The sequence below is a fragment of the Colossoma macropomum genome, unplaced genomic scaffold (genome assembly GCF_904425465.1).
Source record: "Colossoma macropomum unplaced genomic scaffold, Colossoma_macropomum, whole genome shotgun sequence".
Lineage (NCBI taxonomy): Eukaryota > Metazoa > Chordata > Actinopteri > Characiformes > Serrasalmidae > Colossoma > Colossoma macropomum.
The window spans coordinates 10728181-11838700 of NW_023494800.1; the positions used below are offsets into that span (position 1 = coordinate 10728181).

Consider the following 1110520-nt stretch of genomic DNA (forward strand, 5'->3'; position numbering starts at 1 on the left):
TTTATCCTGAACTAGTCTTCTACAGTATACAGTTTACAGTCCTTGTACAAAAGGACATTTTACTGACCAGGAAATATTGTTACTTTGGAAACAAGTGAAAGGTGAGCATTAGTTTTGAGCTTTCAAGGAATTTTACCATGGATTTCTAAATGGCTGTGAGGTTTGTTCATGAATTTAAACAAAATTTAGCCATCTGACTGTATATTGTGGACACTGTTCTGAGCACATAATCATGTCAAAAACTCCTGATTATGCTTCGTCAAGGCCATCAAGTCTTCTCATGATAAAAAAAGAAATCAAACAGTCCACTTTTTCAGGACAGCCACTCAGAAAGAGTTGAAATGAGTCATGATATTCCTCTGGCTATTTATGGTAAACTAGGTAAACCTAATTTACAGGACACTTTAGAGGAACAGATTTGTAAAACAAACAAACAAAAAAATATAATGACTCACTGTGAACTGCAAAATGAAAAAAAAAACTTCATATAGCTAAAAGAAGGACCAGCCATTTTGGATAACTGGAATCATTTCTTCCCTAAGCGGAAGAATTAACAACACAGAAGCACTGTTGTGTAATATAAGGAAGGTAAGTGAGAGATTAAGTGTATATTCAGGTTCAAACTCTTAAAGTAAGGCATCAGTTGAATGCTGGACCCACTGGCATTATAGTAAGTGAGCACAACAAAGAATAACCGTTGCACAATGTAAAGTTAATGATCTTTGCCAATCCAAGGATTCTACCAAGAATTTTTACATTATGTGGAGGTTCATTTTAATTTTTAAAAAGTTCTTCACACTTAAACGTCTCACAAAGTTCTTTCATATAGCTTGCTATTCTACATAGTGCATGTGAGTATGATTTAGCAGTGCAAACCAATGAAGTGTTTCGGGAAAACTATTTTTTGAAAACACAAAAAAAAGTTGTAGAAATGGAATTATGACATAACTGAAGTTTGAGGAAAGATCATGCCTAAAACTCCTCCTTCTCAACTCCAGCTTCCTATAAATGCCAATTCTTCACTCTTCCTACTTGTGACAAAATTTCGCACTCCACCTCCTCCACCTTGTCCACGCCTGCACTTAAACTTTAATATATGGGGGGTCGGCCTTCTCGTGACCCACTGAAGCCGTATTGAACTCCAGCCCAAACTTCCTCAGAGTTCTCCTCCTCTCATTATCTCATTTACCAAGGCGTGGTCTGCATTCACAAATTATTCTCATTCTTTATAAAGTAGGTTCAAATATTAGTTAGCATGTTTACTCTGTGTCTGTGTATGTTTTTGTTCATGGGCTCTGGGTTCTTGCTGGGATAGGCTCCAGCACCCCCACGACCCCCACGACCCAGGAGGATAAGTGGCTTAGATAATGTGTGTGTGTGTGTGTGTGTGTGTGTGTGTGTGTGTGTGTGTGTGTGTGTGGTTCGTATATCCTTCTTTACCCTACATTCACTTTTTTAAACTGGGTAAATTTTAATGTGTGTTTGCACTGTACTCTGAATTCAATGAGTTTTTTGTAGATGGTTCTTGGGCTTGTGCTTAAGTTTAGTGGCTTTTGAAGTCATTATAGTTTAATTAGGTTTATGTTTAAGTAGTATTATGTAACAGTGGCAGACAAAACCAGCTTACAGACAAGGCTAGAGTTAAAAGCTCTAATGCCAAAAGAATGATCCAAAACCACAGTTGTAAAACAGAAACCTTTCGGTGCACACAAGGTGACGATACTTTACAGAGTGAAGGTACAAACAGGCCGGTGTATATACACAGGTGAAAAGGTGAAAGTGATTAGAGGTCCGAAGAAGCTGAGCATTGATAGGTGGTTCTGGATGAGTCCTGAGTCATGTGAGTAAGTGAGGGGTTCTGGAAATTGTAGTCTGAGGCAGCCGAGTTGGCCATAGTTTCAGCCAGGATGGAGGGAGGCGTGACATATCATTCCATTAGTCTGTTTAAGGTGATGTATCACTATTGAATATTCCTTCTCAGTTTTCAATTCCTTCATTTTTTTACAGATTTTTTTTTTTTAGATTATAGATTTATTTTTTTTTTATTTTTATTTTTTGCAGTGGTTAAACTGAAAATGGTAAACAATTGACTTTAAAAAGCTGGACAGTATTATTTTGGAAAAGAGAATTTCTATTTACGATAATTTAATGACAGCTGTGGACCAATTTTCAAATTATTTAATTTGTTTTGAGATCTATGTGAAGTGATTTTGCAAGTTTGTCACTTTAGTATACTGTTGTTTTTGTGTTGTGGTATGTTGTTTTGTCTTGTTCTCATGATGTCACAATAAATAAAAATAAAAATAGGAAAATTAAAATCAATGAATAAATGATTGATGAGTGAATAAATAATTGAAACAGAAGTGTACTCACCACTGTAACAGAGAAAAGGCAGAGTGTGAGAACAGTTTTCATCTGTCCATTGTCCAGAGTCACTGAATGACACAGCTGTACAGTATTCACTCTGTCCAGCATTATCTGGTTGTCCTGCTTTCCAGTAGCTGAAAGAAGAGTTGCTCTTATCTGACCAGGACCTGGTTCTGTACAGGCCGATCCATGCAGTGTAATAATCATAATGATAATTATAATAATTACTTAGCAATGATATTATCTTCTGGTTCTCCGATTCGTTCCTCACACTGGTCAGGTCTGTGTGATGCTCTCTGCAGTATCTCTGAGCTTCAGTCCAGTTCATATACTGATTGACAAAAACATATCTTGCAGTGGCATTCGCTCTTCCTAGAAGAAACAAAAGCAATGGATAACATTTTTAAAGGAGGAGATGTTGAAATTTAGAGCTACGTTATGTCAGATTACAGTTGTGCTCACCATCATAGCAAATGAATGGGAATGTGTAAGAACAAAAACCAGGCCACCATGATGTAATAAAACCGGACAAGTACACACAGAGAGACTTTCCATCCCAGTTTATAGGTTTCCTTCTATACCAGTTCCTGAAGTTTCTCTCATTCTCCTTGTAGAAGTGATCATCATCCAGAGACCATCTCCAGCTGTTCACATCATCATTCAGTCCAATCCAGGTGGATCTGCTGTTCCTGATGTCCATTAAGTTAATAATTTCCCGTGTTTCTTCACTGTTATCAATGCTGGCTAAATCAACATAATGTTCTCTGCAGTAACTCTGAGCTTCAGCCCAGGTTTTACTCTCATTCACAAACTGATACTGACGAGGAAGACAAACACTGAGAGTGCAGAGCCCTGTTTAAGACAATTTAACTTTATATAAACACAGTTTGATATACATTGTTTAAACAAGGAAATAATGTATGTTTAAGTCTAGTCTCATGTGCATGTCATTTATAAAGTTAAAATATGATACATTAACAATGACTGACCTAAAATCAGCACGAGCTGAAACATGGCTCTGGAAAAAATACAGAAAAAATTGCTGATAAGAATACATGCATTACAGAAGTACATACATTTTGCTATCTGTCACAAAAATGCTTGGGGATTCCCCTCCTCACCTCCGAAATCTTGATCTCCAAATTTTTTTTTATGTGTGTGTGTGTGTATATATATATATATATATATATATATTATATATATATATATTATTTTATGTGTAAGGACGTGTTTTGGTCTTTTTTGTGTTTGTGTCTCTCTCTCTCCTTGTCTCTCCCTTAACAGGTGTACATGCCCTGCAGTCAGTCATTTGGAGGATCTCTAACCTATCAGAGACCTGGCTGTTGTAGATGGGGGCAGAAAAGAGGCTTTCAAGACTTAAAAGAGGCCTTCAAGATGTACTGTTTTAGTTTGTGTTTTTAATCTCCTGTGTTTGGAGTGTGCTTTTATTTTAGGAATTTTACCAGCACTTTTGTTACTTTTGTACTTTTGAGTTTGTATTGAGCTAGTATTTTACCTGCATACTTTTAACTTTGTTTTCCAAGAGACTGAGTATTCGTACCACCTGGGGTTTCAAACAGGTAAGAGGTGTGTGCCTATACATTCACACCACGTAGAAGTCTACTCTGTCTAGTTCCCTAGGTCAGAGGGTGGGGACCACCATATGTACTTTTGATTACTGGCCGGGGAGGTGTAGAGTAGTAAGCTTTCATTTCCTTTTTTTATAGGTTAGTTAAGTACCTTCTGTTTCAGAGTAGACAAGTGTGGTTAGGTTTTGGTTTTAATTAAAAAAAACAAAGGCTTTATTGGCCTGTTCCTCCAACTTTTAATCCATCATCACCAGTTCAGTCTTTTAATGCCACAAGGGATTACAACATGCCAGATGAGCCCCCAAATGTTACAATCTTTTATAAAGCTTGACCATGGGTTTACAGGCGAATTCTATCGATTTGATTCATTATAGAGGAATTTACCAGCTTGGATTTCTTTACTCTGATGATAATAGGAACTGGAGGTTGCGATTTCCACAACACAAATATGGTCATTTTTATTTACTGTCCAAATTTTATTTGTAATAATTATTCAAAAAAAGTGGGTAATCGGAAAATCTAAGCTTTCTTTGGCGTACAACAGTCTTCATGCACCTTTCTGCCATTAATTTAAAAAATTACTAAGGGCTAAACTATTCTCAAAACTATAATGAAACAATTTCTCAGGCATCAAGTAGCACGTTTTGTGTAACAAACATTTTGTGCCTTAACTTTCTACAAGGAAACTTTGAGACCTCAAACTCTCTGGTTCCAATCACCACCACTGTGAACAATTCTGACTCAGTATGTTTCTCCAGAAAGGTACAGTTTATATTAAACCTCACTGAATAACTTTAACAACCTCACTAAAGAATTATGCAGAAATTTTGAAAAATCAGTGGAATTCCTGATTGTCTAGTACATACACTCTTTAAATTAAACAATGCAAAGCCAAACAAACAGGTTAAATTAACAAAACTATCATGTTACATCAATTCAAAACACTTCATATCACCTCCTGAGCTGTATCAGTTGTACAGTGTAGTTTGATAAGCTTCTATTGAAAACATTTACCTCAGATTTCAGATCTGGTCTCTTCTCCTCTTCTCTGCTTTCTGACAGCTGTAAACATGTATAAGAATGCTCAACTGTGGGAGGAGATTACTAGAGAGTGGTGTGATCACTTCTGGTAACACTTTCCACAAAATTATTTTATGGGAAATATTATACTATTTTTTATATGAGAACTGTATTCCTTATCTTAATTAAATAGTTTCTTATTTCTCCCTCATTTCTTGGTATACATGGTCTTTTGTTAGTCATATTTAACTATTTCACCCACTGTTTAAAATCCAGTACTCTAAATACACTACATTCAGCTTGTTACCCTGGTATAATCAAACTGTTTTTCAAAAAATGACAAAACTTGGACTATGGAAGGGGCGGTGAGGGAGTCTCTCAGCAAGCAATGACAAACTAACATAGGATTCTAGGAGAAGACTGCAGTGTAGGCTATAGTTCATTTTTATATAAAATTTGTTGGGTGAGGCACAAATTAAATGTCATTACAAGAAAATTCAAAATATGTTTCTCACAATGAGATTGCTAGGATGTGGGAGGGGACTGCTAGGTGTGGTCATAAATAGTTCATAACTGATCATCAGATATAATCCTGTTAGACCAGATATTCATCTCAGCAAAACTCACGCTACAAGGAAGTTATCGTCTTATTTATGAACACCAGAATTGGGAAATCAACTCTGGCGTGACACTCACTGTGTTTCATCAAACACTTGATGGTGCTCTAGTTTGTTAAAGTTATGTCATATATGATTAAACATTTTACTTCATAGTAAATTAATAGAATATCACAGGGGGGAGGGGGAATACCTCTGCAAGTAGTCAGGCAATTACAGTATTCTGGGAGCAGATGAAACAGGCTCTTTTGTCTTGATAGGAAGGACAAATAATGAAGAGATGTAAAACAATAACCAGTATCTTCCAATCAAACAGCTGTGGCATCTGCATGGTCTATTTTATACATTCAATAAGGTAAAATAAGCATTGTATGTTGTTGATAGTGCTGATGGTGCTGGTTGTGATGTGAGTGGGGTCTTTGGTGGGAGTGGGGAGAGGGGTCATTTTTGTACAGGACTGTTTGCCAGTAATGATGAAAATAAAATATAGTCCCCTCCACAATTATTGGCACCCCTGCTATAGATAAGTTTAAAGTGTTACACCAAATTCACCTTGTGGTCAGTTAGCTAAATCTCTGACTGCAAAATTAGGAAAAATCCAACTATTAACTGAAGTAAACATATTCTGAGATTTAAAAAAAAAATTATAAACCCCTCATCGAGTATTTTTTCAATAAAACCATGTGACACAATTATTGACAACCCTAGAAAACACATGATTCAAATAAGGGGAAAGTGTGTTGACCTTCATGAGTCGGGAAAAGGCTATAAAAGAGAGCTATCTGTAGTTAGGGCAATAATTAAATAAATATTATGTTCCAATCAACTGAAACTGTAACAAACCTGCCTTGACGAGGACACAAGTTTCTTTGGATCCCATGCACAGTAAGGAGGATGGTAAGAGCAGCAAAAAAAAAAAATCCCTAAGGATCACTGTTGGAGAGTTACAGAAAAAAAGTATCATCTTGAAGTCACCAAGTCTCCAAAACTACCATCAGACTTCACCTCCGTGACAACAAACTATTTGAAAAGCATGGCAGGAAAAAGCTTTACCTGTCATCTAACCTCAAACATAAGTGCCTGGATTTGGGACTTTGATTGAACTGAACTGTGTTCTGTGGCCAGATGAAAGGAAAATGTAGCTTTTAGCATCATACACTCAAGGTGGGTTTGGTATAATAAGAAGGATGACTACACTAAAAAGAACCTGATGCCCACTGTTAAGTATGTTGGAGGGTCTGTGATGTTGTGTTGTTGTTTTTCCTCTAAAGGCCTACGGAGCCTGGTCAGGGGACATGGCATCATGGCCTCACATGACCATGTCTCAACAGCAGTGTGGGTTACAGTGACTGCTTCGAAACAAAAACAGTAAAGTATAAAATGACAGACGATTGTTTATCTTATATACATCTTTTCTTATGTATGTTTAAATAAGTATTAGCTGTTGTTTTTGTTATTGTTGTTGTCAGTGGTAGAGGTGTTATGACAATTAAAAGGCTTACAATGAGGAATTTGCATGAAAAGTAAAAAAAAACATAATAACATAGTGAAAAGAGAGAGAAAATATTCACAAATAATTAAATACACAAACTAGCCACTTGTTCAAATACTCAAAGTGATAAGTTCTCCATCCAGATTAAAGCTTGCCAGAAGAAAAGAAGAAAAAAAGAGTGTGATTTCAAGGAACAAAGAACAATGAAGGAGGCCAAAGGGCCTGTGTTTAAGAAAGAGAGTTGTTTTCCTGAGATCATTGTACTGTTTATGTCTGAACCATAAAATATTTTTTCTTGTATTTTTCTTGTATTTTTTCTTGTACAAAATTTATTTGTTATTATTATTATATTTGAAAATATTTACAAATGAAAACATTTATGCTTTAATTGTTAATATATACTATTTTTATGATCATCTGTTATACTTGGGGTGTTCCAGCAAAATGTATTAATGCTCAACTTTTGTGTGTGTGTGGACTTTTTACTGGAGTTAATGTATATTCATATTCCACAGATTTGTAAGGCATTAAATTAATTTCTCAGTAATTTCTTTCAGACCTATATTTTCTAATTAGTTAGGGACCTCTTCTTGGGAAAAAAAGGGCATTTCAGTAATCCAGGCACCAAAATGTCTCACTACCAGCTAATGAAAGAGTATTGCAGATCTCCTAATGTGATAAAATGTTATTTTTCAGACATTACTTATGTGGTTCTTAAAGCTAAGGTCACTATCAAAAGTGACTCCCAGGTTTTTGACACTGTTTTGAGTCTTCATAGATGGGGATTCTAAATGTGCAAGGCCTCGGTTCTCAGATCGTGATTTCCAAAAACGTGAATCATCTAAGGGTCCCTGAGGACCAGTTTTGGAATCACTGTCTGAAAAAGACATGTTTGAAAAAGAGATCTGTGAGAGTGAAGAACATTTTGAAAGTTACATAAATCTAGAGTTACTGTATTGTAGATCTATTGTTAGATATACAAAACATATGCGCTCACCATCACCAACTCCTTTAGACACTATCATTATCCAGAGACCATTTGCAACTAATCAGATCATCCTACAGTCCGATTCAGGTTGATCTCATGTTCCTGATATTTACTATGTTTATAAGCTCCCATTTTTGCATAAAAACATAACACGTCAAAACGAAAGAAGTGCAAAGCAAGAACACCAATCAGAGACAGCGCACACTTTGTTTTGAGTTTGTTTTGACCTGTTGGACATGCCGACCAAGTGCAACCATACGGTTCAATGTCAGTGCAGCAGCGTACAATTTTGGGTGTGCCTATTCTAACATAAATGATGGAAATAACCTAACTTTGTGTAAATAGACCACAACATAGAAATATGTAAACATATGCAGTTGTGAGAGACCTACAGATGCAGTATAATGAAAAACTCATTTGTGAACCTGAGTTTAAAGCAAGTTTTTATTAAACTTAAACTTGTAACTAAGTTGCAAATAAATCTTAAAACTTTGCTTGTTTGTAAAAAGTTACCTGCAGTAACTCTGACTTTCAGCCCACACTGTCAGAAATAAAGGTTCCCTGCAGGTACATTTTTTGTTCATCAAGGCACAAACAATGTAAATGTTCCCTCAAAGGTACAACAGTGGATTTAAGGTGCATTTGTGTATCTTCAATACGTTTTTCCTAGTGGAGAAATATATATTTGTACCTTTTCATAACCTAATGTTATAAAACAGAACAATAAAATAAAAAGCCTGGAGATGAGACGGGGTGTGTGGAGTCAGTACATACTTAGAAAATATAATTTCAATGGATTATGGCACAATTATGTTCCCTGACTAAAGGTTCCAAGATGTACCCTTGAGGGTACCACCCCAGTGACAAGAGGGGTACTGCCCCACTGACAGTTTAGTACTGTTTTTTCTGAGAGTGCAGGTTTTATTCTCATTCACAAATACTGTTTAGACACAAGTTTAGAGTGCGCAAAACCTTATGTAAGACACTTACAGCATGTAGCACACTTAATTTTGCACATTGAACACAGCTTGAAATACACTGCTCAAAAGTGTTACAGTTAAAATACACCAACAAGAAGACTGAGCTAAGATCAGTTGCACCATGGCTCTGGAAAAATGAAAGAACTGAAGGTTAACATAAACATGTCAAAACAATAAGAATGTTGGTGGTGGGAGGGGATTGCTGGAGAATGAGGTGATCATTTCTGGTATTCATCAGTAAGAATCCTATAAAACCAGATGCTAACCTCATTAAAACTCACTACAGTCAGCTGTCTTATTATCTAGAAGAAGTAGCACAGGTGTCAAGCAGTTAAGCCTGTAACCTTTATGCTGCATTTACATGTTGGTGGTACGGACAGACAAGGGCAACCCGGATATTCTATATTTTTTAAGGGAGCTGCGACAAACACTTCTGCCACTGTCATTGAAAGTAGTCCGCTGACCAGAACGGTCCACCAACATTCTATCAAGAGTTCAATTTTTTCCAACTTTTGCTGTGAACCACAGCAGTAAAGTAAACCAGAGGTTGATTTTTTAGGGGACACAAACACTGAACATCTCATTACTGAAGTGCAGGATCACCCAGATCACAGAGCATCTTCATGCCCTTTCCATTTTCCATTTCTCTATTCCACTGTCGGTCATGTTTCACTGTGAACAACAGTATTTGCAATGCCAATCGTATTCAAAGCTTCCAAACTCACTGATATCTGTACAGAGCATTTGTACCATTCAAACATTTAGCAATTACACCAATTTATCAGTTGTGATTTTCTTTACTGTGATATATTGACTCCGATAGTCATAGTAATTTCTTCATACAGAATCAGAAACTTTATTTACTTTATTTGAACATTAAACAGCTAAACTTTTTTCCACCCACAGTTACATAAATATACAAACACAGGCAGAGAGGCTGAGACAGGGTGTCAGGTTATTTTGGTGGTACTCCACTGTTACTGTCACAGGACAGTCAGGGAGTGGACCCAAGTGCAGAGAGGAAAACCCCGTGAGAATGGGTCTTAAAACTGATAAGTGAAAATAATATATAAAATATAGACTTATTTATTCACCTTCTTGATATTTCTACAGTAAGACAGGGTGTAATAAACAATGACGCGGAGACTGCGTTGTGCACGGTTGGAGGGAAGTAACTCCCAGCTGGATTCCAACTAGTGACCCTGGTTCTGCAAGCCCAGTGCCCATCCACTGTGCCACTGGGGAGCTTCCTTGTCTTAAAGCAAAACAATGTTTCTCTCATTTTTTCCTTCTTCTCTTTTCTTCTCTGTCAACTAGCTTTGTTTTTTCTTTTTATACTTTTCTCTTCTTTCTTTTCTCATTCCTCTTTCTTTCTCTCTCTTTTTCTTTTTTATTTATTGATTTGGAAGATACAAACCACTGAGTGCCGTACCTGTCACCCCTCTACAAAGGTGTGACAAGGGTGTGCTGTTTGCCACACTTTTAAATGCCGGTACCAACAGGTGTGGCTTGTTAGCACTGATTACCCCTTGGTATTCTGGGATTTTGAGCCTCCTGGAGTAACAGTGCCTCATTGCGTTTCGTTACAGGAAGAGCGACAATTCCAGTCAAGCGATGATTTTGTTTTCGCAGAACTGTGGACGTTTGGCGAGCATTTGTGAGAAAGTATTTTGTTGTGATTTGCTGCTCTAAAATGTGAGTGTCTGAACATGAAAGCGATGCCAAAGACACATTGACAACTTTTATCGCTAATTAGGCTAGGCTGTTGTTAGGTCCAGAAACAGTTGATACCAGTTAACTCTAGCTTTAGCTCATCAGCTCATCTTAGGCAGTTTCCGTTATGTTACTAATCCATCACGAAAATCTGACAATTTACTTATTTTTTGGCTATTTTCAAAAAACACAGCAAGATGAAATATATTCCTTGGTGGGATGCAACATTTAACAATACTAGTGCTGCCACCTAAAAGCTTACTATCACAGAGCAACGAATTATTTTACATCTTACATAGATTCAATTAATTACTGTATGTTTTAGGGTTTTTTGTGATTGTTGCTATTGGCGGAGGGGATTGGGGGATTGGGGGTTCAATTCTTGTGAAGGACAGTTTGCTAGTCATGCTTTAAATATAATATGCATACAATGAGTATTTTGCATAAAGCGTGGAATATTATTCACATCTTCAAACAGAGATTGTACAGCAGTGAAAATAGTAGTAATGCAATGTACAAAACATTAAAAACAACTAACCATTTGCTCATATATTCAAAATTTTCTAAATATATTTTATGTTCTAACTTCTATATCCACATTAAAGCTTGCTAAAATGAAAATCTGAAAAAAAAGAAAGAAAATACCAGTAATAACTAAGAATTAACCAGTAATAATAGCTGCAGCACTGTGGCTATGGGGCAGTAAATGACAGTGACAGTGATTTATGCTGCACTGTTTATGCAGTTGTTATACTACAGTGTAAACTACTAGTTTCTTGCAGCTGACACTTAGTAAGAAAGGATTATTAAACTTTAATCTAAATTCTGAAGCCCATTCATCACCTCCTATTCGCCCCAAACCAACCGAAATTTGTTATCGTGTCACTCTTAGTTTTGTTACTTCTACTGTATTGTCTGTTTTATATTCTACTGTATTGTAAAGCACTTTCAGCATGTTTTCGGTATGTTTTGCTTCTATTGTTTTGAACCTAAAATATAAGCTTCAATGACCAGGGCACTGTGGGGTCAGTGTATCTTACATTAAATGTACATTACAACAAAATCCCACCTCTTGTGCTGATATGTTGAACATTTTCTCTCCATCTTTCTTTTCAAGGTTGTAAATCAAACTCTGGCTGAATTTTGTGATATGGAGAGCAAGGAAAAAGTGTTCATCACATGCTTGATGATCATATCTAAGATCTCTAATATCATTAAAACAAGCAGCTCTCAAGTTACATCCCAGCAATATTTCAATAAATTCAAAATGCAGTTGCTGAAAAGAGTAGCCCCTAAATCATTGGTTAATAAAACTTCCCAATAACCCAAATAAAGTAAATTTTCTATAAGAATTACAGTTATAGAATAATGTATGATTAATATGCATTATGAAAATAATTCTGGAAACTACTGTTAACTACTAACTACTAAAGAAGAACAACTAATCCCAGGTACTGGTGAAGAACAAAGATGTGCTGTCTCCATCAGGGAGTGGTCTTACGGATGTTTCTCACTTTCAGAGTGAAGTTGCTGGGAAGTCCCAACCTGATGAGCTCATCTTGAAGCTGAAAACAAAAGCTCAGTTACATTAAACTTGCTTTACCTTATCAAACTCTAACATAGAGGCAGATGTTTCAACATGATAATCACAACAGCATAATATCTACAGTGGTTTTAATGAAAATTACAGTGTGTTGCAAGTATGTGTTTGTTAGAAAAAAAGGTTATTGTCAATGACTAGTTTTATAAGTCTTTTCACATGTTTTCTTAATAATCTACAGAATTAGGGACAGGGTCTTTACTGGGTCTTTGTTACATCAGGTTGGAACGAACAGCTTATCAGTTTAGATAAAGACAGTGAGGAAAGGAAAGCTGCTCACCTGCATTAAAACCAGTCCTTCAATCTGAGATCCAGAGCGATTCTTCTCATCTTTAACTTTCACTCTCAGTCCCATAACATGACCTGTTATGGTAGTGGTGAGTTATAATCACTGTAATATATACATGCTTGTGCATATATATGCACATATATGTAAACAAAGAAATGCAGTGTTGCTTGTGTGACTAAGAATTCATGAAAACATTTTGTTAATGACGTCTATTACTCAGAAACATATTTTCACCAGGTGTAACTAGAGGGGGTGTTAGAGTGGACATTCACACTGAGGCCTGTGGAGAAGGGCCCTATCAGGAGTACCGGGACATTGCCTGGCCAGTAGCCTGAGCTGTCACTAGTTGGCTAAATATGAACTAAACTAGAGCTCAGCACAGACACATCCATTACTCCATGTTAACCTGTGTTCTTCTAAGTGTATTAATCTAACATTCATAATAAATAATTTCACTGCCAAACAACAGTATTTTTACTGCATTTGTGTTTATTTGTATTTATTCCAATGTTATTTATCAAGGAAAATACATTTGATGCTAATGGGTGGGAGCCTTAATCCGTTTGAGACTTAACAATACTGAATAAACACACATATTACATTGTCATGTTTATTAATTGAGTAATTTTCATATGGGGGTCATTAATTGTTTTGCACATTGTACCATAAGATGCTAGTTTCACCAGTGATTTTACTGTTGATCATTCATTACATATTAAAATTAATAATTATGAGTTGAATGGTAAAGGAACAAAGACTGAGCTCAAGAACTGTGTAAAGAGCTGTCTACTGTAGACTTTAAGGAAGGCTAAGAGGAATGTACTTTTCTCACCTGGTGGAGGTGCAACTGGACAGGACCCACAGCACATGATCAGCAGTTAGCATTAGAAAAACAGTTTAAAGGTTAGCATTTAAAATAGTTTGTGGTATTGCAACACTGGTAATATAACCAATCAACTAATAAACACTAGGAACGGAAGACATTCATTTTAAAAACATTTTACAAAACTACACGACTCACCACTGTAGCAGAGGAATGGGAAACTGGCAAAGCAGTCTTCATCTGTCCAGTAGCCTGAATGATCCACAGCTGTACAGTGTTGATTTCCATATTGTCCAGATGAGTACAAACCATTATCAGGTTCTGATGGTGCAAATTGGACCGCTGGTCTCCAATAAGTGAAAGTGGAGTTGCTCTGATCTGACCACAGTCGGTTTCTATACAGACCAATCCAAACTGTATTGCCATTTGAAATCCTCAGTATTTGCTGCAGCTCAGTCTGGTTCCTCACACTGGCCAGGTCTGTGTAATTGTTTCTACAGTAACTCTGAGCTTCTGCCCAAGTCTTTCTTTCAGAAACCCACACATATGTGCTGTCATTACCTAAAAAACAGAGCAGTGAAATGTACATATCTTCATTTAAAATCACTAAATACCAAAATGGTCTGACAGATTTCAATGCCTGTTAAAGATGACAGCTGTTCAATACTGAATTCTTTCAACTTAACAATCATTCAAATCTCATGCTTGCGCTGCCGCCTCCACAGATCAATAAAAAGGGATGCCTCGAAGTGCAGTTTTATTATGCTATGATTCTTTTTTGTTGATCTGTAATCAAAGAAGCATGTACAAAACAGTGGGTTTAGTGGTTTTACCCAAATAAATGGAGCCCCATAGCTGAAACTACTCATATACACTGATCAGGCATAACATTATGACCACCTCCTTGTTTCTACACTCATTGTCCATTTTATCAGCTCCACTTACTATATAGGTGCACTTTGTAGTTCTACAATTACAGACTGTAGTCCTTCTGTTTCTCTGCATACTTTGTTAGCCCCCTTTTACCCTGTTCTTCAGTGGTCAGGACCCCCATGGACCCTCAAAAAGCAGGTACTATTTGGGTGGTGGATCATTCTCAGCACTGCAGCAACACTGATGTGGTGGTGGTGTGTTAGTGGGTGTTGTGCTGGTCAGAGTGGATCAGACACAGCAGTGCTGCTGGAGTTTTTAAACACTGTGTCCACTCACTGTCCACTCTATTAGACACTCCTACCTTGTCAGTCCACCTTGTAGATGTAAAGTCAGAGAAGATAGCTCATCTCGTCACAGGATGCTGTTGGCTGGATATTTTTGGTTGGTGGACTATACTCAGTCCAGCAGTGACATTGAGGTGTTTAAAAACTCCAGCAGCACTGCTGTGTCTGATCCACTCAGACCAGCGCAACACACACTAACACACCACCACCACCACCACCACCACCACCAGCACCACATCAGTGTTACTGCTCTGCTGAGAATGATCCACCACCCAAATAGTACCTGCTCTGTGAGTGGTCAAACTCACTGTGCTGCTCACAGAATCTTTAAATCTTTGGAAACATCCAGTTGTAAAGTGCTATATAAATAAAACAATCAAAATGTACTACTACTACTACTACTACTACTACTACTACTACTACTACTAATAATAATAATAAGTTGTTAATACCTAGACTGGGCTTTGAATCCCAGTCATCAGCATGCAAAGTTGCATCATTACTCACTACACAGTACTTAATATGAACTCTATTGAAGAGCTTTGTTACAACCCCATTTCCAAAAAAAGTTGGGCGCTGTCAGTATTTTTTTTTATATGTATATTTGTACAAAATAAGCACATTATGGAATATGATGGTTTCTACAGGAGATTTTCATATTAGGGTTTTTAAAAATATTACTGTATTATATCTTATAAATTATAATACGTTTTCTAGGTTGTAGAAAGGCAGTGATCTTCCACCATTGGGAAATTATCACACGCTTCTCTTAAGTAGACTGAGAGGAGATGATCTGATTGGCTGTTGCTGTAGCACACCAAACCATGCTTTTTTTACGTATTCACTCTAATTCCTCCCTGCGCTGCCCTGTGCTGGGTTACAGCCTGCACTGCTGCACAGGAAAATGTATATACCACACCCAAAAAAGCACAGCTTTATGCTTAATAGCATGGGGTCATCAATAGAAGTCCAGAAAGGCGTCCAGCACAAGATGGTGATTTTGCACAAGCATTTATCATTTACCAGCTTTAATGGGTGTATTTGGAACAGACTAATCAACAAAGTGAAAAATAATTTCACTGCCTTGCTAAAATAAATAAACATAAAATAAATATGGCCTTTATTTAATAACATTTATATTGAATAGAACTTTAGAAAAAAAAATCATTTGATGAAAAAATTGAAAGTTTGTAATCAATATAAAAACTATTATAACTAATGACTACTAAATTATTTTGACATTTGCAGTACTCACTGTTATAGCAAACAAATCCCAATATATTATCAGTACAGGAAGCATCAAACCATTCCCCTGCAGACATGTAAACACACAGTTCTTTCCCAATGAAGTTATCTGGTTGATGGTACCACCCTCTGAAATCTCTCTCTCCCTCCTTGTAGAAACTCTCATCATCCAGAGACCATCTCCAGCTGTCCAGATCATCATACAGTCCAATCCAGGCTAAACCAGAGTAGCTGCCATTTACTGTGTTAATGAGTCTGTTCATTTCCTCCATGTTATCAATAGTGGCCAGGTCAGTGTAATTCTCTCTGCAGTATCTCTGAGCTTCAGTCCAGCTCTTACTCTCATTAACAAAGTGATACTGACGGGATGGTACTGCTAGAGAAGCATTAAAAATATCAGAACTGATTTCTGCACATATAATATCGAAAAAGTTAAATTACACAGTTTACACTCAATATTTAAGTAATAAAGAAACATGAACAAAGGTGGATTGTGGAGAGTTTGGATTTGAAAAATGCACTACCCATTTTCAACCAGAAAACAGAAGTATACTCACCACTGTAGCAGAAGAAAGGAAAAGCTTGATGACAGTTTTCATCTGTCCATTGTCCAGAGTCACTGAATGACACAGCTGTACAGTATTCACTCAGTCCAGCATTATCAGGTTGTCCTGCTTTCCAGTAGCTGAAAGAAGAGTTGCTCTTATCTGACCAGGACCTGGTCCTGTACAGGCCGATCCATGCAGCGTAATAATAATAATAAGAATTTACCAATGATCTTAACATCTGGTTCTCAGTTTCATTCCTCACACTGGCCAGATCTGTGTAGTGTTCTCTGCAGTATCTCTGAGCTTCAGTCCAGTTCATATATTGATCAACAAAAATATACGTTGCACTGGCATTCGCTCTTCCTAAGAGAAACAAATGTGATATTAGAAATTTTAAAAGTAAATATGGGTTTTGAGAGCTGTTTTCAGATGTACAGTATTCACCAGCTGTACTCACCATCATAACAAATGAATGGGATCCTTTCAGAACAAGAGTTTTCCCACCATGTTGTGAGAAACTGTATATACAATGCACACATAAGGTTTCCTCCACTGTTACCAGGTTTCTGTATATACCAGCTTCTGAAGTTTGTCTTATTCTCCTTGTGTAAACTCTCATCATCCAGAGACCATTTCCAGCTGTCCAGATCATCATACAGTCCAATCCAGGCTAAACCAGAGTAGCTGCCATTTACTGTGTTAATGAGTCTGTTCATTTCCTCCATGTTATCAATGGTGGCCAGGTCAGTGTAATTCTCTCTGCAGTATCTCTGAGCTTCAGTCCAGCTTTTACTCTCATTAACAAAGTGATATTGAGGGACACATGAGAGCCCTGTGCACAACTCTTTATTTGAAAGGGAAAATAAGAAAAACAACATTACAAACTTAAAATCAGTCTAGATTGTATGCTTCATATAGAAATATCAAATAAAAGGGCTTAAGTATTTTTACACAAAAGACAGATGCATCTTTCTAATCATAAGAAGAAAACATAAGTCAAAAAAGACTCCTGATAAGTAAACAGTCTCCTTGTTTACAGAGCACTGCAGAACCGTACATCTAAATCTAAGAACTATTTAGTATCATTTAAAAAACAAGCAAAAATTCAGTGTTTTCACCAACAGAAGCAAAATATTAATCAGGTGTTAAGTTATTCATTCTTAAAAAAAACTGGATGTGTACTAATTTGAAAACAAAAGAATAGAGAAAAATAAACTCACTGCTGTAACAGATAAAGGGAAGTGTGGCTAAGCAGTTCTCATCTGTCCACAGGCCTGAATCACTGAATGTCACAGCAGTGCAGTGCTGGTTACCAAATTCTCCTAAAACACCTGCACCATTGTCTGGTTGGTCAGGTGACGAAGAGATGCCTGGTCTCCAGTTCTCATAAGTGGAAATGTGCTGGTCTGACCAGAGTCTGGTCCTGTAGAGACCAATCCAAACACCAGAGCCACCTGTAATGTTGACAATTCTCTGATTCTCAGTTAAGTTCCTCACACTGGCCAGGTCCGTGTAAAACTGTCTGCAGTAACGCTGAGCTTCTGCCCATGTGTTGCGCTGGTTTATCGAGATGTAGTTGTCAGCTCCATTTTTGCCTGAAATATATTAATAATTTGATCCATTATGTCTACAAATGAACAACCAACATATCCTAGATAATAAGTAAAATATTCATACCATTATAGCAAACAAATTTGCGGTATGTTTCACATGGGCCATCAGACCATGTTCCATCAGAGTTAATAAAAACACACAGCTCCGTCCCATAGTAATTATCTGGTTGATGGCGCCACCCTCTGAAATCTCTCTCTCCCTCCTTGTAGAAACTCTCATCATCCAGAGACCATCTCCAGCTGTCCAGATCATCATACAGTCCAATCCAGGCTAAACCAGAGTAGCTGCCATTTACTGTGTTAATGAGTCTGTTCATTTCCTCCATGTTATCAATGGTGGCCAGGTCAGTGTAATTCTCTCTGCAGTATCTCTGAGCTTCAGTCCAGCTCTTAGTCTCATTAACATAGTGATACTGACAATATGTTGACATTGCTAGAGAGACACAAAACAAATGGTAGAAATTATGTTCAGCTTTTTATCCTGAACTAGTCTTCTACAGTATACAGTTTACAGACCTTGTACAAAAGGACATTTTACTGACCAGGAAATATTGTTACTTTGGAAACACAAGTGAGAAATGAGCATGAGTGTTGAGTTTCCAAATAATTTTAGCTCATATTTCTGAATAGCAGTGAGGTTTGTTCATGAATTTTAAGGTGCATCAGCATCTGACTGTATATTGTGGTCACTGTACAGGAGTAGCCAAGCAACCTGAATATTTCATTCATTGCTATTCTGAGCAAATCATCATGTAAACATCTCCAGATAATGCCTCATCAAGGCCATCAAATCTGATTCTGATGAAAGAAAAAACAATCTGCTTTTTCACTTATCCCAAAATGTAGTCCGCCAACCAAATCATGTTCGGTGTTCAAATTTTGTATATTTAGTTCAGAACTGGAGCTGCGAGGCTAATGTTGTTAACAAGCACTGGAAGTTAATAATCACCTATTTTTTTCCACAAACACTGTTTGTGATCAAACTAAGCAAGTGATCAAGAATTTAAGAACCAGATTTCTTGCTCAAGTGAGCCTCAAGTGTATGCATTTGACCTAAATACACTAATAAAGAAAGGCATCAGTTGGAAGCTGGACCCACCAGCACTACAGTAAGTGAGCACAACAAAGAATAACATTCGCATAATGTTAATGTTCTTTGCCAATGTAAGGGTTCTTCCAAGAGCCTTTACATTATTGAGAGGTTCTTTTAACTTTAATAAGTTTCTTCATGCTCACACATCTCACAAAGTTCTTTCAAATAGCTTGTGTGCGAACTAATGAACCATTTTGGAAAAGTATTTTTCATGGTATCTGGCCTTGTATGTCAGTTTAGTGACTTAAGTCAGTATAGTTGAATTATGTTTCTGTATTATTCCATTATTCCCTTTAACCTGATTTATCACTATCGAATATTCCTTCTTAGTTTTCAGTTCCTTTACCCCCTTTTTTTGGAGTGGTGAAAAATAATATTTCAAAACTGAGAACAGGGAAATATTTGGTATGAAAAATTTTGGAACAGAGAATATCTATTTATGATCATTTAATGAGAGCCATAGACCATTTTTCAAATTTAACTTGTTTCGAGAATTATTCAAAGCAATTTGGCAAACTTGACACTCTTGTTTAATATTGTTTTGTGTAGCAGTACATTAATTGTTTTGTTCTGATAACATGACAAAAAATAAAATAGGAATAGAAACAAAAAATAGTAAAATCAATTAATAAGTAAATGAAATTTTAAAAGGTAATATCTTTTCTTCAACAGAAATCTACTCACCACTGTAACAGAGAAAAGGCAGAGTGTAAGCACAGTTTTCATCTGTCCACTTTCCAGAGTCCCTGAATGACACAGCTGTACAGTATTCACTCAGTCCAGCATTATCTGGTTGTCCTGCTTTCCAGTAGCTGAAAGAAGAGTTGCTCTTATCTGACCAGGACCTGGTTCTGTACAGGCCGATCCATGTAGCGTAACTATTAGATAATGATCTTAACTTCTGGTTCTCAGTTTCATTCCTCACACTGGTCAGATCTGTGTAATGTTCTCTGCAGTATCTCTGAGCTTCAGTCCAGCTCATGTATTGATTAACAAAAACATATCTTGCAGTGGCATTCACTCTTCCTAAAAGAAACAAATTGAATTCATGGCATTTTAAAGGGATACTTACTAAAATTTAGAGCTATTGTTTTAAGATATGACAGTTGTGCTCACCGTCATAGCAAATGAATGGGCGTATGGAAGAACAAGAGTAAGCTGACCATGATGCGTCATAACTTGAAAAATACACACAGTAAAAGTTTCCACCCCGGTTCTGAGGTTTCTCTATATACCAGTTCCTGAAGTTTCTCTCATTCTCCTTGTAGAAGTGATCATCCAGAGACCATCTCCAGCTGTTCAGATCATCATACAGTCCAATCAAGGTTAAGCTGCTGTTCCTGATGTCCACTAAGTTTTTAATCTCCCGTGTTTCTTCACTGTTATCAATGCTGGCTAAATCAACATAATGTTTTCTGCAGTAACTCTGAGCTTCAGCCCAGGTTTTACTTTCATTCACAAAGTGATACTGATGAGGAAGACAAACACTGAGAGTGCAGAGCCCTGTTTAAGACAATTTAACTTTATATAAACACAGCTTTAAATACATTGTTTAAACAAGGAAATAATGTATGTTTAAATTTAGTCTCACATGCATGTCATGTATAAAGTTAAAATATGATACACTAACAAGATGACTGACCTAAGATCAGCACGAGCTGAAACATGGCTCTGAAAGAAATACAGAAAAAAAAATGTTGTTAAGCATAAACACTGCAAGAATACATGAATTATATGAGTGCATAAATTATGAAATGTAGTATATCATATTTTTAAAATAATCTGTTACAAATATGTATGGGGATTCCCTCTCCACACCTCTGGAAGTCTCAATCTCCAACACTTTTAGAATATATATATTTTTTTTAATAGGCTGTGTTTGAAATAGCATACTGGATCAGTATGTACTTTATCCCCCATTCTGCTCTTTATCAGTAGTATGCAGTTTAGTATCCATCATACAGAAAAATCTGTGTGCAGTACTACAGTGCAGAGGCGCGACTAGACTGTCAGCTTCAGAGACTGAGCCAGTCAGACCATCTCAAGACCTGTCCCATTTTCCTCAGCCCTTCAATCACTACTTAACAAACACTGCTAGCTACTTTTCAGGTCTTTATCAACGTATGTGGACTTGGCCAAGTCGTGTTCCTGCTAAGGTTTAAAATATACAATGACAGAGTGGAGGGTGTTGTTTTCTGTTGTTCTCCAAAGAAAAAAATACATTTTGGATTGATACATTTGTGTGGTTTCTTGAGACTTGTGTTTTCCTATATTTGCAAAAAGGTATGTTATTTATTTTCATTACATTTGGAGTTGGTAATGCAATGAACTGCAAATGTAATTTGGCGTTCAGTACATTTGTATTTGGTAAAGGACTGAATAATGAACAGTCACACTGCTTATTATTCATTCCAATTCAGGTAGTTGGACTGAATAATGAGCAGTGTGACTCCACACTGGAGTCTAAAAAGCCAATACAGAGCAAATTGTTTGGTAGAGACCAACTTTATTAAGTTACTGTCTTAACCATGTTATCCAAGCAGTAACCCACCTCAAGACCAGCAGAGAAACTGAAACTGAGTGCAGCAGCAGGACAAATTAGTTCCTTTCATTTCATTTTTGAACCCATTAAAGACTGAATCCAGGGCTGTTCAATTGTCTGGAGCAAACCAAGCAGTTATGTCACTGATTATGTCCTCCCAATACAGCGGTGGTGCATTTTGGGATGCAGTATGTCATGAACATAGGTCTGTTTACTGGAATACTTGGCCAAAGCAGTACGTCATCAGTACGGGTATCTTTGGCATATTGGAGAAATTCATATTGGTCACATGCTGCTTACTACTGACTATGTTTGGACACAATCAGTATGCGAGCTGTATGTAGTAAACTATTTCAAACACAGCCATAGTCTTACTGGTTTGTCTCTTTTTTTGTCTTGTACATCTGTTCTAACTACAATTTATAGTCTTTTTAACCTTTCTGAGTGATTAGTCTTTCTTTCTGTGATGATTTGTCTCAATATTCAACCTGGACTGGTGTTTCCAACTGTATTTTTGGATTATGACTAGGATTTCTTTATATGGACTTGAATTTAACTGTTTGTTTAACATAGCAACTTCAGTTTTGCTATTAAACCTGCACTCAGATCCCATTTGAGTCTGTCTTTCACACAATGGGCTTCAATCACCGACCATTCTTAAAACTTGATATTGGTGCATGAGGCCCGGTCTCAGTAGAGTGCTCGTACACTAAAACGAACAGTTTGTCAGTTCAACTTTTGAAAAATTCTAAACTTAAAAAAAAAAGTTTTAAGGTGAATTCTATCAATTTTTCAAAATTGTGTTACATGATGCAATTATTGAGATGTAAACTAAAAGATTTGAAGTGTTTGTGTGAAATGGTTCATTATAGAGGAACTTACCAGCTATGATTTCTTTACAATGGGGACAATAGGAACAAGGAGTAGCAATGTCTACAACACAAATATAGCCATTTTATTTACTGTCTAGATCCACCAGAGAACCTACATGTGCCTTCTTAGTTTTTGTCTGTAATGTTGATCATCATAAAATAGTGGGTAATCTGAAAATCTAAGCTTTCTTTGTGGACTACTTTGCCCTACAACACCTTTCATGCAGATTTCTGCCATGAATAAAAAAAGTACATTTTAGGCTAAACTCTTGTCTGAAAACTATGATAAAACAATGTCTCAGTATGTTCTACCATTTCATGTAATTAGTTTCTCTGAGTGACTTTAAGAGCCATTAAACTCTGGTACCTGTCACCACCACTGTGAACAATTCGGACTCTGTGCGTTTCTCCAGAAAGGTACACATTAAACCACACTGAATAACTTTGACATCCTGACTATAGAATTACACAGAAATTTTGAAAAACAATGTAATTATCCATTAAAGATAAAGCCAAACAAGCAGGTTAGATCTACAAAACTATTATGTTACTTCAAAGCACTTTATACGACCTCCTGAACTGTATCAGTTGTACAGTGTAGTTTGATAAGCTTCTATTGAAAACATTTACCTCAGATTTCAGATCTGGTCTCTTCTCCTCTTCTCTGCTTTCTGACTGTTTGATGCTGTAAACATGTATAAGAATGCTCGACTGTGGGAGGAGATTACTAGAATGTAGTATGATTACTTTTGGTAATCAGGAAGAATCCAGAAACTTATCTTCTAAAAGCACATAAAGATATGGTATGAGATAAGAATAGAAGAACTGGAAATCTCTGCGAGTAAAAAAGAAATATCACAACTATAGAAAGGAACTGAGACACTGACATGAAATATGAGGAAGAAGGTCATGCATGACATGCGTTTGCGAGACATGTTGACATTTTTTTTTTTCCTCCTTTCAAGCAGCCCTGATTTTTTGAGTTATTTGGTATAATAAATCCAATAATCCAATTATAAATACATACAATATTTTACTCTGAATACATTCCAGCAAAAGAAACTGGATTACTAAAATATATTCAATATTTAAATCTCTGCATTATTTAAATATTATCACAATAAATATCTACTGCAAAAATGCTCATTTGATTTTTTTAGATGGACAGAATTGCACAGTCATATTCCAAACTCTAAAGCTGAAAGTCAACATGTGAAATGCAGAACAGCAGACATGTAGTCGCATCATATCACATTACTTTAAAACTTTGATATGTAGAAATGTCGTTGAAAGTGCTTCACAAAAAACAAAGTAATAAAACGAAAGAACTAAAATATAAAAGCTTTTACAAAAAGAATATCATGAAAAATGAATGATATTTTATACACACACACACACACACACACACACACACACACACACACACACACACACACACACGCAGCTCAAAACAATAAATAACCATGGACACGACAACACACTGAAAACAATGTAACCACTGAAATAAAACAACTGCACACAAAAGGCTGCTTAACCAGTTTGCTCACATTTTTCTTGTGAAACTTTCAGCAAGATAGCATTTCACCTTAAGATCCAGTTATGAAAATATTTCTATACAAACATTAATTTAAGTTTTATTAAAACTGAGTCATTAAGGTTAATCTGAGAATCACCTTTAATGACTCTGGGTCTTGATTCAGTTTCAAAGCAAGCACAGAGTAAAAACTGCAGAAACTTTAAAATCCACACAAGAACAAAACTTTGAGGCAGATACTCTGCTTTCATTTTATAGAATAGACTATAGTGCATGAGCCTTTTGGTATATTTGGGTGCAAGACATAAAGCCTGAACGAAGTGAAAGTTACAGAAAATTAGCTAAAATTGTCACTTCTGAAACAATTATTGCTAAAACATTTAGCAAAATTTGTTACTATTGTTTTGTTAGAGACAAAATAGAATGTTCAATCATTTGTTTTCATAAAATAATAAGATATTAGAATGATAAGAATGATTCATATACATATTTATTTACTTAATTTGGTAACACTTTTTACTGCATGGCTTGACATGAACGCTTGTTGGCTTGTCCGCTCATCTGTGACAAGAGAAAATTTGTATTGGATAAGGTGATGATAAATTTACTTCAACCTAACATCTAAAGTGTATGCTGAAATTAAGATTTTCAGGCAGAGTAGCCTTCCAAGGCATGAGCGTAGAGGTAAATAAAAGTGAATACCTTTACATCTTCATCAGACCTGAGTGCTTGTTTAGTGGCAGCATCTAAGCAAATCATTTAGAGTGGTTCTAGATATGTCCTGATTAAGTCTGGGGTACAGTCTCCAAAGTCCCACGTAATTATTTTGAGTACAGGTGATGATAGGTATCAAGACAGTCTGACTAAATTACACTACAATGACTAACAGGTTCTAATTATTAAATTAATAAACTGACATCTCAAACATTTAGAGTAACAAGGTGGTAAGAACAAACATACTCACATTACATTTCACTGTAGTGTACATGTTTAAACAAGAATATAAATCAGAAACACCAAGTAGCCAGTAAGTTATATGGTATAAAATACGAAGATTCAGATTTAGTTTCATTTTTAGGGAAATAAATAATACATACTACACTCAAAAAGATGGTTCTTCAATGGTTCCTAAGCGAAGAAAATGGTTCTTTATAGAACCCTGAACACTCAAAGAAACCTTTGCATGCTTGAAGGGTGCTTCAGATGGATGGAGAATGTGTTGTAGATGGTTCTATATAGCACCAAAAAGGTTCTTCTATTGTTACAAGCTTGACATTGTAACATTGGTGCTATATAGAACCTTTTTTAAAAGGGTGCTATATAGCATTGTACTATGAGGCAAACCTTTTTCTGCTTTACTCTTTAAATTCCTAGTGGAGCCACATCTAAGAAAAAAAAAAGTATGCTCTAGGCATTCGGTTACAATATCTAATTTGGAAGTTCAGCTGGACAGCTAATAGAAGTAGATCTGGGAGGTTTGGAATGAAGCTACAAGCTGTGGAGGATGTTAAAGTAGACTTGACACGATAGCATGGCTAATGAATACAGACATAGTAGTAACTATCTGGCTTTTTGATAATTTCCTCCCACCTTCAAGATGCATCATCTGAAGGGGTTTTCCTAGTGTTCAAACATGAAAAAAATTCACTCTTAGGACATTTGTGGCACCACTGTAGGGGGCTACAACTTCACCACTTCAGGGCTGTATGTACACTGTAAAAAATATGAGTTTTATTTGACAGATAATACCTCTACATACTCTCTAGCTACTTTAAATTAAATGTGTTTATAACAAATGTAACATCATGACAATATTCGGTATTAATTGTAATTGTAACATGTTTACAGTATTGAACATTAGCCAAAAGGTTTTTACAGCAATGTTAAGCACTTTAATAAGTGACTGCATTTACAGGGACTTAATAATCTGACAGTTTCAGAAAACCAGATTGTCAGTGATCTGTTTACTGTGTTTATATGCACTCGAGTAACTAGAAAATGACAAAACTCCACATCTACATGCGTAATCAAATTTCTGCTTTGCAACCAGCCAATAAACTCACAGGAGACGTGATGTAAAAAATAAGGTAAAACTCAAACTTCATGCCGCAGCTTTTAAAAAAAAAAAAACATTGAGCAGCTTAACCTGAAAATATGAGCATCTAGAAAATGAATAATATTAAAATCCTTCATTTCATCAAGCATGCTGCTTGCTTATTTCCAGTACCACAGTCTGTTTTTGGATGTGCACAGACTGAAAGAAAGCAGAGTAAGAGTTTGCATGCACTGAGAAATCCAATTACTGAGCTAAAAATCCAGCTCTCCTCATCAGGTTTTTTTTAAATCAGATTTCTAGACCTTACTCTGATCTAAGAAATTGGAGGATGATGTTTACATGACCATTCGAATAAGCAGATGTTTATAGAAATCTGATTGTGATCAGATTCGTAAGTGAAATGTAAAAGCAGCCAAGTCAGCATGTGCTACAGTTGCCCAAAAATGTTAATGTTTGTTTTGCCCATAAACTAGACATGAGAGCAGTTCAAGTGTATGAAAGCCAGCTAGCTAAGTTAGCTACTGTTAAATAACAGTGGATAGTTAGCCTCACTGATAAATATTGAACATTTCCTGTTAAAGGAGCAGAATGCTTTAAAAAACATGGTGGATATGTTGGGCCAAATGCTGAAATGAAACACTATCACGTCGCTGAGACTCTTTTTTTACTTCTTATTTTGCACACAAACAGAAAGTGGCCTTCGGCTCATGCCTGCGACCATATCACAGCCGTGATGTCATTTTGCAATAACACACTCCCTCTTGTGTTCTCGTGCTCAAATACAAAAGTGTACTATTAAATATCATTTTTTTTTATTTGCCTTCGTTAACTTTTCCTTGAAACTTCTTACTGTTCCCCTGCCTTTTGTGTTAATCTTGTTTTCATTTTGTATGTCTCTATTGGGTGATATGTGGGGGCTGTGGAGAGTAGTCCCTTTGTCATGTAACAACCTCCAATGGTTAGCCAGTTTTACAACTGGTTACCTATAGCTCCCCAATCTAGCAATGCCGTTGTTGTGGAGATCTCAGACATCCTGGCTCCTAGATGGGGAAGACTGTAGGTTCCTTGGGTGGGCCACAACACCTCTATTTTAATTACAAAGGTAGAGGCAGTCACCCATTGAGTAGGAGGTTTTGGGTTGTTTAGACAAAGGGACAACAGGAAGGTGTGGTTTTACTTGCTGGGTAAGAGACCTGTGCACAATCAAGAATACTTCTCGACCTGTCAAGTCTCCGCTCCTATCTTCAAGAAATCAACATTTTGCCAGCAAAAGCCAACAGATTTTTTGGTGGCCCTGTACAGGGGACCTCAGCTCTGTGAAGATTTCCAGCTCTTCAGACGTCCGATGCTGTAAACATCTGCTGCAGTCAGATGGAAAACAAGAATCCGGTGACGATCTGCTCGTGGCTGATCCGGTGCTGTAAAGACGCTGAACCTTCACCTTATACAATATGGGTGAGTGAAAGAAAACTCAAAACACAGTACATACAGCCAGAGTAGGAGTGTTGTCTGTCTTATATGTGGTTTCCTCCATATGACATATATGGAGAGGTTTGCAGGACTTCCTGTTTGTCGGCCACGTATCCAATAGAAGGGTGTTTTTTTTTTACCAAGGGGCAGTCTTAGAGATTCTGTTCTGGTTGTGGATTTTCTCTTCCTTTATCTAGAAAAGGTGCAGAAAAATACAGAAATATTTTCTAGTCTTCACACAAGCAACGGTGTTTGCTTTGAATTAGGTGTGTCCTAGTTCCTTAGTTCCTGATTTAGAGATCCAGGTGGTGTACTGTCTCAGGGAAGAGTTCTGATCTACTTCATTGTTTTGTGTTATTGCTTGAAATTGTGCAAGTTTGAAATATTAGCACTTACAGTGCAGAAAGGAAGCTGAATGAGGTGTGGCTTGTTCCACTCCAGATACTACAGAATGAGCATCTCCACAATATGCAGACAGAAGATGCTAGACAGGTTTTGTCAACAAAGGAAGGCTAAGCTGTGTAAAAAGTTTGACATTCCTGAAAGCTCAGAGTGGAATCAAGAGCAGTGTTTCACAGTTCTAGCTAAATGTGTAAAAAAAGAGGGTGTGTTCAGGTTTTCAGGCTGTGGCATGCTGTGCTCGTGGGAGAAGAACATTCTGAAATTGACCAATTATAAGAAGAAATGTTCTAATCATAGACATGCTGCTGTTAAATGTACAGAAAACCTGTGAAAGTACTCACTTGTTCTTTTTGAGGCAAAAATTAAGATTCTAGAAAAAGAGAGAGATAAGTGAGCAAAAACACCAGTTAAAGATAAGACAGGGCAATCCACAGTGTCTTCCAGTGACAGTGAGGGACAACACATTTGACCTCTCTGTACTGGAGGCTGCTTCTGTGGTAATAAAACATATAAAGTCAAAAGATAGCCAGGAAAAAGTAACAGTTAAACACAAGCTGCTTTCTCCTGAGCAACCGATCGCATTGCCAAAGAGTTCAGCCATCTGAAAGTGATAAGGCAGTCAAAGAATGTAATGCAGGGCTGTTAAGGGTTTTGAATACCATCATGGGTTCTTTGTTGGCAAAAGGTAATAGATTGTCATCAGAAGAAGGGTGAACCTGTGAAATCAGTACACACAGCGCTTTGCACAAACATTTATGTTACACGGTGACCATGATGAGTGTAGTTCTGTTGAGGAGGTGGTTACTTCTAAGATTCCTGTTGCACAGTGGGCTGATGGGCTGACCTCAGATATGAGGAAGGTTTTGCCTTTGTTGAAGGCAACCTGGCGGACCACTACTGTAGGGGAGTTGTCTGAGAGTCTAGTAGCATATGAAAAGGGATTCAAGTGTGAAATTGCGTATCTCTTCTGTTTTGCAAAATGTCTCCCAGCAATCCAGGAAGACTCCAAGTAGAAATGATAATACATGTCACTATTGTGGGAAAAGGGGACACTGGGAAAAACACTGCAAACAGAAGTGTTATGATTCCCAGCATAAAGAGAAGTCAAGTGAGTGTCAGGACAGTTCAGGGGGTGTACCTTTATCACCTGAAGTGGCAGGACAGTTGCTTAAGTTTATTCAGCAAGCTACTCAGAAGTCTGCTGGTCACATGGTAACTGAATATCTCCACTGTGAGATCTTTTTTACAGCCAGATACACATGACCAGGACAACAGATTGTATGTGAAAACCACTGTGAATGATAGAGAATGCGATTTTTTGGTTGATATTGGAGCACAGGCCTCATTAATGCCTACATCTATAGCTAAAGCTTTTGGTTTTTACTTTAATTACTCTCTCCCTACTTTGCGCCCCCTCTTCTGCCCCCCACACACAAAGTTCAGACCAAAACACAGGTTCTTGACCCCCACTCCCCAATACTAAACTCTGACATTCCCAGGGACTGTTACGCACCCATCACTTTCTGTTATGCACTCATCACTTTAACTGCTCCATAAGCCTATTCCAATTTGCACTACTGTTTATATTTGCACTATTTATACCCACAGACCTAAAGCTGTATGTGCCTTATGTCACTTTCTCTTATGTCACTTACTCTCACAGGAGAGTAGTCCCTTCATCATGTAATGACCTCCAATAGTTAACTAATGATTTTCCTTGCCCATTTTCTGGATCGTGAAAAGTACTGGAGGATGTAAAAATACCAATGATTTTTTCAGCTGACATCTGTTTGTTGCAGTCTTTTCCTATCCTGTGGAGCAGTGCTGATAGGTGTTTCAAAAAGCCATGTCCACAGTCCTGAGCGTATTCAGCTCTGAATTGTTCTCACTGTACCAGAACACCAGCTGTTATGACCGTAGTGTCACCTGCAAACAGTGGGAGTTTAACAGATGGGTCTTGAGAGATGCAGTCATTGGTGTAGAGAGAGAAGAGCAGTGGGGAGAGTGTACATCCTTGAGAAGCACCAGTGCTGACTGTCTGTATATTTACCTCAGATGCAACTTTTGTTTCCTCTCTGTCAGGAAACTGGTGATCCACTTACAGATGGTCAGGGATACAGTGAGCTATGAGAGTTGAGGAGAGATGATAGTGTTGAACTCTGAAGTCCACAACAGTATCCTTGCATATGTCAGGGCATTGCAGGATGCAGTGCAGTCCCCAATTGACTGCATCATTCACTGACCTGTTTGCTCAGTAGGCAAACTGCAGGGGGTCCAGCAGGTGTCCTGTGACATTCTTCAGGTGAGCCAACACCAGTTGTTTAAAAGGACCACATGACCACAGACGTTGGCCTGTAGTCACTCAGTCCTGTGATGGAGTGTTTCAGCCTTTCTCCTGGTGATGATTCTCCAAGGATCTGTTAAAGATCTATGTGAAGACTGGAGCCAGTTGGTCAGCCCAGGCTTTAAGACAGGAGGGGGAAACACTGTCTGGACCTGGTGCTTTTATGATCTTCTGTCTCTGGAAGAGCCAGCTCACATCCACTGTACTGTAAAATTATGGAATATTCAGTGTATAAAGTGAAAGAATTGTCCTGTATATATGTACTGTAATTTAAATGAAATGACAGTTGTCTGTTAATTATACAGGAAATGTGCCTGTAATTTTCTACTGTGTAATTTTTAGAACATTTAGCACTGGTGAATATAGCACTAGTAAAGTTGCAAGTGTTGTAGCACAAACTAAAATGTTTTAGTGCTAGTGTCATGAAAACTGAATAATTTTGTAGCTGGACAAGGCTACTGAAACCACCTAATTTCCCACTTACCGTAAAACAGATATTTTGATTCATCTCAGGTTAGGGTTTACCCGCAGCCTGGGGATCAAATTTGACCGAACTGTGGTATTTACATGCACATAATCACCAGTGATGACTTTATTAAAAGGGTTCTTTATTGATAGAAGTATATAAGCACTAAATGGATCACAAAAAGGTATATAGACACTAATTAGAGTACCAGTTATGAAGAGAATTCAAGAGTCTAGCAGTTGCCAACACTTTTCACAATTACTGAGTAAATGGAAAAAAACAGAACAAAGACGAAACAGACACAAAACAAATCAGCAGACTTAGTGCAAAAAGAGAAGGAGAGCGGCCTATTTGTCATTTCTTCGTGCTTACATATTGGCTGTCTTGCTCTCTCTTGACCAACTGACTAAAACTGTTTTCATTTTAAAAAGAGGAACTTTGAGAGATGGAGTTAAGGCGGGGCTAAGGCAGGGAAAAAGGTTTTGTGCTTAACGTCTGATGAATATGCAAATTTTGCTAGCTGTATTGTATTTTTACAAAAACTGAGCATCGTTACACTTAAGTAAAAGAACATAAACATGCAATTTTATATGTAAAACATTGCTGTTTTGATAGCACCTACTACAAATAACTAGGAAACTTACAGCTTATTATCTCTAAAGTTATTACATAAGGCTGCTTGTAAAAGACATGATTACTAAGGAAAGGAAATGATTTTCAAAATAATAGTTCAAATTAGTTGTCACGCTTCCTGGTTCTCAGTCGGACTCCCAGACCACCAAGAACTCCACCTCCCAGAATCCTTCAGTCAGTCACGAGACTCTTCCAACCAATCACCAACCCCCTAACAGATCACAGTCACCGGAATACTAATCATCATCACCTGTTGTACTCTGTATTTATACCGGTTTGTTTGTAACGTATCTTTGCGAAGTATTGCCCTTACCTAGTCTGTGCATACCGAGCCGTTTGTTTTTTCTGATTGCTACTCCGTGTTTGACCTCGCTTGTTTTTTCGTTTTCGATTCTCGTCTCTGTCTTGGCTTTGTTGTTTTGGTTTATGTGCTTTTTCTGGTTACGACCCTCGCCTGTTTTTTCGACTTCGCTTTCGCCTATGCCCCTGTATTTTGTCTGCTTGTTCTGGTTATTGGCCTGGTCTGGTGTTAACCCTGTTTACTCCCGTCAGAATAAATCTTCCGGATTAACTTTTATCCGCGTGTGTCTGATTTGCAAACCCTGCGTTACATTAGTATTAAATCAACACCAACATTTCTACGTAATGCTTAGATGAAAAGTTGTAGGTTAAGTCAGTAAAATAAATGAGAACACTACCAATATTTCTGTAGATATGCTGGCAGAAACTATGCTTAAAGTACACACACACACACACACACACACACACACACACACACACACACACACACACTACAAACCTTATAATCCTACTTCTAATAAAAACTACATGAAGGCTTTAAAAGAATGTAGATATATATGATTAAAACCAGGAATTAAAGAAACCTATGAATTGTGTATGTCTAAAACAAAAAATATGTATTATATATGCACACAATGAAAAATGAAATGAACAGTTACAAATGATCAAAGATCAACACAATAACCTAGTTTAATGAAATTGGGTTACAATTCATAAATCAAAATAACTATTAAGTGCAGAGAGTTTATTAATTCACCTTTGGCAAGGATTGATTAAATAATTCCTGACAATGTGGCATTTAACAGTCACAGTCTCACAAGATGGTCTGGGAGCACACATAAGCACAGAGAGAAAACCTTAGAATAGATAAGTAAAAATAACATAACAAACAGACTTATTCACTTTCATGGTAGTTTTATAGTGTGATAATGATTTCATGACAGTAAGTGTGTTGTGTGGGAGGAGTAACTCCCAGCTGGATTCAAACCAGTGACTCTGTCCTTGCAAATCCAGCACCCTACCGCGGCGCCACCAGGGAGTAGTAGCAAAAAGCGGAATAACACCCCTTCGAAGGGAGGGGATAAAAAGGCGGGAAAATCAAACAAAGAAGATGCTCAAAATGGCCTTACACAAACAAAGGATAAACTCAAGAAAACATATAAATGACCAAACCAAAATACCCCTCAAAGGAGAGATGGGGAGCTGGCTATATTTCAACTTTTTCTTTTCTCTCTCCTCTTTCTTTTTTTTTCTTGTCTTAAATCAACACAACATTTTCTTTTTCCTTCTTTCCTTTTTCTCTTTTCTTCTCAGCCAACTGACCTAGAGCAGTGCTCTGTTTTCTCCTCTTTGTTTGGTTTCTCTTTTTACACTTTTCCTCTCCTTCTTTTTGTCTAAATACCCACCTAGGCTAGGTACCATACCGGTCACCCCTCTACAAAGGTGTGACAAGGATGTGCTGTCTGCCACAGCCTTAAATGCCGGTACCAACAGGTGCGCCTGGTTGGCACTGATTACCCCTTTGTATTCTGGGATTTTGAGTCTCCCAGAGTAACAGTGCCTTGCCACCGTCGCCCTCTCCTGGCACTCAGCAGCACAGCCTGACCCTTTTCACACAGAGGTAGTTTTCACAGTTTGATTAAAGAGTCATTTGATTTAACTTTCGATCAAAGACTGATATTTTATAGTTTGCTAGAGACCACAGAATGAAGCAGAGTTTAAAGTTCAGTCTCTAGCAAAGTCCTAAAGGAATTTACAATGCTAAAAGAATTTCTAAAGTGTCTGCTAAGGGACTTGTGAGGTCTCAACAGTCCCTCAACCCAGCTTGATTAGTGGTGCCATTTTGGCCTTTCTCATCTGTTCTGAGACCAGGTGTCTCTCTCTTTGTGGGGGAAGATGAGATGTGTGTATAGAAAAGTGGGAAAGGAATTTCCCAAAACTCTAGTGAGGTCTGAAAGTCTCCTTAGGATGTCTTAAAAAAGCTGGCATGAGATTCCATCAACGTTGCAAATGTTAGTCAGAAAGGTGACCTATGGGTCAAAAGTAGGATTGTTCTTAAGGTGAGAGCAGAGGGGGTTTGGATAGTGTTTACGGACAGGGCCATAAACTTTATTAGTTGGTTTTCTCCAGACACCCCAACAACTGCAGATGGCCCTTTGTATGCAAAGTCAAAGATTTCACTTTGTCCACCAAGTTCTGAGTGGTATATGAATTAAAAATAGCCAAGTACGCTACAAACGTATTAATTAAAAACTGAATGTCCAAAACATTTTTAATTTCAGCATTCATTTTATGAAATATCCAAGATGGCAGTGCATTTAAAATGCAGTGGCTACTTCGAGTCCTGAACATATGTTTCTTGACAGTTTTCCCCAAGAAATGCATCAGAAATGATCATCAGCCTTCTTGGTATCAGAAAACAGAGTACAGCTGTAATAAATTATGGACTGTTCAAGGTGCTGCACAACCTCAGGCTACTTCACGAACCAGGCCCCAGGAACCATGAGAATGCATGATGCTGCAGGCCGGGAGACGAAGCATCGAAAATGGTGTGGCAGAAAGTGGAATTGCGGTAAAATGCTCAGGGATTTGAACTGGGCTAAAAGCTAACCCTAGCCATCCGGCACTACCATCTCTTTGTGTGTTTACACTAAGAAGGAACGGTGCAGAAATGCTGTAGTAATATTAAGTCACTGCTCAGCCCTGGTGGAGTTTATGATTGTAAAGACCCAGCCATTCTACCTGCCCAGAGAATCTACCACCATGCTCATTTTCATGGGGTATAGGTGAGAACCTGTTCTGAGAGAGCCTTCTCAACACTTCAGGCCTGTTGTAAGCATATATATACATATAATGAGTCAAAGATTCCGTAAGTAACTACACTGTCAAGTGCAAAGATGATGTGAATTCCTTCATGACCACCTCACGCCATTGATTACAGTAAAGAGGTACATATTGCTGAAAACCTGGAATGCTGCCTTCAAGTAAGATGACATGGCTGGTCTCAGCAAAGTAAGAAAGAGCCAACCTGGCTATCAAAGAGGTAAAGCACAACTACACACTGAGAATCCACTGACACTTTGTAGATACCAGAGACACATATGTGGCAGAGCACTCAGGCCATCACTGACTACAGAGTGACATTACATGTCTGTGATGGTGATGCCTCACTCCCAGATGCACTAAATGATTTCTATGTATGTTTTAAAGCACAGAAAAACCAGCCAGCAAGGAAGACCCTCCCTCCTCCCACCGAGCCAAATACTTAGTTAATCCACAGTAGAATTCATTTAAGTTTTTGGCAACGGTGGCCCCGGCAACATACCTGGCTGGGTGGTCAGGGGATGTGCTGACCAGCTTGCCGATGTGCAATCTAGCATCTTCAACATTTCTCTGAGCCAGGCAGTTGTGGTTTGTTTTTCATGGTGGGGGGGTGGGTTGAATTTTTGTACAGGACAGTTTTGAATAATTTTGCATAAAATGTGGACTATTTTATTCATAATGTGAAACAGAGATCGTATAAAGGTATATGTAGCAGTAATACAATGTACAAATACCAAATAAAATGAACTAGACATCTGGTAATGTATTCAAAATTCTTTAAAAATATTTTTATGCTGTAATTTCTGATACATCCACATTAAAAGGTTGCTAAAATATAGCTATTAATAACAGCTGCAGCACTGTAGCTATTGGGTAGTAGCTTGGCTGTTTGTGCACTTGTTACACTACATTGTAAAGTATTTACTTTATTTCTTGAAACTGTTTACATAGGAAGAGAGGTCTATTAAACCTTATCTACATATCTAAATTCTGAAGCGCATATTTCAGTTTTTTTTTTCCAAACCAAACCAGTTTTATGGTGATGCTCTTAGTTTTATTATTTCCACAGTGTTTTCTACTTTACATTCTACTTGTGTTTGTATGTAATATAAAACAACTCAATTCTTTAGGAATGTTTTGAGTACTTTAGGTACGTTTTGATTTCATTCTATCAATTTCAGCATAATAGATCAGCTCCAGTGAACAGCTAACAGACTAAATGTTCCCTCCAACAAAAATACCAACGTTTGCATTCGACATGTTGAATATTACCTCTCTGTCTCTCTTTTTCTAGCTGTAAATTAAACTCTGATTGTAGCAGCTGAAGGCTGCTTTGATATAATATAAAATAATCCTTTATTAGTCCCACCACAGTTTACAGTGCTACAGCAGCAAAGGTAAAATAGCTTTCAGTGATACAAGCACTGATTCCCTTATATCATTAAAACAAGCAGCACTTGAGTTACATTTAAGCAATATTTAGATTCATTCATAATGCAGTTGCTGAAAAGAGTGACCTTCAATCCCTGGAAAATAAAACTTCTCAATAACAATAACACTCATACAGTAGTTATATAATTATGTCTGATGAATCTGTATTATGTAAATCATTCTGGAAACTATGTTTACTAACTACTAAATAATAATAACTAAGCCCAAGTACTGGTGAAGAACAAAGACGTGCTGTGTCCATCAGGGAGTGGTCTTACGGAGGTTTCTCACTGTCAGAGTGAAGTTGCTGGGAAGTCCCAACCTGATGAGCTCATCTTGAAGCTGAAAACAAAAGCTCAGTTACATTAAACTTGCTTTACCTTATCAAACTCTAACATAGAGGCAGATGTTTTAATAGCAAAATACTAACAGTGGTTTAGTGATGTGTATACTAAAACTTACAATGTGTTGCAATTATGTATTATATGGGGAAAAATATTATATATTATATACAAATAATTAGTGAGGAAAGAAAAGCTGTTCACCTGCATTAAAACCAGTCCTTCAATCTGAGATCCAGAGCAACTCTTCTCATCTTCAACTTTCACTCTCAGTCCCATAACATGACCTGTGAAAAATGCAGTGAGTTACAATCATTATAGTACATACATACTTGCCTGATAACACTCAACGTTGTCACAATTCTTGTAATTTTGCCTCTGTACACCACCAGAATGGATTTGAAATGAAGCAGTCAAGATGTGATTGAAATGTAGACTTTACGCGTTAATTCAAGGGATTTCGCAAAAATACTGCAGTAACCGTTTAGGGATTACAGCCATTTTTAACATAATAATAATAATAACAATAATAATAATAATAATAATAATAATAATAATAATACAACCCCATTTCCAAAAAGTTGGGACGCTGTGCGGAAATGAAATAAAAACAGAATGCAATGATGTGCAAATCATGTGAACCCTATATTTAAATGACAATACTACAAAGACAACATGTCAATGTTGAAACTGAGAAATTTTATTGTTTTTTGAAAGATATATGCCCATTTTGAATTTGATGCCAACAACACATTCCAAAAAAGTTGGGACGGGGGCATGTTTACCACTGTGTTTCATCACCTCTTCTTTTAACATCACTCTGTAAGTGTTTGGGAACTGAGGAGACACTGCTGTAGTTTTGAAAGTGAAATGTTTTCCCATTCTTACTTAATATAGGATTTCAGCTGCTCAACAGTTCAGGGTCTCTTTTGTCATATTTTTCATTTAATAATGTGCTGAATGTTATCAGTGGGTGAAGGATCTGGACCACAGACAGGTCAGTTTAGCACCCGGACACTTTTAATACAGAGCAATGCTGTTGTAATACATGCAGAATGTGGTTTGGCATTGCCTTGCTGAAATAACCATAAGAAAGCATGTGTTGCCAAAACATGAACATATCATTCAGCATTAATGGTGCCTTCACAGATGTGTAAGTCACCCATGCCATGTGTACTAATGCTCTCCTATACCATCATGAATACTGAAACATTATTCTTGCATTGTTGTCCATGCAGTCTTTCACAGAGTGGTGAACCCCTCCCCATCTTTACTTCTGAAAGAATCAGCCTCTCTGTGATGCTCTTTTATACCAAATTATCTTACTGACATGTTGCCAATCTACCACCAGGTATTTTGGTAGCATTACATAACTTTACCTGCCCTTTGTTGCCCCTGTCCCAACTTTTTTGGAACGTGTTGTTGGCATCAAATTCAAAATGGGCATATTTTTTCAAAAAACAATAAAATGTCTCAGTTTCAACATTTGATATGTTGTTTTTGTACTATTTTCAATAAAATATAGGGTTTAAATCATTTCCATATCATTGCATTTTGTTTTTATTTACATTTTGCGCAGCGTCCCAACTTTTTTGGAAATGGGGTTGTAATAATAATAATAATATTAATAATAATACTAATAATAATAATAATAATAATAATGTCAGTGGCAGCTCAAAGTGCTTTACAGACAGGTGATAAAGTTTAACAGTTATACAAGAAATCAAAATTATTCATTTAAAATTATATAAGAAAAAGAAACGGATGAAATTAAAAGATAAATACCAAGAGAAGTAGAGTTTTAATTAAATGCTAAGTTAAAGAGATACTTTTTTAGATGTTTCTTAAAAGTGAGCACTGAGCTTGACTGTCTAATAAAAGGTGGAATTGAGCTCCACAGTTTAGCAGAATAACTGAAACAGGCCTCTCCATGTTTTTTGTATTTTATGGAAGGTATTTGTAAAAGGTCAGTATCTGCAGATCCAAGATTATGTGCTGGAACATAAACAGACAGACATTCTGTGATGTAAGCAGGTCATTTAAAGCCTGAAAAAGTAGTAGCAGAACTTTAAAATCTATCCTGGAAGATACAGGTGGCCAGTGCAGTTCTTTTAAAATGGGAGTGATATATATTATATCTCTCTTCGTGTTTTTGTTAGGATGCATGCTACTGCATTTTGTACAAATTGTAGAGAATGTATTATTTTCTTAGTCTCTCCATTTTCACAGGCACAAAAGTAATTGGACATACAATAATTATAAATACAATGATTATTTTTAATATGTGGATGTAAATCCTTTGCAGTCAATGACTGCCTAAAGCCTGGAACCCATGGACATCACCAAATGCTTAGTTTCTCCCTTGCTTTGCCAGGCCTTTACTGCAGCCGCCTTCAGTTACTGCTTGATTGTGGATCTTTCTGCCCTCAGTTTTGTCTTCAGTAAGTGAAAAGCATACTCCAACTAGGTAGAGGTCAGGTGACTGACTCTGCCTTATAGAAGCATTCCATTTCTTTGCCTTAAGAAACTCTTGTTGCTTTCGCAGTATGTTTTGGGTCATTATCCATCTGTACTGTGAAGCCCAATCAGTTTTGCAGCAGTTGACCAAATGTGAGCAGAAAGTGCAGCTCTATATACTTTAGAATTCATCCTGCTACTTCTCTCAGCAGTCACATCATCAGTAAACACCAGTGAACCAGTTTCATTGGCAGCCATTCATGACTATGCCATAACTCTACTTCCACCATGTTTGACAGATGATGTGGCATGCTTCAGGTCAAGAGCCCTTCCTTTCTTTCCCCGAACTCTTCTCTTTCCATTATTCTGGTAGAAGTTATTCTTGGTTTCATCTGTCCAAAGAATCGTGTTCCAGAATTGGACAGGCTTTTCAGATGTTTTCTAGCAAAGTCTAATCTGGCCTGTTATTGAGTCTTGCTTGTGGTTTGCATCTTGAGGTAAACCATCTGTGTTTACTTTTATGAAAGCGTCTCTTTATTGTAGGGATTTGATAATGATCCACCAACCTCCTCTGAATGTCTTTGACTTTGACTAGATGTTGTGCAGGAGTTTTTCTTCACCACAGAAAGAATTCTACGATCATCCACTTTAGTTGTCTTCAAATGATCTTTGAGGCCTTTTGGTGTTGCTGAGCTCCCCAGTGACTTCCTTCTTTTTAAGAATGTACCAGATTGTTGATTTGGCCACTATTAAAGTTTCTGCTATCTCTCTGATAGGTTTGTTTTGTTTTTTCAGACTAATGATGGCACGCTTCACTTGCATTAGCACCTTTTTGCAACACATATTGAGAGTTCCCATGAACAGATACCAAATGCGTATTAAACACTTTGAATCAACTCCAGACCTTTTATCTCCTTAATTTGTCATGAAATAATGAGGGAACAGGCCACTCTGGCCATGAAACTGCTTATCAGTCAACTGTCCAATTATTTTTGATCCTGTGAAAATGGAGGGACGATGTAAAAAATAGGTGTAATTCCTAAACAATTAACCCTTTGAATAAAAGCTGAACATCTACACTTCAAATGCATCTTCCGTGCTTCATTTCAAGTCAATTGTGGTGGTGTACAGAGCTAACAGCTAAGATTTTGTCACTGTCCAAATACTTATGGACCTGACTGTATGCAAATTTATGTACATAAATATTCAGTGTTTCACAGTGTGTCACTCTAACAATTCATAAAAAATGTTTTGTTAATAATGTCTTTTAATCAGAAATTCATTGTCACAGTTGATCATTTATATTAATATTAAAACGTATATCATCTCAAGAAAAAAATTCTATTGTAGAGTTTAAAGAGGGAAGAAGAATGTGCCTTTCTCACCTACTGCAATGAGACAGGATCCAAAGCACAGATAGCATTAGGAAACAGTTAAAAAGTTAGCATTTAATACTTTTTGTGGTTTTGCAACATTGGTGTTATCACATTATTTATTCACCACTAGCAGCAAAAAACTTCCATTTAAAAAATAATTTTAAAAATTACACAGAAAGGAGATTTACCACTGTAGCAGATGAATGGGAAGCTGTCCAAGCAGTCTTCATCCGTCCATTTCCCTGAATGTTTTAGATCTGCAGCTGTGCAGTGCTGATTTCCATATTGTCCAGGTGAGAACAAACCATTATTAGGTTCTTCGGATGTATATTGGACCGCTGGTCTCCAGTATGTGAAAGTGGAGTTGCTCTGATCTGACCAGAGTCGGTTTCTATACAGACCAATCCAAACTGTAGAGCCATTTGTAATATCAGTATTTGCTGCAGCTCAGTCTGGTTCCTCACACTGGCCAGGTCTGTGTAATTCTTTCTACAGAAACTCTGAGCTTCTGCAAAAGTCTTTCCTCCAGAAACCAACACATATGTGCTGTCATTACCTTAAAAACAGAGCAGTGAAATGTACATATCTTTAAGATCACTAAATACCAAAATGATCTGATAGAATTTAATGCCTGTCAAAATAATCAAAGCATGCAACACTACTGATATGTTTGAACAAACAGTACAAAAGTACCATTCTGTTTAGACATTTTTATTGCGCTATGATTCATTTTTTTATTTGTCATCATAGATGCATGTACAAAACTGTGAGTTTTGTGGGCCATGAATGGGTTGAATATTGCCCAAATAAATGGAGCCCTAATGCTGGAGCTACACATATATGATCACACAAGTGAACTGAATTCTGCATTAATGAACCAAGTTATTAAAACTCACTGTGTTGTTCATACAATTTATTAAAATATGCAGGTGTAAAGTAAAAGATAAATCAACATTTTACTTTAAAAAAACAATGGTAACACTTTATTTGGAGGATCCACTGCAGATGCTTTGTAAATGCTCAGTCTGTTTATAAGTAACATTCAACTAAATATCTATTAAATGCAACTGAACTACAAGTTCAGTGTGAAAGAGTTTATTAAATCCATCCCTACTCCTAACCCTAACCCTCGATAATAATCAACTGAACACTCTCGGAAAGTTTGTTAATGATTTAAGTATCTGTAGAGCTTCTATGTGGGGGCCATCCAAATAAAGTGTGACCAAAACAATTATTAAAAATAATCATAGAAATATACAAATATAATAATGTTCATTAGTACTATATAATATTCAAGCAGAAAAAACACATGAACATTATTTAAATTTAATTTAATTTACTGTATATTGCAATTGCTCTTATAAAGAAAGATCATGTTTCAGAAAACAAGTTTCGAAAAAAAAAGAAAGGCAGTGTTTTGCCAAAGGCAGTACGGGGAGTAAAAGTTTATATCTACGCTGCGATTTGAACCTCCAGCATAAAGTCACCAGCAAGCATTACTCTCTACATTACTCGCTACGCTGTACTTAGATTTAACTCAATTTAAGAGCTCTGCAGAAGTTGTGTGAAATAAACACATTATTGAACGTGACACTTTATGCAATTTTATACCTTATTTTTCTGCTTGCGCTTTAGAATACAGCCTTATGATTTAAAGCAGGGGTCATCAATTGATGTCCTTAAAGGTATCCAATGCAGGATGGTGATTTTGCTAAACATAGTTAATTTATTGAACGGCTTTAGAGGGTATATTTGAGCTGGCTACTCCAAAACTGAAATTGATTTCCCCAACTTAATCAATATTATAAGCATAAAAGAAATAAAAACATGCAGCACTTACTGTTATAGCAAACAAATCCCAATATATTATCAGTACAGGAAGCATCAAACCATTCTCCTGCAGACATGTAAACACACAGTTCTTTCCCAATGAAGTTATCTGGTTGATGGTACCACCCTCTGAAATCTCTCTCTCCCTCCTTATAGAAACTCTCATCATCCAGAGACCATCTCCAGCTGTCCAGATCATCATACAGTCCAATCCATCCTAAACCAGAGTAGTTGCCATTTACTGTGTTGATGAGTCTGTTCATTTCCTCCATGTTATCAATGGTGGCCAGGTCAGTGTAATTCTCTCTGCAGTATCTCTGAGCTTCAGTCCAGCTCTTACTCTCATTAACAAAGTGATACTGACGATATGGCATTCCTAGAGAAGCATAAAAAAGAACTGATGTCTGTGCATTTAATTTTGAAAAAGTTCAATTATGTAGCTTATTACGCTCATTATTTGAGTAATAAAGCAATACAAAAAAATAAAAATGCATTACTCACCACTGTAGCAGAAGAAGGGAAAAGCTTGACCACAGTTTTCATCTGTCCATTGTCCAGAGTCAGTGAATGACACAGCTGTACAGTACTCACTCTGTACAGCATTATCTGGTTGTCCTGCTCCCCAGTAGCTGAAAGAAGAGTTGCTCTTTACTCACCATCATAACAAACAAACGGGAATGAACTAGAGCAAAAGGTGTCCAACCATGTGGTATAATACTGTGAAAACAACACACAGACTTTTTCCTCCCAAATTAACAGGTTTCTGTATATACCAGCTTCTGAAGTTTGTTATATTCTCCATGTAGAAAATCCCATTATCCAGAGACCATCTCCAGCTGTCCAGATCATCATACAGCTAATGATTCCCACATGGCTCATTCACCTTGACAGAGCCGGGACCCAGTGCTGCCCCCAGAAGTTTTTATATAGGGTTGGCCCGAAGGGACCACTATAATTCTTGGGGTGGCACAACAAAACCAAAAGTCATAAGTGAAGTTCAGGAATTCGATTATATTGTTGTAGTAAATAAACTAGTTTTAAACTATGTCAATATGAGAGTTAAGGAATTGCTTAGGTTGACATTGACATACTCTGGTTTCTTATTTTACAGTTAATGTTACTAATTATTGACAACAAGCGCAACATCACTACAAAGCTGAAGCTGACATTTTATTCACCAGCTTAATATTCAAATTCTCTATTGCCAATGGTTAGAGCAGTTAGATGCCTGGAATGTAAAAAATGTAAATAAGAAGCTGGTGAATAAAAAGTCTTCAGCTTCATACATTCACCATCATTTTGCTGTCTTTTCCGTAAATTGTGTTCAGCTCAGTTATTTTGGTTTCTGTAGTCTGAATTCAGTTCACATTAAGCAGCTAGTTTTAGTTTGTTGAGCTAGCTTTAGTGCTGATCTAGTTTTTATTTTAATCCTATGTGCCCAATGTTCCAAAAAATCATCAACAATTATTATCTTAAAAAATTTTAAATTATTTTTAGTTAAATTTTATAGTACTTTGAAAACTCCTCATGTGTAGTTGCACTTTGTGTATGCCATTATCTGTATTAGAGGTAAAATATTTATATACAGCCACATGCTACTAACATGCTATCATTAAAAGGCTATATTACTGTTACCATCATTTTTGGTGTTCAGTGTTGAAATGGCCTTAAATTAACCGAAGAATGCATACTGACTTGTTTAGGACTTGATGATTAGGGCTACGTTTACATTACAAGCCTAACTGCTCAAATCCTATTTTTTGCTCAGATCTGATCTCTCTGACACGATGGTTCACATTCATTTATGTAAGTAATTCAAATTTGTAATTAATGTGAATGAACCGGTGTAAAAAAGCAAAAAAAGGGGGAAAAAGCACATGAATTCCGATCTGAGCGTTCACATTATGGTTGCATGGCCACAAATGTTATACATATCCAATTTAGGACCACAAATGAAAGTGGCTCAGGTCGGATTCGAAAAGATCAAATTGGCGTGTCCACATGACTCTGAAAACATTATATCTGAGTCACATTAGGGCAAAAAATCTGATTTGTGACACTTCAACCTGGTAATGTGAACGTAGACTAGAACTTGGGACTTGACTCGAGACTCGACTGTCTTATATGTATGTAAAGAGCCTATAGTCCCTAAGGTTTCCCCCTACAAGCATAAAACAGAACTACACATGTAACCTTTTGTGGTTACATTGTCATGCATATACGACTTGCCAGGAGGGCCACTGGGGGGCAGTGATTGTATCAGGGTGGCCATGCCATGCCCCTTGATGGCGCCATTGCTAGCACCATAAAAATGGTTACAGATGCTCAGTCAGGTGAGTGATTTCAAGTTTTCCACATGCCTTCAGAACTAATTCCAGGTGTTTTTCTCTTGCTGGAGACCTGCTGACAATGCTGCCTGGAGTCTTGTCTGCCTGCTCCTGAAACCATCCTTCAGTCCAGAGAAGCATCATATCTTCAAAGAACATTTTAATTTCTTTTTTGCTTATATTAATTTTTGAGAGACTGTGAATAAATCTGACCCAGGGCCATATTTGAACTAAACTTTCTATGTCTCCCTCTACTGCAAGCTCTCCCGGTGTGGTGGAGCAAGTAGGGAGGGCTCTCTGAAGATGTCCACATGAACTGAACAAAAAATCCTTTTTTTTGTAAAATCTTTTTGCTGGTTGTGTTTCAGAAGCGGGCATGGAACAAATCATCCAACACCTCTTCAAGACAAGTCTCCAGCAGCAGACAGTGTCCAAAGAACTGGCGAGGGAAATGAAGAACATCACAGAGGATCTGCTGGCCTTAAGTAGACCAGAAGCAGCATCTCCCCTCATCTGAGTCCCAAACAAGCAGCTCAATATCTCCTCATAAAGCTCTGACAATGACACAGAGGCCTTTATACACACCTTTGAGACTATCATGGAGCATGAGATGTGGGACAAAGAGGAATGGATAGAACTGCTGGCCATTTTTCTGACAGGTGAGGCATAGCTGGCTTATTACTGTTTCCTCATAAACTAAGTGGCTATGATGAACTCAAGGTTGAAAATCCTAGCTTGGATGGTTCTGAGCTCTGTGGCTGCTGTGGAGTACCATCAATGGGGATATGAGCCAGGCCAGACACCCCACTGGCAGATGCTCCAGCTCCTATGGCTCACAAAGTGGTGGCTCAAGCCGTAGTCATGGGTCTTCGAGGAAATAGTGGTGGAACAGGTGTAACGGGTTTTGCAATTTTTAATATTATTATTGCTAGAACCTTATGTGAGGGTGTGAGGTAACCCGGATTTATTTGAAGTCTACAGACCAGGGCAAGAGAGAGAAACGATGCTTCAGAAAAGGGAATTTATTGGCTAAATATCAAACTACTTTTGGACTACATTCAATGATAAACAATAGAAAATAAAACCAGAAAACAAAACAAAACAAAGTGATAGTAATGAAAGACCAATTAGCTCGAGTAAGTTAGAGTGATTCACGGCTAAATGGTATGAGGCTCTAGAGAATTAACCTAAGCATGGATGGGAATAACTATATGGCTGGATGTACCTATAAAAGTTCTCTTATTAAATAAATTGGCGTCGGGGCTCTGACTGCAAATTGATGGAACCAGCTTACGTTGGAGTCGGGGGCTGACTTCAGGAGGGGTCATCTCAGGACAGACTTGATCGAAGGCTGGAGCTCATGCGATGGTTCCTCTCCTCGCTGGCCGTGGATGCTGCATCTCCGTGCGGGCACGCGGCTCCCTGTCAGTGATTGGGCGGAGGCGTTTTGTGGCCGTCTGACGGTGGAGCTTGGGCAGCCTTTCGATGGTCGATCTGTTCACAGATCAGTGCGTGGCTCTGGGTGCGATGCTGGGTCTCCATGGCGTCAGAACCGCTCCCACTCCGCTGGCGAGGTTCAGGTTGCAATCAGGGTTCTGAGGCTGGTGATACTAATTTAACTAACTACCCCTCTTTAGCAGAATCGAAAGTTATGGATATATTCTCCCTGGCCAGACAAGAAATATCCACCTTCCTTCTCTGAGGGTGGTTTAAACTTAAGGTGTGTAGACAGACAGGCAACTTACAAAACAAACAAAGGTTTCAGATCTGAAAATTTAGCGTTCTAATACTTCTCACCTGTCTTTCTGACCAAGGCTGGCACAAACTTAGAAACTTAGCTATCCTTTTGTTGCAATGTAGGAATCTGCACTGAATTTTGCGGTGCACTCTGGTTTTGCTCGGCTGGAGGCCCTACCCTTTGGAGGTGGAGCCAGAGTGCTGATAGGTTCTCCTCACCTGAGGTTACTAGCTACTCATTGTTTCCAACTCTGATTGGTTGTGCATAATTTTAGGAATGCCTTCCCCAGAATCACTGCCTCCTTTGTTTCAGCTAGTTTAAACAAAGAAAAAGAAACATTTCTATCTCATCAAATTGGTTTAACTTTCAAAATCAAAGAATGAACAATTAGGATATTCAGGCATGTTTCTAAGAGTTTAGCCCTTGTTACCTGATACACAACACGTCAAAGAACACAGGTACTATTTGCCTATCATATCTGAACATGACCCATTGCATGAAAAATAAAATCGACAATAAAAGGAAAGGAACAAAGGAAGAAAAGAAAGAAAACCACATTCAGGATACATATTGGTCAATGGTCTAAACTCACAGCAATTAAATGGTTGGGTCTGACTGTTATCAAAGTTATACTGTACGTATTTCTAGCACTTAATAGTAGAAAAAGATACAGGTAATATTTAGGCACTACCCAACAACAAGATTAATACAACAAGTAGTATTGCTTACAGATTATATAAATGTTGATAATCAAACAGTCAAGCAAGAAGTTTCTTGGGTTCCTTATAAGCACAAGTCCTTACGGTGGTGATGTGGTAATTCGCGGTTTCATCCCTTGGGGGTGCTGTGGGTCCATGCTTGAGATCCCTAGAGAATTTAGGAAGTTACAACTTTGCCGTCCAAAGTCGTAAGATTTCCGCTTTTGGTATGTCTAGTTTAGTTAAAAAGAGTTCTAACGAATGGTTGCAGTTTGGAGTGGACATATACCTTAGAAATGTACTTTCTGTTACTTAAAGATAAGGTTGTCCACAGGACTTTGGAGGGCCATGTGGCCAATATTCCAGGGAGGCATTGTCCTGTTGCCCTCTAGGTCAAGGGAAAGGGGTGCTGGTTCTTGATTCAGCTGTAAATCTGACTGAGTCTGGGGTTGGGGGGTGTTAAGACAGATTTACACCTCAATTCCAGACTTGCTGGAGCCAAAAGGCCCTTAACTTTGGGTTGTTGATATGTTAGAAACACTAACCTAGGGGTAAAGTTTCAGCCAGTGTTTGTTACACAGGTCACCATAGAAAGATTTTTGCTGGCCCTACCATCAGTGATAAGAAAGGCCTTGAATCGTCCCAAGTGACATAACCCTCCCATGCCCTTTTGGCAGGAACAGACCCAGCCTGGGTGATCTGAATAGAGAGATCCACTGCCTTGAGATGAACCAGCTCCCATGCCACACTGTCCAACACTGCCCCATCAACAAACCCATGCCCCCTGAGCTCAATCCCAGCTCTTGCCTGACCTCTGCCAGGGTTCTCCAGGTAAAGCACCTACCCATCTCTGTGTATCATCCGAGACAGACAGCTTGATGGAGAGCTTCAATCAAACTCTCAAGAGCATGATGAAAAAACTTGCAACTTAGTGACTTGATGGATGTGACTGGGACTTGTTGATCCTTTATGTCCTCTTTACTATTTGGGAAGTACTGCAGGCCTTTACTGGCTTTTCTCCATTCGAATTGATATATGGGCGCAGGCTGTGGAGACTTAATGTGGTCAAAGAGGCTTGGGAACAGCCACCCTCCCCATTCTCCCCATTCTACTCATTTAATATGTGCAAGAAATGCAACACAGGATAGATGCTATTTCACCCATCATGCAGAACATATGGAGGAAGCCCAGTGAGACTATTGGCAGACAAACAACTTCCCAGCCCAACCCCAGAGAGTTTCAGCCAGGAGACCATGTCTTGGTTATGATCTCCACAGCCATTTGTAAGTTTCTGGCAACGTGGAAGGGGACATGTATGGTGAAAGAAAAGCTGGGTCCCATGAATTACCACCTCAAAGAGCACAGGAAGAAAAAACTTGAACACGACTTAACATATCATCCCCCTGAAAAAAATGTACTGAACCTGTCCCTTTGCTCTCAGGTTTTGCTTCCACACCAAAAACCCCTGTCAGGTCCCTCCTGCAGTATTGAAATCTCACACCACCTCAGCACCAGGAGCAGGCAGCGTTGGCAGAATAGTTCCAGGATGTCTTTTCAACTGCCCCTGACTGCACGCATCATCCAATATGATATCCAGAACCCCCAGCATTGTTATTAGAAGAAGTTCTTTGATTGGTCATCGCATATTACTCACAATAAATTACAACTATAAGGTTTTGGAGGCTATTTTTTCTCTCATGAGACACATATGGAAAGTACATAAATCAGCCGATGAATCAACATAAGGATCAGAATGGCAGACAGTGAGCTCTTGCATTACTCTGAGTGCAACATGTTTAGCTATTCCTCTTTCTCCATCTCTAGTGATAGTAGCGTTACTAACTATGTTGGATGTAAGTTAGTTTCTTGCTTGACAGAGATTTAGTTAGCGGTGATAACAGTTAGCAGTGTGTGTCCAGAATTTAGAAAAGAGCAGGGTGAGTAAGCAGGGCTCAAACTTGCTGTAGAAGCTCTGGGTGCCTCGAGGAGAGCTAGCATGCCCTCAATTCTGGTAGCAGAGGCCTCACAGCAGGGTGAACAAGTGGTGTCTCAACAGCATAGTCACAAAGCTCAAGCTAATGCTAAGGCTGCCTCACATGAACACCACTCCTTTTCCATTCACTTGTCCAACAGGTTTGTCCCACCCAGTGAGATACCCACCGAGATGCCTGTTCAAAGAGCTCTGTTTGAGTTTCAGGTGATTCTGTTTTACAGCTGTTTAGACTCTGTTGGTTTTACTCAAAAAATAATGGTCCTCACTCATTACTGCAACCACAACTTAGATTTCATTTTGAACTTTGATGAAAATATAGATCATTTAGCTGTTCTCCCTCAGAGCACAGCAGTTTCAGACCATTACCTGATCTCTAAATGTAATTTAAAATGCACAGTTGACCACTACAAATCTGCTGCCCTTCAAAGCCATTCTAGATTTCAAGTTACAGTGTACCTACTGCAGAGAAGCTGGAATCCTTTATCTTAGTTTAACAAAGCTAGTTAAAATTCTTGCCTACTCAAAACCTTCTATTTGCATGTTAGATCCAATTCCTACAAGTTTACTCAAAGAAATGTTACCATATATATCCAAGCAACTTCTATCAATAAACTCCTCTAACAGCCTTGGCTATATACCAAAAACTCTTAAACTAGCAGTAATTAAGCCTCTGATTAAGAAACTGAATCTTGACTCCTACAAATTAAAGACATATCTCAAATCTTCCCTTTATGCCAAAGATTTTAGGGAAAGTTGTGGCACAACAACTAAGTTTCTATTTGCATAGAAATCACATACATGAAAGATTTAATTCTGGATTTAGGCCTCATGATAGTACAGAGATAGCAATACTGAAAATTGTACACAATTCTATTTCTTATTGCATATTTTTGTATTTTTGTATATTTCTATTTGTATAAATGCCTGTAGATAGGTTTTTTATATATTCTTTCTTTATCTATCTATCAATCTCCTACTATTTTCTGACCAAGGAAACATATCGTTTCTTTCTTCTTAGACAGTGTAGAAAACCTTGTAGGAGTAACAGGAATAGTTCTTTCCTGGTTCAGATCTTACCTGACTGATCACTATCAGTTTGGAAATGTAAATGTTGAGTCTTCTGTCTGTACAAAAGTAAAGTATGGTGTTTCACAAGGCTCTGTTTTAGGACGTCTTTTATTCGTATTCTATATGCAACCACCTGGTACCATTGTCAAGAGACATGGTATGAATTTCCACTGCTATGCTGATGACAGACAATTGTATATTTTGACCAAACCAGATGGTAAAGGTACTGTATAAAAGACTGTATAAAAGACATAAAAGACTGGATGTCAAGTAACTTCCCCCCTACTCAACTCAGCCAAAACAGAGATTCTTCTTCTTGGTACTAAAGCTGCTAGAAACAAACTATCTGAATCAACACTAAATCAGTTGCATCAGGTACATCTGACATCACTCAAGTTTGTTGACAGTGGAGCAGAGGGGTGCTGACATCTCAAGGAGCTCTCATGTCTCTGTTACCTTCTGGCTGTCTCTTAAAAGCTAGGCCTGCCAGAGTCGCTAACTGCACTCTAATAATACTATATACTGTTCTCAGTCAGTCCTAATAGAACTAACTCTCTGTGTGTTTCTTTGCCAAGCTGAACTGTCTATCCTGTGCAGTCTGATGCTGTTGCTTCATCTGCCTTGATCAGGTGCCCCTGCTTGCCCACTTTCTGGACCAGAGTGACCACCATGGAGCTTCTTGCTGTCCAATGTTGTGCAGAAAGCCTCACCTGCATGCCACTCACCCTCCTGATGGTACTGCTGCCTGCACAGGCTCAAAGTATTTAATCATTGACATTGCTTCATCTCCCTCTCAAATTATGTAATTATAGTACCCTAGGCCCACTGAGCAGCCATTAAAGTTATCAGACCCTCTAACAGCCCTTGATCCAGCCCCATAGTCCCCAAGCCTAAACTAAGTCTCATAGTTTAAGTCATACCCTTTTCCCCAGGTGGATGACCTCATTGACAATCTAGGTAGGGCGTGCTTCATTAAGGGGAACTGGCAGGTAGCTCTCTCTTTCCCAGGGCCAGACCAACAACCACCTTTTCCACCGCACCTGTCATTGGCACTACCAGGTCCTCTAATTCAGTTTGCATGGGACACAAGCCACCTAGCATTGCATGGATGTGGTCCTACACCCACATCAAGCTTTCTCTGCCGCCTACCTGGATGATGTCATGTGCACATGTGGGGAACACATGCAGCATTTAAAGAGGGTACTGAGTCACCTCTGTGAAGCTGGACTCACAGCCAGCCCCAAAAAGTGCCAACTTGAGCTTACAGAGTTACTGGATCAGGAGGGGACTGTTGTGGCCCCAAGAAAAGAAAGTAGCAGCTATCTTCAACTGCCTGTGGCCAAGGACCAAAACAAAGGTGCATGCCTTTTTGGGGTTGGCAGGGTATTATCAGTGGTTTGTTCTTAACTTCTTCTCTGTAGACTCCCCCCTATCAGACATCACCAAAATGGGAAAACCTGACACTCTGAAATGGACCCTGGAGGCTGAAACTCTTTCTCCCAGTTAAAATACCTCCTGACCACCAAACCCATTCTACGGAACCCAGAATTTGACAAATCTTTCACGGTCCAGACAAACGTTTTGGAGCATGGTATCAGCGCTGTCCTGGCCCAGGGCATTGGTGGAGAGGAGCATCCAGTGCTATACATCAGCTGCAAACTCACCCAAGAAGCCCTCACTATCATTGGTTGGCTAAGGCTAACCATCGATAATGAGAGATTAAAACGATTATGTTACTCACTGGTTTCTTTTGCTTCAGGGCTTCTCGTTCCAGGTGCAGTGTAAAGCAGGGGTCCTGAACTCATGGCCAACTCCAAGAAGTGCGACCTTGGGCTTATAGAGGATAGCCACAACATGCCCTCTCCCATCCGCCAGCCTATTGGGCATTGACCTTCCCTCAACAGGGACTGGCTCTAAGGGGCAGGGGTGTTGCCAGTGGCAGGCTCACAATATCTGCTGGACCTCTTTTCCTGAGCTGTCACAGTCAGAGGCAGCTCTCCAAGGTGCTGACAGGAGCTTTCAAAGTTTAGCACCTCTTATTTTGGAAAGCCAGTGGCTGCATGGTCTCAGGGGCAGAGCCCTGAACCCCCCATGTCTGGCCACTGCTAATGACTCCAGCTGGGCTCAATCACCTAGAAAGAGTTGGCACCAGAAAATATGATTTTTCTCTTTTCTCTCTCCCTCTCTCTCTTTCTCTCTCTCTATTTCTCTCTCTCTCTCTATTTCTCTCTCTCTCTCTCTCTTTCTACAAACCCAGCAGGCTGAGCCAAGCCCTGCTGACTGGACCACACTGCCTCAGCCTGACATCTTATCTGCCTTCTTCTAAAAGCATCCTTCCTGCCTCACAGAGAGGAGCCTCTAGTCCAAGGAGGCATTATATTTTTAAAGGATATTTATTTATTTATTTATTTGCTTATGATTATTTTTGAGAGACTGTGAATAAATCTGGCCCAGAGCAATACTTGAATGAATGAATTTCCCATGTCTGTGGTCTCCCTCTACTGCAAGTGCTTACACACTTGTAGAAGAATAAAAATAAAGGTGTAAGTATTTCTATGCAAAAGAAGGATGCATTTCTCTGATCATGAGAAGAAAAGGTTAAAACAAGCAATACATATAATAGGTAAACAGCTTCTATGTTTAGACTGTACTGCAGAACCGTACATCCACCCTAAGAACCATTTAGGAACCTTAATTATTAAAAGTGAATCTAATATTTGGTTGCTATGCAACAGAAAAGTAAAAAAAAAAGTCTGTGTTTTCACCAACAAAAGTAAAAGATTTATCAGTTGTTATCTAATTATTTAGTCTTAAAAATGAATGTGTACTAATTTAAAAAACAATACACAAAGTACAATGTGAAAGTATCTGCAGTAACTCTGAGCATCTGCCCATTTCAAGCCCTGGTTTATCCAAATGTAGTTCCATTTTTGCCTGAAATAGATTGATGACATGATCAACACACTTAAAAGATGAAAACTCTGAAATGTTAATTTTGGTTTCATACGAAATATTCTTACGATTATAACAGATGAATGTGAAATATGCGTGACAATTTTGATCAAACCATGTTTCATCAAATCGCATTATAATACAGCTCTTTTCCATTGTAGTTATCTGGTTGATGGGGCCACGCTCTGAAATCTCTCTCTCCCTCCTTGTAGAAACTCTCATCATCCAGAGACCATCTCCAGCTGTCCAGATCATCATACAGTCCAATCCGAGCTAAACCAGAGTAGCTGCCATTTACTGTGTTAATGAGTCTGTTCATTTCCTCCATGTTATCAATGGTGGCCAGGGCAGTATAATTCTCTCTGCAGTATCTCTGAGCTTCAGTCCAGCTCTTAGTCTCATTAACAACGTGATACTGATGAGAGAATGTAGATGACATTGCTAGAGAAACACAAAACAAATGACAGAAATTATGTTTTATCCTGCAACAGTTATCTACAGTATACAATGTACACTCCTTGTACAAAATTACTGATCGGGAAATATTGTTACTTTGGAAACACAATTTGGACTTTGGCACAGTAATATAGTGAGACATGTGCAAGTATTTCAAGTCTTTTTAGGAAGAAATGGACGATGTGCTCCAGACAGAAGAAGAAAAGGACCATCCAGACTGTAACCAGTGCAAAAAGCCAGGGTCTGTCATAGTGGGGGTTCTGTCAGTGCTATTGGCAAAGGTAACTTAGACTTCTGTGATGGTACCATTAATGCAAAAAAGTACGTAAAGATTTTGGAGCAACATATGTTGCCTTCAAAATAACATCTTCCATCTTCCAGGGACACCATGCATATTTTCACAAGACAGAGCAAAACTAGATTCTGCACATACTACAAACGCATGGCTATGGAAGAAGAGAGTGTGGGTGCTGGACCTGCCTGCCTGCATTCCCAGCCTGGCCCCAACAGTGCATTTTAAAAGGCAAAATGTGACAACAATGACCTTGTACTGTTGCACACCTGTCTTTCTGTTTGCAGAAAGAATTGGACAAAATTACACCTCAAACTCTTCATCACTTGGTGTTGTCATTCCCTAAAGCTCTTATGTTATGAAAAGGACTGACAACATTACAAATTGGTAAATGCTTTACTATCCCAACATTTTTCATGTTGCAAGAATCAAAATTGAAGTGTTCATTCTGAAAAAAATAAAGAATAAAATTCATTAGACAAAATATTTAGCACACCATATCTCAACGTTTTCTGATTGAGATTGTACCTAAAAGAAGGATCAGCCATTTTGAATAACTAGAATCACTTCTTCACTTAGCACAAATTCACAAGATGATGAAAAACGGGCCTGAGGGAATTCATCAAACGTATGTAGGGTAACAAAGAGTAAGAAGCTAAGCAAGTGATTAAGCATTTGAGAACCTTGACATACTGTAAAGATTCTTTGCCAATTGAAGGGTCTGTCTAAAAACGCTTACATTATTTGGAGATTCTTTTAACTTTAGAAAGGTTCTTCATGCTCATTTGTCTCACAAGTTCTTGCAGCTATTTCTTCTGTTCAATGGGAGTAGAATTTCGGTGTCCAAACCAATGGACCATTTTGAGAAGGTATTTTTGTAAACATACAAAAAAGTTGGAAAATTATATTTATTTAGTAGGAAATGGTTCATAGATCCTACTTTTTTCTTCTTTTTTCAGTGTTGAAAAAAATAATTGTTCCAAACTGGAAACAGGGAAAAACTCACATTAAGAAAATTGATCTTTACAGTGAATGACTGTATTATTTTGGAACAGGGAATTCCTAATAATGACAATTTAATTGGTTAATTTAAAAGCTGGGGAAAATTTTTAATGTAAACTTTGAGATCCAGTGAAGCAATTTGGCATATTTGTCACCTTTGTGTAATGTGGTTTTGAAGTATTTTTGTTCTGATGATGTTGCAATAGATTTAGAGGAAAATAGGCAAATAAAATAAATAAAGAGAGAAATAAATTTTTAAAATGTATTGTTTTTTTTTCAATAGAAATTTACTCACCACTGTAGCAGAGAAAAGGCAGAGTGTGAGCACAGTTTTCATCTGTCCACTTTCCAGAGTCCCTGAATGACACAGCTGTACAGTATTCACTCTATCCAGCATTATCTGGTTGATCTGCTTTCCAGTAGCTGAAAGAAGAGTTGCTCTTATCTGACCAGGACCTGGTTCTGTACAGGCCAATCCATGGAGCATGATAAATAACATTTAACAATGGTCTTAACTTCTGGTTCTCAGTTTCGTTCCTAACACTGGTCAGATCTGTGTGATGTTCTCTGCAGTGTCTCTCCAGTTCACATACTGATCAACAAAAACATATCTTGTACTGGCATTTGCTCTTCCTAAAAGAAACAAATGTAAAAAGTGACATTTTTAAGGAACAGTTACTGAAATTTAGAGCTACTGTTAAGAGATAATTTACAGTTGTGCTCACCGTCATAGCAAATGAATGGAAGTGTGGCAGAACAAGGGAATTCCTGCCATGATGCATCATAACTTGCAAATCGCACACAGTGAGAGTTTCCACACAGTTCTGAGGTTTCTCTATATACCAGTTCCTGAAGTTTCTCTCATTCTCCTTGTAGAAGTGATCATCATCCAGAGACCATCTCCAGCTGTTTAGATCATCATTCAGTCCAATCCAGGTTGATCTGCTATTCCTGGTGTCCACTAAGTTTATAATCTCCTGTGTTTCTTCACTGTTATCAATGCTGGCTAAATCAACATAATGTTCTCTGCAGTAACTCAAAGCTTCAGCCCAGGTTTTACTCTCATTCACAAAGTGATACTGATGAGGGAGACAAGCACTGAGAGTGCAGAGCCCTGTTTAAGACAATTCATTTTTCACAAACACAGCTTTAAAAACATTGTTTGAAACAGTGAAATGTATGTTTAAGTTTAGTCTCACATGCATGTCATTTAAAAAGTTGATAAAAAAATATGATACAGTAACAAGATGACTGACCTAAGATCACCATGAGCTGAAACATGGCTCTGGAAAAAATGCAGAAAAAAATTGTTGTTAAGCATAAACACTGCAAGAATGCATGCATTACAATAATATATAAATTGTAAAATGTAGTATTTCTTGTTATATTTATAAAACACCTTTTCACAAATTAGCCTAATGATATCTCCCCACAGTGTGCTGGAAATAGTACACTAGAGTGGTATATGTAGCCTGATTGTGTTTTTGGATTATGACTTGGATTACTTTGTATTGACTTGTATTGTCCTGTTTTCTGAACATAGAAACTTTTTAAAAATTCTAAACATCTTTTGAAAAAGCTAAACAAGGGGTTTAGATGTGAATTCTATTAATTTTTCATAATGTTTACATAATTCCATTATTGAAACGTAACCAAATTCAAAGTGTTGTGGTGTGAAATAGTCAATTACGGAGGAACTCACCAGCATGCACCTTACCAAATTTGAATAACAAATGCATTTTAGGCTAAACTCTCATCTCAGACATCAGACAGTATGTTCCTAACATTTCATGTTATCATTCATGTTTTCATGTAATAAGTGTCTCTGGGTGACTTTAAGAGGCATTAAACTCTTTAAATGTCTGGTTCCTATCACCACCATTGTGAACAATTCTGACCAATTCTGTGTTTCTCCTGAAAGGTACAGTTCACATCGGAATTACGCAGAATATTTTAAAAAACAGTGTAGTTATCCATTAAATGCAAAGCCAAACAAACATTACATTGACAAAACTATTAAATTACATCAACTCAAACCACTTCATATCACCTCCCCAACTGTTCCAGTTGTACAGTGTAGTTTGATAAGCTTAAGTCTTTTGAAAACATTTACCTCTGATTTCTGATCTGGTCTCTTCTTCTCTCCTCTGCTTTCTGACTGTCTGACACTGTAAACATGTGTAAGAATGCTCGACTGTGGGCGGAGATTACTAGAGAGTGGTGTGCTCACAATCAGGAAGAATCCAGAAACAAATCTCACCAAAACCCATGGTAAAGATGTGGTATGAAATAAGAATAAAAGAATTGAAAGCATCTATGTGTAAAAACATCCTTTCCTTCAGCCAAACATAACACTTTTCACAACATAATTTTTCAGTGAAACGTTATAGTATTTTTCTTTATACGTAAAACTAATTTCTCATGTTTCCTCTTTTCTTGGTATGCGTGGTCTTTTGTTTATTAGGCTTATGTTCTTCTTTCTGGTATAACTATGTCACCCACTGTTTAAAATCCAGTACTCTAAATAAACTGGGGTACTCCATCAAGCTTGTTACACTGACAGAATCATACTGTCTTTCATAAATGACAAAATTTCGACTGTGGATGGGGCCAGGGGGAAGGGGAGGGTCTCGACAAGTAATGACAAACTATCATGGGATTCTGGGAGCAGACTGTGATGTAGGTTACAGTTCATTTTTGTACAAGAATTTGCTAGAAAACATGCAAATTAAAAGTAATTACAAGGAGATTACCTATAACCACCTCACAACAACTGAGCTCTGTATTTCTGCACCATGTCATGAAAAACCCTTGTGTTGTTAGCTAATGGAATAACTCTAATGCTGCATACATGGACCACTGAGTGTATGAATGAAGTAAGCAACTTGTTTTATGTTTAAACCGAGGGGCTGACAACTTATTTTCTTAACTAGAACTAGGCTGGTCTGCTTGCTAACAGGCTAAAAAATAGCTAAATAGTGGTGCAGGAGCCAGTATCTAAATTTCTCATAGTGCACTATGTAGGAAGCAAGGAGTCATTTGAGATTGAGCCTCAGCACGGGAAAAGGGGCGTCTTTGGAGTGGTGCTATATAAGACTCACGGTGGTAATGCGGTGACCAAAACATTCTTATAAAGCAAAAGTTTTTGCATCAAACAGTGTTGTTCATTGTTATATTACATAAAGCAGTGATGGGAGACCGAAAGTTCTTCTCCTCATTTAGCAGTTCATGATTGCTTGGCAATGTCAGAACACTCTGGAACTGCATTTCTTAGTGGAATACATTTATGTTGATTAATATTAATAATAGCAAATTTGTTTCTGAAACTACATCTTTTGTTGGTGTCACATCGTGCCTAACAACACCCTTCCCTGTGATAAAATTACAGTAATGCACAAACTCTCATGGCTTATTGCTTTATTATTTAAATATACTCACAACATAAAAATCTACTGCAAAAATCATCATCTGATTGGTAGTTTCAGTCTACAGAATCTACACAGTCACATTCCAAATTCTAAAGAACTAAAGCTTGTTAAAGTCAACATGTAAAATGCAGAACAGCACACGTGTAGTCACATCCTAGTCGCATTTGTTTAAAATGTTTGATGCATATAAATGCAGCTGAAAGTGCTTCACAAAAAAAAACAATAAAATGAAAGAATAAAAATATAAAAGCTTTTAGATAAAAACATACATAAAATAATATTTTTTTCACAAAAAATATTTGTTGACAAACAACCAGCTCACAAACAAAAAAAAATGATAATAGAGATAAAAACACAAATGGTAGGAAACTCACTGAAACTAATCTACCCCTGAAACAAAACAATTGCAAACAAACGGCTGCTTGACCAGCTATCTTTTAATCTTCAAACGTTCATCTGGATTTTTAACTTCAAGATTCCGTTTCGACTATATCACTGTATAAAGTCAAAGCAGTAAAACTGATTCATGAATTATGAATGAAACTCTTTAATGACATTAGGTCTTGGTTCAGCTTTGGTTGATTTTAAAGAAAACAGAGTGAAAATTGCAGTAACTTCTAAATCTACACAACAACAGAACTACAAGGCTGTTTGTCAGCTGCTGTGGGGAGTTACTGCTCTTTCACCTTGAACAATAGACAACAGAGACAATAGAGCAGGGGAAGAGTTTGAGAGGCCAAACAGGTTCTAGATATTAGCTGATTAGGTGTGAGGTACAAACTCCACAGTACTCTGCAATTATTTTAGGTAAAACTGTGGTAACTACAAGAGACTCTCACAGACAAGTTCATCTTAAACACCTCCAAGAAATACAATAATAGTTTTTTGAAGTAAATGTTAAGGACTCAGTAAAACCACAGTAGGAGTCACTACATTCTTTCACAGGCCAGATTCAGTTTAGTTTACAGGAAATACAACGATCAGGCATAAAATTATGACCACCTCCTTGTTTCTACGCTCATTGTCCATTTTATCAGCTCCACTTACTATATAGGTGCACTTTGTAGTTCTACAATTACAGACTGTAGTCCATCTGTTTCTCTGCATACTTTGTTAGCCCCCCTTCTCCCTGTTCTTTAATAGTCAGGACCCTCACAGAGCAGGTACTATTTGGGTGGTGGATCAGTCTCAGCACTGCAGTGACACTGATGTGGTGATGGTGTGTTGGTGTGTGTTGTGCTGGTACGAGTGGATCAGACACAGCAGTGTTGCTGAAGTTTTTAAACACTGTGTCCACTCACTGTCCACTCTATTAGACTCTCCTACCTTGTCAGTCCACCTTGTAGATGTGAAGTCAGAGACGATAGCTCATCTGCTGCTGCACAGTTTGTGTTGGTCATCCTCTAGTCCTTCATCAGTGGTCACAGGACGCTGCCCACAGGACGCTGTTGGCTGGATCTTTTTGGTTGGTTGACTATTCTCAGTCCAGCAGTGACACTGAGGTGTTTAAAAACTCCAGCAGCACTGCTGTGTCTGATCCACTCAGACCAGCGCAACACACACTAACACACCACCACCACGTCAGTGTCACTGCAGTGCTGAGAATGATCCACCACCCAAATAATACCTGCTCTGTGAGGGTCCATGGGGGTCTTGACCAAAGTATGCGGAGAAACAGATGGACTACAGTCTGTAATTGTAGAACTACAAAGTGCACCTATATAGTAAGTGGAGCTGATATAATGGACAATGAGCATAGAAACAAGGAGGTGGTCATAATGTTATGCCTGATCAGTGTATAGTGTGAGACTCTTTTTTCATCACATAACTAAATGGTATTAATGATGACACCATACTGTGGAGTTTCTATCACATACCTACACAGTTCATATCTGGGCCCTGGTGGGAATTTCAGTGTAATTTAGTTAGGTTGCCATGAAATTTACCATCACGATACCCAAAATAATCCTTTAATAATTTTAGCTTCTAATAAACACTTACGGATTAACAGCTAGAATTTAAAAAACTGTAAAATAAAGCATTACCTTGTAGAATTGATCCAATGTTACAACATCAAGAGAAGAATAAGTGTTAATGTGTTTATTTCATTAGCACTATATATAACAAGCAGCATCATGTGACTGGAGGAGACCGAGCCAGTGGGTGGAATTGGCAATGACTAAACTGGGGAGGAAAGTGGATTTAAAAACAAAAATTACATTTTTCAGGGGTGCAAAGTATGCTCTCAGAATAAAAACCTTATATCTCCGAAACGTTAAATTTACAGGAAAGGTATAGTATTTCCTACACTTAATGCCCATATATTATTTGTATTTATAAAACCAAGTTATAATTACTTGTTTTCTTGCAATTTGTTTGTATCATTTATACTGCCTGGTCGAAAATTAAAGTGTATTTATGTTTGTGAGAAGAACAAACTCAAAAAGACAAGCGGTTAAAAAAGTATGGGCCGGAGTCACTCAGTATTCCAAGTGAGTTCATTGATATCTGTTTATTAGCTCTAGTAGTTTTTCTTTTGATGTTGTTTTCAAGCAAACAGCGCATTGGCATGTTATATGTAACATCCTGTCACTCTTTGTCACTGTGCCTCTGTTTTCTTGTTTCCCTGTGTCATGTGCTTTTGTTTACATCTACCATGCGCATTTGTTTTGTAGTGACATGTGCTTTTGTTGTTGTGTTAGCTCCTTCCCGACCTGCCCTGACCATAGCCTTCACCTGTTCCTTGTTTCCTAGCCCCGCCCTCTCACGAGTCTCGAGAGAGGTGTTCCTTGTCTTCTGTGTTAGTATTTATACCCCTGTGTTTCCTTTGTTCCCCAGCCAGCATTGTTTGATATTTGAGGTTAATGTTTCATGGTCCTGGTTTAGATTTTGATCTTGTTGAGCTCTTGTTTTCCCTCATCATGTTTTCTTTGTGTTAGTCTAAACTTTGTGTTTTATATGTTATCTAGTCCAGGGGTTGGCAACCCAAATGTTAAGTAGAGCCATTTTGTCAAGTTTCAACAAAAATCTAACCACCTTGGGAGCCACAATGTTTCATGTCCATTATATTGAAGAAACATTTCACCATCTAGGCTGTAAATGTGTTTCAGTATGTGCTAATGTCCTAGTATATGCTAAAAAATATAATATAAACAAAAAGACAGACATACTTCACTCCGCTTTAGCTCAGTTATAGCCACTTTTCTCACATCTCTGCCAAGAAGCCAGTTTCTTGTAAAATGTCTCTTAACGTTTGACTTTTTTATGAAGCTAAAGTTAGCTTCTCATTCGCCAGCTACTTGCTCGAATGTAACACCAGAATGTAGCTCACTATGTAGCAAACTTTTGCACCATTTAAGGTGGAACCTGAAATTTTGAACAAGCTAGTGAACAAGAAGCTAACTTTAGCTTCCTGACTTTTTAGTGTTTGACAGTTTCTCGTTGCAGATCAAATGTATCAGGAAACTGGCTGGAGTGATTATAAATGCAAATAAGTCCATTTGTCTCCAAATGATCTCTTTTCCTTTTTTTAATTAGCTAATAGCTAGGTGAGATTGTTGTCTGTGTTGCTATGGTGACCAGCAGTCTGTGTGCCAACCTTCACGGTTAAAGGATGAATAAGCAGTTGTTATTGTTAAAACTGTGTTAGAATGATCAGCAGAGATTTACTTTACTGCAAAGGAGAATTATTTTATTTTTACCTAAAAATCTAACTGTGGAGCCACAACAGGGCAGTAAAAGAGATGCATTTTGCCGACCCCTGATCTAGTAAGTAAATATTCTTAGCAGTTCCCTTTATTACCTTGTTTTGGTGTTTCCTCCCGGGATCCTAGTTCTGTTTATCTGCCTGTTTTGTGGATTTTCCATGTAAGGACTGCACTCGCACTTGTACCCCACTTCCTTGTCTGCCCCATCTGCCCATTCATAACACTATATTAAAAGTTAAATATGTGTTTATGCACTTTACTTGTTTAGAAATCACCACCATAAATGTGTTTAGTGTTTCTGCTTAGTCAGTTTGGTTGTAACAAAACATACAAAATTACTGCCAACAGTTTTTGGTGTTTTCAAGTCAAGTAAAAAAATGAGAAAAATGGATATTGTTCCAACAGCAGTGATATACAATATACACTGATTAAGAAGGAAAGGACATTAAGGGCAGGCAGAGTGAGGTGAGTACATTAGCTGGAGAAGTGGACACAGCAGCTGTTTGTTATCAAAGACAGATAATTTTGTTCTTTTGATTGAGAATAAAACAAAACTGTCCTGACAAATACTGTTTGACCATTTAAACATTTAACCCTGTTTACTCCTCCTGAGGAGCCTCTGGACAGGAGCTGAACAGTGAGACTCTCTGAGCAGTAAAACAGTGGAAGATCATTTTCTCTCCACTGCTTCTCAGATCTCTCCCCGTTTGTCCCATCAGGCATTACATCACTGCAGGTCTAAACAGCAGTAATAACAGCTGCAGCATGGTGGCTGCTGGGTAGTACAGACAGACAGTGATTTATGCTGGACTGTTAATTCACAGCTTCAATGTAGACAGTAATTTAAACTTGTTTATTGAAGCTAAATACTCTCAAATTTTATGTTCAATTTTTCTTTTATCTGGTTTAACATGTTTGTGTTAAAAATTCCACAAACGTGTTATCTTCAACTGAATGCATAAAAATGTCTATTTAAGGATTCAATATTTTGAGAGTGAAATAAATGAGCATTACTGAACTTTGGTCTAAATTTTTAATTTACAGTACTGTGCAAAAATTTGAGATCACTCTTTGAGATCAGTCAAAATGTCCATTAAGTACACTTCATTCATTTTCCACATCTGGACAAAAATTTAAAAAACTTTTCACAAAAGGTTACACAGAAGCCTCAACAATGAAATGTATGATTTTTTCAGTATTTCATGTGTCCAATCTTTGCCAATATTACAGCTTCCATTCTTTTCAATAGACAAATAGGTACAATATGAAACAAAACTTTGGAGCAAATAGCTCTTTACTACTTCATAGATTTACTTAAAATAGCGGATCTACTTTAACCCTTGTGTGGTGTTGATGTTTTTGTTACTCAGTGGTCTGGTGGACCCACTACATTATTGATTTTTTAAAATCAATACAGCCATAACAAATTATGTAAAAATTTCAGATGTTTAAAATATCACAAGTGGCCAATGTAGGGTTCTCTTTTAGCAGCTGTAGCCAGTCAGCAGCCTGTCCCGTTGTTCACCCCCACACACACAGATACACACACACTAACAGGAGGCCATGTAGGAGGAGAACAGAGTGAAGGACACAGCACCTCCACACTTTTATTCCCTGCGGGTTCACCCCAACACCACATGTGTAATATAAATGTGTACGGGGTGAACAGTGTGAAGACACTGAAAATGTGTTATTTTATATGTTCTTTACAGAAAATGCCAAGAAATCTGAGGTTAAAATAATAATAATAAATCATCATTTTTCTCCTTTGGTCAACATTGATTCAAGTTGCATTGTGTTTCATTGGAATTAAACTTCATGAAGTTTTCATTAATTGAAATGTACTTTCATTATTTTTTTTTCCATTTTACATAATATGGTTATTGAAGACAACACAGTTCATTTATTTAATGTCCACATATTTTCAGTTTAAGTCAAACTACTCCTTTGATTTATTTTATTACCATTAGACTGTGCTCTGATTGACAAAGTACTCTGGTTATAAGAACACGTTTATTTTGAGACGTTTCTGCAGTGATTTTATAGCTTTATAGCATTTTGAGGATGAAATTCTCTTGTTTCAGGCTAAATGCTTCGTTAGCCTTTACATGGGCTAAGTAACGTACATTTTCCATTTAATACAGACATAGGCTAATTCCGTGGCCACAAAACTACACCTTAAGGTTTTAGGTTTAGCAGTTAAAGTGCTCCCTCTCTCTTTCCATCCTTTCTCTTTGTGAGGTTAATTAGCAACATGGTGAATAAAAGCCAGGAGCTAATTAACAGTCACTGATACAGTTGTTTAGGTAAATCAGTAAAATGAGCTCACAGCCTCTATGAGTGTGATTAACATACTCATTTTTCTCTAAGTAAACAGAACGAAAACATTAGGACAGCTTCAGCGTCCTGTAGGTCCAGAATGTAACAAGCAGCCAAAGCCCGGCTGTACTGTCATTTCATTATTCATCCAGCGTTCATTTCATTACATTACATCTCATATCCTGCAGTATGTTTAGACCTGGCCTTGCGTTCATCGCATCGTATGTAATACTTAAAGGGCCATTCCATCCTAAAACTAGCATTTAACATGTTACATGTTAAAGGCTAAATGCATAGCAAGGTGGGCTTCAGCCTCTAATTCCAACGTTTTGGGCTGATGAATTATTTTCTGCAGGCCAACAATAATAACTTAAATCAAAACCACCTTTACATATGACAGTACAGCCCTGAACTAAACAACATTTGTCCATTTTGTACGTAGCGAGCCACTTTGTTTACAAACACCTGATTCCTTCTATAAGTGTTCAAACTACCCGATGGACTACACCTATCATAAACACTAGAACTGAACCTTGTCACAGCTTGCTTGACTACTGTGGGATTTTGATAAAAGTGTTTCCTTGAGTTATTATTATTTTCATTAAATAAATTATAATAATACACCTAAAGTTGATTAACAAAGTATATTAATACTCTCACTAAGACTAGGCCTTGCTATGTGTAAGTTAGGGGGGTTTTGGCATTGGAGAGTCCCTGAAATTCAGAAGCATCTAGAAGTCAGTGAACATTGTTGAAAGGGCAAGCCGACCCTCAAAGAGTGAGCTAAGCTGATAAGGAACCTGTCAAAAGCAGTTTTTGGAGCCAGACAATTCAGCAAGAGTTAAATTGATAGACTTGAGAGGATGAACGTTTTTAAAAAACTAATGTTATGGACGGTTGGAAATAAGGGTTTCCAAAGAAATGGCAAAATCAGGATATAATGGGGACTGAAATGATATGTGACAATGTAAGAGGGAGGGGGCGATTACTTCATCGCCCCCAAACAGGATATAAAAATGGATGTTTTGTGATGTTCATTGCATTGTGGTTGCCCGGAGACCATCTTGCCACCTGAAGCTCAATAAAGAAGAAGGCCTTTTCCTTCCTTCCACAAGAACTCAGCGGCTGAAGACTTTTATTTCACCTACTTTTCTTTTTAGTTGAACTTAGTGTATGTATTTAGATTATCCTTAAAACAAAAAAACCATTGCATAGAATAGTCTAATTTTAACCTCATATGTCTGGGGCCTTGGGCAACGAGAGAATAGCTCTTGGTCCTGACACTAACCTGAGGAAATGGTTTAGGCAGTGGGGAAAGGTTTGGTATCTCACACACCACATGGTAACAATTGGTCAATAGTTCCATAAGTACCTAACTGACCTCGTTTAGTATGAGCAAGACTTAACTAAATATTTGACCAGACAAAAGTACACTAGACATTCTTTTACTTCTAGCACAGTACTGTCACATTGTATAGCCCTGGATTTAGAGATATTTAAATATTTCATATTGGCCACGGTGTCCCTTTAAACATTCTTCATCCTTTAGCTAGTACTTAACTTGTTTGCTATGCCACCCACATGCAGTCATGGAAATAAAGGTTGTTTCTTGTTGAATATGATCTGCCACACTGTGCTAATCTTCCTGTTTTGTTTCCCAAGTGGCCATGGACAGGTGTGTTCCAAGAGGTCTGGTTAATGCTGTGAAGGGAACGCTCTATCTCAAGCATTAGGGTGTCTCTTTTGAAATATGTTCACTGCAAACTTCTGGGTCTCGCTCTATTCTGTTTTCCTGTCTTTTCATCCATCTGCTCTATTTTCCTCATCTCCGTGCCTGGTAATCAACCGTGCTGCTTACTTTTGTACAATCCCACTGAGTACTTACCACGCTTGGAATGGTTGCAAGGTTATTTTCTTTTTTCCTTCTTGATTGTGGACGCACTTTTCTTCTATCAAGGCTCTAGGCTTGAAGGCCTTCTTAATGAACCCTTGATTAGACTGAAATGAAAGAAATGGAGGGATGAAGGATGATTGTGTGTGATGTTAGAGACCGTGTGAATTACACAGAAAACAACAGACTGGACTCCTAAGGAGAACAAACCAAAGTTGGTAAAATGAAGTACAACTAAGTGTTCTTGTCACACTAATAAGGGTGCAGTTAAATTACTTGTTGCTTCTGACTCTGAGTGTTTCATCAAAGGCAGCGTCACATCATTTGACACTGTTTCTGATCTCCACTACATGAGTCTTGTAAATCAAAGCTATTGGGCCAGGTTTCTTGAAGCAAATTAGGCCATCTTTTGGACAAAATCAAGCTGTTAATGTTTCTCATTCCAAATAGTCTTGGGTTAAGATTTGTCTGTGTGTCCAAGCACAAAACTTGTAATTCCTTTAACATCTCAGTAGATAAAGACATTCAATTAAGTATTTAAGTATCAGTATTTGGTAGTCACCCCCAAGAAAGGCCTAAGAGTCTAAGCTTTGTTTATGGCAAAAATGAAAGGCTTTAGAACATAATCTCTAGCGCCTCCTGTGGTGAACAGAAAGTTCTGAATCATTTTATTCTATGTATGTTTTTCCTCTAGTCTTTTTTGAACTACTCCTTAAGTCGTCAAAATAAAAATATTGCTATATTCATTCAGCTTTACAGAAAAATCTGGGTCCAAGCCCCCATGAGCGTCGCCAATGGCCACAGTGGTCAGGAAAAACTCCCCAGCAAGAGGAAGAAACCTTGAGAGGAACCAAGACTCAAAAGGGCAACCCATCCTCCTCTGGTCAACACTGGACAGCAAACAATAACGAAAGAGCAATGTGAGCAAAGAATAAGGTTTTAATAATAGTATAACATATTAAAATACAGAAAAGAGGAAAGCAGGTGAAGCAATGGCTATATTAAACAGTTTGAGTCTGTGCAGCAGCAGCAGCATTAGGAGGGTCAGTTCATAGAGGTGAAGTTTGCACAGTGTTGTACAGCGTGAAGCGCCATGGTGGTCAAACTGGTCCAGAAAGCTGGTGAGCAGTGGGCACCTGATCAAGGCTGAAGAAGCTGAAGATGTTCAATGGACCTACAATTGCCAAAGCCATCTAATTATTTATTTTAATGATTTCATTTTGGTAAAGTTACCAGTCATATGTGATTTAAATGTGTAGAAGTGTTAGCTTGCATTAAAACTTTATGAACCTGAATACAGTCCGAGAACTTTCTTTCTGAGCCCGACCTGATATGAACCACATCAAGAAGTTTTGAGTCCAAACTTGACCCAAACCCAAGAAAGTTTAGTCCGAAACTGACCCAAACCCGCCCATCATCACCCAAAGTGCAGAACAGAAACTGATAGGATAGCACCAGTTAAATTACAGAGTAGCAACAGTATCAATTGATCACGGGATACATCCACATATATATATATATGTGTGGTCTATATATATATACATATATATACACACCAAATTCTGACCCTACCATCTGTGCTCTTCAGCAAAAATCAAGATTTGCCAGACCAGGCTATGTTTTTCCAGCCTTCAGCTGTCCAGTTTTGGTGAGTCACCAAATATATATAGATATATATATATATATACATATATATATATAGAGAGAGAGAGAGAGAGAGAGAGAGAGAGAGAGAGCAGTTTCAGGTAATGTTCACATCAACCATCAGAATGGGGTCTCAGTGATTTTGAAGTGATCTCAGGGATTTTGACCATGTCAGATGGGATGGTTTTAGTATTTCTACAACTGCAGATCTCCTGGGATTTTCACACACAACAGTCTCAAACGTGTACTCAGAATGGTGCAGTAAAGAAAAAAAAAACATCCATTCAGTTTTTTGCAGACAAAAACCTCTTATTGAAGAAACATGTCAACAGAGAGTGACTAGACTGGTTCAAACTAACTGAAAGGCTACAACAACTCAGATAAACACTTTGTACAATGGGCTACAACAGCAGAGGATCATGTCAGATTCCACTTCTGTGAGCCAAGATCAGAAAGCTGAGGCTGCAGTGGGCACTGACTCACCAAAACTGGACAGCTGAAGGCTGGAAAAACATAGCCTGGTCTGGCAAATCTTGATTTTTGCTGAAGAGCACAGATGGTAGGGTCAGAATTTGGCATCAACAGCGTGAATCCATGGAACCAACCTGCCTTGTATTAACAGCCCAGGCTGGTGCAGGTGGTGTAATGGTGTGATGAATTTTTTCTAGGCACACTGTCCCGCTACTGACTGCGTGGGAGGCATGGCCATGTAGAGTGACCACACACAGAGGCTATCAAAAGGTGCCGCACTTGTAGTAAGAGAGACTTTTATTGTAAATAAGAAGTTGTTGTTAGCTTAACATGTGTGCATGTTGTTTGTGCTACTCTGTGCTGGGCTGTGGGATAGTGGAGTGTAAATGCCTACCCTGAGGAGAAAGTGTATGGTTAGAAGAGACCTGCTTGCTTACTGTTATGGCCATGTTAGCGCTGAGCAGTGGCTCTCCCTTGCTACCTGTTCAACAAAAAGAGCATTTGCCTATAAGGCGCTGAGTTTCCCGTGTCTTATTTGGCGCTAACACCACACTTAACACAACACTTCTAACCTCACCTGAAAAATCTACAGGAATTGCATAACGCAGTCATGTCAACAGTCAACACTGACCAAAATCTCAAAGGAAAGCTTCCAACATCTTGTGGAATCAATGGTATATGTATATAAATCGTATATAAAACTCTTTAGACATATAGAAACCCCATTTCCAAAAAAAGTCGGGATGCTGTGCAAATTGTAAATAAAAGCAAAATGCAATGATGTGCAAATCACCCTATATTTCATTGGAAATGCTTCAAAGACAACATACCAAATGTTGAAACTGAGAAATTGTATTATTTATTGAAAAATATTTGCCCACTCTGGAATTGATGCCAGAACACGTTCCAAAAAAGTTGGGATGGGGGCAACAAAAGGCTGGTAAAGTTGTGTAATGCTAAAAAAAAACACCTGGTGGTTAATTGGCAACAGGTCAATAACATGATTGAGTATAAAAAAGCATCTCAGAGAGGAGAGCAAATAGTGCAACAATTCAAGAATAAAGTTTCTCAACATAAAATTGCAAAGAATTTTTGCTTTTCATCATATACGGTACATAATAACATTAAAAGATTCAGAGAATCTGGAGAAATCTCTGTATGCAAGGAATAAGGCCAAAAAACAGTATTTGCTGGCCATGATCTTTGAGCCTCGGATGGCACTGCGTTAAAAACGGACATGATACTGTAGTGGAAATCACTGCATGGGCTCAGAAACACTTCTGAAAACCACTGTCTGTGAAAACGGTTTGGCGCTGCATCCACAAATGCTAATTAAAACTCTTAAACACAAAGAAGAAACCACATATAAACAGGATCCAGGAATGTTGCTGCCTTCTCTGGGCCCTAGTTCATTTAAAATGGACTGAGGGGAAGTGGAAAAGCGTCCCGTGGTCTGACGAATCAACAGTTGAAATTCTTTATGGAAATCATGGACATTGTGTCCTCCAGGCTAAAGACCACTCAGCTTGTTATCAGGGCACAGTTCAAAAGCCAGTATTCATAATGGTGTAGGGGTGCATTAGTGCACATGGCATGGGTGACTGGCACATCTGTGAAGGTACCATTAATGCTGAATGATATATACATGTTTTGGCAACATATGCTGCCATCCAGACAACGTCAAACCACATTCTGCATGTATTACAGCAGCATTGCTCCATATTAAAAGAGTCCAGGCACTAAACTGGCCTGTCTGCTGTCCAGACCTGTCACCACTGAAAACATTTGGTGCATTATAAAATGAAAAATATGACAAAGGAAACCCTGAACTGTTGAGCAGCTGAAACCCTACGTTAAGCAAAAATGGGAAAACATTTCATTTTCAAAACTACAGCAATTGGTCTCCTCAGTTCCCAAACGTTTACAGAGTGTTGTTAAAAGAAGAGGTGATGAAAAACTGTGGTAAACATGCCCCTGTCCCAACTTTTTTGGGATGTGTTGTTGGCATCAAATTCAAAATGGGCATATAGTTTTCAAAAAACAATACAATTGCTCAGTTTCAACATTCGATTTGTTGTCTTTGTACCATGATCAATGAAATATAGAGTTTAAATGATTTGCACATCATTGAATTTTGTTTTTATTTACATTTTGCACAGCATCTCAACTTTTTTGGAAATGGGGTTGTATTTTAGTCTGGATAAACTTTTCATAATATTCCATTTTATTTCCCTTACAAAAATGTTCTCATAAGTTTGGGCATTGTGATCACATCTTAATTCATAAGTGCATGTGCAAGTGGCATGGCAGAGTACAATTTATTTTAAGCTAATAAAAGTAGCGAGAAAGAATAAAGGAAGGAGTAACTAAAGTGGGGAGAAATGCCTCAGAACAGTGTTTCTCAACCTGTGGTCTGTACCGTGTAGTGGTTTGGGGGCCTTAACTCTGGGGAGGCAGTAGTTCATAGTGGGCCAGTAACATCACTTTAAGTCATTAAAATATAAGTGGAAGAAAGTTAAACTTAATGATTATGAATCAAGAAGTGAACATCAAATTGTAACCAATATATTTACAAATAGAAACACTGCACGTCATCAGTTTGAGACAACGCAGCCACGGGCACACGATGCAGAGAGTTAGTGAGCCAGATATGGTGAAGTTTTTCTGGACGCTTTCACACCTGCCTTGTTTAGTGTAGAACTACCAGATTTTTTCTTTAGTTCACTCCATTTTGACATCTGTGAATACTCTGTTATATGCTCTGGCAAAAACCACTGTGGTCACTGTGGACCAATTCCAAATGAACCCTGGCTGCTGGTGGCAAGCAGTTCATGATAAAATGAGGGAGTTCATCAACAGAGCCCGCTTTCCTCATCTAGCAGCACGTCTGAGCTGTACTTTTCAGCATAATCTGCCTGTTTTAACATCTCACACTTTATAGGTCCTCATTTGTTCTTGTTTCTGCACCACAAATTGCTGTAAAATAAAATAATAGTGAAGAGATGCATTTGACTTTGGCTCACAGATCGGACCTTATATTTGGCCAAGCATGAGTGGTTAAACTCAAATCAATAAACCAATGACAAAGAAGCAGACATAAAGTAAGGTTTATGATTATTGTTGATTGTGACAACGTTAATCCAAAGGCCCGGTGAGTGGAGTGAGGTTTGGCTATTTCAAATTAACCCTCTATTGCATGAATTATTATTTAAACATGATAAAAATGTTTTAATGTGTTTTTGTTATTTAAAATTGCTTAAATAATTTAAATATTTGAAAAAAAAATTTTTAAGTGGGGTATTTGGTAAATTGTTGCCATATGGCAACAATGTGCAATCGTAGCACAGCACCATAAAATCTAAAAAAACAAACACCATAAAATCAAAGTTTTCTCTGAAAGAAGGTTGATCACAAATACCCTCAAACCTGAAGAGGAATCTCGAGACCAAAGGCAGTGGAATATTTTCAGTGATAACCACAGCTCCAGCTCTCAATGTACTGCAGCTCCAAATCACAGTCCACATCCACCTCATACATTTCTTTTCTTTTTGCGCTTCTCTCCTTTCTAACATCTCTGCAAATAATTTTTTTTACATAACTGCAAATTTTGGGACCTGTGCTTGAATCAAAATGGATGATCTGATATTTTTCAGGCCCTGATTCTCAGGTTTTCAGTGTTAGCACTCAAGAAAAGAAAAAGAAAATTGTGTTTAAGAAGTTTATTTTAGTTTTGCCTGTGAGCTGCTATGCTTTGTAGTTATAAACAGGTGGGCCTTGGGGTGGAAAAAGTTGAGAACCCCTGCCTTAGAGGCCGCTATTAACCTACAGTCTGAGGAGCCTCTCAGCCTCTCAGTTGTTTTTAACAACTTTGATGGAAAGAGTTAGAGCAGTGTTTTGCAGAGGAAAAATATTCAGTGCGTGGAAGGCTGCTGCCGGCTTTAACTGACTAGCAGGCATGACCACAGTAAAAAAGAAAAAGTAAGCTGCTGATTTAGAGCAACATGTAAGGATATTGGTCATAGACTGCAAATCAAAAAGAAAAGAAATAGATTACAGCACACATAAGCTTTTCTTTTATGCATCTTAAAGTGACTGACGGTGTGTTTTCTGACATGTAAGTCATCCAACTTGATATATGATTCCCAACACTATCAAGCCCAACGCATACTCAGGAAATGACCCGTCAAGTTTGGACAGTTATTTCAAGCTTTAATTCGCATGTCGCGTGTATGTAGCAATATTCTAAATTTGACCAATGAATGAATAATAAAAATCATTACTATAGCAGTTATAACACATTAATAAGCATGAAGAGTGAGCTGTCATTTCTGATGAATATGAATATGTGATGAAGCTGGCAGGTTTAATGCTCACTGATGAAGACAAAGTAAGATGAGTAAACATCAACATCCGTTTAACTCTATAAATGAATCTGGTTTCACTATTAGGCAAACAATAGATCACTGTTGCCCTTTTTATTTATGTGATATCACTGCTTATTCATGATTTTAGGGTCTTTGTGATCTAAGTAAGAACTATTAATAAACTCATTTTCAATTCATTTTACATTCATGAACCCTTTATAAGCGAAGTCTTATTTTAAAGTGGTACTGAAAAACAGAAAGTTTCAGTGATCTTGTGATAAAATACTCAGATTGTGTGTATCTTTACATATTCACAGCTTGACAAACTCAATGCTCTAATTTGCTGTAAATTAAATTCTATATTTAAATGCCTCTTCTTAGGTCAATAACTCAGGTCGGTAATAATAAACTAGCCACATATTTCATTGCAGTGTTAAATGCTATAATGCTACAATAATGCCTATTAATGCCTTAATGAGAATAACAGTGTTACAAAGCGTCGATCTAAAGGTGCTGTTGTTACATTCACTTTTCCTCACTGGGTTTAAAGCTACTCATAGCGGCTCTACCAGCTTTTGAAAGCTAGAAAAATTAGAAAAACACAATAGTTTTACCAATATTTGGGTTCAGTCTGTTCTGTTTGTATTTACCTCTACTTAAAATGAGCTACTTCTACTCCTGACTGGATGCAAGTTATTCACTAGGAAGTACTGTGCAAAAGAACACCTTTCATTTGTTTAATTTCCAGCATATTTAATATAAATGACCCAAATGGCCATTTTGACTGGAAAATGAATAAGTGAGGCAAAATTGAATTAGTACTGAACCACACAATGAAAACTTGACTTCAGATCTATGGCAATGTCACGGTATAGGCCGTGGGCTAATGCTGTTACTGTAGCCTCCTTCACTTTTACTTTACTATTTCTCTTCCAGGGTGCCACAAAACTCTTCATGCGGCATTAACACAACCATTTGGGGTAATTCCTTTAGCACTGAGGAGGTGAAGAAGCAGCACTAGGGGTTGATCAGATCTCAGAATCACTGAGCGGCAACTAAAAGGTGTGAAAGAGGACCAAAAGACAGAGTTTGCTACATCTCAGGCTTAGTTGGAGGGTGAAATGGGGTGGTTATTTATCATCTGAGGCCTTATCGCTCTGTCTCTCCAAATGAGATGCTATCAGAGACGGCTTAATCTGGTGTCCAGTCACACTGTTTAACGCCCTTGGGAGGAGAGAGCTCTGTCGCCTGTCAGGACTCATTGTTCCAGTAGAGGAGACAAGGTGAGGCCACATTCATGAGGTGGAAAAAGAGAGATAGAGAGTGCGGGGGAAAATGAAAAGGAACTAAAGGGCAGAAGGGGCAAAGAAAGGAGTGCCAAGATAAATTTGGGGTGTAAAAGGAAAGGGCGAGAAGAAGGGGGAAAAAAATGATGGAAAGACAGAGTTGGGATGAAAGCAGCACGTAGTAAATGAGTCAGCGTCAGAGAGGGGTGTTTTATGGATAAGACAAAGCCCCTAAGGGCTGCTACAGGCCGTGCTGTGAACTGAAGCTGTCTGCAAGGTTTAATCCACTGCAGGCTCTGCTTCTGTATTTGTCACAGTCTGACTGTTCATCCAGCACCATAGTCATGAGTGAAACCCTTCCAGCCACATGCAGGGCGGTGGCATTTAAGCAGGTACCTTCAGGGCTTAGAGGCCGTTAACGTTTGACATGGTTCACTAATGAACCTATTTTGCACATTAAACAATACAGAGGATTTTCCATGTGTGTACTTTTCTTTTTTATTGTGTTCCCTATGATTTGTTATTGTAGGTTATTAAAGGCAATTTCAAATGTATTTATGGAGAGAAAAAAAAAACATACAAATCGACTGGGTAAAAAAAAAACAAAAATCATTTTATTAACACTTCCCATGGTTTCCTCCACAGTGGCTCACTTTGACCTTTGGGTCCAACTGTTACGCATAATTCTAATCACTGGAGAATAACTGTGTTGATATGTCAGGCAGGCAAATTATTAAGTCTTCTCAAAATGCGTTGTAACAAAACAAGCCTCACTGGAGTCTGAATACATGAATATTTCACTTGTAAAATCAAAAGGATGCTATAAAAAAAGCAAAATGATTCTTCTCACTTGAAAACTAATCGAGATATTTCTATTCTATTATACTCTCCATGTCACTATTTAATATTGATACTGTGATATGTAGTTATCATTCTCATGGTTGCACTCTGTAGCCATTAATAAGAAGCTGGTCCCCTTATTTCTTTGGTGATGGTTTAAATCAATTTCCAAATGAAGCTGTAACAGTAAGACTTCCTTAACATGTTTTTCCTGATATAAAGCATACAGTATTTACTGACTGTATCAGTGCTTCCAGAAGATTGAGATGGTGAATGGTTCTTTTCCTTTATTTGGATACATCTACACTTATGTGTGTACAGTAGATTTTAGAGTAGATTTTGGGTTAGAGGGAATTTCACAGATTTCTCAAAATTTTAAAGATGTAAACAGTCACGTCTGGAGGCTTGATGTAAAATTTGCCATTCTAAAGTAACTGTTCCCAGCAGTGGTGCACAAACTGCCCTAAATACTCCACTATGTTACTGATTAAAGGGGGAATTTCGACAAATCATAACTTGTGGTTTAACATTAAGAACTCCTGATACATTCAGGGCAACTTAATGTGTAAATCTCAAATATGGAAGTAAAATATCATTAATAGGCACCTGAAGTGACATCATATTACAGTATTTAATCCAAAAGGGATGGTAAAGCAGTTTTACAAAGGGGACGATTTTGTCTTTTATCAAGCCTGGGCTGTAATGAATTTTTACTAAGCATTTTCCAATCTCTCTTTATCCTTTAGATTACACAGACAGTTTTCGTTACAGTGGCTTTAAGACTGATATATGTAAATGACCTTTGTTCTGATTGGCTGCCCTTTACTGCGCTTTATTCCAAAAGCAGTCCATGCAGCTGAAACACTCTTTATAACTACAATGTGATTGGAAGGTAGACATACATAGATACAGTTGGTTGTCCTCACATCACAAAAGCAATGAAATCAAAATGGTCTGTGGTTTTCTCAGCTCAGATTTCTAGAAAATGTGGTCTGTGCAAAAGTTAGGGCACATTTTATATTTTCCATTTTTTTGTTTGTTTTTGTTTTGATTTTTTAACATGTTAAACTGTGCACTTGTGCTCTAAAATTTGCTGAAAATGTTTTGAAATGCATATAAATGTGTTTTCCTTAGAGGATGTGCACTTCTTTTCACTTAGAAAATTGTGCAACTGTATACATAATATATAAATAAATCTACTTACTTACCTAAAAATATTTCTTTGCTTCATTGCATCTCTCATTATTTGCATGACTGTAATCCGCAACAAATGCTTTTTTTTTTTGCAACCCAAAGGATCTCTAGTAGGTAAGGCTATGAATTCGATGTGGAAAAATGTGCAGAATAAGGCATCTATAGCTATTTGTCATATGCAATGCTGGCGTCTTTTTTGCTGTGAAAGCTAAAGTAGTGGTAAATGGTTGTGACTGGCAGGTTTATGCTGAGGTGCGTGAGTGAGGAGACAGCAATGATGAATAAGAGAAACAGGAAGAAATACTGCAGCAGGCTATTCTGTTTATGCGTTTGTCTAAAAAATACAGTTTATGCTGTATTAGTCGTTGCTACTGAAGCACACTGCATCCTGACTGGAACACAGTCATCGCCCTGGAATACCGTTATCAGGGGGAGGAAAGAGTGCTGAAAATCCTTCCTAAAGTAAAACCACTGTTCCTGTAGTGATCATTTACTTGAGTACAAGTAAAAGCATAAATATAGGAATCTTTCTGAGAGCTGTGTAAGAAGCAATGTTTACAGTTAACTACATGCATTTTCATGGTTAGATGATTATATGAGGCTTCCTAGCTGATCTGTTTCCAATAAAGTAGTTAAGAATCCCTGATAGACTCTACAGAGTTTATTACTGTTTCATGAAGTCTATATTTAAAAAATAAAAAACTAATACATTTTTTGTTAAATCAAATAAATTGATTAAGAATCAAAATAACATCTAGATTACTCATTAATAATATAGTTTTTAATGAAAGCCCAACTGCCCATTAGCTTCCTGAATCTTAGCTTACATGAACTCATAGGTGTGAATCTCTACAGACAGTAAACATCATATTCACGGCCTTCAAATTACGTAAATTCACTGATACCTGTACAGAGCATTTCTACCACTAAAATCTTTAACAACAACAGCAATTTATCCACTGTTGGTTTTCTTTACTGTGATATATTCCTCTGGTAATCATCTTAATTACTTCATACAGAATCAGACATTTATTTTTACTTTACTGGACAGTTAAAGGGAAACAGCTACATAGCTTCTCACATTGTTAAACACAAAGGCAGAGAGAGAGAGAGAGGCTGCATTTTATAATGAACCGACTGGATAAAGTCTCTGATGATGTAGATTTATCTGTAAAGTGAGATCGAGGAGTGTATTTTTTGTTAATGCATTTTAAGGTAAGTGACAGGTGGGATAACTTTACAGTTTTTTTTGTAAAATCAGAGCAAACAATGATCTGAATATTGCAGCACAGCAGTTGTAAACTGTTCCTGAGTGATGCTCTGTTGTGTCTAATCTCTTGCTCTTGATTTGAGGTGAGTTTATGCACAGTGACAAATAAACTTCATACTGTACTACTTGCAGTCTGATCAGATTACTGTTTAGACCGTTAAAGGCAAGATTTCAATCCAACACACTTTAAGTCAAATTCAGTGAATGTCTCCTCATGGTCTGCTAGCTGGTGTTTGGCACAGCTCTGGTGCTGTAAATGAGGAAAAACAAAGTGTCTCAAGTCACACAACACTATTCCAGCCAATCAGCAACAAGGGGCATTTGTGCTGTAGCACAGGGCAGGGAGAAGAGAAGGGCCGCAAGAATGTAACTGCTGCACCATTTAAGGCTGTACGGGGAAAATTCAGTTTTACTGAGAGATAAAAGGCCTGAAAAGGGATGAGGAGGTTGCTTGACAGGTGGGTAACATTAACTTATTTTTGCTGTTTCACAGAACCAACAGGTCAGTACTGTTTTGTCCCATATAGTAATGTTTATGACAGCAACTAGTTAGCTTCACAGCAGCAATTGTAGTGACAGACTAGTAACTACAACTTAGCTAACATTTTATTCGAAAACAGCAGAGGAAACTAGTAGGCAGTATGCAGATTTACCAGTTGATCATAACACTGTTTTCTTTAGTTCATTTGAAAATGAATGAAGATGACCGCTTGGATAAAGTATGTTTCTCGTATGTGCTGGTAAAGTTCTGCTCTTTCTTGCTGTTCTAAACAAGCAGTCTCTCTGTAGTGTTTTTGCAGTTTGGAGCAGAAACTCTTAAAACCAAATTGCAATGTAGTGTAATTACTTATTACCAGCATATTGTTGATGTCCAAAAAAAACTTTACAGGAGAAGGCAAACATTTTCTTAATTTTTGATGTATGTTAATGTAAAGACATTTTGTTCAAAGTACAACCCCACTTCCAAAAAAGTTGGGACGCTGTGCAACATGTAAATAAAAACAAAATGCAAATGATGTACAAATCATTTAAACCCTATATTTAATTTAAAATAGTACAAAGACAACAAATCAACTGAGAAATTTAAATTGTTTATTGAAAAATATTTGCCCATTTTGAATTTGATGCCAACAACACATTCCAAAAAAGTTGGGACAACAAAAGGCTGGTAAAGTTGTGTAATGCTAAAATAAACACCTGGTGGATGATTGGCAACAGGTCAGTAACATGACTGGGTATAAAAAGAGCATCACAGAGAGACTGAGCCTTTCAGAAGTAAAGATGAGGAGGGGTTCACCACTCTGAAAGACTGCACAATCAACTAGTGCAACAATTCAAGAATAACGTTTCTTAACATAAAATAACAAAGAACTTTTGGTTTTCCTCGTCTACAGTAAATAATGTCATCAAAAGATTCAGAGAATCTGGAGAAATCTCTTTATGCAAGGGACAAGGCCAAAAATCAGTATTTGCTGGCCATGATCTTTGGGCCCTCAGGTGGCACTGCATTAAAAACAGACATGATTCTGTAGTGGAAATCACTGCATGGGTTTAGAAAAACTTCTGAAAACCACTGTCTGTGAAAACAGTTCACCACTGCATCCACAAATACAAGTTAAAACTGTATATAAACAGGATCCAGAAATGCTGCCACCTTCTCTGAGCTCTTTTGAAATGGACTGAGGTGAAATGGAGAAGTGTCCTGTGGTGTGACAAGTCAACATTTGAAATTCTTTTTGGAAATCATGGACACTGTGTCCTCTGTGCTAAAGGCCACCCAGCTTGTTATCAGTGCTCAGTTCAAAAGCCAGTATTCATGATGGTATAGGGGTGTATTAGTGCACATAGCATGGGTGACTGGCACATCTGTGAAGGTACCATTAATGCTGAACAATAAATACACGTTTTGGCAACATATGCTGCCATCCAGATGATGTCTTTTTCAGGGAAGGCCTTGCTTATTTCAGCAAGACAATGCTAAACCACATTTCATTATGAAATGAAAAATATGTCAAAGGAGACCCTGAACTGTTCAGCAGCTGAAATCCTGTATCAAACAAGAATGTGAAAATATTTCACTTTCAAAACTACAGCACTTCTCAGTTCTGAAACACTTACAGAGTGTTGTTAAAAGAAACACAGTGGTAAACGTGCCCCCGTCCCAACTTTTTTGGAACGTGTTGTTGGCATCAAATTCAAAATGGGCGTATATTTTTCAAAAACAATAACATTTCTCAGTTTCAACATGTGATATGTTATCTTTATAGTATTTTCCTAAAAAGTAAGTTTATTGCATTTATATTTGTCCATTCATTAGGAAATCTTCACACAGTGTAAAAGGCAGCTACTGTGTTCAAATGATGTATTGTAGCATCCTGCTTCTGGCTCACACTGCCATAGAGGCTCTGGAGGCGTGACCATGCAGAAGGCCATGCAAAATAGACTTGAAGTTTTATGTTGTCGCCCTTGGTTTAACTTGCGTACATGTGTTGTTTGTGTTATTGTGTCGGGGTGTGGGGTTAGTTAGAGGAATTGAACGGCTACCATAAAAGGGAAGCCTATGGCCAATGGGGACCTCCCCTGTGAGTTCTGTGTTATGTGTCTTTCTGCTGTGTATTTCAACAAAAAAGCCCTACTTGCAGCAGAATCATGGCCTCTTTCATGACTTCTTCTGTGCCACATTGGTGTCAGAAGTGGGACAGTGTCCCCAGCAGTCTTAAGTAGAACAGCACTACAAAGAATTTCAAGGCAGACAATGAGAAAGACAGAACCCTGTGAAAAATTGCAGTAGCGGGTACAGCTCGGCGAGGTTCGACATAGGAAATAGTATAGCAGGGCTCGACAGCAGAGCGAGTGTGGGAAGACTTGACAACGGTGCCGGTGCGCAAAGGCTCGATGCTGGGGCCGGCGCTGCAAGGCTTAACAAGGGAGACCAGTCAAAGGCCTCAGCGTGGGAGCGCCATGGCAAGCAGCAGAGTGGTTGATGAGCCAATGTTGCAGAGAGAGAGGACACCATTCCAGACGATGCCACAAGCCTGGGCCGGCATGTAAACGGAGGCCAGACGGAAGGTTTGGTGGGAGCCACAGGCTGTGGGTCGAGTGCAGCGTGGATGGCAGACGGCACATGGCAGACACATGCTTCAATGAGGAGGTGCATATGCCATCGAGGAGCGAGTGCCTTTCAGTGTTTGTGCTGGTTGGGACTGCAAGCATCTCAGCTCAAGTTGGTGGGCCACCTGGATGATCTACTTTGGAAAGGGTGGCTAGGCAGCATCCCGCTACTGGCTTGCACTGAGGTAGGTGGCCATGCAAAGAGGCTCATGGTAGGTACATGCTCTTATTTTTTTTTTTTTGTGTGTGTGTGTGCACACGCGCATGTCCTTTGGGGTGGCACCGAGGTGCAGTGTGCAGTTGATTCCCTGGATCTATGTTCGACACCTATATTTTGGTTACCAGTATGTCCAGGCTGGGTGACCAGCTAACCAGCATAAACCAGCTTTGATTTGCCCATTATGAGTTTTTTTTTTTCCAACAGGCTTTGCTTTGGTACCGCTTTTCCATTTAATTTAAATCCCAGATGGTATTCATTCTATTAATTAATGAATTTATTGATTGATTGACGTTTCACATTACAATTCGGCTTGACTTCTAATGTATCCCATGTAAGTAAGTAAGTAAGTAAGTAAATAAATAAATAAAAAGGCTGAGTCGCGACTTTAAAACGAAAGACTTCTTTGGGTCCTGAAATGATTGCATCTTCAGTTTCCCGTTCGCACTTTCGTCAAGCCTGCGAGCGACCTATTTCGCACTTTTCTCATAAGCGGGAAAAACAACAAGCAACAACAGTTAACAACTCATATTTATAATCACATTCATAAATCCAGATATATAGTCGCTGCCTCTTTTTAAAAGATATTTATATAAAACAGCGCAAAGTATAAAGATTATTCAACGAATCTACGAACGAGAACTCTAGAGCAAATATGCTCAAGCGGACATGTTGATTACAGCAGTGTTTTGATACGTTTAGTTTGAGTGCGACTCGTTTTGTAACTGTTTGTTTAAAAATACAGGGAGACGGAAATCAGCTCTTGGCTCTCGTCTTTAAGCGAGCTGCTCCGGCCGCGTCTCCTGCTTTGGGAATGTACCGGAGAGGGGCGAGTCAGAAGGAGCGGAGCGGAGCGGAGAGCGGCCCCCGCGCAGAGCTGCTCGTGTTCGGCTACGCGTGTAAACTGTTCCGCGACGACGAGCGGGCGAGCGAGCATGAACGCGGAGCACAGCTCATCCCGTGGATGGGGGACAAGAGCCTCATGATCGATAGGTCGGTTGAACACACCCGAAAGGAAAACATTCCTTAACCAACTCTTAAATGTCTTCCCAAGACTCTTTTGGAGCTTTGTTTTTAGCTGCAGCTGCAGGACGAGGCCCTGCTCCCAGTGTTGTTACAGAGAATAAGGAATAAAAACTCACTCGTGGCAAACGAAACCTAACCTTGCTTGGCTGTTGTGTTTTTAAAGTCGAAGATCGGGAACGTACCCTGCAGATTTTGTGGTGGTGCGCCGATGCAGAGACCCTCCTTCTGCACAAGGCTGTGTGCTAAACGTTACAAGCCAGTTTAATGCGAGAAAAGCTGTGAAAGTTCTGCTCACCTTTTGTTCCCTTACAAAAAAGCTCTGTAGTAATGCTTGAAGAAACTAATTCCTATAGTGCTGCATAATACTAGTGCAGTGTTCCTGTAGTGCTGTCTATAGAAAGGTGTAGTAGTACTAATAGCAATTGTTTAAATATTAATTTTCTATAAAATTGTTGCAGAAATTTCTGTAGCGTTGTACTTCTTTCTTGTAAGGGTTACGAATGGAGAGGATTTTGTGCCACATTGAAAAGCAACCACTACAGTGAAAACACATGAAATACATTGTGCACATGACACTATTTTACATAGTGACACGCAGAACACATGCCACAGTGAAAAAACAAAACCTGTATTACCTTGTTTTCACTTCGCTTGACCTCTTTACTGAAAGACACTATATGTGGATGTGCATTTTGTTGTCAAACTCAATACAAACCACGTTGAAATGCAATGGCACACATTGCTTTCCACCTTGCAGTACCTCAAACAATGTTAAATCAGTGTTGCTGATTTTTTCCTTTTCATTTTGGCGTGTTTTCTGCACGTTGGTGTTTAAATGCAGGCTCATTGCGTTTCACTGTTTACATTTCAATGAGGTAAATACGTCCAAAGAAAAAGAGAGGACAAGCCACGTAAAAACATTGTGGTGGAGGTTTTGCTTTTCATTTTGGCGCGTATTCTGCATGTCACCAATGGAAAAATAATGTTGTGTGTATTGTATTTCACTGTTTTCATTGTTATGATTGCACTTCGAGGAGGCAAATCCGTTTAAAGTACTGCACAGTGGAAAGCAGTAGCTGTGTCTTCATTACATTTCAAGGTGGATTGTATTCTGTTTGGACACAAAGTCAGCATTTAATTTATTACATGCAAATCCTCATGTATTGTTTTTCAGTAAAGAGGTTAAGCGAAGTGAAAACAACGTGAAAGAGTTTTTGTTTTTCATTTTGGCACATATTCTGCATGGCGTTAGTCATGTCATGTGTGCATTGTATTTCGTGTTATTCCATTGTTGGGACTGCTTTTCAGATTGGCACAAATTCCTCTCCATAGGCATGTTTTGAGCTGGCAGTAGACCTTGAAGGAGAATTCCATTGATTTTTCTAAATATTTTTTCAGATTATTTTTCTGAGACATTGTTTTATGATAGTTTGGAGATGATGTTTTGACCCAGAACATACTTATACAGTTGTACTTATAAACGTGACACATTTTAGTGCACAATTTCTGTTAATTGGCTGAGTGAAACATAAAATGTAAAATGTGCTATAGCCTTTGCACAGGCCAAATTTATTGGACCAGTATGTTAAATTCAGCAAATAAAGAGTAGTTGTGCATTAAAATGTGCAGAAATGCGTTCTTAGAAAATCGACAAAACGTGTAATTTGATTGAGGTGCTTAAACTTTTTCATACAGCTGTATGCTCAGATACCCAAAGAGAAGACATATTTGTTTTCAGGTTTCCCACTATTAGTCGATATACAAATACTCAGGAGCCACATGCAGATTCACTCACCATTTGGATATTTTTTCACAAGTAATTGTGTACATTGTCATCATCGTGACTTATGGTTTCTTTCACCACCACTGTAAAGAAATTTGAGTCAGCAAGTTTCTCTGTCATGTACTGTTTATATCACTCCAAATGACTGTTTTCATCTTGGTATCAAAATAATAATGCAGACAAACCGAAAAATCAGTGGAATTCCTGTTTAAGTTCAGTGCTTGAACGTCCGCTTAGCTCTTTTACTATGAGCAGAAAAAATCCAACTAAATCATTGTAGAGCCCTTGCCAGTCCCTGCATCAGTGTTATAGTTGCATCCCATAAGAGAACGCTGCCCTGAAGAAGGGGGTCTCTGTATCAAGCCACAGGTGGAATTTGCTTTGGCACACTTGAGCTCCAGACCACAGCCGTATTTCTGAATAATGAATGAATTTAACTGTGGTGAATTCTTTGAGCTGAAGTGCAAGCCTCGGCAAATTCATGTCACAACTATATAACTGCAACTATATACCAGTCTGTGAATTAAGGTGGTTCTTGTGAAATGACATGTTGATGGTTTTCTGAAAAGACAGCATGTTCTTGTTCTTTTGCTCAGCTCTCTAACAAGGTTTTCTTACAGGATGTGGAGCTTTGCCAAGTGGACAGTGCCCATTAGGCCTTCGTGAAAGTTTTTTTTTTTTTCTTTCTTTCTCTTTCAGTTCAGCATCAATCTTGTTGAAAAATGAAATGTACATGTATTGAAAGTCGCTAAGTACCATGCGGGAGTTGAAACGAAGCGCTCAACTCTCGATGGTTGCAATGAGCCACCTTAATATGCATGGATCTGTTTCCTGTTTCCAATGTGTATGTGTGTGTCTCTCTATCACGTAACCCAGACCTTATTTTCTCAGCAATTAAGGCTAAGGGGTCCTGCCAGGCCCCGATTGCCAACTCCACGCCCGCTTCTCTCTCTTTCGGCGAGGAAACTGGAACTGAGAAGTGGAATAGAGGAGCGAGCGCAGGAAAAAATCCTCCGTATGGGTTCTTGCGGATAGGTATTTATGTGCTCGGGCTTGTGTGGATGTACCATTTTCAGTAAAAGTAGGAATGATGATGTGAGTTGTCTCAGTTGTGTGACATGGGTACAGTTTTGAACCATGTAAGGTAAGAGGAAAGTTGTTCTTTTGTTTCATTTTTTTTTCTTTGACTCAGGGCTCTTGCGCCTTTCCAAAGGCTTAGTGAAGAATGTTATGAAGTCAGGTAGTAAGTTTATAGAAAGAAAAATGAACATTTGTTGCCATATATACCTGGAGTGTTGCGATAGGGCTGTCTGTTTCTTTTGCCTCCCAGGACCTGTGCAGTTCATGCACTTCATCTTGAACAGCTTGTAAGAGAAATAGTTTTGTTAAAAAAAGGAAAAAGAAGAAGAAAAGAAAGAAAACCTTTACCTTTAGGGTTTCCCAGTGCGGTGAGTATTTGTTCTGTGTATCTCGCAGTTGTTTTCCTGTCTAATCCCATTATTTGTTTTTCAGGTACGATGGCCGTGGTCATTTACATGACCTTTCGGAGTATGATGCAGGCTCGTGGAACCAGAACTACCAGCTGTCTGAAGAAGAGGCCAGGATAGAAGCTCTGTGCGATGAGGAGAGATACCTGGCCCTGCACACTGACCTGCTGGAGGAGGAGGCCAGACAAGGTACAGAGTCAAGGCAAAACATATCTGCGATACAATTAACTAAAAGTGACAACTAATCGTAGCCTAGTATTTGCTCATTCTCAGACAGCTGCTTTCATTCACTTCCAGCAGCAGTTCCCTGCTGATTTTGATTCTGACCACAGCTATACTGACAGGATTAAGCATTAGAGACGCATTAAAAGAATGCATTATGAAATTTGACATTAAGCTTGAGAATGCTAATGACCTCTGAATATAAAAGTCTAAATTCATTCTGAACATCTAAACTGCGTATGCAAATTATTTAAAAAGGTTATATTTAAAATGCTTCCTTACCCTTTCCATATCCTACATTTTATTGTGTTTTTTTCTTTTTAAGGTCACTTTATGATGTTCATGTTATTTTGTGTACCAGAAACAGTCAAAATTCATTAAACAGGCTGTTTTTGTTTTGTGCCTTTATGGCTGTGTAATTGAGCTTTGTTCTGGTAGGAAAGCCAATACTGTGTCTCATTCAGAGGGCAATCTGGGCTGGGAAACACTTCTTTATAACTCCATAATGAATGGGTGGGCTAAACTGCTGTAGGTTGAATATCAGTGGATATATCTAAATTAGTTTTTTTTTAGTTTTTAAAAACATTGAATTCAGAAAGAGCTGATTTTGCATCTTAGTTTCCAGATAAGGACACAGAATTGAGTATTTAACAACATTTACGTGCTACAGCACACTCATATTTTAAAATACCAAATGACATTTAGTTTTCCATGGTATTGGCCCTTTAATATCTTTGTGAATGCTTGATGTACATGACAACATGACAGACACCGTAGTTGCGTTGTAGAAATTGCTATTAGCTTTAGATTTCCATTCCTGACTGTGCTTTTGATATTTCATATATTTTAATTTTTCATATTTCAGGCTCTTTACTGTTGCATATTCAAATTGTTTTTCTTTACTTGTGCAGAAGAGGAATATAAGAGGCTAAGTGAGGCTTTGGCTGATGAAGGATCCTACAACGCAGTGGCTTTCCGCTACAGTGCTGACTACTACGACCCCTCCCAACCTACTGAAGAGGAGGATGCCAGCAAAGACAACGGTGGGCAATCGCGAGCACACCCACGCTCTCTTTAAACTGGTCTGTAGGAAGTTTCTCTGACAAGCGGAAAAGGAGCCTCTAGGTATTCACTAAGTACTAGAGCAAGCTCATGAAAACGTAACCGTATTTGCCCACATACACACACAGAGTATTGTGTAAAAGTCAGAGACCAGCCTTTTGTTTATTTAACTTCCAGTCAGAACAGCCATGAAGTACAAGTTATTCAATTTTCAGTGTCAGGAAAAAAGCAGTATATATATATATATATATATATATATATATATAAAAAATGGAAAATTACACAGAAGCCTTGAAAACTAAATCAAATCTGACAGTATTCAATTTGTTCATTCTTTACTTTTGTGCACTCTACTGCCAGTTTAACTCTTCTATCCTTCCAGTCTTAAAACCCAATTTACAGCTGTGTCCTCGCAACAAAAGCTCTTCCCAAAAGAGTCACTGACATTATATTCCTCTTGAAAGAGACACTAACATTCACAAACAGCTAACCAAACTCAGCTGCCTTGCAGATTTCTTTTTCATGAGCATCTAAAGGAGGTTTTTCTGTGGAGATTAGATACAAGAGAATTCAGAAAAAAATAGGAGTTTTCAGAACTGGAGTTCTGAAAAATTTTAAAAGCCATATAGAAAATGAGACTCCAAACAAGCATACAAGAACTGGTAGACCACCAAAAAAAGCTTACATCTTTGAGAGAAAAATCAAGCTCCACTCTTGGTTCAGATTTCTGAAAAAAAACACAGTTGTTTTTGCCCATCCGTCCACTGTGAGAAGACAGTTCAACTCTGTGGGTCTGAGAGGATGTGTAGCTGTCAAGTTGAGAAAAGGAAACAGACAAAAAAGAAGAAAAATTGCACTAAAACATTTGAGATGTGGCATAATGTTTTATGAACTGATTAGTCCACATTCGTATTTGGGATTTCTAGGATTGTGAGAAGCAGAATAATGCAACCAACTCATAAGACTGAACTTTAAAGGTGTGGAAAGTTATCCCTTTTTGTGAAAAACTGAAACCAAGTCTCATGAAAAGAATGGAAACTTTAATAAAGATAATAAAGTTAAGTTGGACACACTGAATAGTGAAAAAAGGCTTCTGTGTAGTTTTCTGTTTAAATATGTTATTTCTGATCATTTTTTCTGATTTTGAAAAATGAATAAATTGTATGTATTGGCTGTTTTGATGGGAAATTAGATGACTTTACTGATGGGCTCTGACTTTTGTGCAGTACAGTAGGTGCTTTAGCTTTATGAATTCCTTTCCAGTATACTCAAATAAAATACCACTTTAAAGGTTAATTCTTGGTCTGTGGCTTTCAGTGACTGCTGTGAAAGGGGTTGACAAGAATGAAAGGGCTGTTAATCACCAGTGTGTCCAGCATGGGCCTGGGCGATATCTAAAAATAATTCGCATGATGTTTCTGTAATTATGTGATTAATGACCTCCCCCCCACACTCTATTATTTATTCTGTTTTTGGTTTAAAGGTTCCAAGTTGGAGCTTAGTGCTCTGTGGTAATACCCAGTCACTTTAGCTTGGTTGTTTTACTGCTGCGAGTCACACCGAAGCAAGCAGAAGTTCTGTTTCGGTTCCATGCCCTCAAGCTAAACTTATGTAGGTAAAGCACGCATTATACTGTGCAGCAGCAAGAACTAACAGGGAGCTTCTTAAAATCTCTCTCTCTCTCTCTCTCTCTCTCTCTCTCTCTCTCTCTCTCTCTTTCCCAACACGGTAATTATCGCCTTTAACGCATCGCCATTGGGTTATTTGTCAGTCTGTTGACAATCTGTTTACATTGCCCTATTGTCCTGGGGATTTTGATTCACAACACTTGTCCTCCACCCACCACACTCCACCATTCAAGCGGAAATTCTATACATATTGAGGGTAGCTTGATTCTGAGATAAACAAAAAAGGCCTCACTGTTTCATGATTATTCATAAGCACCTGTCCTCACTTTCACTCATTGGATATTTACAACACATGGCCAAGGTGCTCTCCAATATTGCTTCCAGCAATTCAGCTACTAACAGTGTCTCTGTTTCAGAACCCACAGACACTGCCAAATTTTACTTTGCTTGGCTTTGCTGTGATGTCCAGACTTACAGGTAGCTGTTTTGTGGTCTTCTTTATAGTCCAATTACGAAGTGGTCAGCTATGACTGAGCTCCTGTCTTCCCGAGGGAAAGGCCGACGGTGCTTGGCCAAGGTTTGAGGACAGGCCTGTTCATCTGCAAATGACTCTATATTGGCAACGCTTGTAACTTCTACCTGTACCGGAGCCATTGTAGACGGAGTTGTTCTTGTTATCTGCCAGAATTGGCAACAGTAGAATGGACTGCCTTACTGCGATCTTAAATAATTGATAAAAGAGCTGGCAGGAATGAGTCACCGCTCAGCCAACACACAAGCGTCCCTCAGCAGATGGCTCTGTTGTTGGGTCACCTCATGTCACCATCTTTCTGCAGAATTTTTAACATTCTCTGTGCTATCTTACTTTGTTTTGGTCTCTCATGTCAAGTTGGCAAGAGAAGCAAGTCAATTTGATAGACAGCGGAACCAGCAAGGCGTAAGTAGTTAGATGCTTTGGGAACCAAGTCTAGGACACACCTCAGGCACTTTGTAATTCTCTGATTTAATCAGCTCAAACGGCGCTCCATTAACCCATAAAAAGGTACAGGAGCAGTAGGTGCACTTGGCGAAAAGTCGGCAGGTTTGGAGCTAATGTGCCAGCCACGTGCATGTAGCTCCAGCTCCCCTACAGTGAATGCTGCATAAAATTTTCATTTCATTTCCAGATGACCTGTCCGCTTGTTATCTCAGGCACAGGGGGGTAGATGGGGTAACCTCGGTAAACAGAGCTGATGGGACCTGAGGCTCCTCAAAAAGTCTGAGTAACTAAAAGTGAAACTTAAAGTGCCTTTGGTACTTTAGCCCCAGTAAAGGTTTTCTTCATGGAGTGTTGTCTTGGCAAGTTGAGCATTATGATCTCGCTCGCTCTTTCTCTCTTTTTACTCTCATTCTCTCTCTCTTTTTACTCTCGCTGTCTCTCTTTTTTAACTCTCACTCTGCCATGCTCTGTTCTCTCGACTTCTTAACCTTTTAGACCCTGAACCTCAAGAGGAAGACTGTGAAGAGCCATTTGTTGCACCTCCTGGCCTGATCATACCCCCTGATGTGGAATTGGTAAGATTAAAAAAAAAAGTGTCGGTAAAGTACTTTAACACTTGAATATTAATTATGACCCACGTTTTATCTTTCAGTTGTTTTTACATTAAAGAATTCTACTACCTTTTTTGATTTTCTGCATAATTCAGCGGTTTAGATGTAAACAAAGTTTGCTGTGAAAAAGTTTCTTGTAGAGCAACTGATTTCTTTACAGTGGTGTTGATAGGAACCAGGGGTCACGATATCTACAGCACAAATATACCCCTTTTATTTACTCTCCAAAACCACCAGTGAGTATACATGTCAGTTTGCCTGTTTAACGTTGATAATGGTAAAATAGTGGTAAATCTAAAAATAAAAGTTTTTTAGGGCCTGTTTTGCCTCAGAATGCCCTAAATGTACCTCTACGATGAATATTTTTAAAAACATTTTAAGCCAAAACCACATAAAACAATGTCTCAGGCATGAGGCAGCAGATACATAATCTTTCATGTAATAGTTTTCTGTGAGGAAGCTTTTAAAGGCAGTAAACTCTTCAGATGTCTGGTTCCTATTACCATAACTGTGACCAGAGAAAGCTGACTTGCTAAGTTACTCTAGACAGAGCATTGCACATCAAACCACACTGAATGGCTTTTTTACATCTTAACCATGCAGTTATGTAGAATGTGTGAGAATTCTGTGGAATTCCCCCTTTAGGGTCAAGTTAAAGTAATGCATTTATGGTTTTCTGGCAAACTCTCATATTTTTAGACTTTAGCTCTCAACTAAGTGATCTTTTTTTGGATGATGTTTCAGGAGAGTAAGTATATTATGTAAGTAAAACAGAAATACCATCACGAAGTGGCTGCTAAGGGTGGAAAATGAAGGGCTAAATATGATCTGGAGGATGCATGAATTATTTTTAATTATTAAACACTGATTACAACTAAAGCACATTCAAGGTTAAACCAAATATTTCAGTAGGGCACAGATGGCAGTAGACCTGTAGACAGTTTTATGTCAAACGATTTAAGTGTGTAAGTACTTAAGTTTACAGTAAATCAATTGGTCCACTGCTTTCTGGAGGGAAGAAAGTGTTTCTCCACACTCCCAGAAACCTTGTCAGGTGTAGTAAAATATATCTGTTGAAATCTTTTGAAGATCGGACACTACACCTCTTATGTTTAAACACCTTTTGTTGTTTGATTGGGTTTAGTGCTCAGGACGGTTTTACTGCTCAAGCCCAATGTAAAGCTAGTTTAATGATCTTGACATACTTTAATATGGCTACATGCAGTATGTTTACTGAAAAAATACACAAAACCTTCAGAGTTTTGGAAGATAAAGCATTATAAAATAGCTCTGCACATGCATTATGATTTTGATGTGCGAGGCCGACCTTCATTTATTTACTTTCCAGTTAAATTGTCATTAAGTACAAGGTTTTGTACTTTCAATAGAAAATTACGCAGAAACGTCAATAACTCAATGTTATATACACTTTTCAGTATTTTAGTGCCCACTCTTTTCCAGCTTCTGTTTTCTTCAGAAGACTTGCTTTCAGTTTGTTAAAGAAATCTGCAGGGATATTTTTCCACACCTCCAAAGTTCAGTCTTAGAAGTTGGTTGCATTTTCTCCTTTACACAATCCATGTAATCCTAACACATTCAGTGATGAGGTCTGGGCTCTGGGGTGGGCAGTCTGTTCTGAGAACAAGAGCAGCTTCATTGTTTGATTTGAATGTTGTCTTCTTTTTTTCCTTAGTGAAAGCTTTTGACAGCTACACAGTGTTAAATTCAGACTTATTGCACCAAGTTGTCTTTTTGCAGTCGAAGGATGGACAAAAACACCTGAAACACTTTTTTAAGATCTGAATCAAGAGTGTAGCTTGATTTACTCTGACAGATAAAAGCTTTAAGTACTGCTTATCTGACAGTGACGGTTGTGCTGGTCTACCACGTCTTGAATGGTTGTCGAAAGAAGTCTTTTTACAGCCATATTTGGTTTTCTTTCGTTTAGACTTTCCTCTTCCCTACTCATTTGGAAATCCAGTCTTGTCAGAAATATCTCCTGAAAAAATGAATCACTTAGGAGTACTTAATACTCATTTTGACTAGAAATTAGATGAATGAAGAGTGGTCCCTGACTTCCCACAGTGCTGTTTAAAATGTTTACAGGGAAAATGGTTCTACATAATATGCAAGATTCTCCGTCTGGCCCATTCAGGGTGTGGAAACTTACCCAAGACGTTTTTTTTATGTTTTCCTAACTGTATCATGCTGCATGCTAATGATACAGCTGTAGTTTGAAGATTTTCTTGTGATTTTACATGTTCACTTTTTAAGCTATGTTTAGGAGGTAATGTATTACAAAGTAACTGAAATACTAGAGGGATGTAGCAGCTGTTTTAAGCTGCCATCTGGGTTCAACCTCATGCCTAAAGTCATTTGAGCCTCCTATTTTGGGAAGTCGATATGGAATCCCAGGTTACGCAGTGTGAGGTTGTGAGGAGGTGAACTACTTTGTTAAATGTCTGAAGGTCAATGTTTGTCTTTGACCTCTGAGGAGCTCCAAGTGTCATAGCTATCCAGGGAAAGAGGTAGCATTCTAACCTTGTCTGCTTTCCCTCCAAGCCTTCCCCCTTTCATCTATAAGCGGTGCGCACTGAGCTGACTTGCTTTCATCTCTCCGTGTTCATCATTTGGGAAAGATGCCGAGCTGTAAGGTTCACCAGCAGTGCATATGACCTCTGAGCGGAGATGAATGCTCCCCTAACACGTCTCTCTTAAGCCCAGATGTTCCGATCACACCCTTTATACTTCACGTTTGCAAACGTTGATCCCATGAAAAGGCGAGGGCTTTTGCCTCCATCCGTACCTGCACGTTTTTATCAAGTTCTCACCTAATGGGATTTTGATAGGCGCAGCAGTGAAACCTTCAATCGCTCTGCCTTGAAACACCCAATTAGTTTTAAGCTGGTGAGGTTCTTTGAACGTCTCTGCTGAATTATTAATCTGCAGCTGCTCTCTTTACCCTCTTTATTTTGCGGCGGGCTTCACAGCCTGCCTGCACAACAACTGCCGGGGAAGGATGTATTCTCTCTCTGCATGAGGACTCCAGGAAGCACGTTGGGTTGTTTATCTTCATAATTGCAAGGTTGCTGCTGAGAAGTATTTGGCGTTCTTGGCCTCCGAGGTTTTGAAAGCAATAAGTTGCTCTCTGTTTAACTGGACGCTGAGGAGTTCAAGTGCAGTCTTTTAATAAGTTCTTTTAGTTTCTAGTTATTCTGGCTTCAGTTGTGAAGAGAGATTCTTTTAGTTATTATGTTTTATATTATTGTACAACTCAATGATTTATCATTTAAAAGACGTAACCAGTATTTCTTTGATAGGCATTTTGAATTGTTTGTAAAGAAGTGCTTTTGGAACAAGTGAAATTTATGAAGTCTTTACCTAAATTGGAATTGTAATGATTTTCGGAAGTTCTGAATAGTCATTCAGAGTTGTTTAGTGTGAACTGGTTCATAGTAGAAAAACATACTGACTGAGAGTTCTTTACCGTGATGGTGAATGGAACCAGGGGTTGTGACATCTACAACAAAAATATAACCTTTTTATTTTTATCCAAAACAACCAGTGAACCTACAGATGTCTTCTGAGTTTTTATATGTAATGTTGGTAAAATAGTAAAATAGCGATGTTTTCTTTGCATACTATTTTGTCTTACAACACCTCTCCACAATGAGTGGATTTTAAAAATATATATTATTCGGCCAAGACTTTGTGTTTAAACTATCTTAAGACAATGTCTCAGTCATCAGACAGAGTATTCAGAACCATTTCTTGTAGTATTTTCCTGTGAGGAAGCTTTTACAGGCATTAAACGCCTTGGATGTCTGGCTCCCGTCACCACCACTATGAACAAGTCTGGCTCTTGGTTTCTCTACAGTGGAGCATTTAACATTAAACCGCTCTGAATGACTTTGTTTACATCTTAACAATATAATTATGCAGAATTGTTTTTAAAAATTGGTGGAATTCTGCTTTAAATTCAACAATCTTTTATCACATTCAAAGAATCTGTTGGTGTCTGATCAGTAGGCATAAGGAGCATCTTACATTAAACCTGTGCTCATGAATTTTTGATTTCACTTTTATGAATTTGAAAGTTAATGTATGCACAAATCTCTGCTGCCTGCAATGTTCTCAGGTGGCAATGAGAAAATCTAACCTCACCTCTCGTTTCAACATTTGTCTTGCAGCCCGCGACCGTCAAGACTCATGCCATCATTGAGCGTACTGCAAACTTTGTATGCAAACAAGGAGCCCAGTTTGAGATTGTGCTCAAGGCAAAGCAGGCTGGAAACTCTCAGTTTGACTTCCTGCGCTTCGACCATTACCTGAACCCCTACTATAAACATATTCTTCGAGCCATGAAGGAGGGACGGTACACGCCTGCCAGTGACAGCAAGCAGGACCAGGCACAGGGCAAGTTCTTTCAAACATCATTCAGTTTAGACAGAATTAACAATGCTAATAATGCATACAGTGGCCTCAAAATGTATTTGGACATTTGACCATACTTTTAATATGTGGAGTTCATTGTAACCAAGTGGCATTTATTTAAAATAGGCCATTCCAAGACTATGATTGTCTTTTAGTTTTGTTCTGTCTTCTAAGGTCAGATAAAATAAATGACAAAACTTTGTTACTTTTTAATTTATAAGTTAGTGGCTATAGTTATTTTTCTTATGCAACATCATTTTGTGTTACTTACATCACTTATCCAACATTGTGTTATCTTGTGTCCAGCATACATTTAATTAGTCTGTTTCCCATTTTTGTGACTGTTCTTGATTTAGAGTGGTGCACATCTGCCTGGTGTGACATCTGATGCATCATTAGCTAAAGATTTTTGCATTAAACTTCTTGAATGCAACAGATTTGGCATCATCCTGTGTACTATTTTTATCCTCCCTTAAAGTTCTGTGCTGCAAGTGAGTTTTTCTTATGGTACAGTGAAACTGCGAAGCCATATTGCCCCATGTGTATAAAGTACAGATGTTATGGTTAATCCACTTCCTCTTCTTCATTTTAGTCGTCTTAGTCTTTTTCTTCTCTAACGCAGTGAATTGATCTTTTGCCTTTGTTATTACTTGAGCACAGTCAGAGGTAGGAGAGCGTTTGGCACCAAATATTGAAGGAAGTGTTGGCTGTGATGCTGGTACCCTGTTCAGTCTGTGTTGATATACAGAGCAGCGCCCACTCTCATGGCGAGACAAAAAAAAAAAAATACCATAGACTGCCAAATCATGAATTTCAGATTTGGTTCTGAAGTGTTACACCACTTTTGTGTTGTGCGTTTGTGTATTTGTATTGTAAATTTCTGGACTTAAAGCAGATTGGAATATAATGCACTTTCACACGTCGACGGTAAAAAATCCGCATTGACGATTTGTGTAGTTGACATCGTTAACTCATTGTAGCAGCCCTAGTTTGAGCAGCTTAGTAGAAGACTTCTGCAGATTTGCAGTCAAAATGCTTTTGTACACTTCTGAGTTAATGATCTCATCTCTGTGCTTTACAGTACACTTAGTGCAGTCTGGTTGGAACTCTTCGCCAGGGTTTCTCCACACAAAAAAAGCTGCCTTCAGTTTGATGTTGTACTAAAAGTGTTTCTTTCTGAAACAAATATCATTTTGTTAAACATTTTATGAAGTGACCTAAATAACTTCATTAAAGTTTTACCAATGGTTAAAGTGTCCAGATACTTTTGAAGGACAAGGTATATCTGGACTGTGTATGTTATTATACTGCAAGAACAGATGAATAGACGTTTTGCTAAGAAAGAATACAAATGGCATTCGTGAAAATTTTCTACAGAATCCAAAGCAGGAAATTCTGATGATGATGATGATGACGATGACGATGATGGTGATGGCAGCTATCTCCACCCCAGTCTATTTGCAACCAAGAAGAGTTCTTGTCTGGAGGAGAAAATAAAGGTAATAAGAGTCTCCAGCATCATGCACCACCTTTCAGAAGCCTCTCTAGAGTTTGTTTCCTAAAGATATTCTGTTAACAATTGGCTGTTGAAAGAATGCACTACTGTACTCATTCTTCATGTGTCTCTTCTCCTCCTTATGTATACAAAAACGAGACTTCTTTATAATGTACATTGTGTGTTGCACTTTATTTTTATTTTAGGTGTTTTTTATAATCACTTGCATGACTCTGTTCCAGTGTTCAAGCCACATACTTTGAAATTAACAGAGATTTCTGTTAGGTTGTTATATTTCCTGGCGGAATTGGCCCTGCTATCAAAGCATCTGACATCAAAGTGCTTTAGATTATTTTATTTATTTGTTATAGATGAGTGTAAATCATTTTAAAGCTCTGTCTTCTTGATTTCATATTCTGTATGTTTTTAGTCCATGTCGCAGTGTGTCGTTTGTGATGAGCGCCACAAAATAAATGAAAAGATAAAAGACTGTTAAATAAGTCATTATGTTATCAGGTTTTCAGTTTTAACGCAAAAGACCACTTCATAGCACAGCTTTGAGGCTTGCTTTTCAGCTTTAAATTGTCATGAGCTTGTCGTGACTGTAGTTTTGTGGAAACAGTGCCACAATTAGTCTGTTACTGCTTGACAAGTATTTCCAGAAAGAGTGAGATTTTTACTGCTGAGAATGCAGATCCACTGCTCCATAGGCCAGTGGTGGGGGGCTTTATATTTCTCTAGCCACCGCTTGACGTTGTCATGGTGACCTTATGCCAGGGTTATCATTGGTTGGTACAGACTGGCACTTGGCTGTTTGAAAACTCTGCAAGACTAGTATATTATAATCCTGCCACACACAGTATCCAGTAAAATATTCACCCAAAATCCATGTAAAATTTACAGAAATTCAATCCTGTGATGAACGTTCCTCTGCTGTTCTGCATACAGGGAAAACTTCACAAGTGCTGGAAGAGACGTTTTTTAGGAAATACTTAATAACTTAGAAATTTCAGACACATTTGACTTTAAGGAGCAGATGTACTAAGAGTGACACTATTTAGATATTTTGTGCCAGTAAGGTTGGCCAATTTCATGGGTCTTCCAAGCAATTGATCACCAGCACAACTTCTTTGTTAACATGGTCAATGCAGTATAACCACCCCATATTTGGCTCAGATACTTTTTGTATGTAAGCTGTCAGGTGCAAAGATTGACTCATCAGTTTGAAATAAAGCCTTATTTTCTCAGTATTTTCTCTTATTTTGTCAGTTTTCTCTTTTGGCTTACTAAGTCAGAATTAAGACTAACCTGAAAAAAATGTATCCTTATTCCTTGAGAAAGTGTGTGATTATATCAACGTAATTATTTTTTGAGGAAATAAGTTGTTAATTCAACATAACACAACAGAAATTCAGTATATTTTTTTTATTAATTTAATAAGTAATTCATAGAATAAGTAGTTATTTTTTCTTTTTTTCTTTCTTTTTTGAACCATGTTTATTTTCCCAGCCTCTTAGCTATGTGAAGTACATTAAAGATTGGCAGTGCAATTCTTCATGTCGTACAGATGCAGAAGCCTGCAGGAGTAACCGAAGTAAGGAGTAGTTAGTAAAGCAGGGATTGCGGAGATGAAAACATGGTGATTACTTGTATGATTACACTTAAACAACATATATGCAGCTTTAATGATGTCAGATAAATTGTGCAGATTTAAAGAGTTTTTAATTTTGAGAAGAAGCAGGGGAGGAGGGTCCTGCAACCAGGACCAATTTCTGAAGAATTCTCGTTCTGTAACGGCTCTTTTATTCAGTCAATCTATATAAATTTGTCTAGGTAATGTATTTTTATTGTCAGAAATGAGATCTGTGGTGTTTTTCCCAAAGATATATTAGAATTATTAATTTATCCTGGTTGTGAGAATAGCCTCTGTTTATAATTGTGGTTGTCTCGAGATTTCTAGCCGATTGATCTTTTGACATACGTGTGATAAGCAACAGATTTTTCACAAATAAGGCAAAATTAAGGAAGGGCGGTATATTTTATATATGCACCGTGTTTGCATACTTGTTAAACTCAGTAAACTGTAATTTGTCATCTTTAGTCTTGAAATATTTATGTACATTGTTTTGTCAGCTGCTTATGTCCCATCTTCACTGTAGTCCTGCATCATACCTTATTTGAACATATCATTTCTGAATAACTCAAAAGTGCAGACAGTTGAGTCACCTATAATCTGTCATTTGTTTCATAAAACAAGTTTTCCTGTTTTATAAAACGGTGCTGTTTGCTTTGTGATACGGTAAATTGTTGTTGAAGTTATTTTCCTCTTGTGTTTTATTTGATTATACCACTTTAAAATGAGAAGTAATACAAAAGTACCAAAGTAATCAGACTGTGTTACTTTTATATAGTAATCCTTTGGATTAGGCTACAGTTACATTTTTTAACAGGTAATCTGGAACAGAATAACCTTCCCAACCCTGCCAGTTCACTAATTAGAAGGCATATCTGCATACTTTTGGAAATACATGTTCAATATGTGTTGGCTCATTCACTGCACTGCAGAAAGGCCAATGAAGCTGTGTCTTTGTGCCCCAGCCCCTACAGGTCATGGACCCAGATCACCCTTTGGCAGCACTAGTTCGCAAAGCCAAGCAAGAGAGGAATGGGACCATAGCCTTGACAGCTAAGCCAGAGGAAGAGGTTGCACCACCAGTGCAGCCCACACCAGCGGATTACACCACTGATCGTGAGTATGATATCTCATCCACACAGCAGGCAGCAGGTAGATATTTAAACTGACAAATTATCTAATAAAAACCTTTGTACCGGAATAGTGTTTTCAGAGGTGTAGGCGGCAGGGCTTCCCCACCGTTTTCCCCCTGTGGCTTTACCGCTGCATTGCGGTGCATCATTAAAGAATATTATGTTGGCTTATGTGCACAAGTGTTCTCAATAAAGAACTTTAGAATACCATTCACAGATTAATGAAGTATTATAACCCCATTTCCAAAAGTTGGCACGCTGTGCAAAATGTAATTAAAAACAAATGGCAATGATGTGCAAATCATTTATACCCTAGATTTTATTGTACAAAGACAACATATTAAATGTTAAAACTGAGAAATTGTTTTTGTGATATTTGTTTTTTGAAAAATATTTGCCCATTTTGAATTTGTTGCCAGCAACACAGTCCAAAAAAGTTGGGACGGGGGCAGCAAAAGGCTGGTAAAGTTGTGTAATGCTACACCTGGTGGTGTATTGGCAACAGGTCAGTAACATGATTGGGTATAAAAAAGCATCCCAGAGAGGCTGAGTCTTTCAGAAGTAAAGATGAGGAGGGGCTCACCGCTCTGTGAAAGACTGCACAATCAAAGAAAAACGTTTCTCAACATAAAATAGTAAAGAACTTTTGCTTTTCTTCATCTACAGTACATAATAGCATTAAAAGATTCAGAGATCTTCCGGCCCTTAGACGGCACTGCATTAGAAACAGACATGGTTCTCTAGTAGAAATCACTTCATGGGCTCATGAACACTTCTGAAAACCACTGCCTGTGAAAACAGTTTGTCGCTGCATCCACGAATGCAAGTTAACACTCCAAACCATATATAAACAGGATCCAGGAATGCTGCCGCCTTCTCTGGGCCCAAGCTCATTTAAAATGGACTGAGGTGAAGTGGAAAAGTGTTCTGTAGTCCGACAAGTCAACATTTGAAATTCTTTTTGGAAATCATGGACACTGTCCTCCTGGTCTAAAGACCACTCGGCTTGTTATCAGTGCACAGTTCAAAAGCCAATATTCATGATGGTACAGGGGTGCGTTAGTGCACATGGCATGGGTGACTGGCACATCTGTGAAGGCACCATTAATGCTGAATGATATATACATGTTTTGGCAACATATGCTGCCATCCAGACGGTGTCTTTTTCAGGGAAGGCCTTGCTTATTTCAGCAAGACAATGCCAAACCACATTCTGCATGTATTACAGCAGCATTGCTCCATATTAAGAGTGTCCAGGTGCTAAACTGGCCTGCCTGCAGTCCAGACCTGTCACCCACTGATAACATTTGGAGGGGTATAAAATGAAAAATATGACACAGGAGACCCTGAACTGTTGAGCAGCTGAAATCCTATATCAAACAAGAACAGGAAAACATTTCACTTTCAAAACTACAGCAGTTGGTCTACTCAGTTCCCAAACGCTTACAGAGTGTTGTTAAAGAAGAGGTGATGAAACACAGTGGCAAACACACCCCCGTCCCAACTTTTTTGGAACGTGTTGTTGGCATCAAATTTAATATGGGCATATATTTTTTTAAAAACAATAAAATTTCTCAGTTTCAACATTTGGTATGTTGTTTTTGTACTATTTTCCTTTAAAAATATGGTTCACATAATTTGCACATCATTGCATCCTATTTTTATTTACATTCTGCACAGCGTCCCAACTTTTTTGGAAATGAGGTTGTATTTCCTTTTAAACAAACCTCTTGTTCAGAGATACTCATCGTTGTAGCACCAAATATTTGAGACTCCAGTAAATGATGGACTGATTACGAGTGACACTTGAGAATGTCCTTGAATAGAGTGGCAGTGATATAAAGCCTGCTCAGAAATGAATGACACTTTCAAGGGAGGCAGTCACTTAAAACTTGAGCAAAGTGTTTCATTAAATTAAGCTCAGTGTCTGGTACACTGGAGTGCTGCTCTTGTGTTCTGTTTCTCCCTCACCTTTGATTTGTAATGGCACCATTTCTTGGGTTCAGTCTTCAGAAATGTTCTTTAATTTAGTTTTTGACCAGAAAGTTTGAATTATGACTTTGTACATCAGTGAAATCCTTGCTGTCCTCGCTGAAAAAGCAGTACAGTACTTAAACTGCTGCAGACACAGCAGTCATTATTGCATTTTCGCAGTAATTGAAATAATTACAGGATTCATTGTTCTCTGTCCCAGGAGGTTGAATTTCTAATTGTGTAGCTTTTTTTAGTCTTTGTAATAGGTGGTGTTTTCACAGGTTGTACAAGATGAGTTATTTTTATGCTCTTTCCCCTGCAGTGGAAATTGAAAGACAGGTTACTGGTTAGGGAAACAGACCACTTTTGCGCTATTAGCTCAAGTGGTTTTATGAAGAAAGGTTGGGTTGCTATGGGTAACAAGGTCAGCATCCATTTTCAAAACAGTAAACTTTTTAAACTATTGTTACATGCCCGTATTTACTATTATCAAAGGCATCCTCGAGAGCTCTTGTGAGCTTTTCCGCAGATGCACTCATCCAGACCCAAATAAGAGATTTTATTTTTTTGAGTTGCTCATCCAAATCCAAATAACAGATTTATTTATTGTTTTTAAATCTTTGGCTGCCACTTGTGGTGGGGTGTGTCTTTTATGGCAGTAGTGCGGTTAAGTGCTGCTCTCCAAATCTTGGCCTGTGGTTTCCATTTTCATGGAATTGTTTACACACCTAAATAAAAACATACAAAGTCATAAAAACATAGAATGACCTCAAACATGACATCTGTCATGATAATTACCAATGATGGTAACATGACAGTTGTATATTACAAGTCATAACAGCTTAGGACCTCTGCCCTGACATGTTTATGGCATGGTTATGACAACGTTGTGTAGCCTCATTCAGATCAGCAACTCAGTGAATTTGTTTATGAAAAGAATTTGTTTAAAAAGAACTAAAATCTTTGGATCAGCACTGCTATAGGCCTACTAAGAAGAGTTTTTATGCCAGACTTCTAATGATGTTTTTTGCCTGCCATTATGTCATTCGCCTACCTTTTAAATGTAGGCAGGCGGTGTTAGCAAACAATATGTCAAAGAGCTAACCTTACATTTACACAGTCGACAGTGAGAGGAGCGTTGGTAATTACCCTGCTCACTCGCTGAATTGTCCTTCATGTATCTCAATACCTAATAATATCACTTTTTTTCATTATTTAGGGTGTCAGCTCTTTTCCTTTTGTACAGCTTCCATTCTTTTCTGGAGACTTGCTTTCAGTTTCTAAAAGAAATCTTCAGGGATTTTTTCCACACCTCATAAGTTCAGTCTTAGAAGTTGGTTGCATTTACTGCTTCTCGTGATCCAAGTGACCTTATATACATTCAGTGATGTTGAGGTCTGGACTCTGTGGTGGCCAGTCCATTGTTCTGAGAACAACAGCAGCTTCTTTACCTGCTTCTTGACAGCTACACATCCTTTCAGACCCATAGTGTTAAATTGTCTTTTCACAATAAAAGGATGAACAGAAACATCTCCGGGTTTTTTTGTAGATCTGAGCAGGAGTGGAGCTTGACTTTTCTCCTTTCTGTCAAAGATGAAAGCTTTAGCTACTGTTTATCTGATGATGGTAGTTCTTGCATGGGTTTTACGCTCTTAAAGAAGATGGTTCTTTAAGGGTTCTTTGGTGAAGAAAAAGGTTCCATAAAGAGCCATGAACACTCAAATCATTAAAGTGTTCTTCAAAATGTGTTGTAGATGGTTCTATATAGGACAATTTCGAAAAGGGTTCTCTGTAGCCCTCAGAAGGGTTCTTCTATTGTTACGATGTCAAAGTCTGTAATGATAGAAGAACCCTTTTGGGTGCCTTATGCAATCTTTTTCAAAAAAGAGTTCTTATGCCAGACTTCCAATGCTGAACCCTTTCATAATGCAAAAACTCTTTAATCATGCAAAGGGTTCTTTGAATGTTCATGGTTGTTTATGGAAGTTTTTTACTAAAGAACCCTTTAAGAGCCATCTTTTTTAAGAGTGTAGGAGTACCATTTTCTCTGTATCCTTTAATGTTTTTTTTATTTTTTTATAACTCCAGTTTTGGAACCGCTTTTTTTCCTCTTATTTTTCTTTGTCTTTCCTTTCCTTAAGCGAGCAGATTGTTTTATATTTCAGAAATATCTCCCAGCTTCCAAACCTGTGAAGTAGTTTTTGTGGTTGAGAAACATTCTTAGATCATATCTTCATATGTAAGTTACTGGGTGTGAGGGATTGCTTCATAGATCAAAGGGCCACAAGAAGTGCGCACTTAGCTGCTGCTGTACGGGATTTCCTCTTCAGAGGCAAAGGGCCTTAGCTAAAACTGACCCAGGCTTTGTTATGTTAAAATAGCCTTGCTGCTCCTTCATCCCAGCATGCAGTGCTCATCACCAGTGATTCACCTTTTTCACCACTCCGCATGCCCCACCGACCCGCTCGGCTCAGCGAGCGCCTCTCTGCTAAAAGATGCAGGCTTTTAGCCATTTCACACTGCAAGAACAATCACTGCCTCATTTGGCAGGGTTCAGTTGTTCCGAGTACATTTAGTTCTTTATTAATGCAATTTATTTATTGTGACGACAGTCAGGAGAGGCCACCTTTGATCTGTGCTCTGTTACTGGAGAAAGCTGCTGCCAAGGCTGCAGTCCCATCTGAATGAGCTGTGGAATTTTATTTTTTGATATTAAAATGTAAGGTATTGTAAAATGGGCCATTTAGTTTCTAACACAGCCTTCTACAGGGCGGCTTTTGCATTGAGAGTTGCTGTCCCAGTTAAAATTCTAGAACAGCAGGACTGCACCTGGTCCTCTATTTATTTATTTATTTATTTATTTAGTTAGTTATTTATTTTAAAGTTATTATTTATTTTATTTTATTTATTTTTTTGTTGTTCCGTTATCTCCTGCCTCCCAGTTGGGGTGGGCAAAATTAACTCATTGATATCACAGTATTTTCTGCTGTTCAGACAATAATGATATCATCTCACGATCAGAAATATCATGGTTTTTATTATATTGACAATGCATAATAGGAACAATGCTAATATCAATAAAACACACTAATAATAGTGATTACTATTGTTAATAGCAGCAATAATATTAACATTACCATTTTTATTTTATAAGCCCTTCAAAGTGAATTAAATACTAGATTCATTTTCATTTCTTAAGTAATAATAAATAAAAACAAACACTGTGATGTGGGTCGTTTCAGGACACAGGTTCATTCACGTTAAATACAGATTTAAGACACTCACAGGGATTTAATTATTCTGAAACTGAGGGAAAAACCGTGGTACTAACTTCCATGGTCTCAAGTCACCTACCTCCACTCCTGCCAAACCCCAGCCTGCTGCAACCACAGCTGGTGTGTTGGTGCAGCCTGTTGAGCTCTCGTTGCATTACAAATGTCACAAAACTCGTTTTTTTATTTCACAATTAACACTATCTAGTGATCTAGTAGTGGGCGATATACATGTTCATCTGGTATACCAGCTGAATTTCTTTTCAAGATTTAAATTTTTATATTGCTGTTATACCAGTATGTCTATAAATGTAGATAATTAACGTACAGACAGTGCAAAAACACACTTATTCCCTCACCTCTCATGTAGTAGGTTGTAGCCAGAGGTACGTTAGTGGAGTTCATTGTCAAAGGAGCAGGCATCAGATTGTAATGAGTTAACCAGGGAAAAGAAAATGGAAGAAAAAGCCAGTCTCTTGGAGTTAGCTATTAGCCTAACTATTAGCCAACCACGTTCAGCGCCGAGTTATAAGCCTGAATTCAGCTTTATTTATTGCCAGTTTTGTAGATTTGGAGGATCATTACACCTCTAGTTACTTAGCTATGCAGATGTTGACCATCATTAACCAAGTTAAAAAGAGGATCTGATCTGGTTAATGCAGCTTTTAGCCTTTTCACAGTATTTACGATATGGAAAAATGCATATCCTCAGATAGCCTTATACCTGTATTCACTTCCATACTGGTGTACCTTCCACCTGTACCTCCCACTCACCCTGTATGAGTCACCTCCTCTCTGTCGTGTTTGTCAAATTTCAGCTCCATTAGGTACTGATGAGCTTAGTGTTCGAATAGAAGGTTGGACTTGACTTTCCACCTAATTAAACCAGCCGCGCTCATTCTTACCATTGCGCGAGGTTCAGCCTTTGCCTGCTACAGGTTTTTGCGAGGTGTCCTTGAGTGTGTTCTGGCATGTTACTGTATTCTCCTGGCTAATCTTTTTGAAGCAGCTCTCTCATCAAATCCAGCAGCACACGCTGAGAGCTCAGCTCCGTTTGGTGTCCTAGTCTCTCTACAGGAAGACAATTGGATAGATTTGCTTCCATCACTGAAACAGAAAGCTTTTCCAGGAAAGATTTGGAATCAGGACCAGGCCATAATTGGATGATTTTGTCCCCCTCCCCACCTTCTCTCTGTTTTCTCTCCAGTAGAGCAGTGATGTCATATGGCTTTAATGATATCATTTGTGGTTTGTGCTTCCTTGTTTTGGAGGTGTCTGGCTTCACTGTGTCATGTCTCATTTAGCCTTTGCGGTACCGTGAGCACAGTTAAACGTGCTCCCAAATAGGGCTGAAAGGTGAAAGGTGCTGAAAGGGCTGAAAGGTGCTCCCTCGCAGAGGTCTCTCCAAGACTGATTTTACCACTCCTGCACGCTCCCAATAAAATTTCATTCAACTCCCCCCTCTTCTGCTAGGTTGAATTTCACTCCTGTCTGCTCCGTTACTGCATTTGCTTCAGCTCACCGCTGTGGCTCACCTGTTGCCATTGTTCAGAATAGGCCTATTCAGGCTGTGCTCAATAGTGATTTAGGCTAAATCTCAAATCAGCCCCTAGCTCTGAAGGAAGTGGCCTGGCTAGGTAATCAACTGAGGAACCATTCAGTCGTAACGGCCCATTTTTGAGTAATGCCACTATCTCAAGTCCGGGAGTAAATCTGAAATTTAGTTGTAGTCCATGTGATGTGCACACTGTCTGCTTTTCTTCTGCTGCTTCTTTTTCTGCTGCTGCTTCTGCTGCTTTTTACTTCCCTGGCTGCTTTTGCTTCTTCAGCTGCTTCTTCCTCTTCTGCTGCTTTTTTTCCTTTTCTCCTTTCTCTTCTGGTTCTTCTGCGACTTTTTTGCTTATTCAATTCTGCTGCTTCTTCAGCTGCTTCTTCCTTATTGGTTACTTCTGCTTCTTGCGCTACTTCAGCTGCTTCTTCCTCGTTGGTTCTTCTGCTGCTTCTTCTGCATCTGCTTCTTCTTTTGCTTTTTCTTCTTCATCTGCTTCAGCTGCTTCGTTTATTTTTTCTGTTTTGGCTGCTTCTTTTTCTTCTACCGGTTCTTTTTTTGCTTCTTCTGTTTTTTCATTGCAGAACACATGCGAGAGCCTTTACAATGAAACAGTATTAGATTTAAGTTACATTTACACAGCAGGTAAAAGTGGCCCAAATCTGATTTTTCTCACCAAATCCGTTTTTTTTCTTTGGCTGTTCACAATATCTTTTAAGTGTGAACTACATGCGACATTATTCTGAACAGATCACGCTCCTGAATCGACCCGCATGCACAAAAGAGCAATGCTTCACGTTGCCTTTACGTGGCTCATCCAGAGGTAAACAATCATGACTGAACGAACGCCCATCCGTTCCTGGAGGGTTCGGTTTACATTTCAGCAGCATCACAGGACCGATCATGAAGCTTCATTGACTGACAGCTGGGCTCATCACCTAGATTTGCATCTCTCCATCAAAAGTGCGCAGCCACTTCTTTGGTTCATGTCCTCGGATTCTTTCAACTTTGCTTTCAGACTTTTAACTGTTTATTGACGCTGCAGCCTCGTTCTCCTACAGCCGCGTTCGGCCTCATCTTACACGGAGCTGTTGCGATAAGTGCCTTCTAGTTTTTTGATACAGAAACATCAGCCTACATGTTTGAGGTCTCAGCAGCATGAAATGATGACGACTGTCAAGTTGGACTGATGTAGAAGTCACATGAATTCCGATCTTGCTGTTCAGATTGAGTCGCATTGCTGCATATCGGATTCAGATCGGATTTCGGTACCAAATATGAAAGCGTCTCAAATCAGAATTGAAAATGTCAGATTCTGTGTGTTCAGTTTGTTGTTCACACTGACACACAGATAACACATCTGACACATATGAATAAAAAGATTGGATTTGTGCTACTTTTACCTGCGGTGTTAAAATAGTAAAAAATTAAAAACTGTTTCGTCAAACAAGCTGTTTTCTCGCCAGCTGATCTACTGTAACCATGTGTGCTCAAAGCCTTTCAAAAGCTTCAGTCGGGTCCTGCCAGAGTCCTCAGCTCTCATGCTCCCAGAACAAAGGGAAGTACAGTTCAGGATAGAGCTACATGATGTATGTTTTTTTTAATCATTGTTACAGTATGAATTTCCACAAGGAGTACATTGTAAAGAGATGTGAGAGGCACAGAGCAGAGGAGCAGCCCTACTCTAATTACACTACCCACTCAGCTCCACAAGACTGGCTCACTTCAGCAGCGCTTTGGTGTTCAGATCAGTGCCCATATTCATAAATATCTCTCACATTTACATTTATTCATTTAGCAGACTCTCTAATCCAGAGTGACTTAATGTGCAAACAGCAGCCACAGATCAGTGGTGGCCTCGTGCATGTGAAGTGTTTTTTCCGCCTTGACTTTTCCCAGCTCACGCAAGCAGTTCTGTTCTGGATTTGACATGGAATGTATACATGAATAGGCTATTTGTTCAATAAATAAGTAATATTTAGTGATAAATAGTTTATGGTATCCTAGTGTGTGGTAATATGGGAGTCTATTTCTGCTGTCAGAAATAACTAAAACCATGGAATAGTGCGAACTGTTGTAGGGCAAATGTTTGTATTTGCACTAATGCTTTAAATTACATGATATTTGTTTAATTAAGGAAATCTGCAGAAAAAGCTGTTGAGGTAGTGTTGCTGTTTTTCCAAGCGAAAAGTCAGTTTGCAGTTGTACTATAATTATTTCATTGCTGTTTTCTTGCTCGTATTTAATTTTTTGCTAAGTGAGTTCAGAGTTCAACTGCTTTTGTAGGAATTGTGTTGTTTCCTTTAATATGTGGCAGTAATGCTTAATTTTTTTAAACCACAATATTATTTTGTTCATATTGGGTATGCGGAATATATTGTCATAATGTTAAATCTAATTAATGGTGTTAAATAAACTTGGAAAAACAGTTTACACATTGGTTCCATTGCATAATCATAAACGTTTCAGGTTCAGCAGGGCTCCAGAAAAAAAAATTTGCTTAGGGAAAAAAAAAAAAATAGGTGCCAATAGCTTTTTAAGTGCCAAATAACAATATGCAATAAAATATAACTTATCCACGCACCTCAGGTCAGCTCTGTGATTTAAGTGTCTCTGTTAGCACACGTCTTTGACACATCCAGTCCATTTTTCTCCTTAGCAACATTTGGGAGGTGAATTTGGTGAAGGGTGGGCCATCACTTGCTTCGCGTAGGCTGTGTTGAGTTTAATTTTAAGCTCTTTGAGTTCTTTCTTGGCTGTTATTTTTTTTTTTTTGCATGCACAAGACACTGCGCGGGCTAAGGAGCTCATTGCGATAATGAAATCGCGTGCATTTTTATGTGTTCGACTCTCACCATGTTTTTTCAGTCTCTTTTTGAAATTTCTTGTTAAGAAATCCATTTTTCCGGCTGTATCTTTGCTTCTTTTAAACAGAATTCACAATATAGTCTGCTTTATATTATCATACATGAGCCACACAAATTCCTGAAGCTAAGAAGTTCTGAAATCTTTCTGTGGTTGTACTTTTGCATGAAATGTTTGAAGTGGACGGTTGTTCAAGTTTATCTTCGTGTGTGTCTTTCACTAGCTTACTGGTCCTAACTGAGTCAGACTGGGGTTGAGCAGATGACCTCTGAAGGTCCGACAGAGACGTAGACTGTGTGGAAAAAATCTTAGGCTTCACCATTTTCTGCACGCCGACTTTCACTGCAAAAAGCTCAGCTCAGCTTGTCTGCTTTGTTTGTTAAGATTTGCCACCCGGTTGAAATCCTGCGAGCATGCAGGTGTTTTTTGATAGGCTGACGTGTCCATGTGACGCTATGGGCTATCAGTTACTTTTTAAGATGGAAAATCCCAAAAGAAAATATATAAAAAGGTCTCAGTAAATATAGAAAAGTAATAAATAGTTACTCAAGGAAAATAATAATAATACAAAGTTGCTACCTGTTGCCACTGGAGAGTTTATTAATGTTATTACTCGCAAATTAGTAATTGTGGTCGCAATTGTGACTGTTTTAGTTGCAGTCTGGAGCCCTGTTCAGTACATGTAGCATAGACAATGACACTGAAATGTTACACTTTGTATATCTTTATTATATCTTGTATCACAGGTCTGTAATATCCAACATATTTGTTCTACAGTACTGTGCAAAAATCTGAGACCGCTCTTCATTTATTTCATTTTCATTAAATTTTAAGTTAGGCTATTAAGTACAGGTCATTCATTTGTCCACAGAAACCTCAACAACTAAATATAATAGTTTCCACCCTTTGCAAAGGACTCTGCTGAGATGTTTGTCCTCTAAAGTTTAGTTTTAGATATTGGTTGTATTGTCAACTTTTCACAATCCAAGTAATCCCAGACATTTTAGTGATGTTGCGTTCTGGATTCTGGGGTGACCTGCATCTTTGTTTGTTCTGAATACGTTCTTCTGTGTCTGTGTGCTTGTCTCAGTAAGGGCCTCTTGACAGCTACACATCCTTTCAGACCCATAGTGTTGAGTTGTCTTCTCACAGTGATAGGATGGACAGAAACACCTGTGTTTTTTTTGTTTTTTTTTGTTTTTTTTTGTCAGATCTGAAGCAAGAATGGAGCTTGATTTTCTCCGCCCTATCTAAGATAAAGCTTTAAGTGCTGTTTATCTGATGGTGAGAGATTTAGTGATCTGCATGGTCTTAAATATTTAGAACTTTTGGAAACTCCTGTTTTTTTCTGCTTTCTCCTTCCTTATATCTTATCTTGGAAAAATGAAAAACATGTATTGAAAATTCATTTTGACCAGACACAGTGGTTTTTGACTGTTGCATTGTGCTATATAGCACGCCTTTTCTCCATATTATGCAGCTTTAGTTCAGGAGTCTGTGTTCAGGAGATTCAGATGCCAATGTTTTATTAAATCTGAATTCCCAGGCAACAGGCAGCATTACAGAGAGCTGTAGAGTTACAGTAAACACACTCACACACGGTTCAGATGTGTGGTAAATGCAGCCGTGTCCAGAGCCTGATGCTCCTTTCCTCCCACCCGCGCTGCTCTGTTACAGCTGTCTTTGATGTGAGGCTGCAATCAAACGGAAAGCTAAACTGGCATGAATGAGCAGGCGAAGACTAGTGGCCTGGCTCTGGCGTGGGGTTAGAAAAGCTTTGGCTCAGAGACACACTGTGAAGATATCATTACTGCCACTGCGGGGCCATTTGAATTTAATTTTGTTTGTGCCTTTTAAACTGTGTGAATGTTTTAGGCTCTGTCCTGTGCCTACAGTTCATTTACATGTGCATTGCATGTGCAATGGGTTAGATACCCTAGTTCGTAGGACTGTCTCTAGTGTTACGCACGAACTGTGCTGTAATTTGAACTACTTGTTCCTATTAATAGACCATGAATGTAGGATTGTATTGAAGTAGGTTTTTAATGAAGGTCTTGTAATGAAATGTTTCCCCTTTGACCTTGGAGAGAATATGAATACACATTTTGGAATGAGTTTTTCCAACACAAAAACATCTGTTACATGAGATCCATGAGCTCAACATGAGCTGAAGATGACCCTAATTATTCTTGGTATTGCAGAAGAAAAGATTTTTTTTTTTTTTGCCCCTTTCTCCCTTTTCTTTCTATCAACTCCTGACAAAGTAAATTTAATTACTACTAGCGTGATCTGGACATAGATTATTTTAATTTTTAATTTGTATCAATGTCAGATTTCCCTCTGTGTTTTCCTGCCTTTCCACTTGAGGCAGCAAATTTGATTAGTGCGGAGAGGTCAGTCCTGGGTGGAGATGTTCTCCTCAGCATACTTAGCAGAACTGTCACATACAGTCCTGTGCAGTGTGACGGACCTACAGCTCTTTAAAAGTTAGAAATCACCTTCGTTTATTTCTTTTCCAGTCAAAATGGCCATTAAGTTACTCTTTTTACGTATATAGTACAGTGTTGGTCTTGAGCACCTAGGCACGTCATTTAAAACCACTTATCTTGACACAGTGTATCTTTGCCTATAAAAACCCCTTTGTATCATTAGCATCAAATTCAAATGCACATAAATCTGGTAAAAAGTCGCAAGAATTAAAAAGAAAAAGGTTGCAATTAAATTCTAAGACTAAACTTGGGAGGAGTGGAAAAATATTTGAAAAACTAAATCAAATCTTCCAAAAAATAAGTTATGTTTGGTTATTGATGCTTCTGTGCAATTTTCTGTTAAATGTACATCAGTGAGCCAAAACATTATGACCACTCACAGTTCACAGTGGCGCACCTTAAGGTCTGGAATGGATTAGACCGTAAGCCAACACTCAGTCGACGGCAAGGACTGGCGGATGCTCCCGGTCAGCAGTGAAGAGTACCGACCAACAGTGGTCTGACCTTGAAATCCCCCAGATCTCAGTCTGATTGAGCTTCTGTGGGAAGTGCTGGAACAACTAGTTCAATCTGTAGAAGTGCAAACTTACAAGACTCAAAGGATCTGTTGCTAAGGTCTTTGTGCCAGAGACCACAGGGCATTTTCATAGGTCTTGTAGAGTCTGTGACTTGGCAGGTCAGAGCTGTTTTGGCACACAGTGTACCAAAAGCAAATTAGTCAGGTAGTCATAGTGTTTTGGCTCATCTGTGTATTATATGTATTAATTTATTTACTTTTGCTCATTTGCTGATTCTAGAAAATTAACTTGTACTAAATGGCCATGTTGCCTGGAAATTAAACAAATGAAGGGTGGTCTCAGACTGTTGTACAGCATTTTAATGCCAGGCCAAAAGCTTCCTGATTAAAAGGCAGGCTGAGCATTAAGCACACATTTGTATTTATATAAATTTCATGTGCTGGCTTAAACCTCATTTATTTCATTTGTTTGTTTGTTTTCACAGCTAACGTGGCTGCAATGTATTATGGGTACTGTATGCTCCCGGATGGAACATATTGCCTGGCCCCACCACCACCTGGGATTGATGCCAGCGCCTACTACAGCACGATGCCTGCTGGCATGATGCCAGCACACTCAGCGTCCGGAGCGCCTCCACCACCAGGCACCACTCCTCCTCCTCCTGACCCCTTGGCTGCTGTCCCGTCAGCCCCTGCTGCTGCTGCTGCTGCTGCTGCCGCCGCTGCCCCTGCCCCAGCCCCAGCCCCAGCCCCAGCCCTGGCCCCGGTGTCTGCTGCAGTCTCTCACTCTGCCCCTGCTGGTCTTCCCAGCACCAGGTGTGTATCTGACAGCATCCCACCTCACTCCAAGATAGCAGCTGGTCTCTACTGATAAAAGGTCCCATTCTACTAATGGCTTCTTTTACTTTCTCTTACCCTTTAGCTCCAACCTTCCTCAGGCGAGCGTGTGTCAGCCAGTTGCAGCTCCGGCTGCAGCCATCATCCCCCCACCGCCAGACATCCAGCCCGTTATTGACAAACTGGCTGAGTATGTGGCTCGAAATGGAGTTAAGTTTGAGAGCAGCGTGCGTGCTAAGAATGACCCACGGTAAGTTGCCAGCATCTGCGCCAACTACAGCCTGAAGTACTTGTTGTGCCTGGGTCAGGTTCAAATTTCACATCAGGGTTTCTCACAGTCTGTTGGGGTTTCTCTCCCCTTAAACAGATTTTGACCTGCATTTACCCCTCCTTTAGTGTTTCTCCTTACTTTTTTCTTCCACTCTTTTTATTACCTTAAGCAGTTTTTAGTCTGGCACGTTGGAGTCACTCATGTTGTTGGCAGCCAGGTCCACTAAAGTCCCAGAGGTTAGCATAAGAACAAGGCGTTATGTAACATTAACCAGACTTGGGATGTTGATTAAAGGCACTGACTGATGAATAACTTAGCTGAAGTAGAATTTTGGATGGCTAATAATCGCACTATTAAATTTTTTGTTTGTTTTCTTTATTGTTAATCTAAAGACAGCTGTTAATGTTGTTGAGGTAACTTAACATGTCATTTAGAAGGTGGAGTTTTATTTGGTCTCCAATTGGTGAATGTTGAGTTCAGACAGAATTTTGTGGGGGTACAGTCTGGTTTGGATAAATATTCCAGGCCCTGTTAAAACACTAGTACCAACTTAATGTGGAATTCCACCGTTTTCAAAGTTTCTGCATAATTAAATGGTTAAGATGTGAAGAAAGTCATTCAGAATGGTTTGATGTTAAATGCACCCTTCTAGAGATACGTATGTAGATAGAATTATTTACAGCAGTGATGATAGGAACCAGACGTCCTGGGCGTTTACTGCCTCTAAAAGCTACCTCACAGAAAGCTATTATATGAAATGGTTATAAATGTGTTGCCTGATGCATGAGACATTGTTTTGTTATAGCTTTGGCCTAAAACCTATTTTAACATGTTTTCTATGATCTTATTCAGATTTGCCACTTTTTTACTATTATTAACATTTACATACAATACATACAGATGTAGGTTTATGGGTCTTTTTGGATAGTATATAAGATGTCTGTATTCGAGTTATAGACATCATACCAGTGGTTCCACTACTGTAAAGAAATCCAAGTCAGTACTTTTCTGTACAGTGCACCATTTTACATGAAACTACTCTAAATGAATTTGTTTGTATCTAAGCAGAAGTGGCAGAATTTCCTTTTAAGTCCTCTCTCAGAGCTTAGAGTAACTCTATTATAATAACATTCATAAGTCTAATAATTCTAAGTTTGATTTTGTATCCCAAAGGTTCGACTTCCTGCAGTCTTGGCACCAGTACAACACTTACTACGAGTTCAAAAAGCACTACTTCATGCAGAAAGAAGGCCTAAGCCTGCCAGAGGTATTGTCAGTCCCAGAGCCTTTATCCTACTTTTTTTTTTCGCTTACTCAATTGCTTCTTACCCATTTCTTGCCTGTCCTCCCGCTCCTCCTCCATTACTCCTTTTCCATTCAGGTTGATAACTGGATATGGATAGGTATCGTCGTGTCCTGGTCTGTCAGATATGATTGTTTTGTTGAGAAATCAGCTCTTTTGTTCGCGCAGCAGATACTTAGGATTCCATTAGTGCCGTGGAGCTTTCATTGTGGCACCATTTCGCCGGTTCGTTTATCTCTACTGTGTGAACAGCTCCTATCTTGAACACACTAGAACACGTAGTGTGCTCATGCATACTATCAAGGCTTTTGTACTCTCACTTACCTGCTGCAATATCTCAAGGCTGCTCTGCTGGCCCTTTCTGATCCAAGGCCATAGTAAAGTGTTGATCTAAGCCCAGTGTCAGCTTTTTATGCTTTTTTTATTTTTTAAATAAGAGAACCTTATTGTGTGTTTTGCATGTGTGCATCACAGTGATGTGCATTTTTAAAATTCTTCATCTTCCACCAGTTTAAATTAATTAGGATCTCTGGATATGTAGAGTAGATCCAGACCAATATGAAAATGTGGTGACTGACTCTGATTTTAAAGGGTTAAATTATATAATTACCAGTATTGGCAGATATAGTTTTATATTTTGAATTTTAATTTGCACTCCAGTAGTTTTAACAGCTATATTTTAGTTATTTTAACAATATCGATATCTTGAGTAGAGCTGAATATTATTCCGATACCTTGACTTGAGATTATTGAGCAGTACTTTTTTTTTTTCCAATCCGAAAATGGGTGTGGCTTAAACCAGAAACGAGTGTGATGTGGTGTAAGTGAGTTTCTTAATAGCATAAATATTAAAAGTAATTTAAAAGTCTAGCCTGCAAAAGCTGCGTTCCAAAAGCTGGGCTGCAGACGGGAAAGGTGGACCCTTGATAGCACTGTCTTATGAAGGGTGCTTGTTTGTGTTACATCATGCAGAACGGAATGCTCTACCAAGGCTCTACTTTGCCAAGTCAGAATGGCGTTGTCGCACAATATTTGCTGGAGAAAATACTGTTGATCCAGATCATAGGCTGGGAAGCAAAATGTTGGTGTGAATGATTTGTTTGTAATTAAATGCTGTCCTGTAAGCTAGAAACTGTTAAACTCACTAAAAGCAGGTGCATTTCACACCTCGCCTTCAGTTTACAACCTCTTGCACAGATTCACAGCTAAAGAAATAGTGTGCTGTATATGTTAGTGTGTATTTTACTGGCCTTTTTAAACAGCTTGCGGTAGATGGTTTAATCTGCCAGTATTTCCCTTGAACTTTCATCAGGTCAAATGTGTGTGCAGAAGATAATGGGCGACAGAAGAGCGAGGATACCTTACTAGTGTCCTCGAATGTGGGCTGGATTTCTCAGCTGTATTAGAAAGATCTTTCTGATTGGAAGAGCCTTGGAGGATTGGAAGTTTAGAAATCTTTTGGAACGCAGCTTAAGACTGACTACTTGAGTAGTGAAATGTGGTATTGAATGACAGAATGTTTTGCTACTCTGAAGTAATGAAGTAATTTGTTTGGTGCTATAAAGGTATTGAATTTCGATACCCAGTCTTAGTTTTATATTTACCAGTACGGCATGTATTGCTAAGATGCAAACAGATGAACTGTCTCTATAAACACATCATTAGTCTTCAGATACATACCTTGAATCCAGTTCATGCTTCTGAATATTGTCATTGCTGCATAGAATTAGGCATGGGCATTTTAGTCAAATTTGATATTTTAACTAAACTATTCAGAGAACAACCCCTCGGCCCAAACACCCACCTGCCAACCAAAAAAATAAAATAAAAAAAAAGTAAATAAAGATGATCTTTAGGCTAAAGGCTACCACACACCGGACATGACTCTGACCCATATCAAACCCATGCCACAAATCTTTAATGGGTGATGTGGTTTGATATTTTCACCAAGAATGGAATCAATCTAAAACCTTGGATATAAACACACAAATTCTAAATGTTTGTTTTCACCTCAGCTACCATTATAAGTCAGATTGAATTTTATCTCACATATTTTAGCTCCAAAACTCTTTTGTGACGAGTTAGTTAGCTGATAACAAACATAACAAACTCACTAAATGATGTTAAAAGTTATATTTCATTGTATCTGTGTGAGTAAAGTGTAAAATGAGCTTACACTTGATGTTATCAGCACTTTTCTACAACACTTCTTATGTACTATAGCTTTCCTCTTTACTCTTTGCTGGCTGGCACCAGCGACCCTGTGCAAACAAGGCATGGAGCTTATCATCTGGTGTGCGGTAACTTTTAGCCAGCTTTAATAGTCTTTCTGTGGTTCCCTCTTTGAAGTTACTCTAAGAAACCAAAACATAGGGCACATGCTCTTCATTTCCCTCTGGTGGTGTATGGAGTCTGGAGACGTCTACCCAGGTTCTATATATGATGTTAGAAACAAGCTCATTTTCGAAAATCCTGATTTACTATTAATTTTTTTGAACTTTCATCACCATTCAGATGTTCAAAAACTCAACTCTAGTAGGTATAACACCATGTGGCCAATCAGTTCCATGAACTACAAATCAGAACAAAATCTAGGAATGAAAACTGGGGTTAAGGTCTAGATCTCTGCCTTAGATCTTTGGTAGTGAACAATATGAAAGAAGCCACTGATTATCAGAGCTTTGTTGGTGGGAAATTTACAGATACTGATAAAACAGGACCTCAATATCAGCTAACATTAGCAGCCAGCTGACATTGGCGGGCAACCAGTGTATCGACTGGGCCCTGTTGTAGAGCACTGCTAACCTTTGAACTGTGTTGCTGAGGCTGTAACCCTTTGTTCTGACCTGTAGCTAAACTTGAGGTGTCAAAATGTGTAAGGCATGCATGTGTTCATGTTCTGTTTTACACCTGCTAACAGTATTCAGATCCCCTTTATGGCACTGCAAACAGGTCACTGGTTGGTTTCTGACAAGAGTTTATCAATCACAAGTCTCCAGTGTGTGTACAATCTACTGACCTAACAAATCACTCACCAGTGGTCTGAGATGTTGACTTTGGATTGCCCTTGCACACAGAAATATACTCTTTTCCATCAGTCTGTTGGCAGGCGTGTTTGTCCAAGGGAAAACAGTCCTATTCGGACAGGATTCATTTTTCATGAGGTGGCAAGGTTTACCACAGGACGTCTATAATGTTTATGACCGATTAAAATAAGTTGGTATAAGTGACTGAGATAAGATATCATTCCAGAAACAAGCAAAACATGTTAAACTGTTTGATTTAGCCATTATTTTGTTCACCTTAAGCATCTGTCTTGCTGTCCTAAGTGAATGCACTGTCACTAGCATTGCCATTTAGCTTGGGAATTCACAGCCAACAATCAACTTCACTGCATAAAATCAAACTATACTTCTGTATGTTTACGTGTTCTCAGTACATGTGAGAACACACATCAGCTTGGTTTTAACCAAAGACAATACAAGTGAGTTTCTTCAAGTGCTTCCATACTTGAGAAACTCCTTTTCCACAGGATATCATAATGTTTTTATCAACATGTTAGTTCACACATTTTCAGTATAACATGTACGGTTATTTCTTGTGCTCGTTTTATCAAAGGAATCTTTACTGACAAGGTAGCAGTAAAAATGAGTGACATTGCACGTTTGGAAGGGACTAAAATTACTGAGAAACTCCAGTAAAAAATGACATTGCCCCACCTCCTCAGGTAAAACTAATGCCATCCGAATAGAGCTTTAGGGAGGAAAATAGACTCTACTGCAGAAGCTGTGCTCTTTAGTAGGTTCAGTTCCAGTTTGAATTGTAAGTGAAGCATTATCTGCGTTATGAGTTGACATTTAAGTGACAACAATACTTACATCTATATTTGTGTTTTATCTTTTAGTCATGCTGGAGCAGTTACATGATTTACCCAAAGGAGATAGTAGGACTACTGGAAACCTTCCTTAAAGAGAGAGGCTAATACACATTTCCTGGTGCTTTGAGTCCAGCTGATAGATTAACTTTGAAATAGGGGCTATTTGAAACCAGGAAATCGCACCACTCTGCTGCATATTCTGTGTTTTTCTGCATTTATATTCTGCATCTGTTTATTTATTAGATGTTAGCATTATGCGTAATGGCGAGTATGACATTATAAATCCATTATACTCCGTCTACTGGTCATTTTCCTTTCATTAGCGACTATCAGCTCACCAGTCATTCTTAATGGAGAGGGAAGATGGACTTAACTGCGTGGCACCACATTATAAAACCAAATATTAAGGGTTAAGTGACACAGAAGGAGAGAGATTTATAAAGCCGTTTGCTTTAAGTGCGCTAAGTGCTCCATTTGTATTCCTCATGAGCGTTAGCCAGAGCAAATAACATTATGGTGAACATATGATATAAGCAAACTGGAAGGGCGTTGCTTTTCCTGTTTTTTTGGAGTGTTCATTTGGTCTTCTGATGTTTGTTTTTGAAGACTTACCTTATATAATTGATTGTGCATGGAGCCTGCAATTGAGTTTGGCCCAATGTGGCCCTTCATGGGTCTACATCGATTTTCTGTTAGTAGAGTCGGAAATGTTTATGGCTACTGAATTGACAGCAAACAAAGAATGTCCTTTTTATAATAGGAAGCAATGGGTCAGTATTTATTGACATGTATGGTTTTAAAGTGTTTGCTTTGCTGTGTGTTTGAGAGAGAGAATATGGGCTGAAGTATCCATATGCCTTGAGGCTGTAATGTCAGTCTTGTCTTTGAGTGTGTTGGTGTGTTCATGTCTGAGATGTGGAGCTTGGCCTAGGGGGCATTGAGCACACCTTCCTTTTCATCCCAGGCTAAAGACGGGCTTAGCGGGGCTGAGTTCAAATAGAATCCTTTTCTCGCAGCAGCAGTAATCTCAGTCCTGCTAGCTCTGGCTGTCTAAGGCTGCTGTGCCACTCTGAAGCAGATGCTCAAGTGTTTAGCGAGTGTCTCCATCCCTGCTCCCAGAATGGACACCTTTTGCTTATCAGTCCACTCTCAGAGCTGTTGGCTTGTGACTATGAGGTATGGGCAGATGCAACCCATTTACATTAATCTCAGGCCAGTTTGACAGTGAGGCCCAAGATTAGGATTAGGGCTGGGGCAGGTATTTGCTAAAATTCAGTCATAGAAATTCAGTCATAGAAATATTTGAAAAAGTAAAGCTGTTTGAAGAAAAACCTCTATCTTCTACACAGGCATGCAGTTCAGTGCACTGTTTTCCATTAGTCCAACAGGAACTTTTGTCAAGCTAAATGCTAACTAGTCACCAGTTGCAATCAGTTGTCTGCACTGTCTGCGCCCTGAAACTATGAGCTTTTCTCGCAAAAACAATGTCGTCTGTCAGTCAAATAGCCTCATTCTGTCAAAGTAGATGGTTCTTGGACAAGTTAAGCAATGAAAACCGACACAGCCTCTGGCCATAGTCAGAAGAAGGCCTTATAGAGTTCTAATTTGAGGCAACAGTATTTAATACTGGGTGCATTCCAAATAAGTTTGCCATTGCTATGCACTGTCGTGTGCTCTCTTGTCTTTATTTCCTGGAATATGTGATAGCATGCAAACTAGATAGCTGACAAACAGTGGGAAATGTATTCAGGCTGCACCTGCTGGCATTGCGCACTAGAAATTAGTATTTGAACGGGGTCTGCTCTCCCGCACGACTCGTTATGGTCACATTCAAACAGCACAGCAAGTGTTGCTAGATTGGTTGTAGTTTTGTGAAGCCAGATGTGATCTCGTAACAAAAACATCTGGGGACAAACATGAGAAACTTCAATGTTTAATGTCCATTTACAGCAAGAAAATCTTATTAAACAAATAAAAAAAAATCTAAGTCTGAGCTAAAACTAACACCACTCACTCACTGCAGGGGCTTGTTTGAGGAGTAGACTCTCTGTAGTTATATAGGTGGGACTTTCTGCTGGCAGTCTTAAGAGTGGAATCTGATTCGAACTGATGGGAGCTGTCACACACAATCCCATACCAGTCTATTCAATTCCAAGTCCAAATTTCCTGTTACAAGACATAACTGCTAAACTGAAGGAGTCTGGTCCACAGACTAGAATTTGGGTAAAGTTACCTGATCCTGGATCAGTGTAGAATGAGAGGCATCTGGATCATTGGAGCCTAAAAGCAGGACTGCTCTCAGATCTTTCAGCAGGCCAGCTCTACCTCCTGCTGCTCTGTAATCCTCAGAGCACAAAGGTGGGGATAAGTCTTCCTAGATGTAGCTTTTACCTTCAGCCCGCCTGAGGAGACATGAGACCTGCAGCCTGCAACTCCCCAAATAAAAAGAGAGTGGAAGAAAGTGAGAGTGAAGAGATTAACCTGAGAAAATCAGGAGTTATGGAGGTGGAGAAAAGGAAATGAAGAATAAAGGAGAGGGGGAACGAAACTTAGGAGTATTAGAGAGAGAATTGGAAGAAATGGGCCGTTCTTCCTGGCGCAGCAGTGAAGGAGCAGCAGCTATGTCTGGTTTTATTTGTTGGCCATCCCTGTAATTTCTCTTTTAGACTTGTTGCATTGTCTCCCCAGCGCTACTGTTTTGGCTAATTTCCTCACCTGTCCAGGGAACTTAATCTGGCAGTTGGCTGAATGATTTTCTGTGCCTCCTAACCTTAATTAGACATCCAGCATGATTAAGCACTGTGTTAACAGAGAGGTGAACATATTCACTGCCTAATCCTCCAGAGTACGTTATAAGTTTGAAGCGTCCACATTGGCAGCAGACCCTGCCCTGAAATCATTGGGACCTGATGCGTTTCCCTTTTCAAACATGAAAAAATGTCACAGATGTTTACTAAAAAACAAAAAAACACAATTTTCAACCTGTAGAGACAGTAAGCCTGATGTTTACAGCTTCCAAACGGGATACATTAATTGATACCCATTTAGTACATTTCTAAAGCATCCTTAGCAACAGCAGTGTATCCAGTTTTAATTACTGTTGTATATTCTTCTGGTAATCATCCTAATTCATAGAAAATCAGAATGTATTGTACTTAATTTGAAATTTGAACAGCTTAAACAGTCTGTCTTACACAGTTAAAGCCACACACACAAACAATAAGCTGAAAGAATTAAATGTCTTTGTAGAATAAACTGCAAAGTAAGAGAATGTAATATATATGTATAATGCATCTTCATGGTCACAAGGGACACAGCAACTACGCTTCGGTCCACGTGACAACCCTCGCCCCTCTACATTTTTTCATTTCTGTGAGACATACTTCAAAGGCTTGTTTTTTTCTCGTGTGGGAATATCCATTTTGTTTTTGTCTTTGAACACTCTGCTCATGACTGCATATTCCATATGAATCAATACTCCACCACCCACAGTCTGAAAACATCACTTGATAAGTGCAAAACAAAAAGTGACACATCTGAATGTGACAGAAGCACTGGTGCAAATTTGGGGTCTCTCTTACTATCCCTCTCTTACATATCTCTCTCTTACATATCCAGAACTGTCAGATATCAGTTGCTATATATAGCTGTGAATTACAGTTTGAGTCTCTAATCAAAGCAGAAATAGATTATGTACAGTAGTGGTTAACTGTAATTAAAGTACCACAAAAAAACACACTAACCTGCTCTGGAATCGTTTTCAACACTTCAGCGTTGTGTTGTGATTGTTGATTTATGCCATTACAGTTATTAAAAGTCCTTCCTTTTTCTTTTTAATTATCATCATTGTCATTATTGGGGTGTTTTGCTGAAATATTTATAAAAACCTGCAGTTCAGACGAAGAATTTTGGTGACAGTGGAAAGAAAAAAATGCAGCAAAACTGAATCTCTATACAGAATGTGCATATTTTTAATTCTGTTCATAATATTAGTTGCTTTTAGCATTGGCATATAAAGCATGAGATCAATATAAGTGTAATTGTAGATATCGTTTTATACGGTTTTATGTTTGGATTTCTGTATGTGAACTTTAGCCTTTAACTTCTCAGACCAAATTTGCACACCTTGACAGAAGTATTGATGTTAATTATCCAAAGTGTATGGGCAAATCCCTATTAGGCTAGATTCCCTGTACCCCAGCCTCATACAGCCGTGTACCTCAAAACTCTGTCAAACCAAATGATTGTGTTCATTCTATCAGTGTAAGCCTCTCTACAGTCTCTGTGCATTGTGGTCTTCTGTATGCATGTGAAGCAGCTTTAAAGTACTATCGGTTCTCTCCTCAGGCTCTGCATGATCGGAGTGGAGGCAGAAAAATCATTCATGCTGTTTGACCGTTTAACAGGGCTTTTGTCAGCGATGTTCAGCTCTCCTGCTGAGCCTGAGTCGGTCCGGGCCAGTTTTGAGTTTGAGTTTGATAAAGGGAGAGCTGCAAGTTCAGAGAAAGGACACAGAGAGCCCTGAGCTGACAGCAATCAATTAGTTCTCTATGCGCTTCAAGCACACTCCTGTCTCAGAATGCAGCTCAAGAACGGGTGCGTGTTGTCAACACACTGCTTGCCAAGCACGACAGTCTACTCCTCCATTAATCCTCCATCTTCCTGTCTCATAGCTGTCATCCATTACAGCTGTGAAGTCTTGATGTAAAATGAATGAGCATGCTGGATTTCCTGACTTGGCACTTGACTTGCTTAAAAAGTCTCATTTCAGTCTGTGTCACGGTTCGGGAGGTCCTATTTTGACAATATTCCTTCTGCGTTAGGTGCTTGTCTGAGTCTTTCCACCAACTTACGATCATCAAAGAACACTTGGCTTATTTAGAGTTCAGCATATGTGTGTTCATTTGTCTGGGTGTTTAAAGCGTCAGTGCTCTGGGTGCCATTCCAGAGAAAAAGACATTTGGTTCAGATTTCACTTTGTCTCAACTAAGCCTGTCAGCTCCAGCTGAACCTCATTTTTATTTTTGTTGAGTGTGTATTTTTTCCGTCACCCCCCCCACCGTAAAGTCTTTTACAGGGTGGCATTAGCGTGCACCCTTTTACAGGGTGCAGTGGCCTCGGGGTGGATTGATTTTTTTCAATAAGATTTAGGCTTACCTTGCGAGTTGAAAATCAATTTTATTTGAACTTATTATGGTGACCTGAAAGTTAAGTAGGCTGTAAAACTTTGCACTTGCTTTTAATTGCAGTCCAGCCACTTTATCACAGACTCACCTGCTTTCACTAAGGGGAGGTTGAGTCATTTAAAGTGATAGTTTGGCAAAAAATCAAATTTAGACATTTTTATCCATACACCTAATGTAGTCAGTCAGGGAAGACATATTAGGTGTTCCAAGTTTCTCAGTTTTGCACTGCAGCTAAAATATAGACATCATAGGGGTTTCTGACACTGCATGACATACTGTTAACTATAAAAATGCGCAAAAGTTAATTGCATAGCTAAAACAGTAGTAGTAGTAGTAGTAGTAGTAGTAGCAGTGGTGCCTGGTGTGGCCATTTATCTCATGATTAGATTAAGGTTACTGACTGTTTCAGTTTATTACGTGATACAGTGTATTGTTTAACAAAAAAACACATTTAAATGCTTAACTAAACTATTTTATATGGACAATTATCCCAAGCAAGGAGTTATAATTTTTTTGTTGTAGTTTGCACTTTTTTATGGAAAAACTATGGCTGCAGATGGCTACAGCATCCTAGCAGGGACTTCCCTTCTGCTGTGTTGTGTGTATTTGTTTGCTGTATTCTATGTGGTTAGCAGAATGTCGTGTTTTCAAGTGCTATCAAACCTGTTGTGGAAATTCTTGAACGTTGAACCCCCTACTGACTCTTGGTATGAGCAGAGATTCGCTTGTCCAGTGTGCCTCATACAAACTGTTAGGAAGAGCCTGTGCTGACCAGTACTGAAAAGAAAAGGGAACATACAGCATTTTTATCACTATTTTTAATTTTCTTTACTAACACTGTTATTTGTTGAGTTTTAGATACTTCGCTGTAGGCTTTGTATTTTCTACCTTTTTTCTCTTTGGGTTGCTAAAATTTAGTTGTGTCTATAATTACTGCAGTGCTAATTGGTGATGTATATGCCATTACTTGTTAGCTACATTAGTCTTGTAGCTCCAGCGTAAAACTAAAGATCTTGCAGCATTCACCATGTCTTGGTTCATTGACTACTTTTGAGGTACAGGGAAAATTGTGAAGATTAGATTTTTACTTCACTTGTTCTGAAGTGCCCATTAGGAGCTATTATGGAATCACAAACTGAGAAAATGTGCTCTTTCTAATAATGTCTTAGAAAGTTATAAAGACTTTTGTCAAATCCTTTTCTTTTCATTTCTTCTCTTTTCAGTTTATTTGCTTTTTTGTGTACTTTACAACTTTACAAACCAGTTTACAAGCGCCAAGCTGATGGCCTAGTTTATGAATAGTGTTATTTTTTATTATGTCTATGGGAGGTGGGGGAGTTTGGCTTGAAATTGTTCAGTGAAAGCTTTAAAGCTTCAAAGCTTGCATCTGGATCTATTTTGGAATTGATTTTTTTTTATTTTATTATTATTTATTATTTATTTATTTATTCCGGCTGGTCAACTTTCTATTATTTCTGATGCTATTTGTGACAGATGGATAAGTTGAATCACAGTCTCTGGCACAGCAGTTCTTCTTGATTTGCTAGCTGTGGATAATCTGAAAAGACAAGTGAACCAAAGTTTAATTAGCTTTTATTTCTAATCAGCATGATTAGACTTACGAATTAATGAATTATGGCTGAAATAGAGCTCTGAGCTTCAAGTAACGTCTCATCTGAGTTGATGGATAGAGAAACATTCATGTTAACAGGGATAGGTGTGTTGCTCCGCTTTGTGATCTCATCCGATATTAAGGTCGTTATATACCATATCGCTCTTTTCAGCCAAGTAAATTTACTCATAAAGCCCAGTCATAGCAGCATTTGAATGCCATAGCATAAAATCAGTGGTCTAAGCGCTCAAGCTTTTCTCTGCTTCAGCTCCAGAGGACTGTTTATATTATTTTTTTCATTCTGGAATGGCTAAGCAGTAGAGTGGCTCTATTCATAGCAACACTCAGTAATCACCCGGAAAACAATCAGGTTGTGGATTCTGGCGTGATGTCAAGCCTAGAGCTGAGAGAAGAGACATTTGCTTTTTATCTTTATTTGCCATTCTTGATAACTTTGAGTTATTTTGAAATGCGAGAATAGCGTTTCTTGTGTGTTCCACTCATAAAGTTTTGTGAAGAGGGCTCCGTCTTCGGTTTCCTCGGCTGTGCCGTTGTTGATCTTCTTTGCATCATATAATCAAGCTGTCTGGCAAACCCCCCGCTCTCAATAAATCATCAATATGGTTTTTGCACTGCGGCTTTTTGGATCTCAGGGTTAGGAATAAATTCCTGTGCTTGAAGGCTGATAGTTTCAGCTTTGGGGTTTGGCATGTATGTTAAAATGAAATGTTTGGCATAGTCACATTTAATGGAAAGTGGAATTGCATTTTTGTAAGTTTTCTCAGATTTTTTCTCATTTATTCTTTTTACTCTTCCACATAACATTCTTCCGTTTAATCACATGTTTTTTCTATCATGGCCACCATATTTAGGACCTGGTTTCTGACATTACACTATGAATGTACAGTACTTCTCACTATTTATTTTAGAGACTTCTCACTATTTATTTTTAATTTCCACTTAAAACAGCCATGAAATACAAGTTATTTATTTTTTAGGAGATATACATAATAAAATATAATATATATTACTCTGATATACAGAGCAAATTGGAGCAACTGTGCAAGACCTGATAGACCACAAAAACTGTCACCTCCTGATAAACAACACTTAAAGCTTTGATCTTTGAGAGAGAGGAAAAAAAAATCAAGCTCCACTCTTGTCTCAGGTCTGAAAAAGCCACAGGTGTTTCTGTCTATCCTTCCACTGTGAGAAGACAACTCAACACTATGAGTCTAAATGGATGTATAGCTGTCAAGAAGCCTCACTGAGAAAAGGAAGCAGACAAAAAGAACATTTGAAAATCAAACAAGAAGCTGGTGTTCTCAGAACAGTGGAGTGGCCTCCCCAGAGTCCCAGAGTGGGTAGCGCTGTCACCTCAGAGCAAGTTTGATTCCCAACCTGGTAACCAGGGTCCTTTCTGTGTGGAGTTTGCATGTTCTCCCTGTGTCTGTGTGGGTTTCCTCCCACAGTCCAAAGACATGCGGTCAGGCCCATTGGACATGCTAAATTGCCCCTAGGTATGAGTGTGTGTGTGTGTGTGTGTGTGGGGATGTATATGTCTGTCTGTCTGTCTGTCCGTCCTGCATTGGGCTGGCGACCTGTCCAGGGTGTTTCCTGCCTTCTGCCCTATGACTGCTGGGATAGGCTCCAGCACCCCCCGCGACCCAGAAGAATAAGCGGTTTAAATGCATGTGCGTGTCTGCGTGCGTGTCTGCGTGCGTGTCTGCATGCGTGCGTGCGTGTCTGCGTGCGTGTCTGCGTTGTGTGTGTATCAGAAAATGCAACCAACTTCTAAGACTGAACTGTAGAAAAATATCCCTGCAGAATTCCTCGAAAAACTGAAAGCAAGTTTTCTGAAAAGATTGGAAGCTGGAATAAAGGCCAAGTGTGGGCACGCTGCATACTGGCAAATTTGCTGTTGTATTTACTTGTTGAGGCTTCTGTCAGTTTTTTTTGTTAAATATATTTTCATTTTTTATCAGTACTGAAAAATGAATGGCATAGGTGTTTTGACTGAAAATTGGGTAGTCCCTGACTTTAGATGTGAAAAATACAAAAATTGAAAAAGTTAAAATACTTTGCAAGAGGAAAAAACTGAAGTTAAGCAAAGTCAATAAAATAAGCTGTCCTTTCCTGTGGGTGGAAAATCTGTGGACTTTTGAAAGGAATGACATTTAGTGTGCTGCAGTGAAATGTGCCAGTAAGGAATAGAATATGCCAATCACAAGTAGAGCCTCATTGATTTTCCTCATATAAATTATTAATATAATGAGTAATGTTGAAGTCGTGTAAAACATAACACATTAAAAAATCATATTTAACACGCTGACTGTTGCCGGAGGCTATGAGTGAAGTACATGTTGTGTAAGAGGATGTATTTTGTAAACTCTGAAGTATACATACACTCTGTACTTAATTAGCTCACATGTTTTGTTTAGCAAGTTAATAGCTTTCTGTGTTCACTACAAGGCCTAGGTCAGGACTTCTTAAGGTGTGGTCCCACCACAAACGTTGTGTTTTGACCCCCAAGATAAGCAGACCCTGATCCTGGTAACTTGCTTAAATACTTAGCCAGATATATTAATATGAAGAAAAATTATTTGTGGCAGGAAGATTCTGTGGAAAAACATGTGGCATTTACCACTGGCACATGCCAGCTTGAGTGGGATATGCCAATAAAGAGTGCAGCCAGTCACTGATTTCTGCAACCTGCTGGTGAGTCATTGCCGCCGGCATGTGGTTATTTATTTATTTGTTTATTTGTTTGTTTATTTATTTTGGTAGAAAATGCTGTTTATATGAAAATACTGTTTATATGAAAATGCTGTTTATGTATTTTAAAGACATTTAAGTTTGGTTAGGTCTGATCACACCAGCCAGGAATGAAGGAGGCTTATTGTGGTCAGCTAGATTGTTCTGATCTTGGAATTACTTAAGGTTTATTCTGAATCTATTTTGCCGTTAAATCCATGAGAAAAAGCAACAGAATTCATGAAAAGTTAGAATCCTTCACTCCGTTCATGGTTATTGTAACCAACAGCGGCACAAATAGAAAGGCATTTCATCAGCCAGTGCAGTCAGAAGCCTTTTCAGTGCTCAGAGTGGCAGCGTTTGTACTGTGTGACATCACATGAAGTGCAAGGAATGTTTTTATCTTCCGGCAAGTGTAAACTAATGATAAATTCAGCTTTCTCTTTCCTCACGTAACTCATTTCCATAAGAGGATATGGTGAGATGAGTTTGACTGGTCTTACTTGTTCAGATAAATGTGATAAAATATTTCTTTTATCTCTTTATCTTGGCACTGCTTTTGTCCTGGCAGGCTTCCAATCACTTACATAGCTGTGTATAGGAATCAGAAATATGCTCTAATTATTCTGTGTTCTCACCCAGTTTGGGGAGGAGGGCAAAGAAAAATAAGGGAATTATTAAGAGAAATGCTTTCTCCATCTTACAAATGACTGTCATCGTTTCTCATTATCACTCTATACTTTATGCCAAGTACCGTTAAGTAATATCCTTGTTTTTACATGTTTTGTCAAGATCTAATGGAGAATTCAGATTGGCAGACCTTTCAAATCAGGTCAGAGCCCTTAACGTAGTTAACGCGTAACTTTTAAATGTTAATACTCATTTTTAGATTCTGTCCTTCTTCAGTCTGTGTCTGTGGAGGCTACTGAGTCTACTGCCTTTTTGCTTCATCTCAAGCCAGTGTTGTCTTTGCTCTGCCTTTCTTTAATGCACTTCTTTAGCTTTTGGAAATTAAAACTGTCATTTTAGAACTGTTTGTTTTCCACCCTCAGGTGTGGTTGCCTCATTCTTTCTAATCCTGAGGATTGGCATAAACATGAAAGGAAGGAGACGGGCACTGACTTTTAAAGTTCTTTTATAATTAGTATATTTTCCTATTTGTTGTCAAATTTATTCACATGCCTTATATTCCTTTCTGTCAGTAATAATAGTCCATGATGGCCTGTATCCCGAGAGCTGTGCACTTTGTTCCCTCTAGCCTAGAATTAAACTGCTCTTGGGCAGTAATTATCAGCAAGGGGCAAATCCATGTGTTTATTAATGTTTCTGTCCTTACAGATTTATTTTGGTCTGACTGAAATCAAGAGAAATGCTGTACACACACAACATGCATGTAGATGAATATGTACGTTTGCCATTTCTGTAAATATATACATTAGTGTTCAAAATGGAATCACATTTCAAAAGTTAGGGATCACTGTGAATTTAATAAAAGGCAATTAAATGTATGCAATGATTTTATTATGATGGCACGATTTTACAACGTAACAGATTCCAACTTATTTATCTGAAGAAGGAATGTTAGATATACAGAATGATAAACAGAGCTGTAGACAATTCCTTGATAAGTGAGAAAGCTGTTTAACCTTGAGAATGAAGAAATAATAGATATAACATCCAGAACGCCTCGTATTTGAAAAGCCATAATTAAATTAATTAAATGTCTTACAGATTATCAGGCTTATCAGGTAATGACTATTAATAAGTAATTGCAGTGAAATAGTTATAATTTACTAAGTTTTTTTGCTCCTAAAAAAAATAATGTTGAACACCTCAAAATATCTTTTGATTCCTAGTATTTCAGAGCACACCGCATAGGTTAAAATTAATAACAATAAAAATAAAATAACAGCAACCCTTAAAATGACAGGTGACAACAAAAAATGTGAGAAGGTGTGTGCTTCATGATAACATTACTTTTTTTGTATTTGGATGCACACCAGCTGTGTGTGTGGAGGGCACTGAGAGATGACATTATGAGGCAGGTATGTGTGGGCACAGCAACGCTGCAAGGCTTTAGACTCATTTTCACAGGAATATTATTAGACTGACTCCTTAAGAGCACTTTTTCCGTAGGTCAGGCACACACACACACACACACACACACACACACACACACACACATACATATATAGCCGTTCAGTACAAGCTATTAATTTTTCAGCGTTAGAGAGGATAAAAACAGAGCACATATATTTTGTAAACACTTTATTTATAGACTGTGTTCATTTTTTAGACAAGACATTTATTTGAAATATCTCAAGGGACAGCTGTGTATAGAAGATTAAGGAACATCAAAAACCGATCAACAAAACCAACATCAACAACCGATCACAGCAGAAACGGATCACAAAAAAAGTACCAAAACCCTGTGCATCGTAGTGTATTTAAGTATAGATAGGACACGTCACCAGTAGAGATGTGTGTTAATAGTTTCAGGACAGGTGTACTGTTACCGTAGTTTATCAGTGGGTCCCAGGTTTTGTAAAATCTCTTAATGGAGCCGTTAAGGATCTGATTGTCTCCAGCTTCATGGTTTGCATCACATTTTTGATCCATTGGTTGTGTGATGGAGGGTTTACATCTTTCCATTTAAATAAAATCGAGCATCTAGCTAATAGAGAGGAAAAATCAGTGACCTTTTATAAGTGAGCTGGGAGATTGGAATCATCTGGAACCGAGAATATACCAAAATAGCAGTTGTTGGAGAGGGCATGATATTATAGCCATAGGTCTTAAAAATAGTATCAACAAAGGATGTCCAGAAAGAGGCAAGTTTTGGGGAAGACCACAGCATAGGGTAGATGGTCACTGGGGTCTGTTAGCACCTGTCACAAAAAGGGCTTGGGTTTGGGAATATTCTCTCAAGTATGTATGTATTTAAAAGCAAATCACACAGAAGTCTCAACAACTGAATACATCAAACTTTTTAGTATACAGTATGTCTGCGATCTGGACTCCGAGAACACCATCATCTTCTTTATTTGATTTTTCTTCTTCGTTTGTCTGTTTTCTTTTGCTTCTTGACAGCTACACATCCTTTCAAACCTGTAGTGTTGAGTTGTCTTCTCACAATGGAAAGGATGGACAGAAAGTCCTGTGGGTTTTTTCAGACCTGAAGTAAGAGTGGAGCTTGATTTTCTTCTCTCTCTCAAAGGTGAAAAGTATAAGTACTGTTTATCAGATGAGAGATCATCTTCCTAGCCTACAGATAGAAAGAAAACATGAGCACAGGCTTCTGTCGTTTCTGATTACACTTACTGGAATACCTAGTGTGATAATCAATAATCAAATAAACAGTTCATTAGAAATTATCTGGCTGCTAAATAAAGTAAAGCCATGACCAGAAAACCTGTGTCTGTGCACCAAGCGTCTGAGACAGTGGTGACTTGAGTTAGAATATTTCTGCCTTTTAAGTCCCACAACTGCTCTGCCAGATGAAGGCCCATGCATGCTAACAGATACACACATTATGATGCATGGCTGCTTGAAGATTGACAAGCCTTTCCCCGGGGCTCGACACAGTGTGTCAGTCCTTGGGCCTAGCCTCAAAGATGTTCTGTAAATATATGCACAGGCACACACACACTGCGGAAGCGTCTCCGTTCTGGCCAGTTGCTGGCCTGCGGGGCTGTGTCTGGTGTCTTTCAAGGCTGGAAACGTGGCTGTAGTGGTTCACCTCAGGGCCAACACATTGCAATGACTGCTCTAGCTTCTCTCAGCCCTAATGCTGCGTACTTTCTTACTCTCTAGCATCTGTTGTCAGGATTGGACGTTCACTGACATATTAGCATTGTTAATTGAATCTGTTTGTTAACACAGCTCGGGTTCATTATAACGTTAGAACATTCATATTTTTGTTTGCACTGCGGTTATGCAGCTGGTCTGCCTGTCAGTAGTGCACCTGTTCTTCAGTCTTGGACTCTAGAACCTCTCAGCTCTGTCCTTGTAGTGTTCTCTAAAACCTTCCAGTAGGCCTGGATGCGATGAAATTGGGGATGAGTGACATGTAACCTGATGGTGAGGCTTAGAAGGTTGTGTTGGGAAAGAGAATTGATAGAGAGCTAGAGAGAATTTTAAAGCGGCTTTCTAAAAATTAAATTCTATATGTTTACGCGTAATGTTTTATTCCCTTTAACTGTTAAAAGGGGCATTATTCCCCTTTATTTTTAGGCTGTGGTAGAGAGAGTACCATCTAAGGAAGTTTCTGAACTTTTTTTGTATAGCATACGTGTACTGATGGTTCTGATTGTAAAGTTATGAAAAATAATATTTCATGATTTCCCTCAGGCATTTATAGTTGACTTTCCAGAGCATCTCCACTATACTGATGCCATATTTACTTATTTATTTATTTAAAAAAATGTATTGCATGTGCACATGGCTTTGGAGCTCATTCACTCACTCGCACATGTTTAGCACTCTAATAATGTCTCTCCACAAGAGGGAGCAATTAGCACACAAGTGGCTTTTTTGTGTATCATTTAAAGGGAGCATAGGTCTAGCAGGATCTTATGAATGTTTGTTTGCAGTTACAGCCTTTGAAACAAGAGGCAAAATTGATTTTATTAAAAAGTATAATGTGACCCAGTTTTATGTTATATAATGTGAGAGTTTTGTTAAATATTTAATGAAATCAGTTAATGCTACAAAAAATATAACCCTCAAAATAGCATCTGTAGTAGAACTGGAGTGGGGGGTGCATTAATTGATTTAGCAAGAAAATAACGTTTAGTTTTAGTTTAGATATTGATGCCCACTTTAATTCTACACCATTGCAGTTATTGCAGGCAGTGACAAATCATATACTTTTTTACTTTTTATATCTCTAATTTTGTTAATTTGACTAATTATTTCTCACCTGTAGCTCATTCAAGCAAGCGAATGTCTGGATTCTAAACATTCAGTCAAGACCACATTGAGATTTGTAAGTAGAACAGGAGATATTTTATTATATTATTATATGAAAGTGTATCTTATTATGATTTGAATTTAATAAAGCTGCTCATCTAGCAATACAGCCCAGGCTGGTGTTCTTTGAATCTGCATTTTTGTGCATCACTATGCAGTACCTGAGTGTACTTTTGAAGAAGTGAAGGAAGCAGAGAATGCTGTTTTTTTCTGGGTCCTTGAACATGGTTGTGTTTGTCGTCTCTCATTGTGTTTGTTCCTCATGAGAGGCACCAAAACCTCCTTCACGTTTAACTCCTCTCTGTTCGGAGTCTGTTCTTGTTATGCCTCTCTCTCACTGCCTCTCCTTGCCTTTTTTTTCATTCTTCTTTTTTCCTGTCTTTCTGCTTTGCGGCTTTGCCTTCTGTTCCCTTTCTCTCTCCTCTCCATCTTCATCTCCTATCCTGTCCTTCTCCTTGTCGCTATGTTTTCTTCCTTTATCTATTCTCCTCTACCTCTTCTTTCCTTTTCACTTCAGTTATCACTTTCTTCTGATTTTATACTTTGGCATTCTCTTTACAACATCACATCCACTCCTCCTCCAGCTGCTTGCTTATGGCCGCTCTGGATTATTTTGTCCCGGGAGTAAAGATGTGAAATATAGACAGAAATAACATCCTGCATATAATAAAAACATCAGTGAACCCTTGATGGGATGTGGTTAAAGATTAGCCTTTATTACTTAAATCAAAATTTTTTACATTTGTTCGTTAAAGTGAAAACCTTAATTCTTCAAGGCATCTAAGCGACGAGGATGCTTGCAGCTTTAGATATCGTTATCATTAGTTATCAATACTGTTACCCTTATCAATACTGCTTATCATGCTTGATCATCATTACTTGGTGATTTGTTGATAACTGACAAGCCTAAAATCAAGGATGCAGCCCATCAAAATATCAGTTAGAAAACAATGGCTGACCCGCTTTCAAAGCCATTGTAAAATACAGCTGTGTGCAAAAGGTCAGTTCAGATATCTGGCAGTATTTGCGCTGTTTTCTAAAGTTTTCTGCTGCACTGTGACGCTGAGAGGCTGTGAGGGGGGTCAGCTTGTGAAGGAGTGATGTGGATAGACACACACAGTCCATATCATGCTCAAAAACTAGGTAATTTTTTATTTTAAATAATAGTTTTGCCTCGTCTGTGGCTTAAAAAGTAAAAAAATACATATAAATACATACTAAAATCAAGCTTTCAACAATTAGTGATTTGTATTTCAGAAGCTACAGAAAAAAGCACATCAAAATATTGATACGAAATACGAAATCTGGTTATTTTATGTGTTGATTTCCTTCTGACTCTGTGTTCGTTTAGGAGCACCCACTTTTTGCGATCCAGTCAAATCCGAAGGATAAAATCATGTACCACCCACAATTTTGTCCTGCTCTAGTAGCCTGTTTCACTCAGAAATATGTCACATTGAGGCATTTTGATTTGATTTCCCAGTTCATGTTAATTTAATCGGTTGATCGGTTACTCATTTACATGAAACAGAAGAGGTGTAGGGGGAGGGAGAGAGAGAGTGACCAGCTTGCAGTGTTAACAAAAATTCCAGTTTCTCCACTGCTGATCACGCAATAGTTTACATTGATACTCTGGTATTTACCAATCTAGAACTGGTTCTCATTCATAACTGTGGGTTGATTGCATTGCTGCTCAAAGCCCAACATCTTATTGACTTAATAAATGGCTCATTTGCATATTGCAGCCTCTTGTGACGACAGTTTTTCTAAGGACATTGTCCTTATATCAGAACAATATATTACGTAGTCCTAGCCAGGAGGAATTGGGCACTCTTACTGTGGCATGTTCCTCTCCTCCGGCTGCCTCACCGTGCTGTGTGTGGGCGAGGGTGGCCCCGGGAGGATGGCAGAGCCGCTTTTTTAGGGAGCAGGGCTGAACAAACCGCCTCATGTAGCGAGCAGCCATGGGCCACCGCTCTGATGACTTGATTAGTGTAAATAATCACACTGTACACAAGGCCTCCAGCAACTCATTTAGAGTTATTAGTTACAGAAACATGGGCGGAATAGCAAAGTCACCAAGTCTCTCTCTCTCTCTCTCTCTCTCTCTCTCTCTCTCTCTCTCTCTCTCTCTCATACACATGCTAATGTTGTTTCCCTCACAGACTAGTACTCCACTGACTTTCATCTCACATGACAGGGACCGTCTCCATTCTTTCGGCTTTTCTTATTTTTTCTCCTTTTGTTGAATTTCACTCATTGTGCCCACTTACCCTCTCTGCCACATGAACAATCTGGGAGAGAAATTCTTCTGCCTCAGAATCGTCATCTGGATCATCTCGCTCCGCAGCCTGCTGGGTCACAGTCACTTTGAAACCAAGGAGTCTTCCATGTTTCGAAATTGATAGAAATGCTGATATTTTTGCGTAGTCACCAAAGATTAGGCTTTCCAAGGAATTATCCAAGGAAATGTAATGAAGGAATGACATGTAGAGATGACATCGGAGCTTAGTCTTTTGCGGTATAGTGGACCATGTTCCCAGCAATAAAGGACAGTTATAGGTGTGCCTGTATTTCAACTTGTGTGGGGGGTCAATGAAAAATAAAGCTTTTAAAATTGAAAGTTTAATACGTTGTTTTCTTATACTAATAAAAAAAAATAAAAATTGAATTCTTCTTAAAAAGGATATGTGCATTTTGTGTCTGCAAGAATCTGGTCAAGGTATTGATACTTGTTTACGAGATTTTATAATGGTAGAAATTCATTTTTTAAACAGTATAATCAATTTTTCCAGCCAGAAAATGTCAGCTGGTGCAACCACACATTTATTAATATTTACAACTACTGATGGTGTCTACAAGATAGTCCTTGTACATGGACACCCGTATAAACCTCTGTCTTCTATGTTATACTTTTTTTTTCTTTAGATAAACAGTATTATAATGATAACATATTTCATGGTTTTACTGTGGTCACACCAGCTGGCAGGTAAACAGCCTAACAGTGAATCTAAAAAGCTTGTCCCCCACCCAAAATATTTAGGAGTGTAAGAGTCACTTGAGGTTTTTCTTTATGATATAATGCCTCGCCAGCTCTTTCTTTAATGTCAGAATAAAAGTACTCTGTTGTCGGTTGTGCCACAGGAAATTGGTTTTTAAGGTTTTAATTTGAATCTGCATATATAGTTGGAGGGTCGCACCACCTGACATTTTAGACTAAATGCCTTTATTTTTTGATGCACCGAAAATGCATTTACATAAAGGAAGTGTTGTAGAATGATGTACTACTACTTTGTATATGTATTAGATTATTCATTTCCTGGGAATATAATGGACTTGGACACCCAAACATGCATGTCATTGACCCCTGTATAAAAAGGGCATGAGTCTTCGTGTCTGAGAGGCGCTTACGTCAAGCTTAGCTAACCTGCTGCACTGAGAAAACTAGTCTTTACCGAAATCCCCTCGAGTGGCCTCTGCCCTCACTTCCGTGTATTCTTCAGGCTAAGTCTCCTTATTCCCTTGCTTTGATCCGGCTTAGCTGGACTCATGCATGAGATGCTGTACATGTTGACCGTGCACCACTTTCTTATGGAAAATCTCTTAAAGCTGCATTTGGACTTTACAGAACCGCTTCCACGTCATGCTCCATCTGTGTTTTTTTTTCTTCTGTTGGCACTCCCCACATAAACAGGATTTACAAGATTTCTGCTTCTTTATGCTGCATTCCAGCATATAAATTAACTGGACTCCACTATGCAGGAAGAGATGCTCATGAGCAAAGCTATAGAAGAGCCCCACTCTGATATTAATGTGCATTTGATATTAATGCACAAATGTAGGATGACACAACGGCTGTGTGCCTGGAGAATCAACCGACAACCAGAATGAATTGAAACATTAATGAAAACGCTTGTCCATACAGGGCCAAGCAACACAGCAGAAACAAACAGCGAGCAGCTGTGAAGAGTTTTCATAATTTAGAGCAGCAGGATAGCGCTTTGTTTAAGGTGTTGGAACACGTAGTTAAGCACTTTCCTATCTGGCCTGGTTTTCTTTTTTTTTCCCCCTCTATTCCTCACTATATCTAGTGAGTTGGCCTGTCCCAGATCTCATCTCTTTTGGCTTCTCTCCCATCAGCTCTCCCATCATCTTTCACCTCTGCTGGGAGAGAGATTTTTAGGCAGGCTAATGGCCTCGTGACCTCTCATCTTACACCGGGCTTTGCAGACAAGTCACCGACACTTCCTTAATAGAACTGTAAAATATTGAAAAACTTCTATTAGTGACATAACTTTAGCTCCACTTTCCATCACCTTTGTGCCGTCCTCACTTTCTACTCTCTCTCCTTTCTGTTCTTTCTCCATCTCCCTCTCCTTTTTGAATCTGTCGCTTTCTCTGCCTTCTCTCTGCAGCACATATGTTTTGGAATGACAGTGCAGTATTTCTTAGGCTGTGTAATTTAACTCTAATTTGACATTTAAGCTGGACTCTTAGTGCTCAGAGCCTAAGCTATTCAGCCAGATGTGTTCAAGGCTTTATACTTTACTATCCTTTTAAGACCAATTTACACCAAGTCTGACTTGTATGGGTGGGAAAAAAAATGGAAGTTAGTTTATGAAAATGGCTATGAAAGTCTCCCAATTGATGAATGGTGATGGTTGTTCAAAATCTGTAATCTGAGCAAGCTCAATTATTTGGATGCTTTTAAAATCAGGCTGTCCAATCAGAGCTCCATTGTCATGGTTGCAGTCCCAGCAAATGTGCGTCAATATGGCTAAAGGAAGGCTGAACTTGCTTGTGGCAAAGCACAAAAGCTTATGCGGCTAGCAACACATTGATTTTAAAAATGCAGAGTTTAAACGAATGCTTTGGTGAAATTTTCCACTTACCCCAAATGTAGTCAGTCAGCCAAGACATGATTGGAGTCCAAATCTTCCTGTAGCTTAGAACAGAAGCAGTAAGGCTAATGTTGCCAACAAACAATTGAAATCAATAATCGCTCAAATAGCACTAAAGCATTTCTGTAAAAATACATCTACAAAACTTCTTTCAAGCTGCATCCGGGCCTTCATTAAGGCCTCGCAGGCTTGTTAATGTGGTTTAGGACAGAGTATGACTTAATATGAATTTCAAAAAAAAAAAAAAAATGTGAACAATGCTTGACCACTGTGGAGAGGCTTGATCTTGGATCTGATTCCTCTCTAATGATCATGGTCATGGTCACAAAAACTGATTTTAGATCAGCACTCCTACTCCCTGAAGGCTGATTTCTGTTTCTGCTTCCTTGTCTACGTATCTGTGAACTTGTGCGGGAATAGTGCACAGATGTTCCCACCGTCTCATGTAACATAAACGTGTACACTAAGGGGCAATCCAAACCAGGTCTGATATTTTTGCTCTCTTTCCAAGAATGACTACTCACTCCACTGTTTTTGTAATGTTTTTAAAATGAATTGTTTTAAACACCCATAACATCGCTTCCCTTCGGCCGACTGCTACGTGCACATAACTTTGTGGTAGTTCTGGTTCAAGTATTGTTTGAGTCTCTTTCTTCCCTCAATGCTACTGGAGAGCCAGTCAACATTTACTTTGACACACAGCTCCACAGATTCGCACAACATGTAGTTGAGGTTTTGGAGGTGTGGACGTTGTGGCTTCTGTCAGCCTCTGCGAATTACTCTTCACTATATCCCTTCTTTTCATCTCGATGCGGATATTTTCTGTGCATCTTCACACAAATATAAGTCATATAAAAAAGGCTGCCCGCAGCATTCGGCTGTCCTGTGAAGTTTTTTTTTTGTATAGCTTGCAGTAGGTCATGCTGTATTATAAACTACATTGACAAGTCTGCACACCCCTAATGAAGACCTGAATGTGGTTTGAGAGAAGTTTTGAAGATGTAATTTTACAGGAAAGGACTGGGTAATTTAGGTATGTATTAACTTCTAGCGTTAACAACATTAACCTTTAAAATTTGGACTCCAAACTTGTCTTGGCTGATTGACTACATCTGGGCTAAGTGGAAATTACTTTTTCAGAACTTCCATTTTTTTTTGTTTTTGTTTTTCTACGTGTATCTTGTCTGTTCCCCCCCCTGGAAAAGAGTGGCAGACTGTTAGCCTTTTTTCGTTGAAGTGCTTAGAAGAAAAATGAGATATGGACTATCGCTGTTACTCAAGGAATCCATATCTTCTTCCTCCTCTGTCTTCTTCCTGCATTCTCAGAATGAACAAAAAAGTGCATTGGACTGGATGTGAAGGTTCCGCTGCATTAACATATTGTTCTCTTTCTGTCCCAGTTGGCCTTTACGTGCTCTTTTTGCAGTACCACTTAGGTTGCTCGGAAAATTCATCATAGCTTACATTAGCCAAAAGCAGAAACAGTACCGTAAAGGGCAGGTGTACACAGGAGTCATTCAGACTTTTTCAAAAGATGTGCATCATGCAGCACTCCTCATTTCCTGTCCTTCTGGCTTGCTTACCTATTATTTGATGTCCATTTGTCTTGCACATTACTCTTTCAATCTCTCGTTCTCTTTCAGGGCTCTGGGGTGCGGAGCAGTGATGGAGGCAGCACAGCTAACTGTTCCTCAGACAAACAGAGTAACGAGGGCAAACTCATTAAAGGTAAGATTGGGACACACGCCTCAACAGAACTGCCCTCCAGAGCCAGACCACCAGTCTGGCTCAAATTACCAAAAAACTCCTCCTGCCCAGCCGCAGTTAGGCTCTCCCTCTTTCTGTTAATTGGGGTTGTTGTCCTGAATATTCCCAAATTTAATACTGCTACTCGGAGAGCGGAGTGTCATTGCGAGGTTGTCACTGTGTTAACACTCATTCTGGTGAGATATGAGCCAGGCTGTAATGATCCTGTCTTTGGTCCTAATGGCCATCAGTGCTGGGCCCATTTTCAGCCCAGCGAGGAAGGTTAATGGCCATGCCTAAATGAGACAGATTTAGCAATAATACTGTACCTCTGTGTCTCGCTTCCCAGCGTCCTTTGCGCCCATCTGTTTTGCAATAAAGTCCAAAGAGAACGACATGCTGCCTCTGGAGAAGAACCGGGTGCGGCTAGACGACGACTCCGACGAGGATAGGGAAAAAGAGGAGGAGCAGGAGGGGGCGGAGCAGGTCATGCCGGGAATGGAGGTGCAGAGAGAGGTTCCGCCTCCCCCACAGCCTGAGGAGAAGAAGCCCACGCTATCTCTGGAGGAGCTGGAGGCTAAGCAAGGTAGAGCATGCCCCTCTCACACATGCGCTCGTTGGTGGGTAACCTCAAACTGATACTGAGGTAACATCATGTAGAAGAAAATGTGAAATGTTACACTTTCCACTTTGAATCGATTGTTCTATAAAAGCGCTCGGCCTAACACTTGCGCGGTACCTTAGCTGGCTTCTAGCTAAGGTCTTGGTGAATACCAGCCAGTGCGCCTTCATTCAGGTGCCAGTTACTGCCTTTCATATTTCCACCGTGCACATAGAATACAAAAAAGTCAACCCAGGAGTTACATAATCATCTCCTCATTTATTTAATCACACCTTATTGAGGAACTACAAGGCTATTCTCAGCAAACTGCTATGAAGCGCTGTGTAGGCTGAAAGGGACAAGAAGCAATTTGTTGAACGTTATGAAAATCACTGAGTGATGAATTACTTTGCTAAAGAATTATCTAGAATTAGCCGCAGTTGCAGCTTTTTGCGACTAAAAGTAGGTGCTTGCAAGCATATTGTCATACAAAACCAGGTCATTGATGGAAAAAGCATGTGAACTAAGATAATAATGTATTTTTAAAAAATAAATAAAAACAGTAATTGGAGTCAGGTGTTCCAGGCTCTTCAGATTTCGGTTTGACCTGCTCTTCCATAAAAAAATACCAAATTTTGTTCTGTGCTGCTCAACAGAACATATTTCTGCTCAAGCCCCTAATCAAACAAGAAAAGCTGTAGAGACTAGAAAGGGTTACAAAAGGATTTTAACTGACTTGGAAGAAATTCACCACTGTTGAAATTCTCCTTAGGAGTGGGCGTCCTACAAGGATCAGTGCAAGGGCATACTGAAGTAAGCGTAAACAAGTGATAAAGAGCCTTAGGGTCACAGCTAAGGATCTGCAGGCATCTCTTACGCTTGATCATGAGTCTGCTTTAAGAAAAACACGGAATGAAAGTGGTGTTCAGGGGAGAATACCACAGAGGAAACTACTGCCCTCCAAAAGAAAGAAAAAACATTCAAATACATTTTGATAAAATTTAGATAAAAAAACATGAATCACTCATCACTCTGCAAAAACATTTACTTAAATATGTTACACTTTAGGCAACTTTTAACAGTTGAAAATTGAAATATTCTAAAAGTGATGCAAGTGCAGCAGAATACAATCATTAAATTGAAATGAATAGAATTTACTACACATTTTTTGTCTTTGTTGTTTATTCGCTTGATCTTACAGTGAAAATATGACAGAGCTTTTCATGAGGTTTAGATGAGGGGACTTCGGTTGTCCTGCAAAAGCCTGAGTATGTGGTCAGTGAACTATTTATTCTGAGGTATGCTTCAGATCATTGGCCTGCTATAACTTACAGCACAACTCAATCTTTGCTTTTTTTGGTGAAATCGTTAGTTCTATGCATCAATCCTTGATTCCATGTATCCTGATAAGATGGGGTTTTTGGAATTAAAATAGCGTGGCAACATGACTGATCCACCACCGTACTTCACATTGGGATTAGGTTATTTTCTACATGACCTTGACACTTTTACAAGTCCAGCACTGTGGTTTGTTGCCAAAAGGCTCATTTGTCTCATCTGACCACAGTACCCACTTCCAATCAGAGCCCTGGGCAGTTAGCGCCAGGTGCTTACGCGTGTTGTTTTGACAATACCAATATTGTGGCAACTGTTCCAGATAGTTTATTGAGATTGAGGTGGCTTTTTTTTTTAGTCGTAGTTTTGGAGACTTGGTGCCTCCAGGATGCAATCAGCACCTATTACTCAACATTATAACAAAGACAATTTAATAAATAATTATAATAAATAACTAGATTACAATTTTGTTAAAGTTTTGCCTCCTTCTTTTTGTGTGGGGGGAAATGCACTTGTGTCCACTTGCAGGGTCCCACAGCTCCAGTAGTTTGAAATTGACCTTTTGTCGTGTAGATTGGTTTCAAACCTGAAACTACCTTTCTTTTATACTCACTGCCTGATTCATTAAATGCAGCAACCTTTTGTCTCACTTCATTTGTGCATCCCGCATGTTGATTGATGACCAGTGGTGTTTGGTCTGCGACATTTCGCATTTATACCTTGGAGAGACAAGAATTTCCAGGGGGCCAAATAATTAATATGCTTTTGTGGATTTCATATAATGAGGTATTTGTTATTCGTCTTAAGTCACTGAAATGTTCTAGTGCTTTCAGTTTTTCTTTGTAAGATCAAACTGATAAATAACACAGGAACACTTTTTTTTTGCAGTCTTTCTTGCTCATATTTACCAGGGTGCTACTAATACTGGAGGGCACTGTAAACTAATTAATTCTGTTTTAAACACAAATAATTGGAGGTAGGGTTATTCTGCATCTTTGTGTCTGTTTAAAAATAGAACAGTGACTTTATTTGCATTATTTCAAAGTGCATTTGTTATTTATTTCTTTTTTTCCTGCAGGTGCATAAAATGGGCCTATTAGGTAAACCCTGATGGCCATAGCAGAATAAAGAATTCTGAGCCTATTGTCACTGTGGCCAAATGTTTGTGGACACCTGCTCATTAAGTGTTTCTTCCAAAATCAAGTAAAAACGAGTTTGTCCCCCTCTGCTGAAGTAACTGTCTCTACTTTTTGGACAAGGCTTTATGCTAAATGTTGGAGGATTTGATTGCATTCAGCAGCAGGAGGGTTAGGGTTAGGGTTAACTCATCCCAATAGTATTGGTTGGTGCTCCATCACACTAGAGAATGCAGTTTTACTTCTTCACAGTGCAATGTTGGGGGGCTTTGTACCCCTCTGTTCTACACTTGGCTTTGGACATTGTGACCTTAGACTTGTGCGACTGCTTCAGACCATCAGACCGTGTGTGTGTGTGTGAGAGAAAATGCCAGCTGCCCTTTAAGCTGTGTAAATATTTTATGATGAATGGACCAGAAGAAATAGTCCGGAATGACTTGGAATAAAATGTTCGTAAAAAGCCTGTACTGTAACAGAATCCCCTTAATCAGCCAAGTATGTGGAAAATAACCATGGTAAACAGAGCTGTTTTTGTTTGGTTGGTTGGTTGTTTTTTCACCCCTCCCCCTTACTTTATCTTTTCGTCTGGTAATTTTGTGACTGCCTCTAACACTAAAGTGGACGCAGGACCAAGCGCAGTGATGACACGAGGATGATAACACAGTTCAGTAAATGTTCTGATTGTGTTGTGATATTTTTTTAAATTTGGCCACAAAACTGTAAATAATCTAGTACGAAAGATTCAAGTTGCCAGTGACACACAAACTTGACTGTCTAATAGTTTGTGACCGCTTAGCTTAGTCTTCTGCTTTGCTTCACAGTTAGTAGCCATCTCAAAATGACTACTAGAATAATACAATAAAATAAGTTTCTAGTATTATTATTGTCATCTCTCTGTATTATCTCTGTATCGCTAAGAATGTGTCCACATCAACAAACAGACCTACTAGGTACTATTACCACTACTGCTACTACTACTAATGATAATAATAGTAGCAACACTTTCTGGTTGATAAGTTTGAGGCTTATGATTTGAAACTGAATATGTATCGAATAAAAGGACATAATAGTGCAGTTCTGTATTTGTAATCTTTAATTTGATCATGAAGCTGTGATTTATCTAATAAGAAAAAACAGTACACTGCCATGGTATTTGTGTCTTCTTATCTTAATCTGATTGAGCTGAGATTACAATGTTTTTTTCCCAGCATTTGAAGCCATTTCTTGATGTCTGAAGCCTGACACTGTGGCCTCAGGATGTCTTAAAAACTACACTGCACCGTGGGTGACTTTTTGTAGGCATGATTTCTGCCTTGATATAACTTAGCGCTTTCAACCAGTGTAGCCCAAAAGTCACGTTTCTACAGTAATTTCATCTGTGTTAGCTACTTTAAATGTGATGTAAATGTAGGTTATCAACTAACGTGTAAAAGTCGTTATGTTCATGTGTGGTGATACTAGTATCTTGCTATGGTTTTCATTAAATAAAGAAATGAGCAGTGCAGTTTTCAAATCGCAAGAGCTGCAGTTTTTATTGTAGCCCACAGTACCTGCAGCAACGTTACCTCCACAAATTTCAGGTGAGGTTATTTAGCCTAATAATGTGGAGCTTATGAACTTCATGTAGATGAGTTGGACCAATCATTAACACCCAATCACCCATGATCTGTGAACATGGCAATATAGTCAGAATTTTCGGGCAGTCTGATGCACTACATTCAGTGTTCAGGCCTGATCCTTTATTTTTATATAAAACATTCAATATTTAAATTACAGTCGCAATATTAGTCAATTAGTAAAAATTACAATTAGATATTTTCCTTGACTCGTTCAGTCCTAGTTTTTACCACAGGGCTGTTTTTACGGTAACTCTGAAGTGCTAATAACAATCACATGAACTAAAGAAGCATCAGCACATCTCAGTGTACAGTTTATTAATTATTCTTCAGTGAAGAGGTCAACCTGCTCACCGTCATGTCATAGTGACTGTAAATGCATTAAGTTATATGCATTAGAAGAGTGAGCTGTGTGATCTAGCTAAATGCCATCCTCACCAGCGGCGCTAACTGTCCTCTTTAATCGAGTGGGAGTTTGTTGTGGGGTTCACGTGAGAGAAGGACACCTCTCAGTCAAACACATGCATGCGCGCTGCATCCCTGGAGAATGAGCCTTGCTTCCAGCTCATCCTTTACCACAGTTCAGTCTGGGGACAAAAGCCCACATGAGCTCTGATATGCTACACTTTTAATGCCTAGCATGCAGATCCTGTTATTTTCCATAATGAATTAGGCGTTTTAAAGTTGATCTTATCTGACTAATTCTATAACCCACCGGCGCAGAGCGTGCCATCCGTTCCAGACTCCAAAATGTTCCATCATGCAGTTTAGACTGGATCAGTCTGACAGCGACTGCAGCAAAAGATCCGTTAAGCAGCGGAACGTTGGGCTTATTAGCATAATAAGACCAGCGCCACGGAGGGGCCGAAAGTAGCTTGGAGAAAGTGAAACAAATGGCACTGCAGTAAGGCAGCCCTCAGTCAGTGGCACATTGGGTTAGACTGCAGGGCTATTGATTGGCCTGGAGCTGCCTAATCTGTATCGATGGACTGTAAAAGGATCACAGTCGCATGCTGTGATTACCAATGCCCGGATTCAGCTACCAATCCCCCCCTGCTCTTGTATCTTCTTTCTGGGGTTTTGCACTGTTTACCAAACACAGAGCATGCTGGGGGCGGACTAGGAGTCTGTAATTTAGGCTTATCTGCCTTTTTTTTAACTTTACAAAGACATTTAATTTCATTAATTGGAGTTTTTGAACCCCAAAAAAAACTAAAATCAGTAACTTTTTAATGTTTCAATAATGTACGCAGCATGTAATTATGCAGTCTCTTCAAGACTCAGTTATATTTTTCATTTCATAATGTAAGACCAAATTACATTTCTTTTTTAAAATTACACTTTTGTTGGGCTGCCGGCACAAGAGAATTAAACATATTTCTCTCAGAGAATATTAGCTGATTAGCTGATGCTGGTGATCATGTCTCAGATGATTAACATTGTGGTGCGGTTTTAGATTTTTATTTTTTTTAATCCTGCATTAAAATCTAGACAGTATTGGCTGCGCTGCTGAGCCTGTGGCACTGTACTGTCACATGAAGACAGATGCGGTGGTATGAAATTTGCATAGAATCCTGCCATAAGCCTTATTTCCAGGACAGAGATGGTCACAAGTCGCTTTATTTCCAAGTTGAGTCTAAAGTGTTTCGAGTCTTTAGTAGAGAATTTTACTGTCGTCTTGTTATTAAGCTGCATGCATTGCATTGTACCAAAGTTAACCCCATTGAAAACCTGCCAGGTTCAACACTGCTTCAAATAATGAGCCTTACATTATAGAAAAACCTTCAGTTTGAATGACAAAACCGAAGCGCTACACTCAGAAAAGGCAGTGCTGTAGTAGCACATAAGCTAGTTAGCTAGCACAATAGCTAGTTGAAGTTGTAGTAGGTTTTAACATTTAGGTTTGCAAATAAAAGTTGTCATTCATTTACCACATTAAGGTTCTGCTTCAATCAGTTCTGCTGAAATTTCATGAGTCAGAAGTCTCTGATTTAAGTCAGTCAATATGCGACTCAAGTGCATCTCGAGTCCAGAAGTGACTGTAAATAGTCTTTTGGCAAATCACCACTGAACTTGCTATGTGAATCTATAGAATATCGAAGTGATTTTCTGGCAACATGATAAGCCACTCCCCTGAGATGGGACACAAGTGTTGTGTGGTCTGGCTCCTTCCAAAAAACCTCTTTTAGCTCTGCAGCAGGATCTAACCCTAGGCAGCTCTGCTGCTGCTCTAATTCAGTTCATTTATCAAAAATAGTGGTTACAGTGCAGATTATTGCACATTTTGCTGGCTGTGACTTTGTTATGACTTTGCATTTGGTTCTGTCTGACTGAACAGAGGAGTAAATGTCCCTCTCCTATCTCAGCTTATGTTCAGAGTCAAAGCCCCAACTACATCACACACTTTGAGGCTTTAAACCCAGCTGGCCGAGCAGCGCGCAAAGAGCGAAAATAGTACCTTTTAACATTGGTACCATTTTTTACCTGGAGTGTGTGAATTGCTGGTACAAGCCCTTTCCATTAGCAAAGAAAGTGTTGTTTTGGAATGAACAAAGACATTTATAAGAGAATGCCATGCAGAGCTGCGCCCTACAGAAAAGTCGCATTATGAAACAAGACAAAAAGTCATGCACTTTACAGTCTTTTACAGCTGTATGCAAAAGTTTGGATACCTTAGGCCAAATGACATGTTTTGTTGATTTTTGAAAAGAAACAGTCTGGTAAGAGAAGCAAAGCAAAACCCCCCATGTGAAAGTGAAAATAGGTCATCTTTTATAGCATGACAGTAATTCAAAGCACGCTTCAAAACCATTGATCAATACTTCAAGAAAAGCAAGCTGAAGCTTTTGGAATGGCCATCATAATGACACTTAAACATCATCGAAAGTCTGTAGGTACATCTTAAACGTGTTGCAGAGAAGATAGCTCAAGAATATTGCAGAACTAGAAGAAACAAGAATAGAAGGAATGATGTTTGGTTACAAAATGAATGTGAGGTGCTGGAGTGGATATATCTGCAAACCGTAACGGATTGCAGACTAATCGAGAAGTGCAGAAATTAATAACATGCATGCAGAATGTAATTTAGACAGCCAATCAGCAGTGTAGATTTTGGGACGAGCGTGCTTATTGGCTCACGGATGCTGATAAAACAATAAAATAGGCAAAGAATGCATCCAAACTTTTGCATACAACTCTATTTACTTGTTTGTTTAACCTTTAGTAGTACCTGCAGTTGAAATATGTTGTTCTCAATTGATATTTGCTCTATGTACACAGGGGTTTCATGCAGTACCTGACCATTATAATTCATTTCATGCAGCGCTGTAGAAAGCAGCACAGTATTTGTTGTAGTCTGTCAGAGAGGAGATGAATCTTAGAGGAGTTGAAAGGAAGAGTTCTGGTTCAGGAACTGGCTAGGTAGAGTATCAGACACTGTGTAGGACACTTTGTTTTCAGGAAATCTTTGAAAGTCAGCAAGGCTGAGCATACACCAGAGGACATTCAGTATCCTTGCAAGGGAGAGCATCTCATGCTTTTTAACTCTCTTTCTGTTTTAGTAGGGCACTTGCAACACAATTTAGGAAGGACGGGTGATCTCGAGGGACTGCCTATTTTGGGATTCTTTCACAGTTCTCAGTTATTGCATGCGTTAAAGGGGCTATTGTGTTTTATTTTGTGTTTTATTTTCCTCTCTGGGATTATGTACTACAGACCGTAATAATAAATTATTATATGACTTTTTCTTTACTCCTTTCTACGAAACAAGCTGTTACTGTGCCATTAGGACTGATACGTTAATGACCTCTTCTGATTGACTGCTCTGTTTTGTGTCTAATTCAAAAAGTAGTCCAGGCCAAACCGCTCCTTGTAATTTCAGCATGAATAGGCGGAGCTGAACTGTTGTAGGCCGAATAGGTGGGTATACGTACACGACTGTTTTTGTGATGACAAGACACAGGAAAAAAACAAAAACTGTGCATTTAAAATGGGCTTAATTGCTGTATATGAGTCACAAGAATTGGGGAGTTTTATGTTAAATCCTGAAACTAAAAAGCCTTCGTGCTACTTTAAATTTTATTTCAAAATAAAAAGTGAAGGGAAGGGATGCACGTCTGACAGTGTTCATTCATTTGTATTCATTGGTATTGAAAACAGTAGGTGCTGCAGTGTGAGCAGCCTTCAGAAAGAGCTGGAGGTGGGATTGAGTGCTTGTGAGCTAGAAGGACTTACTTCCTATGAAAGGATAAAGTATGTACATGAGAAAAAATGCAGGTGCACTTTCCCTTGAGTCTGTTTTCTCCAGTGGCTGCTGGAAGTTTCATAAGAAAAAGTGCATCATCACCATGCAGCCAAAGGTCAATGTGGAGCACCCACTACCGCCAAGACTGTAGACTCTAGATAAAATCTAACCAATAATCCAGACTATGAGCACAAAAGTCTGCTCAGGTCTCTTTATATAAATGTTGGTGAAAAGGGTGCACTAAAAGCAGTCTTGAAAATTTGAGCCAAGCTTAGCTAAATTTTCTTTGGTGTGGCTTAGCCTAATGTAGTACCATATGTTGTACTATAGAAATTAGGGATGTATGATGTATCGGTGGCAGATATATTGTTTGCTGATCAATTATAAAACTTTGTATCATTGGTTCAACATTACAGTTACGGCCAATGATTGTAACTGATAGTTTTGTGTTCTCTTTTTAGCCTGTGCACACACTAAAGCGTGTGTAGAAGCATGTGTAGTCATCAGTGGTGGGAATTTCCCTTTTCTAGACTCCACAACCGCTCCCTATAACAACCGCCGACGACCACCTTTTATGACGAATTCTTCAAAAAGGCTGAAACATACAGTATTTCAGGTGTACAGTCCTGTACAAAAATTTGGGCAGCTCTGGTCAGATAACACGTTTTATTGATCTTCTAAGTAAAAATAAGTTAGCACATCAATACAGAAGGCACATGTATGCACAATAAATGCAGAACAATTACTTTTTATTTGCTGAATTTAACATATTAAGGAAAAATAAAACACACAATGTGGCATGTGCAAAAGTTATGGCACTTAATATTTCATGTTCTATTTTTTCTGCTATGTTAAACTCAGCAAATAAACAGAAGTTGTACTCTAACATTGGCAGGAAATGCCATATTTAAGTTGCTTTCTTATAGAGAATGTGTTAATTTTACTTATTTTCACTTAGAAAATCAACAAAGCATGTAACTTGACTGGTTAATTCTATAAGCTGCTTATTTCAGATATTATTTTTCAGTATAGTCAGATATAAAGTTTCAGTATATTTCAGCAAATATATGGAGGTTTAATATGTAAATATTTGTACATTTCTGGCAAAATGAGTCACTGGGGACACTCAGCTTCATTTTGAATGTTGTTCTGCAGAAGGACTATTATATTTTTATTAAGATATATCGTTTTTATATTTTTCCACTAACTTCACTCTTTTACAATACAAAATGATGTTAGAAGTCTTAGCTGTAAAGGTTTCTATTGTGCAGCCTTGGCTACATGGGTATAACTTTTTTGTTATTATTATTGTTAATGTTTGATTTTGTTTTGATAAATGGCATCATGTCAGGTTCATCATTGGTAATGATGATTTTTTTATTGTTATCTAACTTTGTTGGTTGTTGTAGTGAGTCCAATCCATATTCCTGTTCTTTATATTTAGATAAGAGGTTTACTTACTGATGCAAAATATCTACATAAAATAATGTAAAACATTAAAAAATGAATTAAATTTAAATAAATAATTTAAATTACTGGTTTATGGTATCAGTGTTGGCCCTAATAAGGTGTTACTGATTATTGTATTGGCCCAGAAATTCCCTATCAGTCCATCTCAAGCAGAAGTAGTGTCCCATTCTCAGCTCCTGTGTTGGAGATCGTGCTTGTTTATGTTTTTTGTCGTCTAGATTTCTCATATGAAACGAAGGTGAGGGTGCTTCAGAGAAACAGAGAGACCGAGGGAGGTGCAGTGCTGGTGGCTGTACTCCTGTGTGTATTGTAGACTTAACTGCTGAGAGGTTTTAGCGGTGCTGATGTTGAATGAGCCCATTGCTTTAATTGAATGAATCAGGGCCATTTAGTGAAGTGCATATGTGTGCTCTCTTCATTAGCTTATTTGACCAGGGACCATATGTGTTTGATCATGGGCCAAGCTGTGACTCTTGATTTGTTAAGGAAATCAGTATCACCCTAAGAACTGTTCCTTCTTGTTTGTGGACGGCTTCATTAAGGCGAGTGCATAGCTATGTTAGCTATGCATAAGTAAGCATTCAGTTCAGTTTTAAGCTGGACAGCCAGCTTACAGTTCAATTTGTTTTACATTACTGAGTTCATGATTTCATATTTTTCCAAATGTTTGAACAAAATGGAATGAAGAATAATGTTGAGTCTATCGTATCATAGAGACTAGAGCTGGGAATGTGTTGACTGCAGCCTTTGGTGTTCCCACTTTACAGTTGCGCTCCTGAAGAGGCACTCTGGCCAAAATGAAAAACATGACCGTGGCTATGACCATCTATGACATGCCTCTTCCATTAGAACCACAGTAGTACTGAGAGTGAGATTTTCTAGTTTAAAGACAAAAAGACCAAAAAAAAAAGAAAGAAAAACCCATGTGATCATGCTTCTTGAAGATGTGAGGAGCGACATGTTCTTTGGGGCGAAGGCACAAGGCCAAGCCAACATTACTGCTTGGGTCATGTCTGTTAGGTAGCCTGTACTTTAGTGCATGTTTAATTTTTGTGGAGAGGATTCCCAGGACTTGTATGCTGTATTTGGACAATGCATGTTGGGTATTGTAGTTAGAGAACATTGATGGATTGAAAATGCAAAAACTGATGATGCTGAGAGATGCAGTGCTGCACTACAGAATAGTGTTTAAGTGCTGGAGTCCGGTCTTGCTCTTCAGAGCAAATTAATGGTCTCGACTTTGTCTCGCTCTCAACGTCATTTTGACTCATGCTTTTCTCTGTATCTGGTTAAGGAGGACTCAGACATTGTTTTCGGGACCAGTCAAGTGCACTGCCTCAATTTGAGATGACTGTATTATTTGTTTGTCGATGTTTATTAGCTCCAAAATTCAAACATACCCAGAGGGCAGATCGGAGTGCTTTTATTGCTGCTTTCATTTAATAATAAAAATGAGTGTATGCTGTTGACTTTAGGTTCTGATTCTGAATGTTTTAGAGAAGAAGAGGCAGAAAATAATCTCAGAATCACTTACTTCCAAAAGTTACAATGCAAAGTTGCATACTAATGATAAAAGATATTTTATTTTGTTATATTGTACGTTAACATTTTTTTATTAATATATAGCATGTATAATTCATTCTTATGAATCTAAGATGAACTACAAACAAATATCCGTTTATTCCACCGTTTTCTTTTTATTCTTATATTCTGAAAAAGTCTGTCATGAGTTAGCATGACAGATTTTATTCAATAATATAACAGCATTTTATTACTGTAATCAGTAAGTGTCATGACAGCTTATGTTACGTGTTATTTTTTGCTGAACGTGCTCTATTTAGCAGTCATGACCTTCAAGGTTATAACGTCATGACAAACAATGGTAACATAAAACTTTTATTACTGGACAAAATCTGTTATTACAACTCTGCAGCATATACCATTACAGTTTTATGTGGCAGGGTTCAAGTAACGTATTATAGAAAGACTTTTTTTTTTTTTAAATAGTTTTTCCTAGAGCCAAGCATCCAACTCAAGAGCTATTCATGAACCTTTATTTTTAAGACTGAATTAGCATAATTAATACAATGTAGATGATTATCGCAACAATTTGCACATTTTTGCATAGTGATATGTCATCATGCTGCATCATTACTCTCTTGGTAACCAGTTATGGCTACTATAGACTTGATTTTGTTTCAAAGCCATTTAGTTTTTTCCTTTAAGAACAGTTGTGCAGACATTGTAGTGCTGAATGGGGCGTGTCTGAACACGTCTTTTTTCCTTTATATCCTTTTTCTCATTTTCTTCTGTTTCTCCGCTCTGTTTCCTTTCTCCCAACTCCTCTCCTCCTTCTTGCCCTTTTCCTCGTCGAGTGCGAGTGAGCACTGAGCCTGTTCTCTCACCCGTAGTATTCACACAGTGTTTCATATGATGCTGCGTGGCAGGGGGCCTATTTTTAGTAAGAAGGATAGGGACCGTGTTCTCCTTTGCTTGCGTAATGTAGTGACTTATTTTCTCTTGACGTGCACTTCCGTCGAACAAACTGCAGAAACACATGAGCTCTCTGCCCACTCATGCTTAGCTAAGCTGAGCCATTGTCAAATTCAAGTTCCACCTAGAGCCCATCTTTGCTTAGCTAGATGGCTTTTACAGGCCCAGTCAGGAAGCGCCGCAGCTGCCATGCCAGCTTTAGTACTGCAGCGGCCGAGGCTTTTAAATATCAACACCCGCTGTGCGTTTTCCATGCTAATAAACTCCGAGCAGGTCACCAACCGGCCATTGCACTCTTTCTGCAGTTCCTGGTTGAGAGGTTATTAAAAAGAAATGAAACCTCAAACTTTGTCATTTTCTTTTTTCATCATTGCAGCATTGCTGTACTTTCTATTCGTTTTGAGTTTTTGAAGAGTTGGATGTTTTTAAGGCTGTTATACCTCAGCCTGGGCAACCGTTCAGCACCATAAGCAACTTAATGAAGCCCAAACAAACTAAAAAGCTGCTGCCACTAGAAAACATATAGCCCTCAGCACTAACAGGAGCTGCTGCTGAATTGTGCCAGAGTTAATGCTATAAATGGGTCAATTTTATTGTTTCAAAGCATAATGGACAGTAATATGTTCTTTAGCATAGGCTTTGACTTTAACTGCAACTGTTTAAAATAAAACGTCTGGAGTTTTATTTTAACCACTTGCAGTTGTTTTAAACCGACTGCATGGCTGGACAAATATAACCAAGTGTAATCACTGATATGTCGAAATATAGCCACAAATTCCAGGCAAGACAACATCACCAGATTGTATAGAACCACCCCTGTGGAATTAGCCCTCCTTTTGAAGGACACAGTCCAATTTTGAAGGACATTGCTGGCAAGGCAAAGAGCATGACTGAAAAATAAGTTTGGATTTCAAGGGATTTTTATGTGCCAGATGCCTCCCAGTTCCACAGTTGTTTAGTCCAAACGAGAGATGTAAATGATAAAACGAATAGCCATTAACCAACAAATAAACAGTTGTTCGACCAATGCTGTTGGTTAAAACAACCTTAAAGGTAAAAAAACCTCAAAAGCTAGTGAGGTACACTGAACCAAAGCTAGCCCCAGTCATGGTGTGTTCGTGTTAACGTGGACGAGTAATGAGTGAAAAATAACTGTGTAACTTCAAGATATAGAATTTTCAAGCAGCACGTTATGTATTCCTTTTTTTTTTTTGATATATAGTCATCAACAGTTTCCCTTCAGTTTAAATAAAAACTGAAACTGACACTACCGATCAGTACCGCTTTCAAAGATCTATACACAGAAACTTTTGTACTGTCTTGGCTCATTAAGACAGAATTCAGTGTGCACTCATAAGTGTGCAAAATAATCACATATTTTACATCGAATTTAAATATGGCTCAGCCAATCAGATTTCAGAATTGTTTGATAATTGATGTTTTGATGGGTTGCATCCTTGATTTTAGGCTTGATGATTATTCGCTGTTTAATGATGGTCTAAAGTATTAGCAAAAATTTGCATCCCTAGCCTGACCACAACAGTGTGCGTAGGCCATTTCAGTCTTTTGGTAAACATTTGAAAACAGCCTTAAACAAAACACAACCACAACACAGCTGAGGACTATTCAACATGGAAACCAGCTGAAAACAAACAAAAAAAAACACTGATTTTTCTTTTTTTTTCTCTTTTTTTTTTCTTTTTTTTATTCCGTTGTCTCAATCAAGAGTTCGCATGCTGTCCCCCGTGTCTGTGTGGGTTTCCTCTGGGTGCTCCAGGTTTGCTTCCACAGTCTGAAGATATGCAGTCGGGACCAATTGGACATGCTAAATTGCCCCTAGGTGTGAATATGTGTGTGAATGTGTATGGCTGTCTGTCTGCCCTGTGATGGACTAGCAACCTGTCCTGGGTGGTTCCTGCCTTCCGCCCAATGACCGCTGGAATAGGCTCTAGATAAGCGGTTTAGTTAGAGTGTGTGTGTGTGTGTGTGTGTGTGTGTGTGTGTGTGTGTGTGTGCACCAATCAAATGAATACTTCACAGTTTGGAAAAAACAGATTCAATTTTGTCCTTTAATGTCCAGTATTTATATTGAAATTTTATTATTTTTTTATTTAGTTTATATAGACTGGGCTTTCTGCTGACGAGGGATAGAATATTTTGGAACACCAACAAAACGTTTTTTTTTGTTGATTTGGTTCTTGACAAAGAAGTTTTGAAACTTTAAAAAAAGCACTTCTTACTTTTATAGTTTTGGACCGTGCGTGTCTAACCCTACTGCCTGTTTCCCCCTGCAGCCAAGCAGAAGCTGGAGGACCGCTTGGCGGCAGCTGCGAGGGAGAAGCTGGCTCAGGCTTCCAAAGAGTCGAAGGAGAAGCAGCTCCAGGCCGAGCGCAAGAGGAAAGCAGCCCTGTTCCTGCAGACCCTGCGTGGCCCTGAGGCTGAGATCAAACGAGCCGATGAGCCCTCTGCTCCCACTGAGGTGAGTGTGGTTGCGTGCCCTGCCCTAACCCCTTGCTCCTGTATAACACTGTTTTGTTTCAGTTGCGTTCAGCTACGTCCCTCCGCGTACATATGTGTAAAAAATGTACGAGCACTTCACTCACATTTCCAAGTGCTGAATATTTCATTCAGTGGATTTTCTGAGAACTTGGCTGTTCTGCATAGTGTTTAGTTGTTAGCGTTTGGCCTATTATTTTATTGATTGTTGTGCCAGACAAGCCTTTTAAAGGCTTAATCACGTTTTCACATAGACTCTGAGGATTATGTGGTTACATCCTCTGTAAAAGAACTGTTTAAAATTATATTATCGATCTGGGGAAAAAAAATAATCATTACTGTAATACAGTACTCATCATGCATTGTTATATTCTTTTTTTTGTATTCGTCCCCCGAGCAGGTGATTGCACTTCCCTTTTCGACAGTGCAGTTGAGATGTGTAAAAGCATTGTGCATAGTGTATCCCCTCTGTGCTGCTGAGGCCCTTTTATGAACTTAACAGAGAAGCGGGCGGTATGTGATTTAGCTTTTCTGACAGCAGTGGAGTCTCTGAGGCTGCGTATGAGTGAGTATGTGTATGTTTGTGTCTCAGTTTACCACCCGGCAAGATCTCTGCTGGAGGCTAAACAAGAAATGTTAAAAATAAGAAAGGCTCCAAACCAAAAAAAAAAAATCTAAACAAAATGAAGATTCAGATTTACTTAGAGCTTCAGTTTCACATCTTGAAGAAGCCGGGATATTAAAGGATTGCTTCAGCGACACATTTTTCCAATTACATCAGATGTAATTGATCAGTAGAGACATGTTTGGTGCCAAATTTTGTTTCCTTGGTTTTAAACTGGAGCCATGAGGATACCACTACTAACAAACACTAGAAGTCATTATAAACTATGTCCAGGTTTTCAGTAAGGGTGAGCAGACTTGTCTCTGAGGCTGCGTAAGAGCGAGTATGTGTATGTTTGTGTGTGATTTAATAGCCGATGTGTTTTAGGACACAGTATGACTAGGGATGGATACTGCTTATCGATACAGATACGTAGCGATACACTTATTGAAACTACTTTTCGTAATTTTGTGCGAAAAACATGAACATGACTTGAAAAGATGTGAAAAGGCTGTGGTCATCTCCCTCCTATTAAAAATATCAACAACCATAAGCAGTACAAAACTGGTTACCCCTTGTTGTCAGAACAGCTTACACTAAGTTGAAACGATTTATGCTATGCTAGCTACCAAATTTTAATTCAGTACAGACTCAGCTCTGAAAATATCCTAACAATAATTATTATTATTTTAATGCTGAAAACATTTTCTGATGAGGACAGTTAGACTATCAAACTATCCTACCTGTGTTTACATGAGGCTGAAGTTGGCTTCCAGTCCGCCAGCTTCTGGTTCGAATTTTCCCGTTCCACCTTAAATGGTGCAGCAGTTACATTCTGACATCTCAGGCATTATAATAATAGCTGCTGTAAATTTAGACAAGAAGGCGTGTAGGAAGCTGACTTCAGCTTTGCAGTTTTAATGCTGGTAGCACTTTTGATTAGGTCATTTAAGCAAAATGTCCTACCTTGAGTTTTATGTAGGGAACTACCTAAAAACATGCACGATAATAGGACATTTCGACAAGGTAGCACAATTCATCACAACACCAGGATCACTGAGGACATAGGTGCAGCTGCCGCTTTGCTAAAGCAAATATGTTGCACTGCTTCAGGTTTATAGAATGTTGTATTCATGTTTCATGAGGTTGCTGGTGTTACCCCCTTTACAAGCAGCTACGGCTTTACATATATTGCATTTTGCTGCATTATCATTAAATTTAGTGAAGTGAGCTCACGCTTTTGAGCGTCCCGCCCTTTCAGCCAGCAGAATGACACTCAGCATCCGAAATGGTTAAGGTAGTCGGAGGCATGTGAATGCTTTCATCTCACAGAGCCAAGCGACCCTCCCTCTGATCCGAACGAGCACTAACCATTTGAAAATGTCTGCTGTGTAGAATGAATAAACGTTACATAAATGCAAATAGCAGTACTGTTTGTCCAGAAGCTTATAGATATTTCAGCACTGACCAGTCAGGAACCGATCCAATTAAGTATCGGTTTTTGATACTCCTCCCTAAGTGTGACTTACTGTGGACTCTATTGACCGAAACTTCACCGTGTAGCTGATCACTGCAGGCAGTCATTATAGGCAACAGGGGTGTTGTGTTGAATTCCTACTTGATCACCACGTTATAGAGGCACAAAGGCACTGCATCTAAATTTTGGGCATTTTTATAGCTCCCAATAAGTCATGCTGCTGTGTCCTAAACCTCATTGACAAATCTGTGCGAACTATAAACAGAAATTCTACTGATTTTTCAAACTTTCGGCATTTTTCAAACTATCTGAAAGTTATTGCATGAAATGGTTATGAGTATGCTTCCTAATGTTTGAGACATTGTTCTGCAGTAGTTTTGAAGTAAGATTTTGGCCTGAATCATATATTTTTTAAAACACATTCATGGTGGAGAGGTACATGAAGGTCACCGAAAGGCAAAACAGTCTGCAAAGAAAACTTTTTTTTTTTTTCCAGATTTACCACCATTTTACCATTATCTCCATTACATAAACTTAGACACAGGCAGGTTCGCTGGTGGTTTTGAATCATAAATAAAATGGTCTCTTCTTGTCCACACCACAGTAAAGAAACAGTAAGTTTCTCTACAATGATGCATTTCACATCAAACTGTTCTCTATGACTTTTAACCATCAAATTAGAACCATAGGATTCCCATTTAATAAAGCCCTGGATGCAGATTGACAGAAGTTTTAGGAATGTATTTGCAGAGAAGCTTTGAGTCACTGTTACTTTCTAGTGTTGGCCTTAGCCTTGTAGCTCCAGCGGTAAACTAAAGAAGCAAAACCTGGATGCCAAGCATGTCTCGGCTGATGGACTACATCTGGGGTAAGTGGAAAATTCTGTACATTTGATTTTTCTCCGATCCGTTCCTTCAAGAACTCGCAGACATGTTACCAGAATTTCTAACTGCTCTTGTGGCCAGCTCAGGGACTCTGAATATGTGTTTTTTAGTGTGAGTGGAAGTTTCTGCTGAGTCTGGTGGGATTGAGATGGTGGTTGGTGCTGGTACTCTATCTTTAATGGCGACAGCATCCGTGTGCAGCTCAGATTTCCCCTGGCAGTGTCTACAGGCTCATAACACTGCTCTTCTTCCAGCTGGAAGTTTGCAGCATTGTGTCCAGGGATGCCTACATGTGAGAGAAGAGAAGAAAAGTAGAGCAGTGAAAGTACTCATGTTGCTCCCCTCCAAAGGCACCCAGTTCTCTGCTGTATTAACATGCTCAACGGAGCGGCAAATCAGCAGCTGCAGCTGGTCATTGCAGCCCAGCATCCTCGGGGCCTTTACCTGAGTCACACACACTTCACACCCACGAGCTTGACCCCGCTCCTCTTACACTTGCATCATCTTTAGCTTTCACCACCCATTTCATTGCCTTCACACCCTCAAACACAACCTGCGACCCACTTTTCAGCACATGCTGTGTCTGTTCCCTCACTCTTTGCTCTGACGCACAAATGCTTGTATTGTCGATGTTCAGAAGTTGCTTCACATGAGTCCGAGTCGAGTCTCGAGTAGGCATGTGCTTGAGTGCTCGAGTACTTTGTTAACCATTTGAGATGCCTGTATTCAAATACTGGAATCACTGTTCAGATACTTGTTCCTTTCCAGCACAAGAAGGAGAAGAAAATGTACAGACTAACAATTTTCACAGGACTGTAAAATGTTATGATTTTGCTCATAATTGTGAGAATATTAGGCACATCCCTATTCCTGGTTTGAGTCTGAAGTCTCAAGTCTTTAAGAGATTTTATTTTGTCTTGTTATTAGCTGCAGGAATTGTGTTGTACAAAAGTAAACCCCACTAAAAACCTGTCAGGTTCTGCAGGGCTTCAAATAAGTCTTTATAGAAAAAACCTTCAGTCTGAACCATACAAAAGAAGTGCTTCATGCAGTCAATCCTGTGTTTAAAGGACAAAGCAAAACAACTTGGTTTGTGGTAGGTAGACCTGCACAAGTCATTATTAAATAACAAAATCACAATTTGAAGGAGAGCAGTATTCAAGTCATAAGTTGCAATATTAATTATACCTGGCATTATTCAATACGGTCTCCACAGGTTTTAAGAGGGGAAGTTCAACCTAATAATGCAGAGCCCTTGAGCTGGCAGTCTAATACACGTCTTTCAGCGTCCCCATCTAGACCCGTCCTGAAAAAAATGGATATGCTGATGTTTGTGAGGGGGGAAAAAGTTTAATTTATAGAAACTAACCATATTTAAATTACAGTTGCAGTGCTGGTCAGAAAAATTGCAACTAGATTTTTTTTTCTCCAAATCATTCAGCCGTAGTGGGTTAGTCTGTAGTTTGTATAGCAAGTATGCAAGCTACGTTTTTAGTAAGGTTTAAAGGAAGCACCACTTTTACTACAGTTAGCACAAGTTTTTTTAGGTTGAAAGGCTCGTTTTTTGAAATCCTATTGAACCTGAAGGCCACTGCACAATGAACTCTGAGAATAAACAGTACAAAAAGGCAAAATATTCAGAACCAATTTTTTGCACTTTATTGTGAGGAATATGCGTCGTTTTTTGGAGCTTCAACAAAAAAAGGGCAGAATGTTTTTAAGAGTGAAGATATTCTTTGCTCCTGACAAGAAGGGCAAATGGTGCCAAGCTGTTTTCTATTTTGCTCCTCAGCAAGTACTTTTAAGCACTTTTGCATATAGCTCAGATGTCCAGAGCCCAGTTTGAGCTGCTTTTGTACATGTTAATACCATAAGGAACAAAGCAGCAGACCAAGTAATTCTTTTGACATTTATCAAAAAAGTTCAGGTTGCTGGGACACAACTGTCCTACAAAAATGACCTCTCTCCTTCAAAAAGCAGGACTGATTCTGCATGGTGCTACATAACCTGGCGATAATGTATTGCCTGGAATCTGGATCTACATTTCACCATGCTGTGATTACATTTTTGTCCTGTATGAAAAACAAAAACATATCTTCTCAGTCTCTCCGTATTGTTTTTCCAGCCATGCAGTTTGTTTGCTTATGGGATTACCATCAGATATAAACCAGTCCCGTCTAACTTCACTCATTGCACTCACTCATCTGAGTGAGTGAGTGCGGTCCTGGCTGGCACTGACAGCACTGCGGGTGAGTGAGCTGTGTCAGTGTCAACCACTGCAGTCTCCTAAAGGCCTGATTTATGCCACCTTATTTGCCTGCCTGTAAATATGGATGTCTGGTGCTTTTATCTGCTAAGTGGATTGCGCTGCGCATGTTGTGTCGCTTCAAGGCTTCTCCACGTCTCCAATGTAAATCTTCTCCTTAGAGCGATCAGTCTTCCTTTAAGGCTCCCTCACGACTACTGCATCTCTTTTCCCATCTCTCACTCTCCCTCCATCTCCTCCCTCTGAGTCAGTGGCAGTAATGATTCCAGCTTTTCAAGTCTGCCACTGCTGCTGGTTTGCCCTCATTAGAAGAATCTCAGCTTTCTCCACACTGTCTCCGTTCCCAAGGTGCTCAGATCAGAGATGCAGGTGGTAGGGACAAGACACACACAAAGTGTGTACTAGAGCTTCTAGAGTGGCTTTGAATGCTTCACCACCCTGACCACTCGCTAGGGGTGTACGTTTTCATGTTTGAGACGGTTTCTGATTCTGAGGTTATGTGTTAAATGTCTTGATTGTTCAGAGCGGCAATAAAATATTGATTTGGCTTTTGGCTAAGTTTGGCTAAGTTTTTAATGCCTGCAGCAAGAGCCTTCTATCAAAATCAGCCCCCAAAACTGCTACAATAAGAATTTACAAGCCACTTTAGGAAAAATCCACCCAGGCATGTATATAGCAAAAACTCTGCCCTCTGACATCCCACTTTACTCCCATGAGATGCTGCCTTATGCCTTGTTCTGATCAATGAGAGTGTTTTCTACAAAAAAAAAAACAGCAACTGAGAACTCTTACAAGATGCAAAAGAGCATATTTCTGATATAGTTTAAAATTATAGCTTGAGACGAGTCCGAGTTCTAATGTTTAAATAGTCGTGAAGGCTTAAAAAGTTGAAGTTGAATACTAAATTAGATTTTTCATATGCGTATGTTCTCATATTTATGAAGTATGCAGTGTCTGAACTTAATTCTCCACCAGTGTTAAGTGAAGAGACTGAGTCTTACATCAGAATTTCTTATCTGTTTACTGCAAAGAAGGATGCATAGAAATTCTACTGCATACCTGCTAAAGGCTGCCGCACCCCGGAAAAGATCAGCAATCCGGCCAGCAGAGGGTCTTGCTAGTACAGAGCATAGCTATAGAACATAAAAGTTATTTTTAACAACTCGTATCGACATCATTTAGAGAATTAATCAGGTGTCACCATAACTAACTCTTCACCAACTTGCTGTTTCCCTGCTGAAAGCTATGAGATGAAATGCAGTGTGTCTAGACTAGTAATGTTACTTAGGTGAAAACAAATGATTATTTTAAAGACCTTAGATTGGCTACATTCCTCAGTGTAAATTTCAGGATGCTTTTGTGTATTATTTTATTTATTTATTTATTTATTTTTCTGGGAGTATTATTCGAATTTCCAAAAATGCCATACATATTTGAATAAAATTGCAAAATTGACTGAAGTACCCATCACTAGTTTCAGTACACTGTTTTGAACTTCAATTTTTTTATATATGGTACGCAAAGTCACACCCTTACCCTCACCTTAGAAACAAAATCAGAATGTTTACAACTCAGATCCGTGTCAGATCATGTCGTTCCTTTAGCCATTTACGCTTGACTAGCTGAGCTTGAGCTACAAGCCTTATTGATCCATTATACAACAATTGACAGTGGTGTATAGGCCATTTTACACCAACAAGCTGGGCATTGGACCCTCAACCCTGGGAAGCCTCCTCAAAGCCTGCAGGGAGCAGCTTAATAATGGAAGGAGAGCTGTGCTTCCTCACTCTGGAAGCTGTATGTTTTTGCACAGCGTGCTCTCAGAATTGTGTGGGGGGATGTTTGGAGTGACTCATCGCTTGTTCTGAGTAGTTTACGGGGTGCCTTGGGGTAGCTGAAATCGAGGGAGGCTCAAAGGACTCAAAACCCAGGTTTAAAAGGACCAAAGTTCCTCAGCTAAAGCCTCAATTTCAGGCTTCCCATACACTTTCAAGTGGAAATACAACACTTCTAAGTGTTTGATGTTTGGCAGCAGCCTGGCTTCTTACTAAATGGTTTTTGGCACATCTCTAATGGAAGTCGCCAAGCCCGATAGAAGGAAGGTTTGGAGTCATCTGGATAGCCAGGTGGTGTTCTGTAGACAGCGCCGGCAGTGAAGATACACCTGCAGCCCTGAGGGACCAGGTGTGGGAGAGAGAGTGTTTTTTTTGTTTTGTTTTTTTTTTACTTTCGTATGCAAGCACTTAATACTAAGATTTTTTGGTAGCGCTTTACTGTAGGTAAGTTCCCATAAGGCTGTATGACACCTACATGAGCCCTTCAACTGACAGACCTACATAAACCTATGTATCATAAAGGTTGCAATTTCCAGTTTTGATGTCAGGTAGACATAACCTCAGTGTCAGGTGACTTTTTTTTATCTTGACATTAGTTGTGTCATGACACTCTCTGGGGTGAACTGATATAGACATCCCTCCTTCAGACTTTACTGTTTGCACTATGCATCCCAGTAGATAATGTTCTCCTGGCATCTGCCAAACCCAGATTAGTCCATCAGACTGCCAGATATTAAAGCATGATTCATCTACTGCTCCAGAGTCCAGTGGCAGTGTGCTTTACACCACTCCAGCCGACAATTGGCCTCGCGCATAGTAATCTTAGGCCTGTGTGCAGCTCCTCTGTCATTGAAACCCATTTGATGAAGTTCTAGACACGCAGTTCTTCTGCTGATGTTGCTTTTAGAGGCAGTTTGAAATTCTGTAGCGAGTCATGCAACAGATAATAGACACGCGCTCCGTGCTTCATAACTCAACAGCCCTGCTCTGTGAGTTTGAGTGGCCTACCTCTTTGTGGCTGAGCTGTTGTTACTCCTTCCATTTCACACTAATAGCACTTACAGTTGACCAGGGAAAATCTAGCAGCAGAAAGTTCGCAAACTGACTTGTGGTAAAGGCAGGCATCGTATTACATTCACTTAGCTTTTCAGTACAACCCATTCTAGCTTTGGCCATATAATGTGCCTTATCAGCATTATGTCACGCAATATGCACCGTGCTGCAAAGCTAGTTGTTATAGTCTTCTGTCATTTCACACAAAAAAGGGTCATGACACAACCCAGTGTCAGCTTATTTTTAAAAGCAGCTTTCATGACGGACGATGGCTTCAAAAAAATAAGCCTTTTTTTAAATGTAATTTTTGTGTCGTGAGCTTTTGTAGACGTTGTGTAGCCTTATAAACACTCCAGATGTATTGAAAAAAAATCTCCTCTTTTGTGAACCTGAAGATAAGTATGTCAGCGTGTCCTTTTGCAGAAGGGAGGGGAAGGAAAGGTTTAAATGAGAAAAAGATGGATGATATAGACCGACCAGTCATAACATTAAAACCACCTCCTTGTTTAACACTTTGTCCATTTTTTTTCAGCTCCACTTACCATAGAAGTGTAGACTGTAGTCCATCTGTTTCTCCGCATACTTTGTTAGCCCCACTTTCACTCTGTTCTTCAATGGTCAGGATGGTCAGCGGCCCCACAGGACCACCACGGAGCAGGTATTGCTTGGGTGGTGGATCAGCACTGCAGTGACACTTACATAGACTACATTTTAAACACCTCAGTGACACTGCTGGACTGTGAATAGTCCACCAACCAAAAATATCTGGCCAGCAGCATCCTGTGGGCAGCATCCTTTGACCACTTATGAAGGACTAAAGGATGATTAAGGTGGACCAACAAGGTTGGTGTGTCTAATAGAGTGGACAGTGAGTGGACACAGTGTTTAAAAACTCCAGCAGCACTGCTGTATGTGATCGACTTGTACCAGCACAGCAGACACTAACACACCACCACTTCACTGTCGCTGCAGTGCTGAGAATGATCCACCACCCAAATAGTACCTGCTCTGTGAGGGTCCTGACCATTGAAGAACAGGGTAAAAGGGGGCTAACGAAGTTTGCAGGGAAACAGATGGACTACAGTCTGTAATTGTAGAACTACGAAGTGCTCCTGTATGGTAAGTGGAGCTGATAAAGTGGACAATGAGTGTAGATACGAGGAGGTGGTTTTAATGTTATGGCTGATCGGTGTATATAGCAGCTCCTCTAAGCAGGCATTAGGATGGCATGTTCTTCCATGACTGTGATAATAGGTGTCCTTTGTGGAGGGCTGCATAGCTTTTTTTAGCGATGTGCAGAGTGCTCTCTGCTGTCATTTCCTCTGCCGTGCCCATTGTGGCATACTGAATGCGGGCGCTACGTGAGAACAGAGGAGACTGTGACGCAGGCGTGTGGCGAACCTTTGTGGAAATGCACTTATCCCCGCAGCGAGGGTTAACGGTCAGCTCGGCCTGAGCGCAGTAATGACAGAAGAAAAGGCTTTACATCACTTTTTATAGCCTTTGTACTTAGTTAAATATGAGTGTCACAGTGCAACTCCTTTTATGCCGAAGAAGGATACGTTAACCTGAGACTCAGTCAGCAGCGTAATAAAAGAATGAGTCACCGCAGGAGGAGACGCACTTCAGGATTGAATCCTCAGAAGAGTATGTGTGATTTAAGTTAGGCACGAAGAATAAAGGGAAGAACCTGTGAGTCACTCATTTGTTAAAGGGACCCAAGGTCATAGGCTTGGATGTTAAAGAAGCAGAAGAAAGCGAGAACACTTGAACGCCTACATTAAGCCCAGAGGTTCAATTGTAATCACCCGTATTAAAGATATTCATTCATACTTGTCATATCATGTCAACCTCAATATTTCAAAAACTTTTTTGTTGCTCTTAGAAAAGTAGTAAATTTGAGGTGGAAAGTCACAGGAAATTGTAAAGAAAGAAGCCTAATGTGTTTTTCAAGAATGTCGCCCATGGAGATTTATGATGAGTGGACCTGGCAGTCGTGTTGTTTTTAAAATGAATGGATCAGAAGCACAGAAATGTGTTTCAGCATATGGTGATATACGCGTCTCTCCAAACAGTGCATGACAGAATTGCCCTTCTGGAGAAATCTGTTTTCGCGTGAGCTTTGAAACAGATGCACGGTGTTTAAGATGCTGTTCAGAATTCATCCGGCGATATAACCATTTCATTTACATCAGCCTCATAAGCATTCTGCGTGTTATTGAAGTAGGGCTGGATGAGATTGTTAAAAATGTATGATCATGAGATTTCACAGACTTTCAACAATAAATGCTTTATCTTGATATTCATGCATTTTTTCTAAAATGGCTTGAAATTGATTTTTTTCAATTGGTAAGGCGATACATTTGGATTAAATTGCCTTTATTAAATGCGGTGAAACATGGAAGCAAACAAGTTATTCAAAAGTAGATTCAAAATAAATTACTAAATATTTCCTTTGCACTATGGTGATGCTGATTGAGGTCTCTCAGAGTACATCTACTCTCATCCAGAGTAGCTTAATATGGTGGTCAAATTCAATATTATGAATCTTGCCTGTATTCCCTCTTGAACTGGGAACTGAAACTCATTCTCTTTGTCCCCCAGTGTGCAGGTTGATTCTGTTATCCACTATGCTGTCCATTAGATTCATATTATTGCTTCCCTCTTGCTAATGAATAGAGTCTAACACGCTTACTCCAGAGATAAGAAGTGCATAAAATGCACGTTAGGAGGTAAAATTTAAGGGGTGTTCCAGCAGTATGTTTTTAAATTTCAGTTGTAAACAAAATCATTCCATCAATAGTGGTTTGATGTGAAATGGTTTCTTATAGAGAAACATACCAACTAGTGTTTACAATAGTGATGGGAACCATTGGTCATGATGAACGAAAAAAAAAGTAACTTTATTTTTTGTAATTTAAAAATTAAAATTTTATTTATTAAACAAAAGAACTAGTGAACCTACATGTGTCTTCTGAGTTTTAATATGTAATGTTGATGATGGTAAATAATGATAAACCTGGAAAAAAAAAAGTTTTGCCTTACAACACCCTGCATGTATCCCTTCGCCATTCATAAATTTAAAACATATGTTTTAGGGACAAAATGTTTTCTCAAAATGATCATAAAACTATGTTCCAGACATCAAGCACCATGTTCATAACCATTTCATGTAGTAGTTTTCAGTGAGGGAGCTTTGACGTATTAAACACTTGAGACACAATGAACTTACTGACTTACTAAGTTTCTCAAGAATGAAGCCTTTCACATCAAACCATTCTGAATGTCTTTGTTTTTATCTTAATGATTGAATTACGCAAAGATAAATTGCAATTCCCTCTGCAAATCCACAGTGTTGCCTCAAAAAGAAAAGGTCATTGCAAATATATCATAAATATTCAGTACATTGCCCAGTCCTAGCCTTAAGTCATCCAGCGAGAATATCGTATCTGGCTGAGTTTTTTATGTGTTTTTTCATTGTCTAACTGAAAATCTTCTGTCAGGTGTGCAAGGAAGAAAAACATGTAGGCAGCTTTTGTCATTACTTCTCATTCATTACTTGTCATTACCATTTATTCTAGCTGTGTAATTAAAGCAACAGTGATGTGCAGGGTCACACACACTTGTGAGTGACTGGCTTTTTATTAACAGTTAAAGTTTAAAGAAAAGGGTTATATTAAATGCAATCATAAATCATAATTACAAGCAATATAATCAAATCTCACACTTTTGTGGTTTTATGATGGGTTTGAGCCATGTTCTCAATTAGATTTTCACATTATTAGACAAGTCACGTAAGTGGAGGTCTATTTCTCCAAACTTGAAAAGAAAAAGCTGTAATATACAGTACTGTACTGTGATGTGTTTGTGCTTGAAAAAAGACCATAGATCTTCAGAATAAATGCAAACAAGCATTAATGCAGTAACAATAATTTCTTGCTTTTAAAAAAGTAGTTGAAATCTGGTGAGCTGGTTAAAAGAGCACAGGTTTGGGCCCAGATTTCTTCTCTATGCCACTAGTCATCGCATGGATTTGTGCAAAATTACCACCATCTAAGCCGATTTAAATTAAAGAAGTAGTTATTATCCATACCGGGTATTGGATGATAGCTACAAAAAATACCAGGCTGCTTTAGAGATTGTGGGGTCAAGGTTCAATTTGATTTTAGTAACAAAATAAATACTAAAAATTTAAAAGTTAAAGGTTTATATAAAAAAATAAAAAATAGCCCTGTCCGATGCTTACATAGTATAAGCTCCGCCCTGCCTCTCACACATTGCTTTGATGGCACGCGTACCTAGGATCGTTAACAGTGGTTTCCACAGAAGACGGTAAATGAGGAGCTCTAAGGTCATAAACATACTCAGTGCAAGTATGCAAATGAAAATAACAGCGTCCGTCCAGCAACCCTCCAAACTCTTTTTCTTATATTACTGTGGCAGTTAAAACACCCAGATTCAAGGGGGGTGATAGAAGACACATCACGGCATCTGTGAACAGGATCTCCTGCTATTCTAATAACAACAACTAAACATGTGGACAGTAGAGGAGTTTGAGCTGCTTTACTTGTTCAGGCTTGGCTGTCGCTGAGTTCTCCTTGCTGAAATGCTCAGCATGCAGCTGTGCTTGTGTTGCATTATGTATTGCATCATGACGCATTTTAGAACGCAGTGATGCTCGGAGCCATGTTTGCGTAACTCAAAGCGTATGTATTTGCATATTTGCGTGAAGTGTGGCGTGGGAGTCTGAGGGTTGTATCGTCGATACCATGTTTCGAATGTTCCGTTTTTTTATTTGTTTTTTTTGTTTGGTTGGGTGTTTTTTTGCTTTTTTTTTAAGATTTTGATGCTGTATTGAGATCATTACACCTTCTAATGTTAATATTTCCCCTCCTCTAGCAGCCGTGATTCATATCATCAGATACATGTCAGACCATCTGAATTGAGCAGATGAACACAAAAATGTGCAGCACACAGAACTTGATTTAATGCCTCTGGTTTTCATTGGCTAGTTAACGGCACATGCACCCAAAGTTCACAGACAAGAACTGAAGTGTCACTGTGTGACATGTTTACACGAACTCCAAGGAGCAGATGTGTTAGTCCTGATAAATGCTGATAAATGTGCACCCATGCATCCGGTTTAGTTGATGGCTCAGTCACACAGACAGAGCAGAGCAGCTTGCTGCTAAGTGTGCATGCCCACGCTGAGCTCTGCGCTTCTCTGCTCCGCTCTGTAACGTAATCTACCCGTTACGACCAACACATCAGCGTAGCTTAACAGATGGAGGGGCTCGAGCTGATTACTATTTTTTAAAAAGTAGACTTTTTGACTGCCACTCTAGTTTTAACCACTCACATCCACCTCTGATGACTGGCTCCAAAAAGCTGTCCATATGGCTGTGTGGGCCATGGACCAAAAAAACCAGCACGTCCCCAGATGTTCTCAATCCAAAATCTGGTTTGAGTAAGGCCATTTCAGACCCCAATAGCCAAAGACGCCTGTGAAATCACTTGGTATTTTTTTGTGTCTGCATGTTTTATTGTGGGATTTGACTTTTATAACCAGGCCAAAAGCTAATAAAGGCAAGCAGAGCCATGCATGCCAGGCTGCAGAAATAAAAATGATGTGAAATGGCGGGTGTGTTTTCTGTTAACTTTTATTTTTTATTAGAAAAGGATTTTTTCCCCTTCATCTCCGAGCAGTGAAATGGAACAGTAGTGGAGAATAGAATGGATCAGCCCTGAGGAAATGGGACTCAGACTGTTTGGGGTGCTCAGTCACGTGCCCGCCCATGCTGCCTCTAATTAGTTTATACATAAAGCCGTGCAAAAGCTTTAAGAGCACTCTATAACTCTTATCCTGACCTCAGTAGAATAAATTGGGAAAGGATTAGTTCTCAGCCAGAAGCAGGATTCGACCTCAGCCCAGGAATTATTTTCACCAGGGACCGTTTATAATGAGAGGAACGAGTCCTATGTGTCATGCAGAAAACAAGGAATTCTCCTAATAGCAGTGGATATTAGTATTAGATTATTTCTTTTCTTTTTTTTTATGAAAGAGGTTTTTTAATATACTCTCATTCCACCATTGTATTATGTTTGTGATTAGGGAACGTGTCTCTTTGTCCTGTGTGTATGTATTTTCCTTCTCTGCTGGTAATTGTGCGCTTTAGGAGATGTGTACACTGATGAGCCGATGATTATCTTGTAAGAACAGCACATAAAGTTCTGGAATACATAAATATAAATAACGTTAAACAGTCAGCTCGACGTGTTGGCTGTGGGAGAAATGTGCAGGCATAAAGACCTGAGTGACTTTCACAAGAGCCAAACCATTTTGGTCAGATGACTGGGTCAGAGCATCTCCTAAACAACAAGGCTTATAAGGTGGTCCCAGTCAGCAGTGGCAAGTATCTACTGACAGTGGTCCAAGGAAGGACAAACCACAAACCAGCAACAGGGGGTTGGACAGCAAAGGCTCGTTGATTTAGGAGGATAACCAAACAGATGTGCTACTGTGTCACACACAATTTTAATGATGTTTACAAGAGGAATGTGACAATGCACAGTGCATCCTGCTGTGTATGGGGCTACGTAGCTGCATGCCAGTCAGGTAGCACATACAAACCCCTGTCTGCTGTCAGAAAATAACAACTACCGTAGGCATGCAAGTGTCAGAATTGGACCTTGGAGCAATGGAAGAAAGATGTCTGGTCCCACAAGTTCAGTTTTCTGTAACACTACGTGGACAGCTGGGGTACATGGGTGCCATTTACCTGAGGAAGTGATGCCAGTGGAGGGAGCATGATGTTCTGTGCAGTGTTCTGCTGGGAAACACTGGGTCCAGACAGTGACTTGGATGGCAATTTGACACGTACCATCTACCTAAAAATTGTTGCGAACCAGGTACACCCCTTCTTGGCCTCTTTTAGCAGGATAGTGCGCCCTGCCACACTGCACACATTGTTCAGGAATGGTTTGAGGAACATGACGCAGATCTGGCCTCCAAATTCCCTAGATCTCAATCCAATTGAGCATCTGTGGGATGTGCTGGAACGAGAAGTCTGATTTGCTGCAGCTCCAACTGACTCCAACTTGCAGGAGTTTGCTGCTAAGGTCGTGGTGCCACATGTCACAGGGCACCTTCAGAGGTCTTGTAGAGTCTATGCCTCGGTGCATTGGGACTGTTTTGGCAGCACATGGAGGAGAAACTGCATATTAAGATCGCGAGTGAGAGAGAGATCTAGATTGCTGATGACGTAACAATGTACACAGCACAGTGAAGCCATTTGGTGATCATATTGATATAACAAAAATGCTAATGTGTACTTCATTTTCCTGCCACGGTACCCAAATTATGAGCAAGACATGTCGCATGTAAAAATCCATGTGAAAGTTTTCTTCATGACTAACATAATCTGAGTCATTATTTTATAGAGATGGATGTAGCCTTTACTGTGCAGCGGTCAAGTTAAAAAAAAAATTGTCAGGGAAATTGTCGTCAGTTGGCATCAGGGTGAGTCGCAATGTCTGTCAGACTCTAAACTCTTTTTTGTGTTTTCTGACAAAATGCACAGCTGTCTAAAATTCATCTTCCATCCTGAAGAAAACTGTAAAACATGAGCTGCTCAGTACTGCCCTCTATATGGAATGCTAGAAAATGTATTGGTGACTCTCAGTGGTTAGAAGTAGTCTTGATCTGTGGTGTACTGATATTTGAACAGCTAGCTGTTTCCTCTGCGTTATCTGCATGCGTGCGTGCGCGTGTCTTCATGCATCCCAGCAAGGATGAAAATCATTGGTATGCATCACAGCAGCGGCCGTATTTTGCAGCGTTTCCTCTGGCTGATTAACTGAAATGAACATTTAGATGCGGCTCAGGCTTCCACTCAGTCTGTTGACACAAATAATGCTGGGATCTGAATAAACAAACAGTATGTAATCATTAAAGTTATATTTTTCACCTTGAGTGTACTCAGTCTAATTAAAGGAAAGTGTGTGCCTGCAGAAATGGTTGTGCCAGCTGGCTGCCTTGTGGTCTCTGGTTTGATGACTAAAGGCATAAATTGTTCACAGTGGACGGCCGGCCCTCCAGCTGCCCTTGCGTCCTGGGTATCGATATACCCCGGTCATCAATCTCAACCAAGTCCTTTATTGATACGGCCTTTGCTTTCGTCTCGTTTCTCATTATGAGCTTTCCGTTATTAACTTAAATACGTAGAGGCCATTACTCTCAGCGGACTCGTCTTCCTCCTCCTCCTCCCCCACACCCCTGTCCGCGCTGAAGAAAGGCTTGTTAAAAGCAGAAATCTCAGAAGTGACCGACACTCTTCACTCAGCGCCTTTCTTTCTGCCTCCCTTTCTGACCTGTGACTCCACTGCTCACTGGCTTTTGTGTTCTTTCAGTCTTAGAAATAAAGGCTCCTGAATGCTTCATGGCTTGAATGTACGGTTTAGTTTACTTGTATGGAGTCTTTACATGATCTGAAGGTTCTTTTAACTTGAAAAGGCCCATAGAATGAAAAAGGCTTTTAGTGTTTTGAAGTAAGAGTTTAATGTAGTTTGTAAACATTGACTCACTCCCCAGTTCATACAGTGCGTATAAGGAAACTAAGCTGCAGAAACAACCCATTTTGAATTAGTTGTTTTTGTGATGTCACATATCTGCCTATTCAGCCTACAACAGTTTAGCTCTACCGACTCACTCCACTGAAGTTATAAGGGGTGTTTCAGCCCAGACTGCTTTTTGGATAAGGCACAGTAACAAAAACAACCTGTTTAGCTCTAAGTGATAAAGAGAGGTTAGAAAATAGTCATGTAAAAATGTATTATGACTTATTTGATGCCTAAACTCATACAAACGTCATAACTGGACCTCAAGGAAAACAGTAAAATACAAAGAAAATGTACACTTTCAAAGAGATTCTACACACTTCATCTCATTTACAAAAAAAAACCATCCATCAAAAAGTTCTTAAGGGAACCAAAAGTGCTTCTACAGCAGGGATCTAATACCGAAATTATCTCTGGGCCACTAGCCAGGTGGTCTTCTCCAAAAGGGAGCCAGCTCCTTCTTTTTTTTTTCCTCAAGTATAAATTTATCTACACAACATACACTTATTTAAGTACATCTTGGTCAGTGTCTTAGTAGCAATTCATCTGTCACCACAAACCACTATTACTACCTCTAGTATTATGTAAATTATTGTTGATATTAGTATTAATAGTGCTGGTAGCAGTAAATACAGTGTTTAATACTAAGTTAAGGGCACCAAGTTAAGTACTTATTGAAATGTATTGTATTGCGCTTTAATGCTATTTCTTTTTCTCTTGTTATCAACATCAGCTTTTGTTTCTAGCAATATCTGAGCTCAGGACTAGTTTTCTCTCTAATCTATTTATAGCTAGCTGAGTTGCTCTGGATAAGAGTGTCTGCTAAATGCTGTAAATGAAAAATGTAAATATTTTAGTGTTCAGTTAAATCAAGTAAACTTATGTTTTGCAGTACGATTATGAGAACGTTGGCGTTCCTGCTGGACACAGATGAAGTTTTTCTTAGTCGTCACTCTGTGTTGACAATGCATTCCATTCATTACTTTATTCTGACATGCTATGTCTACTGCTGTGTCAGAACCCGAGTGACTCCACAAAGGCAGATTTAACTATCGGTTTAAATTAGAACAGGTTTTTCAGTGTGCCGCGTTCATGCTGCGTCAGGTTTTCTTTTGAATGGTTCCTCTTGCATGCGTTGGCTTTTAACAGCAAACACATCAGCCTATGCTGATTTTTTTATAGCTTATGGTAGATAACCAGCCACAGTCTGGTGGGTGAAGCGAATCCATCCATAGGATGAAAATATTTAGCCGCAGAGAATTAAATTTTTTATTCGTGGCCGGATTTAGGGATAGTTTATGACCCCTGTTCTACATTGTCACTCCAAGCAACCTTTTTGTTACCTTTATTTTTAAGAATGTTGTTCACCTTTGTCCTCTTTGTTTCCTTGTCTTTAAACAGTGTTGCTTTGTTTGTTGCCTTTGAGCTCAAGTATTGCTGTGTCTACTGTTTTTTAATGCATAGACTGTCTTCTGATGCCTGTGAGTTTCGCTGAGCTCTCTGCCGTCTGTTCCTTTGAGGCCAGTTGTGGCGACGTGGTCCGCTTTGAGCTCAGGAGCCTTATGTATGTGTCGCTCCCAGCTTAAGTGGGATGGTTTATGACCAGGGTACCCCCTAGTGTCTTCCATTAGTGCTCCTGCACTCAAGTGCCATGGTGTTTGAACCTGTATGTGCTGTTTGATGTGTCTGTGACTCAGACGGGAGTGCGTGAGCACATGTGTTCATACACACACTGTCCTGGTTACACACTTTTGCCCCTGGGCTGTGCTGCCTCTCCTCCTCTGATGTGTACTTTGCTCTCTAATTGATTGGGCTCTTTGTCTCCGAGCTGACATGTTCTGTTCAAAAGCGCCTTTCTCCTGGGAGAGGTGTCTCCAGCAGGGTCTGCTTTAACAAGACAGGCCACACTCTGGGGATGCATCCTACCGATTAGGGACAAAAGCAGAGTGCAGAGGTGAGAGCCTGCACTCTCCCTCATTCTTTCATTCATCCTGCTTGAGATTGCAGCAGCTTATTGCAGGGCCAGTTAAGCTATTGACTTCTGAGGGATTCCTAGACCTCAGCTTTAGTCACCTCTTCTGAACTGACATGCAGTTTTTTAAATTAATGTTATTTATTTATTTAGTTCTATTTTTTAAACACAGGGCTTTAATTCCTCTCTAGCTGAGCGATCAAACAAAGCAAGAGCCTCAATCAACTTCTTTTGTTCACACAAATAAAGCTGCTACTGATTTTACTGTTCGCCCACATAATTTCATGTAATTGCACTTTTAAGCCTTTGAATTGAAATGGCTCACCAGCTCACTTTTTTTTTTTGTTTGTTTTCGCCCCCTTACTAATTGGCTTTCCAGCTAAATTCTGATTATGGCTTCCATGATTACCCGGCAGTTAAATAATCAATGCTCTGCTCTCTGAGATCCGTTTCCTGCCTTTATCACCATGGGAGCCTTCCACATTTTCTGGGTGCCCTCTCGTGGCCCTGTCAGAGTTCCACGAAAGTAGCCCAACGGGGCGTTTATTGACGAAATTGGTCCACTGCTACAAAAGATTCTGGTAATTATACTGCAAAGCATTGCTATGTGAGCGCTGGAGCTTCACCATAAGCATAAAAGCATAAAGACTGGCTCTCTCCTCATCCTTCTGCCCTCTCACTCCCTTTTTCTCACTCCCACTCACTCTGCCGCTATCCAATGGCTGCAGGGTCGGCGGAGGCTACCCGACCATATGCGTTTAAGGGCGAGCTTTAACACGACAGATTTCACAAACTCTCAAATCCCGTCATCATCTGCTGACCCCAATCAGCAGAGCATGTGGGAGTTGGAGGCAGGGATAGAGAGAGGGAGAGAGACAGAGAGAATGAAGAAAGCGGCCTAATGTGTGATACTAAGGCAGAGCATATACCAGTGGTCTTGCAAAGCCTAGCAGCAGAGCACATCACTTATAACAACTTTTTTTTTTTTTTTCGTTTCCAATTCTGGTGATGCACACTTTACAGTTTACAGGGGATAGATAATCACTAGGGTTGGCCTGTGCAGCATTTTACAGGCCTCAGAGACTCGTTGATATTTCTGAACATGTACTCAAATACTCATGCTCAAAATCACCCTTAAAAACTGCATTTTAAAATGGAGGGTGATTCAAGAAGATTAATCCCATTTTAAACCACCACATTTTTTACAAACGTAAGGCGCCTAGGAACCAATCACATACCAATTGAAAGAGGGGGTTCATAGAGTTTCACCAGAAGATGGCTCACTCCAGTCTGCGATGAGAGAGACCCCTGAGCAGAAAGCGTTCTCCACTTCAATAAGAGTGAATTAGTCATAACTGTGCAACGTGATTTTCATCGGCAGTGAACCTCCAACAGCTCAGAGCATTCGTTGCTGATTCCACAACACTGGATGATCTCCGAATTCGCTTAGGTTGAGCTTTAAAGAAATCACTTAGACGTTAATGGTGTAACAAATTAGAATGATTGTTTTTTTTATTTTTCACCATCATAGTTATAGTTAGTTATTTAGTTACTTTGATTTTATTTTATCAAGTTATTTTTTTGGCTAGTTCACTGTTTTTACAAGCAGCTATGAGATCGACAAGTTTGGTTGAGCTCCGTCATAGCTGAGTTACAAAGAGTGGATGGAGGGTCGAGGATGTTTTGATGCTACAGGCTCAGTTGAACAACCACCCTAGAAGCGGCTTGACTGCTGCAGCCTGTACTGAACCCAAAGTACATAGGCTGTAAGGCAGCAAGACCACAGAAACTGAGTACACTTCCACTCCGCAGAATGCGCCTGTCTGTACACAGCCTAAAGGGTCTGGCTGGAGTGTACTTCACCCCCTGCCAGACACCTCTGCCTGGGAGCACCCACCACAGCAGCAGTGTTGGTGTTCTCCTCCTGATCCACAGCCATAGCTCCCCACAGTAAACAGGTTTGAGGCTTTTAGTGTCAACCTTGCCAGCGATTTGCGGAGCTCAAATAAATATTACTATACTTCCATATTTGAGATGATTCATCAAACATGTTGTGCCTCTGTGACTCTTATCATAAATTTTGCACTTAATTTTCTTCTCATCATCTGGTGATGATGGTCCCACATGCGAGTGTGTCTCTGTTAGCTTCAATGGCCTTTGTTTATCAAAGTTGCGTATGGTCAAATCTGATCGTTAAATGAGCTCACACACATTTCAGCAACAGTTTTGTTATTCATCATTTTCATCTTTGGCATATCTGTATGATCCAACTCACATCTGGTAGGGGTGTGTGTAAATTTGAGCCTAATAGTTTAACAAAGAAGATCCATTTGCAGTTGACTAACCTAATAATAAAACTATTATCAGTATCTATCTATCTATAATACCAATAATAAGAATACAAATAGAAAAACACACAAACAAATGCTGCAGCTATTCCATGTTCCATTTAGACATATTACTCTGTGCTTTTCTTTTGAACTGCTGAGACTGAGCACCATACAAAAAGTAAAACAATATCAAACTAGTGCTGAAGCATCTCGTACACTGCGATAATGCAGCTTTTCAGTATTTAATTGTAGTAAATAATCACATCATTCTGCCGTGTTAGAAAACTAGACATTTTGTTCATTATATATTTTATTCTTTCCAGTTGACGTAATTTTAACACTATAAAGTTTGTGTTCAGTGGTCAGTAGGGGGAGCAGTGCACTTACTGTGTAGGCTTAAGCACCTCCTTTGGATTATGAGCTGCTGAATGCTATCGTTTTATTTTCCCAACTCAGAATCACAAGAGTCTCCGACCATCTCACACAAAATGATTTTCTGTGACAATGTGCGCTTTAAAGGCAAGAGATTTCTTTACAATCTTGAAAATGTGCCTAGGACTGGACATTTCAGGCTAAAATCCTTTGGTGTGAGCATCGCCTAAAGCTACAGTAGATTAAAGCTTTCTTACAGTATTGAACACCAGTGGTTCAGTGGTCAGTAGTACCAACAATATCAACAATAACAGCTCTTTTCAAACACCTTTACTGATGAAATGTATTGTAATTTACACTACAGTTTTTGTGGCTTGAATAAAAGACAAGCTTTCTAAATGCTAAATGGAGGATTGAATACCACTGTAACAAATAGTTACTTGACTATTCAGATTGTTCAAGACAGCCCTATGAATCACTGTGGATCACACTTTTTTGGTTCTTTCCCCTGTTCTCAGGCATTGAACCCATTAAATCCAGAATCTGGTGTTGTGTGCTGTGTTACTGCAAGAACAGAAGTGCATGCATCATTACCAGCATGGAAGAAGGTGAAGCACAGCTGGCAGTGGCTCTTCTGTGTGCATTCATTTGTGGGCAAAAACAGAAATAGATAGGAAAAAAAAGGGTCTGAACAAGAGGCTGGTTATTGAGAGGAGATTCATTGGTGGAAGTAAGCACTTGTAAGCAAGACAGGATTTCGTTTCAATGAAAAAAATAAATATGTTACTTTAGAAAAGCATGCTTGGGCACTTTAGCTGGAGGCTGTTTTGCCAAGTGTCAAGAGTGAGAAAAACTAATGTGAAAGACACCCTGTGAAGGACCTGAAGTTTGTAAGTTTTCCCACATGATTTTTGTGTTGAGAGCACACTGGCAGTTTCAAATGGAATGCTCTATCATCATGATGCATTCTAAGGTTACCGTGCTGTACCCACTACAGTAGCCAAGACCAGAGTCCAGACTCAGAATCACAAGAGTCTCTGACCGTCTCACACGAAATGATTTTCTGTGACAATGTGTGCTTTAAAGGCATGATATTTCTTTTTTACGATCTTGAAAATGTGCCTAGTACTGGACATTTCAGGCTAAAATCCTTTGGTGTGAGCATCGCCTAAAGCTACAATAGATTAAAGCTTTCCTACAGTATTGAACACCAGCCCTGCCATGGCACTGTGGTCTCTGATTAGAGAGAGGGCATGAGGGCATGCTCAAACATTGAGTAGTGATTTCAGGTCTGTGACACATTAGAGGGAAAAAGACATTTTATATGTTCTTTTAATATATATCCTATCAACCGTGCAAGACCTGGTACACTACTAAAACTGTCACAGTCAGATAGTGTGTTTAAAGCTTTATCTTTGAAGAAAATCAAGCTCAATTCTTGCTTCAGGTCTGAAAACATCCACAAGTGTTTCTGTCCATCCTTCCACTATGAGAACACAGGGAAACGCGGTCTGTCTGAAAGGATGTGTCACTGTCAAGAAGCTGTTACTGAGATAACGAAACAGACAATGAAGAAAATTTGCGAATCAAATAAAGAAACTACTTGTGTTCTCAAGAATGGGCTTTCAACCCCTGAGCCCAGACATCAACATCATGAGTTTCTGAAGGTGTGAAAAAATTTCCCTGCACATTCCTTTATAAAACTGAAAGCAAGTCTCGCAAAAAGAATGGAAGCTGTCGGAAAGACAAATGGATATTTATTTAGTTGTTGAAACTTCTGTGCAATTTTCCTTCATATTTTCTAGTTTTTTCCTGGTGCTGGAAAATAAATGACTTTGATTACTCTTCTGCCTATTTAGGCTTGACTTCTGAAAACAATGGCTAATTTTTCCACTTTTTGAATTAACATTTCAAAGCATTCTTTATGAACCTAGAGTATGCCTTAAGAGCTGCCCTTTGTTTTGTGAGGTAGAATATAACTCTTTTTCCTGCAGATAGGATTCACCAAGCCCATGCTAATTAATGTGGCTCCAAGTGTCAGCTCAGCTTCCGCTGTAGCAGCTGCTGTGTCCCTGAGTGCAGCGAACCTCCAGAGAACGTCAGTAATGCTGGCAAGGATCAAAGAGCCGTGAGTCGAGGCGTCATTCAGTAGAAGAGGGCTTCGTGAAGCTTCTTAACGAACAGAACGGGAACAGTGACAGAGCCTCAGTGGCCAGCACCCACACCCATGCCTTACAATGACTCCCATAGACTGATCCCCAAACGCGATTTTAACACAATAAATGATGAGGCAGATATAATGTAACTTAAGTTTGATGTTTCTGCTGGGGATGGTTTACGATTTCTTACAGGGCTGCAAGCGTGCACTGATGTTGATGGATCGTTTCGATAATTGCCAGTGGCTGTAATAGCGAGCCAACACCTGGGGTCCCCCCTCCTGCTCTTGCTGCTGGCCAGGAGTCCAAATGCTTAATATAAAGTTATTCATAAAACTTAACTTTCATCATAAACTTTCTGGGAATTCCTCCAGAGAACAGTTCACTTTCATAACCGTGATTTACCCTCATCCATTCACCTTCTTTTTATAGTTATGAAAAATAGATGGATCAAATATGTTCTCTTTGCTTTGATTTTAAAGGCTAAAGTTGGTGTAGACCTTAAACAGAGGTCCAAATTGGTCCTAAGCCTAAGAAATCCATCTTTTTTCCCAAAGTGGCCTCCAAAAACCATGGCTCAAGATATCACAAATATCAATACTGGGCTATTACTACCTTCTCTATACACTTACAAGCAGTGCTGAAGCCTGCAAAACTCTGTGTGTATTGTTGGCAGCAGTTGCTGCTGAAATGAAGCAAAAAGGGGTCCGTTGGGACCATGACTCTGTGTTATTAAGCTTCTGTTTAGTGCTAAAAATCTGTTCTCATTGTGACAAAGAATGTCTAAAACAGAATTTCAGAGAGGCACTGATGGTTTCCCTGCTGTTGCTCTAGAATCTACCAGAACCCTTCAAGGGAATCCTCATAGTAAACCTCATGGTAACATATATATGCATGAGTTATTCGTTGCTACTGTCAGTCATTGGCAGTGTGGAACTTGATTGATTGATTGATTGATCTCCCATGCTACCTTCTCTTTTGGTTCACTTCTCTAAACCTTGTAGTTGTCAGGACCAGCATGAGTCCTGTACTGTGTACTGTACTGTGTACAGTACTATGCAAAAGTGTACCTGCACAGTACCTTTTTTTAACTGTGCAAGACCTGGTAGATCACCAAAAGTCAACATCAGATAAACAGTACTTGAAGCTCTCATCTTTGAGAGAGAGGAGAAAATCAAGCTCCACTCTTGCTTCAGGTCCACAAGTGTGTCTCTCCATCCTTCCACTATGAGAAGACAAGTCAACGCTATGGGTCTGAAAAGATGTGTTACTGTCAAGAAACCCTTACTGAGAAAAGGAAAGAACAAAAAAGAAGAAAATATGTTGATGTTCTCAGATCAACGGACTGACCTACCCAGAGTCCACACCTCAACATCATTGAATGTGTTTGACTGGATTGTGTGAAGCAGAGAGTGCAATCAACTTCTGCGACTGAACTTTGGGTGTGGAAAAAATATCCCTGCAGATTTCACTGTAAATGTACCCTCAAAGATACAACAGTGGTTTTAAGGTCCAGTTGTACACCTTAAATAGGCTTTTTCCAGGTGCAAAGTATATATTTGTACCTTTTCATAATTCTGTTTTTAAAACAGAACAATAAAATAAAAAGCCTGGAGACAAGACGGGGTGTGTGGAGTCAATACAACTTAGAAAATATCATTTCAATGGATTATGGCACTATTATGTACCCTGACTTAAGGTACTGAGATGTACCCTTGAGGGTACCCACCCCATCGACGAGGGGTACTGCCCCACTGCCAGTTTCATACCTTTATTTCTGAGAGTGCACAGTAATACTGAAATAAACTGATATATATTGTTTAGCTGTTGAGGCTTCTTTGTAATTTTCTGTTAAATATGTAATATTTGCTTCTTTGTGTACTTGATGACGTTTTGTAAAGGGGGCTCTGACTTTTAGATAGTAGTGCATCTTTAAAAAGAGTCACTCTGTTTAGACTCATCTTGACTGTGAATGCTCCAACCTCACAATTGTCTGCTCCCCTCTGAGTCACAGGCTTTTCAAATCAGTTTATTCTGTCCAATTTTCCTGTCTAACAGTCGATTAGAAGTATGAGCTGTTTATTGATGAGTAGCGCACAAACCTCAATTTCAGGTGTGATTTTCATCCTATTCTGTGATGAGTGAGATGTGTAAGATGGGGCTAAATAAGGATCAGAGATCAGGCAGTCCCAGACAGCTTAGGTTCAGCCTCCCTCTCGCAGCAGCCATTCAGTTTATGGCCTAACTGATATATCTGTTGGCCAAGGTCCCACAGGTTTATTGACGTAGGCAAAAACCCTGCTGAGAAAGTATCAATACTTACTGCTGTGTCTTATATCATAGTAAATAGACCCCTCATGAGCTCTTCTGAGCCTTTAATAATTTCAAGCTTGTGTACCTGTTTTCATAGAGATAGTCACCACCTGCATATTTTTATTATAATAATAAACTTTATTTATAGAGCACTTAATACAGGTAGCAGCTCAGTGTGCTTTGCAGACAAGTAATGAAGTTCAGTAATGAAAGAAAATTTTAAAAATAACTGCAGAAAAGTGTATCTTTAATTAAAATTAGACCTGTCAGATGTTTTATTTTTTTAAAGTGTTATAGAGCTTGTCTGTCTAAATAAACATGGGAATGAGTTCCACAGTTTGGAAGCATAGAACGAGTTCGCTCCACTTTTTCTGTGATTGATGCAGGACATTTACAGAAGGCCAGTATCTTTAGTTCTAGGAGAATATTTTGGAACATAAACAGACACATATTCAGTAAGGTACGCAGGTGCTTTAAGGCCATGCAGAGCTTTATAAATAAGTAAAATAACTTAAAAAAAAAGATGCAGTTAACCAGTGCATTTCTTTCAAAACAGAGTTTGAATGAATAAAAATGTAAAAAGAAAAATAATAATCCAGGCTTTAGCAGGAGGATAACACGTTCAGAAAGACCTATGTGAGCTTATTTAGAGAAACCAACAAAACCATGAAGCATGCTTGGAAGCTTTGCCGCCTTCACTGTAATATATACATTATTTAAGACTTAAATTTAAGAAATGTAACAATTTAGAGCTGACAGTCGTGATGGTAACCAGTATTAGTGATTAGAGATGCAAACTTCTTCAACTCATACTTGACAATCATTTATCACCAAGCCTAAAATCAACAATGTGACCCATCAAAATTAGTAAATGGAGAGTTATATTTCTAAAATCTGATCCGCTGAGCCACATTTGAAGCTATTGTAAACACGTCATGCATGCACACTTGAGCCCATGCTTCGACTGGATTAAAGCACCAAGATATTAAAAAGTGTTCCTTGCATTGACTGTAAAACACAGCACTGTTTAGATATAAAAGTAGGCCAGGTATAAACGTCTATATGAAGTTAACAACCCAACACTGTGTTAAATATACTGTGCATAACCCTGTTTTGTTTAAACTGAAGGGCTGACAACTATATATTGATGATTAAATGACTAAAAACTAAAAAGTGGACCAGTGACTGGAATATACAGTGGTGACCTTCTGAAAGTTCTGAAGTTCATTACTAGCATCATCCATTACTAGCTCAGGTTAAAGCAAACATATGTGCCATGTCTGGGCCTTCGGCTCTGTATATAGCTCTGGAAAGCACCGTCCAGTGTGTCCTTCTCTATTATTTTGTACGCCATGTGTGATTTCCTCACACCGCTATGCATCACGCTTTCTCTCTGAGAACATGGACAAATAGTTGTGTGTTTTTGCTGTTTTTTAGCTAGTTTGTATTTGATATGGTGTATTGTTGTAGTTGTGCTGTCATCCTCTCAAAAGTCCCAAATGCTTCATTTTTATTAAGCCCATCTAGTAGAACCAATTGCCTGTTGTGCCCTAATGCACAGAATTAACGTTTTTTTCCCCCTGATATTGTTGGCCAAACAATTATTTGTTGGTTAACAGTTAATCGGGTTAATCGTTTATATCGCTATTAGTGACACATTTCTCAGATCAGTGTCCTAGTTTAGCTGTGAAAGTACTTCAGCAGGCAGCGTGAGTGGAGACGGGCAAGATGGGAGTAGACGCTGTTTTATTTTGAGGCCGCTAAGTTGAACTCCAGGGTGACCTAAGCTCTGCAGCACTGCTGACCTTGCGTTCCTGGCCGGTTTCCCCCTCCTCTCTTGCATGTATATGGTTGGGTGGGGGTGTGTGTGTGTGTGTTTGGTGTGACTGTGTGGACTCTATGTGACTGGTGGGTCTCTCTGGTAAATGTGTGATTTTTAGAGGGCGCTTTTCTCCCTATCTCACGAGAGCAGGTGTGAGAGACTGGCCACTCTCTCTGCACTTTCCCTGTGGGATTAGCCTCCCAAATGTCATCCTATTTTTAACCTGAAGCCTTTGAAATCAAACCAGGCCTGGCCTCTCATTATCTGCCCTCGGCCACTGTGAAATATTCAGAGAGAGAAGTTATCAGACTGAATATGCTAGCTCATCTTCATCTCCCTTTCTGTCTCTCCTCTCTCTCTCTCCCTGCTGTATCCCTCTTTTGCGCTCTCTCACGTGTGCACAAACAAGAGGTTTAATTTAAGCTAAAGGAACGGTTCGGCAAAAAAAATCAAATACACTATTTTCCACTTAGCCCAGATGGTCAGTAGAGACATGTTTGGTGTCCAGCTTTGCATCTTTGGTTTAGTGCTGGAGCTATGAGGCTAACATTTGTACAAACACTAGACGTCAGTAAGTCGCCCAAATCTTTTCTGTAAATACATCCCTAAATCTCTCAACTCGCTCAAACAACGTCGATCACTAAGGTCGGGTGGATTTGTACACCACAAGACTTGCTGTGAGCTATAAAATTAATAAAATTTCACTGTGTAGCTGAATGCACCAAGAGAATGGTACAGGCCTGAATGTTTGACCCCTACCGAGTATGAGGGGGTCCGGTGGCGCTGTGGGGTCATTTTGCTGGCATGGTTTGGATCCATTTTTCCTTTTAGAAGGAAAGGGTCACTGCAAATAAATACGAAGCTATTCTGGTCGCATTTATATTATGATGAAACAGTTCCATTCTGATGGGAGTGGTCGCTTCCGGGCGTCCATCCATAGGGGTCACTGAATGATTGATGATTATGAAATGTTTTCATGTGCTGTGACTTTTGCAGTCACTAGATCTCAGCCCAGGGGAACAGCTGTGGAAGCTTTTGGACCAATTGGACCATCAAAACACCAACTGAGGGAATATCATTTGGAAGAATAATGTTCACTCTTTCCAGTACAGTTACAGGGACTGTAGAATCTATGCCAGGGCGTATTGAAGCTGTTCTAGTGGTTCCTGGTGGCCTTATGCTGTCTTAGAATCCTCCTTGGAAGTTCCTACTTATGACTGTAGAGGTCATTAGTACGACTTGAGTTGTGTTCAAGTGGATTTGGTTGGAAATAAGATACACTGGAAATAACGTTTCATTCATCTCGTAAATCTGATATTTCCAACAGGACTTGAATAGCTCGAAAAGGGTTCTACTGTGGTTGCGATGTCAAGCTTGTAACTATAGAAGAACCCTTTTTGATGCTACATAGAACCCTTTTCAAAAAGGTGCTGTATAGAACTATGCAGCACTTTGTCCATCAATCTAGAAAACACTTTCACCCTGCGAAGCACCGTTTAATCATGCAAAGGATTCTTTGAGTGTTCATGGTTCTATATAGAACCAGTTTCTTTACTAAAGATCCATTGAAAAACCATCTTTTTTTAAGTGTGTAGTGAAAAAGAGAAATATATCCAGCCAGTTATCTGTTTCTGCTTTTCAGTGAATATAATTGGATTGGATCGATTTTTTAGTCTAGAGTAGTTATACTGACTTTTGTAATGTCATTCTCTTGCTCTCCTTTTGTGTTCTCCTTCCCAACTTCTTTCACTCCCTCTCTCATTGTCTTTTTTTTTCTCTTCTTCCCTCTTTTCCTCTCTATCTCTCCGCTTCCCCTAGTTCCCTCGGAGAGCCATCGCTATCTGTTTCAGAGCAGATGCGTGTGCTGTTTCCATGTTAGCTGGAGGAAGTTTCACACTGTGTTGTAAAATTAATTGGGCCACATATATAAAGACTCAGTAAAGCCGTAGTGTCCTGGTTAAGTACAGGCAGGTGGGAGCTGCATGTGACCTCTTATCTCTCTGCATCCCTGCATTTCAGGCACTATTGCGGCAGCAGGACTTGGCATGCTCAGAACCTTCCACGGTGCTCTCATGCAGACCTCACAGGGCTGGGGGAGGTTGCCTTTGCCTGCCTGTTTTTCTGCCTCAAAACAAAATGGATTTTCTCACATTTACATCAAACTGAAATACAGAGATGCTATTTGACAGGCCGGGCTGGATCATTGATTGATGAAAGCTCATTTTTGATGTGAATCCAAAGTTACAGGCATTTCATTAAATCGGACGCACGCATATTGAAGCAATTAGAGCTGGAGGAGAAGGGCCAATTATATTGTGCCAGGCCCGCATTGTGTTGAGCAACATCCAGTATCGCTTAATTAGAGGCTTAAAAAAGTCTTCGCAAAAGAACAAAGATGAGTAATCATGACCCACGCGATGACATAGATACAAAGCTCCCAGCTTTTCCTCTGCTGGGGCCAGCATGTGTGCATCTTATGTGTTTTTTATTTTTTCTTTTATCTCTTATAAATTGTATGAATGTGTATGTGCACGTGTCCACATGCATATGCAACTCCTGCTCATGCATGCAGACATAAACACTGATTAAAAGTGTACAGTAAATTAGAAACTCTCCGCTCCAAACCAGTCACAGCACTATTGATTTTAGAAGATCACAAATCCGGAAAGCGTTTGAAGGATTCTTTTATCTCGTCCACTCCTTAATGTTGTCAGATCAAAGCCCCTGATTGGATCTTGCCGATTACTACACGTTTTCTTCTTCTTCTTTTTTTTTTTTGTTCTTCTGGAGTGCAGGCCGAGGGTAGGCTCTCATGTCTCTCTATTGTGTGTTTCTACAGCCAGAAGTGCCCCTCCTGTCCATGGGGACCATCCCTCCCCACACAGTCCAGATACCAGGCTTAGACCACCCAGCCCAAGAAGCAGCCCCGCTGAGAAGCACTGACCCTCCAGCCTCTCTCCTGCCCATCTCCTCATCATCATCTTCCTCTGCCTCTCGAGGCCTTGACAGAGAAAGAGAAAGAGACAGAGATCGAGACAGAGACAGAGATCGAGATAGAGATAGAGATAGAGACAGAGACAGAGACAGAGACAGAGATAGAGACAGAGATAGAGACAGAGACAGAGACAAGAAGAAGAAGAAACACAAAAGAAGATCTCGCTCCAGGTCCCGCTCCAGGTCCAAAACCAAGCACTCTTTACCCAGCGCATACCGCTCCTACAGGAGGTCCAGGTACGAACCAGTTTTCATTGTTTCTACTTGATTCCAGGAACTAATTCACTCTTTGAATAATGGTGTTTACTGCAGATACCCAAAGGCAATTCATACTGACAGGTTATTGTTTATTAGAGCTTTCTTGTCCATCTGTTTGTTTACTTATGTGCTCTTTCTAAAAAAGATTGATTATCAAAGTGTTCAGCGGGTTTTAATGTTAGAATCCCTCACTTAAATATTTCCTTTGTTGAACTTATTGGAAATAATCGCTCAGTGCTGTAGATAACACAGGGATGCAGTGGTTGCCAGATTGTGCACAGTACTGTGCTATAAACTGCTTTAATTATCACTGGCTGCCACCAAAGATTTACATTACTCTTTGAGGGAGCACAGATATGCATCGCTGGGACAACGGAGCAGTGAGTTAAAACTGACTTGGTTTTTTATGTATTTCCTAGCCGTGTCAATATTAATGCGTTAATAACAAGTTAACATGATAAATGTTTAATGGCACTACTTTTTATGCCGTTACAATTTTTCCTATTTTTCTGTCTCTGCAACTGTACCCCTCTCATTCAAAGACAGCTTTCAAATAGAAAGTTTCATTAATTGCTGCTGCTGCACTGTGAGTTAGCCTATCACCAAAGTAAATCAAGTCTGAAATGTTATTTCGAAGCAATACTCAGTGCTGATGTGGCAGTATAAGTAATTTGGCAGACTACACTGGACAGTGCTTGCAGGAGACCAAAGGATAAATCAGCAACCAGCAAATTAGCAAAAGTAACAGCGAAGTGGAAAACTCCATTTCCCATGAACACAAGATGTAATGCAGAAGTATGCAGCCACTATTACTCTCACTGGAAACTGGGATTGGAAACTGCTCACTCAGTGTGGAAATCACAAGATTTTCATGTTCATTTTCTTTCGTTCTTTAGGGTTAAATTTGAGCATATAAGACAAATGTGGTAAATTGTGATTACGCAAAAATGTGATTAATCACGATTCTTCATTTTAATCGTTTGACAGCTTGTTTGATATGATGACTTTAGATATTTGGAGTTTGATTAGTAAGGTGTTATAAATGATTGCATTGCAGTGACATGAGTCCAGTGCAAAGATGACCCCTTAAGGTCAAAGAGGACAAACAAAGCTACCTGTAAACAGTTTGGGTAGCTGTTTTTTTTTATTTATGCTGTGCCACACAGTATAATGTACAGTCCAACAAGATATGAAAGTAACCAATACCTATTTTTATACATTTACAGATATTAAATCTTCATTTACACATATAATCTCTGCCACTCTCTGTATCTGTCACTGAGCAGAGTTCTCTGAGAGGGGATTTATTAGAGAATAAATCTGTTGAACCTCCCTACATCGCCCTCCTCGTCCCTCAAAATCAGGGCCAATTTGTCATTATCAGCTGCTGAAGTTGCAGTAATTACACTCGTCTCATCATGTCGTTTTGACATGCCTTAATATAATTTCTGTAGATTGAATCATTTCTGCCCCAGGTTTGAAATCACTTACAGTGAAAATTAAAGGCTGAAATTGTGGTTTCACTCACTTTCTCTGCTCCCACCCACCTCACTTTGCTCACTCCCCCCACACGCTCTCCCTCACTCATGCCTGTGTTGGAGATTATATTTCTGCAAAGTGCAAGCTAGCCAAATTCAGGGTTTGGCGGTAACAATGGGAAAGGGAGCAAGTCAAATGAACTTGCTGAAGTGAAATATCGGGGGGCTAGAATGCTTCCTCTAATGCCAGATTAGGAGCATCTGAGAATCCGGCTTTCAGAGTTTTTTGTTTGCTAGCGTAAGCCTTGTCTCTGTGTGACTGAGATGGAACCTGTTCTTTGGGGAAATGCTTCTTAGGGTACTAATCTGGTTCAGTCAAGCCTCTGTGGGACTTTAGAGATAGAGGCTTGGCTTCACCAGCCTTACTCAAGTCCTGCTGCAAAGTTGTATAAAAAAATTTGTCTATTCCTTGTGGCCATCTTATAGCAGCACAATGGAAGTACGAGTCTTCAGCTTACCTCCTATCTCTCTGTGAGCTTGTCTTACTCTTGTATTCTGGCTGCTGTCTTCACTCAGAGATGGTAACTACACTTTCTATATACACAGCCAAGTACAAGACTGAGCAAGCTCCTGCAGTTAACACATAGCTGGTGTGAATGCACTTACATCCTTAAGATGATTTATTGAAAGATACGGATATCCATCTTAATATCCGTTTACTCAGTCGGGTATTTGAATAAGCCATCTGTAGTTTGGAGCAATTGTTTAAATTATTAATGAGTTGTTTTTTTATTTGGTAATTTTTAGTTCTTTTTGATTGAATATGAGGTCACAGGCAGCTGATATTGCATCTCACGTTAAGTGAGATGCCAACAACAAGCAGAATTTGGAAACAATCCAAAGGAATATATGAAGAAGTTGTACAGTGACCCTTAGGACCCAACCTAAACACAAAATCAACCAATCATTTACACATCACCTCTTAAGGTAACTGAAACCAGTGTTAAACAAACGTTAAATCTCCACATTCTCTTTTTTTATATTTATAATAATATAGAATATTCTCATATTATTGCTTATCTCATATTATTATTATTATCCATCAACAAGAAATTAATTAAAATTTATTGAATCACCAATTAATATTTGGCAAATTACACGATACTGCACATGTATCATGCAATATGCATGACGCATATTTTAAATTGTCCTTATGCTCTCTCTTATAATACGAAAGCATGATGGATATCCCTGTTTTTGTGCATTTTTCAGATTGTTTATTATTTTTAATGGAGTCCTTTTAAAGGCTTTAAAGCAGTTTTGGAATCGTTGAAAAGCTGCTGTACTCTGCTAAAGTCAGCAGTACTGGGCAAAGTTCAAAACAACCGTTATGTACCAGTTATTCATTTTCCATTATCAGAAAATTACAAAACTATCTGCCTTGCAGATTTATTTCCCCTTTACATCTAAGCTGGCTAAGGGGATATTTCTGAGGAGATTACATGTCTGAATATCCACTTGCATAAGATAGTGGAAAGTCAAAAGAAAGTGAATGGGGGGGGGGGTTTCAAAAATTCTGAGAGAGGAGAAAATCAAGCTCCACTCTTGATTCAGATCTGAAAAAAATCCACAGGTGTTTCTGTTCATCCTTCCACTGTAAGACGACAGCTCAGTGCTATAGGTCTGAAAGGATGTGTAGCTGTCTAGAAGCCCCTACTGAGAAAAGAAAGTGAATGAAAGTGTGTTGGAACACTGAAACTGGGTTTGTGAGATTTAGAGTAAGATTTTATGGACTGGTGAGTCTAAGTCTTTGGAAGTAACAGAAGGCAGTGCGAATGCTGCCGAAGTGGTGAAAGACTGTTCTAACCATGTCTGTGACCATCAATCAAGTGTGGTTGGAGACGTAAAACATCTGGAGTTGGTGATTTGTTTTTGATTTAAGGCTTCATGAATGATAAGTCTAAACAAATTTTGATTTTTTATTTGGGGCTTTGGAGATGTGGAAAAATGTCCCTGCAGATTTCTGTGAAAAACTAAAAGCAAGAATGAAAAGAATTGAACCTGAAATAGAGACAAAGGTTGGATATAGTGGATTCAGAAAAATGTATTATATATTATATTTAGTTATTGAGGCTTCTCTGTGCTTTTCTGTTTTCTCATCTGATACTGAAATATGAATAACTTGTACCTAATGGCCATTTGGACTGGGAATTAAATAAATGAAAAGGGGGTCTCTGACACTTGCACATTACTGTGGTTTGATTTTCAAAGTCCATTTTATTGTTTGGCCTCTTTTAAAACACGGATTACTTAATTAATCATCTTAATTCATTACTTTATTAATTAGTAACAGCCCTATATGAGATTTTAATAGATTTGTAGATTTTAATAGATTTGTTTAAAAATGTGTATATTCAAATAGCAAAAATTCTTAAAAAAAAACCCGTCCGTAGTTGTGCGTTCCCCAGCCTTGGACACTTCAGTGCCCTGACTGAGCCGTTCCTCCTATCTCTCCTCATCTGACCTGCCTTAATGAGGCTTGGGGCTGTGGCACTATCCTAATTCAACAGCTCCCCCACCAGCGCCCTCACCCAACCCCACTGCCTCATCTACATCAGCCCCACCTTTGCCCATGTCAATCCAGCACAGTCATTAGCAGGCCTTGCCATGCACTGCTCTTATCAGGCCTGCCGCACTACATGCTAGTTAATGGTGCCCTCACGCCCTTGACCACACTGTGTGATTACTGCAGAGATGCAGAGAGAATGCAGGCCGCCAGGTGACCAGCATGGGCTGCACCTCTTGTATCAGAATGCCAGTAATAGATTGCTTCGAATGAGACAAAAATCCATTCGGGCACAGGTGCTTCATCCTAGCGGAGACGTTCATGAATTTGAGTTCAAGTGGTCAGATTTTAAATCCTGACCCTTACGACTAGATGACTTGAATACATATGAAGCGCCACAGTTAGCTGTTTGCGTTAATTTCCCAGAGCAGCTTGGCTTTCAGGCTTAGAGGCATTTGGCAGTTAGCTCGTGCTGTGTTTGCCGTGTCGTGTTGTGTATTACGTACATTTGGGAGTGATTTACGTCTTTTTCTGATCCTCGCAAACACTGTTTTTCCTGACTACTTGCAGTCTGATTGTTTTATAGATCAAGGGGAGTGTGTGACTGATTAGATGTTAAATTCCCACTTGAGTGCGCAGACTGCACAGGAGATTTCCTCTCTGTATGTGGGTGTTCGCTTGTTACGCAGGAATGTTCATTTGTTGCCCGAATGACTTCTGCGCAGGGAAAAATTAGATTGAGTTTGCAGAGTTTAACAAGGGTCATTTCATAGTGTTATTGCCCTTGAAATGTGTAACGGAAAAAAGACTTAGTCACCATTAGAAAATGCAGTATTAAGAGAAACCATGGCCTGGAGGGACAGCAGCAAAAACGGATCGTTCTCAGCATGCCATCCCACAGTCAAGATAGAGCCGATTGATGGGAAATGTGAAGGATCATTCTGCTCTAAATCATATACCTGCACTGAATGATGTGGATGGGCCATTTAGTTAAACTAAGATGTTGCTGAGCGCTGGGGGGAAATTTCATTATCATCTAAACACTGTGTGTAAAGTCTTAACTTATCCTCTGCTGTTCAAATGGGGGTCAGGTTGGAAACAGTGAGATGGGGCAAAAAAGAGTAAGCTTACCATATGGGTTTTGTGCCACACCACCCATGAGTCAGGGAAAGGCAAGCAGGCTTGAGGCATATGCATACTTTGTTTTAATAATGTAGAGGTAAGGATGGAAGCACTTTATCTTTAATACAGTGCTGTGAGCCACCAACTGTAATCTGTCTCTCTCAAAGCTGGGTAATATATTTCCACTCTCCCTTTTGCCAATTCTCCGTTTCCTTTAAATAATTACAGAGAGTAAGGAAAAAATTTTATCATTACTGAGGCCAAACGAACACTGTCAAGATAAGGCAAAGAATAAATCATGTTATCCTTAATTAGGGAACTGCAAAGTAGCACTAAACAGCTGTGGTGGGATTTAGACCTTCTGTTTCCGCTGCTGTAAATTATTATCTGATGGCCTGTCCTGTTCTGTTTCCCCCCTGCCCCTCTTTCAGGTCCCAGTCTCGCTCTCCCAACAGGAGAGAGCGCCATGCTCACTCTTCAGAGAGACGCCGAGAGGAAAGAGAGCGCGAGCGCTACGGAAGTAATGCTTACCGCATTGGCAACAGTCCAGGACTGGGCAGGAAGCGCTCAAGGTCCAGATCCAGGTATAGACACACAGAGCATTTAGTGTAGGAGTAGAGGATCATTGAAAGGGAAGACAGTTGAAGTATTTATAGCTGCATCCACAATGTTCTGTTCCAAGTCTCTGAAGAGGGAGTGCGAGTTTGTTTGTAATTCAGTCAAGGGCAAGTCCGCGTCAAGCTGCGAATCAGTCTAGTGCAAGTGTGAGTTGAGTTGTGCGTCAGTCTAGTGTAAGTCCAAGTCGAGCTGCGAGTCAGTCTAGGGCAAGTCAGAGTTGAGTTGCGAGTCAGTCTAGGGCATATCCGAGTTGAGTTGCAAGTCAGTCTAGGGCATATGCGAGTCAGCCAAAGGCAAGTCCAAGTTGAGTTGCAAGTCAGTCTATAGCAAATCCGAGTTGAGTTGTGAGTCAGCCAAGGGCAAGTCCGAATCAAGTTGCGTTTCAATCAAGAGCAAGTCCATGTCGAGTTACGAGTCAGTCTAGGGCAAGTCAGAGTCAAGCTGCGAGTCAGTTAAGGGCAATTCCAGTCAAGTTGCGAGTCAATCAGTTGCGAGTCAGTCCATTAAAAGTCACTTGCAAATCAGTCAAGCTTAAGTCCCATCAAATGCAACTTGAGTCGATTTCTTTGATATCTACTAAAAATTTACGGTGGTGATGATAAGTAAAGCAATCACAGCTGGTCTGTCAACTTGTGTGCAGAAACATCTTTGCATGTTAATGAGGTCATTGCTGATTTGTGGGTTTTAGCATGCCTGACTTCATTCATTTGCATTTTAAGGAGTGGCACTGTTGAAGTGCGAAACAGGGGAGGAGATAACCTGAAGCAAATTACTAACCTGAGCTGCTTCCATGAACTCAGAAAATAAATTGTTTTTAGGACCAAGAAGAAGCGAAGGGGCCATAATTGCTTTGAAAATGGCCACAGCACTGTTTGGGAGAAGACACGCTAGAATTACACCCATTAATAACTTTCATAACTTGGAACTTTCTCATATTTTTGCACCTCTTCCATAAAAACCTCAAGTTCTTCTTCAAGAGAGACTTTCCTTTTTCTCTTTCTGCTTTCCGGCAAAACGCACTATGAGTCCGTCTGCTAGTGATGCCACAGTTTTAATTAGACTAGCAGGTCGCAGTAAATCCGAAGGGAAACTAAGGCCGGTTGCAGTTGTTAAATTTTAGCATGCACTGAAGGTTTTGCACACTCCTTAGTAGATGTGAATAATTAAAAGATGTGGCCTCCTCTTTTGATGTTTGTGTAACTCAACATTAAAAAAAATAAATTGAGTTCATGTTTGTTGATTAGCCTTTTGTAGTTTGGTACAGAAGTGTTTCAGTTCTCTTCTAGACCCCTTGTGTTCATTCAGACATAACAGCACAATTAGTACAATAGTTCTGAATAATTAACACACAGACATTAAGTGAACATAAGTGTTTGTCACAAGCATGCCCATTAGCTCTTATCACGACACGCCAGTGCTGCATAATAAACAGAATGGTTCGTACAGTCTGTTCTTAATTGGAAAATATGTAAAATAATTGTTACTGATCTCAGCTGTTCGAGTGTTAGAAACAGATATGCAGACCACTCATACTCACAGCAATAGACGTATTTATCTCTTTCCTGCTGAGGAGGCACCATGCATCTTGCTCGCCTGTCAGACTGGGGTCATAGTAGGACTGAGTGTGCAGTGGGGAGTTTTAATGGAGACTCGATGAATGTTGACTCTAGAACTGATAAGACTTTCTCATTGCGGAGTCCTGCAGCCAAGCATTATCATAAAGTCTGCTTGCAGTTTGGCTATTTTTCTGGGTAGTCTGAACTGTGCAGTTCGCTGTGGAGGGGAAAAAAATACTATCCTGATTCTTCTCCACAGCATGCACCAGCCCTTTCATTCTGCCTAATCCACCTGAAAGAGCCTGTGGGATTTTGCCTGATGCCAGCATCAATTGATTGCCTCCCCATGACTCTTCCCTCACCTCCTCACCAGGAGCCTATTTCACTATTGACACAAAAGCAATTCTCAAGTGTGAAAGAACGACAGGGAGAAACAGTCATGATAACTTCCCAACGCTCAATGCCCCGTCTGCATTTCTACCACCTTTAATAGAACTGTTATTGTCCTGTGAGTGGATCGTTCTGGAAGGCTCTTCATAACCCGTCTCCAGTTTAAGCTGGAGGTTCTGTAGCAGTGCATTCTAAAGAACGGCAGCTGTTTTCAAGCGCTCTTCATTTTAAAAAGCTTCATTACATTTCATTATACACTAGACTTCCTCTCTGCTCTGGAGGATCCATTTCTATGCGTGTGCATGTGTGTAGTGAGAGTGAGGGTAGGATTAGCAGTATAGTTGAGCCAAGCACTTGCATCCCATGTTACTGGTTGGTATGGTGAGGCTGAGAAACATGCTCAGAGGGGCATGCCTGTCCATGTACACAGGGCTGGTCAGCAAGAAGCTTCATCATGGAGATGATCCTGCAGGATCTAGAATCTAACCATAAGACTGTTGCTATGTGAACTTATTACTGGTTGTTTCTGCTGAGAGTTATTGTCACATACTTAATATTATCTCATATCTTTTATTCCTTTTAGAAACTCGCTATGTTCAATATGGTTACAGATAGATATACAGCATTTTGGAATACAACTCTTCATATATTAGTGCAAAAAATCATAATTGGTAACATGTACCTAATTTCATGTCTAATTTACATACATTTACATACATAGTTCGTCACTTTCAGGACAAAATCTCCATTTGTGTTTTTGTTTTCTGTTAGCTTTTTTGTTTGTTTGTTTGTTTGTTTGTTTTGCCTAATTTGAAAACGTCACCTGCCTTTTATATTGTGTTAAAATTTCATAATGAATAGAAATAGTTTAAAAATCTCCTTACATTAAGGTTAAAGACTAACAGTGTTTTTTTTCCCTTCTGCTGTGAATTTACATCCAGGGCAGTGGTTCCAAACCCTCATCCTGGAAGACCCCCTGCCCTGCTCGTTTCAGTGTTTACCCTGCTTTCAACACACCTGATCCAACTAATCCACTAATTAACGAACGCTCCTTGAGTTGAAGTGGGTGCGTTTTGGCAGGAAAACACACAAATGTGCAGGCTAGGAGGTTCTCCAGAATCAGGCTTGGGAACCACCGATCTACGGATGCACTGAAAATTTCACCCGTTGAAAAAATATTACCAGAAGACCAAAAATGCCATTTCATAAACCAAGTGCCAGTGTGCCTACAGGTTTTCATTTCAGCCAAGCAGGAGCACTTGATCACTTATTTAAAGACTGAGACGAATTGATTTAACAAGTGGAATCAGGTGTGGACCATTTAGTTTAGAATGAAGACCTGCAGCCATACCAGCCTGGATAAATTTGGACATCCCTGTTATAGATTGTTTTTGTCGATAACTTTTGGATGCATCCCTATATAAAAGAGGAAAAAAAGTTTGTTTTGGAATAATAAGATAAATTTCGTTAGACAGTAGATTCATAATCACTGTTCATGCCAAGTATCAGGAGGGGTTGCAACACCCAAGAACTTCTCCACTACAGGTTTGATACTACATGACAGGTGAAAACATGTTGTGAAAACACCACATCCTGCTTGATACACAGAATACAAAACAAAAGCAGAAGGAAATGCCCACTGCTAACGCATCAATGCAGTTGGTAGCCACAGTTTTTTAAAATTATGAAAAAAAATGTGCAAAGTACAGTGCCAAAGAGTGAAAGTAAAGAAAAAAAAAGTTAAATAAATAAATAAATAAACTAAAAAATAATGGAATTAATTGTGTTGGATGACCAGAAGTTCTCTGTTGTTGAGGACACTGGATTTCGTAGGTTTGTTTTGATTTCAAAAAATGACTGCAAAAATGTGACTGCTGGTATTTTTTTCTGGCTGAATAAAAAAATGTACACACAGTAACTTCATCAAATTCAAATCATAATACAGTATCTAATTTACTTATAAGCCCAAATGCATTACTGAGTGAAAGTTTAGAATCTGCACATTTGGCAGAATTTCTCCACTTGTTTCAATGTGCTGTGAGCGGGAAATAATCCATTGCACACAGGCCATAGGGGACGGATAAAACCTGTTGAAACCGTGGAACAAAGATGCTGCCAAGAGCTGCTTACATTTCCCTCTCTTCTCTGTCCGTTGCAGTTCATTTCTACCTGTGCTGATTAGGCTCTAAGATATTCAGCAGCACTAATTGTGTTATTGCCATGGACGGTTTGCTGCCAAAGTATACTTAAGTCATTCGAGTATCGTTAGCCATGTTTCTCGATTGGAACTCCAAACTGGATAACCCAGAAATTAAGCTTGTTGGTCGGAAATCCTGTCAATATGTTACACTTCAACCCACTGGCATGTGTTTTTGGCAGCGATTAATTGTTCATACATTTTCTGTGCTGTATCTCCTCCATAGAGATTCTTGTGGATATTTCATAACACGGTTGAGTCAGAAAGAGTGGAGATGGTGTTTGAGAATCTTCTGCTTTCATACCTTTCAACCAAAACATGTGTAGGTGCCTATTTTGAAACACCTCCATTAGCATATAGACAGATTAGGAGGTTTTGTTTGGTTTCCAATAGTGGCGTCTTGACCAGAGTCAGAGAATGAGGATTTTAATGTACACTTAGGACTTTAACCTCCCACTCTATTTTAAATTACTTCTCGCTTTTCCACAGGTAATTACAGATCAGTTCAGATGGCTTGACATGTCGATCTTTAAAAAGCGTGCAACTTGACCAAGGCGTTTCAGTGAATCACGTCCATTAGCGTCATGCTCGGAAATGAAAGGTTCTTGACAGGGCCTGTATTTCTGCAGCTTGAGTCCGTCTTGGCAGCTGTGGTTCAGATCTACTGGAGTGAGTGCAGTCTGGCACTGCATGTCTCCATGCTGATTGCACAGCGCTGCAGTGCATGTCACACACTCACAGTAGCTCAGGCTTTGCTGTCCCCGGAGCCACAAGTCCCCCTTCCTGGAAAGGAGCAGAGCGGACAGCTTTTCACAGTTCCTTGCCTTTGTGCCTTTCGACTTGCTCTTATTTTTTGCACTGATGCGAGCGTTGCCTTTTTGCCTAGCTCTGAGTCTTGGGCTGATGGCCATCAATCCTATCCGAACGGGATGTCTGTCATAAATGTTTAGTAGAAAAAGGGAAAAGAACAGTAGGTTATGCAAATATGGTCCTACCATGGAGCACATGACTTCATACATGTTATGAAAGTATAATGTTGATATTTCAGTGAAAATAATAAAGAGTCTTAGCTCACAACATCAGAAATGGTGTCTCATTGAGCAGTCTAGTTTTAAAAGGCATAATCAGACCCCATTTTCTCCTGGTCTTTTTGTGCCACTACTATCTGGATAACTTTAGATTTTAACCACTTACATTTACACTTGGTAGTTAAATGCATCTTTGGTTAGTCAGATTGGAATCTGATTACTGTGTGGTGCATAAAATGCAAATTAGCCTGAATACAACTACAGTTGCTTGTGCTGTTTCTTGTTTTTCTGTTCTATTCAAAAGAAAATAACAGTTTTGCATGGCACTGTTCATGACGTTACGCCAGCAGTCGATATTTAGAGGTATTGTGTGGTATTGTAAAGAGATGAGATGGTGAAAAATGTTGAGATGAAGTAAAAGATAATCAAGTAGGTTCTTTATTTAAGCTGCCTAGCTCACCTGAAGGCCTGAGAAAGTAGCCTACCAAATAAAACTCAGAAGAACCTCACAATCAAGAGCTGAAATAAAGAAGCAGGGATGCCCCATAAACAGAACATCAGAAAGAGGCACTATTACAGTACGGGGAAGGGTTTTGGTTGTCAAATGTGGCTTGAAGAGACCAGATGCATGTACACTTGTATAACATCTGGCTGAAATGTGTCTCGGACCACCTGCTGAAGTAGTTTGATCGATCAGATTTAAATTTGTATTAAATTGCATCCTAGGATGCATTTACACCTGCATTTTCATATGGGTCAGCACTATCCAGATATAATCCTGAAATAATCAGATAGAGGTGGGCGATATGGCCAAGATATTATATCATGATACTAGAGATATTTTCAAAATGCATGATATGTATGATGATATTTAGTTTTTCTGAGATTTAGTAAGTTAGAACAGACAAAATAGATCCTGTAGTGCCACATATTAAGAAGTACTATAATAATAATAAACTTACTACAGTGAGTTTTATTTAATGTTCCTCAAACTGCACTTGACTAAATCCAATTAAACAGGCTTAATTATACTCACTTTTTAATTAAAAATGTAGTGTCAGTGTGACGATCCAACAAACTGTTCATAAAAGCATATTATGGCAATTTATCTCAATGACGATAAAATACTGTCACCTTTTAAACAATGTCATAGATCAATAGATTGATTGATTGAAAGCATTCAGCCCATGTTGTTATACAGAGTAAATCTGATACACCATGCTTGTATCATTCTGCTGATCAGTTACTAGCACAGGTTGCTTTACTCTAAGCTGCTCCTGACCATGGTTACGTTGTAAAAAATACAAAAATGACTTGCAGCCTTTGTTGTAAAGTAGTGTACTGTAGAGTATTTGTAACGGTGGTGATGGTAGCTCAAAGTTGTGATACCAGCAACATAAATATGGCTATTTTGTTTAATATCCAAAATGACCAGTGAACCTACACATCATATAAGATGGTGGTAAGTCTAGAAAAAATGTTTTCTTTCTCTACTACTTGGCTCTGCATGACTGTAATTTAATATACAGAACTATCATAGAAAGTTCACATCACATTTCTTTAGAACAGAGCTTCTCACATCTAATCACTCTAAATGATTTTGTTGACATCTTAGTGATTGATTAATTAATGCTGACATATTCATCATGGGTGGAATTGCCCTGTGAGGTTTGAGCCAGGGTAATTAACCATAGCATGAAGGGGTAATTTCTACCCGCAGAATCGGTTCACAGAGTGTTTCCCATCTCGGTCTCTCCTGTAATTTCATTCTTTGCAGGTATCCTCTTCACACACACTGTTTGTTTCTGTTAGGTCTCCGCATGAAAAGAGGAAAAAGAAGAGCTCGAAATCTCGGCAGGCTTCTTCCTGTTCACCTTCAGCTTCACCAAAAGGCTCCAGATTTGGCACAAGCCCCTCCCCTGCCACTAGCCCTGCCTCCAGCAGGTCCAGGTAAGGTCCACCTCAGATTTGTCGAATCAAATGCTAATAAATGTTAGCCTGAAGCTCAGCTAGAAAGCACTAGGCTGTGCTTGGCGAGAGCTTAAACAAGAATTGTATATTGCTGTGCTTCTAGCAAATGTGTTTTTTATTCTGCATGACTCACAACCAACGTCCCACAGTGTTCTTAGCGAATCTCAAATTACCATCACAACAAAGACAGCGCTTTCAGCAGCTTTTCCTTTAAACTTACCCGCACTTTTGGCATGATTTGACAACTAGACTAATGACCTGTTGAATGAAACATGAAAGCTTTGGAGGTACAGAATCACCCACAGTGACTTTTGATTTAGAATGTGTTTTGACACTCATGAGCACGGAGGAAGGAAGGAATCCAGAAACACAGCGCTCCACAGTACTGATTGTTATTTGAATATAAGCATATGCTCTCCGAGCTCATCAGGCTTCAGCAAAAAAGTTCATACTCCAGATCTATGGACTTCTATTTCTCTTTTTTTTTCCTTTCTTTTTATTTTATTTGTGCGCTTGTTGTCTGTTCTGGGGATGGATGAATATTTCATGGGTCCATTCTCTGGTCATCCAGTTTCTGGTCTGAGATCTGGACATTCTCCTTTCCTGCCTGTCCTCACAGCTTTAAATACACACCAGCTGCCATGAATACTGTATTAGCCGCTGCCTATTGATGACTAACCTACCCCCCCCCTCACTGTCTCTCTCTCTCTCTCTCTCACTCTCACTTTCTCCCTCTCTCTCTCTGTCTCTCTCTTGCTCACTCTCCCTCTCCCTCTTTCTCCATGTCTCTCGCTCTCTGTTTCTCTCTCTCTCTTGCTGGTTCTCTTCTCTGTCTCTGCGTCTTTTTCTCTCTTGATCTTTTTTCTCTCTCCCATTCTTTTTTTTTTCTCTCTCGTTCAATGTCTGCCTGTCTCTCTTTCTCACAATCACTCTCCTCTCTCCTTCTCTCCCTTTCTGTCACTACCTCTCTCTCTCACCTCCCATCCCTCCATCCCTCTGTCACTCCCAACCCGCCAACCCTTTCTCTCTGTCTTTCTCTCCTTCTCTTGCTCACTCACTTGCGCTCTCTCTCTCTCTCTCTCTCTCGTGCACACTCTCCCTCTCTATCTCCCTCTCTCTCTCTTGCTGGCGCTCTCTCTGTCTCTTTCTCTCTTGCTCTTTTTCTCTCTCTCTCTTACTCACCGTCTCTCTCTTTCTCTCGCTTATACTCTCCTTCTCTCTCATTCTTTCCCTTTGTGTCACTACCTCTCTCTCACTCTCTCCCAACCCACCCCGTCTCTCTCTCTCTCTCTCTCTCCTCTCTCTCTCTCTCTCTCTCTCTCACGCACTCTCTCGCTCTTACTGGCTCTCTATCTTTCTCACTTGCTCTTTTTCTATTACTCACTGTCTCCCTATCTCTCTCTGTGTCGCTCACTCACTCTCTCTCGTTCTCTCCCTTTCTGTCACTACCTCTCTACCCCATTACTCCTCATCTGCCCCCTTCTCTCTCTCTCTCTTTCTCTCTCTCTATCTCTCTCTCTCTTTCTCAGGGATGGTTCACAGGAAAAAGACAAGCAAGTCTCTTCCACCATCGTTTCTTCAGTGCAAACCAAAATCACTCAGGTACGCTGCCAAAACACCACCAACACTTTATTGTCTGTTCATAAACTGCACCATTTAAAGCTGGGAAACAATTATGTAGAACACAAATATTTATCAGAATTTGTAAGCAGCATTTCTGCGCTTCGTTCACTGTAGATTATGTTGTATGTCAGTCTCACCAGAGTGAAGCTGACAGAATGTGAAGCGTCAGTATGTGCTGTGACTGCCTCTTGATCCTGTCCCTGTATCTGTGATAGTGTGTGTGCATGAGGGATGTCTGTCTTTGTAAGAGAGTATCATTTCAGCAGGCTGATGCAACGCAGCTGTCACTCTAGACGGCTTTCTCCTGATCTCTGGCCTCGTCTGTGTTGTAAATGAAATGGCGTGTTTGCATGTGTGGTTATCTATTTCTCTTCAACTAATACTGTGAAGATTCTAATGCTGTGCTTCTCTGACGAGTGAGCAGACCGGTCTGTCAAAGAGATACTGAGAAAGTGATGAAAAGCAGTATAAATAAACACCAAACGTATGTTATGATGCAATGTTTGCGTCTGTAAATTATGCTGCCAGATGATGAGCCATCTCTGTCCATTATTCGGCTGCCAATAGTGGAGCTTATCGCCATCTGATCTCTTGCATGAGAGGGAATTGACTCCACTGAAGACTGCTTTATTCCATCTGCAGTAATATCCTGCTGTTGACGTCGTTTCCGTGCCTCTGGAGCTCTTTGCACTTTCTTTCCTGCCATGTTCCAAATCGATGCCAATGCCGATGCCTCTGAACCCAGACAGGTCCTTCCTGTAGCCAATGTCTGTCAGGGGAAGAAAGCTTATTATTAACACTAACAGCTGGCGTCCACTGCTCACCTGGACAAATAACCAACCATCCAGTCAGGAAATCCTGAGTACTCAGCATGATGCGTATGTGCGTGCATCTTTGCATGCGTGGAAGTTGCTGGGGGGGGTAGAGCTAAACGATTCTTTAGGAAATGATTCAATACATCATGAATCTTAAATGTACCACCATTCATTTAATTTCACAGTGGAAAATATTTCTTTGACAAATAACATGTTGCCACATTTTCCACTGAGAAGAAAACACCTCACGCAAGACAACAAGTTCTCAGCAGCATCCAATGTTGTACCAGTTAGCTGTAGTTTTAGCTCATCTGAAGAAGCGGTCTACATTACTCATCCAACATGAGAACGACTGATTTCTGTATGGTGCTGTTTTTGTGCTGCTGATTTTTTTTTAAGGCCCTTAACACAGGTACTGTTACCTAGAAGGGTAATCCTCAAAGCCCCATGTAATTTTGGCCGAGGTCTCTTTTTGTCTGGTTGCATTTTTTCCTTCCCCATTCATATTTGTTCGTTAACTTGGATATTTATATATACTTGATTTTATATACTTGAATATTTAGTTGGAATCCACATGCCTACTGTTTTCACAGTAGCATAATCCACTGACAGTAAAAGCGTGGTTCCAGCCTTTTGTGTCCCACTGACATTACATTTACAAATATGCATGTAAAGTAAAGGTAAAGACATTTTAAACACAGGGTAAATGTCCTTTACAACAACCTATGTGCATGCTTTAAATAAGTAGCTTAAAACATTAATAAAGCCTCTAAAATCTAAAACACTATATTTTGGTGTCACAGACCACTTTAACTACACTTTTAACTCGAAATATAATCAGTAAGTGCTTCAAAAATATTATTTGTTCTTTAATGCGTAAATCCATTTAACATCTCTTGCTTGGAACATTCCTTTTTCATTCACTCAACTCTGTTACCTGAACCAACCCAGCTGTATGAAACATTTGAATTATTCAGAAAATTACATCATCCAGATTTTCTGAAGATCATGAGAAGAAAAGAACATTTTCTCATTCTTTATTCTTTATTTTCAGTGATGGTAATTTTGACTAACAAGGTCATTTTGAAGGTATGACGCTGTTACCCAAAGTTTAAAAATGATAATAAGTAAATAATAAAAAATATTCTTAAGGTCATCTGGCCCCATACAACTGTATTCTCTAAAAGCAACTGCAAAGAAGCCTTTGCACATTGAGCACAACCACTGAAAAGCTTGTTTTCTGTAGAATATAAATAGAATATCCAAATATGTTTATTTTGTTTATACTAATTACAATATTCACACAAAGAATGTTTTCTATAAATCAGCTTTTCTCTACATTTGAAACCAAACATCTCAGCTTCTCAAATGCTAGAATACCTGCATTCATGAAATCTTCCATTTTCATTCCTTCATTCACTATTTAGAAGGATGTCGCAGAATTATTTCCTATTATAAAACGGATAGTTCTGGTCCTAAAATCTGATTGGCTGAGCCGCATCCTAAGCCATTGTAAAATCCCTGATATACACACACCTATGACCCCCTAACAGCAGCAGCATTTCTTAGCTATATTTTGCACTGTTGAGGTGCAGGATCCATTAGTGCACTATGTAGGGAGCAGGGAGCCATTTGAGATTCAGCCCCAGTGTGAAAAGAGGGGCGCTGTTGGTTTGTTGCTAAATAAGACTCGCGGTGGTAATTTGGCAACCAAAAAGTACTTATACAGCAAAGGTGTTTGCGTTTTCGATCGCATTAAACAGTGCTGTGTTATCGTATGTTCATTGTTATACACGAAAAAAGTTTTGCATTATGCCTAAGAACACACTTCCCATGATACAATCGCAGTAACACACAGCCACTGGTGGCTGATTGCTGTAGTATATCGCTCATGGCTGCGTTTATGCTAGATTTTGTGCTATGGAATGAGGAAAAAAGGGGTTTGGAATTATGATGCATAGTGTTTTCTTAAGTAAAATAAACCCATCTAATCTGCTCTTTCCCTGAAGAAAGTCTTTACAAGGAAACAAACATTTTAATCATCTGAAGACTAGATTTTTGATTTTAGAAATGTGCAAGTGTATGCGTATTTAAGTAGATAATGTCTTATCTGAATATCTAAATATATATTTTTTGACAAAATATAAGTAATGAAATGGCAAAATATCATTGTGAAATGGATCATTTTTAACCTGTAGTGTCTCGTCTAAAATGTGCCTTGATCTGAACATCCCTAGCTCAGGCCAGTGTTTCTCAACCCAGCTTTTTAAGACCAGATGGTAGACTTTTTTGCTCTAACCCCAGGTATTGATTGTGCGTAATGCCTTGGTTCAGGTGTGTTCGGAGCTGTAATACAGCACAAATGTGGTGCGTTTGGTTTGGGAAACACTGGTTTAGGGATATAAACACAGCTTGGTGAAAAGGCTGACCATGCAGGGCAGCTGCAGCATGCAGTGCGTGTTTACGTTGTGTGCAGCGGCCCGCAGCTCACAGGGGGATTTTATGAACTTTAAAACTGCCTGTCAGCCAGACGTGCTAGGCGTGTGTGTCTGCCGCCGTGACGTTATGGACTGTTTTTTTCACACTCCTTTGCACACTGAAATTGAGTGGATATTTTTTATGTTTCATTTGGGCTTATTTTACATGGATGGGGTGCAGTGTGTGGCAGGTGACTGATGGTTTGATTAGAGGGAGTTTATGGGCGAGCGTGGAACATGCCCCAGCAGGTTATTAATTTGTCATTAGTTTACTCAGTGCAGACTGGGGGGGATGAGAGTGAGTGAGAGCAGGCGCAGAAGAGCAAGAGTTTTACAGTGGCACTGGAGTGGCTCATCCTCTGTCATACAGCATTGAGGTAGACAGGACCGTGTTCTCTGCCTGAGTAGGTCATAAGGCTTTACACAAATACTGGAGTTTTGGGAAGCAGAGTAAAATTGCGTTTGTGTCTTTTCGGATAGTGTTTGAACCACAGATAAGATGGATCAAATGGATTTTCCTAAGCACAATAAATTTAAATTGTACTTGAACCATAACCACTCATGTTTGAGTGCAGTGTTTGCAATTCAGAGACAAATCTCGCCACTTATATTGAGAGAGCATCAGAAAATATGGTAATGCCTTATGTGGTCATGGAGTGCTGTATTTCCTAGAAGCAGTAAAGCCGGGCAAAAACTTAGAAAATCCTAACAAATCTCAAAAAGTGCTTGTCACAGTTTAAGCCACAGTTTTTCGCAGGATTTCTTGTCTTTTTGTTGAAATGGAGCGCACACTAAGACCAGTGGTTCTCAGTCCTGATCCAAGAGTACCACTGGGCTGCATGTTTGTGTTCTCACTGTACTAATGCACCCAGTTCACCTAAGGCAGGGCTTATAAAAGAGGCTACAGCCTTCATTTTTCTTGTGTTTTCCCCTTAATTCCCCTTTTTCGTTTTAACATGGTCATTTTTCCAACATCTCTTGATTTCTTAGAATTAAACAAGCTGTTGCTGTGCCTTTGATTGGCTGCAGTGTATGGTACCTAAATAAAAAGCAGTCTATGCTGGAACACTCTTTATAACTTCAGCATCAGTGGGCAGAGGTAAACTGCTGATGGCTAAATGGGAGGATATATGTAAATGCATTGGTTTTAATGATGTCATGAAAACAGTGGCATCAAACCAAGTTATTTTTGCAGCTTAGTTTCCATATGTGGACTGGGGAGTGAACAGTACGTTTTGAAACTGTTTAAAAAGCGAGGAGTATTTTGGGTTTTTTTTGGGTTTCAACAATATGAGTCCTTTTAATTAGTTCATTGGTTAATTAGCATCTGGTGTGTTGGGCAAACATGGGGTATCGCGCACACACAAGTTTCATTGTGGTGTATAAGTTATGACACAAGCAAAGATGGAACTGGACAGATACAGTGCCCTCCATAAATATTGGCACTACTAATAATCTTGAGTAAAATGAGCTGTAAAAATATTCTTAATTATTTACCCTTTTGATCTTTCATTGAAAACATTCCCAAAAATCTAACCTGTATTAAAGATATAGTGACTGAAATAAAAAACTAAATTTTGTCATGAAAGAAATTTTTTCTTAAATCTATTTCTGCCACAATTGTTGGCACCCCTAGAAATTCTTAAGAGTGAAATCTGACTGACGTATATCCCCATTCATATTTAATGTTTTAAAGTTCACCTGAGTGATTAGGAACCCTTAAAGGGTGAGTCATGACTTTCTGTTTCAATGGGGAATATATGAGATGAAACAGGCCAAATTCCCTCAGTCATCCATCTCTATGAGAAAGACCAGAGAAAACAGCAATGATGTGCGACAAAAGGTTGTTGAGCTGCACAAACCAGGAAATGGCTGCAAGAAAACCTAAACAGTTGAAAATACCATTTCCACTATCAGAGCAATAATTAAGAAGTTCAAAACAAATGGAGACGTTAAGGGTCTGCCAGGAAAAGGATGCATGTCTATACTGACCCCACGCACAGTGAGGAGGATGGTTTGAGTGGACAAGCTTCACAGATGAGAAAATTCGTTAGGTCTTGGGATTAGAATGTCTCCCAAACTACAAACACCACCTTTGTAACCACAAGTTGTTTTGGGGGGTTGCCAGAAAGTCTCTGTTGTTAAGGACCAACAAACTCCTTCAGCTTCAGTGGGACCATGTTCTATGGTCAGATGAGAACAAAACACAGGTTTTTGTGGATTTGAGAGGTGGATTTGGCATGGACACAAAGATAGCCATGCAGAAAAAACCTCATTCCTACTGTAAAGTATGATGGTGGACCTATCATGTTGTGGGGCTGTTTTTCTTCCAAAGGCCCTGGACAGTTCGGATACATGGTATCACAGACTACATACGTACCAGCAGAGATAAAATGAAAAACCTGACTGCCTGTGTCAATATTTGTGGAGGGCACTGTACATCATCAGAACTACCATCCTCTTTTTCAGCCCTGTTATGATCATTTTCATTTGATACATCATAAACACCGTTGTGTGTTTGCCGGAGGTCAAAGTTTGGTCCAGTGCACACTTGGAGTGCTTGCAGTACTGTGCAAAACAGTACTTAAAGCTTTCGTTTTTGAGAGAGAGGAGTAAATCAAGCTACACTCTTGCATCAGATCTGAAAAAATCTGCAGGTGTTTTTGTCCATCCTTCCACTGTGAGAAGACGACTCAACACTATGGGTCTAAAAGATGTTTAGCTGTCCAGATGCATTACTGAGAAAAGCAAACAGACAAAAAGAAGAAAAATTGCAAATCGGATGGAGAAGCTGCTCATGGTCTAAGAACAATGGACTGACCACCCCAGAGTCAAGACCTCAACATCACTGAATGTGTTTGGGATTGCTTGGATCATGAGAAGCACAATCTACAGTCAATTTTTAAGACTGAACATTGGAGGTGTGGAAAAATTGATTTGAAAAACTGGAAACAAGTCTCCTGAAAAGAATGGAAACTTTACCAAAGGAAGAAATTAAACATTTAAGGGGTGAAGGGTGGCCTCTGACTTTTGCCCAGTACCGTATATGTCTTGTCTACCTTTTTCTATGTTTTTCCACCTAGCTTAGTCACTGACTGTTGCCTGTAGGTCAGGCAGCTTGCTTCCATTTTGTATGTATTCCAGCCTCCCTCTTGACCTGAATCAAGGCTTACAGCTGACTCATTTTACCCTCTCGCACCACCAGATCAGCTGTGCTGACACTCAGCAACTGTCAAGCTCTTGACTTTGACTCTCCGGTCTCACTTTTGAGTTTGCAGACACATTAAGGATAGCATCCAGTACCATATATAGAGCTAAACAATTTTGCCAAAATAGTAAATTGCAATTGTTTTGACCAGTATTGCGATTACAATTAAAATTGCAGTTGCTTTCTATTGATTAAAGCCTGGGCCTTATTTTTTTGTGGGTGGGCGAAAAAGATCAACAAATCCATTTTTTCTGCCTTGAGGTTTGAATGCTGAACACGGTGTGTAGCCTGCAAGTTAGTTGTGGTTGTCACTGCACACGGATGTTTGGTTGCTTCTGATTGGTCAAATTCATCTTAAGGTAGTTCACAAGCTCCATGTTATTAGATTTCCCCACTTTGAACTTGCAGTGTGTCATTGTAGTTGATAATTGATTCTAAGACTATAATAAAAATTGCAGCTTATGCAATTTCAATATTGCAGTCCTTCAAATTGCGATTACAATATAAGAACGATTAATCTTTCAGCCTCAGCGGTGTGTAGTAGTATGCCCAGCACAAGAGCGATGAGTGAGAATTCCAGCCTTATCATGACTGCATCTGCGTTTGTTTGCCAGTCTTAACAACCTCAAACAACTGGAGCACATCCACCGACGTGTGAAGAGATTTCTGCGTCCTCTGACCATCTCGAGCTGTGCTGGCCTGTGCTGTGGCCAGCTGTGCTTTTGTAATGCAGTGCAATCACAGTGAAGATTTCCTCAGCTCATTGCGGTAATCTGCTCTGGTCAGTCTTGATGACTGACTGTAGCGCGGGGAGCCCTTTATCCGGGCTTAGTGTTGTCGCGTTAATGCATGGGATCAAGGTGCTGTGATTGTGGCTCTCCATCACCAGCCATAGGCTTTTAACTCACTGACGCATTACATGCCTCCTTATGTGGAGCTGATTGCAGTTTGTTTTTGTTTGTTTACGTCACATTCTCTCCCTCCTCTCTCGCTCTCTGTCTCATATATCAGAGCCTTTTTCTCTTAATTGTTTGGCAAATGCTAACCATGCAAATTTGCCATGCAGTCAGTAGCCAAAGGACATCCTTGCTCGTCCAGCGAGCCTCCACGCCAGGCAGTATTAGCTCTTGGACGCGAGTCAGATGTTTATCATGCCTCCTCTCGCATGGCTGGTGCACTGATTGCCTGTGAGTGCTGTGGGGCTGATGGGGGACCGCAGTTAAAGCATTTACAGGGACGTAGCGCACTGTGCGAAACAGCAGCAAGCCAGGCCACAATGATAGGGAAGGAGAACTTTGCTCCTTTAGTCCATTAGGAGTCTTATTATTGGGAGACCAGTGTAGGGGAACCTAACTAGCAGCCCACACTGAGTTTGTGGCTCTCTGTGGACCCGCTTCTTATGCTTGTTTTTGTCTTTCTGTTTTATTTCATCTTATTGTCTCCATATGGGCCACCGTGGTCTGCCTGCTCTTACAGTTTTACTGCAACTTTTGCTGCAGTGCTTAGGTTTAATGCCTGGTTCCACTGCCCTCCCCCACAGAGCTCTCATATTCATCCACCTCCTCACTGCCTTTTTATATGAGCGGGCAGACATGCGTGTGTGTGTGTGAGAGAGATGTTTGCATTTGCTCGCTCATTTGTTTGTTTTATGATTATTTTTTGCCGGGGCTTTATCGGAATTTCTTGATCAATATCTCCATATCCAGACGAGCAGACCAGAGGCAATAGCTTAACTCAGAGACACGGCAGCGCAAAGCTCAGGTCCTATGACAGCTGTGCAGTGGGGCCACCCGCTCTGAGAGATTGACTATCTTACCAATTTGATGTGTAATCTCCAGGTTGGACTGTTTTCAAACTGCGAGCGGCAGGACTAATGAGTGTCGGCCGCCGGCAAGCCGGCGAAAAAAGCTGGAGGTTCCTCTCTCACAGACAGGCAGGGGATGAATTAAGCTGTCATCAGCCAAACATAACCCATCAGCTTGTGAGTGAAGAGGAATCTTTGTGGTGTATTTGTTAGCAGTGTAGCAATAGACAAATCTCTTAATATGGAATGTATTTTAGTGTTTTTATACATTTTGAATGCACAAGTAAACAAGAAAAACAGTATTCATTTTGCTTTTATTATTTCAGAGAAAATCCGAAACAAGACCGCAGCACCTTATGAAAGTATAATTAACAAAAACAAGTAATTTTCTTGGAAGATAAACAGATACTCTCAGAGTATAAACGGTTTTGCAGCAGATTATTTTTTGTTTGTTTTTCTTTGGGGTTTTTTTTGGGGGGGGGTTGTCTCTTTTAGGCTGGCTTTACATGGTGAAACCTTCATGCAACTAGTTGTGTGCAACATACTTTTTGTGCAACTTGACACGCACAACTCATTCACTTGCTCCATTAGTTGGCTAAATTAGCAGCTCATATTTCTTGATGCATCAAATTAAGAAATATTTTGCAGCATCTTTGTGTATTTTTCTTTTATATCTGTCTGTTTATCTATCTGTCTGGGGTTCTTTACTATATGTTTGAATTTTTTAATCTGAGCATGTTAAACCTTTAAACAATAGTGTTTAAGTGGCTCAAGAAATCTTCACTTTGTAAGATTTGTGGGCATCAAGAGAGGAGAAAAAGAATAACTGCATAGATGACAACAGCAGACCAACAAAGAAGAATACACAGGAGCACAAGCAGCCATTTCAACAGCTGTTACTATTTATGCCAGCTGGTTATAGAATGTTAGCTTCAAGAAACTTATCGGCTTGTTATCATGGCACACATAATGAATGAAATGAAAAACTGCCAATTTTACATAGAAGGATCTCGTTTTTCAGTTGTCCAACAAATCTTCTCCTGTTTTACTTTCTTGTTCCTATAATAATTTGAAATTATGTAATTCAACATGGTGTCATAATGTTATCTGCATTTTGATCAGCGCTTTCAACTTGTTTCATGAAGTTGAAACGGTGGCAACTTGTGCAGCTGATTGCAATTGAGTTGTAGGATATCTTATGCAACTTGAAACTGCTATAGTTGCATGAATGTTTCGCATGTAAAGCCAGCTCTAGGAATGGAGACTGGAGAGTTTTTTAACCAGTCTGATTTATGTCAGTATGTCTGATATTTTTATACTTTTAAAACATTAAATCTAACAGCATATTATCTTGCAACCCACATGTTAGAGAACATTAATATATGTATCGTAACATCCTTAGTGCTTGTGGGGTCAAGTGTGTGAACAGGCCTGTCTTCAGAGCGCTGCGCATCACCAATGAACCAGTAATGCGTGTATTAAAGTATGCTGACTGTCCTCGTATAGCATCATATAATGATAGTATGCTGATATGCGTGTCCACTAGCCGGAACTGGAACTTAATATGTGTGCTGCGTACATGAATATGACAGATAAGTGAATAAACAAGTAGTGAAATCATCGCCTGAGTGGTGCTTTGAAAGATTGTCTAGGAACAGCTGTGGTGCCCTATGGCCTGGAGTATGCATTCAGAGGCTGGATTTAGACTGGGTGGTCTGCAGGCTGGGGGAGGTTATGGGAATCCACACCTGACCTGTTGAAAGAGCCTCTGTGCTATGTATGCTTTCAGCCATAACATCACCACCCGGCTGCATATAGAGCCAGGGATTATCATACACATCCAACTCTGGAATCCCAAACATGTTTCTGTGGATTTTTTTAGTGTACACTGCCAGTCAAAAGTTTATGGATGGCTAGCTTTTCACAATCTTGTAGTACAGGTGGAGAAGTTTTCTTCACTGGTTTGCAGTAACTGAATATATTAAAGGCTACTCAGGTTTTCTCTGAGGAAAACAGTATCATAATTGTGAGAGTGCTGCATTGAGAACAATGCCATACACCCCTAAACTGGTATTATACTTAAAATAATATACATAAAAATGTTTCAAAGCAAAGGGTGTCTTTTTGGCCAAAATGACAGTGATTTCATATTTTAGTGTGCATTGGCTGCTTACAGAGCTCATCACCTCATTGTTTCTTCTGAGACCTCCTACAGATTGGTGGTGATCATTGTGTAGTTTGTTCTAAAGCCCTGACTGTGATTAGTCTTAAATTCAGCATTGTTTGTTTTGAGACCTCCCCTGACTGCGATTGGTCTAGATGTCACATGGTTTCCTACATCACCTTATGGGGCTGTATACTTACGCCGATCAGCATGAAAACATGCATAATGCTCATTGTCCATTTAATCAGCTCCACTTACTATATAGGTGCACGTTGTAGTTCTACAGTTACAGACTGTAGTCCATCTGTTTCTCTGCATACTTTGTTAGCCCCCTTTCACCCTGTTCTTCAGTGGTCAGGACCCCCATGGACCCTCACAGAGCAGGTACTATTTGGGTGGTGGATCATTCTCAGCACTGCAATAACACTGACGTGGTGGTGGTGTGTTAGTGTGTGTTGTGCCGGTCTGAGTGGATCAGACACAGCAGTGCTGCTGACTTTACATCTACAAGGTGGGCTGGCAAGGTAGGAGTGTCTAATAGAGTGGACAGTGAGTGGACACAGTGTTTAAAAACTCCAGCAGCACTGCTGTGTCTGATCCACTCAGACCAGCGCAACACACACTAACACACCACCACCTCGTCAGTGTTACTGCAGTGCTGAGAATGATCCACCACCCAAATAATACCTGATCTGTGAGGGTCCATGAGGGTCCTAACCACTGAAGAACAGGGTAAAAGGGGGCTAAGAAAGTATACAGAGAAACAGATGGACTACAGTCTGTAATTGTAGAACTACAACGTGCACCTATATAGTAAGTGGAGCTGATTAAATGGACAATGAGTGCAGAAACAAGGAGGTGGTCATAATGTTATGCCTGATCGCTGTATGACTATGTTTAGCAGTAGTTTGGTTTTGTTTAGTTTGCTGCCAGCTTAAAAAATAGATAAAAATAGTTCCTAAAACAGAACATTTCAGTGGATGGTTCTTCTAGGGCTGGGTGATAAAACAACAATAATTATCATGATAACTTCTAAATAGAAATATAAAAAACGTTCAATCAGCGTTCCATATAACAGACCATTCTCATGCTTCCACATTCTAGTGACACCTCTCTGTTGTCGCCAAGAGAGGACAAACTTCTGAGTTTTTCGCCATGATTCCACGAGAGAGTGGATGGGGACTAAACGAAAGCAAACTGAAGATGCTGGTGGCGTGGGAGAGGGGGAGAACGCTAGCTTCCCTGGCTAGCTGTTTTTAGCAGCTGACTAACTTGAAGCAGCGCTCTCTCAAACACACAGCACAGCCGAATTGATGTTACTGTAGAGAACTAACATTAACGTGATCAAACGACAAAAAAGATGTTTACTGCTCATACTAACCCATACTAAGCTGAAGTTGTTGAGTTTAGCACCTGTAATCAGCCTTTGTCACCAGATGGCTAAAAGTAATGTTTCTTTTTTAATTTATGAAGATTATAAACATTGCAGCCGTGCTGTGTGAGAGTGCTGCTTTAACCAGCTGGTAAAAAGCTGGGAAACTTTCTCCCACTATCCCAGGACAGATTTACAACATGTTTCTCTGCTTGACAAGTATTTATCATGTTCTGATGATAAAGAATAGTTTAAAACCACAGTTAACCGTCTGATTTCTTCAACTTTAACTCAGGGGAAAAAATCAGCCTTTAAACTTGAAAGACATAATGATTTGACATTTTATCATCATAATTATCGATACTCACTAATATGAACATTTTTATCACGATAACATTTTTGGCCATATCGTCCAGCCCTAGGTTCTTCTTTATAAGTTTGATGTTAGCATGTGAAGAATTAATTATTTGGGAAGCAACGAGAAGGAACCTGCTCCTTTACCCTTTGATGTACTTGAAGAGTGTTAAAGCAAAACGTAATAAATGACTGTTTTATTTTACCAAAAACTTGTTGGGATTTTATTCTCAATTTAAAAGTAGCAAGAAAATTTCAAATCAAGGTAAGGTCTGCAAACTTTTCATGCGCACAACATCTATCCTTGTCTTCTTTCTGTCTGCCCTTTTTTCTCCCTCTTGTCTATCCTTTTCTTTCTTCTTTGTCTTTTTCTGCTCTCCCTGCTCCACAGGCTTTCATGCTCAAGCTCATCCCGTGTAATTCACCTTTCTTCTCCTTTTCCCCTTAAAGGACCTGATGGCTAAAGTGAGGGCGATGCTGGCTGCTTCCAAGGGTCTGCAGTCCAACCCGTCCTGAGAGGCGCAGAGTGACCGAAGTGAACAGACGCTGCAAAATGTTCCTGCCCCACCGCAAACTTGACCGTTCAGGAGCACCTTCTGTCCTTCACGAATGCAGGGCTGGACTGCTGTGCTTTTATCCCTTTATGTATGGCGATTTGAATCTTATGTTTCCAAGTTGTTTATTTTTTGCAAACCAGATGAGCGTTAGCCACGGAGAGTCGCATTGTTGTAAGAGCAAAGCTGGAGGACATGCTGGAGCCCAAACAGGTGTACGACGAGCCAGGCAGCAGACTGTGGGATTATTCATCCTTCTGCTCCAAAAAACTGTTTGTTTGTCTTCTTTTTTTCTTTTCTGCCAGAAGGTGCCACCATAAAGAAATCTCAGAGACAGGAAATAATTTATTAAGCACCGTGCGTTCTACAAAAACAAATTCGAACTTTCACCCAAATTGATGACAGAGCTCCTTCTTGTGTGATAATGCTTCTGCCAGAGGGGCAGTGTTATATCCTTCTGTGAAGGATAATGTTGTTTATTTTCTCCCTCTCTCCTCTTTCTCTCCAGTCTGAGCTCTCCCTTCCAGCAAGGTTCATTTTCTGCAGCCTTTGGCTGCCCTACATTTTCCTCTGTTATTTAGTTTTAAATGATGTGGCCTTCATGTTCTGAGTTTGTACAGGGGATTACTTTGCATCTGCTTTGTAAAACACTGAACAGTAATAAATTCTGAGTTATGAACTCCACGTGTCACCAGACTCCCTGCACTTTATGTAAGCATCCGGTTTGGGTTTCTTCAGCCTTCCATGCTTTTCATTTGTTACTCATTTCCTGCACCTGTGAAATCTGTGGCTTCTGGACGGTCCACCCGCATGCGGTACCTCGCCCTAATTTCCACAGGCCTGTCTGTTCTGTGTCTTGCTGAGAGAAACTTAGGCTTGTGTCCTCTAGTGAGGAAGACTATGAATAGAACTTTCTTGCTTTGTGGGTTTGTTGAGTCTCCTGACAGGTTGGACCTGCTTGCAGAGCCTTGTGGTATACATCACACAATCCAGTGGGATTCTGGAAGAGGCAGCATGAGTTTCCCACGAGCCCTGTGCTCCCCAGGAGTGCAGATCACACCCACAAGGGGACCCAGTGTAATCCACGCTCCACTTGGCCAGTATTACTTTATTCCCTTACGGAGTTTTGTTTTTCTATACTCTGCGGAGCTGATGGAGTTACTTGACTCTAGTGTTACTTGGCTGCGAAAATTCTGCGGACTGCGAAAAGCTTAGAATAAATTTCCAGTAATTCTGCTCGAAGCAAACAATGTTTATAGTCCATCTGGTTTACTGACAGAACAATGGGGCTTTGTGCAGAGCCGAAAGCTTTTTCTTGATCAGGGGTTTTCGCTCCTACCCATTTGTTTTCACGCAGTTTCTCTAACTTGCGCAGGGCGGCGTAATAAACGTTTAACCTCAGGTCCTCGAAAGCGATCATTCATTTATGTCATTGCAGAATGCCCTGGTCTGTGATTTTCTGTTTATTTGTACTGTAATTGCACAAAAACACAACTTTCGGACCACAGTTAACAAACAGAACTTTCATTATACTTTCACATCTGAATGTCATTAATCCTCATGACACATTTATTTCAAATTCTGTGGAGTCTGCGCAGTTCCTCACCGATTTTTCTTTAATTCTGTTTTTTTGTCCAGGCCGACAGCTGCAGCACGTTTGATAACACAAAGGAATGTTGTGTCCAGCAGCGCTTTTGTTTGTGTAGTTGTTACCACGGAGAGTGGGACCGCAGTGGAGTTGCAAGGCTTTCAGTGGATGTGGGAAATCAGTGAGGAGGGACTTCTTAAGGAGGGACCCATACTTTACAAAGCTCTCTTTGTGGGGATTGTAGTGTGCATGAGCACCCGTGCTAAAGAGTGTGCCTCTCTCATAATCCTCCCGAATTAATCGCTAATGACTTTAAGCTTGTGTACTTACTCATTTCTGCGAGATAAACGGTTTTCACAGGAAGAAATAAATGACTTTGTCTGAGCGGATGGCACTGGTAAACAACTTTTATTTCCCTCATGTAAAATATTTTACTGGCGAAGGGTCGTTGGCAGTTTCACGGAAATGGCATATATGCCTAATTAGCTAATTGTCAATTAAGTGAAAGGGTTTTACTTGGGCTTAAGTCCAAGAAGGCAGTCTCTAGAGAGCTGTTGGGTGCTTGTGCATCATCAGTGCTGACCTGGTGGAGCTCGTTTAGGGGAGGAAATTGGACAGGTTTGAGGATCCCTAGAGGCTCAGTCTTCCTCTAGAGACCCAGCCACTCTCGCCCAGATATCTACTCAGCCATGCTGAACAGATCATTTTTGGGGAAAGCTTTACTCAAATTTGTGTCATAATGCCTCTGATGGACCCTGCAATGATGAGTGCCTGACATTGCGTTAACTCTAAGATTTATATGCAATTAAACGTGTTTCGTAACACCTGCATTGATTCCGTTCCCAGCAGCTGCCCGGCACACTAAAGATCATTGCCTCATGTTGGCTGAATCTTTGCCAGTAACGCGATTTGCCTGTGCCGTGTTGGAGGAGTCTCTCAGGAAAGTAATTGAGAAGAAGAACATGGAGAACGTTAAGGTGATTTGTTCATTTTTTGGGCCTTGCAAGTCCCCCGGTCCCCATCTGACCGCAGAGGAAAATGAAGCGTTAGCTGGAACAGCCTCTGATCATGGCCTTCCCCGCGCAACAGGCTCAGCGATCCCTCTGAGAGGTGATTCATCGCTCGCTTTATTTACCTCTGTCATCTGCAGGCGCTCGTCCGAAGAAAAGCATCCATGCGCACGGATGATGTACCCTGTCGATGCCACATGACAGTAGTCAGTCATGAGGAGAAGAGGAATCCTCAAAAGAACTCTGGGTGGCACGCGATTGCTCTTTGTTGTGGCTTTTCTCCAACCTCTCTTTCTATACCCCTCCGCCCAATGCCATCGGAGGAACTGAGCTAGACGGAAAGCTCCAAAGTGGTAGAGTTCAAGTCTGGCGTCAGTTCAAAGAGCAAATGAAAGGGCTGGAGACGACATGTGCTGTAGAACTTTGCTTCTCTTGATGTGGTTCTTAGATGGAGACTTTTCCAACTTGTGGCCAAAACCAGTTCTTCTGTTTGAAGTTCCCACGAGGGAGGAGAGTCTCAACTGTAGATGTGCTTTGGATCTTAAACTGTGCTGAGTATCACTGTGTAATGAAAATGTGCAGGAATTGTGTGCGTGCATGCATTAAGAGCTACAAACAGTTGATGAAGGTCAGCAGTCTTATTGCTCAGTTTATTGCTCTTCTCCGGTTGCAGTGTTTCCGAGTGCTTGGTAAATTACAAGCCTCTTTTATCTTAATTACACCATTTTGTTTGTGTCGATTTTCAAGGTGCCCTGATTTAAGAGATGCAGCCCCTGAGCTCACTTACACATCAGCACTTGTTCAAGTCGGCATCAAAGCTCTCCCACCCAGCCTTATGGAAATGTGCCGTTTTATCTCCTAACCAGCAAGACTGATGTGATCACACAAAACAGCTGTCTTCAGACTGATGATGGTGCACATGTGAGCGATTTGCATAACCGATGTCAGGATCCCAGTTTAAGGCTGCTGTTTCCTTTGATTGTTAAAGCTGTCACTCTTGGCCAGGTGACTCTTCCTGTGGCTCTCATTGAAATTAATTGAACGATGAATTGTTTAGAGATAATCTAGAGATGATCTTTTTGATTTCTTTTAAAGTGAAGTTGAAAGATGTAGATTTTTCATGAGTTGCAAAAATTTTATTCAAGAAATGCTGTCTCACATTTTCATGTCACTACCGAAACAAATTTTATATATATATATATATATAGCTAAAGCCTTATTTTAGCCACACCCCTCCGTTTTAGAGCAGAAAGTGAGACTGCATCCCGGTCCTTTATGGCCACAAGGTGAGCAGTTAGATCCCATTATTGTAAAGTAAATGTCCTGAAGTCTCAAAATCAGTGCGTAAACTTTTTGTGTTTTAATAAAAAAATATTATTCCATTCATTCATTTATTCATTCATCTTCTTAAACTGCTTGAACCAGATAGGGTTGCAGTAGCTACAGGGAAAGTAGAGAATCCCAGACGACCCCTGTCCCCCGCAACTTCCTCCAGCTCATTCTGAGAGATCCCAAGCCGCTTCCAGGCCACCTTATTATTTCAATATTTCAATAAATTAAACATAAGTCATAAAGTCAATCAAAGCTAAAGGGCTTTATGTCCAAGTTAGTTATAAGTCCAAAATGTGTTCTCAACCCAATTGGCAGAATGGTCCATATATGTAAATTAGCTCTGTTCTGACTGGCTGCCCTGTATTGTGCCTCATGCAAAAAGCAGCCCATGCTGAAACACTTCTTATGACTTCAGCATCAATGGGCAGAGCTAATGAGCTGTGTGCTTATGGGCAGATATGTGTTGGTTTTTGTGACATCATCAATAGGGTTATCATGATACCACAATTGGGGCAACTTGTCACACTTGTAGTGCTAGCAGTTTCTCCTCTGAGAAGGGTACGCTCCCTCCCCCAAATTACTGTAGTTCATTCTCTATTAACTTCCGTAGTACAATCAATCACATGAGCAAAACAAGCTATCGACAGCTGACAGAATTTGCAAGAGGTGATGTTTTTACTTCATATAATCTAAATCTGTCAATATATACATCTATATATTTAATTGGAGGTTTTTGGGTGGACTTTTTACCAGTGTTAACACTGCCTTGATTGGGTGCCTACTGCTCACCATCCCTCTGGACCAGTCTGACCACCATGGAGCTTCCTGCTGTACAACGCTGTGCAAACTCCATCTGCACGCCACTGACCCTCCTGATGATACTGCTGCATCTTTTAATCATAGACATGTCTTCTCCTGCTTTTTCATTTTTACGTATCTTGTACTAATGGTCAAATCACATTCTCTGCTGCTGTTGTTTGCTGTCCAGTGTCGACCAGAGGAGGATGGGTTCCCATTTTGAGTCTTGGTTCCTCTCAAGGTTTCTTTCTCTTGCTCTTAGGGAGTTTTTCCTTGCCACTGTCGCCATTGGCTTGCTCACGGGGGGCTTTGGACCCGGATTTTTCTATAAAGCTGCTTTGAGACAATGTTGTAAAAAGCACTATATAAATAACTTTGACTTTACTCATGTTATATCCATGGCCTGACCTCAGTTAACTTATAAAAATAGAGGTTCTAAATGGTTCTTGGCTGGGACATTAAGTTCTATAGGCAGCATATAATGTCAGCTGGTGCTAGCTTAGTTAATAAATAGCTGAAATTATCAACACTATTGAATTGCAGAAAGAATTTTCAGTACATTGTGCAGCTCTTATGACCATAAACAATGAATTCAAAATAGGCTGTTTTTGCAGCTTAGTTTCCATATATATATGGTCTGTATATTGTCCCTCTTCTAGCCTTATTTTTCTGCCCGTCCTCTCTGAGACAATGTCAAGGCCTTTCCTCCCTACACCGGCTTGTCTTGTGCAGCTCGGCGGCTTCTGGTTTGGGGCAGCAGAGAGAGACAGAGAAGGAATATTTTATCAAAGCCGTCGAAAAGGCCGCTTCTTCGATCATTTGCAAGTCAAATGTGGAGTGGGGCCAGGGGACCTGAAGGGTGTGAGAGGCTGGAGAGATGTTTAAGTGCGCTAGTCTGGAGCCTCGTCCCTCTCTTCTTATCTCATTCCAGCACCGCACATCAACTTAGGTGTGGTGGCGCTGTTAGATGCAGCAGATTAGACGTGCGAAAATAAACAAAAGGAATTGGGGGCTTACATCTTGCACATTCTCAGAGATGAAGTGTCTGCACTGGCTTATCTCTGAGGACATGTTGCCTTATAAAAGACTGTCTTCATCGCTCCCTGCCAAACCTAGCGCACTTTGTTTTGCAGCCGTAATACCTGAACGAGTTTAATTGCAAGTGCTAGATGAAGTAGGACTCCCCCAAGCAGGCTATCAGGTTGACTTCGTTCTCTCTCCCTCTTCTCCCTCTCTGGCTTTGTTTACCACTTGCATTGTTTGTCAGGATTGAAACCGAGTTTGTGTTTATTGTGCTGGAAACAGAGCGAACACCTGATCTATTACACTGCTGTTTTTCAAATCTTGGAGTGGTTTGCAATTGTCGCCAAAATCTTTGAGATCAAAGAACAGGCGATACCGGTGTCTGCTGTATATTAGGTTGTATATCGTACGCACAAATAGAATGCAGCTTTGCTGAAAACAGCTTATTGACTCCCTGTATCTTTGTAGACCTTCTATACTTTCAAGTTTTAGTACATACAAATAGATCTGAGACTCCAAAGAGCAATGATCAAGAGGGCAGTGCTGGAGCAAACCAGCCAATATATTTTTGCTGTCCAAAACAAATCTCCAATTTTGTTTTTTTATCTATTTTTCATTTATTTACTAATCAATGTAGCCTTTCTTACTGTAACGCTTGAAGCACAAAACATACACTTTGGGTCTATTTTTGATGCATGCTATATGTGGCATGCTAGCAGTTTCTAGGCAGGAACAGTAAAGAAATATTGTTTATGCTACACCGATCAGGCATAACATTATGACCACCTCCTTGTTTCTACGCTCATTGTCCATTTTATCAGCTCCACTTACTATATAGGTGCAGTTTGTAGCTCTACAATTACAGACTGTAGTCCATCTGTTTCTCTGCATGCTTTCTTAGCCCCCTTTTACCCTGTTCTTCAGTGGTTAGGACCCTCATGGACCCTCACAGATCAGGTATTATTTGGGTGGTGGATCATTCTCAGCACTGCAGTAACACTGACGAGGTGGTGGTGTGTTAGTGTGTGTTGCGCTGGACAATGAGTGTAGAAACAAGGAGTTGGTCATAATGTTATGCCTGATCAGTGTATAGTATACAATCTAGGCTATTACAAAAGTCAACAAATGTAGTTTTAACTCTTCGATAAGGTGAAGAAATTCCTTATGTAGGTTAAAGGCGGAGTATATGATTCTGGAGAGCTCAAAAGCCAAACAAATACACCCTCAAAATTTAAGGACGCATATTGCCCAGGTGACCATTATGGCCATAAAATCATTTGCAAATGTTGTACAGACAAATACCATGACATAACATTAGAGCGACGACACAGCTAGCGATGTAACTAACATTAGCTAGGTTGTTGGTTAGCAAACTGTCAATGCTGTGAAGCTAACCAGTTGCTATCACAAACATTAGCAAATGGGGCAAAACTAAACTGATTTATTGGTTCTGTGAAATAGCGAAAATATGTTAATGTTGCCCTCCTGTCAAGCTGAAACAGAGCAACCTCCTCATCCCTTTTCAAGCCGTTCAGCTCCCAATGTAGCTGAATTTTCCCGTTCCACCTTAAATGGTGCAGCAGTTACATTCCGGCGCCTCAGCTTTTTGTTCAGATTTTCCCGTTCCACTTTCAATTGTGCAGCAGTTCTTTTGAAGCGACAGAATTGAACCGCTGCATGATTTAAGGTGGAACTGTGACAAAGCCAACTTCGGCTTTGTCAAGTTTCGGAGATCTCTCCACCGCTGAGACGCCTCACCATCAGCCTTTGGAGGTCTCCACTGTTGAAACGGCCTTGCCTGATCTAAGAACGTCCTTCTCAGTCTTTGTTCTGCAGATCTCCTCTTTGGCAGTATCTCAGCCAACTCTGCTTCTTGACGATGCATGCTGTTCAGCGCGCAGCCCCTCCCCTTCCCCTGTCCTGTGCACAAGCATAAACGTCTCCTGTTGCAGACTGGCTGGAATAGTGTTGTGTAATTTGTCCCAAACCACTTTGTGTCCTGTTTACAGAGCCAGCGCTGTGTATAAACACTGTTTTTTTTTCCAGCACACACACAGAACAGATAGCTATCGTACTGTGAGGAGATATTTGCTGAATTTGACAAAAATGTGTTAGACTCAAATCGCATAGTGCGCCTTTAATGTTGTGAAGCCACATGCATCTCCTCCTCATATAGCTACACATCACACGGAGCCTAGTTCCAAAATTTGCCACACCTGCTCCACCTCTTCACAAGACCCTGATTGGCTGGATCTGATTTATTAGAGTTAAGGAAGGGGCAGGACAGCTTATTGGGACTAAACTCTGCAGTAAGGCAGTTCTCCAGTACAAGGGTTGGAGACCAATGATTTAAACAATAATAAAAGCAATAAATGGACAATAAAGACAATTGTATGATGTGAAAATGCAACCCAAACAGAAACCGCTTTGTTCTTGTGATGCGTGTCGTGTCTGGTGTGAAATAAGTGTTGCGGAGTGGTTCTGCGCCACGTCCCATCTGGTGTGAAATGGGCTTTATGATTATTTGTAAATTGTCCCCCTCTAAAGTTACAGTTTAAGAGATACATGTTTTTCTTTGGACAGTGATGGTATGAGCCAGTATGGATTCTTACATTGAAATGGCAAGTAATCGGAATAATAAGCTATATCTGTACAAGTTATAAAACATATCACATACACACAGAATGCAATCTTGAGATTATGGATTATATTACAATTTCAAGATTTTAGATAGTTTCCCGGCATCATAATTGCTCAGAATTATGACTATTACACGCCAAACACAACACGAATAAATGGCAAAAAGTGTAGACTTTTCATCCACCATTTTAAACACCATCTTAGAAAACTCAGTTAAAACTTAGTGAACATGACGTCTGAGGATGTAAGTCAACTATCTACTATTTTCACTATCTACTATCTTTATTGGTATAATGTTGATTTTGCATCTCCACATGCAACAAAATAGAAACAAATCATTTTGATGTTTGTCAGAAAGTTCTTCTTGTTTGGACACAGCCCATCTGTCAGCTTGGTTGTTGCCATGCCAACAACAGAAACAACTGTGAATGGTCAGAAGGTGCATAAAATAATGACAAATCACCATCCCATGAATAATTTACATGGTAACATTTTAGCATAAAGGTTTAGAGATAATGTTAATATCACCAAGAAATCAAGTAAAAATTGGGCAAAAGTAATGATCAGTAAGACGGGCAGGAGTTAATCAGCTAAGATGTGAGGATATTCAGTAAAAAGGCAGGTAGGCTGAAGTGAGCATATTTATATACTGTACATACAAATAGGAGACAAACTGCAGAGAACAGTTCACCAGCTGCATTGGCCACTCTACAGTGAAATGAAGTTTGTTGATTTTTCTAAGTGAAAATAAGTTAACACATTCTCTACAGAGAACACACTTAAATGTGCCTTTTTCTGCTAATTTTACTGCACAATTTATATATTTGCTATACATAAGAATTAACATATAGGGGAAAAAATAAAGTATAACGTCACATAACTTTTGCACAGGCCACGTTTTATATTTTGTTTTTTTTTCCAGTATATTTAATTCAGTAAATAAACAGTAATTGTGCATTAAAAGGTGCAAAAAGTGTTCTCTGTAGAGGATGTGTTAACTTATTTTCATTTACAATTTAACCAGTTACCAAACTTTTACAAACAACGGTGGGTAAAATAGCTAGCTGCTATCCTTTTAGCATGGAAAGTTTTGAGTGCTATCTTGTGATTGAAACACTGAATCTAGTCAACAGCGAGCAAAGAGAGCCCCGAGAGGGCAGCACTGAAGCTAACAGGCCAAGATGTTGTGAAAAATCTCACTTAAAAAATGTGCTTCCTAAAAAAGGTTTAAGAACCCACAGAGAGTGAAGACGATTGATGTGGAGACGGATAGCTCAAGCAGTGTGGCTGCAGGAGGTCAGTCCAGGCCCAGCTCCTTGCGGCACATTAGTGGCGCATCCCTCGTGCACCCAGACTGGACCCTGTCGCGCCTGTCAGACACCACGCAGAGACCGGCCGCCGCTTGAAGGTTAATGATGGCCACCGGCTCTGTCCTGCACTCTCTGAGGACTCAATCAAAACAGGCGCTGATGGGCGTCTTGTACCCAGCCTTCCCCCCTCGTCCGCGCTCCACTCATAAATCCTGCAGCGCCACACTTTAATAGCCGCTCGTGTTGTGACTCCGGGGTGAAAGACGTTGAAATGAGAGGAGAGGAGAGCGTAGAGGGGGGGGGGTGCAATCACCTGTGGAAGAAGAAGCCCTCTTGCCGTCCTCTAAATAGTCAATCAAAATGAGAAAGTTTGTGTTGATACTTGTGTAATTGGGTTCTTATGAATGTGAGCAAACACTTATGGCTCCTCTGAGCAATCAGTGCGGTGAAATATCCACTTTTCATTCGATGGGTTTGTTTGTCAGTGACCTCCCGCTGCGTCCTGAGAGGACCTTTTTCAATTTAGTCTGTTTTGTGTTGCTTATGTAACGAGAGCGAGGTAGAGCGAGAAAGAAAGAGAAGGTTCAGGAGGCTCCAATCACACACTTTCGTTTGCAGCTCCTCTCCCTCTGCAGCTCTGCTCGTCTGCAGCAATTAAGTAAGCGAGAGTGAAATGCTGTCTTTGATGCCCATCTTTCCATAGCCCTCCAGGCAGATATCGACTCGGAGCAGGCGAGCCTCAGGATTACCTTTTCCTCCTTCTTTCTGAAACCAGGCCCACGCAAGCTGTCCTGCTCTTCACCTCGCCTCAGACCCCACGAGCACTTTCAGGCAGCAATAACGGGCACTGTTTAGTGGCGTGCAGAGTGACGGAAGGCTGTAGGGAGGGGAGCTTGAGGGGATGGGGGGAACAGAGTGGAGCTCAGCTGTGAGGGATGGATATGATTATTGCTGAATCCAGCGTCTCGGCGCAAGCCCCTCTGAGGATCTGCCTCTCAGCATAATGCAATTGCGGGAAACAAATGCATTTGTTTACGTTTCCCCCTACTGCATTTCACGGTTGTCATGAGATAACCTTATATCTCCACAGCAGTAACTTTCAGGGAATGAGGAGACACGGCACTGTCACGGTGTAATCATCACAAACCTTCCAGGTACTTTGGGTTTTATTGCTCTCAGTGCTATAGAACAGCAAGAGTGGGGTCGGGTTTGATGTAATGCTGTAGTTATACACACATACTGTAGGCCAAATGTGGAAGCAGGTAAGGATTCTTTTCCAGAAATATTTTGCAATTAAGTCAGTATGCTATCAAACAAGTTTCACATCAAGAGTAACCCTTAGAACAGGGGTTCCCAACATTTTGGAACTTCCGGCCCACGTAACTGACTGCTTCTGCGGCCCACAAGAATATAGAACACAATCAGTGTAGCCTTTCAAATTTCACTTTTTGCAGCTTATAAAAAAACACCAAAGAAATCCTAAAATGTTCTGTTTGCAGCCATACATTAAAGGTGGCTGAATTCCAGATGATCAAGAAGACAAACCGCTTTTCATTGACTTGCACTGAACATACACTCTTAGAAATAAAGGTGCTGTGCAGGTACATTTTTCAATCGTCAGAGGGTACGAACAATGTAAATGTACCTCAAAGGTACAACAGCAATTTTAAGGTCAAATTGTCTACCTTAAAGTTTTTTCCAGGTGAAAAGTACGTATTTGTACCTTTTCAAAACCTAATGCTTTAAAACAGAACAATAAAATAAAAAGCCTGGAGACGAGACGGGGTGTGTGGAGTCAATGCAACTTAGAAAATATTTTTTAATGGATTATGGTACAATTATGTTCCCTGACTAAAGGTACTGAGATGTACCCTTGAGGGTCCCACTCCAGTGACAAGAGGGCTACTGCCCCAGTGACAGTATTACCTTTCTGAGAGTGTATAAATATACCTAGCTAGCTATGTTGGTACCCTCAGGGGTACACCTCAGTACCATAAATGTCCTATAATCCATTGAAATTATATTTTCTAAGTTGTATTGACTCCACACACCCTGTCTCGTCTCCAGGCTTTTTATTTTATTGTTCTGTTTTAAAACATTCGCTTATGAAGAGGTACAAAGATGTACTTTTAACCTGGAAAAACTTATTTAGGTACACAGTTGGACCTTAAAACCACTGTTGTACATTTACATTGTTTGTACCTTGATGAAGGAAAAATGTTCCTGCACAGAACCTTCTAACAGTGTAGGAAACCACTGCCTTAGATGTTGTACACATGTTGTTATTAAGCAATAGAATGCAAGATGTTCTAACATGACGGCTACGATTTGGCCAAAGGCATGAGCTGGAGGCGAGTATTGAAAATCATCGCAGCCATGTTATTCATAATAACACATGATCTTGAGTGCTTTTTTGCTTTTATGCCACAGTTCTACAAAATAAAGAAGACAGTGAATCAAAGAAGACAGTTGTATTGAATGTGATATAATACATGCAATACCTTCCACTAAAAGAGTAGCAGCCTTTTGCGTTACGATAGAGCTATTCTCAGGTTCAGCTCAGCTTTTTCAGTGTTTTCTAGAATAACCTGAATGTCATTTTGTTCCAGTCAGTCTTTGAAGTGTTTCACAGCCCATCTTTGTTTTCTGCTACTTTCTAATTCCATCTTAGTTCTGGCACGTTCAGAATTTGATGTAATCCTGCTCTCCCACTTTTCTACAAAATCTGACCAAAACAGATTGCAAGTTAAATGATATCTTAGAAGTTATCCAAAGTGTCCATTTTCTGTTTTTGTATGTGCTGAAGTAGAAACTTAGCAAGTTTGTGCTGCAGCGTGAGTTGTTTCTTAGCAACCAGTGCTCAGCAGGATGATAGTTATTGTGACCAAAAACATGTTATCACAGGTAGAGCGCTTCGTTACCAATCAGATTGTGATGTTGGAGCTGTTGTATAATTTTATATTTGTTATTTTTAACTCGTAGCAGAAATTTTATCAAAGGTTCAGATACTATACCAGACATGTCAAACTGGGGACCCTCTGAGCCAAAGTGCTGCGGAGATTAGTGTTTACCCTCATCTAACACACTGTATTCAGTTCATGAGGGCCTTGCTAATTATCTGATGAGCTGAAGCAGGTGTGTTTAATGAGGCTGAAGTCTGCCGTGTTTTGGCCCGCAAGGACTATAGCCTGACACATGTACTGTACTGTGAATCATCACCAAATTTGTGTTTGTAAGTAGATGAGGAGATTAAGTAGATAGGAATTACATTTATTTATTTTTATTTTTTTTTTCCATACAATTGTCCTTCTCTGATAACTGCCATGGTAATTATTATGTAATTACATTTAAATTATTATGTTATAAAAATCAAATGTAGAGCAGAATGACAATAATAAAACTGCAGAATTTAAAAGTTAACCGAATATGCTTTTCTGAAATTGTCTGTTGGTTTTCGTTGCTGTTTTCTTACTCTAATGTATTATATGGCAAAAGATTTCAACCTTACATTGTCTGGTTTTAAATGATTTGCAAACTCAGGTTACCAATCCTGATTCAGTTCATAGAGCCTTCAAGAGCTTCAGAATGGAGGTGGATGTGATTAGAGCAACAATAAAACTCTGCAGGAGAATCAGTTGTACATTACTTCTGCAATGTTGTTTTAATAATAGACCATAATTGTCTCTTATCTCTTGAAGAAGAAAATACAGTTGTCATTTATTTCTACAAAGTTGGTGTTGCTTCTGTCATTTTGGGCCTGAAATAAAGCTGCTGGGTGTCTGCACTGTGTATAGTGAATGAGTGTGTGGTTCATTGGGGTCATGTCTGGGGAAACGCTGACCTCTCCCTCTCCACGGCATCTGGTTTTGATCTGCTTCGGCCTGCTTTCTTAAAGTTGTGTCTCATTTTGGTGAAGTGAGGGAAATACAGTGGAGGTTACCCAGCTCTGGCCCTTGCACTGGATCAAAGGCATCGCCGAAATTTCTCCCACAAATCACCCGTGCTCATAATGCACCAATCCTGCCATTAAAGAAGGGTCAGAGAAAGGAGCTCCATGTGGGATTGGTGAGAGTGATCACACCGCTGGGAGTGGCAATCTGAGGCGGCCGTGATTGCAACATGATTACGAAGCAGCGTGTGGCATAATTTACCTGCAAAGTGTGCCATTGTGTTTGTCCTGTGCCACACACCTTCCTTTTATCGGAGAGAAGAATGGCCTCATCAATTCCGGTCGGCGCTGCGCCATCGAGTTAGCAGCTCCACAGGCCTCATTCTGCTGCGCCTGAGCACAGCGGGAAGGGAATCGTTTCGGCTCCGGCGTGCTCTCCCTCTCTTTCTCTCTTTCTCTCAGAGGAATTGGCTACGGTGAAGGATTGTGTGGCATGTTCAGTGCCTGAGGAACATGGAGCTTTCTCTTCTCAGCCTCAAAGGTTGCTCAGCGTGGAGTCTGGCATCAAGCGTGTCCGAACGCAAATATTATTTCTTCTTCTCCTTCTAATCTCAATTATTGCAATGTTCAAACTAAATCCACTTAGAAACCTTCATGGCAAACACCGTTTCTGGGAGCCACACCTAATTATCCTGCACCGGATTCTAGCTGAGGGGCATATTATTAAACAAGTAATCCCACCGCAAGAGAAGAAGAATTCCTTTCCTCTTTTTTCTCGTACTCATTCTCTCGCCGCCTTCTGCGCTCCCGCCTTCTTTCTTTTTCTCGCTCTCGTACATGCGGCCGCACAGTAGAGTCAGACTTCAGCTGCTCTCTGACTTTGAGCGCGTTCCCCGAGGACAGCGGTGTCCATATGGCTCAGCGTTCGTCCCCACAGAGCAGGGGGAGAGAGAGAGCCAGTGGCCAGCGTGCACTAATCTTCTCTGCTTAATTGGCCATTGTGTTCCGTTTGGAGTGTGCCACTGTTTGTTTGAGAGCAAAATTCCCTCAAGGTCTCAGCTGGACTCTTCTAGCTTTTTTTTGTTTCCCATTGTTGCTGGGTTTTTGCTCATTTCTTTTATTTTTTTGATGAGGTGATATTGAGGGGGAGGGAGGGTCATGAAGGCTTTGTCAGAATAAACAGTGGGGGTGGTGTTTAAGCATGCCTAACTCTGCAGCTGTGCTAACACACACTGGGCCTTTGGAAAAAAAAGGTTAGATTGTGTTGACTGCATCATTAGAGAGGAGACAGCTGCAAATAGAATCTGTATTCCTGTTATTTTCCTTGATTGTTTGTTTAACACCTTTTCTTCCTTTTTATAGTCTAATCACTCTGAGTATAATTCTCTTAAATTGCAAATTGAGTTTGTTTATACCATCCATGAACAGTAATCAGCTTCTCTGATGTAAACCAGAGGAGGCCTGGGGAGGGATGCACACAGCTGAGCTGATGTTTGTTTAGGAGGAATAAGGTGAAAAGTGGCAGGACGTCTGTAATGAATATTCTTGTGTTAGCCATTTGAAGGCATTGAAAGCAAATCTTGCCTGAATAACATGCCTGACATACAGCCAAGGTTGGGATGTAATGAAATACAAGTATTGGGAATATGTATTCAGAATTCAAAAATTAAATATCTGTATTCAATCCAAGTTACATTTCGTAAAGGCAGCATTCAGAATACAGTTTCTTTTTTATCTGAAAGTACTTTTGGAATGCTTACCCACTAAATAAAAATTATGAAGAGAAATATCATAAACGATTGTTTAGGAACTATTTTAGAATCATCGCCTCAATTAATGCCTTCTTTACAAACACGTTCCTGTCAAAGCCTGAGTAGACTGATAAATCAATGTGCTAAACTACATGACTGATAAATCAATGTGATGATCAGTTATTAATCTGTGTTACTGAGCTCTGCTAAAACCTGAGTGGACTGACTGACAGTCTACTCAGACTTTAGAGCTCAATAACACTGAGATTGATCAATGTGAATGTAAATCAATGTGATGAACAACTTAATATTCTCATGGTTACTGAGCTCTGCTAAAGCCTGAGTGGACTGATAAATCAATATGATAGTTATTAATTGGTGTTACTGAGCTCTGCTAAAGCCTGAGTAGACTGATAAATCAATGTGATGATCAGTTATTAATCTGAGAGAAGAAAAAAAGTTGTAATTTTTAACAGAATAATTACACACAGAAAGCTGTGAACCAGTAAAAACAAGGAACAGTATGAAGTTAAAGAAAAAAAAGTTTTTCTATCAGACTTACCAAGATGCACTGTATTTTAAATGTACTCTGAATACGTTACTGAACACATTTAGGACAGTGTATTCAGTATTTAGCCATCGCAACAGTTTTTTTTTTTGCCCAGCCCTGCATACAGCATGTATCAAACAGTCTTCACATTAATCAGACTTTTATCTGCCTTGCCCAGGCAGGAGTGGCACTGCTGCACTGTTAACAGTGGTTCTCTATACACTGGAGTCCCACTGTCCTGTACATTTTAGAGTTAAACACAACAAAATGCAGGGCAGTGGAACCCGAATGGAGAACCACTGCCTGAAAGAAAGGAGGGGGATCTTTAAGCGTTCTGTAGAAAAGTTTAGTTAATGGATGTACTAGAACCATTTGAAAGCTTAAGTGGTTCTTTGCAGTTCAGAAAATGGTTCTTTATATGTGTGCCATTCTTATAATGCTGCAGTTGCCACGTGTTGCCACATTTATATGAAACCTTCCGTTCCAACACTGTAATTTTCCTTTTGGCAAAATTTTCTTTCAAAAGGCAGCTGGTGTTTCAGATCATGATCATTTGAGCAGTTCCTTTGCAGGCGTCTGCAGGTTTGCCTCCAGAATGCTTTTGCACACTTCTGAGTTCATGATCCCAATAATGAACACAGGCTGACTGACAGCACTGTAAGAAAAACAACCCCAGACTTTCCACCTCTGTGCTACGGCCCAAATATGACTCACTGCCCAAATCTGAGTTTGTTGTTTAGTAGTTCACATCATGTTCTTAATGCGGCCTTCACTCTGAACAGAGCATGCTCTTGAACTGACTGCATGCGCAAAAGAACACCCATCACACTCGTCCAACAAACACAGCTGTCCTCTGTCTTTCCTTAAGATTAATAACCTACTTTCAAGCGACATCAAAATGAGCTGTGTGAACTGCGAACTTGGAGAACAGACACTTAATCTGTGTGAATGTCCTTTGCTTTCTTCTTTTTCACAATATCCTTGAAATGAACATTGAATTGCTGTTAGTTTTCTTTCATTATAAAGCTTATTTTTTTATACTGCCTGCACTTGTCTCTTTTCTCCAGCACATACGTAAGCGTAACCATAGTAATAGACGTTTTGATGATGTTGCCGTGAGGTGTCTTATTGGCTGAAGTCACGACTTTTGATCTGACTGTTCAGGCAGAGGTCGCGGTGGTGCATCAGATACATTTCTGATTTCAGTGCCACATATGAAAGAGGCCCAAATCGAAACTGAAGTGCTGTTCACACTGTTCACACTTTCACCCCAAAAACAACACACACGACACATATGACAAGAAAGATCAGATTTGGGCCACTTTTACCTGCTGTATGAATGAATCCTTAATGCAGTTCCATTGGAATTCTTTTCCAGGCTTTCTCCACATAGAGTCTACCATCAGTTTGATGTTGTGCTTCTGAAACAAATATCATTTTGTTAAACATTTTATGAAGTACCTAAAAGAATGTCATTAAAGTGTACCGGGTTAAAGTATCCAAGTACTTTTTGGGGCCATCTGTGGACTACGGAAGGTATCATGATATCTCTGTAAAAATGACATCAAAATAAAAAAGGAAAAGTCATTTTGATGGGAAATTGAAAAACACGGTTATTTGTAGGACCTAAGGTTCTAGAGAACGTGTTATATATAATTCTTTAAAGAACCTTTTAGAAATGCTTCTAAAACTGTCTCAAAGCTGAGGATGCAGTTGAGGAAGGCTGTTATATCACTGAAAGGCTGTTATATCACTGGGACGTCTCTCAAGACCTTGTCGCATTGCCATAGCATGTTGGTACAAATGTGCATGACTGAGCACTGAGGAGAAGCCTTTGTATACCAGCGTAGTTGTCTTACCTCGACTACAGCCGTGCCTTTGAGACATGACTTATGTTACACCAAAATAAATAAAACTACCTTGATAAGATAAACCAGTTCCTATAACCTTCCTGATAAACCACCTACATCAGTAATGACATCTTTGTGTTATCAATTATTTGGAGCTTACAACTGTTAAGTTAGTCCATGTGGGATCTTGAACGTGTTCCTACTTCACTCCTAAAGACGGTTTTTATTGTGTTTAAATGATGTTTTTACTAATATAAACAGTTTTCTGTCAGCAGGTGCTTTTCCTGGTGCTTTTAAAACTGCCTTGGTGAACCCTAAAAAACAGAATAGCATGGGTCCTTCCAAACAAAATCATTTTAGACCAATTTAATTTCAAACCTTCCTTTTTTAGGTAAAGTCTTAGAAAAATGTGTTTTCAAACAATTAAATGTGTATCTAAGATCAAACAAGATATTTGAGAAATTTAAAGAATTTGTTATAACCGTTTTACTGAGACACCATTGGTTAGTGTGGCAAATGACCTCAGGCTCAGCGCTGATGCACAAAATCCTTCAATTTTGGATTTTAGTGCAGCTTTTTGGTACCTTTGGTCACAAGAGTCTAATCCACTTGAATCCAGTCTTGAATACTGGGTAGGCCTCTCACGTACAGTTTTAGAATGGTTTAAATCATATTAAATGAATTGTTCTTGGTTTCACTGGAAAATCGTTCATCAAAAAAATTTACATACAAGGTTCAGTTTCAGGGCCTTTGCTTTTCTCTTTGTACATGCTACCTCTAGGTGATGTCATTAGGAAACATGGTATCAATTTTCCTTGCTATGCTGGCAGCACACAATTATGCATTTTCATTTCATTTTCCAATCAAGACTCTGTTGACAGGCTTACCAACTATGTCCAGTGATATTATTATTATTTTTTTATTGGACCCCTCTAGGCTTGGACTGCCCATCACGTGTAACAGAAGATTTTCTGACTGGTAGCCTGACCTGTCAGTTTGACCCTCCAGGCCAGTAGTGCAAAAGGTGAACTGAACTGGAGCACAGCACAGCCACATCTATTAAAATTTGAGAAATCCCCTCTTCCGCCCCTTTGCTCCCAGAGCCTAGCCAACAGTGTCACAGTTCAGGCTCACAACAACGCAAAATGGATAAGAGGAGAGGAGAGGCAAAGAGAGTGTGTCCTCAGAATAACTAATTCAGCAACAGCAACAGCAACAGGTCAGTCTGTAGCCTCTTCTACTCACCTGACCACTTAGCTAGCTGCTACCACTGCAGCCTGTTTCCCTCCATCAGGAAATATCACATTAATCCACCACCAACCAAGATAATTGATGTTCAGACTCCACGACAACACGTTCAGCGTTGCTTACAAAAATAGTCCCGGTTCTGCTTCCTAGCGTATTTATCTGACAACTGATTTCACACAAACAGAAACTCACAGAACAGCTTTCAAGCATGTACATACACACATACTGTTCCATTTAAAGGATTAAAGGCACTGAGCTTTAACTTCATGTGTCCAAGTATTTAAAATATCATATGGAATGGAGCATTATTTACACTGGAGTGTTTACGTGCCTGAGCTGGTTATGGTTCTGTCATACTTCATGGATGGGTGTCATACTAAACAGGCTATTTAGTATCACATGATATACAGTTTAAGTCTGGAATCACTTCTTAATGTAAACAAAATATTGCAAGCATTTTAGAAAATAATAAATAAAGTTATTTATCTGGGCAGTAAGTGTTTATTTGTTCCTGAAACACTACCATTAGAATAAGTACAAATAATGTAACAAATATATAATCCATTGTGATTTAATGTGTGATAGCTGGACCATTTTCTAAACCTCCCCTGGACAAAGTCTAGTATTTACAGTTACTATACAACACCTACTTTATCTAATCCATCCTTCATTAAATTAAATCAGGTGCTGCTAATGGAACTGAACAAGTCTCTGCAATGGCTGCAGTACAGTGAGAAGTCAGGAATTAAACCTGTCTTCTTCTAACTGTATTCATTCAACCTTCATAATAAATCATTTCACTGCCAAACAACACATTATATTTACTATATTTGTATATATATTTGTATTTAGTCCAGTGTTACATAGCAACTGGGTGGAGTGGCATGCATTGAGAGCATCAAATCCTTATGAGACATAACAATATTGTCTTAGCATGCATATTACATAGTCTTTGCTTTATTAATTGAAAGTAATGTTTGTATGAAGGGGGAGGGGGGCATTAACTGTTAACTGGGGCCTTTAAGATCACCTGGGTGTGATCTTGGACTCTTAGCTCTGTTGTATTTCTGCCTTTTCTCTCTCAGACCGATGCAGAGAAACTTGTTCATGCATTTGTTACAAGCAGAGTTGGTTACTATAATGCTTTTTCTACTGGGCCTCCTAAGAAAACAATATATCCTCTACAGCTCATACAAAATGCAGCAGCAAGGATCCTAACAAAGAAAACAGAGCTCATATCACTCCTGTTGTGAAAGAACTGCACTGTCTGTATCTTTTAGGATACATGGGATAAAGTTTTAAGAACTTTAGAACTTTTTAAAAGTTCTGTTAGGAGTTTTTAAAGCTCTAAATGACCTCAAATCACCGCTTACATCAAAATGTCTTGTCTGTTTATGTTCCAGCATGTGATCTTAGATCTGCAGATACTGACCTTCTGCAAAAACCTTACAGAAAACGTGGAGAGGCCTTGTTCAGTTATTCTGCTCCTAAACTGTGGAATTCCACCTTTTATTAGACAGTCAAGCCCAGCGCACAATTTTAAGAAATATTTGAGAACATCGCTTTGATTTAGCGTTTAATTAAAATTCTATGTCTCTATGTCTTTTTAATTTGATCTATGTCACTGCCTTAGATGATTTTAAATTAATATACATAGCTTCATAATAAGCTTGCACACCTGATTCAACTCAAACTAATTAACAAGCTCAGGTGTGTGGAATAGGGAAAATGCAAAAAAGTGCAGGACATGGGATCCCCAGGAAGCTTGAGAGAACCTGGAGTAATGGGTAATGCTTAGACATGCCGGTATTCTGTAATTTGGTATACCGTGATGTTAAACACGCGCAGCAAGGTCATCATGGATACTGTGACATGCCACTACTGCAATTTAGTCAAACAAGTTGCAATTTCTCAGTCTGAAGAATGCACGTATGAAGTTTGCATACCTTAACCTTACATAAGAGCCTGGTTTTGGTTAACCAGCTGCTCAGCAGACTGATAATGCACTAAGAGGAGAATCTCATAATATTCAGAGTCAGGCTTTAATAATATTGAAACATTAAAACGTTACCTGAATGTCTGCGAGAAGCTTTGTTTGTCCTAAGTCTGTGTGTAGACTCAATCCATGTAGTATTGAACCCAGTGTGAAAAAAACCTTCATCTTCTTAGCATTTTCATTGTAAGTTTTTTTGTTTGTTTGTTTATTGTTTGTTTGGGTTTTTTTTAGTGTACTTATAAAGTAAAGGGTACTAAAGTAAAGGATTCCACATTAAGCACTGTTATTTAATGGCTAGCATGGCATGTACATGATGATCATAAAATACAGCACATTATATGCCATTTTATGTTCATACTAGTAGTAATTCCTATGCTGTATTTTATGTCGGAGCAGCTTCACAACTCCAATAGCAACTGCCCTGTTTGATAGTGATACAAAGTCAGCCTCATCATGTGGGTAGTTTGTTTTTAATTATTATTTTATTGTAAATATAACACATGTATACTACTATTTAAATGATTTAGAAGGTTAATTAATTTTTAAGGGCAGCGTTGTGTGAGAACTGGTATTTTTTGCTCTTTAGGAACAGTTGTCATGTGTATTTCACTTTTACACCACTGTAGTAAATACAAATCGCGCTTCGAGTCCCCCTCATGAACAGCTCTACACATGCATTCGTTGACAAGCTGAAGCATACAGAATCTGACTCCCCTTTGCATGCATGCGCATCATGCAAGCATATGGACGCTACAGATTGCATTTGCAATTTCAGTTGTTTCAATGTGTAAATAACTGAAGTCATAAGTATAATCTAGTATCCATATGCCTGCGTGATGCATGCACGTGAAGAGGAGTCCGATTCTGCTTGGGAGTCAGAATTTAGCACAACATTAGCAAAGAACATCAGAAGAGAACGAACCATGTCTTACAAGATAGAGTAATATTACAGGATTCTATCACAAGAGGTTGTAAACTTTCAGGCTTATTTGGCGTGAGATTGACAAACACTGACAAACCCAAGATTAATATATTTCTGTGCATGCTGGCCTGAAACAATGACTTTTGGCATCATGAAACACTACAAAACTCGGTGAGACAGCGATAATGCAGATAAGATTACAGCTTACATCACAGCCTTTCATAACATTGGCAGGGATGTACACTCTGTCGGGTTTTCGTTGTTTTCTTGTTAGCTGTGAGACAGATCACTACAGCGTACATGTTGCCATAAAGCGTTATGCAGTTCTCACAAGTGATCTCGTGCCCACTCCTCCAAAGTTACATAGTGCTATAGCAGGCATTCCAGGCCTGTAGTGGCAATGACAAGACACTGTTCTACCTAATGTAAGTCTGTGTACCATCAAAATAATTTTGAAGCTGTTATTTTAAGATAAAATTGTACATAAAGTTGCATTAAATGCAATATTGTGGTATTGTACACTGTGATAAATGTTTAGGTAATTATCATGATGTTTTTTTATACAGGCACATGCCTAGTAATGCTGCTGCCCTGTATAGCAGACTGTGATTCAGTTCCCCACCTGGGCAAGCACATCACTCTATACCAGCGAGCGTACTTGGTCAAGACTGCTACATTTGCCAATCTCTGTAACAGGATGAAACTGTAAGTTGCTCTAGATCTAAATACATAATTGTAAATGTAATGTAATGTAAATGCTTTGTGCCCCACTGAACTGGATTTCTCTGATTTTGGAGTGGTAATTATAGTAGCAGAGCAAGGGTATAGAAATAGTGTAAAGAGAGGATATTTCTCAAGCTCCCAACCAGATGTAGAAGCCAGGTGTAATATTTCCTGAGAGGTTTCTGGGAGACGATGAAGGGATTTATGTGAAAAGGTATACCTGCCCTTGAATGAAAGACAGAATCCAGGCCCATTTAAGTGGATTACACTGCCTTAGTGCAGGTGAATCTAATTTTAACAGTAGAGGAGAATGCTCGTGGTCGGCTCCCTCAGAAAAATGAGCGTCGGACTGGCTCATTATGTAGAGTTATATCGTAACTTTGACATTATGGGAGTGCAGGGAGTCTGGAACAAGCATGTATTATTGGATGAGGTTCCTTGCTGACCTCTGGCCTCGGATCTCTGCTCTCTTTCCCTCAGGCGAGGAGCTTGTCTAAAGCAGTGCGTGTCTGCGAGACCCTTTTTAACAGAATTTCATCCGCTCACTGTCAAACGCCTGCTGTTCTAGGCCCGATTCACCTCCCACCCCTCGCCCACTGCCCATTACCCTCTGTGGTTGTGCTCTTCCATGTAGGCGCTCGCCTCATTTTAAATAAATAAACACCAGAGGTCAAGACCTGTCTGCACACGGCACCGGCCGGCGGGGCCTAATCAGCCGAGCTGCCACCCCGCCACTCATGTTCACACCAAAAAAACATATGGAGGGTTTGAAATAGTATGACCTATTACAGCTACCCACACACAGGGCTCGGAATAACAGGAACAGTTTGGAATGCTTGCGAATGGCAAATGCAAAAACCAGCTCCATGATCTTAGTGAGGAGTCCTTCTTTTAGTGCTATTAAGCAAGTAGTAGAAATTGACTTTTTAAGCATTTTTGCTGTTTAAATATCTGTATTCTTAAAGACACACTATGTAACATATTTTGGTGAAACTAAAGAGACAGGAGGAAAAATAACACACTAAACTATGGTGTGCGTTTGCTGCTGCAGGTCACTCTGTAAAGCCTGAAGTAATATTTTAAAATGCAGAGGCACTAGGTTTTCTCAGGAGTTTTTTGGACCACATCATACATCTCTACGTCACACACTCAGGCTCAAAAAGAAGCTCTGGCTCTATGTTTAGGTTTCAAATGGGAAATTAACATTATACTGATGATGATTATGATAATTCACTCACATCCTAAAGTTTTGACTGACTTCTCTTTGAATAGTCTTTCATTACGCTCACTGTCATCAGATTCATCCTCTCAGGGACGGGGTCCAAAGCACAACCTATGTTACAAAATGTACGTCCAAACATTGTGTGCAATTACACATTCCCACCAGAGACACACATAGTGTAGCTTAAAGTGAATCGTATTCCAATATCCTATTGAGAAAATGCAGCTAGCATATAAGGTGATCTATACATGATCGTTTGGTTGATTTCATGATCTGTGCATTTTAGATGTATGTCATATACACTTTACAAACAAGACCAATGTCCTGTAGGAGCATGTTAGAACCCCTATTATAAAAAAAAGTTAATATAATATTCTATCTCAAGCTATACATGCCTTATATATATATATATATATACCTAATTAAGTGAACGGGTGCCAAGAGGAGTTCAGATATGCATTTATTTGGATAGCCCTGCCCGTCTCTATTAGCAAGTGTCATTAATAGGTTTACCCTATTCATATAGATGTATACAAAACAGTGTTACTCCAGGGCCTAAGTGCAACATACACACATGGCCTGTGTTCATCATACAGTACAAGTCAACAACGTACAAACACATTAAACAAGACAGTAAACAGTGCAAGACAACACAGTGAATTACAAGGCCAAACTAAACTCAAATCTACAGAGCTATTACAATACAATACAATAAATACTCCGAAAGTGGAATGTTTCTGCAATGCTTTTATTCTACCATAGATATACAACCACCTCCATCATAAGCCACTGTTTGTTACATATTTTGCATTTTACCATTTTTCCACTTTTCCCAAAGTAAAATACAGCTATCTATCAATTTATGTCTTGTGGAAGGATGCACTTTTCAGACAGGCTGTCTACACAGTGGCAGCGGAATTTGAGTATCACTCTGTGGAATCAAGTCCAAGGCTTTGGAGTCGACTCTCCATTTCCAAAATACCTAGAATGTGAGAAACAGCTACCAGCCCTGATAATCTCAAACAAGCTCCTCAAAGGGTCTAAATGTGGTGACTGGGTAGCCATGTCATTTTTTATGGTTTTCCTCTTTAAACAGGAGGGACAGATCCCTTTAAACACATTACAGTCAGTTGTTAAACATAAGTGTCGAGCATACGTGCGTCTGAACAATAAATGTTTTTGTGTATAATGACAGTACATTGTAGTAAAAAGAAGTAATAACTGAACAAGGCGAGATGTACCTTTGAGCGCAGGCAAAGTGCAAAATGTGCTTTAATGCAAGAGCCACATGCACCAATCATGTGACTGAATTTAATTTAACTCCAAGTCAGTTGGCATATTAATGGTATATTAAATAAAGATTAAAACTGAAAGCAGTGATTTGTTTATTATTTTTGATCTTTATTACATTGAAAACAGTACAACAACCCACTCTTTGATGTTTTTCCTCATCTAATTCTTGCAAATATTTGAAAAGAAGTTGGGACAGTAAAGCATTTACCACTTTGTAATGTTGCAATTCCTTTTCACAACACTTAAAATATGTTTAGGGACTGAAGACACTAACTGGTGAAGCGTTTCAGGTGGAATTTTGTGCCATTCTTCCTCCAAACAGGTTTTGAGGTGTGCAACAGTGCAGGGTCATTGTTGCCACATTTTGCATTTTAAAATATGCTGCACATTCTCTATTAGAGACAGGTCAGGACTGCTCGTAGGCCAGTCCAGCACCTGCACCCTCTTCTTCTGCAGCCGTGCCTTTGTAATGTGTGCAGAAAGTGGTTTTGCATTGTCTTGTTGAAATATGTGAGGGCGTCCCTGGAAAAGATGTCTTGAAGGCAGCATATCATCACTGTTGGGACAAAGCCTCATATCTTCAAAAAGGTAACTTAACAGAAGAAAAAACCTTTTTAACTTTGAATGGGAGTTAATGGGAAGCAGATTTTTTTCCCAGTTAATTTGGACCTTTCATCATGAAATGTTAATACAATGTAAAGTACAGCTGGTATTTTCAAGTTCTGTCAAGGTTTTGTTCCGACAGTGATAGTATGTTGTTCCAAAATCTCTATGTACTCTATGTTACCAGTGCCTTTGCCAAGGGCACTGACACAATCCCCTACCATGACAGACCCTGGCTTTTGGACTTGTCTGGATGGTCCTTTTCCTCTTTTGTCCACAGCACACGGCGTCCATTTCTTCCAAAAATATCTGAAAAATCTGAAAAAAATCTACACATTTCCACTGTGTATTGGTCGATCCCTGGTGCCTCCGAGCCCAAAGAAGTTGATGCTGTTTCTGGATATGATGAACGTAACCCTTCCTTTTGGAACCATGCAGTCTTAACTGGCATTTGTATATGTATTTACGCATTGTAGTGCTTGACAAAGGTTTGCCAAAGTAATCCTGAGCCTGTGTGGTTATATCACTTATAGATGATAGATCATCCATAAGGGATCGTCTAGAGGACTCGGAGAGCAGTTATTCAGCTCAGACTTGCGCCATTCCCCTTTACACACTGAAATTCCTCTGGATTCCTCAAATGTTTTGATCATGTTATGCACCATAGCGGGTGAAATATCCAACCCCTTTGTATCTTTCCTTGAGTAATTGTTTTTAAATGTTTCAATAATTTTCTTATGCAAACTTGGAAAACTTGCAATCTTTGGCCTTTCCTAGATGCTGCTTTTGTGCCAAATCATGATCACAATCACCTGTTGGCATCACTGGTTTCAAATCACATCATTTTTAAATTATTTATATTAATTATTCTAAATGAAATGAACACTGACCAGACAAAACATGATCTTGCATTCATGCTGTCTGTAATGAAATACAAGTCAAAATAAATTTTAGAAATCACTGCTTTCTTTTTTTATTTGCATTTTCCATACTGTCCCAACATTTCCTGATTTGGGGTTGTAAGACTTATTACACAAGCTATGTGTAGCCCTTCCTGCTAACTGTTTGATCATAAGCTGCAGGGTTTGAAAAGAGACAGTGAAGTAATGGGGCTGTCAACAAGATGAAGACCAAGCAGAAAATGAAAGAAACAAAGAGATGGCGACATTAATACATTTTAAAAGAAAAATTCCCCAACTAAACACTCTACAGTGGTGTCATTTTACTGCAAACATAGCTAAAAAAAATAGAGTGAAACAATAACATGAACTACACATATTGTGGCTGCATCACAGCGTATTTTGTGTTGCGCCTCTCACTAAAGTACACTGGGTCCCACTGGGTATAAACAGTGTTATTCTGATGGTAAGCATTCTTTCAGCACATGCTCGAGGCTCATGCCTTAGTCTAGCCACTATATCTGCTGCCATTGTTAAAGCAAGTGTTTTGAGACCTCAATACAAATTTACACCTGTAAATTTTGTAGTAACACAGGTATTAATCATAATATACCATTGATATTCCTTGTATTTGTAAAACCAATTCCCAACAATGTATATCATGGGGGGAAAAAACATTTTTGAAACTGGTCTATAATGTATTTTGGAATGAAACCCTTCATATATAATTATTATCTCTCCTACAGCTTTACATTCTCGTCTCATACTACAACTGTGTGTTGAAAAACTTGCAAACATATATAATAATTCCCTCCCATTATGCGACGTGGCTGTAGAAACATGCTCTTCCACTGGCTGCAGCACATAGAATAGAGAGAAGCCACTTGAGGGCCTGCATATATGTAGCGGATGGAGACTGAAATTAACTCTGCCCCAAGCCATGTCGGGGCAGCTGGGCTGCACCATTAAACGGGCCCAACCTGTTTAATTAGAGGGCAGACATTCATGAACGGTTCATGTTCCTGGACAAACACGCTGGCAGCAGTCGCGTGTGTGCGTCCAGCGCTGTCGTGAGCCTTTTCTGTGGCTTGTGTGAAAGAGGTACTGTTCCTGTGGCGTGTCTGGCGTGTGTTTTTCAGAGCTGGGTTGAGCCCACATGGGCGAAAGAACTATAGACGGGAAACTCTACTGAAGCATGTTTCACACAGCCATGAATTTTGCACACCTGTCTAGCAACTAGGCCACAAGACTCCCAGCAGATCCGATGGGACTGATTCAGAACTAAGGGAGGTAGAATGACATGCTGATGTGTGTTCTGAACAGCGTCTGTCATTTCCTGTAAACTCTTTTCCTTTAAGGATCTAACGGTCCCAGCTCCCCAGCACTGTTACATTATATTTAAATTAGAGCCAGCGTGGGGAAAACAGTCTATAAAAGATGAATGCGCTTTGAAGTGTTGTTTAGATCTAAATTTGTATCGTTCTTAGCACCTATTTTGTGTGCTTATAATAAGTGGCTGTTGTCTTCTATTATGTTTCGTACTATTGACGTCGGCTAAAAATAGCTTTTAAGACAAAGAAACATGTCTGCTCAGTATGTCTGCTAGTACTGCACACAGTTTTACCCTGTCATTCAGAAAGGTGCGTGGGGGGGTTGTCCTCCCTTTAGTGTTGTGATGACGTAAGCCCATTGTGCGCTTATTGTTGTTTTCAAAGAAAACAATCTGCACATCACGCAAGTTCCTGAATAACCCTCAAATGAATTCCGATGTTTTTTAAATGTTATTTTCTAGGGAAGCGAGTTGCGTTTCCATGTGCCCTACATTTAACTCGCAGAGCTCTGTGAGCCGAGTACTTCTACAGCTCAGCCCTTTTCAGGGCTTTTGTTCACACTGGCATGTCCAAGCGGTAGGGTCCCCATTAGACAGAGAAATGGATCTATTTTTCCTTCCCTCATAAAGCAGGCCCTTGGAGATGCTTTGCGAGTTTTTGCTGACCATTGTTTAACGGCTTTTACAGAGCGGCCTGTGAGCTGCTTTGAAGCTCCGCTGCCCAGCCGTTGCGGGGAGGAAACACTCCAGCCACCTCGTTGCACCCAGCAGCCCACAAAAACAGCACCATTGTTCGGAAATTCTAAACCTGTCCATCTTCCACATAGGAGATGCTTATTTGGCACTCCGGGTGAAGCTTTAATTCCAGGCTCAGACAGATCAGCTCACTCTGCAAAAGGACACCAGCTAGTGGGAAATGGTTTGTGTGTTTTCATCTAGGTTTTTGTAGAGGTTTCTACCTGTCTGGCTCTGCCATACGTATTGAATCGTTTCAAAAAAAAAAGCTCTGAAATGCTGTCAGATGGCACTGATCAAAACGTTCTCGTCCAGCAGAAACATGTTCTGATTCCCAAAGCTTATTTTGTAGTTTGTAGTTTGTCTGTAGCAGGTATCTTAGAACCCTTTTCACTTGAAACTTAAGAAATTTGCTTCTGTGCAGACAATTTGGCCTGTTTTTATTCGCTTTGCAACTCCCACAACAAAGGTTCTTCATGCTTTTTATAGCACAATGCTGTAAACGTATTTATTGGGTGGAGTGGCTAATTAGTGAAGAGGAAGAAAGATTCACTGTTGGCATTTTGTGGGTTAGCATAGGCTTTGAAAGCCCTCCAGCCCTCATTTATATGGGGCTGTTGTGCTGAGGTACTTGTTTAAGCGTGATGAACTCTCTGCTGTAATGCTTCTTCCTACTGTAGCTGAAACTTGTGAGATAAAGCGAGCTGCCAAGATTGGTGTACAGACATAACTGTTGTCAGTGGACAAAGCTTTGCGGCCAAATTCCCCAGGTACAAGAGAATTCTCACCGGTGCTATCTGTCAGCCATCTCGCGCCTCTGTCTCACAGCTTACAAAGGAAAACTTTCAGATTTCTGTTCCCCAAAGAGGCAGGCAAAGGGAGGGAGCGAGCGAGTCAAGTGATGCACCGTCACCGCTCACAGAATGGCCCAATTACTGCCTCCCATGAGACTGCCGTCTTGTGTTCGGCTCCCCTGGGGATTCGGTTTGAGCGTCTCAAGACACGAATACATTTGTCGTCTGCATTTCAGAACCAAGGCTGTTTATGCTGAGTTTGTGCATCAACACAAAATGGCTCTGTTCCATCTCAGAATCACAAGGGGGAGAGTAGTAATGACACAAAAATGCACCAATTATTACATCCCTACTGGAGCGCCGAGTAGAGAAATGACTCATGGGATTAGACCCAAGTTCCTTTAATAGCGGAATTCGGAGGCTTCAGTGAATAGCTGGATTGTTGATTGTTCGCGTATAAACACAATGGGCATGATGGTGGTTAGCCATCAAACTTTAATTATTTTGGAAGGCAGTCAACTAGGTTTGATCAGCTTCCACTACGCTTGCCTGGAATTGGTTCCAATACAATAAAGTTACTCCAACACGGCCATACTAGCTAATCATTGTATTCCGATGATTTAAAGTTTGGCAGTTAGTTTAAGCCTCAGTAATACATGTTATAAGAAATAGCAGCCAATATTAATAAACTTCCTTGCTAATACTGCAGGTAAGCCGAGGCACTCTGTTTTTATCCTCAGGTCGTTGTGCATGTGGGTCGATACCATGACATCAGCCAGAGTCTGCTTTGATGGAGGCTGCAAACCAGAAAGGTTATGACTCAGTGTGCACAGTCTTCTAGGGCAGATTGTGCTGAAAGTCCAGAAGATTGCAAGCACTGACGTCTTGTAATGGAGAAGACTGACTCAGATCAAGAGATTAGGTCAAGTTTGGCGTCAGAAATTCAACTCAGAAACGATTTTCAACTGGAAGATCCAGACATAATTTAACCAGTGCATGACATGGTTACTGAGCGAATCCAGTTTGCAGTTAGAGAGATTACAGCTCTGGTCCTGGAGGGCTGGTGTCCAGAGCTGTTTGGAGATTTTCTTGTGTAAACACACCTGATTCAAATCATCATTTAATTACCAGGTTTTAGAGTATGGAAATTGCCCAACTGTACTGAACACCCCTGGATTGCACATTCATACAGTTATCATCATCAGTTTAAACCATTACTTGTGTCCTTCCCAACTGTCAAAACTATATTTTGTAACCCCCTTTCCTCCTCCAGCTCTTTGGTTGCTTCTGTTTTTGTTACCCATCAGTAACAATATATCTGTACGTAAATCAATATTTTTGTTTTTGTTTTCAGAAATTAACATTATGTTGTTTTTTTCAAAATGTTCTTCTCAGGAAACCCTTAAAATCTTACTATTCTAGTATTTAATTATATTGTTATTCAAGACTTATTATTCCAAAATGAAGTGTGGGACCACAGAAAGAGTTTAACAGCCAATTCACACCAGACATGTTTCTGAAGTGTTTGGTTGTTCATCTGACAGAACAGATACGCTTCCACTGTAATCAGTGTTTCAGTGATCATCGGCTGTGCTAGACGTGCGCCCTTCTAACTGACACGTTTATGTGTAGATCCTGTTTTTTATTTAATTCCATAGAGATACTACTCAAAACTTTCCTTTCTACAGTGTTCTAAACTATTTTTAAGATGGTAATTTACTAAAATTTGATAATCTTGTTGGCCTAAAAACTGCTGAGCAGCTCCTGTACTGTACTAACAGAGTGAGGTGGCTATTGTGCTGACAAAGCTTTTATCTGACAAGAACAAATTGGAGTTGATACTCCCACCTAAAGTGTGGATTGGACGCATGGATTGTGGTGCTTAATATACGCTATGCTTACATGACGCTAACGGGTGACATCTGATGTGAATTCAGTGTAATGAGTAATGTTTCTGCCTGGTTGCCAGATCACTCCTATGTGCTTGAACATATATGTTCCCCAAGATGGTCTGACAGTTATATTTACATTGATGGCATTCAACAGATGCTTTTGTCCGGATTAACTTTCAAAAGGGCTTTGTTGTCCATGAATTAGAGTCCAAAAATACCCTTGAGCTAAGATATGGCTAGAAACAAGAGTCTGTTCTGTTACCTATATAGTCAGATAGGCAGTATAGAAATAAGATATTTAATAAGTGCAAATACAAGATGTTTTTAGAAGTGCAAGATTATTCATTTAAAGCTTTTTAAAGAGGTGGTCTGTGTTTGAAGACAGCGAGGGACTCTGCTGTTCGGACAGCCAGTGAAAGTTCATTCCACCACCCAGGTGCCAGGACAGAGAAGAGTCTTGATGCTTATCTTCCATCCATCTTGAAGGATGGAGCATGAAGCCGAGCCACACCTGAGGCTTGAAGCTTAGGTCCATTTTTCAGTGGGAAACCCTGATAGCCTTCTACACTGATAACCTCTATAATAATACTCTTAATTTGTTATCATTTGTGATTTGAACCAATAAGGTTGGATTGTTGAAACATTCAACAGAAAATGATCCATTCAACATATTTTTCTCTGTGATGTCTTTTTAGATACAGCCAAGCAAGCTCTTCAATTAGTTAGTACTTCAGCAGCTGAAGTCAAGGCCTAAATTGTCAAATTAACTGCTAGCATAATTAGGAACTGACTGACAAACCAACTAATCATATTTGGATGTCCAATGACTAATTTGTTGAGAGAAAATGTTACTCTAGGTGTTCTGGACATCCTAGATAGACTGCGGGTATGAGTGGTAGCCTAACCAATGTGTTTCAGTCAGTTGTCAGAAATAGATACAGTGGCAGCCAGGAATGTTTACTGAAACCGTTGCTGTAAAATTACTACAACTTAAAACACGTGTTATGTCTGTTAAAAGCTTCATAAAACATATGGAATGTCTTTTACAAGCTCCAAATGTTAAGCTTCAAACAGCCAAAAAAACCTTAATGTGATTTGCTAATACTCTCACCTAAAGTGTTTACGCAGTAGAGATGAGTTAGAGGCAGTTTGGGCTGGACGCACAGATGCTGGCACTTCACATATGCTTATGATCCTTATCTAACATAATAATAGAATCCCATAGACAAGCTAGCTTCCTAGATGCTTAAGAAGTTGGAAGACAAGTCGTGCTGCTTCATTCTGGATCTTTGCAAGGGCCTGATGTCTCACACTGGAAGACCAATCAGGAGAGAGCTGCAAGCGTTGCATGAGTGTAACATATTAGAGGAAAGTGCTGTTTGGGTTATTATTCTAGCTTAATCACTACTGAGAACTGACCCAATATATTAAAATCCCTCAATTCACAATACTTTGGCTCGGTCACACGGAAAGTGTTGTAAAAATCTGACAAAAACAGCACCACACTGTTTTGCCAAATGTAAATCAGTGGCTCTTAACAGTTCCCACTTTGCCGGTAGCTGAATGAGCAGAAGGGATCAGCATGCCAAAGACGTAACAAATAGCTATGGGCCATGTATCAGCTCCACAGATAACCACGAGGAAGAAAAGTTCTGGGTAATTTACACAGAGGCTGCAGCACTGGGTCAGCTCGTACGGCTTTATGGCATTTCAAGTTGGAGGAATGAATTACAAGCTGACCTTTGTTACTTCAGCTTGACTTGTACTGCTATAAATGCAAGAGCGTTGAATATGAATATGCAGTTTGGCTGGTCGGCGCTTTCTTTTTTGAATAGACCCTTAACTACCTTCAGCTACCCGACTTTCTTGCTTTCCAACCTCTGAACCAGGATTTTTCACAAGGGATTAAAAGGGAGTCTGTTTTGAAGAAAGCAGAGATTCCGGCCTGCGTTTTGAAATATCTGACTGTAGCAATTTTCACAAACACAGTTATATCCTGCGAAGTGGTTTAAATGGATAAACTTATAAAGAGCACTGCCTTGTTATATTAATGGTTGGGCATTTATAACATTAATAGCAATCATCAACTTTGCTGTAAGGCATGAGCAGCATAGAGAGCTGGAAGTAATGAGTTAATGAAATCCTGGAAAAGGACACGTTTGTTCTGCACCCTCCTTCTCTTCCTCCCACTCGACACAGCGTGGAGGCATTCAAGCTCAGCTTGGAGAATCTGAGACAAAAAGCATCCAACTGATAGTGATTATCATTAAGTACTATTGTCACACATGCTGCTGCATGCTGGGATCAGGTATATCACATACAGTGCTGCTGCATTTCGTGGCGCTAAGCAGGGAGCTTGTTAGCCTTGGAACTCTTTTTGTTTCAAATGCTAATGCAATCGAACCCTAATGAACAGAACCAGAGGATCAGAATGAGCATATTTCCTCTTTCATTCCTGAGAGAACAAAATCTATGAAACCATTAGGTTTGAGAGGCTGATCTTGTAATGTAGGAAGTTCACTAAACCTTGTCTATAATGATTAATCCCCACAGGGGAACTGCTAGTGGATATTATAGCGGGAGCTTTGTCACCAAAGCTATTTTGATGTACTTCAGCTATTAATGTTCTAAACGATGGACCAGGATTTAACATTTAAAACAAGTGTAGCCATTAGATCACCTCTTGATTAGCTAATATTCCGTCTTTTGCTGCTGCTCAACATGAGAAGACTGCAAGAAAGCTACTTGGTGACAGTGACCTTGCTACTTCACATAAGAACAAATCAAATTGCTCTCTCTCTCTCTTTCTCACTCACTCACTTACTCTCTCTCATGCTCTCTTCTGTCTCGTTCTCCGTTGCTTTGTGTCTCTGTTGATTTCTATTGCTGTCTCTCTCTCTCATGCTCTTTCTCTACTCGCTCACTGTCTTTGTCTTTCTACCTCTCTTTCTTGCACTCCTTGCATTCGTTCTCCTTCTTGCACTCTGCCGATCTGTTTCTTTCACACTCTGTTCCCTCTGTGTCTTTGTTTGCCTTCTGTTTCTCTCTTCTTTTTTTCATGCACTCTCTCTCCGTTTCTCTGCTCTCGCTCTCTGTTGCTCTCTCTATATTTCGCTCCCTCTCGCCTTCTCTTCTCTATTTTGCTTTTCCATTGCTTTGTGTCTTTTGCTCTCTATTACTCTGTCTTTCTCAATCTTTTTCTCTCCCTTACTTCCTCTCTTTCTTGCACTCCCTCTATTGCACTTCATTGCTCTCTTTCTCTCTCTTTCACTCTATTGCAGGCACTCTTTGCCTTCTCTTTCTATTTCTCTCTCTTGCTTTATCTTGCTCGTCCTCTTCTTATTGCTCTCTCTCTTTTACTCCACTGTCTGTTGTTCTCTGTCTCTCTCTCCCTTCCTCCCTCCTCCACCCTCACTCTCTCCACATCCCTGTCTCTCTCATCTTCCCACTCTCCCCATCCCTATCTCTCTCACCCTCCCCACCTACCCTACCCTCCATCTGTCCTCCTCACCCTCCCTCTCTCCATCACTCCCCCCCTACCTGCCACCCTCCATCCCTTACTCCCTCCCCATCTCCCTTACTCCCTTCCCACCTCCCTTACTTCCTCTTCTACCTCCTTTTCCCTCCTCCTCCCTCTCACCCCCTCACTCCCACCCTACCTCCCTTGCTCCTTCCCTTACTCATTCCCACCCTACCTCCCTTACCACCCCTCTCCCTCTCCCTCCATTACCACCCTTTCCCTCCCCTACCATCCTCTCTCCTTACCTCCCCTGCCCAACCTACCTCTCTCTCCCCCTACCACCCTCCCTCCCTACCTCCCTCCCCACCTCCCTTACTTCCTCTCCTGCCTCCCTTTCCCTCCCCCTCCCTCTCACCCCACTCACTCCCTCCCCTACCACCCTCCCTCCCTACCTCCCTCTTCATCCCTTACCACCCTTTCCCTCCCCTACGACCCTCCCTCCCTACCTCCCTTTCCTTCCCTTACCACCCTCTTCCTCCCCTCCCCTACCATCCTCTCTCCTTACCTCCCCCTGTCCAACCTTCCTCTCTCTCCCCTACCACCCTCCCTCCCCACCTCCTTACTCCCTCCCCACCTCCTTACTCCTTCCCCTACCACCTTTGTTGCTTTCCTCCCTTACTCCCTCCCTGTTACCCCTATCTCTCACTCTCCCTACCTCCCTTGTAACAATTGTCTTTTTGTTGCATAATAAACTCAAGGACTCATTTTTTTCTTGCTGCTAACAACTCTTAAGATAAACCAAGTGGGCGAACGAGTGAGATGCAGCCCGAGTGCATTGTCCTTTTCGTCTCCTCCCCAATTCAAGGACCATTGTTTAAGCAAATTCACACAAGAGATTTGTTGTAGGGGCATCATGAATGCATCATGAGGACTGGGACTTTGTTTACTACACCAGTAAGTGCATTGTTTTATTACTGTACACCAGTTGACATTCAGTCCTGTTTGCCGATAAGCTGAGCGAGATGAAGATGAGTGAGGCTTTTCATATTTAGATGAAGAGCCCTCCAGGTCACATGACCACACTTCAAGAGCTATTTAGACTCTTTACTGCAAATCCGCAGTCAGAAAGCGTCCGTCAATTGAGTAAACATTGTTTCCGTGCTAATAAATTGCACCGAATCTGAAAACCTTCACATTTCATCATTTCACATATTGATTTATGGTGCTTTATGCTCTCCAGCAGTGGACTGATAATTGCAAGTATTGAACTGAATTATGACTTTGGCTGCATTTCTCTTGAGGTAGGTGGCATTTCACAATGAGGCAGAAGTTGGTCTTCTATACTTGTCACTTCTTCTCAGTTCATGCAAGGTTATGTAAAGCCACTCCTGAGACAGCTGCCAGCCTAATCCTATCCAGCGTCCCCAAGTCTTGCTCTCACGTTGTCCGTCATTAATTTGCTGGATACAGCTCAGTGGCTCTTGTCTTTGCGTGCAGATAAAAAGATGTCTGTCTGACAAAATTGCAGGAGCTTCTCTTTTTGATTTAGGTGAGAGGCGCTGATTCTCCTCACAGGCAGAAATGCGGCCTGTCCATTTCACTTGGTAAGCAAAGGTCAATTTGCTCTTATGGGCTAGTAGTATACTGTTTAAATATGATTTTTATCAGCAGAAGTTGTGTATTAGAGAGCTGCACTAGAATGAGGATAGCACTAACATAGTGAGATAGGACTTCTGTGGGTATGAGGACAAAATGTATTTTTTCTTGCAGTGACAACAGGAATGATGATAAACCTTAGAGTATTCCTGTGTGAACAGCAATGAAATGCATTTCAGCACCTCACAAATAGTAATGAAAGGATCATTGTTTGTTTTTTACAGCAGCTAAGGTCATTTCATATGCTCTATCTGCTGTTCTTTCTTTGACAGATCCATCTCATTTCATACCGATCTCATACATTATTTTCTCAGTTCTTCAATTACTGCCTAGCAACCGTTGCTGTCAACTGCTTACCTTGAAGTTTTGGTTCTGTGCATATGCACTGTATGGCCAAATGTTTATGGACCCCAGTAACTATCAGATCTATGAGAGCTTGTTTTTGGGCACTCCACTCCAAAAATGTGCATCAAATACAGAGTTGCCTCCTCTTGCTTGCTGCTATAACTGTCTCCACTCTTCTACGAAAACTTCCCACAAGATTTTGGAGTGTGTCTGTGGGAGTTTGTACCCATTCCGTCAAAAGTGCATTTCTGAGGTCAGGCACTGAAGTCTGAACAGACAAGAAGACCTGACTCCTAATCCACAATCCAGTTAAAGTTAAAGGTGTTCAGTGGAGTTGAGGTCAGGGCTCTGTGGAGGCCACTAGACTTCCTTCACACCAAACTTGTCAAACCATGTCTTTATGGACCTCGCTTTGTGCACAGGGGCACAGTCATACTGGAACAGGAAAGTGGTTTCACCAGACTATTGGTACAAAGTTGAAAGCGTATACTTGTGTAAAATGTCTTTTTTATGATGTAGCATTAACTTTAGCCTTGGTGGAAGTGATCTCACCCAAACCCTGAAAAACAGCCCCAGCCCCATTATCCCTCCTCCACCAAACTTCACTCTCAGACTGCCAGTGAGTGAAATGTGATTCATCACTCCAGTGAACATGTTTCCAATGCTTCAGAATGCAGTGGTGGCATGCTTTACACCAGGGTTTCTCAATCTTTGGGCTGCAGACCACCAGTGGGCCATGAATCACTGTCTAGTGGTCTGCGGGCCTGTACTCAGGGGTAGGTGGTAGTTTGTAGGGGGCTGGTAACATCAAGTTGTAAAAACATAAGTAGAAAAAAGATTAACTAAATAATTAATAATTGAACAAAGAAACGTTTTTAAATTATAACCTGTATAAATATTTGCAGGCTAATTAAACATCATCAGTTTGAGGCAGGCATGGAGCGCAATGCAGACAGTTAGCTAGTCATTGAAGGAGTGCAGTTGTTTCTCAGGGTGCTTTTACACCTGCCTTGTTTGGTGTGGACCTGTCACACCACTCTTTAGTTCGCTCTGTTTTAACGTGTGAACACTCAACCTGTATTCAGGTCTGCAACAAACAGCAGAACAGTGGTCTGAAAAAACGCAGTCTGCTTCCATGCAAACTCTGGTTCAGTTCACCGCTAACAGGAATGTATTTTATTATCAAAAGATGGAATTCATCAATAGATCTTGCTTTCCTCTTCTTCTAGCAGTAACTCAGCGCTGTACTGTCAGCATAATCTGCAAGTTTTAATGTTTGACTCTTTACAGATTCTCATTGTCTCTCATATCATTCCTGCAGCATGAGGTGCTGTCAAAAACGACAGATGAGCCGTAAAAAAACTTTGGTTTTGGCTCATGGATCGCGGAACGTGAAGTGTATTTTTGGCTAAGCATTAGTGACCGGAGTAGTTAAACTCAATTTGCTAAGCCAATCACAGGGAAGCAGATGTCTGATTTATACCAAGTAAGGTTTAATATTGTTGCTTGCGATGATGATAATCCAAAAGCCCAGTGAGTGGAGTGTGGTTTGTTTATTTCAAATGAAGCACAGTGAAAACCCTTAAAACTAAAGACATCCTGAGACCAAACAATTATTCCAGTGTAGTATTTTAGACTTATTTTCTGTGAAAACACGAAGAACAGCAGCTCCAAATCACAGTCCACATCTACCTCGTACATTTAAATATATTTTTTCTTTTCCTTCTTTTTTAACATCGCTGCAAACGTATGTTTTTAACATTTTATATTTTTTAACATAACTGAAATTTTTGGTTTCTGTGAAGGAACTGAAATGGATCTGATCTTTTTCAGGCCCCAATTCTCAGATTTTCAGTGTCCGCACTTAAGAAAACTAAAAGAAAAATAAAAGAAATTTGTTTTCACAAAAAGTTAGTATTTAAAAAATGGTTGTATTGAAGAAATATTAGTTTTCCTGTGGGCCACTATGCTGTGTAGTTATAAATAGGTGGGCTTTGGGGTGGAAAAGGCAGAGAACCCCTGCTCTCCAGCCAACATTTGGCATTGTGCATAGTGATCTTGTGCACAGCTGTTTAGCCTTGGAAACCCATTTCATGAAGCTCCTATTTCTGATGTTGCTTCCAGAGGCAGTTTGGAAATCTGTAATAAGTGATGCAACAGAAAATAGGCAATTTTTATATGATCCATGCTTTAGCCCTCGGCAACCCTGCTCTAAAAATGTATGTGATCTGCCGCTTTATGGCTGAGCTGTTGTTGCTCCTAGACACTTCCATTTCACAATAACAGTAGTTAGAGTTGACCAGAGAAGATCTAGCAGAGCAGAAATTTCACAAACTGACCTGTGACAAAGGTGACACTCTATAACAGTGCTGCTTTTTTCACTGAGCCCTTCAGTACATCCTATTCTACTGCTAGTGTTTGTGCAAGACTGTGTTTGATTTTATACACCTGTTCATAATAGGTGTGGCTGAAACACTTCAACTCAATAATTAGGACTTCTGTTGTTCACAGACTTTTGGACATATAGGGTGTTTGAATGTAAAGCTCCAGATACCCATTTCAAATGGCAAAAATAATTTTAAACGTCAGGTTTGAGTTAGTCTGCGAAGTAAATGTCACCATCAGCTGAACACAGACAGCAGAATAAACATGTTATAGGTGTTTTAGACTTATGTACAGGTCACTATCCATTTAAAATGCATTATAATTATTAGTGGCACTTGTGTTGTTACATGTTTGTGAGTCACCAAAAAAACAATTATAGTTCATTAAAAGTGCCTTGTGAAAGATTATTAGAATTTATAAACAAAGCACATTACAAGGGCATTTATAATGGCTTGTGAATACAACATTATAGAAAGTGTTATCAAAAATAATTTATAAGATTTCTGCATATATGGACAGTAGAAAGATATGTTGGGATCATGATATGGGAATGGTGTTTTGTAATGCATGTATGGGGTGATGAGGGGGTTTAGTGATGCAGGTAAAGGTTGGGGACGGTGTTGAGTGTTGGGGATTCAGGCAGGGGATGGTGAGCAAAGCTGGTATTAGGATGCTGATGGGGACAGAGACATCAGGGACGGTTGAGGCACATGGGGACAGTGTTGGGTAACGCAGGTATGAGGTGATGAAGTTGTGTAATGCGCGTATGGGTTTGGGGACAGTGTTGGGTAATGCAGGTATGCGGTGGGGATGGTTTTGGGTAATGCAGGTATGCGGTGGGGGTGGTTTTGGGTAATGCAGGTATGCGGTGGGGATGGTTTTGGGTAATGCAGGTATGCGGTGGGGGTGGTTTTGGGTAATGCAGGTATGCGGTGGGGATGGTTTTGGGTAATGCGGTGGGGATGGTTTTGGGTAATGCAGGTATGCGGTGGGGGTCGTTTTGGGTAACGCGGGTATACGGTGGGGACAGTTTTGGGTAATGCAGGTATGCGGTGGGGGTGGTTTTGGGTAATGCGGGTATACGGTGGGGATGGTTTTGGGTAATGCAGGTATGCAGTGGGGATTGTTTTGGGTAATGCAGGTATACGGTGGGGATGGTTTTGGGTAATGCAGGTATGCGGTAGGGATGGTTTTGGGTAATGCAGGTATGCGGTGGGGATGGTTTTGGGTAATGCAGGTATGCGGTGGGGATGGTTTTGGGTAATGCGGTGGGGATGGTTTTGGGTAATGCAGGTATGCAGTGGGGATGGTTTTGGGTAATGCAGGTATGCAGTGGGGATGGTTTTGGGTAATGCAGGTATGCGGTGGGGATGGTTTTGGGTAATGCAGGTATGCGGTGGGGATGGTTTTGGGTAATGCAGGTATGCGGTGGGGATGGTTTCGGGTAATGCAGGTATGCGGTGGGGATGGTTTTGGGTAATGCGGTGGGGATAGTTTTGGGTAATGCAGGTATGCGGTGGGGATGGTTTTGGGTAATGCAGGTATGCGGTGGGGATAGTTTTGGGTAATGCGGGTATGCGGTGGGGATGGTTTTGGGTAATGCGGTGGGGGTGGTTTTGGGTAATGCAGGTATGCGGTGGGGATGGTTTTGGGTAATGCAGGTATGCGGTGGGGATGGTTTTGGGTAATGCAGGTATGCGGTGGGGATGGTTTTGGGTAATGCGGTGGGGGTGGTTTTGGGTAATGCAGGTATGCGGTGGGGATGGTTTTGGGTAATGCGGGTATGCGGTAAGGATGGTTTTGGGTAATGCGGGTATGCGGTGGGGGTGGTTTTGGGTAATGCAGGTATGCGGTGGGGGTGGTTTTGGGTAATGCAGGTATGCGGTAGGGATGGTTTTGGGTAATGCGGGTATGCGGTAAGGATGGTTTTGGGTAATGCGGGTATGCGGTAAGGATGGTTTTGGGTAATGCAGGTATGCGGTAAGGATGGTTTTGGGTAATGCAGGTATGCGGTAGGGATGGTTTTGGGTAATGCAGGTATGCGGTGGGGATGGTTTTGGGTAATGCGGGTATACGGTGGGGGTGGTTTTGGGTAATGCAGGTATGCGGTGGGGGTGGTTTTGGGTAATGCAGGTATGCAGTAGGGATGGTTTTGGGTAATGCGGGTATGCGGTAAGGATGGTTTTGGGTAATGCAGGTATGCGGTAGGGATGGTTTTGGGTAATGCGGGTATGCGGTAAGGATGGTTTTGGGTAATGCAGGTATGCGGTAAGGATGGTTTTGGGTAATGCAGGTATGCGGTAGGGATGGTTTTGGGTAATGCAGGTATGCGGTAAGGATGGTTTTGGGTAATGCAGGTATGCGGTAAGGATGGTTTTGGGTAATGCAGGTATGCGGTAAGGATGGTTTTGGGTAATGCAGGTATGCGGTAAGGATGGTTTTGGGTAATGCAGGTATGCGGTAGGGATGGTTTTGGGTAATGCAGGTATGCGGTAGGGATGGTTTTGGGTAATGCAGGTATGCGGTAAGGATGGTTTTGGGTAATGCGGGTATGCGGTAAGGATGGTTTTGGGTAATGCAGGTTTGCGGTAGGGATGGTTTTGGGTAATGCAGGTATGCGGTAAGGATGGTTTTGGGTAATGCAGGTATGCGGTAGGGATGGTTTTGGGTAATGCGGGTATGCGGTAAGGATGGTTTTGGGTAATGCGGGTATGCGGTAGGGATGGTTTTGGGTAATGCGGGTATGCGGTAAGGATGGTTTTGGGTAATGCAGGTATGCAGTGGGGACGGTTTTGGGTAATGCGGGTATGCGGTGGGGACGGTTTTGGGTAATGCAGGTATGCGGTGGGGATGGTTTTGGGTAATGCAGGTATGCGGTGGGGACAGTTTTGGGTAATTCGGGTATGCGGTAGGGACGGTGTTGTGTAATGTGGGTATGGGGTGGGGTCCGAGATGTCAGTAATGGTAGGGGTGAGGACAGACTTTCATCCCCATTTCATCCCCACGAAACTCTCTGTTATGGATGTTATCCCCCACCTCTCTTTCTCTCCATCCTTTCTTTCTCTTCAGGCTTTCCAATTTATTTTCTCATTGTATATTGGCTCAATTAAATGTATCTGTCGCTCATTTGTTTTCCCTCTCTTGCCTCCCTTTTTCTTTTTCTCATTGTCAGCTCAGTGTTGTTTTAATTGGCCTGCTGCTCAAGGAAGCAGGATTAGTTAAATCCACATTAACTTTGTCATCGGAACCATCTGTTTTTCATCCCATGCCAAACTGATGAAAATGGACTAATTAGAGTTCAGCGAGTAACAACGCTGGCATAAATGACTCACTTCAGTGGTTGCGCCAGGCGCTAGCGTGAGCAGTCATTTTCCACACGAGCCTTAAGGAAACTTCATTTCAAGGAAATAAATGAATACTCAGATAGACAAACAGGAGCGGTTCAGCGCTCGAATGCCGCCGTCCCATTGGATGAGTGGCGCCAGTAAGGCTGCGGGGCATTGTGGGAAGGGGGTGATGTTACAAAGAAGAGAGGTTTTCAGGCAGTACACACACACTGTACTTCTGTGCTTGTTTAGTTTGCCACATACATTATTCTTTAGTATATGAAATGTAACTGTATATAACTTTCATTGTACGCCTGTTATGTTCGATTATGTACAGTGCTGTGAAAAAGTACTTGCCTCCTTTTGATTTTGTCTATTTTTGTGCATTTGTCACATTAAATAGTTCGGATTCTCATTTAAAATGTAATATAAGGCAAGAAGAACAAGAGGGAAACAAGCCATAGTTTTAAATTATCATTTCATTTATTAAAGTTAAAAAGTTTGTAACACCCATATCAGCAATGTTAAAAAGTAACACCCCTAAAATTAAGAATTGTTTGTGCCACCTATTACACCAACAGCTGTAAGCAAGTTCTTAGTATAACACATCAGTCTTTTACATCACTTGGGAGGAAATAAATTCACCCACTGTTCTTAATTCAGCCACAGTGAATGGGTTTAAGATATCTCAGTGGGTTTAAGGTAAAGACTTAGTCTCAGTCACTCCAAAATCTTAATCTTATTTCCATCAAGCTATTTAAAAATAGTTGCTTGTGTGCTTTGGATCACTGTCTTGCTGCATAACTCAACTGCATTTGATCTTCAGATCACAGACTGATGACCTAACAATCTCCTGTAAAGCATCCCCACGGCATCACACTACCACCACCATGTTTGGCTGTTGGTATGATGTTCTTCTTGTGGAATGTTTTGTTAGCTTTACATAAGGTTTCATGGGACCCCTGTCTCACACAAAGTTCTATTTTTGACCCCTCAGTCCGGAAAACCTAATTCCAAAAGGCTGGGGGGCTGTCAAGATGTTTTTAGCAAGTCTGAGATGAGTCTTTATGTTTCTCTTGGTTAATAGTGGTCTAAGCTGTGCAACTCTGCTATGGATGCCATTGTTGCCCAGTCTTTTTCTAATGGTGGAATTGCGAATGCTGACCTTATCTGAGGTGAGCGTGGCTTGTAGTTCATTAGATGTTCACCTGGGTTCTTCTGTGACTTCCTTAGTGGGTCTTTGCTGTGTTTGTAGAGGAATTTTTTAATTCATACTATCAATTTTTTCTTGGAGAACTGGAGCTGACTTTGTGCTGCCATGTTTCTACCACTGTGTAGAAGATTCCAAGGAATCTGTTGAATGGTCTGTGTTTTTTCAGAGCTCAATTTGGGTCAGTAAGCACGTATTATTGTATTGTTTAATCAGAGTAACAATAAAGTTTGACTGTTTTGTGACATAATACTATCCACACATTTTCTTGTTGAAAAAAAAAGATTTTTACATATAAAACAACTGTCTGAGAAATTATGTGATTGGCGCAGAAGTGTAGACTAAATTGGAGAAACAGTCCTTTTTTGGTGTTGGCTTTAAGTGGTTAATGGTTGCTAGGCACTAACCATTGCTACATTTAAAATGCAGCTTCAAATTTATGTATGTGTTTATTTATTTATAGACAAAAATCTATAAATGCCATTTTTTTAAAAGTTTAGATTTTTATCCTGGAGTCTTTACCCTTCCATTGAAGCATGTTTTCAGATGACTGTCAGGTCGACTGGAGGCTGTGGACAAACTTGTGAGGTTCATGCCCGCTCAAGTGCATACTGTCATTAATTAGACTGCACCGAATTTTCTACATTTTTGCATAAGCAAATTTAGATGTAAGCAAAGTAATTCAGTGTGGTTTGATGTGAAATTTTCTTTTCTTCCTAAGTCAAAATTTTTCACAGTGTTGGTAATAGGAACCAGACATCTAAAGCCAATTACTCTAAAAGCTGCCCTACAGACAAGTATTGCATAAAAAGGTAAAAAAATATGTTGCCTGATGCCTGATACATTATTTTACAGTAGTTTTGAGTCTTTGTTCTTATTTTCAAACATCCAGTTTCTCTTATACTTATGGCAGAGAGGTACATGGGTGTTGTAAGGCACAATAGTCCCCGATTAAATTTTTTCTGATTTACCACTATTTTACCATTGTCAGAATTACACTTAAAAACTCAGAAGCCACCTGTAGGTTCACTGGCCATTCTGATAAATAAAGAGACTGCAACCTCTGGTAAGGTAGACACTGCAACCCCTGGTTCCTATCACCACCACTGTAAAGAAATCTGAACTGGTAAGTTTCTGTACAATTAATTATTTCACACCAAACCACTCTGAATGACTTTGTTTCTCAGTCTCATGGATTGAATTTTGCAGAAATTTTGAAAAATAAGTGGAATTCCCCTTTAAAGCAGAAAGGGGACATACTAAATACTATAAATTTTTAAAATAAACTTAAAATAATGAAGATTCTACCTAATTGTTTAATTATTATTTTATTTTTGTACAATTTTTATATTTTAATGTTTTGTTTTTTTAACTCTTCTTTTAATAATATAAATATTATAAATATATTATTGTCATCAGTTTTCAATTTTATGCTGTTTTTTGTGGGCACTGTTTTTACATTGTTTCACTATTTTATTTAAGCACACTGTGTTGCATTTTCATATATGAAAGTTTCTCTGTTTTCCTCCTCCTTCTCCTCCTCCTTCTCCTCCTTCTTCTCCTCCTTCTTCTTCTTCTTCTTCTTCTTCTTCTTATTACTACAGTTGCCATGGATGTGTAAATTCATGTTGGTATCTGCACCAAGAGGAATTCCTTGTGCATCTTGTACATGGCGAAGTTAAAAAAGATTCTGATTCTGTTTCTGACCTCATGATCACCAGATGGATAGCATATTTTCCTCCCTATACAGCCAATCATAAGATCACAGTCCGAGTGGTGAAGGAAGCCTTGCGTTAAGCTTTGCTTCATGACTTCTGAATCACACTCATACTAAAGGAACATAGCATAAAATCATTCCCTTTCACCCCTCTCTTCTTTTATCGGCCCCAATCGCTTCTGACCAGGGGCGCCTCATCCGAGAGCTGATGGTTGCAGCCGGCTGGCGAGGGAATATCTGTATCTGCGTTCCTTTCATGTGGAAAATTACATGCCATCTCAAAGCGAAGTGTCTAGGGTCTGGGGGAGAAACTGGCTCACAGCAAGGCGGCTTCTGGGATACTCCTCCGGCTGTTCTCTGCTGTTCTGAATGTGGGACGGAACCAAACGCCACATGATGCATGTTTTATTCAGGGCGGCCATGTGTTTGCGGCTGGGAGCCGCTCATTAGAGCGCAAGAACAGTGGCTCCAGCAACTGCGACTAAAGAACATAGGACATTATTAAGGAGGAGAGAACTGGAAGCCACTTGCGTTCCGTCCTCCCTCCTTTTGTATCTTCCTGGTGAAGACTGAAGCTCAGTAATCAAGGGAAAAGCCTTCCAGCTGACTTTCCGTGCTAATCCAGTGGCTAATTAATGGAGCGCTTTGAAAGGGTTACAAGGCCCGTCCGTTGGGATCCATAAATCAGGCCTGTCTCTCTCGCTTATCTGCTCCCTGTAGACATAGCATTTGGGTGGGTGTGGCTAGTCAGATACGCCCTGGACCATGTCAGTCATCCATAAGAGAGGTGAGGTGGAGACTGTGCTGCATCTGAGCCCAGGCCTATTAGCTAAATGAATTTTGGGGGTAGAGTCTAGGACAAGAGGGCATAAGGAACCAAGAGGCTTATGGCATCTGTACACTGCAACAAATAATATTTTGCCAAGTGAAATCATCCTAAATTATTCAACCTATAAATTATTTATCCATTTAATTGTTTTACCATGGAATAAGATCATTTCGCTAGACAAAAAGTACTTAAGTAAACATGTCTAGAATAATTTTATAATATGCTTACATATATCATTAGAAAACATAGATATACAGACCACACATAAGAAGACTTGACAGGATGTCGTGTTTTAGATGGGAAGCACGTGTGCTAGCAGACAATAAAAAAGATTATTTAAAAAAACAGTCCTTTCACAAACATGCTTTATTAGCCAAAAATATATTACTTTACAAAGTGATTATCAGAGATTTGGGAGTGTTGGCCAATTACATTCTAGAAACCACAAATCAAATTTTTTAGCCATTGCGAGTTAAAGCACCAGGTTTTCAGGAGGATGAGTGATGGAGGCTACTCCTTCCCTTCAGAGGAGCTACTGCTATAACAATAAAGCAAACACTTCAGGTGTTAGACGTTGTAAGAGGACTTGTCTTCTACATGAGGTCTTCAAACAAACCTCAGTGATCACAATGCAATACAGTGCTTTTATTTTTTATCTATTTTTTGTCAAATTTACATTTTATACATATGTTTGCATGCTGAATAAATATGCAATCAGTTTATGAAAAATATATTTCTTTTATTTGTCTTTCATTTTAACTTGTTCCATTAACTCCCATTCAAAACAGAAAGTTTTTATCTTTCTCCTGTAAAGTTACGAGGTTTTGTTGAGACAGAGACGATACATACACTGACCGTCCACTTCATTAATCACACCTCCTTGTATCTACATTCATTGTTCGTTTTAGCTCCACGCACTATATAGGTGCACATTGTGTTCATTCACTGTCCACTGTATTAGGCACATCTACCTTGTTGGTCCACCTTGTAGATGTCAAGTTCATGTTGGTCATCTTTAGTGTCCTTCATCAGTGGTCTGGATGTTTTTGGTTGGTGGACTATTCTCAGTCCAGCAGTGACACTGAGGTGTGTGTGTGTGTATGTGTATATATATATATATATATATATATAGCCACAGTATGCTTGTTGACTACTGTTGGATCCTTGAAAGAGATGTTCCAGATTTATTTATGCTTTCTATTTCAATTTAAATGTATGTTTTCCTGAAATTTTCATTTGTGTCACCAAATTACTAAAGCAAAAAAAAATATTAGAATCACCTTCTTCAGTTTATGTGACAAAAACATTTTTAATGACCCAGCGGTATTATTATTACTGCATATTATTATTATTTGCAATACAAATGTGAGCAAAACGGTCCCATTGTACAGCCTATAAATGTAGCATCTGGTTGGGTGTGGCTAGCTAGGCACACCCTGCACCCTTTCAGTCATCCATAAAAGACATAGGGGGAAGAAACTGCTGCATTTGAGCCTGGCTCTATTAGCCAAATGGATTTTAGGGGTAGAGTGGAGGACAAGAGGGCACTAGGAAGTGGAGGCTTATAGGAGGGGCAAGTCAGGCAGGACAGTAATGCTCCCTCACGCTTCCATTACTCAGTGAAGGGCAGCAGAGTGTTTTGGACCCCAGATTGAAGCGAGGGGGGTGGTGAAAAGGAAGGAAAAATCCAATGGCCTGAACCGCAGCGAATGGACAGTCACAAGCAAGTCACTGAGGCATCAAGAAAAGCTAATTCAGTTAGAATGAGAAATGTAAATGTCAATGGATCTCCATTTGTCTACATTAATTCATCCGAAGATTCATGCACGCTAATGGTTAAAGAGATTAGAATTGATATTCTTCCTGCTTCAGTAAGGGCCACATATGCACTTGAGAATATTGACAGGCTGTTTTGTCGCTTCGCAGATCCAGCCACTCTCCGGAAAGTCTTTTTATATATAGAAAGGGCTGTAAACGTGCACTGGGCTATGTATAGATATGTATTTCGGAGAAGGCGCAGGGTCTCTGGGGTGTCTGATGGGAGCAGCTCACGGATGTGTGGTGATGTGCGGCCTTCGTCAGATTTCACATACATGCTGGAGGTGAAGGCATGTTGAAAGCAGCCACACACAAAGGGAACCCTGACCGTCAGCTCGACTTACCACCCACACCAAGATGCCTACAGATATAGCACAGCTGCAGCTACACTGACCTGTCCATTAACTGTACTCAAGGCTCTCTCAAATAAAGGTGGGTGATATGAGACGGTTTCATGGTACATGGTATGCATTGCAATATTTTGCAAACATCTTGGAGTGGCCAAAAAGCACCAGCAAAAAACAGTCCTTTCACAAACATGCTTTATTAGCCAAAAATATATTGCTTTACAAAGTGATTATCAGAGATTTGGGAGTGTTGGCCAATTAAAAAAAAAAATTCTAGAAACCACAAATCAAATTTTTTAGCCATTGCGAGTTAAAGCACCAGGTTTTCAGGAGGATGAGTGATGGAGGCTACTTCCCTTCAGAGGAGCTACTGCTATAACAATAAAGCAAACACTTCAGGTGTTAGATGTTGTAATTGGACTTGTCTTCTACATGAGGTCTTCAAACAAACCTCAGTGATCACAATGCAATAGAGTGCTTTTATTTTTTATCTATTTTTTGTCACATTTACATTTTATACATATGTTTGCATGCTGAATGAATATGCAGTCAGTTTATGAAAAATATATTTCTTTTAATTGTCTTTAATTTTAACTTTTCCATTAACTCCCATTCAAAACAAAGTTTTTATCTTTCTCCTGTAAAGTTACGAGGTTTTGTTGAGACAGAGACGATACATACACTGACCGTCCACTTCATTAATCACACCTCCTTGTATCTACATTCATTGGTCGTTTAGCTCCACGCACGTACGTGGTATGCATTGCAATATTTTGCAAACATCTTGGAGTGGCCAAAAAGCACCAGCAAAACACTAATACTTCATAGTCAAATGATTACGAAAAATTGCTTTTTTATTGCTGGTTGCAAAAATACACCATTTAAGGAAGGCTACTAAGACACTACAGGTAAACAGGGCCACATGAATAAATTAACTGCTGAATATGTGTATTATACCAACTGTCAATTTAAAACCAGTTAATTACTTCCTTTTTTACCCATCCATAGATGTTTTGCATCTTTCCTTACATTTGTTAATTTACCATCTCCTCATTGACTCAGATTACCCTGTTTAATTTTATTTAGATAATATTTTAATTATTTACTCACTTATTTATTTTCAGTTGAAATTTTAACCCCCCTCCCCACCCAGAATAAAATAAAAGTATTTATTTTAAAAGCATTTCTACTTCACTTGTTGACACAAGTATGTTTTGATGAGTGTTATTTAGGTGTACGTAACTATGACATTGAGAATTTATGTTTGAGTGGATAATATGTAAAATCATGCAAATGACTTATTTAATATCATATACACCGATTAGGCATAACATTATGACCACCTCCTTGTTTCTACGCTCATTGTCCATTTTATCAGCTCCACTTACTATATAGGTGCACTTTGTAGTTCTACAGTTACAGACTGTAGTCCATCTGTTTCTCTGCATACTTTGTTAGCCCCCTTTTACCCTGTTCTTCAGTGGTCAGGACCCCCATGGACCCTCACAGAGCAGCTACTATTTGGGTGGTGGATCATTCTCAGCACTGCAATAACACTGACGTGGTGGTGGTGTGTTAGTGTGTGTTGTGCTGATACGAGTGGATCAGACACAGCAGTGCTGCTGGAGTTTTTAAACACTCACTGTCCACTCTATTAGACACTCCTACCTTGTCAGCCCACCTTGTAGATGTAAAGTCAGAGATGATAGCTCATCTGCTGCTGCACAGTTTGTGTTGGTCATCCTCTAGTCCTTCATCAGTGGTCACAGGACGCTGCCCACAGGACGCTGTTGGCTGGATATTTTTGGTTGGTGGACTATTCACAGTCCAGCAGTGACACTGAGGTGTTTTAAAACTCCAGCAGCACTGCTGGTCTCACATTCTCTTCAGGCACTCTCTGGTATGAAGGAGAATCATAGTCTGTCCATGATTGCATGTTGGTCAGGCCCTGAGGCAGCAGAGCTGCCCCAAACAATAACATTTCCACCACCTTGGTTTACAGCTGGTGTGAGGTTCTTCTGATCAAATGCAGTCTTAGGGTTTGGCCAAACATGGTTTCTGGTACTGTGGTCAAACAACTCTAGCTTTGACTTGCCTGACAACAGCACACTGTTCCAGAAATCCTTGTCTAGATATTGATTAGCAAACTTTAGTCTTATTCTAATATATATATATATATATATATATATATATATATATATATATATATAGTTTGTATTGTATTTCTGTTTATTTCAATTATATAAAGGATACCAAAAATGTTATTTTAGATGTCACTTGTTTAATTACTTCAGCTTTATCTATCAACATTGTTTACATGAGAACCAGATATCTGTATCTCCAAATATGCTAAAAAAAAAGTCTAAACTTTTCACAGCGTATTCTTACTTCTTCACATTCTGTATATGCAATGGCTTTCTTGCCTTATGAAGAATCAGGACATAACAATCAGCTACTTATTACTATGCAGTATATGAAGTTACTACACAATGGTTGTTGTTTGCAGGCTCTCTGTACTTGGTCTAATTACTGATGATACCCCTGCTACTGAGAAAAGTGCATCATGATCACAATAACGATAGCATATTATCATATTGCCCACCTGCAGTCTCAAAATGTAGCAGACAGGCCCTGGCTGTGAATTAAACAGTGGCAGTTTCCTACTTGTGCTGCAGAATTTAACAACTCCAGCGTGCATTGTGTGACCTGCTGGGTGCCACAGCACTGCTGGGCTCCCTAAATTGTGGGTGTCATGGCTGACAGTGCGGGTGATTAAAACGTGGCCCTGATTTGCAGGGTTATTTATCTCTCTGTGCTGCTCGGTTGCGGTGCAGCAGAAGCACTAAAAGCTCAGGTTGGAGTCGGCAGTAAATCTGCCCCACTCACATTCCGGCCTGCCGCAGGGCATCATTCTAATTATAAAAGTGCGCAACGGCCCTGTCGTCTTACAGGGGAACGTGTAGACGTCGTAGCAACACGCAATTCTGATAAATAACTTTGGCAGACAAACGGCTCACTGAGGTTACCAGTCCGAGGAAAAAAACTCACACCACCCTCTTCATTTCATCCATTTACCCCTTCATCTGTTCTCCAAAGTGCCTCTCCGTCTCTGTTTCTCTGTCTGTCTCTTACTCTCAATACATCTCCCTCTTCTGCTTTTGCATTCTCTCTCTGTCTGTATCTCTCTGTCTTCTCTCTCATACTCACTCACTCTCCCTGTCTCTCTCTCTTTCTGTCTCTCTTTTTCTCACACACTCTCTTTCTCACTGCCTCTGACTCTTTTCCTCTCTGTTTCTCCCTCTTTCTCACTTTTTATCTTTCTCTCTCTTTCTCTGTTTCTCTCTTCCTTTGTTTTTGTCTCATTCTGCCTCTCATTCTCTCACTTTTTGTTTCTGTCTCTCTCTTTCTGTCTCACTCTCTCTCTCTCTTTCTGTCTTTCTCTTTCATTATCTCTGTCCTCCCTATTTCTCTCGCTGTCTTTGTCTCTCCCTGTGTCTATCTTTCTTCTCTCTCACACACACTCACTCTCTGCCTATCTCTCTGCCTCTTTCTCTCTCGTTCTGTTTCTCTCTATATATCTCTCCCTGTCTTTCTCTCTCTCACTCTGTTTCCCTCTCTCTGTCTTTCTCTCTCATTGTTTCTGTTTTTCTTTCTCTCTGTCTTCACTCTTTCCCTCTCTTCCCATCTTTCTTCTCTGTCATATACACTCACTCTCCCTTTCTCTCTATCTTTCTATCTTTATCTCTCTGTCTCTTTCCATCTTTCACTGCTCTCTCTGTATTTGTTTCGCTTTCTCTCTCTCTCTCTGCCGATCTCTCTCTCTCTCTTTCTCTCTCTTTCCGTCATTTTAAACATTAAAATTACAGAAATGTACTTTTTTTCTTATTTTTTCTGCGATTGTAGTATGACAGATGTCTAATTTTTAATGCCAAAAGATTTGCCATATGCTTATACTTTTTTTTTTTTTTTTCCTACAGCCAAGTCTTTTTGGGAATTGTACAAAGTGAAATAGTGAAGAGTTTTGCTCTGGCACTGTCTCACAAAGCTTTTGTTTGAAAACCTTGAGTCTAAGCATTTGAGAAGCGTGCGCAATTTGAAGTTAAAAGGTTATTAAGCTTTATGAATAATGATTTATGAATAATGCTCAGTGAATAATGATCTTTTTATTATAAACTTTCTTTGGGTCTGTGTGTGTGCAAAAAAGGAAAGTGCTGCAGTACTAAATCCACCTTTCAGGCTGCCAGTGGACTTGACATTTGAGTATAGACACTGGCTTATGTAGAATTCCTCTCAAACTGATTAAGTAAAACCACAGTATTGATTTTGTTCTCTCAGCCATCCCTCACTCTCACCATGCCCTTCACCGTGGCTACCCTGATGGAGAAAGAGATGTCATAGAGTAATGGTTTGTGTTTATTAAAAGAAATGGCATGTCAAAATGGGGTCCCTTTCCAAATCCAATAGGACTCCAAAGCTTTCTCCCTGGCTCTGTGTGACTGTATAGAGTGGCCTTAGCATTAGCGACAGAGCCGTAGCAGGCTATAAATAAAACGGAATGGAAAGACCCAGATATAGATCCACATAGCATACTATAAAAACATATTCAGGTCTGACTTCCACAACAGTACCGTTCAAACCAGCTGAATTACAGGACAGCGTCGTTTTCCTTTTCTGAGGTACAGCCTTGTTTATTCAGCCTGTCACTGAGGCGAACCTAAAAAGGAACTTATGGTTCGGGTGTGTTTATGCATAGTCTTCATCAGTAAGAAACTGAAGCCAGACTATGACATCACTATAAACACAGGAGACTGTAGGCCCGTCTGAATTGACCCAGATATAACTGGCTGGAATTTCAACCCCTTTGCAAGTGCCAGAGACAGTTTTACGCCTCTAATGAGATTTTACCATCCGTGGTGTCTATAACGTCTCTGAAGGATTGGTTCTGTGACATTGTAATTGTTTGCTTAAACAAACTGCCCATGTGTAAGGCCAAGAAACTCCGCGTGTCTGCGTCTGGGGGGTTTGATCTATCTGTGGTACAGAATCGGCGCTCAGAGGGGACTGGCAGAACCTCGCTCTGTAGGAGAGCCGCTCTTTTCATCGGTCCATCAGCATATGCAGGCAGGCCTGCAAAATCTGGGGAAGATTTCAACATTCTGCTCATATGGCCAGATGCCATCAGGCTCACATGGCAATGGTGCATTAATGCTTCTGATGGACTTTAATGAGCATCTTGCTCCATAAAAAAATGGAACAGGAAGCTATAAGTGGCCAAAACAGCAATGCATGCAGGCTATGGCCTGGTTGCTCTAATAAGTGCATTATCAATCAGAACATTTCAAGTTCAGCAAACCCCTTGGCGGTCTAATGGATTGCTGTATGTTTCAAGGAAAACAAGGTGCTCTTTCTGCAAATCTCATAGACTTGAAATGATCACCAGGCCAGGCAGGATTAGTGAATTTCTTTATTGTAAGATTCTTGAATGCTTACCATTGATGGACATAGCAGGCCATTGTCTACCGGATGACAGATCTCCATAATATCTCTGCAGTTTCCTCTAGACAGAAATGAGATCATAAGGAAAGACAAAGGAGAATTTTGAGTCTCCTACTGCTTGGATATTTCAAACAAGCCTACTCACGTGTGTCTCCTCTAGAGTTTTAGTAGAGATCCCACACAAAGTCACACATGGCACTCAGATGTTCACCTGCAATTAAAATAAAGACAGTAATCTCAGTATTAACTCAACCATATCCAAGACTAAGCTGCTGTCAATAACTATTATAATTTATATCCGAGTTAGAAGTATCTTGTCTTCTTTTTCTTCTAAGGAATTTTAAGAGAATCACTGTCAAGTCTCCTGAACCAGCAGACAGCAACATTCAAGCAAATAAAATGCTCCTCTGGGTAAGTGCAGAGGTCCTCGAACCTGGAGTACCCCCGGCCCTGCGTGTTTTAGCCTTTCCCTGCCATGACACCCCAAATCAATTCATCAGCTAACAAGCATTTCCTGAGTTGAAGTACGCTGCATACTTCAAAACCAGAATTGAGAACCACTGGTTTTCGATAGTAATAATAATAATAATAATAATAATAATAATACCACCAACAAAAACAACAATAATTATAGTAATTTATTCATAAGGGCCTTTCTAGATACCCAAGGTCACTGTACAAAGAAATAACAAAAAGGCATACAAACACTGCTGCATATCAAATATGAAGAAAAGTGAAAGGAGATAAACAGTAATTAAGACTCTAAATGGTAAAAAGCACAAGAACATAAGCTTTATCCCTTTTAGTGCTTTATTATAACAATGAAACTTTTATTTATATTGTGCTTTTCTTTGATCAAATCTTTTTTTTCAATTAAAAAATACAATAAAATACACCATAGTTCAGGAATTAAATACAATACAGAGACAAACAATGAATGACATTATGTAAATTAACTTGGAATTCTGAGATGACAGTTAGTGAGACATAAAATATAGAATCAAGGAGTATGTGTACAGGAGTTATCAGGGCTGGAGTGGGACTTTTCAAATCGAGAGTTACATGATGCAAACCAACCCACCCTAAACTTACCCATCGTCAATGTCTACACACAATACTGTCATTTTTCAAAATAATAGAAAGAAAAAAGTTGACAGTAAATTTTAAATAATACTACTAGCTAACAGAGAATTATAATGCAATTATGTATTTGCCATAAAATGAAATCTGGCAAAGGTTTTTAGCTTAAATGTGATCTAATCATGACATTTAAAATGCTACAGAATAATGCTAGCCTACCAAGATCCTGCCAGCATTTCTAACTGCCCACCTGCTCTGATATATATCAATATTTCTAAGCATTTGACTGCATCCTCAAGTGCTTTTTTATTTGTACCTTCTCTGCGTCACATTGTTTTTCACTTTTTTGCCACTGCTGTCCATGTTTATTTAATTCCTATATTAAAATCGCTATATTGGTAAACAATGTACTCTGTAGAACACTGCTGTGTCAACCAGTACCAGGTTCACACTAAATGTGAAGCTAATCTCTACCCACTCTGTGAGACTCATTAGCTGACCAATTACAATCAGCAACCTGGGACTGTACCCTTTCGGAGGGAGCCTCTGATTTAGCCCAAATTGCTACTAATACAGACTTTGTGATAATGTTTAAAGTTTGTCTGTGCAGCCTTGTGTTTATATGTGCAGGTTTATATGTGTTAGCCCACAGTAACTGGCCCAAATTGTTTCCAGCGCAATTCTCCAGAGTGTCCGATTACCCAATGGGGATTCTTATGTTTGTGGTATAGGAGTTACTGGATACAGTGGGATCACTTTTTATATGTGTGTGGTATTGCTGAGTCAAAACATATGTCTTATGTTTAATCTAAAAAGAAGAGTGGCACACAGACAGAAATGTTGAGGAAGGGTGTTGGCACAGTAGCCACGTTTACATGCAGCCTAATAATCCGTTAATAATCCGACTCATAGCTCAATCGGAATGGAATATGTCCATGTATACACTTCATTCAGAATAGTCTAGTCTGATCGCCATTCGGAATACAATTTCTATCTCATTGAATGAGGTGGGTAATCCTGTAAATAACCTGTTAAATAGAAAAATAATAATCATGTAAATGCCTGTATCTGATTACATTCCTAATCAGAAAGTTAAAGTACATTCTGCGCATGTGCGTCACATCATACCAAAAGTTTATACTGTTCAACATGGCAGGAGCAGAAACTGGTCTGCAGAGGAGATGAAGTTTATGCTCTGACCTTTAAAAGACGGTGGTGGGACGGACGTCCAGCTTATGTGTCTCAGAACACGACGTCTTCCTCTCGGCCTTCTTTAATAAGCACGTGAAGTACATTTTCCTGAATTTGACATCATTTTAAAGTTATTAAAAACACAAGCACTGCTCACTGCTGCTTATCTCACTCTGACTGGACTCACGTGATGCCCGTTGCCATGGTAATGTCTACACTAAGTGGTACTCTACGAATGTGCGCAGATTACTTGTAGTGTGCATGTAAACAGAGATTTTCCATCAGATAGAGTAGAGTGAGCATATAAACACCTCAGTTTTAATCTATAATCAGAATGTATTCAATCGGACTGGAAAAAATCTTTGCATGTAAACACAGCCAGTGACATTAAATGAACTTGCTTTCATGGTGGACAAGTGAATATAAGCAAAGGAAAGCAGTGCTAGAGAAGTGAATTCAAGTGAATAAAAGGTTTTGTAGTAATGAAGCAGTTCAGAAAGGTAAGAATGAGCAAGATCGCTCAGTGTTTTGCATGTAGTGACGAGGAGTTTCAAGTGAATACGGGCAGTTACAGAAGTTCAGTGTAATTGGAGGAACAGAATTTTGCTCCACACGCCTCGGAAGTTGTACATTTTTTAGATACGAGGTTTGAATAAATTATTGAAATCTGTCTTAATCAAGGACCTGGGCTCTTTTTACAGTCTCGTAATGAAGCTAGCTGTGTTTCTCACTGATCTCCGTCATTACGAAGAGTGTGATCCAAGGTGCGCCTATTCTGTTAAACTTTTACTTTGAGTATGAGATGTTTTAATTAATACTCATGGGCCTCGCGGGCAATTACTGTATGTGGTAATCAGAAGAGCATCGGAACCGGGCCCTGCTCTTTTGTTTCCGCCAATTTAAAAAGCTGGAGTGCGGACAAGGGAGGCTTCTGCAGACGACGTTGATCAGACGCAATCGTTTTTGCATTCCTCTTGATAAATTCAGCAGGGAAGCTCTGATTTAATTAAAGCCATTAAGTATTGCAGTTTTAATTAGATGGCCGGAATGAGCAGCGGTCTAAAACTGAGCTCCAGCCACTAGTTCATTACGGCAAATAATTGTGTCATTCGCAGAGGGCCTCGGCCAACAGTGGCAGAGCTATATTGAGAGCAGAACAGAACGATCCACTGCAGGAAAAAAAGGCTAACAAAGTGAGGTTGTGTGTGCCAGGACAGCAACAAACAGCACAAAGCCTCATGAATAGGCCTCCGGAGCTTCTGCTGCCGTCCAGAGAGCTTTCAGAGCCAGCCCTGTGGAGCCTGCCTGGACTTAACAGAGGCAACAAAGCTGTCACACTCACACCTCGCTCCCTATGAACTTGTTTTATACAGGTAACGGACTGTGCTCCTGTTTTTTTTTTACTTTCAGTAGGAGGTTGATGACAAAAGGTTTGAAAGAAACTGTAAAAAGCCAATGGGAAGAGGAAATAATGGTGGGAAATTAGTGGAAACTATCCTCTATCCAGCCTCACGTTCTGTGCCAAAACCCAGAATGTTGACATAATTAGGCTGCTTTTTTTAACCATACCTCAGGCCTGAGCTCTGTAGCACTCTAAGGAGGACTATACGCCAGTAATTAGCTGACTAACTAAAAAGCTATTAACCCTACAATTTTTTTTTTCCTTTTTCAATGTTCATGCCTAATATTAGCCTGGCTTAATTGGCCTCAGTGGTCGACTCAATGGCCTCATTCCATGCCTGTGCCATGATGTATGCTGGGACGCCAGTAATTGTCTGTTTTTTGGACTCCTGCATTATTCAGCGTGTTGTAAATAACAAGTTGTCGATACGGTGCGTGCCGCTCCACCATTGGCATTTTATTTACTCCCGCAGGCAGACTGAAAACTGAATTCTGTTCAGTTTGCAAAAGGTGGCTTTTACTTCAAGCCTGAAACAAAGTCTGCTATTTGTTAAAGATTGATCCATCATGTTGACTGAAAAAGCAAAGCTTGATTGGTATCGGGTAGGGAGGTATTGAGGATACACTTATGCATCAGCTTCTTCACATGTACACCTATGAATCAGATGAGATTGATCTTTTTTCTTTGCCTTTTTTATTGTTTTGTTTTTGGGAACCTATTTGGATCTTGGTGCAAATCGAATACAGGAATAGTAAGTTGTTTGTATTGCCTTGTTTTTTATTTATTTAGTTTTTTTTTGTTTTCGACTCCACTTGTCCTGCAGTGCTGATGAATCCTGATAACGATGAGGACGTTGGCGGGAGGAATTGTGGGATGCGGCAGGAGGGATCGGAGGATGCGGTGGGAGGGCGGGGGCTTCGGCATCAATTCCCAAGATGCATTAGTTTCTCACATCCTTTGTGGCATGGCTGTTTGTTATCTGTCAAGCCGCTAACGCCATTTCCCTGCTGTTGACGCCAAGCAATGCTAAACAGCAAATGTAACCAAAGACATGCATGCACAGAAAAACACCTAGTAAATCTAAGCAAACACATAGATCTCTCATTGTAGAAAATGGAACCAGAAGGCAATCTGTTCTGCGCACCGACTTGCTTTTTATCCTACCAGGAGAAGCCCATGAGGTATTGTAGCATGCCCCCCAATCTGATTACACTCCGAGTGATAGATACACATGGGTGTCACACACAGCAGAGCACGGCATCCAATCTCCAAGATGGGTCTGGCTCGAATGTGTAGCGGCCAAGTAAAGATAATATATTGGACTGGGTCTGCATAGGCGGATGAGAAAGGGCATCTTCATAGCGCATCTGAATCTGTGTCCCACCACAGCACTGTTTTTAATATCCCTAGGCTGCATTTCCATCTGATCATAAAGATATGATACAAGAGGCAAATCATTAGTGTCATAAAATTAAATCTGCCTCCATAAAGTGCTAACGTTATCTCAAGTCAGTGTAGAGAATCCATCAGATTTCATTATGCAAGGTCTTCAGTAGCACAGACTGCTGATTTAATCAGACAACAAATCATTTCGTGGCTGCCTATGATAAGAAGGCAGCTAGTGGTCAACATCCTCCAAGATATCTGGTGCACAAAGGACATCTTTTTTTGGCCTTCCAGAACTAATGAATGTCCAAAATGATAACTTTAAAGAAACAAACAACTTAAATTCGAATAGAAGTTAATGGAACAAGACTTTTTTCAAGATTTTTAACCAAATCTATTGGTGCTGGTAGTTTGAAATTATGTCAAAAATTTAAAACCAACAAAAATGCAGATACAAGGTTTTATCCTGACAGCGAAGCTATACTGTAGATTAATAAAGAAATCAAACAGAGAGAAGAAATTTTCCAGCCTCTGCATTCATCATTCTAAATCTGCAAATGGAACAAATTTGCCTGCATCTCAATTATCTTAATTTGACAAATTAGAGTATTAATTGCCAGCAAATACAGCAAGATTAATACTGCTTGGAGTTCTTGTATTGTTTTGCTGTGCATATCTGCATGTGCATCATTCAAAATCTGTTATTAGAGCAGCTTATATAACAAAGAATTAAGTACTGTACATATTTGAGTATAGGGGGTAGACAGATATACAGATTTGCATTGCCCACTTGGGCCTCTATGTCAATGAATATTGTAACCAAAACTAAGAATTTGTTGCCACACTAATAGACAAATATGTATTGTACATGCATTGTGTTAATAAGCATGTTTCAGTATCAAAACATCAGGTAGTATGTGATATACGTACGTACATCATCTAAACCGCTTATCCTTCTGGGTCGCGGTGAGGTGCTGGAGCCTATCCCAGCTGTCATTGGGCAGGATACACCCTGGACAGGTCGCCAGTCCATCGCAGTGCAGACAGACAGACGTACACAGTCACACACACACTCACACCTAGGGGCAATTTAGCGTGTCCAATCAGCCTGACTGCATGCTTTTGGACCGTGGGAGGAAACCGGAGCACCCGCAGGAAACCCACGCAGACACGGGGAGAACATGCAAACTCCACACAGAAAGGACCCTAGCCGCCCGGCCAGGAATCAAACCCAGGCCATTCTTGCTGTGAGGCGACAGCGCTACCCACTGCACCACCCTGCCGCCCAGTATGTGACATGTAATATTAAAAATTTAACATTAATACATTTTTCCCCTTTTCTGTATTTTAATATTTTACACTAATGTTAAAACTTTATTTTCTGTACATATTGCTATTTTGTTATTGTTTGTTATTTGGTGTTGACCAGAGGAGGATGGGTTCCCCTTTTGAGTCTTGGTTCCTCTCAAGATTTCTTTTTTTTTGTTCCTAGGGAGTTTTTCCTTACCACTGTCGCCATTGGAGACGCTCATGAGGGCTTGAACCCTAATTTTTCTGTAAAGCTGCTTTGCGACAATGCCTGCTGTGAAAAGCTCTATATAAATAAATAAAATAAATAAACATTGACTTGACTTGACTTGACGTTGCCATTGTGGTCTCCCCTGCTGAGCTTATCCACCTTCATGTCTTCCAATCTAGGTTATGTCATTAGGTACTGTTTAGCTACTGCAGTGATTGCAAGGCCTGTGTACAGACATATTGAGGGGTATGGGCTACAGGGGAAAATGGAGGCAATATGAATTTGAAACTTAATTCAATTTACTGTGTATTGCAGTCACTCTTATTAAGGCAGACAGCGTCATCATGTTTCATTTCAGATGAATGTGTGAAGAGTTTTTTCCAGTAAACCAAGAGCACTAATATTACAATCTGTCAAGTGGTTTGAACCTCAGTCACCAGCACGCAAAGCTGTGGCTTTACTCACAACTCTGTTCAATACAATCACCTTGTAATGTTTAATTACAAATCTATTTAAGAGCTCCACAGAGTCCCGTATAAACCCCTACTTTTTACAATAATGAAAACTTGGCGTCTCAAGTTATTAACACCCCTTTTTGCTGATATTATGTTTCATTGTTGTTCCATAATGTGACACTTGCTGAAAGATATTATCAATGCTGTATTGGTGAAAATATGGTAGAAATATGAATCTTCACACACGGATGTGCACCACTAACTGTATAATCTTCTCCGTCAAGCAAGAAACTAATTTACAGTGTTCACACTGTTCTCACAGGACATTAGTAATGCTACGATCACTAATGACAGAGAAAGATGAATAGCTAGACATGTTGCACTCAGAGCAAAGCTAAAGTTCAGGGTCTGCTATATTGATACTTACGATGCTTCGTCGGCTGATTTGAGTCTTCCAAATGTGTCTTGAGAATCTGATGAAGAAAAAATAGCTTTGGAAAGCTTGGTCATTTTTGAGTAATATGAAACAACTACTTAAAAATGTAAAAAAGAGACAGGATTAGAGTGCAGAAAACAGCAACACTCTTGCCAAGCGATTTTAAAAAGCAGAAACTATGTCACAGGAACTTTGTGCCTGTGTCAATGTTTCTTGCTCTTGCTCTTTAGGAGTTTCTCCTTGCTGCTGTCACCCTTGGCTTGCTCACTGGGGCTTGTACTCAGATTTTCTGTAAAGCTGTTTTGTGACAACACCTGTTGTAAATAGCACTCTAATACGTTTTGATTTGACGATTGGTACTGCCTAATAGCAGCGAATCTTATAGAACTTAAGCTGACCCATGACCTCTTTTCCTGGGGTGATTCCGAGCCTTATTTTGCTAAAACAGATCTTAAAGGATGATAAAGGCAACATAAAATAGTTATTAACAGTTATTATACACATCAACTAATAGGGCACTTGTACCATCTGAGGGCAAAAGGGCCCCCACTGGGGCCTGTCTGTGCATGTACCTGAGTGATAGCCTTTTTAGTGCAATGCCAGCTCATTTAACATGTTATTTTATTTAAGACCTTATTTCATTGAGTGACATTAGCAAACTTCAGCCAGTGGAACAGCATCTGCGACGCCAGGCAGGCCAGCTCAGCAGGGGGGACCGCCACACCATCATGTTAGCCATCTCAGTGGTTACAGTTAATGAATTTTGACAAAATCTGATTTGATGCAATTAGTTACGCATCCCAACAAAAAAAAGTTAAAGGGAAAAAACAGTGCAAAAATAGGGCTCTGTATTTTGAGTGGCCAAAATGTGAAATATTCCACCCCTGGGGAACCAGGGATTACACACTGCCTACTCCTGCTTGAACACAGCTCAATTTACTAGTTAGTCTTGTTCCTGGAAAGCAGGCAGATGTAGTCTGAATGCCCGTGTGTATATGTGTCTGTACCGAAAGCCGACTGCCTTTTACAGCCCTTCATTGAGAGCAGCACCTGAGCCTGAATGAAGCGAGAGAGGATGTGTCGTGTTGACTGAAATGGCTTGTGACACTCTCATGATCTAGAGATCAGACTTTTCCTGTCCAGACACAGAAATATGCCTCTGTTTAAATACGCCACATTAACTCAAAGCCCTGTAATGTCAGAGGCTGGAGATGACCCTTACACTTCATCACTTCGCCTGCTGCTGCACGAGGGTTATCAAAGCAGATAGACGCCAGCACCTAAAAGTATTGATTGTACAGTCAGTCTGAATGGCAGCTCCACTGTGCTGAAGCATGACTCTGGACTCATGTCTGCTCCTTCCGCATTAGCTACTGGCATGTTATCAGAAGCAGGAGAAAGCGTGACACTGAGGAGAATGGCTGAGGTGAACACGCCGCAGCCATAAATCAAGGCCTGTCCAGCCTGGTGCTCACACACCTCCCACCTCCCAACCTCTGCTTCACAATGACTGACACGTCTGATCCAATCTTCTGGATACCAACATACAGAAGCTCTTTAATTTCCTTTCTTTGATTGCCATACACCGAAATCTCATCTGGGAAAAAGGCGCTCTGGAGAGCTTTTAAATTAAGGCAATTAGGGATAAAAGCATCGTACACAAAGGACGTGAACATAGGCCCGGCCCTTTCTCCATCTGGACACATGCTTCTGGCTTCTTCGCGGCTGTTGTTAGTGCTTTAGTGCTCATAGAGTTTATGATTCACTGTGTAACTAACAGTAGACATTTTGAATATTTAATGCATCACAATGTTTGGTTACATTGTGTAACAACTAGTAGACATTCCGAATATTTATTACATCACAAAGTTTGGTTATATTGTATAACTAACAGCAGACATTCTGAATATATATTACATCACAATGGGCCTTATTTACCAATATCTTGCTAAGTTTTTTCTTAAATTTGTTCTTCAGAAGGTTCTAAGAAAAAGTCTACATCCTATTCATTACAAGTTCTTGAACTGCAGATTGTTTGCACCTCTGTGCTCTTGAGTGTGTGTAGATACTGTTCTTCCCTTAAGAACAAATACCAAATAAAAAAAAACATCGGTGAATGTCAGAATCTTCTTGAAAACTATGTAAGTGGTTTTTAAGAAGAAATTTCTTCTTGGTGAATGAGGCCCAATGTTTGGTTACATTGTATAACTGATAGCAGACATTCAGAATATTCCTTATCACAAAGTTTTGTTACACTGTATAACTAATAACAGACATTTTGGATATTTATTATGTCACAATGTTTGGTTACATTGTATGATTAATAACAAACATTTTGAATGTTAATTACATCACTGCATTTATATATGGTTTATAAATGATAGCAGACTTTTTTTTATTAATAGCAGACGTTTTGAATATTTACCACACCATAATTTTTGGTTACATTGTATAACTAATATTAGTTATTATTAGTTATTATTGGAATATTATATTCCAAAATACTCCATATTCCATAGATATTAGATATTGCATATTTGTTATATCACAATATTTACAATAGTTACATTGTACAAATATTAGTGGACATTCTGAATATTTATTGCATCACAATGTTTAGTTACATAAATAATAGTGGACAATCTGAATATTCATTACATCACAATTTTTGGTTACACTGTGTAAATTATAGCAAACATTCTGCTATAATATATAGTTTATTATGTCACAATGCACAGTTACATTGTATTATTAATATTAGTAAACATGCTGAATATTTATCACATTATAATGTTTGGTTACATTGTATAATTAATAACAAACATTCTGAATATTTCTTACATTGCCATACTTGGTTAGATTTCATAACTGATAGTAGACATTTTTTTAATATTTATTACAACACAATGTTCGGTTACATTGTTTACCTAATATCAGACATTCCGAATATTTATTACATCACAATGTTTGGTTAAGTTGTGTAACTTATAGTAGACATTCTGAATATTTATTACATCAAAATCTTTGGTTACATTGTATAATTAATAGCAAACATTCAGGATATTTATCATGTCACAATGTTTGGTTACGTTGTTTAATTAATTGTGGTAAACATTCCAAATATTCCTTACATCCCAATGTTTGGTTACATTGTATAACTAACAGCAGAAATTCTGAATATTTAGCATGCCATGACAAATATTCGACACTCCAAATTGTTTTTAATTAATGCCGTTTGATTACACAGATACAACAGTTATCATCAGAAGATGCTTAGTCTCAATTGGTATTCAACAGGGGTCGACAGCTGTTTGGCACATCAACAACATCCTCTTCAAGGTGTTTCTAGCCTGAGCGGTAATCGCTTAACACTCTGGCTGCAGGTGAGGAACGGGTCCTTGACCACGGAGGCATTCTGCAGAATCGCTCTCACTGCCATTATTCCATCCGGAGTGCCAGTTCTTGCCGTGCTCTCTGTGATACTGTGTGGGTAAACTAAATGGAAGCCTGACAGGTTGATAACAATAGCTCCTTTTCAAACTGCGGTGGTATGTCCGAAAAAATCGAAGCCAATGGTTTGAGAGCCAGGTGCTTTAAGATAAAGTGTCTTTTTCTCCCACAACACCAGACTGAATGTGAATGGCGGGAGGCAGGCTGTTCTGAATGAAAACAGAGGGACAGTTTTAATGGCAGAAGCTGCTGCAGCGTGGATGTTCACAGATATCTGCAGCAGCTTCCCTACTTCAGGCCTTTCACAGCCAACTGTTTAATATTAGCCGAGATCTAGTCACCACCGGAGAAGAACGAATGGGCCCCAATATGGCTTTAACAGCCCTCATTAGCTGCAGACCTGGCTTCGCTTTCGAGGGACTCGTGTTTTGATTTATTTCTCATGTCACAAACTGTGCCTCTGTCCTTGAGCTGTTTGCTTTCCACCTCAGTTCATTTTCACAGACAAGTGCACAGCCATGAGACCTGGAGTTAGACCAACCTTTAATTAATGCCCAGTTGGCATTTCTGCCTGTTTGCGAATTTGCGCGCGTGTTTTAGAACTATAATCTTAACCTGTCTGATGGGAATCTCCCCTTTAGGGCACAGCAGTGCTGATGATTTAAAGTTCTACCATTTTTGGAGGGGAAAAAGAGGAAAACAACACAGCATAGTAAACAAAATCACACAGGATGTCGAGAAAACAACGACCCTGAACCTCAAACATGGCGCACCATAAAAACTAGCCTGCATTAGAAATTCAGATTAGAGCTCGTTCAGATCTGATTTAAGCATGTAAGTTGAATCCCAGGAGGTTGTCCCCAGAGACAGAGTGAGGCAGCTTTAAAAGGATAGTACTGCTGTGTCATTGATTTATTGCCTAGTCTAGTTGGATTTAATATAAGAGGTATGGGGATCTACAAGACAGCTCTTACTGTTTGGGGTCAACCCTAGCATCTGTTTAAATGATAATTAATTTGTGCGCTTAATGTTTTTCATATTTTTCACCAGCACTTTTTTTCCTTATGCATGGGCCTAGATTAAAAACAGGATTTCTCTTCCTCCTTTGCCAAGTCTCCAGTGGTGCATAACATTAAGGATCTTTCTATAGTGTTCCAGCAAGGTCTCGGATTGAGTTTTAAGGCCAAAATAATACCTGCTTACTCTGATGATTTAATATTCAGAATAAAGAAAGAGGAGCATCTTTCCAATCTTTCCACTCAAGGCTTCAGATGAGTGGCAGCCTTTCTTAAAACTTGTGCTCATTTGAATGGAAATCGAGGGTCCTTTTTCACACATTCTGTCATGTGCCATGTTTTTTCCATTCCCGCTGTTTGGAATCTGATGTTCCTTTGATTGATGCGGCCATGTTAGCAGTTGCTGAAAATCAAGCGCTGAGTACTTTGTTTTAGCTCAATCATCAACTCCGACCAGCGCCAACGGACGGAATAATTGATAGTCGTCTGCTGCTCGGTGACACACTTCTGCGTTGAGCAAGCAGGAGGCTCTGGACTTGGAGCTGTTGCGTGACATTTATTAATCATAGCTATAACCGAGCTCTATTATCAACCCCCAACCACTCCCTGCAACATAACTCCAGCATCATGGAATTATTCATTTGCTTACTATTTGCACAGCAACAAAGTTTACAGTAAATACAGCGTTTTTATATTTAAAAAAGGGAGAAAAATGCCACTCTACTTAATTGTGAGTGCTCTATATTTTGGTAATTGTGCTGATCATGCCTTTGAAACAGAGCTATCCTTCTCTGTGATGTCTTTTGAAATGCCACAGTAATGAGGGCTAAAAAATAAAGCAGCTCTGTATTTCACAAGCATACGCGGTCTTTTCAGTCGAAGGAGTTTGCTTCTGGCAATATATGTATATTTAATTGGGTGTCAGTTCACTCTCCCTGAATGCTCACTTGTATACTCTGAGCCTCTTGGTCTTTACAGATGAAAAGTGCTAACACCTATCACTGGAGTGCTAAATACCTCAACCTTTTAAAATAATTATGCTCTATATTTCCTTTCTTCCTCAGGTTCGCTCCCAGGAGACTTAACTTGCCTTTTTCACCTTCAGTTTTTGTTTGTTTTGTTTTTTTTTTCCTTTCCTTTTCAGTCCTGAGTTGCCGAGGTTTGTGGAATCATTAAGGGTTGCGCTTCCTTTGTGTGATGATAAAACATTCCACAGAGCTAAAGTGGACAACCCCCTGTTCTGATAAAGTATAAATACCTTTTTTTTTTTTTTTGCAAAATACAACTCTTCATTCATGTTTATCACACAATATCATCTTCCTCTTTCATGAAGCAGGGAAGAGCATGCATCATGAATTTTAATAGCCCTCTCTGACAGCAGGAAAATGCAAAGGAACTTGAAGTGCCGACCTGCCGGTCCGTTTAGCCTTGAGAAACCCGGAGAACCCAACAGTTATTAATTTTGGCGCTGAATATTTGTCCCATAGCCTCACCCCAGCCGGCAGTAACGTGGGCACACTTTGATATTTTAGCATATTGATAAGATGTTTTCAAGTGTGAAGAAATATAAAATTTTCCACAGCCTGGAAATAACATTATGAATTATTCCCACTCTTCGAGCATGCGGAATCAGCTATGTATGCCGCTATGTTTCCATCACCATAAAGAGACATAAGATGAAAGTTGGCCTGCTCAAACATTCTATGAAAAGATGATGTTGCCTAAATTAATTCCCATCAGTGCCTGCTTCCTCTGTTGCGGTCACAGAGGAGCTTCTCTAAACTGTGTTTACTTCGCTGGCATCCAAGCAGTGTTGCAGTGCATCAAATCTGAAGCCTCTAATGATGAGGAAGCACAGCGAAAGGGTATAATCAGTTTGAATTAGGACTATAAACATAATAGTGATATCGCTGCACTTTCTTGATAGATGTTTTGCTCATGCATGAGCATGCATTGATTAGGTACCCGTCTTTACCAGCAAAGCAGTAAATGGTGCGCCCCTGTCACTCCTCACTCATGCCTCGCCTGACCTGCACTGCCCCCAGCCTCCATTACTGGCCCTCGCTCCCTTTACAGCAGTTTCGCTTAGACATTAATCTCCTTTCCTTCTCTGCACCATATCTCCAGAACCACTACACGTTCCTTAACGCTGATCTTCATTATGTGAGTTTGAAGTCAGAGCTTTGGCCCATCGCCTCTCGGTCATCCGGGTGCAATTTTGCATCCTGCCATGTCAGGCGGTCATTTTTCATCGTCTGCAGTGACTGCTCCAGCTTTGCTGTCCTCGCTGCCTGGAGTTAATTCTGGGAGGCTGTCACTGCATACAGTAGATAACCGTCAGGACTGCAGAGTAATGCTGAACTCTCTTAATACTTTAATGTGTTGAAAAATGAGGAATGATTGCAGACCTACACCTCATCCCACGTACTCGCTATTTGTTATCTCCGACTCTTGCTAAATTTGCAGTACCTCTAGTTCTGCAGTACATTCAAACAGTCATTTTCACAGCGTTAGCGTGCTGTTTATATCATCAAATAGTGAAGCCGTCATTATCCCTGTAGGAACAGACTAGTAGGTGCTTGGTCATTATGTGCTGCACGGCCCAAAAAGGCTCTCTAAAACCCAACCCCATATTTGGTCCTTTGATGTCATTATGTCAAGGCAGAGATTAATGCCCTCCACACTGCTATAATGTCAGTGCAGTGGATAGAGGAGGGTTATGGATGGTTACGAGAATCTGCAGATCTGTGTCAGTCTTATTTCATTGGGGCATCAGGTGGGAATAAACTGCAGCTAGGGGCTGTGGGAGGGATTTTATCTCTTTTATCAGCCTCATTCAGAAGCTTCCACGAGGCACAGTTAGACCCTGCTACTTTTTTTATTGTCATTTTATTGGCATGGTTCCTTCAGGCTGCAGGAGACAGAAGTTATTTTCTTGTTTACACTGCTGCCATCCCATTATTCCATTAAAAACTCTGTATATTAATCAGTTTAAATATACATATATTGACAAGCTGTTGGTTATATAAAAGGATCCACTACCAAAAACTCAAATTATATTTCTGAAGCAAGATTATAGCATTCTTCACTAATATTGACTTAAAACGTCTCACTGTTTATATATGACCTTCATTTGCCTCAAAGAATAATTTTATCCCTTTTTCAACATTTCTGCAAAATTAAACCGTTAGAATGTACACAGTCATACAGTCACACAGAGCGGTTTGATGTCAAATATGCTGCTCTAAACAAACTTCTAGCATTTTTCACAGTGGTGGTTAAAGGAACCAGACATCTGAAGAGTTTAAGAGCCTGGAAAATGTACCTCACGGACAGGTATTGGATAAAATGGTTAAGGTTATGTTGTCTGATGCCTGAGAAATTGGTTTATGATAGATCTGAGATAATGTTTTGGTCTGAAATGTATTTCAAAAACACATGCAGGGCATTAATGCAAAATATCTTTTACCTTTTTTATTCATTATCAACACTACATATAAAAGCTGGAAAGACAGGTGTAAGTTCACTAGTAGTTTCAGATAGCAAATAAAATGCTTATATTTATAGTTATATATTGTATACATTGTGACCACCGGTTCCTATCACCACCACTGTTAAGAAAACTGAGTATAGTTTCTCTACAATGCATTGTTTCACAACAAACCGCTCTGAATGACTTTGTTTACATCTACAATACAGAATTGTGGAGAAATTTTGAAAAACCGGTGGAATTCCCCTTTAATCACAACTTGGTAAGGATTCTGCTTACCATCAAATTCATACGTTTGTGCAGAATTGTGCGACAGTTCTTGATAGTCCCTTACAGACTTACCCTACTGTATCCTACTGATTTGCAGCAACTTCATTATTTATAAACACAAGCATTTGTTTTATATTTTACAGGATGTGGCGTCTGAAATGCGCAAGACTCGCGTTATTAATTCTGTAGTGGTGCTTTCTTCGTGTCATTTATTCCCACCCGTTTTCCGACGAGTCCCGCCTTCTTGCGCTATGATAGGCTAGTTGTATCTGCGGGCCGCGTGTGAGTTAGAACTATTAACCAATCATAATGTAGGAGAGGGTTTACGGTTAGCCAATCGTAGCGCAGGAAGACGGGACTCGCCGGAAAACAGGTGGGAAACAAAAAATAACGGTTCTTTCTGCACTCCCTCCTCCCAACCGACAACTAAGTTCCTCTCATCTCCCTCACAGCTCGTCACTCGGAGACCGCCGTGCTGAGAGGAAGGCATCGCTGCATCTCCGCTGCTCAACCTGGCACGAATTTAAACGGGGCGACCGTTAAACCGAAGCTCGCGTGCGTGGAAAACCAACGGCATAACTTATGTAGCGTTAGAGTCGTTCAGCATGCCTCACGAGACCTGTTTTTCTGCCAGACTGTTCAATATGCGGCGGCCGATATAACGAAATTAATATTTTTCGTTTTGAAGACATTTTTACTCTCCTGCGGAGATTAACGTTATTTTCTGTGTGCTCTCATTGACATTCCCCCTTTAGGCGGGTTTCTTTAACGTAAGGCGAACGGTACTCGCTATGTGTTTAACGGTGAGGTAACCTAGGTTAGTTAGCGTTAGTTCGTTAGCAACGGTTGAGTCCAAAAAAGTGCACATAAATGTCACTGTTTCGGATTTTGAGTGATATAAACGGTGGATGCGGCGAGGAAGCCCCCTGTGTGTGACCACAGCGGGCTCCGGGAGCGGGGGGCATGAAGTCTGTCAGCGGTTTAAAGTGGAATTTGTCGCCGAGCTTTTGGATTATTTATCCCGAGATGGTTCTGGTTCCAGTGCTGTGGTTTCTATCGCAGGCTCGAGCGGCGCCCTCGCTAACGGCCGAGCAGATGGACATGGGGGTGGTGAGTGCCTTCTTTTTTGTCTTTCTTTCTTTCCATCTCTCCGCTCGTAACTAGTTCTTCAGCAGCTGCTGAGAGACAAATGCGTCTCGGTGAAAGCCTGTTGTATGTCGGTGGCTGGTATAGACAGCGGCCGAAGCTCAAACAATGAGCCAGTGCTTCTCTTTCAAACGGTCGTGAACTGGTTTCTTCAAAACAGCGCCCAAGTTTACTGTCACTCCACCAACGGATCTTTGTAACTAACATACCCGAGCCTATGTGGGGGGTCTGTGTGAGCTTGCTTCTACATTAGCTACATAAAACAGTTACAAAGCTTTTTATTGACCGAGACGACACTACATTCACTAACAACGAGGACGCAGCAGCAGGTAATGTTATATTCCCGCCACTCTCTCCTGTTGCCGTGTCCGTCCAGGGCTTTGGTCAGTAGACTGGCGCTGTTAGCCTGCGAGAAACTTGCTGCATCTTCAGCCACATGTGCTCCCAGTCTGAACGCTGTGTGGCTCTGCTTCTAACCAGCACACCCCTCGGTATTATCCAGTAGTGTTAGCATTTTGCATGAGATTTGGCAAGAGAGGGAAAATGTCTGCTCGTGTGCGGTTGCCATATCCACTCAGGGGGAAAATGAAAGAAATCGAATTAGATCAGCTGTGCTGTGGCAACCAGGAGTGCTGGGTTTGAGGTGAACGCTTTCACAGTTCTGCAATTCCGTTGGTTATAAACCAAGGTTTTTATGAGGGTTTTTTCCCCATGCTTGGTACAGAACGATTAAGCCAGTATTTGATCATTCAGCAGCACAGAAAAGCTTTCTTATAATTAGTCTGGTCCAGCGTGTAAAGAAGCTCGGCTCACATGGAGATTGCCTTATCCTCACCTGAACCTAGAGGGAGTTATTACAGATAGATATGGATATACTTTATTGATCCCCAGGGGAAAACTGAGGCCTTACGTGTTTTGTTTGAAGAGCTGATGCTGTAGTACTTTTTCAGTGTAGAAATGAGTCATGCTTTAGTTCAGCACTTTATATGCGATTTAATCATTTCAAACGAGAACACCTCCCTCTGTCTTCATTTCAAGTACAGATAGCATCAATTTGTAACGTGTTCCACCTGGACTGTTTATAACCTGTTTGTGGATCTGTTCTTCCTCAAAACCTATCATTTTGTAATGACTCTCATACTGTTTCATTTGAAGACTCTCATCAGTCCCCTCACTTGTCTGAACTGCTGGGTCAAAGGTAGGCTGTTTAGCCTGATTCATCACAGGCCACCCAGGTATTCCTTCCAGCTATGTACAACACCTGGGCTAATGAGCACCACCACACCTGATTTCACTAATGAGCCCCTCTTTAAGCCCTATTCAGGAACTGCCAGGACATCACGATGGCCACCCCAGGCGGGGCGCTGAGTTTACTCACAGCACAAGAACCTGGTCTGATTAGAATGTTTTAAAAGGTATTTTGGTCAGTGTGAACTGTCTAGTTTTAGGACATTGGATGACAGTAGTTGGGGTTTTTAAAAACGGGACAATTTCATGTTCAATTGTAGAATGTTATGTTCTTTATTTTCCGTTTGGCCAATGAGCATAGAGCAAACTTATTATTACAACATATTTAAAAATGTTGGACAGAGTGGAAAGTATTTTTTTTCCACTTTGGTTTGGTTTGGTTTTAGTGATGGCTAGGGCTACAGCGATTATTTGTTGACGGACTGAATGATCATCGAACGGTAGAATGTTGAGAACATCACAGATATAATGGCATTTTTTCCCCATGACAGCACATCTATGTTAAATGAAGTGCGTTTTAAACCATGATGTGCAAGCCTGTCCTAATTTATGCTTTTCATATGTAAAAAATACATTATCATGATACTTGAAGACATTTTTATGGTACTTGATATCACAATATTTATCACAGTATTAAATTGGTGATCTTTAAGTTCTGACATTCTCCACAATATGCTCAGAACAGCTTATTGGCTAATTATCACATGATTTATCACGATTCAATAAAGCACCGTTGTATTGCACACCCCAAGCTGTTGATTTTTTTATGTTCAACGCATCATGTCACTTATAATGTATTGTTCTGCTTGTAAGGGACATTGGTCATTTTGCCTTCTAACTGGTAGCAGCACAGCCTGGGGCAATAAGAGATTAAGTGCCTTGTCCAGGGACAGAACAAGGATTACCCAGTCATGGGATTTGAATCCACAACCTCATGGTTGTTGGCTCAGCTCTCTTACTGCAGCTAGCAGTAAATGTGAGATGAAAAGTTAAATTACTTTAATTGTCCTAATGCATCAGAATGAAAGGCCTATTCTCCTTTAATATTTCAGTTTTGTAAGTTAGCCTAACAATTCTTCTTCTTCTTCTTCTTCTTCTTCTTCTTCTCTTTGCTTTTGGTGGTGGTACCGTCTAGGGTCCTAAACATTGCGGTGTTGAAAATTTGTCATTGCAGCAGCCCTAGTAGTAGTATTCTTTAAAAATAGTGGATACAGAGTTGTCTCATGCTGTTGGATGAGTGTCAGCTGAGCTTTACATGGTATGGGGTACACAACTCTGGTCCTGGAGGGCTGATGACCAGCACGGTTTGGTAGTTTCCCTTTTCGGACACATGCACTAAACCTGGCAGTCAACAAATGAGTTAAATCAGATGTGTTTGAGCAGGTAAAAACTGTGCTGTACACTGGCCCTCCAAGACCAGAACTGTGCATCCTGTTGTAGCACTGCCCATTGCAGTGATTACTAATTGGAGCTTTCACAAAGAAGCAAGCCTAATTTGTGAAATCAGTTGCTGTGATGCATGGGTGGATAGAGTTCTCTTTAGTTGAGGGCTAGAGGGTAACGCACATCAAACCTAGTCACTTGTGTAGTTGCCTCGTCTGTGTGATTTTGGACTCTGCTTTGTTCCTGTGATGTGATCCAACTCCCAATGACAGCAAACGTTAATAACTAGACACGCTACCCATTTGTCAGCATTGTTTTTGTAATCATACAGTACTGTGCAAAATGTCCTAAACCATTTGTTTACTCTCCTGTCAAAACGGCCATTAAGTACAAGTTATTCATTTTTCAGTAATTAATGTGTCCACTCTTTACCTTTGTGGCATCTTCCCGTCTTTTCAGGAGACCCGCTTTCAGTTTTTTAAATAATTTTGCAGGGATATTTTTCCAGGCTTCTTGTAAATACCTGCAAAGTTCAGTCTTAGAAATTTCCTGCTTCTCACCATCTAAGTAATCCCAATTACAAAATTAGATTCCCGTCCATAAAACCTCCACATCCGAGATGTCCAATTTTATTTTCTTCTGTTCTCAGTAACTGCTTCTTGACAGCTGCGCATTCATTCAGATCCATATCATTTAGTTGTCTTTTCACAGTGGAAGAATGAACAGAAAAGATTTTCTCCCATCTCTCAAAGAAACTGTTTATCTAATGTTGACAGTTTTGGTGGTCTGCCAGGTCTTGTGCAGTTGCTGGGGGTCCCATTTTCTTTATAGCTTTTAATAATATTTTGACCTCTGGTTTTGGAAAGTTCTGTGTTTTTCACTTATTTTCCTTTGACTTTTCCCTCCCTTGTGTAATTAGATTTTCTTATATCTAATCTGATCAGCAATATATCCTGAAAAATGGCTAGGAATTAAATAAATGGAAGGTGGTCTCTGATCTTAATACTGTACTGCATATCTATACACATTAGGACTAGGAAAGTTAATGCGTTAATAAGACACTGTTAACGCCATTATTTTTAAAATGCTGTTATCACATTATTTCATTGGACCCTTCAAATCATCCACAATTCTAGGCTAAAGCCCAGCTGCTTGAGCTCTGTAACTTGCTATGATTGAGTCTGCAACTGTAAATCTGCCTAAATACAGCTTTTCTTTCCACTCATTTGGCTATATTGAAATGCACTGCTTTTTAAATGAAAAGATGTTACAAGGCAAGTTTAAACAAATAAAATTGCAATTAACTTCACAAAACAATGTGAAAAAAGACTTCCTAGTTTATAATATTTACTAGTTCAATATTTTGTTGTCTTTGAAAGGCTATACATAGTTTGTTTATGTTAAGCCAGTTTTTAGTGTCTAGCCATTTATTTCAAACTCTGACTACTCGATTAATTGTCAGTGTAATCAGTAGATTTCCCGTTTACTTATATAATCAGTAGTGACAGCCCTAATCAGGATACTTGGTGGGGATTTGGCATGGTGGCACCTGGTAGTCTCAGGTGGCCAGTGGGGCTCAAAGGACAGGAGGCTGCGAAGGCAGAGACAGATGGTGCGAGTATCTGTGGGCCAAACTGTTGGGTATTGACTGCTGGAGAAACACAGGGGAAGCAGGTGGGTGTTAGGCGTGCTGATGGGGCTTTTAAGGCCAATCTCCTGGCTGCAGGAGGACAGACTGCGCTGGGACAGTAGCACTGAGTAACAGCACCTGTGGCACTGGGGAATCTGTTGGTAGCCCTTTCCCTTGTCCTGTCTTTGCACTCCTGCCTTCCGCTCAGCGGCTCAAACACTGCTGTAACAGTGTCTCTAAACATGAATAAATCATTGTAGAGTAAAGAGGATGCTGGAAATGCCTATTACATGTTTGTCGCTTGTAATGCAGATAATATGTGGAGTTTTTTCTTCTCTCTTTTAAAGTATATTGCAATCTTAAAAAGCTATGTACGGTTCATTATTGTTCAGTTAAGTCCATTGTTATTGTTTGGCCTTTTTTATGCGATTAATCACCCAAATAATCTTATTTGATTAAGTTGATTAAGTAAATAAGTTATTTGATTACTAATGTAATAATGTGACAGGTCTACATAAAATACATGTTTATTTACATTTATTCTTCTCTTATGGTCAGTTTGCATTATAAAATCATTTATAAAGTCATGTTTTTATTATTTAAATCTTCACGTAAATGTACTGCTCGTGTACATGTAGTTGAAATGAGCTGAATATTTCTGCACACTAAGTACTGCAACAAGGGCTGCATGTTCCTCTGGATGCCTGACATGACATAATGATTGTAGATCATGACTTGCTTTCTGTGTTGAAGCGAAGGAATCAGCCTTTATTGTAATTTCTGAGCACCATCTGCACTCATCAGCAGTGGGGCAGAGCAGAGCAAAGCTCATTGTCACAAAAAGATTCTGAAATCACTCACTCTGCCTGCCACACACAGCGGTGACACTCTCATTACAGTGCGTATGCCAGTCAGTACACTAGTCTGTGTTCACACTCGGGCCAGTGGCGCCAATATGCTAGTCTCTTTTGCTGCCATGCGCCTGCCTTTCTCTCTCATCCTATTCATGCTGATGCATCCACTTGCGCTAGCTTTTGCTTCTAATTACTCAGAGCTATAGTGGGATGGGGAGGGGGACAGTGATTGACAGTTAAAGGGAAGTGGGCAAGAGTTAGCGTGGGTGCTGAGCAAAGTAATCAAAGAGAAAGGAAAAGAGTAGGAATAGAAGGGGGAAAGCACACCGAAGACAAAAAGGGTTGTGCGATTCAGACAAGTGGCTAACATGAAATCAATAGCATTTTTCTCAGCCTGGGATAGACCTGTCTCTCAGGGATAATGTAGTGGGGAGAGGCTTGCTGTTGCGGGTGGACGGAGAAAGCGTTTTTTTTCTAATGTCGGAAGTAGTGAGGTCTCTGCCGCAGATCCCCAGTAAGGGGAAAAAGATGTAACAGTGTAGCTGTTTGGGGTTAATCATTCTCCTTTTTGTTCGAATAGTAGACTTTAAAACTTGCCCTACTTTCAGCACATACTCTGGGTTCTTGTGACCTCACGTCTGTCGCCAAGCATCTTGGGGTTTCAAATTTAGGACGAGGAGATTATTTCAGGAACAATGTCTGTGGGGAGGTGGCCATAAAATTACACAGAAAGATAAAAGAGTGCATGCAGTAAACAGAACTGCACCTCCAGGAAGTCCGGGAGAAGGTGGAAAATGAGCACATCATCCTACTTCCTACTTTCCATGCTTTTCTTGCCCTTAAAGGGCAGAAATAGGCCTGCTTCATAATTCTGTGTCTGGCAGAAGTCTGCAAGGCTGTCAGATAGATAAGACCTTTTTTGCAGTTCTGATGCCATTTCATAGAGCGCTCAGATACATGACATCTCATTGTCAATCAGAGCATCCCTCTTCAGTGCTGCAGGAGCCCCCACACGTCCCTGATCCTGTTGAGTGACAGGCCTGTCCAGTTTCGGATGCAGAGTCAGTTGAGAATGGCTGGCTGAGACAGTGATTAAGGTCTTATGTCCATAAGTAGCACGCTTGTTATTATAATGACAACCATCCCTATACTCCTGTGGAAGAAGCCCTGTACAACGTCTCATACATACTTAAAATCTTTGTCTGCTTCTTTGTGCACAGTGATGGCATAATTTTGAGCTACTTTTACAGAACTAGTAGGCCAAGGCATGGATTAGCCTGAAAGCTTTAGTAGATCAACCGCAGGAAGCTAAGCAGCATTTCATAATAAGTTAAATATATCAAGGAATGAAAAAGCACAGACCCCTTTCCAGGAGGAAGCTTCCAGCAGTAATAGATCAAATTCTGTGGTCAAGCAAGAAAGAATGACCCCTTCCCACACAGAAGCGGCACGCAATGTTGCGCGCATTTCAATTGGTTCGGACTGATTTGAGCAGTTAGAGGAGGTTCAAACTGAAGCTTTTCCACTCTGCGTCCTGCCAAAGAAAACCTCAAATCAATTCCATGTGCACCCCACTCTTATTTTAGATTTTCTTCTTCTATTTAGGCTGAAATCAAGGGCACCCCTGGTATTGCTGTCCAAACGACCAACAGGCGCTTGTAATTACTGTGGTTTTGGTGTTGGGCTGGCTTGCTTCTGGCAGCTCAAAATAACCCATGAAGCAGAGCGCCTATCTGGCAGCCATGAAGTGCCATCAAGTAAACCCAAAAAGCAACTACACACAGCTTCCCTTAAATTGCTTGCAGAATTGTTTAAACAGTTGCAGAAATGTTTGGAAGAGAGAGCGTGTTTCACGTTCACTGCCATTTTTATTTTAAATGCCTGCGGTGTGGGCCAAATGATTTTGAAGAAAGGCACCATGTTGCTGATTTCAGTGACAGCCATCTTTCAGTTTTAATAAGTTTGTTCATTCTGCAGGTCGTTCGGAGGCACACAGCAGGTGCTCCCGAGGTTTGTCTCTCATTTGCATTTGTCAGTTCCTAACAAGACGAAGGAGAGCGGCAAAGAGAGGTAGAAGAAAAAGCTTTGTCAGATGCAAGGCATGCCAAAGAATCCATTTTGGGAAAGCGGAGGCTTTTGATGTGTAGCAAAGAATCAACTTCAAGCCCCTGCATAATGTTTAAATGACATGGCTGTTTCTCTGTCTGGTCCTGCTGAGGGCAGGCGTGAGTGGGAACACAGGAAGAGCCAGCAGCAGTGTGTTTTCAGCCATGATTGTTTGATTCAATCATGACATTAGCTTTCATTAAAAGTGCAAGGATGCAGACAGAACCGTGTAGCTAAGTTGAGCTGAGCTTCCATAATAGGGAAATCTGTCCTCAAGACAAATCTGATTTGACTTCTTGCAGAGTAATGCTAGACTACATGATGTTAACCTTTCTTGTGGTGTTTAGTTACCGTTAGATTCCAGAGATTCCAGAGATATATATATATATATATATATTTTTTTTTTAAAGAATAATCTAGTAAAGTCACTTTGTAAAAACAGGTATTTCTTTAAACAGGGGCTGAGCAAAACGGCATCGTTTTTAAAAAGGCTGTTATCTTCTGCTGTGCACTTGTTCAGCATGGTTAAAATAGATTCAATAAATGGATTAGTGTGTATGTGTGTGTGTGTTTTTTTTGTGTGAGAGAGAGAGAGAGGGAGAGAGAGTGTGCAACACAACCAAAAAAAAAATTTTACTCGCACTGAAAAATACAGCCAGTTAATAGAATAAATAGATTGTGGAATTTTTTCATATGTTTTGTTTTGTTTTTCTTGGTTGCCTCCCTTGGGTACAGTGTCAACCGCTGATCTCTGAAGTTTAATAAGGTTTCACATTCATGGATGTCATGTAATGCAGTCTTGCAGGCATAAAGTTTGAATATTAGAGAAGCTTTTAACATTGTTTTTCTCTTCACGTCTGTGGGGTGAATCATTGGAAGAGGGCTAGTTTTAAGCATGGCCTTGCAACAATGGTGAGAACAACTTGTTCGTTTGGGAGATAAGTGCACAATGCATTAAGAGCAGTATGTATATTAATATTCACAGCGTAGGTCCAGTAAGGAACCTCACATCACTTATGTCCCTGTCTCCTGTTTTGTACCCTGCTTTCCCATCATATCCCTTTATGATTTTGGAAATTTTAGCTTGGCTGGGCTTGCAGTCTTGCAGAAACAGCACTGACATGAGCAGTAGACAATGTGGAGTTCCTAATCTTTCATCATTAATTTAGTTATGTACAGCATCATCAGTTCCAGTAATGTTCTTGATCATTATTATTTCAGGAGGTTGGATTTGATGAGTGGTTATTGGCATGGCTAGGTCATTGTGAAATGACCCATACATTGATTAAGTGGGTGTTTATAAAGTAAGCCCGTGAGATTACTCTCTGCTTAGCTTTTTAATTAGAACTGTTCATTTTAGTAAATGTATTGACCAAATTATGATGCTATACCTTGATTGTTTCTGGCATGTGTGTGTGAGATTTAGTGGTGTCCTACATTATATTTCCAAAAGGATCAAGACCCCCCGTCTAATTAGTGAATCCAGCTACTTTCAGGTGCACCCACTGCGCAGACACAGCTTGTATAATCTCCATTGAAAAACATTGTCTGCAGAATTGGATGCTCTGAGCCTAAAGTCATGATGCCCAGTGCCATACGTCCACTACAGGGGCATAAAGCTCCCTTGCAGTTGGCTGGGGAGCAGTCAAACTTGAGTTTTGTGTTTAATTGTAGTGGTGGTTTTGATCCAGAACTAATCATCCAAGATCAGTACCTGTTCTCACTAAGGCTGTGTTCACAGAGCAGGTAGAAGTGGCCCAAATCCGATCTTTTTCTTTATATGTGACACAGGTGTGTTATCTGTGTGGCACTGTGTACAGCAAAAAACACATTGAATCGGAATTTTCAATTCCGATTTGAGACGCTTTTATAAGTGGTACTGAAATCCGATACGTGTCTGATATGCAGCAATGCGACTCTCTGAAAAGCCAGATCAGAATTCATGCGACTTATCCAAAACTCGAAGAGATTTCGAAAGAGCAGCCACAGGAGAACGAAGCTGCAGCGTCAAAGAACAGTTAAAAGTCTGAAAGCAAAGATTAAAGAATCTGAGGACACAAACCAAAGAAGTGACGGTGCCCTTTTTACGGCGAGCTCAAACACATTCTGGGTGATGAGCCCAGCTGTCAGTCAATGAAGCTTCGTGATCGTTCCTGTGACGCTGATGAAGATGAAACTGAAACCTCCCGGAGCGGAGTGGACCTGCATTCGTTGGCAGTCATGATTGTTTACCTCTGCGTGCGCGCCCCAAGTGAAGGAATGTTCGTTTGCACATGTGGGTCGGTTTAGCAGCATCATCTGTTCAGACTAATGTCACATACAGGTCATATTTAAAAGATATTGTGAACAGCCAAACAAAAAAATCTGATTTGGTGTGAAAATCAGATTTGGGCCACTTGAAGGTAGCCTAATACTCTTGTGGCTGAATGCAGTCAATTCCTCACAGCAGTGTTCCAACATCTCGTGTAAATTCTTCCCAAAGGAGTAGAGGTTGTTACAAAGGAGGACAAACTCCCTATAAATGCCCTTGATTTCACAAGAAATGTTGGATGAGCAGGTGTCTGCATTTTTCCGTTTTTTTGGGGTTGTTTTTTTGTTTTTTTGTTTTTTTTTTGTTTTATCATTTTTGATACAGAATTAGAAAAGAAATGGCTAACATAACTTCAGCATTTATTTTTGTATTTATTTATTTATTGGTAATTTCCAAAACTATTTTTGGTACAAGTTTATTTACAAAGGAGATTTTCTAACATGACTCTCCCAGCAAACTGTGCCATCCACAGCCAAATAAAGATGGACTCTGCAACCAAATAGAGGTGGACTCTACAGCCAAATAGAGGTGCAGGTTGGTGGCTATTAACATACAGAGTGAGTTATTTGTATTGTCTGTTCAGAATTGGCACTTAGCACCTGCTTGAATTCAGTGGGGAAAGTAGCTGCTGAGATTTGTATTTTCAAGGCTAAAGTTGGCTTCCTATTTGCCAGCTTCTTATTAAAATTGTCAGCAGTTGCATGTTACTGCTGCTCCATTTAAGGCGGAGCACAACATTTTTATATGAGGTTGACTAACTTTAGCTTTACGTTTTTGCCTTGGTCTGGTAACAAACAGTTTGGTGATTTCACAAATGAGTTAGCATATTTGATGTATTAATTAGGGTATTTGCTCCTCGCGTTAAACAATGTTGTCACTCTGTCAACGTTCAGTCTACTACTCTTTGACTTTTTTGGTCTTTCTGGCAAAAAAAGGACTGGAGCTTAATTTATAGAAAATACTTGCATTTAAACTGCGCTGGCAGTGTTAGTCAGAAAAATCCTAATTAGATATTTTTCCCAAATTTACTAGCCCTGCTCAATTGGTTGATCAGTAATGTTCAACCCTGTATGCTGTATATGCTTGCATCCTTGAATGGATGTGTGAGTATGCGACCTGTGTCGTAACTACTTTAGTGAAACAGTACCAGTGTCGTGTCTCAGCAATGTTAATGTGGGCTACAGACTGTGTGACAAGATGACATCTTACCCTATTCACAGGAACAGCTGTTGTAGATCTATACATCTGCCAAAGTTGCTCCTGCACGCAAGCCCTGTGGAAAGCAGAAATATTACCCTTAGTCATTATGGACTGCTACTGTCTTCTGGGCCTAATCCCAATTTGCTGTGTTACATTAAGATAATAGGGTGGAAGCACACTCTGTTGTCACTGTGTTATTATCAATTTACCAGGATCAATTGTCTTCTTCATTTCCATTTGCACTGCATTCTACAGTCCTAATATGCTTTCTCACCCCTCACACTACAGTGTATTAATGAGACTCTGCTTTTCTCTGGGAATTAAATGGTTCTGTTTCAGTAAGTGCCAGTACGCAATACTATGAATAAATTAGTTTGAGGAAGTCCACAAGTCTCTTAAGGCTTCTCAGAAAATCAAAATGTGCGCTGGCTTATGAATTGATTTTTGATGCATTACAATAATTTCATACACTGTTAGGCTTGTTGCTTCATCCTTCATCATCATTTTACACATGGGCTGAGCACAGAGAAAAGAAATTCTGCAGAAGTGAATTCAAACTTTTAAAAATCTTAAAACATAATACTCATTACAACAGCTATTCATAATATCAGTTCATCCTACCTTCTGAGTTAACTACACATTAATAAAAAGTCATGGATGACTCACAATCAATAGTGCTATCAGTGCTTTGCAGAGCCAGTGTCAGACGTAGGTGTAACTGGGGTGATCAATAGTCCATTTCAGAGTATGCCAAACACAAGATAAATGAGAAAGGTATGGCTTATATGTATATAAAAGCAGTATAGATATCGGGGTTAGCTGCCTACTACATTTCAGGTACTTTGCACCTTCCCTTTTTTGTGGCTTTTGCTGGCGGTAGGATTGTAGGCCTAAGTGCTGTGAAATATGCATTCACTGTGCACTCTAACAGTCCTCTAGTTGTCGCACTACATTCCTGTGTGCTCTCTTTGACATCTAAACCTAATCTCTCAAACAAAGGTGACTGTGGTGGTGACCTCATCTAGTCCAGTCTTGTCTGGGAAATGCGGTGTAAGAGAGCCTTATTTTTTCTCTCGCCTGGTCTTGCTGCTGGAGTATTGTTTCCTGGTTCCCAGTCTCTGCTTTTGATGCTTCAAAGCAAGCGTCTGGGGTTATGATTTGTTAACATGCTCTGCGGCAAGGCTGGCCTGTTGTTCATGCCACTGTTGTCACGTGACTCATCACTTTAGCCTCGAAGGGGAAAGAATTAGGGGATAATTAGCGGCCATTACAAGAGGCATCCAGGATCACGAGCAACATCAGTGGAGCTCAGACACCCTCACTGTAGTGGTCTGGGTGATTACGTGACAGTGCAGGCTCTCTGCCGGCAGCATGTCCATAGCAGCACTGCTGCTGTTGGAAAATGGAGATCTAATTTAGCCCAAGTGGAGAAGTGAGCGTAGAGGATGGAGGACGAATTGATTCATTGATTCAGAGGGCAGGAAGAGTGGAGGCTAGTTTCATGCCTAAGGTTCTTTTTATTAGGCAGATATTGGTTTGGTTTGAGAATAGAAAGTTGTCCAACAGCTGGTTTTAGGTCTATGGTTGTTGCCCTGTTTTGTCAGTGTAAATGTACTTTCAGTAATGCAATTTCCCCAGTAAAATTCTGCCCCATTCTACAGTGCTTCATCAAATTAGTACTGAATTGACTGGCTGATATGTTGCTTAGGGCGTTTTCACACTAGGGCCATTTCAGCCATTTCACACCGCTGAGTCTTGGTTTTCTGTGCATATGTGAACACGCCAAACAAACTCAGACCCCTCTGAACAGCCCCAAAAACGAACTGAACTGAGACCACCTCTCGAGGTCTCAGTTTGGTTTGTTTGTAGTTCGTTTTGTGGTTTGATTGATTTGTGCATTGTGAAAACAAAACGGCCCCAGTCCGCTGTTTGCTTTTTGCCAGTCTGCAGTTTGTTTTATGGTGAAGACCTTGAAGCTCAACGTACGCACACAGCCACAGTCTTCCAGCACTTCACCAGGTGAAAACAGACCACCAAATATCATTTATGATGTTCCACTCAGGATAAAGTCTGTCCGTGATCTGCAACAAGACAGCTGCGCTGACATATTAAGGCAATAATATATAACATATTACCGTGTTAAAGTCTCATGTTGTAAATGCACGCAATGCTGAGTTTTAGCTGCTTTCCTTCTGAATGCTGAATGCAAACGGATTTTCGCCAGGTGGAGCTCAGTGACAAGCACAGCCGAAAACGAGGCCCACCGTGCAGACACACAGGGTCATTTTCATGCACGTTGGGCAATCGTTTCAGTGCGGCTAATAGGAAAACAGCAGGTGTGTCTGGTGGTTCCTCTCGACACCTGAAACGTTAGGTTTATCAGAGAATGCTGCCCACTTTGCGAGCACTGCGCACACTGTGAGTGGTGTGAAAGGGGTCTGAGTTTTATTGGAGTTGTGGTCTGAACAAAACATGGTCTGAGACCTCATCTGTGCTAAAAGGACCAGAAAGATAACCAAGTCCTGTTTATAGTTCACTTACAATGTGAACACAAAAAGAGCTGAGGTCATTTGCAGTTGGTTCCCTTTCAGGTTCACTTTGAAAAGAACTATATGTGAAAACACCCAGTGAGCAGGCCATGCTTCCTGTACTTAGCATGTGATCAGTGGTTTGCTAAATGTTCACTCATAAAATTCTTTCTGCATTGTTTCCGAACATGGACATATGAGGCTTTCTCTGTTGCAATGTAAGTAGCATACATATTGTAATTGTAAAAGTTGATAGCAGCTTTTTAGACCTTGCTCATAGCCATGGTGGCCTTGTACTTTCTCCTGTCAACATTCTATATCTCCAGGGCTTTCAGGGCCAGTTGCCAGCATACTTCAGCTCTGTCAGAGGAGCTCTGGACTGAGACAGTTTGTAAATCATCTCCATGACAATGGCTGTGCAGGACAGCTGGCTCTTGGTTAAAATTCAGGGGATGGACATCAGAGACCCTGTAGACATCATGCTTGCATTCAAATGGGAGCTGTTTCAGTATAAAAAAAATAAGACTGAAAACACCAACCAAATCTACAGTCCCAGCATTTCATGCTGAATAGATCATCATCTGTGTGCACTCGCAGTCACACTCACGCTTCTGTCATTTGTATGTAATTTTCTGCATTGCATGTTTCCGGAGCTTTCTCTGAGCACAACAGTATTGGACAGAAGGTGGTATGCGTCAGCTGCGTGCTTCATTCACTCTCTGTGCATTTTGTGGCATATGTAATAAATATCACAGTAGGGGCACCTTCTAGACTTATTCTATTCCGTGGTTTGAGGGCTTTGGCTCATTGCCATTTCAGTCTGGTGCCAAAGAGACCCAGCAGCAAACGATTACAGAGGTTTGGGCTCAGTGTGGCAGTTAAATTTAACTACTCTAATAGAACGTCTGAAAATTGCTGTCGACATCAGGGTTTGTTTATTTTTAAAACTTGAGCTGACTCTTGTTTACTGTTCATGCTACCCAGTGGGTAAAACCCCAGAAGCACACACACACACACACATGAAAAGTCACCGCAAGTGGCTCTGATGTGGAGTTTTTGCTATTTGATCCGAGGGTTATTTTGAAACTCCATACGTCGGAGTTGGAAATACCTCTATGGTAAGAAAGGTGCCAACGGTAGCACGGATCAAAAGAGCCTAAGTTAGGTGCACATTTCCTTGCGGATATCTAGAAATATGCAAGTGAATTTGAACTTTGCAAGCTCTGTTCAGCAGAGTGAGCTGGATCTCACTTGCACTCTCTCTGTGATTAAGCGAGAGAGAGAATGAGGGGGCAATGTCGAGAGACTATAATAGAAACGAAAGCAATACTGCATAATATACAATAGAGTGCCTGACTATACTGAATGCCTGCTTTACTCAATTGAATTTCAATTGATTTTAGAGCCTTTATGTACCAGTGTTTCAGCCATTGTAGTCTGCCCATTTGTTTGCATGAGAAGGACTGAACTGCATTGTGAGGATTCTTGACTGAGATATGTTTCCGTACCAGGCCACAGAAGGCATCTAACCGTAAAAGTGCCCTGCTCCAGTGAACCAGCCGCAGGAGCTTTAACACTGATCTTTGGCGAGTTCTGCTGTTGACAGGCAGTTGCGTCTCCTCTGTTACACACACCTCGCTTCAGCAGCCTCCCTCTGGACTCCTCGCCGCTGCCTATGCAGATCAGCCCTCATTAGCTGCCAGAAGATGGAATTAACCCAGGCCTGTTAGAATGACACTGAAGGTGCCTGTTTAAAGGGTCTGGCATATTGATCCCCTTGATGGATTTAATGAATCACATTGCATGTGTCCACCAGGGGTGACCGCTCACGTTTAATAGAGTGTGATGCCCATTATCTCCTACCAGCTTCTGATGATTTTGATGAGCAATATTTGACACTTTGTTCTTGGAGGTTTTTCTTTCTTTCTCACTGTTTGATTCTTCTCCATATTGTTCTCTATTTGTGTGTGTGTACTAGATTCAACCCAGGAGAGGTGTCTACTGTTAGCAGGGTCTCAGTAGAAGCCCAGGTAGAAGCTACAGCTTTGTGTCCCCCAGCAGTCCTGACCACTCAGTTAGAAACAAATAGGCCCCATATCACCAGAGCTGCACAAGCACTCAGGATGGGGGATTAAAAGTAGAACTTTTTTGGCCAGGTTTTAAATCCTGTGAGGATGGTTGTGTGCTTAGGGCTGAAAACAGATTTTCTTTAAGGGCCAATTTTTGCCGTCACTGACTGAATTTAGGGGTGTTTTATTCACAAATGAGGATGTTTTTGCAGAATGCTCAAAATAACATGCTTTAACTTAATTAAAATGCTAACCCATAATCTTTTGCTCTGGAATTGAGACTGTTGCAGCAGTTTCTCGTTTAACATAGCTGTTCATTTTATATATGGATGGGCATGTTCAAGATCAGCAGGCAAAGTATTAGCTATTTTGTTTGCAGCAGGGACATTTATTCTCATTGACTTAGTGCATTTTAAACTAGTTCATGTTTATTTATTACAATTATACCTTAAACGAAGTTATGAAATAGTTTGGGATTAGGACCATGCCTAAAGCTCCACCTCCTTCCAAACCAACGTCCCCCCTCCACCCCATGTCCTTCTTGTTTTTCAGTCTTATCTCTGTTCTTCATGGGGAGACCAGCCTTCAAGCTCTGTGAAGTTTGGACCATTCCTTGAACATATGGTCCAAATCCACAAAATGCAATATACCGTGACAGGCCACTTCATTAATTACACCTACCTTTTTTCTACACTAATTTATAATTTTATTAGGTCCACTTACCATATAGGAACGCTTTGTAGTTCCACAATTGCAGACTGTATTCCATCTGTTTCCCTGTATACCTTGTTAGCCCCCTTTCACCCTGTTCTTTAATGGTCAGGACCTTCACAGGACCACCACAGAGCAGGTATTATTTGATTGGTGGATCATTCTCAGCACTGCAGTGACACTGACATGGTGGTGGTGCGTTAGTGTGTGTTGCTCCAGTGCTCATACTGCAGTTTTTAAATACCTGAGTGCTGGACTGAGAATATTGCACCAACCAAAAATATCCAGCCAACAGCGTCCTGTGGGCAGCGTCCTGTGGCCACTGATGAAGGACTAGAGGATGACCAACACAAACTGCTCAGCAACAAATGAGCTCCTGTCTCTGACTTTACATCCAAAAGGTGGACCAACAAGGTAGGAGTATCTAGTAGAGTGGAAAGTGAGTAGATACAGGGTTTAAAAACTGAGTGTAGTGCAATGCAAAAAAAGCAGTGAGTGTCTAATCCACTCATACCAGCTCAACACACATTAACACACCACCACCTCGTCAGTGTCCTGACCATCAGTGTCCTGACCATTGAAGAACAGGGTGAAACGGGGCTAACAAGATATGCAGTTGTAGAACTACAAAGTGTTGCTATATGAAGTGGCCGCTTGGTGTAAGTTATAGGCTTGTTTTTAAAGGGGAAGAATTTAAAATGTGGGCAGGGATGCGTGAAGTGGTCGTGCCAAGGGGTGCTGTAGGAACTGTTGAATATGATTGTCAATTCTCAATTGTTACACCTCTTAAACTCAAATAAACAGCAGAAACTCACAGTATAAATAGTGTTGTAATGTTAGAGCAGACTGTCCTAGAACTGTTAGCAGTTTTGTTGGCTTCTGCTAATTAGATATTATTTTTCTATTTTGTCCACGTTGGCTCTTTGACTCTGTTTTTTTCTGACAAGTTGCAGAAGATGTGGACCAAGAGAAAAGAATCCTGTCTTGCACTCAAAAACAAACATCAAACACCCCTTCCCTGACTTTCTCTGACATGCATAAAAAATGTATGAAAACACTTGAAAGAACACATTGCGCACATTCAGACCAAATGCTTCACAGTGTTATACATAAACATTTACAGACATGCATATCCATACATACACATACGAGTACACACACATACACACGTTCTGTACACAGTCAGCTGTGCCCTGCATGAGAGTTCACATTTGGTAGTTCACATTTTAGATATACAGAATGACCACATATGCTCTATTGATCACCCACCTCCTGCATACACTCACATTGATCATCCAGGACCAGGCAGTCAGGCAGATAAGTGTATGTGTGTTCAACCATAGCCATAAACCTTTAGGGAGAGTGATTATGTCACGCCAGACTGTAAGTGTCAGCCTGAGAGAGTGTGCGTGAATGCCTTCTTCTGCTTTTCTCCTTTGGGTTATGTCTAGCTGTAGTGCTAACCGAGCTGACTGCATGTCTAACCTGCGTGTGAACATGTTAAATACACTGCGCTTTTCTTTATGCCTGCAGCACAGCATCTGCCACCGTAGCACAGATGCTGGATGCTGGGATATGCCTCTTACTTTCAAGTGTATGTCTGTCTATAAAGATGAATCCTCCTTGAAACACCTGGAAGGTCTGTCAGTATTTACTAATTGCGTGCTTCTCCAAGACAGGGCTGCAGAGGTTATTAAAGAAAGTAGGAATGTATTGTTTACTGGTACAGATGCACATGTATGATGAACTGATGGGTGTCTGTGGTGTAAACGGACTGTGTATTCATTATCGTCAAGCACAATATAGAACAGTGTCTAAGCTATAGCAGTGAATTAATATAAAGTATTCCAGTGTTCCAGTTGTAGCTGTTATATAGTTCACTGAGGCAATTATATAAAGTTGATCACATGTTTGGACCAGCCTGACCGTTATGAAGATTTTTGTGACTGATACTGATTTTTCTTATTTTATTAATTTATTATGTACGTACAGTGTAGTGCAAAATGTAGAGTATTCAGTATTTAAAATGTCCACCCTTTGCCTTTATTACAGCTTCCATTCTTCTAGGGAGACTTGGCTTCAGTTTTTCAAAGAAATCTGCAGGGATATTTTTTCGCACCTTCAAGTTAAACCAATATACATTCAAAGATGAGGTCTGGACTGAGAACATCAGCAACTTTTTTATTTAATTTTCAATATTTCTTCTTTTTTATCTGTTTCCTTTTCTCAGTGACATCTTTTTGATAGCTGTAGACATGTTTTTTGTTTTTTGTTTTTTTTTTATGTAGCCATAGCATTAAGTTGTCATCTCACACTGGAAGGATGGACAAAAACACCTGATTTTTCCTGATCTGAAACAAGAGTGGAGCTTGATTTTCTCCCATCATAGATCTTCATGGCCATAAAACCCATTCGTTGTATGAACAAATGCCATGATATAACGAGCAAACAGCAACACAGGGAGTAATATAACTAACATTAACTAGCTAGATTTTGGGTTTGCCTGCTGTCTCTACAGTTGTTACAGTGAAGCTAACCTCAAACATTAGCAAACAGGACAAAACAATACTGCCACACCGATTCTGTTGAACAGCAAAAATAAGTTAATGTTACACGCTGTCAAGCAGAAACAGAGCAACTGTTTACTTTTAATTCCCTTTTCATGCCTTCAACTCTGCCTTCAATCCATAGATCATGAAGCAAGCTAAACTAACTAATATTGGCACATGGATGCTAATATGCTAACAGAAAATGAATCCTTAAAGTTTTGAGGTTAAAACGCGTTAATTACAGCTCTACACGTTCACAAAGTGAGTTTACAGCTTGATAGAAGCCAAATATGTAATACACTTTAGGAAAAATGTTTTTCATTAGGAAAAAAGATATGACGAGGCTGACGTTGCCTTCCTATTTGCCACCTTCTTGTTCAAATTTTCCCATTCCACCTTAAGTGGTGTAGCAGTTTCCCTGCATTCACACCGGCAGCGACACAATGCGACAAAGCGGCCGGAGGTCATTAATTTTCAAAGAGAGCTGGCGATTTCTGGCGACAGAAGCCGGTGTCAACGTTGGCGACGTGAAGTGGGCGGAGTCAGCGACGTGACAAATTTGAGCAGAATTTAACTTTATGCAAATAAGAAGTGAAGCGATGTGGTGATTACCAATAGAAACTGAGCATTGAGCTTTATCTCCGCCGTTGTGAAACGGTACGCTATGGGTGTGTCTCAAAACCTAGTGAGTTCTCTACATAGACAGCATTTTACGTCACAATATGCGCGCTCCCGTCAAGAAGGCTGTCCCAATTCTTAGATATCTCAAATATGCTGCCTACTGAGGTCTCTCATTTTGGCCGAATATCAAGAGAGCATCGGATGTTTCCTCAGCCGCTGAGGCAATCCCGCGATGCAGTGCGGCGCAACTTTTGTTTGAAGATGGCGGGCAGAAGCGCTTCACCGAGCAGCGACGTCATCTTCAAATGTAAGTTATTCTGATTTTCTGGGGTATTTATCTGTTTTCTTGTTTTCTAGTCATAACGGTGCACAAATAGCCTATACTTTCCGCGTATGACCACAACTATTGTCTATTTTGCTGTTTCATTCAGAGCAAATACAATTAAAATCGCTATATAAACTGCCAGAGCAGGATCCATGTTGGCTAACTGTGATTCTGACGGCTGAGGTAAGTAAACGCCGGTCTCGTGCAGTGGGCGGGAACAAGCGGCGACGTCACTGCTGTCTAGAGCGTCTCATTCATCTTATAAGGATAGATGACGGTTGGAACGCTGCCTACTTAGACAGCTGTCCGCTCGAGTTCAGAAACACCCACAGGCGATCAGCGATCTGGGTGACGAGGTGAAAAGTTGCTGCCGGTGTGAACGTAGGGTTACATTTTGGCGCCTGTGGCAAAATACAGCTCATATGTTTTACATCTCTGATCAGCTCTCAGGATCAGCTAAGTTAGACAAATATTGGTTGATGGCCAATCACAGAAAATCGTCCGATACCGATACATAGCCGATCATCAATCCTTTCATCTCTAGTTGTTAGTCCCATTTTCTCTACATCTGTTAATAATTTTTTGAACTCCAATTTTTGAAATTTGCTGATATCAATAATGTATATGGGATAGTAATATCAACCAACTACTATGAATGTTCTTTCTTCTTCAACTGTGTTGACTGAAACTTCATGCTTCATCTTTCACATCCATACACACAGCTGTTTTAATGTATTGCTGAAGAAGTTTGTATGAGCTTGTATAGACTGGGACATGCCCAGTAAGACTTGCATTTTAAACAGTGTATTTTATGATCTGTGAGCTTTTTTTTTTGTTACTTTTAACATGACCAACTGTGTCTGAGTTACACACTGGCTACCTCAGCTTTATCACTGAAATTTGCTTTTTCTTTTGTTTTGGAGGTGCCTGTCCGTCCCTGCTCTGCTGTACTGTAATGAATGTGGCAGGATGCATGAGCTTGTGTGCTGCGGTTGGCTTTGGGGCTGAAGATGAGTGATCAGCGCCCGTCTTAGTTGTGTTGTGGAGTGGTAAATGCTTAAAGGTGTTATTGTATCGATCGAGCTTGCTTGTTGTTTGTGGTGCCTCTGTCTGATGAATATGCATGTCGGGGGAATGAGAGACAGCTTCACTTTATCTCTCGCTGATCTTTTTCTCTCCTGCTCTCTCTTTTCTTTTTCCCCTCTCTCTCGCTCTCTCTCTCTCTCTTTCCCTCCCTCCTTCACTCTGTCTCTCTCTCCCATTCCATTACTTTATGTACATAGGATAAATGCACCTTTTAAGCCTTCCTAAATCGATTTGCAGACATTTTCAAAATGGATACATCAATACTGGAGTTGTAGGCCGATGCTGGCATTATATTTTTCACATACATGCCTGCCAACACCAATCCACAAATATTTATAAAATGTAGAAATTGATACTAAATGTACCTGTATTAGAGAAATGATAGAGAAATGTAACACTTATTTGTATAATGTCATGATTGCAGTAAAATGAATAAAATGCAGATAGTTTAGCGCAGCAGCCTAGCATCATCTAAACCCTCTCCTTCTCCAGAGTAATAAATACGTCATCATCAAATGTCTGAATGAAATATCAGTGAAATCTAAACATCAGTCCATTGCAAATATCTGCTGATATATTATTCCGATGAATCCCTATTTTGCAATATATATCACCCTGATATAGTTTTGTATGGCTTTAAAATGGTTTAAAACAACAACAAAAACATTTCTTCACATGTAAAAATATTTTCACTGTTAAAAAAAAAAGTTTATTTGTTACAAATAGTGGCATATTGGCTAAAATAAAGGTCGCAAAACATTTCTTTTTTAATTTAACCTAAAAATTGAAAGTGGGCTTAAAGGATTCATGAGCTGACGTCAAGTCAAAGTATCTCTCTAGACATTTAAAGACTTGCCTAGTCATGTAAATTCATAGACTCTGAATATTCTCCACTTTTATAATTACAACTGACCTGATTTTACCTCTATCTCCATTTCATTCTCTCTTTCGTTCACCTCTGACTGCTCGTTTACAAACTCAGCATCTTCTCTCGGACAGAGTGTACAGGCATGTGGATTGCTGGCTGGCTGACTTTCTATTCCCTTCTTCATTTATTCCAGTGTTTAAATCCCCTGTGTGCCCTCACACAAGCATCACAGCGCTGTCCCTAGTGGCCATTTAGCAAATTACCTACTCTGCTTTAAAAAAGCTGCATCAGCAATAAAGCAGAAAAGTGAGTTGTTACGATGATAGTTTGAACATGGAAGGGCAGCTGTTTATTATGTTGTGGCTTGTTGCTTTTTTCACACCTTTTACTGGGCCATTTGGCCGAATTTAAGGAACGTTCGTGATCCTGAGACACAGTAAATGAATCTCTCTGACGAACAAAACTTGCTCCATTTTTATCTGAGTGTGTGTGTGTGTATGCGGCTGCTGAAGTAATCTGTGCCTTCCAGATGGTGGCATGTGGATGTTAGTCCCGGGGGGGATGTGCTTCTGAAAGCGTTCTTTGATATAGAAACTTTTGATTAATGATGGCATGGGACAGGAGGCTTTACAGCTCTCATCTCGCCTCTCACAAGCGAAGCTGTGCGTTTGTTTAGGGAGGAAAATGGCATGGAGAAACGTGGACAGTATCACGTCAGAGATTAATTCTCTTTCCTCTCCTCACAAAACCCAGCAGAAATCTCATGTGGGATGAAGAGGTGCCGGCGATGAAAACAGCAGCATGCTGACGCACTCTCTCCTCTTCTCTTTCAGACAGCAGATTCATCCCTCTTTCAAATCTGTTTATTCTCATAAACAAACAATGTTTGTTTGTCTTGAGCTGTTTAAATAGTGTCATGGAAATCCCGTACATCTCGTCAAGGTTTAAGGATATGATTTCTAGAGGATTACAGTCAGCAAGATGCTACCTCTCAGCCTGATAAGGAATGTCCAGCTGTTGAGGTCATGAAATGGTGCCTCTGAAGTTTTTCAGCCAGCTTTGTGAAAGATTTATCCTTAAATCTGTGTGTGTGTGTGTGTGTGTGTGTGTGTGTGTGTGTGTGTGTGTGTGTGTGTTTGCGCAAGTGAGAGAAAAGACAGAAAGAGTGAGAAAGCAAATGGTATTAAAGCATGTATGTGTTCCTTTTGTAGCATGGATATGTGTCTTCGCATCACTAATCGCATATTACATCTCTGACTTATGACTCCTCTCTTCTCTCTGCAGCACTTAACCCTCACCCTGCGTTCACATTAGCAGGAGACAGAGCGACAGGCAACCAGTCATTTCTTATGGAAGTAGGCAATTTGTAGCAATGACGAGCCACAAATCGAACTGAGATATTCTCAGCTTTATACATATGAAGTACAGCATGGTGAAGCGACAGCCAAAATGATAGGCTGCAGTGAATTTCATGGGTGTCTGAGGTCCCCAACCTTTATTCTTTGAACGTTTTGTTTCTATGGGCATTCCAATCCTATTTCCAATAGTATCATTTAATAAATAAAAGAGAAACTTACTAGCTCATAAACTTAGAACTACAGTTTATAAACAAAACAGCGATACACACATAGTAGAGACTTTTTACATTTTCTTTACAGAAGCTAGACAGTGTACGTGCCCATAGGTGCCAAAAAGGGTTGCTTCAAACACACTCAAAAGAAAAAACTTGGGGCAGCATTAGCTGCTTGATTGTGATGTTAAAATTATAGTATAAGTGATTTGATTGTGTGGTTAAAAGTCACAGATGTCATTGTATCACACGAAAGCATGGTGTGATTTTATACTGAACCGTAGCTCATTTAAGCAAACGAGTACTTATATCCAAAGTGTGCATTCTAAAAATTAAATCAATGCCACTTTGAAAATAAGATATTTTAATTATTGATTTGAATTTCATAAAAAAGTATGTAAAGTTTCTCAAAAAGAAAAAAACAATCTCTACATTTTTTGCCATGGTTTTGTCATGTTCTTTCACATACATTTAAATAGCAAAATGACTAAATACTCTAGAGTGTATTAAGAACTCCAGACCTATAAGTAGGGATGCCAAGATTGGAACCTGCTGATTTTTGCTGCATTTGAAAAAAAAAATGAATTTGAAAATAATGAATTCAATGTAAAATTTGTTATCTTTATTTACTGGTATCGGGTATCGGGCAGATACCATGCTCATTTATTCATATTCATAAAATTCATCAATATCAACATTCTGATACCCACTGCCATGTGACGTAAGCCGAGTGTGCTCTGCCATGCTGGTGAACAAATGACTCAAGCAGGCTCTGAAAGAGGATCTGCTCACACAGAGATGTGTTCCTGACTCTGTGACCGTCATTAAAACTACAGCGCAACCTGCCAAACAAAATATTTCAGACATAAAACTCCACAAGTGAGCTCATCGGATGCTACAGAGAATGATGTTGAAAGATATACAGATCGGGATTCAAACCTATGAATCGTACTTTACTTAGATCTGTGCAGAAACGCTTTTCTGACGAAGAACAAAACCTACTTCTCCACTGCACCAAAGGTAACTAATGTAGCATTGCTAGATAATTCACATACGTTAAAATCAGCTACATTCAATAATTTGTTAAGATACATTGCCCTCACTTACACTTACAACTAATCAATTCAATTAATAAGTTGGTTACTCAGTATATTATTGGGATTGGTGAGTACAAAAAAACGTGTACTTGTACTCAGACTCTGTCTGAAAATAATGGTATCGATGTATCCCTAGTAATTATTCACGACTCACTGTGCTGAACAGCCAGTTGCCTCTTACTTTCAGTGTAGCACTTTGTCATTTATGTTATTTAAATAGGCAACTGATTTTTCGTTTAAGAAAATGCCAGTTTGGCCCCTTAACCCTATCAAACTTGCCAGTGATCAATTTTCAGAATTTGGCAAAGACCCCTTAACTATTTTCTATCATTGTGTAAAAGGTGCACAAGGCTTTCTTTGTTGTTGCATACGCTATGAATATTTCCAGGGAAGCATTTAGGCTCCTTTAGACGCTACTCATATGGGTAATTCATGTGTTTTCTTGTTCTCGACACAAACTAAATAAAAAAAAAAAATGGCTTTGTTTGATCACATTATGTACAACAACAGTGTTAAGAAATCTTATGACAAACAGAAAGCATCAGATTAAATTGCAGAAATTGACAGTTTTGCGTCAGCCTTAAAGGATTAAAGATTGAGTAGCTTTATGTGTGTTGTACCGTTGCCTAATAGAAAGTCCTTAAAATGTATGTTCATGTTCATTTAGCCTATGCAGTGTGAGCTTTGGGTTAAAAAGGCTAATAAAATTGGTGCAAAAAAATCAGTCGACCAAGTTGGCTGTAAAAGAAAATTAGAATTTATGATAAATCATACTCAGTGCATTCTTTTCTAAATGGTTTAATATTTATTTGTTTGTGTGCATCGGCATGCATCTAGAGAAGAGTGTATAGGTTGACTGCAAAGCTTCATCACTCCCTCACCCCCATCTCTCTCTGACATTTAGCCGTGTAAACACTCTTTAATTCACTCCAGTCATGAAGGGATATGAAGAGAAGCCAGACAGGGCTTTGGGTCACCAGGGAACTAATGACTCACTTCCTCTCAGTGTGGCGTATGTAGGAGCACTGTCAGGCAGCTCCTTCAGGCAAACACACGGCCCAGAGCAGAGCCCAACAGGACTGCACTGGGTTTGGATGGAACCAACCTGACAGGAACAATCAAACTCTTCACAGCACGAAGGCCGCAGATGCCTGACCACGCTGACTTGCTCCATGGGAGAAGGCTCGGAGGAAGAGGAAGTGTTGTGCCATTTGACTTTTCTCTGTGACCTTTCACTGCCCAGAGTGAAAGCTCTCTCTCTCTTTTTTTTGCCAATCTGACCCGGTCGCATGTCATCCGGTATGGATATTCCACAAAGCCTCTCTGGTGAAAGGACTAGGAAGAAAGAGAGGAAGAAAATAAGAATCTGTTTTAGAAAATACTTTTTCTTTCTTTCCATTTCTCTCACACTCTCTACTGAGATGGTGAATGACGCCATCACTCTTGTTTATTACAACGTGCCAATATGCATGAGCTTTTGCTAAAATTGTGCAGGAGGAATACTGATCATTTGTGTTTGCACACTATCATACTCTTGTACATGTTTTCTGGCGTTTAGGATTAGAACAGCTGCAATCAGGATTACAGGAGAAAGAGCCATGGAGTTTTAACCTCCAATAAGAAGTAACTTACAAAGTGCGAAGATGAGATTTGCTGGAGTCTGAGCTTATGGAGCTCGGATTAGGGGATGGAGAGAGAGCAAGAGCCAGATAGGGTGATAGGTGCTCACTATTTGTGCTGCCTGTTTCCTGCAACATTGGAGTCTTTTGTGTTTGTTGTTGGCTCAGCGCTCAAGGTCAGGGGCCAAAAATGGCAACAAAAACCTGAGTAAGCGTCAAAAAAATGAAAAAGCAGAGCATACTGCCAAACATCCGCCACTCATTATTACCAGCAATTCACTGACATTGAAATTTTTGGCCAAAACTGAAATTCAGGACTAGGTCTGGGTAATAGGGTGATGTAAATGGGTATCTTTGATGATAGACTAGTAACTCAATGGTGATGTTTTAGTCGCTGTTTTAGTTAAAAGAACTGAGAAAGAATTGGAGAGGACTGATTTACTGTTAAAAAGCCTTAAAAATGCATTGGTAAACTGGGGTTTACATTTAAGAAGTGTGCGGGCACGTGCACCAGTGAGAGAGAGTGACAGAAAGAGAAAGAGGTTTGTTAAGAAACTCCCTGGGTTATTTCTCTTTGCTGCGCACTGTAATGCTAGCTTTACCGCACGGATTCCCCTTAATTTGCTATACTTGAATGGAATCGAAAATGAATGCTGATGCGCTTTGGAACTTCAGCTCTCCTCAAAGTGACTCGCTTCGGTAAAAAAACTTGGAGTTCCTTTGATCCTCGTCTATGTCCAGCGTGCAGTATTTTCTGTACAGATGAAGTGTTCTGATGTTTAGTGGAAATGCCACTGTAACGATGTAAAATGCATTGTTTTTAATGTGGAAGCCAAATGGACATGGCTTTGGAAATCACGTGCAGTCTGGGGCTTGATTTTTGATATCAGTTTTTTTAAACTAGAAGATATTGTGCTAATTATTTTTAGATATCGCCCAGGCCTGAAAACCGAAACCGAAAAAAGCTGACAAACTTACAAAGTTTTTAACAGCATGTAGAATATAGTATTTGCCATGAAATCAAATGACCTTGACAACAGAATTCTTTTTTATTATTTTAGTAACTGAGGCTACAGATGGTGTTGGAGGACTTTCTTTCTGCTTCTGCTGTTTTGCTATATTCTGCCTATTGAGTGAGATGTTGTATTCTAGTGGTATCAGTGGTATCAGACCTTTAGTGGAGAAGTCCTTGGGAAGTCGCTAATGTCCCTTGTTGAAACCATTAAATAGTTCCACACAACTGACATGTTCACTATTTATTTGCTGCTGGTCAAATTGTTGAACATGTCTGCGCTAAACAGCACAGGACAGCAAATGGAACAAAGAGTTTTAAATAGCCATTTTTTATTTTCATTACCATTGAAACTATTTAGTAAGTGTTGGATTTTGAGATTGTTTTTGAGACTGTTGTTGACCTATTTAATCTTTTTAAGTTTTTTTTTAAGTCAAAATGTTCAGCTTTTTTTCTCAACAACTGAAATTATGCATTATGCTGTACATTATGCTAGTACAACTGTTTATTTAGCCTCTTGAATTCCAGTGTTTGTTACTTCATAAGGCCTTTTATTCAGTAATCACATTTAAAACAATTTATACAGTCTCAGTTATTCTTAAATCATAAAAGTGAGGTATAAAAGCTTAGACCCGCCAGTGGTCTTTGTCTTGGTCTTGCTTATCTTTTCACTGTGTGTGTGGAAGTATCTGTCTATCTGTGTACGTGGTTGTGTGGTCACATCTGTATTTGGTCGATTGATTAGACTCATCTACAGACAGTTCACATTTTTATTGGTTTTAATCTGCACTCCTAAAAGTTGGTCAGACAGCATTACAGCAGTAATGGCAGGGTAATATTTGTCTTATACCTTGAAATCAATACTGAGATCAAAATAATACTTTTTATATACCTTTTTTTATTGTGACAAACAAGATACATAAGAAAGAATTTTTGTATATGATCTTCCCTGATTCTTCGCCCTCCACATGAATCGCTTCACCTTATTCTTTTTCACAGTTAAAAAAAATATATATTTTTGAATGAAAAATTGGGGGTAAAAATCTGGTATTTACTGTGGTGAGATATAGTTTTAATAATTATCACTGATTTGATTAATGACCTGACTGTAAAATGTGATGACATTTAACCGTTAAATATAGTCATGCAATAGAGGAAAAAAATACCTCTCCAGCTAGTTAGCCTACTTAAACCAGAGAGCTTACAAAGTTAAGAAAAAGCTGTAATCGTTGTTAACAATAAACTTGGTTACTGCTCTGCAACATTCATCCGCTCTCTCAGTTGACATACTTTACTTTTTGCTATGATGAAAGTTGTTTCTCTCTGGATGACCACATTAAATTGAGAAGAACTGGCCCTAGCACAGACAAAGCTCTCACCTACAACATGAAAATGAAACATCATAGTTAATAGTGCTCGTTTATGAAACCCTCAGTAAATGATTTTCAATGCAGTTAAATCCATCAGCAAATGGCAGCCATTTATAATAGCAGCTAATAAATGCTAGCTGAGTCTAAATGTATTCACCACACTGACAAACACCATAGTTATTAACATTCTCTTGCAAAAGTCAGAAGCTGCCCATTAAACTGCTACCTTTCCTGTTGATGTCCTCACTGAAGATGTTTGTATGTGTTTGGTTATGATGTGTTTATTCCAAGTTTCCCATCTTCTGCAGCAATGGAGTAGTTCTGCTCTTCATGCAGTTTTCTCGATGGAGGTTAATCCTGTTTTTAATGACATTTGATGCATCACATGACTTGGCAACTACTAGTTTAAACCCTATTGACAGTAGCCATACAATGCAATTCAATCAATAATTAATTGATTAATTAAAGTCAAAGTTATTGAGATTTAAAAATTCACGCTTTGAAATTGCGTTTTTTGCTGTTGCAATTAATCGTTCATCCATTGCCATCATCGCAGAGAATGTTTTGTGTAAATTGTTGGCTCGGTTCTCAAAGCTAGGGCCCACCCATGTCACCGAAAACCTGAGCGCAGGGTAATCCCCCCCAATGGTGGCCTGTGGTTTGACCTGAAAGCTTGAGAGTTACAGGGGTGAGGATTTGTCGTTTAGTTTAGTGCTCAACTCTTCCACTCTCATTCTGTGTGCTGTGGTCAGACGTGAGTGGGGAGCAGAGAGCCATCCGCTCCAGCGAGCAAAACAGTCCTGTCACTGTGTTTAATGGCAGTGCTGTCTGTCTCTTAGGTACACCACTCTGTCTTACTCCCTCGGGTATTGTAGCATGAACACCGAAATGGCCAAAACAAACCTGCAGCCCCGAGGCACACGCCAAGAAGCGCATGTTCGCGCACTCTAGCGGAAATGTAGAGGATGAGTTGTTCCGAAAGAGTGAGAAAGAGTGGAAAACAGCAGCACTGGCCTTTTACTGTCACCCACCCTGTGGTGTTCTCTTGCTCTGCTTAAGATGAGCTCAAGCTGAATCTGCAGGCTGGTGGATGGCAACTGACTGATGGCTCCATGGGTAAGTGCTGAGACCTGGCTTGGAGTCTGGCAGAACTGCCAGTGTGAAAGAATATGAGAGAAAGAAGAGCAAGACAAGAAAAAGAGGGAGATGAATAGACAGGAGCCTTTTTCTTCTGCCTCTGTCATCACGGTCCATGCAGAATGCTGCCTGGCTCTTGTTCTCCACAGCATTACTGCATACATCATTCATTTTCATGCATCCCATGAAGCAGGCAAACAGAAAAACAAAGATTTTTTTTTACTGTCTCTATTTCAAAGTTGGGCACAGTGGCGCAGTGGGTAGCGCTGTCGCCTCACAGCAAGAAGGGCCTGGGTTCGATTCCCGGCTGGGCGACCAGGGTCCTTTCTGCTTGGAGTTTGCATGTTCTCCCCGTGTCTGCGTGAGTTTCCTCCCACAGTCCAAAGACATGCAGTTAGGCCAGTTGGACATGCTGAATTGCCTCTAGGTGTGATTGTGTATGTCTGTCTGCCCTGCGATGGACTGGTGACCTGTCCAGGGTGTATCCTGCCTTCCGCCCAATGACAGCTGGGATAGGCTCCAGCACCCCACCGCGACCCAGAAGGATAAGCACTTTATTTCAAAGTTGTGCTTCAGAGGTGATGCTTTTGTTTACGAAGCAAGCAAGTCTCACAGGTGTACTACTCAAGCCCTCTCACCTTCTACACAACACACTTTGAATGAGCCTTTTCATTCCGGCTACTGTTGATTGATGTCCCTGACTATTAATCCTCTTTTATGTAAACCTGTTAGTCTCCCTGTAAAGTGTAACAACACATAGTACGACATGGGAGGTGATGAGGGACACAATGAAATGTGTGGATACAGAGCACAGTAGTGATTCCTGTCTCTCATAGTCAGTTCAAGGCTGTAAATTAGTGTAACAAGTTCCATTTAGTCGTGGCTGGGGCTGGACAAAGTATCCAGTACATACAGTATATTTACAGTCACTTTTTGGAGAGAGAAATTTATGCACATCATAAACATTTAACATTGTAAACATTTGAGTAATGTGCTTTTTATGCAGGCAAAGATTCCTGAAGACTGAGAGAGTTGTATTAGTCTTGCAACCCTTCCTTGTCTCATGAATGTGAATTTGTTAAGCCTCATTAGCAAAATGGAAACCTAAAGTGCGTAGCGTTCTGGATGACACCATTGCTCTGCACAAACTAAATTTGGAAACAGACCTTCTAAATAGATTTTGTTTTTTACTGTATTTAAATTCTTATTGTAGTAAACACCACAATTTGTTTGTTTGCAAGCAGGTTTACATGTCACTACAAGACTAGTTCAAATTATGGTTCTTCTGATTGAAAAATCCCCCTTTTAAAACGTTTCTGAGAGAATGCTTGAATGATGATACAGGGATAATATGCCACCAAAAGGTATTTGGACATTGTGCCATATTTAAAATGTATTAGGTTCATTGTGTTAGGAAACAAAATATCAAACCAAGTGGCATTTATTTTGAACAGACTATTCCTTTTTTTGGCAAAGTATTCTCGTGTTTCAGATCGTTATCCTGCTATATACTTCCACTTCTGTTGTTTGAGTAGTTTCTTTGCAGGATTCACAGGTTTACGTCCAGAATGCGTTGTAGTTCATGATCCTATCAGTGAGCACAAGCTCACCAACACCATTGTAAGAAAAACAGGCCCAGGCTAACATTTCCACTTCTGTGCTTAGAGTAAACTTGGTGCAGTCTGGTTGTAATTCCTCTCCAGGCTTTCTCCACAAAGAGCTGTAAGCACTGCAATTTTTTTTTAAGCACATACCAAACTTCATGAAAGTATACCAATGGTTAAAATGGCTAAAGCAGGGGTGCACAACCCTGGTCCTGGAGGGCCAGTGTCCAGCACAGTTTGGTGATTTTCCTGCTCAAACACACCTGATTCACTTCATCTGTTAACTGCCAGGTTTAGTGGGTGTGTTTGAGTAGGGGAACTACAGAACTTCGCTGGACCCTTCCGGACCAGAGTGGTGCACCCCCAGGCTAAAGTGTCCAAATATCTTTTGATGCCCTGTATGTATTTTGAATAGCAAAACCTGAAAAACAGTGAGAGAGTTCTCAAAACCATATCTTCCAGCTCTAGTCATGGCACTTGCTGCATTCTTGTCCCTGTGTAAATTTCTGGTTTCCTTCAGTACTACAGGTTATCAAAGGAGTCCTTCACTCCCCTACCTGTGACATGAGGTGAAAGTCTAATATTCTCTTCTCCCTAGTCTGGAGTCACAATAGAAACTTTTATGTTTGTTGGGAAAGTTACAGCCATCTCTCCCTACTAGCTTTCTCATTGGAAGGAGGAACGTATTTGGAGTGAGATAGATGCTGTGCTTCTGGATTTCTGACAGTGCAGAGGACTGACCCACTTATCACAGCAGGAGTGTCGCCTGGCCCCACCCAGCCTCCAAGCTGAGAGAGTGAGAGCAATGAGCAGCGTCCTTGGACAAAGCCAGTGACCCTGGTGGAGTTGATCTTTTGGAAAATGTTTTCTCAGGGAAGCACTAACAAGCTCTAAGGCGGAGCATACTTTTAGCTCTCCCAGTGGCCATAAAATTGTCTGTGATAACTGGGTTTACTAAAGTACAGCAGTAAATTGCTCTTTAAAGATTTTCTAAGATTAAACAAAGCAGTATGGTGATGCTGATGTGAAGTGCTGTATTAGTATATTATGATGGTATTGAAGTTAGTGATACTACAGTTAACAGTAAAATGTTTTAGTGATGCAGTATAACATTAGGTTTTAAATGCGTACCTTGGGATGATAATAAGCTGTGTCATTTCATAGGATGCAACGATTTCAGTACAGTATTAATACAGTATTATTTGGCCTCCTAGCATCTCTTGGTATTCATGTTCTCCTGCCCAAATTACTGGGCTTTTTGTATTTTAAAGTTGCTTATTATGGAGGCTTATTTCGCTAGAAGTCTAGAACAGCAATCTTTGAAAATATTTTGTTGGAGAGCTTTTATTTTTCTGAGCCAAATCAGCTTGTGTAGTGTATGTAATTAGAGCACTGTAGAATCAAGACTTTCTACCACACAAAATATCAAAAATCTAATTATAACCTCAGAACTGAAAATTGTATTGAACCTGAAAATCATTTCTGCCCTACTCACACACCTCTCCAACCCCACCCCCCCTCCGGCCCACTTAATTGTCTTTTTGGATAAATGACACCCATGTTATAAAGTAAGTATTACAATATTTTTGTTTACTTCCAATAAAATTATTTGACAGTTTTCTGCTGTTATGGCAGGCTGTAGATCAATTTGTATTAGACATTAGTGCCAGATCGCTAAGAACCTGAAGTATGTGCAGATGTCAGACGTGCTTTCAAGGGTTAATAGTAACACTAGTGAAGTCAAACTTGTTCTTTTTGTCCAGTAGTGCAGTGAATTAATAACAGAGCTGTGGTGTGTGTGAATGGAAGGGTGGGTGTGTTGTGTATGTGTATGTGTAACTTTGTGTGTGCGAGTGAGATGAGGGAGGCGCTAGGTGAGAAACAGTGACTTGTCATGCATCGATTTTTGAGGCAGCGGGTGGAGAGCTCACACAAACAGAGTAAGCCCTTTCTCCACACTCTGACACAGCTGGACAGTTTGTCAACACACAAATTGTGCCAGCTGGGAGCTGGGAGTGAAATGCTGTAGCCCACAGCATTGGGCCACATTACACCATCAAAACTACAATATTATATTATTTGATTATATTGTATTATGTTAATATACTGTGTTGTAAAGTATTTATTTTCATTTATGCTGTATAGTATTTTCATTTATTTTGTTTCCAAAATGGCAGTGATGGTAATGCTAACAAGTAGGACCATGCCAGAATAAAAAAAAAATGACATCAAGTTCTCATTGCCAGCCACAACTGAAAAAGAAGGTAATTTAATTTAATTTATATTTGCAGCATGCAGAGTAACATTATCACTTTTAGTATTCTGTTTTAGGAAAATGGCTAACTGCAGCTGTGTGGACCTCGTCAGAGATGTTTTCATCTGCAGAGTGCAGAGAAGGTTTTTCGGTGTAGTTTGAACACTTTGGAAGGCCTTTAACTCATTTTGGTACATTGTATAAACACTAGCCAAGCTAGTAGCCAAGCTAGTTAAAGTGCTTAGAGCAATGTGAGTGTCATTGATCTGTACTCAGCAATCATTAATGTCTGTCATCATGTGTTTATGGTGGGTGCAGGGATGCACATGCTAGGATTACACAATGCATGACTCAGGGCATCTCGTGTTTTTCACCCTTCATGAGTTTGTTGAGCCTTGACTTTTTGGTCAGTATAAATAACCCTATAGGTAGAGAATTTCAGTGCAGACCTGCTGTGTTGACTGTTGAAACGTTTTTTCTTTCTATAGTCACCACTTCAAGGAGGACATTGTGATCCATGCACAAGAAATTGCACCCACTCACTTGTGTTCCTACTCAGGTGACACAACCATCATTGTTACTGTAGCCTCACTGCTTTCTGATCTGCCTGTAGCTTCTGTTCAGCTCAAGGTCTTGAAAACCTGAGTCCTGTCAAAGGTATAACAGTTCTGTTGAAACAAGACTGCAATTGGATCCTGTAACCTGTCTTGACCTCTCCGTATGCTTACTTGCGAAGACCTTGAGTGGAAGTAAGACTTACAGGAGCAGGAGAGTGAAGTCTAAAACTTAACTTCAGCTCTCCAGTTAAGTTCTGCAACTCTGCCAAGACTGAAATATTGATCAGTTGTTTTTGTCCACAGCAACTGCTGTTGTTTTTTGCTGTTCTGACCTTTTTTAGTAACGTTTATCTCACAAGTGGCCTTTGCAGTTGCATTACACTGACGTCACAAGGGCAGTTTGCAGACCCTCCTGTCTTTACCAGGTTTCTTGGTCTAGATTGCCTTTGTAAGTGGCCGCACAGCATGAACACTAACTTCCAGGATTAGGTTTCAAAGCAAATCCTCCTTCCTTGCTGTGGCAACTGAGGGCAAGCACGTGTCATCAATCTTCTTGAGGTCAGCCACCACCTGTACTGATAACAAGACCGATTAGTGTCGTCATGGCAATGTACTTAGGCAATTGTAGATGATGGAGGTGTCTAGATTAATCAGGTGGAGGTTCCCTCTGAAGACCGTGCATTTTAATAAGCCGAATTAGCCTGAAGGTGTACTTTAACATGGCCTTAAGAAGTTGATTGAGAGATGACACTAAGCCCAACTAGACAAAAGGCTAAGTCAGGGACTTAAGACTAAGCCTAGACAAGGATGGAGAACCTACATTAATAGTGACATTCAGACCACAGTTAGGCTTGATCTGTGACCAGATAAGGTCTTAAATCTGTTGGATTGGAAGTGGAGCCTTCACTCTTTTAGAGCTTCACTGTTTACTGAGATTGCTGTGTAAACACAAAGCAATTTTATTAATGGAGAGTGTTGAGTCTTTGTCAGTTAAGATGGGCTGTGTTATTGATCTAAGTAATTCGTCACCCATACACATTTGTTAAATTACTATTTGAATTCAAGCCACTATAACTTGAAGCACATCAGCAGTGGAGGCCAAATCAGATGGTTAACACAAGCTTGAATTGTTATTATCAGTGTCAAGTATACATATATGCTGTGTACCTGAGTGCACTCAAAGCAACAGAGGGGAAACCAGAGCCTGTCGAGCAGATGGTTGTCACTTAAATAACACGAGTGAGAGAATAAGGTTGGTACTGCACCTGTCTATGTGCCATGAGCTTGCTCTGAAGCTCTGTGACAACAGCACCCCTAAACGATGATAACCAGAGGCTCCTAAGAACTTAAATATTTTCTGAAGGTTACTTAAGTTTTTTTATACAAGCTAATCTATAGTCACTTTAATATAATATGCCTTTTCATGCCGAGTACACTAGTTGAATGTTCAAATTGTGCAGGAATGAAGGAAGTAGCCCATAACAACCCCTGTTTTTCTTCTTTTCCCAGGATTGGCTGAGTAAGTTCGGCTACCTCCCACCAGCTGACCCTGTTACTGGGCAGCTGCAGACCAAGGAGGCACTGACCAAGGCCATTAAAGCCATGCAGCGGTTTGGAGGGTTGGAGGAGACCGGTGTGCTTGGTGGGTGTGCCAGCTTGCACTGTAACATGTATTGTCCTTGCATTTCAGCCAAGTGATTTTTTTTTGTTGTAGTAGCCATGGGACTGAATTTCTGGGATCACAGGTGTATATGCCTCTAGTATATGTCTGTCTCCAATGGTCCATGCCGATGAGGAATAGAATATGCTGAATTTTTTTCCATATCTCAATTAAAATATTAATGTAGTGATTGATGTTTAAGTAATTTCTAAAACATCACATGTTAAGGAATCACGATTAATATGCCTCTGACTCTTGCCAGTTTAAAGTGATAATATATGCCGGTAGTGAGTGGAACTTGCCACTGGCATCAGATTTTTTTGTGCTTTTCTCACATTTTATTTAAATTATGAAAGCAATACATGTCTTTCTTGTGTTATACTTAATTAGCTCATAGGTTTTGTTCAGCAGCTTGAAAATGATGATTGGCAGATGAAGTTGATGGATTCTTTTTAGGTAGTTTAAACACAAAAAGTTGGTTTGGTTTGATCACAACAAAAGGGAATGTAAGAGACTTGTCCTGGTCTGCCAGATTATTCTGACTGATCTTGGTTTATTTCAAATATATTTTGCAGTTGAATACATGAGAGACAGCAACAGAATTCATGTTAGTTATAATCCCTCACTTACTGTATAGTTGTTGTAACCAACAGCGCAGCAAATAGAAAGACATCCTTTTAGCTGGCACAGTCAGTCGCCTATTTGGTCCTCAAAATGGCAGTGATTGTACAGTGAGATGTCAAGTGAAATGCAAGGAATCTGGTGAATGTAAATGTAGTCAAAATAATTGGTTGAATATTCTGAAATAAAGAGTGCCAATCCATGTGTTTTTGTATTTCCCCTACAGACCAGGCCACCCTTGGCCTAATGAAGACACCACGTTGTTCACTGCCAGACGTATCAGCACCAGAGACTGCTACTGGCAGGAGGAGACGGGCACTGGCTCCTCAGAACAAATGGAACAAGAGACACCTGTCCTGGAGGTATAGTAACGCCATCCTACACCTGTGACATCGTTCAGTGACTACGCTTGGGTGCAAGAGCCAATAGACACCTCATATCAGTCTCACTATATGTAGTGATGCAGATTTAACTGGGGTAGACAGTGACATGAGTTTATGTCCTCATGCTGTCATAAATAAAAGCTTATTAGAACACACTGAGCAACATATGGATTCCATCTCAAGGTAGTACCACAGCACAGATGGATACAGAGTGCACTAGTGATATGAATAGTGCGTGTACCGTAGAGAGAGAGTGTGTGCGTGTCTTTGCCTGCATGCGCACGTGTGTGTGTTGAGTTTCACGCATCCTTTCCTTTCTCTCATTACCAGATCCTGCTGAGATCTCCCATGCTCAGCTGTGCCAATCATACAGTCTCAGTCCTGTCTCCTCCAACATTCTCCATTCCTGCTTTTCGTGTGAAACAGACTCGGGCACAGTGTGAATCAAATTACATATGTGTAGATTGGCAGGAGGCTACTGCAGTTTGTTTGCTAGTCCATATTTCACTGCTTTTTGTGTTTGGAGATTATTTGGCCTTACAGTTCTGTGCAAAAATAGCCCCTTGAACTAAATGGTAATGTTAGCATTTAATTACAGTTACGCACTGAGTGCAAACTGACCTTGCTAGGAGCACAAATTGTGATTATTTTAATAAAACATTGATGACTGCATTTGTCCTAACAGACAAATAAAAACAAGAACTGCAATACTGTGCAGAAGACTACCTTATATTTATTAATGTCCAGTCAAAATAGTAATTAAGTTATTTTTTCAGTGTCAAGAAAAAAACTGAAAAAATGTTGGTAATGGAAATTTACCCAGATGTCTTCACAGCTTTTTCAGTATTTAGAGTGTTTTGTCTATATTTTGTCTATTTGTGCTGAGTTGTCTTCTCTCAGTAGAAGGATGGACAGAAACTATGGACTGGATGTGAAAGCCTGTTTATCTGATGGTGACAGTTTTGGTGGTCTGCCAGGTCTTGGATGGTTGGGTTTTTTTGTTTTCACTGACATCTCCCTTGCTTATGCAAGTGGATTATCTTATATCTAATATATCTTGAAAAATAAAAAAGGTGTTCTTAATGGCTGTTTTGACTGGACAATTAAGAAACAGAGGGTGGTCTCTGACTTTCGCACAGTAGTGTAGTTCTTGATTTTTAATCTGTAACAGCAAATGCAGTCATGCATATTTCATTACAATGATCACAGTTTGCAGATGTACTCCTAGCAAGGTTGATTTTTTTTCTCAGTATATAATTGTAATTAAGTGGTAACATTAACATTTAGCTTAAGGTTTTAAGCCATTAGGTTGCTAATCAAACTGTTTATATTGAATTTTTGTACTTGTTCAAAATCAGGCAAGCAAATAAATATTGTACAATGCACCAGTGGAATGACTGTAGCTTATAAACTGTTCATCAGCAGAGATCAAATCCTGTTGAGCATTAGCCTACCTTATCATTCACCTAACATTGTATGTGAGGAGTAGACGAGGTGGTGGAGAAGCATCTGTGAGCCAGGTTAGAGGCCAGACGAGGTAATAACCCTCATAATGGCTTGTTTTAGGGGCAGTGATAAAAAGCCTTGCTTGATCCCAGGGTAATGGAGCAGGGATAGAGGGAGAGAGCAAGAGAGAAAGAGAGAGAAACAGACTGACTGCTGCCAAACTCCTTGAAATGCTGTTATACAGGTTGCTGTGAGGGGAGCTTTTTTATAGCAGACCCTGGAGAACCGGATCAATATCACAGAGCAGAGTTGCAAGCAGCCCAAACACAGTGCTCTGATCATCTGTAGCTGACTTTTTCTTTGATGTGCATGCTATGAGTCCTTAGGGAAGTATATACGCATTATTAAAGTTACTTCTGTCTCACTTCTCTTCCTTGTTTATCACTGCCAACATTTCTCCTTCTGTTGCGGGATCAACCACACTTGCAAATGTATAGTAGTAAGTGATAATAACTAAACGAGTGTCATTAGCATTTCCCCAACTAGGATAGCTTTGGTCTACACCACTTCAGTAGCCAAAAAGATAAAGCTTCAAATCCCATAAATGCCTCTTGGATTTGAGTATTGGCCACTCTGATCAGAAAAATGTTTCTGCAGACAGTGTCTGGAGCCTCAGACAGCTCTCAGGCGCTCAGTGGGCACTGAGGGAGAGGTGATTGATTGTCTGGTAGAAAGCCCAAATTCAGAGCCTCAGCTACACAGGACTCCTGGGCACACAGTGCATCGGGAAGAGCCTGGCAGAGACAGACCCTCACTATGGGTTCATCACTCCACATTAGAGCATTACCACACAGGAGATCAGCCTCCCACTCGTTAACACCCTCCCCTTAATTACCCAAATAGATTAGGAGCGATTACGTAGGGGTGAATCTGTTTTCCTCTACAGAGACATATTGCGATATCTTGATTTCCCATGCTGATTACTGGGAAGCAGAGCGAAATGCTGTTATGATAAGTATCTTTCTGTTCGCCACCCTCCATTACTCTCTATCGCATTCACATCTTTCAGCATCTTGTCACATTTAACTCTTACCTTATCTTAGCATAAGGTAGAGTACCTCAGACACAGGGCCCCTTGACTATAGTATATTAGTGAGCATTAGTGACTGTTATTCAGCCACAGTTTGATTATATTGCAATTTTTAAAGATATGCTAAGTATAATTATGAGTGAGTAAAACGTCATATGCTAGGTAATTTGATATATTGTCTTATCTAAGCTTATTTTTTGTGCATCTCACAACAGTTTTATACAGTTTCACAGTTTTTTTTCCTGAAGAAGACACAGCAAAGCAAAAGAAAACAATTAAACTTTTAGGATCAAGCTTCTTCTGGTGCAGATATATGGTGACGTGTGCTATTAGTGCTTCCTGCTGGAGAAACTTCAGACTGCAAGCCGTTTCCAAAGCCATATTCACGCGCTATAACATATTTCTTAAAAAAAAAAACAAGGCGTTCTCTGTCATTACAGTGGCATTTTAATAATATAACTAGCCACCGGGATACTTAAGTAGTAAAGAAAATACTGTAAATTTTACTCTCAGCAAAGAGTGAAAAGTTTACTCTACTGTCTTACTACTAGCTTTTAAAGGCCACTTTATAAACACTGACTTTTGTAAATAAAAAACTTCATGTGTACATATTATTTAATAATATTTATTCCTTTTTTCTGATCCCGTCTCCTGGTCGTAAACCTAGCTGCTGTGTGGTAAAACGCAATCGCTTTACCTTGGTTGTTTCATTGCAAGTCACACTAAAGCAAGTTAAAATTTGAAAGCACATCCGCATTTATTGTCAGATCTACTCACTTAAGCTAATCCCAATTTTCCAATTTTCCAAATATTTACAAGCTGTTAAATGGTAAGATAGTCCTCTCCAAGTCTCTCTTAGTTCTTTTCCCAAAACGGCCTAAATAACAAAATGTTCATATACACCTCTTTATAGTGACACTGCATTTTCACTCAAAAGATTAAAGGAACCATGAATTTTGTTCTGTATCAGAGTTATTTTTTAGGAGAGAGAAGGCTGTTTGTCCTTCTAGCCATTAGCTGAAGATGACACATAAGCGGGTTATGCAACAAGACAATGATCCAAAACAGAAATTACAAAAAGATGTGGAGGCAGACTCAAGCGAGTAGTTCTTGCTCAAAAACCTACCATTCCATCTGAATTATATCAGTTCTGCAAAACAGAGTGGGCTCCTCCACAACAATGTGCAAAAATGCAATATCAAATAAATAGGAAATGGTTGCTGTTATTGCTGCTAAAGGTCATGAAACAGGTTATTAATTTTAGGGATCAATTACTGTTTCACACAGGTGATTCATGCATTGGATATCTTTGCTTCTTAATAAATTAAATAAGTTTAAAAAAAAATTGTTTTGTGTTTGATGAGGTTCTCTTTGTTTATATTACAGTTTGTTTAAAGATCTAAAAACTTTTACTTTGACATTTGCAGTAGTAGAGAAAATCAGGAAGGGAGAAATACTTTTGGAGGAATGTGAGTAGGTTGCAGTCATCTTTATTCGTCAGGTACATTACATGTAGCAAGAATTTGGTCCAGTTTGCTAAAACGTGCAGATGGTGTGCATCACAAATGAAAGACCAAGTAAGCATCCATTGTATACACAGTGCACAGTAGTGTAGACTGAGGTTAACTGTAATTCAGGTTAGCAGTGCTGCAATATTTGCAGTTATTTCCCTTCAGTCTAGAATTGTACAGATCAGTGGATGTCATTTGGCAGCCAGTGACCTTCTCCAGAGAATAGAAGGTTTATCATTGGATCTGCTGATGTGTTGCTAAGTCAAACAGTTCTATGGGCTGTGAGCATACTCTTTATGATTGCTCCGTAAAACTGAGTCAGAATGGCCTCGGGCTACGTTTCCCAATTTCGCCTTCAGAGAACCCACAGACAGTTTTTTGTTGTATCCCAGATCTCAGCACACCTGAACTAGATATTCAGGTCTTGATTGCCTACAGTCTTAAAAAAGATGGTTCTTCAGGGGTTCTTTAGTAAAGAAAATGGATCTGTAAAGAACCATAAACACCCAAAGAAGCCTTTGCATGATTGAAGGGTTCTTTGCATCCTGAAATGGTTTATCAGATTGATGGAGAATGTGCGGTAGATGATTCTATATAGAACCTTTTTGGAAAAGGTTCTATATAGCACCCAAAAGTGTTGTTATAATAGAATAGAAGAACCCTTTTGGGTGCTATAGAGAACACTTTTCAAAAGGGTTCTATATAGAACCCTCCACAGCGCATTCTTAAGAACTCCTTCATGATGCAAATAACCCTATAATTATGCAAAGAGTTCTTTGAGTGTTTGTGGCTCTTCACTAAAGAACCCTTGAAGAACCATCTTTTTCAGTGTAGTTCAGGTGTGTTGGGAAATGGGATAGAGCAAAAATGTGGACTGTCTGGGGATCTTCAAAGACTGGATTGGAAAACACTGGCGTAGGAGACATTGAAGAGTTGGAGAGGTCTGTCATATATATATATATATATTATTATTATTATTATTATTATTATTATTATTTTATTTTTTTTTTTTTAATTCCATGGAAGGTATTGGCGATGGTGGCACACTCATGCTTAAAGATCTCCACCATTTCTCTTGACATTTATGAATCTCTGTCCTTGTTTTGAAAATGTTTAGTACCAAGACTTTGTTTGCTCACTGAAACGGAATGATGTTTGTGATAACTATTGTTAAATTGTAAACAAAAAGAAGTCAGTGTTTGCCCAGATAAGCTGTTCCTCTGCACGATAAACAAAATGCAATGATTATGTTGTAGCAATTATACTGCTACTGCATCTGGATTTGCATTATACATTGCCATATATTAAAACACATGGTTAACCCAGTGGTTCTCAAATACAGTTTTGAGGAGCTTATGCTCTGCACAATACTGTGTTTTCTCTACTCTTAATGCACATCACCCAGTACATGAGGAGCTTGTTAAGTACGTAATGAGTTGAATTAAGCTTGCTAGATGAAGGAAAGCAACAAAAAAAATGTGCAACGAGTGGGATCTCCTGGTCAACCTCTGATGACATAAAGAATTTTCAGCTTTATTTAGAATAAAGCTATTTGTGTTGGATCACATAAATGCCTTGGCTCATCAAAACATATTCAGAAATTCATGTGGTACATCTGAAATCAGTCAGAATGTTCATGCAGAAAAAAAACCCCTACCCTTATAAAAGGACCCATTACCTTCTGCGATATAAGTATTGCAAAAGCCAGTATTGGGGTAAGGTTAAAAAAGTAAAACATTTTGCATCCCTGCTGCACATCATGAATCCAAACTGTCAACTTTGGGATGCAGAAGTGGTCTGTGTCCGTGTGTGGTTGATGTCTCACCCGATTCTGACATATTTTCATCACGGCGCATGTCTAAGAGGGGTGAACAAAGTGGGATACTGTAGAAATGAATAGAATCATCCTACCTCACGCAAGTACTGTAGGCAAGTGCTGTGTTTCTCCCAATGCCCGCATGTGGGTTAGATTGATTGTGTTGGGCAATTAAAACACCATACAGTAAATTTCCCTTCAGAGGCAGGGAGCTGCAGGAGGTCAACCCTGCTGTGCGATTTAGATGAGAGAGAGGAGGAAATGAGTTCCTTTGAGTCCGTTCCCTTGCTTTTTCTGCTTGTCATTTTCTCTTGTTTCCCCCCGCACTCTCTCCTGTCTGCTTAATCTGGCTCGTATCACTCGGAGGCAAAATACAGGCTGCGTGTGGAAATTAAAAGCCAGCGTTTTAGGGTTGATGTGTGAATGGTGGGACAGAAAGCCTCTAGAGAATGCTTACGCACCAGGTTGCCCTCTGTCTCAGGTTAGCCTCCACCGTTGCTCATTCAAGGGCTGAGTAATAGCGAGACCAATGGCCATCAAACAAAACCCTGCTGAGGGCACATTATAGAAAAAATGGATGAGAAAATTGAGCTTGAAATGAACTCTCCAGCTCCTCCCCCTCTTTCACAGCTGACCTCTCCAACCTTACTGCACCTTGTGCGGAAGCCATTCGCAGTTTACTTCAAATGAGCTCCTGTTTTGACATCATGATAAATAGATACAGGCTACAATGCAAGAGGAAATCGAAGGAGTGCGAAAACTAAGTCATTTTAAAGGAGTTCCCACTGCTGGTCAATGCAGCTGTCTAGATGTACTGTGAAAAAGCAAGGTCAATAAATGACCCATAGAAAAGACAAAGTACAATAGCTCATGTGAATGTAAATACCAACAGAAATCCGTAGTCCTGCTTGTGCACCCACACCTACAGTACAGTAATTTACTTCATTTCTCGATGTTTAGAAAGTGTTTTGAATACAGCTCATTGAGTTCTTTACATGCGTTAACAAAGACACCAATTACATTGTCACAGGAACAGAGACACCAGATATCTGTCACCATAACGGGTGGCAGTATCAAAATTCTTATACCTCAGTACTGAGATAATACTCCAGTGTATAGTATACTATTACTGAGATTGGGTCTTTGAGGTGGAAAAACTATATGATGCATCACATATATTGAGGAAAGGTGTCATTTCATATCAGCCATTGCTGTTTCTCCACCAAAAAGAAACAATTTGAGAGCAGTGACGTGCAAACTATAAGACAGAGGCGTGGTGTTACACTGCTATCAATTTCACTTTCCTAGGATATCATGTTTCTGTGCCACAGTCTCACTCCTTTATTGTTTTATTCAAATCATAGAGCTATGATATGTGATATAACCCACATCCATGTGTGGGCCAATCTGTATGCCAATCACACACCAGGCTCAAGTCATGTGGAAAAGTGACAGGGTGAGGCAGGTGAATGCAGTATCCATGTAGCGGATCAGTTAGACACTGTTAAAACAGTTAACAGGAAGATTGCTTAGCTCATCTCTAATGCAGTGCAGGCTGATGCTGACCTTGGCTTGGTGCTAATGTGCATCATGCCTGCACCCACAGTAGCCCTTGTACCTTTCTGCATTAACACTCCTTAAGTCACCGTCTGAGAACATTTACATACTGCCCTTGATCACTTGTTAACATGTGGCAGGTTGCTACGTTACCAGCACCTAAGCAGCCATGATCACTTCATCTGACTCTTGTAAAGTCTAAGAACATAGTGGAATCTATTAGCCTAGTCTTAGCATTGTGAGGACAAGTGTATTCCATTCAGAGGGTGCCATTCCTCCCTAGTACTTGCAGAGCAGGCACCGGAAATTAATTTCCCATCGATCTCTGCTCTGCCTGGACGCGAGGCTCAAATTGCCCTTGGTGGAAGAGATTACCGTGTTTGTGAGTGGCGCTCAGCCTCCAACTCGCCCTTTCTTGTGTTTGAACAAACCTGACTTATGCTGTGTAGGACAGAAAGAGAAAGAAAACTCCAGGGACAGTTGTTTACACAAATCTTGCTCTCAACTAATTCAGGTTCAGGAGTTGGGGGGTCAGATTGAGAGAGCCTCAAGAAGTCTTTTAGGAGGAAGCTATGCTTTTGAGTGTTTCTCAGTATTTGCACTAGCTTTAATTCTCTTTGAATGCAAATGCCAAAACAGTCTGTTTCTGTTGCTGGAGTTTTTCTTATGTGAAAATGAGAATAATACTTAGCCTCAAGAAAAGAGTAGAACCTACACTTAAGCATTGTTGCATATCATTGTCTTTTCAGAGTGCGGACATTTCCTAAGGAGTCTGCTCTGCTGGGGAGGGACACAGTTAGAGCTCTCATGTACTACGCGCTGAAGGTGTGGAGTGACATTGCACCATTAAACTTCCATGAGGTGGCGGGAAACGAGGCAGACATCCAGATCGACTTCACCAAAGCCGACCATAACGATGGCTACCCCTTTGATGGCCCTGGTGGCACCGTGGCCCACGCCTTCTTCCCAGGAGAGCGTTTCACGGCTGGGGACACACACTTCGATGATGATGAGGCCTGGACCTTCAGGTCTCCAGGTGAGGCTGTAAGAGTAGGGTGTCCTGAGTTTGAGTTTGAGCTGAGTTTGCGACCTCACTCTGCTCTTATGTAATATGTCTAGAGCAGGCCTCTGGAGCTAAGGCCAGTCTGAGAGCAGCAGATGCACTTCTGCATCATCTGATTGCCCTGGCCCTCTATTTAGGGCCTCCTCTGAACCCTTTCAGAAGTCTGCAGCCTGTGCGAGACATGGCAGTGCAAAAGGGGGAGGAAGGGGTGAGGGTTCCTTGTTATACAAAGCTGCCCAGCCAGTGAACTCCCCGCTGGGTTCAAGGCGTGCCCTCCTCTCCCTCCCTTCAACCCTCTCTGGGGGCTGGGGCCATATGCTCCTGGACAGCAGTGGAGCATGCACCAATTAGGCCTCCCATCAGGCCAGCAGATGTTTGCATGGGGGCTTGGCAGGTGTGTGTATAATGATGGAAAGAGAGAGAGTGAGTAAGGGAGAACACTTCAGAAAGTCTTAAGACTTCGCTCAGCCTCTCAGTAGGCATGGCACAGCGTACATCATCTACTAGGCTGCAGTTAACATTTTACACCCTTCTGAGTAACTGGCACTAATGTTACTAATGCTAATGTCTGACTCCTACAGAGCTCGTTTTTTTCTGTCAGAGTGAGATTCTCTTGAACCAAACTTTTTAATTTAGCGCTAGAGACTTGCTGAATTTTTTCATTTTGTAGGTTTTCATGTCCCTGCAGTAGCATTGTCATCTCATCTTCACGTTCACACTTTTTTAGCTATCCTACCATCTTGCGATTAATGAATACATCACCTGCCACTGGCCCTCCTACATGCTCTTCAGACCATCCCCGTTCTGCTCTACTTTACCTTTATACATCACTGCCACAAGGCATTGTTCAGCCATCACTTTAAATCCTTTTTTTTTAGGGTGCCTTCACACTAACGTTATGCCAGAAAAGTTGCCTTGTCTTGAGTCAAGCCTCATTACAAGTTCCCCACCTTTCTTCTGCCAAGTATGCTTCTCAGTTAATGCATTTAATGATCACCAAAAATAGCATGTAGCTCTGTTCTCAGATTCACTCTGGAAGCACAAGTTTTTCATTGTGTTTTATTTTTTATTTTATTTTTTTTTGGGGGGCTTTGGCACATAAATTTCGTTTACTTTTAATTTCTTATTGCGTCATTAAAAAATGGCTTCACAGTCCAGCAGACAGACTGCTTTGGTCGGTTCCTCTAGAGCTTGGTTCTGAGAGGCTCAACAAGGATGCATGTCTTGTCCCAGTATGTTGAACGCATGTTACAATTCAGCCATGAGGTGATGTAAAGTTAGGAGAAGAAGGTAACCCTTTGAGGTTCAGCAGATTCAGACCTCCTTAAGATGGATGGACCTCATCATAGGAACAAGAACTTGAGTAATTGCATTTTCTCCACTACCCACTCCTCCACCTCCTCCACAGTCTGGGGAAACATCTTTGAGTGTATTGTTCTTGGCAGGACCTAAGAACTTTCCCCTTTGAGGACAGTCTGCTAATGTGTCTAATTAGCTCTAAACCAAAATGGGGCACAAGGAGAAGCGCCTGTCTTGCAGAATGCTAAATGCTCCATATAAGCTGGTGGGCGGTGCCTTACTGGTTGAGAGGCAGCTAACGCGTCCTGTGGTGCGGGTTTGGGATGCTCCCTTGGGTCAGCTAAGTGGAGTCGAGGGAGTGCTGCTTTGTTTTGACAGCATGCGGATTGCTTTTATTAATTCTCTCTCCTCTGGTTACTTGCTAATGCAGACAGATTATTGTGGCCAGAATAGAAGCCTCGTTAAGCAGGTGTGTTTTTGATGACTTTTGCAATTTGGCACTAGCTTCCGATTTGTGTGTGTGTGCGTGTGCTCTGTGTGTGTGAGGTACATTGAACCAGACAGTGAGTATAAAAAATGACCATGGTCCATTATCACCTGTATTACCTAGCTGTCATTCATTAGTACTGGGAACTGGCCACTTTTCTTAACACACTGAAAATGGATGGGAGTTACATGTGCCCTTGTGTGATTTCTTGTTAGATAAGAAGCACACTGACCTGGCTTATAGCTCGCTCATTCATTTTGGCAGCCTGAAGATTTTTGACACAGGGGAGCTGAAGAGGGTGAAGTAACACTCAAATAGCCTTTCTGAATGTGCATAATTGAAAGAGAAAGGAAACTGGAACCCACACTATCAGGACCTATCAGAACAAATGCACATTTGTTTGCAGTTACAAATTGCGTGTGTTAGTAAAACAAGGCCCAAATAAAGCCTAAGTACGCAAGCCTTTGTAGTATGACAGCAACTGCTTACTAATATAAGAAACAAAATCATGGAGATGATGCCAGGCAAAAAAATGGTGTTTGCATATTTTTTTAAGCGAACATAAAAGGAAATGAAATCAAGTATAAATGGAATTAAACTAAATTACAATTACTCAGGTTTAATTGCAAAAATAAACTCAAATTGCTTAAATCAACTAAAGCAGTCAAGTTGTCTTATAAAAGAAAGGTGAATAACAAAATGATACATTCAAAAGTATAACACGCAGAGAAAACTCAAATAGACAGGCACGCAGCTCCTGGCCTCTGTGTGCAAGCAGAAGAATCTTTATCTGGCATGCTGTATGTCTGCTTCCTCAGAGCAGCCTAGACATAGCTAGATTCATCTGAAAGAGTTTGTTACCACTGCCAAACGATCATTGCAAAGCACCGCAGGCCTCTGACAGACACAAATAAATGCAGCAGTGTTTGAATGAGAGCACCATTAAAATGGAACTCTGTGGAGTCGCTGCATTTTTCAGGCTCACGTTCGCCTTTCAGAACATGTGCACCTGCAGATTAGAGTGTGCATTATGCCCGTAAGTCATCCAGGTAACTTCCACAACCCTGGAAAAGTTGCCTTTTGTGTCGTGGAATCTTTAATGTGTGTTGACGCTCATGCAAACCGTGGAACCTGCAGGGGAGGCTAAGGACTCGTTTCGAGACGCACATCCTAATCTTTAAGTCTTAATCTTAATCAGCGAATCGCAGCTTTAATTCTTGGCTTCCAACGAACCAGACTAGCTGAGTTCTGCTTTTTCCAGATTTACAGAGGAGGACAACCAGAGCATCTTTCAGTAGTTTTACCCAGCTGCAAAGCTTGGGGCTCTGACTAAATATTTGATTGACAGCTTCCTGGCTCTGACTATATTGCTATCTCTCAGGGCCATTTAACGGGAAGGTGTGAAAGCCTTTGTGTCTGAGTGAACCTCTTAAAACCGTCTGTCTGTGTAGATGAATGCAGGAATAAGAACACCCCAAAAATGAAAAAGATTAGAAGCATTTTAGAGTGACATCAAATCCCCATCAAATCAAAGAGCACTGCGTTCATAATTACAGTGTTATGCAACTCTGTGTCCTGGCTTCTATTTTTCTGGGAGGTGATCATTAAGTGCTGTAGTCTAAGATGTCTTAATCTTTGCACGAATATGTTCTTAAGGCTTTCTGTTTGTCTGCAGATTCTCATGGGATGGACTTATTTGCTGTGGCGGTACATGAATTTGGCCATGCCATAGGGCTTGCCCATACGTCTGCCATTGAGTCCATCATGCGACCGTACTACCAGGGCCCTGTAGGCGACCCGCTCAAATACGATCTCCCTTATGAAGACAAGGTCAGAGTCTGGCAGCTATATGGTAAGAATAAACACTTTCTAAACATTTTATCTTCCATCATACTCTCTCCCTGTTACTCTCTCTAATTCATACGTTACATTTCTTTCTGCTGCATTACTGTCTGTCGTAGTGTAAAAGTAATAGTCGCTTCTGAAGTTTGCTTCTTTGGTTTTGCATCAAAGTTATCGGGCTGCATTAGCTTTCTCATAGCTCCTGCCCAAAATTAAAGAACAGACTTCAGGCACCAGTCTTAGCTGGATGACTGCATTTGATGTGAGAAATGTGATTTTTTTTTTTGCCAAACTATTGCTTTAAGGAGAGTAATGCAGTGGTGATGTTAAGTCATTTGCTTCCTATTTTCTCTCTCCTGCATTCTTCTCTTCTACATTACTTTTTCTGTCTCCTACATTGCAGTCCTCCACACTACATTTCTCTCTCTCAGTCTGTCTTGTGCATTTCTCTTCCCTTCTCTCCTGCATGTCTGCATACTTTGCTTCTTCCTCTCAGTCACTTAAAATAAAGACAGGGTGGCAGTCTGTCAGTCAATGTGAGACAAGCACCACATTGCAGAAAATCTTGGAAAGTAGGGCTGAACGATTAATCGTCTCTACAACTAAATTGCAATCTGAAAGAGAGTAATTTTCAAATCATAAGACCTGCAGATTTAAATATATCCTGCAATATTCAGCATCATCTCAACAAGTTTTAAATGGGAAAATTTAACCTAATAATTCATGGTCTGAAGAGCTTGTGAACTGGCAGTCTGGTACACTAATTACTTGGTAGCAAGTAATTGAGCTAGTTTTATTCAACTCAAATAAATACTTTTATTGAAACAATGGTTGTAGTTATAAGATTATTTAGCATATTGCTAGACATATTTCATTGTTAAGTATTTTTATGTAGTGAAATATCTTATAATAATATTCATTCAACACACTGTAGATTTTAGATGATTTCTCTTTCCAGGATAACATCTATTGCAGTGCACAGGGACAGACGCTCGCCTACCTTTGCCTCTGCATAGTAGTTGTGAAAGCAGAGCAGAGCGATGAGAGGAGGCGAGGTGAAGGAACTGAGCTTGTGCCCAGACTGACAGACAAACAGATGCCCCAATCTGTTCACAAAAGGCAGCGACTGCTGTGCATCTCTCTCTCACTCTCTCTTTCTTCATCTCTCTGTCTTTCTTTCTCTCCATCTCTCTCCCTTCTATTCCTCTCCTTTTTCGCGCAGCAGCACAGGCGCTCACCATAATTAGCAGGGATTGTAGGTGGGTCTGTGGCGCTGTGTGCCCCCTCAGCAGGCACCTCTGTATGATCCTGTGGTGCAGAGACGTGAGCCTCAAAATAGGGGCACAGGAAGGAGAATTGATTTGTTTAAATTGGGGGATTATTGATTTAATTACACGGCGGTCCTGGAGACAGATGGAGAATGCGGGGTTTAATTGGCCGTCTCGGTGGCTCAGACCGAGCTTATCACAGCACAGCATGCCACAGACTACCCAGCCTCTACGCAAAATGCCCAGGACCAACCCAGAGAGAGAAAAACAGGGGGAGAGTGGGAGAGAGATGACGGGGGAGGAGAGAGATGTAGATAGTGAGTGAAAGGGAGATGAAGCATTAATGTCAAATACCAAGGATAAGAGAGAGTTATGGCAGAGACAGGAGAACTATGGTGAAGAATGCTGTAGATGGACCAGGATTTGTGAGATCCTGTTACAAAGACAGAATTAGGAAGGGAGCTAGGTTTGACTGACTTTGACAGTGTGCAGAGTTTGACCTACTCAGGCTTGTTTGAATCTAGTCAAGTCATTAACACTTCCACCTGTGACTGAATTTCTGCTCTGTTTTTCTTAGAAGTTGGAATGAAGGATATTTGTTCTAGGGTAGTTGCTATTGATTTTATAAGTAAATAAGTGATTTATTTTTGTCAAAATGGCCAAACAAAAATAACTGAACAATAACAGCGCGTAGCCTAAAACTAGAGCCTTTCACATTTCATTAACATGCGTCATGTCTGGATCAACTGTAGATATACAGAGTGATTCAGAAAGATTCATCCGAAGTGCCGTACTTGTACAACCGTGAGGCGCCTAGGAACCAATTACATACCAGTTGAAAGAGAACATCATCGAGTTCCTGACGGTCAGTACGGAAGTGAACCTCCAACAGCTCAGAGCATTTGTCGTTAGCACCAACAGTCCAAGAAAAAGGTCACCAGCATCACCAGATCTCACGCCGTGTGACTTTTTTTGTGGGGGAGCGTTAAGGATTCTGTTTATGTGCCACCACTCCCAACAGCACTGCATGATCTCCGAATTCACATTAAAAGAGCTGTGAGTACAGTGACACCCGACATGCTCAATCAAGTATGGGATGAATTTGACTCTCGTGTTGATGTTGTCCTACAGCTGGAGAAGGTTCATATTGAGCACTTGTAAAACTACATAATAAACTTTATGCTCAGTTAAACCATTTACAATTTACTGCATTGTTCTGTAATGATTTATAAGTGAAATAAATAATTTTGAAATTGGATGAATCTTTTTGGATCACCCTGTACTTTGGCTGAATTCCATTTACACTTTTCACTAAAACGAGCCCACAAGCACGAATTGACAAGCTCGTGGTTTGAAGGAAACTTCAGACTTGTGTGACCTCTGTTGTGCATTTCTCTGTTCATTCTCTCACCCGCTGTCAGCACTTGGCAGACCCATTTCCATTTATTGTATGCAGATATAGAAAACTCATTCCATTTACACCTGTGTTGAATGTGGTCGAGATCCATCTCTGACAACTAAATGCGGTTTAAGTGACACAATCACAGTTCCATCATACTGCGTCTGATTGTGATCAGAAAATGCACATTGATAGGTTAAAACAACCTCATTCTTTAAAAGAAATGGGCAAAAAATGGTGTGTCCTTCAGGCTCAGGTTGTTACTGTAAGAGAGACCAGGAGCCAAATCTTCTCTCTCATTATGATGGTTTACTTTTTACCAGACTACATCACCATGGGAATCTTATGCTACACACCTAACCTGCTCCAGGGCTGGTTAAGGTCAAGAGTTTGGATCATAAACAGCTTTTAGACCAATTGCGACAGAGCTCCTGACCATTTAGGGATTGAAGGAGACACCTCTGGCCACTTTCTTATTTCATGAAGTTTGGCATCAGTTACAAGAAAATTGTTGCTTTTTCAGCTGAGGCACCATCATACTACAAATCATACCATCATAACTGGTTTTCTTTCTACATATTTACGTAGCACTTGACTTCTCATGTTTCACACAGCTGGCTATTCATCATAAACATCATACTTTCATATGCATGTGCACAAGGATTAATCACAGCCTGATTATCTAAACCAGGCCTAGCAGAGAATGTTAGTTGCTCAAATGAGTCGCCGCTGTGTTTGTTAGGTTTTGTGAAGCTGAAATTTAGTCAGGATGTTGAAAGTACTGTGTGAAACAGGCCCCAGTAGGAGAATTTAAAATATGCATCATCATCAAGCAAACTGGCAACTAATCATCGCCAATTCATCAAGGAGGTAAATTTTAATTGATTATTTTTTTACTCTAGCAGACGAGTTTAATCAAGTAATTGTGACAGCTGTAATTCGTTCAGTAAATTAAAAGTGGCAGCAGACTTTAAAAAAATAAATATATGTAAATAAATATATTTAAAAAAAGTCATTTGTGATGGCACACTGATTAAAAGAAAGTCTCTCAAAATACTGATGTAGCTAACAATTAAGGAAAACTAGTGGTGATCAGTTAGCATGATTGCATTTACATAATGCTACCCAGTTTCATTCATTCTGAAAAGCTTTAGCATTTTCGCGTTGCAAAAATACAGTCTGCCCAAAACCAAATTTCTTTATTCTTGCAACATGCAGAATGGCTAAATAATATGCTTCAAGCAAAAATTTCAGGACTGTCTCACTCTAAATGTGGTTTTAAAAGTGTGCTGGAAAATGTATTTGAATGTGCTGGTACATGCTGTTTTGTTGTTCTGATATGACGTGTGAGGTTTTTGGGTCTTTCGTCAGGTGTACGGGACTCGGTCTCTCACACCATCCGTCCAGATGACCCCTCACGTACTGCCGACCCACCTGTTCTGCTGGACCTGCCCGAGAATAGATCCACCGTGCCGTGAGTAGACCTCCACACATACACAGACCCCAGATCAGTGTGCCCTGAACATGTTGTGCTGATGCTGAGACAATAACACCCAGCCCTTATAAAGCAAATGTCAGAATCAAACAAATAACGGTATTTGTCTCCTCATAAGTGGACATTTTGTGTCTGCAAGCAGCCTGTACCTTTTCATTTTTCTCTTACTCCGTCTTCACAGATGACAGGTGGAAAAGGTGGATTTAGTCCGACAAAGGTCATTAATGCGTTCTTCTCTGAGAGCTTTCTTAATAGGCTGTGAATGAAGATCTTTGTTAATAAGCTGCAGGGCGAGTTCTAGCTCACAAAAGAAGCACTGTCACTATAATTGCTGCTTCGTTAGCAACCCGAACACGACAAACCCCTAAATCAGTCATTAGCCAAGGGATAATGCATGCAAAGGCCCCTCCTGCAAGCGAGTGATAAGATCTCCCTTGATGTTTGGCCAGTTTTAATTGAAATACCTAACAAGTTTACGTAAACATGTTCGTGGTGTCTACGCAAATATTGCAAGCCAAGAATGAAAACATACAGGACTGCATAATTACATAAGCACACACGCACACAGTCTTGTCTCTTTGTAATACAATAGATCAATAGTGTGATAGGTTATGTGTTCTTCACCGTCCTCTGTTACCGAGCTGTGCCTTCAGTCTTTTTTTTCTCATTTGTTTTTCTCTCTCTCTCTCTACTTTTTCTTTATATCTTTCAGACCAGCGCGAGATGCCCCTGACAGATGCACTGGTCACTTTGATGCAGTGGCCCAGATCCGAGGCGAGGCCTTCTTTTTTAAAGGTACAGACACATTTGGAGAGGAGGACCAGGCTGAAATCAATGCAACCTAGCAGTCACTGTACACACAGCAGCCCTCCAAGGAGATCAGTGGCCTATTCCGATGCTTTAAATCAGGAAAACGCTTTTAGAAACTTGCAAGCTCTGAATGTTTGATCACAGACCTTTGACTTGATTGCAAGTGGTCTTTTGTTTTGACTGTGATGGAAAAAGAGATGCGGTTTGCATCACCATGCATGTTCATCCCCACAGCTGAAATAAAAAAGGCCTTTCTTTGTTTGCTTGACTAGTTCAGACAGCTGAGCACTTGGGTATCCACTGCCCCAGGGTATGTGCACATGTTTTCCCTTTGGTTAGGCACAGTTTCCTGTACAGCTATGCAATAGCACAACATAACAGCTTGAGTAACACACAGAAGCAAACATATACACACATACACATGTAGTCGAATGTATTCTAACTCTCAGTACTCCTCTTAGGAAAGTACTTTTGGCGTCTGACGCGAGAGAGGCACCTGGTGTCCTTGAGACCAGCTCAGATTCACCGTTTTTGGAGGGGTCTGCCAGCCAACCTGGACAGCATAGATGCCATATATGAGAGACCTGGAGACCATAAAATTGTCTTCTTCAAAGGTATGCTTGGGATGTTCTCATCAGTAGACACAGCCTTCTGTATAATTTCACAGACTGACTGTAAAGGCTGTCTTAGTTTAGATATTCATCCCAAACAAACATATGGTGTCACCCAAGAGTAATATCGGTTTAAATATTCATCCACAAAAATAATAGCATATTATTAATTCGATGCACAGTGTAATATAAAACACACATTATGCTATTTTTTACAAACAAATTATCAAATTAACAAACTGATAGCCATTTATAATGGTAAATAGAAACAGAATGCAATGATGTGCAAATCATTAAACCCTGTATTTCATTGAAAATAATATTAAATATTGAAACTGAGAAATTTTATTATTCTTAAAAAAAATACATGCCCATTTTGAATTTGGTACCAGCAACACGTTTCAAAAAAAGTTGGGACGGGCATGTTTACCACTGTATTGCATCACGTCTTCCTTTACAGCACTCTGTAAGTGTTTAGGAACTAAGGAGAGCAATTTCTATAGTTTTGAAAGCTGAAAAATAGGATTTCAGCTGCTCAACAGTCGGAGCCTCCTTTTTCATATTTTTTGCTTTTACTCTGGAGCCTTGCTGTTGTAACACATGCAGAATGTGGTTTTGCTGGCTTTTGAAATGTGCACAGATGACAAGCCGGGTGATCTTTAGCCCAGAGGATGCAGTGACACTTGTCCATTTAGTCTCAGTCCATCTTAAATGAGCTCTGGCCCAGAGAAGGCAGCAGCATTTCTGAATCCTGTTTATATATGGTTACTTCTTTGCATGGTAGAGTTTTAACGTGCATTTCTGGATGCAGCAATGAACTGTGTTCACAGAAAGTGTTTTTTTATAAATGTTCCTGAGCCCATGCAGTGATTTCCACTACAAAATCTTGTCTGTTTTGTAATGCAGTACTGCCTGAAGGCCCGAAGATCACGGCCATCCAGTATTGGTTTTCAGCTTTGTCCCTTTCATACAGAGATTTCTTTGGATTCTCTGAATTTTGTAATGGTATTATGTGCAGTCAATGATGAAATCCCCAAGTTCTTTCGCTATTTTACATTGAGACACGTTATTCTTGGATTGTTTCACTATTTGCCCACGCAGTCTTTCACAGAAATGGTGAACCCCTCCCTATCTTTGCTCTTAAAGGCCCAGCCTCTCTTTTTTTATACCCAGTCATGTTACTGACCTGTTGCCAATTAACCCAATTAGTTGTGAGTTGTTCTACCAGGTGGTTTTTTAGCATAACACAACTTTACCAGTCTTTCGTTGCCCCATCCCAACGTTTTTGAAATGTGTTGCTGGCATCAAATTCAAAATGGGCATACATTTAAAACAATATTTCTCAGTTTCAACATGTGATATGTTGTCTTTGTACTATCTTCCTTTAAATATAGGGCTTAAATGATTTGCACATCATTGCATTCTGTTCATATTTATATTTTGCACAGTGTCCCAACTTTTTTGGAAATGGGGTTATAAATTACATTTAAATAATGATCATATTACAAAATATTTGTACATATTATATTTAAAGATGTCAGAGTTAATGCATTAATAACATGTTAAAGCGCTAAATTATGTACTCCACAAATTTTTTTAACTCTGTTTTAACTGCATTTTTCTGGTTTGTCCCTTTCAACCATCCATAGTTCCACCCTGAAGCTCAGCTGATCGCACACTGTGTTTTTTTCTGGACGCTGTCACTATGACTCTTCTCATGTAGTCTCGCACTCCTCTCATTCAAATACAGCTTTTAAATATCAAGTTCCATTATTACTGCCTTAATTAAACCGAAGGTATTCCCAGCTACTGCAGTGCTATGTTTATCACTGAGGTTGAGACTGAAATATTATTTACAAGCAAACACAGCACATCAAAGTGGAAAGCTACAGTTTCCCTCAAAACAAAAGGTAACGTTGCAGTGCAAGAGGCCCAGAGGAGTTGGAACACACAGCCACTGTGGCTCTCAGTAGACGTTGGTGATGAACATAGAAAACTGCATTTATCTTAGGTTATTTTTATGACCTTTATGTTTAGTTCATGTGAAGCCAGACAGAGTTCACAAATTCACAAGTTCACAAATAATGCTATTGAGTCATAACAAGTAATACAAACATTCTGTTGAAGCATACTTGGTCCAATCTTTAAATCAAAGAAAATCTTTCTTTGTGTTCAATTTGCGCAAATAAAACAGATGTGATTATTTTAATAATAGCTATTCGTTATTTTAATCGTTTGGCAGTTCTTATTATATATATTTTTTAATAAACTTTTTTTTTACACCCAACAAAGATGTGTACTTAGCTGACTTACGTTATTTACATCATAAAATCTCAGCATAGATCAGCCAAAATGAAAATAAATCATCTGATTACTGATAGAGTATTAGGAGCAAATATTGACTGATTTCAGTCATCATCATCATCACTTTAATTTATGTAGCGCCTTTCCCATGCTCAAGGTCGCTTTACAGTCAAGGAACATCAACACATTAAACAATTAACAGCAAAAGGGCAATACAGGTAAACATTCAAGTATAAGCGGAACAACGATAACACAGTGAAAACAAGCAAGTTTTTAACAGAGGTTTGAATGAAGATAGAGAGCTGGTATCCCAAATAAACTGGGGGAGAGTATTCCATAATTTGGGAGCTACTGCACTAAATGATTGACCACCCATAGAAGTCAATTTAAATCTTGGAACCTGAAGAAGGCCTAAATTTTGTCATCTTAAAGTACAGGATGGGACGTATAGATGAAGAAGCTCTGCCAAATATTGAGGAGCCAGACCATGCAAAGCTTTATATGTAATAAGAAGAGCCTTATACTGAACACAGAATGTAATGGGTAGCCAGTGAAGACTCTGAAGGACCAGGGTGATATGATTATTCTTTGAAAAGGTGAAGATCCTGGCAGCGACATTTTGAACATACTATAACCTAGTAACCAGTCCTAGTTAGTTACAGTCGTGCACCCCTAGTTTTTATTTTGAACTTTTTTCTCAGCTCATGGTAACTGACTAAAAATTCTCCTCTTTCTCGCTTTAGGAGTGAAATACTGGGTGTTCAAGGACAACATTGTGGAGGAAGGCTATCCACGGCCGATCAGTGATTTTGGACTGCCCATGGAGGGTGTGGATGCTGTCTTTGTCTGGCTGCATAATGACAAGACCTATTTTTTCAAGGACAACCGTTACTGGCGCTATGACGACCATCTGCGGCACATGGACCCGGGCTACCCTAAAGACACTACATTATGGAAAGGGATTCCCGCTCAGCTCGATGATGCCATGCGCTGGTCTGATAGTGAGTGCTGATATTCCAGCTCTTTCTTTCATAGTCCTTGCTCTCTATGTTTCTTTGAAATGCACAGCAGCTTTATTCTTCTATCTCTTTTGTCCGTGTAGGAATCACACATGGTTCTGCTTACGTCCCTTTATTAGAAAATATATCCAAATATGTGATCAAAGCATTTTGACAGGCCAGAACAACAAGCCTGTATATCCTGTCTTGTATATCCTTGCTAGTATGTTTTGTTTAGAACAACACATCTGTCACATTCACTGTCTTATCTTTGGTGAAGGTGTCAAGATGATACAGTACATATATACAATTGTGTATATATATTTTGTGTTATACTTTCTGAATTGGCAGAAATGGCTGTCTTGTTTGGGTTATGAAAGAACTGCTGACAGATGTTTTTAATTGTATGGTTGTCATAGCAGCAGCTGAGGAGTCTGTCTGAGCTAAAGGCAGCGGGGGCATCATGTCCTGTCTAATGCGCACTATTGTGTGTGTGCATGTTGCTTCGATGGTATTAGTCTTTACCTCACTTAAGACTGGAGAGCATGCCTTTGAAACATCCTTCTGTGAATAAAATTGAAAAGCCTTTGGAGACATGAGAGAATGTAGATGTAGACACATACATTCTTTTCATTTTGCTTGTAAATTAAGGATTAAATTGGTTTCAATGAGGAGATGAAAAAGCCATTTTCCTTGAAGGTTTGCTTGTAAGCTATTCATTTGAAAACGCATCATATGCTGTATTGAAAGTATTAAAATACATTTAATCAGTTAATAAAAATGTCTGCAGTGGAATGCATGTGTCTAGATCTACTGTAGCTTAGATGCCAACAACTTCATGAACCTTGATGCTATTGAGAGTAGGTTATATAACAGTGTGTGTATAATATGCTATTGTTATGACACACACAGCTTTTATTTTTCCATATAATAACAACATATTACACTAAAAGGATGATGGTGGTTTGTGTGTTCCTGGAGGACGCTCTAGGGATGACAAAGCAAAGAATTTCAAATATTTGACGATTTTAATGGAAAAAATGCACATTTGAATGTCAAAAGCTGTCTGCAGTGGCTCTCAGTGCAGTGGCACTCTCAACCACTGGTGTGATTACATACCTTTTCCGTTGTTACACTCGGCTTGCTTGTGCTTTCACTCTCACAGCCACTCAGTTTTACCTTATAATGACAATATGATATCACTATGGAAGCCCATTCCTGCCAGGAAGAGAACAAAGTATTGACTTAGTGTTTCAAAATAATTACTTATTGTCTCAAGAGATTGGCTTAATATGTCAAAATAAAAAAATATTTTCTCAAAATATTAACTTACTGTGTCAGAATAATGCATAACGACTACAAGTGTCTTAATAGTTACCAAATTATCTTATCTTAATTATCTTTTTAAAATTTACTCATAACTCCGACATTTCAAAATCTCAAAAAATAAGTCATTATTTTGAGATACAAGTTAAACATTTTGAGAAAATAAGTCATTAGTTTAAAATACAAAAAGTCAATATTTTGACCAACTGCTGCCAGAAGCAGAAGGAGAAAAAAAGGCATTTTTTTTCTCCACTACCTGGTGGGTATGGGCTTCCATGTATCATTGATGTGAGAGAGTTTGTAGAATAGTACTTTCTCAAAGATATTCAAAGATATGCAATAGACCTATGTGCCATTTTTCTAGAATCATTCTGTGCCCACCAGGAATCATTTGTTTGCTTGAGCTTCATATTTATGTAGTATGATGTTTATTGCAGTTAGGCATCCTGCTTATTTTCTTTGCATCTACCAAAGTAATGTATTATATATAATGTCAATATTTGACAGAAAGATTAGGAGAAAGTTCTAATTTCTTTGCGAAATTTCAGAACCATCAGAACTGTGTAAAATTATAGTGATGCCTCAAAAATACAAGAAAAAGAACTACTAGGAGTCATGCTCTCACAGACACCACTCAATCATGATGCCAATCAATGCAGCACTGTAGTGAGCCAGACCATACCACAGTGTTCATCACAGCATAAATGCTCTCCCACGGGCTGTGTCTTTCTCTTTTTCTTTCTCTTCACCCATCTTACTCCCACTCCCAGTTTTCAATAACATGCCATTTCCTCATTTTTCATTTTTCTGTTCAGAAAAGAAAAACTCAATATTCTCAGACCACACACACACACACACAGACAAATATCCCATTATAATCTATACAATCTTTTAGGCCCTGTTCACTTTCTCACCTTTCTTTGAATCTGTCTGGCTCCCTGTATCTTGTAAGAGTGTAAAATTCAATAGTATTTGAAGTATCAGAACATTTGAAAAAATGAATGTTGAAATTGTAAAACTACATCGCTGATATGCCCTTTGGTCTTTTCTTAGTGTCTAGCTCTTGTGGAAACCTGTGTCCTAGACATCTGGATGCATTCTATCAGAGAAAAGGGTGGGGTTTATGTTATGGACATAGACACGCTCAAATGCCTGAGCTTGTTGTTTGAAATTTCTTATATATTCTAGGGGTTGTGATTTTTGGGTTATTTTGTTAGAGGGCTGGCTCTCTAACAAAAAATTTCTAATCGAGAGCTTTAATTTATCTTTATCAAAGAAATCTGTGTAGTATATATTTACAGCTCTGTAGAATCAGCATTGTAAACCCTTAAAATATCAAAAATTGAATCAAATCTTGACCTCAGAATCAAAAATCATATCAAACCTGTAAAATGTAGTTTTGTTTCACCCCCAGTATCTCTCTAACTCTCACTCACACACAAAGGCACAGCATTAGGCTCAGTGTGAGCAGTGTAAATGTTCCTCCCTGCAGCCGCTCTGGCAGCCGGATGTGTGTGGAGGGAAGTGTGTTAGCATGTCAGGTGTGTGGTTTTTTGAGATGCTGCCAACTCCAGAGGTTCTGCTCACAGCTGTTTGAAGTGTGTGTGAGCACAGGCCAAGCTAAAAAGCGACAGTTCTCAGCCCAGCCAGCCCCCAAGGGGGAACCTCTATCTGAGACCTGGGGGCTTGGCAGATGGAGCCTCTTCAGAGAGATAGCACCACAGGCCCTTTCCACCAGCAGAGAGAGACATAGAGAGGAGGAAAACATGACGAGAGTGAGAAAAAGTCCCAGTGATACGGCAGAAAAGCTATATACGCTACACTTAAAAATCACCATACAGATCTTTGGAATCACTGTTTTAAATGATATAAGCAAATATTGTTGCAGATACATGTAGAAAATGATTGTAACATGAATTTAATTTTCATGTATTTCACACATTTTGTAAGAATATCCTGAAAACTCCCTTTTAGCATGTTTAAACCGCATCCACGTTTTTTATTAAGTTTGCTCAGACTAAAATTAATATCCAGAATGCCTCATATTTAAAAGGTGATGACCACATCTTACTGATCAAATAGCTATTCATAGTAATTTAGTGACAAGAAATTACTGTATATAGATAAATATATAGATAACAGGAAATATATATAAAATAACAGTTTTGCTCTTTATCATGTCAGAACGAATTGTTGTTTGCAAAATATTTTTTATTTGTGAATAAACCATCAGTTTATGTTTAGTTTATAACATTGTGATTTACACCATATAAGATTTAATTGAATAACAGTTATTAATATGACAAGTGATTACAAACATTTTGAACTATAGTGTTTACACTACCACTGAAAAGTTTGTATTTCATATTAATATTCATTGTTATTTTATTCAAAAGGACAATATACAGTATAAACTAAAATAAACAAGGAACATTTTATTCACTGTTTAAGTTGTTTAATGTTGAATGATTTTGTCTAATTATCTATTTGTAGTAATTTTGTGTCAAGTTATCAGTCTAAAGATTTTAGCGTTTTTCAAATGTAGGCACTCTGAATGTTTTGAATGAATTCTTTATTTTGTGCTGGATTTTTACAGGTTTCTCAATTATTGAGTCATCTATAGCTCTTTTCAGGACACATCTAAGATTCTGTTACAGCTTCTTACGAATGAATTAAAACCTATGAAGTTCCATAGCATCATATTACAGTAATTTTCAACATGTCTCTTCACCAAAATTGTTCTTACATTTTTGAAAACAGAGATTCTGAACTTTTGACCAGTGATTCTAAACTTTTTAAATGGTTGTGTGCATTTGGGAAATATGATAAATCATATCTCTTTCTCATTCTGTCGCATTTGTGTGTCTTTCTCCTTGCAGGTGCCTCATACTTCTTTAAAGGGAAGGAGTACTGGCGGGTTGCTGGCAGTGATATGGAGGTAGAGGCTAGTTACCCGCGTCCCATTGGTAAAGACTGGCTGGTGTGTGCAGACATGCAGTCGGACTCTCCAGAAACACAGAATAATGGGACAGGCGTGCGGCTGCCCGGTCAGCACCCTGTGGACCATGCAGAGAATGGCTACGAGGTGTGCTCCTGTACATCAGACTCAGGCTCGCCTGCTGGGCCGCGACTACAGCTCTCGCCCACCTGGCTGCTTGCGCCACTCTGGACGCTGGCATGGACGCTCTCATCTGTCTCGCTCTGATGAGGGCCATGCCACAGGCCTGTGCTGACACGGACACACACACACACAGACTGGACACACAGCAGCCTGTGGACTTGGACAGCAGCGAGGAATGCTGGCCACTGGCCTGAATGGAATTGATACTTCAGTCAGTGAAGGATTTACCTGCTTACACAGCTTTTTGTTCTGTTTTTTTTGTTTTGTTTTGTTTCTTTTTTTACTAAAACTGGAACTGTTTATCATTATTATTATTACTGGTACTATTATTATTATTCCCATCATTGTTGTGTATTGAAATTATTTTGTGTGCCTCAAAACAGGTTCATTTCAAGCACTTTGCGTGTTGAGTATAATATACTTTAAGATTTAATACCTTGAACATATTCACCATATGAAGTTTGAAGTTTTATTAAAACTTGTAACGAAGCTGATTAATAATGATGGTTATGGTGATAGTGATAGTAGTAATATTACAATAGCTCAGGAGGAAAGGCAAAAAATCTCTGAATGGGGCTCCCTGCTGTCTGCAGTGTCGAAGTGAGAGGCATCATGGGACACCATGCATCAGTGGCCTCTCATCACTCTCATCACTTCAAGTGCTTTAACTACCCAATCACTTGGTGTCCATCACCACTGACCCAGGCCTTTATCCTCTGGAAGCATTGACTTTCACTTCTTACTCTGTCCTTCTACTCATCTTGTAACTCAATTCTCTTTATTGTCACTGACTCTCAGAGAACACAGGGCCTCCACCTCATCGGTACTACACTGTAAAAAAAAAAGTCATCTCACCTTAAAATTGTCAGGTAACTGATTATGCAGCTTTTCTTGAATTAACTTAACTTGACGACACTTGTCAACCAGCTCAAATGGTGTTTTACCTCCAGGCAGTACGGTACAGCATGGTCTGGTTAAAAATCCAAACCCAGAAGTACTCGCACCCTGCTTCAGTACACATGTCCGAACTGTGAAAGTAAGCAAAGATCTCTTTAGCTTTTGTGGTCACATAAATTCAGTGAACACAGCAGTAGCAACAGTGGAGGAGATTTCTCTAGTTTGTTTTTTACTTGCTGTTTGCCTTATTTGAGAATCATAGACTGGCAATTTTAGTGTTTTTTTTTTTTTAAAGCAGTCATCTAACAACGTGTGACAATTGTGTTTGATCAGTCAATACTTTGCACCATTACTAGCTCTACCCAGCAAGAAAATGCAGCACAGGTGCTCAAGGGCCATATGGTTAATTTGTAAATGAGTAATGTAATGGAAATGGAAAATACATGATCACAGATTTATAATTGTACCATACCCCAAAGCTTGGCGAGGAAAGGCCAAAATTTCTTGTTTAGTCATAAATAATTCTCCCATTTTTTAGTTCTGCATCTCACTTAAAGGTGAACAGTATAGAATTTGTTTTTTGCTCAGTTTCTAGCTAGCTGGGACACAATCCCACCAGGCAGTTTCTTGTATTGGACTCACAGTTACGGGTGGCTGTGGCATCGCTGGGGTTAAAGCATGTGATCTCTTGCTGTTTGTGGTTTGCACCACAAAGGAGCCTCTGAAGTACACATTTAAAAAAGTAACATAGCTGATCTAATTTCATTCATTTATTCATTATTCAACATGAGATAATAGGTTTACATAATAATGCAAGACACATATTACTGTTCTGTTAACTTACTGTATGATGTTCAATTCAAATTTCAGATCAGCCATAAATAATTGAAGAGTAAATTTAAGATTTATAGATGCCACAGCCTCTATAACTGGCAGCTCAGGCAGAGGAACTGCCTGGAGGAACTGTGGGATGGAAACCAAGTGGAGAACATATTCTGTTTTGTTTACCTGCCTGAGAAAACTTTTGACAAGACTATGAGTTGGGTGAACTCAGGTTGAGTTAACTCAAGAACAGCTGTGTAATTATTAACCTTGTAATGTAAAGTTCAGCTGACTTTTCAATGTTTACAGTTTAGTTACTGATAAATATTCATTTATGAATTGTGTATTTTTGTAAGAAGCAGTATTTTGGAGCTGAGTCATTGCAGGCATGCATGATCTTGGATTCACAATGCCTTGGTTACCACAGCTATAAATGTTTTCCAGCTTTGTTTATGAAGGGAATCGAGATTTTTTTTTTTCTGGTTCCAGTCTTTCTAACTTGTATTCAGGCAAGAAGACATTTTTTAGTAAAACAGTTCTGTATCCTGGAGCGACTAGGAGGATGTTTGATTCAGGCACCATGGGCCTGCTGAGAGTGCACTCACCTCACACTTGGACTTGTTATGATTGCTAAAAATATTTACTTATATACAGTATATATATATAAATATACAGATATATTTAAGGTGAAAGGTTCCGTGGCAGTTGCAAAAAAAGCAATGTAAATCCCAAACTGTCTTTTTTTATGGGGCAAATATTTTTGTAGAAAAATAAAGAGGAAAAGAAGAGTGAGTGGTGATATTGATTGACTGTGTGCAGTTTTTTTTGTTTTGTTTTGTTTTTTTTTGGAGGGGGGGTGGAATGAAAAGTGAGAGGACTAAGAAGTTATTTTCTCCACCATTATGACAGATGCTTTCAGCGACTGGCAGCTGCTGAGCGTTTCTCCCACCAAAAACTGAAAACAGCAGCAATCAAAGTTGTCTACCTGCTCCGAACTGTTAGTTTTGGCTTGGTGCTTTTTGTGGTATTGTACGCCAAGCATTAGGCTGGAAGTCCTGCATTTTTTGAAAGCCGGACACCTTGTTTGCATGCCACTTTCAAGGGCAGTCGGTGATGAAACGTTACGCTGGCATGGTGGCGGCACACACAGAATACATATCTGACAATAGGTATGGAAACTATCTGTCGCCTTGGTAACGGGCCTCCTCTTTTGCCTCATACGAGAGACGTGGACGAAAGCAAGCCGTAGGCGGTGTATGTGCGCGAGAGTGTGTGTGCTTTTTGCCTTGCTATTATGCACACTGCCTGCAGAATCAGATCCAGTGGGTCTGAACAGGGTTCATTTGATTTTGTGGAAATGGCTCTAGCATCTTCTGCTTAGAGCAGCAATATTATCCATGATATACTCCAGCGCTCCTAATTAACTTGCATGACAAAGAGGTGAGGCTACCCAGAAAGTAGCAGCGTCTGTTGGTATGAAGGCTGATCACGTTCCTGTAGCTTCCATGAAGCGAAGGCGCAACAGAAACGGCCTGGTCCAGGCTTTTGCTCTTCCTTGGCAGGATTAGCTGTAAAAGACCGTCAAAGACTCTGACTCCTAGCTTAAGCAAAAACAAGTGAATCAAGTGTGCCAACAGCAGAATTAGCCTAAGTCCATCAACCTGGCTCTGAATGGCAATCGAATATTTAAGGACCTGCTGGGCTCTACAGCTAATCCAGTCAGCGAGGTTTCTTCAAAGCTGTGTTGTACTTGGTTCCCAGTGGGTGCTCGGGCCTGTTGGCCGTGTATGTGACTGCGGGTCCTTGCTTTTTCTGATCTAACCAGCGGGGGCTGGAGTTTTGCTCATGCTCTGAGCGCTGGTGCTGCAAAGCGTGGAGGCATCAGCAGGGGATCCTCCAGATGGTTCGACCAGAACCAATCCGTCCCCTCCAGGCCATCGGCATTCTCTTCTGCTCCTGCAGGCTGTGCCAAATGCTCACAGAGCGCCGAAGCTGCGCTGGTACTGATACTGGTGGCAGGCGGCTGATGGGCAGTCTTTAGCTGGCAACCGACACCGCTCACAGTCTTTCTGACAGCTTCTGATAACCTGTAACCTCTGATGGAGCTGGGAAGTTGGCTCTGAGACGTGTTACTGATGGTGCCGCTCACATCCAGCCACTTCATTTTCCCCTGCGATTCATTCGGAATGCTTTCAGTCTCCCTGTTCATGTGGGACTTGTGTGAGAGAATACCTATCTCAGGCTGTGGCGCTGATTTTTTTTCCCACCAGCCCAGTACCCCCCCCAAAGGGCCACTGAAGGAATAGCACTGTTCAGCTTTTACACTGCTTGTCAAAAAATTTGAGGACAACAAGCTTTTCAAAATGTTTGCAAGACAAAGGAGCATGTTTTCTTTGTGATAATTGTGCACAACTATTTCACAAAGCAAGTTCTTAGGAAACTCAGTATTTTAAGACCAACATGACACTTGTCCAGTTTTGACTTAGGCCCAATTTCAAATTTTACCCCTTGTTTTGGAGTGTCACCTTACCCCTTGGAGCTAAGTTACAAGGGGTAGTGGTTGAAATGTTCCCCTACGAAATGAGACAAGCCTCAAACAAAAAAGAGCATAGCGGTGCTCTGTAGGCAACCCTGCCAGAATGTAACTGCTTTAAGGTGGAAGGGGAAATTTAGCTAGCTAGCTACCAAGACATCAGCACACTACTAGCGAAAAGGACCGTGATACCTTAAAAATATAGTAAACTAAGACAATACAATGGTTATCGTAGTTTTTAACAGAGAACATACATATGTGGATTTCTTCGGTCGCTTGCACAGCCATCTTGCCGCTTCTTTTTTCTTGTAACACTGCTTGGAGAGGGCCTTGTAGCCCTAACACTTCGCCCTACCCCTCTATCTCAACAAAAAATTGGGACACCCTACCTCTAGGCGTGATCAAAACAGAGGAGTAAGGGCTAAGTGGTAGGGGCGAGGAATGGGACCGGGCCTTAGTATATCTTGGTTTTATTCTAGAAATCTTTGTGAAGTACCCCCTTGTATTTTAAGGAAAATAGTATCACACATGCACAGTACTGTCAGAGACCACCCTTCATTTTGAAAACATATATTTAACAGATGATTACACAGAAGCCTCAACAGCCCAATATATTTTTTCAGTATTTAGTGGGTCCACCCTTTGCACCATTTGTATTACCTCATCATTCATTTCAGGAGACTCACTTTCAGTTTTTCAAAGAAATCCGCAGAAATATTTTTACACACCTCCAAAATTCATTCCTGAAAGTTGATTGAGGTCTGGACTCTGGGGTGGCCAGTGTACTGTTCTATTGTTGACAACACCAGCTTCTTCTGGATTTGATTTATAGATTTTATTTTTTTGTCTATATAATTTCCATAGCATTGAGTTGTCTTCTAACAGTGGAAGGATGGACAGAAACTATGTGGATTTTTTCAGATCTAAAATAAAAGTGGAGCTTGATTTTCTCCTCTCTCTCAAAGATGAAAGCTTTATGTACTGTTAATCTGATGGTAACAGTGTTAGTGATCTACCAGATCTTGCGCAGTTGTTAGGAGAAGCATTTTCTCTATAGCTTAAGAGTATTTTGATCTCCAGTTTTAGAATCTCCTGTTTATTTTGTTGTTTGTTTTTTGCTTAATTTCCTTGGACTTTCGCTTCCCCTATACAAGAGGATTGTCTTATATCTAATTTCTGACATATCTCCTGAAAATTTACTGGGAAGTGAAATAAATGAGGGGTGGTCTCTGACTTTTAAACAGTACTGTAAATATTTGTGACAGCACACTTTCCAAATAATGGCATAAAAAAGCGTTTATTCACCTTGGTTTGATCTCAGCACTGTTTAAATTACCTTTGACCAAAAACAGTTTTAATATGTGTTTTTAACAATAGCTTAGAAAAGATAGCTCAAAACATTATTGAATCAAAACCTGCTCTTCCAATGAATACCAATGAAGACACTTTGATGAACATAGAGTGCTCCAAAATATATAAATAAGTAAATGGCTGTTTCATGGTAATAAACCTCTTTTTTTATTATTTAGCTATAAAGTAATGGTGAAAATCAAGCAGTACTCTGAGCATTTCATAAGAGAGCAAGATGTCTCCAAACTTTTGATGAGCAGTGTGAATCAGCTCCCTCTGACTCATGAACGACCCACAGGGAAGAAAGTCCTGTGGAGCAAGAGTCTAGGTGTGAAAATGACTTAGCTGGTTTAACCCTTGGAAGTCTAAGGTTTGTCATTTTGCTATAGGCTACATTCATTTTTCATTACATAATTATTTAAATGTAATTACATAGGTAGTTTTGTAATGAGTTACACATAGCCTACTTTTGATTTACACTCTGTACATCTTTGAGGTTCCTTTTATGCCTTTCTCTGCTACAAATAAAAAAAATAGAAAAAAGCTGCAAAAATGTAAAGAATTATTTTTTCTTTCTGCAAACAAAACCTAACGCAGTAGTATTTATAGTATTTTCCCCTGCCTGCCGGTTCACAGTGACGTAATCAAACCTGACAAGCCGTTTTTGAGGCAGGCAAAAGTCACCACCATTTAATCATAGATTACTGGAAAACAAGAAGTCTTTTAAACCATATAGTGTAATGAATAGTGCTTATTATGACCAGTGACATGAATCAACAATGTCAAAAAAGGTCAATTTTACTTTCAGTTTGACTTTAAATGAAGCGAGAAATTATTTATGCAAAATTGCAACGTTCATTTTTTCTTTTCTCTGATGATACTTTTGACTTCAAAGGGCTATTTTGCAGCCCCCTGCGTCTATTTTGGTTTAGAACAAAAGCCTGGTCCTAGTACCTGTGGCTCTGAGTGGTGTGGAGCGATCTGAAGCAGAGCAGGATGGAGGGATGCGGGAAGGCTGAGACACTGGGGAAAGAACGGGGCTGTTAGAGGCGCCATCAAGAGCGTGATGGGATTGCCAATGCGCTCTTTCAGAGGGTAGGAGGGACTCGGCTTGCACAAAGGAGCAGTTTGATGGCTTTCATCATCATCTTCATACCCCCCCCCTTAACCTCAGCTACCTCCCACTCCTCATACCCCTCTCCGAGGGCCAGTGGCCGAGCAGCCTCGCCACGCACAGCAGGGGAATGAGAAGTGGCTCTGCTGGTGCAGTAAGTGGCTCATAAAGCAGGAGTGTAACTACTCTCTGTTGGATGCCCCAAATGCCTTGTGCCCTCTCCTTATTTCAATAGGAACAAAAATGCACATCAATTACCCCTCTTTTGCTAAGACACCACTGTTCTGCAGAAATGTAGCACCCCCTTGTGGTGGCAAAAAGTAGACTGTTCTCATGACCTAAAAATCCTCATGTGGGATGATTTTAAGCTTCATTTGCCTGGTTTATGAGAAATAACCCTCATCAGTATAAGGGGGAGGAATGTAATGATGTAGCGATTTCAGTACAATATTGAAAAAAAAAATGAAACAGCATATCGAAATGGAAAACTATTGCTGATACGCCCCACTGTCTCTTTTGAGGGTCCCTCATTTACCATCTTTTGTCAGTGATCAAACCTAACATCCTATCAGAGTAAAGTGTGCAGGAAGGGCGCTTGTGCTCTGTGTGTACTGACACTCAGATGACTGTGGAAAGTCGTGTACAATTTTTTGAGAATTATTACTTTCTGGGGCTTATTTTGTTAGAAGTAGTAAGTTCTTTTGAGTTTGAGAATTTTCATTTGGGCCAAACCAATCTGTGTAGTATATAATTACTCTGTGGAGTTAAGACACATATATAAATGGTTCTGGAACAATAACAAAGACATATCACAGATATAAACACACTTTATGGACAAAAGTATTGGGACAACTACACATGACGCCAACAGGAGCTTTTATGACATCCCATTCTAAATCCATAGGCATTAATATGGAGTTGGTCCCTCTTTGCAGCTATAACAGTTTCATCTCTTCTCAGAAGCTTTCCACACGACTGTGCAGTGTGTCTGTAAGGGAATTTTTGTCCATTCATCCAGGAAAGCATTTGTGAGGTCAGACACTGATGTTGGACGAGAGGGCCTGGCTCGCAATCTCTGTTCTAGTTCATCCCAAAGGTGTTGGATGGGGTTGAGGTCAGGGCTCCGTGTGGGCCAGTCAAGTTCTTCTGCACCAAACTCACCCAGCCATGCCTCTATGGACCTTGCTTTGTGCACTGGGGCTCAGTCATGCTGGAACAGAAAAGGGTTCTTCCCCAAACTGTTCCCACAAAGTTGGAAGCATAGAATTGTCCAAAACGTCTTGGTCTGTTGAAGCATTAAGATTTCCCTTCACTGGATCTAAGGGTTCTAGGCCAGTCCCTGAAAAACAACATATATACGCACCAATATGAACAAACAGAAACAGCACTGTGAAATATACTTAGTTGCCAGTAAAGTACTGTAAATATACAGAACTGGACTATAAAACATTTTACTCTAATGTTTCATTAAAATCTCAGTAACTACAGTAAACACACTGTATGCTCCCGTATGTCTACGGTAATACTGAACGCTTTTACAGCTTGTCACATTTGGTCAGGGAGAAGTTACGATGTAAATGCAAACTGGATCCTATTGATGATGAAAATGTCAAGCTTGTAACAATAGAAGAACCCTTTTTGGTGCTATGCAGAACCCTTTTCAAAAAGGTTCAATATAGAACCAATGAACAGCACAATCTCCATTAATCTGAAGCTTTTAGTCATGCCAAGGATTCATGGGTCTATATAGAACCATTTTCTTTACTAAAGAACCCTTGAAGAACCATCCTTTTTAAGTGTGTACATATAAATACAGCACTATCTGCAAAGCCTATCAACTCCACCTCTTATACATAGGCTAGAGCTGGGGTGCTCAGTCCTGGTCCTGGAGATGTACCAACCTGGAGAGTTCAGATCCATCACACCTGGCCTTCAGGGCCTAAATTTGTGTTAGAGCTAAACTCTGCAGGGTGGTAAAGGTAGATCTTCAGGACCACCCCTGGAGTAGAGGTCTTAAAATCCACATCTTGAATCCACTTGTGGTCTTAGATTTTATAATGGCTATTAGGTAGTAAGCTGCGCTAGGTAAGATTTTTGAAAGACGAAGCATTACTGATTCATTAGAGAAAAAAAACAAAAATATGGTGTGCGTGCACTGCTGTGAGTCACCCTGTGAAGCCTGAAATAATCATTTAAAAGTCAAAGGCGTCGGGTCAGATTTGGTGGGAGTTGTTCAGACCACTTCATACGTCTTTATGTATTAATGTCACATGCAAAGACTGAAAAAATAAGGTCTGATTCAATGTTTGGGTCTCGATGATGAAGATATGACAGTATAGATAATTCACTCACATCCTCGGAAGACACTTCCTTAAGTATTGACTGAGTTATCTTTGAATACATGCTTGCAATGCAATACCGTCTCCACCAGAGAGTTCTCAAAATCCACAAAACTTACACAGTTGATGTAACTGATTTGCCACTTAAAGTCAAACCTACCAGTAATTACAAAATCCAGCACCAGAAACTGGATTCAAGGTCCAGATTTCAAAAAACTTCTGATATAGACAATCAAAGCCATACTACCTCTGCTTCAAGGTTCTGATCCCCCTTTGCCTTTGGCATTTAAACTTTGCATATATATTAAATCTTTTCCTGAAAGGATATTTTGTGTTAATCTTGTAGAATGAAACAATGGGCCTCATTCACCAACCGTTCTAAAGAAGAAATTTCTTCTTAAAACCCACTTACACAGTTTTCTCAAAGGTTCTGACATTCATCAGTGTTTTCTTATTGGGTAAGAACAGAATCTACACACACTCAAGAGCAACAACTCTGTGGTTTAAGAACACGTCATGAATCTGACGCAGACTTTTCTTAGGACATTTCTCAAGAACACATTTAAGAAAAACCTTAGGAAGATATTGGTGAATGGTTTAGTTTTAAAACAGATATCAGCTCTCAGAATGTATAGCAAATAATAAAGGAAAACAGTGTTATTTTAAAATATTTACTGTAAAATGACTGTTGCTTAGAGTGAATGGCTGTACACAGGAATGTATAATCACTCTACTGTATATCCTGTATGATCTCTCCTCCAGTGTATACAGTTCACTGAAACTGTACTTTTTACTCTTTCAGAATCTCAGAAAAACACAATTTGTTCGCCTCAAAGTCCACAAAGTCAGTTTTCGTTAGGCTTTTTTTTTCTGTCTCTGTGATTCAATACTGTTGATTTATAATGGCCGACTCAAAAGCAATTTTTCATTTTTCTACAATAATACAAGAGAACAAATGACTTGAGCAACTGAAAAGAAAATCATTTGCACTTTCTTGTGTTGTTATCCACATTCGGAAGAGACAGAGCAATGAATTAACAATTACCCTGAGCATATCAGACCTTGAGTGTTTGCAGCTTTTCTGCCGAAGCTTCCAACAGGGCATCGGTTCTTGAATGTATCTGTTATTGGAAGTAGATGTTTTTTACCAAGAAAATGAATAAAATATAAATAGGCATCTAGTCTTCCGCCCAATGACAGCTGGGATAGCACCCCACAGAGACCCAGAAGGATAAGCGGTTTAGATGATGGATGGATGGATAGGCATCTAGTCTTAGTGCACTATTTGAACAACAAATGGTTTTATGATGTACAGTTTTCAGCAGAGAATCCCTCAATTTAAAGTGTGACTTAATCTGAATGACCCATGTCCTTGGATGTTTAGGAAAGAGTCATATTTTATAAAATCCCTGCAAATTCCCATTGAAATCTCTGATCTTTCTCCATTTCACAGTACAGTGCAAACAGTGTCAGGCCTGTTGACAATAAAGGAGCTTGTACTTCTTCAGCTTTTCTGGTAGAATAATGTAGTATCATCTTGTTTTTAAGCTTCAATGCACAAATTTCACGGATTAGCAAATATTCTTAATAGTTGCAATGAGCTGTAAATACAGAAAAAGCCAAACTGCAGAACCATTCTTGTTGTTTTGACACTGTTCTCTGATACTTTCTATTTGAAAAGACAAAGTGATTTAGTGGATAAATGTCCTGTCAAGTTTATTTTTAAAGTTTTTCATTTTTCCCTTCACCCGTACAAGACGAAGCACATCAGCATGTCAGCTGATTTGTCGGTGAAGTCCAAACCCTGCCGACATGTCTGAAAGCAGTTAGATAATTGGCTTTATAATTGGCTCTTATGGACTGATCTCACATGCAAACATGTGCGAAAGTGTGGGTCAGGGCTGAATAGATGGATGTAAGTGCTGCATTTTTAAGTGTGATTTTGGTTAATTAGCCAAGTGGTTTTCAAAAAGCAGCATTTCTTTGGGAATCTAAATGCAGAAGTTGTGTTTCTCTAATAGAAAGATAAAATAATCCTTTATTAGTCCCACAACAGGGAAGTTTACAGTGCTGCAGCAGCAAAGGGATAGCAAGGCAATGTATATGGCTGTTGTCAGAACAAAATTGTGTATCTCCAAAATGGTAACGTTACAGGAGAAGGAAAAACCATACTTAATTTTACTGTAAGTCAATGGAACCAGACGTTTTTCCAAGCCATTTTGGACCATTTGTTGTAAAATTTATACACAATGTAAAGACCAAAAGGCATTTTCAAATTATGTCAAAAACTGAAAAACGAAAGATGCAAGGTTTTGTTCCGTCAGCAGTGATATATATATATATATATAATATAAACATTATAAATAGAAAAGCAAAAAAAAATTGCACGTGTGATATTGATTATACTGCACACAGGTATGGTGATGAATTCACATGTAGGTATGTGAGGTCTAATAGGGTGTGGGGGAGTCTACTGGGATCAATGCTGGTTGTGCAGTCTAACAGCAGCAGGAAGCAGTACATTTTCCCCTCATCTGATGACATGGGGACCAAAAAAAGGGTGCATTAAAATCTATAGTGCTAAATATACATATACATTCGCTGGGCACTTTATTAGGAAAAGCTGTCTTGTGTCTACACTCACTGTCCATTTTATCAGGTGCATTTCCCATATAGATGCACTTCGTAGTTCTACAATTACAGATTTTAGTCCATCCGCTTCTCTGCACACTTTGTTAAAGTGTAAACCTCATTTATCAGTAGTCACGACCCTTACAGGACCACCACTGAGCAGGTATTTTTTGGTTGGTGGATCATTCCCAGCACTGCAGCAAATGCTGTTAGGCATGCACTGTATATTGGGAAAAGATAAATTTCCTAAATGGATAGAGCTTTGGGGATTTGTTGGAAATGTAGTTTTCCTCTTGATTCTCTCTTGAATGTGTAGCTCCTTTGGACAGATGTTTTTGTGTGTGTGTGTGTGTCTCACATGGATATGCTGCACCACCCTCCCATCCCCAGCTCCTCTGTGGTTTTTGGAAGCCCCACTCATCATTTTGTTCTGCTGCTGGGTCTGTGGGTCCACTACCCACATAATACCCACTCAGTGGTGGTCCTGACCTTTGTTGAACAGACTAAAGAGGGGGAGTAACGAATCTTGCAGAGAAACCGATAGACTATAGTTTGCATTTGCAAGACTACAAAAAGGACCTATATTGTAAGTGGAGCTGATAAAATGGAGAATGAGTGTAGATACAGGGTAGGTGTACTCAAAGTGGCCAGCTGTACTCTATGCTCCACCTGAGGGCAGTCAAGAACCTGCACCTTAAATAGACTACTGCGGCCAGCTAAAGGCTTGGAAGCTTTGCAGAAAAGCACAATTGAACAAGAAGTTAAAGCTAATTTTATACCTCACAATCAGATTTAACTGAACAAATCTCTGTGTTATTCTGACTCCACATATTTTCTAGGGTGCTGAGATCAATGACATGGTATTAAAATATTAAAAGACTAAAGAGGAAAAAGGTGTGAGGAACAGACAAACATGCTTTTGAAACTATTAAAACAAAACAACATATTCAAAAGAAAAACACTGCTATGATGTCTAGTACCGCTCTGGGAGAATTAAACTGTGGGCAGCACCAAAGAAAAGAACACAATCATACTTACTCACTATGAAACAAATGTACTTAGTTACTAAACCAAAAATGAAACAAAAAGCTAATGACACTAAACTCCCTTGAGCAATAATAAGTCGCAGGTGTAGCAGTTGCCCTCTGACCTAGGGAACTGGACAGAGTGGAATGCTATGTGGTGCGAATGTATGAGCGCACCCCTCTCAGCTGTTCGAAACTCCAGGTGGTACAAAAAAACCAAGCAAGTCTAATGAAGTGAAGTTAAGGAGTGCTGGCAAGATTTACCAAACATAAACACACCCTTAACACAAGAGAGTCTTCTATAAACAAAGTTCAGGAGAATGCTGGTAAATAGGGATGTCCAGAGAGGCCATGAGGTAGTTAGAAAGTAATTTTCTGGATTGTTATCTTGGGATCACTTAATTATCTTGTGCACTCAATATAACTTTTGTTACAATAATAATAATAACAAAAAATAACAATAATAATCACAACACAGTTAAGTCATGATCTCAAGATATGAATCCAGAAAATTATTGCCACAGCTCATGGCCTCTCCAGACTTCCATAGACACACCTCCAACACAAGAGCTGCTATGCCTTGTAAAAACAGCTCAACTAAAGCGCTTTCCTAACACAAGAGATTTAAAACAACCACTCAAACACAACACACAGTGTGTTGGCAGCCCAGCTTGAAGGCAGCTTTTTAAAGATTAGGCTCCTCCCCCAATTACATAAGCCATTGGTCAGAGGTCTTCTTACATAATTGATGACAGAAAGCAGTTAGGCCTGTGAAGAGAGAGAGAGAGAGAGAGAGAGAGAGAGAGAGAGAGAGACCCAAAAAAAATTAAATTGATCAGATTTTTTCAACTTCACAAACTCACTGTTGTCCAGCTAAAATCAGCTAATGACTTCAGCTGAAGTGAAAACAAACTCTTAACATGTGTCTGTTTATCTTAAAGACTTTAGGTTAGTGGTCACTGATTTTTTCCCAGAGATCTGCCTTTCTTGGAGACCTGGGGTGCCCAATCTTATATGCAAAGGGCCGGTGTGGTTGCAAGCTTTTGTTCCAAGCAGGTGTAAGTACATCTGAATCTACTTGCTAAACCAATTGGTCTCAGTCAAACAATTGACCTGGGTGCTCCTGCTTTGTTGGATTGAAAACCTGCTGCCACACTGGCCCTTTGTGAATAAGATTGGACACCCCTGGTCTAGGATCTAATTCCCACCACAATGTGCTGCACCTGCTCCAGCTAATTAACCTCCTCCCAGGTCCCTGATTGGCTGAATCATCATGTGTTAAATAAAGGGCGGGGCAGCTTATTAGATATGGGTTGGAACTAAACTGACTGCTTTAGACTGACACCTTTTTTCAGTGTTAATTGCAAGCCAGATGTCACTTACTATAGATTTGGGTTTAATGTGGTACATTAATAGAAAAATGCAGAGTGGCAGTGCGGCATGATGTATTTTGACCACCTGATGTGTCCAGCATGCAATAACCTGTAGCTTTAAAGTGAAAAGACTGAAATGGCCATCTCTAAAATGGAGCAAAGACCACAATTCACAAAAATGTACATTTGCAAAACCCCTGAGGCTGCACCCCATTATACATACTCTTAGTGACTTTTAAGAGCCAAATGAACGACAGCAGGCTGTAAAAGCGGGACGTAAGTAGCTAGAACGTTAAGAGACTCTGAAATAAAGTGTTGCAGACAAAAAAGACTAAGATTAACCTCAACCACGGTAATGGAAAGCAGAGCTGAAGACAGAGGACTAAATTAATATTCAAGTCAAAGTGCTATTACTTAAGGAATCTATGTGTGGGCAGTTGAGAAGCTACTTGAGTAATGTGTGAAAAGTCCTGCTCAGCTTAAAGTACATTCGTGTTGCTACCTAAGTGCACTCTTTTTTGCGGTGCTGATTATTTTCTTCAATTGCTAATAGATCTGGAATCCATGTACAACCCTTAAACGGTAACTAACTGTTGGAATACAGTAAATGTCAAAAAGAATTTTTGCTTCTGAAATCATGTGTGAAACAGTCCGTATTTACAGGGCTCCTTTCCACACAGTAGACACTAATGAAATGTCAGCAAAGCTGGAGAGTTTGAGGAAAAGGAGGAAAGTAAGAAAGAAAAAAAAAAGAAATAATTCAAAGTGCACTCAAGGAGAAGCAAAAGTGCTGACATTTAAAATATTTATAAAAAAAAGTACAAATCATGAAAAAAAGACCCTTTCAAAGTACTGTAACTATTACCTTCCAACAACGAGCCAGACAATAACGCCGAACACATTGCTAACTGGCAAAGAAGAACTTTTTGAAGGCCAAAAACGTGCAAAATACATGACTGGCCAGTCAGTCATCCCATAAAAACCCAGCAGAGCATGCATTTTACATGCTGTAGACCTGGCAGAGCATCAGTGGGGATGACAGCCAAAGTCTGCTGTAAATGTCTGGATGTCATTGCAGGCAACGTCAAAAAAAATACACCTAATTAAACATCATCTTTGATTTCCAAATACTTTTGGCACCTCCAAACAGGTATCATATCTGCAAAATGCTCCATAATTCCCAAAACAGTTCATCCCAGATGGCTGAAAGCACTTTAAATTTGCTGTTAACAGTCTGCACTTTAAACCCTTTAATGCCTGTGCCAAATCCACAGTGCTGGTGTTCAGAGCCAAAATAACAAATAAAAGTTTTACCACTCAAATATTTTGGAGCTCACCTTCAAACTCTGTGCTATTTGGATAATGAGTAAAGTGTTCAGTTCAGCAAGTTTTCTGCTTCTCCTGACTGAGATGGAGTGACATCATCGCCTACAGACAAAGCAGCTCTCTCTAAATTCAGTCTGGATCGGACTGAAACAAATACGTCTGACCTCCTCGGCCGATAGGCTGATCACTCTCTATTGTCTAAAACTTTCAGAACCATTTCACATCTGAATAAATCCACGAAGCATAAAGGCCTGATGATCGAACACAGACGATAGGATGACTGTGAGATTTGGGGTTTTGTGTCAGAAAGATTTTTTAGGAAATAAAAGAGACAATTTTGAATTTAATTAACCAATTTTTCAAACCTGCTGCATAAGTCAGTCGATAAGAGTTAAACAAAGTCATTCAGAGTGGTTTGTGTGAAACAGTGCACTGAATCTCAGATTTCTTTACCTTGGTGGAGACCATAATGTCCACAATGCGACCATAGGCATTTTATTTACTATCCAAAACAACAACTGAGCCTGCATGTGTCTTTGTTAGTTCTTATTTGTAAAGTTTATCATTTTAAAATACGGGCAAATCTGAAAGAGTAAGTTTTCTTTGGCTACTACTTTGCCTTACAACATCCTGCTTGTGCCACTCTGACATGAATAGATTTAAAAATACATTTTGGGCCAAAATCTCATCTTAAAACTGTCATAAAGAAACATCAGGCAGTGTATTTGTAACCATTTAATCTCATAACTTTCTGTAAGCTTTAGAGGCATAAGACTCTTTGGACATTTGGTTCTTATTACCACCACTGTGAAAAGTACTGACTTGATAAGTTTCTCTAGAACAGGGCATCTCAAACCACGTTGAATGACTTTTCTTACATCTTAAATATTTACAAAGTAGAAAATTTGAAACATCAGTGTAATTCCCCTTTAAAGGGTCTGTTATCATGGAAAATCAACAATCTGCTTTTTTTTAAATATAGTAGTTTGATGTACTGTGTCAACATAGTTAACGTTTCAAAACATACTGTTTACTTCCCAGTCAGTACAGTTCATGTATGGAAAATATGCTGCAAAAGCAGCTTTTTTGAAAACACACATTTACATATATCCACCTATTTAGCCTACAGGAGCTCAGCTCCACCCATTCACACTGAAGTTATAAGGAGTGTTTCACTCCAGATTGATTTTTAAATGAATGCACAATACAGGACATCCAGTCAGAACCAAGCTCATTTACATATGTCCATCCTAAAGATACAGTAACAAAACAGTCCTTTTAAAGCTGCACTCTGTGAGATTTTTTTGTTAAAATTGAAAGAAGTAGTCTTACTGAATCAGGAGAGACAAAACATGCTAAAATATTTTGTGGGTGTGCTGCTGTGAATTGTCCTGTAATTCCCCTGGTGTCAGGTTGGATTTTGTGTCTTTACGTTTCGGCCTGAAATGCATAATCAACATTATTCTGATAAAGATATGATGTTAATAGAAGATAATTCACTCACAAGGCATGTCTTTTACCAAGTTTTGGCTGGGCTCTCTTTGAATACTGTTTCAACATAGGCATAATTATCAGATTCATTCACTTGGGGAAGGGATCTCAAGCACAACTGACAAAATGTTGCTTGTAATTACTCATTTCCACCAGAGAGGTCTCCAAATCCCCAAATCTTGCATAGTATAGCTTTAATTCCAAAAGATGACATGACCATTTTCCAAATAAGTTGGAAAATGGTTATGTAAAAATGACTTACAAGTGGTTTTGATAAATGAAATAGCTAATCATCTAAAATGGACCTCAAGGGAAGAAAACTGCAAGCTATGGGCCCTTTAAAATAATCCAAGCAAAGAGTCATATTCAGAAAGTGACACAATACTAGTTGTGAGTTGAGGTTTCTACTAGTATTGGTAATAAATACTATTTATATCTAATTGATATCACATATAAAATATTATATTTGACTGATATAATGTAATATATATAGAGTTACATATATTTATATATGTATGTGTACATATATATATATATATATATTTATATATGTATGTGTACATATATATATATATATGTAACCCTATGTTCAAAATGAATGAGGGCTGGTTTGACTTTAAGGGCTGGTTTAGTCCAAGTTAAAGCTTAATTCGTGCCCACAAAACCTCCTTTGAGTGTATAATTAGCTCAGCCCTTTAAAGCACTCTGCTCTGCTCTATCCTAGGACAGGCCTGCAGTCTGTAGGAAAGTGTTTTTGTCCTCTCTACATGCTGAGCTCAGCCTCCTCTCTGCTGTTCACTGAGAGCCAAGCTAGACTGCAGTTCCCCAAAGCTCCACTAGGGCGCATTATTAAACACTTGACCACTGGACTGCATACCGGACAAAATGAAACTGTTAAAGAAACTGTTTGTCTGTGTGTTTAGTCTGTATTTTTACGTGTGTGTATATATATATATATATATATATATATATATATATATATATATATATATATATATATTGTCTTGTAGTCATTTTCTTGAATACTGTTTGAAGTAAAAATGGACAGGAAAGATCAATAAATTCAAGAACGCAAGAACATATCGACTGTTCTGGACTTGTTTACCTTATGCATATGCATCAAACTGTAACCTTAAAGGGAAATTCCACCAATAGTTCAAATTTCTGCATAATTAAGTGGGTTAAGCTGTAAAAGGCTACGCCACAGAAGATTATTAGATGAAATGTCACAAGATGGATATGAAAACATTGCTTGAGGTCTGATTTTCAAAAGTTCTGATATGAGATTTTGGTCTAAAACGTATTTTAAAAAGTCCATTCATGGCGGAGAAGTACATGCAGAGCATTGTAAGCAAAATAGTACCAAAGTCCCTAAAACGTCTCTGAAAGTATTTTACCATATTTTACCAGATTTACCATAAAAAACATTATATGTAAAACTCAAAAAATATAAGAGTAGGTTATGCCCTTAAAAACAATTAGATGTCGAATACAAAGCAATAATAGAAAGATATGTCAACTGTTATTTGGTCGTTTCACCTCGTGAATATTCATAAGACACCTAATGTCGGTTCCCTCTACGTCACAGTGGAGACGGTTAGCGCATGCGCCGTTGATGAGCTCTAGGCTACAGCTGGGTCTTTGTTACCACAAACAGAAAAATCTGCTTCAAGTTTTGAGATTTTTTTTTTAAGGAAAATAAATTAAACGAAACGTTTCTGGTGGTTGTTGCTGTTTTCCGTCGCGGATGTAGGTCGCTGTCGCTGTAGATTACCCGAGAAAACGCGCTGACGTAAAGCTGGGCTGACAATATCAGATGTACACAAACAAACCCAGCGCTCTTCTTTTAAGGTGGTACTGAGGGGATGGACTGATAGACCGGAGAACAGAGGACCGTCGTTTTGGACTGAAAGCCGAAGCTGCTCGGGTTGTCATTTGTTTTGTTGGAAGCTGAAAACGTGTGTCAGTGAAACAACACGAAACGAGAAGCATGAGGCTCCTCCAGAGCTGAAAGGAGCTCGGCTCCGTTTCTTTCCCCAGCGACCATGAGAGGCGAGCGGGGGGATTGTTGGAAAAGGCAGCCCATGGCACACGAAGGTGGGCTTCGATTTTCAGGCTGCCTCGTCGAAATAGCGGAGAAGAAGTGGACGGAGGGAGGGATTCCGTGGTCCAAAACCATCCCCAGTTTTCTCATAAACTAATCCGAAGCGTTGACAGACATCGGGGAGATGGAGACGGTCGGAAAGTTCGAGTTCAGCAGGAAGGACCTTATAGGACACGGGGCTTTCGCCGTGGTGTTCAAAGGCAGGCATCGTGAGGTGAGGACACTTCAGGTCAACGCCTCAGTCGTGTTTTAATTCCAGACACTTCAGTTTCTTTCTGCTGTCCTGAAATCGTGACTTAAACTATGCATATACATGGGGCCCTGCAAGAACTGTGCCGGTCCACCTTAAGAACAGGCCTCAGCGACAGCAGATGGAGGCGCAGTGTTTATATCCACAGTGCTGCATTTTGCTCTGTAGTTTATGATGGAGCGTTATTTATTATGCGCCCTTTGGATTTAAACCATTGCTGTATTGTGTTTATTTACATTGCCATGTTACAAAGTACTGAATAGGCTACATGCAGCACATGACCCTGCATACTGTTACTAAAATAGGGTTCTTTAGTAAAACCACTGGTTCTATTTAGAACCACGAGTTCTATGTGTTGTATATGGTTCTATATAGAACCTTTTTTTAAAAAAAAAAAAATGGTTCTGTATAGCACTAGAAGTGGTTCTGCTGTTGTTACAATGGCAAGCTTGTAACAATAGAACAACCCTTTTTAGTGCTATGTAGAACCATTTTCAAAAAGCCTATATATAGAACCATATGCAACACATTCTCTATTAATCTGAAGAACCATTTCACCATCCAAAGAACCATTTAAGCATGCATATGGTTCTGTTCAGAACTCATGGTTCTAAACATAGCTATTCCCTTTAATACAGCCCCATTAAAGAGCCATGTTTTCTATGACTGTATTTTAGCTGTAGAAGATGCTATTATACCAATACATATATAACGCATTATATAATGTATTCACTTTAATCAGCTCACACTGGGAAATGTTGGGATTTTTTTCCTCCTTTTTCCTTGGACATGTCCGGACATGTTCGACCTATAGTAGACTAATAAGTTCATATTCATTTAATGTGAACCCAAATAGCCACAGTTTATATTTGCTACTTGCTTTTGCCAACAGAAGCATGACTGGGAAGTTGCAGTTAAATGCATAAATAAGAAGAACTTGGCAAAGTCTCAGACTCTCTTAGGGAAAGAGATCAAAATATTAAAGGTAAGATATAACACCAGCAGTGTTTTTGTCTGGATAAAAGATAATTGTTAAAATGCATGTTTGCATTAAAAAATTAATGTATGCTTTTTTTTTCTTTTTTTCTTTTTTTTGCAGGAATTGAAGCATGAAAACATCGTCGCATTGCACGACTTCCAGGTAAGCAAAACACACATAATGCCAAGCTGAAGTTTATGAGACTTTCATTGTGGACAGTACTCACTTTGGGCTTGAGTTAAACTTAGAAATCTTTCTTTCTGTAATACAGCTTACATGATATAGTGTAGCACAAGTAGGTTTAGGGGCTGCTTCTAAAACTCCGCCCACTTGTTTATATATTATCCAGGTCACAGTGTAAACGGCTTTACATTGGTGCATTACTGTCACATGCTTTTGTGTTGACATGACATGTGGTGGATGTGCACACTTTTGCATAAAGGGGAATTCATGTGTAGCATATTTACATGTGGTCCACTTACATTATTAGTGTAGAGATCACATATTCAACTTAGTCCTAAATGTGTTTTAAAAAAGTCTTCTTTTTTAAATTTTTAGGAAAATGGTTGCCACATTGTGATTTGGGTATATGTTAAACATCTCATACAGACATCTCATACATAGTTATTTGTAAGCGGGTAAATAGCTTGTTAACCCCATTATATGGCAGCTTTGCTATTAAAGAAAGGAAGTTTTTGCTCTTGGAAAAAAAAAAAAACTAACTCAGCACTCCTGAACAGATTTCAACAGAGCAGCACTATATATAGTTGGTTAATTGTTATCAATATATTGGCTTTTGCAGTACTGATCTCGCAGAAGGCTGCAGTATGCAAATTAGCTCTCTCATAAAACTGCATGATATGGACAGGAAAATTAAACTGTTGGACATCACAGTGATAATATGAGAAGTGATGCATTGTTTTATTTTCTGTGTAAACACAAATCTATGTTACCTCTTCTTTATGCAAACAGCAAAAAATACAAAATTACAAGTTTCACTGCTGTGCAAAATATAAGTAGTGCAAAACTAATAGCTACTCACATCAGAACAAGTAGTTAGGGCTACAGTAAACAATTAATTTCTTGAAAATGTATTTATGGTGATGCAGATTTATTGTGAGGATATCCATTACTGCTTTATTCATTTTATACACACCACTGAGAGTAAGAGTAGTTATCATGTTTGAAGCATGTAAGGACAGATTTTGAGCTAAGGACTTTGTTTTGAACTGTACACGTGTGTGTTTTTCATTTGGCTGTTTATACTTGCTCTCCATTTGTGAGATCAGGGTTCATGTCCAGCACAGGAAAGCACTTGTTTTGGCTTCTGAAGCTACATTCTGCCAATGTAATTGCATCATCATGCTGTTTGTGTGTGTTTATATGATCCCTTCTGCCATCATAGCCCTTAACATTGTGTTTATCATAGACAGCATGTATCACGATAATGATAAAAGCACTATTTGTCATGCAGCCCTACTCTGTAACCAATCACATCATTTTTTTACTCTGTGCTGTGAGAATCTTGACCAGTCACAGTTACAGATGAGTGTTTCTGTGGGTGTTTTGTGAATAAAGGTGATGTAATCCAACAAAAGCTAATTATTGTAAAAATAGTGAAGGCTAATCTTGAACCATTTCATGTTATTGGTCACCCAATGCATTTTTAAAGGGCCCACAGCTTACGTTTTCCACTCATGATATTTGTTTGGGTTTATGTACCAAAAAATGTAATTCATTTTTACATGTACATTTTCCCTCCTCTTGTTATCCCTTAGAAATGAATAGGCTTTTTTTGTTACTGTGATTTTAAGACTGATATATGTAAATAAGCTATGTTCTGATAGGCAGCTCTGTATTGTGCCTCATTCAAAAAGCAGGCCGTGCTTAAACACTCCTTATGACTTCACTGTGAATGGGTGGAGCTAAACTGTTTTAGGCTGAGTCGGCAGACGTAGACACGGATGCAAAAGTTTGGGCACTCCAGTCCGATGATGTGTTTTGTTGATATTCTGTGTGAAAATTTCTGTATGTGTTAATGCACCTGTACTGTTTATATGTTAAATTTAGCATATTGTTTAAAACAAAACAAAAAAAAACAAAGAGAATATAGAACATAGAAATTGTGCACTAAAATCTGCAGAAACACACTACACTTAAAGTTGTTCGCTGTAGAGGATGTTGTTTGTATTGTGCAACCCTGATGTGGAACAGAATTTTGCTTCTGTTGAGCCCTGTTTGCACACTTTCAGCAATAGTATTTTCCTCCATATGTTAATGGCATTGAAGAGAGCACAGTAAAGGTATGACTCTCTGGTCCAACCAGTCCTACATGTTTTGGACAGTAGTAATGCCACTTTCTGCTGCTGGCTGTCATGCATGGTTTTTATTCAAATGTGATTAATGTGAGAGTAACTGACTTTCACCCCGAGGAAAAATATACTTGCAGATCCGGTCTGGTATCTGCATGTGAGTGTGTATGTGACAGCGTGAGCTGCGGTATGTGCCCCGCTTGGCACCAAGCCACATGTGATTTTGTGTGTGTTTAGGGCCAGGCGGCGTTAGTCTCTGGGTCACGACTTCAAAAGCAAGCAAAGGCATTTCAAACATAGCTGCGTTTGCTCATCTTTGTTTGGTGTCAGAGCTGCTCTCTGTAGCTTATTTAGCCTCCGTTCCACAGCACCACCAGCCAGTGATCTCTAATGGAGCCAGCAGGTCATAGAGAGTTTGATAATTAGGCCTCACTGTGAGATTCAGGTGCCTGTGTGTGTTTGTGCTGCAGTGTCATTGATCTGACCCCATTACATGATTGAAAATGAAAGAGAAGTTTCCATTTTCTCTGGCCCTGCGTAGAGAATGGAATACATTTACTTGAATTACATAATGGATGAAGGGATATCATATCTCTGTGTTATATATGGGGGCAAGCAACAGTGACTGCTTATCTCTCTGTGTCATTTATCATGGCCAGTGTTGTGTTCCAGGAACTAGAGTTTGGGCAGGGCTAAAAGGACTTAAAACTGAGGAAAGGAGATTAAAAGTGGTTCAGACAGTTTTGCAGAAGATATTTGACAAAGAATTTGACATTACCTTGTTTATACCGCTTAATATTCCTGCATATACATACAGGCTCAGCTGACGAGGGATACTTCTGGCTAGGATCAGACGATCGGAAATACACTGCCCTTCAGCAGTTTGGAATTTGGAATCACAGTTAGTTCAGGCTTTGCAGTGCCATTCTCTGAGAGGCATCGTATGAGTGCCGGTATCTCCCGATAATGGCGCTCTGAATGAATTTTTTTTAATTATCACGTTGCCTTATTCACCTGTAATGTAGCAACAGCAACCAGCCATTAAAAGTAATAGCCATAGCTTTATTATGAGTAATAAGCCTGCTGAAAAGAACTGTAGTGATAGCAAGCGACCCAAGCAAGCAGCATGACGAAACCAAAACACTCCCACTGTAATGAGCAAAGCTGTCATATTAATACCTGCTATTCTGTAATAACTTAGACAGTGTGGATTGAAATATTATAAACACGACACAGAAACATTTTTTTCTTGTTTTGGGAACAACTGAGAGTGACTGTAGCAAAAAGTAATGAATATTACTGCAATTAAGTGTGGTTATCTTTAACTGCAATTATTTTTGTCATAAAATTATTATGAACAGCTAATTGATCAGTGAGTTTTGGTCAGTGTATTCAGAATATTAAAGGAATGGTTCAGCAAAGGTCAGATTTACACATTTTTCCACTTACCCCAGTTGTAGTCAGTCAGTCCAGACATGTTTGAGGTACAAATTTGCTGCTTTAGTTTTTCATCTTTGAGCCAGAGCTTCAATGCTAACATAGCTAACAAACTGTAGAAGTTAATCTTTTCCAGAAGTACATCCCCAACACATTCAGCTATATGGTGAAGATTTTTTTTCCACGTCTGTAGTTCACAGTCAGTCCTACTGTGTCCTTAACTTCATTGATGAGTCTGCGAGGCCTTAACCAAGACTTTCATGTGGTTTGAGCAGATTCCTTTATTTTTATGATGGGTTTATTCTCAGTTCTATACAGCTTTCTCAATTATCAACAAATCATCCACAGTTCATCATATAAAAATTGTGAATGTTTACAGCTCACAAGTACCTGCATCACTATTTTTAGAGAAAATAATGTATTTGTTTCATAAAAGGAAAAAAAAAAGATTCAAATTTTGGATCTGAACCTTTCTACTGTTATGTTTGTTAAAAACGATGTGAACTGTGTAGTTGGTGCTGTTGTTTGATGACTTAAACATTGCCCCCTTTATATAATGTTTTTTTTCTTTCCTGTTTCTGAACAGTGGTTTTATTGTAACCCTGTGGGGGAAAGAACAAGAAAAAAGGATTTAGTATAGTAAGGAAAATGTTTCTGGTAGTAGGTTGCATGATTGCTTTTTGGGGAAAAAGGACAACAAAGTTTGTGCTCATGTCTGACTCTGTTATCATTGATGACTTGCTGTCTTCATTAGCTGCACTGGCTTATCATACAGATGACTCCTACCCATTCAGTCACCCGCTAGCCAGTCTGTGACGCAGGCGTGCATGTTTTCGCCAGATGAATCACCAAGCTCAGCCCGGCTTAATCAGAAGGCAGACTGTTTATGCCTAGCTATCATAAAAGATATGCTTTTAGATATGTGATATGTGACCATTACAAGCAATCATTACTGTTGGGCCTTGCCTGGAGCTGGACAACAATAGAAGGGAAATGGCTAGCTGTCTTGTTTCTCATTGCCTTTTATCTCTACCATGGTAGAAAGAAAAACTTTGGCTTTGCTGAGTCAGCACAACTGCTTTCTCATGGATCAGTCCATCAGGCTCAGCTGATTGGCTGCGGAGAAAGACGGTGGGAGAGGTCAGCTGTTGCTAGGTGCTGTGAATGTGTTGTAAATGGGCTGGCTTGACTTTGTTTCTATGAAAGGCCTTGTTTGCCCTGGGCTTGTGGAGAGTAACAGCATTAAGGGCTTTGAAAAGTTGACCTGAAACAGTGGCGTTTCTTTTTACTGGTTTCTGAGAAGTGGTAATAGCAATAAAGGTTTTGTCTGGAATTCTTTCTGAGGAGTGCCAGCTTGATAGTTATATCTGCTGATTTCGTGCAGTTTAATCATGATATGAAATACAAGGAAACTTTTTCCTGTTTCTTATCAGAGTGTTGAACAATGTTTTTTTCCCCGTTTGTTCTCTTTCATTTCCCAACTTTGTGTTTTCTCTCAGAGTTTTGGGATCTGGATGGATGCTTTCAGAAACTGCTATTGATAGATCTGTCTCGCAGGCACTTCCTCTGTAGTGCCTTGTGCTTTTCTCTTAACCATGGCTGATCGGGCCTGCATGAGAGTCACGCTGCTGCTTGCTTTAGAATTGGTAAAGCAGGCATTTTAAACAAGCTTATCTGTGGTCTACATTGGGCTCATGTTAACCCTCTATAAGCCTGTACCCAGTACAGACAGGCTATATGTGACGCTAAATAAACACCCCATCTCCAACCAACCCATTACACAAAGCAGTTGGCACACTGAACTTTTAATGCTGAAACTGTTCTGATCATATTTGCTATAATCATTGTCGTAAAATGCCAGGTTTCATCAAATAATGAAAGAACTAAACAAACAACAAGTACAAGCAATGTAGCGATTAGGAGTTTTGGCCAAGATGATATTGTTTTTGTTTAAAATATCTTTCTGCTTTATGTTTTGGTAGGGATACAAAATCGATTATATTATATTAAATTATATTTTGGTATGGAAATTGTAGGCTGATGTCTACATATTTACCAGTGCTGATATATGTACTACGGCAGGGGTGTACAACTCCGGTCCTGGAGACCCAGTGTCCAGCAGAGTTTGGCAGTTTCCCTATTTAAACACACCCACTAAACCTGGCAATTAACAGATGAGGGTAATCAGGTGTGTCTGAGCAGGTAAATCACCAAACTCTGCTGGACACTGGCCCTCCAGACCCGGAGTTGTGCATCCCTGTGCTAGGGTGACCATACGTCCCTTTTTTCCAGGACATCCTCTTTTTGGGGCCTAAAGATTGACCTGGAGTTGTGCATCCCTGTGCTAGGGTGACCATACGTCCCTTTTTTCCAGGACATCCTCTTTTTGCGGCCTAAAGATTGACCCGGAGTTGTGCATCCCTGTGCTAGGGTGACCATACGTCCCTTTTTTCCAGGACATCCTCTTTTTGGGGCCTAAAGATTGACCTTGCTGCCTTTCTTGCCTCTTTTTTTGCAAACAAAAATATGGTCACCTTAACATAAATCTTCATAAAATGTAGAAATTGGGACTAAATCAGTCTGGGTTAGTATTACACAGAAATGTAATATTAATTTGTATGGAGTTATAAATGTAGAAAATGTAATAGAATATTGTGATTTTAACAGTTTTTCACAGTAGCCCTGCATCATCTAAACATTCTGTTTGAAATCAGTTTGAAATATCACTCAAATCTAATCATCTGCATGATGCTGAGGCCTGTGCTCAGTGACAGTTGAGTTACTGTTATAACAGCCCTTAGGTAAAAGCTAATTTTCTACCACAGTGTACTATTACCACAACTTTTACTGAACTGCACTTTGTTTTCCTTAAAAAAAAAGAGATTAAGACTTAACCCGTGTGGTATCACTGTTTTCTCCCATGTCCACTTCAGCATTGAGGACTGTCAGAAAACCTTTTTTATTTTAAGCTTTTTCTTATTTTTCCGCACAATTACCTGAATAAGACGGCTCTGTTGCCAGAACAAGCCTCCTGATGTTGATCATTTTAATAAGTAAATATCTACCAGTACTGACACGATTCCAATATCGTTATGCATTGCTAGATTTCAGTTATGTGGTTTCATTTGTGATGAGTAGGATTGTTATGATTCACAATATTCATAATCTGGTTCGATGCATATAGTGGTGTCTCAAGTCAATACATTGCTTCAGCACAGCAGTTGAAATGTGAAGTATGTTAATGTAAAGCTGTTATAAATTTCAGATTATTAGAGCATTCAGCATTATAAAAGTAATATATTTGAGGCTTTAGAAAGGAAAAGGGGAGTTTTGTGTGATGAAACACAAAAACTGTGCTTTATTGAGTCTTGACCTAATGTGCTAGCCATGAGCGAAGATGTTAGCCCTCAGCTAAAATACTAACCACAGGGTAACATGCTAGCTGCCATGTAGTGGTACAATTCAGCACAATACGATACATTATGATAAAATATGGTAGGTTTTTATCTTTACGTTTCTAGTGATTTTACTGTTACTTTGGAAAGTGCAAATCAACAAAAGGTATAAATCAGTTTTTGTTGTTTATGTCTCGTTCAAGGAAACCGCAAGCTCCGTGTACTTGGTAATGGAGGTAAGTTTAGCCTGTCTTTCTTCATTGTTTAGTTTATTACCCTGCCATTAGTCTAACCTCACCTCAGTTCCTGAGAATGACTGCACTTAGCTCAGTCTTTAGGCCTTAGGCTACAGAGTCACAGCTGTGCATAGCATTGGCTACTTCTAAACTATACATAAATAGAGCATGTTTGAATGTTTAATACTGTACCGTGAGCTTCCAAATACTTTGAGCTGAGTTTGGAAGCTTTTGATTTTAGAAGCTCTTGGTTAACTACCCCTAAGAAAACCCACATGTTTTCTCCCACAGTCCAAAGACATGCAGTCAGGCCAATTGGACGCGCTAAATTGCCCCTAGGTGTGTGTGTGTATGTGATAGTGTATGTCTGGGTGTCTGCCCTGCGATGGACTGGCGACCTGTCCAGGGTGTATCCTGCCTTCCGTCCATGACTTCTGGGATAGGCTCCAGCACCCCCCCAACCCCCTCCCCATAAGGATAAACAGTTAGAAAATGTGTGTGTGGGTGGGTGTGTGGGGTTAACTACCCCAGCTTGACACCATCAGAGCCATCAGAGGTCACTGGCTGGTCAGTTCCTTTTTAGAAAAAATGCATGGTGGGTTGGGGAAGGGGGTTAGAATTCAGTACTTCACAAAAGAATTGGAAAACAGCGGAGGTCTGGTCCAATAAGCATTTCAATGTCTCATCACAGTCCTTGATTCAGGCCTCTTCTTAATCTTCTGAAATTGTTTATTGCTTAGTAGTGGGCCATTGTCTTTGTTCAGTGATTCACACCTTGAGATAATGCTGTTTCTTTCCATTTGTAATCTACTAACAGTACTGTAATGGAGGAGACCTGGCTGACTACCTGCACTGTAAGTGTCATTAAGCAAAGTAAATAAGTGTGATTTGTGTTTTTCTTTCTTAACCTATAACTGCAAATATGCTTGGTTTAGATCTGATTCTAACATATTATAACTACTCAAATACATAGTCAAACTTAAACTTTGTTTTTGTACAAGAAACCACACCAATAAACAAGTTTCTCAGACTAATTGTTATAAATTTTCAGTTTTCTAAGTGTGGTGTTTTTTCAGTGGTCGTTCAAAGTGTTTTTCAGGACATCTGAAAGTGTCACAGCAGTATTTCTGCTAGCTTGAAGATGAAAACAGTGATATTACAGTTTGTTTTAGATGCAGCAGAACAGGCCCAGAGTTCGACTCAGGAAGTGAAGTAGGGAGGGGTGTATGTTTTGCTTAGAGTTGCAGGCTGGAGGAAGTTTTCTGTTGAGGCTGAGACACAGCAGCATGCTTTCAGAGGAAGCGCAGAGAGGCATGCTGTCTGGCATTCCACAAACAGTGAGGGAGCGAAACAGCGAAGCATTTGTTACCTCAGTAAAGATTGCTTGTGGAAGTGCACTGAAAAAGAGAGCAAGTAAAAAGACACAAAAGATCATAACTTTGCTTATAATGTGTCCTGAAGTGTCCAGTAGGACTCCAGCTATAGTACTCTTTTGAATAGGCTGAAGCAAAGAATGAAGTCTGTATGTGTGCTAAATTGTAGTAATGCACCAGAAAGCATGAGGGCAGTAATTGTTTGGAATCACTTGCTTCCCTCCCCCACCATAGCTAAAGGCACTCTGAGTGAGGACACCATCCGTGTGTTCCTGCAGCAGATAGCAGGTGCTATGAGAGTTCTGCAGGCCAAAGGCATCATCCACAGAGACCTGAAACCCCAGAACATCCTGCTCTCTCACCCGGCCGGCCGCAAATCACACTCCAACAACACGTGCATCAAGATAGGTAGGGAGTGTTTTTGATATAGTAAGGAGTCTATCCATTAATCTCTCTTTGTTCCTTTTCTTGTTGTAATATTTTGGCGCCTGGAAGCAAAGACTTCTACAAAAATATAAAGAAGGGTAGAGCAGTGGTTCCCAGCCCTGGTCCTGGAGTCCCACTGCCCTACATATACACCTGATCCAACTAATCAGCTCATTAAAAACCCATTACTGAGGTAAAGTGGGCACATTAAAGCAAGGAGGGCTAAAATGTTCAGGTCAGTGGGCCCCCAGGACCAAGGCTGGAAAACACTGGGATAGAGTATTTCTACACTGTCTTCAGAAGAAAAAAAAAGCAGTAGCGCCATAATAATGATGAATAAGTACGTAGTTTGTGGGTTACAGCACTGCCGTGACTGGTATTCAATTCCCCGCCTGGGCAGGCACACCATGCCATGCTAATAAGAGTCCTTGAGCAAGATTCCTAATGCTGTATTTGCCTACCAGGCTCGTATGTTATTATCATGCTGTCTGGAAAGAGGGTTATCTTATTTGCTATCCTTAGCACCTGTCTCCACTAACCAGTTTCAAGACAGCAGGTTGTAGTAACACCATATTACCTGCCGTGCCTACTTAAAGTGAAGTCAAAAACTTTGTTCTTTGTCAGAAGCTAATCTTGTTCTTGGTAGTTTGGTAGTTTTTGCTTTAAGTCTAATGAATTAAGTGCTTACAGTCTATAAAACTGTTGTGTAACCATGTGAAGTAGCCTAAAGGCCACCATAACTGTAGAAAACTGCATTGTCTCTTTAGTTTTTAATAGCTGTTGTAATCATTACATCAAAATCATTTGAGCTCCCGTTCATGTTTGCTGAAGGAAGCCATTCTGTGCCTAGAATGCTGCAGCGCAGCTTTATCAGTTTAACACGCACAACATTGGGTGGTAGAATAAAAGATCTACCTCGTGCATATTTTAAAGTTAGAAAACTTATTTGGGCTGATTCAGGACATGGACTAACGTTACACATTAAAAGAAAACTTGTTAAAAGATGCTCTGATAAGAGAGTTTGCCAAGTGCCATTAATGTGAATAAAAATATCCAGACTGTGTACCACACCATAGAACTGTTTTCGTTATGTTCTGAAAATGTAGGTGGAATAAACCAGGAATTCTTATTGCATTATGCTTTTTTTGGATATGCTACTGTAGTTAGTATATACTAAATTATTGCTGTTATACTGTGATCTAACTCCTAAATGTACACCATATGTGATGAGACTGACTGTTCTTCCTCTGCATAGTGGTATAAGTATGCATTTCAGCTTATTTCATTATTATTGCATTCATTATTATTGCATGATATACTGTCAGTACAAAAGTGCAAGATGGTTTAGTGTAGATGAGAAGTAATTAGACAAAGGCTATTGAAAGCTTTAGGTTGTGTTTCATTATTTTACTGTTGTATGATAGATTTTAGTAGAAAATGCTGCTTTCAGTTTGGAAGTTACTGATTAGTTCAGTACGCACTTATGTCCTGTTATTTGCAACCTGGCAGGTTTTGCATTCCTCATTCCCATTGAGAAAGCAGTCTTCAGTTTAGTGACCTGGCATGAATGTCAATAAATATTTTTTTGCTAATTGCTTTGTTTGTCGTTTTGAAATGTCCTGCCTTTCTGCTACCGTATCATTGCACATCAACAGGATGTGTTTAACAGGTTGTGTTTTTGGTTTGATCTGCATCTGCAGAGCTGTCACATTGTGCTTTCTCATTCAGTGAATGGAGGCCACTTTAACCCAGAACTGAAAATGCAACTGGTGCATACTGTGGTAGTTAATTTAGATGAACTGTTCGTCACTGTGAAACTTTCTGTTGCTGTTTAAAAGCACTGATTCACTGTAAATTTACTGAGATGTTGCGTCTTTCCTCTCAGCTGACTTTGGATTTGCACGACACCTGCAGAACAACATGATGGCTGCAACACTCTGTGGCTCCCCCATGTACATGGCAAGTATCCCCTGTGTCCCTTCTGTTGATTCTCATCAGCATCAGTGTTTCTGATGTGCATATAGTAACACTGGAATGCCCCATTGTCACACTAGGCTCCAGAGGTCATTATGTCTCAGAACTATGATGCCAAGGCTGACCTGTGGAGTATAGGAACCATTGTGTTTCAGTGCCTGACTGGGAAGGCCCCTTTCCAGGTGAGCACCGCTCCTTCTTTTTTAAGGCCAAAGCACAAAAATTCCAAACAGTTGTTTTTAAAGGGTCTATATAGGACATTTGTAGTCTTGTATGTGGACCAAAGTCGTCAAAAATATAATACAACATTTTATGTGCCGAAAACAGGCATGATTAATCAATAATTCTTACATAATTGTTATCCTTCAGATATAAACAGGCTGTTATTGTTACTGTGGCTTTAGGCTTAGAGGTGTATGTAAATGAGCTCTGTTCTGATTGGTTGTCCTGTGCCTGTTCAAAGCAGTTTGGGCTGAGAAACAGTAGGCGGGTATAAGTAATTGCTTTGGCTTTCATGACATAGAAACAGTAAATTCAAAAATTTTTTTTTTTTTCCAGCTTGGTTTATGTATATGGACTGTATGGACAGGGGAGTTAATGTTGCATTTTGAAACTTCACATACTGCGTCAAACTCTTTAATTTCAAGACTGTGAGGACAATGCAGTTTTCTGTGATACAGGGTCTTTTAATGAAGGTACAAATACTGTCGCCAACATTCAGCATTGACTCATGCCACTGTGTTGCAACTTCCTGCATTGCTGGGTATGAGTGCCACAGCCCATTACTCAGCATTTCAGTATTACTATATTAAATTAAACCCAGCCAAACCACAGAAATTGCTGGTAGATGACATGTGGCTTCGAAATTTACACCAAGAAAGGTGGCCAATCTAAAGTCTTTCAAATAATCATGCAAATGCTAATGGTCCTTTACCTCAGCTAACATTACTAGCCTAGCCTTTTGATTCTAATGGTTTGTAGCTTATAACAGCTAGTTTGTAAAGAGCAAGTATTTGATACCAAATGTGACAAATTCACTAAATGATATTAAAAGGATATTCAAAAACTTTGTTTATCATAGCTCTCACTGTAATATGTTCTGTGTAGTATAACTCCACTATGTGCTGCATGATGCTAGGATGTGCAGTAAGCTTTTGACCCCAAAGAAAAAACATTTAAATATTAATTAAATAACTTTGTGCTTATCTTATCACTTTCTTTAAGCGGTGTAAAAAATGCATGAATGCTATCCTGAATTAGTTAGAATAATATTCAGGAAGGTAAAAGCATAGCTGGCATTTGATGTAGCATAGAGGGTAACGCTTCCCACCCAGGCAAGCACACCATCCTGTGTATTCCTAACTCTACATTTGCCTAACATGATTAAATTGTAGGTCCTATGAGTAAATTTATACCCCAGTTTCTACTAGATTATTGTGTCAGTTTGAGTGTATCATAGGTTTTACATTTGCTATTCACAGTCTAAGTACCTGAGGTCAGCCTGCATTGTTGGTAGCATGAGAACCTTCAAAGAGGGCTGTGCTTCACATGAGGTCATGAACAGAACAGAACAAGTTCTTTTTATTCCTCTCCATCTGCCTTTATGCAATCACACTTCAGTCAGCTGAGTTGATAATCAGGAGTGCTTAGCTCAAACAGTCTTTTTCAGTCTGAGGTTGGGCCTATTTCTGCACCGGAGCTTTTGATTTAAAGGGCCAATATCAGGGCAAAAGACATTTTACTCATCTTTTTAAAAAATCATTTTTCATGGAGTGTTAAAGTTTCAAACCATACAGTTCACTTCTCCGTCCATGTGATGTGTTAATGGAAACTACTGGACAAACCGCTTGTTTTGAATGAACTGTTTTTGTGACATCACAAAAACCTACAGATTTATGCATAACTGCCTGTTCAGCCTATATCTGCCTATTCTGCCTATTGAGCTCCACCCATTCATGCTAAAGGTGTGAGTTTTTTAAGGCCAGACTGCTTTTTGAATACAAGGCCAATTTGACCCGAATGTCGTTTACAGATATCAGTCTTAAAGGCAGAGTAATAAAAACAGTCTGTTCTATTTTGGGATAAAGAAAGTTTGGAAAATTATAAATTATCATATAAAAATATATATTATGATGTTTTTGGTACATTCAAGTGTCAAAAGTGGACCCATATATATATATATATATAATGTACTATTACGTTTTGTATTATGTGTTCTGTCTTTGTGAGAGCACTCGCCAGATTTCTTTTTATGTGAAAACATTCTTGACTAATAAATGGTCCTGGTTCTGATTATATACCTGACTCTGTTATTTGGTTTCCATTTTAGGCAAGCAGTCCTCAGGACCTCCGCTTGTTTTATGAGAAAAACAAAAATCTCAGCCCAAAGTAAGTATGCGTTGCTGTGTATGCTGAAAGTTGTTGTTTTCCAGCAGAGTGGGCTCCTCTCTGCTCTTTCCTCATCTTGTTCATTTCATGCATTCTCTCTCTGTATCTGCAGCATTCCCAGAGAAACCTCCAGCCATCTGAGGCACCTGCTGCTGGGTCTGCTGCAGCGGAACCATAAGGACCGGATGGACTTTGGTCAGTTCCAATGCACTTCACCCTCAGCTGTTTTCTGTTTGCTCAAACAGTCCTGCTGTTGAAGTGTCTTTCCATGTAACTGAATATTTTGGTGAAAAATGGCTGCAGTTTTCCCCCTAGGTCAAATCTAGCCAATCAGCTAAGACAGATTTCATGCCCAAAGTTTACTTCTTTAATTTTGCACAAGAGCTACAAGCTAATGTTGCTAACTGATGAAAGACTTTCAGACAACTTATTTACCCCAGAAAAGAAAATCAACAAAGCAGGTCATTTGGCCAGGGGTTTTCAAACTTTTGCGTACTAATGTAAGCTTCCATTACTTCTTAGTTACATTAGCCTCATAGTTCCAGTGTCAAACTAAAGAAGCAAACTTGAGGCAGTAAACATCTTGGCTGACTAATTTGGGGTAAGAGGAAAACTGTGTGAATTAGATTTTTCGCCGAACTGTTGCTTTAATCAGGGTCTATTAATCCATTACTAAGTGGAATCTGTAGCAGATTTGTATGGTTTTCTGCCCATTATTGTATCAGAACAAACATTGTAAGATCTCTCTTTCAAGACCTTTTCAGTGCCTTCTTTTATCCTTATGACTTGGTGTGATTAGCACATGATGTATAACATGCAATCTTATCTCTTCACGTTATTAGATGAGTTCTTCAAACACCCTTTCCTTGAGGCAAGTTCCACCATGAAGAAGTGTAAGTTTCTTTCCTGTCCGTGCAGAGTTATGTCCTTTATCCTTTTTTTGTCCATATTTTCATTATGTTGTGTGTTCAGCGAGCAGGAGTCTGTCTCACAAAGCAGGATTTTTTGCATAGCCAGCAAACGTTAAGCTTAGTTCAGTCTAACTCTGCTGATTCACAAACAAGTCTTGGACCAGTCAGGGCTGAGCTCTTGACCAACCAGGGCAGACTTCTTGCTGCATATTCGCTAATTATGATTTTATCATTTTACCTTTTAGGGAAAATAAGCTGGTCGACTCCTAATGTTTCATGAGATTAGCTGATTATCATATGTCACATTTTCATGTGCACAAGGATTAATCAAAGCTATAGTGTCTAAACCTGAGTTAACAGGGAAAGTTGTTCACTGCTGTTGTATAACATGTTAACCACATTCGCCTTTGTTGGGTTTTGCGAAACTGAAACTTCACAAATCCACACTAAGCTAAACATGCTCTGTGAGACAGCGCCCAGATCTTTTGACTCTAATCTTATTACATTATTCCCTTACTGCCCTGCACAGATTCAGGTATTCTCTGCCCTCAAAACACCTGATTGAGCTCACAAAGAGCTTGAGGATGACCTGATGAGCAGGGAGTAGTTGAAACTGTGCAGGGCAGTAGATCCCCAAGACTTGGAGCTAAAAACCAATATATTAGTGTGTTTGTTTTCCACCTGCTTCACCAGATCATAATGGTGTTTTATGTTTGTTTACAGCGGCCCCTGTGACCCTGACATGTTTTCCCAGTTCAGCTTCTGCAAGTTCGTGTAGCAGCTCCTCCACCTCGCATCTTGCTTCTCCTCCCGTAAGTGCATGAGTACATCTCATTTACACTGCTGACTGGATGTTCTCTTTATGCCGCCTGATAAATGGCACATAGGGTCAGAGGTTTATCATTGTTAGCATAGCAAACAGTTCAGGCCTGCTGCCTCAGAGTATAGATTTTAAAGTTAATGCTTAACACTGTGCTCCACCTGGCAGAGGTAGATGAACATCTGGAGAGGAAACTTGCATATGCAGCACGTGAAAGTGTCATGATGAAACATTAGAGTGTGCAGATGCAGCTATGAATTTTAACTTTATGGTATAAATTAGTTGTCATTGTCCTGTTTGAGCTGGATTAGTTTTACCTTGGAAGACACTGCAGTTTAACAGATTTCTAGTCCTGTGATTTTAATGCAGTACTAATATGCAGTGTCTGTAATATTTACGGGTCTGATAGTAAGTGTGGAGCGAATAGCCTTCTTTAAGTGACTGAACCTTGAGCTCCTTCAGTAACAGCAGTCCTGTTCCAGTCCACCACACGCTAACGGAATAGCAAGACCTGCTAATAGACACAAGGTTGCAGTGTGTTGTTACTGTTACTGAGTTTCTGATTCTGAAAACGCTAATTCAGCTTAAGTAGTGAATGTTGTACTTTTCAGTTATATATGAAATAACTTAAATTGTCAAAGTCAATCTGATACATCCAAAAGTGTGTAGACACCTGCTCATGTTTCTTTCAAAGTCAAAAATGTAACTATGGAGTTTGTTCCCCTTTTGCTGATGTTGTGCTGATGTTGTGCTGATGTTGTGTTCAGCCACAAGAGCATTACGGATGTCAGGTACTGATGTTGGATGATTAGTTCTGGATCACAAATGCAACTCCAACTTATCCCAACGCCTCTAGTCAGTGCATAACATTGGGCATGGTGACCAAGGCTTATGTTGGTAGTGCTTTTCTATGCAAGTTGTTTGTGCACAATCGAACACCTGTGTCAGCAATGGGTGCACCTTAAAGTAGCTGAATGTATGAATTAAAAGGGTGTCTCAGTTCCTCTGTACATGTAATGTATTCATCTGTCCCTCTCTCTCTCCATCTGCAGCAGTCTCTTGGTGAGATCCAGCAGAATCGAGCGAAAGCTTTAGCTTCCCCTACCCAGGATTCCCCAGGCTATCTGCTGAAGGATTCAGGCGGCGGTGGCGGCAGCAGTAAGAATTCGTCCTGCGACACGGATGATTTTGTCATGGTTCCGGCTCATTTCCCCAGTAAGCCTAACTCTCTATTCGTCTCCCCTCTAGACCATATGCAGAGGACTGTTCCACAATCACACTCAGTCACTAGATGGCAAGTGACAGTCTATTAGTGTAGGATTCAGACCATTTGTCATTTTCTCACATCTCACTCTTCCACTCCTCCCTCCTTTTCCCCTCTGTCTTCTCTCTAGGTGAGCTCACATGTGAAATGCCCTCAGGGAAGGTGCTCCAGGATAGTCTGATGTATAGCGGGTGAGAAACCTACTCTTCTTTATCTCTCCACTGGAGCTTAACGGAGCACCTTGTGGTTGAAATTACTCTTTGTAGTGTACACAAAAACGCTTTACAGTCTCATCCTTCACCAAGGTGCTCTTTCGCCTGAGTCAGTAAAACGCCCTGCGCTGCAGTGGTACAATGAGAGTGTTTTGTTTCTCCTCTGCAATAGGAGTTCTTTCCTGGCGTCTGGAAGTCAGGGCGGTCAGGTCAAAACCCCACCACGTTCACCCTCATACAGCAGCTCTCCAGGACCAGCAGGGTAAGAGCAGAACAGTCAGATATACAGGGCTGCGGGGCCTGTCCACCCTTAACAGTCACATCCATTCTCGGTCACGTTCTCCCAGGGATCAGTGTCAAATCAAGGCGTAATGAGTTTTCACATCCCATTTCAATCCATTTCATTTTCAACTCAGTATTGAATATAAACAGCATCTTAAAGTCCAATTTGTCTGTAAATTGCGAAGAGTTCTAGTCACAGTGCAAATGCAAATTGCTGGTATATGACATAATAGGACACATTGTTAAAGTACCTTATATTTCAGTTTCATTTAAAATAAAAAGGGTTGTACACTAAGCTAACAATGAGCATTGTAGGAGAAGTGGGACTCCATTTGGTTTCGATTTTCCTGTTATAGAAAATATGGAAGGAGGCCTTCAGGAAGCTCTCTTAGGATAGATTTTCTGCAGATTGTAGTCTGCACATTCTTATGTGCACAATCTTTGAGCTGCAACAGATGTAGACTGTAGGATGCTGGTCCTGGATTTTAATTGTGGGTTACACCAAGAATCACACATTAGCAACGTTTACAATTAATGTACAGTATACAAACTTTTATGCTATTTAACTTTTGCATTTAACAGTGTAAGTCAAAAACCACCCTTTTGAAGTGAAAACCGTTAAGTACAAGATATTCATTTTTCAGCATCAGGAAAAAAATCGGGAAACATTTAACAGAAGCCTCAATGACTAAATCTAAAATAAAATCTTTTAGTATTTTGCGTTCCTCCCCTTTTTCTTTATTACTTCTTTTATTCTTTTTGGAAACTTACTTTCAGTTTTTCAGAGAGATTTGCAGAGACATTTTTCCACACCTCCATATGTCACTCCTAGAAGGTGTTTGCATTTTCTGCTTCTCACAATCCAAGTTATTCCGAACACCAGCAGCTTCTTTGTTTTATTTGCAAATTTTCATTTGTTTTTGTCTGTTTTTTCTTTTCTCAGTAACAGCTTCTTGATCCTTTCAGACCCATAGTGTTGTTGTGTTCTCACAGTGAAAGGATGGACACAAACACCTGTGCATTTTTTTTAGATCTGAAGCAAGAGTGGAGCTTGATTTTCAAGACCTTTAAGTATTTCTCTTTTGATGGGGGCAGATTGTTGGTCTACCAGACCTTACATGGTTGTTAGGAGTCCCATTTTTTTCTGTATCTTTAAATTGTCTTTTGAATTTCAGTTTGGGAAACTCCTGTTTTCACTTATTTGGTTCCTGACTTTTGCACAGTATCGTATGTACACAACCATTCAAAAGTTTTAATCACTTTTCATATTACTTGCTGTCATTAAATATCTCCTGCAGTCTAGATTGAAATTTTATAAACTAGACACCGAAACATATACCAATGATTTATTCACAATTTAAAGTGTTTTGGGGAAAATAACAGTTATAAATAGCAAAATGTTATTAAATAATACCCTCTGATTATTTACTTATTGTGAATTTTGTCACGAAATACCTATGAATAGCTTTTTGATCTGCAAGTTCCCCACATTTGGAATATGAGGCATTGTGGATATTCATTTTATTACAGGTTCATTCTCGATGCTATACAGCTTTCCGAAGTGGAATCATCTGTAGCTCCTATAGAATATTGGCATCATATTAGAATCGTTTTATACAAGTATCTACAACAAATTTGGGTTTATGTTAATGAAAATGAAGACTCCAGACTTTTGAACAGTGGTTCAAACTTTTCAATGGTGGTGCATTATCCACAGATTATCAACTGAACAGCAGACATGTTCAGTCAGTAATGCACAGTATATAACAATACACTGCCGTGACACTGTGTCGATACAGAGTTTCACACAGAAATGAAAGTGTTGCAGCATTAGACTTTGCTTCTGGCAGGATTCGTGTGTGCACGTGGCTGTCAGTGTCGGCTGTTTGTTCAGTGTGCTGTCTGGGAATAGGAACTGTTTCTCGGGGTTGTTAGTGAGTGTTTCAATATTGCAGCACCCTTTGAACATCATGCCCCTCAGTGTCTGTAGTTTTGTTTCATAGCCGTCAATGATTAGCATCAGTCTCGTCTGATAGATGGCGGATCAGATCAGCTGTATGAAAATCACACCCTCTGTGGGAATATTCTCCATAGTGCTGTGTTAGAAGTTCACATCCATTTGTTTAGGCTTGCCACTAGTGCTTACGCAGCACAGAGAGGAGCTGAACTACTGCAGTGCCTTTTTTCAAACTCTATTTTTGAACCTTAACAGCATTTTGTGACCGAACAGCTTGAGGAATCAGTAACATCTACCAACTTCTGCAGCTGCACCATCAATACTGATCAGTTTGTGGCTCCTTTTGTGTCTGCTGAAGTCAGCAATGAGCTGTTTTGTTTTGACATTCAGTGGCCAAGTGCAACCTCAGCGTTGGGCAGCAGGTTATGTGGGCAGTTCTCTTAATGATGGTAGAAAATTGCAGCAAATAGAAGATTCGTAGTTTTATCATGAAAGTATCCAAGAAAATGGTGCCATCAGAATCATTCATTGTCCCTCTAGAAGAAGATTTTTTGGACACTGGAAATTGGTCCCTGTAGTATTCAGCATAAAATAAATTGTGCACCATATAAGAAAGAAAAGAAGTTGAAGGGTTAGACTGAAGTGTTAGCATTTAGTTTAGGATGTTTAGGTTTAGTGTGTTGCTTCAAGTAGTGCACAGGCTATTCAGCCCAAATTCTAACATTAACCATTTTAAACTGTAAAATTGGTCACTGGCCAGTAACAATGGGCAACATCCACCAGCAGTGTGTTTAACGCTGGCCGTAAAGCTCACAGCAGCACTGCTGGTTTCTGCCACTCAATACTTACTGGAAATCTAATGAAAGAAATGTTCTTCCTTTTGATAGTGGTTCCTGTCTTCTGAAAGTTTTTTGTAAGTTATTTCTAGGGCAGTGTAATTGACAAAACATTAAAAATAAAGCAATGCAGGCCCTGAATGCCCTTCATTTGTTTAATTTCCAGTTAAAATGGCCTTTAAGTATCTTATCTATTCTTCTGAGAAAAATAGATAAGATAGAGAAAAGTAAAGAGAAAAATGAAGAAAAAAAAACAGGAAGAACTGCAAAAAAGTATTAAAAGATATTGAGAAAATGGGACTCTTAACAACCGTACAAGACCTGGTAGACCACTAAAACTGTCACCATCAGATAAACAGTACTTAAAGCTTTTATCTTTGAGAGGGAGGAAAGAATCAAGCTCCACTCTTACTTCAGGTCTGAAACAATCCACAGGTGTTTCTGTGCAACCTTCCACTGTCAACATATAACTCATGCTATGGCTCTGAGAGGATGTGTAGGTGACAAGCAGCCCTTACTAAGAAAAATGTAATAGATGTCAAATAAGCTGCTGCTGTTTTCAGAACAAACAAAAGTCCAGACCTCAACATCACTGAATGTTTGAGATTACTTGCATCTTGAAAGGCAGAAAATGCAACCGATGTCTGAACTCTGTAGGTGTGGAAATATATCCCTGCAGATTTCTTTGCCTCATGAAATGAATGGAAGCTGTAATAAAGGCAAAGCATTGACAGCCTAAATACTGAAAAAAGGCTGTTAAATGTTATTATTGAGGCTACTGTGTAATGCTCAGTATATATTTTCTGCTTTTTTCCTGATGCTGAAAGGTGAATAGCTTGTTCTTAAAGGCTGTTTTGAGTGGAAATTAGATAAATGGCAGGTAGTCTTGGACCTTTGCATAATCCTGTGTGTTCCTCTGTGCCCTTTCTGTTTCATCTCTCTTTGTCTACTTTATATCTTCCTCATCTCTCGTTCCCCCCTTTCTTCTCTCGTTCTCAGCAGGCCCACTGAATACTCTGTGAGTAACTATGGCAACTATGGTCAGTCTGTACCCATTCCCGTGCCCACTCAGATTCACAACTACCAGCGAATGGAGCAGAACCTGCACTCTCCCAGCCAGGACAGCTCCCCACGGTCAGCACACACACATTTGCACATGTGCACACGCACACACTTTCACACTGATTTCTTCACACTACACACATTTTGACTGCATAACCTCCCCTACGAATGTGGTCTACCAAAGGCCTTGACTCATAGAGTGTCTCATGCTTGTCTCATGCAGAACATGCTTAAACTCTTCAAAGGTTTAGAATCATTTGTCCAGTTAATAGATGTTGTGTTTTATTAAATAATAGCTTATACACTGTAGACTAAACTAGGCACCAGAGAGCTTTGTATGTGTTGTATACAGAAAAATGTATTACAAAATATAGAAAAATGTACTACCTAAAAATAGCGTTCTGTAATTATATGTTTATAGTAATTTCTTGTACATTCATCTCTTCAAGATTTGATCATCACTTCAAATATGAGACATTCTGAATATTAATGTTGTTATAACTTAATTCCAATAGCTATAACAGCTCTATTTATAAAATGATAATTTAGGAATCATATCAGTGTCACCTGGTAATTGCTTAAGAAAGCTAATAAGCATCAGACAAATGTTTCAGTTTTACCGCTATTTAAAGAAGATAATTTGTGCATTAAAATGTGCAGAAGTGTATTCTCTTTAGAGGACATGTTAACTTATTCACTTAGAAAATTAATAAATCATGGAGCGCCCAATATTTTGCATGCGACTGTATAAACAGTGAGGTCCAAAAGTCTGAGACCACATTGACAATGTGAGATTTTTTTTCATTTAAACCTAAAAACAAGCAACAGGTCAATATTTCTAGGTCACTATTCCAATTTAAGCAAATTTATAAATTAGAAAATGTTAAAGCCTTGTAAAAGGTCTTCATCACTTCCACTGAGGCATGTGTTTAGACTCTCAGGTGGGTTTGATGTACTTATCAGAAGCAATACAACAATACAACTTTAACAACAAATTTTGTTTTTAAATTAGAAAAAAATGCAAAATAGAAACCTAGAACTTGAACTGTCTCTAGTGGTCTCAGGGTTTTGGACCCCACTGTACATGAAAAATATCAGATATCAGCTTTGGCCCAAGAATCCCATTTTGGTGCATCCCTAAAAATGGCATTAAAAATCACCCTATGAAGTTGTAGGGTGCTGGCATCATATTGCAATAATTTGTTGACTGTATTTGCCACAAAGTTGTTTTCATATTATTGAAAACAATGATTCAGAACACGGTATTGCATTATGTCTTCCATGTCCACATATGAGAGAATCATGTGATAATATTCTGTGGTCTTGAATGACTCGGGGCTTTACTGCTCGACTCTGTGTATGTAATGTAGATGCGGCCCAATGCGGCGGTGCAGCAGTGGCAGTCCTCTGGGCTGTGGCAGGACAGGCCCCTCTCCCCCTCACCAAGGAGGCCTCCCCTCCCGCAGACTGTCTATGGGGGGCTCCAGACCCTTCCAGCTCTCCCCACAAGGTGAGCACTGCATTATACTCTTCATCAGCTCTCACAGCTAGGGATGGGCATGGTTACTTGACTAAATGGGTATCCAAACACATCTAGGTATTTGTTTGGAACGAGGTATGTGTCGTTTGGAATTTAAATAAATAAAGATTAAGAAAAAAATGAAAGAAAAGCACGCTCAAAGTTTTAATAAAGTGTTTGGAGACTCAAGAAGCAGACGTTCTGCTAAGTGAAATGGCAGCTTGTACGCAGAGCCAAATATATATGGGAATATTTCAAATAAAAAGATGACAAATGTATACAGTGTAAGCTGTGCAAATTATTCTTCTGTAAATCAACTGGTAGAGTGTTAAATCGTATATTCACCTAAAATATGTCACTAAATGTACCAAACAATCAGATGCCTATTACCATTTTATGCTAGCTTCACTCAATAAATACATTTTAAACCTTCAGTATGTTTTTAATATGACAATACGAATATGCTGATTAGGATTTTTGAATACTATTAATTTTAAAAAGCAGACGATTTAATAGCAAAAATGGTAATATGCCCATCTCTAGTCAGCACTGTATCTGTCGATGTAGACTGTGTTTCTTAAACAACTGTTTCCTCTCCTCTTTGTCTCAAAAGTGGGCACCATCCCTGAGCTGCCAGGCCAGGCTGGCCTGCAGGGCACAGAGACGGGCCACAGGGGCTCTTGGGGTGGAGGTGAGAACGCCCTCCCTCCATGTCCTCCCTGCAGGCACACACTTTAGTTAAGGCAACCCCAGTTGTAGTGTTTTGAGCTAGATCTTAGCTAAGTGGTTTTAGATTATATGAATGAGTTGCTTTAAATGCAGTCCCTGAGGACTCCCAGCTGTTCCACGTAATTATGTAATCAAGTTCCACTCGAGCGCAGAACGCTGGGTTCAGGTGTGCTGTAAGTGGAACAGAGTAAACATGAGGAATAGTGAGTGTTCTTGTGGGACTGAAGTGAGAAGGTTTGCAGATATAAATATTGGTACCTTCTTTATACCAGTGGTTTTCCTTCATGACCATAGAGGTTTATTGTTAAAGGTGGGCAATGTGGGCACAACACAGTGTCACATTACATTTCTATGGTGAAAAACAGCACTGCCACATTTAAAAACCACAGTATTTTTTTTAATTCAACATTTACAGTAATAAACAATTTAGTATTATTAAGTATTATTTGGATGGCTTTATTTTTACATGCAGGTTTGAGGCAGTGCATTTCTGTCAATAGATGTCAGTAATGTGTATAATTGATTTGCTGTATAAATTACAGACAAAGGAGTGGCTTCACAATTTCCACGTTGTCATCACACCAGAAAAAGTTCCATACACAATATGTTCAGCTGCTCACAAGTAGAAAACATGTCCAAACATCCAGTTTAATTGTAATTTTGTTTACCCTAACCATCTGTCTCGCAGTCTTAAGTAAAAGCAATGCATCGTTAGCATTGCCATTATCTTGCGAATTTACAGTCAGTATGCACTTATTAAAACCTTTTATATTCGGAGAGCTACACTGGAGGTAGGACAATACATATCGCTTAGTTTTGGCAACAGAGAATACAAATCAATGCTTTAAATGCCTCCATATTTGTGAAAAAATGCAAGACCTCTTTTTCACGGGATATGATGTGTAGTCAGTTAAACTTGGTGACATTTGGATGGGACTACAAACACTGAGAAGCACTGGTAATAATTACTGCAGCTTCCCATATAAAACTAATCCCATCCGAATAATAGCTAAAGAGGAATTCTACCAATTAAATATTTCAGCATAATTACATGGTTAAGACATAATCAATGGCATTTAGGGTGGGTTGACGTGAAATGGTCCATTCTAGAGAAACTTGAGTCAGAATCGTTCACAGTGGAGGTGTTAGGAACCAGACATCCTAAATGTTGTGCCTCTAAAGCTGCCTTTCAAGATGTAATTATATTAAGTGGTTACGAATGACCTGCCTAATCCCTGAAAACATTGTTTTTTGTGATAATTTTAAGATAGAATTTTGGCCTGAAATGTATTTTTAAAATACATTTTTGGCAGAGAAGTACATGCAGGATGGTGCAAGACAAAACAGTTCCCAAAGAATAGTTTTTTTTGGATTTATCACTATTTTACCAATATCAGCATTACATGTACAAGCTCAGGAGACAAATGGAGACAGTTGTGGAATTCTCATTTAAGACTGGAATAATGGGCTGACATCCCAGCTCTTTGTTACTTTTGTTGTTGTTCACAGGATCTTTGTAATTAGTCTAAAACTTTATTTAACAATGCCTTCAGTTATTCACTGTTCTACAAGTACTGTGATGCCTATGAAGTACTCAGAAAAGCAGATCACCTTGTAATGCGTCACAACGTTTTGTCATATTGCCCACCCTGATTGTTATTTGATACAGTGTATTGTATTTTGACAGAATCGTTCAAACAGTTACGCGTAATTCGTGCAACATTTTCAGATCTGTCACACTTCTTGCCAGTGCTGTTTTGGAGCATCTGTTATGAATATTAACATCTTGCTGAGACAAGCTGGGATGCGACATTGCATCTCTGCACTCACACTGTATCCCGAATGCCTGCTTGCTCTGTCACCATATTTTTATTTGTAGTCTGCATTGCTGAGCACAAACAGAAGGTCCACAGTGCCCACAGCTCCCCCAGCCTCTTGTTTTATAATTTATCTGCCCTCTGGTCTGTGTCATGCTGTTATTTACGTCAGCACAGTTCACCCAGGACCTTTCTCTGCTCTATTTGTTCCAGCTTTCCAGATTCCAGAGGCCAAGGCCCGTCCGCAGCAGCAGCAGGGGCTCGGCTCACGCCTACACAGCGCCCCCTGTCTACTGGAGGCTGCTGGTGGCTGCAGGCAGACGATCAGGAAGCAGCACTCGGACCCTGTGGTGGCCCCTCAAGGGGGCATGGTGGCCCTCAGGCCTCTGCATTCCTCTCCTAGACTCAGTGAGCTGATGCAGCGTAGCCCTCTGCCCACCATCCTTGGATCCCCATCAAGAGTAAGTGGCCCTGGTTTGTGATTTGTGTGTGTATGTGGGTTTTTTTTTTGTTTTTGTAAATGAAAATGATCAACAGAAAAAAATAACATAAGAAGAAAGTCCAAATCAACCAATTAAACTTTAAAACCTGTACCTCTTATTTTTTATGTATCTGTTTTACTCACTTGCACACTACTGACCAAAAGTCAGAGGCCACCTTATTGTTTACTTAATTTCCAGGCAGAGTGGACATGAAATAAAAATTATTCATTTTTCAGTGTCAGAAAAAAGCAGGAAAAAACTGAAGAAACATAATTTACAAGTATAAAATCAAATCTATTAGTATTTAGTTCATCCCCTCTTTACTTTTGTGTATGTACCACTTTAACTCTTCCATTTTTCCAGTCTTAAAAACAAACATACAACTGTCCTCCTAACAAAAGTTCCCAAAGGAGTCACTGACATTATATTCCCCTTTGAAGAGACACTAACATTCACCCAAGCAGCTACCCAGACTCACTGTAGCTGCCTTGCATATTTCTTTCATCTCAAATAGCTAAAGGAGATCTTTCTGATGAGATTAGATAAAAGACAATCCACTTGGAGAATGTCAACGGAAAGTAAGTGAAAAACAGGAGTTTCCAAAACTTGACTAATGATTAAAAGATGTAGAGAAAATGAAAGTCCTAACAACTTTGCAAGACCTGGTAGACCCTGAAAACTGTCCCCATCAGATAAACAGCACTTAAAGCATTCAACTTTAAGAGAGAGGAGAAAATCAAGCTCCACTCTTACTTCAGATCTGATCCACATGTGTTTCTGTCCATCCTTCCACTGTGAGAAGACTCAACGCTTTGGATCTGAAAGGATGTGTAGCTGTCAAGATGTTACTGAGAGGAGAAAATGGACAACAACGAAAAAAAATTGCATCAGAATTTGCATTTGACGTCTGAGGTTTTATAGACTGATGAGTTTAAATTTGTAATTGAGGTTGCTTAGATTGTGAGAAGCAGAAAATGTAACTTCTAAGACTGAACTTTGGAGGTATTTACAAGAAGCTGGAAAAGTATCCCTGCAGATTACTCTGAAACTGAAAGGGAGTCTCCTGAAAAGAACAAGCTGTAACAAAGTCAAAGGGTGGATGTGGACACACTAAAATTTTGATATGATATTTAGTTGCTGGGACTTCTGTGTAGTTTTCTGTTAAATGTTTTGTGCTTTTTTCCTGATGCTGAAAATGAATAACTTGTATTTGATGTATGCTGTGACTGTTTCATCTGTTAATATTAAATTGCTTTTTTATATTATGAAAAATTGCTTCTTGAAGTACCAAAGGCACCATATAAACAGTAGTGAGTTGACTTGGGGCTACACCCAAAGTAAATAAACTGTCAAGACCTAAGCATTTAATTCTTTTCTTGTTTTTCTTCTCAGGCTATGCCCCCATTTGAGTTCCCAAAACCACCCAGCTCCCCCAACATGGTCACTTTTTTGACCCAGCAGGGCTTAGTTTTCCCATCATCTGCCAGCAGGCCATCCCAGGGAGAGGCAGGCCTGCCTGCTGCCTGCCAGCCTGAGGAAGCCAAGGCTTTTGGCAGGTATGAGCTGTGGGAGGAGGTGACTTTTGTGAGGCGTTTTTGGCAGATAGATAGTTTTTTTGTGAAAAGAAGTCGCAAGATGATATACAAGAGTCACACCCTCCTCATTCTTCACGGTCACCCTTTAATTATTTGTGTCTTTCTCATCCCTCTTTCACATGTTCACTGGACACGCTCTGTTGTTCCTCCAGGTCCCAGAGCGCTGGCCGCCTGTCGGACATGCTGCTGATGGCAGCGTTTGGGGGACAGCTGGGAGACAGAGGGAGCACGGAGAACCTCAGTGCTGACAGAGACATAGATATAACAGGTTAACTCCTTGCACTCTCTTTTTGATTCTCCCTCACAATCATATAAACACACACCTATTCAAATCCCTGTTAGTGAGAACAGCTCTAGCAAAGACTATAACACACTATTTTGATTGGCTTATGTGGTAAACAAGATAAGAAACAGTTACATCACTGGAGTGAAGTGAGTGACGTGTGTTATTATATCTGGTTGAGTCAGTATGAGATTAATGATTGAGAAGGTCAGTATAGTCTTATGAGAAGTCTATTTTACCAGGAAAGCAGTTGTCTTCAGTTGAGCCCTTCTTAACCTCGGCCAAGATTACACAAGGCACACTGCTGGAGATAAATACTTGACATTTGCCTCATTATTTACTGTACTTGTTGGTTCTCAGAAGTTCCACATTGCAGTAGCAGATTTTATGACTTAAAAGGTTCAATGGTCTCATAAATTGTGCTTTAGTTATCTTAGTAGGTCAGTGAGCATTTCACGCAGACAGAATGTGTACATGTCCTATAGAAAGTAGGACAAAAAATGTCAAACGTGATAAGCTGCATCTAATAGAAACTGATATTTGAATTTTAGAGAGATCAGCATCATTTATCAGAGAGATTTAATGTTCAACATGTAGTCATATGCCTATAAAGGAAAAGGTTCCCATTTTTTAATGGTAGAGTGGCTCAGGGTATATGTGTACATGAAGTTTTGCTTTTTTCATTTAATTTTTTTTCTTAAATATTTCTTCAGTTCATGTTGCTTAATGGAATTATTAGATTAAAAGGCCCATAACCTATTTTATACCCTATTTTTCTCGTTTTTTTAGTTTTTCCCCTTGGAGTCCACTTATAACGTTTGTGTGCTTTTATGTATCAAAATGGTCATAATTCATATTTACATGACCAGTTCCCAACCTCTCTTTATCACTTTTATCACTCACACTGTTTTTGTTGCTGCATCTTCAAGCTTCATTCAGAAAGCACTTAGAGCTAAAACATTTGTTAGAACTTCAATATGAATGAGTGGAGCTAAACTGCTGTAGGCTGAGTAGGTGGATGTTTGTAAATGAGTTGGTTCTCATAACATCACAGATTCATTCATTCAAAACGGGCTTTTTTGGAGCGTGGTTTTCATATATGGACTGTATGAAATGGGGAGTGAAAGGTTGATCTCGAAACTGACAGTGTTTCCGTTATTAGATCCAACCAGAAAACCAGAATTTTAGATGAAAACATTTTTTGTTAAATGAAAGTAAAATCATTGTATCAAACACTAAAATACACTGTACTGCATTGTATTATGACTACTGAATGTAAGGTTGAAATTAAAATTAAAAGTCAGCATGAACATGAAATACTTGAACATGAAATATTTATTTTAAAAATAGAACTAATCAAAATAATAATAACAATAATAATAATAAAACTGATAGAAACTGATTTTCACAGAAAAGCAGAGAATAGTATACAAATAAAGTCATTGCTGTAGTAAAATACAGAATTGTTGCCTTTGTCTTTGTTGCTGCAAGTGTCTTCTGTCCGCACTATAATTTTCTCTTGTGTAAATGTTTTTGCTTGTATGAATGTTTTTGCTCCACAGCGCCTTCTGGTGGTGGTACCATGGTGGTAGGCTCAGGCAGTCCAGCACGTGTGGTGTTCACTGTGGGCTCACCGCCCACTGGAGGCACCCCACCACAGACATCTCGCTCCAGGAAGTTTTCAGGTTCTTTAAAGCCCTTTTCAACTCTGTTCGTGTGTTGCTGATTCACAATATTATTTTTCTGCAGGCTTTTATGCATTTCAGTCCCATATGCAAGGGAATCGAAAATGGATATTGGATGTTGGAGGTTGTTGTATAACTTAGAACTTATTTCAACTTAGAAAATCATTAGTAATATGAACAGCGGTGTTCAGACTTTTGCATACGCTTGTACATAATTGATAGTAGGTTTATTTTATTTTTTTACATTTTAATGTGAGAAAGTCAATAGCATACATTCCAAATGAGATCTTTCAATTAGATTGTGCCTCATTTATAACCTCATATAATTTGCTTTTTCTTTCTTAATTCTTCCTCATTTTATTATCTTATGATCTGACGGTGCACAGGTGAACTCCGTATTTAAAGAGGACATGCTGAGACGCTGAATCACTTGTGCTGTATTTCTGTGGATACTTAAGAGATTGCTGCTTTCATGATCCCAGAACACAGGACTTGGGCAAAAGACCATGTGCAATTTATTAATATGGCCATGGTTAAAATAGTGCTGATGTGTGGCATTGTCTGCTTTCTGTCTGCTTGATGTTGTCAGTAAGCAGGTTAGAAAAGCAACATTTTTGCCTATTGTTGAAGCCCTATAGTGATTTTTGATCTCTCAGCAGGCTCTTCAAGCTCCATTAGCCCCGTGGGTTCCCTCACCAGCCGCTACCCCCATTCAGGAATGTGCTTGGACGGCTATGAGAGTCCCCGTTATGGTCTTACTGACCCCATCTCTGCCAACCTAGAGGGAGGTATAACCTTTGAGGCCCCTGAGCTCCCAGAGGAGACACTAATGGAGGTTTGTATGTGTGTGTCTGTTAATTTGGTGTTTCTCTCATCATCTGAATAGCCTTGTCCTGTGTGTGATGTCAGTAAACTGAGTAACGCGGTTTATGCTCTTTTGACGGCAAAGATCATAAACCACTGGTTAAAAAGATGCTGTTAATTGACTTTGTGCAAAACCACAAGAAGACTAATGTAGGCTGTTCCCATTTGACACAAAATTGGGGTTTAAACCATTTTGGGTGTTACTTTCAAAGGACTCTAATATGCTTGTACTGTGCAATTTTGCAGCTTTCATGAAATTAGTAGGACACTAGGAAGCTGTAAATAAAAACTAATTTGCTATGTCCAGGGTGATGAACGGAGAAAGCTATATAGCATCAAGAATTAAGTTATAATAAAATAAATATCCAAAATTAATCATATTTTAAAAAGTTGAGATCAAATATCAAGACAGATAACTTGACTACTTTAAATTAAATTGATGTTATTTGATAATTACAGTACATTCATTATCATTTTATTTACTTCTTGTTCACAAAATGCTTTAGTCAAAACATCTGAAAATACTTTTTGGTGGATAGTTATGTAAAATTTCATGTAATATATGTAATTTCATGTTATATATGTCATATTTAAACTCATTGTAATAGTTATTATTGTGTACAAACTAAAAATAGCTAATATGGCGAGTGAGTCCATGTTTTTTTGTACTGTAGCGTTTGCTGGTGCCAGTAGATTGTTTGGAGCATTTCTATCGGACCATTCATCATGAAATCAAAAGAGATCTTTTAAAATAGTGTTAAAATATAATAAACAACAATCAAAACATTACAAGATTTGATGACTGTGATAAAATCATGGTGAGGCCAGTGATTCTCAGCTCAGAAATGGTGAATCTGGGTCAAGGTGTTTCTTGGTTTAAATACAGCAGAACCCACGCCCACGTTCTCCGGTTCCACTGCAGCGCATTTTTATAGTTAAATTACCATGAAAGTTGTGTTACCAGCAGAGCCCTAGTGTGCACTGCTGTATGTGATCATGTTGGTTTGTGTTCAGCATTTTGTCTGTGTGGTGGATCTCTCTGCAGCAAGAGCACACAGAGACTCTGCGCAGGCTTCGCTTCACGCTGGACTTTGCCCGATGTATGGTGGAGGTGGCGGCAGCGAGGGGTGGAGAGGCTGAGCGGATAGAGCCGGTGTCCACCTGCCTGCACGAGCAACAGAGCATGGTGGCCGACCAGATCAGCTCTCTGAGCCGAGAGTGGAGGTGAGAAGTCCAACAATGCACACGCATACTTGCTGCATCCTGCATCTTAACCCTACAGGATTTCTGCATGAAGCTCTTCATTCTGTACGCAGGATGATTGTATAAATGATGTGGTAGCTGTGAAGTAAGTTGTTATTGAGTTTATAGTTTATGAGTTTGTGATTGTGTTTTAATAGTGTGAGGTTCAGTAGTGCTAAAGTGTAGTATATGTGTATGTTGCAGTTATGCTGAGCAGTTGGTGCTGTATATGAAGACTGCAGAGCTCCTGTCGTCTGCACTGCACTCAGCCATGGAGGGCATCAAACAGGGCAAACTGTATCCCTCCACCACTGTCAAACAAGGTCAGCAGGCCACACAGTTTAATTTCTTCATTGAAATAGTCTTCCATCATCTGAACTAGTTATCTTTGATGGTTTCACTTGCTTTCAGTAATAACCACAATACAACATGCCATTGTATCGTTCAGTACGAACCTCTTGATTTAATTTACATGGATATCGAACAAAACATTCAACAGACTAGAACAAATTATTATTCTGTACAAAGTTATAATAAAAATGAAACTTTTTTACATTAAAAGATGTTGGTTACTGTTTGGCAGATGTTAATTTCTTAAGACTGCAGTATTATAATGTTTCTGACTGAGGAGGTGGTTCAATCTTGTATCTTCCAGTGGTCAGGAGGCTGAATGACCTGTACAAGTCGAGTGTGATATCATGTCGCTCTCTTAGTGCACGTCTGGAGCGGTTCTTTTCCCGCAAGCACCGTCTGATGGACCACATCAACAGCATCACTGCAGAGAGGCTCATATTCAGCCACACTGTGCAAATGGTACGAGGAAACTGTGACTCACAGATCACCCTGACTCTGTGTAATGATGGGCAGGCAAAACATGCATTTCTCACCAGACGGCCATGATCTGTTGATTTCACCAACAGAATCTGATTGCAATATGTGTTGTAATTTGAATTGGCTTCTGTGTGTGTACATAGGTGCAGGCTGCAGCGCTGGACGAGATGTTCCACCAGGGTGAGGCTTCAGTGCAGCGCTATCATAAGGCCCTGCTGCTGATGGAGGGTTTGTCTCTGCTCCTCACAGAGCAGGCTGATATCCTCAGTGTCAGCAAATGTGAGTTTGACCACACAACTCCTTATCCTTTTCACATGTGTTAGGACAGTTTGTACCATTAAAGGCTGATTTGTACTTCTGCGCAAAAGTATCTGCATTGAGACACAGAGAAGTGGTTTATAGGAAAGACTAGCTCACACTAGTCATGACATGCATGCTTCCAAAATCTCAACTACACATCATGCGAATCTGTGAAGCTGTGCGGCCAGTGAATGCTGATTGGCTATCCGGTAGTGTTGGTGGCGAGATTAGACCCAAAAAGTAGCCTGAGCCAGAACTAGCACAAAATCTCGACCTGTTTGAGAAACTTCTTTAAAAGACAGTAAACACATTCTAGTTTGGACATCGCCCCTCCAAGTGCACACATTCACGTTACGTTTAAGTATGTTGGCAGAATGTCTGCGCACAATGCAGAGATGCAGACACAAATCAGCCGTAGCTGTGATTAACCATATTAATCTCCAACCACAACCTCTCCAACCATCTGATTCAAGTACTATTTTCAGGAAACAATTCAAATTCATTGTGAATGTCGGAATTAAAAAAAAATACACGGAATACGCAAATGTGAATGTACTCTTAACACAGTAGTGGTAGATAATAAAAGGATTTATACATTTGAAAATATCCTGAAAATTCTGTTTTGGTTAAAAAAAAAAAAAGATTGCTTACTTTATTGAGAATTGTTAGAATCAGTTATCATCAGTTCTAATTTCATCGAAAATGTATTGGCATAAACATATACATGTTACAGTATTACCAAAGCAGATCTGTTCATCATACAGTAGCATAGAGAGGTTTGAGAGGTCATAGTACATGTTTTGTTGATATTCTAAGTTAAAATAAGTCAACATCCTCTACAGGAAACAAACTTGCATATGGCATTTGTCTGCCACTATCCACCATAACTTCTTGCACAGTGCACATTTTATGTTGAATTTTTATGTTAAATTCATCAAATAAACAGTAATTGTGCAGTAAAATGTGCAGAAGTGTGCTCTCTGTAGAGGATGTGTTCACTTATTTTCACTTAACAGTAACTCAACAAAAAATGTCACTTGAACAGGGACACCTAAACTTTAACGACTGTCCATCAGTCTACTAAGCGGTCAATACACAGACACACCAAATGCAGCTGAATGCAGCAATGCAATATTTTTTTCTGCCTGTACAGGTAAGCAGTGTATTGAGCGTCGTCTTAATGCCCTGCAGTCTGGCCTGTGCGTCTAGAGCCCTGGTTTGGTTCTCTGCTGTTCTGCTGCTAAACCTGCCAAGTTCCCTACATTCCTCTGAAGCACCCCAGCTCTCTTTCCACCTCTCCGGCCGGCCTTCACCTCCGGGTCTGCCTGGAAATGCAGGTTGAGAGGACTGAGCTCTTGCTGATACGGACTCCACAGCTGAGTGCGTGTAGTGATGCCTGCAGTAAAGCTGGGGACTTTGTAATGGAGAGCGGCTGAGCTGTGCCTGCTTTGGGCAACCGATCCCCAGCACCACGCACGCATCAGATATCAGGCCAGTTCACCCAAAGGGCCAATCATCTGCAGGCAATCACTTCAGCCATCCACGATAAGCAGGCTCTCACTGATTCCTTCACATTGTCTCTGCAAAGGCTGTGGATCTGTCTCCACTCTACTTATACAATAAGCTGCACTGTGTAAACGTCTTTATTTTCTCACAGACATGATGATTTCACTTTATAATGGGAATGTGCAATCACAGTCAGTTGACAGGTCTGCGCCTGTGTACTCATCAGCAGTCGGATTGATTTAGTCATGAGTTGGAACTGTCGAAAGGCAATTTCACAAATCTGTTCAGGTGTCTCCCCAGCCACTTCAAGACACGTTGAATGCTTTTATCTTTTAAAAAAAAAGCATCCTGATTTTTGAGTTTGTGTTTTTGTTTTTGTTTTTTCCTTTCTGATTCCAGTTTTCAGTTTGAGGAAGGCACACTCACTGGATGAATGTTTTTGGACCAGAAAATGAGACTGTGTTCTTTAGGCACTTGCTGCCAGGTTAGTGGGTAGTGCATAACCTGCGGTTTAGTAAACATTGTCAAAGGCTACAATCAGGCAGCATTATTTCGCCTGTGCCACTGAAACCATCCCATTTAGTTTAAGCCGTCGTTTTGCTCCGATTACCAGTGAGGCCATGTGTAGCACTTTAGTGAATGTTGACCAATCTAATGAGAGATTGTCCAGTTCCTCTTTGTCTCCAAATCATACAGACAACAAAAAACTGTCTGATATATGGACATCTCTTGATCACTTCTTTTGTATTGGGTTTTTTTTTCTTTTGTTTCTTTTATTCAGTGTTTTTGTTGTGTTTGGCAATCATGCATTTGTATATGTGTCTGCATCTTAAGTGCATGTGTATGAATGGAATAGGCCAAGGTAACATGCTACAAACACAAAGCGAAAAGAGCCCGAACCCTTGTTGCATTATTTAAAATGATGTGGTTGCAGGTTCGTCTGTTTAATAGAAACAGCTGAGAATCTAGGCCAAAGTATAAAATTAAATCATTCACTTCTATTTAACCGACATTTTTGGGTGGGATTTTAACCTGCCAGTTTCTTTAGACTTACAATAATATATACACTCCTAAAAATAGCCATAACTTTGTTTATTTGTAATGCCTGTGGTGAATCAGAAAACAAAAGGGCAAATCTTGGCCTAATACCAATACCTTCTGTAGGTTTACTGCGCTGTATGAGGGCTCATCAGTACTGTACGTCAGGGAGGGAGCATTTTAATGCAACTTAAGTTTCTTTTTAGAGTGTGTCCAGTGAGTGCTTTTAAGCTTTAGATATATTAATGTGTGCCGTCTTTGAGTAGTTTTGTGTGTCAGATATAAGTTTAAGCTATTTAAAATATTGAAAAATGTGCCTTTCAAGAAAAAAAAAGCAAAAATGGAAACACTGAAAAAAGTTTTTGTTCTTTTGTCACGTGCTATTTTAACGTTTTTTCTCATTATTTCCTAATACTCGAATGAAGTGATGCTTGTGTTTTGATGTTTGATTATATTGGACTAAGTTGAGATGGATATTGGCTTCAGCTTTGCGAAATGTAGTTAGTGTGTTTGGACTGACTTGTGTGTAAAAAGGTGTAAGATGGTAAGTATATGCCGTATTTTAATCGTAAGAAGATTTAGTTTTGAAAGAGTGATGCGTTATTGCTTGATGGTGCCAGTTACAGTGTGAATTGAACTGAAGATGTTGCATGTGTTATGACTCTCACCATTTTTGTGTAAATGTGTTTCTGCGTTATCAAGGCATTCCTATGTGTTCTCTGTTTGCTTTCCATTGTTAAAACCATCCCAAGCACACTGGGCAGGTTTTCACTTGTTCAGTGATTTGTGTTCAGACTTTTATGTTTAGTTCTTTATACATAAAATATGCACCATCTTTGAGCTAATACTAGTATCTAAAGTTTTGTAATGTCAGATTCAGATCAATTACACCAGTGTTCCCCAACTCCAAAAATCAGTTATTTTTTGCTTTTTTTTTCCTTTTCCATTTCTTGCAGCAGTTTGTGAAATTATTGACTTATATTGACAAAATAATGACTTACTAAGTCAAATTTGAGAAATTATCTTGGAAAAAATAACTTGGTATGCTGGAATAATGACTTAGTGTGTCAAAGTAATTACTTATTTTCTTGAAAGAAGTACTTATTTTTTGCAAAATAATAACTCATTGTTATTTTGTCTCAAAATAATGACGTGTTATTGAACTTTTGACTTAGTACCTGGAGAAAATTAATATATTGGAATAATTACTTACTATGTCAAAATAATGACTTATCTTCCTGAATTTTTTAATGTACTAAAGTAATCACTGAGGTAAAATAATAATGGCTTATTCATTTATTTTAAGATACTAAACCAACATTTTGAGAAAAGTCTTTATTTTCAGATACTAAATCAAGCCTTTAAGAAAACAAGTCATTATTCCAACATAGTAATTCATTATTTTGAGATACTAGGTCAAAATCCTGGGATACTAAGTGACAGTTTTGAGATAGTAAGTCGTTAATTTGAGATGCTAAGTCAATAATTTCAGAAAACAAGTCATTACTTCATGTTGCTGCCATCAGAATTTTACATAGAGAAGGCTGTTTTTTTCCTCTTCTTCCTGGCAGGAATGGACATCCATAGTAAGGACTTGTTAATGAGCATATGATTTTCGTACAAGCCAGGAAAACCCTAAAATGTGCAGAGTAGAATGCCTCCAGGACCAGAGCTGGGAAACACTGAGTCAGACCATTAAAAATTATATATGCTGCATCTAAATCTTCTGAAATGTCTCAAGAGAATATGTCTCGGATGGCAGGTCGCTGGTTCCATGGCGCTAACTGAACTGATAAACTGGTTTGTTCAGCTAGAGTCTGATACTGATACTCATGAGTGACACTAATCACGCATTACCTGAACTCACCATTCGGGTGTATTTTGAGTGCAACCGTGAAGGTTTGCTTCTGTGCTTCTGCATATGTACCAGGAAGCTGATGTGTTTTCTCTTAATACCACTTGTAAATAAGGATTGTAAATTAAGTTATTGCGCCAAACATGTATATACAACGAGCAAACGCATGATGTGCTTTCCATTCCCTTCACCCCACCAAAGAGAGGACTGCTACATCTCCCAGTTGTTGCTAGACTGTTGTTAAGCATTTCTTATAGTCGACTCTGTAGTGACTTAAGGAACTGTACACACTATTTCCATGTCCATATACCAGATGTAACTTTTTTGCTTTAAAAGGTACAACACAAATAAAAAGACTATTACAATCTGTCCTCTTTGTGTTTTTTTTAATTGTTCACTCAGTTCAGATACTGCATGTTTTATCAAAATGTCTGATAGTAAACAAAGCTAATAGTCAGAGCAGAGCTAGAGCAGAATGCAGTCATTTGTAGTCAGCACGATGATTAAAATATTAGCTTCAGCACAGGACCAGTACTTTGATTTGCCGAATAATTTGAACCAATTTTTCATGAAGAATTTTTTGTATTCCAGAACGACCCTAGGGGTGATACTGGGCTGCAGTGCTGTACATTCTGTTATACTAGTGCAAGTAGATCTAGTTCCAGATTTTCTGTATTGGCAACAGATGCCCTATACAGCCAAAAGTATGTGGACACTCCTCCTAATCATGGAGTTCTGGTGTTTCAGCCACAGCCATTGCTTAAAGGTGCATAAAATCAAGCACGTAGCCCTTCAGTCTCCATAGACAAACACTGGCAGCAGAACGGGTCGTATAGAAGATCACACTGACTTTAAACTTGGCACTGTCATAGATTGCCACCTCTGCCACAAGTCAGTTTAGTCCTGCTAGATCTGCCCCGGTCAACTGTAAGTGCTATTATTATGAAGTAGAAGTATCCAAGTGCAACAACAGCTCTGCCACAAAGCAGTAGACCACACAAACTCGCAGACTGGTGCTGACAACCACTGAAGCACACAGCACATAAAAATCATCTATCGTCTTTTGCCTCACTCAATACAGAGCAGCTGCTCACAAACCTAAGATCACTATGTGCAATGCTAAGTGTCAACTGGAGTGGTGTAAAGCATGCTGCCACTGAACTCTGGAGACACGTTCTCTGGAGTGATGAATCAAGCTGTACTATCTGGCAGTCTGAGGGACGAATTTGAGTTTGGCGGATGCCAGGAGAACATTACCTACCAGAATGCATAGTACGAACAGTAAAGTTTGGTGGAGGAGGGATAATGGTCTGGGGATGGTTTTTCAGGGTTGGACCCCTTGGTTCCAGTGTATGGTAATGTTAATGCTACAGCATATGAAGACAATTTAGACAATGATATGCTTCCAACTTCATAGCAGCAGTTTGGGGATGCAGTTTGACTCTTTTTCGTTCCAGCATCACTGAGCCCCTGTGAGGTCCATAAAGACATGGTTTAATGAGTTCCTTGTGGAGGAACTCCAGTGGCCTGCATAGCGCCCTGACCTCAGCCCCACTGAACACCTTTTGGGTGAATGGGAAAGTCAATTGTGAGCCAGGCCTTCTCATCCATAATCAGTGCCTGACCTCACAAATGCTTTTTTGACTGAATGGGCACAAATTCCTACAGACACACTCCAAAATCCTGGAAATAATGCACAGAAGAGTCAAGGCCATTATAGCCATAAAGGTGGAGGAGGCATCTCCATATAAATGCCCATGGTTTTGGAATGGGATGTCCAACAAGCTCTTGTAGGTGTGATGATCAGGGGTCCATATTCTGTATGTATATATGTATGTGCATAAAAATAGCACAGAAATTGGTTTTGTCCCAGAATTCTCATATAAACACATCCCTAAGGTCCAGTGTAGAAGAGAGTGGAGCTGTCATTACATTTAGTTAAAGCTGATGTATCAATCATCCTGAAAGATCTCAGTTCTCAGCTGCCAGCCTGCAGGATCTACTACTGAATATTACTAATGTGACTAAATACGTGTCGGCACTGTTGCATCTCCAGCTTGTTAAGCAGATAGCCTCATTAACATGTGACCCATAATTGTTTAAACTCAAAATGTTTTTTTTTTCCCTTCAGACTGTTAAGAAATAACAGTACTGAACGTGCCAGATGGTTCTAGCTCACCCTACTGCACTAAGAAGATTAAATTTTACCATCGGTTTTTTCCATCAGTGTCACCCCCAGACACAATAAAGCACAAATAACACACAACACACCCTTTATCTAATAAAGGATGACATAAACCAACTTTTCTGTCCCCTTTTACGGGGAGCGTGCACCTCCTATGGGCCTCTTCACACAGCCCTCAGCATGGCCTCAAATGACAATATAATTGTCAATACAATATATGACAATATGTAACATAAGAGTTACTTTCTTTCATTTTTTTTTTACTTTATTGATGTAATGCAAATGGCTACACTCAGTGGTTGTTTTCTGCAACTGCCAGTATAAAAAACAAATCAATTTATGCATAAATTACTCATAAATAAATAAATTGCTTATTAATTTTTAACCTTTAATTAAAACAAAATGAATGCAAAAATATATACATAAATAAACAAAGGGCATAAAATCTGACAAACAATAAATTCTGTATTTATCATTATTTCATGTATATATAATTTATTTCCCCTCGCTACCATTACTTTTTCATTTTTTCCATTGTTTACATTTAGCTATAAATACACAAATTAATGAGCTAGGATTACATGATACAGAAAACAATTTAAAATTCACAAACAAACCAAAAGAAATCTTACATATCCAATTCAGTTTTGTAAATATTTTTATTTAGCAAATGTTTAATTTATTTTTATGTTTAGACATTTTATTTATTCGATTTTTCTCGTGGCCTTCGTTGTTTTCATACTGTAAAATGAGAAAATGTAATAAACTGTAAAACCGCTTTGACTGTTTATATTATGGGGAAATGCAATGCGGGGATTTTTTCCCATGGTACTGGCAACCCCGCTCTGTCCGCTTCCTCGCGATGTTTTGCGAGAGTTCCGAGTTCACAGCTCCATGTGGATATTTTCATGGCCAGAAGAGAAGCGGCTGAAACTCAGAGAGACGCTGCTTTAACATCACTCCAGCGTTTAAAGCTCGCCCGTTTACGCGGTGTCGCTGAACGCGGTCCATATGGTGTTTATAAGAGAGTAGCGATAGTTCAGTCAGGCAGGCGCTGAGCAGGACATGCTGAGGTTTCCTCCTCAGCTGCTTCCAGTCTTAAACAGTCAGTGCTTTAAATCAGCTCGAGCAGCCAAAGGTGAGTCTGAACTGCTGCTTTCAACGTGAAGGGCCACTGAATAGTCTGATCTTTCTACGAGGATAACGTTGGTCTCCTGTTCCTCAGCTTCTTCTTCGATTTTCCCCGTTCCACCTTAAATGATGCAGCAGTTCCGTTTAACTATTTCTTGTGTTACATGTTAACTGCTGCACCATTTAAGGTGGAACGGGGAAATCCGAACAGAAAGCTGACTTCAGGTCTGTTTCTTCTTTCTTGCTGTGCTCATGAAGGTCGTTGTCAGTTAGAAAGGCTCCGTGGCCTCTTTGTGAGGAGCAGAATGATGGCAGAGGAGCAGAAACCCCCTCAGATCACTGTGCTGAAAAGAGCATCAGACAGCTCTGCTGTGGAGAACGATCACCAGGTCAAGAAGCTGAAAGCAGATGACGACCAGACAGCTGATGAGAAGAGATTTCCCAAGAGGAAGGTGGTCCTTCTCATGGCGTATTCAGGCAAAGGCTATTATGGAATGCAGGTAAGTGGTGAAAGGTGAAAGTGACAGGATTGGTTTTCCTGTTTGTTTGCTTGCTTAATGTGAATCCTCCTGTTCCTTTTAGAGAAATCCTGGAAATTCCCAGTTTAAAACCATAGAAGATGAACTTGTCACTGCGCTTATCAAAGCTGGGTGTATTCCAGAGAACCATGGAGAGGATATGAAAAAGATGTCTTTTCAAAGATGTGCAAGGACCGACAAGGTGAGGATTTGAAATAACACTTTCTTCACCCAGGCAGTCGCTGTTCGTATGTCTAGAAATGGCACCATTCCCCTTTTTACTGATGCTGATATTAAAATCTTGAATATTGATCTGATATGGATATAGGAATGGGATTAATTGGATGGGATTAATATTACATGGGGTCCTAGGTAATTTCCTCTTTTACAGGTGCTACTCTGTGATTTTATTTCCATACAAGCAGCAATGTCTGAGTTTTTCTCCCTCCTCCCCTGTAAAAATTGTAGCTACTTTTCACCAAACTCATCATTTTAGCCAGATGTCACCTTGAGTTAGAAAAAAAAGTTTTTTTTTGAGTGCTGCTACTCGCCATAGGCAGTCTCCCAGCCTGTATATTCACATTAAACACACATCAAAAAATTATGGATGCTTTGGAAGAGTCTCAACCACTTACTTAGCCTGGGTGCTAGAACTTTGCCTCTACCCTCTCTACGCTGGAAAAACATTAGCAGGTGGAGAAAGACAATAAAGTCGATTAGAAAAATGAGGTCCCTCAGGCTGATGAAAGGGACAAAATGCATTCTCTCTGTGTTCTTTGATTGTATGATCATGTGTGATGCAAACATCCAGATTTATAGAAAATACAACCCACTGGAAACTCATTTATCCTGCAGTATTGTTGTTGCCATCTGAATATGAGAGTTTTATCACGAGGAGATGTGTAAAAAATCATTACAGACTTGCTCCTGACAAACTCTGTTTGGGCTGAATTAGTTTATCATGTTCAAACTACTCGTATACTCTACTGCCCCACAGGAAGAAATACACAGCTAGCATTACATCATTCACTGTCTGATATCGATACACTTACACTACAATATCTCATCTTTAGGTCTTATAAATTGTTTACTGTATGCCTAGAAGTAGCCAATATGCTTAAGGTGCACCCACTGTGGTGTTCAATTGTGCACACATAGCTTATATGGTATAATCTCTATAGAAGAGCATTGGCAATAGAATGGGATGGTCTGGAGCTGCTGCACATGAGCATGAGGTCACCGTGCCTAGTGCCAAGCATGGGCTAGACAGATATAAAGCTCCTCAGTATTGGGCTGCGGAGCAGTGGAATTGGGCTGGAGCAGCACTGAATACCTTTGAAATGAGTTTGTGATATAGAACTCAGCATCCAACATTATCAGGGTCTAACCTTACTAATATTCTTGTGGATAAATGCAATCAAATCATCATAGCAATGTTCCATAAATCCTTCTCAGAAGGGTAGTGGCCGTTACTGCATCAAACTTGTTGGGGGGGTGTAACTGCCTATTAGTACCCTTATTTTCAGAAGAAATGTTAGTCTGTGTCTACACACATTTAAACATACAGTGTTTACTTTTTGCAGGGTGTTTCTGCAGCAGGCCAGGTTGTATCTCTAAAGCTGTGGCTGATTGAAGACATTCTGGAAAAGATAAACACCCATCTCCCAGCACAGATAAGAGTTTTAGGTAACACCATAAAGCATTGTCTCTGTTTTTTGATCTTTGTGTGCCAAGATTACTAGACAGATGTTCTCATCATCTGGCAGGTTATAAGAGAGTCACGGGTGGCTTCAACTCCAAAAACAACTGTGACGCCAGGACCTATTCCTATACACTTCCGACCGTGGCCTTCTCTCCAAAAGACAGTGACCAAGAGGACACGTCATTCCGCCTGGATACAGAAACGCTTCAGAAGGTTAACAGGCTGTTTGCCCTCTACAAAGGCACCCACAACTTCCACAACTTTACCTCACAGAAGGGTCCCCGGGACCCAAGTGCCAAACGCTACATCACCCACATGTCCTGCGGGGAGCCCTTCGTCAGGCAAGGAGCCGAGTTTGCGGTCATTACGGTGAGAGGGCAGAGCTTCATGATGCACCAGATCCGGAAGATGATTGGGCTGGTGATCGCAGTGGTGAAGGGCTATGCAAGAGATGAGGTCATTGAGAGAAGTTTGGGAGAAGAGAAGGTCGATGTGCCAAAAGCTCCTGGGCTCGGTCTAGTGCTGGAGAGGGTGCACTTTGACCGGTACAACAAGCGTTTCGGGGGAGATGGTCTTCACGAGACACTTGAGTGGACCCAAGAGGAAGATGCTATTGCTGCCTTTAAGGAAGCGCACATATACCCCAGTATAGTGGAAACTGAGGGCCAGGAGAAATCTATGGTTAGCTGGATGGCAACACTGCCCATTCATGACTTCGAGGCTACTGCAACAGGCAAACAGGAACACAAGGTGAGTAAACATGCAGATTTTTTCTATGTTTATTCCTTAGTCATATTTTTTGTTTAACAGCACTATTTTAAAAACACAAAAATGGGCAAATATGATTGCAGCAAACCTGCAGCTATCATTAAGTATAGTAGTCCAAAGTGATCTGAATAATTAAAATGCAATATGTGTTGTATTCCACTACAGAGAAATGTGATGCAACATTTCTTTTAATTCTTTAATTTTTTTTTTCAGGATGAAGATGGAAATACATCTGACTGACTTATTAGAATTTTCTTCCTAAACTTGTTTTATTTTTGCTGTGTAAATGATTTAGTTCCACTGTTTGCCATGTTCATCTTTTGAAATAAACTTTTTATTTTGACTTTTATTTCGACTTTTTGGTTTTGAATATTTGATGAAAGAGTAATGCATTAGACGTTATTACACTTTAGATTATGCAAAGTTATATATACCTACACTCAAAGATGGTTCTTCAAAGGTTCTTTAGTAAAGTGGGTTGGTTATAACTATGGTTAGAACTATTTCCTGCCTACATGGTTCCTTGCATGCTGAAATGTTTCTTCAGATGAATGGAGAACGTGTTTTATATGGTCCTTTTTCAAAGTGGTTCTATATAGCACCAAAAGGGTTCTGCTACTCTTACAATGCCAAGTGTAGTAACAGTAGAAGATCCCTTTTTGGTGCTATATAGACCCAACCATTTTACCATGTGAGGGACCATTTAAGCATGAAATGGTTCTATATAGAAATCATGGTTCTAAATGGAGCCATTGCCTTACTAAGGAGCCTTGAAGAACCATCTTTTTTAAGTGTGTAGCTTAAAAACTTAAGTAGTTTCTGGAAAAAGGGCTGAAAGAATAGAAGCTGACTTGCTTTGTGAATTCTATGAAATCTTATATTATCTTACTAATATATCTTATTTAAGCATTAAAAATCCTTAGTACTATGCTGATGTCTCGGTAGCTAGCTAGCTAAATTGATGATGCCCTAAATGTAACTAAAGACCTATTAACTAAATATATATTTATAACTATATATATATTTCTTTGGTTTGTAGCTTTAATTAAAAAAAAGCTGTTGAGGTAATACTGACCGTTTCTCAGCCCTCAAAAAATGTGCCTGCATTTCTGATGTAAGCAGTTTGTATCACTTTATTTCTCTGTATTTTGCAGAATAGTAAATGGTGCTTTTGTTATTTTGTCTTTTTGCTATTTTACATTAACAAATTGTGCTACAACAGATTTGCCAAGTTGCGCCACACTGTCCACAGGCGGTCTACAGACAGTTTTACGAAGAGAAAGTGTTTTCTATTTTCAGTCAAACGGACCAAAGTCGGTAAATACGGACGTTGGTGCCGCCTCCGTGTAGGAGCGGTGGTTGTGACCGTGTGTGGTTTTCGGTGCCAGGTTGAGAAAACGGTTCGTGAGGCTGTTACAAACTCAAAAAGCGAGCTTAAATCTCACGGTGTGTCTGTCTTAAATCACTCAATCAATCCTCCCATCACATGGGGGCGCTGTTGTCCGGGCTAATCAGTAGCTCGTGCATCTTTTCTCTCCAGCGCTGGTAAACATGGCGCCGTCCAGAGAGAACAGCGTGAAAAAGAGCGAGGCAGAAAACAGCAAAACCTCATCCAAAAACCTGATAAACACCAAAACAGAGCTCATACTGCAGAGCAGGAGACATGCTAACGATGTATTCGACGTTCTGGAGCACCTTCAGGTGAGAGTGTAGCAGCAGAGGACTGTAGGAAAGAAGCTGAAGTCTTCTTCTTCTTCGACAGCTTCTTCAGTTTTTCCCGTTCCACCGTAAATTAATGTAACTGCTGCACCATTTAAGGTGGAACGGGAAAATTCGAACAAGAAGCTGGCGAATAGGAAGCCAACTTCAGCCTCGTAGGAAAAGCTTTAAAGAGCCCAACCAGAGCCCAGCTGACTTAAGGGCCATGTGACCATCATAACTGCCTTGTTTGTTGTTTTTTATTGTTATTGGAGGATAAACTGTTGATAAAAGGTTAAAGAGTTGGTCTCATTTTCAGTCTGAAAAAGAGAAAGAAGTCATTTTTGCCATCAACGCCTGTCAGAAGATCTTTTGTGCTTTGCTGGAGAGAGGAGACCTGTATGTTGGTCAGCTGCCCAGCGAAGAAGAAGTAGTGGAAGGTAAGAGTTAGTAAGCTGTTCTCTAAGACGTTTAGACATGCAGCTTTCACCTGTGTGGTGATGGGGTCCAACTGGATCCATTATTGTTGACAATTTAGGAAAGTCTTTCTGTGTTCACGTGGGTGCTTTACAATACCATATTTTAGCACTGCTTGTAAAAACACGCAGGTTCTTCACAGAACAAGCAAGGAACAGCTTATGCGCCTTGCTGCTTCTCTAAAGAACCAGAGTGTTTTATAAGCAGTGTGAAATTTTGGTCTTGTGTAGCATCCACACTGCCACAGAGAGGTTGGGACAATAGGTCAAATACAAATAAAAGCAAAAAAAAAAAGATTAATAAATCTAGTTTGATGTGTAATTTAATGAAAACAGTAGAAAACACAAGATATGTAGTGTTTTATCTCATCAACTTTGCTTTTTTTTTGTAAATTTACATTCATTCTGATATTGATACCTGCAGCACATTCCAAAAAAGTCAGGACAGGGTCAGTGTAAGACTAAGAACACTAAGATATTTAAATGACATCTTAAACAGGTGATGCAGTCATGCTTGGGTATAAAAGGAGCATCTAGAAAGGCCTGGTCCTTCATGAGCAAGGATGGGTCGAGGCTCTCAGCTGTTGACAAAAATGCATCAAAAAATATCATTTAAGTCATTTAATTATTCAGAAATTTTGAAAAAGTTATCTTTAAAGACTGAGGAATATATGGAACAGTATCATTTAGCACTCCTCAGAAAGACTGTATACAAAATACTTTGAAAAAGTAGTGATGGCTGAATACACTGTCTGAGATGTATTCAGTAATGTATTCTGTTACAATACACAAAAAGTAACATTCAGGATTATGTTTCATAAAAAAAAAAAAAATTATTCAAATGAAAACCAACATGAATACAAAATTCTCCACATTATTTTGACTCTTATCGTCAGGAAAAATCATGCTTCCTTGCTGCTCCCATAATCCCACTACCCTTTCATGATCTAATCTTAAAATTTGCCATATCCTGATAACAAAACCTCACAAATTTGACTACGAAGTGAGTAGTTTTATGATTTTGATGTAATGGCATGTGTGGAATTCTCCACGGAACACATGCAAAGGTCCTGTACAGTACCAAAGATTATTACTTGTGAACGTGTCCACTACTCAAAACATTTTACTAAAACGCAGATTAATAACTGATCATCACAGCCTTCAGTGTTTGAAAAGAAGAGACTTTCTGAGTTTCTCTTTTGAGTAGGTCTTTACAAGCTTTGTGGTGATTTTTAAAATGACTTAACATGCAGTGATGGTGTTTCTTTGCAAAATGGGATATAAATTTACATTTATGGGTAAGTATTCTAAAGATATTCTCTTAAAAATGTAAAAAGTAACTGCATTCTGAATACTACCTTTACAAAATGTAACTTAGACTGAATACAGATTGTTAATTTCTGTTTTCTGAATATGTATTCCCCACATGTGTATTCCATTACATCTCATCCCTGGTATCAAATCTATGCAGTAATAGTTACTGTAAGTTAGACCCAACCCTGACTGTATAGCCCTATAGCACTATATCCAGTAAAATGTAAAGTGTACTAATTTGCTGAGCTCTCTGACAGTAAATCTTTTGAGCAGTCATGGTGGTTTTTGGCTTTAAAGCATGATGCATCGAGACACAGTACATTGGTATTTTTAACTTGGTGTACTTTGTTTGGTAAGAATACATACGTATCATTATTGATTGGCTGTTTCAAACTCTGCTTTAAAAGGGAATGAACTATTTACACATGGTAGACAAGGCTGTGTGTTTACAGTTGTTAGAAGCTTTCCTCGAGCGGTAATACTTTATACCCAGATATCAGACATTTTGGAAATCATTTTGTCCTGCCAGGTGATCGCGATGCAGATGAAAAGTATCACATATTTATAAGGCACCGTTACAACAACTGTGTGGAGCTGCTGCTGGATAACATTGGCCATGAAGCGTTCCAAGTGAAGGTGAATGAACTGAGCTGCAGTGATGAGCATATACACACACGCATACATATATATTCATATATATACAGCATAATAAGTAACGGTACAGTGTAAGAGTATGTCAAGCTAGATATACTCTTGCTAGATAGATATACTAGGTTTATTCTTACATTGCGCTTTTACTTAGTTTGCTGTGTAGACTTTGTTCTCCATAGACACTGTCTTATATATCTTTGATTTCAAGATAAACATTCTGTTGGTTTCACTGTAGGAGGCAGCTCTTCTTGCCCTAATGAAATTTGCCGCAGCTGAGGGGCAGCACCCTCTGCAGAAGCTGGAATTGAGCAACCACTACAACTTCCCTTTAGAGCTTATTTTGGTGAGTCCTCTGAAGGACAGCAAAACAAGGCGATTCCATGTATGGTGTGCATATGGAGTTGTATGTGTGGGCTAGTTCTGAATATTAAATTGTGTCTTTATCTGCAGGCAGTTGTGCGGTGTCTGCTCTCTGAGACGGAGGACATGGCTCTACTCATCTCCAGGTTCCAGGAGTTCCTAGAAATGGATGATGTGCGCTACTATGTCATGAGCTCCATCCGTGACACCGTAACCAGAGTCATGGACAGAAACAAGCGGGTATGTTCATGAAAGTGGATGGAGGTTTATAAATATTTTTGTTTCTTAGAGAAGCCTGTGATGGTTTATGTGGATGGATTAGACCAGAGATCACCAGTTCTGGTTGTGGAGGGCCGGAGTCCAAAGCAGTTTGAGATGGACTGATAGGTTTGAACTCCTTTTTCATATTTTTGTTATTTAAATCATGATGGTATTTTGCTTACCGATTCACCAGTTCTGCACGTACTGTTGTGATAAGGTTAAACGAGGTGCCTCATGTTGGGTTCCCCGACAGGACAACTGTCTGATGATTTGCCGTTTCGTCAGATGATTGCAAGATAGATTCTTGGTGATACTGTGACTGAAAAAAGGCTGTAATTATCAGCAAAATTTATGTTGATGCCGATACAATGTGTTGTCATTATTGGCCGTCTGATATATTTGCTGGGATCTAATTACCAGGCTTAGTTGGGGTATCACAGCAGAGTAGTCATCAAAGTGTGCAGGACTCTGGCCCTCCAGGACTGGAGATGATCACCCCTTGTTTAAGTATCTCCACCTCGTCACATTTATTTTATATGGCTTCTAGACCAATACTGCTTTGCTCTTTGATAGGCTGTGATGCCCGTATTCCAGAACAATGTTTTCACGCTGCTCACGAACATCACTATACCAAGCCAGAGTGCAGAGATCAACAACTTCCTCATCAAGCAAGAAGGTAAGTCCCCACTTTTGTGAAGCTCTAATACTTTACAGAATTGTGACTTCCTTCTGACCAGTGCCTTTCTCATTGTAAACACCATCTATATTAGGTAAATATGAGGACTGGAAAGCAGCCAAATTGAAAGTAAGTGGAAGCTCTTAAAACTGACATTGTTAACTGTATTGGTTTGAAGACAAAAAGTGAAATAACTGGCTTTCGTCTATTTCCACTCCATCATGAAGGAGCAGAAGCGAGCATTTGAGCAGACGTGGCTGATATTTCTGAAGTACAAGGTACAGTAAAAGTAACATAGCTCATTGTTACATCAGAATCCTGGCTGCTAAGGTTTGAGGACGAATGCTCTTAACTAGGCTTTATGCTTTCCTGCAGTTGCCTGGTAACATGTATAAAAAGGTGCTAGTCATCCTGCACGACTCTATTCTGCCCCATATGAACGACCCCACATTGATGATTGACTTTCTGAGTGCAGCGTACAGTGTTGGTGAGTCCATAGTGCTAGCAAGGCCCTAGTCGTTTCATTAAAGAATACCATGGTACCATGTGAAAGCCTTATCTAAATAAATAAAGATTTAATGTGTGTTTGATTCTCTGTTAGTACTGTGTTAGTACTGTAATAGGCCTCTTTTTCTGGATAATGTAAAAGCCTTACTGCGGTGTCTGTGTTGGACATTAGGTGGAGCGGTCAGTTTGCTGGCTCTGAATGGGCTGTTTGTCCTCATCCATGAGCACAATCTGTGAGTACTTAACGCAGACAAAGTGAACATTGATTTTACAATCTCTGCTCTGAATTTGTTTTTAAATTATTTTATTACTTTGATAATTTTATTCCTCTAAAACAGAGATTATCCTGATTTTTATAAGAAGTTATACAACCTACTGGACCCTTCAGTGTTCCATGTTAAGTACAGAGCACGGTTCTTTCATCTGGCCAACATCTTCCTCTCCTCAAGGTAAATCTGCTCGTTCAACCACTTCAAAGAGACTGACTGCAGTTAATTGTATTACACTTGATCTAATAACAGCTGCATGATCACTGTTTGCCCTGAAATACTTTTTGTCTGGCCTTTTGTCTACAGTCATCTACCTGTCTACCTTGTGGCAGCGTTTGTCAAGCGACTGTCACGTCTGGCCCTGACCGCACCTCCGACTGGTCTGCTCATAGTACTGCCCTTTATTTACAACCTCATTCGCAGACACCCCTCTTGCAGAGTGCTCATCCACAGACCCAGTGCAGCTGATGGTATGGCACTAAAGTCACTGCTCTATGTACCTAACTATGGCACACAGTCAGAATAAATGGCAGGATGCTAGTTTTGCTTGACCTAGCAATTAGTGAAAAAAGTGAAAGTTAAGCTGAAGGTGTCGAGTTTTGAGAATGAATATCTTTGTGGTTTGTTTCTTAGAGCTCTGTAATGACCCATACGTGATGGATGAGGAGGACCCTGCCAAGTGTCATGCTCTAGAGAGCAGTGTATGGGAACTTAAGGTGAATTTAATTTGAAATGTATACAGTCCTGTTTTTGACTGTCTCCTATTTTCCTGTGCTCATCTGTCATTTTCGGTCTGTTTATGTATGGAGAGAAAAACAAAGAAAAGAAAAACAAACTGGTCTTTATCTTGTGTAAATGATTTTGTTTGAGGAAATATTTTTTTAACTGGTGAAGGCAGAAGGCAGGCAGATAGCTAGCATCAGTGCTGACTGTCTTATTGCAGCCATAAAGCTGTATTCCCTTTCTTTAAATCGTCAATACAATGGAAAGAAACGATTACATAACTTGCCAGATGAAGAGAACAACAAGCCAAAAGTAAAGATTATATCGCAGTTTTCTTTGCGGATTTGTTTAACAGCCAACGTGAGTTACAGTAACGCTAGCTTAATTGTTATTCTTAAGTGTTGTCCTGGCGACTATATGGATAGTGTTTCTCCAGAATACCCTGTCTTCTGCTTGGGTCGTCAGGCTTCTGAATGGCTGGTTCATGATTCCTCTAATTGAATCTATCCATCTTGTAGCTGATCATCCTTTTCCTCTTTTACCTTCAACTCTTCCAAGCATTATCGTCTTTTCCAACTAGTTGGTTCTTCCCAGAATGTGTCCAAAATAAGATAGCTTCAGTTTGGGTATCTGGGCTTCAAGTGAGAGGTGAGGCTTAATTTTAACCATTTCCACAAGGCTTAATTATAACCATTTCCACAACTTCTCCATCAGTGGTAAAGTTAGCGATCTTCCCTGTTGTCACAACCATAGTCTTCTTCATATTGAGTTGTAGTCCCATCTTTTCACTCTGGTCTTTAACCTTCCTTGTAAAGACCTTCAGGTCTTCCTGTGATGTATCATCTGCATACATGTGAAAGCTTTCTTGGTTGTGTTTGTTAGCCTATAGATCATAGCTAGGCTATCTCAGGATTGATTGACCCCACAGTGACTAAGATTCGCATAATGCATGCTGGTTATTATAGTGAGAGAACCTTGTTAAAGGAAAACATGAAAACGATATTGAATCCTCAGTTTTGTCAAGCTGATGAGGCTGAGGGATACAACACTGCACTGCATAATATTGTACAAAATACTGCACAACAGGAGAAATAACATACTAAACCATGTTATTTTAGGCTGGAATACCTCTTTAACTTGGTTGATCTGACAGCAGGTATATTGTTTTTGGTTACTGAATGTGAATACAGATGTGGATACAAGCTAAAGATCCAGTTCACACTGGTGGGGGAAAAATTCTTCCTAAGGAAAGGAGCTTTATTCATCCTTAACTTCATTTCCTCTTTTAGACCCTACAGAGTCATTACCATCCAGATGTGGCCAAGGCAGCCAAAGCGATAAACCAGCCTTTACCAGTGATGGAGGTTGATATCAGCGAGCTGCTAGAGTTAACCACATTCGAGGTGTGTATGAGAATGAATTGATGGTACATGGAGTAGTGACCTCAATACACCAAAAACAGTAAACTAATCTAATATCGCATCAAATAATGTCTTTGTTTGTACAGCTGATGGAGCGAGACCTGAAGAGCCAAAGTCATTCGGTGCCACTTGAGTTTGACCCAGCCAGTGGCCTGCTTAAGAGTGCCAAAGAGGTGCTGGGTGTGCACTTCTCTCTGGAGTAGTCACCATGCCTGCAATGCCTCATTTGCTCTCTGTTTGACTCTGTTTATCTTATTGTAATATTATTTTCTTTTGGCTAATGTTTCAGCTTGTTTTGTACATGAACATGTGAATAAATCACTATTTGGGAACATGTGTTTACTGAATAATGAGATGATCTGTACAGTCTGGATATCTTCTTGTTCAGGTCATTTTGCATAAACACAGTCAAATTGTGAGAACAATAATATGCTTTACTGCATCAGTGATTTTCCCAGCTTGTCCTCAATTTATGTCCGCTTGGTAGAATCGGATGTAAATTGACCATCTGCTCAGAAAAGATTTCCCACTCTGCTAGAGTAGGACTGCAGCTCTAACAGGTGTTCAGCTGTTGGACTACTCTCACTTAAAAGAACAGTATAAAGTAAGCCTTCAGACTGAACATCCTGGCTAACTATATATTTTACTGACTTGCTGCTGAAGACTTCATAATGTCTCCCAGCTCTGTCTGATAGCGGAGCTGAGACAGTTCCTCCAATGGGGAGGACTGTGTTTTAGACAGAAAAAACATAAACAAGCAAGATTTGTGAGACTTGAGAAATTAAGGATCAGTTTCCTGGATAGGGATTAAACCTAGTCCTGGATTACACAGCATTCTGAATGGAGATTCTATACTGAAAGGAAAATATGGTCCAGAATAAGGCTTAATCTCTATTGGATACCCAACTTAATCTGTTATGTTCGTAATTTTATCAACATAAACTTCACATATAGATGTAAGGCAAGCTGATTTTATTATTATTATTATTATTATTATTATTATTTTTACTTGTAAAACTGAATTGGCTCATTTTAAAATATAATTGCTACTAATAAACATCATTTTTCCAACTCAATTAGAAAAAAACATTTACTACTAGTGAGAACTGACGTTTTATAGCTTGCATAATTCCTACTGGATTTCATGTTACAAATAAACAGAATTTCTGATATTAAATATTGTGGAATAAAAGCTAAATATTGGAGTATATGTATGAAACTTCTGAGCCTCCTTAAGCCTAGTGACTAAATTGCCATACCAATGATGAATCAACATTGAAAACTATTTGTAGACTAGGCTTGGGCTGAAAGACCTCATAACATGGAAAACCACCCATTCAGTCTACAGCAGTTTAGCCCTGCCCATTCACACTAAAGCTATGGGAAGTGTTTCAGTCTGGACTGCTTCTCTGAATGGGATTTGATACAGAGCACCCATTTACACATGTTGGTTTTACAGGCAGGGTAACAAAATCAGACTGTGCAATACTAAAGGATAGATGTTGGTCATGAATTACATCTGGTTTTGGTGTATAAAACCACACAGATGTAATGTGTGAACCTCAGACGGGAAAAAGTAAATAAAACATCGGCCCTTTAAGAAAGCTAGATGATCTCCGCTCCGGCAGGTGGCGCTAATGAGACACCGGCGTCCCAACCACTGCCTGATGACACGAGGGACAGTGTGAGAGCAGCGTATAAGGCTGTTTTATTTATTTGAGAGCTGTAGTTATTGTAGTTACTGTAGTTTGTTCTTCAGAATGGCTGCTGAGCGACTCTCCAAAATCCCTGAAGCTGATATTGACCCGAACGGCGTGTTTAAATACGTCCTCATACGAGTTCACAGCAAAGAAGACGAGTCGTATGTTGACATAGTGCGAGGCTACAGCTGGGCGGAGTATCACGGTATTTAACCGAACTTCACTACGTTTATTAATCAAATAGCGCTGAATTTTAACCACACGATCAGAATGATGAACAGGACTCGCAGCGTATGATCCATCTGACCACACTTCATCAGTTTAGTGACAAACTGCGTTAAACAGTCTTCATCAGATTATTGATCAGGTATCACTGATGAAGGTGCACGACACTGCATGTGTGCCTTGTCTTTTACTTACAGCCGAGTATCTGTTAAAAGGGGCATTCCACCGATTTTTTTTAAATTTCTCTATAATTCTGTTGTTAAAATGTAAACAAAGCGGTTTGATGTGAAATGGTTCATTGTAGAGAGACCTTGCAGAGTTGGACCTCTTTACAGTGGTGATGATAGGAACCTGGGGGTGTTTCGGAAGCAGGATTTATCAGTTTACTACGGAGCCCCGCTGGTGACATCCCGTACAAATAAAAATAATGCGTGGCCACGACTTAGTAAGGCGTGGGAATGAGATGATTAAGCCGTGGCCACGACTTAGTAAAGCGTGGGAACGAGATCCTAATGTGTGGCCACGACTTAGTAAGCCGTGATCTCGTTCCTACGCCCTACTAAGTCGTGGCCACGACCTAATCATCTCATTCCCATGCCTTACTAAGTCGTGGCCACGCATTAGGATCTCGTTCCCACGCCTTACTAAGTCGTAGCCACGCATTATTTTTATTTATACAGGATGTCACCAGCGGGGCTCCGTAGTTTACTGAGTTTACCCTGATATTTTAAGCCTAAAGTCAAGTCTGTCCAATAGGAAAAGAGCAGAGGGACATTCCTACTGGACAATGTTCAGCTTGGGCCTAAATTATCTGGCCAGCTCATAAATGCTGCTCTGTGAAATAAACAGTGTAGATAGATATGTTGATGTTTACTGTCCAAATCACACAGTGAATCTACATGTGTCTTCTGAGTTTTGGGGGGCAGTTTTATCTTGCAGTTCTCTGTGTGTGGCTCTCTGGCATGAATGAATTTAAAAAAAAAATCTGTCCTCAAAACTATCATGAAGCAGGGTTTCTGGAATCAGGTGTTCGTAACCATTTAATGTAATGACTTTCTGTGAGGGAGCTTTTAATATTGATTGCTTCAGACATCTGGTTCCCACAGCTGTGGACAATTCTGGCTCTGTAAGTTTCTCTAGAACGAAGCATTTCACACCAAACTACTCTGAATGACTTTTACATTTGATCTGTGAAAAATCAGTCGATGCCCCCCTGAACGTCTTAACCTTCCCCTAACCATCAACGTAACAAGCACAGTCTAACTCTGACCTTAACCTCAACCCAAAGCCTAATTCTAACCCTAACATTGTTGAGAATGAAAGTTGAGGTATATGGTCTGTAGACCATATGGTCTGTTAATAAATTGAGGATCTGTTGATAAACTCTCTAATGTCAGAACTAGAGCCCGACCAATAAATTGGCATGCCGATATCACTGGCTGATGTGAACTAATTGCAGATAAATCGGTATCTGTGTTTATAACAGCCGATAAATGTCAAAAAGGAAATATGGAAGTGGAAGACAAATCCATCAGCCATTATATGACTGTTGTCATTGCATAGCTTGGCCTTCAGAGGGCGCTCTGCAACTCCCCTGTTTGGAACGCCACAATCACAACAATCAGCTCACCAACAGAGTAGAGCAGAGTAACTTCATCCCACAACAAAAATAATCTGTGCGATACGTGTCACGTGAAATACATTGGCTACTTAAATAATAATAACAATAACCACATCACATCTCCTCTTAGCCTAAATAAGCCTGGCAATGTTCGTGTCAGCCAGCTGCAGAAGGCCAGTACTGTCAGGCAAATATCAAAAATAGCCTATGTCTGATGTTACTGTAGTTGAGTGGTGTAGGCTAAGCTGTTGATGAATCTTATTTATGAAACAGTGTGGTAGTTCTAGCGAGTAAACAGTCTATATTTTCTCCCTGACTTGTCGCTTCTATAAATTCTCTGGCACCATTGCTTACAGCAGCCCATAAATACCCATAAACCTAGCTAATGCTGTGTTCATCAGTGGAAACAACTGATGTTAATGAGGGGTTAAACCATAGCGTTTAACTTTTTCCGCCTGAATTACGAAGCTGAAGTCAGCTTCTTATACACCAGGTTCTTGTTCGAATTTTCCCGCCCACCTTCAGTGGTGCAGCCGTTACATTCTGGCGCCTCAGACTACATTCACTTTTCCAAAATGTACAGTAGCTGTGTCACTGTTTGTTTGAACTGTGAGGAATGAAGGAGATTTTACTGCACGTGAAGACAGTCAGCCTGTTTGTGCTCCATCTCGTGTGGAGCTGCGTCTCCAAAATCACCTGCGTTGCGGAGATCCGCGCTCTGAAGGAAAGTTTTAGCTCTTGAATTGAGGTGGAGAAACTCTCCGTTCTCCTTTTGCTATTTTAAAGTACACAAACTTCAGTTTGTACATTTCGTGAGAAGAACCTTTTCATTGATATTCCCGAAATTCCCCCAAAAACTCGTATCGTCTCCGACGAGTTTAGATTTATTATTAGAATTTTTTTTTGCATATTTTGCATTCTCGTGTCATTTTTTTCGTATTGCGTTCATGTGTAACAGCCTTAACATGACGTTCAGATGCTTCTAAAGATTCTATAAACAATGATATAACAAATGTCTATTTGTGTTCATAACACTGCTGTGTGAAATCCCAAAGTGCCTTATGTCAGATTATCTTGGTGAGGACTCGTAAACAATACATACAAATGTTGGGGAAAAATCTTTGTCTATGTTATGAAAAAAGAATATCTGGTGATATATCAGATATTTAAATCCTCAAATTTTGAAATCGATATTGGTCTTAATCCTAAGGGCTCTAATCAGAAGTAACATCAAGTGTAAGGCCAAGTTCCAGATAGCTTGTGGCGTTCTATTCATTATCTGTTTTATTTGTGTCTATTTTATCATATTTTATCATCACATTTATTATATTTGTACTGTCATATTTGTATCCTGCTCTGTTGGCTACTCTTCCTAACTGCATAACTTATTACATTCCTCTGTGTCCTCGTTAGCTGATATCTATGATAAGGTTTCTGGGGATCTGGAGAGAGCCGGTGATGTGGACTGTGAGTGTATAGGAGGTGGAAGGATCAAACATGACAGTGCAGAGAAAAAAATCCATGTCTATGGCTACTCCATGGTAAGTGACACTCCTAAACTGTCACTAGAATGCTGGGAATTCCAGTTTCTTACAGTCTGTAGTAGCTTTATTAATATATTGTGCCGCTAAAAGTAGATGATCTGCTGACTGAATTTTTCTCTGTTTTCAGGGCTTTGGGAGAGCAAATCACTCCGTTTCTACAGAAAAACTGAAGGCACAATATCCAGACTATGAGATTACTTGGGCAAATGAAGGCTACTGATTAGTTGACCAAGTCTTCTATCATTCTGGTCAGTCCAAGGACCTCCTGTCTTCTGCTGAGCTGTTCATACAGAAACAGAGCTGTTCTCAGCATAAGAAGGAGCAGAAAAGTACTCACTATGTCTAAAATCATCCACTTGCTGAATCATGGGGTGGATCTTCAGCAGCTTTAACTCATTGTACTGATTTTGTATGTTATTTAAACTCACTGTAAAGGTCAGTTCACCCAAAAAATACTTCATGTAATAACAAGCAATTGAACTAGTTTTATTCAGCTCAAAAAAAAAAAAACTTTGGTCGAAAAGAGTCATTCAAGTATTTACGTAGGTTGAATAAAACTAGTTAAATTACTTGTTACCACAAAGTAATTTTTTAGGTTGAATTGGCAAGATTTTTTTTTGTTTACAGTGTTCTTATCTGTAAGTTTGTTTACAACTAAACTGCCTATTTGTTTTGACAGTGAGCTTATGCACAACTTGAGAAGTCAAGTGGCATAATCTGAATAGGGATTTTCAGTGCATTGCACCATTGACATTGGAATATAGTCCAAACACTCTGATCTTATGTGTGTATGGGCAGTGAGTTTTCAGACTTTTCAACGTTTTCATAAGTCAGTCTCTGACATGTAAACACAGTTATTCAGAGAGGTTTGATGTGAAATGGTGCAGTAGAGAAAAATGTACTTTCTCAGATTTATTTACAGTGGTGGTGATAAGAGCCGAGGGTCATGGCAACACAAATATTGTCATTTTATTTACTGTACGAAATGACCAGTTTACCTACACGTCTTTAGAGCTCTCTTCAGACGTCTGGTTCCTATCACCACCACTGTGAACGAATCTGACTGTGTAGGTTTCTCTACAATGGAATATTTCACACCAGACCACTGAATGACTTTGTTTACATCTTAATGCTTTAATTATGCTGAAATCTTTCAGATAAATCCCCCTTAACACTCTTATTCTTTTCCGACTTTGAAAAACAAAGGAGGAAACTAATGCACTCGAGGTCAAGGCCACTGGCTAATACACATTGTCAATTAAACTAGTGCTGAAGCATGAATACATTACTTCCAAGAATTGTAAATGTTCTGAAGGTTGTAAACTCAAATGAGTTGCTGAATGAATTTGATGGTTTATGTCCGTTCTGTCAGCAGTTTCAGTAGGAAGTCTTATCACGTTCATCAGAACCATATTACATCTTAAAGTTAAGTTTGAATTACTAACAGTAGAAATTTAAATTTGCCTAGGAATTCAATACTTTAATACAGTTATTTCAATAGATGACCCATTCATAATTTGGATTTATTCTCAAAGTGCAACTTTGCAGTAGAATATATTTTGCATTTGCATCTTTTCAATAAAGATTTATTTTGCTTTCCTCATGACTGCGTCCTCCTGCCTCCCTCCAGCTCCAAATGCCTTCCCTCTACTTACCGAGAACATCTTGCCTTGGTAGCAATTTACATTGTTGCTATTGGTACTGATAGTTACAGAGTAAGTCACTGCACATTGCTCAGGTAGCGAAGGGTCATTGGTGTTTTTTAGTTGGAGATTTATAGCAGTTTTATAGCAGGAGAGCCAATGCAGCTGTGTGTGTAAGGGTATCAAGTCCAGGTGTTATCTGTGTGGAGAAGCTGGAAGAGCAGGTGAATGTGGCCTGCAGAGCACACACGCTGTCTACGAGATGAAGGGGGACTCCATTCAGCTACTGACTCTGCTGCTGGTGGTCCAACAAGGTGAGAGAGTTATTGTTCCGAGTGGGGTTCTTTAGCAATCTGTGTGTGCTTTTTAGGAAAAATATACCCATTTAGAGGACAAACATTATTTGTTGGATGTTTTTTTTAGGTAGTCTTATGTAATATTTAAGATAAAGGTATTTTCTAAGTGTCTGTCCCTTAGTTGAGTACAGATTGTTCCAGGACCCAGATTAGGCCATAAATAAGAAGGTTTTTCAGTGGGTAATCACTATTAGCATTGCAGTTTAGTCCAAGACTAGACTTAATTTCTCAATGGGAAACTAGCTTAAAGAGTTGACGGTACAAAATTTTCCTTAAGGCATTAATATTATTTTTATTAAGCTTTGAATGAGAGCTGACCTCTTACATACAAATCTTGCAATGTAGTGCTTTACTGTTGACCTTGTCTGTTTAAGCACCACTGATATCTGCTGTTCTTCTATCAGAGAACTTTGACTGGAGCTTTTTTTTTTAGTTGCGGGTAACTGTGATATGAACTTTGAAGCAGCCTGACTGGAAGCCTTTTGAAAGCCTAATAAGCTTCTTCCCCTGCAGAAACAAAGACTAGTCTTTCCCTAAAGCGTATTCAATAGAGAACGTTCAGTGGTTCTGAGTCATTACATAACTGTGGGCATGTTTAATGTCTGTAAGGTGTATCTTTGATGCATTTTTATCAGTATATAATTTTAATTCTTATTAGCTTAACACTTGTGTGGTGTTTGTGTCTGTGGGGCCCATTTTCAAGGTTTACCAAAAGAAAAAAATGATGATTTATTATTATTTCAACCTCAGATTTCTTGGCCTTTGCTTATTTTCTGTGAAGAACATATAAAATAACACATTTTCAGTGTCTTCACACTGTTCACCCCCAACACATTTATATTACACATGTGGTGTTGGGGTGAACCTGCGGGGAATAAAAGTGTGGAGGTGCTGTGTCCTTCACTCTGTTCTCCTCCTACATGGCCTCCTGTTAGTGTGTGTGTGTGTCTGTGTATGTGTTTGTAGATGTGTGCGTGTGTGGTGTGTGAGGGTGGACAACATGGACAGGCTGCTGACTGGCTGTAGCTGCTAAACAAGAACCATATGCTGACCGCTAGTGATATTTTAAACATCTGGTATTTTTACCATAATTTGTTATGGCTGTATTGATTTTAAAAACCAATAATGTGGTGGGTCAACTAGACCACTGAGTAACAAAAACATCAGCACCACACAAGGGATAATTTCATACAAAAATAAGATGATGTAAAATAACAATAAACGACAATCAAACAAATTAACATTTCTTTAAATCATTAAATTATTTTTGTAATTGTCTCAAATATAATGATAAGTACTCATTGTGAAATTTTGTGCAAAAAATTGTCAACTAATTGCGAATTACAACTATTTACAAATTACAGGCTTCCAAAATATTAACAGTGCCAACTATATCTCTCTGCACAGGTAACACAGAGGACTTTGAAGGAAATATGTTCTCTTTTTGCCTCTTCATCTGCTCTTCAACTTGTTTAAAAAAATGCATTAAAGATATATCTCATGGACATGAGTGCCCACAATATAGAAAGACCATGGTGTAATTTAGTCCCTCTTTCAAACCAAATATGTTTTTTAAGAAACGCTGTAGAACTGAAACTGCACAGCAAAATGAAGCAAGAACATGACCTAAAGTTATACAGCAATGTGCAACTGGAAAATGGGCCCTAAAAGTAATAAATGCAGATAAGACATGTTAAATCATCTTGGATATCTTAGATACAACAGAGTGATTAGTGGAAGACACAATGACTCTCAACTAATGATCTCACTGAGTGGCTGTGATTGCTTTGCAAAATGACTAACAGGACAGGAACATGAAAGAAACACTTTTCTAAAACACTTCTCATTCCTTAATGAAATACAGGAATGTTAATGTGTTTATGGAATATGTATACAGAGAGTGAGTTGTGATCTACATTTGAATATAATAATAATAATAGACTGGAAGTAGTTCTCAAAGCAGGATTTTCCAGTTAGCCTGACAGCTGAGGCCTAAAACCTGAGGCCCAAGGCTGCTAAATAGGTGAAAAGCTAAGGTACACTCCTATTAAGCAATCCTCCTTTTACCTTAAGCTACCCCCCCACCCCCGATCACATCTGATAAGTCTTATCTACAAAATGTGTCATAATTTTTGCACAGGCCACATTTTATGTCTTATTCTTTCCCCAGTATATCAGATTCAGCAAATAAACAGCAACTGTGTATTAAAATGTGCAGAAGTGTGTTCAGTGTAGATGTGTTAACTTCTTTCATATAGAAAATCAACAACACATTATTTGACCAGGGGCGCTCAAACTTTTGCTTATGACTATGTATTTTTGCATGAATTCCTTCATTTGTAGCTGTTACTCAGGAGAGCAGAACGTGTGTTGGGCCGAGATGTGACTTTGTGTGTGACTGTACAGACTGCAGTGATGAGCAGGATTGTGGTGAGATACAAATACATCTTATATTATCCAAAACAAACCGAGCTGAGATGCTGTGACTCCTAAATTCAAATTAGGCTCTGCTGGGTTGTAACAGGTTATCAGGGGGAGAGATTTTGTGTGTGATTTTGAGGATGCTGGCATGTGTGGCTGGACAGACACATCGTCACATGGAGGCTACGTGTGGGAGAGGCGTCAAAGGGGTAACCCTCTGCCCAACAGTGGGCCCTCCTCTGACTACACCATTGGCACCTCTACAGGTACATACATCTGGCACAGCGCACTTAATTTACTGTTTGTTTGCTTTGTCTGGAGGTCATATTATTTAAAATGTATATGGAAATAATATTGAATTAATAAATTATTTATAGTATCTTGAAAAAAATATATATATGTGTGTGTATATATATATATATATATATATATATATATATTTTATTTATTTAATTGTACTCCTTATAACACACCTACACTCTCCAGTTCATGTATGGAAACTAAGCTGCCAAAACAGTATTTGTCTGCCCATATAAGTGATAAGGAATGTTGTGGCAGAGTTACTGGAGAGGAAGCAGTTAAATACTGTGCTGCTTCTAGATGAAGCAAGTGTTTCATTTCAGTCTTCCAAAGGATCCAGACATCTGAAAGTCTGAAGTTTGTAATTTCCAACATTCAGTCTAAAAATTAACAGATTGTACCACTTTTCATCCCAGGTTACACAATACAGCAGCTGATCAGAACCAATCAGGTTGTTTACATACATAAGTCTTACAATGAAACTTTCATGCAACTAGTTTCAGTCTTTTATCTATCTATGGTTCTTTACTATGCATTTGACTTCGCTGTAGATTTTATAGAATCTTTTCTGTGTTTGTTAAGCCATTGAAAATAAATGTTTGATTAGGGGTTGTATCTGATGCCTCGCTCATCCTGTCCAGAAGCACTGCTAGTTCATCGTTGTCTCCTCATCTGTAATGTCTTTTCATCATTTGGATTACAAAATTGGACTACAAGAGAAGAAAACAATTAATCTAACCACATAGATCAGGATAACAGCAAGCTAAAGAAGAATAAGTGGTGTTATAGGCAGCTGTTTGAACAGCTGTTACCATTAGCTGGCTAGTTAAACAAATTATAGAGCAAGTTACAGAAACAGTTTGAGAAACTCTTGTTTGTTTGTTGTTGTGGCTCAGATAAATAAGCTGAAAAACTACCAACCCTGCATGAAGTCAGTCAGGAGGATCTCATTTTCAGTCGTCCAATAAACTATCTTCTCTTTCAACCATCTTCTGTTCTTTTCTATAAAATCAATACTTTGAAATGATGTCGTTTGATGTGGTCATGTGACGCATTATCGGCATTTTGATTGACTGTTTCTTGCAACTGTTGCAGCTGAGTTTCAAGTGAGTTGCAGGATGCTTTACATTATGCAACACAAGTGCAATTGAGTTTCATGTAGGTTTCAAGCCAACCAAAGTCACAGAAACAAAACAACCCTGTTTGAAGGATAAAGAGAAAAATGAATTACATTGTAAGTTTGTGTGGTTTCATGTACGAGACCAATATGGCCCCTTTAAAGTTGCTTTGTAGCTGAAAATGAAATTCCTGTACTGAAGCATGAGTGCCTTATGCTCATGTGTGTGTGTTGTTCTGTAGGCTGGTTCATGGCAGTGACTGCAGTGATGGCAGATTCTCCCAGTACCGCTATCCTGATGTCTCCCATGATTAGCCAGTCCGCCCCCACCTGTCGCCTTCGCCTCCGCTACTTTATATGGGACTCAGGTACACATGCAAACATTTAGCACTGTTCTCACTACTCATATAGTGTAAGTGAACTATTTACATTAGCAGGCACTTGTTTGGAAACTAGATTATGGAAAAATGGAATTATGAGTATAATTCCACTGTCCAATGGTACATATGGGTTTTATTTTCATACCGTCTTAGGAAGTATATACACAGACGGCTGACAAACTAAAGGAAAAACCAAAGTGTCTTAGTAAGGTTTTGGGCCGAAATAAGCTGCCAAAACAGCTTCAATTCACCTTGGCATACATTCTCTACAAGTCTCTAGAACTGTACTGGAGGGATGGAACATTATTCTTCCAAAACAATATTCTCTCAGTGTTTTGATGATAGTGGAGGGAACACTGTCTAACACATTGGTCAAAAATCTCCTGTATGCGTTTAATTGGGTTGAGATCTGGTGACTGTGAAGGCCATAGCATTTTCACAATTTTCATACTCATAAAACCATTCAGTGACCCCTCCTGCCCTGTGGATGGAGGCATTAGAAGAGACCGCTCCAAACAGGTTAGAAATGCTTCATAATAGGGTAAAGGTGATCAGTCAGAAAAGTATTGGATTGATTTACAGTGGCCCTTCACTTTAAGGGGACAAGTGAACCCAAAGCATACCAGAATAACAGAGCCACTATACCCCTTCACAGTCAAGCTTTTAGGCCTGTGCTGTTCTCTTGGTGTATGCTGCACATGCACTCGCCCACTTCTGGAGAATACGGTAAAGGGTGACTCATCTGACTGTGTCATTTTTGAAAAATGCATAAGAATATTCTTTATTCTTGAGATTGAACAAGTGTTTCCACCATCTAAAATAAGCCATTGATGATGCTGTCTACACCAGGGGGCTAATGAGAATGTTTCGTATTGTTAAATGCTTATTGTGTACATTGCTTGTCCATCCTTTATAATATGTCTGTCCCAGGTTACACAGGTCTAGGAAACAGCTCTCTCTGGGGGTCAGTGTGGCAGCCTGATGGGCAGAATGCGGTGGTGTGGAGACCAGAGAACACGAGTGTTCGTGCATGGAGAGAGGCCACCATCTTCCTGGGTCGCATCTCCAGCCCCTTCCATATACAGCTTCACTCACACCGCCAAGAAGGGAGGAGAGGAGACATAGCCATCGATCAGCTAGAGTTTCTGGACTGTGCTCTACCAGGTGAAGCAGGAGGGAGGAAGAAGATGGCAGTGTTTTTTTTTTTTTTTATTTTAAATGTAGTGTGATTGAGTGAAAGATCAGAGTTAAACAGTTCTTTCTTTATGTAGTTAAACAGCCAAGACACGCTTCTTTAGGTCTTTATTACACTAGAGCTACAAGGCTAATATTACTAACAACTAATGGAAGCTTACAATTCACCACTTTGCACACCTAAATCATCTCTTATATACCTTGAGATATTAAGAAGCCTTAAAAAGATAAAAAAGACCTACTTATGTCATTTTTGACAGTTTAGTAGTATGGCAAAAATGTACGTCACAATATTTTATTACATAACACGGTATAGTGTTTTATTATATAACACGGTATAGTGTGTATGCGGTATGGTACAAAGCTGAAATCAGCTTCCTGTTCGCCAGGCTCTTTTTTTAAATTTCCCATCACACCTTAAATGGTGCAGCAGTTATATTCAGATGCTATACTGTAACTGCTGCACCATTTAAGGTGGAGTGGAAAAAATTTTAAAAAGCAGCTGGCGAATAGGAAACGTCAGCCCTGTAAAAACAGTGCTTGCTTGTTTTGCATCTAATATCATTTGTCTTATATGTCCTTCTCCTACAAGCTTTATTTGGCTGGTATTAAATATTACAAGTCGTTCACACTATCGGTTTTAGCTAAAATGCTGCAGAGCTTCTTGGCTTGTAGGCCAAGATTGCAGTAATGCCGGAAGCAGCTGGCTGACAGAGCACTGCACATGGAAAGCTGGCTATTCACTGTGCTAGGATAATGGCTAACAGCTAACCCGCAAGAGACTGGCTTTTCCTTGCACTCTCCTTTTCCCTATTAACTCATTAACTCATCACAATCTGATGTCTGCTCCTTTTACAATAAACTGGACTAACTTACCTCAGGCTGCAATTCACTACATGAGAGGTGAGGGAATCAACGTGTTTTGCACTGTTTGTACGGCATCTTATCTGCATTTAGTTGCATACCAGTGTAACGGTAATGACAAGACTAATATGATAAGAAACAGGTACACCGGTATAACTGTGCTCACTCACATTGTCTCTCTCTGTTTCTCAGTTCCTTCAGGTAGTGGGGGGTGTGAGGAAGGCTATTTGGAGTGTAAACAGGGAGGCTGTGTGGAGGAACGTGCAGTGTGTGATGGCACAGATGACTGTGGAGATGGAACAGATGAACAGAACTGCGGTCAGTGCCTGGCTCTCAGACTGATTCTGTGTCAGTGTGGACTCAGTGAATCACTTGAGTTATTGGCAAGGTGGATTGCTCTCTGTTCAGGAGCCTTATGCGACACGTCTTGTGAGGACTTTAGAGAAAGCCAATGCTATTCCTGGAGATCTGCTACCCTGCAGACTTTAGTCGCAAATCCTCTTTCATGCCACCTAGTTCTCCTTTAGAGCAGGATGGGGCAGAATGGAAAAAAATGATTTGTTTTGAATTTGTTTAATTTAAACATATTAATCATTTTCATATGTATAAAATACATCAACATGATTTTGTCTGCCAGTGTACAAACTTTTGGAAGTGTTTGCATTGATGTAATTTTATCCATGTGGAAATGCTGCATGTGAATCAATCAAGTTCAGTGCCGAATATTTTTCAGTGTAATTTTTCTATTTAAAGATTTTTATCCTCTGTTGATTTGAATCTCTGGTTTCTGGTTTCAGGACAGTACATGAGCTGTGACTTTGAGGATGACCTGTGTGGGTGGGACCTAAGAACACTGTCATCACTGACGTGGATAAGGACCTCTCAGATAAACATTTCAATGTCTGAGCCTCTGAGAGGACCTGGAAGGGACCACTCTATCAATTCCGCCTCAGGTGCATGCAGGCCTGTCGTAGACTTACAGTGTAAAGTTAAAATGCTTCAATACCTTTTGGAACAATGCAACATTTCATTTTATTTTCTGTTATGTTTTTACTCGTAGGTCATTTCCTCTATGTTACCAAGCCAGATGTGTGGAAGAATGATTGGACATCTTTTCAAAGCCCTCGTCTGGAGCCAACCAATAGCACACATCCATGTCGTGTACGTTGAACGGTAGAGCGAGCATCACATTAAAGACTCTCTCCAGTAGTCAGGATGATCTTAATCCTAAAAAGCCTTTCAGAAACTGAGCCCAGATGTGGCATTTTAAAGCTTCTATATTCTGCATTTTCTTAATTCCACATTTGTGCGGTTTATTCATAAATTCATTTTTACATTATCTTTTTAAAATCTCTCATTATCTCCTAAAATTAAACCGTTAGACTGTTTTGTTACTGTGCCTTCAAGGTTCACATATGTAAATGAGCTGTGTTCTGATTGGCTGTCTTGTATTGCTCCTCTTTCAAAAAGCAGTCCAGGGTGAAACACACCTTATAACTTCAGCATGAATGAGTGGGGTTAAACTGCTGTAGGCTGAATATGTAAATGCATCAGATTTTTAACAAAAGTATGTATTCAAAACAGGCCATTTGTACAGCTTGATTTCAATATATGGACTGTATGGATTTGGGAGTGTATGGATGATGTTGAATCTAAATAATGTCTACATATTACATCAAATTCTAATTAAAAAAATAATAATAACAATGAAAATGCAAGCCCTTTAAACTGTAACTCAGACATTTCACACAAGCTTGCACATTCACAGTAAACAGCGTTTTTAAGCCAGTTTGACATGTTTGTGTATTAAGTAGTCATCAAGGTGTAATAATTAATTTTATAAGTGGTATTTTTTGCGCCTGTGTTTCTGTGGCTCATATTCTTATATGTACAAAATAAGCCACTCTGATCTGGTGCCACTGCATCGTAATCAGCAGCTGGTGTTTTTATTGGCAGATGGTGATGTACACGCACCAGTTTGGTGGCGTGTCTGGGGGTCTGTCGGTGCTGGTGGCAGAGAGAGAAATCTACCCAGTGTGGGAGCGAGGAGGCTCACTGGGTGACCTGTGGGTGAAGGCAGAGATTGAATTTGTCGTGAACAGCACATTTCAGGTATAACTTGCTACTATTTCACTATTAGACTAATTTAGTATATTGTTACTATCATTCAACTTCATAATGCCAGGGTTTTTTTTTTGACACCAGATGCCCTTTTTATAGTGTCATCATTTCACAGTAGAATTGGTCCTAAATTGTATGTAACTTAATCTTAATGCATTTCAATATTTCCCATTTCTCTGAAGTGTTGTATGTCTATACTGTACTATCTGCCATTGTTTTACTTAAATAGTGGTAAAAGTAAGCAGATTTAAAATAATAGCAGTTGATCAAAGTGCAGTACATGAACAGCAATACATGAAATATAAACTGTGTCAAAATACAGAGTAAATAAAAAGCAAAATAACCTAAAAGTAAAGTGAATCGATCAGCATAACCCTGTCCAAACCAAAACCAAAAAAAAGGATTTCACAAAAATATTTTTAAAAAATCCAATTTTTAAACAAAGATGAGAGGAAGGCAACATTGTTCCAAATGAAGCTAAATCAGACCCCTGAGTTCATATGTCAGTAAAGGGATAGACTGTGTCAGAGGGTCCCAAGCAGGAGGACTATGACATACATACTGGCCATTCAGTAACTAAAATTTCCAATTGTATTTGGGTAACAGTTACAGACCATGTCGTCAATCAAAGCTGGTGCAGAACAGAAGGTGCAAGGAGGTCCAACCCAAATTTAAGCTGACACTCTGTAGCATCCATACAATGTTTTGTAATTTATATAGGTAAATCCGCCATTGTTTAAAATGTTTTTATAAAATAACAGACATCCCTCATAGCACATCACTCTAGTGATCAGCACTTGTTTCTGGCCTCCTGTTTGTCATAATTTGAGACAGTGTTGCCTTCCATTGCTCTTACAGTTTGTCCTGAGTATGGAAAAAGCAAAAAGCAGAAAAGATGCCTATGGATGAATTTATTATTTTGAGTGGCCCTTTTAAATGAATCAAACACTCAACGCACTTTCAGTAACATGTCAAAAGCATATGAGGGTTAGGATTAGGTTTTGGGTTGAGGTAAGGTTAGGGTTAGGATTAGGGCCAGGATTAGGATTAGGATTAGGTTAGGTTTTGGGTAAGGTTAGGTTTTGCGTAATGAAAGTAACATATTATCAATACATCTACTGAATGTAAGTAATGTATCAATAGTACATCTTCAAGATATTTACTTCAATGTATTCAGATGCTTCACTACTGAATCTTCACTGGTATGTTGTTGATGTTTTACTGATAATCTGATAAGAGTTTATTAATCATCTACAAAGAACCACTCCAAATAAAATGCTACCCTTTTTTATTCTTGAAGTGGGAGTGTGGAGGGAGGTCTGCACTAAACTGCCTGAAATGTATAGTCATAGAATCTGTAGTTTTCCTAATTTTTTGGCAAGTCTGTCATTGTAAAAATCATTTTCATATATTGATAGTCTTACACATTACCCATCACTCTCCTGATAAATACTGAGAGATTAGAGATGTCCGCAGCATCTATGATGCATGCTTACTGTCAGCAACTGATGATGACTGGTTACTGATTTAACTGTTTACATGCTGAAGATGTTTATGATTGAGAGTGTTTTCTGTCACTAAACACTGTCATTCAGTTATTCAGTGGACTTTGTGTTTTTCTGTGAGATCTGTGTTACGTTTTTTGAGTGATAGCAAAGAAGATGTAATAACTCATTTGAAAAAGGACACTTCATATTGGTTCATCTTGTCGTTCTGTCTTACCCTCTGTATTTTCTTTTTTTGTTTTTTTCTCTCCCTTTCTTGGTCTCTTGCTGCATCTATCCTGCAGATATTATTTGTTGCTGCCATTAGGGACCAGGCATACGGAGGCATTGCTGTTGATGACATCATACTGTCCCCTGAATGCCGCATTACCAATGGTAAGATGTTCTCTCTCTCTTTAATGTTGTTGATATGGAATCATAATCCTAACCAGTTAACTTTATCTTAAGCCTGACTTTTTTGTGTAGTGTAGACTAAGCTGACATAAAAATAAGCACTCAGAATAACTATAAAGTCCAGTTTACTCTTACAGGGTTAAGCATAAGTGGCTATTCCAGTGAAGAACTGACAGTTAAGTCCAGAAAAAAGCTTTGTCTCTTAGAAACCCTGTATTTGTGTTATTGCTCATTCTCAGGTGATGTTCTCTGCCTCCTGCGTATTTAGCTTATCATTATATCTCTGCTACCAGAATCAATGCCAAGACCATCCTTTCCCAGCCCCCCCAAACACCCCTGCACAGAGGACAGCAAGATCTGTGACTTTCAGAGTGACTGCAAAGATGGAGAGGATGAAGCACAATGTGGTGAGTGACTGCATGTGTGTATGTGTATATGATAGTGTATATATGTGTGTGTGTGTGTGTGTGGTGTGTGGTGTGTGTGTGTGTGTGAGCGCATGCGTGTGTGTTTGTCGTGAATGGATGGGAATATGATTTGTGTTTCATGATGCCCGTAGGTGACTTTTCCTTTGAGCAGGGTAGTACAGGCTGGACAGATACGAGTATTGGAAGCCAAGGCTGGAAGCTAAAACAAGAAAACAGTGTAAACAACTTTACAGGTAAGTGTTACACAAATAAAATACTGTAAAAATACTGTAACTCAGTAGCCAGTAATGTATTGCAAATGTACATATGAACGCACACACATTTTACATACATTTTAACTTTACAGCCCAGCAACCTCACAGTAGTTTGCTGTGGTATTACAGAAAACATCTTAAGATGAATTGATTTCACAAAAAATGATGAATATAGTATTTTATTGTGGAACATTAGTGTTAAATATTGTGAAATTAACAGTGTGCAGTCTGTTTACCCTGGAAAAAAGTTTGTATGTATACACTACCATTCAAAAGTTTGGCATCAAAACTTGTATAAATATTGGATGTGTCCAAAGTGATGAATAGAGCTGTAGATGATTCCATAATAACAGAGAAAGCTGTGGAACATTGAGAATGTTGTAGGAAAGTTAACGCCCAGAAGTCCTCGTATGTTGAAAGTGGTGATCAAAACTTCAGGCAGAGAACTTGACGTAAATAAAGAACAGCGGTATTATTTATTATTTAATAACTTCTTGATGTGCACAAAGTACAGTGTTATATACTTTATATATTTTAAATATACAATAATAAAATAATGATAAAATAATAAAAATTAATAATAAAAATTGTGAATATAACGAGTGATTCCACACTTTAAGCAGTATATAATGTAAGTCTATGTTTATGTGTCAATATGGTGTTTGTGTTGTTAGAGGTGTTCCTGTATGTGACTGATGCCCCTGGTCAACAGCTGACTGAAGCTCAGACCCGCACTCCATTGCTGGGACCCTCAGGCCCGAGCTGCACCCTGCAGTTCTCCTATAGCCTCTCAGGAAGCAACCCACACATAGGTACTCTAAACTCTACACCTCTGCACTACAGCAACCCACACACAGGTACTCTAAACTCTACACCTCTACACTACAGCAACCCACACACAGGTACTCTAAACTCTACACCTCTACACTACACCTACCCACACATAGGTACTCTAAACTCTACACCTCCGCACTACAGCAACCCACACACAGGTACTCTAAACTCTACACCTCCACACTACAGCAACCCACACACAGGTACTCTAAACTCTACACCTCCACACTACAGCAACCCACACACAGGTACTCTAAATTCTACACCTCTACACTACAGCAACCCACACACAGGTACTCTAAACTCTACACCTCTACACTACAGCAACCCACACACAGGTACTCTAAACTCTACACCTCTACACTACAGCAACCCACACACAGGTACTCTAAATTCTACACCTCTACACTACAGCAACCCATACACAGGTACTCTAAACTCTACACCTCTACACTACAGCAACCCACACACAGGTACTCTAAACTCTACACCTCTACACTACAGCAACCCACACACAGGTACTCTAAACTCTACACCTCTACACTACAGCAACCCACACACAGGTACTCTAAACTCTACACCTCTACACTACAGCAACCCACACATAGGTACTCTAAACTCAACACCTGTTATTTTCTCTCCTGATTGAACAGTGGGGCTAAATCTAATCTGACACATTTACGGAATGGCTCAACTTGACCTTATTCTGATATTTAATTTTGATGAGTGCATTCATAAGATTTATTTCCATGGAAACATTTTTGGGTCAGTTGATCTATTTTTTGTCATCAGATAGCGACCTCTGCATTTCACTCACAAGAGACTCTCTCACTTACTTTTCATAATTTATTACTTACATTAAAAATGCCTACTATTAGCATAATTTATTTAGATTTCATTAGGTTTCATGATCTGTCATATCCAAGAATCATTTGCGCTCACCAGTGAAAAGTTGAATACTATTGTTTTGTTTAAATTGTAATTATTATTCTTATTGCAATACTACTATTACTACCACTACTACTAGTACTGATACTAATAATATTAGTAAGGAGTTATACTCATACATTACCACTGTATTAGTCAGATGATCACAACAACTATGTAATTAATTAATTGATTAATTAATTTCACTCACAATTATTTAATTACTTTTGTCATACTGTAAAATAAAGTAGAGTCATTATGGCATAAATTGAAAGAGGCCTCAAATTTACTTTAAAGCATGATAATTCTAGTGTTGCACTTTAATTAAATAGACAATTTAGAAAAATGCAAAGACTAGATGTGGTTTGACACTGACATAAGTTATGCGATCGGTAAAACAAATTGATGCAAAGTTTGCCAGGGGGGCTTCTTCCCTAGGTAGTAAGGGGCTTCTTGCCCCGATAATGTGTAAGATGCTCCTTTTCATTTCCCTTTTTTGTGCTATAAAAATGAAATGTGCTGTTTATTTCCCAAAATTGTGCATAAGGTTATGATTCATCATCCTGTACTTGCTAAACTCACTGCACATACTGTTCTCTGAAAACAGAAAACACATATATTACATTTTTAAATGAGTGTGTGATGATCTTTGGGAGGCTGGGAGCGGTGAGGACACGGGGAGCAGGGCGTGGAGACACAGAGTTTTCTTTTTTATTCTGACAACAACACAAATGCTCAGCTTTTCAGCCAGCGTACAAAATTACAGAGCACATTCGTGGGGACTTTTCAGTCTTGAGTCTTTCTTTCTCCTGTGTCTCCACTGATCTCCTTCTCTCTCTGGGCTCTGCCACCTACTGAGAAAAGACGTGGCTATAAGTAGGCAGCAGCAACACACAGGTGAATCTTATCAGCTACTTAGGCCGTTAGTTCGGCATGACTGGCTCTCTGTCTTGCATGCGACGCTCGACCACGCTCCCTCCTCCACATAGTAGTAGCAGCTGTCTTGACTAAATTATGTATACCGTCCATTATCCATACTTTAACTTTTCCATTTTTAAAGACATAATTTATTAGTTACATTAACCTTATTTCCTTCAGTGCAAAACTAAAGAACCAAATGCCAGGTATCAAACGTTTCGGTGGGCTCACTAATTTGGGCTAAGGGGACCATGAAATACATATGATTTGTTTCTGAACTGTTGTTTGAAGTGTACACAGGTGTAATAAACAGTCTGTGTACTCTCTCGCTGTAGGTGAACTGTCTGTAGTTGTAGTGGACAGTGTGTTGGGCACTCTGCCTCGACTGTGGGAGTTCAGTGGGCAGACAGGGCAGGACAACGCATCTTGGGTAAAAGAGGAGCTCTATATCGGAGCCAGAGATCATCGATTCCAGGTGTGTTTCATAATTTACAGTTTATTGTCATGGATCTTTCTCTTTCTCTCAAGAGTATGATGAGTTTATATTTTAGTAGTTTGTATGTTATACCTCAGTCTTTTGTTTTGCAATCTTGAAAATAAAGGTGTCAAAAGGGTTTTTTTGAGTGATGCCATAAAGGAGCCATGTTTGGTTTCCTTGAAGAACCTTACAGTGGATGGTTCTTTAAAGGAATATGTCCGCATTTTTCAATGTTTATCTGCTATATGGACAATAATTCACAAAAATAAAACAGAAAACCCACTGACTGAAACCACACTGTTCATTATGTTCTATTAATTTCTTTTCATTCATTAATTAATGTCCATGGCAAGTGACCGCGAACTTCATAGGCAGCGAATAGAGATCAGGTTGAAAAAGGCTGGAGTATTGCTTTAAATACCCATCCACTGAAAGGTTCTTTAGGAAACTAAAGGTGGTTCTTCAATGGTATCGCTCCAAAGAACCCTTTTGGCATCTTTACTTTTAAGAGTGTAGTCATCAGCTTGAAGAACGCAGCATTTTCTGCTCTCTGTGAAAGTGATATAATTACCATGACTCACCTTCTCTGCCCTTTTTCTCTGTAAGCTGGAGTTCAGAGCTCGTGCTCAAGAGCTGAACCTGGGCACCAGAATAGCAGTGAGGGATGTTTATTATGTGAACTGCCACCCACAGTATATCCCCTCTACTTCTGATGGTGAGGGCCAAACTCATATATATATAAATATACAATATTCATCCTTGTTGCAGGAAAAACCTTGTTCTTCCAAAACAGCAGCTCCGTAGGGGGAAAGAAGTGTTTGTGTGCCTCATCATCATTAAACTGTTAATAGTGATTGTTAAATTTGTGTAAAAAATAGGGATGCAGGATGATTTAGGAATCATATCAGTATCAACAGATAATTGTTTAAAAGAAACGTTACCGTCATCGGACCAATGATTAGATCTGACTGATAAATAAAACTTGTATCTTATGATACTTTGACAGATACAGTACTGTAGAAAACCCAGAGACCACCCTTCTTTTATTTAGTTTCCATCTCAAATGGCCATTAATTACAAGTTTTTTAGGCGATATTTCTGAATAGATTAAATATAAGAAGCATAAGGAATAGAGCGACCACCCCAGAATCTGACCTCGTTGTCACTGAATGTGTTTGGGATTACTTGGATTCTTAGAAGCAGAAAATGCAACCAGCTTCTAAGACTGAACTTTGAAGGTGTGGAAAAATATCCCTGTAGATTTTGCGAGTCTCCAAGCTGTAATAACGGCAAAGCCTGGACACACTATTATATTTAGTTGTCAAGGCTCTTGTGTAATTTTCTGTTAAATATGTTTTCTAGATTTTTTTTCCTGATGCTTGATTTTGACTGGAAATAAATGAAAGGCATCTCTCTGCATGTACATGAAAAATAACAGCTATATTGTCCCAGAATTCCCATTTCGGAGCATCCATCCCTGATAGAAATATCAGAGCATTGTGTGAATTTGTGAAAAATAATCTGAGATTTTTGGGGTCATGTAATATTCCACTGAATACAAAGGCAAATGTCAATTTCTAACAGTTAAAGCCCACTTAGAGGTGTTTTATAGCTTTGCGTAATAATTGCATAACAACGACTTTGGGTTGGACTGAATTTAATTCAGGAAGGGTTAAAAAACAAAAGATCTTTGTTTAAATGAACAGCATATGATGTAATTTCTTTATCAATGACCTTATTACAAGCCTCATTTTTCTAAACTATAGATATTTACAGACATGACAGTTTATTTTGCAAACTGAATTTACTGACCATTAGTAAATTAGGTTTACATTTTTGTGAGTAAAAGTGTGAATACCCTTGTACTGTAAAAATGTGTAGAGGTTTTGTGTGTAAAACGTATTTTGCTCTATCCTTTAAACAGGGCCATCATGTAACTTTGAGACTGACTTATGTGGGTGGTACCAAGATCAGACAGACAACTATGACTGGAGTATTAAGAATGGAAGTGACCACACTATTGGCAGTGGTATGGACCATATTTTGTAATACTTCTTTAAATAGTTTCTTGTTGTATTATTTGTACTTTACTGAGTATTTCCTTTAAGAAATCATTTGAGGGATGATAATCCACTATTTTTACACTTGGAGTGTGTATGCGTTTCCCAGATGTATCACATGAAAAATCCTATCTTACTTAAGTAAGCTTCTTCATGCCTGGCTGTATGTAATAACACCTCTCAGGGAGAAGTCTGGTGGTGGACATGTGGAGCACAACTCTGCGTGGCCTTTCTGGTCGTCTTCTTTCACACCGCCAGAGTTCTCTGACTGAACACTGTCTCCTTTTCTTCTACAAACTCTACGGCCCCCAGACAGGTAACAGGCAGAGAAACATCACTTGTATCTGTGCCTTGTATCTGTGAAATCTTAACTTTATGTGAAAGTTGTTTTGATTGTATGCACATGTAACAGGATTTTATTTTCAGTTTTGCACCATTTCAATTAGTCCTTGTGAAATTTTCACACACATTTCACATTTAAAGTGCAGCTGGGGTTTTCAAATAACAGTGACAATATGCCACATATGTTTTTATGCAAAGCAAAGCTAAATGTGGATCTTTTAGAATGAAGCTCTTTTTTTTCAAAATAGAAAAATTACAGCACACAAAACAAGCTTTATTCAGAAGTTGAGATAACTAGCCTGAGAGAAATGCTATGAACTTTTACAGGTGCTCTCAATGTTAAGGTGCTACACTCAGATGGCTCAGAGCAGCTGTTATGGACTCGTGTGGGCGCCCATGGAAACCTTTGGCAGGAAGGTCACTGTCCAGTGCCCAGTCAACTTACTACCTACCAGGTACAGCTAAACAAACTAAATATGTGCAGTCTATTTATTTATTCTCCCAAACTAAATCTTCAATATTTAATATTTATTGCAGTTAATAATATTTAAAATATTTCATAATTTATTACGATGAATTTACCCCATTTGCAATATTTATCAATCTGTATGTACTGTCTGCCTATAGACACAGATGGATAGACACTTTGTATAGTTTAAAAGAATTTTTCAAATTGATTTCTTCAAATAATTCAGTACTTGTACTATTTTGATTTTATTCGATTAGTGTTTTTTGGTGTATTATTTTCAACTAGCTTTTCCCTGGATAGATTTCTTGTGAATGATCTCCTACATGGAAAATAAAACCGTTGATTATGAGTATGACCTTGGTTAGCATATGACTAACAGACATAGCAAATTTATGCCAAACAACCCAAATAGCTTTTACATCTTAATTGCTTTCTTGATTTATTTGCATTTTTCTGTATTACCTTTCAAAAGGTCCTGTTTAGCATTCTTCTCTGTCTCTCTCTCTCTCTCTCTATCTCCCTCCCTCTCTCTCTCTCTCTCTCTCTCTGTCTCTCTATCTCTCTCTCTCTCTCTCTCTCTCAGTTGGTGTTTGAGGCAGTGCGCTCAGGTTTTGATGGTCAGGTGGCTATAGATGATGTGGCATTTGTAGAAGGATCGTGCTCTCTGCCCACTATGTGCTCTTTTGAGGGCCACACGTGTGGCTACAGCAGCAGTGGAGCCGCAGCATGGGTCCACCAGAACTGGGACTCCACCAGAACCGGCCCAAAGACCGACCACAGTCTCGAGACAGAGATGGGTGAGAGTTAGCACTGGATATAGATAGATAAATGAATGGATGGAAGGGTGGATGGATGAATGGAAAGGTACATTATAAACGCATAATAAACTGGCACATGTATCTAACAGAAAGACAGATAGATTCGTTGATGAACGGATGGACAGATACACGATAAACAAAGAATAAACAGACACAAGTAACAGAAAAATGGATGGATGGATCTCTAAAGCAAAATTTGGGTGCAAAACACAGTAATATAAACTCAGGACTATGTAAACAGAGAGAATAAACAGAAACAATGTTTCCTTTGAAATGTGAAATAAATGAGGGAGAAACAAGACACATTTATGTTTTGTGTGCTCTTACTGCCAATGTCTCCTCAGGCTACTACATGCTCGCCCACAGTGGTATGGAGGTCCTGCCTCAAGGCAGGGTAATGACCCTGAGCTCTCCTGTGCGTCGCGGTGTGGCGCATACTGAGTGTGTCCGTTTCTGGTACCACACCGGGGGAGATAACCCAGGTTAAACAGCGAAGTCACAGACATGTGCTTTGTGTTACGGCAGCACTTTCCTCAAGAGCCTCTGCTTACATGTGTGTGTGTTTTATATGTATGTCATGAAGGCACTCTGACTGTGTATATAAAGCCTGTGAAGGGGGACATAACCAAGCTGTTCACCAGCAGCCTGAGTCAGGGCCATGTGTGGCGCCTTGGCATGAGCAACATCAGCTGGAATGGAGACTGGCAGGTAGGCTCCAAATAACCTGTAACCTGACATTGATATAGCGCGGTCAATGCACTGAAACCCTTTTATCTCTTATACTTTGATTGGCCTCTTTTTTTAGAAACCCCTACCTTGCTGGTGTACAGTTACAGACTGTAGCTCATCTGTTGATGTATAGCTTGTGTTAGCCATTATCTAGCCATTCATCAGTGGTCCTATTCTGATCTCAGAGCTGCTCTTTGCTGGATATTTTTGAATGGTGGTCCACTTTCAACGTAACAGTGACACTCACAATACAGTGCCAGTGTCACTACTGTGCTGAGAAATGTCCACCACCCAGTTAAAATCTGATCAACAGTGGTCCTGTGGTCAGAAACTGACCAGTGTTGAATGTGGTAGAGGAAGGCTGATGTATTATATATAGTGGTAGGTTCACCTCACAGAGTGGCCAGAGAGTGGACAAACAGCAGTTTAAATAAAGTGAATGGTGAGTGTATAACATGCATGTTAATGATGTGAGATATTGACTGTGTGGATGGTTTATCAGTTGCAGTTTGAGGTGCAGGGAGCCGGAGGCAAAGACACTTACATCGCCATTGATGATGTCATCTTCTCAAGCCACAGTTGTCCCACTTCAGGTTTTTATTTGAAATCTACACAAAACGTTGCAGAGAAATGAAAGCACAACTATCCAGTATAAACATAAAAATGCTAAGTTGATCACTTGCGATGTGAATTTTTCAGGTGACGTGTGTGATCTGGAGCGAGGTCTGTGTGGATGGAGCAACACTCAGAACCCCCATGTAGACCATTTAGATTGGGAGCTGAGCAGCCTGCTGTTTGAAACTCATTACCCTTCACCACCATATGACCACACACTGGGCAATGAGAGAGGTAAGCCTTGATTTTTAAATTATTTTACCCAAGCTATGTATAACAGAATGTATGTCTGTGTCCATTTATTGTACATCTGTGCTATAACATTGCACCACTGCACATACATTTTCTACTGTTTCTCATTGATAAAAAGCTATTTTTCATTGTTATTAATCATAGTACAAATTTCGTTTGTACAACCGGTTTTGTGCAGTTTTACTCTATTCTTCAAACAGGTAACTTTGTGATTATTGTAATGTTTCTGTCGTAACACTGCTAAGTTCTAACTGGTCTGTTCTACTTGACTTACCAGGTCACTTTCTGTTCCTTCCAAATACTCCACGGGACACTGCTGGCCAGAATGCCTGGCTGCTGAGCCCTCATTTGCCACCCACCAAAGGCACTTGCTTGCACTTTTGGGTTTATCAGCCTGTTGCTGGTAAGGTCATAGCTACACTATATGTGGACAGTATGTGGAAACCTGACCATCACACCTACATGAGCACACCTGTATTGTTGGACATCCCATTTCAAAACAATAGGCATTAATATGGAGTTGCCTCCCCTTTGCAACCATAACAGCCTCCACAACCTCCTCTCTTCATCCTAAAGGTATTCAGTGGGGTTGAGGTCAAGCCACTGGAGTTCCTCCACACCAAACTCATCAAACTGTGTCTTTATAGACCTCACTTTGTGCACAGGGGAACAGTTATGCTGGATCAGAAAATGGCCCCAAACTGTTGCTATGAAGTTGGAAGTGTATAATTGTCTAAAATGTCTCTTAATGCTGTAGCATTAGCATTACACTTCACTGCAACTGAGGGGCCCAAACCCTGAAAAACAGCCCCAGACCATTATTCCTCCTCCAAACCCAGATTCATCCATTCAACTGCCAGAAGTGAAGTGTGAGGTCACGTTTCCACTGCTCTAGTGGTGGCATGCTTTACACCACTCCAGTCAGAGCTTGGCATGGTGCATAGCAATCTTAGGCTTGTGTGAAGCTGCTCAGTCCTGGAAACCGAATTCATGAAACTCATAGCGCACAGTTCTTATGCTGATGTTGCTTCCAGAGGCAGTTTGGCACAATGTAGTAAGTAATTCAACTGAGGATAGGTGATTTTTACACATTACATACTTCAGCACTTGGTCACCCCTCTCTGTGAGTTTGTTTTTCTTGCTCTTAGATGCTTCCATTTCACAATAATAGCACTTACCGTTGACTGGGGCAGATCTAGCAGGACAGAAATTTCACCAACCAGCTTCTTGCAAAGGTGGCATCCTATGATAGTGCCACATTTAAACTCACTGAGCTCTTCAGTACGACCCATTCTCCTGCCAGTGTTTGTGTATGGAGATTGCATGTCTATGTGTGAGTTTATACACCTGTTAGTAATGAGTGTGGCTAAAAGAACTGAACTTAACAATTAGGATGGGTGTCTATATACTTTTGGCCTTATAGTCCTTATTGTAATAAGTCTTCTATTTTACTTTTACATTAATGTAAGAACATCACCCACTAACTATTAATCAACTCATTAATCCTTCACCACACTGTTTGACAAGTTTTGTACTCTTTGAACCATATGCTTATTACTCAAGTATTATTTTAATAATTTGTATTCAGGAACTGCTTTACATTATTTAGAAACTATTAAGACACTAATCTATGTTATGTAATTATGTGTGTGAGCTCAACAGATTAACACATTTGTTAATGTAAAATAACAAAGTAATAGTGGCTGTTCCTTCCCCTAGTAAACACTATTAATGCAAGAATGTGCTTTGAGATATGATTAACAATAATATTAAGTACTTATGATCCCAACTGTGGCTCTGTATTAAACATTGTCCAAGTGTCAGTAAGACTAGTTTACTTGTTCTCCTTCTCCTGCAGATGACAGCAGGTTGGTGGTAGGGAGCCTGTCTGAAGGGGCCACACATGAGCTCCTGAGACTTTCTCATGCTGGAGGAAACTGGAGATCCTTCCGCATTAATATCACATCAGAGAAGGAGTACCAGGTGAGACATTTGTCCAACTAAAAGCTTAATGCGGTTAGTTTTCCAATTAGGCAGTTACACAAATAATGCATTACATTAATTACAATGAAATTCTAGGTGTGAAATGTTCACAGATGTATAATATAGATGTAACGTCGACTTTGCCTTCTCTTACTCTATGTAATTAAATACATTTTGACACACATATATACACTAATCAGCCATAACATTTATCAGCTCCACTTAACATATAGGTGCACTTTGTAAATCTACAATTACAGACTGTAGTCCATCTGTTTCTGTGCATACTTTGTTAGTCCCCTTTTACCTTGTTCTTCAATGGTCAGGACCCCCACAGGACCACCACAGAGCAGGTATTATCTGGGTGGTGGATAATTTTCAGCACTGCAGTAACACTGATGTGATGGTGGCATATTAGTTTGTGTCGTGCTTGTATGAGTGGATCAGACACAGCAGTGCTGCTGGAGTTTTTAAACACCTCGATGTCACTGCTGGACTGAGAATAGTCCACCAACCAAAAATATCCAGCCAACAGCATCCTGTGGGCAGCGTCCTGTGGCCACTGATGAAGGACTAGAGGATGACCAACACAAACTGCTCAGCAACAGATGATCAACTGTCTCTGACTTTACATCCACAAGGTGGACCGACAAGGTAGGTGTGTCTAATACAGTGGAAAGTGAGTGGACACAGTGTTTACAAACTCCAGCAGCACTGCTGTGTCTGATCCACTCACACCAGTGCAACACACACTAATGTGCCACCACCACATCAGTGTCACTGCAGTGCTGAGACTGATCCACCACCCAAATAGTACCTGCTCTGTGAGGGTCCTGACTATTAAAGAACAGGGAGAAGGGGGGCTAACAAAGTATGCAGAGAAACAGATGGACTACAGTCTGTAATTGTAGAACTACAAAGTGCACCTATATAGTAAGTGGCACTGATAAAATGGACAACGACTGTAGAAACAAGGACATGGTTTGAATGTTATGGCTGATCGGTGTATGTGCGTTTGTGGATGCCTATATATGCAGGTTGTGTTTGAGGGAATTAAAGGAGCAAAAGGTGTCCTTGCTCTGGATGACTTTGGCTACACAGTTGGGGTCGACTGTAATGGAGTGCAGACAGACCAGACCAGTAAGTGTCCAGCTTTATGTATATCTACCCCACTACCCAACTGTCATATTTTAGAAAAATGTTTATAAAAATAATAAAAATAACACAACAGCTTCTCTTTAGTTCTTGAAATCAGTACTTTTCTTTTTTGCAGCATCGCCATCACGTGACCACACAGGAGAAACAGTTGCGATTGTCATAGTAACCATTCTGCTGGTTGTGGCAGTGTGTGGTTTACTGGTGTACTACCTGAAAATGAAGGCCAAGGCTCAGAATTCAAGCAGTTCTGCAGATAATACAGGCTTCACAAATGAAATGTATGACTCCAGCCTTGTGGTAAGTGTCTGCCCAACCTGCTTCCCCTGTGCACTAAATAGACTTTACAGTAAATTACATACGTTATGTGGTAATAAAATAAAATAGTAGTAATCTCCGGACCCTAACAGTTTTACATTTGTACAGACTTTATTATGGTGTGACTCACCCCGGTAGGCAACAGGCTTGCTATCAAACTTTTTACTAAGACATTTAAGTTAAGAAAACAGGATGATAGACATATGAAGCCTGTATTAATTACCTTATCAACCACTGGTTAATTTCTACCCCCAGGAGGATCGTGTGACTGTTCCGTCCATGTCTGAGCGGGTGAGCGATCAGGTTTTCTGTTATATGCTTTTGCACATACTTGACTGGAAGGATGTGCTTTTCTGTAAATAGTAAGAGGGTGAATTTACAGTTCTGTTCAGAAGTCAGAGATCACTGTTTTGTTTATTCAGTTTACTGTCAAAATGCCCGTTCAGTGCAAGGTTTTAATTTTCCAGGAAAAAAACAAGGAACATACACTCACTGAGCTTATTATTAGGAACAGCTGTACACCAACTCATTCATGCAATCATCTAATTATTATCTACAGTGTATAAAAGCATGCAGATACTGACTATCAATGTCAGGTAATGTTCACATTGACCATCAGAATGGGGAAAAGATGTAATCTCAGTGATGTTGACTGTAGCATGATTGTTTGTGCCAGATGGGCTAGTTTCTGTATTTCTGTAATTGCTGATCTTCTGGGATTTTCATGCACAACAGTCTCTAGTCTCTAGAATATACTCAGAATGGTGCAATAAAGAAAAAGTATCCAGTGAACGGCAGTTTTACGGAAGCTACAACAACAGAAGGCCATGTCAGGTTCCATTTCTGTCAGCCAAGAACAGAAAGCTGAGGCTGCAGTAGGCACAGGCTCACCAAAACTACACAGTTCAAGACTGAAAAAACGTAACCTGGTCTGATGAATCTTGATTTCTGCTGAGGCACAAAGATGGTAGGGTCAGAATTTGGCACCAACAGAATGAATCCATGAACCCCACCTGCCTTGTGTCAGTAGGCCAGGCTGGTGGAGGTGGTGTAATGGCGTGGGGAATCTTTTCTTGGCACACTTTGGGCCTGTTAATACCAATCAATTATTGCTGGAATGCCAAAGCCTATTTGAGTACTTTTGTTGACTGTGTGCTTCCCTTCATAGCCAATTTTACCTCCTAATTTATTTTCTAAAGGCTACTTCCAGCATGATAATGCACCATGTCACAAAGCAAAACATGACCATGAGTTCAGTGTTCTTCAGTGGCCTTCCCAGTCACCGGATCTGAATCCAATAGAACATGTTTGGGATGTGGTAAAGCAGGAGATTCACAGCAAGAAAATGCACCTGAAAAATCGTCAGCAACTGCATGTCAACGTGAACCAGAATCTTAGAGGAATGTTTTTAATATCTTGAAGAATCTGTGCCATAAAGACTTGAGGCTGTTTTGAGAGTAAAGGGAGGCCCTACCCAGTATTATTGTACTGTTCTTAATAAAATGCTCAGTGAGTGTACATGTAACAGAAAATTAGAAGCTCCTGAGAAAAGGAAATAGAGAATAAAGCAGACATTTTCCACCAACATACCAAACTTAATGGCCATTTATACTGGACAATACATAAATAAAAGGGTGATCCCTGACTTGCACAGTACTATACTGAATCTCTGACAGGTTTGATGTGCTTGTCTGTAGGTACAGGAGGAGCTGCCCTAGGTTGTCCTGGTGATGGTGCCACCTGCTAGAGGGGCTAGTGGCCTTCATGCAAATCACATAATATCACAGCTGGAGAACTGATTATGTTTCTCTGTAGGGTCATGCTAATCAGCAGCTGACACACACACACACACACACACAGTCTCACACCTAGCAAGAGGGTCGTTAAGATGCACATTTTATGAGACTATATATATATATATATATATATATATATATATATATATATGACAAAATGCGCTGTGAATTGAATACAGCTAGATTGTATGCTATATAAATGTATGTGATATTAGAAATACCAATGTACATTGGAATGGTTTCCATTGTTTGGTTAAATACACTGTTTTGTTAACTTTTTCAATGCAGCCCTATAATCTAGAGCAGGCTTTTCCTCAGGGGTTGCAGACTCATAGGGGTCTGTGGTAGCACTGTAGGGGGGGTTGTGAGACTGTGATGAAAATGTCACTGTCAAATAACTTTATTTTTTACAAGTCAAAAATCAGAACATAACATTTCGTTGTACTTACCTCATAAGTACAAAAACTGAAGTTAATATATTAATTAAATAATGCTAGTAATTAATATTCTCATTAAATAATGATATTTAATCATAATTAAATGGATCATGTAATTTGATAAATGCTAACACATGACAGTTTAATGTAGATTACAGTTGATAGCTAGCTAGATATCAATCATTCCTTGTGGCTGTAACACCATTTTAGAACTCTAAATTTACTCAAAATAGACAGGTAGGTTTGTTGGTAAAAGAAATTACTGAATAATGAAGTTAGACATGGATATAGCCACAGGCATTTAAAATACAGATTTACATGTACAGTCAGTGACAAGACCAAACCTCTCCCTACATGTACGATTTATTTGGAGCAACTTTCTAATCAAAATGTGAAGCCAACTTTTTTAAAAAGATATTTGAAAACTAAAAATGCAAACATGACCACAAGGTTAGCCTGTACAAAATCTCAAAGTATACTTAAGGCAGATAAGATCATTTAGGTTAAAGCAACATGTCATTTATTTTGGTTTGTTCATTCATACTTACATGTTGCACTTCGTGTGTATGTGAACTGTCTTCTTACTTGTTTGTGTTTTCACCAGTCACTGTGGTCTTGATTTGGAATGTGAACTAAAGACAAAAGCAAAATAAACATTTGCATTTCTTTTTTACATATCAATGTCGGATGTTTTGTGTTGTGGTGCAAAAATCACAAATTGTGTATCAGTATTACCCTACCTAGCAAGCAGCTTTTGCATTGAAGTCCCTGTAGTTACTGAATAATAAGCTTTAATATATAATAAGCCTGGGGTTTAAGGGGTTAATTGTGTGCTGCTTAAAGGTAATTCTACTCATTTTATGAAATTTTTGCATAATTCAATTGTTGAGTAGCAGTATAAATTGAATACTAAGCTTAGCACTGGTGAACATATCCACTACTGAAGAGACTGTTCAGTTCCATCATCCCTCAAAAGAGTCCAGTAATGCTGAGATTAATAACTGGCTCATCAGTTTGGTTTATTGGTCTACTCAGGCTTTAGCAGGAACTTTAGTGTTTGTAAAGAAGCCATTTTTGAGTTTCTCTTTGGAGCTGGTCTTTACATGTTGTATTCTGGTTTTAAAATAGTTAATAAAGAAGTGTTTGTAGTATTTCTTTTAAAAGATACATATCTTTTTTTTAATTTAGTGGGTAAGCATTTTAAAAGTATTCTTCTAAAATGTCAAAGGTAACTATTCTGCCTTTACAAAATGTAACTTGGACTGTATACAGATATGTCATTTCTGCACTTTGAATATGTATTTTCAATACTTGTATTTCTTTACCTGGTAACAAATCTATGCTGTAATAGTTACTGAATAATAAGCCTTAAGATTAATGACATGATAATAAGCCTAGGGCTCAATGAGTTAAGTAGTGTGCCTTACTATTATGCATAATAATAGATTTGTTGACTGTAAAACATTGTATTCCTTACATCATTCCCTCTCTGCAGACTTATATAGTTGAAATCACTCATAAAGTGAAGTCCATAGCGAGCTCCCTGTTACAGCCTGTGTTTCCCTGAAATAATAATGGATTTTGAGCGCATCTCTAATACTGCTGAGAATTCTGAGAAAGGCATTTATGTCATGCTGCCATGTAGTAAATGAAATGTTTCACATGCAGTTCAAACAGAAGATGCTCAAACACAGACTGCATGACGACATCCTGCCATAGCAACGGTCTCCATAGCAACGTCTCATCATTCCGTTTGCCCGGTACCTCACAGACAGCGCTGACTGCAATGTGTTCACAATGAACAGCAGCTGATCTTTTGGGCAAGATTAATGAACTAAAACCACCAAAATCGTGGATGTCCATCTTCACGCCGTTTAGAGTGAGCTCGGCTTTGCCTTCACATGGGAATGTTCATCTGTAAGAGAAGCAGACTGCGCGCTTTGGATGGGCAAAGCAGGCTTGGAGAGCTGGTAAACACAGTTTTGCTTTGTATTTCCCCCCACCCGTTTTCAGACATGCCCCACCCCCCAGAGCTGGGACTGCTGTGAAAGAGATTTGCATCGGTTTTTCAAAATGTGTGAATTTTGAATGTGCCATAGAATCCGTTTACTCAATATTTTAGATTGTTCTTGTCTACATAGAAGGTATGTGACTTTGGTCGGGGTGAAAAAACCCAGAAGCAGTTTTAGATGCCAATTTATGATTTGGCCCTAGAATGAAACAAGCTACTTTTTTGGGGGTCTCATGAATGATTTGATGAGCTCTGCTCCGGTTTGCTGGTTTATGCAAACAAAACACCACAATGGCTCAGCCAGAAGCAACATATCAAGATAGACACAGGCAGGAAAATAAAATTAACCTCCATGTAAATAAATGAGGCCATCATACTGTTTAGTTAGCTGTGCTAGTTACTGTAGCCTACTAGTAGCTAACCTTACTTATAGCTACTAGCTAGCTACTTGCTTTTGATCTCAACAACAACACAAAGTAAAGTTGTTATCTCAGTGTGAGACTTTCAGTTGGACATGGTCAGGGGTGTGTACATTTTAGAGGTGTAAATATTAATGAGTCACTGTTACGTAACTTTAAGATTTTGGAATTGGCCCATTTTACCGTTGTCCTCTTTTGCAAATACAGATTTTCATTTGAAGGAGGAGACAGCAGTGTTTGAGGATCACAGTGTGTCAGTTCTATGTACCAAACATATTCAACTATGCCACTGTAAATACAGTTTTCCATTCTATGGCCCCTTTAATCGGTTAAGATGTAAACAAAGTCATTCAGAGTAGTCTGAATGGCTAGACGTCGGAGATGTTTAATATCTCTGTAAGTTACCTCACATAAAGCTATTAGAACAAATGGTTAGGAATATGCCGCTTGATGTCTGACACATTGTTTTACAAGAGTTTTAAGAGAAAGTTTTGGCCTAAAATGTATTTTCTTTAAAACTTTTAATGGTAGAAATGTGCTTTTTTATTATTTTTGCATTTACAACTATTTAACAAATCATTAAATTCCACAGATTTTTTAAAATGTCTGCATAAATCAGTGGTTGAGAGATAAACAAAGTCATTCAGAGTGGTTTGATGTGAAATGGTTCATTTGTAGGGAAACTCAGATTTCTTTACAGTGGTGGTGATAGGAACACGTGATAGGTCACGATGCCTACAACACAAACATATTTACTATGAATAGTGAAACTACATGTGTCTTCTGGGTGTTTATTTGTAATTTTGATGATGGTAAAACAGTGGTAAATATGAAAAAAATATGTTTTCTTTGGGGACTATTTTGCCTTTATGTATCCCTCCACCATGAATAGATTAAAATACATTTTAGGGTAAAAAAACATAACCATTTCATGTAATAACTTTCTGTGAGGGAGCTTTTAGAGGTGGTCATCTGGTTCCTACCACCGCCACTGTGAACAATTCTGACTCTGAGTTTCTCTAGAACGAAGCATTTCACACCAAACCACTCTGAATGACTCTGTTCACATCTTAACCTTTTAATAATGCAGACATTTTGAAAAATAGATGGAGTTCCCCTTTAACATTATGTTTAAAAACTCAGAAGAGGTGTAGGTCACTATTAACTGGGATAGTAAATAAATTAGCTAAGTTTGTGCTGTGGATTATAACCTCTGAATGGCCACCACTGTAAAGACAATCTTTTGGTTCTCTATAAATCAAAACACTGACTAACTTTTTACGTCTTAATGACTGAATTTTGCAGACATTTTGAAAATTCACTGGAATTTCCCTTTAAGTAGTTAATATCTATTAGCTGATCCAGCCAATCCCGCTGTCGGTGGTGAACACTTTCTGGCCAATCACAGCGCAGGAGGGCGGGGTTTGTCGGAATACGGGTGGGAAAAAAACCAGCTCCACCGTCTTTCTCCCTCCAGAGTGTGAGTGAGAGACCCTCTGCTGCAGCATGGACCCCGCCGTGCTCATTTTCCTGCTTTACTTGATGATCGCGCACGAGCTCGTGTGCGGCCTCGTGCAGTATCGGAGACAAGCGGCACGGCCACGCAAGCGCGCGCCTCCTCTGACTTGGTGCTCCAGGTAAGGAGGGGTGGGGGCAGATGTGTGCGCGTGCGTGATTGCTGTGTAGTCAGTTTATCAGTAGAGCGCTTCAGAGCCTCGAGTCACATCAGCTTCATTTAAGTTGGTTCTTTTTTCAGCGTTTATCTGAATGTGCTGGTCTAGTTAAAGAGTCACCTGTAGGAATTCCTCCTCCTGTCTGGTGGGTGACTTTCTGCTAGAGTGGGACAGTTGGAGAGATGAAGGGGGCACAACTTCCACTTTAAAATAAATAATAGCCCACTGATAAAGAGAATGTAAATGCTTTACAATTATGCCAGTAAATACCATTTCATTCATTTTAGGTAATAAACATGTGATTACATACAGCTCTGACACTGTAGAATAGGATATAGTATGCAAGCATGCATAATAAAAATGCAGCCAAATCCACAAAGATGATCATGACCCTCAAAAACAGGATAATTCCACCAATTTTTCTCAATTTCAATCATTGAGAAAACAAAGCCATTCAGAATGGTTTGAAGTGAAGTGGTTCATTAAAGAGGAACTTGCCAGCTCAGATTTCTTTACAGTGGTGGTGATAGGACCCAGGGATTGCACTGTTTGCAACATAGATGTAGCCATTTTATTTGCTTTCCAAAATAACCAATGAAAATACACGTCGTGTTTTTTAATTGGAAAACTAGTGGTAAATATGATAAAACAACCTTTATAGAAGGTGACATATATTTATATACTATGTAAATATATATTTTACATATATATATAGTAATCACACATTTTTCACATGATCATATATTTTTTCACATGCCTTTTTTAAATGTGATAGCACATTGTTTAATGTGCAAAGTGTACAAAAAACACATTTATTCATGTGACTTTTCTGTGAGGGAGGTTTTCTTTGAGTGTGACTTTGCCTTGCACCGCCCTGCATTTCCCTCTTTACCAAATTAAAAAAAAATGTTTTAGGCCAAAACCTTCTCAAAACTATCAAACAATATATCAGATGTCAGGCAGCGAATTCATAACCATATTGTATAATAACTCTAGAATGGACCATTTCACATCAATGAATGACTTTGTTTATGCAGAAATTTACAAATCAGACCAATCGGTGGAGTTTCCCTTTAAGAGTTCCACTGAACTTACCTTATTGTACAGTGGTGCATGTGCGTGCTTGTTCTTGATCAGTCCATGCCTGTCTCCCCTCAGTGCTCGCGTGTGCCATGGCACGTGGAGGGTCAGCAGCAAGTCAGTGAGGGCAGATGGACGAGACTGGAAGAAAAGTGGCCGCATTGTCAGAAAGGCATGAGAAAGCAGGAGCACTGTGGATGGACCTGAGTTCTCAGAGTGAGAATATGATTATACTATGCTACGCGCTGCCTTATACTGTACCTTATGGACAATGACTGCAACTGTGTTCTGTGTCAACAGGGTGAAGTTTACATGCTGTTATAATTGCATGCACATTGTTATATGTGTTGTATTATGTCCGTTTGGACCAGTGTTTGTCGTATGTGACCAGACAGCTGCTATTTTTCTGTGTGGAAAAGATGGATTGCTGTGGGTCGTCAGTTCCTGGGTTTCCACAAATGTATCTGCTCCGTTTGAAAAGGAACAGTAACTGTGTTTTTGTGGAAGCTCACCAACTCCTGTGTTGCTCAAGAAAGCATCGAGGTACAGAGTATGTAATATTTAATAAAGTGAAATCTCACTCTGACAGTGATGTTCTTAGACTGAAGGACGAATGTTGTGTTTTGCTTGTGCATGATGGAATCATGTTAGTGCTGTGCTGAGAATGGTCAATGGTTTAAGATCCACTCAAATGATATCTGGTCAGCAGAGGTCCTGGTGGCCCCTTTCCATTGATGGACAGAGTAGAAGGTGCCTCATAAATTGTGCAGCAAAAGACAGGCTCCAGGTTGTACCTGTAACCCTACAAAGTGCAACTGTGTGGTGTTTCTGATAAAACGGCCAATTAATGTAGGTACAAGGTAGGAGTACCTAATAAACAGGCAACTGAATTACCAGTGATAACCTGCTGAATCCTGGTCTGCACTTTTAAAATAAGGTTCCAAGATGGGTTCTTTCCATCTATTTAAATGAGATTAGTGAGTGTGAAGAACCTTTTTAAAGAGCCCATATCCTACATATTCCTTGTACTCAGCAGGTCGTCACTTGTCATTACCAATGAGGTTCACTTGTGTGGTTTTATGTACCAAACAGTCATAATTCATATTTATATGACTGTTTTCCTAACTCTCTTTATAACTCCCTTATAATAAAACATGCTGTTTTGTTACTGTGCCTTTAAGACTGACATATGTAAATGAGCTCTGTTCTGATTGGCTGCTCTGTGTCCCAATTAAAAAAGCAGTCAAGTCTGAACTTCTTCAGTGTAAACAGACATGGCTAAACTGCTGTAAGCTAAATAGGTGAATATATGTAAATGTGTTGGTTCTTGTGACATCACAAAAACAATGTAAAATGGTTTTTAATGTCCATATATGGACTGGGGACAGAACAGTTTTTTCAAAATTAACAGTATGATACATTTAAGAAAAGTTCAGTTTTCCATGATACGAGCTCTTTAAAGTTTAAAGAACCCCTCATAATGTAAAGGTTATGTATGAAGAACCACACATCCAAGTCAAGATCCTTTATTTTTAAGAGTGTAGAAGCTCAAGCCACAGAACCAATGCATCTTGTCATTGACGACTAGGACCCTATATAGGGTTCACTCTCATGTCCTTATACACAATAATTCTTCTTATGGCTGACATTTTGATCACCGTCTACTGCTCTACTTTCATTAAGCCACTAGTGCGTCACTGTGGAAGAAACCCATGGCTCCATGCCTAAGTGTCTGCCACCCACTCACTTCTGTTTTAGGAAGAGCTAGCCTGATGACGCCTCACATCCACGACACCATTTCCATGGAGTTAATGAACGTATCTGTGGATGCCACTGTATCTTTAGTCCTGTCCTCTGACTGCACATGGATGCTGTAAATGGGCAATTAGACCTCATCCCTTCTCATCCTGAGGGCTGGTGCTTCCCAAAGCTGCTGCCGTAGCTTGATCCTGTCCTCATTGCGTTCGTCTGCAACAGCACTGCAAAGCACAGCAGCAAATAGCCTCATCATCAAACTCAGTGATGGCACCATAGTAACAGAGACGAATAACAGCGATGATGAGAAATGAGATGCCCAGTGAGGTGAGCTGACAGACTAGTTCCATTTGAAAGAACTGGTCCTGAATGTCAACAAAGCAGCTACTGAAGACTTTGTGAGTCATGCACTAATCAGTACTCACGGGGCTCTGAGAAGCTGACCGGTATCCTCAACTGGCCTTAAAAACAAATAAGCAGACACCTGCAACCAGCTACAGCATGACAGAGACTGTTCTCACTGGACTCTTAAAAACAAAAGGTTCTGGGAGAGGCTCTTTTGAGTGATACCACAGAATAAGCACTTTTGGGTCCATAAAGAGCCTTTGAATGGGTTCGTTTAGAGACCCATATCCTACACATTTCTTCTATTTTTTTCCACCTATGGCATTTGTGTAGGTTTATGTACCAAAAACGACCATAATTAATTATTTTTACATGACAATTTTCCAACCTCTCTTCAACCCTTAGAATTGAGCAGGCTATTTTTTGTTACTGTGCCTTTAAGACTGTTATATGTAAATAAGCTTTGTTCTGATTGGCTGCCTCATTCAAAAAACGGTCCAGGCTGAAACATTCTTTAAAGCTTCACTGTAAATGGGTGGGATTAAACTGCTGTAGGCTGAATAAGTGTATATATGTAAATGAGTGAGCTTTAATGACATCACAAATCAATTAATTCAAAACAGGCCATTCATAACTGGGGAGTGAACAGTATATTTTGAAATAATGTTTGCACACTACATTAAACAGTTGTTTCAAAAAAGTGAAGACGTTATGAGTGAGATATACAGATATGAAGAACCTTCTTGAGGTTCAGAGCCTTAACTTCCCAGGCTTATTACGTGGCTTATTATTCAGTAGCTACATGGAAAGCAGTACTGACTGGCTGAATTATTCTTAAGTTACAACAGTGAGGATTATAACCCTGGCTTCTGTCAATTTAAAGGGTGATACAATCTCCCCGTAATGTACAGATTCTGTTCCAGTGAAAGAACTGTATGTCAGCCAAGAACAATTTAGGGACCTTTATTCATACGGCTGCGTTAAAGTGTTCAATACGAGTTGTTTATCTGGAGGATTCTGCAGATGTTGTTGCTCTGCAGGATGCTAATGCATTGTAATGTGCAGTGTCTTCCAGTTTATACTCTATTCAGAAATTCCTGTTGTGCACTTTCACACACTTACCAATTTATGAAGACCACCGACTTTGTAAGTCTACATAGGTGTACAGTTACAGACTGTAGTCCATCTGCATGTGCTGCTCATCTTTACCACATTCAGCAGTGGCTAGTTTCTGACTACAGACATGTTGATGACAAGATACTAACCGGGTGCTGAACTATTCTCCGCATAACAGTGAGACTGACACATGGTAATGTGTGTGGTGCTGTACTGAGTGTATCAGGCAGCGTTGCTAGGATTTTTGCATAAAGTATCTGGCCAAGAGTAGTTCTGTGGTCAGAAACTGATTGAGGAAGGGCTAGGAGATGACTAACACCAGCTGTATACCAGCAAAGAAGTTTATCAGGTCAATATTTTAGCATTTTTGCATCTGAAAGAATGTATTCAAAGTGTTGATGTTCATTTAATAGATTTTGGTATTTTGTTAATGGTTTCAATTAATTTTTAAAAAGGATAATCAATTTTACCACCCAAAAAGATTATTTGGCATCTCCAGTTTGCCTGGCAGCACAACTTTGGACTGGAAACTGGAGTACTCAAAGGAAACTGTGTGAAGAGAACATGCAAACTCCACCTACAAAGGAGCCTGGTTACCCAGCCAGGGAATTGAACCCAGGCCCTTCTTGCTGTGAGGCAACAGCACTACAAACCACACCAATTATTTATTTATTGTTGTTTGTTTTATTTCCTGATGTCAGAGCACTCAATTTTGTAAATTAAAGCACTCTAACCATGACTGAAAAACGTGACATTTTTTATTCAATATTGTAAAAGGGCTACTGATACGGCAGTTGAGGACATCAGAATTTATGGACCAAAGTTTAGCAACTAATATTCTTAACTTTTGCAACATATTTTTATTTTAAATGTTTCAAACATAAGATCATGCCCAACTATTTCATTTAGAATTTAATATAGCTAAATGATGTAATCTGTGCATAGGGTTGGCACCACCTGATGTTTTAGACTTGAAAATGATTTTCATTTCAATGCACTGAAAATGTATTTGCATAAAATCATTTATAAAATGATTTTAGAGGAAAATAATGGACTTCATGTCATTGACCCATACATAGTAATTCAATTTCTACTTGACAGTTTCTATTTAGACTGATGTTGCTCATAGCAAGTGAAGCGTGATGAGTGTACACTGATAACACAAATACAATTCTAAATGACTGATAAAATGTATAGTCCTTTTAATACTACCTGTTCTTATCAGTGTTTAGAGGCAACCATGTTCTGTCAGACTGGGCGTGTATCGCCAAAATCATGTCTGGAGAACAAACATGCTATTGTACACATATATACAGACCTTCAACTATGTTTAGTTTTTTATCTACTAGCTTAGATTCTGAACTATAATATCAGCAGAAGGAAGTGATGCCAGTTCAGCAGAGCCAATACCACTGCCTCCAGCAAGGCTCAGTCCTCAGTCAGCATTTCCTACACTTTACTGCCATGCTTATTTGTAAAGTAAGGATGGACTTAATGAAGAGTTCTGACCCTCTGCGCTCCCTCTGTGTGTTTCAGTGCCTCCCTCTGCAAGGAGAATGACTTAGAAAGAGCCCTCTCATCAGTCTCTGTGAGTCCCAGTACAGTATGTAATTGTGTGCTGAACAACTGGGGTGGATAACTGGCCTCAGCAAATTAGAGTAATTTGTAGTTCAGCTGACAGTCATGCATCAGTGAGTGCTTTTCCCAAAAGAATTCATGTGCACTGTGGAGCCTGGTAAGGGTTTCTTTTTGACTGCGGATTTGTATGCAGTTCTGTACATCTTTATGGAAACATCATTAAATTAAATATGAGTTTTTAGGGCATTTTTCTGAGCTTAACATATTGGAAAAAATAAAACATAAAACTTAAAATGTACCGTAACTTTCGCACAGATAAAATTTTCATTTTATTTTTTCCCAAATATTTAATTAATTAAATAATTAGAGTTGGATATGATATTTATGTTATGCAGTATTCTGTAGTGCACCATTATAACCCTTAGCCTTATTAGTTTGACAGAATTCATGATTTTATGTATTGTTCCTGTTTTTGTTGACTACATTAGCCAGCATGTATTATACAAATGTGTCAAAGTAAATCGTAAAAAACCTGTGCTTCTGTCTTTCTCAGCCAGAGAAAGGATACCAAACTGAAGTGAGGTATCCAGATAGCCAGACGGCTACTGTGCTAATGATAGGTTTTAGCTTGTTGTCCTCTTTATCTGCAAGCCACTCCATTGTAATTGTGATTTGAAGATAGTTATCACAGTTAAATGGCTGTAAAAATATATTCAGCTTCCAAATGTTAGCGAGCTGCCTTCCTTACATGTTCACCATTTCAAAAAAACTGCCCTGAAAAATCCATCTCATAGTTTTTCAAAAGGTCCTCCACCCTTCACGATACATTAGATGATGGTTTTCCAGTCTTTAAACTTTATTCTACTTTACAGATGTACAAAGGGTTAAATTTTAAATTTTGGCTGGAGTGTCCTATTAATATTGTTAGTGTACCGTTCACTCCTGAGCCCATACAGTCCTTATGGGAACTAAGCTGTCTATTTAGAATTAATTGTTTTTGTGATATCATGAAAACCAGTACATTTACATATCACACTGAAGTTATAAGGAGTGTTTCAGTCCAGACTGCCTTTTAAATAGGCCCAATACGTGGCAGTCAATCAGCACAGCAACACAAATAGCCTGTTTAATTCTAACAATAAACAGAAGTTGATCATCTGGAGTAATTTATAGCGGCTTTTGTTATATTACATGAACCTCAAGGGAAAAATTAAATGTAGAAAATTGTAAGAAATATGCAGGGTATGAAATAAAGTTTAAGCAATGTAACATTTATTTTAATTAATATAACACACAAAGCACAGGAAAGATGTTATATGCGCATAATTACACCAGACAAGTGTCCATTTAGTCCTGCAAAATGTGGTATAGGATTCAGAAAGGGGTTGTTGCAGTGGAAGGTAATATTAGAGGGTGTTATTCCATGAGTTGTACCTTGCATCTAATTCACTCAAGTAAGCTCTAATTAACCTACAGTAGGTGTTACCTTTGCGTCATGGAACATTTAACCTACAGTAGGTGTTCCCTTTGCGTCATGGGACATATAAAAGTAGTATTCAGCATCTCAAACAGGTTTTAAGAATTGATTGGAGTAGATGACAACAACAGGAAGGACAAGCACATCTCATTCTCTCTGAGTAAGTATGCATTTAAAAGGCTTCATGATCTGATATGTATTTCAGAATGTTCCACATTTTCAAAGAAAATGTTTTTGTGTGTTCTAGATATTTGTACGTCCTCTATTCTTCAGTGCTTTTAATGCCTGTGCATTACAACTGAAAATGCATTGTTTTAGTTTTTCATTTAAAGTACACAAACAGAAAGTGAAAGACCTGCATAACAGCATCATGAACATCTTGACTTATTCAGTGTGCAGTTATACAGGTTATACGCATTCTACTTGCATACTTGACAGATAAAGCAAAACAATGCATTCCGTTCCATAATTCCAGAGAAGTTATTGCCTTCTTTGACTCTTTTCAGATATTTTCAGAACAGATATTTTCTGCTCATTACTTCAGATTTCAGTCCTCTCAGGTGCTGCAATGTCGTCCTCCATGTCCTCCATGTCTGCCAGCTCTCAGTTGAATAAGACCCTGCGCTCCCACTACCTCAGCCTACCTCAAGGTGGGCTGTGTCAAGTCACTTATGTCTGGATTGATGGATCTGGCGAGGGTCTGCGCAGCAAGACTCGAACCATGGAGTCTGAACCCAGTGATATAGACGGTACTGCAAGAACTTCTGATTAAACTTCCCCTCCCTACTTTTTATGGCTTCAGTGCTCAAATTGCTCATATAGGCCTGCAACGGCATTGTGTGCCATAACTTTTGCACAGGCTACATTTTGTGTTTTATTTTTTTCCAAATATGTGAACTTTAGTAAATGAACAGTAATTGTGCACTTAATGGGAAGATGTGTAGAGGATGTGTAGAGGATGTGCACTCTTAAAAAATCAACAGAACATATACTTTGACTAGGGGTGCCAAAACTTTTGCACTCAATTGTATTTATACAAATTCACTTTTTTTTTAGTCATGTCCCATAGATTTGACAAAAAATTACATTATAACAGCTGTAATATAACTTTGAAATATAACCTTGTTATCAGAGTTTTGTTGATTTTCTAAGTGAAAATAAGTTAAATTTTTATTTTAATGCAAATATTATTTATAATTATTTAGGACAAAATATTGGGGGAAAAATAAAACATAAAATGTGGCCCGTACAAAAGATATAGCGCATTTTTATGTTTTGTTTTTTCCAATATGTTAAACTCAAATGAATGTACACTGAAATGAGCAGAAAAATGCCATATTTAAGTTATTTAAGTGTTTGCTGTAGAGAATGGGGAGGCAAACTGTGGTTTTGGAAGGTCGGGGTCCAGCAAAGATGGGTGATTTTTAGGGTTCTTGTCAGTTGATTCAGGTGTGTTTAAGTAGGAAAATCAACACACTGTGCTGGACTCTGGTCTTCCATGACTGGAGTTCATCACACCTGCTGTAGAGGATGAACTTATTTTTACTTGGAAAATCAACCAAACATGTAACAAGTTTTTTGTAATAGTTTAGTATGTTATGTCGTAGATATTCCAGAGTGGATCTTCGATGGTTCGAGCACGAGCCAGGCAGAGAGTACAAAGAGTGACATGCTCCTGGTTCCGGTGTGCATGTTCAGAGACCCTTTCGCTCTGGACCCCAACAAGTTGGTGCTGTGCGAGGTGCTCAAATATGACCGCAAACCTGCAGGTACGAAGGGCCACATCTGTACTCTGTGATAGTCTAAAATAAAGTGCCTGTTTAACGATTTTCAGCCAAATCTTTATCTGTAGCATCTGTAGCATACAGTCTGTTACAATGGACTCTTTAGAAAAGAGCAAAAAGCAATAATATTATTATGCATAGAAGCCAATGGGCAGCTTCAGCCTCATCCCAAAGGCTTCTACTACAGATATGTCTGAAGTCAGTGGGTTTATGTTCTTTTCTAAATACAGTGAAACACATCAAAATGATTGTCTGCAATATCCAACTGTGTGAGATAGAGATGTGATAGATATATAAGGTTGAAAAATGATGAAATATTACTTCAAACTCTAGAAATTCCACATATCAATTCCTCACTTTCACAAATACATAACTTACATATTAGTTTTCATACACACTTAAAAATGATGGTTCTTCAAGGGTTCTTCAGTAAAGAAAATGGTTCTCTATAGAATCGTAAACACTCAAAGAACTCTATGCATGATTAAAGTTCTTCAGATTGATGGAGAATGTGCTGTAGATGGCTCTATGCAGACCCTTTTTGAAAAGGGTTCTATACAGCACCAAAAAGCGTTCTTCTATTGTTACAATGACAAGCTTGTAATAATAGAAGAACTCTTTTTGGTGCTGTATAGAACCCTTTCATTATGCAAAGAACGCTTTAATCATGCAAAGGGTTCTTTGAGTATTCATGGTTCTATATAGAATACTGTATAGAACCACACTGAATAATTTATATGATCTGCTAAGATTATATAAATTAAGACTCCAGAGGCTGGGGTACTTCTTGAATAATGAGCCTTAATGGGCCCATATCTTATATTTTCCTTGCATTTCATTTTTCCCTTCACTTATAATGTATGTGTGGTTTAATTTACCGAAAACAGTCATAAGTGATTTTTGCATGACCATTTTTCAACCTCTCTTCATTCCTTACAGTTAAACAAGCTGTTTTTGTTACTGTACTTTCAATGAGTGAATGTAATCTCACCTTACAGTTTAAGCATGAATGGGTGGGGCTAAATAGCTGGATAGGTGGATGTATGTAAATGTGTGTTTTCATGACATCATGAAAACTGGGAAGTGAATGGTATGTTTTAAAATTCTTAGTTCAAAATGATAAGGAAAACTTAGTAGGCCTTGATAATGAGCCCTTTAAGGTCAATAGACTGGGGTTTAAGGGGTTGTTGCTTAATCTTGTTACTTATTATGGTCTGCACCTGGATTCTTATTCATACGTAGACACTAATCTCCGACACGCCTGTAATAAGATCATGGAGAAGGTGAAGGAGTTTCGCCCGTGGTTCGGTATGGAGCAGGAATACACTCTGCTGGGTGTGGATGGACATCCATATGCCTGGCCCACAAAGGGCTACCCTAAACCACAGGGTGAGAGACAAAACATGCATATTACAAAAGATCATTTGTATTTTTTTGGAAGAGGCATTGCCATGCCTATTTCTGTTGATACAGATACTGTTCTTTAGACTCTGATAACAGTCAAGTTGAATCAAGTCAATATTTCTTTTTATAGCAATACCCTCTATCACATATCAACTACACTGCACAATGCAATACACACAGTCAGACAATCCAGCATAAGAATAAATAGTCACAGCAACAGTATGTTTACTATTGCATGAACCTCTATTGCACCTTTGTCCTTGTACAAAATAATTCCTATTGCACTTCTCAGCATAATTCTTAAAAAAAAAGAAGATTCCTCATAACACAGTGTGGCATAGTGCTTGTCTTCAACAGCAGCTACTCAGCGTTAACAGTTTACATATACCTCCATTTTTACATTATTATTGCCCTTAAAAAGTGTAGAAATGCTACAGAACGTCAAAATTTCTGACAACGGTAACAATATTCTAGTGTGTTTAGTGGAAAAGCTAAGACAAGTATATAGTGTATAAAATACTGCCATAGCTTTAAACATTGAAGCTTCACCCTAATGTTTTATATGTTCCATATTTTCTCTCTGTCTGTAACTTCAGGTCCGTATTACTGTGGTGTGGGAGCAGACAGAGCCTTCGGCAGAGACATAGTGGACTGTCACTATAAAGCCTGCTTGTACGCAGGGATCAAAATCAGTGGCTCCAATGCAGAGGTCATGCCCTCTCAGGTAAGCTCCTAGTCTTGTCTATGTATAACGAACAAATACATACGTATACAGCACTGTGCAAAAGTCTTAGGTGTCTCAGAAAATGATATGTACAGTCATTTATCTGGACATTAAGCATTCATTTGTTAAAGTAAAAAAATACTAGAAGAAATACGAATGCATTGTAATTCTACGTGTCAATGTGTTTGCTTAAACAGAATGTCCAGTATTTACATTTACCATACAATACATAGGTTTTCTAATGCTTAATTAAATTAAATCAGTAGTGCTGCTAATGTAATTAAACAAATTCATATCATGACTGGAGTGCAGCGAGTCAGCCACTTCTATTCTTGTAACCAACATATTAATTACTTAAAAAAATTGTAAGTGGAGTTGTAAACTTACAGGTATGATAGATGGTCCACATAGTGCAAATGTGTACACTGTATCCACTCCTCTTGGGGAAAGAGGTCCTTGATGGTACCACCTCAGTCACCGTGATTGTAACCAGTAAGGTATTTTTGTCTGTGTGTTCTCCGATGCCTAAGACTTTGCACAGTACTATAAATATTTGGCAAGGATGTGGATTCCAAATCAAAGCGGAGTTTGGTTGGATGCTGTTCATGGAATAATCTTTGACTGTTATGTTGCTTGGGAATCACAGTCTGCTTTTGTAACTATATTGCTTAGAGGAAGAATTGTGTCTAGTGCTTATTACTATTTAAAGCAATAAGACACCAGAGGCTATGCATTACTGTTATTTTATTGCATGTACTTGGTGTTGTTAGGCATGGATCAACACCTAAAATTCCCTTGCCTGTAGTAATATCACTGAATGCACTGGTGCTTTTTTTAAATGGTGGCAATAAACAACACAAATCCAAAAGAGGACCATTCTACAAAAAGTAAAAACAAGTAGATGTGCTCTCACAGTAAAAAAGAAAAAAATAATTAAAAAAAAACAATTAGATATTCAGACCTTAGATATTTACAAGGATTATATTATGTATTTAAGCCCAAGGCTTTAATTGAGATAGTAATAATCTAAATGTACACAAAATCATCATTTATAAGGCACTTTCTGTTGGGAGGTGACTGCCCCAAACTCTAACCCCTAAATTTACACCTGTGTTAATGTTACTTGTAAGATTTAGATTTATCAGGAGTTTTTTTTTTAAACAAAAAATTTGTTTAAAAGATACTGTCCCATGTTTTCGTGTCACTGCCGAAACACAAAGAGTTTTAGTCCATGGGCAGAGCCTTATAGGGCCCCACCCCTGCATTTCAGAGCTGGAAGTGAGACTGCATCCCTGTCCTTCTTGGCCACATGGTGAGCAGTTAGATCACATTGTTTTGAAGTAAGTGTGTCCCAAAGTCTGAAAATGAGTTTCTAGTAGTAAGAATTGTCACTACTGAAACATATTTTCTGCAATTAAATAAATATTTTTGTGTTTTAATAAAAATATTATGATGTTATGTATGTACAACTGTTCAAAGTTTGCCAGTCATGTGCTGGCTAGTGTTTTTGAGTTCAAAATTAGCCAAAATGGTCACTAATGAAGCAGTCACTACCAAGACATTTGGTTTTTGGATGCATTATTACTGTAGTGGTAATGACAAAATGAAATGTTCAGTTGTGAGGCAACCACAGGTGTAGATATAGAGCATTTTAAAATAGCTGTGAACATGATTCAGACAATCATTTTAGGACAGAATCATCCATTTTACAAAAGAAGATATGTATTTTTTATATTGTCGTCATTGCAAACCATGTTCTCTTATGGATTATTACTTTATTAGATTGTAAAACAACTATAAAAACTACAAACATAAAAGATTCGTTCGCTTCAAAGGTTTTGTTTTTTGTCCGAATGGTTCTCAGCCCATCCAGTTCCACTCTGGGCTACAGCAGAAGCACATTTGGTACTGTATAAAAAGCTAAATATGAATGCAGGACGCACTATGTGAGGTTCAATGACACACATCACTGAACATCTCCGTGCTCTGTTTGCTGAATGCTGAATGCTCTCTGAGCTCTGTACGGTTGGTTAAGTGTGTTTGGCTGTGTGTGTGCACAGTGGGAGTTCCAGGTGGGTCCGTGTGAGGGGATTGAGATAGCAGACCACCTGTGGATGGCACGCTTCCTGCTGCACAGAGTGTGCGAGGACTTTGGTGTGATCGCCACATTGGACCCCAAACCTGTGGCAGGGAACTGGAATGGGGCAGGCTGCCACACTAACTTCAGCACCGAGACCACCCGAGCCGAGGGGGGGCTTGAGTGAGTACTGCTGAAGCTTTCTACATGAATACAATATATGACCTCTACACATTTCAGATTATTTTTATATTACACCACCGTTCAAAAGTTTGGAATCACTTGTCATCTTAGTGGTTGTTGTTATTTTAATCAATAACATATGCAATGTCAATTTAAATATTATAAACCAGACACCTGGAGGTACTTGTAGATGTTTGATTCAATTTTTCAAGTTTTTTTTGGAAGAACCTATTAAATGATCAATAATGTACAATAATTATCTATTTACAAAAATTCTTGTCTGCCTCAAGATTTTCCACATACTCTTCAAACGCTTAATTCTCATCATAATCCATCTTTGATCTTATTATGGAATTATCTACAGCTCTGTTCATCATTGTACAGCTAACATTTCACAGATTTACAGCTTCCTGATGTCACAGTTTCCACAGTCATCTCCGCTACTCTCCCTCCCTGCCCCAGCTTTACCACCTGTTCCACATAGCTCCGCCCCTTTGTTATCTAATTCACTAGCATCTTGTGTGTAACCCCACCTAGCAATTGTTCTCAGGTGTTTCTTGTTTCTTCACCCTGCCTCCTTACCTCCCTCATCTACATCTTTCTCACACCTACTAATGAACTGAAACTTGTAAAGTCTGGGACCGTTTTATACATGTATTGGCAACAAAATTGGTTTTGTATACTGTGCAAAAGTCACCCTTCATTCATTCAATTTCAAGCCAAAGTGGTCATTAAATACAAGTTATTCATTTTTTAGCATTAGGAAAAAGCAACGAAACATACATTTAACAGTAAGTGATGCAGATGCTTCAATAACCGAATATAATTTTGAAATTTTCCAGTATTTACTTTGGCCACCTTTTGCCTTTATCACAGCTTATGAGACTTGCTTTCAGTTTTTCAAAGAAATCTGCAGTGGCATTTTTCCACATCTCGAAAGCTCAGTCTTTGAAATTGGTTGCATTTTCTGCTTCTCGTGACCCAAGAAATCTCAAACACATTCAGTGTTTCTGAGTAAAGGCTTCTTGACAGCTACACATTCTTTCAGACAGCTTTCAGACGGTTGTCATTCAGAAGACAGTTGTCTTCTCACAGTGAAAGGATGGACAGAAACACCTGTGGATTTTTTCAGATCTGAAGCAGGAGTGGAGCTTGATTTTCTCCTCTATGTTCTGCTTATCTGATGGTGACAGTTTTGGTGGTCTACCAGGTCTTGCATGGTTGTTTTTAAACCTTTATTTTCTCTAAAGGTTTAAATAATTTTCTGAACTCTTTTGGAAATTCCAGTTTTGTCATTTATTTTCCTTTGACTTTCCCTTCCCTACACAAGTGGCTTATCTAATATCTAAGCTCCTCATTTAAAATTCTTGAAAAATGAATAACGTTACTGGCTTAATTGTCGTTGTGACTGGAAAAGAAATAAATGAAGGGTGTTATTTGAACTTTGCACAGTGCTGTAATTGAAAACCTAACTTGTTGGGTAGTTGATTCCAAACATTTGAACAGTGATTTCTTTTGAACAACAGTGTTTATTATATATATATATATATATATATATATATATATAAATATATATATACACAACTGCTGATCTGGGATTTTCATGCACAACAATCTCTAGAATTTACTTAGAATGGAGTTTACTTGGAATGCAATAAAGAAAAAAACATCCAGTGAGTAGCAGTTTTGCGGACAGAAAGCCTCGTCAGCACAGGGCACAGGCTCACCAGAACTGGACAGCTGAAAACTGGGACAAACATACCTGGTCTGATGAATCTAGATTTCAGCTGAGACACACAGATGGTAGAGTCCGAATTTGGTGCCAACAGCATGAATCCATGGACCCCACCTGCCTTGTGTCAACAGTACAGGCTTGTGGAGGTTGTGAAAGTGGGGAATGTTTTCTTGGCACATTTTAGGCCTGTTAATATCTATAAATCATCACTTAAATGCCACAGCCTATTTGAGTACTGTCGCTGACCATGTGTGTCCATCTTCTCATGACTTCTTCCAGCAAGATAAAGCACCATGTCGCAAAGCATAAGTCGTCTCAAATTAATTTATCGAACATGACACTGTTCTTCATTGGCCTACCCAGTCATTGGATCTGAATCCATCTTTGGGATGTGGTAGAATGGGAGATTCACAGCATGACAATGCACCTGAAAGATTTGCAGGAATTGTATGATGCAATCATGCCAACATGGACCAGAATCTCAAAGGAATGTTTCCAACATCTTGTAGAATCCATACTACGAAGGACTGTGAGAGCAAAGAGAGGGACGAGTCCTAAAATGCCTGGCCAGTGTACATACTGTTGCATACAAATACACATCAAATCATAACTCCATTATAAATCAATGGTAAAACCTGTTTGAGATTCTGCATATTGAGCAATAGTGCACATTATACGTATTTCTTGTTTTTTTCTGTTTCTCCCTGATTCCTCACCACCTCAGTCACATTGAGATGGCCATAGAAAAACTACGCCCGCATCATGCTGAACACATACGGGTCTCTGACCCTCACGGTGGACAGGACAACCAGCGACGACTCACAGGCCTCCATGAGACCTCCAAGATCCATGAGTTTTCAGCAGGAGTGTCTAACCGAACGGCCAGCATCCGCATCCCCCTTCAGGTGGACCTGGACAAGCGTGGCTATTTAGAGGACCGCCGCCCGGCCGCCAACTGTGACCCATATGCTGTGACTGCAGCTATAGCTCGGACCTGCCTACTGAAGGAAGAGGAGGAGGCAGATATTCTGAGTGATTCGGAAATTAATGAACTGGAATAAAATGTTTCAGCTGAAATAGCATACATGCACAACAGTTACATTCCTGATCATGATGTTTACCTGTTAGATTTTACCTCTGTGGTCTGTGTCTATTCTCTGCTTCTTTTGTTTGACAATAAAGAAGCACAGAATCAGAATATAACAAAAAATTGCGATTTCAGCAATGATCATTAATGGCACTGTTATTGTAGTCTTCATTTTTCTGTCTGTATTTATATTTCAGGATTTTTATATTGAGTGACATAAGCTGTCTTTAATATTTAGATTTTGCAGTAAAGAAAAACACAAAACATAGTTTATATTAATAGTATATTTTATTATACATGCACTGAGCCCATTGTTTGGCTACACCTACCTTATATCTACACTCACTGTCCATTTTATCAGCTCCACTTGCCATATTGGTACACTTTGCGGTTCTACAATTACAGACTGTAGTCCATCTGTTCCTCTTCATACTTTGTTAGCCCCCTTTTACCCTGTTCTTCCATGGTCAGGACCACCACAGAGCAGGTATTATTTTGGTGGTGGATTATTCTCAGCACTGCAGTAACACTGATGTGGTGGTGGTGGTGTGTTAGTGTGTGTTGTGCTGGTACGAGTGGATCAGACACAGCAGTGCTGCTGGAGTTTTTAAAGACTGTCCACTCACTGTCCACTATTAGACACACCTACCTTGTTGGTCCACCTTGTGGATGTAAAGTCAGAGACGATAGCTCATCTGCTGCTGCACAGTTTGTGTTGGTCATCCTCTAGTCCTTCATCAGTGGTCACAGGACGCTGCCCACAGGACGCGGTTGGCTGGATATTTTTGGTTGGTGGACTATTCTCACTGAGGTGTTTAAAAACTCCAGCAGCACTGCTGTGTCTGATCCACTCAGACCAGCGCAACACACACTAACACACCACCACCACGTCAATGTTACTGCAGTGATAAGAATGATTCACCACTCAAATAATACCTGCTCTGTGGTGGTCCTGTGGGGGTCCTGATCATTTATGAATGGGGTAAAGGTGGGATAGCAAAGAATGTAGAGAAACAGGTGGACTACAGTCTGTAATTGTGGAACTACAAATTGCCCCTATATGGTAAATGGAGCTGATAAAATGGACAATGAGTTTAAATTAAAGGTAGGTGTACCTAATAAAGTGCTCAGTTAGTGTATATGCAATAACCTTAGATGAATATCAAGCTAATCTTCAGGTGAAGATTAAATTAATAAATGTATATTATATATTGTTATGTATTTATTTATAAAATTAAGATATTGCAACAGTTTAAAAACATAATATGCTTGTGCTTGTCTGAAGTTTTAAGGGCCCATGTTCTATAGATTCATGTATTTTATTGTATTTTTCCCAGAGGCCCCTTTTGTGTGTTTTTATGTACTAAAAACAGCCATAATTCATTTTTACATGACAATTTTCCAACCTCTCTTCACCTCTTTGAATTAAACAGGCTGTGATTGTTACTGTTCCTTTAAGACTGATCTATGTAAATGGGCTCTGTTCTGTTTAACTCCTCCTGTTGTATCTCATTCAAAAAGCAGTCCTCAAAAAGCAGTAAGCACTCCTTATAACTTCAGTATTATTGGGTGAAGCTAAAGTCCAGTAAGGTGAAGAGGAGGATACAGGTAAATGAGTTGGCTTTTGTGGCATCACAAAAACAGTAAATTCTAGTTTCCACGGTTTCCTTATTTTGAAACTTTGAAACTTGGCACATTTTGAAACTTTAACATGTTTACATTCTACATCAAACTCTTTTATTTTTTAAATTAGTGGGAATTTTTGTTTTTGCATGGTATGGGTTCTTTAAGGCACAAAGTCAGATACAGTGGAATTCTTATCACAGCCAGAGTGCTCAAGCAGTTAGTGTAGAGTCCACCAGGGGGCAGCAAATGCAAGCACTGAATTTGGTTCATCAGTAGTATGGTAAAAAAAAATCTATAAAAAATATTTCTATGTATGACATCTAATTCTTATTTTTATCATTTAGCAATTAAATAGGTGAATCAGGTCAAAACATGTAAACATTGTGTGTATATACGTGCATGAATGTTGTAGCTTACTTCACATCCATTACAGGCCCAAAGTATGGAGACAGGCAGTGACTATTTTAATGTTTCTAGCATATTTTACATTTAAAACAATTTGCTGAAAACCAACACAATATTTTTATTGACATCGAGGTCACCCAAGGAGTTTTCCCCAAATATTCCTTTAGTTTGCAGTGATGTAGGCCCATTCTTACTCTTTACAAACCCATAATTTAACACTCCTGATTCAATTCAGCAAGCCTTCAGGAGCCTCTGAATGATCTGATTAGAGCTGCAATAAAACTCTTCAGGAGAATCAGCAAAGCTAAACTAATGAAGAATCAGTTGGACGCTATTGCTACTGACATTTAGTCAAACACTTCTGTTCTACTAAACATTGCAATTCATTAGGCTTTGAAAGCATAAACGTTTTCATCATTATTTTTACAAAGTTAGTGCAACTTCCAAACCTTTGGCCTGTAGAGTATTTCAGTCACATTTCAGCCACTGTATAATCAGCAATATTTATTTAGTCGCAACCCTATAGCATTTCAAGGTTATATTACAGCTGTTATAGTGTGGCTTTTTATCAAAGCTCTGGCACATAACTGCAAAAATCTAACTGTAACCATATAATCACAGTCATATGCAAAGTTTGGGTGCCCTGTTCTGTTGATTTTCTAAGACCACACATCCTCTACACTTCTGCACATTAATATGCAATTGCTGTTGCTGGGGGGGGGACGGCCTTAAGCCTTTGTGTACAGCTGTATAACTGTACAAACACAAAGGCATTTCTCTGTCATAACTGCCGCAGACTGGCACTGTATAAGCATTCCTCTTGTACAGCCAGGAATGCTAAACAGGCCCTGAGTGAGTCATCTTATTGTAATGTGTGCTTTTCCTACGCATAGACTTACTGTATTTATGAACGTCTAGCCATGTCTAATGAGTTTTGTAACCTTAGGATGCTTTTTTACCATGAGCCTCTTACATAACATATTGGTTTATCTGATTTTGTAGTTAATGTCTGGATGAGGATAAAAACCTGCTGGCTCTCTGGGTGACAGATCAAATCAACCATTGACCTCGGGTAACATCGACCCCTCTCTCTCTCTCACTTTCTCTCTATCTCTCTCTGTCTGAATGTTTGGTAGAGCAAGTACTCGTCTTTCAGCACTGTAATGCCTGTGGATGACATGAATAAAATGTCATCTTGTGTCACATTCTGTCCTCCGTTAGTTCCTAACTGAATGCAGAGGGCCAGGCCTTCTGGAGACAAACTGCTGCTGTGAGCGTGCCCAGGGGAAAGGGAGGGTGTTAGTGTTTTCAGGAAAGAGGGGTGGTGGAGGTTTGAACTCTATTGTGTATTAAGTTAATGTATTTTCCCATAACTGCAGCATGAGCTTGCTCTGCTGTCTCACAGTGTATTGCTCAATCACTGTATCCCCTAACAGATAACATGAAGAGTAAAAATAAGAGAGGAGCAGTACTACATGCTGTAGACCTCTGAAGTGGTATCGTCATTGTCACGCCCTTATTAGGAACTCTGGGTCCAGGCTGGTTTCCTCTATGAAAAAGGTAATGGTGTTTTTGAAAACCACAGGAGTCTCATGTCCTCAGATAACCCCCAGTTTCTGCATAGTCTTTAGTTCTCTGGCTAACCACCAAGCACTAAGAGCTGCTATAAGTGGTAGCAACACCAATAAAGTGCATTTCTGTTCCAAAATGCTTTCTTGGCATCAACTTCCTTGCCAGCATCCCAACGTTAATGATTTTTATTTTATCTATAAGAACAATTTTATGCAATACACTTTTAAATAATCTAAGCTAGAGAATGAAAGGTATGTTTAGATGTGATATTCAATATTTAAAGTATACTGAAAGTAGCAAAAAGTCATTCAACGACTGTAATTGTTAAATTATGATGATTTTTTTCAAGTTATCAGCCTCAAGCTGTGATTGTCACTTATCATTATTATTATTAGTAGTAGTAGTAGTAGTATTAGTATTCATAGAATTATTTGTAACTACATTAACCTATTATCATTAACAACCTACTCCAGAGCGTCTTACGTGACTGATTATGGGAAACAAAATATTTAGTATAATTTATAAATATAAAATAACGAGTTGTTAAAGGTTCTAACAGTGAAAAGTAATTATTTTTAAGGCTCTTTATCCCAATATGAATATCCCGAGCACCTATGTCGTATAACTTAAGAACAAACAAAAGAAAGAAACAAACAAACAAATAAACACCCCTCTGCTATCCCCCCACCCCCTAAACCATGTTCCTAGCTGTGATAGTGAAGCGCCTCCCTGATTGGACGCTGAGCCGATGACGTCAGTGCGCCGTGCCCGCGCCGCTGAGTGCTTGTGAGCGCAGCTCGCGCTACCGCTCCCGATCCCGGAGCGATGGGAAAACTGCAGGAGTTCAGCATCGCCTTCACCAACAACAAAGTGGTGTACAGCCCCGGAGAGTCCATCTCAGGAAGCGTGAGAGTGACCACCGCGAGCGCGCTACAGTTCAAGGGTGAGACACGAGCGGCACGCGCCGAACAGCTGGAGCTTCACTCTCTAATAACGCGCGAGGCTGAGGTTGGCTTCTCTGCCGAATTTCCCCGTTCCACCTTAAATGGTGCAGGCGCCAGAATGTAACTGCTGCACCATTTAAGGTAGAACGGAGAAATTCGAACAAGACGCCAAGTTAAGCCTCGTTAATAACGCTTATCCGAGCTGTGTGTGTGTGTGTGTGTGTGTGTGTGTGTGTGTGTGTGTGTGTGTGTGTGTCTGGTCCCTTCCCTCATCCGTTGTATCATTACTGCGAGTGAAAATGCTGAGGTAGTGAAGTAGTGTGAGCGGTTGTGCTGCCCCGTTCATTTATGTACTGTAGATCTCTACCATGACAGACACACTCAGCTCTGAGGGACAATGGACAGTGTATTGAAGACTGTACTACAGCTGGACCCTGTCAGTCGTTTTGGTGCATGTTAAAGCCCTCCACCCCATTCTGTGCGTTTACTGTCACGCCTTCTACTTGGTTTCACATGATTCTGATGCACTGATGCATAAAAACATGTCGGGACGTTTCAACAGGTGGGGCATCTGGAACTGGCACTCTGTTGGGGGGTTGCTGTGGTGTTTTTTTATCAGCTGGTTTGCATAAACTCTCTCAAAAGCGTGGCTCCATGAAGCAGGTCCGAATGACAAATTGGTTTTGTATCAAAATCGCGATTTGAAAAAATTCAAGAGCTGCACTTTTATTCATATGCCTACATTACAAACTGCCTTCCTGTGTAGTTGGACCAATCAGAAGCCATGTGCTTTGACATCACAAGTAAAACTAATCCTTGAGTGTTCAAGTCAAAAGCCAGAAAAAGTGGATATGCTAGTTAGGGCTAAATGATTATTTACATTCTACACTGTTATTGCCTTAACAGCTGTTAAGTAGGAAAATATTAGCCTAATAACATAAAGCTTGTGAACCCGCAGTCTGACACACTACATTCGGTATTCAGGCCGAAAACCCGGAAAAATGGATGTGCTGGGCTTTGTAAGGCACAAAAAAGCCTGGAGTTTAATAGCAATTTAATATTGCTCAGACAAATCACAATTTCAAAAAAACAAACACAAAAAGTTTTGTTTTTTTTCTAACTTTGATTTTTCTACGTCGTCTGAGCACAGCAGCTGCCCTTCACACTGTGCGAGAGTTTCTTGACGAATGGACCAGTAGAAATGGTCCAAATTGACTTGAAATGAAACCTCTTTACATTAACTTGCCTTATCAGTCAGGAATATTCATGCTTTTTCCTTCAAAGTAACTGTTTTTGAGATATAACCCTTGTTTTTTAGTACATACTGCACTGCACTCATTTCAGTTAAACAGGACTATTAATGCTCTGTTCGTAATGAAACGATGTAATTTATCACAATGCAATGAATATTGTCATATTGTCCACCCCTACAAGCTGCAAAGAAAAAAGTTTGGATTTTTTTTTTTTTACTTTAAAAAGTTTCTTCAGACCATTGAACATGCTGAAAATAAACCCTGTTTGGCACTTCTCTTTTAAAGAGTGGACACCCAGATGAGAGGGGCTGAAACAGCTATCTCAACCTAACACGTTTCACTAAGCAGACAATGAGATAAGGAAGAAGAGATGTTTTTTTTAAACAGTGACAGTATTTTACCCGAGTTATTCAGCCCTGATGTTGATCTTCTTTGCCAAAAAATGCTTCTATTATGATAGAAAATAAGCACAATGTAAACCGCAGTCACAATATTGGTCAGAAAAATCACAATTAGACATTTTCCCTAAATTGTTCTGTCCAAGGCATGAAGTAGTTAATCCTTCTAATTACACTTTCTGTCTAAATATGCTGAATTGAATTTTGTGCAGAAAAATATGGTATATTGTCTGAAATTGCCCATGTAGTGCCATCATTCACAAGTAACAAGTAAAAAAACCAAAGCAAAAAACAACCTACTAGACGATATGGCAAAAACATAACATTGCGATATTTCTCATGACACACGGTATGATCAGAATACTTTTTTCACGGTACATTTTTCTGAGGTTTGATATGTTGGAACTGACAAAAAAGTGCCACATTTTAAAAATATCACCAAAAAACTATGAGGGCAATAAGTTTTATTTAACATTCATTTCACATACTGCACTGCACTAAATGCAACTAACAGAACTAATTATGCTCTCTTTGTAATGAAACATGCAGTTTTGTCAGTGTTCTTTAAGACGATTTCCACAAGATGCTCTGAAAAGTGTGGTGTAATTTATCACAATAACAATAAATATCACCATACTCTGTGTCTGTACAGACTACAGAGAACAAAATGAGAATACAGTCTTCAAAATAAAGGTTCTAAATGGTTCTTGACTTGGTTATATGGCTCTATAGGAAAAAAAAATAGTTGGTATAGAACCTTTACATTATTTGGTGGTTCTTTTACCTTTTACCTCTAAACCATTGGACCTGTTGAAAGCGAGTCTTCAAAGAACCCCTTTTCGGCACTTCTTTTTTAAAGAGAGTACACCTGGATGTGAGGGCTGAAACAGGCTATCTCAACCTAACACATTTCACCGAGCAGACACTGAGATAAGGAAGTAGGTTAGCAAAGGTAGTGGAGCCTTTCAGGCCACAGAGAATGCATTGTGTTGTGTCTAAATGGACCAAATTACATGAGAAGTTTAGAGAAAGCGGGAAGTCACAGTGTAGGCTATTGATCCAGGTGAACTAGAGAATGGATCCAAATAAAACTACCTGAGTGCTCTCATACATGTGTGCAACTCATTGGGTATAATCTGATTATTTTTATGGTGTATGTAATGCATAAATGCACACCTTATCTACCGCACCCCTTTGCCCCAGATGATAGCTTTGTGAATCATCTTGCCTGTGAAATGGTACCACCCTGAGATCATTCAGGCATGTTTCTTCCCTCTTTTGTTGTTCCTGTCCGCTGGGGGAGAGTTCAGCTTGTGTTTAGAGGAGACATTATGTTGTCATATCTCAATACGTTTCGTTTTTCATTTCATTTTTACCCACTGGACCAATGGAAATGATCTAAAATTACTCTGAATAAATGCTTATTATGTTAAAGGTCCCAGATTTGTAAATTTATATGAATTTACACACATACACACACACACACACACACACACACACATATATATATATGTATATATATATATATATGTGTATATATTGCTGCTGTCGGAACAAATCCTCTCCATTTTTCAGTTTTGGTATAATTTGAAATTGCCTGTTGCCCTTTACATTGTCTGTAAATATCATGAATGGACCAAAAGAAACAGCCTAGAATGACTTGGAAATAAAGTCTTGTTCCACTGGCTTTAAAAGTAAAGTATGTTTTTTCCTTCCCCTGTTAAGTTACCATTTTGGAGATAGGTTTTGTTCCGACAGTAGCAATATATATGTGTGTGTGTGTGTGTATGGGTTTGGTGTCATATATTAGCATTACTACAGTTTCAAAATGTTCACTCCCCAGTCCATATATGAAAAAAATTAGCTGTAAAAATTTTTTCAAAATGTGAATTTATCAATTTTGTGACATCACCAAAACCAGTACATTTACATATATCTGCCTTTTCAATCTACAGCAGTTTAGCCTGACCATTCACATTGAAGTAATAAATAGTATTTCAGCCCGACTGCTTTTTGAATATTGCACAATTAGGGCTGGGCGATAAAACAATAACGATAATTATCACGATATATAACTTTTCCTCGATAGAGCGATAAGACAGGTTCGATAAATGTTCGATATAATACACCATTCTCACACTTCCACGTTCAGCGAAAGCCTTGGTGGCGTTTTCCACTGCAAGGAAAGCGACACTACTCTGCTGTCACCAGGAGAGGGCGCACTTCCGAATTTTTTGACTTGATTAGAGAGGGAGGGGGCCACGAGTAAAAAAAAGGGTCGCCAAATATACTTTAGCAATGGCTGAAACGCGGAGTTATACAGTCCCTGTTTGAGTGGAGCGACCGGCGATCTGTTCTCCTGTGACCAAGTGTGAGTGACGAGGTCAGTGGCGTAACTGTACTGTCCTACAGCGAACTCACCTCTTTCCGTGCCTCCTAACAACTTTAGCGGTGTTAAATCACGTCTACAGCGCCGTGTTACAGCGCCAAACCGTCATATTTTAGTATTGGTGCATTCTCGAGCAACGAGAGTGAAAGAAAGAAGTGGGTTCATGTTTGAAAGTAAACTGAGGAAGCTGTGTGGCATTGGAGAGCGGGAGAGCGCTATCTTTCCGGGCTAGCTGTTTTTAGCTGCTGGCTAACTTGAAGCAGCGCTCCGGCACAACACAGTGAATTGATGATACGGTAGATCAAACAAGACACAAAATCACCGCTTTCAGTTTAAACATGCCTAAAAGGAGGACTCTGTGATTGGTGTGAGAGATTCACACTGCAGATAATGCTTTTACACAGCGAACGTCAGATATACTGCGGTTCACCCCTTAAACTACTACGATAGTATAGAGAAACCCAGTCGTCGCTAGCTGGTGTCTGAATACTGTGATCTGCTCTGACATGGATGTGGTAGGAGTGACAGCAGTGACCTCCCGAACCGAGTTGACGTCGTTGAGAAACTAAAGAGTTTAGCACTGTTGTTGGCCACTTGTTTAGCATTTGTAACGGGGTAGCCGAGCGCTAAAAATAATCTGTTTTCTTTCTTAAATCATGACTATTACAAAAATTGCAGCTGTGCTTTTCCAGCTGATAAAAACAGCTCAGAAACTTTCTCCCACTCTTCCATGACAGATTAGTGAAATATTCCACTGTTTGCAGAGTGTTTGTCATGATCGGACCATAAGTGATAGTTTAAAACCACAATTAACCACCCAGGAGCAAAATCAGCCTTCAAACGTGAAAGAAATCATGATTTGACATTTATCGCGATATGTATCGATATCGAACGATATGAATTTTGTTTATCATGATAACGTTTTTGGCCATATCGCCCAGCTCTATGCACAATACTGGGCAGCCAATCAGAACAGAGCTTATTTACGTATCAATCTTAAATGTACAGTAACAAAAACAGTTTAATCCTAACGAATAAAGAGAGGTAAGAAAACTGTCATGTGAAACTGATCATTTGGTACACAACCCCCCCCAGATATCATAAGTTGACCCCAGGTGAAAAATAAAATGTAAGAAAACTGTAAGATATTGGCCCTTTAACTTACAGTAAGTCAGGAATATTTCTCCACTCTCCCATGACTTTACCGTTTCAGAGATATGAAGATTTGGTAAGACAGCGATGATACGTAAATGACATTCCAGTGGAGAACCTTCTGTAAAACCAGCAGCAGTTTCAAACATGGGCCCTGAGATTAAATCTGGCGCTTGAGATTAACTCTAACCTTTGGCGTGTTGTGGCGCATTAGAGGTGGCTATGTGGCTGATGATGTCACCCTTTAAAGGGAGTGCCAGCAGCATGCGACTGTTGTGGTTATTCTTTTTCCTGCAGCCCTTCTGCCCATCCGTGTGCAGTTTCGCTGGTGCACAGATTGACTTTCAGCCCTTCTCACCTTCACGACTCCCAACACGTCTCTCTAATATGACTGTCATTGCCTCAGGCAGACGCTGTACATCAACAAGTCAACACAGAGACCTGAACTGAATTACCTGCTCTGTATTCACTCTGCACTGCCTTCATTAATAAGCACAAACCCTCATGACACTTATTCTCTAACCTTTGTCTGGGATGGGCAATGACAGTACGTTATCGTTATAGTGATAAAGTACGTCACGGTGCGCTTTTCCGAGGGCATCATTTGTACTTTCAGAACACAGAGCAGCTACTAGGGATGCTAATGGGAACTGTGGGCCGATGATGATATCTGATACCTTTCATGTACATGGCTGCCAATGCAGATGCATAAACGTTAATAAAAGGTGGAGACTAGATCTTCCTGGATCAGCATTACAAACAAATCTAACATTTATTTATGTAGAGTTACAAATGCAGTAAAATGAAGAAAATAGAGACATTTTAGTGCGGTAATCCTGCATCACCTAAACATTTGAGAAGTTATCAAATATTTGGTTTTAAAGGGCCCGTATCCTAGATTTTTCCCTTGAGGTCCACTTATAACATCTGTGTTGTCATAATTAATTTAACATGAACATTTTTCAACTTCTATCTATGATTTAGCATTAAACAGGCTGAATTACTCCTTACAACTTACGGGTGGAGCTAAACTGCTGTAGGCTGAATAGCTGAATGTATGTAAATGAGTTGGTTCTTATGACATCACAGAAACAATGACTTCAAAACAGGTAGTTTTTGCAGCGTGTTTTTTTTATGTACAGACTGGGTAGTGAATGGCACATTTTGAAACTTTGACATATTATTCCAAATAAACTCCTTTATTTAAAAAAAGAAAGAGAAATTTAGTTTTCCATGATATATATTTGATATATCGGCCAAATCTGAACATCTGTCTGATACGATATATATATTTTTAAGCAATTATCTTCCAATACCGATATGATTGATGCATTTCTGATGACTATGATATCATTAAAAAAGTTGTGGAGTTTGTAAACACCAACTACCAGTGTATCTGCATAACCTGCATAGTAACAGCTGTTAGCCCACTATGCTGTATTCTCGCAAACATTGAATAAAATAATTGTACCTGTAGTTTTTTTATAGCCTTTTTAAATGTAATATTAGTACTGGTGCGTTTGGTCCAATTCTACTCATTCGCAATCCTCAGACAAATAAAATATTGTGATACGTATTATGTACCATGAACAAAAGCATAGTGACGTTATATTTTGATCACCCACCCTTTACAACACCCTTTTTAACTGCGGCTAACAAACCCTGATGTGGTAGATTAGAGAGTGAAAGACAGCACCATGTTTCTTCTTCCAGACTTTCAAATCCAGTCTGTCACTCTCGTCCTCTCAGGATTAACTCCTCTCTGGGACATGCAAAAGACGCAGAACTGAATTTCTTCCAAAAAGAAAAGCTGATCTGCAATCCAACGTGATGTTGCCCCTCCCGAGAGCCGTGTGTCCTCTCATCTGCTAGATGTTATTTCAGCTAAATGGTTTCTTCAGCCCACCAGGGAGGCTTCTTAAAAATGCGACAATGGCAATGCGCCCTGGAATAGCAAGCGTCTCATTTTTCCCTCTCAGATCCCCATCAGTGTGTGTGTGGTAAATGATTAGTAGGCATTTTTTTCTTCTTTGTCGCCTAAAGGCAGGCCTGCTCTGACTGTCTCACACCCTGCACTGCCGCACAGTCAGAAAGAGAAAGAGAAAACAGGAAGTGAAAAATTACTGTCCTCTCCTGTTGTCTCGTCTACATTATTAACACTTTGTTCATGGAGTAGCGTAACTCTAACTTGTCATCTATAATCTTGATAGTAAAGGTTCCTGTATGCTTCCTGGCTTGAATGTAGTTCTTGGAAAACCTATATTTAATATTTTTCATTTTGAGATTGATCGTTATGAGTAAGATCATTATAAGGTTATTTAATGTATTTCTAGACATTTTTACTAGTTTCAAGTATTTTTTTACTAAATTGTCTAATTTAATTGAAAGATTAGCAAACGTATCTGCAAATAGACAAGCACATTTATCTGCAAATAGAATAAGATAGTTTCTTTATATAAAATTACCTAATATTCTTCATTTTTCATGTGCTCCACTTATAACATCTGTGTGTCTTAATGTACCAAAAATGGTAATAATTAATTTTTTCCTTTAACTGGGCCCAGATATGGCATTTTAAAGGTGTTGTATCCTATATTTTTATTATTGTTTCCTAAGGTCCAGGATGTGTGGTTTGTGTGTTTGGTTATTCATGAATTCATTTTTACATGACTGTTTTAAACGTCTCTTTATTCCTTAGAATTAAGCAGGCAGTTTTGGTTACTGTGCCTTTACGACTGCTAAAAGATAAATGAGCTCTATTCTGATTGGTTGTCCTCTGATGCGCCTCATTGAAAAAGCACTCAGAGCTGAAACACTCCTTATAACTTCAATATGAATGAGTGGAGCTAAACTGCTGTAGGCTGAATTGTGAATGTATGTAAATGAGTTGGTTCTCGTGACATGACAGAAACAGTCAATTCAAAACAGGCTGCTTTTGCAGCGTAATTTCCGCATATACTGGGTGGTGAATGGTATGTTTTGAAACTTTAACATTGTTAACATACTACTTCAAATTCCTTTATTTAAAACAAAGTGAGGGTAATTTGGTTTTCCATGAGATATACCTTTAAAAACAAGTAGAAATATCTAGAGTAATCTCATAATATTATTACAATAATATTATTACAACAGTCTCAAAATGAGAAATATTACATATATATTGACTAGATTTAAGATGATTTCATTTACAAACATTTGCGGCGTTTATTAAAAAATCAATTCACTGATTCTTTTGGGAAAGGAAGAAGTTTTTTTCTATGGGGTCACCTCATATAACCCTTTTGGCACCTTTATTTTTTAAGACAGTAACTCCTTCCTATATTATACAGCCAAATGAATATTGCCCTGAAGAAACATTCATGTCCAAAATCAAGACAAGACCTCAAATTGCCTTTATAAGTACATTCAGCACTTCTCTTTTACTCACCCTAACTTTAACTTTCACCCTAACTTTGCAACAGCTGTTCAGACTGTGGTGGAGAGGAAGGGTTTTTATTGTGCTTAGTCTGTCAAACATTTTCACTTACTATGCTTTGCTCCACTGAGCAGGACTCATTTTTTATGTTGTCAGTGTCGGCATTTGATCACGCTTTAACTGTCTTACTCCTCTTCTGTAGTCAGCATACTTTATCCCATAGAGACAAGGGCAGTCGTTGTTTTTCAGCTTATTATATTTTAGCATAGGTCTGTGCTTTTACACTAAACTACGGGTCTGACAATAGCAAAGGCTCTCAGTCCTAAGTAGTTTTAATTTCACTTGGCATGCAAAGACACTTCTGGGCCTGAGGGAATTTCACAGTGGATGTGGTTAGAGTTAAATCTGGTTCAAACCACAAACAAATCCATGAATACTAACAGGACACTGTGAAAATCTTACTCTCTCTTTGGCTGTGATCACTTATATTTGTCCCTCAAATACTCTCCACTAAGTAGCGGCACAGTTAGCTTGGGTTTTGAGTGGCAAGATTGTGAGTGTGTTAGTTACTTTCACTGGTTTTAATAATTGTGATTGGAAATAAATGCTTAAGTGACCCTGGAAGGTAGAGTATATTCTATTTTATTGCCACAGAGTATCAATAGGTAGAGCTGGTCACAGCTGAAATCACAGCTGAAATGACCTCTTAAAGGGGCCTAAATCTAAATCTAGTGAGTCTTATGTTATTTGTCACATTATGCCATGTTCTATAGTGCAGCATTGTATCGCTGAGCCTCATTGTCTTGATAGAATTCAAAATTTTATATTGTTTCTTGTTTTCATTCATCAATGTTCTCTCACTACAATACCCAGAATGCATTACACAAATACTTAGTACAACAGAGAACCCCCGTGGTGTCATCCAGTCTGACTAAAGGCTAATAAATACAACCCAGATAGCCTTAATGTAACTCAAACACTGAACAAAATTTTGAAGAAAAGAATGATTCTGTCTTTATTCAGCACAAAATCCGTGCCGACTGAGAGTTTTACCCTCAGAGAAAAGAAGCCAAACTGAAGGTATGCATGTAGCCATGTTGTTATCTTGCTAACTTTAACTTCTAGTTTATTGTCCTCCTTATCTGACAAGTCATTTTTATCATTTTTAAGAAATCCATTCTCTCGGTCATAACGTAGTTTTAAAAACAGTTACTATAGTTATATGGCTGCAACCTTCTGCAGTTACCAGATAGAAAAAACATTCAAACAGCTTGCCCCCCAAAAATCCACCCCTAAGTAGTTACAGTTTTTCACGTTCCTCCCACCTTCAAGACGCATCATCAGAAGGGTGTTTTCCTGGAAACACTTTAACTGGAAAATCTTACTCTTGAATTTACTGCAGCACTGCTGTAGAATGTGAGTAGGCCTGTTTCCAACTGATGCAGTGATGCTCTATTTTTTATTTTTTCCAGAATGTCTCTTTAAGAAGGTTTATTGATCTCCTGTCTCTTTTGTTGAAAGTATGTCAGGATGTCTTTCTCTGTATGCACGCGTGTTCCTTCAGCATCTGATCCTGGCCGTATATGGTGACACTCCTTTGTTGAAAGAAGCTCCTGTGTTTACAGGACATTGGACATGCACTGTATAGAATTACCAACCGAGTAACCCAGGTCAGTGTGTAGAGTGAAATGAAGGCAGGTGGACACCCAGTCAGACGTCCGTGGTGTGGTCAGGCTTTTGAGCTCAGCCGTGGCGACCTTAGAGAAACAGTATGTTTTTGCATTATAGATGAGGAAGTACCTTTGTTTTTTAACTCAGTTGAAAAGTGCAGTTCCCACAGTTGGCCTATCGATGCCCTGCCCACAAGTGCATTCTTTCATAGTAACTGTGCCAAGATTTACAGAACACTGGCAAACAATACATCCAACATAATGAGAAATCATAGCACATTTTGTTTAGATTTGCTACATAAAGTCGTGGTTTCAGTTTAAAATGCTTCTCTACTGAGCTGGACTAGTTGTTATAGATTATCGAATCAAGGCAGATTTGAAACAACAAATGTGCCATAATGCTAATTATCAATGTGAGACTCAAGGCACCTCACGATTTGATTAATGATTTAGTGTGCTAGGGTATGATTATAAAACATCCCTCCATTTTTGATTTCTATAATATACATTATGATTTGTAATAATTTTAACATGGTTTCACTGTACTTTTTGAAAATTGACATTGTATATGTGTGCATTTGAGGCTGTTTCTTCTCCTTACATATTTAAAAATGACTTGCATGATAGTAGCACCAGCTGGAGAGACTTTAGACTACCACATGTGCTTATGTAAATGAAAGCTACATCCAGCGTGCTTTACATATATATAAAAACGTGCCATTTTCTGTTGTTATAGCAGAGTTGCTCTGAAATTCAGCTTATGTTTATTATGGTTTTGGGACTTTTAGTTCATATACTTAAAATTTGTGAGCTGTTGGTGACTGCAAACAATAACGCATTACTGAGATCCTGCATTTCTTTCCCCTCCTTCCAGCTGGACTGTTCCAAATTATCGCACCTTGTAAAGTCTCTGGCTGTGTGTGAGTTTATTTTACAGTAAGGGAAAAAGCAGAGCCCATATAAAAATGGGGATTGTTGAATATCTAAGCATCAAAGCTTGTGATTAAGCTCCTGTGTAATACCCAAGGGCTTGTTGTCTGTCATCTCCATAGTGGAGCCCCTCTATTCATTAGCCTCTAGGCCAGGCAGATTGATCCTGTAAGGCAACACCGCTCTTACTGTAGCCAGACACGTCCTTCAGCCCTGCACTGACTCTGTGTGTGGCTCTGGGAATCAGCTTTTTTCCTGCCTCTCTTTCTAACGAGTATTTCTACTATACACTTGAATAGATGAATAAGAGGCAAAGGTGTTTTTTTTTAATTATCAAATATATTTACTGATCTTGATTATTGAATGGGAGCAAACATATACAAATAGTTCAATTTTGCAGTAGTTTATCAGACTGTGTCCAGCTTAAACAGAGAAAGCAATACATAAAATACTGTGCACACCTTTTATGCATCTGAGAAAATGATCTTTAAAGCTGATTATCTTGGCATTAAGTGTTTTTTTTTTTGTTCAGAAACACAAACAGAGTACATACAAATAAACAAAATATTGTGATTTTATGTGTATGAATGTGCTACCTCAGTCTGTGTGCTAGCTTAATTATGTGTGGCTTAATTTTTGTGTGTGTGCGCTAGCTTAATCAAAGCCCCCTCCTAAACTCTAGCTGTAAGCAGAGAAAGCCCACTATTTACAGTTAGTGTCCAATACCTAGTTTGTCTAATCAATCCTTCATTAAATTTAATCAGGTGTGCTGCTGAAGGAGTTGAACAAATCCATGCACAGTGTTCTTTTAACCAAGATATTAAGAATATTTTTTTAAAAGCAACAAAAAAGTCTTAAGTTTTACTTTATTTGTGTTTATTTGTATCTATTCTAATGTTATACAGTGTTCTTACCCAGGCTAAACACACTTACTGCCAAAATGACTAGTTTTAAACAGTTTTCATGGCTGAGACTTTTGCACAATTATGGATATTTAGTCTCTAAATCTTCTCTCGTCCGTGTACCACCACCTGATATGTTATAATAGTTCGTGACGGTCAGCTACATGTTATTGCTGTTGGAAACAAAATCTTCTATTTCCAAAAAAGTAACTTTCAAAAAACACTGTTAACTTTCAATGTAAGTTAATGTAAATGCATTTAGTCTAAGCCTTTTCAGAACACAAGATCTATTTGTCATGAAATTTTGGCACAAAATAAATGGCAGCCTGGTATTTTAAGACAAAGTGAAAGGTTTTGTTCCAACAGCGTTGATATCTACATTGCAGTCAGTGACAACGGTATGATATCAGGGCTCATAGACATACCTGAACAAACAAACAGCATGTTTTACATCCTATTGTATAACATTACACTATAAGCGTATTTCAAAAATAAGTATTTAAAAAGCTAAAAATGAGAAGGTATACAAATGCATGCTCTCTCATTGGCTGAGCAAGTTTCTGGACAACTTTCTGGTGGGCCAAATTGGTCAGCCCTGCTGTAGACAGGAGTATTGAGGAGCACCAAAGCAAACAGACCATATGCTGTTTATTTATTTAGATGTTTTAACACTCTTTTAAACAGTCTGTATATTTGAATAGGAAAATAAACACCCATCCCAAATACATCTTGCTACTATTTTCCTTTTGGGCTTTGCTGCATTTGAGTTTAGTATTGACTGTTCAATAATTGAATCAGAAATGTTTTAATAGAGCATCACTGAAAATAAAACCAGTCGCTTTCAGGTTGTTATACCAATGTATTCACATTTGCAGATTCCCCGTGGGAGCAGTAAGTGCTTACCTCTACCATGTAACCATGCAAATGCCTGTCTGGCTTGTGTGCTGTCCTCCCTCTCAGTGAGAGAGTGACCAGGTGTAGGAGCCTTCATAATGGACAGCAAATCGCACAGCTGAGATCTGAACCTGAATCTGCAGGGCAGGGGTCACTAATCTAATCCAGAAAGGGCCGCACAGCTGCTAGTTCTCATTCCAATCGAGCAGAATCACACCTGATTCCACTTGTTTAATCAGTAGTTTTCAGTCTTCAGACAGTTGATTAGTTCTATGAGGTGTGCTCCTGCTTGGTTGGAACGAGTGGCCCTTTGAGGTTGAGATTTGTGACCCCTGCTGTAGGGCGCCCCTCTGCTCTGTCGAGCAATAAGAAGTGCTTCTGTAAGGGCACCCTCCGGGGTGTTCTCTCTCTCTCTCAAGAATTATTTTAGTACAAGTCTGAAACCAGTGCTGAAACCAGATTACCCTGCAGCAAGATCTGGAGTGCTGTCTAATTAAGTATGCTCGCGATGTAACATTAGCACAGAGCTTCTTTTTCTGTATAATGGCTTAAAGCTCAGCAGTCATATAGCTCTCACTCATTGTTTAAATAATCCTGTGAAAAGATAATTCCCTAAGGCTGTATACAAGGTATCTTAGGAAAAATGGTTCTGTATAGTATCAAAAAAGGTTCTTTGACTTATTAAAGGGCCTTATCTAAGACACCATTGATTATATTTGGAAGTCATTGATTTAATCTATGTATTATTTTGATGAATAACTGAGTAGTCAGATGTTTTAAAAATGAACAGTAACAGACGCGACTGCAGCTATTGAAAATTTTCATTTTCGAATGTTCTGTCGAATATTTGAATACTTTAAGAATAATGACAGCTCCAGACATGTGTTTCACTTTTATAAGTAAATGAAAAGTGACTTTTTAAACATATCATTATTTATTGTTAATATGACTGTTATTATTTTCATTTATGTATTTGCTTATTCATGAAACTTAAAATGCTAGAAGGTAATGGAAAACATCACTTATAAACAAATATTGTCATAAGAAGTGGCTTAAAGTGCTGTTCTGGGGTATCCTGCCCAATCTGGCAACCTGGCCCAGATTGCTGAGATTGTTTAATGTGCAGAGGAAGATTTTTTGGCTCTTTTTTTTTCTTTTGGTCAGCGCTTTTTTAATGATGCATGTAAGGGCTTTGTCTACTCTTACTGGTTGTTAAAATAATCCTGTGAAAATCTAATTCCCTAGGGCCGTATACAAGGTATCTTAGGAAAAATGGTTCTGTATAGTTTCAAAAATGTTTCTTTCCATGTAAGGGCTTTATCTAAGGCAGATTGCTGAGACTGTTTAAACATGCAGAGGAAACAGCGTCTTTTTAACCACATTGTACTAAAAGACTGAACACAGCCTTTTGGTCAGCTCTTGTCAGCGAGTGACGGGGTGACCATGTTTTACACATTATACATGACCATTACATTCTATATGAGCCACTCAAAAACCAAGTTATACCCAAACACATGCAAAACTCAGCTGATTTAGTGTTCCTCCAGGCCCAGTCTGAGTATGTTTCCTTATGCTCCAGACAGACAGCTCGCTGTAGTTTATTCTCGGAAATAAATGCAGTGGAGAGCATGTTAGCTGGTAATTCAGAGCTGCAGGAAAGACATTTGAACTGCACTGGGTGATTAAAACCGACATTATCGCCTCAAATTAGAGCTCTAATACAGCCAGACTCTGAATACGGCTGAGACATCACTGCTGCTGTGAAAGGCTATCCATACATCACTGTGTTTGCATGACATGTAGGTGGATTATCTTGCTCTCTTTAGATGTGATGCTAGTGCTCTACTGGTGTCTCGCTAGCATTTGCCTTCATAAACAAAACTTTTTTTCCTGTCAAACTGATAAAAACCGATGCATAGAAGCATGTGCTTACACAAAATCAGGTAAAAGTTCTAGTTGATCGAATGGCTTTTCCGTTTTAATTATCTGATCAAATTTCATCAAATATTCATTTCAGCCCTAATTAAAAACCTGCATAACCTTTTAAAGATACTAAAATACTTAATGCTAAAGAAATAAATAGGGAAGACAAAACAGATCAAGGCACTGTGTTAAATGGAAAAGGTCATGATGACATATATTCAGCTTGTCAAGCTTATTCACATTAAATCCCTTCAATTCTCAGACTTATTACATCCTGAGTCTTATTATATAGTAATTATATGGAAATAACATTCTTATAACTTGTTCTTGAGTTATAAGAGTAAGGAAATGAAAGCCTGGACCCACCAGCAGGTCCTGGGCATTAAATGAGTTAATGCTTAAATTATTAAGTTATTTCCTAAATGTGAACACAAGACCAATTTGAAAAGCTCAGTCCACAGCTATAAAGTTTTATATCTGAATAAAGTCTGTTGTGTTTTGTGGCGTTTTGGAATGAATCATAGATGAGTGTCATGGTGAATACCAAGCCTCACTAGTCACAATAGCATACGTAATGTTTTAGGCTGAAGAGTCAAAGTGAAACATAGTTTTTGTGCGACTTGACGGTTTCCTAACCCTGATCTGTCTAGACACAGGCTGAATAATGTGAATTTTCACAAACCCCACACTAATTAGCGCACTCCTTTTTCCACTGTGGAAAGCGACACTATTAACACTTACATTACACACTGTGTAAATACATGCTGTACACTGGAGATCACATTCACACTGTAGATGTTAATAATTTAGCCTTAAACTGCTGTAGATTGAATAGGTGGACAAAGATAAATGTTTCGGTTTTGTCACATCCCAAAAGCGATGAATGCAAAACAGGCTGTTGATGTAGTTCAGTTTCCAGTATATGAACTGAAGAGTGTCGCAGTGTTTACATACTACCCCGATATTTCAATAAAACGAAGAAGTTTTCCATAATCTGGGCCCTTTGAGGCTTATAAACTGGGGAACTCAGTTTCACTTATTTGGGAGTCAGGCTCAGTACATTAGTTAAGCTGTTTTTTATTTAAGGATCGTTCGTTTAAGGATCTTTGTAGCCTTTGTTTGTGATTGTTGCAGCTGCAATGCTTAATTTTGCACCAGCTTTTCTCAGTTTTTGCCACAATATTTGGACTTTGTTAGATTTTTTGGGTTGCGAGGGGATGAGAGTTTACAATAAAACTGTAGATCTTGGTGATGCTTGCAAGCCTAATGTATTGCTTCAATTTTTTTGAATGTAGCCTTTTTTAAGTGTACCCCTGAGAAAAGAGAACATACAGACATACAGACACACTTTTAAAAATAATTAAAAACTGTTTGAAATGCGCAAAGAAAAGAGTTTGTAGTGTTTCATACTGAAATAATGTAATCAAACTACACACCATGTTTCTACGGTCAAATATTCAGGAAAAATGAGGAAGAAAAATGCATTCTTATTATTGTCAGAAACTTTCTGTACACCATTTTGCTAAAGGTGTGTGTATCATCACGTTTGACCTCTAATCCTGCCTTCACTGCCCTCTGCCTCCTGGCAGCCCTGTCCGTCTACCAGCTGCCCTCTGCAGGGGATTTCATCATAACTCCACAGGCCTGGGGAAATGCCCAGCCTCCTCCTGCGTGCTTTTCCTGCACTCACTCTCTCTTTGGCTTTCTTCTTTGTCTCTGCACTCCTCTCTGTCGCTGAATGAAAGTGGCTGTATCAGCTCTGTGGTGGTGCAGACTGAGGGGGTCTGTGGGTTAATGTGTAATACAATTCTGAAGCTCACTCTCTGAGTCAGTATGAGTAACAGCAGTACATTGAGACAGGACTGAGTAAAAGATTCGTCTCACGATCTTATCCTGCGGAACTTTTTGAAGACTGAGCAAAGATGGTCATAGCGAGTACCAACAGAGATTTGGCTAACGCAACAGTTTTAATGTGATAATTGCTGTAATATGCTGAATCTGGTTTCATGGGCAGCCAATAGGAGTGTAAAAGTGTTTGTGAAGATCCTGGAATGTAAGAATCAATTATAATTCATTAAAATCACATTCCATAAAGCGCAGCATGTCTGCAATGTTGCATATAAAATCTGTATTGCCAGTGTTTTGAGGAGAGGCACTAGTAGTGGATGATACACTGATTGAAATTCTTCCTAAGGAATTACCCACAAATAAGTGACATTCAAACAGTGCAAAACATGCTAACCTGAATGGCTGAGTCAAGGATCTTTGGGATCTCGATATATATATATATATATATATATATATACATACATATATATATATATATATGTAGACAGCGCCGTGGTCTCATGGCCTGGTGCTGCCAAGGTCAGAAATCCACAACTCAACAGCTGCCACTGATAGCTTGAATAACTGTAATATTTACTAAACTTCAGCAGAGTCTGACACTTGGCGATGTGATGAAGAGTGTTTGGGATGCACATATAAGACAAATAACTTGAGAAATTTAGATGTGAAACAACATTTAGCACAGTTTTTGCTGGACTCATAGAAGCTGCATCACAGATTTATCTATAAATTGTTCAGTTCATTCAGTAAACCTACCTTGTATCTACACTCTTTATCTATTTTATCACCTCCACTTACTGTGTAGGCACACTTTGTAGTTCTACAATTACAGACTGTAGTCCATCTGTTTCTCTGCATACTTTGTTAGGCCCCTTTTACCCTGTTCTTCAATTTTTAGGAACCCCACAGGACAGAGCAGGTACTATTTGGGTGGTGGACCATTCTCAGCACTGCAGTGACACTGATATGGTGGTGGTGTGTTAGTGTGTGTCCACTCGCTGTCCACTCTTAGACACACCTACCTTGTTGGTCCTCCTTGTACATAAAAAGATGAAACACATGCTCTACAATCCGTAACTGCAGAACTACAAATTGCACTTATATGGTAAGAGGTAAGTGTAGATACAAGGAGGAGTACTTAATGTATTTCCTGAAGTGGCATGTGAGATTTCATGGTGCAACGACTCATTTCTTGAAGATTTTCCTGAGTTGAATTATTATGAGGTCAGGGATTTACACCCTGAGTGGCGATTGTATGATGTTGTGTTTGTGTGAGTGCCTTGAGAGAGTGGGTGTTGAATGTTGGTGTTGCTAATGTGGATCATGTATAATTGATGATCGCACATAAAGGCCCTGTGTTGGATCTGTCAATGGTCAAATGAAAGCCTTTTGTGTTTTATTGCCCAGCTCTTTAATGTAAACTCCTAATTATTTACACAGTAGTGGCATAAATAATAATAATATGAAAACAATATGGCTTTTTTTGGATTATTACATTTAAAAGTACTCCAAGAATTTTATTTTGGCTAAAATATGAGCACATACTTTACATACCAAAATTGGGGCAGATGCCTTTTTACCATTTTATCTGCCAGTAAAGCCAGATTCAGCCTACTTCAGTTGTTGCCGTAGGCAATAATATATTTCTTTTAATCAGCCCAAACTCTGCACTAGTATTTTCTATCACTATAACAGTCTTCAATGCTTTTTCTTCACGTTTTTTGTTAATTTGAACTCTCAAGGTGAGAAATCTTGAAGATGGTGTGGTCGTCTTCATAATATCTTGCTGATTTAAGCTGAAGTTTAGACCCAGTGGTGCTATCGGGTCAAGGCTAGGGAGGAGGGGGGGAGGCTGGAATGTTTCACATTCCTCAGTTCACCACCCTCACTGTCGCCAGCAAACATTGGGACAGGAGAACGTGAATAATCACACGTTTATGTAAGCCTCATAAACTGAGCCTAACTGTTTATTACACAATCAGATCTGATTAGATATTCAGTTCAGGATGGGATGGTTGCTGGTTTTACTGATGTACCATAATGTATAATCACACTGTCTAAAATTGTCATAATTTCAATAACAGTGTACAATTATTGTCTTTTTAAAGAGCCAGTGGAAGTAAATACAGCCACATATCAGGCCAACATATTGTTACTACTGAAACAAAACCTTGTATGGTAACATTACTAGAGAAGGAAAAGTTATTCTTAACTTCAAATGTATCAGTGGATATAAGAAGTGGATATAAGAAGATTCTATACCAGGCAGTTTGAAATCATTGGTCTAATTAACGAGTAATGTTCACACAATGTAAAGGGAAGCTGCTGTGCTTAAATGATGCAGAAAAATAAAAATAAATGTTCTGGTTTTGATATGACAGCTATGATTTGTTTTCAAAGTTGTACACTGAACAGTAACCAATAGTGGTGCTCGTGATAGTTTCATATTTAATAACTGTGGTTGATATTTTGTTTGATTTATTTATTTGATGTTATAAAGAAATATTAGAGTTGAATGTAACCTTAGCAGTGTTGCACCTGTGATATAAAATGATTTCAGCTTTTTAACCCCTTGAACTCCCAGGCTTATTACATACTAATGCTTATTATTCAGGAACTACAGGGACCTCATTGCAAACTGGCTGACCTATTCTTATTTTATAGAAGTGTGTAGTAAAACTTTGGGACCACCAATGGACCTGGCCATTTAAGGGGTTAAACATTTCTGTACATTTTACACTATTGTGTAATATAGCATTATTTATGGTCAGTCATTATGATAGGGAATTTTATACTGTCCCATCCAAACTTTCAGTGGTCACTGGACTTGGCTATTTATGTACAATTCATTGAATTGTATTGATCTAGACAAACAGAAATGCAAAAACAGAGAAGAGAAACTGTGTGAGAAAGAGAGAGAGACTGGATTAGTTGTTACCTGGCAGTACGTTAAAGAGGCGGTTTCGTTGGAATGTGGTTGCCAGGCCACACAGTCATGGCCACAACAGATGTATAGGGTTTTTCCCAGCCTTGATAGCCTTTGTGTGCAGGTGCCCTCTCACACGTGCTCCTCCAGTTAGAACAAAGAGTCCATTGCCTTCACAAGCAGCTGAGACTGTAGAAGGTTGTAACCTTGAATGTTTCTGTGAAGTATTGATAATCAAGTGGGGGTGTTTGTTGCTGAAGTGGGGCCGGACTAATGACTAGAATGAGGATCATGATTACTTAGCTTAGTATTAAAATCACAATTATTTGTCACAATTATTTTGTTGCACTTTATGTTGAATCATCAGAAAATCATTTTCTTTATAAATTTCTTCAAACATGTAAATATTTACATCAAAAAAGGATTTTGGTCACATGAGAGTGCATCTTTTAAATGCTAAATCACAACAAAATTAGACTCAAAATAAAAATAAACATTCTGACACAGAAAAACGCAGCCACATAAAAAGGATTTATGCCTAGTATAAGTATTTAAATTTAAAAATTTACAAAACGCTACATAACGAATACCCATGTTTGGGTATTTATTATGTAGCCTCAGTGAAAGTTACTGTAAAAATTCCTGTAAATTTACAGTATCTATTTTACAGTAAAAGACTGCTTTGTTATTTTACAGGATCAAACTTAAAAGACTAGGCATTTAGAGTGATGCATTAGTTTACAGTAACATACTAGATAATGCAATTAACAGTAATTTGCTGGCAGAAGAGTAGAATACAGTAAAGTACTGTAAAACATTTACCATGAATATACAGTACTTTACTAGTAACTCTGCTGCCAGTAAATTATGATTCATTTATGGTACAGTGTAGAGCAGTGTAGAATAAGTGAAAGGCCATAAATACTGAGCTGTAAAGAGCAACATTTTGTACACATTTGCAATTAATATTAATAATAATTAATAATTAATAATATATTATGCTTTGAAACAACGAAAGTACATAACGTAGCGTGTTTTAATGTGAACAAGTTGCCAAAGGACAAGTTGTTAAGGACGTGATTGAGAAGGCACAGACAGCGCTGTGGTTACCAGGCTAACTTGGCTACCCTAACTGCTGTTAGCTAGTGTTAGCATTAGTTCATTGGCTCATCTGAAGAGGCAGCCTCTGTTATTCAGGCCTTATCTGAAATGAAAACCTTCCGGCTTTACCAGTAGTGACCAAAAGATCCCTTTGCCATTTTGAATAAATTTTTAATGTTATCAAGTGAACAGCTCCGTTTGCTGCAAACTTTTTCTTCAGGCTATTGCTTGTTTTAGCCTGCTAGCACCAGTGCACCACTTTACCCTGTTTGTGTATTGTTAAGAACTTCAGTGCATTCTGATTCCCCTCCGGTTGACCGAATGTCTGCTTATTGACTGTTATGGATGATGAACTATCAAAGTTAGAGCACATTGTTAATAAGCTCACAGATTTTTTAGCTAGAAACACAAGCCTGTCAGCATGATATGACTTAATACAGCATATTTCATGCATTGGAATAAAATGGGATACCTAACGTTAGCCAAATAGCTAACTTTAGCTATTCACCAGTATTTCAGTTGATGCAGTGAATGCTTTAAAATGTCAAAAAAGCCTAAAATTAATTCAGATGAATTCGGAATGAAAATATAGTCAGCTTGTCCGATTATCCAGTGGAAGTTGTTAGAATAAAAGGAGCAAACTCTTTCCATCGTGCTCTCTGAGAATGCCATTACTGACTGTGCTGAAATTCATCATTATGCATGATGTGTGGCATTATAATGATTCATGAGAATTCCTGCACTGTTCAGTAAGAGTTTGCAGCAATTTTAAATATTTGAAAGGACAAAAGGGAAAAGATTGTTTTCATGGCCTGCATTCTTTTTCAGTCGCTCATAAAACATCTTTTTTTTTTTAACATTCTCACATCATGAAGAATGTTACACTCAGTAATCAAGCAAGAATGTTTAATGGTAGCCGTGTAACCACAGCTGGAGCTTAAAACCATAATCCAGTAAAAGTGTTGTTACGTTAACCCTTTAAGGGGCCAGGACATTGCAGTTTGTCAAGCATGCAGTCGGTCAGTGTTCTTAAGCATGATGATGGCAATACCCATGATATGCTTAGAAAAGCTTACTGTGATGTAATGTGGCATAATTTATCATGATAAATATGATAAATCCACGCTAGTGGATCCAAATTTTTATTTCACACTCCTATAACTTAATAATAACTCTGCCAGTTTGCACTGTAGTCCAGTTCATTCAATGAAATACTGACTCAAGTAGAAGTAAAAGTATAAAAGTGAAGTAGAAAAACTCTTTAAGTACTGAGTAACTTATAGAACTGCAGTGGAACTTATTATCGATTAGCACTGGAACTGATGTTAGATGTAGTTCTTCTTTTTTCAGATCCATTGGTCTAAAAACATGGCCTGTCTGTATAGTGCAGTGTAAAATAGAACTGGCCTGGCCTGAGTTAGTAAGACTTTTCAGATAATGACCCATAGAAATTTAGCTTGTCTTAGATTTTAATATTCTGTGACTGTCTGATCCATTTAGTCATAACAACTGTGTTTTACAGGCTGAGCAGTTCTAGTCTCACACTGGAAACAGCTTCTCTCAAAGCAGGTCTGAGTGATTAGCATGCATAATATTAACCACAAGCAGAGTCGTAATCCAAATGATGCGATAATGAAAGCCAGAAAACTGGGCCTACTAAATTACTGATTGGGCCTCTCTGTGGAAAGATAAATTGATTCATTTATAAATAGCTTTTATGGTGATTTCTTTTCAGGAGGACATGATTTTGCACAAGGTGCAGTCATCCATAAATATGAGGGAGAGAGAGAGAGAGAGAGAGAGAGAGAGAGAAGGAGACAGATTAAAGAAGAGAGAGGGAGGAAGACAGATAGAGAAGAGAGAGAGAGAGAGAGAGATTAAAGGAGAGAGAAGGAGACAGGTTGAAGGAGAGTGGAAGAGAGAAGGAGACAGATTGAAGGAGAGAGAGGGAGGAAGACAGATAGAGGAGAGATAAAGAGAGAAGGAGACAGACTGAGGGAGAGAGAGAGAGAGAGGGATATATATGGAGGAGAGGAAGAGAGAGCGAGAGAGAGGAGACAGATAGAGGAGAGAAAGAAAGAGAGAGAGAAGGAGACGGATTGAAGGAAAGAGAGGGAGGAAGAGAGTTAGAGGAGAGAGAGAAGGAGAGGAGGCAGATCTGAAGGAGAAGGGAAGGAAGACAGGTGGAGGAGAGAGAAGGAGAGAGATTGAAGGAGAGTGGAAGAGAGAAGGAGACAGATTGAACGAGAGAGAGGGAGGAAGACAGATAGACGAGAGAGAGATAAAGGGAGAAAGAGACAGACTGAAGGAGAGAGAGAGAGAGAGAGAGAGACAAAGAGGGATATATATGGAGGAGAGGAAGAGAGAGTGAGAGAGAGGAGACAGATTGAAGGAGAAAAAGAGGGATACAGAGGAGAGAGAAAGAAAGAGAGACCCATTGAAAGAGAGAGAGGGAGAGAGAGACAAATTTTAGGATGGCAGGACCGAGAGAGAGAGAGAGAGAGATAGAGAGATAGAGAGATCGAAGCCAAGGTCACTTTTTGGGTGCATAACTCATTTTGCTCCTGCTAATCTCACTGAGCTCAATCAAAGCAGATGTGCTGGTCGTGTTGTATGAATAAATCCCCTCTACATGGTGAGCTCAGTCATGGCCCATCGGCCTTTTCTGCTATCACAGTTGAAAGTGTGTGGAGGAGGTTGTGTTTAAGGTCTAGACATTTCCATCTCAGTTCCTCCAGCTGTGTGAGTAATGCCAGCCTTACACTAAACAACAACAAGCGATTTCACTGTCGCAGACAAACTTCCAGTATTAGAGTTTGTTCCCCCCCTTAGTTGCAGTAACAGTCTCTACACTTTTGAGAAGGCTCTACGCAAGATGTTGAAACATTTGATTGTATTCAGCCACAAGAGCATTAGTTCTGTCTACTCAAACCCATCCCAGCTGTGTGGCCTGTGTAGTCCTGTGTAATATGCTGCTGGTGGCTGACGCACCAATTATATTGAGAAATGACAACAATCACTTGACTTGACAAGCTTTGGATAGATGTAGCTCAGTCACTCCAGAAAGCACAGTTCCACTGCTCCACAGCCCAGTGCTGGGGGCGAGTTGACCCATTCAGTGTGCTTTTCTATAGAGAATGTATAAACGGTATCGCATGTAGCTTTGAGTCCACCATAAAGTAGCTGAATTAACTAAATAGAAGACTGTCTGGATACTTTTGAACATGCCATGCATAAATCTCTGTTGTAGAGCTTCAGCAGATGATTGTTGAGCACTGAAGGTTGCTGTCGTAATACTGTAGTGGTTTGACTGAGGCCTTGAGTAGAGTTCTCGTATTATTCAGTCATTAGTAGCTGAATAAACAGATTTGTATTTGAAACATTTCCAGATAACGTAACATGGCTCCACTAACGATTCTAAGAATCTAAGTGGTCTGGTATGCGACATTTTGTTTTAGTTTCATTTCACGAAACTTATGATCAGCCCTATTATTGTGATGATTGGTGGTTTAATGTTCTGTTTTTCACTTCTGCGTTTTTGGTGAATAAACTGGTGATTGAGATGATTCCAGCTAAAGTGACTCAGTGTCTGTGTACTTTTTTGTACTTTGGTCAGACTTTCGATTTAAATGGTAACAGCATAAAGCTCGAGTCTTCTAGCTGTGGTTTTGTTTTGTAAAGCTGGTAGAAGGTCAGAAATCCCTGAATGGCACATGGCAGATGATGGAAGAGGCTTGACCTGTGTGGTTTTTTGGGTCTCTGAATGGAGCTGATGACTGAGGCTAAGTGACAGCACTGCACGGTTGAACACTGTTAGGCACTGTTCTCCCGTAATAAGCTTCTTATGCTTATTAAGATTCTTATGATTCAGTTGATGATCTTTTTTGTACATAGCAGGCGACACTTAAAGTACGAGCCTAAAGTGGCCACATTGGCTGATTAGCTATCTTTCTAGATAGCTTTTTTGCAGTTTCAATAAATGTGTTTTCTTCTTTCTTTTAAAATGAATAAAGAAAACAATCGTAGTTAGCTTAAATGATTGCCATCAGGGCTTTATGTAATAATTCTGACATGCCTAGATACTTTGACTAGCCTGAAAATGCTACATTACAAACAGCTAACAGCTTTTAGTTATTATGAACTTTAACTTTTTAACTTTTTAAAAAGTAAGCAACTGAAAATGTATTGAACTTATAATAGTGAGTTGACAGAACAGCAATCAGCGCATTACAATCCGTCAATGAGTGTGTTTACATGCACTTAAAAAGACGAGAACTGCAGAAAATCAGATTTTGTCTGTAATTTCTTAAAGGCAGTTAAATGCATTTACATACGCTTGAGTAATCAGATAATGGTCTAACATGAGTCAGGCAATAATCTGATTTCTGCTTTGCAACCTGACAATAAACTCACTCAAGATGTGACGTGAACATAATGTAAAACTAAAACGGCTGCTGCTTTTTTTAAACATCGAGTCACTTCTGCGGAAAATACGAACATGCATCATTTAGAAAATGAAGAATATTAAAATCCTTAATTTCATCAAGCATGTAGTTGGTTTCATTGTCACTCCAGAAGTATTTTGTGGCCACCTTGTGGGTGCTGTGTTAAATGCTGCTTGCGGTTTCTGGAAACAGTCCACTGTTTCCCACATGTGCAAACAGAAAAATGAAAGAAATCAGAGTAAGGGGATACATGTGCAGAAAGACTCGATTGCTGAGCTAAAAATCAGTTCTCTTAAATGGATTTCTAGAAATCCAATAATGGCCTTAATCTGATTTAAGAAATCGGAGTAAGCTGTTTACATGACCATTTGAATAATTAGAAAACAATTAAATATGATAATGATTGAATTATTGGTGTACAACACCCTCAACGTGTTATTTGAGACATTTAAACATTAAATCATGTATTTACAGTGTTGAATTCTTCTTCTTATTCTTCTTAATATTATTATTTTGTTTGTTGTAATACTATATTATTTTGTCGAGTTACTGGAAGATACCAGGACATTAATTTGAGTCCATATTGCTCACCTCTAGCTGTAATCATGCTGCTTGTTGAACAATGTTCATAAACAGCCTGAACGTAACCAAAGCCTGAGTTTATCACCCTTTATATGATTTTGTTTTATGGCTCACTTTTGTTTCACTGTGCTTCAGTTTCATTCTCATTTCCGATCAGGTATCCAGAGCTTATTTTGACAGTCGGCTTGTGTTCCTTTCGACTTTGATGTTTGTGAGAAAGCGGGAGCTCTTCACCTCAGATGATGTTAAATACGTAGTCTAGTCATGATTATACTCAAGAGAGAGTAGGAGCAGATCAGTCAGTACTAATCATCACAGAGAGCACACATTTACCATAGCAGGATGTCCCTGCCATTGTGGTCAGTCATTTCTGTTCCTTTTTTACTGAGTCATTAACACTGCATTTACTGGTTGTCCTGTGACCTTAAAGGAACTTCCTGTCAAACAATGCAGCATCCTCCAGTAACTCCCATTGAAATGGTCAACAATAAAAGCCAAATTGTGAAACGGATGACAACACATATCCACTGAATGCTGAATCAGTTCTCCACGTTATTTAAAAAAAAATGTGTTGCTTGGCAACAGTTTGTCACAGTTACGCATGTATGGTGGATTGTTTGATATGTAAAGAATGTGATCTAACAAAGCTGAAGAGTATAGGTTTTTATTTCATCTGAACAACACATGAATAGGATGAATATACACCGATCAGGCATAACATTATGACCACCTCCTTGTTGCTGTGCTCATTGTCCATTTTATCAGCTCCACTTACTACATAGGTGCACTTTGTAGTTCTACAATTACAGACTGTAGTCCATCTGTTTCTCTGTGTACTTTGTTAGCCCCCTTTTACCCTGTTCTTCAGTGGTAAGGACCCCCATGGACCCTCACAGAGCAGGTACTGTTTGGGTGGTGAATTATTCTCAGCACTGCAGTAACACTGATGTGGTAGTGGTGTGTTAGTGTGTGTTGCGATGGTATGACAACCTGCATTGTTGGTTTACCCTGTAGATGTAAAGCCAGAGATGATAGCTTGTCTCTTTCTGTTGAGTATGAGCTAATCATCCTCTAGTCCTTCATCAGTGGTCACAGGACGCTGCCCACAGGACGCTGTTGACTGGATATTTTTGGTTGTTGGACTATTTTCAGTCCAGCAGTGACACTGAGGTGTTTAAAAACTCCAGCAGCACTGCTGTGTCTGATGCCACTCAGACCAGCACAACACACACTAACACACCACCACCACGTCAGTGTTACTGCAGTGCTGAGAATGATCCACCACCCAAATAGTACCTGCTCTGTGAGGGTCCATGGGGGTCCTGATCACTGAAGAACAGGGTAAAAGAGGGCTAACAAAGCATGCAGAGAAACAGATGGACTACAGTCTGTAACTGTAGAACTACAAAGTGCACCTATATAGTAAGTGGAGCTGATAAAATGGATAATGAGTGTAGAAATAAGGAGGTGGTCGTAATGTTATGCCTGATCATTGTAAGTCACACATGTATTGATGGCACTTTGATTAAACAAATCAATAAGTGCTTATTTCCATAGGCTTAATAATGATAGTAAAGATTTTTAATAGTTATTGAACATGTATTTTATAATAAAGCATATATTTTACCATAATGTAGCATAGATAAAATAGAGAACGCCCCTAACAGTGGGAAAATCACTGTAAAGCAAGCCCTTCATGTTTTATTGTTTTATTTTGCCTTTCGGATTAATCTAGGTTGTTGACATTACTCAGGTAGCTTATTTAAATTGATTGTCTTGACTTATGAGTCAATCAATCTCAAGGCAACCAGTTTCCATAAACCTGTCATGTTTTACAATACCCTTCGTTTAAACCTTTACGTGAGAAACAGTAGTAAAAAGGTCACGACACAATGATCTTTAGCCATGTGGTGAACTACAGTAGATAGAAGTTCAGCATTTTAGGAATTATTACCCTTATTTTAGTGTAGAACACTCCTAGGCGTGCCTCATTGGTGCACCACCCTCAGATGAGGCCTGTATTGATTGGTAGTATAAAAGCCACTCTGTTCTGAGCCCTGTCTGGAGCTCTGGCGATCTATGACGGCATTCGTTTCTGTAGTGTAATAAGCTGAAAACAGGAGCTCTCATGTGAAACTGCAAGAGCGGCTGAGTGATGGAGAAAGCGCACTGTTCTAATTGCTTCTTTAAACTTTAATGCTGACAAGAGAATGCAGGCTTCCATTACAGGGCTGTCTGATGTGTCTGAGGGCTCCTCTGTCTCTGCTGCATGGTCGTATTCAGACTTGCCCTGCACTTTCATGTAGTGTCTTGTGATAATATTGCCACTGGCAGGTATAGGAAGACAAAAAATGCACTTACAATTATCGTATCACTGTCGGACAGATATTAGATGTTAGTGCTTCTAATGATGTATTATTTGATGCATTAATCAGCTCATGTTCCATTTGAGTAAAGCAGTAATTAAACTAGCACGCTGTTCAAACTTAAGACGATATAGAGGAAGTCTGTTATATTTGTTTTCATAGCTACTGATTCTGTTTTAATTTGATTCAGATGCTTAATTGTAATACATCTAATATGCTCCTAAAGGCAATCGGAGCTTTCTAAAGTTTTTTCTTAAATTTGATCTTGAGAGGTACTAAGAAAAAGTTTACGTCAGATTCGTGAGGTGTTCTTAAACTGCAGAACTGTTCGCACCTTTGAGCTTTTGAGAACAAATCCCAAATAAATGAATGGTTGATGAATGTCAGAATCTTTGTAAAAACTGCGTAAGTGGCTTTTAAGAAGAAATTTTTTCTTAAGAACCGTTCGTGAGTGAGGCCTGTTGTTAGTACTTTCTAGGGATGTAAGAGTATAAGATATTTTATTGTATTGAATTGTATCACAGCGTATTGCATGTGGCCAATGTATTAACTTGGGGCTGATAGCATTAGTTTGGGACACTATAAAGCACAACTTTTCTTTGAAGTATTGTACTTATATGAGGTTCAACGCTCTAATGAACTCAAAGGGGACATATTAACATATTAACACAAGGCAGATTTTCAGCCACTTCTTATTTTTGCTATAGTGAAAAGAGTATCAAATCGAGACACCACCATGTCGTATCAAATTAAATAATGAATTTTGTGATTCGTTACACCCCTGGCATTCTCATATATTTCATTTTAATGAACTTCAGTGTATTCTGTAAATAAATATAGCTTATGATCAGTGTTGATCAGCAGGTTCTGAGATGTAAAATGGATTCATTTGAACCTTTCTGAGGGGAAGAACACAAAATACACACAGTAGGTCAGTGTTAAATTACTGAAATCAGTAGTTCAGAGCGAAATGTTGGGAAGTCCCTTTTTGCTAACTCTGCCGTTTCAGGTTTTCAGGCTTACAATGGAATGCATTGGAATCTTATATTGCACTGCGTCACTGCATGCTTTTATGATGAATGCACTTTTAATGTGGAAATTCCTCATCCTCTGCCTTTGACTAATATACTGACCTTTTTTTCCCCATAGTACTCTTGATCGCCCTGCGCTGAAACACTGTCCTTGACATGATACAATCTCTCTATTGTTTTATTGTCTCTTTGCTCTGCTCCCTGTTTTGGCTTGAGGATAAAAGGCTGTCCGTATTGACCGGAGATAGGCCCCACCTTAAACAAACACACCGTAGCCCCTCTCTGTTTCGGGCTGGCCTTCCAAAACTCTACTCAGCCGTCCGATAAACAAGGAAATATTATTATCACCCAAAACTGAGCCAACGGTCTCCATGCCAGCGGATCCTGCTCCGCCTCCGCGCTGAATCATTGTTGCATGGCTGTGATGTCATAGGGGTCAAATTCTGTCTGAATGGCTTCACAACTGTTCACTGATTGGTTGCAGGGTGGCTGCCAGTTGCCAGGGAGATTCTCTCCCCTCTGTTTTCAGTAATTTGCATTTGCCTCATGGGAACGCAAGGGTACATATTAACCTTTTTATATGACACCCAACTCCCTCAGTGGCTCTTCTATTTATTATTTGCTCTTGTTTACATTAGTAACACATACTGTCATTGTCATATCAAAACGTCGTAACTCTTTTTTTGTTGTTGTTTTTGTTTTTATTTGGAAAGAAAGCCAGCTGTGAACATTTTGTGACCACCAATAGAAATTATTCTAAATGAATAGCAGTTGTAGTCAGAGTTTGGTTAATGTAGACTGTCTCATACAGTTTTAGCCATTTTCAATGGACTGAGAATGCCCTTCTTTGGCTGGTCAGTCTTGGGAATTGTTCTTTTTGAGTGCAGAGTTTACTGCGTATAACTCGAGTGTTTACTGAGCATTTTAGAGCCAGCGGGAGCGTGTACCTGAAGCTCTTTTACTGAGGAATGACACAATGGGCCATAAAGCCTTGCCCTGAGGAGGGAAATATTTCAAGGCAGCAGGAGGGAGTTCAGCAGGATGCAATGTCTTCACTTTTGTTTTGACCTGACCTGTTCGTTTCCTTCTTGTTAGAGTTCAGTGTGTGAATGAGATGGTAAATGGGTGTCATCCTTATATAGTCTCCTGTGGTCACTGTATGACCACGTCACCATTTCCGCGACCAGGAGAATCTATTCTGTATGCTGTGCAGTTTGATGTGAGAACAGCCGTCAGGAAACAGAGCTCAAAAGTTTTACTCTATTTGAATGTTAGATGACTGACATGGCAATGTTGAAGTATTTTTTTACTTTCCAAGAAATATCACTAATGGTAACATTTACTACACAAAAGTCATCAAAATGAGTCATACTGATCAGTCACCACACAGAACTCTATGACTGGTCAACACAACTCACTGATGACTCTTCCTAACATTAGCAAACTATAGTAACAGCACCACTTTTATTAAATTTTTTTATAGCTAATATCACATATGATCACTTTTCTACACCATTTGAACATGACAGCTGTCCTTTACATTATGTAAGAATTTCATGACAAATGGACCAATAGAAATGCACCAAAATCAATCGAATAAAACTCCTTTACATTGACTTACATTAAAAGTTAAGACACCTTTTGCCCTCGTCTGGAAAGTTATTTTTTTAGGGACTTTTTTGTTTTTTGTGGACAGCGACAATATTCTGTATCCTATTTACAGACAGCTTTTACTTCCTTAAATCCCTACTGTTTTTCCATCAGACTCTGCTGCCTACTTTTAGTGATTTTCAGCCTTTCACCAGAGCATGCAGGGGAAGAACTGTGTGCTAAATATACAATAAATATCTGTAAACATGAACATTTGTAGCAAACGCCCTTATCCACAGTGATTTACTATGGCAGGTGAGAATAACATGACAAGTACTTTAAATCAGTAGCTACAGTGAACTACATATGAATCAAAAAACCAAAACCATTTTTTTTGTTGTTTTTTTTTGACCATGTCGCTGTTTTTTCAGGACTTTCTTTTTATTCTTATTATTATTATGGCCAGCACAAGAAAAAGGACACATGACTGAACATATAAAATCAGTGTAGTATGACAATGCATGTGTTCATGACAGTCACTGTATCTGAGACTCATTCTCTCGGTTGGCTTCTGGCTTGCTCCTGTGTTTATACTGCGTTAGTGAGGAAGCAGGTTAAGCCCACTCTGTCTGCCCATGCGGAAGAGTTGTAATAAACCCAGCAGACACCATGGACACCCGCACTGCACTAACACTGAATCACTGAAGAGAGAAGCTGTGAAGAGACTTGGGCCAGGTCCAAAAGGCTCCAAAATGTAAACGCTCATGATTCAGAGGTAAACCCTCCACCACACTGTCCTGCTGGTAAATGGATGATGTTAGCTGTGGAATTTGTCTTTTCCTGTAGCTGTTCTTTATACTGGGGATGCACTGATCCAGTGTTTTTTCTCCCGATTCTACTTCCGATATCTGGGTATCGAGTACTGATTGGTGCACACTCTTATTAGTTACATTTAAAAAAGATATAAAGTATGGAATCAGTGAGTAACCTATGTTTTATATGATTCCTCAGCCTTCAGCACTCTTATGTTTTTGTTATTTCTTTTACCAGTCTAGCATTTTTTATGTTGGGAATACAATATTCAAATATTATTTGTTCAAAAATTCAAACCTAGCAATAAAACATTGCTAATTGCCCTGGCATTAAAACAATCAGTGTCCCCTTTTGAGCATGTCAATTGCTTGCTTTTCTCTCTTTGGTTTCTTTTCTCATGCGCTCATTCTGAACTCTCTTGTGACCAACTGCTGACTCCAATTCACCCTGCTCAATCAGCTAAAACAGTGCTGATGAGAGCCCATGATGTGGCACAAACCACACGAACAACTGGCAACGACCATTGGTGCAAATTCACCTTTTAAAATTACGCGAGATCATTTTTGTAGGGTAGGAAAATGGCTGTTGAAAAAATGTACTTAAATTATTGATCATATTTTTTTTACACGATAGACTCTCAATCTTGGTCCACCTTCATTGGCAGAGCAAATTTGCAGCTCTGGTCAGGGCCCTAAAGTACCGTAGTGGAATCGTACACCTTTTTTTAGGCTTATGCATATTTTTAATTATCATTACTGTCAGAACAAAACCTCCCATCTACAAAATAGTAGCTTATTTGTTGACAAATTATATAAGAAAATGGAAAACAACAGAAATGGAGATACAATGTTTTGTCCAAACAGCAACTTTATGTTTTTGGTTATTGAAGGTTTAAAAAATTGCACAGGGATAGTCTCATAACGACCATGACTAAGTAACTGTATCAAATGTAGCTCAGTTACGTCTGCTCAGTATCTGATCTGATGCTAATAAAGTACATCAGATCGGTGCATCACTACTTTATTTATATGCACTTGGATCAGCCCATGAGAACTCCAAGAAGGCATTTTTTGGGTTAGATCTCCATGAAGGCTAATGGCTGAAGTGATGACAGCATTTGATGCACTGTGTGCTTCTCTTTACTGTCTTACAAACACTCTGCCATGTTTATATTCATATCCATAAGGACTTAAGACATGTACACAAGCGGTCCATCTCATTCTCCATGCCTTTTCTGTTTATCTCTTTCCCTTTCTTAACTTACAAGGCTAGATGTTTTTTCTTATCTGAAATGAAAGCAACTATTACCACATCTTGATAGGCCTAACCTGTTACTGCTGGTATATTATAGAATTTCCCAGAATAAGGTGTGTGTGTTTACATTTTTGTTGGCAGGTGCTGTAATGACGTATCAGTCACATGCATGCCTTTTCTTTTCAATAATAAACTCATAAATGATTGCAAAAGCACTCTGAGGTTATAACACTATCTGATAGCAAACATTCAGCTAAAAGAAGACAGTGTGACAGAACTACAGAGCTACATCATTTACAGTTCATTATTCAATCCTACAAGCTAAGGGAAAAACTAATGTTCCTACTGAAGGTGGATGACACAGCAAAGATATCACAATACTTGAAAACATATTCAGGATACTCAATATCTATCAGGATATTTATTTTTTACAAACCAGGTAGAATGAACAATGCAAGGAGTGTCATATTTAACTAGGACATACAGTGTCATTGATTCAGGCATAACTTTTTTGAAGCACTGAAATCTACTACAGTACTCATAGTTCTCCCTTGTGAAAAATCTTCAGCCTGCTAAACATGAGCGAGTGAGTGAGAGTTAGTTAGGTAGGTAGGTAGGTAACTAGTTACTTACGTAGTTACAAGCCAGATTCATGAGGTGCATTGCATCTAAAATGCCCATGAAAAACTGAATAAAATGGTTTAATCCAAGATGTGTAAACGTAAACAATTTAAGAAGGAACAAGTAGAAAAATCAATGAACTGGTAAAAATAAATAAATATTAGCGTAATGATCTGACATCCAGTGACCATGCTTGTTACTACACAGGCTTGTTACTATCCACTGGTTGTTGTTACATACAGACTGTGTTTGATTAGTCTATAAAAAGACTTTGAATAGTCTTTCTAGGATACATGCAGTTGTTCAGTGTTGTGGAAACACTGACATATTCATCATTTTTGCCCACTTCTAGAGCCCAAATATAGAAGTTAGGCATGCACTAAAATTTCAGATTTGTCATTTTTTGGGCTAAAGAGAACAAATGGCTGAAACTGTTGGCTGAAAAAGTAAACAATTAAATAGGCCAACAATAAACTGTCAAAACCTAACACTTAACAATCACTTGAATTAAATTGGATAAAAATGAGACATGTTGAATAAAACGCCGTTTGTGTGCTTCGCTCTCTTGCGCCAGTCAGTGCAGAAGCAGTTTGAGCTGCAGATAAACAGTGAAATGCACACCTTGTTCTCTGTAGCTGTTTTCAGTACGGTTGTTATCTTACATGCTTTATAGCATTATTTGGTTTAATGAAATTCGTTAATGCAAATCATGTAAATAATACTGCGTAACTCAATATCTTTTGTTAATACAATTCTTAACCTCTCGTTTTGAAAGTTGTTACTGCAAACATGCACATTTGTTACATCCTGCTGAGGTTTAAGGCTGTTCCTTTTCTAAATGATGAACACTAAAGCGACTTGTTCTACTAGCACCTCCTGCTTTGGACTGCTAGGTCAGAGTTTTAGAGGACTAAATTAAATTAGTCCTCGAACTCTGTCAGTTCTTTTTTGCAGCATGGTGATCACTGCCTTTGAAGCATTGTGAGCATTATTATGGTTATTAAAATACCCATTACTAGCACAAATAAAACACCAAATTATATGTTATGGAACGCTTTCTCTCAGTTTTTAGCTGAATGTGGCCTGAATTCCACTCTTCAGTGGAAAGTATCACTAATATAAGTGTACACTATATACATTTACATATATTACATAAACTACAGGTGAATTTGCATATATTACTGGCATAGAGTAAGCACATTGAGTATTTTCCTGGGTGGTAACAATGGTGCCCAGATGGCAAACAGCAGATGGTACTACTGGTGGCATAATGCTGAATGCGCTCTGAATCGGCTGAAACTCCGAGGACCCTCTCCTGCCTCTCTCCTTTAGAGCTTTGTGTTATTCCTGCTGCAGAGATGCAGAGGCCTTTGTGCCAGCCAGCCATAGTGGGTAGCTGCCTGGGCAGTGAACTGGTGCCATCTGCCACTTGTGTTTGTGTGTGGTGTCAACAGGGTGCTGCTTTAGAGCGTGTGCCAAGGGCTGACCACACAGCAAGCTTTAAAATCTCAAAGCCGTGTGTGTCCGATCAAAACACCCCCCCTATTCTTCACCCTCCTCTGTTCTTCTCTCAGTTATGGCATGAAAGCTGTATCACTTTTAAATGCATAGTATCATCTATGGCAGTTAATATCAATTATCAATTAGCAATCAAGTAATCTACCAATTATTTGGATGATTAATTGAGTAATCTGTGGTTTAAATAAGGCTGCACAAAAAAAACAGACTTAAATCAACAAAAACAAACCAATGCAATGCATCAAAGATCAGTCGAGTTATTGTCACAGCCCTTGTATTTTCTCTGGCTGTTATTGATTTTTCATTCTCATTAAATTGAACACGTCATTAACTGGGTTTCCATCCATGTATCTTTATGCTTATTTAGATATATCAAATAAAAATGACGATGAAAAATATCAAATTATATAGGTAAAAATCAAATAACATCTTCAAAGTCACATCGATTTTTTTGCAGATTAAAAAAGAAATGTGGTAAATTATGATGGAAATAGAATAATGCAAGTGTGAATAAAATAAACTCTAAATATGACTGATCAGGTGTTTGTGTTATGCCTGGCCATGGCTACACACTCAGAAGAAAAGGTATGAAACTGTCACTGGGGCAGTACCCCTCTTATCACTGGGGTACCCTCAAGGTACACATCTCAGTTCCTTTAGTCAGGGAACATAACTGTCCCAAAATCCACTGAAATTATATTTTCTAAGTTGTGTTGACTCCACACACCCCGTCTCGTCTCCAGCCTTTTATTTTTTTTGTTCTGTTTTAAAAGGTTAGGTTATGAAAAGGTTCAAATATGTACTTTTACAATTGGTAAAAAACTGGACCTTAAAACCACTGTTGTACCTTTTGAGGGTACATTTGCATTGTTTGTACCTTGATGACCAAAACTGTAACTATGCAGAATCTTGTGTAGGAAACATGACAGAAGGCGATGTGTATCAGCAGACAAATAAAGAAATTTAAATGTACCTTTATCTTATTAAAGAAATCATGATAGCAGTTTTAAACAGTAATCAGATATAAAGTGCCTTCAGCTGATCCTGAGTCATTTGATTGTCAGTGTGTTTTGTCTTTGCACTCTTAGAATGGAAAATGTAGCCAAAAAATGAAACAAAACAGCAACGTTTGACCTGCTAGTTGCCTAACATTAAATGCTTCTTTGTAAACTTACACCATATTTCTCAGAGGTGTTCTTATGATTGAGACAGTGAGTTTTGTTCTGTTCTTCAGACCTGAGGGGAACGCAGCAATATTTGCATATGTTTTTTGTGACGTTTCAGTTATTCACTTGAATTTTATTCAAAAGCCGTATGGAAACCTGTCTGTTTTCACTGAGAGAGTGCTTTAGGCTCAGTGATGTGTGTTTGTGCTGTAGACTGCACTGTCAAAGCTTAGGACAGTTAAAGGGCCCAGTGAAAAGCACCTAAGATACTGGCACCTCTTTCATTTAGTCATTTCTCTCTCTCTCCTTTTCTCTTTTTGTCCACTGGATAATACAGTGCTTCTTTGTGGCTGTGGATGAGAAACATGATGCTGTGGGAATGCAGTGTGTCAATGAGAGCTGAGCCTTCCTAGGTGTTTGTGTGTGTGTGTGTGTGTGTGTGTGTGTATGTGTGTAGACACTTGGCCAGAGCTGTGTGCCCTCATCATCATGCGGTCACTGAGTTTGAGCTCATCCTCACAGTGTGGTCAGCAGGCAGGCCAGCAGGTCTGTCTCTATCTCTCTCTCCCTACTGCTGCTGATGCTCTGAGTTCTGCTGGTCTGCTCTGCTTCATACTGGCTAAAATCCCCGGGCTTACTCGGCTCTGCCTGACTATTACGTAATCAGATCAACATGTGGCCACATAACCAGTGGCTGGGGGTTTTTTCGGATTTTTCTGTTGCAACATCCTCATTTGTGTTATTGAAGCACAAATCCATACATGCACTGTACACTGGCATGTTCGATTGAGCCAACATTAGCAAACTATTTTGTCCAGTGTTTCCCAGACTATTTTTCAGAACCCACCCCTTCTCCCCTGACATCTGTCTGTTATGTGACAGTCCACAATGCAGCTCTTTTTTCAGCTTCCAGCACTGTAGACAGTGTCCAGTGTTGATTGCTTGGTTCATGTTTGTTTTAGAAGTAAGGCTTCACTTGATTGTTTTTCCATTTCGTACAGCACAGTGCACAGTGATGTTTTGATTCGATACATTTTTTTCTATACTTTTTTGATACATCAAAAATAAGTAGTTCTTTAGTGTAGAAGGAGAATTCCACTGATTTTTTCAAAATTCGCAAATAATTTAGTAGTTGAGATATAAACAAAATCCCTCAGAGTGGTGTGATGTGAGATGGTTTGTTGTAGGGACCTAATGCCTCGGGTTTCTTTACAGTGGTGGTCATAGGAACCAGAGTTCACAATGTCTAAAACGCAAAAATAGCTATATTTGGGCACTATGCTGCCTTGCAACATCTTGCATGTACCCCTCCACCATGAGTGAATTTTAAAAAATTTGCTTTTCAAAACTGTTGTACAACAATGTGTCAGATATCAGGTAGTATATCTGTAACAATTTAATGTAATAGCTTTCTGTGAGGGAGCTTTTAGATTCATGTCTGGTTCCTATCACCACCGCAGTGAATAATTCTGACTCATCAAACCACTCTGAATGACTTTGCTTTACAAATCAACCACTTAAATATGCAATGATTTTGAAACTTTGGTGGAATTCCCCTTTAATATCTTATTTTTTGATTCTCAGTTTCATTTAGAGCATTTAACATTATAACAAATTGCCCTTTTATAATAATATGCTAGCTATGAGCTTATATGTTAGACCCAAGCTAGTATATGCTTACCAGGAGTGTGCTTTACCTCTCTGCTTTCAGAGAGTGTTTGATACTGATATGAAGTGTAGGATCACTCTGCTCGATGCCAACAGTGACACTAAGTGGCTGAAAACCCACTGTTTACAGAACATGGAACAAGGACCCACAGTGTGAGACACACTGCCCTGTGAAACACCTAAGTGCTAATAGCACCCCCTTGTGGAGAATTGTCCACCTGATAAATGTGAGTGAGTTAGAAGCCAGTTCCATGAGGTTCTTTGCATCTTAATTAACATATTATGTTAAAGAAATCACTTAAGTAACTTAATATTTTTAACATGGCTTATTCAACATGCCATGAAGGAATGAGTGACAACGACCTGAGGAAATGCTATATAGTTAATACAATAACATTCACCACACTGTGTGTTTAAAACAAATACGGAATGTGTTATATCTTAAGTTGATTATTTCTAGGAGCAGAAAAGTCACGCATGTTATGGAATAAAGCGTTTCACCTGTATGTTTTATGTTTTAGGCAGAATACGATGACAACATAGTATTATTTAAATAATGAATAGTAGGTATAGAGAGTTGAAGTACTGTTTACCACATGGTAGTATTGAAAAAGCATTGACTTTTTAGAGTCTCTCAGGACTGTGTTGGGAAACAGTCATTTAGTAAATAAGCAAGCTTGTGATTTATCATCATACTGTAATCCACTGTGAGGTATTCATTCTGTAGCTTTGAGTGTAGGTCTTTTGTATCTGTTATACACAGCGTTTCAATCCGTCTGCTCAGTGTTGCTGCTCCAACAGTTGATGATTGCTAGGGAAACAAAAATGGCTTGTGGAGAAACAAAATAGCCTCCCTGACCAAATCAAGCCATTGTTGAGAGCTTGGCCTTTTATCAATTATGATGCAAATAAGGGTGGCTGGTGCTTCCTTTTAAAAACAGTAAAGCAGAGCAAAGCTTTTTAGACAGAGTTGCCATTTTATGTTGCTGTTGTTTGGAGTATCTGAAGAACATAGTCAGGTTTTTCATGAGCCTGAATGAAAAAATTGATTATTTATTTACTGTAAATTAACTCAAGACTTTCTCAGACACAAAGTGGATGTAACCAGTACCAGACATCTGGCAATTTGTGCATTTTAATGCTGAGCAGTGGCCAGAAGCAGGACTGAAAAGTACTATTAGCCTGCTAGGCTATTAAATGCTAAAAAGTGTGGCTATTATCCACCCCAGTTTGGTTTTCATATACGGTAGAAGTTCAGTCTTGGTTGAAAAATATTGTCTGGCAACATTTTAAAGAGTTTTTTAGGTTCTGTTGGATTAGAGGCAGCTAGCTATGTAATATTAATTAGCTAGTCTTAACCCAATAAGCCAGTGTATCTTGACTACCTTGCTAATAATACAACTCTAAAGTGTAACATATAATGTTAATCACATGATATAGTATTTTCTTTAGTTTGCCTCTATGACTACTTTCTTTGAGCACCAACGCTGTTCCTCACCGTTGCATCACTAATCATTTTGGGAAGATGTTAAAATATTCAGTACTGTAATATGAAACCTTGTCATATACCTGAAACCCATCATGGCAACAGTACATTTATAATACAAAGTAAAAAGACAAAAAAATGTAATGGTTGTTACAATATGGAATGACATGCTCACTAGCCGAGTAAATAACTCAAGCTCTTTTCTCTGCAGCCATCAAGGTAAACTGTGTGGGATCATGTGGCATCTCCAGCAAAATGAACGACGCGTCGTGGATGGCGGAGGAGCAGTATGTCAGCAGCATGCTCTCCGTGGCAGACAAAGGTGAGGAGATGAACCCATTTTCAGCAAGTGCTTTTGCTCTTTCAGTTCCTCACTGTGCTTAAACATTCACTGTCTCCCATTCGTCCACTGGTTCAGCTTTAGTTGAGATATAGATAGAAGACATATTGCTGGTATTCGGGTTACAGATTAAGTCTTGTGTTGGAATAAAAGTTTTGTGTAGTTTTAATTTTTGGTTTGGTTGAATCAAGTCAAATTTATTTACGAAGCACGTCTGAAATCAACTGGTTTGGGCCGAAGTGGTTCACTTCAAATAAAATCTATTAGAAAAAATGATATTAAAATTTAATTAAATTAAATTTAATTTAATTTAAAAATCTATTTAGAAATTTTATCTTTGTGTCAGATAAAAGCTATTAAAAAATACACATTTAGCATTTAATTAAAGGATCAAGGATACTAAAATAGTGCCAAAATACATACAATAAAAACACTTTTCATTATCTTGAGCCAAAACAAAGAAAACAGGATAAAGTAAGTCTGATTTAGGATTTGTGTCCTATTTATCCTACTACTTAACTTTAGCCACAGAATAGATCATAGGATTTGTTCATCTATTCTGATCCCATACCATCTCTGATATCTGTATTTTTGAAGACATCATACATATAAACATAAATTCTTATTATTATGCTACTTATTCTACTTATAAATTCAAAACGTCTGCATAATAAGATGGTTAAGATGTAAACAAAGTCATTCAGAGTGGTTTGACGTGAAATGTTCTGTTCTAGAGAAACATACCAGGTCACAGTGGTGGTGATGGGAACCAGACGTCTGAAGAGTTTAATGCCTCTAAAATATACCTTATATAATACCTGTTATAGTTATGAAATAGCTGTGAATTGGAGTGCCTGATCCCTGCAACATTGTTTTATGATAGTTTGCAGATAAGCTTTTGGCATAAAGTGTATTTCTTAAAATTCAGTCAGGGCAGAGAGGTGCAGGCATGGTGTTTTAAGGTTCACTGGTCATTCTGGATAGTAAATAAACTGGCTGCTTTTTCTTTATAGACCTCTCGATCTCCACTTCCTATCACCACCATTGTAAATAAATCAGTCAGTAGTTTCCTCTACTGTGCTCCATTTCACATCAGACCACTCTGAATGACTTTGTTTCAAAATTATGCAAAAATTATGCAGAAACTTAGAAGAATCAGTGACCAGTGGTTTGCATGCTTGTGGTTCCAGGTTGGATTTTAAAGGCAGTTTTCTGTCCCATTTTGCATGTGCTCTACAGAACAGTGTCTTCACATGTGGCTTACTGTGAGCCTTTTGTTTGTTTGTTTCCTTCCTGTCTGTCTGCTCTGAGTGTGTCACGTCACAAACGAGTTTTAGGTTCTCTGATAGAATGATTAGACTGTTTCTAAGAAGGATATGACTCGCTTTTCTCCATGTCGCCTGTGCAGGCGCTGGGAAACCTGTAGGTGTTTATGGCATGTATTTTGCATGTGTGGTGTTGTTGCAGAGCTTGTTGAAAGTGATGATTTCAGTGGAAATTAGGCAGTGGTGCACAAACAGGCTTGTGTGTGCTCTGGACCAGATCATCCATGCTTAAAAACTCACGTCTAAGTTTAATGTTTAATACTGGGTCCATAGGGAGGTCTTCTATGGGCCTCTTTGTTTATTTACTGTTTGCTCATGATTTATTGATGCGCAGTATATCGTTAATCATTAGCACTGTGTTGGCTTTTGCAATACAGAAAGCTGCAATATGCAAATGAGCTGTTTAATCAATCACAATGTTTTGCTGTAAGCTGTGAGCATCCTGGCCAATTGCAGTTCAAGATAAGTGTTTCTCTTGGTGTTTTATTGAACTAGGTATTCATGTGATCCAACAAATGGAAATTATATAAAATAATGCAGCTGATCTTTAACTATGTTATTTATCTATCAGTGCATTGTAGTATATTATAAGGCCTAAGTCAATCACAATATTTAGCGACATAATTGCAAAACTAGTATATTGTCCATATGGTGCATAGGCCTCTCCAGGCCCAGTTCAAGAACAAAATCACTGAGTGTGCATCAGAAATTAATGTGAGTACACATTAGGAATGTGCATGATTATTTAAAAATATAACAGAATGCTCACTTGTTCATGAAATTAAAAAATTTATGAATTTATAGAAATATCCCATGGTAGGGGTACTAGCAAAGAGCTTTGCATGAATACAGCAATATTATAGTATGATTTTTATTTGTGATATTTGATTATACTTTTGTTTAAAAAAACAATGCATGACCTTGACAGCAAGCTTTATTGCAAGCTACGTATGATTTCCTCGACATCAGCAAACGCTCAGTATTCTAACAACAAACAATGCTAACTGCAACACAATACACCACTTCCAGTGATCACACAAACGTTTCAGGCTTTATCAGACATATATGTTATATAGATTAATTATAGTCTTCATAGTGCAACACCAGAGTTGTTGTACCTACCCAAAAAGTTATTTGTTTGGGGTCTTCCTAAGCAGCCATAGTTTTTTGTAAGGCCATCTAAATGCATTTTCTTAAAAGCTCAGCTGTGGGAGCAAAAATTCAACATACAAAAGGCTCCTAGCTAGCTAGCGTTACCGTAGTCTTCACAAGGGTGCAGTGAAAAAACATTACCAGGTTAGCTAAATTCTGTTTCTGTAAGTCTGTTAGCTTCAGCAAGTGTTAGCACATGCTCTAATAAACAAGTATTATTTTCTGCTTTCTGTTTCACTTTCTGTTTGTTGCGACATATGATTACAAAATCTAATGGTGTGGAACCCTCACGGCATTCTAGGCCTTCAGAGAAGACTTAATGATTTCTGTCAGATAGCAAAATACATGTCTGAGTTTTTTAGCTCATTTTGTTTAATATAATCATCATGCCTATTATATTTATACTCTGCAATCATTTTAGTAACACCCTTATTTGTTTTGGTTCAAAAACAAAAGGGTTATAATCTCGAAAGGGCCAACATAAAATTGTCCAATTCTTCAGGAGCTGGACAGAAGGCATGTTAGATAAACTAACTACCAACTTAATTAGGAAGTGCCCGAGGAATCAAGTAGTCATATTTTGATTTGGACCAAAAAAATATACTAGACCTTCTGTATTAGATATGTCACTATGTGTGAATAGAAGCAGGAATGTTTTCTTACAATTGTTAGAAATGGAAAACAGCAGCAGCAGCTCCATGTGAGGGCTTTTAAATGATGAAGTCAGAGTAAAACTGCATTATACAAGGTAAAATATATGCTAGTGCCTGTTTCAAGCTTCATATAAAACATATGGAATGTCTTTTACAAGCTTCAAATGTCTGTGTTTAATCTAGCTGAAAATGGTTATATAGCGCTAACATATTACAGAGCTGCTAGCAGAAATGAATTAGATGAGGTTATTATATACGTGTTTTTTTACTAGTTTTTTGATCTATAGTCTTGGTTTGTCACTGAAATTGGTGGAAATTATTGTGATCAGAATAAAGACTTGCAGGCTGCTCAGGTATCTATGGTCAGATGATTGTGTTGCTGGCGCAATCGTGACAGGCCCAATCATGTAGCTCTAATTTACGTAACATATATTCGCCCTCAGTACAGAAATATAAGATTTTCTTTACTGTAGTGTAAGAGCTTTGGTAAGTTATCAATGCACTAATGAAAAGTATCAGTAGTGGAATCTCTCTATATCTGTATGTATCTCTCTCTCTCATTGAGACTGTATAGACTCTGTGTTCTCACCTTTGTGTAAGTGTGAGCTCTTGGCTGATGCGCTCTGACACAGCACTGGTAGTGAGAGTGCTTGTTAGTGTACATGCTGTGGCTTGTCTTACCACCACTCTCCAGCAGACCTTTCAGCACGAGGAGCTTTTCGAGGCAGTGCTGGGACAGATGTGCTGCCTAATAACTCCTCCAAGCCCGCAGCCCAACAAAGGCAGCAAGTGTATTCCTGCACGATGCCAGCAGCTAATGCTGTGCACCCATTAAAGGTTTGGGTTGCATGCTCCAGAGCACAGCAGTATGTATCTAGCCTGCAGCAGCAGAGTGCTGAAGGGGCCTTTGCTTCTGCTCACTGCAGTGAGTTGGGCAGGGTTGGAGTGGACAGCACTGTAGCCAGTGTCTGGTTGCAGGAGCTAAGTGCTGTCTCATGTTCTTTGTGCTTACTGGTGTGATATATTTTGTTCTACATGTGTTATAGTGGCAAGGAATATGCAGTAGCAAGAAGAGGAGCAACCAAAAAGTAACCGTTAATTATTACTATCATTTTATTGTGTGTTTAATTACATAGCCAGTTGCGCAACGAGTTACGTTTAAATTTAGATTGCATTCTGCATCAGCAGAATCTTAAAGGTGCCACTATGGGTTATTTAAAAGTTATCATAGATGGACCACTTAAGAGCCACGTCTGAAAAGGAGAAATAAGTGTGAAGAACCTTTTAAAAGTGTAAAGAGCCTTCAGAGAATATAATGGTTCTATACCCATTTAGGGCTTTTCGTAGAACCTTTATATTATGACTTTCAAAGATTCTTCACACTTCCGAATATCTTTCTCAGAATTTTTTAACAAAAAAAAAGGTCCTTTGCAAGGTTCTTTAAGGAACCAAATGTTATTCTTCTAAAGCATGTAAAGAACCCCTTTTTCGCAGTTTAGTCAAAACAACATTATGTACAAGTTATGAATTTTTCAGGAGATTCTGAAGAGATTAGGTATAAGATAATCCACTTGCATAAAGAAGTGGAAAATCGAAGGAAAATAAATGGGAAAATAAACGGAGTCCTAAAAATTATTAAAAGATACAGAGAAACTGGATTTCCTAACAACCATGCAAGACGTGCTAGACCACCAAAACTGTAGTCATCAGATAAACAGCACTTAAAGCTTTCATCTTTCAGAGAAAATAAGCTTCCGTTCTTCACTGTGAGAAGATGTCTCGCCTCCCGCCGGCTTAGCACAGACTAACGCTCCTCACTCAGTTCAGAAGTCCAACTCCCAGAACCCTCTGGGGATCACATGATCACAGACTCAATCATCGACCCATCAATCCACAAAAAGCATGTATGCACAACAATAACTTTTTTTTTTTTTAATTCAAATTCAAAATATCTCTTAATTTGAAATTTACTGCCATTTTCTTCTGCTGTATTCGTAAGAGGGAATCAATAATCCTATTTGGATTAGTTATGGTTATCAGGGGGACATCTGTAATGTACACATCTCAGTTATAAGATTCACACATCCAGACAGCAATGAAATTACTACAGGAGACGTGCATTTTGGGCTGTAATTTCTGCAAACCTGGATGTTTGCGTCACACGTGGTCATATGATCACGCTGTATTTATGTGAATAGTTGATATTGTGATATTGATGATAGTGTATATATAAATAAATGATTTGATGATATTGTGTAGCTGTATGTGAATATAAAGTGTTTTATATATGGTTCTACCACCCAGACCAAGTAAATGGTTGAAAGTCGTCCAAAGCATCCACCATTTTGTGATTTGGGAAACGTGTAATATGGATGCATGTGCTAGAAGACTAAACAAAGCGAGTAGCAGTGGTTAAAGAATTATTTTTTCCAAGGTGGTGCGACATCTGCCTGGAAAATCCACCAGAATCACAGAGATATGTATCTGGACGAGGCTAAATTTATCAGACATCTGCTGACAGTAGATAATTTGGTCTGTAATTTTCTCAGGGGAGGAGAGAGAGGACCAGGCCGGTCCGGATGGAAATAAAATCACAGTAGCACTCGTAAAAGAGGGAATTACCCCAGGACTCCACAAACATTTCATCCTGTCTGAATAGGGCTAAAGAGAGAAAGGAGGAGGGAGAAAAAAAGTCATGAAGTGCACTTTTGGGTCCTTTTCAGTGTGAAATAACACAACCCTACCTTTATGTTCTAAATTATTAACTCAGGTATTGATTAAACTAGTCCTCTTACGCACATTCTCTGTGCCTCTCGTGGTTTCTGGTGCTTGCTTTCTTATTTGCATTCTCTCTCTCTCTCTCTCTCTCACTCTCTCTCTCTCTCTCTCTCTCTCTCTCTCATTGTGCTTCTCTTTTTGAGGCTGAATAGTAATGTGGTATGCAAGCTACTGGATTGATTTCGGCGTTGAGGATATTAGAACGGTGGCCCCCTGTTGACCTCACTGAGATGGAGCTGTTTCTGTGTGTTCCAGCAGGCCTCCCAGGCTGTTTAGGCCAGTGTGCTGTGGATAGTTAAGCAAGTTAACTAGGTTGAGCAGGTTGTCGATACAGCCATCAGGACCTCCTCTTTCTACCCACTCTAGCCCTCAAATTCATTTTCTACTTCTCATTGACTTCCCCTTCACCCTCCTGAACTTCATATGCACAGAACATGAGTGCTCGCTTGCTGAAGAAGTGTGTGGTGTAGTGTAAATTTGACCCTGTCAAACCTTACGTCTCATCTGTGATACATTCACAGACTTCGGCTTGTCCATGTCAGACATAGTTGAATGGATAAGCATATGGAATTTGAGCTTCTTTGTGTTCTGTGTTTTTTCTATCACTATATAAAAGAAGCACTATGCTGCCTTTATTGTTGGACGCACTGTGATACAGTCCAAAGGCCACTGAAGTGTGAAGTATACTCCAGGGCCTGACCGATTCATCGGTTGGCTGGTAATATCAGCTGAAATTGACCTGCAGGATCAGTATCTGCCGGTAATATTTCCAATAATGCCTTTTTTATTTGGTGTTATATCTCTTATATCTCCAAATGATAGGACAAAACCTAGACAGTCGTGCCACTGAGCAGCACTCTCTGTTTAACTATATGTTAATGATACAGGCTGAAGTAGTGAAGCTGAACACAAAACACCCCCATGGTTAGTGTTACAAAACCATATAAAATGCACCCAAACCTATCCTTAGCACAAGAAAAACGTTTTAACACAAAAAAAGAGAGCTAATGAAAAATAAGAACAATAAGAGATGATGAGCAGAAACCGAAAGTGCAAAGCATCCTGGGTAGCTCCTCCCCCAGTGCTACAATATATTATTTAAGACTCAGGGTTCCTGTTATATAAGAAGTGTGACAATGCAGAACTGACAATCATAACAGTAGGTGAGACACTGTTTAACAATTAGAGTATAAAATTAAAAACTAAAATAAAAATAGACATATTATAACCAAGGGTGACAGTGTGCACAATGCAAATTTCGGCATTTTATTTGCTGTGCAAAGTGACCACTGGGCCTACAGTGTGTACAGTGTGTCTTCTGACTGTTTATATGTTAAGAGCTAAAGGTTATATGTGTATATATGTCTGTAATTGAGTGGTAAATCTGAGAAAATAGATTGTCTATATTGAATGCATCATGAATGAATAAAAAAACCTGATCTCTAAGCTATAATGTTTCAGGCATCAGGCAGCGTATTTGTGAGCATTCCATGTGCTAACTGTCTGCAAGGGAGCTTGTAGAGGCATTCAGATGGCTGGTTCCTATCACTAGCACTGTGAACAGTTCAGACTCTGTAAGTTTCTCTAGAATGGAGCATTTCACATCAAACCACTCTGTATGACTGTTTACATCTTAACCATTTAACTGTAGAGAAAGTTGAAGTCAGGACAGACTGTTGCCCTAGCAGTTTGCTGTACTCTTGATACTCTAATGACAATATCAATACTAAGTCTTTTGTTTAAACAGTAAACTGAATATACATCAGTAATATTAAACAAGCAGTATCATTATGCAGTTAATGTGCATAATAGCAACTACCTTTCCTTCCATGCTCTCCCTCTGCTTCTCACACTTATAGGTACAGACAGCCGCATGAAATACAGTGAATGTCAGTCAGTTTATTTGGCAGTTTATTTAGGACGAATGCAAAGACTTTCAAATACAGTCATGAAAAAAACACCCCATGAAAACCTTTGTCTGTTTAACATATTTAAACATATGTGACTTTCATTTTAACAGTATTGAGAGATGGAGGTAATAGAACTAAACAAATAAAACTAAATATCTTTGAAAAATAACAGTAACATTTAATTAATAGAAATGCAGTTTTCTTGTGAGGAAAAAGGTTAGGACATCCCCACATTTATTACTATTTAAAACTACTAAAATTAGAATCAGGTGCACCACATCATCTGCAAATGATTAGAACTTTGTTAGAGAGGAATTTGGAGGAGGCTGTCTTATGTAAGCCTCAAACATTTGGTTTGGTTTGCTCTCGAAGTGAGTGGTATCACCATGGGGAGATCCAAAACTTCTGAGGCCTTCAGACAGAAGGTTGTGGATGCAAATGAGTCTGGAAGGGGATTTAAAAAGATCTCAGAACAATTAGAAATCAGCCATTCCACTGTCCAAAAAAATAATTAACAAGTGGACAACATTTAAAACAACCGCCAACGTGGCCAGGTCAGGCCGTCCTAGCCAGGTCAGCCCATGAGCAGACTCTAAGATGCATAAAGAAGTCTCCAACAATCCTAAAATGTCATCACGGGACCTACAGGTACCCTTGCCATAGCTGATGTCAAAGTACATGCATCTACAATCAGAAAGAGACTGTACAAGTTTGCTTTTCATGGTAGGTGTGCAAGGAAGAAACCTTGCTATCAAAAAAACAGCAGGGCAAGACCTGATCAGAGAACACCTAGACCAAGACCAGGACCCCTGGAACAATGTGCTTTGGACAGATGAGTCCAAGGTTGAATTATTGGGGCACAGTAACAGCAGACATGTTTGGCGCAAACCAAAAACCTCATGCCATCTGTGAAGCATGGAGGTGGAAATGTCATGGTTTGCTGCAACAGGGCCTGAAAAGCTCTCCATCATAGAATCGACTATAAATTCTTGATTGTATCAGAGGGTGCTCGAGGAAAATGTGAGACCATCTGTCCAAAAGCTGAAGCTGAAGCAGCGGTGGATCATGCAGCATGACAATGACCCAAAACATTCCAGTAAATCCACCAAGTAGAGCTGGACGATATGGCCAAAAATGTTATCACGATAAACAAAATTCATATCGTTCGATGTCAATACATAGCGTGATATCGTCAAATCATTATTTCTTTCAAGTTTGAAGGCTGATTTTTGCTCCCGAGTGGTTAATTGTGGTTTTAAACTATTCTTTATGGTCAGAACATGACAAACACTCACCAAACAGTGGAACAATTCACAAATCTGTCATGGGAGAGTGAGAGAAAGTGTCTGATTAGCTGTTTTTACCAGCTGGAAAAGCACAGCCGCAATTTTTGTAATAGTCATAATTTAAGAAAGAAAACAGATTATTTTTAGCTGGTGACGAGCGCTCCGCTATCTGGTTACAAATGCTAAACAAGTGGCCAACTTTTAGTTTCTCAACAACGTCAGCTTAGTACAAACAGCAAACATTAGCTGGCTCGATAGGTCAGTGATGGATCACACTGCCTTACTGCCGTCACTCCTACCACATCCATGTCAGAGCACATCACAGTATTCAAACACCAGCTAGCAGACGTCTGGATTCCTCTATAGTAGTGTAAGTGGTGAACCGCAATATATCTAACACCAGACAAACAGAGTCCTCCTTTTAGGTATGTTTAAACTGAAAGCGGTGCTTTCGTGTCTTGTTTGATCTACAGTAACATCAGTTCGCCGTGTTGTGACAGAACGCTGCTTCAAGTTAGCCAGCTGCTAAAAACAGCTCGCCTGGAAAGCTAGCGCTCTCCCGCTCTCCAAACAGCTTCCTCAATTTACTTTCTTTTAAATCAGGGCTGTAATTTACATGAACTCACTTCTTTCTTTCACTTTCGTTGCTTGGGAATGCGCTCATACTAAAATATGACTGAGCGCTGTAACAGCGCTGTAGCTGAGAGGAGCAGACGTGATATAACGCTGCTAAAACTTGTTAGGATGTACAGAAAGAGGTGAGTTCACTTTAGGACAGTACAGTTACGCCACTTATCTCGTCACTCACACTCGGTCACAGGAGAACAGATCGCCAGTTGCTCCACTCAAACAGGGAATGTGTAACTCCACGTTTCAGATGTTGCTAAAGTATATTTGGCAACCATAGATATGTTGGCGGCTCATTTTACTCATCACCCCCCCTCTCTATTCATGTCGAAAAACTTGAAAGTGTGCCCTCTCCTGGCGACAGCAGGGTAATGTCGTTTTCCTTCCTGTAGAAAACAACACCAGGGCTGTCGCTAAGAACGTGGAATTGTGAGAATCGTCTGTTATATCGAAAATTTACTGAACCTCTTCGATATCTTATAGTTCTATCGAGGAAAGTTGTATCGCGATAATTATCGTTATCGTTTTATCGCCCAGCCCTACCACCAAGGAACGGCTCAAAAGGAAGAAATGAAGGGTTCTGGAACGGCCAATTCAAAGCCGTTTGAATCTTAATCCTATTGAGATGCTGGGCGGTGATTTTAAAAAGGGCTGTGCATGCAAGAAACCCCCTCAAACATCACACAGCTGAAGGAATTCTGCATGTGGGAGTAAGACAAACTTTCTCCCAGTCGATGTCAGAGACCAGTAGACGGTTATAGGAAACATCTAATTTAGGGTTATTTCAGCCAAAGGGGGAATATCAGCTATTAGGTCATAGGGTGTCCTAACTTTTTCCTCAGTAGGAATTGGCATCTTTTTTCATTTTTTTGTTAAATAAATAATAACAAAGTCAATTTTTTTTATTGTTTTGCAAAGGTGATGCAATTACTTGCATCAATCAACTTTAGATACTGTTTAAAGAAGATCAAATATTGATATGTCCATATTTCCTATAAAGAACTAAATATTTAACGGGGTGTCTTCATTTTTTCACATGACTGTATCATTTTAATGTCCATATTTTTACTGTGGATATCAAAAATAATTTTTTACATGCACAAAGATACTTTTAAAAGTATCAGTTTCGGTGCTGGTATCGGGATATTAGCCATGGAATTAACTTGGTATTGGATCTAAATGAAAATTATTGCCCACCCCTACACTCAAGTCAAATTGAAGGCCTGAGGAGCTGCCAATAGAAACTTCTCATGACCCTACTGAGAATCAGAATGACCCTCAAAATGGAGGCAGGGATTTCCTCCAGGGTATGGGCGGAGAGGAAGTCTGAAAGTGTCTTTCTTTTCCCAAATGACGAGTAGGAGCACATGCTCCAGTTACTGTCTGGTGGTGAAACTCTGCTGTCATTTACTTTCACTTATGTCATTACATGCATTGTTGGTCATTAATGGACACTAATTTACACTGATAAATGGTGCTTTAAATTTACATGATTCAAATATGTCACTTGGCTGCAAATGAAGGAAATATGTTACACAGTTATTGTGCCGTGAGAGTTTACACAGTATTTTAATAGAGTAAAACTGACTGACGTGTTTGAATCATAAATTCAAAGCACCATTTTTTTCAGTGCACAAGAAACACAGTGAACTCCTGGTGACCATTCTTGTGGTTACGTTTGATGTGTGCATGATTTCCAGAGATACCGCTGTGCTCAACACACCTGCATATCAGATCATAATAAGTCATAACCCTTGAGGTTAGCGATGTCTAACTTTGCTGTTTCAGTATTATGGATCTGTGTGTATCTGTGGCAGATGATAATAAGGCTGCACAACATGGGCACATTATTTTTTGGATCATTTGAACGCCTCGATTCACAAACACCCACAGAAACTCTTCTGCAGTGTTAGTACGGAATTTGATTAAAGGGCTTATTGTATTGCATATTGGTGATATCAGTATTGCAAATACCAATATTGTGATAATAGTTATGCAGGAAATCCACTGATTTTTCTACATTTCTGGATAATCAAATGGTTAAAACTGTAAAAACAGTTATTTAGAGTGGTTTGATGTGAAATGCTACATTCTAACGAATCTTAGCAAGTCAGAAGTGCTCACAGTTGTAGTGGCAGGAACCACACATCCTCCAAAGAAGAGATGCTTCACAGCAAGTTATTACATAAAAAGGTTATGAATATACTGTCTGAGGCCTGACATATTGTTTTATAATAGTTTTTGGTGTAAAACATAATCTTAAAGCCATTCAGGGCAGGGAGCTACATGCAGGGGTGTCACAATAGTCCCCAACCCAAAAACCACCATTGTGGTATTATCTACATTACATATAAAAACTCAGAAAATGTGCAGGTTCACTGTTTTTTAGGACAATAAATCATTTCTGATATCTAATTACATTGTAGACATTGTGACCCCTGGTTCCTATCAGCACCACTATTAAGAAATCTTTCTCTAGAATGCACCATTTCACATCAAACCACCCGGAATGACTTTTGAATAATCCGTGGAATTCACCTTTAATAACCAATATATTGTGCAGCCCTAATATGCAGTATGGTAAATAGCTATACAGCATGATGACAAGTGCATTATTTTGGGATAGGCTCTTGCAACGAGAATCCTCAAACCCTGAAATGTGTTGATAAGCATTTGCTGTGCAGAGCTCATAATTATAGCACAGTGTTCCAGTCTTCCAGAACTACCTGCACTTCTCAAATGCAAGTGTCTTCTGTTTTCCTCCCACTCAGTTTTTTTTTCTCATTCTCTATAAAGCATTCAGCTGTACAACACGTGCTGTGCGCACACTACCGCACTTCCTCTTTCCGTCAAATACACGAAAAGGTGTAAGACAGAAAACAGAAGGCCTGTTAGATCTGTTAGATCTAGCACAGCAATAGATGCCGTAGGAAAAAAGAACTGCTGTAGGTAGTCAAAAATAGCCCAGACGATCTTCTGTATTGCTTTACATTTTGCTATTACGACAGCAAAACTATTTTGGCTGCTTTGAAATAATCATAAACTGTCATTATCTTTAGACTGGTTTGTGTTATAAGATCCAGACAGCTACTTCTGCACTTTCAGAGGCGAGCACTTCAGACGTGAACTGCTTCTTCTCATCATTTCCTCTAACAGACCTCTTCCTGTCTCAGACACTCCTTCATGTAAACAAGAGGAGATTTGTGCAATAACTCTCCAGCAGCTGTAATCGTATTTAAATGCCAGCTCATAAAGCTGCTCTGCGCGGCTCATTTTCAGAGAACACAGAGGACTGGCTGGAATAAAATGCTTGTGAGGTGGTTTTCGTATGTGCTTAACACATGTACAGCAGAACTGCGTTTCTTTTAAAACTTAAAAGGTATTTTGTTGGTCATTTACTCAGCACTTGAATTACATTTAACTTACTAACTAACAACTCGTTTGCGGTTATTATTGTGCTGTGTGTTGAGTGCAAATTGCTAAATCATTTACATGTAATTTAATAATAATAATAATAATAAGAAGAAGAAGAATTGAAATAGTTACATAATTAAATAGTTAATTACATCAAGAATTATATTTACATACGATTTACATTCTATATCAACAACTTTCAGTCTCCACTTCCTTTTTTTCTAAAAAATGACTACAAAATTGCAAAAATGTAAAGGTTGATTGTTCTTTACATACCACAGTAGCTTTTCATTAAAGAGGAATTCTGACCAAAAACTTGGATTTAACATGTCATTTGTCATGATTTGTCGTATTCTGCATTGCACACCTCACTGGTTTGACAGAATTCAAGATTTTATATTACTTTCGTGTTTTCATCCGTCAGTGTTCTCACACTACAACACTCAACATGCATTACGCAATTATGTTATACAACCCTTGAGAATCCCTACAGTGCTCAACTAATCCTGGCTGCTAGCTGCTACGTTATAGGAATAATTAAGTCAAAGAATTTGTCAGTTAAAAAATAAAATCAAACAGCCTCCCACCAAGTATACACACCAAAACAATTATACATACATCATCTAAACCGCTTATCCTTCTGGATCGCGGTGGGGTGCTGGAGCCTATCCCAGCTGTCACTGGGCAGAAGGCAGGATACACCCTGGACAGGTCGCCAGTCCATCGCAGGGCAGACAGACATACACAATCACACACACATTCACACCTAGGGGCAATTCAGCATGTCCAGTTAGCTTAACTGCATGTTTTTTTGGACTGTGGGAGGAAACCGGAGTACCTGGAGGAAACCCACGCAGACACGGGGAGAACATGCAAACTCCACACAGAAAGGACCCTGGTCGCCCGGCCGGGAATCGAACCCAGGCCATTCTTGCTGTGAGGCAACAGCGCTACCCACTGCACCACCGTACTGCCCACCAAAACAATTATCGATTTATAGAATTATATACACTCAGAATTCACTTCCACTTTCTAGATACATAATCAGAAGGGGGTTTTCGTAGTATTTAAACCAGAATATCTTGCTTTAAAGACTACTCTGACACCACTGTAGGATGCAAGTAGACATGTTTACAGCGGATGTAGCGATGATTGTGTTTCATTTTTGGTGAAAAAATTAATTAAATTAAAATCACAATAAAATATCCCCTTTTGTACTTAAAAACACAGAGACCTAAAGTTGAAAGTTTAGCATCTGCACTTCTGACACTCTCTGCGTTTGTTTCAACAAGTTACGATTGATAAATAATTAAACAAAGTGGTGTTTCAAGTTATATATGCCTTGGGTGCTTAGGAGAGTTAAGCTTCTTCTACTAGCTTTTATTGTGTTGTGTGGCCCCTAGAACATCATAGTAAAGTGCTTTCATTTTAACTTGTTGATGTTATGACTGTATCTCAGTGTTTTACATACCACAGTGTCCAGATACACACACATTCTTTGTGCAGCACTCCCTGCTTACTCCTCACGTAGTTGAGCTTGGCAAGCATAATGGTGGTAAGCCCACTATGAGGAGTCTACATGCACATCTCCCACCTCACATACAACAACAGATGATGCAGTAATCCTCTCCTCCAGTCTGGCTCTTTCTCTTGTTACATCTCTGATTGTCTTCTCTTGCAGGTACCCTGCCACCTGGAGAGCACACCTTCTCTTTTCAGTTTCTCATTCCAGGTAAGATCAAGGATCAAGTCAAATACAAAAGCTGCCTATGCTCTAAATTAAAGGGCCTGTATCACAGAAAACGGACTTATTTGACATACTATGTAAACATTTCATATACTCCACAGTGCAGTTCATCAGGGATGAGTCTGAATGTTTGAATATTTATAGATTCCTCATTAGAACCATGAACTCTGTTCTCCACCAAAGGGAAGTAAGGAGCCTGTGTCTTAAGTTTTGGTCAGAGTTTCTTATCCGTTTTCTCCAAAGAAGGAAGCATAGAAGTACTTAAAGCTGGCTAAGGTGTAACACGCACAAGAGGAGAAGCAACATGCCGTGGTGGCAGATAAAACAAAGCGCAGCTATAATGCATAGTAAGCATGGCGGACAAAAAGCACAGAAAATATCAAGCTCAAGCTCATTTTACACTCTACGTTTATAGATGTAATGGACTAAAACTTTCAGTATTATTTCGGGAATTTATCAGGTTTGTTATCAGCTAACTAACTCTTTACAAACTCACCTAAAAGGTACGAGGTGAATTACGAAGTGGCAGACTTAGATCATTAGCTGAGATGAAAACAGACGATGAACACATTTAGCCCTATAGCAGTTTAACTCCATTCACATTCGAGTAATATGGGGTGTTGTCACTGCAGACAGTCTGTAGCAATGTTGTTGGAGTAGAAGATGTGGAAATAATGAGTAAATGTTCATTATTTGATTGTTCTTGATCATTCATTATTATTAATGCTGTTTCTGGTTGTCAGAAAGCAAATGTATCACTGCAGCCCTAAATGCAGAATCCAGGCAATTTAACCACACAGAAAAATCACTTTTAATTATATTAACAGTTATAGCATAGAAGGGAGATCAGTTGATCAGTTTTATGATGTAGGTGTTCATTTAACACTCCTATTTTTTCTGTGTGTGCACGTTCCTAGTTTAAGTGACTTACTACATTACTTACAAGGTTTTACAGGCCTGACTGATAATAGTACAAGTCCTATCCCGTTCCTTTTCCTTCCTGGCTGATCCTGTTTTAAAAGAAGCTGTAGTTTATATATAAACTGATAAGTGTTGCCCTTTAAGGAGGTTTCAGAACTCTATTGGGAGCATTCTCTGAAGTGTTGTGCGAGCAGGTGTGAGGTCAAAAAGAGCTGAGAGTCCCTGAAGCATGGTGCTGGTGCTGGTGGTGGTGGTGGTAGTAGTGGTGGTAGGGGCAGTTGTTCTATTTTCAGCTCTTATCTTGTGGCACCAGCAGCAGTGTGTAAAACAGTTCTCATGAGTTTCTTCCTGCCCAAGCTTGACCCATTCCTCCAACTGGTCCTAGGGATGGTCACTACCTTTTTGGGCCTTTCAAGGTACCAGTGGATAAGTTGTAATGCTTTGAATCATTTGGTACCAAAGTTCATATTCAGCCTGGCCAAATGTTTAAAAGGTTTGTAAATGTTAAATCATATGTCACAATCGGTGTCCTTAGTGGTGACTCATTTCCTGTGTTCTTAAAATGGTAGTTTGACTCAAAGTTACATTTAAATGTTTTTTCCCCTCACGCTAAGTGTAATCGATTAGATGTAGACATGCTTAGTGTCTAATAGTTGCCTCTTTAGCTTTCCTTGGAACTACAGGGCTCAAGTGTGACACTACAGGATATACTGCTATCAAAAAATGGACAAAAACAGTAGCAACATCCTTCCTGAAGACTGAATTTTGTCTGTACTTTTAGTACGTCATACAATGTTAGAAGCAGCACAAACAAGTCTGTTTGAGATTTTTGCTTCCTACAGCGTTACCACAACAATCTCTAGAGTGAGATTTTCAGGTTTAAAGACATTAGAAGGATGTATTTTGAAGGTGGGATGATATTTTTGAAAAAACTACAGGTGCTGATACTTTAGATGGGCCTGTTTGAAATGTTAACATATTTAATGGTCATTTTAGGCCAATATGTCCCTATAACAGTTTGGCACAGGGATGCAAATTTGGCAAATACTTTTAACTGATAACCAATCCGTTATTTGTCAGTGATTAATTGTTAACCAACAAAAATAAAATCACAGACACGACCCATAAAAACATCAAACACGGCACTGCGTTTTATATAAAGGAGGCTTTAGGCTTCATTGAATGAGAAAACACAGCCTAATGTAACAGATATAAGTGTATAACAGATATGAACAGAACAGAATTGCTCAAAATCAATCATCACTCAGTCCGTAGCTTGCAGCTTTTAAGCTTTTTTTGTCAGGAAAAAGCAATTGGTTTACATAAGTTAACCAATTGCTAACTAACACATTTGTAGGCTATAGCTTAAGGCTACATAAGGCAACAAAGCAACATGGCATTAAACAGAGTCAGTTGTGGCTTAGCACTGTGTGATGAGACTAAACATCCTAGTTACCACAGTGCAGTTCTGGTGCTACTGGTTAAAATAAAGTGTAGCCGAGGAGTCGACTCTAGAAAACCCAAAGTTATGCATCACTAAGTAGGGCTACTGGAATAAGTGGTGTTTTTGTGCTCTCATGCAGTTCAAAAACAGTCCTCAAGTTGAATGAAAATATATACCAAAGTTTCTTGTTCATCAGAACTTTTTAACCAAAAGCATTGGTTGAACAGTTGTGTATTTGTCAGTTAATGGTTAATCGGTTAATCATCAGCATCCCTAGTTTGTCATGGTTTAGGCAAGTATATAATGACTAGGCGTACAGTTTGTACAATACTAACTGAAACATTACTTGTTAGCCACATTAGCATCAAAGCTCCTGCTCAAAACTAAAGAAGCAACCTTGGCTGATTATTACATGGAATAATTGGAATAACTGTGTACATTTGAACTTTGGCTGAACCTTCAGTTTAATGAAGCAGTGGACCATGCTATACAAGAAGTAAATGGTCATGCTGGCAAAGCATGACTTTAGAATAACCAATTTAAATGACACCTGTCATACCCAGCTGTGTGCTTACATGCACTTTGGTCAAGAGAGATAAAGCAAGGGTGTCATTCTCCTGCTTTAGAGGGCCATAGCATTGCAGATGTTTAGACTGTAGAGATTTAGCACACCTTCTACGTCTCAGCAGCTTATTATCAAGCCCTTCTTGAATTGCACCAGCTGTGCTATTGCAGGGTAAACACTAAATTCTGCATTGCAATGGCCCTTTATGACCTGAGTTCGACTTCCTTGGATTATGATAATGGCACACTATGCCCTCTGCTGTCAGATTGTAGAACCACATACTACAAATCCACAGCTTGTTTTAGTACATAATGATTTTTGACTGTATGGACATTGAGTTTGTGCTATGATTTAAGCTTTAAGGTAATAAAGTGGTGCTCTTTAGTACATGGCTGCTGAGCTTGAAAGAAAATTTGGAAGCATTCTGAAGTCTCTGATATGTCATAGTTCATTTGCATGGACACATTTCTTACTTCCTTGAGTGAAATTGTTCAAGCTATTGTTGGTTATACTCCTGTATGATCAGTGAATGTCATAGTTGGGTAACCTGTGGTTATCCAGTGTAGATAGTAGCACAAAGCAGACCTTGGCCTGAGGAAAGGGTTGATGGCAACTCCGGCTGACTGACTGGGCTCTCTGTGTCTGGCTCATTATCAGTACTTAGGTTACAGTTCTAACAATAGCCCTTTCTATAAGAATGCTCTAGGCATAACTGCCTTTCAGAGGAAGAGTGGGCTAAATGCCATTGCTGAAAGTTCTTATTTGCCCTTTCTGAGCTTGGAAGAATTGATTGAATGTTATTGATTCAAGCTTCTAAGCCTTTTGTTATGAAACAAGCAGATTAGTCATTTGGTTGGTGGCACTTCAGATGCACTTGATGTATTTGCCCTAAAACTGTATTGAGCTGAGTACTGGCTTTTTGGATGAATCTGCAAATTTCTACCGTGTTCAGCCTTCCATTCTCCTACTCAGACCATCCGAAAGTAAACAAGCCTTCTCTCATCTTTTTACTTGGAAGTTTCACTCTGTTCTTTTCCATCTTCCTGTTTGTCTTTGTCATCCGCCTCCATTATTAGCTCCACAAAATGAGCCCCTACTAGTCACTGTCCTATCACAGTGAAGGAGGAGGCCGTTTAGATCAGATAGATCTCTTCCACTGACAGAGCTATATCAAGCTCTGACTAATTAGCCCTAGTCTCCTTCTTGCAGGTCAGCTAAACCCTCGACAGAAATCTGTAATGTGTGTATAACTTGTGTATAATCACGTCCAAAAGCTTTTATCTGCAGTTTCAGTTTTAACATATTTTGAAAACACCAGCCGCTCTTTATATTGTGTGAAAAATCATGAGGAATGGACCAATGGAAATGCTCCAAAATAACTTGGAATAAAATCTATTTACGTGAACTTACATTAAAAGTTAAGTATGTTTTTTCTTCTCTTGTAAAGTTACCATTTTGGAAATCTTAAGGTTTTGTTCTGAGAGCCACAATATAAAAAGATATTTCTTGATGTTTTATTTAATATTATCAATTTAAATAATTGTTTAGTCAGGTTATCTGGCCTGATGTTTGATCTGCACTTTTGAAATATAATGAATTCTGGATATTACTACATATTCCCTTTACTATAACTATTATTATTATTATTACTCTGCAGCTCCATTCTTCATTATGGACACTGTCTGCAAATTTCTTTTATATTATTAAAGACGTTATTTCCAAACTTTTGAACAGTGATTCCAAACTTGTGAAAGCTAATGCACACGACTGTTTCATAAAACTGTAACTGTTTTAAATAAAGAGAGAGTTTTAAATGTTTTGATTTTATGAATAATGAACACAGTCCAAATGGCTAACTTTAAAAACTGTGTCATTCTCAGCACATGCTCCCACTTCCTTTGAGGGCCCATTTGGGAAGGTCATATACAGAATCAGGGCTGTAATAGACACGCCACGCTTCTCTAAGGACTACAAGACCCAGAGACCCTTCTACCTACTCAACATGCTGAACCTCAATGAGGTGCCTGATATACAGGTGAGTAGTCTCAGCACTCTTCATTAAATACAGAATAATGCATTGGATTCATTTGATTCAAATGTGTATATCATTTTAACAAACATTATATCATATCAATACGTTTCTTACAAAGCGTTAGTAACTGAAAGACAGAATTGTGTCGATGTGATTTGTTTTATTCAAGTGGCAATGCTGTAAACATTGGGATCAAGTCATTTCAGTGCATTACTTTTCTCAGTGCAATGTAATGTTACATATCTTTAGATTCTGAAAGTGCCTTTCCTCAAAACACACATTTTGTAGAATTTCAGTTGTTTTTTTAATTAAACCCTTACTAACCTACATATTTAAACTCATTTAAAGTTATGTCATTGTATTCTGTTACGTCTGTGCATTATAACAAGGGCAGGGTATCTTTACCTTTTTTATTTCCATACCAGTACCTTGATGGTGATGCCAATTCTTGAACAATGGTTTCTAAATACCTTTTTTATTCCAAACAAAATCTTACACATTATAGAAACATTATTACACAGTATAGACTAATCAAGAAGCAATAATAACATGTTAATAACAGGTTAATAACATGTATACAGAATATAATTTAGACAGCCAGTCACTATTTTTGAGCAAGCATGCCTTTTGGCTCATGGTTGCTCACATTAAGAGTACTGAAATTTTTCAACACTCTGTAGTATTGAAGTAATTCAGTAGGTACAATCTAAATAAATGTCGATATCCAGCCCTAATTATCACTAAATTCAGAATGTGTTTGGTTTGACTCCCAAACACTAAAAATACATTTTTCTTCCAGCAACCCAGCTCTGCTGTGACAACTAAGAAGTTCACCTACCTCCTAGTGAAGACAGGCACACTCATGCTGAAGGCTTGCAGCGACCTGAGAGGATACACTTCAGGACAAATCATCAAACTCTCCACTGAAATCCACAACAAATCTGGAAAAGACACTGGATATGTGATAGCTAGCCTCATACAGGTGGGAGGACGTATTTTCACAGGTTATTTTTTAACACACAGCAAGCATTTGTTTTTACCCCTTGATATAAAATGAAGACTTACATTACAAAAATTTCTTTTCAGCCTACTTTCTGTTTTATTTGTTTTATTTCTGAGGTTTTAAGCACCTCACTTAATATCACTGATCTCCATCTTTGCTCTTTTTCCTTTGGAGCAGAAAGTGACCTATAAAACCAAGCGGCCGATGTTCGACTTGCGTACCATAGCAGAGGTGGAAGGTGCAGGTGTGAAGGCAGGTAAACATGCAGAATGGAGAGAGCAGATCATTGTTCCTCCACTCCCTCAGTCTGGCCTTGCTGGCTGCAGCCTCATAGACATCGACTACTTCATCCAGGTTAGTCGCAAGATGCCTCACTCTCCACCTACTGCACATGAAGCACTTTAAAGATCATAAAGTTCTAGTGAATTTATTTTATTCTCAGTAAGAGTTTTCATTATGCTCAGCAGACAGTCTTAACTATTTTATGTATTACAGGGACCAAGATATTAGTAATTATGGAGGCCCAAGTGATAAAACCATAACAACAACTGTCTAAAGATTTTATTATTATTGATAATATTGGATATTTTCAATAAAAAGAGCAGTTTGTTATGTTCCTCTGTCTGGTATTTGCAGCAAAGGCTTGAATTGTGAACACTTGCATACTGAATAGACAAGGACAAAGACAAAGTCGAGCCATTCACTCTTAACAGCATAAACCAGCAAAGCAGTAAGGAGAGTTTTCCACCTAGCTGTTTTCAGCGTTCAGCTTGTTGAAGAGTACAAAAGGCTATGACTTTAAGAAAAATGTTTCAGGTTAAGACAAAGCTGTACTATAACTTATAGTTATATACAATAACTATAATTGCCTCTCACAGGTTTCACTAAAGTCTCCTGAGACAGTGGTCACTCTGCCCATCTACATTGGAAACGTTGCTGTCAACATGACTCCCTCAAGGCCGCCTCCACCAAACCCTCTTCAGCACACTCCTTTGCCCGCCATGCAGAGTCTCGGCCCTGTACCGGTGGTCCCGAGTGCTCCGCCTGCTGAAGATGACCTGGAGGGAGAGCAGGGTGCAGGAGGACTGGCCAGTGAGGAGATTCCTACCAAGAGCCACTCCCAGCAGAACCCATCAGGCCAGGCTCCCACCATGTCCCCCAGCGCATTCAGTCATGCCCCCAGCCAAGCGCTTCCTCAGACTCAGCACGCTCAGTCAGCAGAGAGCTCTGCACCGCTGTTCTGTGTCTCCACAGGGGCCACCATCCCCTTTTTCACTGACGGCAATGCCACTCCTGTGCCCACCACCTGCCCTCTCATTCTGCCTCCTGAGTACAGCAGCTGGGAATACCCACATGGTGAGTGACCTAATCTGTATTCAGTACTGTGCTCTGTTGATGTAAAGGGTGTCCCTTAGCTTAGAGCAGCATGAATTCCTGGTTTAGCTGCATATGCTGGTTTTGGTGGTGGTCAGCATAACAGCTTCTATTGCTGCTGACCAGCATAACAGCATCCAAAACACAACCTATGCTGGTTTTGCTAGTGACAAGCTATCTTGTTTTTTTCTAGCAGGGTATGCTCTCTAAGGTAGTTTCTTAAAGGAATATTCCAGCATTTTACAGCCCAGTCCCTGCCTGCTGCATCTGTATTGTACAGTTGAACACCAAAGATAATTATTTCAATGTTTTTCCCTGTAATTAGCAAATAACAGAAAGCCTGTTGACTCTAAACATATTTATTACAAAATTAAGAAATTTAAGAAAAACACATTTTTGTAGAACACATTCATTTCTTCTTTGCAAGGTGTTTGAGGCTTTAAATCTAGGACTAGTTTTCCAAAGGAAGGAAACTGTGGTCAAACATAGTGGTGTGGGCTGAGTTTTCACAGGCTCCTGCCTGATCCTGCATGGATGCCCGAAAACCTTACGGAAAACAATGTAACTGGAATTGCTTTTTTTTCTGTGTTTGAAATTTGAATAATTTGGATGTGTGTGTGTCAAGTTTGGTTCATCAGCATACCCATAAGCAGTGGTGGATGAAGTATACAAATCATGTACTTGAGTTTAAGTAGAGATACCCAAGGTAAAGTATTACTCCAGTAAAAGTAGAAGTTATTCCCTTTAGACCTACACTTGAGTAAAAGTACAAAAGTATTTGCCTTCAAATGTACTTAAGTATCGAAAGTAAAAGTACTAAAAGATTAATTATGACTTTAATGTCCTATTACCATTTTTGTAACAAGACTTGCTTCATTAACTCATTTAGGTGAAAATACTGTAGTGTCACTCTTGGTAAACCAATCTTTTAATAGAATGTCATTAATTAGTGACGCTGATGTCTATTAAAATTATCATAAGCACAAAACACTGAAGGCAAACAGTTTCCATTAGGTAGAACCAAGTGGCTCTGAAATAAGATTCAGTTTAAGGTTTATTTGCAACTCAGTTTGTGGTCTATTTACACAAAGTTAGGTTAGTTCCATCATTTATGTTGGAATAGACACTCCCAAAATTTTACGCTGCTCCAGTGACATTGAACCGTATGCTTGCACTGGGTAGGTACGTCCAACAGGTCAAAACTAAGTGCGCGCTGTCCCTGATTGGTGTTCTTGCCTCGCGCTTCTTTCGTTTGGACATGTTATGTTTTTATACATACATAAGCCAAAAGGAACGACAGATTTTGCATAATGTAGTGGAGCAAAAAGTAAGATATTTGACTTTGAAATGTAGTGGAGTGAAAGTAAAAAGTCACCAAAAATGGAAATACTTCAGTAAAGTAAAGATAGACAAAAAACTACTTAAGTACAGTAACGAATTACATTTACTTAGTTACTGTCCACCACTGCCCATAAATCTTTGCGTAACCTTATCATGGTGTAAACATCAGCCATGTGGCTTTAATTAGCCTGTTCTGGTCTTGTGCGCAGGGCTGGGCAATATGACAGTATTTATCGTTATCATGATAAATTACATCACAGTATGTCACAATATGCATCTCTTAGCATATCATAGATATCATCAGTACTTTAAAGAACACCTCCCAACTACACGTTTATATACAAAGAGAGCAATATTACACCTGTTTAATTGGATTGGCAGTGTAGTATGTGAGATGTTGAATACAAATCATTGGATTCATAGTTTTAGATTTTATTTTTAACTTTGTCTGTCCTAACTTATTAGATGTCAAAAAATAAATATCATAATACATTGCATATCGAGAAAAGTCTATAATGTGTAATAATGTTTTTTCCATATTGCCACCCATATTAGCTAGTCAGCTAGCTTTGGCATCTAATTTGCCAGTCATGTGAGGTCCATGTGAAATTATTCTGCCATTGTTTCCCAGGAGGGGGGAGCACTCTGGCTACCATCAGGCCATGTTGTTAGGCAGTTAAGAGCATTACACATTTTACAGAATGCATCGTGGTCCCAACTCTTCGTTGCCGATATCACAGCATGCTGGGATCTCAATAAAAATGAAGTGTGAAGAAAATGTCTTCTGATTATACAATGATGCAATGAGATTTTAGCAAAGTAACATCACTTTAGTGAAGTGATAACAGAGCTAAACTGTTTTGTTCAATGGGCAGATAATAAAAATACATAAAGAATATGTTTTCCTGATACAATGACTGGTCAGACATGATAAAGTGAAAATGTGTAGCTTACTAAGCATGTCTGGTCAGTTGGGGTATAAAAAAGAAGAAAAAGCGCTGAGAAGTTCAATATTACGGATACATCTTTATTTTATGAATTATATTATGAATTGAAGAGTAACGGTTAGCCTTACATAGTCATATAACTCAAACATTTGGTCAAGCCATTTAGCAACTGCCCAATGATGTCTGTTGTAAGTGTGTGAAGTAAATAGGGTTTCTGTTCTTCTCTATGTACAGGGCAGTATGTGAAAATTGCTGACTAGACATGTGTTACAGATGTGGCACAAAGGAATTACGTTTACTAACCTTATTAACTTTAATTTTCCAGGGCATCTCATATATCGTTATGCATGTTTTTCTTCTTTCTCATTTCAAGAACCACCTCCTACTTATGAGGAAAGCTGCAGCAGCAACAACTCCAGCTTCAACACCAGCTTCAACACCAGCATGACGTAGATGAGCCCAAATGCTGGAAAATGCAAGTCCCTCCCCCTGCTGGACACTGTAGGCATTGCTACCCCACATTTTACCAAATCTAAACGTTTAAAAGGGATCTGTTTGTGTTCATTTGATTTATATCACCAGTATTCCTTGCTCCTCAATGTGGAGAAAACGACCCTGGACCAAAACAGGGAATGAGTTTATCAGTGCCTAATTATGGTAGCACTCCTGAACAATGAAATCTTCTGCATTTATATGAAAGGAAATACCAGCATCTGTGATGCCTTGAAATGAAAGTTATACACGGAATCTGTCTTTCACGTAGCCAAGGCTGACCTTCTGTGAAGCTTGCTTCTAAACACAGGCTTAGAAAAATCCACATGACAGCTTCTGTTGGACTGACACAGCTTTAAAACAGAACCGTGGTCGCTCTGAGAAGTTGATCTGAACTCTTAGAGGAACATTCGATCAGGCCATCGTAGCGTCAGTCTGCAGAAGGAATGTTCTGGAAGGACTGATTATTAATAGGTTACCATCATCACAGTTACAGGAAGTCATGGTACATGTCATCCTTCTCATCACTGAGCTGGTATGAGATCTGTTCTGGACTCTGCTTTGGCCTACCACTAACAGTATAGTGGGTCATTCTGAGCTTGTTTACACCTTGAATTAACATGTGTTTCATGTCCTGATTGTATCTGAATATACTTTGGCCAAATTACGTTTATCAAGATCTCTCCCTGACCACCTTCCGAATGCGGTGTGAGTGATCCGAATGACACCTGGCTTTTCATGCGGTTCAGTTGAATCTGAAAACGCCCGTTGATGTAAGGTGTAAACAGCCTCTCTTGGTACTGAAGGCACCTTAAGGTGAAGAAAAGGTTGGATAGACCGATAGATGGAGGGCGGAGCAGCTCTTGCTACATTTCTACATTTCTACCTTGGACATTGACCGCTTGCATATGTTGCTCCCTGAAGATTTTAGGAACACGTTGCTTATCCCATAGTTATTATTACATTCAGTAGATTTAATTAATTCCTTAAAAAATTATCTGTTAAAATATAAAAGATTTAAAAGGAAGACATGGAGATTGGAGTGAACTGTAATGAATTTGTGTAACACTTTAATTGAACCCTGCTACATAAGGTTGACATAACCATGCCATAAACATATCATGGCAGATGTCTTGTCATATGCTGTTATGAGTTTTTCTAACAGATAATGTCCAGTATTAGAGTCATACAACAGGCACAATCTGATTAGTTGAGATGCGTTTTCACAATATTATTCCACTGAACTGCAGTCGTTAAGTAATGAATGCTTTGCAGCCACTGTACATTTCTCCTGCGTATAAGCACTGAAAATGACACCCGTTGGATATGCAACTTTCTCTCCTTGAATTGTCAAGAAATAAACGTTCAACAATGATTAAACCTACATTTTCTCACCCCAGAGAAGACAGAAAACAAACTGCAACCAAATATATTTCAAAAATGTTTAGTTTCGCTGAACATAATGGTTTAAAAAAAAGCAGATCACTGATACTTTAGTCACTTAGTCAAAGCTTTATTTAATGCATTTAGCCCATTTAATGAGAAATCGAGGAGAAAAATTCAAATATCCAGTGAATTATGTATATAAAACCAAATTAACCGCACTGTCAGTAATGCAAAAGGATGCTACTTTTTTAGTGGAAGGAACTGCCAATTTTAAAGCACAGTTGATATAATATTCAGGGCTTCTTTGTCTTACTTTTTTGGTTTGTTTCGCAGAACTGTTGAAAAACAGCAATAGAACACTGGAGGTTATGTGTTATCATGAATAACATCAAGATCATGATATTATTTAGTTGTAGATCATCACAGCTGTAACCCACTTGTATTCTATTGTTTAAATATAACAGTGTTACATTACCTTTACTGTTAACGTCTGTTATCGTCATAACAGGTGTTATAATGTGTATCGTCATAACAACCAGGTAATGGTAACAAGACCTGTTATATTATTGAACAAACTGATGATGGCTCATGACAGCATGTAACATCTGCCATGACATGTTCGTGGCATGACTATGTCAGTGTGTTACCTGATTCTGTTCAGAGTTCTGGGTTCGGCTGTGTCACGACGCTCTGCACGTATTCTGAACTCTTGAAGCACCCAGACAGTGAGTGAGTGTGTGGGGTTAAGTTGTGATTAGTGTCCTACTGACTGACTGTGCTGATATGTTCATTATCTGGTCAAGAACCGTTTCCTTAGCTGGAATTGAATGCATGGGAATCCACTGAAATTTGATGCAACTCCCAAACGTATATACATTATTATGTTTATTTATTTTATTTCCAATCGAACCACAATTAATGGAGGTATAAAATGAATTCCCCAGTTGAGGCCTTATACTATGATTGCTGTGTACAACTTTGACAGTGTTCCTCCTGTATTTTAAGTATCATAAATTCAGACCCTTGAACTGTTCTTTTATTAACTATTAGAATTATTGAAGCACAAAACGGCACTTTTTAACAGAATTTTTTGTCAGTGTGTGTAGATTTGACTGTGTATGTGTGAGTCAGAGAGACCCCACCCTTCTTCCCAAACTCCACTGAATGTAGTAATAGCTGTAGATTCACTTCAGCCTTTACTGTGATTTTCTTTATAGTAGCGGCCCTTCTTATTCATGTTCAATAGACATTTTTATTCTCATGCAAACTCATATATAAACTTGTATATGTCATGTTTCAATCTGTTCTGAATATTTAGTCTGAAATGTTACTCATCACTATCCTGGTATATCCGTGCATCTCATTTTGGATCACCGTGTGCAGCGTTTTTACTCTACAGTGTTCAGTACTGTGAGAGAACAGTACTGTCTCGTTCAAAAATAAAACATATTTCATGGCATAGAAGCAAAACTTCTTTAATGGTGCAGACAAACTTCTCACTGTTCTCTGATCATCTTCCAAAGAGAATCACTGTGTTGTACTGAAGCATTTGCTCATAATGTGACAAAATACAGAATTTTAATGTTAGCAAATATAGAGGGTGGACAACAGCATGAAAAAGAGCAGTGACTAAAGGCGTTCTCAGAGTGTCCCATCTCTGTTACAAACACGGAAAGTAACACTTCAAGTTGTAAAGCATTCTATGTCTTACAAATTCAGATTAGTACAGTGTTCAAACAGCAGTGGTGCCAAACATGAACTTAAAGGGACGTTTAATAGGTTTAATGTACTGTTTCTAATGCTTATCTCCCCTAGTCTCGTTGATTTGACAGAATTCTTTTTGTGTTTTCGTCCATCAGTGTTCTCTCACTACAATACCCAGCATGCATTGCATACAAACATGTCATACAGTCACTGGTGATCAGGGGCCGCATTCACAAACGTATCTTAAGAAAGAAAATCTTCTTAAATATGTGTTTTTTCTTAAATTCATTCTTAAGAAAAAAAAGTTATGAGAAATTGTTATTCTTTGATTAACATCTTTAGAATTCTCTTATTTTCTTTTTTCTTAACTATTTTCTTAAGAATACTTCTAAGAACAAGTGGTATTCTTGACAACATTATGTTCTTAAATGTGTTCTTCACACTTGTCTTATCACTGATGCTGCCTCTGCTGCTCCTGCCCGTCTTCGTCCATCACCCCACAATTATCATATTTTCCAAGGAGGCTGTTTTTTTCCACCATCACGTCTAGTTGTTGTTTGCTAAATTTTTTTAAACACTATGTTTTTCCTCCATTTTGCTTCTCTGAGTGGATTAAACTAAATAACAGAAGTATAAATACAAATTCAAAATCTATCTCATTGATGGTACATGGTAAAATGCAGCATAGCCGACATGAGCAAACAATGACGATTTTCATAAGAAAATCTAAAGAAAATAATTAAGATTATCTTGAGAATATTTGAGAACCTTTTGAGTTTATTTAAGAATTGCGTTTAAGAACATTCTTATGAACTTCTTAGTTTTTGTCTCAAGAATGTTTGCAAGTTTTTCCTTAAGAAAGCTTCTGTGAATCCAGCCCCAGGCCTGTACACAGACATTTGGAGGGCAGCCTGAATGTACATAACCCTTAATAACATAAATTACAGTACATAGCAGGTACGTTTAACTTTAATAGGGAGACATTTTGATTCAGAGGAAGGCAAACATACTGTTAGAAATCTTACAGCCATCCTAACACTCCTCAGAGTGGGAACTGAACACCAAACTTGACCATACAGGTCAAATATGTGATCCACTGCACTACATACCCAAATTAGTGATTCTAACTCTCTTTAAGCAGGTGGTCTTTCCACAGTGCCTCACATAAAGCTGGGTTTTTGTACAATAGCTCATTATGTTATTAGCGCCCCTAATTGTCTAACTCCCAGAGGGGGCACCAATGAGCGATGAAACTCATGGGATCCAAGCTGACCCACGAGCTCTGTCCCCAGAATGAGGCCATAAATGATGCCGGTGACTATGTACTATGCACTATGACCAAGAGGGGTGCAGTCTAGGGGCAAAAGGGTAGGGGCTCAAGCGCCTCATGATTTTTATTTTTTTGTGTTGGCTATAACTACCTAGCTTCTGTCAGTATTAGCAAGCTAGCAGGAAAAAAAAAAACAAATAAACACACACAAACAAAACAACTCACACTTTTATTATCCACCCCAAAGCAGTTGCAGTTTTTCAAAAGAACCTCCCAGATGTCTGATGAAAACATCATCAGTCCTAGTCTTTGAACTAGAGCATCTCGCTCTACTACGACTGTGGCAATGATGTGAATAGGCATGTTTACAGCAGATGTAGTGATGTTTAAAGTTTTCATTTTGGACATAGTGCCCTTTTAATGTGTAGCAACACAGTATTCACACACATCAGCACATTCAGTGTAAACCTTCCAAAGTCAGTCTAAAACAAAACTGTGCTTAAGGCTGGAATGTATGACAGGTCTTCCATTTCAGCGTTAAATATATTAGTGTAACAAGCACAAACTAGACTTTGGAACACTAAGACAAAGTAATGTGGTGAGACAACATTTACATCTGCGTAGTTCTTGGTGTTTTCATTATTTTGTCCACCCTCTGTATCAGCATGGTTGGGAACATACATCAGTACCACTCGATTTACAACAACAACATGCCTTAAATATGAATACAGTACTTAATCTAGTCCTAGCAACTCTGCTAAAGGCAGAAAGGATGGATGCTATTCGTTTGATCTCAGTAAGGAATCCTCCACACATTACTCTGAAAGAAAGAATTACTCGAATGTGGAATCTGCAGTAAAGTTGTTTCATCTTGGGTTCAAACTGACACACTGGATGATTTGGCTGTCATGCTTTACTTTTCACCACCAAAGGTTCTACAGCTTTATGACTTTTCTTTGTTTGTCATCGTGTTTTACTCTTCGTTGATTATGGGTGGCCTGTGGTTTTGTATTTTTCTATTGGAAGCAGTGATTATGTGCATATGGTCTTATCTTTCGAGAAATGTTATCGCCTGATGCTTGTTAGCAGGTTTTGGAATACAGTAGCACCACTGTGGTTCAATGTAATAAAAAAAGAATCAAAAATGTACAGTGTACTAATAAAATCTCATCAACTTCTATCACTTTACATGCTGTTGTGTATTTTTATTTAAAGGAGCCAAATCCTGCCTCTTCCTGTTTTCCTTACAATGTTTGTGTGGTTTTATGCATCTGAATTAATTTTTAAATGAAGGTTTTTTAAATTTTTCATACAACTAAAGAGGTAATTTTGTTAACATTCTTTATTGCTTATCATTTTGATCTTTCATTCAGAATTATAACTTTTATTTGAAGTACAATAATTAAAAGAAAGAATCTAAATCGTACAGCAAAGATGTGCGATGAAAGGTTGTTGAGGCTCAAATAAACAAATGGCTACAAGAAAAAAGCTGAACAGTTGAAAATGCCCATTTTCACTCTCAGGGCAATAATAATTAAGTTTAAAGCAACTGGAGTCGTTAAGAATCTGCTGGGAAGAGGACGTATATCTGACCCCACGCACAGAGGGGAGGATGGTTCGCATGGCCCAAGAATCTCAGCTGAGGAATGGCAGACATTAGTTAGGTCTTGTGGTCAGAATGTGTCCCAAACCACAATCAGGCAAAACCTATATAACCACAAGTTGTTTCAGGGGGTTGCCGGAATGAGGCCTCTACTGTCAAGGAGCAATAAACTCAAGCGCCTACAGTTTGCCAGATGTTACTGGAATTTTCAGTAGGATTGTGCTTTGTGGTCAGGTGAGACCTAAATAAAGCTTTTTGGCAACAAACACAAGAGGTGACTTTGGCGTAGACAAAAAGATAAAAAATAAAAAGATAAGTTTGTCACCTGCACTATGAAGTATGGTGGTGGATCTATGATGTTGTGGACTGTTTTTCTTCATAAGATTCGGATACATGGTGTCATGGGCTCCATGAAGTACCAGCAGATATTAAATTAAAACCTAAAATCTCAGCCAGGAAGCTTAAACTGCTCTGTATATCTTCCAGTAGGACAGTGATCCAAAGCAAACCTCAAAATCCACACAACAATATTTCACTGATTGGAGAATCAAGGTTTTGTCTGGGCCACCCCAGTCCCCTGATCTAAACTCCATAAAAACCTGTGGGATGAGCTGAAGAGGAGAGTCCACAGGCTTAGACACTGGAATCTGAAGGATCTACAATGAAAAAAGTCATGAAAAAAGTTTTTTACAGCCCGTTATACTAATGTTTAGCAGAGGTGCCTATATTTGCAGAGGGCAATGCAAGTTGTATGTGAATGGGCTTACCTACACTGCCTATCATCTAGGGCTAAATGAATTGTGGACCATGTCTAATTGCGATTTCTCTGACCAATATTGTGACTGCTATTTAAATTGTGATTATTATCTAAAAATTAGTCCAGGCTTTTTATTTTGCTTGCTCTTGCAATTTGAAAATTATACTTTTTTAAATTTTGAATTTAATGTAAAAATGTTTCTAACAACTGGTGAAAGGCATTCTTTTAATTTTGGAAATCAGAAGGATGTATTCCAATAAAAAGCAAAGAAAACATACCTGTATATTCCCGTTTTTCTACAGAAAAACAGTTTTTGGGCCGTAGGACACTAGCATTACTGCTACTGCTAACGCTCACTGACATCATGAACGTACATGAGACATTGTTGGAAAGTCCTAATACTTGAGTTAAAATGCTCTCAAAAATAGAACAGCAGTGCTAAAATATTTTATGCTGTTCTGTGCTCAAGAATAGTGATTATAGTGGTTATTGTGACATTGTCATTATTTTTAATAAAGTATGGCCACAAATTAATTTATTGAGGCCACAGGTTAAGTTTCTGCTGGTCACAAGTTAATATATTGAGGCCACACGTTTAGTTTCTCAGACCATGTGGCCTCAATAAATTAAACTGTGGCCTCAGCACATTCATTTGTTGCTTCAATAAATTAATTTGTGGCCATGAGAAACTTAACCCAGGCCTAAATACATTAACTTGTGGCCATGGCTTATTAAAAATAATCACCACGTCACCTCACAGGTTCAGGCTATCTGGTAGCACCAGTAAAACTTGTTTAAAACCATGTTTACATTCACCACAACACGGAAATTGCTAAATCTAATGCTGGAGCTAGACAGAGCAATGATGGAAGATCTGTCCTCTTTTATATGAGGTCTGTCAGCACACTTTAATGACTGAATGGCATGTGTGCGAGTGCAGTAATATTTATGCGAGCACTGTGCAGTGCTGTTCAATCTGACTGATTTATCAAGACTTTATCAGGTAAGCTCATTTAAAGCTAATTAGTCAATTAACTGATCTTAACATTGCTCTGTAACATTATTTATCATTAGACCTAATTATAAAACAACTTGTAGAAAATATAGGAACAGAGATAAACATTACTTCACCTTAAAGCCGGCACAAGTCTGCCTGTTAGTAGTTTTGACACTGAGCTGTGAGTGAGGCCTTCCCTGTAGCTTAATACAAAATCTTTTCAGCTATAGGAATAAGACAACACCGCAGCACCTTCCAGATGATCAGGATCGCATGTGTCAGGCATTATACTTTCCCCAATAACACCTTGCCACCATTTCTTAGTCTAATTTACTTCCAGCGCTGTTCTTACTGCAGGTCTGTTTTGAGGTGTCCTGCCAAAGTTTTTTCTTTGTTTGACAGAGGAATGTTTAAAGACGATTGTGATTTGCCGAGAGGCGTGTCAATCACAATTTTGCAAACAGTTAACTAGAGTTGAGAATTTAGCTGGTCAAACTGCCCCAAGCCTCCATTAAGCGTGTTGAACCAGTCACATACAGACACCCTACAGTTGTAATGCTGGAAAATGGCAAAGTTAGTGGAAGACTCACTTTTTTGTCCCTAATAAGGTACTTACCTTTCTTTTCCACGAAAGATGCCGTTCGTTTGGTGGAGCAGTTTTCATTTTAAGAGAGGAACAAGCTAGATAAGGACTAAAAGCTTCTCTTTGAGAATTACCTGCATGACCTTGAAGGATCTCATGACATTAGGCCTCATTTTTTCTTATATTTGTTCTTGAGAAAGGTTCTAGGAAAACGTCCACATCAGATTCATGACGTGTTTTTACACCACAGAATTGTTTGCACTTGAGTGTGTAGATTCTGTTCTTAAGAACAAATCCCAAATAAGAAAAGACTGGTAAATGTCACAAGGTTTGTGAGAACTGCGTAAGTGGGTTTTAAGAAGAAATTCTTCTTAAGAATGCTTGGTGAATGAGGTCCAATGAGCTTAGCTAAAGTTGGCTGTCTAATGTTTAATAGAATATAGATAATATTGTGCAGGTTGGGAGTACAGTCAGCATACCTTATTGTTTAACTTTACATTTTTACATTTTACCCTGTTTAATGTTAATGTTGTTTTGTATCCAGTTGTGTCCAGTGTTGTAAACGGGCAGTTCAGAGTTCTTATGTAAAAGCTAACAGACGTGAATTACTTCAATGTTTGAGCAGTAATATCACTAATGCTAATATTTACTGTGGAAAAACATGAAAACACAGAAGCCTGCAGCAAGTTGACACAGCTCACAGTTCTCTGGCTCATCTACTTGATGTTATCAAACTAAAGTAACCCTACCAGTTTTTATTTATAGTTAACATCACATCCTCTCTCCTGATCACAGACATCTTCTTTTCTTCTTCTATAAATCCATACTGCTCACCATCGTGACATCTTTCATGGAGAAATAAGTTAATTCCTTAATAAGTATGTAAAAGTATTTGAGTCCTCTACATTCTCATTCTTATGTGCTGCCATGCTGTAATGTTTGCCCAATTATGAAAACTTCCACTGCAGCGAATATGGTGTGGAAAAGTCCACTGGGTGCTTAATCAAGTATTTTTATTTAAGAGCTTTTTGAAATGTGTTGGGTTTTGTGACATCACAATATTTTTTGCAGCTTAGTTTCCACATATAGACGAAATGGACTGGTATGTTTTGAAACTAACATTGTCTATATATTACATCAAATTCATTTATCAAAAGAAAAACAAAGCAAGGAAAATTCAGGTTCCATCATATGGGCACATTCTTGCTTCCGTTGAGTACTTTTTAGTCAGGATGGTTTGAACAGGATTCTAAATTCGAAGCGTGACTTTTTTAGTTACCTCTCAAGTGTGGATGCACATGCCTATTTTTGCATGCAACAGCATTCAATTAAAATGAACTATCAGGATTTTGTTCATTCTTAGGCTTTTATTTCTTCCTCTGTAAAAGCGTCAGTGTAAAGTGGGACGCGGTTGTTGTAATTACCTGAATTATTACTGTGCACAGATTAAAAAGCCTCATTGAAAGCTTCATTATTTGACCTGTTAATGGGGGGAGAAGCCATTCATTTTTTGATAAACAGACCTTGGGATTGAGAAGTAAGCAATGGATTATACTCTGTAATTACGGTCAACAGTGTTTGGATGGTCAATACCGTGAGGCGTAGAGCTCAGCTCGCTGTGGGAGAAGGCCACCGAAAGATCAAGGCGACTGGTGGACAGGCAACACCTCCAGAGCTGCTGCTGTCTGCTGCTTTCCTCCTGTTGCCATAGAAACTAGGCCCCAATCCATCAGTGTCTCACAAGGACATGGACTGAGAGATATCTGCATGCACAGTATCCACACACACAGCAGCCTGCCTGAGACTGGGGGCGGTGCTGGGAGGGGGTCTAACGGATCGCAGATGGACAGAAACGGGAGGGAAAAAATGAGAGACAGGATGGATGGAGAGAAAGATGATGGAGTGAACTGTAGAACTGTGAAATGGTTATAAAGAGCGCTTCACAACCTGCTGAAAAAGAAGTTCTTGATAGCTGCAATGTATGTATCAGTTAAAAAAGATATTAAATTCAGTGTTGCTAATCAAAAGAGAGTAAAATAACCAAATAAATAAGCACGCATGTACAATAAATAAGCAATAAATAAACCACTACAGGACTACTTTTTGCTCAGAGAACAAATTGTGGAATAAGTGGCGAGGCCGCTTTTAGAATTTTTCCTTCAAAACTCCCACAAGACATATGGCGAGCATCCTCAGCAATTTGTAAAAAGCAGCTTAAAACGTTCATTTCTACTCAGCTTTTCTCTAATTTTGAACTCTGTTGTATCATTTCACATTATTGCATGAGCTAATTGTTATAGGTATAACTAGAAACCCCTTGTTTTATTCATTTCGTTATTCGTTTTTTTATATAGTTTTCCTTCCTTGTTCAGTGCTTGTCTTTTCTGCTCTCCTCTAATAGTGGCTTTTGTCTCTGTAAAGCACATTGAGGTGTACTTTAATGTATGAAAGGTGCAATGTGAATTTGTTTATTTATTATATGAATGAATGAATGAATAAATGAATGAATAAGCAAACACGTCTGTCTTAAATGGAAGTAAATGAAATGTATTAAAGGGGCACTCCAGTCAAAATGAAAAGTTTAACCTTTGCTACAGATGTTTACTACAGATGTTTTGTTTACTACAGCCATTTACTCTTTACTACAGCTGTTGTAAACATGCCCACTCGCCTCCGACAATGGTCCCAGTAGTCTCCGGGGTAAGGTTTTCTGGTTTAAAGACTAGAAAACCCCCCTTCTGATGATGCATCCTGAAAGTGGAAGGAATGTTTGAAACATTACAGCTGGTTTAGGGTGGATCCTTGAGGGCAGGCTGTTTATTTTTCCCTTGCTATCTGGCTAATGCAGAAGGAAGCCAGACAGCTGGCATTACAGCTAGAAGCGTAATATCATGTCTGTACTCATTTGCCTCTTCATCAGTAGCTACGTTATCAGTTTTTATATCAGGATTTGTTTATCACAGTGTGAGGAAATTCCTAATAGCTCTATGACATCCTAACATAAAGCATGCTGGGGATGCAAAGCTGCACTACAGACAGGGTTGAGATGTAATGGAATACAAGTATTGGGAATACGTATTCAGAAAACAGACATTATGTGTCTGTATTCAGTCCCAGTTACATTTTGTAAAGGCAGCATTCAGAATACAGTTAATGTAAATTTTTAGGAGGACATTTTTAGAATATTTACCCAAAAATGTAAAACATATATACCCTCTTTCAAAGAACCACCATCACTGCTTGTTAAGTAACTATTTCAAAACCAGCACACAGCACGTAAAAGACTTACTCAAAAACGGCTTCTTAACAAACACTTTAGTTCATACTAAAGCCTGAGTAGACTGATAAACCACTGTGATGAACCAGTTATTAAAGTGAGCATTACTAAACTTTTTGAGGGATGAATGAACTGAGTAGTGGACGTGTTCTTGAATGATTACCTTAGCTCTGGCATTGTACTGGACTTCTGCTGCAAGTTATATACCCATCATTAACTGGAAATACACACTGCTGCTCATTTTAGAGTTAAATTTGCTAGATATTTTTTGGGATATGGTGAATTGTTGGCTTAGGTCATGAGGATTATGAGAGCAGCAGTGGACTGAAGAAGGCCATGAGAGCCAAAATGACAAAAAATGTTGTAGTCATTTTTGTATTAATTTGAATAATTCAAATTTTCATGAAACATTATTATCAGAAGAATTATAATAATAAAACTGCCAACCAGCAACAGTGTGAAATAAAAATTACAGCAGTTTTTTCCCCGTTTACTTTATCAATATCAGTATTCTAAATACATTACTGTTTTAATTATTGTAACTGGATAGATTAGATTACTGATTACAGTACACATTTAGATTACTGAACACATTTAGGACAGTGTATTCCGTATTCAGCCATTACTACTTTTTCCAAAGTATTTTGCCCAATCGTGGCTACAGAAGACCCAACAAATAACATTAAATACTAGTTTTAGGACAGAATGAGCCTTTAAACACCCAAATAAACAAGCAATCAAGTCGGTCCTGATTATGATCAGGTATTTTAGCTAATAAACAAATGAATGAGCAAGCAAGCTTGATGGAAGCAGAGCAAAGTCTGATATCAGGATGATGATTATGAGGAGAGGAGCAGAATCAGAGCAGGCTGAGGAATGGACTGTGACGTGTGGCGATAAGGGGTGGAGCGCTGAGGAACCATGGCTTCAGTGGAAACTGAGGTAAGAGTCTCAAACGCTTTCACCTTCTAACTCTGCTCTTTCGCGCTGCGACCCCAAGAACGAACTCGGATGTCCGCAGTGATTTGAAAGGCTACCTGACGTGTCGATGCCAGGCGGGCAAAGCCTTCGGGAGCTTTTATTTGACCTCTATCTGTACGAGTTTTCAAACATCCCGCCTGACGGTCTCGCTACGGACTCGCCGCTTTTGTGTTTCTAATCGGCGAGTGAGCGAGTGAGCGAGCGGCTGAGGAAAATAAAACAGGCTGCCTGCAGCCCGGGCATCTGAATACCACTCAGTGTTCCTCTAATGCGCATCGGACTACATGCGTTATGCTGGTTCCAGGGCCCCGTACCATCCGGCTTCAGATGCTAGGTTGCTATTTCCAGAACAATAACACACTTTCCTAAATTTGTCTGTGCGTTTCAACGATGTGCTCGGTTTGTTTCAGCAAGATACATTCAGCTGTTAAAACGGTGGCGTCCTGGAGCGCTGTAAAAATGAAACAGTCTCTATTTCGAGCAGGAAGGCTGTCGCTGGCTAAGAGAGCACGTTTAAATAGCTTCTGTGAACGCGCGAAGTTAACGCACTTCAACAAACCTGCTCAAGTTGTGGTCAAACAAAACACACACTTGGCCAGCTAACTGCAGACCTGAAAGGCTGGGGCATCCCTGCACAGCCTGTCTAATAACACCATAGTTATATACAGCTGTCAGGACGAAGCTGAAGTCAGCCTCTTGTTCGAGTTCTCCCGTTCCACCTTAAACGGTTCAGCAGTTCGAAGTAAGACTAATTAGCTGCATGTAACTGCTGCACCATTTAAGGTGGAACGGGGAAATTCGGATAAGAAGCTGGCGTATAGGAAGCCACCTTCAGCCTCGTGTTGTCAGGTGTCCTCTCACTTCATCTTTCTGTATTAACCCCAGACTTCGATTAAAAAAATATATAAATCAGCCTACTAACCATCCGCTGAACGGGACAAGCTGGTGTGATCATGAGCGAGTGGCTGTAGTACAAGTGCACAGTCTGCGTTACTCTGTCAGCTCTCGGTGACCTGCCTTACAACAGCGCTGTTTGGGCTTCTCTCTGCTGAAGTCCTAATTTGTGTGTAGCGCGTAGATGACTGATTTTAGTCTGCAATATGTTGACAACATCTATTTCAATTCCATTCTTCATTTACCACATATGCCATTTTCAAACAAATGTCTTATGGGTCGGGAAGAACCTGCAGTGATTGGCCAGTAGGGGGCAGCTTACGTCCCATAATATTTTATTACATTCACGTTAACCTGCTCGTGGGCCAGTTGCCCAGATCCAGATGAAGCCTAATCCTAGACCAGTGGTCTCCAGCCCTGGTCATGGAGAGCTGCCGTCCTGCAGTGTTTAGTTCAACCGGTAGTCAATAAGCTGCCCTGCCCCTTACTTACCTTTAATACATCTGATCCATCCATTCAGGGACTGAAAAAGGCTGATTAGCTGGGCAAATTGTGGTTGGAACTAGGCATAGCTCTCCATGACCAACTACTGTCCTAGGCTTAAACTAGCTTCTGGTATTAATTTACTATTGGCACTGCAGTTTAGCCCAGGGCTAGGCGTAATGACCTAAAATCTGCCCGGTGACCAAAAGTTTTGTAGATGCCTTCTTTGTCAACGTTTCTTCTGAAATTAAGGGTATTAAAGGGGAATTTTGCTGCAGTTTGAGCTGCTTTTCTGAGAAGGCATTATAGTACAGTGTTGGAACATTGCTGTGAAGGTGCATTTAGCCACAAGAGCACTGGATGACTAGTTGTGGTTTATAAACAGCACTGGGAGGTGCTTTATACCCCTCTTGTCAACACTTGGCAATGGCCATGGTGACCTTAGGGTTAAGGGGCTGCTCTAGAGCTTCTCTTTCTGTTGACAGCGTGTTTCTATGGAGATTATACAAACTGTGTGTGTCAGTGATTGGTAAAGTAGCTGTCTGGATACTTTGGAAATGTAACGGATCTGTGCATCTGTCTTTAGTTCTGAAACCTGGAAAAAAATCTTACACTGGGCTGTAACTGGATTGGAAACTTGCACACCAACCTAACCTGGTAATAACCTGAGTTTAATCAGGTCTGCTTGATGGGCAAAATTACCAAACTGTGCACGAATGGAAAAATTTGAGACCTTTTTTGTTATTGTTTATTATGTAGCTAACTTCTGTTTCCTCTGGAAAACCTACAGAAAAAAAATCATTGGCAACAATTACAGCTGTGTTAATGCACGTTTGATGACTAACCTTTGCCATATAAGCCTAATAGGGAGAGTCAGCGGTAGGATTGCACAATATATTGTTTGTTAATCATTACTGCAATATTGGTCTTTGTAATGTTTTGCAATATCAAAGAATGCTGAAATATGGAAATAGGATGTCTAACAAATCACAATTTCTGTATGCACTGGGCAACCCAACTAACTTCTGCCACTGCAAAAGGTTCTGTAATGTGAGACATAATATCTCAAAGTCGGTGCATCTACCTCCCTAAGATCTATGATTGCTACTCAATAAATAATGAAAAATAAACAAAATAGTTTCAAGTTAAATTCAGATTGAAGTGACGTTTGTGTGAATTGCAGTGGTTAGCATGAAACGTTGTGATTTGCTGCATGTCATTGCTAACTGGCTGTCATGTTGCCATTTTGGGGCCATTTTGTGCTCCATTTGAATCGTCTCTGTAGTAGCAGTATTTCTGCTAGATATCCTTTACATACAGAGTCAGGCTTGGCATTGTTGTATGTGCATAAATGCAGGCCCTGAGGATGCCTTGCCTTGCTTGTCATGAGCTATGATGACTGATTTTGTCTGCAGCATATGGCTCTAATAAGCCTCACTGAGCATGCTCAGAAGCTCTCCTACTGGTGAGAGATAGTATTGGACTTAAAGCAGAAAAGTAAGGCTCGCTGACTGCCAGAAAAGGCTTTAGCTTCAAAGGCCCTAATTTCATGACACACGTTGCATTATCGTAGGTCTATTGGTAAGTGCTTCTTTGTAAAGCAGGGGATGAGAAAGGCGCTACGTAAGTGGAACAAATAAATAAATGTTGATGCAGGTAGCAGATGCAGTCACGATCAACAGTGCAATATGCAAAAATGTCTGTGGTGAGTGACTCATATCTTCTCAACCAATCAGATCAATCATCTCGTACCTGTTGCTACGTTAAGCACAATGCCTAAAGACAGAACATGATTCAAAGCAGTGCCAAGGACATTCCGCCAAAGAGGAAGAGGTGCTTGTGTGTGAGGTACAAGCCTGACGACTGAAAATATTTGCAACTGTCACTGAGCCTCCTCAGCTTGGTGAAGTCGAGAGAGCCTGGAACTAACTTGCGTTAAAACTGCTGATGTGCCATCTTACTTATCCAAATGCAGTTTTGGCGAGATAAAAGATGCCTTAATCAGTCCGAGCCCTTAGTGACACCTTTTTGAAACTACGTTGTCATTGGGTCATAGGTGTAACATATGGCATCATAAGCTTTGTATGTAGTGGTTAGCTATAGTCCGACGGGCGATTCTAAGATTTTACTTATTTTATTTTTTTAGGGTGAGGCCATAATGGCGCGCTGTTCTTGTCCAAGAGGCAAATAAATGCCTTCAAATTCTAAGAGCTTCGTAATTACTCACAGTGTACAATATATTTGTATATATTATTCACATTATATGCATATATTGTTCTGTGTGTTTTACATTCTGCAGCAGACATGGTAATTTAATCATTTCGCAACTACCAAATACAGACCTGCAAACTTGTAAGCAGTGAAAAATGGGACAAGTTCAGAAACCAACCCCTTGTACATGGTCCAGAGGCTTGGAACATGCTCGGAGAATAAAGCATTATGGTGTATTAATATAGGGAAATAGGTAATTGCTGTAGAAAGGAGGGGACCAATCCTGGTCCTGGAGGGTTGTGTACCCTAGAAAGGTGACAATTCAGTCAATTGAGTTCAACAGCTAAGGCAGTTCAAGTCAAAAACAGTTCTGCTTTCCAGGTATTTTGAAATATTTGAATAAAATAGCCTTTTACTTACCATACTAATGTCATTGTGTACAAAATTAAGCAAAATCTTCTTTTAAGATTCCGCCTCAACAGTTATTGTAAATAGAGGCCATTCTGAAGTCATTTGAAGCTTGGACCCCTATGATCGCCACTTGTGATATATACAGTTCACAGAAATCAAAGTGTTCATCAATTTTAGACAAAAATGAAGTGGTATGTGTCTGTCTTAGTTGCAAACGATGCAAATGTTACCAACACTAGCCTTTTTGGACCCACCACTCTAAAGCTATTGAAGAGAGATATTTGTGAAAATGAAACCAACTGGAAGAAACCTCTGTTGCACAGAAGAGGTTTCACTCAGCAGTGTCATTAAAGCACTGATTTCCATTAACTTCAGCTAAGTTAATATTATCCAGCAGCACATCTGAAACTCTTTTAATCTACACAGTTTACATGAGTAACATTCACCATTCAAATCCAGGAATTTCACTGGGAGGGCGACGAGTTTGTCAGTGTTGTGACTAGAGGTGGCGAGTGTCTGGAAGGGGCCACTTAAGGGGCCAGTCAAGTTTCTTCTGGGGCCAGTGCCCCTGATAGTCTCCTTCTGTCCACAGATGTGGCACCCTGGGAGTCTGCAGGAAATGGCAGATATTGCCAGATTCCTACATTGCCAAATGATATCAATGTCATTGACAAATAAATCATGTGAGAAACTAGGTAGTGAAAAGTAGTGTTGCCCTACATTTCTGTCACTGACAACTTGGACAGTAACGGTGTTTACATGCACACTAGTTGTTCAGTATTAAGACTGCATGTAAACAGCACAGTTCAATTGTCATGGCCCAACCAAAGTCTTAAAACTAGTGAGATTAAAACGTGGTCCAGGCCGCTGTTTGCCGGACTGTTCAAGATAAAGATTTAGGTCATTCCACTGACTCTTACGCAGAGTTTTTGCAGCAATTTGTGGCTTTTTGAGAAGGACCACATGTGTAGTGACAGCTTTGGTATGGCAACAAACATGAGTCACAAAAGACAAAAGGGCTTCACATTTGCAAAGAGGAACATATTTGTCAAAAATGAATGGTCTAAACCAGTGATTCCCAACCCTGGCCCTGGAAGACCCCTGCCCTGCACATTTGAGTGATTTCACACCTGAAATCTGCTAATTAACTGCCCTTCCTGAGTTGAAGTGAGTGAGTTTTGGTAGGAAAACACAAAAATGCAGACAGGGGGTCTTTCTGGAGCAGGGTTGGAAACCAGTGGTCTAAACAGTGTATCAATATGTGAATGCATCATTAGTGATGTAACATTAAATACTGTGTCACCAATATGTGCCCAAAACTCTTCTGTGGGTCTTGTTATTGCTGTCTTTTGTGAATTGTGGTCAGTGATCAAAACTAGCCATCTAGCTTGACATCGTAACAGTAGAAGAACTCTTTTTGGTGCTATATAGAACCATATACAACACATTCTCCATCAATATTAAGAACCATTTTGCCATGCAAGGAAACTTTTAAACATGAAATAGTTCTATATAGAACTTGTTTTTTTTTTTTGTTTTTGTTTTTTTGTTTTTTTTTCAAGAGTGTAGGATGTGAATTTAAACTAATTTTGATATTCGAATACGTGTAAGAATTCAAGAACAGATGTCTCGCTATCTGCAGGAAAAAAAGGAAAAGCAGATTTCGGCTAAAAAACAAACATAGAACTTCATATTAATTGTAGTTGCTTTACATACACATTTTACGTTCACACTGAAACAAGTTGTTGGTTTGTATACTTTCTCCGTCTTTCCGTAATGAAACACTGCAGTATTCGGATACTGCCGCATCAAACAGTTATCTGAGTACCCGAGTACCCGTGCACATCCGTAGATTAAACGTGACACCTGTGCATCATAGAAGAGCTTGGAGTGACACATTTCTGTTTTTCAGAAGTAAATATAAGGTTCAGATGTCTTGATCATCAGATCTGTATATGTTACCGCTTGTAAACAATCAAATGAAGTTTGTCACAGTATTTGCGCATAGCTATTAATCTAACTGTTTAAAAGAGGGCATCCAAGCTAAGTTGCCATGACCATTGCTAGCCTAGCCAGCATGGGTTTACTGCTGCAGTAGGACAACAAATTGAGGGAGAGACTATGTGCTGTTTATGTTAGAAACCATTAGTAAGCTGCATACAAAAAGCAACACAGTTACTGCTTCTGGTCTAAAATGGACCTAACCCATGGACAGCTTATTTGCACCAGTTTAACATGCGAGATGAAGTGGCACTGTCGTTGTTGTTTTTTTGTTGTTTACTTTTTTCTGTACACATCATCTGATCTCAGCTTATGTTTGGGCTCCATTCATTTTTGTCCAGTTTTGTCTTGAAAGTGATGAATGAGTGATACAGTGTGGGCAGTTCATTTTTAGATGCGAAGAACATGGCTTGTAAACTCATCCACTCATGCATTCACTCACTCTCTCATGTATGTCAGACTGATTGTCCACAAGAGAGAGCTACTACCCTTTAAGTAGCCTTTGTGTGCATCATTGAAAAGGAAGAAACAGGCATGGGCCCACACCAGTTGGATGCACATATGTTTGCAATCACTGACTGCATTCCACTGTAACCCTTTCAGTACAACAATAAATTTGTAAAATGTAAAAATTTGAGTCTAAACTCTATAGTGAAATAAATTGGTAAAAGAGAAAAAGAGTTCAAATTTAATATAAACTGCATTCACACTATCAACATTCGATATGTTAATGTTCATTACCAGATTACCGCTAGAGCCCACCACCACGACTGAAATTTAAATGCCGATGTTCTACTGTTCTCAAACATTCTAACTTCATTTATGTGTTCTAATAAACAGGGATGCACAGATGTGAAACTTTTCTAGGCAGGTTACATGGCTGATAATTTAACAATAATTGATACCAACAATGATTGATACCAATAGCCAGTCATTTTACTTACAACACACACATATATGTATATATGTGTATATATATATATATATGTATATGTGTGTGTATATATATATATATATATATATATATATATATATATATATATATATATATATACATATATGTATATGTGTGTGTGTGTGTGTATATGTATATGTATGTGTGTGTGTGTGTGTGTGTGTGTCGCTGTTGTCGGAACAAAACCTCGTATAGAATAAAAAAAACATACTCTACTTTTAATGTAAGTCAGTGGAGCCAGACTTTTTTCCGAGTAATTTTGGGTCATTTCTTTTAGTCCATTTATCATGAAATTTACAAACAACGTAAAGGCCAACGTGTACTTTGAAATTATGTCAAAAACTGAAAAATGTCAAAAATAGAGATACGAGGTTTTGTTCCAGCAGCAGCGATTTCATATACATATGTATATCCTGATAAATAGGGAATAGGCATTGATTTGGAATTTTTCGGCTGAAATCAGTAAGTGGTAAATCTGAGGCCAATACTAGTAACTGCTAATTTTATTTTTTTATGTTATAACAATTTCACTCTATATTTTATATATGAAGTGCAGTAAGCATAAGACACAACGTAACTAAACAAAACATGATGGGTACTGTACACATGTTTTATGTACTTAGCATATCCTTTTATCCATTCAGTCTTCCAATAAGCTGGGGTGTTATCCACTAAGATGTCCATTTCACTGAGTTTGAAATGAATGGAAATGCCTACTACAAGCGACTACACATTTATTAGTGTGGATTCAAGCACAAATGTGTTGCCAAATTAGCAATCGTTATCTTTTGTAATTTCAACATCAGACCAATAGTAAACATAACAATTAAAATTTCCTGTTTATCTGTGAGTAATACATTGGCTAAAAATACATTTTGCTCCCCTATTAATAAATGATTGTATTCGAATAGAGAAATTTGTTGCATCATCTTCATTTCAGTTATTTCATTCATATATTTGGATGTGAAGGTTTGAACACCCCCTGGCGGGTTGCATGTTTTGTTTATTTTCTAGGTAAAAGTAAGTTAACACATCGTCTACAGGGAACGAACTTAAACATGGTATTTTCTGTAAATTTTAATGCACAGTTTGTGTTTATTTGCTGAGTTTAAAATATTGGGAAAGAAAACATAAACATGTTGATTTTGTAACATATTGGGGATCACAACAGCTTTTTATCATAATCATTTAGCATTCTTCCAGAGGCTTGGGGGAAAAATAATAAAAAAAAAATATTAGAATGAGCAATTTTTTTATAGGAGTTTTTCTAATAATCATGATGCTGTTCCGCAATTCCTTATTAGTAGCAAGGATTTTAACTATGAGCAGTTACTACTTTGTTACGTTAGAAGGCGATGTGTGCTTTTTTACGCACTAGATGGAGACAGAGAGGTGACTTCTCAACTGTTCACTTAGAATGGCACAAATCAGTGTGACAGTTTGTTATCTAGCTAGCCGTCGTATAATGAGAGTTAACAATATGAGAAAAAAAAATTCATACGTTTGAAGAGTTTCAGAGTTAGAGATGGACCGTTCAGTGTTTTTGGCTGCTGATCGCTTTTCAGCATGATCGGCCTAGGGCGGGGCTGAAATGCCGTATTTGAAGACGCAGTAAGCGATTGTGGAGAATGATTGTTGATATTTGAACTCAACAGCAAAACAAATACACACCACCCTTTAGTGCTCCTTCAGAAGCTCCACCCCCCAAAATTGCCAAGGCAAACGACACTTTTTAGAACTTCATGGCCATAAAACCCTTCACAAACATTGTTTAGACAAATAACATGATTTAATGTTAGAGCGAACAACGACACAGCAGGTAATGTAACCAATGTTAGCCAGGGTGTAAATCTAACTACTGCAAATCTAACTAGTTGTGATTCGCTATCAGAACATTAGCAAATGGAACAAAACAACACTGACCTGTTGGTTCTGTGAAACAGCAAAAATAGGTTAATTTTACCCATCTGTCAGGCAGAAATGGAGCAACCTCCTCATCCTTTTTCATGTCTTTTAACTCTTGATGAAGCTGAAGTCAGCTTCTTTTTCGCCAGCTTCTTGTTAGAATTTTTCCCATTCCACCTTGAATGGTGCAGCAGTGACATGGTACCTCAAGCTAGCATAACCATTGAAATAACTGGAGCCTATGCAACCAGCGCAGCTAACAGGACTAAAACAGTTCGGATGGATTTTTAAATATGCGATTAAAAAAAAGGGTGGACATACAATTACTTTTGTAGTTCTGTGTCTTATTGTTATCTTCAGTAGTTCATGAAACTAGTGCAGTGTAAGCTAAGCTAATTTTAGCACTTAGGGGCTAGCATGCTAACAGAAACAAATCCCAAAGCTTTGACGTTAAATACCGCTCTACCCGTTCACACAGCGAGTTTATAAATGTATATATATTAAGGAAAAATGTTTTTCATTAATGAAATATATGACTAGGCTGAAGTTGGCTTCCTATTCGCCAGCTTCTTGTTCAAATTTTTCCGTTCCACCTTAAATAGTGTAGCAGTTACGTTCTGGAGCCTCAGGCAAAATATGGCTCATATGTTTTATGTAACGATCAGCTCTCAGAATCGGCTAAGAGAAACATTGGCCAATTGTTTTGGTTGTCTGATTGTCTGATACCAATACATAACCAAAACATATACATAGCCAATCGAGCACGAGCACAAGTTATTGACTGTAAATATTGACTGAAATTCCAATATTGACCCGATTGTGATATTTTCCCATTTATCAGTGACTAATATATTGGCCACATCTTATCCCAAGCCTGACAACAGTTGCAAAAATTTCTACGGCTTTATTGTCAGGTACATTATCAACGTTATGAAGATTACTGCTGCATCATTTGAATGTCTTTACAATCGAAGAGACAAAAAACTAGGCCAGTTCCTCTGTGCTCTCGTAGACTGACTTGGACCATAATGAGATGGGGAGATTTAGTGGTAACAGTTAACAGGAATTTGTGAATGTTTCTCCAGAAAGTTAAATTCCTCTTTACTGAATTCTCTTTCACTGATTCCCACTGGGCTGAGTGTTTTGAGACAGATACACAGCACGTTTAAATACTAAGAAATGTTTTAAGAAAATTTCCCCTTTTAGAAATCCCCTTTTCCATGACAGCAACAGCAGTTATTGATGGGGAACTGGCATACAGAGAACATGAAAAACATTGTTTGCTTGCTCCATCATATTTCACCATCTACATAGCCTTTTAGTTTAATGTAGATCTTGTTTTGAAAATGCCTGATCAGTTTTGAGAGGGAGTGCTTTGATTTTGTAAGATTGCCTAGAAGAATGGTTATAAGCCAGCACTGATTATTTTTCTACCACCCCGGTCATAAGCACAGTTAAGAAGCTAGAGTTATTATGCTGGGATTGCTTTCATTTTAGTCATGGAAAAAACTCAACAAATGATTTGTGTATCATTTTCCCCCCATGAACAAAATCCTAGACAAAAATCTGCAATGAAACTCTTGTTCCTTGTATCCACACACCATTCCATGAAATGGCTGCAGTGTTGTTTTTTTCCTGCTCTTCTTTCTTCGTGAAGAACAGCAGAGCTCCAACTGAGCATGCCCAGTGAGCGCCATGTCAATGCTTTCTACAGAGTTGATCATGTGACCCTGAGCAGGGACGGTGCTTGTGTGGAAAGCTAGACGTTAGTCAGTGGAGCTTTACTCTCGCCCTCTTCCTCCTCCCCCATCAATGGAGACCCACAGCTTAAGTCAGGTACTGCCATGTTGCTGGAGGGCTCAACCTCAAACAAGGCAGGATTATTTGCTTCTCCATTTTTCCTGCCTCTCTTTTGGGAAAGGCATTGTCATAAATATGTCTGGTGTTGCAGAGACTGTTTACTTGATTTCTGAAAATAGGCCAAGGTCTGTCCTAGGTGTGTGTTTCACACTGAAAAGGTTAACATTTTTCATTTTCTGTCATTCTGGATCTCTTCAATTACAGGTGATTTGATCGATCCATCGGCTGACTTCAGTTGCTTGTCCACTCTTGGTACAGAAGCTGATGAGAAGGCCTTCCTGGCAGTTGTTGGACAGAGACTCTGTGCTGGCTCTTCTTGAAACCTGGTCTTGTTGTTTCCTAGGCCCTGTCAGGCTGGGGACAAGGGGTCTTCATAGAGGACTTTCTGTTGGGTACAGAGGCACTATGAAGATCAATACTGAGATGAGCAAATGTCTCCTGAGATTTTACCGGCAATAGCTGCATGTTTTCTGTAGGTAGAGAGGAAAAAGACGGCATTTCCTTGAACATTGTTTTTTCTTCGCCAGGCATTTAAATCTGTGTGAACCGAAAGACAGAATTATTCCTCATATTGCACTACTTGTCGCCCAAAATAAATGGTTTGAGATTTTCAAGTAATGTCTCAGAGCTGAGACAATGCCCTGTGTCGATGGGTGGTTCTCTAAACATAGCTTGTTGGTTGTTTACACAGTGGTGATAAAGGGCTGGATAAAGACTATCCTGAAAGATTACAGTACGCTACTGCCTTAATATGACGCTAGATTATTAACTTGGTGCTGACAGATCGCACCCTGCTTTAATCAGGACCGAAAAACATTCTGTTCTTGCTAAGGCTCAGTCTGCCTCCTTCATTTTTATACTCAATAGGGATCTTGGATCACTCTTCACTTCACTGGAAGCTCTTTTGTTTGCAAGGAGAGATCTGGTTTCGTTTTCTTAAATTATGTGTTTAATGCATCCCATGGACATTTCGCTGTGGTTCCTGTAAGGGAAATGACTCTGGCTTGTTGTGGCTGTGCAGAAGAGCACATGGCTTGAGCATACTGTTCGCAATGCCTGCTTTCTTTCCTTTCTGTGCGCTCTTCACTGCTCTTTCCCTCTCTCTATCTGCCTCTCTCACTCTCTCCTTGTCTTCTCTCACTGTAAAAGCAGTCTAGCGCAAGAGCTTGTAGCCAAAATGGAAGAAACCTCCTCTGCTGTTCTGTTTGGAGAAACATGATTTGGTCAGAGGTTCTAAATGAGGTAATCCAGACCTCATGAGGACCTTTCATGAGTCTGAGGAGGATTCAAAATGGCTAACAGGAACTCTGCTGAGCATGCTCCATTGGTTAGCTTAGTCATCTAGCAGAGCCTCATGTCAGCTGTGTAGGCTTGAGCAGAATGATGCATTGTGACATTGTTCTGTAGCCCAGACACCTTTAAGCTCTGAAAAATAACAGGATCTGTAGAGAAGGCATGCATGTTGCCCCTGTAAGATGGCAGTGTATTGTGAGAAATTGCCCTGGCCTCTAGTTCTTGGTGTTTCTTAATTTGGTAATGGCTATCTAAACCTGTTGTAATCTTTGAAAGAAGGTTAATTTGGCCAGTTTGGAAGACAGTGCTTCCGTAAACCAGTGAGAATATTGATGTGAAGTGATAGAACAGCTTCTACTCAGATTGCTTTGTAGCAGAAGCATACTTTTTCCTTTCACTTGAGCACTAAGCTGCTTTGCCCTACTTTGAATAATAGCCTCAGTTTTTGTTGGTTAATGATTGATCAGTTAGCCATGAATTTACACTTTCAGTTTAACACATTTGTAGCAATCCTTACAGAAAATAGTGCTTGTTCTTCATCTGCTAATAATGCCTGGCCAGAGATCCAAAATGACTCCTAGATGCAAAAGGCTTGGACTTGTTCCCCTTTTTCTGTACCTCAGAGGTTTCATTGTAAACATTGTACCATTTTGTTGGGGCTGGCTTGTCTTGGCCTTGTCTCTTTGTGACAGTCCTGCCCTTCTCAGGCTCAGCGCAGATAAAGACCTCTGATGTAGATGTGAGGAGATTAAGGATAGCTCACGCTCTTGGTCCTGCTGTTGTGGCAAAAAGGCCCTCTGGCTGATGTTCCTTTTGGCCTCCTCGTACCTTTTCTTATTTTATTTTGTATTTTTTTGAGATGGCTTCTTGCTTTCATTGGTGCCCTCCTTTAAGAAGAAGGAAACGTTTGAAATTTGAACTGACTGAGCATGCTCTGTTTGAGCTTTAGCAAAGCCGACCAACAGAGGGAGCTGCTAGGTCACGTGACCAGCAAGCCGGGTGAATGTCTGCATGCAGGAGGAGGAAAAAGAAGAACAATCTGCTCGAAGCTCTCTCGCTCTCCCTCAATGGAGGCCATCGGGAGAAAGCAGGTATGATGCTGCTAGAAGAGTACCTTTAGGAGAGGAATGGCCCCTCAATCCTCCATCCATACTGGCTGTGAATATTCATCATTTGGAGCTTATTCACTTGCTGTGTTCATCTGCCTTTTATCCCTCCATTCACTTTCAGTCCATTGAGAGTTGGCTGCTGTTCTCATGTTAAGAGAACGGAGCTCTCTTGTGACCAAGAGGTGGTATCCAGCCTTCAGATTCAGTCAGGCAGTGGTCTGGGCTGAAGCCTGTAATCAAGCTCTATGGACTGAAGCAGAACCCATTGCCAGAGTCTTTTGGCCTTTTGCTTCTTGCACGGAGGTGAAGTCAAGCGACATGGACTAAATGTTGTAGGCTTGGTAACTTGCAGAGGGAGATTGTTGTCACTTTCTGGTTTAAAGGGTGCTTCATGTGTTAGGTACTGTGGAAAAACTGGAAGCAGAGAAGAGGACTGGTCTCATCTACTGTGTTTCAGTGGCAAACACTGTCTGATAATTTGAATAGATTTCCTTGTTTACTTCTAGGGTTAATCCTATGGCTTGAGATTGCCACATGAGTGTTTGTAAAGTGGAGAGAAATGTAAAAATGCAATGTAGTTTGCAGGAAGACAAGGGATTTTACAGGTTTGGGCCTGTTGAGCTGGCCAGGCCTAAAAGAAGAGTTGGGTAAGAGTCAGGTACTGAAAATGAAAGAATTTTAGCATAGTACTATTGGAGATGCATTTTTTTTTTACATTACTAGCACGGGCTTTGCCTTATCAAAAAACAGGTTCAGTAACTAGCTTGATTACCCTGCTCAGTGTTATCTTGATTGTTGAAGAAGCCAAGCAAATGAGAGAAAGAATGCAGCACCTATAGTGCTCTGAGTCATGGATCTCATTGAAGGTTATTCTGGGCCTCTACTGAAGACCTTTTCTCTGTTCTCTCTAATAAGTGTTTTTAACAACTGTTGAATAATCTTGAACTAATATGTGACTTTTAGGGACAAGGTTGGTGTTGATGTTTATTTATAGTGTGTTTCTGTTCATGAATCTACCACTCAGTGCTTTGTCTGGCCATATCCAGTGTATAGATTTCTGTGATGTGTCAGTTTCACTTTGAGTGGCCTGAAAAGAGTTTTTTTTAGTCAGTGGCTTCCTTGTGAGCACATTCTTTTGGTCTTGCTATAAATCATTGCATTTTTGTCAGTCTTTTGAAATGTGCTTGATGATTTTAAGTGTTTTAATGAAGATACATTTCAATGAATTAGTCTTGGCTGTTTTGGCTGTCATTGTGATAGAAGAACTGATCATTTTAAATAATAAGAGTAAGTGTTCGTTCCTTCTTTCTCTTATTTTGCATTCCTTTTTAGATGCCTTCAACATTTTGGTGTGAACTTTCTCAACAGCCAAGTTCTGTCTTGTGTGTGGCTAACTCTGCCACAGCATGTGGTCAGTGTGATAACCTTGCTATGCTGGTGTAATCCTTTTGATTTATTCTCAAATATCTGTTAAGATAGTTAAAGATCTATAGCCAAGCTTGTATTCAGATTTCCAACACTTGGTATAAGGAAGCTCCCTGTATTCTGATGACACCTGTGCCATGGACACCCTTCAGTATCATTGATTTACTGTATAAGAATAATACATTGTCAACTTCAGGAATACTCAAAAGGAACAGTAGGCCAAGTTTAGCAGTTTACTTTGTTTTTTATATATATAAAAGGTTATGAAACAAATAGATGATGATTCATGTAAGTTCAAAAAGGAAAAACCTAACTTTTCCTTGAGGAGTGGCAAATAAATTGGTAATGTGTGAGAAATGGCCTGTGTTTCCCCAGTAAGCTGTTTCAACTTATGCTTTCAAATGGCATATATTATTGGGAGCAACAGCTTGGCAAATTCACAGTTCACCATTGGGTAAGGCAGCACTCTAATATTAGACAGACATGTTAAGTAATTTAGCATTTGGTGTAATTTCTGACCTATTTTGAATGGCAGTGTTAATTAGGCTAGTTTTTCTAGCTAATTTATTTAAGCCCCTTTTGTTTTTCTTTACTAAAGTCTCACACTGGGGGAACGTTTGGATGAGGTTATCAGAATTGATAGATGTTAGCTTTCCATCCCCCACCCACACGGATCCTACCCGAACGCCCCCTGCCACACAGAAAAATTCACTGTCTGTCCGGTTGTGTCAGTAAACAATCTGGTTACGAAATGGCGGTTGGGAGCAGAAGGCCCTTCCCTCTCCCTCCCTTTCTTTACTGGGCTTGCTCTCTCTTTCGCCTCTAGGGGGAGGGCTTGGGAAAGAGAACAGCACTATTTGCAGTTAATGGTCTTCTCATATTTAACAGAGCAGAGCTTTTTCTTTCCTTAAACCAATGCAACTTTATGTATAGGTAGTATTCTGGGCAGGCTGCTATTTAGGCCATAGTGAAATCGGTTTCATGTGGCCACAACGGTTTCCGTAGGGTCCATAGTTGTCAGTTGTCTGTTTCATGTGTACGTTGTGGGGCCAAAATGTGTCACAGTGTGTTCAGGCTTTTCCCTTCAGACAGACTTGAGAGACCTAAATTTATGTAACTTGGATTTGGATGTTGTTCATTCAAAGAAAGGAATGTCTATATGTGCAGTTAAATGCAGGTTTGAAAAGGCTTCAGCCTGTCATGCTGGAAATGCCAATGGATAAGGTTGCAGTAGCATTGGCTGTTGGTCAGGAGAGAGCAAACCTCTGTGTTAGCCCACATAGCCCTACTGCAGCATGGAGGTGCTGCCACTTGCTGGAAGACAGTGATCTCAAATCAGCCTTCAGGTTCCGCTCAAGTTCCTCTCATCTTAAGCTCTGTGTGTCTGAATTGGTTTCCCAGACAGAGTAGCCTGTCCAGTTACCAGTGCTTTGAAGGTATGAAGGACAGCCTTTGTCAGCTTCTGCTCTGGTCTGCTCACTGCTTGTTGATGCCACCCCCACGGCTGCTGTTTGTTTAGACGTCTGATTGCATATATTAATGTGTCTTCCATATGTCACTGCTTTAGGAAAGTGAAGTAGTGAGTCACTCTATATTGACATTACTGTTCCCTCTCGCCTCTGTCTTGTTCCTCTGCTAAATGCGATGTATCTTTGCTGTAGATGTATGTTAATCTTTTACGAAATAGCCTAATTTAAATATCTCTGTCAAGACAGGAAACACTTAGTACCCTTTTTTGACATCTGTCTGCCTCCTCTGAAATCTTTTCGCTTCTGTTTCATGTCACTGAATGCGGGGTTTTGCTGCTGGACGTAGTACATGACGTTGTGCATCAGTGTTATTTTCAGGTCTTGGTATTTCTTTAACTGTTTTGTCTGAAAGTGTGTGTAATGACAATAACAACTGAAAGTGCTCCGCTCTTGAAAAATAAAGAGAAACAGAGATGGATGATTGTGGGCTAAAGAAGATTAGGCTGTCTGGAAAGAAATGGTGCTTTCAGAGTGTGGATAACTGTGACCTGGAGGGGAGGCCACGATGGAAACCCCTTTGTGTTGACTGACAGAGGACCTCATTGGAGTCACCAGTGGCACAGCCTGAGTTAGGAAAGGGTCTCTGAATGTCATTTTGGTTTTGGTGGATCAGAACCTGTCTAGGTTGGTTAGGTAATGGGGGACTCTTATTATGAAGTGGCTCCCCTGGTGGTGAGAGAGGGAAACAGAAAGAGGGACCGACCTTTGTTGAAAGCGGCTCCAACGAACGGCAGACATTTTCTGACTGTCCTGCGGAAGGCAGCTGGTGTGGCTGCCAATCAGATGAGAGCTGGGGAGCTAGGCTGGAGTGGGGGAGGGGCAGCAGGGGAAGAGCCTGGATTTTGCTGTAATTACTACACCTTCTGACCTCCTTCCTTTGAGCCTGGCTGCTGAAAATCTCTACAGTAGATGTTGAAGGCTGCCAAGTGAGTGAGAGTCTTATGTACTTCCTACGAGCAGATGCACAACACCAGTTGACTGCAGTTGGCTCTTCTGTTTCTGTCCTTTTCAGAAGAAATCAGTTCATCTCTTCACTTACTTGGTAGTTAATCTGTGCTTTCCTTTTAAATATTTGCTAATTATAGACGTGGAATGGGAAAACCCCTAATGAGTATGATAAACCTGTTTGTTTCTGTTGCAGTGACCACAAATTCCCTCTTTGCTAAGTCGTTCTGGATGGATGGATGGATGGATGACTTCAGAGAGAGTTTTCTGGTACAAAGATGTCATTCTGACAGTCCGCACATAGGGAACTTGCCCTGCTGTGCGTTGAGTGGACTGCCTGTGCCGAATGATTCATTCAGTACCTAGCTAGTTAAAGTGGAGGTCTTCTGTTCAGAGTTGTTCAGCCTGCCTAGAGCAGGAGAGACGGAGAACTAGTTCAGTGCCATTGGTTACCAACAGGACATCGTCTGTGTCCATTTGTCTGTGTTTTGGCTTGTTGAGAGATACTCATATAGTACTTTAGCACGATGACGAAGGCTAGAAGAAGTCAATTATCTACTGAGGTCTCTTGATTGGTTTGTAATAGAGTGAAGACACTGCTTGTCAAAAGTGGGATATCCTGAGAAGTTGCCTTGAAACCTCTCTCAGGGTTTGGACAGAATGGGCAGGGTCCAGATCAGCCATGGAGATGGAGCACTTCCTTACTGCAGGACTGGCTGAGCAGCTTGGGCTGTCTACTGTAACTGGGCCAGTAGCCAAGTAGAATCATACAACACAACAGCCAGGCGCAACCAAACAAAAGAGAGTGAGTGAAGGAAGGAGAGATTGAGAGGGAGGAATGGTGATGAGAGAGATTAATGGTGTGCTTATTTGTGCACTTCTCGTTCTGTTCGTCGTTTTAGCACCTTGTGTCTGGTTTCCTTTTTTTCATACTTGGGTAGACATACTCAGAGCTTAGTGAACAACAGAGGCACAGCTGATCTTCCCATTAAACCTCTTTCTTTATTGCTGTGTAGGATAAATGTGATATGAAATTAAGACACGCTGGATAAATTAGGTTAGGCGCTAAAAAAAGCATCCACATCCATCGGGTAGATCTCTTCTTTGCCTAGCTATGGAGAGATGCACTGTTCTGATGAAGGCTCTGCCAGCCAGTCAGAGCCTTTGTTGTTGAGGTGTTGAGACGCATTCCCGAAGAGATGAGATAACGACTCAATGTTTTTTCCCCCTTTGTCGATCTCGTAAAGTGGGCTGATTTGAAATGTATATAAGAAGCCAGTGGGCAGCGTGGTCGGCTGTGGTTTAGACTGTTTCTCAACAAAAAGGGCTGCTTATGACATCTTCTTTTGAAATTGCGAGTTAATATTTAAGTCAGTTATCTGGCCCTTGAGACATAACAGGACTTCTGATTTGTTCCAAAATTGTTCTTTTGATTTATTTATTTTTTTTCTTTCTTTCTTAAAATAAACTAAAATAAGTCCCATGCTCTCTCTTTGGGCTAGATTATGTGCCTTCTTGCTCCATTTGTAATCTAATGATGCCTGTGTTTCAGCCTGCTGGTTTGGCCGGGGGGATTGTGGGGAAGAGAGAATCCATGAAAGCTGATGGCATGAAGGACTCTCGCAAAGATACAGAAGAAGGTGAATTTCTCATTTTATTTTGCTCATTACTGTAACTTGTTTTCATGATTTTCATGCTCACAACTCTCTGTAGGGATGCACAGATCCAAGTACCTTTTCTGATATCTGAACTGTGTTGAGTAAAGGTTTGCTACCAGGGAATATACCCTTTATTCATTTAATTTCTAGTGAAAACTGCTATTAAATAATGAATGAATTAATAAGTTGTTATTCACATCAGGAGATTTCTGAGAGAGATCTGAGAGATCTAAGCCATTAGATATATGATAATCTCCTTGCGTAAAGAAGGAGAATGTCAAAAGAAAATGTTAAAAATATAGAGAAAATGGGACTCCTAACATCCTGCCTTCTGCCCAATGACCGCTGGGACAGGCTCCAGCTCCCCCCGTGCGACCCAGAAGGATAAGTGGCTTAGAAAGTGTGTGGACTCCTAACGACTGTACAAGACTTGGTAGACCACCAAATTTGTCAACAACAGATAAACAGCACTTAAAGCTTTCACCTTTGAGAGGGAGGAGAAAAATCAAACTCTATTCTTGCTCTGAAGAATTTTCTGTCCATCCTTCCAGTGTGAGAAGACAAATCGGCGCTGTAGGTCTGAAAGGATGGGTAGCTGTTTACTGAGGAAAAAAATCACCAAAAAAATGTAAAAATTTGCATACCAGACAAAGAAGCTGCTATTCTCCTCTGAACATTGGACTGACCATCCCATAGTCCAGACCTCAACATCATTGGATGTGTTTGGGAGTATTTGGATTATGAGAACCAGAAAATGCAACAAACTACTAGTTGTTGTGGCTTATGTGTAATTTTTCTGTTAAGTATGTTTTCTACTTTTTCCAGATAGTGAAACATGAATAACTTTGTACTTAATGGCCATTTGACTGGAAATTAAATAAACAAAGGGTGGTCTCTGACTTCTGATAGTTCTGTAGATTAGCGTAAGTTTATGATTGAGGCTGGTATTGAGAATTTCATACATTTCATACATTTCTGTCAATGAAATTGAACTGTTAGACTTTTATAATAGTCGTGGCTAAAAAGTATTATGAGTTTACTATGATACCAACCCAGTGCTTCACTTATTTGTTAATTTATTTTATTTTGCATATATGTGCATCTTGTTTTGTGCCACATTCTAGGTGGGGATGAGGATCGTCTGAATAAGAAAATGGAACCTGCCAAAACAGACGCAGAGCTAAATGGGACCTATGAGAGCACAGAAACAGGGAAAGCTCAGCAGGGCCTTTCTGTCCAAGGGTCGCCCACCCAATCACAAGCCATGGAGAATGGACTATCAGATACTGATCCTCCTCATGGCTCCACTGTGGGCAGTAATGGATACATTCTCAGTAAGCACCAGGAGGACACACCGGCTACCCAACACAGGACTAGCTGGTCCCCCGTGGGGACTTCAGCCATAGGGCATGCCTCTAAAACACTCCCTCCTTTGGTTAAATCACAACACCAGGGCCAAGCTGCTCTAAGGACTGACATGAGCAAAGGGCCCAGCCTGGCAGAGGGGCGCTCGGAGAAAGAGACTAAAAATGGCACCACGTCAAACACCCCTCCACCTGTAACGATACACAGAGCGCGAAAAACCATGTCCAGACCGGCCTCAAATCAGCCGTTAAAGGTAATTAGTTGTTCCGCTGTTGTGGAAAAATGTGGGACGCACATGGCTCAGTTCATAAAATTGAGTGAGACATCCATTTGAATGGGCTTAAAAATAAAAGCAAAATATGTTCTGATAAGGATGAATGGTTATGGTGAAATTATTATTTTTTTCTTTTTTTGCAAACTCAAAGGGTGGTCCCATTTAAGAATTATCACATTTGTGCTGTGAAATAGATAGAAACTCCAGCCATCATATTTAAACTGTATTTATTTTTCTTCCTGTAGCTTTTAAACAGGGAAACAAAAGAGCCAAGTGTGGTGAAAGATAAGAGCGTGAGTGGAGCCGATACTGGGCTGCCTCTGCAGACTCCTCCTGCTCAAAAACAGCTACCTCAGAGCCAAACTGATGCCACACCGGCAGCGATCGCCACACCAGCCAAGCCACACACAGGTTACACTCTCTAACCCTGCTTGTCCCTCTTCAGTATGTCGTGCTTTCTGTCTTAATGTTGGTTTAGTATTAACAGGCCAAGCAATTTGGACTACTTTGCAAAAAAAAAACCACACAGGCTGGCAATTAGGCCAGATGTTCTTGCATTTCAGTGCATTCCATGATGTTTAAAAGGGCAATGAAGCAACTCTAAACCACTTCTCTCTTATATTGCTATGTTTGCATTTGATGTTGTATTGATATTTCACTGCAGACCTTTGTTTACTCAGTAGCGTCCGTGTTGAGGAAGAAGAAGCGAAAGATGGGAACGTATAGTCTCATTCCCAAGAAGAAAACCAAAGTCCTGAAGCAGCGCACAGTACTGGAGATGTTCAAGAATATCTCCAAATCTCCACCTAGTCCTCAGGTTAGAGTGCTAAACCAAGTCTATGGGCAGATCCAACCTTAAAGATCTTGGGTGTTTGTCTATTTATTTATTTTTTAAAAGTATACCTTATTGTGCAAAAGTCAGAGATGAATATTTAATTTCTGGTCAAAATGGCCATTAAGTACAAGTTATTCATGTTTCAGCAGATATTTCTGAGGAGAGTAGGTATAACATAATCCACTTGCATAAAGAAAAGGGAATGTCAAAGAAAAGTATGTGAAAATCATGAGTTTCCTAAACTGGAGTAAAAATTATTCAAAAATATTAAGAAATTAGGACTCTAAATAACTGTGTAAGACCAGGTAGCCCATCAGAATGGTACTTAAGACTTTGATCTTTTTTGAGAGATCCACATTTTTTTCAGATAAAAAAAAAAAATCCACTGATGCTTTTGTGCATCAATCCACTTTAAGAAGACTAATCAACATTTATGGGTCTGAAAGGACGTGTAGCTGTCAGGAAGCTGTTATTGAGAAAAGAGAATGGACAAAACAGATTGCTGGTGTTCTCAGAAGTTCAGACTTCAACATGAACAAATGTATATGGCGTTACTTGGATCTTGAAAAGCGAAAATCCAACCAACTTCTCAGACTGAAATTTGGAGGTGTGGAGAAATATCCCTGTAGATCTTTGAAAAATTGAATAGAGGTGTCGCAAAAAGAGTAGAAGCTGTGATAAAGGCAAAGGATGGACACAATAAAAACTGATTATATTATATCAACATATTGATATTTACAACCTAATTTCTAAAAAGTTGGAACGCTGTGCAGAAGGTAAATAAAAATAGAATGCAATGATATACAAACCATGTAAACTCTGTATTTAATTGAAAATAGTTTGAAACCAATATTTCAAATACTGAAACTGAGAAATGTATTGTTTTTTGAAAGATATATGCCCATTTTGATTTTGATGCCAACAACACATTCCAAAAAAGTTGGAACAGGGTCATGTTTACTACTGTGTTTCATCACCTCTTCTTTTAACAAAAAGAAAAACTAACTAAAACTAACTAAAAGTGTTTGGGAGCTGAGGAGACCAACTGCTGTAGTTTTGAAAGTGAAATGTTTTTACTGCTCTTGCTTGAAATAGGGTTTCAGCTGCTCAGCAGTTCAGGGTCTCCTTTCTCATATTTTTCATTTCATAATGTGCCAAATGTTTTCAATGGGTGACAGACCTAGACTGCAAGCAGTACCTGGACTCTTTTACTATAGACCCATGCTGTTGTAATACATGCAGAATGTGGTTTGACATTGTCTGACTGAAATAAGCAAAGCCTTCCCAGAAAAAGACATCATCTGGATGGCAGCATACATTGCCAAAGCCTGTATATTTTGTTCAGCGTTAATGGCGCCTTCACAGATGTACACGTCACCCATGCCATGTGCACTAATGCACCCTCCTATCCTCATGGATGCTGGCTTTTGGACTGTGCACTGATAAAAAGCCAGGTGGACAGTCCATGATTTCCAAAAATAATTTCACATTTTGATTCGTTGGACCACAGGACACTTTTCTACTTCACCTCAGTTCATATTTAATGAGTCTGAGCCCAGAGAAGGCAGTAGTGTTTTTGGCTCCTGTCTTTGTATCGTTTCTTCTTTGCATGGTAGAGTTTTAACTTGCATTTGTGGATGCAGTGACGAAATGTGTTCACAGACACTGGTTTTAAGAAGTCTTCCAGAGCCCATGCAGTGATTTCCACTACAAAATTGTGTCTGTTTTTAATGCAGAGCCGCCTGAGAGCCCAAAGATCACAGCTAGCCAATATAGTTTTTGGCCCTGTCCCTTGTATACAGAGATTTCTCAGGATTCTTTGACTCTTTTAATGATATTATGTACCGTAGATGATAAAATCACCAAGTTCTTTGCTATTTTATGTTGAGAAATGTTATTCTTGAGTTGTTGCACTATTTGCCCACGCAGTCTTTCACGGAGTGGTGAACCCCTCCCCTTTTTTACTTCTGAAAGACTCAACCTCTCTGGGATGCACTTTTTATACCTAATCATGTTACTGACCTGTTGTCAATTAACCACCAGGTGTTTTTTTTTTAGCTTTACACAACTTTGCCAGCCTTTTGCTGCTCCTGTCCCAACTTTTTTGGAACGTGTTGTTGGCATTGAATTCAAAATGGGCAAATGTTTTTCAAAAAGCAGTAAACTTTCTCAGTTCCAACTTTTCATATGGTGCACATTTTGCACTGCGTCCCAACTTTTTGGGAAACAGAGTTGTAGCTGAAAAGGCTTCTATGTACATACATACATACATCATCTAAACCGCTTATCCTTCTGGGTCGCGGTGGGTGCTGGAGCCTATCCCAGCTGTCATTGGGCGGAAGGCAGGAAACACCCTGGACAGGTCGCCAGTCCATCGCAGGGCGGCTTCTATGTAATATTCTGTTAAATATAAATAAATGTTTTCTGCTTTTACTTGTACTTGATACTTTTGACTGGAAATAAATGAAGTGTGGTCTATGAAGTTTGCACAGTACTGTATATTTAAATGACATTTTTGCCATATATCAGGATTGGAAACAGTAAAGAGATTGTGTGAAGTCTTTATCTCTGCCAGGGTTTTTTCCTTTCTTCTGCATTGTTTTGTCAATCGTTGCCTTCCCTAATAGCTAATAGCTCAGAAACAGAAGCCTATTAGGAATGGCTGATGGCTGTAAGACTAAGACATTGACCTTTGTGCCTTATGTTGCTCTACAGCAGCCACAAGACACCACACAGGTAAACGGGGAGCGAGTAGAGAACGATTCTGAGGAAGAGGAGTCGGAGGAGGATTCTGAGGATGAAGAAGAGCTGGCTGTGGAAGAGAGGGTCACAGCACCTAAGGAGGGCAGCAGAATACCTTCAGTCCCACAGGTTTTGAGATTTCATTTGCTTGCCAGCCTGCTGAAATGTCATGTCTAGGTGGGGGAAAAATAATTTACACTCTTAAGGAGATGTAAAGGGTTCTGTGGCGCAGTAACATAGAAGAACCAATGTGGGTTCCCTAGATAATCTTTCAGTTGGGTTCAGCTAGATTTTTTTAGAGAACCATAAGAGACCAAGAGTAATACTACACACTTAAAGATGGTTCTTCAAGGGGTTTTCAGTAAAGAAAAATGGTTCTGTATAGAACCAGGAAGACTTAAAGAACCCTTTCTATGATTAAAGCGTTCTTTGCCTCGTGAAAGGGTTTTTCAGATTGATGGAGAATGTGTTTTATATGGTTCAGTATAGAACCTTTTTTGAAAAAGATTCTATGTAGCACCAAAAAGGGATCTTCTGTTGTACTATAGAACTATAGAAGAACCCTTTTTGGTGTGATATAGAACACTTTTCAAAAGGCTCTTCATAGAACCATCTACAGCACATTCTCCTTCAATCTGAGGAACGTTTTCGTGGTGCAAAGAACCCTTAATCATTCGAAGGGTTCTTTAAGTGTTTATGGTTCTATATAGAACAATTTTCTTTAATTAAGAACCCTTGAAGAACCATAATTTTCAAGAGTGTATGGCTTTGCTCTAAAGAACCGTTTTGGCACCTTTATTTTTGGGAATATAATTCCCTGTCTCCTGTAAATTTGCAGTAGGTATCTGTTCACATACACAAAATTGCACTCCTCCAAGTGCATTCATACTATTTCCCCAAGGCACATGTTTGCCGTTACACTCCCAGATTGTTTGGTGCTGTATGATTGAGGGGGTTCTGACAGTTGTTGGGAACTGGAAACAGTTACCATAAGGAAGGTTATTGGTTAAACATGCCCAAAACAAAACGTTAGACAAAATACATCAAACATTTTAAAAGTACATTTCAAGCTGTCAGTTGCTTGTGTATGATGCAGCTTGGAGAGGAGCAAGAGTCTGAAGAGTCTGCAGAAGAGGAAGGTGGAGAAGAGGGAAATGAATCAGACTTGGTGAGATCATAAAACATCCTTGTATCTAAAAGCCTTCTTGCAGAGGCTTCTGTCCTGTTTTGCCATAATGATAAAAAAAAGAAAAGAGAACCATCTTTGCATTACATTGAGTAACTCCAGATTCAAGTGCACTTTATCTATTTATCTTTTTAAAGATGTAATGAATTATATACAGTATTGCTACAAAGTTGGAGACCAACCTTTATTTATTTAATTTCCAGTCAAAACAGCAACTGAGTACTACGTTATTATATAGATAATCTGCTCATATAAGGAAGGGGAAAGTATTAAAAAATACTTAATAAAATTAAAATATTATTAATAAAATATAAAAAGCTTCAGAGAATATGGGACTATTAGAAACCGTGCAAGACCTGGTAGACCACCAGAACAGTCACCATCAGATAAACAGAGCTTAAAGCTTTCATTTTTGAGAAAAAGGAGAAAAACAATCTCCACTCTTGCTTCATATCTAACAAAAATCGACAGATGTTTCTGTCGATCTGTGAGAAGACTGCTCAATACTATGGGTCTGAAAGGATGTGTAGCTATGGGTCTGAAAGGAGTCCAGACCTTAACATCATTGAATATTGGGAATTAGTTGTATCATGAGAAGCAGAAAGTGCAACCAACTTCTAAGACTGAACTTTGGAGGTGTTGAAAAATATCCCTGCAGATTTCTTTGAAAAACTGAAAGCAAGTCTCCTAAAAAGAATGTGGACTTTAATAAAGGCAAAGAGTTGATGCACTAAATACTGAAAAAAAATATGTTTAGTTGTTGGAGCTTCTGTGTAGTTTTCTCCGTTATATTTTTCCTGATGCTGGAAAATGACTGCAAATGAATAAATTAGGATTAGTCTCTGACTTGTGCATCGTACTGTACCTTATACTCTTTAATTATATTGCCGTAATTACAGCTCACAGAAATGATGAAAATAGTTGGGAGCTATAAATTCTTGTTCTAGTATGACAAACATACTAGAATGTGATTAACACCAGTTACAGCCTTGAGCTCCTTGATCGAGGAGCAGCACATCAAAGGAATTGCAAAATTATTCTTTCTTTAGAACTTACCAGGTCTGATCTGAAACATTATGATAGAGTCTCTTAAACTTAGATTGACATATCCATGAGCTATAAAGTAGTTCATACCTGATTTTTTTATTGTTCAAATGGATTTTAGTTGAGGACTAGGCCTCTTTGAGTTGAGACAGAGTAAGTCTTTGTTTATGTGGAATGTGTTAAAGTAGTTTTATCTACTTATCTACAGAGTTCGGAGTCCAGCTTAAAGAAGAAGTTGAAAAAGAAGACCAAGGGAGACAGCGCTTGGCTTCGGCCCACCAGGAAACGCAAGAAGAAGTTGAAGTCAAAGTCGGAGGGTATTTCTGGTAGAGTAATATCTGCAGTATATGTGAAGATACCAGTTGAGATCATTGAGCCAACTTTGCCTCATTATACTGTTAAACTGTTACCTTTCAGCATTTGAAAGATCTCAAATATGTTATGCAGTACTTCCCCTGAGCTCTGTTAGGACAGTGGTGTACAGTTGTAGTGTTGAATTCTTTCTGTGATGATCCCCTCAGGTATGGATGTCCAGACTCGCTCAGAGACTCGAAGCCCTGCCCAAGCCCCTGTCCCTGCTGAAGGAAAAGAGTACACAGAAGTTCCAATAGAAGCACTCAACCTGAAAGCTCAGGACGCTCTGCTGAATACCCAGAGCACAGGTGAGTGTACAGACCATGATCTTGACACAGACTCAAGCCACTTTTTTCCTTACTTCAGAATAGTCATATTTGAGCACTTAATTACTTGATAACATTCTTGATTATTGTTTTGTTCCATTCAGAAGTGAAGAATGGTCATTCTGTTTGACACATAATCTGTATATCTGGGACATTTTTTGAAAAGGTCTTTTGGTATTTTCGATTGTGCAGAGTTTTCGTTCAAGAAATGGTGAAAGAAAGGCCTTGGTAGGCCTGGTAGATTGAGTTGAAACTGTTGCCATGCTGGCCAAGATGAGTCATCGCTGTAGTGGTCTCTGTAGGAAGGGTGCCCCCTGGTGGCAAACACAAGCTTGAATTTGACCAGCAGCTGAGTGCTGCATGTCAGTGGGTGTGTATAGATGTGACTTTGGGTTTATAGATTTGACCTTGAATCTGTCATACACTATAATCTAGTGAATTGTAGTCATTTATGAATCTTAACTTTGATGTGAAATCATGGCCTAAGTCCAGACCATGCTTACAAACTGTTCCCTGTGGGTCGTTCGTAGTTCATGGTAATTCAGCTTTTAAACATATGCCAGTTCTGCGCAATACATTGCTTTAACCTGATGAGGTTATCAGTGTACAGTACTCTGCAAAAGTCAGCAACTGCTGTTCTTTGATTCAGTTTCTGGTCAAAATGGCAGTCAATTACAAGTTATTTATTTTTTGCATTCTGGGAAAAAGCAGCAAACGTATTTAACAGAAAATTACACAGAAGCCTTAAGAACTGTAATATCAAATATTTTATTAGTGCATCTTTTGCCTTTATTACAGCTTCCATTCGTTTCAGCAGAAACCTGCAGGGAAATTTTACTACCCCTCCAAAGTTCAGTCCTAGAAGATCCAAGTAATCCCAAACACATTCAGTGATGTTGAGGTCTGGACTCTGGGGTGGTCAGTTCATTGTTCTGAGAACACCAGCAGCTTCTTTGTTTGATTTGCAAACTTTCTTCTTTTTGTCTATTTGCGTTTCTCAGTGAGGCTTCTTGACAGCTTCACATCCTTTCAGACCCATAGCGTTGAGTTTTCCTCTCACAGTGGAAGGATGAACAGAAACACCTGTAGATATTTTTCAGATCTGACACGAGTGGATTGATTTCTTCCTCTCTCTCAAAGATGAAAGCCTGAAGTACTGAAAACTTTAAGTATCTGGTTTTGACAGTTTCGTTGGTCTGACAGGTCTTGTTAAATTGTTAGTAGTCCCAGTTTCTATTCTCTTGTTTCTCTTATTTCTCTCTTTGAATCATTTATTTGAACTCCAGTGTTAAACTGTTTTTTCCACTTATGTTACATTGACTTCCCCCTTCCATATGCAAGTGAATCATTTTATAGCTAATCTCCTCAGAAACATCTGGCCATTTTGACTGGAAATTAAAGAAATGAAGAGTGGTCTCTTCAGTGACTTTTGCATAGTACTGTAAAAAGAAAAACAATACATACCTTCCTTCAGTATTGAGCTAAGGATTGCTCTCTGTCTCAAAATTCATCAATGACTGTGATTTCAAGGGAAACAATGATTTTTGTAAATTTATACCAATTCCTAAAAATGCAGATGCCAGTATTAACCTGTTTTTAGTTTTTATAGTTTTATAGACTGAACATTTGACCTGTGTGTAGATTTTCCATACACTGTTAGTGAAACGTCTTTAGCTCCAAAAACACTTCTAGTCCAAGTTCTTTAGCAAAGTATTAATCATGCTTGTGATGTTCAGGTGTATCAACAGATGTTGAGTGGTTGAAATCACATTTAGGCAAGGTTTGCTACATTTTGTCTTCAATTTTGGGAGCAACACATTGTGCTGTTGTCTTGGTTTGAACTGTCGAAATCTTAGCTTTTATTCACTTGAAATATGATCTTCTTTGTATCAGCTTTTCCGATGCACTTTTAAGTTCATGGACTTCCTCCCTGTTAGGCTTCCTGCAAGTGTTATCATCCATGACAGTGCACTTGTTTTTGTCAGAGTTGGAGTACTCTCAAATTGAACTCTGTTCTTTTCTTTCGATTAGTTCTGCCATTTTTGTAATAGTGATACTTTGGTTTGTGTAACTGACACCAGCATGAAGTTTTAAAAAAAGTATTTCTGTTAAAATAGGACTTCTCTTTCATGAAAATTGTCACCACCAGAGAGTTCAAAAGTAAAACCCAGTCTGTCACCAGAACCATTCAAATCAAACACTTTTACAGAGTATTACATATTTATAGAACTTGGTTTCCTGTGGTGTTTCTTGCTAACAGTTTTCAGGAACTAATGGCTTATATAGCTATGCAGTTCATTCTCTACGCTTCTTTTTCTTTAGATGGTCATGTCCCGCTCTCATGCTCCTGTGCCATGCATTTGTCAAGCTGCTCAGTGGGCTGGCTAAGAATAGACAGTGTTCCTAATTGACTGAGGAACTGACTCCACGTGCCTAACCGTTCCATGGTCCACATTCAGCGTAGGTGGCACCAGTTTAGATATGGCAGCAACATCTGTAATAAGTTTGTTCGTTTGCCGTGGCTTTGCTGCTATAAATAGGATCCACTGTTCGCTGTTCCCACTAATCAATTAGTTGTAGAAGCTGTATGTGTTGATGAAGGGCTGTCACCTCTGTGTTTAACAGTGGATGCAGCATCTCATAGTCATTAAAAAGGGGCAAAGCTCTTTGCTTCACATTATTGTTGGAGGGGCATCTGGTGATATAAACTCTCACATTCCTGACTCTTAAAGTATGAGCAGTAGCTCAGCTTGCTGCTGTACAAATCTTCTATGTAGGAACTGGGAAAATGATGACATCTTGTATCTGAACCAGGGAGAATGCATGTGCCAGCCAGCTGTTGGATGCAGGCCTTTGCTTGTGTAAGCTAAAGCAGTAGCTCCCAGAATCCAGTGGGACAGACATTGCTCAATATTAGGCTGCTTAATAACAGCTTAGCAGTCTTCCTAAAGCCATCTATCCCTTCATTTGAACATGTACACACTGTCCACAGCCTATGAAACCATTGCCACTTCTAATGGGCAAACTGAGGGGAATTGAAAGCTGTCAAAAAGTAGATTCATTAATAACACCACACTTTCATATGACAAAATGTAAGGGCCTGTTGCTGCCAAACACATCGTAATGGTGGAAAAGGCCTTGACCATCTCCTCGGTTCCTGTGAGGAAAAATAGGATCACTGGGACAGAACATCGGAACAGAACTGGTTATGTGTTTACGCCGCTTCTCAAACAGTGAGTTGTGAGGTGGAAGGAACCTAGGGGCCATACTGTTCTCTCACTTCCTCTAGGAGAATGTTGGAGTTTGCTTCTTTTTTTCTTTGCATTAGGGCTGCGCGATTAATCAAATTTCTTTTGTTCTCACGTTATGAGTTTCCAGGCTTGATGACAGAACATATTGAATTTCATTACAAATGTAAAGTGTTAGAGTGACTAGACGGAATGTAGTGTTATAAGCAGTGTCTGATATTAGAGCAGCAGTGTAGAGTGAATGACTTAACCCTTTGGCTTGTATAATGATTATATTATGACCTATTTCAACCCAAGACATTAATTGAGATTAATAATCTAAACATATACAAAATCATCCTTTATAGGGTATTTTCTATTGGGAGGTGGCTGTCCCAAATCTAACCCTTAAATTTGAAATTGTGAAAATAATACTTAGATTTCTTTGTTTTTTTCCAATTATTGTTTTAAATATCTTTGATTTTTGTTGAAGCTTAGATTTATTTTTTAATTTATTTTTTTTAATTAAAGCTCTCTTCAAAAAATGCTGTCCCAAGTTTTCATGTCACTACCGAAACACAGTTTTAGTTCCTAGGCAGAGCTAATTTTAGCCGCATCCCTGCATTTTAGAGCATGAACTGAGACTACATCCCTGTCCCTCATGGCCACATCAGCAGTTAGATCCCATTGTTTTGATGTAAATGTGTCCCAAAGTCTGAAAATCAATGTGTTACCTTAAGAATTGTCACTACCGAAACACACATTTTCTGCAATTAAGGAAACTTTTTTTTAGTTTTAATAAAAATATTTTAGTTTTATGTGTGGACAGCAGTTAAAAGCTGTGCTTGCTACTCATGTACTGGCTTGTGTGTTTGAGTCATGCTTAAAATTTGCTAAAATTGTCCCTACCGTAACGGTCACTACCGAAACATTTGAAAAGGCCTCTTAGATAAAGAACACCTGGTGTCCAGGGGTTTTAGCTGATCCAGGGGTCCTGCATGTCTGCTTGAGGGTCTTGAAAGTGCCACTGCCTGTACAAACATCTGATGAACAGGAGCAGGGAAGCATTTCTGCAAGGCGTCGCCCTCGCTCTCTTCTTTTTCTTTTCTGTGAAAGAGATCAGAAAGGCTGAGGCATCATGCTTTCTCTTATGCTGCAGTGGTGCCGATAGCTCTCCCAGCTACAGTCACAATGCAGATGTTATCAGCTGGATTCTAACTTGGACACCTTCTCTTCCTCTAGTGTCAACTGTTAGACGTTGAAGGCAGTGTTGGAATGTGGCTTAAGCACAAACGGTCTGTGAATCTAACATTTTCTTCAAGTAATTATGTACTCACCTTTATATTAAACTGGCACAGAGGAAGGATGGACAGAAAAACTTTTTTCAGATCTGACACAAGAGTGGATTGATTTCTTCCTCTCTCTCAAAGACAAAAGCCTTAAGTACTGAAAACTTCAAGTATCTGATATTGACAGTTTCGTTGGTCTGACAGGTCTTGCATAATTGTTAGTGGTCCCAGTTTCCATTCTCTTGTATCTCTTATTTCTCTCTTTGAATCATTTATGTGAACTCCAGTGTCAAACTGTTTTTTTTCCATTTATGTTACATTGACTTCCCCCTTCCATATGCAAAGGCATCATTTATATCTAATCTCCTCAGAAATATCTTTGCTAAAAATTATCAAAAAATTGTTTATTCTAACTTGGACACTTTCTCCTCTTCCTGTAGTGTCAACTGTTAGACGTTGAAGGCAGTGTTGGAATGTCACTTAAGCACAAACAGTCTGTGAATCTTGCATTTTCTTAAAGTAATTATGTGCTCACCTTTTGTATTAAACTGGCACAGATTTTCTAACTGAGACCTTTGGTTTGTGTTGTGCAGGAGTGTCGGACACAGTAGAGAGTGCTGCTTCAGACATGGTGCAGGAGCTTCCCCTTTGTAGCTGCCGTATGGAGACACCCAAGAGCAGAGAGATCCTCACCTTGGCTGACAGGAAGTGCATGGCCACAGAGAGTGTGGATGGACAGGTGAGAACCTATGGTACAAACAAAAGGTCCATTTCCATAATATTCTGCTTGTATTATTTTATTTATATATATATATATATATATATATATATATATATATATATATATATATATATATATATATATATATATATATATATATATAAGATTTTATGGTGTGAGATTTAACTCAGCTTGAACCAACACATTATCATTATGATGGAATTCAGGTCAAATATGACATGTTTATTTTGTAAAATCAGACTACAGCATGACAAAACATGCTCTAAATTGAACATTACTAAGCCTGTTTCATATTATTTTATGTATTTTGAAACTGGTTATTAGATCTTTAACTCGTTATTGTGATCATTCAACATACATATCTTAATTTATTGCATTAAGTACTTTGAGGTCCATATGTGGGTGTGAAATAGGGAATGGCAATATGTTAAAAAAAATAACATCCCGGTACTTAATTTTCACATTTTAACGATACACCGTATGCTTCACGATATTTAGTTTTTTTTAGTTTTTTTGTCGCAGTTGTTTGTAAATTTTTTTGGCCATTTCAGAAACTGAGGCTGCAGATGTTGTTTGCATGCTAGCAGATTTTTTTCCGGTCAGAATTTTATGAAATTTTGGTGCATCTTTACAAATTATGCTCTCTTTGTAATAAAACATGCAGTTGGCCTGCGTTCTTTAAATAATGGCAGAATCCATAATGTGTTCTGAAAAGTGCATTCTAACATAATTTGATGCAGTTTGTCACCACAACAGTCGATATTGCCATATTGCCCTAGTGTGAATTGGTAAATGTGTAGATTATGTGTCGCAAATATGAAAGGAAGTCTTTCTGTTTGCACTGCATAAACTGGAAAACTTTCAATTTTCTTCTTCCGTGTAGCTGAGCCGGTGTCAGGGTGCAGTGCTGAAGCATGAGATGATGAGGCCATCGAACTTGGTGCAACTGCTGGTGCTGTGTGAAGATCATCGCACAGGAATGATCAAACACCAATGCTGTCCAGGCTGCGGCTACTTCTGCAGGGCGGTAAGTGCTCAGCCTCCCCACAAAAGGGATGCCAGTGCAATAAAAGACATGATAATTTTGGTCTCTTGTCGATTAAAAAATATTACAAAACTTTCACCTTTGCTCTAGGGGACCTTCATGGAGTGCCAGCCAGAGGTTAACATCTCACACCGGTTTCATCGATCATGTGCATCAGTAGTGAAGGGACAGAGCTTCTGTCCACACTGTGGAGAAGAGGTCAGCAAGGCCAAGGAGGTCACTATCGCCAAGGCCGACACAACCTCCACCGTACCCCCGAGCCAGGGCCCCAGCACGCCAGGCACTGTGGAGGGCAGGGCAGACACCACCACTGGAGGGTATGTATACAGCTGCTTTTGTACAGCACATTAGCTGGATGTCCATTCATGACCTCTTGTGTATACTTGTCCAAATTATGTCAAAGTCTGAACGCTCATCTCTAGTTTGGACATATATTCAGATTCTACTCAGATTTATTGAGTACTTGACTTCACATGGGGAGATTTGCCATCAGATGAGCCAGAACAGAGAGAGTGGTATGATGTGACTTAGGAAAAAAGTAGAGCCTTCTATCAAAGATAGCACATATCTTTGTCAGGGTTCATCTCTGCCAGCTGTGTATGCAGAAGTTATTATGTGTCTTGTTACATAATGAAAATATCTGCGTTTATTTTTTGTTAATGTTAATTATTTAGGCCATCTCGCCTCTCTGTGCCTGGAGAGAATAGAGCAGACAGCACCTTACACAGACCTGCAGAAGCTGTGGATGCCCCAGGCACCAGCAGGTCAGGAACAGGAGTGGGGGCTGGACCCCCAGGAGGACCCCCTAAAGAGACTCTGGAAACAGTCCTGCTGGCCCTGGATGCAGAGAAGTAAGGAAAAAAACTACCTCACATACATGTATGAGAGTGTACACTGCTCTGCAGCGGTGAGGTGCGTTTTCATTGAAAGGGTTGGAATGTCCATTCAGAAGTTTGGAGTCACTGTTTTAATCAACGTAGAACTAATTCTGTTGTGTATACATATAGTAAATGATTCTATTATGATGTTAATACTGTACAGCTTTATAGGTTTCAACTAATTTGTAGGAAACTGTAAGGGGGGCGGGGGAGGCGGAATTTTTGATGTGTCCATAATGATAAACAGAGCTGTAGATCATTACATAATGACGCAGAAAGCTGTGTAACACTGAGAACAGAAATTTTTAATTTAATTATCTTTCAGAATGCCTCGTATTTGTAATGTTACAAAACAACTTGTCAAAAACTTACTGTAAATATATTATTACTTTAGAAAATGATACTTCTGAAGTTCCCAAAAAACTTGAAATATTGAATAAAACATCTTAAACTAGGCACTAGAAGGCATTTTATAGTGTTTGTCTACACTGTTTATTATAAATAACTTAATATTAACCCTCACTGCTGTAATAATTATTAAAATCATTGACAAATGAACTCAAACTATTAAACAAAAATGTATTCATTCATTTTTGTTTTTCTCTCTAAGGCCCAAGAAACTTCGCTTTCATCCAAAACAGCTGTACATCTCTGCCAAGCAGGGAGAGCTGCAGAAGGTCTTACTAATGCTAGGTAAGATTCTTTCTCTAACAGAGTCATTTATCTAATCAAACCTTTCGCGCTCTCCTCACTAATTGCTGTCTCTCTGTTTCTCTAGTGGATGGAATCGATCCCAACTTTAAGATGGAGAACCAGAGTAAGCGCACACCCCTCCATGTAGCAGCTGAGGCTGGGCATCAGGAGGTCTGCCATATGTTGGTCCAGGTGAGCACCAATGCCTCACTAAAGCTGTTTTTTTCTCAGCTATTGTGTGTTAACACTAACCCAGTGGAGGTGTGAGCTGCCAAGGTTATTCACAATATTGTTTGCTTTTTAGGCTGGTGCTAATCTGGACATGTGTGATGAGGACCAGCGCACACCCTTGATGGAGGCCTGTGAGAATAACCATCTGGACACAGTGCGCTACCTACTGAGAGCTGGAGCCATTGTTTCTCACAAGGTCCTTCACCAGAGCCTCACCAACCAGTCAGTTAAAATAGACACACGGGGTTCCTGCAGATCCATAAAAAGTCTTAAAATAGATTTAGAAAGTTTATGGTCGTAAAATGACTCAGTGTCTTCTTTTTACCATAGAGGGGTTAAATGTAGGGATGCCCAGGTATATATTAATGGATAAGCTTGATCCAGTTCAGATCCTTTGTTTAATTTTTGCTTATTCCACTGTAAAAGAGGCATCATAAATGGATAACCTGCAGGAGTGAGGTGCGTTTTCAGAAGGTAACAGAGAGTGGTCTAAATGTCTACAGCTTGGAGCTGCTTTGAGGTGGAAAATGTTTTGTTTAACAGGCACATAAAATATGAGCAAGCGGCTTTTCTAGTCTGTTTTCTGCTGCTTGTCACGAGTGTCATTCTGCCAAAACCATGTAGCAAACACACACCAGTCACATTTTTTCTTTGTGAGTTGCAACTGGTTGAAAAAGAATCCATCGTGGAAACATTCTGGTTTGGAACCGACTGTCTGCTTTTCAGAGCTATGTGAAATTATAGTGTGTTCATGACATTGTAAATTGATTACTTCACAAAAGTAGTCCAAAAACAATAGAGGTAGAATTTCAGAGTAAAGCTCTATGCATATATCAAAGTTTTTACTGTGGCATATTAACTGGATTAAAAGTAAATATTAATCTTATAAAATTGTCATTTTGAAAAAGTAAGCCAAATATCAGGACATAGCGGATTCTGGACGTACTAAAAAGGAAAGTAGTTGTGCAGAAATTGTACAGCTGTATTATCTATGAACACACAAAGATCGGATTAGGCTCAATAATAACTGATACTCCTTATTAAAGGACCTGTATCAGATGGCGAGGGAGTGGGGAGGGATGTGTCATTTAAACAGAGCAGTCCACCAACCAAAACTATCCAGCCAACACTGGTCCTGTGGTCAGAAACTGACCACTGATGAAGGGCTAGAGGATAGCAAAACTGATAAAGTAAGAATTATTATGCAGTCTTAAAGCGTATATTCATGCTTTTTCAACAAATTGATTTAATAAAGTAGATATTACATGCCATATTTGAGTTTGTGCATGCTGTGGAAACTGATTTTTTTGCTATATTGAGGTCTTAAAAAGGTCTAAATTGTGCAGATTTTAAAAGTTATGCAGCAACCCTGCACACAGTACTGAGCCCACTGAGCCCTTTTTGAATAGTATTGTTTTTACCTCCATCTACATGAATGTTGTCAGTGTTTGGCAAAAAGTAATGTAATGAAACTTGAGTATAAAGCATTGCATTCTTTTTCTCAATTTTATAACCTTTCAGGATGGAGAGGGCTCTACATGTCTCCACCTTGCTGCTAAGAATGGGCATTTCAGTATTGTGGAGCACTTGGTGTCTACAGGTCTTGTAGATATTAACTGTCAGGTAAATGTTGTTTCATTTCATTTTATATCACAATCTTTGTTGTACCGTTGGCAGCCATAATTATTCTTAATTGTGTCTACAGGATGATGGAGGCTGGACAGCAATGATTTGGGCGACGGAGTATAAACACACAGAAATAGTCAAGCTGCTGCTATCTAAAGGTGCTGATCCTAACATCAGAGACAAGGTCAGTGTGGGCCTTTTGGGCTTACATGGTTTGAAGTTTTGATCTTAGTTTTTAAAATTTCAAAGAGTGAAACTCAAAGCTAAGTACCTTATCAAGTCATGGAAATAGAGCTAACACTGTCTTCTTACTCCAGTGAACTTGTTTTGCTTTACTAGATTTATATTCAAAGAGGTGATTAACTTCTTTATAATTGTGGCTATTTGTGACATTTGGATCACTTTTTTTATGGTTTGGTGTTTGTTCTTCTCAGGAGGAGAATATCTGTTTGCACTGGGCAGCGTTTTCTGGGTCCGTGGACATAACTCAGATTCTGCTGGATGCAAAATGTGACCTCAACACAGTCAACGTCCACGGAGACTCCCCACTGCACATTGCATCGCGGGAGAATCGACTGGACTGCGTTACGTAAGTCCAACTTGACAAAGACTTAGAGTCTGCAGATTTAGGGTTGGTCTTTGTTGCATTCAGATGTATCTATGTTTTACCACTAAGAAGAGTGTAGTTACATATACAAATATATAAATTTAGATCACCGCTGCCATTGAATTGTAATTTGTAGTGCCATTGATATGCATTGTGAAGATTGCTGCTCCAGTTCAGTTGCAGACCCAAACCTGACTCTATTGCACCCCCTCCAGGTTGTTTCTGTCAAAGGGGGCTGATGTGAACTTGAAAAACAGGGAGGGTGACACACCCATGGAGTGCTGCAGCCAGAACTCCAAGGTGTGGAACACTCTTCATGCAAGCAGGAAGCAGAGAGACGCCAGCCGTGAACGGAGATCTTCAAAAGAGAAGCTTCTCAACAGGTAATACGGCCACTGCCATTTTATACACCATGCTTTTTGAGTCCCCTTTTTTTGAGCCCACTTGTCACTTTCTCATCTCTCTGTTTTTCAGGGACATAGCACGGGGCTATGAGAGAGTGCCTGTCCCATGTGTAAACGCTGTAGACAGCGAGCCTTGTCCTGATGACTACAAATACGTCCCTGATAACTGTGTCACATCCCCCATGAATATTGACAAAAACATCACTCACTTGCAGGTAAAGCAACATCTTTCTGGGCTTCTTATTGGCCTTATTTTTAGCCTTAGTGAATCATGATGTCTAAAGTGGGCATTTTTTTGTTTGTTTGTTTTTTTTCAATCAGTATTGCGTTTGCAAAGATGACTGCTCTTCAGCCAGTTGCATGTGTGGTCAGCTGAGCCTGCGCTGCTGGTATGACAAGGTAAGGCTGAACATCTTATCCAGAACTGCAGAGCTATCCCTGTAACAAGAGCACTTGACCTGAATGGCCCGAAACACTATTTTTAAAACCACATTGCGCTGGCTATCTCAGGAGAGTCGTCTTCTGCCGGAGTTCTGTTGTGAGGAGCCACCTCTTATTTTTGAGTGCAACCATGCCTGTTCCTGCTGGAGAACCTGCAAGAACCGCGTTGTTCAGAACGGATTACGGTAACTACGCTTCACTATAACAGAACGGCCAAGTTTTCTCAGCGTTTTGTTTCTCCCCTGTTTCTTATTGAATTACTTCTTCTCTCAGAATCAGACTGCAGCTGTTCAGGACTCAAAAGATGGGTTGGGGCGTTCGGACATTACAGGATATCCCTCAAGGAACCTTTGTCTGCGAGTAAGTCTCTCTGATTCTTTCTCTCTCATGGTCTAAATCTGGTAATGCTACTCTTCTGCTTGTAAGTGTGCCTTTAGGCAATGACATATCTTGTTTACAAGTGCACATGGGTGTTGACTCAGGGGTACAGTTGCAGTTGTGCTTCGTCTGCTTGTGTGCGCACTAATGTCCCTTGTGCTGCCTCATCTGTGCAGGTACGTGGGGGAGATAATCTCAGACGCAGAGGCAGATGTCAGAGAGAATGATTCCTACCTTTTCAGCCTGGACAGCAAGGTAGTGTCACACTAAAAATACCTGCCCCATAATGCCATGTTGACTTCTGTACTTTGTCTCGGTGAAGAGCTGAAGGCCTGCGGCTGCAGTGAACCTGTCTGCTGCAGGCTACATTGGAGATGGGCAGGAGGGCTGGCTCTGGTTTTGTTTTTGGTCTCTCCCTTCTCCTGCGTCTGCCTCTGTTTCCTTACATACGCCCTGTCCACCTATAAATAGCCTGTTGCCCATTGTCCTGGTGATGAATGCTGTCAAGAGTTTTTCTCTTGGAACTTTATTGATGAAATGAACTGGGGGTAAACATGGAGGAGCCACTAGTCTTATTTGATCGCTTGTACCTTAGCAACTATCACTGCAGCACATATGGTGGTTGATGATGTGTGTGTTTTTTTTTTTTTTTTTTTTTTTAATTGTTTACTTATTTTCAGTAATATCTACACATGAAAAGCCTTAGGCCTGTCTCATGAAGCATTTTCAATGTCTGGCTAAGTTTCAGCTTCACAAAAGCTAGCAGATGCAACACTAACTTTTACAATGGGCTTAAGAACTTTCTCTGTTAACCCAGGTTTAGATAATCAAGTTGTGGTGAATTCTGCATGTGCAAATTAAAGTATGATTGAGTAGCTTATTTTTAAACGAAAAAAACAAAATCATGCTGCATAAATGTGTGACCACCGTGTCTCAACTATGTATGTGCTTATTGGAATAATAATTGCTTTTTATTCCTGCAAAATATGTAGTATGATTTGTTTCCTTTGCTGAAAAGCAATGTTTTTTATAATTGATGCAGAGAAGAAAAAGGACTAGTGGGCTCCACCTCCTCTAACTCTGCATTTATTGGTCAGAAGCTTGCCCTGATTGGACCGAGAGCTGTTTATGATCTGAAATCCTGAACATAACCTGCTGTGGAGCAGGTTAGGCCTGTAGCATTGGTTATCATGGTGATGGAGGCTGGTAAAAAGTGATCCACCGTCATGACACTCACAATCCAGGATTAGTTTGAACTTCGCTTAAAGTTAGCTGGCTAAGTAGGGAATCCTGCTTCATGAGTCAGACCCCTGAGAAGTCTTTAATATGTTATTTTTAACTGAAAAAGAAAACACATTGGCGTCTCCAGGTTTTTGACAATCACTGTGTTTTAATAAATGGAATAATCAGTAGTCATGAGCCTCTGCATTTGCTGTTCTTCATCACATGTTACCTTGCAGTTAAATGAGCCAGGCTGATGCCATTACCGTAATAAGGATTAATTTGAGGTAATAGTGTTGGGTACACAGCAGCAGAACCAGTGAGGCTGTCAGCAGTCAAGCTTCAATCTGATGCCACAGGAGGCTGTCATTCCTTTATCTCTTAATTCTCTTGAGTAACTCGGTCTCTGAGATCAGTTCATTGTCTTCATCCATTTCTTTTTTAACTCCATTCTTTTAGTATAAATGAGCCAATACCTACTCTTTTATCACAGGTTGGCGATATGTACTGTATTGACGCCCGTTTCTATGGAAACATCAGTCGGTTCATAAACCACCACTGTGAGCCGAACCTGTTCCCCTGCCGAGTGTTCACCTCTCATCAGGACCTGCGCTTCCCGCACATTGCCTTTTTCGCCAGCAAGAACATCAGTGCTGGAGACGAGCTGGGGTGAGCTTACTCGCTAAAAGAATAACGAACCTGCAGCGCCAGTCTGCCAGCCACTGCTCTGAACTCATTTGCTTGTATTATCATATCAGTGCAGTATAATTAGACATAATCATTGTTAAACATGGAGTAGAGTCGGATTAGGGCCCAACTGATGGGAACATTTTGTCACAGAAGCCAATTTAAAAGTTAAAAATTTAAAATTCAGATAGCCAGTAATACATATATAAATTTGTATGGTGAAAAATTAAACATACAATACGGCTCTGACTGATTTGACTGACTAATTGAATGGGGGCTCATACTGCATATGAAAGATTTCAAAAAGTTTTAATGTTAGCCTGCTGGGACACGTGGCTTATTTGCCTTCATCTCTGTGTCCAGACCCACAGAAGCAGCATGTTAAAATAGTACACCACTATTAGCAGTGCATTCTTTAGTATTGTGTATATATTTTAGTGTGTGTCTGTGTTTATATATATATATATATATATATATATATATATATATATATAAAGGTAGGGTGATTCAAAAAGATAGACGCCTAGGAACTAATTACATACCAATTGAAAGAGGGGGTCGAAGAGTTTCTGACTGTCAGTATGGCAGTGAACCTCCAACAGCTCAGAGCATTCGTCCTTAGTACCAACAGTTCCAAAAAAACGGTCGCCAACATCACCAGATCTCATGCCGTGTGACTTTTTTTCGTGGGGGGTACGTTAAGGATTCTTTATGTGCCACCACTCCTAACAGCACTGGATGATCTCCGAATTCACATTAAAAGAGCTGTGAGTACAGTGACACCGACATGATCAATCGTGTGTGGGATGAATTTGACTCTCGCGTTGATGTTGTCTGTACAGCTGGAGGAGGTCATATTGAGCACTTGTACAATTACATAATAAACTTTATGCTCAGTTAAACCATTTACAATTTACTGCATTGTTCTGTAATGATTTACAAGTGAAATGAATCGTTTTGAAATCGGATGAATCTTTTTGAATCACCCTGTATATTATGTGGTTTTGAATGTTCCACATGAAGGTCAGACAAGGGCCTTTCTTAATGAAATGACTCCTGAGGGTATGTTTGTCTGTGGCTTCATATTCCTGGATGTGGTTTTCTAATATGACTGAGACATCAGTGCTTTTATTGGTGGGAATTCCACTGGTATCGGCTGATATTATTGCCCATGTGACACATTGGTCAGACACTTATGAAATGGAATATGATGATGTAGAATAGAGAGTGCGTTTTTACCACAGATACAACAGTTTCGTTGTCTTTACGTTCCCCTGTGTCTCCAGGTTTGATTATGGTGATCACTTCTGGGATGTGAAAGGGAAGCTGTTCAGCTGCCAGTGTGGCTCGTCTCAGTGTAAGCACTCGGCAGCAGCGATCGCCCAGAGGCAGGCAGACAGCACACCAGGAGAGCAGCAGGCCAGCGCTCTGCCAGATACAAGCTCATCCACCACACCACCCAGCCCCAGCTGAGCCCCGCTCTCCCCTTTCCTATGTCCTCCATCTACTGGCCGTCCTGCTCCCTCTACCAGCCTACTGTACCATCACCGCCATCACCAGCACAGACACGACTCAGCAGGGCCCGCACCTTAGACGGGATTCCAGCAGAGAGCCAGCCTGGACCACTGGTCTCTTTGGCCACTGCACCGTGTTCTGGCCTTTTGGTTTAACTCGCTGTTTGACTTGCGGATGAATGGTTACGCACATATACAGAGAATATGTGCCCATTCGGTACAGGAGGAAACAGACAGACAGACAGACTGGCTTGTAAGCATTTAATTCTCATTCTTGTTAGGATGGAATTCATTTTCCTGTTGCGATGACTGTGAGGCTGTAGCATATTGGCTCTCGGATGGACTAAGCTGTGCTAGAGGCCCTGCAGGATTATGCATCTCTCTCTCTCTATCCTTTCGGAGCACGTAGACGCTCCTGTCACTTTTTAACATTACCTTCTGTTTCCAGCAGCCAGTGTCCACGCACAATTCAAAGACCACGATGTGTTTACCTTTTCACGGCAACCTTTTTGAAAGATCCGACATGCGTTCCCTCACGGCACACCTACATTTGTCAAGAACTTCATTTTCCAGGCGTTTATGATGAAGCAAACTTTTGAAATTCCAAATCAAATTGTTAGCAGAATATTTTGAAAATCAATTAGGGTTTTTTTTTTTATATCCCTTCGAATAAATGCATTTTTAATGACTTTACAGCATAAGCAGGTTCTGTGATGGTCGTCTGTTATCTTGAAATGGTCTTTATGTGCTACTCAATACAGTTGTGTCCCCATCAGAGTCTTACTGCTTCAGGAGTGGACCACACTAAGCTCATGTGATTACTGTTGGCTCATTTAAAAAGATGGTGAGCCTCTGTTCATGTAGTTAAATTCTCATAGCTGCTGGGCATTAGTTATTTGCAAATGTTCTTTGTCGATCGGTTCCCATCTGCTGGGTGTTTTCTCCTAACTCTACACGGACCTACAGGGGGGGATAAACTGCCCATTTTTGAGTTTTCTACTGCATGTTACTGGCTTTGACAAATTTGACTAAACGTAAATGCATTTTGTAAAAATTGTAAACTGTTTTGTTATTCATTTCGCTGGTGTCATGAGAGAAGCTCTCACAAATTGAAATGATGACTGTCCCCGTCTTGTCCTCTATGAGTGGACGACTGTAAACACATTGGTGGTTTCCACGGCTTTTCCTTTCTGTCCTGAAACGTTTGCCATATTGAATGTTTTCTCTCAGCAGCAACAATCTGTTTTCATTTCTCTTGATTATCATGGCAAGACTTTAATGGTTTGCTTGAAAGACCCTGAAAAGTGTAATTACAGGAGTTTTGCTTAAAGGATTTGTAGCTGGACAACAGGATACTGCAAATGGTGCTGAAAAAATGGTTTTGTTTTATGTTTTTATTTTTCTATTATTCACTATGAGAATACAAGTTGTAAAATAAGATGAAGAAGCAAGTGTTGCTTTTTTCCTTCATTTTTACACTTAACATTTACCTCTGGTTTTCTAACTGTAGTTGACATCCTTAGCCTGAATCACTTTTGTTTCATGAGTCAATGTTGACAATGAAGCTATTATGTCTTTTAAAATGTTGATAGTATAGTCACGTTCTTTGTGCTGATTCTGACATGTACATCCAAAACACTGCAAGATGCAGGGGGGGGGAACTGTTACATAATTCTCAAAGGTGAGGCATGATGCTCCAGTGCATCCAGCTGGTTTCTTTTCTTTATGATTTTTCCTTCAATAAATTTGCTTCTAATAAAAGATAATACCTTCTTTTTATGGGACAAGTAAGTTGCCTCAGCACGTATATCTTTGTCTAGCGTGTCACGCTACTCATAAGTCAACGTTTGTTTTGGTTGTATTAGCTTTTAGTTCCAGGGTTTATTTTTGGAGATTAAGTACAAATCTCAATACCAAAAAAGTTAGGACAGTATGTAAAATGCAAATAAAACAGAAAGCAGTTGTTTAACCTGTATTTAAACAAAAACAGGGTATTTAAACCTTTACGCATGTGCTTTTTCTACAATGGATGCCTGCACATGTTCCAACAAAGTTGACAGAGGCATTTTAAGACTGCAGACAGTGCAAGCTGATGCAATCATGCTTGGGTATAAAAGGAGCATCCAGGAAAGACCTAGTCTTTTATGAGCAAGAATGGGTCCAGGCTCACCAACTCATGCATCAGTGAATAATACTACAAGCGATTGCACCTCAAGTGATTGCAAGGATTTCAGGTATTTCATAATATCGAAAGATTCAGAGAATCTGGAGAAGGACAAGGCTGATGATCACAACTGAATGCCGTGACCATCGATCCTCCAGACATCAATACGTTAAAAACCAGCATGCTTCTGTGATGATTATCAACACATGGGCTCGGGAATGCTTTCATAAACCTTTGTCAGTAACCACTGGGCCTCATTCACCAATATCTACCAAGTTTTTTCCTAATTTTGTTCTTGAGAAATGTACTAACTCAGTTTCATGATGTGTTATTTAACCGCAGAACTGTCCACACCTTTGTGCTCTTGAGTCTGGTACATTCTGTTCTTACCTGAGAACAAATCCCAAATAAGAAAACACTGGTGAATGTCAGAATCTTTGTGAAAACTGTGTAAGTGGGTCTTTAGAAGAAATTTCTTCTCAAGAATGGTTGGTGAATGAGGCTCAGTGTTTGTCGTTGCATTCCACACAGTGGAAGCCGTACAACAGCATCCAGAAACGCCGCCGACTTCTGGGCTCAAGCTCATCTGGAATGGACTGATGCACAGTGGAAACTTCATTGTGGTCTGACAAGAACTTTTCAGGTTTTTTTCAGGGCCAAAGAAGTAAAGGAACATTGAAATTGTCACCAGCGTGAAGTTCACAAGCCAGGTTCTGTCTTCTGTCTGGTAGAGGTGTGTATTAGTGTCCATGGGATGGGTAGCTTGCACATCTGTGAAGGCCCCATTAAAGCTGAAACATGTACACATTTTGGAGAAACACTGGAAATACATGGTGCGTTATGAAGTAAAAAATATAATGACAAAGACTCTGTACAGTTGCACAGCTGAAGACTTGCATAACGGAAAAATGGCACGAAAATATTCACTTTCAAAACTGGATCAGTTGGTGTCTCCAGTGCAGAAACGATTTCTAAGTGTTGGTAAAAGGAAAAGTGATGTAGCACAGTGGTAAACGTGCTCCTGCTCCAACTTACGTTGTACTGGTTATGTTTTAATACAGGTCAAGCAAAGTACTAATCACTGCTTTCCAATATTATTAGCGTTTCACATACTGTCCCAACTTTGTTGGAATTGAGGTTTGTGTAAATTTTGAATTGATTGTAATTGATGGTTCATTTCTAGGCACCATTACAGATTTAAACAGGTGTCTTCAGTGTTTTCTTACATTTACTCTGATATTCTCCTTAAACAACAGCAACTTCAAATATGTGGGATATGGCTTTTGTCATTTTTTACTACCTCCAATGAACAAAGCAGAGTAAACAGAGAGCTGCAGAATCCAGTGAAAGGCAAAGCAGGAAGTCTGTCTGACTCTGCACCGACAAGCTTTTTACTTTCTATAAACTATATGATTGTTCTCTTCCTGATTACGGAGCAAAAATAAGATCCATAATTGATTCTGAGAGAAGCCACTGAGGCACTGAGGCCTGTTTGGCCTGAACATGAAGGCTTTTAATGAGTGAGACAGGAAACTGCCTTTCCGCATTCCACAGAGCCCAATCTACAGGCCCGACAAACTATCTTGATCTTCTGGTGGCAAGTGTATTAAGGAGGACCACTTTGAGAGCGTACTCCGTAAGAGTGTGAGCCTATTACACCCGAGAAATTGGATCTTAAGCCTCTTCGTGCAGTGATATTGGATTAAGAAGAATGGAGAGAGCTATGAGAGGAACACTGCAGCGTAACTCCAAATGGGCGGAGAGGAGATCCACGGTGGTCTACGGTAGGACTTTGCAGCGTTTGGTACTTCTTATTGCAAGAATAGACCAGATTGTTTGTGTTTTTTACTTATTTGGAGAGTTTGTTGTGTTTGACCATATTAACTATATATTTTTTATTTCAAAGCACCAAAACCTTTAAGCCCCGCAATGTTATATGCACATACAGTCCTCACCGCACGATTTACTCGATCTTTGCATGTTTTTCACAGTCAGTGGCATCAAATCCTAATGCAAAATGTAGTATAAGACAAGGGCAAGATGAGGAAGCTCAAAACAGTTTTTAATGATCATTTCATTTATTGAAGGGAAAAAAGTTTTGCAATATTTACATCACTCGTGAAAAAGTGCATGACCTCTAAACTTAATAACTGGCTGTGCCACCTTTAGCAGCAACATCTGCAACCAAATGCGTCTTACAACTGGAGATCAGTCCTTTACATTGCTGTTGAGGACTTCTGGCCCACTTTGCCTTAATCCAGCCACACTGTAAGGCTTTCAACCATGAACTGCCTGTTTACGGCCCTGTCAGAGCATCTCAACAGGGTTCAGGTCAGGATGTTGACTAGGCTGCTGTAAAACCTTAATTATGGTGGACTTGCTTCAGATCGTTGTCTTGCTGCATAAACCAATTAAGCTACAGATCACAAACCGATGATCAGACATTCTCCCACAGGATTTTCTGCTAGAAAGCAGGATGGTTTCTGTCAATTATGGCAATTCAACCAGTCCCTGAAGCAGCAAAACATCCCCACACCATCACACTACCGCCGCCATGTTTGACTGTATGATGTTCTTATTAAATATGGAGGTCTAATTCTGATGTGTTCAGGCACAGTTGGCTAAAAAGGTTCATTTTTTAATTTTTTTTTCTTTATGTTCCTTTTAGTTAGTGGTGGTTTTCACCTTGCAACTCTACTATGGATGCCATTGCTGCCCAGTCTCTATCTAAGGGTGGAATTGTAAATGCTGACCTAATGTTTCTCTGGATGTTCGTCTGGGATCTCTTGTGACTTCCTGGATGAGTTGTTAATGTGCTGTTAGAGGAATTTTGGTAGTCCAACCACCTCTGAGAAGATTCACCACTGTTCCAGGTTTTCTCCAATTGGATGTAATGGCTTTCACTGTGGTCGCTGGTGTACAAGGTCCTTAGAAATGGCATTGTAACCCTTTCCAGGCTGGAAAGATTCTTTTTAAGTGAAGTTTAGATTCAACAGGGCTGGCGGTAATCAAGTCTGGTGTGTCTAGTTTAATGGGTTCTAATTATCAGCTAAATTTGGTTAGTTGGTGAACAGAGTAACTAGGGGGCAATAACTTTTTCACACAGGGCCAGTTGGTGTTAGATACCTTTTTTCTTTCAATGAATAAAATGAAATGAGCATTTAAAAACTGTTTTGTGTTTAGTCAAGTAATATATCGTCACTGTCCAAAGAAAAACAAGTATCTCCAAAATAGTAACTTCACAGGAGAGGGCAAAAACACTCTTACCTTTCAATGTAAGTTATTTGAAAGAGATTTTATTCTGGATTATTTTGGAGCATTCCTATTGGTCCAATCATCATGAAATTTTCACACAATGTAAAGGACAGCTGCTGAGTTCAAATGGTGCAGAAAAGTAAAAATCACAAAAAATGGAGGTACGTTTTTCATTGGACAGCGACAATATATTAAACTCTGTCTGCATATCTGAAACAATTAAGATAAATATGCAACAGTAGAAGAAATCAAGAAATCAGCAAATACTTTGTCACAACACTGTATGGCTCATTTTTGTATAAAAAAGATCCCAAGTAGGTACCAGGCTGGCACAAATACATTTGCTATGGCTTTGTACAACAGTAAAGCTCGAAGTTTCCATCGTTACGTTGGCATTACTTTGAGAGCGCAATAAATGATGTTTCAAATCCAATATTTGGAGGTTTTTTTGGGTATTGGGAAGTCATTTTCACACATTTTAGCTACATAACAAAAAGGTATTAACACTTTTATATCGAGAGAGCTCTTACATTTGTGCCTCTGGGTCCTCTGAAAAGAAGGTTTTACAGCTTGCGTATGCAGGTTTTTGAGTCTAGCCTTGCTGTTAATTTCCTCTCTGAAATCTGTCTATCTTTGAGTTTCCTGTCTCCTTCTCACATGCTCGTTTTGTGACCAAAGCTATCCGCTCAGCAACATTCGGAACGTGGCGGATGTTGACGCTGGGGGCAGAGTACAGCTCCTGGGCTTGGAGTGCTGAGGCTTCGGATAGGCAAAAAAACAGAAGTCAGCCGTTGCAGATCTTAGAGATGCTGCTGGGGTCACTGAGAACAATCAAACACATGGAGGCCTCCAGAGCACTGCGGAGGCCGACCACTATGACACTGTCACTGACTTGGAGAGGCCCACTGACCTGACGAACACAGATATCATCAGCTCACATGAAATGTGCCAAGAGGAGGACATGCTGTGGTCCAGTGGGTGAGTATCCGAGCAAAACGGTAGACCATAACTCTTAGTTTATGACACCTTTCCCATGTATCCACTAAAGCACTTTAAAGCCCTGAACAGAAAGAGTAACAACAGAGGCTTTTTAATGACCAGTGAACATGTAATGGATTCACCATGTTCTCTGCGGGTAAACTCACTGTACCCCAGCTTTTACAGTTTTAAGCTTTAAAACAACAATGAAATATCTCCTATTTGATGATACGTTGTTGAGGGATATGCATAGTTTTCCAAGAATTCTCAGAGCTGATCATCAGCATCCAATAGGAGGATACTGATAGTCAATCACTGGTCTATGAATAGACATTTCAACCACAAAACACATTGTAGAGTCACATCCAAACCTCCCTTTAACCCATTTATGTCCAAAGAAATTTAGTAATGTGATAAAGAACAAGTGCCACACACTTTGTTCTGGTCTAAACTGATAACATTATAATTACATCTTAGATGAACATCTTGGAGGATTTTTTTTTATTATTACATGTAATATTCATACTTTTATTCATTATGAGTGTTCTATTTAGTTAAAAACTCACTTTTTAGCCATCTGTTTTGATCAGTTTTGAACAAAAACTATTCTTCATATTTATACAGAATATATAGACCAAAGAAAATGTAAAACTTTGCATATGGACATTTATAAATGAGCTTAATGGTAGAGGTGACATGGAATTTTATGAAATGCTTACTGACTTTCTTGACTTTGGACCACTTTCCCAGACCAACATTAAGTGTAAGCCTAGACTAAGAGGAATTTGCAATGGTGATTTGCCACTGGCACTGCAATTTAGTCCAGGACTAGACTTAATCTGCCTGGGAAGCTTGCCCTTTGTCACTATACGTCAAGAGTATCAACTGACTATTCCCAGGAAATTGCAGTGTGCTCTTTCTACCACTAGGGGGAATAAAAGATCAGGAAAAAACAGCTACTGAATACAATTCAGGAGGAAGAACTGCTAATGAATGAATGCTATTTGCTCAAGATTAAGGATTAAGGACTTATTTTCCAGTGCCACTTTCTTGTCAACAGCAAACACCAAGCTGTTTACACTTTTTCTGAAAAGTGAACCAGTCTATGAATTTAGTATTTGAGCCTCAAAGCCCTTTTAGGAAAACCTATTCAGAAATCTCCACCTTGTCTGATCTGAATGTAGTGGACTGGCCTGCCTTTTATCAATGTGTAATCCATGTGTCTGCAGTTATGAAGTGAGGGATAATATTATACAGGGGTCAGATTTACTACTGGCTACAAAGTTAGAGATAAGCAGGACATCATAGCAGTCCATCAGCTTAGTCCCACTTTTAGAGGCCATGGCAATGACAGGGCTACACACAGACTATATGTTATATATGTTATATTTCCCAGTAAAAGCGAGCTGTATATGTGCATTTTCAGTTAATTATAAGACTCAGTATAACATTGTCCATGTAAAAGCTGAGTAGCTCTTTAATGCTGTTGTTTTTCACATTAACCCCCCATATATCTTCCATTATAATCACAAGTTCTCAAAAGCATTCATCTCCAAATGAACCGCACACACATATATTGGTCTGACAGAGTAAGAACAGACTCACTGTAGGTTTTAATGGGGAACTCAACTCCATTTTCAAAATGTCTGCATAAATAAACCATTAGGAAGTAAACATAGTCATTCAGAGTGGTTTGGGGTGAAATGCTCTATTCCAGGGAAACTTATTGAGTGGGAATTGTTCACAGTGGTGGTGATAGGAACCAAACGTCTGAAGAGTTCAATACTTCTAAAAGCTCCCTCAGAGAAAGATTTTACATGAAATGATTATGATTATTGGTCTGAGATAAGATTTTGTTCCAAAACATATTGTAGTGCTCATTGCTATTAGAAGAGGCACTGCTTTTGTACAAGTCATAGTGCTTTATTTTCCAGCTGTTGTTGGCCACACCCACACTGTTCATTTTTCTATAACATCTCACTCTAACCAGCTCACACAAACATACACACACACACACACACACACACACACATATATATACCTATATGTGTATATATGTATACACACCCCCAGGGCAGTTCCTATCTCTGCCCTCTATGATAAAAGTCCTTAGCAAAATGAAACAAACGCTAGAGAACACATAACCTAAAACTAAACATTTTTTGAACACAATGCAATTTTTTTAAATCCATTTGTGGCAGGGAGGTACATGCAGGGCATTATAAGGCAAAACAATCCCCAATAAAAACTTACTTTTTCAGACATACCACTATTTTACCATTATTAGCACTGTACAAAAACTGCTTCACTGATCATTTATGGCAATACTTGCGTCCTGACCCCTGGTTCCTACCACTACCATTGTACAGAAAATCTAAATCAGTATGTTTTAGATCAGACCACTCTAAATGGCCGTGTTTACATCTTTACAGTTAAATTATGCAGATTTTTTTTAAAAAACAGGTGAACTTCCCCTTTAACTCCCCAACATTACTTTTTGCCATTTATTTCCTTTTTCAGTGAGATGGCTTTTCTCCTCACGCCTCTCTCAGTGGCGCCTCTCTCTCCTCTTCACGAAATCAAACCCAGAATGTGAGCACTGACCGGCGACAACTCCCACCATCAGCAGAGAGACTCACAACAAAAAGATAAATGAGCGACTGATCAGCTGTAGCTCGCGCCTCATCGATGAGCTCCAGCGCTCACTCCGCCCCCTGCCGCGCGCTCTCAGTCCAGCAGGGGGCGCTGCTCACAGACCAATTTCACTCGCTGGAAGTACTTAAGGAGCCGCGGCTGCTCAATTTGGCCACATTGGCAGCGCGCGAGCTGACAGCGAGTTGGGGGTCAATGGTTTGTCCTTCTTTTCTGAATGAAAAACGTTTTGTTTCTACAAAATACCGACGGAAACCTGTTCTAAGCGTTTTATTCGTGCGAAAAACGAACAGCCTGCCGGGCGTCCGGCGGAAATCTTCGCGTCTGCTCGTTTTTTCTCTAAAACCGGTCTGCCGCTTTTCTCTCAGCCCGTTTTTTAGTTTCTTTATCGGCTTGTTTTCTGTCATTCATTTTGCCCGGAAGCGATGCGGCTCGGCTGCTGGACGCTACCTGAAGGGCGCCTGGCGGTTTTTCCTGCGTTCTCCTCTGTGGAGTGAGTGAAAGAGGTGAGAGAGAGAGAGAGAGAGAGAGAAAGGGAGAGGGGGAGAGAGAGAGTGGGAGAGAGAGAAGCACTTTGCGCTCGTTTTTCTTTCCTTTTTCTTCCGCTCCGTGAACAAAAGCACACTCTGTACTGATGGAGACCCTAAGTGGTCGCAGATTCGCGCCCTGTGATGCTCCTCGCGCTGCTCGGATGTGACGCCCGTCCGGATCTGTTGACCTGTTGGATTTCATCCCTATGTCCAGGATGACTCGCTTTGGGGATGAGGCGCGCTATGGCAGAGGGGCTGCCAGGGCCGGGGGCGCGCCTGGAGCCCCCAGGATGTACAAACAGTCGATGGCTCAGAGAGCCCGGACAATGGCTCTGTACAACCCCAAGCAGACCAAGCAAAACTGCTTCACGGTCAACCGCTCCCTGTTCATCTTCAGCGAGGACAACGTGATCAGGAAATACGCCAAGAGAATCACTGAATGGCCATATCCTCTCAGCTCTGGAGACTGACTGACCCCTGATTAGCCGTCAATGACAGGAGATTTGATATGTAGGAAATAGCCCTAGGGCAGAGGGATTCAGATGTATCTTATGAGTTCATTTTCTGAAGGCTGCTCTGTTGTGGTCATTGTCATTAAGACTGTGGTCATTCAGTTCCTCTTCATACTCCCCAGCACTCAGACTGGCTGGTCCACTCTTTTAGGCTACTGTCTGAGCTTTTATCCAGTTGTTCAAGGAGAAATGTGTGCAAAGCATTTGCCCCCTGAGAACAGACAAGCTGTCCACCCTGGTGGACACAGGCTCCAGCACGTGCGGTCATTCTGCTTGACGTCCAGTCTCTTCCCGTTAAAGGGATTTGCTCGTGATAAATGTTAGCAGTAGGTGTCGAGTCTGCTGTCATAATGGAGAACGGACCAGATAAGCCTGAGGTCCAAAGCGTTTTTGGGTTTGTGTGTTTGCTCTTGATGCCTCGTTTTTCTTTAGGTCCGGAGGGGAAGGCAGCGGGCAGCTTTTTGTAGTGTTGTTGGTGTCCACTGTTTGCTAAATTGAAGAATTTAGTTATTGACCACCTGTTGAAATGCTGATCCTCAGCCTCTTGTTCTGAAAAAGCGCTATCCAGGGTGCTGAAACATCTCAGTATCAGGAGAAGCCAGCGTTTCCCAGCTCCAGTCTTATAGCCCTCGTGAAGAGATGGTTCTAGGAGAACCCTTTAATTGGTATAGAACCTTTACATTGCGTGGAATAAGCTCGGTCAGTAATTTGGACAAATGATCATCGTCTGCAGAATTATCGTGATAAACATTATTATTGTGATCCAAATTCAGATACAGAGCACTACATATAAGTGTTACAGAGCCTTACAGAGCCTATAGCTTGCAATATCCCTGATGGTAACATAAATGCCACATAATTGCTAATTGGGCTAGTTTTAAATGCTTAATCATTACAATGATACCTATATTCTGCAGGAAATGACATGCAGTACTGTTAACATCCATTCGTTCTCTGTGTTTGTTCGTTGTAAACCAAAATATTGCCAAACTAGAACATTGCCACCCTTCTTCTAGAAAAGCCTGTACAGTTTGCTCTCTACCGAAGAGTAGATCTCGCATATGGAGTTTTTTCCTTTGCTTAGACCCCAGAACTCTTTGCCAGATCAAAAATCTGTAAAGTCATGTTCATAGTAGATGTAAGCAGATTTGTAGTTACTTTGTTGATGTTCTATTTGAACAGCCTACAATTAAATCTTTTCTGTATTGTGTATATTTTTAAAGTAGCCATAAAAATGGATGATTGTGCAGAAGGAATGATTAAATAAAGGGTGAAACAATAAAACAAAAGCATGTAGCACACTAAAGAGACTGAAAGGTCAGCAATTTGCATAATTTTAATTTGCTTATGTAAATTATCATGATATTCCATAATTTCAGTTATCAGCCAAAGGCTAGTGTGGACGCTCTTTAAACTTGTACCATAAAAAAGGTTCTTCACCACTCATTGGAGCAATGGTTCTTTAAAGAACCATCTATTGAAAGTTTTCTTACGGGCAGTAGTTTTCGAACTGGACCCCCGGACGATACACATTTTTGCTTGATCTCAAATCCCAACACATAGGGAGAGAGCAAAAATATGGACAGTATTGGTATCCTAGGACTAGTTTGAGAAACACAGCTTTAGGGAACCAAAAGTCGTTCTTCTGTGGTATCTCTTCATAGTACCACTACTATAAAGGAATCGGAGAACCTTTATTTTTTATGAGAATAACATGTCTGAATCAGTTGCTTATGCTTCAGGTGCTTGGAAGTCTCAAAACTGGTGCAGGATGGGTGAGCTTTCAAGACTGGAGTTGGGAATTGGTGGCTCAAGAGCAGCATTTTTTAGCCCAGTCCTTGGGAATCCTCAGAGAGTTCATCATTTTTGCTCTAACCCAGCTCTGAACATGTCCAAGCAATCAAGAACACTGGACACCTGCTGCAGGTGTGATGGTAGAGCAAACTGGCTGAAAGGGCCCCCAAGGACTGAGATGAGAAAAACTGGCCAAGAACACTGAATGAAAAAGTCAGGCAGTTTATTATATCTTCGCTTTTTGCATTACAAGCTCCATCCAACAGATGCCCATTCAACTACATTTCTATATTATTTTTCCCCTACACACGTTTGCAGTTAGATTGATGGATAGATGATGGAGGTAGTTGTGCATTTTAAAAGCACTTGGTCTCCAGACCATTTGCAAAGTATGAGGCAGAGCGTATGCAGACCCTGCGGGTGATAAGTACATGACTGGTGTGGTCAATGGAGCTTTAGGTTTGCTCTGTGAATTGCAGTCCTATAAAGACTTGAGCCTTAGGGGGCAACCACAGAAAATGAATTGTAAAATGGATCTTAGTGCTAGGACGAATTGAAATGGCCAGCCATCCATAAAGTGCAACTCTCCATTTGTGCATGCTGTTCTTTAAGAGGTAAAAGGCTGTTAGGATGTGAAAGTTTGTAAAACACACTTTTCTGAGAAAAGTTGACATATTTTCTTGAAATATCTCAATGTTCACTGTAAAACAGCACTTCACTGACCTGTGCTCTGTGTGCAAATTATTCTTTTATAGCGACTGGTGCGACATTGGACAAGCTTTGGAGAATATTAGCAAAAACGTACTTCATATAAACCAATGAGAAAGTGTAGCAATCTTTGTTTATTGTTATGTTGATTTTACAGTTTCAAATGCTACACTGCTGAGCTGGACTGTGTCGTTACAGGTAGTTGAAACTACATAGCTTGGTAAGAATTTGCTGCCATGCTAACGACAAAGAAGGCTACATTTGATCTTTCCTGAATCATTTGAAATTAGTAACGCTTTCTGAATTTAGGTCTTTTAACAAAAACTTTGTGCGCTATAACTTTTATTGAAGCTGAATGGCTAGCATTCTGTAAACCTTGTACAATCTCGCAGCAGCTGCCATGAAAGAATGCGTTTGTGAGCAGAGCATGGATCGGTCAAGTGCAGCATGAGAGCAGATTTCTTGGACCCTGACAAATATGTGCAGATGTCTGTGTATATTTTCTTCATGCAGGAATAGAGAGGCACAACACGATTTATCAGAAATGTGTGGCAAGTCACAAAAATGTGCACTTACATAGTTTACAGAGTGGAGGCTGTTTGAGGACTAGTAGTAATGTATATATTCACACTTTGTCACATGGTGTGCTGCTGTCTAATGTTTATTATTGAAAGACATGCACCAAATACGTGATATTTTTAATGCAGATTCTTGCGCTGCATTCACTTCTTCTGTGTATTTGATTTCTCAATGAAATGACTACATTGTTTTCCTTGACCTACACACTCCATTTGAATACATGATCCTCGCCACCATCATTGCCAACTGTATTGTCCTGGCTCTCGAACAACATCTCCCTGTTGGAGACAAGACGCCCATGTCAGAACGCCTGGTAAGCTTCTTCCTTTTATTCTTTCCGTTTTAGCTTTTTTCCCTCTTTTCATTTCTGTTATAGGTCAGGTACCTCCTTTGACTACCTTCATTATTTTCTGGTACTGACAGATAATCAGATGCTTTCTTTTCCTTGTATATGAAAAAAAGTTGCAAACTGTTTATTGCTTTTTTCTTATACATGCACACAGTAGTGTGCAAAAGTCAGCGACCACCCTTCATTTATGTAATTTCCAGTTAACCCCTTAACAGGCCATGGGCCTGCCAGTGGGCCCAAGGTTTTATTACATACTTCTATCACCCAAGTATTGCTCCATTAGTTTCCACTGAAGTCCCTGTGGTTACTGAAAAATAAACCTTAGTATTTAATAAGCCTGGAATGTTAAGGGGTTAAAATGGTCATTAAGTACAAGGTATTAATTTTTCAGTGTAAGGCAGAAACAGAAAACATATATTTAACAGGTAAATACACACAAGCCTGGACAACTAAATTTAAAAATCATTTTTCATTATTTATGTTGTCCACTCTTTGCTTTTATTACAGCTTCCATTCTTTTCCGGAGACTGACTTTCAGTTTTTCAAAGAAAGATATTTTTCCACACTTCCAAAGTTCAGTCTTAGAAGTTGGTTGCATTTTCTGCTTCTCTCAATCCAAATAATTCCAAACACATTCAGTGATGCTGATGTCTGGACTCTGAGGTCAGTCCATTGTTCTGAGAACATTAGCAGTCATCGTAGTTGTTAGGAGTCCCATTTTCTCCAGATCTTTTAAAAAATGTTGGAATTCTAAGTTCGGAAACTGTTGTTTTGTCACTTATTTCTCTGGATTATCTTATATTTGATCTTCTTTTCAGAAATATCTCCTGAAAAATTAATGTCTGTTGTGACTGGAAATGAAAAAAAAAATGGTAGTTGATCTCTGACTTTGTCAGGTTCTGTAAAAATAAAGGCTGCTAATTGGTTCTTGGCTTGAAGAACAGTTTTATAAAGTTTTGAAAGGTTCTTCACACCTCCCATACAGAAATTGTTCTTTAAGGAACCGTCCATGGCTCAGTTCATTAGGGAACCGATTCCAAAACAATTCCATCACTCTAAAGAACCCTTTTTGGCACCTTTATTTTTAAGAGTGGCAGGACAGAAATAATGAGGTGTTCAGGGTCAAAGAGCGAGAAGGGTGCTCTCCACCCCCATACCCAACATCTCTACTGGAGCACATTGGTCATTTTTAGTCATGCACTGATGCTGGTGAGTGACCAGGGAGCCTATTAGCACTGAACCTCCTTCTGCTATCCACCTCTTGGGCTGCCACCCTGGGCTAAAGCTTGGCACCCACCCCTGCAGTCTATGCAGGAAGCACATCTGTGCCTCATTAAGCTCTAGCCTGCTGGGAGCTATTGACTTTAAATGTGAATACATGCTCTCTGGGTGACCCGACCCTAACCCACACCGAGCAGCCTTTGATTGCTCTCCTCTGCTATCATGCTCTGTTTGAACCACCAACTGAACTGTGTTTGCCCAGTCACAGTCATAAAACACAGGTCCTTAGAGGCCTGTTGTAGAGCAATCAAAGCAGACTCCTGGCTGACTGCAATAAGGCAGTAACATCCTCTTTATGAGCTTCAGCATACAGGCTGTAATAGCAGTTTCAAGCTAGGAGTGGGTACCATGACGATATGTTATAATGATAAATTACCTCACAGGATGCTTTTCCAGGTATATCCTGGTATTGTCAGTACTTCTAGAAAACCGAACAAGAAGAAGTGTGTGGTAACCATGTAAATTTCATAGTAAGAAGGTATCTGCCTATTATGGCATCGTCCTGATTTGTTTCTTTTTACCAATTGACTGATCTGTGCTCCTCCCACTAATGTGTTCCTTCATAGCAGTTGTTGCAAGCTTGGACAAGCCTTACAGAACGCTGATAAAATCCCATTGAATCTAATAAGAAGTTCTGACTCAGTGTTTGTCAAAATATGCACATTTAGAGTGGGTTATTAATTTCAAATGAGATTTATTTAGTATCCTTGTGAAAGATCATATTGTTTGGATATATCAGGTGTAGTTATTTCTGTCATGTAATCAAGCTAATGTTCCAGTTCATTGTCCTGTAGGCCTGGGCGATATCTAAAAATAATTCAATCTGAAAAATTTCCTTGTTAAAAAACAGGATTATTGATTTTATCAGTCTCCCTCTTTAGCTTATGTGATTTTTAACATTGACTGACTTGCATGAAGTTAAAAATGAAATACTACTACATTTTGCAAGTTTTTCCTCCAAACTTGTGTATTTCTGAGATCCTGCTGGTGACATGCTTGCTAATAGCTCCCCCTTATGGAGAAACTCCAGACTGCCACAGGTGTGTGAGCGAGTGAGTTCCGAAGCCTTGTTCATGTAATTTTCATATATTTTAAAGTTTTCTAGCATTATAGCAGGGACACTTTGAAATTCTGCTATGCCTGGGACTGTGTAATATCATATTTTCATAATTTTCATAATAATCTCATCTGCACCACTTCAGCTGAACAGAAGATGCTGAGAATTTAGAATTTTCTCAGAAAATAGACTGCATAGACTGTCACACTCACAGCAGAGACAGTGGAAAATTAACTCTACCATAGTTTAACAGCTAATTAAGGCTCAGTAATACTACATTTTTTAACAATAAAGGTGAATTAAACATTTTCTGTACATATTATTTAATATAATTTAGCAAGCTGGTTAAAATGACCTTAGTGACCTCTTTAGTTCTCTATCAGTTCTCTTTCCCAGCGCAGCAGTTATCACCTTTGAAGCCACTTGTCAGTCATCGTTGATGTCTGATTAGTATTGGTTGATCCATCTTATCTTACTAGAGTTGGTTTAAAAGTGGTCACTATGTCATTGCCCAGTTAGTTTAGAACCTAATCAGCAATAGAAAATATAGTAGCATGTTCTTACAGCCAACAATAACAAGGCCATGCCATTAATCAAAATATAGAATGTAAGTGTACACCCAGAAGGAAGATCAACCAAAAAGGAAAGATAATGTAGAGATTGTAGGTAAAAGAAAAGGAAAGACGCTCATTATGTAAATAGATGGACCCAGGGGCCAATAAAATCTCCAGTGCCTCTCCAGCTGCTAATAGCAACAAACTAAACATCAATACGTTGATTCAGTTCAAAAATCCCATTGGAATACATGAAATCATTAAAAAAAGTTCCTCTAACTTAAAACAATTGGGAGAGGTTGGATATATTCTATTTCCATCTTGTGATAGCAGCTAGAAATTCCATGAGACTTGAAAAAACACTATTTATTCTTGTTTATTTGACTTGATTGACTTTGGCTGATTCAACGCTTGGGATAATCACACTTAGTCAACGCTAGTACTTAAAGTCATTTTGTTTTCTTAGCATGCATAAAAGCCAGTGCTTTGTTTTTCAGGGTAGGGTAGCATTTTAATTTGGAAGCTCAATGTTATGTTGCGACCCAAAATTCCAACTTAACCCTTAAAAAATCCCAGGCTTATTACATACTAAGGCTTATTATTCAGTAACCACATGGACTTTGATGCAAACTGGTTGAGCTATTCTTAGGTTACAAAATTGTGTAATAAAACTTTGGGGTTTTAATGAGTAATAAAACACTTAAGACATTAAATTATTTAGGTTGAATGTATTTTTGCTAGAGTTCTGTAAATCTTGTCCAAATTTATCAGGGTATTGTGATACAAATTGTGAAAATGGCTTCAAGTATTGTGATGTTATACTTTTGCCAAATCGCCCACCCTTATCTTGAAAGCAGTTCTGTTTCTAGAGCACGAGGCAGGGAGAGAGTCTTGTAGCTCAGATAAGGTCAATGACATCCTCTCAAACACGGCCACCTGCTCCTGTTCCCAATTAGCCAAAGCGCTGTGTCCTGCCATCGGCAACTCCACACGCCAACAAGCAAACAAAAGGTACTTAACACAGAGCGAAAAACGATTACTGTAGGAGGAATCCATTATAACGCCAGTGTCACTGTACTGTTTCTACAGTGTCAAACTCCTTGATGCAGTTTCCACTTGATATTTACAGTTTAATCCCCTGCTAGATTTCCCTCTACACACGTATGTCGAAACTCTACAGACTTTGAAGTATTTATAATTAATCATCACATTGCTCTATACATAATAGATAGTGGTATACCATCCACACCATCGTTCCTATAACCCTCTCTCCTCCACCCACAGCCCCTTATGCTTGGTAATCAGTCGTTATGCAAGGCTTTTTGTTCAGGTTTTGATGGATCGACTTCATTTCTGCTCTTGCAGAGTTTTTACTGAAATCTTTTTGAGGGAAATTTTAGGACTTTTCCAGAGATGGACAGCCTGCCAGACAAATGTGTATAATCACTTTCAGTATTGGATTTTTTGAAATATGACTCAATTTAGCTGCATTTGTGATGGTAGTTAGCTGTAGGTATGGCCAATATGGGAAAATGATTGTATCATGATACGAAATTTTCCCAATGAAACATAAAATGCACTAGTAGTGTCACATTTAAAAACTCAAAAACTATGAATACAGTGATTATTAAATAATATTTCATATACTGCATTGCACTAAACCCTTTAAACAAGACTGATTGTTCTCTTTATAGTGAAATGCAGTTGGACTATATCCACAGTATGCTGAGAAATGCATATTGTATATCACGATAGCAAAAACGATCACAATAGCAATACAATATCGTCATGTTGCCCACCCCTACTTAGCTGATTTTGATCTTCAGTACACTCAATATATTTCTACCTAGAGAGATGTATTGATGGGTATCTGTATCAGACCAGAATATACTTGATTGGATATCAGATAGGAAAATAGAATGAATCAGATCTAATCCTGTAACAAATCTGTCCTGAAATAGCATTCTCTCACACTGTATATGCGATGTAGCTAGCTGTGTATTTTTTCCTATGGGGTAGTACAGTGTTTGAGTGGTTTGAGCCTGCTAGCCTACTTTCAGATGCTCGTCTTAAGTGAAGTGCTTCAATTAAAAATAGCTAATTTTAAAGTTTAGTAGTTTTTAAAGGAAATATATTCAATCAGTATTGGCAGATACACAGGGTTTTAGTATGGTATTTGCTCATTACTTTGACTTTTGTTTAGCTATTTAGTATTCAGAAGCTTTGTCTTTTCTTAAGCCACAGAATTTGCAGCCTCAAATAAATTTCATCTGCAAAGGTCTTCAGACTGAACTGTGATTGTGAAAGCCACATTATGTTTTGGGGATTTGGAGACCTCTATGGTGGAAATGTGTAATTGTGCAATGTGCGGAAGAACATTTAGTAGCGTTGGTTGTGTTTCAGGCCTTTTCCCTGAGCAGATGAATCTGATGATTGTGAGCGAGCTGAAAGAGCATGCAGAGAGAACTCAAAACTAGTAAACTAGTCAAATCAGAGAATTATCTACTATTGTCATCATATCTTCATCAGTATAATGTTGATTTTGCCTTTGAGACCTAAACATTGACCTGGAGGTTCTTTTTAAATCTGTGCGAGTGACGTTAAGGTGTATGACAAAGTCTGAAAAACACCCATGAAATCTGACACGATGCTTCTGAGTTTTAAATTATAAAAGAAGGTTCTTCAAAGGTTCTTTAGTAAAAGCAATGGTTACATAACGATGAACGTTCTAAGAACCATTTGAATGCATAAATGGTTCGATGCATGGTTAAAAAGTTCTTCAGATTGATGGACAATGTGTTGTGTATGGTGCTATGTAGGGGTCCTTCTGTTATTACAAGCTTCACATCATGACAATAGAAGAACGCTTTTTGGCTAAATAGAACCCTTTTCAAAAAGGTTCTACATAGAACCATACACAACACATTCAATCTGAAGAGCCCTGGTTATTTTTAGAACCATGTTCTTTACTAAAGAACCCTTAAGAAACCATCTTTTTAAGGAGTGTAGGCCTATTATTTAGAACCCTTTCTGCTAAGAGAATATCTGTTCTTTTCCAATCTCATTTAGGCCCACTGCATATACTAATGCAGTTATTTCAGCAGCTGGTCACAGATTACATATGTAAACATATAAATCTGATCAGGTTAAGGAACAAAATCAAATCAGATTCAAGTGCTACAGTCAAGCATGTCTAAACATGTGCTTTATTTGCTATAATGTGAAAAGATCTTTGAATGTGCACCCTGCTGTGTCCTCTCTGTATCGTTTCAGGCTTTAAAATCCATTTTCCTCTGGAAAGCTCATGATATGCATTCTTCTGGTCCGAGACAATGTCTGAGGATTATGCAACTCATGGTTTGAGGGCTGAAGAGTTCATATAGAAGCTATATAATCATTTAAATAGCATCAGCATAAACACACCTTCAAATCTCACTGCTGTCTAAGACTGACTAATGCAAGAGTCCCAGATTAGTATTCCACTGTAAAGGATGTTAGAAGTCCTAGTTTGTAAGGAAGCTTTAAATTTAGCTTCCTGAGAGGAGTATGACGTGTTCAGGAGGGGCGAGAGGGAGGTCAGATTGGTGTGAGTGCTCCAGGTGCCCTGGGGCATTGGGGATATTAATGGGTGCGATTTCAAAAGCAGTGTGCCGTGTGCTCAGAGCAGTACAGGAGCTCTATAAAAGCGATTTACAGAGAGGTGATCTTATCTATTGTACAACCTCTTCTTGGATTCAACAAGTTTCAGAGTGAATTTCTTCGGGAAACACTGTAATTTTGTGTTGCTCCAAATTCAATTTTTACTTCTGAAGGTGAAGCTGTCTGTAAAGAGCTTTGGCTTTCGTTTGTTATGATTTTCCAAAACCGATTCGTTCACGCCACTGGGTACCACTTCACTTTTAACTTGTAATATATTGGCTTTTTCCGGTGGACAGCTTTTGTACGCTGAAAATTGTAATGCATTGAATTTACTTGATTCAAATATGTATAGTACTGCACAAAAATCAAAGGCCACGAGAAGTTTCAGCATCAGGAAAAAAGCAGAAAACATATTTAGCAGAAAGTTACACAGAAGCCTCAACAACTAAATACATTTTTTCAGTATTTAAAGACTAACTACACCCCACTATTTTCAGCTAACTCCACCCCTGGCTCAACTTTGAAAAATGCTCAGAAATGGGAAGGGCACTGCAGTGATCTGCGGGTTTGGAAGTGGGGCTGGGCTGCTGTGTTTATAGCTAATGTTAACTACCAGAAAATATGGAGAGCGACAGAATCAAACAGCACTTTTGCAACTTCGAGGTTTTCAGAGGTTAAAGATTTTTCTGTACTTCCATCCCCATCTTCAAGTAGGGCATCATCAGGGGACGGTAATGTTCATTGACTGATTTGCATACTGTGATGTGTCATCATACTTTGGTACAAAGACACGTCATCCTATAGCAGAGTTGAACCAGAGGGGCGCTGCAGAGGCGGAACTGACCACGATAAAAGTGTTATTTTTACAGTTTGGAAAGATGTGTTCACATTTCAAGCAAGGCTGGTGTATGTTTATTATTACAGAGCAATGCATGTCAGCTGTCAATGAAAAAAGGTCTTAGGGTGTAGTTACTCTTTAATGTGTTCACCATCTGCCTGCATTACAGCTTCTATTCTTTTCAGGATGCTTGCTTTCAGTTTTTCAAAGAAGTCTGCTGGGATATTTTTCCACACCTCCAAAGCTCAATCTTAGAAGTTGGTTGCATTTTCTGCCTCTCACAATCCAAATAATCCCAAACACATTCAGTGATGTTGAGGTCTGGACTCTGGGGTGGTCAGCCTATGGTTTTGAGAACCCCAGCAGCTTTTTTAATTTGTAGATGTTCTCCTTTTTTGTCTATTTCTTTTTCTCAGTAATGGTTTCTTGACAGCTACACATCCTTTCAGACTCATAGCACTGAGTTGTCATGCCTGTGGATTTTTTCAGATCTGAAGCAGGTTGATTTTCTCCTCTCTCTCAAAGATAAAAGCTTTAAGTGCTGTTTATCTGACGGTGACAGTGTTGATGGTCTACCAGGTCTTGCATGGTTGTTAGGAGTCCCATTTTCTCTGTATCTTTTAATCATTTTTTAAACTCCAGTTTTAGAAACTCATGTCTCTACACTTACTTTCCCTTGACTTACCTCTTCCTTATGAATGTGGCTTATCTTATATCTAATCTCCTCAGTAATATATCCTAAAAAAATCATGTGTTGTACTTATTGGCCATTTTGACTGGAAATTGAATAAATGAAGGGTGGTCCCTGACTTTTGCACAGTACTGTACATACACTTTCAGATGAATAAACCTATATCAGCAGTAATTAAGGTGGTAATCATGTTGGTGTAATGTAGCTTATTCACATAGAGATATTTTAAATAAAGTACATTTACTGCAGTGCTTTGTTTATTATATGTTTAACTATTTCTCATCAGAGTAAGTGAATGTTCTTTAACCCAGGCTACAGTAAAAAGGAGCTGCTCTCTTTCACCTCCCTTTTACTCTCTCTCTCTCCATTTCTCCTTCCATGCTTCATTAATTTCTCTCTTTTCCTTCGAACAAAAAAACCTCATACCTCCTTTCACTCCCCCTTTCTCTTGGCAGGACGACACAGAGCCCTACTTTATCGGAATATTCTGTTTCGAGGCCGGCATTAAGATCATCGCCTTGGGCTTTGTCTTTCACAAAGGCTCCTACCTCCGCAACGGCTGGAATGTAATGGACTTCGTGGTCGTCCTGACTGGGTGAGTCCACAGCCTGCGGATGGAGAGTCAGCTTGGTGGAGATGGATGGATATCTGTATGTGTGTGTGTGTGTGTGTGTGTGTGTGTTTGTTTGCCCGTGCGGATTGTGTGTGTTTGGGAAAGTGCAGGATCGGCCTTATTTTTTTGCAGAAGTGCTTGTTAAGCCGTGTGCTGGTGGGCTCCCCATCTGTATTCCTGTAAACATTGCCCTCTGGCAGCCTTGTTTGTCACTCAAGAAGTAGAAGAAGTGGGAGCTTTGAGAAAATAAGAAATATTGTAAGCTTGTTTGAGAAAACACGTCACGCAGTCCCCAGTAGAGGATGCATGGTGTTCTTGTTTGGCTTTTTCAGGAGAGTGAGTCATGTTTCTGAATCTTTGTATTGTTGCTGTCATAACAAAAACAAAACTTTACAGGATGAGGAAAAATGCTCTTGAAAGAAATTCCATTGATTTTTTCAAAATATCTACATAATTAAGTCGTTAAGATGCAAAGTCATTCAGAGTTGTGTGATGTAAAATGGGCCATTCTAGATAAATCGACTCAGAAGTGGTGATAGAAACCAGACATCTGAAACGTTTAATGCCTCTGAAAGCTTCCTCACAGGAGGTTATTACACAAAATGGTTACAAAAATGCTGCCTGATTTCTGAGACATTGGTTTCATGATAGTTTTGAGATGAGGTTTTGGCCTAAAACACATTTTCAACATACATTTAAGGTGGAGAGATACACATATGGACAAAAGTATTGGGACACCTACATATTACACCCACAGGATCTTTTATGGCATCCCATTCTAAATCTAAAGGCATTAATACGGAGTTGGTCCCCCTTTGCAGCTGTAACAGCTTCCACTCCTCCGGAAAGCTTTGGACGCATGGAAGTGTCCAAAATGTCTTGGTCTGCTGAAGCATTAAGACTTCCCTTCACTGGAACTAAGAGGTCTAGGTCAACCTCCGAAATACAACCTCATAGCATTATCCCCCCCCAACAAACCTTACAGTTGGCACAATGCAGGAAGGTAACGTTCTCCTGGCATTCACCCAACCCAGATTTGTCCATCAGACTGCCAGATGCTGCAAGGCTATGTGCTTAGTTTTATCCACCTGTTAGCAATGGGTGTGGCTGAAACACCTGAACTCACAAATTAGGAGGGGTGTCCCAATGCATTTGTCCATATTGTGTACATGCAGAGTCTTGTGAGGCAAAATAGTCCCCAAAGAACCCCCCCCCCAGAATTACCACTACTTTACCATCATCAACACCACATATAAAACTCCTATAGGTTCTCTGGTTATTTTGGGTAGTAAATAAAATAGTTGTATTTGTGTTCCCCACAACTCCTGGTTCCTGTCACCACCACTGTAAAGAAAGCAGGGTTAACCGTTTTAAATGAAACCACTTTGAATGATCTGTGACTGCATAATTCACTGTCAGCAACTGAATTATGCAGTAATTGTGCAAAAAAAAGATGGAATTCCCCTTTAACTTTCATGTATCTTAATGTAAAGAGATTCCAGGTAATTTTGGTAATTTGGGAGCGTTTCTATTGGTCCATTCTACATGTTCTTGATATGACAGTTGAAGTGTCATTATGTACATCGCTATATCTACTGTATCTCACATAAATGTCCAGCAGTTATCTAAAGCATATTAATGTCATTTAAACCTATAAATATAATTAAGTGCTTTAACTCTCTTAAAGCCTAGGGGCTGTATATACATTACAATGTAGTTATGTTATAACTGAAGTTTGGGGGGAGGAACATGGCTGAAACACCCTATAAATTCACATCTTCACCCTCTGTTCCCGTGACAAAGCGTTCACAGTCCCCACCACCACCCCATCTCCTCCTTATTCCTCAGTCCTACATCAGTCCTACTACAGGCAGAAGCTGCCCAGAACTCCAGCCCAAGTTCTCAGAGTTCTCCCCCTCCCTCAATCAGTCTTTTCTCATACTACCATCACATGTTGAAGGCATGGTCTGAACTCACAAAGAGTAGTTGGCAAATAAATTATAGTAGTTACTATATTCTTAAGTATTATCTTAAGACCATTATCTGAATAATAAGTTTAGGGTTTAAGAGGTTAAATTATGATTTGAATTTGCGCTGAAGTCTTTTTTTGCTCCAGTCTGAAGTTGTGTGGTTCATGAGTAGGACAGGATCATAAGGGCTGTGTTATCTCTGGCTCAGTTGACCTCATCCCACAGTCATTTCACTCAAATGGAGGGTTTTAAGTGACAGAGGTTGAGAGAGATTCATGGTTCACTGTTTTAATTCTGTCTGAGACAGCAGGGCACTTTAGGAGTCCGTCCAGAGGGCTGTTCTTACCCTGCTTACCTCAGGAGCACTGACGGCTAACTCTCCGCCTTACTGCGCAGTGCTCCCATCTCTGTCTGGATCATCGGCTCAGAACAGCTCTGTGTGTGTGTGTGTGTGTTTCTGTATTTGTTTTGGTACATTTTCGTGGCAGTTAGTCCCACCTTCTAAGAAAACCAGTGAACAACAGGACTAACCTACAGGATCATTGATCCTCACTGTATAAAATAATTGTTTCCACTACAAAGTCTGTTTTTTAGAATCACAGAAATATTTCCACTTTGTTTCTGATATTAGATGTAAGGATTTAGGGTGTGTCCACACTTGGTAGCTTTGGCTCAATAAAACAATTCCTAGTGCCGTTGGTCTGTTAGTACAGATTGTTAGAACAAGAGAAAACACTGCCATGTGCATGTGCCAATGCTCAGTCCACTCACCAAATAAGCAGACTGAGACCCCCTGTCCACATGACTTGTTTTGGTTCTGTGTGAATGTCAGCAACGCTAGAACAATGTATCTGTTTCTGCTTTGGTTGAGACCAAGGAAACCAAACTGCAAATATAAACGCACCCTTAGGGTTAGCCTTAGAAAACTCATACATATCATACATATACATATATTGTCTGGTATACAATATATTGGTCATTATTATTGTTACATACAGGTACTTTTACGGTTGAAGCCTCTTGCTCTCATAACACTGTTACGCCTTGTTTCGAGGGGAACTGGAGTTTTCTGCTTTGCTATTTCTTTTGTGAGTTTGCTGCTGGTTGATTTATCCATAAGACTCCCACGAGAACTATCCAGCATAGCCCACTTAAGCCGTTCTCCAGTGCTAAAGTTTCTGACATTACTGAGAGGCCCACAAGCATGAAGTCATAGCAACAGCACAGGAGCAACTGGGCTTCAGGCTGGAGTTATGGATGGTTCGAAGGTGCAAATTAGGAAAAATGTATTTATGGCATTTTTATTTTTTTCATGTCAGCTCGTGTACTTGTGTATATATGTACACATTTATTTATTTATGGCACTATATTTGACCCTTCTTTATGCTTTATGCTTGTGCATAATATATATGTGGGATATATTATTATTACGTGTAGATATCATCGCTGTCTATGTTTCTATGTCATTTGAACACAGCAGCTGTTCTTTACACTGTGTGCAATTGTGATGATGAATAGACCAATAGAAATACACAAAAATTACCAATTAACTTACATTAAAAGTTAATCCTGTGGGATTTGTAAATGTGTATGAGTGTTTGCGGTGAAAGATTGGAGGATGAGGAATTTTGCTGGAGCTAGACAGTCCTTGACACTCTACACTATTTATATTCTATTTTATGTATTATTTTATGGAACAAGGTTTATTTAACTAGGGCTGATGATTGTGTTCTGCTTTTTGTCATGTCGCTGATGCATTCATCAGCTGCAGTGACAGCCACGCTGGAGCAGATTGGGTTTAATTAGCTTGCTCACAGGCACAGCAGCACAGTCATCAGCTGTGATCAAACCCAGGACTTTTGGGCTACTGTTCCCACAGGAGTGTCACTCCTGCCACTGTGGGAAAAAACAGGCACTGTCCCAGATTAAAGCTGTCATAAGTTTCCTCTTTGCATGTTTTTTGTTTGAAGTTTGTTTCTTTAGTTTAGCTCTGGAGCTACAAGGCTAATGTAGCTAAGTAATAGAAGCTTACAGCCACCAGTATCATTGTGCAAACTCTTACGACACTCATATCAAACCATGTCAAGATGTTAAGTGCTCTTATGTAAGCTTGCTTATGTGATGGATAAGAGGGGCTAAACTGGTAGATATAAACTTCCATTACTAGCTATTTAGGCTCACAGCTACAGTGCTAAGTAAAAGGATCTGTGTAATTGGATTTCTGGCTTGAACCATCACTTTAAAGACAACACTGAGACTTAAGTTCAATCACTCACTACCTTACCTGTTATGAAGGATTTCCTGTTTTTTATATTCCTTGTCAGCTTTTAATGTAGAACTCTGCTTATTATAGCTTTAGGCATTGCTTTCCACGTCTTTCCCCTCTTACATTTGTCTTTCTCCCCCTTCTCTTATCACCACCTGCTCCTGATGTACTGTGTCATTACTCTCTGCAATTTATGTATGTTCTGCAGCTTGCTGCTGGTACAATAAGACTGTCTTTGGATTTATAGCGCAAATTATGGCCATTCTAAAAAGTGAATAAACAGATAAATCAAGCCCGAGACTTGGACAGATGCAGTGAAAAAATGGATAAAGTGAAAGAGGGTGAGAGCGAGCAGGAAGAGAGGAATGATGGATGATGAGGATTAGAGACATGGGAGCTTGAATCAGTTTGTGTAAGTGTAAGGCTGAGAAGACTCTGAAGGTTTGTCCAAGAGCCCATAAAGAAATGTTCTCTCTTTTTTTCACCTTGTTTGAGATGGTGCTGATAATACCAGTACAGATGACAGAATCTCTCACAAATTTAAGTCATTGTCAATGACAGTGAGATGCCTGTTTTTAAGGGAATTACACAAATTGTTCAAAATTTCTGTATAGCTCAATCACTGAGATGTGAACAAAGTCATTCAGAGTGATTTGTTGTGAAATTCTCTGTTCTGGAGAGACTTACAAACTCGGAGTTGTTCGTAGTCGTGGTGAAAGGAACCAAACATCCAAAGAACACTTCTAAAAGCTCCCTCATAGAAAGCTATTACATGAGATGGTTATAAATATGCTGGCAGATGTTTTTGACATTGTTTTACAATAGTTTTGAGACGATATTTTGGCCTAAAACATATTTTTAGAAATACATGCAGGGTGTGTAAGGCGCTGTAGAAAACGTTATTTTCAAATTTAACGCTATTTTACCATTATCAGCTTTATATATAAAGTGGCTATATTTGTGCTGAAGACATTGTGACTCCTGGTTTCTATCACCACCACTGTAATGAAATCTGTGTCGGTAAGTTTTTCTCTAGTCAACCATCCCACATCAAAAACATTCTGAATGACTATTTGCATCTCTAAGTTTGCATTATGCAGAAATTATGACAATTTGGTGGAATTCCCCTTTAAGTTGCCATGGTCATATTAGCCACATTTTTCTCTGCAAAGACAGAACATTGACAAAAGTTCATAAATTGCTTTTTTAAAAGAAACAGTCCCACTGGTTCCACTTTCTGGCCTTGCTTGACATGTTCATTATTTGGCCCTAAACTGACAGGACAAATTAAATTTTTCTCCAGCTGCATTAGGCTTCTGTTTGCAGTAAGAGTAGAATTTCATTTACACACTCATGAATTTAATTTGTCATAGAAAATGCAGTAGGTAATTATTGAGACTGAACTACGACCTCGGAAATGGAAACATGGTGAAACAGCAGGCTTTTGGACTGCACTTCTGTGCTTCTGCGGGTTTGCTGTGTGCTTCAGATTGCTTTGAAATAACAGCTCAGTATCCGTAAAAACTAAATAAATAGTAAGTTTATTTTCTGGAAATGTGTTTTCTGTCTGGTTAACATTAACAACAGCGTGTAGAAGAAGCAGAACAGAATAAAATAAAACAGTCCCATCAAAACAAGTTATGTCAAGTTTATAAGACAGCAGCAGAAGGAAAATGTAGATGGTAAATAGCTTGAATTGTAATGTAATTTTTTGTGTCAAAAATACAGAAATACAGAAGCAAAATTGATTCATATGCCATTTAAACACAAAGTAGTTGCTTGTTTGTATTATCTATTATATATTATTTATTAGGGTGGTAACAATGCATTTGGACGTCAGGATTTCATACTGCAAAAACAACCTACGCATTGTAGGGAAATGTGCATCCTTTTAATTATGGCGTCAAATGTAATTGGGTTGTTTGAACACCAAAGTTCACAAACAACACATGGAAACAGCTTTTGTTGGATTAATTGTTGTTGTGATGTCATTAAAGCCATCTCAATTACATATACCTGGTCATTTAGCTTACAGCAATGTTAAAGTTATAAGGAGTGTTTCAGCCTGGCCTGGTTTTTGAGTGAAGCACAGTACAGGCCAGCCAGTCAGAGCAGAGATCATTTATGTATGTTTTTGGGGAGATAGTTATGTTTGCCGTTCGTGGTTAAGTCTGTTATGCTATTGCCTGATTGGCTAAAAGCAGTGCAGCAGCTGTGCTCATTTGCATAAAGTTGAACTTTTGAAAACTTTTTTGCTGCATGGTGAAGCAGATTTCACCACATCACAACCCATCATGCACTGCAGCATTTCAATTGAACAGGATGCAGTAAGGTGAAGTTACAAATGGACATGCATATAAAACATAAAGACAGAAAACAGTAATGTGAAAAAAAAACTTAAACCTCATATATAGATCATAATGTAGTATTTGGGCCCTTTTCACTTCTTCCCCTAGTGAGAATCATTTTTTGCAAAAATAATATTATTGGGACCCTCCTGATTAGGATATCTTTTAGGACCCCTAGATGTTCAGTAAGGGACCCTCATATATGGGCCTACGATTCCTCACTCTTACTCCTACATAGCTGCAGAACCACATCATTTTTACTACATCGCTGCTGTCGGAACAAAACATCCTATCTCCTAAATGGTAACTTTACAGGAGAAGGAAAAAACATACTTTACTTTTAATGCAAGTCAATAGAACGAGACCTTTTCCCAAGTCATTTTGGACCATTTCTTTTAGTCCATTTATCATGAAATTTACACACAATATAAAGGATAACAGGCATTTTTCAAATTATGTCAAAAACTGAAAAACGTCAGAAATGGAGATACGAGGTTTTCTTCCGACAGCAGCGACATGAAACTTTTATATTAGTTTAGTTATTAGTTAGTGGTGTTTTCTTTTTAAGTAATCTATAGCAGTTACTGAATAGCTATACGTTTTCTGATCAAAGGAATATTCCTGCTTTTTTTACCTAATTTCTTTCTGCCACATCTTTAGCATACAGTTGATTACCAAGGACAATAAAAGAACAGAAAGCAAAGTTTTGAATCAAAACACACTTCTAATAGAAGCACATGATCAGATTCAATGTTCGGTTCTTTTCTAAGGATGGAAAAAAATGATTGTCAGTGGTAAATGACTGAGTGTCACAGATGCAACAGATTGAAGGTTGAAAAGTGCAGGTCCATTTCTTTGAAGGGTGGGCTTCAGTTAGTATTTAGCATTTTAGCCCACGTTTAGAAGCGGCTTATTGGTGAAAGACAGCTCGGTGTGTGTTGCCTAAGTAGAGCATGAGCGTTTGAAGGGCAATGTCCTGCACGCTCCCAGACACAGCTCCGCTGTTACCATCGGCTACCGTTACCTCGACAACAGCAGCCTGGCCCCATGCTGTCCTCAGAAAACCCTCTGATTCCTTGAGATGATGCTGTGTCCTGTTCTGTCATCCATCCTCTCCCTCCATCTTCTTCCTCATCAGTCTGCTGCCCACAGGCTGCCCTTTCAGGTCACAACCCCAGATTTAGGAGCTTCTTATCCACTCTCAACTTCATATGCTCAAAGCTGATAACACATTTTCCTGCATAACATCTCTCTCTCTCTCTCTCTCTCTCTCCATACAGATACAGTTGTAGAAAAAAAGTATAAATACTCAAGGTACATATTCTGTTGGTGAACAAACATAAAAATTGCGTTTTACTTCAAATGTTATTGCCTAAGTTTTATTTATTTGCTGTGTTGAACGTATAAAACATTAGATATGCCACTTAAATTCACAGGACACATTTTTTTAGTTTATTTTCTGACATATTCAATTTAGCAAATAAACAGTACATGTAATTAAAATATGCTGTGTGTTTTCTGTAGAGGGTGTGTTAACTTGTTATCTCTTAAAAATCAACATAATTTGACCAGGGCCCTAAACTTTTGCATATGACTCTATGTGTGTGTATATGTATGTGTGTGAATTAGGGCTGTCAAAGTTAACATGTTAATAAAATGTTAAAGCAATAAATTATTAACAGCACTATTTTTTAAGGCAGTTAACACATTTTCTCAGGTTGACCCTTTGAACTATCCATAGTTCCAGGCTGAAGCGCGCTGTATGTTGCTATGACTGACTCAACGATTGTAACCCTCTCATTCAAGCACAGCTTTTAAGTGACTTTTAAAAGAACACCTTCAGCACCTTCAGCAGACTATGCTGAAACAGTGATCACAGCAGACCTATGGATAAATCAAACTAACAAAAACAACAGCAAAGTGGAAAGCTATGAAAAAAAAAAGTTATTTTTGAGAGCCTCCGCTGTATCAAGAATCCACAAAATGGGGTGAGCTCTTACATAGACTTCCACTGGTCTACACAACCTAGCACATACCAGTCCTTCTCCTCTGCAGGGGGAGACAATAATGACCATAGACAATAACTACTAAAGTAAATAGAGAATCCAAGAAAGGCTTGTTTAAAAATGGATACTTGAATCATAACAAGCTAACAACCCACAGAATGAACAAGATCAAATTAAATAAAAAAAGTTTCAAACTATATGAACCCCATGTACCCCCCCCCCTTCAAGTGGATCACTCCAATAGGGTTCTACTGAGCATGTCTGAGCTTGCCCAGGCATTATTTAAGGACAGCTAAAACTAAGCTTGGGCCTTTTCCCAGACCAACAGACTTAAAATGCAACCCATGTAAGTATTCTAAGTTATAAACCTGCTGCAAGTGTAATCATATAAGGCCCAGTAGCACACTTTAACTGTGAAAGGTGACATTATGTACCAAGCTAGCTAAACTTGATATTGCAGTGAGAAGTAAACAGCAGCATTAGCTGATAAAATGATGAGGGGAAAGTGTATAAACTACTGTAAAACTGGAGCAGGGGCAGAACGGGACGGAAATAAGGGGGAATTTGAAAGGAAATAGGCTTAACTAGGGAGACTAGCTTGTTTGTTCTGTCACAATGCAGCCACTGTTTCTCTCACTCCATGTTGATAATGAAAATTGTAAACTGTGTCCATGTTCAAGTGTCCAAATCATGTTATTTTCATGTTCAGGTTCATATGAACTCTGCATTTTTCATATGATAACCTTGAAGTCTGATGTTATTGAAGTACTAAAAGTAATAAACATGTTCTGATGATTATTTTGTTCAACATGTATATCTATAAAAATGCGCTGCTTTTTTTAATGGAAAAAATCTTTCTTTATAATCAAACTTGAGCAAATAAGACAAATGCGCTTAATTGTGGCTTTGCAAAACCCCAACTGTGAACATAGTTGTGATACCAAAGGTTTAAGGCAGAATGCTTTGAGTGTAGAGCGCCTGCACACTTGCCTTTTCCTCCTAAATGATGATTTATTCTCTAGCGGCTGTGCGGAGCTGGCAGGAGTGCTATGAGCAACAGGAGGTGGAGTAGAGGCTGAATATTAATGTTCCATACATGAGGCATCTTCTGTAAAGAGGAAGTTGTGTGCTTCTGCTTTTCAGAGAGCTGGGGGGGGGCTATATTTCTTTCTTTCAGGCAATCTGGTTTGTGCTTTGTAAGCCATCAGGTTTGTAAGACATTCTTTAAGCACATAGCGTGAACACTCAGGAAGCATGGCTTCGTTATGTAAATATTGTCTGATGCCATGATACTCCCATATAATATATGTCCAAAAGTATCCAGATATCCTCTCTGAAGCAGCTGTATATGAGTCTAAGGTCACCATGTGCAATGTCAAGCATCAACTAGAGTTAAAGCCTCCAGCAATCGGCTGTGCAGCAGTGGAACTGCGTTCTCTGGAGTGATGGAACTCCATCCAATACATTTGGGATTGTGGTGTTTGTGATCCAGAACTAATCATCCAATATCAGCGGCTGACCTCACTAATGCTCTTGTGGCTGAATGCAACATCTAGTGTAAAGCCTTCTCAGGAGAGTAGAGGCTGTTACTGCAGCGAAGTGGGAGAAACTCCTTATAAACACTCTTGATTTCCAAAGAAATGTCGGATGAGCATGTCCACGAACTTTTGGACAAATATATTCAGAAAATACTGATTTTATCAATACTACCCGGTGCTAGTCTACAGAACTGCTGCATTGTGGCAGGCAAGAGGCACGTTTTTGGCTGTATGATGGGCAGGGAAAGAGGGTGCCACTGTGAAACCCACTGCAGGCAATAGTATGGCAATTCAAGCTAAAGCAACAAAACCAAGAAACCTATCAGATAGAACTGCTTGTATGCTGGACAGAAAAGCAAAACAAATTCCACAATACATTGTAAGAAATCATTCAATGTTTTAACTTAAATAAGTAAATAACCTGGTCACCTAAATGTTTTGAGTTCATTGAACTTTAATAAGTTTTTAAATTTTTTTTTCCAATTTAGACATATCCAATTCCACCCACTAGTTAGGACTCCTCAAATCACACGATACCACGAGTACCAGGAGCATGAAAGCTAGCACAGGCTTCCTCCGAGAACTGTGAAGCACCACTGCATCTTTTTGAACTGCTACTAACACAACGCCATTGGGCAGCTGAACGCGCTCGGAGGAAAGTGCCTACCACCAGTTCTGTTACATCAGCTAACAGAAGCCTGCGCTGGCTAGCATCGTGCTGGGAGGAGACCGGGGGCCATCCTACCCCTCCAGAGAGCAGAGCCAGTTGTGCTCTCTTGGACTCCTGGCCACAGATGACTAACATCACCAGGGATAGAACTCAAGATCTCCTGATGATAGGCTCAATGCTGAGACAGTTGCACCACTCGGGAGCCCCAAGCTTCAAATAATAAGTTAACAGAATATGAAACACAAAATATTGTTCTGTTAACTTACTATTAAAAGTTCAATTAACTAAAAAAATTTAAGGGAACCAGGTTACTTACTTTTCAAAGTTAAAACATTGAAACAATTTTATGATATATGACATGAAAGGACCTGCAGGAAGCTTTAGTGAACACAAGTGTGGTGATGCACTGTTCTAGTGTGCAGCATTGATTGCTAACATCATGTGCATCGAAGAGTCATAAGCCTTACCTTCATCACAGAAGTCAATATCTGAAGAGCACAAAATAAATCTTAGGTAAGCCAGAAACATTTTGGAAGTGCTAGGGGCTGACAAAGTAAAAAAGGAGCTCAGAAGCATATTTGAAGAAACAATGGAGCAGCATTTGATGAAAAGAACACCTTGTTATCTGTTAAGCATGGGGTACATCTATTATGTTTAGGGGCAGTGGGATAGCCGGTGACAAAGGAAACATTGCATCAGTAGATGGGAGAATGGATTCCACTAAATTTCTGCAAATTCCTGAAGCAAATATAAGACAGTCAGTCAAGAAACTAAAGCTGAAAAGAGGCTGGCATCTACAACAATACAATGATCCAAAACATACCTAAAATCCACCATGAACTGCTTAAAGAAACACAGGCTGAAGCTTTTGGAGTGGCCCTCACGGTCACCTGACTTGAAACATAATTAAAAATTTGTGGACCGATCTTAAATACGGCGTGACAGCCAAAGAATATCGCAGAACTAGTAGCGCAGAAGCAGGTGAAATTCCCAGAAAGCGTTTGCAAGCTGTGATATCTGGTAAAGGGGGTGATACTAAGTACTGACTTAGTAGGGTGTCCAAACCTTTGCATATGTTACAATCCCACTTTTACTTTTTGCAATTTAAGCTAATAAAATTATTACAAGCAACTGTGCGTTAACGATTGTAGAACGATTGTAGAACGATTGTACAACATTTGAAGTTGTTAGGTTGTGTTTACTTTATTTCACTTCAAAAATCAACAAAATATGTTATTTGCCATACAGAGTCTGTTTCCACTCACATTTAGCCCAAAATTTCTCTCCTCAGATGTTCTTGTTATATCAAGTCTGGTTTGATGCCACAACACCGTAGGCTGCTCTACTCCAAACAGTGTCACCTGACCCACGTTTATGTTTACGCTTCTGAATACAAATTCATGTTTGCACACATGCACTCACAAATGCCCACTACAAACACAAATATTCTCACATGCACAACAGATCCATATGCTCCCGCTCTGCTAAGCCTGCCTCTGCATTCCCACACCAGCTGACTGTGCCTACGTGCACACTAAAACTGCCATCTTACCTCAGTTAAGGTTTATACTCTCACAGTGAAAAAGGTCTCGTAAACACCTTTATCTGATTTCTTTAATTGGGTAAGGTTTTAATCACAGTAAGCAAAACCTGGTTAACACACCTAGATTTATGTCTGAGACATTGATTAATCTGGGCACGTAAACTGCTTCATTGTGTTTGTATATTTTTTTATCTGTCTGGCTGGTGAGCATGTCACAAAAAAGGGTCCTCTTTGAAGAGAAACCTCAGTCATTCCAGTCATTCCTGCAAACTTTGGTCAAATATTCATTTATTAAAATTCATTCATGTCTTTTCCTTCATGACAGGTAAACAAAAGTAACTGAACTTCCTTTCTCTGCTTGATCAGCTTCAACAATTTAAACAAGCACAGAAATTCACCATTTTTCTGCTTTCTGTAAAATTTGTCCAGTGTGGTTGTTTTAGTATGTAGTTTGTTCTTCAGATTTAAAGCAGAAGCTATTTTGCTTATGCGGGTCAGTTTGAGAGTGTAATCTGTCCAGACTGATGTCAGATAATGTGAACGACCAGACAATAAAATCAGATTTGGACAGTTAATCAGATAGGGGCCTCTTCCCTACAGTGTGATTGTAGCCTAAATAATGAATGCCAAAGTGACTCACATGCTAATAGCACCCCCTGCTGGAGGAACTAGGCTGCTAGGTGAGAGTTCCAAAGCCACATCCATACGCTTTATATATTAATAAGCTAAGTGTTTTCCATTGCTGTAGCAGAGGTATCTTTGGGAAAGCTTTAAGTATTATATTTTGGACTATATAATATTATTTTGTAAGCTGATTAAAATTAATTTAGTCATCTAGTTCTCTGTCAGTTCTCTTTCCTGGCCTGGTCATTATCACCTTTGAAGCATTATTATGTTAAAGAACACCTTTGTGTGTCTTGAATTTCAGATTAAGCTTTGGTCAAGAATTTTCATTTTAGTGCATCACCAGTTCTGAGAACTGAAGTGATGAAGCTCCAAACAACTCCTTTGGTCTGAGTTAGAGTGGTGTTTGTGATCCAGCACTAATGATCCAGTGTCAGCACCTGACCTCACTAATGCTCTTGTGGTTGCTATCAGATACTCACAGCAGTGTCCCAAAATTGAATGTAAAGCCTTCTCAGAAGAGTAGAGGCTGTTGCTGCAGCAAAGAAGTGACAAACGTCTTAGTAATACCTTTCATTTCAGAAGAAACATTAGATGAGTAGGTGTCTGTAAACTTTTGTAAACATGCAAAAGTGTGAGTCTCTTGCAGTGGCTTTGTCCTTATGTCTAGTGGACTCGCTCCGGCTGTTCCTCTGGTTCACTTGTCCCCTCTGCTCTCCTCTGTCAGCCCCAGCTTCGGTGTAACTCAATATTCGACTGCTTAATGAAAAGGCCTGTGTGGTCACGCTGCTCTGGGCGCCGACGCACCTTTCCTCTGCGGCCACCAGACAGGTGGAGCCGTTAATGAGAGAATAAGTCTGTACCCCATGCCCTCGGGTACAGATCGATAGTGCAGCGAGCTCAGGAACACAAAGAGCAGACATGCAAAATCACAGAGGGTGTTCTAGTCTGAAACTGTTGACAGTAACAGAATATTTATTTCCATTACTGTCGGCTCTACTTTGAGTTCAAGACCATTCAGCAACCTCTGACTCGTTCCAGTTTCTCAGAGGTGGAACCGCAAGTAGAATAACACTGAATTTGATTATACACTCGAGATCCATGAAATGACTCTGTGACATTCATGGCCTTTGGGCAGGTAGAAAAATGTTGTAACCAATACTGATTTTAAGGTGCTAAAGATTCTGGTAACTAATAATGTGGGCTGAAATACATTTATTTGGTCAAAAGTTCCACACACTAATACATTTATTTAAATGGTAATTGCATTGGCTTTTTATAATTCAGTAATTAAGATGTAATCTCAGTCAGTTGTTTTTTTGACGTGCGATGGAGCTATGTAGAGAAACAAACTGATTCAGATTTCTTAACAGTGGTTGTGATAGGAACTAGGGGTTCTGATTTGTCCTATGTAAGCATTACCATTTTTTTTTTTTTAATCCAAAACAAGTAACCCTACACATGTATTCTGAGTTGTTGCATGTAATGTTGATAATGGTGAACTAACAGTAAATCTGAAAAACTTACAAAACTTGTTACAGTGTACACTATATGGACAAAAGTATTGGGACACCTACGTGACACCCACAGGAGCTTTTATGACATCCCATTCCATATCTATTCTGGGAAGCTTTCTGCAAGATTTTGGAGTGTTTTCTGTCGAAGTTTTTGAGGTTAGACACTAATGTTGGACGAGAGGGCCTGGCTCGCAATCTCCATTCTAATTCATTCTAAAGGTGTTTGATGGGATTGAGGTCAGGGCTTTGTGTGGGCCAGTCAAGTTCTTCCACGCCAAACTCACCCAGCCATGCCTTTGTGGAGCTTGCTTTGTGCACTGGGTCACAGTCAAGCTGGAACAGGAAAGGGCCTTCCTCAAACTGTTCCCACAAAGTTGGAAGCATTCAATTGTCTGAAATGTCTTGGTCTGCTAAAGCATCAAGATTTCCCCTCACTGGAACTAAGGGGTCTAGGCCAACCCCTGAAAAACAACCCCATAGCATCATCCCTCCTCCACCAAACTGTACAGTTGGCACAATGCAGCCAGACAGGTAATGTTCTCCTGGAATTCGCCAAACCCAAACTCGTCTACCAGACTGCTAGATAGAGAAGTGTGATTCGTCACTCCACAGAATACATTTCCACCACTCCAGAGTCCAGTGGTGGCGTGCCTTGAATGAGGCACAGAACCAAGCAGAAGTGAACTTTGTTAATCTTTGTCGGAAACAGCCTATTTAATTATAAGGAATAAAGACAGGTTGAAAAATGGTCATGCAAAATGAATTGTGACTTTTTGGTACCTTTTTGAAAAACCAGTGGAATTCCCTTTTAAACAGCACTTTATTGTAGTGACAGGGATGGAGCTTCCCAGCATGCTCTGTAACATTTATTAGTTTCTGTCAATTAGTTCTTACTTTTCCTCAATTCTCTTTACATAAAGATGATCTCTGTTATGTTACTCTCGTGCTACAGGTTAGATTTGTATGCATTTTTTTTATTCTAACCATGTTAGTATTTTGTGTTTACCAGTATTCAATGTGCTTATTATGTTAAGGGGTTTAATTATGTAATTATGTATGAGGGTTTATAGATTAGAGCTGTGAATCTTGACATAATTGGTGAGTACAGATATGATGTCACTGTACATGAACAGTGTTCTCAGAGTCAGTATCTGTTTGAAGCCTAGTCTCGGCCTAGCGTTTCTCTTGCCTGATTTAGTTTTTCCCATTTAGATGCTCTTTGATCAGCAAGCGCCCTCTGGCACTCCTGTACTCATCAACCTGGCTGCGCTTCTGTCTGAGCTTCATTACTGCCAATACGGGTGAAGGTCCGGGGTCACGCCAGTCCATCCTCACATCATTCGGAGGATAAGGTGCTCAGTAGACGCTCTAATGCTTAGCTACCGCCTGTTACCATGGTTACCCCCACCCCTTCCCCCTTTTCCTTAGCTACACATGCCTGACGTGAGCAGCAGTTGATAAGCACCAAAACGCTGCCACTGACCCGAGCTTCATAACGTGACTCCTCAGGGGGACGGCTGGGCTGTATGGTGTCCGTGTTTGATTTGTAACCCTGTAAAATATTCATAAACCACTTTAATTGGCGTGACTTATCAAGCCACACCGATGCTAGAATAGAAAAGGCAGCCGAAAGCTTGTTTGCTTAGCTCGATCTATGATAACTGCCGTACGAGGAACTCTGAGCAGAAAAAGCTCGCAGTGCATGGGGGTGGCTATTCATTCTGCCACCCTCCATTGTCTTTAGCACATCTGTCTAGCTGTCCTGTTGACATTGGCACTCAGAGGCTTGGGCTTTGAGTCAAATGCATTCAGCCCACATGCGGTTAGCATTGTCTGCGCGTGTCAGGCCCTTGCCACTCGGAATATTCAGAGTTTGGGCTGCGGCAAACAGCTCCGCTTTATTACAGCTCGGGCCCGTCTGACTTCAAAGAAGCGCATGAGGGCCTGGCTGCTTTCATGTGTTCAGGGCCGCGGCAAGGCATTGGTGGGCTTCAAAGTGGCAGGGGCCGTGCCTCGCTTTGCTTCTGCCGGAGTGATGCAGGCTCGAGTGCCATTTGAACCCATGCCAACATCTCTTTACCCCCAGATGAGGGCTTGAGTTTTGATGTTGGTAAATTGCAGGCTTGCGTGTGCGTGTATGGGTTTCTTTGTGAGTGTGAAAGAGGAGAGTGTGTGACTTTCTTGGGGATCCAGGGATGAACTTAAGTAGTAGTGGTTGGTATGCCCAGACATTTTTCACTGTGCAATTAAAATATCTTATCTGTCTATCTATCTCTACTTATTTTGTAGGTTGACGAGGGCTTATTATTCTGGAGTTTCCCTTCTTTTTAATAAAAAAAAACATTTTTAACAACCCAAGGATGTCCAAAATCAAGATTTTTATTGTGCAAAATTGTACAATCATGAGATACTGTCGGAAATCAGAAATATTACAGTTGTACAGCTGTTGAGTGTTGTTTGATGCAACTGATTGTCTTACATGCTCTCTCTCACACATTTACTAGCTGCTCACATTCGTTCAGCTAAGGATAGTTAACTAAAAAGTTATTACAGTGTTGCAAAATTGGCACGTTTAAACAGCTAGAGCGGAGGATCAACAGTGAAAATGTTGTCTAGGTGGAACCATTTCATAAGCAATTCATAATCTCTGTTCATGCCAAGTGTCAGGAGCAGGTACAACATTCAAAGACTTCTCCATTACAGGTTTGTGTCAACTTGAAACATGACATCTTGCTTGATATACAGAATACAGTACTACAGATGAGGAATGGAAAGTCCATACCACTACACTGACTCCATCTGTAGCACATAATGCAGTCCACTGTCTATTGACCAGTCCTACTCTATTGTTGACGATAATAGGCACATACTGTAGCCTATATTCTAGTATTTTAGTACGGTTGTTACATTATTCAAACTGTTATTTATTGTCTGATTATTTCCCGATTTGAAGTTTGAGTGTTTTGAATTTTGGCTGAGGAGTTTCATTTCGGTGCATCACTGATGTTTCTAATATATCTCAATACGTGTTGCCCAATACGCAGCATTAGAATCACAATATGATATTTTGTCTGTCATGCAGTCATCTCATGGATAATGGAATTGATTTTAAGTCATTTGCGGCGCATATTCTGTTTTTCCTTGAATTTTATTCTTTTCCTTAAGATCCACTTATTACGTTTGTTTGGTTTTATGTACCAAAAACGGTCATAATTAATTTATTTTTTAAGTAAATGTATAAAAACCTGTCTTTATCATTTAGAACTAATCAGGCTGTTTTTGTTACTTGTTTTTTATATATATATATATATATATATATATATATATATATATATATATATATATATATATATATATATATATATATATTTGTGTGTGTGTGTGTGTGTGTGTGTATATATATATATATATATATCATCTCTGTTCTGATTGGCTGCCCTATGTAATGCCTCATTCAAAAAGCAATCCTGGCTGAAACACTAACTTCATTGTGAATGTGTGGGACTAAACTGCTGTAGGCTTGAGTACATTGAATACAATGTAAATACATTGTTTTTTGTGACCTTGCAGAAACAAAATGGGCTGCTTTTGCAGCATAGTTTCCATATATGGACTGTAGAGTGAATGATATGCTTTAAAACTTTTAACAGTGTTCAAAATGTAGTAAAAATTTGTACTATGTCAAAATCTTTTATGGAAATGTAGTTTTCCATGAAATTGGCCTTCAGAGTTTTACCCACGTTACAGAGGCTTATTGTGTTGCTATTTGTTTAGTAATAAGAAAAATGTATCCACCAAAGTCACAGGTGACCACATACACTACATACTCCTGTGTGTTGCTCCTAATTGTATAGTCAGTAGTGTGAGATGGTAGTGTGAGTTAGTTGGGCTCATGTTTGAGGAGGCTGTCTGCCTGCGGCCAAAGCAGCGCATCACGCTTTGACGGCCTTATAAGAACATTTTTCCCAGCACTAAAGGAAACAGACTCTTACCAGTTAGTGTGTGTTCTTCATCGTTAGTGCTTTATTGATCTGAACCAGGTCACCTCTTCCCTCTCTCTGCTCTTCAAAATTCAATTCTCTTTTCTCTCATTCTGATTCTTCTTTTTCTTTGTAGTGCACAATTTGTTCTTGCCACCTGATATGTCAAGTTGGCTCTGGTTCCATTTCTCCCTAATTGCATCAAGACAGTAAAACCAAGCAACACAGCAGTCAAAACTGACATTCAAAACTGGGAGTCATGAAGTTAACAGCAAGTCCATATATGTTGATTATAGTGTGGTTGATTGAATATCAGTGTGTGACATAGTTAACCCTCTGGGGTCCACAAACTTGCCTGCATGTAAAATTTGATGTTTCTATATGTGTTTCCCGATCTTTGCAATAATACAGCGCAAAATACAGTTCAAACATTCCCTGAATCTGTAGTGTTTCCCTTTCCATTCCATCTTATGGTGAGGTTTTGCGTGACTCACATCCAGAGTAATGAGGCTATGAAGAGAAGTTGAGAAACATTTGCCTCTCACCGAGTGTAATTTTGTATGTCTGTCTGCATTGTCTGTGAAACTGACCAATAGACACTTGAGATCACTAAGGACTGACCTATCATGTTGGAAACCCTTCATTCTTCATTCAGTCAACATTGAACACACATGTGAAATGGTGTGCAAAGAGTTGCTGAATTTGCTGCAGCGATTTTGGAAGGTAGTGATGAAGATAACGGAGCATTTTCATATGGAACATATGGGTGTCATGTTATGTGCAAGTGCCTTTGAAGGTGAATTTAAGAAGATATGCAAAACTGAGAAAGTGCCCTCAGACCCCAGGGTTAAGTTAAAATAATGTAAACTGGAAATCATAACACATACTCTGCATTTTTGAGTGAAACATGGTATCAGGGAGATTCTCAGGTTTTCAGAGATTCTCTTGATTTCAAGTTGATTTGAATTATAAAGTATTTGGACCATTTAACCATTGGCAAACTTTAATGAAGTTCTTCGGGTTACTTCATAACATGCTTATCAAAATGGGCACAACATCAAACTGAAGAAGGACTCTTTGTGTGGAGAAAGTCTGGAGAAGGATTCCAACCAGACTGCACTAAGTGTACTGTAAAGCACAGAGGTGAAAACTTCAAAGTCTGCGGCTGTTTTTCGTGCAGTGATGTCAGTGAGCTTGTGGTCATTGATAGGATCATGAACTCAGAAGTAGACATTTTGGATGCAAACCTGCAGAAGTCTGCAGAGAAACTGCTGAAATTATCATCTGAAACTGCCTTTTCAAAGACTACTGTATCAAAAATCAAAAGCCCTGGAAAGGCCTGTTTAAAATACATGTGACTTGCTTTGAGATTTTGTTTCCTAACACAAAGTATGTAATACGTTTTAAGTATGGGACAAATGTCCAAATACTTTTTGGTGTCATTGTATTTTTTCATAGATAAGCAGTCTATGACTTCTCAGAACAGGCAGGTCTTCTGTTCATTGTTTTCATTTCACTTCACAGTATGGCAACGTGGCAAAGATGGATGTTATAATTTTACCATTTCTGAATTTATATTTGTAATAATTCTAACTTTTTTGTAAGGTGCTCAGGATGCAGGCATATTGTTTTGAATGGAATGGCTTTGTTTGAAATTGTCAGAATTGTTCAAAGGGGTCTTGAACAATCATGCAGTTGAAATGCGCTGTGTGAATTGTCAAAAAAACAAGAATTCTGTGATTGTCTAGTCTTAAGACTGTTATAGTGTATAGTTTGTTTTTGACACTTTTGTGCATGTTTATGTAAATTGAAAGCGGCCCCTCCCCTTTTACCCTGCCTGAACCTTCTCCAGCTCTGGCAGCTGAAATATCAGCTCTGAACACCTTGGGATGTCATGATGAGCAGGTTTAAACAATGAAAAATGACAGTTTTTTCTTCCTCTTCTAGAAAGTGGGTGTTTTGGAGATAGAGGCTTGGTGCGACAGTGACAGTAGCTGAGTTGTTTTCTTTTTGAGAGGCTCTTTGAGCTGTTTCTCCTGAGCAGCATGTTGCTTTCAGGGCTTGACAAAAGTGATGCTGACAAGCACTTAATCTGGCAGGTGACTGCAGGCCACATGTAGCGCGCTCTCTCTCTGTCTCTCTCTCTCTCTCTCTCTCTCTCTCTCTCTCTCTCTCTCTCTCTCTCTCTCTCTCTCTCTCTCTCTCTCTCTCCCTCCCTCACTTCAGCAAAGCACACAGATTATTTTACCTCTCTGTCTTTCATAGAGTCTGTGTGGTCTGATAATGATATGGTCTCTGCACAGGTGCTTTTTTACTTACACAATGCCTGCCTGGTGTATTTACATCTCTCCTGCAGGTGTCTGCATCACACACACACACACACAGAGCAGTCTGTGGTAGTGCTGTGAACTCTTTAGCTCTCTGGCTGTGGCTCTGGTGCGGTGCGCTGTTACTGCTGGTTCCTACTGAAGAGAAAAAAAATCTCATTCTCAATTATTTTGTATTTTCCTGTATCGTAGTGCAGTACAACCAGGAAATGCAGAGCATTCAAAAGTTTTCAATAACTGTTCAATAACATAAAGCCTATTTTGTTGCAGATACATTCATAAATTGATTTTAATATGTTTATGCTAAAAATTTATATAGATGATTCCATAATAAAGCTGTCATACCAATAATGAGTTTATAATACGATTAATACTCAGAGAAATCAGTACGTATAAACATTTATTATTTATTATTTAACAGCCTATAACTTTTTAATATGTCCTTGTTGTTACCAAAATACTTTAAATTGTAACCCATCAGGCTAAGTTTTAATGTGTAACGTATATAATTTCCATCTATACTGTGTAAGCTTTTTTTGAATAACAATTATTGATAGAGCAAGTGATTCCAAACTTTGGCCTTATATACATATCTTATTTTGCCATTTCCAAAAACAACAACAAAAACTTTGCCTTTTTAAAGATACTTTTTTAAGCTTTAACTGTTTTTTTTTGTTTAACTGCTTGAGACAGTGTGTGGATTTGCACTTCAGCTCCTCATTTTCATAACTACACACCCTCCATAGCCCTGCTGAAAAAGACCAGCTTTTGCTTGTAGCTGGTTTCAGGTGGCTTAAGCTGGTCTTTGATGGCCTAGGTTGTTGAAAGGCCAGACATCGGGCCAGACAGAATGAACCATATCAGTGCTGTTGTGCAAAAACCCCCAAATCTCCATTTTTGTTGTGTGGTTTTTTTTTTGTTTTGTTTTTTTTACTACTTTGCATTATTTGAAATCTCCAGTTACCCTTTGCATTGTGTTAAAATGTCATGATAGAAATGGTCCTAAGGCTACGTTTACATTACCAGGTCGAAGTGGCAAAATCCGATTATTTTTTATTTTTTATTTTTTTTTTTTTAGAACTTGTTTGACATGCAAATCTGATCTTTTCAGATGCGACCTGAGCCACTTTCATATGTGGTCCTAGATCGGATACGTATCCGGAATTCATGTCCTTTTTTTCCACTGCGTGTGCACCATCATTCAGCGTTACCATGGCAGCAGAGAACAGAAGTTAAAGCCTGTAAACGGTCAGCACATCTGGCCCTTTCCGCCTTCGTCTCGCTCGAATAATGCACAGCTGAGAGCTGATCAGAGGTAATTATCTTAGCAATGAAGGCTCGTTCTGCTCATTAGTGTGTTTGCTGTTCATGATGCACATGATTTAGTCACGTGACGTTACTGAGTAGGATGTGCGCTTGGGGGTTGTTTCAAGATGCCGGTTCGTTTACATTGACAGATTGGAGTACTAAACAAGCTTGAACCATCATGTCGGAAAGATCGGATCTGAGCAAAAAATCAGATTTGAGCAACGAAGCTTGTAATGTGAACGTAGCCTAAGTTACTTAGAAAAAATACTTTTACATTAACTTCCATGACCAGTTATTTCTCCTGTAAAGGTATGATTTGAGATACAAGGTTTTACTCTGCCAGTGATATGTTGATCAACCACCTGGTCAAAGTAAATCAAAACAGATCAGTCATCTGAATCTGATCTGACTGATATTTCATGGGTGATTCCAGTCTTGCCCCTCTGTTTGTTACACAGCTCCTCTCCATTGTTTTCACTCGTCACATTCTCATCTGCAGCCACATAACCTTTTTGTACCCTCCGTTGCTCTGCCGTGATGCCCTGTAATTCTTCTCCAGCCCACAGACACTGCTGGACCGGCAGTGACCGAGAGAAAGTGTCCATGACCCTCCACTTGACACCGCTTTATGAGCGATGCACTTAACAGGGCTTTTAAGAGACTCGACCTTTCTGCCTCTGGGTGCCGTGCTCTCTCAGATTTAATCTCCTTAAGAATGCGATTAGCTGATAACTGTGAAAAATTTGCTCCTGTCTGCCATCCATGGCTGCATGTCCCCCTAATGCCAAATGTTAAAAATGAAACCTTTATGCTCAAATAACATAGGAAGAGAAATTTATCTCTTAATAGACTGGGACACTTATCAACAGAAATACTTAATTAAGTGTGGAAGTTTAACTCAGATACATTATCATTGTGATTTGTCAGACATTCCAGCTTTGGTATATTAAATACGCCACTGCTCACTGTACACCATTTTTCAGTATGTAGCAGTTCAGCATTGATTAGATTCAGCAGTGATGTGATTTACTTATCAGTAAGGGTTTATGGTGTCATATTGTCTGTGTTGGGATACCAGTATTGATGTAAAAGTATTGCTTAGTTTCCATGGTATAGATAAGTAAGTAAAATGCAGTTTACTGTGTAAAATATATAAAATCTATATAAATAGTGCTCTCTAGAAATGTGTTTTTGTCTGGTAAATATGTGTCTGGCTTGGTTACACCAAAGGGAACCTTATGCAATGCTGTGTAATGTTGCCTTTGGTGTAACTTAGTGAAAGAAGGAAAAAACAAAGCAGTCTGATTAAAGCAAACAGTCAGGTTTGTAAAACATTCTTTCAGCTCAAACTACCAGCACTCAGAAATCACTTACTAATGCAGACTTTGATATCTAATATAGTCCTGTCACTTATTATTTCAGCTGATTTCTGTTATTTAAGCTGTTAGATTTCACAATCATATGTTTACATAGGAACAAGTAGAATTTAACTGGTTGCATTTTTATTAAGTAAATATGTGTAAATAAAATAACACATTTATTGAGACACTTGAATGGTTTTACAAAAACAATACTTCCAACTTCTTATTGGTGCTATAACCTTTAGAGGGCAGTGGTGAGTAATGTTTGTTTATTTGGTGTTTGTTAACACCTTTTAGAGAACAGCGGTGAGTAATGTTTGTTTATTTGGTGTTTGTTAGCACCTTTAGAGAGCAGCGGTGAGTAATGTTTGTTTATTTGGTGTTTGTTAGCACCTTTAGAGAGCAGCGGTGAGTAATGTTTGTTTGTTTGTTTGTTTGTTTGTTTGTTTATTTGGTGTTTGTTAATGCCTTTAGAGAGCAGCGGTGAGTAATGTTGGTTTATTTGGTGTTTGTTAGCGCCTTTAGAGAGCAGTGGTGAGTAATGTTTGTTTATTTGGTGTTTGTTAACGCCTTTAGAGAGCAGCGGTGAGTAATGTTTGTTTATTTGGTGTTTGTTAACGCCTTTAGAGAGCAGCGGTGAGTAATGTTTGTTTATTTGGTGTTTGTTAGCACCTTCAGAGAGCAGCGGTGAGTAATGTTTGTTTATTTGGTGTTTGTTAACGCCTTTAGAGAGCAGCGGTGAGTAATGTTTGTTTATTTGGTGTTTGTTAACGCCTTTAGAGAGCAGCGGTGAGTAATGTTTGTTTATTTGGTGTTTGTTAACGCCTTTAGAGAGCAGCGGTGAGTAATGTTGGTTTATTTGGTGTTTGTTAGCGCCTTTAGAGAGCAGTGGTGAGTAATGTTTGTTTATTTGGTGTTTGTTAACGCCTTTAGAGAGCAGCGGTGAGTAATGTTTGTTTATTTGGTGTTTGTTAACGCCTTTAGAGAGCAGCGGTGAGTAATGTTTGTTTATTTGGTGTTTGTTAGCACCTTCAGAGAGCAGCGGTGAGTAATGTTTGTTTATTTGGTGTTTGTTAGCACCTTTAGAGAGCAGCGGTGAGTAATGTTTGTTTATTTGGTGTTTGCTGACACCTTCAGAGAGCAGCGGTGAGTAATGTTTGTTTATTTGGTGTTTGTCAACACTTCTAGAGATCCGCAGTGTGTTATATTTGTTATTGTGAATGATGTTTGTTTATTTGATGTTTGTTAATGGCACCTTGAAAGGGTGCTGGTAACTTCCAAAGGTTGAAGTTTTCAGGCTTAAAGTTTAATGCAGCAACTTGTCTGCCAATTGCATGAATTTGAACAGCTTTCTTGCTGAAAAATAACCAGTTCATAATGAATTCGTACTGAAAATGGCTAGCATTATGAACCATTTACACCATTGTGTAAGGGTAGCGTGAACATCTGCAAGTGATTGACAGGTTTTATGATCATGTGATCTCACACACAGTTGAAGCAGATGCCGTTTTTGAAGAGCAATAGCAATTAGCCTGATTTCACAGAGAAAAACCCTCCACTGATCAGCTTATATCTTACAGTCTCCTCCACTCTCATGCTCAGTACAGCTGTTGTCATGTTTGTCTTCATAGAGCTACAGCTTCTGTTTTGTTTTCGTGACTGTGTCTGTGTGTATGTGTGTCTGGTGGTAATGGTGACATTTGCGTCAGCTCCTTAGCATGGCCCCGCTGTTTGTATCTCTCCCTGAGGGAGGGGGTCACCTTTCAGCTCAACAGCATGTGCAACATGGCTGCACCTCCTTATCTGTGTCCATTTCTACAAAGCAGTCCACTTGGGCAGGGGGGGAGGTTGAAGGCATGTAGCCTTGAGGAAGAGCCACACATCAGAAACATTGCTGTTTAGTGATTATAGTCATGCTTTGCTAATGAGCAAATAGTCAATAGCCTAAGAAAACTCTGTTTTTTATTATATGTTTTGAAAGGGGCCAGCTGAAACTGGGGTTTGCGAGGTGGTAGACCCTTGACAGGTGGTAGAAGCTTTGTCATGTATGCAGGTCTGGGTAGTACCATTGCACAGAATTACTTCTTAAATATACTGTTCATACTTATATCCTCTACACATTTATTCTAAAGAAGTGTATTTGTAACTCTTTTGGAGTTATCTGAAGAATTCACACATGACCGAATGCTTTACAGTTCATACCTGATGCCAGGGTTGCCAAGTCTCACGTGCTGGCTGTGAGACTTGGGCAGTCTAGTCCAATCTCATGCTCTCGTGCCACACTGGACATTTCTCATGCATTTTTACAGAACAATCCACCAATGAATCTGAACGCTCATAAAGTTTCCCACTGCTGCTTAGTTTTCAATGATTAAAACCACTCTGGACTGGCTCACCAGTCGCCCAAAGCACAAAAAATTGGAGCTCATAATAAAAAAGAATAAAAACTTGTATCTCTTGCTTTGCACACAGGAGCAGTAAGAACCAACAAAACTTTAATATGCTTGTGATTTCTAGCATTTAAACCCAAACCATTGTAGTTAGTACATGTGGTTAACTCTTTTTAACTGGTGTATATTCTATATTCTCTGTAATTGGGCTGTATTCTCCTCTAATTAGAGTGGGCTGACCAGTTCAGAAAAGAGCTAACAACAAATTAGCAATGCTGATCAAAAGCAGGACTTATCAGCTTCCAGTCTTTGCTCCTCTAAAGGTCTAAATGTTGTCATTCCCCATCAAGACAATGTGACAGAGTATTATTTGTGGGTAAGCTAAGCAAATATTGTTTTAATCATTTAATATTTAATACAAATTGGTTCTATATTAAATTGATATGTAGTGTTGATGTGGAAACGGATCCAAGATACAACTTACAACTTTTTCAGTGGGTGTATATACAGACATTTAAAAATAGTTAAAGTCAAATGTCAAACCAACCCAATACTGTCCAACCCATGACCACAGCCCCCAACCCTGAAGTCCTCCAACCTCCAATATCCCCCCCAGCCTGTCCCACTGATATGTAATATAAAAGTTGGCAGCCCTGTAATGCATTTCTCTAGAAATGTACATGAATAGTTTTAATAGTTCCTTAAAGCTGCACTATGTAAGATTCTTTTTGGACCAGGTCATACCTCACATCATATTTGGTCTCCAAATCCTCAAATCTTACATGGTGTAGCTTTAAACCAGCATTAAATACTATTTGGTCTGTCAAGCCTGTAAGAAAGCCCAAATATCTGCTTTTGATTATTAGGGCTTGAAGAATGCTATATACCTCATTGCTTATGTCTGTAAACATCCAGACAGAAGCAGCTCAAGCTGGTTTCCTCGTCGATAAAAACAGCAAAGATGAACACGCTTGAGTTTCACATCTATTATTTTCCCTTAGTCAGGAATACAATACCATATTTCAGCAGAACCACCACAAATGAGACCTTCAGTTTGCAGAACAGGTTTGTTCTTTAAGGACCAAGAGATTCTGTGATTAAAGCCTCCTGTGGCTAGAAGACTAGAGCTAAACAGCGCTCCTTCAGCACAAACCAGCTCACCTCTGCTGAGCACTGCTAAATGACAGATCAATGAGCAGATCTGTTATCAGTGATCAGGTCTGTGCCAGACTTGGGATCTAATTTAGTGCTTCCTTACATGTGACAATAGATGGGCAAAAAATGAGTGCATACCATGTAAAAAGGGTAGCAAACCAGCATTAGCATGCTAGTTACTCCCTAATGTCTAAATGAGTAGCAATTTCCTGTGTTACTGGAGTCTTTTTCATTTTAGGTGGGTAAGGCCAGGTTTGCAGAAGGCCAGTGTGATCTGGCAGATCTAAGATCATGTTTTGGAACATAGACAGACATTATGTGAGGTAGGCAGGGGCTAAGTCAGAGCCTTAAAAACTAGTAGCAGAACTTAAAATTCTATGTTCAGGTAGCCACTGCAGGTCTTTCTCACAAATATGAGCAAAACTGCAACATTTTACAGCCTCGTTAAAAAATAAAAGTGGTGTTTCATCAAATTGTTAGTCCGTATATTTCCTCCCTCTTCCTGTGCTGAAGCGGATTCGAATACTGGCACCTTGAACGATTAACCGAGCACTCGAGTACACATGCACATCCCTAGGTCCTAAATGGTGCTTGACTTGATACGTGGTTGTAGGGAAAAGCTTTTACATGATACATAAGAGCAAATATGGTCTCTTTAAAGAACCATGCATTGAACATTCTTTAGGAAAGCAAAAGCGGTTCTTCTAACCCTCCATCTGGCATCTTTGTTTGAGCGTAACGTTTTAGAGGTACAAGGTTTTCTTACGACAGCATGAGTAGCAATTTCCTTTATCACCCCAGTCTTTTCTGTTAAGTACTCATCATCTAGATTTACAGAGCTGTGTCTTTGTGGTCATACTCGCATCTCCTCCTCATCTCATGAGGCCATGACGTATTGGCACCTCTCAGTGATAGAACCACGAAGCCCTCGAACACAGAGGTATGAAAGCCAGCACTTCTTGTTGAATAATTAAAAGCATAAATCACATCCGTCTGTATTTGTGTTGTTCTGATTCCATCAGAGTGGACCTCAGGGAGCTTGTGGGCTTTGGATTGCTGTGATCATATGAGTGCTATAACGAGTGAGGCAAACTGCTGTTGGAGAGGAGCAGGGAGAAGAGGACGAGGGGAGAAAGGAGGAGAGGGGAGGAATAACGCATCGGTCCGTTTGCTCTTTGTTCAGATTGTGTACCGTGCTCAAGAGAGGCTTCAAACAGACCACACTGCCACTCTCTGCTTACCAGCAACACTCAGACAACACGGGCCAAGAAAACAATCTGCTCTGCACTCGGCCTGGGAACAGCAATGCTGTTTTCCCCGCCTGTGTTGATGCTGTTTTGCCTGTGTTACTGGAGTCTTTTTCATTTTAGTGTTTAGATATTCTAGCAGAGTGGAGCTGTTAGTTTGTCTAGGGAGACGTAAAATGGCTTGTGCAGCAGTTATTCACATTGCATAGTGTTGCTGTCATATTAAAACCTCATAACGTTCGTCTTCAGTTTTTATTTGTTATGCCAGAGTTCTCATTTTATTCGTCTCATTGTTCGAATCAGAGTCTCGTTATTAGCAGCACCTGCCAGGTTCAACGTGGCTTTAAATAAAAAGCCTTTCAATACAGAAAAACCTTCAGTTTGAAGGACAGAAATGAAGTACAGTAAATACAATGGTTTGAAAAAGGGGAAAACTTGAACAGCTGTTGCTTAGTCTGTAGTTTGTATGTTTGCTAACTAGCATAAAAGCTAATCCAGATAAAGTTTTAGTATGTTTTCAGAGAATGTGTGTAACGTACTAAAACTGTGGCTTGTTTAGCTGACAGCTAAAGCTGAATTAGCTATTGCTGGTTTTGCCACCGCATTTACTGCATGTAGAGCTTCGTTCTTTCTTTCAGACTGAAGGTTTCTCTGCAGTGAAGTGCTCGTTATTTGAAGCCGTATCAAACCTGACACCACTGCAAGCTGCAAAGAGGATGGTATTATAGTAAATAAAGTTGCTGCTGTTTTACCTGAGTTGCGCCTCCAGGCTGTGGTCATGACGACTCAGGGGAGATTTTCCCATAACTAGCTCCAGTGCCAGAGAGCGTTCACATGGTGTAATACCTTTCCCTTTCCAAAAAGGAGGAGTTGGACTGGAATGTCAGTAAAATACTTGTCATTTATTACAGATTGCAACTCACTTATTTAAAAATGAGAGTGCAAGTGAGAAAGATAATTATGTAAATTCACTAAAATATCCATAGTACAGTGCCCTCAAACATCAACACTGTGCATGACTGTAGTAAAACTGAAGGGCAAAATTGCACATGTAAGGAAACTTAATGAGTCGTACATTTCATCACAAGTCGAGTTGTGAGGCAGGTCAAAATGTGACACTACATAATACTGAGTGACCCAACATTTTTTGAAAACTATTTCACCTCTAGTTTTGACAGTTGCTCTTTTAGCATTTCTTCTCCTCAAATGACAAACACAAAACCGACTTGTGTGCTAATAATGACCCTGCTGGAAAAAGCTCCATGCTACCACACACATGATTTTAAGGTCTAATTGTGCACCTAAAATATTTTTTTTTCCAGGTGAAAAGTATAAATATATGTACCTTTTCATAACCTAATGTTTTAAAATAGAACCAAAAAAAAGGCAGGAGACGAGACGGGGTGTGTGGAGTCATTGCAACTTAAAAGCTATAATTTCAATGGATTACGTAGGTACTGAGATGTACCCTTGAGTGTACCACCCCAGTGACAAGACGGGTACTCTGTCAGTGACAGTTTTATACCTTTTTTTTCTCAGAGTGTAGATGCCTGTGGGAAACCATGCTGTATTATATTTTCATCATTTTAAAACTCATCTGAACTACTGGGACACTTAAGATGTGTGGAAAATGCTGAGAATTTTTCTTACTGTAGTCTGCTTATGAATGCCCCGTAATAATCCATTGTTTTAACAGTAAAAGGGAACAAAACATTAAGTGTACATTTAGTAAGCCGTTTACATTTAAATGAGTCCACTCTGTTTCTCTGTCAGCTCTCTTTCCCAACATGGCAGTTATCACCTTAGAAACACTGTCATCAGGTTACTTATCAATTGACACCGATATCCAATTACATCGCCCTATCACCCAGGCCTATATGACAACCACCTTCACTCCTGAAGAAGAGAAAAAGTGGCTGAGAATTGGTGTGAATAAGAGGTTGGACAGAGAGAGAGAGGTTAAGTGAGGTTTTGAAATGGAGCGTGGGTCAGTGAAAGCTGCTGGGTGTGTCAGTCTCGCATGGTCAGTCACAGTCTATATCTGTCTCTTACCTGTGTCTGATAGGCAGCATGAGCTCCACTGCATACTGAGCCATCTTCATGGTGTTTTAGCTTTGTCCCGCTTCAACTTTTTTCTCCTCATTCTTCTCCATTCCACCTCCTCCTGAAGTCAGTAGACAGACCCACTCGTGGTGGATATTTCACCAAGCAGGATGTCTCAGGTCTCAGTTAACCAGATCATTTTCGTCCAAAACTCAATCCCTCCCAGTGTGAAAAGGATAAAGGAACATTCCTATTAGACAGTCGATATTTTTGGCTAAAGTCTTCCAGCTTTACTGAGCAATCCTGCTTTGTGAAATACCCCCTGCTCTCCTTACTGTTTTTCAATGATAATGGAAAACAGGACTATTAGCATTTGGTTAAGAAGGATGTATCCGATCCCAGGGACCTGGAATTGTTTCCCAGCCAGTCAGCAGTTTAAAAGAGAACAATCAAAAGTGCTTTCCCTGGGTGGATGAATGGCTTAGTCACTCTCTCCCTGTTGATTAAGAGCAAAACAAGCAAGTGAACAGTTGTGAGTGTCTGTTAGGACTGAGGATGCACCAACATTTCAGACACCAAAAATTTTCAATCATAAGTGTACAAAAACGACAGTGTCAGCTTGTCAAATGGCAATGAGTGCTGGAAATACTGCTTACAAAGATCCCATTTTTACTGTAACTTAGAGTTATGTTTATATCGCTGCTGTTGGAACAAAACCTTGTTTCTCCAAAACTGTAACTTTACAGAAGAAGGAAAAAACATATTTTACATTTAATGTAAGTCAGTGGAACCAGACTTTGTGTCCAAGTAATTTTGGGCCGTTTCCATTGGTCTGTTCATCATTTTTCTAAAAATGTAATTAAATAATATCTGGCACTTGAGTTTAAATTTTTGGCCCAGTATGTCCTCTCAGTTTTGGTTTCAGAACTTTCAGTTTGACAGTGGTGTGGACTCAAGTCACATGACTTGGACTTGAGTCAGACTCGAGTTATGAATTTGAAAACCAGAAAACCAAAAAAGACTCATCTGAAAATGAGTCATGAAAATATATTCATTTCTTGGCATAGGCATGATCTGCATAAAAAATATATTCAGCATGGACCCCTAACCGCAACTTTGTCGATAACTTTGCTTATGATTTGCTTATTTTAGTCTGGAGTAAAATGAGAAGCACGAGAAGTTGAGTTGGCCTCAAAGTTGGAAACTTGAACTTAAATTCAAATGAGCATCAGTGAGCCTTCGCTCAGCACTTAAAGCTTCAGTCTGTCCGGAGTAGCCGGGCAGGCTAACATTTCTATTTTCTTCATAATAGATAAAAACTGAGCTCTCTTCATTTATAGGATTTAAAGGATTTTTCTGCGGTTAAAACAAGCTCAAAATTCACCATCTTCTCTGTTTTCCAACTGTCATTGTTCTGATTTCTATCAATTGTTCTTAGTTTATGTTCAGATAGTTATAGTTGCTGTCGTGTGTCTATTGAAAACACAGAAATGTTTGTCTTATTGAATTTTTTTCAATGTGTTAACCACAGAACTAACCCTGTTCATAAGGCTACATGATACCTATGTAATCTTGTCATGACAACTGACATAACCCTACATAAATGTTTATAAATGCTTATTCCAAAAGGTGTCATTCGCTATAAAGGTTACATTTGCCAATTTTGATCAAAGTTAGCTAAAGTAGCCTTTATGGCAGATCATGCCTACGTTTATAAACATTTATGTAGGGTTATGTCAGTAGTCGTGAGAAGCTTACGTAGGTGTCCTGTAGCCCTATGAACAGCACCCTACAGTAAGGTGTTACCACTGAGTGTATACTATTGTGGCTGTCATGGTTATTTCTTCGTGTATCATGAATTTAGTCATTTTGGAAGAGTTAAAATTTTAAAAAATTAAAACTTTAATGTTAATTGAAAATACTATCATAATCTCATTATACTGGCCACATTACCATACAGTAATTTTGCCGTTCTATGGTGGACTTGGGAGTCAAGGCATGAGACTTACTTGTTTCTTGCAACTCAGTGACTTGTTTCCACCTCTGCAGTTTGGTGCAGATGGAAGGTACATCTAATAATACATGAATGTCACTAAATTTAATTACATCTTTATTCATAGACAATGACCACTTCCTTTGAATGAGAGCATATGCAGTGAGTGGTTTGTATTCCTACATGAATGTGCCAGTGTTTGTTTTTAGGTTTCTGCATGTGTTGGTGAGTCATGTTATTTACAGGATGTGTCAGTGCAGGAGCAACAATGTGTTCCAAGTGTGGACGAGCTGTGAAGGCAAGGCTTGGAGATGCTTGAGAGATGTCCAGTTCTCTGCTTCACACATACCCATTCATGAGAAAGCAGAGCGTGTATGCAGGAGTAGTCTAAATGAAGGTTTCTCATGGTCCAGGACCTTTTAACACTGCTCCTTATGTTGTAGTGCTCATCAGGAAGTGCTGTTCCTGTCCTTAAGTACACATGCATACGTGATTCACCTGTTAATGTGGTCAGAAGGGTCTGAGTGAACCTGTGCTGTGATTGAGAGTTTCCCCTGAGCGCTCTCATGGCCTGCATCGCTGCTGACCCTTGGGTGACCTCAAGGAGACGGGAAGGGCTCACTAACACTCATGTCTGCTGAAATGGTCCAACCAGGCTGCTCTTGTACTCATCAGCCTTCTGTTCTCCAAATCAATAGCAGGGAGCTGTAAGCGTTTTCTTCACAGCCAGATCCATCTATACAGCATTTAAACGAGCCCACACACTGAGTGACGAACACACTTACTTATACGTATCATTATTGTGCTAAATTAAGTTTGATAATAAGTGATATTGAATAATTGAATGACTGCATCATTTGAATGTGCTGTAAAGGTATAAGCTACTAGAGGCACTGATGCAATTTTTCTACTCCAAGTTGTTTCTAAACCTTACAAAGCTGAATATCGTGATATATACTGTGTATCGTGAAATTGCCTTTGTGTGTTGTGCTGCTTTTTTGCCATATGGCACACTCAGTACCTATACTATAGGGCACTATAGGTACTATATTCCTGCTGTGTTTTTCCATGTTTTATACATTGTGAATATGCTGAAGTGATAGGGTTCTCAAGTGGCTCATTGGCCCTGTCGTCAGATCGCAAGCCATCTGCGGCCAGGAGTCCAAGAGCGCATTGGCATTGCTGTCTCTGGGTTGGTAGGATGGTCCTCCCTCTCCCTGCATCACTCATGCGATGTCAGCCAGCTCTGGCGTCTGTAACAGAATTAGCAGTTGGTGTTCTCTTCCAAGCACATTGAGCTTTCCAATGACAGTTTAAAAAAAGATGTGATGGCTGGCTTCACATGTTTCAGAGGAAGCATGTGCAGGGATTCACCCTCCCATCTTGGTAGCATCTTGTGATAAGGGAGACCTACAGTACTGTGCAAGAGTCAGAGGCCGACCTTCGTGTATTTAATGAGGGAGGTGGGGTTGGGGGGGAGAGGCGCATGCAAAAAATGAAAAAGAATAGCCGAATCTCAAAATTAAAAACTGAATTTGGATTCATATTCATATGAACATATTTGGGTCCGTCCCTAATAATTTTTTGTGCTTCAGTTTTTTAAATTTCTGCTTCTTTTTTGTCTTTTCTTTTACTTTATGCAAGTTGTTTATTTTTTATCTGATTTCCTCAGAAATATCTCCTGAAGAATTTAATACTTAATGGCTATTTTGACTCTCTAACTAAGAGCTACACTTCATGACTCAGTGACTGAAATATGCCACAATCTACTGTAACGGTAAGCAGTAAATTACACTGTTCTGTTTCATTGTATATTGTAATGGTCTAATCATCATGGCATAACAATAAAAAAGTAACATGCATGTTGAACTCCAGCACGAGTGATGCAGGAGCAGAGAAAAGCACTACCCTTTCATTTAATTGGCTCTACACAAATAGCCATTTGCTAATAATTCATTTTCTTATTTGAATATCCACTGTAAAAATTCATAAAAGCAACATATGGCTGCCTTAACTCATTAGCTTTGCTGGCTGGAGGCTAGAGCTAATTGCACAATGGTGGTCCTTTGAGGATTAAACTGAATAGGCTCTGTACAGCGTGGGGAAGGCGGGTAAAATGATGCTTGCTCGTTTCAGAAGGTTAGGCCTTGCAGGGCAGGCTTGAGATGTACCACCAAATCAGCCCCACAGGGGTGGTCTCAGGAGAGACCAACTCATCTGGAGGTGAGAATGGGAGTGACTCAACTCATGGTTTCTGTCAGAAGGGCACTCAAGGGCTTCTCTTTACTGGAGCTGGATTTAATGTTGGTGCATTGCTGTTGTTTTGACAACATAACAGTCTTATTTGATCTGTTTTAGTATGTTTTTTTGCACAACAGTGGGTGCACAAACCATGCCGCACAAATTGGTCTCTCTGTCATCAACAAGCCCAACCTCAAATTCATGGGCGGCTGTAATTTTGGTTAACGAAGCCTTTAAACACGGTGTGCTCGGGTTAATGCGGTATGAATTGACAGTGACTCAGATGATGAACTCCTCTCATTATCATGCTGTTTTTTAGGAACAGGGCACGGAACACCGGGAGGCCTTTTAGTCGCCATGGCAATTGATTTAGTGGCGTGTCTCTGTGCTGCGTGTGGAATGATTGGAGAGGGGGAAGTGTGGCAGTGAATAAAATCAGCTTTATTCTGACGATTCCTCCCAGGATATGAGGGCTGTGGAGTCACCCAGGAAAATCTTACCTGGATCTCGGACGGCAAACTGGATTCAAACGCACCGTCGGCATACACAGAAAGGTCATCGGTTATCGGTGTAGACAGAGTGGCGTATAGCTTTGTAGATTTGTGCTCATAATGATTATCCGGTAAAATGATGCATACCTTGTGTTTTTTAAAACAGATGCAAGCATGCAATTTGTATGCGAGCGAGTGCCGTGTGTATTAATACCAGCGCTGTCTGACAAGGTCATGCTTCTTAAGATGCATTAAGCAGATTAAAAAAAATCTGTACTGCAGAATAAAGGTCACTTTGGTCAGCTGCTATGTTCATGGTACAATCTGTGAGCTTTTTTTTTGCGTCTCAAATGTTAGCAGCCACTGCCCACTACAGTGGACTGTATAGTGTGGACTGAGAACGAGCTTCCGCTGCATGAACGATTGTCCTCCCATCCTCCACCCTCTTTCTTTCTCTCTCTCTCTCTCGCTCTCTCTTTTGTTTCCCCCTCAGGCTTTCCGTACCAACAAGTCCTCCCATCCCCTCACCTGACATTTAAATGTTAACGCCTGTTCAGATCTAAAGAAAGCCCCCATGACGCTCAGGGTCATTCCCTGCCATGCTGGCTCTGTCCGCCCGTCCCCCGTGCCAGGGCTTCTCTCTCTAACTGGCCCTTCAAAGCCACCCCTCTTTCTGACTCCCACTGCGACTGGACTGTCCACACACATTAAAGCTGCAGTCAACAGAGTCGATTAGTCATCGATGATGTTGATTAGCATTTACTTGAAAACAAAAGTGCTTTATAGTGCTCTATAATGTTAATATCACATACTTTTATTCTGACAGACTGCAATACACTATAGGAAGTGCAGGGGGCGATATGGCTTAGATTACTTTGTCTTACTATAAAATAAGCCATGCAGGAATTTCCTTTAATTTGGGAACGTAGAAGAATGCATTACATAACATTACAATACAGTTAACAAATCAGAGTCAAACTCAAAACAAGCGTGTCCACTCCGCAGCTATCTTGGCAAAGCACCTGGGCAGTTATTCTATACATGACCAGGCTTCTGTCTATTTGAATGAGAAGAGACCTATAAACCTGAAAGCAACGTTTTTCAAATGATGTTCAAACAACTTTTAAACATATTTGAAATCACTGATTAAAATTTGACGAAATCACAAATAGTTTGTTGCATTTGGCTAAAAAAAACACAAAAAATGTGCTTTTTCAGGTTTTTCTGTCTCTGGTGGGACATTATCCTTTGGTGGGTCTCCTCCTTCTTTATAATATCACAGCACAAATGGTGACACTGTGACAGGGTAAAATGATAAAGGTATGATCACTCAGATTAGTAGATCGATTAGATTGATCAGATTGATTACTCAGATCAGTAGATTGATTAATCAATTATAATCGTAATTTGATTTTTATGTGTGTGTGTGTGTGTGTGTGTGTGTGTATATATAATGTATATCTATATATAATGTATATATGTGTGTGTGTGTGTGTGTGTGTGTGTGTGTGTGTGTGTGTGTGTTTTTACTTTTTTCCCGGATGATCTCTTTGGGTTCTCTCATTAAAGGAGAATTCCACTGTTTTTTTTGTTTTTTGTTTTTGTTTTTTTTTCCCCTAAATGTCTACATGAATTCCAAGGTTAAGAGGTACATAATGTCAATAAATAAATAAATAAAATGGCTATGCTTGCATTTTAGACATCGTGACTTCCTGTCTCCACCACTGTAAATAAATTTGAGATGGAAAGTTTCCCTACAATGAACCGTTTCACTTCGGAATTCCTTTATCTTAACAGGTTTTTTGAAAAATCAGTGGAATTCCCCTTTAGCATAGAAACCCCAGTGTTCCACAGATTCCAGTCTCAGAGTAAATAAGCACAGGTGTGGTGCCCATGCTTGCCCTTAGCTTTCTTTGTAGCCCACTGATCAGAAACTCTCAAAGTCACATATGATTCATCTCTGTGTGACTTTCCCTCTGTCATCTCTCTCAGTTTGATGCTGTGCTCCAATAAGCCCAGTGGAGTCGCCGTCATGTCACCTTCCTGTTACTATGGTGACAAAGAATGAGCTGTTTCCAGCGTGGTTTACGCTTCAGTAATATTACACATGCTTCCTCTACTTTCCCCAGTCTATCCACCTTCTCACACACAGACACACACTCTATCATACGCATCTTGCATCCACATACATAATCTGCTTAAAGAATGAAGCTATTTTTACTCCCTCTCTCGCTCTCCCTCACTCACACACAGAAAACAGCATTGTTACTGTCCACTCTAAAAGAAATCAGGCGAACAAATTTAAATATGTAATGTTTTTTGCAAAGTTTAGCACATTCTGCTTATTACTGAGTTAAAAATTTTGGGGAAAAAACATCTGGAAAAAAAAAAATGACAACATTGAATGTTCAATTCAGCAAATGAACAGTATTTGTGTGTAAAAAGTGCAGAAGTGTGTTCTCTGTTGAAGCTGTGTTCACTTTTTTCACTTAAACTCAACGTAATTTGGCCGGGGGGCCCAAACTTTTGCACATTACGGGCAGTACTGGAGTCCTTCTGTGAACAGCTATCATTAGCTAGCAAGTTGGTTTTTTTCCCCCTGAAACTAACTTTTTTTTCAGAAGGTGATCACAGCCTCTTGTTTTCTATTGACTGTACACATGTGCTGATGTTCAGTAATAAGGTTCATCCTGAAATTTTTAGAGAATTAGCAGACCTTGATTTCACAAGTATCTAGTATGCATGTAAATGCTCAGTGCATGTATTACCAGCAGCACGTTGTTATTATGATTTCCACATTGAGAACTAGAGCTGAATCATTTGTGATAAATACTTTAAGGTAATTCTTTTCTTTAAATAAGCTTCAGGCCTATTTTTTTCCTCAAGAAAATCAGCACGTCCTTATTTTGGTATGTAAAGCTTAAATGCCAGTTTATAAGCTCTATATTACTAGATTAATTTTCCCCACTTTAAACTTGTTAAGACACGTTGAATAAGGGTAAAATTAAAAATGCATCTGTTCCAAATTGCAATTTTGATATTAGAATGATTAGTCATGCATCCTGTTCAGAGCACTCTTATGTTTACTTGTGTAGTGTTTTTTTAATACAATGTTGTGAAAATACCATAAACCACAGTAAAAGGCTCGGTAACTATCGTGATGTTGAATTTTTTACAGTGGCACATGCTTAATTGGCTCATGCTTCCAAGGCTTACAGATTTATGGCAACAAAACTAACGGCTACAAGAAGTGGCTTCCTTTTTCCAGTTCCCACTCCTTTTCCCATTCATGTGAGTTGGCTTTTTCACAAGGCCAAAGTGAATTCATACGTTTAATTCATGTTCTGCCTGCTCACAGCTTTATTCTCATTTCCACCCAACCAGTAGCTTTAATCCAAAATCTTGCTAAGCTAAATATTCTCTACATTTTTTTCTGTTTTACTTGCGCTGTAAATTTTTACCGTTCCCATGTGGCTTTATGCTTAGTTATAGTGATACAGCAGAAAACAGTGCTTTCAGATACAAAGTATAAATCAGGACTGTGGTAGATGATTTCTGTGTGCTCTGTTCTTACTGAAGCCTGTTTGTGTTGCTCCGCCCTCATCCTGCGCTTTATGCGTACCTGTCAGCCTCACCTGCCCTGTGCCAATCTAAAACTGGTCCCTCTCTCATCTAATGTTCATTTCAAGCCCAATCTGAGTCCCAGGAAAGGTCATTAGAGCCCACGCTTCATGAGCTGAGCTTGCTAATCTTAATGAGTGTGCTGTGTTAGGGGAGAGGTTTGTGTTTTGTGGCTCACTGTGCTCTGATCACTTCTGAAATATAATGTGCTCATACTGTCTCAGGCATTGGTCTTTGGAGCCTCTATGGGGAAACTTCAAGTGATGCTTTTTTTTTTTGACTGGTTATAATCAATTATAACCTTAGGATCAATGCATTGATGTGTTTTTGCACTGCTAAAGGTCTGAGAGAGCTTTATTCGTGGGTGATAGATGACACAATACATTTTCTAAAATGGAAAAATGGTTCCAGTTCTTAAACATGCTTGGCTGAGTCACACTCAAAGCCTCTATAAAATACTCTGAATACACACACATGTCTGCTCTCATTGATTAAAGTGAGTTTTATTGCACCTGGTTATTAAAAAACATTATATTGCTTGGCAGTCATACCCTGCTGTTTAAATTCTACATTTTTGCCTTATGTCTAACGACACCTTTTAAAGGAAATGTTCTCCCAAAAATTTAATTTACACAGTCTTCTCCTTAGTCCAGATATAGTCAATGAGTCAAGACATGTTTGGTGCCTGAAGTTTGCTTATTTAATTTAGTATTGTATCTACAAATATTGGAAATAAAGGAAATCTACAGTACTGTGAGTCAGAAACTACTTACTCAGTTTTCTGTCAACAGCCATTAAGTACAGATCACTTATTTTTTCCCATCCAAAAGAAGCAAGTAACGTATATTTAAAAGAAAATTATACAAAAGCCCCTAACATTATGCATTATATCAAATCTATCAGTATTTAATTTGACATGTCTAATCTGTACTCCTGTCAAATAAATAGGACTTAAAGCTTTCATCTTTAAGAGAGAGGAGAAAAACAAGCTCCGCTCTTACTTCAGATCTGAAAAAATCCACAGGTGTTTCAGTCCATCCTTCCACTGTGAAAAGACAACAGTGCTATGGGTCTAAAAGGAGGTGTAGCTGTCAAGAAGCTGTTACTGAGAAAAGGAAATAGACAAAGTTTGCACTAGAACACAGAAACGTGACATCTGAGATGTGAGAAGGTTGCATGGACTGATGAGTCTATGGCCCAATCCCATTTCACCCCTTACCACTTAGCCCTTAACCCCTCTGTTTTGCATGTTCATGCCTAGGGTTAGGGTGTCCAGATCTTTGTTGTAATAGAGGGGTAGGAAGAAGTGTTAGGGCTACATGGCCCTCCAAACAGAGTTTTTATTAGAGACACACTCCAAACAGCGTGGTATGAAGACAAACAGGAAAACAGGCAAGATGGCTGCGCAAGCAACCAAAGAAACCCACAAATGTGAGCACTTTCTCCGTTAAAAATACAATAATCATTGTATTATATTAGTTTAAAGTCATTTCAGAGTATTATGGTTCTTTTCTTCATAACAAGCATAACAGATTGGCAGCAGTTTGCTGATGTCTCAGAAGCTCGCTAGCTAATTTTCCCATTACCATTTGAGGTGGAACGGAAAAATCTGAACAGAAAGCTGGCGAATAGCTGACTCAGCTTCATATCACCAAAGAATTAGGGGTGGGTGATCATTATTTATCACATTTCCCCTCTTTGAAGGCTTATGATGCCTTAAATTTAACTAAAGACCAGCAGTGAGGTTCATGAACTTTACCCACCTCTAACACTGCAGACTGGCAGGGTCACCTACAGAGCAGTGCTAGTAGCCTGTTAATGAAGTAATGTTCTTTACTTCATTTACGTGAAAATAAAGTCGGATTGGACCCAAATCTGTAATTGGAATAACTTGTGAGAAGAAAATGCAACCAACTTCTAAGACTGAACTTTGGAGGATTTACTACATTTGGGCTGTGTGAACAATTCCTATAACTGCTGCTAAACCAGTATAATGCACAGCTGCTTGTGGCGTATTGCTTTAGTAACTAGCTTCAAAAATTCATTCTGCCACTGTATCACATGCTGATGAAGACAGCAACGATGACGACAGTGTTGCACACTGATGTAAAGCAGGCAGCATTAGTGGTGAATTTTTGAAAGTATTGGGCTGTTGGGGACTGAAACGTGAGATGTTTGTCCATGATGCCAGGCATTTCATGCGTAGTCATTGAACCTTGCTCCTGTTTGGCTCTTAGCATCCAGTGTGAGCGGAAATGAGCACGTTCCAGGTGTTTCTGATATCTGTCCGTCATTCGGAGTTGCTGGTTGATGGGTTATGACAGGGAGATGTTGAGCTTTGTGTATGGTGCCGTGAGGCTGCTCGTCTTTTTGTCAGATGACAGCTGCGTTTGTGCCGGGGGAGAGGAGCTGCTCTGTGTAGGCTGCTGAAAAATGTCCTTTGTTTTTGTAATGCTGGTTTTGTTTTTTGTGTTTTTTTGTTTAACCCTTGGGAGTCACAGTGATCACTGGTGGTAACAAAAACATGCTGTAATTCTTTGTATTGTAGCTCATTGAAACCGATTGTAAACTTTCTATTTTCACATCACATTTGTTATGGAAAAAGACATCGTTTACATGTATTTCATGGTTTTGTATCATGCCTTTATTTTGACACTGAAACAAATAGAAAATAGAAAAAGATGCAGACCCTCGCTTGTTGATACAGAAGTCACTATGTAGTGTAATTATGTAGTGAGGTGTGGCTCCACCAAGTTGACGTTGGAGTGGCACCATATTGGTTATAATGGAACTGTAATGGAAAGAAAACACAGATAAAGAAGCAAAAAAAAGGACAGTTTAAGTGCATAATGATGCAAACTTTGTTGGGTTATTTACACAAAGCATCCAAAATGGATACAGTCAGCGCCCCTGCTCAATTTACATATCTTGTTGATCTTGTAAAGTGTAAATAAGTTAACACATCCTCTACAGACAACACCATTCTGCCCATTTTAATGCACAGTTACTGTTTATTTGCTGAATTTAACATACTGGAAAAAAAATTTGGTTTAACCCTGTAGAAGAAATCCAAACTGTGTAGGAGTTCATTTAAACACAATAGTGTGTAGATCGTTATTTGTAGCTCTGCATTTGAGGGACTGTTTGTGTGTGCACGTGTGTGCGCGTGTGTGTGTAGTAATTACCTGGTAACTCTGACCTGCTGCATTAGGAGCCTCTAGCCAGAGCTGATGAGTTCTTTCAGCTCCAGTTCCCCAGGAGAATACACACTCACACACATTACATCTTGAGAGGCAAAGCTTGTGTGTGTGTGTGTGTCTGTGTAGGTATAAATATATGTGTCTATTAAGAACAATGAATGCTCCTGTTTCATGCAGCATTGACTGCACTATGAATAACTTTTTTTTTATTGATTCTGACCTTTCATAGATTACAGATCTCAGTACACAATGAAAGAAATACTCGGCTGCTTAGATCTACCATTAGTACATCTAATATGTGCAATAAATAGAATGTAACAAACACGCATGCAATTTCCATGTTTTTAAGGTGCATGATAAATTGGCAACTGTATTGTCAATTGATTAATGGGAAAACATTTGTATCTGGCACAGTGGGTAGCGCTGTCATCTCACAGCAAGAAGGGCCTGGGTTTCATTCCCTGGCTGGACAACCAGGGTCCTTTCTGTGTGGAGTTGGCATGTTCTCCCCGTGTCTGTGTGGGTTTCCTCCCACAGTCCAAAAACATGCTGTCAGGCTAATTGAAGATGCTAAACTGCCCCTAGATGTGAGTGTGAATGTGTGTGTCTGCCCTGTGATGGACTGGCGACCTGTCCTCGGTTTTTCTTGCCTTCTGTCCAGAGAGCACTAGGATAGGCTCCAGCAACCCAGGAGGATAAGCGGCTTAGATGATGAGTGGGTAGAATTGTGTAGCTATTCATTGAATAATCTGTGATTATTTTGACTGTTAGCTTAACTCACAGAACTGTTGTTTGACATTTACTTTGTTTTCAGTAGGCTGCTTCATATTGTGCTTAACAACACTGTTAACCACTGCAATGCACAGCCGCTCATGGTTTATTACTTTGTCAGTCAATTATTGAAGTTAACTGACAGCAGATAACTTTGCACCCTGACGTAAGTTAGTCACACACTAATGCTGCTGAGTGAAATGTCAGCAGTGTGGAAGTTTTTCAGTTTTAGCAGAGAACCACAGAATTGCAGTTTGCAGTGAATATTTAACTGAGGTACAGTGCTAAAGACTTATCACTAATCCAATTAATTCATAGTTAGATCAACTAATTATTATTATTAATGCAGTAGACCAAATGATATGGACACTATCAACGTTTATGCTAAATAAAATGTTTAACAAGGTGAAAATCACTTACACATCTTAACATTAAGCTGAAGACTGACTCTTTGTGTGGAAAAAGCCAGGAGAATAACAAGCGGATTGCGCTAAGTGTACTGTAAAGCACAGAGGTGGAAATGTCAAAGTCCGGGGCTGTTTTTCTTACAGTCGTGTTGGTGAGCCTGTGTTGATTGATGGGATCATGAACTTAGTGTACAAAGGCATTTTGGATGCAATCTTGTAGAAGACTGCAAAGACACTGCTCAAACAAAAATGATCTGAAATACCAGCTGCCTTTTGTAAGAATACTTTGTCAAAAAGAAAACGATAGTCTCAAAATTGTGTGTTTTAAAATAAATGTGACTTAGTTTGTCATTTTGTTTCCCAACACAATAAACTTAATACATTTTTAAGTATGGCACAAATCCCCAGATACTTTTTGAGGCCTACAGAATATGAAGTAGCTGGCATCTTTAAAGTCTTTCACTAACAGCCAGATATGGGTTATGGAAGGGCTGCCCAAAGTAGGGCCTGTGGGCGAAAGGTGGCCTGTTTGGACATTTGATTTGGCCAGAAGGTTACCCCAATCCCATCACTTCACCCAATATGAAAAAACCAAACACTGTTAAATAACTTATTTCCCTTGTAAGATTGTATTTTTTAAGTTCTTTTAGTAAAAAAAATAAATGTAATATAATCTTTATAAAATGAATATTAAAAACTTTATCTGAATCTGCCTTTTTTTAATTTGATTACTTTTTTCAGCCCTGAGCCCACGACAGTTATTGCCCTTTGGCCCGTCGAAAAAGTTAAGGCACCCTAGACTTCACATTGTGCCTAACAACACTATTAACTGTAGTAAACCGACTGTAACACAAAACTGCTCATGATTTATTATTCTATCAGTCAGTTATTGAAATGAATATGATTGGATTTATTGTATATACTTTATATTGTGTTTATAGGGTTATATTGTGAACTTGTTTAAAATGCAGAAACGTAGAATTATCATTTATTGGCATAGGTATCGTTCACCAAGAAGCATTAATCATTACTGACCCAGCAGCATGGGGGAAAGTATGAAGAGAGTGAGAGAAATCTGGAGAGAGTGAGAGTTATGAGTTAGAGAAGTGTGGAGAGGACGAGGCATGAGTTAGAAGTTTGGTGAGAGTGAGAGATGTATGGAGAGATGGTGTGTGAGTTGAGTTTGGCAGTGCAGAGGTGGAACATAACCACAGCTATGAGTGTTAATGATGAGATGAAAGCAAGTGGGTGTTGATAGGGTGTGTGTGTGTATGTGTGTGTGTGCGCATACGTGTGAGGGGGTGTGAGTGTGTCAGAGTGAGGCTAGCGGGCAGAGACAGCTGTCCAGTTGGAGTGTTGGAGTGTTGCTGTGGAGCTGGCAGGAGTGTGAGTGTACAGACCCTCACAGCCTAATCTGCTCTTTTTCTCCCTCATTTACCACTGGCTGCTGCCCACCGCACACAACACCCCCCCCACCCCACCCCGCCACCCCTCGTTTGAACCCCCCCCGATCAGCAGCAAATCTCAAAGCCCAACTCTAAATATTATTGCTGCAATCTGGAAAACTGGTTGATGACCTCCTGCAGTGACCAGCATCAGGACAGTTTATACTGGCTACCTGCTGTTATGTCAGTTATGTATTAGGGTTTGGCATCTGACCACAAAGCAATGAAGACTATGTAAGTCACTTTTGTGATGGATTTATAAATATATTGGTGAAAAATAAGCTATAAGTGACCCTTTAAACCCAAAGAGAAAATTTTTTACTATAGTTTACTGAATAACAGGTCTGAAATAGTACATTAATAACTGAAGAATTACTAAAATGATCAGGTGTTGGTATTGAATAATAGGCCTGGAGATTGAGGTGTTAATCAGTCGAGATATTCTAATGGCTCTGACCAACACAGTGAATTTTCATTTTGCAGTTTGTTTTGCACTTGAAAGAGAGCAAACTCATGGAATCTTTCCAGATCCCAATTAGTGCCTCTGTTTTTGGAGCTTGGCGATATCATTAGCAGAGAATGGCTGATAGGCCTTTTAAATGCTGCGACTCAATGAATTATTGGCTCATGTTTGCAGTTCAGTTTGTTCACCATTGATCACGTCAGCAAGGTGCCTCAAGAAGTGAGTTCAGGTTTTTCCTTTGATATTCTAATGTAGTTTTGAAATTGTAGTGTTGTTTTAAAGGGCTCATGTCACAGAATACCATTTTTTTAAATATAAGAGTTTGATGTAGTATGTAAACAGTGTTAAAGTTTCCAAACACACCACTCTATTCCCAGTCTATACATTCCATATGTGTAGACAAAGATGCAAAAATAGCCTGTTTTAGATTAATTGTATTTGTTGATGTCACAAAAACAAATGCATTTATGCATAAACCACCTAATCAGCCTTCAGCAGTTTAGCTTCACCCATTCAGACTGAAATTATGTGGAGTGTTTTGACATAGACTGCTTTTTGAGTTAGGCACAAAACAAGGCAGCCAATCAGAACAGAGCTTATGTATGTATATATATATATATATATATATATATATATATATATATATATATATATATATATATATCATAATGTCGTAAGTGGACCTAGAAACAAAATAAAATACAAGAAAATATGAAAGGTTTCATTCCATAATGAACTGTAGACCACTTTCAAGAATTTTCTTTGTTTTTATGATATATATTGTTGGGAGTGGGTTCTACACATTCAAGAAATGCTATATTATAATTAATATCACCTTTATTAGACATATAAAAAAGGCATTTTCCTTATGACCTCAGCTGTTATTCTTTTCAAAACCTCTTTATATTTATAACTGCTGCATATAGACATTTTAGTTGGTGAATATTTCATTTAAGATACGTTCGTTCATAATTCAAAAATGGTTTAAAACTAGAAAAATATCTTTTTTCATCACTATTGTCTATCGAATTGGTCTTCAATTTGAAGTGAGCTTTGAGACTTCTTGGGGAAAAATGGCTGTGGCTAAATGGAATGTCAACACAATTCACAGAATGAGGCCGACTGAGAAGGTGATTACTTTTTTCGGGGAGGCGTAAATCAGTTGAAATATATCCAAATGTTGCTCCTATTAAAGTACACAGTAATTGAACTGCATTTTTCAGAGGGTTATGATCAATATTTAACTGTAACCGTTAAGTCAAGCCAAGTCATCACTGTCAGAGCCGCAGCTTGTGCAGAATGAGGCGGTTTCTCAGCATGTGCTGTCAGGCGCTTTAGTGGAGCTTTGGGCTCATTGGATTACGCCTCCTCCGTCAGCGCTAAACTCTGGCATGGCATCCATCAGCGCCCAAACTGCCATTTCCCCTCGCCTCTGCTTCCACCCCTCCACCATTACGCTGAATAAATGATCTGTCCGTCTCGGAGAATAATTATCTTCATTATGTTACAATATGTATTCACCTCATAAACAGAGGCACAACCTCTGACCCGATCGATGTTTCATTGATGTGAACTGCTGTAGAGGAGCAGGGGTCATTAATGTGTAATGAAGGCTGTATCTCACCCAGGATTTTTTGGCTCTGTAAAATGGAAATGGATTTGAAAAAAAGAAACTCTTTCACCTTAATTAAAATACGAGCATAGTCGCAGATGAAAGGAGTCATTGTCCGCCATTCGGCACATAGTGCTTCCTGCCTTCTGTCTGTTTCTTGCGATAACATTCTAGGTAGGATGAAAAAAGGTGTTTATTCTTTTATTTTCCATTAAATTTTTCTTATCTTCACTCATAGCTTATTGCTGTCATGTTCATAGTCATTGTTTTACAGACAGCTGATGTGGTACAAGTACTTAGAATCAAGGCAATGCTGCTTTAACTAGGCTGCAGCCCACTTGACCTATTGAGGCTCCGCCCACAAATGCATTCTTTGGTTGCAACCGTTGTAAGACTGGACAACATTACACAACACTGGCAAAAATCTCATTCAACTCAATGAATTCCACATAATGTTTGAGTAATGAGAAATGAGTGAGTTTAAAACTACATTACAGAGCTGGACTTGTTGTTCAATACTAGGCAGGTTTCTAACAACAAATTTGCCAATGTTAACTTGATTACACAACAATTTTTACACTCAGTCTATCCTAAGAGTCATTTTATGCATGCAAACAAAAGGATTGTCATTTGAAATGAGTATAACACACACATCTAAAACACACATGTATACACACACTAATATTACAGTAAACACCAATAATATTACAATACAATGAGTAGTGATTTCACATACATCAATGAGTTGTGGCAGTGCAGTATTACTCATAATCATCGAATACTTGGGTTGGCTAATCAATACTTCATTATGTCAAATCAAGTGGGCTGGTGATGAAACTTAACGAATCCATATGATGGTTGAGGACATCGAGGAGAAATCTGGAACCATTATTCATTACTGCTATTATGGAAAAAAGTATTTTTTTAGTTTTTACTGTATTATTTTAATTCTAATGCTATAGTCAAACACGCACACAGCACACACACATACGTGCATACATACATACATACATACACAGTACTTGACGATTGACTGACCACATTTTTCATTAAAAAAAAGAACATAATAAGGCCTGTTTAATTGTATTTAGTGTAGTGCAGAGTGTGGAATGTTGAATAGAAAACATTGTAGTTGTAGGATTATTATTATTATTATTATTATTATTATTATTATTATTATATGTTGCAATACAGGTTCTATTTTGTCTTATTCACCTTATTAAATCTCAGAAAAACTAAATATTGACCATGTTAAGGCCTTTGTTAAAAAAGGGTCAGATTTTTATGAGTCTTGTTCTTACTGAAGCTCATGTTCAGACGAGTCTCAGGTGGAGCTGATTTGCTCATCAGAGGCTTTTGTCAGGGTTAGTTATCAGACACTGCGCCTGCTGGAGTGCACACTGTTATTAAATCAGAAGGGGGACAAATACTAAAATTCTGAAAATTATGTTAAAACTTCAAAGATTCTACTTTTCACTCAGACTGAAAATACTGTGCAAAAGTCTTCATCCATTTAAAAAGCAGTGCATGATGCTATGAGTGGACAAAATGAGCTTCAGAATGTATTTATTGCTTTCAGTAATTCAGTCAGACATTATTTTCATCGTGTGAATACAGAGTTCGCATAAACCTGAACATGAATCATGATTTCCATAAAGTGAACTCAGTTTCCAGAGTTCCAGAGAGCAGCACCTCCAACCAGTGAGTGTACATATGATATATATCACATACATACAGTCAAGGGTTTCAGCTGCTCTGCGACTGTAATCTCTTACTCCTACTCATACAGTTTGTGGGTTCTTGTGTCAGTGGAGGCTCTCGAGAGGAACTCAAGCTTTCACTTTGCTGTTGCTTTTGTTAATTTGCTAACAGGTGAGGGCTACAGTCGCTGATTTCGTCAGAGCAACGTACAGTGCATGAGCAGCTGGAACTATGGATGGTTTCAGCTGATAAACAAAGAAAAAATGCAGGGGTGTTATGAGTGTGTGGTGTTCTTAAGTGGACAGGTTCTCTGCCTCTGTCTCTGTTTCTCTCTCTCCCTCTCTGTTTCTCCCTCACTCTGTCTCGGAGCAGTGAGATGAACTCAGATGTTCTGGGTCTTGTTGTGTGGTGCCATTTTTTGTCAGATGTTCACTGCTACAAGTCAGTTAAACAGACATAAAGTGAAGGTGAGCTGGTCTCTTCTGCCGTTCGTGTGTTTACACCGGCGTGGTGTGTGTGTGTGTGTGTGTGTGTGTGTGTGTGTGTGTGTGCGGTGTGAGTACAGTGTGTGAGTGTGTAGATTGAATGAGTCATGTGCCTTGGTGTTTGTCATGAAGTGTGCCACAGGAAATGAAATGTAGTCTTTATCTGAGCTCCTGACGGAGTGACGTTTCAGTCTTAAATGAAATAGCTGCGAGCAGAGAGAGGGAGAGAGAGAGATGGATGGATGGATGCCCACTTGTATCTGTGAATAGCAGCGCTGCATTGGAGTGTGCTGTACGGCGGGATGTGTATTGACTCCTGTAAGGCCTGTACATCGTTGTATTTACAGAAGACGCATCTCAGCCACTGTGGGACGTTCAGTTCTTCTCATTCTTCCTCTCTCTGTCGTTCAGCCTTTCACGTGTATGTTCGGCGTGTGGTTGTGAACAGAGGCACTGCGAGTGGAGTGTAGAGTGGGTGTGCTTGTTAATATCTACGATATCTGGATAACATTATACATTTCTCTGTTATTCTTCTCTCTGCCCCCTCTTTCTTTTTGTCTCTTTCTCTCTCACTCTCTCTCTCCCTATCTTTTTCTTTCTTTCTCTCTCTTTCTTCCACTCTCTTTCTACCCCTTGTTGTCATTCTCTCTTCTCTCTCTGTCTTTTCTTTTTTCTTTTCTCTCTCTCCCCACTCTGTCCCTCTTCCTCTACCCCATTCAGTAGCTCTTCTCTTTTTTCCTTTTACCTTCCCTCTCTCTCTCTCTCTCTCTCTCTCTCTCTCTCTCTCTCTCTCTCTCTCTCTCTCTCTCTCACGTTCTTTCCCTCATCCATGCTCTTTTTTTACCTCTTTTATTCTCTTTCTCTCTTTCATTCTCTCTCTCTCTCTCTCTCTCTCTCTCTCTCTCTCTCTCTCTCTCTCTCTCTCTCTCTCTCACATTCTCTTTGTAACAGGACTGGCTGGGTAGCCTGTAGTGAGACACAGTCAGACATTTGCAGTAAGGGTACTTCAATGAGTCTTTACTAAGAAATGAGGATCATCTACAGACGTGTTCAGGTAACAGGAATGGGTCAGGAGCAGAGCTGAGCTTTGGCAAACAGAATGAAATCCAAACAGGTAATCCAGGTGAACAAATCCAACCAGGCAAGAAATACAGGCAAAGTCAAAACTACAGAGAATCAGATTATAAACACAGGACAAATATATACAGAAGACTAACACAGCTTATCGCTCTGGCTAGTGAGCATAAAGCTCCCACATGAACACGCAGTACCCAGTGATCTGTTCTAAAGCCCAGGTTTATATGCCAACTACAGAATCACATGGTAAATGGAAACAGGTGAAACATACTAAAAGTCATGAGACATGAAATGAAGTCCATGACATCAGAGTCACGCGATCCCCCAGAGAGTTCTGGGAGATTGAGTCTGAGAGGGAGGCAGGGGCTGAGGGAGGCGTGACACTCTCCTATCTCTCCTCTGTCTTTCTCTCTCTCATTCTCTTTCTCTCCTTTCATGCACTTTCTCTTTCTCCTCTGTACCATTCTCTTTCTCTCTTTCATTCTCTCTCTCTCTTCTCTCTCTTTCTTTTTCTCATTCTCTTTCATGCTGTTTTTCCTCTCCGTCAACCTCTGTCATATCAGACAGTTCACTCTGTCTCTGTCTTTTTCTGTCTCTCTCTCTAACTTTATTTCTCTCTCTCTCCCTTTCTCTTATTCTGTTTCTCTCTTTCATTCTCTCCTCCCTCTCTGTCATTCTCTCTCTCTGTCTGTATCTATCTGCCATTAACACTCTACTCCTCCTTCTCATTTTCTCCTCTCTCTCTTCTCTCTGTCTGTTTCTTCTCTTTCCCTTTTTCTCTACCCCCATTCGTTTTCTCTTTCCCTCTCTTTCTTCATCTCATTTTACTTTCCCTTTCTCTCTCTTGTTCTTTCTTCTGTTCATCCATTCTCTTTTTCTCGCTATCATTCTCCTTCTCTTTCATTCCTTTCATTCTCTTTCTCTCTTTCATTCTCTTTCTCTATCATTCTCTTTTTGATTCTCTTTTTCTGTCATTCTTTTTTCACTCTCTTTCTCTTTCACATTCTCTCCACTGAATCTCTCTTTTTCTTTCTCTCTCTCATTCTCTTTGTTTTATTCTCCCTCTCTTTCTCTCTACATTCACATTCTCATTCATTCCCCCTCTCTTTCTCTCTCTAATTCCCCTTCTATCTTATATTCTCTCTCTCTCTCTCTCTCTCTCTCTCTCTCTCTCTCTCTCTCTCTCTCTCGCTCTCTCATTATTTCATTCTCTAATGTGTTAAATCCTGCAGTGTAAGTGGCCAAACATATCATTACATTTCTGATTTTGGGCTGGTGGTTGTTCGGGGTTTTTTTTGGCCCAGTGTTTGGTGTGAAGGGCTCTGGTTGAGGGTCCCAGCTGCTTGGCGGTTTGTATAATGAGGTTTAGCTGTCTTTGTTGACAGAGTGCCTATTGAGTAACTCATTCCTCGCCAAGCCCCTCTCACTCTCAGAGCTGAGATTTTGTTCTGCAGCTGCCTTTTTGTCTTATCTCTACGCACCACCATAGACTCCATTCAGCAGCTTTATGTACAGCACAAAGCTCTCGATTTAACCAGAGCTGTTTACATAGGTCCAGAGTTTTCCGCTGAATCAGATGTGGCATTTAACCTAGCTTTAAGATGTTTTTGGTACAGTTATTTCTAATAACTGTACCAAATATATATATATATATATATATATATAGTATATATATATATATATATATATATATATATATTGTGTATATATATATATATACACACACACACACACACACACACACACACACACACACACACACACACACACACATCTAATTACATCGTAGCTCCAGTGTAAAACTAAAGAAGTAAACTTTAGACAACTAGCATGTCTTGGCTGATTGACTACATTTAAGATAAGGGGGATTTTATGCTGAACCATCACTTTAATTGCTCTGAGGAGCTCTGGTAGGTCGTCGGGGTGAATCAGGCGTCCTATGTTTTTGCTGCTCTCTGCTCTTGAAAGCACAGCGTGGCCTGGTGTGGGCTGGTGAGTAATTGTGTGGACGTTTGCCAGGCCTGGCCAGCTACTGCTTAGCTCAATGTGTATGTGTTTGTGTGACTGCGTTGGTCAAGCTGCTGCTGTACAGCAGAGTTCCAGGTTAATGACAGAATATTTTATTTGTCATTATAGAGTAGAGAGCCAGAGGGTCTGTGTGGTGTTGCTTCAGAATCCATCTGCCCCCCACCTCATCCCCCCCTCCCCTCTCTTTCTGTCTCTTCCTCTGTTATCTTGGGCATGGAAAAAGCCACAGTGACTTAACAAGCCACATTTGCCAGCACACCACAAATAATTCTTGGCTACGTCACATTTCATAACTCAAATGTTTGGTTTTAGGGCATGGAAGGATCTCCAAGACAGGGAGAAGTGGTAATGAAGTGAGCTTTGTTGGCTATGGCAGCACATCTTTTCAAGAAATTTTACAATGGAGCAGCGCAGTATATAGTATCACAGTATTACACTTTGCATTACATAGGCCATATTTACTATGGAGTGGGCTAAAAATGAATGAGTGCATCTGGCCAGAGTTTTACAGCAGATCCACTACAACCTGCCTGTTAAATGAAGTCAAATGCAAACTTGATCATTGACAAAGGGAAGCAGACAGAGAGATTCCCCCTTTCTAACACTCAGAATTCAAATTATAAAGGCTTTCTGATTGTCTGCAGAGCTGTGGCCTGGAAGGAACCCAGTCTGACATCCCTGCCCTAGAAGAACTGGAAGTTCTCAGAGAGGAGATGAGTCCCAGCTGCTAAACACAGTTTGGGAAATTATCTTAAGGAACATAAATTCAGTTGGAACTACCAAAAGATCTGTGAATTAAATAAAAATATGATGCAAAGAGATATAAAGAGACTTGTAATTCTCTGATTAAATATTCTTTCCTTCCTATCTTCTTGCATTACTTTTTATGAACATTGCATCAACCAGTGTTGAAGTAATTGCGCATTACCTTCTTGACTGTAAAAAACAAGCGTTTTTCACGCAGGTTTAATCGTTCCAAGTTGGTGATTTGCACAGTCTTCTTTCCTCAAAAGTGCCACTCCATAAAATGCATATTAATGAAGTTTAACACGCTAAACCCTTCAGCTCAGCGGTGCCCTCCTGTTCAGCGTGAGAGAAAGCTTCTGCACACAGGTTGATAAATCAGCTGTGGGTACTTTATGCACACAGTATGTGTTTGTGCCATCACAAACATTCAGCCGATGCAGCCTCTTTAAATGTTCGGACCACACCTTCAGCATATCACTGTTGTCGGAATAAAACCTCGTATTTCCAAAATGGTAATTTTACAGGTGAAGAAAAAAAACGTACTTTACTTTTTAATGTAAGTCCATCAAACTTTTTGGGCTGTTGCTTTTGGTCTATATATCATGAAATTTAAAGGGCAACACGCATTTTTATGACATGTCAAAAACTGAAAAATGCAGCGATATGGTTGTAGTATAAGAAGACTGTAAGGTTGTAGGAGGGAAGAGAATGCTGAGGATTTGGGCTGGAGATGTGGATGGTTTCTGAGCAACATAGGGCTGAGTGGTAGAACAGGGAGGAGGTGGGGTGGTGCTGGTGGGGTGCAAAGACGCCATCACAGGAAATGTAAGGTAGGTGTGAAGTGTCAGATTGGAAGGAGGAGGAACTTCAGGTGTGGCATTCCCCCTAAACTTTAGTTATTTCATAACTAATGTGAGCTATTGACAAACCTGAGATGTTCCAGATGAGTTTCTTGGCGACTTGGACTATTAAACAGAACTAATTTAAGTTTGATTGTGAAGGCTGATCTTTATGTGATATCAGGTGTTCAGCAAACATGTTTTCGATATATCGCAAGACATTTCACCACAGTATGTACCAGTGTAATCTCAGTGTTGTATTTTGCCCATATATTGCAGCCCTATTTGGAGACACCAGTTCTAAAGTTGCTGAAAATAGCTGTTCTGTTGAGATCCAGGGAACCTAAATCTGTGTTTTCTTTCCAAGTAGGTTAATCTTGTTCTTATGGACATGCAATATACATATGCAAATTATGTCCTGTGAATAACTTTCCAGTGCTTAAAAAGTAGCTGATGTATTTTGTATTTTGACCATTTTACACTGGTCAGAACTAATCTTGGGTCACATGTGTGTCTCCACCCCAATTACAAGGCTAATGTACTTTGTTCCACCCACACAGCTTTAACAAAACTTTTCCCCCGCAGTCTCGCTGTGTTTGAGTCAGAGAAACATAATCCAGGAGTACACTGCAATTTTAGCCCTAAATTTTATGACGGGGCTTAGTTTCATCTTCATCGGCTGCCCGTTTGACATGCAGTATGACAAGGATAATGAGGCCTAAATAATTGCCTTGTTGAGCTTCGATTGAGCGGCTGGACAATCAAACGGATTTCTGCCATGTCAGAAATTTTTGTTGCCTGTGTTTTTAGGCAGTCACAAAACAAAACAAAGGCAAAAATGTCAACATTTGCAGTACCAAAGTGCATATCAGCCAACTTTGCTCAGTTTGTCTGAATGGAGTTGTGAGGTATAAACATTAATATGGTGAATTTATTTCCATTATCTTTATTAAAATAGGCTGTAAGTTTGTCCTACCCATGTACATCTCCTGGTTTTAGTTTTGCAGTGTGGCACAGGTTAGCAAAGCTGCTATAGCACAGTTTCCTAACATTTTTGCTCGGCACTGTTGTTTTGGATGAAACAGCTTTATTGTAAATTGTCCTTAGACAGAGCTAGAAATCGCACAGTGCATGTCTGGCTTTACTGAGCGAAAGCTAACGAAGCAAACATAACTGGGCTATACAGCTGGCTCATATGACTATCTGTTATCTGCAGCATGTGTCCCTTGAATCACGTCCTGCAGTAAATTGAAAAAGAAGCTTACCTTCCTAACGTGTTTTTGGTGAGTCATGGGCACAGTGGGGATAGTCTACAACACCACCTGCTTATGTAGAGCCAGTCTTACTGATTTCTCCTCACTCACGCTGTTGCGTTTAGTTCTGCTTTAGTGACATAGCAGGCTGGGAGTGTTGGACTGAGGGGTGTCAGTCACAGGTGCTCGGAATGTTAGGCCATGCGCAAACAGTCCTCAAATAGGTCTCAAAGGCATTTTTAAGTCTTTTCTTTTCCATTAAAACTTGCTGGATTAAAATAACACTCAATTTTAGTATCATCCTAAAGCAATAAGTAAGAAGAGGCCCTACATTAATGCGATTTTATCATGGGAAGGTTGTTCTAAAACTCCCCTGTGATAAAATCGCAGTAATGCACAGCCTCAAGTGGCTTATAGCTTTATAAAACAGCAGGCAACATAAAATATGATAAAATACACAATTTTGTATGCAGAAAATAATTGAAGTTATTATTAATAATAATCAAGTTCTGCCAGAGTACGGTATCGTTGCCAAGTGACCGTGGACTGCTGAATGAAGAGAAGAACGTTTGATCACCCATCGCTGTATATCGTGGTCATTTTATGTTTTGTTTTACCACCACAAGTCTTATTTAGCACCAATCCAGTGGCGCCCTCTTCTCGTGCTGGGGCTGAATCTCAAATGGCTCCCTGCTCCCTACATAGTGCACTACATAGGAATTTAAATACTGGGTCTTGCACCCCAACAATGCAAAATACAACTGAGAAATAGTCATTTGGGATTCAGCCACATCCATACTTGATAAATGATGCACTATTTGACAGTAGAGGCGAGAATGTCTAAACTTTCACTGCCAGCACACTGTTTAGGGAGTACAGAGCCGTTTGGGATTCAGCCTGGGTTTGACGCTACTTCTGACTGAAACACAAACATTTGAAGCATGTAATCCATTCGAGTGACAATTCTTAGACTTTGGCACTGCCATTTTATAGTTAATCGTGCTGTAAGTACTTTAATTCAAGCCTGTGATATTATTGATGGAGAGTTGTTTAGGTTGTTGGCTATCTTTTAGCCTGTTAGCTAGCTGACCAGCCTAGTTCTAGTTGAGAACATAAGTTGCCAGCCCCTCAGTTTAAGCAAAAAACAGGTTCTTACTTCATCAATGTACTCGGTGGTCCATGTGAGCAGCATGAGAGTCAAAGATCATTCCATTAACATCACAAGGGATTTTATTTGTGCCGTGGCGTAATAATATACAATTCAGTTATTGTTAGTCAGTCGTAGATGTGCTTATTTTACAATGGGTTTGAATGTGGCTTAACCAATCAGATTTTAGGACCGTAACTATCCGTTTTATAAAGACCTTTTTAATATTTTACATTGTGTTCCCTGGACCTTTAACATAAAAGTATGTAATAAAAGGCTTTGCAAACTCTTGCACAGCTGATAACTTTTTAAATAGGCTTCTGCTGTCACCATCAGTCTTTCTGGGCACCAGCGTAGACCCTTCAGTTGCTTGTTTTTCTAAAGTACCAAGGAATACAGAATGAAAATAAAATGAGTATGAGAAAACATACTTTGTCATAACCATGAATCTTTTACTGTAGTAGTGAGGGCCATTTGGAGAGCGATACAGGCAGAGTGTTCTCTGCGGCTAAACACAAAAGCTCGCCGCACCTCAAAACGCTCTGAAATGAAGTCTCCTTCTCTTTCGGTGCTGTACAGTGACAGCCCTCTTCAAGGCGCCTGTTCACTGCAGAACAATAGTCATATTCAATTATATGTGTGGGTGATTGCGTGTGCGGGTTTGTTCCTGGGTTTGTGCCGTATTAAAAGTTTTATACCTCCGTATGGTTCTGAGAATAGCACAGTATATTGTTTGTGGGGTGCAGGACTTTGAGGTGAATCATACAGTGCCAAAAATGAAGAGAAGAGAAAAACATTGAATGTCTTCACAGACGTTTAATGCTTAACAGAAGTTAAAGGTGTTAAAATGGTAATTAGAAAAATCAACTTTACACAGTTTCCTCCTTACCTGAGATGTAATCGATTAGCAAAGTCATGTTTGGTGTCTGAAGTTTGGTTGACATCCCTAAATCACCACACACTTCACACACTCAGGCTCGCCATTAAGTGGCTCGACTCAGGCTTGAGACTTATGATCTATGATGAAAAAAACACAAACAGAACAGATTACATTTAAACTGCAACCCTTAATGCAATAAAAGAATAGCAGCTTTCATTTCCAACCTTGCGTTTGTGACTATCAGTTTTGCTGTGGTCGTTCAAAGTCATTACTGCAGTATCGTTCGCCTGCAGTTCGCAGTGGTGTCAGGTTTGACATGGATCAAATAACAAGCCTTTCGTCATACACCTTTAAAAAGATGGTTCTTAAAAGGTTCTTTAGGAAAGGGAATGGTTCTTATTAGAACTATGAGTTCTATATAGAACCATTTCATGTGTAAATGTTTCTTTGCATAGTGAAATGGTTCTTCAAATTGATGGAAAATGTGTTGCATATGATGCATTATAGAACCTTTTAGAAAATGGTTCTGTACAGCACCAAAAGGCTTCTTCTATTGTTAAAGTTGATACCATCACAGTAGCATTCTCCATCAGTCTGAAGAACCATTTCACCATGCAAAGAACCATGTAAGCATGAATTGGTTCTATATAGAACTCATTGTTTTAAATAGAACATTTCTTTTACTAAAGAAGCCTTGAATAACCATCTTTTTTGAAGAGTGTAGAAAAAATTTTCAACATGATGGACAGAATAAATTTTGTTTCATGCAGTGTTTAAAGGAAAGAGGAAAAAAAAACTTGAAACTGTTTGCTAGCATGTAGCTTGGATTGCAAGTATGCCAGCTATTACATGTTGTCAGCTAATCTAGCTGAAGTTTTAGTAAGTTACAGATCACATTCCTTTAAAACACTAAAGTTTCAGGTGGATTAGTTATTTTGCCTCTTTCCTTTAACCCTCTGGGGTCCACGAACTGTACCGCATGTCAAATTCGATACTTCTATATAGGTTTTGTATCTTTGTAATAATACAGCACAGAAATACGGTTCAGACATTTCCTGAATCTGTAGAGCCCTTTCCATTCCATCTCATTGTGAAATCGTACGTGACTCACATCAGGAGTTATGAGGCGATGAAGAGGAGTTGAAATACACATCATCTGCTTTTCACTGTGTGTAATTGCTGGATTCATATGTCCGTCTACATTTTAGTCACATCATATCGGAAACGCTTCATTCTTCATTGAGTTGATATCGAATACACGTGAAATGGCATGCAAAGAGTTTACAGCTGCAGAAGTTACTGCAGCAGTTTTGGAAAGTAGCAATGAAGATAACAGCATTTTCAGATGAAACATATGGGTGTCATGTCATTTAAGTGCCTTTAAAGGCAAATTTAAGAAGATATGCTAACATTGAGGAAATGCCCTTAGACCGTAGAGCAGGGCTGTCCAAACTTTTTCTAAGAGGGCCAGATTGTACTGTGTTAGAATACCTGAGAGCCAACATATTATTCACAAATGATTAAAGTTTTCTAAATATCACGAGTAGAATCTGAGCGTTCTGTGAGCTACCGTGTTTTCTATCACTGTATAAAAAACACACAAGACTTCTTTTATTGTTGGATTGTTCATTCAGAGCAGTTTGGATTGATAAGCACTTATAATAAATAATCAAATTATTTAAGAGTTAGAGCGTCTGGTCAGCTGCCACCATCAGGTGAAAGGAAGAACTTCAACGTACTGGCTGGTGGGCCACTTATACATTATAAAACAGAAGCTGGGGGCCACTTAAAATCTGTCCGTAACCCTGACCCTAGTTAGAGTTAAACACAGCATTTCCTGCACATACTGCATCAGTTTTGCCCCTCAGACTGAAAGCTTTTCTCTAATGAAAGTCGTGTCAAACCTGACAGTTTTTAGTAAGGTTCACTAATTATGGACCATATTTATCAAACTTTGTAGAGTAATAATACTGATCTAGGATCAGCTAATGCTTTTTATTCAACACTGAATAAAATCCCATGAGCTGATGAGACCTGATTTTAGATCAGTGCTCTTACCCTGGGATGGTTGATAAATGTGAGCCAATGAGACTAAACTGCAGCTAATAATACGACTAAAATTCTCTAGTAAACTCTTGATTCTCTCTGGTGCCCCAGAGAGTCCAGTCTCGACATGACTCCCAAACATCTCTGCCTTAAACCATGTCAAGTTGTTAGGTAATCTCAAATAGAATTTAGTGCATGCTACCATGTGCTTCAGTATTCTTGCTGTTGTGGATCATTTAGACACATATGTAAAAATCTTTAATTTGTAAAGACAGCATGTAATTAACAATTATAGTTTTCAATGGCTGTGGTTACGAACCAAAAAAATATCATTTCATGTGTCACTGTTACGCCTCTATCTCAGTGAAACAGCTGTGTAGCAGTGTAGACTAATCACACCCAGTGTCAGTTCCAAATGCAATATATTATTTTTGGTGCATTTTCTGTATACTGGCCTAGCTAGCTCTGTGTGTGTGTGTGTGTGTGTGTGTGTGTGTGTGTGTGTGTGTGTGTGTGTGTGTGTGTGTGTTTCTTAGTGGCAAAGTAGCTCAGGCATGTGCTAAGCAGCAGGTAAACGTTTTGCCTCAGACACGCTCTGCAAATCTTTTTAATTTGCTGTGTGCGTTTGCAGGCTGCCTGATCGCTGGGGCCTGTAATAAAGTACTGATGCCCTGGTGCCCTCCCCAAGGCCATGGCTTAATGCCACCACACTGAAGCTCAGCCACAGGGGGCTAAGGGTGCAAAAACGTCATCAACGCAGTCCATCACTACCTAGCTCTGTGGATTTGAAGAAAGGTCTGACTAGGGCTGCATTTTGTTTTGGCTTAGAGTTGAGATCATGAGTCTTACTTGCAATTTTTGACACACCTAATCTGTAAAGTACAACATGCATATTTGGTGGGTTTTGACATTGTACAGCTTACAATGTGTTCATTGATGAAATACACTATAAGCAAAGTTTAAAAAAACTAAACAAAAATTGACATTCATTACTCAATAAAATCAAGTATAGTTTAAGTAAAATTACTAATAAAATATAAACAAAATTCATGCAAAATATCCCATTTGGAAAGCAAAACAGCTTGACTGTGGTGCTGCTCCTGCTGCAAAACGTTTTTAGGTGTGGGGCACCTTTTGAATCTGGCATTATAACTCACTCACTCGCTCATGTTAAGCAGGCTAAACATTTTCCACAATAGGGAGCTACTAGCACCCCTTGCTGCTTTTACATGCCTTGTTGAAAGGGAGGAAACAGTCGAGAACCCACACCAGTAAGAGTGCATGCGTATCAGTGTCTATGGAATATCAGTGTCTAAGGGCAATGGGACACTTGGTTTTATGCACTGCAACAACATGGAACAACACCCTCAACAAGCCGTTAGTCAGGGTCATATCCGGCTATTTAGCTGGTTTACAATAGCTAGAAAGTTTAGCCAAATTGGATTAGACCATGTTTGTTTTGGCAGTCATAGCATCACACTCCATTATTTACAAGGGTAATGGATTGATTTAGGAAATGATATTGAGGAAATGAAACTGAGGGAAGGGGCCAATGATTGCCTTAAAAGGGAGGATCTCTGACCCAGCCCAACTAATTCACTAGATTAGGTTTATTCTCTCGCTGGAAGCCATGTTTGTTCTCCTTTGTTGCCATTTCCACTTGTGTGTGGAGGTGACTAATGGGGGCTAGTGACTAGTCACGATGGAGGCAAAAATGCAGATGACTGAGTTTTTGTGTGTTTTTACACTGTGCTATTAGCGTAAGATCAACTGGGGACGCATTAAGGGCCGGGCAGTAATTATGAGCATTTTGGAGTGGATGAGAGAGAGACAGAGAGACAGAAAGAGAGAGAGAGAGAGCGCACGGGTTGGTTAGGAATAAAACGCTCTCTTAGCCTGCTATTTTAATTGAGGGAAGTGACTGTACACAGGAGATTTGAGCTCCAGTCAGCTCTGAAGCTGCTGACAGTCACTCAGTGGCTCTTTAAAGAACGGTGTGTACCCTGCTGCTCAGGCCTCCTCTGCCACCAAGCATTTACAATGCAATAAAACATGCTTACTTAGAAAGCCCCACAACATACAAGTGCACGTTTGGTAAAAATCACCCGCTGCTGAAGAGAAATCATTGGAGGATTCATTCTGATGCTTTTCTGTATATTTTGCTCCTGTTAGTATATCAGCACTTTTAAGTGGAAATAATGGAAAATCAAATTTTCCTCACTTTTTATGTCTTTTTAAAACTAATTTATTTCAAAAAAGGGTTATGTAGTATGTAAACATTACTGAACTTTCAAAACATACCACTCACCAAATTATACTGCCAATGCTGCAAATCTGACCCGTAGACCACTGTAGTTGTGTTGTCATTTTGTAGTTGATGCCATGCCCTTATGCCTGCATTAGGAACTCCGGGTCTAAGCTCGATTTCTCTATGGGCTGAATGAATAAGATTTTGAAAAATCGCCTCTGTCGCACCCTGTGGTATATAAAAATGTTCAGAACCTTAAAACTAAGCTTAATGCTGCTGCTCACCCCCTGATAAGCTGATTTAGTCTGTCAGAATATCCTAATTATTATTTTAATGCTGGTAACATTTTCTGAGGACATTTCTCAGGACATTCGCCAGCTTCTTGTTCAGTTTTTCCATTTCACCTTAAATGGTGCAGCAGTTAACTTACATTCTGAACTGCTGCTCCATTTAAGGTGGAACGGGAAAATTTGAAGAAGCAGCTGGCGAAAAAGAATCTGACCAGCTTCATGGAGGAGTGAAAGGCATGATATGAGCATGTTTCTCTGTTTCTGCTTGGCAGCTGAGTAACATTAACTTTTTTTTGCTGTTTCACAGAAACGACAGGTCAGTATTGTTTGGTCCCGTTTGCTAATGTTTGTAATAGCTAATCACAACTGCTGCAACATTTAAGGTGAAGTGGGAATATTCAGTCAAGAAGCTGGTGAAAAAGAAGCTTCATAGCCTTATAGTTTTAACACTGGTAGTATTTTTTAGCCTATTAAAATGTCCTATCTAGAGGTTCTATTTACAGGCATACCTATAAATATGTGCTTATTTTACTAAGGCACAATACAGGGCAGCCAATCAGATCAGAGATCATTTACATACATCAGCATTTAAAGCCCCAAGCAACTTAAATTCATATTTTCGTTGTTAGTAGTTTAGTCTGGCTTATGTGGGCACAAAACAAATGCATACAAAGTATGTCCTGTGAATAACTTTCAAATGCCAATGTAAATTGCCAGTGTGTTTCACCAAAATTCTCCTTTTTGATGTAAACTGGGCAGTTCTCATCTTGAGTAGCGCTTACGTAATCAGTGCCCGCACCAATCACAAGGCAGATGTGACTTATCCCACCTACACCACTTCAACAAAACTGTGTTCCCTACAGTTTCTCTTTGTTCATCTTAGAAAAACTATCAGAGAATGCTAACAACCAAGCTAACTTAGCGGCATAACTAATTTATCAAGTTAGCTCATTTAACTGCCTGCTATCTGTCTGTCAACTATGCCCATTCGAATCTTAAGACCACACCTAGACAGTTCTTTCATAGGTCTGATGAGCTTTTTTTTAGACCGTATTTAGTTATATTTCGGTGGTGTTGTTTCATTCAGACTTTTTTGGATTGTTAGTATAACACTATTTTAGTATAATACTAACTCTTAGTATTTTACACTGTTGACTTTCCTGGGACTTTAGGACACAGTTACAGAAACAGCCTGTTTAATTCTAAGGGATACAGAAAGGCTGGAAAATGGTCATATAATGTTTTTGGTGCATAAAACTACACAAAGGTCATATGTGAACATCAGGAAAAAAATAAAAAATAAATAGATAAATTAGGATATTGGTCCTTTAAAAATAAGTGCTTCTAAATGATTCTTGGCTTGGATGTACAGTGTGTTTATGCGGGAATAATATGGAACCTGTACATTATGTAGATCTTCTTTAAACTGAACGTTCTTCACACTCATACATATCATTTACAAAGATGGTTCTTTAAAGAGTTCTTTGCGCAAGTAAAATGGTTCCTGTGTGATATTGTTCCAGTGAAGTCTCTTTTAGCATCTTTATTTTTACGAGTGTAGGACACAGAGTGAGTGTTGATATGAGTGTGCGTAATCACTGCTGTGTGATTGGCTGATGGTTGTGTTCAATTTGTGTTATTTCTGTAGTGAGAATTTGTATGAGTGTTATCAGTGCAGTGTGACAGGCTTGTGTGTGTGTGTGTGTGTGTGTGTGTGTATGACACTGATGGCTTGTGGCAGGCAGGATGACTCCATTAGGCTGCTCTTCGTGCGCATTGTGGGAGCTCCTCCTCCGCTCGGTGGGTCATGTGCCTCTATGGTTCTCCTTACCAAGACAATGAAGTGGTGAACTCTGCTCCTCATCTACAGCGAGCTGGAGCACAGCCAGTATCAGCGCTTAATGTGGACGGAGAAACGCCCAGCCGCAGCGTTAAATAAAGAGACATGCTAGATAGCTTCAGCAATTGAACTAGCTGTAATGGCCAGAAGAAGAGCTCTAGGAGGGGACCAATTTATCCTCATTACAGGAATAAATTGCGATTGAGATTGTTTTTTTCCTTTCAGGATAGGAAGGGGGAAGGGATTTGTTGTTGTTGAATGTGAACTTGGCTTTATTGTCTTCCCTGAGGCCACAGTGACAGGCCCTTTCTAAGGTACGGCTCCTGTAAGAGACATTTGCCGTGAGAATCGATCAGTTTCTAATTAGAGATTTATAGCATGTTTAAAATGTGACACATAAACAGTAGGTCTGTTAAAGTTATATGTTACTTTACTGATCTGTTTTACGAAAGAAATTGGTCATTTTGCAGCGCAGCTAGGGCACTGTGTACGTGGGGGTGACAGGGAGTTGAACCAACAACGTTCAAGTTGCTGGTTCCCCTCTCTTAATCAACCAGGAGTACCCAGTCAATCCTGGGATTTGAACAACTTTCTGACTGCTGGTTCATATCTCTTAATACTATGCTACTTGCCACCCCTCACACTTTGTTTTTGCCCCTGTTTTAGCTTCATGTTAAAGGCCTACTTATCATGACGTCACAGACACTATTAGTACCGGGAATTAGTTGTTAAAAAAAGTTAAAACCCTCCCAAGGGTTTTGTTCCAACTCTTGTTCTTGCCTCTTCTCTTTTCTCTACGAACTGCTCTAGTTTGCTCAGTCCTGCAGCAGCTACTTTCTGGACCTGGATTATCTACCTCTGCTGTTACACCAACAAGATCATAAAACTGTAGTAGATTATGATCTAAAATATATAAATCATGTTATAAATAAGTTTGTAGCAGCACAGAAAGTGAGAGTGTGTAATCTGAGTGGTTCTTTATGGAGGTCACTCTTCACTCACGTATGCAAGTGAAAAAAAAAATATGCTCTGTGCAAAAAAAAAAGGCACCAAGATAGGAGGGGTCATGTTTGGATGGACGCAAGACCTATTGTCTTGAAAAGTCTGTGGACTGAATCACTGGAGGTGTATTTGTTCTGTCAGATGAACAACAAAAACACGGAATTGGCCACACAGCTGCATGACTATATATATATATGTATATATATAGTCGTGCAGCTGTGTGGCCAATTCCGTGTTTTTGTTGTTCATCTATATATATATATATATATATATATATAAATATAGTTTTGGGGATGTAGGATTTGGGTGACTATTGACTTGTACTGTTTATTATCAATGGTAGACTCATAACTCCAGCGCTAAACTAAAGAAGCCAAATTTCTACACCAAATCTGAACAACAGCTGAGGTAAGTGGAAAATTCTGTAGATCTGATTTTTTTGCCAAACCACTCCTTTAAGGGTGTGCTGCAGCTGCAGTGTGAATGGCAATGTAAGATTTGTCGTGGACCAAAAATATAGGGACTCACCGGTTGCATCACAGAGCAGCTTGCAGACTCCTGTTTAGCTGCTTTGAGTGTGTGTGCTGGTTGCTAGTGCCGCACGGCTGAGGTGAGTGCGTCCCATCGGGCTGACTGACAGCCACTGTGTGATGCTGGACGCTCCTGAGAGAGCACCGTCTCTTACTGGGATGTGTGAAAACCTCAATTCCAGCACAGTGCAGCTGGTGCAACAGTAATTACCTAACAGTACTCCCTACTGAGGTCGAGACGTCTCTCACTACCTTCCTTCCTCTCTCTCTTTCTCTCTTTTTCTCTCTGTCTGTCTCTCTTCCTTTTTCTGCTGAACACAGTTGAGAATAATGAGGTCAGGATTTAGAGTATAAACAAAATTGATTTACATTTGCTGTAATTTTACTGTGCACACTTAAATCTGAAGGTGCCAAAAGAAGTTATAAGGACTGACACTGTAAAAAAATCTTTTAGTGGATGGTTCTTTGAAGAACCATTTTAATAAATGAGATGTGAGAGTGTGAAAAACCTGCATTTTTCTTCAGTAACACTTGCTACGTTTACATGCAAAGATTTTTGCCAGTCCGATTATATATATTCTGATTATAAATTAAGACTGAGGTGTTTATATGCAGTCTCCTGAACAATCTGATTGAAAATCTCCATTTACATGCACACCACAAGTAATCCGATCCAAAATTAACCACATGCATAGAGTATCGCTTAGTGTAGATGTTACCATGACAACGAGCATTACGTGAGTCCAGTCAGAGTGAGATGAGCAGCAGTGAGCAGTGCTTGTGTTTTTAATTACTTTAAAATAAGGAATAGGAATAGGAGCAAGACGTCGTGTTCTGAGACACATAAGCTGGACGTCCGTCCCTCCGCCGTCTTTTAGAGATCAGAGCATAAACTTTGTCTCCTCTGCAGACCAGTTTCTGCTCCCGCCATGTTGAACATTATAAACTTTCGCTATGACGCGACGCACATGCGCAGAACATACTTAAACTTTCCGATTGGGAATGGAATCAGATACAGGTGTTTACATGATTATTATTCTTGTATGTAATGGATTATTTACAGGGTTACCCACCTCGTTCAATCGAATGGAAACTGTATGCCGAATGGCCTCAATCGGACTAGTCTGTTCTGATTCTATTCCGATTGAGCTATTAGTCAGATTATTAATGGATTATTAGGCTGCATGTAAATGTGGCTACTGATTCACAAAACCAGAAACCACTTTTAGGTGAACAAGCACGTCAACATGTGTAAAAGTGTTTTAGGCAGCAGTGAACAATTTTTTTATATCAAAGAAGCTGCAGGCGTGTGCTTTTTCTTGACACAGCAGTCTTTGTGGAGAGCTGTGAATTGTTTTTACTCCTCCCTCCCCTTTCACTCCCCATTGCTCACTAGCAGCTCAACACAACCACAGTTTCACACACAGCGAGCCAGCAGTGTCTGAGTTGAACTAATAACAGAATCACAGGCTGAATCCTGCATGCCCCCCAGTGGCCATTCCACATAATGTAATCTGTAAATCACGCAACTTATTTCCACAGTCAGCGGAAGGCAGAGAGTGAGTAGCACTTGCTGCAGGTTACTTGTAACAGTTCATTTGCTGGAGGGGCTCTGCAGTTACGAGCTCTTCACTGTGACACAGGAGGAAATGATCAGCTTCTCTCCACTCACTCTCTATTCCTGCACATCTGTCTGTGAGTGAATAGACACTCAGCTTTAGCTAGATGAGCGTCGTAGACATTATAGACATCTATTTAGTTTCCTGTCTGAAGACCTCTGTGACGTACTGTCATTAACACTGTCTGTCTGTTTTGTGACGTTACTTTCCCATCTTAGGCAACTTTAGACTTTACACAGATACTTTATCTTGTATGAATTGGACAGCCAAAACCCTCACAAATTACATTACCGAACCTCCTCTGGTAAAACCAATCCAACTGGAATAGGGCTAGTCTAGAGTTATGTCCGTAGATTGGCTGTAGGCTTAATTTTCATAATAAGGTATTTATATGGAATTTAATTGTTACTTTACGTAGATATGTAATGATTTTCATTTACATTCTGTAAAGCTTCTAATCTATCTTTTTTCTACTTCATCTGATGTCACAAATTGACAAAAATAATGGTAGAAATGTAGTTGGTCAGTGTTTGTTCTTCAAAACAAGTACTTTCATCAAATTTGATTTGGGGGGGGGGGGTTAACCTAAAAAGCTAGCGTCCAGACTGCCTTAAATTTTAGTTATTTGAATCTCCAGTAATAAGTTTATAGGGCATAAACAGAGATTCTTATTCTGTTACTATTCAAAATTCAGTGAACTCAAACTTTTATGATGACCCAGACACTAACTTTAAGTTAAAGCAGCAATTTTGTTTTTACAGTGTAAACATTTAATGCCTCACATGGCCCAAAGTTTTATTAACACTTCTATAACCTAAGGACAGCTCAACCAGTTTGCATTGAAGTCCCTGTAGTTACTTGAATAATAAGCCTGGGATTTTAAGAGTTTAAAGAAGTTTCTATTCCACTTTTTAGGGAATCTTTTACTTTATGTAGAGCATGTGTCAGGCTCCAGTCCTCGCGGGCAAACACACTGCAGACTTCAGCGCACTGCCTCATTAAACACACCTGATTCAGCTCATCAGCTAATTAGCAAGGTCTTCATGAACTGAATTCAGAGCGTCAGATGAGGGTAAATGCTAATCACTGCAACAATTTGGCCTGGAAAGTCCCCAGTTTGACATGCAGAGGTTCTTTAAAAGGTTCTTCATGCACGTCTCGTTTACAAAAATTTTCCAAAGAACCATCTTTTGAAAGGTTTTTATGGAACCAAAAGTTGTTCTTCTGTAGCATCAGTATATTGACTGAAAGATGAGAATCTCTTTTCAACAGAATTCAATTCAAGGATGATAATTAAGGAGATAATTAAGCAGAATGTGCAAGAGGCGTCTTATGTTATAAATGTGATGGTGTAGCTTAACAAAAGTCCAGAGTGAATCACATAACAAGCTACTGAGGCCTTTAATCTGGATGTCTGTGTGATTTGTCATGACTCTAATTGATGGAGGATGTCTAGCTATGGGCACTGAGGCTTCTCGTCTATGTGTGTGTGTGTGTGTGTATGCAGTGTGTGTTTTGAGCAATGGCAGATATCATCCTCAGCTATATTTCCTGTGGCCAAAGCCAGTGGCCTCCTGCAGAGATGTACGATGCTGTCGATAAGGAGGATATTAAAAAGCGCTCTTCTCTCTCGCTGTGGCAGCTGCTGCCTCAACAGGATCATTTAGAATCATAAAACTGTGTTCTCACTGCCGCCTTACTCTCCGAGGCATACGCAACAACACTGCTAATATAGCACAGTAAACTCTCTGAGACTCTGTAATGTGTTATGTCTCCGTTATGTCTGTGTTATGTAATGTTAAGTCTCTCTGAGAGCTCTGGGCTCACAATGTGCTGGACTCTAGGATCTTAATTACTGCTGAACTTGACAGCGAAAAACTATTTCATGTTTTTCTTATAGCAGAAAGTTTGCCTGATTATGATTACGGCTCTGGGTTGTGTGAATGAACTTGCCATGTTGCCAGGTTATAAAAAGTGTACTTCCAGTTTTTCACCAGCAGAGGGCCTTTCCGTATATTCGGGAGGATTTCAGCAGGAGATAGAGGCTCTTTCTCTGTTCTCTTTCTGTGTTTCTCAGTATGTGGATGCTGATGGGGGGTAGGTAGGGGGTATGGGGGGAGGGTGTTGTGACAGCTCTGTCACATTTTTCTGGGGCATTTCTGAACAGCCAGAACATCTTTATCCCTTACAAGATATTGTCATTTTGCTGTATTTTTGATTCACATTACATAATTGACATAATAATTACATAGTTATTACATTTGTATTTGAGTTATATTCTTCATTACAAGATTAAGTCTGCATTTTGTTCGGCATGGCAGAAAAAGAACATGGCAAAAAGGTATTTTTTTTTCCCTCACAAAAACAAGACTATACTCACACCAGTAACCTTTCATAAAATTGAAATCATAATAAAGTGTTTCCTCTTCTACTTGTGAACTCAAATGTGGTGCACAGTAGCAGATCCAGGACTGCTGTTTTGAAAGGGTGCACACAAAAACACACATGATTTCATTTTTATGTGTGATTTTTGGTTTATTTATGAATCAGATTTCTGTATTGGAGGTGCATTCGAGGTACATTCACTTTTGGTGGACCTCAACCACTACTGACACAATTCAATTGGTGGTCCCAACTGGAAGTTTAGAATCTGCGCTTTCCACAGAATTTCTCTCCTCATTTTAATGAGCTACAGGTGAGAAATAATTAACAATAATGTCAATAGAGTGATATGAATGCCAAGGGGAGCTAGGAGGCTTTAGCAGATGGTATCGGAAAAAAATAGATAATTATATTCATAATTACATTTTAAGAGAAGAAAAATCTATAATTAATAATCCTTAACTTGACTACATTTTTAATGGAACGCTTACAGCCCTGTCCTCTCCTCCTCCCATCCCACTCCCCCCCTTCCTTTGTCCTCCACCTGCTGTTCCGACTCTCAATCTTTGTTCTTGTAGCTCCTCACTCCTTTTCTCATCCAGCTCTTTTATTCCTATACTCTTTTTGCACACATTCCTCTTTATCCCTTCTGCACCTCTCCATAATTTCTTTTCCCCTCTTCTTCCTTTGTCTTCACCTCCCTCTGCTCTACTCCTTGATTCTTGCACTTCTCCTCTCCTCTTTCCATTTCACTCGTCTGTTCTCTGTCTCTGAGTCCAGGGCTTGAGAGCAGGACTTGTAGTTCCCTCAGTGAGCAGCAGAAGCTGTCTTTATACCCTGCATGTTGCATTAGTGAGAGCAATGAAAGCTTTTGACAATAGTCAACTGAAGTCACTTGTATCTAATTGAATAATGCAGACTGCGAACTGACTTATCTCTCATGCTTTCTTTCATTTTCTCTTGTTCCTGTTCAGTTGTGCACAACTTGAGTATAATTTTAGCCTGGATCAGATGTTTGGTGAGGGAGGAGAGAAGACCTTCAGGCCTGTATTGTATAGTTTTCTGCTAGAGGCTGAGGAAAGTGATGTAATCGTGCCTTCAGGAACACACACACACATGCTGGTTCCAGTCCACAGGTCCGGAGGGGAATTCCACACATCCAGACTCATGTGCAGAGTGCTAGCCAGCCTCATCTCCCTGGCAACATCTAATCACTGTCATCCCAGCACACGCATTGTGATGGGATTAGATAAGATTATGCTAATTTTTCCAGAACACCCACACACGCAGAGACACGCAGTAGGAGTGAGTGATGTGAGCTCAAATTTATATTGCAATATGTTCCACTCTAAACCATCTTGATATAATAAAAAAAGTATTTGTGTTTTATTATTATTATTATTATTATTATTATTAGTAGTAGTAGTAGTAGTAGTAGTAGTGATTGTGGTAGTACTAATCGTAATAGTAATGTAGTATTATTAGCAGTAATAATAGAATTGGATAGTGGTTGTATTAGTAGTTGTAGTAGTATAGTACCAGTAGTAGCACCATTAGTAATAAAGTGATTTATAGTATGAGTATTCATTGGTTTTTCATGGATTTAATTCTAATAATCACTTAGATTTCTAACAGTAGTCTTTGGTTTCCATTAGTTAATCTAAATACTTCTGTCTAATCACAAACTTATTTCTTTTACTTTTTTCAATGTTCACTATTGTTTATTCCTCATTCTTTATTCATATTAATATTGTGCATTATTGTTTTGCTATCCAGTGTCAACCAGAGGAGGATGGGTTCACGTTTTGAGTATTGGTTCCTCTCAGGGTGTCTTTCCATTGCTTTTAGAGAGTTTGACTGCACCTTTCTGTAAATCTGCATTGTGACAACATTGGTACACAAACAAGTTTGAGTACTAACTATAAGTAAATAGTAATAGTAATTGTGGTACTTATAGCAGAAGAAATAGTAGTCAAAGTATATTTAGAGTATTTGGCAAACACTCTTATCCAGAGGTAGGCAAAGGCACTGTTGAGAATCTTGCCCAAGGACTCTTATTGGTATAGGGTGCTTGTCCAGGTGGGGGATTGCACCCCAGTCTACAGTGTAGGCAGTGGTATTAGCCACTACACCATAACAACTATGCTGCACTATACCAACTACACTACTACTATACTATTGTAGTAGTAGTAGTAGTAGTAGTAGTAGTAGTAGTAGTAGTGATTAAAAATTTCAGTAGTGATGATAGTAGTAATAGTAGCAATGGGCTAGTATTAGTAGTAACAGTAGTAGAGATGATAGTCATAGTAAGAGTAGTAGTAGTAGTAATAGTCATTAGTAGAGGTAATAATCATAATTGTGATAGTAGAATAGTAGTAGTAGTGCTGTTAGTAATAATAGTAGAGATAGTAGTAGTAGTAGTAGTAGTAGTAGTAGTAGTAGTAGTAGTAGTAGTAGTAATAACATGTGTAGTAATCATTGTATAATTGTATAACCCCTCTCAAATGTAATAAATGACACTGATGTTTATATTGTGTGCTACACTTTTTTATAAAAAGGATTGATGGTTCTGGTTTAATTTGTCTTGGAGGTGAAGCTGTGTGTGATTTATTATTGAGATTATCACAGTATTCACAATATAGTTAAATCCATATAATTGGACATCATACTGGTGTTCAGCTGAGGGGCTGTAACTAGCATGTGTTCTGTCTTCTAGGAAGAACGTTATGAAGGTGTGTTTTTGTAATGTCCAGTGCTGCTGCTTAAGACTCCTAAGACTCTCTTGGATATGAAAGAGATCTGATGCATCATGTCTTTCTCAGGTCTATTTCCAGATCTGGTGACTGGTGGTCTAACAGGCTGTAAATGAGCTGACACTGGTATGTTCTCTGTAAAATACATGGTTGTGTGTATGTGTGTCCTGCAGGATTTTGGCCACCGTGGGCTCAGACTTTGACCTGAGGACGCTGCGGGCCGTCCGAGTGCTGAGACCTCTCAAGCTGGTATCAGGAATTCCCAGTAAGTGTGCAGAGGACATTGAGCTTATGATGAAAGATCACAACTAAAAACAAAACTATTTAACTCTCTATATATTATATAACTCTCTCTCTCTCTCATTCTCTCTCTCTTTCTCACTTTCTTTCTCTCTCCCCCCTCTTTGTGTCTTTTTTGCTGTCTCTCTCTCCCTCTCTCTTTATTTCTTTCTCTCTCTCTGTCACTCTTTCACTAACTTTCTCTCACTGTCTCTTTTTTTTACACTCCCTTGCTGTTTCTCTCCCTCTTTTTTGCCATTGTCTCTCTCTCTGATACTCACTTGCTCTCTTTTTTTCTGTCTCTTTCATGCTCTATATTTTTCTCTCTGTCTCTATCTCTCTTTTTCTCTGTTGTTCTCTCCGTCTTTCTTTCTCTCTTCTTCTTTTTCTCCCCCCCCCCTCTCTCTCTCTTTCTCTCTCTCTCTCTCTGTCTCTATCTCTTTCCCTCTCTCAGGTCTTCAGGTGGTGTTGAAGTCCATAATGAAGGCCATGGTTCCTCTGCTGCAGATCGGCCTGCTGCTCTTCTTCGCCATCGTCATGTTTGCCATTATTGGAATGGAGTTCTACATGGGCAAGTTCCACAACACCTGCTTCACAGAGACAGGTCAGTCTGATGTTTCTGGTGCTGTGTTGTTTTTCTTCAACACTCCTCTAATGCTGCTGCATCACTCCAATGTCTTAAATCGGCTTAGGCAAAAATACAATTTACACAGCGGTGTCTTTCCCTAAATGAGATACAGGATTCAGACTGACTGCTACTCAGAGGGGGCCCCACATCTCCAAAAGTGGTGGGGCAAAACGTATTGGTCCCCCCTCCCCGCCACTGACTAAAAAAAAACATTAATGCCATGCTAATAACAAGTCTATAAATCCATTCATGAACAGGCTCAGTGTTTGTTTTTGTTTTGACTGCGCTTCAGGTAGTAAACTCTGCTAGCTAACATGTCTGAAGAACATCAGGCTGAATTGTTTTCAAACTCGGTTCATTTTCTAAAGTACGCACCAATTTTGCAGGGTATCAAGTGCTCTGTTACGCTCACGTTTGCCGCCATGAAATAGAAAAAATAGAAAAAAGTGTATCACAATCATATCAGTAGCAGTAAATCACACGTAATATCTCCTTGTTTGTGATTGGTTTGTCAATATGAATGTAAGCAGTCAGGTTCCTGATGCTTGCCCAAAAATATGTTCCTTGATCAATTAACCACATCACACTATTGTTTTATTGCTTGTCTCTGAGCGTTTTTAAAGAGTAAACGGTCAGAGCCGGGAGACAGTACAGCGCTAAAGTGCACTGAGAAAAACATGCTCTGGTGTTGAATTCCCTCGTGAATTAGTTCTTCAGGGCAGACCTGAATATGGGCGAAGTGTTCACCGAACTAAAGAAGTAGTTCAGTAGGTCCGCACCATCCCCAGTACATCTGAACGCGATCTTAGATCAGCAATGTAAAGTTTAGCAATGTAACATATAAACTGTGGGCTGATGCATCATGTATTACAGTAAAAACACTTTTACCAGATCAGTGAGCTGCAACTACTCACTGAACACGACCCCATGAAGGCTTTACTGTTGGGGAAATGTCCCGCCCCCAGCTGACATGGACATTCTGATTGGTTCTGCCATTGAGTTTGACTCGGTCTGTTCGGGTCTATGGGTCACCTTCTTTATGATGTAAGCATTCTGAATGAAAGTGATGGGTCTTCGCCCCAGGACTTTGAAAAGTGGTGGGTCAAATGCCTGCTCGCCACTGTGGTTCCTCCTACTGGTTTTAGCTGTGCAACATAGGTTTGCTCATTTTTATAGTGAACTGTACGTCATGCAGTATCAGAAACCACATAAACAAGTTAATTTGAGATTGAACACAGTTTATGAAGTGTATAATGATTTAGTCCTGCAGTTTGCAGCCCTTGTCCCTTGTAAGCTTTCATCATGACAGGTCTAGATTCAGTCAGTCCACGCTCAGGACGTGATCATGCTGGGATTTTGTATTCCTCGATCCTGGCTCTGGCCAGAGGATGAAATCTGACATCATTAATCAGCTGAAGATTAATGAAACACACGCCTTTGAAAATGTTAACACATTCACTCTGATGAGTGATATTAAACAGTTTAAAAGCTTGTTAACTTTCAATATGAATTTTATCATGGGAAATAAGAAATCATCACGCTTAGCCTGTGGTAATTACATCTCCTAATGTTATTATTATGTTTTGCTACCATTCAAAGAATATTAATCCCAAATGAGTTTTCTGTCTTTAAGCCAAATGCCAAGGGAGTACTAGCATATCTGCACATAAACACGTAAACCTGGATATTTGTTTGCTCAATGATTTGTTCAGAATTTAATTTCTGTTATTAATTACAGTTTTTTTTTACACACACAACTGATTTAATATATATTCCAAACATAATTTCTATTTCCATTTTTTCACTGCATAACATCCTGCTGGTTGCCTGTTGGCCTCCTCTGTAACATTAGATCCACTGTGTAGAGTGTATGCCTAGTAGCAATAATATAATAATAAGCGATATTACAAAGTTTTTTTCAGTCATAAAATACTAGTTCGGATGTCCCTCATTTTTTCTTCAATAATGTTGATGGAATATATTTCCATTAAAATGTGTATGGAAGCAAACTGGATTTTTGCAGGTGAGTAAGCAGGTCAACATTTATAAAAGTGTATTTATTGGGTTTCAGTGCTGTTTTTGTTGTGGCAGTAAAACAATTTTTTGATAAAGAGAAAGTGCTAAACTAGCAGCTCAACAGTCACATTTCACACACACACACACACACACACACACACACACACACACACACCATACATTAACAACCAGTAAAGGCACAGAGAGCCAACAGTGTCCTAGTTAATGTTCTGATAACACAGTTAAGGATTTTTTTTTCTGATTATTTTCATTAAAAATATAATATGTTAGCTTTCATCCTGCAGACAGAATGGCCACTAGGGGGCTGTAAAAAGAGCTACAATGATGGTTAAGCCAAAAAATCAAATTTACCTATTTTTTCCCTCTCTGTAAAGGTAGTCAATCAGTAATGATGTTCAAAGTTTGCTTTTTGGTTTTGCACTGAAGCAACAAGGTTAATTATGGAAATAATGAAAGCTTGTACTTAAATCATTACACATCTGCCTTAAACTGCATTGTTTATTAATCTCAGATAGACTTGCTTAGGTTATTTCCATATAATGCACTATAATCTATAAATTTTGACAAAATAGGGGAAATTCAGTAAATTAGATTTTGGGGCAAACCGTCACTTTAAACTTTAAATAAAAGTACAGACTTCGCATTTAGGAATGTAGCATACTTTTAACAAATTCATACACACTTTTTTACTGACACATGAACCATCGTTTTAAGCTATATACAAAAAGCAACAAAAAACAATATTGCTGCATTTTTAGTTGTATTTTTACACATGGCCAGATCTGGGCTGTGGTGGTAGCAGAGTGGAGTCTCAGCATTTACTCAGAGAGCTCAGTGTTTTTATTGTCTGTAGGACTGTGGAGTTCATCTCTCTTTCATGCAGATGTCTCTCACTCACTCACTCACTCACTCACTCACTCACTCACTCACTCACTCATTCACTCTCACTCTCTCTCTCTCTCTCTCTCTCTCTCTCTCTCTCTCTCTCTGTCGGCTTGCTGATATTTACCCACAACCCCCTGCAGTCTCCTTCTCAGGGGTAACTGAGGACTTGTTAAAGAGTGATAGATGACACATTTTCTCTCTCTCTCTCCCTCTCTCTCCCTCTCTCATTCTCTCTCTCTTCTCTTTCTCTTTATCTCTCTTATCTCCCTCCTTCTGACCTATCTCTCTCTCTGTGTCTTTTCTACCTCTCTCACTCACTGTCTCTATCTCTCTCCTGCTAAGATTTATCTACCATATTTCTGTGTGTGTGTGTGTGTGTGAGAGATTAAGAAAGAGGTGTGACAGGTTGTTAATGTGCAGTGTGTGTGTGTGTGTGTGTGTGTGTGAGAGAGGAGAGTTATTTCAGTGAGCTGCTGTGTGTGTGTGTGCGTGTGTGTGTGCGTGTGTGTGTGTGTGCGCGCGTGTGTGTGTGTGTGTGTGTGTGTGTGTGTGTGTGTGTAATTAGTCTGTGTTGTAATGATTCTCCTGGTGTTCGGAGGTTGAGCTGTTAACATGCACCCAGCTGCAGCCGCCACCACCATTCAATCAGCAGCATCAGCAGGAGCTGCACTCCAGTGTGTGTGTGTGTGTACACATGCTTGTGTGTGTGTGTGTGTGTGTTTGTGTGTGTATGGAGAGATGTGAATTAACTGATGGCAGTGGAAAGAAGACAGGTCTGTTAACATTCAAAGTCAGTGCATATTTGTGTATGTGAGAGCAGATCATGCCTTCAGTTAACCCCTTCATAATAGATTTGTAGCAGTTAGATGCAGCTGTTGCCAGAATGCTGTACAGAACACTGACAAATATTCCGTTTAACCTGATAAGAAAATGGCAGCAGACGTAGTCACTAAGTTTGAAAGCTAGGCTACTGAGTGTATGCTGTTGTTGATTATTGAAACTGGGTGGATTGGAATTGACAAAGGTAAACATTTGTGCACCTAAACAGACAGAAAAACAGGAACATTAAACAGAAAAATCCTACCCGTACTAATAATGTGACTTTTCACATGCAATCAAAATATATATAAGAAAGATGAATACACTAAATTCAGATCTTTTAAAAAAAACTGCTGTTTGCTGCAACTACTGGTGTTTTTCTACAACACATTAGTGAATGGAGTGTGGATGGGTCTATTATATAGTAACCTCTATGAAACTAAGATGTAGAAAAGGTTATTATGAGAGTGAGGAGTTGACGTGTGGACAACATACAGCCCCTCAGAGAACACTCTCAGAAAAAAAGGTTCTAAGGAATGTCATTAGTGCCTTTGGTTAGCCTTTTAACGGTCACCCCATTTTTGCCTAAAACAACATACCCAAAGTGAAAGGAGCACTGTTGCCACATACTTTGGGACCCACAGATTTGCTAGCGTTTACACATCTGGTGCTTATGTTGCAAATGAGACATTGCATCACCATATTGCTGGATGATTTGATGCATAAAAATTATGTATCATTACTGGGAGTGAACGCTTCAATGAAAGTGTGGCAGTACCGGTACTGTGATCTAGAAAAGGTTAGGGAACATAAATGTACCATGTTCTGTTTGTGGAAATATATATTTTAAGATACATTGACTCTATACAGTCTTCATTCCATGTATTTTATTTATTTATTTATTTATTTTATATACTAGGTACCTTTCCTATGGGAAAGTGAATGTGGTGTAACTTTAAATCTCATTTATGGTACACAATTGTGTCCTAAGACCATTGTTGTACTGTACAATGTACAGTGCAGTATTTTTTCTGACAGCATGCAGGGGTGGGATGGTCCTGGAGGGCTGGATTCCTGCACATGTTGGTGATTTTCCAGCTCAGGCACATCTGATTTAACTTATCAGTTAGCTACCACGTTTTGTTGGAGTGTTAGAGCAAGAAAAACATTCAGTTATTGACTGTGTAACTCTTTATTTTCTGTCCCCTCTGTGTGGTTGGTGTGGGTGTATATAGGAGAGCAGGCAGCAGATTACCCGTGTGGGATGGAGCCTCCTTCAAGACTCTGTCCCAATGACACGGTGTGCAGAGAGTACTGGAAAGGACCGAACTTCGGCATCACTAACTTCGACAACATCCTGTTCGCCGTCCTCACTGTCTTCCAGTGCATCACCATGGAAGGATGGACTGATATCCTGTATAGTGTGAGTAACCTTCGGAACCAACATATACACCCAAATCACGTTATACGAGCAAACGCAGACCCTCATGTACTAAACCCCTCCCAAATCCCCCCATACAGGCTTTGTAGAATACAGATTGTGTTTTAATCTCCAAGGCTTTAGTGTGTGTGTGCTACACTACAGCTCAGAACACTTGACATGCTCTGTTCTGCTTGTCTAACTCCAGAAATCTGCAGGGGCACTGACTGACTCTACCAGTGATAAAACTCAGATCCTGTGTGTTTTGATATGAATACTGAATTTGTACCAAGATTTTGGAAACCTTACACCTTGTGATAGTATATGCCTACTTTTATTGGTAAAATATATTCTCACCTTCCACATTTGAAACAAATGAGTGTGTTTGCACTGACTGGTCATTTTATAAGCTCCACCTACCTTATAGAGTCATATACAAAAGTTTAGGTACCTCTTTTAGAAAAATCAACAAAAATAGGCTAATTTGACCAGGGGTGTTCAAGCCTCTGCATATCACTGTAGGTCCACTGTACTGGTATACAATTACAGACTGTAGCCCATCTGTTGTCATGTGCAGTTTATCAGCCTTCTTCTACCCCTTTCACCATCGGTTAGTTTCAGACCACAGGACCAGCTGCTGACCAGACAGCCTCAACAGAACATTGATACTGACACGGTAGTGGAATGGTGCTGTGGGATGTACTGGTACAAGTGTCAGGCAGAGCAACGTCGAGGGCTGTTAATGCATAGGCTTCCTTAGGACCTCAGGTTGGGAATGGCCGTAAAGGCTACTGGAGTAAATAACAAGAAAGATTTGACCACTGCATCAGTGTTGTGCTGTGCTCCGCAATCAGCAGTCTGGGTTCTGAGTTCTGAGTGGGGGCAGCTGAAGGAGGAGGCATTGAAAAATTGAAACAAAAATAATAATAACCTCTATGATTGATAACCTTTTGTGTCATATCCTTTGTATAATTCAATGAAAACGGTGGGAAGCATGATAATGCAGTAGTAATGCAGATTCCCTTATATGTATCACATATACATCGTGTTAAGTGAACTTAGTTGAAGTTGAGTAGCAATTATGTTGTGAAAATATGCAAAACAAAGAAGACAGTCAAATTTATTTAGAGAGTTCAGGATAGTTTAGCACAATAACTATGTGTACCTGCACACCAGTGGTTCGATATAAGTTGAACCTAGGCTGCTACATTGAAAAAAAATGTTGCTTAAAGGTTACTTTAAATTTACTTGATTCAAATGTGTACATTGGCCTAACATTAATGAAATATGTTACATTAACATAATTACTGTGTACGAGTACTTAATTAACTGACTTAATTAAACTTGATGTAATATTTCATTGGTGTGGAACTGATGTACGCATTTGAATCATGTAAATACAATCACTTTTTACAGTGTTGTCTGACTAAGTTATAAAAATGTGAACAATACAGTTTGACATAGTTCGAAGAAGGTCATGTTCATCCTAACCTTAACATGTGGTCCAGGCTGATGGACTTTTGAGATAGTTAGACACACGGATCACTCCACTGACATGCTTATGAAGCATCTGTGACATTTTGTGACCTTTTCAGTAGTACCATGTGTGATGACAGCTTTATGAAAGGTAAAAGACTGTAAATAGAATAAACTTGTAAACATCTTGCTGGGTTTCTTAAACTAAGACCTTACCAGGATCACCATCAATTCACCAACAGCTTTCTCTGAACATCTTTCGGCAGGCTGCTAAATTACAGTATTTTTGCCTAGCAAGAGCAAAGTAAAGAGGATATGAACCAAAGGTAATCTGACAGCCACCTGACAGTAGGCTGGCTAATGTTACCTAGGTAATATGGCTATGGCTACGCTAAGCCTGTGAAACAGATAGCGACAAATGGTATTTAATATGGCTACGCTAAGCCTGTGAAACAGATAGCGACAAATGGTATTTAATATGGCTACGCTAAGCCTGTGAAACAGATAGCGACAAATGGTATTTAATATGGCTACGCTAAGCCTGTCAAACAGATAGCGACAAATGGTATTTAATATGGCTACGCTAAGCCTGTCAAACAGATAGCGACAAATGGTATTTAATATGGCTAAGCTAAGCCTGTGAAACAGATAGCGTCAAATGGTATTTAATATGGCTAAGCTAAGCCTGTCAAACAGTTAGCGTCAAATGGTATTTAATATGGCTAAGCTAAGCCTGTCAAACAGATAGCGACAAATGGTATTTAATATGGCTAAGCTAAGCCTGTCAAACAGATAGCGACAAATGGTATTTAATATGGCTAAGCTAAGCCTGTCAAACAGATAGCGTCAAATGGTATTTAACAATCATTAGCTAGCCAGCTAGTTATTTCTAAATCTGTAAATGAGGCCGAGAGTTGTCCCACCCAAACATATCCAGCCAGGGGCAAGTCTGAAACTGACCACTGCTAATGGATGGCTAACACAAAATATCCATAATACACCAGCAGAATGGAGCTACTCGGTTTGTGTTTCTTAACAAGTGTCTGGTTACTGTAGGAATGTAAACCCTTAGATGAATTTGAATGTGGAAGAAAAAAATTTTGTCAATATACAAATTGCTGTAGATGAAAATTCAGTCGTTTGACCCTGTTTACTTCTGTAAGTGAGATGTAAACATAGTATAAAGATAGATTTCTAGTAATTCCAGTGCAGGTCACAGCATCACTGTTTCCCAAAAGCATTGCAGTGTTGAGCTCATCTTAACTTTTACAGAGTGTTCAAAGTGATCCTGGCTGTGCGCCGTCTTCCAGCCATCTTTGTGCTGTGAAAGCCTTTGGGAAGCCATACCCTTCGCAGTGGGGGTCCTACAGGGCTTTTGGCTCGAAGGACTGCCCTAGCAGGCTGGCAATGTTTCACCTGGCCTCCTCTCAGTGGCTGTGAAATGCTGAAATGCATCACAGTGCCAGAACGTGGTGGGGGGGCAGCATATGCCCCTCTCCTCCTGCTTCGCTGTCAGTGTGTGGAAGAAAAGGAACACATTAGCAAAAGCTGCCTGCATTCTCCACCCAGCTGCACAGCCACACTGCCTCATTCACTCTAATACTCACTCGCCCAGTCTTTCTTTCTCTCTCTCTGCTTATCTCTCTCTTTCTCTGTCAGAGCGTTCCTCACAAACAGAGAGGGTTGTTCTCACTATAGGGCAGACAGTCTTCACACAGGCTAATGGAAACTGAGAACACACTCTGATGTCTGTTTCTTCTCGTAGTGTAGACATGTTTCTTCAGAAAACTCAGCACCTCCTTACGTCCTTCAGCATGTTCAGATCCTCTTCTAAATGGTATTCTGTTGTTGTGCAGAGATGTTTCTGCTGTACACCTGTGGAGTTGGTTCTCATTCTTCTTCTAGATGTTTCGTAGTTCCAGGGACACTAAATGTGTATTGTAAGAAGAATAAGCATGCAGAGTAACATAGAAATGCTGAAATGCAACACAAGGCTTTAATATTCTGTCACTGTCATAACATAACCATTTCGGAGATGTGAAGTTATCTATACTTTACAGAAGAAGGGAAAAACATTCTTAATATAATTTTAAATTTCTATAATATATTTTGCAGAAATATATTAATGGATTTCTGCATAATTGAATTTAGATAGAAACAGTCATTCAGAGTGGTTTGACATTAAATGCTCCATTCCAGAGAAGATCAGAATCTTTCACAGTGGTGAAACCAGGTATCTGAGGAGTTTAATGCCTCTAAAACGCTACTTCAGGGAAAATTATTATATCAAATGGTAACAATTACACTGTCTAATGCATGTGACGATAATTTTCAGCTACGGTTTTGGCCTAAAATATATTTTTTAAATGGTGCGGTACGAGGGTGTCGTAAAGGAAAGAAGTCCCCAAATAAAACATTTCTGTTCTGATTCATCACTGTTTTATTATCAACATCACATATAAAAACACATGTAGGGTTTACGTTCACAACCCCTGGTTCCTATCACCACCACTGTAAAGAAATCCAAGTGAGTAAGTTCTCTACAAGGTACCATTTTACCTTGTAGCAAAATCTTTTAGTTCTCAATACAAAAATTTAGAAAAATCATTGGAGCTGCCCCTTTAACTACATTGTTCATAAGTATATTTGACACCTACATAAGCCCTTCATTACTGCTGACCTAAAGCAGAATAAACATTTATAAAGACTTATAAGGATTCCAAATGGTGTCAGCTGGCACACAGGCTGCTTTTCGCAAGTTGACATAGTGTCAAGTGACAGTGTTGTTGACAAAAGGTTATAACACATTCTGGTTTGAAGTTGCACACAATGTAACAACAACTGAATTTGCAGCTTAGGGTATCTCTAGTGTATGTCAGTGTCATAATGCTGATGATGTAACATTACTTGCCATGTGAGGCTAGCTGGAGAATTGAAGTTAATGTCACATCAGTGAGTGCGTTTACATGCAGTTAATAATTTGATAACTGCAGAAAATCAGATTTTGTCAGAAATCCTATCATCACTTTTTCATACACTTGAGTAATCAGATAATGGAAAATTCTGGGTGTACATAATTCTGGCAGTAATCGGATTTCTGTTTTGCAGCCAGCCAATAAACTCACAGAATAAAACGTGATGTAAACATAACGTAAAACTCAAAACTTTAGGCAAAGGCTTCAAACATCAAACCACTTTACCTGAAAATATAAACATACAGCATCTGCAAGATAAAGAATATTTAAGCCCTTCATTTTGTCAAACATGTAGATGGTTTCGTGAGTGCTGTTTTAAACGCTGCTTGCTTATTTCCATTACCGTGGTTTGTTTTCGTACATACACAAGAGAAATCTGTAAGAAATCAGAGTAAGAGTACACATGCACTGAGAAATCCGATTACTGAGCTAAAATACAGCTCTCTTAATCTGATTTCTAGACCTTACTTTGATCTAAGAAATCGGAGTATGCTGTTTACATGATCATTCGAATAATCAAATGCAGAAATCCGATTATGATCTGATTATTAAGTACATGTAAACGCACTCATTGTTATGTCACATTGACATACCAGAAAAACACCAAGCTACAAAGTCTGTTGCTTAGAATAAGCTTTTATAAATGCTTATGTCAGTTGTCTCAGTTAAAGGAGAGTAACCTTTTGTCCACAGTACAGCAAAGCATTTGACATGCTTTAACAGCATGTAAGCAACAGCAGACAAGATGACCTTGTTTGTCTGAGTGTATTGCTGTGCATAAGAAGTAATTTCCGTTAAGTAATGTAATCAGTTCTGCAGAAAGCATGTCTTCTTATGTACGCCGGTTATGACTGGAGAAATACTGCTCTGCTTTACGCAGGCCAGTGGGAGGGATACAGCCAAATATCACCTTATCTGCACTTTTCAGCACCTACAATTAAACATATTCCTCCAGCCCAAAGGCTCAAACTTATTAGTGAGTGATTTGCTGGTTTATAATTGGCCTGTTAGATACGTCCTTTTACATAAAAGGAATGTAAAAATAATGGATATTGCAAAAATAATTTTAGTAATTTCTCATTACTTCCACACAACGACATTGATGCAGATGATTCCTAATGATCATTTGTGTTTTACTTCCACCCACTCTTGAGGAAATGATGAGGGAGGGGTGGGATGCCATAGTACCATTCTGTATTATGGTAAATGTAATTTCTTCAAGTAAGATATGTTACTGGATCAATACCCCTTTCCTGTTCCTGGAACAACATTCCTTTTAACCAGTCACTGCCATCTGATGTGTGTGTGCATTTCCATTAATATAATTAAGCAAAATGACTAATTTGTTGAACAAAATGTAAAATTGATTATCTTTAGCTGGAGTCAGCCGTGTAAGCCCAAAGGAGCATTCTTACCTGTTTGTATACGAAGCTAGCTAACATTAGCTGAGATGTTCACAAAGCTCCTCTAAAATGTCCAATTTTAAAGGGAGAAAACATTGTGTAGCTCATTTCAATTTCAAGAAACCAGCTCTTTTATTCACTGGAAAAATTGAAGCTCCACATCTTTCATGATTTATTTAAATAAAGAGTCTTAACTAATGTTAGCCAGCTAGCATGCTGTAAGACATCCATCCATCCATCCATCCATCATCTAAACCGCTTATCTTTCTGGGTCACGGTGGGGTGCTGGAGCCTTTTCCAGCTGTCATTGGGCGGAAGGCAGGATACACCCTGGACAGGTCGCCAGTCCATCGCAGGGCAGCTGTAAGACATTAGCAATGTTAATCCAGGGTCATCATGACGGTTTAAGTAATCTGCAGATTTTGAACCAACACTATTGTTTTCATGGTGATCCTGGATAGATTTGCTAATATTGATTCAGAATTATCTTCATGTTGATCCTGGATAGATTTGCTAATATTGATTCAGAGTCATCATCTTCATGTTGATGCTGGATATAAATTTACTAATGTTAATTCAGGACCATCCTCTTCATGTCGTTTCTCGATAGATTTACTAGTGTTAATTCAGGACCATCATGTTCATGTTACCAGATAGATGTACTAATGTTAATGCTGGACTTCATGTTGGTCCTGGATAGGTTTGCTAATGTTGATTCAGCATCATCATCTTTGTGTTGGTCCTGGGTAGATTTACTAATCTTGGTTCATACTGATCCTGGATAGGCTTGCTAAGGTTGATTCTAGACCATTACCTTCATATTTATCCTGGATTAATTTGCTATAATGATGATATCCTAGACTGACACTGAATGTGGCAGTGATAGTCCTGAATTGCTGTTGGATAATAGCAATTAAATTAAAGGAAAATGTGTAGTGTTGTCAGAAAGAAACAGGAATATTCGATTCTGAAATGTAATTATCAGTTTCAAGTTAAAATATGATGCATTTAAAGTAATATTTAATGTTTTAAATATTAGGAGGACATCTTTGAACAATGTCAAAGCATGTTTGCCTTAAGTTTGTTGTGCTGCAAAGCAGTAGCCATAAATTGCTGCCTAACAGAGTTTCAATTACCATACACAGTTTCTCATAATGTCTCAGCTGTCCTCTACTGGGGCTGCTCAGAGCTATTTCTAACATAAAGGTAGGCAGTTTTCCAGATTGTCACACTGTGTGGAGTTCCTCTTTGGGTCCACATCCTTTTAAGAGTGTTTACTCACTTTCATTCGTCTGTTAGATGTATTTCTTTTGTATTGATAGGAGATTTCAGCTCTAGTGGTGTTTCCAGTGCCTGCTTATGGGCCTGTGCAAAGAAGCTATGTAGGCATCGCACATGCTAGATTTTTCTTTCTTCCTCCAGTTCAAATGACTAAATGTTAATGCAGAGTGATGCTGCATTCACATGTTTGTGGTAGACCGACAACAGCAAACCAGATATTCCACAACGTAAATTCTGGTACTGAAGGTGGCGACGTTTTGCAGACCTCAGTGATGAGACATTGTATGGTATGTACTATGATAAGTATTGTACAACAGAAATGAAAAACAAACTTTTTTCCACCTTAAATAAACAGTCTACCAAATTAAATCCCTCCTCTCATAATCATTCATTTTCACTGGCAGCAGAGTCACCATGCCAACATTTGCATGGCTTCATGCCTTGATCAGCTGCATACTGCTGTGAGGTGCAGATTGACTTCTTTTTCAATGCAAACATGTGAATGCAACATGAGTGTCACCCTTCTTATATTGTGTTTAGAGAAAGCTCTTGGCAAACCATTAAAGTTAGACCTTCAGTTCGGGCCATAAATGGTATTTCAAGTATATAAGCACTAAGTTTAGACTGGTGCATGTACATTTTTTTTTACCTTTCTAGATAAATAAACATGGACATTTCACTTTTATTTATACAGCTCAATTAAAACCAAAGTGCTTTACAATAAAACGCAGAAAGGATTTCCACCTTCCTCACCACCACTGTACATTAACACAACAGTGTACAGTCCTCAATCCACAGTTCCACAGTTTAACGGCTGCTGAATGCTAATTGATGAGTGTGTTATAGGCTTGGTTTTAAAAACAGCCTCATATGGAGCATGCCTGATGTCACTTGGGAGACCATTCCAATGTTTTGGTGTGGTGACAGCAAAGGCACGATCCCCTTTTTGTTTGAAACGAGTCTGTGCAACAGTTAAAAATGATAGGGATGCAGACCTTAAAGATGTTGAGGGAACATGCATACAAAGCATGTCCACAACATATGCAGGTGCATGACCATTCAGGGCTTTAAAAAACATCACTGCCATTTTATACTGGATTCACTTAAGCTTCTAAAAAGGCATTCCATATGTTTTAATTTGAAGCTTGTAACAGACATTTACATATGTAAATAGTAAAGATCTGCCCCTGTTTTCCATCCCTAACATCTGACTAAAACCTTGTTAGACTACAACTTGCATTCACAGTCAGTGAAATATCTAAGAGTTCAAGAAGGCCTGAAGTCACATTTTCTTTTCTCACAAAATTTGTCCTCTTATAAGTCAAAGTGTGATTGATTGATTCCTCTGTCATTTCTTAGTTATGTTGGTAGTTAATTTAACATGCAAGGCCTTCAGTTCAAATGATGGATGGCCTCAAATAGCTTATTGCTTTTATAAAATGGCAACAATCGCAGTATCATAAATTGGTAATCATTTAATTGGTTAGTAATACAATGAACAGTTCTTCTGCCACAATATGTAGTTCATTAACAATAGGTTGTGGTTTCCAAGCAACTCATGTTTTTTGCATCTTGTCACATTAATACATAAATCAAATGACATGGACGGTCATGTATGTGTATACTAAGTATTTACGGGGGCTATGAACACAACTCTAGTTCCAACTAATCGTGTCCACTTCCCACAAGCTAGGTCTCCCCAGTGCTAACGAGCTGAGAGAGTGAAGGCCAGCACATACCTCCACTGTGACATATGAAGCCAGCAACTGCATCTTTTCAAACTGCTGCCAATGCAACATTATTGAACAGCTCAGCATACTTGATGGAGAACACTAACTGCTAATTATGTTACGTCAGTTAACAGATGTCCATGGTGGCTAGCATAATGCTAGTGTTGAGAGGGAAGGATCATCCTACCAACCCAGAGAGAGAGAGAGGCCAGTTATACCGTTTTGCAGGGGAAGGTTGCATCACTAAGGAGCTCAGTAGCCAAATATTTGTGATTTAAAATTCGTTAGAGATATTTGTGGACACCTGACTGATGAATTTGTTTGATGTCACGTCTTGAGCAGTAAACTGTGCACATAGAGGACTCTGGTGTTGAATAAAATGTGGAGACTTAGCTGTGAAAAAGATCTTGGATTAGAAAGTGTGGCTGAGTCGTATGGAACTGAGTCAATCACGTATTCTTGTCATTTTAACAGCATTTCGTTCTGTCTAGAATTACGTGTGTTGTGATCGCGCACACTGCTTCTACTGTTTGTATGGATGGCTGGGGTTTAGGTAGGCAACATAATGAAATAAGAATGATAGCCAGGCTCCATTTTCTAGATTAAGTGCTGGACTGGAGTTCTGGGATTGATAGCTATCTTTATAACATTGTAATGTGAAGTTGAAGGATGGTCCATGGAACATTCAGTAATGAAGTACTGCACATAACTCTCCCAGTATCTCAGTGACATGAAATACACAATAGCTTCCTCCTTAAGAGCCAATACTAATTCCAAGTTTCACTATCAATATTCTAGGATACTTTGATTATTCAATGCCTGGGCACTTATTATTCCTTTTTCATCTGAGTTTATTCTGCTTCTCCGCCATGATTTCACACAAGCTTTTGCATTGCAAGCTGTAACAAAAATGGACTGAAGTCAGGTCAGAGAAACTGAGGGAGAGTTTGATTTTCAAATGTATGTTACCCCCATTTGTCGTGAAAATCAGACGTGAACAATTGGATGTAAAGAAAGTTATGAATGAGTGTCCTCTTAAGGTATGGTTGACCAGCTGTATTAACATTAATGTCTAAGATGATCAGCACATCAGTTTATCTCATGTTAATTTAAAAATATAAGGTAAAGAGTTAATATTGCAGTGAAGATGATGAATAATGATGTGGAGAAGCTGCAGCTGAATCTAAAATGAAGCTCTTTATTGAAGTTAAGGTAGTGAAGGCATCAAAGGCTTAGCAGACTCCTAGCCAAAGCTGAACTTGATCTACTGCACTGACTGGGGAGTGGCGGCAGATGGGGCAGTCACAATATCAGCTACTATAACTGTGGTTTGCTGTTCATACACCACAAACTTCAGCTGGACAGCTGATCATGTGGGGCAGGAATTATGACACTGCTGCAGTTATGAAATGAATCTTTGGTAGACCATATCATTTGGTGGTTGCTGTAGAGCCCTTGTGTCGAACACAAGGCCCGTGGGCCAGATTAGGCCTGCAACACAATCCTATCCGGCCCGCAAAGTATTATAATTTTCTATTAATATTATTCACAATGCACTGCACTACAGTCCCCAGGATGCACTGCAACATAATGTGTGCTCTGACTCTCCTACCCAAACACCAATCTTTGGGACGGTGGTTAGAACTCAGTTCTACACAATTCTACACAGATCCACACCACTCATATCATCAAACAGCTAACGGCATTTCAGCCCGTATAAAAACTTAACATTAGCTCAGCAGCTCAGAAATTGAGCCCAAGCATTAATGAACTTGCGGCAAAGAAAAGATGCCAGGTGTTCAAGCACATAGGTAGGTTTAAAAGACCGAGCTCCTGGGGACATTTAAATTTTGAATATTTTAAGTATTAATGTAATATTTCAAGGTCTGCAACAAGTGCCCATATTTTACTGTTGAAGTTTTTGTGTAACAGTGGTCGGTTTATAGCAAAATGTTAATTAAAAATTAAATTAGTCAAGGATGTTGACAAGGACCCTGCAAAGGATGCAGCCTACCTAGCAACGGTCCTTTAATTGAGACATACATTGTTAAAATTTCAAAATGTACCAGTCACTCCGCAGTCTATACAATCTAGATACAATGTTTGAACAGCTAAAGCAGCTCATTTTAAATGTGTTGTTTTTGTGATGTTACTAAAACCAGCACAAATACAGTCACTTGCCCATTCAGCCTGAATCAACACAAAAAATAGGATATGGACCCTTTAATACAGCTATCTGAAGAATGTAGTCGACTTCACAGCATGAGATGGGCTTGTGTCTGGTAGAGGCAGCAGGCCCAGGGTCCTTAGCTAATCACATAGCAGTGCTCGTTTCATGCTCGTTGATTTTATTATTCTGTTGCTATGGTTTAGATTAATAGATTTCTGCTTGCCTCTGTTGTGCTGTGCGCCGTTACAGAAGACGGATAAGATCTACTGAATGACAAAGGCTGCTGAGGACCAAAATAGAAAATAATTTAATGAAGAATTATTTTCTTCAAACTGTGTAGAGTACAGCATGTGCTTAGGGAAATGCAACATTAGAAGCTTGGCATGTCAAGTTACCAGCTATTCCCTTTAGCAGGATATCCTGTTCAGTCTTGTTGCATTGAACAAGATTTAAAGGGTTCACATCATATATATATATATTCATATAAAGAGACTTTTCTTGGAATACTCTGTACTAAGTAAAGATATGTACTAAGTTACAAAAGTGTAGCATTCGCTCCACAGTCCAAACAGTGAATAATGAGCTGCAGTATTAGCCTGCTTTGAATTCATAATGGTTTGTGATGTCACGACCATGAGTGTTGTCATACAGTCTGTTAGAGTTATTGGGTTGGATGATGTGGGGGGAATGGTTAGACGTGGTACTATTCATGGCTGTCAGGAAGAAAATGTATCACTGCAGCCTTCTAAAGGATCCAGACATCTGAAAGGAATAGCTGGTTTCAGCCCACACGTAACAGTTTCTGTACTTTAAACCCAGACGCTTTTTGAACAAGCCTGCCAGAACTGAGGTTCTTAAAAGTTTTGGCAGCCCTGGTCAAATTATATGTTACGTTGATTTTCTAAGTAAAAATAAGTTAACACATTCTCTACAGAGAGCACAATTCTACACATTGTAATGCACAATTACTTACTACTTACTTACTAATTGCTTACTAATTACTTAATTAGTTTATTTGCTGAATTTAACATATTGGGGAAAAATAAAACATAAAATCTAGTCTGTACAAAAGTTATGGCAGATTTTATATTTTATCTTTCTTTTCCAACATGTTGAGCTCAGATAAATAGAAGTAAATAGAAATTATGCACTAAAAATGCAATGTGTCAGTTTGTTCCTCATAGAGGATGTGTTAACTCATTTTCACTTAGAAAATCAACAAAACGTAATTTGACTGGGGTGTTCAAGCTTTTGCATGCATTGCAATGTGTGCAAACTCATACAAAGGGCTTACCACAAGAAAATACGCAAATGTAAACGGACCTCAGAAATTCAAAAGATTTTGAATAAGAACGATTTACAGTTGTATGCAAAAATTTGGCCCCTGGTCAAATTACGTTTTCATAATTTTGTAAGTGAGAAGTTAACACATTCTATACAGGGAACATCCTTCTGCACATTTTAATAGAAAATTACTGTTTATTTGCTGAATGAATGTGGCCTGTGCAAAAGGGACATTTTCTATTTTGTTTTTTTCCAATTTGTTAAACTTAGCAAATTAACAGAAATTGTGCACTAAAATGTGCAGAGGTTTGTGCTCTGTAGAGTGTTTTAACCAGTTTTCACAAAATCAGCAAATCATGCAATTTGACCAGGACTGTTCAAACTTTTGCATATGACTGTAGCTACATAAGTAGCTGTGCATACTGAGTAGTAGTTTGCTTGAATAAGCCTTCAGGAGTGCTGGGACGTGAAAACAGTGCTGTGTTTGGAGGGCTCAGACCCCTGATATTCTGTGTGGACACAATTGTGAACTTCCCTCAGCTCGAGTTGGACTGCGTGTCCATGTGGGGCTTGTAAACAGTGTGCAGTGAGCCAGTCCGTGCGTATGTGTCTGTGTAGGGCGGGTCAGCACAGTGGTCTCGTTACTGCAGGCTGAGTCACCAGGCCTGCGTGCACCTTGACCCTGTCGCTTTGCCATCCTGGGCTGTCAGCCCCATCGCCAAGCTCATTAAACATCGTTAAAAATAGCCCATTGGGACTGGACCCAGAGGAATTATGTTTGGACCTCATGCAGCAGTGAATCATGTCTTCTGTTTTATTGTCTTGCCTTTTCTCTCTCTCTCTCTCTCTCTCTCTCTCTCTCTCTCTCTCTCTCTTGCTCATTCTTTACGGATGTAACTAATTAGAGTGGCAGTAAAAAGGAAGCGTGAGGGCCTCTGGCCTGTGGGGCTGGATTCAGAAACAAAAGCACTTGTCTTCATTATTGCAGACGTTCAGGCAGAGAGACAGAGCAGGATGCTCTTCGCAGTGTTAAAGTGCTTAGACAGAGCCATAGTTATTCACTACTTTCTAAGGATTTACAGATGCAAAATTACGTCATCCTAAATAACGTATTGAAATAAGATAATATTCAGTGTTTATCCAAGGTATAACCACACAAGATGTCATTACCTTAGACCACTTTAGGCCATCACTTCGGATCAGAACAAGTTCTGTGGTATTTTTCTTTATGGGTCATTTTCCATTTGTGGGAAACCGTGTCACAAAGGTTGCAATGCTTAAAAAGATGCCTAAAATATTAGGCACAGCTCCAAAAGTCAGTATGTGCATTTACACAGTTGCCATTTAAGTGATACTAAATAATACTTTTCCCTTATGATTTCTCAGATTTTTCTTTTTTAATCGTGTTTCAGTCACTCTGCATCTGTAAAACAGCTCATCCCAAAACCAATTTTGAACACTTGAGAAATCATTTTTAATATAAAACAATAATTTTAAGAGGTTTAACTTAGGAATTTGAGTAAAACGGATACGATTACTTTTTATATCATTAACGTTATACTACATTTAAAAAATATGTATTTTATTTTAAAAATCATTTGCCACAGAAATTTTGGTCACTGGTGTTATCAGGACTCTTATTTTTCATTTAACATAGTATTTTCAACTGTATTAAACTGCTTCCTTTGGTCAAGGCTCATCAGAGAGGAAGCATCTCAAGGCATGAGGAGGCGAGTCCGCACATAATTTCATTAATTTATGAATAATTTAGTTTATCATATAGCACATAACTTCTATGTGTCACTGGTGTTATGTGCTTTAATGGCTGGGTAATTAAACTTTTGTCAAAAATAATGTCAAATATCATTTTAATTTTTTTTGTTACATTTTTAGTTAAGTTTAGTTAGTTTAAGTAGTTGCACAAAGTCACCTGAGCACAGCCAATTTACAAAATCCTCAGTTTTAACTAGAATGTCACTGGAGTCACAGTCACTGGTGTTACACCATATTCATACAACACCAGTGACTGTAAAATATGTTTGGAACTAAGCTCTCCTTTTTGCAGATATGATAATAGATGTTAATGTATATATTAAGATTTAGTTTTGGGATGAAAGAAATTGATTTTTAAAAAACGTATCCACCTGAATTCCCACTCCAAATGGAGAATGACCCTCATACTAAAGTTGTTGGTCATGGATGGGTTTAGTTGCCATTGTATTTCCCATGCATCTTCCAATCACAGTGTACTGAATAGAGGTGTAAAAAAGCAAATATGCATCATGATGCTTTGATCTGGATGTGGCAAATCTATTGATTTTGGAATGGTAATATCAATATTCTCTTAACCCTCTTCTGATGTATCTTGAAGGTGGGAGGACCTTTGGAAAACCTCGAGGTGAATACTTCTTACTTTTTTCTGCTTGCTGGCCAATGCAGAAGGAAGCCAGACAACTAATATTAATCCTGCAGAGATGATAATCACATCTGTATTTATTAACATCCACATAAGTGGATTTCTTTATCGCAATGGGGAGGATTCCCAATGGCTGTATGACGTATCTGCATGCTGGGTATTGTAGTGAAAGAACTTAAGTAGATGAAAAAACAAAAACAATATTGTGAGTTTGTCAAACCGTCAAGGCTGAGAGATGCAGTGCTGCACTACAGAACATCACACAACGTGACAACACATTAAATGCTATTCTTTCATTAGCATGGGAGATTTCATGATCACATGATTACAATTGTGATTGAATTAAATTGTCTAATTCCCCACTATAGTGTACAGTTAACTGTGCAGTCTGCAGTGTCTAGTCTTGTTGCCATGCAATATGTTTGTAACATGGAGTAGAAGTAGTTTAGAAGGACACTAAGGGAGATGAGATCAAAGGTAATTGGAGAAGATGGCTACAATTTGTTTTCTCATATAAAAGCAAACTGATAGAGCATATTTGAATGAGAAAATATGCCTCTTTCATCTTTGGCATTTGAAACTGTATTTGCTTGAAAAGTCCTACATACATTATAGATTGTGTCCCTTTGTTGTTGTAGTGCTGTGTGTCTTTCCTCTTTAATATTGTTGCTCTGTTCCCTATGGACTGAGACACATCTGTCATATATTGGCCTCCTGCGGCAGGAAGAACGGTTCCTGTTAAAATGTGGTCAGTTACAGATTATTGTTTATAGATTTTTCTTCCCTTAAAACGTTTAAATGTAATTAGGAATGTGATCATTTCGTTTTTTCAATACAATCTGCTTAACTCCCCAAGGTCCCCCATAGAGTGTGCACTTTAAGCAACACTTCTTACATTTTGTTTAACTATGTTTTACTTGTGGCTCACTGAAAGAAGCGATTTTGAATTTGGTGTAAAGTTATTGTTGCTGTTTTGAGGAAAGAAAAAAAACATCCTTTACTTTTTTCCATGCTTCAGTCATTTCTTGACATCAAAATAAATGAGAAAACAGTCTGAAGCGCAGACTCAAAGCTGTTGATACAGAATGTTTTTCAGTGATAGAACACGAGAGGGAGCATGTTATCACAAATAATGTCAGGCCTGTTGATGTTATTCGTGATAACGCACAACCTCAAGTGTTTTATTGCTTTTATACAACAGTTGTGCTAAATAAATTAAAAAAGAGAAACAAAGAAGCCAGAATATTATAGCAAAATGTGCTTTACTATTGACAATTCCTTCTGCCAAAAAGTAGCATTCTTTTGTGTTACTGGCAAAGTTGGTTTTAAATTGGACATTCTCTGGATACTTGACTTTCTCTCCGTGATTTTTCATTAAAAAAACATCCAAAACTACAGTAAAATATGTTTTTTAAGATGTCCATCGTTAAATTTCACTGAACATAATGCTTCGAAAACACAGATCACAGACGCGTTACTGATTAAGGAACTGTCTAAGAAGTATCTCTCTCCCGTGTGCTTAACTAAAAGAAGGCAGAATCACGTCAAATCACTTGCAGTAGCTTTAAGCCTATTACAAAGGCTAGTTAGGAGAAGTCACTCTATTTACTGTGAGAGATTTGATGTGATTTTGTCTTCTTTTGTCTAATGGTCCACGTTCGGCTCTTTTTACACAGTTCCTTTATGCCTAACCAGCCAGTGATTTGCATTTCCAAACCATGTTCAGTGTTTATTTAATTTATGACTGACATTTTTTGAGTATATTTGGTTGTAGTTGGTTTTCTGTCTTCCCTGGAGTGAGAAAATGTAGGTTTGATTGTTGCTGGATGTTTCTGTCATAAGAAATTGAGAGAGAAAGTCAAACGTCCAGCCACTGTCCTTACAAAACTCACTGATAGAGCTGTAAAAATCAGGTCCAGCTCAGCTTTATCAATACTTCAGTACTTGCCAGATTAACCTGAACGTTTTGTTCCAGCCAGTCTGTAAAGCATTTTCAGTTCATTTCCAGTGAATTCCAGTTTGTTTAGTTGTTCTGACGTCACAGTACGAATGTTCTGATGGTTAACTGTGAGGCAGCTGTTATTTAGCATTTAGCATATCGGAATGATACAGTTTCACAAGGAACAGCACTAGAACGCTTCTCAACCAGATCGTGCCATCGGAACTAACTGTTGTATTAAATGTAAACATAATTCATGATGTAACTACACCCTTAGCAAGTGTTCTGACCCAGGTACTATGACTTCTAATAATAATGGAATCATTTTTGATGCTATAATACCTTCTTCAAAAGACCAAATCAGAATATCTGTAAACATAATGGTTAGCTACACTTCTGGGTGGATCACGGGTGACTAGTCAAGATAGAAGCAGATCAATTTAGGGAACAATTAACAATAAATTAAAACATAGACAAAACATAGGCAATAACAGTAAAGTCTTGCTATATTTGAGACTATAAAGTCAAATGTACCCAAGTATGTAATGGATTTTACCAAGTTTAAGTTTTACCATTATCCAGCTTTAAAATCAGGCAGAGCTGTGGTAGTATTAACCCTAGTGAGGGATCCTACAAGTCCAGATGAAGCTTGCGAAGTTGCTAATAACCAAGAAGTGCACCAGGATGTAAAAACTAGGACGGAATTAGAAGAATTACTAGAATTATTACTTTGTAGTTTGACATGAGGAGAAATAAGCTAGTTAACAAGCTTACACCATCAGTGTTAATGCAAGGGACCTCAGAACGAGTGGTTTAGCTCATATTTTTACACTCTCTTTGTTTGATTCTACACATGATTGTGAGAGTGTGAACAGAACAGTGCACCATTTCATATCAGCCAAAGAGGTAAAACGACCAAAAGGCCAATAAATCGTTAATCACGGTTACTATAAATGGTTCCAGCTGTCTAATGAACAGTTGGAAAATTGAACTGAAACTAGATCTGTAAGTTCAGTTGGTTGATATTTGGGCCAGTTCTTGTTTTTGAATGTGCTGTTTAAAAACACTTTTATAAAGTGAATAATTCTTTATTGAACAACAAAAATTAACCACATAAAGTTGTGAAGTTACCAACCTGGGAAGATCTGTTAAAAAAAAAGCTTTCTGTGCTTCCAGTATCTTGGTTAGGTCTCAGGATTAGTACAAACTCCTGTTGTATCAATGCAGCAGTACTTGCGATATCCACCCAGAAGTAAGTTCTTTGCTGCTTTGACTCTTTTAATGATATTATATACCATAGATGATGAAATCCCGAGGTTCTTTGGTATTTTACATTGTTAGAGATGTTACTCTTGAGTTGTTGCACTATTTGTGGTGAACCCCTCCCCAACTGTACTTCTGAAAGACTCTCTGGGATGCTCTTTTTATACCCAATCCTGTTCCTGACCTATTGTTTTTTTAGCATTACATTAGCATGTAATTACCAAATTATATGTAATGTAAATTGAATTTATAGCCAATTAATGATATCTCTAGACTTCTAAGAGGCACCTGTTTTTTGTCTATCATTATATGCTATCCATCTCTGACCATTTCTCAATGAGTCAACAGCACTGTGTGATATATGAACATACAGTAGTGACGTACATCCTCTTCTAAACGGTTTTATTTTCTGGCGCCAGTGCTAGCTGGACGTGCTCACAGTTCTGCTAAAACCACCGTGGATGATTGATAGCTGTTTACGAAGAACTCCTGCCAATGTTAACATGATTTAATCAAGTCGGCCTCGTGTGTGATGACTCGGCAGAGCTGGAGCTCCAGTCACAGTGCAGCGGCACCTTTGTTTTGTGACAGAGATCTTTAGGTCCAAACCGTTTCTGCTCTCTCTGCATCACGGCTAATACACCTGTCAGTCAGCGCAGAGCAGACGACTTCATTTTGCTGTCATGCTGGAGCTAAGGGCCACAAAAACCTTTCTCTGGGGTCGCACTGGGCTCGCATCTACACTCCACACAGCACAATTCTCTCACTATTTCTGTTGGGAACAGTATTGCAGACGAAAGAATCCTGATGCTGTTTACCAACACACGGCCCTGTCAGAAAGATGCCTCATTTACATACAATCTAGACCCGGCGGGGCTGGGAAATGATTGGCGTGCATAAGTACGGTAGATATCTCCCTGTGGGCTCCTTTTAGAGCAATTGCTCAACCTTGAATCGTGGATGCAGTAACATAGTGTCGCAGTGTCTGTCTAGACAAAGCAGAGCCTGTAATTTGAGCTATCAGTAATAATATCAAAAGGTCATGCTATGGGCTATGTTTGCTGTCAGAGCTGGGAGGAATATGAAAGGGCCCAAATAATGGAAAACAGAAATTTCCTTTGCTTTTTAAAGTTTCAGAATGTACCATTCCCTCCACAGTATATGGAAACTGAGCTGCCAAAAAGAGCCTGTTTTGAATTTATTGCTTTTAAGATATCACGAAGATGAACACCTTTTTTGTTGTGCCCATTTACATTGAAGTTATTACATTTCAGCTCAGTTTCAGGACTGTTTTTTGAATGAGGTCCAATACAGGGCAACCAGTCGAAACAGAGCTCGTTTACATAAAACAGTTTTAAAGGCACAGCTACAAAAACAGCCAGTTTAATTCAGGGATAAAGATAAGTTGTAAAATGGTCATTTAAAGACTGCTTTTGGAACACAGACCAACACAGCTATGATAAGTGTGCATCTGTTGTTCATGATAATACTATTTTTTGGATTTCTTATTCAATATTTGAATGTGCTGCAGTTCATTTGTGAATATGTTGCACTATGTTAAAGGGTAATTACACAAATTGTTCAAAGCTGCTGCATAAAAAAAGTCGTTAAAGTGTAAAGAAAGTCATTCAGAATGGTTTGATGCAAAATGCTCTGTCCTAGAGAAACTAACCAAGTCAGAATTGTTCACAGTGGTGGTAATAGGAACCAGACGTCCAAGCTGTGTAATGCATCTAAAAAATACTTGTCAGAAAGTTATACTTGAAATGCTTACACATTGTTGATGTCTGACACATTGTTTTATGATAGTGTTGAAAAAAATTGGACTAAAACATATTTTAAAATAGAGACATAAATGCAAGGTGTTGAAATGCAAAAAAGTCCAGTTTTCAGGTTTACCACAATTTTACCATCACCAACGTTATCTATATAAACTCGGAAGACACATGTACAGTGCTGTGAAAAAGTATTTAACACTTTAATCTCATTTGATCCCCTGACTTGAATCCCATTGAGATACCATGGCAAGCCCTTAAATGGGCATTTCATGCACGGTAAACCCTTCAATGTAGCAATTCTGCAAAGAAGAGTTGGGCAAAATTCCTCCAGTGATACTTTTTTACTGCTAAACTGTAACATCAATTTCCACTCCGTGTACATAATAGCAGCTCCTATATATTTGCTTTGCTAATAGCTACTTGTTGTTCTAATGCTAATGTTAGTCTTTATGTGGCTGCTGTTGTCACATGACCTACATTGCTGTATGCCATGTTGCGCTACAAGCGGTTGTGTGATTTTTCAGGCTAGATTTGCCCTAAAATCAGGTTGGATTTGTTCTTTCTTTCCTCTGATAACTGATCTAGCATTATCTGCTGGTATCAGCCTTTATGTATAAGTCTAGGATCAGTGCCATCTCAAGTTACAATCAATGAGTATATGTTAAAATCTTCCCTATGGGTAGACCAACTCAGTTAAGCAAGCAGATGAGCCATTAAGCAGTAATTACAACTCTGGTAGGAGTTGTTGTCCATTTCCTCTGTGTAGTATTGTCTGTTTATTAGCTCTTTTATAGTGCTAGTAATACACATTGTCTTTTTGTGTGGGGTTATTTATAGGATAGCGCTTTGAGCATTGCCTGTCTATTGTGGAAGTGATGGCCCTATAGACTACTCTCTTGGCTTAGCGGTCCCCACTTACTGAAGGGTAGCGAGGCACAAAGCTACACTACGCAATGCAATGTAACAGTGTAAGCTAAATCTGGGCTTTTGAATGAACAATAAAAAAGATTCAGGCTTGTAGCACATAAATTAAACCTCCCCCTTCGCTGGGAGCTGCACTTGACATGCACAGATATAGAACCTTTAAGTTGCTGTATTCTAATGCTCTGCAGTGATGTATTGCCTTGGCATTCAAAAAGAAGATAAACTAATTCTCTCCTCAGCACAAGTGCACTCTGAAGGCCGCACTGTGTGTTCGGTAATAATAAGGGCACTATTGAGTTCCTTCCCCTCTCTCACCCTCAATGCAGCTCATTCCTATTCTTATACTGCAGTTTAGTGAGAGATGCTATAGTCAGTGAAGGCTAATGAGGTGGGGAATTCTAAAAGTGTGTGAGCTCAGAAAATGTGCTGTAACCCACAGTGACACTGGGGGGGGATAAAAAAGAACAAAGCTTCCCCCTGGCAATAAAAAAGACACATTTCCATCTGTTTCCCTTCTTTTTTTTTAACAGTAGGAAGATTTTACTTTCTTCACCAATAGCTGACTCCTTACCTGCTCGATGATGCAAGTTTGGACAATTTCCTCCAATTCTCTTCCTCTCTTCCTCCTCCACATCCTCTAGCACAGTCTATTTTTGACGAGAAGCAGCATGAATTAGGCAGACAGACAGTGGGCGAGAGGATGAAAACAAATGGTACTCAATGAAGAAAATGGTATACATTATGGAGACAGTAGAAAAAAGATTGTGTGGTATAATCAAGGAGCAGATGGATTCTATACAATGCTTAATGTAATTTGCAACATTTATCTGTAGCATCCTAACAGATTGATGATTGCTTCAAAGCCTTTAAAGACATCCTGTATATTCTAGTGGTTTCCCTGTTCTAACTCAGTCTGATTGAACTCCTGAAGGACTTAATAATAGCATATGAGCATATTTTTGCAGACCCCCTAGTGACCCTTCTGCCGGCAGAATTAGTTTTGCTTTACAATACCGTGTGTATGACTCTCCACCAAGAATGTATTTGAAAATACATATATGTAACATATTTTAGGCCTTATCTTAAAACTATATAACATAAAATTATATCTCAGAAATCACACTGTAAAAAACATACTGTCAAATTTACAGTAATTTAATGGCAGCAGAGTTGCCGGTAAAGTACTGTTTATTTACGGCAATATATCTGTAGACCACTTAAATATTTTACAGTCTTTACTATAGATTAGTTTTACAGAGTTGTCTGGTATATTACTGTAAACCAATGCACCACTCTAAATGACCAGTCTTTTATGGTATGGTCCTGTAAAACTTTGCTTACTCATTATTGCTATGTCTTAACCAAGTTAAGGTAAGTTATAGGCTAATGGCTGAACGATGCTACTTAGCTATCATAGCTATACATGAGTTATGGGTGCAAAATTCTGGAAGTAGCAATATAAGGGGTCCAAATAAAGATGTAAGGGTGGCGGGGTTGCCATGTGGGGCCCCACACTACAGGTCCTAGTGAGAATGCTCCACTTGTTCTGTCAAAAGTCACAGCACTACCAAAAAATAAATGGGAGCTGTTGCCTTGTGGTCATGGTTTTAAGTGTTATACCAGATGCTACAGCTTCCGCAGTTCTTTTTCTGTTACTATTATCTTTGCTACAGTGCGCTAGCATCATTCCTCAAGTTGCAAAATAACCATTAAGGAGGCAGAAATGTTTCAACACTGATCCCTACAACCCCATCAGCATCCCTTAAGCACGTTTTTCGAAGAGTACAGTGTGTCCTGCTGAGTGTGCATGTAATTTATGGGCAATTTCATTGTTCAGCTCTTCCGCAGCGCAGTTTTGTTGCTCTGCCACCGGAACAGCTCCCAGTCTAATTAGAAACATTAAGTCAATCAGTCTTCTCTGCTCACGCCATCATGACTGCTTAGACAGCCCAACTGAGAGGCTTGTTTTATGTCACATACAGACGATGGCATTGGCTTTATTGAGCCAAGTAGAGAGAGCCAGACGGATCCACATGGTTTAGAGATCTGTGGGGACTCCTGAAGGAAGTCTCAGAATTCACACAGTAGCAATAAAAGATTCAAACAGTTAGGTTCATAGTGAGGAGTGCATGTAGATTGTCTTACAGCAAGTTGTATGGAATCTAGTGAAATCAGTCTCGCTCCTTATAATTCCTGTGAAATCACTTTGATTAAGCAGCATCCTTTTATAAAAGCTGCAGGTGTGATTCAGGAGCGGTTATGTATGATTTCTGTATTTTGTTTACCTTTGGCTTTGGCTCCACGTCATTAGTAGAACACTATAGGGTCCCAGCAGGCAGACACACACCTCATATCTTCTAGTTTGAATATCCACAGGAACTGACAAACAAAGTGTTTTAAAATAACCTTTAAAAAAGATAATCCCAATAAACCTACTGTGGGTGAAGCCGTGTTTGTTTGCATTGTCATGAGTCACTGGATATTATGAATAAAATGTTATATTGAGATTATGGTGTCAGATGGTTAAAGGTTCGTGGGTATATTCTGTGTGTTGTGAGAAGACAAATCAGCAATAGATTTAATGAATGGGTCGTATTAAAGCTGATTATTGTGTCCGTGTTTGAAAATGAACATTCTAACCCAGTGTTCAAATCCCAGCCATGGCAAATCCCACTGCTGGGACTGTGTTTGTGAAAGGGTTGAACAAGCTTCTCTGTGGTTATGACGTTACAAATGGATTAATCTTAAAGAACCTAATAAAGATACTGTCTTCTAAACAATAAAAACTGCTAAGTATTGGAAAATATTACAAACTTCTGTAACCTAAGATAAGCTCCATTAGTTTGCACTGAAGTCCCTGTAGTTACTGAATAATAAGCCTTAGTATGTATTCAGCCTGGAATGTTAATTAAATGTAAAGACTATATTCACATGAATGCTCTTCTCAGTATGCATGTGCAAAGTACAATGTACCTTTGACATGCGGAATGCCTTTGGCATAACTGCAGGTGGTGATTTCTCCGAATTTTCATTGCGTAAACCCAGATCAGTAAACTGATCAATGTGTCACAGAAAACAGCTATTTCTACCTTTTAAGGTGCTCTTCATCTTCAAAAATGTGATGTCTCTTTGCTGTTGTTGCATTTATTTGATATATAAAGAACTTGATCTAGCAAAGCTGTAAATTCATCCGTTTTTATTCTATTCTTAAAACATACTGAAAGTTTCACCGTAGCTGATTGTAGCAGAAAAATGTCAAAATGACCTGAGTACGGTCAGTTGAACAGCGCTGACTTAAGATTATAGGCCTTGCCAGGTATTTCCAATAGATGTCAGGGTGCTTTGAGAGAGCAAGGGGAATTTAGAAGCAAGAAGCTACTGCTACCATTGCACCATACTTTGCAATTTTGTCACAATGTGCATGCAGTCAGCTCAACCACAAGCTAAGATCCTTTTTTGCAGTGCTCTCTGTAAATGTGTAGACGTCTCTGTCTGTGCTGGTGGTACAGTAGTGCCTTGGGCTTCTCTGCAGCAACAATGGGGAATACAGCTGTCTGTAAAATCTCCCTGAATTCCAAATGGCTTCAATTCCTCAAACTTCTCATTACATTACACAGTTGTTTTAATGGAAGCCTGAGGCTTTCCTTGCATTTAAAATGCCTCTTCCACATTTTTATGGTGGCTGCGTGTGGGAGAGGATTTGTAATGACTTAATTTATTTTGCATTACACTCTCGCTCCATGAGTGAATGATATAATTGCTCTTAACTGCTTTACATGCCTGGCAATATATAAATGAGGTTTTCTTTTGAAGATTGACACCAGGACCTCTACACTTTGGAACAACTCTGCATATACTGAGTTAATGTATAACAGCTGTCTTCATGGTTAGCATTCTGATAAGAGGGAGGAGACACTCAAATCCAAGTCAAATAAAGGTTCCCACATGGTTCTTAACTTTGATGTATGGTTCTGTGAAAAACATCTAATTAGTATAGAGCCTTTACATTATGTGGAGGTTCTTAGAACATAATTGTCCATTTAAGGTGGAGTAATGTTTCAGCAAAAAAATCAAATATCCACACTTTTCCACAAATGTAGTAAATCAACCAAGACATGTTTGGTGTCCAAATGTGGCTATGTTATTTTAGCACTGGAGCTATGAGGCTAACAAATACTAGAAGTCAATAGTCACCCAAATTTTTCATAAATACGTCGCCAAAACTTCCTCTGTTCTGACTGCATTCAGATGTTTATTAAGGTTGCACAGACTTGTTTAATAGGGGTGAGGACACAGTATGAACTAAATAAATGGACAAAACACCTCTGTTGTTTGAAGTGACTGCCTGCAGGTTTAGCTGCACGGTGAAGTTTTGTTCATTTTTATAGTTCATTTTTATAGTATGACAGTAAGTCACACTGTATCCTAAACTACACTGAAATGTCTGTGTGACCTTAATGAAGGGCTGGAGGTGGTTTGAGTGGGTCGAGAGAAGTGTTGGGGATATATTTACAGAAAAGATTTTGGTGACTATTGATTTCAAGTGTTAGCATTGTTAGTCTAGTAGCTCCAGCACTGAAGTAAAAGAGCAAAATTTGGATATCAACTACATTTGGGTTAAGTGGAAAATTCTATAATCACTCCAAAACTATTCCTTTAACTTTTGAAGTAAAAAGATGTTCATTCACAATCATTTTTTAAATATATTACAAATGTAAAATGTGTCATGTCTCTCTGTGTTCTGTCTGTGCAGACCAATGACGCTTCAGGAAATACCTGGAACTGGCTGTACTTCATCCCCCTCATCATCATCGGCTCCTTCTTTATGCTCAACCTGGTCCTGGGTGTCTTATCAGGGTGAGTCGGTCTTCAAACAGCCAGACTTTTCAACACTCTTGCTTTTCTCTCTCTTTCTCTTTATTCATTGGTCCTTATCTTCTCTTGAGAGCCATTTGTTGGAGGTTATAGAGCCACAGGGATGCTGTATCTTCATGTGTCTAGGCTTGAGGCACTACATGGCTCAGCTAACAGACCACCCATTTCCTTTAGCAGGAAAAGCATGATGACTGACTGCCTCTCTAATGCTCACATACATGCATTCATACATACATGGGAGGGAATGTGGGGGAGTGAAAAGCTTAGTGAAGTGGCTGTAGTCTTTAAGCACTGCTTGCTTGAACAAGAGATGTTCCCTAAGGACGTACCTCTTTCCAGAAATATTACCATAATGAAATGGCTGTGCTGGTATAGAGATAGTGTTTTCCATCTCAGCAGAATGCCAGCCTCTATTCATTTACATTACCTCCCTGCGATGGCTGTTATAGAGGCAAGCTGGTAGTTTATATCATTATGAGCAGGGGTGGAAAATACTTAAGTAATGGTATTTCAAAGTATTCATTTGGAAAATGTATTTTTTTGCACAAGTATTACTGAAAATAAATACTTTTATAAGTTTCTAAGCAAAACTTTATACTTTCAAAGTACTCATTAAAAAACTTGGCATCTCATTCTAAATCCATAGACATTAATATGGTATTGGCCCCCCCTTTGCAGCTGTAACAGATTCCACTCTCCTGGAAAGCTTTCTACAAGACTTTGCAGTGTGTCTGTGGGAATTTTGCCCAATCATCCAGAAGAGCATTTGTGAGGTCAGACGCTGATGTTGGACGAGAGGGCCTGGCTTGCAATCTCCATTCTAGCTGATCCCAAAGGTGTTTGATGGGGTTGAGGTCAGGGCTCTGTCTGGGCCAGTCAAGTTCTTCCATACCAAACTCACCCAGCCATGTCTTCATGGACCTTGCTTTGTGCACTGGGGCTCAGTCATGCTGGAACAGAAAAGGGCCTTCCTCAAACTGTTTCTACAAAGTTAGAAGCATTCAGTTGTCTATATTGTCTTGGTTTGCTGAAGCATTAAGATTTCCTTTCACTGGAACTAAGGGGTCTAGGCCAACCCCTGAAAAACAACCCCATAGCATCATCCCTCCTCCCCCAAACTTTACAGTTGGCACAGTGCAGTCAGGGAGGTAATGTTCCTCTGACATTCACCAAATCCCGACTCATCCATCAGACTGCCAGATAGAGAAGCGTGATACGTCACTCCACAGAATACATTTCGAGTCCAGGGCAGTGTGCTTGGCTTTGTGCTTGGTGATATAAGGCTTATATGCAGCTGCTCAGCCATGGAAATCCATGCCATGAAGTTTCCAGCGCACAGTTTTTGTGCTGATGTTAATTTCAGAGGAGGTTTGGAACTCTACAGTTTTTGAGTCAGCAGAGTGTTGGTGACTTTTATTCACTATGCACCTCAGCGCTCGGTGACCTGCTCTGTAACTTTACGTGGTCTCCCACTTTGTGGCTGGGTTGCTGTGGTCACTAAACGCTTCCACTTTATAATAATATCACTCACAGTTGATCGTGGAATGTCTAGGAGGTAAATAAATTTCAAGAACCAACTTGTTGCAACAATGGCATCCTAACAGTACCTCGCTCAAATTCAGTGAGCTCCTTTGAATGACCTATTCTTTCACAAGTGTTTGTAAAGGCAGAATGCTTGGCTAGGGGCTTGATTTTATACACCTGTGGTAATGGGAAACTCCTGATTTCAGTGATTAAGAGGTGTGTCTCAATACTTTTGCCCTTATAATGTATATCAATCAAAATAATTACTTATTTCCTCATTATTTATATGTTGAAATAAAGGTTTATTTCTTATATAGTCTGAGTAATGCAGAACGTGATCAGCTCATGCCCAGCATTAAAGTTATTTTAATGTACAACAAAAAACCCAAATGTCTCCACAGTTAATTTAATTTTTTTTACAATATTTAATATTTACTTTTATATACTTGGGTTTGTTTAAATGTCAATACGTTCGCTTAAGTGGATTTTTTGCTCTGTACTTTGACTTTTAAATGAGTAAGATTTTGACAAACTTCCAATATTTTAACTTAAATACAGTTTTTCTGTATTTTTTCCACCCCATTACTGCTTTTTTCTGTTTTCTTTATCTTTTTTCTTTTGCACACAGGTGAATAGTTGTGGGCACACCTACATAAACAAAAACATACATTAAGTCTTTAACATTCATTTAATGCCAATTTAAAAGTGTCTTAGTTTAGTTCGTTCATCAGAAAAAGATAATACAGATAAGATTATAAAATCTTTGAATGTGTTACATTAATTCTTGCTTTCCAAAGCTTTATTCTTTCTTTCAAGAATTGTTAGTTATGGAATGCACTGGTCATTTCCCAGAACACTACACAATAAGCTGCAAAACCAGCCTGTTTTGAACACATCATGGTTGTGATGTCACAACCACAAACAAGCTTGATGCATATAACTATGCATCAAGCCTACAACAATTTAGCCACCTGCATGGGCTCTTTAAAAGTCTTCACACCTACAGTATTCAGATCATTGCTGCATAGCGTTTTTCAGGTCAACACAGTTCATAGCTTGTAAATTGGTGGGAATATGATCTTCATTTCCTTCATTGATTTAGCTTCTTTGTTCAGTTTTTCCCAAAGATGCCCCTTTTCCATTTTCAGAAGTGATGTGCCTCTGCTTGAAATCCATTTTGGGAATTTTCTTTCCACTCACTGAAAAATAAATTCAACAAAATAGTTGTCATTAAAAATGTCTGTATGTACGTATTTACATGTGATAATATGTATTATACAGATCAGTCGACTGAAATGGTTTACAGTCAGAGTTGAAAACACATTTCAGACTTTTAATTGACTTGGACTTTTTCCATTTTGCATTGAGTGACCTTTAACTTGAATTTTGTTTATTTTATTAAAACAAATGACTATACATACAATTTTATCACCACTAAAATAATCATAACAATACTCAAACTTTACCAAATGTTTTGCTAGTGAGAATTTTCACTTATTTTGGGTATAAGTCAAAAATGTGAGCCAGTACATGACAATCAGCTTTGAACAGCTGCACCCACATAAAATCATAATTTTTCATTAAAACACAAAAAGGTTTACTTAATTAAGAAAAATGTGTTTCAGTGTTGACAATTCTTAATGTTACACATTGATTTTTTTCAGACTTTGGGACACATTTACATTTCAATTTACATTCCAGTTTCAAAGCACTGGAATCTAAGTGCTCACCATGTGGCCATGAGGGACTAAAACTCTGTTTTAGTAGTTACATGAAGACATGGATAAGATAAGTCTGTCAAATTCACTTTATAAGTAATCAAAAAGATGTTTTAAAAACAACAAATTAAATATTACTTTAACAAATTGAACTTTAGGGGTTACGGCTTGAGACAGATACCTCCCAACGTAAAGTACCCTATAAATGATCATCCTGTATATATTTAGCTTATTACTATGTCAATTCATGCCTTGGGCTTTAATAGATCATAACATAATCCTTGTAAATAGACAAAGTCTGTGTACTACTGTGGTTCCACAGTTTGAACTGATTCAGTAACTCGTGTCTCCTGCATAATTTACAAAGAGAGAAACTTACTGGAGGGAATGTAGGCAATATCCAAACTTCCTATTCGTCTTCGAGATGGTGATGTAGAATATGTATGATCTTCTCTTTCATTCAGCTCCGTATCAGTCATTTTTCCAAGGGACCAATCCTGGGGCATTCTTGTCTCCCTCTCTTCTGGACTGAAGGGCTTCCTTATGTTACTGGCTGCCATGTTGTTTATCTCCAACAAAAGTCTCATCTGAGGTCCAGCTCTCCATTTGTGCTTGTCCAAAATTTTTCTCACACTTCATGACTTACAGTATGCTTACAAATGCTGTCTTCCGATAAATGTTTTCATGATGGTTTGGCTGGCTGATTACTAGAGGAGTACATGGGGTTTCCCAGAGAATCACTGAGCAAGTGAAATGTGGAAGTGAAACCTGGACACTGATGTTTTTGTCCCTTAGTGTTTGTCCTTTTGCTACAGTGACATTCTGGTTGTAAATCAACAGATCGGCAGTGTTGGGTTTTTGCTGGGGCGGATGGTGATCACATGGCGATGTTAAAGACGGCAACATTTCCAATAATAAAATGTTTACTGCAGTAACAGCCTACACTATTCTGGGAAGGCTTCATGCTAGATGCTCTGATGATTTGATTGCATTCAGCCACAAGAGCATTAGTGAGGTCAGATACTGACGTTGAATAATTAGTTCTGGATCACAAACGCCACTCCAACGCATCCCAGAGGAATTGGATAGTACTCCATCACACCAGATGCATTTCCACTGCTCAACAGCTCAAAGCTGAGGGGCATAAATCCAGCTCACTGACACTTGCTCTGGGCACTGTGACCTTTGACTCATGTTTGGCTGTTCCAGAGTGTCTCATTCCATTGGCATTGCTTTTAAAGGAGCTGTGAATAAACAGTTGAACACCTGTGTAAGCAGTGGGTGCACCTTGAAGTAACTGAATTCACTAATTAGAAGGGTTTGCTGTCATTTTCTGAGTACTTATTAATATGTACATTTGGTATTGTGATAACTATTCATTATAAAATAATTCAGTTATTTAGTTATAAATTAACTATCCATTTCAGGCATTGGGTCTTCACCTGAAAATTGAATTGGACGAATTAGAAACATTGATGCTGCATTTATATTACAGTGTTATTACAGTGGAGATAAGCGATTTTCATTTTGCCTCCTGCTGATTTCTATAGAGACAGACGGCAGCTGTGCATGGAGATTATGAAAGCCGGAGCAGAGAGAAGCAGGCAATGAAATGATGAAAGGCTAAGATTTTCCCAACTTTATGCAAATTAGATGCAAGTTTCATTGGGCATTGGCCAATTAGATTGTTCAAATGAGGTGTTTTTCACCATGAGTCAGGCCAATATTCGAACTACGCACTAATATCAGCATTGTGAGCATAGAGCAGGAAAAGCTCACCAATATTTCAGCAGTGAAATACGGCAGCAGTGCATACTAAGGGTCATTATGCAGGGACATCTGTGCAAACTGGTTGAACTATTCGTAGATTATAGAAGTGTGTAATAAAACTTTTGGGCCCACCAGTGGACCCTGGCTATTTAAGGAGTTAGTCAAAAGTTGAAACCACTGCGAATACAGGTGACGTCAACTCCCTGTTCGTTGGAATGTAGAGTCTCCTACATATAGATTCACCCCAAACACCCAACATCTTTTCGGAAAGATCATCTCTCTCATTCCTTTCTGTCTTCAGATGGTTTAATCCTTTCTCCTCTGGATTAAAGTGTTTTTAACTGCCACCTCTTTTATCATCTCCAGCAAATGTTTTGACCTGAGATTCATCTGTCCAGAATGTGGTACCTGCTGTCACACTTCATCCCACACTTGGGAGCTTCTTCTTCATACTACGTGCATTCTTTGATTGGCTTCTCTTTTCGTTTTCTTGCCGAAACAGCATGAAAGTGCATCTCCATACTCTTTGCAAAAGTTTCTTGAGAGCCTCCAGAGTTTGTCGATCTTTCTCTGTAAAAGTCTGACTTGCTGGTGGCATCATGAGCAGAGTATGTGTGCCTGCTGGGCAAACTGACATACTGTGAAACACTTGTTTTGCATTTTCTGAAGATGACAGTGACCGGCCTGGTGTGTCTACAGCTGAGACATGACACACAGCAACTTTCCCTCAATGCATCTCTGATGTTGGTTGGTATCTGGGCTCAAAATTCCTGGAGTTTATCAGCATAACTATACATGGATATCCTGGGCTGCTCTTCCTCGCTCTCTTCCCGGAAGTGCACCACCCAGCTCTGACAGTAGTGCACCTCGCTTGGTACTTGGTCAGAGAGAAGTAGTTTATTATTCACACTAATTAAGTGTATTTTATTTACATGGTGATTTCAAGTGGACAGACTGTTTGCAATTAGTTTCAGCATACATTTGTAAAGATTATTAATGTGGGATGAAATTAGCATTTAAAATCTGTGTGCTTACCCTTGAACACTTCTGTAGGACTTTGTCTTCTTACTTTCATCCTGTTTCTTTTGGCTGTTTTGAAACATTAAGTCCAACAATCATAATATAAGAAGTCCTGTGTGTTTTGTAAATACTACCTGTTTCCAGACTCCAGTTCATCTATCATATTCATAAGCTCTGTGCTCTGTGATCACTCTGGTTTTTGCAAGTAAGAACATGCTATCTTCGTCCACATTCTTCCATTATCCATGGCATTTCCTCAAATTCTGTCTATTTAGTCATGGCATTCTCCGTTAGCAGTCTGCGTGCATGAAATTAAAGCCATACCCGCTACTTTGCAACCCAGCCTGAACAGGCCTGAGTCTGATTTCTTAGATCGCAATAAGGTCTAGAAATCAGATAAAGAGAGCTGGATTTTAGCTCAGCAATCAGATTTCTCAGTGCATGTAAACTCTTACTCGGATTTCTTTCGATTTTCTCAGTCAGCGCATATGCAAAAGCAGACGGTGGTATTGGAAATAAGGGAGCAGCATTGCGCTGAAACCAGCTACAGACTTGATGAAATGAAGGATTTAAATATTCTTCATCTTCTAGATGATGTATGTTTATATTTTCAGGTAAAGTGACGCAATGTTTTTTTAAAAAAAGCAGCGGCATGAAGTTTGAGTTTTACATTTTGTTTACGTCAAGTCTTCTTCTGTGAGTTTATTGGCTGGTTGAAAAGCAGAAATCTGATTACTGCTTGACTCTTGTAGACCCGGAGTTTCACATTATCTCAAGTGAATGTAAACGCGTTGATCAGATTACTGACACAATCTAATTTTCTGCAGTTATCAGATTATTAATTGCGTGTAAACACACTCACTGACTTACCTGGAGAGAGGAGTTACTCTGACTCTGACACCGACATTTGCTTCTGGTTAGTAGCTTCTGTGTTTGCTTAAGCGACGACATGCCTGTCTTTCCTGCTTTCATGGCTCATGAGACAGTCGCAGCTCTACACATTATGAGCAGTTCGCTTTTCACCTGATCATAATGTTTTCACAATGAAGAGAGAGAAAGTGCATAAAAGAGAATCTGTGTGTGCAGAATTTCAGTAGGCATATTCCTTCAACTATAAACAAATCTGTCTACATAATAAAATCACTCATTAGAACACAAACACGAGCCCGACTTGAACCTGTTTTGTGTGAAAAATTGGACCGAAGCATTTTTTTAGGCCGCGGAGGTAGCAGATTTTATTGGATGTGTTGACAATGGGAACAGTCAAAAGAATTGCTTGCAGACATGGAGAGCAAAAGCCATGCTGTTTTCGACATCTACATTTTCTATGCTTGAGGTTTTCTTTTATCGTACCAGCCTGAAATGTAGACCACTGTTAGTTGCCTGCCATTTATTTCATTACATCTGACCATGTATCGCACTGTTGTTCTGGCTTCATTAATGTCAACTGCATTCATGGCAAAAATAATCCTCTGGAGGAAAACGAGAAACAGGGCTTATGTTCATTTGTAAGAACAATTTCTGATTTTAAGAATCAAAAACATATGTTATTCTTGTTATTGCTGTTCTTGTTGTTGTACATCTTCAGTAATTTTAGAAGTTAGCTGAAGGAAGGTTTTTGCTTACTGTGTGTGAATAGAAGTGGTGTGCACTCGTTAAAAAGTGCCTCATTGGTTCTATGACTTTTGGTTCCTTAAAGAACCATGTTTGAAAGAGATTTGTGAAGGACCCCCTATAGGTTTGAAGAACCTTCAGATTATATTAAAGTTCTGTACTAATTTAAGAGCTCTTCATAGAACCTTTGCAGTATGTAGAGATTCTTTAAACTTTAAAAAGGTTCTTCACACTCACACATCTCAAAAATGATTCTTCAATAAATGTTATTAACACAATATAATAACTGAGTTAGAAAGAAAGAACCAGAATAAATCTTGAAAGGAAGCTTTTCCTGGGTCACTGAATGCACTTTTAATTATTGTAACTCCCTTTTAACACGAGTACAGGTTGTTTGATATATTTAGAAGAGTCACAAGTTGATGTCCTTTTTCTTCCTCTTTTTTTCTTCCAGTGAACAAAAAGTGAAACTTTTTGGTTACTGGCTGACAGTTATTCACATGAAATCCATGTGACAGTATTTACTGGTGCTGCCAATGTTGACTGACATTTAGAGTTGGCTCAATCACTTTTTCTTATTTAATGTTAATAAAGCCTTGAATATAAACTGTAACTGACCCGTTATTGAGCTTTTTTATTTTGATTGGAGCACCGTATTACTCCAACTGCCCAAAAAGTCTGCTTAAAATGTCCTTTAAATAATAATAGTTATAGTATAATACTTAGTTACCTGTTTGTTGTTCTTATGTTAACTACTTTGTGTGGTTACTATTATCACCAGCCTTATTTCACTTTACGACAGGTTGCGCTACCAACAATTCTGTGATATTTGTAGCTTATATTTTTGTATTTTTTGTTGTTGTTGTTGTTGTTGTTGTTGTTGTTTATATTTGTATGTTTATTCATTGCATATGTGGCAGAATAAGATTCTTTCTTTATTCTTTCCTGTGACATCCTGATTGTGATCCTCTACTGGTACTACAGTGTTTAATCACAACTTCACACCACACATTACATTATTGATATTCATATATTTTTAAAGATTTGAACATGAGATTTTAAGGAAAATAAAACATTAAACAGGTGCTCACATTTTGGAATAAATAAGCTAAATTTGTGCTTGAAAACAGTATTGATTTGCTTCTTCAGACAGATACTGATGTACAGTCTTAGCATAATTTTACTGGATTATAGGAGACTTGATTATAAGATTAACTAATGTACAATGAGATTAACAACATTAATGTGTGTGACAGTTCACTCCAAGCCTGGAAAAAAGCTTCATCATTGTGTTTCCGTTTAGAGTGGAACAGTCCAAACCAGCGTAAAGCACAGATGGTTTTAGCTAAGGTTGGACTTTATTCATTACTGACCAGCGTTTTCACGCTCTGTACCCTGTTCCCAGACGTTGTGAGAATTCCCCTGTAGGGACACTGCGAGGGAGTTGCTGATTGCCACAAGCCTTTTGCTCACTTTTCTCTGGCCCTGCTGCTCTCTTGCTTTGATTAGAATGGCTGCATAGGACTCCTTTCCCTTTTCTTCGGTTTCTAAATCTTGATTTTTTGCTTTTGGCTTCTGATTTTTGCTCAGTGGGTCTCGGTGAGAAATAGTTCCATGGGGAATTTTGATTAAAAGGAATATTGCAGTAGTTTTTCAAAGAACTGTGAAGATGAAGTGAATATAAAGGTGACAAGGCTATGTTTGATCCCAAAGAGTGGATTTAGATGGAGAATTAGAGGATAGTTGTAGGAAGTTCTCTGAAACCTTCCATTTTTCACTTCTTTGAGCCACTTTAGCTTCAGCAGTGTTGCTGGGCCACACTATCAATGCCTCTCATTTAAATAGGACACAATGTCTTTCAGAAACCAAGACATGACCAAAAGTAAACAAATAATAGTAATCCGTTTTTTGTTTAGAGAGGAGAGAGACGGGTTCTGTTTGCTGTTTTTGCGTACATGGTGTCTTGGGGTTTATGTGCTCTGGGCAGAGCTCTCTCAGTTAAAAGAAGTCCAAAAAGTCAAAGTACAGACTACAAAACGGTTGACGGCCTTATTATTTTACAAGTGGTCATAATGGCATACCTGTCTGAGTTTCTTTGAATTTTTTATTCAAAAATGTTCCTCCCTCCCACATCACCCCCTGCTGCTGCCTCACCCTTACACAAAATATGGAGTGATGTGCTGGTATGATCCACAGCCGACATATGTCACCTCTGCAAATGTAACCTTTGCTCTCACAGCAGCCCTCATACTTGCCCCTGAACTTTATTCACATTCCTTTTGATTTCTTGACACTCCTTTACTTGCCCTCTGTGTCAAAGTACGCTCCAGCTTTTAAAGAGGCTTTTATACTGTTGCCCTGTCCAGTGTAGCAGCAGAGCTGCCGGGGGTCTCCATGGCCCTGTTTGAAGTGAAAGGCCACTCCAGACTAGCAGAGGGAGGCTAGACACCCAGAGAGATGAGAGAGGAGGGCAGTAGTGGCAAAACATCACAGTGTCTACTCAGGGCTCTGCGGTGTGATGGAGAACACTGCTTAGCCATTAAAGCTCCTGTTTATCAAACACTTACTTGAACGTCATTGTCACCTGCTAGAGAGTGCCTATCTCTAGATTCAGAAACTGGGCGCTGTTTACTCTTTCTCTGCGTTATGTAAGGCAGGATTGTCTGAAATGGAACACTGCTCTTTTGCACTAAATGGGAATGGACATCATTGAGTTGTGCCTAAATAGTCTTCATACAGTCAACTGCCCATTTAAAGAAAGATGTTTCCAAATGGTGCTGTGTGGTTAACTGACAAGTTCCAAAACCTGTTTTTTAATGTACATTTGTTCCCAGAAAATCACTGTGTCATTTGAATTACAGTGTAACTAGTGGAAATAGTTACATTCAAGCTACCTTGCACATTAAATGGAGTAAAGCAGCTAGCTTTGTCAGGTATGTAGTACCATGGCTTTGGCATTAATAGCAGAGCCGGTTTATGAGGAGCCTGGCCTCTTCCTATTTCCCCCCCATTATATCAAAAACATGACGGCAAAATGCCAGAGGGCACCTGTGAGCGAGTCCTCAATGAATGGGGGTGAAAGGAGCTAAACGGAACGTTAAAATATAGTTTCTAATCACGTGCCCAGAACTTTCATTTAATTTTAAGAAGTAGAAGGATGTATTTCACTAAAAAAGCAAAGAAAACATATATATTACTGAGTGCTGATTGGTTGGCTGTTCGCGCTCACTGACCTGGATAAAGTTTGCCAGTTTAGTTCCAGGACCAGGATTGGGCACACCTGTTTTATATCATCTGGGTATTAAGGCCCAATCTCATTTCTTATTTTTATTTTGAAATCTTCCCCTATGAAATGTGACCCTCAAATAAAAAATAACATTACTTCATTAACAGGCTACTAGCGCTGCTCTGCAGGTGACCCTGCCAGTCTGCAGTGATAGTAGAGGAGGGTAAAGTTCAGCAACCTCACTGCTGGTCTTCAGTTAAATTTAGGGCATCATATGCCTTCAAGGAGGGAAGGGTGCGACATTTACTTTATTGTTGCCCACCCCTAATTCTTTAGTGATATGAAGCTGAAGTCAGCTATTCACCAGCTTCTTGTTAATTTTTTCTCATTCTACCTTAAATTCCACCATTTAAGTTGGAATGGGAAATTTAGCTAGCTAGCTCCCAAGACATCAGGATAATACTAGCAATTTTTAATACTTGTTATGAAGAAAAGGACCATAATACATTGAAATGACTTTAAACTAAGATATCATCTTGCCGTTTTTTTCATTTTTTCTCATGACACTACATTTCGCCCTACCCCTCTATCTTAACCAATATCAGGACACCCTACCCCCAGGCGTGAACACGCAAAACAGAGGGGTAAGGGCTGAGTGCTAGGTGCAAAGGGGTGAAATGGGATTGGGCCTAACAGTTAACCACATCCTGTTTTATTTCCCTATATGAATACTCTGCTTGTACTAAAAGTTGTAAGTCTGTGATTTTTTGTCTTTGTTTATGCTAGCCTGATGTTCATTACCTTTTGTGTGTCTGTGTGTATGTGTGCGCTCACAGAGAGTTTGCCAAAGAGAGAGAGCGTGTGGAGAAGAGACAGGAGTTCTTGAAGCTACGGAGGCAGCAGCAGATTGAGAGAGAGCTCACCGGTTACCTGGAGTGGATCTGTAAAGCAGGTAAGACAGTCCAGTTCTCATACTCACTCATTTGACCTCTTCCATAGTTTCTGTAGGAGAGTCTGACTAATGTATCAGTTAGCCCATAACCATATTGAAGTCCAATGGATTTATTAGTATCAGTGAAAATCTCTTGTGTATCCACAATATACCTAAACCCCATCATGCCTTGCATGAAATACATGCAAAACATCTGCCAATCCTTAAACAGATGGACTAAATTCTAGGCTTGCTAGCAACAAAAATCTTGAAGCATACCAGTATCTTCATAGCAGTAGGATCAGGCAGGGTCAAGTGGACACTGTCGACAAATATGTGTACTTAAAAGCAGACATTGAGCCTGGCCAGAGTCCTCTCCATATGAATAGATAAATACTCTTAATGGGCGTTTGTATACTCGCGAAGCAACAAACTGTCCTGTGATCTGAGAAAACTACTGCTTTCACTACAGTTTTCGCAGCTGGCAGTTGATGGAAGAAGAACCACTAGGGAGAACTCTCCAGCCATTGATTCAGCTTTGCTCGGCTGTGGTGACATTTAGCCCAAAATCAACCACTTAACAAGCTAGCGTTGCTAACCTGGCTTCACGGACGTTCCACACATATATTGAAATACAGAGGTCAGAGGTAGCACCAAAATTTAATGGCTTGTTTATAAACGCTATTTGTCAATCATAGGAGGATGTTCTGAGCCATCTCCCTGGACTCCTATAGGTGTAGTGTGGTGTTCCTTCCCGAGCGGGGAATCAAACCCTAGTCTGCCGTGTGGAGGACTTATTGTGATATTATATGGTTGACCTGTGGCCTGTTCTGCTGTTTCAGAGGAGGTGCTGCTGGCTGAGGAGGATCAGAACGCAGAGGAGAAATCTCCACTGGATGGTGCGTGGTACAAGAGGAAACAGAACAACCCAGGTGAAAAGAGTTAGGACACTTAGGGCTGGTTTACCATACTAGCCTATAGTAAACCAGCCCAGTGTACAGAGGTACGACCTCTCACTCCATAAACCTTCATTCATAAACATGATTTTGCTCTGCATGGGAGCACAAATCGATCAGTGGCATTTGTTTTTAGATCAAACGTGGATGTGGTTTGATCTTTTCACCTGGGAACAATGCGCCTAGTATGAAATGAATGGAGCTTAGAGACTGTATGTGTGAAGTGCTGAGTGCTGAGTGGGGCCTGAGTGCTGCAAATTTCCACCAACTTCTGCATTTATCCATTTTATAAAGATCAGGGGTGTCTCTCTCCATTTATTTAGCTACTGTGCTGCTCCTGCCCTCTGTCTCCTTTCCTTTTAACCCACATTTCTAGCTGTTAAGGTAGTCTTTGAACTTGCTGTGCTTGTAGAGCTCCGTTCCCTCTCTCAACCAGGACATCCACAGTGGTCTTCTTTAACTCTATATGCTTTGCTCTTTCTCTTTTCTCTCTCTCTCTGTTTCTCTCTTTCTTCCCTCTCTCTCCCTCTCTTTGCCTCTTTTCCTCTCTTGCTCTGCCTGTCTTTCTTTCTTTCTTTTTATCCCTCTCATTCTGTCTCTCTCCCCCCTCACTCACTCTCTCTCTTTTGCTCTTTCTCTCTCTCCCCTCTACTTCTGTCTATCTTGCTTTCTTTCTTTTTCCTTCTCTTTGCCTCCCTCCCTCTCTTTCTATGCCTTCTTTCTTTCTTTCTCTTTCTTTCTTTCTTTTTCTTTTTGTCCCTCTTTTTACCTCTCTCATTCTGTCTCTTTCTCTCTCCCCTTCTATCCCTCTCTCGCTCTTTCACTCTTTCTCTCTCCCCTCTGTCTTGCTTTCTTTCTTTTCTCTCTCTCTCTCTCTTTCTCTCTGATTATATCTTTTGCTCTCTCTCTCCCTCTTTATTTATCTCCCCCTCCCTCTCTCTCCCCTACCTCTTACCCCATCTCTCTCTTGTTCTCTCTCTCCCTCTATCTTTCTTTCTTTCTTTCTCTCCACTCCCTCTCTCTTCACTCTCTCCCCCTTTCTCCCCTTCTACCTCTATCTCTCTCTTTCTCTCTCCCCTCTGCGTCTTTCTCCCTCCCTCTCTCTCTTTGTCCCTACCTCTTTCCCCCTCTCTCTCTTTTTCCCTCTCCCTCTCCGTCTCCCTCTACCTCTCCCTCTCTTTGTCTCTCTCCCTCCTCTGCCCCCCACTCTCTTTATAACTGTGTTCTGCTCTCTCTTCAGCACATTCATTGACATGTGCTTAACTTCCTGCTCCCAGTAGTTCTGCCTTATCAAGGCCCATAATCTCTGTCAATTACGCCTGGCGTGGATGCCAGAAGTAATTATAAGGATTAAGACAACAGGGTTAATTGGATTAGCATCGCACGCACACACACTCTCTCTCTCACACACACACACACACACACACTCACACACACCATGGAGAACAGCGCAGTGTGAGATGCCTCCCAGCTAGACTGCTACAACATACCAGTACAGGGAGGTGCTTAAGGAGCTGAAATGAAAGAGATCTATAAATATAGACGCTCTGTAGATTTTTTCTTTATCCTACAGCCCTACAGTGAGACATGTAGCCACGAGCAGCAGGAATTGCTAATGGTCTTAGCCAGTTCCTTCAATGCACCGTAGACCTTCAGAGACTGCTGCCAGACATGAAAACGGATAATGAAAAACGTGATTGACAACCACTCCTCAAAGACTGTAATTAGCCATGTTGAACGGGTAGGAAGAGAGAGAACAGGAGAGAGAGAGAGAGAGTAAAATGCAAGGCTCGGATTGGTGCTCAGTCATGCATGTGTGTAGTTACTCAGCATCTCCTGAGTGCTAATGGCTGATGACTCACAGTGAGGTATGGCTTGCTGTGTGCACACATCTATCTATCTCAGTTGCTCGGAACTCGTGCTGCTTATGTAATAAGCGGGCTATGAGCAATTAGCTGTTTTGTTAAAAAAAAAAAAGATGGCATGGAAAACAAATAGCCTCTTGAATTCATTGCTGAAGCCATCAAGTGCATGATTTAAGCCAATGAATTGGTTTCATGAACCTTTGGATGCACTGGTTATGCATGCTTTTAACATAAAACAGCATTTATCTTGGCAGTGATGTTTATCTCAGTGGTAAGTGGGTTTTTGCCAGTAAAACACTACATAACGTTAATATAAATACAAATAAAAATTAATAAGAATGGTAAAAAGTCACAAGAATTTGTTGTTTTCAAAAAAGTTCATAATTTGTGAGCTAGTTAAAAGGGCACTAGTTAGGTTCTTGATTTCTTATCTACACCCCCAGCCATTGCATGGATTTGTTCAATTCCATCAGCAGCCCACCTGATTTCGTTTAATGAAACATTGATTGAGCTAAGCCAAGTATTGGATGATAACTACAAAAAATACATGGCTTTTTTGAGGAGAGGTTTTGAAATGGTTAAATGAACACAGTGATTTATGTAAAATCACTACTTATTGTGTTAATATTAGTTGCGTTTATTCTAATATTATTGTTCTTTCTGAGTAAATAACCACTTCATGCCCTATAAAAAAGCTTTGCTCATATAATTTTCTCAGGTGCCTAAAACTTTCGAAACAGCACTGTATAGTGTCACTTTCAGGACGAAAGCTTGTATCTCCAAAATGGTAACTGTAACGAGACAAAACTGGCCAGACACTTGCAGGTTAAGTCAGGAATTAGGCTTTACTGTTTTGGATATGATCAATACTCATGGTCATGAAACAGGCAAAGGTCAAATCCAGAACCATCCAGAAATAAAAAGGGACAAACATAACAATAACAAGAAAGGCAAACCAGGTCCAAAAAGGGCCAGGAAAAAAGGCAGAGTCGTTGATGCAAAATAGAGTCCGATACGCAGGTAAACAATAATCAGAGGAAAAAACACTCAGTAGCTCTAAGAAAGAAGCAACAAGCTAAACTAAAGCCCAGGCTTATATACTAACTATACCAAACAATGATTACAAGGAACAGGTGAGGCATATCAGTCATTTATCACAAAATTGAACATATTGTAAAGTGCAGCTGGCATTTTCATATTTTGTAAAAAAAAAAAAAATTAAAACAAAAATGGAGATACAAAGTTTATTTAAGTTTAGTTTTGAGCAGTATACATATAACAAAACGCACGCACGCACGCACGCACGCACGCATGCACGCATGCGCACACACACACACTTTAAAGAAGTGGTTGAGCCAAAAATTAGATTTACAAAATTGTCTCTTTACCCCACATGTTGTGGATCAGTCAGATGAGCGTCTGACGTTTGCTTCTTTAGTTTTGCACTGGCGAACATAAGCAAGTCTATTGGAGATGACTTAAGAACTCAAGATGGTTTAAGACAAGTGTGCAAACTGCATCCCGTGCTCTAAAAGAAGCAGGATCTGTTTTTGGGCTGGGTTAATGCATTTGACTGACAAACTAGACAGTGATTTGAGAGAACACAAAAGACCCAGACCGTTGATGAACATTTAAAACTGACATGTCCAGTATAATAATAAACAAAAAGCTCTTTTTCACACTCGGATTGTGTTACTCAGTGTGTTGTACAACTCCGGGAGTTCAAAAACAGCCAAAACTAGCTTTTTCTCCCATGTTGAATGAATGACTAGAGAGAAGGCATTCTCGATATTGATTGATCAGCTGTAGATGACGTATGGCTCTTTTATGGGTGCTCAGCACAAAAGTTGACAGTTTTTAAACTTAAACCCATTTAAAAATGCAAAACATGCTGCACGGGCTAGAGAATTGCTTTTCAGTCACCGTACATGTTTGCTCTGTAGACAACAATGAAGAGATGCTCTTGTGAGAGTTTAAAGGCATGAAGTGCATTATGCTCATTGGTGGAGCATTACATGTTAGCTTTATTAGCCTCTTATCTCCAGTGCAAAGCTAAGGATGAAACTTTGATTGATCGGGTACATTTGGGGGAAGGGAAAGCTCTGACAGTTTGATTGTTGGCCTTTAAGTTAGACATTTAGCTTCTGCTATCTAACAATATCATTGAGAACGTGAGGAGAAGTCTTCTTTGTCTATTGATGTGTGTGTAGTGCTGAAAAGGGCCAAGGCCAAGAAGGGTAAGAATGACCTCATCAGTGCTGAGGAAGGAGAAGAACGCTTCACAGACATCTCTTCTGTCGGTAAGTCTTGACCTTCGACATCTCTCTACCTTATGCTCCTCATCCACTGTAATCTAATCACCAGACAATACTGACAACTCTGCAGATGTAGTGCATATCAGGCCTGGGATTTCAGAGGGATGGATGACACACAATACTGCATATAGCATATTATCAGAAAGCTCAGCTTCTATACTTTAACATGGAAATTGAAGTTAGTTGATCTCTTACAAGGCTGTAAGGTTATTGAAGTTCAGTCTTAAAGGAATTTTTAGACATTTTAATATATACAGTCATATGCAAAACTTTGTACACCCCTGCTCAAATCATGTTTTGTTGATACCTTAAACAAACTGAAATGTGCCATTTTTCTACAGGTTTTTGTGCACAATTTCTATTTCATTTCTGAATTTAACATATTGGAAAAACAGGCCACATTTTATGTTTAATTTTTTCCCATTATGTTAAATGAAGCAAATAAACAGTAGTTTTTCATCTGTGTAAGTGTGTCCTGTGTAAACAATCAACAAAATGAGTCATTTTACCAGGGGTGCCCAAACTTTTGCATACACACTTAAAAAAACACTTAAAAATAATGGTTCTTTAAGGGTTTTTTAGTAAAGAAAATTGTTCTGTTTAGAATCATGAACAGTCAAAGAGCTCTTTGCATAATGAAAGGGTTCTTTGCATAGTGAAATGGTTATTCAGATTGTTCTATATGGTTCTACATAGAACCTTTTTCTATATAGCACCAAAAAGAGGTATTCTATTGTTACCATGTACTATGTAGAACCCTTGTCAAAAAGGTTCTGTATAAAACCTCCATCAATCTGTAGAATGCTTTCAACCCTTAATCATGCAAAGGGTTCTTTGAGTGTTCATGGTTCCACACAGACATTTTCTTTATTAAAGAACCCTTGAAGAGACATCTTTTTAAGAGTGCAGGAATAAAATCGTCATAGATAATGAATGAATGAATTAATAATTTATTCAGTATTAATGTATGCAGTTATGGAGAACAGACACGTAAAGTATTCCATATTTATAGTCTTCATATTACTAGTCAACGTATCTGCCTCAAGATTTGATGACAGCACTGCAAATGCGAGTCTCTCATTTATATTGATTTATACCTTCATTCTCGATGCTGCTCTGCTTTCTCAGTCATTTTGGAATAATCTACAGCAGTTCATCATTTTCATTCTGAGAAACCAGAATTTCATATTATTTAAAGCCTTTAAAGTTGCAAAGTGTTATAGCTTCATTTTAGAGTCACTTCATATGCATATCTGCGTCAGCACTTATTCTATATTACTGAAAAGATTGCTTTTAAGGTTTTGAGTGGTAGTCTGTCTAAACAGAACGACATTAAATCAGAGAGAACTAAATTGTTGCTCTATTTCAGGAAGACATATTATGGAGTTAATTGTCATAACAGCATTTTCACATCAATTTTTCCAACTCTAATTACAAAATGTAAAAAAGGCCCTGTTTTCCTGGATAGACTTTGCATTTATAAAAACACTGCTGGGTCTCCTGTGCATTTCAGCTGTGAAATGTGTGTCAAGTGTCTCGGATTAGCGCAGATATGCCCATTAGCTCTGGCAAGTGAAGCAGGAGTGGAGATGTGAGTGGGAGTTAGAATGTATTAGTTCTGCCGTGATATAACACTCCAACTTTAAACCATTCACATCACCCTGGAGTGGAGCTCTCTGGCAGACTTAAGAGCCTGATGTAATTATTTCTTTCTCTCTTCTTTAATTTAGCTAGCTTTTGTGTTGGGTCTATGGAGGTACCTGAACTGTCTCAGCACTTACCCTTTGCTATTCCTGACCAGTACTACAGTTCCTAAGCTTGGAGAATGATTGGTGTCAAGCTCCTGAAGCACACAGGGCTAGGCTCCACGGAAAATAACTGCTTAGTCACTGTCTGCAGAAATGTGTAATGCCGTCTTAACTTTACTGATCTGTGAACAATTTTGCAATCTTTTGTTGCTGTCAAACTTGAGAGTTAAAAAATAAGTAGGTCTGCGATCATCCTTTAGTGAGCTCCTTGCAGACGGAAATTCCTGAAGCATTGAGGCACCGAAATGAAAATTCTAGACTGAAACAGAACCAAAATTTACAAAAAGCTGGGCTTTTATGTGAACCAGAACAGTGCCACATTTTTTGTACCAGTGTATAAATTATATTGATTTAGTATGTCTTATTTACAGTCGTATCCTTGGTCAAATTACATCTTTTGTTGATTTTCTAAGTGAAAATAAGTTAACACATCCTCTCCAGGGAACAAACTGCAAATTTTAGTGCACAATTCCACTCCTAACTATTGAGTTCAGGTGTTTCAGCCATATCCATTGCTAATAGGTGTACAAAATCAAGCACATAGCCATGCAATCTTCATTGCAAAGTTTGTATCCTGCTAGATCTGCCCCAGTCATCTGTAAGTGCCATTATTGTGAAATGGAAGCATCCTTGAAGCGATAGACCACTCAGACTCTTTGTGGCAGCATTTTTTTGATCAAGGTCTTTTTCTGTGCCCCTGGGCACAACGTGAGGTCCAGAAAGACATGGTTTGACAAGTTTGGTGTGGAATAAGTCCTGTAACCTGCACAGAGCCCTGACTCAACCCCTAAACACTTATGAATGGATGAATTGGGATGTTGACCAGCCCTCCTCTTCCAACATGAGTGCTTGACCTCACAAATGCTCTTTTGAGTGGCACGGATTCCCATAGACACGCTCCAAAACAATATGGCCAGGCCACCATTGTAAATAAGCTGTTCTTAAAGACTAGCCTGGTTAAATAAAGATTAAATAAAAAAAAATAAATAAAATAAAAATAAATTCTTGTGGAAAGCTGTCCTAAAAGAGTGAAAGCTGCTATATTAGCAAAGAGGGGATTCATATTAATGCCCATGGTTTTAGAATCAGATGTCCAACAAGCTCATATAGGTGTGATGGTCAAGTTTCCACATACTTTTGGCAATGTAGTGTATTTTCTCTTAGGAAATCAATAAAATATGTCTTGATCAGGGGCACCCAAACTATTGTACACAACTGTATTATTTTAAATGAAATTTGAATTAAAAAAACTATAAGGTTGAGGTTTAGGTTTGTTTGAGGTTTAACCAGGATATGATAGTGTTTATTACTGAAAGGTCAGTTACATTACTGCAACTACAGGTCAGGCCCGTGCACATACAGGGGCTCAAGTGGATGTGGATTAAACATGAATTTCACTCAACACCCACTGGGTCAAGGAGGGTGCTGGAGCCTATCCCAGCGTTCATTGGGCGGAAGGCAGGAAACACCCTGTACAGGTCGTCAGTTCATCACAGGGCTAAACTTTCATTTACAGCATATTATAGACCCTATAATTAAGAAATATAGTGTAATTATGTTTTAGAGAAAACCAAAGAGTTGTTTCCCAAAGCAGCCAAAAGTACTTACATTACTGCTAGAGTAGGGGCTTTTATGTCCAGCATACAAAGCTGTAGTGTTACTCACCACAGTCTAGTTACTATGAACCTCAGAGTTGTCTTTTTAGGAGCTCCTGTCATAAATCCCTGTTTTTTACAGTTACAAAAACTTGGTTTGGCAAGTTATTAGCACCCTCTACCACCACTTTATTGTTTGAAATGACCAAATTATACAATATGGCGCTTTAGAGTGCTTGTGCCTTCCTGAAACAGATCTTGAAAAATGGCGAGTTTGAGTTTTTCCTAAAAAAAAAGGACAGCAAAGGAGACAACCTTTTCCTATCTATTTCTAATTCCAATTGAAATCATTCGAATGATTCGCAAAGGGTTATATTTCCATACTTTATTTCTTTTGGCCAAAAAAGTGGAAGTGTGCAAATTTCACTGTCTCCCCGCTGTTCAGCACTTTCCTATATGTGCTTTCTCACCACCCAGCACCTCCTGGATCTCCCTTTGCCCGAGCAAGCCTGAAGAGCAGTAAGAACGACAGCTCCTCGTATTTCCGCCGGAAAGAGAAGAGAGTGCGGTTCTTCATCCGCCGCATGGTGAAGGCCCAGAGCTTCTACTGGATTGTGCTGTGCATAGTGGGTCTGAACACACTGTGTGTGGCCATGGTTCACTACAGCCAGCCTGAGTATCTCAGCCGGGCACTATGTATGTACTGCAGCTTGTTTCACATTCACTAAGATCACTCAGATAGAACTAAACATTACCACTTGAGCATCTTCATTTTGAAAATTTATTTAACAAAGTTTCCCCTGAGAATCATTTTGATCCGTTTGATGTTATTACTTAAAGTTAGGCAGTGTTTGAATCATCAGTTGGCCTTTTATTAGTGCTCATTTAGGGAAAGTCACGGTTGAATTGTGGGATATTCCCATATATGACCCATAAATGCTTAAGATCTTTGTGTATGCAATGGTGTGCATGCATATGTAACTCTCTGAGGAACCCTGTGGTGTCTCCACTAAGCATTGTAGCTAAGCATGTGCTTGAATGCAATTGAAAACAATTAAAGCAGAATTCTGTTTTTTTTTTTTTTTAAGTTGCTGCATAATTCGATAGTTAAGATGTAAACAGTCATCCACTGTTTGGATGTGAAATTGTGTATTGGAGAGAAACTTACCAGCTCAGATGTTCTTTACATGGTGAGGATTAGGACCAATGGTTGCAAATATCTACAACTTAGATATAGCCAATTTATTTGCTGTGAACCTACATGTGTCTTGAGTTTTTGTTATATGTAATGTTAATAATGGTAAAGTGTTCAATCTGAAGGAAGTCTTTCTGAGGGGAAAATACATTTTAGGCCAAAAGTTCATCATAAACATATTGTAAAACAATGTCTCAGGCATCAGGCAGTGTATAGGTAATTATTTCATGTAAAAGCTTAATGTGATGTAGCTTTTAGAGGCAGTGACCCTGTCACCACCACTGTGAACAGTTCTGACTCTGTACATTTCTTTAGAGCAAAGTATTTCACATCAAGCCGCTCTGAATGACTTTGTTTACAGTTATCTTAATTTAATTACAAAGAAATTTTGAAAAATTGGTGGAATTCCCCTTCAAGCGCATTACATGCACTTTAAGTACATTAGGGTTGATAATGTATGTATTTGATACCGTCTGAATCACTGTTATGCAGTAATGAGCACTCCTATGTGCAAAATATTCCGTACAAGTACCCATTTCATTAGTCTGAGTATAATAACAGAAGAAAGCTGTGCTAATCTAGTGCTGTGTTCCTGTGTTTGTTTGACGTGTTAGACCTGGCTGAGTTTGTGTTCCTCGGTCTGTTTCTGTCTGAGATGACTCTGAAGATGTACGGCCTGGGGCCCAGGAACTACTTTCACTCCTCATTCAACTGCTTTGACTTTGGGGTGAGTCACTGCTGGATGAATCAGAAGAGCCCAGGAGGCCCACTCACTCGCAGCCATTAGCAGCCACTATGATACTTACAGCCACTTCACATCACTGGAGGGACGACCACATTCTGTGGCTAAACAAACCCACCCTTCTCATATTCATTTAGCTGCATATTTATCCTCTATTATCTGTGTTGCTCACTGTTGCTGTGAACTCTGAGTCAGTTTTGATGCAGTCTTGTGTCCACTGGTCTGCACAGGTCATCGTGGGGAGTATATTTGAGGTGGTGTGGGCAGCTATCCAGCCAGGAGCCTCTTTCGGCATCAGCGTTTTAAGAGCTCTGCGTTTGCTCAGAATTTTTAAAGTTACCAAGTATGTACACCGTTCCTTTGCGTACATCAAAACACTGATTATAATAAAGAATTTTTAGTAAATAATGTTTATATTTCAGAGTTCAGTCCTCTTATGACATAGATAACTGCATTTTTGTTTTCTCTATTTGTCTTCAGACTAAGTATTAAATAATTTGCAAGCATTTTTTTAAGAATTTGGGAATTTTACATGTATTTGCCTAGTGCATGCTGGGCGTTGTAGTGAAAGAACACTGATAGACAAAAAGCATCAAAATGATACAACATTGTAAATTCTGCCAAACTGATGGGGCCGAGGGGTACAATTCTGCACTACATAATACAAGTACACCTAACAAATGACATATGCTATGCTTAGGCCAGAATGCTCCTTTAAACCTAAAATAAAGCAGTTAGCCTTTAGTGTAGTGTACAGATATGGAAAGCCAATGTTGAATTGTTACATAGAATCTCCTATTTGGGCCAAAAAAGCTTAAGAAGTCCATCTTTGTGTAGGTATTGGAACTCTCTGAGGAACCTGGTGGTCTCTCTGTTGAACTCCATGAAGTCCATCATCAGCTTGCTCTTCCTTCTCTTCCTCTTCATTGTGGTTTTTGCTCTTCTAGGCATGCAGCTCTTTGGAGGACAGTGAGTGGACACTTTGTACTTTTCTGTAATTATTATGCAACAAAACCTTTCTGGTCTATGCTGCTAGAAAAAGCAGCATAGACCAGCAAAACCAACATATGCTGTGTTTTGGATGCTGGTATGCTGGTCAGCAACAACGGAAGTTATATGCTGGTCATCAGCAAAACCAGCATATCGATGTTGTCTGAAGGAAACCTTGTATCTCTGAAATGATAACTTATATAGGATCTAGGAAAAGGAAAAAAACCTACTCTATTTTTAATAAAGTAAGTCAATGGGACCAAACTTGTTTCCACGTAATTTTGGGCCGTTTCTTTTAGTCCATTCTTCATGAAATTTACGAACAATGTAAAGAGCAAAAGGCATTTTTAGATTGTCAAAAACTGAAAAACAAAAATGGAGATACCAGCTTTTCCTCCGACAGCAGCGATATGTTGTGTTTTGGATGCTGGTATGCCGGTCAGCCAGCATGACCAGCTAAACCAGCACCAGACCGACATAAACCAGCTTAGACCAGCTTGGACCAGCATGGAATGTGTGCTGGCCTGTGCTGTTTTTTCAGCAGGGTACTGTCACAACCCCGTAGATGGCCAGGGCCCTTATTACACACTTCTATAATCCAAACATACCTCAGCCAGTTTGCATTGAAGACCCTGTAGTTACTCAATAACAAGCCTGGGATTTTACAGGGTTTTCATGTATTCAGTATAGGATACTAGTTTGTTTGACATTTAGCTTCTCAATTAATAAACAGAATGAGATGCATTTTTTTTTTTGCTGATATTTCAGTTTATTTCAGTTTAGCAAATAAACAAAAAAAAACTTCAGGAGAGAAGAACTGGAAGTGTTGGTAGAGTAGTAATATGTGTAGTAAACTCCAAATGACAGAGTAAGAGAACATACATCTCTGTTTACTAGCTAGCTATCCCACATAGGTCTGCAGCTAGTTAGCCTACTTATTCCAGAAACTTGAGTGATACGCCACCATTATTTTCATCATTTTCTTTAACAGGCTGCAAGGTTATTTGTCACATAGCCTATCAATTAAAGCCTAAAAGACAGCAAGGTTTAGCTAGTAAGCTATTTCAGTTTATTTCACTCAGCACCAGAAGACAACACAGGAGGAAAAAACAACCAAATGTTCAAAATCTTCAGTAAAAGGAACTGAAAAGTGATGGTAAAGTAATGTAAAGTCAGAAAACATACATATTTGTTTGCTAGCTGGCTAGCCTAGCTTATGTCTCTAGCTAAGCTGCTTAGTTCAGTAAGTTTAATGAATGCGACTAGGCAAGCTTTGACTGCAGTGTCCGAACCCTCATTAGAAAGTAGAGTTTCAGAGGCGTAGAATGCCAAGTCTTTCAGTCTAAGGTAAATGTGAAGCTGTTGTAAGAAGATGCTTAAACATTTAATTTTCAAGAGTATGACCTGTTCTTAGAACTGTTATTTTGACAAAAGCTAAGAAAGAATGTAACAAAATTCTGTGGAAGTGTCCTGTAGAATAACAATTTGTCTTGACCTTTTAAAAAGAGCATATTTAAGAAGCTCTCCTCCATCTCTTCAGAGCAAACTCTGCTGAGCCCTGCCCACTTTGTTTCACATCGCGAGAAGGCTCTGAGGGTGCACCATCAGTGGCTTCTTTTTATAGCCACAGCAGGGTCCGACCCTGCAGCGCCGCTTTGATAGCACTTTGTGTAGCGCGTTGTGCCCCGTGGAGCCAACTGCAGATAGTTTTATGAGCTAATCAGTGACCCATTCGCCATGGCTGATGTCTCTTACGCATAGTTGGAGTCAGCCAAAGGCACCATCTGGTGGGCATGGCTGCCTTATCAATGTGTGCAGAAGCCCAGTCACAACATGTGTTTAATTGTCCGGTGTGGTTTGTATAATGGACTGGGAGATTGTCTCCTGTTGTCAGCAGCAGCTCTGGTGGCAGATTGGGGAAGTGGAGCTTCAGTCACTGAATTATTGAACAGAAATGCTGCAGACAAGCTGCCACTCTGAGAGTTTTATGCTACTCTGAGGGTCCTCTGCTTACGTAGACTCAACTGCTGTAACTCTTTATAGATGAGAGCAGTGTATCCGGGTACTTTGCCCTTGAGTAATGCCTCCGCCCCTTTTTGGGTGAAAGCAACTTCTCTAATTGGACTGGCGATAAGTACAAATTCTGAGGTCTTTGACAATATAATACCATAAAATGAGTCCCCTACTGATTTATAGCTAATAAGAGCCCAAATGCTATGGCCAGTCAGACAAACAATTACATCATGTTGCTGTCAATGAATGAATAGCATCGTTATGTAGAAAAAATGAAAGAAATAAGGTCCATCAAAGTGGACGAACGACCCTATGGGCGCAGGTGTCGTATTTGCAGTTCGATTCCCTATACATTTATTATCATGGCATTAATGCAGCTTTTACACCTTGAATTTGGATTTGATGATAATCATGATAGAAATTACTACAGGGAGCAGGCAGGTGAAGCTGTTTTACTTGGTACCTATCAACAAGTCGGTGCAAGCAAGCCTGCTATTTGTTAACATAACTGTTCAGAATCACAATGTCTTCTTTTGCTGTGCTTCGCTCTTTGGGGCAGTAAAGAAAATTGTAAACTGGGCTTTTTTATTGTTGGACCAGCAAAATGTGACGCAGCAGCTTTTAGGCATGGTGCCATTAGTATTACCAATTTGACGCCGGCACTCTGACCAGCTTGTTTTCACCCAAAAGGGGGCGTCGGACGTCAGAGAAGTGACGTATGCTTGCACTCATCCATTAGAAAGATTATGCGTCTTGTGTCTTTGCAGCTGAAGTCACAATTGGCAGATCCATGCTCCGCCCACAAATGCATTCTTTCCTAGCAACTGTCGCAAGGTTGGATACATTTCTTGAACAATCTCATTCAACCTGATGAATTTATCTTGAAGTTTAGGTTCAAGCTAGTTTAGCTAGTTTAGAAGTTTAGCTAGTTGAAACTAGACAAGTTGGAAATAACAATTGTGCCACCACGCTCATGTTAGCTTGATTATGATAATTAAAGATCATTTGAAAAAATTACCTGTGCCATTCTGTTAGGCTTGTGCAACCTGGCAACCTGTGCAATAGGGTGGAGCAGCATGGATAGGTCAATTTTCACAGTACTTCATTATCACTTTTTTCATTGCAGATGAGGGACCAAAAGAAATGCTCCAAAATTACATGGACTAAAATCTTTTTTCACATTAACTTACATTAGAAGTTTAGAAAGTTTGTCTGCTCCTGTGCAGTTAACATTTTGGAGATACATTTTTTTTCCTCTCAAACAGCAATGATATCCTCTATCCACCCTTCTCTCCTTCTCCTCTGTAATCCTCCTCTGTCCTTCTGCAAACATTTGTGAGGGGGGAGAGATACAGCACAGCAGCAAGGATTTAGATTTCCTCGCTCAAGGACTTACCGAGCTGATTATACAATGCACATGCATGCCTTAATAAAGGGCCCCCCACCGTTCTCTCTCTCTCTCTCTCTCTCTCTCTCTCTCTCTCTCTCTCTCTCTCTCTCTATCCTAGTCTCTGTATTGCTCAGGCACTGTGACCCACACTGTCATCCTTAGGTGTTTTGATTCCACATTCTACCATAACTAACCAAAATAACAGAAGCAGTGCTGATGTAGATTTGGTGTAAACTGCGTAAATGTGTGCTGTTAATGAGACGTGGAGGGTGAATTTTCCAAAATGCTCAGCCTGGCATGTAGTGAATAGGCGGTTCTGTAACCATTCCAAGTCAATTTTTGTAGCATGAAAGTGGATGCATTTCACTCATCACCCGGCAGCCACTGGTACATCAGAGATATGGAGTCTCTTTAGAGGCTTTAGAGGGTCAAGATTTTAAAGCCATTTTTTTATTAAAAAAATAAAAATCTTTTTGGCATTTCAAGACCATTTTATTTCAAACCAAACCTTGAAGTAACTGTATTACTACAAAACGTACGCAGTTTAAAAAAAAAAAAAGAAAAAAACAATCAGTGTTGCCAAATTTCTGCCAGTTTTCTGCCAAATTTGGTAGAATTTGTTTTGGATAAAGTGCTTTGGCTGGTTTGGCTTTATTTGGGCTTCTTTTAATAATTTTGGTAGGTTTTAAAAAAGTATATAAAATTAATAAACTGCATTACTTAATGATGCAGCTGAATTTTGAATACACTTAACTTCTCCCCACATCCTATCAATCATAGTCACTTCTGCTGAGAGGAGGCCATTGTCCTGCCCATCTGCATCCTTCGCAATGGACATAAGTGATTAACACAGTTAGTTTATTATTGATTTAATTGATGTGCACACAAACTGAACAGACTAGATTATCCAGTTCACTCTGCATTACTGTACAGAGATCTGCAGTAGTAGGAAACTGGAATGGTCTATAAAAGATAAGCAAGTTGTAAAAATGTGTACGAGGAATAGTTAAGCTTGCAGTTATTATAGCTATTTATTTATTTTTGATTACATGGGATCAGATCCTATCACACCCAAGACATTAAAAAAATGTTGATATTCTGAAAACATTATATGATACACATACAAATCCAAGAATTTAATTATTTTATTGAAATTACTTACATTTTCTTTGTTTGAGAGGGATACTAAAAGTACATAGAAAGCTTTTGGGTCTTTAACAGTGGTAATATAAACACACTTGTTTAAAAGACTGATGGTGTTAAATACTTACCTGCAAATTAGTTCTGACTGCTTAATTCACCATGTCTTATGCACTTCATGTGTCTTCGATATCTGTTGAGGTCAACTAAATGCAAAGCATAGCTATTACAAAAAAAACCTTTCCTATTATCTAACTATTTTGGTACAAAGAAGAGTTTAGATTTCTAAAAGTTGAATTTTAAAATGATCTTTGGTTGGTATAAAAACATCAGCCACGCTGGCCGTGTAGCAGCTCAGCATATTTAGATGGAAAATGATGTCAGAGCTGCCTCTAGAATGCTAGAATTAGCCGGTGAAGGGGTGTAGGAGTATCTTTCATTATGCAGTTTTCTTTTTAACTCAAATGTAGTCAACCAGCCAAGATGTGTTTGATGTCCAGAGTTTGTTTCTTTTTGTTGAGTCACAAAGACAGTGTGGCTAACAACTAATGGAAGCTTATACCCAACCAATTAGCACTGGGCATGTCTGAAACATCACACCACTACTAATGCTACTACTGTTTTTAGCAACATAGTTTATTTTTATAGGTACCAGTAATAACTGTCTATGTAAAATGTGTCAGATGTAAATACTTCAAACCACATAATCGAGTCCATTTGAGATCACCTAATAACTTGATGGGGTTTGAGACAAGTGTTAATGATTAAGGCATTCAGTTTGCAAGGACTTAATTGTTGGGCTTCTATCAATGGCTTTATTCACTATGTAATTCAAAACGAAGGAAGCAAATATCAGATGACAAACAGTTTTGCCTTGTAGTGCAAAGCTAAAGACCAAAGGGCAAAAGGGAAAAGTTGGAAAATTCTTTTCATTAGTGTCACATTGATGCTGTTCTCCCCTGCTAAACGCTAGAAGCTACATGTACTGTATGGAATTCAGAGAAATTCAGAGAATTCACCATCTCTGAAATTCCTCTGCTGCTCATATTATTATGCACTGACTGCCATGAACCTGCAGAATGTTTAATCTTTAGCCTTTAAGTGCAGTATTTAACAACGCTTCTTTATGACATACTAATTTCTTTCATTTTAATAATCCAGGATTAGTGTCTATGTTCTTATACAGAAATTGTGTTGTTACTTGTAGTGTTATGTTCCCCCTGAGAAACTCTATAATGTGTGAAGTAGAGGTCTGTCTTTATAGCACAGGTCCTTGGTGTTTATTCATGTTTGTCAGATTCCAAATGTTCTCATTCTCTCTGACCTCCTTTACACCTAGTTGTTTCATCTGGATTGTAACCTGATAAGATTTTAACTATATGCATTTACACTTGGTAGTCAGATATGTCCCTGGTTAGTCAGATTGACATCTGATTGCTTTGTGGTGCGTAATGTGCAAATCAGCTCCTAAACAACCAGTTGCTAATGAAACAATAATCATGTGTGTTACATTCTGTTAGCTCATAGTTTGAAGTTCAATAGAATAAAAAATAAAGCAGCTGGATTACTGACTTTTGTAGTAGCATTAGTAGTGTTGTGATGTTTCAGACATGCTCAGGGCCAATTGGTTGAGTATAAGCTTCCATTACTTGTTAGCTACAGTGTCCTTGTGGGTCCAGTAATAAAAAAAAACAAAAAGAAACAAACTCTGGACTCCAAAAGTAAGAATGACTATCAGAAGCTATCTAAATCATATCAATTTTTAACTGGCTAATTTGTGTATTGCTGATGAATGGATGCTTGTTTGGGGTTCTAATAAGTTGTGGGTTAAATCACAGATAGCTCAGGATTTACGATCCAGGGGTCCGTCTCAGGACACAGTATTAACCAGTTTAACCAGTTGCTTCCCCTGCCCCATACCTGAGGTTCTTAGACTACACAATGGTACAATAATAACCCAGAAATTGTTAGGGGGCTTATGTCACTTATTAGGTAGGGCCAGCACTGATTTGGTGGGGGGGTGGGTGGGGGGGGTTAATTGTTGAGAGACAGAAGCATTTACACTTGTATAACATCTGGCTAAAATGCATCTCAAACCATCTCCTGAAGTGGTTTGAGCTGCAGATTTAAATATGCATTAATTGTGTCATATTTTTTATTTATTTATATATTTTTTTTAGACCTGCATTTTATATAGATAATCCTTAACCACACATAATCCTGATAATCAAGATGCATGAAACACCCAGGTGTAAATAGGATGAGCTGAAAGAAATCAGATTAGGCTTGATGAAAGAGACTCTCATTTATTAGATTTTTGTATTAATGTATTGTAATCCTGCTATTTCTTTGAAATGCTCACTATTGTTTTCTTTTTCAAAAAAGGTTTAATTTCGATACAGAAACACCCACTACAAACTTCGACAACTTCCCAGCAGCCATAATGACCGTCTTCCAGGTGCGACATGTGTTGTCTTATTTTTTGTGAACACTGTATCTTTTGCCATATTTTATTCAGGGTAATACATTAATTAGATGTCCAAATTTGGCTATATTTTTAATGTAATATTATGTCTTTAACAGAATGGATATCTTCTGTGTTCTCTGTGTTTGTTTTGTGCGTCTGTGATTGTGTCACCTGCAGATTCTGACGGGCGAGGACTGGAATGCAGTGATGTATCATGGGATTGAGTCTCAGGGGGGCGTCAGACGTGGGATGTTTTACTCCATTTACTTCATCGTTCTCACTCTCTTCGGAAACTGTATCCTCCGTCACATAAATAAAAAAAACTGCTCGGGCAACAAACACTGTTTCATCAGCTTCACAGACTGAATCACAAACGCACCATCAGTACAAATATGTCTTTAACCCGAGCTGAACCAGACACTCTTCTTAATGTATTCTTGGCTATCGCTGTCGATAACCTTGCCAATGCTCAGGAGCTGACAAAGGTGGGTTTATCGATCATACCAGCTTCATCTTTCTATTTCTGCTCCTGTGGTTTGAAATTCAGTTACTGAACAACTTCAGCAACACAACTCACTGTCGGTCAGTCTGCTGCAGTGCACCTAGGGCCAGATTCACAAACAACTTTCTCAATAAATATTTTAAAATGAAGACTAGGAAATATAATGTTCCCAACCAGAATGCACATAAATCTAAGTCTATCAGATACAGTTGTATGCAAAAGTTTGGTTACCCCCGGTCAAATTACATCATATTGAGAGAAAATACATTAACACACCATCTACAGAGAACACATTTCTGCACAAAGTGCAAAAGTTATGGCACTTTTTATATTGTATATTCTAAATATTATAAACTCAGCATGTAATTAGATGTTGTGTACTAAAATTTGCAGGAAAAATGCCATATTTAAGAGCATGTGTTAACTTATTCTCACTTAGAAAATCAAGAAAATTAGTGTTTTTTTTGCCCAGAACTGTATCATCTTAAAAGGACACTCCTACCAGACTGGGAAAACTCCCCTCTGATGATGTATGTTGATGGTGGGAGGCACTTTTAAAAACTGCAACTGCCTCATGATACAGTTTAGGGTTGTTTGAAATGTGTCAGAAAGAAGCCAGATAGCTAACATATTTAAACCAACCCTCCCCAAAGATAGTAGATTTCCATCCCATAAATTCATCCCACCGCTAGGATATGTCCTCAGAAGGAAGCTTTCTTGGCATTATTGGAGTGTGCCTTGAAGAAAATCTTATCTTATTGAGTAAGTAGACAGTCTGTCCTGGTTCTAAGAGGCTTTTCTTTCTCTGTATTGGCAAACCAAAGTACTTCAAATGGCAAAACTACAACAGGCTGTATTAGTGTATATAGTTTTTTGCGTAGACACCCATTCAACTGAGTGAAGTCAGCTACTTCAAGGTGCACCCATTTGCTGACACAGGTGTTCAATTGTGCATGCACAGCTTTTATAATCTCTGGAGCAGCGACACATGAGCCTAAGGTCACCATGCCCAATGCCAAGCATCAGTTAGCGGGCTATAAAGCCCACCAGCATTAGGAGTGGCCTTTGTGATTCAAAACTACTCACCCAACATCAGTACCTCACATCATTAATGGTCTTGTGGCTAAATATATTCAAATCTTCACAGCAGTGATGTCTAGAACATGTTACTGTAGCAAGGGGGGGAGGGGGGGGCAAACTCCCTATTAATACCCTTGAGGAAAACATTAAACTTATGTTTTTTGAAATAGTTCAGTAAATTATTGCAGAGGATTACATATTTGTGCAATTTAAAGGTGAGCGTTAGGTTGTCTTCAAGGTAGGTGGATATTTTTAAAACATTTATGGGGACGTTCTTTGCAAGAATATAGATTCTTCTGAGCTTTATTCATAAGAACAAAAATGTTTTGTGAATTTAGTCCCTGGGCCTTTTTCTCCTTAGCAGCATTTTAATCATTTTGCTAGAATTTTTCTGAAGTCTGAACCAAGTGGAAGCAGTTTCTTCTCATTTATGATCTGCTCAAGTGTCGGAAATTGAGTTTTTTTTTCAAGGGGACAGTTTTGCGGCTGGATTTCATTTTCAGGAGCCATTCTGACTTTGTGAGGCATTTTTTCTAACTTATTAAAAACAGTGCAGAGCATTTTCCACGTCTACTTTGTGAGCATAGATTTAAGTTCAGTGGCAACTTTTAAATATTCAGAGGCATTTTTTTGCCCTAAGGTCTCACTAAATATATGATATGGTCATTGTGTCTGTTAGGATGAGGAGGAGCAGGAGGAAGCAGCCAAGAAGAGCATGGCTCTACAGAAGGCCATGGAGGTGAAGGAGGTCAGCCCCATGTCTGCAGCAAACATCTCCATCGCAGCGTGAGTCTGAACGCTCCCCATTCTCCTGCTCTTTTACTCTATTGACTGTCTTCCCTCTCAACTCCTGTGATGGGTTCCATACACTAGGCTCTATGTGTCTGTCTGTGATGTTGATGGTGTGTCTTCTCCAGCATTTCACTAATTCTCCTTTCATTAAATTTACAATATCTCACAGACCGTCATATGTAAGGTCCTGACTTCTCTCAGCCGCTGTTTATAGCCCCAGTTGCTTTGTGACTTCCCTTTAATAGTTGGTGGCTTTGCTTTATGACAGTTTTATGATTTTAATACCACATTATTACAGCAGTAGGTAAACTGAAATGTGTCAGTGTTTGTGGCCAGCTGTTTGTTTTGTTTCTCTATTTGTGTTTGATAGAATTGTTTTTTCATGTACAGTAAGTGTTTGTCATCCACAACCAATTGATCAGAAGAAATAATGAATAACAAATAATTGATTCCCTTGTAAATACAAACTGCAACGATGTGTTAATTAACTAATAGCACACAATTACAGTTACAGTGCACTACACTATGCATGGTTATCCAACAATGTTATGTTTTTCATTTACAATTTCTGTTTTTTAAATTGTGTCTTTATCTTTGACATGTAAGTCTGATGTTTTTGGTGACACTGAAGTGGAGGGTCAGTATTTTAATACAAGATTTGTATCATTTCAGCTGTACTGGTAAATACATCAAAACATTTTTTTGAATTTTCATGCCGTTGTTTATAAACACCCTTGACTGAAGTGTTACCAATCTGTGTGTTGTGTGTTGTGTAATGTGTGTTGGACAGGTGGACAGACAGGTAGATGGACGTTCCTCAGGGGAAGCCCCTCTGACGGCCATCTCTACTTAAGCACACTTTTTGGTTTTATTTTGTTTATTTTTTGTCTTATTCTTTATTGTTTTGTTTTGTTTTGCATGTGCAGTTTTGTAAAGCAAAATCGAGATGTGCTCTCTCGCAGCTCTTCCGTCTGCAGCGTTCACTCACCGTGAGTTTTGCTCTCACTTACAATATTCTCCTCTCACTCCTCTCCTCAATCCTCTGCCTCTCCTTTCCTCTCCTTTTATCTCGTCGCTTGTCCGTTTCTCCTCTCCTCTCCTCTCTCTGGTCATACCCGTCTTCTCCCTGCAATGCTCTTTATGTTACTGCATGTTACTCAAGCTCCTGCTTTGGATTTAGTAACACACTGTCATGCCCTCCCGTAATCTATGATGAAATTTTCTACTAAATAAGGAATACTCCAGCATTTATAATGCAAACATCAACTCCAAAGTATGGACACTATGTTAAAGGTAGATCTATAAAACCACTTTGACCTTATCAGCTTCATAGCTTTTTGTAAATATATGCTCATTTTGAAATTGATGCCTGCAACAAGTTATGAACAAGGATGGGTTGAGGCCACTTTGCCAAAAACTGCATCAGCAAATAATCCAACAGTTTAAGAACATTGTTCCTCAATGAGTGATTTTAAGGATTTTAGGTGTTAAAATGTGCATAATACCATCAAAATATCCAGGAATTCAGGAGAGACCTCTCTGCATAAAGGAAAAGGCTGAGAACCACAACCGAATGCCTGTTACTTTAGACCCCTCAAATGGCAGTGCATTAAAAGCCGGCATGTTTCTGTGATTGATATCACCACATGGGCTCTGTAACACCTTGACATACCACTAATGAGTACATCTGTCACTGTGTCCACAAATGCAAGTTAAAACTGAACTTTGCACAGTGGAAGTCATAGTGTCCAGAAACGCTGCCAACTTCTCTGGGCTCAAGCTTACTTGAAATGGACTGATGCACAGTGTGGTCACACTTTCAGATCGTTTATGGAGTAAACAAATGTTGTGTTCTCTGGGCCAAAGAACAAAAAAAGGACCATTCAGATTGCGACCAGCATAAAGTTAAAAAAGCCATTCCTCTTATGGTAAGGGCATGTGTTAGTGCCCATCACATGGCGTTTAGCTTGCACATCTGAGACCGTTAAAGCTTGAACACATTTTGGAGCAACAAATGACGCCTTCTAGACTACGTCTTTTTCAGGAACGTCCATGCTTATTTCAACATGACATTGATGTTACATCAGGACAGAGAGTATGGCTGCTAAACTCACGTCCCTGCAATCGAGACCAGTCCCTCTTGTGGTAAATATGACTGTGAAGTCCCTGTATGGGTGCACAATTGGAATGACAAAAAATCTGCTTTTAAAACTGGATCAGTTGGTGTCTTCTGTCTCCAAATGACTATTAACATTACACACTGATAGACATGTTTCTATCCCAGTTTTTATGGTGTGTTGTGTCAAATATATAATGAGCATATTTTTACAAAGAAAAATATTAAATATTGTGTTTTGTGTAAAATTGAAGTTAGTAATAAGAAAATATGAATAATTATAATACTTTTAGTATATTTCCCTGTCTTTCTGTACTTTATCATTTCACCATGTTTCCCTGAAAAAGAACAGAAGACTTGTTGGCTTTTGCAGTTCCTGAATTGTGAATTTGAAATACATTATTTAGTTATATAATATGAAATCATAACTTTTCCACTTTAATAGTACAGTTCTTACTGTGAGACGGACATGAAGCAATTCAGGTTACGTTCACTTTCTCTAAGGTTTTCTGTTGTTCACTTCTTCTCCAACTACAGTGAAACATGTCAAATATAGTGATAAGTGATAAAGTGATAAACAACCATATTCTACAAATGTAGCAGACAGAGATGGAAAATGCTGGAGTATCTCTTAATGTAACTGCAACAATGACTGCAATGAATGCTGAACAAGTGATGTTGAGACTGCATTCTGTGTCAGATTCTGACCAATCCTTGGAGACAAAAAGTCAAACAGTCAAACAGGATGGACAAATATGCACTACACTGCAAAATCAGCAGATTATGATGCATGGATTCCAGTGCATAATTATGGATTATAACACATAACTTCAGTGTGTTTAAGTAGAATTTATTGAACGCTCAGAGGACGTTCCAGTCAAAGGCAGGACAGCATTACTGAGGGCTCATAATGTGAAGCGCTGAGCTTATTAGCCATAGATGGTACTTTACAGATACATGATACATTATAATGTGCAACTTTGAACTGGAAGGACAGACCACTATAGCCAACCACAAACACATCTTTGTAATGTTAATGTGATCATTTGATCTTGGTGGTGCTGCTTTTTTCTATTTCTGGCGTGATGAATTATGTAGAGGACTGTTCTGAGAGACAGCCTGCACTTTAAGTTTGTTTTCCTTACCAGTGAGTAACGTTTCCAATATGAATGAAGGCCAGGCTAAACAGAGCAGTCTGGGTTTGCTGCCTGCAGGCTTCAGTGGTCATTTGGATCAACTCTGAGCGTGCGTGTGTGCGCATTGAGGGATTTTAGGGGGAGTGTATTGCTTAGAGTGAGTCATGGTGTGCTAATTCCAGTTGCACCTTTGTGTGGGCAGTATGGGTGTATGCGTCTTCTTTTGTTCCGTGTCAGAACAAAACCCTGTATCTCTAAAATGGCAACTTTACAGGAAAATTAAAAACAAATTCTTAACTTTTAAAGGGCCTATATCCTACAATTGTACTGCATTTTATTTTTTCTCTGTGGTCCACTTCTAACATTTGTGTGGCTTTTTGTACCAAAAGCAGACATAATTCATTTTTAAACGACCATTTTCTAACTCCCCCTGTAACGTTTTGGAATTAAACAGACTGCTTTTGTTACTGTGCCTCTTAGACTGAGATATGTATATTGAGCTCTGATTTGATTGGCTACACTGTATTGTCTCTAATTCAAAAAGCAATCCAGGCTGAAACACCCCTTGTAACTTCAGTGTGAATGGGCGGGGCTAAACTGCTGTAGGCAGTTATATGAATATATATATATTTTTTGTGAAGCTGTTTTTGCAGTTTAATTTCCGTGTATGCATTGTGTGACCTGGAGAGAGAGTGGTATGTTTGGAAACTTTAACAGTGTTTACATACTACATCAAACTCTTTTTAAAAAAAAACAAAGGAAATTTGGTTTTCCATGAACTGGGCCAATTATTTATTCCAAACAATTTTGGGCCATTTCTGTTGGTCCTTTCATCATGAAATTTTGCCACCATGTAAAGAACAACTGACATTTTCCAATTATGCAAAAAAGTGGAAAAAAAGCAAAAATCGAGATACGAGGTTTTGTCCCAACACCAACAATATGTTTATTTATCTGTCGGTTTCTTTGTGTTATTTTTGCCTCTCTGCTTTTCCCTATTCTTGTCATGTGTTTCCCCTCTCTCTCGTTCTCTCTTCCTCTCCCTCTCTCTCTCTCACTCTGTCTCTCACTCTCATCCCTGTGTTGTATTTTGTGTGTGTCTTGTCTTTAACATGTCTGTTGTTCTGTGATGTGTGAATCTCTATGTTGCTCACAGGAGTCATATCTACTCCCCCACCCGCCGCTTTGTGAGGTATTGTTCTATAGTCCTCCTGCAGGTCCCATAGACCTATCCGTGCTTCACCTACATATGCATTCTTTTATAGTTGCTTTTGTAAGATTGAACAGGTTTTACAGATAATGGACAAAATCCCATTGAATCTACTGTGAAATTTTAACTTTTGCCAAAATACCTAAATTTAGAGTTGTAATGATGTATTTTTTGTATTTGTGTGACAGTCACACTGTTAGAATAGATCAGGTATTTTATTTGTTGTGTAATATCACTCTGCCTTATACTTACAGCAAGCATTTCTGGCTGAATAATAATCTGGCTTATAATTTCTTTGTTGAGATCTAAAGATTTCTGCCAAGTAGCTTGACTTGACTTTACTGATCCTGTTGTGGTTTCTGTTTTTGCTGAAATGTCAATATACACATTATTGTGTACTCCTACCTTGTGTCTACGCTTACTGTATACTTTATCAGCTCCACTTACCATATAGGTGCACTTTGTAGTTTGTAGAGATGTAAAGTCAGAGACGTTGGCTCATCTGTTGCTGCACAGTTTGCATTAGTCATTCTCTAGTACTTTTGGTTGGTGGACTATTCTCAGTCCAGCAGTGACACTGCTGTGCTGTTTAAAAACACACAGTACCATGTCACTATCACGTCAGTGTCACCACAGTGCTGAGACTGATGCACCATCCAGATAATACCTGCTCTGTGGTGGTCCTGTGAGGGTTCTGACCTGACGATGGCACCACTGGCAACGGAGAGAAGGGAGAACGCAGGCTGCGGGGTGTACAGGGAGGGCAAAAGGGGCAATGTAGAGAGGAGGATGCACAGGCCTAGTGTAAGGGTAAAGGGAGGCTAACAAAGTATATAGAAAAACAAAATTGACTACAGTCTGTAATTGAAGAGCTACAGAGTGCATCTATGTGATAAGTGGAGCTGATAGGATGGATAGTGAGTGTGGATTTAAGATGTATTATATTATATCTAATAAAGTGGCCAGTGAGAGTATAGGCCAAGAATGACAAGGAAAATGTTGCTTGCAAATCTCTCAGAAGAAAATTCAGCCATGCTACAGTTGCTAGTGGTGTACGCTACAGTGTTAACTAAGTAGCAACATTAAAACAGCTGAAGCAAGTAAACTTTCTGCTTACTCTATCAATCAGATGTTTATCCCTAAAAACCTCTTTTATAAACAATATACAAACAAAAAACTTTCAGACATACAGTGGGGTCTAAGATCACAAGATCACTAATGTAATTCTAATTTGATGCAAAATGTTTCATTACAAATGATATTATCAGCATAACAATTTGAGTGAAAATTAGAAATTTTGAAATATCTTGCATTTCCCAGATTTTTAATGTGGTCTCAGACATTTGAACCCCAACAAAATGAATCAGTTGAAACATTAAATTCTGAGGTGGAGGGGTAGGGGAGGGGAACACTTGCTGTTAGGTCGAATGGGATTTTGCCCATTTTCTGTAAAGCTTGTCCAACCTTACAACAATTTGCCACTGAAGAATGCATTTGAGAGGGGGTGCGTAGACAGGTCAATTGAGCATACATACTTCAACCCCATTACACATGCCGAATTTGCATTAGAATAGCTGCTAGAACATCTCATCACTAAGACTCCATCTCCTGAATCAGTGAAAAGCTTTCAGCTTATGTCCTGGTGTAAGTCATTTTTTTCATCCTCTCAGTTTTATGGCGTAGGGAAAAACTCCTTTTCCATTTTTCAGCACACATAATATTGTGTGGGCCACTAGTGTGTGTGTGTGTGTGTGTGTGTGTACAGTGCAATATATACAGGAGAGGAAAAATGGTCTCCCTATTAGGACAGTATGTTTACTTTTTTTAGGTCCTGACTGAGAAAATCAGTAGTACCATTGGAGTCCATTTGAAAGCATATTTGCAGATGTCAGAGAATTATGCAAATAGAAATGTAGCCTATGCACTAATAGGAGTGCATTACATTTAGCACAGAATATTTTTAATCAGAAGTGTAAGCAAAACTGTCACACTTTACAGCCTTACCTAGGCCTATTCTCCATACTCAGAACGTATATTGGGAATGTAAAAGTTGCTGCCAACTTTTTGGCCCACCTCAGGGGCAGCAATTAGATGATATGCGAATCCAGTAGGTTTGCCAGAGGTTGCTTTTTGGATAGCATATTTCATGGCAGGATGACAGTGATGACTGCCCGGTGAATCCACACTGAAGCAGCAGTAGTCCTTCAGTCCATTTTAACATATAATCAGCATTTCTCTGGTCCTTTATAAGCCAGCAGCTCCAAGGCACTCCTAGGACCAGAGCTCATCTGGTGATGAGGTTTGATTTATCAGCATGAATTACAGGGGCATGAACAAAAGCGACCTTTTCATTTTTTTAGATCAGTGACTGATGACATGCACATGCATTTTTACATACATAAGCTCATTATTCTTATTTAATGTTGCCAGAGGTGGGTAGGAACTAGTTACATAGACGCAGTTATGATTTGTGTTTCTGTGAGTTGTCAGAAGATAATACTTTCACACATGCTCGAGGATATTTGTGAGGAAACTTTTTCCTCAGTTGCATTTTACTCATTTACATCTAGTTTCTAAATTTCATCCTGTTTTGCTGGACTCAAGACTTGGAGTGCTATACTGTTGCTCACATCGCTCACCTTTGAGAGATATGAGCATTTTATTTTAAAGCAGAAGTACCACAAAAGAGAAAAACAAGACCTGACAAACTTCAGTTCCTATGCTGATATATGCTAGATGTTCCACAGCGGTACTGTAGGGAACTCTACACTTTACAAGGCAACTCAGACTCCTATGTCATAACTTCATTAAATTAATGATAATTTGGTAACACTTCACTGTAGCATAGTGGTCATAAAGCTATGACTCCTACATAAGCCTGTCATGATAACTGACATAAATCTACATAAACATTTATAAAGGCCAGTAGGTGTAATCTGTCATTAAGGCTGCTTTTGTCAGCTCTGCTGTCAAGCTGATACAAGCCTGTTCAGGTGTCATAAATTTTTCCTGTGCCATGACACCTTTTTGGGTGAAATGACCTAGCACATTATAAGAGCTGACTTTGTTTCTTAAGGTACATCACAGTGACATAATGCTGTTGATGTTACAAAGCATAAATCTTATAAATGGTAAAATGAATTTGTTCAGCCAGCCTTGGCAAGCTGCAATCAACATTGTGTCACTGTGACATACACTGAGCTACAAAGTAATTTCTTCTTAGAAAGTGACAGAGGAAATCAGTGTCAACTGATAGAGATGTTATGTCATGTTGACAAATGCTAACTTCATGACAAATGAGGCCTTTTGGAATGAGTGTTTATTCAGAGGAAAACCCTCTGGGCCTTCAGAGAAAGCCTGAAAATTTCTGAGAACTAAAAAACACTGTAATTTTGACTAATTTTTGTTCAACAGAATCATGCTTATATTTAGACTCTGGAAGTATTTCAGTACTGCTCTTGTTTCATTGTTAAGTTTTGGATGAAAACCAAAGAGTTAAATTCTTTAAATGGTCAGTGGAAAACAGGCTAATCGGCAATAGTTTTTCTCCATAGTTTCTAAGTACATAAGCGAGCTCTCCTATTGGTTAGGACTTTAAGACTTGATGAGGATGCCTAACACGTTAGATTTACCATCAGCATAATTATGAAGTGACATTGAATTTGACCATTTAAGTTTCAATATCCAATTTTCCAAGTCGGAATTTCATTACTTCTGGAACTTCCAGATACATCATTGACTGTGAATACAAGCGTCAGCCTTATGGGTGGTTAGAAATGGAAGACATGGGTGCAGCTCTATACCAGAGCTCACTATATTGAGTTCTTTGAAACTGCTACAAGATAAAATATCTGCTAATATGTCTGTCACAAGCTTCAAGTGAAACATGGATTGTCTTTCAGATACTTCAGATGTGTGTTTAATTTAGATCGGCCAATAAATTTAGAGCAAATTGCTGTTAGCTTAGCAGTATCAAACTACTAGAATCCCATAGAAACACAAGCAATAATGGAGAGGTGGGAGAGCCACACAGTGTTTTTTTTGAGTTTTCATATTTATGGATTGAAGGCTTTGAATGCTAGCTCTAATTGTCACATTTCATCACTGGTGTTTATAAATGTTTATGTAGGTCTATGTCAGTTGTAATGGAGGGTTTATGAAGGTGTGTTGTAGCCTCATGAACACTGCCCTACGGCAAAGTACTACTCATAAATTTGCTTAACTATGGATTTAGGTTACTCTACCCACCTCTGCATGTCACATTAACACCTGGAGCCATCAGAATTTTTCTAATTCTGGAGTCTGGATGGTAAAAAAATGGTCTTTCCACAATTATGAGTGTTATCTCCCCCATGCCAGAGCACTGGTACAGCACTGGTAGCAGGTGTTGGCTCTTTTGCTGATGTTTCTCTGTTTTCCCCTTCATTATATTCAGTAAGGAGCAGCAGCGCTCTCTGCAGAAGATGTCAGTGTGGGAGCAGCGCACCACGCAGCTCCGCCGCCACAACCTGCGCAGCAGCAATGAGGCTCTGTACAGCGAGCTGGAGCCTGAGGAGCGCCTACGCCTGTCCTCCGCTCTACACCTGCGACCGGATATGAAGGCCCACCATGACCGCCCACTGGTGGTGGATCAGCGTGACGGCACCTGTGAAAAACCCAGTGGGGACGTCCCCGAAGACCCTGCGCCTGGGCACCCACGGAAGCACCATAGATGCAGAGGGGAAAACGGCGAGGCAGGAGAAGGCCGACACCATCGGCACCACAGCCGCAGCCGTGAGCACCAGCGGGGCGTAGAACGCAGCTCCAGCCAGGACGGGGCACACAGGCACCAGCACCCGGCCCGGTCACCGGAAGAGGGTGTGGAAGACAGAGAGCACCGCCATCACTCCCACAGAGCAAAAGGCTCTAACGGCAATGGCAATGGCACTATTGGCAACGGAGCGAAGGGGGAACGCAGGCCACGGGGGCACAGGGAGGGCGAAGGGGGCAATGGAGAGAGGAGGAGGCACAGGCCTAGAGTCAAAGCCCAGTCCACACTGGACACAGATGAGTGCAGGGAGAACGGAGAGAGAGCCACAGGCCAGCGGTGAGGCTCAAACTAAATTTATATCTAATGCTTAGTTAACATGCACTGATATATAGATGATATTTTTATTGTATATACACTGACCAGCCACTTTATTAGAAAACCCTATGATGTAGGTCTACCCTGATGGTGAGTATTTATAGCCCATGTATTAAGCATGAGACAGAATCTTCAAATAAACATGAAAATAAAAAAAAAAATCAAATCAGACAAGATCATTTCAAGCTCATTTTCAATTTTACACTCTACTTGAGTAGATGTAATGTAGTAAGATCTTAGCAGATTTATTATATTTGATAACTGCTAACTAACTCTTCACAAACTAACTCCTCAAACTCACTGGGCCTCATTCACCAACATTTTCCTAATGTTTCTTCTTAAATTTGTTCTTGAAAAAGGTCCCAAGAAAGAGTCTGTCAGATACATGACCACATGTCATGTATGTATGTGGTCTGTTAAACCACAGAATTGTTCATACCTTTGTGCTCTTAAGTGTGCGTAGATTCTGTTGTTACCTAAGAACAAATCCCAAATAAGAAAACACTGGTGAAGGTCAGAATCTTCTTGAAAACTGCATAAGTGGGTTTTAAGAAGAAATTTCTCCTTAGGAACGTTTGGTGAACGAAGTCCACAGTTTCCAAGCTAAAAGCTATGAGGTGAAATAAATTATGATGTGAGGAGACTAGTAAAGTTAGCTGAGGTAACAGATGATTAACATTTATCTGTTTATCTTAAAGATTTAGATTTATTGCCTTTCTTTATTAAATTTTAAACCACATATCACTTACTATGGCTTTTTGTGGTCTGGTTCTGGATGTACCTTAATGCAGTACAGAGAGATTCTGAACTCTGACACATTGAGAAGAACCAGAAGCCTACCTTCAAACCTACCCACCCTCCTACATACAAAAACCTACCTGCGCTCACCACTCAAACAATGGTTTTGGACATTGCGTGTCGTCCACCTGATGCATCCAGTGATCGGTAGCATCCAGTAGAAAGCCCAAATTACTGTAGATATACATGAGTGATTTCTTTCAGCCTTCAGGCCTTCATCAATGGTCAGTTTCTGATCACAGAAACATTCGTGGCTGGATATCTTTGGGTGGTGGACCTCTCTCATACTAGTGACACATGTAAAAACCCAGCAACACACACTACTATTCCACTATCATGTCTGTATTACTGAAGTGTTGGTCCGCTATGCGATAATATCTGGTCATCCGTGGTCTTGTGGTCATAAACTGATGATAGATGAAATTGAGGGTGAATGACCAATGTACATGATAATCTTAAAATGGTCAGTGAATGTTGGTCCAAGGTAGGTTTCTTGTATGATTTGGGAATTAATGTGTCTTACTATGTTTCACAGAATGTTTGTTTAGCCTGTGGTTGTTCTGCAGGGACAGACTGACTGATACAGAGGGGGATGGTTTGGGCAGCCCTCTCCAGTCCCCCGCTGACCCACTGGCAGGAGAAGAAAGGCAAGAGGACTCAGATAATCTAAAGAACAGCACCAGGGCTGGGTCAACTGCAGTCAACATTCCTGTTACCATCACTGCCCCACCAGGAGAAACCACCATCATCCCCAGTCAGTATTCCATCACCTTTAGTACCAAAAAAAAAAGTTCCCAATGGTTCTTGGCTTAGATGTACAGTTCAAGGAAATCTTTAATTGCCTTTAATTAAGGGTTTAATTGTCATAGATCATTTATATTATGTGGAGGTTCTTTAAAGGCCCTGCACAGTTGTATTTTTAAAATCTGGAAAAGGTAAATATTTCAGCAAACAGTTTTATGTATTTCAATTACCTTCTAATTTTTCCCCCAAACCTACATTAAAAGGAGTGTTTTCTATTTTATTCTTTCTTTGTTGCCTTTTACCATTCTGCTGTGTGGGCGTGGACTCCAGTGGGTTGATTGACAGCCTCTGCATCAAACGTAACCACCTGGATGGGTGGGCCCAGGCAGACTGTAACTGCTGTACCATTTAAGGTGGAACAGGAAAATTCAAACAAGAAGCTGACGAGTTGGAAGCTGACTTCAACTTTGTGCTGTTATGGTTGAAATGCAAGGAAAAATACTGTGCTGGGCCTTTAAATAATTGATCCATTAGGGAAAGAAATGTTGTGGGCAGGTTATTATGCAGTATCACTTCAAGGAACCCTTTTTAAGAGTATATAGACAGTTCTAACCACTAACTAGAACTCAAAGTTTTAATAACAGAAGCGTTACTGTGAAAGTGTGGTCTACACAGTATTCAAAGAAGTAACAATGGTTCTAATGCAAGTTCTTAGGTAGGCTTTGTTTGCAATTTTCATGTGAATCTCCCATTTCTACTGATTAAATGTACTTCATTTGTGTTCTTGGCAGTGAATAACATAGATGGCGAGAGCCTGCTCCTGAATGAAGAGAAGAAGGATTTGGATGAGTTGACTCAGAATGCCCCCAAACACATCTTACCCTACAGCTCCATGTTTGTGTTTGGTCAATCCAACCCGTGAGTATGACCCTTAAATACCATGTAAAACTGACCCTCACCCCCTGCGTGGGAGGGAATAAGCTCCAACGTGTGACACCTTAAGGCAGAGATGTCAAGTGGAGCTCCTGGATGCCTCAAGCAAGGCACAGTCTAGTGTTTTCCTGCTCTGACACACCTGAGCCAAATCATCAGCTAATTATCAAGCCCTTTCAAGTGTGGAATAAAGTGTGAAAGTGTAAGGAAAGCTGGAATTTTAGCTGGAACTGGAATTTGACACCTTTGATGCATGGGAGAGAGGAAGTTCAACACTTCTTGTTGTCTGAATTGTTCTTTTTGTTGAGTTTACTGATGCAGTGAAATGAAAAATTGTGGCTGAAACCAAAACTGAAATTTAAGACACACTAGACCCTTTTCACATTTCCAGCTGACTTGTTTTGACAGTTTATGAAGCAGGTAGTTACATTTCCAGTATAAGTGTAACAAATGCCACAGTCAACATGGCTGTAGAGCGCAGCAGGTGTGATTGAGTTTACAATAAAACAATGTATTTGCACCGATAAACATTATTGGCTCTCAGTAATACCTCAACAAGCTGGCACATTATTACCGGAGGAGAAAAGATCTTGTGTAGTAAACTGTGAGTTGCACTTACCATGTAGTGTAACTGTTAGCTGTATGTAGTATAACTGGCCTCGGCTTCCGGGGCTATAGCCTTAAATATCTTTTAACTAGCCTCAAACCTTATAACATTAACACATCACATGTTTTGGGCTATAGCCCTGAATATATTTTAACTAGCCTCAAACCTTATACCGTCAACACATCAGATGTTTCGGGGCTATAGCCTTAAATATCTTTTAACTAGTCCTGAACCTGATAACGTTAACACATCACATGTTTCACCCCAGCTTGTGTGCACATAATTCTAATCCATTGTTTTTCACGGGCATGTTAGCTGCTTCTTAAACCTAAGTGCTGTTCCAAATGCACCTATAGACTACACTGTTGCAAATGAGAGAGAGAGAGTGAGAGGGGGAGAGAGAGTACTGGAGAGGTTGTAAGAGTACAAGACAGAAAAAGTATGAATGCATGAAACTTCTGTATAAAAGCAAATCTACTACATAAAAACAAGCCGAACTTATTCCTGATTTTGTATGTGAAAATTTGGCCTGAAACCCAATACTTTTTTGGGCTACATCAGGCCTGGGGCAAAGTCCTTATTGGAAAGTCTGTCCACTCAACGGCCATCTTGGCAATGCCGTTGGGAGTTTCCAGTCATGAGAGACTGATCACGAAAGACCTCTTTAAATGTGGAGAGACACAATAATATTTTCAAAATCGTATTTGAAATCACTGATTAAAAAAAAGTGATTTCTCAGCTTTTTCTGGCTACTGCTCAAACCTCCACAACAAGGGGGCTTTGAACTTCCCCATTCATATTTCAGCCAGTAACCTTTTCTCATCTTTTATAACATCTCTGGCTCGGGTCACCACATTTTAAAGGATCAGTCAACTTATATATAAAAAAAATTGTTTGTGTTAGCAGAACATTTGAGAGGAGACGTGTAGAACAGTTAGTTGATGAAATGTGCAGAGGACTTTAAGATCGGCAGCGCTGGCGATCACTGCTGATGCATATTTTATGTTGCAAGCAGTGTTATCACTCTTCTTTTCTCTTGTTTTTTTAAGATTTTGTTTACATGCCAATGATGAGCTCTGAATTCCTGTTCTCTTGATGTGTAGATTCTCAGACTATAAAAAGTAAAAAAAAAGTACATTTTACAAGTTAATAAAAAAAAAAGAGTCTGAGTGAAGATACCGCCAAATCATTCTAGAATGAACTGGGCTGAGCCCCGGATCTTTACATGCCCAGCCAGTGCCCCAGTGTTGTCTTGGCTTTTTATGGTCAAGGCAGAATATTTCTGAATGCACTGTTCTGTGCGCTATCAGTGCTACCAAGTGATCATGAAGCTTTGAGGCACTATGTTACTGCCTTCAGTGCCACAACTCCAAACAAAATCAGCCTGGTAGTTCACCAATTCAGCCCACAGTACATTGAAACATGAGTCCTCGCTATTTGAAGAGTAGAGGATCCTAATTTTAAAGTAAACTGCAGTGTTCACATTAGAGGTCTGCGCAGGCTTGATTATTAATGCCTGCATCCGCCTGCTTCAATATCACGTTCACCTGTGTCTGCAAAATCTAGTATCATTCCTGCCTAGTATCACTCTGCACCCACCCACTTCAACCATACGTCATGCCCACCCACTCCCACCTACTTTGGTCTATGGTCTTCACCTGCACATGCCCACATTTAGCCTTTGTAATCCACACCATCATAGAGAATACCCACGCAACCCATGCAGCCCACAACGCAGTGGAACAGCCTCCAGACCCATCACACCTCCATACACCCAGCAGCAGAAATAAATATTTAAATGTTGGAAAATGGAAGTACAATATTTTGTGTATGTTTAGGCTAAACACAACCGCAAGAAATGTCAAATGTTACCACACAATGGGCATCACATGATGTCACGGTCAAGCATGCTGCAGCTCAGCCAAGCAGTATTTTTTAATCTATGTTTACATTATATTATTAACTGTTTACGTGATAGTGTCTCTAACTCAGCACAAATTTAATTAAAGCCAAAATGGATAGCTGTGGCGTTCAATTACACAAGTCGAAATGCCAAAACAATTTTCTTGAAAAGATGCAGTTAGATTTTGTGCGCAAGTTATTTAGTGGAGGTTAAGGCTTCGTTATCAGTAAGCAGCATGTGGTGATTACTGTTGTGTTTTTCTTTGTGGCACACTTGCAGCTTATTTGTTGCTCACAAGTCCACTTCCATAGGCAGACAATAATTAAGCCCACCCTCCCAGCGAACAATAATACCCACCTGCACAAACCTGCAACCTTTTGGTTGTTTACCTGTTATGACTGTGTGGTGCCTCAAAATGAATCCTGCCCACAAATTGTTTTGCAGATTATACAGGACCCACAGGTGAACCCGCCTTGTGCGGACCTCTAGTTCACTTCTGCAACTCACCTGTTGAAGCTAATGTAGTGATCTTTGTTCAAGTTGAACAAGTTTAATTTAACATAGGACTAAATGTTTACATTTAGATAAGCTTCTGTTTTAAAAAATATTCCAAGTCATGCTGCGAGGATTGACTTTCAATAACCCCCTGCAAAGATGTCCCACTTTTTGATAATACTGATAATAAAAATAATAGTAATAATAATAATAGGTTTCATTTATATAGCACTTTTCTCAAACTCAAGGAAGCTTTACAATTCCCAATAACAGTGAACAAATGTCCCCAGCCTACAGGCCAATGATATTTTGCCGCCATAGTGCGAAGTTTCCAGTATAAGACCACCCAAACTCAGCTGCTCTGGCACGAAACTCCCAGGTCAGTGTCCCAGTCAGACTCCTCCATGCTGATGGAAAGTCCCTGGTCTGCAGTCACTCAAACTCCACCAGCACAGTGCAAAGTCCCTGGCTTGCGACCGCATGAGCTCTGCTAAAACAGTGCAAAGTCCCCAGCCTGCAGCCCAGTCAAACTCCACCACCGTGATAAGAACCATACATTTTGTTCAGATAACCCTCTTAACGTCCACCTGCCTGAATTCATATTGATCATATTGTGTGTTCAATCAACAGCTGATAAAATCCCACGTGCGATAGTTTTGTTTTGAGTTATGAAACTGAGGGACAGAACAAAATGCCTTAAAGGTTAACTGCACCATTAGTTTTGGTGAACCTGCACTACCTGCTTTCAGAAACCAACAGTAGAGTCAACCTCAGAAATGTGAAAAGGGGCCATGAGCTGATAGCAGAAACTGAACACCAAGTGCTGAATTTTATTTCCATTTTTTTGCATCATTGCTTAAACTATTTTTGTTTGATGTGTGATTGAACGCGTCAGCCATGATCAGTGCTAGTCTGTAATTGTCGTAGAATGATTTGTAAAGTCAGCCCTCAAACTTTTTCAGCAGAGGTTTGAGGCTGAAATTCTCTCTGAAAATCATTTAATAGGAAGTAACACAGGGCTTGTTCTGAACTGTAACTGTATTGTGCTCCTGTGCGTGTGCTATGTGATTGTTTGTAGTGTACGAAGGCTGTGTCACTACGTGGTGACCCTGCGCTACTTTGAGATGTGCATTCTCATGGTCATCACCATGAGCAGCATCGCTCTAGCTGCTGAAGACCCTGTGCAGGCTAACGCCCCCCGGAATAACGTAAGAACAGAAAACACGCACACATACATACATATGGACTTCACAAGTCTGATCATTCTGTCATTCTGTTAGCTTCTAATAGCTACAAGCTTTCTGAAGATGAGTCAATCAAATCATCAAACATGGATTTTTCACATTTGAAGACAGAGAACAAGAACAAGGCTAGGGATGAAATCTTTGCCTTTTACATAATGAATATTCCTCCAGGGCACTGGTGTGGCAGCCCTTGTCTGGCCTGTCACACAGAGCTCCGTCAGAACTCCTTTGCTTGGCCTGGATGCCAGAAAGTCCTTTGGGAAAGAGTAAGAGCATGCTTGGCCAGCAACTGGCCGCTTGATAACACTGTGACTATGTTAAGCCACAAGCAGTGAGCGTAATTAATGGCGAATTAGAAAGAAGCGGATGTAAACACGTTTTTAAGTCTGCCTCAGTAGGGCTCTGCCCATTTACAACTGACTGGACAATTCATTCTGCTAGATCAGCCTGTCAGATTTATCTCAAATCTCTCGCAAAATTCTCCCATGATAGTAATGAACACTGTCCTTCCTGAAAATATCTTTCATGTTATCAGACCTACAGGATCCTGCCTGAATTGAAATGGCTTTTCATGGTGAAACTTTCACGCAGATAGTTGCAAGTTGGGAGTTGCATGAAATAATAATAATTGGCAAGATTAGTAGCTAGTATTTTTTATATATAGTGTCATTCTTGATATATAAAGTCATCATTTATTGTTTAGCCTAGATCTTCAGTCAAGAGAGAAGAAAAAATAATAATCCAGCTACACGGATCATGATACAACAGACAAACAAGGCAGAAACTGTCACAAGCAGCTATTAAAACAGCTGTCATGTTAACATTAGGTGGCCAGCTAATTAGCCAGTTAAGCTAACCGGTTACCAGCTAATAAACAACATTGTTAATAAACACTTATATCCTATTATCAACTGACTTTTCACACAGGAATGCTTTAATACAATCTAATCATCAATAGTTAACTGATTAATTAGCTTTCTTTGGCAGTTCCATTCATTAACCATCATCGTAATAAAGTGGAGGCTGAGAAATTGTAACATACACCTACGTCACAGGTTGGGATAAGAAAGACGTGTGTTTCCTCACTCTGGAAGCCACTTGCCTTGATTTCTCTGAGCGCATTTAAAGAATTGAAAAGATGGCAGAGTGCAATCGGTTTCTGGGTCACAGGCTGGAGGGAGTAGGACAGAGGAATTGAGGAGGCAGCAATTTGAGATATGAGATCCACCCATTTTTTCCTGTCCATCATGTGAACTGAAAGATATCGTGTGACCTGATCATGTGCTTTGTGATCGTTTTGTTTTTTTTTATGAAACTTGATTCACAAAATTAAGATGGTTCCAGGAGCCTTTACATTGTGATACACTAGTGCAATTTAGTTTAATATGCATATACAATTTTATGCAATATACAATTTTGTTGTATTTTTTCCAGGTGCTTAAATACTTGGATTACGTCTTCACTGGAGTGTTCACATTTGAAATGGTGATAAAGGTATTCCTTAAAATCTATCATCTCTGTCATAAGAAAACTTTGTGTCTCCAACACTCTACCTTTATAGGGGAAGGAAAAAATTTTAACTGAACATTGGTAATGTAATGCAAAAACTTTGCTCTTCAGAACTTTCAAATGGCTGAAAAACTGTGAAAACTGAAATAATGTTATGAGGTTTTTTTTAGAGGGCAGGAGTGAAAATGTTTATTTGAGCTCGAGCTGTGTTTCATCAGTTAGGAGCTATAAAGTATCGACAGTTCAGTAGCAAGATGGCTAATCAGCTAATTTGGACAATTTAGGCTTGTACTTTAATTAAGTTTGAAGCTACACTATGTAGGTTCTGGGGAATTTGGAGACCTCTGTGGTGCAAATTGAATTGCACGCAACGAGTAAATTAATCTGATAATTGCATCGCATTGAAAGACCATCGAAGGAAACTGGATTATGAGTGAATTACCTACTACGGTCATCATATCTTAATTAGAATAATGTTGTTTTTTGCATTTGAAACCTAAGCATCTAGCTGAACCGCCTCCTTGTCTGTGTGTGTGGTGTTAATATGTGGTCTGAAAAACTGTGAAATCTCGGACTTTTAAATTATTATTTTAGGCTTTACAGGGCGCTCAATTTTAGTATGTTTTTTCTTCTACTTCTTCTAAATTTAACACCTTACATAGTGCAGCTTTAATTCCCTTTCAGTGAAAGATAATTCAATTGTTAATTTCAGTAATTTACATGTCAATTAATCGTCATTGTGACAAGCCTAGTTGAATCTGATATGTATGTATCACTTAATCTGAAAATGTATTCAAGTGTGATATATTTTTGCTGTATCATAAAAGGGTTCTTGATGGTCCTTAGCCCCCATTCCATTTGTGCTTCATTAGATGATTGACCTGGGGCTGCTGCTCCATCCTGGCTCCTACTTCAGGGACCTGTGGAATATTCTGGACTTCATCGTGGTCAGCGGTGCCCTAGTGGCTTTCGCCTGCTCGTAAGTACGCAGTTCTTTCCAGATTTGTCAGAGCAGAGGCAAGGAGAAAGCAAATCCACACTGTCAACTTAAATCCAGCCAAAGCAGCGGAGTGAAAATGACGAGAATGAAATTTGACTGCCACCTCTCCAGCGTTTTGGTGGAAGATGGAGCAGTGTGTGGAGTGTACCGTGTGTGTATGCTGTTTTTCCTGTGGAAGGAAAGAGTGTTAAATGTGTTTCTCCTGTTTGACTCATAAGGGGATTATATGCAGTGTTCTCACCTGTGCCGACTCTGCTGGTTTACTGTCATATCTATTCGTGCCTCCCTCCGGAGAGTGGAGCCAAACTTAGCAGCACTTATGAAGCTCAGCCTCCACCTGAGACGCATTCATTCCCTTTAGTTTAGCTTTAATTCTCACAGCAACTCCAGAGCCAATGGTTATTTACTGAAATGAGTTTCAGATAGCTCCCACAGTGCACATACGCACACAAATACACTTACACGCAGCAACCACAGCTTTAATGGAGTGAGCGTGATTTGTTTAATGAGAATTTGGTCTACTTTAAATGTGGCTCAATCCTCTTAGTGTTGTGCAGATGCTTGTGCTGTTTCAGCCCCTTAGCTGCTGACTGAGAAAAGCCTCAAGACAGAAACAAGAGAGAGCTTTAAAGTAGTGGTTTAGCCCAAACATCAAATGTACACAGTTTTTCCCTTAACCCAAATGTATCCAATCAGCCAAGACATGTTTGGTGTGGACACATTCACGAATGGGAAAAAGAGGATTTAACACTGACGTACATCAGAACAAGTACAATGTTCAAAAGCTAAAGTAGACTAACACTAGCTATCTCTATATCTGTGCTTATATGCAAGTCAGTAAAGTGACAGTAGAAACTCTCGTAAATAGTAGGACTTGACATGAAAATTTTGTGGCCGATACCAATTTTAAGGGGCTAAATATTCAAATAACCAATAATATTAACTAAATTCTATGCTTATATATTACATTTGTATTACAATTACAATTGTATACTCCAATATTTGTAGTTTAACAATGATTTATTGACTGAAATAATTGTTGGTTCTCAGTTGTCCCACCTCTCAAACTCAATTAGACAGCACTTAACAGCAGTCTAAAATAATATAAATATAATATTGTACCAGTTTCTTATGGTTGTGGTTAATATTCATCATTTTTTTCATGACCAGTTTAGTCTGTATTGTAATACAGTTAAACAGGTGGCTCATCTTGGGTTCTTCAGCAGTGTGTCCAAGATTATGCTCTATTGTCAGGAGATTATTAGTCTGAATCCTGACTAGAACATCCACACATAGATTATCACTCAGACAAAATATCATCCTTTATGATTGTCCATTTGTCTTTGCACTGTCACTGTGAATTAGGGTTACAATATATATTGTTTGTTAATTGTTATTGTGATATTGGCCTGTGCAATGCAGGCATGTGAGATCATTTCAGCATGTGCAGGTAATGTGGTAACACCACAGACAAGCCTGCTTAAACCAGAGTATAAATAAATAACCTTGTACTTGCTATAATTTAGTAATTTGGTAGATTTGCTATATGTTCAATAAATTGCATGTTTAGATGACTCTAAGCTTCCATTGCTTGTTAGCTACACCAGCCTTGTAGCTCCTGTACATAAGTAAAGAAGCGAACTTGGCCAATCAAACATGTCTTGGCTGACTACATTTGGCATAAATTGTGTTTGTGGCTGAATTTTTGCTTGAAGCACTGAAAACACTGAAAGACAAGTGCTTTTGAGGTATTCAGTCTGTGTCTCCCCCGTGGAGCTGTGAGTCTCTGAGAGACCTCGTTGTAGCATTTAATGGTTTTTCTATTGATTTAAACCTCATTTTGGTGGATTGTATGGAAGTCTGTTGTTGTGCTTAAGCATACAGTGTGAGGAAATTGACGTGCCTCACCTTTTTTCCCATCTTCGTCTAAAAGCAGAACAATGCTGCTGTGCTGCAACTGTTCCTATTTGTTTTCTTTCCTATTTTTGTTCAATAGTAAGCACATGTGTCCTTTCCTCTTGACTTTGGTGACTCTGTCTCTTTCTGCTTTCTCCATTTCTCTCTTTTTACTGTGCCTCTGGCTTCTCTTTCTTCTTGTTTGTACTGCTTTCAGGAGCTTCATGGGGTATGCATCTGTTACTGCCTGCTTTTTTTCTTCTTTGTACCTCTGTTTGTTGTTTGTGTGTGTGTGTGTGTGTGCGTGTGCGCGTGTGCGTGTGTGTGTGTGCGTGTGCGTGTGTGTGAGCGAGAGGTACTTTTCCCAAAGTCTGTGATAACCACAGGCTAGATGGCAGCATGTCGTTCCTTTGTTTCATCATCTTTCGTCCATGCTGTTGTTTATTGTGTGTGGAGGCTAAGATCAATGTTTTCTGTAAACATCCACACTACAGTTTCATCTTAGATTATCACTCAGATAAAATACCATCTTTTGTCATTGTCCATTTGTCCTTGCACTGTCACTGTGAATTAGGGTTGCAATATATATTATTTGTTAATTGTTAGCATGTGAGATCATTTCAGCATGGCAGGTAATGTGGTAACACCACAGACAACCCTGCTTAAACCAGAGTATAAATAAACACAAAAAGAACCTCGTACTTGCTGTAATTTGGCAGTTTGGTAGATTTGCTATATGTTTAATAAATCGCATGTTTGCATCCTATACATTTTTTTCTTGTCAGCATAATAAAGCAGCTAAAGCTTACCATATGAAATCAGCCTCTAGCAGACCGTTGTTGTAGATTTCCTTTTCTTATTCCTTTTTTATTTCTTTTCTTATTATTAGGCTATGACTTTTTTGTATGCAGCATTTTTAAAGATATTTCTACTTTATGCAGTAAAATTTGACCATTTGGCTATCATTATGATTTGAATTTGCTAGAATGTTGCATGCAAGTAATGAATTTGTGTGTGTGAGCGTGTGTAAGCGTGCGTGTGTGTGTGTAATACTCCTCTATTTCAAAAAAGTCTGTGTACATGTATATATTCTTTTGTTATGGTTAACCTGATTTGTTTGAACAGAATTAAAGTAATGTTCATTCCATTTTGCCTTTTAGTTACTTTGATAAATGTCTTACTGTGCTCTATGTCTTTATATTATTTCATAGCTGTTATTCCCACTCCAGTTCTGGAGCTAAGTGTCATTGCTGTATTACTTCTGTTTTCTTTACGCTCTTTCTACAGCTCCGTCTGCTTCTAATGCTTATTCTCTGTCTGTCAAGCTGCTTACGCCAGTGTATTTCTGTATTTGTCTGTGTCCTGTATGTGCATGTTTTTTTATCATTTGCTTTCCCTCATCAGATCTCAGCAAAGTGTGACCAGGTGGGGACAGTCTTATCTCTATAGTTTCCCTGCACCTCATGACCTTTCCACACATGCTACCCCCTCAACCCCATTCCCCATCCCACTTAAAAGACGATGGACCCCTTTAACCCACCCTCAGAGACCCTCCCTCTGGCCCTCTAAAGCTTCAAACGTACTCTCTAGTACTAGTCGTACCATAATACTATTACTGCCATTGCCTTTAAAGGGAAACCATCACTTCTCAAGAAAATTGAATACATTTAGGTTAACTGATGCTATTTATGAGAGAACGTGTTGAGTATTATTAAGTGACAATCTAGATGTAATTTATAAAAATATGAGAAGAAATTACCAATACCATTCGAAGTGATGTTTTGATGTTTTTTGGAATATAAAAATGGTAAATAAAAGGAGGTTTAAGGTTTTAGGTGTTATTCCTATTCAGAATGTGTTTAAATTGCCAGACAGCAGTTCAACAGTGTAACATCTTTACTAGAGGTGCGGGTTATTCGTTTCTAATAAGCCGATTTATTTTTATTTTCTCCAGTGTTGCAGTTTTGTGGCATAAATGTGAGCCAGCTAAGTATGTGTGCTGCTTCTGAATGCTAATGCTAAACCTGTTTTTTATCATTGTAGTTGAAAAGTAACCCAGTAGCGCTTCAGTAAAGAACTGAAAAAAATGGTTATGCACTCAGACTAAAGGTTTGTGGGTCACATATGACTTAAAGATTACCCAAAAGTTGGAAATGATTTTAGATGACATTTTAGATGACATTTATATTTATGGAATTTTTGTCAGACACTTATCCAGATCGGGTTGTGTTCCAGTTGAACTCTGATACCATGATGAAGTGACTCAAATTGTGGCCTAGTCAAACACCAGTACAGCAGTAAAAAAAAGGAACCCTGCTCCCGGCCTAGCCAAACTCTGATCCCGTGTTGAAGTTACCCAACATGTGGCCTATTTAAACTTCAAATCCACAGTGGAAAATGGCAGCCTAGCCAAATTCCTATAGCGCAATGAAAAGAGACCCTACTTTTGGCCTAGTCAAACTCACCTACCACAGTGAAAAGGAGCTTATTCACAGCCTCATCAGACTCCCATATTGCAGTGAAAAGTGACCCCGGTCACAGCCTGGGAAAACTCCTATACTGCAGTGAAAAGAGACCCGGCTAGCGGCCTGGTAAAACTCCCATACTGCACTGAAAAGTGACCCTGCTCGTGGCCTGGTAAAACTCCCATACTGGAGTGAAAAATGACCCCGCTTGAGGCATTGTTAAACTGCAGTACAGCACTGAAAAGTGACCCAGATTGCAGCCTAGTCAAACTACAAAACAGCAGTGAAAGTGAGCTCATTCGTGGCCTAGTCAAGCTTCCATATGGCAGTAAAAAAATGATCCTGCTTGCAGCCTAGTCAAATTTCAGATACCACAGTGCAGAGTCACTGGTTTATGGCCTACTCAGACGCCACTGTTATGGCGTGAAGTCCTTATCTACTGCCTAGTCAGACATGTTCTTACACTAGACATGAGCACATGTGCACAGATTTAGGTAAATGTAGTGTTAGGAGTCTTGCCCAAGGACTCTTATTGATATACTGTTGTGTGCTACCTTTGCAGGGAATTGAAATTCGGCCTGCTACAACTATACACTAAAGAGACCTTGACCAGCAAATTGTTAACAAGGTCCATTTTTCTCTTGCTTTGTGGGTGATGGGTGGAGCCTATGGAGGCAATGGCAGAATAGGAGCTGATCTGTATACACAAGACTGATCAGTGTACCAGAGCATGGGTGCTGCATGTATTGGTACTAATAATTCTTTATAGGAGAGAAAAAGTGACAAAAATGCCAATCACAGAGCTGAGCTATGCTACATTTGTTCATATCCCTGAGTCCTCTTCACTTTGTTTTACACTAGGTATGCAGTGTTATGGAGTGCAGGAACATGGAGCAGAGCCTGCTTTTCATTTAAAATGGTGTAGAAGATGTAGTACACTGGCTGAGCATTTTAAAACCTTTTTGCAGCTTTTTACATGTGGTGTATTTCCATGATATTGACTCTTAGATGCTTAGAGCAAAATTCTCCAGCTCACAGACTAGTCTTATAGCCTTTAGACACAGTCTCTCTCTCTCTATCTAGCTTTTTCTGTCTCTTTATCCTCTCTCTCATCCCAGCCTCACTCAGGCTAGTTTCACATTCATCTCTTTTTTGGGGCCTGATTTCTTTAACTTTGCAAGGTTCTGAATCTGGAATAGTTTATCTTCTTTATCCTGCTCTTCTGAAAGACTGATCTGTGGCTCAGTCCATGAAATGAAACTTGAATTTCGTGAGAGGAAAAGGCAATTTAACTTTTTCAAAAGCTCTGTTTGACTGTATAGTGTGTGATGACAACACTGTGTATATCATTTACAATATAGAACTACCTGGAAGCAGTTACATTTCAGTGTTTCTTTCCATTTACACCTGAAAAAAATAGTAAACCCTAAAACCCTGGACTCGTTAAGATGTTTTAGGTGTCTCCTATATTTGTCTGCTTGTTTACCCTTAGTATTTGATGTGAGTGCTTAGATTAATTAACTGTTTGTGGCCTAGCCAGCAGTGGTTTTCACAAAGAGACCATCCCTGTTGGTGGGGTGTTTCTTTGGTGCTTTTTCTAGTCTATACTATGGTAATCCATCATATTCCCTTAATTCACTCAGGCTATATAGTAATTAGTCCAATGGTAGGTATGTTTATGTAGAATAACTCCACCCATTTGCATGCATTTTATTAACCAAAGATCCTCTGGCTAATGTAATGTAGAGTTACATAGGCCGAAAGAGGGGGAGAGAGAAAAACAGTTTCAGTGCAGATATAATTGAAGACTGTGTGTGTGTGTGTGTGTGTGTGTGTGTGTGTGTGTGTGCGTGTGTGTGTGTGTGTATTAGGGAGACCAAATCCCTTGCTGTGTATCTAATTCTTGTGTGCCTGTGTACACTAACTTATTGATTTTATCTCACAGAGGGACCAAAGGCAAGGACATCAACACCATCAAGTCCCTCAGAGTACTCCGAGTGCTGAGACCACTGAAGACCATCAAACGGCTGCCTAAACTCAAGGTGCGACATACAGATCCCTAAAACAGACTCTGAACCCATTTACACTTCTCATTTAATGCGTCTCATATGCAGAAATGTCAAGATAAGATATATCCACATTCCATTGACCACATAAATGCATCTCTGCCAGACAGAAATATGTGTTGAATCACAGTACTGCTGCTTCCACACTACATGCAAATTCATGGACTCTGCTTCCAGAATCTCTTCATCATGTTGTGCCAAATTTACTGTTTTTAGAGATACAGTTTGTACTGCTTACAGTACACAGCTTACTGCTTCTATATGCAGTGTAAAAGGTGACGGGAGCTGTGGTATGTAGACATGCCCTGATCCAGTGCACCAATGTTTACATTGTGTTTAAGCTAGACACGTTTTGTCTAAACACTGGCATATAGATTTAGAGCAATATGAAAACCAAGAAAATTTAGAACACTATAAAATTGTTACACATGAGTAGTCAAAAAAAAAAAAATACACAAATTCAGAGTGAGTACCATATGATAAATCTTTGTTTGATAGTCAAATTTGATCATAGGTCAATATTAAACACACTATAAAACGGCGATTAAACAAGTTTGGCAAAAAAAAAAGAGTTTGACTAGAATGTCACATTATGCACATACTAACATGTCTTTATTTTACTGTAGTATTAATTGGCAGCCTAGCATATCTTAGCTAAATTGAATGGCTGTAATATCTATAAAAAGACAAATGTCCAATCAGATTGATATTAGGCGATATTCAACATCAATTCCTTGGATTGGATTTGGGAGCAAAACTGGTTTGGAACATCCCTAGTTGTATGCTGCTTTGTTTTGTCTAATGAGGTGGTGCTTAATTCTAGTCCTGGATATCTACCACCTTTGAGAGTTCAGATCCACCTGATATTAAAATTCTCCTGAAAGCATTCCTTACCTGGATCAGGTGTGCTAGATCAGGGTTCGAGCTAAACTCTGTAGGGTATTAGACCTTAAGGGCCAGAGTCCTGTTTTGGCAAGGAGGGGGTTGCATATGTGGCGGATGCATACATTTACATCTGGTTCAGCTGCATCTCCAGTGTGTCTCTAAACACCTCCTGAAATATCTGAGCAATCGGATAGCAATCTGTCTCTAATGTGTCTTGGTTGCTGTGGCAAGGCTTAAGGCTTTTCATAATCAGAAAGCATTACAATCAGCCCAGGAATAAATAAGCTCTACAGTGCCGCTGTCCAGCCTGTCTGACAGTCTACCTGTGGATGCCCAGGTATTATCTGAAAGCTAATCAGATCACTTAGAATAATAGCTTATTATGCTTTAGGGCTCAGTCTCTCATTGTCTGTTATCACTCAAGAGGCATACAGCCCAGTGAGATGAGGAAATGAAATAGAGATTTTCATGCTAATAAACTAGCATTCAGTCACATCAACGCCATACATTGAACAGCTCATATTTCTCTTCCCAAGAAGGAGATAAAAGGTAACTGATCTGACAAAGGATTGTTCAGAACGTCTGGGCAGAATAGAGAGATCATCACAGATACAATTCCACATCGCAGATAATTATGATGAAGGTTGAAAGTGAGGGGTGGTAAAAGTTCAGTTCTCGTCTTGCACGTCTCCATTATCACATCATACCATCAGCCAAAAAATGACATTTGCCAGGCAGTGAACTTTACCTCATCAGCATAATAAGTGAAAAGTGAAACTGTTGCCATATAAAGTAAAACTCTTTTTGCATGACTTCACAAACGCCTTAGCAGTAGCACATTAACAATTGACACATTGCAGTTTGTTAGGTGCACATCGATTTAACAAAGATGTTGTCACTGTGTGTCTCTGCAAGCGTTGTTGTTACGCTACATGTGCTGTGTTTGTGTGTGCGTGCTCCCTCAGGCGGTGTTTGACTGCGTGGTGAACTCTCTGAAAAATGTGCTCAACATCCTCATCGTCTACATCCTCTTCATGTTCATCTTCGCCGTCATCGCTGTGCAGCTGTTTAAGGGCAAGTTCTTCTACTGCACAGACGAGTCCAAAGCTCTGCAGAAGGACTGCAGGTACTGCTGCTCATTCTGTACACACAAATCAGCATGTTCTTCTTCTGACTCCTCTGACATTTGCTTTTCTGCAGAGGAATGTGTTTAAATATAAAACTGTAACACTGCTTCCAGTCCAGAGTTCCAGAGCTTTATAACCATTCAGGTCCCCAGTTCATATATGGAAAATTAGCTGCAGAAACAACCTGTTTTGAAGTCAACACAACCGTGATGTCACAACCATGAATATGATTACATATGACTGCCCATTTAGCCTAAAGCAGTTTATCATGCTCATTCATGTTGAAGTGATAAGTAGTGTTGCTACTGCAAACAGTCTGCTAATCAGAACATTAGATATTTAAAGAGGACTGTATTGCTGATGACGCAGCAATATATGAAGTGAAGCCACTTGGCCATCATATTGGTACTCTCTGCAATGTAAAATGAATGCTTGTCCGTGGGCAAAATGTCAAAAAGTTCCCAAAATATACAGATATAATAAAAAGGTTTAGTTTTTTCTGCATTTTCCTGTAACAGTACCCAAGTTATGGGCTGTGGAAAGACATTTCATGTGTAAGAATGGGTGTAAAAGTTTTATTTTATGACTAATATAACCTCATCTAGGATATCCGATCCATTATTTCATAGGAACGGGCATTGCTATTTGAATACATGTACATGCAAACTTATCTGAGTACTTGTACAGCTTACTTCAGGCACCTGAAAAAGGCACATGTGGTTTGGAATAATAGAAAAATAAATAATAAATTGTGTATCATCTTGTCATTTTATGTGGAGCTGCCATAAGAAGTAATAAATCCAGTGTGAAGTGAAAGTGTACCTTAGTTAGCTTGGTGCTAATGTTATATAGTACTCCCTAAGAGATGCTAGCAAAAATTAGCATCATTGTAACAATAGTAATCGAATAAAATGAAGTCCTTTTAAAAGAAAAATGCTTTATCTTATGAATACCTTTATCTTAAAAATACCTTCGAGTCTTATCTTAAAGAAAAAGACATGTAATCAGTGCAGAGATATTTTACGAACATCAATCTTAAAGACATAGTATCAAAAACAGCCTGCTTAATTCTAAGGGACACACAGAGATCAAAAACTTATCAAGTAAAAGTGAAATACGACTGGTTTTGGTATATAAAACCACATTATAAGTAAGAAATAAAATATGAAAAAAATTAGCATATGGGCCCTTTAACATGTTTTTATGTTCATTTTATCCACTGCTCCTTTCCTACTAAAAAAAGCCAGGACAGTCTTTCCAGTTTAATTTGCTGTATTGCTGTTTGTCCTCACCATGTCTGACTATTTCAGGGGTCAATTTCTGGATTATGATGGGGATGAAGTGGCCGCCCAGTCACGGGAATGGAAGAAGTACGACTTTCACTACGACAATGTGTTGTGGGCCTTTCTCACCCTCTTCACTGTGTCCACAGGAGAAGGCTGGCCAATGTGAGTTCCACAGCACACTTACAGAGCCAGCTTACAGAAGAGCACACACAATTAAATAATGTGCAGTTTCCTTACTCGGATCATAGTTACTCACCCAAAGGCCTTATGGTGTTCCATTAACTACAGTTAATATCATAGCAGGGAGATTTACACTGTTGAATGAGCTGCATAGACCTTAGGGGTTTGTGAGTGGTTGTATATCTATGTGTGGGAAAGTATAGCGGTGTGAGCAAGTGTGTCTGCCTGCATAAATATACAAGCATGTGTATGTGTGACATTGTGTGTGCGTAAGTGGGTAGCTGGCATGTACATGCATGCACATTGTGTATGCTGTGAGTGTGACACATGCTCTGCTAAAAAAGAGTGATAGTCCATGTCATCTAAGCTGACATATATGGACTGACCACACCAACACAGCTGAGAGACACGTCCTCTACAGGGAGCAAATTGAAATATAGTATTTTAAAACATTTCATTATTTTTATTTAAAAATAAACGAATATATATATTAAGAATATATATATTAAGAAGGCAAGTCGCCATGTGATACATAAGTTTAACCCTTTAAAATCCCTGGCATATTACATACTAAGGCTTATTATTCAGTAACTACAGAGACTTCATTGGGCCCTGCCATTTGAGGGGTTAACTCACCTTTCCTAAAGAAGGCGACACTTTACTTTGTCAAAAAACAAACGATGAATCAGTGAGGGTCAAATATTTCAGGTATGCTTTACACAACATTAATGCCAAACTCATGCCAATCAAGCAGCCATTAGTAGGCAAGCCTTGTTCCTGTCTGGACTGTCACTTCTCTTTGCCACTTCTACACTATTACCCAACACTTGTTTGTGTGTTTGCAGGGTGCTGAAACACTCTGTAGATGCCACCTATGAGGACCAGGGGCCGAGTCCGGGCTACCGCATGGAGACGTCCATATTCTACGTGGTCTACTTCGTGGTCTTCCCTTTTTTCTTTGTCAACATATTTGTGGCCTTGATCATCATCACCTTCCAAGAGCAGGGGGACAAAGCCATGTCTGAGTGCAGCCTGGAGAAGAACGAGGTACACAGTCCAGTGCTAAACAGACTCTTATGTGCTTTACTACTACTACTACTACTACTACTACTACTACTACTACTAATAATAATAATAATAATAATACAAACCTCAATTCCAAAATAGTTTGGGCAGTATGTGAAATGCAATTAAAAACAAGAGGGTCATTGAATGGCCTAATCCTTTGTGACCAAGGATGTGTTGAGGCTCAGCACTTTGCCAGAAAAAAAAGCATCAGCAAATAATCCAACAGTTTAGGAACAACATTGCTCAACAAGCAATTTTAAGGATTTTAGATATTTAACCCTGTATAGTACATAAAATAATTAAAGATTGAGGAAATGCAGAGAAATCTGTTTATAAAAGACAAGGCCAAAAATCACAACTGAATGCTCATGAACTTCAATCCATCGGACAGAACTGCATTAACAACCAGAATCCTTTTGTGATGGATATCACCACATGGGCTCAGGAATACTTTGACACACCGTTGTCAAAGAACACTATTCATTGATACATCAACAAATACAGAACTGGACTATGCACTTCCTTATGTCAGCCATGTCCAGAAATGCTGTTTTCTCTGTTCCCTGGGCTCAAGCGTATCTGAAATGGACCGAAGTACAATGGAAACATATATTGTGGAATGATGAGTTAACCTTTTTATTGTTTTTAGAAATAATAAATGTTGTGCTCTCCGAGCCAAAGAAGAAAATGACCATCCAGAATGGCGCCAGCGTAAAGTTAAAAAACAAGGGTCTGACATGGTATGGGGTGTATTAGTGCTCATGGCATGGATAACTTTAGCACTGAAAGATATATACACATTTTAGAGCAACACATGCTGCCTTCTAGACAGCGTCTTTTTCATTGATGCCCATGCTTATTTCAACATGACAACACCAATCCATATTCGGTCATGTGTTACAACAGCGCAGCTGAGTGTGGGTGCTAGGCTGGCCTGCCTGCAGTCCAGACCTGTCAGTCGTTTGAAATGTTTGGTGCATTGGTGCAAGTGCAAAATACAGCACTGAGGGCTCTGTGCAGTGCTGTTACTAAGCTGGGGACTTGTATGTATAATGTAAGAATGGCAGAAAATCCCACCTTCAGAACTGGAACAGTGGACATCTTAAGTTCCCAAACAATTAAGTGTTGTTAAAAGAACTGGTGTTGTAACAAAATGGTAAATGAGCTCCCATCGTAGAAAAAAAAACCATAAGAATAAACATAAACACATCATGTTTTTTTTTTCTGTTTCAGTAGTTCACTAATTATTGCCGTTTGTTTTTATTAATATTTAACATACTGTCTCAACTTTTTTGAGATTGTGGTTTGTAATAATAATAATAATAATCATAATAATTTAATTTTATAGCCCCTTTCATGAACTCAATTTTGCTGTACAGTAACCAAAAAAACAAATTGATGTCTCAAAAGGTTTGTTCACAAGCACACGTTTAAATCTGAAGGGGTGTGTGTTTGTGTGTGTGTGTGTGTGTGTGTGTGTGTGTGTGTGTGTGTATGTGTGTGAGAGTGAGAGTGAGAGTGTGTGATGGCAGTGTCTGTCTGCTGTGTGCTCGTACTGCTGGGAGATGTCCTCAGGGTGGGATGAGCTCTTTAGAGAATTTGTCTCACAAGTGAGTGCAGGACCAACACACCTGTCCAACTGCATCACTTTCACCTGATCACTGATTCACACAGACAACCGCACACATACACAAGCACAACAGTGCAGAGATAAACCTCAGAAAAACATCCCTCATAGTTTACTATCACTTTAGAGTCTCTTTCTGCTTCTCCCTTTTTTCTTCCTCTGCTTTGCTCGATTCTGTCGCTGCACATCTTCAGCAGAGCTGTTCAGAGAGATGAAGCACTGGCTTGTTCTCAGAGACCATTAGCCTCTGTGTTTAGCTGTTTAAACATGCTCTAAGAGGCCTCTCTAGTGGGTGCCAGTGCTAGTTTGATGTTTGCTTTCTGTCTCTCGCACTTTGATTCGGAGGGCTCTGGGGACAAAGAGCCTCTCTGATAATTAAACACTGTTAGATCAAGAGCCGGAATCGAGGATGATGCCGAGTCCTGGTGAAGTCCTGAAGCTGCTGTTTAACGAGGAGACTTATGCAACCGGGCCTTTATGACTTTGTGATGAGAAGATTAATTGTGCCTTTTTTTTTATCCTCTGCAGCGGGCATGTATTGACTTTGCCATCAATGCCAAGCCCCTGACCCGCTACATGCCCCAGGACAAGCAGTCCTTCCAGTACAAGATGTGGAAGTTTGTGGTCTCAACGCCCTTCGAATACTCCATCCTGACTATGATCGCAGTCAATACTGTCGTTCTAATGATGAAGGTAAGAGAACAGGGACTCTGTTAGGCACTTGCCGTAAAGTCCACAACCTAAATATAACTAATCATCTATGCAGACTCCCGTTTCAGTCTTATGCAAGAAGGGCCTAGGTTCGATTCTAGGTAGTCAGCTGTTAATTTTTCAATGTCAGGAAAACAGCAGAAAATGTGTATTTGACAGACAGTTCCACAGAAATCTCAACGACTAAATATAATATCGTAGTCAACACTGCTGTTCTGTACTGACCTATGCTTCTACCATAGCAGCAGTTGCCAAGTTGGACAAGCTTTACAAAAACCCATTACACCTAATAAGAAATTGTTTTGTTCAAAATTTTGAGTGCATTTATAAGTTTAAATGATATTTATATTGTGTGCATTTGAAAGGTCACACTCGTCACACTGTTAGAATAGGTTGGATGTGTAAACAAGTTGATAGCTTGGGGGCAAGTACACCATTGTCAGCTGTGTAGCATAGCATTTAAATTGGAAAGTCAACGTTATTTAGCTAGCAAAATGTGCCGTTATGTATTTGTTTGAATGTTTTTTATTTTTCACAGCTTGTCCAACTTCATAATAGTTCCTATAAAAAACATGTTTGTGGGCAGAGCATGGATAAGTCTCTTCTGGACAATATCTCTTAATTCAGATCTAAACTCACTCACCCTATACTGTGTCATAGAGCCTGTGCCCTTTTCTCCAAGTATTGGCCTGGTGCCTAGCTTTTTCATTCATTATTGACAATGCAGTTAAAAAAGAATGGGAACCCTCCCTGCACCATCCCCATAACGGCCTTTATCCACTCCTACGCCTATTAAGAAAATGTAGAAAGGACTGGAAGACATCCAAGTATTGATTTTCCAAAGCATGTTTGTTGAACTATCAGCATTGTTGTGATAACTCAGAGATTTCCTTTTCTTTCATTTTTGGCTTTTTAAAGAATGTCATTTTGATGAATTTTGGCTTTTAGAGAATGTTGTTACTTGTACATGTAAGACCAAGACAAAGTTCTTCAGTTCAGAAAGCACTTTGTGTGAGTGAAGGCTCTGGCAAAGATACACAGAGGCTATAGATAGTTACTCAGTGGCACACATGAACTTATGAAATTAATGTTGACTGCACAGAAACATCTGTGGACTCTAAGATCTGAATCAAGAGTGGAGCTTGATTTTCAACTTTCGAAGATAAAAGCTTTAAGTGCTGTTTATCTGATGGTGACTGTTTTGGTGGTCTACCAGGTCTTGCACAGTTGTTAGAGTCCCATTTCCTCTGTATCCTTTCACATTCTTTTGGAAACTCTTGTTTTTGAAGTTTTGCACTTTTATCTTACTGCATTATCTCATATATGATCTGCTCAAAAATATGAAAAATGAATGACTTGTACTTAATGGCCATTTTGACTGGAAATGACATAAATGAGGGTGTTTTTTACACAGTTGTGACTGTAATGCATGATATCTATGATGACATTTATAAAATGGTGACAAAATACAGTATGATACACTAGTGTTTAACAAATAATTCAATTTATTATTATAAATATGATATCATTTGTTAATTTTTGGCACATTAATACAGAATCCAATTAATGTGTGCAGTCATGCATATGTGTCTACTGAGTATTGTACAGTGGCATAGAATGTGGCTCAGCCATCAAATCATAGAACCAAAACTGTCCAGATTAATCAGGTTCAAACGCAGTTTTCTGCTTTTTGTGTTTTTTATTATGTTTTTTATTGTATTAGTTTGCGTTGAAGTCCCTGTAGTTACTGAACAGTAAGCCTTAGTGATGCCACTTCCTTGTTGTTTGCAGTTCCATAAAGCTCCAACGCCCTATGAGGACATGCTGAAGTGGCTGAACGTCATCTTTACTGCCCTATTCACTCTGGAATGCATCCTGAAGATCATCGCCTTTGGCCTGCTGGTGAGGAACATTACAGCATGCACTGCATCTTTGTTTCTTTACTGTTTTACATTTCACACAAATCTAAACGAACCCTTCCCTGATAAAAAGATATTAGAGGTTCTGGCAACAAACTCAAACTATCCTCTTGATGTTGGTGTAGTTTACTAGTGTATTTTTTCACATCTGATATTGGAACTGACTTTAAGTAGATGTAGAAGAATTAGTGACAGACAGGAGGAGAGAACGTGAGAGGCGGAGAGGAAGAGGAGGTTTTTGGTGAAAGATTGTGAACTGTGTTGGTTGATGGATAAGCCGGGGCACTGCCAGTGGCACATAAATCTGTGCTCTCAGTGGCGTCTGCTCCAGCCCGCAGCAGCAGCAGGCCTATCTCAGGCTCCATTTCCATTTAGGAGCCTCATTTATTAGATGGCTCTCTTCCCGCATGAGGCACTTACCTCCACCTGTTCTGAGCTGCCGGCAGACGGGAACGCCTCGCTGCTGTTGTTCCAAGCCCTGGGCAGCCACGGCTCAACAAATCACTAGCGTTGAGGAGACGTGACTGAAACTCCTGACAGATTGGCCTGTCACGCAAGAGCCATTCCGCCATTCAGCAGTGTATGAGTTTGTATGTACATTTGTGCCTGTGAGTGTGTATGTGTTTTCAGACATCCATGAGAGCTACTCGAGGGAGCCCTGAATTTCGTGTCTTTTTTGGTTTTGTTTTTTGCTCTCTGTGATATATCGTTGCTTTCATAGGAACACCTGGTGTCTCTGAAAAAGTACCTTTAAAAAAGGGGAAAAAATCTTAAAATCTGTTAATTGCAATTTAAAAAATACTTAAAAGTTGGATATTAAAATTTCTCTTTGTGATTTAGCATGAATTGGAAATCATAATGACATATTTCCAGGTGACGCAGTAGCAGGGGAGTTTTCATACTAGAGCTTTTTTCCAAATTGGGTACCACTTACTCTGAGTTTGATACGTTTGATGAGGTGTGAAGGTTGTTTTTAAGCTCAGGAGTGGTCCAGAGAACCAATCTCTGGTTCCACTGATTTCACACTGATCTTTAAGGGCAGTGATTTTTCAAGGAAAAAAATAAAGATGCTGAAAAATACAGTTCATTTTTTCTTTTAGTTACAATATAATTTTTTTTATGGTAATACTTTAGTTGAAGGCTACCTGCACAGGGACTTTATAACACCTGTGTAAGTATTGAGTAACATATTTATAAAGCTATATGTGAGAATTTATGAACAGCTTATGTCGTTAATCGCAAGATCACATAAGATGCTTTGTGAAGTAAATTACATTGCATTAACATAAGGCCCCTTATACTGAAGCCAATGGACATTTCTTTCATTCATAACACTGCAGCATGAAGCAATGAAGCGTCATTCTCAAGTAATGGAGCTCATAGTAGGCTAGACAGAGGCCTACTTAAAACACTACATATTTTTACTTGAGTTTAAGTTTCTGTTAAAGTGTTAAAACATATATGGCCTCAGTCTTAAACACTTCATTGCTTAGGAATGATGCTTTTTTAGCGTTATTATAAATTGAATAAATGTCTGCCACTTTAGCTTAAGGCCCCTATGCCCTTATGCGAAATGCTAATTGTTTGACATTTACTTCATAAAACGTCTTAAGTCATCTTGTGATTAGAGGCACAGTATCTGACAAGGAATCTGTTCATAAAAAGCATTGCTTTTAATTCAATGCTTATGTGTTATGCAGGATGTGAAATACAGGGGATCCTGAGGTGTCCAGAACCTCCTAATTAACCTTTTGCATCCCCTGAATGTCTCAAAATCTGATTTCTGGGGAGTCCCTGAAAATGAAATTATTATTACATAATGTTGTCTGCTGGGGTAAAATAGACGCTCAAATACAAATTCAGGGGAAGGTGGTTGTTCAGGTCGCTTCACCCAGCGAGCTTCTGTTTTTGGTATTCTTAACTAAGCAGAGAGCTAGTCAATGCTGGAGTAGCCAGCCAACATAGGACCCCCCGAATATGAGGGGGTATTTTGCACACTGGTGTCATTAAGTCATTATGTAGATAGTGTTAGTTTTCACACAATATAAATTTTCACGTTATAAATAAAAAAAATAAAAGTTAATGAAGTGTAGTAAAGGTCTTCTTATAAAAGCTAAGATATATTTCTCTTACCCATTTCAATCTCTCAATGTGTCCAGAACTACCTGAAGGAGGCCTGGAACATTTTTGACTTTGTGACCGTACTGGGCAGCATTACTGACATCCTGGTCACGGAGATCAAGGTAAGCAGTTGCGATTGTTCTAGAAGAGAAGAATGGAGGGTTGCTGTCATCTTAAGGCTCTACATAAGTGGGTTTATGACTGGCGTAAAGAATCATGCAAAGACAATGACAGTGTCTTCATGTACAGGCTTTCAGTGTTGTGTCTCTATCTGTGTATTTGTGTGTCTGCAGCTTTCTCTTTCTCACTCTGTGGTTGATGATACAGTTTAGGTGCAGGCAGATCTAAAAAAGTAAAACACTTTCTCAGACAAACAGGTTTAGTACAACCTCCAGAGTACTGTCAAAATATGCACCTAACAAACATGACACTGGGATTTCAGGTCTAAATCATGCGATTTAATCAATGCATGCTCCATTCACAAATGTAGTTTGTAGCAACTACTTATGTAGTTTCGACAAGATGTATAGAGCAATGGCAAAAATCTCATTGAACCTAATCAGAAGTTGTAGCACACAACTTAAAGTATGTTAGGCATTTTGAGTACTGGGATAATTTGTCTAAAAATGCAGTGTAATGCATTACAAGTTACTAATTACGTGTCTCAAACTGTAGTGGGATTACTTTACTTATTACTTTCTGGAAAACATCATTTCATTACTCATTACTTCTGTTACTCTGTAAAATCCACATGCTCTGTAAAATCCACTGTACAGATATCTTCAGTACTTTATTAACAAAGAAATAGTTCACAGCATTTAAAAGGCATTTCACTATCCCTGCCTTTGAAAGACGCTGATGGTTATGCTTGATAAAAATGATGAATGGCTGACGCTGTTTGGAAACCTCAAAACTAGCCAATAGAAATAAAAACAGTGCCTCACATTAAAATCTTTGTGAATAAAACGTTAAGCTTTCAGAGCTGTTTCTAAATGAGAATTAAGTCTGGCTTGTTTCGGTGAGGGGTGTCTCTCTTCTTCAACACAGGGATCTTAATCCATCAGTTTTTATGCTAGCGTGATGAGATGCTTCAACAGATTAGTCTTTAAGTTGACTGTTTTTAATACTGCACATTCTTATTTACAGTTAGTCATGCAGTCAGCTGTTGTTGGTAATAAATATGTTTTTATTAAGTCATTAACTAATGTGGTTTTAAGAATTTAAACTGTAGTGCGTTACGGTACTGTGTTACAGAAGAAAGTGTTACTTTGTACCCCCAACACTGTTAATGTAAAGTTATATTTGTGTATATTTATGAATATTTTTTGTATACATGAGACCGATCACGTTGTTAGATCGGCTATAGTTAGTCATGTAATCAAGCTAGTGTTAGCATGGTAATAGCCTGCCTAGTGTTAATTATCATAACGTAGTCCTGCTTGCTATCATTTTAAACTGGAAGCGAATTGTGCTGCGCTTTCTCATTAGATTGAATTGGATTTTTGCCAACGTTCTTTAAAGTTTGTCCAACCTTGCAACAGTTGCTACAAAATAATGGATTTTTATGTGGAGCTTGGATAGGTCAGTTCTACTGGACTTTCATCTTCAGTCGGCTTATAAGCCCATTTCCCGTCTACGGTAATTCCCGTTTCAGGCCTTATTTTATCCATTGTTTATTCAGCAAATTTGGAAGAGGAAAATCATCTGCTGAAGCTCTGCCGACAGTATGTAATCTTCCCGATGAGTGTTGACAGTTGAGTCTCAGTGTGTCAGAGTAGACTCTCGTCCCTCCTAATGATTTCACTGTCACTCTGTTTCCATGCTAAATCTCTGTTGGCACCTGTCCCCTTCTCTCCCAAATGGACTCTACAGACGGTAAGTGGCTTTATTTGTCCTGCTCTGCTTCTGTCCATCTGTCCGGACTGCCTCTCGCTCTCCCGCTCTCTCTCTCTCTCTCTGTCCCGTCATGTTTGCTTGTATGTGGACAATCGCCTTTTTATCCGTCAAGCTGGTTTTCAGGATGCAGTTCCAGTTTCTGATGTTTTGGGTACTGATTTACATATTGATCCGGATTGTCAATGCTTATTGCACGGTTGTGGGAATGAACTAATTTTGAATGCGTTTTACTTTTGGTTCTTTATTCTTCGTTACAAATTCTACGTATTACACACAAGTGCTACTGCTGAGTAGTACGGGTGCATGGTTCCAGCTAAAGCTTTTTGAACATCATCATTAATGATCAGTAGCACTAAATTGCATGAAAATGGTCAGCAGAAATCATTTCTCCATAAGAACTGAAATTGAAATCTGCTGATTTCAATTTTGGAAACATCTGTTGTAATGCATAATAAGCCTAAACAGATTCTCACACTCTGACTGAGAGGCAGGAGGGATTCGGGCGCAGAGCCAGGCTTGAGCGGTTAACCTGTACCAAATCTCTCCCAGCAGGACAAGCTGATCAATCTGAGTTTCCTGAGGCTCTTTCGAGCAGCTCGCCTCATCAAGCTCCTGAGGCAAGGCTACACCATCCGCATCCTGCTCTGGACATTCGTCCAGTCCTTCAAGGTCAGGACTTCTGTGCTCAAGGCTATAAGAATGCAGACTTTGCATGAATTAGAATAGACCTCGATAGTGTTTAAATGCTGGTGATTTATTTACACATGACATAACTTTAATAGTTCTTAAAGAGTTTTTAAAGGGCCCATATCCTGTATTTTTCTTGCATTCGGTGTTTCTGCCTATTTTTGTGATTTTCTGTACCAAAATGGTTATAATTCATTTTTACCTTTTTGTAGCCTTTCATTATGCCTTAGAACAGGATATTTTTGTTACTGTACCTTTAATTGCTAATATGTTAATTGGCTCTTTTCTGAAACGTCCCATAAATTAAACATTAATGGGCAGGGCTAAACTGCTGTAGGCTGAATAGGTGGATTTACATAAATATGTTGGATTTCATGATGTCACAAAAACAATATATTTAAAAAAACTGTTTTTGCTACTTCTATTTTATATATAGACTGTATGGACTGGGGAGTGAATTTAGTTACTGTGTACCTGAGCTGTCTTCTGAGTGGCTGTCTTGTGTAGTAGCTCATTCAAACAGCAGCCCAACCTGAAACGTTCTGTATAACAGCGCGAATAGTCAGGGCTAAACTGTTGTGGGCTGAATAGGCAGATATGAGTGGTGCATTTTGAAACTGTAGCAATGCTTTCTTACTACAACACACTGTTTAATTTTGCAAAAAGTGAAAAGTTTGGTTTTCCATGATATGGGTCCTTTAAAGTTTCTTCCTAGAACTGTACATCCAAGCAAAGAACCATTTAGGAAAATTTGTTTTTAAGTGTATGACTGAAATCTGAACATCTAGAGGCCGTTTACACTTTGCATTTTCAGTGATAGCATCACATTCGGATTTCAGTTGACAGTATTAAAGCCAGGTGTAAACAGCTGCAAAATGCATTGTGATCGGGTTACAGTCGGATCCCTAAAAAACACATTCAAAGGTAGTCAGAGAATTTATTTTTAACACAGGTGTAAATGGAATGCCTTTTCTATGTCTGCATACGCTTATGTAAGCAGAAATGTGTCTGCTGAACGCTAACTAGCAGGTGAAAGGACAAACAAGGAAACATAACATGGACAATAAGGTGGACAGTAAGGTGGAAAATGTGTGTTCTTGAACTCTGGGCTGATTAGTGTCCATTCGTGTAGTAACAAGGGGAAAAAGTAAACAGAAGCAAATTGAAAACGTTGTAGATGTTGATTCGCTTTTTACATAAGAAATTAAAATCAGGTCTGCTCAAATGGCAGATGTGTTTTAGTGAAACATATTGATGGAATTCAGCCAAAGAACATTGTCATTGTCCAAAAAAAAATTTTTTTTATTTTTCTACGTCATTTGAATACTGCAGCTGCTCTTTATATTGTGTAAAAAAATTATGATGAATGGACAGAAATGCTCCAAAATGATTGAAATCTCTTTACGTTCACATTAAAAGTTAGGAACATTTGGTCTTCCTGTAATTTTACTATATTGGAGATTCTTTTCTTTCTTTTTTTTTGTTTTTTTAGACAGCGATGATATTCAGAATGATCCAGACATGGGATGCATGTTAATGCAAAGTGTACATAGTCTTTTAGTCTAAATAACAAGACGCCTACTGAGTGCCATCTGCTGAGATGACTGAAAGGCCTTTATTCTGTCAAAATTATAACAGAGCCTGAGCTAATCTCATTTATTATTAATACTGCTATTCAGTGTGGTTGTTGACATAGTTTTGTTCATTGATAAGGTTCACTATTGTACTCTTTTCCTGTACATTTTGCCACCCCTGCCTGGAAGATTAAAGCTGTTTTTTTATTCCACAGGCGCTGCCCTATGTGTGTCTGTTGATTGCCATGCTCTTCTTTATCTACGCCATCATTGGTATGCAGGTGAGTCTTGGGCTCTTCCAGCACACCAGTTACAGCCACTGTCATTTACAGAATCACATCCCAGCCCAGAGTAGATGAAGCATCTGATGTAGGATCAGCTTTTCTCTGTCCTCTTTGAAAAATGATTTGTTAGTGGATTAGTAATCAGTGATTTTGTCAGTTTGTTGAGTAATCAGAGATTTAATAAAAAAGCATTGAAAATGAACAATAAAAACCATGTATAGCCTTGCAGTGATCTCCAAAACTGTATAGGGAAAAGATAGTTGTATAGGAAAAATACAAATAGTATCGTATGCAAAAGTTTGTGCACCCCGGTCAAATAGCATTTCTAAGTGTTTTCTTTGTTTTCTAAGTGAAAACACATCATCTAGAGGAAACAAATGAACAAATACTGCAGAGTTACTGAGTATTTGCAGAATTTAGCATAACATTTTTAACACATTTAAAAAAATAAAACATAAAAAGTAGCTTGTGTAAAATTTATGGCACATTTAATACGCTTTTTGATTTTTTTTCAATATGTTAAGTTCAGCAAACAAAGAACTTTTGCACTAAAATTGGCTTAAAATTAACATGTTTGTTTTGATGCATTTGTTGACTTTTTCACTTAGAAAATCAACAGTACTTGTTTGATCAAGGCTGTTCATATTTTTGCATACAGCTGTGAATGTTTGCGTCCATCAGTGTCTGTTTCATACTGCAAGAGAGACAAATAGGAAAATTAATCTAAATTGCCAACTAACTATTGCCAATTCATTGAGTTGAATCAATATTTTCTTTTTGAATCATGTAATCAAGTTTAATTGAATAATCGTGACAACCCTAATCAGGTTATAAAAAGCAAAACAACATTAGCACTTTTATTCACGTGGTCTTTTGATATGATGCTCCAGATTTAAGGCATATTTCATAGTTTCTATATTACATATTTTGTTTCTTAAGGCATATGAATAAAATAATTATGTAGATTAGCTGATTAATGGGATAATGATGATGGTGCATCTGTTACTATATTAATTGCAATGGGAGTGGCATGTACCACATTGAAAGAAACTGTTTCAAACTATTGTGTGTCTGGAAGTTAGTTATTCAGTAAATTATCACGGCAGTGTAAATCAATGCTAATTGCATTTTATGGACAGGGAAGCAGCATAACAAGCGAGTTGTATAATCACCCATATGCTGAGATACAGGCCTGAACCTCTACTTGGGACCCTTCAATCCAGTATTTGCCAATATTTGATGTGTGAAAGTTGGCCCAGCTCACCATTTCTCCACTGCCACACAGTTGAAGTTGGAAATTAAAGATAGCAGCAAGTTAGCAGTTTGTGCCTTTGGAATGTCATGGAGGAATGGCATGGATAGTGGACTGCAGGATTTGTGCCAGTGAAAGCTTCAAGCAGGAAAGCTGTTTCTTCACACTAATGGATGAATTCAGCCTTTAGGTTTGATTGCTCGTTTAGCAGCGCACAGGCAATCTCCTGGATTGTGTTTGAAAGGAGAGCGTCTGCCATTCAGCCGATTAGGATGGCATTGTAAATCAATGCTAATTGCATCTTATGGAATGAAAGGAGCAGCGTAATCAGTGAGCTGTATAATCACCCATATGCTGAGACACACCACTGAACCTGCTTAGAACACGGCCCTTCACACCAGTGGTGTAGTCCTAAGAAAAAAAAGTGGCTTTACTATAAATCTGTGCCAGCCCAGGGCAGCCGCTTCAGTTTTATACATACATACGTACAGTATGCAGGCATTTGAACACATCCTAGTCAAAGTGTTTTGTTAATTTTCTGAGTGAAAATAAGTTAACACGTTCTCTACAGGGAACAACCTTGAATACAGTGTTTTTCTGCTAATTTTAGTAGCTTATTTGCTAAGTTTAAAATATTGGAAAAAATTAAACTTACATGTAAATTGCAGAGGATACATTTTATGTTTCATTCTTTTTCCAGGATGTTAAACTCAGCAAATAAACAATATTTATACATTAAAATGTACAGAGGTGCGTTTTCTGTATGTGAGTATTTTAACTTACAAAATTACCAATTGTATGATGTGATCAGGGTGCCCAAACATTTGCATACAATTGTATGTGTGTATGTCAAGCTATAGATACAAAGAGAGGGAGATCTGTATTTTATATGACTTTTAAATGTTGAAACATGCACAATTATTCATTTATGCAATGCATCCACTTTACTGTACAATACTGGAGTATGCATTGCTGTGACTGTAACTCAGTGCGTCTCTGGTTATTGGCAGTCTGATTCACAAGCTCACCTAAGCTACTTCTCTGTTGTTTCCTCTCCCATCCATCCTTTTCTGGATGGACACAACATGAGTAGACCTAAAAATACAATTGTATAAACCTCTTTTTGAAAGTCTGACATCAGTAGCCCTCATGTTTTCTGATTTTGGCGCTAAATTTTTACAAGAGTACTTGTTAAAAGCCTTAACTGCTGAAACACTGTCAGGTTCATGTTTCACCTAGCTAATGTTAGAAAACTCTGATGCCCAAGGTTAGTTAAGGTGCTGTGTTAGGATGCTACACTAGCACATCATTCTAATAGAACATTGCATCTTAGTTGCAAAAACGTTTCCTGCTTATGTCAGTAGTATCAGAATCAACATCCAGCAGAGTTTTTCATTCACAGTTGGTCTATTTTTTTACTTGAAATCTGCTGAAGACTCAAACGTGGTGGTATCCAGTTGTGATATTCACAGAAACAAAAATAAATAATGAAATAAAAATGACAAATCAATCTGTTTGTTATTCATCATATGAAATTGACCTATTAGACTGTGGTCAGTGCTGCACCTTTGATGATTTTCCTCTCTTTGACTTGGGATTTGCATAGTTATATACCTGTAATTACATAGTTAATTACATAGTTATGCAATGAATTTCCTTTACATTCAATTTAGATTCTGTATTCAGGCTTTTGTAAGCTCATTTGTTATTTGATTTAAAGTGTAAAAGTAAATATCTCCTCTTCTGCTTAAAAATGCAAATGTAGTATCGAATGAAAGTTAACATTATATAAGATCACTACATGCTTCTGTTATCGCTATCAATAACTGCAACTTCTCAAGAGTTAATAAAACAGTATGGTTGTGTGATGGATGTAAATGCATATCACGGTAATTTTGCAAAATATTGTCATTCTGGTATGAAAAATGGGCCTTTGTAACATTTTTAGTGTTTTTATCAAATGAGCAGCGCCTAAAGGGAAGAATTCTGTGATACAGAACATTATGCTCCTGATATATCGCCCATCCTGACATCTCAGAGAGTTTAGTGTTTGTAGGTGAGTTCACTGAGCAAATGCAGAGAGTGGTCTGGCCTGCAGGCAGCATGAATTATTGACATGGCACCTCCAGGTGTTTCAGTGCAGTGTCAGTGCTGTATAATAATGAGGATGGCCTAGTGTCTGCGCCCTGCCATAACAGAGTTTCTATCTTTCTATCAGGTGTTTGGAAACATTGAGTTAAATGAAGAGGTAGCCATCAACCACCACAACAACTTCCGCACCTTCTTTCAGGCACTAATGCTGCTGTTCAGGTAAAAAAAAATGCTTTTTGCAGGTTTATGGTGGTTGGGTTCAATTGACTTTTGGGGTAAAGTGATGCAGTTTTGAAAAATTTGATAAATCAGGACAAAGTAATGGATAAATATTAGAGATGCAATATGGGAATTGTGGGCCAATGCCAATTTCAAGTATTATTTATGTACATATCTTGCAATTCCCATACTGATACATAAACACTTACAAAATGTAGAAATTGGATTAAATCTCACTTTATTAGCAGTAAAGAGAAATATTATAAAAAAATATTTTTATAATTTAATATCATATATCTACCTGTCTTCAGTATTGAGTGCGCCTAGGAAACGTTCCCATTTGCATTAGAGGGGCTAACAAAGTCTCAGTCATTGTATATTCCACTAACATTAAGAAAAATGCTGCTGTTTGTGCCAGCTAAGTGAAACCAGATCAATTATACATACAGAAAACAGTAAGTGGCTATTAATATTAAGGCCACTGTCAATAATCATCAATAAAAGATAAAGTGTTCCCATCTTTATAAGATGCTGGATTGCAGCTTGTACATTTGAATTTCCTCACCCCATTTTCATCAGGGCTGTGTTTCTGGACACAGATAAGTCCTTTCTAGACCAAAAAGGACTTACAGGGGAGAATGGCCATTGGAGGTGCTTAGTTATATATGCTGTGAGCATCTAAAATATCTAAAAATATTTGTATTATTTTTGTGTTGTGTATGTGAACATCAGGAGTGCCACAGGTGAGGCTTGGCATGAGATCATGCTGGCGTGTCTGAGTGTAAAGCAATGTGACCCGCTCTCAGGCTTGGGGAAAGAGTGTGGCAGTGATTTTGCGTACTTCTACTTCGTCTCCTTCATCTTCCTCTGCTCATTTTTGGTAGGTGGACACACACATACATTTTTCAGAGTTTTGGCTAATGGCAGCTTAAATTGCAATCATAAAAACAGTTAAACTTACAGAAATGTGTTTATTACCAAGTACACTGTCAATTAGCTTCCATTATTGTCTTTTCCAAATTTAGCAGCTTTAATGTGTGGATTTATCTGCACAACACTGGTACAACCATGTCTTGTCATATATCACTAGAAAGCTTGTCATGTAGAAACTAAGTGGACTATCCAAATATATGTTTCATTTGTACTAATGACAACATTCACACAAATGAAGCATATTTTCTGAGATCCCACCACGTGATGCAGTTCTGAGTCCCATTCTTAAAATCGTTTTTCTCAAAATCAGCTTTTATCTAAAAATCTCTGCTTCTGGAGTAGCAACATTCAAAAATGTTACATGATCACACCTCACCCTCTTCTGAAGGATTTTACAGAAAGAATTTACTGCTAACTGGTGGATTTATGCTAGAGTATAACTACGAAAAGACCAGTAAACATTTTCATATTAAGTCTTTTTACAGTAGCCGTAAAATGCAGTTTTAGCCTGTTTTGGGTCCTTAGCTGAGCCTTAAATTAATTAAATTTGATAACTAAAAAAACCAAAATCTTATATTTGGAATTCATATATCTGGATTACTGGCAAAATGGCCACTGGGATGCTTGCAAAAAGTAGTTAATCACTAAAAGAATGAAATCCCAGCAAACTGTCCTGTTTCCACCTAATGAAATAAACATTTCTTACAATTCTAACATCATCCAAAAGCTAGATTTGTGGTTTTTAATGCGTTTATGTAATGTAGAATTTTGCTTATGTAGAATATGCTTATATTTGATTAGATAACATTTTCATTTACATATTTAAATGTAATTTTTTTTTTCAAACTTGTAAGAACATCAGTAAGCATTTGGCAGAGATTCATTATGATGTCTGTTGTTTTTAAAAAATACCCTATTCACATTCCAGGATATTAGCTTAACCTCTGTCTGCCGCATCTGAATTGTATGGTCAGTTATCATGGACAGTAATTTCAGCATATTTCCATGAGCTTAGAAAGCAACTCAAAACTCACTTATAACAGAAGACAGTGGGAAGTTTCAGCATCTGCCCATTGACATCTATTATAAATCTGTTTTGAGTCCAAATGCTGGAATATTTCTTTAATTCTTCCCCTTCAGATGCTGAATCTGTTTGTGGCTGTCATCATGGACAACTTTGAGTACTTAACTCGAGACGCCTCCATCCTCGGACCTCACCACTTGGACGAGTTCATCCGGGTCTGGGCCGAGTACGACCCTGCTGCCTGGTATGCATCACACACACTCCTGAGAGTTAGTCCCTCCTTAACAAGAGTGAACAGCTTTAGACAGAGAGTTGAAGTAAAACGGAATAGGTCAGACACTGAGCTGTGGCCCTGAGTGACCATGGCACTAAACTAAAGCAGGACTCCAAGGATGTGTCTATGCTGCCACATGTAAATCTGATGTTCTGCATGACGACAATGAGACTTTTTGTAGAGCTGACTGGTGTAAAGCCTCTGTTGTCTGCTTAGCTTAAACCAGCTGAGCTCAGACACACATAGCATTGCGTAAAAAATAAATAAAGAGCTGTTGGTTTATGTCCTTTCAGAACTGTTTGAGAATGTGTAGTTTTAACAAGCATATAACTGCATTGCTGGTTCCTATGTCAGACTGCTCACTACAGAAACACCTGTTTCACTGTAAAAGAGGCATTTCACCAACAGAGTACCTTTTTGTCCCACCATAAATCATACATTTTTAAAGAATGCATGCACAGATTAGAAAATAATAAAAAGTTGTACATTACAAAGCCCTTTGTCATGGCATGGCTAAAATAAAAATAAGCCCCCCAGAGCTCAGAAACAGAATTCAAAAACAAGCAGCTCTGAGCAAAATATATATTTATTTATTTATTTATTTTCTGTTCTTACATTCTAGCCTCAACATAATGTTGATAAACCAGCTAAACAAAATTGAAATCAACTAAACAAAAAAAGAACTGTATGCAGGTCTAATATAAAATATAAAATACTACGTATGTAAAGGCATGAGACTCCACAGTTGTGTTTCTATCAAGAGCATACACACGTACATCTTCTGGAATTTTACTGTTCATAATCAGTAAATTAGACCTGAAAATAGATATACAGCCACAAAATAGCCCATAATAACTTACCAAAGGTTGTTATAGTCAAAATAAGCCCATGTGCAACGTTAGCAAATTTCCTGTTTAAAAATGCATAGACATGCTAGCTGGCTTTACATTTTCTCGCATCATGACAGGTGATACAAACAAAATCATGTAAGAGTGCAGGGTATATAGCAGGGTAAAGTACAGTACAAGAGTACGGGGTATAAAAGGAGCATCCAGGAAATGCCTATGTGAATGTCCTCTATGAGCAACAGTAGGTCGAAACTCAAAAAAATGCATAGACAAATAGTCCACCTGTTTGCAAGGATTTTAGGTATTTCATGCTCTACAGTGCATAAAATTCTCAAGTTTTAAGGAATCTGTAAAAATTTCTGTTCATAAAAAGCAAAGCCAAAAACCACACCTGAATGCCCATCCCTCAGATGGCACGGCTTTAAAAATCAGCATGCCTCTGTGATGGATATCAACTCAGGGATTCAGGAGTACTTTGACAAACCATTGTCATTAAACTCTTCATCTCTGCATCCACAAATGCAAGTTAAGACTATACTCTGTACAACAGAAGCCATATGTCAGTAACGTCCAGAAACGCTGCTGACTTCTCTGGGCTTGAGTTCTTTTGAAATGGGTTAATACACAGTGGAAACGCGTGTTGTGGTCTAAAGAGTGAACATCTCAGATTATTTATGGCAATAAGGGTTCTCTGGGCTAAAGAGGTAAAGGACCATCTAGGTTGTGACCAACATGAAGTTCAAAAGCCAGGGTCTTTCATGGCATGGACAATAAAGGCACCGAAAGATATACATGTTTTAGAGCAACATATGCTGCCTTTTAGATGACATCTTTTTCATGGATGTCTATGCTCATTTTAACATGAAAATGGCAAGAAATATTCTGTAAGTTTACAACATCATGGCTGCATAATCAGAGGATGGGGGTGCTAGATGCAAAGTTTGTAATTTAAACATCAAACATTGTGTTTTTATACAGTTTTCAATTTAATACAGGTCAAAGCGAATGTACTAATTACTGCTTTCTGTTTTTTTTATTTATTTTTTTTTTGGCATTTTGTGTACTGTCCCAATTTTTTTGGAGTGGAGTTTGTATAATCTAAGTACAAGAATATGACATACATGACACATAAATCTGTAAAATGACATGCTGAATGAAATCACACTAGACATGAAAATCATTTGAGAATTTGAAGGTAAGACATAAACAATAAGCTGTTGGGCTAGACAAAGAAAAATAATTAATTCATTAATAATAATAATAATAATTATTATTATTATTAACCGCTAAAAGAGATTTCAAGGTAACATTCCTGTTGTTAAAGATGATTACATTTTCTGATGGATTTTTGTTCAAAGCAAAATACTGTTCATTTCCAGTTTCCAGTTTCATTCCTCAAACCACTTTGAAGAGCTGCAGACAAAAGCAAGGTCATTTTTTTGCATGGGTCAATAGGTTCAGTAACAGGGTGGAACACACAATGTGGGACATAGGAGTGTAAATAATTTTACTCCAGTGTCACTCTAATTTTAACAAAAATACATACATAAATACATAATGCAACTTTAAAATACCAAACCTTGTCAAAAAAGTAAACAAAAGACTTTAATTTAAAGAGAAATGATATATTTGAACATTTTATGGTGGGCCAAATAAGGGTACTGTAATGGTGGAATGTCTCAAAAAAATGTAAGACATGTATTGTGGCCTAACTTATGTCTGTTTTTTGCAGCGGAAGGATACGCTATATGGATATGTACAGTTTGTTGCGTGTTATTTCGCCCCCACTTGGCTTAGGAAAGAACTGCCCTAATAGGGTGGCATACAAGGTTTGAAATCTTACACACTGCCCCTGAAAAGGGCAGTGCTGTAGTACTAATTAATGCCCATAGATTGCTTGGTTATCATACTGACTGACCGGACATCTTGACTGGATTACACCCTCTACTAATTGAAATATGGGTAACCATGGAAACTGCAGGAAACAAAGCCACATTGCATACTATGTCCCGCGCTAATCCTATATGTCCTCAGTAAGCACTTCTGCTGTGTTTACTGTCAATATTGACAATTTAGAAGCCCAAACTAGGCTGTTCCTTGTGCAACGTGAGCTTTGTTTCTGTGGGTTTGATTGGTTAGTCAACTTTGTCCGTGCATGCATTGCAAAAAGACAAGGACAAGGCTGTAACCCCGTTCATCATCCAAGCCTGACCTCCCCATTTCGGCCTTGTGTTTCTTCTTTTGCGTATTGGATCCATCTCAACACACAGTGGGCAAGATGGCGTCTCACAGCCACAGCTTGACCTCAAAACCTCTGAATAGTGATCACTCAAATAATGACTGTTTCTTACCTTCTGATCATACTTTTCTTTTTATTTTCTTTCAATTCTCCACTGGTTTTCCTGCTCCCTCCCCTCCATATGTGATCTTTTGACCTCTGCACGTGGGTGCCACCTCCCTGTGAAGTGGGCACATATCCTACCTCGATATGTACGAAATGCTCCGCCACATGTCCCCTCCGCTAGGTTTGGGAAAGAAATGTCCGTCGCGAATTGCCTACAAGGTAGACCAACCCACCCTCTGTTTCTCACCCAAACCCACCAGCCGTCACTGAGCTGTTTCCGCCTTTTGTGTAGCTGCTGTTCTCTCGCTGGATAGTGTCGCAGTCAGTCTTCCTGTGCTGTAGCTGTGTCAGTAGCTTGTCACTGTCTTTTTGTCTTGTGCTTTTCTGCCTCTATGTGTAATTGTAACTAGTGCTGCAACTGGCAATTATTTGATTGATTGACCAATTGAACCATTATGCCTTCTGTCATTTCCTTTCACTTCTTCCCTGTGATGGTACCTTCACCATTCCATTCTTGGCTACAAGCAGTTTCTTCTTTTATGGTGAAAGAAGCCATATTGCCCCCTACAATTGACATTGTCAATGACTAGTTGACTCTCTCAACTAATCGTAGCTGTTTAATGGAGCGTCAGCGTGATCAGCACAGTATAGAGGGCAGTTGAGTGAGCACCTGTTGACACAGTGACTTTTTGCTGAGGATTAGTGATAGTATCAGTAGTTACACTATCATGATAGTTACACTGTGTACAGTCACAACCATAAATATTTAGATGTCAACAAAGTTATTGTTATTTTAGCTGTCTACCACAGCATATTAGAGTTGAAATTTAATCATGAAAATGAACTCAAAGCTCCTTCAGTATTTACATCCAAATCAGATGAACAGTTTAGGAATTACAACCATTTTCATAAATGCCACCTCCTTTTTTAGGATCTCAAAAGTAATTGGACAAACCAGAATTATCATGTATTAAATTGTCATTATTGGTATTTAGCTGCAAATTCTTGGCAGTCAATGACTGCTTGAAGCTTAAACCTATAAAGATCACCTGAATGCTGGGTGTCTTCCCTGGTGAAGCTCTGCCAACCCTGTACATTCCTCTTCTTTGCATTTAAAAGTCCTGGGCTGCTTTAACAGTATGCTTCAGGTCATTGTCCATCTGCACTGTGAAGCACAGTCCAGTGATTTTTTAAGCAGATAATATAGCCCTATACACTTCAGAATTCAACCTGCTGCTTTTGTCAGCAGTCACATATCAATAAATATCAATAAACACAAAGGAACCAGTTCTGTTGGCAGCCATACATGCCCATGCCATAACACTACCTCCACCATGCTTGACAGATAAGGTGGTATGTTTTGGATTATGTGCAATATGAAAATGGTTGTAATTCCGACATCATTCACGAGATTTGGATGCAAGCACCCTCAGATTAAAGCAAAGTCTGCACTTTTAGTTCATTGAACTCCAGTATGCTGTGGTAGACAGCTGAAGTAACAATAATATGTCTATGTCCAAATATTTATGGACCCGACTATAGGTGTTCTTTAGATTTTTTTTAATAAATTACGTCTCTTTTTTTCTTACATGGACTTACACTAAATCAATAAAAACATTAGTCATACCATAACAGTCAAACCACACTGTATACATGATCATATCTTAGTTAGGCTAGCAACCTCATTTGGAGTAATATTATGCTATTGGCGAGCATGTAAATGTAGTTACTGTGACCTCTGTTGTGCATCATTAAAGAAAAGAGTGAAAAATTAGGCTGCAGGAACGGTTCCTTTTCCAGAGAAGCACCTGTTTCACTGTGCTGGCCCAGCTTTAGCTGCTCTGCCCCTTTGAGAATGGCCTTTGGTCATTGAGTTTCCTCACCCTCTTCCAGCTGTCTAGATGGATAGAGTCTCAGAGTGAAGGGATACGAGCGGCTGTCTGCCAGGCAACTCTCCAAGGCCAAGCCATGCGCGTGTGAATGTGCCTGCGCGTGTGTGTGCACGCATGTGACGTCCTCCAGTGAGCTTCAAAACCCCTCCCACCATCGCTTTAGAGAGCAGTGAATTGATTTGGAGGAAAGAAAAGAAATCGTGCTGTAGATGTGCGTTCAGTGAAGCGAGTCGTGTTGCCCCCCCCCAATCCTTTTGCTCTCGTTCTCTTTTTTTCTTGTTTGTTGTTGTGGAAATGTGTCTTTCCAGGCAGGCCCGCTCTAATGAAGGCAGCGCTGTGCTTTAACCGTGCTTTAACAACGCAATCTAACTGGATACCCAGCTTTCTCCTCTGTCTCTCTTTCTGCTTGTCTCTCTCATTTTTTCTTCAGTTCTGTCCTTTTTGTAACCTTTGAGTGTGATACGGTATATGTTTCCCTTTTATTTTGTGTGTGAGTGGAACATGTGCATGTGTTGAGGGCAGCACACTATATCATCTATATTGTGATACAGGCCTTTGCAATAAGCAGGCTGCAATATGCAAATTAACCTCTTACCAGTCTGTGTTCTGTGGGTGTTTTGATGGATCAAGGCATTCATGTAATCCAACAAAAGCACATTTTATTGGTCAGAATAACGCAGGCTTGTGTTTTACACTTTTATTATGTTTGTGTATGTATTTAAAGGGCAAATTCATCTTTTTTTTCCCCATAATTTTTACATATCTCAATCTTTGAGATGAAAACATTCGTAGTCATTCATTGAGTCATTCAGAGTGTTTTGATGTGAAATGGTGCATTGGAGAGAAACATACCAGCTCAGATTTCTTTCCAAAAATATAGATTGAAAAAAAAGATAAACCGATTGAAGAGGAATTTTACCTATTTTACCTAAAATTTCAGCATAATCATATTTTCTTTTCAAGGGTGGTGATGGGCACCATCTCTACAACACAGATATTTAAATGTCTTAAATATGCAGAATCCTGCTGGTGACACCCCATGTAAACTGTGAACAATTTTGACTCTGTAAGTTTCTCTAGGATTGAGTATTTCATGTCAAGCCTCTCTGAATGACTGTGTATATCTTTACTTTGAATTTTGAAAAATTAGTTGAATTCCCCTTTAAACAACGAAGACCCTACACAGAAATAGAGCACAAAGTAAAAACAAAACTATATATTTTTGAATGTGTCACAATACGTACACATAGACTTGTGATGCTCATATTTTCTCCATATCGTGCAGCCCTAGCATATGCATGTGTGGTGGGGGGTGGTCTTTCATGGCTCTGTGGACTGGGCTGTAGGTAGGCCTGTACGCATCATGTCCCTTTCCCCCTTTTCCTCTGACTCTGTCTCCATGGTTACCACAGGAGGCGATGCTCCTTCATCCCTGAGGGAAGCTCTTCTTCCCCTCACTCTCTCCTGGCTTTGTGAAAGTGCAAGAAAACACAGTCATTATAGCCATCTTTATCATCTTTAACACTCATCTAAGTGATTCATGACTGACTGGCCCCGCTCTGTATGTATAATCTGATGGACAGTAATCTGACGCCTGTGTGTGCAGCTGTGTTTGAATAGAGAGAGAACAAGTGCTGTAGACTTTTAAGCCTGCATTTCCCTGATCAGTAGCGATTGTTTTATGAAGCGAACTTACTTGAAGCATATCATCGCTGTCATAAGTAAGCATCGAAACTTTTTGTTTTCTTTTTTTTTTTTTAACACTAGTTGAAAGTTCCCATTGCCATTTTTAAACTGTTCATGGCGAATCAAGTAACAGGAATGTCAAAAATCCAACGTTTTAAGTTTAAATAAAAACAGAAATTCATTTGCAGATAGTTTTATGCAACTCAGTTAAATGCTTTGAATTAAACAGTGCAAAGCAAAATAAATAAATTAGATGAACAGAAGCAACATTTGACATCAGTTCAATCCTAACAACACTTCAAATCAGCTTCTGCCCTGTTCCACTTTTTACAGCTTATATTAAAGTGCCCATGTCCTAAATTCTTTGTCCATAGGTCCATACATAACATATATGTGGGTTTATTTAGCTAAAACAATCCTAATTTATTTTTACATCATAACTTTTTATATTTTCTAACCCTTAATACTTGCTACTTTAAGGCACTCTGAGCCTTTAATACAGTTGTATGCAAAAGTTTAAACACCACTGGTCAAATGACATGTTTTGTTGATTTTCTAAGTAAAAATGAGTTAATGTGTCCTCTATGGGAAACACACTTAAATATGGATTTGTCTGCTAATTTTAGTGAACATTTCCATATATTTGTTAAGTTTAACATTGGAAAAAATAAAACTATACCATAACTTTTACACAGGTCACGTTTTATGTTTGTTTTGTTTGTTTGTTTGTTTGTTTGTTTGCAATGTGTCAAAATCAGCAAAATAATGCATTAATATGTGCAGAAATGTGTTCTCTGTAGAGGGTGTGTTAACTTAGTTTCATTTAATAAACAAAAAAAAATCAACAAACAAACTTTACATCATGCAGTAACAAGCAATTGAGCTAGTTTCCATTGCTTGTTACTACATGACCTGGGGAGTGAATGGTATGTTTTGAAACTTTAACTTTGTTTAAATATGACATCAAACTCCTTATTTCATTAAAGCAAGGAAAATTGGTTTCCTATATGTGGGCCCTTTAACAGATTAACAAGAAGATTGTTTTTCTTCTCCTATAAAGTTAATGTTTCGAAGGTTTCAGCTGTTCTAAGGACAGTGAAGAAATGTTCAGCTCTAGCAGAAAGCCACAGCAGTGAACTGAAAAAGGCTGAAGCAAGTGATGTGAAATAGTTTGTGAAGTGTTGCACCCACATTGCAGCAGATGCACTGTCCATTGTGTGCTACGCATCTCCTGTCTTCATTCTCCTTATTCAGCATCTGCATGAGATATGAATGCTCTCTCTCTCTCTCTCTCTCTATATATCTCTCTCTCTCTCTCTCTCTCTCTCTCTCTCTCTCTCTCTCTCTCTCTCTCTCTGAGATGTCCTAGAGAGTCGTCTGCTGTGCTGGGTTGAGCACATAAAAACATTTCTATAAAAGGTTTATTTCCCATAAGATTCTGCAGCTTTAGCTCCTTCTATTCAGAAGCATCTGCATATCAGCACTGAGCTCTTTCACCCAGCACATCCAGCAGACTCTCTAGGAAGTCAGTACGTGTTCTGGTCTTTGCTGTGTGGCTCAGTCACGTGTGTTTCTGATGCTGATGTCCTCATGTGTGCGACTCTCCGCAGCGTTTGGTGAGGATGAACATGCCCATTGCAGATGACAACACTGTTCACTTCACGTCCACGCTGATGGCTCTCATACGCACCGCCCTGGATATCAAACTGGCATCAGGTGCGTGCCCACTTCATGCCCACTCAGCTCCCAGCACTGCGCCACCCACTACCGGCCATGACGTACCTCGCTTTAACCAGTTGCTCAAACGCCTCCTACCTTCCCCTCACTTGCACTAATACAAAAAAATCAATGATTTCTTATGGGGATGTCTCGATCCTATAGAAAATCAGTATCAGTGCAGAATGAGGCATATTTTAATCCAGTTAACACTTAAATGCCTATTTCTGCCATGTGATCTACCTTTTTCCATTAATAATGCAATTTCTCAGTGCTGTTACTGCATTTATTTTGACATGTAAAGAACAGAAACTAACAAATTTGTAGAATTTTATTTGGTTTGCCTCAATAAAACATAGGAATATAAGTGACACATCAGTTGTACTTTACAGTTACTCTGATGAAGGAAAACAGTAATAAGCATTTACCAATCTGAACTGTGCCCTGAATGGTTGCACACGTTCTCTCAAAACAATTTAACAACTTTTTTAACAACATTTAAAAAGGTACTGGGCTCTTTGAGTACATATGTGCAACTACTCCTACTTCCAGTCCTTTTTTGGACTATTTTATCTGATTGCACTCTTGAGATTTGCAGTAGTGAGCAGATTTGTCTACAAACAGACCCCAGAGTGGTCTTCAGCCGCTGCCCTTTTTGCCTTCAGACTGTATATGAGGCATGTATGTTAATTGTGTTTTTATTTGGCCCTTCTTTACGATATATTTAAGCAAGGCTTAGGTCAGTCTTGACCCGGGAACGGAGCTCGTGGGTGGGCTTTAGTTACACGAGCTTCATCACTTTTGGCTGCCTGCTTAAGCGCAGTACTGACCGCCTACACTGTTAGAAGGAAAGGAACATTTTTCATTCCTCAAGGTACAAACAATGTAAATGTACACTCAGAGGTACAGCAATGGTTTTAAGGTTCAAGGGTTTTTTTCACAGGAAAAAGGTACATAATTGTTTAAAAACAGATGCTAGAAACAAGACAGGGTGTGTGGAGTCAATTTAAAAAATATTGTACAATTATGTTCCCTAAATAAATGTACTGAAGATGCACCCTTGAGGGTACCACCCCAGTGAGAGTTCAGTACCTTTTTTCTGAGAGAACATGGAGATTCACCAGCACCACATTGCTGAACATCCTGAAACAACTGATAATGCCTCTTTATGAGAACATTACATTATGTAGTTGAACAACAAGAAAACATACTATAAGCAGTATGGGCATTAAATGACCTGCTAATCAATAAATAAAGTTTTTGTTATTGTAATATCAAGGATTTAGTTGAGACAGTGTGAAACTCGTAAAGAGACCTCTTGCTTGAGAAGATTTATACTTCATACATTATTGCCTTGCAAACAGGAGGTTGCTGGTTTGAAAAGTCTGCTCTGACAAGAAAACTCATATCATCATGACACTGTTATTTGAGGCTGCCGTTGGCCAACATTACATTTTCTTTCCTCTGATACTTGATTAGATTTGTCCCGTCTGTATAAAAGTGAACGCCATGATGTATATTAAATTATAATTTCCATTTTCAATTCAGGTTGCCCTTTTTTTGCTCAGTGCTGATTATCAGAAATGTACAGCTCATTACAGATAATAACCTCACAAACAGTCAGACTGAGGCAGCATGTTCTCCGCACTGTTTCTGCACTGAGAGAGTGGGGGAGGGGCTCAGTAATGTGACAGGGGGCACTGTTTCATTTGTGCACTTCAATCTTTCGCTCAAAATCACACAAACAGGCCCTAAAACACATTTTAACATTTAACAATAAATAGCATAAATATTATTATTACTTACATTAATATTAAAAACAGCTGATTGTAAATATGCAGCTCAATTTGAAATTATAAATAAAGGCTGTCTTGCAGTGTATCTGAGTTTTAGCACTCAGCATGAATCCAGAAAGACATAAAATCAGTGGAAAACATGGCTGGATTGTGCTAATTATTTATTTTTACTCAAAAATGACATAGCATGAACCACCATCAAAACATTTTCAGCTCTCAGACACTCCAGACAAACAATGTCTGAAAAAAGTATCTGAAGTGACACTTCAGACACACTAAATCTAGCAAAATATAAGCAAAAAAGTACAAAATTTTGCAGACACTAAGTAAATGTTTGTTAGCGAAATTCATGAAGATAGCAAAACTCTTTTAGCATTTACATGTCAAATAATGGCATATCTGAGTAGCCTAGGCTACCCTGAAAATAACAACATATGGCATGTGTGAGTGGCTCATGTAAATACTTTATAATTGCAGTTGTAATTGTGATTGACCCAAATACCAAAAATTATTCCAGATTGTTCAGCAGCATTTAAAATAAATGGCCATAAAGCACAGCTTGCGTAAAAAAAGGCTGGTTTCACTAACGTGTGAGCACTATTTGGTTATATTATCCACAGAACTCCTTCGGGACATCCCTAGATTACTCTGACTCTTGAGCTGACTGGTTCCTCACCCAGGAATAAATGAAGATTTTACGAGCCACCAGAGTGCACTTGTACCATTTAGCATAATGAAGTAACGTGACGAACGCTTCGGTGTTACTGTTGCTCTTGTTGGCAGGTGTTCTGGCCCAGCGGCTGTGTGATGCTGACTTGAGGAGAGAGATTAATAGAGTGTGGCCCAGCCTGGCACCAAAGACTGTGGACCTGCTGGTCACCCCTCATAAACGTGAGTTCTGTCCCACTGCATTCTGGGATCTCTTTTTTAAAATGTTGATGTTAGATCAAATGAAACACAATCAGGTGTTCTAGAACTTCCATTGCTGTGATGTCATGGTTATGGTTCAGTTTAGAGAACAATGGATATTCTAATGGTTTTCAAAATGAAGGTATTATTAGGACATTAAAGCCATTTGCTGCTTCACTAATTCTGAGTATGCTTTATATGTATTTGCTGCCATCCAGTGGTCATTTATGTCTTTTTTTTTTTCCCCCAATGCTTTCCGATTTTCTAAACAATAGGGAGATATTTGCGGTTTCGTTTGTCTGGCAATAAGACAGCGGTTTATATAGTCACTAAGCGAGCAGTCTGTGTAATCTTGTTCCTGGTTATATGTTAAATATCAGTTTTGACATGTGGTGATAGTTTTTCAGCCACCTTACTTTTCCTCCCTATTTCTTCAATCTCAGTCAATGCTGAATATGTTAATAAAGGATTACTCTACTGCTCCTCACTCTACACATCTCTGTGTGTTAGATAACGAGTTGACGGTTGGGAAGGTGTATGCTGCCCTGATGATTTTTGATTACTACAAGCAGAACCGCGCCAAGAGGCTTCAGCAGCAGCAGCCTTCTGGAGGCCCACAGGTATGGAACTCAGAAAGGTATGAAAGTGAACTGAATGAGATCAAAGGATGCACTGTGATTTTGTAATGTATTTTGTAATCAATTAACTTTTTCATTTGAGGTTATATGGGATTAACCCTTAGAAATTCGTAGTTATTACTTTTGTTTTGCTATACTATTCAAGATGTGATTAATTATGTATTAAATTACATTTATATTACACATTTAATTACGTTTACATGTGATTTACATTGCGTATCAACAGGTTCAAGTCTGCACTGTAGACTTTTTTCGTTTGGTTCAATGTCAAGCTGTGACCAAAGCACAGCAAAAATGTGAAGAATGCTGGTAACACTTTGTAATAACAAGTCCCTATAAATAGCAATGTATCTAATTATCTTATCTAAGGGTTTGGTAATGTTGGTTAATAATTATGCCATTACAACTTGTTTCTTTAATAAGTGCTACCATTTGAATTATTAACCATTTACTCAGTACTATACAAATAACCAAAGCACTCTAAATGCTTTTCATGAATCTATTACATTGAGGCGTAATAAGTAATACAGTATATCTTTATGAACACATTATAAAGTCGCAACAGTTAATGATTGAAAATGTTTATATTCACTGCTATATAATGATTAACTAAAGATTATGAATCACAGGTAGAACATAACTACTTAAATGTGCAGTGTGTAGGATTTAGTGGCATATAGTGGTAAAGCTACAGATTGCAACCAACTGAATAACTCTCCCTCACCCCTCCCTTTCCAAGTGTGTAGTAGAACCTGCAGTAGCAATTTTTTCATGATTTTGACAGTGAAGATTCACCATCCTTTGCTTTTTCTTGTGCTAAATAATAAGTATGATCCTCCATTTGTCAAAATTCACGTTCTCAAACATCTCACAACACAAAATGGTTAGCCAGCTCCAGCAGCAACCATCGAGTCTTCATTTTTCTACGTCTTCCAGCCAGTGCTATAGTGCCACCAATTCAAGCTGTTGCTTCAGTGTAAAAAATGTAAAAGGCAATTTTTAGAGCCAGTGTTTAGTTTGTCTGTTTTGGGCTGCTGTAGAAACATGTTGCCGCAACATGGTGTCCTCTGCTGGCAGAGGACCTGTTCCGTATGTAGATATGAAGGGTTCATTCTAAGCTACAAGTACACTAATGAAATCGTGCTTTTGTTTTTGCTTGCAACTTTTAGGGGTTAAAACATCCAACACATATTACTTCTGTTATCTCAACCACAAATTGTGTTGCATTGTAAACTGCTCCCTGTCCTGCAGAGTAAAATGGGAGCACTCTTCAAGCCCATGCTGCCTCTCACCCACTTACACGATCAAGAGTCATCAATCAAGAGTACCAAGCTGCCATCCCGTCCTCTACCTGATGCAGCTCCACAGCCAGAACTCCCACCCACATCCCCTCTCCTGACCAACGGGGAGGCAGTGTGAGTGTCTCAGAACACTGGACTTGTTACTATTGACACTATTATTTATTCAGCAAGTGCCTAACATTATAAAATGCCCAATGTGGTCATGCATAATAGTCAGTCTATTAGTGATGTGTAAGGTAAGATGACTTGTCCCAGTGGGCGTCTGTGGGTTTGCTCATCCGTCAGGTTTTTTTTAGGTAAATGTAATTTTGGGTTGAGGGGGTGTGGATTAGTACATGACTAAATGGAAAATTCCATAAAACTGGTTGGACTTTGTGTATGTGTGATCATAGGCAAAGCCAAAGCAGTGCCATGAAGAAGTCTCCATCAGAAGACACACCTCAGGAAGGAGTGCTGCAGAGGAGCAGAAATTCTGTCCAGCGGGGTCTTTCAGAAGATATGCCAAACACAACAAAACCTCAGGTACTTAAGTCCCCTGTCAGACAAATCTGGTAGGTATAACCAGCTTATGTGGCCCACCAGCAATTCAGCCAAGTAACCCAGTCTTGCAACCCACACTTCTGGCTATGACCACAGCATCTGGTGTGTTTTGTCTTTGCTCACCATGGCCAAGAATGTTGAAGAACTGTTTTTCATTGTTTTTCTGTGGCGTTGATGCATATGATTCTCAAAACAGTCCTGCATCACTAAACCAAGTATACAATGGCTCAATGGCATCCTGTGACAGCAACACCAAAAAGGTGTTTGGAAAGTGCCTGTAGGCTATAGCTTTCTCTAAAGGGCTCATTGCTGACACGGTGTGCAAAGCAGGAAACAGGTAGCCTGATTAAGAAAAGTGTATTTTAAAGCAGACAGACAAAAAACAGTGAATGGATGTCTATACACACAGCAGCGTGGGTAGCCAATAAGCCATCTTAGCATACAGTATTCATCAAACTGTGTACCCGTGTTGGTGTAGGGTCCATCCACTGTAGCCCACTATAGACCAGTACAGTCCACTTTAGTTCATTGTAGCTCACTCTAGACCACTGTAGTCCACTGTAGTCCACTGTAGACCACTGTAGACCACTATGGTCCACTTTAACCCATTGTAGACCACTAAAGCCCACTATAGCCCAATATAGATTATTACAGCCCAGTGTTGCCCCCCTATAGCCCACTGATGTGGGTGGGTTGAGCATCTGAGGCTGAGACTACATAGAACAACACTGTTGCCCTCCTTAGCTCACTGCAGTCCACCGTTGAACTCTGTAACTCACTGCAGTCCACTGTTACCTATTACAGCCCACTGCAGGCCACTGTAGGCCTCTGTAGCCCACTGCAGTCCAGTTTAGACCACTGTGTTCTTTTGTCCTCCTGCAACTCACTGTAGCCCATAGACCACTATAGCCTACTGTAGCCCATTGTTGAACACTGTGGTCTACTGTAGTCTGCTGTAGCCCATTGTAGACCACTGCAGCCTAATGCAGCCCACTGTAGCCAAGCAGTAAATTATGCAAGCCTCTAAATTCCTACATAGATCACTGAAGGACATATACTTATTTGCAGTCTCTCCTAACTCCTAATCAGTCCAGCATTTACACAAGCTCATCACACATTTGTGTCTTTGTCAAACCGTCGTGCATGTAAATATCTCTGTACTGTATGTGTTGTGATACATGTGTATCTGTATGTCTGTATATATTCGTGTGTGCTATGTGGATCTTGCAGGAATTAGTAGAGATGACGGATATGGAGAATGATTCTGATGTAGGGGGCTTCTCCACACTGGAGGGCCACGGGAGGGCAGCCTCGATGCCCAGACTTAGTGCGGGCGTCCAGGTAAGCCTCTGATGCGTCTCACTCTCATTCATCCCTCAGTCTGTCATGTGACTGGCAGCATTAGTTCATACACAGATGGTTGTAGTAATAGATTTGCTGAAGAAGAGCAGTTTGCTGATGTGATTCCAGAGTTACCATTTATTTGATGCATAGTCATGGCCAAGAGATTTTCAAAATAAATGGATCTACAACAGGTAAAACAACTGAAGGAGGGAAAAAAACAAACAAATAAGACAAAAAGACATTCAGCTGTGTTCATCCGTCATGACATTGGATGGTGGGTGAATGATTTTGATAGCATGGATGAATGGATGGATTTGATTGGATAATTTGGGTGGGTGGATTATATATATAAACATAGAGAAGGTAGAGATTTCAAATAAATGTATTAAGAGGTAAAATGGACAATAAAAAAAAACACCTGTCTATAACTCTGGGACTTGGTAAGTGTGTGGAAGTATAAATGTTAGTAAGAATGTTTTAATGATATTTTTTCAGTCAAGTATATAGAAATATATCAGCATATTTTGAAATATATCAGCTAGACCTGACCTGTGATTCATGCTACTTTACTTATTTTATGTTTTTATATTTTAGGTTTTGACATTTTATTCTGATGAATTTTATCCAAAATACTTTGAATCTCTTTGATGTATTTTTGTGTAATCTCTTGTAGTCATATTCTTTACTTACTTTGTGTTTAAATATCAAAGAACTGCAATTCAGGTGGTTATTTGTGTATTTAAAATGTGCAGTGTGTGTTCATTTTGTTAATTCATAGAGACGTTTGTTCATTTTATACCTAGATAATGAACTAGTTTCCCTTTAAAAATGTATGTCATTGTGCATTTAGCTGTTTCTTTTATTTTACCACCAATGGTCCATGTAGTGCAGAGGTAGAGAACTGAGGGCTGGAGTCCAGCACAGTTTGGTGATATCCCTGCTGTAACATGGTAATTAACTGCTGAGTTGAATCAGGTGTGGATAAACCAAACTGTACTAAAAACGACCCCTCCAGATTTTTGAGCTATCACAGTCTTTCCTGTTGTCTAATATGTCCGTCTGATCATTTTGCACCTGTATGCTAGTTTGTTGTCTTGTCTGTTCCTGTCTTTTCTCGTCTGTTCTTGTCTTAATGTGTCTCACTTTTCTGTCCGTCCATCTCCCCTGCATACTGTCTCCTGCACACTTTCATTCTACTTCCTTCTTCATCAATCTCTCAATCACATCTTCTCATCTCACATTGAAACTTCAGCCTCATTTATGCCTGGTCATTTCATGCAACTTATGAAGCCTGTGAGGGTTGCAAGCTTTCGTAATCTCTGATATCTCCGATCTCATAAACGGAGAAATGACCAGGTGTAAACAGGGAAATGACCAGGTGTAAACAGGGAAATGACCTAGTGTATACAGGAACACTACCAGTTGTACATGGGCAAATGAGCAGATGTAAACGGGGGAAGGATCAGGTGTTAATAGAGGAATGACCAAGTGTAAACAAGGAAATGATCAGGTGTAGAGAGGGAGACTAAATGTAAATGAGCCAATGTAAATGGAGAAATGACCAGGTGTAAACAGGGAAATGATCAGGTATAAATAAGGAAACTACCAGTTGTAAATGGGGAAACTACCGGTTGTAAATGGGGAAACTACCAGGTGTAAACAGGGAAATGACCAGCCGTAAACAGGGAAACGACCAGGTGTAAACAGGTCATTATTTAAAAAGGTCTTGTTCATACTCCTACATGTAACTGAATCATCACATATCTTTTCTCTGCTTTGCCTCAGTACTGTCTCAGTGTCTGTGTTCACCTGTTCCCCCACTCCTCTGCTCTCATGTCTGTTTTACCCCCCCCTCCACTTGCTCTGATGCTGTGTGTGTGTCCGTGTCGGCTGTGTGTGTGCGCCCCTGCTCTCCTCACCTGTGTGTCCTCTTCCTGTCCCACAGCGGAGCCACTATCGCCAAACCACCGGGACGTACCTAGCAGTATGTACAACTGTTTAGACCCCCTCTCTCTCTTTACCTCTCTCTCTATCTTTCTTTCTCTCTCTCACTCACACCCACACTCATTTCTGTGTTGGCCTATATGTGCTTTGCCCATTCCAGTCCATGCTCTCTTAGCTTGCCTTATTGACTGATACAGAGATATAAATAGGTTATGTCAGGTTAACAAAATCTGATAAATCTGTTTATCTGTAGAGTGATTTTGTTTTAAAGTTAGATCATTTGAGAAGATAATAATACATCATGGCCATAGTGACTCATCATATTCTATTATCACATGAAAAAGCTCTTTTGCTTTTTTGGGTGGGTCGTTATTAATTGTATGTATATAGTGGGTGTGTATTGTGTGTGTGTGAGTGTAGTGTACGTGCAGTGTAACTGTGGATTCTGTTCGGGTGGTGGTAGTGGTGCACTCCTCTCTTTCTGCATCCTTCTTTGTACAGGGTTACTTAAGGTCTTAGTTCAATCAGAAAACATAAATAATCCTTTTATGGTATTAGAACGCGTCTATATTTGTTATAATTTCACAAATGATTTGCATGATGCGCATGAAATTCTGCCATGACCTGATACAGCGGTACACTTTTAAAAATAATGGATGCTAAGTGGTTCTCTGGAAAAAAAACACTTTATTTGATATTGAATCTTATCGTTATGTGGAGATTCTTTAAACTTAAATGGGCATTCAGGCTTAAAACTATCATTAAATATATTATTGTAGTGTTAAGTAATAATCTGTAACACAGCATTGTAAAGTATCCCTCAGCCTCATGGCTTTGACAGAATTCACTATTTTCTATCCTTTCTGAATTTTCTTTCATCGGTGTGTTTATGTGGCTGTCAGTTCAAGTTCGAAACTTTAATTAAACCCAACATAAATTTCATTTAGATACAGTCAGTAATTAGAAAAAATAAAGAAGCACTAACTTTACCTGGAATTGTAACACTTCTTTACTATGCTGTGATTGTTTTGTTGACATATGCCGCAACAATTTTTTTGTGTATGAGATATCAATATGATTTAGTGTAGTTGTAGACATACATCGTTTACACAGTTTTATGTTTGAATTGCTTTGTTTAGCCCCCTAAAATCTGTAACCCCACTTGTCAGACCGAATTTGCACCCTGGGGCATCGTCATCGGCAGATACCAAAAAAAACGGCTTCTATTATTATAATTATATTTGGCATTGTTCCAGAGAACTCATCTAGGGACTTTTATTTTTTTAAAAGTGTATATTAGGTAGAATTCAGAACTAAAGCCCACAGCAGTGTTATCGCTTTTTCATTCCTACAGTGTGACTGGTAACCATGGTCAAGATGATGTGGTCAGAGTGGATGCACAGCTTTGGAAGTGTTGTAAAGCTTGTGCCACAGTGTGGCACTAGTGAGTTGGTTTGTGTCAGACTGCGCTGATGAGCCAACACCTGAAATCTTGTTTTTTCACCAAGCACTGGCCAGTAGATTGAAGAATCCAGCAGCAAGCACTGTTGTTTAGTTTATATTTAAAATACAGACCCACTATTCAAATAGCAAAGAAGCATGACTACATGCTGATTCTGATGATTTGCCAGTTAAAAAAAATCTCCTTATATAAAGCACTCAGTAGTAGGTGTTTGAAGGCCTTTACGATTCTTCTTTGTGCTGTGGCTGCTGCTTGGCTTTGGATAGTTCTTCTAGCAACTATTCCTGGAACTTCATCTGTGAATGTTGAGCAGCATCTCGATGACAGCATTCGAACAAGAGAGTGTTTGCATCGGACCTTGGCGGTGTTCCTCTCCTGTTCTTCAGGACGTGTGCGTGTCAGTCGTAGGTGTGACCTGCGCATCGCTCTAAGAGTGACAGTGCGTGTGGTGTCCAGCTGGTGTGTTTGGTGTCCGGCTCTCCATGGTGATCTGTCACTTTGGTTAGCTGTTCTGTGAGGTGCAGTCCCATTTGGACCTCTTTCTCTCTTCTCATCTCTCTCTCTCTCTCCGTTTGTCCACCGTCAAGCCCATCGCGGATGTGAGCCCCATGCGGCGCTCGGCCTCTTCTTTAACTCCTCAGAGAGGTGGGCAGGAGCTCAGCCTGAGGGACTTCGCTCTGGAGAGGCCTCCAGCAGCTCCTGCTCCCACCCCGGCCCAGGACAGAGAGAGGGACAGAGTGCATCATCATCATCACCACCACCACCGCTGCCACCGTCGCAGAGACAAGAAGCACAAGTCACTGGACCGAGCCATCAGTGAGGAACAGCCAGGCTCTATTGGTGAGAATACACTTTCATACATGCCACAGACCTAATTAAGAGGTTCTGGAACACTGAGTACTGAACACTGCAGGTCGATGGGCTGGGTCCAGGAATGCATAAGACCAGCATTAAAGAGATTTTTTTTTTGCTTAGATAAGCTGTTAAGATATAAACAGAGTCATTCAGAGTGGTTTGGTGTGTGATACTCCATTCTAGAGAAACCTATTGAGTCACAGTTGTTCACAGTGGTGGTGATAGGAACCAGACATCTGTAGAGTGTAATGCCTTTAAAAGCTCCCTCACAGAAAACTATAGCACAAAATGGTTGTGAATATCAAAGATTTATGATAATTTTGAGATTGTATGTATTTTTTAAACCTACTCATGATGGAGAGGTTCTAAGGCAAAGTAATACTGAATAAAAAGACTATTTTTTTGTTGGTTTTACTGCTATTTTGCTATTATCAACATGATTATAAACGCTCAGAAGACATATGCAGGTTCACTAGTCGTTTTGGAGGGAAAATAAGATGTCTATATTTGTTATGGCTGTGTTAGACATCATGACTCCTATCACCACTATTGTAAAGAAATTCGAACACATTTCTTATCAAACCTCTCTAAATGACTTAATAATTAAGTATAGAGAAATATTAAAAATTGGGTTGAATTCCCAATTAAAAATGTGTGTTACATATGTGTGGTAGGTTTATCTAAAATGTTGGTTCTTAGAATGAACAAGTGCTTTAACAAAGTTTTTAAGGAACAAATATTCTCTTACATAGAAGTTTCTGAAACACAGTTACAAACTCAGCATTTTTGCAAAATCATGAGTAATAATGTAACCATGACACGAGGCAGTTGTTTTACTGAAGATTAATCACTTAAACAACTTAGATTCATAAAACATACCACCAGAGTTAACGTGCATAGTGTAAGTTCCTAAATGATGATTACCTGGAGTGTTTTACTGTTTACTTGATATGTGGCACTACTGCACTTTGTCTGCATGTCATTACCGATTCATACCAGAACACTGACCTGCAAAAAAAAGTGAAACTGTGGCGTTGTTCACTTCATGTGGATGTGTGATGTGGCTTGTAATGCATACGTGATTAACTGAAATATCATACTTAGCTATGTTTTAGTCCGATTTTGTTATGGGCATATAGAGGGAGATGTTTGGAGATAGTAGTATTATGGTTTCATGCATTCAAAGATCTCATAAATGTATGTCTTATATCAGATTTGGGTTTGGCTTGTTTTGGCACAACTTAAGCCCTCGTCCCTCCACCAGCAAAGAAATGGAAATCTTAATTAGATAAATAGAAGTTCAAATATAGTAGGTGTGTACACCAAGGTTGGACTTCAAGAACTAGAACTGGACGCCCCTCTGACTGTGACTCACACATACAGTTAAATATATTACAGTTAAAATCTAAGGTGTGTTACTGTAAAAGCATATCACAGTGCTGTGACTTCTGTAAGACAGCGCTCAGATAAACACAACCACTCTGTCCTAGATGTTTTTCTATAACACCTGTTGAGTGAAGAACAGCACAAGTAGGAGGAACAATCATGGACAAAGTGATGAAACCAGCTTAGGAAACTTTAGCAGCTCTATACAGTAAATCAGCTTAACTTTCTCAACAGTAACTTGTGCAGACAAGAATGGAATGCTATATGTCTTGAAGTAGTCCCCTTGGAAAGGAAGTGTAGTGTGTGGATTGTCTGTGCCTGCAAGATATAATTTGGGTGGTATATTAGTTTCCACAGTAGATACTGAGAAAATCTAATTTAGTTCTAATGTAATTAGATCAGTGCCAAATGTCATAAATGCCATAGTAAGGCAGTTACATATAGTGCACTGAGCATAATCATATTTAATTGAAGTTATAGTCATTTTGGAGATAAGAGAAGTCATTTTGGAGGACATGAAAGTTGGAGGTGTCTGTCTTTATAGAGAGAGGAAAAAGGGCTCTTTGAAGGGAAGCCATAGAAAAAGCACTTTTGGTTCTCTAAAGAACATTTCATGAGAACCTTTTCGGTAACACTTTACTTGAAGGACATCTACATAACACATTCATAACATATTTCAAACACTTTATCACATGTTCATAAATGTTTAATCAACATTTAGTATACATGTGTTACATAATGTTATTTTGAACTATATCATTTTACTGTGATATATTGTTCAAAATAAAAGTCCTTATTTTTTTATTTTGAAAACTATCATTTTTTAAGTAAAACACCATTTCTGGACAGGCAAAATGAAAATGACCTCGCTTGACCCCTTTGGTCAGTAAGTGCTTTGACACTCAGGCACATTTCATGTATACTTTTGTCTTCTTTGCTTTACATGTCACTTTTCTAAATTTCAGTCTGGTTAACTTCCATCACTTTTGAGGTAAAGGCAAAATGGAATTTATTAATCCTTGGGATAAGAATGCAACATTTAACCTCAAAGAGTGTCAATTAAATGGCATAACCAATGCATAATTATACTTGTGCCTTCTCCAATACCATAAGCGAGAAAGCACATCACTAACAGTGCTAGCATTTAACCCCAAACAGGTTAAACCTAGGATAAATAATGTTTTCCTTAACAACATATTGACTGTTAATTTAACCCTTTGGCACAATAAAATTTTAAAGAAGACACAGAGAGTAAAAAGGAGAAAGAAAAATCAAGTGCAAAACACAAATGCTTAAGAAGAAACAATGGTTAAAAAGTGTCAAAGCACTTAATGGTTAAAGGGATATAGCGAGGTCATTTTTATGTTGGCTCTCCAGAAATTAGGTGTTTCACTGAAAATAATATAGTTTTTAAAATAAAAGTACCCATTTTTTTATTTTGAGAAACTATATTATTTTCAGTGAAACACCTCATTTCTGGAGAGCCAACAAAAAATGACCTTGCTATATCCCTTTAAAAATGTATCTTAGTAAAATGACACAGTAGCCCATATTAATTAGTAAAACGTGTGCTTTATGAATGTTGATTTAAACATGCATGTACATGTTATGAAGTGTTTATGTAAAATATGAATGTGTTATATAGAGACCCTTCAAGTAAAGTGTTAGCACCTTTCATATCATAATAAACTGAATTTTCCTCCCTTTACATATATCCGCTATTCAGCCTATAGCAGTTTATTAACATGCTGAAGTTATAAGGAGTGTTTCATCCTAGACTGTTTTTCATTGAAGCACAATAACAACAACTGCCTGTTTTATGCTAAAAGATAATGAGAGGTTGGAATATGGTGATGTGAAAATTAATTATGGCTGTTTTTGGTAAATAAAACCACACACATTGTAGAAGTGAACCCCAAGGGAGAAAAATAAAATACATTAAAAATGTAGGATATGGGCCCTTTAAGGATCCAGTTTTTGAAACGTTCTTTAGGGAACCAAAATAACTCTTTTTGACACCTTTATTCTAAAGAGTGTAGAAAGCATAAAGCTTTGGTCTTCTAGGAAAAAAGCCTGATTTTCTCTGCATAGCACAGTGATTGAAATTCCGTATGGGATTATGGTGATCGGGTTATAGAGGCAGAGTCTCTGTCGCTTCCCAAAGAGGTTTGGTGTAGGATTTACTGTGGCAAGCACTCACTCTGACTGAGAAAGAGACTTACAAAGCCCTGAAAGAAAATCAGCTTTTGTAGAGATTTGATTTTTTGATTTTTTGTTCTTGGCTGCTCTGTGCTTTAACTGCGAAAAGAGCCCCTCTGTGCTAATACTCGACTGCCCCCTCCATGACTGAATGAGGTTACCCCCCCCTTTCTCTGTGCCTCATGACAGTCCATCTCCCTATCGCTCTGCCTCTTGCTCTGTCTCTCTCTATTAGCTCTGAAGCTTAAACATTCCCCATGTCTGCTGTTAACTAGGCTTAACAGAAGTCAGGACCTGCTGTCAGCAGCCTCCTCCACTCTGTCTTCAGATCTGCTCTCAACAGAATGCAAAAACTGTCTCATCAGTTACAGTCAGCTGTCTGTAGAGCTTTGATATTTTTGTGTGCTCCAATTCCAGCATCTTCATAGTGTCATATATGGTTGATGGCACCCCAGTACCAGAATTCTGACTGGTGGTAACATAATACTTAATACCAGATTCATACTATGGCAAAACATTGTTGTTGTCTAAACTGAATTGAAAACACAAAATTACAATTCTTACAGCTTAATTAACATCTCTAATTTCCAAATTGTCTTATTATTGACACAAAACTCTTCAACTGTTGAATAAAGCGTATTATCCTAGTAATGACTGATGTGATTCTACCTAATAACAACTTATGTTGATTAAAATTTTATAAACTATATAAAATATATTGAAACTGGTAGGCATTTTAAATGTTCAATTTAATAACTGAAGGTTAATTTATGGTAATTTCTTGTCAACTGCCTTGAGATTTGATTTCTACGTTTTGAATGTGAGACTCTATGAATGTTATTTTTATTACAACTTCATTCTAGATGTTATACAGCTTTCAACCATTTAAGCAATAAAACTTGAGAGGTGGTGTTATTCTGTGAATAACATCAACCTTGAGCATTTTATTGCTTTTTGTGGCAGTTCTGCAAAATAAAGAGAAAGTAAAGAAGCCCCAAATACTGCATAAACTGTGCCTTAAAGAGTAACCACACCCTAAGACCTTTTTTCCATTAACAGCTGAAATGCATTGCTTTGTAATAATAAAATATACCAGCTTTGCTTAAAATGTGAACACATCTTTCCAAACTGTGAAAAATAACGTTTTTATCATGATGTCTGTAACAACTGTGAATAACCCAATTAATCTAAGCTCAGTTTGTAATAAAGATGTTATGATTAGCACATTTTATTGTTAATGTTCAGTGTATGAGTAGGTAACCTGAGGAACCGATTAAGTGAGCATTCTTACAAGTCTTCATAAAGCTGCCGGTGTTGCATCCGATTCACGTTTCTCTTCACAAAGCAAACCCTTGGGCATGGATCACTGAACAGAAATCAACAGCAAGCAACACTGGAACTACGGAAAGCAACAAAGTTCAGAAAAGTTTAACGTTAAATGTTACTGACTGTGTCAAGCTTTCATCTGTAGAGACTATCTTTAGCTTTGTTCTTTGTTTTATCGAATATGGACCTGCTGAACAGATAATTAGAAGCTAGCGGTCATGGTTTTAGGGAATGTTCTGCCATTCAGACGCCTCTCCCACTTGCTGTTCTGGCACAATGTTAACTCTTCGGCAGATTGAGTCAGTGGCTCATACTGGTAAGACTCAAGATGCGCTGCCTGATCAGAAACACCTTCCCTCATCAAAGATAAGGATGGTAGTAGAGAAAAATCATCAGCCTCGTAAGACCTCTCAGTTGCAAAAGTACTGTTTGATTCTGTCTCGCTCCATATTTTCTGGTAGTTAACATAAGCTATAAAAATACAGCAGCCCAGCCCAACCGGTTTCCCTCCCAGCCCCACCTCCAAACCTGAACAGCACTGCAGTGCCCCTCCCAGCATCCCCCACCCATTTTTGAGCATTTTTCAAAGTTGATCCAGGGGTGGAGTTGGTTGAAAATAGTGGGGTGTAGTTACTCTTTAACACTGGCACTGGTTCCATCCACCAAAAAAAGTAGTGGCCTTTTGCATTATGGATTGAGCCATGAAACTGTCATAATATCAGGTTCAGCTTTAGCTTTTTCAGTATTTACCAGATTAATCTGAATGTCGCTTTGTCAGCTGCAGGTCAGATATTATATTACAGAAGTATCCAGAAACATTGTAACAGTTAGCTGTAGCGGAAAGTGGCCTGTTACTTAGCAACCAATGGTCTGTGGAATGATACAGTTATTGTGAAAAAATCATACAGTTATCACAACAGCACAGATGAAGCACATCTCAACCAACCAGATTGTATCGCCAGAACAAGCTGTTGTATAAAGCTACATAACGCACAGCAATCACCCACAACTCTGTTCAACATTATTAACAGTGACATGACGGTCTGACATTCAGTGCCCGCATTCAGTCACATAATGAGCATGTCTCTGCCCATCTGTGTCAAATTTGCATATGAAATTTGATTTGTTCATAAGCAGAATACAGTCTTGTGTCAGTCTAATTGAATTAAGAATTGAAACTTAGAATTGAATGGTTTACCATGTTAACCCCCAGGCTTATTAGATACTAAGGCTTATTAGTTGGTAACTACAGGGATGTCAGTGCAAACTGGTTGAGCTCTTCTTAGGTTATAGAAGTGTGTAATCTAACTTTGGGCCCAGTAGTGGGCCCCGGCCATTTAAGCAGCTAAATCATGCAATGCTATCCAGTGTTCATTTGTTAGTTTCCGGTCCTCTCTTAAGTTCAAAAGGCCACAACAACAGCAAAGAACAAACCTTTACACGCGGGGTGTGAGTGGTCTGTGGAAGTGATCAGGTCCCGCTATGGTTGTTGGTGTTAATTAGTGTTAGTGGACAGCAGCTGACCTCCATCCTTCAGATAAAAGGGTCGGGAGGACAGTGGACAGACACAGCTTCCTGATTTATGGTGGCCTTTCTCCAGGCCAGCAGGAGCGCAGAGTAGCCCTGCTGCTCAAGAAAGTGACCAAACAAAAGCACTTTGCATACCGCTGACCTCCGCATAGTGCTTTCACTATGAACTTTATAGTGAACTTTATAGTGAGCTCTATGTGCATGCAGTACATTTATGTAAATCAGTCAAGAGTAGAGCAGGTAAAGTAGCAGCATCAGTGAGGTGGGCAATGTGTGGATAATGTTTTCTTCATCCCAATAAATTGCGTCCTGATATGCTTTCTTAATATGCAGATATTGCTAGTACTTCTGGAACACTGACAAAGTGCATGCCTCACAACAAAGAGATTTAGACCAATTGTAGAGAGCCTAAACCTTGTTTTGTTACAATGCAGTGTCAACGGCATAGTGAGAAGATGCTGACTGAATGCTAGTTCATTATGCCATTATCTTAGTTACTTACGAACTGTTTTTCCTACTGTTCTCCATTAAATCAAATACAATAAAAATATGGTACATATTGTATAGTTTTTTTTAGCATGTTGCATATTATGCATAACAAATATGTATTCAAATATTGCAGTGTAACATTTCCCTGATATCATCCACCTTTAATCTGACTACTTTCAGATACTCCGACAGATCAGAGCAACGAGCCATTACCTAGGGAACGGGCACGTGAGCGGGAGAGAGACCGCGGGCGCTCACACGAGAGGAAGCACCACTCGTCCTCGGCTGCGGACAGGAAGCAGCGCTACTTCTCCTGTGATCGCTATGGCAGCCGGGAGCACTGCCACAGCCAGTCACCCGCACCCAGCAGATCTGCATCACCAGGAGATCCACTTGACTCCAACAAACTCAAACCGGTCTGTTACCCCGAAACATCTGACCCAACACCTCTGACTTTTACATTACATTAAAGTTTTATTCCAGGCTTTATTTGGCGACTCACAGCAGCACTCGCACACCGTATTTTTGCGTTTTTTTCTCCTGACTCAGTAATGCTGCTTCATTCAGTTTTAACAAGGAAATCTTATATAGTGCAGCTTTAAGGTTCTGTGAAAATCCCACAAATAATGTCAAATATCTTTCTCTGAATGTTATACTAGCAAACTACATTTAGAAATGTGATACTAATTAGAGCAACATTTAGGCACTGAGAGAAAGCTTGTCTGGGAGTTCATTGTTATGAGATTTTGTGTTATTTGCTTGTTTTAAACTTTATAAGCTTATTTACAAGCAGGTTGTTTTATATTTATATCATTTAAGACTTCTTTTTGACAAGTTTGACAACCATTTAACATTTGTCAGTAAACTAGACAAAACTAAAAATCTCATTTTTACCACATAAAATTATATTGGTTGATATTACTGTTTATTGGAATTTGTAGCTGTTTAAATTTGGTGTAAATTATATGGTGTAAATCAGTCTGGCCTTATTCACATTCTTTCTTCTGCATTTACCCCTCATAAGTTATCACTTCCTGTCTTTAGCTCTCCTCAGAATCATCTCAGAATCCCCTCTTCCTTACCTTTACCAGTCCCATCTTTATTTCTCATGCTTTTTTGACCTGCTGTATAGTTCATTTCCTTAATGTCGCTGTGCTGTATTGCAGGCCGCTAGCTCAACTAAGGGCACTGCAGTGGTCTTTACCTCAGGCACCAGTACACCGTGCCGGGGTCGCCGGCAGCTGCCCCAGACCCCCCTCACGCCGAGGCCTGCCGTGGCCTTTAAGACTGCCAACTCCTCCCCGGTGCAGTTCACCCGCTCTTCTGGCCCAGTACCCACCCGCCTCAGCCGCGGCCAATCGGAGCATGATGCCCTGCTCAGCGGTGACACCCAACGCCCTGCCCACGTGCCTGTCACTCGCATCAGCTCTGACCCCAGTCTGGGTCCCCTGCAGAGAGACCCCCAGCTATCAGAGGCAGAAGACTTCCAGGATGCATTGAGCACATACGGCTCGGGACGCTCCCCAAGGACTGCGGCTCCCCTTCACACGGCCACCGGGGTGGGCCAGCAGAGCCGGAGTGGCGTCCCCAATGGATATCATTTCACTTTAGGAGTGAGTGCAGCCCCGGGGTCCAGCACCAGGGTCTCCCCGAGCTACCAGGAGACGGAAAAAGACGATTGGTGCTAGCTCAAATCTGTCCGCAGGATGAGTTTTATCATCTTTGCCTGAAGATGGCAGTGCACGGCTCATACCTGTGTACTAGTGAGAAGCTAAAGTGTGAAAAGTGAGGGGAATGTTAATTAAATGAGTTTGTTTTCATTTGCTAATTATCCAACAGTGCCAGTATGTTTCAAACATGGCATGACATTCCCTCGTTATGTGTCATAGATGGTTCTCTGGTCACAGGTAGTGAAAATATAGTGCCATAGAGCATTTGCTGACCCAAGATGAGCTCTAACTGCCACTGAAAAGGAGAGAAGTAGTTTAGCTATGACTGCAATGCTACTTAACACTGCCCTCTACTCTCCTGAATCATATGAACAGGGCTACACTCTATAGAGAGCAAAGAGATGGTTATCGCAGCTGTAAGTGTTAAATGTGGTCGAAATGTGAAGTAAACAGCCAGGCAGCACAAGCTAAGTTGAAAATGCAGGTCCAGGCTGATGTTCGCCTAGATCTTCTGTCCTTAAAGGAGGCGAGTGTTGTCATGGAGGTTAAGACTGAGTTTGTTCTGAGGAATTCCTTGTAAATGTTTGTCGTGCTGCTGTTTATGCCATCTCTTCCTCTTGCGAGTGGCACAGATGAACTTCTCCCACTAACTAAAAAGGCCAAATTGTAATTAGTTTTATATTAGACTGCAGTAGAACTGAATATCTTTTCACAGTGTCCTTTTTTGTACCTTGTACATGACGAGTGTAGCTGGGCATCCTGTAAGGTCTACTCTTTTTTACTGTATGACGCTCAAGTGGTAAAATACCAAGTGCCTAACCTTCGAGATTTATTGCTGTATGGTTATGATGTTACTATCAGGCGTTATAACCTAAGAAAGGCAAATACTAGATACTGTACACTGTAGGTAGACGTCACTGATATTTGTTCCTTGTATGTACCATAGCATGTTATGAAGACAGAGATTATGATGTTGCACAAAATAGAGAATATAAAGTGAGATTTGAATGGAATAGTTTAAGTGGATGTCCGTGTGAAAGTATTTGGGACATATGAGCGAGTATTTCAGAGTATTTATGAAAATAATATAGACTGCAGGGTTGATGATGTAGCTTCAGAGAGGGACAGGAATGATGAACTAGAGGTCTAAATGAAATGCCATTGAAATTGTTTTCAGTAAGTCTGATATGCATGTTAGGGGGGTTGTACACTTGGTCGTTGGTGTCATTGTGAAATTACAGCCCATGGTGTACATTTTCTTTCTCTTTTTTTTTTTTTGCCAAAGAGTACACAGCGAACTCTTGCCTTTCTAGTATTAGACTGAATGCATTAGATGGAGCTGAGACTAAATGCTTCTTGTGACTTCCTCTTCCTGAATGCATCACACAATTCACAGATAGTGTCACACTGTCATTTGTTTTCAGTCACGTAAAACAATTTGAGTAGAAATATGAATTCAGTTCCTAAAATGGCCTACTTGAAACTGATAAACATTCATAAGGTCGGTACTTTTAAGATCACTGTTATCAAAATTGATATCAGTAGATATCAGTTGCTGTACACTTTTAGTAAGAAGAAAGATGTTCTTCTTCTGAAATTTGCCCATGTTTTCTGGGTTTGATAGCTTCCAAACACCTTATTGTTGTCAGTCACACTTTACTTGAACCCTGCTTTATACCATTGACATAACCAAGCTATAAACATATCATGGCAGATGTGATTAGCAGTCATGAGCTGTATGGTTATTAATATAACAGTAGCATGTTACCATTACCATTACTTGTGATGACAGATGTCATAATGTTTGATGCTAACTAGACACTGTTAAAGATTTCACCGCAAAATGACAGGAAATTACTGTCACAAGACTGCAAGATTATTGTGATGTAGATGAATTCTGTGCACAGTAATAAGCTGTGTGTGTATATATATATGTATATATAGTATATATATATATATATATATATATATATATATATATATATATATATATATTTTCTACCAAACTGGCACAGATTTCAAAACACATTGAACTTTTAACTAATCTTTTGTGCTTTGAATGTCACTATACCTTAATTATGTTTGCTTTATTAAAACAAATGACTGAACATTCCATTTAATCACTAGCAAAACAATCAGAGCACTACTAAAACTTTACCAAATTCAGTAGTAACTGTTTTGGTAGTGACAATTTTGGCTAATTCGAGCATAACTCAGTACATGAATAGCCAACACAATTCTGTGTTTGGGTAGTGACATGAAAACATGGGAAGGCATTTTTTGTATAGTTCTTTTTATTTACAAATTCAACTCATGCTAAATCTAAATCTTATAGTCTTTTGACTTAAATAAAATAAATCTAATTATTATTTTATAAGTGTAAGTTCAGGGGTTAGGGTCTGGGACAGCCACCTCCCAACAGAAAGTACCCTTTAAATGATGATTTTGCATATATTTCACTTATTATTATCCCTATTAATGCCTTTGGTTCAAATAGATAATTCTTATAAATATCTAAAGTCTGAAAACTTTATTGTTTTTTAGATTTAGTTTTTAAACTGTGGGACCCCAGTTTAAACTAATTCAGAAGAATGGTCCAGATATTCACCATGTTTTGCACTGTATATGCACATAATATCTCAAGTAACCAATGTCAACACCTTAGTGTTCCAGTATTAAACAAAGTGCAACACATGAAAAGTCTTTAAGAGAACAAAACCTGAATTGTCAGGAAAAAAAATCCTGGCAACAGTTAACACAGGATGTGACACACCCTGCCATGAAAATGATTGGTTATGCTATCATAACACTGTTACAGCTGAACTGAATTGTCATGACAACTCAGCATACAACATCTGCTATGACGTTTATGGTTTGGTTATGTCAGTGTTATGTAGCTGGATTCAGGTAAAGTGTTACCTTGTTGTCTTATAAGACAGAGTATGTTTATTAGTGACATAGATGGTATTTGTGGGAGAAAGCTTGCTGTTTAAGTCCAGGGATGAGTAGACTGTTGAGATAAAGTACAGCAGGGCTATGCAACAACAACAAAGACGACACTTTATAATTGCTCCTCATCCTCTGTAGCTTTACCTCCTGGACTCTGCAGATCCAGGCTTTAACATGAATGGGACCAAGACACCACTATTCAGTCAATACAAAAACAGATGCCAATGGCTAGTGTTGTATGTTGCATTGAAAACAGGCCAAAGGCCTGTTAGCAAGAGCAAAAACTGGACATTGCCTGAGCAGGAAAAAATGTATGCCATCGTCCTGCACTCAAAAATGGAATCAGAATCAGAATCTACAAAGTGTTTTCAACCCTGACAAATAGTTGACGGTTAACTGAAAGGCTCTGAATACGATTTTTTACAGTATGTGACCTCACAGTGATCTGCCTTGACCACTTATCGCCCCCTCTCATCCTCCTTTTTTGAGGGAGAGATGAGAATTGTGCACCTAGTAGACCTGTGACTATCCCAGACCACCCTTTCTGTAAAAAATATTATAATAACTTTCAACCAGGTGCCAAATTTATCTCCGCACCACTTCTGTCTCCTCATGCTGTACCTTGTCCAGTTGAACTGTGGCCTATCTCCTTGGACATTTTGTCATGTTTGCATGTTATGACAACATATGTGCATGTACAAAATTGTACACCTTCATATATGTTTTTTGCCCTGTTTGGTTGGTTGATTTTTAAAAATCACACTTTAATAAAAGCCACATGTTTGTGGGAGTAAATAAAGAAACCTCAGTTGTTGTAAAAGAGGTGTTACCTTCAGGCCACAAAAGCATGGGACTAATGCTGTTGCTTCTAAGCAGATCAGCCATCACCACTGTTCACTGACTGTCTGTTTCACTACCATTCATTACTATTTTGTATCACTGAATTGAAAAATATATAAAAAATAAAATTTTAAGAAGTTAGTTTTTGTTGTTGTGATGCCAGATCTGATATTTTTATCACTGCTTCAACACAGATTTCTGTGAATCCTTTATACGGGGTAAACAGGCTGTTATATTTATAAAGTGCTAAAGTTTGCCAAGCTGTTTGTCATTAAAAAGCAGAATTTCGATCTGAGATCATCAGGATTCAGAGGTGGGTAACAATTAATTACATTCACTCAGTTCCATGTACTTAACTATAGTTTTCTGAAATCTTTAAAAGGCCTATATAATGGAACAGCAAATTAAATTGTCCTCCTTTTTTGCTATAAAAGAGTTTGATGTAAACATTGTTAAAGTTTTAAAACATGCAGTTCATACAATCCATATTATAGAAACTGCAAAACAGCCTGTTTTGACTTCTGGACTACTTGTTGAATGAGGCACACAGGGCAGCTAATCAGAACAGTGTCATTTACATATATCAGTCTTAAAGGAACAGTAAAACGAGCCTGTTTGATTCTGTGGATAAACAGGTTGTGAAATGGTCACTTCAAATTAATTATGATTTGGTATAAAAAAAAAATCCCACAAACATCACAAATGGACTTAAGACTGACGAACTAACTAACTAAATGAAAAAATAAATAAATGTGGGATATGGACCCTTTAAATGATGAATGACATTACTTAAGTAAAGTCAAGGAATACAAAAGCTAACTGTCATTTTAGTCATTCACATTTGGCTCCTGGTGTTTTTTGGGAAGGTGTAATTTCATTCTGGCTCTGGAGCTGCTTAACTGTTACTGCGTATCTCAGACCTTTCACTTCTGAGCTTTTATTTTAGACTAAGGATACCAGAAAGAGAACAGGAGCTCATAACTAACCTGTTTATTTTTTATTTATTATTTTTTTTTAAATAGATGCTGGATTCGTGGGATGTTAAAGGACCCTCTAGAACAGGGCTGTCAAATTGAACCACTAAAAGGGTCATGTCAAAAATCTAAAAAAAAAAAAAAAATCTGTGGGTCAGAGAACGCCTATGTTTTTATTTTTATTTTTAAATAACATTTTTCTGTAACTTCAACTGGGCATTGTTTATTCAAAAGACGGAAAACGCCAAGAGCAGAATTTAGGCACCTGTAGTAGACCTTGAAATGTTACAGGAGTAATAGTACAATACTATTTACAAAGTATTACAATACTTGATATATTAAAAAAAAAATGTCCCCAGGAGGCGGGTCTTTTAAATCTACTCATTTGCTTGAACACTAAACACCTGCCATCTTTTCTATGCTGTAAGTTTATTAAATGTTAGGATCAGTTTCTGAGCTGCTGAGCAGAGTGTTTATAGCGTTTATATTGGTTGAACTGCAGCTGAAATGCAGCTGGTGTGTGTGGGAGGTGGCAGCGCACATTATGTTGGAGTGTATGCTGAGGATTGTAGTGCAGGGCATTGTGAAATGGGCTAATATGAATAGAACGCAGGGCCTCATCACTCCACATCATCTAACTCACCTGATGCAGCTCATCATCTAATTACTAATCACCAACGCCTTTAATGGACTGAACTGGGCGTAACGCAGAGGGAAGCTGCTCCTCTCTGAAGGGGCTGTGGCTCTCCAGACCCTATCACAGAGCAAAGCACAACTGATTTGGGGAGAGCTTTATGGACGTGAAATCATCGCAGATTGGCTGTGATTGGTCTGAAGGCAGGACGTGGGCGGAGTCACGTAAGGTGGTGAAAGCGTTATTTATTGCTTTCCCACCTGTATTCCGACAAATCCCGCCTTCCTGCGCGGTGATTGGCTACCATCCCTCCCTCCTGCGCCAGAAACACGAACTACTAGTCAATCGCAGCGGAGGATAGCCGGGCTTGTGGGAAAACGGGTGTGAAAGAAAAAAGAACGCACCAGAGAAGTTGGTTTTAAGGAGCTTTAACGAGAGCAAAGCTGGTAGATCCGAAAGGAGCCCTCAAACAATACTTACACAAAGATGCAAAATGTGCTTTATTTAAAGGAATTCTGAAGATGCCTCACAAGCCTTACATCCATTTATTGTATGGACACCCATCTACCAATCAGAAGACAGAATGAGAAAAGACAGTGGTGCAAGAAGTTAACTGTAAAAAGTTTAAATTCGTTTAGTCTTCGTCTCGTTAGTCCTGCACATCGACGCAATGTTGATCAAAACGATCTCGACCGCGTTTTTCATGTTTGCTTTCGTTAAAAGCGTCAGTTCGAGTCCAACTGGAGTCCAGACAAGTGATGCGGGCGAAATGGAGAACGGGTCAGGGATGCTGCAGATAGGTAAGGAGATGCTTCACTGCACACAGCTGAAAATGGCCTAAAATATGTGTGTAATAAGTTAATATATGTGGCTAGAAAACATGTGAGTAACAACTGATAAGTTGTAGCAACAGATAAATGTAGGCATTACCTGATGTGTGTGGTTTGTAACCAGTACATGTGAGTAATGACTGATACATGTTGGTAATAATTGATGCATGCAAATAAATAATGATACATGTAGATAATAGCCAATACATATGGGTTATAACTGATAAATGTTGGTAGTATCTGATTTACATGAGTAATATTGGATGCATGTGGATAATAACTGATACATGCAGGTAACAGCCAGTATATGTAGGCACTAACTAATATATGTGGGGAATAACTGATACCTGCATGGGGGTGATATTTGATATATGTGGGTTAAAACTGATACATGTGGATAATTGATATAAATAAGTGATATAAATAAGTGATATATATATATATATATATATATATATATATATATATATATAAGTGATATATAAGTTTAATAACTGGTATATGTAAGTAATAACTGATACAATATAGCTAATAACTGACATCTGGAGGTAATAACTGACATATATGCATAATAGTTGATATATATGAGTGTAATAACTAGTATATGTAGGTAATAACTGATACAATGTGGCCAATAACTGATATATGTTAGTAATAACTGACAAATGTGGATAATAATTGATATGAGTGAAATAACTGATACATTTAGGTAATAACTGATAAAATGCGGCTAATAACTGAAATATTTAGGTAATAATTGATGTATATGGATAATAATTCATATGAGTGTAATAACTGGCATATGTAGGTAAGAACTGATACAATGTGGTTAATAACTGATGCACATAGGTAAAACTGACATGTGGATAATAATTGACGCATGAGTGTAATAACTGGTACATGTAGGTAAAATTGATACAGTGTGGCTAATAACTAATACATGTAGGTAATAACTGACATATGTAGATAATAATGGATATATGAGTGTAATAACTGATACATGTAGGTAATAACTGATACACTGTGGCTAATAACTGATACATTTAGGTAATAACTGACATGTGGATAATAATTTATATATGAGTGTAATAACTGGTACAGTGCTGCTAATAACTGATGCCATACGACTAATAACTGAAATGTGTGGGTACTAATTGACATATGTGGATAATAATTCACATATGTAGGTAATAACTGGTACATGTATGTAATAACTGATACAATGCGACTAATAAGTGATATATGTAGGTAACAACTGCTTTGAATATACTATTCATTTCAATGTCTAAATGAACCTAATTTTACTAGTCATTAGTCTAATCACTGTACAATAATAACTTTTACAAAACCACGTTTAACACATATAACTGTTGTTTTATTCGTGTTCATGCTAGAAGTCAGAACTAATATTATGTGCTTGCCTAATTCATTATTTACACTCTGTTAATAGTGTATATTGTATGTACTAATGCTGTTGAACAGCCTCATGGAGCCGCTGTGGTGTTACACTCTGTAGTAGACGAACAGGTGCAGCAGTTTATGTAATTATTGCAGTTCTCTGTTGCTCCAACCTGCCTGGTTCAGTTGCACTACGTAGTCTCTCTGTTATCTGAAGATGCTAATTATCGACTGCACCTTTATTTGATCTTTGCTTAACAAGTGGACACTGTGTGGTAAGCAAGGAGCGATGATTCTGTCCTAAAGCATTCGAGCACTAGTTTTTGAAGGCTGTAACACATGTTAAACGGATCTGAGACAGATGTTGGTGGAGTTTTGTGCCAGAGTCATTTGTTAGACCTGTTAGGTGATGATATCTAAACTATGTTGACTATTTCCAATTACATATTATACAGAGGTAATCACTTTTCCTTTAGATGGCTATACTAAGACAATGCAGGGCTATATCATCATTTCTTGTTTTGGCATGTGGTTTATTCCTCAGCTCACCACTGAAAGGGACTTTAAAAGACTTAAAAGGGAGCTCTGTGTATTTACTTATTTGTATTTGCGGCATGTTTAATCAAGTCTACACAATGCCTTGGCAATGCTCGCAGCAAGCCTTGCGTGCTCCCTATTGCTTTGTCAACAAACACGACAAATTAATCAGCTTGGTTCCCACCGCAAGCTAGCACCATTAGTGATATTTAGAAAATTAGCTCTGCTCTTTGACTTTACAGCCTTCCATGTGTCCAGTGTTTTTTAAGGGCCCATATCCTACATTTTTCTTGTGTTTTTCTCCCTTGAGGTCCACTTTTAACATTTGTGTGGTTTTGAGCTCCAAAAATGGTCATAATTCTTTCTGACATGACAATTTTTTCTTTATCCCTAACCAATAAACAGTCTATGTTTGTTATTGTGCCATTAAGACCTATAAAAGACAGATGAGCTGTGAGATGTATTGTGCCTCATCCAGATAGCAGTCTGGGCTGCAACTCTCCTTATAACTTCAGTGTGAATGGGCAGAGCTAAACTGCTGCAGGCTGTATAGGTGGATGTATGTAAATTCTTGGACTGCTTTTGCCGCATAACTTCCATATATGGACTGTTTAGACAGAGGAATGAATGGTACGTTTTGAAACTTTGTCAAGTGAGGGGAAAGTTGGTTTTCCTGATATGGACCCTTTAGGGAAAGTGCCTAACGATACTCTATTGAGTGTACTGAAAACATATGGGAAGGACAGATACAGACAAAACATCTGACCCTGTTTATACCGTCCCATCTGGTCGAAGAAAATGACACTGCTTTATTGAACTCAGTAAGAGACTTTATTGGTTTTTTCCTTATTCTTCTTTTCGGTTGTTTTAATTAACTTACCTAAATCCCCAAAACTGTTCTCAAGAAGGTGCAACTGAAGTTTTATGGGTGCAGATTTTATGGTGCGATTGACAGACGAATCCTCCGGTGAGCTGAATGAATCCAGACCGCTGTTCATTGCTGAATGTTTCCACTACGTCCTCTGAGACAGCATTAGACGACATGGCATTAAAAGCCCTCTTAAAACGCTGCCCATTCTTACTTAGCTGGCCTGTGCCATTATGTAATAGTCCTCCAGGTACCTGTAGGGTCGAGCCCAGCCTTTGTGAGATGGGCACTAGCTTATTTCCAGTTTTATTACCCTCACATCCCTGTAATAAACCTGGCCATGCTCTCTAAGGGTTCTGTTCATTTTTGTTTAAGTAAAACTTGAAGATGAAGTGATGAAGAATGAAGTAATGTGAATGCAGCCCACCACAGCTGCGACTGAGTGGGCTTAAGGAATTCTGTTCACAGCCTTTAACACATCACATATTACTGAAGGCATAGTAACATGAGCTTTGAAGTCTGTGATGTCATACCATGGCTTAAATCACTCAATGGAGCGGTTATGGTTGATTACAACAAGACCTTTGTTGCTCTGGAAGTGTGTTTTTAATTATGCCAATTCCTGATGTTCAGCTTGAATCTGTTTTAGACATAGACATACACCATATGTGAAAAAGTTTGCCTGCTCATTCAACGTCTCTTCGGAAATCAAGGGTATTCATAGAGAGTTTGGCCCCAATCCCATTTCTTATTTTTACCCCTACCTTTTGTTTTTGAGTTTTATCTTGCCCCTTGGAATTGAGTTACAACAGGTAGTGGTTGAAATCTTCCCCTATGAAATGGCACAAATAAAGAAGAGCGTTTCTCCATTAACAGGCTATAGCGGTGCTCTGTAGGTGACCCTGCCAGTCTGCAGTGATAGCAGAGGAGGGTAAAGTCCAGCAACCTCACTGCTGGGCTTTAGTTAAATGTAGGGCATGAAAAGCCCTCAAAGAGGGGGGGTGCAACAATTCTTTATAATCGCCCACCCCTAATTCTTCGGTGATATGAGACTAAAGCAGTGCTGACACTTGAAGCGCCACAACGGAACTGCTGCTCCATTTCAGGTGGAATGGAAAATTCAAACAAGAAGCTGACGAATAGCTAACTTTAGCCTCATTTCTTGCTAATTAGCTACCAAGAAATCAGCACACTACTATTTACTATTACTGTTACGATTTTTTATGCTTGTTATGACGAAAAGGACCATAATACATTGAAACAACATTAAACCTCTGAAAAACCATTTGGAGGGCCAGTTAGGCCTAACACTTTGCCCTATCCCTCTATCTCAACAAAAATCAGGACACCCTACCCCTAGATGTGAACACGCAAAATGGAGGGGTAAGGGCTCTGTGGTAGGGGCAAGGGGTGAAATGGGATTGGGCCTTTGGCACCCTTTGATGCAGTAACACTTGTGAGAAGGCTTTACACTAGATGTTGGAACACTGCTGTGAGGATTTGATTGCATTCAGCCACAACAGCATTAGTGAGGTCAGATACTTATGTTGGATGATTAGTTCTGGATCGCTCCAACTCATCCCAAAGGTAAAGGATGGAGCTCCATCCCACCAGAGAACACAGTTCCACTGCTCCACAGCCCACTGCTGAGGGCTTTATACACCTCTCACTAATGTTTAGCATTGGGCATGGTGACATTAGGCTCATATGAGGCTGCTCCAGAGCATCCCATTCTGCTGTCAGTGTTTTTTATAGAGATTATATGAGCTATATCTGCACCATGAAGGGATTAGAAGCTGGATACAGTCAGTTGGTGTTTTGAGGATGGTGGTGGAGAGCGCCAACACACTAACACACTAGTCCAGAATCCCATAAGCGTCCAAATTGTTTGAGAGCTGGTGACTGTGATGCCATAGCATATTATTTACATCATTTTGGTACTCAACAAACCATTCAGTGACCCCTTTTGCCCTGTTGAGTACACTCTCATCGGCCTAGAAGTGTTTTATCACAGGATAAACATGATCAGCTACAATACGTTGTACTGATTTGCGGTGACCCCTCCCTCCAACAGACCCAAACCATACCAGCACAATGATTAATGCCCAGCATAGCAGAGCCACCGGACACTCACTGTAGGGATCAAATATTCGGGCCTATTCTGTTTTCTCAATACATTCTGTTTTCTCAGTAAATAGTTAAAAAACATACAATGAATGATGTGATGCTCATTCATTCAGCGTATGTTTTTGACCACAATTTTCAACTCTTTACTGACTTCAACATCTTCCCCATAAATCTAAATGCAGATGTCACTTTAGTCATTGTTCCTCTTGAAACACTAGCCGGTTGTTTTTGTGACTGAAGTTCGTGCCATCCATGCTCTGATTTTGTTTCGATAGAAACAATATGTAACATAATTTTGCATAATTAAAAACACAAAGTAAGTCAGCATATATATATATTTGAGTGCAGCTCTACTCTTGCTATATGCCAGTCTTTCATCACACTTGAGTAGAGGTTTTCACTAAGCTGGTTCATTTGAGGTGGATGGTTGACAGTGGTACAGGTCTTTGGGACGGGATGTGCGAAACCTTATCAGACTAATTTAGGAAACACAGCCAGTGCTTGGCATTTTAAAAATAAGTCCATTTACAGCTTAATTTGGGACATAGATTATTGTTTATGAAGTAATTATTTGCTAAAAGTGTGTCTGTTAACCTAATAGTGACCAGGCTACCAGGAGCAGTTTATGGTGTAAAAATGTCTGTTTTAGGCTTTTTCTGATGTTTTGCATTTAAAAAAAATCAGTTTAGGAGGAGACTAAAACCACTACATTCTCCCCACCACACATATGATTGTCACATGCTGGTTATTAGAGAACAATAGAAGCCAAAAGTATCTTCATTTTCTTTTGTTTTTTGCTCATAAATGACTGTCTTTGAAATTTTACTTTGGCTGTGATTAATATAAAATAGGAACATATGTTCATTGATTTGCAAAATAATTTGATGGAGGATTTTGTTAATCCCACAGCTCAGACTTTGATAGTTTTTTGTGTGAGAGTAATAAGGCCAGAGAGATTTGTATGATGCATGATTGTGAGAATCTTAATCTGTTGTTTTTGGCTTTATTATTCAAAGAAAATAACATACGATATTAATATTAATTCATTTTTATAATCATGATTTAATTAGATTGCATCAGTTGACTAATTTGTAACAGATCCGGTGTTCAATATTCTGCACTGTGTGGCCGATCCATACTTACATAAAACTTATTTGAGATTGACTTCATTATTTTTTAGTATCGTTTGATGCATGTTGTGTAAATGAGCTCCAGTTTATTTAGACAGTTGTTGTCACGTGATTTGATCTGATGGTTATGCAGTGTTTGCATGTAAGGTACTTTATTTTTCTATAGGCCAGCTGAAGTCATGACATAATGCCCAACCCCTGGTCTATCCCTAATCTCAGTTTTACGTGGTCTAATTTGCATTTAAGTATCTAGATTACTCCAAATGCAGGCCTAGCAATACGGCTCCCTCTCCATCAATCTCCATTTAAAGTGATCTGACTAAATCCATGATCGTCAATCAACTCAAGGCACTCCTTGTGCCAGAATGCAACGTTAAAAATGAAGTGTGGTGAGCACAGGATGGAGCACATCAAAGAAGTGGCACTGGTTCCCCCATAAATGTTGTTGCATTAGTTAAAATTGTTCATAATTGACATCTGTCTCCTAAAATCTGACTCAGACCACAATGCTTGGTTTGGACTTGGTTCATCCAGCTCTGATTCAAAATTCAGAAGTGCATCACGTACAGTGCATGCTTACTGCACTTACTTACTTACGCTTGCACTTACCTAGTTACTTATTGCATTTTGGCTAATAGCATTTGTTTAATGCAAGTGTGAAAAGATAAATGCTGATGGATGAATTTTGTTGGCTCAGTTTTCACACAGTCAAAGTTATTGCCATTGTTAAGTCTGTGGTATCATTTGATATGAATTATTTTGGTGACACTTTATTTTGAGTGGTCCTTATTAGATGAAACAAACACTCAACAGACTCTCAGTAACACTTCAAAAACCTATGAGGGTTAGGATTAGGTTTGGGTTGAGATTAAGGTTAGGGTTAGGATTAGTGCAAGGGTTATGGTTAGGATTTGGGTAAGGTTGGGTGAGGTTAGGTTTAGTGTAATGGAAGTAACATGTTAACAATACATCTACTTAACGTAAGTAATGTATCAACAGAACATCTACAAGATATTCACTTTAGTGTATACAGATGCTTCACTACTGCTACTTCACTGATATGTTGTTGATGTTGTTGATAATCTATTAAGAGGTTATTAATCATCTACAAAGGACCACTCAAAATCAAGTGTTACCATTATTGTGGTAACACTTTATTTGGAAATTACTTTTTCTTGACTTAATTGCCCTTACACTAAAGTAATAAACATGTGATGCAGTTATAACACTGTCATGAAGCACAGGTTCCCAAGTAATGGAACTTATGAGGCAGTGGCCTAGCTAAGAGCACCATATTTAAATTGTGTGGCTGCAGATATGATCACATAATTCTGTTTGTCATGTCTGCAGCCACACGTTTCCTCAACAAAATTGTTAATATCATAACTGTAATGAATGTCATCATTTTGATTGATGATTAAGTACATTTAAAGGCAAGTGGTTTTGTACTTTTGTATGCAAGTAAAAATTTGGCCTTTTACTTTAACTAAAGTAATATCTCACCAGGGTATTTCTTCTTTTACTCCAGTACAGGACTTTTGTATGTGTATGTATGCATAAATGTATATTTACAGTTATACATGGGAAAAGATGTATGAAAACAATAATAAGTCATCACAATTTTCTATATGTCTGGTGTTGTTAACCAGGCTTCTGTGAGTTATAAAAGATGTTTATAACAGTGTTATAAATGGAGTTTAATGCCCCCTATGTCAATGCAATGTTAATTACTACATAAAACTACATTCTGCAAAATCTTGCTATTACTGGTATAAGCTGTTCATAAATATTCAAATATTAGTTTATAAATGCACTATTGAATGCTTATGCATGTGTTATTAAGTCCCCATGTAGGTAGCCTTCAAAAAAAGAAAAATAAAATTACTTCTTTCTTCTAGCTCAAACAAGTGGAGAAATTCTGTGGAAAATATAATAGATATTTTATTATTCTTCGAATTTGATGAAACGTTACTACACTGTTAAAACAATTGTTTACATTTTGAAAGTTAATGTCCATGCTGTCTTAAAATTGTAAGTTAGTTGAATTTTAAATAGTAAGTTAACAGAACAAGAATCTGTGTTAAGTTAAAACTCACCTACAGTGTATTACGAATGTAGTCTCGTTTTGCAGAAAGAAAATGTACATTTTTATCAAATATTTGTCATTTTAATGAACTGGAGATGTCAGATGCTGTCAATACAGAATGTAAATTGAATGAACTAACTATGTACACAGTTATTGTATTTGAATAGCATAGTAAAAAAAAGTAATAACGCGACTTCTAAGGGTTAAAGCTTACGTAACGTGGCCTTGTGTGCTTGATTTCTGTGAGTAGAGATCTCAGAGCTTTGGTAATGATGTACTGCTCCCTTTACTCAAACCCTGATCTGGACTGTTAAAGGTGTTAAGCTTCAGTTCAGCAGGAAAGGGCTGCAGATACTGTGATACACTTGTTGGTGCTTGCACAGCTTGTAAACACTGTACAGCTGGCTGTAATGATATGATGGGGTCCATTTTGTCTCCAGCACCGATTGTTATTCCAAACATTATGACAGCAGCCATGGTAATGTGCTGCCGAAGAGCAGAATACTGCGAGTGAAAACACCTGAAGATTCTGGCCATCTCTGCGTCTTAGAATTAGGTGATAGTCCCAGTCGTGTGCTTTCTCCCTCTGTCTCACTCATACCTTGCATATGACATCGATTTTCTTTCTCTGTTTCTCTCTGTCTCTCAGTGTCTGTCTGAGATTTGCTTGTTTGTGTGGCTGTTCTAATTTGTGAATGACAATTTTGAGATACAGGCAAGGGTTAAATTGGGTTTGAGCTCTTGGTACTGTAATTTGAATCCATTAAACTACATCAATTGTTTCATCATGCCTCAGTCTTTAAGGCCCAGTCTCATTTAAGCCTTTGCCCCCTACCGCTTAGTCCTTACCCCTCTGTTTTTACACTGAAGTGCCACAATGTAACTGCTGCACCATTTAGGGTGGAATGGGAAAATTTAAACAAGAAGCTGGCAAATATTTCAGCTTCATATCACCGAAGAATCAGGGGTGGGAGATAATAAATAATTGTTGCATCCCCCCCTCTCTGAAGACATATGATTCCCTAAATTTGACTAAAGACCAGCAGTGAGGTTGCTGAACTTTACCCTCCTCTGCTATCACTGCAGACTGGCAGGGTCGCCTACAAAGCACCACTATTAGCCCATTGATAAAGCAGTGTCTCTTTTATTTGAGGCAAAGATTTCAACCACCCCTTCTTGTAACTCAAATCCAAAGAGGCAATGTGACACTCAAAAACAAGGGTTAGGGGTAAAAATAAGAAACAGTATTGGGCCTAAGTGTGCTACATTATTGCTGTTGTTTTTCCTGCTGTAGGGGTACATCTGAAATAATTACAAAGTATTCTATTGTAAATTTAGCAAAGTTTGCATAGGCAAATAAAATGATCACAGCGGAGGTGTCTTTATACAGTAAGCCTATTTCAGTTGAATGTATTTTAAATTTGATAGCGTAATGTGTAACTATGAGTTTTTATTTTGCCTACTGGCAGATGCACTCAAAAGACATAACTGCACATTGCTAGATAGATAATACAGTACTGTGAAAAAATCACAGGACACCCTTTATTCATTTAATTTTTAGTCAAAAAAAGCCATTAAGTAATTAGTTATTCTTTTTCTAGAAGATATTTCTGCAGAGATTATATGTAAGATAATCCACTTGCTTAATGATGTAAGAGTCAAATAAAAATGAGTGAAAAAAACAGAGTTCTGAAACTGATTAAAGGATACAGAGAAAATAGGGCTCTTAACAACTGTGCAAGACCTGGTAGGCCACCAACACTGTCCCCATCAGATAAACAGCACTTAAAGCTTTCATCTCTGAGAGAGAAGAGAAAATCAAACTGCTTCAGATCTGAACAAAATCCACAGGTGTTTCTGTTCATCCTTCCACTGTGAGAAGACAACTCAGCGATATGGGTCTGAAAGGATGTGTAGCTGTCAAGAAGGTGTGGTGAACTTTGGAGGTGTGGAAGAATATCCCTGCAGATTTCACGAAGCTTCTAAAGGTACACACTTTAAAAAGATGATTCTTCAAGGGTTCTTTAGGAAAGAAAATGGTTCTATATAGAACTGTGAACATTCAGACAGCCCTTTGCATGTTTAAAATGCAGGTTCTTTTCATCATAAAATAGTTCTTCAGATTAAAGGAGGATGGTTCTATTTAGAACCCTTTTGATCTGACTCATCTCTTATTTACTATAGCTTTATTAACAGGAACAGATCAGAACCTCTATGAAGCTTTGTGAATACGAGTCATTGTTCCTACACTTTTGATACACTATGAAAAATATCCTGCCAGAAAATAAGAAAAGACTTTATTAATTCCTTCTGAGACATATAGAAAGGGCAGTTTAGAAATCAGGACAGCTCTGCTGTAGAGCTGCTCTTGTAATAGCACACTATGACTTTACTTGGCACCACTCTGTCCTCAGGGACACCTTAAAACTATCATGTTATTGTAAATCATCTTAAAAAAAAAATGAAAAAAATTAAGTGTAGCAGCTGTGACTCGAGTAATGACCCCATCAGTGCTGCTTGTGTTCCACACAAAAATACATGCCAGATGACATCATGTTATTTTGGGGCTAAACACACATTTCTTGGACTGTTCATGGTCCACAATGCAACCTGTTTCTTTTGGAGCTCAATCGAGACTGTTGACCTGTATAGTCTTACTCCACGCCACTGGTGGCCCATGATGACATCATCACCAGGAACCATTTGGGAAAATAAACAGGTCAAATACGGTCAAACATGCCATTCATATTCCTTTTTATGGACCCCCGACTGCAGCCATAGTGTGTGGAGCTGTACATGGGTTTACATACCAATATGATAAGACTTAAAGGGCCTATAACATGAAAAAATGACTTTTCATTGCTTTTTTATAAAAATAAAGAAGGTTTGATGTTGATATGAACATTTACATATAATCCACCCATTCAGCCCACAGCAGTTTAGCGCCACCCCTGATTTAATAAGGATTGTTTGAGCCCATACTGCTTTCTGCATGAGGCCCAGGGCAGGGCAACCAATTAGAACAGAGATCATTTACACATATCAGTGGAAAATAGGATGTGGGCTACAAGTAAACTTGCCATGTTGTCATTGCAACCACAAGCTAAAGTTGTCCTAAATATGTGTTTGAATCTTAACAGACTTCAGTTCATGAACACATGAGTGGAACTTTTTAACTTTGCCTTTGTTTGGGAGTCCTAAAAGGCCATTGTTTCACATATTTTATTTACAATTTCCTGTGATAATGAGTTAGTTGGTTTTGTTTTCTCAACATTTCAAGTAATTTATGCCATTTTATGCCATTCCCGAGATAACGGGATATGAGCCTGTGGCGTTGATGCTGCCACACTTTACACATTGCATATTGTCACATCATACATGACACATATATGACAATGTGCCAGCAATTAGCATGTCGAGTATTTTGATGTGAAATGGTGCATTGTGGTGAAACCAGAGGTTGCAATGTCTACAACATAAATGTAGCTGCTTTATTTGCTATGCTTGTCTAGTGAAACTTATTTTTGCTTTTTATATGTAATGTTAATTATGGTAATATCATGGTAAATCTGAAAAAATACATTTTTACTGGGTACTGTTTTGCATTACAACATCCCTCTTGTACTTCTTTATCCTGTTTATAGGTCAAAAGCCATCACAGAACAATCTAAAATAGAATGTCTTTGGCAGCAGGCAACCTATTTGTAGCCATTTAATGTAAAAAAATGTATGTAATCCTGCTTTTAGAGCCCTGAACATTCCAGGGTTTTTACATACTAAGGATTATTATTCATAAATTACAGGGACTTCAATGCAAACTGATGGAGCTTTTCTTAGGTTATAGAAGTACGTAATAAACCCTTGGGCCCACCAGCAGACCCATGGCTTGGTAAGGGGTTAAACTCTTCTATCACTGGTTCCATCACCACCACTGTGAACAATTCTGGCTTGGTAAGTTTCTCTAGAATGGGGCATTTCACATCAAACCACACTAAAGGACTTTTGTTTACATTTGTTTACATCTTAACTATGTAACTATTAATTATACAGAAAGGTAGATGAATCAACAGTGTTCCCCCTTTAAGTCTGCTGTACATCCATAGGATTTCAGTTCTTTATCTCTGGAATTTTGTTATTGTTAGATTGTTGTGTTCTTTTCTTGTATTCATGTTATAATTAAAATAAATCTGAATTTATCATGGGCAAACAGTGTAAATAAATATGTCAATCAGTAGCATTTTAGGGCTTCTGTACTGTTGTTATGAAGCTTGTTTTTTGTATTAGGCAATGGAAATTGTAGCGTTGTGTATTGATGCACTGTCTAACGATAATGTATGCTGTTCTCTCACCCAAAACAAACCTACTTTCCTTTGTGTTTACAACCACTCTTGGTTAATTATCTTGGATCTGTGACATCTATTCTCCTGACTGCTCTTGATTAATGGAGGATTTTCTGTTGGCAAACTTGTGTCAGGTCTCTGCAGAAGCCAACTCGGCTGTGAAGGCTGGCATTGCTGAGCTGACAGAAGCTTGCCGCAGGGGAAACTACCTAAATTTGTTTTCTGTTTTCTCTTCCTTTTCATTCTCGCGTGTCGCTTGGATCTTGCCCAGGAACCACGCTCAGGCTCCGAAATTCCTCGGATCAGAGCCTCCGTCAGGACACGTTAACCGTCTTAAACTGTTGTTTGCTTTACTCCGATTGATTTGCCTTTAAGAGCATTCTCTGATCTATCCATCAGGGTCTCGACAGCCCAGGCTTGGGTTTGGCAATGCTGCCCTTGTGAGTCTTGCTAAAAGCTTTGAAGATGTTTGAGTGAGAGGACAGTTATGAGTCTTTCTTCAATGATACATTCAACATTTGCATTTGTCCCCTGTAAGTCATCTGCCCCCAGAGTGGAGGGCCACATGTATCTCCAAGTTGGTCATGGGAAAATGGCTCAGCATGTGGAATTGGAGTTTTCTATCACCATATAAAAAAGTATAAAAAAGAAGCTTGTTGTATTTAAATCTGCAAGTATTGTAGCACTACTCATTTCATTTTGAAGAACAATGAAAATATCCATCTGTGATATCTAGGTAGATACAGCCAGTTGGTTAGGATTGTCAGGATACAGCCATTGGCGAGGACCTCAAGATTTCCAATTGGTGGCACCAATTTCATGAGAAAAAAGTCACTGTAAGCTTTCTGAAAGTCCTAGATGCATCACTGAGTGTAAATACGAACTGTGGTCCAACCAGGTTTCTGTCAGTTTTTAAAAATGAAAAGCAGCAGCATTTCCTGAGTCACTGTAAATCTGCAACACACTGAGGAAATGTATTTGTTCCAGTGTTCATTGCAAGCTTCAAATGAAACATTGAATGTCTTTTATAATCTTCAAAAGTTAGTGGGTAATCTAGAACAATCAAGAATGTTCATGCGATTTGTCATTAGTTAAGCACTAACATACAACTAGAATCCCATAGAGTTGCTAGCAGAAATGAATGTTATCGTAGTTGTGTTTTTCCTCAGTTTTGACGCTTATGGCCTGAACTGAAGGCCAAGCACTAATACCCATGGTTCACCAGTGATCTCTATACTGTGCACAAAACCATATTCTTCTGATAATTTACTAAGTCATCCAACATCAGTGTTATCATTGTGCAGTTGTTTTTAATCACACATATTTTCGGACTTTGTAGTTCACCTTTTATGTGTAGAGATTTCCTTTTGCCAGAGCTGATAAGCACCACTGACGTTTGAGCCATCTCCCAGTTATTGAAGACTCATTCCTGTATGATGCTGTCTTATTGTGTTGCCAGCAGATAGGATCAAGCAGTGTGTGGCTTCAGTGAGGATGAAACAGGAAGTTATTCAGAGCATTACGTAACCCCATTCTGTCTAACCAAAGGGCAGCCATTTTAAATTCCCACCCTGCTTTTGAAGGAGCTATTACTTGTTTCGTTGTTGTCGACTATCTAAGCGTGTAGTTATGCAGGTTGTATCATTCTGTCCTGGCACCATCATCATCATCCACTCACTTATCCTATCATCTCACTTTCAGGACAGGGTGGGATGACTGATAGTTGCATGCACTGCCAAATAATTACTGCCATGCTGGATGAAATTATGTCATTCACAAGTTATTACTGTACTGTCTCCTGCATATCATTGCAGCGGGCTGTTTGCAGTGGCCACCTTTGAAGTAGAGTGTGTACATAGTAGATCAGTGCTGGTTTCCTTTAGAAGAATCTATATTTTTAATATGTATTTTTAATTGGACAGTTGGCAACTATGTTGTCACAATGTTTGTAACTACGTTAAACAAAGCACTTCGATCCCTCCTTAAAAACATGCACTGTTGTTCTACCATAAAAGTTAGCATAGAGATGCATAAAATGTAAGATTAAACAAACTATGATAAATAACAGGACCATAAAACCAAGTATATTTACACAGAATGGAAAAATGATGAAATATTGAGAAGAGCTTTCTATCAGAATTTGTCAGTTTGTGAGCAAAGGTGGGAAGAGGTAAAATAAGAAAGAGGTTGCCAAAAATTTGTGAGTTGAGCCTCTCAGTTAGATTTTTTTTTTCTCAAATTTTAGGAACAACCAAGAGAAATTGGAAGGAGTGATTGGATATTTTGATTGTGAAAGTTTCACAAGGCCAGATGAGATTTTATAATGAGAATACACATCTCGAGACTTTGGTAGAGGATGGTAGTGGAGTCTAACATGGCCTTTCCTTCTAAAACCTGTCCCCAGTTTCCTCCAAACCTGTGAGCTGTGAATAAAATATCACTGTTAAATACTTATTTAATAGCAAGTTACATTAAATTATTCTACCCAATCTGGCAACCCTAATCTGGCTCTGAACAGCAGTGCATGGTGGAGGACAGGGAAACAGCATCTTTTTAAGCATCATCAAAATCAGTCCAGTTAATTAGAATTTACTCAAATTACTTTAATGATTAGATTTACTTGAATTTCTCAAGTGCTTATTACTTATTCAAGCATCTTAGAAGCTAATTAACACAGTAACATGGAACAGCTTGACGTAACTGAAAGCCTACTAGCTATCAAACCAAAGAAATAGGACAGTTCTTTGGACTGCACCTGGAGTTAAAACTGAGGCTGTCACCTGGAATTGCAAGTCACCAGCTATGCCAAATCACAAGGAGTCCACACGGAGTCCGGTGTGCACAGCTGGCAGCTGCATGCTGCTGGACACTAGTATGACTTGTTAAATGTTTGGAACAACCAAGTATCCGGGTTGAATATTTGTTGCAGTCCTAACGTAAAATTGGTAAAGCAAGCACCACAACATCTTACTAGTGAAACAATGTCTGCAAACATAGCAGCTTTCTAAGTCACCTTTTAGAGGTCGTACACAACGATGTCCAGCGTTGTCATCTAAGGCTAAATTAGTGCAAGAGGTAATTCCGTGGCAATGATTATCTTGCGTTCATATGTTTGCCTTGAAAAAAAACGTTGCTCTGCACCTCATAGCAATATGTGACCAATGGCAGCATGAAGCCAGGCAAATGCTAGCATGGTGACAGCATTACTGACAGAAATGGATGATTGACAGAGGAGAGCTTTAGCAGTGTAGTTTGTTTATTTAAGGTGAAAAAGGCAGGAGGATAATCTGTCCATTTTTTGTATAATACTGGGTTCATCTGGAACAAAATATAATAAAATAATATAATAATACAAAATAACCAGTTAATTTCACTGTTGTTGCTGGAGGTGGCAGACTTTTCCACTGTGGCTCCGTTGAAAACAATGAAACACTTGCCACTGTCTGTCTACCACCAACATATAAACACAGCATAATGACAGGCTTGTTGTCGGGCACACAGCAAGTACATCACTGCATCTGTGCCTTCTCGTGGCACTGAATTGGTGTAGAAATTTCAAGTTGATTTTTCCCACACTAATAAGTCCACGTTCCCACACTCATTTAAGCCAAATTCCCTTTCTTGTCTTGCCTCTGAAACTAATGTAAAAGTAAACAAAGATGCATAAAATAAAGCAGAGGCAGAGACTTTTTAAGGATAGCAAGGAACAAGAGTCAGTGCAAATCCTTAGGTATTCTAACATGGCGTTAAACAAGATGGACCAAGACACGTTTTGGGCTTAAACAGAACATTTGAGTGTTTTGGATATTTTAAACTGCACTCAGCTTTGCTAACTTCACTGTGACTCAGACATTTTTTTAGGACCCACAAACCTGTTAGGAGTCTACTCAATTACCAACACATCCACTCAATTAGCATTACCACTGATTATATTGCCCTTTTTACGTTGTACTTAAAATAGGTGAGGTTTTATGTTATTTCAGTGATTAACACTTTAGTCCAAGCATAACATTTCTCTCTAAATGATTCCAGTATGTATTCTCTTTGGCTTCGCCTCAACCTAAATGTTCAGCCATGATGTAATGCTCTTTAGAGAGAGGAAAGTGAAAGAGGAGGGTTGTAAATGGTTGTATATTATTGCTCCTGACCAGTGCGCTGTCCATCACTGCTGCAGGAATGAGACTGGAGCTCAAACTGAGGTAGCGACTCGCCCCCCCACATAGACTTGTCTGCCAATAGCCGTGCTTTTGTTTGGTCTCTAAAGAGTAACATTGATGGCTAACCTTGGGGGTCAGTTTTACTACAGCGTATAAGGCACAAGGTAAACCCAGTAAAAAATTTACAAGTACTTTTACAAGCCTTTAAACGGTCATGTTGGAGCAGTTCTGGTGTTGTTGTGCCCTTTGAATGGCTTCTAACATGACGAGAATGATCCTAACGAGACAGAGAAGGCACTTAAGATGAGAACAAAGCAGAGCTGGTCTGGGTTTTAACTGGGCTACAGCCGTATGAGCCTTTATTAAGCAAACAGAGCTTTAGTGCTCAAACAGGGCAGCTGGTATCCATCAGATCCTGTTCCTCTAAGCTCAGTCTTTCTATTTCGAAGGCCAGTATACCTAGAGCTTAGTCCCTTAGTGTAGCAGTTCAGCAGTGTACTGAGGCATGTAAGAGGAACGCTGGCTGTTTCCTGGACATTCACTGCAGATTATGGTGTCTTAGCAAGTGCAAAGTCTAGGCCATATATCCAGTATTTCTCATTGTGAGATAATTGTGAACATTATTCAGACTCTTTCTAGACATCAGAACAAAACCTCGTAGCTCCATTTTTGTCATTTTTAATTTTTTTGCATAATTTGAAAATACCTGTTGTCCTTTATATTGTGTGTAGATTCAATTACTTGAAAAAAAATCTGGTTCCATTGGCTTACATTAAAAGTAATGTATGTTTTTTCCTTCTCCTGTAAAGTTATCATTTTGGAGATATGAGGTTTTGTTCCAACAGCAGTGATATGTTTATTCATAATAATCTGCCAGTGCATTTCACTTAATAAAACTGCTTAAAATAAGTACAAAGGTCAGGAAATAGGCTAAATACTCTTATAATATTCTTACCACAGACTCATTTATACATATATATTGATGCCACGGAGATACATAATTGAGATATGACTCATTCCCCTCAAGTCCTCTAAAGCCTTACATGTGCCTTTATTCAAAAAGTAGCAGTTTAATAATACAGTTTTCCCTTCCAACTGAGGTGTGCATGAGACGCTTCTTAATTACAAACAAGATTTTTATAGACACAATTTTATCAGTTGTTTTCTGATGTGCCTATAGCAATGAGGTTATGCAAGTGCTGCCTACACATGTTAGGATCTGTACATGTTTTTATACACTGGGGAAATATGTCTGTAAGCTTGTATGCAAATATCCCACAAATTTCCATTTAAAGTGGAACAATGAATGGTGTGTATACTGTGGAATAACATGTTTTTCTTCTCACATTATCTCATTTATTATACCCTTTAGGATCAGCAAGTCCTTTTGATCAAGTGTATCATCAGCTCCTCAGTTCATTTTAGATTATATCTGTGGTGTCTGTCTAGGCCTCATTGTTCCTCTGATTACTGAGGCTTTTTGAAATCACTTTCTTTGTAGAAGCATCTCAAAGTCTTTCCTTAACCAGATTCCAGTAGCAGAAATAAAAGTTATATGTTGAAAGCTATTATTTTGGTTATGCTATCTTATTTGATTTTATGTGATAATGATATAATGATATAAAGATATAAAAAATATAAAGTCTTCGCAATTTTCAGCATCAGCAAAAAAAAGCTGAAATCATATGTTTAACAGAAAATTACACAGAAGCCTCAACAACTAAATTTAATGTAAAATTCGTCAGTATTTAGCGTGTCCACTCTGTGCCTCTGTGCCCTGTGTTTTTGAAAGAAATCTGTGGGGATATTTTTCACACCCCCAAAGTTCAGTCTTAGAAGTTGGTTGCATTTTCTGTTTCTCACAGTCCAAGTAATCCCAAACACATTGATGTTGAGATCTGGACTCTGGGGTGGACAGTCCGTTGTTCTGAGACCACCAACCGCTTCTTTGTTCGATTTGCAATTGTTTGTATATGTTCTTTTCTCTTTTCTTGACAGCTTCACATTCTTTCAGACTCATAGCATTGAGTTGTTGTCTCACAGTAAAAGGATGGCAAGAAACACCTGTGGATTTTCTCCACAAAACATCTCTCAAAGATGAAAGCTTTAAGAAAGCTTTAAGTGCTGTTTTAAGTGCTGAAGGTGAAGACCGTTTAGGCGGTCTGTCAGATCTGGCATGGCTGTTAGGAATCCCATTTTCCTTAACCCTCTTAACTGCAGTTTTGGAAAGAAGATCATAATCATAATAAAATATCTTCTCTTCTACTTACCAACTCAAATGTTGTGCATTGATTGAAAGTGTAGAATCTGTATTTTTGGCAGAATTTCTCTGCTTGTGTCAATGAGCTACAAGTGAAGACTAGTTCAAATTTATGTAATTTCTCTGTGTGGAAAGGTAGTGTTGTCCGGCACTCTCCTCTCCAGATTTGCTGCCTTTGTTCAGATTGTCACAGCTCGTGAATTCCATCACTTTCCATTCTGTTTGTAGCACACTTCATAACGCATGTCTCTGCTCCCAGAGGTCCACTCAGTGCTAAAGCTGTTTTTCTCATCTGAGGTAAAACACTGTTGTAGGCACTCAGCAGTCATAGTGTGACCAGTACTGCCCCCCATCATCTGCTTATGCACACACACATGAACACAAAGGGCCATAAGGTCAGAAGACTGACTCCATCTGTTCGCACATGCCTAGAAGTCCTATGTCTCAGTGGAAATGTAAACTGAGCCTTGCTTTTGAGAGTGGCCTGTCACAATTCAGGGTGATTTGCACACATATGTATAGAAGTTAGAAGCAATCACATTGTAGTTTTTTGCAATAAGAAAAATGGTCATTAAAATGTTTTGAATAAGTTGATCATGTTCTCAGTTTTCAGGTAACAATATTGGCCAAATATGTTGCACCATTGTGCTAAACTGGTAACATATCCATACCCAAGTCCTTCATGTTCATATCCAAGCTCCTCATTTTCTTCATATTCAACCCCATCATTTTCTTCTTCCTTCAAAGAAGGCCTAATGGTTTCTGTAAACTAAAAAACATGTTACGTTTTTAGTTCATTTTTATTTTATAGACTCATAATGCTTATTATATTTAGCCTCTGCAAATATTGTAGTGATAATCTTTTTAAGTTTTGGTTGAAAACAAAGGGGTTAAAATCTTGAAATGGCCAACAGAAAATTATCAGGGTATTTTTTCTTTGTGGTATCTAGGTAGATACAGCCAAGTGCTCTCCCATTGGTTAGGATTTCAAGAGTTGAACTGAAGGCCCAAAATGACAAATTAACCACCAGCATAATTAGGGACTGATAGTGGAATCAACCAGTCATGTTTTGATTTCCAGTATGTGGGACCAATTTTGTGAGAACATAAACATCACTCTAGTGCTTCTGGAAGTCCTAGATACATTACTGACTATGAATACAAGTTTTAGCTTGACCAGTACGTTTCAGTCAGTTGTTAGAAGTAGAAAACAGTGGCAGAAGCTTAGGGTTCTTTACTGATGAAGTCACTGTAAAACTGCTACAAGGTAAAGTATATGTTAATGTCTGTTGCAAGCTTCAAATAAAGCACTGAAAGTCTGTTACAAAATATCTGCCAAAACACTGTGCATTGCTGTTAGCTTAGCGTTTACATAGTAGTCCCATAGGGGCAGTAGCAATTAACGTTATCATAAAGGTGTTATTTGTCTTGTTTTTGACTTGGGTTTTGACTTTTATAGCCTAACTGACTCTAAGTCACAATTCGTCACTGGTAATTCCTGTGGCTGGAATGTTTACTTTATCTTTTGCTCATGACTTGGAATCCAGTATACCTCTGGTAGTCATTCCACATAACCACAAAATACAAAGCTGGAACATCAAATGAGTCAAGACTGTAATGCTCAAAGGGCTAATAAGATTCAAACATATATGTTGATTGCGTGGCATTCTCACATTAGCCTTTAAAGTCATGATTAGTGAAGGTCTTGAGTAAAATACCTTCTGACAAGTGTCATCTCTGATTATCCTAGATTAAAGACAGCAGTGTTCTTCAGTTGCTTGTTTTCCATGAGGAAATTGTATTGAAATGGTGAATTTGTTTTATGAGGCTATTGTTGGCACTGGCTGGCCAGATGGCAAATGCTCCTCTTACATGAGCTTAAGCAGGCAGTGAGGGAGGCCCAGTAAAACGCACCTTTCATTCTCTAAATCCTCAGCCTCCCCAGTGCACGTCTGTTAAAACACTAAAGGACATAAGAGCCCATCAGTTAAAAAACTGGAAACCATTGTGCACCATTGCCATCGATGTGTGGCTGGACACCACCACTTGGCAACTGCCCAAGGTTTCTGAGCACCACTCTTCATCATGCTATTGCTACATTCTATTAAATCCAGAATGAGCCCACAGAAAACCATAACAGATGACATGGCTTTACATTTACATTGTGAGCCATAATATTTTAAGATTAGACCAAGAAACGTTACGTAGTTTTGTCTCTGTTAGTGTAACTAGTCTAGTTGCATCATAACTTTTATTTCATCGTTTGCCTTTTAGCTACAAAACAAAGGTTTATGAAGAGCTAATACTAAATGCAATAAATGAAGTGATGGTCAGTAATATTATATTCTATCTATGGTACTGTGCAAAAGTCAGGAGACTAAAACATGGAAAGGGAAAAATCAAAGGAAAATGAGTAAAAAACAAGACTTTCAGAAACTGGAGTTTAAAAAATTATTAAAGGATACTGAGAAAATGATATTCCCAACAACCATGCAAGACCTGTTATGCCACCAAAACTGTCCCCACCAGATAATCAGTCCTTAAAGCTTTCATCTTTGAGAGAGAGGAGAAAATCAAAAAAAAAAAAAGTTCCACTCTTGCTTCAGATCTAAAAAAAAATCCAAAATTTTTCTGTCCATTCATCCACTGAGAGAAGATAACTTACTGCTATGGGTCTGAAAGGATGTGTAGCTGTTAAGAAGCCCTTACTGAAAAAAGAAACCACTGCAAACAAAGAAGCTGCTGTGTTCTCAGAACAATGGACTGTTCATTCCAGAGTCCAGACCTCAACATCACTGAAAGTGTTTGGGATTACTTGGATTATGAGAAACATAAAATGCAACCAACTACTAAGGCTGAACTTTTAAAGTGTGTCCCTGCAGATTTCTTTGAAAAACTGGAAGTAAGTCACCTGAAAAAGAATGGAAGCTGTAATGAAGTCAAAGAGTGGACACATTAAATACTGAACAAATTGGGTCCTTTGAGATGCTCAAATAATTTGCAGTTGTTCCATAATGTTATTTAATTTCCTTTATCATCTAAGGGAATCTGAATGTGGACACCAATACATACACATATAAGGATAGCTGTGGTCAACTATACCTACTTTTGGGACATATAGTGTTTAGTATGGTAATTACGATGTGGTATTATGACAAAGTGGAGCAAATTTAACATCATGTTATAGGTAAATACTTTTGTCCAGGCTTTGAAGTGCCAGCAATGGGCCTGAAAACTGTTACAGAAAGAACTGCATTCTATAGGTTCAAATGTTTATGTTCAAGGAGTTTAAGGGATTCAGTTTTTAGAACAGATCCTGCATTATACTCTTAAGAACTGTATTCTTCTACTCCTGCAGCTGTAGAAATATAGCTCATAGGTAAAGCTCAGGCCTGCCATGTCATCTCAGTATGTTTGCAGCAAGATCGACTATTGAAGATAGATATGCATGTCTCTCCGAGATTAGCCACACATGTGCAGTGGGCATTACCTTTGAACAGACTGACAGCTGATATTGCTCACTCCTCCCTCTGGCAAAATGTCTCAAAGCAAGACAGATTTGTGACAACTCACTGATGCACAGACATTGTTCAGATGTAGACGTGTGCCTTTGGCCATTCACAAACTTCACCTTGTGATTACCTCTATTCAGCCTTAGAATAAACCATGCAGTCTCTAACCTGGAGCAGTTTCCCTCATTTTCTTGTTATTTTTTCTGTAATATCCGAGTAAGTTGGCTCTTTGGCCCAGACGTGTGCCGACGGGCTCTCTTTTTCCATCTTTACCTGAAAAAACAGAACTGCACTGCTCAGTATTGTGCAGATCTCGAGTGCTGAAAGCTCTGCCAGGCAATTAGGGAGGGATGCTTTCAGCACAGGTTAAATACTTAAAATAGTGACGTTTTATGACAAAGACTAAGTGTTTTGTTTGTCTACCTCTAAAGATGTAAGTGCTTGAATACTGCCTCTCCAAAGAGGAATTCTGTACAGTTTCACAAATTTTTATTAAAGTTTAATTAATTGTTTATTGAAACTAATACACACACTGACCACTCCATTAGGAACACCTATACCTACTCATTCATGCAATTAACTGATCAGTAAATCATGTGGCAGCAGTCTAGTGTATAAAATCATGAAGATACAGGTCAGTAGATTCAGGTAATGTTCACATAACCACCAGAATAGGGAAAAATGTGTTTTTAGTGATTTTGACTGTGGTGTGATTGTTGGTGCTGGTTTGAATATTTCTATAGCTGCTGATCTCCTGGGAGTCTAGTTACTCAGAATGGTGCAATAAAGGAAAAACATCCAGTGAGCAGCAGATAGTAACATGAGAGAAGTCAATGTAGAGTGGCCGACTGATTTGAGCTGACAGAAAGGCTCTTGTAACTCAGGCAACCACTCTGTAAAATTGTGGTTAATTAAAATGCATCTCAGAATGCACAACACATTGAACCTTGAGGTGGATGGGCTACAACAGCAGAAGACCATCTTGGGTTCCACTTCTGTCAGCCAAGAGCAGAAAGCTGAGACTGCAGTGGGCACAGGCTCACCAAAACTGGATAGTAAAGGCTAGAAGAACATAGCCTGATCTGATGAATCTCGATTTCTCGAAGATCATAGTTTAATTTGGCAACATGAAATCTTAGACCCAGCCTGCCTTGTGTCAACAGTCCAGGCTGGTGGAGGTGGTGTAATGGTGTGGGGAATGTTTTCTTGGAACACTTTGGGCCAGTTAATGGCTACTTCCAGCATGATAATGCACCATGTCACAAAGCAAAAGTCGTCTCAAACTGGTTTCATGAACATGACAATGAGTTCAGTGTTTTACAGTGGCCTTCCCAGTCACCGGATCTGAATCCAGTAGAGCACCTTTGATTTCACAGCAGGATGCAATCATGTCAACATGGACCAGAATCTTAAAGGAATGTTTTCTAACATCTTGTGAAATTCATGCCACAGAGAACTGAGGCTACTTTGAGAGTAAAGGGAGTCCTACCCAGTGTTAGCATTCTTAATAAAGTACTTGGTGAGTGTATATAACAATCATCATACTGAGCTTAGCTGATTCAGTCAGAGACAGAATAACTAGGTAAGTAAATGAAGTCACTGAACTATGTGGGGAGTCTTGTCATTATGTATACTAGTAAATCATGTCCAAAAGCTTTTATGGTTCTTGTGGTTTAACTGTCAGTTGATATAAATATAAAGCTGGGCGATGCATAGAATATTTAATATATATTTGCGATTGTTGAATTTAACTGACGCTAAAGATTCTAATGATTCTATATCATAATGATTCTATATCATAATGATTCTATATCATAATGATTCTATATCATAGTTTGATTACTTACGGACAAAAGGGTATATGGAAGAGTTGCAGTAAGCATTTTGGGCGTACTTAGCAAAAACTTGTTTACATCCAGGTTTGTATATCTCATTGCATTTAATAAAGACTGTTCAGTGTTAAATATAGTTCTTCTGATCTGCAAATCACACTTTTAACCTATTTCAGAGAGAACATATGATTACTGATATAAACAGTACTGTGTGTCTTTTGTACCTAAGCAATTTGTTTAAAACTATTTATATGTGTTTTTGCTTATAATAAAGAAAAATAACATTAGAATAAATAGAAACAAACATTAATCCGGTAAATATTAACATGATTTTCTTATTTTCAAAAAGTAGTTAATATTTTATGAGCTCAATACCTCCAGCCATTGCAATGATTTTGTCCATCAACAGCTCACCTGATTTAATTTAATGAAGCTTTGACTGAGCAAAACTAGGTACTGGAAGATAGTTACAAATAATGCTGGGCTTCATCAAAAAGAAGCTGGGAAAAATCAGTGGTTCTTCTGTTAATGTGATTTGTTTTTCTGAGCAGAAAATGCTTACTGTCCAGACAAATGGCCTTTTAAATGTAATTTTCTCAGGAGTGTTTTGCACAGAATTGTATATCATTTATCAACAAAGGAAAGTAGCAAGATTTTTAGCCATACTGCCCAGCTCTGTACAAAAGTCATAGACATTTCTCTCCAGCATCTGGTCCTCCATATGGTAAGATCACACAAACTGTCCATTCATGCTGTTGTTGCTGTTCCACAAGCATCAGCGTTTCTTAACAGGGAAAGGACATGAAAGGGAAATGATACTGTTTTCTGCAAGGTCCTATTCCTTCCCCTCTCTTCTTTAATTAACCTCTGGTGGATTTAGCCAGACTTTGCCCTTTCCTCTTTCTGGCCCCCAAGGTGTGGACACTTCTCCCTCCCTCCATGTTTTCCAGATGAGCAACGGTTAAAACAAATAGAAAGAAAAGGCCGGATCTGTCCTCTTCCGCCAAGCCATGCTTCTGCTTCAATAAGACCAGTCTGGAGCTCAGAGGACAGGTATAGGTTTGAAAAAAAAAACACAAGCTGAAATTAAGCGAATGAAGCGAGACTTATCTCACATGTGAAGAGATTCAGCATAAAGTCATACAATTTTTTTGTTTTCTTTGCTCCTAACTACACAGCTGAAGTTGAACTGTCGCTGTACACATTAGTTAGCCTCAGTGACTTTCCCCATCGATGGCAAATGACCCAAACTACTATCAACTACCTCAGGGGGGACTTTACAACATTAGGGGGAAGAAACTGTAACTTGCACTATTGTCTGTTCAAATGAAATGAAAAGTAACCTAACCTTATGCATTTAGAGTGTTTGTTGCTTTTTCCTCATTGTACCAAACTGGGATATTCAAACCGCGGTGTGAACCGAACCGTGACTCCTGTGTACCTTAGTATTCGCCTCTAGTAATGACTGTGAAGTAGCTTTTAGAAGTATTACATTTTCTCATGTCTTGTTCTTATCACTGCTACTGTGGATTCTGATTCAGTAAGTTTCTCTGGAACAGAATATTTAGCGTCAGGATTTAATTAAGCAGACATTTTGAAAAATCATTGGAATTCCCCTTTAAGTCTTGTTCATATCTCACTCGATCAAGTGGAGAATTAGGACAAGCAGGTTTGGGTTCCCACCACATTTGTGTTTGTACATAGAAGAAGAGATTTTTTTTATGATTTCAACTTGATGAGTTGAGGTAAGAAGTTATCGTTCTGTGTGCAGTTCTTTTGTGACAACAAATAACACTGTTGGCTGTGTTCTTCTCACTTTTGACTTCAAAACAGACAGAAAAAAATGAAGTGTAGACTCGCACCTGTCAGAATATACATCAAAGATGAATCTAATGGAATTCATTATATAACTCAATACATAATGAGTTATGTAATTATCTAATTACATATATGTTCATAAATAGTTTCATGTGTTTATGGCCTGTGACAAAAGTAACAAAACTCAAAGTTTCCTCATTTGGTTTATAGTAATGTTTGTCTATTGTGATTGTGCTGCACTGGTGGAAGCCTTTAATCATTTAGGTATTAGTTTTGTCCAACGTCGACCTCATCAGACTGGCCACAATTATGCTAGGATAGTTACCCTCTCTGCTCTTCCAGGCCCATTAGAGTAATGTGATCCTGTGGAGGGGGGGTTGCAGCAGCAGCCCACTTCACTGATTCTACAGCTGGAATGAGTCCAGATGAAGAGGCCCGAGGTGGGAGCCAAACAGCTGATAGTCCTTTTTCTTATCACTGGACATTTTCTGTTGTCCAGAGAGGATACATTAAAGTGATAGTTCCGTGAATCAAATTTACATGGTTTATCTCTTACCCCAAAACATAATTGATCAGGAAATACATGTTTGCCTTTTTAAATTTGAACTAAAAAGCTATTGCAGCTAAAAAAATAATGGAAGCTTATACCCTATCAGTAAGCATAAGGTTAAATAAGAAAAATAGCTTAGCTTAGCTACATTTGGGGTAACTGTGTGTAGTTGATTATTAGCCAAACTGTTGCTTTGAAAGGCTTCTTAAAAGAGTTTTAAATAGCTCAGTATCATGCTGCCTCAAATCACTCCCTTTTACTCAAGAACATATAGGAAAGAAATAGAAATAGAATAGAAAAGCTCCATATTTATGAACATGAAACATATTACATGCTTAAATTAATTTTTTTTTAGTCATGCATTATTTTGCAAAGAAAGTAAGTAAGAAGATAAATAGCTGCAGTAACTGCCAGATATCCAAGTCAATGTTGTATCTCCTACTTTAGGCAGATCAAACTGGGGACCTTCTGGGCCAAAGTGCTGTGGGGATTAGCGTTTACCCTCATCTAAAGCTCTGAATTAAATTCATGAAGGCCTTGCTAATTAGCTGATGAGCTGAAGCAGGTGTGTTTAATGAGGCAGTGTGCTGAAGTCTGCAGTGTTTTGGCCTGTGAGTCTGGCGTGTTGTACATCCACCAGCGTAAATTATCAAGGATTTGATAAACAAATTTAGTTTGTAAACTAAACATGTTGCCTTGCTCAGAGTGACTAAGCTGCTCAGATGTCAGACGCAAATATCCCCATAGTATGTGAACACAGTTCATAATACCATTCTTATTAAAGCCAAAATAAATAGTAGTTTGGTTCGTTTATGGTCAGCAATGTTCTTTCTTCAATTTGGTAGTTGTCAGTCGTGATAATATTAGAAACTAACTGGCCTAGAACATACTAGGAGCTGCAGCAGAGGTTGCTTTAAATATTTAAATGGACATTTTCTGCATGTGTATTTGTTGAATTTGCCAAATATTTAAATATCAAACTTTATTTTTACTGCCTTATCAACTATTTAATTATGCGTAAATTTTAAAACATTGGTGGGATTCCCCTTTAACCTCCCCTTACACTGTGTCTGGCAGCTTGGCTCACAAGGGGACTGTTTCTCAGAACATGAATCAGCCCACAAGTTCTTCATGCACTGCAATTATGCAGAAATATAACTTCTTGTGATCTGTGCTCATTATCTGCTGTTTTATGAAAAGGAGATGTCACATGGAGAAATCTAAAAGATGGATTAATTGGTTTATTCTGGCAGTGTGGGGTAAGATGCTGTCTGTGAGGTTTGAATGATGTCAGATTTACAGTCTTTTTGAATGGATAGTTTGATGTTTGCATGCTCTAGCAGATTTGTGTCTGGTGCAATATTCTCTGATCCCAGCAAACTGACTGAAATACTCTACAGTTATTTTACTCTTGAAATGCTGTAAGAACCTGGTCTAGAAACAGGAAAGTGTGTAAAGTTTCAGGATCGGACTGGCTCTTGTGTTTCTTCTCTGTGAAGTTTTACATATGGGATCGATATGAACTCTGACTGCCTCTCAGAAACCTAGCTCCAGTACAGTTCTTTAACCCCTGCTCTCTCGTGAGGCTCCTCAGGGGGGTCTGCATCTTCCTCTATCACAGCCCATCAATCCTGCCAGGCTGAGGAAAACTATAGCTCACTCTGCCCTCTGACATGTCTGGATAAGGAGAGAAAGAAATTTTGGCTTGGTCTTTTGAAGAAACATGGATTGCGGCAGATACGTCCACAAAGGAATTACGTTTCAGCATTAGGCCATCCACCTTAACCCTTAAGTTGAGAGTTACCATCGTTTTGCTATACTGTTTAAATGCAATTTTCACAGTTACTTGGTTAAATACATAGATATGTAATGAGATCTCCATCCACCTCTATTTTGGAAATTTTGGAAATGTGGATAAAACACCCAAAAGACCTAAATATTGCCAAAAATAGTTTTTGTGCTTGGATGAGTTGGAAATAATCATTTATTGTTAAAGGATAAATTGAAACAGATTTTTGGAATAAGCAGGACATAGCAGGAACAAATTCACGTTTCCGTTTCATCTAACGATAACAAATCACCAGTTGCATCTCAAACCACATAAACTGTACTAAATAATATGTCAACGTGTTACACCACCAATGGTGCCATTACTGTTTGAATGATTTGGTCTGGTAGTATGCAAATTGTGACACAACCTTCAACACTACATCTGGAAAAACATTCCCAGGGGTTCGGTGGGCAAAGTGGAACAGTGACTTCAGGACTCATTAAACAGGCCACTGCCTGCTCTGCTCGGCTATGAACTGAAGTGCTGTTTCTGCCTGCGCCCGCCCGCAAACCCTTATGCCATTCTTGCCCATGCCCGCCTGCTTCAACCACATGTCAGCAAGCTGCCTGCATGAGCCCTAAACCTGTTAGCTGTTTACCCCCTATAACCACAGTGCCTCAAAACAAATTCCTCCTGCAAATTTCTTAGATTGAGCAGGACACACGGGCGTGCAGAGTTCTAGTTCGAACTAGTTAAAGGAAACCGTGCATTTGAACGGAAACTGTGCTTAGGAAATTATACATACATTTGATTTACATTCTGTATTGACAGCTTCAGGTCTGCACTTTAAACTTCTTCTGTTTGTTTTGAAGTCAAATACGTCAAAAACTTGGCGAAAATTTATGGGGATGTAGGATGTCTTTCTTTCCGCAAAACAAGACTCTACACACAACAATAACTTTCATTAAATTCAAATCATCATAAAATTTCTCCTCTTCTACTTCTAAACTTTAATATGGTATTGAATGCAAGTTTAGAATGCACACTTTTAACTAAATTTCTTTGTTTCAGTGCTTTTGTTATCATCTGCAAAAACAATAACCACTTTGGGTTACGAGCTGCAACCTCTGGAGAGTATGGAGCTTGAGTATAAAGTAAGCAGGCACTTTTTAATCCAGTCTTCAAGTCCACAACACATTTGAGTTCTTTTCCAGCTCAATACACCTATGCTGTGCAAACTTTATTGTCTGGCTCGTGTGTATTGAGGGAATAAAAAATGTGGACTGGCCTGAGGCTCAAGAATACTGTTCACTGCTTGTTCAGTAGGCTGATTAAATGGCCTCAGTGCAAATCTATATGTGAAGCATTATAGGCCTACCAGATTAGGCCCCTAACCATAATCATACTATGTTGTGAGAATGAACAGCCCAAGTAGGCCAGAAGAAACTGTGCAATGCCTTTCTAATTCTGGAATCTATTTAGTGTCTGCAGTGAGATGCAGCACAGAGCACTTTGCATATGTTACCTATTAACATAATACCTAAGCAGGCAATGCAGTGTCCACAAGCTGTGCACATATGCAATCTATCAACACGGTGCCAGTGTCATCCAACATTAGAGTACATGTGCCACACAACAGCCAGGCCACATCATGCAAAACACACTGCATTATAGACTCAGTAATGCATGGCTGTCTGCCTGAGCTAAAGTTAAGGGATACACAGTACTTATGGAAGTCAGTGGCTTTTCATTTATTTAATTTCCAGTCAAAAAGGCCATCAAGTTATTCATTTTCCCAGAGATATTTCTGAGTAAATTAGATTTAAAATATTCCACTTGCATAAGGAAGGTGAAAGTCAAAGGATTTTCCAAAATAATTAAAAAATTATTAAAGGATATAGAGGAAGTGGGACTCCTAACAATCATGCAAGATGGTAACTCACCAAAACTGTTACCATCAAAAAAACAATAAAGCTTTCATCTTTGAGAGAGAGGAGAAAATCAAGGTCCACTCTTGCATTAGATCTGAAGAAAATCCCCAGGTGTTTCTGTCCATCTTTCCACTGTGAGACAACTCAACACTATGAGTCTAAAAGGATATGTAGCTATCAAGAAGCCATTACTGGGAAAAGGAAACGGACAGAAGAAAATCTGTAACTAAGAAACTGCTGGTGTTCTCAGAACAATGGATTGACCACTCTAGAGGCCAGTATCGCTGAATGTGTTTGGGGGGGGGGTGAAAATATTTTAAAAGCAAGTCTCCCAAAAAGAATGGAAACTGTAATACAGATAAAGATTTGACACACTAAATACTGACACACTATATACTAAATAATTTGAGATTATAGTTGTTGTGGCTTCTGTGTAAGTTTCTGTTAAATATATGTTTTCTGCCTTTTCCAGAAAAAATGAATAACTTGTATAACTTGTACTTAATATCTGTTTTGACGATGTTGTCACAATATTGAAGAATCAACTAATGAGTTTACAAGGCCTTTATTTGTTTACTCGTTTAATGTAAACATTAATCTTTTGAACACAGTTTTGTCTTTCTTCCCTCTTTTAAGCTTAGGCTGCTGTTTTTACATGCAATGTGTCTTTGATCCAAATATTTATGGCTTGCCTGCACAGAGGTCACTTTAATGGCTTGGTTGGCTCTCCTATTGGCTTCGTCTTTTGGAGAAGTGCCCCCTCTCTCCAGGGAACAGAGATGGATTCCCCTTCTTACATCATTCCTGCAGCACTGTGAGGATTTATGAGCCAAGAGTAGAGTCAAATCCAGAGCAGAGACGATGCTCCGAGGGCACATTACATACAGCTGTAATATCTGCCCGCAGAATCTCTCTGTCTCAGCTTTTTCTCTCTCTTTCTCTCTCGTTCTGTTTTGTCTTTGGCGTAAGATAAAGCCCTACATTAAGCCTTGTTTAACTTCTCTCATTTTCTGAGGTGTGTACATGCACATTTGGCAGAACCACTTTGCACAAAGTGGTCTGATGATGCTTGCATAATTGAGTGAAGCTTAAGCACATGTGAATGATCAGGGTCTCTGCTCCAGGGCATGAGTTAGTACGAAGTGGGTTTTCACCAGGGATGCAATTGTGGCTTATCATTTGTTTGAAGACATTACAGTGCAATGAGGTCTGAAGGCCAGGAAAAAATGCGATAATTACTAACAGGACATGCAAAAAATCCAAAACAGTCCCCATATGTGTAAACTAGCCCTGACTCATTTATCAGTTGTCAAAAACAAAAGCCTGGCTACATCCAAAACGAAGTCCTGTTACTGTAGCGTGTGTTATTTGGAATGTTTTAGTCGTTTTATAGAGGTGTCTATAGTGAACAACAGTGGCGAACTGTGACTATTAGATCTAGGCCTTCGATTCAAGCCGTAAATGTTAAAACTCTGCAAAAACATGAGGATAAAACCCAACTCTATGATAGCGCTAACTTCTGCTAGCTTCCCTAAGGTATTCTTGTAGTTTATTAGTGTTAAACTGACAGCAATTTTGGTAGTCCTAGATTAAACATAGACATTTCAAGCTTCTAAAAGAAATTCCATGTTCCATTATTCTATATTAGCATATATTTTAACTTGTAATCCTTTTCCATTTCTGACAGCTCACTGGTTAAGGTTAGGGTCAATTTTTTGCTGGGTGTTTTGCTTCCATCTAAAAAAATGAAAAAAGAGTAGTACTGTAATACTTGCAGAATTTAAATACAAGCATGATTCTGTTAAATCAAAATGAACTAAAAATGACAGACGTATTTTTCAGTTCTCAGAAACCAGTAGGCTTTCTCTGAAGCCTTAGAAGGACCTGAGGGTTTCAAATTATGTGTACAAACTATGAAACGTAGTAAACGTATGTCATAGAATGTGCTTACTGTTGTGGAGTGATGAGCTAACCCGTGTAATGTTGACATACAAGATCGTTTACTCAAATCATGAATTCTGTTCTAATAGTGTTGTAAAGGCCAAAATACTTTATAAGAAAAGTTTGATGTTAGATATTTTTTGGTTAAAATGAAAAGAAAATGAAAAAAAATGAAAAGAAGTAGCATTAATGAATTTCTCTGGAGTTTTCCAGACTATGTCATACATATTAACGTCACACACACAGGTTCAAAAAGAAGGTCAGACTTAATGTGTATGGAGCACAACCAGTGTTACAAAATGTTCTTCCACACATTGCTTGCAATTTCACGTTTTCACCAGAGAGGTCTCCAAATCCCAAATAATAATTTTGGACTATTTTTATTGGTCTAGGCATCGTGGAATGTTCGCTCAATGTAAAGGGTGGCTGCTGTTTTTAAGTAGTGATTTTAACATGACAATCACAATATATGATAATGCTCCTGATTGTCTAGCGTAGGAAACTGTAATTAGGGGACCACACTGATCAACACAGACAACACTGTGTACAGGGGCAAATGTTCTTTCAAACCGATCAAACATGCACTTCAACTGTCGCAAGAAATCCCCAGCCAAGATCTAACCCACCACAAACCACAGGGAGAGGGTAACACGGAAGACACAGCATTCAAGAAAGATAGACATTTCTAACCATTAGTTAACAGCAAAGCTCACCCTCCTCAGGCACAATTCCTCCAATAAATATAGTTACCACCAAACTACACAACAACAACAACAACAGCAGTCTGTTTTTACACTGGGACTGTGGCCCATCTTGAAAGCAACTTTGATGGCCACACCCCTAAGATCCCCATGGCAGTGTGGCCCAAAGTGGATGCCATAGTGTAATCCTTCTTCTTTTCAGGTTGACAATGAAATGACAGCCCCGGACTGTCTTTAAATCATACTACTAAATTGTTCCTCGTACATCACATAATGTTTTAATGAAATCACAAGAGTAAACAAGTGTTTGTAGACAATTATGTGCTGTCTTTTCCATTTCAACATGTGAAGTGTGGTCTGTGTGCTTCCCCCCCATATGTCCTCTCTGCTGTATGTGTGTGGTGTGTGTGCAGCAGGAAGGCTGCTTGCAGACATGATGTGTCTGTGAGGAATGTTCTGCTTGGCGTAAAGCGTACTCTCCCAGGCTGGTGCACCGGACCACTCAAAGAATGCTTGATTAATAAAAAGAGTCAACAATAGCCCTCAGTTTTTGTTCAGATGCGATGTGCTCCGTGTGACCCTGAGCTCCAGCCTCCAGTGTAATAACAAAATGACTTGAACATGACCTTTTGTTTTGAAACATAACTGACTTGTGCCCTGCTTTCAGGTTGCATTAGATGGGTTTAAACATACATTTTCACAGAGTGATTCCAGGCGGCTGGTTTGCATTGTTTGTGTTGTCAGTTCTGTGTGTTTTGTCTCAGACTGAAAGAAACCGCATCAGTCAGTTTGTCTGTGCAGTTCACAAACGAGCTTGTTGGACTTTAACCTTCCCTTAAGGCATCTTTCTCTTGTACGCCGTCTTTGTCTCTTATTACTGCCTTTGTTGTTTCTCAATCTTTCTTTCTCACTACATGATGCCATCCTGTGATAGTGTTTCATGTTTCATGCTAGACTATAAATCAAAGTAATATATCATTGACACTGACTTGAAGGGGAGTTCCACCCATTTTCTATTTCTGTACAATTAGAATAATATGTAAACACCGTTACTGAGAGTGGGCTGCTGTGACATGCTCCTTTTTAGAGGAGCTTACTGAGTCAGAATTGTTCATAGTAGCAGTGATAGAAACCAGACATCTGAAGTGTTTAATGTGAGGGTTCCCAATTCCTGTCCCCGCAAGCTCTGCACATGCTCTTCACACCTGATTCAGACCACAAGGAGATTAATTAGTTTATCCATTGAATAAAATGTGCTAGCTAAGACACAACACAAAAATCTGCAGTGTGGGATCGCCAGGACTAGGATTGGCAACCTCTGGTTTGATGCGTCTTAATGCTACCTCACAGAAAGTTGTTATAGTTTGATAGTTTTGAGTTAAGTTAGTTAGATGACCCTTACTAGTCCCACAACATTGGAAATTTCGCCCACGCATTTAACCCATCTGTACAATGAAACACCCACATACACACTAGTGAAAGCACACACACTAGGGGGCAGTGAGCACACTTGCCCAGAGCAGTGGGCAGCCCTATCCACAGCGCCCAGTGAGCAGTTGGGGGTTAGGTGCCTTGCTCAAGAGTACTTCAGTCATGTCCTGTTGGCTCAGGGGATTGAACCGGTGACCTTCCGGTCACAAGGCTGGTTCCCTAACCTCCAGCCCATGACTGTTTATTACATTGGACTTATCACATTTTTTGTGGTGGGCCATGCAGGGCACAATAAGGCAAAATAATGACTTGAAGAAAGAAAACGTGTATTTCTTAAACATTTTTTCTTACAATTCACTGCTTTTTACCATCAATAACATTATATATAGGCCAAAACCTTGTATGTTCTTTGGTCATGTAGGATATTAGATACAATGGCTATATTTGTATCGTAGACATTGTGACCCCTGGCTCCTATCAACATCACTGTCAAGAAATCTGAGTCAGCAGGTTTTTCTACTTAAAGATTGAATTATGCAGAAATCTTTGAAAAATCTGTGTAATTCTCCTATAAGGCCAATTCACACCAAAAGTTTTTCTGAGTTTTTTAGTTGTTTGTCTGGTGAAACAAATATGTCTCTATCTCTGTCAGTATTCCAGTCCACAATGGCTCCCCTAGATGCATGTCCTATGTTCATCAAAACACAACTCCTTAAAGTCGATGTGAATCTCAAACAGGTTTTCTTGTCCTATAATATTTCCAAGTGAAACGCAGTGTTAGGGAGGGTCTCTGAGCTAGCTGGGCATTTGCTCGAAGACAGATGGGGTGGTGCCAGTGGGAGGTGAAAAATCATATTATTAGTATAAACTGTTTTTCCATGCTCACTGGTGCATAGTGACATAATAAAAGAAAAACTGAAGATATTTTAGATTATAATGACGTTTTTGGCCTGTAGTTGCAGAGCAAATATTGTACTTTACTAATGTTATCTTTACTGTCTTGTTAATAACCATAATGCGATGTAATATGATGTTCCTCAGAATTTATGAATACTCAATGTTAGTCTTAAGTAGATGAACAAAACTTAGTTTTGACCACACAATCTGTTTGGTTGAAAAGTGTTACCTGTGTTGTTTTGTCTGATAACAGCTTTTTTATCATTAGACTGATCACTGACCATCAGTACTCAGAAGTTACCAATATTGAAACTATATGCTTAAACAATTTCGCTGCTGTCGGAGCAAAACCCCATATCTCCATTTTTGTTGTTTTTCAGTGTTTGACAGAATTTGAAAATGCTTGCTGCCCTTTACATTGTATGTAAATTCTGTGATGAATGGACCAAAAGAAACAGCCTAAAATGACATTAAACTTACATTGAAATTAAAGTATGTTTTTTCCTTCTCCTGTAAAGTTACCATTTTGGAGATACAAGGTTTTGTTCTGACAGCAGCGATTTTATATAATTAACAGTTATATACTGTGGAAGGTTGAAACACTTTTTTGTCTCAGCCTCTGTTACTGAGTGGTTGTGCTATACCTTTCTAAGTTTTTTATAAGAAACTCATGTTTGTCTCTTATAAATAATAATAGTGTTGATATCTAATGCTTTACTCAAATACAGTTCCATTGTTACAACCTGCCCCACAACAAGGGTAGATTTTGTCCCAGAAACACACTGCTGTTTCACACATCATCTTCAAACGTCTGTCAGCTCAGAAAGAAAGTGGGTGTGCACAGCAGTGATATCACCCCTATAGCTCGTATCTGATTGGTGAAACTGGGAATGTTATTAAACAGGCACAACTTTGCTACATGTGCAAGACTTCCAAGCTTCTGTTAAGAAATGGTGAAACTGTCTTAAGATATGAATTAAATAATCTTTGACTTGAATGTGAATGTAATGCTGCTGGCCTGTAACTCAGCCATTATTGTCTACCGTCTGCAATACAGGCATGGAAACGCCAACATTAGTTAATGTCCTGCAAGCCATCACTGAGTGTGACTATGAGTGTCTGCCTAATAGAGGTCGGGTCCACTGCCGTGCTGACAGCAATGGACACTGGAGTCATATGCAGGCCTGGAGGCCTAAAAAGAGCTTTCCCGCCCAGAAACGGAAGGAAAATATTAAGAAGTGAAAAAAAAAGAAAAGACGGCTTTCTAATCCTATAGGAGCAGTTATGTTTATGGAGAAAAGGTTTGCAGGCTTGGTATGTGTTTTTAGGGCTCGTTACACAGTGTGTAAATCAGTGGTCTTCGTGTGCAGGTTCTGTTATTAGAATCCTCAGTTAACCTCACTTACTTTCCTCCTTGTTAACATTGTCATCAGGACAGCAGTTACCAGGGTTTAAATGATTTACCTGGTGCTGAACCAGTGTGGTTTCCTGCTTAATGTGTGTATATTTGTTCTTTTGTCCAGAGAGACCTGAGATTTATTATAGCACATAAATCTCACATACCTGCAGAGGAAGCATTTTTATTACACCTTTACAAAGTTAGATTTGTGAAATGTGGGTTTAAAAGATGAAACACAATTCCTGTGTGTTAATAAAAGTTACAAATACTGCTTTTCCTCTTTCAAGCAATAGTTCAGCAAAAAATTATAATTATGCTGTGGCATATTTGATGTCCAAAGTTTGCTTTTTTGGATTTGCGCTGGAGCTACAAGGCTAATATAGCTCAGAAGTAATGGAAAGTTATGTAGCATCAATTAGCATCATGCAAATTGCCTATGTAAATAATTGCAAACTTGTCTTAAGCCATGTCAAGTTGTTAAGCAATCTCAAATAGACTTAATTGCATTGTTTATATGCTTTTTTGTCTGTAATCTTGTTCTTTTTAGAGAGTTCCTAGGGCCCTTTATTTGCTCATTGACAAAAATAACGTATACCTCTGAAGTGTTTACAAATGTACATATTCTGATGTCATATGTTTAGTAAATCATTTGAAATTGTGTTTATGGAGATGCTGCTTCCAGATAGCAACTAACATGCCAGCTAGCGAGCTAAGAAGCAACAAAAAAGAAGAGCAATGCACCACACAAGGCAAACAAAGCAATCATTCATAAAGGTATTGTATTGTATGCTCTCACTTGTCAAAAATAGTTTGCATAACAAAGGTCGATTAACTAGCTGATTAGCTCACTGAGGCTAACCTAGCCGAGGGTAAGTGCATTCTTACTGAAAATCCGTTCCCTGTTGTTCCCTTTGGTGACCCCATGACCCATACCATGACTTCAGGAACTCCTTTAGAGGTTCTCTTAATGAATCATATACAAGTATGATGTATCTCATAAATAGGTAAGGGAACATTGCACTGGGAAACTAGGGTTTTAGGAATATAAGGCCTTGGCAGTATTGGTACTCTCCTGATAAAAGTGTCATACAGTGTCAGAAAACACATAAGCAAGTTTATTTGAGATTACCTAACAATTGACATAGTTTGAGCAAGTGTATAGTGATTTAGGCGTGCAGTTTGTTTAGCGCTAATTGCTAGGATACAAGCGTACATGCTTGCTATTACCTTGTAGCTCCAGCGCAAAACTTATGAAGCAAACTTCAGACATAATCATGTCTTGCCTGGTTGACTACATTTAAAATAAGGAGAAAAGTGTAAATTAGAATTTTTTGCAGATCTGTACCTTTAATCAAGTGCACTGAATTATAAAAGAAGCCAAATCCACAGGCAGGCGCCTGTTATAATAATGTGTTATGGTATCCATTTCCTCTATTTAGACTCCCTCTTAGACAAATCCATATCCATGATATAGTCTGGGCCTTCATGGTGGCAAAACCCGCTTCCATCCATCTGCCAGTCAGTGCAGGTGTGTTTTCTGCTCTCGTTGACCTATTTAAGCTGAGTCACTTTCTCCGTGTTCGATTAAATGCTGCATTCATGGACACAGGAGGTGGCCATGATGGTTTATTTATCACATTTACTACCACACTGTTGTGTTCAGACACATGTCCCGGAGCCACAAGTGTGTTTCTCTCTCACACACACACTGTGCTCTCTGTAAATAAAGTGGGCCCCCGGACCAGCAGGAAATGAGCAAACTCAAGAGGGAGGACACAATGGTGGGCACTATGGGGTATGACTACACCATTTAAAACCATGGCTCTACTTATTATGTTGCTCTAAACTTTTAATGATGGGACTAAAAAAGCCCTGTTTTTCTTTTCAGTGAGCTGATTTCCTGAGCAATGTGCACACAGGCTCCTCATAATGCCATCAAGGCCTGAGCAATGCCAACAATTAATGCTAAAATAATACAGGCAAGGTTTAGGCCTCCATGGAACAGGACCCACTTATTTATGTTAACTTTATAGGCTATACTTTCGTCTGCACCTGAGCTTACACACAGAACAGATGTTGTCAGGTTCTATTATGTTGATGTGTTAAATTGTAATCTAACCCCTTAAAATCCCAGGCTTATTACATACTAAGGCTTATTATTCAGTAACTACAGGGACTTCAGTGCAAACAGGTTGAACTGTTTTTAGGTTGTAGAACTTTAGAACAATAAAACTTTGGGCTCACTGGCAAGCCTTGGCCTGTTAAAGCGCTACGCTATTTTGTGTGCCATATTTTTCCTTCATATCTTTGCTTTAAACCACTGCCTTTTTCTGGTTTTTGTCTCTGCGTAGAAAACATCAACCTTCTGGATCAGCTGTGGCAAGTGGCAAACAGCAGTAATGCCTCTGTTACTCTGGAGGGTCAGAGATGTCCGGTGCTGCATGTAGGACAGTACTCCACTCTCGCTCTGCCTCTACGCCAGTTATTTGGACACAGGTAAACGCAGTCTTCCTGTACTCACAGTGCAATTGGTAGTTTGCAAAGAATATTTGCTAAAAATAATCAATTCAATAATTAAAATATTCAGAAATAAAAACTCAATTGAAATAATAATTGAATAATTGATAAAATAATAAATAATTGAAGATGAAAGCACATGCTTTAGTGCATTGGGGTTTATTGGACTGACAGGAAACAGCGAATTACCAGTAGGAGCTGCACATTTGAAGACAGATATAGATAATCTGCCTGCACGTCACACAAAAACAATGATTTAAGGATGGCCTTTTCCATGTCAGTCAAATGTCAAAGTGGCAGTTATGTGTTAGAAGTAGTTAGAGGTTGCACTAGAAAAAAAAAAAAGATTTCTAACTGGCACTTTAATAGAGCTCTAATTTGAGGTGATAATAACAGATTTTCTGGATCTGGATTGCTAGCTAGCATGCTCTCCACTGCATTTATTCCCTAAAATGAATAAGAGTGAAAACTTATTGAAACTGCACAGGGCAGTAAGACGGATAATACTGCAGAGTTTAGAACATGCTTATACTATTTGCTATGACTAATGTTTATCAGTTTTTTCATCAGTTTTTTGTAATTGATAACAGTAAGTTTTTTTTATTTTATTGTTAAAGTCAAACTCAAATATCAGCTTTCCATATTTTTTACAGAACATTTAAATAATCAAAAAATATTTGGTAGAATGTTTGAAAATTAAAATATTCAATAGTCGCAGCCCTGGTATTTTTTAAGTTATGCAAAAGTTGGTTCTGACCACACAGTCTGATTGGCTGAAAAATGTTCTACCTGGATTTTTGTATAACAGCAAGGGTTTTTCACTGTGCCTGTGTTATTCTGCCACCAGTTACAACAATGCTTGCTTTAGATTAAGTTGGAACTACTTCTTTCTGATGGAAGAAACTGACAATATTAAAAAACAAATTTGTTTTTTAAAATATAATATGTGGAGCTTATTTGCTTTACTTTGCAAAACTGTTCTATAAAAGCAGTAGAACTCATATTGCTTAAAGATGAACCGCCATGTGTCTGATTATAGTAATGAATTAAACAACACAAACCTTGGAAACTACTTAGATCCTTGGATGGTGGGACGGATGCTTGGTTATTGTATATGCTTATGGTCCATCACCTTACACTGTTAGAAATAAAGGTACTGTTCAGTACTGTCCTTGAGGATACCACCCCAGTAACAAGAGGGGTACTGCCCCAGTGACAGTTTCATACCTAATTTTCTGAGAGTGTATGATAGCTCAAAAAACAAACTGATGGCTCTTCCTCTCATTGTTACTACTGACATTAAAAAGGAGAAACTATATCAATTGGGGAATCTGCAAGAGTCTACTAGCTTATAGGGGCAGATCCAATGTTTTGAACCACCTCAAACCCTATTTTGGCTTTAAGAGGGGACCTTTTATATATATAGGCACTATATAGGTGCAATTAACCCATATAAGATTACAGGTTTGGTAGCTGCTATTTTGTGCTTTTACCTGCATTGCATATATTCTTAATGACTTACTGAAATGGATTTACCAAGGCTGATAATAAATACTGCCTAGAGGCGCCTGTCCAGCAAACATAGGGTGACCATATGTCCACTTATTAAGACCTAAAAAAACACATCTGGACAGGATTTTTAAACTGCATAAAATGGTCAGGATTTGGATTTGCTTAGTACAGTGTGCCCTGTGCTGCCTTCCTGCCCCCAGGTTTCCCAAATATAGCAAAATATGGTCACCCACAGATTTGTCAGAAAACTTATTTTCCTCAATATTCCAACTTGAAATAATGACATTATTTCTAAATAATTATACTTTGAAGAGCAATAACTCATTATTTTGACTTAAGTCAGAATATTGAGAAAACAAGTCATTACATAGAGGTGAAACGTTAGGCTTACAGACATACTGCTGCCAGAAACAAATAAAAAAACCCTTCTAACCTGCTAAATTGGCCACCCTCATGAGCACAAACTGTAAGCAGACTCTCTATAATTAGCACCTCTTACAGTAAATCTGCCCACAGTCTATATTTACAAATAGCCGAAGGGGCCTGTAATACACTGGGTGAAACTCTGGATCCTACTGCTAAAGTAGCTTCTGTACCGCTAAATGAGAATCTGTTGTTTTGCACATGCAGAATAACCTGTCTCTGAACTTTTTTACACTTTAAAACACGTTTTGTGGTTCACAAATGTATTGCATGTGGTAACAAGCAGTTTTGCTGGTTCTATAGGTCAATTAAACTCTTTTATTACAATCCAAATCTCACAAACATTTCAAATCTACTTTCTCAACATTCTACATGTATGTGTATGTAAATCTAACTCTGAAGTGTGTCTTTACTCTCAGCTTTGGAGATGAGTTCAGTTTGCTGATGCAGCTGCGCAGTTCTCAGCGTGATGACCGCAGCCTGCTGACCTTCCTCTGCCCTGACGGACACATCCTTCTGCAGATCCGCATCAGTGCCTACGCCTTCACCTTTATCAGCACACAGCAGCGCCACTACGAGTCAGTCTCAGCGTACCTCACATACACACACTGGTTCATTCTATCAGCTAGAGAGCAGTAGATGAATGCTTTCTAGTGAATAGGTAGATAAAGCTGCATCTGTTTTATGGGTGTGTATTTCAACTGATTTTGATGTTCAAGTAATTGTAGGGGTTAATGGTCAGATAATCGACCGCAGGGAGGGGAGAGCGAAAAGAAACAGACTGGGCCAACATTAACATAGAACTGTTGGATTATCTTTTTTGGGGACATCACTGGTGTAGCAGCAGGCAGTGGAACACATTTTAACATGTTTCATTTTTCAAAAATAGCAGAGGGAGATTGGTAGGTTTTCATGTTGGATGAGTAACAGAGGCTACCACTTCAGAGGAGCTAAGCTAACAGGGCTAACAGGTGTGACAATGGATGTTTATGAGGACTTATTTTTATATTTTTATTTTATATGAGGGGAGGACTTAGATTTACATGTAGACAATGTGCCAACATGTAAGTTATTGTCAAAAAAAATGCATTTTCACTGCTTCCGGACCTGGTTAACCGCAACTTGAATGACTTAGTTAGCCTAGTTAGATTAGCAAACAAGCTTTGTGCTGCCTTCAAGTTGTGTCAGAAATATCATATTTACGAATTAGCACACATGAACGCTACCACAATGTCATATTTACTAGTGGGATTTTTTTTTTTGAGTTGGGGTGTGTCAACAAAAACGCTAGCCACTGATAAAATGGTTGTATTTCAGTTATTCAGCAGCCATATATGAACACTGCAGATTAAAATCATCCACATGTCAAAATACAGACATGTTATGTGATGCTTCTAACTGCATAAAAACATTACTCGTCTCGTGAGCATCTGTTGTTCTTCATTATGTTGCAGTAATGCAAACTAAATTTACTCTCTAACTATAGAGAAACAAAATTAAATTAAAAAAAAAATTATAGTGGGGTGGCACAGTACAGCAAGCAGGGCCTGGGTTCGATTCCCTGGCCGGGCAACTAGGGTGCTCTCTGTGTGGAGTTTGCATGTTCTCCTCATGTCTGCGTGGGTTTCCTTCCACAGTCTAAAGACATGCAGTCAGCTGAATTGTAGATGCTAAATCGCCCCTAAGTGTGAATGTGTGTGTGAATGTGTACGCCTGTGTGTCTGCCCTGTGATGGACTTGCGACCTGTCCAGGGTGTATCCTGCATTCCGCCCAGTGAGTGCCGGGATAGGCTCCAACACCTCCTGCTACCCAGGAGGATAAGTGGTTTTGAAAATATGTGTGTATTTCTAGTGCATCTATCTTGTTTCTGACCAAAACCACTTGACCACAAATCAAGTCATACTTAACAGCCTCCTAAGTCATAAGTAGAAACTTCCAAGGAGGTCTTGAAGGCAGCATCAGTCATGTCCTTAACAATGTGTCCGTGGCACTGAGCTCACATTAAAGCACTCGTGTTTCATAGTTGTGGAGCACAATATAATGTGGTAAACTCACCACATTTTACCATCCTATTAAAACATAACAGTGATAAAACAAAACAAACATACAAATAATGATTTCAGTATTTGTGCTGTCTTGTTAAAATGTCCTACCATAGCATATAATTATGAGTAGTGATCTGCATGAAACTGTATTTAGAATATTTTGATAGCTTAAATCACCTTATCAGAAAATGTTACCAGCAATAAACTATAGGTAGAATATTTTGATAGCCTAAATCACCTTACCAGAGGGTAAGTAATAACACTTAGCTGAGTCTGTATAATACCCTTGATGTAAGGCTGAATTAACATTAAAAATGCAATAAAATGTTTAACAAAAAATGTAAAAGTTGCTATACTTCACTAATGATACGGGCCTGCACGATAGGACTGCTTGATGGGAAGGACACATTTTTTAGAACACCCGGCACCTTATATGGTTAAGCGAGTACTCGAGTGCATATGTACATCCCTAATCTGCTTGGCTGAAGAGCTCCAAAGCACTGCAGATGAGCTTGGCTTTAATAAGAGTTTTTGCTCACAGCTAGACAGACATTTCTCAGCCTAGTGAGATGTAAACAGATTTTCTTTTGGGTCATTGTAACATGCCATTCTCTTTTAGCTTCTCTTATTTCTATCCTATTGGATGGAAATGGCATACAGTAGATTACCTTTTTTTACCTAAAAGCTCACTGCCAGGAGTGAGTAATACTTTATTGCCTAATTGAAAGGAGCTCATTTCCAACTACATGATGATAAAACCGGTTCCTCATTCTTAATGTCATGAATATGTTAGTCTTGGCTAGAATTTCGTCATAAGCTCTGGTCTTTGAACAGACACAAGGATCTCTCTGACAGATTGAATGTAACACAGTGATATTAACCCAAACCAGATCATTTAGACTGAGTATAAATTAGGCCTTTTACTTCACGGTAGACTCAGCTCTTAGAACTAATATTTGGCCACACTGCTTCATTAGCCGCTTGCACTAGAAAATAAATGACACTTTCACACTGTTACTTGGACTAAATGTTGTTTTCATCTGTCATAAAAATATAATAATGTATTTTCTCACTGTGTGATCAAATAAGATTCTGGCACTTTACATATGCTATGCAAACATCGTTTGATATGACATAGCAAGTTAGCCATCTTGAATATATTATGCCATTGTAGGAGCCTAATTTATGCTATTGACTCAAATACATGTCAGAACAAAGAAAATAACAGTAATGCTTCTTTTACCTTCATGTAAATGAATTCAGATTTGGCTCTGGGCTCTTTCTCTTAGGTTTCCTGTGACTGTGTTGTCTGATGGTAATTGGCATCGAGTAGCAGTGAGTGTGTCTACAGGGCGGTTAGCGCTGTATGTGGACTGTGCTATGGTGGAAAGTGTAGACTGGGCCTACCAGGATGGCCTGGGCATCACCACCGAGGGACTGGTCATGGTGGGAGGAATCATCGAGGGATTTGAAACACCGTTTGAGGTAAAAGCTCAAACAGCAACTGCTCAAACTGTCCTGTCTTGCACGTTGATGCTATTACTGTTATATGCAAAAAATCAGAGCACAGAAGATGTTAAAGTCCATATAAAATGAACAAAATTGAAAATATTTAGCTTTAAAATGATAGTTCGGCCAAAAATTTACACAATTTTCCTCCTACCCCAAATGTTGATCAAGACCACCTGTGACTACCAATGTCGTTGGTGTGGTGTAGAGTGTAACACCACTGATCTTCATGTTGTGGACTGGGGTTGGATCCCCTGCTTTGGCAAGCACACCATGTCTGTACCAATGAGAGCCCTGGGCTCAAATCAAATGCAACATCTGCTAAGTGCTGTAAGATGTACAGTAAGTAACCTAAATGCCTAAAACAGACACAAAACTTGGCTTCTGTTGTTAGAGGTTTTAGCTGTTTTTTTAGCAATAGTGACATACTTTTGTCCATTTTTATAGATAACGATATGTGACACAGTGTCAGAAACCACATAAGCAAATCTGTTGGAGAGGAAAGTATGTGATAATTTAGGCATGCTGGTTTTGCTACTGCTAATTGGCAGTGTTGGGGTGTACTGCATTACTGTAATGTACTTTTTCAAGAAACAAAGTAGGTTAACACATTACAGTGTAAATTACTGTCAACACATTACAGCTGATTGACATTTGAAGTAAGACAAAAACTGTCTGAACTGTAATTTTTGCTGAACTATCATAAGGTGACAAAACATCTTGAGCAAGAACCGGAAACTGATCAGTACATCTTAAATACAGATACAGAAGCTCTGGTCTATGTAATTTGTCCTACATCCACTCCCTGTTAACTTTGAGTGATGAAGACAGTCATGTAATTCATCATGTTGCTTGTCTGCACCTCACGAAACATGAAGACATCCACAGACCTGTCCCTGCAGACATCAGACCTCTGCTCATACTTGAGGAATGGAGGTTTAAGCACACAGGAACATGTACCATAAGGGACAAGTCTAACATCTGTGTTTGTACTCATCCAGCAACAACAAGCATCTCCCATCATGTTCTCCCCTTGGACAGCCGGAGAGAGAGTTTACCTTTGTACCGTGTTACAAGCTGTTATGCTGACACAGACATTTGCTTCTTACATAACCACTGGCAGGGGCACGAGAGGTAGAGGCTTTAACTGTTGGTTCAAAAGCGCAGTCCTGCATCTGTATTCTTGGTTAGATGTTACAGTATTGATCACTGGTCACAGAATCAGTGTCCCTAATCTACTTGATGCAGCTTGTGGAGGTCTTAATAATTACCTATTGTGTTGAATCAGATGTTTATAGAGCAGGAAAAACTTGTATGGCATTATATCAGACTGATCCTCTGCCCTATTACATTGTATCCAGAGCAGGAGTCATCAGTTCTGGTCCTGGAGGGCCAGAGTTCTTTACAGTTTGCTGATTTTGAGCAGAAAAACTCTGCAGAAAAACCTGATTCAACTCACCAGTTAATAACTACATTTAGCAGGTAATCAGGTGTATTTGAGCAGTAACCAAACTGCTGGACCTCTCCAGAACTGGATTTGATGACCCCTGATGTAGAGTCTTAAACGAACAGTTTGCCAAAAAATCAAAATGAGAATTTTCCACTACAGATGTAGTCAAACATCATTCAGTGGAGCTACGAGGCTAATGTTGCTATACTATAACTAAACACTGTAACTAAACTCTCCCAGGTCTTTTCTGTAAATACATCCTGAAAACCTCTCACTCAAACTGCATCCAGGTCTTCATTAAGGTTGTGCAGACTTGTCAGTGTCAGTTTTGGGGATGTATTTATAAAAAGATTCAGTACTTTTGCTCCAGTGCTAAATTTAACTAGCAAAATTTGGACAGTAAACATGATCAACTACATTGGATTTTTTTGCCTAACCGTTCTTTTAATATCCAGTCTACATCTGGATTGATCTGGCTTGGCCCACAAGATTCTTCCTTACAATCAATCAGTGACATATGCCTGGTGCCCAAGTCTACTGTAGTCATCTGTCTTGATGGAAGGACAGAGCTTTAGGTGAATTATTGTAGAACCTGCACCACTTTCAGTGTTTAACTGGAAATTTTGAACTACTTTCTTTGGGTGAATAAAGAAGGAATTTAACAATGGTAAGAAGAGGAGGTTTGGGCAGCTGCAGAAAAGTTTTGGTGATGTTAGAAGAAGAAAGTTAATTCCCCATGCAGTCTAGGCGGCACCCTTTAGGATGACCTCATGCAATATACAGCCCTAATATACACCTAACTAGCCACTGTTCTCCCAGCTTAATACCAGTGTGCATCGGTAGGGGTGGAGGTCACATTCATACAAGGATTAACTGGTGATGTGTTTTTAACATCTGTGAAAATGATGTAGAGATAGAAGTAGAGATTTTGAAATATTTGTTTTCATTGATGATCATTGTTAAAGTTAATAAAATAAATTAATTGATAAGGTATTTTCTACATACTATCAATGAAGCTAGAGGCATGACTTACACATTACATTTACATTTATGGCGTTTGGCACACTCTCTTATTACATACACTCCAAAGCATGTTATATCAAAATATCAACCACACCGTGTGGGAAATTTGGAGGGGTTGATTTTTGGGAATAAATGTGCAAATGTATGTGATGCAAGAGCTGCAAAATGCAGGGCAGTATAAGAAAAGTTCCAAGAGACTTGTAAAGTACTGCTCATCTCTGCTGTTTGAAGAAGCAGATGTTCATTACTCACCATGCCTGTTTGATTGTAGAAGTATACAACTTTTCTTTTTACGTTTCTAAGATCAGCAGTATGCAGTATCCTGCTGACTTGTTGATACTTGTGGAATAACTGCCTGTTTTAACGCATTTCTGACAGTTTTCTCACAATAACAGAAATCATGATTATTTGACACTTGCTGATCCATATAAAAGTGTTAAAGTGATTTAATATTCCCTGTTTCTGCAGGGTGATCTGAAGCAGGTGACATTCCTGATGGGGGAACCAGACGCAGCCAGAGATCAGTGTGGTGTGTTTGTACCACAATGTGATGGGGCTGCTCACAAACCCCCCCGATCCCCTCGGACACATGAACTAGAGGTGAGACAGCTACACCATCTCTACCACTTAAAATAAAAACACTGTAATGTGAATCAGTGAAGTACCAGTGAAGTACCAAGTAGTCGTCCTTGACAAGAAGAGGCTGTTTGACTGATATGCCAAGTGAACAGTCACAGCTCACTATTTTGGCACAGATCTGGTTGTGAAAATCCCATGGATATATACCTTGCTCTAAAAGGCTCTTTTTATGTCATAATGTACAGTGCAGGAAGCTGCACTGTAAAAACAATTCAATATTTAAACTAAAAAAGTTAGAGACCAGAGGAAACCTAGTCAGTAGAATTGCACATAATTATATTGGGGGGAAAACTGAGTTAAAAAAAGAAAGTAGGTTGTGAATAATGGTCTCTCTATGCTCCTTTAGTTCAGTAATGAACCTTTCAATGGATGATCCTTTAAAAAAACCAAACTTGTAATTTGTAAATGAGACAAATGAGACTTAATAAGACCTGCCGGTGGCTCTAGTAGTCTCTTGTACACTTCTGTAACTGAATCACAGCTCTAGAAAATGCTAGTTTAGAAACCATATATAAGTATCTACTCTGTAGTCCATGTAAACTGAATTGTGTGCTCTGGGATATTATAAGCCTGGAATTTTAAGGGGTTAACTATTAAAGCAGCACTTCTCAAAGTGATGCTTAGGGACTTTCAGATGGTCACATTTTGATCTCAGTTCCCAGCACATAGGGATTGAGCAAAACGTGAGAACGCTCTAGGGGCCTCTTGGGACCAATTTGAGAACAACTGCTTTGCAGACCCTCCACATAATGTAAAAGCACTGTACCAATTAAAGTTTTTTTTTTTCTCCAAGAACTGTACGACTAAGCTAAGAACCATCTAGGAATCTTTATTTTTAGGACTTTGTGAGTCAGTTGGATCTCATTATGACAGATGAGCTGTGACTGTAAGGCATTTTAAAGGTAAAATCCGATCTGTCATCTCCGCCAGGAGCCTCTACTTATCGCACTGGCAACACAACATTCAGACTCCCTACATGAGGATTATATGCATGAGCTTTGCTGTTTGTGTTTCCTTCTTGCTTAATTCAGGAGCTCCTGCTGTCCTCAAATGACCTGGAGGACTTACTGGAGAATTCAGACCCAGCGGACAGGGACTCCATGCGCACTGCGCTGACCGTAAGTAGACAAAAAGCATTTTACAGCATTGATTTGACCTTTTCTCAGTCAATGCTAATGGCCTGCTGATGTATCCAAGTTGTCTAAGCACATTTAACAGGGAAAGACTGAAAGAGATCCCGCACACCCCCCTGTTAATCTCCGCGAAGACAGGACTGGCTCATTAGACTCAGACTTTGTGGTTTTGAAGTGGAAGGGATTGTATAGATTGGCAGGGTGGATGTTTGCTTAGCCTTCTGTCTGTCGTCAGCTTTTCAAACAGGCAGGGCATGACTTGTGCACATGTGACTTGTTTTGTTTCGCTATGCAGTAGTTATTATGCAAATATGCGATTATCAGCTATTTTTACTGGAATTGTTATCAGTGTCTAGGAAGTATTCAACTTCATTTGTGCTGGCTCACAATCAGAAAAACTAGCGTGTTTGATGTTCGAATACAGAGCAATGTGGCCGAGGGCAGCCAGGCTAGCTGCTCATGTTTGTTTAATTGTCTAAAACACGACGAACCAAATTCGTTTTGAGTCATTAAATGAGCTGGATTTAAAACTATTTCCTCACACTTCAGCTGATGGAACTGTACCCGGCCCAAAGTAATCCCCGCTTGCAGGATGAGACTTTTGCTGTTTAATATCAATAACTTTATAGCTGAACTAAGTTATTAGCAGGACCATAATCATTAACAGTCAGTATGTCACAAATCCGTAATCATACTACTTTTGTTAGATGTTTTCTTTTGCATTAATGTTAGCAATATGTGTTTATTAGCTACAGTTAAAAAAAAGGTGTCAGAAAATGACTACTCTTGGTTCCCTAAAGAACCTAAAGACATTTGTGCGTGTGAAAAACCTTACTAAGGTTCAAAGAACCTTCAAATAATGTGAATGTTCTATACCAATTTTAGAGGTTCTTCCTACAACCTTTGTAATATGAAGAGTTTGAAAAGGTTCTTCACATGTACTTATATTCATTTACAAAAACGGTCCTCGAAAGCAGTGGTTCTCAAATGAGTCCTCATGTTTTTGCTCTATAATTTGGAAGTTGGTATAGAGCAAAAACTGTGGACTGCTCTTAAATGGGTGTAGAACCTTTACATTAAATGGACATTCTACAAGCTTTAAAAAGGTTCTTCACACTTGTACTTCTCATTTGCACAACGGTCCCATAAAGAACCATCCATTAAAAGTTTAGAGAGAAGTGGTTCTTTTAATGGCATTGAGCAAAGAACTCTGTTGGTACTTATCCGTTTAAAAGTGTAGATTAACGCTTCTGTGAAGGGTTTTGAACTGAACATATCTGTAATAATTAGCTATTTTTTTCAATAGAATTATACATGTTTGTAAAGTATTACAGTACTGCTCTTGTTTCATTATTAAGTTGTGGACGGACACAAGAGTTAAATTCTTGAAATGGCCAGCAGAAAATTGGCCAATCAAGAATTGTTTTTCGTAGCATGTAGGTAAGTATAGCTAAGCAGCCTCTCCTATTGGGTAGGACTTCAAGATCTGAAGAGAAGGCTAAGGCGTTAGATTAACTATCAGCATAATTGTGAAGTGACAGCGAAATCAATGAATCACATGTTGATTTCCAGTATGCAGGACCAATTTCAAGAGAAAAACATCACCCTAGGCCTTCTGGAAGTCCTAGACTCACCACTCACTGTAAATACGAGCAGCAGTGTTAGAAATGGAAAAACAGTGGTGGCAGCTCTATACCAGGCCTCTCTATTGAAAGAATCAAGGTAAAATGTGCCAATATGTGTGTCACATGCTCTAAGAAAAACATGGAATGTCTTTTTGAAGCTTCAGATGTCTTTGTTTAATCTGGAACGATCAAAAATTGTTTATGTAAATCACTATTTGCTTAGTGCGAACAAGCTACTTGAATCCCATAGGGATGCTAGCGGATATTTGCTTTATTGTGAGTTTTTCTCATCATGTCTTGACTGTGTTTGGACATTCTTGGCTCGAATTGACTGCCAAGCTCTGATGGTCACGGTTCGCCACTGGTGTTTTTGAGACAGACCAGTCCAGTATATGAGACAAGTGCATATGTACAGGGTCCAGACAGCTGGCAGCTTTATGCTTTTAGAATGGTAATTCTTGCTTTGTGTTCCTTCTGGTCCAGCTCTGAGGCAGTGATCTTTAATGGCTTCATTGTAATATGTAACCTAGAGCCATGTGCTATACATTTTAGAAGGGAGAGTAACGTATGTGCATGCTAATCTCATCTATGCCGTTCCATCACCTGGACTTCATTGTGTAATGTCAAAAGGGCACTGGCTTTAAAAGGCTAAAAATAACCAGAATTTCTTCAAATCTGCTTCTCTTTCTGCAGATGTCTTTCTTAATCTCTTGAGGCATAACCTTTTGATTACTTGTGTTCTTTTGTTGTGGTATCTGACTTTGATGGCTCTGTCACTTTCGGTTTTGCCTGTCTCCTTTATATATGCTCCCAGTAGAGCATGCAAGCCCCAGTTCCACACTGTGCTAATTAATCACGAACTGCTGGCATTCCTTGCACCCTTTCACACAGTCAGGGGGGTCAAAGGTAAATGCCTAATTAGCTCTTCTTTCTTTTTTCTCCACCAGCCAGACTGAGGCCAGGTTCTCGAATGCCTTGTAGGGTGTATTACTGCATGCACATGTGTTTTGGATCAGAAGATTAAGTGAAATTCATGGAGGTTTTACCTGTTGGTGTTATGCCATTCGAGTGCTTGTGCTCAGAGGGGATGTGCTTGGTAGTGCATGACATGCAGTGTGTTTTTTAGTGTTTGTTCTGTGTTGGCTGCCCACAGTCGTTAAGGCAGAAATGTTTTAGCGTGGCTCCACAGGCTTCTTTCCAAATAAGGTACACTTGGACAAATGGATTTACATTAAACTAATAGATCTTGCAATTGGAAAGCAATAGATTGAAAGTTATTCCAAGACAAACAAGTCTTAAAGTCTTGCATTTGCATTTCGGAGCTACAATACTGTGCAAACGTCAAAGACCATTCTTCTTTAATTAATTATTTAATTCATTTCCAGTCAAAATGGCCATTACAAGTACAAATTATTTGTCAGAAAATTTTCATGAGAATATTAGATATAAGGTGAACTTGCATAAAGAAGTGATAGAAAAATAAGTGAAAAACAGGAGTTTCCAAAACAGTTACATTTTAACAAAATAGTAAAAGCTATAAGGAAAATGGGGTTTCTAACAACCATGCAGGATCGGGTAGACCACCAAAACTGTCACCATCAGATAAACAGCACTTAAAGCTTTCATCTTTGAGAGAGAGGAGAAAATCAAGCTCCACTCTTACTTCAGATCTGAAAAATCCACAAGTATTTCTGCCCATCCTTCCACTGAGAGAGGACAACTCAGAGCTATGAGTCTGAACGGATGTGTAGCTGTCAAGAAGCCCTTACTGAGACAAAGAAATACTAGAAAAATGCAATAGAAGACCAGAACGGGATATCTGGATATTTGGAGTAAGGTCATATAGACTGATTAATTGGTTTTTGAAGCAGAAAATGCAACCAACTTCTGAGACTGAACCTTGAAGGTGTGGAAAAATCCCTTAAAAACTGAAAGTAAGTCTCTCAAAATGTTTTCTTTTTGAGTAACTTGAGTAACTTGTACTTAATAACCATTTTGACTGAAAATTACATAAATCATAAATAAGGGGTCTCTGACTTTTGCCCAGTACTGTATTTCCTACACAGTTTACAGTGTGTACTGTGTGTTAGGGGTTTCAGGATGTTAACCTATAGAATTCAAGTGTTATTTATTTTGCTATATAATTCAAATATAACTACATACTTATATATTTAACTATATATAAACTAGTTACTTAGTGAATTATATTGAAATTGAAATTACATTCTATATCAACAGTTTTAAGTTTGCACTTGTTTCAGTTTCATGAAATGACAAAACAATGACAATTGTAACAGGTATTTTTTTATAATAGAAAATATCTTTATAAAATACAATTATGAAATATCTCCTGTTCTACTTGCAAACACAAATGTAGTATCATTTCTCTGCTTGTTTCAATACCATGTGGGTGAAAATGTATTAATATGAAATTTCACCATGTGTTTATTATTATAGGTCTAACTTCTAAGGCTTAAAGTTCGTTATAACATTCTAGATAGATATTTTCTGATATTTAGTCAAAAGTCTTTGTCTTGGTCCTTTCTTCAGACCCACATTAGTAGTCAGGAAGATTTTGTGCCACTCTGGCCTACATAGGACTTAAAAAGGCTGAGGGAAAGCAAAGCTCTTGGGTTGCAGAGCTTCTGGAAAGTTCCTGAGTGATTTCCCGCATCTTTCCCCTCTCAGCATCACCGGGCCAGAGGTCAGGTAGCATGAACTGACCTTTTGCTGTCCTCTTTTTCCCCATGCCCCTTCAGCCACTCAGCAGGTCTTCAGCAGTACATGGTACTGGAGCTATAAAGCTTTATTGAAGACATTATACAAGTATGTTCTTCTTTTTGGCTACAGTCCCAGAGCTCTGGAGAGGAGTTTTCCTAGTGTCACACATGAAATTGTTCACTGATGCACACATTTGTGGAAGGATTGTCTCATGCCTTTGATCTTCTCTACATGTCCTTCAGAAAGACAGTTCTCTCATGCACGTGTTTGTTCACATGACTCTCATGGCTTATTGTGTTATTAAATGATACAAATCTCAATGTCCCAATCACAGATTCTTCTTCATCTCTCAACTTGGACCATTTTCAAATAATTGGAAAATTTTCAACATATTTTGTTTATGATTTAATAAATATATTCTTCCCTCTGATGGTGACTGCAACCAAAATATCATACTATTTGTGTCCCAATCTCGCAGTAAATGTCTTCAAATTAAAGCTGAGATCCTGCACATTAAATTTGTAGTCACTATTGTGTTTATAATCTAGTGTCATAGTCACTGTCTAGTTACTTGCAGACTGCACTAACAGGGGCAGGCAACATGATAGTATTTTATTGTTATTGTCATAAATTATGTCACAGTATGCTTTCCTGTGTATATCATAGATGTCATCAGTACTTAATGAACAGGGACTAACTACGCTTCATTATAAAATGAGCATATTAATGCCATTTTAATTGGATTTGATGCAGTGCAATTTGTAAAACATTGATTAAAAATCACTGTAGTTGTAGGTTATTATTATTATTATTATTATTATTATTAGAGTACTTTTTTATATGTGCCAACACAGGTTCTATTTTGTCTGTCATAACTTATGACATATCAGAAGAAACTAAATATCATGATGCATATTGTGTATTATTAAATATCTTGAAGTATTGTGATATCATATTTTTGCCGTATTGCCCACCCAATTAACAAATAAGAATGCTCATATGAACATTGTATCTCCTCTCACACACCTACCTTCAAACCCCTTTTCATGTGCACATATGCTGACACACTTAACCTAAGAACTATGTGCTTTAGAAGGAGAAAGAGGGGGCTTACACATGTACCCCATTGCCATAATAATCATTAAATAAATGTCATATTACAAAAAATAGAAGTCAGATTTTTCTCTCTTTCCTCCATTGTGCAGATTATTGAGTCATAATGTGTGTGTAAGTGTGCTAGATCCCCGTCTCCTGAGTTGCTAGAGCCTCTGTGCTGAACAAAGCACTTTTTGCAGGTTTAAGTGTATCCACATAAACAGTCAGACGTGCGTTGCCCTTTGGCAGAACACTTGGCACTGCAGAATAGCTGACAAATGACAGAGTACAGAGAGCATGTTTGGGCAGATCTCTCAGCAGACTTCTCATGTCTGAGGAAGAAGGTGCTAATATCACGCTCAAAGTCTTTATGCACAGACACTTCTCATGTGGGACAGCTGAGATGAAAAATGAGGCCCAGAGTCAGTACAGAAGAATCCTGTTTACAGTGACAGTGACTTCCCCAAAACTGTTGTGGTCCAGTTGAACTTAATGAACTGAGGATGCAAGCAATCAGAAGAAAAATATAAAAAAGCAGGATGTTCTGTTTATAATACAAGAACACAGTTAAGGTGCTTCTCTTCAAAGCTCGCAGAAATACATTTCATCAATTTGAAATTGTTTTGCTAATGCAACTGACCTTTCCATCCTCCAGCCACAAATGCATTTTTATAGCAATGGTTGCTGGGTTGGACAAGCTTTTCAGAATGTTAGCAAAAATTATACTCAATTCTGCTTGCAGGACACGTTTTTTTTTTTGTCAAAATAGAATAGAACTTTGGCGTGGTGGCAAACCCATTACTGTTTACAACTTAGTTTCAATGAAATATAACAACATACTCCAGCTTTTTAAACTGAAAATTCAATGAATTAATAATCTGATAATGGCAGAGAATCCGATTTTGTCAGTAATCTGATCAATGCATTTACATGCGCTTGAGTAATCAGATAATGGGAAGACTCTGGGTCAACATGAGTCAGTCAGTAATCAGATTTCTGCTGTGCAACTGCCCAACAAACAGAACAAGATGTGACATAAATAGAATGTAGAACTCAAACTTCATGCAGCAGCTTCTTTTTTTTTAAATACGTTGCGCAACTTTACCTGAAAATATGAAGACACATCATCTAAAAAATAAAGAATATTTAAATCCTTCATTTCATCAAGCATGTAGTTGGTTTCAGCTTCGCTCCAAAAGTCTTTTACTGCTGTCTCGCTGCAACGCTGATTGCTTATTTCTGGTACCACCATCTGTTTTCGCACAGACTGAGAAATCCGAAAGAAATCTGAGTAAGAGTACACATGCTCTGAGAAATCCGATTTTTCGCAGAAGAGAGGTCATCAAGGACAAATATGTCCACATAGCATTTGTAATTTGAATGCTAAACCATCTTGATGTGCCCCCAATAACACTGAATGATTGCCTTAAACGTTCCATATCATGGAAAACTGAATTTTCCTCCCGGTTTTTCTTTGTATTTTTAAAATTTTAAAATGTACCATTCACTCTCCAGTCCATGCTGTCCAGATATTAACTAAGCAGCTAAAATAGCCTATTTTGAATTTATTGTTTTTGTGACATCACAAAAAAATTATTTAAACATATATGCCTGTACGGACCACTGCAGTTTAGCCCCCACTATTTACTGCATTAGTGGTCCATGCAGACTGTGGAAAACACTTACCGGTAAATGAATGAGGACTTGGGGCACATTTTTATCTGACAAATGCAGTGAGAAACTGACATAGTAAATGTTTGTGGGACTCTTCCTCCAAACAAGAAATTGAACCATACTTGGTTACTGGAGATGCGTTGAAGGTCCTGGGAAGTGTCAGGTGTAAATGACTATATGTCTCACTGTTCACTTGTGATCAGGTCACTTTAGACAGATGTTAATGCCCGGCATGAACAGGGCAAACAAGTGCTTTTCATTTATGATTTCTGGTCAGTGTTCTACAGCTTGTCCAACCTAGCAACGGTTGCTATGAAAGATCGCATTTGTGGGCAGAACATGGATAGATGAGTTGGATTATTATGATGTTTTTCTGTCCTTTCTGAAATTAAACATAGTGTTTGGACCAATAAAGAAAACCCAAAAGCCAAAGCGGTGTTCCTCTCTCACTATCAGTGCACGATGGTGAGATATTACTGACACACATTTAAAGCTCTGTAATTACACATGAGACTGCAGGCGTCTAATCACTCCAGCTCTCCTCTTCTGTCTGCCTGGCTTTTAGCAATGAGTCTGTCGTCAGTGCCTTTGGCCCCAAAGCTCTACACTTATAATTATCCTTTCTGAAATCGTGATTTACGACAGCCGACCCAAACTAGCTGTATAAATCACTTTGAGTCAATGCAAAGTGACTGGGACATGGTGTGTAGAGATGCATCAGTGCTCTCTCTCTCTCTATCTCTCTCTCTCTCTCATACAGTGCCTTTTGGCTTTGTTCTCTTTTCACCCAGAGCGTGTCTGCTTTTAGAGCTTAGGAAAGTTTAGAACACTCAAGGGACTGTCAGTGCTGTGTGTTCAGAAAATCTGCACAGGAATCAGAGAACCGCATCCCTCCCCAGAGGACGTGCAGATTTCTGGAAGGAATTACCTAGCTTGGCATTGTAAATTGAGGTTGTTCGGATAGAACCCTTTTGTTGTTACCCCTCCTTAACGAGGATTGTGCCCTGTGTGTCCTGTCTGCTGTGGGAGAACTGAAAGTGCTGTGGTGATCTGTCCTCATTACTGCAGACATGAAGTAATCCTTCCTGTGTCAGCTGTGGGCCTGGCTGTAGGTCTCAGAGCTTTGAAACCTGCACAAGAGTTCTCTTAGAAACTCCTCTTTCTTTATGGTGGATATTTGGGACTTTTCTACAGAGTCATTCGACCAAAGCTTCACTCCTTTTATCAAGTGCATCAGTTTATAAAGAAATGATGCCACAGTTACAACCCCATTTCTGAAAAAGTTGGGACACTGTGCAAAATATAAATAAAAATAGAATGCAATGAGGTGCAAATCATTTAAGCTGTATATTTAATTGAAAATAATACAAAGATAGCGTATGTTAAAAGTGAGAAATTGTATTGTTTTATATATATGCCCATTTTGAATTTGATGCCAGCAACATGTTTCAAAAAAGGCTGGGACAGGGGCAACAGAAGAAAAGTAAAGATAAAAAACACCTGGTGGAACATTTAACATGTCAGTAACATGATTAGGTATAAAAAGAGCATCACAGAGAGGCTGAGGCTTTCAGAAGTAAGGATGCGGAGGGATTCACCACTCTGTGAAAGACTGCATGGGCAAATAGTGCAACAATTCAAGAATGTTTCTCAATGTAAATTAGCAAAGAATTTCATCATTTACAGTACATAATATCATTAAAAGATTCAGAAGAGAAAATCTGGAGAAGTCAAAAAACAGTATTGGCTGGCCGTGATCTTTGGACCCTCTTTGGCAGTGCTGCATTAAAAACAGACATGATTCTGTAGTGGAAATCACTGCATGGGCTCAGGAGCACTGCCAATAACCATTGTCTGTGAACACAGTTCATCGCTGCATCCACAAATGCAAGGTAAACTTTAACTGAGTGAAAACTCTACCATGCAAAGAAGAAACCTTCTACAGGTTCCAGGATGTCGCCACCTTCTCTGGGCCCAAACTCATTTAAGATAGACTGAGGCGAAGTGGAAAAGTATCCTGTGGTCTGACAAATTAAGATTTTATTTTCTTTTTGGAAATCATGGATGTGCTAAAGTCCTGCAGGCTAAAAAGGAGAGGGACCATCTGGCTTGTTATCAGCATACAGATCAAAAGCCAACATCTGTTATGGTATGGAGGTGAATTAGTGCACATGGCATGGGTGACTGTGAAGGCACCATTAATGCTGAACAAAATATACAGGTTTTGGGGCAACATATGCTGCCATCCAGGCAACGTTTATCTCAGGGATGTCCTTGCTTATTTCAGCAAGACAATGCCAAACCACATTCTGCATGTAAAAGAGTCCAGGTGCTAAACTGGCCTGCCTGCAGTCCAGACCTGCCACCACTGAAAATATTTGCCATATCGTGAAATGAAAAATACAATAAAGGAGACCCTGAACTGTTGAGCCGCTGAAATCCTATATCAATCCTATATCAAACATTTTTTCACTTTCAGAGCTACAGCAGTTGGTCTGCTCAGTTCCCAAGTGTTGTTAAAGAAGAGGTGATGAAACACAGTGGTAAACATGACCCTGTTACAACTTTTTTTGAAACATGTTGTTGGCATCAAATTCAAAATGGGCTTACAATTAAAAAAAAAAATTCTCAGTTTCAGTTTCAACATTTGATATTTGTCTTTGTATTATTTTCAATTAAATATAGGGTTTTAACTGATTTACATAACATTGCATTCTGTTTTTGTTTACACTTTTGCGCAGCATCCCAACTTTTTTGGAAATGGGGTTGTATTTCCAGCCCTGCAGTGAGATTAGCAGGGAGGCTTTCTTTGAATAAGTATCTTTAAAAAAGTATCTCTTGCAACATCTGTCCAGAGTATTCCATTGTAGCCTAGCAAGGGCTGCTAGCATATTGATTGTTTATTGGCACTATAATGTAGCATAGTGAAGGGTGTTCTAGCTTTATTCATTGAGTCAGATTGGTTGGTTCAGCTCTCCCAGTAAGGAATGCCTTCCAAATGGCTCTTCATTCAGCAGCATTTCAAGTTTGCTTTCTTTTTAAAATTAGCCACATAAGCCATAAAGTTAGCAATATTATGTATCATTTTTTGTTCATGAAACATTTACCTACCTTGTAATTAATATAAAGAATTACATCATGTTTGTTACAAAAGCTGTTGAAATAAATGCGAAGCTGTCAAGAAAGTGACACAAGAAACAAACTATTCTTACTAGATTTCTCTATCAAATAACTCAGATATTAAAAAGCTGCTTCACTTCTACTGCATTTCACTCAAAGTTGAACTGCATGTGATTGACAGTGCACTGAGTGAGGTGAGACATGATACAAGTGCAAGCAAGTTTTTCAGGGGAAATCCAAGAAGGAAACCAAGAATTATATCCAAAGTCTGAAGTAGGGGTCAAAAATGCAGCCAAATCCATCAACAAACAAAAACAGGCTACAGGCTGCAGCCAAAATTCATGAGAACTAATGAGGTACACTTGAAAAAGGACATAAACAAAGCCACCAGTGCATATATCTCACAGTACTTCACTCCCTCCCATGTGTTATAATGTTGGTGGCTTAGTAATGCTATTGGCATTAAACCTCTCATCAAAATTAATGGTTTTATATTAACGGACATAATTTGCCATGGCAACTCATGACAGCATATTACATATTATATGATATGTTTATGACATGTTTATGACAGTGTTATGTAACAGGATAAATGTGAAGCTGTAAAGGTGCAACAGTGAGAGTAAAACAAAAACATCTCACTGTTCTTGTTAGATTTGACTTCTATGGTATGGTTATGTTATTTTTATGTAGCAGGCTTCAGTTAAAGTGTTACCCAATTTTCTTATACACGTAGTGGGAATCTGTGCAGATTAGTGTAGGATATGTCTGAGTTTGTGAGTATAGCATTTAATTATATTTGTGGGAACCTAGATGACAGGAAAATATGTACATTATGATGTTGTGGGGATAATTAACAGGTTCAAATAAGGAAAAATGCTATACAAAATACTATGTTTTGGTTACAGTCTTACATACTGATTACATACCTGTAAGGGACATATTTACCTGCAGTTATGCATAGTTCAGTGGGGAAACCTAATAAATATAGTATTACATGACTGCGTGTGAGTGAGTGGGTGGAAGAAAGGTATACCAGTGGGTGTGAGAGTGTGTACTTTGTGAGAGAGACTGATCTCACCTCCGCAGTGTGTGTTCTGTTGTGGATACTGGCAGTGCTGTGTGGGCTCCAGTGTTTGTAGCGTGTGTGTTTGTAGTCATGAGGATTTGGATGTGCTTATTAGGATGGATTCTACTGGATTTGCAGGGACAGGCATTTACAAGACTGGAGGGACAGAGGAAGAGCTTATCAAAGGTATGTTCTCAGACATTGCTCTCAACGCCTTCAGAAGTTGTTTATACTGAAATTTTATTTTTATGAAATCATAAAAATAAAAATAATAAATAATCATAGTCATGGTCAGGCAAAATATTTAAAAAGTAGTCATGACTGAATACTGAATACACTGTCCTAAGTGTATTTAGTAATGTATTCCATTACAAGACATATAAAAGTAACCTATTGCTGTTGCAGAAGAAAACCTTGTATCTCCATGTTTGATGTTTTAAGTTTTTGACATAATTTGAAAATGCCTTTTGCCCTTTACATTGTATGCAAATTTCAAGATGAATGGACTAAAAGAAAGGACCCAAAATGACTTGGAAAAAAGTTTCACTGACTTACATGAAAAGTAAAGTATGTTTTTTCCTTCTCCTGTAAAGTTCTCATTTTGGAGATACGAGGTTTTCTTCCGACAACAGTGGTATTCAGAATACATTTAGAAGACTTCTAGATCAGGGGTTCTCAACCTTTTTCACCCCAAGGCCCACCTGTTTATAACTATAAAGCATAGCGGCCCACAGAAAAACTAAAAGTAACTTTTTTTTTTTTGATTGCTCACACTGAAAACCTGTGAATTGGGGTCTGAAAAAAATCTGATGGTCCATTTCACTTCAGTCACAGAAACCAAAATTTCCAGTTATGTTGGAAAAAAAGCATATGCTTGCAGAGATGTCAAAAAAGGGGAAAAAAGAAAAAGGTAGATGTAGATGTGGATTGTGAGTGTGATTTGGAGCTGCAGTCCATCGCGATTCCACTGAAAATACTCTTGTGTCTTTCCCACAGGAGTAACTGTTTGGTCTGGAGTCTCTTTAGTTTTGAGGGTTTTAGCGCCTCATTTGAAATAAACCTCATTCCACTCATGCTTTTGGATCAGCGTCGCTACAATCAACAATAATAATAAGCCTTGATATCTGCTTCTTTCTGCTTACGTTTTTGTCATTAGTTTATCAAGTTGAGTTTAACATCTCAGGTCGCTGATGCTCGGCCAGAAATCAAACACAGATCTTCGCTATTATTTTATGGCTCATCTGTCATTTTTATCAGCTGCAGCTCAAGCTGCAGGAACGACATTAGAGCAATAAATCAGACGTTAAAAAAGGCAGATTATACTGACAGTACAGCGCTGACGTGCTGCTAGAAGAAGAGGGAAGCCGGCTCTATTGTTGAATTCCCTCGTTCCATCATAAAATGCGTCCCACCAGCAGTGAACTGAACAGGGTTTGGTTGGAAGCGTACCGAGACCCGCGGGTTTCAGCTGTTTGTTTCAGACCCGAATACAGGTGGAGTGTCCACACACGTCAGAATGGAAGTAAAGAAAAAAGTTTGATAGGTCCACACCAAATAAGGTATGAGAAACGCCCAGAGGAACCTCTCCATCTCTGGCTAACTGCGCTGTGCGCCTGCAGCTGCATTGTCTCAAACTGATGACGTCTAATTAGCCTGTGACTGCGGAGTTTTTGTTTATACGTCTCTACTGGCCCACTACAAACTACTGCCTCCCCCTGAGATCAGGCCTGCGAACCACTAAAGAGTGCTTCACGGCCCACTGGTTCTGCGGCCCACAATTTTCACCCTGTTCATGCTGTTACTGGTTGGCAGTTTTCTTCCTGTAATTCTTCTGTTAATGTGTTCCATGAAAATTTACTTATCATTTAAATGAAGTTTTGAAATTCTAAACATTTTTTTCTGTCTTACTGCCTGCTTCAGTTCACTGCTGCTCCCATAATCACTTTAGCAGGAGTTTGATCATCTCTCAAAAGAGCTCTGTAATGCTGAGATAAATAACTGGCTCATCATATTGACTTATCAATCTACTCAGGTTATCAGAGCTCAGTAACACTGAGATTAATAACTGATCATCTTATTGATTTATCAGTCTACTCAGGCTTTAGCAGAACTCAGTAACACTGAGATTAATAACTAATCATCTTATTGATTTATCAGTCTACTCAGGCTTTAGCAGAGCTCAGTAACACTAAGATTAATAACTGATCATCTTATTGTTTTATCAGTCTACTCAGGCTTTAGCAGAGCTCAGTAACACTGAGATTAATAACTGATCATCACTTTGATTTATCAGTCTACTCAGGCTTTAGCAGAACTCAGTAACACAGATTAATAACTGATCATCTTACTGATTTATCAGTCTACTCAGGCTTTAGCAGAGCTCAGTAACACTGAGATTAATAACTGATCATCACATTGATTTATCAGTCTACTCAGGCTTTAGCAGAACTCAGTAACACTGAGATTAATAACTGATCATGATATTGATTTATCAGTCTACTCAGGCTTTAGCAGAGCTCAGTAACACTGAGATTAATAACTGATCATCATATTGATTTATCAGTCTACTCAGGCTTTAGCAGAGCTCAGTAACACTGAGATTAATAACTGATCATCATATTGATTTATCAGTCTACTCAGGCTTTAGCAGAGCTCAGTAACACTGAGATTAATAATTGATCATCATATTGATTTATCAGTCTACTCAGGCTTTAGCTGGAACTTCATTTTGTAAAGAAGCTGTTAATGGAGGTCCTCTTTAGAGTTTGTCTAACAAGCTTTTTTGCTACATACAATGCGCTGATTTTAAAATAGTTCATAAACAAGCGTTGATGTTGTTTCTTTTGGGTGTTTTTAGTGGGTAAGTATTCTAAAGGTATTCTCTAAAAATACAAATAGGAATACTGCCTTTACAAAATGTAACCTAATTTCTGTATTCTGAATACATATTCCTAAAACTCTCTTGTATTCCTAAAAGTCTCTTGTTACATCCCAACTCTGTCCGTAGTATATAACAGAGGTTCAAAAACTACTTTTATATGTTGCGGGTGTACACTCACTGAGCATGTTAGTGGCTCCTTGTATCTGCACTCATTGTCCATTTAATCAGCTCCACTTGCCAAATAGATGCACTTTGTGGTTCTACAATTACAGACTGTAGTCCATCTGTTTCTCTACATACTTTGTTAGCCCATCTTTTACCCTGTTCTTCAAAGGGTCAGGACCCCCCCAGGACCAACGCAGAGCAGGTATTATTTGGGTAGTGGATCATTCTTATCACTGCAGTGATAATGACTCGTTGGTGATGAATGCGTCCTGTGGGCAGCGTCTTCTGACCACTGAGGAAGGACTAGAGTATGACCAAAAAAACTGCGCAGTAACAGATGAGCTACTGTCTCTGACTTTACATTTAGAAGGTGGACTCCAGCAGCTCCAGCAGCACGACTGTCTCTGATCCACTTGTACCAGCACAACAAACACGCCAGTGTCACTGCAGTGCTGAGATTGACCCACCACCCAAATAATACCGGCTCTGTACCGGTCCTGATCACTGAAGAACAAGGTGAAAGGAGGCTAACAAAGTATGCAGAGCAACAGATAGACTATACAGTTTTATATAACCAATCCACTGATATGTTCTGTGGATGTATAACCAGTCCACCATTATAAAGTGTGAATATGTAACCAAATCACTATTACAAATTGTAAATTGTAGCTATGTAACTGATCTGCTGTTATATGTTGTTGATGTATAATTATGATGTAATGATTATATATTGTTTCGCCCAGTGACTGCTGGAATAGGCTCCAGCACCCCCTGCGACCCAGAAGGATAAGCAGCTTGGATAATGTTTGTGCGTGTGTGTGTGTGTGTGTGTGTGTGTAATATATTGTGGCTTTATAACTAATCCTCTATTACATACTGTGACTATAGAACCACTTCATACTTCACACTTCAGACATACAGATACAACATGTTTTAAAATCATTCTGTTTTAATTGGCCACATTAGAAAGCTCAGCTCATTTTGGTCTGAGAAGGTGGGTTAGTTAAATTGACTTGTTTATATTTAGATATAAATCATTTTACCACATACATGCTCTCCCTCCATGCTCCCTCCTCTGTCTCGCACACACTCTCGGTCTCACTCTTCCGAGGGAAAAGTGCTAAAGGTTGTGGTTGTTTTTGGTTTTGGCATTAAACTGTGAGGGAGGGTCACAATGGTTTTGGTTTATGAGAGAGAAGCCCTCACCACAGCTCTGGTTCAACCTAAATTACAGTAAAGTATCCTTTCACTGTGTGCAAATGTGTGCTTTTGACTTTCAGTGGTTTTGCAGCAAGAATAACCACAGCTGATTTTAATTCCAGCCATTTCTCCAGAGTTGCTTCAGTGTGATCCTGCATGATTTAGAGCTATGATCACAATGGTTCTTCATAAGTTTGTTTGTCCAGACACATGTGCATTGCAGAATAATTAGACTGTATTTTTCTCTCTTTTTCTGTCTGTTTTTTCCTCATAACATCTATTTTATTTCCATTTTCCTATGTTTTGAAATGCCAAACGTAGGCCTCTGTAGTTTGCATTAGTCGGCTTACAAGACACAGCCGGTTAAACGTTGCCCTCATGCATTCCTCTGTCTATAAAGCAGATTTATGGTAGCCGTCCCCTTTTAAGTCAGAGCAACCCATTTTTTTGTGCATGTACCTGTGTGGGAAGTACAGCTCATAAATGTGTGTCATAACTGTTGTGGATCAAATACAGCTCATTTTCTGACATTTGAAGCTAAATTCTGTCCTGGTATGAATCTGCCCATACAAAATGCCTTAGATGCGCTCTCAGACATGGCAGTGGCTTCTTGGCATGTATAACTGTGTGAATAAACATGTCCTCAGCCTGAGGGCTTTGAGCATTTTTAGGTAACTGTGCTTTTTTCCATGATTCAGGCTTTTAAGTAATTATTATGATCTATGTTGTGTCAGTGAACGCTAACATCAATCATTGTTCAGTCATAAATCTTAAATCACAGGGGCTTGTATGTTTTGCATGCTTGGCATGATAAACGTTCGAAAGTTTGCTGTCTTTGGGTCTTATTCTGTCATACAGCTTTATCTTTTAGTTTAAACAAAAGACGAAGCCTTTATCCAGTTTGACTTTTAGCTTTGAATTTTTTCTGATGGTCACAGACCTTGACTTCAGACTAAATCAGTATTGAACTTTTTTATCACGCTGTCATTATTTAAGGATGCCAAAAAGGGTTCTTTGAGGAGATCCCATAGAAGAACCATTTTTGGTTCCCTAAAGAACCTTTCAGTGGATGGTTCTTCAAAGAACTGTATTTGTAAGTGTGATGTGTGAGTGTGAAGGACTTTTTAAAAAGTTCTATACCAAATAAAGGTGTTTCCTAGAACCATAAAAGCTAAGAACCATTTACAAATCTTTATTTTTAAGCAGGTGTTTTCACCAGCCTGTTGTTAGGTAGAAAGTGTTCTAAAGTTTGCCCCCTGGTGGTCAAATGAGGCATTATGTGTGCTTATCAGGTGGTTCCTGAAATTGGTCAGCTGTGCATGAGCGGTCTCCTAATGGGAGTCCTTGTGGGCAGCTTCTTTCTGGCAGGGTTTTTTCTGGCCAACTGTAGGGTGAGAGATAAGCTGGCCGACGGCCCTCTGCGACCAGGTGGAGATCGAGTGACGGCTTATCAGACTCCTTTCAGACTCAGGCCACTGAAAGGGCTATTGTAAGCAATAGCAGTGGAGCATAGTGCCACACCTGCCCAGCCTGAGTCCATTTTATTGCAATGAAATAAAAATAACTGACTATAGAGAAGTCAGTGATCAAGCAGCTGATAGTCCCAAACATACTGTTATCTATAAAAGTGGATAAAAGGAGGGACAAAATACCTTCATCCATTTTACAGATAACTGTATGTCATACACTGTCAGAAAGTACGTTTATTTGAAATTACTTAGCAATTCGACAAATGTGTGATGATTGTAAAGTGTATTTTGCTAATTGGTATAAGTTTGGTAACATTTTATTTGAAGGCTTCTTACATAGGGACTTCATAACACATGCATAAGCACTGAATAATGCATTTAAAAAGCAATACTTGAATGTTTAAGAACAGCTTATATCAGTGATGTTTTGTCATGTAAATGATGATAATTACTAATTAGCCTTAAACTAAAATGATGGACATTAGTTCCATTTATATCCAGTTATAATGTGTCAATTCCAAGAACAAGACGAAAGGCAGTAAGGAACGCTGCATACTGTATCAATTCTTTGATCAGTTCTATCAGTTCTATCTGATGCCCTCAAGTTAAGTGTATAAATGATACTTAAGTGTATCCTTTTAGCATAGCAATCTTAACTAGGCTTCGGCCTTGTAAATTCTTCGTAACAGTGTTATAAATGGAACAAGTGTCTGTCACGTTAATTTAAGGGCCTTTATGTCAATACAATGTCTTAAATATGTTATTCAATGTGTATGCATTTGTAATGAAGTCAGTATGTAGGTGGCCTTCAGAGAAAGTATTACTGCTTTTATTTCTTGTTAGCTTCATTAGCTCAATACTTCCAGTGCAAAATTAAACAAGCAAACTTCGGACACCGAACATGTCTCGCCTGATCAACTACATTTGGAGTAAGTAGGTAACCATGTAAATTCGATTTTTGGCCCAACTATGAATTTGATAGGACAAAACTGTATGTTGTGCATCTGGTTTTGGTCTTAAAACCCTGATTCAGCACCCAATTTCTAGCATTATCCAGGCTGTAAATTAGTGATTCCTAAATCACGCTGCGCCGTTGTCATGGGCTGCATTCTCTCAGCATGAGAGAAATGTGCCGTGTTAGTGACCACATATCTGCTACATCCACTCAGCCACACGATAAACAATCCACACATGGCAATACAGCATTATAGCAATAAGAGACATGACTCTCGCTTTGCCTCTTATATTGGTACATAACAGCACGCCTCCCATCACACCCTAGTGCATGTGTTTTAACAGAGACACGACTGTTTCTTATTTCCTGAGTTCTAGTTCAAAACCATGCACCGCAGCATCTGCCTCCCAGCTTCCCAGCTCCTCGATCTGACCCGCAGGGCTACAGGGGCAGCTCTCAGAATTTTCTACCACTCCCCCAGCCTGGACTGTATGTGTGTCTGTATGCGTGTCTGTGTGGCAGTTTTGGACATGTGCACCGTGTGGACACTGGAGAAGTGCTCAAGGCAAAGGCCAAACAGTTGGGGAAATACTTCTCCATCTCAACCATCATCATTTCTGTGTGGAGTTAAGGGAAAAACACATTGTACAGACAGATAATACTGTAAATAATACATTAATGGAATGGTCTGTTAATGAAATGAGGGAATTGCCTTCTATATTCAAAGAATGTGTGTATGTAATTAACAGAATTATCCATTGAATAAGTGAAAAAAACATTTTCTGCTTTTTCCTTTATGGCATAATATAATGCTAAATAGTCTAAGACACAATCCTGTGTAGGTCTGCCTACAGGGAAATATACACAGATTTTTTTATCTGCATAATTAAGTGGTTAAGATGTAAACAGTATCATTCAGAATGGTTTGATGTGAAATGCTCCATTCTAGAGAAAAGTACTGAGTCAGAATCGCTCACAGCGGTGGTGATAGGAACCAGGCATTCAAAGTGTTCAATGCTAAAAGCTGTGTTACAAACACTCTGAATGACAATTTTACAATTTGTTTACAATTCAATCTCAGTGATTGAATCATACACACACTGAATCATAAACACACACTGCACACTGTTCCTTTTAATGTGGTCAGTCCCAATATTAGGCATTCCCAAGACAAGCTCCTGTGGCATTTATTGTGGTTTGGAAGGCTATATTGTCATTGGCTATTTCTGAAGTTTGTAGTAGTTATGTTGTTAATATAATACTCTCTCTCTCTCTCTCTCTCACTATCTGTGTGCGTGTAAAGGGTCTGAGGAGACGTGGGCTAGTTCGTGGAGACGGTACGCTCCCTACAGGCTCCGAGAGGCCCAGATCTGTGGGCCGCGGAGACGTCTTTGAGGTGGATGAGGACACTGATCTGGCTGACCCCAACACACTGTCCAAAAATGGTGGCTTACCTCACAAGACCCACATAGCCCCTGCTAAAGGCAGCAATGGAGGCAAACCAGACTCTGCATCTAAGCATCTGGATGAGAACATCACCACTGAAAAGAGCAAAGATGACAAAACTTTCCCTAAGAAGCCAGTGGATAACACTGTTATCGATCTGGATGTTAGGATTCCCTCTGTCTCAAAGAAACCCTCTGGAGAAAGCCCACTGGAGCCCCCCTCAGGACCTGATGACTCTGAGTCCAACCTGGTAAAGGAAGTGGAGGAAAAGCGAGCAACAACCAAGGCTCCATTTATCACATCCACCAAGGAGAGCATTAGTCAGGACCGAAGAACTACAACTGCCAGCGTTCATGACTCTTTAGGCACTGTGGTTCTCACAGGTAAAGAAGGGGGCCTGGTGAGAGGCTCAGATGGGAGAATCTATCAGGTCCGCAGAGGGCCTCCAGGGCCAGTGGGTCCCCGTGGGCTAACAGTGAGTATATGCTTATTTAATGTAATGCACAAGTTTGATAAGATGTGGTGAATTTATGTTGTATTTTCTTTTCCAATAGCCTGGAAATATACTATTCAAACGTTTACAGGCACCTGATCATTCAGTGTCTTCTGAAATCAAGGGCATTAATAAGGAGTTTGTCCCCTGTTTGCTGCAGTAACAGTCTCTACTTTTCTGGGAAGGTTACACTAGGTATTAGAAATTTGAGGTTTAAGATTTGCTTCCATGCAGCTGCAAGAGCTTTAGAGAGGTCAGATACTGATATTGGATGATTAGTTCTGGATCACAAACACCATTGAGGCTCATTCCACAGGTACAGGATGGTGTTCCATCACTCCAGAGAAAACAGTTCCACTGCTCTACAGCCCAGTGCTGACGGGGCTTTATACCCCTCTGGTCAACGCTTGGCACTGAATTCAGTTCTTTTCCATCTGACAGTGTGCGTATCAAGAAATTGATTCAAGTCTTTGATCTCCATCAGCATGTGTATATTTAAACTTTTTGTTTAAGCTTTATGCTCAGCGAGTGTCAGCAAGTCTTTATCACAACTGTCCAGTCCCCTTTGATTGGCTACAGGGGGAATGGGTCCCAAATGCACAGTCCATTCAAAGTGCCCCGCTTATCTGCTTTACGAGGCAGCGGCATGACCAGCACAAGCAGGAGCAGATGCAGCAGCATATGGAGCAACCTGGCTAAGCGCCATGTCCACAGTTCTGTTCGAGCCCCCCCTCTGATCCTCACGCAGCTCTGAGTCAGCCCCGCTGCTGGCAACATGAAGGCAAGATGTCCCACTGGCTGCGAATAAAAGCCAGCAGTAGGAAGATATTCAGTAATTAAAGCTTCTTCCCCTGCCTTTCATTAGAAAACACAGGCAACTTCCCTCATTTCCTGCCCCCCATCACAGGGCTGGGGATGCTGGTGTGCTTTAGGCTACAGCAGGAGGTCCTGGGCGGTGCTGAGCAGGATTCTGGGGTGTCATTCCATATATGTGTGTGTGTGTGTGTGTGTGTGTGTGTGTGTGGGCATGTGGACATTCGTTTGTGTTTGAATTCCACTGTGCGCGTGATTAGTACTTCATTTGTTTGCACAATGCTGCTGTCCAGAAAAACAGTATGTGCATTCATGTGTACAGATAAGTTGAGGTCTGCCATGCTCACTTCACCTGATTGCACATTTCACCATGCATGAGTTTTAATCAAGTGATTCCAACCAATTTTCAAAGTTTCTGCATAATTAAATGCTAAACTGTAAACAGCTTCATTCAGAGTAGTTTGAAGTGAAACACTTTGTTCTTACAGAGTCTTACTGAGAATTATTCACAGTGGGTGGAGAGCTACATGCCGAGTGTTGTAAGGCCATATCGTTCCCAAATTAATCAATCAGTCAGCCTTTATTTAAACTTGGAGTACATTGAGAGTGACCCTCATTTACAATGTAGCCGAGCATTATAAAAAAGGAAGGGATTAAAGAGAGTAAATATAAATGTTTGGTAGTAAAAATATAGCAAAGAAAATAAATAAGACCAAAAATATTATTATTAAAACATACATAAGACAAATAAAAATTAGAAAACAAGACTAAAAATAAGAAAATAAGATTAACAAAACAATCAAATAAATCTATTAAATGCATTAGTTATAAAATACATAAAACAACTAAGTATGGTGAGACAAAAGTTAAAGAACAGTACTAAGACAATAATAGTAATAATAAAATAGTGACAAAACATTTTTTTCTGATTTACTATTGTTTTACTACTATTAACATTGCATATAAAAACTCAAAAGACACGTGTCGGTTCACTGGTCATTTTAGTAGTTAAAATGGCTACATTTGTGCTTTAGAAATTGCTAGCCCTGGTTCCTATCACCACTACTGTAAAGAAATCTTAAAGAGTTTATCTGCAGCACAACATGTCATATCAAAGCACTCCGAATGACTTTGTTTACACTGTAATAATTTAATCATTCAGACATTTTGAAAAATCAGCTGAGTGCCCCTTTATATGGCATTGAAATTTTGGTCCGAATCCAAATATAGCTCAAGAATTTTTTGCCCCGGGCCAAAATTCTGTCCGAACACGACACAACCTGAGCCACATCAAGTTTTTGAGTCCAAAACTGACCCGAGTGCCATAAAATTATGAGCTGAACTGCCCCAAATCATCACTCAATGTGCCAAATAAAGCGTGACAAGATAACGCTGGTTAAATAACCACATAGCAACAGTAATAGCCATCATTATATCACACACCAACAAAATACAAAAGTAAATAATATTATAAAATAATCAGCTGTCCAAAATTAGGTTTCAATTTTTATTCTGTAAGTAATGCGTTGTCCAACAACATCCCAGTGTTTTGTAGTCTAGATAAACCTTCCACAGTGTGCTGTTCTCATGCTGTGCACTGCTGATATGGCAAGATGTTTGCCTTTACCTCTTTAATCCTAAAGCTATATTACTTTACATGTTACATATAACATAAAAACAGTTTACAAAGGAATTGAACGTCATTTTAGCTGCATTAATCTGTACTTTCCTGAATCGTTTCTGTTTTTATTTCCCGCTCTTCCTTTTTCTCATGAGCGTGGGCCTTGTGTTATATGCTGTCAACAGCATGAGTGGGTGACTCCAGCAAATTAAAAACTGTTGTGAGGTGATTCAGTAGAGAGGAGGAAGAAAGTAAGTAAAATCTGTTAAAAGTGGGAGGCGGACTATAAGAATGCGAACTTGACCCGAGCCCAACACATATTTGGGAAATGATGTTTGAACTCTACCGGACCAGATGTAACCAGCTGAGTCCTGTCAGGTTCGGACAATAAGCTCTACCATGGAACCACTGATCTTGCATTGTGGTTGGTATAGTGTAGTAGATAACACCGTTACCCTTTACTTGGCAGTTTGGGGTTCGTTTCTTTGCTTGGGTGAGTATACAATGCTAAATCAATAAGAGTCTTTGGGCAAGACTATTGATGCTCTGTAAAATTGTGAGTCACTCTGGATAAAAGTGTCTGTCAAATGTCATAAATGTAAAATAAAATAAGGAAATTGTTCAAGACATTCAGGCAAGGCCATTAATTGTCACCACAGTTTCACCTGCCTTAAGAGGTGACCAAAATGAAGATTTATGTTTCCATCTAAAATAACAGAGCAGACATGGTTGCCAAGTCCTGAGTTAATGGGGTATTGTAGTTTAAGAGGCTGGTTTGGATGTTGTAAAGTTTTTTGAGCTGCATAGCTAAGAGAGAGGGTCTAAGGTTAAGGATGTGCTTACATTGGTGCAGTTAATGAGCCTTTAAGGGATGTCTTTTTTATTGACCTGGAGGCTGTCTATACTCTGGGGAAGTTGACCTTGTAAACTAGATCTTTTAGAATAGAGGCTTTCCCAGCTAAGGCCACATTCTAAATAAACTCTTAACACCCACTCTCCATTGAAAACCCCTTTTATTTTAAGACTGGACTTATTCTATTTCTGCAGCACCAGCCTTGATGTTTGTCTCCTAGCTGAGTAGATTAAGTATTTTGTTTTACATTTTTGTTGCTTACTTATTTTTGTATCTTAGTAATTTTGTAGCTATAACAAAAGCAATAGTTGATCCTTTAAAATCCCAGGCTTATTACTTACTAAGGCTTATTATCAGTAACTGCCAGTAACTGTTATTATCAGTAACTACAGGGACTTCAATGCCAGTGGGCCCTGGTCATTTAAGGGGTTAATTGATTTTGGATCAGTCATTTAAAATCCTGAGTTGGGGTGGGCAATCTGATGATATTTTATCATTATCATGAAGATTACACCATGATATGCATTTCTGTGCATATTGTGGATACTGCCATTACTGTCAGTAACTGTTATATATCATATATATGTGTAATATATGTGTGTATATATATATATATATATACCTGTTAAACCTATAGCAGTTTAGCTCCGCCCATTCTCACTGAAGCTATAAGGAGTGTTTCAGCCCCTACTGCTTTTTGAAAGAGGCACAATACAGGGCAGCCAAATGAAATAGAAGACATTTACATATATCAATCTTAAAGGCAAAGTAACAAAAACAGCCATTTTAATTCTGTGGAGTAAAGAGAGGTTGGAAAACAGTAAATAAATTATTTTGTTAGGATATAAATTGAGGGGAAAATAAAATACAAGAGAAATGATCAGCTGCATGTTTCATTAAAAATAGAGCATAATTAACCCTGTTGAATTGGAATCAGTGCAGCATGTGAAATGTTAAATAAAAATCTCTGAAAGTTCTCTGAAAATAATGATTCACAATGACTGGCTGAGAAATTTAAAATATTTTTCCATTTCTTTCTGACATTAGGGGTGTCCTGGCAGTGAGGGCTATCCAGGGTTCAAAGGTGACAAGGTGAGTGGCGGGCATCTCATACTAAATGTTTAATGATTGAGAAGTAAAGAGGCGCTGTCACAGTTACCATGACTGTGTTTTGCCAGAGTCTCTGTGCTGTCACGTTGAATTAGGACATGGAGAGCAGTCCCTGAGGCTAAAGCTGTTTTATCACTGAAGTTCACTTAAAAGTTCATGCGCTTCTGGTTGTGAGCACTGACCTTTTGTGACCTGTCATGATCCTCACTGACTGCTCTCATATGCTCTGTCTCTGTACCAGAGTCCAAATGCCAGCAGGAGAGGCTGCAGAGATAAGCCGTTAGTCAGACAGCATTTAGAACTACCATGAATATTTACAAGTTGCACTTCTTTCAAGAGGAATCGCTGACTGAAAAAAAGTATTAATGAGTGATTTTCATAGGCTGTATTACTCATTGCGTGGGTGTTTATCTAGAACAAATGGTTACGTGTGTTTTGTTCAGTGATTATGTTTGAACATCTGTGTTTCAGATTAATAGTATTTGTATTTCATTATTGGTTTGTATTTGATTAGATATAAATGGTTTACAGTTGTTTAGGACTAATTGCCCTGATTTCGAAAGAGTTTACAGACCTAACATTTATCACTGTTGTGATCCTCCCAGGGCAGTGTGGGTCCAGAGGGACATCCTGGTCGCCATGGAAACCCAGGCCCACCAGGTCCACCTGGACTACCAACTCTTTATTTGTGGAGGAACACCGCTGAAGAGTGGGCTGCCTTTCAGGTGAGTCTCCACTCTTTTTCAGCTCCCACATTCTCATCGCATCAGATGGGTGGAGTGAAGCACAGTTCTCTTAATGCTAGAGGCTGAAATATTTCACCAATCCCAATTCCTGTCATGGTTTGATTTAGTTCAGATGTCATTTCTTAAATATTTCTCAGATATTCACGTTCTGGGATATCCTCCATGTTTGGATTGCATTCAGCCCTTTAGTAAAAACAAATTTTGACACCTCCTAATTAAACTATTAATTTCATTTTTATTGATCAATGTCCAGATGATGGTTATCATTGTTTACTGTCATTTCAGTTACACAGTCATTTAGGCATCACCATCTTTTGTAATGTTGAATTGTATTGGCTGTCTGGTTGGTGGAGGTTTGTCAGGCTACAATCAGGTTCAGTCAGGTCAGTTTTGCTGGCCTCCAGTCAGGTTTGGTTTAAAAACTCAGGGTCGGCTCAGGTCTTCTGTCAAATATTCTTGGGAAATATTTTGGGTTCTGCTAAAAAGTTCCAGGCCTGATTAAAGGGGTGGTTACATAGTTTTGCCTTTATCTAAAATCTAGTCAAACATCAAAGACATTTAGGGCCAGATGTACCGCAATATGCACCCACAGTGCGCCTGGATTTCACGCTCAATTTACTAAGACTGCAGCCTGCCCACTATCTGCTCGTTCATGAGGCACAGGGTTTAAAAAGCGCGGTGAAATAATAAGCTTGAGATAAACCAGATAACGTAAGTTCGGTGATGAACAGATAGCAGTGTTAATAAAATAACTTATTTCCCTCCAGGGGTCTCTTGTTAAGAATGTGAAACAATAACACAGACTGTGCATGCATATTGCGGCCACGTCGTGGCATATTATGCGCCCTGTCTTCACATAGTGTCTGCTGCCATTGTTAAAGGAAGTCAATAACACATATTTTGAGACCCTAACACAAATTTACGCATAGTTTTGAAAGGTAGAAAAAAACTGATGCAAAAAGAGTAGCTGTGAGTTGCTCAAACTTTCTAATCTATAGGAATACATAATCAGCTGTATATGAGCTCCTTCCACTTTTAGTTTGATTCTCGTATGTTTTGCATGGCCCTCCCTCAAATGCGTATGCATGAGGAGAGGAATTTACCATGTACATTGACTGCTCATTTAGGCTCATGTGTATTGAGCCTTGTATATAACACAAGGGCAGAATGGATCCAATTTGCACCTCAAACCTGGGCAAAAGGCTTGGTATTTATAGGTAAAACTCTACCTATAATTTCATGCTGAATGAATGGAGCCCTTGTTCATGGTACCCTTGTGATTTAGGAATCACTAATTTATTTATATCAATATTTGATAATGTAGGAAACCACATGCTGAATCGGTGTTAAACAACAAAACAGATGCGCTGCATGTTGTTCTGTAAAGCGATAGTTCAACCAAAAATCATGCCAAAACGTGTCTTGAATGATTGACTATAACTGGCTTAAAGGGAAAAATTGTGTAAATTTGATTCTTCACTGAACTATTGCTGAGCTCTACTTGCGGTTCTGTTCTTGTGGGTTGCCCACAAACTTACTCAGCCCAGCTCTTTCATGCAGCCATCACTACACAGCTGCACCTTGTGTAACCACAGAGTGAAGCCCCACAGCACAGCCTGGGATTGAATAAAGATGCTGTCTGGGAAAGTGGAGCGCTCTCTTGTTGCGATAATGGGCTATTTGTTACTCACGGTCTTTGAACTAGACTGTACTGTACAGGCAGACTCTACTAATGGATTCAGATGAGGAAGAGAGCCGTTTTGCTGTCAGCGCTTGGTTACAAGAGGTCAGAGGTCATTCACATTACTAAAGGCAAAGGCTAAACTCCCCCTGTTTGATGGAGCATAGCCAGGGTCATAGAAAAGGGTCACTGTAACCCTATCAATCAGCCTCTCCCTCCACTGCCAGTCCTTCACTCTGCAGGATGGAGAGAGCATCTCCTCCCTGATGCTGGGACATGCAGGCGGGTTCTAACTGGAAACATATTCATGCTGGGGTGTTCAGTGTGCGAAATGTGGTCTTTCTGAACTGGGCGATATAGCATGCGTTATGGATTCCACACTACTTTTAAGTTTGCAGTCTGGCCAGAGGAACAAATAATTCAGAGGAGTTAAAATGATGTGAACCAGGACGCAGAGCTCAGGTGGAACAGTACAGTCAGAAGATGGGAAATGATGCTCATGTGCACTTCATTCGTACTTCTGAAAACACTTTATTTGAAGGTTACATACACATTTAAAACAGATGGTTCTTCAAGGGTTCTTTATTAAAGAAAATGGTTCTATATAAAACCATGAACACTTAAAGAACCCTGATGATAAATGAAGAATAATGAAGAATGTGCTTTGGATGGTTATATATAGAACCTTTTTGAAAAGGGTTCTATCTAGCACCAAAAGGGTTCTTCTTTTTTCACAAGCTTGACATTATAACAATAGAAGAACCCTTTTGGTCCTATGTAGAACCCTTTTCAAAAAGGTTCTATATAAAACCAAAGACAAAGAATTCTCTTTCACATGCTTTCACCATGCAAAGGACCCATTAATCATGCAAAGGGTTCTGAGTGTTCATGGTTCTATAGAAAACTATTTACTTTACTAAAGAACCCTTGAAGAACCATCCTTTTTAAAAGTGTGCATAGGGACTTTATAACACATGCATATGCATTGAATAACATATTTATCAAATAATACTTGACCATCTATGAACAGCTTATGTTACTATTCACAACTGTACAGACACAGTAATGTGTTGGTGTTTCATTTATAACACTGCTGTGAAGAATCATTGGCATGGCAGAGGTCTACTTAAGAATGCAATATATCAGCTCTTGAAGTAATAATTTCCATGGTACATCCTTATATGTTATTCATAACAGTCTTATAAATGGCTAAAATGTCTGTTACTTTAATTTAAGGGCTTGTATGTCAATATAATGTTATTTACTTCATAAACATTGGGGGTCATCTTCAGAATAATGACATAAGGTGATCATAAATACTCAAGCACTGTTTTTTAAATGCTATTCAGTCCTTATGCATGTGTTGTTAAGTGCCTGTTTAGTGTTACTGAGCTTTCTTTGTTTTGCTTTTCTCTGTTTACAGCAAACCTCATTCTTCCAGCTGCTGTACGCAGGTTGGCCTGTAAGTATACCATATAGTGCAAGGGTTTTATGGGTCTGTAGATGAGTGACAGATTTTGTAATATAGGCTCCCTCTGACTCCTATCTGTTCTTTGTGAGCCTGTAGAGACAGCAGGGTCCACTTGGGCCAGACGGAGAGATGGGAAAATCAGGCCCACAGGTAAGATGCTATAGATGTTAAGTTTCTAAGTTAAAGCTTAATGTTTAAAGTAAACTTAAAGTTTTATGTACTCTTATCCCAAATTTCAGTCAGCCAAGATATGTTTGGTGTCTATTTTCATCTTTAGTTTTGCACTGGAGCTCCAAGACTAATGGACGCTTATAACCCACCAAAACCGCGAGCCCAAATTGTCACATACTTGCCTTGTATATAAAAATGGATAAAAGTACACTTCATAACAGGAATCCATATTATAGATAACAGTGGGCTTGTTTACACCCTGTGTTTCTGGTGATTAGATTAGAAATGCGTCTGCAGCGTGCTGACTAGCAGGTGAGAGGATAGACAGTGAAATGAAAGATGAAGTATACACGAAGCTGGAGTTAGCCCCAAACCAAGAGCCTTCATGCACTTCAGGCTGATAAAGATGCCCAAGCCAAGCTTGTTGACTGACGTTGTACTGGGGAAAAAGGTACAAAATACATGAAATGGAAACGATGTGTGTTGATGTACTTTTTACACAGAAAAAGTGCAGTTGGATCTTATCTGGTCAAACAGGGGACAAATTTTAGTAAAAATGTAAATGGAATTTGGCCAAAGTTTATCCAGATACAATCTGGACACGAAACACATGCAAGGTGTAAACGGGCTTAATGTTGTTCAGTATCAGAGACCACTTCAGCAAGTCTATTTGATATTACTTAGCAAATCGACACAGTTTGAGAGATATGTGTAACATAGGCTTGCACTTTGCAAAATATTAACACTTGTTAGCTACATTAGCCTTGTAGCACAAGTGCAAAACTAATCAACCAATACATTGATTTCGTGTGAATAAAATATAATTCTTGCAAAAGTAAATAAAATGAACCACAGTAATTGTGTTGATGAAATATATGAACACATTTGATGTATACATTTGAAAGAAATAAATTCAAAGCAATACTTTTTTCAGTTTAAATTTTTGCTGCTGTAGCATTAATAATTAGATGCTGCATCTGTGCAGAATCTTTAACCTCAGTATATTTAATTTCTCCACCCCTTTTCTCACTCAGGGACCACCAGGCGATCCTGGAGAAAGAGGACAACCAGGGCGCATAGGAGATATGGTAAGCAACCATGACATATACATACATGCAAAAACTTGAAGCCCACCAGTCAAATGTGTTTTTTTATTTTTTAATAAGTGAATATGGCATTTTTCTGCAAATTGTAGTGCACAACTTCTACGTATTTGCTTGAGTTTAACATATTGGAAAAAATAAAACATTAAATATTAAATGTTTGCCAAGTTTTGCACTTTTTCCAATATGCTGATTTCAGCAAATAAACAATGTGCATTGAAATGTGCATAAGTGTGTTCTCTGTGGAGGATGTGCACATATTTCCACTTAAAAAGACAACAAAACATGTAATTTAACCAGGGACACCCAAACTTTTGCATAAAACTGCATGGCACATGTTCTCATTTGTACAGAAGTTGTAATGAAAAGACGAATAAAAAAAGAGAGATGTGATGTAAAAGCTAGTCTCTCCTAACAGTCTCAGCAGTCTCGTTTGCTGTACTGCTATACTCAGAATAGAATAGTGAACAATGATCACATCAGAATTTCTTAATTAGTCGTTTGACGGCTCAATAGTGGTGGACAAAATTTGGCCAGAAACTGTAACTTTGTAACTCTTCAATGCACTTAAACACAATTATAAACTATGATATCATTGTAGTTCTGTCATTGTTTCACCTGTCATTATGTTTTTTAAACTTTACATATATTATACATATTTGTCATGTTTGTCTCAGAAATTCATATGAAATCTAGGCTAATTCATTAAGCACTGTATGTCTTTGTGGCTGAATCAAAAGTTATTAAATACTCCACCCTTCAGAGTCCTGAACTTCAACCTCATAAACATGAGCTGTGGAATCTGAAATCTCCATAGTGGGTTTTTGTGGGAGTAAGTGTGACAGTGACACATTGAGTCTGTGCCTCAGAGAAACCGCAGATGAACTGACCCACACTGGACAGATGGTAGATGGTCCACTGCTAATGAAAAATGGTACCACAAAAACAGGAAGAAGCCTCATTTATTTCATAAACTCCCGGTTATAGAATGGACTTAACTGTGTTCTCTGGGTTTTGTATGTAGTGTGAAATGCGGGTAAGTCGCTTTTAGCAATGCACTCTTTGACTTGGAGCTGATTATACTGTGTTAGAAGAACGACAAAGACAACCAAGAGGACAAAAATGAAACCACCTGGACACATTTATCAGTCCTGGTGCGTTTGGAACCTCTGCATGTGAGTGTGTGTGTGTGTGTGTGAACCCAGAGCATCCGTGACTAGGGTAGTTAAACATTTGTTTATACAATATGCCTGCATGTGAATTATTGTGACAGCGTTACATAAATATGATGTTTGGCCTACTGTTAGATCAGCTGACTGTTTTTAAATGCACTCAAAAGCACACATTTGCAACTAGCTAGCTAAGTGATTTTTATTGTAAAGTCACTTAAAACCAGGCAAAATAGCACGGAGGTCACTTTCAGCCTTAGGACTCTTCACTATAGTAGACCCAAGTAATACGTAACACATCCTCCAACCTGCCAACAATAACACAAACACCAACAAAAAGTCCCTTTTACAGGTGGTGTGCACCTCCCACGAGCCTCTTCGAATGTCCATTTGCATAACAAAGGTTCTATGTTCCTGAGAGGCAACCGTCACAATATTGCTGATCAGTTCCATCAATTCAGCAAAGTTAAACGGGTTAATTGTGTTAGGTAGGAAGGCTGAAGTTTATCTGTGATCAGTCTCTAAAAACAAGAGTCTTGCTCCACGCATATAGAAGTCAGAAGGGAGGTTATTTTACTAGTTTAAAAGCTTTCCTTTTTCTTTTTCCCTTTTTCTTTTTCCCTTTTTCTTTAAGTACTTTTGTGAATAAAACATATTGTTTAATGTTCTTAAAAAATCAATGACCTTTGAAACCGTACAGTTGTCACTGACTGCAGTGTGGATGTAACGACATACGTAAAGCTTGCAGTTATGAGCTAGCAGGTGGTGGTACACTGATAAGAGGGGTTTTAGAGACCACTGGTGTGAAGAATATCTTTTCACTGAACTTAAAGTTAAGGCAGTGTGTCTTGTACATAAAAAAAATCATTGGAAAGTTGAAAGAATATTGTTTCTTTACACTGTATAGAAAAAAATAATTATTATTTTAACTTATAAAAGTAAGTAAACTAGATGTTTTTCGAATATCAGGTTTATTGAACATTAAATAGTACATTAACAGAACAGTTATAGTGTGTGCTAGATTCTGCCAACTCATCATTTAAGGTACAGTAAAATAAACGTTTTAAGGCAGCCAGGTTACTAACTTTTTCAAGTTAAAACTCCAAATTAGCTTTACAGTGCACATACACTGGCATCATGCAAAAACATAAAGCTAAGGAGTTGCTTGCCACTTATTTGTGTTTTTGGCCCTTGGCCCACAACAAACATTACACATTAGCCCTCCAACTCCTGCCTCAGTGTGTCTTTCGTCTTTGTCAGAAAAGAATCAGTTGAGAATATTTAGATGCCAGAACTGATAACCAAGGAACTCTAAAAAACTAGGCTAAGTAAATTATGTTCATTATGCTGCATTTCTTAATCACATTTTCATGATGTCAGTGCTGATAACTCCATTAAAAATATCACATAATACTGAACTGAACAATATTGTTCCTGCATTTTTGACACCAATTAAAACAACAGACCTCTCTGACCTCTGAAATCCCAATTTAACCCCTGTGTATAGATGTATACTGCAGTAATAGACCATACAGTTCTATTCTCAATATGCTTAATTACAGTAGAAGAAGAGGTTCAACATTCCTCGTGGGTAAAGTGACTGATCATGGTCACTGACACTCGTCACTGTCGGGGCAGTCTGGCTCCTTCAGCTGAAGACACAAAGCCTGTTTGTCAGTCTAGCCACTTTTCATTTGAATCCATCAGTCTGAAGGCCTACAGTGCACACACAGACATACACAGGTTCTCATTACAAGGACTGATGAATGTGTCCCTGTGTTTTCATTTTTCTTTTCCTTCTTTTTTTCTGGTCAAATAGCTGTTTAACATCAGGTGTAATCGATTCCAAGTGTTTTTAAAAGTACTTGTCCAACTGATAAATCAGGTGAGGCCCAGATATTAGTTAAGGATTAGACAGATTCAACATATGCATTAATTATGCTAATGAAGTGAGATGAATTTCTTATAGTCAGTGTGGCCAAGAGTTTCCTAAACGTTTTAGAGAGACTGATAATTAGACTCTTTATTGCAATACAGTTAACCCTTTTTAATGGCCAGCGTCCACTAGTGGGCTAAAAGTTTTATTATACACTTCTATAACCTAAGAATAGCTCAGCTAGTTTGCACTGAAGTCCATGTAGGTACTGAATAATAAACCTTAGTATGTAATAAGCCTAGGATTTTAAGGGGTTAAATTAGTGCTAGAAGCACAAAGCACTGTTGCAGTGCATATGGGAACAACCTGTTCCTCAGCATCTTTCTTTTGAGCCACTTAATTTCACCTGCCATAATGAGAATTTAACAGGGTTCATGAGGGCTACTATGATCGACGGGGAGTAATTTACTAAATACCTTAGTCTTCTGAATTAAATATTCGTTGTGTATTCATTGTGTACTACAGGGTGATCCTGGCCCACCCGGAGTCCCTGGAAAAGCAGGCATTCCTGGGAAAGATGGAGAAAATGGTCTGAATGGACAACAGGGGCCTTCTGGGATACCTGGACCACAGGTACATACGGCCATGTTGTGCCACCATGTCATGCAAAAATGTAATACACTGTAGTGTAGTGTAATACATTACACAGTGATCTTATTAGCACTTAGTTTAGCTAGAGAGTGGAGTAACAGTGAACTTCTCCATTTCTTCTACATGCAGCTTACTCTTTTCTGTCTAACAGGGGCCTCTTGGCTATAAAGGAGACTCTGGCTCACCTGGAGAAAAAGGAGATGAGGTAAGAGGAAGTTAAAGGGAAGTACAGTGATTACCACATATGGGTCTTGCTTAACGCTCATTACCTAAAACAAAGCCATGCCATCCTCTACCCAGGGACTTATTGGAGCAGAGGGTCCCTGTGGACATATGGGGGAACCTGGAGAGAAAGTAAGGTCTACTGTTCAGTAAAAACTATTTTTATTAACCCCTCAAAGATTAACTTGCCACAAACAGGCCACAACTGCACAACAAAATCCATTTAAATTACAAGTAAAATGATTTTTCTTTTTTTTTTGCTGGAAGTTGTTGCCATCTAGTGTTTGGATGAAGAATTGCTAAATGTCTGTGTAAATTAGTGTGAAAGTCAGTTTGAAGTACTTTTGATTTGTGTTTTCATTTGATTTGCCTAATTTAGGGCTCCAAAGGACTCCCCTGGTCAGCCTGGTCCTCTTGGTCCTCAAGTAAGTCTCTGATCTCACTATTTATTAAACATGATTAGATAATTATATTATTGTAATTATGGTAACGTAAACCATGCCAGCTGTAAAAGGGTGTAACAAGCAGTAACAGTGAAAAATCCCTGCGTATGTTTTTACTGGAGGTTATTTTTGGGTGAGCAGGGCTGGATGACATTTAGATTGACACATAATAATAATGTCCTTACCTGCAGGGGCCACAAGGGCTCAGAGGGATTGAGGGCCTCGAGGGGCCTCCAGGGCCAGATGTGAGTGAAGCCAAAACATCTCAACACTGCAAATACACAGAATACATTAATGCATGAATATGGTGTTCCTTACATGCATGATAAAAAGGCATTTGGAGGCATTTGTTTCAATCGGTTGATGAACATTTGTGTTTTCTCTGTATTACAGGGGGATGATGGGTTAGAAGGCCCAGCAGGTCCACCAGGGGCTCCAGTAAGTTTTACAAACCACTTAAACGTGCCCCCAAAAAAGAGGGGGTTGACCCCTTAACCTCCAGAGCCCTGTGCTTACTATTTTATAAAACTAATCTTGAGACATATTATTCAGTAACTGCAATTAATTACTTGGTTATGTAGTTATGATAGTTTAAAAAAAGACTAATTATAATAAAGCTTATAAAAAACAGCCATAATATACCAGGCGTAAACTAGCCTACAAAAACATGTTTTTAATCTGGATTTAAAACACATATCAAGCTTACATTCCTGATATTCTCTGAAGTACCTTTCCAGAGTTTAGAAGCTACATGAACCATTCTGTTGAATTAGTTCAAACTGCAGTCCCACAGTATAAAATCTATTTAAAAAACAATTAAGTATTCAGACCTCAGATATTTACAAAGATTATGTTATAATCTGATTAAATACAAGGCATTACTTGAGACTGTAATAAGCTACATGTTTACGAAATCAGAATTTATAGGATACTTTCTGTTGGGATGTGGTGGTCCCAAACCCTAACCCTAACATGTCACAGTAGTCTAATCTAGAAGTCATAAAGCATAAACTCATTTCTCAGCATCTTGTAAGGTTAGCATAAATGTTATTTGAAACATGACCTATATGTAGGTCCTTACAGTTTGAGGGCTTAATTGTGGTCTATATCTCTGGAAACCTAGACCAGAATATGAACATAATATATTAATTTCTGTTTGTAATTTTCTTGCAATTATGTTGTATTACACTATTAATTCTACAATGAATCAGTAACTGCTCTCCTCTTTTGAAATATGTTTTTGTGTGTGTAGGGCCCTCCTGGGGTCACTGGCTTGGTCGGCGCTCAGGGGGTGAATGGTTCGAGGGTGAGGCTTCACATGCTTCTATGACAATTCTGTTTTTCATTCTGTTCTTCCAGTACTTCAGCACAACAGTCAAAGATCTGTTTCTGTAGTGCAGCAGTGTCTGACTGGCCCATTCTCTGCTTTGCTTTGTAGGGAGAGGCCGGACCTGCAGGAAACTCCGGCCCCCGAGGGCCTCAGGTGTGTTGATACTGTCAGACGTTCCTTCATCTATCTCATCTTTTTAAAAGAGAGCAAAAGATGTGCTTGATGACTAACGTCCACATCATCTCTTTGTCATCACCAGGGTCCTCAGGGATTGGATGGGCAGATTGGGTCTCCAGGGCCTCCGGGCCCACAGGTGAACCTGTCTTTTACTTTAACGCCTTCAGTCCTCTGTCTTTTACTGTAAGTCCTTCAGCAAAAAAACAAAGACAGGCAGCATGAAGAAGGATGCTATAGGAATAGATGGATGGATGGATGGATGGATAGATAGATAGATAGATAGATAGATAGATAGAAAGAAGAAAAGAACTAACTTTATTGATCCCAAAGGGACAGAAGCAAGACATATACATGCACACAAACTTATATGTATATATTACTACACTTGTACTATACTATATTACTATACTTGAAATAGATCTTGAAATGCTGGGGAGTTTATGCTGAGGGCAAATATGTTATGGCTGTTATATCAAAATCTCCTAACATTGTGTGAACATTTCTTGACATTTCTTGACAATCAAGTGCAGCTGAAATGTTTTTACATTAACATACATTAAAATGTAATCCAGAGCAACAAAATGGAAATCACTATTTTACTATAACAAAACTGAAAGTCTCCATAATTGATTTGGGATGATTTTAAGGGTGCATTAGCTTGAATTATATGGATATGGAACAGTATTGCTGTGGAATTGACTGAAAGGAATCATTTAGTAGCACCAGCAAACATTATAAAAATGCTTTAGTAACACGTCCTTGATTGTCATGACTGTGCATATTATATTCCTTAGAAGAACATGACATACTTTAAAAATGTGCTCTTTTTCCATAAATTGGAAGAGCAGACTCCAGGGTTGCAACAGGCTTCGGTCTACTTTAAAGGTCTCTTATTGTTAAACAGATATTTCCTCACTTTTATGAAATAAAATGTAGTATGTAAACATTATTTACGTTTCAAAATGGGCTGTTCACCCCCTCCCCCCACGCCATGCTGTTCATTTATGGAAGCTAAGTTGCCAAAATAGCCTGTTTTAAATTCACTATTTCTGTGATGTCACTAAAACCAACACATTAGCATATATCCACAAATTCAGTCTACAGTAATTTAGCTCCACCCATTTACAATGAAGCTGTTTCAGCCCGTACTACTTTTGTATGGGGTGGAATACAGGGCAGCCAATCAGAGCAGAGATCATTTACATGTATTAGTCACAGTAAGAGAAAAGCCTGTATAATTCTAATGGATAAAGAGGGGTTGGAAAATGGTCATGTGAAAATAAAGTTTGACAGTTTTTGGTAAATAAAACCACACAAACATCATAAGTGGACCTCAGGGAAAAAATAAAAGGCAAGACAAATAATAATATAATGATAATATAATAATGTCACATAATAATATTAAGCCTTTTAAAGACTGACGTAACTTGCAAGTGAAGACACGTAGTGGTAAACGTCGTAGGAGTTACAGGAGTACATCATGATACAGATGGGCAGGTAGGCAGGCTGTGTGCTAGTTTGATGCAAGGCCTTAAGGTCATCAATGAGGAGCTCACTGCTGAGTTTATCTAGATTTCAGGGACAGGAACCCTTTAGATCCTGGAAGAGACTTAGAATACAAACGCAATAGTACGACTCACAGGAAGAGAGAAAATAGGTAGTTTTCAAAATGAGATGGGTTATCTTAATGATAATTACCTTATTAGGAGGGCTACAGAACACTGTTCATCCCCTTGAGCAAAACAGCTTGAACTATGATTAAGGCAGAAGCTTAAAAGATATTGCTGAGGAAACAGAGAGACTGAGCTTTAAACAACCAGAAAGTGCCCACGGCTACAGTGGATTTGTAATTGTCTGTGTTCACAGGGCCGGCCAGGCAGAGAAGGCATAATTGGCCCAAAAGGAGATCCTGTAAGCATATTCAAGCTTTTCCTGATTGTGAATGCATTTATGAGTGATAAACGTTAATGCCTAGTTATTATTGTATCTGTTTTCATACGAAAACACAGTTTTTGAACTTGATTAAGCCAGAGGCTCATTTTAATTCTCAGGTTCATGTTAATATCTTTAGCATAATTCATTAAGTTGGTGCTATCCAAGAGAGACTCAAGCATATTCTATAGACCTACTTTTCCTGTCTGTTTTTCTCTCTTAGGGACCTATTGGGCCCACAGGCCTTCGGGGCGAGCCTGGGTTCGAGGGCCCCATGGTAAGTGCTTCAATATGTCTAAATGACTTACTTTTATCCACAATCAAAAGCCATCATTCTAAACATCTTTACATGTTTAGCACATTGTTGTCTTCAGATGTGAAATGCTGTACGTTGCCTTTCTCTTTCTGTTGGTAAATTTATACCCAGTATTTTGACACCACAGCTAAACATCACAGCTGTAGATGTCATTGTTTGACATAGCTAGGCGATGGGACCTGACGCTGCTCTGTTTTAGTTACACCCCTAACCTGACAGTTGAAGGATGCAAATTGAATAGACATTCCCAGGTGTTTTCCCAGCAGATGGCCAGATGGCCGTCTGAAAGCTCATCCAGTGACACTAAAATATGAGCTGAAAATTGTCCCATGCGGTTCGCATCAAACAGTGTCCTAGCTTTCATCACGGGACAGTGTCGCTGACGTGATGTTGGACTTAAGTGCTTCAGCAGCTGTCATAGATGACACTGTGGATTACCCTATCTCTGCTCTTTTAGCCCCTCAATTATCACCCAGTCTCAGTTGCTTTTTGCAGCCACACATTGAACGCCTGCCATACAACAAACATCTTGTTTTGTGCCATCAGAGAATACATGTGAGAATACACGTGACAGTCCCTAATTGAACACTGACGAGACCTGCTGTGAGAACAGCTCGCTTGATTAGAAACAGTCCCTTAATCATTTGTTAGTAATTGTGCCTTTGTTTGTGTTTGTAGTTGCCAGGTCTCTGAGAAACACTGTTGTCACTGTTTAATTGCCTCAGTTTTCTGCTCTGGTCTTTTACATTTTAATTCGCTCTTGGGAATCTGCAGTTTCAAACGGTGCCCGGTAGTTTGGAGTCTCATCACAGACGGAGGACGTAGATTATTTTCAGTATCACCATAAGAGCAAGCCTGGACTTTTTCATGTAATTAAGACAACAACGCAGAAAACAAAGGGTGGGATTCATTCACACTTGCATTTTTGTTGCAAATTACATTGTAGATGCTGCTGTTCAGTAGTTTGGAATTGCTTTTCAAAAGTTTGGAATCACCACTGAGAGGCTGTAAATAAAAAATAAAGACATTTTTGATGTGTCCATAATGATGAGCTGATTAAATGATGAAATATTCTGACATTGAGAAGGCTGTATAGCATTGAGAATTAAGTTAAAATACAATTAAAATACAATTGAATTTATCAAAAGTGGTGATCAAATCTCAAAGCAGGTAACTTGAGAAAAAATGAGTTTAAATAGTTCATTACACAGTATTATTTTACCTCATTGCTTGTTCATAAAATCTTTGAAATATTGAAAAAAAATGTCTAAAAATATTGAAATAATGAGTAAAATATCTAAAGAAAATATTCAAATGTTAAATAAAATGTCTAAAGAAAATATTAAAATAATGAATACAAAAGGCTAAAGAAAATATTGAAATATTGAATAAAATGTCAAAAAAAAAGAAAAACTAAAAAAATCAGATGCACATGGTAAAAGTTATTACGTTTATAAACTACTCATAAATGATTCCAAACTTTTGAACACTACAGAAAGTCTGTACTTTCAAAAGGAGATCGGCGCCATCTGTCCCATCTGCCACTGTTCTTCATGATCTGTGTAATGATTACTGACAGAATGGAAGACTCACCACGGTTTGCTTTATTAAATACTTCTGTACGGTTTCAGATCTGCTCTTCTTTATGAAACGTTTTACAAAAGAAATGCCAACAATAAAGCTCCAAATGAAGAGCTCAGCTGGTCACAGTGCAGCTGCCCTTAACTAAACTGCATACATGCACATACATAATCTTCCTTTATCAAGTCACAGATGAGATACTATGTAGAAATCTCAGTGACTTCTATTTTTGTAACAGTCAGATTTCCCCTTTAAACGTTTCTCATCACTCTTCTTTTGATTTCCAGGGTGCTGCAGGACCACAGGGCTCACATGGTTTTATGGGTGACAGAGTAAGTGTGACTTTATTGTTTTACTGCCTTTCTTTATAGAAGAATTTTCCGTAGAGACTCTGAGATGGCAAAACGCTCAGGCTGTATCTGTTACAGCTGTTACAGCTAATGTCAGGGGCGTTGGGTGGGCACGTAAATATCTGGGGCTCAATTCAGTGTAGAATTATTTTCGTACCTCCAGAATATTTTGTGTGTGTTTTTACACATCAAACAAAGTGTGCAATTCAGCAATGTTGATTGGTGTGTCTTATAAACAAAATAATAAAAAAGAAAGAAGAGTGAAAACACTCATTATAACAGGAAATAAAACAGTGTCAAAACAGATGTTTCCCTGATAATGACGTTATTAAAGTGCTGTGCACACTTCCTCTCTCTCAACATCAGTTTCTTCTACATGTCTCCTCTCAAATCTCCTGCTAACACACAAACATGTTATCTGTACTTTTTGTATATTTTAAAAGCTAATCGGTCATTCAGTGAAACTCTTCTTGCATAAAACCAAACAAGAAACAATATTTTACATATAAAAATTCATGCTAAAACAAAGCATCTTGTCTTGGTCATTTTGTGTCCTGATAAATGCTGTTAGAGATCTGCAAGGCCCTTCAATACTTTGTGTATTTTGTACATTTGGGTATACTTTTCCACTTACAACATTACTTACTAAATCACAATGTGGCATGACGTTGTGTATAGTGCTTTCAGTGGTTGAATTAAATTGTAAAATTCTAGAGGGATGGTGGCTGTTAACTCAGCGGGAGACTTGGTTTGACGTTAAGAATTCCAGGTACATCAAAAGAAATGGTGGCTAAATCTCAAATATTGTAACTGAGCAGGTGAGGCAGTTGGATCCAAGTGCTGAGTCTGTTTATTAGGTTCCAAATTAACATCCAAGTGGAACACCAGCAGATACGATGAGTAGAGGAGGGTCTATAATAAACACAAAGCTAATATAAAGACAAGGGCATAACGAAACAAACCAGCAAACTAACAAGGAAACCAAAACAGAACACAGTAGCAAAAGAACACCTACAATGCAAGGTCACAGTAGGCAAACAGAGGAGTGTATATGTACAGGAAGCACCTGGGAAAGGGAGGGGTCACAAACTAGACACAGGTGAGGAGGATTAAAGGGGCAGGACAAGGGAGGAGACAAAAACCAATATAAACACAGAACATATGGCAGAAAGAATGGGAAGCATGGACTAGGGAGATTGTGACAAATATACATAAAATAAAAAAAATGATAATAGACATCTTAAGTGGTATCACCCAACAGCATTAATGAAAAGAAACAGAAAGAGGAGACAGCAGTTTTAAAGGGTAAATTTTTGTGCTTCTCAGTGTATGATTTTTTGAGCTCTCACTCCACTTCTGTCAGTCTCCCACCCTGGACTTTAAATAGTCACATCAGATGACACATTTATGTTCTAGTGCTGTTACTAATAGTAAAATCAGTTTATGATGCACCCCTGAAAATTGAGTAATGCCAACTAAATGAATGTGTGGGGTTACAAATATCTTTTTCTTATGCAGTAAAAATGCCAATCTGTATTGTCTTCTGCTTTCTTTGTTAACTGCATTGTGTAGACAGATGCTCTAATGATCATGGTTCCTTATAGTTGTGTGCACAGTTTGGGTGCCCCTGGACAAATTATTTGTTTTGTTGATTTTCTGTGTGAAAAAATAATAAATCCTCTTCAGAGAACACATTTCTGTTTATTCCCTGAATTAAACAAATTGAAAAAATTGTGGCCTCTGCAAAAAGTTACAGCACATTTTATTTTTATGTTTTATTTTTTCCAGTATGTTAAACTCAGCAAATACACAGAAAAATGTGCTGAAATTGCAGATAAATGCCGTATTTAGTATTTAGTTTGTTCCTTATAGAGGACGTGTCAACATTTTACATAGAAGGCCATAAGAACATGTAGTATGACCTGGGGTGTTCAAACAAATGTGCATGTTTTTTATATATTGACTGTTTCTTAAGGGTAAACGAGGACCTGATGGAGACAAGGGGGATATGGGACCAAAAGGTGACAAAGTAAGTGTTAATGCAGTAATGTGCAGAAGGATTATGTTTTCTACAGATTATATATAATACTGTAGAATCACTGTAAAATATAATGTTTTTTTGTTCTTGTGGAAATGTGATAACACAGACACTTTGCATTCTTCTCCATGTCCAACCCAGGGTATTAAAGGGGCCCCAGGGATACAGGGTTCTCAGGGTGAACAGGGATCTTCAGGTTTTCCTGGTTTTCCAGGAATGAAAGGTCAGCCTGGACCAAGAGGGATCCAGGTACAGACCACAGGTCCCAGCCCACATAACTGAGTAACAGCTGAGTTGCTAAGTTTGAATTATATTAATTATAACTGCATCATTTCCTCACCATACGATTCATTTAGCATGTTATAACTGTATTATACTGTTATAAATCTTTTATACTGATAATAAGTTTATGTATGTTTTTCTGCTGGTACTGTGCCTTTTTTAACTGATGAGTTTCTGTTTGCCTTTCTCTCTCTTCCTCTGTCTTTCAGGGAGAAGATGGAGAGGCTGGTCCACGGGGCAAAACAGGAAAGGAGGGTCCAAAGGTCAGTACCCGCACAGCTGGCCTGGTATTTGGGATGGAACCATTTAAACATGTTCTCTTTAAAATACAAAGAGAAAAATAGATATAAAGTTATCACTTAGTCTGTACTGTCATTGACTCCTGAAACTATATAAAATCTATGTTTGAAACTGAATTACTTTATCAGACAATGCAATAAATTTGATATGCTTCTAAAACACCTGTCACAATTGTGCTAAAGGGGCAGAGGGGCCCAGATGGCCGTCAGGGAAAACCAGGACCCAGGGGGCCAAAGGTAATACACATCTATAAATAATTTTATGTTGGATTGTTTTGTTTTTTGTATTATTTGTATTGTTAATGTGTTATTTGTATTTGTATGTAATGCTCGGTTAAAAGTAATTTAATAATTTCCACACTTTAATAAATAACTTATATCACACAGTATTTTAAATTTTATGTTACATCATAATTAATTATAAAGCATAATAAGTTCTGACTGACATTCTGGTGGGCATCTGCCTTTCCTTTAGGGCCGTACCGGACAAAGAGGTCACACTGGTATGCCCGGACCACCGGTAAGAGTCTGTTTTTGCACCAGGCAAAAATTTAGAGGAGCTCAGTTAGTACAGAATTTCAGAACTTGTTGTATTTTGACTTTTCAGGGGTTGCCAGGTTCTCCAGGAGCAGTGGGAGCTGAAGGAAAGCCTGGTACACAGGTTCCCATTCTATATTCTAATACCATGATCACTGCTTCTTCTTCTGTTTCTGTGGAGAGTAACCTACAAAAAATAATGTTCTGGCTTAAAAAGTTAGGTAACTGGCTACTTTTACATTTTGAGTTCAAATAGTAAGTCAACAGAACATGAGATGGAGATTCTGTTGACTTACTATTAGAAGTTCAATTACCACAAACATTTTAAAGCAGCCATTAAAAAAACAAATTTTTTACATAGAATTGGCATTTTTTAAACAGTGTACAGGGGATAGGAAGGGGCTTCTGTGTCTGTAGTGTATGTAAGGCTGTTTTAACAGTAAGTTGTGTTTCTTCTCAGTAATCCAACAGCAATAGCAGCATAAGGTTTCGTAGTAAAAGTATTAGCCTTGTACTTGCAACAAACATGGTCCACTGTAGTAGAGGAATGATATACACTCATCGTCAAAAAATTAGTTGCACCCAGAAGGAAGTGTCTGATTGCAATGCTATTCGGAAGGAAGATGAAGGTTACCAGGAACAATAAATGATTAAACATTTAGACTGATATGAGCAATATTCATTGAGCTACACATACAGAAGTAGTGTCTCTCAGTATGGCGTCCCGCCGCCATGTTTGCAAACGCAAAATGCCCGACGTCTTGGCATTGAGTTGTAGGGGTTCCTAATGGTGTCCTGCGGTAAACCATCCCATGCAGCTTGAACATTCTCACGCAGTTCGTGCAGTTGTTGTGGTAGGGGTGGAGTGTAGATATTGCGTCCAATAGCATCCCCCACATTTTCAATCAGGGATAGGTCTGGCGATGCGGCTGGCCATGGCATAGTGTCTGTCGTCAAGGCAAGCTCTTGAGACGGCAGCAGTACGCGGACGAGTGTTGTCCTGTTGGAATAGCACACCGGAGTGTGCGTTCAGAAAAGGTAGGGCCACTGGTTGCAGGACCTCATTAAAGTAACATTGGGCTGTCATAGTGCCTGTAATAAAGACCAAAGGTGATCTGGTATTGTACGAAATTGCACCCCACACCATGACACCAGGCCTTCTGGACGTGTGATGTGTGACAACAAATCGTTCAGCTTGGCGCTGACCACGGTGCCTCACACACGGATTCCATGGTTGTCTCGACCAAGACAAAAGCGGGACTCGTCACTGAAGATGACCCGCTGCCGTTCTGCGTCACTCCATGACAGTCTGGCACAACACCATTGCAGTCTTTGGCGATGTTGACATGGTGTTATGGGCAGTTGTCGTAACGGTCTGCATGCATGTAGTCCTGTGTTGTGCAGCCATCTGCCAATCGTGCTGGCACTAACAGGATGACTCATGGAGGGCATCACTGCTCGCTGAATGTCCACAATCGTGGCTGTTTGGTCACTCTGCCCATGTCGGACAATCCGTTGGTTCTCCCTCTCCGTGGTTCTTGTAGGTTTCCCAGATCCTTCATGTCGCTTATGCTTGCCTTCTTCTATTCACTGCCACCAACAGCGTGCTGTGGTAATATCCGCACGACCAGTATGGCGCACAATACATCGATAAGACCATCCCGCCTCCTGGAGCCCAACGATGCGACCCCTCTCAAACTCTTCCAACTGCTCTAATTGCTTTTGAACTCTTCTCCGAGGCATATTTTTCTTGCAAAGGATGCTACCAACACAACAGCTTGAGTCAGAATGGAATGTATGCAACAGGACAACCTTATATAGTCAGTCAGGTACAGCAATAAGGTCCGTCTTTGCTTACGTCACATGCGCGGCTGAACATGAAACTTAATCATTTGCATGTCTCACAGTGTCAAACCTACCCACCGGGTTTCTCTCCTGTTGGTTGATTCCTTGTGGGTTCAACTATTTTTTTGACTTTTTGCCTAATAATTTTAAAAGTGCATTAAAAATAAAAAGCTGGATGATGTTTAATAGAAGTAATACTGTGCTCATGAATTTCTCCTGTGTTTCAGGGACCTCAAGGTGCTATGGGTAACCCAGGGGAAAAAGGACTAATGGTGAATACAATGCTCTCAAAGCTTCAGCCACTGATCTGAAACCATATTTCTTTCTCCTTTTTTTTGATATACATGTATTCTGCTCATCCTTTGACCCATTAATATTATTTTACTCCACTGAGGGTTTTACTGTGGTGAAATAAGCTCTATACTAGTGTTGCCATGTATTTTGACTCAGCCACTGATGCAAACCAAATAAAAACAGGTGATCGTGTTTTTATGCGATGGGATATGCTTTTTATGGTTTCATAAAGAGGTTCCCCTGAACAGTGACAACCTTTGCAAGAATTTATTGAGTTGAAAGGGGGCTGCTTGTTAAAAGTTTCTGGTGCTTCATATTGACCATAAATGGTCCCAGTAAAACATGCAGTGCGTGGTCACTATCGGCAGCAGAAGAAATAAATACACATACCTATATGTGCACACAAAGATTTGCAGTAATCCTCCATTCTCACCCTTTTCCAGGGCTTTCAGGGCATTGCAGGAGAGCACGGTCTGGATGGACCACCAGGACCTCCTGTGAGCTTCCTTTCCTCTTTCCTTTTAGTAATACGAATTCATTTAAAACAACTTTAGTACTACAGCAGTCCTACAGTCCCCTCTGATTTAGCATCTAATTTAATTTAAGAACACCCATAGTGACCGCTAATTTGCTTTGGCAGTAATATAAAATTCATAAGCAATTTATTTGCAGGTAGTTTACTAGCAACAAGGTTTAAATAGCAGGTGTCCAGAATTTCATTTACATATTGGGCAGCTCTTTTGGGCTTTGTGGAAACATGTTCAGTCATGGACAATTAAATCAGAAACGTTTCTGAAAAATGAAATTTGGTCCTTAGGAACACAGGCTAATGAAGTGATAGAGCGCAAACAAAAGATTTGTATAGCTCAAACGTGAGGAGTGATTTACAGGGTGTCAGTAGAAATATTGTTCACAACACTGTGACAAGCATAAAAGGGATTTGGAAACACTTCATTTAAAGGAACACATACTTGATATTTACTAAGGTCCTTTTTTTAGTAAATTTTGACTTGGACACTTCTAAATTGTTTATTTATTATGCATTAAGCCTAATTCATTATGGCCTGTATTAGCACTGTATTATAATTAGGCGTCTCTCATGTGAAATTCACTAGTAATTGCGTTGTTAGTTGTAATAATGCACAATAAACATTGTGCATTGTTATACAAATCACTGTGCATGAATTATCACCTAAATTTACACATTATTAATGTAATCACTGGCAGCATTTGATTCCCACAGGTTCTAGGCAGTGTCAAGTTTATTTCTTTGTTTAAATTCATGACAGAGGAATTAACACGATTACGACTGCAAGATATGTTCCATATTCTGAAGTGGAGATTTACACATCACTAATTAAAGGCTAAAAAAGAGCTGAACGAGTTAATTTTAGGACTGGTGAGGTATTATTTGAGTTATAGATATAGACTTAGTATAAATCTACAATTGTTATTTTGGCTTTGGTGGCTTCTGATTTGCAGATTGCAAATTATGCCAGTCTTTAAAAGGCCCGTTATCCTATATACTTGTTGTTTTTTATATTTTTCACCTGATGTCCACTTCAAACGTTTATGCAGTTTTATGTACTAAAAACTGCTATGGTTCATTTTTAAATGACCATTGTCCAACCTCTCTTCATCCCTTAGGGCATTATCAAGCCTTTAAGATACCGTAATCATACATAAATGAGCTCCCTTCTGATTGGCTGCCATGTATCGTGCATCAATCAAAAAGCACTGATAACCTCAGCATGAATGGGTGGGACTAAGCTGCTGTAGACTGAATGAGCAAATATATATATATATATATATATATACATATATATATATATAAATATATATATATAATATATATATAATGTATACATATATGTATATAAACAATATATTCAAAACAAGCTGATATGGGCCCTTTAATCTTAGTGTTCCTTTAGTATGATAGCAGTAGCTGACTGTATTCCTCTAACAGAAAATGTATATCTAAATTAATAAAATATCAAATGTATGGAAAATTGTCTCTTCCTTTCATATCACTCTGAAGATTTAGTCACACAATAACAACAATAGCAGTTTTTGGCCTATACCAGAAATTCAATTTCAGTACCTTAAAAATCTTAATATTAACTTATTTAGCTCTTTTTTAACCTTTAATCAGTGATGTATAAATCTCCACTTTAGAATATGGAACTCATCTTTACGTATTCTTAACTTATTAAACTCTCAAGTAATACATTTAAATAACATAATACATTTGACACTACCTAGAACCTGTAGAGATCAAATGCTTCCAGTTAAACTTCAGTAAGATGTGAATTTAGGTGACAGTTAATGTCCAGGAATTTGCATGACAATGTCTGTAACCCCTAATAAGTTTTCCTTAAAACAAGTCCCAGCAGGGATTTGAATAAGTCTGTGAACGGACTGTAATTTTGATGAGGGGAGTGAAGTGAGGAAACAGTTGTCTTTAGAATGCTACTCTTAAATTTATGAAATGAACCACTTTGATCCATTTACTATGATCTGAGTCTAACACTAGTCTATCAAATCCTCTTAACCCTATTAATTAGGAAGCGCAAATAAAAAGAAATGAGTAATTACACAGGCAAATTCTGTTCACCGTCACTTCCACACAATCCACTTTTTTAATATTAGTTTAAACATTTATGCAAACACTTGTGGGTAAATTAAAATCAGCAAATCTCTTTGTCCAGGTGTTATTAAATTAGCTCTTGTACTTTTGTGTTTCAGCTTGCGTCTTTGCAGGCGTTAGACCCCAAAGCAGCTAATACTTCTCCCACTTCAGCAGGAGTGATTGATAGAGAGATATAACAAATGCATGTGTGAAATTGGAAAGAGTTCACCATATACATGTTTTCTTATAAACTCTTAAGCATGACTAATAATTTTTTCTATAATAGGGTCCACCGGGTCGAGAAGGGCCGATGGGCAGTCCGGGGCCGCCAGGAGAGAGGGTATTTGTTTTTCTGCTCATTTGCTTGTTTAGGACCTTTTTTGTATGTGTGTAGCTGATTAGTGATGGTGTTTGTGTGGTTATTTTCTCAGGGTTTCTCTGGGAAGTCTGGAGCAGAGGGTCCTCAGGGCCCTGTTGGCATGTATGTAAGTGATGTCTCTGCAGGGGTCTCTGGGAGAGGGCACTTGGGTGTGAAAAGGGATTTTCATTTTTTGTAATTTATGCATTTAAGACTTCAGGAAATGGCCTTTCCATTTCCTACTTATATTAAAAAGTGTAGTTGCAGCAATCTGTAGTCATAAATGTATATGTTTGGTGGCCTTTTTATTAAGTACACTTGCTTGTGAAGGCTAATTTCCAGCTCCATCTAAATTTTTATTTTAGTACATAATGCAGCCACATGTGAGAAATGCAAGTCTGACGGTTAATATTTTCTTACTTTTTTCATTTTTGGAAGTTCTGTTTTTATAGTGTCTTTAATATTGACTTATCAACTAAGCTTCTTTATTTGTCTACAGGTTACATATATAAACGCTGCAGCAAAATGACTTTATTTTAATATGCGGACATTGGTATCAAATGATCAAAGGTGGATAAGGCTTAATGTATTTAAGACCTGATCCTCTAAAATAAGACTGGTTCGGCACTGATCCCAATCCTCCGGATTGGATTGGGACATCCCTAGCTTTTTAAGGAATTGCAATAAGCCAAAAATATTCAGTGAATGGCTACAGTGGGTATAGTCATATGCAAAAGTTTGGGTGCTCCTGATCAAATTACGTTTAGTTGATCTGAAAATAAGTGAAAATATGAATAATGTTGAAAATAGGTTAACATGTCCCCTACAGAGAACACATTGCAGAGCTTAGTGCATAAGAAATAACATAAAATGTGGCCTGTACAAAAGTTATGGCATTTTATATTTTATGTTATACTCAACAGATAAATAGAAATTATGCACTATAATTTGCATTAAAAATTGTTGCTTGTAGATGATGCGTTAACTTATTACAACTTAGAAAATCAACAATACATGTAATTTGACCAGGAGTGTGATAACTTTTGCATAAGACTGTACATGATTGCTGAACCTGGACATTTATATATTAGGAAAATGTTCATTTATGCTGCAACTTGGGCTGAAAGAATAATCATTTTTCATATCTAAATCGGAATTTAAGAGAGTGCGATTTTCAAATCGCAAGAGCTGCATTTTTTTTTTAATTATAGCCTGCATAATTAAACTTTGTCTTAAGTTTTAAGAGGGAAATTTAAGGCAATAACACAGGGTTGTACCCTGCCTGTAGAGTTAGACTAATCAGAGGCAACCAAACCTCCATGTGTTGTGACATCACAACCACAACTTACTGGCTTTCTGGCTCACTACATTAAGATGTCAAGCCTTTAGCTTTAGATATTTTCCCCAAATCGTTCAGCCCTAGCTGCAACATGCAGATGATTTTGCCAGAATTTGGTATAAATACTATGAATCATTGAATCCATCCAGTCTTATGTCATAGGCACATAGTGTTGGTAGCATAATGGTGTGGAAAAAAGTTAACGTTGCCACTTTATATACCTTGATACCAACTGGGCACTATTCAGATATCGCAATGTACCCAAGTATTGTTTCTTAAGCATGCATTTTAGCTGAACTTTGACAAATCTGTCCAGTATCTGATAGAATAATCCCGATACGTCCAGCAGGATAACGTGCCACATTATAAAGCATGCCGCATCTCAACAAGGCTCCAGTGGCTCCAGTGGCTTTCACAGCCCCTATAACTCAGTCAAATGGAGCACCTTGAAGATGAAGTGTCATAAGAGGGCTGCATCAAGAAAGGCTGAGAGATCTCTAGGAGCAATGAATGATGCTGTGAATATATTAAAATCTCTACGGGTTCTTTCCATCTTGTTTAATTCACACAGTGAAGAATACTGGCTGTTCTGGAGGCAAAATGGGTCCAACCCAATACAGGATAGTAATAAAGTGGGTTTTCAGTGTTGATTTTTTGGTCTGTTATATCTTTACACTGTTTGTTTCTACCCCTCAAGGGCTTCCCAGGACCTATGGGCATGCGAGGAAGACCAGGACACATGGGAGAACGGGTGAAGACATATTGCATGCATCATATTCATTACTCTTGCATAACTGTTGTCTCTTGTATGGTAATCCGCTTCAAGCAGATACAGATACAGTCAGAAAAAGACTCTCTATGTAAATATGTGTATGATGTTTACCAATACCATATAATATTTACAGGGACAGCCTGGTGTGAAAGGACCTCCAGGACCCCTTGGGAAGCCTGGACCCCCAGTAAGTATAATTTGTTTTTACTAGATACTCTATGTTTGGCAGAAAAACATTTTAAAATGTAAAATAATATATCAATGTGAATCTTTTTTCTTCTGTGATAAGGGTCCCCCAGGGCCAGTTGGAGAAAGAGGCCCTCCGGGAGCCCAGGTGAGACTGTTCAACATGTAAAATAAGAAACTGCAGTTCTATAGTGTGGTTGGTGTGGTTTAAATTTCCATAATGCAGATAAGGGACTGAAAGTACCGGTATTCCTTTTCAGTTGCTCTGTCTTCTCATTACGTATCTGTTTCTTCAGGGCAGACAAGGAGATCCTGGGCCACAAGGAATAGATGGAATGTCTGTAAGTTTTATTAAGATTGACCATTGACCATTTTTTTTTCATTTCTTTTTACTTAACAACTGAAATGTGTTGTCTGTTTTGTTATAGGGTCCTCCAGGGCTGCAGGGAGTGGATGGAACCATGGGAAGGCCAGGACCTCCTGGCAGTAAAGGTGCTCCAGGAGATCCAGGCCCAAATGGGCCTCCAGGTATCCCAGTAAGTGTAAGGCTTTTGTATGGACTCTTAATTCCATTAACCTAATTAAATTACATTTAAATTGAGTTAATAAAGCAGTGAGTGAGGTGCCAGGCGTATACTGGAATGTTCACACACAAAAGTCCAATGGTCACCAACTCTGGTCCTGAAAATTTAACTGACTGTGTAGTGTAGTTCCAGTGATAATTTGACACACCTGCTGTAGCTTATTTACTTCTTCAGAAGTTCTAGGTACAGGCCAGAACTTATCTCTTGCAGGAAGGTAGATCTCCAGGAGAGGACTGGTGACCACTACTGTAGTCTACAGAGAATGGAGTTATAAAAAGTCGGTTACAGTAGGTTTATGATTACCAAAACTGGAGGTGTCATTGACAAAATATTACTAATGTAACGAATCATGATTTCTGCTGCAGCACAGTGATGTTTGGTCAGAACTTCACAAAAACACTATAAATCCATGGATTCCGAGGTGTCAATACTACAGGCTGGTTATACTGGTTATATAAGTAGAATATTGATAGTGGTGGAATAATGATGTGGCAAAAGTTTCTTTTTGGCACACATTTGGTCCCTTAATGTCTGCCACATAGAAAAGGCAATACTCTAAAGACTGGGTGTCCAAACTTACCTGCCGATGTGGCTGCAAGTTTTCATTCCAGCCAAACAGGAGCACACTTCATATATTTAAGCAACTATTGGAGACTTTGCTTTTGGATGAGAATTGGATACAACTAAGGATTAAAAAATGGAAAACCTGGTAAAAATGAAAACCTGTAGGGACACAAGTGCTGTGTGGGTAAGGCTGTAAGGTTGGTGGCCCCTGTTCTAAACTCTCCTTCAATGTTGAATGGCTACAGAACTGTTCCATTATTTTCTCCAGGGCCCTCAGGGTGCTGATGGCTTGCCAGGACCACCTGGGGAGAGAGGAGACAAGGTCAGAGAGTGCTAAGAGCCCAAGATCTGTTTACCATGTGCTTTGCTTTGCTTGAGTCACCTGCATAAAATTGTGTGTTAATTTACAGGGAACACTGGGTCCTCCTGGTGATTTTGGGCCAGCTGGACTCGAAGGACAACAGGTCAGGCCTTTGCTAAAAACAGTTAGTACTGGAGTGGTTGTGGTGTTGTTTTGATAATACATGATTAAGGATATAACCCTATATATAGCACTAATTGACAAATGAAAGACTGGCATAATATTTAAATATGCGTAGAATATCTGATTTCAATAAATTCTGTAGTCGCTTGCTGGTTTCTGTTAATTCTCTGATTTTGTTTTCCTCAGGGTCCACCAGGTCTAGCAGGACCAGAAGGACCACCAGGGAGAAAAGGGGATCAGGTGAGGTGATATGTACAGCATTATGTTGCAAAGTCTGTTCTGAATTTTGTTTATGTCAGAATTTTTGGACAGTGACTGATTTGACTGTTTCTGATTTGCAGGGAGAAAGGGGTCCCTGTGGCAATATTGGTCCTCAGGGAAAGAAAGGAGACCGTGGTCCACAGGGTGCGAAAGGTCTACAGGGTCCACCTGGGCAAGTGGGCAAAGAGGTGAGGGTTTTCAACAGTACAGAAAACCATATCATTCGAGGTCAAACACAATACCCAGATACAAATAATATAAAACAATGAACATACGTCTGTGTCAAACTAGGGAAGTGTTGGTCAGACTGGAGACGCTGGTGACCCGGGACCTAAAGGAGAAAAAGTGAGCCATTTAATACAAACCAAGAGTTTATGTTACATGTGAAACAGACATGATCACACACCATAAATGTTAAGACCAATGAGTATATATCTATGGTGCTCCTTTTCAGGGTGATGCAGGCCCTTGGGGGTTCACTGGTTTGGAGGGTCCATGGGGAGCCCTGGGGGAGAAAGGAGAACGAGGTCCCAAAGGGGACAAGGGCAACATCGGCCTTCTGGTGAGACCAAAGAATATCCTAGCTTTTATTCGTATATTCTAGGGTTACAAAGATCACCACAACACTGTCATGCGTGTGTTCAAGCATGAGCCTCGAACACGTGTTGTAACAATATTTATTAACAGAAAAACACCTCGGCTTACAAGATGAGATGTATATATATGAGAACACAAAATATGCCATGAAGTGTCCGCAATATGTGTACACAGTCCACGTTATTACTTCACAAACTCTTTCTTAAGCCCTATTCAGATGGATTACTTTTCCATGAGGAGGTGGGGTAATGCCAGTTTACCACAGGACATCTGCAGTGTTTATGGCCAGTTCGCACAGGATAAGAAGTCTCAGTATAAATGACAGAGATGGGAGTGGCTACTTAAGTAACGCACAGCCTTCAGCCCAGAAAAGAATAGAAAATATGTTAAAACATTTAACTAGTTATTTCGTTTACCCTAATCATATGTTTTGCCTTAGGGGAATACACTGTGCCATTAGCATCACCAATACCTTGAGAATTCTCATCAGTCAACTGTACTGCTCAAAATCATGAGATAAGACAGTAGTGTTACATATTAGCTTGAATTTAGCCACAGAGAAGGCAGAGTGCCTCCACTGACATGTCAATTTGCACAGGATTAATATCACCTGAGGTTATTTCTGCTGCTCTTTTTATGGAAGGTAAAAGTCGCTGGAGTCTTTACTGATGCATGCAGTGGGTAACAAGGACTGACACGGCGCATTTACATTTGCATTATCCCACGTTGTCATGTAAAACTAATCCTATCTGAATAGGGCTTTAGCCAGAAAAAAATAACGCCCCTGTAGAAAGTTTTGGTGGCAAAAAAACTTTATTAACACTGCTATCTCTGTCACTGTACATTCATTTACTGTTTTGTGTCCAGCTTGTTGATGGCACCATTATTGCAATGCTTTTTTTAAAGCATGTGCCTCTTAAGCGAACAGATAAGCTGCAGTCTTTAAAAACTGAATGCTAATCTCAGGCACATTGTGGCTTTATATTGCGGTATAAATAAGGCACATTTTGCACTGCATCTGCACTTGCATGTACATCTGGCACACAGTGTGCAGTAAGTATGACAAAGTTTAACTACATTAGCCTTACACAAAAATTTGATAGGGCTATTCTTTTTAATAATGAAGTTTTGTATGTTTGCTAGCCTACTTAACCATCCTTTCCCACCTAACATTGTGATGTTGATAATTTGTCAGAGTACCAGTCTTAATGTATTTTTTTCTGTTCATGTATGCTTAGTTTTTCCTTTATAGCATCTCAAAAATTGTGATATTGTATATTTGTGTGGAGATAATTTGGTCCACCTTATTTTCAGGGTGAGCCAGGTCTCATGGGTGGACTTGGACCTGCTGGGTTAAAAGGACTGCAGGTCTGTTGAACTGCTGAATACATTTCAAACCAATACAGTTAATACCTTGTTAAGTGGTAGATCTTATTAGCTGCTCCTCTCCTATTTTACTAAGGGTGAGACAGGGCCACCAGGACCGGTAGGAGCCAATGGACCCCCAGGGAATAAGGTACTGAATTAATTAACACTTTTGTAAGTATGTAGATGTAGTGTGTTTATAAGTGATCAACACATTTGCTTTTTCCCACAGGGTGAGCTGGGGCCTAGTGGTGTATGTGGCGTTCCTGGAAACGCTGGGCCTGAGGTAATAAACCCTTAAAAACTGTATGATATCAGAGAATATGAATAAAGATCATAAAGATAAAAGAAGATTTACTGATATCATTCTCTGTTTAAATTAGGGAGCAGCAGGAGCAGCAGGAGTGAGAGGAGACACAGGAAAGCCGGGACCACAGGTATGTAACTACTGTCCTAAGTGTCCTAAGATACGCCTGCATAAACCCTTTAATTCCATCGTTGAATTAATTGTCTTGGATGCAGGGTAGTGAAGGTCCTGTAGGCCCTAAAGGAGATTTTGGGCCTAAAGGATTCACAGGGCCAGATGGAGAGAAAGGAGATTCAGGGAATCAAGGAGAACCAGGTGAAGAGGTGAGAAGACACCATACACAACCACCACTCCAGTTTATTAGTTACTTTCAGAAATTCCACTTTGTAAGTGTTGTTTCATGCAGTGTTTATAATTACATCTGTCCTCAGGGGCTAGAGGGCCTACCAGGTATTCAAGGACCTCCTGGACTGCCTGGTTTAGAGGTGCAGCCCTTTGGTTTTAATTTTGGTTTTATACACACACATATATGTACATAACCAAAGGATGTTCTTTAGAGCATTAGCGTAGAAACACTGTGTATTCATGGATGCGGTGACACAGTCTGGCTTTTTAGTCTTTAGTCTTTAGTCTTTAGTCTAGGCTTAGATGAAATCATCATAACATGAAATTTGGCCAGGAGCACGCAAACTTTTGCCACTTCAGCCTACAGCAGTTTAGCCCTGCCCACTCATGCTAAAGCTATAAGGAGGGGTTCAGCCTGAACTGCTTTTCAGGAGCCAATCAGAGCGAAGGACATTTACATATTGCTGCTATCGGAAAACAAAACCTCCTATCTCTAAAATTGTGACTTCACAGGAGAAAAAACAAACTTTATTTTTTGGGCCGTTTCTTTGTGTCCATTCATCATGTAAAGGACAACAGATATTTATAAATTATGTACAAATTTAAAAAACAACAAAACTAGAGATGCAATGTTTTGTGTCCGACAACAGCGACATACGTCTTAAGCCAGGGTTACACTACACGACTTTTACCCCCAAATTTAGCCCCGATTCTCAGTCTGACCGAGTCCGAGCTGGTTGGCTCCAGTCTGCAGATTTGTGGGTCAGAATTGACAGTTGGAGAGGCAATCGACACCCTACATCCTTGCAATCCTTACAGACATATGCAAACGAGGACTGCAGGACTACACCTGTGCCATTTGGGACAGGGCTATTGAATGTCTCACAAACATTTAGGTGTTTTTTGACTTGTGACTCACCCTGTAGTTCTGTGTAACTAAATGTGTGCATTAGATATCTCTCAAAGACCTGTTTATGTGTATTTTGTGTACTGAGTTTTGACTACAATTTGAGAGCCTTTATCTCATTCCCACTTTTTTTTCCCCCAGGGATCCCCTGGGGAGTCAGGTGCTCAGGGGCCACCAGGCCCACCAGGAGCCCAGGTCAGTGCACAGAGACCTTCGTTCATTAGGTTTCTTACCAGTTTACCAAACATACACATACAAAGTATAGAGAGATCGAAAAAGATCATACATTTTTAAAACTAATCAAGTGCTACTAATATAAATTGTACTTTATATAATTGTCCAAAAACCAGACTTAGTTATATTTCATCATGCTGATGATGTTTATGCAGTAAGAGCAGTGACAGCTTAAACACCATAAACCTCCAGAAATACCTAGCTAAAGTGCAACCAGCAAGTGAATTAATACCAGAGCCCAACTGAAATTTTGTAGCTGATACCAATTGTAAAAAGCTGAAAATTTATAATTATAATTACAGTTTTAGATTTCAGATTTTAATTTTATAATCATATAGTTTTAGTTGGACACTGCTTTACTGACTTCTGTGAATGATTAACAATGAGTTGTGAAATCTCTTGTTTGAAACTGTCTGTTCTTTATGGTTTCTTAAACCCATATAAACAGCAGTAATAAATAATGTAAATAGTGTAGAACTAGGGGTGGAGTTGCACAGAATTCTTTGTGTTTTAAATGTATGTTTTTGTTAATTTATGCACATTACTTTAGTATTTCCTTTTCATATTTGTCACCAGAAAAAAAGGTTTTATTGCATTTTACACGTGCTAAATGTTAGGTTTGGATCATTTTACATACTATTTTAACCATAAGTTTTGTAGTTTTGTGTTCAGATTTACCGGTGCTGTATTGCTGTCATGCATTTAAACAGGTGGCTCATATTGGGCTCTCAAGTTGTTGCCTTACTGTCAAGAGATTGAACCTCAGCAATGCTGCAACCAAAAAAGTATCAACCAACGTTATCAGCCAAACAATATATCGGGCCGACTCTGATGAATACAAAGCAATATGCTTATAACTGAATCAGTTAATCAGTCTGAATCAGTAATATCTGAGTGGCTGGTTGAGTGCACTCCTATACCACTCAGACCTAAGATACATGTAAATTCCCTTGCTGAAGAGTTAGATTTAACCTAGTGAATCTCTTCTTATTGCAGCTCTGTCTGTGCAAGCTTCACCCCAGCGGCACAGATTTTTCATCTTCTTTCTTAATGAGTTTTGATTGTTGCAGGGAAGCATGGGTAGGCCAGGGCTGGAGGGAACACAGGGCATGAAAGGAGAGAAGGTAAGGTCACAGTGGTGTATTTTTCTGGCTAAATTTCCAGAGCAAAGTACCACTGTCTATATGTTGTTCTTTGTCTTTCAATATAGAACAATAGTTAAAGTTTGCAATATGGAATAGAGTTTGTAAAGGCCAGCTTTATCTGCTAATAAAGTTGTGTGTGTGTGTGTGTGTGTGTGTGTGTGTGTGTGTTTGTGTGTGTTTGTGTGTGTTAGGGAGATGATGGCATTACTGGACCTCCAGGAAACATGGGTCTCACTGGAAGGAGGGTGAGCTTGCTGGAATCTACTCCTTAAAATATTTTACACATAGGTTAACGGACACCCTTGAGGTGAAATCTGCGGACAAAGTTGTGATAAAGTATATACATTTATTTTCAGTGGGACTGGATACACTGGCTTGTCAGTTCTATTACATATATATTTTACTGAGTTTTTGTGTGGTAAATGGACCAGTGAAGTAATAGGTTTGTGGTAAATAGACCAATCATAAATGCTAATTAATAAACCTTAGTTCTCTTTCTCTAAGGGAAAAAGAGGCAAAGCTGGTTCACGGGGCCTAAGAGGACCAAGAGGAGAAAAGGTCAGAGGTCATATGCACACAGTATAAAGGCATATTCAAAAATGCCAATCATATCTTGAAGTTATACACCAATGAGCCAAAACATAATGACCACCTGCCTAACATGCTGTTTATCCCCTGCGTGCCACCAACACAGCTCTGGCTTGCCAAGGCAAGGACCCTGTGGTATCTGGCACCAAGACATTAGCAACAGGTCCTTTAAGTTGTGAGGTGGAGTCACTGTGGATCAGACTTGTTGTTCCAGCACTTCCCACAGATGCTTGATCAGATTGAGATCTGGGGAATTCGGAGACCTGGGCAGCACCTTGAACTCTTCGTCCATGCTCTAAACAATTTTCAAACAATGTGTGCAGGTGCAGCAGGGCAGATAATCCTGCTGAAAGAGCTCCCTGCCATCTGGGAATACCATTACCCACAGTGCATCCTGGTGCCACCATTTCCCCAGATAAACGGCGCGCATGAACATGACCGTACATGTGATGTAAAACCAAACGGGACTCATTGGATGAAGCAGATTTCTTCCATTACTCTTAAGGTCCAGTTATGACGCTTGTGCCCATTTTAGCCACTTTCCACGATGGATGGGGTAAGCATTGGCACTCTAACCAGTCTGTGGCTGCTGACCACTGTGAGTAGGAACTCACCACTGCTGACCAGGAGCACCTCACACGTCTCTCACATCCAACATATCGATTATGAGAACCAACTGTTCACTTACCATCTAATATATCCCAGACCTTGACATTCACTGTTGTTTTGAGATAATCAACATTATTAACAATCACGTCATCTGTGAGTGGTCATATTGTTTTGGCTCATCAGGGTACAACATTGATCAAGTCTAACTCAACTCTAAATGTTCCTACTGCAAATTATATGCAAACTCATGGCCTTTATTAGCCTTCATAACACAACAATGGCACCTGAAGCCCTGTGGTCCTCCTCCAGGGTAACATCACCAGCATGCAGACACAGAGAACAAGAGACCTTCAGGATTCTAGGTTTAGAAGTGTCTATTTGGGACAGACTCATGCGATGTGTGGGCTCTGAAATTCTGTTATTGGTCGTACTTGTTTTGTTTTCTTTTTTTTAATGAGCTAGTTTGTTTATATACAGTGGCTCAATTCAGATTAGGAGTGTAACACGGCAACAAGTTAAATTATTAAACATATTTTATCTCACATCTGAATGGCTTCTTCTTCACTATATTGGTCAGACAGGTCAGACAGACAGTAAACAAACCCATTCACTCTGATTGGTCCTAACCTGTATCTCAAGGGACTTTGGGTAGGATTCCACTGCTGAGCCTGCAACTGAGGGCACAAAGAAGCACTCATGAGGTCCCTTTTGAATGGCAAAATGAGAAATATGACACCCTACATCCTTGCAATCCTTACAGACATATGCAAACGAGGACTGCAGGACTACACCTGTGCCATTTGGGACAGGGCTATTGAATGTCTCACAAACATTTAGGTGGTTTTTGACTTTTGACTCACCCTGTAGTTCTGTGTAACTAAATGTGTGCATTAGGTATCTCTCAAAAGACCTGTTTATGTGTATTTTGTGTACTGAGTTTTGACTACAATTTGTTCTTGGCTGTCCAATAGGGAGAGACAGGGGAGATGGGAGAGAAAGGAGTGCCTGGATGGGCGGGGCCTATGGTAAGTCTGCATCACTTGCCATGAACATGGACCTCTAAAGTCATCAGCTTATTTACCACATTTAACAAAGCTTGCTGGTCTTATAATGTCAATTAAGTACACAGCAGTCATGTCTTGCATGTGGCAGTAGTCATATTGACTCTCGAACAACCTTATAATTCAGAGGATCCAGCGATGTTTAGAAGATGTTTAGAATGTCGCCAACTACAGAAAGACAACGCAACTTCAGAGGCCTAATCAATGCCACGATGGCATGCATTTGTACCAATTTGTGCACGTGTGCCCCTGCATAAAGTATAGGACAGGGTGGTGTGACCATGTGTCCATTTTCTGGGAAAGACAGTCCGTATGAAAGCAGGTAGTTTTGAAGGATTAATGAGATGATTAATGTGAACTTAATGAGAGACATTACAGCTGGTGGTACCATGCTGATGCAGATACAAAGAATCAAAATATATAAATATATAAAAATATAGCATTTCATCCTCTTTCTACCAGGGTATCATAGGACCACGAGGAGAGACGGGAGATCAGGGTGTAAAAGGCGAAGAGGTATAATGCTGCACTCTCTCCATCTTAGTTTTGCCGTATATGTATACGGGGTACATAACTCAAACCCCTGTCCATTTCTGCAGGGGGAGAAAGGTGACCAAGGACCAGATGGTCCACCAGGAAAAGATGGTCTAAAGGTACCCTAATCCGTCCTTCCCAACACATTTCTCAGGCAAAGCAGCAGCTATCACCCCAACCTAAGAGCAGAATTCTATGTTTTACTGTTGGTGTTTTAGGGTAGCCAGGGTTCTCTGGGGCCACCTGGACCACCAGGACCAAAGGGGGATCAGGTAACCCATAAAACATAACATGTAATCACACAGTGTTCAGAATTTGTTTTAATAATAAATACGTTAACCCCTGTTGTGTTCTTCCTCTAGGGCAATATTGGTCCTGCTGGACGAAGAGGGACACCTGGAATACCTGGACTACATGTGAGTGTGCCTGTTTTAGAGGATCTTCAGAAAACAATGAAGAAATGTCTTATGCTGTTTATGATCATTTGATCAAGTTGTGCTTGTTTATAAGAAAAAAAAATTGATGTGTAATAACTAAACTGGAAATGAGCTTCAGAAACTGTTCAATTAGCAGTCCATTTACTTGAAAAATATGTTCTAGCACATCCAAAATATATTTTCTATGCAGATGTGGGCTAATTGCAGCAAGCCATCCTTTAAATTATGGATTAAAAGCACAGATAATGCATTTTAATGAAACAAACAAGGACAGTGAAAGAGTTTATCATTGCCCAGCAGAGCCTCAAAGAGGTTGAAAATAGCATGAAATGTATTAATGCAGTTTTATCTCTCCCTCTCTGCAGGGTTTGTTTGGAGAAAAGGTATGACATTGAAATATTAATAAGTTCTAAAATGAGAAATAAAGCAGGGAAAAAAGTTCTTATCTCAAAGCTACCAGAGTTACCTCAGGAAGACAGCATCCATCATGATAAATGTCTTAGAAAAGATGAGTTCTGTTTAATTTTGCATTCTGACCTCATAGTTGTATTTCCAGGGTCTGAAGGGGTTTCAGGGAGCTCCTGGGCCAGCTGGAAAGAGAGGCCTTCCAGTAAGTGCTTTACGACCATAGATTTCATGAGTAATGTATTTAATATATGTTATTTAATATAGATAAATTAGACTGACGTTGTTAGCTCAAGAATGATTACTTAAACAGTAAATGCTAAAAGCTTGAGCACCCAAATTGGGTTTTCTATTCTTTTGCTAAGAGAACTCAACGTTACATGGATTTGAGTGTTTTAAAACTTTTTTTTAGATTGAAATAGGGTAAATGAGATGTTTACGACTGGCATTTCATGGCACTGGCAAAAGCGCAGGCTCTGGATTGGAAAGGATTCTTTGGAAAATTAACCATTTCAAGACATCTTTTTGAAGGATAGATTAAAGGAATTTTGATGATGTTAATTCACTTCTTATCTCTCTGCTGCCTCTATGCGTGTCTCTTTTGCTTGCTTTAGGGACCATCTGGACCTCCAGGACCTCCAGGCCTCTCTGTGAATCTTACTATGAATCAAATTAAAGCAAGTCATTTATTTTTGCGTATTTCTCTATATTGTGAGTTAAGCCTTTAATGTGTGGCATATCAGACGTCCTGTTTTTTTTTTCAGAAAGACTATTTTTTGTTGTCTTTTATTCACTATAGATGAAGGCTGAAAGCCTCAGAATCAGTATTTTTATTAGATTTTGATCTAATTCTCTCCATCTCTCCACCTCTGCACTGCTTTCCGACAGGATCTGATGTATGTTTCAGACAAGCCCAACTACTCACTGATTCAGGTTCTCCTGGACTCTCTGTTCCATGACCTGAGGCTGCTGCAGGATCCACCTGATGGCAGCAAGGAGCACCCAGCCACTACTTGCCTGGAGCTATTGCTGGGCCAGCCCAACTACACCAGTGGTCAGAAACCTCATGCTTTACTTCAGCTTTGGCAAGGAAAAAAATCAGTGTTTCAGTTTTTTTTACTAAGCACAAAGTCACTTAAAAGCTTTCAGCGTGAGTCCAGTACCTGCATTAGGTTAAACAGAGCTGCTAGCAATTGCGTTGATATAAAAAAATATATTATGCTTTATGTGCATAGATAAACAGCAACCATTTTAAGTAGTTTGAAATAAAATGTAAAACTAATGTAAAACTTGTTCTTATTGCAGGGTTCTATTATATTGACCCAAATCAAGGCAGTCCTGCAGATGCTCTTTTGGCTTACTGCAACTTCTCTGAGTCAAAGGCAGAAACGTGTCTCCACCCTAGAACTGCACAGGTGACTACTTCACATTTCACACAGACTTTAAGGTGATCTTATTATTGATCTTCTGGGGAATCAAAAGAAGTCTAAACTATAATTATCCTTCTCCGCAGCTCCCTATGAAAGCATGGCTGAATGATTCTGTGACAAATAGTTCTTTCTACTGGCTCAGTTCCCTTCAGAGTGGTTTTCAGGTAGGGAAATTTTATAAATACTATTTTTCATTACTGATGTCTGTATTATAACTAACACGTCAAAAGTGAGCAAACCACTCGCACAGCAAAAAGGGACCTCAGTTTAGACCTTAGTTCTTCTTTGTTTGCCAGACATAGGTGCACAAGTGAGACAATAACAAGGCAGCAAACGATTCAGTTAAGAGACTTTCATCAGTGCTACACAAAGACATAGAAGCAAATAAATACAAGATCTCTAGTCACACCTGGACCCAATCACAGAGGTGCGGCCTGTCCTGCAAACCAATCGCTGATGAGAAACAATGAGAAAGACAAAGAAGATGGACCCCTTAGAATTAACCCAATACCCAGTGAAAGGTTTACCTTAAAAGTGTCCCTTAATAAGTATAACTTATAACGATTATTATTAAGGCTGGTTAAGCAGCCTTTATAATAATAGTAGTCCTGTTAGGTAATGAGTACACCAGTCTCTTCAGATACATCTTTTTTGAGAATTGAGATTGGGGTCTGGTGATTTTGTTGGTCAGTTAAAGTATTCCAGTGTTCCATGATGTCGGTTGAGCCTGTCATAAACAGACACCCTACATTTGTCCTGCTGGAATGCAGGAATGTCAGTGTTGTGTTCTGCTTGGACTTTGAAGCGTAAAGTCAGTGGAAGAGTGGGCTAAAATAGACAGGAATTATCTCCAAAGTGTAATCCTTACCTGACAGGATTAGCGCTGTCATTAAGGCAGTTGGATGCGTATATAAGAAGAAATGCATTTGAGTATTTTTTCAGTCTGGAGAGCGTAAATCTCTGCTGAATATAAGACTGCCTCATAATTCTTTATCTTCTGGTCAGTTTGAATATCCAGGGCTCACTGTGGTCCAGGTTCGCTTCCTGAGACTTCAGAGCAACCTGGCCGAGCAGAGAGTGACCTACTCCTGCTACCCCGGACACAGACTGGGTCAGGCACAACGACAGGTCAAGTTTCTCACTGACTCTTTGAGGCAAAGCTACTTGGGGGCCGTGCAGGACTGTGTGGTATGAGATTCTTTACAATTTTATCGTCAGTGTTGAAATGATCAGCAGCAAGTCTGTTAAATCAGATTTACTGTAGAAATTCCAGGTTAGCCATTCATGGCTGGGAGTGCAAGTCAGCATAATTGGCCTCTCTGCTGGTATCTGTTTGCTGATGTCACAGAATTGGCAGTTATGTTCTCCTCTAAGTGTGTTGAGCTGTTCAAGGATGTTGCATTAGCTGTAGCTTGAAAAGATGTGGTGATGCTTCATGTGTCTTGGAGGATGTACGTGCTTAGCCGTCACCCTCCCAGCTTGGTAGCATCACATGATAAGGGAAACCTAGCTAGAGAATAGGAATTGGCCATGACTACATTAGGGAAAAAACATTGATTACCCAACAGCAGGGGTATAAAAATGCATAAGTTATTTGACCAAAATATAAAAAATAGTAAAATTTGAGATTGTTTTATGCACTGAATTCCTCTTAAAAAGGGTTCTTCAAGGGTTCTTTAGTGAAGGCAGTGGTTCTATATAGAACAATACACACTTAATGAACCACTTGCATAAATGGTTCTTTGCATGGTAAAATGGTTCTTCTTCATGACGGAAAAACTGGTCCTTGGTTCTATAAAGAACCCTTTTAAAAATGACTACATAATGCCAAAATAGGTTCCACTATTGTTTTTCATCAAAGAACCCTTTTTTAATGCTATGTAGAACTCTTTTTCTAAAAATAAAAAGGAATCAAAATCAAATTTAGAGGTAAAATACTCTGCATTTTATTTTAATTGTTAAATGTAAACTTAATTTATTATACTAATTATGTATAAAATTGTATTTAATATGTAAGTGTACATTTTGCATCACTGTGATATTAACTTTAATATGAATATTTGGTGTTTCAGCCTGCCAAGGAGGTAGATCCTGGACCTCGGGAGTCTGTGCTTCAGTTTGAAGACAAAGACCTGCTCCCTCTCCGAGACGTTGCAGTGTTTGCCAACAGCAGCCTTTCAGAAGAGTTTGGATTCACAGTGGGACCCGTGTGCTTCAGCTAGAGTCTGACTGTCAGAGAATGCTTTGAGGCGTATAACTTCACACGCAGAAGCCAGGCAACAACAGAAGCCGGAAGAGAACTGGATAGCATGAGGATGGAAGGACCTGCGGCTGTACCTCAGGACGGGCTCTTTATAATCCTCATCACGTGTTAATGACTCCTTAAAAAAAGGCACTTTTTTACTGGTGCTCCTTACCAAATGAATCGTGGTGTATGTTTACAAAGACATTTGGTTTTGTAATTTATATACTGTGTTATTATTATAGGAGTTGGCTTTTTTGTTGTGTCATTTAGTTTATTTCTGGTTTATTCCCTCAGCTGGACTTGTAATGAGAGGAGGATCTATCTGTGGGAAACAGCCTCCGTAGCCAATTGCAAAGACAGGGTCTTAATGTAGCCACTATGTGGTTGCAAAGTCCAACTGTACTCAACCTGAAAGTATAATCCACATCTTTTAATAGACAGTCTTAGAATCACAAAAATAATAAGAATAGAAAATGTGTGGAACGATTATTTGTTTTTTCTTTTCTGAAAAAGTGTTAACAATGTGTTCTCATGGGAACACGGCTTCAGCCTCACCTTCAAATGAGGTTACAGGAAGATTTTTGCAGAGAAAATAACCCAATTTAGTCTTTTTTCCCTTCAGAGTGCTCAGCATTCTGTATGTCTTACAGTGTATATTAGAGTCCATTTCCAGATGTGAGTTACAGCTTTAACATTTGAGTGTGAAGGTGGGCTGCACATGTTTATGAACATACAAGCACCAGTATTGGGGGGTAGTTACTCAAAAAAAAGTAATCAATTACAAATGACTCTCAAACTGTGATTATTACTTTCTGGAAAAAGTAATCTCACCACTTATTACGTTACATCTGTGGTACTCTCTAAAGCCCACACATCTGTACCAACTGGAAAGTACAAGAGAAAATACAACAGTTTTTTTTTACTTTTTCACTTTTATAAGACTAAAATGTAAAGTTACTGTGTCTTAATGAAAATCAAGGCCTTGTCTCTTTGTGGGGGGGGGGCTTGCTCTTTCCTCAATACAGTGATCTTAATCCACCAGTTTCATATTCGAGTGATTAGATGCTTCGGCTCATTGTTTGCTGCCTTTATACCACTCATATTTGCAGTCAGCTGTTGTAGGTAGCACACATGTACAAATGACATACAAGGACAGGTGCAAATAATCTATATAGAGGAAATTTTTGAAAGCATTATGTGTAACTAATATTGTTCTCTTAGAGAGATAAAAATAACAGCATTCTTATTAAGCCAGTAACTGATGTGATTACATTAACTTAAACAGTAATGTATTATGGTACATTGTTACAGGAAAAAGTAGTTACATTACTGTAAGGTGTTACTTTGTACCGCGTTACCGCCTACACTGGTGAGCAGTTTGTGGGCGATTTTAGGCATTATTGTTATTTTTTTTATTCTGTTACTGTTGCACCTCTACAGTAGCCTCAGCAACAAGTTTTAATAGATTTTCCTTCTTCATTAAGGTCTCAGGTTCAATATACTGACTGGGAATAATGGAACTACTGTGCATTTAATGCCATATTTGGTGCCTTCAAAATACATGTGACCATTTATGCTTGCAACTTATTGTACTGTAATGCACTCAAGCTCCTGATTTGTTGTCTAGTCCAGAGAGAAAAAAAACAGACTTTACTTGCTTAATTTTAAAAGTATTTCACGGTTCTTGATGACAAATAAAAACAGTACAAGTTCATAGTAAACAATGTAAAATATGTCACTCTTTTTCCTTTTCTGAACAGTTGCTGATTTGGTAGGTCTCAGGGAGCACTTATATTGAGGCGTGTGTCTGAAAATACAGTTCAGCACAGTTGAAATCCCTCTCATGTCATCCTTCTTTATAAAAATTTACACCAGTAAAAGATATGTTTAGTGTCACTGAACATCACAGAATTCTGGGGGACTCATTAGTGCCTGCATGAACCTGCAAAAAGAAGTCCAGTAGCAAAATCAGCACAACTCCATCCTCTTCAACGAAGCTAGTTGTATGTTATTATCAGATTATTTTAACTTATGTGGCTGAATTAAAGATTCCTTGGCTTGCATAAGAAATACATTTTTGTTTCTTTTCGTATGCTGTACTTTCTATGTAATTATGTGGTGACATTTGAAATCATATGCTGGTCATCTGTTTTGAATATAGGCTCTAGGAAGAACGAATGCATATTACCTTATATTTGTGTATTGTGCTCAGCAGTTTTGTACTGTTAAAACACAGATGTTTATAAAAATTGCTTCTACAAACTATCATGACTCGTGAATTTGTGTTAACTATATATGAGGAATAAAGCCCCTATGCGACTTCAGTATCTCTCATAATTGTATTACCTATTGGGTGGAAATAAATGGACGAAGTGTAATACAGACACATTAATATACTACAAACGTGCACACAGTACAGCTCTAAGGAAAAGCCTGTGTTTAAAGGACAGGTGAATGAGGGGTGGTCTAATAGTAATCAGTATCCCAGCTGATTGAAGGTGTTTCCTTTTTGTATGAAATGCCACTATAAAGATAAACATCATTAAAAGGGTTGTTTTATAGATTCAGGACAGACTATAAGTATAAGTATACTATCTATATCACAAGCAGTTGTTTTCCTATTCAAAATAACTATGAAAGTGTTTTAAGTATATAAAAATATATACAATTTTGAACGATGTTTGAAATTAAAAAAGAGGCATATTTTTCTGTTTTTGCACTCAGATAACAAACTGTAAAATCTCTGTCTCAACCAGATGTTTCATTATTTATTACAATTAAAATAACCATGAAATTATCCCGGCAATATAAAAAATACCAATACATATCATTTGAAATTATTACTGCATCATTTTGTATTTTTTAAGTGTTCTTTTATTTTTATTCGAGTGTCAAAGTATTTAATCAGGATCCCAACAAGGTGTTTTCTTCACTCACTCATCATCTAAACCATTTATCCTCCTGGGTCATGGGAGCTGTTGGAGCTCATTGGAAGATGGGAAACAACCTCTGACAGGTCACCAATCCATCACAGGGAAGACAGAGAGACACTGAAATTACACTCACGCCTAGGGACAATTTAGTGTCTCTAATTGTATCTCTATATCTCTAATTGGCCAGACTGCATGTCTTTGGACTGTGGGAGGAAACCCAAGCAGACACGGGGAGAACATGCAAACTCCACGCAGAAAGGACCCTGATCACCCGGCCGGGGAATCGAACCCAGCCTCTTCTTCCTGTGAGGCGACCATGAAATTATAAGGATCTAAAACTATACAGCATATAGTATAATATTGTAAGGTGTACTGTGCAAGGATTAGCTCATATTTTTGAAGCCATATTTTTGTTCAAGCTATATTTTTGCAGTCTTAAATAATTAAAAGATAAAATACTGTCACTCTTTATTACTGTGGAGTTAAATGGATAGGAAAGTGTTGAAGGCGAACTCCATTCATGGTTTGGTCCAAAATGCTCTGTTCTTGAGAAACTTGCCAAGTCAGACCTGTTCAGAAAGTTATTACATGAGATGGTTCTGAATTTCCTGATGTCTGAGACATTGTTTGACAGCAGTTTTTGGCCTGAAACGTATTTTAATCAGTTTATTTGAATCCATTCATGGTGGAAGGATACAAAACTGTGTTCTAGGGCAAAATAGTCCCCTTTTTTTCAGATTCAGCACTATTTCACCATCATCAACATTACATATTAACTCAGACGACACGTGTAGGTCCACTGGTGCTTTTGGAAAGTAAATAAAAGGGCTATTTATGTGTTTGTATACATGGCGACGCCTGGTTCCGATCACCACCACTGTAAAGAAATCTGAGTGGGTAAGTTTCTCTACAGTGAACCATTTCACGTCAAACCACTCTGAGTGGCAGCGTTTACATCTCAACCACTGAATTATGCAGAAATTAAAAAAGAAAATCAGTGGGATTCCCCTTTAAATGGACAGGAAGGTGACGTCATCCGTGCGCGGTCATGTGGCGTGGTCAGGCAGGGCTGCCCGTAAACACTAACATGCAGGTGGCTTTCTCCGGATTCTCACACAGACAGTGCGTTTCTCTTTACTGGATTAGGATAAAAACACGTCCTGAAGCGTCCGAGGGGCTCTCTCAGCTCGCAAATGGACACATAACAGAGATGCTGGTCATGCTATGCTAGCTAGCTGTTCTGCTCTGTCGTGCACACCCTCGGTGGGTTTGCTGGCCATCTGGGTTAATGACCGCCGAGCACAATGACCTGGCTGTAGTAGGGTTAGGTAACCTTAGTCGCCTCAGTCCACTCGTCGTTGTGTTCAGACATCCGCTGGACGTAACAGGATTAACAAGGCGTTCAGAGAAAACAGAGAAAGGTAAGATTTCAGCTCAGCTCCTGACCATCTCCCCAGCTGACCCACATCTTCACTGTCCGGATGAGGAAGGAAGAGGTGGAGGAAGGTTGGCAAGCAAAATGATGAGTCGATCTTTTGAATGGGACGCACTGGAGCAGCAGCACAGATCACACAGGTTACCATGTTCAGTGTCAAGTGTCGGCTAGAGAGGTGTAGAGTATAAAGCCCCCAGCATTGGGCTGTGGAGTGTTGGAGCTCCATCCAGTACCCCTGCAAAGAGTTGGAGTGATCGAGAACTAATCATCCAACATCAGCACCTGACCTCACTAATGCTCCTGTGGCTGAATGCAATCAAATCTTCACAGCAATGTTCCAACATATAATGTAAAGTCTTTTCAGAAGAGTAGAGGCCCTCACTTCGCTAAAGGGGGCCAAACTCTGTTTTAATACTCTTGATTTTGGGAGAAGATCCTTTGGAAATACATTGTATGTCTGGCCTTGGAAAGAAGACCACTGCCCTTTCTCTCAGTACATGATATGACGAGTAACATTATCCGACATCGAAATTATGTAGGGTCCATAATCCCTAAGGCCACTGTCCATTAGAATGACTTTGACTAACCCTTCGTGCCTCACTGTCTTCAAACTGACCAAACCACAGACATATATAACTAGAATCATAGCAGTCTTTTCTCTCAAACACTCATCATCTCAATGATCACATCTTGATAACACAGTCTGACACTGCTGGCTGGCCATGAGTTAATAAATCCATTGCAAATCCAATAAGCTCAGGTAGCTATGAAAGAGAGCAGGATAAATACGAAGGAGATGGTCTTATTGTGGCACTTTAAATCTCTCTCATATTACCCTGACCAATGTTGGACAGTATCCTCGCCTCTTTTATATGGGAACAGTACAGTTACATCTGTGGCCTCTAGCACCTCTGCCGTCTCCGTCTCAGTGTATAGGAGGTGGTAATTAATCTCAAAGACAGATTTGTTTTTGCTCTGCACCTCAATTCTCATTAGGGGCCTGCAAAGTGTTGCGTTGCTGTAGCAACGATCGTCGATCTGCTTTCTTTATTAGGAGCTCAGCATCTGTGAGGAAATACACGCGGGCGTGTCTCACTCTTTTGTTTTCTATACCCATCTCCCTCTCTCTCTCTCTTCCTCTTTCCTTTATCAGGCTCAGTATCTAAGCTCTGGGTTCTGTATGAAGGATGTACTCGCCCCTGAGGAAGGACTTTGTCTCTCTGACGCTGGGAGAGCAGCATAGCCGCAGCTACACAAACGGGAAGCACCGGAGGCAGTCGTGTTGGAGGGTCAGTGTGATAACTTCTTTACGTCTAACCCAGGCATCCCTTAGACCAGTGGTTCTCAACACTGTTCGTGGGGACCTCCTGCCTCACAAATTTACAAGTAATCCCTGCCCCGGCACACCTGATCCAGCTCATCAGCTAATTATCAAGCCCTTTGTGAGCTGGATTAGATGTGTTCAGGCAGGGAGTAGTTGAAACTGTGCAGGACAGGACGTGCCCAGGACTGGAATTGGGAACCACTTATTTAGACCACCAAGGTGGCATGTTTTTATAGAATGATGAAGGCTTGCTGATTGTTAAGATTAATTCGTACCATGTACTCGAGTATTTCAACATGTTATGAGCAGATATGCTGTTCGAAGAACCTTAAAGAACATGTTACTGGATAGTTCTTGGGAGTGCGAGCATAAAGAACCTTTTCTGAAGGTTAAAAAAACTACTGTACAGGCAGGTAGCAAAGGAGAAACCAACACAAAGTGTCTGGGTAAGGTGTTGGGCTGCCAGAACCGCTCCAGTGCACCTTGGTATAGATTCTACAAGTCTCTGGAACTGTACTAGCGTGATGGAACACCATTCTTCCAAACGATATTCCCTCAATTGGCGATTTGATGATGGTTCTGGAGAGCGTTGTCTAACGTGAGTCCAGAATCTCCCATAGATGTGTCTGCACCAAAGTTTTTACGAATGTTTTTTTTGAATTGTACATTTAAGCTGAGAACCGTTTATGAATCTTTATGTCTAGAACTGTAAGTTTATATTTTCCTTTTGGTGGAAAATCTCTCAGAATTAGAATGTGTAGTCCAAGATTAGGCTTAATCTCTGTCTGGGAAATTTACCATAATGTTACCCTTCTTATTAGATTCACATACTTTAGATTAGATTAGATTAGATTAGATTCAACTTTGTCATTGTGCAGAGTACAGGTCCAGAGCCAATGCAGTTAGCATCTAACCAGAAGTGCAAAATACAGTATTATTTATATATAAAGCGCAAGACAGACAATTGATGTAACTGACAATTGACAGTTACAGTGTGTACAAATAAGGATGGTAGAGTGGTACAAAATATAGATGTTGCAAATATACATATATACAGGGTAAGTGGAGAGAATGCAAATGTAGGTAGTATGTACTGTCAGAGCAGCATATGTAAAATAATAAGTACATAGAGTAAAAAAAAGTGCACTAACTGTCTGTGCAAACATGAATAGTGTAGTAATAGACTGTACAAATATGAATAGTGCAATAATGCTAGAACATAAAGTACAGTAACAGTGCAGTGAGTGCAAAGATGCAGTTAAAGTGCCAGTGAGGAGTTCAGCAGGGTCACGGCCTCAGGTAAGAAGCTCTTTCTGAGCCTGTTGGTTTGGGAGCGGGGGCTCCTGTAACGCCTGCCAGATGGGAGGAGGGTAAAAAGTCCATGGTTACGATGAGAAACATCCTTGATTATGTTCCTCGCCCTGCACAGGCAGCGCTTATGGTAAATGTAATATAGTGGACATATAATGTGTCTTCAGTCTTGTAACACATACCAAGATTGACTAGACTGATGTGTGCAGTAGCTGGTAAAGAAAACTTGTAGCGTACACATTCCCCAATGCCACTATCCACAAGAAAAGCTTTGATTGTGTATGTAGTGAACCTGCATGTCCCATCGTGGCTGGGCAAAAACATGGAAGGGCCTGCGTATGCACTCCCAAGCTGATAAGAGTGAGTCACTTGGAGAGTTGCTGTTTTGTTTCCTTGCCAGTGTCTTTAAAGTCCCATACGGCTGTGTGTTCTGTGTTCGTGTCTTACTTATAGAAACCCTTTGGCCAAAATGAAAACCATTGCTACGTGTGTGTTGTGGTGCCACAATAGTAATATTTTCCAGTTTAAAGATTAAGACAACCCACTTCTGTATCTTGAAGGTGGGAGGAACTTTTGAAAAACTACATGCACTTTGGAATGGATACATGAGGGAAGGCTGTTTTCCCTCCTCGCAAGTCAGATAGCTAACATTACCGCTAGAAAGCCGAGTATCACATCTGTTGTTATTTGCCTCTACCTGAGTGAGGGGCGGTTCCAATGTCTGTGTGATGTATTACTGCAGTGAGTGCTGGGTATTGTAGTGAGAGAACATTAATGAAAACACAATAAGGACGCAAAACTGATATTAAATCACAAGTTATTACAAACCAATGATACTGAGAGATGCAGTGCTGCACTACAGTGTATCACATAACCTGACAAATAACATATTAAATGCTAGTTTTAGGCCAGAAACCTGCTCAGTAAGACACTCCAGCACATCTTACGTAAGATTCATAATTATCTGACTAAATAGCTCAAATTAGCCTTCCTGCTGGTCCATTATTATGTGTTATTATATGACTATGAGGATAATCTCTGCTGAGTCTCTCTCCAGGTGAACGTCGATTCACCCTGTTGCCCTCACTTCTCTGTGCATTTCTGCTGATTACAGTTGTGCATCCATCTTTCTGAGTGCATGTCTAGACAGCTGATTGCCTCTTATGTTAAAATAATCTCTCATCTTATGACGGTAGTAATTGTTCCTAACTCAAGTCTTAGTCAATATGGATGTGGTACTCGTTCAGTGTGTTATTGCCCCTGATGTGCACAGTCAGCGATGCCTTAAAGATGTTGTAGCAGAATTATTGTACGTAATCATGATGGACAGTGAAAGGAAATGTAATATATAGTGTGAATCTTGGGTTCATTCCATATATTTATATGTCTGTGCTTTTCTTTTCAGAGATGGAAGCAGTTGTCTCGACTGCAACGCAGTCTGATCCTGTTCCTGCTGGCCTTCCTGCTCATCTGTGGAATCTTCTCTTACCCCAGCCTCTCGGAGCAGTGGAGAGGTGTCCTTTGTATCTTGTCCTGTGCTCTTAAATGTTTCAGACTAGAAATATGCTAGAGTATTTATGAAATACTGTAGACATAAAAGACCAAGGCTAGTTCTGAATATAAAAGTTAAAGCTATCTGTGTGAGCAGTAAAGCTATCAATCTGTTTGCTTATAAAAACTGAACATTCAAATTAATACAAGGAAACATTAATAAAGTAAATTTTGATTTTACATCTGTCAGCTTTTTTAGTTTAATGATTTCAAAACCTATGTTTTTGGCAGTTCAGTGTTTGTATATGTCCAAATCTGAAATGTCCTTTGGTGTGTATGTTTTCTGAGATTGCCCGAGCTCAAATCTTTGTTTTTTTCTCAAAAATCGGTCAAACAGTTAGACTTAAACATTTTTTTTATCATATAAAATCATATAAAATCTATTTTTCTTTGGTTACACAGGACTACTGTTTTTAACATAACAATAAAAACTTAATTAATTTTTAAAATTCAAATGAGAATTGTTAGATGTTCATCCAAGGTATAACTATCCATAACAAGCTGTGTGATACTGTTCCTTATTATACTGAATTTAGTTGTTGGATATGAATGAATATTTCATAAAGTTAACTCAAGTGTGCTGGTGTTGGAAACAGATCCAGGTAATGTCAGTGGTACACTGAGGAGAAGAGGAACCAAACCTAGGTCTTTTTAACCGTCCATTTTAGTAAACAAGAAATTATAATTGCTTTTTTATACCAATGCTTACTTTTATCTATTCTAATGATTCATATTTTTCATAAGCAAAAACCACAATGTCCCAGATAAAGAGTTTATAACAACTTGATTGGCCTAAAACTTTTGCACAGCGCTGTATTTGTGATATTAACAGTGCAGTATGTCTCACGCTGTATTGTTCTTAGCTGTTGTAGTTCTTACATGCACTGTCTGCTGCAGTGTCCTGAACATAAGGTGGCTGTTCTCGAGAGGGTAATTAAGACTTCTTATTCCCTAAATGAATTGCGCTCTCTCTCTCTCTCTTTTCTTTCCATGTTCTTCAGCACTCTCTGACGGGGCAGTGAAGGAGGGCTGGGATGAAAGGGAGCACCAAGGCCTCCAGCCCATTCCTCCTGGTCTCGTCCCAAAGGTCGTCCCTGGGGTTGTACAGGAGGAGCCTCCAGAGCCACAAAGGCCGAACGTCCCCCTCCTGCCCAAACCTCAAGGCTTGGTAAGTACCACGCTATCCAGGAACACTCCAGAATCTGAGTGTGGACACCCATCTAGATATTTTTAATGTAATGAGCTTGTTTTCTTTGTTTGTGTGCAGTAACTGAACATATTAAAATGGAAAGCTGTTTTCTTTACTAAGACAGCAAAAGTGAAAGCAGCAGGCAAAACTATTATTTTGTGAATAACACCCTACACATTCTATTGTCTTGTTGTGATGTCAGCACTAATCAGCATTTAAACCTTTTAAGGTGTTTAAATCAGTTAGGTGGTGAACGCCATGACAAAATACAGTATGATAAAATACTTCTTAGTTTATTAAAGCTGCACTATTCAGGGTTGGTTTTGTTTAAATTGAAAGAAGCAGCATTACTGAAATATGGTGTGTGTGCTGCTGCAAAGTTCCCTGTAAAGCCTGAATAATAATTATTTAAAAATCAGAGGTGTCCAGTCGGATTGCACAGGCTGACTCCATCATGTATTAACATCACATGCACAGGCTCAAAAGAGGGTCCGGCTCGATGTTTGTCTTAATTGTAAAATCAACATTATACTGAAGAAGATATGATGAGAGTAATAGATAATTCACTCACATCCTTGAAAGGCACATCCTTCACCAAGTTTTGGCTTCTTTGAACTCTTTGAACACTCAACACAATTGTAATCATCGGATTCTCTCTCTTTGGGGAAGGGGTCTAAATCACAGCCGACGTTACAAAATGTTTTTCCACATATTTAGTACAATCACATGTTTACACCAGAATGGTCTCAAAATCCTCAAATCTTACATAGTGTAGTGTTTAATATTCGTTATTAATAAGTGGAATTCTGCTGCAAAGCAGTGTAGTTATTAACAGTAGGTGATTGCCAAGCAACATAATGATCAAAGATTATTCCATAAATAATACAAAGTCTTTTTAATGGTTTTCTGTATTAATACAATATTCACTTTTCATGTGTGGTCCTGTCTGTATATATTAAGTATTTTACAGCAGCTTTAAACCTATCTCAGTCAATCAACCGGAACCTGAGCTATCCATTTTATAAATATACTTTTAACAATGAGTGTGTTTACATGCACTTAATAATCCGATAACTGCAGAAAATCAGACTTTGTCAGTAATCCGATCATCACGTTTACCTGCACTTGAGTTATCAGATAATGGGGAAACTCCGGGTCTCTGAGTCAGGCAGTAATTGGATTTCTGCTTTGCAACCAGCCAATAAACGTAATATAAAACTCAAACTTCATGCTGTGGCCTATTTTTTAAAAACAGAACACCACTTTACCTGAAAATATGAACATACATCATCATCAAGAATATTTAAATCCTTCATTTTATCAAGCTCGTAGTTGGTTTCAGCATCTCACCAAAAGTGTTTTGTTGCCATCTTGCTTATTTTCGGTACTGCGGTTTGTTTTTGCACATGTGCAGACTGAGAAATCTGATAGAAATCAGAGTAAGAGTTTACATGCACTGAGAAATCTGATTACAGAGCTAAAATCCAGCTCTCTTTATCGGATATCTTAATTGGTCTAAGAAATCTGAGTATGCTGTTTATGTAACCATTTGAATACTCAGATAGCTGAAGAAAACAAATCTGATTATGATCGGAGTATTGAGTGCATGTAAACGCACTCAGTAATTTTGAAAAGAATGTCAAATCATTATTTAGGTAAAACCTGCTCTTCAACCCATGGAAGAGAATTTGATAAGCATTAAACAGAGAGGGCTTTTTCTCCATTACTTGAAAAGTAACAGTGAAAAGCAAATGTTACTCAGGCAAGGCAAGATGACTCCAAGCTTCCCACAGCCGCATAAAAACTACTGCACAAGTGCTTATGTGAAGCTAATCCAGTATGTATGATGTTGGTCTGTTTTTTGACTCCTCATCTGCAGAAGAAGCCTCCAAGTAAGCGTGGTCCTCCAGCCCTGCAGAAAAGAGGCAATGTGTCAGACTGGCAGGTGAAGGACAGAGAAGAGCCAGCTATCAGAAGAGATGAAGATCAGGAGAAAGAAACAAAGACAGTCATTAGGTATGACTTCAATACATTAGTGCAGCAGCCACCACCACATATGAGGCTGTTAATCACTCCAGTTATGAAGAGACCTTGAGTGAGGTGGAGTAAGACACGGCTTAATGTCAGACACATCTTGGATTTGTGTGTAGACCTTATTCTTCTGAACCACTATGAGGGATATGATTGTGCAGAGATAAGACTTGTATTTCCGTTTGTATGCCATTAGTATTGCGCATTTAAAAAGAGCACTGCTCAAATGGTGTTTCTCACAACTTGATGCAAAACATACTCCTCATATTCAGAACGTATTTCTCTGCTGGAATAGTTCTGCATTCACCTCTCTTACTTCACTTAGGCATAAAAGCGCATTAAAATCCATTAAGCAAATGAGTAATGTGCTAGCCCTGTAAAGTGGAGCTACTAAGTAAAGTTATAAATTGATTTTCAGGGTCGTGAATTGGATTAAGCAGTTTGTCCGTCTGTTGAGAACCGGCCAAGAAGAAGCCTCCTATTAATGCCCCTCATCTTTGGTCTCCTAGTCCTATAGTCTGAAAAATGCTTTTTTCTGCTTATTTGAAGACCTGTACAATTTTGTGTTGTTTTAATTGAAATCACTTTGTCTCTGGTTCATTCATTTGTCTCTGTTCTCTCAGCTGGCGAGGGGCCATGATTGAAGCGGAACAAGGCACTGAGCCACAGCCCTCAGCTCATGCAAAAGAGGGAGCAGAGCCTGCTGAGGTGGAAGGTGCTGCTCCTTTACAGCCAGGTAGGAATCCAACCTCCATGCACAATCCAAAGGTGCACTTAAGCAGTCCGGACTATGCTTTTTTCCGGACCTGAAAATTTGATTATAGCCAAGTGAGATTCTACTCAAGTTTGACCTGACCCACAGCACCAAGTTCAGATTCCGAACCTGATTTTAAACTGATTCTCAGGTACCACAATAAAAAACTGCCTTACTAATGATAGAGCTTACTATGTAACACTGTACGTCCAAACATTTGTGACAAACTTGCTCATCTGACCCCAAATTTCTTCCTAAATCAAGGGTGTTTATAGGGTGTTTGACCTCCCCTTTGCTGCAGTAACAGCTTCCACTCTTCTGGAAAGACTTTACACTAGATTTTGGAACATTTCAGTGAGAATTTGATTGCATTCAGACACGAGCATAAGTGAGGTCAAGCACTGGTGTTGGATAATTAGGTCGGGATTGCAAATTCATTCACACCGAATGCGAGTAAAATTTAACTGCCAAAAAAGCTTCAATGGGATGCAAAAAATGAATTTGCTTCTGGCAGCGTTCAGTTTCCCTTCATGAGCTTTACGCAAACCTCAGAAGCGTCAGCCAGCAGAAAACAAGAGGGTGAGCTGGGCGTTTCACAGTCAACATAATGTCGCTTGTTGCTCACAGTTGCAAAAAAAAAGCATTGCAGTTAACCTGCTAATCTTAACTGTTTATTGAACTATACGTTCCCTCCAAAACCACCTCAAATCAGAACTGCCCATACTGGCCTGACTTTTGCTCCACCCCGTGAAGAAAATAGATCCCAGTGAGGAGGCAGTTGGTGGAACGTATTCTGCAAAAATTCCGCAAATGCAAACAAAACTGTCCTACTGTACAGCTCTGCATTCAATCTCCAGTTTCATTTGTCCCACCCTCTTTTTTGATTGGTTACCTCATGAAAAGTGACAGGTGACTAGCTTTTCCGCTGAAGTTGTATATTTATCAACTCGATCCATGAGGATTTGCGCTGGAAAAATCTGCAGTTTGCGGCAGGAAAAAACTACGAGTGGAGCCCGCAGAATCCGCATCCTGCCGTTGGATGTGATGCCGGTTTTGGTGGAATAAGCTGTGTAAGCTCAGTGCTGGGTGTCTTCAGCCAACACTGGGCATTGTTTTATGGAGATCATGCTGTGCAAGTATCAGCAGGAGGTTCACCTTAAAGTAGCTGATTTCACTCATTAGAAGGGGTGTCTGGATGCTTTTAGTTATATAGAGTATTTCAGAGATGATGTCTGATTCTCACTAAGCCAGTCATGTATTGTCAGGTCCTGTCGGTTCAGTCTAATATTTTTCTAAGCTCTAGTCTGAGATGCATTAACAGACAGAAGCAATTGTCTTTTCCTGTGGTCAAGGGTACTCAAGGGTGTCTCCCAGTCGTTCTCAGGGAAATTGAGATACTAGACTTGCTTGATTGCAGCAAATTCCCAGTGTATCCCAAGTTATATAGTTATCCTCAATCAGAAAGCATCATAACACCAATCATAAATGAAGCGAACTTCATTTTTTTAAATGTATGTTTTTATTCTCTTTCAGTCTCTGTGAAGCCTGTGGATCGGGCCGAGGCTGTGAGGGAAGCGTTCAGGCATGCGTGGAAAGGTTATAAAGCGTTTGCTTGGGGTCATGATGAGCTGAAGCCCCTCTCTAAGACACATGGAGAGTGGTTTGGTTTGGGCCTTACACTAATAGATGCGCTCGACACCATGTGGATTCTAGACCTGAAAGAAGGTAAGACGGCTGCAGCCTCTTTCTGTCAGTCATGTAATGAACAGTATGTCTTTCTAGGCTCAGAAATCCATCTAGCTCTCCCTCTTTCTCCTTATTTCTCAGAGTTTGAAGAGGCAAAGAGATGGGTAGAGAAGGAGCTATCGTTCTCTAAGAACGTGGATGTGAATCTTTTTGAGAGCACCATCCGAATTCTTGGAGGCCTCCTGGGCACGTACCACCTGACAGGAGACTCCCTGTTCTTGGACAAGGCTGTCAGTAGCCCAAATACAACTCTATCTTTCTGTCATTGTTTCTTTAGTTGCAGCTTTCCTGGAAGGGAGTAAGGGATCAGGTCCTCCAGCATTTAAAAACAAAGTTTTCAGTTCTGTAGGGTCATTTTGAATGTCTTAAGTGCTTCGCTGCAGTACCTCTAAATGCATAACCTGCTTTATCCATTTGTTGCCTTAAAAAGGCACTGACTCTAGATTAATGCTCAATCCTTTTGTTAGTTTGTCTTGAGTTTTATATAAACAAGGTTTTCAGTTCTTTAGGGTCATTTAAAGGTTGAATAATTGAAAGCCTTAATGCTTTGCAGGAGTGTCTCTAAATGCTCTCCTTAATCTCTTTGTTCTCTTAGAAAGACATTGGCTCAAGATTAATGCCTGCCTTCAATACGCCGTCCAAAATCCCTTTCTCTGATGTAAACATTGGGAAAGGTATTGCTCACCCCCCGCGCTGGACCACTGACAGCACTGTGGCTGAAGTCACCAGCATTCAGCTGGAGTTCAGAGAGCTCAGCAGGCTCACTCAGGACCCGCAGTACCAGGTACAACCAGCAGGGGTGCTGTTTGGTTCTTGTCATACACAATGTGTTCACAACCTTGTAGTAGGTGCAAGAAGTGAAACATAGAGTCGTTATGAAATCATTTCATTTTTATTCTTTTTATATATTTGGAAGACTATACGGGATGAAAGACCAAGTGTTGGCTTATAAATGTGTCAAAGAACTTGTCATATCAATTACTTCCGGTAAAATATTGTAAAAATGAAAAGATTAAATCCACAGTCAAGGATCACAGATTTATTTCCTATATTTAACAAAAAAATGGAAAATGCACAAGCAGACCAAAATTGACATTTTATGTTTGGCCATGTTTTCCGTGTGTAATCGACAGTTACTACAGGGCAGTTTGAGGATGATGAATTTCCTTAAATGAAAATATCTGATAGTTAGGGTCCTAGTAGGAACAGTCAAAAAAAGTCCAGTAGTGTCACATTTAAAAAGTACAATCCAAAAGTGAGCACACTATTTTTTGTTCAGCATTTTATATACCGTGCTACACTAAATCCAATTAAACATGACTAATTATGCTGTGTTTATAATGGGAAAAAAAACCTGATGCTGCACCTGCTAAATATGTTGCCTGGCTGCGTCAATTCAACAGAGACATCTCTCCAATATTGAAAGGCATAGGAACCTGCACACTATGTACATAGGCAAAGCATAACTTGGCATAGGAGATTACATGCAAAATACTGAAGAATATTAATAAAATAGTTAATACTAATGAAACATGCAGTTGTTTAGTGTTCTTTAAGTACAGAAAGTATCCACAATATAGTCAGAAAAGCATATTGTGACACAGTATGATCGTCATATTACCCACCTCCATACTGGACAAACATTGATTTGTACCCTGAACAAATAATCTAAAAATGTTCTGTGCTCTTTCTTCCCCTGTGTGTTGTTTGTGGCCAGAAAGCAGTGGATGAGGTAATGAGGCAAGTCCACAGGCTAGATGGGAAGCATGATGGCCTGGTTCCCATGTTCATCAACACGAACAGTGGGAAGTTCACCCACCGTGGGGTTTTCACCCTGGGAGCCCGCGCAGACAGCTACTACGAATATCTGCTCAAGCAGTGGCTGCAGGGTGGTAAGAAGGAGCCTGAGTAAGTTTCTTTCATATCTCTTGGAAATTAGTTGCATTTCTCATCTATGAAAAGCTGGTTTGTGTTTGAAGGGCCTATATAATGGAATCTTCTTGCTTTTTCCAATAAGAGTTTGATGTAGACTCTGTAAATTTGTTAAAGTTTAAAAACTTACTGTTCACTCAGCAGTTGATATATAGAAGCTAAGCTGCAAAAAAAACCCTTTTTGAAGTCGTCATGGTTGTGACATCACATTACATATGACATAACATTCAGCTTTTCAGCAGTGTAGCCTATGTATTCACGTGGAAGAGATGAGGAGTGTTATAACCGCAGACAGTCTGTAGCGTTATTAGTTATTGACAGTAAGTAGTTATTGGAGAGGAAAACATTTTGCTGTTCTTGGGACAAATCAGATTCATCATTCGTAGCTTTTCAAATGATCCAGACATCCAACAGGAGTTTATTTTTTCCAGTATCCTCAGGTCAAAGTTATCAGTTTGCTTTAAAGGGCAGCCAGTTGAACTCAGTTAATTTACAAGATAGCAAAATAAGAGCGGCTTGTTTAATGAATAAACATAAATAAGTCGTATACAAATGAATTGTGACTGTGTTTGATATATAAAACCACACAAATGTAATAAGTGGAAAAAAATAAAATACAAAAAATGTAGACTATAAAAATTCTGTTAATGATTATAATGATATTTATTTATTTATGTTACACAGGAATAAAAGCAAAATATCTGAAACATTAGAGGTCAAAAGGAAATAACAATGCAATTACAAACTATTTTGATCTATTGCTCTATGGCTGTTTTATATGCTAGCTTAAACTAATGTGTTTTTAATTAAGATATAAAAATCAAATTTGCTTTCATAATACTCTGTTCTCACTTTTGATAACCATCATCTTCACAAAAGACAGATAATGGTGAAATGAGGATGATTTGTTGCCTGATAAACATAACTGAATAACGCTGGAGGCATTGACTCAGCCCCTTCCCTCCTCTTTAGCCCAAATCTGACTGTGCAGCACTGTCAGCAGCTTCAGCTCTGTGGTGCTGCTGAGAGTGAAATGAAATTGGAAATGCCTGCTATGTCTTGTATGTCTGTCTGCGATCCAGACATTTGCATGCGTGTCACCTCGCTGCTTCACACCTGATCCTGATCGTCCTCCCTCCCGTGCTTACATCACACTCGCTCACTGCTGGAAGCTGCTCAGAATCTGCGCTGCTCTTTTGAGGAGTCACCTTGAAATATTTGAGTAGGAAGGCAGAGCAAGTGCTTTAATGGACATGACAAAGAAAATCACCCTCATGTTTTGCAAGTCACTGAACATGTGTTTTTGTCCTTTTCATGAGGTTTCTATTTAGGTTCGAATTGATCTAATCACTGATCCACAAGCAGCCAAGTCAAGGTCATGCTCACAGCCATATTAGTAAGCGACTGTGACTGTTGTCCCTAAGCTGCAACTGTAAGAAGCGCAACACCGCTTCACTGTGGGCAGGGATTTCTGAATTGGAAGTAAGAGTGTTAAATATCTTATATAACAGAAGTGTAGCAGATAAACAACTGTAGTTTATGGAGATGCCAGTTTGTTAGTGCAGAAGTCCGCTATTATGCACAAGTTGTTTATTTTTCAAGAGATTTTTCTGAAAAGATAAGACATAACATAGTTTATTTACATGAGGAAGAGGAAATTCAAAGGACAATAAGTGGAAAAAACAGGAGTTACCAAAAGTGGAGTTCAACAGTGTATCGAAAGATAAAAAGAGAATAGGACTCCTAACAGCCATGTGAGACCTGGTAGATCACCAACACGGTCAACATCAGATAAACAGTATTTAAAGCTATCATCTATGAGAGAGAGGAGAAAATCAAGCTCCAGTCTTGTTTCAGGTTTAAAAAAATCCACAGGTGTTTCTGTCCATCCTTCCACTGTGAGAAGACAGCTCAACACTATGAGTGTGAAAGGATGTGTAGCTGTAAAGAAGCCCTTGCTGAAGAAAAATTAGACAACGAAGAAGAACATTTGCACTACAAATTATTAATTTGCGCTAAAAAGTGACATCTGAGACATGGAGTTTTACGGACTGACAAAGTTCAGATAAACCTTTGGATGTGTGGAAAAATATTCCTGCAGATTTCTTTGAAAAACTGAAAGCAAGTCTTCCAAAAAGATTGGAAGGTGTAATAAAGACACACTAAAAAAAGGTGAATGCACTGAAAAAATGTAATTCTGTGTAATTTTATGTTAAATAAATGTTCTTTATATATATATAGTGCCACTGCTGACAAGATATTATTTTGGGTGATAGACCACTCTGAGCACAGCAGTGACACTGACACATTATTTTGTATATACCTGGTGCAAGTTTGTCAGGCAGCTGCTGGCCACTTTATTAGATATTCTTACCTTGTCGGTCCACCTTGTAGGTGTGCAGTTAGAGATGATAGCTAATTTTTTTTTCCCCATTTGCAGTTGGTCATCGTTGTGTTGGTCATCCTCTAACCCAGGCATGTCAAACTGGGGACCTTTTGGGCTGAAGTGTTGTGGAGATTAGCGTTTACCCTCATCTGATGCTCTGAATTCAGTTCATGAAGGCTTTGCTAATTAGCTGATGAGCTGAATAAGGCATTGTGCTGATGTCTGCAGTGTTGTGGCCCATGAGGACTGGAGCCTGACACATGTGCTCTAACACCTGATCAGTTTCTGACCACATGACCACTGTTGGCTGGATATTTTTGGTTGGCGTACTACTCTCAAACCTAACAGTGACACTGAGGTGTTTGAAAATCCAAGAAACACTGCTGTGTCTTATAATGTACCACGACCATGTCAGTGTACCTGCTGTGCTGAGAATGATCCGCCTCCCTTGTAACATGTGGTGTTCCAATTGTGGTATTGATGATGAAGCGGGATGCTGACGCTGATCATAGCAACAAATGGGTTGTGGTCAACCTGCAGTTGCACCCATATGGCAGGTGTGCCTGAAGGCCAATGAATGTAAGCACAGCAGGTGTACTTTCCTTGATTATTGTGGTGCAGTAGCCCAATCATGCCTCTAGGAGGCAGATTTTACCCAATATATTGACACGTGCGTAGGCTGTTTAATGACATTATGAGTAAGATATATGTGTATGTGTGTATGTTTAGGCTACTGGAGGACTATCTTCAGGCTGTGGAAGGGGTCAAGAAAAACCTCCTCGGACAGACATCGCCCAGTAAACTCGTCTTTGTTGGGGAGCTGTCCCATGGACGACTCAACCCCAAGATGGTGAGAGATTAAAAACGTGGAAAAAACAACACTCACGTGTCCAGGCTTTAAGTCCAGAGTTAATCTATAGGCTGGTGCTGGTTGCAGGGCATCTGTTTGTTTAATCCCCTTCCTCAAATTCAATATGCTTAATGAAGCCAGTGAAATTGGCTCGCTCATGAGGATGAAAATAGATATTACTGATGGAGATTAGATTGTCTATGACTTTGACCTTTGCATCTGTTTTTTTTTTTTTCATTTTCATTCTCGCCCTCTTTCTGTGTTCTTTCTGTCTCTCTCTCCTGTTTCTGTTTTGTTTTATCTCTGTGCTCGCTTTCCACTTCTCTCCCTTTCCTCTGTCCTAGGATCATTTGGTGTGTTTTCTGCCAGGGACGTTGGCTCTGGGAGCCCATAATGGCCTTCCAGCTGACCACATGGATCTGGCCGCGCAGCTGATGGAGACGTGCCATCAGATGTATGTTCAGATGGAGACGGGGCTGAGCCCCGAGATCGCCCACTTCAACCTGCAGAACCAAAACGGCCGTGATGTAGACGTCAAGGCAAATAATATTTTTATTTTTGTTTACACACAACATCCCTGATTAAGTCAAATCTGTTTTTATCCTGCTGCCACATCTTTAGACCTTGAGCATCACGTTTTAAGTTTCATTAAGAGCATAAAACTGTTTCTACTATAACCACTGATAGGAAGAATTATGTTAAAACTGGTTTTGCACTGGAGCTATAAGGCTAATATGCCTAATAATCAATGGAAGTTTATGTACACTTAATAGCACTGTGCACGCTGCATGCCTGATTCATCACACTCTTGTCTCAAACCACATCAAGTTGTTGAGTAACTCTGTGTGACATACTGTTGTCTATAGAAATGTGCAAAAGTACAGGCTACGGGATGGTGCTGCTACTGTTTTTAGCTGTGTGTGTGTCAGATTTCTCATAAGCAAGTATATTTAAAATGACTTAACTCTACATGGTTTGAGGCAAGTCTGATGATTTAGGTGTTGCGTTTGCGCTATACTAATTGATGCTGATTCGTTGCTTATTAGTTGCAGTAGCTCCACTGCAGACTAAAGGAGCAAACACCAGGCATGTCTTGTCTCTTGGGGACCAGAGAATACTGTGTAAATTTGAACTAAACTATTGCAGTCGACTTTTGCGGGATTCTTTCATTTATTGTCTTTGCGTTGTCTTAGGTAAATATTATGTCCTAGTTTACATGTTTTCATGTATTTGTAGCCTGCAGATAGACACAACCTGTTGCGGCCTGAGACAGTGGAGAGTCTGTTCTACATGTACAGATTCACCCAGGACAGCAAATACAGAGACTGGGGCTGGGAGATACTGCAGAGCTTCAACAAGTACACCAGGGTAGGTCTAAACTTAAACCTACATCTTTTACTCCCTAGCTAGTACACTACTCAGTGAGACTATTTCTGCCAGTGAACTGCTTATAGCAAGTACTTCAGTTAGGGCACTATTTATGAAGACTACTTCAGCTAGTTATCTATCTATCTATATATCAATCCATCCATCCAGTCCGATCCATCCGTCCGTCCATCCATACACCCACCCACCCACGAGAACCATATAGTTATAGAATAAAATAAAAATTACAACCATGTTGCCAGGAACATAACAAGCAATCGGCGGGGCCGCAATGAAGTACACCGCAACCAATTATTTTAGGTAGGGCTACTCACGGACACTACATCAGCTAGTGCACTATTTATTGCAATGACTGCCTTCATGAACTGAATTCAGAGCAGTAGATGGGGGTGAACACTAATCTCTGCAGCACTTTGGCCTGGAAGGTCCCTGGTTTAACATGCCTGGTCTAGAGCGATGGGTTAAGGTGTTATGGGGGAAAAAGTCACACATAGAATACCTGCTAGAGCCACACTTTCAGAGAGATGTTTGTTTGTTTGTTTGTTTGTTTGTTTGTTTGTTTGTTTGTTTGTTTATTTATTTTCGAGAACCATATAGTTGAGAAAAAACTATATGGTAAAGTAAAAATTACAAAATTACAAAGGCAGCCATGTTGCCAGGAAGGTAACAAGCAATCAGCAGGGCCGCAATGAAGTCGACCGCAACCAGTTACTTCAGGTAGGGCGCTACTCACTGTAACTATTTCAGATAGGGCACTACTCACGAACACTACTTCAGCTAGTGCACTATTTATGGCAATTGCTTCAGCCAGGGCACTGCATACTGAGCTTGCTTCAGCTAGGACACTACTCTCACTGAGACTATAGCCTAATATATACTGCTCACATACTGATTGTGCCAAGTAAGTAGCATGCAGTATGCATTTGACATGAATTTCTCCAGTATGACAAATGGTTAATTATTAAATTACACAGCCAGAGCTGTCTTTGTGATATACTGCACTCCATAATGGGCTAAGAAAATGAAGTGGGTCTTGGGATCGGTCCAGTTGACTGAGCCCCTGATGTTGGTAGAACCTGGTCACAAACCTGCCCTGAAGTACAGTACATGCATACTGCATTTCGGTATACTAGATACTGTACTGCATTATACAGTAGGCTATTTTGAGTGCATTCTCTTTCAGGCAAGGCACCACTCACTGACTACGAGGCCGCTAGCTCTAGTGAAGCCAAGGTTCCCTTTTTTATTGTTTATATTTTTGGAGCTTTGAAAGACTGTGCATGATTAGTTAATGTCCAGTTAAGTCCGTTTTTATTGTTTAGCCTTTTTTTTTAAATAATTGTCACTGCCCTGGAGCCAGTGTAATAGTGTGTCCAAATGCTCTTTACGGCAGGTCCCCAGCGGTGGCTACACCTCCATTGGAAATGTGCGTGACCCAGTAAACCCCGGCCCCAGGGACAAGATGGAGAGCTTCTTCCTCGGGGAGACTCTGAAGTACCTGTTTCTGCTGTTCTCCGATGACCCTGAGCTGATCAGCCTGGATAAGTACGTGTTCAACACAGAGGCCCATCCCCTCCCCATCTGGCCCTCTGACTCCTGACAGCAGCTCCAGCTGCAGGGACTGAATCTTCCACACAGAGGGAGAGTCCTCAAGCTCTTCATGAGGCAGATACTGTAGTATTTGAGGTGGGCAGCTTTCTTCACACAATGGGTGAACAGAATTGCTCTGGCCTTTACCTGTGCACACACTAACGGGGGTTTTCTCAGTGGCAGTTCTTGGTGGTGATGAAGGGTCTGACAGGACTGCACTTGAGCTATTCTGGTGAGGCAAGCATGGACCTAATTGGAGGACATAAGTGTGAATGAAGTCATTTGAATTAAAGATATGCTAGATGTAAAGTTGTTCAATAATCTGTCCACTTTGAGGCTTATCGTCCAGCCACTAAAAGATAAAACTGTGACATAAGGGGTCTGTTAAATGTCTCTCGTCATCGACATTTTAGGGTTTATCTCCAAATAAACTGAGTCACTGAAGAAAGACTGTTCAATCACACACACTGTGACAATTCCTAGCACTTTGATGTACAAATGAAGGTTTGGATTTCCTTGCCATTTTTTATATATAATTGTGTGTATTGATGCACTTGATGTTTGTATTTCATCGTGTTGACTCTTCAAGCTCTCGCACAGGGACCCTGCAAGTATGTTTATGAATATTCCCTTTATGAGATGCAGGATACATTTGGGACCATGTTGAACAGTGAGCTGTTTATTTTTAGAGTTATGTTTATTTGGTGGTTGTGAGGCCCATGAGATTTTACGCATCTCTGTTTATTTTATCTGACATTTTTAGCACTTTAGCAAAAGCCAGTGACTTGATTTAGGGGGACTCCCCACGGAGCCACTTGTATTGCAGTGCTGTAGTGCGTTGTGATCAACAGCTTTTACTAGCTGTGAAACAGGCTTCGCAGCTAAACCTAGGTTCCTTTCAAGTTGTGACAAACAAATACTCCTTTTAGGAACCATTTGGGGTTCACATATGTGATATTAAACATCTTTTGGTCACCTTTTATTACCAGTAGACGTGACTGAATGGACTCCAAGACATTGTTTTACACTGGGAAATGTTATAGCCACATTTTATTGCAGGAGCTAATAAACAATAATTCTTTATCATAATATTATCTCGAATCTACGTGGATACACTGGTGCCTGTCTGCAAAAGTTAGCACATATATAAGCGTTTATACATCCGATCCAGCACATATGTTGTGTGCAGTAAAGCTTTTTATGTCCAATCACTTTTCAGAGTTTCAGAGTAGCTGTTTGTCGCGGCTCATGTGTCATGTTTTTGTTTACCCTGTCATATTCCGGGCTTATCTGTCTGTGGTCACGCGTGCTGTCATGCAGTCATGTGCTCTAAGCCTCCTAGACCTGTCAGACTATGATGAGATAAGCCTTCAGCAACGTTGCAAGCTTCTCTCCGTTTATTACAGCGATGATGGGCGTCCGTGGCCCTGCACTGTAGCATCTTCTCCACCCAGTTCCTTCCTGCCTGCTCACAGCAGCACGGTGGCAAATTTGACATTGTTTTTGTGCCTTTTGATGTACAGGATCCTGAAACGAGTGCGATAAACACTGACGGCTCTGCTGCAATCCGTTTCTGGCAATTACCATTTGTGCTTTGCTGGCATGCGCTCTCAACGAAAGAGCCGTGAGAGGAGACTCGTCTCAGGGTTCAGATGCTTTTAATACTTCGGATGTTTTCAGAGAGTGTCTGTAATGCATAGTCTAATGGAAAGCTGTGGAACTATGCTTGATAATGTAAAAGTGGAAAAGATTATTATTTATTTTGCGCAGGTCTGTTTGGGTTGTCAGTAAAAGACACATAAAGCCTATCATGGGTCACTGAAAGGGACTTTGTTTATCTTAATAGATATTTAAAGCAGTTTTGACTATACAAAATGATAGAGCAGTTCGTTTAGTGAGCAGCTGAGCTTTCCGTTCAGTGACGGAGAGAGTTCTGCTTAATCTACCCCAGTAATGTTTGTTAATAGTCTGTTTTATCATGGGTATCACACTGGGCCTGGTTTATATTTATAATTTAGATTGAATCTGCTCTCAAAGGGAAAAAGGCTAGGACTAGATCATTCATGTATCATGTGCAATAGACGCAATCCACTTTTCAGTAGGATTTGTAGAATCAAAGACTCCTCTGAACTCCCAGCTCCTTCTGTTTGTTCCTGCTTTAGAGAATCTGCCTTGCTTCCTTTGGCTGCTTCGACTACTTAGCTTTACATCTCATGTTATCAGAGATTTTTTTTTTTTTTTATTCCACTGACTGAAGCTTTGTACGAAGTTCTGTAAATATACATTCAGTTTCTCTACATCATTTGAATCTGCAAATAAAAAGATTTGACCTACATGAGTTTGTTATGTTTGATATGAACATTTGAAGACACTTTTCTTTGTGTACTTACGTCACAGTGTGGACCAGAGCTTTACTTTAAGGTGTGTGGGATTTGAGGGATTTCACTATCACTGCACTCTCTCTTGATGACACTTGTCTCATCCAGGTACAGCTGTGGAGATTTGTAAATGTTTCTTTTAAGGATGCACGATATATCAGAAAAATAATTGGTCTGATATTGATTGCAGTTGATGATGTGGTGCATTATTAGCTTGCAAGCTCTAACGCATGTGTTGTTGCTTGGCATTTGCTTTCCTCTCAGCTCACCAAAACAGAGCATAGTGCGTAACTCAATCGCCTTTGGATACAAGAAGATCAGAGGTTTGATTACCCATCCTGGCCAAAATGCCTCTGCTGTAGCAGTAAGAGTCCTTGGGCAGGACTCCTAACACTTTGTTTATCAACCATTGTAAGTGGTTAGATAATCCACTAGAATAAGGAAAAAGAAAGTCCAAGCAAAATAAGTGGAAAAACAGGGGTTTCCAAAAGAGTTAAAAATGCTTGATTAGATCTTAAGATACAGAGAAAATGGGACTCCTAACAATCATACAAGACTTGGCAGACCATCAACACTGTCACCGTCAGATAAACAACACTTAAAGCTTTTATCTTTGAGAGAGAGGAGAAAATCAACCTGCTTCAGATCTGAAAAAATCCACAGGTGTTTCTGTCCGTCCTTCCACTGTGAGAAGACAACTCAGTGCTATGAGTCTGAAAGGATGTGTGGCTGTCAACAAGCCCTTACAGCAAAAAGGAAACAGACAAAAAAGAATTAGCAAATCAAACGAAGATGCTGGGGTTCTGAGAACAATGGACTGACCACCTTAACAGTCCAGACCTCAACATCACTGAATGTGTTTGGGATTTCTAGGATTGTGAGGAGCAGAAAATACAACCAACTTCTAAGACTGAACTTTAAAGGTGTGAAAAATATCCCTGTAGATTTCTTTGAAAAACTGAAAGCAAGACTCCTGAAAAGAATGGAAGTTGTAATAAAGGGAAATTGTGGACACTCTCTACACATTGACCAGTTTTAAAATTATATCTAGTTGTTGAGGCCTCTGTGTAATTTTCTGTTAAATATGTTTTGTGCTTTTTTTCATGATGCTGAGAAATGAGTAATTTGTACTTCATGGATACTTGATGGACAAGTTGAGTAGTAATCAAATAAATGAAGGGTGGTCTCTGACTTTTGCACAGTACTGTTTGTCATAGCCATGGCTGAATTTGGCAAATTGCCTTCGCCCTTTCAATCCCCCTTGGACTAATGTTACATGATATCACCTATACATACTTCCATCACTATTTGGGATTTACACACCAAGTTGCTTTGGGTGTATTTAGAGTAACCATCCCTGCCCCCGTCAGTGGTCATGGATATGTTACAATAACATATAATAAAAATATAATATAATAAAGGCTCTATTTTTAGAGTTCTAACCTGTTCTTATGCTCACTGAACTTTATGTATAGATTATAATGTAAGCATAGAAAATATAAATTTAAATAATCCATTATTGGTATCCAGAACAAAATATTATCAGCTCAGAAATTCCATATCAGTGGATCCCTGGTTTCGGTGACTCTGTCATGCATTCTTTTACGTACTGTTGCTGTCTCTGCTCTGCTTTGTCCTTCCACAATGAAGTTTGTGGTCAGTGGATTTTCCTGGACATCGTTCAAGTTGCTCTCTTGACCCCAGCTTTTCTGTTAGTGGTCAAACAGTGATTAGTTGATTACAGAATTTGATTCAGTTGCTTGACCTGTACTATGTCTCTGAAGTGTTTTTGTGCTCAGTAAACTGATGTGATGATATATTTCCGTTCTTCTAAAGGCCTAACAATGGCCTGATGATCAAACCTCCCCTAACGGACCTGCAGCACCAAACTGACTGTCTGCATGCAGAGAAAGATATGGGTTATGCTGTAATCAGGGAGCTGTGATGGTTCCTGGAGGAGAATCTGCCCCCAGTCCTGTTGGTTATGCCCTCAGACAATTTCCTGCTTGGCTGCAAGCTGAGCTTGGTGCAGACTCTGCTGCTTCCTGAGAGCTGAAAGAGCGTGCAATCACCTGCCTCACAGTGTGAGCGACACAGAAGTCAAAACAACCAGATGTAGTGAAGCTTGTTTTCAGGCCTGTGAGATTTTTTTTAGAATGTGATTTGGTGAGTTAATTGGCTGTAGAGTTTATTTTTACAGTCAGATCCTCTTTTCGAGAGCATGGCTGGCTTCACAGAGACGGATTGCTGTGGCCTTGGGGTGTCTCGCTGTGTCTGTTTTTTGGATTTGACTTCTGTTCAAATTTGTATTCCATTATTTTATTCTGTCGATTCTGATCCTAAAATAATTATTTTATCTTTTTGAAGTGGCACCATACTGACTTAACCAGACAGATGTAATTCACTGTGGTAAAGTGGAGCAGTTCTAATTGGTTTCTCAGAGTTAATAAAACTTTTTAATTTGTAGTGTCAGAAAAAAAGAACAGAACACACTTTTATAACTGAAAATTAATCAGCAGCTTCAGCAACAAAATAAAGTATCAATTTTTCAGCATTTAGTTTGTCCACCCTTTGCCTTTAATACAGCTTCAATTCTTTTCAGGATGCTTGCTGTCAGTTTTTCAAAGAAATCTGCAGGGACATTTTTCCACACCTCCAAAGTTCAGTCTTAGACATTGGTTGCGTTTTCTGCTTCTCACAATCAAAGTAATCCCAAGCATTAAACATATTCAGTGATGTTGAGGTCTGGACTCTGGGGTGTTCATTACATTTTTCAGAGAACACCAGCAGCTTCTTTGATTTGTATATTTTCTTCTTTTTTGTTTGTTTTCTTTTCTCAGTAAGGGCTTCTTGACAGCTAAACATCCTTTTAGACTCACAGTGCTGAGTTGTCTTCTCACAGTGGAAGGATGAACAGAAACACCTGTGGATTTTTCGAGATCTGAAGTAAGAGTGGAGCATGATTTTCTCCTCTCTGTCAAAGATGAAAGCTTTAAGTCCTGTTTATCCGATGGTGACAGTGTTGGTGGCCTACCAGGTCTTGCATGTTTGGTCCCATTTCTCAGTATCTTTTAGTAATTTTTTTTTAGGCTCCGGTTGTGGAAACTTTGGAATTTTTCATTTGACGTTCATGTTCCTTATACAGTGGATTGTCTTATATCTAATCTTATATTGAATGTGTCCAGACATCACTCAATGTGTTTGGGTTTACTTGGATCATGAGAAGCAGAAAATGTAACTTCTAAGACTGAACCTTGGAGGTGTGGAAAAACATCCCTGCGGGCAAGTCTCCCGGAAAAAATGAAAGCTGTAATAGAGACAAAGTGTGGACGCAATAAACATTTAAAAACTCTGAAATATTTAGTTGTTGAGGCTTCTGTGTAATTGTACTTAATGGTTGTTTTGACTGGAAATTAAATGAAGGGTGGTAACTTTTACAGAGTACTGTATATGAAAATAAAAAGCAAAAAAAAAAACTAAAGAAAGAAAAAAGAGAGACAACACGAGCACATAACAGAATACAGAGTAGCATATAAGTCATTCAACAGAAAATCTCAACAAAGGAAGATAAGCAAAGCTGAAACACTACAGTTCAAATTAATGAAATAACAGCATAATTACAAACAGTGGCTGCTTTATAGCTGTGTGTGTGACTTCAGTGGGTTGGACAGTGTACCTCAGGGCATGGTTTTGTTTTGGGGCTGCTGCAGGCTCCTCTCGCCTGGGCCTATGGGTGTGTATTAGCGTGCAACAGCAGCAGGCATGGGCTGCTGGGAGATCCCACAGATGCTAGGAGCCAAACACGGCAGCTGTCGCAGAGTGCTTTCAGCTTTCTCTGAGCCTTTGGTGACAGATTTGAACTTTTGAAAGGTCCTTTTAAAAAGGCAAATGGGGAAAGATAAATTGGCACTCTAAGAATTTACTGCTTATCTGAATAGTCCTCTGCGAGATCTTATTCTAGCAGTTCTATTGGCTGCTGTGTGCTCTGAATGACACAGGTATAATACATTTTACTCATAGTCATGACTAGTCGACGGATTGAAGACAGTGTGGGTAAGTAAAGGCTTGGATAGGTATTTGTGAACATAAAGAAATTTGTTTTTTCAGCAGCGATTGGAGCTAGATTTGGAATAATGACTCTGATAGAGCACTTTACAGCGCTGTCATGAGCGGAAGGAGGAAGAGGATGGATGTCAGCTGCTTCCCTTGGATTATTCATGATTGGTTGAGGACGAGCCTGAATGGAACCTTGACATCACGATGTATTTATCCAGGCAGAGGCAGAGATAAAGATGAGGGCATGCCACAGATGGTGGTGTTTTTGGTGAAGCGCTCTCAGCCCTCTATGTCCACCTGCTCATCCAATGCTTCTTCTCAACTCAAGGGTATAAATAGGGAGCTTTTTTGCCGCAGTAACAGCCTCTAGTCTTCTGAGAATGCTGTACATGTTAGAACATCACTTTGAGGATTTGATTGCACACAGCCACAAGAGCATTAGTGAGGTCAGCTACTGATATTGGATGATTAGTTCTTGATCAGTCCCACTCCATCCCAAAGGTACTAGATGGAGCTCCATCACTCCAGAGAACACAGTTCCACTGCTCCTCAGCCCAATGCTGGCAGGCTTTATACCCCTCTAGCTTACACTTGGCATTAGGCATGGTGGCTCATATGCAGCTGTTTCCTGCGTGTCTCATTCTGTTGTAAACACTTTTCAATGGAGATTATGAAAACTGTATGTCTGCTGTTGAATGCCTGTGTCAGCAATGGGTGCACCTTACAGTAGCTGAATTCACTAAGGAGAAGGGGTGTCTGGATACTTTTGAACATATCTCTGCTTAAATACCAGCTTTGACCAGCATGTATTACATGTTGGTCTAAGATAGTCTATGCTGTTTTAGGCTGGTCTAGTTGTCTGGAGCTGGTTTAGCTGGTAACCCAAAATGGTCATGCTGGTTGACCAGCATGCCAGCATCCAAAACACAGTGTATGCTGGTTTTGCTTCCTACCAGCTATGCTGGTCTGTGCTGTTTTTCTGTCGAAAATGCTGTGTAGTACTTGAGTCAACCTCTGTCTGGGAAACTGACTCATTTGGCATTCGTCCACCAGGCAGTATGGTACAGTATGATGTGCTTACAAATACAAATTCAATTCTATATGTGAAGAGTCACAGACAGCAATTCTGGCTCGAATTTTTTCTTTAACAATGGTCATTTGACTCCAGTGACACTGCGATACAATTCTGTGGCGACTCTGTGTTCGACCAATAAATGTTTTGCACCACTATCAGCTCCACTTCTACACCTCTGAAGTTGTGGATCATTCTGTAGACAGCAACATGCCCAGAAACTCCAGGTCTAAGCTGGATTTCTTTATGGCTAAAATGAATGGAATTTTTGAAAATCACCACTGTCACACCCTGTGGTTAACAAAAAGGTTCCAAACCCAATCTATTTTGTCCTGTGTACACTTTTTCACCGAATATCACTGGATCCTCTGATTTACAAGGTCATTAAAGGGGATTAAAGGGGATAATTCCATTGCTGTGACATAAACAAATTCATCCAGAGTGATTTGACATAAAATAGTTCACTGTAGAAAAAGTTACATACTCAGATTTCTTTACAGTGGTGATGATAGGAACCAGGGGTCATAACGTGTGTAACATGAATATAGACTTTATTAAACTGTATTTACTATACAAAACCACCAGTGAACGTTCATTTGTCTTCTAAGTTTTTATATGGAATGTTGATGATGGTAAAATAGTGGTAAATCTGGAAAAAAAAAAAAGTTTTTTTGGGGGGGGGCGCATTTTGCCTTACAAGGTCCTACAAGTACCCTCTACCATGAAGGGATTCAAATAAATGGCAAAATAAAGACATTTCAGGCCAAAACTTTATCCCAATCTATCGTAAAACAATGTCTCAGATACCAGGCAGTGTATTCATAACCATTTCATGTAATAACTTTCTGTAAGTGAGCTTTTAGAGGTGGACGTCTGGTTCCTATCACCACCACTGTGACTCGTTAAGTTTCTCTAGAACGGAGCATTTCACACCAAACCACTCTGAATGACTGCATCTCAACCACTAAATTATGAAGCATTTTTTTTTTAAAAATTGGTGGAGTTCCCCTTTAAGGAGTCAAAATTTAAACTTTGCTACATCTTTGAAAAAAAGCTCTCACTTTTTCACACTGAAATTAAAGTAAGTCTACTGTTAAACTTCGACATTATATGTAACTGTTGTTATATAACATAGTTTGGGATATTTTTGTGTACCTTCCTGTCTTATGCTGTCACTGCAGAGCAGTGTTAGCATATATGTAGCAAAATTTATATTTTGGATTCAATGACCTGATCAGATGATCCAGTGACATTCAGAATAAAAATCTACACAGGATCAAGTGTATCGAGTTTAGAAGCATTGTGTTAACCACGGGGGGCATGATGGCGGTGATAGCGGTGTAAATCCAATTCATTTTTGCTATAGAGAAATCTGACTTAGACCCAGAGTTTCCAATATGGGCATGACACTGACTACAGAATGACGACTCAACCTAGCTAAGTGGTCTAAACATTCTGGCCTGGTACACTTGGTACCCCAGCAAGATGGGTATCCTAATTCAGCACAGATACTCGGGTATGGTACTTCTTTTTTATCATTTCATCTTTTTTCAGACTGTACTTTAATAAGTCGATACACGTTCAACAGCTTTAAACACTATTGCAGCATGTTCAAGAAATGCTTTGGCATGGTAGTTTTAGGTTATGCATTCGCTAGCCTTTATTGCATTTAGTTCATTGTGCTAAGGTCTCTTATTGGGCTAAGTACCGTGTGTGTGTGTGTGTCTGTGAGAGTGCGTGAGCAAAGAGAGATATGAGAGAGATGTGAGCTGAGTAGCGAATGAGTGGTTAGTAAAGAGCATACAGCATAGCTGTGGCCGACAACAGCTGGAAAATAAAGCTGTTGTGTGAAAGCTGTGTTTCAATAACTGTGAACGCTACAATATTAATCCGCACCAATTACTTCTATTTTTCCCTCCAGAATTTGTAAATCTTTCATGTCTTTCATTGTTTTTATCTTTTAAACATTGCGTGTTAAACATTGATTTATCTGGCATGTTGTTATTACCTGTTCTGAGGACACTCAATGGCCAGTATCCATAGATTCTGTTCTCCATGAATGTCTCTGGTGAAGATTAGCTGTGCCGGATGTACAGAGAAGGCCTGCGTGGGCAGCATGCACCGCTCTCGTCCCCGGCGGTCTGACAGCCTCTCCACAGGGACCGCCTGACTGACTGACTATTCTAAGCTAATGGCAAACACCGCAGCTGTCCGTCTAGCCTGTGAGCGTGCTCACCTACGGGTGCGTCAAACACCCACGCCGAATTCATTTCTGCTCTAACTGTCTTTAGCCCCCGCCAAACACACAACAAAAGACGGCTGATAAGTGAGCTGTCACTCAAGAACTGCCTTAGCTTTTCTTAGCAATAAATCAAAGCTAAATGAAATTCTCTGCATGTGTAGGGCTGTCGTATATTACAACAGCATGAAGCAGTTTAAAGCACTTTGCATATTTAATTCATGTTATTCCTTTAATTATTCCTACAGTCCTGAACAGCTGGAAGTGGATGTCGAGGCTGTACGGTTTTGCACCCATGCATTTCCAAGGTGTTTGCGCATCTTAACATATGCAAGGCTACATGTGTTAGGTTATGACCATAGAGAGAAACATTTTTACAGTCTCATACATAATAAAATAAGGCTTTAAAAGCCCTTAGAGTGCTGGGCTATTCAGACGTGGCGTTTCTTGACCTAATTAATTTCGTGCCACTAGGCAAGTTGCAAATTAAGCTTAGCTGCTATTTGCTATTTTAATAGCCTCTTTTTAAAAGAGAGTGAAGCAAAGGTCAAGGGAAGGCAAGTGGGAGAGGCTGGGCACGGCTGAAAGCTATTTTTCAAACTGCTTATGATAGGACAGAGGAGGTTTCAGTGTAGAGCCCGAAGCTAGTAAACACTGTACGACAGTGGAGATATAAATAGTGGTACAGTTAAAAGCATATGGCTGATAGTGTGTGTATGAATCTGAAGTTGAGGATGAGGATGAGGATGCGGCCCACGCTAATGGAAGTCCACTAAAAGCTTAAAGGCCTGGTCATAACTGACAATTACATGTACGCTAGTTACTAGCTGGAAAGAGTGGACATGTAAGAATGATGCTTACAGTCACAATGCTCTCACTCTTACATTCCTCTACATGAGAAGTAAATGGGAAAGGCCTGGGGAAGAGCTCAAGGCAAATTGGGTAAAAAGGCAGCTTGAAGCAGGGCTGACTTGCTGTAATCCCATAAGCCAGAATTATGTTAACTATCAGTCAGAAGCCTTGTAATAGCGTGCATTTTGGTATGATTTAAAAAGTCTACTTTCTATAACACTGTTCACGTACTGTCGTACTTTGTAATCTGAGCTGAGTGGATGAGTAGACCCCACCACACCTCTATGGTCATAGTGTTAATAAAGTGGGCTTTGCTGAAGCCTAGTGGGTTAAAGCCCCTCAGTGAGGTGTTGTAATGCATACAGGCGGTATTGAGTCTAACGGAAAGAGAGCACGTACAGACCGGCAAAATTAATCAATAAAGAAAAACTAGCAAAGGTCAAGGATGCGCTAGGGTGGAGGAGGTGGGTGATGGAGCTCTAAAGAAACTTTGAAAGGTCATCTTTGCTTCTCGCCCTAATTTTCAACAAAAGAATTGAACAAGTAATTAGGCACGTGGAGACTTCACTGAAACCCTGCCAGTTCTGGTTGTTTGAACGTAATAATGTTTATGTGCCAACTGGCTATTGTTAAAAGTCATTAGCCAGATTACAGAGCAGAGGCAATCAATTCCTGGTCTAGAATGTCTACACTGTAAGATTGCCAGTGATAAATTTAAACTGTCTGACTGTATAGACTAACAATGAGCTAGCTCTCATATACAGAAGAAACACAGAAAGTTAAAGAAGTTAAACACTTTTAACAAAGAGCGTGACTGATTTGGAACGTTTAGCATTGATTCTGATGCTGGGCTAGAAATTTTAATACTCAATAATCAGAAGGGAACCCTCAGGGCCTCATGGGCTTTCAGAGAAGGCCTAGTGTTTTCTAGAAACTAGAGAAAAAACATGTCTGTAATGTTTAGTTCATTTTCATTCAATGGAATCATGCTTGCATCAGTACTACTCTTGTTCTGGATCGAAACAAAAGGGTTAAATTCTTGAAACATCCAGTGGAAATTGGATCAGGAATTGCTTTACTCAATGGTATCTAAGTAGATATAGCTAAGCGAGTTCTCCTGTTGGTTAGGACTTCAATAGCTGAAGAGAAGCCTACTGCATTAGATTAACTATCAGCACAATAATGAAGTGACAGGAATCAGCCAATCACATTTTGGTTTCCAATAAGCAGGACGTATAGGCAATAAACCAGTGAACACAAGGGTTTTTCCACAACTTTTGACCATTTTTTGACATTTATGGCTCGAACTGAAGGTTGTTGTTGTTGTTGTTGTTGTTGTTGTCACTGTTATCTTTATCTGTTCATCAGTTTTTTTTAATAATATGTTGTACTAATACTAAAGACAGATTTTCAGTGCAATTTAAATGTTATTTATAACCTAGAATCATTCAGATTTTAAAAAATTATAATTGCGTGTTCATTATATCACAAAACAAGTGACTTCAAATATGGATCCTTTGTTGGTGGGATTTTTGTTGATCAACTCAGGGAACTTTTTGGCTTTTTTTTCGGTGCAGCGATATATTGGCTGGGCTTTTCTGTGTACTGTAAGGCAAGGCTAGGCAAGTCTATTTATATAGTACATTCATACATAAAGACAATTGAAAGTGCTTTACATAAAGCAGTGTAAAGCTGTGGTCACCAGCCCTGATCCTGGAGATCTATGTTCCTGCGGAGCCTAGTTCCAACTACAATCAACCATGCCTGTTCAGGCTAATTAACTTATTCAGAAGTCCTTGATTGGCTGGATCAGATACGTTAGTGTTAAGTAAAGGGGAACAGTATGCCAGATACAGGTTGGAACTAATCTCCACAATAAAGCGGTTCACCAGGTCCAGGAGGAGGGCTAGTCAGGCAAGTAAGTGCACTCACGCTGTATTTGCTGCTGCTATACATATACAAAAACGTTGTAGTATAATTATGCATGAGTCATCGTGGTAAATAGCCTGTTGCACCTTGCTTTCAACGTAGTACTTTATTTAATTCATGGTATTTGAAAGAATCTGTTAGAAAGTACCTGAAATGTGTTAATGTGCTTCATGTGTTTATTTAGTTCACACAATGTGAGCTTCAGTTTAAAGAAAAGACTTGTACAATTCAGCTACTAGGCAGCTAACGGCTGTAAAGAAATCGGAATTAGCCATAAAAATTCATGATCGGTGCATCTATGTACACACTATGCAGTGCACAATATGCGCTATGCAATATGCATCAGTAGCCACATTTGACTGCAAAATTCAAAATGTAAAAATCCATGCTTGGGGTACGTGATGCTGTAAATGCCATGAGATATAACTTAAAAGGAGTAGGTTTTAAATGTTGCTCCTGTAAATCAGAAACCAGTTCTGTTTATTATAAAAAGGCTTGAAAGAAGAATATATAGCCAGTGACTCTGAGAAGAAAAGGTGAAGTACTAGATCAGCAGTAAAACCAGTCATCCCTCTATAAAGCAAAGCCAATTTATATTAACAATAAAAGAAGGAACTTCTATAAAGGCTTCACATTTCATTTGAACCTAGCAGTAAAGACACAGGATCTGACAGGAAGGTTAAATTGTCATTGTAATTCAATGCCATTTCCATTCAAGCTGGATAAGTGAATGAGTGAGAGAATGAGGCCAAGAGACAAATAATATATGAGATATGCGTTTAAATACATGTGATATTTTCCCCTTTAACATTACTCATCCCTGCAGTTTGCACTGGCTGCTGGCTGGGATGAAACAGTGTCGGAAGTACATTTCATCCACGTTGCAAACTTCAAGTTGGAAGTTTTCTCATTTACATTCAACAAATTCACTGAACTAATAACCAAATAAGTTGGCTTAAATTCTGCTGGGTAATCGATTGCATGGTTTCTAGTTGTATTCTAATGTTTTTTTGATAGTGTGTGTAAACTCAAAATCCACCATTCAGCAATTAATCCATAAAGTTTTACATATACACCCATGAGCCAAACATAATGACCACCTGTCTAATATGCTGTTGGTCCTCTGTATGCAGCCAAAACAGCTACTGGCCTGTGGTTTCTGGCACCAAGACGTTCCATCAGCAGCAGATCCATTAAGTTCTGTAAGCTGTGAGGTAGAGCTGCCGCACATCAAAGCACAATGTTCCAGCACAACCCACAAATGCCCGATTAGATTAAGATCTGGGAAATTTGGAGGCCTGTGCAACATTTTGAACTCTTAATCATGTTCCTCAAACCATTCCCAAACAATGTGTGCAGAGTGGTAGGGGTTTAGCTAAGTGGCGCGTGCCAAATCGACGTCCACATGAATACCCGGACCCCAGGTTTCCCAGAACATCATGCACTGTTCTCCATCTTGTCTTCTTCCCTCAGTGCATCCTGGTGCCATCACTTCCCCAGGTAAACAGCACACAAGACTTATCAGACCAGGTGACCTTCTTCCATTGCTCCAAGGTCCAGTTCTGAAGCTTACGTAGATGCTTTCAGCAGTGGATAGGGGTTATCATAGGCACTCTGACCGGTCCACGGCAGTCCTATTCGTAGCAGGCTGTGATGCGCTCTGTGTTGTGACACATCCTTCCTGTAGCCATCATTAAAAATTTCTGTGACCACTATAGCTCTTCTGTCGGTTGCCCTCACACATCTCAGGTTGTGGGGTTCAGCTTGTAAGCAGTGGTGAGTACCTTCTGATGGTGTTCCAAGGGACAAACAATGAACCAGTGACAGGGTGTTGGGTGCCCAAGGCTGATTGATGTGCAAGGGGCAATGAAGGCCATTGTCTGATCTGAACCGACAGAATACATATGTCTGCCTATTCAGCCTACAGCAGTTTAGCTCCACACATTCATGTTGAAGTTATAAGGAGTGTTTCACCCTGAACTGCTTTTTGAATGAGACACAAGGAAGGGCAGCCAGTCAGAACAGAGATCTACATATATCTACATCTACAATCTACATATATAAATCATATATAAATCATTGAAAACAGCCTGTTGAATTCTAAGGAATAAAGAGAGGCTGAAAATGGTATATATTGGTACATATACCAATACAAATGTCATAAGTGGACATCAGGGGAAAAATTCAATACGATAAACTGTAGGACATGGACACATTAAAATATGTATTATGGTGGTTCATTTATTTGTAATGATTCTCAATGTTTACTCAGCTCATGGTAGTTAATGATATAAGATAACAGAACCTGCCCTTGCTAGGGTGTCTGTTTTACTGAGGTAAGTGCTGACAAAGTGAATACATTGCAGGCACTCCAAAATGATGACTCCAGGTATGACTGAGTCACTCCGACCTAAGCCTATTACGTAAAGTACTTAGTCATTCCGGTGATTAAAATTATCAGCCATTGGTTGGGATGGTTTATTCATAGTGTCATTCATGCATTCACTTGCATAAAAACACACACAAATGTATATGAGCACTGAACCTGTCACTTTATTGTTATCCAGTCTGCATTAAGCCATTTATTTAAAACTCTACAGCTCTAAATTGCATTCTTATGTTTGATTGCCATGAGCGTTTGTCTGTTATGCCATACCAAAGGGCCTACAATTTGCAGAATAAATTGAAAATCAGAGAAATCGCACAAGTCATTAGCTCTGCTGACGCTGGCAGGAAGCGAGGAGAGGGAGTTAATTACCTTTCCCCTCTGTGCTTACTGTGCTAGAATTCAACCTGTTGCCACTCCGTCTCTGTCCGTTTTGGTCTGATCGGCTGTATAATACTGTTTGCTGGGCCTTCTTGTAGCTATCGCTCTTTAACTCCATTAAGTGCTTCCATCAATCATTCAACCCCTCCCACCCCTTTTTCTCCCGGTCCATGTGGGTCTCATAGCTCAGTGAAACTAACCAGCCACCTCATTATTTAATGTAGAGGGAACGTTTGAGAAAGGCTGCTCCTGCTGGTCCCTGCCAGTCTTAAATACTCTATTTGCATATCTCAAACTCAGCTGCTTGCAATTTGGAAGACACGGTAGCTAACAATGAGGATAACAGGGCTTTAGGTGGGCAGTCAGGAATGGCTAATGCAGAGCTCTGAATCCAGGCTCTACAGGCCCACAGCACTGTAGAGTTTCTAGAGTTTTGAGAGATCTTCTTCACCTTACTGGCAAATTTTCAAGCCATTCATGCATTTAGTAAGATGTGTTGAATTAGAAGCGTTAAACTAAGGCAGGGGTCGGCAACATGCAGCTCTTTTACTGCCCTGTTGTGGCTCCACAGCAGAATTAGATTTTTAGGTAAAAATAAAATAATCCTCTTTTGCAGTAAAATAAAGCTCTGCTTTGACAACAGTCTCACCTGGCCAGTAGCTAACAAAAAGGTAAGAGAAAGATTTAAGATGAACAATCATTTGAAGATGAATAGACCTCTTTGTGTTTGTAAGCACTCAGCTGGTTTCCTGATATGTTTAATCTGCAACTAGAAACTGTCAAACACTAAAAAGTCACAAAGCTGTAGTCAGCTTCTCATTCACCAGCTTCTCGTTCGAATTCTCCTGTTCCACCTTAGTTTCTTGTAAAAAGTCTGTCAACGAATGAGGTGCAGCAGTTACATTCTAGCACCTCAAGCGCCATTTAAGGTGGAATGGGAAAATTCAAACAAGCAACTGGTGAATGAAAAGCTGACCTCAGCCTCATAAAAAGTCAAACATTGACAGAAATTTTACAAGAAACTATTCCACTTTTGTGGGAAAAGTTACCTGCCAGAGATGCGAGAAAAGCAGAAGTAAGCCTGCGTTTTCGTTTATAGGCTATTACATTTTTTAGCCTATTTTAGCATATAAGCACATACTGAGACATAATTACAGCCAAGATGGTGAAATGGATAAAATGTTGTGGCTCCCAAGGTGGCTTGATTTTTGTTGAAAGGACAAAATAGCTCTTCTTAAAATTTGGGTTGCTGACCCATGAACTCTGGCAAAAGGCTCTCTATGGCCTGAGTTCAACTGCCCTGACCTAAAAGGTAGCCTACATATATTGGAAGACCAAAAGTTCCTATTTTTTAATAAAAGTGTTTGATGTAGCATGTTGAAAGTGGTTACTGTTTTAAAATGTACCATTCACATGGAAATTAAGCTGCAAAAACAGCTTTTTCTGTCATCAAAACCAAAGCATTTATATACATCTGTCTTATTTTCCAATTACCCTACCAATGTTGCAGTTATAAGGAGTGTTTGAGCATGGATTGGTTTTTAAATGAGGCACAATTTGTGGCCAATCAGAACAAAGGTCATTTACATATGTCAGTTTTAAAGGCACAGTAAAACAGCCTGTATAAATGTTGGAAAACGGTCATGTAGAAATGATAAATTACTGTTTTTGGTTCACAAACCCACCCACGTCACAAGTGGACCTCACTGACATCTGAGAAAAATGTATATGGGCCCTTTGATGGAGACCAAACCCAGTGCTGTCACAAGTTTGACGTGGTTTGATGATCCCCTGACTTAACCACAAAGTAAAGCTGATTGTGACAAAGTAAATTCCTCAGAACAGTTTTCCATTTTCATTTGAGTTGTCGTGCTGTGCTTTTGTCTGTACTACAGGGAAAACGAAGGCCTTGTTGGGCTTTAATCTTTAATCTTTAAGTGGTGTTTTATGTCATTTTAGAGCTCCTGTGTGAGCCGTAGAAATGGAGTAAGCTGCATTTTCCTTAGCGAACTTATCTCAGGTCAAATTAGTTTGAGACTAGTTTACTGACTCCTTTTCATGCCATATTACCAAAATAAATGACAAAATGGAAAGTATTGCACCAGCACAATTTACACTATGGACCCTGTATCAATATTTTTTAACCCCTTTAATGGCCAGGGCCCACCAGTGGACCCAAAGTTTTATTACACACTTCTGTGATCAGCCAGTTTGCATCGAAGTCCCTGTAATTACTGAATAATAAGCCTTAGTATGTAATAAGCCTGGGATTTTAAGAGGTTAGTAAAGCAATCATGTTTGTCATTGTTTGATGTTGGGTACAATAGCAAGTTGCTATAGGGGTATGGGCTTTTTTACAATGAGGGGGCTGAGCCTAAACATAGAAAAAAGCATTTATTCTAAGTTTAATAGCACAATTGATAATTTATAAAAATAAAAGAACTTCTTAGTTCATAATGCATATTCTGTGTAAAGCTCTTGATTATTATCAAAAATCTTTTTTTTTATGTTGTTGTTATTGCAATGTCGTTACCCTTGCGTTCCTTTTCTGCTTGCTACAACCAAATCACAGCTGTGTTGCTATTTATGGTAACATATTCTCTCCCATGTTCTGTTTCTCCTGCATGCTGAAATATTTTTGAACACAGATTTCCCAGAAGAGCCTTTTCATAATAACATGATGTCTCAATGCTGTTACCAGACTCTATGCTCTAAGCTTTATATTCTCTGTTACTGAAAGCTTTTTTCCTTTATCAGAATAAGCTGATGCCAATAACAGGCTTTCATTTTTAGGCTTTACCAAATAAAATTACAATGTACAAAAAATGTCCAAGTTAACATGAAAGCATGGATAAATGCCATAAATTGTGTGTAAACATCACCACTAACATACACTAACGTAACAAAGGAACTCTCATGGGAGGGCAAGTGGAACTTAGCGCTATGCTAACGGTGGTAATCAGACATAAACAAAAGGTTCATACAAAGTGAACTGTGAGGTTTTGGTGTTATACATTGCGTGGCTGGCACGTTCATGATTTCACACTATCTGGTTCCCAAAGAAAGCATTCAAGAAGCAGATGGCAAGTAGCATGTAAGTCTACATAGATCTTTTTGCAATTGTTTAATTAAAATACCCATAATCCACTGGTTGGGTGTCTATGCCAATAGTATATGTACATGCACAGTGTATGTAGTAATGCATACACATGAACACAAACATACTAATGCCTATTCACAACAAAGACAAAGCAACAGAGAAGTGAAGAAACTTTTTTTTTTTTAATCTAGACCCTTGTGGTTGTCCTGGGTGATGTTTGTGTAATCTCTCAGGCTGTGGCATATAGTAACACATTTTGCCAAAATAGCTTGTTTTCCCTGTATTAAAGTGAACTGCAATTTTCTTCTGTTGATTGGGAGACATTTGGCATTGTTTTTGTTGGGCTATTTCATTGATTTTTTTTCTTTTATAGTCATATTTTTCACAGAGAAAGTGCATTTCTGAGTCAGCCTTACTGCACCAGGACTAGTCACACTACACTCTTAAAAAAAGATGGTTCTTCAATGGGTTCTTTTCTAAGACGATTGTTCTGTATAGAACCATGAACACTCAACAAACCATTTGCATGCTTATATGGTTCTTTGCAAGGTGAAATGGTTCTTCAGATTGATGGAGAATGTGTTGCATATGGTTCTATACAGAACCTTTTTGAAAATGGTTCTATAGCCCCAAAAAAGTTCTTCTTTTGTTACAAGCTTGATATTGTAACAATAGCAGAACCGCTTTTTGGTGCTGTATAGAACCATTGTCTTTACTAAAGAACCCTTGAAGAACCATCTTTTTTTAAGAGTTTAGGGCTGGTCTGTGGTCACTGAGCCTGAGACTCTGAGCCTGGTCAGGATCTGTTAAAGGGGAATTCCACTGGTGTTTTAAAATTTCTTTTTAATTCAGTTGCTGACATGTAGATAGTTTTCCTTGAAGAAAAACGGAACTGTTTCGTCACGTCTACAATGCAAAAATAGCTATTTTATTTACTATCCAAAATCTCCAGTGAATCTTTTGAGTTTTCATATGTAATGTTGTTAATAGTAAATGGTAGTGATAAATCTTTAAAAAAACATATTTGGGTACTATTTTGCCTAACTGCATGAACCAAAAGGATTTTTAAAAATACATTGTAGGCCAAAAGCTTATGTCCAGACTATCTAAAAACAATGTTTCAGACACCAGGCAGCATATTCGTAATCATTTCATTTAATAACTTTCTGTGAGGGCGCTTTTAGAGGCATTAAACTCTTCAGACGTCTGGTTCCTGTCACCACCACTGTGAACTAATCTCTCTGTAAGTTTCTCTTGAACAATCAAACCGCTCTGAACAACTTTGTTTACATCTTAACGATTACATTATGGGGGAAAAATGAAAATCGCTGTAATTCCCCTTTAGCATGGCAAGCCCAGCCCTTCTCTCGTGGAATGAGACTGAACAAATTCTTCAGGATGGCTTTCCATTTCCATCTGAGATGCCTGCCTTTGCGTGTACTACCGAGAAGAAACTTAGATAAAAGCCTTGTTAGCCTTAAATCTTTAATCTCGAACTGGTGTTAAGATCCAGGGGCGCAGTGTGGGCTGGGCTGTGAAGAAGGAGAAAACTGCTATTACCTTAGAAATCTTGTGCTGGGTTTCTCTCATTGGTAACTTAATAAAACGAAAACAAAACAAATGAAAATAAAGCAAAGTAATCCTTAAAAAACAGCGATAAATAATAATAAAAACAAAAAAACCGCCAGAATAGCTGCCAATGTTATTGGTTACCGAGCAACGCCTTCGCGCCCTCATACTGCGTCATTTCCGGCAGAAGCTGCGCGCGAGCGGCTTCAGTCAGAGTCCGTTCTGTCTCTGGTCGCCAAGCAACGGCGGCGGAGCTCGGAGCGAGCGAGTGTGTTTGTTCACCCCGAAACCTGTTACCGACACTGAAAAAGGAGGGATTTTCCACGCCCGGGATACTTTTTGTTGACTTTCCGAGGAAACTGGCACTTCTGAATCTAACTCCGCGGACACGGCTTCGTCGAAAAGCAACTTTTTTCTCTCTTTTTCGGGCCCGGCTGTTTGAGCGCTGTGGCTCGTCGTGTGAGGGAGACCTGAGGCAAACCTGGATGAAATGCGTTAAATGTAGCTTCAAGTTGAGAGTCTAAATGTTTCTGTTTGGGCTTTTTTGCAGCTTTCGAGGAGTAACCCGGTGACGTGTTGCTCCCGGAGACACCGGAGAAGCTGTCCGGTCTACTTGACCCCCTTTCTAAATTTAAGAGCGGACGACGGCGAGGCGGAGAGGGCAGCATTAAAACCAACAGTAGCCTCCCCGCGTTATGTCAGGTCACCAACGGCGCCGTTTACTCCGCGAGCCTCGCTGTTTAACACAATAAACTAACATTTTAGCGCGTGACAAAAGTGGAATGCTTTTTCATCTCGAAACTTTTCTCCACCGCTCGCGCTCTCGTCCTCGCGTAACCCGATCCTCCTAATATGCGTGCTGCCGCTGTGAACGCGAGCGGATCGCCGGCATGAGGAGCGGCGACGCCGGTGCCTCGCGCGCGCCCGCGGGACGATGAGTGCGGATCTGGAGCTCGAGCTGGAGCGCGTGTCGCTCGGCTCCTCGTCGGCCGCGTCGTCGTCCGGCGGCGCGCGCTCCCTCTCGGCGAACGTTCGGCGCCTGCACCGCGCGCTCAACGTCCTGCTGAGCGACGCCGAGCGCGAGCAGTTCGTGCACTGCCTGAACGCGTACCACGCGCGGCGCAACGTCTACGATCTCGTGCAGACGCTGCGCGTGATCCTGAACGTGCCGAGCAAGCGGCAGCTGCTGCCCATGCTGCGCCTGGTCATCCCGCGGTCAGACCAGCTGCTCTTCGACCAGTACACGAGCGAGGGGCTCTACATCAAGGCCGACTCGCTCGCGAGCAACGGGGACCCGGAGACACTGGCGCGAGCGCCAATCGAGGATGACGCGAGGAGCAGCAGTAGTACCACCACCACCACCGGCGGCGGGGGGAGCACGGCGGCACTCGTGCCACTGCTGGGCCCCCATTTCGTGCCGGACACTCCTGGCGAGGTCCGGCGCGTGACCCTGAAACGCCACAAGAGCCAGGAGGGCTTGGGCTTCAGCATCCGCGGGGGCTCCGAGCATGGGGTGGGCATCTACGTGTCCCTGGTAGAGCCCGGCTCGCTGGCCGAGAAGGAGGGGCTGAGGGTGGGGGACCAGATCCTGAAGGTCAACGAGAAGGTGTTCGACGCGGTCACGCACGCGGAAGCGGTTAAGGTAAAGTTTGTTGCAGATGAGAAGATTTTTGTTTGTTTGAGTGGGGTGTGTGTGTATTTGTGTTTGTGAGTTTGTTTTCGTTCATTTTTGGGACAGAAATGTCCTGACAGTGTAGTAGGAAACGCAGAGCAAAACAGACACACTGACACCAGCAAAATAATTCAGAACATGCGCATATACTTACATACAATGCTCTGCAAAGGTCTTAGACTCCTTAGCAAGTTGTTTTACACCATTTTTCTTGGCAGTAAGTGTGACTTTGTTTGTAAGATCACTACAAACATGAATGCAGTGAAAAGTGACAAAAATGCCTAGTTTAGAAAAAATAGCTGATACCTTGAGAGCTAGTTAGAACGGACGTCCAGAGAGGTCATAAGATAATGTCATTATTTTTTGGATTGCTATCTCGAGATAACGAGTTATTTATTTTGTTATCTTAAGATGACAAAGTTGTTATCTTGAAGTAACAAGCTAGTTATCTTGTTATCTCAAGATAACAAAGTTCTTATCTTGAGATAATGAATTAATTATGTTGTGATCTCAAGATTAAGTTGTTATCTTGAGATCACAACATAATTAACTTGTTATCTCAAGATAACAATCCAGAAAACTATGGCAACAGCTCATGGCCTCTCCGTATGTCTGTGAGTTAGAACAGAGAAGGTTTCCAGATTCCTCCTGGATGGCCGCAGCCATTGCATGAATTTGTTCAATTCCATCATCAGCATAACTGATTTAATGTAATCAAGCTGTGATTGAGCCAAACTAAGTATGGCTAAAAATTTGTTACAGATAATACTAGGTTGCCATGATGAGAGGTTTGGAAACGGTTAAATGACCCCTGACATAAACTTGCTACTTAGGTTATTAATAATATATGTATTTATTCCAATAGTGCGCAAATAAATGCTTACTTATTTTCTCAAGTGCTTAAAACCTTTGCATAGTACTGTATGGATACTACATATGAAGCATATTTTCTGTATGTCCTATCTAAAAGCAAGTGTATAAATGTGTCTGGGTAGGTGTGTGTGTGTGTGTGTATTTGAGACATGGGGTTGTGTCAAGGTCACTGAACCCTGTGCGGTCATTTCACAGCCACCTATTGACTGCCTAGGACTAAGAACATAGACTAATCTACTCCCAAATGAACGTAGGTTTGGGTTAGAGATACAATAGCAATATTACTGCTAATCTACTTTGTGTCCAAAAGTTTGTAGACACTTGCTCACCCAACATTTCTTCTGAAATCTAGGATATTACTAAGGTGTTTGGCCCTCTTTGCTCTTGTAATGGCCTCTATTGTTCTGAGAAGGCTTTACACTAAATTTGAAACATTACTGTGAGGATATGATTGCAATCAGCCACAAGAGCTTAACTGATGTCAGGTACTGATATTGCATGATGAGTTCTGGGTCACAATCACCAGCCTAATTCATTCCAAAAGTATTTGATGATGCTCTGTCACTCCAGAGAATACAGTTCCACTGCCGCACAGCCCAATGCTGGGGAACTTTGGCTCATGTGCAGCTGCTCCAGAGCCTGTGTCAGCAATGTGCGCACAACTGCAAAGATGATTCAGATGATGATTCAGAGTAGAGGCAAGGAGTAACTAATTACATTTAGTTACTTAAATGTACTTCTTTCTTATTCTTACTCAATTCTTACTCTTCTACTCAATTATATTTCGCAGAAAACAATCTACTGCTCAGTTTCATTTAGGCCTTTACGTTCAGTTCCTATTTCTTTTTTGGGCTTTATGTCATTCTGTTCTGCTGGTGACAGCACTTGGACTGTTTTGCTAGTGCTTATAACTCTCATTTCCAAGATGAAGCATTTTATTTTAGAGCAAAAGTTCCTGAAAGAGATGAGTAGTGTGTAATGAACTTCAGCTACTGTGCTGGATGATGGTGGATGTTCTAGGAAGTTATTTGGGGAACTCTGGAGGAGTATTTGGACTTGTGTCGTGTTGTTTTCTGGTAGCAGCTCTTACTTCTACTCAAGTCAGTATTTCGTAGAAATAACAGTACTTCCACTTGAGTGTGGTTTTAGGCTGTTCTGTCACATCTCTACTTCTGATTATTCATCCAAGGCAAGGGGCGTGTCTGTCACTGAACAAATCAGGATGATTAATATTCACTTTTATAAATCAGCACGGAAAGTCCATACAGCTGCCGATTTCATCGACCAGCTGGTTGGCTGGGTGTCTTACTCGACTAAATGACTGCACATTGCCTACTCATGTGTGATCGATAAGTCCTGTTTTCACATGTAGTTTCTGTACCTGCTTTATTTGATGTTAAAAAACACTCCCATGAGAATGTGAAGCTTATTTCTCCCTAATCCAGTGTTTTGTGCTTTCAAATGAGTGTTTTCACTTGGTGTGGTGCAGAATGCTGTAGGCAGTCATCAATTAATCTTTGGTAATGTGTTTTTGTACCTTTTCACAATACATAGTTGTAGCTGTCCAAGGTGCTGAAAGGCTTTTCTTTATATGGAGTGAATTCTGCAGGTTCTAGAGGGCTGGGCTCCAGCATAATGTGGGCATTTCCCCAGCTCTAGCATACACTGTATGGTCAAAAGTTTGTGGACCCCCCTCTATATATTAAGTTAAGGTGTTTCAGCCACACCCATAGCTAACAGGTGTATAAAATCAAGCACATAGTCATTCAGTCTCTAGACAAATATGAGTCATACTGATAAGCTCAGTCACTTTAAATATAAGTGAATCGCACTGCACTATCTGGCAGTCTGACGATTCTGTGTTTGGCAGATGCCAGGAAAAGTGCTACCTAGTGGAATGCATAGTGCCAACAGTATAGTTTGGTGGAGGAGAGATAATGGTCTGTAGCTGTTTTTCAAGGTTTGGCCTGGACAAAGACATTTAAGCAATTATATACTTCCAACTTTGTGGCAACAGTTTGGGGCAGGGCCTTTTCTGTTCCAGCATGACTGTGCCCCTGTGCACAAAGCAAGGGCCACAAAGACATGGTTTGATGAATTTGGCGTGGAGGAAGTTCAGTGGCCTGCACAGAGCCCTGACCTCGACCCCACTGAACACCGTTGGGATGAATTGGAATGTCAGTTGCAAGCCAGGCCTTTTTATGTAACATCAGTGCCTAAATGTGTCTGAGTAGGTGTGTGTATGTGTGTGTATCTGAGAGATGGGGGTTGTGTCGAGGTCACTGAATACCGTGTAGTCATTTCACAGCCACCTATTGACTGCCTAGGATTAAGAACACAGACTAATCTACTCCCAAGTGACTGCAGGTTTGGGTTAGAGTTAGAATAGCGGAGTCGCTGCTAATCTACTAGTGTAAGTCTTATGTCAAAAAGTTTGACACTTGCTCACCCAGCCTTACTTCTGAAATCTGGGGTATTGCTAAGGAGTTTGGCCCCCTTTGCTGCAATAATGACCTCTACTCTTCCGAGAAGGCTTTACTCAAAATTTTTAGAACATTACTGGGAGGATTTGATTGCATTAAGCCACAAGAGCATAAGTGATGTCAGGTACTGAATTGGAACGTCAGTTGCAAGCCTGGCCTTTTTATCTAACATCAGTGCCTGACCTCACAAAGGGGCACAATTTCCTACAGATACACCCCAAAAATTCTGTAAAAAGCCATTACTGAAGAGTGGATGCCGTTATAGCCGCAAAGGGGGGTGGGGCAAATCCATATTAATGCCCATAGTTTTCAAATGAAATATCTATTAACCTAATATAGGTATGATGATCAGGTGTCCACATACTTTTGGCCATATAGTGTATAAGTTTTACCAGGTTTGTAGTGAAAGAAAGATACTCAGTAAACTTTGAGAGAGCAATATCTCTCTGATGGCTGACCAGTTCCCATAAAGGCTCACAAAACTTCAATATCTTCAGAAACTTCTGCCACAGTATTTCTGTATATAGCACATTTCCACCTTCCCTGGGGCGTTGCTGAGGACCCCTTTACTCTCAGCGGTTTCTGGCTGCTTAAAATACCTTTGGGGCTTTATGATTGAGTAAACGCTTTAAAGTCTTTCTGTCTCATTGCTTTTCTCCCTTTCTTTTCTCTGCCACTGGGGAACAATGGTATTGCAGGTAGGCTATAAATCCCCTGCATCACAGCCCTAAACATGCAGAGAAAGGCAGGAGGGAGGAGGCAGCGCTTTCATAATACAGGCCTGTATGGGTACACTGATGGATCTACAGCCCGGGCTAAAGCAACGTTCACATTATCATGGAAAATGCACATTGCATGCTGCTTTGTACAGTGGTACGATTTAACAACTCCAGCGCTCATCACAGTTGAACTTTTGCTGCTGCGCGCTGTGGTTTGCGCACCACAAGGTGGAATAAAATGGCTCTATTGAAGTTTTCTCCACAATAATGTAAATGCTTCTTAAAGCTGCCTACAGATTGCAGGTTTTCCTATATGGAGAGACAGTTTTGCTTAACCTATAGCAGGAGTTCCCACTCCTAATCCTGTGGTACCCCTGCCCGGCACATCTTCAGTGTTTTTCCCAGCTCTAACTCACCTGCTTCAACTCAGGAAGGGTTAGTTACTTATCTGATTAGTTGGATTAGGTGGTTTAGAGCAGGGAAAACACCAAAGTGTGCAGGGCAGAGTTACTGTAGGACCAGGATTGGGAAACACCGACCCAGAGGCAGTGCTCCATTGGACATTGCACACTGCTTGAATTGTATGCTGCTTTGCTCAATGTTCAGTCTTTCAGCTCTCTTTTGTCACATTCAGCTTTGACCCTGTTTGCCACTGACCTTTCAAAGTGAACCCAATGAGATTAATTGCTGTAAAAACTGGGTAACACTCTCTTCTACAGTCCCTTAGTTCTAGGTATTTACCAGGAAAGTGTGAGGTAAAAACTCCAAAGTACTAGACAGTTATTTTGGGTAACATGACAATAAGTTCTGGGGCAGTTGTGGGGTACACTCTCTAAAGTGCTGTGCAATTTTGTGTGGTAAAATGATGATAAGTATCAAGACAGTCTAACTACATTACACCCTGCTGAAGGACATAGTAAAATACATTATAAATATTTGTAGCAACAGAGTGGTAAGTACAAACATAATCACACTAAATTTCACTATACTGTCACATCTTTAAGCATGTAAGTAAACTGAAAACACCTCTAAATGTCTGGTGGTTTATTTGACGAAAAATGATGGCACACAATTCAAAGTATGTTTTCTAAAGTAAATGATAAGTTTTCAGTAAAACCACGGTAAGAATCATTGCTTTCCATTACAGCCCAGCTTTGGTTTCATTTATAGATAACAGAGAGGTATATACTATGTAAGACTCAGTACTTTATTTATGTACAGTCTTTTTACCTAATATAGCTACCTAGTTATTTTTACCCAAAATAATGTGTAAAATAATTTCAAGTTGTACCACATACTTATCCACTTAATATCTAGAACCTGTTTGGCATTTCAGTGTAATTTAGTTAGTTACCATCATGACATCCAAAGTAGTCCCCTAGTACTTTGGATTGATAATGCATAATATGCAAAGTGCAAACCATTTGTAGCTACCCCTAAAGATGACCTTCCTAATGGCCTGGGTGTGTCTGCTGTCATGTAGGCACTGTTGAAGGCACATCTAGGCCAACAGGCGAGAGAGGATTAAAGAGATGGCATAAGCACCAGCAAACAGCCTGGGTGAAGTCCTGGGGAACAGTCCAAGGGAGACATGCTGAGTAAGACAAAGCCAGCAAGCCAGACCTGACCTCTCTTTGTTTTTGCTTTCCTTCTTTCTCTTTCCCTCTGCTCTTTGATGTCTTGCTGGTTGTTTGGAGCAGATAAAGCAAAAAAGCACACAAAATTAGAGGAGGCTGGGTTTAGAAACAGCATCTCCATATGGTATCTGAATGTGCAAGCAGGCACAGAGTTATCTTCAGCCTTTAGTAACAGAAGGAGGGACATCTGTTTCAGGGACAATATGAATGTCCTCTGGGTCTCTGCTGTGTTTCGCAGATAGTGTGATGCATTTCATTTTATTCAGAGAAGTTAATCCAACAAACAGGTGCATGAACAGGTATACTTTTCTGTGCTGTCCTTCCTGTTCTCTCTATCTCACTGAAATTTGTCCCCAGGGTCGTCTGCTTAGATGAAGACAGATCGAGCATGCTAGAAGCAACTCTGTCTGTCTGCGTATCTATGTTTGTGCTGTAATGAGTGTGTATGGTGCCCTTTGGCATCACATGATGGCTAGTCCAATCTTCAAGGTCCTCGGAGTGTGCCTCCTGGTCTAGCAGGATCTGATAAATGGCTCTGCCCTACAGAATCTCCTCTTCTCCTGCCAAAACAAAACATCTTTTAATCTCTGTTGTCTTTAATGCATTAGGATGTAAGCGTTCAGAATAACACAGGCAAATCTTGTTTATGTCTGCAGAGAGTCTGTTTTATGTTGTTGCTGGGGTTTAGGTGCACATTTCTCTTCACAGACAGACTCCAGAACAGATACCTCCTTATGGAAGTGTGTGAACTGCCTGTGCTTCCTGACTCCAATCTCTTTTTTTAATCATGACCTAAATAATTCATAAAATGCTTTAATTTAATGCACCAAAGCCCAAAGGAGGCTAATTCCTTAGTGCCTTTGTTGCCCTTGCACTGAGAGCTAATTAAGACTGAAATGTTTACCAGTGTTTTGGTTAAGCTGAAAATTAAGGCAACAAAAAATACATCAGATCCTTTCTGTAGTCCCAGTTTATAACGTTTAATGCCACAAGAGAGGATTCAGCAGTGGAGAGATTTACCAACTCCAAACTGGAGCCTCAGAGGTTTTAAAGGGGCCTCCTAGAGTTTTTAACGGAGGCTGCTCTTTGCTGATGTAAGCCAGACACTCTGTCAAAGACTTTACATGGGAAAGAATAATTGGTTCACTTTAAAAATCTAGTTTTACACTGAACGTGTTTGTAATTCACCAGAGAGGCTTCAATCAGATTGTCAATTATTGCTGGCATTTTTCTTGAATAAGCTTAGCCATATAAAAGATCCCACAGAGAGTGCAATTCTGTCATGCCGCATTCAGCATCACCCGTTAGAGCTAGATCCATTAGACGTCGGCGTCTCCTCCCTTTACAGTGAAACATTGATTGCTGACTTGCTAAAGCATGTTGCACTTACAATACTTGACTCAGTGCTAAAGCAGAGTGAACTGAGGGGGACCTTTCCTCCTCCAGCTCAAACATTTAGAGCAAAGGAGGCCTAACAGTGGCCTGGCTGTATGTGAAAGGCAGATGGAGATGGCATGGCTTCATCTTGCCATTTTGGCTCTGTTGCAACACTTTCAAACTACAAATTCAGATAGAAATAAAAGGAATAATGCATGCTGCAAGTTGCATGACTGTTTATTTTAACTAGTTATTCCAAATGTAGTTCATTTTTTAAGTATAGTTAGAGGGAAAAAGGGTTCTGGACATCAGGAAAAAGTATTTTGTAAGTAACTTGCAGATGTTGCATTTTGAAATAGATACGCAGATCAGAGAAATTGTTGTTACATTTCATCTCGTCTCAGTTTCTTTGTATTGCATGTACCATCTGAAGTATACTGTATGCTAAGATGACCACATTTCTTCCGTCTCATGGCTATCTGTGCTTCCATGCACCAACTGCTAACCGTCTGATGAGAAACAAGCTTTTGTTTTTCAAGATAAGTGCTAGCTAGTAACTAGTGGCAAGCAGTTGCCATCTCTGCAATCTCTTTTAACAATGAGCCTTTCAGAGCACGATGTAATTGCTGCACTGAAGATATTCTCTTATGTTTGCTGACAAGTGTTCCACTTTATGTCACTTTTTTTTTGTTGCAGTGTTTTGACTCCTGTCACTACACTGTGCATCTGAGGTTTTTGCATGTCAGTTAAATGTCCCTTTCTGTCAAATTAGGTGGTCCTTGGCCATATTGAGCAGCATAACCTAGCCTCTCTGGGAATAACATTTTTCAGCCATCATATTTCATCTAGCCCTCTAGTTTTCTCTGCACCAGTTTATGAATGAACTGTATTTACTTAACTAGTTGAGTACTCTTTGCAATTCTATTCAGTCAGGCATGTATTCACCAGTCTCAAAAGCTGGACTATGGTTAGAGGCGGGTTTTGTCGCTTAAAACCAACTGATATGCAAAATGACCGACCACAGGAAGGATAGGATAACACTGAGGATGTCTCATTTACTAGCTACTAAATGCTTGAAAGAAAACTCATCAATAACTTTATTGACATGATGCAGTAAACTTCACAAACACAGCACGCTGTGCTGTATCATCCAAACAGAGAGAAGGAAAACTACCCTCACTCGGATAATCCATACCTGCTCAGTCAGCAGAGAAGACAGAAGTGCAGATGATGAGAGAGGAAATGAGAAGAAGAGAGGAGAGGGAGACAATAGGATGAGAGAGGATAGAAAGCACTCATCTGGTCTCTGTAGACTATCAGTATGAAACATACAGCACAAAAATCCCATTGCTTAGAAATAAGCAAGCGAAGCAAACGGGCCACCAAATGAGCAAGCGAAGGCTTTTGTGATGGTTATGTAAGCACTAGTAAAGACAGCAGATTTGAATGATCAGTTGCTATGGAGAAAAAAAAAAGTAAGACATGGATTGCTACCTCTTCCTAGTTTGTGAGGCTGACTCTGGAAACAAGTGATGTATACAAAAACCACCTGAGTGAGACTAAAGAGCTGTCGTGAGTCGTGAACCAATTTATTCACCAAGTATACTGACATGCGCAATGAGTTTAGTGCTAGTGTCGCATCATTAACTGTAGTTGGAATAAAGAAAAGAGAGTACATAATACAAATAAATAAATAAATTACTATAAAGCAGTTTTTAAAAAAGTATGATTGAGGAAAAATAGCCATGGTGGAATATCATCCAGAATTCACGCTGAAGGCCTTCTGCCTCATTTGAGAGAGCAGTTTTAATAAACATACTCAGACTAAGTGTTTATTGTTGTGCAGATGAAGTTTAATGTACCTACTTATTCTTCTTTATGAATGCACAGTGTTAAGATTAAACTGGTCTTTTTTTAGGGGCGTGTAGTAGAAGTGACTAACGTATACAACACTCTGCCATTTACAGCCGATAATAAACCTCCCTTCTTTCTTTAAGACTTGGGCTTTTCCACTCTTTATTATTTTGGGAGGAAGGACCCAGTTCAGTAACTTAATACAGTCCATGCTGACCCCACCCCACCCCTCCCCCTTCTCCTCACTCACCCACCCATTGTCCAGACCATCTGTTGCTCATGTTCTGGTCTGTGTAAAACAGACTAGCCACAGACGGTGCATGGACAGAGAGGTGTAGCGTGTGTAGCGTGAGCCGGTGCAGTATTGATGAGAGTGCCTATCCTCTCTTACCAGCCAGTGCCACGGCTCGGCCTGGTTGATGTCTCTGATTGGCTGCAGCCTTGATCAAGGACTCCTGCTGGTGAATAATTAAAGATGCGACCCACCTCACCTCAGTGCTGCCACTGCTGCTCTGCTGCTTGCAAGAGAGAGAAAGAGAGAGTAAGAAAGGGAAAAACAATGACATGTCTGTTTCTGTACAGCTCTTCCCTTTTTTCTTTTTTTCATCCTGACATTTCTAAACTCTTATCTCTCCAAAAAATGCTGTTCCCTCTCTGCCTATTTGTAAAATCTCTTTTTGTCCTCCTCTTTTCTATTTTGCTGTATTTCTTGTACTCCCTCCCTCCCTCTTTCTCTCTCTCTCTGTCTCTTTCTCTCTCTCTCTCTCTCTCTCTCTCTCTCTCTCTCTCTCTGATTTTCTCGCTTGATTAGAGTGCATGTTACCTGCACACATGCTCTGAATGCAAAATCCAGCTTCCAGTATTACACAAGGACACATCTGTGGGTTTTATAGGCCCAGGATAAACGCACATACTTACTTGACAGTATGTACAGAGCAGAACAGAAGTTTTTTCATGCTGTACTCATGTCAAGTATACTAATTAAAGGGAGCTATATCAACACTATCAGCCCTTGCATGCAGGGGCCCAGGCACCAACATGGTCAAGTCATATGTAATGGGGCCAAAGTATCAGTGAGTGGGGGCACGCATCATCGCTCTCATATAAAAACTTTGTAACATTTTTTCATTTTCAATGTATAATGCTGGCTTTACACTGTGTGAATATTTAGTGATGAATGGACCAATAGAAATTATCCATAATTATTTGTGATAAATTCTTGTTACAGTAACTCACTTTAAAAGTTAAAGGGGCACTCCAGCCAAAATGATAAAAGTGACTGTTGCCACATCTGTTGTAAACCTGCCTACTCATCTCCAACAGTGATGCCACAAAGGGCCCAAGAGTGAGATTTTCCAGTTTAAATAATGAGAAAACCCTGTTCATATGCTGTTTCTGAAAGGTGGGAGGAACTTCAAGTGCTTTGGGCAGACTGTTTGAAATGTTTCTTTTTTTCTGCTTGCTGGTTCATGCAAAAGAAAGCCAGATAGCTAGCATTAAGTCTGTAGGTATTAGCATGTATATCAGTGCAGAAGTACCAATGGTTGTATAATGATTTGTGCAGCACATGTGTGGTATCATAGTAAATAGCATTGATGGACGAAAACACAAAAAAGATACAAAACCATGAATTCAGTCAAAGCAGTGAGGCTAAGAAATGCAATGCAGAGCTGCAGAATACTACATATAACTACAAATTATATAAACAAATAACAATAAAAGCTAATTTTAGGCCAGAATACCCCTTTAAGAACAGTTTCCCCTCGTTCACAGTAGCAAAGGGATAATGTTATCAATACAATTACAGCAATAAACTGCATTGTGATGTACTTAACTTCCTCTGGTATACAGAGTGTCACTGAATATTGATTAGACTCACAAGTACAGCTGTAGCGTGCAGCTTTAAATGGTGGATCCAAAACAGATAAACCACAGTTTGGTGACCTCTCTCTGTCTGTGGAAGTTAGAGGGAACAGATTTAGTCTGAGAGAGATTATATGTGTGACATGGGGTCTGAGCCACTCTCGCCCTTAGCAGTGACTCCTGCCAGTATTTACTGGCTTCTGTCACATTGTGCAGATAATTGAACTGCAAAAGTTATTTTGCCCCTCTACTTTCCTCACTGCAAACATTCAAGAATTTAAGGGCATTGGTTTTGTTGTCATTACGTTTATACCCATGCTACCTATGTTACTACATTAACAGTTCAAAGCTTCAAAGATTGATTTGACCGGATTAGAGTTAAGATACACTTACTACATACTGGCCAGATTTGTTGATGCTTTTAATTATTTGGCACATTTCACAAGCTGCTGCTGGTAATTAGCCATTATAGCATTGGACTGCTTACCATCCGTTGAGGGTAACTGGCACATATTCATGCCAAGCCAAATGCTCCAGTGCTATTGGCATCACTACTGTTCCCAGTCAGTAATCGTACAGCTCACAAATGAAAGGACAATAAGTTTCATCCACTCTGAAAGTGCATCCGTGTTGTGGGTGGAAGCAAAACCACCATAAGTAAACTTGGATCTCCTCCAGTCACAGAGCTGAACTGCACTGAATGACTATTGAAGAACTTTCCCAAGAGATTAACTACCAATTTAGGGTGCTGGTTACATGTCCTGATGTGTGTCATTGTTTGTATGGACATCTCTCGCTCTCTCTGGCTATCTCAGTGGTGATACCATATTCAGGTCAGTGTGCATGTGGAGTTGAGCCCTGGGGCTGTTATGTATTTTTGCAATGTGTTTGTCTGTGTCCGTATTACCAATCAAGAAGTAAAAAAAAAAATAGCATGGTTTTATGAGGCTCATTTATTTCTAAGATCATACACATTTTGTGCTACATTAGTGTTGTATTAGCACCATTATTATAGAGTAAATCATGTTAGTCAAGCTGTTAATGTAATCTCTATCAGTTGCTTTTATCTGCCAGCTGTGCTCTGAATGTGTTGGTAATGCTTGACTCTGATGGAAAAAATTAAATCCTTATTTTCCATAAGGGAAATTTAGAGCATACAATCCTTCAGAATAGTGATACTCTTTGATATCTGAATTATATTTAGACAGTCTTGATATGGTCCTCCGCATATCCAAAGAGCTCTTAATCAGACCTGTTATCATCTTAAAGAGCTGAGCAGTGTAGGTGCTTTGAGAGCACACATTCATATTCAGCATATTGAGATTAGGAATCACACTGTTGTGTGGCGGGGGGGGATTTTAGATGGGGAGATAATTAAGATGCTTGGCACAGATGATTAAAGTCGCTCGGTGGCAATGAGGTGAGCTGAAGTGGACTGTAATATCACAAACACGTGCTTTTATCCTGCACTGATTCGGCTGAAATGACAGTGGGATTGAGAGAAATATGGTGATATTAATTCAGCAGACATGCATGCAGGGTCAGAGCAGGCTACCACGTTTCATTATAACTCTCTGGATTATAATGCTACAGGGGGCAACAGGGGTGGCTGTTGTGGATGACTTAGACCCACCAGATGAAAATAATTGATTCTGTTGAAAGATTTATATTTCTGTGAATATCTGGAAAAAGTGCATGTTTTCTGCAGATACAGGCTCTAGGCCATGGATCAGCATGGAACGCTAGATTGCGTCAATGTCAGAGAGAGCTGGACTTGGCGTCCAGGCCTTGCCGTCAAGAGGTCTACTTCAGAGTACGCTCTCTGACTGATTAGTTTTCCTATGGAGAGCTGCCAGTGCGGTCCATCACGCCGACACACTCATCTCCTCAGCTTGGCAGTGCCTGCTGAGAGGCCTTGAGACACAGAACATCTCCGCATCTGGGGAACGCTCTTTCACACGACACGTGTCCTCCTGTGGCTGAAGGCTGAGATAATGAGAAAGCTGTGATTTGATAGGTGATATAATTGTTCTGTCACTTTCACGTCACAGTCAGTCATGTTCGTATGTTTCTCATAAAAAGCAGAAAGCAGTGCAGGAGCACTAGTGGTGCAGGCCTTATTGGGCCATCAGAGCAACAACAGGTCAGTGGCCACACTGTCCTGCTGGGCAAGGTGTGATATCTTAACAAAATTCGTGACAAACAAGGGTATGCCACCTCTAACCCCCCCACAACTGCTCTAGTACTCTGGCGAAATGCGATCATTAACTAACATAACAGTTTTTCTTTTACAAGAGCTAATGTTTGTTTTTACAACATGTGATGTGTTCCCTTTACACGTGACACACGTCCACATGTTTAATTCATGTTTCTTGGGTGTCTGCTCCTCTGTAAGTACACTGGCACAATATGGCTGCCGCTTTACATCGTTTTTCCCGTTTGTTTTGTATTGTTGGTGTGTATGTTTTGATGTTTCCCTGCCGACTGAGGAGTTTGCCCTCGTATCTACCGATATAGCAGCCCAGGGCCATTTTCCACTCATTGCTCAGAGGCGTGTTAGTGTGGCTGTTTGGGTGATGCCACATCACAGCTAAGTGGCAGCCTGGACCGGCTGCTTGAGAGACGCTGTATCACGGCTGCCAGGCTCTCTGGACTCGGGACCTGATTGACGTGACATCGCAGCATGGGCTGGCTGCTTGGTGGACACTGCACTGTAGCTGTGGGACTGCCTGCTACTCCGCAGCTACAAGGCCTCTCTGGCTGGCTGCCTAAGCAACGCTTCGTCGCAGCTATGTGGCTGTCTGGGCTGGCCAATTGGGTGACGCTGCATTACAGCTATGAGGCTACCTGCACTGGTGGCGTTCGGCTGCTGGAAAATACTACCCCTTCGTGGCTAAGGACATTTTCAGCCTTCAAGGCTTCCTGGGCTGGCCTCCTGTTTGATGCACCGTAGTTGCGGTGTGAGACTTTCCTCTGCGACTAAGGACTCTTTCTGGGCTAGCTAAATGACTCTATACTGTGGTCAGTCCCCCCCGCCATCTGTGGGAACTGTGGAGTGTGTGTGGGTGTGTTCTGTGTTTTGTATTGTTAATTGTGTATTTTGCTACTTTGATTGTAAAGTGTCTTTTTATAAATAAGAATGATGATGATGATGATGGGACATCACAGCACTGCTAACTTACATGCATGGGCTAACGACAGGCTTGTTGTCTGTTTAACAGTGTTGATGAGTGCATCATCACCCACTACTTTTACTCTACTTTACTCTACCTTCACTAACTGTTGCTTTGGTTTAGAACTTTCACACTCAGTTTGTTCCCACTCTAATAAGTCTACATTCCCACCCACATTCAGCCCCCCATATTTCTTATGGCTGTTCCCAGATGTTCTTGTTATGAGATCAGCACGCACACTAACTGTTTCGTAACCGGTAATACAGTGGCTTGATTTCTATATTTGCTACAGTTGACAGAATGAAAGTGGATAGAAAGTTCATAATGTCCTTTGTGAATTATGTTCCGCTGTTTTGTTATGCTTATCAGGTTCCTGGATCTTTTTATTTTCATTGCAGTGGTAATAAATCTTGCAGTAAAATGCTACTAAGATGAAGGCAAAAATAAAGCCATGGCTGTGAAATATGCTGTCCCACTTGTTTAGGCTGGGGGGTGTTTCAAATTCAGTCATTGCTAGCAAACAATTACTGAATCAATATGAGGCAAGGTTTATCACCTTCCTTCATGTGTGGTCTCACCTGCACCAGGGTTAGGAACTAGGGCTGTCATCAATAGAACAATTACAATAGAATACACAAGTAATCATTTTGACAATTATGTCAATAATCAGAGTTTTTAAGAAGAGACTTAGTGAAATTGATAATAACAAGCCGCGCATATCCTTTAAGAGATTCCAAAATCATTTTTTTAAAAGATGATGAATGAATCCATTCACCTGTCCATAGTGCGTAATGCTAGTATTGTGAGGCAGCATGTAGATAATGTCTAGATAATTAACTTAACCATAGACGTTTGTATCTGAATAAGCTGGTAATGTTGAATTCATCATGTAGAAACAGATCTTTAGACCCTTTACATTCATAAACAGAGAGCGAGAGAGAGAAAGAGTGAGCATGCATACGGCTCCTGTATTAATGCCAGTGCTGGCCTTGGCTGTGGCTGCACATTAAGTTGCCCGTGTGCAGTGGTGGAGGTGCTGAGTAAGCCTGGTCTGTTCTGTAACTGTTATAGATGTCTTCAGGCCAGCACTAAAGACTGCACTACTGAGACAGAGGAAACTAAGCTCAAGGGTCATTAGCATCTCGTTTAGGCCCATTTGGACTAATATCATTCCGTAAGAGGATGAATGATGATACTGCGTATATACTTCTTGATTTTCTATCCTTTTTTTTTTAATTTACCCCCACTGCCCACCCTACAACACTTAGGTATACAGGTAACAGGTATAACAGGTATAAGTGGGCATGAGTGCCCTCCATTTGGAATGGTTTGTGTCGCATGTTAAAACCAGTGTTTTTCTCTGAGGATGATGCAAATGTCCAGTTTAGAAAAGGTATTTATGTATTTATTTAGTAGTGCTTCACCTTTTGGATTTGCACTGAAGCTAATTCTTGCTTTGATTAGAAGGTACCAACACTTTTCACTGTCAGGTTGGAGGTAGGCTAACAGTACGTTTTTCTCTAAAAGGGATAATTGAATCTGGTGAACATGGTCATTGGAATTAGTAGTTGATATTGCTCTGGTTTTGCTTCAGTGGAGGTGGTAGAGGTGTGTGTGTGTGTGTGTGTATAATAGCTCCCAGTAGGAGGCTGATGAGGACTCATTGTGCTTCAGTCCGGTAGCTTCACCCAGACCGTAATTACACTGAGGACTTCTCTCTTTCTCTCTCTCTCTCTCTCTCTCTCTCTCTCTCTCTCTCTCTCTTTCTCTTTCTGTGCGCTCTCCCTCATTGATTTCACTTGCAAGCGATGACAATAAATTTGCCAGTGGTCATAACAAATCTTTTTCTTTTTCCTTATTCAAGGAAAGGGCCTTTTCTGAGGCTATGACTCAGTCAAGATTGTTGTTTCTTTACCTGTTGAAGTTTGTGTATTTTAAGCTGTTGTTGGCATCTGATTGTTTGCTGAATTAACATGTATTCAGTATGAATGTGGACCAGTATTGAAAAAATGATGTACTACAAACGTTTTGTTTTTATTTACGCTCTAAGAAAAGTTATAGAATTCTACTTTTGCATTAAAAAAAATCTGCATTTTTTAAAACTAATTTTCTCCCCAATTTAGGCATGACCTAATCCACCCTTCTAGTTAGATCTATATCACACAATGTTACCAAGCTGGGGGTGTGAAGGTTTAGTTCTTTCATGTCTGAAATGACATCACATCTTTTTGAATACATTGGACACCATTGGACAGTTGAATGTCATTGGATGGCTTAATGTGCTTTTAGGAAAACATTAACTGCCAATTCTGGTACGTCAGCTAACAGACACCTACATTGGCAGGCATTCTGGGTGCTGAGGGGAGAGGGAGTGCTGTCTAACGTGTTTGCATTTTAAATTGAACGAATGTTTAACTCTTTTGGCAATTATGATGGTACAGGGATTATGAAGAAAGAAGGAAGCCACTTCATATTTTGTATGTTTGATGTGTATCATACATAAACAGCTTCGGAAGAAATATTTCTTTTCTCTTTTGTAGTGAATACAGTCTAATATCAAGTAATTTGTATGAGCTGTTGTAAACGATCAGGTCTGATTTGGAACAGTCTGGTCCAAAATAAACTTGGCTGTCTTTGGGAGTTCTGGGAAGCTTCTCCAGTTTTCTATGCTATGAAGCTGGAAGACTGGTTTACTCATCACTAGAAGTTGGTAAACTTTATTAGTGGAAACTGGTGATTTCTTGTTAGTCAATATGCTCAGAAAAGACATTTTATCAAGTAGACCTGTGTGCTTTGTTGGTTGTAGATATACCGGCTATAGCTCATCTGTTGCTGCACTGGTTTATGAGCTGCCCTTTAGCCCATCCATCATTGGAAAAGGACCATCATAAGACAACTGCTGCCCAGTTATTATTTGGGTGGTGGATCATTCTCTGCACAGCAGTGATATCATCAAGATAGTGTGTTTAGCCCTGATATGAGTGTATCAGGCACAGCAACTGTGATTTTTACTCAGTTTCTGACCACAGGGCCATTGTTGGTTGGATTTTTTTGTTTGGTGGCCTATTTTCAAACCAGCAGTGACACTGAGGGCCAGATGTACGTACAAGCGCAGGTGCAGTGCAAAATGTGCCTTAATACAGCCGCAGAATGCACATTAAATTAACGTTTGAATTACGAAGACTTCAGCTTATCATGCAAACTGTGTGTAGCCCCACCCACTAACTGCTCACTCAGGAGGTGCAGGGTTTAAAAGAGGCAGTGGAATAATAGAGCCATCAACAAGCTTGAGACAAAACAGAAAATGAAAGTTCAGTGTTGAAGAGTTAGCAGTGTTAATAAATTAAGTTGAACATTGTACATTGTTTTCCACCAAAACACTGGGCCTCATTCACCAACCATTTTTAAGAAGAAGTTTCTTCTTAAAACACACGTACGCAGTTTTTACGAAGGGTCTGACGTTCACCAGTGTTTTCTTATTTGGGATTTGTTCTTAAGTAAGAACAGAATCTACACACACTCAAGAGCACAAAGGTATGAACAGTTCTGTGGTTTAAGAACACATCATGAATCTGACATAGACTTTTTCTTAGGACCTTCCTCAAGAACAAATTTAAGAAAAAACCTACGAAGATATTGGTGAATGAGGTCCTTTGTCATTTTACTCTGCCTGTGAAAATAGTTTGTGACATGATAACGCAGTCATAGGCAAAAGTTTGGGTGCCCTGGTCACAAGACATGTTTTGTTGATTGTGAAAAAAAGTACACATTCTATACAGAGAGCACGCTTCTGCACATTTTAATGCACACCTACTGCTTATTTGCTGAATTTAGCATGTGGCGGTAAAAAAATAAAACATAAAATGTAGCCATAAAATGTAGAGGACATGTTAGTGTTACTTAAAAGATCAACACAATATGTATTTTGAGTGAGGTTTCAAACTTTTGCATACAAATTTATTGCAGCTGCATTACGGCATGTTTCAGCACGTGTTTAAGGCTCATGCCTTGACATCTTTTGAGACCCTAATGCAAACGTATGCATAGTTTTCGAAGCTGGAGGCTCACATGCCTCCTGCTTTAGCAGATATGAGAAGCATTCTAGCCTCTATTCCACAAACACATGGCAAGTGCACAGGTAGTTGCTTTCACTTTAGCTCATTGTTGAGGGGTGAAGTAGTTGATGGCCTTCACAGTCATTGTGTGTGACTGAGGGTTCCTGGGAGAGAGATGGGAACAGCTGTGTGTCAGGACTCAGGTGGATGGCTCCGCCACCTCACTGCTCCGCCAGCCTCTGCAAATAATGCCTGGGGGAGCAGCAGAGGAAGAGAGAAGCTAAACACAAACACAGAAACACAGCTGATGGGATGGCTTCTGGGGAGACACGCCTGCTCTGATGTTACCTCTTACCATCAGTCCCGCACCTGCTCTCTCTTCTCACGTCTCTCTTCCCTGTCTCCTTCGCTTTCTCTTTTATTTCTTTCCCTCTCTCCCTCTCTCTCTCTCTCTCTCTCTCTCTCTCGCTCTCTCTCTCAGACCATTATGGGACTTGTGAGGGGTTATGAAGGTAAGGGGGTTGTGATGGACGAGACTGGAGGGAATGGAGGGAGTGAGTGAGAGAGAGAAAGACGAGGGCACAAGGACGAGCGATCTGTCAGCACCACATCACCAGCTCTATCAGGAAAGGATGAATCAGTTAGAGCAGGCAGGGAGTGACAGAGTGCTGATCAGAGAGGAGAGAGAAAGAGAGAGAGAGAGATGGAGGATGGAGCTAGAAGCTTGGAGGAGGGTCTTGACAAAAGACATTAACAATTATAAATTACTCTCATGGATATAGAAACAAGTGTTTCCTAGGTTGGATTGTGTGTGTGTGTGTGTGTGTGTGTGTGTGTGTGTGTAGGCAGTTCTACATTCACTCTGTCGACAGGAGGCAATAAAAATTCTGACATTTCGGAGCATTTTGTTACACCCCATGAGAAAAAGGGCTGATTTTACCCAAAGAGCAGCTTTCATTTGAATAGCTACATCCTTAAAAAGGTTTCTTCAAGGGTTCTTTAGTTAAGGCAGTGGTTACATAGAACCATGACAACTTGAGAAAACAATTTGAAAGATTAAATCGTTCCTCCCTGTGATAAAAAAACATCTTGATGGACCTCAGTAAATGTGTATGGTTTCTTAAAGAACTGTGTTTAAAAAAATGTTTCTGTGGTGCCAAAAAGGGTTCTACTACTGTTACACATAAATGAAGCCCTTTTCAGTACTATATAGAACCTTTTAAGGTAGGAAAAAGAGTTCTATGGAGTGATGCCAAAGAAGAACCATGAAACTACTCAACTGAAATGTTCTTTAGGGAGGTGATTCCCAATCCTAGAAGTATTAGTGTGTTCCTGGCTTTAACACACCCATTCCAGCTCAGTAAAGGGTTGTTAATTAGCTGATTAGTTTGATTTGGTGTGTTGTGAGAAGGAAAATGTCGAGGGAAGTGGGCTTGCTTTAGGGAACCAGGAGTGGGTAGTTCTCCAGGAACAGGGTTAGGCACCTCTTTTCAATGACATTGCTCCTTGCCCTGTTCTGTGAGTTATGCCGTGTGTGTGTGTGTGTGTGTGTGTGTGTGTGTGTGTGTGGTGTGTGGAATACCATGCTATTCACAAACAATATTGGCATCTTGGACACTTTGAAATGCCATCACTTCATTTTAGTGAAACAAGTTTCAGTTTCACCAGCATAGCTCTGGTTTCAGAAGCTCCCACTACACAATCACATTTGATCCCATGATTTATTTAATGTTTGTACAGCTTTTTGTTGTGTTATTGGTCTGAACACCTTCGCAGCTCATGGTAACGGTTGCAGTGCTATCCTTTAGCACTCAGTATGCTAGGTAGAGTAGCAAGTGTTTACCACTCAGCCCTAAAAAAGAATAAAAATATAGAAAAAGCCATGATGCCCCAAAAAACATGATACCAGAAATTAATAAAGACTGCTGTGCCATTATACAACGTACCACCAGGAATTTTTTTTCAAAGACAGAAATACCCTGAATGTATAACCCTCAACACATCATTGCTATTAAAAAGTGACACTCAGAACTACTTGTATTATCTTACACATCTATTTTTTGTTTTTGTTAATGCTTTATTGTGATAATATTATAAATGGTGATAAAAGGTTAGGTAACTGTCATTCAGTTTTTCATATTGCCACTTGCCTAGTGCTGAACGTAGTCTTTTTTTTTTTTCGTAAGCAACATTTTATTGGAAAGACTGAGGTAGAAATGTAAAATATATGGGAGGTATGTAGTCTCATTTTACAGCCAGCAGTCTTTTCTTAGCCTGAGCACTGGAGCTTAGTTCCTTCAGCACTTTAACGCTGTTCTCTGTGTTAGACCGGCGCGTGAAGCATTGCATGCTGGGAGGCCGTCGCAGAGCGCTGAAGTGGCACTTTGAGCCAAGTGGCTGCCTGTGAGAAGAGATCTAAAGCTACAAACAGAACCGCCCACAACAACACAGCAGCACACACCGCCAGCTACACTTCACAGCCGCTTTTCTATACACAGCGAGAGAGGGATGGAGGAAAAAGATGGAGCTTTCAAAACGATATCCCACACGATCTGTCATCTCATCTCTTTTGCTTCTCTTCTGGTCGGCTTTGATGAAATGCTGGAGGATTTTTAGTTAATTAAACGGGATTAGGTGCAACCCCGGGATCAAGCTGTTCATCTCTTTCTCTCTCTCTTTCTCTCTCTCTCTCTCTCTCTCTCTCAGAGGTAATAGCTTTGTAGCTCTGCTCTGTTTGTTCTTACACATGACCCTGCAGAAAACGTAATAATGCCCTGTCTGCTAAGCAGCTTAACTGTTCACAGACAGTGATAATGCTTATTCAGTCTAAACCACCGTTTTTGTTCCACTGCATAAGCAGTCTCTTCTGAGAATGCTATAACCCCAAAACTAATTGTTTGAAACACCTACTATGAAGTGTACAGGCCTCTATAGAGCTCCTGAACATTGTGTCTTTTGTTCTGTGACCTACCACCTACCTGCAGTTGGTCCAAAAATCTCAGGGTCACTTGCATTTTGACACATGCAGTTCACAATGTTCATGAGTATCTGTTTAAATTGCTAAGATGGAAAACATATAGACATCCAGAACGGGGTACTATTGAGAACATACAAACCCATGATATTGGGTAAACATACCTATTAAGCTCATGTACCCATTAAGCACACTACCATCTTTGAGCTCAAATTACTTATAGAAAAAATAATGTACTATCCTACTTGATGTCTTAACTAATTAATGTGTTTGTTACTATGTACTTCCTGTAATTTTAAAGTCAATCTGATAACTGCATACCAAGATATGGCTATCCATGTGTTCACACTTTCTGGTGGCCATTTGACCAGAAGAGTTCTGTAATACGGAAGTCCAGAGAGGCCATGAGGTAGTTATCATTTTCTGGATTGTTATTTTGAGATAACGAGTTAATTATCTTGTTATCTCAAGTTAAAAAAATGTTATCTTGTAATAACAAGTTACTTGTCTTGTTATCTTGTTGAGATCTCAAAAGCTGTTATCTTAAGATAATGATTTAATTATCTTGTGATCTCAAGATAACAAAGTTGTTCTCTTGAGACAAATTACTTATCTTGTTATCTCAGAATAACAACAAAAATGTTATCTTGAAATAACAAGTTGCTTATCTTGTTATCTCAAGATAAACAATCCGGAAAATTATAGCAACAGCTCATGGCCTCGCTGGACTTCTGTACTGTAAACTCACATTTTTTAGATGCTTAAGCCTTTATTTTGGCTATGACTATTTTTTGCAAACATAAGAGATTAATGTTTAGGACTATGCACAGTAGTTTATCCAATTGGCCAATCATTATCACTGTAAATTATGTCGAAAAATCCTTTATTTCACATATTGTGGATATCCTAAGTATACAGAAGGCTGATCAACTGATCACTGTGAAGAAAGCGTAATTAGTCCTGATTAAGTGGATTTAGTGCAGTGGTGTGAAATATTAAAAATCATTGTACTTGTTGTTTTATAATAGCAGTTTATGAAATGTGGCAGTACTACAAAGTCTTGTGTCTTAATCGTGAAAATGTCATGTTATTTTTTTCACCATATTGCCCTCCTCTTATTTTTAAACTCATGATTCCTGAGTACTGGCATTTTATGCCAAAGAATATCTTACAAACCTGACATAGCTTGTTTTGATTGGACTGTTGTGTTTTGTTCTGCTTCTCTTACACCAAAGGGAGCCTTATGCTATATTTTACACGTTAACTAGACAGAAAACAGATTTCCAGAAAGGAAAATTGCTGTTTTTTTAGGTGTTACGGATTTTGAATTGCTGTTTCACAACAAGCTGAAGTGCCCAGCAAATGACATTAAACTATCTACTGCCATTTTCCGCTAAAACTAAAAACCTATAATATTGTGTGACACCGATACTGGTTAGATGCACTCAAAGCAATCTCCATTCATGACTTTTAACAAAAGCATTCCATATGATTCCATTGGGAATACAGCACAGCATCACAGCATCAAGCCATGTGGACAGATTTAGAGCCGTAAGAGTAGCAGACATGACAAGAGGTCAAGAAGTTTACTTGGGCCAATGATTATTGTAGATAGCCCTCTGTGACGTGCATGCCGTCCTTCTGCCTCTTGTTCCTGCCCACTCCTATAAATAACCTGCTCTCTCTGTTGGGGCCACACTCATGGTGCTGTGTGGAGAGTATAGTTTAGAGCCCACTTCACTGAGTCTGCTATGTTTATAGAGCACAATGACTCTTGAACACATTCTCTTTCCGCTCCCCTCATCATTCTATCCATCCATGTGTCCATCCATCAGTAATACTTTCCACACCTTGTCTTAGTAATTACAGGCTGCCATATAGGACAGAGTGGGTGAGAACACAGCTGGGGTAAAAAGTATTGCTCACTGTTGTACACTGTGCTCGTTCTCTATTGCTATTCGCAAACTCCTAGCAATATAAATTCTAACAGTACCAACACTTATGACAATAGTGGAACCCTTTTTGGTGTTCTTTAGAACCAGTTGTTTAAAGATCTACAGTACTGTGTAGAAGTCAGAGACCACCCTTTATTTATTTAATTGTTTACTACATTGCTTATACATGTTATTAAGTCATGTACAAGTACATGTAATTAAATTGTCGAGTCAGAATGATTGTTAAGTGCAAGTTATTTATTTTTCTGCATAAGGAAAGAAGCAGATAAACATCTATTTAGCATTAAACAATATTTACATAATTAAATTACACAAAAGCCTCGAACACTGTGTGTAATATCAAATTGTTCAGTGTTTAGTGTGTCCATGCTTTACCTTAAATACAGCTTTCATTCTTTTAAGACACTTGATTTCAGTTTTTCAACGAAATCTGCAGGAATATTTTTCCACACCTCCAAAGTTCAGTCTTAGAAGTTGGTTGCATTTTCTGCTTCTCACAATCCAAGTAATCCTAAACACATTCTTCTCTGTAACAGCCTCTTTCAGACCTATAGCACTGAGTTGTTTTCTCACAGTGAAAGAATGCACAGAAACACTTTTGGATTTTTTCAGATCTGAAGCAAGAGTGGAAGAATTCTGCTTGGTCCAAATTGATATTTCCTTCTTTCATTTTGCACATCACTTTTATTATGATATTATTGTATGTCGTAAGCTATTTCCTGTAGACTAGTAATAACTGAAAACACCTTTTTAAAGAACACATAGAAATGTCTCCAAAATGCACATAGAAATGTCTCCAAATGTATTTGACATTTCTTAATTATTCTGTTTAATAATGCCTTGCAGCAAGGAAATGATGGTTTGTTCTTTCTCTCAGGATTGTGCTCACTATTAATCAGTGGTGGACAGAGCTCTGACAAGAAGCTTAACATGCTGTTTCTTCTGAGAGAATCTACTTGAGCAAGAGCAAATAAATCATTCTTAACATGCTCAAGTATGTTTGCTTTGCTCTTGGCTGGGTGGTGGTGTGGCTACATTTATTTGCAGTGAGGATATGGGTGTGCACCCTCCATTCTAACAACTCAACATGACTCCAAATACTTTGGATGATTTAGTGATGAACGCTTTGAAATAATCAGGGTGTGGGATTATTTTAAGCACAATCCTGCTGACTGTAGCGCCTAGCAAAATGGACCCTGAACTTGGCTAGAATATTAAAAATAGGAATCAAAGAAAGTCAAGGACAGTAACTGCATTTCTTGAAATCTATTAGTTTCCATCACTGCTGTTAGTATCATAGTGTGGTGTAAAGGGGTGATATTTGTAGATGCTGAGTCTGGCAGAGTAAATAATTGCTGGGGAAAGTGGGGCAGCATTTCAGGTCACTAGCAGTCAATGTGGTCAACTGCAGCACGTGAGAAGCAATGGCCCTCTTGCTGTCATGTGCTATTATGAGGCACCACTGGCTTCGGTAATGGATTAGGCTGGGAAAATAGAGGCCATAAAATCATCATCCAGTTTTGTGATGTCCTCCCTGTAAATTACGCTGCTGAGCCCTTTGTACACAGGGCCTATTGTACAAGCCTTATTTATTAACCTCTTTTAAACTGGGTATCACTCACCACCTCCTCATACGCTCTTTGTGTAATGACTTCACCTCACCTACTGTAGGCCTAATTAACACACAAATTTGTTATCCGGAGAGAAACGGGTGGGTTGACTAGTTAAGCTGTCTGTCATTTTTCAGTCAGCCTGCTTATTGGTTGTCCATAGTGGTGGGCAGTTTCAAAATTCAGTATCACAGTTTGTCTATATCATCATATTGACCCACTGTAATAAGCTTTTTAACTTATAGCAATTTAGTGATGTATTTGATAGGTGAACTTTATATCTATGACTTAATGACCAGAAAATAAGTGTTCCTGTTGCCAAGCAAACACTAAGGAACCCATGCTTCCTGAGTACTGACGCCAGGGGTCAGCAACCCAAATTTAAAAAGAGTCATTTTGTCCTTTCAGCAAAAATCAAACCTTGGGAGCCACAACATTTTATGTCCATTTTACCCTTGTGGCTGTAAATATGTCTCAGTATGTGCTAATGAGCCAAAACGTAATATAAACGAAAATGCAGAATTACTATATCTGAGTTGTAGCTCAGATATAGTCGCTTTTCTCGCATCTCCAGCAGGAAACCTTTCTGCAAAAGTAGAATAGTTTCTTGTAAAATGTCTCTTAACGTTTGGATTTTTACGAGGCTTCTTATTTGCCAGCTTCTTGTTCGAATTGTCCCATTCCACCTTAAATGGCGCCAGAATGTAACTGCTGCACCATTTAAGGTGGAACAGGAAATTCGAACAAGAATCTGACGAATGAGAAGCTGACCTCAGCCTTGCTACTTTTTTAGTATTTGACACTTTCTCGTTGCAGATTAAACTTATCTGGAAACCATCTGAGTGCTTATAAACACAAAGAAGTCTATTTGTCTCCAAATGATCAATGTTCGTCGTAAATCTTTCTCTTTGCTGTTTCGTTAGCTAATTGCTAGGTGAGATTGTTGTCCATGTTGCTATGGTGACCAGCATTTTACATAAACTCCAGCGTTTAAGACGATCGGCAGAGCTTTATTTTACTGCAAAGAAGGATTATTTTATATTTACCTAAAAATCTAATTCTGCCGTGAAGCCGCAACAGAGCAGTTAAAAAGCTACATGTGACTCCAGAGCCACATGTTGCTGACCCCTGCTCAATGCTAAAACAGCGTCTTACAAACCTGACATAGCTTGTTTTGATTGGACTGTTTTGTTCTGTTCTGCTTTTTTTCACATTGTGAATGTTAACCAGTCAACTGTTTATACATATTTTAAACTGTTCTTTCTGTATAAACAGTCTAAAGCATCGAGCAAATGATATGCATTGCTGTTAACTATCGATCTAACAATCTATCAATACTAATGAAACCAAAAAATCAATGTTGTGTGACATCAATACTGGTACAGTGGGATAGACTATATATTGTCAAGGACTGTCAATCTGATAATTATTCTTTTAACCATGAGTGGCTGAGTCAGCATTAGTCAGACAGTACACAAGATTGTACACATGATTGTCCCCCGACCTTGTTTATTTCCTGCTATTTCTCTAGAGTGGGGTAAAGAGGAAGAGAGATTTGAGAGAACACCGTGGCCTCCAGAACAGTTATGTCAGCAATAGGTGGAAAGCGATGGACAAATGGCCTCTGAGCGGGCATTGATTCATTTCGCTGAAGGGGCCAGTGGTTGCTGTTCCATGCTTTTGTAGTTATAGCAACGTACTGCTGGTCTCCTAGCGATACTGAGTTTCCATTAGAATGGCCTCCCACTTTAGAGCCTCTGAAGTGGACCGCCAATCTTGTCCTGACATGTGACCAGCTCCCATACTGAACTGACCCGCAGAACTGTGCTGTGTGGTGCCAACATCGCTTAATCACTGCATCCAAAAGAGTGTGTTTCACGTGGCACAATGGCAAATTTCAATTCCCACAATTTCCAAACCCAAGCCACAATTACAAAAGAGAAAGTGCTGGAGTCCTCCAGTGGAACACCAGAGGCTTTGAAAGCACTCGCTTTTCTCCTTCTACAGAGACTCTGGGGAAAAACTGAAAAAAGCAATGCCAGATGAGTTCAGCTTTTTGTATGTGATGAAGCATAATTGGCCTATTTTAGCTTTCCAATCGTGAGTCTTTACATTTGCTTTTTATCTGACAGGGATACACAATATTGGCAAAATACAGAGACCACCCTTCATTTATTTAATTTCCAGTCAAAATGGCCATAATTTCTCAGGAGATATTTCTAAAAAGATTAGATCATTAATTCAGTCATGGGCACACGTGTACCTTTGACCTTCAAAATTGATGTATAAATAGGCAGTACGAAAGCCAGGCCACACTGGGCACCAGCGAGTTGATGTTCCAGCGCGCTCTACAATACAGACCTCTGTCTACCTCCCTCGTCTCCTGACTCTGTCTCCTGAGTTGAGATTCCCTACACAGTGAAAGGATGTGTGGCTGTCAATAAACCACTACTGAGGTATGTAAGTAGCCAAAAAAAATATGTAAATTTGCACTAGAACACCAAAACTGGATCAGGGATGTGGAATAAGATTTATATGGACTGGTGAGTTTAAAATAATATGAGATCATCCTGGATAGTAAAAATCAGTAAACCTGAAAGCAAGTCTTCTGAAAAGAATGGAAGGTATAATAAACGCAAAAGGTGGACACAATAAATACTGAAAAATATATATAGTTGTTGAGGCTTCTGTTTAATCTTCTGTTAAATATATGTTTTGGAAATTATATGAAGGGTAGTCTCTGACGTTTGCATGCTACTGTAGTGAACATGTAACATATTGACTAGACAGGCACAAAGACTTTTAACAAGTATAGAACTAGGGGACAAATAAAGTAAAAATAGAAGAAAGAATAAGAAAGAGGCACTGTGAAAGGAGTTAAAGAGTGTGAATGTACGCACATATGCAGGTCTGTGGAAACATAAGTATTATATGCAGAATATTATAGTATTAACATTTGTAAGTTGCACAGTTGTGCAAACTAGTATTATAGTACACTATGGTATGCATGTGCCTGGGTGGTGACAAACAGGACAGTGCAAGCCTGAGGGGGAGAGAAGACATACAAGACATGAGAGGCTTTTAGCAACTGTCTTTAGGGGAAGGAAAGGGAGCTGCTGCAGCTTTATGTGCTTTTAGTGGAATGGAGAAGAAGTCTGTCATCATATTGTCATGTTATTGTTCCTGAGCATTCCTTATTTGTTTCGACAGCTTTCAGCTAAAGTATGTGCAATTGTAAGCAGTAATAGCAGTAGGACAGTGCAAATGTAGGCCATGCGCTTTCCCTGTGAGGCATCTGATGTTTTACGATTCTGAGTGGTGGGCTGTTCGACCATATTGTAGTCAAGCTCCTTCATGTGTCATCAGCACCTTCCCCAGATATCAACTCCTCAGTATGTAGAAGGCAGCTGACTGGGGTTCTTCTACAGAATCTTGGGTAAACTTTAAAGAAATATGCCAGCATTTTTCAACCCAATGTTTATCCGCTGCAACTGTAGCATGTGATCGATTTCCATAGACAATAATTTCCATGTACTTAGAAAAGAACAGAAACTACAATCCAGAAACTCGCATCCAAATGGTACACCCATTGCTAACAGGAGTGGAAAATGGAACACATAGCCAAGCAAAAGTCCATAGACAAACAGTGCCTTTAAACGTGGCACTCTCATAGCATACCACCTTTGCCACAAGTCAGTTTGTGAAATCTCTGCCCTGTCAGATCATCTGTAAGCTTTGTTATTATGGAATGGAAGTGTCTAGGAGCAAAAACAGCTCAGCCGCGAAGCAGTAGACCACTCAAGTGTGTAGTGGGTAACAGTTGCCTCACTACAGAGTTCCAAACTGCCACTGGTAGCAACATCAGCAGCAGAACTGTGTGGGATTGTCATAAAATGGATTTCCATAGCCAAGTTTCTGCGCACAATCACTATGCGCGGTGACAAGTGTCAGCTGGAGTGGTGTAAAGCCACTGAACTCTGGAGCAGTGGAAACGCTCTCTGGAGTGATGAATCACACTTTACTGTCTGGCAGCCTGATGGACTAATCTGGGTTTTGTGGATGCCGGGAGACGCTGCCTACTGGAATGCACAGTGACTACAGTAAAGTTTGGCAGAGGAGGGATAATGGTCTTGGGCTGTTTTTGAGATAGGCTGCTTAGTTCCATTCGAGGGTAGTATTAATGCTACAGCATACAGAAACCTTTTGGTCAATTATATGCTGTCAACTTTGTGGCAGCAGTTTAGCGAAGGTCCTTTTCTGATCCAGCGTGACTGTGCTCTTGTGCACAAAGCGAGGTCCATAAAGACATGGTTTGATGAGTTTGGCATGGAGGAAGTCCAGTTGCCTGCACAGAGCCCTGACCTCAACCCCACTGAACACCTTTGGGATGGATTAGAATGTTGAATGCCAGCCAGTCCTTTTTTGTCCAGCATCAGTATCAGTGCATGATCTTACAGATGCTCTTTTGGCTGAATGAGCACAAATTCCAGTAGATACTTGGGTGGAGGGTGGAGGTTGTTACAGGGGGGCAAAAAGGGGGCCAACTCCTTATTAATCCCCATGGTTTTGGAATGGGATATCCAAGCAGCTCATATATGTTTGATGGTCAGGTGTCCACATACTTTTGGCCATATAGTGCATTTTAGCATCTGCCCTTTGACTTCTATTATAAGTCTTCTGAGGCAGTGGATTTTACTTAGTACAAGGAAAATGTGTAAAATATTCATCTGTGGTTATTAATGCAAACCTTTGAAGTATTCCTTTAAAATCCTCAGGTTCTTTGGTCAGGGCGCTGTGATGGACTCTCATCAGACTGATATTAGTTCTCTTTATTTGAGATCAGTACGCTTATGGGCTTTAGTGAAGGGAGTGGGTACTTCAGCATGTGGCGGTCAGGATGAGCTGAACTGATAGAAGCCAGTGATCCAATAAACACCTCCATATCTGTTTTAGAGAAGAGCTTAAGCCGATGGCGCTGAAATCAGTGAGGAAGAATGAGATGGAGTGATCTGGAGCGCCGGCTCTGCTGCAGGTGTTTGTGTGTGTGAGGTGGTGTGTGTGATGGCTAAACAGATAAGCGGGGTTGCCTTATCACTGAGTGAGTGCCACAGAGGCTGGAGAGAGGAGCTCTGTCTGCTGCCTGGATTGATCGTATAATTAAAATGCTGCTGGGGAAGGGGACGTGTAATTGCAGAGCAAAGCCGGCAAGGAGGGACTCTCTCTCTCCTTCTCTGTCTCTTTTGTCTTGATCTCCTTCTCCCTCTCCCTGTCTCTCTCTCTTTTTCTCTCTCTCTCTCCTTTTCTTTCATTTTTTCTTGTTCTCGCTCTTTTTCTCCCACTCTCTCCCTTTCTCTTTCTGTCGTGCCCATTGTTTTTCTCTCTCGCTCTCTCTCTTACTCTCTCCTCTCACTCTTGTCTCTCGGGTCTCTCTCAATTTCTTTCTCTCTCCTTTTCCTTTTTTTTTCTTGTTCTCTCCCTCCCACTCTCGTTATCCTGTTCTCCTCTTCTTCTCTCTCTCTTTATTTTTCTCTATTTTTCCTGTTTCTCTCCTTTCTTTCTTTCTTTCTTTCTTTCTCTTTCTTTCTTCTCCATGTTTTTTCTTGCTTTCTCTCTTGCTCTCTCTTCCTGTCTCTCATTCTTTATTTTTCTCTCTCACTTTCTCTCTCTCTGTTTTTCTCTCTTTCTCTCTCTCTCCCTCTCTCATTCTCTTATTCTTTCTCTTTCTCTCTCTCTTTTCATTCTCTCTCTCTTTCTCTTTCTCTTTCTTTCTGTCTCCTTTTCCTTCTCAGTCTCCCAGTCCCTTTTTCTTTTTTTCTCTTGTTATTTTTCCTCTCTGTCTCTCTCATTTTATCACTTTATTCTGTCTTCTTTCTTTCTTTCTTTCTTTCTTTCTTTCTTTCTTTCTTTCTTTCTGTCTCCTTTGTTTTTTTTCTTGTTTTCTCTCTCTCTGTCATTGTCTCTCTCTCTCTCTCTCTCTCTCTCTCTCTCTCTCTCTCTCTCTCTCTCTCTCAGGGGAGCACAGAGGAGCCGAATTGTTGCAGTGACTCATCTCAGTTAGCTGTGGAGTTGACAGCTCGTCTGTGTGATTATGAGGGTCTAGTCTGTGTTGAGGGTGTCCTGTGGTGGCTGGTGATATGAAGATATACAGGTTAAACTTTAGCAGAGCACCTCTTAAGAAATTGTATTAAATGATATATGATTTAATACTACTGGTAATTTTATATGATACAAAAGTAGAACATATGTGTAATAGAAGTTTGATCACACACCAGTGTCTGATTACAGGTAGGGGGTCCAGGTAGCAAACATTAAGGCCCAGGGACATCACTATTGTGAGGATGATGACCACTAGCTAGTGAATTTGAATACTGAAATGAATAATAAACTTAACACATGATGGTGTACCTCTAATTTAACTGGCTAACATTAGTAACTATAACATCTGACATCATATTACGGTGCGTAAAGGCGAATTAACCTGAGTACGAGCCTTTACAGCTCTATGTACCATGCACCATGTAAGTGTTGCCATGGTGATAGCATCTGCCAAAATTTTGTGGTGATCTAAGAGAAGCATTATCAGTCTCTTTTATTAATTTAAGGTGAGAAAAAGTCATGAAGATGCAAGAACTCAGTGTCTTTGCCCATGATGACCTCACATTTTGTAATGTTGTTACTGACATTGGGTCAGGGGTCCCTGGCTTCCATGTGGGAAGGTCTAGGCTCAGTATGCATGTGTTTAAACATATCTCTGTCAGATTATCCGTCATGTAATTGAATTTGGCTGGTGTTTGCTGTGTGTGTGATTTGATTCCTGGTGTTAGTGGATCCAAGGTGCCATGTTCCTGTGTAAGCTTCAGGCATGACTCGCCTTTCCCCTCCCTTTTCTGCCTCTCTAGACAGTCTCTAAGCTCCACTGGTCTGGCCATAATTGGGCCTCAGTTGAAAAGGCCACGAGTGACATTGACAAGCCACTAATGAAGTGATCTGGACAGCAGACATGCCCGTATTGGCTGAATAAGACTGGTTCAGGTATCACTGCAAAAAATAACGAAGCTGGTAAAACTGTGGACAAACTCTCCATCACAGTTACTTTCCACCTGAGAATTCATATACATCTGTTATTTATCAGTATGTACAATGTCATCTATTTATGATATCTGGCCCTGTGCAAAAGTCAGAGTCCACCTTTTTGTTAATTTAATTACCAATCAAAATGGCCATTTAGTACAAAACCTCAAAGCCAGTAAGTAAAGGAAGCATGTATTTAACAGAAAATTACACAAAAGCTTTTAACAGTAAATATGATATCAGATCTCTCAGTATTTAATTTGCCCACTCCTTACTTTTGTGAACCCTACTGTCACCTTGCAAATTTCTTTTTAACATTCATCTAAAATGGCTAAAGGAGATATGAGGGTATAAGATATTAGATAATCCACTTGCCTAAGGAAGTAGAAAGTCCAAGGTAAATAAGTGGAAAAAGCAGGAGGTTTAAAAAATGACTAGAAGATACAGAGAAAACAGGGCTGCTAACAACCGTGCACGACCTGGTAGACCACCAAAACTGTCCCCATCAGATAAACAGCACTTGAAGCTCTCATCTTTGCTCTCTTTGTAAACATGAAGCTGGTCAGTGTTCTACAAGTACTGACGGACATAGTTTATCTTGATTGTGATATATATTGTCATATTGCCCAGCCCTAGGTGGTAGGCATCATGAATGAAAGTATGTTTGATTTGGAAATTCATTTTACAGCAAGATAACAACCCTAAGCACACTTCTGAGACGATCAAGACGTAAAACTGAAGGCAAGTCTACCAAAAAGGAAGGAAGCGGAAGGATGGATGTGCTACTGAAAAAATTTGACATTATGTTTAATAGTTTTCTGTTAAAAGTATTATATATTATTTATATATAAATATACATATTCTGACAACCCTTTTATTTATTCAGGTTTTGCATCTCAAAAAAGATCATTTTACAGGAAAGGGAAAAACATACTTTACTTTTAATGTTAGTCAATGGAAGCACACATTTTTCCAAGTAATTTTGGGCCCTTTCTTTTGGTTCTTTCTTCGTGAAATTTACACACAGTGTAAAGGGCAACAGGCATTTTCTTTATGTCAAGAACTGAAAAAAAAACAGAAATGGAGATACAATGTTTATATATAAATACATATATATGTACTACATATACACTGTTATATTGCAGGGCTTCTGAGATGTGATATAAAATAGATTAAATTAAACCTCATCAACTTCTCTACATTATTATTGTTCTTTCAGTGAAATTATTGAAAGCTGAAAACTTCTGATGGGAACAAAGGAACAGATCTCATTGTTCAGGTTGTAATAGGCTTCTTTTGTCTAGCATTTCACTCATTCTGACTTATATGATCTCTAGTTAGTGGTGTGTTGCAATTGAAGCTTTTTTGATTCATTTTTCTTGCCACTTATCTGCACCTTAGTGTGGTGATATGTGCCTCCACTCCTGTAGTTATTACATGTTCATTTTGTACAAGAGATAAAATCAGACACTTTAATGTTTCCAAACCATCTCCTATTTATCAGGCAAGGATAATGGCACACACAGAATCTTCTGTGGCTCCTTTTCTAAAGGCCAGCACTTAATGCACCATCGCTGCCAGAAGATATAGTGGGGATAATAGCTAGGTTAATTTGCTTAGGGACTTATAGGATGTTCGTGTCTGCTATCTTGTAATTTTGCACAGTTTGGCATTAGTACACCTGCTTGGGTGCAGATGTGGTGGAACAACAATCCCCAACTTCAGTTGTTCAGATTTCAGGGTTAGGCTGTGATAACAAGCTAATGATCCCTGTGTACGTGGGTGTTGTTGTGTGGATGCGGTTGCGAAGATGGCAGCGTTTGTGTTAGTCCCGTTGGCGGCGGCCCAGCTGTTGGAGCTAATTTTCTGCACAGGTGAGCTCTGAGACTAAAACAGAATGTAGCCCACAGCGATGGAGGTCCAGACCACACATACTAATCAACTCTGAATGAACCGAGTTAGTGAGAGTTGTGATTGAAGATTGTGATTGGTGTCCAAGATCAGGAGGTGTCATCTGATTGTAACAGCTAATCAGCAGATTCTAAGAAACATTATTTGCTGTTCACACAGCTCAGCTTGCAGGTCTAATAAAGACGAAGGAGAGAAAAACAGAACAAGCTCCTGGGCGTCCTGCTGACAAGTCACAGAGCAGAATGTCTGACGCATTCTAGACCTGATTTACTGCAGCAGTTCACACATGCAAATAATGTTTTTCTGGCATAAAATGAGTCACTGAGCCAGTAAATGGTATTTGTCATCCTCGAGTCTCGAGTTCTTCAGTGACGTTTGGATCGGATACAGTTTGTGCACTCTTAAAAATGAAGGTGCCAAAAAGGGTTCTTTGGAGCGATGCCCTAGAAGAACCACTTTTAAGTCCCTAAAGAGCCCTTCAGCAGATGCTTCATTAAAGAATCATTTTTGTGAATGTGATGTGTGAGTGTGAAGAACCTTTTTAAAGTTTAGAGAACCCTCATTTAAAGTTTCAATAACAGTGAAAGGTTTTTTTTTAGAACTGTTCATCCAAGAAAGCTCATTTCCGCTGCTTGTATCCACGATTGCATTCTTTCAGGCATTACCCAAAGCTCATGACTATAGGTGAGGGTTATTGTGGTTCAGCTCCCTCTTTACAACTACAGCCCTATACGGCGACAGCATTACTGCTGCCGCCTGTCCCAGCCTGCGGCCGATCTCACGATCCCTCTTCCCATCACTCGTGAATAAAACACTGAGATACTTAACTCCTCTACCTGGGGCAGGTCCTTTCCCCTTACCTGGAGTGGGCATGCCATCCCTCATAGGGTGAGGAGCTCAAAGTAGATCCGCTACTCCTCCACACTGAGAGGAGCTCGTTGAGGTGGTTCGGGCGTCTGATCAGGGTGCCCCTTGGCTGCCGCCTGGTGGAGGTTTCCCCAGCACGGCCTACTTGGACAAAGCCCTGAGGTCGTCCCAGGACCTGCTGCAGGGATTACATCTCCAAGTTGGCCTGGGAGCAGCCTGGTGTCCCGCGGAATGAGCTGGAGGAAGTTGCTGTGGTCATCTGGGATTCTCTGCTCCCCCAACTGCTACCGACCCTATCTAGATTAAGTGTTTTAAGATGGTGATGCTGATGTTGGTCCAAGCCTAGTACCATTTAGGAACTTTTATTTTCAGCCCTAATGTCTCGTCACCAATATGTTCAGAGACTTTGGTTTTGTCCCCTTTAAAATCTGCCTTCAGAGTTGTTAGGATGTTGTCTGTGTTGGTCATAGTAAAATGGATTAGCATGTGGAAAGGAGGTTTCTTCTGTATTTCCTGTCACCATATAAAAGAAGCACCATTTTGCCTTTATTATCTGATGTACTGCGATACTTCATGACTGATTTGTTTCTTCAGAGTAATAATAAAATGCAAATTAAGTCTGATTCCTATTCATATATTTGTTCGAAATGGTAGTAATAAAATAAAAAAAACAATTTCTGTTTTTGTTAGATCATGTTCTTTACAAAGAAAATTAAAGTAAATTTGGTGACGACATTGAAAAATCACATTATAACCAGAGAAGAGTAGATTAAAAGGTAGGAATGGCCATTTTGGGTTAAGAGTGTGGGAATAATTACTTACACTGGATGTTATAAGAAATCTAGTTAACCAGTAGTGAATCCCGCCTCACCAAGCCTGTGTGCCTATTTAGTTTAGCTATCAACTTAAGAGGGTTGATTTGAATTTAGCTGTGGAACATGTCCATGATTTTACCCTAGATGTTATCCACAATTGTCATGTCTACAAATAAAAGCTCATTCTTACTCCATTTACCAGTCCTCAATGTGTATTTTAAGCTATTTTGCCATGTGCAAAAAAGGCAGAAAGATAAGCATACCCTGAAGATAAGCACAAAGTGAGTGCTTACTGTAGCAGACAGAGCACTATCTGAGACAGAAGGCCATATGGAACAGGCCAGGGGACAGCGTGCCGTTCTGTCGTAGTAAGGAACATTTCCTTATGAGCGCAGTGATTTATTCAGCTGCTGCCTCCAGAAGTCTGACTCTGCAAAGACACTGTTTTGAGCTAGCTCCAAGCGCATCAATATCTCCAATCTATTCCCAACTACCGGAGCACAGGCTGCATTAGAGCACAGAAGGGAGGGGATATGGCCAATAATGTGCATGTGTGATTTAAAACCTTTAAACCAAGACATGTGGCCTTTTGCAAAATGTTCAGTCCTTATGTAGATTTAACAGTGACAGCTTTTGGTTTTGGCTGCTTAGCGTAGAAAGGCAGTATAAATAGTGCTTGTCTTATTTCATATATTTTCACTTTGCTTTTATCCATCCATGATTTACTCATATTTTCCTATCACCTCACATTCTCTACCCTTAAGTACACTATATGTAAAGATAGAGCTCAGTAGTAGGGTCTTATCAATATACCATTATATCAATCAGTATTGAGGTCCTGCGCAAAAGGATGTTCCTTTGATTGTTTGTTATACTATAAAACTTTCCTCTGTAGGATTTTTGATAAAAGATATGCAATAGCTTGTTTTACAGTATAACAAAAAATCAAAGGAAAATCCCTTCTTCACTGAAGATTTAGTGGTTTAAGTCATCTAACAGACTGCCAAGCTATATTACACTAATACCGTCTGAACTGATCAATTCAAATATGACACACTATTATGGTTCAAATAACAAAAACATTCAAATGCATCCAAACCTAGCATTTAGCAAGAGTGTAACAAATCCAACAAAACCACTATTTAAGAGTTTCTACTATTTGTTTCAGTTTAACATTGAACAAATTATAATCTGTCAGTTAATCAGTGTTTAACTAAAACTTTGGTGCCTGTTTAGTTTCTGACCATGTTAATTATCTTGGCTGATATTGTCAGTCAGACTTTTCTACTTAATTTACACTTTAAAATGTGATATTTTAAGTGAAATAATCTTAAATCCAATATACGACACAAAGGTCAGAGACCACTCTTCATTTATTTCAGTTCCAATCAAACAGTCATTTACAGTTCAACCATATAGAGAAAATTGGACTACTAACTATACAAGGCCTGGTAGACCACCGAAACAGTCGCTGTCAGATAAACAGCACTTAAAGAGGAGAAAATCAAGCTCCACTCTTGCTTCAGATCTCACTATGAGTCTGAAAGGATGTGTAGCTGTCAAGAAGCCCTCACTGAGAAAGTAAAATAGTCAAAAAAGTCAAAGAAAGAAGCTGCTGGTGTTCTCAGAACAATGGAATGACCACCTCAGAGTCCAGGCCTCAACATCTTTGAATGTGTTTAACATTACTTGGATAATGAGATGCAGAAAATGCAAACGACTTCTAAGACTGAACTTTGGAGGTGTGAAAAATATTTCGAAAGAAAAACTAAAAAGGCTCTTTAAAAGAATGGAAGCTGTAATAAAGGCAAAAGGAGGACACACTAAATACTGAAAAATTTGATATTACATTCAGTTGTTGTGGTTTCTGTGTAATTTTCTGTTAAATGTATGTTTGTTGCTTTACTAAAAACTGAAAAACTAGTACTTAATGACCATTTGGCAGGGAAATAAAATAAACGAAGGGTGGTCCCTGACTTTCAAGTACTGTAGCTAATATTCCTTGTTATGAGATAAATATTGTAAGATATAATATGTCTATATATATCAATATATTTCTACCATTTCTAGACATTTATACTTTCAAGTCATTTTCCATTGGTATTAAGTAATGGTTATCTTAAAATGACTTAAAAAATGTCTAGAAATTGGTTGAATAATCTTAACACTCTTACAGCAGTCTCCTAATGAGAAATATTAGATATATTGACTGGTTTTAAGATGGTTTCACTTGCAAATATATCATTTTCTGCAGTGTGATATCTGTATTGGCCACAGCTTTTTCACATTTATATTTATATCAGTTTGGGCTCACTCTATAATACTTTAATTAAGCTGAAACAGAGCCATATATATATTCAGTGTACTCAGGAAAAGAGTTCTTATTCTGCTCAGCGTAGCGTCAGCTCGCTTCAGTTGGCGTAAAAGCAGATGGATGATTTGGAACAGATTCTACCCAGCCAACCAGTGCCACAATCACTCTTGCCTACCCAAGTAGAGTAGGACTAATGAACTTTCGTGGACTTGCTTAGTGAGCCCGGGCGAAGGAGCGCGAGACGAACAGCCCTGTCTACATATGTAGCGTCAGTGGGACAGAGATAAGTGAAGACTGTTTCGTAAGGTGGAAACAGGGCTGCCAGTCAGACAGTATGGAGGCGGGATGGTGACTGGGGCTGTTCAGATGGGAGCAGTTATGTGGAGCAGTGTGTTTAAAGCAGATAGAGGAGGTTTCTGTGTGAATAAGTGTAGGTGAAGCAGGGTCTTATGTCTGCGCTTCATTGGAAATAACAGCATCTTCCTCCTCTTGTTTTGCTACACACAGCTGTCAGAACCTCGCTCACCGCGAAAGGTAAAAAGCTAGATTTTTCTGGTAACATTTTCCTTTAGGCTACATGACACCTACACAAGCCTTTCACGACAACTGACCTACATAAACCTACATAAACATTAAGAAAGGCTTGTTCCTACAGGTGTGATCTGTCATAAAGACATTTTTTTAATATGAAAAAGTTGACATAATACAAAATGGCATTAGGTATTGTCATGACATTTCCTGGGGTAAAATGAAATGTTACATTATAATGAAATGTTATATTATTTTTGGTATGTCAGAAAGTCATAACCATGATGTGACAAACACTGTATTTCTCAAAGTCTGTAGACACATTCTCATCCCACATTTCTTCTGAAATCAAGGGGAGTTTGTCTCCCATTTGCTGCAGCAACAGCCTCTAGTCTTCTGGAGTGACTTTACTTTAGATATTGGAACATTGCAGAAGAGCTTCATTGAGGTCAGTGGTGCTTTATCACTCCAGAGAACGTAGTTCCTCTGCTCCACAGCTAAATACCGGGGGACTTTGTATCCCTCTAGCTGATACTCTGCATTAGGTCTGGTGACTTTAGGCTCATGTATGGCTGCTCCAGAGTGTCCCATTGTATTGGCAGTGCTGTTCATCGTTTGAGCCTGATTGCAAAATTGAACAAACATGTTGAATTTTCATTAACACCTACACTTAAAGGTGCCGAAAAGGTTCTTCGGAGCAATGCCACAGAAGCACTTTTGGTCCCCTAAAGAGCCTTTCAGTGGATAGCTCCTTGAAGAACCATCTCTATAAATGAAGAACCTCACATCTTTACGGTATTTAGTATCAAATGTTTTCCTAGAACCGGACGTCCAAGCCAAGTCATTGGGAACCTTCATTTTTTTATGAGTGAATGGGAATCCCATGACTATGTGTTGGTCACTGTGGGTGTAGTGGGCTGGTCTAGACAAAAGCCCAGGGCTGAATTTAGTTCCCAGTCCAGCCCTGCTTTATGGGGTATATCAAGGCCATTTACAGAACTTCATGTTAAAACTTAAAATTTCTCCCGGGACTTCTCTGCATACATGTACTCAAGGATGCATTAATGTAACTTAGCTGCAATATATGCTTTTTTAAAAAGGTATCTTGAAAAATGGCAGAAGGAGAGGATGTGACAATAAAATATGTTAACATATTATAACGTGAACTGCTATGTGTTGCTTTTACAACCAACCACTTCATCAAGTACACCTTTGTTTCTACACTCATTGTCCATTTTATCCGCTCCACTTTATCCAAATAGATGCACTTTATAGTTCTACAATTACGGACTGTCGTCCATCTGTTTCTCTGTATACTTTGTTAGCCAACTTTCACCCTGTTCTTCAATGCTCAGGGCCACCACAAGACCACCACAGAGCTTATTATTTGAATGGTGGATTCTTCTCAGCACTGATATAGTAGTGGGTTAGTGTGTGTTGCAGTGGTACATGTGAAGCGTTGCTGGTGCCCAAATCCTTCTCTGACCATGATGCTGTTTGTATGACTTCTAATCATAGAATCATATTAGTTAATGATATGAAAGACACGAAGTCAGGACAGAATTGTCTTCAACAGTTCAGTAGGGAATGTTAAAAACATTATATGTCTATGATAAACTTCAATAAATGTTCATTTTTACATTTGAAACACTTTTTTAAAAATGCAGTAAATATCATCTGACATGACGAGAGTGAATTTAGCTTAGGAAGAGTTTCACTTTCTCAAATTATTCTATTCTAACCTACATACGTCTGCTAAGTTATGGTAATGCCCACCGGCAAAAAACAAACAAACCAAACAAACAAAACAATAAAATTCTACTGAGTTACTACATGCTACATGCTACACTTTGTGTCTTTGTTTGTGACCATAGCAAACATTGCTAGCCATAATTTTCGAGGGCTGTGTGCTAGATAGCAAAATCATGCAGTATAGCAGCTCGTTTCCCAGCATGCAAAGATGTAGAGTCGTGGGTTGTCAAGTTTGTGGTTTTAATGTCAAACTGGGCTCATTTAGAAACAAAGTAGAGTGTTAAACAACAGCCAGTGTGTTTTTTGAGGCTAGTTCAAAAGTAGACAGTGGTCTGTGTGCAGTTCCCATGTGCAATATAATCAATACTTCACATGCTTTATTCCATGTGCAATTTAGGTAAAATATCCTTACAGTGTAAATATTTTTTTGCTTTTTTATTTATAATGGTTTTATTGTGTTTTTGTGAATAGAGTTTATGTGAAGGATAGAGTTTATATCTTTAATAGATTTTTTTAATCACTTTGTTAATTCTCTTCTTGTTACTTCTTTTCTTGAGTGCTTTGCTATCCCTTGGCTGCTGTAGCACTGTGAATTTCCCTGTTGTGGGACTAATAAAGGATTATCTTATCTTATCTTAGAAATATGCTTTTTAAACCAGAATGATTACAGTTAAATGTTCCATTTCCAAGCAGAAGGCAGGTGTAAGTAGAGGCAGTGCATCTACAGTGTATTGCACCTGTTCCGTTCTGTAGAATAAGCAGAAACTATACAGTCATTGCAAGGATTCAGGTTGGAATCATTTTATTATGGATGTCTTGTCACGAGTGCTCAACCATAGAGCATATTTGGAACAAAATAGCGAGGCGCCATAGCATCGATATCGTTGGTTATCATTTATGACTTTCACCCCAGACATTGAACTGACACACCCTAAACAAAAACCTATGACAGTTGACATAAGTGTTATACCAACTTCACGTCAAAGTTGACAAAAGCAGCTGACAGTCATTGGAATAAATACAGGTTTATATAGGATTAGAACATTGTTGTAGCCTTTCGAACGTTTCCCTTCAGTGCTGCCCTTTTTATCACTTTATCAAAGTTTTTTCTGCCAATCTTCTTTTCCCCTGTTGAGTAATAATATCTCTGTTTTGAGTAAATGTGAAGTACAATGCAAGAGTTCTACCAGTGAAAGCATTGGTTTATAAACAGTTGCCATCTCTAGGAAACAAGAAAAACTTAGCATGTCTATCATGATTAAAATTCCAAGACTTCATCAGCATCCCCTGCTGTTTTGTGTTACACCAATGTATTTACTTTATATTATACGATCATTTGCTCATACTTTACAGAATGTGATGGATACATGTATCCATAAGCACAGCTAGTTAAGTGAGGCAGTCTGAAATGGCTATGTTTAGCATGTGTAATGAGAAAATACATTGTCCTTAATCAACTTTATTTCTTAAAAAGCCACATTGCTCAGAATAAAAACTTCAACCTCAGTGTTAAATGACCATCAGAACACCAGTTCTTATCCAAGTTTCAGAGAAACACACACACACAGCACAAGGACTGGCAGAGAATGTGGCTCATTTAAGTGTGACTGTGTGTCATTGTGGCACAGGGTGAGAAAGCTGTAATTGATTTAGTGGCGGGCTCAGGCACAGAGAGTGCCAGGGCCAAATAGCACACAGGACAGAAAATAGCACTGCCAGTCTAAGAGTGAGAATTTCAGCTTTGTTTTCTTTCTGATCAGATGCTTGATAGCAAAGACCATTGCACCTGTTAAAAACAACCTTTAAAAGTTTGGTAAAAAAAAATCACTATATAATATATACTCTTTGTGCAACAGTATATACCTGCTCATCTAATGTTTCTTCTGAAATCAAGGGTATCAATGTAAAGTTTGTCTCTTCTTTGCTGCAGTAACAGCTTGTGAGGCACCGATCTGATACAGCAGCGATACTAACCATATTAAACAAACTGGATATTGGCCAGATGTGTCCAATACACATTAGATATCGTATTCACATGTTTGTGGTAGATGGCAGACGGTAGACGGTAGGCGCAAACCGGATATTCCGTTGTTTTTAATGGAGCCACAACAAAAAATTCTGCCACTGCATCTATTCTAAAACCTCTCCTCTGATAATCATCCATTTTCGCCCGCACCATGGTCAGCGGCTTTTATTTTGTTATAATTAAATTTTTATCTTTATATATTTTACTCTTTTGCTGTAGTTACAGCCTTGTGTTAGATGGGTCAGCACTTGGCATGAGCTGATACCCAGAGTTCAGGTATTGGAATTGGTATTAGAAGAGAAAAACTGGGATTAGTGCAGTAACAGCCTCTACTCTTTATACTTTATACTGTATGTTGGAACATTGCTGTGAGGATCTGATTGCAACCACAAGAGCATAAGTGGGTTCAGGTACTGATATTGGATGATTAGTTATGAATCACAAACGCTACACAAGTTCATCCGAAAGATATTCGATGGTGTTCCATCACTACAGAGAACACGGTTCCACTGCTCCACAGCCCAATGCTGGGGGACTTTATGCTCCTCCAACTGACACTTAGCTTTGGACATAGTGACCTTAGGCTCATGCGTGGCTGCTCCAGAGTGTCCTATTCTATTGGCAGCACCTTTCTATCGAGATTATACAAGCTGTGTATGCGCAATTGAACAATTGAGTAAGCAATTGGTACATTTTAAAGAAGGTAAATTCACTAGTTAGGAAAGGTGTCTACAAACGTTTGGACGGATAGGGCCCAATGAACTAAGCCTTTTGATCTATTTCAGGTGGATGCATTCTGCTTGTATGTTATGTACACTGTCAAAGTACTGTAAAATGTCAGTATTTCTGATAGAAATGAGTTAGCAAGCAATTCATCAGATATAAAAATGCTTTATTGTGTAAATGCTGTTTTTCATTGTGGCTGTTGTACAGGATTGTTTGTCGTAGTAAATTGAACATTTATGAGCACATTTTGCGTAGCGACTGCGCTCATATGTACATCAGGCCCATAGTGTATATTAGAGCCGCACGATAAATTGCATTTCTATCGTTATCATGATATGAGTTTCTGTGATAAACACATTGTTAGAGCAGCGATGACAGAACAGCGATTACCTCATACACACAGCGCCAGAGACGTCATTATATTACCAGCACAAACCAGTAGAAACCTGCTCTCCCACGTCGAATACAAATAAATATTCAGCCTTGTACAAGTCACATGCTCAGAGACCTGAAAATATTGTCCCAAAACTCAAAAATTCAACTCGAAACAGCTGCAGCAAAGGGGAAAACATGCAGCAAACAGACAAGCTCAGGCTCTACTGTTTTTCTGCTAGCCAGCTGGGCTACTGAAGCTTGCTACCTTACGCCGCTCAGAGGCCTTCAAAATAAGAGTCCCGGACCAACTACGAGCACAATGCCTAGCTACACTCAACGAAAGCAAGAATAACGTTATTTTCGAACTAACACACAACCCGTTGTGTCTGATGCCACAATATTTAAGAACTAAACAAAAAAAAATTGAATCAACAAAAATATGTATTCATTCTAGTTTGCCAATATAAAAAATACATATTTATTTGGTTTTGTAGTCTTCATAATGCTTACTGTTTCTCAGTCCTTCAGTGCACCAGAAAAATGCTTGCAATTCTGATGTAAGTAGTTGTTAGTATTTAATTTCTTTCTATTTTGCATAATAGTAAATGGTGCTTTTTTCATTTTGTATTTTGCTATTTCTTTAAAGAGGGGTTTACAGAGAGGATATATAGATTTCTGTTTACACATCCCAGAATTAAAGCCTGCATTTATTGTCGTGATATCCAACAGCTTTATCGTTATCGAACATAGCATTTTATGTCAATATCGTGCAGCTGTAGTGTATATACTGTGCAGCCTATGGGAGATGTGCATCCATGCTAGAACTTATTGATTGCAGTTTAATTTCTGAGTTGCTGTCTGTCTGTTGCTGTTATGCTGCTGCCTGCTTTATATGAGCTAAAACCTGTCAGAGCTAACAAGGCATGTGAACTTTTCAAGTAAACATGTTTCCTCCCACAAAAAATCACTTCTATTTTAAATAGTTTCTCTCTCTCTCTTCCCCTCTTTCTTTCTTTCTTTCTTTCTTTCTTTCTTTCTTTCTTTCTCTGTCTCTCGCTCTCTCTCGCTCTCTATCTATCTCTCTACCTCTACCTTTCTTTTGCCTCTCCTCCATCCCTTTGTCATCCTGTCGCTGTGGCGACTGCTTATGAATAACTCATAAATAAAAGTGAGGGATGGACGAGGGTATGCAGTGCTGAGTGGAGTGATGGATGGAAAGAGGGAGCGACAGAGAGAGTGGGGTGGGTAGTGGGGGAAGGGGTCTGATGTACTAACCGTCAGTTTAACCCTAAAGTTTTATAGGCACGCTGTCCCACCGCTGCCATGGTCTAATGAAGGATGCCTCTGCTGTCCTTGCCTTTCACACACACACCAGTCTGGGAGTAAAACTACGAAAATTTCTGCTCTATCATTTCTGCCAGTGGTCATTACTTGAGCTTTAATGTATTAAAGGGCCCATGTCATGTAAAAAAATTAGTTTCCACAATTTTTATTAATAGATTAGTTTGATGTAGTATGGAGAATGAAATAGTAGTATGTAACACAGATGTGCACAGGTACTCCAGTACTCCACTCGAGGTGCCACTGTTCTAATACTGAAATACGTATTTGGGTGTTCGCTGCGTTTCATCATGGGAAGTCTGAGAAAAAACAGATACAGACCAACAATTAATTGAAATGAATTGTTTTGCAGAACTGTAAAATGTAAACGTTTTGGATGTGCACCAATCAGGCATAACATTATGACTATATTATCATATATTATCCTTGTTTCTATGCTCATTTTCCATTTTATCAACATATAACCAAATATTCATCCTACGGCAGTTTAGCACCACCTATTCATGGGCGCAATCCCATTTCCCATGTCCCAATGCCATGTCACCTTGACCCTTGGAACTGAGTTACAAGTGTAGTGGGTGAAATCTTCCCCTCTGAAATGGGATAACGCTCAAATAAAAAAGAGCATTACGTCATTAACTGGCTACTGCTGGGCTTTAGTTACATTTAGGGAAATATATGCCTTCAAAGGAGGGGGGGATGAGAGAATTATTTATTATCACTCACCCCTAATTCTTCAGTGATCTAAGCTAAAGTCAGCTATTCATCAGCATCTTGTTCAAATTCTTCAAAATGGAAGGGTAAGGCTGAGTGGTAGGGGTGAGAGGTGAAATGGGATTGGGCCATGATGAAGTTATAAGGAGTATTTCAGCCTGAGCTGCTTTTTGAATGAGGCACAATACAGAGCAGCCAATGATAACAGAGCATTAACATATTGCTGCTGTCGCAAAATCTCTATTTTTGCTGTTTTTCAGTTTTTGACATAATTTTAAAAAGGCCTGTTGCTCTTTATGTTGTGTGGAAATTTCATGGTAAATTAACTGATAGAAATGGCCCAAAAATACTTGGAAAAAAGTCTGGTTCCACTGACTTACGTTAAAAGTAAAGTAGGTTTTTTTCCTTCTCGTGTAAAGTTACCATTTTGGAGACAAGGTTTTGTTCTGGCAACAGCGATATATCAGTCTTAAAGGCACAGTAACAAAAAAGCTGTTTAATTCTAATGGATTAAGAGAAGTTGGAAAGTGGTCATGTAGAAATGTATTTTCAGTTATATGAACGTCAAAAGTGGACCTCAGGTAAAAAAAAATAAAATACAAGAAAAATGTAGGATACGGGCCCTTTAATGAAAAAAAAAATAGTTGGAATGCGCTTCTCTAGCATGTAAACGCTGATGTTTCACGACTTACCATTCACTTCCCAGTCCATACAGCCCTGTACGGGAAGTCAGCTGGAAAAAAAACTTTTGAAATTGTTGTTTTTGTGATGTCACAAAAAAAACATTTGATTTATATGTCTAATCAACCAACAGCACTGTAGCCCCTCCCATTCACTTAAAAATTATGAGGAGTGTTTCAGCCCAGACTGCTTTTTGAATGAGGCACAACAGAGATCGGTTACATGAGTCAGTGTTCAAGGTACAGTAACAAACCAGCCTGTGTAATAGTAAAGGATAAGGAGAGGTTGGAAAAAGATTATGTAAAATGAATTATGACTATTTTTGGTACATAACCCACACAGATGTCATTAAATAAAAGAGGAATGTAGAATACGATCTGGCTAAGATTCAACTTTAATTGAAAAGCATAATAGCAGGATTTTGGGGACATGATTATGCGATGTGTTATTGGCCCTCTCTGTCTCTCCCTTTAGAACAGAAGCACTGTTGAGTGGTCTTGTTATGCGGCGAGGGAGATTTTTCATGTTGACAATCAGACTGTGAAGGGCACTGAAGGGTACACAAATGAGATGCCATGGACGGCCCGAATGAAAACAAAGAGTAAGATGAATTGAGGGGGTGTCTGAATCATAACTGCATATTTGCATGTCTTGGAGCTTCATCACTGCATTTTTGTCCATTCTTTTAACACTCCTTTGATGAATACGTCTGCTAAAAGATTTTTAAAAACACAGCAAATGCACTGCCGCACAGACGGACACTAAGGAGCTGAATAAGAGTCACTTATGGCTATGAACAAGCACACTCTAGACCCTACAGCAGGTGCAGTGCTCACTGATCTCCCAAAGGCCCTTCACTGGTTTCTTGGACTTTCAGGTCTGCCTCCCAGCTTCACATCCATTCAAAGACATGCAAATGCCTCCTCCTTTCTGCCCACTCATTCGCTGTATATTCGCATAATTACATTCTGAGCGTGCACCGCAGCTAACCATACCCAATTGCCTCTTATCATCCTGTAATTGGCTCTTTTTTGTGATGCTAATCCACATGAATGGACTCAGGTTGCATGTTTACGAATGCTTGCTGTTGTTTCCTGTGAGCCTCTGTGTTTATGTCAGGTTGTCAAGGCTCCATGCGGACTTACGAACACAAATACTGGCTTCTGCTTCTGTGAAGCTGCCTCCAGAGCTCCATGTCTCAAGTGTTTTATTGGCCCCTCTGGACAGAGCAGTAAATAAACAGTGAGAGGCCACAGGCCTCTGTGAGAGTGTGTGCGTGTGCACATGTTGCTGAAGCTGCCTCACCACACTCAGTAAATTTGCGATGAAGAATACAGTCCACCTACAAGTACTCTCTTTCGTAGCAGCTGTTGCGAGATTGGACAGGTTTAACAGAATGTTGGCAAAAAAAGAAGACCTAGAGCGTGGTAGGACCCAACAAAATATCACGACAGTTTTTCACATGTTTGATTTTTTCATGTAGTAGATTTCACTCATGTTCACACATTTTCTCTCCAGCGCTGTCTCTCTTTCTCTCTCTCACACACACATAAGAACCTCTCTGTCTCGTGCTCTCATGCTCTGTCTTTTCATCGTGAAGTTAGCTGCATTTGGAATTGCTGCAGACTCAGAGCCGTGAATGTAAAACTTTAAAAAGTTTTTACAATTTCAAAATAAAATCTATTTCACTGAATTCTGTTGCACTACTTTACAGTAACAATGGTAACAGCATTATTGACCAATACAACCACCTCACACTAAAAACCAGAGTACTGATTTCATGCGCTGACATTTAAAAAGCCTAATAAAAGAGACACTAAGCAAAATCAGCTAGTGTCTGAATATTATTCAGTCCCCTGAATGCAGAGTTAAGTTTGTAAACAGCGTGAAATCTAATCTAGTGGAATAACATGCATTTTGTAAAGTACTGGCATGCTGTAAATATTGCTGAACAGAAGGATCGAAGGAAGTTTGACATTACAAAATGGTTTAATGTAAGCTGTCCACTCACGGTCTGTGTCTGTGATGATGTATTTCTGTTAGTACACTCAGGATTGGGTTTCAGTTCCAGCAGTACCACTCGTACCTGGTCAGGCCTCAAAATCGCATGTATGGGTCAAGTTTGGGCTTCAGTTTTATACCCGTAGAGATTGTCAGTACTTATAGAACACTGAACAGCTGCATGTTTCATTACAAAGAGAGCAGAATTAGTCCTGTTTAACTGAATTTGATGCAAAATGTTGAAAAACATTCATTACACTCTTAGTTTTTTTATTGTATTTGATTAACTGTGGTACTGGTGCTTTTTTGTCTGTTTCAAATCTCTGAAATATCATAATCATAATACATATCATGTATCGGGAAAATGTCTTGAACTATCGTGATGTTATATTTTTCCCATATCATCCTCCCTACCTTATAACTGATTCCAGAGGGGTATAACGCCACCCAGCGCTGGGCTGTGGAGCGGTGAAACTGGGAGTGATGGTGCTCCATCCAGTACCTTTAGGATGAGTTGGAGTGGTGTTTGTGATCCAGAACAGACCTAATAATAATATCATCCAACATCAGTAATCACTAATGCTTTTGTGCCAGAAAGCAATCAAATCCTCACTGCAATGTTCTAACATTTGGTGTAAAGCCTTCCCAGAACAGTAGAGGCTCTTACTGCATAAAAATCATTGTATTTTTAGTTTTTGATAGTATTTTATGAAATGTGACACTGCTATAGTGCTTTCTTGGCTGTTTCAACATATGAAGTCTATAAAAACGACATATTGTGATACATATTCTTTAGTGTGAAAAGGTCGAGTGTTGTGGTGTTATATTTTTGCTACCTCGCCCACCTCATTAGTATGGCTGCAGATTTGTTTGTGTTTCCAAGATGCTTAATTTCTATTAGCGTCAAAAGCAAAGGTCACCTCATTGCACAGCATTTTAGACAGGAATTCAACATTACAACAAATCTAAAACCTAAATTCATTAGATTAAATGGATTTTACGCCTATGTTTTGTAAAATGTGTCCAACTCTGAAACAGTTGGTACAAAAGAAAGCATTTGTGGGTGGAATGTGGATTGATCAGTTAGTTATGAGCAGTTAGCATTCAGTATGTTTACCACTATCAGACAGCAGAGCCAGTAGCTTTCAGTCCAGTGTCTTTTTCTCCTCATGTAGCCTAATGCTGCTGTTCTTAATGCAGTTTTCCCCAAGCACTGTTTTCCCCCCGTAATGATGCACTGTGCACGTTCTTCCCCCACCCTATTGTTCTCCCCTATGCCGTTTGTTGACACACTCTATCAGGCAATGTCCCAGTCAGCGCTTTAGAGTACAGACGCACATTAAGTTCATTGCTGCCACGCTGCCTTTTATTTATCACCGTTCACTGCAGGGGCACTGAATGTTTCTCTCTCTCTCTCTCTCTCTCTCTCTACCGCTCACCTTCGAACACATATACTCTCCAGCTCTTTTGTTCATTCTAGTCATACGACCCTTTCATTTCTTTAAGCTTTACATTTTCCAGCTCTATAGCACCATGAAAACAATCTGTGTAGCTGCTGCTTACCACTGCAAAGGCAGCTGTGGAAAAGGAGCAACCTGGTGCTGCTGGAGTCAGGAAGTGTGTTAGATCAGCGCTATGATGCCTTTTTTAGGCATAGTGAAGTTCTGCATAGACTTTATTTGATTCTCTTTTATTGTATGATATATGAGAGAGAAAACTGCAGCACTTTCAGAACTAAACAGCATTCATTTTGTACACTGGCATATTTGTTTGTTTGTTTTCTGCATTCAGCGTTTGATCTCAGTTCGCTGATTAGATCAACAGTGCGAGCGTGTGTTAATGACTGATATGAAATGATCTGAGCGTGTACAATTAGCCCTGCGAGCAGCAGATGTAATCATTTTATAAATATAATAATTTATTAAAATGAACATTGGAACTTTGAAACTGTGTTGAGGATACACCACCCAGTGTCTTCAGAGGGCCTCCAGTTTTCCATCTTTCATGGAAACCACTGCAAATGACAAAAGCTAGGCATCTAAGTGCATCCTTAAGAAGTAGTGTGGGAAAGGAAAGAGGGTTACCCAGGCTAAATACTGTTGTTGGTGCCTATATATATATATATATATATATATATATATATATATATATATATATACATATATGTATCCCTGACTATCCCTGCCTAAACATTCTGATGTTTAGATCAGAGCCTTCTCAAAATCATGTATCTATATCACTGCTGTCAGAACAAAACCTTGCATCTCCAAAAAGGTAACTTTACAGGAGAAGCGAAAAACATACTTTACTTTTAATGTAAGTTAATAGAACCAGACTTTTTTGGGCCGTTTCCATTGGTCTATTCATCATGAAATTTTCGCACAATGTAAAGATCAACAGGCATTTTCAAATTATGTCAAAAACCGAAAAGGAGATGTGAAGTTTTGTTCCGACAGCAACGATATATATCATGCTGTATATTCATAAACATTTCATGAAAACAACTTAGAGGCATTAAAAGGCTTCAGACATAATCTCCTTTGACATCAAACCACTCTGAATGACTTTATTGACAAATTAATGAGTTATTTATTCATATATTTACATTATTTACCATTTACCCAACAATAATTAAATATAATCTAAAAGCACAGGCCTGGAAAATGGATATTTAAAAAGAAAAGAAATAAAGAGAGAAAGATAGCACTATAAAAAAAAAGAAAGCAAGAAAAAAATAGAATCTAAAGCACATAATAGTTACTGTTTAGCACTGATGTTGAGTGGTGCGAGCTGAGCCTGGTGGTCAGAGAACTCCAGTGGGATTGGTACCATCAGTGTGTATAACAGCACCATGGGATATGTGTGTATGTGCGTGTGTGTATTAGTTCAGTCCGGAATCATTTCACACTCTGCTGGAGCGGTAGCATCACGCAGTGAGAGTGCGGACTACATTTGATCTGCAAAGTGATAGCAGCCATTGCAGGCTATCAGAGGCCAATGAGCCGCAGCCTTGAGAAGCTTTCAGTTCATCAGTGTGCCCCTCAATCAGCCAGCCTGTGAGGAGACTACATCTGTGAGCAGAGTGTGTATGTGAGTGTGTGTGTGACAGAGAGATTATCTTAAAAACAATGTTGGTGTTTGGCCATTTCTGTTATTAGAATGCAATTATTCTATTATTAGTGCAATTAGCCTACTGTATATTTATGTTTGTATCTGTTTACACAGGGTTAGGGTTCTGAAAATATACAGTACTGTGCAGAAGTCAGAGACCACACCTCATTTGTTTAATTTCCAATCAAAAAAATAATTGTCATTCGTTTTTCAGCATCAGGAAAAATGCAGAAAACATGTATTTAACAGAAAATTACACAGAAGCCTCAACAATTGCTCTCACTTTTTCAAAAAAAAAAATCTGCAGGAATATTTTTCCACACCTCCACGCTATCAGTGATGTTAAGACCTGAACACTAGATTGGACAGTCAATTGTTCTGAGAACAAATTTTCATCCTTTCTTGTCTATTTCCTTTTTCATAATGCCTTCTTGGCAGCTACACATCCTTTCAGACTCATAGTGTTGACTTGTCTTCTCACAGCGGAACGATGGACAGAAACACCTGTGGATTTTTTCAGATCTTAAGCTTTAAGTGCTGTTTATCTGAAGGTGACGGTTTTGTTGGTCTATCACAGTTGTTTGGAGTCTCATTTCTCTATATCTTTTAATAACTTTTTTAACTTGAAAACTTTTTTAACTTGAAAACAAGTGGATTGTTTTCTATCTAATCTCATCAAATAATAAGAAATATGAAAATTACAAAACAAAAAATCTCCCAAAGAATGAACTGTATTTCTGTGCAGGCCTGAACTGTATGGATAGTTTTGTTCACATTTACAGTTAAAAGAAAAGAAAAATCTCTCTTGGGCTCCCGAGTGGCACAGCCGTCCGAGCATTGGCCCTATTGTCAGGGGAGTGTAAATCCACACCGATGGCACGGCCACTGGGGCCAGGAGACAAAGACAGCGTAATTGGCCTTGCTCCCTCTGGATGAGGAGGATGGCCTTCTTCCTCCACAGTGGCAGCCAACATGGATGTGTTGTGAGCCATCATGTGTATTTGTTAGCTGACATATCAGAAGTAGAAGTTAGTGTTCTCCTCCAAGCATGTTGAGCTGTTTAGTGATGATGCATTAGATCGAACAGATGTGGTTGCTGGTTTCACATGACACAGAGGAAGCACATGCTGGCCAACTACCCAGCTTGATATCATCATGGAATAGAGGGAAATTTAGCTAGTGAGTGGAATTGGCCTTGCCTATACTGGGGAGAAAATTGGGTAAAAATCCAACAAAAAAATATAAAAATGATTTTAGACATGAACATTACACATTAATGCTATTGCACACATACATACAATCCTTTATATTGTTATTATTGTATTGTTATTATATTATGTTGTTATGACCTACCTGCTAGTCAGAGAGTTGGAAGAAGAGACAATATAGTGTCCAACTTACTGTATATGATAATTTGCTACTATGAAACACAAGTTAACCGAGCACTGCTATTGGGTCTGTCCTTGGTGTCAGCAGATTCCCTGAATTCAGAAATCTAATTTTGTTTTAAAAGCCTCTATATCTGAATGAGGAACTGTTACCTTCCTGCCACATCAAGCTGACCTGAGCATCTTCCTTTCTTCTCTCAGGTGCTGAAGGGCAACAAGAAGCTGTCCATGTCTGTGCGCTCTGTTGGGCGCATACCGGGCGGATATGTCACAAATCACGTCTACACCTGGGTGGACCCCCAGGGCCGCAGCGTGTCTCCTCCTCCAGACCTGATGGAGCACCGTAGTGCCACTCTGCGACGGAGCGACAGCCAGCGCCGCAGCCACATGCAGCTGCTGCAGGAGGGTGACGAGAAGAAGGTGAGGCAAGGGCAGCATTTCAGCATAGACTTAAAAGGCCCATGTCATCTTGCTTATTTAAATAAATGAGTCTGATATGCTATGTAAATATCTCTGATCCCTGGTCCATACAAGAGCCAGACTAATATATCAGTTAATATTGGCTGATGGTGATGACCCATGTTTTTATCAGGACCATCTGCGATAATTAAGGACTTTTTTGGTAGCGATGGTAGGGCTAATTAATTGTGCCACTTGGGAGCGCTACAGTATTTATATTAAGACTCTGAATTTCTCCTGTTTATTTGAGTTTAAGAAAGGTGACCATTGAGAACATGACAGTTATATTTTACAGTACACAGTTGACAAATAACAATCAAAGCAGTGAGTAAATCACTGTTATAAAAACACTAAAGCTGCAAAACCAGCCTATTTTGAATTCAACTCATTTACATATGGCTGCCTGTTTAGCTACAGCAGTTTAGCCTGCCCATAAACAGTTACTGCAGACAGTCTGCTCAAGAGTTATTGGAGAGGAAGATGTCAGGGAAACAATCAAGGATGTTGCTGTTTGGGGCTGTTGGGAAGCAATTGTATGCTTGCAGCCTTCTAAAGGATTCACCTCTCTGATTCTTCTTCTAAAGCTGATTTTTCTCTGAAGGTTTTTGTTCAGATTTAACAGTTTTTTCTGTGCATTTCAGCCCAGACTGTATTTGAACATGTTGTGCTTCATTTCACTTGTGAAGTGACCTATGGTCAACCAATTCGAACAGAGGTTATTTTTCATATAGCAGCCTTAAAAGGCATTCTGGCCTAAAACTTAAGATTAATATGTTGTTTGCCATTCAATTCTGCAGTGCAGCATTGCATCCCTCAGCAGTCTTGGTTTGATTTTATATCTTTGTCATGATTTTGTTCAGCAGTGTTCTCTCACTACAATACCCAGCATGCATTATGCAAATATGTCACACAACCATTGGGAATACCCTGGTGTCAACCAATCCTGACTGCTAGCCTAGCCACTATCCAATACAGTACAACCAAGCCAGCTGTAACTCTTGCTTCGGCTGTCAAATAAATTTCTAAAGAAAACAGTTTTTACCCCTTTTAGCCAATGAAAAGGAGCCAAGCTGAGGTAAGGTATCCAGACAGCCAGTTAGCTACCTTGTTAACTTTAACCTTCAAGAGACATCATCAGAAAGAGGGTTCCCTAGTCTTTAAACTGGAAAATCCCACTCTAGGGATTACTGCAGAACCACTGTACGAGGCGAGTAAGCATATTTACAGCAGATGTAGCCATAGTTACGTTTTTCATTTTAGCCAGAATGTCCCTTTAAAGCCGCTTAACATGGGAGAAAAAATAAAATACAGGAAATTGTCAAATATGGGCTCTATAAAGAGGTGGTGTCTATGTAACTATGTACATTTGTTCATTTTCATTTGATTGTTGTTTAGTTATTGTTTTAATAATATTTTAAATTGGGTACAATCATTAAATTAGCTTCTGTAGCCTGTGTATGTCTGTAGGACCGTCTGGCTGTTTGTAAATAGTTTTTATTCTTGCCCAGCTTTGATGCCTCATAGGTTAACATCTATCTATTCAGCCAGTGATTTGCATTACAAAAGACACCAAAGCCAGACCAAACAGTAAAGAATTCAGAATTATGCAGATTCAAACATTGTAATTAGAGTCGGCATTAATTGCAGACCATTTATTAGTCAGTCCATTATTTTTAACAGTGCATGACAGACATTCTGTACTCCTCACTTAACTCTGTGTAAACGTTTACTTCTCTATTATTGTGCTATTTTAACCAGGAGCCATTCAAAAACTTCAGCAGAGATCAATATGACCAGTATGTAATTACAGTATGTAATTATGTAGATGGGTAGCGCTCGTCTAGTCGAGCTGTAAATGACGAATGAGGCCTGTCTCTTATTTAAAGTAGTCATTACTGTTATCTCTCCATAGCAAGCCTCCACTGTGCCAACCTCTGATGCGTCTGTCTCCAGCAGCCAGTTGATCACAGTCTCTCTGACATGAGGGAACCACTGGCCCATTCACTCTCCTTTAGTTCATCCTTTATCCACTGTATGAAACAGGAATTTCTGTACTGAACTCTATCTGCGATGATCAGCAGTGATGAATGGACGGCGCTTCTTTCTAGGCCTAAAATAAATGAACTCGAGGGAGTGAGCTATCTGTTAGCAGCCAGAGCGAGTTAAGCTGTCTGTGTTACAATGACAAAAACGTGTGGTAGTTTTCAGTGTAATGATGTAATGGCATGTCCCCTTGCTCTGTTTTTGTTCCGAACATATCGAGGGGAGGATTACTGAGTTGGGATTATTGTGTTGAGGCTTAAATGTTTGTGAACTAATACAAAGCCTCCAACTCTTGTACCTGCTCCGCAATTACTGAGCCTTCAGCAGACTGGAACAAAGCAGTACTGTGTGCAATCACTTTTTATTCTGTTGAGGTGAATTTTACAAGAGACCAGGCTTTAGTGTCCTACACTGATACTGGAGAATCCCTACTGAGAGTGCCATGCAGTCCAGTATTAAAGGGGGAGTGAAGGGCACCACTTAATTTAGTTTTTTGCCGAATTATTTTAAAAATGTGAACAAAATTGATATGTAACTGTATGTAAACAAATAATGAATTGTTTGTTTTAAGCATCTACAGTTACAGAGCAATTCAGCCAAAAGTGACCTGAGTGCAGATGTTCAAACTTCAATCATAGGCAGGGTTAATTGTAACAGACTGAGGGGCTGGTTTTAACAGTCGCTGGAGTGTCTAGTAAAATGATGCAATTAATTCAATACAGTTGTTTGAAACACATGAGCTTTCCACCCTGAATACATAATAAAATTATAATAAAAATATTTGCATCAAAATAAATAGTAAGTAAAAAAAAGAGGCATAATGTGTAATACGTACAGTCAGGTTCCTAAATTATTTTAGCTGACTACAACAGCATATTGGAGTTAAATTAATTAATTAATAATAAGTGCAGCTAAAAGTGCAGACTTTAATTGCAGAGCTTTAATATAATAAAAGCAGGGTATTGACATCCAAATAAGGTGAACGGTGTAGGAATTTCATACATTTCATACATTTTCATACATTTCCAGACATAGAAAAGAAAAAACGGAAGGAACTGCTCCTGATCCAAAGCAAACCACCTCATCTGTGAAACATGGTGGAGGTAGTGTTATGGCATGGCCTGTAAGGATTTGTAAGCAAGTATTGAAAATTTAAGTTAGAGTGATTATATTAGTCCAATTACTTTTGAGCCCCTGTTGTTTACTTTTATTTAATTTTATTTCATTCAACCTCAATATACTGTGGTAGACAGCTATAACGACAGTAACTTTGTTGACCTCCAGATATGTATGGACTTGACTATATTTAATGAATCCATAAATAAAAATTGGAAATTTTATTGTTTTTGAATTTATATGAGGAGGATTTAGATTGTTTTCATTGTTTTCTTTTGGAGGCTTAGTTGTAGGCTGGAATTTAGCCTAGCTAGTGCTCACTGTGAGTTGGTTTTGTGCTTCAAAATTATCAAGGAGGTGATTGGAGATGAATTTTGTGACACAAAGAACTCAATGACTGAAAAACATGCCAGTTGCAAAAGTTTCTTTCATGGTACAAAAATGGTCTTCATGGTGAATCGCAAAAAATATCTGATTTTTGTAAAAATTTGCTCATGACTTTATATAATTATATATATTATAGTTATAATATTATAGTATTATATTAATCTTATAGTTATAATTATATCCTAAAACCCAAGTCATTTACTACAGTGTATGAACAACATGCTGGTCACTTTCACAGCTTTTGCTTTATATCACTAAATTTGTTGACATTTTTTGATTCATGGTGCTTTGATGTGTGATGTTTCTGCATCATTGCACTGGTTTCCTCTTTCTTCTGGAATTGGTTTTAAAGTCATTCTGTTATTTTTCAAAGCTCCAAACATTTGGCACCTTCATATGTTTGCAGTTTCTGATAGATTGTGTTCCAAACTGGACCATAGAGTCATCAAACCCTTGCTGGAATTCCATGAGTAAAGCTCAAGCAAAGTGATGGAACAGCTTTCTGTTTTTATGCTTTAAAGATTTTCTTGCCCACTGAAGAGTTCTTTGCCTACTCATATCTAGAAGACACCTTCTGTTGACTGAAAAAAACTCTCAAAACTCCTTTATTCACTTTAGCCTTCAGTTAGTTTTTGCCTTTTTCTTTTCTATTGTTCTTTTATTAGTGCTTGTTCTGTTCGCTTCAGTTGTGCTTTATTTGTGAAGCAATTTGAGCTTCATTTCTATGTATAAAAGGTGCTATATAAACACATTTTATTCTCATTTTATATTCTGTAAACACAGACCCTGCCAGGAAGTGCAGTGAAACCCTCTCCAGGTTTACTAACACACTAATACATTTCCAAAGGAAACATGCAGTGATTTCATATTGCAGCTTTAACCTTTAGGTTAGACTAGGACTAAGAATTATTGGAAACTCCATCCTACCCTATTACCCCCACCACTTTCTTTCCCATTTCATAGCCTCAGCTCCTGTCTTGGCTCACTATTTATTCATCTGTCTTCTAAATCTGACATTCAGCTGTTTATCATCTCACCCTGTTTTGCCTCCGTCTCCGTTTGAGTGCCAGAATCTGCTAAATATGATTATAGGGAGAGTTTTATGACTCGCTCATCCAGATGTAAATCTGTCAGTGGCTGGAGAGCGCCCACACAGCCCAGTGGAACGTCGATGCGTTAGAGGGCAGGACTAGAGCCCAGTGTAGCTGTCTGGCTCCAGTAGGACTGTGTAGCACAGCGAAAAAACGCCCAGTTTCCCCTCTGATTTACCGTTCCGTTTGCTCACCTACATGTCTGAGAAAAGCCATTTGTAAGGTAAATCTGACAAATTCCCAGATATGCAACGACAGTTCCAGTAAACGCCGAGAGCACCGCTGGATGTTGAAATCCATTTAGCTAATACCTCCTTCCTCAGAAATCCCAAACCATAATTCACAGTGGAGACTTTTATAAATGTATGGCATTACAAACGATGACACACCACATAATGCAGTTTGGCTTCTTCCAAACTGACCTTTCAGGGATGGCTAGCGCTAACCTTTAGCAGAGAGCTAGCGGGTGTTAGGCTCACTGCTCAGTTTGCTGGTGCTTGATGGTGAAAGCTATAGGCTTCAGGCAGTGCACTGGATTGCATCGATCCATGAACCTCCGTTCCAGTGACCCCACATTGAAGAGAAGAGGGCAGACATCAGTGATTGGCTCTGAGTGGATGCTTTGGTGGGCTGGCAGTGCTGAGTCTTGTTAACTTTTCTATAGAGGGAATGAAGGAGGTCATTGGTTGTCTTCCCACTGTGCCCTGTATATTGGGGCTGTCACTATCAATTATATTACTAATCAGTTATAATCAACATGGATCTCCGAAATGGTAGCTGTTCAGGAGAAGGCAAAAACATACTGAAGTTGTAATGTAAGTTAATGTAAAATTGTTTATTCAGTAGTTTTGGAACGTTTCTATTGGTCCATTCATCGTACATTTTCACACGCTGTAAATGACAAATGTTGCTGTGTTCAAATGATGTTCAAAAATAATTTGGAGATGCTTTTTTTGTTTGTTTGTTTGTTTGTTTTTTTTTGGACAGCATCGATAAAAAAGTCTGGCAGAAATTGCATGAAAAATTGTCCATCAGTGTCTGTTTCTTACCTAAAGAAAGAGAGCAGTTGTGGAAAAATAAGTAATCTTCATGCATACTACTGATTTTATTTTTACTTTAAAAAGTTAATCAAGTAATTGAGTGCAGTCAAGAAGAGGAGAGGTAGACACAGCCTAACACATTAATCATTTAAAATCATTTTTATACAAACAACCCACACATCTTTACTACAACTAAACATGTTAGTTTGTTTCAGCGCTATGAACTATTCAGCTGAAAGCAGCGCAAATGCAAATGTTACAGCTTACTCCAAAAGCAGGGTTCGTTGAAGCAGTCTGTTTGCTCCTAAAATGTCTGGTGAATTGATGCAAAACACATTTAATCCAGTACAATTCTGTGTTGTTTGAACCAGACAAACTTTCCAACATGAATACATATAATTTTTGTGCATCTTAATTAATATATAATTAGTGGAAAGAGGCTGTGTGAAACACTGCCAAATTTATTTTTGACTACAAACTCCAAATTCAAAAATGAAAATGAATTTAATATATTTTACCTAAATGACATCTATAGTGTGTTTTTGATAACATTTACACACACACACACACACACACACACACACACACACAGCTGCTGGAGTTTTTAAACACTGTGTCCACTCACTGTCCACTCTATTAGACACTCCTACCTTGTCAGTCCACCTTGTAGATGTAAAGTCAGAGACGATAGCTCATCTGCTGCTGCACAGTTTGTGTTGGTCATCCTCTAGTCCTTTATCAGTGGTCACAGGAAGCTGCCCACAGGATGCTGTTGGTTGGATATTTTTGGTTAGTGGACTATTCTCAGTCCAGCACCGACACTGAGGTGTTTAAAAACTCCAGCAGCACTGCTGTGTCTGATCCACTCAGACCAGTGCAACACACACTAACACACCACCACCACATCAGTGTTACTGCAGTGCTGAGAATGATCCACCACCCAAATAGTACCTGCTCTGTGAGGATCCACTGGGGACCACTGAAGAACAGTGTAAAAGGGAGCTAACAAAGTATGCAGAGAAACAGATGGACTACAGTCTGTAACTGTAGAACTACAAAGTGCACCTATATAGTAAGTGGAGCTGATAAAATGGACAATGAGTGTAGAAACAAGGAGGTGGTCATAATGTTATGCCTGATCGGTGTGTGTATATATTTATATATTTCATTGCATAATTTTTCAGTTTTTGATGTAATTTGAAAATGTCGTCCTTTACATTGTATGTTTTTTGTTTTTATTTTTTTTTACTATTTATATGGGAGTAAATGGAAGTCTCTCATTATTTTCTTTAGGGGTCTTATTTGTTCTTAATGTTTAAACCAACCATGCTATATGGAGGCTGTAGCATGGGTAACTCTGTCTGTGAGTTTATATGCTTCAAAACTGCTTTATTATAGCCAGCAAGAGGGTGATGAAAAGTACATAGAGGTGAAGTCTGTAGCTTACACAACTCAGTAATTTAAAAATACTAAGTTATGTTTTTGGTGCTAAAATAGTCTTCAGGGTGAAATCTAAAGAAATATCTGTCTGAATGTTGTTGAAATTTTCACGTTGTGTTGTTATGGAAGTACAAGACAACACCCAAAGCACTACTTCTTAAACTGTAAAACTTTGAAACTATATAAAATATCCATGCTGTAATTTACCCTGCATTACGTTGTGCCCTACTTATCCCTAATAGTGGCAAGCCTACAGTCTGTAGGTCTGAACACATTAAAAAAACAGGGATTTTTTCATTTAATCCTGCAAATGAAGAACAGAAAGTTTCAGAATTTTGACAAAGAGAAGTCATGACATGAAATAAAGAAGAGATATTTAAAATTCTGCACTTGCCACTGAAATTTCTGTAAATTTGTGAGACTGACCATGTTGAGGCCTTTGTTAGAAAAGGTCAGATTCTTCCAGTGAAGCCCATTTTCAGACGACTCTCAGGTTGAATTGATCTACTCATCAAAGACTTTTGTCACTGTTATTGATCAGAGTCAAACTGTTATTAAATCAATACCAAGAAATTCTGACATTTGTGTGAAATTTCAAAGATTCAGCTTTTCACACTACTTGTTCTGCTGATAATATAATTTGTAATAATGTTAAATTGATGTTAAATTAGAAAGGAATGCAAAATAAAAGCATTTTCACTAGTGTCCATCTCTCTTTATTCAGTATACAGTATTTATGGGGACTTTAAATGTTATTACCTTGCTCACTTGAAGCAGCTATAACAGTGATTGTTCCTCACAATTCACGTTCAAAATACATGTAGCAGGCAGGCCTGGGGTTGTTTTTTCTCTGAATGCTAAACCAGCTCGCTGACAGAACTGTGCAGCGCAGTGAGGCTACCCTGTTTTTACACTGCTTTCCCATTCTGTTTGCTCAGAAACTGACAATCTAGAAACCAATTCAGTAATGGCTGTAACAGCTGAGGTCTCGGCTGCAAGTTGACAGTTTATTTGTGTTTTTTCGCTGAATGTTCAGTAAGGGGGTCATTGTGCTTGTTGGTGAGTGGTTTGTTGAATATGACTGAGCAAGACCTGAAGCCTTTTCTTACACCACAACCTTTTCAAGGCTTTTCATGCAGCTCTATCAGAATAATAACTCAGGTAGTGTTCCCTAAAAGTACACCCTTCACAAGCAAGTTTACCTGACCATCTGTGTATGTGTGAGACAGAGAGAGATAAACTTTACCATTCAGAGGTTTGGAATCACTGTTTTCTCTATCATAAAATCAGGATTGTTGTATAAAATGTATAAAATGATTGTAACATGATGGTAGTACTCTACAATGTCATTTAATTTGTAGGAAGCTGTAATAATATTCAGTAATTAATTGCCAAGATTACTGTGAGGTTGATGCTGAGCTTTCACCATACAGCATTATGTGATATGACAGCAACTGAGCAGAACATTTCTTTACATTTTAAGTGTTTTTCATCTGATGATTCAGGTTTTGATGTTTAAAACACATTTAAAGTTGTGTATTTGCATTTTAAAAATGCTCATTAGAGATATTCTATGAATTTACATTGTAAAACATAAACATTTTCATTGAGATTGGTCTTCAAACAGTAAATTACTGGCTACTGAGTTGCATTTCTGCCCTGCGATGGACTGGCGATCTGTCCAGGGTGTTTCCTGCATTCTGCCCAGTGACTGCTGAGATAGGCTCAAGCTCCCCCCCACAACCCAGAAGGATAAGCAGCTTAGAAAATGTGTGTGTATGTGTGTGTGAGTTGCATTACTTTTACGGTTGTTATGTAAAAATACAGAACATTACTGTATTTAATTACAGCTTACAGCCATTACTGTATTTAATAATTAGCTTATTACTGTAAGTGTACTGCAGAGTACAGTTGCATCACAGTAATCTTGCAGTCTAGATGACTGTGGAGTCTGTTTCACATGTTGCTGTTTAATGAGTATTTATTATTTACTTGTTTCATGATTGTTTACTAAAATGGTTCAGTAAATGACTGTGAAAGTAATGCAACAAGCCAGTAATTTACTGTAAGTTTTTTCCCCAGTTTTCTCCCCCATTTGGATATATCCATTCCACCCACTAGTTAGGATTCCCCAATCACATGATACCACTGTGGGAGCCCCAAGTTACTGTAATTTTACAGTGTAGTTTTTATTTCTAGCTACACACACACACATTCTCTAAACCGCTTATCCTGCTGGGTCACGGGGGGTGCTGGAGCCTATCTCAGCAGTCGTCGGGCGAAAGGCAAGATACACCCTGGACAAGTAGCCAATCCATTGCAGTCAATCTACACTGTACAAGTTATTATTGAATAAAATAGCAACAATTAGGGTATTAATATGATGAGCGATGAACTTTTGAATGGTATTGCAGATTGAAACACAGAGAGAAAATGATTGTGTATATAACACAACAGTGTCGTGTTGTGTTGCAGGTGAATCTGGTTCTGGATGATGGACGTTCTCTGGGTTTGATGATCCGGGGCGGGGCTGAGTATGCCCTGGGGATTTACATTACTGGAGTGGACCGAGGCTCTGCAGCCGAGTCTGGAGGACTGAAGGTACAGTTTCTCTCAACATCCCTCTTCCTAAAAACCCTCATTTCTTCTTTTCGCCTCTCTTTGTTTTCTCTCTTCCCATGCTGAGTCCCATGCTAATGTCCATGTTCCACCCACAAATATGTTCATTCATAGTAACTGTTGCACAGTGGGACAAACCTTTAAGAGTGTTGGCAAAGATCCTTTTCAGCCTACTGAAAAACAGGCTTTACATAGTAAGGATGTGCAACGGTTGCCTGGAAATAAACAATGCACTTGTGGGTAAAGCATGGATAGATCAGTTCTCTCAATGCCAGAGTCCACTACCTCACTGTTAAGAATGTTTTTGATGTTTCTGATGTGTCTCAGCTCTATATTTTGCTGCCGTCCCCTATAAACTCTCATTTCCTCTACACTATCACTGGCTACAGCCCTCTCTCTCAGTCACTCCAAAACCCCTCTACCCAAAAAAAAAACAATTTTTCTCCACAGTTTTTGGATACGAGAAATCTAGTCTAATACAATTTTGCCTACACGCTTTGGACAATAAACATTAGATACTTTAGTTACGTCAGATTTGTTTTTCCACTGTTCTTTTTAGTACACTTACTAAGTGATGTGCTTAGACTGTGTGTGGTGATGTATTGATTCATGTGAAATTTTGTTGTCATGTGCACACTGTACACAGACAAAATAACACAGATAGGACCACTTGTGAGAAATGAGCCAAGCCATCAGAGCGTCACTCTCACTTAGTTGACGCGAACATGCTTTAGCCGTGATTCATGTACTCCTTGATCTCATCTTGGAGATTATGCTACAGGAGACTTTTTGTTCTGTCAGCTCATCACAGAACTCAACCTGACTGCGCTCTGAGTGTCTCTCTGACTGCTTCACTTTTTCGAATAAAAGAAAGGTCAAATGTGGGTATCAGTGAATTTATAAAGTTAGAAGCTGAGAATTTGAGGGGTTTCTGTCAGGGATCGGCAACATACGTCTCTTTACTGCCCTGTTGCGGCTCCACAGCAGAGTTAGATGTTTAGGTAAAAAATAAAATATATTCCTTTGCAGTAAAATAAAGCTCTGCTGATCGTTCAACACAGTTTTAACAGTAAATGGTCTTGAATGCTGGAGTAAATGTATAACTGCTAATTCACCAACCTCTAACCCTGAAGCTTGGCGCACAGACTGCTGCTCACCATAGCAACGCATATAACAATCTCGCCTATCTAGTAGCCAATGAAAAGGCAAAGAGAAAGATTTAGGACTAACATCAATAATTTGGAGACAAATGGACTTATTTGCATTTATAATCACTCCAGCTGGTTTCCTGATTTCCTCATTTAATCTGCAGCGAGAAACTGTCACACTAAAAAGTCGCAAAGCTGTAGTCAGCTTCTCGTTTGCCAGCTTCTCATTCAAATTTTCCTGTTCCACCTTAAGTGGTGCAGTGGTACATTCTGCCGACACCTGTCCTAACTTTAAAGAGTCTTAGGTTAGCTTATCGTTTTTTCATTGGGATCACCTCCTCTATGTCTCTCTCTCTACCGCTGTCACCTAGATAAAGCTTGGGGCAATATGCCATGCTTTCTGTTTTTATTGTAATGTTGGACCATACGGCAAGTAAGACTGAGAACATTTTGCCTGCAAATTTTCTAGAGTAACTTAGGTGATGCTAAATTGGATAGTGGTGTAGGCAACGGCTAGCTAGCAGCATTAAAACAGCTGAGGCTGATGAACTTTCTGCTTAGGCTGTCAGTCAGATTTATCCCTAAAAAAATTGTTCTGTGCCTCATCATGGTATGCGACTGATGGCAGTAGGCAGCCATGGAAACGTTGCCAAGGTGACAGCATCACGAGCAAAAATGGATGATTATGAGAAGAGAGCTTCAGCAGTGTTGATTGTTTATTTAAGGCAGGAGGATGATCTGTACGTTCTGTGTTGTATAATACTGAGCACTCCTGGACTTCGACAAGTCATTTGGCCTCAATGGCTCCCCAAAAACCTATCTGGTTTATTCCACCTGGTTGATGAGAAAAGTTGGGAAAATTGAACTCAGTATTCCACTGACCACTGCAGTACACTACCAATGACACTGCAATTGCAGAATTTCTGTCACAGCTATATTGAAAACAATGGAATATCCAGTTTGCCGTTGGCCACCAAGCATCATAATGTAGTGTACTATCATAATGTAGTACGTATGTAGTGTACTAACTGTATTAACTTTTCACATTCATATTAAATGAATATCATTTGAAATTAACAACCCACTCTAAATGTGGGTATTTGGACAAAAATTGTGCGCCACAATATGGGAATTGTGGGCCATTTGCAATATCTGATATTTTTTATAGACATATCTGATGAATCTGATACATACGCATTTATAAACTCTAGAAATTAGACTACATCTACCTGAGTAAGCATAGGATTACAAATGCAGTAAAGTTTTTTTTTTTTTCCCCATTTTTCTCCCTATTTAGTCGTTTCCAATTCCACCCACTAGTTAGGACTCCCCCAATCACATGATACCACCAGCGCTAGGAGGGAGAACGCTAGCACAGGCTTCCTCCGAGACCTGCAAAGCCAGGCACCGCGTCTTTTCGAGCTGCCGCTGACGCAACATCAGTGAACAGCTGAACACGCTTGGGGTAAAGTGCCAACCGCAAGTTCTGTTATATCAGCTAACAGACGCCTGTGCTGACTAGCATTGCGCTGAGAGATGGGAGAAGACGATGACTGTAGCATCACCAGGGATCGAACTGGCGATCTTCTGATGATAGGGCCAAGGCTTAGACGGTTGCAAATATCGGTCTGAAATATCAAATATTGACATTTGTCTGATGTTTATATTTTTTAAGCAATATTGAAAATGATTCCAATATAAGTCCATTGTCATTAAGTCTCCCTAGACCCAGCACATTTGTGGGCGGAGCATGGATAGATCATTTCTCTCAATGCTGAAGTCGACAGCCTCACTGTTGTGAATGTTTCTGATGTTTCTGATGTGTCTCAGCTATATATTTCACTACAGTCTCCAAAAAATTCTCATTTCCTCCACACTGTCACTGGCTCCAGCTCTTCCTCTGTCATTCCACCACCATCTCTGCTTTCAGTCTCCCTCTCTTTCTCACTTGTGGCACCCTCATCTCTCCTCGCTGTTTGATATCATCTTCTGTTGATGTCTGTGTCTCTGTCAGACTGCTGTGATGAAGGTGCTGTATTGTGCAGTTAGAGGCTGCTGCTGTACTGTGCGCTGTATATGTGTAGGTGGAGAAGAGCATGTACACACACATCCTGCTGGTGTCACACTCACATCAATCTGCTTAGATATGCCTATTAGCCCCCCACAGACTCAGCAGGCAGCTCCAGATGGGCCCTGGCACTGCGAGGCCTGCCCGGCCTCTGTGAGCTGCCTGCCTCACATGGCTCCCCCACAGTGACACTGTTCGTCAGGATTAGCTGCTCTTTGGTTTTGTCTGCCACATCAATCTGTTTTAAATAAATTTCCTCCTGATATTTTTGGTGATCTTTTGATGTGTGTGTCTGCGGATGTGTCAGTCTGCAGTGAGTGTGCGCCTAAGAACGTCTGGCTGTTTCAGCCGCCGCCTCTATGCGCCCACCGCTGAGTAATTTACTCAGACAACCTGCCTTTATTCCATTTTCACACCGCATTGACTCTCCATTTGGTGCTTTGATTTTAGGCGAATATCATCATTACACAGGGTCATGGAAATTTCTGGGCTCATGGAGTCATGTCTGTTTTCCTTGGAGCGTGACGTTTAGATTTATGCAATCAGCAGATCAAAAGAGGTTATGTGTTTTCAGCTGGGCTGGATCTATATAAAGTCCAGAGATGGAGGGGTGTGAGGGAGGAAGATAGCTATGGGCATGTGAATGTCTTTTGGCAACAGGCTTTTGTTGTCAGAAAAAATGAGCAACGCATCACTGCTCACTTGTTCGCCAGCCAGATTAAACTGACGGAGTTTTCAAATAACTGCCGTTGTGTTTGGGTCCACACGAGTGCACAAACATGCAGGCACAATCGCTCATTTATATAAGCACATATACAGCATGTGTAGACACCATCCAAACAAAACAAATGCATTACATTAGCATTGCACATGCACACATTCAACCAAATACCAACAGGTTTACAGGACCACTGCCCATCAGAAGTTTGGAGACATCTTACCTTCCTTCGCTCTTTAAGTAAGAAAAGGTTTTGTTCACATAAAACATTTGTTTGTTAATGATTTGATGATATATAACAACACTCAGCTTCATGTTCGTCATGTTCTACTCGGTATGAAAGTTTTTTCTGAGTAATGCCTTGACAGTTATCTTTTTCAAGCAGTTAAAGGCACATATTGAAAATCTTTAGGGCCAAAGATGGATTAAATGCCTGAAAGCATTGCTGACACAAAAAGGGGGTTAAATGTGTGGGTTATTAAATTATTTCTAAGGTATAGAAATAAACTTTGTCCAGTTATTTTCCTATTTAGTCATGGTCAGTTCGCACCTGCTAGATAGGACTCTCCTTATTGCAAAGTGCTACAGATCTGAGCAGCACACTGAACAGTACATGTCTAAAAACACCCATTGAGTAGCACACTGAACAGTACATGTCTAAAAACACCCATAGAGCAGCACACTGAACAGTACATATCTAAAAACACCCATAGAGCAGCACACTGAACAGTACATGTCTAAAAACACCCATAGAGCAGCACACTGAACAGTACATATCTAAAAACACCCAGAGAGCAGCACACTGAACAGTACATGTCTAAAAACACCCATAGAGCAGCACACTGAACAGTACATGTCTAAAAACACCCATAGAGCAGCACACTGAACAGTACATGTCTAAAAACACCCATAGAGCAGCACACTGAACAGTACATGTCTAAAAACACCCATAGAGCAGCACACTGAACAGTACATGTCTAAAAACACCCAGAGAGCAGCACACTGAACAGTACATGTCTAAAAACACCCATAGAGCAGCACACTGAACAGTACATACCTAAAAAACACCCATAGAGCAGCACACTGAACAGTACATGTCTAAAAACACCCAGAGAGCAGCACACTGAACAGTACATGTCTAAAAACACCCAGAGAGCAGCACACTGAACAGTACATGTCTAAAAACACCCAGAGAGCAGCACACTGAATAATACAGGTCGAAAAACACTCAGAATGCAGCACACTGCATGACAGAGGGACAAAAACACCCAGAGAGCAGCACACTGAACGATAGAGGGGAAACAAAAACTCCCAGGGGCAGCATTAAACGATACAGTGATGAAAAAACACCCAGAGAGCAGCACACTGAATGACAGAGGGACAAAAAGCACCCAGAAAGCAATGCACTGTACAGTAGAGCTCCAGTGCCCAGTAGCTGTATGAAATTGGGATTATATATGATGCATTTAATTGGAGCAATAATGCTAATGAGTCATTAGTAGCGATCTGGCTGTGAGCATGATGTAGCTCTACAGACTTGCCCACACTGGGGAAAGAGTAGAGAGAGAGGGAGAGATACAAGACAGTGGCAAGCTCAGCCCCCTGAGCGTGATCCACAGAAAGAAGCAAGCCAGCCTCTGAAGCATGCCACCAGACACCTTGAGTGATCGTGTTATTACAGCAGGAGCAGACAAGCCACACACACACACACACTGATCGGCGGCCTGGCTAGAGGGTCTATCCATTTCACAAGGCCACTCACAAGCCTAGGGGTTTGGTATATGGAGGCTGCCTCAGTAATGCCCAGAGCCATGTGAGTTATCCAGTGAGATGATATGCTCATCTATGAAAGGAGGGATATTTGTGGAAATGGCAACCCATTACTCATTTTTATGCCCATAGAGGCATTGCTGTCTAGCAGCGGTCGGATCAGATCAAATCTGGTCATATGGAGCAAACAGATGTGTCTGCAGTAATACATTTGATTTGAATAGCCTTTTGGAATTTCCAAAAATACTAAACAAGGAAGCATTTAAAAGGACATCAGTGAAGTAGAAAATGCATATAAATGGGTGTGTCCATCAGGCTCTGTTTAGTACTGTAAGAAAGACCAGTAGGAGGAGGCCATGTGGAAACTGAAAAATAGAATTACTATACTACTTTAAGTAAAAGAATTTGGTGTAGTATGTAAATATCAGTTTCAAAACAGTTCAAACAGTTCATATATGGTAACTGTGCTGCAAAAAAAAAAAATAATAATAAAACGTTGCATGCAAATGTTTGGGCACCTGATTTTTTGGTGATTTATTTATTTTTTTTGAGGGTAAATAAGTACACATCCTCTATAGAGAACACATTTTAATGCACACTTACTGTTTATTTACTAAAATTAACATAATAAAAAAAATAAAACATGAAATGTTATGGCTCATTTTATATTTTCCCAGTATGTTTAACTTACATAGCAAATAAATGGAAATTGTGCTCAGTTGCAGAAAAAGTTTTTTTACCCATAGAGGATGTGCTCACTTGTTTTCTCATAGAAAATCAACAAAATGTAATTTGATGAGGGGCGAATGACTGTATATTCATCAAGCCCTTAGCCCCACCCATCCACGCTGAAGTTATAAGAAGTGTTTCAGCCCAGACTGCTTTTTGATTAAGGTACAATACAGGGTAGCCAGTAAGAATGGAGATCGTTTACATACATCAGCCTTAAAAGCAGAATAACAAGAATGTGCATTGTCATGATGTAATCTGTTAATTAATTACTGCTGATTCATTGAGATAAATTTTAATCACTGATATTTTTAAACCAAGTAGTCAAGTTTAATTGAGTAATTAGAGAATTAGATAATTAAGACAAACACTGAACGTGTTGACATAAAATGAGGAAAAAGGCCAAACAGTGATTGTTTATACTGCATCAGAGTACCTCCCTCAAGGGACATGAGGAAGATGATGATGATGATGATGATGATGATGCAGAAGTGCTGTTAAAAGTTGTTAAAATAAGCATGGCTTTTTTGTTTTACTCATCGGGGACGGCTATGATGGATGGGTTCAATCCCATCTCCTCGATAAAGATTATGACCATGAATTCTCTGCTGGCAACAGTGATGCTTGTTTGCAAACATTCCGTGTGCCGTTCTCCTCTCTTGTCTTCATCCCCTGTTCCTTGAGGACAGGACAGGGAATGTGTGGCTGTAAAATTCTGCAACTCTTTATGGCCGATGCGGCCCATAGACTCCTAATTGGATAGAATAATGAGGTCTCGCATGGGGAGGTCTACTGTCTCGCTGGTGCTGAGATGCAGATGCTGTCTTGTCTGCTGCTGGACCAGCACCTCTGCTGACCTGCTGCAATGGCTTTATCAATATGGCTCCACTGGAGGATGTCTCTTTTCCTCATTACACTCTTTCACTTACACTTTAGACGATTATACACTCTTACATTCTCTCTTTAGACAATTATACCCTCCTCTCTCACACACACAAGAACTGGATGAAGTTCAAACACATAGTTAGAGTAGTCCTAGGTGTAGATGTCTAATTTTGTTAAGCATGCACACTAGGGCTCGCCCATTCAACTAGTCAGTTGTAGCATTCTTGGCTAATTAAGATTGTGTCAGTAGACTAATAGCATTTATTTATTACTTTATTTATGCACTTGTTTTATTTTTTTTTTTTACACTAAAACTGTAGCAAATTGAAAATAGCTAATCTCTGTGTATGCTGAAGCATCATTCTATTTTACAGATTGTATTGTTCATTTGTATCAATCATGCATTGTACTGAGTATTTAAAAAAAACACCTGCAAAATGAAAAAAAATGCTGAAAAATCCATGTAGGTTCACTTTGAAATTCGTAAGAAGGTTGAATGTAAACCATGTCATCAGAATCCCCCCAACACTCACACACAGCACACCCAATCCCACCCTACATAGCAACATAGCACTGTCTGCTTTAGTTAAATATATATATATATATGTATATATATACATATATAGATATAGATAGATAGATAGATAGATAGATATGTATAGTTATATATGGTTATATATATGTATATAATAAACTATTTATATATAACCATATATAACTATACATATCTATCTATCTATCTATCTATCTATATATATATATATATATATATATATATATATATATATATATGTATTAAACTAAAACAGACAGTGCTATTTTGCTATGTAGGGTGGGATTGGGTGTGTTGTGTGTGAGTATTGGGGGGATTCTGATGACATGGTTTACATTCAACCTTCTTGATTTCTGTCCTTTAATTCATGCGCACAATAGCAACTTACGAATATCCCCCTCTTGTGGAGAATCTTTACCCTGCTAAACATGTGCAAGTGAGTTATAAAGCTAGGTCCACAGACTTCATTTATATTTAAAAATGAATAAATAAATAGCATATGAAATAGCACTTTATTGGTTTAACAGTTATTGGTCATTAACAATAAAGCATAATATGACATGAATATTATTTAAGGTTACTGTCAATCATAGTCAAAATCCAAACATAAAAAAAGATAAATAGTAATGCATTCACAACGAAAAATCAATCAAATCACAACTTAAGTAAGCTGTAGTTGTAGTTTGTAAGCTGTAGTTTTACCTGAAGCGTCAACTCATCTGAAGGGGCAGCCTTTGTCACTCAGGCATCCTCCTGATCTGATGCAGAAACCTATTGCTTTAATCCACCTTGGCTGAAAGACTTCTTTGGTTTAATGTTAACATGGATTCCAGAATCTGTTTTTTTTCTTTAAATTGGACTATGTTCATATTTCCTCATGACACTCCTCTATTTGCTTCCAAAATTTTCTTTCTTTGTTCTACATTCTACGACCTGTAGAAGTAAGTATTACCCTGTTCCGTTTAGGTTCTGTAGTCCAAAGCTTTTGGAAAGTCTAGGATCAGGGCTTTTGGTTGACTAACAGTATTCTTGGTGAGAGATATCCCTAAGGTACACATGAATTCACATCGTTCACTGAAGATAAGGATATTGTTGAATACAGATATTATCACCTTTATTTGAAGTTTGTACATTTGTGCCATTAGGCTTCCTCTGAAATGACTGACCAGCTTCAGTGTGTCGAGAGAGAAGGACTAGGAATAACCCACTTTACAGCTGGAGAACACTTTTATTGAGCAACTTGTTAAGCACATAAAAATCAGTTCACCCAGAGCAGGTTGTACTGAAGTATCACACACTTGTGGCTCTTTGGCTGGAGGGAGGCAGAAAAAGAGCAGTTAGTATGGTGCTCGTGCTTTATGACTGTAAGCCACCCTGTTGCACATTTGGGCCACTGCTCGAACCAAACCCTATAACTTTGCTAAATGAAGCATGGATGATACACTCGCGCACTTTCGGCTGCAAGACTGTAAAACATTTTAATGGAAGAGGCTCGTAATTCATAATGGTCAAATTACTAAAGCGGTCAAAAAGGAAAAACAAGCCTTTTGAGGGCTTCATATATTCCACGGAGATAGATTAGATTACATTGGAGCTCAGCTTTTCCAAGATAAGATCATTTTTAGATGAGTCTGTGATCTGCATACTAAATTTGTCTGTGTGTGCCTGTTTATTTATAATCCTACAGTTCAGACATGTTTTCAAAGTAGGGTGGGCGACAGAGATGTTCGCAAGTCGCTTCATGCAAGTCTGAGTTGAGTCTTGAGTTTCTGAGATGCGAGTGCGAGTCTCAGTTCTCTAAAGTGGAGTCTCAAGTCTCTGAGGTGCAAGTCTGAGTCAGGCCTGTAGTTCCTGAGGTGGGAGTCCTAGTCGAGTCTCTGAGGTGTGAGTCAAGTCCTAAGTCTCTGAGGTGCAAGTCAAGTCTTGAGTCTCTAAGGTGCGAGTCTGAGTCTTGTCTTTGAGGTGTGAGTCTGAGCCAAGTCTTGAGTCTCTGAGGTGTGAGTCTGAGTGGAGTCTTGAGTTTCTGAGGTGCATGGCCAAGTCAAGTCTCGAGTCTCTGAAGTGTGAGTCTGAGTCAAGTTTTGAGTCTCTAAAGCCTGAGTCTGAGTCGAGTCTCTGAGATATGAGTCTGAGTCGAGATGCGAATATGCGGTGAGTCTCAAGTCTCTGAGGTATGAGTCTGAGATAGGTCTTGAGTCTCTGGGGTACGAGTTCGATGTGAGTCTGAGTTGAATCTTGCAACTCTGAGGTATGAGTCAGAGCTGAGGTGCGAATATGAGTTGAGTCTTGAGTCTCTGGGGTACAAGTCCGAGTTAAGTCTCGAGTCTTGGTAGAGAACCTATCAGGTTCAACGCAGCTTTAAATCGTGAGCCTTTCATTACAGAAAAAACTGAAGTCTAATAGACAGAACTGAAGCGCTACACACGGTAAATACAGTGCTTAGAATAAAGGAGCAAAACAGTTGGAAACCACTGCTTAGTCTGTGGTATGTAAGTATGCTTGCTGGCTGTCATAATAGCTAGTACGTTTTCAAGGAATGTGATCTATAATTTGCAAAAAACTTCAGCTAGATTAGCTAAGAACATAGGGATGAAGATAGGGATGTTACGTAACCTAACAGATGCCTCTATTGGCTAGTTTCAGGGAGGTCCGTCCTACCCACCCAGAGAGAGCGAGGCCAACTATTCTCTCATGGACTCCCAGCCACGGATGACTGTGGTATCGCCTGGTAGAACACTTGCGATCAAACTTGCTTACTGTGCCACTCAGGAGTCCCTACAATAACACATTTTCATCCCTATTTTCAACCCCTCATGTCCACTTTGCGATGTGTGGAGCGAGTGATATACAGGTGCTATCCTACTGCAGTTTTGGAGCATTTGTTTAGAGCTCTGGTGAGAGCACACTATAAAAGTGTAGCTTTCTCACGCAAGATGTTTGTTACTACTGTTTCTCTTTTTGAGCCCAAAGCAGCCCCCAGCATCCCCTCAAGCTCACCTCAGCGGGAAAGAGTGAAGAGTCGATATCTCATCTTCCCCCCCTCCTCCGTCCATCACAGAGGAGAAGAAAGAATGGAAATGCCAGAGGTGCTGCGGTTCAGAGAGGGAGGGTGCAAATGCCAGACACCTCCCATCACTCCCTCTCTCCATATTTCCTTTAAGATAGAAACTGAGGGACTGAGAGAGGGGAAGGGAAAGAGAGATACAGAGAGAGAGGGTGAGAGAAAGCAGGGAAAGAGAAAGTGAACAGAAGAGACAGAGTTAATGTGAGGATAATGACTATTGACCTCCATGCTGTTGTGTCAGAGTCCCGCTGACAGCCTGTCCCTCCCCACCCCTAATCCTGCTCGCCTTCACCTGACTGTCTGAGTGTAATATCACTGGGCCCCATGCTGGGGATCAAGGTCAGGTGCATTCTGGGAACAGGGCACAGTTCAGTGAAGATTAAGTGGTGACGAGCAGGCCTGGCTTTTATATGTTGCTGTTATAGCCGGCGCATCCCTGGTTGGAATTGCAATCTTCACGCTGAAGGTCAGCATGAACCTGGAAAAGCTTGCAAGTTAAAAGCCACGTCAGAACAGTCATGCTAATGCTTTTGTAGGCTTTTTATTTAAAAAAGGCTACTTCTTATAAGGCTCTTTTGAAAGACCTTTTGACTCTTTGGACTTCAGGCAATTCTTATCATCTATAGTTCATTGCTATTCATGAGTCTTTTCATTTGCTCAGCAGATAGCGACTACACATTTTTGGAAAAGTTCAATTTTCTAAAGTGTGAACATTTCTGCGGTCTGAATTAAAGTCTAAAAACATTCTAAAAACATAATCATACCTTAAGCTCTTCTATTCACCCCTCCTGTACATTCACAAGAAGTGACTACTGCTCCTGTTATCTTCTAATTGCCCCTTTGGCTCATTGCTGGTGCAGACATTTGCTTTCTTTTGGGACAGTGCTGTTGTATTAATCCAAAATTAATTAAACCTCCATTCAGTTCTAATGAAGCCGGGTCTGTATTCCTTTTAAAGACTCCATCTTTGGCTCAGTTCCTCGAGGTTCCCAATTGAGGATGCTCTGTTTCCTCTAATAAGCATATCCGTTATCTGATAAGATGGATAAAGGCCTGCGCTCCTTCGTGCTTTGTGCATCGGGAGCCAAACACGGAGCAGAGCGATATGGACGGATAAAAATCCATGAGCCGCAGATGCTGGGAGTGGAAGAGTAGTGAGGAGAACGGCCGCTCCTGTGCTTCCCCATCGATTGCTCCGTGGTCTCTGGAGTTCACATGGAAAACAAAGCATTATTATTCATGTCCATATTGATCAGCTCCACATTTATTAATATCATCATCACTGGAGAGGTAGCTTAATTACCCTGGAGCTTGTCTGGTGGGCCAGAGGGGCAGGGAGGGCATCGATCCGGAGAGAGAGAGTGCTTGCAGTTGGTTAATCCACCAGTAGATACAGACAAACTGAATTATCTTACACAGGGTTGGACAGGTGAAGGAAGAATGGATTGCAGTGGAGGGAGGCTACCCGCTCCATATAGCCTAATGGATAGAAACCAGGGCACTGTGAGGGGACGAAAGTGAGAAAGAGAGAGAGAGGGAAAGGGAAAATGACCAAGAGACAGAGGGAATGTGAGGATGATGACTCAGGATAAATAGACGGACAAGATGAGATTAGTGGTGATATGATACACTCGGCTCACTATTCCATTCGATTCACAATGCTGAGTTCACGATTCTTACAATGTTAGAATGTCAGCAGCTCAAAATGCGTGACGGTTTATTCTGTCTTCATGTGCTTTTAGAATGATCATAAATACATTCCCGACCTAAAAGTTGCACATGACCAGCTTTTCTTCCAAGTTGTCATTGGGTCGATGACAAAGACCTTCAAAATGATCACGAAAAAATTCTAAAATTAAAATTTATTAAAATATATATTTAAAAATGATGAAAAAGGATATGATTTGTGTATCTGCAAGAATCTATTCAAGCTTTCATAATGGTAGAAATTAATTTTTAAATAGTATCATCAGTTTTACCACCTGGAAAATGTCTATTGGCACAATTTAATTAATTAAAAATATTATTTAAATACAGCACACACGCTCTCAATCTGTCTGTGTGGGTAGGAATTCCCTCCCACTCCCCCCATCACTCAGCAGATCACTCAGTTATTTACAGCTACTAAAAAAGTATGAACTAGACTTTGTACTTAGACACCCATATAAACCTTTGTCCTTAAACTCAAGGTTAATCATTTTTATCATCAAATAAATAATTGTTATTATAATAATAACACATATTTGTCATTTTGGTGGGGTTACACCTTCTGACTTGGTAAACTGAAATAGCCCATGACTCAAAAATTAAAATTTTCTCAACAATTGTGAAAAGGCTACTGACCATGAAGGTCATTTGGGGCCTACTCTTTCCTAAAAGCATGTCACAGTAAAAGTCCTTTGTAGTCAGTTGTGCCACGTGACAGTTGAGGAAATCAGAACAATAGGACAAAAGTTTTACAATTAGTTGAATATTTTTAAAGTTGCCTATTTTGTCTGCATTTTAAACAGTTTCAAACATAAAATCTTGCCAAAATATTTTATTAAGAAGGGTAACTAAATTCCCCTTTTTAACCTGCATATATATATATATATATATATATATATATATATATATATATGTATGTATTTGTTAAATTGTTGGACACAAAAACTGTGAAGACTTATGTTTTTAAAACCAGTACAATACTTTTAATGTACTAAAATGATAAAAATCCATATTGCAGAACATTAATAGTTAAATCAGTAAAGAATAGGGAAAAGTTGCACCCCCAATCTTTTTACAATATGGAATGTGTTGGAAAGATACCGAAATAGTTAAGGAGTTAAATAGTTGACAACAAAACACTTGCAAATGCAAAGAAGGTGTTTATCATTAGGGTTTTGCAAGGAAAATAGGACATGAAGAGTGTGTGTGTGTGTGCGTGCGTGTGTGTGTGTGTGTGTGTGTGTGTGTGTGCGTGTGTGTGTGTGTGTGTGTGTGTGTGTGTGTGTGTGTGTTTGCGCATTCGTTTGTTCAAGAACATTCGTGTGCCGACACATCTGTGGTCACCATCATCCTCTTCTAAAGAAAAACACTGTTCTGATCATCCTTGATGACTGATGCTCTTCTGTCACTCTGAAACCTTTCAAATCCCTTCACCACTCGATCATTGTTGAACCTCTGGCTCTCCAGTCTGGCCCCTCTGCTTCTACCGCTGACTCCACTGCCCCCTGTCCAGCCCACCCACCCTATCCTCTCTGTGGCCTTCCCTCTCCACAGGTGGGTGATCAGATCCTGGAGGTGAATGGGCGGAACTTCCTGAGCATTCCTCACGACGAGGCCGTGCGCGTGCTCAAGTCCTCCCGACACCTGATGATGACCGTGAAGGACGTGGGCCGGTTGCCGCACGCTCGCACTGTGGTGGGAGAGACCAAGTGGATCGCCAGCTCCCAGATCACTGAGAGCTCGTCCAGCAGCAGCGTGGCAGGGTGAGAGAGGGAGGGAGAAAGAGGGTAGAGGGCAGTGCACTCTGAAAAATGAAGGTGGTTCTTGGTTTGGATGCACAATTCTAGGAAAAACCTTTACTTTACGCAGAGGTTCTTCAAACCCTAAAAAGGTTTTTACCTCATTCACAAAAATGGTTCTTTAAGGAACCGTCCATTGAAAGTGGTTCTTCTGAGGCATCACTCCAACATACCCTTTTTGGAAGCTTTATTTTTAGGACTGTAGAGGTACAATATGACGATATGTATCATTATCATAATAAATTATATCATAACACTGTCCTAAGCATGATGCAGATTTCGTCAGGATTTCTAGAACATTGGCAAACTGCTCAGAAAATAAAGATCCTGGTTTTGGTCCTAGAGATACACCACGATTCAGAGCTCAGCTCCAACCATAATCTAACTCACCTGATCCAGGTGCTGAAGGCTTTCAGAAGGATCTGAATATTATAGCCAGGTGTGATGGATCTGAATTCTCAAGGGTGGGAGATCTCTAAGACCAGGATTGGGCACCCCTGATTTAGAACATTCCTAGAGATTATGTACACAACAACCGGTGGTGTCACACTATCATATTGAAACTGTATAGTATCAAGGATCTGATTGAATGTTTAGTCCATGATGCCACTATATTTATTTTTCCAGGTTTAATTTTACATTTTAATAAAAATAAACAATCCTTGGCTTACATTTGTGAAGCTTCTCAGAGTAGGAGCACTGATCTAAGATCAGGTCACATCAGATCATGGAGTTTTATTCAGTGTTATATAAAAAATGTAAGCTGATCCTCAGTCAGTATTATTGTCAGTATTATTACTCTTAAGAGGTTTGATAAATAAGGCATGTTGTACTTATACTTTCTTTTTTTTACTCTTTAAAAAGGCTACCACAAAGGGTAGTGTAATGTAGGGGCTGAGGCAGGTCGCAAATGTGAAGTGACTTTATTAAGAACATTCTGATACTCATTGTCGTGGCTGGCAGGGGTCAACACACTGGCAGGCAGGAAAAGATGCAGATCAATATTCAGAAATAACAAAGACTCTCATGGGTCAAAACTAGTGAAAACTAAACACAGTAAACAGGCTCAGAGCTCAAGTGACAAACACAGACACTTTGCAAACACATGGTGGAAACAAAGGAGGATACAAAGCAGTCCAAAAGGAGCTGCAGGTGTATGGGAGAGGAGGAGGGTGGGTGGAGCCTGGGAGAGTCCAAGTTGAGTCTCCCTGGGGGGGAGACGTGACAGATACAGGGTGATTCAAAAAGATTCATCCAATTTCAAAGCGCCATATTTTTACAACCGTGAGGCGCCTAAGAACCAATCACATGCCAATTGAAAGAGGGGGTCATAGAGTTTCTGACCGTCACCGGAAGATGGCTCCCTTCAGTCTGCGAGGAGATGGCGACCCCTGAGCAGAAAGCGCTTTGCCTTCTCCACTTCAATAAGAGTGAATTCATCGTAACTGTGCAGCATGATTTTCGTCGGCAGTGAACCTCCAACAGCTCAGAGCGTTCGTCATTGGTTCCACAACACTGGATGATTTCCGAATTCGCATTAAAAGAGCTGTGAGTACAGTGACACCCGACATGCTTAATCGAGTATGGGATGAATTCGACTCCTCCTTGATGCTGTCCATACAGCTGGAGGAGGTTCATATTGAGCACTTGTAAAATTTCATAATGAACTTTATGCTCAGTTAAACCATTTACAATTTACTGCATTGTTCTGTAATGATTTACAAGTGAAATAAATCATTTTAAAATCGGATGAATCTTTTTGAATCACCCTGTAGCTTGAGCAATGCCATAGAAGAACCACTTTTGGTTACCTAAAGAATCATGTTTAAAAAAGATATTGTGAAGAGAAAAAAAAAAAGTGTGTAGAACCATCTAAAGCTTTAAAGAACCTTCGCATAATCAAAATGCCCTGTACTAATTTAAAGGTTCTTCCTGGAACTGTTACAATGTGTGGAGGCTCTTTAAACTTTAAAAGGTTCTTCACACTCACACATCTCATTTACAAAAATGCTTGTCTTGAGAACCATCCACTGAAAGTTTTTTAGGGAAACAAAAGTGCAACAACCATTTCTAACACTTTTATTTTTAAGACTGTACTGTTTTGTTGGTGCATTGACCTTCATCCTTTCTGACTTTTTCAAAATGTCAAAAACTGAAGATCAGGATGATAAACATGTATTGTTTATCACGTCTTCAAGCACCGCACTATTATATTTGTCATATTTCCCGCCCTGAGACAGGTGTATGGATGCGTATAAATATATATTTTAAAAATGCTTAGTACATAGGGTAGGTTTTATGTGCTTAAGATGTTGTTTGTGTTTGGCTCATCTCAGCATCAGATGAGTCCATTTAATAAATAATAAGTTTGAGAACATTCTGACCTGTTTTCCAGCTCCTTACTGAAATGCGAGAAAGAGAAAGTATGGGTATCATTAGATGTGCCTACTGGCTTTTCATTCCTCCAGCACCACCAGACTAAATGAACGTAGAACTAACTTTCTTATCCGATCGTTATTTCATGAGAAGTTTGTTTGGAGACTCATTGGTGACATCAGCATCATCTGTTTTGGTGCCAGAAATGTCTTATTTTTGCTTCTGTCTCGGCCAGCATAAACAGCCTGTGGGCATTGAGACTGCATGTTCGTTTTTAATGAATTACCAATTTTGCGCTCAGACATGCTGATTTAATTTAAGGCCAGGAGCTGCTCGAAGGCTGAGTTTAATTCCCTGTTTTAAGAGCAGGCTGTGTGATAGCTGACTCTTTGATTTTTCCATCTCTCCACATCTTTTTATGACCCCCCGCAGCCGGCTAGCAGGAAGAGTTGTGAATGCTGCAGCTGGCTTTAGGCCTCACAGCTGTTTGCTGTAATCAGAGTTGAACACGTAACGCAAAACTTTGTATTTATTTCTAACGCATCCTGTATACTTACCTGACTGCGTGTGACCACAAGTGCTTTAATCTCAAAGTGAGGGAGTGTGTTTGTGTGTGTCAGGGTTGGGAAATGTAAAAGGTCAGTGTCCAGTGGTGTGAACTGGTGTGTGTGCCATATTCTGAATACTGTGTGACATACTGTGCCCAAAAATGGTGAACCAGCTAAAAACAAAAGTTGTAATGCTCTTATCAAGCCAATAACTGGTAATTAGCTGGCTTCTTATTACTGCATTATTAAGCAATATCTATAGTGAGTTAAGCATTTTCTAGAGCACTTTTATCCATTTATTACACACTATAATCTATCTTTTCTAGGTGTCCTTTTTTAGGTGTCCATTAAGCTTTTTATTGAGCTTTATGAAGTCAATAGCTTGCAACAAACTTATCAAGCCAATTAAGATGGGAACAAACTGGCTTTCCATTACCCTAGTTCACCATAGTTATTGCTTAATAAAGCAGTTTTGAGCAGTTATACTGTCAAAAAATGGTCCTGTTCAGGTAAATTATAGTCCCTAAATGGAATAAGGAATATGGTACTGCTGTGTTCCCTAATTAAAGGTACGGAAGATGTACATTTGTGAGCACCACCCCAGTGACAGTGTTTGTACCCAGAAAGGTCCAGTTTGTTCTGAGAGTAAAATTAACAGCTACTGGCTTGATAAGGATTATTTAACACATTAAATGTTTAATTCAGCGTAGTCATTGCCTAATAAAGTAGTAATTAGCAGCAACGTAAAGGTATGGGTCAATAAAAAAAATCAAATTTACACGTTTTCCCACCTTGATGTAGTTGAGCAGCTGAGACATGTTTGGTGTCCGTATTGTGCTGCTTTGATTTGGTGCTGGACCTGCAGGACCAACAATGCTAACAAACATAAGCAGTCAATAGTCACCAAAACTGTTTCCGTAAATACATTCCCAAAACTTCTCTCAACTCACCCAAACTGCGTCCAGCCCTTCATAAAGATCACAGACTTGTTGATGCGGTTTAGGGCAAAGTATGACTTCTGTAATCTGAAAAAGATGAAAAAATGATCACAGCATATTAAGCAGGTATTTTAGACAGGTGTTGTGCCAAATTCCTCCCCCTTACAGAATCAGTCTCCTCTTCATGTGCATGCATGTCATGCAGACATATGGCCACTAGATTATGTCCAATATTTTTGTCATTTCAACTTATTGACATAATTAACATATAGCTTCAGTTTATAAATGCACAATTAAACAATTATTCATGAAAACAAACAAGAGAAATCACAAATGTAATCTGTAGCATCCATATACCTGCATGGTACAGTGCATGCTAAGGAGAGGCAGAGTTCAGCACAACACCCGTTATCTAAAGCTGCAGCGTCCAGCTACACTAAGTGTTTACTTTCGTAGCTCACAGGAAGTCATACTGTGCACTAAACCATATCGACAAGTCGTAATGAATTCCTGGATGTGGTATTGAGCGAGTTGAGAGAAGTTTTTGGAATGTAGATTTGAGTGACTATTGACTTGTAATGTTTGTTAGCAATGTTAGCCGCATAGCTTCAGTTTTAAGCTAAAGTAGCAAAGTTTAAACACCAAACATGTCTTGGCTAATCGACTACATTTGGTGTAAGTGGACAGTTGTGTAAATTAGATTTTTTCACCAAACCATCCACTTAAATTACAGTCACATTATAATCACTGGCCTGATAAAGCTTAATGAGGGTGTTACAAAGGCATTATGTGTCCCCTGTACTGAAGTTGTCCTGTGTGTTTCATGAAAAGCAGAATGCACAATATAAACTTTCATTTATTGTCATATCGTTACCATATTGTGGAAAATATAAATTTGAGATTATCTAAGCATAAATACACATAAATCGTTGCTGTATTTGTTTATGCATACACACACACACACACACACACACACACATATATATGTACACACACACATATACATATGTGCATGTATGTGTGTATGTGTGTCTCCATGAGCGTCTGCATCTATGTGTGTGTGGCTCGCTAAAGCTCCTCTGCTGTGTCCAGTGCTATCACGCTTATCATTAGCTTTAATGGAAGTTGGCCGATGGAGGTCCAGCTGTAGCGCTGCACTCTCAGGCCAGCAGAAATGCAAGGTGGCATTTTATAAAAGGCTGTTTATCAGCTTATTGCTTGGCTCTGCTAGAGCAAAGTACACCTACACAGAAGAGGCCACAGGCCCACAGGACTACACCCACTCCTGCTAATGTTACTGTCTCATCACTGCTGCAGAGGGAAGCTCATTACAGAGCAGCCTATATAGACTGCTGGAAGAGTGTGGCATTCAGTGTATTGTATCTATATGTAGACCCATTAATCAAATGGATAGGTGCCAATTTGCCTCACACTCATGGGGAATCTGTGGCTAAGCCAAAGCCGGGAAACTCTGGAAATCGCTTACGATCAGTAGATGTTGTTTTATGTCACGGTCAAAAGATGAAATCTGCTCAATATAATTATAGCTTTATCAACACCACTATTTTTCATCCTACCTTGAAGGTTTGTTCCACCGGTGAAGGTATATTGACTGTTTTGAATGCAACGGTAGCTGCATTGATTTCTCGTTATGTCCTTCTCTCCTGCAGACTCTCTCTGGATCACGGGGCTTCAGCCTCAGGAAAGGTGAGTGCTGCGTTTCTGCATCTGAACACAATGTTCTCTTGTGTTTCACTTGTAAACACACTGATTCTCACAGCAAGGCTGCTGTGTGGAGGCAACCCGGCACTGGTAAATATATCCCTGCAACTGGCTTAACATAGGCTTGTTTTTTGTGTTTATTCTTTTATAACTTACTTTTCCTTTCCTACACTTGTTGGCCATTTTATTCGATACAGCTACCATGTATGTGCAATCTGTGGCCCAGTTGTTTCACAATTTAATTAGAAAGGGATCACCATAGGACCACAGCTGACCAGATATCAGCGCCGGCTCTAGCCTTTTGGTTACTCTAAGCAGGATTTTTTGCCTCCTCTGTCTTGCTAGCTGATGTACTGTAAAATTAGAGCCTAACTTATAACAATAGCTCCTACAAGCATGTGCATTCCAACAAATTTTGATATTCACGTTTACAAAAGAGTTCACAAATGGATATTTGGTTACTCGCAGAGATAAACAAATAAAAAAACAACAAAAAAAATATTTTGGCTGAAATTAATGTGGAGTTGTTGCTTACCTTTTTTAGGTAGCAGCACTGGTTTTGCACAAAATTAGCACCATGCTGAGGAATACATTTCAAATCATATTATATTATTCAAAAATAGCCAATGAAAATGGGTAGGTGATCATGTTGGATGAGTAACATACCAGACTGTCTTACAGTCAGTGAAGACTTCTAATCTTCTACTGGTCTGTTTTTCCTCCTCAGTTTATTGTGCTAACATATTATTTTGTAAGACAAATATACCTTAACCGTTTATGGATCTAGCTGGGATCAGCGTAGCCTATTCAGTGATAAAAGCTGCTCCGTCTCATTCGCGTCCTTAACAAGTCATCCTTGGCAACGCACTCATATGAAGGCATTCATGTTTCATAATAGCAAAACATAACATACATGCATTTTACAGTTCTATTACATCATAAATCGCTACTTGACTGAATTGCTAGTCTGTATTTTTTCTCTATCTTCCTGTGATGAAATGTTATGAATACCAGAAAAATGATCTCAGTATTCAAATACTGGCACGTAAAATGGTTAACCAAATTCTAGTAGAATTTGTGTGATTCATTAACGGGTGAAAGGCCCTTAAACATATGTGTGCCATAGGCGGGACTTGACTTAAAAAATATATCCAAAGTGTGCGCAAACTTTTGTGCCATTAATGTGGTGACTGACAAGACCTTATTCACAGTACAGTTAAAAACACATTGCAAAATCATAAATGCACTGCAAACACAGAAAACACTTTCATCAACATGACTACCCAGGAGCCACGTTTTATGCAAACGTTCAAACGTTCACTGCAAATAAAGAAAACACATTCAACTTCGGAAACGCTGCAAAGCCAGTCACAACACAAGGAAAGTGAGCCGCAATACAATGGAAATGTTTCTGGAAGACTCAAGGGGCTCAAAGGGGAATATCTATGATGGAAAAATCACTGAGAGACGTAGATAAGACCACAGACACTCGGACACTCTCATCCCAGGTTCATGGTTAACCTCACTGGCTAGTTTGCCACCTGACATGTCACAGCTGTACTGTGGTAGTTCTCTGGTGTTACTAGTTTAATGTTTACACTCTACTGCTAATTCCCATTACGATACAGTGTTTGTAGTAATCTGCTCAAATAAAAATCAACTCACCTTTACCAGTGAATGTTTGTGCTGCATAGAACGTCTGAATGGCCGTGTCCTCTCTGAGTGTCCTCCAGAAACACCTCCGTTGTGTTGTGACTGGCTTATCAGTGTTTCTGAAGTTGCATGTGTTTTCTGTGTTTGCAGTGCGTTTATGAAATGTAGCGTCGTCATTTTGATAACAGTGTTGTCTGAGTTTGCAGCTTGTTTTTTCTTTGCAGTTTGCTGGGTCTTCTCAGCCACCGTGCATTAATATAATGATGTCAAACTCCAAGAAATGTTATTATTTTATACTAGACATTGTTTTCTGACTATCACAGTTTTTTGGATTTTACACTTTACCTTCTTACATTAATTCCTTCTCAGAACTAACTTGCCCTGACCCAGAAAAATACCATAGGGGTCTATTGTGAGGGGTCTGATGGCAGCATGCAGCAATATACATGTCCATTGTCATAGCTGCCACCAAAAATTGGTGATGAGCTGAAGAGAGCTTTACTGGTCATTTTTATCTGTTTAAGGTGGGGAAAAAGACACAAAGCACCATTTGGGTTCATGCTGTATTATAAGAGCACAAAACAAATAACATTTTGTAACGTTGGCATTGGAGGGCTTTTTTTTCTTTTGAGCAGTCAGATATTTGGTGGCTTGGGCCCCCCCCAGACCTTCTTGTAGCTACATGCCTGGTGTGTATATATATAGGCCCCTGATTTGTTTTCCCTTGATTTGTGTTTTAAACTCTTGTTCTCTAGTCCAGCATTATTGATATTGCCTCAACAAAGATGAAGTAGAGGTGAAGTATATTCAATGCTCAGGCTACATAATGGATTACATTCTGTCTGTTTGCATTGCTTTGATGACTAAAACAATGCCTGTACAATAATGTTCTTGGCTAACTAATTAAAATGCGAATGGGGTCTCAATCACGGGTCATCGGGTGGCTTATTGCAGACAAAATGTACTCTGTATTGATGAATCATAGGGTGAATTGCTGAATAATGTGAAATATGGAGATATTCTAGCAGAAAGGGAACTGGAGTAGTTTTGTAGGCTCTGGATAGCTGCTGGTTGTGACTGTCTGGCGTTCTTATGCTTATTACTTATTAAATAAGAGGAGAGAGAGATGCACCTGGTAGAAGTGCTTGAGACAGGGCTGTAAAATATTATATATTGGATTTTAGATTTTGGGTTTAGCTAATTGATAATTAGCAGGGTTGAATCAGATATGTTGACTCCTAGCTACAACAAAACCCAGTGATAACAGAAGCATGTTGTAATACGATATTGCAAAATAGCCATGGTCCACACATTTATGGCACATTTCTATAACTTAAGAATAACTCAGCTACTTTTTTTTTTTCATTTTCCTAGTTTGACCTTTCAGACCATCTGTAATTCCACCCTGAAGCCCAGCTAAGTGCACACTGGTGCTATGACTCCATTTCTGTATCTCTCTGGTTCAAAGACAGCCATTGATGACTCTCTTGATAAAACCAAAGTTTTTTCTTTCTATTACTTCGGTCATATAGCACCAGAGGACACCTTTGGAAGACAACCCTGGATGGTGCTCACAAGAAAACTATGTATAAACCCATAAACAGAAAACGAATAAAAGCAAGAGCAAAGTGAAAATCTCCATTTCTCTTTAAAACAAGACAAAACATAGTTGTGCAATTGCAGATGATTTGGAACATGCATGAACATTGGAAACTGCATTCACCTTGTTTTCATGTTCTCCCTGCATTTACACAATGAAAATGTTATCAAATTATTGAATGGCTATGGCTTTAACTAAATGCACTGCTTTACAAGTGGAAACAAATCTTTCTGTAGGGTAAAACTTGAGCAATTATGCAGTTAACAAATGTGGTTAATCGTGATTAAATACACAAAATGATGCGATTAATCTTGATTCATTATTTTAAATGTTTGACAGCCCTAATTGTTTTCCATGGAATTACTGGGTCTGTAATAAGCCTGAGGCTTTAAAGGGTTGATTCATTCTCACTCGTAGCTCATTGAAACAAGCAGTGAAATTCTACAAGAAATACAGATTCTACTTTGTGGTCATGAGTAGAAGAGAATATGTGTTATTATGATTTGAGTTTGCTGAAAAGTTGTCTTGTTTTTCAAAAAGACAAAGCACTTTTTACATTATTGCCATGTTTTTATATGACATAAAAACTAAGAAAGTCGGAAGTGCAGACTCAAAGCGCTCTATACAGTATTTCAATTGAAAATAAATGTAATGTTAAATAACTCACTATGTAATTAAATATGTAAGTACATAATGATAACATTGCAAAACTAAAAAGTATTTTTTTGCATCTTTGCCATATTATCATTAGTGCAGTAGTGCAGACTCAAAAAATGTCCATACCCGATGTAAATCAAATGTAAATGTAATCTATTACATAACTCACTATGTAATTAAATATGTAATTACATAGTTATGACATAAAAATAAAGTACTTGGTAGTGCAGGATCAAAGTTGTTGATAAAGTTTGTATATAAAATGTAAATGTAGGCTATTGCATAACTTGCTAGGTAATTACATATGTAATTACATAATTATAACATAGCAAAACTAAAAAATATTTTTTACATCTTTGCCTTATTATCATTAGTGCAGTAGTGCAGACTCAAAAATGTCCATATGTAATTACATAGTTATGACATAAAAACAAAGAAGTTGGTAGTGCAGGATCAAAGCTATTGATAAAGTATGTAAATGAAATGTGAATGTATTCTACTGCTTAACTTGCTATGTAATTAAATATGTAATTACATAATTACAGCATAATGAAAGTAAAAACTCTCAACCACTGTGGGTTAAGATATGCCAAGAGCAACAGGAGACACAGTAAGAGCAGAGGAACTAAGAATGAGTGAGCAGAACATGGCTCTTCCTCCATTACAGTCTTAGACTGAGCAGCAGAGCATGACCTCGTGTGTGTTATGTGAGGTAACATGCTCTGATGCCTGTCTGCGTAAAAGGCTGTGTCGGGTTGTCAACGTAGGTGGGCTTTGATCCCTCAGAGATGTTACTCATGCTGATAAACCCTGACACATCAGCTTCCAAAGCAGCCACACACCCTTTGCATCCGCACCCTGATCAGTGTGTCAGTGTGTGTGGGGGGAGGAGGGAGCAATCAGGTTAAACACATGAGAATGAACAGAGGAGAGTTAGAGGGAAAGAGAGTGAGACAGAAAAGGAAAGTGGGAGGGGCGTGTTGGTAAGTGATAGGAAGAGAGAGAGACGGGAAAGAGAGCTTGTGGCAGAGCAGTGTAATACAAGGTGACCCACCTGATGAATAGTGTTTTACAAGGTTCCCTGCATTTGCATGAGGTTTGTGCAGAAAACAGCCTTTACCAATAAAACCAGTCCAGCGTGCATGTGAACCCTGAGTTATTGGGAGGGGCTGAATCCAGTGAATGACATGGGTAAGGACAAGGGGAAGTGGGCAGGCAGCATAAACTACAAAACCTTACGTCTCTGAAGGAGGGTAATAAATTGCATGCACAAATGTCATTGTAAACGGAGATTGGCTCCTAATATGAAGATGTAATTTGTCCTCTATTAGTATATCATTCCTGTGTGAGCCCATTACACTACAGAACCTGTTTAGCTTTGCTGTAATGTTCTATACCACCATTTATTTAATTTCCAGGTAAAACAGCCAGTAAGTACAAGTAATTCATTTTTCAGGAGATTTCTGAAGAGATTAGATAGAAAATAATCCCCTTGCATATAAAAGGGGAAAGTCAAAGGAAAATAAGAAAGAAAAAACTCACAGATATAGAGAAAATGGGATTCCTAACGTGCAAGACCTGATAGACCACCCACTGTTACCATCAGATAAACAGCACTTAGAGCTTTCATCTTTGAGAGAGAGGAGAAAATCAAGCTCCACTCTTGCTTCAGATCTGAAAAAATCCACAGGTGTTTCTGTCCATCCTTCTGCTGTGAGAAGACAACTCAACACTAAGAGTCTGAAAGGATGTGTAGCTGTCAAGAAGTTGTTACTGAGAAAAGAAAATAGACAAAAATAAGAAAATTTACCAAAAAAAAAAGAAGAAGCTACTGAGAACAATAGATTGATCATCCCAGAGTCCAGACCTCAGCATCAGTGAATGTGTTTGGTATTGCTTGGATTTTGAAGTGCAAAATATGCAGCCAAACTTCAAAGACTGAACTTTGGAGGTGTGAAAAATATCCCTGCAGATTTATTTGAAAAACTGAAAACCTGCTTCCTTAAAAGAATGGAAGCTGTAATACAGACATAGAGTGGCCATACCAAATACTGAGAAAATGAAGTTAGTTCATTTTCTCTTAAATATTTTTTTCTAGATGCTGAGAAATGAATAGCTTTTACTTTTTTGTAGAAATTAAATAAAGTACAGGTGATCTTTGACATTTTGCACAGTACTGTGTAATATTTAGTGTATTGTCTAGTATAATAGTATATTCTAAAACTATGACTCCAAAAAAACTCCCTTTTGTGTATTTAAGTTTATTTTGTCTTCTAAGGAAATGTTTGTGTTAATCACGCTTTCATCAGATCCTATGGACTTGTTTTGGAATTATTTTGGCAGTTGACCAAAAAAATTAATGTTGGCATTTCCTTTTTACTTCTGTTTGTTTAATTCTGTATGTTTTACAGCAGTGCAAGAAACAAAGTGCAGATCGTGTTGTGAAATTTGTATGTTGTTATACCCCTGGTAATGTACGGCGCTTCTTTACAATGGATGTGACAACCAGCAAAATAATGCTGTACAGTACCAAACTACAAAATTTCCACATCAAGCAGCAGCTCTTACATGTGTGATAAATGTTCATTTATTAAAATCCCAAGCTTATTACATCCTAAAGGCTTTGCACACTGAGCATGATAATGAGTGTGTAGTGTACAACTGTTGTGTTCTGATGATGATCTTACACACCAAACACTCATTTTCTGATGGTGAAAATGTAAGATTTTTTTTGCGTTGACATGGATTGGCTGAAACTAGAACTTTTTTGGCAAACGTCAGAAGGATTGGTTTGTCTTCGTTGTCACTTGTGGAGCTGCATTCAAACTGGGTTACGGACATCAGAGCTCTGTGTGAAATCACTCACAAAGTTCCAGCTCCCGAATGTGACAGTGAAACTCCATATTCCAAAATGGAAAGTAGTCTGCCTATTGCCACTTTTGCCCATTTTGTGAAGAGCAAAGATTGTTTGTCACTTGTAGGCATTCTGTTTATTTGTTTGTATTAAAAGTCACATCTGGTGAGTACAGTTTTGATGTGAAAAAGCCATGTGAGGAGCGATGTATTCCGTGTGCAATGGCCTTAAAGTGGAATTTATTCAGAGCAGTCTGATGTGAAGTGCTCTGTGCCAGAGAAACAGTTTGGATAGTGTAACGTGGTTGGAGATGAAAGAGACAATGTAGAAGATGCAGGTGCGAGCAGGGAGTTTCATTAGTGTGCACAATGAAGAGGGCAAGAAAAAAACAGAAAAAAAGAAAAACTTGACAAGAAAACTAACTAAGAAACTAAAAGAACTGCTACACAAAGTACAATGAAACAGAACAGAACAGGGTACAAAAAAATCCGAGTTTGAACCCACACTACAGCAAACAACGCCAAGCAGAGAACAAGACAAACACAAGGGGTATAAATACTGGAGGAAACAAACAAAAACACCTGGGAACAATTACTTTGTGAAATGCGAGTCATGAAGGAAGGTAAACAAGAAGGTAAACAGACAAAGACAAGGGCAGGGCAAGACAGGATGTTAAAGATAGTAAAATATCTGTATTATTATCTGTAATATCTGTACCATTGTAAAGAAATCAGTAATTTTCTCTAAAACTCTGAACGAATTTTCATCTAAACGATTAAATTATGCAAAATTTTTGAAAAATGGTTGGAGTTTCCATTTTAAGCCTTATTCAGTAAAGCAAAACCAACTGAGTTATTCTTACATTATAGAAGTGTGTACCTGGCTTAAAGTCAGACCTGGGTATTTAAACCTTTCCACTGACTGGGGGGGATTCTAACCATCATTTCAGTGCTTTAGTGTAGTAATAGCTTTACATAGCTTTAGATCGAGACGTGTGTAAACAGCTCATTAATTTTCTATAGGTGCACATTAAAGCCCTCTGGCAAACATTTTACGGAATAATTGGCTGAGTAATTGCTGACGGGCTTCCTGTTACCTTTTGATTAATTGTGGGTCAGTGCATGGTAATTTGAATTGCTGTGGGGGAAATGCAAGGGGATAATTGACGTGATCTTTAAAATAAGGATGTCCCTCTTGTGCGGATAGCTCTCTGACTCTAGCACTTTAAGGCCAATGTCATACACTCTATCCCCTCAGCAGTGCATTTAATTTAGCAGAAACTCATATTTCTTAATTCAAAGATTTAAGGGGAGATGCACACTCAGTGCCAGTGGAAGTATTTCACACTTTCTGGCCCCATTTTAAAGCTCCTACGAGGCATGAAATGAAGATGAGTGATGCAGCAGTGTGGTGTCAGGTCTGCCGTCACTGGCTGTGGATCTTTTTAAGCTGAAGCAGCCCCACCCACATTCTCTCAGCTTCTCACATTAAAATACTTTCACATCATTGCTTTTGTAACAAAACCTTGTGTCTCCTAAATGGTGACTTAATAGGAGGAAGAAAAACATACTTAACGTTAATGCACAGTTCTCTACAGAAGTCTGAGACCATCCATCATTTATTTAATGACCAGTCAAAATGGCAAATAAGTACAAGTTATTCATTTTCAGCATCAAGAAAAAAATATGTATTTAACAGAATATATACAATACAAGAATACACAGAAGCATCAGCAACTAAATATAATGACATTAGAGACTTGCTTTCAGTTTTTTAAAGAATTCTTCAGGGATATTTTTTCATATCTCCAAAGTTCAGTCTTAGAAGTTGTTTTTATTTTCTGCTTCTTGTAATGCAAGTAATCCCAAACGCATTCAGTGGTGTTGAGGTCTGGATTCTGGGGTGGTCAGCCCATTGTTCTGAGAAAACAAGCAGCTTCTTTGTTTGATTTCTTCTTTTATGTCTATTTTCCTTTCTCAGTAACATCTTGACCGCTGCACATCCTTTCAGGATCCCCAGGTGTTAAGTGGTCCACTCAAAGTGGAAGGATGGACAGAAACACCCGTGGATTTTTTCAGATCTGAAGCAAGAGTGGAGCTTGATTTTCTCCTCTCTCTCGAAGATGAGAGCTTTAAGTGCTGTTTGTCTGATGCTGACAGTTGTGGTGGTCTACCAGGTCTTTGCATAGTTGTTTGCAGTCCCATTTTCTCTGTATCTCAAGCCCTTAAATGGCCAGGGTTTAGCCAAAAGTTTTAGTACACACTTCTATAACCTGAGAATAGCTCAGCCAGTTTGCATTAAAGTACCCTGTAGTTACTGTAGTGGATTTTAAGGGGTTACTATATATTTTTTGAACACCAGCTTTGGAAACTCTTGTATTGCCACTTATTTACCTTTGACTTTCACTCCATCGACTTGATTATCTGTCTAAATCTCCTCAGAAACATCTCCTGAAAAATAAATTGCCTTTACCTAATGGCTGTTGTCCCTGGAAATAAATAAATAAGGGGTGGTTTCTGACTTTTGCACAGTACTGTACATTAATGTAATCAGGTTTTATTAGAAACAACCAGCAGCCATTGTTGTTGGTCCATTCATTGTGAAATGTTCACACGATAGTGTTGATATATTACTGAGGTTGCTTCCGATGCGAATTCCGTGCCTCGACCTTGATCAAAATTCCTCAAATCTGTCTTCATCAGAATTCTAGCTCCTCTTGCCAAACTTCTTTGGCTTTGTTCAGGCCGAAAATTTCCCTGCTGGGCGACCTTGTGGAATCTTTGCTGAGCCAGGCACTTAATGCAATAGACTGTGTTATGAAGTTGCTGCCTTGGTTAAAAAAGCCTCACTGTGTGGTCACCTTTGCCAGCTTTACTACAGCATGAGCCCTCAGCAGGGGTGCGCATTCTTCAGTTAATTGAAGTTGCCTTTTCACAACATCAATAAGCAGCTCTGTCCATCCAGACTGATCAGAAAATGAGTCAGAGTTGTGCATTAATGTGCAGCTTCAGCCTGCACCCTCATTGAGCTCTTAGCTCCATACTTACTTGGAGCCCTTGTGTTTTCTTTCATCAGGTGTGAAATCCAATACAAACGTGTCCTTGTTCAGGAAATAGACTCCAGCAGGTTTGCCTTCCCTGAGCCTCAGACACTTTCAAAACCGGCCTTCGGTTCTCCACATTTGCTGAAATAGAAATGTAGAAATAGATCTGCAGAGTGAGGAGAATGTCTCTTCTACGCAGGCTTTAATATAATGCAGCAGAGTGAAATGGGACTCCAATTTCTGGGCGCTCTGTGGTTTGTAGACTGGCCAGGAGAGCAGTAATGTGCTGTGTAATAGAGTAGTGCTGTTCAATAAAACCGGGGTTCGGACTCTTGAACTGCATCTGCCGGGCCCATGTCTTCATTCAGCACATTAGAAATTCATTTTGGACTGGTGATTATGAATGTGTAATCGACAATAACTCTTCAACCCAGACTCTCATATAATGTCATTTTAAATAATGCTAGGCAAGCTGTTAATGGTAGCATTAAAAGGCCAATACCAATTTGTTCATCTTCTTGAGGCCCACTTATGATATTAGAGTGGGTTGATATACCAAATAGTCATAATTCATTTTTACATTTTTGCATTTTACAGTTTCAAGTGCCTATTTTTCCGTTCAAATTAAACAGGCTGGTTTTGTTACTGTGCCTTTAAGACCTGTATACACTCAGAAATAAAGGTACGAAACTGTCATTGGGGCAGGACCCCTCTTGTCACTGGGGTGGTACTATCAGGGGTATACCTCAGTACCATTAGTCAGGGAACATAATTGTACCATAATCCATTGAAATTATATTTTCTAAGCTGTATTGTCTCCACACACCCCGTCTCGTCTCCAGGCTTTTTATTTTATTGTTGTTTTAAAACATTAGGTTATGAAAAGGTACAAATACGTATTTTTTACCTAGGGAAAAAAACTTATTTAAGGAACACAATTGGACCTTAAAGGCACTATTGTACTTTTGAGAGTACAATTACATTGCTTGTAGCTTGAAGAACAAAAAATGTACCTGCACAGAACCTTTATTTCTAACAGTGTATGTAAATGACATCTGTTCTGACTGTCTACCCTAAATTGTGCCTCATTCAAAGAGCAGACCTGGCTAAAACACCTCTTATAACATGTGTAGGAATGTTTTTTTTTTGTTTGTTTTTTTGTGATGTCACTCTTGGCATTTGTGACATCACAAAAAACAGATATATTCAAAACATGCTGTTTTTGCAGCATAATTCCCACAATGTGAATGGTACATTTTAAAAAGTTAACAGTATTTACATACTACAAGCAAGAAAAAATTTGTTTTCCATGATATCAGCCCTTTAAACTCAATCATGTGACTTGCTGATGACATTTGCCATTCTCATTTTGGTTTCACGTAGCAGGCACTGATTCTGAGCAAAGTGGCTATGCCAATAGATGCAGACTCACTAACGTAGCTTGAGAAAATGGTAGAGAGATAATGGAGAGAAAGAACAAGAGAGGGAGAGAGAGAAAGAGAGAGACTGAGTACGCAGGAGCTGAACAACAATGCCTTGCTCATTGATCACAGAATCACACATAATCATTGTCACCCGATGTCTCTGACTCACCAGCCCTGACTCACTCAAATCACCCCCGATCAATACCCTGCAGCAATGATTCAGTGTGTAGTGGCAGGATGTAAATGTGTTTTTAGCTATAGCATAAGTCTATCTCTGGAGCCACCCCTCTTTATTTCTCCATCATTGCACTTTATAGAGGCAAGTCATCTTGTTGTTCCTCATGCAGCTGAATCTATGGCTTAATTACTTCACCTTGGCTCATCCGAACTTCTGCAGAGTACAGGACACGGGGATGAAAGGTCCTGCTGTTTGAGACATCTTGGTTGTGGAACATCAGGCAAGACACTTGGCTTTGTTGTGATTAAGATATTGAGCTGCAATTATGCTTTCTCATGATTAAAGAGTATGTCAGTCGAATGGTGCCATTAGATAAAGATCATGGTGGATAATGTTATGTTACTGATGGCAGGGAATCAATCTGATCATAGCTACTGCCGTTCTTATGGGATTACAGAAGCACTGAGTTGCTGCCCTGTTTATTGATCATTTGCTGTAAGAAGTCCATTTGAGCTTCTTTCTGTGTAGTTATGCCCTAGGGCTTATACAGTATGTTTCTTGATGTCTTTTGGTGTCAGGACCTGTAGTTACTATAGTTGTTATTTCTAGACAGCTAAAAAAAATGTATTGCATTCAGCCCAGGCTATGTGCTGGATTAAGCTGTTTGAGTGACCTGTTTACATTTTGAGCCTGTCCAGTTATGTACTTTCCTCAGGAATGACTCACTGTTTTGTGAACACACCGTCTTGCAAGTCAGACGTCTGGCTGTCACAAGAGATTCAGGTACTTTCATCGCTCAGTATGGCCAAGAACAACCAACTTTGGCAGAAATTGGCCATTTGATTGATATATACGATGACCAGCTATGGACATATAATAACATGACCAGCAGGGGCAGTTGGTTGTTAAAATGATGTTACAGCAAAAACAGATGAACAGATGATGTTTGCAAACACTCAAGGATGCCTTGTTTTCTTGCTTCTAAATGCTTCATCATAAATAATTAAATTACTTTTAAAGATGGGATGCTATCTTTTTTCAATCTTGTCTTATTCCATCCATGGACATCCATGACATGTCTTATTCATGTCATGGATGTCAAATGAAAATGAAAATGCAGCAGACCTTCAGTGACCTCCAAATGCCTAGTGCATCACATCTGAAGTCGTCCACTTTGCTTTCAAAGCAGCGAACATAAAGGAATGGCCATTCTTTTGGGGCGGGGTCGGCAGCCCAAATGTTAAGAAGAGCTAGTTTGTCCATTCAGCCAAAAATCAAACCACCCTGGGAGCCACAACATTTTATGTCCATTTTACCATCTTGGCTGTAATTATGTCTCGGTATGTGCTAATGTACTAGTATAGGCTAACAAATTTAATATAAATGAAAATGCAGACTTGCGTTGCTCTGCTTTAAGCTTTAGCTCGGCTCTTGACGCTTTTCTCGTATCTCTGACAGGAAACTTTTCTGCAAAAGTAGAATAGTTTATTGCAAAATGTCTTAACAATCGATTTTTTACGAGGCTGAAGTCAGCTTCTCATTTGCCAGCTTTTTGTTTGAATTTTTCCGTTCCACCTTAAAAGGTGCCTGAGGCGCCAGATTGTAACTGCTGCGCCAGAAAGGGTGGAACGAGAAAATTTGAACTTCATTTGACTTCAGCCTCATGATTTTTTAGTGTTTGACAGTTTCTCATTGCAGATTAAACGTATCTGGCAACCAGCTGGATTGGAAGTCCATTCGTCTCCAAATTATCAGTGTTCATCTTAAATCTTTCTCTTTGTCTTTTCATTAGCTACTAGCCAGGCGAGACTGTTGTCTGCGTTGCTGTGAACAGCAGTCTGCATGCCAAGCTTCAGGGTTAAAGAGTGAATTAGCAGTTATACATTACCTCCAGTGTTTAAGACCATTTATTGTTAAAACTGTGTTAGAACGATCAGCAGAGCTTTATTTTAATACCTAGACTCCAAATCAACAGTTGTGATTCCGTTTCCTCTCATACCACCTGAGACTGCCTGACTCAGAAAGGTCCATCAGACAATCCCGTAGTCGTGGCCTTGTGGTGGCCCAGCTGGTACTGAAGCATGAATGACTGTAATATTTTCCAAATTTCAGCAGCATCTGACGGTCAGAGGAACAAGTCAGAAATTTGACAAAATTGGAGTTGGCTTCTTATTCTAATTACACTTTATTTATTTATTTACTTATTCTAATTTCATTTAAATATCTCTTTGTACCCCATGTTCATAAATGATTAAACCCTGGAGGATTCAAAGCATGTCTATGTTTCATATGTTGATAAGACATAAGTGTCCTTGTTCATGTTGGATGGAGATAGAATTAGTTCTGACAGGATTTGAAGGCATCAATACATCAGACAGTCCATGTACCTCTGTGGACGGAGCATTTGAGGCTGAGGCTCCAGTGCTCTGCTGTGTCTGTTCTTTTGTCCCAGAAGTTACCTCTCAGGGGCAGTACGCAAGGTCATGTCCGGTTTATAGCCAGCCATGAGGGGGGATTGATAGTGCCATCTCAACACCTGTCTCCTGTCTCACTGCATTGTCACTCACTTTTCCTCTTTTCCCCTGTTCACTCACCTTTGTGGCCTCTGTCTCTCTCTCTCCCTCTGTCTCATAGCCTTGAGTCATTTTGCTATTCTCTCAGAGATAATGCATTCTTTTTATTCCAGGAGCACAAGCACATACGTGTACGCTCACAAACATCTAAATTAGCTATTAATATGGTTTTTGGCTGCCACATAGTCATGCAACTGGAACGTCCAGTGATCATTAACTTGTTTACTTTTCATGCCGCATGTACAGAGCCTCTAATGCTCAAGGCCTACAGGGACCGAGTACCAGGGCCAAGATTGTTCAGCCAATACAGAGAAGCGCAGCACACACACAATCCTGCTGCTGTCCGTCTCTGTATTGATCGAGCTCAGATCAGGGGTCTCTGTGTCTTTTGTCTGTTTGATAAAGCAGGTGATCTTTTTGCCTGAATGCACCTGTACAAAGAAAGGCCAAAAACACAGAGCTTGACCGAAAATAGGAGCCAATTGTCCATTCGATTAGAGCACTGTTACAGTCGAGAGAGAGTGAGAGAGAGAGAGAGACAAAGACACAGAGAGACAGACAGAGATAGAGGCCAGAGATACAGGCACATCTCCAAAGCCTTTCTGTTATCAAGAGCAGAGAAGAACTGGAGATGCCCTGCAGGAGCTTTGAGTTACAGACTTTGTTCCACTGTGCTAAGCTACACAGACCCAAACAGTTCATGCTAAAAATAGTAAGAGAACTTGCAGTATTGACGCTCTTAAAAATAGGGATGTGCATTTTAACCATTTTTGCTGTTCAAATATCTGCAATTTTAAAGCAACAGTATTGAGATACCCCTATGAGAAAATTGTTACGAATAAATAAAAGAAAAACAAGTTTAGCATTTTTATTGCATGCAGCTAGCATAAAAGCCTCATAAAAGATGATCTGGTCCTGATTGATCAGTTGACTTTGGTTTGATTTATTTAGTAAATAAAGTAATTTCACAAATGTGCACAAATTAGACTTTAGCAAAAATATACACAATTTTCCACTTATGCCATATGCAGTCGATCAGCCAAGACATGTTTGGTGTCCAATTTTTTCTTCTTTAGTTTTAAACTGAAGCTTTGAGGCTAAAGAAGCTAACAAGCACGACAAGTCGATAGTCACCCAAAAGTTTCCCGTAAATGCGTCCCAAAAATTTCTCTCAACTTGCACAAACCACATCCAGTTCTTCATGTAAATGTGTTGATGTGGTTTAGGGCACAGTATGACTTACTATGGACCATACAAATAAGCAACACGTAGCTCCATGTAGCTGAATGCTAGAGGCAGCCATTTAGACTCTGTTGTGAGTCCTCATTGTGTGCATAAGAGGCATAACAGCACACAACAACTTTTAGCAAGAGACACAATGTAATCATTTTTCATAGAAAACTAGTGTAGTTTTAAGAGTTTTCACAGCAAAAACACAATATTCACAGCCCAAGATTAACAGTTATGTATTAATAGAAACAGCAGCTACTCTGTAGCACCCAAACGCCTGTGTGATGTGTGTGCACATTACGGAGAGAGTTGTAATTCACCACAGCAACTGTTGTTTAAATGGCTACTTCTAATATTTCGCTATACAGTGAAGTTTTGTTCATTTGTTCACCGTTAGTCATACTGTGCACTAAATCACATTAAGTCCTGGAAGACCTGGATACAGTTTAATCATATGGGGAGAAGCTTTGGGGATGTATTTACAGAAATGTTTTGGGTGACTATTGACTTCTAGTGTTTGTTAGCTATGTTAGCCTTGTAGCTCTAGTTCAAAACTAAAGAGGCAAATTTGGACACCAAACATGTCTGGCTGATTGACTACATCTGATGTCAGTGGAACACTGTACGTTTGTTATTTGCCAAACTGTTCCTTTAATATGAGATCAGCTGCCTGTGTTTTGAGTTTCTGTGCGGTTCTATGTCAGCTGCTCAGTCTCTTTAAAAATGACAAGATAATACCTGATTTCTTTTTATGCCAAACTGCACATGCACACATATTTGGATATATGATGAATTAAACAAATACTAAGATATCCACTTCCATCTCCACTTAGAAATATATCATCTATTGGTCATATCACTGGAACGGCACATGTAAAATCTGTAACACTAAAAAAGCTTTGATAAGTCTGAGCCACATTGTTATACAGATGCTTTTCCGTTCTAGCCCTGTGGCTAGCAACTTTAAAGTGCTGGGTTTGATTAAAGAGCTACAAAAAAAGCTGCTCCCAAGGAGACAGGCCACAGTGAGAGAATGACGGAGGAGAGGAGGAGAAAGAGAGCGGGGCAGGGGAGATGATATGTGCGTTTTGGTGAAATATAATCTACCAGTTTCTTCCCAGTTTAAGTCTGAGTGACATTTCAGTGAAGTGCTTGTAAATCACAAATATACTCTCTGAAAGCTGGGAGTGAGCTGATAGGTGATTCTGATGAAACAGGTTTCTTTCTGTTTTTTTTACTTTACTTTTATGATTTGTCTTGTTACAAGTGAAGGAAAAGAGTGCAATAAAGATTCATGAGAACATTTGATTCACATTTTGTGACTTTATATGTCAGAAATATGGGATAATGTTCGTTTTAGGACAGTGTTGCTGGGTTGCATGCTTGGTTACAGTTGAAAGTTATACCTCTGCCTTTACTCTCCATTGTATTTGATCCATTTCTCACATATTTTAGAAATATTTAAAGTCCTGTCATTTATATAAGTTCACTGCTATAAGTTTTGTTTACCATTAACAACTATTTGATCTTGTTGGAGGACCCTGCAATGACCACTTTTGAGTCTTTCTGCTAGCCATCTATAGATTTTAGCTGGTATCTCTTTCTAAATAGTACACATTCTGGTAATGGTTTCTTTTTTAAAGAGACTATAACATTCAGATCTGCCATTTAGGTCTCATTGTTTGGTCTGGACAGATGTGTATCCTGTTTAATTGGAGCTTTGACAGCCTCTACATGTGATGATCTCCCTTCTCTTCCACCAGTTTTCTTTCAGCTCCTTTATCTCTCTCTCTCCATCTGCAGGCGGGTTTTTATAAAGGAGTAGCAGGTTCTCAGGTGACTCTCTCCAGTCTGGTGAACCAGAGCAGGGCCATGCTGGAGGAACAGGCCAGACACCTGCTCACTGAGCCTGAGAGACAGACAATGAGCTACTACATCCAGGAGTATCGTGATGGACACATTGGAGTTGAACAGCTGGTCATGGCTCTGTTTGAGCTGCTAAATACACACGCCAAGGTTTGTGTCTGTGTGTCTGTGAGTTTTGATACTGATAGTCTTTGTGTCAGTGACTAATTGTTGCCAGTGGCGATGATTTGATTGGGCCCAGTGGGCCTATGCATGTCCTTTTTCATCATCAGCCCACCCAAAATGACTGCTCAAGTTCACTTTCAGTATTAAAATCTCGCCAATAAATAAATAAACTGAAACAAATAAAAACACACTCGCTAAATATATGACATATATGAAATTCCATTTTTGACACCAGTTGAAATTTCAGTTTAATCAGTAACCATAACTGTGAGATGTTTGCTAAGCACCGCTCTCCCCCGAGTCGCCAGCACTCTCGTAAAAACCCAGCCACAGTTTCAGTGCTAAATCTAGACACTTTTAGTTTATGATTATGAGCATTAGCAGTGATGCTGTCAGCGTTTTGGAGATGAATGCAGGACCATTATGTGGATTTGAGGATTGGAAGCATATGAACACGTCTTGTTTTAAGCATCACAAAACATTTGATAAACAGTAAGTATCCAAATCTGAACATGGCACAATCATCAGCCAGCTCATTAACACAGAAGGTGTAAATGGGAGAAATCACCAGCATATTAAGGTTATGCTGGTCATTATTGCTCCTGTGAGCAAAGCAAGATGTACAAAGCCAAAAGTTTCATTTTGTGTTATGAGCTCTGAGTTTTGTGTGATTTTGCTGATTAGCTGTCTGGGGTCACATGCAGTTAGCCATAACTGAGATGGTTGCACTGTTTAGCTTGAGTAGAGCTTTTATTGGACCTGAAATTTTGGTCCGAACCCAAAAACAGCCGGAGAATTTTCTATCTGAGCCTGATACTCATATTTTCTTCTATTACTGTTAAGCTTTCTTGCTTATCTGTAAAGCACTTTGAGATTTTTCACAAATATGAAGTATAATACCTGATAGCGCAGTTACTCTGTAGTGACAATAAAAGCTGTCAGTGTGGATAAATAGCCATCAGTGTGGAAAAATATAATAAACAGTAATATAAAATAGTATGCTTGAATTCTGCTTGAACAAATTTATTCATTAAATAGTGTTTTGAATAGCATCTCAGTGCTTTTTTTAGTTTGGATAAACTTTCTTTACTGTGCTGTTCTCATGCTGTGCAGTACTGATACAGCGAGATGTTAACTTCACCTGTTACTGAAACTCAAATTGTGCACATAGAACATGTTACCTAGGACATATATAACATGTAACATAAAATAAAATTTAGCCAAATGACTCAAACATTTTTTTGGCTGCACTAAAATGTACTTTCTTGAATCGCTTCACTATATATTACCCACTTTCTTATGAGTGCGGGCCTAATGACCTGCAATGCTGAGTGGGTGAGGGGGTGACTCAAAAAATATCTAACCTAGTAAAATTAGTGAAAAATAAAGTTAAGAGTTAAATTAAAGTAGTGAAATGCAGGTAAAATCTGTTAGAAGTAGAAGGCAGGATGTGAGAACACGAACATGAAATTTGAGTCTGGCCTGAGCCCTTTGTTCGTATGTTTTTAAGAAATGATGTCCAAACCTGATATGAGCAGACGGGTCCTGTAGATTTCGGACGAATATTTCAAGCTCCGTACTCAATTTGAGGAGAGATGCATGGGGATGCCATCCCCTTGATTAAAAAAAAACAGGCTTCTTGTAGATCTTCCCCTTTCCGTCCACTTTTGCATTAATGTAATGAGATATCACTAAAGATATCCACTACCGATATTTTAACTCCATCCATATTTTAGCCCCCTCCCACCCCTTTATTCGCTTGAACCCACTATCCTTTTTTTGCAGCTTTTCTCCCTGCCCACAGGAGTCAAATTCAAATTCAGGCTGCCAGTAAATTTGTCCACCCAGTGCAACAATCCTGGGACCACTACTAGTCATAACAAAACCTTTTATCTCTAAAATTTTAACTTTATAAGACAAGCAACTCTAACAACTGTAATTTATGTTGATGTAAAATATCAAAAATATTTTTGACCAGGGCGGCACGGTGGTGCTGTGGGTAGCACTGTCGCCTCACAGCTGGGTGACCTGTGTGGAGTCTGCATGTTCTCCCGGTGTCTGTGTGGGTTTCCTCCGGGTGCTCCAGTTTCCTCCCACAGGCATGCTATATTGCCCTTAGGTGTCTGTAAATGTATATGTCTGTGTGTCTGCCCTGCGATGGACTGGCGACCTGTCCAGGGTGTTTTGTGCCTTTCGCCCAATGACTGCTGGGATAGGCTCCAGCTCCGCCCATGACCCAGAAGGATAAGCAGTTTAGATAAATGTATGTATTTTTGACCATTTCTAGTGGCCCAGTGATCATAAATTGTCCACACAGTATAAGGGGCACCTGAAAAATATGATGTTATGAAATTTGAAATGACTGCAACATGGAATCACCACCTCTGTGTACTCTCTTGTACTGTCTTCCACCTTCTATCCACCCCTTTCCCATCGATTTGATTGCCTGACCGAGCAAGATTTATAATAGAGCTTTTCAGACTTCATTTTCATCTCAGCATATGCAAACAGTCTCTGTGTTGACTCACAGCCAGGTACACCCCATATCAGACTCAGATTTATAGATGGCATTAGAGCATCTGGTATTAAAACTTTGCTTCATCGTGCCAGTGCAAGCAGAGCCTCACTGCTGTGTGTGTGTATGTGTGCGTGTGTGTGTGTATGTGTGTGTGTGTGTGTGTGTGTGTGTGTGTGTTGGCTGCAGTTCTCATTGCTGTCAGAGGTGCGGGGGCTGGTGAGTCCACAGGATTTGGAGCGGTTTGATGCACTGGTGCTGAGGAGGGAGATTGAGGCGCTGAAGGCTCGGCAGGGAGCAGCAGGAGCGGCAGCACTTCACCCAGACTCCTTCTCCATGGTCTCCTACCCTGACACACTGGCCTCCTCAGCCAGCTACATGACCAACACTACGCTCAGCTCTGCACGGGTAAGTGCATGAGTGTTTTTAAATATGAAATGAGAAAGTTTTTTAAATTGTTTTCCCTCCTATTTTCAGTTTAACCCAGTTGAACTGAGCGTCTCGCTGGTGATTCATTGTGAGAATTTGCCAAGGCCCCCTAAACTCATTTAAAACTACTGCCAGAGGAGTTACAGCACATGCACATCCACATTGTCCACAGTGAAGTGCTTATTACTGATTGGGTTTATCAAGTAAAACCGGTGTGTGACTTATATTCCTGTTCATGCATGTGCTTAGTTAGCTTGAAACAAACTACATAAATATCTACAAATTTTCAGCCTTGTTGAATCATGTTCCCCACCCCCCCAACCAGAAATGCCAACACACTGGGCATGTAGCTAGAAAACACAGATTTTTTTTTTTTTATTTTTCCCCAATTTTCTCCCCAATTTAGTCGTTTCCAATTCCACCCCAAGTTAGGACTCCCCCAGTCACAGAATACCACCAGCGCTAGGAGGGAGAAGGCTAGCACAGGTTTGCTCCGAGGCCTGTCAAGCACCACCTCATCTTTTCAAACTACGTCATCTAACAGACGCCTGCGCTGACTAGCATCATGCTGAGTGATGGGGAGAAAGGGGGGCCATCCTACCCACCCAGAGAGCGAGATCAATTGTGCTCTCTTGGACTCCTGGCCACGGACGGCTGTAGCATCTCCAGGGATCGAGCTTGTGATCTCCTGATGATAGGGCCAACGTAGAAAACACAGGTTTAATGGGGCTATAACAAGATGGTATGGCTTGATATTATTTAAGTATTAAAACTAGTGTTTTACAGAAAGTAACATGTTGTTGATGTTAAAAAAAAAGTCTTCAAATTGGCAGCTTTACAGGAGAAGGCAAAAAACATTCTTTACTTTTAAGTTAATGTTTAAGTTTAAGTTAATGTAAGGAAATTCTACGCCAAGCAATTTTGGAACATTTCCATTGGCCCATTCCTCATTAAATTTTGATACAATGTTAAGCACAAATTATGTAGAAAATAAATAAAAAAGATACTTTTTTTGGCAGCAACAGTATGCAAAACAGAAAACTAAACTACAGCACATGAAATAATATCACTATAGTGTTTAAAAGGGTTAAATGATATCATCACTGTACAAAGAAAACCGTGTATCTCCATTTTTATTGATTATGGACCAATAGAAATGCTCCAAAATGGAATATGGAATACAATATCTTTACATTAACTTACATTAAAAGTTAAGAGAGTTTTTGCCTTCTCCTGTAAAGTTACTATTTTGGAAATACCTGTTTTTCTTTGGAGAGCAATGATGTGCTTGGTTAGTATCTTGGTTGTACATGTCAGGATGGGTGTGGTTCTTTGAATGTACAGATGTCCAATTTTGTTAATATAATCTGTATATATAGTTTAGAATAACAAAATCAAGTAAATTAAGTACTGACTCAGCATGTAAAACCTTCATGTTCCGCAAAATGGTAACATCTAAGCAGAGCTGAATTTGCAAATATTTCAAAGAAAAACGACATAAAAAAGATGAATCGCTATTTATGCTGGCTGCATGCAATAAACATAATTTTTCTTTTTTATTTACAGCACTACTTTACTCACTGTGATGCTTTTAAAATGTGGAAAATGGTTAAGATGCCTATCCGTAGACCACAGAGTGAGCATGGTGTGTGTGTAATAGTGTACTGCTGTGTGGGTGTAGTGGGGTAGGGTGATGGATGTCCAGAGGGTACCTCTGAGTGATAGGGCCCAGGCTGACTGCTACGTGGGTGAGTGAAGGGTTTTGGGAAAATAGCTGTCCTGCTTCAGTTTGGCCTCTTTACTGTTATGATTCAGTCTGTCTCTCTCAGTGAGCCGCAGTTTATGCTCCTGTCAGCTGGTCAAGCTCTCGCGGTAGGAAAAGAGCGATTCAGAATACAGCTTGTTAATCTTTTGGGTGCACGCTGTGTGTGTATAACAGATGGATAAGTGCTTTCCTGCTGAGTTTTATAGCCTGCACACCCCGGGCATAGATTTCAGACACTGTTTTAACACCCACTATTTCCTTCTTCATCCAATCAGGAGAGACTGCTGTGGTTGATTGATATGATGGAGGTAGGGCAGTTAAACACCCGTTTTACACATCTGATATTGTTTGTTTGCGGTGGTCTGTTCCTGACGCCTTTCTTTATTTCTTTCTTTCTTTCTTTCTTGCTTTCTTGCTTTCTTTCTTTTTCCTTTTCTCTTTCCTCACACACATATTGAGTGATTGTGCTGTGGCTCTAGGTTGATTCCGCTTCTTAATCTCTTTTACAGATGTAAACACACAATCTACACATACAGTACTGTGTAAAAGTCAGAGCCCATCCTTCATTTATTTAAAATGCAGTCAAAACAGCCAGTAAGTACACATTATCCATTTTCCAGGAGGTGTTTCTGAGGAGATTAGATATAAGTTAATTCATTTACATAAGGAAGGGGAAAGTCAAACGAATTTAAGTGGAAAAACAGAAGTTTCCATAACTGAAGAATCCAAACCTGCCAAACCAGGCAGCAGTGTTATGTCTGTGGAATTGATTTTTTTTTTTTCATTTCTTGCAAGCAGGTACCCAGACATTTAACCAGCCAATTAAACAATGGACGGTCACAATTATATAGGCTGCACTGATGCCAAGATTAGGCCCAGTCCGTACATGACGAGTGACAGGTGTAACAGACATGATCATGTAGGGATAGAGAAAAATAGGCAGAACAGAATGTTCTAGGTAAAGTCACTTCACATGCATGATACAGTACACAGCACTGAATATATTAGCATATAACACAGTACTTTAACCCATTACACAGCAGTACATTCCTTTAACAGATATAGAGAATAAGGGACTCTAAGCAAACATGTAAGACCTGGTAGACCACCAACTGTCCCCATCAAATAACAGTGCTTGAAGCTTTCATCTTTGAGAGAGGAGAAAATCAAGCTCTACTTGCTTCAGATCTGAAAAAATCCACAGGTGTTTCTGTCCATCCTTCCACTGTGAGAAAAAACTCTACGCTGTGGGTCTGAAAGGTTGTCAAGAAGCCCTTACTAAGAAAAGCAAATAGACAAAAAAGAAGACAATTTACAAATCAAACAAACTGGGGTATTTTCAGAATAAAGGATTGACCACTTTTAACTAAGGTCATGTGGTCTTCGTTGTCTGTGTTCAATATGACAACAAAATAGGATAGGAACCAAATGTTGCTCTCAGGCCTCTTGGTTGGAAGCGTACAATTGTCCAAAATGTCTTGGTCTGCTGAAGCATTAAGATTTCCTTTCACTGGAACTAAGGGGTCTAGGCCAACCCCTGCAAAACAACCTCATAGCATCATCCCTCCTCCACCAAACCTTACAGTTGGCACAGTGCAGTCAGGCAGGTAACGTTCTCCTGGCCAAACTCAGACTCATCCATCAGACTGCCAGATAGAGAAGCGTGATTCGTCCCTGAGCAGAATACATTTCCACTGCTCCAGAGTCCAGTGGTGGCATGCTTTACACCCCTGCCCCAACCCCCCCAACCCTTAGGCTTATCTTAATCTTAGGCTTGTATGTAGCTGCTCAGTGATGGAAACTCAATTTGTTAAGCTCATGATGCACAAGTCTTCTGCTGATGATGCTTCCAGAGGCAAATTGAAACTCGTTGGTGAGTGATTTAACAGAGGATGTGCTTCAGCACTCGGTGGTCCCACTCTGTGAGTTAGCGTGGTCTACTGCTTTGTGACTGAGCTGTTTTTGCTCCTACATGCTTTCATTTTACAATAATAGCACTTACAGTTGACTGGTGCAGATCTAGCATGACAGAAATTTCACAAACTGACTTACAGCAGAGGTGGTATCCTATGACAGTGCCATGTTTAAAGTCCCTGAGCTCATCAGTATGACCCATTGTACTGCCAGTGTTTGTCTATCAAGACTGCACGGCTGTGTGCTTAATTTTATCCACCAGTTAGCAGTTGGTGTAACTGAAACACCTGAACTCAGTAATTAGGTGGGGTGTCCCAGTACTTTTGTCTATATAGTGTATATATAGATGGGTATCAAAGTAGCATATTAAAGGAGGAGTGCAAACATGTTAGCGGTAAACTGTGTAGAACATTGGGGTAAAAGTGTCTCACATCAGCATTTAAAGAATTTCAAGTGCAGGTGTGCAGAAATGGCAAAAGGGTGCGTGGTCAGTCTACAGTGGATTGTCTAGATTAGGCCCAGTAGTTGCTGGGGAGGCATCAGTGCATAGAGTATGGTGATGGTGAAATGGCTGTGGTACTTCTTGTCAGATGCCAGGAGGGTGAAGAGGCCATAAGAGTGCTGGGTGGGGTTATCCACAGTGCTAGTGGACTTGTGGATGCAGCATTTGTGGAAGGAGGTGTTGATGGTGGGTATGGACACTCCAATGATCTTCTCAGCTGCCTTTACAATTTTCTGTAGGGTCCTGAGGTCTAAGGTGGTCCAGTTCCCATATCAGACAGTGAGACAGCTGGTCAGGATGCTCTACACTGTGCCCCTGTAGAAAGTTAGCTCAGAGCCCAGACTTTGGTGGGTTAAATATATTTTTCTGCTTTTTTCCTAAAGCTGAAAAGTGAATAAATTTGCTGTTTTGACTAAAAATGAAATAAATGAATGGTAGTCTCTGATTTTTTGCACAGTACTATGTGTGTGTATGTGTGTTTATTCATACCTATACATTCTTACTTGCACTCATTCTCCTATAGAAATAGCATGACTCCCTTGTGTGCTTTATTGCAGTGACTGACTTGAATATCCAGGTGTTTGTTTCATGAATGAAACATACATTAATCAGACATCAGTTTGAGGAGACTCAAAATGCAACGCTCTGTTGAGGTCCTTCTATAAGTGTGGGTGTTTTATATGCATAAAAAACTTTTGTTCCCTCCAAATGTTGGTGAGTATGTTTATATGCATGTAACCCCTCCACTCTTCAGTATCTGCATGAAGTCAGGCTACTGCAGAAGCTGCCAGTCTAAACAGCATTAGCAGCAGTGAACATCAGGCTTGGCGGAGCACAGACCAGCTCGGCTCTGCTGGTGATCCGCTCCCTCTGGGACTCACACAGAGCCCTCATATTGGCACGGTGCTCACAGCTCTGTGGCCCCTGTACCATAAGCAGAGCACGCAGCTCTGTCACTGCCGATAAGGCTTCCTGACAAAAAGAGAGTTTGGAGGGAGGGCTTCTAGCTCTCTGCTTCACTGGAGCTCAGCAGGGGATTGTGGGCAGGTGGAGGACCCGAGCTGACTTTCTGATCCACGGTTTCAGGCAGAGACTGAAGGGAAGGTGAGAGGAGGTAGATAGTCAGCAGGGTGGATGGATGGATGGATGGGAGGTGGAGATGACTATGATGCATGAGGTTTGTAAATCTTAGTTAAATAAAGGACATGTAGAAACATGCCCAAACTTCGCAGGTGGAGGTTGGGGGTCCGAGGGGGCTGCAGCACCCCCAAATTTGCAACTGCTAAAAGTTATTCTGCGTATAATAAAGTCGTATGTGTTTGTTGTGGGGTGAAGTTTGTATTTTTATTTATTTATATATTTATATTTTTGTCATGTTTATATATTTTTAAAACTTTCACTAGCCATGCACTGATATGAGTAAATGCTGCATAACATTACAGTGAACCAGCAAGTTGTAAGCTAGTTCTGTGACTCCAAGTGGCTTAGTTTGTTTTTGAAGCCTACAAAATTCAGCTAATGTTATAACAGCCTAGATTTTGGATGCATTTGTTTTTTTCCAATCATTAAATCTCCAATTCAGAGTGCGTCCAAGTATTGAATCTTCAGGGTGTAGCTTGGCTATGGGTGTGACACACCAGATATCAGCAATCTGGTTGGCCACCGCTCAACTGATTTGCATAAAGTTCACACAGAAGAATGAGGAGAGTGAGCAGGGTGTCAAAAACACTTTACGTTAAGGGTCACAAATTAATTTATAATTATGTGCTAATAATCAATTACTCATTATTTCTATATTAATTAACTGCTCATTAAGCAGTGGTTACTGATTAAGGATTAGTAATTGTCATTAATTCACAGCTTATTTACTCATTAACTGTGTACTAATGGTGGCTTATTACACTGCTAGTGAACTGATAAGTATGTTTACTCATATAAATAAGTAACATGAGAACTACCAAGTCCTTATTTGTTAATCACGTTGATTATCTGTTAATTAATCTACTGATTTATTGTTATTAAGGTGAGCATTTTTATCTAATTATGGTATAAACTCTTGATTAAGACTTGAGTAGTTACTCATATCCTAATTTGTCTCTACTTGTTTTGTGTCCCCTTAATGATAGAGAAAATATACATACATAATTAATTATTGTTTATTCCAAATTATTCTACACAATAAACTGAACAATCATTCGTATTTAAACATCTCATCCAATGACAGGTTCTTTAGGGATCCATGGTACCTTTTCAAAAAGAACCCTCTTGGCACCCTAAAATATGCCAAGATATAAAATAAGATATTAAGATAATAGTATGACAGATATTGTCACTATGTACATATTTCATTCCTATGCTTTTAAAGGGAACTGTCTACATACGTCTTTGAATAAGCAGCTTGTGTTTAGGCCTAACCTGCGTGTCCTCTGTGATTCACAGTGATATAATGCCCTGTATAAGCTGCTCTAGTACAGTAGATCACTTTACTTGAACGGATACATAAAAGTAGTAATTAATGGTCAATATGATGTAAAGAGGTAATTAATGGTGAAAGACAGCTCTGACAACAGTGAAGCAGCTGAATATGTGGAGGTGAAGAACAGTGTTCAGTCAAGCCCAATGACTATGTCCCCTATGACACTGCACAGGAGAGGAAAATGTAATAATAAATAAGTAGGCTAATTTTACTTATTTATATGAGTAAACACACTTATCAGTTCACTAAGCAGCATTTAGTACAGAGTTAAAGAGTAAATAAGCTGTAAATTAATGACAAACTGAACTTTCAGTTAACAGTGTTCTCCATTACTAATCACTAAGTACTTAATCAGTAACCAATGCTTAATGAGCAGTTAATTCATATATAAATAATGAGTATGTAATTACTTATTAGCTTATTATTATCAATTAATTTTTGATCCTTAATGTAAAGTGTTCCCAGTTCCATTTTAAAAGAGTACATCACTGTGTGCATCGTGTATATTCTGCTTAGAATTTCTACACTCCCAACTCCCTCATCCGTAGTTTCTGCATGATTTATCAGCCACCCCCTACCCTTTAAATCAGGATCAGGGGACCAGCGTAGGACCACCGCTGACCAGATATTATTTCACTGGTGGGTTGTCCTTAGCACAGTCCTGACACCAACTTTAGCAGCATTACTACAGATGGGCTACAGTCAGTAACTGCAGTAGTAATTACCTAATGAAATGACTGAAGAGTGTAGGTACAAACTGGGCATTCCTAATAAGATACCAGTGGTATACCACAGTGCTGTATTAACACTGTAATGTATTGATGTTAGCAATACATTTTTTTCCTCTATGAATCTGTCCTGCCAACTGACACATTTCAGGCCTATAGACAGAGTGATAGAGCCTGCGCTCTCCCTGTGAAACGATTCCAAATGAGACCATCTATTTGTGACGCTGGAAGGGTGCCTGTGACCCTCTATCAGCATTTTTTTGGTGAAGTATTGCAGCTGTGATGTCTGATGTCACAGGCGTTTATCTTCCAGCATCCAATCTCACTTTCTCTTAAACAACACCGCTGAAGTATAGTAGGCTGCTTTGACTGCTTTTTAACTGAACTTTCACTCATTTTTTTAAATTCAGTCATTGAGATGTAAACAGAGTTATTCTGAGTGGTTTAATATGAAATGGTGCGTTGTAAAGAAACTCAGATTTCTTTACAGTGGTGGTGATAGGAACAAAGGGCAACATCTACAACACAAATATAGCCATTTTATTTACTATACAAACTAACAGTGAACCTACACCTGTCTTCTGAGTTTGTATATCGCTGTTGTCAGAACAAAAATCTCCAAAATGATAACTTTACAGGAGAAGGAAAAAACCTACTTTACTTTTAATGTAAGTCAATGAAACTTCATTTTGCGCCGTTTCTTTTGGTCCATTCTTCATGAAATTTACACACAATATAAAGGTCAGCAGGCATTTTTAAATTATGTCAAAAACTGAAACATGACAAAAATAGAGATGCACAGTTTTCTTCCGACAGCAGCGATATGTTGATTATTTAAAAATAGTGAAAAAAAGGTTTTCTTTGGGGTTATGTATTTAAAAACACTGTTTAGACAAAAACCTTATTTCAAAAACAATTATAAAACAACGTCTCAGGTATCAGGTAGCATATTGCTGGGGAAAAAAACATATATCTCCATTTTTGCCAATTTTTATTTATCTAGGTCATAGGAGCTAGGTCATAGCTTTAGATGCCTGATCAAACCACTCTGAATGATTGCTTACATATTAATGACTAAGTTATGTTGATTTTTTTTTAAATCCATGGAATGCACACACCATTTAACTTACTTATTATTGAATGGTCCTCTGCTCAACTTTAAGAAGCCATCAGAGCACTTAAGTTCAAATTGTTCACTATACTACGGGCAGTGAGTTCCACTGTATAATGAAAACTCTTTCTTAGCACCGCTGATAAGGAGAGGAAGAAATGCAGACATACAGTATAATGCAAATGAACAAAATGCAAAATTACCAAATAAAAATGGAAAAGTGTGAAAAAGTGCAAGTTTTATTGCAGCAGTTGTGGACATTGTAGTGCTTCAACAATAAAGTACCATATGCATAATGTGTACAAATTAGATAACAGCAGTTCTGATTAGCACTTCTGAAGGATATCTTCCCAGCATAAGTGGGTTACTGTAACACCCAGTGTCATGTATATGACTTTATTATTTAAAATGTTCCCAAGAAGCCATTAAAACAAGCAAAACACCCACCTACACACGCAGACAGGTTCGTGAATCTGACCGCAAATGAATGAGCCATAAGTGCTTTCTGTGCTTGCGGTGAGCAAGCAATTAGAGTTAATTGATGGGGCTTTTGTTTTGCTAGGGGAGTGCTTTAATGAGGAGCAGCGCAGGACTGAACCCACCGGGCTGTGAAGAGCACACCGCAAAACCTCCCTACCATTCATACTGCACACACACTCCTTAATCAGGACCTGTGTGTGTGAGTTTTCATATATTTTGAGGATAAAAAGGCCTTGAGTTTGTAAGAAAGAACTGGATTAACCTACAACGTCAGGACCAACAAAACACTCCAGACTGTATTAAATGAAATATAAGTGAGATCGTTTTTTTTTTAATCCAAGAGCAAAACCATTTCATTTTTGGACCTCGTATCTCCATTTTAGGCATTTTTCAGTTTTTTGGAAATAATTCGAAAATATCTTTTGCTCTTTTCATTATGCGTGAGTAAGGACCAAAAGAAATTAGTTGGAAAAATGTCTGGCTCCATTGAGTAACATTAAAAGTGAAGTAGTTTTTCCTTCTCCAGTAAAGTTATCATTTTGGAGATACAAGGTTTTCTTCCGACAGCAGCGATATATATATATATATATTATTACATATATATATACTTACTTATATAATACATAATAGTATGTATATAATATGTGTATAATACATAACATATTAATATTTATATTGTTGCTATCGGGACAAAACATACCTTGTATCTCCATTTTTGCCGTTTTTCAGTTTTTGACATAATTTGAAAATACCTGTTGCCCTTTACATTATATATAAATTTCATGATGAACGGATCAAAAGAAATTTCACTGAAAGTAAAGAATGTTTTTTCCATCCCCTGTAAAGTTATCATTTTGTTCCAAAAACAGCAAGATATATATATATATATGTATGTTATTTTTGATCCTCGCTCTGAGAGATGCCAACTCAGCTAAGTTTGGAGTGAACATTTGTTTCATAAATAAACACATAGTTGTGTTCGGCTCTTTTGGACTTTTGCATGTTTATGCTTATACTTATGCTTATGCTTTCCCCTTTTTTCTCCCATCTCCCCCCACTCTCTCTCTCTCTTTCTCTCTCCTTCTCTCTCTCAGAATGACAGTGTGGTGGAGAGTAATGGGGAGGATGTTCAGGACGGTGGGAACGCCTTGCCGGACGTCTCTCTGGTGAGCCTTGTGGTCAGCCACAGCACAGAAACACACACAGGAGGAGAGTGGGCTCAACTGGAGAAACCGCGATGGCTAGAGTCCTCAGTAATTATACATCTAAGCAATGTGGTGCAGAGTTTGAGGCATGGAACGGAATCTGGAAGCTTCTTTGTGTAACTGTACAGTGCCAGTGGTTCTTGTGTGCTGCAGGGGAAATTAACTGAGGCAACAAGAAGGCTTTAGTAAGTTTGAGGTTGAGGCCCATGGAGAGGCAGGACGAAGCAGATAGAGAGAGGTTTTGGTAAGTTAATGACATGGTATGTGTGGTTCTCTGTTGGCTTCCTGTTGGGTGAGGGCTGAGTAGGAAAGACAGGTGCTCTTTTGTCGAAGTAGCTAAGTTCTGTGTTAGACCGCTGATGAAAACCCATCAACCTGTCATGGCTCTATCAGACGTTTCCACGGCAACAGACACCATCACACCGGGGTTCGTGCGCACGAGCGGAGTTTCCCCGCGATTTCTGAGAGGCAGGAAAAACCACTCAGACAGCTCCTGCTCACCCTTACAGCCTCTGATTGTTTTCTCTCTCCAGCCACTCCAGCTGCACCATCCATCCAATTTCTGCTCATGTTTCTGATTTGCTTTCCTTTTTTTCTTTTGTTTGTTTTAGTTTGTTTTGTTCCACTTCTTCTTCTACTTGCCCTCTGGTTGAATGAGCAAATCGATTACTTAGCGCAAGGACGTCTAAATAATTCTATGCTGTGACACAATTTGCGTGTGGAGTGTTTTAGAATGTGAACTTGTGGTTAGTGTGCAACACTTTCAGTGTGTGTATGTGTATTTGTGTCTATACGTCAGTATGTATGTATGTGTGTATATGCGCTGTAAAACACTTTTAAAAGAATTTACCTGATGCTTATTAATTACACCTACCTTGTACTTACACCTGTTGGCCATTTTATCAGATACATCTACCATTTAGATGCACTAGGTTTACAGTTACTGACTGTAGCCCTTCTGTTGAGGCACAGTTTTGACTAGCCATCCTCTAACTCATGCATCAATGAAAAGGGACCACCACAGGACCACTGCTAACTAGGTATTGCGTAATGGACCATTCTTAATGCAGCAATGACCCCAACATGGTATGTTAGTGTGTGTTGTAACGGACCGGCATTGTTGGAGTTTTTAAAAGTCTCACTGTCACTGCAGGGTTGAGAATAGTCCAATAACCAGATGTATACAACCAACAGTGGCCCTGTGGTCAGAAACTGATCACCAATGAAGGGTAAGAGGGTGGCCGATGCAAATTATGCATAGAGAAATACAGTGGTGAACCATGACTATTAGAGCTAGGCCTGTGGTTCAGTCCATAAATGTCAAAAAGCTGTCAAAAACAAGAACAACAGCAAAAAAAAACTCTACACTAAAGCTAATTTCTGCTAGCGACTCTATGGGTTTCATTCTGTAATCTATTTGAAACTTGTAACAGACATATTGACATATATTTTACCTTGTATTATCATTTTTACAAGGGCCTTTTTCAGTAAAGAGCCCTGACATACAGCTGCCATAATTTCTTTCCATTTCAAACTAAGAGATAGCTTGCTTGGCTGTATCTACCTAGATACCACAGGAAAAAATGCTGATTGGATAATTTTCAAGTATTTAATTCTTTTGTTTCCCAGTAAGTGTTAGTTTTTCAACAATACTTGCAAATGTTAAATTTAACAAGCATGATGATTATATTAAATAAAAAAGAAAAAAATATTACAGTTGTTTTTTTTTATTATTACAGAAATTATTAGGTCTTTTGTGAAAACATTGAAGGCTCTGAGGGTTCCTCACTGGAAAAAGATCTACACAAGAGCTGTAATTATAACAGTCTACATAATGTACAAAGTCACATGTCTAAGGTGTGTCTGGTACAGTGGCCAGTCAGTATTCACTGTCTAAAAAAAACCCTGCTGTGTTTCTATGGCTAGTACACCCATACCAGGACAAAACATACTTACATGTCACTACCATTGTCAACCACTCAAATAATATCTGGTCAATGGTTGTCCTGTGGTGATCCCTTTCTATTGATGCATGGGTAGAGGGTGGCTCTCAAATTGTGCAGCAACACATGGGCCACAGTCCGTAACTGTAAACCTACAAACGTGCATCTCTTTGTTAGATGTACCTAATCAAATGGACATTCAGTGTGCCAACAAGGAAAGTGTTTCTAATAAACTGGCAACTCTTGTGCAAAACATCTTCCTAAACCATTCTGAATGCCTCACTTCACTGTCTCCTGAAGTGCAACCTGTTTAATTTAACATCTGATGCCTGTGCTTTCATCCTAGGATGATATGGGGTCAACATCAGACTCCCCTCCCTCTTTCAAACCCCCTCCTCCCCCTGCCGTTCAGCGCCGCCCCAGCCGCAAGTCCGGTCCCAGCAAACGCCCCTCTTCCGGGTCCTCCCAGTCCGGCCTGTACTTTACCGCTCCCTCTCACACACCCACCAAAGACACCAAACACTCCAAACACCCCACCTCGCCCCCCGATGCCCCAAAGAAGGAGGTCCCTGTGGCCCAGCTTTCTATGGTCAGTCAGCACTCTATTGGCCCTTTCCCCCGAGTTCAGTCCCCCAACAGGACCAAATCTGCAGCTGTGCCCCCAAATCCCCCTCCAGCCCCAGCAGTCCCAGCTCCCTCTGGCCCCCCTCCACTCTCTAGCCCTGAAAAACCCACCCCCTCCTCTCCAGCCTCCAACCAGCACTTTGTCATGGTGGAGGTGCACAGGCCCAATGCAGAGCCTGACGTGAACGAAGTCCGCCCGCTGCCCCAGGCCAGAGGTGAGGAACATAAGCCCCGGGGTAGTTCATGAGGAAAGCTTTACAGATTTAATGGTGCTTTACCTCAAACCATCAGGAGTTATTACTGCTGTTTTCCAATACATTTGATTGTAAACCTGTAATCCCATAATTAATTATATTATTAATTCAGTGTACATTCGATTTACACTATGTAACAAAAGGTTTGAGTCTGCACTAATGCCTTTTTCCCATTTATTTCAATATCAAGAAATGACAAAACATTAAAATAGATGGTATTTGTTTCTGCAAAACAAGACTACACTCTTGAAAAAGATGGTTCTTCAAGGGTTGTTTAGTAAAGAAAATGGTTCTATATAGAACCACAAACACTCAACACTTACCCTTTTTGATTAAAGAGTTCTTTGCATCATGAAAGTGTTCTTCAGATTGATGGAGAATGTGCTGTAGATGGTTCTATATAGAACCTTTTTAAAAAGGGTTCTATATAGCACCCAAAAGGTTATGGGTGCAATATAGAACCCTTTTCAAAAAGGTTCTATATAGAACCATCTACAGCGCATTTTGAAGAACAATGCATGAAGCCTTTAATCGTGTAAAGGGTTCTTTGAGTGTTCATGGTTCTTTATAAAAAAAAGCCTCAAAGAACCATCTTTTTTAAAAGTGTGCACAACATTAGGTTTTCGTAAAATTCAAAAATAATAATGCATATCTTTTCCTGCTTAAAAACACAAATATGGTATTAAATGAAAGTTTACAAAACACACTTGTGACATAATTTCTCATCATGTTTCAATGAGCTACAAGTGAGAACTAAATTATATCAAATGACATCATGCTTTATTTCTTGCTCCTGATAACTACTAGTTAAAGCTGCACTATGTAAGATTTTTTGGTTAAAATTGAAAAAAGTAGCATTACTGAGCCAGGAGTGAAAAACACGCTAAAATATGATGTGCATGTGCTGCTGCACGTCACCCTGTAAAGCCTGAAAAAATCATTTAAAAGTCAGAGGCGTCGAGCGGATTTCAGGAGACGTCATACGTGTTTATGTATTAACGTTACATTCACAGACTCAAAAAGCAGGTCTAGCTCAATGTTTAGGCCTCAAATCCAAAATCAACTTTATTCTGATGAAGATATGATGACAACAGTAGACACGTCTTTTACCAAGTCCTGCGTTCTCTTTGAATACTCTTTCAATGCACTCACAATCAATAGATTTATCTGCTCGGGTGAAGAGGGCTGAAGCACAAATGACATTACAGTATGTTCATTCGTATGTTGCGTGCAATTACACTTTTCCACCAGAGAGGTCTCCAGATCCCCAAATCGTACATAGTGTAGCTTTAACATGAACGGTCATGGGTGGTACACTGATCTCTCTCTAGCTCCAGTTTAGTTCTGCATTAACACATTAGTAGCTCTAACTCTTCATTGCAGTGCAGTTTGTCTGTTTTATTACGTTGCTCTGTATTGCCTGGATCATGCATTTCACTAGCTGAATATTATCAGTGAATGTAACATGAGAATACAGATTTCTCACAGCACACAAGGACACATCTCATTAGTATGTATGTGACAGCTTATGTGTGTGTGTGCTGCAGGAGCCGCTCTGTCCCAGTTGTCTGACAGCGGACAGACGCTGAGCGAGGACAGCGGAGTGGACATTGCAGAGTCTGGACGCCTCAGCAAGGAGAGCAGCCCTCGTCCTGCCCGAACACGACCTCCGAGAGAGAGTGCAGGGGGAGGGGAGGGGAGCGCTGTGAAACCGGTGAGACCGAAAGAGAGAGAGAGAGTGAAAAGATGTGAAAAATACCGAAAGAGTCAAAAGTCAAATTAGGCTGGCTTTACACTGTGAGTCTTTCACGCAGCCTTAGTTGCTTGAAACCTTTAGGAAACTAAATCTCAATTGTGTTGTATAACGTAAAGTCTCCTGCAACTTAAAACGTTTCATGAAACGGTTAATCAAAATCTAGATAAGGTACCATGTGATCACGTTAAACAATATAATTTTGGACACCTTGTGTGCTTAAAATTGAGGTTCTGTTTGACATTTTTGGTGAAATGAAGTTCTGTACATAACAGTTAGTGCTAATTATTGTTGCTGTATTGAAATTATTTGAAAACATGTATCGCGTCTTTTTTGTATTTTTAAAAAGCAAAAGTTTCCTCATGGAAAATTGCATCCATTGCATCCATGGTTTTATCTGCAGTCCAATCAGTATGAGTGTGGGATCAAATCAATCAAAATACATGGTTTACCAATGTACCCAAGTTCTTCTATATAGAGGGCTAAGTAGCTTGGCTGTGATTAAGGTTACACTAAAGCAAAAATAGTATTTAGTTTTTTCAAACAATTCAAAAAATAACAGTGGTAGAGGGTAAGTTGAAAGTATAGGTAATACTGATGACTGACAAACTAATGTAAAATACATTTTTTCTCAAGTTAGAACCAGCTAGTGATACCCATTGTTAATGTTAGTTAAAGTTAAGCAGCTCAGTAGCCAACTAGAAAAGTTATCACTACAAAGTGAAGAACTAACTAAAAGCTGAGCTCAAGAAATACAGTTTATTCAGCTAATATGGTCATTTTCAAAGGTTTGCTAAGAAATAAAATGCTAAAGTTTGCCACCTTAACTATGTATTTTTACACAACTTGCAACTAGCTGCAAGGATGTTTTGCCATGTAAAGCCAGCCTTGGAGAAAAGGTCTGAGAGATGTATGTGTGAACTGAGGAATTGTGTGAGCAGTGTATGTGCTTGTTTATGCGTCTTCGTTCTTGGTAAGGTAGAGTGTTTGGATTCAGAGCACAGGAGGTGAATCGAGTGAAACAGTGGATTGAGTGAATCAGTGGATCGAGTGAAACAGTGGATCGAGTGAAACAGTGGATCGAGTGAAACAGTGCTTGACTTAATTATGATTTGTTCTATAATCTTTTAGCACATATATTTTGTTATTTCCTTTTTGTTTTCACTGTAAGTTGAATCATCCCGCTTTATATTTGTTTCTCATTCACGAGTTTCCATTCTCATTTCACCTCTCATTGTAGAATAGTCTCTTTCCTCCCAGAGCGAGCTGAGCTATGTGTGTGCATGTAGAGACACTATTGCTCTTTAGATGAATTGTGCTTGGCAGTGGTAGACGATTGTGAAATTGTTCTCCTGGTTCAAGCAGGGCTGTTTAGAATGATCAGAGATGGGACGCTTTGTTCTGCTGTCAGATCCCCACAGAAAGCCAAGTCTGTTATCAAAGCCAAACGTGTGCGTCTTTGTATCGCTCTTTCGCTCCCATTTCTCTCTGCTATTCATCGCTCTTACTTGCTGTTCTCTGCTCTCTCCTTCCGGCGGTGTATATTTGTTCATGGCTACGGCAGCCCGGTCTTCTGGAGCCCACGTCCACTCTGGTGAGGGTGCCGAAGAGTTCCAGCACACTGGGTATCGCCATAGAGGGAGGGGCCAATACACGGCAACCCTTGCCACGCATCGTCACCATCCAGGTGAGTTTAACACACGTTCACACATTCTGCCGTGGCCTTAGTGACGAAGATCTTGCTTTTCATTTTGCCATGTCAACAAGTTAGGGTGTTCACACATGTTGCACGAGCAATGTATTCCAGACAGTCATATAAACTATAAAAAGCAATGATAACAAAATAACCAATAAAAACACCAAATGCACATTCTACCTGTTAAATAGTTTGTATAGTTCTGTGCAAAAATCACAGACCGCCCTTTTGTTTATTTAATTTCCAGACAAAACAGCCAATAAGTACAAGTTGTTCATTTTTTAGTGGCTGCGTTTACTTGCAAAGACTTTTGCCAGTTTGATTAAATACATTCCGATTATAGATTAAGACTGAGGTGTTTATATGCTCACTCTACTCAACAATCCGATGGAAAATCTCCAATCTTCTGTTTACATTCACACTACAAGCAATCCGATCCAAAATTGTGCATATGCATAGAGCACTACTTAGTGTAGATGTTGCCATGACAATGAGCATCACGTGAGTCCAGTCAAAGTGAAACGAGCAGCAGTGTGTTTGCAGCTGGTGCACTTGTGTTTTTAATTACTTTAAAATGATGGCAGACTCAGTAAAACAGACTTCAAATGTACTTCTTAAAGACGTGCAAGAGGAAGACGTCATGCTCTGAGACACATGAGCTGGACACCCTTCCCACTGCCGTCTTTTAAAGTTCACAGCATAAACTTTGTCGTCTCTTCTGCAGACCAGTTTCTGCTCCCGCCATGTTGAACGTTATAAACTTCCGCTATGACGTGAAACGTGCAGAACATACTTAAACTTTCCGATTGGGAATGTAATCAGATACAGTTGTTTACATGGTTATTATTCTTCTGTTAAACGGATTTTTTACAGGATTACCCACCTCATAGAAATTGTATTCCGAATGGCCTTAGTCGGACTAGCCTATTCCAATTGAGGTGTTTACATGAACGTATTCTATTCTGATTAAGCTATTGGTCGGATTATTAATGGATTATTAGGCTGCATATAAATGTGGCTGCTGTCAGAAAAAAGTGAGAAACATATGTAACAGAAAATTACACAAAAGCCCCAAATGTTAAGCATAATATCAAATCAGGTCTGCACCCGACTGCCACTTTAACTCTTCCATCCTTCCCATTTTGAACCCAACAAGGTTCAACAGTGTCCTCCCAACAAAAGCTGCTCCCAAAGATGTCAGTGACATTATACTCCCCTTCAAAAAGACACCAACATTCAGAAAAGAAACTACCCAAACTCACCTTAGCTGCCTCAGAATTTCTTTCTCTGTGCATATAAAATAATTAAAAGAGATACTGCCAAAACCGGATCCCAAAAAATTATTAAAACATAAGACAATGGGACCCCTAACAACCGTGCAAGACCTGGTAAACCACCATCAGATAAACAATACTTAAAGCTTTCATCTTTGAGAGGGAGGAGAAAATTAAGCTCCACTCTTGCTTCAGATCTGGAAAAATCCACAGGTGTTTCTGTCCATCCTTCCACTGTGGGAAGACAACTCAACACTATGAGTGTGAAAGGAGGTGTAACTGTCAAGAAGCCGTTACTGAGAAAAGAAAATACACAAAAAGAGCATTTGCTCTAGAACACCAAACTGGACTTCTGATGTGTTTTATGGTCTGCATTTGTAATTGGGATTTCTTGGATCACGAGAAGTGGAAAGTACAACCAACAGCTAAGACTGAACTTTGCAGGTGTTTATAAGAAGCATGCAAATAATCCTTGCAGATTTCTTAACATTGATATATTAAATACTGAAACTTGTGATATTAGGTTTAGTTGTTGAGGATCCTGTGTGATTTTCTGTTTTGTGCTATTTTTCCTGATGTTAAAATGAATAACTTGTTCTAAATGGCTGATTTGTCTAGAACTGAAATAAATGAATTGTGGTCTCTGACTTTTGCCCAGTACACTCTCAGAAATAAAGGTGCGAAACTGTCACTGGGGCAGGACCCCTTTGTCACTGGGTTGCTACCCTCAAGGGTACATCTCAGTACCTTTAGTCAGGAAACATAATTGTACCATAATCCATTGAAATTATATTTTCTACGTTTTATAGACTCCACACACCCCTGTCTCGACTCCAGGCTTTTTATTTTATTGTTCTGTTGTTCTGATCAGGTTATGAAAAGGTACAAATACGTACTTTTCACCTGGAAAAACCTATTTAAGGTGCACAATTGGATCTTAAAACCACTGTTCTACCTATGAGGGCACATTTACATTGTTTGTACCTTGATGAACGAAAAATGTACCTGCACAGACCCTTTATTTCTAACAGTGTACAAACTTAAAATGCTTGCTCAGTCACAAACTGCAGAGGTAAACTAATGCAACATGCTCTTTTATCTTTTTATTAAGCTTTATGTTTAATCTTAAGTTTGTACAATCTGTCAAGCTTGCTTATAAGCAGTGACAGTTTCTGGCATACCCGCCATACCGTTCCGCAGCAGAAGCGCTGCGTGTCAAGCTGCAGAATCAATCACTCACACAGTAGTATGTGTGAAACAGGCCTTACACTTCTCTTTCACTTAGACATTACAGTGGTTACATTGCCACATCCTTTGCAATTGAATGTGAAATGGAACAATGACTCTCTGGTTTTCCGGATTGGGCATCTGGTGGGTTTTTGCGGTTGATTATACCATTTACATAAAAAAAAACTGTCATGTCTCAAACTCCTAAAGAGTGTGGGACAATGCCAGGGAGAAAATAGAAGGCCAATTATGAGTTCCCTACAGTCCGTCACATAAAGGCCTAATGAGAGCAGGGGCAGCTTCACTGAATGAAATAGAGACAAAATAACCACATGGGGCACGGTTAGACAGCTAGACATAAATGACATGGAGCTCCAGTGGAGGGTTGCTATAGTGTAAGAGCCAGCTGATTGAGAGCTGTTTTTGGTTACAGTGACCTTTCACTTCTTGTCTCTCCCTGTTTTTGTTTTTTTTTTTCAGTGTAGCTGTAAAACAGCCTCCCTCAGTTGATGTTGGTTTGTTGTTCAGCTTTGCATCAACACAAATGGTCTTGGCTCTCATCCACACATGAATAACGTGCCTTAATTCCTTTAGGACTTACTCAATAGCATAAGGGATGGTTTAGAAATCAACGCTAGTGTCTTTTATATCATAATGCCGTGGAGGCTCTGTGCGGATTGGACTTAATTTCTAACACATCTTCTAGGCGCTTTGGTCTAAATGACTTTCCTGGGTGAGATGTGGCGCGTGCGAAGGGGCTAAAAGCAGAACCGCTGAGAGAGTGTGTCTGGAGGTCGGCAGCAGGACCTCTCGCTGCGAGGTGACTGCGTGTATTATGAGCAAGAGAGAAAGCTGCAGCTCTTAGAGGCTAATGCGCAATAAAAGAAGCGCTGATTAATGTTGGCTTGGCTACAAATGAACACGCTCTGAATAAAAGACTCAAAGAAAGAGACGGAAGGATGGAAATAGCTGTTTTAATGAAGAGAGAGGGAGAAAGAGAGAGAAGCTAGGGGAGACGAGAAATGGCCAGGCATGAGTAGGTTTTAATTCCCTGGCTATGGGCGGTTTATCAGTATTGTAATGGAAACCAAACAACAGCAGCAGCTGTGGAGCAGATAGCTTTTGTTTTTTCCCCATTTCTGTGCCATTTTTATTTATCTCTTAAGAACTCAAGGCATAGTATTCAAGCAGAAAAGACCACTGTGGAGATTTCCATTTTAATACTGTACCACTTCTGCTGGAATAGTTTCTTCCACCACGTGCCTTTTAGAGCTGAATATTTCCAAGCTGATGACCAGTACCTGCATCGTTCACCTGGGAAGCATTCAGTATAACTTAGGCAATGAAAATGTGATATATTAAGATTTGCTGATTAGAAGATTAAAATTGCTAAATTGGAAACGAGCAAAACCACAGACTCATAAAATGTG

The 1110520-nt window shown here is 39.3% G+C and overlaps 16 protein-coding genes, 1 long non-coding RNA gene and 1 pseudogene across 33 annotated transcripts in view; 14 read left to right on the top strand and 4 right to left on the bottom strand.

Annotated features, from left to right (window-relative positions):
• LOC118820654 (C-type mannose receptor 2-like) overlaps positions 1-3381 on the bottom strand; it is a 12442-nt gene extending 9061 nt beyond the window's left edge. The window contains exons 1-3 of the mRNA XM_036589045.1: positions 3357-3381; positions 2830-3219; positions 2374-2739 (exon numbers count right to left, since the gene is read on the bottom strand). Of these exons, the coding sequence (XP_036444938.1) occupies positions 2374-2739; positions 2830-3219; positions 3357-3381 (781 nt within the window). The remainder of the gene's footprint in view (positions 1-2373; positions 2740-2829; positions 3220-3356) is intronic.
• Positions 3382-12206: 8825 nt separating this feature from the next.
• Positions 12207-20861, bottom strand: LOC118820485 (macrophage mannose receptor 1-like). Its single transcript, XM_036588844.1, has 11 exons — positions 20837-20861; positions 20311-20697; positions 19879-20220; positions 18166-18534; positions 17709-18083; positions 16946-17320; positions 16501-16845; positions 15951-16313; positions 13677-14039; positions 12647-12729; positions 12207-12331 (listed from the first exon to the last, which is right to left on the bottom strand). Exons 1-11 carry the CDS (start codon positions 20859-20861, stop codon positions 12251-12253), a joined length of 3108 nt encoding a protein of 1035 aa, XP_036444737.1. The 3' UTR covers positions 12207-12250.
• Positions 20862-36328: 15467 nt separating this feature from the next.
• On the bottom strand, positions 36329-55878 carry LOC118820504 (annotated as a pseudogene).
• A 25098-nt stretch (positions 55879-80976) lies between these two features.
• Positions 80977-212286, top strand: LOC118820121 (splicing factor SWAP). Its single transcript, XM_036588260.1, has 18 exons — positions 80977-81332; positions 84661-84824; positions 85769-85900; positions 89022-89101; positions 93328-93553; positions 94949-95070; positions 97665-97815; positions 110984-111314; positions 111421-111585; positions 112780-112873; positions 137854-137938; positions 138306-138542; positions 153145-153329; positions 183886-184277; positions 189896-190048; positions 197066-197203; positions 198754-198826; positions 211492-212286. The coding sequence occupies exons 1-18, from the start codon at positions 81154-81156 to the stop codon at positions 211555-211557; spliced, it is 2973 nt and encodes a 990-aa protein (XP_036444153.1). The 5' UTR covers positions 80977-81153; the 3' UTR covers positions 211558-212286.
• A 69466-nt stretch (positions 212287-281752) lies between these two features.
• On the top strand, positions 281753-346757 carry mmp17a (matrix metallopeptidase 17a). Its single transcript, XM_036588190.1, has 10 exons — positions 281753-282387; positions 317642-317774; positions 318640-318775; positions 326966-327252; positions 330741-330917; positions 334946-335048; positions 335782-335864; positions 336341-336493; positions 339538-339795; positions 343998-346757. The coding sequence occupies exons 1-10, from the start codon at positions 282241-282243 to the stop codon at positions 344321-344323; spliced, it is 1803 nt and encodes a 600-aa protein (XP_036444083.1). The 5' UTR covers positions 281753-282240; the 3' UTR covers positions 344324-346757.
• A 15997-nt stretch (positions 346758-362754) lies between these two features.
• On the top strand, positions 362755-401474 carry ulk1b (unc-51 like autophagy activating kinase 1). 6 transcript variants are annotated; one of them, XM_036588743.1, is made up of 28 exons: positions 362755-363458; positions 364387-364479; positions 364594-364635; positions 371821-371853; positions 372671-372707; positions 373461-373634; positions 375538-375611; positions 375707-375808; positions 377956-378014; positions 378127-378209; positions 378857-378907; positions 379649-379737; positions 380798-380960; positions 381140-381200; positions 381394-381483; positions 385296-385430; positions 386729-386868; positions 387491-387568; positions 389637-389884; positions 391298-391461; positions 391653-391768; positions 393346-393468; positions 394125-394303; positions 395378-395556; positions 395779-395897; positions 396230-396387; positions 396549-396684; positions 397859-401474. In XM_036588743.1, exons 1-28 carry the CDS (start codon positions 363369-363371, stop codon positions 397912-397914), a joined length of 3072 nt encoding a protein of 1023 aa, XP_036444636.1. In that variant the 5' UTR covers positions 362755-363368; the 3' UTR covers positions 397915-401474. The 6 variants fall into 6 exon arrangements, with proteins under 6 accessions (XP_036444636.1, XP_036444637.1, XP_036444638.1 ...); XM_036588744.1 differs by having other exon boundaries at positions 394128-394303; XM_036588745.1 differs by having other exon boundaries at positions 385299-385430.
• Positions 401475-404166: 2692 nt separating this feature from the next.
• pus1 (pseudouridine synthase 1) lies at positions 404167-407757 on the top strand. Its single transcript, XM_036589066.1, has 6 exons — positions 404167-404427; positions 404679-404920; positions 405003-405140; positions 406522-406624; positions 406705-407390; positions 407622-407757. The coding sequence occupies exons 1-6, from the start codon at positions 404355-404357 to the stop codon at positions 407646-407648; spliced, it is 1269 nt and encodes a 422-aa protein (XP_036444959.1). The 5' UTR covers positions 404167-404354; the 3' UTR covers positions 407649-407757.
• Positions 407758-408941: 1184 nt separating this feature from the next.
• noc4l (nucleolar complex associated 4 homolog) lies at positions 408942-416098 on the top strand. Its single transcript, XM_036588972.1, has 15 exons — positions 408942-409109; positions 409426-409546; positions 411426-411532; positions 411783-411890; positions 411998-412147; positions 412742-412844; positions 412939-412973; positions 413072-413122; positions 413220-413331; positions 413524-413584; positions 413690-413800; positions 413927-414090; positions 414254-414336; positions 415633-415746; positions 415851-416098. Exons 1-15 carry the CDS (start codon positions 408960-408962, stop codon positions 415965-415967), a joined length of 1587 nt encoding a protein of 528 aa, XP_036444865.1. The 5' UTR covers positions 408942-408959; the 3' UTR covers positions 415968-416098.
• Positions 416099-417415: 1317 nt separating this feature from the next.
• phpt1 (phosphohistidine phosphatase 1) lies at positions 417416-421705 on the top strand. Its single transcript, XM_036587524.1, has 3 exons — positions 417416-417669; positions 420724-420851; positions 420982-421705. Exons 1-3 carry the CDS (start codon positions 417525-417527, stop codon positions 421072-421074), a joined length of 366 nt encoding a protein of 121 aa, XP_036443417.1. The 5' UTR covers positions 417416-417524; the 3' UTR covers positions 421075-421705.
• Positions 421706-422602: 897 nt separating this feature from the next.
• On the top strand, positions 422603-448615 carry mamdc4 (MAM domain containing 4). Of its 2 annotated transcripts, XM_036587521.1 has the most exons (29): positions 422603-422811; positions 425197-425283; positions 425378-425540; positions 426934-427059; positions 428002-428235; positions 429322-429447; positions 429927-430082; positions 430190-430290; positions 431086-431241; positions 433040-433130; positions 433442-433555; positions 433708-433809; positions 434505-434642; positions 436845-436984; positions 437594-437702; positions 438912-439016; positions 439232-439363; positions 439717-439844; positions 440442-440655; positions 441021-441158; positions 441260-441384; positions 441908-441998; positions 442105-442254; positions 442550-442675; positions 444131-444255; positions 445293-445395; positions 445529-445710; positions 445984-446019; positions 447426-448615. In XM_036587521.1, exons 2-29 carry the CDS (start codon positions 425269-425271, stop codon positions 447444-447446), a joined length of 3447 nt encoding a protein of 1148 aa, XP_036443414.1. In that variant the 5' UTR covers positions 422603-422811; positions 425197-425268; the 3' UTR covers positions 447447-448615. The 2 variants fall into 2 exon arrangements, with proteins under 2 accessions (XP_036443414.1, XP_036443415.1); XM_036587522.1 differs by lacking the exon at positions 422603-422811 and having other exon boundaries at positions 425358-425540.
• An 11360-nt stretch (positions 448616-459975) lies between these two features.
• On the top strand, positions 459976-468473 carry LOC118820078 (glutamine synthetase-like). The gene is made up of 6 exons (XM_036588202.1): positions 459976-460164; positions 461023-461184; positions 462442-462588; positions 463200-463327; positions 465388-465587; positions 468047-468473. Exons 1-6 carry the CDS (start codon positions 459984-459986, stop codon positions 468381-468383), a joined length of 1155 nt encoding a protein of 384 aa, XP_036444095.1. The 5' UTR covers positions 459976-459983; the 3' UTR covers positions 468384-468473.
• A 4314-nt stretch (positions 468474-472787) lies between these two features.
• arrdc1b (arrestin domain containing 1b) lies at positions 472788-543196 on the top strand. Its single transcript, XM_036587595.1, has 8 exons — positions 472788-472955; positions 512509-512619; positions 527464-527514; positions 532340-532494; positions 533291-533473; positions 533672-533848; positions 534373-534850; positions 537530-543196. Exons 1-8 carry the CDS (start codon positions 472838-472840, stop codon positions 537607-537609), a joined length of 1353 nt encoding a protein of 450 aa, XP_036443488.1. The 5' UTR covers positions 472788-472837; the 3' UTR covers positions 537610-543196.
• Positions 543197-550096: 6900 nt separating this feature from the next.
• Positions 550097-593785, top strand: ehmt1b (euchromatic histone-lysine N-methyltransferase 1b). 10 transcript variants are annotated; one of them, XM_036587560.1, is made up of 29 exons: positions 564905-567208; positions 567295-567324; positions 567424-567497; positions 568780-568867; positions 570010-570503; positions 570770-570935; positions 571205-571341; positions 574075-574230; positions 575198-575269; positions 576540-576657; positions 576853-576993; positions 582121-582266; positions 583153-583296; positions 583405-583631; positions 583989-584165; positions 584803-584885; positions 584971-585077; positions 585190-585312; positions 586638-586739; positions 586822-586926; positions 587177-587331; positions 587565-587732; positions 587824-587968; positions 588075-588152; positions 588264-588379; positions 588468-588554; positions 588749-588827; positions 590287-590462; positions 591767-591953. In XM_036587560.1, exons 3-29 carry the CDS (start codon positions 567459-567461, stop codon positions 591951-591953), a joined length of 3816 nt encoding a protein of 1271 aa, XP_036443453.1. In that variant the 5' UTR covers positions 564905-567208; positions 567295-567324; positions 567424-567458. The 10 variants fall into 10 exon arrangements, with proteins under 10 accessions (XP_036443455.1, XP_036443454.1, XP_036443446.1 ...); XM_036587559.1 differs by lacking the exon at positions 567295-567324; XM_036587562.1 differs by lacking the exons at positions 564905-567208; positions 567295-567324; positions 567424-567497 and adding an exon at positions 550097-550167.
• A 1995-nt stretch (positions 593786-595780) lies between these two features.
• cacna1bb (calcium channel, voltage-dependent, N type, alpha 1B subunit, b) lies at positions 595781-826001 on the top strand. Its single transcript, XM_036587925.1, has 52 exons — positions 595781-595942; positions 598092-598391; positions 601788-602018; positions 605374-605479; positions 614031-614170; positions 685766-685857; positions 686326-686475; positions 691476-691663; positions 717053-717156; positions 728883-728998; positions 729820-729909; positions 734009-734098; positions 737994-738212; positions 739326-739438; positions 739684-739796; positions 740291-740422; positions 747372-747444; positions 747631-747748; positions 747871-747938; positions 749715-749821; positions 750754-750816; positions 758725-759375; positions 760779-760966; positions 761748-761874; positions 765973-766102; positions 767573-767632; positions 768520-768626; positions 770761-770772; positions 771948-771968; positions 774954-775050; positions 776925-777085; positions 778397-778534; positions 779398-779599; positions 781776-781940; positions 783750-783860; positions 786037-786120; positions 788444-788563; positions 790371-790436; positions 793910-794001; positions 794734-794881; positions 796075-796202; positions 798813-798909; positions 804613-804718; positions 807298-807405; positions 807934-808043; positions 809313-809476; positions 809755-809884; positions 811133-811243; positions 813192-813230; positions 815240-815498; positions 822651-822853; positions 823604-826001. Exons 2-52 carry the CDS (start codon positions 598357-598359, stop codon positions 824123-824125), a joined length of 7005 nt encoding a protein of 2334 aa, XP_036443818.1. The 5' UTR covers positions 595781-595942; positions 598092-598356; the 3' UTR covers positions 824126-826001.
• On the bottom strand, positions 719838-721229 carry LOC118819919. Its single transcript, XR_005008211.1, has 2 exons — positions 720796-721229; positions 719838-719897 (listed from the first exon to the last, which is right to left on the bottom strand). It is a non-coding gene; the product is annotated as an uncharacterized LOC118819919 (long non-coding RNA).
• A 3794-nt stretch (positions 826002-829795) lies between the features above and the next one.
• Positions 829796-944366, top strand: si:ch211-196i2.1 (collagen alpha-1(I) chain). Its single transcript, XM_036588339.1, has 68 exons — positions 829796-830304; positions 869372-869516; positions 871892-872050; positions 874808-875003; positions 877969-878100; positions 879171-879257; positions 898550-899167; positions 903520-903564; positions 904188-904307; positions 907433-907471; positions 907577-907630; positions 908686-908739; positions 912325-912432; positions 912602-912655; positions 912751-912809; positions 913052-913097; positions 913307-913360; positions 913509-913553; positions 914368-914421; positions 914554-914598; positions 914705-914758; positions 916489-916533; positions 916778-916831; positions 918739-918783; positions 920777-920830; positions 920981-921088; positions 921331-921384; positions 921604-921657; positions 921896-921940; positions 922028-922081; positions 924030-924074; positions 924540-924593; positions 927015-927068; positions 927160-927213; positions 929123-929176; positions 929331-929384; positions 929487-929531; positions 929680-929724; positions 929812-929919; positions 930800-930853; positions 930942-930995; positions 931202-931255; positions 931357-931464; positions 931568-931621; positions 931731-931838; positions 933188-933241; positions 933336-933389; positions 933471-933524; positions 933622-933675; positions 933761-933868; positions 933977-934030; positions 934939-934992; positions 936102-936155; positions 936368-936421; positions 936681-936734; positions 938345-938398; positions 938897-938950; positions 939034-939087; positions 939187-939240; positions 939331-939384; positions 939771-939788; positions 939962-940015; positions 940425-940487; positions 940699-940864; positions 941116-941225; positions 941324-941404; positions 942246-942428; positions 943313-944366. The coding sequence occupies exons 1-68, from the start codon at positions 830175-830177 to the stop codon at positions 943460-943462; spliced, it is 5445 nt and encodes a 1814-aa protein (XP_036444232.1). The 5' UTR covers positions 829796-830174; the 3' UTR covers positions 943463-944366.
• Positions 944367-947268: 2902 nt separating this feature from the next.
• man1b1a (mannosidase, alpha, class 1B, member 1a) lies at positions 947269-968238 on the top strand. 2 transcript variants are annotated; one of them, XM_036587894.1, is made up of 14 exons: positions 947269-947315; positions 949007-949142; positions 951894-952002; positions 953041-953207; positions 955108-955244; positions 955883-955995; positions 957547-957738; positions 957841-957989; positions 958355-958543; positions 959477-959667; positions 962807-962927; positions 963272-963466; positions 964164-964295; positions 965707-968238. In XM_036587894.1, the coding sequence occupies exons 2-14, from the start codon at positions 949041-949043 to the stop codon at positions 965911-965913; spliced, it is 2004 nt and encodes a 667-aa protein (XP_036443787.1). In that variant the 5' UTR covers positions 947269-947315; positions 949007-949040; the 3' UTR covers positions 965914-968238. The 2 variants fall into 2 exon arrangements, with proteins under 2 accessions (XP_036443787.1, XP_036443785.1); XM_036587892.1 differs by lacking the exon at positions 947269-947315 and adding an exon at positions 947468-947839.
• Positions 968239-986799: 18561 nt separating this feature from the next.
• whrna (whirlin a) overlaps positions 986800-1110520 on the top strand; it is a 125393-nt gene continuing 1672 nt past the window's right edge. The window contains exons 1-12 of the mRNA XM_036589009.1: positions 986800-987507; positions 1039933-1040151; positions 1049783-1049908; positions 1064123-1064331; positions 1069900-1069936; positions 1086967-1087179; positions 1089899-1090117; positions 1092179-1092211; positions 1100209-1100280; positions 1102609-1103101; positions 1104688-1104854; positions 1106458-1106580. Of these exons, the coding sequence (XP_036444902.1) occupies positions 986800-987507; positions 1039933-1040151; positions 1049783-1049908; positions 1064123-1064331; positions 1069900-1069936; positions 1086967-1087179; positions 1089899-1090117; positions 1092179-1092211; positions 1100209-1100280; positions 1102609-1103101; positions 1104688-1104854; positions 1106458-1106580 (2619 nt within the window). The remainder of the gene's footprint in view (positions 987508-1039932; positions 1040152-1049782; positions 1049909-1064122; positions 1064332-1069899; positions 1069937-1086966; positions 1087180-1089898; positions 1090118-1092178; positions 1092212-1100208; positions 1100281-1102608; positions 1103102-1104687; positions 1104855-1106457; positions 1106581-1110520) is intronic.

Excerpts from the sequence above, each read along its gene's own strand:
- LOC118820485 (XM_036588844.1), bottom strand. The coding sequence starts at position 20,861 with ATGTTTCAGCTCGTGCTGATCTTAG. Across the intron at positions 20,221-20,310 it reads CCCATTCATTTGCTATGACG|GAAGAGTGAATGCCACTGCA; the intron begins GTGAGCACAACT and ends TGTTTCTTTTAG. Across the intron at positions 16,846-16,945 it reads CCCATTCATTTGTTATGATG|CGAATGCCAGTGCAACGTAT; the intron begins GTGAGTACAGCT and ends TCTTAGGAAGAG.
- LOC118820121 (XM_036588260.1), top strand. The coding sequence starts at position 81,154 with ATGTACCGGAGAGGGGCGAGTCAGAAGGAGCGGAGCGGAGCGGAGAGC. Across the intron at positions 112,874-137,853 it reads AAGGCCTAAGCCTGCCAGAG|GGCTCTGGGGTGCGGAGCAG; the intron begins GTATTGTCAGTC and ends GTTCTCTTTCAG. Across the intron at positions 138,543-153,144 it reads GGAGCTGGAGGCTAAGCAAG|CCAAGCAGAAGCTGGAGGAC; the intron begins GTAGAGCATGCC and ends TTCCCCCTGCAG.
- mmp17a (XM_036588190.1), top strand. The coding sequence starts at position 282,241 with ATGAAGTCTGTCAGCGGTTTAAAGTGGAATTTGTCGCCGAGCTTTTGG. Across the intron at positions 282,388-317,641 it reads AGCAGATGGACATGGGGGTG|GATTGGCTGAGTAAGTTCGG; the intron begins GTGAGTGCCTTC and ends TTCTTTTCCCAG. Across the intron at positions 339,796-343,997 it reads TGCCATGCGCTGGTCTGATA|GTGCCTCATACTTCTTTAAA; the intron begins GTGAGTGCTGAT and ends TTCTCCTTGCAG.
- ulk1b (XM_036588743.1), top strand. The coding sequence starts at position 363,369 with ATGGAGACGGTCGGAAAGTTCGAGTTCAGCAGGAAGGACCTTATAGGA. Across the intron at positions 375,809-377,955 it reads CTGGGAAGGCCCCTTTCCAG|GCAAGCAGTCCTCAGGACCT; the intron begins GTGAGCACCGCT and ends TTTCCATTTTAG. Across the intron at positions 378,015-378,126 it reads AACAAAAATCTCAGCCCAAA|CATTCCCAGAGAAACCTCCA; the intron begins GTAAGTATGCGT and ends CTGTATCTGCAG.
- pus1 (XM_036589066.1), top strand. The coding sequence starts at position 404,355 with ATGCTGAGGTTTCCTCCTCAGCTGCTTCCAGTCTTAAACAGTCAGTGC. Across the intron at positions 405,141-406,521 it reads GATGTGCAAGGACCGACAAG|GGTGTTTCTGCAGCAGGCCA; the intron begins GTGAGGATTTGA and ends TACTTTTTGCAG. Across the intron at positions 407,391-407,621 it reads CAGGCAAACAGGAACACAAG|GATGAAGATGGAAATACATC; the intron begins GTGAGTAAACAT and ends TTTTTTTTTCAG.
- noc4l (XM_036588972.1), top strand. The coding sequence starts at position 408,960 with ATGGCGCCGTCCAGAGAGAACAGCGTGAAAAAGAGCGAGGCAGAAAAC. Across the intron at positions 409,110-409,425 it reads ACGTTCTGGAGCACCTTCAG|TCTGAAAAAGAGAAAGAAGT; the intron begins GTGAGAGTGTAG and ends TCTCATTTTCAG. Across the intron at positions 413,123-413,219 it reads TGATATTTCTGAAGTACAAG|TTGCCTGGTAACATGTATAA; the intron begins GTACAGTAAAAG and ends GCTTTCCTGCAG.
- phpt1 (XM_036587524.1), top strand. The coding sequence starts at position 417,525 with ATGGCTGCTGAGCGACTCTCCAAAATCCCTGAAGCTGATATTGACCCG. Across the intron at positions 417,670-420,723 it reads CAGCTGGGCGGAGTATCACG|CTGATATCTATGATAAGGTT; the intron begins GTATTTAACCGA and ends TGTCCTCGTTAG. Across the intron at positions 420,852-420,981 it reads ATGTCTATGGCTACTCCATG|GGCTTTGGGAGAGCAAATCA; the intron begins GTAAGTGACACT and ends CTCTGTTTTCAG.
- mamdc4 (XM_036587521.1), top strand. Across the intron at positions 439,845-440,441 it reads GTCAACTTACTACCTACCAG|TTGGTGTTTGAGGCAGTGCG; the intron begins GTACAGCTAAAC and ends TCTCTCTCTCAG. Across the intron at positions 441,159-441,259 it reads CACCGGGGGAGATAACCCAG|GCACTCTGACTGTGTATATA; the intron begins GTTAAACAGCGA and ends TATGTCATGAAG.
- LOC118820078 (XM_036588202.1), top strand. The coding sequence starts at position 459,984 with ATGTCGTCCTCCATGTCCTCCATGTCTGCCAGCTCTCAGTTGAATAAG. Across the intron at positions 461,185-462,441 it reads ATATGACCGCAAACCTGCAG|ACACTAATCTCCGACACGCC; the intron begins GTACGAAGGGCC and ends ATTCATACGTAG. Across the intron at positions 463,328-465,387 it reads CAGAGGTCATGCCCTCTCAG|TGGGAGTTCCAGGTGGGTCC; the intron begins GTAAGCTCCTAG and ends GTGTGTGCACAG.
- arrdc1b (XM_036587595.1), top strand. The coding sequence starts at position 472,838 with ATGGGAAAACTGCAGGAGTTCAGCATCGCCTTCACCAACAACAAAGTG. Across the intron at positions 532,495-533,290 it reads ATGAGGTGCCTGATATACAG|CAACCCAGCTCTGCTGTGAC; the intron begins GTGAGTAGTCTC and ends TTTTTCTTCCAG. Across the intron at positions 533,849-534,372 it reads ACATCGACTACTTCATCCAG|GTTTCACTAAAGTCTCCTGA; the intron begins GTTAGTCGCAAG and ends TGCCTCTCACAG.
- ehmt1b (XM_036587553.1), top strand. The coding sequence starts at position 563,149 with ATGCTCTGTTTGAGCTTTAGCAAAGCCGACCAACAGAGGGAGCTGCTA. Across the intron at positions 582,267-583,152 it reads CAGAGAGTGTGGATGGACAG|CTGAGCCGGTGTCAGGGTGC; the intron begins GTGAGAACCTAT and ends TCTTCCGTGTAG. Across the intron at positions 585,313-586,637 it reads GAGCCATTGTTTCTCACAAG|GATGGAGAGGGCTCTACATG; the intron begins GTCCTTCACCAG and ends ATAACCTTTCAG.
- cacna1bb (XM_036587925.1), top strand. The coding sequence starts at position 598,357 with ATGTGCCAAGAGGAGGACATGCTGTGGTCCAGTGG. Across the intron at positions 786,121-788,443 it reads TCCTGGTCACGGAGATCAAG|CAGGACAAGCTGATCAATCT; the intron begins GTAAGCAGTTGC and ends AATCTCTCCCAG. Across the intron at positions 822,854-823,603 it reads ACTCCAACAAACTCAAACCG|GCCGCTAGCTCAACTAAGGG; the intron begins GTCTGTTACCCC and ends GCTGTATTGCAG.
- si:ch211-196i2.1 (XM_036588339.1), top strand. The coding sequence starts at position 830,175 with ATGTTGATCAAAACGATCTCGACCGCGTTTTTCATGTTTGCTTTCGTT. Across the intron at positions 912,433-912,601 it reads CTGGGATACCTGGACCACAG|GGGCCTCTTGGCTATAAAGG; the intron begins GTACATACGGCC and ends TCTGTCTAACAG. Across the intron at positions 913,554-914,367 it reads CAGGTCCACCAGGGGCTCCA|GGCCCTCCTGGGGTCACTGG; the intron begins GTAAGTTTTACA and ends TTGTGTGTGTAG.
- man1b1a (XM_036587894.1), top strand. The coding sequence starts at position 949,041 with ATGTACTCGCCCCTGAGGAAGGACTTTGTCTCTCTGACGCTGGGAGAG. Across the intron at positions 952,003-953,040 it reads CCTCTCGGAGCAGTGGAGAG|CACTCTCTGACGGGGCAGTG; the intron begins GTGTCCTTTGTA and ends CATGTTCTTCAG. Across the intron at positions 963,467-964,163 it reads GCCGTGATGTAGACGTCAAG|CCTGCAGATAGACACAACCT; the intron begins GCAAATAATATT and ends ATGTATTTGTAG.